The sequence below is a fragment of the Balaenoptera borealis genome (assembly GCF_965194805.1).
Source record: "Balaenoptera borealis genome assembly, chromosome: 5".
Lineage (NCBI taxonomy): Eukaryota > Metazoa > Chordata > Mammalia > Artiodactyla > Balaenopteridae > Balaenoptera > Balaenoptera borealis.
The window spans coordinates 123,207,841-124,289,486 of NC_138862.1; the positions used below are offsets into that span (position 1 = coordinate 123,207,841).

General features: G+C 38.8%; 10 protein-coding genes, 6 long non-coding RNA genes and 3 pseudogenes across 46 annotated transcripts; 10 read left to right on the forward strand and 9 right to left on the reverse strand.

Moving 5' to 3' along the window:
• The first annotated feature begins 3,175 nt into the window (after positions 1–3,175).
• On the forward strand, positions 3,176–77,267 carry PCOLCE2 (procollagen C-endopeptidase enhancer 2). Its single transcript, XM_082393784.1, has 9 exons — positions 3,176–3,560; positions 4,536–4,644; positions 49,223–49,478; positions 55,868–55,992; positions 58,776–58,912; positions 66,037–66,191; positions 71,897–71,980; positions 74,481–74,648; positions 76,675–77,267. Exons 1-9 carry the CDS (start codon positions 3,475–3,477, stop codon positions 76,803–76,805), a joined length of 1,251 nt encoding a protein of 416 aa, XP_082249910.1. The 5' UTR covers positions 3,176–3,474; the 3' UTR covers positions 76,806–77,267.
• Positions 77,268–88,159: 10,892 nt separating this feature from the next.
• On the reverse strand, positions 88,160–160,906 carry TRPC1 (transient receptor potential cation channel subfamily C member 1). 5 transcript variants are annotated; one of them, XM_082393767.1, is made up of 13 exons: positions 160,280–160,906; positions 149,771–149,925; positions 143,463–143,564; positions 139,251–139,453; positions 133,871–134,002; positions 131,408–131,603; positions 127,246–127,582; positions 120,596–120,735; positions 118,782–118,925; positions 102,406–102,581; positions 94,471–94,672; positions 93,985–94,179; positions 88,164–92,935 (listed from the first exon to the last, which is right to left on the reverse strand). In XM_082393767.1, the coding sequence occupies exons 1-13, from the start codon at positions 160,452–160,454 to the stop codon at positions 92,708–92,710; spliced, it is 2,385 nt and encodes a 794-aa protein (XP_082249893.1). In that variant the 5' UTR covers positions 160,455–160,906; the 3' UTR covers positions 88,164–92,707. The 5 variants fall into 5 exon arrangements, with proteins under 5 accessions (XP_082249896.1, XP_082249894.1, XP_082249895.1 ...); XM_082393768.1 differs by lacking the exon at positions 149,771–149,925 and having other exon boundaries at positions 88,163–92,935; positions 160,280–160,454; XM_082393766.1 differs by lacking the exon at positions 143,463–143,564 and having other exon boundaries at positions 160,280–160,582.
• Positions 160,907–160,928: 22 nt separating this feature from the next.
• Positions 160,929–163,596, forward strand: LOC309629610. Its single transcript, XR_014245141.1, has 2 exons — positions 160,929–161,111; positions 162,581–163,596. It is a non-coding gene; the product is annotated as an uncharacterized lncRNA (long non-coding RNA).
• A 157-nt stretch (positions 163,597–163,753) lies between these two features.
• PLS1 (plastin 1) lies at positions 163,754–272,922 on the reverse strand. 2 transcript variants are annotated; one of them, XM_082393771.1, is made up of 16 exons: positions 272,812–272,922; positions 212,890–212,995; positions 207,472–207,635; positions 205,513–205,642; positions 202,115–202,247; positions 200,272–200,353; positions 192,134–192,299; positions 191,910–192,052; positions 190,921–191,016; positions 188,047–188,242; positions 183,276–183,354; positions 180,054–180,168; positions 174,067–174,200; positions 173,501–173,624; positions 166,108–166,232; positions 163,754–165,871 (listed from the first exon to the last, which is right to left on the reverse strand). In XM_082393771.1, exons 2-16 carry the CDS (start codon positions 212,957–212,959, stop codon positions 165,736–165,738), a joined length of 1,893 nt encoding a protein of 630 aa, XP_082249897.1. In that variant the 5' UTR covers positions 212,960–212,995; positions 272,812–272,922; the 3' UTR covers positions 163,754–165,735. The 2 variants fall into 2 exon arrangements, with proteins under 2 accessions (XP_082249897.1, XP_082249898.1); XM_082393772.1 differs by lacking the exon at positions 272,812–272,922 and adding an exon at positions 268,314–268,337.
• LOC309629612 lies at positions 166,240–170,486 on the forward strand. Its single transcript, XR_014245143.1, has 2 exons — positions 166,240–167,188; positions 167,464–170,486. It is a non-coding gene; the product is annotated as an uncharacterized lncRNA (long non-coding RNA).
• On the forward strand, positions 180,176–191,881 carry LOC309629611. Its single transcript, XR_014245142.1, has 3 exons — positions 180,176–181,220; positions 190,392–190,471; positions 191,160–191,881. It is a non-coding gene; the product is annotated as an uncharacterized lncRNA (long non-coding RNA).
• Positions 272,923–286,679: 13,757 nt separating the features above from the next.
• Positions 286,680–390,479, forward strand: ATR (ATR checkpoint kinase). 4 transcript variants are annotated; one of them, XM_082393757.1, is made up of 47 exons: positions 286,684–286,887; positions 296,545–296,636; positions 297,752–297,901; positions 299,304–300,181; positions 301,014–301,192; positions 301,808–301,999; positions 303,055–303,248; positions 303,742–303,894; positions 304,622–304,814; positions 305,047–305,309; positions 306,618–306,808; positions 306,979–307,079; positions 307,274–307,445; positions 308,068–308,238; positions 309,835–310,029; positions 311,607–311,792; positions 316,151–316,243; positions 317,744–317,874; positions 319,285–319,428; positions 321,460–321,553; positions 322,543–322,668; positions 329,592–329,798; positions 330,891–331,004; positions 334,857–334,972; positions 338,418–338,538; positions 341,817–341,954; positions 342,789–342,999; positions 345,050–345,228; positions 347,076–347,240; positions 348,308–348,399; positions 350,823–350,914; positions 351,151–351,328; positions 352,511–352,690; positions 353,131–353,290; positions 355,241–355,420; positions 358,854–358,996; positions 370,017–370,114; positions 370,713–370,945; positions 371,897–372,031; positions 373,545–373,745; positions 375,142–375,285; positions 377,545–377,695; positions 380,371–380,527; positions 380,643–380,796; positions 382,013–382,164; positions 386,150–386,255; positions 387,491–390,479. In XM_082393757.1, exons 1-47 carry the CDS (start codon positions 286,829–286,831, stop codon positions 387,662–387,664), a joined length of 7,938 nt encoding a protein of 2,645 aa, XP_082249883.1. In that variant the 5' UTR covers positions 286,684–286,828; the 3' UTR covers positions 387,665–390,479. The 4 variants fall into 4 exon arrangements, 2 of the variants coding, with proteins under 2 accessions (XP_082249884.1, XP_082249883.1); XR_014245134.1 differs by lacking the exons at positions 377,545–377,695; positions 380,643–380,796; positions 382,013–382,164; positions 386,150–386,255; positions 387,491–390,479 and having other exon boundaries at positions 286,680–286,887; positions 375,146–375,285; positions 380,371–380,499; XR_014245135.1 differs by lacking the exons at positions 380,371–380,527; positions 380,643–380,796; positions 382,013–382,164; positions 386,150–386,255; positions 387,491–390,479 and having other exon boundaries at positions 286,680–286,887; positions 375,146–375,285; positions 377,545–377,681.
• On the forward strand, positions 389,054–488,550 carry XRN1 (5'-3' exoribonuclease 1). Of its 8 annotated transcripts, none has more exons than XR_014245136.1 (43): positions 389,054–389,194; positions 397,251–397,483; positions 400,990–401,087; positions 402,269–402,378; positions 402,469–402,579; positions 404,202–404,284; positions 406,534–406,621; positions 406,704–406,872; positions 407,800–407,867; positions 408,186–408,323; positions 410,367–410,433; positions 410,644–410,749; positions 414,046–414,135; positions 415,949–416,105; positions 417,897–418,016; positions 423,108–423,277; positions 424,268–424,388; positions 424,479–424,577; positions 428,582–428,685; positions 430,976–431,107; positions 433,007–433,169; positions 433,876–433,989; positions 436,092–436,190; positions 438,629–438,744; positions 439,258–439,404; positions 444,727–444,816; positions 445,206–445,341; positions 455,986–456,042; positions 456,182–456,314; positions 458,899–458,968; positions 461,335–461,542; positions 463,078–463,173; positions 470,038–470,140; positions 473,088–473,149; positions 474,828–474,950; positions 475,371–475,530; positions 478,145–478,326; positions 479,944–480,057; positions 480,153–480,255; positions 482,554–482,592; positions 482,954–483,114; positions 483,597–485,820; positions 487,426–488,550. XR_014245136.1 is itself a non-coding variant. In XM_082393760.1 (43 exons), the coding sequence occupies exons 1-42, from the start codon at positions 389,120–389,122 to the stop codon at positions 483,894–483,896; spliced, it is 5,115 nt and encodes a 1,704-aa protein (XP_082249886.1). In that variant the 5' UTR covers positions 389,054–389,119; the 3' UTR covers positions 483,897–483,901; positions 485,694–488,550. The 8 variants fall into 8 exon arrangements, 7 of the variants coding, with proteins under 7 accessions (XP_082249886.1, XP_082249890.1, XP_082249891.1 ...); XM_082393760.1 differs by having other exon boundaries at positions 483,597–483,901; positions 485,694–488,550; XM_082393764.1 differs by lacking the exon at positions 482,554–482,592 and adding an exon at positions 474,563–474,673 and having other exon boundaries at positions 483,597–488,550.
• Positions 488,551–511,679: 23,129 nt separating this feature from the next.
• GK5 (glycerol kinase 5) lies at positions 511,680–593,437 on the forward strand. Its single transcript, XM_082393773.1, has 16 exons — positions 511,680–511,948; positions 520,888–520,981; positions 522,711–522,786; positions 549,039–549,132; positions 553,642–553,773; positions 561,640–561,715; positions 562,285–562,346; positions 562,803–562,876; positions 563,080–563,140; positions 564,537–564,663; positions 565,964–566,068; positions 577,221–577,315; positions 582,817–582,920; positions 583,766–583,825; positions 584,193–584,326; positions 587,885–593,437. The coding sequence occupies exons 1-16, from the start codon at positions 511,787–511,789 to the stop codon at positions 588,031–588,033; spliced, it is 1,605 nt and encodes a 534-aa protein (XP_082249899.1). The 5' UTR covers positions 511,680–511,786; the 3' UTR covers positions 588,034–593,437.
• A 7,585-nt stretch (positions 593,438–601,022) lies between these two features.
• Positions 601,023–787,234, forward strand: TFDP2 (transcription factor Dp-2). Of its 10 annotated transcripts, none has more exons than XM_082393780.1 (14): positions 601,023–601,161; positions 648,505–648,623; positions 656,530–656,596; positions 723,432–723,535; positions 728,716–728,837; positions 730,393–730,440; positions 749,491–749,653; positions 755,530–755,676; positions 758,467–758,535; positions 762,621–762,772; positions 767,035–767,201; positions 771,191–771,296; positions 785,855–785,935; positions 786,761–787,234. In XM_082393780.1, exons 2-14 carry the CDS (start codon positions 648,609–648,611, stop codon positions 786,804–786,806), a joined length of 1,287 nt encoding a protein of 428 aa, XP_082249906.1. In that variant the 5' UTR covers positions 601,023–601,161; positions 648,505–648,608; the 3' UTR covers positions 786,807–787,234. The 10 variants fall into 10 exon arrangements, with proteins under 10 accessions (XP_082249906.1, XP_082249900.1, XP_082249904.1 ...); XM_082393776.1 differs by lacking the exons at positions 785,855–785,935; positions 786,761–787,234 and adding exons at positions 640,034–640,088; positions 771,509–771,714 and having other exon boundaries at positions 601,038–601,161; XM_082393777.1 differs by lacking the exons at positions 785,855–785,935; positions 786,761–787,234 and adding exons at positions 604,845–604,897; positions 771,509–771,714 and having other exon boundaries at positions 601,042–601,161.
• On the reverse strand, positions 780,076–784,636 carry LOC309629613. The gene is made up of 2 exons (XR_014245144.1): positions 781,089–784,636; positions 780,076–780,582 (listed from the first exon to the last, which is right to left on the reverse strand). It is a non-coding gene; the product is annotated as an uncharacterized lncRNA (long non-coding RNA).
• Positions 784,777–785,214, forward strand: LOC309629609 (large ribosomal subunit protein eL32 pseudogene; annotated as a pseudogene). The gene has a single exon. The product of its transcript is annotated as a large ribosomal subunit protein eL32 pseudogene (transcript).
• Positions 787,235–789,779: 2,545 nt separating the features above from the next.
• On the forward strand, positions 789,780–793,975 carry LOC309629614. The gene is made up of 2 exons (XR_014245145.1): positions 789,780–791,121; positions 791,246–793,975. It is a non-coding gene; the product is annotated as an uncharacterized lncRNA (long non-coding RNA).
• On the reverse strand, positions 793,519–835,344 carry ATP1B3 (ATPase Na+/K+ transporting subunit beta 3). 2 transcript variants are annotated; one of them, XM_082393785.1, is made up of 7 exons: positions 834,684–835,327; positions 815,583–815,711; positions 811,411–811,518; positions 805,379–805,563; positions 802,606–802,656; positions 796,466–796,552; positions 793,519–794,195 (listed from the first exon to the last, which is right to left on the reverse strand). In XM_082393785.1, exons 1-7 carry the CDS (start codon positions 834,790–834,792, stop codon positions 794,025–794,027), a joined length of 840 nt encoding a protein of 279 aa, XP_082249911.1. In that variant the 5' UTR covers positions 834,793–835,327; the 3' UTR covers positions 793,519–794,024. The 2 variants fall into 2 exon arrangements, with proteins under 2 accessions (XP_082249911.1, XP_082249912.1); XM_082393786.1 differs by lacking the exon at positions 811,411–811,518 and having other exon boundaries at positions 834,684–835,344.
• LOC309628994 (transmembrane protein 203 pseudogene) lies at positions 815,718–828,674 on the reverse strand (annotated as a pseudogene). Its single transcript has 2 exons — positions 828,670–828,674; positions 815,718–820,805 (listed from the first exon to the last, which is right to left on the reverse strand). The product of its transcript is annotated as a transmembrane protein 203 pseudogene (transcript).
• A 26,401-nt stretch (positions 835,345–861,745) lies between the features above and the next one.
• LOC309630214 lies at positions 861,746–872,454 on the reverse strand. 2 transcript variants are annotated; one of them, XR_014245535.1, is made up of 2 exons: positions 865,813–872,454; positions 861,746–862,285 (listed from the first exon to the last, which is right to left on the reverse strand). It is a non-coding gene; the product is annotated as an uncharacterized lncRNA (long non-coding RNA). The 2 variants fall into 2 exon arrangements; XR_014245536.1 differs by having other exon boundaries at positions 861,746–862,290.
• A 10,627-nt stretch (positions 872,455–883,081) lies between these two features.
• GRK7 (G protein-coupled receptor kinase 7) lies at positions 883,082–923,150 on the reverse strand. The gene is given in 5 exon segments (XM_082395141.1): positions 883,082–883,425; positions 891,725–891,999; positions 917,798–918,235; positions 919,600–920,069; positions 920,072–923,150. Coding segments are annotated over 5 exon segments (1,641 nt in total). The 5' UTR covers positions 920,193–923,150; the 3' UTR covers positions 883,082–883,088.
• A 21,330-nt stretch (positions 923,151–944,480) lies between these two features.
• On the reverse strand, positions 944,481–950,963 carry RNF7 (ring finger protein 7). Of its 2 annotated transcripts, none has more exons than XM_082395140.1 (3): positions 950,659–950,963; positions 947,047–947,094; positions 944,481–945,425 (listed from the first exon to the last, which is right to left on the reverse strand). In XM_082395140.1, exons 1-3 carry the CDS (start codon positions 950,824–950,826, stop codon positions 945,369–945,371), a joined length of 273 nt encoding a protein of 90 aa, XP_082251266.1. In that variant the 5' UTR covers positions 950,827–950,963; the 3' UTR covers positions 944,481–945,368. The 2 variants fall into 2 exon arrangements, with proteins under 2 accessions (XP_082251266.1, XP_082251265.1); XM_082395139.1 differs by having other exon boundaries at positions 950,652–950,953.
• A 422-nt stretch (positions 950,964–951,385) lies between these two features.
• Positions 951,386–999,873, reverse strand: LOC309629534 (annotated as a pseudogene). Its single transcript has 8 exons — positions 996,253–999,873; positions 993,950–994,102; positions 989,779–989,926; positions 987,368–987,508; positions 986,472–986,640; positions 970,858–971,051; positions 964,298–964,404; positions 951,386–956,681 (listed from the first exon to the last, which is right to left on the reverse strand). The product of its transcript is annotated as an uncharacterized misc_RNA (transcript).
• Between the last annotated feature and the right edge of the window lie 81,773 nt (positions 999,874–1,081,646).

The following is a 1,081,646-nucleotide window of genomic DNA, read 5'->3' on the forward strand; positions in this document are numbered from 1 at the left end:
GAGATTTTGAATGAATCCATACCTGAGATTTACTGTACTGGAAAAGACCACTTACTTAAAACAGGTTCCAAAGTTTCATAGCAGACATTGAAAAAGTGTTTAGGGTTTTACCTTCAAAAATGAAGCTGAAATTTTTAAAGTTAAATTTATTTTGTATTTAACAAAATTTTGTCTATATTTGCAGCTATGTGCCAATTCTCATAATAAACAAAGAATGAATCAAATCTGGATTTTTTAGCATAATTTTCCCTACAAAATTACAGTCGAGCAAAATATAAACATTCTTCCCTTCACTTTTGATTTTCACAACATCATAAAGTAGAATGTTACTTTTGAAAAAGTAGCATAGGGAATCAATTGTTTGCAAGGGCATCTCTTTAATATTTTTGGCATTAAAAATCATTCTTTTTTGGTCAACGACCTCTAGTTCTTTTCCTTCAGTTGTTCACTGGAGTGATTCATCAGGTGTTCATTTGTCAAAGAAGTCCATCATTCCTCCACTTCTTTCAATATCACTTGCATCCATCTTATGAGATTCTGGATCTTTTACAAGACCAGTACTGCACCATGGATTAAATGTGCATTGTATTTATGTTGCATTTTCAGATGTTTGCAAGGTTGATGAAATGACCAGTGACTAACCAACAAAGATGTTGACATACTGGGCCCAGCTAGGTGCTAATATTATGCAACAAAGTACTTTGAGCGGGGTCTAATTTTATAAGTGGTCAGTTCATTGGTGAATATTCTCATATTCCCATGATTGTGAGTCTCTGTGCAACTTGGTTAACTGCAGAGACTGGGTAATATATACTTTGGACAACAAGGATCACTTCACCTACCACTCTGCACCCACAAGGGTTTGGCTATCTCCACCTCTCTCCTTTCCTAGTGCCTGGAGTTTTGCGGCTTCCTACCATTACACCAGTGCTGCATCTCTGAAGTCCAGAAATTGGTCTCACAGAAATGGACCTTACACAAACCTTCAGAGTCCACTTGGGTGTGTCTCAATTTTGACACATTAAGCTTCTCAGGACATTTAAGCTTTATAATTTTGGTCAGAACTGTAGTTCCAAGTTAAATATGCGTTTCTAAGGGCAAATAATAATGTCTTAGTAAATTTTTAAAATCACATGGTAACATCAGTGTCTTTCTACATGTCTCAACAACAACAGAACTATCAGTGTTGGAACCCTAACTTTTTAGTGAGGATATAAACGCAGTCATCAGTCTGTAAATTAAGAAAAGAGTTGTCGCATATTTATGTTCAAATAGTTTTCTATCCATTTAGTCATATTTCACACTTTGTTTTTTAATTTTAAATTTTGAAAACTTAGCTTAGTTTTGAAGAATGAAGTATTTGCTGGCTATGATCACTTCAAATCATTACCAGAAAGTGAATTAAGCAATATTTTCACTTCGTAATTTAAAACTATGACTTTTTAATAAAATATCATCTAAAATATGTATGCTGTTGGACAGCATATTCTTGAAATGTGTGCAAAATAAACAATCATTAATTATCCTATTTGCTCTTTTAAAACAATTTTATTGCGTTGAGGGTGTAGGTTTCAGGAGGTAATGTAGTTTGCCAAATTCTGTAATCCTTTTTTTTTTTTTTTTTTTTTTTTAAGTCATACAGGGTGTGGTGCCTTCAGAAAACTTTTAACAAGTTGTAATTCTTGGTGTTTTTTTCCTTCGCATTTTCAAAAATAGCAAGAAAATCTAAACCCCACAGGGAAATTCTGGCTCCTACTATTGACTCCTGGATTCCCCTCCTCTAAAAAGTGAGATTATTCTCTGCCGCCAGTTGTTGCTTATTTCCTTGCCCGGAGTATTTATGTTCTTAACACTGTAGGCTCATTATTAGAAATGAAGTCTTAGGACTTCTCTGGTGGCACAGCGGTTAAGAATCTGCCTGCCAATGCAGGGGACACGGGTTCGACCCCTAGTCCAGGAAGATACCACATGCCGTGGAGCAACTAAGCCTGTGTGCCACAACTACTGAAGCCCACGTGCCTAGAGCCCGTGCTCCGCAACAAGAGAAGGCACAGCAATGAGAAGCCCGCGCACCCCAACGAAGAGCAGCCCCCTCTGGCCGCAACTAGAGAAAGTCCGCATGCGCCCAGCAATCAAGACCCAATGCAGCCAAAAATAAATGAATAAATTAATTAATTAAAACAAAGAAAGAAATGAAGTCTTGATAAGTATTATTTTAAGGCTTAATTTTTTTTCCTTAGAATGATGAAAATACTTTAGGAGGAACAACACAAATGAGGCATCTGAATTCAGCTATATCCCCTTGTGGTGACGTGGTCATTGAAAACCCCAATGACTCCATTCCATTCTTGTTTTTCTTTTATTAATCCCTAGTTATTGGGAAGCACGTAGCAAAATAAATATTTAAAATTATTTTTAATTAAAATTAATTAAAAGTCATAAAGGAAAGCCTTGATCCCATAAGACTGCAATTGTTCTTAGAAAAACAAATTCTCTAATCAATACTACAGAAAAAGGCATCGCTGGAAAAGATCTTTGAAGAACAGAGAGGCACCAGCAAAGATGCGCTATTCTCAGGACGTAACATGGGGTGGTGAGAGCTGACGACCCGGAGTTTGTCTCCGTTATTTGTCACGGTAATGACAAGTCACTCACTAATCACACGGCTGAAAACTCACTTCTAAACCGCCCCCCGCCTCCCGCTCAGAACCTATCTCCCTATTCTCATACACCAGTAAAAGCAAAAAGAATCTACTGAGATTGTGTGTGTGTAAAGTAAGAGAATTAGAGTAGGAGTTAAAATATAGTAGAATCTCTCTTCTACTTTCTCTTTTCTTTCTTTGAATCTAGATGTCGGAAGGAGGAACCCTCTTTTCCAGCAATCAGCAAGCACGAATACTTTTTATTTAGAAGCAACTAGAGAAAAACACTCCCCAAAGCAAAGCAAACCAAGGCTACCCCCCTCCAACCCTCCTCCCACCCCATCATCTGTGGATCAAGGTGCCAGGTCCCATTTGGGTACCACGCGGCAGGGGGTTCCCTTTCATCCTTCTCTCCACCACCCCTGCCCGAGGGATGTGAGCGGGGTGCGGGTCCCGGGGTGCCAGCGAGGAGCCGCCCGCCCCCCCGCCCGCCCCGAGAGAGGAGGCGGCTCCGGCCTGGGAGCCGCCCCCTCTCGCCGCCGGAGAACAAACGGGATATTCAGCAGTGGCCTGTGGCTGCCAGAGCAACTCCTCGGGGGAGATTAAGCGGCGAGGCAGACTGCACCGTAATCGCCTCTAGAAAAGCGCCCCGGCCCCGCCTGCCGCGCACGCCCGGCTACCTGGGCTGCCCCGCGGCGGCGCGTGCGAGAGAGCGGGAGAGGGCTCGCCGGGGTGCGGGGCGCGCCGGGGCGGGAGTCCGGGCCGGTGCGGAGCGCGCGGTGCTCCGGGGTGCGCGCCGGCGTGGGGCGAGCCCCGAGCGTCTCCACCGGCCATGAGGGGCGCGGGCGCCTGGGCCCCGCTCTGCCTGCTGCTGGCCGCCGCCGCCGCCCAGCCCTCGCGGCCGCAGCCCCCGGAGAGGTAACGCGACCCCCGCCCGCGCTCCCTCCCTTCCTCCCTCTCTTTCCCTCGCCCACGGCTTGGCTTTACCCACTCCGCTTCGGGGCGCCGGGGGACCCACGCGCCACCAGGACCCCGGGGTGACGCCCGTCCTCGGGGCTCCTTCCGGCGCCCCCCAGCTCCGCCCGCCCCACGGCCCCGCAGCTGGCCGGCCACCACCTCTCCTCTCCCCGAAGGTTCAGGCGGGCGCTGGGAAGCACTGGGACCCAAATGTGTGGACTTTGGTTTACTCCTGTTTTCTTCCCCGGAGAGGCTTTGCCCAGAGACAGAAGCCTAGGGAAAAACGCGAGTTGCCCGGCGCCCGGGGAGCGGCTTTTGGCAAGTTTAACTCTTCAGCCTCTGAGCTGCCAGATGGCTCCAGGACCTGGGCCGGGAGACCTGCCCTATGGCCAACTTTGCCATCTCCTTTTCCACCTCCATCACCATCAACCTCCCTTTTCAATGGGAGGCTCTGCCAATGGCCAACGATTTTCAAACAAAGAGAGAATTAGGCATCTCTCCAAATCCAGGAAATTAAAACTTTTTCATATTAACCAATTACTTGTCTAGCTTTAAAACCATTCACTTCACGGGGCCTAGCTCTCACCCTCTCTCTCTCTCTCTCTCTCTCACTCTCTCACTCCCCGCAGTTAAATTTTCCATTTACCATTTTCCTGTAAGATCTTACCACTTACGTGGAGGACTTGATTGCATATGGATGGATGGATGGATAGATTGATCTTGTTATCATGGTGGAGACAGATGGCAGCTGGACTGAATGTTTTATCAGGCTAGAATTTATTCTAAGAGCTAACAAGTATTTCAAATCCCGTATATGATGCAGGCAGTTAATTGTCAGTATTCACTTTATCCATATTAATAGACTGCATCTTACTGAAATTGACATTAAATTGTTAGACAGTGTTTCAAATTTCTTTTCCTCTTTTATTTTCCCAGACCTGTTTTCACATGTGGCGGCATTCTTACTGGAGAGTCTGGCTTTATTGGCAGCGAAGGTTTTCCTGGAGTGTACCCTCCAAATAGCAAATGTACCTGGAAAATCACAGTAAGCATTTTTTAAAAGGGTATTCTCCAAAAGTGAATATTGGAAACAGTGGAAGAGCTGCTGCTTTTTTCCTCTGCTGTCAGAATTTGGGTTGGGGACAAATGTCTGTAATAGTGAAATGTTGGATTTATCTCAACTATTTGGGAGATTTTTAATAGAACTAGTGGTGCCCTGCATTAACAGTTAGAAAGGGCTCGAGATAATGCTTGGAGGGATAAATTCTTAAAGCAGATGTGTGTCTGAAAACCCAGTCTAACTCAGCTGAGTTTCATGGATTCAAAATTAAGGCTATCTTCAGGCAAAGACCCATCATAAAGACTTCTAGAAGCTGTTTGTTGCCTGTGCCTTTCATAAATGTCTCCCAGTGGCGGATAGAAGATCAAAGGTAGTACTCACCTCTGACTACTTTATAACCATTAGGGGGGAAAAAAGGGGAAAGAAAAAGAAAAAAACAATCCCACTTAATGTCTCTGACTTAAAACCACCACTAAAGGCAATCTAAGAATAGAGAATAGCAATAACTTAGGGGAGAAAAAGCCTAAATATCAAACAAAAACTAACAAAATGCCCAGGGTGGTTAGTAATGGCATAGGTTATGCTGAGTCAAGATAAGAAATCAGATTTAGAGACAGCCAGCCTTAAAAAAATAAGTCCGGATTTAGTCAGCCAGAGTGAGTCATCTTTCCAAGTGAGCATAGTAGTGACCATTATCTTCTTCATTTTTTTCAATTTTGGGAAGTTGTTTGGTAATTGAACACATTAGTTCACTGAAAGCTTCATTCAGTCAGATTGTACCACCCAGGAATTAATGATTTTTAAAAGTAGGTACCTCTTATTGAGCACTTACTGGGTGCCAGGCACTGTGCCAAGTAGGTAACAAGCATAATCTCACTGAATCTTTGAAATCACTGTGAGGAAGTATTATTATCCCCATTTTACAGATGAGGAAGCTGAGGTCTAGAACAATGATATAAACTGACTTGATCAAGCACTGGGTAAGTCCAACTTTCTACAAAGTAAAGCCTATTTTGCAGTGAGGCCTTCCCACCAAGAAGGTCATTTGACAGGCAGATATGAGGGGGGTCTCCTTCCTTAAATAAAAGTCCTATATGCATTGATGCTCTCCTGTAAAATATCGGCTATCTAATGAATTGGTACAGATTTCATTACGTTATTGCAACACATGGGGCCAGGAGAGGATGGTCATGAAAAATAGCTCTGCAATATTGATATTAGCATAAATGTGAAATAAGGCTCCGAAACAAACATGTAACTTGGTTTTTATGTTATAGTTGTGTTTCAGTTATGATTAAATGGCTGTAAGTTTAAAATGACCCAAGGAAATTAGTGACTGAGAGGCACCATGTGCCTAGCAAGTAGACTCATGGTTAGCCCAGCGTTTTGGGCCTTCGGGGAATTGTTAGTGTTGGAGGTGGGGAAGGGTGTCCAGTGAAAGTTGTCCTTGGTAAAGGAGGGGTGTGCCCTCGCAAAGGCCTGACTACCTTATTTGTATGTGTGGGGAAGAGGACGTGTAATGGATGCTCGTTATGGATACAATGTAAAGGTGAGGCATGCTGGCTCTCATTCCGTCACTCATAAGCCGTGTGATGGATTTATCTTTAAACCTCAGGACTGTTGTGAAGATAACATGAGATGGTATGTATAAAGCTCTTTGGCTGAGTGTCTGCGATATAAGAAGTGCTCACTAAACGTTAGCTACCACCGTTACCACTGTTGCTGGTATTGACTCATCCTTTCTTCTGACTGGTAGGCAATATGTCAGATCACTGCCACCCCCTTAGTATATTGGCTAAGCTGGGCTTGGCATCAGCTTTAAAGCAGCTCAGACTTTGATGGAACAATAGATTTTGTTATGTGTATTTAGGAAGCACTTACTTCTGTGCTTGGGTTCTCCTGTAATCTTACTGGAGAGATTCCGTGTGCGTTAGGACTAGGTTGGCTCCTAGTAACAGAGATCCAAAGTAACAATCGCTCAACCAGAAGCTTGGTTCTCTCCTCTCCCGTGTAAAGGAATCTGGAGGTAGGCAATCCAAGATTGGTGTGGCAACCTCAAATCATTAGGCACTCAGTATCCACTTAGATGTGTGCTCAAGGTCCAGCCATCAGGTTCATGGTTTAGCCAACAAAAAGGAAGAGAGGAAGGGCACAGATCCTCCCTTTAAGGACATTGTGCAGAATTACCTGCACCTTGCTGTTTACATTGCACTGGCTAGTTATTAGTTACATGGCCACTTCTAGCTGCAGGGAAGCCCTGAAATGAAGTCTTCACGTCAGGAATCCATGTGCTCCGCTAAAATTCAAGAGTCTTCTTTTGAATAAAAGTCTTCTATCAACTGTGGAAAGAAGGGAAAACAAGCAAACAACAAGCAGTCTCTGTGACATATTTATTTGTGGTTTGCCCAGGCTGCCTGAACTAATGCTCAAAAGTTGAGTAGCAAATGCCAGCCTTTTTTGAAAAATATATATTTTTAGAAAGCATAGGTAATGCACAAGAAAGGACTGCACAATTTGCTTTTCTAGTGAAAAGCTTTATAGTTTTCACTCTTAGCCATTTGATTCTGTTTCAAGGGGCTGCCTCTTTTATGTTTGCATATGCGCAGCACCAAGAACTTCCAGAGGAGCCCAGCACATTCTCCTGGTTATAATTACAGCCTCAGCAGAATGTTCCCAAAGGCCTTGGATGCTCTCAAGATCTCAGTTTCAAAATATCTTCATTTCTTTGTATTTCGCAAGGAAAAGCACTGAATCGTTGGGGAAAATATTCCCAGTTCTTCTTCATGGTCCTCTGGTGTGTCAGAGTAGAAGAAGGGAACTCCCTAGCTTCTGTATATCCTTGGGTTGATAAAAGAAGGGGGACTGTGGTAGCACTAAAGCTTGTAGAAGCTGGTAGCCCTAAGGTCTGTCATTCATTCAGCAAATGTGTGTTGGGTCTTGGGTACTACTGGAGTTTTGGTGAACAAGGCAGCCAAGCTCCTTGCCCTCATGCAGCTATCATCCTAGTTTGGAGAGACAGGCAGTTAATGTTTAAACAAACAAGTAAACAAAATATTACATAGTGATAACTGAATTATAAAAATAAAATAGATACTACTTCATATCCATCAGGATGGCTATTATTAAAAAAACAGAAAATAATAAGTGTTGGCAAAGATGTGAAGACACTGGAACCCTTGTGCATTGCTGGTAGGAATGTAAAATGGTGCAGCTACTGCGGAAACAATAGGATACTTTCTCAAGGAGTTAAACTTAGAATTACCATATTACCCAGAAATTCCACTTCGGGGTATATACCCAAAAGAAGTTAAAGCTGGGATTTGAACAGATATTTATATACGTCCATATTCATGGCAGCGTTATTCACAATAGCCAAAAGTTGGAAGCAACCCAAGTATCTATCCATAGATGAATGGACAAACACAATATGGTATACAAAGGAACATTACTCAGCTTTAAAAAGTAAGGAAATTCTGACACATGCCACAACATGGGTGGACCTTGAAGACATTATGCTAAGTGAAATAAGCCAGTCACAAAAGAACAAATATTGTGTGATTCTGCTTACATGAGGCACCTACAGTAATCAAAATCATAGAGACAGGAAGTAGAATGGTAGTTTCCACAGGCTGGGGAGGTAGAGGAATGAGAGTTAGTATTTAATGGATACAGAGTTTCAGCTGGGAAAGATGAGAAAGTTCTGGAGATGGATGATGGTGATTGTTGCACAACTTAATGCCACTGACCCATACACTTCAAAATGGCGAAAATGGTACATTTTATGTTATGTTTTACCGCAATAAAGAATTTTTTTAAATAAAATAAAACAGAGCAGTGGAATAGTAGATAATAACCGTATAATTCCAAAAGGGCAAATCTGTAGAGACAGAGAGTAGATTAGTGGTTGCCTGGGGCAGGGGATAAGTATGGAGATTAACAGTTAATGGTCATGAGGGATCTCAGAGGTGGAAATGACCTATGGTGATGGTTGTACAACTTGGTATAGTTACTAAAAATTATTTAATTGTGCCGTTAAAATGGGTGAGTTTTATATAATATGTTAAATATACCTCAAGAAATATGTAGAAAAAACCCAACAAACATAACATAGTGATGGGATAGAAGTAGCTATGGATGAGGTGGTTGGGAATGGCCACTCTGAGGAGGTGACATTTGAGCTGAGGCCTGAGTGATAAGGATCCAGCCATGTGAAAGTCTGGGGAAGAGCATTTTAGGCAGAGGGACCGGCAGGTGCAAAGGCCCTGAGGTACAGACAAGCTTGATTTGTCTGAAGAACAGCCAGGAGGTCACTGTGGCTGGAACAGAATGAGTAAGGGGGACGATGGGAGAAGTAAAAAAGGTGAGCAGGGCCCTGTAGGCCATGGTGAAGAGTTTGAATTTTATTTTGAGTAGGATACCACTAGAAAATCTTAAGCAAAGGAGTGAGATGTTCTGATTTTAAAAGATCATTCTGGCTGCTGTGTGGAAGATGAATTGTAGGGCGTTAAGAGTGAAAAGAGGGAGACCAATTAGGAAGCTGTGTGGTCTCCAGGAGAGAGAAGATGGTAGAATGGGCAAGAGGGGTAACCAAGGAGATGAAGAAATGTGGACTCTTCTGCCTAAAGCAGTTGTCTTAACAGTTCTGAATGCAGCTAGGGTGGAGTGGCACCAGCCAAGAGGCCCAACGCGCCAGGCTCTGGACCCTTGCTTGACATCTGCTCCAGACAGGGCTGTGCTCTGGTGTGGCCTCATCCAAGGCGGTCCGTTAAAGGCTTTCTGGAAACCAGTGGATCCAGTCCATTTTCCAGCTCCTGCAGTCAGTAAACCAAGAATAGAATTCCCACTGGCTATTCAACATCATAGAGACCCTTCAAGACGGAAGAGCCTGAGAGTAGCCCCCAAACTCAAGTTCCCGTAGCTAGAAAGGTCCTGCTTCTCACCACTCATCTGCTTCGCAGTTCATTCTTCCAGACTGGAGAGCTGTGTCCCAGCAAGTTGGCTTTCACCACCAAATCCTCTTCATCAAACTCTATCTTATCAGTGGGGGTGTGGAGGTGGGAAAAGCCTAATGTTAAGGTCTGTATACTTTGAGAAAGGTGAAGGCTAGTGGTCACAAGCAAACTTTCTAGCCATTTGTATTGGACTTTCTGAGATGGAAGTACAACTTGCAGAATGGAAATTTAGATCTGCCCTTAAATGATAGGACTTTAACATTTTCCTTGCTATTTCTTGGACAGCTGCACTGTCTAAATACACTATCAACATTGACTATTTCAATTTAAACTAATTAAAATTAAGTTAAAAATTAAAAATCCAGTTCCTCAGTCACCCTGGCCATATTTCAGATGCTCAATGGTCACATGTAGATGGCAACCACCATATTGGACAGTATATAATACGAATATTTCCATCATCACAAAAAGTTCCTTTGGACAGTGCTGTTCTAGAAAAATTTCGAGCTTAATTTTACTCACGTGAAGAGATGTTGAGGACGCACGTGCTCCGTGCTGCTTACTTCTGCTTTGCAGACGAGGAAGCTGACACTTGTTCTGTGTAGTGCTGAAACTGTGCCTGGAACTCAAGCCTCTTGACTCAACTCTATCTTTCTGGCCACCAACTCTTGGTGACCTCAACTAGTCTTAGGCTTTACTAATTAATTTTGCTGAGTGTGTTCTAAAAAACGTATGGCTAGAGTTCAAATCAGAGAATTTGAGGGTTAAGAAATTGTTAAATATTTTGTTACTAATGATGGAGTTGAGGGTTTCTTAGTTTCTCATAAGAGCTGAGGTTCAAGACTGTAACCTAAGGGGCATCTGCATAAAATACCAAGTCTGCATACATGGGGGGTGGGTAGGACTTAAGTATGATTTGACAGCTAAGGGAAGTATAATTTTTGGAAAATGGTGGCTGGTCTTCTAAGCAGGCTTGGGAGGACAACGTGACTGGGTTGAGGCAAAAGTCACCCAAAGTGACTGAAGGATGAGAGCTAGTAACTGCGCCTGTACCAAGCCCGGCACCAAGAAATGAAACTCCAAGTATTGACATAGCACCACCTGGACCGCTCTATCACAGTGGTCCCCCTGCTGGGTACGTGTGCCCAAAGGGGCAAGACTGTGCAGGAGACAGTAAGAGACCTCTGAGATCCCTAAAACAAGTCAGGGAGAGTGGACCGGTGTCAAAAAGAGTGCAGCCGGTGGGCTGTGGCTCACTGCTACACTGGCAAGGTGCGTTTACCAAGAGCCCACCAAGCACGGCTGTAGGTGCTGGAGACACACAGATGAATACCTGGGAGACGTGAGCATGGGAGGCTGCCTGGGATGACGCACTCCCCAGGCTCTGGGTGGGAAGGGAAATAAAACCCAACAGGCACCTTGCCTTCTTGGCTCCACCGGTACAAAGATCGCCATTCTATTAACGGTTTCCTTATAAATTCATTGCAAACGTGGCAAGTCACCCAATCCTTCGGTTCCTTGATCTTTTCATCCATAACTTGTTCATTTTATAATCCCAGGAGAATTAGAGATTCATATTGATGATTTGACACAATTTTGAAAAAAAAAAAAAGAGAAGAGGCTTTAGTAGCAAAATAATACCTTGTGAAAGCAACGCTATTCAGAGTTTGACTTGGGCTGCATATGGTATGGCCAGCTAAGTGGAACCAGCTGAAACTTGGTTTATAGCAACTATGCAAATTAGAGGAAACTTGAAGCCTAGAACATTCTGGGAACTCTCCTCGAATAGGTATGTAGGAATTGTTATTTTAAATTGGTTCCCGAAGTTAAAACTAAATATTGCATCTGAACTCCTGTTGTTATCTAACAGAAACAGCAGTTGGTATGCAGATGTCAGTGAAAATGATTTTGTTCTTAGATTTAAAGGTGGGCATAATTTACAAAACAGTTTTTAAAAATGAGATTATTCATGTATGTGATCTTATTGTTATAAAACATTATCAAAATTACAAGGTATTTGTTTATGATTTACATCTCTTTTTTATTTCCAAAAAACGTTTGAAGGTACTGAAATTAGAGAGCAGATTATTGAAGGTTTCAGTTATTATTTTGAGCAGAAATCTGGCTTAGGAAAAAACCAGCAAACATTTGAGCAGTTTAAAATTTGGTGGCTCCTTTAACTCTGAAGTAAATAATGTGGGCCAATCAGAAAGTCACAGACTTATGCCAGAGATGGAAGGAGAATTATAGCAATGAATAGAGTCAGTCCTATTTAAGCCGAAAGTATGTGGCAAATTTTTCCTTATTTAGCTAATTCATGCAGAGGAAAAAGGCATAAATTGTCATATGTAGAAGGTCTTCAGATTCCCCAGGTAATACATGTACTGTCATTTTGATAACTACCTTTTTTTTTTCTATGCAACTGGAATTAAATATACTGGTTATTATATAGGTCGCAGATCTAAAATAATAACATGTGGTTACTTCATTTGCATCCAGTTCCGTGATGTCAGTGGATACATGTTAGTATGTCCATTTCACAAATGGCAAAAGTGAGGTCTAAAGAACTTGTATCTTGCCTAATATCCCTGCAAATGGTTTGAAAAGACTAGCGCATTTTCTGACTCGGTGACACAAATGCACTATTATGCACGTATTTAACAAATAAACATTCGCTCAATGCTTATTGAGAATCCACTATGTACTGAGCATTGGGCTGGGCCCCAGGGGTAAAAAGTCAAGGCATAGTTTCTATGCTTACGGAGTTTATAATCTGGTAGGGAGTAGCTAGATAAGAAAATCAGTAGCAATTATGTTGTGTAAATAATTATGCTACTCACTGTAGTAGATTGATAATGTGGAATAAGGCTTATTGACATTTTAAAAATTATTGAAGTTCTTAGATTATTTAAATGAAAACAATTATTACCTCATGCAAAGAGTAAAAGATGTTATGACCCATTTTACATCTGTGCTGCTCTAAGACTTGAGAAATTGTTATGTGCCCTTTGTTTGACAGCACAGGGCTGTTTTACAACACATGCCTTGATATTTCCAAATACACCTAATAAACAATTGTGTAAAGGCATTCCTTACCATGGGGTGATTTTGTTACTTATGTGTGTTAAAGTCATCATACTGAATTCATCCTCCAAAAGCCTGATTAAGTTTAAATGGCATTCACATTTACTTTAGAGAAATGATAGATTAAAAATGTGATTGGGATTTACATCTTCCCACTAACCTTCATATGGCTTCATGAAAAGCAAGTCAGCAGTGATGGGGCATGGAATTGCATGAAAATTGAAACATCAAGTGATGTTCTGTTTAGATTGGTGCTAGGTATATAATTTGAGAAAACAAATCGTGACTTTAGACAGGAACTCAACATTTAAGTCGCTTAATTATACCTAAGGGTATGGCAAGGGGTTCTAAAATTACTGTAACTGTTATTTGCCTGGCATAACCACAGCAGGACAGATAGCAGAATGGAATTTTGGCCTTAAACACATATTTCCTGGCTTTACAATACATGTAGGATTTAGAATTATATCGAGATTTAAATTCCAGTCAACTATGGGGTTTGTTTTAATGTACCTATACATTGTTGGACTAGGCTTCGTTACTTCAGCTGCCTGAAGAGCAATTTAACCCAATGCTTGACTTAATATTATTTATATCTAATTCCTTAGTAAAGATGAGTGCAGTTAACAGAGAATGTCTGCATACCCAAACTTGAGCACTATATGAATGGGAAAAGAGCACTATAGCTACATGTTGTCTGTTTTTTAATTAGGAGAGAATAATTCAGAAACTTTGTGATTCTTATGACACTTAAACTGTCCCAGTTAGGTTTCAATTGATAAAATACTGGAAGCATTAAAACATTTTCCATGCTGCCTTCAGTCCTTCTGAGAAGCAGGGGAAATATAAATCCTAAATAAATAAGCAAGTAGGTGACGTTTTCCCACTGGGGCCTCAGCCCAATTTTTCTAAATTTGTTTAGTTTCCTGCTTGCTTTTAAGGGCTTTTGTTGCTTGTTTTGTTTTGTTTTTCTTTGCTGTCTCACATGGAAATCAAATATGTTTTTATTGATTGAAAACATGATGTTTTATTAATGTGCTTATTTGTACCGCTTGTATTTTTAGAGCTGGTCGAAGGCAGATGCCTTAGAAAGGGCTTAATGAGTAGAGAAGAAAATGAGAGACCATGAAAATGAAGTCCTCTTTGGGTATTTCTTTTTTCTGAAAGAGATTCTCTTTAATAATATATTAATGACAAAAAGTCATTTTTCCTGAAACATCACTATAGTAATAGAGCGCAAAGATAACACATTTAAAACCCCTCTATTAAAGAGCTGTATAATGAGAAAGCATTTAACAGAAGTAAAACACCCAGAAATGGTTTTAAAGATTGTATTATTAAAAAGACTGATGGAATTAGTTTCACACTCCTATCCCAGAGTTCAATTTATGATATGAAATTATAGGCAAATTTGAATTGTTCCATAAATTTTCAGATTCCTTGCAATCTATCAGGTATTGACAGAAAAAAAAAAGAAAAAGAGAGTGGTTTCATTGGTTGGTTGCTGTATGCTGGAGACCAGAGAAGCATTTGCAGGGCTCCTAATTCTAAGGCTTTTTCTTTTTTTTTTTTTTCACATTGTCCTGCTTTTAGAGTTTGGAAAGTGTTCCCGTGGATAGCTGCTGCACAGTCAAGTTTTATCTGTGTGGATCATTGTTCCTTGATCCTATGAAAAACGTAATCACTAAAACGCCCCTGCACGTTATAATTTAGCAGCTTTATTGACAGTGGCAATGGCGCTTTGGGGGTACTCTTGAATTTCTTGCTCTAGGGACTTGGGAGAATAGAAGTGTTTTCTTCAGATATATTATTTGTTAGCTCGTAAGAGTCAAGGTGGCAAGTCTCTGTAAAACCAATATAAATATCTAAAAATAAATGGAACAACCACAGAGACGTGGGGAGTTGCAATTAAAGCTGCACAAGCCCTGCCACTAAATATCACCTCTCTTTCACCACCTCAGCCCCAAGACACTCCTGGACATGACATATAATAAAATAGTGTTTCCCAAAGTGCAGAGGGAGGGAGAGACCTTTTAGTCACAGATGGTCTGTTCTATGGACCAAGTTGATAAGAAGCACGGGGAAGCCAGTGGAGATTTGATTGCTGCTTACTTTCCTAGAAGTGAATTGATAGTGTTACGGACTAGGGTTCTTGACCTTCCTTAATCGATAGAAATTGATACGAGGCCAGACAAGAAATTCAGGCCGTGCTTTATTGGGGCCCCTGCTGCAGCGGGGGGTGGGGAGCGAAAACAAGTAACATGTTCCCTTGCTCATTTCTGGGGGAGGGCGGCGAGCTGGTTCCTCATATGGAGTGAGGATAAGGGTGTGTCCAGGGGTCGGGCTGGAGGTGTGGCTTAGGTGGCTTGCCCACCCTTTTGGTGGAGTTGAGTGCAGGTGATGTGCACATTACCCCTGTTTTTGCTCCTGGCTCTTCAGAAGTGGCAGTTGGGTTTTTGATCTCTTTGTATCTTGTTGTCCATAATTTGCCCCAACTGGGCATGCATGCAGTTATTTTTAGTCCCTTATAGTTTCTTTATATTTTGTTGCTTGAGGAGACATTTTTCCAGGTGCAAGCACTGCAGCAGGGGGTCCCCGGTCCCAGCCTGTCTCAGTAAGGGTCTGATAGAGGTCTGATATAGACTTTCTAAAAGCCCTGGGCTATGATTGACCTTCTGGGAAGAAATCATAATTCATTACAACTATTTTTAAAGTACCTTCCAGAGATCAGATGCTGGGTTGGGCAGAGAGACTGTAATATTTGGAAAACCATGTCCCAGAACAGGGCCTGGGGTGGCAAGGAGGCTTTCACTAGTCTGGGAAATGTCCCGGAAATGAATCACAGTAGCACAGGCTAACAAGGTTCACGGTGGAGGGTTGTAAGTATGGCATCACTCAGTGACTAGTAGAAAGGGCATTGTCAAGTCATACTGAAATATTTTTCAGCTATTTACTAGGAATGTGATGCAGTTCCCAGAACTTTCCAAAGTTGGTTATCATGGCCAGACCTGCATCGTAAAGGTAACGTGAGGATTGAAGGAGGTGGTAGATGAGAGGCCCTTGGCACGGCCCTTGATGCAAGAAAGTACTCAATAAATGTTTTTTTTTCAACCTCTCTTCCAGGACTGTAATAAGTCATAAAAGTGTGGTGTTTGTGTAGAACTTGTCTGCAAGCCAACGCATTTCAAGCTGGATGGTAATCCTTTTGGGGCATGGCTAGCTCCCATGGGTATTGGAAATACCCATTCCTACTCACTATGTCCTTTCTTCACTTAAAATATGGTCTTTCATAAGACTTTGTCCACAGAAGTGCTTCCAAACCTTCCCTGATTCTCTTCAAGCTAACCACCTCCCACCCAGCACCAACTGAGAATGCCCCTTAACTTTTAAAACTAGGGTGTTTAGAGGCAGAGAAAGGATTGTCAGTTAAGAATCGCAAATAATTTTCTGTCTTTAGAGATGGGGATTTTAATTCACTTTTGGAGGCTCAAATCATCAGAATAGTCTCCACTAGTTATACAAATTAAGTAATGAATTTATTCATTTATTCCTAATAGAGATACCCCATGATATATTATTGATAGTTAAGAGTGCAGTTTCTGGAGCCAGACTGCCTGGGTTCAAATACCAGCTCTCCTATTACGGTGGTGAATCTCCGAAGATGACCCCTAAATAACCTCACCTCCTGGTATTCACGCCTTTTTCTAGTACCCCCAAACATTGAATCTTGGCTGGCCCTATGAAAAAATAGAATGAGACAGAAGTGATACTACAAGACTTCTGGGGTTGGGGCATAAGAAATCTTAAAGCTTTTGCCTTAGTCTCTTAAAACATGAACTCTGGGGGAATCTAGCTGCCATAAAAGGACTGCCGTGCTATGAGGAAGCCCAAGCTAGCCTCGTAGTGAGAGAGAGAGAAAGATGCTCAGACAGCCCCCAGCTGTTCCAGTATTCCCAGCTGGGGTGCCAGACATATGAGTGAGAAAGTCATCTTGGAGAACCAGCCCCAGTTAAGCCTTCAGACAACTTAAGCCCTAGCTGAGAACTGATACTAATTGCATGAGATAATTCAAGCAAGAATCATCCAAATGAGACCAGTGAAGTCACAAAACCATAAGAAATAAGAGTGCATTGTTGTTTTAAGCCACCAAATTTTGGGGTTGTTTGTTATGCAGCAGTAGATTACCAAAACAGTTACTTACTAGCTGTATGACCTTGAGTTTGTTAGTTAACCTCTTCATGTCCCAGTTTCCTCATCTATAAAATATGGCTAATAATACTCTCTACCTCATAGGATCATTTTGGGCATTAAATTAGTTATTGCATGTACAGTATTAAAAACCGTGCTTAGCACATGGTAAGTACTTGAAAAAAAAGTATTATTCATCCATGAAATATTTATTGAATGCTTAATATGTGTCAGGCCTTGTTTTATATTCTGGAGACATAATAGTGAAGGTTCTTGTACCGATGGTGTTTACTCTCTAGGGGGGAAGAGAGACAATAAAATAGATCACAAATAGTAGGGTGGGAATAAGTACCATGAAGACAATAAAACAAGGTGATGTAATAGAGACTGAGGCTGACGATGTGACATTTGAACTGAAACCTGGGTGATGCAAAGCGTCTCCCCACTGATGGTTCCTGAAGAAATTGTGAGGTCATCACTGCTCTGAATGCAGATGAGTAGGTATGTGGCATTAAGCAACTTCTGACGTTTCTTGCCCATATGAGTACAAAATGTCTTCTGGATGATTACGCGTGGAAAGGCCTTGCTCATGAATTAAGATTAACTCCTGTGGAGAGGGTAGTGGATTTGGTTTGCTTCTTTGCTTCTTTCTATTTGGTTTGTTTGGCTTTTACTTTTGAAAGGTGCTTTGGGATGTGGACAGGGGAGGAGCTGAAGGGTCAGTTTTTGTGCGTAATGTTGTCTTGGGTCCCAGGTGACACGGAGTGCTGCAGAGTTGGGAGGAAGGTGTTGTCCTCATCCTGGCTCACAAGTCTCTGCAACTTGGGAGCGTGCAGAATCTTAGGCGCATCAGAAAATAACACCCTTGAAACAGATAGATGCTTCCTCTTCATCGGCCCGTTCAGGGGACTTGGTGGGCACATCCATCACCAGGAACATTCTACTTATCCATTCATCTGTGAATGGACACTTGGGTTATTTCCACATTTGGGCAATTTTGAATAACGCTGCTGTGAACACTGGTGTTCAAGTGTCTGTTTGAGTCCCTGCTTTCAATCCCTTTGGGCATACACCTAGGAGCGGAATTGCTGGATCATGTGCTAATTCTCTGCTTTATGAGGAGCCACCGAACTGCTTTCCAGCAGTAAGAGAGAAAGACATGTGAACGCTGTCATTAGGGAGCCAGACAGCTTTGTGGGCCTGTGTAGACATCCCTTGGAGATACTCCAAAACAACTGAGATTTTAGGGGGGATTCTGGCACAGTCATCAAGCTAATAGGAACTTGCGCCGTTGTTCTTTAGGGATTACAGCTAAGCATTTATTGTGTGGGGGATACATATATGTGGTAGAAAAAAATTTTTTTTTAGTGCAAGGCAATTATCAGGAGCCATGCAACTACCCTAGGAATTGCCCAATATACTTGTTTTAATTATTATATTATAATTGTGATTTATAATTTTAATGAACTTGCTTTATTATTCTCCATAAGTCTCATATATATTTATCCCTATAAATCTGAGCAATGCATATATTGTTTTATTACTCTCTATAAATCTTAGCTATTTATATATCTGAAAATAATGAAACTATATTTCTTAGTAGAGAAATAAATCATAGAATTATTAAGTCAGAAAGGAATTACCAGAAAGCATTCCTGACTGTCTACCCCCAGTGCAGACTGGAATCTACTTCCTCTGTGTTCCCATAGCATCCAGGGAGTATCTTTATTGCAACACTGATCACTGATCATCTGTTTACTAATCTGTCTCCTCTACTGAACTGAAAAGCTCTCGAGGACAAGACCCTTATTTTAGTTGTCTGTTCTCCTAGTAGCTAACATAGTGCTTGACACAGGCAATAGTTGCTGATGAAAGAATGAATGTATAAATGAATGAATGTTCGAATGAATGAGTGAATGAATGAATAGATCAATGACTACACCTCCTTTTAGGCAGAACAGCACAGAAGCTATAGATCTCTGCAGAAGAGTATCAACTTATTGCCAAAGATCTCTAGGGAAGGAGACTTATTCTGAAAATGTTTGTAATCTGCAGAATGCTACCGTTAAAAGAGATGCTCCCTTCCTGCATCCTCCTTGCTTCTAGTTGTGTGCCATATGTGTGCTGTTTGCACCTCCCCCTGCGTTTGTGCATTATCAGTCACCTTATGGTTGTACTGGGTGACCACCAGTCAGTCAGCATAACATAAGTGACATGGACAGAACAACACACCCTGTGGATTTAATGTCGATTTCTGAATATTTACTTTCCAACATGGGTGAGCATTCTTAGATGCATCATTGTGTGAACTTCTTCTTCGGTGCCTTCTGTTCCACTGCACAGTGTCACTATAAATGTGCATCACACTTCTCATATATGCAAAAGTACAGTGCTGCAATATTAATGTTGACTTTGTAAGCTGTTCATTTTATGTATAAAACCATTCGGGGTTGGAATTTGTAAATAGTTAAGTAGAGAAATAGATAAACAGTTAATATGAATTAAGAGTGCGTTCTTTTTTTTTAATTTTATTTTATTAAAAAAATGTTTTTTTATACAGCAGGTTCTTATTAGTTATCCATTTTATACATATTATTGTATATATGTCAATCCCAATCTCCCAATTCATCCCACCACCACCACCAAGAGTGTGTTCTGTTAGCTACTTCACTTTGGTAAAAACGTTATATTCTTTTAAAGGCAGCACATCCTTATAAAAATGTACGTGATAGAAGGCTGAATGAAAGAGATTAGATTATAGCATAATTCTCACATTTGTAGAATTGCTTGGTTGAATGAGCATTTATAACATTGAATAATATCACCTTAAGTATTATATTTAAGTTTAGGTATTTCATTCCATTTAGCCAATAAATCTTTTGAAGAAAAAAAAGTCATTTGGGGGGAATTCTTCACATCTTGTGAGGATGAATTAACAGTAAAATTGTCATCCTGTTGATGATGATACTTGCCTCTGGCTGAGTAGCGATTTTCACACTTCCCCAAGATATGTATTCAGTGATCCTGGGGGCTTTTATGAGGGAAACACACATGGTAGTTTCTGTTGCAAAGCCAGGCAACAAGAGGCAAGCTTTTTCTTCCCACTTAGTGTTACTTTGTGAGCTGTGACGAAGACACAAGATGGAGCACCTATGAGGGATGCAACAAGGAAGGATGCTGGTATGGGAATCAATGAAATTATTTTATTTGATTTAGGCAAAAAATATTTACTGAGCACCTACCATGTTCTAGGCAGTGTTTGGGCACCAGGGATATGTCAATGAACCGGCAGACAGAGATTCTTGCCCTCAAGGAGCTTTGCATGCCTGGCATGTGCTGGGAGCAGCAAAGAAGCCTGTGGAGTGAACAAAGGGGAAGGGAGCAGACGCTGAGGTCAGACAGGGAAGGGTGGGGTAGATCCTATAAGGCCTGGAGACCAGTGTGCGTGAGATAGAGAGCCTATCAGTCAGGGTCTCCATGGAAAACAGCATGCTTGAAATAGCATGTTGGGGATGGGGTGTTGTTTACAGAGAAGCTGTTTAAAAAGGGTAGGGAAGCCTAGAGGAGAGAGATATTACTAGAACATGCTTGAAATAGCATGTTGGGGATGGGGTGTTGTTTACAGAGAAGCTGTTTAAAAAGGGTAGGGAAGCCTAGAGGAGAGAGATATTACTAGAACCCAGGAGTCAACCCAAGGGGACCTCACAGAGAAGGAGCCAGGGAAGTTAATATCCTGACCTAATTCTCTTCCGTGTTTTCCGTTTCCTGTTGGGGCTTCCCATGGCCACAACACCCGAAGACAGTGGTTGATGCATTGATCTAGGTCAACCACCCAGTAAGGGGAGTAGGATGGAGATGGGAGGAGAATGGATCCAGAGGGACAAATGGAAGACATTGGGCACAGGAAGCCTGTATCAGCAGTCTCCAGAGAAACAGGACCAGTAGGACGTGGATATACATATACACACATGCATATATACATACAAACATATACACATGTGCATATAATGTACATATATGTATACATATAAACACACATACATGTATATATAAATATATACACACATATACATATACATACATACATACATACATATATAAAGAGATTTGTTTCAAGGAATTGGCTTATGCAATTATGGAGGCTGGCCAATCTGAAATTTGTAGGTCAGGTCAATTGGCTGGATTCTGTCAGTCGGGAGCTGAGATGCTGCAGTCGGGGCCGAATTCCTTCTTCCTCAGGGAAAGGTTTTGCTCTTAAGGCCATTCAGCTGATTTGATGAAGCCCACCCACATTTTCAAGACAGCCTTCTTTACTTAGTGAGTTGGTTGTAGATGTGAACACATCTATGAAATACCTTCATGGCAACACCTAGGTTAGTGGTCGATTGAATCATTAGGTGCTACAGCCCAGCCAAGTTGACACGTGAAACTAACCATCCAGAGCCACATCAGGGTTCTGGGCCAGGAGTGACATAATGTGACTTGTGCTTGTAAAGGATCACCTGGATGCTGTGTTGAGAATTGAGCATAGGATGCTGGGGTGGAGACTAGGTGGGAGGGTCCTTCTGTAATTTAGATGAGAGGAGATGATGGCTTGGACCAGCATGGGAGCCACGGAGGAGGTGAGGGATGGTCAGTGTCTGGATATACTTTAAAGTAGAGCCAATAAGAATTGTCGATGGACAAAATGTAGGGTGGAAGAGAAACAGAGGAGCCAAGGATGGCTTCAGAATTCTTAGCCCAAGCAAACCGGAAGGAGGAGATCAAGGTGGCACAGAAGGTGGGGTGGAGCGGATTTGCTGGGGTGAGCAGGGGTTCCGTTTTGACATGTTAAGCTGGGGTGTACATCAGACCCCACAGCAAAATGTCCTTCCAGATACTGCTTAACCAGCAGAGAGAACAGGGGGCAGGTAACAGATTGCTTCCTATTCTTGATTCAGTGCCTCAGAAAAAGTAACGAAAATATTACAAACTTGATCAAACGGCAGCAGTGAGCCCCATCTTTAAAGCGTGGGGTTCAAGGAACTGGCTGCGGTATAGGACTATGCTTAGGTGTGCTGGCAGCTGAAGATAAAGGTGCTCATGAAGCTTTTGAAATGAAGAAGGTATATAGTAAAAAAACAAAAAAATCACATCACTTCACTGTTAATGTCTATAAAGACATTTCTTCTGCTTCAAATGACCTGCTCTGGTGTATTATAGCAATAAATCCTATTTCTTGCCTACCCTAAACCTATTATTCAGAGCCATAACGTCACTATTTTACATTGAAAATTAGGAATTGGAATCTTTTGAGTTTGAACTGGGGTACAAAGTGTTTGGTTGTTGAGACTTTGGGATATTCCCAACACTGGATGTTTTTCTTCACTTTTCAGAGAAATAAATCAGTAACTTAACATTGGGCATATTTTCAAGCTACACCCAAATGCTGCAGCAGAAAGTGAAAAAATACTTTTTAGAGCTAAATATTATCAAGACAGAATCAGGAACCCATTCACTGCTCTTGCCCAAATTGAAACAGTCAGCTTTCTAGGCCTTGAGTGTGATAAATCCATCAGTCTAACATTTTACAGAATGCTGCCGTGTGTAACGAGAAATCACTCTGTTATTCCGGGTCCTAATTTGATTTGACTCTCCAGAACTTTCTGACAAAGCCAGCAAACACTTGCTGCCATTCTTGACATCCTATGATGCTTAAGATTTTCTAATTTTTGAGACAAGAATAAAAAATAAAACTGACTGCCTTTGGTACTATTACCAAATGTATTGGCACACTCTAGAATCATCCCTCTTGTTTATGTGAAAATTCTATTAATTGTAAGATAGTAAATGAATTTAATTTTAGACTTTTAAAAACAGGCCTAGAGTTGACAAACTGTGTACATTGCCTGTATCTGTTAAATGGTCCTTGGAGGCCAAAAGTTTGAGAAACACTATTCAAGACAGTGCTCTCCTTAAGAGCAGAAGCCACAGTTATGTTTGTCCTTTCCTTAGAGCCCAGCAGGTGACCTGACACATAGTAGGTCCTTGATAACTATTTGATTAATTTATTGAAAAAAATTGGATAGCCTTCCTAGAAGAAACAAAAGAATTATCATTGTTCCCTTGTGTTTTTTGTCCTGCCTGCAAGGAGCTTGCGTTCGTTTGGGAAGAGTTTACAGCCATCACATTCCTGTGTTTTACTGATGAGTTATTGTCAACACATTCTGCTGCACTTTCCTCACACGTTTCAGGTACTTTGCTGAGCAGAGACAAAGAACCATAAGTCACAACCCTCTGCAACAATTCAGCTTTAGCTCCATTGGGAAACTGTCAAATTAACCACTAATATTTTCTGCTTTTACTCATTTATGAAATGGCTGTTACTTCAGATTAAGAATACAGTTGATATTAATGCTACTGAACTGAACTTGAGTCTGCTTGCCTGCCCACTGTGCAGCAAAGCCAATCTGCTGACACTGGTTTGTGGTGAAGGAAAGTACAGTGTTTATTTGCAGGGCACCAAGCAAGGAGAATGGGCAGCTCATGTTCAAAAGACCCAAACTCCCTGATGGCTTTCAGGGAAGGGTTTTTAAAGGCAACATTTGGGATGAAGGTTGCAGATCATGGACTTTCTTCTGATTGGTTGGTGGCGTGGTAACAGGGTGATGTTTTTGGAATCTTAACCACCAACCTTCTGGTTCCAGCCAGTCTGGGGTCTACAAGCTTGTGATAAGCATGTAGTCACTATTCTCCACTTTAGTGTGGGTCTTAGTTTCTGCAGAACAACTGGAAGATATGCATCACATTGTTATGTTTATCCCTTGAGGAGGAACTAGGACTCTGTTTTATCACTGAACTATTGTTTAGGCTAACGCTACTTTTCTTGCTTAACTGCTTTTCCTTTGTTTCTGAATTCCACCACTTCTCTAATTAGTAACTGGTTGAGTCTTTGCTTTGGAACTAAAGGAAGGCCCAAGAGACTAAAGCCCTTCTCTGCACACAAGAAACAGGGGACACGGAGGGTGGTGGCTTTTGTACCTCTGTGGGCTCCACAGGGTCCTGCTCGGTTTCACTCCCCCCTTTTCTTTGATACTCTTCAATCCTGAGGGGAACAGGGGCGGGACAAGAACGGAAGTAAAGTTTTGGAGAGAGAGGTTAATCGTAAACTTGGCAAGGTAACTCAGTTTTAGGGAGACTGGGTTTCATCAACAGGACAGCATAAATTAGATATGGCTTGTAGTAAGTTGTGAGATTTTTATACTGGATCACACGGTGATGGACTATGACTAGACTTTATAGCAATTTCTTGTTCAGGTTCATATCAATTTCAAAATTCCTCAATAGCAGGTTTCAAGTTGGCACAGTGTTGTGGATGGCACTTAACTAGTGGCTGTGTTATGATACATAATACTTGTAATTTTAGCCAACATTTATTGAGCCTTAAGTAAGCAGCAAGCACTGTTCTAAACTCAGTAGATTGATAGATATATGTTCGTACCATCTGCATGACATTGTGTATTTCTGCTTATTTCAGTTTTGGAGGGTTTTTTTTAGGTATACTTTACATAGAGTGAAATGCACAAATTTAATATTTATAATTCAATGTATTTGACAAATGCATCCACCTGTGTAACTGACACCTCCTCCATTTCCAGTACCCAGAACCTTCGCTTTCACTCTTTCCCAGACAATTCAACATCCCTCCACAGTACAAGCACCATAGATTAGTTTTTCTTGTCCTAGAACTTAATAAAAATGGAATAATTTGGAAAGCACTCTTTTTTCTTCTTCAGAGTTTACTCGGCATAATGTTTTTAGATTTATCAATACTGTTGTGTCAGTAGCTTGTTTCTTTTATTGCTAAATATTATTCCATTGTATGAGTACACCACAGTTTGCTTATCCATTCTCCTGTTGATGGACATTTGGGCTATTATAGATAAAGCTGCTGTGAACTTTTTGTGTAGGGCTTTTTAATGCATATGTGTTTTCTTTTCTCTTGTGTAGCTACCTAGGAATAGAATTTATGAGTCATGGGATAGGTACACATTTAACTTCATAGGAAACTGCCAGATCAGTTTCCAAAGTGGTGACCCTCTTACACTCCCACCAGCAATGGCAGAAAGTTCTGTGTGCTCCACATTCTAGCATTTGATATCATCATCAATCTTTCTTTTTATTTATTTATTATTATTTTTTTAAACATCTTTACTGGAGTATAATTGCTTTAAAATGGTGTGTTAGTTTCTGCTGTATAACAAAGTGAATCAGCTATACATAAACATATATTCCCATATCTCCTCCCTCTTGCATCTCCCTCCCACCCTCCCTATCCCACCCCTCTAGGTGGTCACAAAGCACCGAGCTGATCTCCCTGTGCCATGCGGCTGCTTCCCACTAGCTATCTGTTTTACATTTGGTAGTGTATATATGTCCATGCCACTCTGTCACTTCGTCCCAGCTTATCCTTCCCCCTCCCTATGTCCTCAAGTCCATTCTCTACGTCTGCGTCTTTATTCCTGTCCTGCCCCTAGGTTCATCAGAACCATTTTTCTTCTTTAGATTCCATATATATGTGTTAGCATACGGTATTTGTTTTTCTCTTTCTGACTTACTTCACTCTGTATGACAGTCTCTAGGTCCATCCACCTCACTACAAATAACTCAATTTCATTTCTTTTTATGGCTGACTAATATTCCATCGTATATATGTGCCACAACTTCTTTATCCATTCATCTATTGAGGGACACTTAGGTTGCTTCCATGTCCTGGCTATTGTAAATAGAGCTGCAATGAACATTGTGAAACATGACTCTTTTTGACCTATGGTTTTCTCAGGGTATATGCCCAGTAGTGGGATTGCTGGATCGTATGGTAGTTCTATTTGTAGTTTTTTAAGGAACCTCCACACCATTCTCCATAGTGTCTGTATCAATTTACATTCCCACCAACAGTGCAAGAGGGTTCCGTTTTCTCCTCACCCTCTCCAGCATTTATTGTTTGTAGATTTTTTGATGATGGCCATTCTGACTGGTGTGAGGTGATACCTCATTGTAGTTTTGATTTGCATTTCTCTAATGATTAGTGATGCTGAGCATCCTTTCATGTGTTTGTTGGCAATCTGCATATCTTCTTTGGAGAAATGTCTATTTACATCTTCAGCCCATTTTTGGATTGGATTGTTTGTTTTTTTGATATTGAGCTGCATGAGCTGCCTGTATATGTTGGAGGTTAATCCTCTGTCAGTTGCTTCGTTTGCAAATATTTTCTCCCATTCTGAGGGTTGTCTTTTTGACTTGTTTATAGTTTCCTTTGCTGTGAAAAAGCTTTTCGGTTTCATTAGACCCCATTTGTTTATTTTTGTTTTTATTTCCATTTCTCTGGAAGTTGGGTCAAAAAGGATCTTGCTGTGATTTATGTCATAGAGTGTTCTGCCTGTGTTTTCCTCTAAGAGTTTTATAGTGTCTGGCCTTACATTTAGGTCTTTAATCCATTTTGAGTTTATTTTTGTGTATGGTGTTAAGGAGTGTTCTAATTTCATTCTTTTACATGTAGTTGTCCATTTTCCCCAGCACCACTTATTGAAGAGGCTGTCTTTTCTACGTTGTATATTCTTACCTCCTTTATCAAAAGTAAGGTGACCATATGTGCGTGGGTTTATCTCTGGGCTTTCTATCCTGTTCCATTGATCTATATTTCTGTTTTTGTGCCAGTATCATACTGTCTTGATTACTGTAGCTTTGTAGTATACTCTGAAGTCAGGGAGCCTGATTCTTCCAGCTCTGTTTTTCTTTCTCAAGATTGCTTTGGCTATTCGGGGTCTTATGATATCTTAGCTATCATTTCCTTCATTTCTTTTTCATTTATTTCTGATCTGATCTTTATGATTTCTTTCCTTCTCCTAACTTTGGGGTTTTTTTGTTCTTCTTTCTCTAATTGCTTTAGGTGTAAGGTTAGGTTGTTTATTTGAGATGTTTCTTGAGGTAGGATTGTATTGCTATAAACTTCCCTCTTAGAACTGCTTTTGCTGCATCCCATAGGTTTTGGGTCATCGTGTTTTCATTGTCATTTGTTTCTAGGTATTTTTTGATTTCCTCTTTGATTTCTTCGGTGATCCCTTGGTTATTTAGCAGGGTATTGTTTAGCCTCCATGTGTTTTTAATTTTTACAGATTTTCTCTTGTAATTGATATCTAGTCTCATAGCATTGTGGTCAGAAAAGATTGATACGATTTCAATTTTCTTAAATTTACCAAGGCTTGATTTGTGACCCAAGATATGATCTATCCTGGAGAATGTTCTGTGAGCACTTGAGAAGAATGTGTATTCTGATGCTTTTGGATGGAATGTCCTATAAATATCAATTAAGGCCATCTTGTTTAATGTGTGATTTAAAGTGTCTGTTTCCTTATTTATTTTCATTTTGGATGATCTGTCCATTGGTGAAAGTGAGGCATTAAAGTCCCCTACTATGATTTTGTTACTGTTGATTTCCCCTTTTATGGCTCTTAGCATTTGCCTTAAGTATTGAGGTGCTCCTATATTGAGTGCATAAATATTTACAATTGTTATATCTTCTTCTTGGATTGATCCTTTGATCATTATGCAATGTCCTTCTTTGTCTCTTGTAATAGTCTTTATTTTAAAGTCTACTTTGTCTGATATGAGAATTGCTACTTCAGCTTTCTTTTGATTTCCATTTGCATGGAATATCTTTTTCCATCCCCTCACTTTCAGTCTGTATGTGTCCCTAGGTCTGAAGTGGGTCTCTTGTAGACAGCATATATATGGGTCTTGTTTTTGTATCCATTCAGCCAGTCTGTGTCTTTTGGTAGGTGCATTTAATCCATTTACATTTAAGGTAGTTATCGATATGTGTGTTCCTGTTACCATTTTCTTAATTGTTTGGGGTTTGTTATTGTAGGTCTTTTCCTTCTCTTGTGTTTCCTGCCTAGAGAAGTTCCTTTAGCATTTGTTGTAGAGCTGGTTTGGTGGTGCTGAATTCTCTTAGCCTTTGCTTGTCTGTAAAGGTTTTAATTTCTCCATCAAATCTGAATGAGATCCTTGCTGGGTAGAGTAATCTTGGTTGTAGGTTTTTCTCTTTCATCACTTTAAATATGTCCTGCCACTCCCTTCTGGCTTGCAGAGTTTCTGCTGAAAGATCAGTTGTTAACCTTATGGGGATTCCCTTGTATGTTATTTGTTGCTTTTCCCTTGCTGCTTTTAATATTTTTTCTTTGTATTTAATTTTTGATAGTTTGATTAATATGTGTCTTGGCATGTTTCTCCTTGGATTTATACTGTATGGGACTCTCTGTGCTTCCTGGACTTGATTGACTATTTCCTTTCCCATATTAGGGAAGTTTTCAACTATAATCTCTTCAAATATTTTCTCAGTCCCTTTCTTTTTCTCCTCTTCTTCTGGGACACCTATAATTCGAATGTTGGTGCTTTTATTATTGTCACAGAGGTCTCCAAGACTGTCCTCAATTCTTTTCATTCTTTTTTCTTTATTCTGCTCTGCGGTAGTTGTTTCCTCTATTTTATCTTCCAGGTCACTTATGCTTTCTTCTTTCTCAGTTATTGTGCTATTGATTCCTTCTAGAGAATTTTTAATTTCGTTTATTGTGTTGTTCATCATTGTTTGTTTGCTCTTTAGTTCTTCTTCGTCCTTGTTAAACGTTTGTTGTATTTTCTCCATTCTATTTCCAAGATTTTGGATCATCTTCACTATCATTACTCTGAATTCTTTTTCAGGTAGACTGCCTATTTCCTCTTCATTTGTTTGGTCTGGTGGGTTTTTACCTTGCTCCTTCATCTGCTATGTATTTCTCTGTCTTCTCATTTTGCTTAACTTACTGTGTTTGGGGTCTCTTTTTCATAGGCTGCAGGTTCGTCGTTCCCGTTGTTTTTGGTGTCTGCCCCCAGTGGGTAAGGTTGGTTCAGTGGGTTGTGTAGGCTTCCTGGTGGAGGGAACTCGTGCCTGTGTTCTGATGGATGAGGCTGGATCTTGTCTTTCTGGTGGGCAGGACTGCATCTGGTGGTGTGTTTTGGGGTGTCTGTGAACTTATTATGATTTTAGGCAGCCTCTCTGCTAATGGGTGGGGTTGTGTTCCTGTCTTGCTTGTTGTTTGACATAGGGTGTCCAGAACTGTAGCTTGCTCATCATTGAGTGGAACTGGGTCTTAGCGTTGAGGTGGAGCTCTCTGAGAGGGCTTTCGCCGTTTGATATTACATGGGGCCAGGAGGTCTCTGGTGGGCCAATTTCCTGAACTCGGCTCTCCCACCTCAGAGGCTCAGGCCTGACACCCGGCTGGAGCACCAAGACTCTGTCAGCCACACGGCATTGGAACCCATATTGAATCTCTAGTCCAGGGTCTTTTGGAGTGAAAACGTGATGAGCTCTGGAGCAGCACCAATACACCACTGAGGTGCACACCATAGATAAACCTTAGATGATCATCAATCTTTCTAATTTTAGTTATTCTAGAGGATGTATAGTAATGTCTCATTGTGATTTTTGTTTGCATTTCCCTGATGACTAATGAGGTTGAAAGCTTTTCATGTGCATATTGGTCTTTCTTTATGAAATGCCTGTTCAAGTCTTGTGCCCATGTTTCTTATTGGATTATTTGTATTTTATCATTAAGTTATAGGAGTTCCCTGTTTATTCTGAATATAAGTTATTTGTTAGATATACGTATTGCTAATATTTTCTTACCATCTGTGGTTTATCTACTCATTTTATGAGTTTCTTTGGATGCCCAGAAATTTTAAAATTTTTGAAGTCCATTTATCTGTTTTTACTCTTGTAGTTAGTGCTTTCTTGCTACCCAGGGTTGTAAAGATACTCTTCTATGTTTTCTTCTAGAAGCTTGTAGGTTTAGCTTTTGCACTCGTGTCTATGATCCATCTCAAATTAATTTGTGTATGGTGTGAGGTGGGAGTCAAGCTTCATATTTTTCTGTGTGGATTTCCAGTTTTTCCAACATCTTTTGTAGAAATTGTTGCAGATTGAGAAATTAAAGTGAGAAACCAGTGTTCTTAACCAATGCATTCTTTGAAGGATACTGTTGTCAACTCACAGTTCTTTTGTGGAGAATAACTTCATCAAACAAACTTGTTAGGGGTGTCTTGCCCCTCCCTCTTGCCATGAAATCGATGTGCAAAGCCAGATTTTGCAGTGTGACTCAGATGCTCATCTTTATTACAAGTTAAGTTTTGATGCTTTTCTTTCTATTTGTAATTTGAAAGCGTTTTAGGGTTGACAATTTAAAAAAAAAAACAAACAATGGGCAAAAGATTTGAATGGACATTTCACCAAAGAAGATATATGAACAGCCAATAAGCACATGAAGAGATGTTCAGCATCATTAGTCATTAGGGAAATGCAGCCCCAAACCACAATGAGATACCACTTCACCCCCACTAGGATGACTATCATCAAAAAACAGAATAATAACAAGTGTTGAAGATGTGGAGAAATTGTAACTTTTGTACACTGATGGTAAGAATGTAAAATAGTGCAGCCACTTTAGAAAACAGATTCTTTTAAAGTTAGACATTTACTATATGATCCAGCAATTGCACTCTCAGGTGCAAGAAAAATGAGAACACACATCCACATAAAATTTTGCACAAATATGTTCATAAAAGCATTGTTAACAATAGCCAAAAATTAAATACATCTGAAATATCCATCAACCAATGATATGTGTTATGCCATACAGTGGAATATTACTTACCCATAAAAAGGAATGAAGTACTAATTCATGCTACAACATGGATGAACTTCAAACACGCTATGCTAAGTGAGAGAAGTCAGATGCAGAAGACCACATGTTATATAATTCCATTGATATGGAATATCTGGAAAAAGCAAATCTATAGAGATTAGTGGTTGTCTGAGGCTGGGCATGAGAATGAGGAATGACTGAATGGGCTTGAGGAGTGATGGAAATGTTCAAAAATTGGATTGTGAGGGAGTTTCCTGGTGGTCCAGTGGTTAGGATTTGGCGCTTTCACTGCCGTGGCCCGGGTTCAATCCCTGGTCTGGGAACTGAGATCCCGCAAGCCATGTGGCACGGCCAAAAAAACTTTTTAAATTAAAAATCAAATTAAATTAAAAAGTAAAAAAAGATTTATATATAAAAAAATTGGATTGTGATGATGGCTGCCCAACTGTAAAAATTTACTAAAAATCATTGAAATGTACACTTAAAATGAATGAGTTGTATGGTTTGTAAGTTTTACCTCAATGAAGTTTTGGGTTTTTTTTTTAAGTGTTTTATGATTGGGACATTTTGGCCTGAATGGGGTCTGAGATATCAAGGAAACACCAAGACCCTACCTGACACTTGTGGCCAAGTGGGGAATGATACAAGCAGAACTACTGTGTCTGGCATTATAGGACTTTGGCTTTAAGAATCACTTTCTTGGACTTCCCTTGCAGTCCAGTGGTTAGGACTCCACGCTTCCACTTCAGGGGGCGCGGGTTTGATCCCTGGTCAGGGAACTAAGATCCAGCATGCCGCACGGCCAAAAAAAAGAATCATTTTCTTGAATTGAAAACCCACAAGATAACACCTCCCCTCAACATCAGCCCACACTCTAGGGCAGCCAGGGGCTTTGAGGAAAGGGTGCTTGGTGAAACTTGGGTCTTCTCATTTTATGAATAAGCCCAAGGTTTGCAGTTGAAGAAACAAGAACAGACAGGGGACAGCATGGAGGTGGAGGAGAACACCATGCCAGGCCACGTTTGACCATAATGACCCCTGCCCTGCCGTGACTTTTCAAGCCATCTGTGCCAGTTACAAGCAGTCTGAACTAGTGAGTTTATTCTGAGCCTCTCTCCAATTTTGTTCTTCCCATCCACGAGTGTCTTCTTTTTATGATTTTTCCTAAATGTGTTGTCACAGAACATTTAATTTAAATGTCACACCATGTGAGCAGGAGGGTTCAGTGCCTTTTCTCCTGCTGACTAAACTCTCCTTTGGGAATCCTGAGGTTTTTCTTAAATAGCACGTTAGTTTATCCATTTTTCTTTTGTTTTTAATTTCATTTACGTTTTTTGAAAAGTCTCCTTGCGGGGTGGGGATCTGAGGGGAGGAGAATTTATAAGCAGAGTTAGCTAGGTTGTTGGTCTTGGGAAGACAGTTGTGGAAATAATGGAGGTGCCGCCTTTGTTTACGCTGCTCACCGCCATCCCCAGGATGTGCCCTTTGGGTTGTGGCTTCTGGCATCTCTGAGCCCCACACACACCCTCTTTCTCTCTTACCCTCTCCTTATGGCTCCGCATTTGGGAGACATCTGGCTACAGTAAGAGTCATCTCTGGCCTCAGATTGTGTTTTCTCTTGTAAAAGTTTTCCACATCCTCTTTCCTGACAGAACTACTCCTTTTTTTTTCCTTAAATTGGAGTATAGTTGCCTTACACTGCTATGTCAGTTTCTACTGTACAGCAAAGTGAATCAGCTGTACCTATACATATAACCCCTCTTTTTTGGATTTCCTTCCCATTTGGGTCACCACAGAGCACTGAGTAGAGATCCCTGTGCTATACAGTAGTTTCTCATTAGTTATCTATTTTATGCATAGTATCCATAGTGTGTATAGGTCAATCTCAATCTCCCAGTTCATCCCACCCCCTTTCCCCCCTGGTATCCATACATTTCTTCTCTATGTCTAGAACTACACCTTTTAAACTCGTTCCCCTCCCTCCAGCCATCGTTCCAGCTGCCTTTTGATACTGAAACATGTACCTCTAATATCTTTTTTTTATAAATTTATTTATTTATTTATTTATTTTTGGCTGTGTTGGGTCTTCATTTCTGTGCGAGGGCTTTCTCCAGTTGTGGCGAGCGGGGGCCACTCTTCATCGCGGTGCGCGGGCCTCTCACTATCGCGGCCTCTCTTGTTGCGGAGCACAGGCTCCAGACGCGCAGGCTCAGCAGTTGTGGCTCACAGGCCTAGCCGCTCCGTGGCATGTGGGATCCTCCCAGACCAGGGCCCGAACCCGTGTCCCCTGCATTGGCAGGCAGACTCCCAACCACTGCGCCACCAGGGAAGCCCTACCTCTAATATCTTAAACTTGCCAAAAGCAAACTTATTACACCCTCTGTCCCTCCACCCTGCTTTCCTCTAAAACAAAACAGCACAAAACCTTTCTCTCCTTCTCACTGTCCTTCTGATGTGGATGGTGCCTGCGGGGATTGAAGCCTCGAGGTCATCTTCAGTGAAGCTTCTCCTCCCTGCCATCCTCCCTCTCGTCCCCACCACCTCAAGTGAAGCCAGCGTTCCGCTGCAGATGCTCGCTGTGAAATTAAAACAACAACAAAATGTCATTTTTTTGCCTACCAGATTGACATGTCTTGACAGCATCTGTGTAGTTGAGGATGTGAAACATGGGACTGTGAATTAATTCAGCTTTTCCTGGGTCTATTCTGTAATCATCTAAAATGCCCATACTCCTTGACTTAGCAAATCCATTTCTAGGAATTCATCCTACAGAAATATTCCCTTAAACACAAGAAGCCCTACATTATTGTGATTATAATAGCATTATTTATAGTAATGAAAAATTAGAAACATACTTATTTTATTAGAAATTATTAGAAACATATAAAAGCAGAAGAATATGTGATTGTTTCTGTAAATTATGGTACAGGCATACATTAAAATAAAGCCATTAAAAATGGTAACGTAGCTGTCTTTTAGTTCTTTTGAGTCCTCCATAGCAGGGGTCCCCAACCCCTGGGCCACAGACAGGTACCGGTCCGCGGCCTGTTAGGAACTGGCCACACAGCAGGAGGTGAGCGGCGGGAAGGCGAGTGAAGCTACATCTGCCGCTCCCCATCGCTCGCATTACCACCTGAACCATCCCCCCGCACCCCGTCCGTGGAATAATTGTCTTCCACGAAACCAGTCCCTGGTGCCAAAAAGATTGGGGACCACTACTCCGTAGCATCTAGCATAATTCTTGGTATTTGATAAGTGCTTAATAGAATCTGGCTTTTCTTTTTTAAATGTACTCTTGTACATAATTTTATAATGTTATACCTAACATACTCTTACAAGTAACCTAAGACTGTAGTGTCATATCATTCTTATTACTTCTTAATAAAAATCACCTTAGTGACCTCTGGTTAAGCATGGTAGATTAAACACACGTGTTTATATCTGCCCCCTCTCAAGATCCCACCAAAATTACAGTAAGGAAATTTAAAAATTTAAACCCACAAAGACAAAGGGAACTGGAATGGTACTAACAGTACATGAGAGATACCAACAAAAGTTTGGAGGATAAGAAAGCAGATGGTCAATGGTAACTGAATTAGCAAAGGAGAGAGAATGAAATTGTGTCTTTCAGAGGGGAGGGGGCGCTGCCACCGAGGAGCAAGCTGACTTGTGCCACGGAATCCCTGCCACGGAATTGGAGGCACCAGGTTTCCTGGAAGGCAGCAGAGCAGGGGAGGTTATAAATTGGAGTTATGTTTTTTTTTAATTTTTATTTATTTATTTTTATTTTTGGCTGTGTTGGATCTTCGTTTCTGTGCGAGGGCTTCCTCTAGTTGTGGCAAGTGGGGGCCACTCTTCATCTCAGTGCGCGGGCCTCTCATTATCGCGGCCTCTTCTGTTGCGGAGCACAGGCTCCAGACGCGCAGGCTCAGTAGTTGTGGCTCATGGGCCCAGTTGCTCCGCGACATGTGGGGTCTTCCCAGACCAGGGCCCGAACCCGTGTCCCCTGCATTGGCAGGCAGACTCCCAACCACTGCGCCACCAGGGAAGCCCTGGAGTTATGTTTGAAGGCCTTTTAAGAGCAGTAAACCTCTCAGGTTCCCTCCCCCACTCCCAGCAGCAGGGGGGCTGCCTCCCTTCCCTGTCGCCCTCCGTCATGGCAAGGCTTCTTCTCTGGGAACCAGAGAGGTTCCGGACTTGGGAACTGCAGGTCCAGCAGAAGGGGCCAGGCTGTTGGGGAGGTCCTCCCAATCCCCTTTCCTTCTGCTTCTCCCATGAAAGCTGCAGCAAAGTCTTTACCCCTCGGACAAGACATTGAAGGATCTCAGCGAAAATGAACAGCCCCAAGGGAAGGACCTCCAGACACTGACTTTTGGGAGACCCCGGGAAAAAGCCAGTCTGTCCCCGGTCACGCTGTGGTGACTAGCCTTGCCACAGAGCTTCCCATCTGCCTCGCCTCAGTCGAGGATTCCTAGACATTTGAGGAAAGCCTCTTACCTGAAAGAGTGGAGCCCAAACAGACAGAAACCAAAAAACTCCAAGGAAACAGAGACAATGCAGAGGGCAGAAGAAAATTTCGAAATGAATATTGCTCTCCTCAGAGAGATCAAAAAGGATATTGTTCATGTGAAATAAAAGCAGGATGCTTAAAAAAAAAAAGAAAAAATAAGTTAAACACTCTTGGAAATTAATAATTTGGTAGAAATGAAAAATTAATTTCAATTAATTTTTAAATTGATAGAAGGGCTGGAAGATAAACTTGAAGAAGACACTCAGAAAGCAGAATATTAGAGAGAAAAGGTTAGAAAATTAGAGGATCCAGGAAGCCCCATCTGACTAGGGAGAGTTCTAGAAAAAAAGAACAGAGAATACGAAGGGGAGGGAATTATCAAAGAAATAATACTCAGCACAATGAATGAAAAAGATAAACACCAAGGCACATCTTTGTTAAACTTAGACGAGAAAATCCTGCAAGCTTCTGGAGGGGGCGGAAATCACGTAGAAAGGGAAAGGAAGTTTATTGGAAGCTAGAAGTCAGTGGAACAATGCCTTTAAAATTCTAATGAAAATTATTTTTAAGCTACAATTCTATACCCTGCCAAACTGTCAGACAAATGTGAGCACAGAATTAAGGCATTATTTTTTTTGTTTCTTTATTTGTTTGTTTTTGGGTTTGTTTTTTTTTTTTTTGGCCACACCATGCGGCTTGTGGAATTTTAGTTCCTTGACCAGGGATCGAACCCAGGCCCTCGGCAGTGAGAGCGCTGAACCCTAACCATTGGACCGCCAGGGAATACCCAAGGCATTTTTAGAAATGGAAGATCTGAAACTCTTTATCTCTGTATACCCTTTGTAAGAAAACTGCAAGAGGATGAGCTCCAGAAAAAATGAAGGAATAAAGCAAGCAAGAAAGAAGACATAGGAGCCCCACGGGGATTTCCTGAGTTAATGGCTAAGCAAAATCCCAGCCTAACAGCTGTGCAGCAGGACTTGAGAGTAACCAGACCAGACCAGAGAGATAGAGGGCAGGAGGGTGGAAGGCTCCAGAATCGATATTTCAAAGAGGAAAATGGAACTGATAAAACACCCGTGGCTGACCATTACTGAGAGGGGTTTTAGTGACAGGCACGTGGAAAACAAAGGAAGCTTAAAGAACAAGGCAATAAATTAGCCCTAAGAAAAACAAAAAATTGTGCAAGAAATGTAACAGCTTAGTTCAGCAGTGAATAATAATTATGTGGTCGTAGTACTGGAAATCCTAAATATTGATTTAACCAGAATTTTCATGGGGGAAGAGGGGAAATAGTAGTAGGTAAAGAGATAAAGATTTAAAAGGATAAATCAAGAAATAGAAGCACAGGGGCTTCCCTGGTGGCGCAGTGGTTGAGAGTCTGCCTGCCAATGCAGGGGACGCGGGTTCGAGCCCTGGTCTGGGAAGATCCCACATGCCGCGGAGCGACTAAGCCCGTGAGCCACAGTTGCTGAGCCTGTGCGTCTGGAGCCTGTGCTCCGCAACAAGAGGGGCCGCGATAGTGAGGGGCCTGTGCACCACGATGAAGAGTGGGCCCCGCTCACTGCAACTAGAGAAAGCCCTTGCACAGAAACGAAGACCCAACACAGCCATAGATAAATAAATTAAAAAAAAAAAGAAATAGAAGCACAAGCATTTTATTAAGAAGCAAGTAGGTAAATGCCAGATAAAACAGTCAAAAGAGTTAAATTGGTTATCCCTGAGGAATCAGGGATGGGAAGAGAGGCAGGGCTGTTATTTTCCATTAAAGCCTTGTAGTGCTATTTTAAGTTATAAACTATGGACATGATTTTTTTGGGTAAAAGAATTAGGTTTAAAAACAATTTGAGTTCTTTCTTATAACAACCTAATGTGGCCACATGAACGCTGTTTCTTACTCCTTCAAGAGAACATTAGATGCTCACATTTGCATCTGTTCTGCTTGAAATGTGTTTATTACCTTCCTGTGAATTCTCTTATCCCAGAAGGGAAAGGCTTTCTCTTTCATTCCTAGTAAAATATAGAATTTTGTGTTCCTGGGCCATTATAGATTTTTCAGATGATATCACAGATTACCAAAGGATTTTCTTGAAAATATCATTTCAAATTTTTTTCTTAGGTCATTGCATAGAAATCAGCGCTATCCTATAAAAGCTTTCAAAAAAATTACACCCACGTGTCATTAAGGAGAAAACACGGGTTCTGTATGACCCAAAGGCCCCTGGCTAGCAAAAAACAACCCTGGCTTTTATGTCTGTTACCCTTAAGCCTAGCTGTCAGACGACACAGACCAGTAGCTTAGGTTAGGGATGCTTTTTCTCCATGAATCTCCACCAGTCATGTTTATCCCATTCTGGATTAACTCATGCTGACAGCTTCTGGAGAATTGAAAATATATCCTAAAATGACTTAAGTGCTTTGTTCTATTTTTTGAAGGTGTGAAGAAATTGGCTAGATTTAATTCTATGACTTATCTGCAGTCTTTTTATCATGAAACACAGCTAAGAAAAAAGCAATGACTATCTTTTCTTTAAAAAAGTTATAATCCATCATATGCAGATTGAGAGATTAGAGCAAACCAGACTGCTTGGGATGGGTGTTGTTTTTACAGTCTTTCTCTCTCACATGTCCTAATGGAGCCCTAACCTGATCCAGGGAGGCACTGCCAGGTTCTGTGTCACAGGGACCCTCGGAGTTTATGTTTTCTCCACCTGGATATGTGTCGCTGTGCCGGCTGCTATTATTTAACGAATACTTGCTGATTTGCAGAACAAATAATCAAATGGCATAGAAAGTCGCCAAACTGTTTGCAGATCTGAGACTAAAATGAAGATAGAAAACTCTTCCCCATCTCCGTCCTCACCTTCCCTGCATTTTTTTTGATGCCTGGACTCCAGCTGCCTGTGGGTTCAGACTCAGATGAATCAGGATAGAGCAGTCCTGCCCCTGAAAGGTTCACAGTCTGCCTGGAGACAGAGCACACACCCCAGACCCTGTGGGCCCCTGTGGGCCCCGTAGATGCTGAGGGATCTACCAAAAGAGAGGCGAGAACAGTAGAACAGTGGGCTCTGGGAGTGGAAAGAGGGAAGATAACATCCCCCTGAGTGTGGACACTGGTCAAGCAGTGGGAGGCTGGTGGGTTCCTAGAGAAGGTGCATTTGGCCCAGACTTTGAAATCGGGGTGGCAGTCGATAGACTGAGATGGGGAGAGAAGATTCCAGGCAGGGGATACGCACGTGATCTCATAGAGATGGGAATGGAAAGGGGCTGGCTGTTTTTGGGGATGGGGAGATTCAAGCCCAAGATACAAAGGACTGGGTAAAGATGAGACCAGAATGTCAGAGGGGTGGGCCTCACACAGCATTAGTGTAAGGAGTTTGGACTTCATTCTGCAGGTAACAGGAAGCCATTCTCTCATCCTTTTATCCATTCAGCAGCTCTTCATTTAGTCAACCTATGGTTTTTACTGGGGCAGCTTCAAATTTTAGAGGAGGGACCCAGATGCCCTCAGGCCAGGATAGCCAGGCATCCTCATTTGTCCTGGACAGTTCCAATGTGTACCTGTCATTTAGGGCATCTCGTAATTTACCATTTGTCATGGATATTTTATTGTTTTAAAAGAAATATTACTCCTGAGAGTTGCTTTAAAATAATGCAAGCTGGGTTTGTAGAGCTTCCCTTTGTGCTTCCATCTTCTGCCGTGGTCTTGTCTAGAAGGGCATCGTACACTTATGCAGTAGGCAGAGTTCTCTCTTTAGCACATGGTTGAATGTGAAAGACAACCAGTGCAAACTTGTCTCTTTTTTCCCAACACAGCTAAGACCTTTCAAGGACAGCATTCAGGACACCCACTAATCACGTGAAACAGCTCGGGCTTTAGCCACTAGGTTCAGCCACTCCTTCCAGTCTTGGGTGGTAGAGGGATGAGTGTTTGATGCTTCTGGTCCCAGAAGCCAGGTGGCACCAGTACTGTGGCAGGTGCTGTGACCAGTGAGACACACAAAGCCACCAGGCTACCAGTTGGCTGGTTCAATGGACAACATGGGAAGCATAGGTTCATTGTACGTGAAATATATGCTGGGGAAAGGAGGCTGAGCTGTCCTGCTGTAAGACAGTCTGAGTGCTCTTGCTACAGTGGTTTTGTTATTTATGGCTTGGTATAAATCTACAGCTCTTTATTTTATAAATCAATATTTTATTGTATGGTAGTGCTTTTTTATTTTATTGTTGGGTAATGCTTTTTTATTTTGCAGTAAACCCTTTCAAGAACAAATAGCTAAAAAGACAGCTCACGTGTAGTGAAAAATTAAGTAGTGAATTTCCAGTTCTCAGGAAAAGTGATGACAAATGCATAACTTGCCCAGAAGATGTGTCACCACTTACATCCACGGTAGGGTCCTAGTGATACCACGAGCCACAGGAAAAGCAGAAGAGGCACATCTGTGAAAAGATGTGAGCAGTATGGAGGTTCCTTAAAAAAACTAAAAATAGAGCTACCATATGATCCTGCAATCCCACTCCTGGGCATATATCTGGAGAAAACCATAATTTGAAAAGATGCACGCACCCCAATGTTCATTGCAGCACTATTGACAATAGCCAAGCCATGGAAGCAACCTAAGTGTCCATCCACAGAGGAATGGATAAAGAAGATGTGGTACATATATACAATGGCATATTACTCAGCCATAAAAAAGGATGATATATAGCCATTTGCAGCAACATGGATGGACCTAGAGATTATCCTAAGTGAAGTAAGTCAGACAGAGAAAGGCAAATACCATATGATATCACTTATATGTGGAATCTTAAAAAAAAGATACAAATGAACTGATAAACAAAACAGAAATAGATCCACAGACACAGAAAACAAACTAATGGTTACCAAAGGGGAAGGGGGAGAGGGATAAATTAGGAGTTTGGGATAACATACACACACTACTATATATAAAATAGGTAAACAACAAGAACCTACTGTATAGCACAGGGAACTGTAGTCAATATTTTGTAATAACTTATAGTGGAAAAGAATCTGAAAAAGAATATATATATATATGTATAACAGAATCACTTTGCTGTACACCTGAAACTAACACAACATTGTAAATCAGTTATACTTCAATAAAAAAGTAAAAATAAATAAAATTACTTCATTCAGAGTTTTAAAAAAAAGGAATACTCTACATCTTTAAAAATTTCTATATATGTTATTTATATATATATATTTTAACATCTTTATTGGAGTATAATTGCTTTACAATGGTGTGTTAGTTTCTGCTTTGTAACAAAGTGAATCGGCTATACAGAATAGTCTACATTTAAACCTGACTTTTTCTCCTCCCCCAGGCAAAACCTAAATGAGTAGCTTTTTGCCCAATTGCCTGTCTCCCCATCCTGGCTGGACTCCCCTCAGAGTTCCTGTTGCCCTGGGTGCTGCTTTGTTGTGCCTTCACATTTTTCCCATCTGCATTTTCCCGTGGCAGACTTGAGTGGCCCTGCCGGAGCCACCTTGTCCACTCTGGTTTTTCCATCTTCACCCTCAGGCTTAGTATGCATGACCAGCTTCTTGTTCATTTCACAGCCAGGTCTTCCATCAGAAGACTCATTTCTTTTCCCATCTCGAGCAGTACCCATGGCTGCTGACTGTCTTCTCACCTTCGCTGCCCAGCCACAGATAAAGGCGTCAGGGGTCACGACGGTGGTGCCAGAGGAGCCAGTTAGACTTTGCAGGAGCCACTGAATTTACAGTACGTACCTCGGTGATGCCTCTGAATTCACTCTTTTCTGACTGCTTCAAATCGTCTGTCACCTCCCCTGCTATTCACACAGCCTGAGACCGTGTCCGCTTTTTGGTGGCCATATTACAATGTTGATTCATATGGAACTTACAGGCACCAAAAAACAACAAAGATATCTCCACAGTTGCCTGTCGCCGAGCTGCTGGGTCAGGACAACTGGCACGTGTCACTATCCATGTGTCAATCAGGATAATTAACCCAAAGAGTAAAGCTGTACCAAACAACCCCCCAAATCTCAATGGCCTGACACAACAAACGGTTATTTCTTTTATACATTTATTCATTTTATTTATTTATTTTTGGCTGCGTTGGGTCTTCGTTGCTGCACAAGGGCTTCCTCTAGTTGCGGTGAGCGGGGGCTACTCTTCGTTGCGGTGCGCAGGCTCTAGGTGCGTGGGCTTCGGTAGTTGTGACACGTGGGCTCAGTAGTTGTAGTTCTTGAGCTCTAGAGCCCAGGCTCAGTAGTTACGGCACACAGGCTTAGTTGCTCTGCGGCATGTGGGATCTTCCCGGACCAGGGCTCGAACCCGTGTCCCCTGCATTTGCTGGCGGATTCTTAACCACTGCACCACCAGGGAAGCCCCAAATGGTTATTTCTTTCTCTTTTTTTTTCTTTATTTTATTCAGGTATAGTTGATTTACAATGTTGTGTTAATTTCTGCTGTACAGCAAAGTGATGCCGTTATACATATATATACATTCTCTTTCATATTCTTTTCCATTATGGTTTATCACAGGCTATTGAATATAGTTCCCTGTGCTATACAGGAGAACCTTGTTGTTTATCCATCCTGTATATACTAGTTTGCGTCTGCTAACCCCAAACTCTCAATCCATCGTTCCCCCACCCCACCTCCCCCTTGGCAACCACAAGTCTGTTCTCTATGTTTGTGAGTCTGAACGAATGGTCATTTCTTGCTCATGCCACAGTCCAGTGCAGTTGGATGGCTGTCCCGGGCAGCTCTCCTTTGAGCATTAGCTCCTGTGTGGCTCTCCCATCTCCTAGAACCTTCCTGTTTCCTCCGTTGAGTCCCCTCCTTAGAGCAAAAAGAGAACTCCGAAAGGATTGTGCAGAGGACTTTTATGGCTCGGCCTGGACGTGGATACCTCACTTCACCTGCATCCCACTGACCAAGACCCAGGCACCTGGCCCCAACCTAACTGCAGTGCAGGCTGGAGCATGTCACCTTCCTGTGTGCCTGGGGAAAGGAACCGAGATCAGCGAGCATCTCCTCAGCTTCTGCCACGGTCAGGCCATGGGAAACACAGTCGGGTAGAAGTCAGGACACCTGGGCTCTGCCGCTGACTTGCTGGGTGGCTGTAAGTCATCATAACCACTCTGAGCTGTTTCTTCCTTTTCAGAAGGGTGCCACTACGGCTTGCCTCGTACCTGTTCATTAGTTTACATTGTTACATAAACTTATGTGCTAGTAATAGGAGTTGTGGTCTGCACTGCTTTTTTAAAATTAAGATTATAAGGATTCCAGTCATTTATTCAATAACTACTTTTTGAACTCCTGTAATAACTAAGTCTTGAAGTAGCTGTGGGCAACCTCTGATCTCTGGATGGTACATTCTGGTGAAGAGACAGATGGTAAATGATCTGTAAAGAAATAACATGGTTATATGGTCAACATGATCTAAAGCAACTGAAGGGCTCGGGAGAGACCCCTCTGGAAAGGTGACACTTGAGCTGAGAGTTAAATAATGAGGTAGGTAGAGGCAGACTTGGGACTATCAGGGAGGAGAGTGCACCGAGCAGAGGGGCCAGACTGTGCAAAGGCCCTGAGGTGGAGAACCAGCTTGGAGGGTTCCTTGAACAGCCAGATTGTTGCATGACAAGGAAAGATGAGGTCGGAGAGATAGTCAGGGGCCATATCATACAGGACCTTAAACCTCTCATTGCTTCAGTTTCCTTACCTGTAAATTGTAAAACTGGGCTAATATCAACTTCATAAGGTTGCTGTAATTAAGTGGAATAATATGTGTAAAGGGCTTAGAAAAATACCGGCACCTTTTATACACTACTTAAGTGTGTAATTATAGGTACAGTGAGGATTTTATTCCTGCCACGCTGGGAAAGCTTTGGACAGTTTTCAGCAGAGGAGTGTAACCTCATCTGCACTGGTTCTCGTGGGCTGGGCTTGAGGTAGTTGGGGGTTTCCACCCTCCTTCCAGACGTAAGGGTGTAAAGGGGTTTTTTTTGGTAAAAACCCTAACCAAAAAAAAAATTTTTTTTTTTCAAAACATCACATGTTATTTCCATGAATCAAAATGTATGTTTTATTTTCCAAATGTGTATAAGATTCCATCTTTAAAAAGAGGAGTATTTAAATAGACACAGACGGGGCTTCCCTGATGGTGCAGTGGTTGAGAATCTGCCTGCCAATGCAGGGGACATGGGTTCGAGTCCTGGTCTGGGAGGATCCCACATGCCGCGGAGCAGCTAAGCCCGTGAGCCACAATTACTGAGCTTGCGCTTCTGGAGCCTGTGCTCCGAAACAAGAGAGGTCGTGATAGTGAGAGGCCCGCGCACCGTGATAAAGAGTGGCCCCCGCTTGCCACAACTAGAGAAAACCCTCGCACAGAAACGAAGTCCCAACACGGCCATAAATAAATAAATAAATAAATTTAAATAGACACAGACGATGGGAATTCCCTGGTGGTCCAGTGGTTAGGATGCCTCACTTCCATTGCAGGGGCCACAGGTTCAATCCCTAGTCGGGGAACGAAGATCCAAGCAACATGACACTGCCAATAAATAAATAAATAAATAAATAGAAGAGACACATGAATAAGATCTTGAAGTTTCTGATTGATCCCCCTCTTGAAGCCTAGCCAAATATTTGTGCGTAATTTGTACATACATTTCTCTGGATTACATTTGGAGATGTAAGTGAGTTGACACAGAGCTGCCGTGCCTCTTGAACTTGCTGTAAATAAAAATGTGGCCTGCATTTTAGAACATGCTTTCCGAAAGGTCTGTTTGTGGAAGAAGAAAATCTAAGAAGATTAAAACGAGGGCTTTTTAAAAAAATCAGACAGGCTGCAGCAACAGATCTTTTTGCTCAAATTAGTAAATGATGCGTTGGGGGAAGAAAAGATACAGACACAAAGGAGCGTTCCCACTTCTACCGAAATCTATTCCTCCACACCAAAGAAGCTGGCTTCTATTTGCATTTGCTCATAGTATCCTGAAAATGCAAATGACCAGCTCAGAATGCAATTCCCCATTCATTCTCTGGCAGCAAGCCTGGCGTTGGCATCCAGCAACTTGGCGTACTTGCCTCTGACCATAAGGACACCCCAGGGGCCGTGGGGTGAGCTGAGGTCACTGCTGCAGTGCTGGGCTTTGGCCCACACAGGACTCGGCTACTGGTAGGGAAAATCACAAGCCCAGAATTATTTTTCTACAGGCAGATAATGAATCCCTTGGTCAATAGAATCTCAACAACTCGGTAGCCTTGTCTAATTTGCTACCCCAAAAAAGTATCTTACTTGAGTTTCTGCATTAAGTGTTAGCATTTACGGGAGATTTGAGATATAAAGTTTCCCCAAAGATATGTGTCTTCTTTTTTTGGTAAAGAAAGACGTAGAAAGGAGAGGGGCCTTCTGGAGTTTTGCTGCTTGGTGGGATATGAGATTAAAACCCAAGAGGCAGAGCCACCCAGAAGGTGCCTCGTCCAGGATTTGTGCAAAGAAGCCGGTGTCCATCTAGCTTTTAATGGATTCATTCATTTAATAAATCTTTATGGTGCACCTCTACTTGGGGCCACGTGCTATCCAGAAGATGGGGATGCAACAGTGAACAAGGCAGGGGGTATCCTTACCTTCTAGAGCTCCCTCTTTCAGGGAAAACGGACACAAAAACATAACTATGTATTTTGCATGGATACATATACATGTATATGAAAGTATTTTGCATGGCACAGAAGAAAACTCACTAAATTTGTGACAGTGGTTGCTTCTGAGAAAGGAGGGAGAATGAGGCTATGAATGAGGACAAAGGAAAACTCACTTTATCTGAAATTATGTATTTACGTTTTAAAGGAGACTTTAAAAAATGTGTTGACAGAATGTTAACAATAATCAATTCTGGCTGGTTGGTACCCAGGTGTGTGTTATATTACTCTCTGTTTCTTTCTATATTTTTTTATATCCCTAACAAAGAAAAATCAAGGGTACAGACCGTAGATTCTTCAAGTGGAAGGTCATCTTCAGAGAATATGCTTTCCAAAGTCCTTTAGAATGAGAATCCAGGAACTCTTAGCAAAGTTCACCTCACAGAGCATCAGACAATCTTGGTTCCTTATATAAATATGAAGAACAGCTGTTGTGTTACAGCAAAAGGGTTTGATGCAGTGTGCATCTCACTTGCAGTAGAATTTCTCTTTGGCCTTCAGTGTGAGATGGCATTCGTCTGTGGTTCCAATAGACCCACAATGGGTACAGATCTCCCCCTGAAACCTTCCTTCCAAAGAGTTTTTGTCAGGGTTGTTGGGTTTTGTGTTCAAAGTTATACGATGTAACCCATTTTCTGCTGCTGATATATTTGTGTCTCATTCTCAGAGAAATTTCCACTTTTCATTGCATCGAGACCAAATAAAGAATGTTGGAGAAGGAAAGATTTATCCCATTGGGAATGAGTATCCAAGGCTTGGATTCCATTTCAACAGCCTGACCACAGTCACCCAATTTTCTGTGTCAGAGAACTGAGAAATTACCAATGAAACAAGACTGTGATGCCCATGTCCCTCCTTGTTGCAGTCATCCAAAGACTCCAGGACAGTCTCCCTCCTTTCTTGTAAACTTTAGCCCCTGGCTCATGGTCACTGTCTTCAGCACCTTCCTTGTCATCATTCGCAGGAATTTCAGTATCTACGTGGATGATCCCTTTGGGTCTTTAGCCTCCTGTCCTCCATCGCTCCTCAGCCACCCACTTCCATTCTCGTTGTCCTTGCCTCTACCATGATCTAGGTTGTTACTGCCCTCACCCTACTGAGTCCTGATTTCTATGCTTATAACCCAACTTGGATTCCATGGTCCACCATTATGGTCATTCTCCTGCCTACGTCCTCTCCCCCACCATAGTCCTCACTTGGCAAACACCCCTCCACCTCCCAACCGCCCCACCCAGCACTGCTTAAATCCAGCTCCAGCCGCTCTGCACCTCCACGCAGGGAGCTGAACGTGGCTGGGGAGAAAAAGAACGCAACCATGAAGAGAGGACTCACTTTTTTTTCCTTTCTAATGAAGTATAGTTGATGTACAAGATTATATGTTACAGGAGTACAACATAGTGATTCACAATTTTTAAAGGTTACACTCCATTTATAGTTATTATAAATTATTAGCTATATTCCCTGTGTTGTACACTCTATCCTTGTGGCTTGTTTATTTTGCACATAATAGTTTGTACCTCTTACTCCCCTACCCCTATCTTGCCCTTCCTCCCTGCCCTCTCTCCACTGTGGTGTACTCTCTATATCTGTGAGCCTGTTTCATTTTATTCACTACTTTGTTGTATTTTTTAGATTCCGCATGTAAGTGATATCATACAGTATTTGTCTTTCTCTGTCTGACTTACTTCACTTTGCCTAATACCCTCCAAGTCCATCCGTGTTGTTGCAAATGGCAACATTTCATTCTTTTTCATGGCTGAGTAGTATTCCACTGTATTTATATATACCACATCTTCTTTATCCATTCATCTGTTGATGGACACTTAGGTTGCTTCCATATCTTGGCAATTGTAAATAATGCTGTTAAGAACATTGGGGTGCATGTATCTTTGAATTAGTGTTTAGTTTTTTCGGATATATACCCAGGAGTGGAATTGCTGGGTCATACAGTAGAAAGGCCTCACTTTTAATTCATTTGCTTCAAGTGGACCCTCAGCACTCACGGCAGCCCTACTACATTTCCCTCATCCATTTACACACCTACTCTTCTTTTCTCAAACTCCCAGTAGCTCCTCTCACATCCACTCTTGCTGCTGATGACCTTGTTTCCTATTTCACTGAGAAAAGCAAAGCAATCAGAAGAAAAGTTTCACATGCCATCACAACCTTGTGTACTAACCTACCTGCATCTGCCTTCCTTCCTCTCACTGGGCCGACCATCCGTGCTGCTATCTCAGGCTGCCCCCTCCATCGCTGTCTCAGATCAAATCTCCCCTGGCCTGCTCAACGACATTTCTCCAGCAATCCTCCCTCTCTTTTACTTCAGTTTTGCCCTCTCTACAGAATTATTCCCACTGGCCTGCAAACATGCCTTAATACAGCCCATTTAAGAATCCTGTCTGGTCCTCATATCCCCTTCCAGCTACAGATACCCTCCTATTACTCTGTTCATCTTTCCAGCTAAATTCCTTGAAAAGCTTGTCTACATTCATTATCACTAATTCCTCTCACTCCATTTTCTCTCGATCCTTCTCTTAGCAGGCTTTGTCCCTACTGCTGCACCAAAACAGCTGTGTCAGAGTCACCGGTGACCTCTGGTTGCTAACCCCAGTGGTCATTTCTCAGTCCTCATCTTCCTGACTAATCAGCATCACTTGACTCAGCCAGTCAGTATTTCCTCCTTGACCCACTCTCCTCACCAGGGTTCTGAGCACCACATCCTTCTGGTTGCCTCCTACTTAACTGACTCAGCATCTGTGGTGGTTTGACCTCATCTTGGAGACCCAGTGACATTGGAATGCTCCAGGGCTCCATCCTGAGACCTCTTCCCTTTTTCATCTACACTCACTCTGTGGGTGGATGAGTCTCATAGCTTTGAATTGCCCTCCATAGAGTTTATCGATACATTTATAAAAATAGTCATTATTCATACAAGGACAGTCCTAACTAATTCAGTTCAAAATGTTTCCTGGCTGGGAATGTTTCAGTGATTTCATAGAAAGCTTGCTTATACTCAGGGTTACAAACGTGGCATCACATTTTGATCATTTTCTGATCATGGGATAAATAGAGATTGTATGCAACAAAGCAGAACATAAAACCAAGGCATTCTACAACAGCTATCTCCGTGAGCATGCTTAAAAATTTAATTGCATTTTTTGCTATCAGCTTCTTAGACTGTGGCTTTAGAGCTTCTGATATTCACACTTAAGATAAGCTTCGAGCAATTAGAATGCAACCATGTCAAAGCCAAAATATCCCTCTTCTTGTGACTACTTTGTTACAGCTTCTACATTGGGTGTGTATGTGTTTGACAAAAAAGGCAAATAACACTGAAACACTTCTTATTATAGGAAAAAAAAAATTCATGGCATTTACCAGCATGGGGAAGCCATATTTATATGAAAGCATCTGTTGATCTTTGAGTCTGAGATAGTTAACTAAGATGAAGCAATCAGTGTTGCTTGTGTTTTTTTTTTTCTTTAATCACTGACCTTTGTCATCTGTATGCTTTTACAGAATGAAATTCTTATTCTATTGAGTATGAAACAAAGCTGATCAAGACTTTAAACAGCTTGGATGAAGAAATTAAAATAGTGTGAAGTGGGAAATAAATGGGGCTTTTGTAAGAATCCTGACAAATGCTTTTGTAGCCTATTTTCTGTACCTATTCAGGGAACAAGGAGGGAGGAGGAGATTATGGTGAAGAAAGTCTTATGAGAAAGTGAAAACACATCTTTTTCATCAGTGTATTGTGTTTCAAGGCTGCCTGTTATACAAAGTTTTCACCTGGAAAGCAAATAAAAACTCAGCGACTTTGAAAAGAGATGATTCAACAATTACTCAATTAATATAATCAGTGTAGATAGTTGATCGGGATTCTTTAGGACCCAAAGTGGATTATCTGTAAATTAACTGCACAATTGCCAAATCACCCCTTCAGTTTGAACTTCATAGAAACATTCTGTATATTGAGATCGTCCTATTGTATTATTTGTGAAAAATGGCATTTCAAATGTTGCTTTGCCAAACACTATCTCTGAGTGCCATGGTGCTTTAAAATATGCAAATGTGTGCTAAGGTCCAATCAGGACTGGTATTCTTTGTCAGCAATGACTTATCAATTAATAAGGCTGATCCAATACTTTGCAGCTTTGTTGAGACAAACTCCCTAGGAATAAGCTCCTGTACCCTAGAGAACTGTGGAATTTGTCAAAAGAGAACAAATGCTTATCTTTTACTAGGAATGCATTATGGTAGAAAATCTTTTCTGGCCTAGTTCAGAGTTGAGGGAAGAAAAAGCATCATTTTGGGTATTAAACTTTTATCTGCTCATTTTAGTAATTGGCTAGATGTGAAGATTTCAGATGTTTTCATGACACGGTTTTCCACTTGGCCCTTTTCTTGGCAGGTCCCCGAGGGAAAAGTAGTAGTTCTTAATTTCCGATTCATAGACCTGGAGAGTGACAACCTGTGTCGCTATGACTTTGTGGACGTGTACAACGGCCACTCCAATGGCCAGCGCATCGGGCGCTTCTGCGGCACGTTCCGGCCTGGAGCTCTTGTGTCCAGCGGCAACAAGATGATGGTGCAGATGATTTCCGATGCCAACACAGCTGGGAATGGCTTCATGGCCATGTTCTCTGCCGCTGAACCAAATGAAAGAGGTATCGTTTCCACATAACAGCAATAATAAGGGCTCATGGTTGCTGAATGCCTCCTGTGTGTCAGGCACTGTTCTAGGCACTTTATATGGATTTACTCATTTAATCTAAAGTTTAAGAGCAATTCTGCTCAGAGAGCTAGTAAATACCACCAAACCATCAAGAGACCGTTAAAAAATCAGTCTTGGGACTTCCTTGGTGGTCTAGTGGTTAAGACTTGGCCTTCCAATGCAGGCAGTGCAGGTTCGATCCCTGGTCGGGGAGCTAAGATCCCACATGCCTTGCGGCCAAAAAACCAAAACATAAAACAGATGCAGTGTTGTAACAAATTTAATAAAGACTTTAAAAATGGTCCACATCAAAAAAAAAATCTTAAAAAAAAAATCAGTCTTGCCAAGGGGGCGGGAGGGTGGGGGAGGGATGGAGTGGGAGTTTGGGATTAGCATATGCAAACTATTACGTATAGAATGGATAAACAACAAGGCCCTACTGTATAGCACAGGGAACTATATTCAATATTCTGAGATAAACCATAAAAAATATCAGTCTTTTTTAAAGCCCATATATATTCTTATAAAAATTCAAATGTAGAAATTCATGGAGTAAAAATGTGAAGCCTGCATACAGATATACACATGCAGCTATAGAAACATTTCACCCCATTGTAGTCCCCTCTTAGAAATAGCCGTGGCTGGTAGTTCCCATACCATCTATGTGCACTTACTTATATGTATGAACTGTTGCAATAGCTTTTAAAATATATAAGTGGTATCATACATTCATTTTGTTTCACAACTTTTTCTTTACACTTCATAGTATGAGTTGGGATCATTTCGTGTCAGTACATGTGCGCTCCCAAGGGTAGAAACCTCTACCCTTGGAAGACAACCACAGTGGTCAAGATCTGTTAAACTTACAGCCTTCCGCCTGCAGGCACTCCTAATCTTTTCTTGCCTTGGGCTATAGTGCAACATCGCTGGTTTGAGAGAGCAGCCAGACCCTCTGGGAGGAAATCCCAAAGAAGAATTGAGGCACAAAAAATTTAGGTATAATCCAGCTAAATCTTTGGCTAATGGCTAAACTCTGCATATGTGAGGGAGAACTCAGTTGGCCTGGCACAAAAGCATCATCTGGAGGATGAAAAAAACAGAGATTACAACTGCCGCCCACTGCCAGGGCAACAGACTTTGAGCTTGGGTCTAGCTAAGTTGAATGCCTGCTAGAACAAAAGTCACTTTTTATAGGAACACAACAGAATCCAGAGACTTTATAATGTATCATTCATAATGTCCAGTATCCAATCGTGTGATGAAACCAGAAAAGTGTGTCCATATTCAAGAAAAAAATCAGTCAATAAAAACTGATCCCAGAATAACCCAGAAGTTACAGTTAGCAGACAAGCACTTTAAAGTAGCTATTATAAATGTTTAAGGATTTAAAGGGAAATATATGTGTAAAAAATAAACAGATTGAGAATCTCAGAAAAGAAACTATATAAAAAAAGAAAATGGTAATACTAGAGCTGAAAGATACAGAATATGTAATTTTTTAATTTACCTGATGGGCTTACAAGCAGATTGGAGGTGGCAGAAGAAAAAGGCAGTGGATTTGAATAGAAATGATCCAAGCTGAAGAACCAGGAGGAAAAAGATGAAAGAAAGAGAGCCTCGGAGACCAGTGAGACAATGTCAAGTGGTCTAACACATGTGTAATTTGTGTCCCAAAAGAAAAAGAGAGTGATAATAATGCAGAAAAAGTATCTCAAGAAATGATGGCTCGAGGCCACCCAAATTTAGTGAAGAACATCAATTTATAGAGCCAAGAAGATCAACAAATCCAAATTAAGAGAAATAAAAATGAAGCCACACCTAGGCACATCATAATTAAATTACAGAAATCGAAAGATAAAGAGAAAATCTTAAAATCAATTAGATAAAACCCAAATTACATACAGAAGAACAATGGTATCAAGGATGGCTTTCTTTTCATCAGAAACAGTGGAGGCCAGAAGGCAGTGGAACGGCATTTTTAAAGTGCTGCAATAAAAGTATCAACCCAGAATTCTACAGCTAGTCTTCAAAAATGAAAGTAAGTCAGAAAGAGAAAAACAAATATTGTATGCTAACACATTTATGTGGAATCTAAAAAAAAAAAAAAAGTGGTCCTGAAGAACCTAGGGGCAGGTCAGGAATAAAGACGCAGACGTAGAGAATGGCCTTGAGGACACGGGGAGGGGGAAGGGTAAGCTGGGACGAAGTGAGAGAGTGGCATGGACATATATACACTACCAGATGTAAAATAGATAGCTAGTGGGAAGCAGCCGCATAGCACAGGGAGATCAGCTTGGTGCTTTGTGACCACCTAGAGGGGTGGGGTAGGGAGGGTGGGAGGGAGACGCAAGAGGGAGGAGATATGGGGATATATGTATATGTATAGCTGATTCACTTTGTTATAAAGCAGAAACTAACGCACCATTGTAAAGTAATTATACTCCAATAAAGATGTTTAAAAAAATGGAATAATAGTAACGGTAAAAAAAAAAATGGAAATGAAATAAAGACATTTTCAGATAAACACCTGCATCACAAGAAATATTTAAGGAAGTTTCTCAAGTTGAAGGGAAGTGGCCCCACAGGGTAACCCAAAGGTAATGGAAGGATTGAAGGCCACTGGAAATGGTAAATATAGAAGGCTATATTTTATTTTATTCTCTAATTTCTTTACATGTGTCGTTCAAAACAAAACAAACAAAAAACTTTACCACTCTATTGTGGCAAGTGTACTGTATGACATAATATATATGACAACAATAGAACAAAGGATGGAGGAGCAAATGGAAATATACAGTACCTGAAGAAATACACTGTTAACTCTAAATAAGCTGTCCTTGGAGAACCCATTAAAAACACACATATTTTAGCTAAAAGGCAAAAGATTAAAATAGAATACCAGAATTATTGAACAGCCCAAAGAAGGCAGGAAAGGAAGAACAGATGGAACAAGAGAAAGGTGTGACAAATAGAACAAAATAGTAATTGGCACACTCAATCCAAACATGTCAATAAATACATTAAAGGTAGAGGATTAAATACTCTAATTAGAAGACAGTAATTATTAGAATGGGTTAAAAAGCAGAGCCCAACCATAATTGTCTAAAAGAAAGCACTTGAAATACAAAGACAAAATAGGTTCAACATAAAAGGATGGAAAAATATGTACCATGCAAACTTCATTAAAATCAAAACTAATGCTTATAAAAGGCAATGTTACAAAGATGGATAGGCAACCTACAGAATAGGAGAAAATATTTGCAAAACGACCTCATAAAGGATTTTTATTCAAAATATATAAAGAACTCAACAGTACAAAGATAAAGATCCCCATAAATATAAAAATGGGCGAATACTTGAACAGATACTTTCCGGAAGAAGGTATATGAATGACTCATAAGTACATGAAAAACTGTTCAGTGTCCTTAGTTAACAGGGAAATGCAAATTAAAACCACAGTGAGATACCATTACATACCAACCGGGTTGGCTAAAAAAACTGACGGTACTAAATGCTGGCAAGGATGCGATACAACCAAAGTGCTCATCCCTTGAGAGGTAAAAAATGCTACAACCGCTTGGGGAAAAAATTTTGGTAGTTTCTTATGAAGTTAAACATCTACATCTACTCTTGGCCCAGCAATTGCATTCCTGGGTATTTATACAAGAGAAATGAAAATACATGTCCCTAAAGAGATTTATACAAAAATGTTCATAGCAGCGTTATTCACAGAAGCCCAGACTGGAAGCAAGCCAAATGAATATCAGCAGGAGAATAGGTGAACAAACTCTGGTTTCCACACCCCAGAATACTACTTAGCAATGTCAGGGAACAAACTACTAATACACACAGCAACATGAATGTATCTCAGAAATTGTACTAAGCAAGAGAAGTCAGACACAGAAGAGGACACACCGTATAATTCCATGTATATGAAGCTCTAGAATTAAACTAATCTAAGGTGAAAGTTTTTAGAAAAATGGTGTGAGGAGCCAGCAGATTGACTGACAAGGGATACAAGAATTTTGTGGGAAATGATTCTATTATCATCATAGGAGTGTGGCTCACACGGGCAGATCCATTTTTCAAATTTTTACAGCTAAGACTTGTGCATTTCAGAGTATTGAATTTACCTCTCCCAAACCTGTAAAATAATAGTAATAATAATAATAATGCAGGTGGTGAGCATTGGGTAGTGATATTGATAGAATAGTAAAATGATGATAATTGTTGAAATTGGATGATGAATACATAGAGATTCATTATATTGTTCTGTTTACTTTGTATATGCTTGAAATTTTCCATGAATTAAAAGTTACAGATGGACTTCCCTGGTGGCGCAGTGGTTAAGAATCCGCCTGCCAATGCAGGGAACACGGGTTCAAGCCCTGGTCCCGGAAGATCCCACCTGCCGCGGAGCAACTAAGCCTGTGCGCCACAACTACTGAGCCTGAGCTCTAAAGCCCGTGAGCCACAACTACTAAGCCCACGTGCCACAACTACTGAAGCCCTCATGCCTAGAGCCCGTGCTCCGCAACGAGAAGCCACCGCAATGAGAAGCCTGCGCACCGCAACGAAGAGTAGCCCCCGCTCACCGCAACTAGAGAAAGCCCACGCGCAGCAACGAAGACCCAACGCAGCCAAAAATAAATAAATACATATATATTTTTAAAAGTTACAGAAATTACTCCAGGCTCAATTTTTATAACATATTGTCTTAAATTTAGAGACTTCTTTTGAGAATGATTAGCTTCCGTGTCACAGAAATATTTTTATTAAAGTATATTAATTCCTTTCAGTGTTTCTATGTTAGTTAAGTCCAAGTAAAATTAAATGTAAAACTTGTATTAAAATGTCCTTCTAAAATTATTTCTGTGAACCTTTTTGTGTTGGGTTGACCAAAAAGTTCATTTGGGTTTTTCCGTAAGATGTTAACAGGAAAAACCCAAACGAACTTTTTGGCCAACCCAATACATACGCATAGAGATTGGTCTGAAACGATGTTTGTCATGTGTTCATTGTGGTTAGTGGGATTTGAGGTAATCTTACCCCGAATTTAATTTTAATTTTTTTTTCCCCCACCAATGAAGAAACAGCTTTACTAGGAGTCTAGGCGTATTTGGGAAACCTAGTTCAGTCCCAGAGAAGTGAGGCTAATATCGGCACAGGGCAGGAATCCAGCACTGCAGAATTTTCTCTTGAAGACCAAGTGTGAAACTAAACCTCCATCTTAATATCCTAACCATCAGAAATGCTGCTGAGTTTAGCTGTAGTGAAACTTCTAGAAGCTCCTAGTGAAATAATGAGACTTGTGCATAAAGGGAGAACCTCCAGCACTGCTGAGTCTGAGCTCTACCTGAGGTTATGGGTCTGGGGTGGGAGAGAGAGGAAAAGGTAGGGGGATGGTGTCATCCCCACACAAGGCCATCTCAGTGTGCAGGTGAGGGAGGAACACTGGCTGAAGAAGCACGGCCCCTGTCATAACGCACAGGGCCTGTGCTGTCTGGCTTGAGGGCACCTCTAGCAGGTCCCGGCAACACCCGGTGGCACCCCTTCCTGAGGCCCCTGGGAGAGAGCCTTCTTGGTTCTGTTCTGAGTTCATCAGAGCAGAACTGCCCATGCCTGGCGGCAAGTCCAGGGTCATGGTTAGCTGCGCAGGACGGAGCGGCCCCCCTGTGACACCTATACCTGTTAGTCCAGGAGACTTTTCTGGAGCAGTCACTTTCTCAGACCAAGAGGGAGCTTGCCCAACACAGGCCCAATCTAGAGATCACTCCCACCTTCTTTAATGCTTTTCTGTATTGCTGAAAATTTATAAACATGTATTGTTTTTACAAACAAAATTATTCTTAAAAATGGTGAAAGATGTATAGTATAAAAAGTTTTCTAGGAATGAGAGTTGTCTATAACAGCTAATTCAGATTTTGTCCGTGGACATGGACAAAAATATTATTAGTAAATAATACCCCTGCCTTGAGAGTTCTAATGAGCCTGCATGATTTCTGAATGAGTGCATGCCCAAATGTTTTGTCTCATCCAAAAAAAATGGGAAAAAGGAAGGAAGCTATGGCCCTGATTTCACTCCTTCTCTCTCTTATGCTAATATGATATGTCAGGTAACCTAGAGATCATTGTGTGTGTGTGTGTGTGTGTGTGTGTGTGTGTGTGTGTGTGTGTTAGGGAGCAGGGTGGGTTTAGAGGAGACTAACCATTTTTTTAAGAGAAAATTTAAAGCCATCTGCCATTGTCTTTATTATGCTATCAATATTCCAAATTCCTAATTTCCCCATGGTTGCATTGCCATAAACTTGGATTTTCTTTTTTCATTTCTAATAACTTCAGGGGATCAGTATTGTGGAGGACTCCTTGAAAGACCTTCCGGCTCTTTTAAAACCCCCAACTGGCCAGACCGTGATTACCCTGCAGGAGTCACTTGTGTGTGGCACATTGTAGCCCCAAAGAATCAGGTGAGATTCCCTGAAAACATGAAGAAAGTATGCATGTGTGAATTAGTGTGAACTGTTAAAGATACAGGGTGAGGAAGACCCCCTGGACACAGTATTTCTTCATGCAAAGGCCCAGGTTAAAATTGCCTTTGTGCCATTTGACTTGCAAAGTCATGGATTTAATTTCCTATTATAGAATTGTAATTTTCAAAGCAGGTTCTGAAATACAAATGGTCTGCAAATTCCACATGAGATTGTTTAACCCTGTGGAAGATGTTGTTAAGCATGGGTTTATAAGCATCAGTGACTAACCATGGGAGCATAACAAATCCCCAAGTACATGTACACTTCAGGTTACCATTTGCTCACAGAGCATTATGTCCTGATAATGGCCCTCTTAGTCACCAAATCAGAAACAGCCTGAATGCTTCACTTTAACAAAGCCAATGCAAGCATACCACATCATCATTTCTAAGAACAAGGTGTCTGATGAGAAAACTGGTGGTGTGTGGTTTTTTTTTTTTTGGTTGTTGTTTAAAATAAAATTTGTGTAGGTTCCCCACAAATAACTTTATTCATTGCTCTAAAACAATCAACAGAGAAGGTCTAGTTTTCCATTGTTTATTAGTATGTGGTTATATGAATTTTTACCCTTTTTGGGGACCACTTTCAGATATTAATTGCAGGGTAGAACTTAGCATGAGAATAGACCAAGCTTACTTTGTGGAATTCTGAAAATAACTTTTAAAAAATTGTTATTATTACAAACATTATAGACTTTAATCAAAACACTGTATGGTGAGCATTATAATACTGTTAAAAAAACTTTTCTAAATTGATCTTTTGTATTGCTTACACAAATATTATTTGACATATATTCCTTTCTTTAGTGGAAAATTATTCAGGTAAATATACCCTGCAAGTTAGTGACTTGAGTACACACACACACACACACACACACACACACACTTCACACACTTTGTTCATAATCCCAAAACTCAGTTTTATTTTTAAGATGAAAAATATGTTCATTTATTTGATAATGAAAGATTCTATAGATCTATTAAACATTTTATAGTTTAAAATAACATTTAAAAATTAAATTTCTCAAACATTTAAGCCATTATGTAATTCTTGAGATCGTATTGATCATTTTTCTCCCTGTGTCATTTGTAAATATGTTAGATTAAATAATTTGAATTTAATTATACTCACAGATTACAATTTAGCATCTTTTTTCCATTGTTTCTCTCTTGGATTATTTACATTTAAATTTGGGTTTTATCTTATTTATATGACTTTTGGCTTCAGCCAGCTGAGTTTTTAATCATGGTTGTAGTGTCTGAAATCACTGGAAACTGTCCAAATGAGAAAAATAATATGAGAAAGTTAAGTCCTAAGTAATTTCTATGTAAATCTATGGGCATTTTCTTCTATTAAAGACTTAATTTTTTAAAAATCATAGCTTTCCCCTTTACCCTCCTATTTATTTACTTATTTTTATTTTCTCTTCAAAAGTTCTGTGACTAATTTCTAAGTAGAAAAAGTTCAGCCAATTTTTTAATAACCTAGAACACATTTTATTACTAACCGGTAAGGAGTTACAGGGCCCAAAGAGGAAATATTTTAATATAACTTAAAGCAGTGTTAAGTATGAATAAGCAATTATTCACCCATCACTGGTACTGACTTTTTAAAAGTGGATAAATATGTAGATAAGTGGCAATGACGTTCAAAGCCACACTTTACCTTTGTGTCTCTCTGTGGTGCCATTGCTCTTATCACCTTCACCCACATTACTGTGTCTAAGTCTTTGCTAGCTAACAACTAGTAACAGTGTGCCTGTCCTAACAGGAGTTAATGCCTATTATATTCCATAAGCAGCAAGGAGGGTTGCCTGCCCACCTGCCATCCAGCAAGAGTGGGGACCAGCTCTCTGGGTGCCATGAGTATTTATGAACCCAGTGAGACTTCCTCTGATTCACACATTGGAGGGAGTCTTGAAAAATCTGCTTATGAGGGGAATGATTGCTCTTACATCAAAACTTCTTATTGATTCGAATAATTTAGGACACTATTACTGGTACCAGTGCAAAAAAAAATTAAGAAATAATTCAGAAATCTAACACTGACTTTGTGTATCCATGCTTCTATGCACCGTCTTCAAAAATCAACCAGATCACCAAGTAGACTGTGTTTGGCAGGCACAGTTTTCAAACATACTTCCAGAAGACATCATAGTCAGTTCCCTCTTCCCTGAACCTCTGGTCCTAAAGAATTTGACTTCTTTACATGTGGTGGGAATGTGAGTCTCCTTTTCTTGAAAGGGGAACTGTTGTGTCCACCCATCTCACGCACCCCAACACATGCTACTATAGGGGACATTGTAGATAATAATTTTATTTCTATTAGTTTTCCTCTAGAGAAGAATGAAGTTGGTGTATAGCCCTGCTTCCCACTCCAACACAAGCCCAATTTAAGTCTTAACATAGGTTTCTGGGGTTATATAGTGTTTTTATACTTTCTTAGCTGTAAGTGAACAGAGTTCCCACGTTTAAGATCCTAATTAGGATTGATTTGGGCTTGAGATGGTCTTTTGGAATGATTAAAAATGAAAACAAAGAATACCGCAATTTTGATAACTAATAAGTATGTAAACACTAAGAAAAAATTCAAACACGGTGAATACATTTTTTTAAGAAGGAAAATCGTGGTACCCTACACATCTGGGGAGAGGAAGAATTCTGTTTGAGGTTGTTCCGCACTGCTCCTCTGACACTTCTAATGTTGTGCTTTCACTAAAGCTTATAGAATTAAAGTTTGAGAAGTTTGATGTTGAGCGTGATAACTACTGCCGGTACGATTATGTGGCCGTGTTTAACGGTGGGGAGATCAACGACGCTGAAAGAATTGGGAAGTATTGTGGCGACAGCCCCCCTGCGTGAGTAGCACCTGTTTTATTTCATTAATATTTTAGGGGCTCTAAACTTGTTTCTTATTAAATTGCCCAATTATGTTGTATTTTCTGGAAGATTTTGTGGTGTTGTTTTGTTCTCAGATTCTTGGGTTCCATGGCAGTGGAGTCCCATACATCGTCAACACAAAGAGTAGCCAACCCAGAGAGCGAGGCAGCATTAGCAAGAGTGTAGAGAGGGCTCCGCAGCCAAACAGATAAACCGAAGTAGAGTTGGTGATGCCCCTGGGGCAGATGCTGAGCCAGAGACCTGACCTGGATACCTCACTGCCCTGCAAGGGGGAGCTGAAGCATCAGAGTGGAATGAGGAAAATTCTGAGCAAAAACTAGGGGGCTGATTATTGGGAATCCAGATGAGGAAACCTGGAAGCTTATGACAGATCCAGGTGATTTTACCTGCCCTGGACTTTGGGGGCTTTACGCCACCTCGCATTGTTGCTCAAATTCTTGCTGAGTGAGCCTGAAAGGTACTGTGTATTTATCAGCAAATATTTATGGAGCTAAGAGCTCTGCCACTTACTAGATGCATGACATTGGGCAAGTTGCTTAACTCCTCTGTGCTGTATTTTGGTGCAACACATGACTGTTTTGGTGCAAGATATTTCACACCGTCACATACAATACTAGGAAAAGTGGCAATGACATTACTACAGCTTGCCGGCAAAGTCACCACTGTGCCAATTTAAATAGCCTTTCTTATTCTGTTGCTTCAACATAATTAGAATATCTGCATCACTTGATCTTACATGCATTTCTATGATTTTCCATAGACACATTTGAGTTAAAGCAAGGTACTTTAAAGATGTTAAAAACATCCAGAAAGAAAAGATAGATTATCACAAAGGAAAGAGCCTAACAACTGACTTCTCAATAGCAACAGTGGAAGTTAGAACATCTTAGAATATCTTCAAAGTGTTGAGACAAAATTACTGTCAATCTTGAATTATTTACCCAGAAAAACCTCTCTTCTGTGAATGTGGGTGAAATAAAGACATTTTCAGTTAAATAAGAGCCGAGACAGTTTACTACCAACAAACCCTAACTAAAGAAACTTCATTATGACTTTACTTCAGGCAGAAAGATGATGATCACGGAATAAAGGACAGAGCTGCAGGAAGAAACACTGAGCAAAGATACTGGTTGTAGAGTTGAAGGATTTTCAGGTCCTTGTATTGTTTGAGAATAGGGTGGAGATATTGTGAAATTTTATAATATGCCAGAGTAAATATGGATGTTAAATTGAGGCAACCTCTAAAAAAAAGTAGAAATAGAGTCTTTAACTTCCAAAACAGTGGAGGGAAAACATGCAATGAGAAAAAGTTCAATCCAAAGAAAGCAACAAAAGAGAAAAAGAGAAACATTTTAAAAGACAGGACAAATAAAAAGCATGAAAGGAGGACTTCCCTGGTGGCGCAGTGGTTAAGAATCCGCCTGCCAATGCAGGGGACACGGGTTCGATCACTGGTTGGGGAAGGTCCCACAGGCCGCAAAGCAGCTAAGCCCGTGCGCCACAACTACTGAGCCTGAGCTCTAGAGCCCGCAAGCCACAGCTACTGAGCCTGCATGTCACAACTGTTGAGCCCACACACCACAACTACTGAAGCCTGTGCACTCTAGGGCCCACGTGCTGCAACTACTGAGGCTGCGTGCCACAACTACTGAAGCCCGCGTGCCTAGAGCCCATGCTCCACAACAAGAGAAGCCACTGCAATGAGAAGCCCGCACACTGCAACAAAGAGTAGCCCCTGCTCGCCACAACTAGAGAAAGCCTGCGAGCAGCAACAAAGACCCAACACGGCCAAAAATAAATAAATAAATAAATAAAGATTTTTTTTTTTTAAAAAGCACCAAAGGAGACCATGGAAATATATCTAGACGTACCTATAATCAATATAAATGCAAATGGATCAAATCATTGATGAAAAGACAAAGAGTGTCAGGCTGGATAACAAAGTAAAATCCAGTTATATGCTATTTATAAGACACGTCTCCAAAAAATAAGAACACAGAGTATTCGAGAATGAAAGGATAGAAAGATCTATTGTAAGCAAATGCTAACTGAAAGAAAACTGGCATAGCTTTATTGATAACAGGGAAAAGAATTTTAGGCAGAAAGCAGTTCTGAATAGTTCCTATGTAATGATAAAAGGTGCAGTTTATCAGGAAAGTATAATAATTATAAACTTGTATGCACATCAAAATATCTAATTCAGAAAAATAATAAAAATTAAAAGAAAAATCTACAAAGTCCACTGTTACAGTAGGAGATTTTTAACACATCTCTTTCAATATGGGAAATTAGGATGTAGACGATTTGAAGGCAACAGGCTTAGTCTAATGGATAGAGAACACTGCATTCAACCATTGGAGAGAATACTTTTCCTTTTTTTTTTTTTTTAAGCAAAATGGACGCAGGCAAAAGAAAAAGCCAGAATAATGATTAAAGAAATTTGATCTGTAGTTGAAAAGTCTTCCTATCAAGGGGGGAAAAAAACAGGCCCCGGTTGTTTTTCTCCATGAGTTCTAACCAACATTTGAGGAACAGATAATTCCAACACTGCACAGATTCTTCCAGAGAAAAATAGGGATTGTTCCACAACAAATTTTACAAGGCTAGTATAAAGTGACACCAAAACAAGATAAGGACAAAGAAAAGAATACTGAAGACCAACGTCACTTATGAATGTGATGAAAAATAAATCCTAAAAGAAAAAACATTAGCAAGCCAAATCTAACAATCAAAAAATACTTTATGACCAGGAGTTCAAGGTTGGTTTGAATTTAGAAAAATCTATTAATTTAATTTTATATATTACCAAATTAAAGTGTGACTTGCAAACTTATGTTTTTATTAGTTGAAAACGTTAACTTATATAAGACTATCTTAAATAGCTTGAATAAAAAAGTTTGTATTTTTAAAAAGGTATCTTAATAGCAATAACAAAAAAAAAACCCTCAAGAGTTAATCTAACAAATCATGTACAAGGCCTTAATAGAGAAAATTATAAAACATTACTAAAAGATATTTTAATAAGACCTAAATAAATGGAGCTATGTGCTATTCTCATGAATAGGAAAAATCAGTATTATTTAAAAATTTTAAAGATTGGCTTTCCATTAAACCTGACAGTCCAGCTGTAAAATGTACATGGCATTGCTAGGGGAGGGGACAAAACTAAGACAGTTTTGAAGGAGAAGAAACCAGCAGGAGGATTTGACCAATCATGGTGGAGCCAGGTCAGAAAGCTGTTGTAATTAAGACAGTGTGGTTTTAACAGAGAGACAGAAAAATTGACTAATGAAAACACCAAAGAGAGGCCAGAAACATCTCCATATGTCTCTGCAGATTAGACATATCCCAGAGACACACAGATCAGCAGGTAAAGGATGACCCTGTTGAGAATGAGGCAGGGACAACTTTTGCTTCTATGGGAAAAATGAATTGTATTCCTATCTAATATCACACAAACGTCAATTACAGATGGATTGGGAACTGAAATGAGAATTTCTGCTCATCAAAATACACCTTAAAGAGAGAGAAAAGAGAAGGCACAAAACGGAAACAGATATTTGTAAAATATTTGATATATTTGACAAACACCTAGGTCTAGGTTCCAAAACATATCAAGAAATCCTTAAAAATTATTAAGGAAAAGATAACAACTCAGAAAAAATGGGCAAAAGACATGGAAAGGCATTCCCCAAAGAAGAAAGCTGCACAGTGAATAAATCTTTGACAAGAATGTAAATTGGTACGATCACTTTGGAAATCAGTTTGGCAATATCTAATAAAATTGAAAATAAGGACTTCCCTAGTGGCGCAGTGGTTAAGAATCTGCCTGCCAATGCAGGGGACACGGGTTTGAGCCCTGGTCCGGGAAGATTCTACATGCCATGAGCAACTAAGCCCATGCGCCACAACTACTGAGCCCATGAGCCACAACTGCTGAAGCCCGCGCGCCTAGAGCCCATGCTCCGCAACAAGAGAAGCCACCGGAGTGAGAAACCCGCGCACCGCAACAAAGAGTAGCCCCCACTGGACACAACTAGAGAAAGCCCGCACGCAGCAACGAAGACCCAATGCAGCCAAAAATAAATAAATAATTTTTTTAAAAAATTTGAAAATGAGCTTGTATCCTCTGACCCGGTATAGAGCATATACCCTACTCTCCTCGTGGACAGTTGTGTCCCTGTGCATCACAAGACATATACAAGAATGTTCTCATTAATATTATTTGTACTGGGGGGAGAGTAAACAGCACAATGTTTATCAACAAAAGAATAGTTCGATTCTGTTATAGTTCACACTATACAGCCCCGAGCACAGTGGATGAATCTCACAGTTATAATGTTGAGGGTGAAAAAAATAACAGAAAAAGACACACTATACTCTTTCATTTATATCAAGTTTAAAAAAATGCAAACCTATAGAATATATGGTTTCATGATGCATATGTATGAGTAAATCTGTAGACAAAAGGAAAGGAGAAGCACAAAACTCAGGGTGGGTGGGGGCAATGGGGACATCACTTCAGCGTCCCTGTGCCTGGTTCAAATCAGTATCGATACCATTGGATTCAGTTCAGAAACATTTACTATATATACCCCAGCCGTGTGGTAGACACGATGTTAGGGACCTGGAACACAAAGATAAAATAAAAGATACAGAGGTAAGTAGTGGGAAGGACCAAAACAAGGCAGATAGGTAAATTGGCAACGGAATGTCCTGGTGGATTTCTGACAAGGAGTCCTTTGGTCCAGTCGGGACAAGTGGCGGGAGGTCAGGGGAGGTTTGGGAAAAGAGATTATGCCTCTTGAAGCTGAGTCTTGAAGCAAGACAGAGAGTTAGAGGCAGAACTTAGGACAGACTCATTCCAAGCAGAGGGGACTCCGTTATTGAAGATCCACAGGGGAGACATATGCTCTTCTGGAGCCTGAACCTTGCATGGGCGCACAGAGAGCGAAGAGGCGGAGAGTGGAGTTGGGTTCCACGTCCTGCAGACATGGGAGCTCTCGAAGTGCAGTTAGGGGAAGTGACAGGATCGGTGCTTCTAGAACGCCCGCCCTAGACAAGAGGAGCAGGGAGCTGGCAAGGAGGCTGTAGCAGTGATCCCGGTAAAGCTGAGGTGGTAGGGATGAAGAGGAGGTGGATCAAGGAATATTTAGGAGGCAAAATTGGCAGGACTTGGTGGCTGGTTGGCTGTAGTGATTGAAGAAGAGGAAGGCTGTGAATGGCAAAGCAGAGACTGCTCACATAGCCGGCTCTATAAGACACCGGTTGGCATCCTCAGTCCATTCCTGGGATTTGCCAGTGGGGAGTGGGTCCACGTGAGATGCCCCCTTGCCTTCCTAGCGATTTGTAACATTAATTTGCAGATGCAACACTCTGCCCTCAGTATATTCACGGCACTGTGACTCTGTCACACTCATACTAAAGCTCAGTAGCAGCATAACTAAAGATACCTTTGTTACTAAAATACTCTTCCTTGAGAAAATTCAGCTTCCAATATCGTGCTTCCAAGATGAGTTCATAGAAAAGGCAGTGAATGATCACTATGATTATAACATCATGCCTAGAAGGCTGACCTGGTTGGATCTTAAGGTTTTCTTTGCTGCTTATAAGAAGTGCTTTTTGTAATTTTATCATCTAAACAAGATTAACGTGTCTTATTCGTACTTGTAGTTGAAAACTGTGTTTCCTGCACACTGTATTTATTCAATGGAATGTGTTTTCAAAAGCAAGATAAAATATTTCTGTTCCAGGCTTGATTCTCAGAAGCATTATTTAAATGACCTTGGTCACTTCTGTGACTGGAACTCTAAATGTGGGTCACAGAGCTTGCTCTTAGGTTTGTCTCAGCCCTTGGCTAAGAAGGCAATAACCTTCAGGACAGAAAAGATCCTGCAGTTTTTCTAACTGGTTGGGTCAAGTCCAGATCTACCCTCCCCTCCACCCACTCCACTCAAAATAGCTGATAGGTTGCCTCATTACTTACTGTCCGTGAGGGCTAAGAAGTGATTCAGCTGAGAAGACGCCTCAAAAAAAGGAGTTTAGTCAAACCACCAATTAACTCAATTAAATAAATTTTCCACTTCTGAATTAAATAGTTTTAAAATAGAATTAGCCAAACAGCATTTTTAAACCATTGTTTAAATAACAATAGCAAGATTAAATGAAACTACCGTCTTGTATAATATAGTTATCCCCTAAGATTTAACAGAGCTTCTGAGCCTCAGTTATTATCGCCACTAAACCTTTAGTACCAGCACGCCCCTAAAATTGCTTTAAAATTAGAATTTTTAATGATGTCGTTCATGACTACCAAAACAAAGTAATCACTTTCTCTTTCTCCTTCACAGCATTTTGCTACCCAGATTATAAACAGAAAGGTTTCCATTTCAGGCACGCGTAAGAACTCTCATTAACAATGAAATGAAAGTCCCATTAAACCCTGCATGGCTTTCTTATCCCTAGGTGACCAGCCCACTGAGGTGATCCCTTTGGTGGTGTCTTCACAGGGTGTGGGAATTTGTTCACCGAAGTTCTCCATCTGATTCCCCAGGGCCAGCACCACTAGCTCCCCAGGCCAGCTGGAACCCAGAGTCTTAGTTCAAAGAAGCTGTGTGGTTGCCAAGTCAGGCCCAACCCTGCGGCGCTTGTGAGGAACCAGCTGCAGCTTCAGTGTTTACATTGGTCCCAATGTCTACCAGCGTCTCTAAACGCACCTGGTCCTTTCAAAGGCTGACTCTCCCACATACTAACCGAGGGCCTTGGGCAAATCACTTGAACTCTCCGATCTTCACTTGCCTATTCCATGAAAAGGGGATAATAACAGGTTGTTGTGAAGACAGAATTCAACAGTTTTCATAAAGCACGTGCCTAACTGCGCAAACGTTCAGTAGATGTTAGCTATTCGCATTAATACTGAGCAGATTAAGACCATCATCTTTTTAAGTATTTCAGCTTTTCAGTTTAAACAAAGAATAACCTATCATCAGAAATTGATGGAAAGTTAGAAAATTCTACATTTCAGAGAGGCGTCACCTAAATTTTTAAATATATATATAGTTACATTTTTTTTTTCTTTTAGGCCAATTGTATCTGAGAGAAATGAACTTCTCATTCAGTTTTTATCAGACTTAAGTTTAACTGCAGATGGATTTATCGGTCACTACAAATTCAGGCCAAAGAAATTGCCGGCAACTACAGCACCACCTGTTACCACCACCTTTCCTGTGACTACAGGTAAGTTTTTCTCCTTTGAAGTTTGTACACAAACTTGAGGAGTATAAGAAAATTTCTTCTGAAGTAGAAAAAAAAAATTAAATAAGAGGAAAATACTTGAGACTAAAATAAGTTAAATAAGATGAAAACTTATGGAAGAGAATAATATGATTCCATGAATTAAAGAAAAGCGTAAGGTGTAAGAATGCTTCTAAGCTAATAATTTTAAAATGTTATCTAAGAAAATTATGGTCACTTAAAAATGCTAGGAACCCTATTTTGGCACAGATCATTACAAGCCTACTTTTTCTTTCTTGGCACTTATAAAATTATTTTTCTTTTGATTACATAGAACTGTAGTGTTTTGTTGTTGTTGTTTTGGGGTTTTTTAAATTTATTTTATTTATTTATTTATTTATTTTTGGCTGTGTTGGGTCTTCGTTTTCTATGCAAGGGCTTCCTCTAGTTGCGGTGAGCGGGGGCCACTCTTCATCGCGGTGCACGGGCCTCTCACTGTCGCGGCCTCTCTTGTGGCGGAGCACAGGCTCCAGACATGCAGGCTCAGTAGCTGTGGCTCACGGGCCTAGTTGCTCCGCGGCATGTGGGATCTTCCCAGACCATGGCTGGAACCCGTGTCCCCTGCGTTGGCAGGCAGATTGTCAACCACTGCGCCACCAGGGAAGCCCAGAACTGTAGTGTTTTAGGTTAAAGTTTCAGGGCCCTGATACCTGCCTGTTTTCACATCTGCCAGTATTTGGACTTTTCTGGGAGGGGGTATGCTCCAAAATGTGTCATACAAAATGTATTATTTTTTCAAATTGGAGTAAATCAAACAAAAATATTTGAGGTATTATAGAAGCCAGTCGGGAAACTCTGGTATTCTCTAAGAAATGGAGGGGCAAGTGTGGGTCCCTGTATCTTGTCTCTACACCCTGTCAGCTCTACCCACCAGGATTTCAGGCCTGAAATTTCAAAATCTAAATCCAGGGAGGAGAAAAAAAGTGGGAAGGAAGGACCTAAGGTTAAGATGTGAAATAGGCTGAGATAAACCCAGCTTTACTGCCCACCATTTTCTGCAGGTACCCTGAGCAGGGCTCTCCTGAGTACAGGCACTTCTAGAAGGGCTGATTTTTCTGAGCACTCCACAGTGTGCCACCTTGTGGCCTGCAAGTGTACTGCCGCATGTTACAGCAATATTTCTCCAGCCCATCTCAGTGGACCCTGGTGTCCTTATTCTTTCCAGTGAATTATCTGTCTGCACTCATGTGGTTCCCCAGCTTTTATCCTGTGGTTCCCCAGCTTTTATCCTCTGGTTCCCCAGCTTTTATCTCCAGTCCTAAACTTTCTCTGAAATTGCAAACATGAATTTGTAATTTTCTCCTAGAGTTTTGCAACTGCTAGACATTTAAATTAAAACATATCAAAGGTAACTCATTTCTATCACATTATTTTCTGTCTCAGTTCTGCTTCTCCACCCGCTTTCCCAAGCATGGTCCACAGCAACTGTAGCCACACTCTTAGGGTCCCCTTCCTCTGTCTTAATTCCCCACTGAATGCCCCATACACACACACACACACACACACACACACACAGCAGACTGTGTCCTTCTCCCACTTAAATTCATTGTCTGCACCTGTGCCATGCAATACAGTGGCCACTGTTGAACACTTGAAATGTGACGAGTGCTACTAAAGATCTGAGTTTTTAATTTAATTAAAATTTAAAAGCCTCCGTGGCCAGTGGCTACCATATTGGACGGCACAGGGGCCAAACTCCTTCGCACTTTGTACCCTAGCCTCTCTTGCTGGCTTCATCTGTAGGCCCTACCACCTCACTCCTGATGCCCTAAGTAGTTGGGGTTTTATCCTAAGTGCGGGGGGAAGTTGGTGGCGGATTTAAGCAAAGTTCAGGATTAGATTCACACTTGGTGAAGATCACTCTGTGAGGCCCCAGTGAGGTGAATGGATTGTAGGGGTCAGGAGGGTCAGCGTGTTCTTGAGGTTGTCCAGGGGAACTGCACCGGACAGAAATACAGAGACGGTCAAGAGACGCTGACAGTTGTGCAGGCCAGAGACCTGGGGAGATATTGACAGGGCTCGGCGGTTAATTGGACTAGGGCGATCCAGAAGCATGCCTCCCAGGTCCCTGGCTTGCACAACTCAGAGGAACAAGGTTACCATTCATAGAAGTAGAGTCATAGGTTGAGGGGTAGATTCATAAGTTAAGCTGTGCTTATTATGAGATTTAAATGAAATAACACGTACAATATTCAGCTGACTCTTTGGCAAATAAATAGTAAATATCCAAGCATGTTAGCATAATATTATTAAAGTTATTTGAATATGTTATTATATGGCAAGAGCATTGACATAAGAATATATACAACATGTATAATAAACTTAAATTTGACTTTAATAAAAAATAAGTTAAGCTGTGCCCTTGTGGGGTTAGAGGTGTCTGTGAGACAAGCAAATGGAGCTGTTATGTAGGCAGTTAGATCTACGGGCCTCCAGGCCAGAAGAGAGATGTAAGCAAGAGATTTAAATCTGAGTCTTCAACGTATACGTGGTTGACACCATGGTGCAGGATGTGATTGCCTAGGGAGAGGTTACGGGGAAAGGAGAAGAAGGGCTGGAATTAAATCTCTAGAAACTCCAGGTCTTTAAAGAGGAGGATCTGCTGGCAGAGAAGAATGAAAAGAGCAGCTAAGGGGAGGCGGCGGACATGGGGGGAACCCAGGTGCCGGGGAAGAGAGTGTTTTGAGAAGGGGGTAGTCAGAAGAGCCAAGTGTTGATGAGACTTCAAACAAGGGCAGGACTAAAATGTTACCATCTCATTTCATGACGTGGAGGCTACTGGACACCCTGGCAAGGGTTATGAATGGAGCTGTGCAGGCAGAAGCCAGATGGGGGTGAGGGGCGTGTGGAGCAAGGCGAGGAAACTGACACTAAGTCCAGCAACTCAGTCCACAGGTTCGAGCCTAAGGGAGGGTGTGAACGTGGTAAAGCCAATGGGAAGTAGCCGGAACAGCAGGAGAACAGAAGGGCAGAGTGAAGGAATAAACTGAAGAGGAAATTTCCACATAGATGAGAGGGTCTGGCCTCCGGAGGACGCACGGAAGGACAGACCTCAGACCAGACGTGGGCAGCCTCCTCTCTCAGGGGAGGAAAGAAGTGAGGGGGGCAGATAAAGACAGCTCGGAGGTCTGGTGGGGCTTCGAGGACATTTTCTTCTGTGATCTCTGTTTTCCCCAGAAAATAGGCAAGGTCACCTGCTGAGAATGAGAAAGAAGGGAGGTGGGAGCCCCGGGGGGGTTGGGGGAATCCGAAAAACAGCTGTGGAAATTGGAGACAGCTTGTCACTTGGACGAGGGTCCATTTGCGTCCTCAGCTGTCTACGTGCAGACACAGAAAGAGAAGCAGAGGCTCCTTCAGGCTTCCTAAGGGTTGGAGGGCAGAGGGGAAAGGGAGTTTAACATATTGTCCAGAAAGTGAGATAACAGACCATGGAAACTAAGTGGAGTAGCTAAGGAAGTGAAGACGGGCCAGGTTGGTGGAGTGGGAAGAATGCAAGGGGTCAATGTGTTGAACCTCTACAGACAGAAAGCAAGTACTCATGAGAGTCTGAGAGTAAATAAATAAGCTTGAAGGAGAGGAGGCTACACTGGCTGACCGGGTGTCTACATTTGGGAGATTGGTGATGAGACTTCAACAGGAGGACATGTAAGCCTGGGACTGAGGGGCGGAGATGGAGCAGAGGGGACGTGTCTGGGAAGGATGGGGCCGTGGCGGCACCGAGAGGGATCGTCCCCGAGGAGGGAGGACCCACCGAGACGGGCGCAGGAGCACATGGAGAGGAGGGCTGAGACCCAGGTGCCATGCTGGGGGGTGCAGGGCAGCAGAGAGAGGACGGGAGGATGAGGAGGGCCAAGGTGGGACAGCTGATGGCTTAAAGGCAAGAGAGCAGGGATGTCCCCAAGGGAGAGAAGGGGCCGTGTGGGACACCCACCCAACCTCCAGACTAACATTCTGAGGCCGAGAAGGAGCTGGTTTCCAGTGGCCCACGTGAAAAGATGCTCTTTCATCAGACAGGGAGAACCACTAATGCCACTACCTTTTGACTCAGCGAATTAGGTAAATTCAGATCCCCAACTCCTGGAACAATAGTCCCTCTAAATGCTTTCTGAGCTCTTTCTCCATATATATGTGTATATATGCTATTGTGTGTATTTTAACATTAAATTGTGTGTATTTTAATACTATAATCCACTTTGGATCCTCTTTGGAGTTAAGTAGGGGTACAAATTAAGAGTAAATTCACAGAAAAGTTAGCAGAACATATTAGCAGGGCAATCTTACAGTTGTAAATTCTTACCCACCAAGTACTGTTCTGTGACTGCTTTGTTTAGTTCTTCCTAGCATGTTGCCACATATAAGTGAATCATTAGGAAATATTTTGGAAACATTTTTAATGATGATAATGAGGATTATTTTCATTTCATTTCATTTCATTTCATCATATTACAGTTTCTCAACCTTGGCACTATTTACATTTTTGGCCAGATAATTCTTTTTTTCTTTTTTTTTTTAAAGGGTGAGTACTGGAGTTACTTTTTTTTTTTTTTTTTTTTTTTTTTTTTGGCTGTGTTGGGTCTTCGTTTCTGTGCGAGGGCTTTATCTATTTGCGGCAAGCGGGGGCCACTCTTCATCGCGGTGCGCGGGCCTCTCACCATAGTGGCCTCTCTTGTTGCGGAGCACAGGCTCCAGACGCGCAGGCTCAGTAATTGTGGCTCACGGGCCTAATTGCTCCGCGGCATGTGAGATCTTCCCGGACCAGGGCTCGAACCCGTGTCCCCTGCATTAGCAGGCAGATTCTCAACCACTGCACACCAGGGAAGCGCCAGATAATTCTTCGCTGTTGGGGGCTGTGCTGTTCACTGTAGGATGTCTAGCAGCATCCCTGGTTATATACCCACTAGATGCCAGTGGCATCCCCTAGTTGTGATCACCAAAAATATTTCCAGGCATTACCAAATGTCACCTAGTGGGCAAAATCACCCCTGACTGAGAACCACTGTGGTTATCTATTTAGTTGTACTTTCAAATTTGTCTACTTCTCAGTTCTTAAGATCCTTCTAGGCAATGAATAATGCCTTACTAATAATCCTTCCAGGCTCAAAATAAATGTTTAGTGACTGGTTGCATCTGATTACAGCTATAGCACACTTTACCACATGAGCAGTGTTCCCAGAAACCTGTACTGCTCACATTTGGGCGACTGTGTATTTCAGATGCACCAAGAAAGCGCCCTCCACCCTCAGGGTGAGCCCCATAGGATTCCTTTTGGAAAATGAAGAGTTAACCTACATCTCCTGTGTTCATATTTGTTGTACTGGGTTTTTCTAAGCAGAGTACATGAGACTGTATCTATTTTTGGTACAGCATTAGTTATATATAAAGGAAGAAGAGAATAGGGCTAAATTTGGGTTATCTTTGATCTCAGGTTTAAAACTCAGCAGAGGGTATTGAGTTACCCTGAAGAAATTAGAGCAGGAGTTGGTAGCATGAAGAATTGCCTTTGCATGCTTTTTAATTATTTCATTGCAATGACAGATTGGTGGCCCAGGGAAATATATGGGAATTTTAAATTGGTAGATTCAGATCTAAACACCAATTATACTTGAATTCATTTTCCTGAATCTTATGTCTTTCTTCTTTGAATGAAGGTTTAAAACCCACCGTGGCCCTGTGTCAGCAGAAGTGCAGACGGTCAGGGACTCTGGAGAGCAATTATTGCTTGAGTAACTTTGGTAAGAAATAAAACCCAGCCTTTCCTCTTTAATCAGAAACCTGAAACCGCATGCTTAATCTCAAAGGAATTGCCGTGAATGTGATGGTAAAGGATCAGTTACACTCTTCATTTACCCAAGAAAATATTTTCTTACACACTAGGGTATGTTGACTCGTGCCTTTTGAAGTGTTAGATTTCACACCTGAGAAAAATTCATGTACAGAAAATATACATTTTCCACGTAAACTTAATAATTTGACTCCTGGTACGTGATGCTACCGCTCTGTGTATTCTGGCTGGCTCCGTATTCCTGAAAAAACCTGTATCCCTTTTTTCTCACATAGTTTTCATGTACTGAGTATTTTTTCACACATCTGTAATTCAACTGAAGTTAATTAGAAACATATCCAAGCTGGCCTCTCCCAGAAGAAATTCAAGTATTTCCTCTGTAGTGTCCTTCCAAAGTAGTAAATTAAAACTTGGAAATCTGAAATCCATTTGGAAACTCTGATAAACTGGAACCTGAGGAGATATTACCTAATGACTTAGAATTTCTAAGAGTTTTTTCCAATTAAAAAAAAATTGCACTTTCCGTGAAAACCACTTAAGAGCAAAAGATCCCAAGTTTAATTACGTTGGTTATGTTTAAAAGGAACATCGAAGAGAAGTCTTATCAGGAAAAGAAAGTTGGTACAGCCTTTAAATAGGTTACCGAGAACAAAGGCCTCCCAGATGAGGCTTTGCTTGCTTTTTCTTATGCCTTCAAGTGGTAGCTGCAGCCCAGACGGACTATGTTGTAGAGAAGGTATGAAGGCACTAAAGAATCTAGGGCCCTAAATCTAACTGGAGTTTGCATGCCGAAATTCAAATAATGGCATGAAAATGAAAACCAGTAGCACGAGGTGTCATTGCTCCCACACCAGTGTGGTCTTCTGTAGGAGGTGCTTAAGGAAATCTCCCTTCCTGTCCTTCAGAGCGACCTGATTTCACTCGGCTACTGACTGACGTTTTGCAGTAAACACTCATGACTGAGAGTCAAAGTAAGGCATGAGAAGAATTCTGATGTTATGAGCTTTGCGTTCCACATAAGCAGTGAGTTCTCACTTTATCCTGAAAGGGTCATATCAGCCAAGTCCAAAACTCGATCTATTCCACTGTGACTCATTTCCATGGCAAAATGACCCAATACTATCACCAGTGGCCCATTGGTTCCCAACCAGCATTGGTAACACTCCTTTAGGGGCAGGTTTTGATTGTCACAATAACTTCCAGGTGCTACTGGTTTTCTGGGTAGAGACAAGATTCATCAGAAAGTCATTCAATGCAAGTCCTGCCTCACATGCAATGTCCCATGCCCCCCCCCACCCCAGAATGCCAAAAGCACGCCTTTGAGAAACACAGCATCTTTCTTTCTGTGGGTCAGAAGTGAGACTCTTCTCTGAGTGTCACATAGTAAGAAGAGAGAGTGACATAATGAAAAGCAACTGAATTTTGCTAGAGATTTTTTTTTTTTTAAGCAAGAAAATGTCTTAAGTTATACCTCAGTTCTATACTTTGACTTGTTAAATGCGTTAAACAGGATGGATAAAAAAGAGAATATGAAAGACCCAGAAAAAGACAGACATTTACTGATCATTAGAGGGAGATGGGGATCTATGGATGAATCAAAGTTCAAGGAGAGAGCACCTGATATCCACTGAGAGAAGACAAATAAGGGATGAAGGGAGGGGGGGTTGGTCTAAGGAACAGAAATAATTCTGGTTTTTGCTGACCCTGATTACCTTCACTGCTTTTATGATACTCTTTCTTGAAAGGGGCTTTTATTTTCTGACCCCCATCTTCCCTCTTCCTTCCCCCCACCTCCATCCCAACCTGCTGCTTCCAATTCTCTTTAGTTTCCTCCAGCACCTGCAATTGGTCATTTGCTGTAGAAGCCTGGGAGAAGGTTTAAGGGAGTGGATATTTGTAAGACCGATTCTTCATTTAATAAATATGTGTTTTATAAAAAAAAGTTCAAGGAGAGAGGCCAGCTAAAGAGAGGAACCAGGGGGAGACACAGAAAGGTAGGCGCTCACCCACACAGACACAAGGACTCAGATCTTCATGGCTCAAACCCCCATCATGCAGCCTCTTAGTATGGTATTGCCTCTAAAGGTACAAGGTCCTGTTGAGTATTCACAGGTAGAGGCGCATGAGCCCATCCCTTATTTGGTAATTGATCCATACGTTGGATAAAACATTGGAACGAGTCCTCGTCTCAGCAACTGACTGCAATTCCGCAGATATTTTGGTTTTCCTACTCAGTATCAACGCCTAACAGCTGCAGCTTCACGACTCCTTTTTTTCAACCTGAATTTTGATGACAAATGTACAGAATCAAATTCAATGGCTCTATTAGGACCTTCTTTCTAACATTAAAATGTTTCCCATCTGAAACTTAGAGAAATGTACAATTACGTTCAGTTCTGCTTACATTTGCCTTCACTGTCCCATTATTTCAAAAACGTTTTCTTTTGCAGTCTTGGCCGGCACTGTTATCACCACCATCCCTCGAGGTGGGAGTTTGCACGCCACGGTCTCAATCATCAACATCTATAAAGAGGGAAATCTGGCAATTCAGCAGGCCGGCAAGAACATGAGTGCCAAGGTCGTCGTGGTCTGCAAGCAGTGCCCACTCCTCAGAAGAGGTGAGTCAGAGGAAAACTTCAGTCTTTCTTCCAGGGGAGCTCAGGGGCAGAGAAGGGGACGGGAGAGCCTCTCTGAGAAAATCATGGATCTTTCCATGCCATGGCTGGTCTACGGAAGTAAAGTCAGGGCTAATGTATTGCCCACTTGTGGTTTCGAAGGAGGGCGTTTGGAGTCAGCCAGAATTGGGCTCCAATCCAAGTTCTGGTAACTTGTGGAAGAAGACGAGGTAATGGAAATGATCAATGAGTCCAAGAAACGTTTGAAGTTGGATCCACAGGGAACAGACAGAGAAGGAGCACATCAGGAGAAAGTGATTTTGAATTATTGCACTTAAGGTGCCACTACTGTGTGTAGAGGAAGATATCCATCAAGGAACAGGAAATTCAGAGCTGGAGTTCAGAAGAGAGAGGTATCTATGGGCTAGAATGAAAGATTTGGGATTCATTTGTAGATATAGGATTATTAAATCCATAGATGGGGATGAGTTTATTAAGAAATTTTGGAAAAAGAAAAGCTACTCCAGAGCCAAAGGTACATGATTTTTTTTTTTAAAACAGTTTCTTTAACTTATAAAAGTAATGTATGCTCTATGGTTTTTAAAAAGTTTAAATAAGTAGAGAAGGATATAAAATAAAAAGTGAAGCCCTTTCCCTTTCCCCAGAGGCACAATGAACAGTTCCTTCCACAAAGTTCTATCCATATAAAGCCTGCACATACACACGTAGACAGAGGAATCATGCTACACATGTTCTACTGAAACTTTTCCCCCATGTGATGTATATGTGGACAGCTTTCCATCAACAGCACGTATAGATCTCTTTTTCAGCATGGTAATAATGCCTGGCATTCCACTGTGTGCTGTACCATGATTTCTCTATCCAATATCAGCTCATTCCTTTCCTCAGTCTTGTTACACACCTCTCCTACAAGCGAAACAAACCAAACCTCTGCCACACACACACACAGAAATATAGACTATCCACCTCAAGAAAGCTTTACTATGAATTCAGATTGTTGAGAAGAGTTGGGAGGCCAGCAGCCTCACACTGACTCTTTAGAGGGAATAGCAAAGACTCTGTAAAAGGTAACACTTCTTTCCAGAACTGTCCGGAACAGCAAATCACATCTAGACACGGTCAAATCTCATAATGATGGTAGCAGTGCAGCCTTTCGGTGGCATCTACCTGCTCAGCCTACCAAGCCTTCACAGGCTCAATGCCACTATGATGCCAGTGTTGGCCCACAGAGGAAGGCCTATGCAAGAGAAAAAGGAAACACACATTTCTCTTATGACACACCAGGGAGAGGGAGAATAAAGGGGGTGGTAAGACACACTTCCTTTATGACATTTTTCTGAAGCAGTATAAAACTTCAGAGTTGAACCCTACATAGCTCAGCTTGGGCCCCAGTCTAGGCCTACCTTAGCCAGACACACTGATATATAAAAAATAGTATAACAGAATAAAGTACTTTTTAGTACTTATCTTTTTGCAAGGGACTATAAGAATGGAAAGAAGTATATGATCCAACCATGCCCTCAAAAAACTTCCATAGTATAAATGTTGGAGATGTTAATAAAAAGTTCAAGACAACAACAACAGAAGACAATGGATCATTAGTTGCCAAATGCCTGGGGAGATCCAGAAGCCTTGTGACACCAGGAGAGGCCATCTGAAGATGGCGTGTCAGGGAGCCCTGGAGGCCCCTTGAGGAAGGAGAGCCTTTCACAGAAACAGTGTATTGTTCATAGCAGACACTCAGTAAATACATCAGACCTCTCGCAGAGCTGGATATGACTGGATCAAATCATTCCATCCACTTTCCTAGTGTTAGCAGAGCTGGAACATGCTATTCAGTTAAATTTAGATTTTTTTCCAATGAGAGTCTTAAACCAGATTTTATTCTAGATAGGATAAATGTCTAATTATACCATTTACAGACCATTTACCTAGAGGTGAGTTATAGTCGAAGTTGTTTCAAACCAACACACATAGAGAAAAAAATTAATCTTATATTCCCTTTTAGGTCTAAACTACATTATTATGGGCCAAGTGGGTGAAGATGGGCGAGGCAAAATCATGCCCAACAGCTTTATCATGATGTTCAAGACCAAGAATCAGAAGCTCCTGGACGCCTTGAAAAACAAGCAATGTTAACAGTGAACTGTGTCCATTTAAGCTGCGTTCTGTCACTGCCTTTAAAGGATCTATTTTTTTCTCAGTAGGAAAAGAAAATTTATAACCTGAAATATTGAGCATTCAGAGACATTTACTCTTCACATGATGTAGGTAGGAGAGCTCCGGTATCACTGATGGAAGTTCTGTTGCCTGCATGGAAGAGGAGCAGATAGTCGATTGGAAACCTGCAGACTTAGTGAGGTGATAAGAAACTAAACGTATCAAGCGTTGACAGTTTGGAAGCAGTTTATTTATACATCTCTGTAAAAGGATATTTTAGAAATGAGTTGTGTGAAGATGTAAAAAAGAGATTTTATACGTGCAATATTTATAGTGATATTTGTTTTACCTTCAAGCATTTGCTCTGAGTTGTTATATTCTTCTCTTGCATTTTTAAAATCAATGCTTAATAAAATATTTTTAAATGATTATATATAACAACCATTAGACTTGTTTTTATAGAAAGTGGGACACTGTAAAAAGAATATTCCCTGCTATTTACACATAAGGTTGTCCTTGTATCAGTTTATACTTTGCTAAAACAACATTCCAAGAACCGCAGGGATTAGATGGACTCAGGAATGTAAATAGACTATAATCCTTCTCTGCAGAACCAGAGAATGTTAGAGCTAGAATGGTGTCCCTCAGGAATCTGATTCAGGTCCTTCATTTTGTGATAGAAATGGAAGCTCAGGTGTATTTAGTGACTTGTGCAGAGCACACATCTCCCAAGAGACAGAACAGGCAATCTAGCTCAGAAGTCCTAATTCTAAACCCAGTGCCCTCACTGCCACTAGAAGAGGCCTTCTCTGCTCCAGAGGAAAACCCTCTTCTCTTGCAGAGTTCAGTCTTTGTTTTCCTAGCCTAAATCATAATTAGTTGTTTCATAGGACTTGAAATTAGAAGTGAGCCTGACATCCCTATCTTGTTAATCCCTAGTTAACTGGACGAGATTGTATCAGCTGGGATGCATTCTGCCATTGCCTTTGAAAGACCTCTTCTCACTCAGTAAGGGAAGCACTGTGAAAGGGTTCCCATCGTTTGCACAGAGCTGCTTAAAAGGCAGCAGTACCTGCAATGATTGTGGCAACCAGCCCTCAGGAGGTTGCGGGCCAGGAGCTGCAGAAGAGGGGACAACCATCCCTATCCAAGGAAGGTAGAAAGAATACTAGGGATAAACACAGGCTTGGGTCACAAGGTCTCTCATAGTTGAAGCAAAGTTTTAGAAATAAGGGAAGATATTCTTTGGGGTGAAAACAATAACTCCCAGCTCTAGAAGTGACCAGACACTCAAAGAGCAGAAAATAGAAGTTCAAAAGGTAGAATCCTGTTTGGGCAGCTGAGGGAGTGCAAGAAAACAATGAATGGGGGCTGGTTGGCAGGGTCAGGAATCATTCCTAAACTCTCCCACCAGGATGCCCATCAGTACCAGGGCACTCACCAGCCTGAGGAAGTGAATGAACTAGAGGAGCCGATGGGTGGCTTCCCTGGCCAGTGCCACCTTTTAGAAAAAAGCCCTCTCAACTGGCTGAGGGCACAGGGCAGCTGTACCCAGCCAGGATGTAACTGTGGAATCCTGATGGATTCCAAACTTCTCTCGAAAAATCAGTACCTTTCAAGAATGCATGTTGTGGGACTTTGGGGTGATTACTAAAGATTTTAGCATGTCTTCTCTTTTAGTAGAACCTTCTTATTGGTGCACTAGGGCAGCAGGCTTGCAGCCATCAGCCTCCTGCACAACCAGTGAAAAGACTTCCATGGGTTTCTGAGTGGGGGCTGGAGTCACAGTAAAGTAAAAAGTTATCCAAAGTATTCATACCATTGGCATCTCTGACACAAGACTTACAACTGTTGATGGGCTTTAGAGGTTAATAACAGATGGCAATGGTTTGGCTTTTAATTCAATTATTCAAAACAGACATAAACTAAATAGTGGCATGGCCCTTTCTGGTCCAACAACCATCCCTTAATTCCTTTTCTTGTTTATTATATCATTTATTTTAACTGAATTTCAGTTTCCTTAGTTATAAATTGAAGGAGTTAGACCAGATGACTTCTGGAGTCCCATATTATTTTCTCTTTTAGGAATCATTTCTTTTAAATTTTTTGTTTCTTTTTAAAGAACAGTTGATAAAGTTTTGGTTTTGTTCTTAGGTATTTGTACTTGGGAAATCAAATACATGTAACGAACAAATGGGTGACCATACTAAACCATCACAAAACAAATTTCAAAATGATAAACCAGACTCTCTGATGTGTTTCACAGGGTCCTGCTAGCTTAATTTTCATCCTTTGAATTCAATTCAATTCCTATAACAAAAACAAAAGAATCTTGCAAAGTGCCCAAATCTTAAATTCTGTCATATTACTTACTTGATTGAAGGTTAAACTTAGTTGGAAGAAAGTTACTTTCTTTTTTTCCTTTCCGTAGGAAAGTGCTGCCAGGCTCCCATTAGACCTTCTGGACTACTAAATGAAATAAACCAATGACAAAATCTTCTCTAAAGAAAAGCCCTATAATAAAACAGCTACTAATCAGGAAGCTGTAATATGAGCTGACAAATATTAACCAGAAAATTCTTTTGCTTAAATGCATGGACATATTTACATGCATGCAAACAAATTTGCAAAAATAGTAAGTTCATGTGGAAAACAAACATTAAAAAAAAAGACTTGACCTAAGTGTTCTAAGCCCTTTATATTGAAAAAGAGAAGGATAAAAATATTGATTAATTTGATAACTTAAGGATTTACATTAAAATATCTAGGGTAACCATAAAAGAATACTGAGTTTGAAAATTTATTTTAAAATAGCAGAGGAAAAAAAGGTAAGAAATTAAAGAAAGTGAAATAAGGGAAAATAGAATAACATATGCTGGTAGAAATGAAAATGTATCAATAATTCCAATTTATATAACTAGACTAAAAAATTAAAAGCCAAAGGTTATCAGACTGGATTAGAAAAACAAAATACAACAATATGCTATTTGAAAGAGACACCTAAAGCATAAGGACACAAAGAAGTTGAAAAGAAAAGGATAGAAAAACATAAATATACCAGGCAAATATTAACCAAAACAAGACTGAAGTGGCTTTATTCATATTAGGGAAAAAAATAGACTTTAAGATATTTCTCAAGATGAAGAGGGTTACAAGGAGATATAACAATTCTAAAATTTGCATGCAGCTAATAACATGCAGAGATATATAACTAAAATATATTTTTTTATCCTTCAATGTAATATAGGCGTCAAAATATATGTCTCGCATAGTATAAATGGAAATTGACAAGTTCACCATCATAGTGGGAGATTTTAACACACTTCTCACAGTAATTGGCAGATTTAAAAGAAACAAAAAAAAGATATAGATTTTTTTTAATAACATCTTTATTGGAGTATAATTGCTTTACAGTGGTGTGTTAGTTTCTGCTTTATAACAAAGTGAATCAGTTATACATATACATATATCCCCATATCTCTTCCCTCTTGCGTCTCTCTCCCTCCCACCCTCCCTAGCCCACCATTCTAGGTGGTCACAAAGCACCGAGCTGAAAAGATATAGATTTGAACCACACAGTTAACTAGATTTACCTGATGGACATAAAACAGAACCAAAAGCTCTTTTTTTTTTTTTTTTTTTTTGGCCTTGCTATGCGGCTTGTGGGATCTTAGTTCCCCGACCAGGGATCAAACCTGGGCCCTTGTCAATGAGAGCACGGAGTCCTAACCACTGGACCGCCAGGGAATTCCCCAAAAGCTCATTTTTAATCTCAGTATGGAACAACTTCAAAACTTGACCACTTACTGCACCATGAAACAAATCCCATTTAAAGAACTAGTGTCGCACAGATATCCTTCTCCAGCAACAATGAATAATTAGAAATTAATAACACAAAGTACACAATAGTTAAAAAAATAAGAAAAAAAACCCCGATGTTGGAAATTGAGAAATGTACTTTTAAGTAACTCGTGATCAAAAGGAAACTGTCATGGAAAATAGAAAATATTAAAAACTGAAAAATAATAGAAACAGTGAATTTTAAAATGTGTGGAATGCAATTTATAACCTTAAATGTTAATATTCTAAAAGAAAGACTGAAAAATATTTTGTGACTGATACAAATTATGAAGGTTAGTAAAAGAACAACAGAATACACTTCTAAAAATTGGAGGAAATAAGCATACAAGCAGAAATTGAGTAAAATAGAATCATAAATAGAGAAAATAAACAAAACTAAAAATTGGTTCTCTCAAATGACTCTTATAATTGACAAAACTGACAAGATAAAGCAAGGAAAAAAAGTAAAAAAGGACAAGAAAATGATTTAGGCATGAAAAGGGACCTTACAACAGATGTTACGCACTTTCAAAAAGCAGTTAAGAGGATATTATGAGCCATTTATGTCAGAAGATTTGGAAACTTAGACGAAGTGGACAAATTCATGGCCAGGGGGTGAGGACTTATCACTTGGACTCAAATAGAAATAGAATACCTAAATAGTCTTATAACCATTAAAGTAATTCAATCCTAATTTTAAAACTTTCTTCAGATAAAACCCCAGGTCCAGACAGTTTTACTTAGAATCTAACATATACTATTCCAGAGTATAAACAAAGAAGTAACACTCAGCAATTCTTTTTATGAGGTTAATATAATCTTAACATCACAACTTTAGCAGACAATAGGATCTAAAACCACTAGTCTGATTTTACTTTGAACATAGGTGCAAAAACCCTAAACAAAATATTATCCAAAAAAATCCAGCAAACCAACCAAATAGGTGACAATCAAGTTGGGTTTATCCCAGAAATACTTGATTAATTTAACATTAGAAAATCAATGATCATACTTCAGTGCATTGATAGAACTGCAATGCCAACTAGGGAGTCTTAGGGGCAGCTAAACATCCAGACTTAACAGTATCACAGGCCTCCCTTGGTACCAATATCCTCAGAAAGATACTGTATAGCAAAGGTACCAGGGCTTAATGGCACAATGTCACACTTTCTTCGCTGGGAGTCTTTGCAGCCATCTGGCAGCAGTTCATACCCGCCATCCATGAGCTGTTTTCTTTGCCTCCCTAGATAAAGTCTCAGATGCCAGGAGACAAGATTCATGCCAGATGGATGTAGACACCCCAGTTTAAAGGTCGCATCTCCACAGAAGCCAGTAACTCTTGTAACAACTCCATAAGCCCAGCTCCCAGACGCCTCATAGATGACACACCTGGTTATAAGAGTTAACACACTCAGGAATGCCCAGAGCTCTGGCTCCCCTATCGGGTATCTCTAGTTCGCTTATACTGGATTGAATTCCTCCCAATCCAAAGCAATTTACCAATCAGGGATCATTTTTACCAGAAACAAGTTTGCCTAGCAACATAGTTGACATACTGTATTATCAGATTACTAGGTAAACGAAGCTAGAGTTAAGCAAAGATCATCTTTTAATGGGGAAAGGTTCTGTTAAGCCCTATTCACAATAGATTAAAGAAGAAAAATAATTTGATCTTAGTAATGCAGAAGCACTTGATATAATTCCACATTTACTCATGACAAAAATAAACCCTGAGCAAACTATGAATAAAAGGGAACTTCCTTAAGTTGAGAAGAAAACTTGCAGCAAATCTTATATTTAATGGTAAAGTATTGAAAGCATTTCCTTTAAGATCAGTGATAAGACAGGAATGCTTGAAATCACATTTCTATTAAAAATTGTACTGGAGTGTAGTAAGTCAAGAAAAAGAAAAAATGATATTGGAAAGGAAGAAACAAGACTATTATGCAAAGATGATATGATTATCCAAATAGAAAACCTGAAGCAACCTGCAGGTGATTAGAATTAATAGTTTCACAAGTTTGTCTCTTAGCCCTAGCCCAAAACAAGATATAAATATTATTTTATCATTTATAATTAAGCATCTTGAATTAAGTACATGAGGGTCATTATTCACACGCTAACAGCCTCTTTTTAACATAGAAACTATGGGGGTGTACATGGATGTACAGAATTAGGGATTCAGATGGGGCAGCTCTGGGACATACATAGAAGTTTTTCTGAGGGATTTTAAAGTTATTATGTAAAATTCTGACTTTGTTTTTGTAATTTGCTTCTTCCCTGAGTCAATAATTAGGTTTAAAAACGCTAAAATTTAATTAGATATAAATTTGAAACAGTATCTTTCGCTTGAAGGCTGTCCCTGTGGCATTCTGATACCAACATTAAGTTAGATTTAAACAGTGAGGTTTTTTTTTTTTAACATCTGTATTGGAGTATAATTGCTTTACAATGGTGTGTTAGTTTCTGCTTTAAACAGTGAGTTTTTAAGTATAGAAATCTATAAAGAAAAATTACAAGCTTAACGTATGACTTTATAAAGCTGATTAATTTATCTCACGAACAAGAAATTTGTATTAATAGTAACATAATAAAATGAAGAGCCTCCTGGATGAGGAGAGACTTGGATTCTCCTTCACAGTGCAGCATTGGGGAACCTTAGTTTCCTTATCCATAAAATGATAAAGTTGAATTGGATTCTTTCTGAGATCCTGTATAGGTCTTCAACTGTTTCCAGATTCTTGAATAACCAAACTGATAAAGATATAAAGTAGCACAAAAATAAAATTAACCACTTTCTCCATTCTACACCCTTGGTCCCTCCATGGCCTGGCTTGTTTATTTTCTAAGACTGACTCTTGCCTTTTTATTTATGTTTACTACCCCACTGTGCATCCTCTCCCTCTGTCTCTTGCTCATCTCACTGGTCTCTGCTTCTGACCTTGGTCATAAACTTAAAGTCTTTAATAAACTAGTCATTTAGAAAATAGGGACTGGACATCTTAAGTTCTGTTCTCTGACCAAGATGAAACTACAGTGAGAAATTCATTCAAAAAACCAAAGTGTTTGGATCTATCTTTCCCAACACAAATAGTAAATTGAGCTCAAGATCTCAAGTCAGTCATTGTACAACCTGGACAAATTACTTAAAATGTCAGTTTTCTTTCCTATAAAATGAGAAGGTTGAAGTAGGTGATCTAAGTTTTCTTCCAAACCAGTTTGATGGAATAAGACTTAGAGATTGCAATTGTTAGAAGGATATCTGACTGGATATCATTTCCAGGATATTTACACAAATAGATAATGGCTAAATTTTCATTTAACAAATTTGTGTCATTTAATATCAACAACATACTTAAGCTGAGGATACAGAGAATAAAAGAACTGCCCCTTCCTATGCTTAGTTTAGATTTGTACCTTAAAAAAAAAAGAAAAGAAAAAACCCTCTGTGTTAAAACAAGCAATGTGCTTGCTATTTCTACTGAAATATAAAATGGGGGAAATGAGTTTTAAAATATGGAGTTGAATCATCTCCCAAATTAATTTAATTTCTGAATGAGTTAATGGGGTGGCTAGTACATTTTCTTCCTCAAAACCCTTTTCAAATGGCACCTGATAGTTTTACTATCTTAGAATAATTTTATCTAAAACTGAAAGGATTGATCAAATAGTCTTACTAATGGAGAGAGACAGAGAGAAACGTCTAGATTGCTGGTAGCAGGATGAAGAAACCTGTCATTATCTGGCTGAAACAGTTCCTTTTTGAAACATACATTTACCTCCTACCCAACCATGCTGTTTTGCCTCTTGTACTACTGTAAGTTAATTTACATCAGAAACCATGTCTCTTAAAGATGGTTATTTTAAACCATGTAACTAACACATAAAATTTTTCCTACTTTTGAGTTCCATATTTGAAGCACGTATTTCAAACTGGAGGCGGGGGAGTAGGAAAAGGAAAAAGTAGTGTGAAATGACCAAATGAAGACAAACACTGTCACTGGCAATTCTTCTAAATATCTCTTCAAGAAACACAACATATTTACCCACAGGGCAGTGATGCCAGAAAGCTAACAAATTTACTTACAAATGAGAAATCCACAGCAGCCATTGCCCCTGGTACTGTTAAAATTTTCTTAGTGTAATTTTGAATAATTAGACTCCCTACAGCCTATAACCTCGGCCTATTTGTTATTTTATAAATGTATTTTCTGAGGAAAAGAAAAATTTCAATATCAATGCAATTCCAATCAAAATCACCACAAGGTTTTTTTGGTAGAAATTGACAGGCAGATTCCAGAATTTATATGAAATAGCAAAGAATCTAGAATTGCTAACATAAATTTTGAAAAATACAAAATTCTTCACCCTGGCATTTTCTACCATACTTCACGTGACTGTGTTATGTTACTAATGGGCTACCAACTTGCATATTCAAGCACTGTTTTCTTCTAGAGTGGTAATAAATCATAAAATTCCACTGTTATTTTCTTAGTTTTCTTTCTTTCTTTTCATTGAGGTATTGTTGATTTACAATATTGTGTTAGCCTCAGGTGTACAACATAGTGATGCAGTATTTTTTTTATTATATTCCATTATAGATTATTACAAGATATTGAATATAATTCCCTGTGCTATACAGTAAATCCTTGTTGCTTGTTTTATGCATAGTAGTCTTTATCTGTTAATCCCATACTCCTAATTTGTCCCTCCCTCATCCATCTCCCCTTTGGTAACCATAAGTTTGTTTTCTATGTCTACAAATTTTGTATATAGATATGTTTTTTTTTCTAGATTCCACATATAAATGATATCATATAGTGTTTGTCTTTCTCTGACTTATTTCATTAAGAATAACATTCTCTAGGTCCATCCATGATGCTGCAAATGGCAGTATTTCATTATTTTTTATGGCTGAGTAATATTCCAATATATCTGTATATATGTGTATATATATATATATATATATATATATATATATATATATACACACACACACACACGTGGTATATATATACCACATCTTTATTTTTTAACATCTTTATTGGAGTATAATTGCTTTACATTGTTGTGTTACTTTCTACTGTATAACAAAGTGAATAAGCTATACGTATACATATATCCCCATATCGCCTCCCTCTTGTGTCTCCCTCCCACCCTCCCTATCCCACTCCTCTAGGTGGTCACAAAACACCGAGCTGATCTCCCCGGGTGATGCAGCTGCTTCTCAGTAGCTATCTATTTTACATTTGGTAGTGTATATATGTCAATGCTACTCTCTCACTTCTCCCAGCTTACCCTTCCCCCTCCCTGTGTCCTCAAGGCCATTCTCTATGTCTCCATCTTTATTCCTGTCCTGCCCCTAGGTTCATCAGAACCATTTTTTTTTTCTTTCAGTGCCATATATATTGGTTAGCATATGGTATTTGTTTTTCTCTTTCTGACTTACTTCACTCTGTATGACAGACTCTAGGTCCATCCACTACAAATAACTCATTTTTATTTCTTTTTATGGCTGAATAATATTCCATTGTATATATGTGCCACATCTTCTTTACCCATTCATCTGTCGATGGACACTTAGGTTGCTTCCATGTCCTGGCTATTGTAAATAGAGCTGCAATGAACATTGTGGGATTGCTGGGTCATATGGTAGTTCTATTTTTAGTTTTTTAAAGAAGCTCCATACTGTTCTCCATAGTGGCTGTATCAGTTTATATTCCCACCAACAATGCAAGAGGGTTCCCTTTTCTCCACACCCTCTCCAGCATTTACTGTTTGTAGGTTTTTTGATGATGGCCATACTGACTGGTGTGAGGTGATAGCTCATTGTAGTTTTGATTTGCATTTCTCTAATGATTAGTGATGTTGAGCATTCTTTCATGTGTTTGTTGGCAATCTGTATATCTACTTTGGAGAAATGTCTATTTAGGTCTTCTGCCCATTTTTGGATTGGGTTGTTTTTTTTGATATTGAGCTTCATGAGCTGCTTGTAAATTTTGGAGATTAATCCTTTGTCCGTTGATTCATTTGCAAATATTTTCTCCCATTCTGAGGGTTGTCTTTTCATCTTGTTTATGGTTTCCTTTGCTGTGCAAAAGCTTTGAAGTTTCATTAGGTCCCATTTGTTAATTTGTATTTTTAGTTCAAATACTCTAGGAGGTGGATCAAAACAGATCTTGCTGTGATTTATGTCAAAGACTGTTCTTCCTATTTTTTCCTCTAAGAGTTTTATAGTGTCTGGCCTTACATTTAGGTCTTTAATCCGTTTTGAGTTTATTTTTGTGTATGGTGTCAGGAAGTGTTCTAATTTCATTCTTTTACATGTAGCAGTCCAGTTTTCCCAGCACCACTTATTGAAGAGGCTGTCTTTTCTCCATTGTATATTCTTGTCTCCTTTATCAAAGATAAGGTGACCACATGTGTGTGGGTTTATCTCTGGGCTTTCTATCCTGTTCCATTGATCTATATTTCTGTTTTTGTGCCAGTACCATACTGTCCTGATTACTGTAGCTTTGTAGTATAGTCTGCAGTCACAGAGCCTGATTCCTCCAGCTCTGTTTTTCTTTCTCAACATTGCTTTGGCTATTGTGTCTTTTGTGTTTCCATACAAATTGTGAAATTTTTTGTTCTAGTTCTGTGAAAAATGCCATTGGTAGTTTGATAAGGATTGCATTGAATTTGTAGATTGCTTTGGCTGTGTCTTTTGTGTTTCTATACAAATTGTGAAATTTTTTGTTCTAGTTCTGTGAAAAATGCCATTGGTAGTTTGATAGGGATTGCATTGAATCTGTAGATTGCTTTGGGTAGTATGGTCATTTTCACAATGTTGATTCTTCCAATCCAAGAACATGGTATTATCTTCCCATCTGTTTGTATCATCATTAATTTCTTTCATCAGTGTCTTATAGTTTTCTGCATACAGGTCTTTTGTCTCCTTAGGTAGGTTTATTCCTAGATATTTTATTCTTTTTGTTGCAATGGTAAATGGGAGTGTTTTCTTAATTTCACTTTCAGATTTTTCATCATTAGTGTATAGGAATGCAAGAGATTTCTGTGCATTAATTTTGTATCCTACTACTTTACCTAATTCATTGATTAGCTCTAGTAGTTTTCTGGTAGCGTCTTTAGGAGTCTCTATGTATAGTATCATGTCATCTGCAAACAGTGACAGCTTTACTTCTTCTTCTCTGATTTGTATTCCTTTTATTTCTTTTTCTTCTCTGATTGCTGTGGCTAAAACTTCCAAAACTATGTTGAATAATAGTGGTGAGAGTGGGCAATCTTGTCTTATTCTTGATTTTAGAGGAAATGGTTTCAGTTTTTCACCATTCAGAATGACGTTGGCTGTGGGTTTGTCATCTATGGCCTTTATTATGTTGAGGTGAGTTCCCTCTATGCCTACTTTCTGCAGGACTTTTTATCATAAATGGCTGTTGAACTTTGTCAAAAGCTTTTTCTGCATCTACTGAGATTATTGGATGGTTTTTATCCTTCAGTTGGTTAATATGGTGTATCACATTGATTGATTTGTGTATATTGAAGAATCCTTGCATTCCTGGGATAAACGCCACTTGATCATGGTGTATGATCCTTTTAATGTGCTGTTGGATTCTGTTTGCTAGTATTCTGTTGAGGATTTTTGCATCTATGTTCATCAGTGATATTGGTCTGTAGTTTTCTTTTTTTGTGACATCTTTGTCTGGTTTTGGTATCAGGGTGACGGTGGCCTCGTAGAATGAGTTTGGGAGTGTTCCTCCCTCTGCTATATGTTGGAAGAGTTTGAGAAGGATAGGTGTTAGCTCTTCTCTAAATGTTGGATAGAATTCACCTGTGAAGCCATCTGGTCCTGGGCTTTTGTTTGTTGGAAGCTTTTTAATCACAGTTTCAATTTCAGTGCTTGTGATTGGTCTGTTCATATTTTCTATTTCTTCCTGGTTCAGTCTCGGAAAGTTGTGCTTTTCTGAGAATTTGTCCATTTCTTCCAGGTTCTCCATTTTATTGGCATAGAGTTGCTTGTAGTAATCTCTCATGATCCTTTGCATTTCTGCAGTGTCAGTTGTTACTTATTTTTCATTTCTAATTCTGTTGATTTGAGTCTTCTCCCTTCTTTTCTTGATGAGTCTGGCTAGTGGTTTATCAGTTTTGTTTATCTTCTCAATGAACTAGCTTTTAGTTTTATTGATCTTAGCTATCGTTTCCTTCAATTCTTTTTCATTTATTTCTGATCTGATCTTTATGATTTCTTTCCTTCTGCTAACTTTGGGGGTTTTTTGTTCTTCTTTCTCTAATTGTTTTAGGTGTAAGATTAGGTTGTTTATTTGAGATGTTTCTTGAGGTAGGATTGTATTGCTATAAACTTCCCCCTTAGAACTGCTTTTGCTGCATCCCATAGGTTTTGGGTCATTGTGTTTTCACTGTCATTTGTTTCTAGGTATTTTTTGATTTCCTCTTTGATTTCTTCAGTGATCTCTTGGTTATTTAGTAGCGTATTGTTTAGCCTCCATGTGTTTGTATTTTTTACAGTTTTTTTTTCCTGTAATAGATATCTAGTCTCATAGCATTGTGGTCAGAAAAGATACTTGATATGATTTCAATTTTCTTAAATTTACCAAGGCTTGATTTGTGACCCAAGATATGATCTATCCTGGAGAATGTTCTGTGAGCACTTGAGAAGAAAGTGTATTCTGTTGCTTTTGGATGGAATGTCCTATAAATATCAATTAAGTCCATCTTGTTTAATGTGTCATTTAAAGCTTGTGTTTCCTTATTTATTTTCATTTTGGATGATCTGTCCATTGGTGAAAGTCCCCTACTATGATTTCGTTATTGTCGATTTCCCCTTTTATGACTGTTAGCATTTGCCTTAAGTATTGAGGTGCTCCTATGTTGGGTGCATATTTACAATTGTTATATCTTCGTCTTGGATTGATCCCTTGATCATTATGAAGTGTCCTTCCTTGTCTCTTGTTATAGTCTTTAAAGTCTATTTTGTCTGATATGAGAATTGCTACTCCATCGTCTTTCTTAGTTCTTTATTTTAGTATGTTGTAGCATTATGTAGTTTTGTCAGGTTTACTGAAGCATAATTTCCATACATTAAAATTCACCCTATTAAATGTATAGTTTGATGAGTTGTGCAATCAATCTGCTCTTCCCACCAGATCCTGGTAACCAATGATCTGATTTTGGTTTCTATGGTTTTGTCTTTTCTAGGATGTCATATTAATGTAATCACACAGTGTGTGTAGCCTTTTGTGATGAGTGTCCTCACTTGGCATAGTACTTTTAAGATTCATCTGTGTTACTGCATATATTTCACTAGTTTGTTCCTGTGTCAACTTGGGTAGGCTGAATTATGTTTCCCAGAATTCTCTCCCGTGTATGCTTCTAGGTAGGGTGGGCACAAGACACATTTCAGTGTGAAATTTGGAGGGCAGAAATGGAGCAGCAGCCATTTGGGGTTTTTTTGCAGGCACTTGCATTGTTTACACACGTTGAAACTTATCTGCTGGCTCAACCTACTGGTGAAGGGCAGCGGCCAGGACTCTAATCATTCTACCTTTCCTTGGCTTGTCCTTCAGTTTCTCTAATTCTGAGCTAGGTGTGTTTAGCAATGTGGCAAAGGGTAACTTCTTCCACAGGATTCCCACATCATCAAGGTTGGAGACAGTGACAAGTGACAAGGGTCTCAGACCGTCCTCATGGGTTCCAGCTTATCCGCATTTCTTCCACCTATTTTCCTCTTCCAACAGCCAACCTGGTGAACTTCAAGCTCCAGTATTAGATGCAAAAACAACAGCCTCGGAGACTGCTTAACCAACTCCAGCAATTGTGTAATGTCAAATCCCTGTAAACAAATCACTGTACACACAAACATATGTGCCTGCCAATATCCTAGTAGTTCTGCTTCTCTGATTGAACTCTGACTGATACAATTCCTTTTTATCACTGAGTAGATTTCCATTGTATGGATGTACGATTTACTTACCCATTCACCAGTTCATGGGCATTTGGTTGTTTTCAATTTGGGATCGTGAATAAAGCTGCTATAAACACTTACATACAGGTCTTTGTATAGACATATTATTTCAAAATATGGTATTTACAAATATAAGAAGAAATAGCTAAGAGAGTCAAAATATCATTGCCACTAGAGGCAGAAAGAGGTACAAAGGGGTCTGATGTTGATGCTTTGCATTTTAGACCTTTGTTGCCATAATTTAAAAAAACAACAACAGTGAACTGTATACTTTAAAAGAGTGAATTTTATGATATGTGAATTATATCTCAATAAAAAGTATAAAAGTATACAATAATACAATGAACAAACTGTCAATTTATAATCTAATGTCAAGTTTTATTTACCTTTTTTCTTACAATATGCTGTCATTCAAAATATACCTCGTAACTCATGCATACAGTAGGCACTCTATAAATATTTTGATTTAATAATTAGATATTTTTTAGAATGACTAAAAACCCTGATGTAAAATCCCAATTGGGAAGTGCATAATCCCATCATAGACAAAATATATAACTTTACAATAAACATTTTTATAAGAATTTGCCCAAAAAAGGGGAACACTTACAATTTGGAAATTAAAAAATAAAAAGTAAAAAGCAAGATGAAACACAACACTAACATATTTCAACAATGATCCCTGGATCGGTGGTACTTATAGACCAAGGGCTACCTGCACCCTGTGGCCTTAAGACCATCTGACATTCAGTTAAGAAGATAATTATACACATAATAACCTCTTAACTAGAAATGCTGCAAGAATAAATAAGGAATAGCCTGTGAAAACCTGTTAACTATATCCCTTACATGAGCATAGGAAAAAAATTTAAATATATACTTTATTCTCCAATTTAAAAAGTCAATGCTTTTCACCCTAAGCATCAAGAATGAGCCACAAATAAGCATGAAGTCCCGTTTATAGAACTATGTTACATTCTGTGGAAAATACTTTCGGATATAAGGTCAAGAACCTTAGTCCAAAAATAAAACAAATCCTTGCATTAAAGGGTCTTCCAATGTTTACACAAACAAAACAGGCTGTGACCATACATGACAAAGAAATACCTTCTAAATCCTTATTTTGGGTTAGCTTTATAACTAGGAACATTCACTCCAACTTGAAAAAAAATTGTATCACTTTTATGATAATAAAAAATTAAAAGCCAATAAATACCTAATCTTAGAGAAGTAGCTGTGCAAACTTATAAACATAATCAAATACTCTATAGCTACAAAATGAAAAGTCTACTAACTATATTTTTCAAAAACTATATAATTCTATAAAAATTTAAATACGTGGACTCTATCAATACATGGAAATGTATCTATAAAATACTGTTAAGTGAAAAAAGCAAAATTAAAAATATAACGTGATTACAACCATGTAAAAGTAAATATGTTACAGTAACAAACATTGAGGTGAATTTAAATTTATAGACACAAATAGATTCAAACATTCATTAGGGCTTTATCTTTGTTGCTTAAGATTATAACAAAAGAAAAAAGAAAAAATAGACTACTGTTTTAGGTAAACCTATACTCCTAAACAATAAATACTGAACTATATATGTAAACTCCTAAAGCAAAGATTTTAAAAAACAAGACTTCTATATCTCAAATGTACCCTATGGAAGGAGATCAGTCCACATTTGCTGATCTTCATTTTTACAAAACCTTCTGGCAATAGTCACTACAATTCTAACGCTGCCCTTCTTAAGCAGAAAGAGAAAAAAAATTTAAGCACCGTTTAAATAAGAAAACTAAGCAGCATGCTAACAAAATCTATCTACTTAATCTGTTTTATTACTGCAAAAAGCCACGAACAGAGGGTTTTAAAAAAACTAATCATATATACATATTTTACATAACATATATTTATGCTATAAATATTTTAAAGAATGGCTTTTACATAATTCTTTATTTCAATATATATCTTACTAATTTAATTGCAAGTTATACAAATGCAGTCTTTCAGATTTATTATTGAAAATTATTCTCTACGTGATTTAGAAAATGGCTAATTTCTTGGATAAAACATAGCATATTTAGAAGTCCGAAAGCCAAGTAAATCCCTTATTTCATTTCGGAATTTTGACAGATCTTGGCGCAGTTCATTTAGATTTTCCACAGTTGCCTGATCTGTACTTTGCATCTTTTGTCTCATGGAAGTCAAGTAACGATGCACTAAACAGCACATCACTTTTTGGTAGTTTTCATCTCTCTTTTGCTTCAAATTTCTCCATTCCTTCAAAACAAAAAATATGATATTAACAATGTGCATAAAAATATTTAGATGAGGTGGATTTTTTTAAAAATTTACAGATACAAACACTATCTTGTAATGCTTTATTAGACTATATTTTTGCCACTACATGTTACAAAATAATATTCAACACATTTGAAACATGCCATGCATATTTGTTTTATTCATTTACCTGTACACTCACCTTGATTTAAGATCCTTAGTTTGTAGTAGGGATTAGCAAACTATGACCCATAGGCCAAATATGACCCACTTCCTGTTTCTGATGGCCTGTGAGCTAAGAATGGCTTTTACAGATGAACCTTTTGTAATCAATTTGATGATGGGGACTACTAACTTTGAACTCCAAATAAACAAAATGTTATTCCCTGCCAAAATGGAATTCCATTCATTAACAGAGCTGTATTATAAAAAAAAATATTACTCAATTATTCTCATATGTTTAATTTCATCAATAAAACTTTTGTGGAAATTTGTTTTCTCTCTTGTTATATTACTACCCACATAAAATCTACAATTTTTTCACAGCCCACAAAGTCTACAATATTTATTATCCAGTCATTTACAGAAAAAGTTTGCCAGTTCCTGGCTTATAGCAACATGTATTGAATTATTCATGTATTGAACAACTTTCAAGAAGAACCAGAAAAATATGCATTGACTCTAAGAGTCACTCTTATGCTGACAGCCTAGGTATTCTGAATATTTTCCTTGTTTTAAAACTGTGAGATGAGAATTCATGAAAAAAATCACAGCTCTCTCTCTCATTTTCAATAAGTATTTATTGAATCCTTACTTTATGTTAGATACTATGCTATGCATTAGGGATACAGGAGTGAAAAAAAAAACAAGTCTTAGCCCTTGTTTTTTTGTAAGCTGTTTCGCTAATTGCTTTATAACCACAACAATGCCCTGTACAAAACAACACAAGTCTTAGCCCTTAGGAACCTGCATATTTATGCTTTAGGAAACATCTGAGATTAGTAATTATTAAAATTATCATGTTGCAGTTCAACCATCTAACTTCTTACCTTTAAGCTGTTCTGCCGTTTAACCTTGCCTTTTGATGTATGAGAGCAAATCCATTTACTGAGGCTACTAATCATATAGCAGATAGTCTTTGGTGAAGGAATGATGTTGAAAGGTGGGGGTAATGTACATTTGTCATCAAAGTAGCTAAGCCACAACTTTGCTCGAGCAAACTTCCATTCTTTGTCTTCATGATTCTATAAGAGGCAAGTGAAAAAGGAAATGAATAGGCATGCACACGTGCACACACACACGGTAGGGCTGGTATGAAGAGATTGTTTAAGATTGTTCAAATGTTTCCACACCTTGTAGGTAAAAATTTGGTTCAAGACTTGCAGTTAATATACATTACTTACATTTTTTTAAAAAATCTATATTTAATTTTTAAATGACACATTCTTAATTCTTTTAAATCTTTGCCTTATCTACTACATACCTTTGGTATGGTCTGAAGAGAATATAAAATTTTTAAAAGAATGAACACTTACTGCTATCAACTGAAAACTTTTATGAAGCATTGCCACCAGCAGCTTGGTAAGCACAATCACAACCACAACATTGTATGTCCCAACAATAACAGCTCCGACGAAGGACTGTAATTCTTCTCCGTAGCTAAATCTTGTGACAAAGATTGCCACATGTGCTAAGGAGAAAATATACCAGAACAAAGCAAAGCAAGTGCCGATGAACCTGTAAAGACAATTACATTTCTGTTTAAAAGGAATTTTAATTAGTGAAAATAAAGAATTCATTTATATCAACATTACATAAAGAATACATAGATAGCCCAGGAGTAATATTTTATAAAGTAACTGAGGTTGGACCCAACATCACAGATATGCCTTACTTTAAACAAAGAAACAAACTCAAAAGGAAGATAAATTATTCCTGTTTAATCTCTTACTACTTCTCTGTCTTTTCTCAACACAGCAGCCTATGATCCTGTAATACTTAATTAGATTTTGCCACTTCTTCGCTCAAAAACTTCAAATGGCTCTCAAGCTCAACAGCCCGAAGTCCATACAAGGGCCAACAAGGTCCTACATGATCCCATTACCTGTCTTTCTTTTTTTCCCTCCCTTTATTTCTTTCTTTCAATTGAAGTATAGTTGATTTACAATATTATGTTAGTTTCAGGTGTACAACATAGTGATTCAGTATTTTTGCAGATTATACTCCATTATAAATTATTACAGGATAATGGCTATAATTCCCTGTGCTATACAATATATCCTTGTTGCTTATCTATTTTATACATAGTGGTTTGTATCTGTTAATCCCATACCCATAATTTGTCCATCCCTGCTTCCCTCTCTCCCCTTTAGTAACCACAAGTTTGTTTTCTATATCTGTGAGTCTGTTTCTGTTCTGCATATACATTCATGTGTATTATTTTTTAGATTCCACATAGAAGTAACATTATACAGTATTTGTCTTTCTCTGTCTGACTTATTTCACTAAGCATAATATTATCTAGGTCCATGCACATTGCTGCAAATGGCAGAATTTCATTCCTTTTTATGGTTGAATATTAAATTGTGTGTGTATTTATATGGATTAAGAAGATGGAATATATATATCCATCTTCTTAATTCATTCATCTGTCGACGGGCCCTTGGGTTGCTTCCATATCTTGGCTACTGTAAATAGTGCTGCTATGAACACTGGGGTGCACGTATCTTTTCAAATTAGTGCTTTCATTTTTTCCTGGATATATAACAAGGAGTGGAATTGCTGGATCATACAGTAGTTCTAGTTTTAGTTTTTTAAGGAACCTCCATACTATTTTCCACAGTGGCTGCACCAATTTACATTCCCACCAACAGTGTATGAGGTTTCTCTTTTCTCCACATCTTCTCCGACATTTGTAATTTGTAGACTTTTTGATGATGGCCATTCTGACTGGTGTGAGGCGATATCTCATTTTTGATTTGATTTGCATTTCTCTAATAATTAGTGATGTTAGGCACCTTTTCATGCGGCTGTTAGTCATCTGTATGTCTTCTTTGGAAATATGTCTATTCAGGTCTTCTGCTTATTTTCTGACTGTGTTGTTTGTTTTTCGATATTGAGTTGTATCAGCTGTTTACATATTTTGGATATTAACCCTCTGTCAGTCACACGACTTGTAAATATTTTCTCCCATTTTGCAGGTTGTCTTTTCGTTTTGTCAATGGTTTCCTTTGTTGTACAAAAGCTTTTAAGTTTAGTTAGGTCCATTGTTTATTTTTGCTTTTATTTCTTTTGCCTTAGGAGACTGATACAAAAAAATATTGCTATGATGTATGTCAAAGAGTGTTCTGCCTATGTTCTCTTCTAGGAGTTTTACTGTGTTGTGTCTTACATTTAGGTCTTTTAACCACTTTGAGTTTATTTGTGTATATGGTCTGAGGGAATATTCTAATCTCATTGTTTTACGTGTAGCTGTCCAGTGTTTCTAGCACCACTTGTTGAAGAGAGTGTCTTTTCTCCACTGTATATTCTTGCCTTGTTTGTCACAGATTAATTGACCTAAGGTGCATGGGTTTATTTCTGGGCTCTCTATTCTGTCCCACTTATCTGTTTTTGTGACAGTATCATGCTGCTTTGATTTCTGTAGCTTTGTAGTATAGTCTGAAGTCTGGGAGGCTTACACCTCCAGCTTTGTTCATTTTTCTCAAGATAGCTTTGGCAATTCAGGGTCTTTTCTGGTTCCATATGAATATTAGGATTATTTGTTCTAGTTCTGTGAAAAATGTTATGGGTATTTTGATAGGGACTACGTTAAATCTGTAGATTGCTTTGGGTAGTTTGGCCATTTTAACAATGTTAATTCTTCCAATCCAAGAACATGGGATAACTTTCCATTTCTTTGTATCATCTTCAATTTCCTACATCAATGTTTCATAATTTTCAGAGTACTGTCTTTCACCTCCTTGGTTAAGTTTATGGCTAGGCGTGATTTTAAATCGGATTGATTTTGGTTTTTTACTTTCTCTTTCTGGTATTTCATTATTAGTGTATAGAAACTAATTAACATACACAGATTTCTGTATGTTAACCTTGTATCCTTCAACCTTGTTGAATTCATTTATTAGTTCTAATAGTTCTTTGGGTGGAGACGTTAGGGTTTTCTATATAAAATATGTCATCTGCAAATAGTGAGTTTTACACCTTCCCTTCCAATTTGGATATGTTTTATTTCTTTTTCTTGTCTGATCACTGTGGCTAGGACTTCTAATACTTTGTTAAATAGAAGTGGTGAGAGTGGCCATCCTTGTCTTGTTCCTGAATTTAATGGGAAAGCTTTCAGCTTTTCATCATTGAGTGTGATGCTGGCCATGAGTTTGTCATAAATGGCCTTTATTACGTTGAGATATGTTCCCTCTATTCCCGCTTTGATGAGTTTTTATCATGAATGGATGTTGAATTTTGTCAAACACTTTTTCTGCAACTATTGAGATGACCATGTGATTTTTATCCTACCTTTTGTTAATGTTGTGTATCACATTGATTGATTTGCATATGTTGAACCATCCTTGTGACACTGGAGTAAATCCAATTTGATCATAGTGTATGATCCTTTTTACACATTTTTAGATTCAGTTTTCAAATATTTTATTGAGGATTTTTGCATCTATATTTACCAAAAATATTAGCCTGTAATTTGCTTTGTACTGTCTTTGTCTGGTTTTGGTATCAGGGTAATGGTGGCCTCATAGAATGAATTTGGGAGTGTTCCATCCTCTTCAATTCTTTGGAATACTTTGAGAAGGATAGGTATTAATTCTTTATATGTTTGGTAGAATTCCCCTGTGAAGCCATCCCATTCTGGACTTTTGTTTGCTGGGGTTTTTTTGTTTGTTTGTTTGTTTTACAAATCCAATTTCAATTCTAGTGATCAGTATGTTCAAATTGACTGTTTCTTCTTGATTCAGTCTTGGCAGGCTGTATGTTTCTAGAAATTTGTCCATTTCTTTTTGGTTGTCCAATTTGTTGGCATATAACTGTTCATAGTATTCTCTTATGATTTTTTTTGTATCTCTGTGGTATTGGTTGTTACTTCTCCACTTCCATTTCTTATTTTGTTTATTTGGGTAAAGGCTGGCTTTTTCTTCTTGGTAAGCCTGGCTAAAGATTTATCAATTTTGTTAATCTTTTCAAAAAAACAGTTCTTGGTTTCATTGATCTTTTCTGTTTTTTATCTCTATTTTATTTATTTCCACTCTGATCTTTATTATTTCCTTCCTTCCTTCCTTCTGCTGACTTGGGGCTTTGTTTGTTCTTTTTCTAATTCTTTTAGGTGGCAGATTAAGATATTTGTTTGAAATTTTTCTTATTTCTTCAGGAAGGCCTGTATTGCTATAAATTTCCCTCTTAGAACTGCTTTTGATGCATCCCTCAAATTTTGGAAAGGTGTGCTTCCATTTTCATTTGTCTCGAGCTATTTTCTGATTTCCTCTTTGATTTTATCACTGACCAATTGGTTTTTTAGTAGCATGTTATTTAGTCTCCACGTGTTTGTTCTTTTCCCATTTTCCTTTCTATAGTTGATTTCTACTTTCATACCATTGTGGTCAGAAAAAAATGCTTCATATAATTTCTATTCTCTTAAATCTATTAAGGCTTGTTTTGTGGCCTAGTATGTGATCCATCCTGGAGAACATTCCATATACATGTGAAAAGAATGTGTATTCTGCTGTTCTGGGATGGAATGTCCTGTAAATACCAATTAAGTTCAACTGGTCTATGGTGTCATTTAGGTACACTGTTTTCTTACTGATTTTCTGTTTGGATCATCTATCCATTGATGTCACTGAGAGGTTAAAGTCCCCTACTATTATTGTATTACTGTCAATTTCTCCCTTTATGTCTATTAGTATTTGCTTTATAAATTTAGGTGCTCCTGTATTGGGTGCATATATGTTAATGAGTGTAACATCCTCTTTTGTGTTGATCCCTTTATCATTATACAGTGCTCGTCTTTGTCTTTTGTTACAGACTTTGTTTTAAAGTCTATTTTGTCTGATATGAGTACTGCTATCCCTGCTTCTTTGTCGTTTTCATCTGCATGAAGTATCTTTTTCTATCCCTCACTTTTTCTGTGTTTCTTTAGCCCTGAAGTGAGTCTCTTGCAGGCAGCATATTGAAGGGTCTTGTGTTTTCATGCAATCAGCCACCCTATGTCTTTTGATTGGAGCATTTAGTCCATTGACATTTAAAGTAGTTACTGATAGGTATGCAGTTATTACCATTTTATTCCTTGTTTTCCAGTTGTTTTTGTAGTTCTGTTCATTTCTTCTTTTTGTTTCTCTTGTTGTGGTTTGATGATTTCCTTTAGTAGTATGCTTGAGTTCCTTTCTTTTTGGTTTTTGCATATCTATCATAGGTTTTTGATTTGTGTTTACCATAGGGCTCATATATGTTGTCCCATAATTATATCTACTTGTTTTAAACTGATAGTCATTTAAGTTCAAACACATTCTAAAAGATCTACATTTTTACCCCCCTCACCCACATTTTGTTTCCAATGTCATATTTTACATCTTCATGCTTATCTCTCAACTGTTTACTGCATTTATAGTTGCTTTTGTGTGTGTGTGTGTGTGTTTCTTTTCATCTATGTACTGGCTTTTTAAAGTGATCTTCAATCCTTACTATGTAACTGCCTTTCCTAGTGGGATTTTCCCTTTCCTATAGATTCTTACTTCTTTTCCATTTAGAGAAGACCCTTCAACATTTTTTAGGTTTACTATTGATGAATTCTTTCAGTTTTTGATTGTCTGGTAAGTTCTTTATTTCTCCTTCTATTCTAAATGATAATCTTACTGGGTAGAGTATCCTAGGTTGTAGGTTTTTTCCTCTCAGCACTTTGAATATATCAATTCTCTCCCTTCTGGCCCACAAAGTTTCTGCAGAGAAATCTAAGCTGATAGTCTTATGGGGATTCCCTTGTATATGACTGTTTTTCTCTTGATGCCTTTAGAATTCTCTCTTTACCTTTAACTTTTGCCATGTTGATTATGATATGTCTTGATGTGGGTCTGTTTGGTTTCATCTTGTTTTGGACCCTCTGTGCTTCCTGTACCTGGATATCTGTTTCCTTCTTCAGATTTGGGAAACTTTCAGCCATAATTTCTTCAAATACATTTTTGATCCCCTTCTTTCTCTCTCTTCTCCTTCTGGAACCCCTATTACGTGAATGTTGGTATGTTTAATGTTATCCTAGAGATCTAATGGACTGCTTTTGTTTTTTTGTTTATTTTCATTTGTCTTTCTTTCTGCTGTTCCGATTGGGTGATTTCCATTATTCTATCTTCCAGATCACTTATGTGCTCTTCTGTGTCACTTAGGCTGTTATTCAGAGTGTTTTTTATTTCAGATATTGAATTGCCTATTTTTGTTTGGGTCTTTTTTGTATTTTCTAGTTCCTTGTTAAAATGATCTTTGTTTAGATCAATTCTCTTGATCTGAGTGGATCAAGCAGCCCATGGTCGTGTCTTTTCCCTGGTATTGGCCACCCCAGATCTAGCGCTGCGCTATGGCGTGACGTGAGTAGGGCCAGAGCATCCACTCAGCCGGGGCTTTGGCACATAGCAAGGTGGTCACAGGAAACTCAGCAGCTGTGCTGCTGTCAAAACTCTGGGCTGCTTCTGGGGTGCTGCTGGAGTAAGCTCCAACAATGGCAGCTGCCGCACCACCTGGGCTACGCTCCAGGACTGGTTGCCTCTATGTCACAAGGACGAGTCTTTTGGCAGGTCCTGGATGCCGTAGATCCAGTGCCATGCTGTGATGTGGAATGAGCGGAGCTGGGGTATCCTCTCAGTTCGGGCTGGGGAGAGCAGCAAGGTGGTCACAGGAAACCTGACAGCACTAGGGCAGACCTCTATCTGCCCTAGCAGGGGGCAAGCCAGTACCTGCACCCCTCATGAGTGGCATCCAGGCTTCTCCAGCCTTTCTATCTCTCCCAGGGGTTCTCCAACCAGTTAAGGGGGCTTGTCTCCTATGTGTAGAAACCAGACTGGAACACCCAGTCTGTGGCTTGACCCACTAACTCCCCAGGGTGAGTATCCACCTGTGTAATCTCCCTTTTCCTTTGAATCCCTTCCCGGGGCACAGGTCCTGACCAATCACTTTCTTCTCATCCTACCCGATTACATGTATACCTTTCTTACAGCCTTGCTTGTACAGGAGTCCTTCTGCCTGTTTCCAGCTAGCTTTCAGTGAGAATTATTTGACACGTAGATGTATTTTTGATGTGTTTGTGGGGGGAGGTGAGCTCCAAGTCCTCTTACTCCACCATCTTGATCCGCTTTATTCCCCATTACCTTCCTGACCTAATCTACTACAACTCTTGCTCTGATTCACTACATACCATCCACGCTGACCTCCTGGCTTTTCCTTGAACATACCAACCACACTCCCATCTCAAGGCATTTGCATTTGCCATTCCCCTATCTGCCAACGCTCTTCCTCCAGATATCTTTTCATGGCTTGATCCTTCACCAGCTTTATATCTTTACTTGGATGTCATCTTTTGTGAGGCCTTCCTTAACCTCCTACCTAACTAAAGCTACACCCTCTCACACAAAAATCCTCCCTGGCCCAAGCTTTATTTGGGCTACAGGCAAGGGCCTGTGTAATACTGATATACACTATACCAATACTGTGTAATATACTATATATTTTATTGCTATTTTTATTCCCTGTATCACCTCACTAGAATAATAAACTCCATGAGGGTAGTTTTGTTCACTGATACTTCATTTATTTAGCACTTAGAACAGGATCTGGCATACTGAAGGTGTTAGATGAATATTTATTACTCATTTAATCTTATTCCTTAAACAAACTAAAGAATAGTTGGTACATAATAGGAATACAACAAACGTGTAATTCTACACCTCTTCTCCATTATTTTATCTAAGAATGTGGGGAGGTATTTTGTCTGCCTTACAACTGGTTGCTCAATTCCTTCCGATACAATAAATTAGAGGAAAAAAACGTTCTTGAAGCTTTAACAATCTCAACCCTAATGACCTCCTAAGAAGTGTTGAAATCTGAGAGTGCTTTGGTTGTAACAGTGACTGAGAATTGCCACTGACAATTAATACTTGAAGGGCAGAGGCATGGAACATCTCACAATACATATATAGGGCCCACAAAGAACTGTCCTGCCCAAAATGCTAAGAGTGCACAAAATGCAAGAGTTCCTCTGTTAAGATAGACTGTAGTCGAGGAGACAATGTAATAACTGAGGCCACTAATTATTTAAGATTCTATGTGTAAAGATGACTATCAAATGATTCATGAAAAATAAGTATTTCTTATTCAAAACGCATTTCTTAAAGAAAATTTGAAGTTCTAGTTCTGTAGGTATGAATTCATACATAACACAACAGAAAGACAGACATATATTTACTAAAAATTTAAAAGACACTCACGAATGGAAGGTGTCATTGCTTTGCTGTTCACAGAAGATGCCTACACAGTCCTTCTGTTCTTTTGGAGTATAGTCTTTATCATACAGTTGTGTCAGTCCAATTGTGAAAGAAAACAAAACAAGAAGAAACATTCCAAGAAATTTTCCAAAATCTTGTAACATCTGTCCCATTGAAATCTGTGGAATACATTACACAGGCATTCATTAAAATCATCAGGAAAACAAAATATGAAAAACTAAATGACCAGGCAAGAAAACATACGATCCACAAGGCTACTCCTTTTTTTCCACCTGTTTGAGATATTTCATCACTTTTAAAACATCAAAAATCCAGTTGCCAAACAAAAATGGTACATTCCTTGAATCTGGATCAAGTCTGCAGAGGATAATTTTGCTATGAAGGTAGAGGAAGAGACATAGAGATTTAAGAAAATGCCTAATTTGCAAGGGATGAAAGGAAAATACTTTGCTAAAACCTAAAGGGAAATAAATGCTTATATTTATAGTTTCTCAAAGTTTACAAATATAAAACCATTAGGACATAAAGTATTTCATTTGATTTTTGCAACCAATTCTAAACCACTTCCTGAAGAACAGCATTTCCCCCTCTAGGACTGCCCTAATCTCTTTTGCCAAGGTGATCAATTTTCTTTCATTTGGGGTCTATTATAAGAAAAAATTATACGTGTTAAGTCAAATGAGAGGGTCTAATACTTATGTGAGTATCTACCATAATTTAGACATGTGTAATGCATCTGGGAGCTTTATTCAAGCCTAATTTCATTCTCCTTTAATACTCTTTCAAATTCTGGGGAATAGGTACTTTTCATAAATTCTTGTTATTTAAATTGGCATACAAATTTGGAGAATAATTTAACATTACACTTTGATCCCGAAATTCTATCCCTAGGAATTTAGCCAACAGGAAGTACACAAAGATGCATTACATACAAGGATTTTCATTGTAGTGCTGTAGAATAAAAAATTAGAACATCCTAAATGTTGTTGTTAAAAAGAATGAAGTGCTGTGTGCTGGCACAGAAAGGTGCCTACAAAACGTTAAGTCAAAAAAGCAGGGTACACAACAGTATTAAACAGCTATTTTTTAAAGAATAGGTCAGATATACATTTTCATATAGATAAGGTTTGATATGCACAGGAAATTTCTGGAAGTTTACACAAGAAACCATTAACAGTGCTTATCTATGGGAGGTAGGACTAGGGGTGTGGTTTGAATCTTCTTTGCTATATGCATTCATTACTTTTAAGATATAAAAATTAGTGTTTAGAAATAATCCCTCCTCAAATGTAACCAGGCCAAATTTATATAATTAGTGAAATCCAACTTCAAATAAAATTCCGAACTCCCTCGAGCCTGCCAACATAACACATGCCAATCACCGACGATACAAAGTAGTAGCAGCAGGCAAGTGGCCAAGCCCCTCCAGCCCACTATAGTGAGCCAGCTAATTAAGTCGAAGAGGTGTGCTAAAATTTTTAGGCACAGCACAAGCTAGTACTCCCGGCGACTTGGAGTGGGGAGGTCCACTATGCCTGACTTTTATGCACTTGACTAGCATGTGGCTCTTTTCAAAATCTTATGCTTCCCTCACTTGGCCCCCTTGCAAAATTCTGATGGAAGAAACAGAAAACTTTTAGAATCAGAAAGCTCAAAATGTGTGAGAAAGAGAAGAAATACATTTCTCTCTTAATCAATGATAGCTTTATTAGGTCACTTTGGAAAGAAATCATTTATTCAGATTGTGAGTGCTTAGAATAAAGCCGTATCGTGTTAGTAGAGAACCTAATGATGTATGACAGTAAGAGTACAATAACTGCTTTAGGTAAGTACAGAAAAGATTGGATTTGAAGAAAATTTAGACACTGTGAGCTTAAAGGTAAATAAAGTTTTCCAAGAGTGACCATGTATGCTGTTATAATTTTAATTTCAAAAATTTAGTCCCAAAGTAAAAGCCTTAATTTAATATTACTGTTTTAAAGATAAGAGTAATTTAATTTCAGTATCAAGATGAGCAATATTTAATGAGAACACTACAAACTTCATGACTTGTTTTTTAAAAACATGATATTAGTTCTTGTATAACATGGAAGAACCAAAATTAGCTACAGTGGATATCGCTGAGGTGAACATTAGCTTGAAGAGCACACTAATGAAACATTCATGTGAAATGCAAACGTTAAAAGCAGTAAATTAATTTTAGTCTGAGAAAGATTATAAGGCTCATTTATTTGTAAAAATATCACGCTTTCTTACATGTTTACTTATTTAAAACTACTTAGTAGTTTTAATTGAGAAATATGAACAGTAAGTAATAAAAAAAAGATGGTAGTTTAAAAATTAATACTGAAATTTACACAGAAGTTAACACTAGTACACACAGAGAAAAATATTTTCCTAGTAATCAGAAGAATGGAAATTAAAGAAAACTACTAAGATAGTATAACAAAGAAAGATAGCACTAAAGCTATTAACGTGGTGAACTGTTTGTGTGCTTTTACACTGTTTGTGTGACTGAAAATTAACACATCCTTTTATAAAGAAATAGAAATACTGAGGCACTATAAGAATCCTATCTTTTGATATGTTAATACTACTGAAGATGTATCCTTAGGAAATAATTTAACAGAGGAAAAAGCCTCATACACAGAGCACTATGTAGAATAGCAAAAACATGCTAAATGCCTGATAGAGGAAAGAGGTGTTATCATTAGGGTGCATATTAAGTGTTCAATTATAAAAGTGGCTGACAAAAGGGAAGAAATAATAATAACTTCCAGTCATTCTTTTTCCAAATCTTTCTCCAGAAAAACCCATAATTATCTGTAGGAAAGATAATCCATCTATCTAATCAAGCCATTCATGCTCAAGACGCCCTTTATATGTGTCAAAAGAATCAAACTGCCCTTTATATGTGTCAAAAGAATCAAACTTCTCACACCATATACAAAAACCTGAAACCATAAAACTCCTAGAAGAAAATATAAGCCAGTATGCTCTTTGATATTGGTCTTAACAATACATTTTTTGATATGTCTCCTCAGGCAAGGGAAACAAAAGCAAAAATAAACAAATGGAACCTACTCAAACTTAAAAGCTCTTGCACAGCAAAGGAAACCATCAACAAATGAAAAGGCAGCCTACCGAATTGGAGAAGATATTTGTAAATGATGTGTCTGATAAGGGGTTAATACCCAAAATGTACAAAGAACTCAGACAACTCAAACTTCCTGACTCTCTCCAAGCACCCGCTCAGTCATGCTCCCAAGTCCTTTGTATGTAATCTCTAAAATAGTATTCTTCACTTTATACTTTATGTTTGTCTCTTCTAGCAGTCTTTAAGGGCAGGCACAATGTCGGTAAGCTCCAGAGCCTGGCATATTAATTAAAATACTGAATACATAACTACTTTTTATATGTCTTTTATCTAACTCTTTACCATTTTCCAAGAGGTATCACATATTTTTATTTATCCTGCAAGGTGGGGAAGGCTAGCATTATCTCCATTTCTCCAAGTGACAAACTGAAACTCAGAGAGATTTAGTGAATTGCTCAGGGTGAAAGAACTAATAGATGGCAAAGGTGGAATTGGATTCTTGCTTCTGACTCCTTGCAAGGGCTTTTCTAAAACATCACTTTGCGGTTTTTATCTTAGCTCTCCCATTAGAAATTTGGGGCTGGGTACAATTAAGAAATATTTAGTTCTCACGCATTTTGCCTACACAGCAGGGCTTGTTGAATTAATACACGAATAAATGTATTTTAAAAGATGTAATTGTTAATTAACATTTTGCACTGTCTTTTTTCTAACACTATATGAGCTGGGCCTTACTTTCCTGACCTATAAAAGAAATGGCCACATGCTGCATCAGACTTGCTCATCTACATGCTATTAAAATTTTGTCAGACTTCACCCCAAACTATTTAATCAGCATCTCTGAGGGCAGGACTGGAGAATGTAGATTAAATGTGCTCCCCACACCATCCTTGCAGCCTCTCCAGTTTTTGAACCCCTAGACTATACGACTTCTAAGTTTCCCTCTAGCTCTGACATTCCATACTCCCTTCAAGAAAAAATATCCATCCCCAGTATACCCTAAAATGCAAAACACCTGAAATCATTCTTTACTCACAAAGAACAATACTTTACAAACAACAATAATATGCCATTTATGTTATACAGGCCACTAAACTAAGTCTGATAATTATCCAATAAAAACAAACAATTCACTAGGAATAAAGGATGCACTCGTGTGTCACATACTACATTCACTTTCCAAGTTTTCTTGTATTATTTTTCAGGTCGGTCACAGTTACCTCCACTACTCTAAGGGAATGGAGGAATGGATCTAAACGTTTATGTAAAGCCCATGATGCGTCAGGTACTCTGCTGTGCATCTGATATACACTGACCCATTCAATCCTCACAACAGATACAGAAACTGAGACTCCAAGAGAAGAGGTAACAGTAAGTTATGGAGCAAGATTCTGAACCAGGCTGTGTGATCCTGTCTTTTCCTTCTTGTCTAATCACCCAACTACCAGTATTAAAGGCTGTGTAAGTCATTTGACACACATGGATAAATGAAGAAGAATTTTAAAAATCTATAAATTATGATAGCCTGCCAACAGAAGTATTGTACAGTAAAAGTTAATGAGGGACTTGTATTACTCAAGAAAACTCTGAGAAGCAATTCAGCACAGTGGTTAAGACCACTAGCTCTGGAGCCAAACTACCTGGGTTGGAATCCCAGTTCTACTACTCACCAGCCGTGTGACCTTGTACAAGTTACTTAATGTCTCTACACCTCAGTTGCTTCCTCTGTAAAATGTAAATAAAAGAGTCTGCCTCTTCGAATGGTTGTGAGGATTGAATGAGCTCATACATGTAAATAAAGATCTTAGAACAGTATCTGACACACAGTTAAGGACTCAAATGTTCACTGTTAATATTACTTTAACAAGATTATTTATAGATTGTGTCTTTTTTTTTTTTTTTTTTTTTGGTTGTTGAAGTATGTAACATTACTGATTTATGCCCAATCATGTCTCTTACATCTGCTGAGGCAGATTAGCTGGCATCCTGAATTCAAAAAAGCAGGAGAGCAAACTTCAAAGAGCAGGCTGGCCTCTGGAGTCAGACAGACGCAGGTTCAGCTCTTGACTCTGCCACTTAATAGTTCTGTGAACTGTTTCTCTTCCTAAGCCTTAAACCCTCCATTTGTAAAATGAAAATAAAAAATAACAAGGGTTGTGATGAGGGTTAAATAAATGGAAAACATACAACAGAGTGCCTGGCCCACATGAAATGTTCAATAAATGTTAGTTGCTGTTATTATTGGGAACAAGCAGGTACAGCAACAGCTAGGATGTAGCCCTATTTCTCCATCATATTTTTTTGTTTTCTCAGACCAATCAGTGCTTGTATTTACTCAACCCCATCTAACAAGTTTTTCAACTCAATTCAACAAACAGGCATTAAGTAACTACTATGGCAAGGCAATGCATAAGGTGCAGACCAGAAAGTGAAGATATATTCCCAATCCTCAAGGAGTTTTTAATTTAGTAGAAACAACATAACATAATTTAGGACAAGCTAAATTTAAATTGTCTTATGATTAAGACTTAGCTATAGGAAGTGCTCATTAGAGGTCCAAAGTACTAAGTCCATCATATGGAGAAATTCATTCTCATGGGAGTACGAGTGTAGGAATAGATTTTCTAGTGGTGGGGACACTAAAGCTGGTGCATGTTCTCTCTCCCTGGAATGCCTTACAGCCAACCTCCTTTCAACTCATCTTTTAAGGCTTAATTTCAGTGTCATCTCTTCTGGGAAGTCTCCTCTGATGCCTTAGACTGAAGTAAGTACCCTTCCTCTGAGCTCTCTATTACAGCATCTACCATTCCAAATGTTGTCATTGGCTTGTCATCCTCAGTGAACTATGAGTTCTTTAAAAGGAGACTGCAGCATACTCACTTTAGTATTCCCAGTGTCCAGTATCTATCAGGCACTCAATAAATGTTTATTGAATGAATAAGTAAAGTTTCAACAAGCAGAGGATAGTCTGGGACAGCAGTCCCCAACCTTTTTGGCACCAGGGCCTGTTTTCATGGAAGACAATTTTTCCACACATGGGGTGGGCGGTGGGGGGGATGGTTCAGGTGGTAATGCGAGCGATGCGGAGCGATGGGGAGCGGCAGATGAAGCTTCACTCGCTTGCCCGCCGCTCACCTCCTGCTGTGCAGTCTGGTTCGTAACAGGCCGTGGACCGATACCGGTCCATGGCCTGGGGGGTGGGGACCCCGGGTCTGGGACATTCTAAACAGGGTAATAACACAAAAAATGACAAGGAAGTGGGAAAGCACAGGACCTGCGTGAGATTAGTGACTGGTCTTGGCCCAGATGGAGAAGTATTTCATGAAGAGATAAGGAGATAAGGATAGTGAGCAATGGCTAGAAAGTAAGGCCCGATTGTAGAAGGCCATCTTCCAAAGTCTACCTACAACATGTCAGAAATTTAACAAATACAATCATACAAATTTCAAGTAATAGAATAAAGGATTCAATCACTGCTGAATCAGGATCATTTTATGTATTCCACTACAGGATAATTCCACGAGCTTGCTTTGCCTGGTACAGTCCCAGTTCACAGCTGTTGTCCCAACTTAGTAATGAATAATATCCTTTTCATTCTCCAAAGTGTCTCTACTTGGATGACAAATTACAGTCATTCTAACTAAGGGAGAGATCTGGACTCCTACTGCAGGTTATATAACCAGCTAAAATAAAAGTCTGTCAGCTTCTAAATCTACAAAGATCTGGAAGGAAAAAAATGTTAGTAAATGGAGATAAATTTAACAAACAACTGCAGTAATCACATAAAAACATTATCTGACATCGCATGTTATGTAAAGAAAAAAAGCTGCACTTTAGCTAAAGTGGTTAAGTTATTGCCAATTTTCCTTTTGCATTTCTTTTAGCTTTATATTCGTAACTGGATCACTCTTTTAATTGAGTTCCTTGCTTCTGATTAACAAAATGGAAGAAAATGTATTATAAATCTTCTGCACAAAATTATTCTAGAGTTCTTTGTCACCAATATGTTATACAAATCTGTCATGTCAATAAGATTACACTGGAAAACAAATACCTTTATTGGAGAAATTTTTTAAGTAAAAGCCTGAAGATAGGACTCTACAGATTCTTATTAAATATCTATTTTTCATCCTCTTTCTGACTAACCAGACCTTGGTTTCTTGGGGGGAAATATGCTCAATTTTTTTTTTTTAAAACATCTTTATTGAAGTATAATTGCCTTACAATGGTGTGTTAGCTTCTGCTTTATAACAAAGTGAATCAGTTATACACATACAATATATTCCCATATCTCTTCCCTCTTGCATCTCCCTCCCTCCCACCCTCCCCATCCCACCCCTCTAGGTGGTCACAAAGCACCGAGCTGATCTCCCTGTGCTATGTGGCTGCTTCCCACTAGCTATCTATTTTACATTTCGTAGTGTATATATGTCCATGACACTCTCTTACCCTGTCACATCTCACCCCACCCCCTCCCCATATCCTCAAGTCCATTCTCTAGTAGGTCTGTGTCTTTATTCCCGTCTTGCCACTAGGTTCTTCATGGCTTTTTTTTTTTTTTCCCTTAGATTCCGTATATATGTGTTAGCATACTGTATTTGTTTTTCTCTTTCTGACTTACTTCACTCTGTATGACAGACTCTAACTCCATCCACCTCATTACAAATACCTCCATTTCATTTCTTTTTATGGCTGAGTAATATTCCATTGTATATATGTGCCACATCTTCTTTATCCATTCATCTGTCGATGGACATTTAGGTTGCTTCCATGTCCTGGCTATTGTAAATAGAGCTGCAATGAACATTTTGGTACATGACTCGTTTTGAACTATGGTTTTCTCAGGGTATATGCCCAGTAGTGGGATTGCTGGGTCGTATGGTAGTTCTATTTGTAGTTTTTTAAGGAACCTCCATACTGTTCTCCATAGTGGCTGTATCAATTTACATTCCCACCAACAGTGCAAGAGTGTTCCCTTTCCTCCACACCCTCTCCAGCATTTATTGTTTCTAGATTTTTTGATGATGGCCATTCTGATCGGTGTGAGATGATATCTCATTGTAGTTTTGATTTGCATTTCTCTAATGATTAATGATGTTGAGCATTCTTTCATGTGTCTGTTGGCAATTTGTATATCTTCTTTGGAGAAATGTCTATTTAGGTCTTCTGCCCATTTTTGGATTGGGTTGTTCGTTTTTTTGTTATTGAGCTGCATGAGCTGCTTGTAAATCTTGGAGATTAATCCTTTGTCAGTTGCTTCATTTGCAAATATTTTCTCCCATTCTGAGGGTTGTCTTTTGGTCTTGTTTATGGTTTCCTTTGCTGTGCAAAAAGCTTTTAAGTTTCATTAGGTCCCATTTGTTTATTTGTGTTCTTATTTCCATTTCTCTGGGAGCTGGGTCAAAAAGAATCTTGCTGTGATGTATGTCATAGAGTGTTCTGCCTATGTTTTCCTCTAAGAGTTTGATAGTGTCTGCCCTTACACTTAGGTCTTTAATCCATTTTGAGTTTATTTTTGTGCATGGTGTCAGGGAGTGTTCTAATTTCATACTTTTACATGTATCTGTCCAATTTTCCCAGCACCACTTATTGAAGAGGCTGTCTTTTCTCCATTGTATATTCTTGCCTCCTTTATCAAAGATAAGGTGACCATATGTGTGTGGGTTTATCTCTGGGCTTTCTATCCTGTTCCATTGATCTATATTTCTGATTTTGTGCCAGTACCAAACTGTCTTGATTACTGTAGCTTTGTAATATAGTCTGAAGTCAGGGAGCCTGATTCCCCCAGCTCCATGTTTCGTTCTCAAGATTGCTTTGGCTATTCGGGGTCTTTTGTGTTTCCATACAAATTGTGAAATTTTTTGTTCTAGTTCTGTGAAAAATGCCAGTGGTAGTTTGATAGGGATTGCATTGAATCTGTAGAATGCTTTGGATAGTAGAGTCATTTTCACAATGTTGATTCTTCCAATCCAGGAACATGGTATATCTCTCCATCTATTTGTATCATCTTTAATTTCTTTCATCAGTGTCTTATAATTTTCTGCATACAGGTCTTTTGTCTCCTTAGGTAGGTTTATTCCTAGATATTTTTTTCTTTTTGTTGCAATGGTAAACGGGAGTGTTTTCTTAATTTCACTTTCAGATTTTTCATCATTAGTGTATAGAAATGCAAGAGATTTCTGTGCATTAATTTTGTATCCTGCTACTTTACCAAATTCATTGATTAGCTCTAGGAGTTTTCTGGTAGCCTCTTTAGGATTCTCTATGTATAGTATCATGTCATCTGCAAATAGTGACAGCTTTACTTCTTCTTTTCCAATTTGGATTCCTTTTATTTCTTTGTCTTCTCTGATTGCTGTGGCTAACACTTCCAAAACTATGTTGAATAATAGTGGTGAGAGTGGGCAACCTTGTCTTGTTCCTGATCTTAGTGGAAATGGTTTCAGTTTTTCACCATTGAGGACAATGTTGGCTGTGGGTTTGTCATATATGGCCTTTATTATGTTGAGGAAAGTTCCCTCTATGCCTACTTTCTGCAGGGCTTTTATCATAAATGGGTGTTGAATTTTGTCGAAAGCTTTCTCTGCATCTATTGAGATGATCATATGGTTTTTCTCCTTCAATTTGTTAATATGGTGTATCACATTGATTGATTTGCGTATATTGAAGAATCCTTGCATTCCTGGGATAAACCCCACTTGATCATGGTGTATGATCCTTTTAATGTGCTGTTGGATTCTGTTTGCTAGTATTCTGTTGAGGACTTTTGCATCTATGTTCATCAGTGATATTGGCCTGTAGTTTTCTTTCTTTGTGACATCTTTGTCTGGTTTTGGTATCAGGGTGATGGTGGCCTTGTAGAATGAGTTTGGGAGTGTTCCTCCCTCTGCAATATTTTGGAAGAGTTTGAGAAGGATAGGTGTTAGCTCTTCTCTAAATGTTTGATAGAATTCACCTGTGAAGCCATCTGGTCCTGGGCTTTTGTTTGTTGGAAGGTTTTTAATCACAGTTTCAATTTCAGTGCTTGTGATTGGTCTGTTCATATTTTCTATTTCTTCCTGGTTCAGTCTTGGCAGTTTGTGCATTTCTAAGAATCTGTCCATTTCTTCCAGGTTGTCCATTTTATTGGCATAGAGTTGCTTGTAGTAATCTCTCATGATCTTTTGTATTTCTGCAGTGTCAGTGGTTACTTCTCCTTTTTCATTTCTAATTCTATTGATTTGAGTCTTCTCCCTGTTTTTCTTGATGAGTCTGGCTAATGGTTTATCAATTTTGTTTATCTTCTCAAAGAGCCAGCTTTTAGTTTCATTGATTTTTGCTATTGTTTCCTTCATTTCTTTTTCATTTATTTCTGACATGATCTTTATAATTTCTTTCCTTCTGCTGGCTTTGGGGTTTTTTTGTTCTTCTTTCTCTAATTGCTTTAGGTGCAAGGTTAGGTTGTTTATTCGAGATGTTTCCTGTTTCTTGAGGTAGGCTTGTATTGCTATAAACTTCCCTCTTAGCACTGCTTTTGCTGCGTCCCATAGGTTTTGGGTCGTCGTATCTCCATTGTCATTTGTTTCTAGGTATTTTTTGATTTCCCCTTTGATTTCTTCAGTGATCACTTCGTTATTAAGTAATGTATTGTGTAGCCTCCATGTGTTTGTATTTTTTACAGATCTTTTCCTGTAATTGATATCTAGTCTCATAGCGTTGTGGTCGGAAAAGATACTTGATACGATTTCAATTTTCTTAAATTTACCAAGGCTTGATTTGTGACCCAAGATATGATCTATCCTGGAGAATGTTCCATGAGCACTTGAGAAAAATGTGTATTCTGTTGTTTTTGGGTGGAATGTCCTATAAATATCAATTAAGTCCATCTTGTTTAATGTATCATTTAAAGCTTGTGTTTCCTTATTTATTTTCATTTTGGATGATCTGTCCATTGGTGAAAGTGGGGTGTTAAAGTCCCCTACTATGATTGTGTTGCTGTCGATTTCCCCTTTTATGGCTGTTAGTATTTGCCTTATGTATTGAGGTGCTCCTATGTTGGGTGCATAAATATTTACAATTGTTATACCTTCCTCTTGGATCGATCCCTTGATCATTATATTGTGTCCTTCTTTGTCTCTTGTAATAGTCTTTATTTTAAAGTCTATTTTGTCTGATATGAGAATTGCTACTCCAGCTTTCTTTTGATTTCCATTTGCATGGAATATCTTTTTCCATCCCCTCACTTTCAGTCTGTATGTGTCTCTAGGTCTGAAGTGGGTCTCTTGTAGACAGCATATATATGGGTCTTGTTTTTGTATCCATTCAGCCAGCCTGTGTCTTTTGGTGGGAGCATTTAATCCATTTACATTCAAGGTAATTATCGATATGTATGTTCCTATCCCCATTTTCTTAAATGTTTTGGGTTTGTTATTGTAGGTGTTTTCCTTCTCTTGTGTTTCTTGCCTAGAGAAGTTCCTTTAGCATTTGTTGTAAAGCTGGTTTGGTGGTGCTGAACTCTCTCAGCTTTTGCTTGTCTGTAAAGGTTTTAATTTCTCCATCACATCTGAATGAGATCCTTGCTGGGTAGAGTAATCTTGGTTGTAGGTTTTTCTCCTTCATCACTTTAAGTATATCCTGCCACTCCCTTCTGGCTTGCAGAGTTTCTGCTGAAAGATCAGATGTTAACCTTATGGGGATTCCCTTGTGTGTTATTTGTTGTTTTTCCCTTGCTGCCTTTAATATGTTTTCCTTATATTTAATTTTTGACAGTTTGATTAATATGTGTCTTGGCGTGTTTCTCCTTGGGTTTATCCTGTATGGGACTCTCTGTGCTTCCAGGACTTGATTAACTATTTCCTTTCCCATACTGGGGAAGTTTTCAACTATAATCTCTTCAAATATTTTCTCAGTCCCTTTCTTTTTCTCTTCTTTTTCTGGGACCCCTATAATTCAAATGTTGGTGCGTTTAATGTTGTCCCAGAGGTCTCTGAGACTGTCCTCAGTTCTTTTCATTCTTTTTTCTTTATCCTGCTCTGCAGTAGTTATTTCCACCATTTTATCTTCCAGGTCACTTATCCTTTCTTCTGCCTCAGTTATTCTGCTATTGATCCCATCTAGAGTATTTTTAATTTCGTTTATTGTGTTTTTCATCGTTGCTTGGTTCCTCTTTAGTTCTTCTACGTCCTTGTTAAATGTTTCTTGCATTTTGTCTATTCTATTTCCAAGATTTTGGATCATCCTTACTATCATTATTCTGAATTCTTTTTCAGGTAGACTACCTATTTCCTCTTCATCTGTTAAGTCTGGTGTGTTTTGACCCTGCTCCTTCATCTGCTGTGTGTTTTTCTGTCGTCTCATTTTGCTTATCTTACTGTGTTTGGGGTCTCCTTTTCACAGGCTGCAGGTTCGTAGTTCCCGTTGTTTTTGGTATCTGTCCCCAGTGGCTAAGGTTGGTTCAGTGGGTTGTGTAGGCTTCCTGGTGGAGGGAACTAGTGCCTGAGTTCTGGTGGATGAGGCTGGATCTTGTCTTTCTGGTGGGCACGTCCACGTCTGGTGGTGTATTTTGGGGTGTCTGTGGCCTTATTATGATTTTAGGCAGCCTCTCTGCTAATGGATGGGTCTGTGTTCCTGTCTTGCTAGTTGTTTGGCATAGGGTGTCCAGCACTGTAGCTTGCTGGTCGTTGAGTGAAGCTGGGTCTTGATGTTGAGATGGAGATCTCTGAGAGATTTTCGCCGTTTGGTATTACGTGGAGCTGGGAGGTCTCTTGTGGACCAGTGTCCTGAAGTTGGCTCTCCCACCTCAGAGGCATGGCCCTGATGCCTGGCTGGAGCACCAAGAGCCTTTCGTCCACACGGCTCAGAGTAAAAGGGAGAAAAAATAGAAAGAAAGAAAGAAAGAGGCTATAACATAGTGAAGTAAAATAAAGCTATTATAAAGCAGAGCTATACAGACAAAATCTCACCCAGAAGCATATACATATACACTCACAAAAAAAAAAGGAAAAGGGGAAAAATTAATATATCCTGCTCCCAAAGTCCACCTCCTGAATTTGGGATGATTCGTTGTCTATTCAGGTATTCAACAGATGCAGGCACATCAAGTTGTTTGTGGAGTTTTAATCCGCTGCTTCTGAGGCTGCTGGGAGAGATTTCCCCTTCTCTTCTCTGTTCGCACAGCTCCTGGGGTTCAGCTTTGGATTTGGACCCGCCTCTGCATGTAGGTCGCCTGAGGGCGTCTATTCCCTGCCCAGACAGGACGGGGTTAAAGGAGCAGCTGCTTCGGGGGCTCTGGCTCACTCAGGCCGCAGGGGAGGGAGGGGTACAGAGGCGGGGCGAGCATGCGGCAGCAGAGGCTGGCTTGACGTTGCACCAGCCTGAGGCGCGCAGTGCGTTCTCCCGGGGAAGTTGTCCCCAGATCACGGGACCCTGGCAGTGGCGGGCTGCACAGGCTCCCGGGACGGGCGGTGTGGAGAGTGACCTGTGCTCACACACAGGCTTTTTGGAGGCGGCAGCAGCAGCCCCAGCGTCTCACGCCCGTCTCTGGGGTCCACGCTGATCGCCGCGGCTCGCGCCCGTCTCTGGAGTTCGTTTAGGCGGCGCTCTGAATCCCCTCTCCTTGCGCGCCGTGAAACAAAGAGGGAAGAAAAAGTCTCTTGCCTCTTCGGCAGCTGCAGACTTTTTCCCGGACTCCCTCCCGGCTAGCTGTGGTGCACTAACCCCTTCAGGCTGTGTTCACGCCGCCAACCCCAGTCCTCTCCCTGCGATCCGACCGAAGCCCGAGCCTCAGCTCCCAGCCCCGCCCGCCCCGGCGGCTGAGCAGACAAGCCTCTGGGGCTGGTGATTGCTGGTCGGCACCGCTCCTCCATGCGGGAACCTCTCCGCTTTGCCCTCCGCACCCCTGTGGCTGCGCTCTCCTCCGTGGCTCTGAAGCTTCCCCCCTCTGCCACCCTCAGTCTCTGCCCGCGAAAGGGCTTCCTAGTGCGTGGAAATCTTTCCTCCTTCACAGCTCCCTCCCACTGGTGCAGGTGCCGTCCCTATTCTTTTGTCTCTGTTATTTCTTTTTTCTTTTGCCCTACCCAAGTACGGGGGGAGTTTCTTGCCTGTTTGGAGGTTGGATGTTTTCTGCCAGCGTTCAGTGGGTGTTCTGTAGGAGCAGTTCCACGTGTAGATGTATTTCTACTGTATCTGTGGGAAGGAAGGTGATCTCCGCGTCTTAGTCTTCCGCCATCTTCTCTCCCCCCCCTGCTCAATTAAAAGTACTCATCTCCTCAGAGATACAAACAGCCATGTGACCCAATTCTGGCCAATGAGTTATAAGTGGAAGTATTTGGTAGGCCTCGAGGAAAAATAATTGTCCTCTTGTTAAAAAAAAGAAAGACAGTTGGCTCATGCTTTCTGCCTTTCCCCTTCTTCCTGCTGGATGCAGACTTTATATAATGACTTGGAGCAGGGAGCCTGCACCATGAGAACCAGTCACACTCGAAACAAGTTTATATATTTGCAAAACTGATCAAACTATACAGTTAAGATGGGTACATTTTACTGTATGGCAAATTATACCTTAAGATAATTTTTTAAAAAATCATTTGCTGGACTAGATCATAATATTTAAACATATATTATGATTAACCTGTAGACCTTTTAAAAAATAGGAGCACACTAAATATTTGTTAGCTTCACTTAAATTATTTGCTAGTTCTGTGGCTATTAGAACAATATAAAGTACCTTGCTGGAGGAGAAAAACACACACCACAGCTAAAAAGACAAACACCCACTTATGCAGTATTTGTATACATGTTTATAGTTCTTTTGGGAAAAGATTAAGTCAGGAAGACCTGACTCAACAGTTCTAAGAAAAAGAAACAAATAATTTGCTAAGAAATAATAATATACTTTTTCCTTTTTAACTCGTTTTAAAAATCTATAAAGAAATTTTCAGTATAGAAACTTAGTGATACCATCAGTTTTTAGCTAAAAAATAAAGAAAACAATGTGCATATAGAAATACTGTGGACTCTTGATTAAAACATTTATAGACGATATTAGTGATAAAATTAAATCAAAATAACAGACAGTCTAAACCAGTGTTTCACAAACCATGTTTTGGAGAAAAAAAGAGACCTGAGCATATTTCATGAAAAATGGATATGATGTTAACTGAATTTAGGTGATGACAGTTTGAACAAGATCAAACAAGTTTCTTTACTTCTTTCTCATAGGCTTTAATGTGATAATGTGCACTGTGAATTCCCAAAAGAGGTTATATGGAATGCAGTGTATCCCAAACTTATTTCAGTCAGAGCATCTCACAGGACTTGGCTAACAGAGAGTCACACTTCAGGAAACACTCTTGGAGGATGACAGCACAAGCCAAATCAAATGGGGTTTTTCCTACATATTTTGTTTTCATATCTCTGTTGGAGAAGGTAATTATGCATTTTATTTAAAATATCTCCTTTAAAAATACAAAAAAGAATCTAAATTGTTAGTAAATTTTGACTTAGCAAGGAAAAATGAATATTGCTCAGGTTTTCAGACTTATAAAATAACAAAGTATTATGTAGAGCTGGTCACCAAGCAGAACTGACTCCACCTTTCAAGAACAATCAACTACTAAAATCTGTGGGGTACATGCAACCAATTATGAGTCCTTTCTTTAGTGTAAAGAGGCTTAGAATTTAGTCCTGGACTCTCATGTATAATAATCATACTACTTTGAAAAAATAAAAGCTCAATTTCTTTAACTATAAAGTACTGTAAAGCATAAAGTTGGACTACATAAACTCTATGAAATTTTTTAGCTCTAAATACTCTATTTTCCAACTTATTACATTTGATATTTATTAAGCAAAGTAAAAGAGTATTTTGTTAAAATATAACTTACATATTTTCAAAATCATCATGAAGTATGAATTCTGTTTGTACAACATCTCCCTTATATTTATCACTTAAAACTTTAAATGTGAAATTCATTTTGGTAAAAAGCAAAATGTTATGTTCCTCTACTGTCTGAAATATAACTATATTTTAAATACATCTACGTCTATGAACTTGGGGGAGAGGGACAATGGACCACAGCTTAACAAAGTTTGGAATATCTAAAAGCAAAGGATTATCATTCAGGCAGAAGCAAAGCAGATGAACATGCTGTGACTTTTCAACTGTTAACTATTTTCAAAAGCAAAGTTTAGCTTTAAGATCATGAGAAAACAACATTCCAGTGGACAAGTAAAAGGTGTAGTAGTTTTAACAAATTTTCTTCAAGAAATTTTAATTACTTACCTGTAATGGACCCAAGATAGAGCTTGTTGTATACATAAAAAACAGACGAAGATAACTCAGAACATTGGCAAATGCAAAAAGCCCTTCTGCCACCAGTGTAGGATGGAATGCGTCCCAGTCCTTTCGATCAGCAAAATCATGAAACTAAGGTTAGGGGAAAAAAAGCCAAAGATAAAGTAGCTCTCTCAACTTAGGAAAATAAAAACAAATATTCTGACTGTTGAAAGAAAACTATTTTATGTCTCCTTGTGGGGGAACTCCATTTATGTTTTATAAGATTCTCTTCTTTTAATAGAAATAATATTGTTTTAAATAAATAAAAGATTTCTACATATGTGGGGCAATATCACTTGTGCTATATAAAGAGGTTTTCTCAGAAATTCTTATGTTTTAAAAAACTAAGTCATTAAATTTTTCATGAATGAAATGTTTGCTAGTTTTTCTTAAATTCCACAACACAAACTTTAAGAATGTGTGCTGTCAATTAATTAGCTATCACATTAAATTAACCTAGCCCTTTGACTCAGGATTCTACAATGGCCCATAGACACTTTCTCCCTTCTAAATAACAAGAAAAAAAAGAGTGTATTATTATACTTAGACATAGAATGACCACATGTTCCAATTGCCTGGGACAGTCCCAGATTACATATCAGTTTTCCTGGCATAATTATTAATTGTGCCCCCTTTCATTTGTAAAGTGTCTTGGTCTGAATAATAAACTCTATGGGCACCCTGCTTCTAGAACTAAAGAGATCAGTCTACAAAAACCAATGACCATCAACCTCTCTATCAAACCATCTATCTATATATGATCAACTTTTATTTTCTTAATAACTTCACAACTCTGGTCATTGAACATACCTAATAAACATGTTCGGTACTACTGATCAATTACAGGAATAGAGGTTTTTAATAAAGTGATATAAGATAACCAGTTTGCTTTCTCTATAGTCTATAAATTAGTCAAAACCCAAAAAATATTATATAAATAGTTCCTTGAATGTGACAGCTCAGAATTCTAAACTCAGGTATAAACAAAGATAGTTAACATAATCTCCATTACCTTTCCTAGGCTTTTAATAAATCTTTATAAAAGTAACATTATAAGATGTCTATAAGGTTAGATTTTTGTCAAATTTTAAATTTAAAAATATAGGAATCAGAAAATAACTGAATTTACATAACTTTTTAAGCTGTGGAAGATAATAGTCATGATTTGGAATGTGTAAAACACTATATAATGAGTTCCATTCAGATAAACTTTTTCCTGATAGATATAAAGATATCTAACACTAATCAATTTAAGTAACTTTGTGTTACTTAGGTTAATGAGGTAATATATAGGTTAATGAGGTAAGTGAACCTAGCTCAGATGTAAGGAATTGGCATTTGGTAGAAAGAAAATGCCTAGACAGACCTGGATTTAAATCCAGTCTTGGTTTCTTACTGTGTGGTCTTGGACAAGTTACTTATTATCTCTGAGCTTCCTTTTCCTTATTTGCAAAATGGGGATAAGGACATCTGTCTCATAGAATCCCTGTGAGAATAAAATGAGATAAAGTATAGCAAGTATCAACCATGGTGCCTGGCATAAAATAGGTAACCAACATTTAATGGTAATTAACACCCTTGAAGCTATTAGAAAGGAAGGAAACAATGTGTACTATTCCCTTGCACAAGGATAGGTTTAGAATGAAAACACATCAGACACAGATTTGGGCCAAAGTAACTCTGAAATACATAGCTAAATATCCTGGGTTTTTCCTAAATAAACTTCACTTGTGCCTCCAGTTGACATAGTTAATAGTCACCTTGTTGTGAGCAACCACTTTGAGGGCAAAGGTTGCCAAATAAAGTGAATTCATGACAAAACTGAGTTGATTACGTGATTCTTCTAAAAAGTCTTCCAACCCTTCATACCAGAGTCTTTTAATGTCTGACCAAATCATCCCTAAAAAAGGAAGAAAAAAAATCAGATAATGCTCTCTTAATTCAATAATAAACTAAAAAATACCTTAAGACTCAAAGTACTAAATAAATAACACATGTCGGTTGTAGCCTCATTCAGAAGAAAAAAATAACATTCAGTAAAATGTTCTTAAAATATGAAAGAAAATAACCTTAAGTTTCATATGATAATATCCTTCCCAGAGAGGGATTTTAATAAATGATGTGAAACAAGCATAAGAAAGCAAATTGATGTTAAATACATAACCCCCAAAAGGCTCAGTTCCTGATTCTTTTCTCTGTCTACACTCACTCCTATAGTGACCTCATTCAGTCTAGTCTAATGGCTTTAAATACCATCTATGTGGTAGACTTTCAAGTTTTTATCTCTGAACTCAACCTGTATTTACATAATAATATCTCTAAACTTCTTTCCTAAACTTAACTTGTATAGGTACTTGGCTACTCTACATCTCAAACTGGATGTCCTAACATGTCCAAACTGAACTCCTAATCTCTGCAGCCAAATTCACTGCTCTTGAAGACTTCCCCATCTCACTTGATGGCAACTCCATCCTAGCTGTTCACTCTAAATGTCCCTGAATCATCCTTGACTGATATTCTTTTAAATCACACATTCAATGCAGTAGTAAATCCTGCTGGCTTTACTTTCAAAATATAGTTAGGATCTAACCTTTCTCACCACTATTTCAACTTCAAGCCACTATTCTTCTCTGGCCTGAATTACTGAAATAGCCTAGTCTCCCTGCTTCTACCCTGTTCTCCCTAAAATCTATTCTCAACACGGCAATCAGAGTAATCCTTTTAAAATGCAAGTGTTACTTCTCTCCTCAAAACACTGCAGTAGGGCTTCCCTGGTGGCGCAGTGGTTGAGAGTCTGCCTGCTAATGCAGGGGACACGGGTTCGAGCCCTGGTCTGGGAGGATCCCACATGCCGCGGAGCAACTAGGCCCGTGAGCCACAATTACTGAGCTTGCGCGTCTGGAGCTTGTGCTCCGCAGCAAGAGAGGCCGTGATGGTGAGGGGCCCGCACACCGCGATGAAGAGTGGCCCCCGCTTGCCGCAGCTAGGGAAAGCCCTCACACAGAAACGAAGACCCAACACAACCAAAGGTGAATAAATAAATAAATAAATTTTTAAAAAACAAAAACAAAAAAAAAAATACTGCAGTAACTCCCAGAGGAGAAAGAATTAACTGCAGGACTGAACTCTTTTCCCATGGGAACAAAATCTCATGTTATCATCTATTTAAGTATTGCCTTGGAAACATACTACATTAAGAAAAATATGGAAGGTCAGCTGTGTTGAAGATTGTTAGAAAAACAACCACTGACCGGGAAACTGCATCTGGCCTGGGAGGGCTATGAGTGGACTCAGAGACCCTGAAAGTAGACCCAACCAGGACCATATGAAAACATGCTGAGAAACACAGGCCTCAGCCTCTCTGTGTGATGTCTCTCTTAACGTAAAGTGTGCATGTAGTGGGAGCTACATTCTGAGGCTTTCTAAGATATCCTGATGGATTTATAAGAAATCCTGGTAGATTTCAGGCTTCTTTGGCTGGGGTAGCCCACACCCATGAATATGGCCTCATTCCACGCAACTGAGTGTGCCCCTATGGGGCTGGGAAGCAGCCCGTCTTTTGTAAGAACTGCCAATAAAGATATATTTGAAGCTGTCATGCTGACGTGCTCTATTTTCTGTCTTACATCTTCCAAAGGTAAGTAAACCTGGTGCCAGGTTTCTGCCTATCGTGTCCAGCGAGTGTGAATGTTAATGAGAACCTAAGACCACCGCCGCTGACTGTGCAGAGTGGGTATTGCACCTTCCCTTACAGCTCATTTTATTCAGTCAAAACCAAATTCCCTACAATGGTCTACAAGGCCCTACATTACCTCTTCTCTCTGATCTCCTCTCCTATCAATCTTTCCCTCCACTACTGGCCTCCTTGCTTCCTTGCTGTTCTCTGAACACACAAGACTCCTGCCTTAGGGCCTTTACATGGGCTTTTCCCTCTGGCTGGAAGCTCCTCACCCAGACATCCATTTGGCTAACTCCCTCACTTTGCATCTTTGCTCACCACCTACTCTGATCCTCCTATTTAAAATTGCAAACCCTGTGCCCCTCACTCCCAATCCCCCAACTCTTCTTTCTTTTCCCTTAGTACTTATCACTTTTAAACAATGGATATAGTTTACTTATTATGTCTATTATTAACTGACTATCTTCCTCCCACTTCGGGTAAACTCTTCAAGGGTAAGAATCTTTGTTTTATCAACCAATGTCCTAAATGTCCTATATAGTGCCTGATACACAGTGGGTGCTCAAAAATTTGCTCAACGAATAAATATACATAAATAAAAACCAATCGAACCAAATAACTCCCTTCCCCTTCTCTGGCCAGAAGTTTCTCCATAGTTATATATTCCTGGGAGTAACAGAGAACAGTACTACAATCAACAATAGCTTTATGACACATTCCTCCACTAAGGTATTTTTAAGGAGAATGTGAAGTGACAAAAGAACAGAGTGCTACAACCTAAATATGGATGAAGATCAAGTTAAGCCAATCAGAATCATCCTCTGACTTACCAGTGAACAGAATAAGTCCCCTGGGAAACACATGAAGTATTCTCAAAAAACTCTGTTCATAACATCTTAATTATACAGTACCCATATTTTATGTAGAAAAACATTTAAAAATATTTGCAGGTCTGACAGGGAAAACACCTTTTAAAAATTCCACTTGGATGAGCTTCTATTTAAAATGAATAGATAAAAACTAACCAAAAATGTTAAACCAAATAGTTTACATTTTATTAACCCAAACACTGTAACAGTAGAACACTAAGCCAAGAAAGATGCTTACAGAAATAAGTGTTTTATTTCTGTAAAATGTAATATTATACCTAAAGGGAACGCTTGACAAAAATTACAACATGAATTGGAGAAGATTTTGATCAAAAAAGGCAGACATATGAAAGAATATTAAGTACCACTGACTGGTAGTTTCCCAGCTCCTGTGCAATATCCCACACCAAAGTGAAGCTAATACACTTGATGTATTTCACATTTCTGAGCTGGATTGGAAGAACACAATAATTTTAAACTATTACAAGCAATGCAATCACTACATAATCAATGGACTACATTTTGGGGTCCTTTTTTGTTGTTTTTTAGAATTAGTAAGATTAGCAAACCATAATCCCATCATTCTGGGAATTCCTTGAGGCTTGCTCCTAGGTCCTCTCTTCTTCTCATCTTATACTTTCTCAAGTGTCTCATGTGTGCCCACAGTTTCGTCTACAACATATATGCAGATTATTCACGTACTGCTAACTCAAGCTTAAACTTCTTCTTGAGCTCTAGACTATGATATCCAATTGTCTGACTGACATCTTTTGAATTTCTCAAAGGCTTTTCAACTTCAACATACCCAAAACCACACTCAGGATCTACTCTTTCACAAATCCCCAAACCTAGTACTCTTCTGGAATACTTAGGTTGCTTAATAATTTCTTCCTCCCTCACTTCATATATATATATATATATTTCCATGTCCTACTGGCTTTACTTTGTAAATATCTCTCGAATCTGTTTCCTTCTCTTTCTATGGCAACCGTCCTAAGTCCAAGGCACCATCAGCTTTCATCTAGAGTACTGCAACAGGCTCCTTATTGGTCTCCCTCTACCTACTCTTGCCACAGCCCTTCCTCCCAACCCAGCGTTCTCTACACTGTAGCCAGAACGATCTTTTCAACATGAAAATCTGATCATGTCACCCACCTACTTAAAAACGCCAGTGGTTTTCCACTGCTCTTAGTATAAAGTCAAAATTACTTAATATGGCCAACAAGGCTGTCCATGGTCTAGTATAACATCCACTTCTATAGTTTCATCTCAAATCCCACTTCCCTTGTCCTCCTTCCTCCAGCCTTTACGCAGTCCCTTCTTTGCACTATGCTCCCTCTTGCCACAGGGCATCTGAATGTAACTTTTACATAAGCCTAGAATATTTTTCTCTCCCAATTCTCCTATAATACTTTTCTTTCCCGATTCTCCAAGTAGACTCCTATTTATCCTTTAAATCTTAGCTTATCTATCACTTCTTCAAGATAGACTTTCCAACCCCCTGAGTAGGTAAAATGCCCTTAAAAAATGCTTGCTCTCCTAGCTCCATGACCTTTACTTAGTAGCACTTAACTCATGTGTAATTTTTTATTTTATCTGTGTGATTTTCAAGTTATTGGGTGTTTTTCTTTTAAACAATAATTAGACCATAAGCTCCATGAGTGTTGGGCCATATCTGTTTCTGCCTGTGCTTGGACAAAGTAGGTAGACAACATTTCAAAATATACATTTCTGTAAGGGCTGTTCTATTATATTCCAATGGTAAAAAATTAAGTAAATGGATACCATTAATATTCTGTGGATTCATCAACACATTGTTTTCTTTTTTTCTACCTTGCTTTTTATAATTTAACCCTACTTTCCTCCTGGAGGGCTAAAGAAAAGAATAGGAAACAAATGTACAGAAGCCAGGCATCATGAGTCAGAAGTCCCTGTGCTCATTGCATGAAAAAGTAAATTGAACCAAGGAGTGACTTTGAACAAGTAGGCAAATGATTCTTACATGTTTCCTTAGAGCAAGTTCAGATCTATATATTTAAGGAAGTCAGAGTGATCTAAAGACATAACAGGTTCAGAAAACATCCTTGGCAAGGTTTATTCATATCTAACTGTTTCAAAGCAGAAGCTGTGCTGAGAAAAGAAAAACATTTCCAGGAATTTTACTGGCATAATTCATACTGCACTCTTCTACTGAGACAGAATATGTTTAGAAAATTAATAATATTGTGTGTGTGTGTGTGTGTTCAGGGCCATTGTGATTAGAAAAGAGTAGCCACAGTTTTACCACTTGTTGTGAAATTCAGTGACAGCAGCAATATTTATGCTATCCAAGGAGTGGTATGACTCTCTGACTTCAATGAGTTTTTACTCACTGCTAAGAAATATAAACTTTACTTCTTATACAGACTTGGCTACAGACTTGTTTATTTTACAAAACAAAGAAAATATTTTTTCTCTCTCACTACTATTTAAACAATAGGTTATAGATAAATAATATAAATTTTCCCTTTTTTATGACTAAGGTATATATAACAATCTTTCAGAAGTAGTTTAAATAGAGGAAAAAAGTGCTTCTAAGAGATTCCTTTCAGCCTAACCTACCTAATTAAAAATATAAACAAATTTCACATTGAAAAGATCTACAACAATGTAATTTGGAGTCAAATATGATACAGTATAAATTATTTCCTAAATTAAAATATTAAATTTTAGATAAGGTAGTGGAAATATCAGAAACACGAAAATATTAACAAGAAATTATTTAATTCTCTTTAACCTAAAGTTCAAATGTGTATTATTTTTACTGTATCTACCTAATTTTAAACATTAATGCATAACTCTGATTTAAGATCAAGTTACTTGAAATGAACTAATTTCCAAATAAAAATAAAAAATCCCAAAATACACTTTTATATCTGAAGAACTAAAAGTGAGCACTGTACATTAACTCTTCTTAAATTATTTAATAACTGAAACAGTCAAGAACATATTAATCATTCAGTGCTTTATAACATAGAAAAGAATAAATTTCAATATTCCTTTTACTCTATAGCAAATAGTAAAAACAAAAAAAAAGGTGGGAAGTGCTGAGGTTAAAAACAAGGTTGAAGATCCAGAGGTAAATAATAAAGGGGATGTCATTAAAAGACCATAAATAGACAATGTAATTATACCTCAACTTCCCTCCTCCTCCCACCTCTCCCAAAAAGGGCAAGGGCAGTAAAAACTGCAGAAGATCATTAAAATATTTATTATACAGCATAATACTTATAAAAAAAACAATTTTCAGAAAATAAAATGTCTTTTCTTTTTTAAAAAACTGTCATTTCTAAAGAGATCTGGCTGTCATTACAAAGAACTGATTTATAGAGTGAGTCACCAGGGAATGTTTTATCTATACAAGGTAATATGTAACTATAAAAGTTCATAGGTTCTTAAAAGAAAAACGAATGATATAATAAAACAGAATAGTTCTCTTAAAATGCAACCAAGCATAAAATGTATTATTACATTTCAAAATACCTAAGAAAATGTTCATATTCTTATAACAAAAAAAATTCATCAGCAAAATTTGTTTTTCTGTTTTAACAAGCATGAACAATTTTAGCAACTGAGAATTTTTAACTTCCATGTAATTAAGTAATATTAAGTAAGAGATCTGCTTCCTTATCATCAAGTTCAAGAACATTTATCTTTTAAAAAAAAATGTTAGTTAAGTCTTCAATGATCATGGAAGCATTCAAATTCTTCCTGTATAAACAGTGTAAAATTACAAGTTGAAGGCAGCTTATAATGCCACCAAGCAAGGGAGAATTAATGGGCTAAATAAAGGCAGAACCTTTTAAACTAACTTGATACTTACCAATAATCCACAGTATAAGAAGATAGTCTATTCTTTCAAGGGCTGGCCCCATTGTGTTTTTCTTATCCTCATTGTAGACAAGAGAGTATAGGTTTAGTAATAGCAGGAATGTAAAATATGATGCTCCATGAATAATAAATTTCATAAAAGGTGTGTGAATAATTCTGCCAAACTGAGATTTGGGAGCTATCAAATAACAAAGTGACAAAACTGGCCAAAACATGCCAACTGTCAAAACAGTCATTATCTTCTTACAGGTAGGCTTACGTCGGTAACCTGACATCTGTCCAAACCAAACAGTGTTCAGGAACTGCTGACAGTTGGACTGGGAGACAAACTGAAAACGAAGCACACACATATAAAAAAAGTAAAATATAACTTGTAAATACGATCTGATGGTTCTATTATTTAATTGATATTCAAAGTTTTAATAATAGTTTGAAATCAATTCTATACAGTCCAGTTCTTTTGTTTTGTTTTGTTTTCTTACGTGTAATAAAAGAGTGTAGTGGTTAAGAGCATAGACTCTGGAGCCAGATTACCTAGATTCAAATCCAGGCTCTGCCACTTACTTACTAAATGACCTTGAGCAAGTTTTTAAACCTCTCTAAGCCTCAAATTCCCCATCTATAAAATGGGGATAATAATAGTATCTAGTCATACTCTTGTTATGAGGATTAAATGTAAAGCTCTTAGAATAGTGCCTGGTCATAGCATGCACTATATAAATATTAGTGATTATTACTAGCCTACTCAGCCATTTCAAAACATTTAACTTATAAAGACTCATAATAGTGTTTATGAAATTTCAAAATTAACAAGCACAATCCACAGAAAGAGACTTCAGCCTAGAAAAACTGATGATTTCAGTTACAAGAAACCAACATGTCAAGATAGCAAAGCAATTAAAGTCTAAACATCAGATATTTTTATGCTCCATGAAAACACTGAAAATTTCTTAAAATGTATTAAAGATACTCTTAAATCTTCTTAAAATGGAATTCTATGTGAGAAGAAAAGGAAAAATATTCCCAAATAAGAGGAAAATTCTAGTTCAAGTATAGAAATGAATTTACCAACGTTTACGAAGCTTTTTAGTTTACAAAATTCAGAAGCAATATTTTCCCAATATAATGCTCACGTTGTGAAGTGTAAGTTAAGGATTCTGATAACTCTGGACACAATAATGTAATCAGGTTTGAAATCACCAAAGTGAAGCACAAGTGATCATAATATCATTCAGATATTAAATAATATTTGGTCAATGTTCTGTTTTAAAATGATTTATCCCAAGATACAATATAATCTATAGAATGCAATCCTGTAGTTTAAAAAAGCAGACAGAGTTTTGTTGTTGTTTATTGTGCTTATCAAGAAATTTCCTAATATATCAATACTATACCTATTTTTGGCAGTTAAGTCTTCATTATTTATCCTTCTGCTTAGATTCCAGTGTTGTTAGGGAATCGTAATTTGTCCCTCAAGAGGCAATATCAGGGAGGAAAATAGCTTTTCTTCCCACCAACTACCCAGTTTAGTAGCATCCCAAACTTAGTGGTTTCATCCTTCCCCCAAGTATCAAAGCAATCTCAGGCGTGACTGCTGCCCTTGCCATTCCTCTCTATAATGATGATTTAATTAACAGTAATGTTAAATACGTAATTGGAAGAACAAATTTTCAGTTGGAGATGTTCTAAGTCTGTGGTGGTTTTAAAACATAGACACACATTCTTTGATACTCCTCTCATCAATAGGTGGGCTACCAATATTACCTATCCTTCAATTCAACAAGCTTATGACTGCTTTAACCAGTAGATTCTGGAAGAAGTGATGCTATGTGACTTCGGAAGGTAGGTCTTAAAAGGCCACTCAGCTTCCACCTTATTTGAGAAACACTTGCTCTTGGAGCCAAAAGCTGGCAGGTAAAAAGTCCTCCTACCCTGAAGCCACCGTGCTCTGAGGAAGACCCGGCTACATGCAGGCACTCCGGTCAGCCCTCAGAGGCCACTCAGACCACCCCCTGCAGCCAGCCCACCACGAGGGCCATGCCCCTCCAAGGTTCCAGTCCTGGGTTCGTAGGAGACCCAGGCTCTCTGGACCCACCCACCTGAGCACCCAGCCCACTCAGAGCTCCCGGTCTGAATCCTCAGCTGCTGCTCAGGCACCAGACATATGAGTGAAGAAGCCTCCCGAATGACTGTAGCCCCCCATCATCTGAGCTATCTCCAGCTGAGTCCTTGACATGCAGAAGCAGAGACAAATCAGCCTTGCTGTGCCCTTTCCTAATTCTCGACCTAAAGAACCCAAGAGCATAATAAAATGATCATGAAATTACTACAAAATGACTATGAAATATTGTTTTATGCTACTACGTATCACAGTAGTTTGTTATTCAGGACGTATGACCTGAACAAAGTCTACCAACTATTTGGAAAAATATTACCTTCCCCTTTGATTATATTTAGAAATCTAGCTTAAAAAACTAATTTACATTTTCATTAATTCTTAAAATTACAGAGTATCTTCCTTCCAACTAAAAATATTACCACTACTTCTTTTTCCTTTTCTCTACTCTTCTTTAGAATGGAACATTTGGTTATCCTCTGTGAGTTCTTCAGGGATATACATATATATATCATTAGGAAACTGCCTCTTAGTTTTTTCTTCCCTTACCAGGATAATCTTGGTTCTTTCCACCTTTCTTTGAGGTTCTTTTTCCAAGCACTTAAGTTGGTTTTGTTTCTTTGTTATATCTTTATTCTATCATTTTCTAGTATTTCGTGTCTATTTTAGGTTGTGCAACACATAAGTAAATAAATTAACATAAGATCTAGTCAAAATGTATGATTACATCAGGGTTCCTATTTTCTCTGTTTCTACATATACATATTAGCATTGTATTTCCTTTTAAAGCCACATAGGTTATGTTGTTGATTTATAATCTTACAGCTACACTGATCCAAATTCTTCTAATTAATTATTTTTTCCTATAAATGGCCTACCTTAAGCAAGAACGCCGGAGTACTAGAAAAATTATAGGATTTGAAGCCAGAGATCTAGATAAAAAATATAACATTTAGGTTATTTTATTTTATTTTATTACTTGTTAACATCTTTATTGGAGTATAATTGCTTTACAATGGTGTGTTAGCTTCTGCTTTATAATCTAGGTAATTTTAAAGTAAACATCTTAAAATTCCTTTATCAAACTCCCGAGTCACAAAGCTATTGGGAGGCTCAAACTGTCAACCAAGATAATCAAAAACTCTGTCCCTAGCACCAAAGGTCCTATATCTTGCCGTCTACCATAATCTATTTGGGGCCCCATTTTTATATTAAAATAAATTTGATAAGCAAGTTTTATTCCAATATCTATGTTGATAGTAAGAATAATGGGTCTTAGAAGAAATACCTTAAAAGTACCATTTACCAACACCCTCTACTGAACATCATTATCTACATATAAATATCCATGTCTAATAAATTATCTCAAAAAATGAAGTTAAAAATGCATACCTTCCTTCTTCAAGTTCCTGAATCATGTGCATGTGAGTGTATGGGGAGTAGAAATAGGTATTTCCCTTAATAGGAAGGGATGATGCCAGAAGAGCCAGATTCAACTTAGTTATCATAGCATACGTCTCTCCACCTTTGGGTTTCACAATGAATTAACAAATAAGAATAAGGAACATAATATCTGATATTTTATTTTTAAACAGAAAGGCCCTATTACTATAGAAAGGACTACTTATAAACAGGTCAATAATACAAACCCATGACAGACAAAACACAAGATGGAAACTTCATTAGGAAGGCATTTACTATACAGGATCTTACCTGCATAGCTACTATTTAGCAAAAACATTACATTAACATCCATATTTTTATTATTAATGTTAATTGTTAAAAATAATAGCAACTACCATTTATTGAGTACTTGCTTAATGCTAATACTCATTGTACTAAACTCTAAATATATATATATCTTTAATTAATTCTTAAAACTAAAGCTCAGACAGATTCAATAACTTTCCCAAGGACACAGTTTTTATGAAGCAGAACTAGGATCTCAACCTAGGATGTATTGCTCCAAAGCCTTTGTTCTGAGCCACCAGACTACTGTGGAGGAAATAATTTAAATATATCACAGAAAACCTCATACCTCCTTTTGGTTATATTTGATAGCAAGTTTTAGACGACTTAAATTCATTCTTTCTTCTAGTAGTCCCCGTTTGTCAAGAGGCTCATCACTAGATGTATGGTTTAGGATAACTTCTAATTCGCGAGAATTCCGGGCTTGTGCAAGTAAATCTTTAGCAAACATTTTACATTGCCGGGCTAGTTCCTCATAATCATTCCTGCAAAGTGCAACAGTCTATTATTAGAAACATCACTTCCATCTTCTAATTAAGCTGTTTTCACTAGAACATTTTTTACTCAGTAACATTTTAATTCTGATACTGCTACACAACATCTTTTGTGCTGACAGTCAAAAGAACCTACTGGTGCACAAATTCTCCTTTGGGGAAAATTGTAACACAATTATGTTCTCTGTGTTCACACTGCTAACCTTAGGTAAGCACAATGTTTTCTTACATATACTGATATTCCTAGAAGTTCTGATAATATTTGTCAACCAGCTCTTCACTTAAATCATTTGCCCTCATTCTATAATAGTTTTGTATAAAGCTTCCTTTTATATTATTTATCTAAACAATAGATAGTAACATCTTGATGCTATCCAATAAATATTATTATATAATTTTTAACTAGAAGTTTTTTCAAGGATAGTCTATAACATGTTTATGCTACTTCTGATATTAAAATAGTATTCTGTTTCACTTTTAAAGTGCTCATTTAAACAAAATTCAAGTTGGAAAGAAAACTACTGAAACACACCTAGTACAGAATTCTCTTTCAGAACCACTATTCCTTGAAAGTTAGGACTTACCTGCTTATTAAAGGCAAGCCTAAATCACTTCTGAGAAACTAAGAAGTTTTAGTAGATAATTCTTTTTAAAATATCAATTACATTAAGCTTATGGAACAGCTTAAGCTTACATTAAGCCTGAGTGGAACAACTTAAGAATAAAGTTAGAAATAAATAATTATGAATTAATTGGGGTTAGATTTCAGAAAATAATTTTTCATTCAGTTTTTTTAAAGGGAAAGGAAGGGAAAATAGGGAGATTTCCCATTGATTAATCTTTTTTTTTTCCAATGGGATTTTCCACGAACTGGCTGCATAAAATTATAGCTCAAGGAATTAAAAAGTTTTCCTCACCAGCTAACATTTTTTCATCCATTCTTTGCACTTACTATGTAACCAAAATTACCTAAGAATAAGTAGTTGAATTTCTTTTTTTAAAAAATAAATTTATTTATTTATTTATTTATCTTTGGCTGCGTTGCTGCATACAGGCTTTCTCTAGTTGTGGTGAGCGGGGGCTACTCTTCGTTGCATTGCGCGGCTTCTCACTGTGGTGGCTTCTCTTGTTGCGGAGCATGGGCTCTAGGCGCGCGGGCTTCAGTAGTTGTGGCTTGCAGGCTCTAGGCGCATGGGCTTCAGTAGTTGTGGTGCATGGGCTTAGCTGCTCTGCAGCATGTGGGATCTTCCCAGACCAGGGATCGAAACCGTGTCCCCTGCATTGGCAGGTGGATTCTTAACCACTGTGCCACCAGGGAAGCCCAGTAGTTGAATTTCTTTAACAAAGTATTACCTACTTCTTAGTCTAGGAATCTAATTGCAGTCTAATCAATTTTATGCCTACATGTTATGTTTCTCCTACTAGAAAATCTCACCAAACAGTGAAAAGGGACAAAGTCTGGGTGTGTGGAATGTACCTGACATACAAAAAGCATTCTATATGCTTCTGAAAGCTATGAAGGATCGGGCTCCAGGGATGATTACAGAATCTAGGAATGAGGGGAGTAGGACAGAGAGCAGTTATAAATAAGTTTGCTCTTGCTTAAGCCTACCATTCCCACTACTCTTCACACTGCCCTAGAATGCCTCCAGCAATGTTGAACAAAGTAGGGATTTAAGGGTGGTGGAAGAGTGGAAGAAGGAAGATGGGGAAGGAGTGACGTAAGTGGTACTGGGGTCTATTCCACTGAGGGAAAAGGAAAATCTCAAGTATGTGGCAGCAAGGTTTGGTCATTTGGGATCAAATGTAGATAAATAAATGTTAATTTGGCCTATGAAAAAACTCAGGCGGAAAATATTCTGGAAAACAAAGAGATAATTTACAATTTCCAGGGCTTCCCTGGTGGTGCAGTGCTTAAGAATCCGCCTGCTAATGCAGGGGACATGGGTTCGAACCCTGGTGCGGGAAGATCCCACATGCCGCAGAGCAACTAAACCCGTGTGCCACAACTACTGAGCCTGCACTCTAGAACCCGTGAGCCACAACTACCGAGCCCGCGTGCTGCAACTACTGAAGCTCACGCACCTACAGCCCATGCTCCGCAACAAGAGAAGCCACTGCATTGCAACGAAGAATAGCCTCCACTCGCCACAACTAGAGAAAGCCCGCGCACAGCAACGAAGACCCAACACAGCCAAAAATAAATAAATAAAATAAATAAATTTTTTTAAAAATTTACAATTTCCATTCATTCCCACCTGAATTCCACCTCCACAAGGCTTAGTTCTTTTAAATCAGCACTAAGTTCAAATGCTCGCAGAATTGGATCCTCCTCTGTTAACATTATTAAAGCTGGACTGGCCAAGCAGCGATATATATCAAGACGAAACCTGTGATAAAATTTGATTCCATAATGTAAAACAAATTTATTAGATAAATATGATCAGTATCTTTAGCCTATAATTTTCATAAATTTAAAATTAAAGTATTATAAAATTAAAAGAAAATAAAACAACTATAAAATACTTATTATAAGGTAACCTGCATAAAAAGAAAAAGACTTAAAAATAAATATTTTGAAATATAAATATTGCAATTTTTTATATCTACCGCTTATAAAGAAATTGTTTTAGTATTTGTTTTCATAGATTCAAAACTTTGTATCCTTCAATTCAATTTAATTAAAAAATTTCTATTCCTGAACCCAGTATTATTTTAAATGAAATATGTTAATAACTAATACATTTTGAATATATGGATGATCATTAAATTTTCCTTCCCCCGTGATGTTTACTTTAATATGCTACATATATATAACACATGACTCATTCAACCAGGTTATTTTTGAAAGTCCTTTCAAATCTTAAGAATGAAATCATTGATTTATGTCTAACCTCTAACTAATAGAAAAGTACTCCCTTTACCTTCCGTAAACTAATTAATGTTTATAATCAATATCTAAATAGGAACCAAATCAGAAAAATTTTGCTATAATTCTTTCATTTATAAATATATAATTCTTAATTTAAAATTTGGTAGATATTATATAAATATTTTTTCTTTTAAATACAAATTTAATATATGCTTGTTTAAAAAAAAAGCAAGCAGTTTAGAAACATAATGCTCCCCAATTCTCCTCCTTCCACCAACTCCACTCCTCAAAGAGAGTCACATTTCAGAGAATTATGAAAATCTTTCCTGATATTTTCTATTCACACACAAACATAATCAGGCGTACTGTGTACAGGGACAACTATTTCTTTTTTTTTCTTTTCTGAGTATGTTTATTGATTTTTATCAATTTTTGGTTATTCATAAGGAATCAGCTTTCATGCTACTTTTGTGACAAGCCTACAACCCTAAAATTCTTAGGTAAAATTTATTGCATCTGAATTTCCAAGACACTTTTTAAATTTTTTTTCTTTTTTTATTTCTTTTTTTTAATTAATTTTTATTGGAGTATGGTTGCTTTACAATGTTGTGTTAGTCTCCACTGCACAACAAAATGAATCCGCCATACATACAGATATTCTCTCCCTTTTGGACTTCCCTCCCATTTAGGTTACCACAGTGCATTAGGTAGAGTTCCCTGTGCTGTACAGTATGTTCCCATCAGTTGTCTATTTTATACATAGTATCAGTAATGGATATGTGTCAATCCCAGTCTCCCAATTCCTCCCACCCTACCCCTTTCCCCCTTGGTATCCATACATATGTTCTCTACGTCTGTGTCTCTATTTCTGCTTTGCAAATAAGATCATCTGTACCACTTTTCTAGATTCCACATATACGCGTTATTATACGATATTTGCTTTTCTCTTTCTGACTTACTTCACTCTGTGTAACATTCTCTAGAAGGGACAACTATTTCTATGTCACTACATATAGAGTCATCTCATTATTTCCTAAAACTGGATGGTTTTCCATTTGATGGCAGTCCATCCAATCTCCATTAATGGAACTTTAGGTTGCTTCTAATTTTTTACTTCCATAAATAATGTAAAAATGATTATTCTTTAGTTCATATACCCTTTGCACATTCAGAACTGCTGGATAAAACAGCATGTGCATTTTAAATTCTGGTAGATGTTTCCAAAGCACTAAAAATAAGGAGAGCTCATTTTCCCCTACATCTTCATTAGTACATTGCTACCCTAACAGATGAAAAATGGAATTTTATGAGTTGTATTACTCTGAATTTCTTTAGAAGCTTAAGCATCCTTTCATGTTTACTATTTGTTTATACTTCTTCTGTAAACTACCTGTTCATTTGCATTAGCCTATTTTTCTGGTGTGTTTTTTTTTTTTTACATCACCAATTTGTAAAACCTCTTTATATATAAAAGAAATTAGCCCTCTGTCTAGTCAAAAATGTTTTAAATACTTTTCTCTCGTTGGTTGTTTGTCTTTTTACTTTGTTTGCAATGGAATTTTTCTGTATGGAAATTTAAAACTTCTATGTAACAAACTTACTGAAATATTCCTTATTTACCAGATAGGTCTCATGTCTTACTTAGACACAAAAATAGACCCTATACAATGCATTTTTTTCTATATAATGCATTTCTAAGAAAACAATTTTTATGAAATCCAGCTCTGATCTAGATATTTAATTAACAAGTACAATTACCTGCATCTTAAGTAAGGATTTCTACTGAGGTATTTGCCTATACCAAAACTGTCCAAAAACTTGAGAAAAATATATATAATTGAGCAACTTATCTTTCTGTTTCCATCATTATGTCTATAGCAATTAATTTTTATGGTAATTAATTTTATCAGATTGTCTCTAAAAATGACTTTTGTATTAACCTACATAGTCATGTCTCAAAATATGGATTAGTGACAAAATGCACAGGAAGAGTGACTGCTAGTACTGGTGGCAACCAACTATGCTGGAGTAATAATGAAGAGCCATAGTATGGAAAGCAATTAGATATAATCTGAAAAATAATGAGGCTGCCTCGCTTTATTAAATCTGTCATTTTTGGTATTCAAAACACTATCAAAAGTAATGGTGGGATGTGAAGAGGTCAGTGATTTCACTACACAAAATATATGCATAAAAATGGACAAAATTTTTTTAAAAAAATTAACTATTTCAGGTCACTGGAAATTGTCTATTGAGAATCAATTATTGGAAAACTGCCAGAGCTTCAGGCAGGAATGGCTGGAATCTGCGACCTTCTCACCTGAGGCTACCTCTTCACCTCTGCCTCTAGTTCACTCAATGAGAACTGCAGTTTTCCAGCCTGAAGCTGGTAAATCTGTATCTTTGTGCTAAAGGGGTAAAAATCAATTCATTGGGAAGCAAAAACCTACAGCTCTGCTGGCTGAAAGGATTAGACTTAGTAGAGATGAACAAGGAAAACCTGCAGCTTTGCAAGACCAAGCTTGCAGTCTGATTTGAGACAAAGAGTGGACCAATCAGAAATTTAATAGGGAGATCTTGGAAACGAGAAAAGATATACAAGGATTCATATATAGTCTCCACACATCCCTGGCTGACTAAAAAATTAGGCATGTGTGCCAAGCATCAGAAAGTTTGATAAAAAGAAAAAGACAAGGAACTCTTGAGAAATGGCTGCAACTTTGAATGCCTTCTCCAACTAACCCACAGACTGTTCGTTTGTGTCTTATATTCCACAAACAAGTGAAATCATATGGTGTTTGTCTTTCTCCGTCTGACTTATTTCACTTAGCATAATGCCCTCAAGCTCCATCATGTTGTTGCAAATGGCAAGACTGCATCATCTCTGAAATTTAAAACCCAACATCTTAGAAATACAGATTGCCTCTCTTCCTTATTGCTACTATACTGACTCTTCAACATCACTGAAACCTTTACCCATCCCTTACTCATTTTGTTAGCTTCCTTTTCTCCTGCAGGTCTGCTTAGCAATTCCTGGAAATGACTTCAGTCAGATCCCTCTGACATCTGCTATAACTGTTTTCTCAAACATCAATAACAAACTCTCTCAACGTCTTCAACAAATATACCAGACCATCCCTAAATAAACCACATTCACATACTGTGTAAAATGCCTTTTACCTGTTAATTCTCATCTCTACTTAAACACTGAGCTCAAGCCACAGCTCCTCTAAAAACTTTCAAAACAAGCTTTTTCCACACCTCAAACCAAGACAGGTAAAGCGTTTTCTCCAGCTCCAACCCCCCACCTCCAACTGCTTAAACTACACACATATTTAATAAGCATACCTAATAATATTTAATAATATTTGAAAAATATTTATATTTAATATTAATAAAGGATTTTAATACTAGAAGAAGCCTTAAAGATTATTTCTGCTTGTCATTTTATAGACTATTTTATTTTATTTGCCAAGCTGCACGGCTTGCAGGATCTTAGCTCCCTAACCAGGGATTGAAACTGCCCTGTCAACTTCACTGACACTGCCCTCGGCAGTGAAAGCACAGAGTCCTAATCACTGGATTGCCAGGGAATTCCCCACAGACTAGTCATTTTAAAACTAAAACGTTAAATGAAATTGTCATAGCTATTAACCAGATCTTATCAAAGAGAAATACAGATCTCATTGTAAAATAGACTTCCCTGGTGGCGCAGTGGTTAAGAATCCGCCTGCCAACGCAGGGGACACGGGTTCCAGCCCTGGTCTGGGAAGATCCCACATGCCGTGGAGCAACTAAGCCCATGTACCACAACTACTGAGCCTGTGCTCTAGAGCCAACACAGCCAAAAGTAAATAAATTAATTAATAAAAAAAAAATAGAAAAAATTTCCAGCATAATCTCTGCAAGTAAACATTAAATTGATTCCCAGGAAACTTCTCCAATTTATGGATTTGTGACTATCTGTTTAAAGGTGAGGAAGGAGGGAGGGTGGATGGTTTGCAGCTTTAAAGCTAATTTCAAATATACTGTACAACAATCCTTAACTAGAAAACAATGTCAACGAATGACCTGGGACTTCCAAACCACATTTTCTGTAGTAAATGCTATACTTGATACTATTTCAACTATATTTGACTACTATATAGATAATGTATACATAAAGGCATATGCTGAAAATTAGATTCTCAAGTCTAGCCCAGAACCATACACCTTATACAACATGCACATGTGTGATCTTGCTCAACCCATCCAAGAAAGGGTACTTTCTTGTTCATTCACTCCTCAGTTGTTCTTAATATTTTTGACTGGGGAGAATGGGAAGAGAAAAAGACTCAAATACTGTGTGAGAGGGGAAAAAGAGGCATAACAGGTTGAGTATCTAGCTAGATAGATAATAGTTTTTATTTTCTTATAAATAAGACAGGAAGTGGTATCTCCACCCCTTCCAGTGCTTGGAAATTCTCTTAGATTAATAAACTCTGCTTTTAAAAAGCAAATAGTGACCCCATCCCTGACCAGCAGAAGTATGAGATAAACCTTATTCATAATTTGAAATTTTTTCCTAATTATTCATCATTTAGTAAATACTTCTTTAAAATGCAGAACTCATTGTATTAAGCAAAGGAGCTAGAAGTTTGGCTTTCATTCGTCATTGCAGTACCATATTTCTTAAAGTAGACATAGAAAGAACAACAACAACAAAAACTTCATTGACATATACCTTACTGCATCACACATCTTAATTTAAACCTTAATTTTCTGACCTGGAATGTCGGAGGCTGTCCTTTTTGTTTTTTGCAGAACACAATGTACATTCACAGCCAACCGCATGGGGCTTAGGTAGAGATACATCCTGTTTTAACAGCATTGTAAGAATTTCATAGTTGTTACGATGAGCAGCTAAAATGACAGGTGCAACATCCATAGTTGTCGAATACTCAGGATTCTGAATTCGCTCCATTAGTTTCTGAAAAATATTTATATAAACATCCAAAAGTTCTTATTTGTGACTTCAAAAAAACATTTATCTAAAAAATGTAATGAAAAAAATTGAAGGCACAAAGAATATAAAAATTATTTTGAGGAATATGATAAACATTTTCCTAGGATCAAATCTTTTTTGAAACCTCAAAACTTAACTTTAGTTAATAAATGCAATATAATCATGACAGACAAAATCTTCAATAGGAAATGTTCATACAGCCAGACTTCTGTTTTCCTAACAAAGAAGAAGTGTGGATATCTAGAGAAATACTTTAGGAGAAAGTGTTTCATTTTCACAGGATTATGGAAACATGCATGACAAGGATAAAGAACAAGAATTTTAGAAAAACAATATAATGGAAAAACAGAAATGTTAAAAGTAGGCAAAATATAAATGCGTGAGAAAAAAAATTTTAATTCCACCTCTATGGCAAAACCTTGCCAAATTGATAGCAATGAAGTTACTTGAAAGGGATAAGTAAATAGGAGGCACTCTTCATTTTGTGTAATTCTCTACATATTCTCAAACACCGCCTATACAAATGCACAAAAACACTAACAATCATAGCTCCTGGAACTATTAGGCAGTTTACATTTATCATCTCATTTAATCCCCACAAAAGCCTGCAAAATTGAACATTATAATCCCCATGAAGAAACTGAGGCTCAGAGAAGTTAATGTGCCCGAGCTACACAACAGAGTGGCAAAGTGCAGATAGACCCCAGTTGAGTGTTACTCTGGAGGCTGAGCTCCTTTCACTACATGGGCTCATGCCTGGTGACTGCATGACACGAGGAAAGAAACATTAGTAAGTAAAGAGCAGGATTAAATAAAGAAGGTTGACTATTTTATGACTATTACATATTCTTTCTAATACTTATCACTTTTTCACAGATGTTTTCCTGTGAGCTGTTCGATTCCATAGTATAAGCTTATCAAGTTCACCGTTAATTTTTATAATTTTTAACATTGTAAAAGTAGTGCACACATTATAAAATATCTGAAAAATATGCAAAAGCAGAAAGAATAAAAATGCCCATTTTCCTACTACCCAAAACATTTTACAGTATTTCCTTTTTTTTTTTTTTTTAATTTTGTTTTAGAAGACAGTATTTCCTTTTAGTCCTTTCTCCACCACACCCGCTCTTTAAGGGCAACTTTGGCATGAATGACTTGGCACCAACGATTAAAAACAATGGTCCTTAATATTTTGAAGATCAAGGACCCTTATAATGATCTCGTAAAGCTATAACCCAGAATCTTCTGGAAAAAGAATTCATGTACAGAATTTTGCATGCAATTTAAGGAAGTTCATAGACTCTATGTTCAAGATATTTTATTTTGCTAATATAAATAATACTACCACAGACAAATTTATGAATACAGCTTTTTCAAAATTCAGGATTATCTCATTAACATAGAACCCCTGAAGTGGAATTATAGGTCTGAAGGCCATGAACAATTTTGAAGCTTTTTATACATATTATCAAAGTCCTTTTAATAGTTTATGTTACCAATATAGGAATGTACCCACCCACTAAGGTTTACTCACCAGCACTGAGCATGATCACTCCCAATTTGAGTGAAAAAACTATCATGAAATATTAATTTACTTTTCTTTGATTACTGGTAAATTTTAGTATTTTCTGACATTCTTACCTTTTTTTTCCTCTTTTATGAATAGTTTGTTTATACACTTCCCATCTATTTATTGGGGACTTCAAATTAATGAATTTATTTTAAAATTACAGAAAAATCTAAAAATTTACTCCATTCCCCCAATTACAAAAAAAAGAGGTTATAAAGAGGAGGAAATCATATTTAATCCCCTAAGAAAAAAAAATGGTCCTTAGTTTTCCTAAGAAACATAATTAACTGTATGAAAAACACTATTAGATGATTAAAGTTCCTAATTTCAATGCTCATAATATAATCTACATACTATCAAAAAAAAACTGTATTTGAAAGTGAAAATTTATCAAAAGACAATTTTGATAAGCCAAGAATATACAATGAATTCACTGAGATGGTAAAAAAAAAAAAGTATATAAAAATATTTGATACTGCCTGTCCAGTTGTAATGAGGCCGTTAAAAAATGTGATCTTGTCACTGGAAGTATTCAGGCAAAGGCTGGATAACTTTCTTTGTTAGAGATAGTGTAAAAAGTGTTCTTTCATTGAGTAGGTGAGGACTGCCCAGCCTTACAACTCAGTATTCAATTGGCAGTGGCAATGGTGATGAAATGATATCAGTCAGTTGCTCCAATACCCTGGCACACTACACTCACCCTCCCCAAGAGTGTAAATGGATTAAAAGGCTAGAAGGTGGAACAGGTATACCAAAATATACTAGTAACTGCAGGATAGGTGTCAGAAAATTGAATAGGATTTCTGATCATTTCTGATCTTTTGGATAGGAGTTATATTATTGGCCCTTTTTTCTCTACTCTTGTTGGCTGCTCACCACCACTTAAACTAGTTGGAACTATCCTCTGGAGAAAGTCATGCTTACACAAACTTTGTAATAGTTTAAATGAGAGAAAAATATTTCAGTTAACATATGATAAAGTATGCAATTTAGGGGAGCTTCTCTTCGCTCTCAGAAAATGGCAGATAATTTGCAACCAATTTATAATTCTTTCTTAAAACAATATTTTTCTTCTGAGTATAGCCAGGTTACACTCCCGGAAATTATTTTTACTGATTGTTTTACTACATCTTCACCAATAATGAATGTTATAACTTTAAAATTTTGATACACAACAAACATCTCATTTTTACAGTAGAATATATTTAATTATTAGTGACTATATTCCTAGTTACAAAAGCAATAAAGAAAAATTTAAAAGTAAGGAAAAATATCCTTAATTTGGCAATGTGATGACTGCTGTTAGGTAACATTTTGCTACATTTCCACGCAGTTCCTTTTCTGTGCATATTTTTAATCTCAGATCATATTATATGTACAGTTTACTGTTCTCATTTTTTCCCTTCTGTATCATATTTTTTCATGTTCCTAATTATTCCTTTAAAAAATATCATGTTAATATATATGTAATTATTTATGTTTAGAATCTTCTATTTTGGGATGTTTAGATTGTGTCACATGGTTTTTTCATTGCTACAAATAAGATTATAAGTAACATTTCTGTCCACATTTCTGACCATTTCCTTGACAAATTCCTAGAGGAGGAAGTGCTAGGTTCAAGAATATGAACATCTTTCTTGTTTATGACATATCCTGCCAAACTGCTTTTCAAAATACCCTCTTCCAGTGGTGTATGAGACTGTACTATGCCTTTGCCATCAATGGTTATTAGTTTTCAAAAAAAACTGTGCTGTTTGATAAGCAAAAATTAGCACCTCGTGTTTGATTATTAGTAAGATTTAATATGTTGTACTTTCTTTTGAGATTTTTCCATGTCTTTTATTGATTTTGATGTTTTTCATCAATTCATCTAATATTAAGATTATGAATTTGAGATATATGCTGGACATATCTTTTGAAAGTTATCCATCTGCTTTCTAAATTTTGCCTGATGTCTTGATTCTAGAAGTTTCACTTCTATACAGCCAAAGGCTGTGCCACTGTGATTTTTCTCCAAAGTCCTTCCCTCCCAGTCAGTTAAATATTCACCTACATTTTCTTCCAGTTCTATGGTTTCACTGTTTATATTTAACTTTTAAACGCACCTGGAAACTAATCTGTATTTTCAACTTAACCTGCAGAATGTTCCAAACTAAAAATACTGGATCACACTGGTAAAATTATAGAAATATCATGAATTTTAAGAAGGTTTCCTGAGAGCAACATTAATTATTCTTGCAAATGTCTACTTTCTTTAAAGCAATATTTTACAGAGTAAAAAAAAAAAAAATCTATTTCTTTAAAACAAAGTAAATTGGAGGGGAGGGAGAAAAAAATGGCAGTGGGGCAGGAGATCTATTTTGGTTTAAAAATCCAAATTAATAAATATTTAAGAGTACTAACTACTATAGTTGGTCTTGATGATCGTTTTGGTCGATGATTAAGTAGTATATCAACAGCTCCCACTACTTCAGAGTCGATTGCCACCAAAAGTGCATCTGCGGACTTTAAACAAAAAAAAAAGGTTAAAAATGAAAATGGAGGATAAAAAGGTAAACTACTTATTTTTACTAATTCATAAAGAAAACTATTTTTTTAATTTAAACTGTATTATATACAGTAATACTGAATTTTTTAAAATTTAGACTGTCCAAATAGTACATTTGCTAGCCTTGGCAGTACTTCAGTGTACCACAACACACATATTTTTGTCCTGGTTTCACTGAATGAGCTGGTAAAATAATGAATGCTTGATAGTGGGGTTTATTAATGAAACAGTGCTGATCTATGCAGTATTTAAAGTTGATATGTTATTCTTTTCAAGATGTTTACTCTCGAACTTTGGACCAAAAGAATCTTCATCACTCCAAATCTATAAAAGAAATTGCCAAGAACAATTACTACAGGTAAAGGATTGTTTTCTGTCTGATAAAAATGATAATCAATGCAACCATGAGGCTAGGGGACAATGAAAAATATGTTAACAGAAGGCGGAGCCCCTCTGCTCTCATCTTTAAAGCACACATGGCTGACTGAAATGGTACAAATATGGCATTAATATTAGCAATCTTTTTCTTTTTTTTGGTGGTACCACACTGATTGCGGGATCTTAGTTCGCTGACCAGGGATCGAACCCAGGCCACAGCAGTGAAAGTGCCGAGTCCTAACCACTGGACCACCAGGAAATTCTCAACATTAGCAATCTTATCTAGTAAAAATCACAGAGAACTAGGATACCAATGTCCTTAGAGACAAGAGGGAGAAGTGACTTTATAGTTTTACTCCCAAACTACAGGTCATTTTGAAGCTCCAACTTTGACAGGAGGAAAAAGTAAATAAATAGAAGCTGAGGAAATGGAGATTTTTCAACTTTTCAATATAACAAACTCTTCAGTCCTATTGTGATACTTGGCAACTGAGACATCAGGTTTGGGGTTTCTTTTTGTTTTGCTTTGTTTTGTTTTTTAAGGAAAACCATAAAGGCAGAAGCAAAAAGTGGGGATAAGTAACGATTTAATCTAAGAAAATACCCTGATTATTTAAAAATGTACCCTGTACATTTTTAAACTATTATAGTGTTTAACAACTATTTAAATCAATATTCTCTCCCATGAAAATGAAATTATAACAGATCTTTAATATTCTTTGTAGCTGAAAAGAAAGCTTTCATCCACTTTCTCTAGACGTCAAAAACAGGACTAAAAATGGCAGACTTTATCTGGATGTCTAAAAATAGGACGAAGTACCCCAAATAATTGGGTTGGGGTCACATTCAACCATTAGGAACTGCCTATGTACTCCTATAGGAAAAACTCCCCACCCTCATGGGAAATTTAATTCATTATTTTATCCCTTAAACATTTTAGGGTTCACTGGGCTGTAGCCTATTCTTTAAAAGCTAGCGCTATTATTCTTCTGCTTTACAAACGTTTCTCTTCAGTTTTTACTGTACTTGGTCAGGTGAAGCAAACAAGCAAAAAGAACCATGTGTTCACTACTACTAAACAGTTCATTTATGGTTTTTAATTTTAACCTATAAAGCTAACTATAGTAATGCCACTGCTCTCAAAGTCAAAACACCAGGCAACTCCAATCATCTGAAACATAGCCATGGATCTAGCTGCAAATTTCTCCCCAAACCATACTGAGCTGTCACAAACTAACTTCATGGGCATTATTTCCTAGAAGCAACTGCCTCACCCACACCGACTTAAGAGTTGTCTATAAATGAGAGACACCTGGCTTTCCCAAGTACCCTTCAGGCTAGGTTAAAACCAACAAAGAAGGGAGGAAGGATGAAAAACCGCTAAAAGTTGATCATTGAGAAGATAAAATATCAGCATAGCAAAATCACTATCAATACAAAGCAGTCTGAGGCCACTTAATGTAAGGAAAAACATGTCAATAGTTTCAGACTAATGAAGCAAAGTAAAATGATTAAACTCTCAATGATTCCCACTTACGATGGTAAAGTTAAATTAAATTCAGATATACTATTTAGTAAAGAATAAAGAAAGATTAATGTTAAATCTTTCAATGCTTAAAAGGATAAGCTTCAGGTATAAAAAATTTATGTAAAAAAGTCATGTAAGGAGTTGCCCTGGACTTATTCTGCACAATGCTGTTACTTGATATATCAAACGCAGCTCTGAAGGGAAAAATGTTTTAAAATATTTTTTAAGTATCTCTAGGTATACGAATGTCCTCAATAGTTTTGCTTCCTAATTTTTCACAGATATTTGACCATTCTTTATTAAAAGCTATTCAGTACACACCTATTATGTATTAATGAGGTTACTATCTCCCTTCTCACCTCAGAATTTGTCTTTTCAACAATTCCCATACTCTCTCTTCTAAGCTCAGATACTCATCTACTTCCTTCCTTCCCAAAGCTAAATTTTCCACCTCGGTATTCTATTTAGCGCTCTGGTCTTCTACAGGACCTTGGTCCTTCCTTCGCAGAAACACCAGTCCCAGCCTCCACCTCCCCAAACCTCCCAAAACATGAAATACTTCCTTACTCTTTGCTAACTTGACATGATCCTCTTTCTCTCACCACTAGAGTTTTCTCTCTCTCTCAAACTCCTGTATGTCATTTTCTCTAATTCTACTGATGCCAGTTTCAAAATCCAATGGCCTTTCCTACCATTTTCCTTGATTTCTCAGCAACGTAATAAAACCGTTTCTTTGGTTTTCACAACGTTGCGTATCCTAACTCCTTTAATGAAACCCTTTCCTTCTAATGCCCTTTATTAATGTAGATGCTCCCTGAGAAAGAATCAGCACTAGTTGTTTGCTCTTCTCTATGATTTCATCCACTCTCATGATGTCGGGTCATCCCCATGGCCACGACTGCTGTATCTCTCCAGCCCAACCTCTCCCTAGAGATGTCAGCTTTCCACTGGAAACTGCCTGATAGCCCCAAAATAAACAAGGCTAAAACCAGAATTCACAGTTCTCTGCCCCAAGTTTGACTTCTCTTCTTAGCTTCCTGTTCTTCTTTCATCATTCTCCCAGTAAACCATGTTTAAGATTTTCAAATCATCTTGGACTCCTTCTCAATCCCCCCCTCCAAATTTAAATACTCACTAAGTTCTATCAATTCTTCCTTCATAACATCTCTCACATCTGCCATTTTCCCCCCTATTCTTATAGCCGCTATTCCAGTTCAGGCTTTAACCTCTTCACATCTGGATTATTATAAAAACTGCTCACCCAAGCTATTTATAGCCTTCCTCACTTCCCATTTTTTAATCTGTACTGAACACAGCCACTAGATTAGTTTTTCTAAAATACCATTGGACACATCACATCCTTCCTCAAAAATCATTTAATGATCTCACTATCATATAAAAGCCAAATTCCTTAGACTGGCATTCAAGCCCTTTTCATCAGTTTTGTCTTAGTTATTTTTCCAAATATTTTCCACTACTACCCAATCCAAATATTTTGTTCAAAAAGGTTAAGTCAGTTCACTGTCTCAAGAATATACATTTACATGCCTTTACGTCCTTCTCCACCTCCTGTTCCCACCTATCTACACATTGTTTTACAGTAGTTTTAGGTAGCAGGTAAAAGCATGGACTCTGGAGCCAGAACCTGGGTTCAGATTCCAGATCTGGCATTTATGAAGTAACTTTGGGCATGTTACTGAAACCTTCTGTACCACGGTTTCCTCCTCTATAAAATGGGAATAATAATAGCACCTATCTCATAGAACTGTTGTAAGGATTAAGGAAGTGAATATATTTAAGATTCCTGTCACACAGTAGAACTATATAAATATTAGCAATTATTAATATTTCAAGGCTGAGCTCAACTGCCATTCTTCCATGAAACCTTTCTTGCTAGCTCTAAACCACAGTGATCTTCTCTTTCCTGTGTCTCCAAAACATTTACTGTGAACCACAGAAGTTTAAGTATAAAACAGGGTTTCTCAATGGTGGCACTATGGACATTTGAGGCCAGATAATTCGTTATCATGGGGGGCTGTCCTGTGCACTGTAGGATGATTAGCAGCGCCCTTACCTTCTACCCGCCAGACGCCAGTACTAACCCACCCCCAAGCTGCAAAACCAAAAATGTTCCCAGACATTGCCAAATGTCCCCTAAGGGACAAAACTGCCGGTTGAGAGCCACTAGTATAACACAAGATAAAATACATGAAAGCACTTTGTAACCTCAAAACGATATACAAGGGTCAAGTACTATTAACACTCAGCATTTACGAAATACACTTTTGTATCATTTGATTGATTTAAAATTCATATGCACTTTCATTGTCCAATTAGTTTTAACATCCTTTAGTACAGAACTCATGTTTTACATATTCATTTCCACAATCACACCCAACCAAAGGCCTTGGACATCTGTTGATTGACAGATAAGACATAGGTAATTTAAGACGGAACACAGTGAACTGGAAAGAGCATGGGATTTGCAGTCAAAAGATTAGGTTCAAATCTTAGCTTTGCCCTTACTTATTTTAGAACTTTGGGCAATTCATTACAGTCTATGAGCCTCAGTTTTCTGATCTATAAAATATAACATCTAGACAGGCTGGCTATGATGTTCAAATGTGATCAGGTATGTGAAAGAACCATGTATATTGCAGAAATTTTATATACATAGAATCTTACATGTAAAAAGACAAAATGATTATTATATCAATACCCTAATACCTCTTTTACATAGAATCATCAGAGACTTTCTTTGCGACATTATTTTATAGGTAACTGAAGCTTATGCCTTTAAGTGTTTAACTCTGAAATTTAAACAAATTTGATGGAAGTTTTCTGCTTTCAGAAGTACTATATATATTCTTCTTTCTTCTAAAGTAATACGTACTGAATATAATTTACCTTTCTCTTACTGACTCTGGGCCATTGTTATAAACATCAATTACCACTCTAACATACAGTTCCCTTAGAGATTATCAGGTATCTAATGCTATTGACCTCTTTAAATAGAGTCAGAGGTACTGTGCCTAATTTTTTTCCACTGCAGCCTCATGCCCTTTCTGTTGCCCCTGTAATTCTCTATGGATTAGAAAACTAAGTAAGTTTGTTAAAGCGGAATCTAAAGTAAGAAAAAACAGATTTTGAAGGAGGACTCCAGAATTACCCCTATGATAAAGTTCATAAATGGGAAACTTCACCGCATCTACCCTGGCTGCTCAGAGGTATTTTTCACTTACTTCCTGGTTCTCGGGGGTGTTCTGGATAAATGAAATTTCTGGGAAAGCAATTTATTTCTACTCTAAATATGTATACATAGAGACAGTACCACATGTTTTAATATATATATATGTATTATTTATATATATAATAGAAACGTACATAGGACTAACCTACTTATTTTTTAAAAATCTTCTATGAGCGCTTCCTGATACCACTCCCAAAAAAGTCTCATTAGTTTAAAGCTACAAAAGAGCAAACAATCATACTGTTTGAAAGAAAAATAAGAGCCAGAATTCATATGCTAAGTCCCATCATAAGCAAACCAAAAAGGAAGGAAAATAATATTATTAAATTTCCTTCCAATCTCTTAACTGAATTCTTTCAAGACATACACATGCCTGCTTTTTTACACGAACTGATATGAAGACAAGCAGAAAGGTCAATGTTTTCCAGTTTAAAAAATCCATTCACCTTTAGCTATAAGCAAACACTAAATTTCAGACAAAAAGGACAATTTAATAAAACTTTGGAGAAAATCAAATTGAAAATTGCTTTGTAAGTGAGGAGTATTCTGTTTTTATGCTTGTAAATTATATGGGCCACAGAAATACCTGTTCCCCTGATACTTCCAGAACACCTGTACTATTTTTAGATATATAAGGTAAATAGTAACATAATAATGTAAGTAATAAAAACAAAGTCATCTTTAATAAGTCATGATAATTCACCTCTGTCGGATGGTTTAAAACATATAAGATAAGGGGCAGGAGTGAAAATTGGGAAGAAAAAGATAAATCAAGTCAAAATACTATACTTTTTTAAAAAGGGTTTTTTTGGTTTGTTTTTAAATTTTTAGTAGCTCAAAAGAAAATAAAAGGTGAAAGAAAGAGAGAAGAAAAATATAGAGAGAAAGGAAGGAAAGAAGGAAAAAAGGAAGGAAGGAAGGGAGGAAGGAAACTAGAAAGAAAGGAGAAAATATGGCATATCTAACAGTACTTAGAAGCTACTGGATAAAATTATCTAGCCTTGTACCTGACAACCGTAGTCCAAAAGAAGCTGCAGTATATCCAAGTTTTCGTTTTCAATAGTTATGGTAACAGCATTTCTCCCAAGCACATCTACGCAATTTATGTTCAAGTCACCTGAACTGTTTTCCTCCAAAATCTTTTTAACCATATAATAGTCACCTAAATAACAATATACAAACATAATTTAATATCCATGACATATTAAATAAGAATGACTGTAAAGAAAACTTAGCCTGTTGATTTAAAAGATTAAAAAACGTAAACTCATTTTTGTATATGGAAATGTGCAAAGAAAATGTGAGCATTTCCTTGCTGAAAACTTATACCCTGATACAAGAATATGTACATCAGTTGCAAACATAAAAAGTAGAAAAAATTTAAATGTACAGTTTAAAATAAAAGTTGTTTAAAATTCATAACTGATTATAAGGAGAAGAACTTTCAGAAGATATTTAAAGTAATAAAGAATGTCTAAAAACATAGACTGGGTGCTAGCAAAATAAGATATAAGCTTCAAGGATTTAAGTTTTATATCTCAAATACATACACACATTTAACTGTTAAACGGTTAAAAACGAGATCTAGTAATAAGTGGAGATGTTATAAAGAGGTTTTACAAGGGAAAATACTTTGGAAAAGCAGCGTGAACATGTATGTGCTTGCGGGTATGTATAGTAAAAGGGAAAGATGTCCAAAATTCCTAGTATCCTCCCCACTCTCCCAACACACACACACACACACACACACACACACACACACACACACAATCTCATTAATGAAGCTGTTTAGATTAAATAATGACAGAATATTCAGCTCACAAAACTCTAAAGCAAGACTATGACTAATGCTGGTAGAGGTCAATGTCAGAATATTTCAAAGCAAAATTTGACCTGTCAGGATTATGCAGATTAGCTTCTGCCTCACTCTACCCCACAACAAAACAGCTAACTCATAGGGGGAAATGAGAATAATTATGGAGGTAATCATTTTCACAGAGGGCCCACTATACTTGTCTGCTAACCAGCTGGTGTAGCAGGTAAAAGGGGAATAAGTCAAAAGAGAAATGCTAATTAAATGGAGAAAGAAAGCAAAGTGGGTTTTGTTTTATTTCATCTTACTTTTTAAACATACGATGAATAAATGATTTTAAGTGACTTGCAAATATAGCTGTTCCTTCGAAGTCTATGAATAAGAAACAGGAAAAGAACAATCAGAGTGGAAATCAGAAGGAAAAAAAATGATTTCATGATACAGAAAGAGAAAATTCTAAAACTGGACTAAATGAGTGAATAACAAAGAAAGGTAACAGATTTTTTTGGTTAAAATTTCAAATAAATTATGCTATTATTTTTAACCAGTGACTTTAAAGTCCCCACACATTTTGGAAGATGTTGAATGGTAGTTTTCTTGATGGTGTATCTCCTTAGTTCCCTCAAGAAGAAAACTAGTCACAAAAAGAAATTACTTCCTCATAGAACTACTAATTAATATTTAGACACTAACGCTCCATGGCAAAAAACTTACCAAACACTTCACAAAGTGAAGTCTTAGTCACAAGTTGAACCAATATGAACATGCAGATAGATCAGTGAAAACTTATCACTAATACCGGAAAATAACTTTAAAATCTTATTTCAGGTGAATTGATTTCAGTATCTTAGTTGTAGGAGAATGCTACCCATAAAAACCCTTGCTCTATTTTCTTTGGTTTCATGATGTGTCTGGGTGAGGATTAGATTTTATTTATCCTTCTTGAGACTCATTAGGCTTTCTGAAGCTAAGGACTCTGCCCTTCATTCATATGCAATATTTTCAGCCATTCTCTCTTCAAATATTGCTTCATCCCCTTATTATTTTTTCTCCTATTGGAACTTCTTTAGACATTATGTTAGATTGTCCCATTCTAACTTCTGTGTCTCTAAAGATTTATTTTTCTTCTTCTCTTTTTCCTGCATTCTGGATAACTTCTTCAGGTTTCTCTTCCACTTATTCCTCCTTCAACTATTTCTGTTGTTTATTCATTAATTTTATTTTTAATGACTACATTTTTTATTTCTCTAAGTTTTATTGGATTCCTTTCCACATCTTTGATTTACTTTATGTTTTAATTTCCTTATTTTAAGCTTTTTGTCATTTTAAACATACTTATTTTATGGTCTCTATATGATAATTATCTGGAGGTCTTAGGGATTTAACCCTATTCGTTGTGTCTATTGTGATAACAGGTGACTGTCTTCTGAATTTTTTAATTGGGTATTGCAAACTCAACTTCATGCAGGTTAACTGTGGGAAACTAGGCAGCCTAGTTTGGAAGCTTGTCCCACCAAGGATGTTTTGTGTTTGCTTCTTCCAGATAACTCAAGAGGTTTTGCTACCCTATGAATCCTTTTTATACTAATTTCTCAGTTTAGGTTTTCCCAGATCAAGTAGGTAATATTAATTTAAACCCCAAGCCAACAAGAGGCAGGAGCATAGTTAGAGTTCTTAGGGAAGTCTTATTTAAAAGGTTCTTTGTAGTCTCCCTGTGCTGATGGACCGGTTCTTTTCCTCATCTACCCCTTTGCTAAAAGTGTAGCCCTTTAAGGATCCTGGTTTCATGTTTGGATGTTGTTCCAATTCCCCCACTTTGTACAAACTCAAGGCTTTGTAACCTGTTTCCACAAGGGCATTAAAATTCAAATCCCAACAATGCCCAGACCAATAACTCTTGCTCCCATCCACGGAGCAGTCAAATGTCAGCTCACACACTCCTCTGTTTTTCAGTCTTTTCTTTATGTTTGAATCTGTTTTCCTTACTTTCCTGAAATCTCAGCTGTTCACTTAAATGTATGTTTATTATATTTTATCTAGCATTTCTAGGTGATTTAAAACAGAAGGGTTTTCAGATTATTTAGTCAGCCATATTGCTAGAGACAGAAAAGTATAGAGAGCTGTATAAATACAATTCTTATAAAATTTTATCAATTTCACATACAGCTAATGGTCAAAAACAACGGCTACACATTTTTAAAGTTTAGATTGCTGTTTAAAAAGTAATTGTATTGCAAATGTCAGATTCTACAGCTTTAAGGTTTCATACACTATTCCCATTACAGTTAGGGGGCTATACAAGGAAAAAAAACCTTAGAAATCAAAACCAAATAAGTAATTTTCATCCCTAAAAATAATAAAAATTTCCACCCTGTCATGGCTGACACACTCACGCAGATGAACAATTATAAACTATAGTCACAGAACCTATAGGAAACCTAGACTGGTTTCTAAGCATTCTACCAAAGTTTATATTTGCAAGCCATTTAAAACAATGTACTGTATTCAGAAAGCTCAGAACAGTCTTAATATTTAGGATGAGTGTATATGTAAGAAGAGGTGAGTACATTTAAAATATATAGCAAGAAGCTAGTTATACAGCAAGGATTACAAGTAAAAATGCCTTCTTGGGTCAGGCAAATTTAGAAATGCTTTTCATTTTACACTGAAGTTGCTTTTAATAGTTACATACATCTTTCATCTTTTAGAATATAACATATAGAAGGAAACACAACATGATCCATTTACTTTTTTGGCTAGATGGTTGTCTTTTTTTCAGTGAAGGAAAAAGAAACCTTTTCGATCAGTTCCACCAGTATCCAAATTCAACAGCAAAACTTCTCAGTCCCCTCTCCAGAGTATCTCCCATACTTATCCACTTGTACCCATGTACACTGTAACCCCCAGTTCAAGACACCATCATCTCTCTCCTGGACTCTGCATTAACGTCTTTACTGATACAGCTGCCTACACTCCAGTACAGGGGTCAACAAACTTTTTCTATAAAGGGCCATATAGTAAATATTTAGGTTTTTGGGGCCATATCATCCCAGTTGCAAACACTCAACTCTGCTCTTGCAGCACCAAAGTGGCCACAGACCAAATGTACACGATGAGCTCCAATGTGTTCCAATAAATATTTATGGACACTCAAGTTTCAATTTCATATAATTTTCACATGTTATGAAATATTATTCTTCTTTTGATTTATTCCCAACCATTTGAAATATGAAATATAAAAGTCATTCTTAGCTCACAGGCCTTCTAAAAACAGGTGGTGGGTGGATCTGGCCGGTGGGCTGTAGTTTGCCCACCTCTACTCTAGCACCACCTCTTTAGTCCACTCTCCACCCAGCATTCACAGTGATCATTTTAAAATTCAAATCATATCAGGTTTTCAATCCTCAAGATTTTTAATCACACTTTAAATGCCACAATCTTTTCGTGGCTTACTAAGCCTTATGGGACCTGGGCCGTGCTATCATTCTGCATTTACCTTGTTGCCACTCTCTCACTTACCCACTATGATTTTTCTACACCAATGTTTCCCAAACTGTAGGTTGAAACCCATTAGCAGTCATGAAATCAATGTAGTGAGTCCTAACCAACAATTTAAAAAAATGAAATAGTATAAAAAAATACTGTTGCAATCCCATGGATCCTTAGCAACAAATTCACCCTGGCCAACTGTGATATATTCACCCTGGCCAACTTGAGAAAGACAGTGGAGATATGTTATAGTATCAGTGAAGAACTGGTAATCATCTTTTCTTCATTGGCATCTCATTTTATTTTCTGACATATGATGGTAAATTTCAACATCACTGAAATGGGAGTATTAATGTTGGTCAGTTTAATTTTATAGTAACCAAATTTTCAGTTAGTTGTGAAGTATGGGAGAATTTATCTGTCAAAAAATCTGTAAAGTTTTTCAAACCAAGTTTTTCTAACAAACTTTTTGACTATGGCAACTGCAACATTCTTATTGAACTATTACTAAAGACACTTAAAACAGAAGATTTTATTATTAAGAGGAAAAAGAATGATGAAGTAAAAAAAATACAAAGCCATGATCAAATTCAATTGTTGGATCTGGAAATATAAATAGTGACAATACTGATTAAAATGTTAACTCTACAGCAAACTTCAAATTAGTTTGAACCAAATACTAAAAAGAAAAAAAAAAAAAACACACATGCAAGACTTTTAGAGTGAAGACAATTTAAAATGTAGTTTTACCAAATGTGCAAAACCCAATATTTATCATAGACCCCAACATGTTTGTAATCACATTGTTGTGGATGAAACCTTCAAAATTAGATACTCAGAAACATGGTATGCTGAACTGTCCGTAGTACTCTGAATATTTTTGGAAAAAGACAATTATTACTATAATTTCTTAGCCATTTATGTCTGTTACTTAAGACTATTAGTGATAATGAATATCACCTGGCAAAAGAGCAGATTGCTGCAGGAAAAAATTATACTTATAGAAGGTAATGCTGATTTTTTTAGAGTAAATTAGTTTATAAATTAAAAATTATTAACATATTCTTGAATCTATTAGAAGCAATGTTTACTTTGTAATTAGAGTCTGGTATATGACTTGAGATCTAATTCACAGTGATGTTACAAGTTGTATAAAACTTTAGTTAATATCAGGTATGCAGTAATACAGTTTCATAAAGGATTTATTGTGTTGCTTAAATTTAATCTCACATACACTTAAATTATACATATTTATAGAACTGAAAAAGTACACTATGGATCAATATAAATTAAGCTACAAAAAATATAAAAGGATTAGTGATGGAGCAACAAATATGACCAGAAAATAAACATAGGAGTTTTTTGGGTTTTTTTTTAATTAACAGAAGCTATTAATAACAGTGCTATCACCACTCTATAGGTCACAAAGTTTTGGCATCCAAAGAAATTCCACTGAATCTCATACTATACTGATATGGTATTGGAATTCTTTTAGTCCTGATAATTTGTTTAGGCTCTTAAAAGTCACTACTTACCTCTTAGTGATAGCTTTTGAACTCATTGCATATTAAACTACTAATCCTAGATCTTAAACTTCTTAGTATCATTAAACTTGGTGGCCAGTTATAAGGAAGATATTTCTAACACTGGAAGCATGGAAGAAGAGGAATTATTCTTAGGTTGCAACAATACCCATACAATAAAATTTAATCTTTTAACACCCTTCCCCAAAGTTTATAATATACTAGGTAAAGGGGTTTGGCTTGGGTTACATTTTTTTAACTGCCCAGATAAAAGACTGACTGTATACTAAGAATATCCCATCTTCCAAATCATAAATAGGCCATTTAAGTTAAATTGAGCATTTGTTTCTGCCCTTCAGACAGATCTATTAGGCACAAACACATTTTATTTCCCTTACTGCTCCTCACAAGAGCACAAGAGAGCATCTCCAGTACAGAAGAAGCTACTAAAGGACAGGGATGTAGTCAGTTATTTCTTGATAAAGCACCTTTCTCCAGTGTCCTAACAAAATTAACCTGATAAATAGTCAGATGATGAATTATAGAAAAGAACAGCAAGTTAAAAATGAAATAAAGAAGCACATTTCTGGAATCACTACAAAGAAATGCCAGTATTATACTACTATGAAGCAGCTAGCTGCTCAATGATTAGCCTCTTATAATAAAACTATCCACCAAGATTCTGGTGATTTGAGAGTCTTTTTTGTTAAAATAAAGATGAACCATACACTATGGCACCACTGGTGATTTGAAAAACTCTCCTGTACAAAATACTTAAATGCTTAAATACTAATGACAATTTGTGAAATGCCTGTAGAATTTTGTATATAGTACCCTCTTTACCTCTCCCTTCTGCAAAGTTTTCTTCCCTCACAGCACATACCTCTTAACATTAGGTGTCCCTTGTTGACACAAAACTTCTTGGCAGTACCCAGTACTCTGCACTTTTTCTTCCCACCACCATCCTCTCCAACCCCAAACACTTCAGAATCTCTTTTCAAATAGCTTTTTTAAAAAGTCCCATTAAATATATTAAGTGCTATTAAAACAACAGCTTAATATTACTTCTCCCAGAAATGTTACCCATTTCAAAAGCATGCTAAGCCAAAGGTATGCAAAGTCTAAGCAGAGTTCAGGCATCAAAGCACCCTCCATACAATGCAGCAAATCAATACCACAAAGGTGACACAAGATCTAGATTATTAGACTGAGCCCAAGAATAAAGGTGAAATTCAGCTCTCTCCATCCCTGACTCCATGCTGAAATTGCAAGAAGGGCCTCCTGACTTATTTATTGCAAATCGAATTTCCTGAAAATGCTCTTCATGAAAAGTTGGCAGGGACTGAATCCAGACTGAATCCTTTCATCATTTTCTTTTTCTACACAAGAACTGATTACTGATCATCAGCAAATTACAGGGTTTAATACTAAAGCTACCATCTACTCAACAGTTACTTTCAAAGAGGTGAATTTACAACTATATTTAGCTTGGGTGCTCCCTAAATAAAGGTATTAATTCTTTCTCCAGCCAGCAGGTCTGAAGTTAGACCCCTGTCTCCCACAAATATAAGTGGCTCATTACCATACTAATTCTCAGTGTGAAAGGAAAAAGACTTGGGTGGTAAGAATCACTGCTTAATATTCCATAAAACAACACTCTGGTTTCAATTAACCTTTACCTCTGAATTGCAGCATTCTACGTCTAAAAAGAATATGTGTACTTTCTGAGAATTTTATGTTGGGTGGGGGGCCAGACTTAGCTTTATATAACTAGCATAGGAGCCCTCAATTCACTTTTTCTTCTAAATTTTACGAAAAAGAACCGATGTTACCTTTGAGATGATTCTGACCCACTTTCAAGATCAACAATAGCCACTATTAAGTGGCCACTACCTGGATCTGCGCTTGCCTAGATCTATTGGACTAATAATTTACATAAAAGCTAGCTGTACACACTATAAAATCAAACTATAAAATCGTTTTCTTTCCTACCTTTTTTTCTTTACTCCTTAATCTGTACACACCTTTCAAAGCGTCACCCATCCACTAACAAACACAAAACCCCATCTCCACAATTTTTGCTTTAGGAATTCTCCTTAAGTGGAATACATTACGGACATTTTACACATGTAGTGTAAACTTGATAAATGAAAAAAGGATGAGAAACATAGATGTTCTAGAGTGGATCTGCTCTTGTGCTATTAAAGCTTTTTACTTTTATTGGATAAATATATAATCCATGGAAACCACAGTTAATAAAACATTCACAGAGAGCAAGTTTAACTTCCAATTAGTAAATCCAAATATGGATGTGTCTTTTCTAACACAAGTGATTTTCATTCATTCAACTACAACTAGATCAAAACTTAGTGGTTAAGAGCACAGGCTCAAAATAGATCCTAGTTCTACTACTAACTAATGTAACCTTGGGCAAAGTAATTCTAAAATTTTGCTAAGCCTCATTTTCCTCATTCATAAAATGGGGATAACAACATCTGGCTCATGGGGTTGTGAGGATTAAATGAAATCATCTATGAAAAGCATATGCACTCTACCCCAAAAGCTGTCTCAGTCAATGTCTGCCATTTGGCTTGATGAAAGCTCCAAAGTAATAGTGGAAACTATAGTTACTTCAGGAAACTTTTCACTTTTAGATCTGGTTTGGGTAACGCTAAAAAAAGTTTAACAATATTAGTGAATATAAACAAGTAAACAAAAAAAAACTGCTATAACTCAAATATATGTTTTCAGCATAAATGTATACCATAAGTACATGTAAGAAATAAGCCATTTTTCCAAATCTAACCTAAGAATTCATTTCAACATACCTGAAACAGAAAATACCTATTTAATCTCACTTGTTAAAAAAAGTTTTAATTTATATGGGGGAGAAAAAGCATGCATATTTACTTTCCACCCTACCCACAAAAGCCAAATCTCTCCAAGGATCTTAATAATATTATAAAAGGGAAACTGACGAAGAAAGAACATCAAGGCTATTTCAACTGGCACTACTGGACAGGCTACAGAACTGTCATACATTCAAACTCTTTTGAGATATGTCATGCAATAATCCTAAATATACACACCATACAAGTACTTATTCGAGCTATGTTCCATTATGACATTCCTCTGTCCTCAGTTTGACAGGAATATTAAATTGCCTTTCTTGACATAATTTCTGTTTGTTTTAAAATAACCATAGCTCAGTAAGCTGGGGTAGATGTAGCAGACACTTACTAATTCTAGTACAACACAACCTGTTCCCTTCCCCTCTCTAGAGAATTTTTGAAGGAAGAGAACTCAGACTATCCACTCCAGAAATACTAAATAATTTTACATAATCCACAGACTGATATTTATGAGGTTATAGACATATATTCTATGTTTCTTCACATTTCCAAGACTGTATGAACCTGTCCATGGTGGACTTTCACAAATGCTTTCATAATATAATTTAATACTATTACATAAGATCATAAAAAGACTCATGATGGACAGGGGTGGACTTTGTTTATACATCAATGTGTTTTCAAAAAGTTGTATAAATAAAATCCTATCTCAAAGCAGTAAAGGAGGTTAAGGAGGCTGTCATTTATTTTTTAAAAAAACACATACAGACAAACAAAAAAAATACTCTGTAGTTAATCTTTTCACAGTGTAAGTTGCCCTTTGGGTTTATGTTTTGGAAGTTTGCATGATCCTAAACATTTTTCCTAAGCAAGCATGGCCACTGGAAGGCAAGCTGAATAAATTTAGAAAGAGAAAATTTACAGCACTTTTTTACACGTAGGAAATAAAAGCAGTCTTAGGGCAATCAATTTCCCATTCTTTTTATTATATTCATCGATAGAAAGCATGCTTAAGTGAGGAGACTTTGTTATGGCCATAAAAGTGACGATTTCCAGATTTTTTTAAAAAACGAAAACGCATTAAATATATTCCACATTTTTGCCCTGTAATTATTTTGCACTACCTTTATTTCCCAAAGAAGGATGAGGAGCAATAAACCTTCCTCTCTAATAAAAAGCATGAACAAAGTTGTTCCATAAATTTGGAGAAACTCTGGAACTTAGGCAGAATTTCTCCATAAAGTGCTGTCTTTATGTCCACCTAGGATATTGACATACCTAATGCCATTCGACAGTCACTGAACACCAAGGCACCGGGTGGCTGGAGTTAAATAATACAAGTAAGGTTTTAAAGAAAAAAGAAAACAAAAAACCAGCTGAGAGCCCATAAGCAGGAGAAACCTTAAGCAAGGACATGGGATTTTTTCGGACTGAAAGGTCCAAAACTAGACAAAACCTCTGGGCTTCCAGAAAGAAAGAACTAAAGCCCCAAGCGGGAGACCAGGTCATGCAAGTGGTCAGTAGCGCAGGTGAGGCTGAAACCCTAGGGTCCCGGCCCCCACGACGCTCCCTGGACACCTGACCGCACGAAAGGAGACCACCGGGCTGGGCCGCCTCCCCAGGTGCGGCGCTCGGAGGGCGCCACCCGCGGCTGCTCCCGCCCGACAGCTCTGCACTCACAAGGCAGAGGCGGTGCCGGGCAGCCCGAGAGGTCCAGCGGGCGCGGCGCGAACAGACGCTCGGCGCACGAGGAAGAGGGAGTGCCCCGAGTTGAGGCTGGGTATGAGGGGTGTGAAGGACACGGGCATCCAGAAGCAGAGAAATGGGCCTAGCTCTCACCCTTGTCGCACGCCAGCAAGAAAAGCTTCTCATTCAGGGTGTTCTCCTCCTTCACCTCCCGCACATCCTTCAGCGCCATCACCTCGTTCGGCGACGAAGAGGAGGATGGGGAGGAAGGCAGGGAGGAGGAGGAGGCGCCCGAAAGGTCCGTGCTCGGGTACAGGGCCGCCATCATCGCGGCCCATGAAGGGGGCAGGCCAGGAGACGGGGGCGGGGCCCCCACCAGCCCCGACCCCGCCCCCAGCCCCGACCCCCGGCTGGAAAAGGGATGAGTCGTTCCCACGGCCGCCTCGGCGCGCGGCCCGTTGGCCCTGAAGGGCGTCGCCTCCCCACGGAGCCAGCACTCGCCCTCCACCGACAGCCCCAAATTGGTGGCGGCGCATGCGCGGCCCCGGGGCCAGCGCCCCCTCCCCAGCCGCCGGCGCCCAGGCCGAGCAGGTCCGCGCCCGTCCGGGGACGGCAGAGTGGCCCGCGCCAGGGCGGCAGCCGAGCGCGGGGCCGTGCCAGGAGCCGCAGGGGCCGCGCGGGGGGCGGCCCGGCCAGAGAGGAGGACGAAAATCGGTGGGACAGGAGCTCCAAGAGGCGATTCTGCACCAGCCGGGCTCCAGGGCTGTGAAACCGCCGACCGAGCTGCGCCCAGAGATGTTCGCAGCTCCCCTCACGTCATCTTCCGCTCGGTGAGAGCGACGACCACGGGGCGGGGTCGGTGGTGGGCGGGACCTGGGGCGGAGGCGGGGTCCGCGAGCGCACCGCCCCCTGGTCGGCTTCCAGCCTCGGAGGAAAAGGCGAATGGCCGGGTGTACTCTCTGCACAACCAGGTTGCAGGTTTGAGGTAATTTCCCCGCCGTCTCGGGCTGCGCACAAGTTAAACATGCAGCGGGGTGGTTCACTGAGCCTCTGATGACTTAACGTTTAGTCGAAACCCCCCCGTGGAATTGTTGAATTATTGCATATTCCTTTGTCCTCTGCCTAAAGCAGAAAGGACAGGGCCCTCGCCACGCCACCAGACTTGTGTTCGTCTGTGTGTAATTATGTTGGGCTAGCTACCCTTGTTTCTAAAACCGTATTAAAAAAAAACACAAAACTCCTTTGTGTTATAAAATTGACATAACATTTCTAGTATCATACATTTATTCGCATGTACCCATTGGATAAGCACATCTTTAGGATCTACTCTACGTCATAGTCCTTACCGTGGTTTCTTGTTCATCTTCACGTTTATAACTCAGATTTTAGAAGATGAGCGTTATTTAAGCAAAAGCTAACCGAAGTGCAGTAAGTGCTACTTCCTTGAATATTTTTTTTTTTAATTAAGCTTGTATTTAAAGCAGATTCTTGCACCTTTAAAAGCTGAGGGAGGGGGACTGGAAATTGTATCTCGAATAATTATTGCTTTCCACAGCCAACTGTGCAAAAATCTAAATTGCGCCCATAGTGCTTAGGTTTTTAAGGCAATACATAAATTTACTTGAGTACATGTATTTGAGAGAAATACTTCCTATTCTGTTCAGGTTGATTTGTTCCATCCCTGTCCCGGCCAACTCTAACTCCCAAATTTCCTAAATATATCTTTATCATCATTCACAGTGCTCTTTCGATCTTCTCTAAGAGGCCTTAGGTAGACAAGATTGCCCACCTTTCCAAACATTTTTATGTGTTTACTTCAAAACAGTTATCTATTAAATCATTTTAGCTTTTTCTTTATCTCTAGTAGATCATAAATCTGCCCCATTCTCTAATGTTTAATATAGTTCTAAGTTTGTGTATTTAGTGGAATGTCAAAATTGCTCGTTGTAAATCTGTGGCCAGTGAACGGAGTGGTACATATTTGGGTTTATCTGAGTGTGCTTACACACTCTTTGTAGTCCAGTAAAATTTTTTTCTCAGTAGCAGAACAACTCTAACCCGGACCCATCCAAAAGTTCCAGAGTGTTTAAGGGTAAAAATTCAGATGGCTCAGAACTATAGAAACCATTTTAATCTGAAGTTTTTTCAACCTTCTGTGTTTAGGTGATTCCTTTTCCATAAGGCTCCCACCGGGGCTGGACTGATTTCTTAGATTCAGGCGAATTCCAATTTACTTTAGGAGATAATCCTAGGAGGCATTCCAAAGTATTAGAGGGTTTTTCCTCCTTCAAAGTAAGCTAGTGTAGCAACTATATCTTCAGAAGTCTTTTTGAATCATCTCAGATGCAGAATATTCTCTGTTTCTCGGATCCTTTTTCATCCAGTGTAAGTTGGGGTATTTTAAGATCCTCTATATGATTTATTTTTCATCTGTGATATGGAAACCGATGATAGAGCTATGATGAACATGCAAGATTCAGAAGCATGCAAGATTCAGAAGCAGCACGTTACTTAAAGCAACTCACCGAACCTCATATACTGAAGAGCCATCACAACTCCAGTTGTGATGGAGAACAGAAAATCCAGATTCAGATCTAGACCTATAAGTAATAGACCCTGTCTTCATCTCCAAACTCTCTACCTCTCCCTCACTACTTTTAGGCCACATTTGCCTATTTCTTTTCTTAAAATGCCTGCAAGACTCTTCCTGCCTCACAGCCTTTGCACTTGTTCCTTCTACTGAAGTTTTCATCTGGCTTCTCCTCCTACCATGCATACCTCAGCCTATCACAACCTTAGAGAGACCTTCCCTGACCCACCCAAACTAAAAGCATCTTCACCCCAGTTCCTAAGTCTCTATCACATTTCCCTGTTTTATTTCTCTTAGTGCATTTATCACCATCTACAAATCCTATTTGTTTACTGTCTCTCTTTCTCCACTAGGAAATAAGATTCATGAGGCCAGAAAACTTTGTATTTTTCTCAGCTGAATCCCCAGTGTCTAGTATCATACCTGGATCATAATAGACAAATTTATGTTGATTAACTCAAATTATTTCATCACAAATTAAATTTGTAGTAATCATGTACTTGGTCTTTCCTAAAATTCTTCCTGTTAAAGAATCATAGGGCTTCCCTGGTGGTGCAGTGGTTGAGAGTCTGCCTGCCAATGCAGGGGACGCGGGTTCGAGCCCTGGTCTGGGAAGATCCCACATGCTGCGGAGCAGCTGGGCCCGTGAGCCACAATTACTGAGCCTGCGCATCTGGAGCCTGTGCTCCGCAACAAGAGAGGCCGCAATAGTGAGAGGCCTGTGCACCGCGATGAAGAGTGGCCCCCACTTGCCACAACTAGAGAAAGCCCTCACACAGAAACAAAGACCCAACACAGCCATAAATAAAAATAATTAAAAAAAAAAAAATCACAACCCTAAGAGGTACAGAAAATATTTAAAAAAAAAAAAAAAAAAGAATCATAGAACCATCTTCACTCCTCCCAAAACAATAAATTTTTTGTTGTTGCTTTACTCATTAGTGTAGGAATTGTTCTCTTTTCTTTTCTGGAAAATAAGTTTATGATATATTAATTTTCCAGGTTATATATTTTTCTTTAAATGAAATACTGACACATTTGTACATACACAGAATTTTTATTAAATATATTTTGTGAGAAAAAGAACACTCTAAAGTGCCAAAGTTCATGTAAATCAGATAACTTAGTGAATATAATGGTGAAAAAAATCAAGAGGAAACGATTTAAATAATCTCACAAAAGAGCAAGAACATATTTTAATCTTCATGTAAGAAAACAATCGTCAAATGATAAAGGAAATCTCTTTTGTAGAATATATTTCAAAGTTCCACCTGTTGATGATTTCATTTAAAAAATTCTATTCTAAACACATGAGTAGTTGTACTCTTACCATCACGTATGTTTTAATCCATGGTAGAAGGGGGGTTTAGACTACTCATTCCCGGTGAGATAAAGTGACAGCATTTTTTGTTGCACAGCAGTACTGGTCACTGGCACTAACAGTGGAAGATGAAGGAAGTAAACTTCTGAACTCAATTGTTAGCAGAAAAGGTCTACTGCTAAAAAATTCAGACAAAAATAGGTCTGAAGCATAGCTACTGCCAAGTAACGTAAGCATTAACCAAACATTGCCAATTTGAAGGAAACTGGGAAAAATGTGAAAATATGTTGAATATTAGCTTTGTGTTACTTTCTACTAAAGATATTCAGTGGGCATACTCTAAATTATTTAGGGCTAGAATATCAAAAATTAGCACGTGTAATATGAAGCTAATAATATGGTATCAACATGTTTTGAGAGCTGTAGCCAGTGTTTGAAGTCAGTTGAAAAGTAACTATATGCACATCCAAAATGAATATTTCTAAAAGAAATCTTCATGTACCAGATAGCTACAAACTGAAAAGTGTTACGCACCTAGTGGGAGCACAATAATTACTTAATGTTGGTTAACTGACCAATACAGTCATCCTTCAGTATCCAGAGGACTGGTTCCAGGACCCCCCCAAGGATACCAAAATCCGCAGATGCTCAAATCCTTTATATAAAACAGCTTAGTATTTGCATATAACCTACACACATCCTTGCGTGTACTTTAAATCATCTCTAGATAACTTATACCTAATATACTATGTAAATAGTTGTAAATACAATGTAAATGCTATGGAAATAGTTGCTGGCACTTGGCAAATTTAAGTTTTGCATTTTGGAACTTTCTGGAATTCTTTTTTTCAAATATCTTTGGTCGCCGGTTGGTTGAATCTGTGGATGTGGAACCATTGGATATGCATGCATCAGATATGGAGAGTTGACTGTATACATACCATTTAAGAAAACCTGGGTAATTCAGGTGCAAAATATGTATATGTACACACATATTTCTCTAATAACATCTTACCAACATATATATGCTGCATGTCATAGTTAAAGCTGTATTACCAAACCAGTACATGTAAAGTATCGATGCAGTTAAAATTAAGTTTTAAGTAAAAAGCTCCTGCTACTTATACAAGAGAATGTACTTTGAAGTTTATTCATGAGTTAGTCCTTATATATAAAAAAGTTTAATGTTAATGAACAATACTTGTCACTTAAAAATTTTAGACAGTATAGAAATTTACAGAAAAGTTAAAGTTTTGGACCACTTCACATAGTTGGAGGAAAAAAATAAAAGGATTAAACTGGATTATGACTTTGAATACATTTATGATCAAAATCAACACACACACAAAATCAAAACACATTTCACAGCAGGACCTGCAGAAAAAGTTTTGCATTGATCATTTTTGAACCATGAAAAAGAATGAATTAGTCTTGTTTTAATGAGACTTTCAGGAAACAATAATTTAATCATAAATATCATCTTGAAAATGAACACACTCTTATTAGTATCGACTGGTAAATTAATTGTCAACAAATCCTAGCTAGTATGAACAGGATATTAAATTCATTAATGATTCATACAACTGTGTTGAGCATACAAATAATCTCTGGTTTTAATACCCACTACATTTCAGAATTCTGTAAACTGTGAGGCATTCAATGTGTTTAATGTGGCAGAAAATCATAATAAATGTTTCATTATTTTATTTTGTTCAGTCCTTTTCCCATTAAGCATGCAAACACTGTCATAACCATCTTGGGTTTCACTTCCACGAGGTCATCAGGTAAGGCATATATCCGGGCACCGATCTTTCGAGCAACTGAAATGGCATATCTTGAAAAGACAAGAAAAATATCTTGCTATTTGTTTTCACTTAATATATGTTAACAAAAGAATGAAACATTTTGACAAGGTTAACTTTACAAGAAAGTTAAGTTTGTGAGTCTTTAAATCATATTCCTCACATAAATTGTACTTAAAACTGTGAATTTTAAGGACATAATAGCCTCACCTGCAAGGATTAAGAACAAAAGAGCCACTATGTTCTAATATAAACCATAAAGGCTTACTTAGCATTGTTCAGCTTGTCCTCATCAGAAAGGTCTTCTCTCTTGATCATTTCTTGACGAACTGCATTTGGTGCAATGGCATCTATTAAATCCAAGACAGGTAAACTAGTGCTAATAGATTTGTCCTAGAAAAGAAAGAATAGATGAACATTCATAAACATCTTTTGTAAATGTCAGACCAGAAGATCATAACCATATAACTAAAAGCAATTTATAAATTTTCATTATACTTAACATTCAGCTATTCTGCAAACAACACAAATCACAAACCATTTAAAATATGCTTTTCCTTTCATCCTTACAGAGCTTACAGTATAGAGAATTGTCATCATACCTGGAATAAGGTTTGTGGATGTGACAATTCCTAAAGTATGCTAACTACAGTATCCATTCTGTAAAAAATAAACAACTTTTGAAAGGGAATAGGAGATGAATTTTAAGTGAATAGTTTTGCAAATTCTAGTAACATTCTTCTTCTTACACCATGGACTCCTAAGCCTTCACTTAATATTTTTCAGAAAGAAAAATTAAAATAATAGTGGAAAGGAACTAATATTTAGAAAGGCATTATCCTTGTTGCTTTACATGTTCAGTTTGTTTAATCCTAACAGCCTAGTAATAAAGAAATTATAATCTCTCATTTTAAAATGAAGAACATGAAGGTCAGAAAGCTCAAAAGACCTGTTCACACAACCAGTACGTACAGAACCAGTATTTGAACCCACGACTGTCTGACTCTAACGCCCAAGATTCTCTCCACTTTTGAAGTTTCCTCCAAGGCAACTAAAAATGGACAACGAAATTCTAGTGGATAGAACACTGCTACTGAAGTCAGAAATCCTGGTCTGAATTGATTGTACAACTTACCAGCACTTGAACAAATTATTTGTTTTGTCTCTCAGCATGAATAGTAGCAACTGTCGCTTGCCTACCCAGAATCCACTCCTTACTACTTTCTCCATCCTACCAGAACCCACATGTTTGCTCTGTATCCATATATGGACGTGTGCTTCAAGGAAAATTAACCCCATCCACAGCTCCAAGAGCGACCCTGAATTAGTGTAGACCGTTTATTCTGCGGGTAAGGTGATAAACTTATTCTTTTTACGTATAGAGCAATACAGTGAATAACAGATATACTAATATCTATGGCATTAAAATTTCATGGGGGGAGGGGAATTTAGGAAGAAAATGTCTAAAAGACTCATTAGGCAAACAATAATGAAAAAAGGTTGGAAAAAATAGTCTAAAAAAGCCAAAGGGAGGAATCCCATCTGATTGCCACAGTGATTTGGCAATCACTAATTTAATTTAACTTAATTTAATTTAATTTAATGTGAGGCCCTTACTATCCAGGAAGAGCTATGGAAAGCTAGCAACACCCCCTCCTGAATGTGAATGAGAGGATGAAACCTCTGGCACAACCAGCAGCTATCCAATGAGCAAGAGGAAAACCAACTTTAGAGGAAACCACTTTAGACGGCAAAGCAGAGATGGACAAAAGCTGATTGACATTCCTCAATTACTGGCTCAACCAGTCCCAATGTCTACCCTGCCTCTGGATCTTTGCTATTGTTCTGTGCCTTTACTTTTGGTTTAAATCACTTTGAGTTTCTGTTACTTGAAGCCAAAGGCACCCATTCCTAATCACTACAATGGAACTGTCACAGGATTCTTGGGAATATTAAGATAAATGAAGACATCTAGTACAGTTCCTGGCCAAAAGTGGTTCTTTTTTTTTTTTTTTTTTAATTTATTTACTTATTTTTGGCTGCATTGGGTCTTCGCTGCGCGCGGGCTTTCTCTAGTTGTGGTGCGCTGGCTTCTCATTGTAGTGGCTTCTCTTGTTGCAGAGCACGGGCTCTAGGCGCATAGGCTTCAGTAGTTGTGGCTCACGGGCTCTAGAATGCAGGCTCAGTAGTTGTGGCGCACGGGCTTAGTTGCTCCGCGGCATGTGGGATCTTCCCGGACCGGGGCTCTAACCCGTGGCCCCTGCATTGGCAGGCAGATTCTTAACCACCGTGCCACCAGGGAAGCCCCCCAAATGCGGTTCTTAATAAATGTTTGATAAAACAATTTGAAGCCATGTGAAGAGTACAAAGTTCTTTTTGGGGCCATGATCTACTACATTTATTAATTTTAGAAAAATTTATATTCTTCATTTTCAGGAATGTTCATTTTATGAAACAGATTTTGGGGGGTGAAGTAGAAATAGAGGGATAAAAATAATAAGGGTCCTTAAGTCTATATGATGCTGGTAATCCAGATCTGGTTTTGGGGCATCTTTTCTATTTCTGAAAAACTCTCACACATACATTCTCAATGTGTAGCCTGCAGACCGCCTACATGAAAATCACCTGAGGTGCTTAGTAAAAGCACAAATTAATCCTTGCACTCAAAGTAATGTCAGATTATTTGTGGATGGGGCTAGGAATCTACATTTTTAATAAGCTTTCTAGAAGACTCTAATGTACACTGTTATACTCTCTAAAATTAAAGCTTAACATGCATGTCATTCTATAATAAATTAAAAATTTCTATATGCTTTTCATATAATATTTCTATGATGATTCACAATCAGACAAGTGGCTTAATTGTGCTATATTTTGATTACTTGTTTACATATTTATGAGGGTTTTTTTAAGTTTGGGGAAAATTGTTTTGTTTTTTATTCAGCTTTATTGAGTTAAAATTGACAAATAAAATTGTAAGATACTTAACGTGTACATCTTGATGATTTGATAAGATCCCTCCCATCTAATTAATTAATACATCCATCACCCTCACTTATGTATGTATTTTGTGTGGTGTGTGTGTGTGTGAAAACATTTAAGTTCTACTCTCTTAGCAAATCTCAGTTATACAAAAGAGTGTTAACTATAGCCACCATGTTATATATTAGATTCTCAGACCTTATTCATCTTATAGCTGAAAGTTTATACCCTTTTGTGGTATTTTAAATATTTCTTAACTTAGGTTTAGGAAACAAGGATTTTTCCACCTATTTCCTTATGATTCACCTTGAGAAAAACTTCTACTGAGTTGAATGAAAAGTTTAAGTTTCTAAAGATATTGGATTCCTTATCTTCCAATTTCCAAAAAAACAGGCCTATCTTCCAGCTCCCCTGATTTGCATATTATCAGTGAAAGACATTTTACTGCAAAAAGGGCAGGGGTTATTGTAAAACCCTTGGTTTAGTATATAAATACATTTTCATAATTTTTCTTTCACTTTCCTTAAGTTAATCATATAGAAATTACTTAAGCAAAAAGAATTTCTAGAATATTAAAGATAACTAGTCTAGAGTTTGGCTTGATTTTCTTTTTTTTTTTTAATGTATTTATTTATTTATTTTATTTATTTTTGGCTGCACTGCGTCTTCGTTGATGCACGTGGGCTTTTCTCTAGTTGCGGCGAGCAGGGGCTACTCTTCGTTGTGCGCAGGCTTATTGCTGTGGCTTCTCTTGTTGCGAAGCATGGGCTCTAGGCACACAGGTTTCAGTAGTTGTGGCACGCGGGCTCAGTAGTTGCGGCGCACGGGCTTAGTTGCTCCACTGCATGTGGGATCTTCCTGGGCCAGGGCTCGAACCTGTGTCTCCTGCATTGGCAGGCGGATTCTTAACCACCGAGCCCCCAGGGAAGCCCTTGATTTTCAAGTTAGTGAGTTGTACCATCTCTTCTCTTAATTTGATATACATAACTAGTAGGACATTCCATTCCATTGTTCCTCCTGTCACTTTTGAAAATAAAAGTGGAAAAACAGTGTTGTGGCCGCCAAAATTCCCTAAAAAAATCACAACAGGAACCTCTCCACGATGCCCTTTATATATTGGCAGTACCAGTAGTGTAGTGTAGTAAGCTCCATTTATTGAGCCCTTAATGTGTGCCAGGTATGACTGAGCTATTTACATGTGTTAACTTATTTAGCTTGACAACAGACCCAGAAGATAGATACTATTAATACCTCCATTTTAAATATGGGGTAACTCAGGTATAGAGAAATTAATAATTTGCCCAAGGTTACATAGATACTAAATGTGAGCCAGAGATAAAATCAGTTTTATTCATCAAGAGATGTAACCCAGGGCTTCCCTGGTGGCGCAGTGGTTGAGAGTCTGCCTGCCAGTGCAGGGGACACGGGTTCGAGCCCTGGTCTGGGAGGATCCCGCGTGCCGCGGAGCGACTGGGCCCGTGGGCCACAGCTGCTGGGCCTGCGCATCTGGAGCTTGTGCTCCGCAGCGGGAGGGGCCGCGGTGGTGGGGGGCCCGTGCACCGCGGTGAAGAGTGGCCCCCGTTCGCCGCAGCTGGAGAGAGCCCTCGCGCAGAGACGAGGACCCAACACAGCCAAAAATAAATAAATAAATAAATAAATTTATAAGAGATGTAACCCAGCTGTTAGTATAAACTGCTAAGATTTCTGGAAAACACATGCCCTCCTCACATGCTCCCTATTCTCCTTAGCTGACTTCTGTAGCACTGCTAACACCCCATACTGTGATTCCTGTTTTCTTATTTGCCTCCTTTCCTAAACAGTGAGCTCTTTGAGAGCATTTTGTACTCACAGCACCTAGCAAAGTACCTGACACGGAGTAAGCTTTGAATATTTATGGAATGAATGAGCAGTATGTCACATAGCTAAGAAGTGGCTAAGCCTGTGTCAAACCCGGGGCCATACAACTCCATAGCTTGGCTTTCAGCCTGCAGTTAGATCTGGATATGAAATCCAGCTTTCTGCTTAATAGTTGATGACAGTGGACAAGGTATTTAACTTTTCTAATGGCTCACCTTTTTGCTTATAGAGTTGAGAGAATTAAAAGAAACAACAATGTGTGAAATGCTTAGCATAATGACACATAGGACTCAATAAATGGTAATTATGATTATTGTCATTAGCTGATATACCACCTCCTCATCTTCTTGGTGAGGAAAAATTACTTTGCAACTAAAACGGGTAAATTTGTCTTTTCTAAAATTTCTGGGTACAGCACTGCCTTGATGATGATTAATAGGTTCTTACTAGTACCATTTATCATAGCTTTCAAATATAACACACTGAGTTGGAAAAAACCTCCCCAGCCCGACTATTTTTTAGCATGCACTGCTATATTTCTTATTTATATTCTGTTTAAAGGTTTTATTATCAAGTATATATAAATGCCAAGCACTTGTGCAATATGTTTCTACCACCTCAGTTCTAGTAAAACCATAGTCTCAAGTCTGCTTTTCTCTGTGAGCTCTCTCCCTTAAATGGGTTGTGTACTCCCATTTTTCAACGCTATCTTCTGTTCAACTGATCACCAAGCTTGTAATCCTAGTTTTAATATCTCTTTTCATCCAACTCTTCATTTCCTGAAAATTACCTCAAATTCAGTAAGCTTAAAACTGAATTCATTGCCTTTTTTAGAAAGCAGCTGCACCTCAGACATCCCCATTTTTGTTATCAGTTCTCCAGTTACCCAGGCCCCAAACATCCAGTTTTAACTCCTCTCTCTTTCCTGTGCTTCCCTAAGTCAAGAAGCCAAACCCTACCTGTTCTTTTGCAAATAACTATCCATTCTTAAAGTTCCCAGTGCCCATCTGCCACCCCTACCCAGGATCCTTATCACCTCACACCTTGAGTTCTGCCTCAGCACTTTCCTTGCACTTACACCACTCTTGCTCCAACCCATCCTGCTCCCTACCTTCAGAACAGTATTCCTAAAGTACTGTGCTTACGTTACTCCCCTTATCAGTGTCCTTTTTAAGGCCAGATTCCTCCACAGTCTTGGCCCAGCCTATACCTTGCACTATATCCCTTAGAAACAATCCTGTCTAGCCAGACTATTTCTCCTAACCTTCTCAGACTTGCCTTTATTCAAGGTGGACCCCCTTCTAGCTTATTATTACCCTCTTGTTCTCCACCAATTCAAATCCTGCCTCCATCTCTGATGCTCAAATAAAGTCCAACTGTCTCCACTAACCATTCAGTTGGAAATGATCAGTTAGATTTTTCCATAATATTAGTTGTATTATTTCTTTGGATTTTAACATTTACCCTGTAGGATTGTTACCTTCTCGGTTATACAAATTTTGTCTTTGAAGTAAATGGCAAACAGTGTGAGAGCCAAAATAATTTCTTACATCTTTTTCTTTACCAAAAATGTTACTTAATAGTTAGAGCTCAATAAATATTTATTAATGTGCTTCTAAATATTTTCTCATTGTATTTACTTTAATGATATACCTGCTTGTTATTTTTCACAAATTAATGTACAAATGTCTATAATTTCAGTATAACAATTTTAAAGAGTAACTGTCAATTAGAGAGTTTTATATGTCCCCTTTCCTGTTTTACATTTTAAGTTGTGTTTTATATCTAAAATATATAAAGACAAATCACGGACTAAAAATTCTTTTTTTTAAAAAAAGTAAGCAACAACAAAAACTCAATGTCATTAGTTCCTTCCAAGATGGAAAAGAAAGAAACAGTTGAACTAGGACTCAGGCAGCATCTCTGTCAACATCCAGCTGTCCGCTTTGGGGCTCAGTTTTTGGTAAAGAACAGAAGATTGAATTTATCTGACATTTCTTCTGCTCTACCATGTTGTCAAACATATATAGCAAAGGCAAAGAAGAAAATAAAGATGGTTAGATAACTCTTGGGAGAGCTTAGGGTTTCATCTATTTGCACTCTTATTTCACCAACAAAATACAAATTGATGGCTCATTTTTCACATATAATAAAATCACAAACACAAGGTTCACTGAACGAACGTGTACAAGCAGACTTGCTTATTTGTAGCTAATATCAGCTTGCATGCAAAAGCGAAACACAATGGAAATGCATGAGGATTAGCCGGTATGTATGTGCAGACTACATTTTGAGTGCTTTATGAATCATCCACAAATGCTCGGAAGTGAGTGTTAAGTGCCGTTATGAAGCCAGGTGACAAGATTTTGTTTTTCCTACCAGTTTTCTCAATTCCCGCTTGACTCGCTTTGGCTGGCTCTGTTATGCCTTGGAAATGATGTCAATACAATTCTGAGACTGCTGCTAGAGAGCACAAAACATTATAGGTCCTATATAAGCAATGTCTTTTTATCTTTCTTTTTCCATTTGACAATTGGATTTTTGGCTCAATTTCTTTTTTAAGATTAGATGACTGAAGTCCGATAACATTAACCTGCATTTATACTCAATAGGCTAACCAGTCAAAAAGATAAGAATTCAAACGGAATATTTCTGGTTTACACATGCCAAATAATCAGTATGCCTAAGCTCATCAATTGTGTGTTTCTGAGATACAACATTGATGTAATTCTAAACCTAAACCAATGTAATTCCCAATACAAATTCCTTCTTAAACTTAGTTTCTCCCCCCCCCCCCAAATTTTTAAATAGCTTTTGATTACCTTGAAGCTGGAAATAAAAGTATTTTTGTTTGCACTTTTAAGAGTCTGATTGACCCATTCAATGATAATTGCATCATTTACTTTTTCACCCTCTCCAAGATCCGATAACACATTCAACGTGTACCTGTAACAGAAGAGATACATATTTAAGACTGAAAGGGGTAAATTTGCTCTCACATCATTTATATCAATATTTAGATGAATATTTAAGAAATATTTCAGTTCTAATAAATATTTCTAATTTTAGTCTGGCAAGCTCTAGTACAGAGCTTAGTAATCAGAAACAAAAACTACTATATGGTATTTTAAAAAATTAAAACAACTCCTTACAAAGCAGTGTTTCAGAGGCATTAATAAAAGTAATTGTGTTTCTAGAGATTGACCCACTTTTAAAACAAAATATAATTATAAAAAATTTATTATCAACAACAAATCATTTAAAAATTAATATATTTCACATTGTATGTTTCTTCTGTGTTTGCTATTCTTCAAAAATAGCTAAAGTTTTAGTTCAGTGACTTGTTGAAGGAAACGGACAGTGATGTCACAAACAAATCAGCCTTTACCTTCTCATCAGCTGCCACACCAGTGCCAGAGTAAGTGTGGAATTCCCTTCATTTAAGTCCTGCCCAGCAATGCCAACCAAGGAGAATTTGGCCTTATTCTTCCCAAGTTCCACTGCATAGTTACAGTTTTCGATCTGTAAATAATAGTAAGTAAACGTTTTGGTATAATACAAATTTTTAAATATATTTCTTATGTATGCCAGCCTAGTTCAGTCATCTGAAAAATAATTATGATGACACTGAAAATTTATATGACAGAATTTCATTTCCTAATACCCAGTGAAATTAAGGAAATAACTATTCCCATTTTATAGTTGAACATATCAAAGCACTGAGGGGTTAACCTAGATAGAGAAACAACTGGCTGAAAAGTTTAAAGATCCTCTCTTACTCTAAAAGTCTTGACTGTCCAAGATTACACAGCTGATTAGTGACAAATCTGAGACTAAAAACCCAGTTTTCTGCATTTCATCAATAGAGGTAATCAATGTTGTTTTGTCTACATTTAAAATTAAGGAATAGAGAAATTGTTTCATTAAGAATCTAACTTCATCTCCAATATTCTATATCTAGATCTCACTCATCCTTTAAAATTAAGCTTTTAGCCAATTTTCTTCATCAAAGGATTAAGCTTAACCGTATCATCTGCATCCCTTGATGAACTGCCAATCATGGTTATTTTATAATGCTTATGCACCATCTTTTACTTATACTTAGCATTTTATGAACTTTCTTTTGCCAACCATACATAAGCTCCTTTTAAAGGGCAAAAACTATAAAGTGTACAAATCTGTATCATACTCTCCCCACCCCTAGCCCAGGACTCAGCACAGTGCCCTGTCTACAGTAAGAATCTGATGAATGAACACCAAGTAAATTATCTACCTAACTACTTCTTTCCAATGGTATAAGTACAATTAAAATTTTTTTGTCTATCCTGGGCTCTACAGAAATTTATTATCTCCAGTCATCTAGTACTATACTTCTTACCTCAGAACATATATATATAAATGTGTGTATGTACATATATATACACACATACATATATATATTTACCTTTCCCCCAGTGAAATTGTAAGATCTCATAATATCACCAGTAATAAAAGGTGATTAAATATTTTTTTAGAATAAAGTAAACATTTTGTTAAGAAAAACAGTATAACTGGTTTCTCCTGATTTTCTTTCCCAAGTTAGTTAAGGCCTCATTAAAAAACAAGTAAACCTGAGATACAAAGATACACTTTTTTCTAAGGAGAAGAAAATATTTCCAGGAAAGGTGAGAAAAGGACCCCACAATAACAGAATTTGTACAAATTAATGGGTACTGTACTTGCAAAAAGAGAATCCAAATTCCCAGAGGTCAGCCTGTTACAAATAAAAATGCAAGAAGATACTCTGAACCTGCTGTAATATTTGCCTGGTACCCTTAGTAAGTTAAATCAAATCTTTGATATGTATTCATTTTTTTACATGCATGGAGATAATAGTCCAAAATTCTCTTTCCTACTAGTCATTTAATATTATAGATTTGGTCTTCCAAATAGAAATATGCACATAATTTAAAAAAATGAATTCCTAATTTATGGAAAATAGCAGAGCCCTGATTATGTAATAGTGTGAACAGGAGAGATAAAAAACAGCATATTTTCCACTGCCACTCATTTTAACAGGACAATTTTCTAGCAAATTGTAATAACCACTCATGTAAAATGTGTTCCAATGAAGGGCCACCTGTTTTATGGTTAGTTTGACCAAAGTTCCTGAGGGGAATGACGGTGAGAAAGGAGCTCAGGGTTAATAGTCTAGAGGGCTAAGATGTTGATGTGACCAGCAGTGAAAGAGAAACTGGAAATGGATGCTAGCGTAAGGGAAAAGACTTTTCGGCAACATTTGATTTCAAGTTTGGCAAAATACTTCTAAGATCTGGAGAGGTACCAAACTAGAGAAAGAGTAAGAAATTAGGTTCCTAGAGGTAACCGTATTTATGGTAGTACTTAACACTCTAAAAAGGAATCTGCTCTCTGAGGATGTAAATACAGAAAGTTAAGAGCATTAGGCCAAGAACTGAGCCTTGGAAATTCCTAGAGTTGTCGGGCTAAAAGTTTAAGACCCTGTGAAAGGTAAGAATGAATACAAAGCACGAAAAAATTGCAGAATATAGTCTCATAGAATTAATGGAAGAAATGATTACCAAGCACTTCAAAAGTGAGGCTTAGATCATTTGGAAAATGAGAAAAATTACATAATGGGATACAGAGTTCCAAGAGAAAAGAAATACTGAAGAAATAATGAAGAAAGACTATTCAAGTGGTGCAGCTTTATGAACTTTACAAATGAAGCAAGTGACATCCGCTGATGAATGCCAAAGTCCATAAAATAATTCCCTGGATACCATTTCATGAAAGTACTGCTTCTTTAATTTTAAAACATCTTGAACTTATTTCAGGCCTTGTGTTTCATTCTATAAATAGCTAGTATTTGCTGAAAGGAAGCATTATACATATGATTGAGACATCTTATAATTAACAAAATATTCCAGATATAATGAGTGAGTGGTTCAGTTTTGTTTTCCTGTTACATGTAAATTGATACAGCCACTATGGAGAACAGTATGGAGGTTCCTTAAAAAACTAAAAATAGAACTACCATACGATCCAGCAATCCCACTACTGAACATATACCCTGAGAAAACCATAATTCAAAAAGAGTCATGCACAGGGAATCAGCTTGGTGCTTTGTGACCACCTAGAGGGGTGGGATAGGGAGGGAGATGCAAGAGGGAGGAGAAATGGGGATATATGTATATGTATAGCTGATTAACTTTGTTATAGAGCAGAAACTAACACACCATTGTAAAGCAATTATACTCCAATAAAGATGCTAAAAAAAAAAACAAACCTATGTGAAATTAGCTAATGAAATTTCCTGAATTCTACTCCCCTGAGAATAATAGGCGTATCAAATAAAATATAAAATGTAGACAGTCCAACCACTAGAAATACTGAAAAATATGAATATATATATAAATCTCTTGTAATTATACTACCCATTTAATTACTTTAATATTATGATGCCTTTCCTTTTCGTCATTCTTTCAAAAAAATAGGGCTTTTTAAAAAATCTCGAAGTCTATAAATACATACATATTCTAGGGATTTGGAGGACGAAGTCCTTTTTGAATGCGTGTGTGTGTGTGCACGTGTGTGTGTGCGTGCATGTGTGTGCGTGTGTGTTTTAAACAAATTAGATTCATATGTATATATACAATTTTGTATCCTCATTTCCATGTCATTATTACTAAAACACTAAAAACTCTATTTTTTAATAGTACATTTTACTTCATTTAGGGTGTATCCCAGTTTATTACCCCTTTGTTGAACAACTAAGTTTTTTTTTTTGTTCTATAAACATTGCTATGATGAGCATTTTGGCACACAACTTCTTGTCTGACTTTCTGATTATTTCATCAGGATAGATAATAAGTGGATAGGATAGGTTTCTAGGCTACTCTATTTCATTCCATTCTTATATACCTATTAAACTATTTCAATTACTTTAGCTTTATAAGTTTTTTATATTTTCTAACAGCTCCTCCCTCAATATTCTTGGAAAATGTTCTTGATGATTTAGGCCTACTTCTTCTTCCAATGGAACTTTAGAATCACTTTGTAAATTCCATCCCCCAACACACACACACACACACACACACACACACACACACACATGCCCACATATACATAAAAGGAGACTTCTTCTAATTCTAACTGGAATTATTTTCCATCTGTAAGTTAATTTGCAAGAATTTTATAATATTTAGTCTTTCTATCCAGGAATATGGTTATATTTCCATTTATTCCACTAGAGATAGTTATTAAGTCATACGACTGCTGGTTGATTTCATAGTAGCCATATTGATAAGTTATAACAATTTGAGTCCATTAATTTGTATTATATATTTAAATTATACACATCATTTATTTTATTTTATTATTATTATTTTTTTGGCTGTGCCACACGGCTTGCAGGATCTCAGTACCCCAACCAGGGATTGAATCCAGGCCATGGCAGTGAAAACCCAGAATCCTAACCACTGTGCCACCAGGGAACTCCCATATACTCATCATTTTAAATGAAAAGATAAAGTTAAATGAAAGATTCCATATATGTGCGTTAGCATACAGTATTTGTTTTTCTCCTTCTGACTAACTTCACTCTGTATGACAGACTCTAGGTCCATCCACCTCGTTACAAATAACTCAATTTTGTTCCTTTTTATGGCTGAGTAATATTCCATTGTATATATGTGTCACATCTGCCCCATCTTCTTTATCCATTCATCTGTCGATGGACATTTAGGTTGCTTCCATGTCCTGGCTATTGTAAATAGTGCTGCAATGAACACTGGGGTACATGTGTCTTTTTGAATTATGGTTTTCTCAGGGTATATGCCCAGTAGTGGGATTGCTGGGTCATATGGTAATTCTATTTTTAGTTTTTTACAGAACCTCCATATTGTTCTCCATAGTGGCTGTATCAATTTACATTCCCACCAACAGTGAAAGAGGGTTCCCTTTTCTCCATATCCTCTCCAGTCAGTACTGATGAACCTAGTGGCAGGGCAGGAAAAAGACGCAGACGTAGAAAAAGGACTTGAGGACACAGTGGGGGAAGGGGAAGCTGGGACGAAGTGAGTGAGTGGCATGGACATATATATACTACCAAATGTAAAATAGATAGCTAGAGGGAAGCAGCCACATAGCACAGGGAGATCAGCTCGGTGCTTTGTGATGACCTAGAGGGGTGGGATAGGGAGGGTGGGAGGGAGACGCAAGAGGGAGGGGATATGGGGATATATGTATACATATAGCTGATACACTTTGTTGTACAGCAGAAACTAACACAACATTGTACAGCAATTATACTCCAATAAAGATATTTAAAAATAAATAAATAAATCATCTACTTCTTAAAAAAAAAAGTTAAATGAATGTATAAAAATTTTAAAGTCCTACATACTTTTACTTTATAAAGCAAATGAACCTGATATAGAAGGTAGAAAGGAAAAGTTGAATATTAAACCAGCAATTCAACAGAACAAGCAGGTACACCAAGGACACCACAGATCCCCTATTTGAGGAAGGAGAATATTGGAGACAAGCACTTCCTTTACCACTCATTTGCCACCTATTCTCCCACCAACTGTAATCAAGTCACTGTCCTGCTCAAAAACGTTTAACGGCTTCCCAGCGCTTGCAGTTTAAAACCCAAACTCTTTAATCTGACATCCAAGGCTCTCAACATCTGGCTTCATTTCAAATTTTTGGCATTCACACTCACTTCTTACCTATCAGAAACCTCTGCTATAGCCAAACTATTCTTCCTAATCGTCAGCCCCCTCTCCAGTCTCCTTCTGCCAAAATTCTATCCATTTCTCAGAGTATAACTCAAGACTACCTCCTGCATGAAGCCTTTGATAAGTGCAGCCTGTGGCTTTTTCTTCCTTAAAACTGATAATATTCACTTTTGCATACACTGTACTGTATTGTAGTTATTTGCACACATATCTCATTTCTTTAGGGTTTCCTAAGGGCCAACTGCATGCCTTTTACTATTTTATATCCTGGCATTGCACTGTACAGGTCATAGTTAGTCAATAAATATTTGTTGAAAAATATTAACAAATAACCAGTGAAGATCTGCAAGTTCTGGTGATTATAAAATAGGAATTCATTTATGATACATCTCAAAGAACATTAAGTATCACAACTTGCTAAAGATAAAAACAGTTGCATACAGTATCTGACTCGGGGGGACTGCCTTCATTTTTCCAAACATTAAAGCTCACTTGTAAAAAGGCTATTAAGCTTAACACATTTTGGGTTGAATCTGTGGGGACAGACCACACTTTACTAAGCTTTATGAAACTCTAAATCCTCTGTTTTCTATCTGAACAATAATAAAATATCCATAGTCATTATTTCATTCACCTTCTTCATGTTCCCTCCAAGAGCAGGATACGGAGGTTTGTTGACATGGCTCCAATCAACTGGCACGCGGATCATTTCGTAGAGCTGAAAGATGACTAAAGCATCTGCAAGGTCACTAAGACAGGAGGAAAAGAAAATGAAGGAGAAGGAAATGTTGGTACTACCTGATTCTATTAAGCGCACTGGAGATGGGCTTATATCTATAAAAATACAACAGGGTCATTTAATGCTCAAAGAATGGCAGGCAGAACAGATCATTTGACCCAAAAATTCTAATCTAGGAATCTGTCCAAATTTTTTTTTCATAAATGTTTACAAAGATATATGTACAAGGATATTCACTCCCAGAGTATTTATTAATTTGCAAACAATCTAAAGGCCTGGCAGTAGGGGCTGTTGAATAAATTATCCATACCATGGATTCCTGGGCCACCGTAAGACACAATAAGGTAGATCTCTATGTACTAACATGAAAAGCTTTACACAACATATTACGTTTAAAAAAGCAAGAGGCAGAACACTGCATACAGTTTATTACCTATTAAAAATATTTTCAAAATTAGTAGTATTTAAATACCTCTGTGTGATATGGACTGTTAATAGCAATTACATCTGGTCAGGAAAAAAAGGAATATGGGAGGAGTAAAAAGGGATTATCATATTTTATTTTGTTCTACTTAACGTACATACTTCCTGAAGCTTGTGCAGTGAGAATGAGTTCATCTATTACTTATGTATTATGGTTTTTAAAACTTTTAAAAAATAATTATATAAAAATCACAATAGCTACTCAGTAGGAAGCTGTTCATGTTAAATAGCGAGCATTAAGAGGAAGGAATTTATGAGCAAGTAGGAGTTACTGAAGTAATAATACTACTACTTTGTATTCAGAAAAACACATTCTTCCGAGGTGCGCAGAGTATGTCTATTGAGTCTGTTTTCAATTCTGTATGCTAAGGACATAATGCAACAGTGATTGATTTTTTTAATTGCTAGCTCTGTGATGAATTACCTGACTTTTCTCCCTCGACAGCTTGTTCATTGAGTTATGTTTTGCTAAGGTTCATATTAAAGTTACTTTGCATCTCTGAGCACACACCATATGACCGTGAAGGGGGCTGGACCCTGTGCTGAGTGAAGGAGGGAGAAAGTCCTCCTTTGATGAAGGTAATTAAGAGCTAAGTTATCTATCAGCACATGGAGAACTTTGTATGAAAAATAAATCACTGAAGTAGTTGTATAGGTTCTGAAATCTCATCTATTTCATGAATTTTTTCTTTTTTACTCTGAAGGAATTCATTCTTATTTCTATGTGGTATGGTTTATTACTCATGTCTTACAAATAGGGAAACTGATGCCCAGAGAGTTAAAATGATTTCCAGAGAGTTTAAGATGTGCTCCAGAACCAACTTGTCATAGAAAAATTCTAGGACTAGTAGTTCTTAAAATATATTTAATAACCTGTTGAGAGGAGAGAATTTTCAGTTAAAATCAAGCTAAATTTTTATTTTGCTTTGGTCTGGGTTTGGTTTGGTATATGTAGGTGGGGAGCTAAAATCACTTAGAGGTGGGTTTAGAAATATGAGCCAGACACAAATTCATGGACACATAGTTCTGGTGCCAACTAGACCTCTGGTTATTGTTTTTCTATATCCCGATGGTTCTTTTTAAGGTTATGTTATTTTTGAGAATTTTCTGAATTCCCTTTCCCGCTCCAAAAGTTACACACACCCAGAAGCCCTGTGCTAGCAGTTCAGGATCTAAATAACTAAAAATAATCTTTAGCTAAAAAAATTTGGTCAGTTCTTCTCCACTGTCAACCACAGAGAACTCTAGTGTTCCTGACATTTATGAAGTTACCATGAAGTTTCAACAAAGCCTAATCCCCTAGTTTTAAATTTATTTCTTAATTTAAAAAGAAAATACATGCTCATTGTAAAAAAAACAAAACAAAAAAACCCCATATTTAAGTTACTAAGTTTGAAAATAAAAGTCTCCTCACTACCCTACCCTCTCTAGGTTACATACAGTTTGGTATTCATCCCTCCAGATTTTTCAAAAATTCATATACACACATGTATATACTCAATTTTAAAATAATAATGATATCACGGTAGCCCTATTATTAGTTTCTCTCAATTATATATCATAGACATTCTTTCAAATGAGTCCATAAAGATCTAACCCCTCTTTACCTTCAGCATTTGAGTCCTTTACTGCCCTGCTACTATTACAGAAGTTCCAGTCTAAATATGTATATCTCTTATCATCTAGCTAGGATTTACACACTCCTATTAAAGACTTTATTAAATTAAGTCTGTCACATCAACGCTAGTTACCAGAATCAGGCAATACCGGTTTTAAAGACTATTTTGAATATACACCAAAAAATAACTGCACCATAAATCTCAGCCAGTGAACGTGGTCTTTTGTGGAATTAATCTTCAGTTCATATTTTAAATAATAATGAGTTTCCTTGGTGTGTAAATTATTAATAGGTTTAGTTAATTAGACCTTTTTCCTAAAAAATATACAATTAGCTGAAGTTGAGTTCTTTTGCATTTTTAAGGCATGCTGGTAGATCTTATTATAAAGAGAGAAGGAAGGTTTCCTCTCATCTACACCTAGAAAGACACATTGTTAGCACTACCAGAGAGCACAGAAAATGATTCAATAAAATATTTTCTTAGTCCTACCAATGTTAATAACATGTCATCATTTTTAAACAAGAAAGAACAAAATAAACAAGTACTCAGGGAAACCAAGTTATTTCTACAAATTAGAAAAAATATGCTGAACAAATTACGGGACAGTTGAAGTTTTGGGCAAAAATAAATAGAAAGAATGTGAATTATAATGAAAAATACTGATAAAATGGTAAGAGCAATTTATAAAATATTACTGTTCTTCTAATCCGTTAAAGTTGAAATAATTTATTATTTTCCTGATTAGTAATTATAAAAAAGCAAGATGAACTGATTATCTTTACTAAATTGGTTATTTATGTCATCACAAATTATAACTATTATCATAATCTTCTCTTTTCAAATAATACTTTTCTTTTAAAATCTAGTGTATTGCCAATCCCCAGCATTCTGCTACTCTAAATGTTGGCTAAAATTCTTGAGATTTTTAGAAAATGTTCTCATGTAAACATACCTACAATTTGAAACTAGAAAAGTTGGACCCTGGCCATAAAGCTGAATCACCTAAAATATTTACCTGTACAAATGATTAATGTATGGGTTGACTCCCAAGGAATTCATCCAGTTCCGAAATGTCCTCTCTTCCTTGCTTTCTCCTAGAGTAGACACAAGTTCACACTGATGATTCAGGACAAAAGAAATCAAGAACTATATTTTAAACCATTGTGGCAGGTACAAACTGGCCATATATACTTTGCCATGGTTCCTACGATACTACAATCATTTTAGGGGGAAAAAATCTCCTACTGCCAAAGTCCTTGTTTTCCCTGTCTAGAAAGCCTCCATTTGCTTTCTAAATGTCTCCATCTAGAATCCCTTACTTGATGTCTGTGAATTACTGAGCCATGGGTTTCTCTGTTAAGAAAAGTAACAGATAAACTTATGTGGTCCTATCTGTAGTTAATGATTACATGCAAAAGGGATTGGCTAAAAATTAATAAAGCAGCCTTTTAAGGTAGCATTAGCACATTAAACAAAAATAGAAAAGCTATACCTTCCCCAATGCAGTATCTCTAAATTTGTACAGATTATGGTTTTACACAGGAAAAGTGTCTGAGCACACAAACCTGCATTTTAATCACACCAAACAGCAATGAAGGGGAGAGGTAATATAAAAACAAGCAACGAGGGGCTATAACTATTTTACAGGCTTCCGGAGTTATTTTAGATTGTCCCTACTGAAAATACATAAGGGACACAGTCCCTATTCAGAGTGCGAAGAGAAAGACACATTTCATCATAGTAAGTCACTAGACCTCAAAGATCACCTCAAGAAGAAACTCCTGCAGGCACTATTATTGAACCTGTGATTACCTACGCTCCCTGAGCAGTCCCTTCACAGCAGTGCTTACCCCATCCATAAGGGAAATGTGGGCTCTGGTGTGCCACAAAGTGGGCAGAGAGAGATGGGGGCTCTTTTTGCCACGTCTGCTTTCTGGTCATCCCCTGGATTGCAGACTGTCCTAAGTGACCATCTATAAATATTATTGTTTGTTTTTCAGCCAAGTTAGGAGACAATGGAATGGCCTTGCCTACACCTCATCACCAGACTCTTGAAAATTTGAAACATCTACACTTCTCACCACTTCTAAGCCACGGGCAAGTCCAGGTCACCATCTGGACTTTGGCTCATGTGGGATCCCCAGGGCAATTTGGCACATTTAACCACCTGAGCTCCAGGGGCCCAGTCCTATGCAGTTATCCCTGCAGTCACCTTCAGACTGAGTGCCACACATAGTGTACACCTGCACACCCAGAACAGAAATCCAAACCTTGTGAAATCTAAAAGATTCTGTTTTTTTGTGCCGACTGTTCAGGAAATAATCTGCCCCCTGTATTTTCATGTGGTTTTCAATACCATTACCTAAAGCCTTTCCCAGAATCTGCTTTAATTCTTGCTCTATTCAATTACATAGCCATATAATTTCTTGCTTAAATTTTGTTCCCTCTGGTCTGTAAAAGGTAACTGATCAGTCTGTTGTATCTGCCACTGCCATTTTATAATACATAACTGATATGAGAACCTTTTTAAAAAGAACCAAGTTAAACTAAATACTCCTAGAACCCACGCTTGCCTTGTTTTAGGAGTTATTAAATAGGTTCAAATTAACTATCTGAACTTTCCTGGAAGTGACATAAATATAACCATACTATGATCAACAGCTTGATGCATGTGACTTGGGTTCACCTTTTAGTTGTTTCTCTATTACATTCTATTATTTTGCTATGTATATACATTTTTTTCTAGTAATTAGAGAATTTTTACATTATTTCCAGCTGGGAAAATCCAAATTATGTTTTAAGATTACAAACATCGATAGTGTATAACAATAATTTAATTTTTACTTAAAGTAATATGCAATTTCTGCTGAACCTGATGATAAAAGACATTAACGTTGTATTTTGACTGAGTTCTGAAACTATTACAAACTTCAGTGTTTCCTATTTCTTCCTATTGTTCTAAACTAATTATATCATTATTTTAATTTTTGATACCTGGAAAGTAAAACAGATTTTATAAGTGAGCATTTATTTATCTAATACCATTTCAAATTGTCTCGGTAAATAAATGCTAAAAGCCAGAAGCACTATGCATTTGCGCAAGAGCCATGGTAAAGCATTACAAACACATATGTATTCCAGACTGCAAATGTTGTCTGGATTTCAGACAACTGAAGCCATCTTCGAGGTAAAATCTTAATTGCTGACATAAAAGAGAGAAAGAACTATAAAACATTCTTTTCACGTTCAGGGCCAAACTGACACTGCAACTGATAAAAGTTTCAGAGAAAATAACAAATATATTAAAAGTAGGCTACTAAGAGGAAAGAAAAGGAACATCTATTGAACACTCACTACATGTGCTAAGTGATGTATTAAGTGTTTTCCTCTTCCCGACCTGAACATTATTGAGCACATACTGTATGCTAAACTCATTCATTCATGAAAGGTCATTTTAACTTGCTCTGGAATTCTTCAAAATAAGTATTATTAGTCCTGTTTTATATATGAGAAAACCAAGGCTCACAAAGGTCACTCAGTTATTAAATGGTGGTGCCGTGATTTGGACAAAGTCTAATTCCATGGTCTCTGTATTTTCTATCACCACAAATGAATTCTGAGATTGCCTCTCTATATGTAGCCCACATATTTGGCTCAATTTAATACAAAGATTTAATATTTAACTGGGCTTTTAATTTTCTTTAATTCCATACAGATAAAATTCTTTGCCAATGAGGACATACTAATATATGAATATGGGATGTGATAAGGTCAAGCTTCAAATTTCATAAGGCTCTACAAAAACAAATGTACAGAGGAAAAAATTCCAATGACAGTCAAAGTCAAATTCATTTTTGGCAGATGTATCAGGACATACATATGTTCTAAATAAAGGTGACTGATAAATATTTCCCACAGTATCTTTTTACATAAATAAAGTAAATACTAATGGAAATATTTAGCAATCGTATTCACACTGAAAAATTCCAAAAGCATGCTGAACACTAGCAAAAGAATTCAAACGTGACAAATAGGAGAGCGAGCAAGTTGGAAAAGGTATCTAGCAAGAATTCAGTGACTATAAAAAGCAGATCATTTTTAATATGCCACTCTAAACAATGCCTTCTACTGTAAGACACAGAGGAATTTTGAAATTTCCCAGACCGATTAAAAACACAGCAGTCTCCCTTTAAATTTTTTAAAAGTTCTAATCCCTCACCCTAAATTTCTCTGCTGAAAAATCAACATTTTTTAACCTATCTTACCTCTCAGTTACATATCTATGTAGAGAACACAATCTTTATTTTACTGAACTTCTGAAAGAGTGAATTAATCATATTCCTCAAAGAACATATTTGTTAAATCTGAAACTTCTTTCATTAATCAAAAAGCTGTAATCATAAAGTGACCAGGACCTTGGAACTCTGGTTGTGGCAGTCAAAGAGAAAAAGACGATGAAGCTGATTTCTCACTCTGTCTTACTGGGGAAGAAGGGAAGAAGGTGGGTGATGTGAGAGAATGAACAACACTGTAGTATCAAGTTCTCCCCACCAGGAAGAATCCTCACCTGAGGACCAGCTTCTCCAAACCAGGGCAACCATGAAGACTATTTTAGGAGTGGCCCTAACCTCTGACAACTGCCACCACTGCTGCCACTGTTTTTACTCTTAGTGCTGGTACTAATGTGGGTTTTAGTATGCATGTGAGTGAGTGTGAGGATGGCAGAAGAAAAGGAGAGAGGCTGAAACAGATAAGGAGAAAGAACTAGACACTGAGAACGTTTTTGTCATTATGATGATTCATATATTGTAAGCGTCAATGACATTTAGTAAATGTAATGTAGCTAAGTAATACAAAATGATCTATGTTATAGAATCTAAACAGATCCTGCCAAAGATTACTTAAGATAAAAGATAAGTTTGTTTATTCACAGCAGAGGGATAAAGGCTTTACATCAAATCATGAAATCCAGTTGTCAAAATTGATTTCTAATGTGTTAACAATTATACTATCACATCATTATAGAAGGCAAATTATGTAGAGAGTTTACATAATCAAGTCTTGCTCTGCTATTCTAATTAGGTTTCATTTGTGTTTCTTGCTTGTCATCATTCATTCTTTAGGCATATTAAGACAGAAAAAAAAAAAACACAACATGAACAATGCAAAAAATAAATATCAACTCAGACAGAAAGAATAAATGGTACTAATAAAAAGAACATTCAGAATGAATATATTTATAGAGTATAGAAAAGTACTAAATACAGTACCTACATTAGGAGGGGTCAAATCTGCATTTCATGAAGCAAAACAGGAAAGTATTATAAATTATGAGACAGATAACAATAGCCCACACACAAGACAAGTAATGAATATTGTAAATTTTTTCATGTACACTAAACACATTAAAAAGAGAACAATACTGGAGTCAAACTGTAGCTTTCAAAGGAGAAAAAAGCTACAAATAATTATTTTTTCCAATAGCTATAATTCATTGTCCATATTGGTGGTGTAATTATGTTATGTGGTCATTTAAGAGAACGTTTTAAATGTATGATAGTTTTCACTAAACTCTTACGGAGAAGTGACAGACATGTAAAATCTACCTCAGCATTCTCTTTTAACCAAAATGAAAAACGACTTTAAGTTGAACTTTTTAATGGATGCACACGCCTACACACAGTGAACTTCATCTCCCACCACAATCCCCTACCTCTGATGTTGAAGTAGGACAATACCACAAAAAGATACATACAGTGAATCAATTAAAGACAGAAAGAGCATACCTTCCAATAAATTCATATCGATGTCATTATTATCAGGCTTGTGTAGGCTTGGGTATGTGTTAAACAGGTTAGCTACAAAAGCTAAATTAAGTTTAGGATTGCCTGAAACCACATCTGCAGGAGTAACAAACTGTCTGCAGCCCAGTTTATCTGCTTCCCGAAGCATGAATTCAGCACGCTTCAAGTCATTTTCCTCCTAAACAATGAAATAAAACAAAAATGTTCAAGATTAAACTTTTTACTGGCATAATTTTTAAGTCATATACATATTTATAAGCAACTACTTTTTTGGAAATATATCAAATAATGGCTCAAAATAGGGTCAGAATGTGCAGGAATTCCAAATTAACTTCCCCATTTCTTTTAAATCGGTAAGAACAAGTCTCTGAGTTTTCTTGCTGGGATCAGAGGAATATTTCACCCTTATTGCTGAAGTACTCAACAAAACTCTCAAACATTGTATCAGTAAGCTTCTACTGGCTGAATTATAGGTAACTTGCTCAAGGCCATATACTAGAATGCTTTCTGGCTAAGAGGCTTAGCTATCTCACCCTTTCTACTCTGGTATTTCCAGTAGACTCTTTTCTCAATGAAAAACAAGTTGGGATACATATAAAAAATATTAAAATCAGTAGGAACAGCACTTTTCACAATTGCAAAACCCTGGAAACAAACCAAATGCTTATCAACAGGAGAGCAGATGAAAACTGTGAAACTGTGTTATATTCACACAATGACATATAACAATATGAGTGACTCATTAATATAATATGTTCAAAATAAGTATAGACATTTAAGTACCTGATAACTTTATATGAAGTTAAAAAGTAGAATAAATTTTGTAGAAAACAAACTTATGGTTACCAGGGGATAAGTAGGGGAGGGATAAATGGGAGATTGGGATTGACATACACACACTACTGTATATAAAATAGATAAGTAATAAGGACCTACTGTGTAGCACAAGGAACTCTACTCAATACTCTCTAATGGCATATATGGGAAAAGAATCTAAAAAAAGAGTGGATATATGTATATGTATAACTGATTCACTTTGCGGTACACCTGAAACTAACACAACATTGTAAATCAACTATACCCCAATAAAAAAATTTTTTTAATTAAAATAAATTTAATTTTGTAAGAAATACATTTCGTTGAAAGAAAATGATAGCAAAAGAAAGGCAAAAAACGATGAACATAAGATTCAAGATGGTGATTATCACATTAAGGGGAGGCAGAGAGATGGCATAGGGAAGAACTACACAGCTAAATGTAAACTGATGTCAAAGTCTTAACTTTCTTGTTGGATTGAGTGTTTGTATGAGCTTGTTACAATTTCAATACAAACAAACAACTACCAAACAAAAATAAATAAAAAGAGGGACATGCCTGGACCTATGATGAGAGTATATCATGACCAAGGATTATGACTTATCTAATTCTGTGCACCAGAGTTGTAAATAAAATGTAACTGAAATCAGAGAAAGCAATAGGTTCAATGCTATTAAACAGCAATAAAAAGCTCCTCAGGTAGATGTGAACAAATCACAATATGTGGACCTTACTTAGATCTTAATTCAGATAAATTATAAAAAGAAAACCTGACATTTATGAGGCAACAGGAAATGTCAACACTGACTAGTTATTTTGATATTACAGATTATTATTAATTTTTTAGTTATGTAAGGTATTATGGTTATATTTTTAAATGGTCTTTATCTTTTAGAAGTACATATTGATGAAATGATATCATGTCTAGGATTTGCTTCAAAATAATATGGAAGAGGAAGCAAATAGGTAGGTGATAAATGAAGAAACAAGACTAACCATGAGTTGATAGTTGTTGAACTGGGGGGATGAACACATGGTAGTTCAGTATATTAAGTCCGTTCACTTTTGAATAGGTTTGAAACTTTCTGTAAGTTTTTTTAACTTCCTAATTTTTGTACTCAAGCTAATTTGTAAAGTTTGCAATACTGATTTTTTAGATTTTATAATAATGAAAAATATAATTAATTAGTGATGACTCAAGTTGCCTTTTAAAACTAAATATTCTGGATATTACACTTTAAGTACTTAATAGATTTTCATACAAACTATAATCTGACCAGATTTTAAGGTTTCGATAGAACCATCCCTGGTATTTACAACTTCTGCTAAAAGAATGGGCTTCCTATAAAATGTGTTAGATGGGTCAGGATTTGTATCACTTCTTCCTACACCATAAATACTAGGAATTGCCATTTTTTATTTTGTGTATTGTCAAATATAAGTTGGAAGAACTGATAATCAATTGCTTAGAAATCTGATAACAGCTTGTTGCTCCCTTTCCTTCTGCACAGCCGCAAAAGCACCCTGGTGAGTTCCAGTGACGTCGCACCAGGGAAATGTGGGTGTAGGGTTGATTCCACACATACTCAAGGTCAGAATTCTGCAATTCCCCTTCCTCATTCATGACAGCCAGATGGCTTAGCATGGAAATTTGGAGCCTAGGGCATGAAAAATAACTTCTGAAAAGCAAAGAGCCAAGGTTTAATGAAGGGCTGAGGACGCCACCAGGGAATGCTGCCTGAAGCGAACTGTACTCTAAATATGACTGTACTCGCTAGTCAAATTCGTAGAGATGCAAAGTAGCATAGTGGTTACCAGGAGCTTGGGAGAGAGGGGAATGGGGAGTTATTATTTAATGGATACAGACTTCACTATGTGATGAGGAAAAAATTTTAGAGAGGGATACTGGTGATGGTTGCACTTACTGCAAATGTAATTAACGCCACTGAGCTGTACACTTAAAATGGTTAAAATGGTAATTTTTATGCTATGCATATTTTATCAAAATTTTTTAAAATTTTAATTAAAAACTATACTCACATTAAATCCTGAAAAGTCGATGGCAATGGCAGGTCCATCATCCCGGTCACCTTTAGGTGCAATCTGATTAAGCAGATGAAAATAGGCTCTTGAATCCTTTAAGGAAAGAAACAAAACAGAATTTTTCAAATGAATAAAATCATCATTGGATTTAGGGGGAAAAGTATTCAAATTGAAGCAACTGTCCTCATCTCAAAGAATGGAATAATAACTTAGTAACCTTTACTTATTACTTACAGGATCCTGAATGCACTACGTTGTTTCACACTTGAGAGCTTCTAGCAACACTGTTTCCTAAACCTGGAATGCCCTTCCTCACCTCTTTCATTTGTTTACACTCCTAAGGATCAGCATCAGTTAAGATTAGGGTCAAGTTTCCTTGACAAGTCTCTTCCAGTGGGGAGGAAAGTGTTTCAAGCTGCTTCCGTTCAGAGACACACCTGAAGACCTCCTTTTGTCTACTGATTCCCTATGCCCTCTGATACTTTGGCTTCCTCTTAGCTGGTTGTTGAGAAAGTAGAAGTATTAAACTGGTCAAGCCCACAAGGGCCTCTAGTCTAGCAATCAGATGCAATTCTCAGTCGAAATTAACAGACATTCTCATTATAATCTAGTCTATCTGTGGCATACAAAAAGGGAAACGATGCTTTAATCTGCTAATGCTAGCATCTCTTTCCTCTCACAACCAGTTGTATTTCCTTTTAAAAGCCAATAAACCAGGTTTTTTTTTAGTAAAAGATTTTGTGATTATAAGTGGGGGATCCACCTCACACAGAGAAATGCAAACATTTTATTTTCTAAGCTGTGTGCTTGTGAATTAAACTTCAATTCAAATTTAAGTCTGTGATTGAAGTTCTTTTTTGTCTTTGTTTAAAAAATCACAGCCATAACACACACACACATACAAATTAAGTCTGAACTCCTTTTGTTTTTGACATGCATTCTACATCCTTTTTGTATGTCACAGATTTGAACATTAAAATATGAACCTTAATGTCCTGGCTGAAGTTGCTGATGGTACGCCATCCTGCATTGGTCAGATGGTAGTTCACCCAACGCAGCAGTAATTCCTCTGGAGAAAGCTTCATCAACTCTTCTAGATCTTCACCTTCGTTTAGCAATGCAATCAGGGCTGAGAGGAAAACAATGAAATATAAATTCTTCCCATAGTAAGTATATACCAAGGAAAAGTAAATATTTTTGATGACCTTACCTTCATTCCTGGAAATCTCAATATCAGCAAAAAGACCAACTTTGATGATCTGCCAGAGAAGTCCCAAGACCAAGTGAGGTTTTCCTTCTTTGAGATCCTGTGCGCCAATGTTGACCACTGTACAACCAATGGCTGAGGCAGAATTCAGGGCTAGGTTTAAATTTTCCTGAATCACCACAAAGAAAAATACACGTGAGAAAGTATTTTCTAAACTCTTATCAACAAGTTGTGAAGGTAAATAAGACACAATGGATGGTGAAACTTCCCATTTTTTAACATAAGTAGTACTTACATCACCTCTATATGCCAATGACTTTCAAAGCCGTATCTCCAGGCCACACTTCCTCCCAGCACTACACCTGTATACGTATTTGGTTATGTCTACCTGGATGTTTCACAAGTATCTCAAACTCAACATGTCCATAATTGAAGCAATTTTCTGGCCATGCTTCCCTAGTCCTCCTCTAATCCTCTGTCAAAACTGGCTTTTCCTTTATTTCCTGTCCTGGTTGATAGGACCAACCTTCATTCTTGCTTCTTTCTTCCTAAGTCAGAAACCTGAGCAGAATCCTTCTTCTTCTAACATCCTGTGACCAATTTCTGTCAATTCCACCTTCTAAATACCTCTGGAAACTGTCAGTGCCTTTCTTCAAGTTTCTTAATTCCTTCCTAACACCCATGCTCAGACTTACTCTCTAAAACCCACCTTCCATAGTACCCTGCTGTTGGTAACCTTATTAAAATATGGACCCGATGGCATTCCCTAGCTTTAAAACCCTACAAATGTTCCCCATCATTCCCACTATCTCCTCTCACTCACTCTGTTCCAGCTCTATAGGGCCTTTGAACTTGCTGTTCCCTCTGCCTGGAACACACTTTCCTCAAATATCCACAATTCCTTTATATTGCTCAAATGCACCTAATGGCTTTCTCCAATTGTCCTACACAAAATAGCAAGCATCACCACAGCCTTTGCTGGCACTCATTATTCTCTATTTCACTCTGTATCATTCTCCGACATGTTATATAGTTATATGTTTATTTTTATATCACCCCCAATTAGAGTATGAGCTCTAATTATGATGAGAGAAAGAACTCCTACAACTCAACAACAATAAAACAACCTGATTAAAATATGGGCAGACGACATGAACAGACATTTCTCGAAAGAAGATGTCAGATGGACAGTAAGCACGTGAAAAGAAGATCAACATGACTGATCATTAGGGAAACGTCAACCAGACCACAACGAGGTACCACTTCACACCCATCAGGATGTCTATTATTAATAAATAAATAAATAAATAAAATAACAAGTGTTGGAGAGGATGTAGATAAATTGGAACCCTGTGCATTGCTAGTGGGAATGTAAAATGGTGCAGTTTCTGTGGAAAACAGTATGGCTATTCTTCAAAAAATTAAACACAGAAGTACCATATAGTTTAGCAAATCCACTTCTGGATATTTACTCAAAAAAAAAAAAGCAAGCTAGGACTCAAACAGATATTTGTATACCCATGTGTGTAGCGGCATTATTCACAAAAGCCAAAAGGTGGAAACAACCCAAGTGTCCAGCCACAGATAAACAGATAAGTAAAATATGGTATAGGCATACAGTAGAATATTATTCAGCTTTAGAAAGGAAGGGAATCCTGCACAGGCTGCAACATGGATGAATCCTGAAGACATTATGCTAAGTGAAATAAGCTGGTCATAAAAAAGAACTATTGTATGATTATATGAGGTACCCAGAGTAGCCAAATTCATAGAGACAGAAAGTGGAATGGTGATAGCCAGGGGAGGGAGGAGTGGACAATGGGGAGCTTTTTTTTTTTAATTAATTAATTTATTTATTTATTTTTGGCTGCACTGGGTCTTCGTTACTGCACGTGGGCTTTCTTTAGTTGAGGCGAGCGGGGGCTACTCTTCTTTGCGGTGCATGGGTTTCTCATTGCGGTGGCCTCTCTTGTTGCGGAGCACGGACTCTAGGCGCACGGGCTTCAGTAGTTGTGGCACACGGGCTCAGTAGTTGTGGCTCATGGGCTTCAGTAGTTGTGGCATGTGGGCTCAGCAGTTGTGGCTCACAGGCTCCAGAGTGCAGGCTCAGTAGTTGTGGCTCATGGGCTTAGTTGCTCCGCGGCATGTGAGATCTTTCCAGACCAGGGCTTGAACCCATGTCCCCTGCATTGGCAGGCGGATTCTTAACCACTGTGCCTCTAGGGAAGCCCCAGGGAGCTATTATTTAATGGGTATAAAGTTTCAGTTTGGGAGGATGAGAAGAGTTTTGGAGAAGAATGGTATTGATGAATCCATGGCAATGTGAATGTATTTAATGCCACAGAACTGTACACTTAAAAATGGTTAAAATGGTCAATTTTATGTTATGTGTATTTTACAACAATGGAAAGAAAAGGAAAAATGGCCCAGAGTCATCTTGAAGGTGCTCTCTATGGCCAAATCTGGGACAAGTTAAGCACCAAAATAATCAAGCACAGTAATGAATTAAGCCACTGGAACAAGTAGGAATTCCTGAGTCCTATCAATGACACACAGAGAGAGAAGAGAGGTCTCTGGGTTACAGATGAATGCCAAATAATAAAAGACTGGTAAATGTGGAGGAAGTGCTGGAGTTGAGAAAAACCCATAATTTTGCAACCATCATGGTAAAGACCAAGTTAGGAAAGAATCATCAATCTAGGGAATCTAAAATCTAGGGGAAAATTCTGTTATGGAGCAGGATATCTGCATAGCCTTCAAGTGTTTCCTCATGGACTGCTTATTAGTTGCAAGGGAGAAAAAGAAAAGGAAACAGTAATTATACAGTGGAGAAACTGGGTAACATCTTAACCTGATGATAAAAACTAACATCAACTATAAGAGACATACAGATATCTTGTGCCTCTCAATATACAAATTTATAAACTTGATAACTATACTGTGGTAATGTAAGAGAAAATCCTTGTTCTGAGTAAATATATGCTAAGGAATTCACTGGTAAAGAGTGACGAGGTATGTAACTTATCCTCAAGTGGTCCAGGAAAAAATGTTGTGTACACACGCACACACGAGGGAGAGAGCACAAATATTAAAGTGGAATAAACCACTAACAATAGGTGAACCTAGGTAAAGGATGTATGAGTGTTTTTGTACGGTTTTTAGTTTTGCAACTTTTTCTAAGTTTGAAATTATTTTCAAATAAACCTAAAAAAAGGGTAACTCAAAGTTTTTTTAATCCAAACATGCCATTAATTTTAATCTAAAAGCTTACTTGAGGGCAATATTTATTTAATAATATTAATTAATTTTTGCTTTAGTTGTCATCTATCAATGCTATACCAGTGATCAGAAACACAAATGTACAGAAAAAGAACCACCAAACAACAAAAAAAAACAGTTTGGGACAACACAAGGCTGCAAATTGGAAAAGACACTGAATTAGAAAAATTTACAGTTACCTTGGCTTTTAACTTTTTTTTTTTTTTTATTCCCTCCTCAAATTTCTTCCCTAAATGACAAATGCATACTATGTACCGATGACATTTTTCCGATCACCTTTTCACCTTTTGGAAAGGCACGGTGGCCTGTTTGCTACTAGGCCTTATTTTTGGGGCCATTTAATGGTGATAAATAATCAATACAGTCAGACTTTTAAGTCACCAAAGATAAGAGGAGGTAACTTTAAGAGCTAGGGGATTTGTTGTTAATTGTGTTTGATTTGCTTTGGGGAAAAGGTAGAGATTGTATTTTCCTCTTTTATTTCTACAGTCCACGTTCGGGTGGGGCTCCTGCTCCCACAGTTTGTTTACATTTTTATGTTTACTATCCAGAAGTTACACAAAGGTTTACAAAGCAGAGTGATTATTTCAATGGCTTCCTCTTGCAGTATGCTGAAGCAATTTATCTTGCTGGGCTCCAAGTAAATGGCTGTATCTCTTGGGGTTTAGTCAAGGGTAATTGAAGTAAGCATTTGGAATTAAATTATTTTTGTAGTGGTATTAAGCAATATTCATTTAAATGCAGTTCTCCCAAAAGAAGGCAGAACCAGAGAATCCTTCAATATATTTACAACCTAAATAAACATGATAAATGTGAAAATATTTTCAGTAAATTTCAAGTATTTTCTAGATATTCAGAAGATTTTTCATACCTTCAGATATGTTTAATTACCTTAAATCAAATCAATATAACTTTCAAGAGACAGCCTCTGCCAATTTACGCTAGACAAGTAATATTTTTCTCTCTTCATTTCTTTTTTTTTTAATTAATTAATTTATTTATTTATTTATTTTTGGCTGTGTTGGGTCTTCGTTTCTGTGCGAGGGCTTTCTTTAGTTGCGGCAAGCGGGGGCCACTCTTCATCGCGGTGTGCGGGCCTCTCACCGTCGCGGCCTCTCTTGTTGCGGAGCACAGGCTCCAGACGCGCAGGCTCAGTAGCTGTGGCTCACGGGCCTAGTTGCTCTGAGGCATGTGGGATCTTCCCAGACCAGGGCTCGAACCCGTGTCCCCTGCATTGGCAGGCAGATTCTCAACCACTGCGCCACCAGGGAAGCCCTCTCTTCATTTCTAAGAGCATAAAGAATGTTTGCTCTGGTTGTGATTCCCCAGAATGCATTAGCTGGGGAAAGAACTGGACTGAAAATTATTCCAGTAATAGTGTTAATCTTGTAGTGACCCATTACCTTGACAGCATGGTACTGTGGCCAAAAGAGATATGTAATTTCACCAAATTGACCATAATAACCAGTGAGAACCAAAACCTTCCACTGCTTTTCTCAGCCTGGACAGTGACAAGGAAACCACACCTTAATGTGACTTTGCACTTATTCCTCTGTCTTCACTGGCATGGCTTTATTCTTCCAGGAGAAGAAGGCAAAATATTTGATTGCTCATTGCAGCCACTACTTGCAAGACCTATCAACTCCTCAGTGGAAAGCATCAATGGACAGTTAATCCTCTAAAAGATCCTTTGACACCCTCACCTTGAAATCCTCCCCTTGCAATTTCCACCAGTTCTGACTGTTGCATCAGTTGCATCATCATCCTTACCCAGTCATCCGTCTCCTCTCTTCCCCTCTCCCACAGTGAAAGACCCACCTTAAACCACAATTCCAAATCATCAATTCTAACCTCAGCTTGAAGACACTGCCATGGCTTTGCAGGTGGTGTTTTCTCTTACTGCTGTAAGCAGTAAAACTCAGCTTTGTCTTATCAGCAGGTTATGTTGGTGATATATGGAGAACCAGCTTTTGATGTTAATTTTATTCAAAAATGTTGGCTTTACAAGTATAGCAAATGATTTATGAGTAATTGGCTAAAAATGGATTGAAAATAAGGAGCTAAAATGTGCTTCCTCAAATAAATGGTAGTTTCTAATTGGTAAATACATTATTGCCCTACTGGAAATGAGGGAATGGGATGACCACTATTGTCTAGAGCCAATTCTAAAGAACAAGAAGTAACAGGAGAACCCCATACAGAGGTTGCTCTCCAAGTCCTAACATGGACAACTGCCCTAAGTGCTCAACCTTCCTTCCTGAAGACCTGTTTTGGTGGGGATAGGCGAGAACAATGGGGAACCTTCACCAACGGAGACATAAGAGAGGTGTTGTTCCTCCTTGTGTTTCAGTGTCCTAATCTGTAAAATAGGATATCTTACCTTACAGAGATATTAACAAAACAATCAAGCAAACATGGCAGTTTATCTTGGATAAGCCATCCATTCTCTCCCATCTATTTTGTGCATCAGTGAATTGTCTGTGTCTAAGATAGAGTCCACTTTACCAGGCAGAAAAATTTACACTGCTGTGTTAGATGGTTTCTCATGTCCCTTCTATTTTGATTAACTATCCAACTCTTTACTAACAGTCTCAAATAGGGATTGCAAGTTTTCTTTCTTTTAATTCATACCACTTTGCAAATCTTCATTTCCAATAAAGCTTCAATTCCAGATGAGTCCACTTTTGTTAATGATTTTTTTTAGAGGGCTGTGCTAAACACTTATCGGGTAAGGACAAAGGCATTCTTTGTTATTCAGATTTCATCCTTATTTTACATACCATCACTTTCATTGCATTTGTAACGTCCAAATGAGATTTATGTTTTCCCTACTTAAAGTGTAATTGAAGTTAAGGTTATACATGTGTGTGTACATTTGTAAACATATGTAAGTGTAAAGTATATACATACACACCTTGTATATATGTGAGTATATCAATTGCAATGGATTTTTTACATTTATAAGGAACAGATTCAATCTCCTATACCTACCCCCTTGTGTTAGTTTCCTGACTTTTAGGTCCCTAAATCATTGCCATCTGTTTGACTCTTACTCATATAATTATTTTTCTTTCAATAATGACAAACAATCAAAAGAATGCAGCTCAGTAACACACTGGGTAGAAAGAGAGATGACAAAGTATCCAAGATCATAAATGAGTCCTGCTCTTAGCTACTTGATCTCTTTCCCTTGCTTTCATAGTTATTGTATGTCATTTTCATCCTTTTATATTTCTCTTCTTTCATACATCATGATACTTTACCAGCCTATCATCATGAGGTGAAAAACTATATTATCACAATCCTTTACAAATGAATTAGGCTTCTTCGAGATAAAGTTTCATGGGAAACGGGTAGCTGTCTAGCAGATCTATTCCCAGAGCTCTAAAATTACTGAATAAACAAAACAGATTTAATAACTACAGTAACACTTTGCCCCTTCCCAGAGGGCTTTCTTTTCTCATTCTACATTAGTACACTTTTTCAAGCATCTTAGAGACCTCGACTATTATCCCTACTCATATTGGAAGAATGCTATCTCTAAAAATAGAAATATAAAAGACTTAGCCCCTCAGACCCATCCTATAGTATTGCAAAAATAGTTACAGAACATTTTTCTTCATTTTCTCCAATGCACTGCATATAAGTATTAAAAGTAAAACCGTACAATTAATTTATACAATAGTAAGAAATGTTGTATTTCAGATTCAGGGCCATAAAAAATTGTGTGACACATGTATTCTAAAAATAAGATGTATATTTTCAACAATGATAGATATTAGAGGAAACATCCTGACACAAGATATGAAGGAAAATAAACTTCTGGCAATTGCAGTCAGAAAGGGGCTTCTTCAAGAATGGTAGTTTCTGCTAGGAATATGTAACATTATTGGAAAATGGGGGTCAAGAAAGCCATGTTAGTCAACAGCCAATTCTGTACTAATCAAGGATAACAGGAAATGGGAGGACCCCTTGGATAGTCTGAGACTAACCATGTACCACTACTCCAAGGTCATAGCTTCCTTATAGAAGAGCCTTAACAACCTTAGCAAAATCAAGAATTATACCTGCCAATAGAAATAAAGGAAACAGCCTAGCAGTAGCTCACTTTTAATAGCTACAGCTGTGACTAGTACATTAACTTAGTTGCTTATTACTACCACCACGTGAGAGTGGCAGTATAGCTTGGTGATTAAAAGGATGGGCTCTGGAGCTAGACTACTGGGACCAGATCCTGGGTCGGCCACTGTGCAACCTCTCAGTGCCTCAGTTTCCTCATCTGTAAAATCATAGTATCCACCTTATTTTAAGGCTGCTGGGAGGAGTCAAAGGGATAATTCATGTGGTGTGTTTAGAACAGTGACTGGTACCTAGTATGTACTTAGTAGATACTGATATTCCCCTATTGATCTAGAGATTTTGAGGGAAAAAGTGTGGTGACTATAAATTCCTGGACTTTAACAAGATCTGAATGGAGAAGCTGACTACAGAACAACCTAGTACAGAAAGAATAGCGAAAATTTTGTGAAATGGTAAAACATGTGGTAAAAATATGGAGTATTCTTATCTCAATCAACCAACAAAAACACTGGCATCAAGCAAATATTCATTAATAAAAATAACTCAGTAACTACAATAGTTGAGTAACATAATCTGAATACTACTTTGTTTCATCCACCATACTTTGAATCTTAATTTCTTCATTAAAAAATGCAGCTGAATTTTTACTTAGTAAAAACCTAGTTTTTAATAGGAAACCAAAATTATGTTAAATCAAAGGATTTGCCTGGGCCTAAAATCCATTAATAAGGGATCCATGATCCTTACAGTAACATGATTACTAGCAAAGGACAAATACTTACAGAAATAGTGAAAGGGGTGAGCTTCTTCTTATTAATGGCTCTTTCATCAATTGTATCTGGTTCAGATAAGTTGATCATTTTACTAAAGAGAAAATGGGAATAATTTAGTTTAAGACTTCCAGAAATGTTTTCAGTTTATTTTTTCAAGTAGACAATAAAGTTAAATTTTGAAAAGTAACTATCCATTTCTTTGAAATATTATACTATAATTCATGTCAGGGACTTAATTTTAAAAATCTAAGAAATATTCCCTAACCTAAAACACATTCATCATTCACTGCAGTTGTAATCTTAGCATTTCCTTCTAACTGTTTTCAAACATTCTTGCATTTTCTTTATGTGAATCTTGCCTTTATTTCCTTTAATGATCCTCAACATTCAGCAGCCTGAAATGTTGAACAAAAAAATCCTCAAGAAGGCAAATTTCATAAAGTGGTATCAACAGCATTAAAATTACTGTTGTTGCAGAAAGATGACGAGCCAGAGACTTGGTCTGAAATTTCAGTAATTCAAACATTTTAAAAGAAACTAATATAAAATTTATCTCTGTATTTTAGAATACATTTTGTATTTTAAAATAAAGGTAAGAAAATACCCATTCAATTCATAATAGGAATCTCCTCTGAAGGTCAGAGGAAGAGATCAGACTTGTAGGTAGAATTCAAGGTATATTGTATATGTAATGTCCTAAAAACTAATACCCTGTACTCATGGATAGTTTTTTATTTTTAAGTAAAAAACACAGAAAAAAGACTGAGGAAATGTGCCAGAATATCAATAATAGCTATTTATGGGTGCTAAGAATATTTGTGGTGGTTATTTTCTTCTTTGAAAGTCTTCTGTTTTTTTAATAAACTTAAAAAATAAAAGACATCTGCTTTGTTCAAAGAAGTATGCTGGGACTTTAGTACACACAACAAGGACAAAGACATGCCCTTAGAGAGTTTACAATCTAGTGAGCAGAAATTGCAATGAGCCATGGATATGACAAGATTGAATTAAAATGTTAGTCTAATTTAAGCACAAATGAGATATATAGTTCTATTATATTTCCTCATGTTCCTGTCCCAGTCAACGATCAACAGTCCCACACTTAGAAGTGAGGAAAGAAACCATGGGGAATTCCCTGGAAGTCCAGTGGTTAGGACTCCATGCTTTCACTGCCAGCAGGACCAGGTTCAATCCCTGGTCGGGGAACTAAGATCCTGAAAGCTGTGTGGCACGGCCAAAAAAAAAAAAAAAAAGAAAGAAACCCTGTGAACATTATTAAATGCATCAGAGGAGTAACTCAAAAGTTTCCTGGGCTTCCCTGGTGGCGCAATGGTTGAGAATCTGCCTGCTAATGCAGGGGACACGGGTTCAAGCCCTGGTCTGGGAAGATCCCACATGCCGCGGAGCAACTAGGCCCGTGAGCCACAACTACTGAGCCTGCGCGTCTGGAGCCTGTGCTCCGCAATAAGAGAGGCCCGCGCACTGCGATGAAGAGTGGCCCCCGCTTGCCGCAACTAGAGAAAGCCCTCTCACAGAAACGAAGACCCAACACAGCCAAAAATAAAAATAAATAAATTAATTAATTAATTAAAAAAAAAAAAGGTTCCTGGCATCGTTAAGGAAGCAGATGAAAAAGATACCAAATAAGAGATTTCATTTGAAAGAAAATGTGGGAAAATATATAGTACTTGATTTTCTATATAATATATATAGAATATAAAAATTTCAAGACTAATGTAGCTACTTGTTAACTAATTTCAAAAGACAATGGATTCACTGAATTGTAGTTTTCACTGAATGCTCTTCAGTGGACAGTAAGAACATAGCTCCCTTAACGCAATGCTCAACTCACCAAAGAAGGATGCCATCGGCAAGTGATTTGAAAAGACTGCCGTCATTGGGATTCATAGGTATGAGATGCTTACAGTCAGCGTCATTCTCCAGGGCTTTGTTTACCCAGTTAACAAAAGCCACTTTTTCTTCCTCTGAAAACAGAAAATCTTAGTTGGCATACCTCATTTCACAAAATTAATTGCACTGCAAAAACATAATTTTAAATTTCCGTTCAAAAATAATAAATGCCAATTTAAAAAACCCTACTGAAACAATAAAGGGTTTAAGAGGGCGTAGGTTTAAAGAAAAAGGGGAATTCATTCCACTTTTTTCATCTGATATATCAGGGAAGAGTAAGTCATATAGCTTAAATGAGCACAATAAATATTCGGTTTGATTCTAAAATCTTTCCAAATACATATTGCTTCTGAGAGCTAGTAGATCAGGAACCAAACACCAGCGGTCAGATTACACACACACACACATACACATATATGCCAGGGGGGAAAATACAAGAAACAAATAACCACAGCAGTAAATTCCACCTGCCCCCTAAAAAACTTTTATAGAGTTGTGATTTGGAACTTACAACAGAAATACTAGTTTTAATCAAGAGTTGTTTGAATGAATAAAATAGCTCCGTTTCTGTAGAATGTCTATTATAAGAAAACTGACACATCTAGATACCAGTCCTACTCTCAGCCATCTTCATCCTCAACTTCTCAACCCATGGCTTCCAGCATAAAAACAGTGATCTTTAGGCAGAAAAAAATTGTTGGGCTATGCAGTGGGGAAAATAGGAAGGAACATAAAGGAAAAATGGTCTACTGCCTTATTATTATTCTGTAAATATAAAAATGATTTAACAATATAAAACTTAAAGGAAAATAATTCCAATTTCCATCACAGGGTAGCTGGCCTTTCTCTTTATTGCCCCAATTCCTAGAACTAGGTAATTTTCCTAAGGGCATATTTGGCAGATACCCCCAAATTCAATCCGACACACACACACAATCAATAAAGACACAAACATTTACTTCTGTACCTATCATTATCTGCCTTCTTATCTTCTTACCTCACTATGCATACCTGCTTAGGAACTTAGAATCTAGGGATTTAAAGATCACTAAGATACTGTACCTCCCATCAAGGAATTTTTAGGGTAGTGATAAGATAAAACAGATATACGAAGAAATGCAACTAAAGGGAAATGAACATACCACAAGAGTGATATAAGTAATGTTTCAGGGAATTTAAGGAAAGAATCATTTCTCATTAGGTTGATCAAGAAAAGGCTTTATGGAGAAGGTACTATTTGAAAGATAGATATTTAATAGGTGTAGATGGTCAGGGAAAGGAAATGTGTTCCAGGTATGAGATACCACTTCCCAACTACTGGATGGCTGTAATAAACAAAATAGACAATAACAAGTGTCAACGAGAATGTGGAGGAATTGGAACTTTCATACGTTGCTCGTGGGAATGTAAATGTGTGGCCCCTTTGGAAAACAGTTTGGCAGTTCTTTAAAATGTTAAACATAGAGTTACCAAAAGACCACTCCTAGGTATATACCTAAGAGAATTCAAAGCATATGTCCACACAAAAAATGTGTACACTAGTGTTCATAGAGAATTATTCATAATAGCCAAAAAGTGGAAACAATCCAAATATCTATCAGCTGATGAAAGGGTAAACAAAACGTGATATTAGCCATAGAACAGAAATTATTCAGCAATAAAAAAGAATGAAGTACGATACATGCCACAACATGAATGATCCTTGAAAATATCATGCCAGGGAAGAAGCCTGTCAAGTGAAAGGCCACTACTGTATAATTTCATTTACATGAAATTTCCAGAATAGGCAAATCTATACAAATAAAAAGTAGATTAATGGTTGCCAGAGCCTGGGGGGAGGGGGAAATGGGGAGTGGCTGCTAATGAGCATGGGGTTTCTCTATGGAGGAATGAAAGTGTTCTAAAATTACAAGGTGCTAATGACTGTACAACTCTGAATATATTAAAAACTACTGAACTATACTTTCAAAGGATGAATTTATGGTATCTCAATTATATCTCAATAAAGCTGTTCTTTTTTTAAAAGCCATTAAATATTCTGTATCTGGTTCTAGATAATGGTTACATGGGTGTATTCATAGGTTAAAAAAATCCTCCCATATACTTAAGAATAGGGCACTGTATGCACGTTACCCTGTGCATCTTACACCTCAATAAACAAGTTTAAAAAAAAAAATCTATGGTGATAGACATCAGAAAGTGGACAGTTACTGTTAGAGGCAAGAGGGAGACACCCAAGGTGATAGAAATGTTGTGTTTTGATCTGGTTGGCAGTTGCATGAATGCAGCTACATGATGCATACACACGTGAAAACTCATTGAGCTGTACATGTAAGATCACAGCACTTTGCTAAATGCATATCATACCTTACTAAAAAGTTTTTTTTTTTTTTTAATGGAGAAGCCAATTCATTAGAATGGACAGGCAGAAATAGAGTTAAGGAGTAAGTACCTTTCAAAAAATGGAGGTAGCAGTTATAGACCACTGCCTTCCCCACTACACTTCCCTGGTGGGAAAAAGTTAGGAAAATATATACAATGGGTAGGAGAAGTGTGAGTATATTGTTAGAGGAAAATCCATTTAGAAAGGAAGAGAATCAAGAGGATAATTAACAAATTCAGATCTCAAAGGAAGAAAGAGGGGGAAAAGTTAAAGTGAGTTTTTTATCAAAAATTTTAAAAGCATAGTTCTAATTATGTTAACATGAACAAAAGGAACTTGGCCAAAGGCTTTTAGGCATCTTGATCCTGAGAAGCAAGCTTAGCATGGGGCAAGCCATCTCCTGTTAGGAGTTAATGTGACTCTGGATTTCCCACTGGGCTACAATCCAGTGATCCTATCAGATCAAGCAAATCAGGTGCTGTGCTCTACAAGTCATTTGGTGGCTTGATAAAAGATGAATCAGGAATCTCAGTTCCCCAAAATGGAAAGTCCTTGCAATAAACCTCTCCACCATCCCTAAAATAGGTCTAAAGTAAACTCATCTCACCGGTCAGGATGAAAAATCCATTCCAAGGTCATGATTAAACACATTCAGTGCTGAAATATAACTTCTATTTTGCCATTTCTAATCTCTGTTATCCACTGTTCCTGACACATAGTAAAAACTCATTTATTATTACTTATCATGAATTCTAGGATTTTTCATTCTGACACCTCTGAAATTATGATACATTTCAAATCTGATGGCACTTTATAATTTAGTCTCATTTTCCCTCAAGAACACATAAAACAATGGTGTGAATTACAATAAATGTCATCTTAGATTTGATGAAATACAGGACTTGTTGAATGAACCAATGACTGAAAGATTAAATTTGGAGCAGGTGGTTGGTTACCTGAATAAGAATGCTGTGTGCCCTCACTGGAAATGGATGAAGTTCCTCCAATAGCAGTAATCCCTTCTCTCTTGTTAATTATTTTTCTGAATGTTTTGCTGATGTCTTTGCTTTTTAACTCTTGCATTAGCTGGAATGGGAGAGAAATAAAATTGACTCGATTAAATAACCATTAAAATCCGTGCAGCGTAAAGGATAGTTATTTATTCGGAATGACATCAAAATAAATACTAATCAGTTGTTCTTGCACTTATTGCTTGTGTAGACAGATAACTCTCATGTCATTTTATAACAACACGAAATGGACAAATGTTTGCACCCCAACCTATAATCAGACTCAAAGTGTACATACTGAAATTGTTTGCCTAGACTTGCCATGGTCTTTTGTACTAAAAACTAAAGAATAACTAGCTACATGATGAAGATTTTAAAATGCCTTAACAAAGATATTATCCCATCTGAACAGCTCAAACATATACATGTTAAAGTCAAGAAGTCAGCTTTTGTTGGGAATTACACAGGCGTAGAGAGAAACGCCCTCTGTCAGTCCCTCTGTCACTGGCTACCCTAGAGCCTGGATAAACTGAATTCAATCAGTTCTCCATGCAGCAGACAAAGTGAGTTTTAAAAAATGCAAATCTGATCATGTCAATTCATACTCTATTCCACTGGCTTCCTACTGCTCTTAGGATAAAAGCAAAAATCCTACAAGACCCTGATGACCTGACTCACTTCTCTAGCTGCATTCCTAACCCTCAGCATCTCAGCTCCAGCCACACTGATGTGTTTTTCAAGTGCTTGAGAGCATTCACCACCCCTAAAGGCACAGAGGCTCTACACATGCTGTTACCTCTGCCTGCCTTGCACAGTATTCATTTCCCCCACCCACCCCTTTTATCTGTTCCTTCAGCTGGCAACTCCGTCTTCACAGCTTCAAGGACAGTCTCCCATTTCCCTGAATCTCTGAGTTCCCTAACCTCCCCACCAAGTTCACTTCCTCCTACTACAAACTTTCAAGGGACCTGTCCTGCTCTGTCACAGCATTTATCACAGTTATCTTTTATCCATCTGTGTGATTCCGTCTTCCCCTCCACCTGTAAACTCCAGGAAAGCTAGAGCTACATCTCTTTTTGTTCAGCACATTAGTCACAGTGCCTGAGTTCCTGGCAAGAAAGGAGCTCAAATATTTGCCAGGTGAATAAAGAATGCAAAAGCAGACAATTTCTATTTCATAAATATTTATTCAATTATATTAGTGAATAAATTAGTTCATTAATTTTCATATGAAAGACACAGTCATGGTGGTGTTGATGGAAGGTAGTGACAGCTCTACCTCAACTGCCAGCTGGCAATGGCAACTCAGTCATCTCTCTCAGCCTGAGAGGTTTGAAATACCTGATATGCAATATTCACTTCTATTTTTCTTTTATTGGTGGAGTCATATATTATTTTGCATCTTCTTCAGTTCCCTGAGTGTCAAGGTAGTTTAATAATGAAACCATAGCTGGCATCAAAATTCACCTGGTGGCTTTACCGAAACTGAAGATATAACCAATCACAAGGAAACAACCGGTTTCTAGGAGGTATATCTTCCATACCTTAGCTATTTCAGTTACAAAATAATATTCCACTTCTCAAGACCAAGTACTAAGATACGAAAATATTCTGCATACAGAGATAGTCAATAAGCATTTAAATTCAACTGTAGTTTTAGTAGGGCATGAAAGATGATCATCTAAACCTGACTTCAATTCCAACCATTTGAGAATAATTTTTTCCTTTGTTTTATGAATTATCTGTGGAAATTATTGTTGTTATTGTTATCACCATCATCATCACTTTAAAGCAGTGCATTATCTGGTCTCTGAAGCCAGATTTAACCAAAGAGAGCAATGACATTACTGAAATTCTGCTTGAAGCAAAACAGTCAGTAGCCAGGAGAGGATTTAGATTACTTACTGACACAAACTCTTCGAAGCTGATTTTGCCATCTTTGTTGCTGTCAGCAACTGCTAGAATTTTCTCCACGATTTCGCGAACCTTGTAGCCAGGCAGAGGAAGGCTTGCTTCCTTAAACAGGTCCTGGAGTTCATAGTCACTGACATACCCACTGTTGTCAATATCTAAAAACATAAATTATGAGCTATCAGATATCACTTGTACCCTGTTGCAGATGTGCACTCCAGAAGGCTGTTTGGGGACTTCCCTGGTGGTCCAGTGGTTAAGAATCCGCCTTCCAGTGCAGGGGACGCGGGTTCGATCCCTGGTTGGGGATCTAAGATCCCACATGCCGCGGGACAACTAAATCCACGTGCTGCAACTACTGAGTCCACGCACTCTGGAGCCCACGCACCACAACTAGAGAGAAGCCCGCATGCCGCAATGAAGAGCCTGTGTGCTGCAACTAAGACCCAAGGTAGCCAAATAAATAAATAAATAAATATTAAAAGAAAAAAAAAAAAAAAGAAGGCTGTTTGGGAGATTCACAGGCAGGCAGAACCTTTCAGGTTTATTTCACAAGTGGCAGTAATCTTTTCTCCTACACCTGAATTGTACAAGGTATACTATATACTTTACCAAAAAAATTCATATTTAATGAACTTTACCCCCATAGATTTAGGGCTACCCTATGTATTTTACGTGTATAATAAGGACATCGTGCTGACAGATGAAAAACTCAGGTTTAGCACATGACTAAGTTTCAAAGAATTAAGCATGGGGAGGTCTCAGATATCTAGAAGAAATAGAGCAGCATCGGTCATAGGGGAACACCCACCCAGACTTTGACTTCTCTGTGTAATTTATGAAATGGAAATGCTGGTCCCACATTCCATATAAAATATGTGCATCATGTAAAATACACATGAGGCACTTCTGGTCTACATTTCACTTGGTGGCAGTTCTGTTTCACTTGTCAATAATTCATTGCTTCTTCATTAGGTATTTATGATACCATTATGTAGGCTGAATCATGTTCGATGTCATTTTGAGATTAAGTGTTCAAGAAATAATTTCACACCTACATTTGGACTTTTGGAAATAGGTTTCTAGATGTTTTCACATCATCACTGAGATACCCTTCCCTGGGTTTTCCCTAGAGACTGGATATCAATTCTTGACACAGAACAAAGGCAACACAAAACACTTCTGGCCAGAGTTGGCAACAGGGCTTTGGATTGTTTGGTTAGTTGCCTGGATCCACCTTGTATAGGCTCTCTTTACTCATCTGGTAGTAGTTGCTTTGTTTCCTATATTTCTTTTCCTCTCAGTATAAGAGCTATCAACACTAAAACTGAATGAATTACAAGACAGAAACTTTTCCTTTAAACTCTCATACACAAGTTTTAGAATTAATACTGTTCAGAATGATGAAAAATTTCTAAACGAGAATCTACCAAGAACCAAAATAGTGCTATAACCTCAAAAGGAAGCTAAATTGCTGGAAATTGCAATAATTGCTTTCTTTGAATTTAGAGTAAAATCACATTATTTAGTATATCACCAGTTCAGAATTGTTTCCTATAATTCTGAAATAGACAAATAGACTAGGCAGACTTACTGCCTAACAGCACTGTGGTGGGGAGTATTTAAAAATAAACAAGATCAAGAAAAAGTTACTTACATGCTAACCATCATGCTAAACTATCATTAAGAGTTAGGGCTCTGAAGATGGATAGATCTGTGTGCTTAAATCTCAGCTCCATCCCTACAACCTCTGTGGTTTGGGTGTGACATGACAAGAAATAATAGATACCACTTAATGAGCATATATTCTGTGCCAAGTGATTTGTTAAGAACTTGACTTATCTAATGAAATCCTTACAACAACTTTGAGGTAGTTAATAATATTATTCTAATTTTAAAGATGAGGAAATCAAGGCTTAGGATAAATAGCCATAAAATCACAGTTTAAAAAGAGACAAGACTTTCCTACAACTCAACAACAAAACAACAAACAACCTGATTTAAAAATGGGCAAGGGCTTCCCTGGTGGCGTAGTGGTTAAGAATCCGCCTGCCAATGCAAGGGACATGGGTTCGAGCCCTGGGCTGGGAAGATCCCACATGCCATGGAGCAACTAAGCCCGTGTGCCACAACCACTGAGCCTGAGCTCTAGAGCCCACAAGCCACAACTACTGAGCCCACGTGCCACAACTACTGAGGTCTGCGCACCTAGAGCCTGTGCTCCACAAGAGAAGCCACGACAATGAGAAGCCTGCTCACTGCAACGAAGAGTAGCCCCCACTCACCGCAACTAGAGAAAGCCCATGCACAGCAATGAAGACGCAACACAGCAAAAATAAATCCATAAATAAATTTATAAAAAAAAGAAAAAAAAAATGGGCAAAAGACTTGAATAGACATTTCTCCAAAGAAGACATACAAATAGCCAGTAAGCACATGAAAAGATATTCAACATCACTAATCATCAGGGAAACGCAAATCAAAACCACAATGAGATATTTTATACTCATGAGAATAGCTGTTGTAAAAACAAACAAACAAACAAAAACAGAAAATAATAATCATTGGCATGGATTTGAAGAAATTGGAACCCTTGAGCATTGCTGGTAGGAATTTAAATGGTGCAGCCACTGTTGGAAGCTGCTTGGTAGTTCCGCAAAAAAATTAAACAGAATTAAATTATCCAGCAATTTCACTTCTGAGTATATACCAAAAATAACTGAAGAGAGAGACTTGAACAGATATTTGTACACCCATGTTCATAGTAACATTACTCACAATAGCCAAAAGGGTAGAAACAACTCAGAAGCCCATCAACAGATGAATGGATAAACAAAATGTAGTAGAGACATACAATGGAATGTTATTCCGTCTTAAAAAGGAAATTCTGACACATGCTACAACACAGATGAACCCTGAAGACATTATGCTAAGTGAAATAAGCCAGTCACAGAAAAACAAATATTATATGATTCCACTTATATGAGCTACCTAGAGTAGCCAAATTCACAGAGAGTAAAGTAGAATGGTGGTAGCCCCAGGGGGCAGGAATGGGGGGGAGGTGAATTGTTGAGGAGTTACTCTTTAATAGTCTTTAATGAGTATAGTTTCAGTTTGGGAAGATGAAAAAGTTCTAGAAATAGATGGTGGTGAAAGTTGCATAACAATGTGAATCTACTTAATGCCAACAAACTGTATACTTGAAAATGGTTAAAATGGTAAATTTTATGTTATGTATATTTTACCACAATTGGAAGAAAAAAGACAAATATTTTAACTTCTCACTTCTCCCTAGAGACCCAAAAATATCCCATCTAGCAAGGTTGGATGGGCATGTCGTTCTCTCTCTGAGAAAAGCTGTTTGGTACAAATTAGCAGAGGATTACTGAGTTCATGAGTAAAAATTTATCTTGTACATAAAGTGAGGAAGTATAAATTCTGCTAGTGTTAGCACTTCCCTCACACAGAGCAAATTATCTTGCTGTCAGAACTGTTCCATCAATGAATTATTTATTCAAAATATCATTAAATAAATATTGCAAGATTATATGTCCATGAGTCATAAAGATTAAAGTTGGTGTGTGAAAGAAAATAGAACAAATTCATTCGTTTTACTAAGACCGAGGTAGCACTTTTATTCAAGCTGCCAAACTGTACCTATAAAATAACGAAAAATACCAAACTAGGAGATACATTTTTATTACTTCCTCTGTTTCAATGTTCGAAATGAGCAGAACATTCCAATAATTGCCCAATTTTTGTCTTAGAAAGACTCTGTGCACTGCATACAATACTCCATAAAATGTATTTTTAACAATAACTTTTTAGAAATCATGCAATGCTCTACTGCCTGCAAAATAACGAGCCTAAGGCGGCCACCATGTGGACTGTATTCTGAAGGTCTGAGTTACTCTGGAAACAGCTGTGCAGGGAGAAGTGGAAAGGCCCAGAGATTTGTAGAATTCACTTTATTTCAGAGCAATAGTTTGTAAGTCACGAGCTTCCTGAGAACTTTACTCATTTTTTTTTTTCAGAGAGAGCTTTATTTTTTAAAACTTAAATCTTTCTTTCTTTATCTTGATCTCTGAAACTTCTGCACTGCATTTCACCTACATTAACTTTAGTCATTATTCACTAGGTTTGTGAGAAATCTAGGCACAAGACCAACCGTGATCATTCCATCCTCCCTGGTCTACCCTCTGACTCTGCTTTCCAGAGTGCTCTAATGCACCAGCAAAGGAGCCCACTGAGGCAGGGGCAAGGTTGAGGGTGTTACCATCTCAATGTCTATTCACTGCACTCACCTTTCCCTAGGTTCACCTTTCACTTGCACGCATGTACAGACTAGAGCAAAAGATGGTATTCATACTCTCAAGGGTTTCCTAAGAGCAAAATGCAGAAGAATTGTGATCTGACAGAGGATGGGGGAATTTTCTGGAAGAAAAAGACAAAGCTGTCAAAATGATGTCGTAAAGGCAAAACACTGAATGGCTTTAAAAGTGAAAGAGGAAATATAAGAGGTGTGGCCTTTAAAAGCAACACTAAGATTTTTAAATTATGCATGAGGGAGAAGGAAAATAAGACATATGGCCTTTAAAAACTATATCAAGGGCTTCCCTGGTGGCGCAGTGGTTAAGAATCCGCCTGCCAATGCAGGGGACACAGGTTCTAGCCCTGGTCCAGGAAGATCCCACATGCGGCGGAGCAGCTAAGCCCGTGCACCACAACTACTGAGCCTGCGCTCTAGAGCCCGTGAGCCACAACTACTGAGCCCGCATGCTACAACTACTGAAACCCGCGTGCCTAGAGCCTGTGCTCTGCAACAAGAGAAGCCACTGCAATGAGAAGCCTGCGCACTGCAACGAAGAGTAGGCCCCGCTTGCCACAACTAGAGAAAGCCTGCACGTAGCAACAAAGACCCAATGCAGCCAAAAAGAAAAAAATTAAATAAATAAAAATTTTAAAAAGACTTTAAAAAAATAAAATAAAAAATAAAAACTGTATCAAGATTTTAAAATATTCTGCATGAAGGCAAAATGTGTTATTGTTCGTGACAAACACATGGAGGCCAGAGTTCAGTTTACAGACAAGGAAGTGTTTCTATATTTTCTCTGTAATGAGAAGATCGTGTTAAGCATATTCAGTTACACTGTCATTCATTAACCTGGCGTATTCTCTGCAAAGAAATGATCAAAGAATTCAAAGTCCAATTCTCCTAGAAATTCAAGCCAGTCTTAGTCTATCTTTCAGAAAGAAAGAAAGAATCCAGTGAAACCCAGATGGGAAAAAAAAAAAGGAATAAATCTGAGGGTTAAGGGGTGGTGGTGGAAGCAATAGAAGGTATTGTTCCATTCCTGGAAGGCTGGTATCAAGCAGAATAGTAACTGTGTATTTAGTTTTTCTCAAGCATACCTATTTTATTAAATGCTTCTTGTAGTTCTTCCAGCTCCTCCCGAGAAATGGTGGTGGTGCTGTTCTCCATCTCTGAGTAGGAAAGACTACCTTCAGGTCTTTATATCTAGAAAAAGCAATGTTAGAAAAAGAACGTTAGCCCTCTAGAAACATTTACCTAAGCAGTAACAGAGGACACAGGCAGTACAATATCTAGAAGAAATCACCTGAGAGGTCTGGCTGACAAGGAACAACTAGGAATAGATCCCCTGATAACACTCTTTCCCAGCATAGGTGAGCCAGACAATAACTGAGATTCAGTAAAGGGAAGAAACACCAGTTTTCCACACCCTGTGCTTATCCAGGGCATAGGCATTTCTCAATGGTTTGTATAATTTTCATTTACATTTGACCCACTGTTTCAGTAAAAGAAGCATTTCAAATTGAGGAAAGTATAGCATTTAAAAATATAAAGGGTGTGGTTGGAAAGTAAAGTTTTAGGACATGAATAATGTCCACAAAAAGAATAAAGTAAGTTAGAGCTGGATCATCTTGGATGGAACTTGTGGCTCGAATGTTTAACTTTACAGCATTCAACCATTGCCACCTCCTTTCCCTTTCCCTGTGCTAGGTCTTTCCCAGATCTGCTGGGCCCTTCTTACTCTGAGCAGGTGAGACAAACTAAAACAATCAAACAAACAAAAATGATGTAAAACTGGGTTGTAAGAAAAGCAAGCATGTGATATTCATTACAGAAAATAATTGGTAACAAAGGCACAAATCAGAAATTTAAATTATCCACAATCCTACTATCCAGAAATATCAACTAGTACGTTTTGTTATCTACATCTTTCTGGTTTGCTTTTCAAATGCACCTGTACCTTTACTGTGGGGTGAAAATCTGAGTATATTATAATTTTTTGTACTAATACATTGTATGTATCAACATAATATTTAATGGCCACATAGTACTATGTCAAAACTTATTTGGTAAATCCCTTGTTTCATGGTATTTGCATTGCTTCCAATTTTGCATTATAAACAAATGCTACAATGAACATCCTTACAGATAAAGCTCTGTACAGATCCATGTTTATTGCTGTAAATAAATATTTCAAGATGGAATTACTTACTGTTTTTTTTTTTCTTTTGGCTGTGCCGCACGGGTTGCGGGGATCTTAGTTCCCTGACCAGGGATTGAACTCGGGCCGAGACAGTGAAAGCGCCGAGTCCTAGCCACTGGACCACCAGGGAATTCCCAAGAATTACTTACATTTTTAACGCTTCTAATATATAGCAGGACAACTCATTTTTAAAATGACTTCATGGTTTGACTATTCAATGTAAAGTTACAGATGAATACAAATCATGTATTCCTCTTAAACACACCTAATTACATTAAAGTTATATGTATTTCAGAAAGTAAGTGAAAATGAGCGTTTTATAAGATAATAAGAACTGAAACTAAGTAGGAAATTCTCTTTTTTTACACACATATTTATATAAGAGGTTCAACATCATCCCTGAACATTCCTAATTTGGGGGGTAAGCACATAATTTTTTTTATTATTATTATTTTTTATTATTATTTCTGGGTGCATTGGGTCTTCATTGCTGCTCGAGGGCTTTCTCTAGTTGTGGCGAGCGGGGGCTACTCTTCGTTGTGGTGCACAGGCTTCTCATTGCGGTGGCTTCTCTTGTTGCAGAGCGTGGGCTCTAGGCACATGGGCGTCAGTAGTTGTGGCACGTGGGCTCAGTAGCTGTGGCCTGCGGGCTTAGTTGCTCTGCGGCATGTGGGATCTTCCCAGACCAGGAATTGAACCCGTGTCCCCTGCATTGGCAGGTGGATTCTTAACCACTGAGCCACCAGGGAAGTCCCAGCACATAATTTTTGAAATAATTTATTAAAATTTTCACTGATCACTTAAAAATTATATTAAATTATGTGAAGCCCTCTAAGAGTACAGTGCATTTGTCATTCATGATCTGTATACCAACTTGTTTAGGACTTTTGTTGTTCTTTCAAAATGACAGATTTTTTTATTGAAGTATACTTGTTGTACAATATTATATAAGTTACAGGTGTACAATATAGTGATTCACAATTTTTAGAGGTTATACTCCATTTATAGTTATTATAAAATATTGGCTATATTCCCTGTTTTGTACAATATATCCTTGTAGCTTATTTTATACCTAATAGTTTATACCTCTTAATCCCCTACCCCTATATTGCCCCTCCCCCTTCCCTCTCCCCACTGGTAACCACTAGCTTGTTCTCTGTATCTGGGAATCTGCTTCTTTTTTATTGTATTCACTAGTTTACTGTATTTTTTAGATTCAACATATATGTGATCTCATACAGCATTTATCTTTCTCTGTCTGACTTATTTTACTTAGCATAATGCCCTCCAAGTCCATTCATGTTGCTGCAAATAGCAAAATTCCATTCTTTTTTTATGACTGAGTAGTATTCCATTGTGTGTGTGTGTGTGTGTGTGTGTGTGTGTGTGTGTGTGTGTGTGTATGTGTGTATCTTCTTTATCCATTCATCTGTTGATGGACACTTAGGTTGCTTCCATATCTTGGCTACTGTAAATAATGCTGCTAGGAACAATGGGGTGCATGTATCTTTTCAAATTAGTGGGGCCTTTTTCAGTTATACACCCAGGAGTGGAATTTCTGGGTCCTATGGTAGTTCTATTTTTAGTTTTTTCAGAAACCTCCATATTGTTTTCCACAGTGGCGGCACTAATTTACATTTCCACCAACAGTGTATGAGGGTTCCCTTTTCTCTACATCCTCATCAACATTCGCTTATTTGTTGTCTTTTTGCTGATAGCCATTCTGACAGGTGTGAGGTGATATCTCATTGTGGTTTTGATTTGCCTTTCCCTGATGATTAGTGATGTTGAGCATCTTTTCATGTGCCTGTTGACCATCTGCAATTCCTTTTTGGAAAAATGTCTATTCAGTTCTTCTGATCATTTTTTAATTAGGTTGTTTTGTTGGTTCTTTTTTTTTTTGATGTTCAGTTGTATGAACTGTTTATATATGTTGGATATTAACCCCTTATCAGTCATATCATTTGCAAATATTTTCTCCCATTCAGTAAGTTGCAAAATGACAGATTTCTATCTCTTACAGTTGTTCTGGGGCCTGGTTCTAACTAAATCTGTAATTAAATCTTTTGGTTTTAAACACACACACACACACACACACACACCGCTGCCCATTATTTAATTCTACACTGTTTTTAAAAAACTGAAGAGCTCAAGTGAGTAGGAAAAAGGCGGTAAATGGAATTCTTACTTCCTGGATGCAATTTCTTACATGTCAGCATTAAATACATGTCCACATTTTTATTGAATTCTCACTGTTACAATGTTTTACTGTATTTAATACTATTTACAGGCATGCTTATTTTGTGTTGAAAGAGATGACACAATCCTTTTAGGATTTTTAAGGATAACCCTCAGTCTGCAAAATGCTAATTCTGTCGTGGCTGGCTTTGACTCTCTGTGGTTTTGGATATCCTGCATATCCTTTCCCATATTCAAAATGGTTTCTATCCCTTGCCTCAAGTTTTAAAAATAGTGGTCCAATTTTAGCATTCGCATTCCACAGAAAGGCTGCAAATTAACAGTCCTTGTGTTGACCTTGCATTTGAAATGATAAATATACCTGGAGTTCTATTCTTTGCTCAAGCCTATTCAAATGTATGTCACTTGTTAATTACATAAAATATCTTTATTCTCCCACAATCAGACAAAACCAGCACATAAACGTAGTGACAAAGCAATTTACCCAAATGATATTATTTCATAAGGATAAAGAAGTTTATAGCATTATACAAGTCCTTTAGTATTTAAATGAGAAAAATACAGAACAATCTTTAAGATATATTCTTAAATGAAGAAAGCAAGATGCAGAAGAATAAGCATGGTTGGGGGAAGGGGAGCTGTATCAGTCGTGTATTTATAAAAGCATTTCCAGAAGGATACAAAGAAAGGTAACAGTGATTGCCTCTCGAGGGAAAATGGGGGATTGGAGGCAGAATGATAAAGGGGCTTACTTTTCATTATGTATACTTTTAACTTATTTTTTTAGACTATAAGCCTACCAAAATCAAAAATAACTGAAAAACAATAGAAGTAATTGTGGTAAAACACTGGAAAAAAATAAAATAAATACTAGTGGTCTGAAAGTATACACTATTGAACACTGACAGATAATAAGATTAATATATACAGTACCTATATCTATATGTTACAATTTTAAGTAAGAGCACCTATATTTCCTTACAAAGCAAAATACTATGATTAAAATAGCAAAGTGATTTATAGCCTTCCACAAAGGCATGACGATTTAGCAGTAGAATGGTTAATGGAAAATATATTGCCTCTTTTATAAGTGTAGACTCATGCATAAACATCAATATTTTTCTAAGGTTTTGCAAAATTATGATAACATTAGGATTCTTCAGAAACTAAGTACAGTATATAGTGTGCCTTAACAAGCATGTTTTTTTTTGGCTGCTCCGCGCAGCATGCCGGATCTTAGTTCGCTCATCAGGGATTGAACCTGCACCCCCTGCATTGAGAGCATGGAATCCTAACCACTGGATCGCCAGGGAAGTCCCAACAAGCGTTTTTACATAGCACAATAAACTTATCGGGAGCAATATACACTGTTGGCTGAGAAAACATTTGATATGTAAAAGACTGTTACATGATCCCCAAATAAATTGCTTACTATGATATTTTTCCATGGAAAAATGTTCCTGCTACAATAAAAAGCACTGACGTTTAAAAACTTTATGGACGAGAATTAAATTTTCAAAGTAGTATGTTAAAATTTTAGAAGAAAAGCCCAATGACCCTATAACTAGTATCCCCATATTTATTTTTCTTACTACTCCCAGACTTAGGTGATTAATGCACTGTCCTAAGTGCTTTGTGTCCATTCTCACTTACTCCTCACCACTCCATGAGGTAGGTACGGTCCTCATTTTATCATTGAGAAAGGGATGCTTCATAGGATTGAGTAACTTTCTCAAGGTCCCAAAGTGAGTAACTCTCAGAGTCTCCTGAGTTATGGCAGAACCTGACTGTCTCATTCCTGCTTCTAGGCCAGTATGTTCTGCAGTCTCCCCCATATAATCTGACATCAAATCATAAAAACATGTCAATATGTGTTTGTACAATAATCACACAATAACTTACATAATATATGAAGCACATATTATATACCTGTGAAATAAGAATTTGCATTTTAAAAGAAATCAGCTTCTGTAAAATTCTTTGTAAAGTTTTGGGGAAAAAATTCTAGCTAGATCAACTCATTTTTATTTACCACATAACTTGACGGTCCTGAAACACTGTAGAATACACAGTTACTAGAATTCACTTTGTAGTTTTAGAAATGAAGAACACATCACTAACAGGTACCCAAACATGTAACACTGAAACACACATACCTGGATGCCTGATACAGCTCAGAGCATAGTTTTCCAAAGTCAGTCCTGAAAGATGCAGCCCAGAGGTGGCCAGGATCACTGACCAGAGACCCACCAACAGGGCAGGTTATGCCGAATTCTCTAGACAGGTACATCTTCCCATGGATTTTGACATGTGCCCTATACATCTTCAATAATTTCAACTCTGCTTTCCTCCTCTGCTTTTTTTTTAGCCCATATAATTTTAAGTAAAACCTTCTTTCACCAATTAAAGCCCCTTTTTTCCCCGTCTCCTAATCCTCAAGTGTACCTGACACAACCAAACATAAATTTGGAAAGTTAAGAAAGTATATTCTAAAAATGGACTTCTTAATTTAGATGAAATTGGATCTCATCTTTTCTCCTCCCTCAAATTTCTAACTTCCTTGAACCTTTAAAAGCTTTACCAAAATTAGTCTAAGTAGCCCTTTACGATTGGCAGGATCTAAAGCTCTTAGGACAGTTTCAAAGAAAAAGGCATTAGAAACAACCCTGAGACCAACAAGACTTTGATGCCTTTCTACCAATCCCAAAGGTCCCAACTTCGAGGGATCAAAGCTGTCTTTCCTGGTACCTTTTGGCTTCCCCGCTATTCTGCTTTCCCTCCTCCCACTGTGGTCCTAGACCGGGACACCTCAGATTCTGAGTTCTCCAGGGAACCACTGGCCCAGGGCAGGCAGCCTTCCCACAGCCCATTCTCCAAAATTCCCTTCTTCCCTTCTTCCCCCTTCTCTAGTCTTAAAAACAATAATTGCAAATATTTAGAAAGGACTTTCAATGAGGCTGGAACTATGCCACCTTCCTCACACAAATGAGCTCACCATTTATCTGTTCCTCTGATGGAACAAGCATCCTCCCTTCAAATGTAAATTAGAGGCCTACAAAGACTAGGTAACCTGCCCAAGGAAGGTAGACAAAATAAAAGATTCAAAATCAAATCTGTTGCGCTTTTCTGGTGGCGCAGAGGTTAAGAATCTGCCTGCCAATGCAGGGGACATGGGTTCGAGCCCTGGTCCGGGAAGATCCCACATGCCGCGGAGCAACTAAGCCCATGCACCACAACTACCGAGCCTGCACTCTAGAGCCTGTGAGCCACAGCTATTGAGCCCACGTGCCACAACTGCTGAAGCCCGCGCACCTAGAGCCCATGCTCCGCAACAAGAGAAGCCACCGCAATGAGAAGCCCGCGCACCGCAACGAAGAGTAGCCTCCGCTTGCCACAACTAGAGAAAGCCGCGTGCAGCAATGAAGACCCAACGCAGCCAATAAATATAAATTAATTAATTTTTAAAAAAAGAACATAAAGAAATGTGATATTTCTTTCCTACCTGATTTTTTATGGCAAAAGCCTTGATGGTGTCTCTCTAGAGAAGTGACCAGGATCAGAGGTTCCCGAGCATTTCAGTACCTCTGGTGAGTAGCAGTTCTACTGGTGTCCTGTCTCCTCCTTCCCTTCTCCACAAACTTAGCTCCCACCACAGCCCTCCTCTTTTCCTTTCACATCCTATATTCAGCTCTCCACTACAAGTTGAAAGATCACAGGTGAAAAATTTTAAGAAAAGAAAGAAAGGAAGGAAGGGAGGGAGAGAGAGAGGGAGAGAGGGAGGGAGGGAGGGAGGGAGGAAGGAAGGAAGGAAGGAAGGAAGGAAGGAAGGAAGGAAGATAGATCACAGGGTCACTGGAATAAATCACTATGTGAAAAAATAAACAGCTAAGAAATACAAATCAATTGAAGAGTTTTCTTTCTAATTTAAAGGAAACCTGGAAAATATTTTCATCTATCTATAATATTTCCATCAATCTCCTTTTTCAATTACATTTCACAATAGGGAGTTGCGTCATTCATTTTGCAAAAAGCCAACATCATATTCCATATCAACCCGTTAATTTCTTCAAGTCAGATTTTCTTTAGTTAACTGGAATGTCCACTGACTCTCTAATATAAGTATGAATTGGGATACCATTGACTTTGTTAAATATTAGTCTCCTATTCTATACCCCAGCCTGGAGTGCCCTTTGGACAAAGCAAGTTATTAATGGGTACAGTGTAATTCACATTTTCCCTGAGCATCTTTCTGCTCTGACAGAACTGAGCTCAGCTTTCTCATTCATTCTACAAGGGGCAGCCACGCTAGGTTTCCTAAAAAGTGATCAATTTGATCGCCAACAGCCAGGATTTTTCCAAACCCCAAACTATTTTTTAAAAGGTAATGTTAAAAAGAGTTCACGTTATTCTCAAATAAGCAAAATAATTTCCTAAGGGCCTGCACAATCCTAGAAACATAATTAGGCACCATTATGAAGAGTTAAGACAGGTTTGACACCTGGGATGAAGGGACAGTTGGCTCCGAATTGACTCATTTGTGACCTCTCAAAGGGAGGCCTGGTATCTCCTGCAAAAACAAACAAAACAAAAAGTAACAATATACTGTTATCTTAATGTTGGGGCTTTTTTCCGCTTCAGTTTTTCCAAGTCTTAACCATCTCATTACTCCCCACACTACCAAGTTAACATGCTCTCTGTCGCCTATGCTCAACCAACAACCCACTCACTAATGCCCACGTCTCCTTAACCTCTCTCACCTGCGTTAGACATGATCGCCTCTGTCTTTACCTTGGCTCTTACGTATTATTCACATACGCTAATGTGTTCTTGATTATGTGTTGTCTTGTAATCATCACATTTTGCTATTTTATTCTTATTCACCTTCCTGACTTCATTGCTTGCTCTTTGCAGGTAAAAGATACATATTTTCTTCTTTTTATGCTCCCCATGGCCTTACTGTATTATGTACGTGGGGAAAGTTTAGTTAAATTCGTTATCAGGGATATTTCCCTTCATAGAGCAGGGATAGTACTAGGTCAAAAAAGGGCCAAACAAAACAATGGTCGGTAGGAAATGCGCCACCAACAGATGAGTGAAAAGACTGAGAGAGGGCTTCCACACCTCGATAATCAGTCTTCTTCATTCACTTACCTCATTATTTATTCAGCAACAACTTATGAACACCTGTTCACTGTGCTGAGTATTAGGGGCACAAAGATGGCACTGCAGTTTTTGAATCCACATGGGTTGAAAATCTTTCAAAATAATCTTTCCCCTAAATCTTGCAAAATAATTTTTGTCAACTTTTTCCTAATCCTTTCACAAAGGAGTAAATAATATAGCCCCGATTCTTCCCTAGGGGAACCTTTTAAGTGTTACTCTTGCAAACATCAGATAGAGAAATAAAGAAATCTGCCGGCAAAGTGGAGAAGAACAGAGAGAACTCGCCTACATCTTGTCCCCACTGCCTCACTGCATGGGCCATCGCGATGGTCACCTCCATGATCAGTTGCAGTTAAATTCATCATAGTCCTGTGTATTTGTACACTTGGGCTCTGACTTGGGTTGGCTTCTGAGCATTGAGTGGCTGCTAGAGTTTCCACCAAGACCTTTCTACATCCATTTACTTCAAAGTCCCAATACGAAGCCCCTAGTAAGGGAGTTTAAATTGATTCATTCAAGTACTCAACAAAGAACGTACTATTTGACTGGACTAAGCGTGGAGATTTAAAGATGAATAAGAATTAGTTTCTTCTAAAACAACGTTCAATGTAATGCTGACCAGGTTCAACTATAAATGCCTGAGAAGTTTAACTAAAACTGATTATTTTTTTTTGTAAATGATATAAAGTAATCTTATGATGACTTCTCTTTGATAAACAAATTAGAATCATCCCCTAATTCATTTGCTGTTTTAATCTGGATTTAAAGGAACCTCTCTGTATACTATATATCACTTATTGTAGGGGTTATTCAGCGTATATCATATATAATCCTGGGTTGGAAGTTTCTAACTGTAGCCAAGGCAATTGTAGTATATGGAATGACAATATGAGAAGGCTAAAAGGGGTGTGTGTGTGTGGGTTTGTGTCTGTGTGCAGACGCACGTGTATCTACACACATTCACATGCAAACATATGCACTGAAGAGAAAATAAGAATGGGAGAGGGCTTCCCTGGTGGCGCAGTGGTTGGGGGTCTGCCTGCCAGTGCGGGGGACGCGGGTTCGAGCCCGGGTCTGGGAGGATCCCACATGCCGCGGAGCAACTGGGCCCGTGAGCCACAATTACTGAGCTTGCGCGACTGGAGCCTGTGCTCCACAACAACAGGCCGCGACAGTGAGAGGCCCGCGCACCGCGATGAAGAGTGGCCCCCACTTGCCACAACTAGAGAAAGCCCTCGCACAGAAATGAAGACCCAACACAGCCAAAAATAAATAAATAAATAAAAATTTTAAATAATACAGACATACACTTTATAAAAAAAAAAAAAAAAAAAGACTGGGAGAAAGAGACAGGGACCAAAGACTTTTGAAGAAAACAGAAACAGAAGTTTTTGGAAAAGCATTTAGCATGTGAAAAATTCATGTAACTCTCTTTCTTCATTAAAGCAAAGTGCAAGTCAGAGGCAGGCAAGACCCAAACCAGAATACCTATGTAAAAGCATGTGGTGAGTCAACAAATATCTGGAGCCCAAAAATGGACTCAGACAAAAAAAAAAAAAAAGTAGATTATACAGAAGGACTTGGAAAAAATAACTTTCCCAAGGACAGACACCGGAAGCTGCTGGCACCACAACTCTGACCTTCACTACTTTGTGTACGGGATTTGGTCACTCAAGCACAGAGGTTCAAATGTCATTTGACTTGTGCAGTTGAATGAATAGGTGTGAAGAGTTAGAGTTGCTCACTGAATGGTTAAATCAGCATGTAAAAAAAAAAATTGGTCTCTTCTCACAAGGCCCTTACTCCAGAGTTCTCCCCATTATCCCTGACTAACACCAAACAGGTGCCGACTCAGGTTTGACACCCAAATACTTAAAGTAGGTACAAGTGCAGAAGTGGTAAAGGGATGGCCTAGGCAGAGAGGGACAATGTGCAAAGCTCACCTCCCACCCTGTGCCCTTAGCTCCACCCGGACGGGTACACTAATGGATCCACCATGCCTCAATGGTGTAGACACAGGTCCTCCACTACAGCCTGTCCAAGGGGCAGGGAAACCTCTGCCCCCTTGTTAGCGAAGCCAAGGTTAATAATATTTTTTTAGTTGAGAAATAGGAAACTACATTAAATGTATACCTAAAAGATACAAAGTAGAGTTTATTGATCCAAGCTTAAGTCAAGAATATCCATAGGAGACCGTGATTGGAACCATTTGGAAGTGTGAAACGAAGGAGAGGCCTTAGTCCCCAGTACCCCCTTGAAGCCTCATGCTCTAATTCAACATTAAATGAATATAACTAACTTGTAAACTGAGGAAATTACAATCTATGAAGTGGGAATCAGTTCTTCTCAGGGCCTACTGACCCATGATACCCCATGGTCCCAAGCTCAGCAACACTTCTGCTCTGAAGGCCATGAAAATTCTTCCTGGTCCCTAAAGTCCTAGATGAGGGAGGAGGTCCCTATATCCGACTCCCTAGCCTTCACCCCTTTTCCTGATGTTTCCACGATGCCAATCAGGGCTCTACAAGAGGAAGCCATGGCTGAGCTCCAATGGACTGTTGCCGAGAGGAATCAGGCCAAAGTTGCCTGATCTTCTGATGTTTAAATGGAAGCAGAAATCCATATTTTTATGTGCAATCTGATTTTTAAAGCTGGCAAACAATTTGAATGATTATAAACACCAGCGGTGTCAAACTAGAACTCCAGTCTATTAATTTTGGTTCTGTACCTCCCTAATTTTGTTACTTCCCTTGGCCTCCCAAAGGGTCTTGGAGGAAATACTGTGTTTCTCTAGAAACACTTCAAGAAAACTAGTTCATTCTAAGGGCCAGAGGAAAATATTTAGTCCCTTAATGTGTCAAAACCCAACCTCGGTTATGTACCACTTACCATATGATCTCAATGAGGGACATTTCCAAGTATCAGCTCCTCTGAAAGAAGAGGGTCCAACAGGTCAAGAGCCCATCAATCAGATTCCTAGCTCAGGTAACTGGATCTGCCCACCATCCCAGGATCTTTTTCTTCTCATTTATTATTTACATCCCATCTACTCTCCCCCAACCCCACCCCGACTTTGGATTTCTCTGGCTAAGAAAATTCAACACACAAGTGTTACCCAAGTTCCTATCATATAATGTTACAATATCATCAACACTTCAAGTATAAGTTTCTCAACATATTTTGTTTTCTTCTCCAGCAACTATTTCTATACTTCTAGTAACAGCACCAATTTTAGTTTTGGGGTTCTACTCATTCCCTATAATCTATCCATGCCATTTGAGTGAAGCTCCAGGTCCAAGCCAATCAGCACATCACACTCTCTGGCCATAGTGATTTGGTTTAGGGATGGCCATTTCACCCAGTTGGAGCCAACAAAACAGAAGGCTTTTGTGGAGCTTTCTGTAATGAGAGTCCCACACACTCCCCCTGACCCATATTCATGAGGATGTAGAGGCCAGAGTAGCTGCAGCCATCTTGCCTCCACGGGGAAAGAACCCAGGGCTGAGAAAGAAGCCCAAACCAACACTCAGCAGAAAACAGTGACAATGAGTGAAGAGAAAACCCCACACCTGGCAGGGCTGAGTCTTGAATCCCACCGTGCTAACGCCTTTGTGCTTCTTTAGTTACTTGAAACAATATTTTTTAAAGCCAGGTAAACTGGGTTTCTATTACTTGCAACAATGAGTCCAAACCAATAACAAAGAGCAATAACAGACATAATTTACAAAAAGAAAATGGAAAAAGGGGGAGTTTCAATTCCACAAAGGATAGAGAGTATTTGGAGATCCCTAACTGGGAAAGAAAATTAACCATAATTATATTTTCTGAATAGATTTACATCTAGTAAGAAGTATTTTTTTTTCATAATTTGTTCTTTACCACCACCACACCTAATCTCAGAAATTCAGTGTATCAGTGAACTACCGAACAGTCAGTTTATGGTTGCTCCCATAGCAATCAGCAGTGTTACAGATTATATTCATAGCCTAAAGGCTTCCTAGCCTGTGGCTTCTTTGTACCTTTTTTTCCTTCCCTTCATCTACAAAGGTTCTCCCCACTTCTCTCTTAAGTCACCTCTAGCTAAAGATGACAAACTGAGTAGTAATATAGTATGAGAAATAACAGGTATTTCTGGTGTGAGGCAGGGCAGGGCAATCTAGCTGTAATAATGAACATTCAAAGTCAACAAATCATTAAAATCAGGACATTACTAATTCACTGCAGGTAGAGGAAAAAAACAAGTAATTTATCCAGTCCCTGAGAGTAAAAAAAAAAAAAAAGACAAGCAAGATGTTTGCAGGTTTATCCCATGGCCCACCCAAAACAGGTACCCCCAGGCATCAAGTCCCTGTAAGTTAGTTCAATTTCCAAAGGGATACTTAACCCAGACCTCAGCAGGACTCATAGTATAATTTGCTGTGTGGAACAGTAATGTGCTTCCAATGTACAAAGGGAACAAGAAAGATGCATGGCAGACAGGAATTCAGGAATGAATGAGGCTGAAAATTAAAACTCTCCATCTATTCTTATAATAGCATTTTTATACATTATCAGTAGTATGGCTTCACAAGGAAATTGGCCTGAAATAAACTTTGGGTAGGAACATTAGAAATGACACGTTTCTTTCTTTCTTTCTATCTTTTTTCTGTACACAGATAAGATTTAATCCTGCTGTTTAAATCTTCTAAATCCTGGATTTTTTGGTCTCCTTGTTCTATCAGTTACTGAGAATTTTCTCGTCGTTAAAAATCTCCCAATGTGATTGCAAATTTGTGTCTTTCTCCTTTTAGTTTGGTCATTTTTTTGCCCTCACTCTGTGTGTGTGTGTGTGTGTATGTGTTAGGTGCATATAAATGTGGAATTGTTATAACCTCTGGTAGACTGACCCTTTTTTATTATAAAATGTTTATCTTTAGGACTGCTTCTTGCCTTCAAACCTACTTGGACGTTAGTACAACTTTCTTTTGATTAGTGCTTTCTATTTTCAATTTTACTGAGTCCTTGCATATAAGGCGTATCTCTTATATAAGCAGTATATTGTCAATTTAATATCATCAAATATCCACTCAAACATTTTTTATCTCTAAATAGGAATATTTACTCAATGTAAACTTAATGTAATTACTGATGTGTTTGGGCATCAGGTTACCACCTTACAATTTGTTTTCTATTTTTCCCACCTGTTTTATCTTTCTTTTTCTGTCCTTTCTTGATTTCCTTTGAATTAATGGAGTATCTTCTATTATTCTAGTTGTTTTCTCCTCTATTAGCTTCTTTATCAAATCTATTTCCTGCTTTTATTGTTGTTTTGGACCTCCAGTTTACAATCATTTCCTGAGATGTCACTATATTGCTGTCTAAAATTACACAAGCTGCCTCTATTTTTAAATTCTAGAGGAAGAAAACATTCCAAAAACTGATGTCTCCCAGAACTGAATATTCTCTTGTCCTTTTTTGTTCTTTTAAACTATATTTCAAACAATTCCCTTCATCAGAGTACAGCCGCAATGATTTTGGCTAAACCTACGCCTCTAGACTCTACTCTTTCTCTGTGAACAATTCTTGTTTCCCACTCTACCCTGAGAAGGGCCTTCTCTTTCTGTAGAGGCCTCTTCCTGATGGTCCCATCACTTTCCTTCCTGCCACGTCCTGTTGCTAAGCTCAAACTCCACCATGACTTCCTTCATTGCCCTCATTCCATTTTAGCACAAGTTTATTGAGAAGATCTGAGGTACTAGGTATTGCACCAATACCTGGAGGCAATCAAATGGTGACTAACACCGGGACCTGGCTCTCAAAGAATTTACAACCTAGGAAGGGAGTCCGTAAACCACAGATGACAGCAATGGCAAACGCACGGGACTCCTTCACCCACTGCCGACGTCACTCCAATAGCAGTTCTAACCCACGGAGCCTGGAGTTGCCTCAGGATTCCCTTTTCAGCATGGCCCCCCACACAGCCCCTACCAGGGGGCCAGCCCTCAAAATGAACTGAATGTCACCTCCAGAACCACAGTACAAGCTGGAATGAAATAAGCAGGAAAAGAAGAATCTTCTGACTGGAAGATTCAAGGAAGACTTTACAGAAGAGGCACCCCTTGAGACCTTGAAAAATGAGCAAGCATAGAGAGAGAGATGCAAATCCCAGTTATGGGAGAAAAGTCTTAGAGGTCTCCCCACAGAGCACTGGGTCTGACAAAATGGAGTTCTTAACTAAGTATCTATGTTGTATTACAGCATCTTATCACCATGTAATTTTTAATTACAGAAGAAATGTAAGATACACCATTGCCCTCAAGAAACTTAAACATTTTCAGGGTGATAAAATGATGCAATACAATATAAATACTTATCTTAAAGATCCACTTTTAACTTCTTGGTGACAATGATGGTGAGTGATCCTATTCAAAAGGTGTCACTCCTTTGAAAGCCTTTAACTTTTCTGTTAGCTCTTTTGCCTATTGATAATTTCCATCTCTGACATATGAAAAATAACCCCTGCCATCTCCAAAGATGGCTGCATGCTACACCTTGTATTCGGAACAGACCAATGCTGGCCAGCCTGAAGACTTCCTCTTTCCATTCAAGTAGGCCAAAATTCATTTCTTTTGCACCTCAGAAAACAAATGACATTATCCACCAAGCCATACTTTCTAAAGAGGATGTTTCTATGACTTCTAGGACTCTTGGCCTCATCTGTGTCCCCTCACCTACTGACAACAGAAACATTTAATCTATCTACTTGGTATTTGTGCCAATTAAGGTATTTTGATACCTTTTTGTTAGCAATAAAACTGATTCTGGCAAAATTTGCCCAAAAAGGACCCGCACTGGAAGGGCACTGGGGGTTGGCTCAAAGAATCAAGAGAGGGCTAAACACAGGCTCTGGAAGGACAGGCACCAGGAAGCTCTAAGGAAACCCACAGTGGAAACTATAATGTTCCACTTTGGGCGCTAGTTCCAGTTGCTTCAACCACCACCATCTGTGGATGACAGTATCATTCCCAGGATGGGGAGTCTTATTGGCAGAGCTCAGGCCACATGCCCATCCCTGTGCTCAGAGGATACCAGGAAGACAAGGCCTACAGCTGTAGAGAATCTCATTTGCCTTCTGCACGCCTCTGTGTTTGCATGAAGCAAAGACAAAAGTTTAAATCTGACTCCAAAACAAATGCAAGCATTCCATCCTAATAGTCTTCTCCCGACCTGAACTCATCTCACCCAACCAAAAACACCTGAAGGTCATATAAACCTGACTCATAAAACCTCTCCCAAGTTCCCCACCCCAAAACCACAATACACAGTACTCATACACAATGGCAGTTTGAACAAGGCAAGGAAGACTTGGGCGCTCACTACCGGCCAAGCACTGTTCTGAGCAGTACACATATTGTCTCATGTAATCCTCATAGCAATACTATCAGGTTGGTAATAATACAATTCCCATTTTACAGTTAAAGCAATTGAGGCCAAAAGCTTCACAATAAGTGGCAGAGCTGGGATCCAAACTCAGGGAGTCTGCCAAGTCTAGGTCCTTAATTATACATTGCCTTCTCAGTGGTGGTGTCCATCCATCCCCTTTCATCCCTATATCTCAAGTTATACACCCTGTGGCCTTTTCCTGTTAGAAGCTGCCCTAGAACCCTTCATGTCAGTATAAACTGTTAGGATGTAGTGTGGACACAGTGTGATGTGTCTTATAGAAACTCAGGCAATGGACGGAAGAGTTTGAATGAGCTTTGGGAAAGTGATATGAATTATTTCACATCATATTTTTTTTATCTCTGGAAAAGTACTTTGCTCCTTTTTTCTATGTATTATTTGGTCACAGGAAAGTATACACCAGGGAGATAATTGCCTAGATTGTTACTGCCTATATTGCCAAATATCTCATTCAGAACGAATGCCTCAATACCAACACCAAAGTGCTGTCAGGGAACAGGAAGCCATGAGTCATTTCTAAGTGCTCCGGAATAAACCGGGCATTATCTCCTAGTTTATAACCCCCTTTCTCCCCGATTCTACCCAAGAATGTCTATGTAAATGATTCACAGTGACACAGAGATTCTGGTCCAACCTGTATCCAAGTGAGCAGTGGAGTTCTACCAGGATGTTTCCATGTCAGTGTTTGAACTTTAACCTCCAAAGCACACACTGTTTGTGCTTTGAACACACTTAAAGTCTTCATGTTTTATGCAGAAAAACTAAACCAGTATTTTCAGGAGTTGAATCTCTGAGGTACTTTATATTACAACCTGCAGAATCCAACTCTGACATTTCTGTATTAACAAAACAAGCAAAAGAAGGAATTATCATTATATGTGGGTGTTTTCAAGGATCCATAGAAATCTTTCCTAAAATCCTAAGTTTCTATAAATTATGGATAAAAATCATTAGTACTGAAAAATATTTTCAAACAATTGCAAAGGATGCCATATAACAAAGAACTAACAACTATCAAATTATTAACACAGTTTTCTTAAAAAGTACCACTAAATAACAAATCTACAGTTTTATCATTCTTTTAACAGCCTGCCTGCTACCAATGAAGGGTTCTACCAGCCAAACATAACAGGTTAGAGTTTTTTTCCTACTCCCAAGAGATGGACACCCTCATAGTACAACTAGATATTTGCCCAAGAACTATGAGGTACCTTTGCTATCAGAGAATGGAAGAAAGCAGTACCCACTACCAGCTCTGGAAGTTTTCTCTCACCAGAATCTTGGCATTACAAAAATTAATAGCAGCACTATATATTTGCCAAGCATTTTATACTTTCCAAAGCAGATCCACATTGATTACCTCATTCTTAGACATAGGTACCCCAATAAAGGAATCGAGTCACAATGAATTTTAATGATTTATAACATTTTTAAAATCCAGGTCACACTCCTCTCTCTAGAGACAAGAGAGCTGGCACCTAGACTGAGGGGTAAAATGACGTGCCCAGAATTCCAGAACAAGTCATCGACAATGCTGGATGAGAGGACTTACATCAAAAGAGAACTCAAAGGAAAAACCACTAAAGAAAAATACAGTCAAAATTAAGACACATAGGCATTAATGTTTATATGCCATGAGTTTTACAGCTTTAGAAATAAAGAAATTAACGAGAGCACTACTACTGTAGAAGATGTTAAGTACTGATAGTTTAATTAGTCAAGAGCAAATAAGGATATAAGAATTTGAATAAAATTAATAAGTTGTAATGGTATAATATTTTCTACAACCCTCAGATTATACTCCTTCTTTTCCTAAATTAAATCAACGTTAGCTCTAAGGCCTACCCAGTATCACTTGAGAAGACCAACACCAATTGTTATATAAATCCCTCTCCATTCTCTGAGTTATACCAGGACCTCAGAGAATATATGAGAATAAAACAATGAGAAGAACCCTTTTGTCATCAGTGAGCAAGAGAGATGCTTCCTCTTCCAGGTTTATATCATACATTCAAAAGCGCTGACCCAGTGACAAGCCAGAAACAGTGACCTTTCCTCCCAAGGTCAGTCCCAGTCACTTGGAACATCTCCTATATCTGCAGTCTCCCCAGCTGTAAGCCTAAAAGTCATCTTGACTCTATTACTCTCTCCCTTCCAAAACCCATAACTTACCACCAAATCCTACCACCAAATTCTGGAATATTCCCCTCCTCTCCGTCTTTACTTGTCACCGCCTTAGTCCAGCAATTTGGTGTCTTGTTAGGGCTACTTCAGGAGGTTCATTTCTGCTCTCCCTGACTCTCCCCATCCAGTCTTTGGCTCTTACCCTATGCCCATCAGCTTCAACATATTCCCCTCAAGTGAAGCCAATCTAACAATGCATTTAATAAGAAATATTGTACTTAAGACTTCATGGAGAGGTAGAGAAGAAAATTTACATTGCACACCATTGGGCAAAACTCTGCAAGTTTTCCTTTAAGTACCTCATCTTTCCCCAAAACTCCTCTCTGAGAGAGTCTCCTTTCTCTCCTTCTGGGATAGAGGGGACTCCTGAACTGTCCCCTCTCTGGGCTTCAGCCTCCTGTCCTCAACCATCCCAATCACTTTTCTTACACTGAGCAATTCAACTCTTTCCTCAGCGTCTACAATTTGCATCCTTTCACCCATCACCCAACACAACTTCCACCTAAGGATCCAACTTCCTTAGAAGACAGTAGGGGAATAGCAAGTAACAAAAGTGGACAAGTTAGTAGTCACATAAGCTCCATGTGACTGTTTAAGAAATTTTTTTTAACTGAAAAATCACTGACCTACTGAAAATATCTTTTTTAAATGGCCATTAAGCCAAATGAAAATTAAGCTGAAACAATGAAATTTCATTGTTTTGCCCAGAAAATTAGCAGCCATATTTTAAAAAGTATAAGAATCAGTTGGAGCAATGGTTCCAGGAAACATAAAGACCCACTGTATGGGGTGCAAACTGAGAGACTGCACTGGTGGGGTGCAAATTGAAACAAATTTTCTCTAGGACAACTTAACAACAACAGAATTAAAAGTCTCAAAAATGTTGATAAAAGAATTCCACTTTTAGGAATTGTTCTACAGAACAATCTGAAATGAGCAAAGAGGTACTGGTATAAATATGTTCACTTCATCATTATCACAATAATGGAAAAACTAAAACAACCTAAATTTCTAAAAATAGAGGATTTAATAAAATATGGTATACTCATAAAAAGGAATGTTAGGCAGTCATTAAAAATCATGTTCTCAATGAGTATGAGAAAAAATTAACAATATATCATCAGGTTTAAAAAAAGGAGAATATCAATATGTTTAATGCATTCCCAACTTTGTTTAAAGCATATATCTATGCAAAGAAAAAAGAGTGGATAGACCAGATGATATAGGCAATAAGGTAAGTTCCCCCGACCCTGCTTCAAATACATAGGATTGTTGGATAAAATACAAACCTTTAAATTTTAACAATAGGCATCTGAGCCTGAGCAAGCCAAAGAAATCTCCTGGTACCAGAAATGAAGTGGGAAATCAAGCAAGAGCAGGTCCACGTTCACATCTCAAGGGACAGGAGTTGAAACCTCAGGGCTTGAACACAGCAGAAAGCTGGAAGTGGAACCCAAAGCCAGAAACTAGGAAGGAGCAATCCTCTCTGTAAAACGGGATGCTCACCATGGACCATGAGTAGGAAAAAGGCACCCATGAGAAGTCAGAACCCCCAATCTGCCCTGGGAGTGAGTGTAGTGCTGAATTCACACCATCCCACTATAAGAACCCAAGAAACCAATGAAACCATATGGATCTGGCAGAGGCAGAAACAAAACTGTCCCATAGGAAGACCTCCACCCTCTAGAGTATACACTGAACTCCAACTGAAGAAAATGCTCTAAAGATGAGCTCACAGACAAAAATTACAAATCATATAAGAACCCATCACCACAGAAGTCAGTAAGAAATTTCCACACTGGGAATCATGAAAAAGACTTTAAAATAAATATGTCTGAAATGTTCAAAGATAAAAGAAGGAATTCATTCACAAGTAAAAAACAAGACAATCTTAAAAAAAGAGAGAAAGTATATTTTAAACAATGAATAGGAGATATTATATGTAAAAGTAGTAACAGGAACTATTTTGGGGGTGACGGTGGTGAGATTATGGATGATTTAATTTTTTCTATATAGTTGCATATTTTCCACACTGACCAAATATTACTATTATAACAGACAAGAAAGGAAGAAAAGGAAGAAAAAAAAAGCAAAGTTTCACATTTAACCATTCCTACATGACAATTTAAAAGAATTTTGAAAAATGGAGGGGATAAACCTTGATGTATTAATACTAGGAGAATGAATCCAAACTGGTATCTAATGGAATGCCCCCACAGCCAGCCAAACCCACATCATCAGATGCTACGCCTGCCCACACCACATGCCCCCAAACATACTGAGCACATCAGCAGATTGTGTACATGTTAGTTCTTCCTTAATACCAACCCTCTACACATGCCCTTTCCCTAGAATTCCCTTCATCCTTTCCTCAGCCTGCAAATTCCTAGTAACCATTCCCCTGCGGAGTCTTCCTCACTGAGCAGCTGTCACTCAGTAATGCCAAAGAAAGTCATCCAGCACTCTGGTTAATGCCATTTTGCACGCTGTATTTTCTGTCCATCCTACCTCCATCAAGGACTATGCATTTAGGAATGTAAGAAACAACTTTTCTCAGATCATCCCTGAATACTGATTGTCCAACACATCACTTACCCATAGTTGGTGCTCAATAAAAATTTGCTCTATGAATGTAAGTGCAGAAAATCATTAAAATCCTACCAAAATAGGACTTCCCTGGTGGCACAGTGGTTAAGAATCCACCTGCCAATGCAGGGGACACGGGTTCGAGCCCTGGTCTGGGAAGATCCCACATGCCGCGGAGCAACTGAGCCCGTGCGCCACAACTACTGAGCCTGCACTTTAGAGCCCACGAGCCACAGCTACTGAGCCTGCGTGCCACACCTACTGAAGCCTGTGCACCTAGAGCCCGTGCTCCGCACCAAGAGAAGGCACCGCAATGAGAAGCCCGTGCACCGCAACAAAGAGAAGCCCCCGCTCGCCGCAACTAGAGCAAGCCCGCTCGCTGCAACAAAGACCCAATGCAGCCAAAAAAAAAAAAAACTTCTCTCAATTAAAAAAAAAAAAATCCTACCAAAATAAACTCAGGGGAATCATCTGCTCAGTGTAGTTTTTCTCCTTTAGCCTCAGAGAAGTGAACTGGATTCATCTACCCACTGTCTGCTTACATCCTCTTGAATAATTGTCATCACAAATAGTATTGGCTGGGTCTTTTTCTGTCCTTGTTTTGTTTCCTATCTCTGAAATGAGATGTATGCAATCACACTCATTTTACCTTCCTTCCTTATTCTATAAAACTTTCCCAGCTGATTAAAATCAATACCTTAAATCAGAGGTCCCCAACCCCCAGGCCCGCGGACTGTTAGGAACCAGGCGCCACAGCTGAAGGTGAGCGGCGGGCAAGCGAGTGAAGCTTCATCTGCTGCTGCCATCGCTCGTGTTACCGCCTGAACCATCCCCACCACCACCCGGGGCCGTGGAAAAACTGTCTTCCACAAAACCGGTCCCTGGTGCCAAAAAGGTTGGGGACCGCTGCCTTAAATCATTTTCAATGAGCAGTCTGTAGCAGATATGGCTTTTCTAGGCTTCTCTGGGCACTGGAAATACAGGTAGAAAGAGTTAACATACAATGACTCTCAATTCAATTAAATTAAGTAAATCGTTTGGGATTGCTCAGTGTTCAACACTATGTTAAGCATCATAGGAGGTATAAAAGAAATATTAGATGAATTCTCTGTACTCAAAAAGTTTAAATTCATTCATTTATTCATTCAGCCAATATTTACTGAGGACCAGCTATGCACTCCACCCAAAGCTAAGCACTGGGAAGAGCATCAAGACTTTGAATCCCTGACCTGGGCATTCCAGGAGCTTACATGCTAGTTGAGAGGGATGTAAAAAACACAAATAGAAAGTTAAATAGCAATGTTAGTGCTCTGCCTGTAATCAATAACATTCAGCAGGAAAAAATGTTGAAAGATATAATGATGTTAAGATCACTTTTAAGATGTTACAAGAGATGTCATTGGGTAGATGGTGTGGTCTGAACACAAAGAATTAAGAGGGGGAGGCTTCTGTGTGCCCAAATGATCCAGAAAAGGGTTCTAGGTGGAAGTGGGAATTGGGGACAGACTACATGTTATCTCAAGTACAATAGGGTGAAATTGCTAAATAGTAACTTATTGTTTTACAACCCTCACTACCCCATACCCCCTGCCATTCCACTAGTACCAGGTGGGCTTGAAAGGCATTCAAGGTCTTAATGAAAGGACACCACATGGACCACAGACCAAGTGGGAATTCAGACACTTCAGCAGACATCAGCAGGGAGGGACAGCCACACCCAGGGACTAGGCAGGAACCAAAGTCTCAGCAGAAGCCAATGTCAGAGAAACAAAGCCCCGAAATAAACTCCTTACCCTTATACCCATGCCATGACAGGATGAAATTTCTGAAAACTAAATACCACTCAGGGAAGACAACTGAGTTCAGTTTTATTTACTTTTTCTTAATTAATTCATTTATTTTTTGGCTGCGTTGGGTCTTCTTTGATGCGCAGGGGCTTTCTCTAGTTGCGGCGAGCGGGGACTACTCTTTGTTGCAGTGCACAGGCTTCTCGTTGCAGTGGCTTCTCTTGTTGCAGAGCACGGGCTCTAGGCATGCGGACTTCATTAGTTGCGGCACACGGGCTCAGCAGTCGTGCCTTGCGGCCTCTAGAGTGCAGGCGCAGTAGTTGTGGCGCACGGGCTTAGTTTCTCCGTGGCATATGGGATCTTCCCAGACCAGGGCTAGAACCCGTGTCCCCTGCATTGGCAGGCGGATTCTTTTTTTTTTTTTTTTAATTTTATTTATTTATTTATTTATTATTTTTGGCCGTGTTGGGTCTTCGTTTCTGTGCAAGGGCTTTCTCTAGTTGCGGCGAGTGGGGACCACTCTTCATCGCGGTACGCGGGCCTCTCACTGTGGCGGCCTCTCGTTGCGGAGCACAGCCTCCAGACGCATACGCTCAGTACTTGTGGCTCACGTGTCCAGTTGCTCCGCGGCATGTGGGATTTTCCCAGACCAGGGCTCGAACCCGTGTCCCCTGCATTGGCAGGCAGATTCTCAACCACTGCGCCACCAGGGAAGCCCAAGGCAGGCAGATTCTTAACCACTGCGCTACCAGGGAAGTTCCTGAGTTCAGTTTTAAATGACTGAATTTTACCCTGTACAACTAGAAGAGTCTTCCACTATATGGGTACTGATGACAGAAACTATGTTGTAGAAAAAAAGATGTTTCTTACACACCTAAATTTTGAGGCCTGAGAATTTAAATCCTGATACAGAGGTTTTAAAAATCAAATATAATACAAGGTAGCATATCATTACATTCCAAAATGAGCCTCAAAGACACAGATGATATGGCTAGAGTGTAGCATGTATACTAAATGCCGCACCCAGGCAGTCTTTTTAAAACAGGTCTTATGTTTACCTATATAGTACCATTTCTGGTGCCCTTCAGTCCTTTGTATAGATCTGTATTTCCATATGGTATCATTTTCTTTCTGCCTGATGGATTTCCTGTAACATTTCTTGTAGTGTGGGTCTGCTGGTGATGAATGTTTTCACTTGTTACATGTTGGAAAAATCTAATTCATCTTTGTTTTTGAAATATATTTTTGTTAAGTATAGAATTCTAGGTTAGCAGTTTTTCTTTCAGTACTTTAATGACGGTCCTCCACTGTCTTGTGTACTTTGTTTTCAACAAGAAATTTACATCATCTTTATCTTTCTTCCTCTGTATCTAATATGTCTTTGTTCTTTGGCATCTTTTAAGATCATTATCACTGCTTTTGAACAATTTAATTATAATGTGCTTTGATGTAATTTTCCTTATGTATCTTTTGCTTGGGTTAATTGAGCTTCTTGGATCTGTAGGTTTATAATTTTCATCAAATCTGGAAATTTTTAACCATGATGTCTTCAAATATTTTTTTCTCTTCCCCCTCCTCTTTCAGGGACTCTAAACACATGGATATTAAGTGACTTGAACTTGTCCCACAGATCACTGATATTTTAAAGTTTTTTGTAATTCCTTTCCCTGTTTCATTCTGGATAGTTTCTAATGCTGTGGCTTCAAGGTCACTATTCTTTTCTTCTACAATGTCTAATCTGCCCTTAAACCAATCTACTGTATTGTTCATCTCAGAAGTTATAGTTTTTAATGTCTAGAAGTTCAATTTGGGTCTTTTAAAATATTTTCCATGTCTCCATATGGAACATAATAATCCTTTTAATGTCATTGTCTGTTAATTATAATATCTGTGTCAGCTTCTAGGTCATTTTTATTTGATAGATTTCCTCTCTTATTATAGGTCATATTTTCCTGCTTCTTTGCATGCCTGGTAAATTTTGATTGGATGAGACACTGTAAAGTTTCCTTTGCTGAGTAATTGATATTTTTGCATCCCTATAATTATTCTTTTTTTTTTTTTACTGTGGTAAAAAATTTTAACATTAAATTTACCATTTTAACCACTTTTAAGTTTACAGTTCAGTATGTTTAAGTATATTCACATTGTTGTATAACTGATCTCTAGAATTTTTCATCTTCAGAAACTGAAACTCTATATCCATGATACACTAGTGCTCCCCTCCCCCAAGCCCTTGGCAATTATCTTTCTACTTCCTGTTTCTATGGTTTTCATTAACTTAAATACTTCATCTGACTGGAATCATATAGTACTTGTCCTTTTGTGACTGGCTTATTTCACTTAGCATAAAGTCCCTGAAGTTCACCCATGTTGTAGCGTGTGACAGGATTTCCTTCTTTTTTAAGATGCATATTATTTCACTGTATCTATATACAACATAGCCTTTATCCCTTCATCTCTTGATGGACATTTGGGTTGCTTCCACCTTTTGGCTACTGTGAATAATGTTGCAATGAACATGGGTGTGCAAATATATCTCTTTGAGATATTGCTTTGAATTCTTTTCAACATACACCCGGAAGTGGGATTGCTGGATCATATGATAATTCTATTTTTTTTATTTTTTGAGGAACCATACTGCTTTCTGTAGCGGCTGCATCATTTTACATTCCCACCAGCAGTGCACAAGTGTTCCAATTTCACCACATCCATGCCAAAACTTATTTTCTGTTCCTTTGATATTGGCCATTCTAATGAGTGTGAGGTGATTTTGTGGGTTTGATTTGCATTTCTCTTATGATTAGTGATGTTGAGCATCTCTTCATGTGCTTATTAGCCATATGTATATATTCTTTGGAGAATTGTTGATGTAAGTCCTTTGCTCACTTTTAATAGGGTTATAGGCATACCTCATTTTATTGTGCTTCTCTTTATTGCACTTCACAGATATTGCATTTTTTAACACATTGATGGTTGTTTTGTGGCAACCCTGCATTGTCAGATGATGGTTAGCAATTTTTAGCAATAGAGTATTCTTTAATTAATTATGTCTTTGGGGGCATTATGCTATTGCACACTTAATAAACTATAGCATAATATAAACATAACTTTTACATGTACTGAGAAACCAAAAAATTCATATGACTTGCTTTATTGCAATATTTGCTTTCTTGTAGTGGTCTGGAACCAAACCTGCAGTACCTCCGAGGTATGCCTAAATTTGGTTTCTGTTGTTGAGTTGCAGAAGTTCCCTACATATTCTGAAAATTAACCTCTTATCAGCTATATTATTTGCAAATATTTTCTCCCATTTCATAGGTTGCCTTTTCTATTGATTGTTTCCTTTGATGCACAGAAGTTTTTAAGTTTGATGTAGTCCCACCTTCTACTTTTGCTCTTGTTGTCATATTCAAGAAATCATTGCCAAATGCAATGTCCTGAAGCTTTCCTCTATGCTTTTTTCTAGAAGTTCTACAGTTTTAGGTATTACTTTTAGGTCTTTGATCCACTTTAAGTTAATTTTTGTATATTGTGTAAGGAGAGTCCAACTTCATTCTTTTGCATGTAGATATCCAGTTTTCCTAACACCATTTATTAAAGAGACTGTCTTTTCCCCACTGTGTAGTGTTGGAACCCTTGTCAAAAATCACTTGGCCATATACACAAGGGTGAATTTCTGGGCTCTCTATTCTGTTCCATTGGTCTATACTCCAGTATAATACCATCTTGATTATTGTTGTTTTGTAGTAAGTCTGGAAATAGGGAAGTGTGAGGTTTCCAACATTGTCCTTCTTTTTCAAGATTGTTTTGGCTACTTAGTATCCATTGAGATCCCATTTGAATTTTTGATTTTTTTTTCTATTTCTGCAAAAAAATGCCTATAACTACTCTTGATCTTTGTTTTCAGATGCAGTAAAATTCCTTGGAAAGAGTTTGATCCTTTGGGGTCTTATATTTAAGTTCTGTTAGGCAGGACAGAGCAGAATTTAGTCTTGGGCTATGGTTCTCAGCAGGAGGTGATTATGCTCCTCAGAGGACATCTGGCAATGTCCAGAGACATTTCATGAGTGAAAAGGTGTTACGGGCATCTAGTGTATTGAGGCCTGAGAGGCTGCTAAATACCCTACAATGCACAGGAGATTCCCTTATAACAAAGAATTATTCAGTCCAAAATTTCTAGTGCTGAGGTGGAGAAACCATGCTCTAAGGGCTAATTATTCCCCACTATTGATATTGAGGTAAGATGCTTCTGAGTATTCTACCCAATACCCTGTAAATTACTACTTGTTTTTCAGTCTGGCTGATGGGAACAGGTACTATTCCTGGCTTGGTTTGAGTGCTTACCATTTTTCTTATTAATCCTTTCAGGTGGTTCTTTCCCAGGCTTCCGCATACTTTCCTCACACCACTCGTCAGAACCTGGTGACTACTTGAGGGGGACGCTCTGCAGATCTGTGGAGTCCTTTCTGCATAGTTCTCTTTTCTCCAGTAGTTTGTACTGTGAACTCCAGCTGCCTTTGCTCCCCACCTTCTCAGCTCTGAAGACCTTCAATACTTATCCCCTCCTTGACTTGCAGCCTGAAAACTCTCTCGAGACTGTAAATGTGGCAATTGTAGGGCTCATCCTCTTTATTTCCTATCTCTCCAAGATCACTGTCCTTTTCTGCCTGATTTCCAGTATTTAAAAAAATTTTTTTCATATATTTTGTCCATTTTGTCTTTTGATTTTTTCTTTTTTTTTTGGTTGTTTCAGTCAGGAGGGTAAATTCAGTCTCTGGTACTCCATCTTGGCCAGAAGCAAAAGTTTAAACTGTACATTTTATGTTTATAAATTAGAAAATATTTCATGTTCAGTAGAAAAATCTAAAGCAACTGCAGTACTTGGGAGGTATCTTTCTGGACTATTTTAATTTACAAGTATTCATTTATATATACATACCTAGATACATATATGATTTTTTAATAGAGTTACGCCATAGATCTTAAACATTATTCTAATAGCTACATAAAATGGGAAAGGCAAATGAAAACAATGACCTAACATCCTAAAAACATCCGGTTGCCAAAAATGACACTGATGGAAACACCACATGCTAGAGAGGATATAAGAGATCAGAAGCTATTGCTGCCACATTGTTCTCCAAAGTGGTATATCCGAAAGAGGTGAAGGTATGCATACTCTATGACCCAGAATTTCACTTCTAGTAATTCATCCCAGAGAAACTCTTGTACAAATAAACCAAAGTACAGGTAAAAGCACAGCACTGTTTATAGTATCAAAAATAATTGGAAACAATTATGGAGCATTCATTTAGTGAAATACTCCATAAGAGTTCAAATGAAGTAGATATCTGTATTAATATGAAAAGATCTTGGACCTATATGTTAAATGAGAAAGGTATATAGCAGATATTTGTAAAATTGTTTAAGTATTTAAAATAGTACTTTTAATGGAAAGTGTTAATGGAAAAATATAGTAAGATGGGTGTAAAGAATAATTAACACATGCCAATTTCAGGCGAGGAAAGGGATTAAAATGGGAGGGGGCCTTCAATCATATCATTAATGTTTTATTTCTTACAGAAAATAAAGAGCTGATGCATAAAATAAATGGCAAATTGCTGACATTTCTTAAATCAGGGCAGAGGAAATGAGTGTAATTATTCTCACTATTCTTCTGCATGTTTCATTATTTTATAATTAGAACTATGAAAGAAAATTTAAACAGAATATTAGGGAACATCCTACAATCATATGTATACAGTGGCCCTTCTTTCCATAGAGCATTTTACTTAAACATCCTCTTCATTTGGTCTTAAGAAAATATAGTGGAAAGCCTGTTTTTATAGCAGATTATGTAGCAACTCCCCTAAGTTAACATTTCAATTTGGGAATACAGAGGAAAAGCTTAAGAGTGGCAGGATTTGTTCTTAAGCTTAAATAAAGAGCATCTGGAATGAAAGGCTAAATGATGAATGGGGTTTATAACAACAGACCTGCCTGGACACAGGAATGCACAAACATGGAATAGGGCAATTTTTTTTCTTTTTTTACAGTTGATACTATGCACACATGAAGAGAATCTACTGCCAAGCACTTGATATAAATTATCTCTAATCCTTAAAACAACCCCCAAAAGTAATGGTTACATCTATATTTATTGATAAAGAAACTCAAGCTCTCTAAGGTTAAGTAACTTGCTCAATACCACTCAGCTGGTGAGCACTAGAGTCATAATTCAAACAGCGGTGTCAAGGTCCATGTTTCCACTACTCCATATAAGGCTGGGTCCAGGAAGGTACTCTGGACCTGCCCCAAGGGAATTTAATCCTTCTGCTTACAAAGTCAATCTGACCCTACCCAACTTCTGCAATCTTAGAAAATTTTAATTAAATTAATTTCAGTATCTTAATTTAATTGGCTGATCCCATGTTTTTTGTTTGTGTGTTTTAATGTGATGAGTTTTTCCTGTAAGTCTGTTTATTCAGTTAGTATAAGTGTCCCAGGCAAATTCCCTAGAGATTTTATTCTCAGCTAATAATAATGATCTAAACTTTGTGACAGAAAAAATAAGTACAAAACTGATTCTTCAGTGGCCTAAAACCAAAGACTAAGGAAGACCACCACGATATAAGGAACATGTGTCATATGCTAGAGCACTAAGTCTTACACCTAAGTGCTTTCTAACTTACAAAGCGCTTTCACATATATTATGATATTCGATTCTCACATCAATCCAGTGAGTTAAGCAGAACTGAAAATATTATGATGATTATATATACATACATACATACACACACACACATTATAATAGTATTATCTGTTTCCTCATATTATTTTATTCCCATTTTACATATAAGGAAACAGACTCAGAGAGGTGAACCTACATAGCCTAGGTCATCCGCTGGTAAGTGTCAAAGCTGGTACTATTTTTTTTTAATTAATTAATTTATTTATTTATTTTTGGCTGTGTTGGGTCTTTGTTTCTGTGTGAGGGCTTTCTCTAGTTGCGGCAAGTGGGGGCCACTCTTCATCCCCGTGTGCGGGCCTCTCACTATCGCGCCCTCTCTTGTTGCGGAGCACAGGCTCCAGATGCACAGGCTCAGTAGTTGTGGCTCACGGGCCTAGTTGCTCCGCGGCATGTGGGATCTTCCCAGACCAGGGCTCGAACTCGTGTCCCCTGCATTGGCAGGCAGATTCTCAACCACTGCCCCACCAGGGAAGCCCAAAGCTGGTACTATTTTCAGTGTGCCTGAGTCCCAGGCCCATGTTCCTTTCAATAAACCACACTGCCTCTTGTATCATGAGATATTAGTTAAGGGTATCATAAAATCCTTCTAATTAACAATACATTTTTTAAAAATCACCTTATTCTTTCAAATTTATTTTTATATAGGCTCTAGTGTATATAACATATACATTAAGTAGCACTTGAATAGAATAATAAATTAAAAATATATACCTTGAAAGGGTTGTTACACAAAACACACAAAGCTTTTTTACTGGTGGGAGTAGAACAATGAAAAAAGCCTATGTTCACCTGAGACTAACACAACATCGTTAATCAACTATAATCCAATATAAAATAAAAAGTTAAAGAAAAATGAAATAGAAAAAAGCCTAAAGGCCACTACTCCAAGGAGAAAGAGTTCAACTTCCCACCTCTGCTAGAGTAGGTAAAGGGATAATTTTCTACTACTCGTTAATGACAGTCTCTCTCCTATCCTGCAAGACTGAGAACTGGGTCGGAAACTTCTGGAACGAAAGAGAAAGAAGGCACCCTAAAAACCTCAACGCTAAAGAAGGATGTAGTCAGAAAAGGCCAGTAAACTTTTATAATTCTCAAAGCAATTCAGGCCCAGGCACACGGAACGTTAGAGATTAAAATCAGCACTTAGAAGAAAAAAACAGGCATCAGGTACTCAGTAGAACATATTCAGGAGTTCAAGATGTATGCGCCTGCGGTGCACACCTAACCCCAAGTGCTTCTCCCTCTCCACAGGCTCGTATTACCGGGGTCCTTAGCAATAGGGCCTTTTACAACACTGACCGTAAGTCAGCATGAACATGGACTTTTAAACGGCTAGATAAGGCCACGCCATTAGCAACATTTGTAGCTAAGCAAAGTAACATAATAAGGGTAATCAAATATCATGCTTTGGGTGGTAAGCTGATCTAAACTGGGGATCATAAAGGAATGTTATCCCCCTCCCCTGTAAGAACACAATTGAGCATTTGGCTGGTTCATTATGAAAGGACTGGCACAAGAGCACAGCCTTTGTTGGACTCCGGGCATAACACAGGAACGGGAATTCTGGCTCCTAAGAAAGCCATAAAGGGTTGGTGGGGTTTTTTGTTATTTTAAGAATTATGTGGAATTTGTCCATGGCACTCACTTTCCAGAGTTAATTGGTCATGATGTGTTTGTTTCTCTAAGAAGAGCCAAGGTAACTCTATTCTATTACGCCTAGGAATAAATTTAAATGGTTGACTGCTTCACAAAGCTGAGCAGATAAGTCTTAACTTTCTACTTAGGTTTGAGAGCTCAGGTCATTGCACAAAGGAAACATACTTAACTTTTTAAAAGCTGGCCTCTCTCAAGAAAACCCAAGAGTCTTACATTCTTTGGCAGTAAGACCTATGCAAATTGCCAGCGGTATCAGTATCCAGGTTTCCTCGACATGTATCATTCAAGAGCTTCTCAGCTTTACATGGGCTGGGAACTGTTCATTTTCTGCTTTACTGAGAAAAGAGCTAAAGTAAGGCAGCTACAGGTGCCAGGACTGTGTAGGGTGAAGATACGTGGTTCTTCAGCCAACTTCAGAAACCATTACAAAGGCTCACTGTGAAAGGCAACCTGCTTATTTGAACACAGTTTATAGGAAGCTTTTTCTGAAAGCCTTCAGCCTCTTCCCAAATTCAATGAAACAGTGAAAAAAGCTTTGAAGCAGGAGTGCTATCTCCAAGACTTAAAAATATAGACGAGCAAAACTAATGATAAACAATGTATTTCAATTAAGATGTTTTCTTCAGACTCCAGACGGTTGGATATAATCGTGCCATAGCCTTAGCAGCGACAATATCCTCTATTAACATTTGTTTTATGTATCTGTGGAATCTCTTTAGAAAAAAGAAGAGTTTTGCTTCTCCATGACTAAACTATGGACAGGAAGTGCTGTTTCATCAGATTGAAAGAATCTTCGAAACAATAATACATATATATTCTAGATGACACAAAAAGTATATTCAGTCACTTTAGCGTTTTCCTAAAATTGTATATATCTTTCTAAAGGGAAAATTAAGTCCAAAACAAAAATGATGAATTTAATTTTTTTATCCAACCCTGAATAAACCAAAACAGTTCTTTCTTACCTAACAAGTATTGCTTAAGAAATAAATAATTTTTAAGACAGAAAAATTAAAAGAATAAGAAATTATGTGACCCTCACACCATGGTCACTATTTGCATTGATTATGCAAAGCTACCTAGACCCCCAAAGCAAGAATGCACTAAAACAAACAAAAAAACCAAAAACATGAGGTGGTTTATCTCTATTTAACAATCATATAAAAAGGCAGCTCTAGAATCTGAGGCTGTATTATTGCTATTAACATAAGGGAAAATTCTGCATGCCTGTTTCTGTTGTTGTTATCACCTGAGATTTGGAGATCCAAGAGAACAATTCAGAAGATTCAAAATTCCGTTTTTTTAAACTGTGCCTATTTTCAAATAATCTTCTACCAAAGTCAGCATCTGACCAAAGAAAACAAGCAACTAACTCCACACTTAGCGTTCTGCCTACTACTACAGATTTTAATCTCAAAAGAACTTGGTCTCAAGTAGAAAGGCCAATCGGCAATGGGTGTGGTTTGGAACTACAAAAAAAAATAAATAACAACAATAGGCGGATGTCATCACCTTACCTGTTTGATTATGACTGTAGTGCTTAAAATACACCAGGATATTCACTGTATAAATATATATAAAACAGGATATTCACCCTTTAGTTCCACTCAAACAGGTCTTCTTCCTATGACATGGGACTGCCTGCCCTATGAGGTCTTATATGAATTTTATAAATATTCCTTTGCCACTTTAATTTTGAAATGGCAATTTCTTTTTCACCATGTGAAAAATCATTAAGCAATTACGTATACATTGAGATTCCTAAAATGATTAGGAAACTGTGTTAAACTTTAAAAAGCAACAACAAAAACCCTACACCCTACTGAGTTTTCAAAAAAATAGTCCCTGGACTAATTTCAATCAATGCACAAAATTAGCTTTGATTAGTAACTAGAAACATTACATAGAATTAAACAGTGTTAAAGCTGGAAAGTGCCCTCAAGGGTTCTAGTCCAATTCTACTTTTTAAGTGAGGGAAGTTTCACTTATTAACTCTATAATACATTTTCACTGAACGGTGAGTTCTCTGAAGAGGAAGTCTGAAACACCTTTCACGATGGCTTCATAAAAGTAAAGAATGGCTTTTACAAAAATGCTTCATAAAGTAAAAGAAAAAGTTAAGGGTTTGTTATGTTACAAGCCAGTTTTAAAAAGAAAGTACCTACTGCGTGGTTCCATTTATATGAAATTCTAGAAAATGCAAACTAATCAATGGTAACAGAAGGTAGATCAATGGTTGCCTGGAACAGGGGCAGAAGGAGGGACGCACTGCAAAGGAACACGAGGAAACTTTAAGGAGTGATGAAAATGCTCTGCATCTTGATTGTGGCGATGATTTTATGGGTGTATACTCTGTCAAAACACATCAATGTCCACTTTAAATGGGTACAGCCTATTATACCTAACTTACACCTCAATGATTGTTAAAAGTACACATACCTGTATTTAAATAGTTAAAAGGCACCTGTGTTGAAGAAGGCTTTCTCTTGCTCTATATGGCCACAGGATGGTAGAACTAGGTCCATTAAGCAGAAATACTCAGAGACAAATTCCACATCAACATAAGGAAAAATATTCTGTCCAAGAGGTCCACAGCCAACCTAGGCTACCTCTGGAACAGTGAAGAGGTTCTCTTCACTGGGCCTGCCAAATACAGGCTCAAAGTACATTTTGGGCAGATGATGTTGTTTTGGGGTTTCTTACATAGATAATTGGATGAAGTGAACATTAATGTTTCTTGCACTGAAAATTCCATTATTTCAAGGATGACCATTCATTGATGGATGTTTGTGACTGTGCTGCTGTGGTGTGGAGTTCTGCTAACCTCTTGACTAACCAATGTATCTGCCATTTCTGATTTCCCCCAAAGACTTCACTGCCCAGGAAAAGTCAATTATCTGCCCAATGCATCCTTTTTTAAAAAAAATGGATACTGTGTGGTTATTTTCTGATTTTTGAAAAGTTATTTATATATATATATATATAATGAAAATATATAAATATATAAAATGAAAATATAAATATTTGGAAAATAAAAAATCTAAGTTGCACTCAAGCACACTATTCAAAAACAACTAGGGCCAACAGGTTATGAATTTCTAGTCTTTCTTCTATGCACATGTGCATAAATACACTTTTTTTTTTTTTTTTACAAAGTTGGTAGTTTTCAATATATAGTTTTAGTTAACTCTGCTAAGAAATTTCTTATATCATTAAGCATTTTCTTTGGAAACATGCCTTTTGTTTTTCATAATGGTCCACATTATGACTATACCATGATTCATTTAAGCACCCATGTTGGTAGGTAAAGTGGTTTCCAGTGTTTTACATTTAGAAATTATGTTTCAACATCCTTGAACACAGAAAATGAATAGGGAATGAGGGAAAGACAGCCCTGAATCCAGCTTCTCTTAACATTTTATCCACTTTATTTTGCTACAAGCAATTTCTCTTCCACTCAGCTAGGAAGTGTCATGGTAGACAGTTAAAAATTTATGTGGTACGGTGGCTGCCACCTTTGCTGACAATAGTTTTCTTCTTGAGTACCTACTATGAACCTCAACCGAAATTCGAGAGAAAATATACTAATTTGTTCTCAGTAAAAACTATGTAGAAACTGGTGTGGTGTCACATCACTGCCAAGTGCCTGGTGCAGTTTTAACAACTTGTGAGTATTCGAGGCAAAAGGATTGTTTGAACCCTTACAAATACTCAATAAATATTGAGAAATAATCTGACTCCAAGTTGCTTTTGTAACTCAAACTATTTGATAAAGTAAGAATATTTAGAAAAGAATTTACTGTTCCGTGTTTAAATGCACCTTCAGGGCAGGAGAGATTTTTCAAATCTCTGTAAACCCACATACCCTTGTTTAGGAATTTGTTCACAACAAGTATTTTCACAATAATTATAAGAATTTTTTCTGTATCTTAAAAATAGTCCATTTCTCAAACTTCTAAAACATCAGGTTAGTGATTACCCTTGAGAGTAGTAATCACTGGAAGGAAGCAAGAAGGTTTCTGGGGTGCTGGTAATAATTCTGGTTTCCTGATAGAGATGCTGATTTCGTGGGAGTATCATTTTGTGAAATTCATCAAGCTATGTACTTACCATATGTATATATTTCTGCATGTATACTATACATCAATTGAATATTCAAAAACAGACCCCAAAAAAGTCCCCTTGCCCCCAATATACTGCTAGGTAATCTGACAGAATATGAATTAATATATTCAGTAAAAGAGAATTGGAAACTTCATCTCTAACAATACCAGTTTTCCTCACTTACACAGGACATTCCTAGCAATGTTCTTTTTCTTAACAATGTTGAAAGGAAACATTAAGTACACATATCTTGCAGAATTGGGGTGTATAGATGACATAATCATGATCATTTAAGTTTTGCACTTTGAATCAATTCAGTTAGTAGTTTTGAGTACCAACTACGTCCAAGATGTAACAGGGAATTTTTCAATGCTGTACAGACTTATGGGGGAAGACATCACAGAGAAGAACTCAAAAAGAGCCTCTGAAAGACTGGGAGATAACATGGATTCTTTTTATCATTTGAATTCAGCGACTGGGAAAAATGAGTAGATGCCATACTTTTTAGCACCTTGGAAAGTGTTTCCGAGAATGAATAGGTATCAAAATTTGTCATAAATATGTACTATTACAGATAAATGGGCAGAAGGCTAGAAGGGCAGACCAGGCAATTGGAAGGGTTTCAACAAACCTGTGGAAGCATGAGAGCATGTGGCATAATGACTAACTGAAAGCCAATATCCTGGCTGAATGACTGTGCCTATTTCACATCATTTTTTTCTGAATCTAAATCACCAGAGAAGCAGGCACTCTGTGCATTACCTCCTTTGTGACACACAGAAGTGATGCTGCAGCTCTGTTTGACTGGACTAAAGCCCTGAAACATCCTTTCCCAAACTACTTGTTTAGGCATCTGGCCTTGAGATGATTTCAATTGAGAAAACGATCCAGTTCAGTCACATTTTCTCATACACATCAGCATGAACTCCTGAAGCCCCACTGGCAGTGATAACCACTGCTGTCTTATTTGTCAACCAAGGCAGACAATGTGTCTGTGACAGGCAGGATAATTCCCCCTCCCCCAGAAGAGGCCCATGCCCTAATCCCCAGAACCTGTGAACTTGTTACCTTACATGGCAAAAGGGACTCGGCAGATGTGACTACGGGTATGAACGGGCCTTGGGAAAGGGCTGATTATCTTGGATTATCTAGATAGACCCAATCTAATCACCTGAGTCCTTAAGAGCAGAGAACATTCCCCTGCTGGGTAGGAGAGATGAAATAGAAAGAGGAGGAGAATGTGAGGGGCGGTTGCTGGTTTTGAAGATGGAGGAAAGAGATCACAGCCAAGGAATGCAAGTGGCTTCTAGAAGCTGGGAATGGCCTTCAGTTTACATTCAGTAGAAAATGGGGGCGCTTCCCTGGTGGCGCAGTGGTTAAGAATCCACCTGCCAATGCAGGGGACACGGGTTCGAGCCCTGGTCGGGGAAGATCCCACATGCCGTGGAGCTTCTGAGCCCGTGTGCCACAACTACTGAGCCTGCACTCTAGAGCCCGCCAGCCACAACTATTGAGCCTGCACTCTAGAGCCCGCCAGCCACAACTATTGAGCCCGCGTGCCATAACTACTGAAGCCCACGTGCCTAGAGCCCGTGCTCCGCAACAAGAGAAGCCACCGCAATGAGAAGCCAGTGCACCGCAACGAAGAGTAGCTCCCACTCGCCGCAACCAGAGAAAAGCCCACGCGCAGCAACAAAGACCCAACATAGCCAAAAACAAAATAAATAAAAAATTTAAAAAAAACGAAAAGTTTATTTAAAAAAAAAGAAAACGGGTCTCTCAGGCCCACCACCTCAAGAAACTGAATGAGCCATGAAAAGGATTTTCCCCTAGGGCCTCCAGAGAGGAACACAGCCCTGGTGACACTTTAATTTTAGCCCAATGAGACCCATATTGGACTCCTGATCTATAAGATAATAAATTTGTGTTGTTTAAGCTGCTGAATGTGTGGTATTCTGTTATGGGAGCAATAAAAAACTAATACAAGCTTAGACAGTTTGATTCCAAACAGGATGCTCTTATCACCTTGGCCTTGGATTGCCCACAAGAGAGAACGGTTATCATTTAGGAGAAGCAGAGAGAAAGGAAGAGTATATATGGGGGAAGAGGCCAATGTTGGCTTTACAATTCTCCTTAAATAAATTTTCCCTCCAACAGGATATACGTACACACATATTGGAAGTCAAATATTCAGTTTAGCAGCTTAAAGAGAAAAACATTACAAAAATTAAAATATTCAGTAATGGTGAGCAGAAGTGCCTTTGTCTGAACCCTACCTAATAGACTGGGGCCTAGAGATCCCTGCAGTAGACATTAAATGCTACCCAGAAGTTAGGTGCAGTGGTTCTCATCGGTAGTCACAAGAACAACCTGTGGAGCTTATATTAAATGCAGGTTCGTGGATCTCATCCCCAAAGATCCTCATTCTGAAGTTTGAGGGTAGGGCCCAGGAATCTGAATAGGCTCAAAATGAATAATTTCTGAATCCTGTCCTCTAACAAATGACTAATACTGCTGAAGCATTCTCCACTTTTCCCACCAACCACCAGAGATCTCTGCTATTCTGACCAAGGCCCAAAATACAATTCTTATCAGGAGTTAGCTCAGGAGGTAGCCCATCTAGTAGACCAGATGGTTCAGGGTATAGCTTTGATAGAAACAAACCTGGATTTGATTCTGCTTTTACCTCTTAGTGAGGGAGTGTTTGAGCATTCTGGGGCAAGTCACTTAAGTTCTCTGTACCTCAATTTCCTCATTTGTACAAAGGGAATGACCTACCTACCCACAGGGTTGTTGCGACAGATTGAACACAGTTCTTGGGATTAAGCAACTATTCAGTTACCGTGATTTTAACACCACCATAATTCCATCTCTGGATGAAGTCAAGCAAAATATTTATAAGCAGAGGTAGTTAAAATTCTTTAGCAATTTCTATTCCTGTAACAGTATCCGGAAAGATTAATATTTAATGGAAACCAGCTTCTCCTCTAGACTGCATGGAATTGGATGTGTTTATAAGTGGTTGTGTTGTGGGAAAAAAATAAAGGGAACCATATACCCATCTCTCTTTGAGGTTGTACAGAATTTCATACCAATGCTCTAGAAAGGCTGGCTAAGGCAAAAAGACATTTTTCCCAAGCACAGGCATTTAGGAAATGTATCTCTTTTTTCACTTTCAAATATGAAATGCCAACTATATGGATTGTTGAGATCACTCCTTGTCATCACTGAGTATTTTTGTGGCTGAGCGGGCCTCCATTCTGACTTGAAGACTGCTGAGAGTGAAACAATTTCCTGCTCAAGGTTACAAAGCAAGTTAAATAATCTCAACTGCCACAGTCTCAACTGACTATGAAGGACATTAAGAATCATGTCACTGAACGATACACATGATTCAATAACGTGAAAATGAATAGATACAAATAGGAACCAAACAGCACAGCACCGTCGAGTCCATGCCAACGACAGAGGATTCTACCACAGTCAAATGGCCTGTAGTTGAGGTCACAACTAGAAAAATAAATCAGAGACTAAAAACTAAAATAATAAAACACAAAATAAATGATGAATTAACTGTAAAGAATGATGTTGGAAGCAATATAATACCTATTTATTACTTTCCTTTTATATCTTTTAGTGTTTTTCCTCTCTCTGCTTGTATTTATTCCTTCATCACTCCTTTTTCTCTCTTTTATTCTTTATAGCAAAGGTAGGAAAGATTAACAGATAAGAAAGGGACATCTGAAGAAAATCTTCATGTTTGCATCTGCTGGTCCTTCTCAGACTATAGTCCTCTATAGAGGGCAGGATTATCTGTTGGGGAAACCCATTCATGGAATCTTTGTTTCCATAAGGGCCTATTATTAAAGCAGCACTTCTGGCCTCTTTCTCGGCACTCCTTTCTTACTCTCTTCCGAAGAAGGGGAATGATTTCTCTCACTAGTGAGAGGGTTAAGTGTCTTGGGTCCACTAAACCTCCTTCCTCCACGGCAATGATTCTCAAACTTTTAACTGCAACAGGATCACAAGGAGGGCTAGTTAAAACACAGACTCTTGGGTCCTACTCCCTGGAGTCTCTGATTCAGTTTGTCTAGGTTGGAGACCACAAATCTGCATTTCTAACAACTTTTAGGTAATGCTGATGCTGGGTACTGAGGACCACACTTTGAGAAACACTGCTATTGTGAATGGGACTAAAGTGTTCCACGTTACTGTCCTCATCTCGCTTGCCTCTTCCCTCATAGCAGTAGCTTGTCCTCAGGACACTAACTCTCCTCTGCTTCCACATGGTAAGGAACCCATGGTAAGGAAATGTCCAGGAGGTCTGCCTGCGATGGGGTGGGAAGAAGCTAGAATTCTGGGAGGAAAGGTATGAGGAAGACCATCTGGCCGCCAGCCCAGCCTGCAATCCTGACCAGCTCCACCAGGAATCAAGGTGATATTTTAAACTCTACGTAAGAAAGAGGCCTCTATCAATTTCTCAATCAGTTCAGAGAATAAAGAGAAGAGTCTGAACTATCAGCCTCCTCAACCCATGAGCATCCAGCATAACAACCATGGAAATGACGGGGGACATGACTAGAAATTCCAAAGGCTGTGGCCTCGATCTGGAAGCAGAGTGACCCTGTCTTGTCTAATCCATAATGCTGAAGCCATATCACATCAACTGTGCATATAATAAATAAAGGACTAATGTTCCTGCTCTTGAAGAACATGTAGTTATCACCAAAGTGGTGTAAATGGAGACCAGAAGATACAGGGCCTTCAGGAAATTCAGCCTAGATTACTTCTCTGGGTCAATCATCAACAACCGTCCAGACCCGGTTGGCTGGCTCAGCAACTCCTTCCTCACCCGCAGCCAAGTCAAGCCCTTGGGCTATTCTTTAGCACCCTGGGAACCTCACACCACCCTTTCAAGCCCCGCTTTCCATCCTTGGGCCTGGCAGCTCTACTTCTATGCCATGCTCTGCTCACCTCCCCAGATCCTGCAGAGATGCGTTTGAGTCTCAGTTCTCAGAGGGCGCCCGGGTTTCAAACCCTGCAGTGCAGCCAGTCTTGTCGCACCTCTGCTCAGCCCCACTCAGCTCCTGGAGCCCCCAGCTGCGTTCAACAACCCCAGGTCCTCCTCCTCCAGCAGGAAAATCTGGATAGCACAAGGTTTTCCTTAAGAAGAGCAGAAAATTTACAACGCAGCCTCATCAGCCAAACAAAAAAGAAAGAAGAGGGTGAAACCCAAGCCAGGTCTTGTGTTCTGTGGCCTCCGTACTCCGGGGCACCCATCTCAGTTTAGTGAAAAAGAAGTTACAAGAGCTTCCGGCTGCCAAAGGGACAAAGTGGTACCATGGGCCAAATCCTGCCTGGACATGTGTCCTCTGTGGCTCATTGAGTGTTCATTAACTTTTGGAGCAAATATCTAAAAATGAGGAGGTTAACATAAAATTCAGATTCCTATTTTCTCCTTTCAGATCAGAACGTCTGGCAACACTGAGCCCACATTTCCACATGGTAACACTGGGCTAGGCCAGTGACAGTCGTGCCCTTTAGATAAAGGGTAAACGTTCAAGTTCACCACAATCCTTACAATCCCCTGCCATCCCCATTCTCCCACAGCCTTTCTTCCACAGAACATACATGAACCAACAGTGGTTAAGCACAAGCTCTACTATCTGCCACTGTTGATTTCATCAGGTATCCTTAAATTCAAATTAAAGTACTGTGATCATGAGAAAAAGAAACATATGTATTTTTTTTCTCTTCAGCTGTTGGTTGCTTCCATTCTCAGTCATGAAGCCATAATTGTAGGCATCATGAACAAATGGGCACGTGCTTACCCCAAAGTGGCCCAGACTCGTAGAGGGTGAGGAGAAAGAGGGTAAAGGGACTCAAAATAAAAAGGCAATCCCTTTTCCAACATCTCGAGCTCCTTAAAAGATGCGGACTCACTGAAAGCAAAAGTAGCCATAACCTGTGTTGTTACAGGACAAAAATTCCATAATCCGAAGTCACCAGACGTAGAACTTTATGGCCCATTTAATTACAAATTATATATAAAGCAAATAAAAGTTTACTGCTTTCAGAAAGACGCTGTCACCTGATGTCCCTTTTTATTTAGCAATAAGCTAGACCACAGAAAAAGTTAGAGGAGAATTATTATCTAATTAGGATATGATCACTGTGCAATAAAAGAGTACAAAGATCTTTTCTTATCTCAAATCATCTGTTATTTGCACACACAATGAACCGGTTGAAAGTACTGCTGTGTCACCACCAAATGACTACAGTGTCACAGCCAGAGACTCGCCCCAGAGTGGCACAAGTTTGGGTACCTTTTGAATTCTTGGTCTTTGCGCATAAGATTAGATGAGTGGGGCTTCCCTGGTGGCGCAGTGGTTAAGAATCCGCCTGCCAATGCAGGGGACATGGGTTCGAGCCCTGGTCTGGGAAGATCCCACATGCCACAGAGCAACTAAACCTGTGCACCACAACTACTGAACCTGCTCTCTAGAGCCTGCGAGCCACAACTACTGAGCCCACGTGTCACAACTACTGAGCCTGCACTCTAGAGCCCATGCTCCGCAACAAGAGAAGCCAACACAATGAGAAGCCCGCGCACCGCAACGAAGACCCAATGCAACCAAAAATAAATTAATTAATTAAATAAATTTAAAAAAAAAAAGATTAGATGAGTGAGTCAGTGTCAAGGTAAATATTTGATTTTCAGAATTCTTCCTTCATCTTTCTCACTTCTCTCCCTCTACAGACATCTGAATAGGAAAATAAAATGTGTCAGGCCTTACTTCTCAGAAACTTCCCAGGACAAGAATGGATTTTGTAGTCCTTTTCCTCCTGGTTCAACATAAAACGGGTCCACAAGTAAATGAGGCAAATGTTAAATGGTCCACTAAGAATCTTTCACAGTTTATGTTCCCTTGAGATCTAACCTTTTCTACTGATCCAACTTAAGGAGCAATGAAAGTAGGGCTAAGGCTATATCTACAGTGGAATAGCCCACTGGAATGACTAACAATGATCCCTATGGAATACAATTTGCAGGTTACAAAGTGCTTCCACCTAGTGTGTCACAAGCAAGAGAGTATTTTATAAGTGCTATATACAAATACAAAGTATCTGTACTATGATTTTTGATCTAGACATGATGCACCATTCTACTGTAAATCCAGCCCTGCCCTGATAATTCAGTTCAGGAAAGAGGAAGTTCTCAGCACACTGCTTATCCGAAAGTTAGAGTCTTAAGTTGATTACCTTCACTCATGGACAGAAACAAGTTAAAATTAAATCAGTGAAAACTATTAGAACACTTGCTTCCTAAATGTTTCCTTTTGCAATTGCATTCTTGCTTCTTAGAAAAAATAATTTTTTAATCTTTATTCACCACTTCTACTTTCTTCTATTGTAATTTAAAAACACAGTTTACTTTCACGCATGTATTTCAGTACCAAGGAAGGCATAATTTATCATTAGAATCCCTGACTCTGGAGTCAGAATTCTTGAGAATGAATACAGGCTCTGCTTCCTATTAACTATATCACCTCGGGTGAGTCATTCTGAGTCTTGGTCTACACAGCCAAAAAATGAAGATGATGATGATGATAATTCCAACAGAGTTTTCATAGAGTTTTGGGAAGGATTAATTAAAATAAGCAGCAAAGGGCTTAGAAAAGGGTCTGACATATAGTAAGTGCCCAATAGATGTTAGCTATTATTTTAAATATTGGTGATTCATGATTTTCATAGCATTAGTGGTCCTCAAAAGTAATACAGTTGTGTACACACTTGTATATTATGTGTACACATACATATATGTGTACATGTATGTATACACATAATATATTTGGAGGAAAGAGAGGAAGGGATGTAAAAATCATCTCAGTCTGCAGAAACGACATTCCCCAATAACTGATGGGAGACTTGTTTATCAAATAAAGGTCTGGATGAAGTTAATTATCTTTAAACACTGAACTTGAATAATTTAAGTAATCATTAAGGCAGTTCACTATCTACTTGTGAGAAGAAAAACATACAGAGCTTTACAACTAAACTCAAACCACTTATATGGATTCTTTTTTAGAGATTCTGTTTTAAAAAAACAAAAACAAACAAACAAAAAAGAAAAAACAAAAAAACACCATACAGAGCTGATTCTACACCAGGGATGAGCAAACTCAGCCCTCAGGCTAAATCTGGCCCACTGCCTGCTTGCACACTACCTATGAACTAAGAATGGTTTTTACATTTTTAAACAGTTTTTTAAAAAACCAAAAGAATAATAGTTTGTGACATGTGACATTAAGGAATCAAAATGTTAGTGCCCACAAATAAAGTTCATTGGAATACAGCCAAGCTCATTCACTTACGTATTGTCTACAGCTGCTTTCGTGCTACAAGAACGGAGTTAGGTAGTCGAGACAGAGACCATATGACCCATAATGCCTAAAACGCTTATTATCTGGTCCTTTACAGACAAAGTTTGCCAACCTTTGGTCTAGACTGTTGCTTCTATGAGGGTGGAGACTGTAGGGCCTAGCTCAGTGCCTGGACCAAACTGTGTTCAGTAAATATTTGATGGATGAATATGGCATCAACATAAAGAGCCTTAGGTGGGGCTCCTTCTATGTGGTAAAGAGAGTTGTTCTCAAACAACAGAGAGCCTTTTTCAGACAGAGAACAAGAGAGGACTGCCCCGGTCTGTGTGGCCCAGCTACGGTCCTTGATATCTAGTAATTCTAATGGTAGAATTTTAGGCCACAGTGGAGAATGGGGAAAGGGTAGATCATAAGGACAAACTACAGAGGAGTTCTGCATTTACCGGCAGTATATTTTTAAGAAAAAAAAATGGCATCACAAAAACACAACCAAAGAGGATTACTTTGGAAGAAAAACATTTATATACCCAAAAAAAAAAAAATCCTATGGTCTTAAGCCTTAGTTCACCACAAGCCTTATTTCTAGATACAGCTGCTAAAGAGGTTTGCAAAGTCTTAAGTTGCATATATATAAGTATGAATCCAAATCACAGTAAACATTAGGTCTCACTGTAATCCACGTTAGTTAGACAACATCCAGAGTGCCACCTTCAACCTAAGAAGCAAAGGTAAGACAGTACAGTGACAATCTGGTTTCTAGAGGAGAACTACAAGCATGGTGATGGGTCTAATCTAGGCACCATTTCCAACAAGGCAAGTTGATAAAACTGGAGAGGATTTACCATGGAGATGAAATCACAGTCCTCAACCTGAATTAATTTAATTCATGTAAAACACTTAGGACACCTCACTAAATACAAGCTTTGATCACCAGCACCATCGCCTGAAGAATTATGATATGAAAGAAGTACACTTTGTTATCCCCTTGGAAGATGTAGCCTTGATATCCACAAATGGTATCAAGTCGCTGAATCAGCCATACCTAAATTATTACCAGGTAATTATCACTATCTTAGTAGACTTCTCTCTCTTTATTGGAGGTTTCTTCCCCACCCCCACCCCCAAACTAACCAGTTCTCTTACTCTAAAGTGGTGACGCAAAGACAGGTATTGTTCACTGAATAGCCATGTGCTGCCCCTCACTTCCAGCAGGTCATGTGGTTAGTTCCAGCCAATGGGCTGCGAGTAGACGTGACTTGTGTCCCTCTAGCCAAAGCATTTCAGAGCCACGTGATCCTCTAGCTCCCCTTTCTCTGCTGCGACAATCTGGAAGTCCCATGTTAAAACAGCAAAATCACAAAAATCACAGCAGCCTGACTCTGAGTCACTGCATGCAGAACAGCTACCCTGGAGTAGAGCCAATGCACACTGACATTTATGTGAATAAGAAATCAATGGAAATATCAGGGTTGATTTGTTACTGTAACATAGCCCACTATCTTGTCTCATACAGAAAGTCTGAGCAGAAAGAAGCCTTGTATCCTGTGATCAACCAATTTGAGACATTTACAAGGATGAATGAGGGAAATTTTCCAAACCTTCCTCAGACAGGTATCTGTGCAACTTTATTATTTCATTTCAAGTTCATTCATAGATTATTACCACACCTACTCCTATTCTAAGATAAGTATTTAAAGCCAAATCCTCTATGCCACTCACTTACCAATAAAACTTAAGATCTTACTGAGATATATACTGAGCTATGTACCTTGAGCGATGTTCACCGAACGATGTTACCACTGACAAAGCTTAGCTGAATCTGTTGTTCTCCCGCATGGCTCTTGTCTTGCCTTATGACTCTCAGACTTCATTTTCAGGAGACGCATTTGGCGGTGGGGTTACTGCTCTATGGACAAGATGGTGGAGGGCCCTGGGCAGAGCTGGCCCAGTTCTCTTTTGTTAGCAGGAACAAGTATGCTGTTCATTGGACAGACTCATTTCGGTGGGGCTCTGAACACAGAGAGATGCTATCTCCTCCAGCTGGCAATAAAAACATCCAGAAAGATAAGGACTGAATCCTATGTCCTTTGATACATTCCTGATTTAAAACCACTGGAAACTCTGGAGCCTGGCCTGGCAAACAGTAGGGTGTAAACTTCCACAGCCCTGGGTTCAAATCTCAGCTCAACAACTACAGCTGTGTGAGTCAGGCCAAAAGACAAAGACACAGCCTGTCAGAGCCTCAGTTCCCTGACCCCTCCACAAGGCATCTGGGAGGATTAATGGAACTGATGTAGATCGAAATACTCACTGTACGTTGGACCCTTGCTGCCTCCGAACCGTGGAATTCTTCTTAAAGTCAACTGGAATTTCTATTCACTTTATGTTTTACTACAAGCAAAACAACATTCTCAGGTACATTTAAAGCAGTGAAAAATATACCTTCAGCTTTATCCTTAAATTAGATGTTGTCTAATGACAGTCACAAAAATTAATTCTATTACTTAATCTGATCCTCTTCCAATGTGATCAAGCCCTTGCTAGGAAAATATATCTTGAGTTAAATTTCTGCTCATTTTCCAGAGGCAAATGAACCTTTTAAATTCCTAAGAATTTCCTATTTACCATATTTTCGCTGATTTCCAATTCTGATTATGTATTTTTATGCTCCAAGTAAATTGCTCTCATTTTTTTATGCTAAAAATCAATGTCTATGCAACCTAATCATAAAAAAGAATGAAAAATTAGACAAATTCCAACAGAGGGGCATCCAACAATGTACCTGACTACTCTTCCTCAAAACCCTCAAGGTCAACAAAAAACAAGGAAAGTCTGAGAAACTGTCACAGCCAAGAGGAGCCTGAGGAGCTAAATGTCAATTAAATACAATGTGGATCCATCAGGAATCCATCAGGATTCTTAGATGGGATCCTGGAACAGAAAAAGGACTTTAGGCAAAAACTAAGCACATATGAATAAACCATAGACTATAGTTAACAATAATGTAACAATATTAGTTCATTAATTATAACAAATGTACCATACTAGTGTAAAATGTTAATGATAGGGTAAACTGTGTATCCGTGTGGAGGCACATGGAAAATCTCTGTACTGTCTGCTTATTTTCTCCGTAAAGCTAGAATTGCTCTAACAAAAAATGAAGTTTACTAATTTTAAAAAAAAGTCAGCACAATGAGACACCACTTCACAGCAAGATGGTCATAGTCAAAAAGACAGATAATAACAAGTGCTGGTGGGGATGTGGAGAAACTGGAACTTTCATACATTGCTGGTAGGAAGGTAAAATGGTGCAGTCACTTTGGAAAACAGTCTGGCAGTTCCTCAAAGTGTTAAATGTTGAGTCACCATATGACCCACCCAGCAATTCCACTTCTAGGTATACACCCAAGAGAAATGAAAATATATGGCCCCCCAAAACTTGTTTACAAATGTTCATAGCAGAATTATTCATAGTAGCCAAAAAGTGGAAACAACTCAAATGTCCATCAACTGATGAATGAATAAATAAAATATGGTAGATCCACACAATGGAATATTATTCAGCCACAAAAAGTGAAGTATTGGTGCTACAACGTGGATGAGCCTTGAAAACATTATGCTAAGTGAAATAAGCCAGACACAAAAGGCCACACAGTGTATGATCCCATATATATGAAATGTCAAGAATATGCAAACCTATGGAGACAGAAAGTAGATTTGTCATTGCCTGGGGAGAGGTACAGGATGACTAACAGGATTTGAATTGCAGGAGCAAACATTTCCAAATAAAGTACTGTCCACCATATTTTTAGAAAAATGAGGAAATGAGGAGTGAATGCTAGTGGATATAGGGTGATGAAAATGCCCTAAAACTGACTTATACTTTAAATGAGTGGATTGTATGGTATGTGAATTATATCTTAATAAATAAAGCTGTTAGCTTAAAAAACATCATGTACACCAAGAACACTGATGGAACACATTCAATCCTATTCAAGGCAAATATTTTGACATTGTCTGGTTGACATGAAACCTTTAATTTCCCTGAGAAGTCTTCTGTTTGATTTTGTAATGCCCTTGGTGTAATGCCTAAGGGCGTAACATAATGAAAAGAACCTGTGCACACAGAAGGTTTGAATGAGGCTTTTCAGATTAAATGAGCAAACTATATAAATATAAGGCCTCCCTAAAGTGTGCCTGAGATGTGAAAGAGGATGCAAAAAATATTCCCACTGATATTTAACAATAAATTAACTTACAAAAAATGAGTATCACTGTGTACTCTTTTAGCATATTACCTCTGAATGCAATCATTTCCTCTGAATTACTAGAAAATTACAATGCTTTCAGTTCTCCCATTATTTGTTGTCCTGGTCCTATGAGAAATGCAATACTCATCTTGCAGAAATACGTCAATTAAACTTTAGTCTCCCACAGCACAATACATATCACATAGGTAGGATATAACTCAGTAAAAATTTAGAAAGTTTAATCTTTTTTATCCTACACATTCCAGATGTATATTAACAGGAAGTATAATTTTAAAAACCAAACTACCTTGTTCACAATGAAAGAGATGAACTTTTTTCCCATATTAATCAAGTCTAACTTCATTAATCTAGAACTGAATTACTGTTAACATTAGAGAAACTATAAAACCTAAGGTAGAATAAAGTTACTTTTAGTTCTTGTTTCATTTAACTGCAGGTAAAACAGGTATCCAAGCCTCTAGTAGATTAGTGTATTAATATACATTTCTTTGAGCATCTCTATAAACTACTGTCCTACTCACCTCTAATCTGATTTCTCTTAAAACAATAAGAAATACTTCAAGAGGAATATAACCTCAATTTACATATGTCAGTTTCTTTCAGAGGTGAATCTGTTTTATGTATAAGCATCATCTACATGTGAAACATTATTATTACATATTATTATTTAATTCATTTCTGGAATTAGTCTAGAATGCATGTGAATCTACAAAGATTCTTATACTTTGAATTCAAGCTATGCAGCTGTCTCCTGGGTAAAGCTGGAGTCTCTCTCAAGATTTACTGTCAATAAAACACAGGCTTGGAGTTAGCAGTCTGAAAATAAGGCACCATGGATAAGTCTCTACAGGCAAGTACAAACTAGAAAATATTGGCTATGTGGGTGGGGTGGGGGTGGGTATAGATTCATCCATTCATTCATTCCTTTTCATGTTCCATTCATTCAACAATTTATCAAGTGCCTCCTTGCAGAGCAGGCATTCAGGCAATGAGGATACAAACTGAAAGTGACACAATCCTGCCCTCAAGAAACTCACACTCTGCGTGGCCACAAATGTGGCCACAAGAACTTATAACAAAATAAATCTTAGTATTGGAAGATTTTGATCTAACATGCATATTGTATCATTCCTATTTTATCTTATTTAATCCACAACAAAAACCAAAATGCAAACAACAACAGCAACAAAAACCAAGGTTCAGACAGGCTGAATGACTTGGAGATTCTCCTACCCACTGAACCTCTCAGCTGTGGATGAGTCACTCAGCTCTGTCCCACTCACCCACCTCTTCTATCAATCAGCTAGCAAGTGACAACGCAGGGTAGCAGCTTCTACTTACGAATCCACCTTTTTTGCTTTTCCCACCACACTGTAGTTTTTTTTTTTTTTAATTTTATTTATTTATTTATTTTTGGCTGTGTTGGGTCTTCGTTTCTGTGCGAGGGCCTTCTCTAGTTGCGGCGAGTGGGGGCCACTCCTCATCTCGGTGCGCGGGCCTCTCACTATCGCGGCCTCTCTTGTTGCGGAGCACAAGCTACAGATGCGCAGGCTCAGTAGTTGTGGCTCACAGGCCCAGTTGCTCCGTGGCATGTGGGATCCTCCCAGACCAGGGCTCGAACCCGTGTCCCCTGCATTGGCAGGCAGACTCTCAACCACTGCGCCACCAGAGAAGCCCACCACACTGTAGTTTTAAACACAGGATTCTTTTTAGGAGACACACACAGAAGATTCTCAAAATCTCCACTGAGACACAAATGTCTTTACCATCTGTGGATGTCACCCCAAAAAGATGAACAGAAGGACTTAGTACCTTCTATTCTCCAGAGACAAGCTTTTCTAAACCAGTACTCAACCAGTAGAATCTCCCAATGTATAGCTAAAGCATCCCAAAGAGACACCTCGTCGCCTCTCACTTTTACCTCTGTAATCCTTCAGCACTTGAAGTCAGTTTGAAAGTATCTGTAGAACACCATGCTTACAGCCTTAGCCTTCACTTTTGAATTCGCTCCTCTTCCCAGAACAACCCTGAACAAGTACTATAATCTCTTGACTTGGTGATTTATTTATTTTTATCTCGTTTTTTATAATCTGTCTCTCAGAAACTGAAATTGGTTGTCCTTTTATATTTTACATATTTTTGAAAGACACAGAAGCCTTTAATATGATGGATTAATTTTGGCAAGTCTGTAAGATGACTGAAATACACTTATTAAAATCAGGGAGTTCCCTGGCGGTCCAGTGGTTAGGACTCTGCGCTTTCACTGCTGAGGGCGCGGGTTCAATCCCTGGCCAGGGAATTAAGATCCTGCAAGCCAAGCAGCACGGCAAAAAAAAAAAAGAATTAAAATCAGAACCAGGAAAAAAGCATTTTTAGGTGTTTTTCCAAAAGAATATGAACCACAGGTCAATACACGGCAAGGGTTCCTCCTCTTCCAACGTGTTGGGAGTCAGGAGTAAACCGGAAGTGAAAGTAAGCTAAGATAAACCTGTGACTCACACTGCCTACAGAATAAAGTCCAAATCCCGCAACCTCATACTCAAGAGGTTCCACCATCTTCCCAAAACGCTTTTCCAGTCTTATCTCCCTGTACTTTCCATAATGAACTGGAGAACTCAGCACCGGCTGAACCCGCGTTTCCCCGTTGCACCTCTGTTTGGAGGTTCAGTTGCTCCTTTGTCTGGAACACCTCTCCCCATAACTCCCCCAGCTGCGCACTCTACCTGGTGAGCACCTGCCCATCCTTCACTGCCTACTTCATATGCTTCCTCCTCCACTATTTTCTTTATGTAGACAAAAGGAAGCCCTCTTATCAGCTGGCTCACAAAGATGGGTAAAACATCCGAAGACAGCATAAATGATCACCCCATCAACTCTACCCTGACTGCCCTAATTGTTCCAATGGAAAGTGAAACTTCCTCCTTCTCAGACCTATCACAGGTCGGTTCCTATCTTTCTTATAGCACTTAGCACCAGCTGCCCTGTACTGGAGCCAGGAATTCATATATCTTAACTTTCCTACAAGACTGCACGTTTTCTGAGGGGCAAGGAAGGAACTTTCTGCAATTGTGTACATCCTACCTCTGATCTCAGATTTTGCAAGCTATTCCAAAAATACTTATAAAATGAAGTTTAATATTACATCCAGATTAACAAAATAAAATCCAAAAACATACTCCTTGAGTTTAGTAGTCATTCACGCTTGGTTTGGGTCAACTCCTAACATCTTCTAGCTGATGTCAGCTTTTCAGCTCTCCATAGGTGGAATGTCATACTGGCTGAACCGCAGTTATTTCAAAAATACGGAATACAAGAAAAGGGCTGGTTTCTTGGGAGAACTGGGGGGTTGGGGTCAGGGTGGAGTGGGTAAGGAACTTCCAGAGGGCAGCAAAGGGCACAAGGCAGCAACCACTTGGTAAATGAAACTAATGTAAAAAGAAAATAACAATTAAAAAACCCTGTAACAACAGTTTTATGAAGTTAGTACCGTTTCCAAAGAAAACCACTTGTTTCTAGTTCTCCTATCTAACCTACATTACTACACTCTCGTCCAGTGGCTCTCAAAGTGTGATTCCCAGATCATCAGCCTCAGCATCAGCTGGGAACTTGTTGAAATGAAATTCTCCAGCCCAGATGAACTTATTTGCAAAGCAGAAATAGAGACACAGACGTAGAGAACAAACGTATGAATACCAAGGGGGGGCCAGAGGTGGTGGTGGGATGAATTGGGAGACTGGGATCGACATATATACACCACTATGTATAAAATAGATAACTAATGAGAACTTACTGTATAGCACCGGGAACTCTACTCAGTGCTCTGTGGTGACCTAAATAAGAAGGAAATCTAAAAAAGAGGGAATATATGTATATGTATAACTGATTCACTTTGCTGTACAGCAGAAACTAACACAACACTGTAAAGCAACTACACTCCAATAAAAAATTTTAAAAAAAGAATACAGGAATAGCAGACATAGGAAGCAGCCTATATTACTATATTCTCTCTGCTACTTATTACCCAATCTCTTATTACTCCAGTCCCCATTATAGTTAATAATTCTTTATATTAAACTTTCCCTGCTCAAAAAACTAAAAATAAAATAAAATATAGACCTAACTCAAAAGAAAAAAAATTCTCCAGCCCCACCCCAGACCTAAAGAATGAGAAACTTGGAGTTGGGACCCACCAACCCGTTTGTTAACAAGCTCTCCAACTGATTCTTATGCCTGATCACCTGTTAGAGCACATTAAAGTACCTGCATTTTCCTGAACAGGTCAGCTCCATCCTGTCTCCGTGCTTTTGCTCATGCTGTCCCTTCCCCAAGGAATGCTTTTTCCTCTATCTATTCTCTGTAGATTGAACTTGTGCTTTTCTTTCAAGGCTCAGCTCAAAAGTCTTGACATCTTCCTCAACCCACTGAACAGAATGAACTGCTCTCCATTCGGGCTCCCCCAAAGCCTCATTCTGCCCTTCCTCCTGGTGCTCACCTGTGTCACAGGCTGTCTCTGTGTCTGCCTCCCCCAGCTGACTGAGAACCTGTGAGTACATGGGGCGTGCCTCACTTACAGTGCTGTCGCAGCCCAGCTCCCTTTCGGCAATCAAATCCCTTTGATTTTGCAGAGGAAGAGGGGAAAGTATTCTTCCGCAACAAGCCCCTGAGAAGGATGCTGAGAGGAATCCAACTCCTCTCTCCACAATGGAGATGAATAAATACCCTGTCAAGTGAGATCTGAAGTTTAGGGAGCAGTTGTTGAAGGCACCTTTGGGAACAGAGACATCACTTAAAGAGCTCCATAGTCGAGGCTTAGCCATAAACACATTTAAGATTTTATAAAAGCCAGATGTCAATTTCATAGAGAAATTATTCCCTCTGGTCAGTACAAGAAGGAAATATGGATTGACTGAAAGAGCACTGTATTTGGGGTGCAAGACGCTCCATGAGGACAGGGACCCTATATCTGTCTTGGCCATCACTATAGTCCCAATGCTGAGCCCTAACATTTTGTCAAATGTTGAAATGAAAAGACACAGATGTGAGTTCCATCTCTGCCATTTCCAAGCCAGGTAACCTCAAGCAGGCAAGTCATTCATTCTCAAAGTCTTGGCCACTTATCAATGAAAGGCAGCGAAGCTGGAAAATTATTATATCAATAAATACCTTACCTCCTCACCTTATAGGTTACTAATTGCTTTCACATTTACTATCTTGTTTAATCATCAAACCTGCAGCTGAAGAGAAGGCCTCTCTTCTCATGGGGTCAGAAACAGAATCACAGACTTTGACTTCTCATCCATGGACCTGATCATAGGCCAACTGATTTCAGATATCTAAACTTTAATTACCCTACGGGGCTCATTTTGATTGAGCAATACACATTCAGAGATTCTCAGATTACCTTTTTTCCACAGATGGTGATCTTGGGTTTAACTTGGGCTGTTCAAGGATAGGAAAAGGGATCAGGCCAATTGATGCTAGTGCTGTTTTTCCAAAATTAATTCACTTGGCACGACAACTTTTGCTGAAAAACATCATTCGGTTTTTGTGAGCTGTGTTTCATGGCTAGCACCTCATTGACCTAATAACACTTCAACTCTGAAATAACTGGGCCACTCTTGGCAATACCCCTTGGAACAAAAGAGTGTCCCAATGACCCTCTGAGGGGAGAGGAAGGAAAAGGGAGACTTGACTAGGATAAAATGCTGAGAGAGTTTTCAAGTGAAAGAATTACGGAGTCTTTGAGAACTTTTGATTTGTTCCCAATGGTTATAAATACTAACTTGCTACTGAGCTGAAGGTTCAATTATGTACTAATTTGATATTATCATTCCACCAAATTATTGATGAATAGCATTAAAACCCTAAGCAGAGACATTTATCAAACCTCAGAATTCTAGTTTGCATTGATTTTTACCTATAAACAGTACACAGTATACATCATCAAGGACAAAAAAAGAAAAAAAAACCCAATATAGCCATAAAAGGTGGCATTTAAGATGACAAAGTAAAATGAGACAAAAAGTCTACTTGTGCCTTTGATCATTCACTGTAAACGAGTCAGTTCTGAACCTGTTTTTCTTTCATTTTAACAATTCAATCTAGATTCTGAGCACCAGCTATGGGAACAAAGTGTGAATAGAGCCAGTACTTTCTGTCTAAGGCATTCAAATTTCCTTGATCAACATCAGTTTTAGGTCACAGACTGTCATGCATCACTTTGGGTTTTACAGTTGTGATGCATGGAGATAGGTTTACTCTTTTATTCATGGAATGCAGAGGCCCCATGTGGGAATTCATTGTAGGGGGCAATTAACATGAAATCCTTCTACATACATTTACCATTACCAATGTTTTAAACTCAAATTCAATCCAAATTCTATTTTGACAGTACTGCTAAAATCTCTTGTTTTTTGGTTCTCTAACAAATTGAAGGGGCTTTCATCATTTTTCTTTTAAATGTTATTTCCTGGGACTGGATCTTTAAACAATTTATTGAGTTTCTCAATAATGAAGTAATTCTGGTTTCCTCTAATACTGAATTTCTCCTGTCGACCATTCCCCAAAACCTTTTACTTTTTTGCTTCCACCTTACTAAGATATCCATCCACCTTACTATCAGAAAAAGACAGTTTCTTGTGTTTTCTTTGTGGTTGGCTTGGATTTTCTGAAGAAGGCATGTCTCTGTGCAGTGAGTCATAACCCAAATATTCTTGTAGTTTTATAGCTCTGAATTGCTCAAAAAGAAAGATCTAGTTTATCATAAAGGTTAAAGTCTCCTTCACAACTGGACTTTTAACAAATAACACATAACTCTCTTAGAAAAGAAAATACTTTCTGATGAAACAAGTGTTTTAAATAAGAGAAAAACTCTCCTTATCAGTCCTCTCTCGCCCTTTCTGTGCCCACAGTATTACTAAAGAGCAACTCGCTTTCACAGAAGCCACGTTACATGTTTCTCACCAGAAAAGGCAAGTAGGCACTTTCAGACACAGTAGTACTGAAAAGAAATAAGACGATCAAAGTTAACACAGCCTCACATCTCATGTGATTTTATATGTCAGCAACAGTTCCAGCAATCAAAACTGTATAACCATTTTATAAGCAATAAACCGGTAGGCATCACAAAGGCCTCTTTCTCCCTGATTTTCATCAAAAGTTTGATTTGGATTTTGGGATGTTGAAACACGTAATGGGTAAGGGCCTGAAGCAGGCGGCCTTTCCTTTCACGCCCAGAGAGACAGGCCCTGAGAATGCACAGAACCAGCACAGAGGCAGAAGCAGGAAACGGACAGAGGGGCTCGGGCAGCACCGGGAGGAGAGGAACATCCTCAGCTGGATTCTATTCTGAGCCTCCCATGAGAGAGTAATGTGGTACACCAAGCAGGAAGGTACGGGACATTTTCTCACAGCCAAGTCAGCTGGTCAAGGCTGAGGCCTGGCAACCCTGCCTCTAAATCACTTGTTTCTGACCCGGGGCCTTCCCTGAGGTATCGACACCCACCTCCAACTGCAACGTGTCCACACTGACGTCAGAACTCCCTGAACTGAAAGATCCCGGAAGAAGTGTCCAGGTTTGGATTCAGCCTGAGGGTTCTGACCACAGTTCAAAGATCTGAGATCAGGGTTAGGGTCAGGACCCACAGATCTTCCAGGAGCTCTCAACGGTGAGTCCTGCCACCCCAGGTGAAAAAATCCTTATGAACTGTTCACCCTAGAGTCCTTAGGCTTATACACAAGGTGAGTCTCACCCCCCAACTCCAGAGGCATCTCCTGGATCCCTACCAACTCACCTCCATCACCCCAAAAGAGCTTTATGGTGCACCCAGAGAAAGAGCTGCTGTCTCTGCCTCCAGGAAGTCTTCAAGGGTGAAAAGGAGATAAAGACTGAGTGGAATAATTTTAAAAACAAAACCCAGAAAGATTCATCACTGTTGTTTTGTTTCTCTTATGAAAGTCTGGCTCAAAGAATGTTGGGAGTGTCACCAGATAAAATCTGTAGCCATTCTAAGCATCTGTTAGGGTTACCACATTTATCCGTTTTGCATTTTGTTAAGCTATTTGATTAAGTTACTTTAGCTCTCAGTGCCTGAAGTCAGGTAGGCCTGGGATCCAAGCTCAGTTCAGCCACTTGTCCATGATGTGACCTCAGAAATGTGATTTTTACCTAAGTCTCAGTTTTCTCAGCTGTAAAATGGGAATAATATTTGCACCAACTTCATCAGATGGTCTGTAGAGATTCAACGACATATTGCTTGTAAAGTGTTTAGTACAGTGTCTGGTCCATGTAAAACATTTTAAAATACTAGCTACTAATATTAGTATTATTATTTGGAGAAAGTTACATAGTACAGTCATTTTACACAGAGTTATGATACATTACTCTGGAATTTAATACCTGGGCGTTAAGTGTATGAGACATTAACTTCAACATACTGCTTGATCTTGCATTTCACTGTCCAATCAATTTGGACTAACGTCAAGATTAAAAAGAAAAGTAATTCCTCTAAACTTAGCCAACCCTTCCCTGCCCCCCAGTAATCATATCTCAAACTCCGTATCTCCTCCCAAGTGCTCTCTCTTCTTGACTCATAAGAAGAGGAATCACTGCCAGTTGAAGATGGTGATCAACTACAGTGTGATTGTCAACAGAAAGGATGTGTGCCCTCCAACAGCTCCCTCAATGCTGTGTGCAGCTCAGTGAAAAGGCTGTGTTTTGATTTGCAAAACGGCTATTTGCAATATCTGTTCCAAGTAAACAAATATACCAAACTACTTCTTGATCCAGGATTTGGGGTTTGGAAGCCCTGCCTTCTGTCTTGTTTTTCCAGGTGGAGAGTCTGATCACAGTTCTCTCTCTCTCAAGCTTACCTCACATTCCTGGGTCATAAACACCACGGCCATCATTCACTACCTCCCGGTAGTGTAAAATATCTCTCCCCAATACACTCTCAATCCATGGACTTGGGCCCCACCCGTTTGTATCTTCTGCCACTGACAAGCTAAGCTACCATGTCCTTTCCAGACTCCTCCTTGACTCCAGATCCCCAGGTCTGCAGCCTTGCCCCTCATTCAACCTTGAACTGGCCAGTCATCCTTTGTGTGTCATCTCTTCCAATGACACAGACATCCTCCCATTGGTCACCAAGTTCCCCTCTTTAGGTTAGGTCTCTGAGGGCTTTTGATCCACAGAACATCTCCAACTCAAATTAATCTTGGGGTCATCAACCTTGAAAAGTTAGGGACTAGTAGCGATGAGACTAGGGCAGAGGCTCTGGCTAAACCACTAACTAGCTTAGCTAAGCACATCTCAGCTCCACCTCTACATCATGAGGGGATGGTCTGGATAAAGTGCTACCTTATAGCTCTAAGATCCTAAACTCCCACCCTCCCCAAGTCAAAATACACTTGTTTATTTATTAATGCAATAATTATTGAGTATCTAATACTGCAAAGCTACGTGCCTGGCACTGTGAGGGATTAAAGGTCATCTCCCAAAGAACTTATCATCTAGAATGGCAAATGAGACAATCACATCAACAACTGTAAGAAACAGAAAGAGATAATGTCACCGTTGGAGGTTATTTATAAAATAAAAAGAACATTACCAACACCCCAAACCTGAAGCTAAAGCAACTTTCAGAGCATCTTTTCTTCTCTGCATCTAGTTTCTGGCCACGCAGCACGGCATGCGGGATCTTAGTTCCTCGACCAGGGATCGAACCAGTGCCCCCTGCAGTGGAAGCTCAGAGTCTTAACCACCCGATTGCCAGGGAAGTCCCAGCATCTAGTCTCTTACAAATGCTTTCCCCTTTACAACACTTCTCACATCTGTGCTCTCCACTCAGCACTTAGAATCACATGCTTAAGTCCAGGCCTTAGGCAACTCTCCTCTGTTATGATTTGACTCCTGTCACCAGAACTGCCCTAAATGATCCATCATGACCTCTCATGAAGATATGAGAATCATCCCATCAGGCTGGTTTGACTTGGCCACTGTCTTGCTATAGCTCTAAGGTGGCCTCCCTCATTTCACAGGACATCCACATCAAATCCCTTTACCAAACCTCCCCTACTTCACTTCCTCCCTCCCACAAACAGTACCAAGAACATTACTAGTGCTTAGTTCTGGGTGGGAAGTCTAAGTCATAGGCTTGAAGCTCCAAGAGCTTACACACACTGGTCAGGAAGTTGGGTTATGTACTAAAATTCAACAATCCGGGATACTAAAGATGAGGGATACTAGCACAGCCAACAGTAATAAACGTTAGAGGGTTCAGAAGGAGGAGAGCTACTTTCTGGCTGCAGTAATCAAGGAAGGCTTCTAGGAAGAGGCACACCTGAGCTACACCTTGCAGCATACGCAGGACTTCAACATGGAGGGAGGCAAACAAGCATTCTGAGGCAAGGAAGGAGGGCGGTTTCAAGACCAGCCAATTGTTAGGTGGGGCTTGAATGAGAGGGTACTCTCTGAGAGGAGTTTACAAGGTACTAGCAAGCTTAGTAGCAGGAATAGCTAATCTTCTGCCTAAGCCAGATTACAAAGTATAAGGAGGTAGAAGAGAAGAAGAAAGTGTAATAATCTAACCAAACTCTGAGGAGAGTATCGGCAGGGGATGGTAAAAAGAGCCCTGCAAATCAGAAAACCTGGGGCCCGGGCCCAGCTTTGCCAAGGAGGGGCTCCAGCAGCCACAGCAAGTCATTTAACCTCCTTGGTTTCGGTTTTCTCATTTGTAAACTGAAGCAGCTGAACTGGCTGACCTCGAAGGTCTCCACAGGCCAAAACTAAACCAACTGTATATTATTTCTGCCATTAAAACATTCATCATGGGCGGGGGCGGGGGCAGGAGGGGGGTGAAGGAAAAGGCAGATATCTGTATTCCCTTACCATATAGGTTTCTCCTCCTGAACTAGAAATTTTTTTTCCCTAAACTTATTAATTCTATGTACACACCTCCCACATCATAAATTTGACACTTAAAGAGTGTTCAGTGTGTGGTCCCCAAATTTTGTTTATGGCTTACAGGTTATCCAAGAAATTTGTGCAGCATAACCTTAACCTCGTACACGCGTTTCCAATACCGCAGCCCCAGGGTAAAATATCTCTGTGTGAACTATTAAATGTGACAGGGTAAATAAAGGGGAGAAAAGTGAGAATTCTGTTACTCATCTAAAAGACTGCTTCCCGACATGGATGGATCTAGAGATTGTCATTTTGGGTGAAGTCAGACAGAGAAAGACAAATACCATATGATATCACTTAAATGTGGAATCTAAAAAAATTGGTACAAATGAACTTATTTACAAAACAGAAATAGAGTCACAGATGTAGAAAACAAACTTATGGTTACTAAGTGTTAAGGGGGGAGGGATAAATTGGGAGATTGGGACTGACATATATACACTACTATATATAAAATAGATAACTAATAAGAACCTACTGTATAGCACCGGGAACTCTACTCAGTACTCGTTAATGACCTATGTGGGAAAAGAATCTAAAAAAGAGTGGATATATGTACCTGTGGAGCTGATTCACTTTGCTGTACAGCAGAAACTAGCACAACATTGTAAATCAACTATACTCCAATAAAAATTAATTTTAAAAAACAAAATAAAAGACCGCTTCCTTTTAAAACCAAACGATGCCTGAAATAACAGTAATGTAGAAAAGTAAGGGGGGGAAATCTTCAACTTTACGAAGTCTCTACTTTAAAATACAGCTGAAATGCAGAAAGTTTTGGGCACTGAAATGCGCTGAAAGTTGGCTTTTTTTTTTTTTTTTTTAATGCCGCATCCAGGGGCCCCCTGCTCCAGGAAAGGCACCAAAACCAGAAACCACGGATGCTGATTTCACTCCAGTCCTACTGAGCCTATGCACCAAAAGACCAAAGGCAAATAAACCAGTCACAGAAGTCCAGCGAAACAGGCTGGATCAGAAAGCCTCACCAGCGGCCACTCAAAGTTTAAAAGAGAGGAAAATAGAAAAGTTAACGAAATGCCTAACTTCATGCAGAGAATCATAATGCAGTTCTCAGGCTTACTGTGTAAACAGCATAAATACACGATTTAACACCTGCCCGCACTACATGCTGCCCAGACTGAGCAGGAGCGCGCCCTGAGGTCGGCGGGCGCCGCACTGCACAGCGGGCGCCGGGAGCCACCTCTCCAGCGAGGGAAACCCGGAGAGACTCCCCTGGAGCCGCCGCCGAGCGCCTGCGAGGAAGTAAAGCTTTGTTTTCTGCCTGTCGGTTCAGGCTTCCTCTCGGACCCCACCGCCGCGCCGCGTACCTGCCCTCCAGCCCGCAGCTGCCGCTCCCGATCCAGGCACCCGCAGGTCGGTTCTGCGGCTACCTGGCCGCGCCCGCCTAGCTGCTGCGCTCGCGCCACTACGCATGCCCGGCCGGCACCCGGGTCAGCAAACTCGAAATCCACTTGCCGGGTTTTGGTTGCGGCTCCCAGGGGAAAGGACCCGAGGCCAAGAGCTGAAGTGGAGCTGCAGGTGCTGGGAGAGGAGAGGAGGGAGTGGTGGAGGGGCGCTGCGGCAACCTTATCCTTACTGCCCAAAGCTACCCAGGACGCACCTTCCTCCAAGCCTAAAGATGACCATCTACACAATTGGAATGATCTTAGCACAGTGCTTCTCAAACTTGAGTGTGGATCTGAGGCACGTGGAGGGCTTGTTGAAACACAGTTCCCACACTCAAGAGCTCAGATTCAAGGACATCTAGGATGAGGCCCGACCATTTGTATGCCTAACATTTTCACAGGGGAAACAGGTACTACTAATTCGGATACCACACGTTGCGAACCTCCGGTCAAAAGAAAAGATATACATATTTGGTATTAAAAGAGGAAAGTTTTCTCTCCCCTTCTCCCTCTTTTTGGGATTTCACACAACACTTCCTCTTCATTTAACAGCCACACCTGCTTAAAAAATAAGTAACTACAGCTCACACGCAAAGGTGGGATATTTCCTCTAGCATGTGAGTCAAGTAAGTGGAATGCAACAAGTCCTCAAGTATTTTGCCTGTAGCATAACCTATGGTTGTGGTCTCTCCAGCTGTGTCCAGGCAACAGGAGGGGGCCCTAATTTGTTGCCACTTTAACTCAAAGTCCTGTGTGACCCTTTAGTGCCTAGCACAGTACTGGGTACAAAATAGGTACCCAAGAAATCCTGAGATGATATTAGTATGGCTTGAGAGATGAAAAAGAAGGATGTTGGAATTATTTTAGGAACCCAAAGGAGTCGATAATCAATTAAATATGGAAGTATGTGGGCTAAGGCTGAGGAGAATAAGGATTTCTCCCTGCCTTACACCTAGAGAAATCAGTGGCTTAAGTATCCTTATCTGAGCCCAGATGTAAAGGAGTTGTGAGTTCTCACAATACATTTCTTAAAAGGTTAAACACACATCTGCCATATAACCCATCCATTCCATTCGTAGTTATTACCCAAGAGAAATTAAAACATATGTTCACACAAAGGTTTGAATATGAATGTCCACAGTGGCTTTTTTTCACAATAGCCCCAACCAGAAGGAACCCAAATGCCCACCAACAGGTGAATGGATAAACAAATTGTGCAATATCCATCTATGCAATGGAATACTACTCAGCAAAAAAAAAAAAAAGGAAAGAATTACTCATATAGGCTTCAACATGGATAAATCTCAAAATTATTATGCTGAGTGAAAGAGGCCAGAGACAAATATATGATTCCATCTATATAAAGTTCAAACTAACCTAAAGTGACAAAAAGCAAACCAGTAATTGCCTGGAGCCAGGGGTGAAGGGAGGAATGGGCTGTCAAGGGGCAGTAAAAATCTTTTGGGGATGACGGAAAAGAAATATTGTCTTGATTATAGTGGAGATTTCACAGGAGTCTACAACTGTCAAAACTAAATTGTACACTTTAAATTTATTAAATGTATTTTATATAAATTATTTCCCCATAAAGGTAAAGAAAAAAATGGTGGGTTTTTTTTGGCTGCGTTGGGTCTTCGCTGCTGCCTGTGGGCTTTCTCTAGTTGAGGCGAGCGGGGGCTGCTCTTCGTTGTGGTGCGCGGGCTTCTCACTGCGGTGGCTTCTCTTGTTGCGGAGCACGGGCTCTAGGCACGCGGGCTTCAGTTGTTGTGGCGCGTGGGCTTAGTTGCTCCACAGCATGTGGGATCTTCCTGGACCAGGGATCGAACCCATGTCCCCTACATTGGCAGGTGGATTCTTAACCACTGTGCCACCAGGGAAGTCCGCGAGATACTTGTTAAAAGAAAAAAATATCCTAGGAAAACAAGAAAAACTGCCATGAACAAACCAGAAATGTTGAGAAAAGACAAAATACAGAGAGGATCACATCTCAGAGAACGAAGATGGAAGGAACGTTCAGCTCAAATCATACAGAGGAAGAGGCTAAGGCAAAGGATGGAGCAGTTGGGGGAAGGGTGTGCAAACTCAGCTAACAGATCAAGAAATGGAAGGAGGGCACTGAGGCACTGCTCGGAGAGAGTAACTGGGGAAAGAGATTTAGAGCAGCTAGGCTAGTCAACACCTTTTTTCTCCCCAGCGGGGTCTAAACTGTGGTCCTGGTAGCTACAGACTTCCAGGAAGAACACGAGTCTCCCACACCTGGAGGGTGAGCTGCCAACACATCCTGGCCTCTCGAGTACTGTTCCTTACCCCAAATTGGCAAAGGATGGCTACAGTGAATAAAAAGGTAAAATGAATAGAGATTCTAAAATACAAAATTGTTAAATCAACACTACTTCAATAAAAATAAATAAATAAAATAAAATACAAAATTGAACAGATAACTAAACATTATATCACACATTTGAGGAAAAAATGACTATGAGAGAAGCACCATTGCTACAACTAACAGTAGAGAAAACAGAGCTAGACAACCATCAGAAGATGACATTTGGAAAGTATAATTAATACCTTCAAATAATCATGAGAAGATGTCGCAAGTACAGAAATTTTGACCAGATAGTTGGGAATTTAAAACTTTGATGACTGAGATAAAGAACTAAATGGATGATCCAGGTTTCAGAATAGATGCAGATGATGAGCAGGTAGGGACTGGAGATCAAGCTGAGGAGTTATTTCAGGATGAAGTCAGCCTAACAGGCATTGGGGGGGAAACAGCTTTAGGGCACAGAAGGATGATCTGGGGCAGTTTACTACATTCTCTCTCCTCCCTCCACACCCTGCCCATCCTTAGTTGAAAAAAATAAACTCATGTACAACATTAACTGAAACAGATGGGAAATAGGAAAACAGCTGTGGAGTGTGGCAAAGACTGATTGTCCCCCAATATTTTTTCATCTGTGATGTACTTATGAAAACGATGATACATCACAATAATGGGAAAGTGATGGACTAGTTGATAACACATTAACAGACACTGTGGATGGCCCTAACTCGCTTCTTGAATCCCTTCCTGGAAAGCCAAAAACTACATTTCCCAGAGTTACTTGTAGGTATGGTTCCAGATATGATTTAGGTTTCATCAGGTCATGTAAGACTTTGGTTGAAAATTGAATCGCATGAGGAGAGAGGGAAAGCATGATCCTCTTCTGGCAGCTTGCTGATCCTGTCAGAGTTAGCAACTGCCTTTATGGTAATTTGGGGAGTTCTTGGATTCTCATGATGAAGTCTGTTTCTCCCAATGATTCCATATATTATCTGCATCTCATAATAAACCTCTTTATTCTTAAACTAGCAAAAGGGACTTCGATACTGACAAATGCATGGTCCATCTGGGAAACACGTTGTCTTGTTTGAAAATGATCAGTAAATCAATGAGAAAATGAACACTAGGAAACTCAAATACAAAAATCTTAGTAAAAAGTACAAAAGAACACTTTTAACCTTGGGGTTAACCTTCCTAGGCAAGACTCAAAACCCAGAAGCCGTAAAGGAAGATATGGACAGATTTGATACAATAAAAATTAAAATTTCTGTATGACAAGAAGCAACTGACAAAGAGAAAATATTTTCAGAGTATCTATCAGAAAAGGGTTAATGTCCATAATATATTAAAATGCTCCTATAAATCAATAAAAAGATACAACCAAAATAAAACTCATAAAGTCCTGAGTAGGTAATTAACAGAAAACAAAATCCAAATGATTAATAGACATATGAGTAGATGCTTGAGCTTGTTGGTAAGTAGACAAATGCATATATATATATATACACCTTACTCCAAACCAATCAAATCAGAATCTCTGGGAATGCCCAGATACTTTTTATTTTTTATATTATTTTATAATTTTTTCTTCCAGTTTTATTGAGATATAGTTGACATACAGCACTGTATAGGTTTAGGGTGCACAGCATAATGATTTGACTAACATACAGTATGAAATGATTATTATAATAAGTTTAGTGAGCATCCATCATCTCATAGATACAAAATTAAAGGAATAAAAACAAAATTTGTTTTCTTGTGATGAGAACTCAGGATTTATTCTCGTAATAACTTTCATATATAACATATAGCAGTTAATTATATTTATCATGTTTTACATTACATCCCTAGTACTTACTTATAACTGGAGATCTGTAACTTTTGACCACCTTCATCCAATCCCTCCTCCCCCAACCCTTCTCCTCTGGTAACCACAAATCTGATCTCTTTTTCTATGTTTGTTTATTTTTGAAGTATAACTGACCTAAAACACTATATTAGTTCCTGTTACACAACATAGTGAGTTGGTATTTCTATATATTTCAAAATGATCACAATAAATCTAGTTATGATATGTCACCATACAAGGATGTTACATATAGACTATATATCCCACACTACACATAGCCATATATATGTGATTATTTTAAGTTGCTGATCCCTTAAGTTCAAAGGTATTTTAACAAGCCTGCATTTTTTCTCCCCACCCCGCACTTACTGTTTTTAACATCATATTTTACATTTTGTGTGTGTGTGTGTGTGTGTGTGTGTGTGTGTATCCCTTCACTACCTATCGTGGATATAGATGATTTTACTGCTTTTGTCTTTTGACCTTCCTGCTAGCTTTATACATGGTGGATTTACTACTTTTATTGTATATTTGCCTTTGAGCTTTTTCCTTTCATAATTTTCACGTTTCTAGTTGTGGTCTTTTCTTTTTTGCTCAGCAAAGTCCCTTTAACATTTTTGGTAAAGCTGGTTTGGTGGTTCTGAACTCTTTTAGCTTTGGCTTGTCTGTAAAACTTTTGATCTCTCCATCAAATCTGAATGAAAGCCTTACCAGCTTGAGTTTTATTTTTTTTAATAAATTTATTTATTTATTTTTGGCTGCATTGGGTCTTCATTGCTGTGCGTGGGCTTTCTCTATTTGCGGTGAGCGGGAGCTACTCTTCGTTGCAGTGCGCAGGCTTCTCATTGCGGTGGTTTCTCTTGCTGTGGACCACGGGCGCTAGGTGTGTGGGCTTCAGTAGTTGTGGCTCACCGGCTCTAGAGCACAGGCTCAGTAGTTGTGGTGCACGGGCTTAGCTGCTCCATGGCATGTGGGATCTTCCCAGACCAGGGCTTGAACCTGTGTCCCCTGCATTGGCAGGTGGATTCTTAACCACTGCGCCACCAGGGAAGTCCCGGCTTGAGTATTCTTGATTGTAGGTTTTTCCCTTTTATCCCTTTAAATATATCACGCTACTCCGTTCTGGCCTGCAGAGTTTCTGCTGAAAAGTCAGTTGATAGGCTGATGGGAGTTCCTTTGTACATAACTTGTGGCTTTTCCCTTGCTGCTTTTAATATTCTCTCTGTATCTTTAATTTTTGTCATTTTAATTACAATGTGTCTTGGTGTGGTCCCCTTTGGGTTGATCCTGTTTGGGTCTCTGTGCTTCTTGGACCTGGTTGTCTGTTTCCTAACTTGTTAGGGAAGTTTTCAGCTATTATGTCTTCAAGTATGTTTTCTGTCCCTTTCTCCTCCTTCTGGGTTCTCTGTAATGTGAATGTTAGTATGCTTGATGCTGTCTCAGAGGTCTCTTAAACTGTTCTCATTTCTTTTTTTTTTTCTTTTTTCTGTTCAGCTTCAGTGATTTCTACTACTCTGTCTTCCAGCTTGCTGATCTGTTCCTCTGTATTATCTAATCTACTGTTGCTTCCTTCTAGTATACTTTTCATTTCAGTTATTGTATTCATCTCTGTATGTTCTTTATATTTTCTAACTCTGTTAAAAACTTCTCATGTCTCACTCTGTTCATCCAATCTTCTCCCTAGTTTTTTTAACATCTTTATGATCATTACCTTGAACTGTCTATCAGGTAGATTGCCTATCTCCACTTAGTTCTTCTTCTGGGGTTTTATCTTCTTCCTTCATTTAGAACATATTCCTCTGTTTGCCAAATTGGCTGCTTTTATTTCTATGTATCTGGGAGGTTGGTTATGTTTCCTGACCTTGGAGAAGTGGCCTTTTGTACGAGATGTCCTATGTATCCCAACAACACACTGCCCTCTGGCCTCCAGACCTATATATTCTAGGGGTGCTCCCCATTTGGGCTGCATGGGCCCTTCTGTTGTGGTGGGCGGTCTGGTAGACATGGCTGGTCCCTGGTCTGGTTGGTTGCCAGGTCCTGCCTTGTGCAGAGGCTGCTGGCTCTGGGGCCCTGGTGGGTCTGGGGGCTAGTGCTGGCCCACTGGTGGGCAGGGTCAGGTTCTGAAGTACAAGATTACAGGGCTGCGGGTCCTGGACCTAGTATTGGCCTGCTGGTGGGTGAGGCCAGTTCCTGATATAGGGTGTCCCAAAGCTGGTGTTGGCCCACTGGTGAGTGTGGCTGGATCCCAGGGCAGCTGGCTGAGGGTGCCAATGTGCCTCAAAGCTGGCATTGGCTTGCTGGTGGGCAGGGTCAGTGTCCGGGTGGGGGGGGGGCATCCTAGGGCTGGTGTTAGTTTGCTGGTGGGCTGGACTGGGACCCAGAGGGTCCTGGGGCTGGTGCTGGCCTGCAGGATGGTGGGCTGGGTCCTGGTATGGCAGGGTGCAGGGCTGTGGTGGTCCTAGGACAGGTGTCCACCCACTGGTGAGTAAGGCTGGGTCCTAGGGCTAGTACCAGCCCACTGGTGGGCAGAGCTGCATCCTGGGGTCTCTGGTTGCAGGGCTTGGGGGTCCTGGAGCTGGTGTTTTGGCCCACAGTGGGTGGGGCTGGGGCCCAAGGGGTCATAGGGCTGGTGCCTACCCACTGGTGGGCTAGGCTGGTCCCTGGGCTAGTGCCAGCCCCTCGGTGGATGGAGTCAGATCCCAGGGTCTCTGGCTCTAGGGCTGTGGGGTCCCAGGGCTAGTGCTGGTGCACTCTCCTGGGCCCTCTGCTGTGTGGGGCTGGGTTAGGGTGGCTATGGGCTCAAGGGGTCTTAAGGCAGCAAGCCTGCTGGTAGTGAGGTTGTGTCTCCATCCAGTTAGTTACTCGGCCTGAGGTTTTCCAGTACTGGTGCCAAAAGGCTGGTGGGCAGGGCTGGGCGCTAGTGCTAATAAGCTAGAGTCAGGACTTCAAAATGGCATTCGCCAGCTCCAGTGTCCATGGGGTAGATGGTGCTCCCCAAAATGGCTACTACCAGTGCCTTTGTCCCCAGGATGAGCTCCAGATGCTCTTGCCTCTCTGAGAGGCTCTCTAAGATCAGCAGGTGGATCTGACCCAGGCTTGTTTCAAATTATAGCTTCTGCCCTGAGTCCTGGAGTGTGTGAGATTTTAGGTGTGCCCTTTAAGAGCATAGTCTCTATTTCCCCCAGCCCTCTAGCTCTCCCGCAGTTGCCTTCAAAGCCAAACTTTCCGAGGGCCCCTCTTCCCAGTGCAGGACCCCCAGGCTGGGGAGCCCAATGTGGGGCTCAAACCCCTTGCTCCTTGGGGAGAACCTCTGCAGTTGTGATTATCCTCCAGTTTGTGGGCCGCCCACTTGGGTCTTGACTATATGGTCTTTCTGCCCTTCTTACCCATCTCACGGTGGTTCCTTCTTTATATCTTTAGTTGTAGAAGATCTTTTCTGCTAGTCTGCCAGTCTTTCTCATCAATAGTTGCTCTGTAAATAATTATGATTTTGGGGGCTTCCCTGGTGGCACAGTGATTTAGAATCTGCCTGCCAGTGCAGGGGACACAGGTTCGAGCCCTGGTCCGGGAAGATCCCACATGCCGCAGAGCAACTAAGCCTGTGCGCCACAACTACTGAGCCTGTGCTCCAGAGCCCACGAACCACAACTACTGAGCCCGTGAGCCACAACTACTGAAGCCCGCGCGTCTAGAGCCCATGCTCCGCAACGAGAGGCCACCGCAATGAGAAGCCCATGCACCGCAACGAAGAGAAGCCCCTGCTTGCCACAACTAGAGAAAACCCGCGCACAGCAACGAAGACCCAACGCAGCCAAAGATAAATATAAAAAAAAAATTATAATTTTGATGTGCCTGTGAGAGGAGGTGAGCTCAAGGTCTTCCTACTTCGCCATCTTGGACCCTAATGGGGTTCCATCATCACCCAGATACTTTTAAAAAGCTTCCCAAGGGGATTCCCTGGTGGTGCAGTGGTTGAGAGTCTGCCTGCCGATGCAGGGGACACGGGTCCGAGCCCTGGTCTGGGAAGATCCCACATGCTGCGGAGCAACCGGGCCCGTGAGCCGCAACTACTGAGCCTGCATGTCTGGAGCCTGTGCTCTGCACGCAACAAGAGAGGCCACGATAGTGAGAGGCCCGCGCACCGCGATGAAGAGTGGCCCCCGCTTGCCGCAACTGGAGAAAGCCCTTGCACAGAAACGAAGACCCAACACAGCCAAAAATAAATAAATAAATAAAAATTAAAAAAGAAAATAAAAGCTTCCCACTCACATAATTTCAATCCGTAGTCAAGGTTAAGAAATGCTACTCTAGAACAGTGCTAACTCAGAGAGTGGTGCGTGTACAAGCAGCATCAGTACTACCTAAGAGCTTGTTACAAATCCAAGTTACTGCATCCTCTTTCAGACCCATTGAATCAGAATGGGCTGGGGCTCAGAAATCTGTTTCAGTAAGCCCTTCAGGTGATTCTGATGCTTACTCAAGTTCGAGAACTCAGAAACCTCTCCTCAAGCTTTATTTACATTACAGAGCTACTGGGAGGATAACAGCAGATGAAACAGATGAAAGGATTTTGAGAAAAGTAAAAATAATGGTTGCAAATGTAAATAATCATTACCATTTGAACACATTTGATATAATCTTAGGGTCATGCTTGAGACCTTAGCCACGTAAGTGCCAATAACTCATTACTGAGATAGAAATCTCCTGGACACATGCGAAGGTACTCCATGTCATTTCTGAATTGTATACAAATACAATGGAGTTCTCCTAAAATACAGCCTTAGCAGATGTGAAACTGCCACATGGATAGGAAGACAAATAGCTTTACATTTAAGTTTCTTCAATACTTTAAGTTCCTCTATGACAACTAGGTGTTTTTTGATAATGGGCTTTTTCAGTGTTTCTACTAAATGGGTTTAATAGAATTAAATTAATTCATTAATGCAGTTTGGCTGTACAGGATCATTTGTTCTGCTTTATTAAGTTTCAGAATGTTGACTTGTGGTTATGTTGATCTGTTATTTGAGGCTTTAGCCAATGAAAACCAATAGACATGTGCCCCTTTTTACCCACTAATCTGTCTGACAATATTCAATACAGTCAAGCTACTGAAGCAGGGGAATGGCATAATCATACTTGGTTTTGAAAAGGTGCTCTGTCTGCCATGTAGAACAATTCCAAACAACACTGGCATCATCTAGGAGCAAAGTTTTAAAAACTATTAAAAATGCAAATTATTAAATAATAAAAAATAAATAACTTTTAAAATTATTAAAAATGAGGGACTTCCCTGGTGGTCCAGTGATAAAGAATCCATCTTCCAATGCAGGGGATGCAGGTTCGATCCCTGGTCGGGGAACTAAGATCCCACATGCTGCAGGGCAACTAAGCCTGTGCACCACAACTACAGAGCTCGTGTGCCTCAGTGAGAAAGCCTGCGTGCAGCAAACTACAGGGCCCACGCTCCCACGGCCACAACTACAGAGAGAACCCGCATGCCGCAACTACAGAGAAGCCCGCACCACAACGAAAGATCCCACATGCCTCAACGAAGATCCCAGGTACTGCAACTAAGATTTGATGCAGCCAAATAAATAAATAAAAATTATTAAAAATTAAAGTTATTAAACATTATTTAAAATGAAAATTTGTGTGTGTGTGCATACCAAGGAGGTGTATATTGAAGTCCATTCAGTTGTAGAAAGGAACATGGAAAATTGTTTATATATATATTTGTTTTTTTAAATTTATTTATTTATTCATTTTATTTTTGGCTGTGTTGGGTCTTCGTTTCTGTGTGAGGGCTTTCTCTAGTTGCGGCAAGCGGGGGCCACTCTTCATCGTAGTGCGCGGGCCTCTCACTGTCGTGGCCTCTCGTTGCGGAGCACAGGCTCAGCAGTTGTGGCTCACGGGCCTAGTTGCTCCGCGGCATGTGGGATCTTCCCAGACCAGGGCTCAAACCCGTGTCCCCTGCATTGGCAGGCAGATTCTCAACCACTGCGCCACCAGGGAAGCCCCTGTTTATATTTTTAAATCTCATTTCTTTAAGATTTCTATTTTAGTGTACACAGTAAAATCCTGACAAAATGGAGTTTAAAAAAAAAAAAAATCATCCAGGGACTTCCCTGGTGGCGCAGTGGTTAAGAATCTGCCTGCCAATCCAGGGAACACGGGTTTGAGCCCTGGTCTGGGAAGATCCCACATGCCGCGGAGCAACTAAGCCCGTGCGCCACTACTGAAGCCCTTGCACCTAAAGCCTGTGCTCCGCAACAAGAGAAGCCACCGCAATGAGAAGCCCGCGCACCACAACGAAGAGTAGCCCCCGCTCGCCACAACTTGAGGAAGCCCCGCGCACAGCAACGAAGACCCAACACAGCCAAAAAAAAAAAAAAAAAATCCAATGCATTACAATGGAACTTTCAGAGCTAGGCAGCCAGGGGTTTGGGCATCTGACTGAGAACCAAGTCCCTCTTGGTCTCATTTGGGTTGTGGTGCCACCTGGTGGTCATCTCCCACTCTAGTTTAATCATCCTTGGGCACAATTCTATATACACAGGCCGGCTGAAACTTCCAGGACATTGGTTGGTGCCCTGTTGTCGACCTGATCTGAGATGCTGGGCTTAGGAAACCAAGGTCCCAAGGATATAGGAACACACCCACCTCAGCCTCTCAGCTTCCTGCTTCACTCTCCCCACACACTCCACTCCCCAAATGATAAAAGGGGGAGGGGGTGAGAGGAAGACAGGAAGCAATCAACAGCTGCATTATGTCCATGCATATTAGAATATATTACTAAATATATGTGGTTAGTAAATATGCACATATTAGGGTGCATATTTTAAAAATTTCAATAATACTGTTGAAGAGAAAAAAAAGTTGTAATACTTCAGTGTAGAGAATACATTGGAGGGGAAACAAGCCCAAAGGAAGAAAGGCAAGCTAGAATGTCATGTAAGTAATCTAGGCACAAGACAGTGATGGTCTGAAACTAGAATGGTGATAATGGGATTTGGAGAGAAGTGGATGGGCTTGATATTTAGTAGGTAGAATTTAGTCCTTATCTTTAAGAGATACAAAATAAAGTGTTTACAGATAAACTGATGAGTTGTCTGAGATTTTCCTTAAAATAATCCAGGGCTTCCCTGGTGGCGCAGTGGTTGAGAATCTGCCTGCCAACGCAGGGGACATGGGTTCAAGCCCTGGTCTGGGAAGGTCCCACATGCCGCGGAGCAACTGGGCCCGTGAGCCACGACTGCTGACCCTGCGCATCTGGAGCCTGTGCTCCGCAACAAGAGAGGCCGCGACAGTGAGAGGCCCGCGCACCGCGATGAAGAGTGGCCCCCGCTTGCCGCAACTAGAGAAAGCCCTCGCACAGAAACGAAGACCCAACACAGCCAAAAACAAATAATTAATTAATTTTTAAAAAAAGTTACAATCTGACTACCTTAAGATTCAGCAATTTAAAAAAAATAATAATAATCCAATTAGAGAGAGGGGAAATGGGAGGGGTAGTTATAGATGAAACAAAGACTGGTCATAGGCTGATAGTTGTTGAAGCTGGATGATGGGCATAAGGGTGGGGGGTCCTTATTCTACTCTCTCTACTTTTGTATATATTTGAAATTTTCCATAATAAAAATTTAAACAAAAATAAAATGCCTGGGGGGACTTCCCTGGCAGTCCAGTGGTTAAGACTCTGTGCTTCCAATGCAGGGGGCGCAAGTTTGATCCCTGATCGGGGAACTAAGACCCCACGTCCCACGTGGCAGAAAAATAAATAAAATAAAATAAAATAAAATAAAATACCTGGGAAAAATTCAAAGGAAAAAAATTCAGTAGAAAGGAAGACATAATGAAATATAAAGCTCAGAGAGAGATCTGAACAGAAGGAAGAATTTGGGAGAGATCAGCAGGTCACCCAAGTATAACAAATTGTAGATTTGTCATGGTTAATCCAATCCTATTAAAAGAAAGCCTTCACAGATATGTTGAAACCTCCTCATTTCATTCCCTTCTCTCCCTCTGCAGAGGTACAACTCTCCTGGAGTTGATGTATATCCTTCCCAACCATGTTTTTATACTTTTATCATATATGTATGTATACAAAATTCACTCACTAGAAGTCTTATTTTGTGGTTTTAAAATGGTATGTGATTTAATATTGTTATGTATCCCTTTGCCATTTGCTTTTTTTTTCACTCAACATCATTTTCAGAATTCATACTTCATTCATTTTAACTAAGAAATGGTATTCCACTGTAGGACACTACCACCTCTTATTTAATCTTTACTGTAATCTTACAAGATAGATATTACTAATCTCATTTTATAGATGAAAAACTGAAGTACAGAGAGGTTAAATAACTTTACTGAGTAACTGTAGTAACTATAGTTGCTAGCAGGTGAAATGAGAACTTGCACAGGGCTTCAACTTCTAATCCCATGTTCTTCCCACTATAGCATTGCACAATTTTACAAATATTTAGTACACACCAACTATGTACCAGGCACTGTTTTAGGTCCCAAGTATCTAAGCAGTGAATTAAACAGACAAAATCCTGCTCTCAAGGAGCTTATATTCTAATTGGAGGAGACAGTCAATAAAATAGTATATAATTTGGTTCTATGTGTTATGAAGAAAATAAAGCAGGATGGAGGGGAAAAGAGTGTGAGTGTAAGTGTGCTAGTCTATGTGCTCTCTGGTGACATTTCAGCAAACATCTGAAGAGGGGTGATGAAAGAGGGGTGTTTAAGGTCAAGGCAAAGGGCACAGCAAACGCAAAATCCCTGAGGCGGAAGCCTATTTGGCTGTCACTCCATCACTTTGATTTTTTTTAGTATACTGTGTAACGATTATTCTCATGTGTAAGGAACCAATGTAAGCACACTGCATGGCCTTGCCTGATTAAATACATAATTTTGACATGTTAACAGCTTCTTATGATGACCATTTTTCGTATAAACAAACTGGGTTGAGCTAGAAAATGTCTACAGCCGAAAGCCACTGATTTTACTTTAAAAATTAAATCATAGGTAATAGACGCCCGTTAACGGTGACATAAAAATACATAGTACTGCTGCTGACTAAATGAGACACAAATAAATATAATTCAACCCTCTTTTTAAATATTAAACGTTGGGAGAATCCTCAAGGAAACCTAAGGGAGACTTCAAGTTGGGAAAAACAAAGAAACAAAAAAAAACCCCTGCTGAAACAGAAAGGACGAGGAGGAGCCCATCTTTTGCCCCGTATCTCTCAGAAAGGATGTCAAGAGAGTGGTAGAAAATGAGGGACCTGGAGGTGTGACTCCGCGAGGAGACCTGAGGTGTAATCCTGGGCCTTTAGTTGCTGAATCGTCTCAGTCTTCACATTTGTGACGCGAGGCGTTCTGCGCTGGTGCCCACCATGCCCCTTTCCTCCCCAGATCCAGGGGTCTGGCTTATCTGAGCCTCTCAGGCTGGGAGTGAGTGACAGAGGAGGACCGCTAAAAACCAAAACTCTCGCGAATCTCGCCTGCCGAGCGTTCCCGGCTCAGAGCGCACCCAACGCTGCAAATTTGACCGGAGCGCACCCCGCCCCTTGCCCCGCCCCCTCGAGTCCTACGCGGAAAAGAACTCTGGCCTGGAGAGCGTATCGGCCGCGGCTTCCGGGAGGAGTTTTGGGCCCCGCGAGCCTCCGTCGGGCGCCGCGCTTTCTCACCAGAGACAGCTGTGGAGACGTCAGGAGCCCGCCTCGGCGTGGTTGAGGAGTGCCTCGCGTCCTCACCATGGGCGAGCACGGCCTGGAGCTGGCGTCTATGATCCCGGCCCTGCGGGAGCTGGGCAGGTAGGGCCGGGCCGGCGTCTCACGTGCTCTCCCTTCCTAGCCGCGCGCGTCCCGGCCCCGATCCCCTCAACCCCGGCCGCGGCCCTTGTGGAGATGCTCCGCCGCTGACTTGAGCGCTTCTCCCTCAGAGAGGCCGTTGGAAGGACGCGGGGCGTCGCCGCAGACCTGCGGGATGCGGATCCGAGGGGAGGGGTGGTCTGCTGGCCCCACTTTACCTCAGCGGCGCCGGGGAGCTCGTCCCTCTCCCCCCCACCCCCAAACCCCAGGGGCATTGCCTCTGCGGCGGGAGGGAAAGGCCCCTTCCGAACACTTTCTGGTCACTTTCCTACATTCATTTGCTTCTCGAAAGCCTCTTCCCTTAGATGGAGTGCTTGACCCGTGGACTTTCCCCAGTTTCTGTGCTTTATGATCGCTGGTGGAGTTGGTTTTTACCTTTACGTTTTGACCCAAAACTACCCTCGGAAGAAAAATCACTGGTTCTGATTTCTGGCAAGGAAAGCCACTTGCTAGGAAAAGTTCGTTTCTAAGTGAAACCATATGCCATTCTGGAGATGGGACCCCTTTCGTGTCGATCATCCAGTCCTCAATCCGTTATTTTAGTCAGAAATCCCAGGGATCGGCCACAACGTCCACAGAACATAAATGTGCACAGAGTATTGCCAACATTTGAAGATAATGTTCCATTTGCAAAAGCTCTTTTTTTTTTTTTTTTTTTTTTTCCTTTCTGTAAACCCAAGAGTAAAATCGTGTAAAGCAGTATTCTGCCCGAAGAGAGTAGGTGGATGTTGATGGCTGCTGCCCCCATTCAGGACACACACAGCCTTTCCTAAACCTGACCTATAGACGAGAAGGCAGGGTTTTTGTTTGTTTGCTTTTTTAAAAAAAATATTTGTAATCCACTGTGAACAGAAAATAAGTGAGCTTGTACCACTGCTGCAGTTGAACTATCAATTGGAATAGTTGCTTTCCAATTTCTTGAACTGGTTGGAAACTTAGCACGCAGCCACAACTGACGTTAAGCCCATGGGATATTTAATTCCCTTTCTTTTTGCAGTGCAGCTGTGTCCATCTCCACTTGTTGACCGTACAGAGACACTGACATTTAGTCTTCCCCATTTACATACATAAGAGGATATAAATGAAGGGACCATACTTGTCTTAACTGAATCATCATATTGTTGTGTGTATGATTTTTTTTTCCACTTTGTATGAATGTTGCAAGCATACTTGTGTTAACATTTTGTAGAGTAACATCTACCTTTCTAAAAGAAGATGAAGGCAGGTGTTTATATAGGAAGTTGATGCACAGATTTCATCTTTCAGGCTCGATGTGAAGCTCAGTGTACTTTTCCCACCTTGCTTTAATATAGAATTTGCTGATTAATACTTCTCTTCCCTTTTCTTTCTTCCTCTGTGATACTTGTTAGTAAAAATAATAGGATCTTGGATTTATTTTTAGTCTCTTTCATCAGCAGAGCTTATAGTTACCTTTCACTCATTTGTAGCCATTCTAAGAGATGGAATAGAAAAACTGACGGTAGTGAATTGTCTAATAATAGTTTTTAATTGTGATGACGTTTTCATTGCAACTGCTTCATTCAAGCTTATTCAGTCTCACAGTATCTCCATGATATAGAATGGAGCAAATATTATCACTGTTTATTAAGAATCAGAGTCACAGAAATTGAAGTACCAAAGTCAAAGAGATAGCAGTTAGTATTAGAGCTGGATTTCAGATTCAAGCCATCAAGACCTTTCCTCCTCAGTTTTTTTTTTTTTTTCTTCATTGACCATGGCAGTTAGATTTCTGAAAAAAGTAAGATGTTACTGTTTTAATGTGTGGGCTCTTCTTCCTCTGTCTCTCAGGGATAAATTTTGCTTCAGTGTTTTTTTCTGTTAGCACTCTTTTCTCTGCCTAGTCTCTCTGAGTGATCTTATCCACTCTTCCTGCCTTCAGCTACCACCTGCTATTTGATAACTCCAAATCCGTGTCTCCAAGCCATATTTCTTTCATATAGAACCATATATGCAACTGTATACTGGCAGACTATGTTAGTATAACCCATTTGTTCCCTGGGTGTCCTATATGCAGTTAAGACTCAATATATCCAATTTAAATTCTCTGCATATCCCAACCTTCCCAAGCAGTTTTTTTTTTTTTTTTTAATTCCTCTTATTCACTGAGGTACGGATATCTCAGTACATGATACCATGTTCACTTATTTTTCCAAACTGGAAATCTAGGAATCATTCTTGACTCCGTATGTGCTTTCGGGCTATGTCATTAGTCCTCTTTCAATCTTCACTCTCTTCCTCAGTAACTTTGTCTAGTCCCATAACTTTAAATACCATCTATATGCTGATAACTCCCAAATTTATCACTCTAGCCCAGAGATATATATTAGGTTGCTTAGTCAACATCTATACTCAGAAATGAAAATTAACATATCCAAAGCAGAACTGCTGATTTATTGTCCTTAAACCTGTTCCTTCCCCAGCTTATTGTAAATGTAGGAACCAAAAGCCTAAGAATTATCCTTGATTTTTTTCCCTTACCCCTTAATAATCCATCAGCAAGTCCTGTCAACTGTACCTTTAAAAAACACTTTTCACCATCTCCACTGCTATCACCAAAATTTCTTATCTGGACTATTACAGTAACCTCTCAGCTGATCTCTCCATTTCCACTTTTATCCACTTACAGTGGATTTCCCACTCAGCAACCAAAGTGATTTTTACAACTATAAATCATATTGTAGATTATATAACATTACTCCCCTGCTCAAAATCTTCCTTTGGTTTTCCAGCATACTTAGAATAAAATCCAAACTCCTTCCCAGGGCCTCTGAGGTCTGCCATAATCTGGCCTCTGCCTACCTCTGACCTCATGGCCTTGTATCCCTCCCTTGCTCACTCTACTCCAATGACATTCGCTTTATTTTTTTAATACACCAAGATCATTCCTGCCTTCATTCCTTTGCACTTGTTTCTTCTATCTGAACACTGGCTAGTTCCATTCAGATGTCATTTCCAAGAACCTTCTCTGACCTTCCTGTTTAAAATTACTTTGTAATCGCAAGATCTTTTCCAACAGTGATAGTTGCCATTAAAATGTTAAATGGGAAATGAGAGGGAGATGAGGCGCTGGGGAGCAGCATTAGCCCCTAGAGGAGGTTTGGATGGTGAGAAGAAGCCAGTCATGGGAAACTGGGAGGAGAAGTGTCTGAGATGGAATAGAAGATACAGAGATCTCTAGGTGGGAATGAGGCTACTTTTTAAAGAGGAGGAAGAAGGCTGGAACATAGGGAGCAAAGACAGGAGTAGCATTAATTAAGAATGGAAGAGTAGGCAGAGGCCAGATCCTTTAGCACTTTATAGGGCAGAATGAGGAGTTAGATTTTAAGTTCAGTGGGAAGCCATTGGGGTGTTTTAAACAGAGAAATAACATAATTGAATTCATGTTTTAAAAACATGTTTAACCTTCACTCACCTGCTTAGAACCCTTCAGTGTCCCATTGCCTTCAGTACAAAATTCAAACTCGTTAGTCCTTTGCGCTTAGACCTTATCTTCCCTCTTCAGCTTCATTTCCAGATACTACCTCCCTGTTCTTTGGCCATGTAGAACCTCTGACAGTTTCTAGAACGGCTTATGTTCTTGTTCCTGACCCTTTGCACATGTTTCCTCTGCTGGAATACTCGCCTTACTTCCCTTATTTTACCTGCCTAGCCCCCTAGGGACTCAGCTTTGTGTCACCTCCTCCAGGGAGCCTTGACTGATAGGTCCTGCTCAGGGCTGAGTGTCCCTCTTACGTTCTATCTTTGCTCTATTAACGCTTAACCATGCTGTGTTAAAATTGCCTGCTTACTTTTTTGTCCTTTAAACTACGAATTCTTTTAGGGCTGATACATGGTACCTTGGTTTTCCTGGCATTTGATACTTGCCCCAGGGGAGGTTTTCAAGTGTTTGTTAAATGTATCCGAACTTTATGTGATAAATTACCACCCAAATATTTCTGTATACTTTTGAAAAAGTATACCCTCTTAGCTCAGTTCCAAGGTAGAGGTTGCACAATAAGAAATCCTTACTCTCCTGTGAATTTCTTTATTCTGATAGTACATCTGATAAATGACAATCACTTCACCTTTATAAAAAAACTGATTTTTTAAAATTATGCAAATGACACATGAATGCATAATCTTTTTTACAGAGTTAAACTTTATAGGAAACTCTGACCACCAGCCACAATCCTGGTTCCTCTCCACCACAAACGTCCTCATTAACATTTTTAAATGACACTCGTCAAATTGCACTTGGTTTATGACAAAATCTCCTGACTTTGTCTAAAACAATTCATGTTATCTTGTAATTTCAGACTTAAAATTAAAAAAAATTTTTTTTGTTATATTTAAATCTGTGATGTCCTATAACCTACTGTGGACACCAGCCAAATGTTGCCACTGAGCGTTTCACATGTGGCTAATCTAAACTGAGATGTGCTCTAAATGTAAGATACTGGGTTTCAAAGACTTAATTACCACCCCCCTCCAAAAGGAATGTAAACAATCTCATTAATAATTTTTATATTGATTACATGTTCAGATAATATTTCGGATATATTATTGGGATTAAAATTGCCTGTTTCTTTTTACATTCTTAATGTGACTACCAGAAAATTTAAAGCTACAAATGTGGCTTGCATTGTATTTCTATTGGCCAGTGCTGGTTTAAATAAGATAAAAAACACAAAATTTTTTCTATTTCACGTATAAATACAACTACTTGTTCTTTGATTCTGTACACCTAGAGTTTATATTACTTGTAAATATTTATTAACTTCAGTAACTTAGTTGTTTTCTATCAAGCAAGACACAGTTCTAGGTGGGGTATAGGGGATGCAAAGGGAAGTGAAACACATTTTCTCTCCTGAAGGAGCTTATGGTCTAGTGGTGCTGCAGGAATTCATAGAGAAATAAAACATAGTCTCCACCTCTAGGAGGCTATGGTCTAGTGGCAGAGAACAGAGTAGATAGATATTCCACAGGTCCGAAAAAGTTTATACATTAAGGATGAAGGAGGCACAGGATGCAGAAAGATTCTTATGAACCATTCATTCATTCAGCAAAGTTTTTTGGAGTGTTTACCATGTACCAGGACCATTTCCATCATGGCAGTTATTAGCTGTAGATGCCTTGGATCCTGTACGTAATCAATTAGGATTGGACTTTGTGATTGAATAATCAAGAAAATAATTAACCTTCTCATTTTTTCTTTTAGCATTGTTTAAGTGGGAAAACATATGTACATTTATAGTACTCTATGGATGTTATAAGTTGTTATTTATATGAAATACATAATTTTATTTTTTGTAAATAACCAGCTTACCTACTATATCCTCAGCTGTTTTGTCAGTAGAAGTGATGGAGTGAGCTAATCATTTATACACAACTTTCCATGAATCCTCTATGCAGAGCTAGTTATTTCCTGCTTTGGGTGTATATGACACTTGATTAAAATTATTTGTGTGCTTTCTTACCCTCTCCCCAGTGACTTCCTTGAAGCAGGGCATCTGATTTTATTTGTGTTTTGAATTTATTGTATTATTAATGTCTGTACTCATCCTTTCCTCCTGTATTAATAAATATGTATGAATGATTATCATTAGGATTAATGATAATCATCCTGTCCAAGGATTATCTCTTTACTTATACATGGTCCCAGGAAGGAAAGCCAAATTTCAAGAATCAATTGTTCAAGTGTTTCCATCTTAAGGGAAACAAAACAAAACCCTCTTGACCTCATATATTCCTTGAGTTAACTCCCAGTTCTTCTCTTCATTTCATGGTCAAGCTTTAGAGAGAGCATGCTATTCTCAATGTTCACATTTCATTTGTTTTTCACCCTTTGCAATCTGACTTCTGCGTTTACCACTAAAACTTTAAAATCCAAAGGACATAAAAAAATTAACTCAAAATGAATCAAAGACCTAAATGTAAGACTAAAACTATAAGACTCTTAGAAGAGAACTCTTAGGCGAAAGCTTCCTGACATTGGATTTGGCAGTGATTTCTGGGATATGACACCAAAAGCATGACAGCATATGAAAAAATAGATCAAATTTAAAATTACAAATTATCAAAATTTAAAACTTTTGTGCAGCAAAGGACAGTATCAACAGAGTGAAAGGACAACCTATGGAATGAAAGAAAATGTTTGCAAGTCATATATCTGATAAGGAGTTAATATCCCCAAAATATTAAGAACTACAGCTCAGTATCAACAACAAAAAGCAACCTGATTTAAAAATGAGGAAAGGGTCAGTAGAGTATGAGACTCTCAAAAATGAGGAAAGGACTTAAATAGACTTCCTCCAAAGAAGAAAGACAAATGGGCAAAAAGCACATGAAAAAATGTTCAACATCCCTAATTATTAGGGGATTGTGAATCAAAAGTACAATGAGAGGGCTTCCCTGGTGGCGCAGTGGTTGAGAATCTGCCTGACAATGCACGGGACACAGGTTCGAGCCCTGGTCTGGGAAGATCCCACATGCCACGGAGCGACTGGGCCCGTGAGCCGCAATTACTGAGCCTGCGCGTCTGGAGCCTGTGCTCCGCAACAGGAGAGGCCGCGATGGTGAGAGGCCCGCGCACCGCGATGAAGAGTGGTCCCCGCTTGCCACAACTAGAGAAAGCCCTCGCACAAGAAACGAAGACTCAACACAGTCATAAATAAATAAAAAAAAGAACGTGAATTTCTTAAAAAAAAAAAAAAAAAGTACAATGAGATACCACTGCAGACCCATGAGGATGGCTGCTATTTTAAAACAACAACAATAACAAAAATGACAAGTGTTGGTGAGGATAAGGAAAAATGGGAACTTTGTAAGTTGTTGGTAGCGATATAAAATGGTGCAGCTATTGTGGAAGCAGTATGGCAGTTTCTCAAAAAATTAAACATGGAAGTACCATATGATCTTGCATTTCCACTTCTAGGTATATACCCAAAATAATTGAAAGGGACTGAAACAGATACTTGTACACCCATGTTCATAGAGGCATTAGTTACAGTAGCCAAAAGGTGGAAGCAATCCAAGTGTCTATGGAAACATGGATAGATAAATAAAATGTGGTATAAACACAGTAGAATATTATCTAGCCTTAAAGAGGAAGGAAATCCTGACACATTACAACATGGATGAACTGTGAAGATGTATGCTAAGTGAAATAAGTCAGTCACAAGAGGACAAATATAGGATTCAACGTGTAGCTGTAAGTAGTCAAATTCATAGAGACAGAATTGTCGGCGGCGGGAATGGGGAGATATTGTTTAGTGAGTACAGTTTCACTTTGGGAAGATGAAAAAGTTCTGGAGAGGGATGGTGGTGATGGTGTAGGATAATGTGAATGTACTTAATGCCACAGAACTGTACACTTAAAAATGGTTAAAATGGTAAATTTTATGTTGTGTATTTTACCATAATAAAAAAATATATCCAAAGGACATGTTAACAAACTAATTTTATTTGATTGTGTTGACAGCTCCCTCCTTAAAATTCTAACCTCCTTGGATTCTAGAACACATCTCTCATTGTTCTTCTTTCTGTTTCTCTGGCCCTTTCCTTTTCTCCTCGTGCCTCTACTAACCTTAACTTTGGGTTCTCTCTTTGGCTTTCTTATTACTTATTACATTTGCGTTCATATCCAAGGCTTCCACTACTACTAGCTCTAATAGAGTAGATTATATAATCTCTCTAAGCACCAGTCTCCACATATGCAAATTAGAGTCTAATATCCCTATCTTATTTCTTGTGAAATATGAAATAATACAGTGTGTTTAGCCTTGCTTGATATGTACTATTATATATCAATAAGTTAATCTATATCTCTAGGCTAGAACTTGAGGTCTAGAACTGTAATTCCAAAAATCTTTTGGACATTCCACTTAGTTGTTCCCTTGAGACCTTAAACTCAGTATTTCTAAAACTGAATTTTTTTTCTTCCCATACGTGTGCTTCCACCTGTGTTAACTGTTTGGGTGAATGGCTTCATAATCCAGCCTGGATAGAGGGCTAGATTGATTTATCAGTCTCCTCCATTAAACTGTCTGTCACCTTCCCAAGAGTAGCTTCTGATGTGTTGTATGGCGCATTATAGGTACTCAGTAAATGTTTGTTGATTACACGAATAACTGTATGATTCCTCATTATGTAGTGGAACACAGGCTTTCTATTATTATGTTCTATTCCTTGGTTATTTACACAAATCATGGAACTCAAGTTGAATTCATTCAGGATTCTAGGATACTCTTCCTCTGCTTAATTACTGTATCTCCTTTTAATATTATTTTTTCTTGATTGTTCTTAAGACTCAATATGTGTATTTTTCCCTAACATTTTATTGAATTTTTATTGTGGAAAGTTTCAAACTTACAATAGAAGAGAAAATGGTATAACTGATTTCCCATTTCACCTAATAATGATCAATTCGTGGCTCTCTTCCTCTCCTCAGAGTACTTTGCAGCAAATTCCAGGCATCATTTTACCAATAAATACCAGTATTTATCTCTAAAGGATAAAGACTTTTTTGACATACCACAATACCGTTATCACACCTAAAAATATAATTTCTTAATAGCATCAGATATCTAGTCTGTGTTCAAATATTCCCAATTGTCATATATAGTTTGCTATTTTTATTTTTGATTCAGAATCCAATGTAGGGTCATATATTATAATTGGTTGATATGGCCCTTAAGTTCATTATGGGTTTCTCCTCCTCTCTTTTTTCCCTTTGGAATTTCTGTGTTGAAGAAACTGTTTTCTCTTGATTTTCTAAAAGTCTAGATCTGTTCAATAGAAATATAAAGCAAGCCACGTATGTAATTGAAATTTTCTAGTGGCTACATTACAAAAAGGAAGTAAGTGAAATTAATTTTAACAATATATATTACTACCATATTATATCACTTATATGTGGAATCTAAAATATGACACAAATGAATTTATTTATGAAACAGAAACAGACTCAGACATAGAGAACAGACTTGTGGTTGCCAAAGGTGGGGGAGGGGAAGATTCGATTGGGAGTTTGAGAATAGCAGGTGCAAACTTTTATATATAGAATGGATAAACAACAAGGTCCTATTGTATAGCACAGGGAACTATATTCAATATCCTGTAATAAACCATAATGGAAAAGAATATGAATCACTTTGCTGTACATGAGAAACTAACACAACATTGTAGATCGACAATACTTCAGTAAAAAACAAGAAAAACTTTAAAACCTCACAAAAACCCCAATGTATATTATTTAACTCAGTATATCCAGATATTATCATTTCAACATGTAATTAATATAAAATTATTAATGCGGTATTACACATTTTTGGTAATGAATATTCAAAATCCAATGTGTATTTTATACTTGTAGCACATCCCAGTTTGGACTAACTACATATCAGGTTCGCACTAGCATGTGATAAGGGCTACCATATTGCGCAGGGCAGGTCTAGACTTTGCAGATTGGATACTTTGCAGAAGAATACTATCAGTGTCAACATTAAAACTAAGCACTTTGATAAGTTCAACTTTAGAGAATTTTTACAAATGACACTGTGAGTCCCTTTAAGGGTTAAAAACATTTTATTTGTATTTTAGTTCCAGTCCAGAGGAATATAATACCGTTGTACAGAAGCCAAGACAAATTCTTTGTCAGTTCATTGACCGAATACTTACAGATGTAAATGTTGGTAAGAAACAATTATTTCTGATATAAATTTTATAAATTAAATTGTGTTCTTTTCCATGTATACACATTATACTAGCATTTTTCTCCATATAATTTTAGGTATATAGTTAGTGTTTATGTTAGTTACTATTTTCAAGCAAGTTCTTTACAATATTACTTGTTACATAATGTGATTTAGGCTTAATGTGATTTAGGCTTTTAAAGTAATTCTGTTTTCCTCTTTGTTATCTAGATTTTCTGCTGCTTGCTATGAGTTCTTCTTTGATATATGATATTATTATAGATAAAAATATTTGGCCAGTTCTGTTTTAGCTAGGTCTTGTGTCACTGGTTGAGAAACAGCAAATGCCATTTAAAAAAAACTCTTTAAATAAGAGTTGGCACCTTTGTCTATGGGAGGTAATAAGATTCTGTGAGTTGTTGAATCAACTATTTCCTGTTTATGACAATCTAAAAGACAAATATTACCAACTTGGCAAGATGGTGTCATATGTGTCATGTCTGGTAAAATTACTTGGAAGGGATAATACAGAGTGGCATTTGGCTCATGGTTTATAAATTTAATTCCAAATTTGACACAGATTTCATGACTTAACAATAGTCATTTAGCCTTTCTTTTTCGATTAGTAAAATTATGAGTTCCTGAAAAATAACAAACGACTACTGAATACTTGCAGGATGTGTTTTCATATGGTACTCCATCTGTTTTGACCACTTGTCCTTACCCTGTCTGTATGACCAACTCATCATCTAGGAATCAACTCCTTCAAGCATCTTCCCAGACACTTGTTTCCTCTATTGTAGATTAGGGCAGTTAACATATAATTGCTAGTTTATTTGTCTGACTCCTTCACCTGATTGTGAGGGTTTTTTTAATCCTCAGATTTTCACACAGTGCCAGGCGTATTGTAGGCCTATAGCACATGTTTGGTGAATGGATATATAACAGATGAATACATATGATTATTAAACATTTAAAATTAGAAAGATAGGATTGTAATGTGTTTTTAGCCCCATCAGTTTATCATGAGCACTGTGTTGGACATAATTCTTGTCACCAAAGTCTAGTTTCTTAAAAGGACTGCCATTTAATTTGTCATGACTCTTTTGTTTTAGTTGCTCTGGAACTTGTAAAGAAGACTGACTCTCAGCCAACCTCTGTGATGTTGCTTGATTTCATCCAGCATATCATGAAGTCCTCCCCACTTATGTTTGTAAATGTGAATGGAAGCCATGGGCAAAATGAGGCCAAAGGCAGTTGTATTGGTAAGTCCTGCTGTTTGTGCATTCATTTTCAATTTCTTCTATGAATTCTACCCTCTTCTGCTCTTCTGAAATATAATGTACACATTGTTACACATATTTTGGTCAAATTTGGTATAAACTGAGGGAGCAAAATGGTAATGGTTAGTTTTATTTCATGCATCCTTATTGTGTTCTTATGAACTAGGTACCCAGAATGGAGCAGAAGTAATTGAATATGTTCATATGCCATTGAAAACTTTAGAAGTTTTCTTTTTTCTGTTTTTGGTAATCTCTTTCTTGTAGATCAGGCGTTAGCAAACCATGGCCCACAGGCTGGCCGCCTGTTTCTGTGAACAAAGTTTTATTGGAACACAGCCATGATCATTCATTTACTTATTGTCTGCACTACTTCAAAGGCAACACTGAGTAGTGGACATGGAGATCATATGGCCCTCAAGCCTAAAATACTACTTTTGTCTCTTTATTGGCTTCCTCATAAAGAGGTGTAAAGCACATAGCTTTTTTTTTTCTGTATAATGCATAGAGTATTTAGAAATTTTTTTGCTTGAATTTAAGATTCAACTTTGATAGTATGTCCTTTAAAAAGTCTTTTCTGACCATTACTGACTGCCTACTCTAGGACTGGCTTAGTTGCTCTTTCTTTATGCTGTTAGTACAGAGTGTTCTATATTTCTTCTATCATAGTAGTTTTTAAACTATATTATAAATACCTGTCTGTCTATATTCTTTGCTACACTGATTTTTAAAAAACAGGTTATAACCCATTTAGTGGGTATTGAAGATGAAATATAATTGACTAGAAAATATTATAGTACACTGCATGTAATAAGTACTGTTTCATGAAACTTGTTTCATATATTTAAATTTTAAAAATATGCATATGTATACTGGGTTGTGATATGAAATATATCTCTTAGTTGCAGTTAAGAAGTTCGAGAATCTATATTATAGGATTCAGGAGGACAGGACTATGACTGACTTGTTCTTATGCATCTGAGACAGAGTCACTACTCAATAATATTTGTTGAAGGAGTGATAATTACTATTTACTGAGCCTTTATTTAACTTGAGGCACTATGCTGAGAATTTCAAATATATTATCTTACTTGATCAGGGTAGCATATAAAGTAGGTGTCATTATTCCCCTTTCATAGATGAAGTTACAGAAGTTTAGAGAAATGAAAAGTTCACACGACTGATAAGTGGAGAGCTAGGAACTTGTCTGACGCCAAATTTGGTATTCTAAATCATTATAATATGTTTCCGTTGTGTAGGCGATGTTTTAGACTATTTTGTTAGTGAAGTTTACACTTTAAAAATAAATCATCAAGCATTTAGCAAATTGATTGGCACTCTGATGTATTTATTTATTTATTATCTTTTTTGTTTGTTTATTTCAAAGAATTCAGTAACTGGATCATAACAAGACTTCTGCGGATTGCAGCAACTCCATCCTGTCACATGTTACACAAAAAAATCTGTGAAGTCATCTGCTCATTATTATTTCTTTTTAAAAGCAAGAGTCCTGCCATTTTTGGAGTACTGACGAAGGAATTATTACATCTTTTTGAAGATTTGATTTACCTCCACGAAAGAGATGCAACGGGACGCTTTGTGGAATGGCCAGTGGTAGTTAGCCGATTTTTAAGTCAATTAGATGAACATGTAGGATATTTACAACCAGCTCCTTTGCAGTTCATGAACATGCAAAATTTAGAGTTTATCGAAGTCACTTTATTAACGGTTCTTATTCGTATTATTGCAATTGTGTTTTTTAGAAGGCAAGAACTCTTACTTTGGCGGATAGTTTGTGTTCTGCTAGAGTATGGTAGTCCAAAAGTTAAATCCTTAGCAATTAGCCTTTTAACTGAACTCTTTGAGCTTGGAGGACTACCAGCACAACCAGCCAGCACTTTTTTCAGCTCATTTTTGGAATTATTAAAACACCTTGTAGAAATGGATGCTGACCAATTGAAACTCTATGAAGAGCCATTATCAAAGCTGATAAAGACACTATTCCCCTTTGAAGCAGAAGCTTATAGAAATGTTGAGCCTGTCTATTTAAATATGCTGCTAGAAAAGCTCTGTGTCATGTTTGAAGATGGTGTGCTTTTGCAGCTTAAGTCTGATTTGCTAAAAGCAGCTTTGTGCCATTTACTGCAGTATTTCCTTAGATATGTGCCAGCTGGGTATGAATCTGCTTTACAAGTCAGGAAGGTTTATGTGAGAAATATTTGTAGAGCTCTTGTGGATGTGCTTGGAGTTCAGGTAGATACAGAGGTAAGTCATTTTTAAGGTTACTTGTTAAGCATGTAATTTGTTCTTAATTCAAGTGTATGCATATATGCAAGATTAATAATGAGAAAATAAAATATCTTTAATAATGTACATTCAGAATGGGATGATGTTTATAATCTACTTTGGCTTCCTATTATGGATTTTTAATTTGATTTTAGAAACATTTGTGCACTACATTGGTAATGAACTGCCAATGGAGTTTTAAAGTAGAGTTTGTGAAGTGTAAACATGTTTGTTGCATTATTAATTAAAAAGGGGCCAGTTATCACCTTCATTGCAAAAACTTTGAGCACTCACATAGATTTTTCTTTGACAGGTTATAATCAATCACTTCTAGAAAACCTATAGGTATATAGTACTAGTCATGCCAAATTGTGCCTTTTTTTTCTATTTGAACTGTGGGAGACAGTCAGTACAATAAAACAGATATACAATAAATTGATTAAATATTTTAGTTTATTTTATCTGTAAGTCTTGCTAGATTTGTAGTATGAAAGAAGTTAGTAATTCCCTTGTACAATTTTCTTTGTGGCATTTTGGTCTAGGGAAAACAGGTTATAGAGAGAAAGATTTGTCTTAGGCCTTCTAAGACTATAGACCATAGTTCTACATATAGAACTATACATATGTCGATGTATAGACTGTGAAATAATATATAGATTAACTTAGGTTTTTGTTTTGTGTTTGTTTTGTCTGATGAGACTCTGAAAATAATTTACCTTATTTGACATCTTAATACCTAATGTATTTTTGCTGTCTATGAATAATATAAACTTATTTTCTAAGAATTAGTTTTTTATTTTTACTTTCTCAGTATTTGTTGGGCCCACTTTATGCAGCCTTAAAAATGGAAAGTATGGAAATCATTGAGGAGGTTCAGTACCAAATTCAACAGGAAAACCTCAGCAGTAATAGCGATGGAGTATCACCCAAAAGGCGTCGACTCAGCTCCTCTCTTAACTCTTCCAAGAGAGCACCAAAACAGACAGAGGAGTATGACCCTCATTCAGTTTGTATTTAGCCACTTAATAAAACTTAGTCACTTAAAAATCATCTTTACGTAAGTGCTTTGACTTAAATACACAAGGAACATTTGTTCTTTCTGTAGGTAGTCAAAGGAATGCTTAAAATATCTTAATAGTGCTTGTAGTCTATTCTAGTATAAAAGATTTCATGGCTAAATATGGTTACTTAAAAGACTTTTTTAAGTCTTTACTTGGCTAATTTAACTTTTTAATACATGAAAAATCTCTGAGACTTTACATCTATCAGCAATTAAAAAATTGTTAACAAACTATCTTTTTGTAATGTAGCCAAAGAATTCCCATGCTTCAGCCAACTATAAAAGTTGTTTTAAATTTCAGTAGTTGTAGGGTCCCTGGCAGTCCAGTGGTTAGGACTCGGCGCTTTCACTGCCGTGGCCCAGGTTCAATCCCTGGTTGGGGAACTAAGATCCCAGAAGCCGCACAGCGTGGCCAAAAAAAAAAAAATTTCAGTAGTTGCCATTACATGCTGTCTTTTGTTTTAAATATTTTTCGTATGTGAGCAAAATTATATAAATTCATATGAATATGAATATCTTTATACTCCTGTTATAATTAATTACAGAATTAAACATGTGGATATGAACAAAAAGAGCATATTATGGAGTGCACTGATACAGAAGGCTGAGTCCCTTCAGGTTTTCCTTGAATTCAATAACCTGAAGAATCCTGTTATTGAGACTTTAGAAGGAATCGCTGTCATCCTACAACTGACTGCTCTGTGTACTGTTCATTGTTCTCATCAAAACATGGACTGGTAAAACAACTTGTATTTTCTGGGTGGGTTTTGTGTAATAAATTTGAATTTATTGTTTTGGAAGACTTCTTTATTCACTTGATTTTTGTGACCTTAGAACACAAACATTTCAGTGAAATAGAAATTTTTTTTTTGAGCACTTGCTAAATGCCAGGTACTGTGTTAGGTACTATACATACCTTATTTAATCTTTACAAGAGTTCTGTGAAGTAAATGCTATTATGTCCACTTTACACACTAGAAATTGAGACTCAGAGAAATTGAGGCTCGTTTTTGTCTGAAGCCTAAACTAACTTTCCTGGGCAGAAAAGTAGAACACATTTTTATACAACTCAGAAGCCAATGCTCTTCTAGCCAAACGTTTCGTCAAGAGAACTTTGCCCTTTGATCATAAAAGTAGGAATTTAAAACTCATTAGAGGTATATTTTCAGTTTAGTATTCTTAATATAGGCTAATTATCAGAAGAAACAAAGTGTGAACCCTCTCTGAAGATTTAGTCTTACTGCCACATTATAGACCAACACTCCTTGTTAATTTTTTACATAATCATTTATTCTGTATTTTCTGACTCTTAACTAGCTAATACAAAGTTATGAAGGAGATTTTAAAGAAACTATATTCATTCAGATTGCATTAAATTTGGAATTTGAGATAACTTGAAGTAATAGCTAATTAGGTTGAAGTCTGCCTTTCTCGTATAATTAAGAAACAGTTTACACAGGCATATCTTCTGTTATTTTAAAGCCTGGTGGTGTCACATTTAAGTATCATAGATTAGCTTTACCAAATCCTGAGTGATTTAGGCATAAAGGGATTAAACTTAAAATAATGGGCTCAGTAGTTGTGGTGCACAGGCTTAGTTGCTTTGCACCATGTGGGATCTTCCCAGACCAGGGCTCGAACCCGTGTCCCCTGCATTGGCAGGCAGATTCTTAATTGCTGCACCACCAGGGAAGTCCCATACTCAAAGTTTCTTTTGGCTTACTACGATACTAGTTTTGACTATAACAAAATTCATTTTAATTCTATGTCCTAAAAAATGTTTTAACTGCAGCTGCTGTGATTTCAAGGACTGTCAACAGAAATGTAAGAAGAAACCTTCAGTAGTGATAACTTGGATGTCTTTGGATTTTTACACAAAAGTGCTTAAGAGCTGCAGGACTTTGTTAGAATCTGTTCAGAAACCTGACCTGGAGACAATTATTGACAAAGTGGTAAAAATATATGATGCTTTGATGTATATTCAAGGTGAGTACAAAAAACCAATAGATCAAAATAACCTTAAAAGGTAATCAGTATAGAAATAGTTTTTCTCTTTTGCCTAAGGCTTAAATATGCAATTGTTGGGAATACCCAAAAGTTTTTTCTTGATTTCAGTTCTATTAAGCTTATCAGTAATTTGTAAGTTCTAAATTTATTTGTCTAACATTTTGATTTATTCTTTTTCAGTCAATAGAAACTATTTATAACTTTAAAAGTTTTGATTTGAGAATCTGAAGAATGCTATGATTCTTCTCCTAAAAAACATATAAATGCATATTTTTATAAAGTCACAGTTAATTCCTTTGGATTCACAGACCTCAGAACATCATCTCTGTGTTAAGAACCCCTGTTTATTGAATGTTTGCTGTAATTCCACTTGTAAAAGATGTTTAGAATGTCTTTTTTTTATTGAAAGAAGACACAGGTAAATATGATTAAAGAAAAGGTATAATTAATCACCTATTGTGTATTTCTGTAGTAAAAACTTCATTTGAAGATCATATCCTGGAAGACTTATGTGGAATGCTCTCGCTTCCATGGATTTGTTCCCATTCTGATGATGGCTCTTTAAAGTTGACCACATTTGCCACCAGTCTTCTAACAGTAAGCCAGAGGATTTCAGATAGCTACTGTAAGTGGTCACAAAATTCTATATGTGTGATTTGTTTTCTTTTCATTTATCTCTATTTTGGACTTCTAACACTTAATCATTTCTATTTTTTCAATAATTACAAGAGAAGGTACATTTTTTAATAACTTAAAAAGAAGGAGTTAGACATGTAGAAAGGAATAAATTGTAGGATTTGTACATCCTCAACTCTATTCTGCCAACATTGTTCTTCAAAGATGTCATTCCAGTTTATATTTCTGTTAGCAGAATATGTGAGTTCCTGTTGTTTCATATCCTCACCAGCACTTGGCATTGTCAAATTTTAAAATTTTTGTTATCTTAAAAAAAAAAAAAGAGGGAATTCCTTGGCAGTCCAGTGGTTAGGACTCCGTGCTCTCACTGCAGAAGGCCCAGGTTCGATCCCTGGTCTGGGAGCTAAAATCCCACAAGCCGCGCAGTGCGCCTAAAAAAAAAAAAACAGAAAGAATGTCAGAGACATAGCTACCTAAACAAACACATGTTTTTTGCTATCTGATGGGTGTTTCAATTTGGATTTCCCTGATTATCTAGTAAGATTGGGCATAGACCTTTTTTAGTGCACATGCTTTATTTTTGGAAAAGGAGCTTTTAATTAAATACTATATGTATTTTAAATGTTATTTGACTTTACAGCAAAGAATAAATATATATGTATATATATATAAAATTAACACTTAGAAATCTTGATTAATAGACTTAATTTTTTCAGCACCACAGGCACAGTCACGATGCGTATTTCTTCTAACTCTTTTTCCAAGAAGAATATACCTTGAGTGGAGAACAGCAGTTTACAGCTGGGCCCTGCAGAGCTCCCATGAAGTAATCCGGACAAGTTGTATTAATGGATTTTTTATCTTATTACAGCAGCAGAATTCTTGTAACAGAGTTCCCAAGATTCTTATGTATGTATTAATATTTTAATTTGAATATACAACTTGATTGGACAGATATCATACATGCAAATTTATGTTTATTGCTGGCTATATAGAGCTAACATTGCTTTTAGTTTTAGAATTAAAAATTTTTTCCTTCTACCCTTTGTTTTACCAGTACTTTTGCCTCAAATTAAACAAGACTATTTAGACCACAAAATTAAGCAAGAAGGTTTAGTACTTTTTGTTTTTTTCCCCATAGAGATAAAGTCAAAGATGATTCTGACATTGTCAAGAAAGAATTTGCATCTATACTTGGTCAGCTTGTCTGTACACTTCATGGCATGTTTTATTTGACAAGTTCTTTATCAGAACCTTTCTCTGAACATAGACGTATTGACCTTTTATGTAAGAGCCTAAAAGTCACTTCTCAACATGAATGTTCATCTTCTCGACTAAAAGCGTCTGTTTGCAAGCCATTCCTTTTCCTACTGAAAAAAAAATTACCTAGTCCTGTGAAACTTGGTGAGTGGTTTGTTATGATTTATTTAATATTTTAAAGCCTATTTAAGCTCTGTTTTTAAAATCAGTGGTGGAATTAGGCTAAAGCCTTGAAAGATTAGACTTGCTTGATAGAGTCAATGCTTATGTAATGATCATTCATAAAAGGGATGTCTGGTATTAGACTGTATCACAGAACTAACAATGGAAGTAATTTTTAGATTTTCTAAATGCTTTTGTGATTTGACAGTGTAATGGGGCGTACCTGATGTTTGGTTCAATATTGTGAGGTTCAGTACTCTGTATCCTCTTCAGTGATCCCAGGGACCTTCTTAATGTGTCCCTTGCCACTACTTTGGACCTTCAGAACTTCAAATAGTTAGATACTTTGCCCAGCTGAGGAGTATGGATTGTATCTTTGCCGCTTTCCAATGGTAATGGTGTATGAATTTGTTGGGAGCATGAGATTTATACACATACTTGGAAGATTGCTTTGTTTGGGTAATAAATTACAATTTGTCCTCAAGTTTTCAAAACAATGTATGATAGGTGATTTCTAGGACTCCCTAAATCTAGTAATGTAATGTAATGTAATATAAGATTAACAGGGACTGCCCTGGTGGTCCAGTGGTAAAAAACCTGCCTTACAGTGTAGGGCACGCAGGTTCGATCCCTGGTCAGGGAACTAAGATCCCACACCCGCGGGGCAACTAAACCCCTGCGCCACAGCTACTGAGCTCGCGAGCCCTGGAGCCTGCACACAACAACTAGAGAGAGAAAACCCGTACGCCACAACTAGAGAGAAGCCTGTGCACCACAGCGAAGAGCCCGAGCACTGCAATGAAAGATCCCGCGTGCCGCAACTAAGACCTGACGCAGCCAAAAAATAAATAAAATAAATAAATAATAAATAAATCTTTAAAAACAAAATAAGATTAACAGTAAGGCTAAGCTTGCCCTTAATTCAGTTCTTTAGATTAGTAAAATGTGCTTTTAAATCTCTCCCAGTAATATAATGATCTACAAAATCTAAGTGACTAGTCATTATAAAACTTTAAAAAATTCTAGAATTTATTTTAGATTTAAATTATGTATAACTTTTACTAAGTAAAAGTAAATTTAAATTTATAAGTATTCAGTTTTATAAGTACTCAGTATTTATTTGTTTTAATCCTCCACAATTCTGTGTGCTTTACAAATTTAAACACTAAATATTGACTTTATAAGACAACTTAGCATTCTTTGTAGTATATTATTTATTGACAGTATTTTTATAGTAAAACTTTTCTGTTTACTGTGTTAAATTAAGTATTATATGCTTTTGCCCTTTAGCTTTCATAGATAATCTGTATCATCTTTGTAAGCACCTTGATTTTAGAGAAGATGAAACAAATGTAAAAATGGTTCTTGGAACTTTATTAAATTTAATGGAAGATCCAGACAAGGATGTTAGAGTGGCTTTTAGTGGAAATATCAAGCATATATTGGAATCCTTGGATGCTGAAGATGGATTTATAAAAGAGGTTGATGATTTTTATTTTAAATTTAAATTTAATTTAATTTTACTTTATTTTTATTTGTATTTTATTTATTTTATTTTATTAAAATTTTATTTTATTTAAATTTTATTTTTCTGTGTTTTCATAAACCTGGCTTTAAAAATTTCTTTAACTAGTTAATTTTATTGGTCTAGCTTTTTGTCTTAAGAATGAAAGAAGCATATACACATGCTCAGATCTCAAGAAATAATGAGTTGAAGGATACCTTGATTCTTACAACAGGGGATATTGGAAGGTATGTTTGGCAGCTATTGTATACTTCCTTATTTATTTTGGCCATTTTCCTTTTTTGTTTGCCTGCTGTTAGAAATGGTGATATGAGAGATGTGATGTTATAGGAAGAAGTGTGATACCAGTATGCATTTATTTGTGGATTTCCATTTATTTTCAAAACATTGATGATAACTTTTTTTTTTTTAATAATTTTAGGGCAGCAAAAGGGGATTTGGTACCTTTTGCACTCTTGCACTTATTGCATTGTTTATTATCCAAGTCAGCATCTGTCTCTGGAGCAGCATACACAGAAATTAGAGCTCTGGTTGCAGCTAAAAGTGTTAAACTGCAAAACTTTTTCAGCCAGTATAAGAAACCCATCTGTCAGGTGAGAGTCAGCATTGACCTTGACTATAGGAAATAGCATTACTTTGCAAAAGTTAAAAAAAGAACACATATATGTTTTACTTTTCTTGCTTTAAAAAAGAGGTATTTTTAAAAATGGTTTATTTAAAAGAACCTAAATCTCATCATTTTTATATTTTCGTATCTTGGTCTGAAGATATTGTTTATAAATGGGAGAGGGGAAAAATCATCTTATAATAATTATTACGCTCTATTGTTAATCTGTTAAGAGAAGACTTTCTGTATTAGCCTTTCTTGTAGTGATAATAAACTTTTTTATGCCTTGATATTATGGATAAGGCACTTTGTTTTAAAAAAGGTTGATTCAAGGCTGAAAAGTAAGGATATGTTAAAATACAGGCTTTGCACTGTGTTAGTGGTGTAATCCTTAGCAAGATATTCAAGTTTCTTAACTAAGCCTGGTTATTTCATCTGTCAAAGGGAGTATGTGCATAATCTACCTCATTAAGGTTGTTACAAAAATTAAATGAACTAATTTAGGTAATATGTTTAGAACACTGTCTGTACTGTCCTTTATGTTAACTTAAAACATATTAGTTAAATGTTCTTCCTTGTGTGAAAACTAATAAATCATTTTGCTTTAGTTTTTGGTAGAATCCCTCCACTCCAGTCAGATGACAGTGCTTCCTAGTACTCCATGCCAGAATGCTGAGATGAGGAAACAAGATGTGGCTCACCAGAGAGAAATGGCTTTAAATACCTTGTCTGAAATTGCCAATGTTTTTGACTTTCCTGATCTTAATCGTTTCCTTACTGTAAGTTGCAAAGTATAGTTGACTTAATTGAGGTTTTCAATTTAATATTTTGTGTTTATTCCATTCTAGATTTTTTTAAAGAAAATCTGGCAAGTACAATGTAGACCATAGATTTTCAAATTTGCATGTTTTCCTTTTACTTTGATATGATAATATTACTTATGTTATAAAAGTGAAATACGTGTTGATTTGAGTCATTGCTCTATAAAGTTAGCTATCTTGAAAGGTTCATACTATTTAAATAATGCTAATTAATTCAGTTTACTGAGCCCTTATGTCTTTAGTGCTATGATTGGTTCCATTGATAATGGAAAGTCTAATATGATCTTACCTACCCCTAAGGAGTTGGAGTAATATAGTACAAACTAGTGCTATAGATGACCTGTGAATTCAGATGATAGAGTTTGTAGTATGGAGTAGTTTGGGAAGCCTTTGAAAAGTCATTAGTGGGACTGAGGTTTGAAAGATGGATGGTGTAGATTATCTTCTTATGTTTTCCCGAAGGCAAAGTTTATTATTCTTAGTTAATATTATAATAGTGATCCATGCAGAATTTTTCTCTACAGTATTATCATATTTTAACAAACTTAAATTGCATGTAAATTGGACAAATCCTAGAAGGAAATATGATACTATACACTGAGGACCACAAAGCTATTTTTACCTTTTCCCTCAGTAGTTCCATCTGGGAGCCCCAAAGCACAGATGTTTATTGCAACATTTTCCAAGTAGCAAATAGACAAAACCCGGAGAAGAAACTAAGTGTCTAATATTTAGGTCCTAGAATATTATGTACCTTAACATAATAATTATAAATACTTTAGAGAAACTACCTTATAATGTCATAACAGTCTTACAGAATTAATATTAAGTTGAAAGGCATAACACAAATAAGGTTTAAGTGTCTCTGAGGGCAGGGCCTGAGTGTTATTTGCTGTCACATCTTCAGTGCCTAGGATAGTGGCTGACATGTAGTAGTTGTTCATTAGATACATAATAAATGAAAGACCAACCATTTTATGTTTGGAATTTTGTGTATTATTTTATGAATGAGATCTTAAAGGAAACAGACCAAAATCAAAGTAGATTTGTTGCCATGTTGGAATGGTGGGTGTGTTAAAAAGGTTTTCTTTAATATTGCAGCATCAACTTTTTAATTTAAAAAATTAAAAATATTGTATTTATGGCTACTCTTGTTTATTGTCTAAATACTATAGTTAGGTCAAATAATAAATCAGGCTTGGAACCACTGCCTTAAGAGCATGAGTACATTTTAACACATATTCATGAGAAATTATTTTCTTTGCTACTTGTACATTAGCTTATTTATTGTCTGTCTCTCCCCCTCTGCAGTGTAAACTCTGTGCCATCAGGGACCTTGTCTATTTTTTCACTGCTGTATCTGAAGTGCCTGAATCATAGTAGATGCTCGTTAAATATGTGTTGAATGAATAAATGGTATATCTGAATTCAGATATGTTGTATGTGGACTCCAAATTTGTGTGGCATTTTTAATTATTTTTGAACATAGCTTATATGAATATTTTATCACCTGGACAAATGTACTTTTTAGTAATTGTAGTGTTTCTTTTTCAGAGAACATTACAAGTTCTGCTACCTGACCTTGCTGCCAAAGCAAGCCCTGCAGCTTCTGCTCTCATTCGAACTTTAGGAAAACAATTAAATGTCAATCGTAGAGAGATTTTAATAAATAATTTCAAGTATATTTTTTCCCATTTGGTCTGTTCCTGTTCCAAGGATGAATTAGAACGTGCCCTTCATTATCTAAAGGTAATTGAATATTTGTTTGTATTTTACTCTTTTGTTTAAATTAGCATTATAGGAAAGCTGCTGTGACATTCTTGTAGGAAATAGAGTGAGTAGTTTATAGTCTATCCGTAGTTTATAGTCTATCCTAGGGTAATATAAGTTCAAATGGTACGTAAATAAGCTTTGCCCTGGGCCAAAGGAGAGTATTAAATAGAATTATTCTTTTGTTATATTCTTTGATTGTTTTACCATAATGGTATATGATAGGTAGTCATCCATTCATGGATCAGATTCTCAGCTAATTTCATTTTATTTTTTTTAAGTTTTATTTATTTATTTATTTTGATTTTGGCTGTGCCGGGTCTTAGTTGGGGCATGCGGGATCTTCACTGTGGCATGCAGACTTCCTAGTTGCAGCGTGCAGACTTCTTAGTTGCGGCATGTGGGCTTCTTATTTACAGCACACGGACTCCTAGTTGTGGCATGCATGTGGGATCTAGTTCCCCGACCAGGGATCAAACCTGGGCCCCCTGCATTTGGGAGCACGGAGTCCTTCCCACTGGACCACCAGGGAAGTCCCAGCTAATTTCATTTTAGAATTTATTAATTGATTGGAGCTGTAAAATGACTAATGATATGCAAGTAATGACATCTATTGGAAGAGGCAGTATCCTTCAACTGTAGTACAATGTCAGCACTGAGTTTAGTTACTTAGTGCTCTGATTACAGTTTGGCCCAGTTTCTTGCTAGTTTTCAAATTTAAAATTATAGCTTGTGCTTCTTTTTTTGGTGTTATAGTAGCAACAATATCTGAGGAATAAGAGGCTACATGGGAACAATAGAACCTGTCAGATATGCATATGTAACTCTACTGTTTTTCTCTGATGTTAATTTATTTCACATATTTCATGATATGCCAGCTATGGATCTCTTTCCACATGAGACTTTTTCAATATTGAGTGTATTTATTCATTTTGAGAAAGAAAATCTTTATTGTAAAGGTGGAATGATGATAACATTTCAGTGCTTCTTACTACATGTCAGAAACTTTGCTAAACAATTTTTATGGATCATTTCAGTTGGATAACTCCTCACAGTTACCCAGTGAGATAAAAGTACTATTTTTCCATTTGATAGATGAGAAAACTAAGGCAGAGAAAGGTCAGATTAGGTTACTTATCTAAGTCACAGCACACTTAATAAATGATAAAGCTGGAATTTAAATATCAGCAGTCTGAGCAGAAAGACTGTGCTCTGAGCCACTGATTTTCCTGTCAGGGTTACATTTCCATGAATAATGAGTGGATGACATCTTGAACCGTTATAGAAAACTAGACTCCCTTTTTAAATTGTTATTTCAAAATAAAGTCTGATCACTTGTTTTCATTACCTGTAACCCATGGCAGACCTACCAGGAGAAATCAAGGTCAGAATCCTTTTCCAATGACTTTTTTATATCATTAGTAATTCTTGTCACCTGATCTAGAGCTCCTGATTAACTAATAGTGTATTAAAATCAGTATACTTATTTCCAAGGTATTAGTATGGAGAAAAAAAACCCTTTTTAAAAAAATTTTTGAAATATGTCTTTGGGTTAGAATGAAACAGAAATTGAACTCGGGAGCCTGTTGAGACAAGATTTCCAAGGACTGCATAATGAGTTATTGCTACGTATTGGAGAACACTATCAACAGGTTTTCAATGGTTTGTCAATACTTGCCTCATTTGCATCTAGTGATGATCCATATCAGGGCCCAAGAGATATCACGTCACCCGAACTAATGGTAAGGAATATGTTGTATGGGTTTTTTGCTTGGTTTTTCTCCTTTTTGTAGCTTAATTATGAAATTGGAGAAACAGGTGTTTTATATATTTTCCAAATGCTAGAGATTTATTTGAATTTTCAATTGGGATTTTTATTTTGAAAAGGGTGATGATTTAAATTGCATGGTCACAGCATACATATTAGCATTGAAAAATATGCATTTTCAAATGATCTTAGATTTTATTTTTTCATTGGGTAAAAATGTTCATTTTTCTTCACCGCTTTTTCACTGTAGATTGGAGTGCGTTTGTAGCTCCCCCCACTACCCCTTCCGTGGCATGACATGCTAACTTTATCACTTCTAACTATATTTAAATCCATTGTTGGATTTAAGATAAGTTAGAAAATATGTTATTCCTTTTTGTCTTTCCTTGTCTTAAATTTGTATCTGAAATCATCTTACTATTTTATTTCTTCACCTGAAAAAACATAAATCCTGAGGCTTACTATTTCTTCTTTTGATTGCTTTCATTCTTTCAAGAGACTCAAATTTTGCTGATATTTTGCTGATATTTTGACTATCAGCGAAATATCTTGAGAGATTTCTATCTCTGCTTTCTCATTTCCCATTCATTCTTTAGCTTATTCTAGCCTGACTCTGTTCTAAATATTCTACTGAAATTCTCATCTTGTCAAGGTCAAAAACAGTCTTCCTGCTATAAAATCTAATGGTCACTTCTCTTTTCCTATCTTATTCGGCTTCCAGTAGCATTCAGTACAACTGACCATCCTTTCTTATGTGGCATCTGTGACACTGCATTTTCTTGATTTTCTTTTTGCTTCACTGTCTACTCATTCTTTTTTTAAAAATTTATTTTATTGAAGTATAGTTGATTTACAATGTTGTGTTAATTTCTGCTGTATAGCAAAGTGATTCAGTTAACATATATATATTCTTTTTCATAGTCCTTTCCATTATGGTTTATTACAGGATACTGAATACAGTTCCCTGTGCTATACAGTAGGACCTTGTTGTTTATCCATTCTATATATAATAGTTTGCATCTGCTAATCCCAAACTCCCAAACTATCCCTCCCCCACCCCTCCCCCTTGGCAACCACAGGTCTGTTCTCTATGTCTGTGAGTCTGTTTCTGTTTGGTCGATAAAGTTCATTTGTGTCATATTTTAGATTCCACATATAAGTGATAGCATATGGTATTTGTCTTTCTCTTTCTGACTTATTTCACATAGTATTCACATAGTATGATAATCCCTTGGTTCATCCATGTTGCTGCAAATGGCATTATTTCATTCTTTTTTATGGCTGAGTAGGATTCCATTGTATATATGTACCACATCTTCTTTATCCATTCATCTGTTGATTGTCCACTCATTCTTTTCTTTTTCTTTTTTTTGTCCACTCATTCTTAATCTTTACTTTATCTACTTTATCCTCTAAATGTTAGATTGATTCAGTGCTGTGTAATTGGGTCTTTTTCTCTATAAATATTCTCTCTTTAAATGAGAGAGAATATGAATTCATCTGTTCCTGTAATATGATTTACGTTTTGTTGATTTCATAGTGGAACTTCTAGTCCAGACCTCTCTTGAGCTTTGGACTTTTGGGCTTATGCAAGTTAGGTCCTGGGAGGAAACAGATGGCGTACACAAAAATGTTTCACTGAAAAGAATTTAATGAAGGGACTATTTTCATTGATATGGGCAAGGTTAAGAGAACCAGCAGGGAATGTTAAGGAACCCAGGGACTAGAAACGGCAGAAAACATATGCTCCCCTTAGTCCTGGGCAGGAAGAAATGGCGTTACCAGAGCCTGGTTGAGAGCTAGAACCATGGTGCGGGGGAAGGGCTCTCATTGTATATAACCACTGCCAGAACCACCTCACAATGCAGAGAGAGCAGGAAGTATAAATACCACACTCTCTCCTCCTGCCCTTTGTTCCCTTGTTGGTGCCTCCTGTTGACTGAATTTAGTGGGAAGCCAGAGGGAAAGATATTGTGAGTGATGAAATCTGGTTAGCCTCCTAGGCACATAGCAAGGCAGAAAAGAGCAGAGAATGGATCTGAGGATGAGGGAAGATGGCAGATAGAGACTGTCCAGCTTCCTCTTTGTAATCTCTATTTGTCCGTCTTTTAAGCATCTCAAACAAGTCCAAACATTACATGTCCATTAAAAAATCTTTATTTTCCCTTTAACCTGTTTCTCTCACAGTCTTCCCTTCTCAGGAAATGGTACCAGTGTCTACCTAGAAGCTCAGTTGCTTCAAAACCTGGAAGGTATTCATGAGCCCTTCATTTCTTATATCCTTTAAAATTAAGTTTCAACAAGTCCTTTCAAGTCTAGCCCCAAAATATATCTTTCCATCTCTGCGGCCACCACCCTTATACAGGTGACCATCATCTTTCTCCAGGAATACTGTAAAAACATCCTAACAGTTCTCTCCTTTTGCTCTTCCTTTCCTGCATCTTTAATCAGTTATTTACACAGCATTTGAAGTACTCTTCTTACAACTTATACTCACATTATCCCCTGTCTAAATTCCTTCTATTGTTTTCATTGCTCTTATAAGGCTGTACGTGGTCTGTATATCTTTCCACCCTCATATTGTGCAACTTTTATCTTCCTTTCTCCCTGTATTTCAGCATTGTTTTGTTTGTGTTTCTTAAACATGTCAAGTTTTTTCCTGCTTCACAGCCTTTGCAGTACGTAGTTTCTTTACTTGGAATATTATCCTGGATCTTTTTCATTCTTTAGATCTCAGAGTTTCCTGATCACCCTATCTAAGTTCCTGATCACCTCATCCCAGTTCTCTCTCATGTGATCATGTTTATTTCTTTATAGCACTTGTCGCAACCTTATGTACATATTTACTTGTTTAATGTCTTCTTCTCATATCAGTGTCCCATGTAAGCTAGTAGGGAGAGCTTATCTCATACACCTGCACCTGGCACAGTATTCTAGGCATACATAATAAATATTTGGTGAGTGGCAGATGAACAAACTATTTGTCTAAATGTAAGAGCTTTAAAATTAGAATGTTGACACAGACTATGTGAGTATCATCTATATCTGCTTTTCATTTAAGAATGGGCTGAAACCATGCGATTAGTGAATTATGGCTTATTAAACCTAAGTTGAGTCTTAATCCAAATCAGAAGTTTGTAAATTAAATGTAATTTTAGGCTTTGGTAGAACAGGTGATTCTCTGTGCTTTGGAAGAGAAAAAAAGTTTATCCCAACATCTAACCTGGAGAACGTGTTGGACACCTAATTTCCTCTCTACTGTGAGGTAGTGCAATACCCTTCTTACTGCCCCCTGACCACAGCCTGGCAGTGTGTGTAACCTAGAGGTACTTAAATTAGGTGCCTCAATGCCAAACAATGCAACTTTCTCCTGGAGTTGGAAAATATTCTAATTGCTACTTCTCCCCAGCACCCCCCCCTTTTTTTTTGGTCCCTTTTCTTGCCTATACATAAAGATTTTTAAAGAGGGGAAGATTCTTCTTTGCAGAGTACTCACATTCCCAGTTTTTAATAATACTAACTTAAGTTTATTTAACACTTTACTATATTCTAAGTGCTTAACACGTGTTATTTTATTTAATCTCTACGACAACTCTATGCAGTTGGTGCTTTCATTGTCCCATCTTACAGACTCAGAGGAGCTAAGTAACTTATCCAGCGTCAAATACTAGGAAGTGTCAAAACTGGGATTCAAACCCAGGTTTGGCTGATTTAAAGCCCATACCCTCTCCTCTAGGACCCTTTTTCAAGAAAGAATTAACCCTGTCCACTTCAGGAGACCCAAAGTGCCATGGACAGTGATACCTAACCTGTAATTGTTGATACCCTAGGCTTGTACCCCTTTATTACTATTACATCAGGGGATATTGACCTCTATGTCAGACCTTCATTCTGGCAGGGTACCTGCTCCTTAATCAAGTACTTTTTTTTTTGTCCACCTTAGCTCTAAATGCTCTAGATAAGGACATTCACTTGTCTTTCTCTATTCTTCTCCTTAAGATAAATATCCTCTCCACTCTGGATGCTGACATGAGTCAGATCCTGAGAATCCCACCGTAGCTCAACTGTAATTCAAAAGCTTATGATTTTCTCACTGTACAGTACTATTTAATCATATTTTGATTGTAAATCAGTTTCACTAATTTTTAAAGTATTACATGTGAAAATATATGCTTTGGGAAAAATTTAATTCACCAACTGTTTATTTCCAATATTCTATGTAGTTAGATAAAATAGAAATAATCTAAATAAATTGTTGGTTTATGAAATTTGATCTGTATAAAACTTATGTAGTACCTTTTTTATGTGGGGTTTTTTTTTTTTTCCCCTTAGGCTGATTATTTGCAACCCAAGTTGTTGGGCATCTTGGCCTTTTTTAACATGCAGTTACTGAGCTCCAGTGTTGGCATTGAAGATAAGAAAATGGTAGGTGGTGATAGTTGAGTTGCAAAGTGCCAGAACAGAATTCATATAGAATATGCAGTAGACATGACTTCTCCTTCTAGCTGCAAACATTCAAAGATGAAAAATAATCAAACACATGATATTCTGTGTTCCTGAACAACTCACATAAGCTTTTGGGGAATCTAAAAAGAAAAATTATATCATTTACTGTTCTTTTATTTATAAGGGACAGAAAACTCACCCAAACTGGCTTAAAGGAATTTGTTGGCTCTGTAACTAAAAGTGTAAGGATAATATAGCTTCGGGCATAGCTTGATTTTGGACATGGTGTTATCAGAATTAACCACTTAGCTCAAATTCCTTTGGATTGGCTCTAACTTAAGTGCTAGGTGATGGCCCCAACAGCTTCAGGCTCACGTTGTCACAACATCTAGCTCAGTGGGAAGAAAAGAGACCAGCACTCCCTGATAGCTCAAACAGAAGTTGCATTATTGAATGCATTGGCCCAAATTGGTCTCATGTGAGTCATGGCCCATGGTGCTTTTGAATACCAAAAATGTTAAGTTACAGAAAGTAAAGTAACTTCAGTATTTGTCAGTGTATGTTTAAATGCATTTGGCACAGTGAAATTTCCTTATGATTGCTGTCACAATTGGTCACCCCTGGAAATTTTTGTCTGTAGATTGGGATAGAATTTTAGATACTGATTAAATTTCCCTTTTTATTGGTCTCCACTCTTCAGTCAGTAAAATTATAATAAAAGCCCATGAAGGGAAGCTTTTATTTCAGTCTGTACTCCCTTTCTCTTAATTAATTAACCTCTAAAAATTTCAGCAACCAATACTTGTCCTTTTGGTGTCAACTGGTAAATTTAATCCCCCAAATAACTTCTATCTATGTGAAATCTTTCTTACTGTTATCCCAAGTGAGAGAATAACCTCAAAACTAAGAAAACTAAAGTTTGTTTTAAACCATAAAGAGTTTGCGTATTTTGGCACATAGTTAAGGTTGACTGGAGAGTTTCTTTACCCCTCCGTTAGAATCTGGAGCTATTCATACAAGTCTGATTCTGTATTCCACACCAATAAAAATGTGTGTATTATTTTCTGAGTATGTCATTAGTTACCTATTTGTTTTATTACTAAATTAGAGCATGTTGAATTTAGTACCATTAGGACAAAAATGCATGTGCTGCATAGCAGTTTGGGATGGATATGAAGAAGATTAAACAATAGGTATTATGTTCTTAATAAATTTGAAAATTACTGCTTAAGAGGACCACCAGAACCAAAATAACAAATCACCTTCAAAGAGGGAAAAAAAAAGAACTCAACTTGTGTTTTTCAAATTTATAACTCTTACATAAGCACTTGGACAAAATAAACTGCCAATATTTATTAGACCTTGTGTTGCCAGAGAATAGGTACTCTGAGATTAGTGTGGGAAGCACTTGTCCTTAGGGCTCATCTGCTCCTGCCAGCTTCTTTATGGCTTTATTTTGAAGCCCTGCTTACTTTATAGGCCTTGAACAGTTTGATGTCTTTGATGAAATTAATGGGACCCAAACATGTCAGTTCTGTGAGGGTGAAGATGATGACCACACTGAGAACTGGCCTTCGTTTCAAGGATGATTTTCCTGAATTGTGTTGCAGGTAAATGACTGCCTGAGTTCATGAGATTTTTTGCATTTCCCAATAGCACTAACTTGATTTCTTATCTCTTTGAGGGAATTTGGGTTCAAACCAGAAATAAGAAATAGTTAAGATAGAAAGGCTATTTGTACTGAAAAGGGAGTGTGTTTCCTTCTTTAAAAACATTTTTCTGTGAAGTATTTTAATATACTAGGAAATAGAATAATATAATGAACCCCTATATACCCGTTTCCGAGCCTCAGTAGTTATCAATATTGTTAATCTTATTTAATCTTTCCACCTCTACCTTTTTTATTGTTACTTGGAATGTTTTAAAGAAAACCCAGTATCGTATCATTGGACTTCTAAATATACCGCAGATGTATCTAGAGGATAAGGATATTTTAAAAAATATATAACCATCATAAATTATTATACTTAGCAGAACTAATAGGAATTCCTTAATATCATCTAAAATTCAGCTTTCCCCAATTGTCTCAAAGATGTTTTTTCCCAAAGATGTTGGTTTGCTTGAATTAGAATCCACATAAGATACACATGTCACACATTTGGTTGTTTGACCCCCTAAGTAACTCTTACAAATAGATGCATCCCTTAAGTCTCCTCTCCACATTTCTTTTAGGCCACTGAGATTTGGGTGTGTAGGATTTAGCTGATTGCTAATTTAATTTAATTTCAGTAATACTGCTAACAATAAAACTACTGAATGCAGTTTAAGCTTCTGAAAGTTTCTTTTTGTTCTTGACTATATTTTATTGGAGATGTACAGTCAGAATAATATGTTTTACTATATTCAGAATCCTGTGATAAACCATAATGGAAAAGAATATTAGAAAGAATTTTAAAAAATAATATGTTTTAAAGTCATGTGAAATAATTCTTTCCTGTATAGCTGTGCCATCTACTTGGTATTATTAGGTTCAGTTTAAGTTTGCTTAAAATTTGTAGAGGTTGCTTTTTTCTTCTATTTTATATAATTTAAAAATCATATAAAACATTTACTTTGTCCCAAATTCAAATTTGTGTAACAAGTTACACTCAGAGAATCTAGCCTTCATTCCTGAATTGCTAAAAATAGATGTGTCTATTTTTATTAATTTTTGTATAATCCCCCCCTTTCTAAAAGTATAAGCAAATGCACACTTACTCACAGATACTTTTTTTTGTCATGTTAACCCTGCACCAAAAGGTAACATATTATAAGCATTGTTTTTCACCTTGCTTTTTTGACTTAGTGTATTATAGAGATCACTCTATTTGAGTGTACAGTACTCATCTTTATTCCATTTTACAGCTGCCTTGTAATCTTTTTGCTTATATGTATCATTGTTTGTTCATCTAATAATTAACTGGTGAAGCTTTGCAAATAATAAAAATGATGTGACTTTTAACTTTTGTTTTTTCATGTAGGGCTTGGGACTGCTTTGTTCGTTGCCTGGATCATGCTTATCTAGGCTCCCTTCTCAGTCATGTAATAGTAGCTTTGTTACCTCTCATACACATCCAGCCTAAAGAAACTGCAGCTATATTTCACTACCTCATAATTGAAAACAGGTATTGTAAATGAAATTAATAAAGATAACAGCTTTTTACTACTGCATTTTTATGTCTCAGGGTATTAGGGTTACTGTTGGTAGCGTGGAACTGTTCACATTCTTTTTAATTTAGAGTCCGTTAATAAACAGAAGTAATTGACATGCTTTAAGTCAATACATACCAAACTGATGCTCTTTCAGTTGTGACATGGCTTTTATTATTAATATATTTTAAGCTTAGTAGTTAGTAGGTCAATAACTCAAAATTATTTTTCATCAATTTTGAAAGGGGTGAGACTAATATTACCTTTCTTCTCACAGTTAAAAGGCAGACAGTTGAATGCATGAGAAAGATTAGGAGAGCTAATAACTTTTTTTCTACAGCTTACCTTAGTTGAAACCCTTATTACTTCATTGCATTAACCTTTTAACCAGCCTCCCTTCCTTTAAGCTTTTATTATGTTTCTTCATATTGTTCATATTTTAAAACATCTCTTTATCTGTATCATTTCAGCGTACAGAGGCATTCTGTTTTTCTCCATTTCCTAGCTGATAAATTCCAAATTGTTTATTTTGATATTCAAGGCTTTCTAAAATCTGGCCACATCTTATTTCTTAAAATCATTTCCCAAGATTTTTCAAAGCAGATATTAGGCTGTAGCCAATCCAGACTGCTAATGCAAGAATATACATTACTCCTTCCCATTTTTATTTTTCACTCAGGCTGCTTTTTAGCCTGGAATGTCTTTCTATACACTTAAATTTTTTTTGTCCATTTTTGCACATACTGTTGTATGTCATAGTTACTTCTGAAAAATTAGGATTTAAGTACTATTTATTTACTTACTTATCCTTATGCTATTGCAGTTCCATTAATCATTTTCAGTAACTGTTCAATCAGGGAGAAAATACAGAAGAAAAGGTTAATGGAGTTTTTTCCCAATTAAAATACTTTTCTTTTTGGTATTTTGTACATAATGGAACAATATAATCACTGATCTAGATCACTTTTCAAATACCTTTTGGATTATTATGCAAATAGTATATCTTTGCTGTTTATTTTAGAGGAATCATTTCTCTGCCTTTTCATATAATAAAAAAATTCTCTTTCACTCTGCCAGATAGAAGACCTTAAGCTCTCTGAGTGAAGGAGTTACTGCAGCTTTCTTTATTGTTACATCCCCAGTTTCTAGCAAATAGTAGCACATAGTAGTTACTTAATACCTGTTTGTTGCATGAGTTAATGAAGACTAGAATTTAGAAACACTTTTATTTGGACCCAGAAATATTAGGGCTTTACATTTGAAGCAAGTTAAAAATTGTAGCCTCAGTAAGAATTACTTACGTATTTTTCTCTAGTATATCTTTGTGAGAATTTGTGTTTTGGGGTTGGGTTTGTATTGCCGCATTATACACCACTCCAAAACCTAGTGTCTTAAAACAACAAGCATCTTTATTTACTCATGATTTTGCAGTCTGGGCTGGGTTCAGCTGGTCAGTTCCTTGGCTGTTCTTACCAATGGTCATTGCAGTCAGCCAGCAGGTAGACTTGGCTGGGCTTCTCCCTCTTTCATTTAGTCTCAGAGCTTCTCTCTCTCTCCATGTAACCTGTCTCTGATGGTAGCCAGACTTCTTACGTGGTGACTCAGGACTCTCATGAGGACAAAACCAGAAGCTTCCAGACCTTTTTAACACTTAGGCCACAAATAGGCCCAACATCTCTTCTGCCACATTCTGTTTTTTAAAGCAAGTCACACACCTAGCCCAAATTGAAGATGAAGTGACTATACATAGGAGTATATACCAAGACATAGAGATTATTCAGGGCCACCAATGTAGCAGACTGCCACAGGGTGATTTTGTTAGATTTGATTATTTGCCACTATTACCTGAGCATCCTTGACATGGTTAGGAAAAATACTTTGCATGTCAATAGTCAACTAGCACTTTCAAGTGTGAATTAAGTTGGCCTTAGTTTCAACCTCTGCTTTGTATTTTTTTTTTATTTCATATTCGGCAAATAATTCTTTTTCTTCCAACTAACTATTAGGGATGCTGTGCAAGATTTTCTTCATGAAATATATTTTTTACCTGATCATCCAGAATTAAAAAAGATAAAAGCAGTTCTACAGGAATACAGAAAGGTATTTAATTTTTTATGTATGGTTTAGGAGATCATTGATACAAAATTATTCCTAAGTTCCAGAACACTGAGTAGAGATTCTTTGGAATCATATCTAAGGATATTATAGTCATATTCTGATGGCTAATTTCTGATGACTAAATAATCCTATATTGAGTCCATGATTTTTAGAAGGAAGTTTTAGCATCTAGATCAAAGATTTAATAGGATTAGATAGAACAGAGAGCAAAGGATACAGTTCTTATGCCTTTACTACCCAGATCACTATGTTCTTACTTACAGTCCCTAAAAGAAGTGACTGTAGCTGCATACTCTGAGTAAAGAAAGAAAGCTGTGGGAGGATTCCAATTTTTTTGTGCTACAAACCATGTTATGGAAGTGTCAGATCTGATTCTGAGCTTTAGAAGGGGAATCATCTGTAGTTCCAACATCCTGAAGTTCAGTGAACTCTCTGAAATTATAAAAATATTAGTGGTGATTCCATAGAATTTTAGGGCAGGAAGTGGGATACCTGACCTTGGGTCAGAGTAGCAGATGTATTTACTACAGATCGCAAGATTGATTCTGAAGACTTTATATGCTTTTGTACTGGGTAAATCATCAGTCATAAGAAAGTAAGTAGTCAAAATAAGGGGTGAATTATCTGCTTAATCTGTAGACCTCGTTCAAGGCTATTGTGTAGCCCTTTGTAAATTAAGGGAAACTTGCCTTTCTTACCAAGAAGGATTTATTTTGGATAAGTAAATTCTTTAGTTGAAATAAAATTTTTCTCCAGATCTAAAGATTTTAGAATGAAATCCCTTTCCCTGAGAATTACTAGAAGTTCATATGCTATACAAAGGAAGAGATAGAAATTATTTTTTAAAACTGCTTTCAATTGGGGTACAGTTTAACTACTTTAATGGTAACTATGTAGGAAATACAGGCCTTCTGAAATGGTTCCTGAAGTGGTTAATTGATAAGGTGTATCTCTCTGTGCTCTTTATATAGGAGACCTCTGAGAGTACTGATCTTCAGACAACTCTTCAGCTATCCATGAAAGCAATTCAACATGAAAATGTAGATGTTCGTATTCATGCTCTTACAAGCTTGAAGGAAACCTTGTATAAAAATCAGGTATACTAAGATATAATTAAAGAGCTATAGAAAAGAAAGGTTGGAAGTTTAAAGAAAAGATGACCAATTGGTGTATTTGCTTGAGATTCAGTAGGTTCAATGAAAGAAGTGATTTTTCTTTTACCAAGATTATCAGATATGCCTTAGAATCAGTAATTCATGAGATACCCTTTGAGGCTGAAGAGGTTTGCATATTTTTTTGTTGTTTTTGAAGGGTCATGATTTGGCAGTTATATTTTAGGTTTACTGCATCTTCCTGAGGAAGGGTTGTATGTGTTTGTACAGCAGCAGTTTCTGTGAGTTTTCTCATATAATTTTCTGTAGCTATCTTCCATATACAATTTCAGTAATTATGCCATTTTACATTTTGATGGAATTAACTGTGTTTTAATGAAGCTAAATTTTTAAATTTCCTTTTTTATGGGACCAGTGAACTTTATTCTTTTCCTTGTCAGCATAATGTAGATTATCCCTAACCTTGGTAAGAGTGAGAATTGGTATTTAAAATACCAGATCACTATAAATCTATAAAGTGGAAAAATTTTAAATGAGGTATTCATTTTTGCATATCAAGAACCCATATGATGGGTGTTCCCTGGTGGGCCATTGGTTGAGACTTCACCTTCCAATGCAAGGGGTGCGGGTTCCATCCCTGGTTGGGGAGCTAAGATCCCACGTGCCTCGCGGCCAAAAAACCAAAACATAAAACAGAAGCAATATTGTAACAAATTCAATAAAGACTTTAAAAATGGTCTACATCAAAAGAATCTTAAAAAAAAAAAAACCCATATGATAAGATGTGAGAGACTAAGACCCTCGGGAGTTAGTGAATTGCAAAATTGTGTTGTATTTGTTTTCATGATAGAAGGAAGCATTTACTTAGGACAAAAGATATACATGATGGTAACAAGTACGTGCTTCAGAGTCAGTGCACTTGTGTAACCAGTGTGGGAAACAGCCAACATGGAGATGATCCTACCACATGTGAGGAGCCTTGAATCTCCTTCAGTGTAGGTTTCACGCCCTCCTAACTGTAGATCTAGATTATCAGTAGATAATACAGTCAGTATACTGGCCCAAAACACCTAGGAAAAAAGAGAGAAGGAAATGGTTTCTTTTCCAACTATGGCAAGAAGGTAACATCAAAGTTGAAAGCAGTTCAGTTAAGTTCTTGAATAGTGCTATCCAAAAGAATTTTCTGTGAGGATGGAAATGTTCTGCACCTACACTGTATAAGCATTGCAGCCACTAGCCACATGTGGCTCTCTGGAGGACTTGAAATGTATGATTGAAGAACTGAATTTTTTATTTAATTTTGCTTAATTTAAATTTAAACAGCTGCATGTGGATAGTGGCTATCTTATTGGACTATCTTAGTGCAGCTCTAGAAGAACCTACAGCAATAACCAGAGTATGAAACTGATGTAAGATAACAGGGTTAGAGATCAAGAGAGTCTTTGTAGCGATGCTGTGAGAGTCCATGAAAGAACAAATGCAAAAGATATTCTTTTAGAAGTTCAAATCTTAGCCACAGAGAGAGGAAAAGATACTTTAGGAGTGCATTGAAAGACAGTATTTATCTAAAAATAGATCTAAAGTTGTATAACTGTATAAACAAATAATTTGGTATAATGTAGTAATAAAGCACACTTAAAGATGGTGTGACAGTTAATAAGGTGATGGCTAAGGTAGCCTTGGATACGTAACTATTTTGATGGACTGACCTTGCAAAAGTGCTGTACTCTAGGGTAGTCACCAGAGGATCATTGACATTAAAGAAATGACAGCTTCTACTCCTTACTTTTAAGGAGGAATATACATATTTGAAGGAATATAGGACAGCTAAGCTCAGTGGATAGCAGAAAAATTTAACTTCTATGTCAAAAAAATCAGGCTATAGATCAAACTAAGCAACCATATAACCACTTTCTGAAAATTGATGCTGCTCAGGTTGAAGTGAATCCCTATGGTGAAATCCCAGAAGGACAAGTTGTTTGTGTTGAGACCAAAATAAACTTGGATGACAATGCAGAATAAATAATAAGAAGATATATTTACTAATAATTACAAATCTGAGAATGAGCCCATTGAAAATAAAGCTGCTAGGGACTTCCAAGTTATCCTAGGATAATGGTGGATGTCTGAATGTGAATCTCTGTATACCCTGCAAAACGCCATAAATAGCAAAAAGGAGAGCAAATAAAACCACACATAAGTCACACCTTCCACATAACTGTGAGACTGAGAATACTATGAACTTCAAATTACCTGTAATCAGCAGAGCTATCTCTGGAGCTCTTGCCACAAGCTTGTGTTGAGAACAGTTAGATTCTGAGGAGACCCTATGAAAAAAAAGTGGAGTGAAGGAACTATGGATGATGATAAAGCAAAGACAAAATCACCAGCTGAGACGATCCCACTCTAGGTGCAACGATACTGAAAGTTGGTCTAAGATGTGGTACATCAGAGAATTGGTTATAGGGAAGGTACTTGAAAGTGTGTAGATCCTAAGGTTGCAGTCTTTGGAAGTCATTATCTCTGGGGAGAAGTAAAAGAATAGGAAGGGGGAGGCACTTTTTGGAGAGAGTAGTAAACAGAAGGAAGAAAGTAAGAGAGAGAATTTTAAGGGTCCTGTAGAAATAAAAAGAAATCCACAAAATCAAAGATATACCTCCCCATACTACTCTCTGCCAATAAAAGCTACTTATGAAAAAAACTCCACTGAGCTATGCTGACAGAAAAGAGTACTTACGAAATCAGAATCTTGTAAGCTACTACAAAATCCTTACTGTTAACTGCATACAGCTATTATGAAGGGCCCACAATATAAATAGAAAAAAATATATGTTCTATACATATACAAGTTTACTATAAGACAAAAACAGAAAATGAAAATTAAATCTTTGGTTGATGACAATTTCTCCCCCAAAACCAATCATAAAGCATAAGTAAACTAGACTTAGCACTATAACCTGATTTAAATATTTCAAGCAAGCATTTGCAGATATAAAAAAAGAATTAAGGGAATCTCCTGGCAGTCCAGTGGTTAGGACTCCACACTTTCACTGCTGAGGGCCCAGGTTCAACCCCCGGTCTGGGAACTAAGATCCTGCAAGCTGTGTGGCGTAGCCAAAAAAAAAATTAAGTGAGAAATGGATAAAAAAACAAGATATGAAACAAGAGGTGACTGAACTGAAGAAGTTGAAGAAATGAAGGTTAAATTATAAGGACCGTGGGGGAAGAATATATATGACTAAAACTTTAGTAAGGAGTATTGACGAAAGGCAGAAGAATAATCAAGAGAACAAAAATGAGATTAGAGAAAGGAGTACAAAGGATCAAAGAAGTAGGTGAAATGGAAGCTTGGCAAAGATTTCACATACAAATAGAGTTTCTAAAAAAGAAAAATAAAACAATAGAACATAATTAATATTTAAAACTATAATCCAAGAACATTTTCTGGAAATAAAAGACCTAATAAGTCTGCATATTGAAAGGATCCATTGTGTACCTGCAAACATTGACCCCAGAATAGTCAACCCTGAGACATATCTTAGACTTTAATAATAAGAAATCTTCAGGACCTACAGGTAAAAAAATATTTTTAAAAAATCACTTAAAAGGGCAAGAAAAGTAAGTTAGTATCAGAATTCTCAACAGCAGTATACAGAGTGAGCCTAGAGGATAGCAGCATTTTCAAAAATGTAAGGGACACGAAGAATAAGCCAAGCTGTCCTTAGAATATCACAGATAAGAAACACAGTTTTAACGTACAAGAATTGAAGAAATATGAGTTTCACAAGCAAGCCCTTCCTAAGAGGTATGCTAGAGAATGGCTTCACTCCATCAAGAGATGACTGGGGAAACTTTGGCAAAAGAACTTACGGTTACTAGTTATATATTTAACTAAAACAACAGTGGGGACAAATTTGGGAGAATTCTATGTAAATGCTATATATTTTAATAAAATAGAAATTATGCAATTTTTTAAGTGGGAGAGGAAGAGACTAAGATATAAATAAAATGAGCTTAGTCACTATTGCATAGGCAACAACTAGGAATCAAAATATACTATTTAAAACTGTTAAACAGTTAAAGAAGGTTAAATAAAGAGACCAGAGACATTATAAAAGGTATTTGTGTAAAGGGTACCTCTAGAACAAAAGTATAAATTTTCTTCTATACCAAAAGAAATTAATTTTTAGGAACTAATTATAATTTTAAAAAACTGATAGAATTGAGGCCCGGCATATCAGTCATATTAATAAATGTGAAAGACCTTAAAAGAAAAAATATTACAAATTGACTTACAAAGCAGGAAACAACTCTGTGCTGTTTGTAATACACACGTATAAAATAAATTATTTAGAAAGGCTAAAAATAAAGGAGTGAGCAAATTTTTAAGTTGAAATAAGAAAGCAGGAATTCTGATTCTGCTCCTAGACAAAGTAGAATAGAAACCAAAAAGTATTAAATGTGACAAAAAAGGGTACTTTATAATACTAAAAGCCGTAATTCACAAAAATACAATAGAAGATATGGAACTTACAAAGACGATACATTATGAATATATATACTCCTGAGCGAGCAAACCCACAGAGACAGAAGATAGATTAGTGGTTGCCTGGGGTTGGGAGGTTGGGAGGAAATGGTGAGTGAACTAATAATAGAATTAATGAAAAAAATCATACTGTTATTTTCATAAATGCTGAAATGGCCTTTGACATACTGTACCATCCATTTCAGATAAAAACACTAAAGAAAATAGGAATCGATGGATAGTACTAATATATTATAAATGTATACATATGCTTATGTGTGTTTATGTATACTGCATACACATGTGCACACACATACACACGTGCACGCATGCACGCTTGATGGGGAAATAAGATGCATTCCCACTGAAAGCAAGCTTGCTCATTATCTCCACTACAATTTAACATTCAGTTGGAAATATTGGCCAATGAATTTAGATAAGAGAAAACTCAGAGGCATAAGATTTGGAAAAGACATGAAACTATCTCTATTTGCAGATGGCATGCTAATATACTTGGAAAACTCTAGAAAATATCAATAAACTAGCTCAGACAACAAATTCAGTAAGATAGGAGAATATAAAAATCATAATCTTCATATAGCAACAATAATCAGGTAGAAGACTTGTTGGAAAACCCTATTTACAGTAGTAACAGAAAAAGATAATATACTTAGGAGTAAGCATAACAAGAAATGTATAAACCAATAAGAGGAAAACTTTGAAACACTCCTGAAAGACACAAAAATGTAATTGATTTAAACAAACGGAAACACCCCTTATTTATTGGGTAGGTTGACTCAATATTACAAAGATTTTAATTCTCCCTAGGATAATTTATAAATTTAGTGCCATCCCAAAGAAATACCAAGTTGTTTGTTTTTTTAACTAGAGAAGTTCATACTAATGTTAAGATGGAAAAACAAACATGTAAAAAATAGCTAGGAAAAATCTGAAAAAAAAAGCAACTATGGGAGTTCAGTAGCCCTCCCAGACATTAATATACTCTACAGCCTCTATGATTATAACAGTGTGATACTGGTACATGAGTAGACAGACCACTGGGAAAAAAAATAGAAAGTCTAGAAATAGACCCAAGTGTATATGGACCTTTAGGACATGATAAAAACATGGATTTTTTTTTCTTTTCTTTCTTTCTTTCTTTATTGAACACCTACTCATTTTATAAATTCTTTTGGAATTGAATATTTTTTGCTGAAAAATGAAACCCAGTTTATCTAACCTAGAAGTGAAGTAAAAACATTTTTAAGCACTTAGGAGAGAAGTATATTTTAAAATTACCTTTCATTTAGTGTTCATGTATTTATTGTCTTGAGTATGAACTGCATTTATCTTTGCCAACTAAAATGTTCTTTTCCTTATTGTTTTCTAGTTTTAACAAGGTAATATATGTCTATAATTATATTAGTTTTGCTGTTTATTGGTTACTAGTTCATCTATTTTAAGTATTTATGCCTGAATTAACCTGTAATGTTATTTAAATGAGTTAATGTTGAAGTTTCTGGATGACATAAAATGTCTTTATTTTTCTTTTGAAATGTATTATTCTAATTTGAATCACAGTTTTAACATGGAATTTGAGATGCTCATATATGCTTTACTTTTGCTAGAAGGAAAATTATGTAAACAAAGTAGTTCTAAAGTGGTCACACAGGTACAATATCTAAATCTAACTGGCTTGAGAATAGTCATTTCTTACGCCTAACAGTTTTTCATTATAGCATCCTCGGTAGATAGATGAAAAAAGATTACTTGAACCAACATATTTTTTCATAAAGCCTACCTCTTTCTTCCTACGTCTTTTGTTTTAAATCATCCCCACAGGACTCTTTTCCCGTATCTTTTTCTCCTGTAATAGCTTTTTATACACTCTTCAGTTTTCTTATTTTAATTAATAGCTCTTCCTTATTGACTTATTTACTAAAATATCTATTATCCTTGAAAAGATACTCTGAGCTCTTTTTCATCTTCATTTCTTCTTTACTTTGTACACATATTTGTTATTGTACATATTGTATGATATTTTATCTGTTTGCATGTTTATTTTCCCTTTAGATTGTAAACTCATTGGGATAAGACTGTCTTATTTCTGTATACTGATGTAATAATACTCAGTAACTATTTATTTAATGGATTAGTGATGCAAACTTTTAAGCACACTTAATGATTCTAATCCCACAACATACTGTGGACTATATTATGTGAACTCAGCAAAAACTAGGTGAAAAGACTGAAGATATTTAATTTTTGAAGAATTTTATTCTGTCAATATTTGTCAGATATTCCTTAATTTTTTTAAGCTTTCTGGTTAGGACAATATACTAGTTTGTAGAAGTTATGTATAAACTTTCTACTTTTATTTTAGGAAAAACTGATCAGATATGCAACAGATAGTGAAACAGTGGAACCTGTTATTTCACAGTTGGTGACAGTGCTTTTGAAAGGTTGCCAAGATGCAAACTCTCAAGCTCGGTTGCTCTGTGGGGAGTGCTTAGGGGAATTGGGAGCAATAGATCCAGGTCGGCTAGATTTCTCAACCACTGAAACCCAAGGAAAAGATTTTACATTTGTGGTAAGTTTTGGTAATTTGGAATGACCAGAAGAGTTCTCTGTCCTAATGGGGTTTCTATATTCCATTTACAAGAAACTATTCAGGTTATCCTTAGTGGCAGCTTGATCTAAACTAGACAATTTAGGTAATTTCTGAGTTTATTCCTTGATACTATTGCAGAGACCTTTAGCCAAAAACTATAAAGTTGGAGTCCAGTCTAGTGTGCTATGTTCTTTTAAATAAGCTTTCTAGGGACTTCCCTGGTGGCACAGTGGTTAAGAATCTGCCTGCCAATGCAGGGGGCACAGGTTCGATCCCTGGTCCGGGAAGATACCACATGCTGTGGAGCAACTAAGCCCGTGCGCCACAACTACTGAGCCTGCGTGCCACAACTACTGAAGCCCATGCACCTAGAGCCCGTGATCCGCAACAAGAGAAGCCACCGCAATGAGAAGCCCACTCACCACAACGAAGACCCAACACAGCCAAAAATAAATAAAAAACAAAAACAAAAAAATAAATAAGCTTTCTAACCTAATCATGACAGATACTTAAAATCTAATTAATTATTTAAATTTTACTATTTAAACACAATTGCTAAGTGTCTCCATGGGAAACTGATTCCCAGGGTGTTTTAATAGTGTGTATATAAAAATGTTTCCATAGTCAAATGAGTGTGGGAAATCTTATAAAACAAAATTAAACAGAACTTTTAATATATTGGGGAACGTTATGAATCTCCTAGAGAAGAGTGTGTGAAAATTATTTTTTGGAGCTTCTCAGTTGACCAAGGTTCTACAGAATGCAAGTTAGGAAATTCTATATGTACAATTTTCTTTCTAAGAGTTAAAAAACAAAAAATGCAAATTGCTGGATTTATGTAAAAGTTGAATGAGTCTAACACTTTATAAATAGTCTGAAAAGCCTTAGATTTGGCTTCTTAGCTACAGGTTATATTTTAGTCGTGGTACCAAACTTTGTTTACACCTTACTGAGCTTTCCTTTTCGAAGTTAAATTCACTTAGGTGACTAAGTTAAATTCACCATGGAATGATGTACAGTTTAAGAAAATTTATACAAATTATTCTGTAATTTTTTCTTGTTCTTATTGAGACTGGAGTAGAAGATGCAAACTTTGCCTATGGATTATTGATGGAACTAACAAGAGCTTACCTCGCATATGCAGATAACAGCCGAGCTCAAGATTCAGCTGCTTATGCCATTCAGGTAAGAGTGTATATAGACATTACTGGCTTTATGTTATTAAATTCTAGTAAGAAAGTTGTAAATTCTGTGCTTTAGAAACTCTTATTTTTTTTTGACTGTCATTTTTATTATCAAAGTAATACACGTTCTTAACAAAAATTTCAAACAGTACAGAGATGTACCCTCCTAACAGATTATTATATGTACTTGGAAGTTTTTTCTATGTGTATACAAATATATATGTTTTCTCCACCAAACAAGCAGATCATAGTACTTGATTTTCTTCTGTGCTTAATAGTCTTATCTTGTGTAATTTTCCATGTCAGTACATATATCTCTAATTCATTCTTTTCAATGACTTAATATTCAATATGAACATGCCGTAATTTAAGAAATTTATTTAACACGTTTAGGTTGTGTTCAGTGTTTCGTTTTTACAAAAAAATGATTTTGAAAACATACATAATTTCTAAGTACTTGAGTGAATATATCAACAATAAATATCAAGAAATTAAAATGTCTCAGAGCAGATACAGAGTTTACATTTGATAGATTTTATCAAAAAAGTTTCACCAGATAATATTCCCTTGACAAACCTGCCCTTAATTAAAATTTTAAGTCTTTGCCGATGTGACAAATAAAAAATGATATTGTTTCATTTTAATTTGCATTTAATTATGAGAGAGGTGTAACAACTTGTATATATTTATTGCTTTTTTGTGAATTTTCTCTACATGATCTTTTCCCATTTTTCCCTTGGTATTGGTCTTTTTTTTAATTGATTTTTTAAAACCTATTTGGATGTAGTGGAAATTAACCCTGTGTCTACCATACGTGTAATAAATATTTTTCCAGTTTGACTTTTTTGGCCCCTTTTCATGATATTTTTTTTAATTAAAAGATTTTTTATTTTGTTAGATATTCAGGTCTGAAATTCATGGTTAGAGGTATGAGTTAAATGTATTTGGAAGTTTTCATAATTCATAGTAGAGATGGCATTTACAACTGTGATTCTGGATGAGACGATCAAGAGAGGGAGTATGTATAGATAAAAAGGTTCTAATAATTGAGACCTGGATAATGAGAGCTCAGTGAGAAGAGGGAAAAAGTAAGAAAACTGAGAAGGAGCTACCAATAAGGTAGGAGAATATGGTGTTCTGGAAGACAAGAAAGTGTTTCAGGAAGTATGGAGTGATCCAAATTCTGATCATAGGTTTAATAATTTCAGGGTTGAGAATTGACCATTAGCTGTATTAACATAAAGGTCATTGGTGACCTTGACAAAAGCAGTTTCAGTGTAGTTTAGAAAGCCTCATTACAGTATTTTTAAGAACATGTGGGAAGAGAGGAATTAGAGAAATTACAGAAACTCTTTTGAGGAATGTTCCTATCAAGGAGAGAGGAAGAATGAGATAGTAGCTGGGGAGTAAAAGGCGTAAAGATGGGAAAAAAAAACATGTTTATCCGTTGCTTGGGAACAGTTCAGCAGGAGGAGAATAGCGATGCTGTATAAGAGAATTGGTATAATACTATTTTAAATAGGTAAAGAGATGTGGAATATAGTGTACCAGTGGAAAGAGTAGCCTTAATTACAAACAAACACAATTTGGGACTTCCCTGGTGGTCCAGTGGTTAAGACTCCACACTCCCAGTGCAGGGTGCCTGGGTTTGATCCCTGGTCAGGGAACTAGAGCCTGCATGCCGCAACTAAGACCTGGCACAGCCAAATAAAAAAATAAATATTTAAAAAGAAAAAGAAACAAACAAGGGACTCCCCTCGTGGCACAGTGGTTAATAATCCGCCTGCCAGTGCAGGGGACACGGGTTTGAGCCCTGGTCCAGGAAGATCCCACATGCCGCAGAGCAACTAAGCCCGTGTGCCACAGCTACTGAGCCTGTGCTCTAGAGCCCACAAGCCACAACTACTGAGCCCGGGTGCCACAACTACTGAAGCCCACGTGCCTAGAGCCCGTGCTCCGCAACAAGAGAAGCCTCCGCAATGAGAAACCCGTGTACCTTTGGTAGTGTATATATGTCCATGCCACTCTCTCACTTCGTCCCAGCTTACCCTTCCCCCTCCAGCCGCATAGCACAGGGAGATCAGCTTGTTGCCTTGTGACCACCTAGAGGGGTGGGATAGGGAGGGTGGGAGGGAGGCACAAGAGAGAGGAGATATGGGGATATATGTATACGTATAGCTGATTCACTTTGTTATAAAGCAGAAACTAACACACCATTGTAAAGCAATTATACTCCAATAAAGATGTTAAAAAAAAAAAAAAAGAGGAAGAAGCTCGCGCACTGCCACGAAGAGTAGCCCCAGCTCGCCACAACTAGAGAAAGCCCGCGCACAGCAACGAAGACCCAATGCGGCCATAAATTAACTAGTTAATTAATTAATTTAAAAATAAAACATACAATTGTGACTCATTAAATTAGAGTAAATTAAAAAGAAAAAACCAATTCATCTGTAGTAACAAAAGAGAAAGCGCAGCGTATAAGCACTGATACTGATATTGCCAGGCTGGGGAGATATTAGCATGGAAGTTGTGGAGATCTCTTGTGATTACTTGTTTTCTCAGTGAAATATGAAGCAAGATCTACAACTGTAAGTATATTAGTGTGTTTTGTTTTTTCTTCCAATTTTATTGAGATATAATTGACATACAGCGCTGTATAAGTTTAAGATGTGTAGCATAATGATTTGACTTACATACATCGTGAAATGATTATCACAATAAGTTTAGTGAACATCCATTATCTCACATAGATACAAAATTAAATTTTAAAAAATATATTTTTCCTGGTGATTAGAACTCTTGGGATTTATTCTCTTAACAACTTTCATATATAACATATAGCAGTGTTAATTATATTTATCATGTTCTGCAATACATCCCTAGTATTTATTTATAAGTGGAAGTTTGTACCTTTTACTGCCTTTATCTAATTCCCCTCCCCTAACATTAAAAGTATAAATGGTCCCAAGACCAAAAAGTTAGAGGATTGCTGATTTACTAAGTCTGTTATTGGAGGTTGATTATGAGGACTTCTGTAGCCAGAGTGACTTTGCAAACATCAGAAAAAGCTGGCTTCAAACAAAATTTTAATAACATTTTAAAGTTAAGTGAAAATGTTTTGAATACTTCTGTATTTGAACTTTCATAAACTTCCTTACTTTTATTAAAAAATGCTAAGTATAAAGTACATATTCTATTAGACAGTATTTATACTTTACAATTATTAGGAATACATCTATTGCATGTGGTCCTTTTCAGTGAAATTAGAAAGAAAGAATAGTAGATGATGGAAGATATAATACCCTAACATATTTGTCTTGTTTTAAAGATTGATATTGGGAGACAAAGATTTTTTTTTTCTTTATAAAATCCCACTTGTTTTATTTTCAGGAAAGTAAAATATAACCATTTCATTGATGGACTTGAATTGGTCTTTAACATTTGCATCTTATTTTCAGAATTTTAAGATCAGTACTTTATATATAGAATTTGAGATATCTTGAATTTTCGAACTATTTTGGATTTGTAGTTACGTTCATTAAAATTCAGAAAAGGTCAAATTCTAAAAGTTCTGCAAATATAGAAAATTCCAATTTTTTTCCTCCAAATAGCTTAGTCATTTGTTTCAATACATGTTATGTACAGCACACAAATTGCATGTTCAAATATTACCACAGCTTTGTGACCTTGAGTAAGTCACCTAAATGGTTTTAAGCATTGAGACAACTCCAAAATTTTATCATTGTATGTATTTTTCTATGTATTTTTATGGCTGTAATGTGTAGAATGTTGATGGATGTAAAGGTTTATCTGTTTCATTGACGATTTACAACTGTAAAATATGTATTTGTAGGAGTTACTTTCTATTTATGACTGTAGAGAGATGCAGACTGATGGCCCAGGTCACCAATTGTGGAGGAGATTTCCCGAGCATGTTCGGGAAATACTGGAACCTCATCTAAATACTAGGTCTGTAGACTCATTAAAACTATTTTCATAAAATTGTTTTTAACTTTATAAACTAAATGTTATTTTTGATATAACTTTTTAGCATTAAAAGTATTTTTAGTATGTTCTAATATGTATTTTGCACTAAGATTTATGCTTATAATATTGTCAAAATGAGAAGTATAGTCTGCTCATTGTTTAAATTCTGTAACTTTAAGTATTGAGACAAATTCATTGAAGCTGAAAGGATTGATTTTTTTTTTTAATTCAACTGTCAGTAGTACTTTGAAAAATCTACTTTAAATTGAATATGAGTTGAAACTTTTGATAGGTCTAATTAACACAGAAATTTAAAAATTTAAAGTTAGTCCCAAAGCCTTTAGTAATCCCAATTAGAGATTAGAGACTTTTAGCCCTACCAATTTCTCCTCATGAAAATATTTTCTCCTTCTACTTTTAAAAAAAGTATTTTCTACCTTTTTGCCTCCCCATTTTAATAACTTTGTTAGGAGTGATTGAAGCCCATAAATAATTTTTAGTTAGAAACTTTAATTTTAGGTAGTCTAAGTCACAAGCTTATTGGGTATGTGACCTTGCATAAATTTAGTTTTTGAACCTTAGTAGACATGTAGTAAAATTCTTTATAAAAGCCCTTAAGTATGCATACTTATTTGCTAGATACCCTTTAATATTTAGAAACCTTTTAAACATCATTTTATTTCTTATGAAGAGCATTGTTTAAAGATATAAAATAAATGTTTGTTTTTTCTTTTTTGAGGACTCCATACTTCTCCATTTCTTTATCTATATTTTATAGCACATATAGATGCTTAAGAGTTTCTGTGATCTTGTGGAAAGTTTATGGCTTTTAGAGTCATGTAGACCCAAATTTGAATCTTGACTGCATTTGCTCACTCTAAAATCTTGGGCAATTTACTTAATATTTCCAAGTCTCAGTTTTTTTCATCTTGAAAATGTGGATAGCTTTACTTACGTTATATGATTGTTAGGAATAGAGAAGATAATGTTAAAAAGTACCTAGCAGAGTGCCTGACATTTGACTTAGACTCAATAATAAATGCTTATTCAATGTCAGCTTGTTGAATTTTGCTTTTTTTGGAAGGGGTAGTGAGGCTATTCCCTGCTTCATGTGAAGTAGAAGCCAGCATTTCTGCCCACTTGTTATTCAATGTAGTATTTCGTAAGAAGCGAACATTTTCTGCCAACTTCTTGTTCTTTCATAAGAAGAATATTTAAGTGGTCATTTATAAGAGTGATCTTAGCAAAGCAATGAGAATTCTTATGATCCTTCTACTTTTATATCTGGGAGTTTGAAGGAACCTCTCAGATGGTCCCTCAATGGTAGAAGTTAGATTTATCTAGCTGGAATCTGCTCATTGAAATCACCACCTCATAAATGTAAGAAGTCAATAGAGAGCAATATTAATGGAATTGACTCACTTTTGTATGAAACACCAAGATACCAGGTTAGCCAATAGGGCAGTTTTATAGCTTGGACTGCTTGATATTTTCTCCACAGGGCCTAGGAGAAATAAAAGACTTCCTACCATATCCTTGTTTTTGCTGCTTTAAAGTTATACTCCTATACTCTCCTTTAATTTTTTTTCTTTCACTTGGGCTGTTTATATGCAGTCACTAAACCTAGATCAAAGGGATGGCTATGTTTGGGAGATTTGATTTTTAGAACTAGTTAGATCAACTACAGTTCAAAATTGCCACAGAAATAATTTTAGGAGAAAATATCAGGATGTGTCTTGATAGAACCTGACTTGTACCCCAATATCAGTAGTTTTCTAACTAAGTTCACCATAAAACTTGGTAAAATCATCTAGAGAATTCATGAAGATTCAAAATAGTGATGGTTAACTGAGAGATTATTGGATTTTTCAGTTTTTAGCAATTTGTGATACAGTGAAATACATAATGTTTGCTGAGAACCTTGAGTATAGGGCATTAATTATATTTGTCATTTCCTAACCTTGCATTGGTGATGAAAAAGGAACCCACTCACCTCAAAATATTGCTGTACACATGTGTAAGATGAGACCTGTTTGAGCATGTTTAAGTGTTAACACTGAGGAGCAAATAGAAAGGATCATGTTGAAGTTATGGAAGAGAGAAGTGGTAATTGATATAATAAGGACCCCGAGGGGCATCCAAAATGGTAGCCATATATCTAATGGAAGATTAGATTAGAGGAAGTGAAATCTCTTTCTCTGTAATAGGGGAAGATAAAATAATGGATGGAACTTAGCAGATTTTACAGATTTAGTTGTGGGATTGTGTTAATGGTTTCTTCTTTTTTTTTTCCATGAAGTAAGAAGTATAGGAGATGAGATTATTGGCTGAAAGTGGCAATGGAGTTGTTATAGGTGATGTAAGGAGAGTGGTGATGATTTGAAATAACCACTGTGGAAAAGAGAAGAGAGAGCTGATAAGGAAAACTTAAAAGGATTTCTGGGCAGCGTAGAGGTCCATTGAGGTTGAAGACTAAGATATGTAGTAGTACTAATCTCATAAGCAATTTAGTGATTTTTCCTCTATCAATGCAGTGGCCTAGGTATTTCAGTGAAGGCAGGCATTTAGACTGATCCAAGGTTGGGAGCTTGGTGGATGGGTACTGCTGGTAAAGAAAATGTGGCAGTGGGGTGCGTACAGGATATTACCAAGAGAGTACTTGAAGTGAAGTACCATGGAGACCAAGCTGGCTAGGGAGAGAGGTAATGAAAGGAGGGTATTATAGATCAGGAGAGTTTAGCAGAGTCAAGGGACAGAAGATCTCAGTGAGAGAACAGATGTGTCAGAGTAACTGAGCAAAAGAACTGGAACTTTGGGAAACTGGCCATAAAGTGAGGTCTAAATAGTACATTTTGGAAGTGAAGAAGTTTCTCTGTATTGGCAAGGGAGTCCCGATAAAGAAATAGAGGGGAAAGTCATTGAGAAGTTTTCAGTTTGACTAGATGGTTCAGCCAGACATTGAAGTCACTCAGGATGATAAGACTTGGTGAAGAAAGAAAATGCAGAGCAATTTACTAAATTTATCAGTGAGTTTGGTAATCATTGGGTTTGGTAGATGCCCATAATGAGGAGTAGAGAATAGTATGTATACCTGGGTGGCTTGAACCTCAAAGGAACAGATCTTTCTTGTACAATGATGAGGTTGGAAGGATCTGAAAGGAGCATTGAGGAAGGGAGGAAGCAGACTTAAATCCTTTGAAGTACTTGTGGTGTGCATGAATGACCTACCGCCCTGCCATTAAGAAGGCTTTAGGGAAAGTAGTGTCTTTAGCCAGATTTCAGTAAAGGCAAGGCAGTAGTGGGGTAGTCAGTGAAAGAGTTGATGTAGTTTCTTATGCTTTCTTTACTAAAGTGCTAAACAGATGGATATATATATATATAAATATATATATATATATTTTTTAATAAACAATTTTTTAAATTACAGATATAAGAGTTCTCAGAAGTCAACAGATTGGTCTGGAGTAAAGAAACCAATTTACTTAAGTAAATTAGGTAATAACTTTGCAGAATGGTCAGCATCTTGGGCAGGTTATCTTATAACAAAGGTAAGAACTCTGTTCAGAATTTGACTGAACAGAAATTGTAAAGGAAATGAGAACATCTATCTGAATGCATAGTACACACAGTAGGAATTATAATATTTGTGCTGATATAGAAGTTTTTGTAGGAAATGTTTACTACTAGAGAGTAACAATTTCTCTGTTGTTACTAGTAACAGTTTCTGAGTAAGAAGGTAGTTGTTTTATCAAGCAAATTACTATGTTCTTCATGTGTTTGTAAAATGTCTATTATATTATGTCTGTTCATTTTAGCTTGTAAAATAATACTGTTTAAAAGGATATAAATGCTTTATCAGACTTTTTTACATAATAAAAAGATTTCTTAGGTAATAAAAAGATAATATTATCCCTTAGTGGCTACTTCTGAAAGAGGATACATTATCTGAACTTCCTCCAAAATAAAAGTAGAGGTTTTTTTGTTTTGTTTTTTTTTCACACACACACACACTGTATTTTATTTTTACAAGAGATAAATAGACTGACATCAAGCATTGTACATGGATGACCACAACAAAAGCAACAATGATTGCAATTACCAAACATGAAACACACTCATACTATGTCATAATATTGACATTCAGTCCAGTAATCCTCCACTGTAGCAGCTCCTTTACTTTGCAGTGAAAATTGATTTGTATATTCTTTGCCTCTGAGTCCTTGTGGGATTTTTTTTTTTTTAATTCAAACAGAAAGTCACAAAAATTATACTCATCCTCATCAGTTCACTCAGTCCCATGTAATTAATTTTTTTTTTTCATCTTGATCTTTTGTTAGCACTTTTATGAGTTCATCAGTTTTTCATTAGAGTTCTGAAAATGCTTATTCATTCAGTTCGACATTACAGTCAGTTACCAGAAACCTGTACTTGTCAGAGTCTTTGCCATGAATTTCTTGAAGATGAAACCCTTTTATAGGAACATATTTGCAAAAGCATCAGAGTACACCCAGAACTGTCTGTAAATGACAAAAGACTTAAAAATGACCACGGTTAAAGATATGATGAAAGTTCATAATAATGCAGTTGACAAGAAAATTAGTTATTTCTGAGATATACATTTTAAAGTAATAACTAGGATTATGACTTATAACATTATACCAGAACATATAAGATTTTTAGAAATTTCATGTAATGTCTGAAACATTTATATTAACATATTTCCATACAAATAACCCAATGAAAGTTTAGTATTAGTTGTTTTGTTTGTTTGTTTTTTTATACTGCAGGTTCTTATTAGTCATCAATTTTATACACATCAGTGTATACATGTCAATCCCAATCGCCCAATTCAGCACACCACCATCCCCACCCCACCGCAGTTTTCCCCCCTTGGTGTCCATATGTCTGTTCTCTACATCTGTGTCTCAACTTCTACCCTGCAAACCGGCTCATCTGTACCATTTTTCTAGGTTCCACATACATGCGTTACTATACGATATTTGTTTTTCTCTTTCTGACTTACTTCACTCTGTATGACAGTCTCTAGATCCATCCACGTCTCAACAAATGACTCACGTTCGTTCCTTTTTATGGCTGAGTAATATTCCATTGTATATATGTACCACATCTTCTTTATCCATTCGTCTGTTGATGGGCATTTAGGTTGCTTCCATGACCTGGCTATTGTAAATAGTGCTGCAATGAACATTTGGGTGCATGTGTCTTTTTGAATTACGGTTTTCTCTGGGTATATGCCCAGTAGTGGGATTGCTGGGTCATATGGTAATTCTATTTTTAGTTTTTTAAGGAACCTCCATATTGTTCTCCATAGTGGCTGTATCAATTTACATTCCCACCAACAGTGCAAGAGGGTTCCCTTTTCTCCACACCCTCTCCAGCATTTGTTGTTTGTAGATTTTCTGATGATGCCCATTCTAACTGGTGTGAGGTGATACCTCACTGTAGTTTTGATTTGCATTTCTCTAATAATTAGTGATGTTGAGCATCTTTTCATGTGCTTCATGGCCGTCTGTATGTCTTCTTTGGAGAAATGTCTGTTTAGGTCTTCTGCCCATTTTTGGATTGGGGTGTTTGTTTCTTTAATATTGAGCTGAATGAGCTGTTTATATATTTTGGAGATTAATCCTTTGTCCGTTGATTCATTTGCAAATATTTTCTCCCATTCTGAGGGTTGTCTTTTCGTCTTGTTTATGGTTTCCTTTGCTGTGCAAAAGCTTTGAAGTTTCATTAGGTCCCATTTGTTTATTTTTGTTTTTATTTCCATTACTCTAGGAGGTGGATCAAAAAAGATCTTGCTGTGATTTATGTCAAAGAGTGTTCTTCCTATGTTTTCCTCTAAGAGTTTTATAGTGTCTGGTATTACATTTAGTTCTCTAATCCATTTTGAGTTTATTTTTGTGTATGGTGTTAAGGAGTGTTCTAATTTCATTCTTTTACATGTAGCTGTCCAGTTTTCCCAGTACCACTTATTGAAGAGACTGTCTTTTCTCCATTGTATATCTTTGCCTCCTTTGTCATAGATTTGTTGACCATAGGTGCGTGGGTTTATCTCTGGGCTTTCTGTCTTGTTCCATTGATCTATGTTTCTGTTTTTGTGCCAGTACCATATTGTCTTGATTACTGTAGCTTTGTAGTATAGCCTGAAGTCAGGGAGTCTGATTCCTCCAGCTCCGTTTTTTTCCCTCAAGACTGCTTTGGCTATTCAGGGTCTTTTGTGTCTCCATACAAATTTTAAGATGATTTGTTCTAGCTCCGTAAAAAATGCCATTGGTAATTTGATAGGGATTGCATTGAATCTGTAGATTGCTTTGGGTAGTATAGTCATTTTCACAATGTTGATTCTTCCAATCCAAGAACATGGTATATCTCTCCATCTGTTTGTATCATCTTTATGATCTTGTACTTAATGTGCTGGCTCAGAGAATACCTTCTGGTTACTTTCCTCACCTATGTGCTCAAGGAATAAATATACTAAATTTAATGTTAGCTAAGTAAAATATACTATATTTAGGGAAGTTAATCTGTAACAAAACGTGATTCATTTTAAAATGAACTGTAAGGGGAAAAGACCATTTTTGCTGAGATAGTTGGCAGCCCAGGTAGCTACATTGCCTGTAGGGGTCTCAGCAGTTCAGGCACTTGACCAGAGGGATGGTGATCTGAAATCCTCCCCGCTTTGAGTGCCTTTCTCCATAGAATACCCACTCTGCAATGTTAAATTAGCTCACATGTTGTTTTTTGGCATTAATCAAAAGAATAAAATGAATAAAACTACTTACTCTCTCTAAACCATTGGAGTTTATAGGTGCGGCATGATCTTGCCAGTAAAATCTTCACCTGCTGTAGCATTATGATGAAGCATGATTTCAAGGTGACCATCTATCTTCTTCCACATATTCTAGTGTATGTTTTGTTGGGTTGTAATCAAGAAGATCAGCAGGAGGTAAGATATATCATTTTATTTGGTTTCTGTTTGTCCAAACATTTATGCAATGTAATTAGTATTAAAAAGGCTACATATTAGTAGGAAATGTAGATCAAGGTATGCTATAATATGTAAGTACATATGAAAACGCTTACAAAATCCTTTTTTTATACTTTTATTTATCAAAGAGTTGTATAATGCTTAGTTCATATCCTTTACCTATTTGTGGCTGTGTATGTGTGTGTCCTTTTTAAATAATTGGTGGGCGTTTGATATGTATTCTGGATACCAGTTTGTGCCAGTCATATCTCACAGAAAATTTTCCAGTTAGTGGTTTTATTTTTAAACTTCGTTTATATCTTTTGCCATGCAGAAATTTTAAATATAAATGCCAAATTTATAAATCTTTTATAACTTTTTAATTTAAACCTTTTATGTGATGCCTTCTCTTAGCCAATGTCATGAACATATTTTCCTACATTTTTTTGATCCTTTTGTTTCTACATGCCCTTCAATTACTCTGAAATTGATTTTTACAGATACTGTGAGGTATTGTTTAAAGTTTTATTTTCTACTAGTTAACAAGTAGTTTCGTGATCATTTATTGAATAATCTAGAAGAATTTTTTAATATTTTTATATTTGCTCTCGTGACTCTTTTACAGTATATTTTCTTTTCAGGGAAACATTTTATTGGCTTAATTATAGATGAGAAAAATGATTTATTTTTAATCTATGATGGATTTTTTTTCTTTTGAAAATTATTACCTTAAAATGGTTAGTCTTATATGTCAGGTAATAGTAAAATGATATTATGCAGACATATTATTCACCATAAAATGGTTCTTCTTAGGTTTATGCAGAAATTATGGCAGTTCTAAAGCATGACGATCAGCATACCATAAGTACCCAAGACAGTGCATCTGATCTGTGTCAGCTCAGTACACAGACTGTGTTCTCCATGCTTGACCATCTCACACAGTGGACAAGGCACAAATTTCAGGCACTGAAAGCTGAAAAATTTCCACAAGGCAAATCAAACAGAGATAAGGTGGACTCCATGAGTAAGTCATAAGTTCTGTATACTTCCTTCTCTTAATTATTAACCAGTTAGCTCCTTTCTGTATCAGTTCTGTAATTTAAGCATTAGCTTTTAAAAGACCTATGTTTTCTTGCATCCCTTTTTTTTCCCCCTTAAGATGGCCTTTTTACTGAGAAAGAGCAGTGAATTTATAGTTAGAAAACCTCTCTTTAAATTCTTACTGTCACTTCCTTAAGCAAAACACATACCTAATTTTTCTTTGCATAAAATAGGGTTGATTTTATCTCCCTTAGAAGATTGAGGATTAATTGGGATGGTGATGATATAAATCATTGTGTGTATATATATGAATAGTGAAGTGTTCTTTATACTTTTTCACTTATAAGATACTCTTTGCAGTCTTTTTCACACTTAAGTTTTAAATTTCCAAGAGTTTACTTTCATTCATTTCATGGACTATTTTTTTTTCTTTTTTTAATTCATCTTATTCTTCTTATTCTTCTTTTCCCTTTCTCTGGTAGTGTTTGGTATCCAGCAGGCTCTCCAAATATGCTTAATATATGTTACTATACTGTACCCTGCTACACCTACTATCGTGCTATTTTTTTCCCTGTGATATTACAACTCCCACAAAGGTGACTAAAAGAGGAATCTCATTAGAGTTTAAAATGACACTTGCCCCTATGATACAAGCACTTGGTGAGAAGAATTATATTCATCAGACATTAATAGATACTCTTAATGTCTTTGAACTTTTGTGGTTTTCATTCTTGCAGCAAGTGGGTAAAGTATATGATACTTCTGCTTCTTGTATACTTTAGCTGTTTTAGTGGGATCACATGATTTTCCCCCAAAGCTTCGAGGCTAATTGGAAAAACTGACTAAGACCCTTAAAGAGGCCTTCACTTACACCAAGTTCTCAGTTTGTGAGCATCTCCCTCTTGTTGTTCCTGTATCTGTGGAAGCACATACATTCCTGTTGTTAAGCACAACAGTTTGTTATTTTTCTAAGATTTTTTGAACTTGCCAATAATTATGTTTAGGGGAATGTTTTTCTCTGCAATAAGACTAATTATTGATATATTTTACATTATTTCAACAATTAAATGTCTCTGTTTCTGCATGTGAAAATGATAACCAAAAAACCAAACGCGGACTCCGTTATTACCATTTCTTACTAACATAGTAATGAAAATTCTAGCTTTTAAGAGTAACATTTGTAATGTTTCAAAAGTACAATACTTTAACATTTCTCATAATTTGAAATGATTTACAAATTTTGATGGAAGTAAAGAATTTATTTTAAATATAATTTCTTTTAAATTTACTATCTTGATTATGAAATTTATTTGTTTCCTGTTTTCTACATGCTGCTATGAGTCATTATTAAAATTTATAAGTTTTAAATAAGAATTCTTAAACTGGATAGTCCAGAAGTTTCTCAGTTAGGTCTTTTCTTAGACTCTTTAAAAAAATTACCATTTTAAAGTATTTGTGATTTTACTTGAAAGGTACTTTTACTTTTTATTTCCATTGTATTAGTTAATATTGTATATATAGCAACACAGGAAAAAAATAGATTGTTATCAAAGAATTCTAAACTTTAAAATTAAAAAGAAAGATATTTCTATAATTCTGCTTTTTCCCTACTAATAGCTATACTTTATCAGTGTTTTTATAGTTATTAATAATAAATAACTCATCTTTGTATCTTTTGTATCATCTTTATATCTCCTCAACATTTAATATAAATTTACATTTAATTGTCACAACAACATTGTAAGTAAGGCAAGACAGATAGTAATATTTCCCTTTTATAGATGAGGAAACAGAAGCTCAAATAAGTTAAATGACTGTTCAAGGCAAGATAAGTCATAATGGTGCTGTTGGAGCAGGAGTCTTCTGAGCAATCTTCTTGTTGGTAGTTACATTCTAAATAAGATACCCTAATACATTTAGATTAATTTATTTCATGAAATAAATTAAAAATAAATAAATTGAAATTTAAGTGGATACTTTTAAAATTTCATCTTCTCAGTCTTTAATTACTCAATTATCTTTTTATAATCTAGTACCTACTGTGGATTATGAAGACTATCAGAGTGTAACTCGTTTTCTAGACCTCATACCTCAGGATACTCTGGCAGTAGCGTCCTTTCGCTCCAAAGCATACACACGAGCTGTAATGCACTTTGAATCATTTATTACAGAAAAGAAGCAAAATATTCAAGAGCATCTTGGATTTTTACAGGTTTGATATTCATATAGTGAACTTAATAATGACATTTAATATTGCCAGTCTTTTATGTTTAGATTGTTCATTTTATTGGTTTAGATGATAATCCTATGACTGTGTAGGGAAGAAAAGAAAGTAAGGGCCAGTGGGCCTAATACGATGGATTAAATAAGGGGTCAAGATTGTTGGGCTTCTTTTCAGGTCAAAAAGCAGAGTGTGGTGAGAGAACTGGAAAATGAGTAGCTTGTAGTCTTTGGGTGATTAGCCCTCTCCTGTCTTTTTCTTCCTTGTCTAGCTCTGAGTCTCTTGTTCATTGTTAAAGTCATTCCTTTACAAGGATGTTCAGCTCTCTCATCTTTCTCCCTCTGTGTTGTATTCACTTTGTAAGACTCCAGTCCTGGATAAACTCACCCATCTGCTTTCCCAGTATCTGCATGTAAGCAGCTGAACATCACTGGAGAAAAATCACACAATGGATTTTTAACTGGTTTTCCTTTCAATTCATAATCTCAAACATCAGTGGGACTCTTTAACGCTGCCTTCAGTCATTCTGTTTCTCTAGTAAAGACTACTTTCTCACTCTTCAGGATGACTATTTCTTACCTTCTCTTCATTTCTCTGCTTCCACCTTACTTACTCTCAACGGATGATCTTGCTTCATTGTTCATTAGGAAAGTAGAAGCCAGATGTCTACCAAATCCGAAAATACATTGGCTTCTGTACCATATTCTCTTTCTTAGCTTCTCTTGTTCCTAAGGAAGGATCCCTTCCTGCCAAAATTCAGTTCTTCTGCTTTTGTTCTTGATTTCAATCCTTCAGATATTCCTGCTTTCTCCAATATCATTAATTTTTCTTTCTCAACCAGAGTACATAGAGCATATAGACATGCTCTGGTGTTGCCTATCTTAAGTTTTTATAATTCCCTTGATCTTACAGTATCTTCTTCAGATACTTCCCATCTTTCTGTTTCCTTTCACAGTCGGTTTTTAAAAGAATTGCCCATCTTCTCTGTATTCCTTCTTTACTTCCCATTTACTCTTTGCCCATTCCAACAAGAGTTCTTTCTCCATTACACTGACTCTACTCTTGCTAAGAAAATTGGTGGCCTCCATGTTACCAAATCCAATAAATGCTTCCCGGTCCTCATTTTCTTAACCTCATGGCATCATTTGACCACTTCTTTATTAAGGTATTTTCTTTTCTCTCACAACTTCTGGGATACCACATTCTCCAGGTTTCTTCAAACTACTCTGGTTTCTCCTCTCAGTTTCATTTGTTAGTTCTTCCTTGTCTATAAATATACAAGTACTCTGATGTCCTTCCCCAGTCCTCTTTTCTTCTCTCCCTCTATTCATTTCCTAAATCATTTCATCCTTTCCCCTGCCATCTTTGTGCTAATTGCTCCCAAATTTTTATCTTCAGCCTGAATATTTCCTTTGAACCCAGATTTAGTGTCTTGTGTTTCTTGAAAGCATCTCAATATGAATATATTAAAATGCTTGTTTAAAATGTTTTTAAGTTTTAAAATGCAATAAAATACTTATAAACTATACTCAACAGAATTTATTATATATTGGATTTTTAAAAGAGTTCAGGACTTTGAGGTTCTTTACAGCTCTCATTATCAATAACAGTTACTAGTATAAATTTGTATTTAAGTAGAATATGAGCATATTTAAGTGGAACAGAATGCCTGGAAATAAGTTTGCAGTTTCACTGTGACTCTATCTTGAAACTAATACATATTGTTGCTTTGAGAAAATAATTCTTATATTTTTTTTTACATAAACGGGTGGCTTTATAGTTTTATTTCCAGTTGTGTTTTTTTCCTCCCTTGATTGTTTTTTAATGATTGAACAAAGAAATTGTATGCTGCTATGCATGAACCAGATGGAGTGGCTGGAGTAAGCGCAATTCGAAAGGCAGAACCATCTCTAAAAGAACAGATCCTTGAACATGAAAGCATCGGCTTACTGAGGGATGCCACTGCTTGTTATGACAGGGCTATTCAGTTAGAACCAGACCAGGTAAGAGATAAATGAAAGGCAATGTAACAAAAAGAACTCTGAACTAGGAACTTTGGAAACCTTAATTTCAATACTATCTCTACCAGTGTCACAGTGTGTCTGGAAAATATTTAACCATCTCTGAACTTGAGTTTCCTGATTGATAAAATTAGAGACATGCTAGAGGATCTCAGAGATCCCTTCCAATACCAAATTTCTGTGACCTTACTAATCTCCCAAATAAATGAGATTTATTGTGAAGTATACTTACATTAAACTCTATGTTCCATTACTCTAAGATTGATATAATTTTAGTTTGCTATTAAAAGTATAAGACTTGCATCAATTTTTAATAATAATAGTGATTCTTTACAGCCTAAGAAACTTTTTCAGATTACACATGCCCCTATCACCATCTGGGAATCTCTGAAATGGTCCCATAGAATCACTGAGCTACAGTTGCTAACGGGGGGACGTTGCATATCTCATGTATGTTGGAACAGGAAAGGGGTTTAGAATCACTGATTTATAATCTTGGCTTAGATCCTCTCTAATCTCAGGGTATTCCTTTTTGTCAAAATTGACATGTTCATTTTCTCAGAAGTTCAGTGTATAGGGAGGGCCTTTATTTTTCACAGGCTTGTTTTCAATTTTAAAGAATATTTCACAATCCTATCTAACTTTTCAGTTACTAAAGCCCAAAATCGATATTAATAATATTGTGACATTTGAGTTTTAATTTTTACATGAGAAATTATATGACAAATAATCTTTAAACAAAGTATTAAGGAGTACTTGTTACTTTTATATTTGATCTGAACCAAAAATCAGACCATATCTGGAAAAGATAATAAATGCAATCTGAGATTTTCTGTAGGTTGTCTCCATTAAAAAAAAAAAAATTCAGATGTGTTTAGGACATCGGTAGAGGGCTCTGCTATATAGCCAAGCAAGTCAGTTGTTAAACTAAGAAAGGTAGGCTCAGTGAGGTAAATAGCATTTTTTAATGAATATCAGTTAAACACTTTTTAGTTCCTAAGATGTATTTGAAGTAACAGTTGCTATTTTAAATACTTTTAAATTTCCAGATCATTCACTATCATGGAGTAGTGAAGTCCATGTTAGGTCTTGGTCAGCTGTCTACTGTAATCACTCAGGTGAATGGAGTGCATGCTAACAGGTAATGTTTTTTAAAAGAATGATTTTCTTTTGTTGTTGGTTTGGAATGGGAAATTTTTAATTAATTGGGTTGAAGTAATGTTTACTAAAGTAATGAAATCTTTTTTGTTTTCATGGTGTTGGAGATAAACACCAAAAAATAATTTTTCCTACTGTCTCTTAAGTCAATCTAGCACTTAACAGCTTATCTTCTATGCAAAGAGTCATCCTTGAATTAAATTTGCTTTATGACAGGAACCTGCAAGACTTCACCTACTATTGGTGAAGCTCATATTAGTATTTCCAGAAGATATCTAAGCTCTGCCTACATTATCAGCACCAGTTATTTTCTGTGCTGGGGAGAGGGGAACTTTGTGACTGAACTAAGGAATACCACTCTAGAATGTGTGGGTTGATTTTCTCCTAAAAGACTAATAAAAATGAAAGCAGCCTTCCTTTCCTAAAGAAAATGGGTTTCTTGTAGCAAACCAAATGATACCCCCCAAAAAAGAACTTACATGTGGCAGAGATTAAGACATGCATGGTTCTTCTAGTTTAGAGAATTACTAGGGAGGTTGGTTGTGCCCTTGAAGCTGCCTTGCTCTGCAAGCTAAAAGCCTTACTCCTTAATGTATTTACCAGACCCCAACTGACTTTTCTGGACGGAGAGCTCTGGTCAAAAGGGATGGGATCTTAGTTTGCCAAAGAGCACAGGCCACTGTTTTTAGTTAGTTCGCGCTGGAAACAGCTCTTCTAAGTACAGTTTCTATAAATTCCAAACTGTGATTTTAAAGACCACTGTTCTACAGTGTCTGGGAGTAGAGAATGGTTAGTGGATTTACGAAACGATGAAAGAAGCTTTACAGAAGCAAGGAAAGATTCGTTATATGTTTTAGATATGTTTCTCCAGATTAATTGAGAGACCTTATGAATAAAGGGGTTGCAGAAATTTGGGAAAGTTTGTTTTGGCTCAAGCCGAGGTGTCATGTTTCCTTATGATGCACACTGCACAGTCTTCTCTTTGGATCTGGGATACATAGAGCCTCCTGATCGTTGGATTGTGAAAAGGCAAGTTTCAGTATTCAATCAAGGATACTGTATCATTGAAGCAAATGGTCATTGAGGGGACGAGTTTTCCTTGGGGAGAATATTTGCATTTAAACAAATATTTCTCCAAAATTATTGACTGTGCTTAACCTACACAATCATTTTTTTAATACATTTATGGAAGTAAGTTCTCACAGCCTGATCCTCATTGCCATTTGGTACTTCTTGGTGTGATATATCCCCTCTGGAGAGCAACTCCTGCTAATTCTACTCAGATTTGTATCCTAAAATTTTGATACTTTGGCATCGAGTGATAAGCTAGTGAAGTTATTCAGAGTTGGACTTTTGAAAATTATATTTCTATTGTATTTCTTTTAGCTTTGTTCTAAATTGTTCTTGGTGGTATTTAGACATTAGAGAATATTCGATATTTATGCTACTACTTTAGCTTTTTTTAATTGACTCATTTGTTATGTTTTATGTGTTTTTACTACAGAAAGAACAAGGAGGGCTTTTAAGGGCATTGATCCCAGCCTCCCTGAGTCTGTTACCTTATTTATAGTATGTGTACCTTTGGTATTATTAGGTAATTAAATAAAAAAATGTGCCTAGCTGAGGGTCTAGCATATAGCAGGTATTCAAATGATATGATTTAATAAAGAAGAAACATGGGGAAGTATAGCTTCTTCTATACAGTCATGATCTAAACATCACTAGCCATCTTAGTGTCACATAAGTAGGATACTTAGAAAAAATAATTACCTATATAATGCTGCTTTAAAAAAACCCCAATTTTAAAGTAACTGAAAATAATTTAAGAATAGTTATGTATTTTAGGTAGCTAATTTTGTATCATTTGTCATACTGTTGAAACATAATTTGTAACATTGTTATGCCTTTATTATTGAGTGTCCTATGTACCCCAGTGCTCAACCTACCCCACCAGCTTCTATGTTTTTTGTCTTAAATTTAATTCAAAATACCAAGTTATTAGAATTGCTTACCTCTGAACGCGTGTATGTTCAGTTGGCTCTTTTTTCTCCTTGCTCTTTGTTCAAGTTAAGCGTGCAGCTCATTTTACAACTGCTCTTTGTAATTATCCAGGCATTAATTCTGCTCTTATGTATGGCAAATTTGTCCAAAAAAACGGCATTTTTAAATGGCTGTATCAGAAGTAATTATTGAAAAAAATGTTTTGGGGGACTGGAAACATTAAAATTTGGGGGATTGTTTTGGATAGAGAGAATTCTTTTGTACCTACATACAAAATACAATACAATACAAATACAATGAATAGAGCAATAAATAACTACAATAAATAGAGTATCTAAACCAATGAAAATATCTCTAAATGCCACTTTAAATAAATGTTTAAGTGGTACGGGTTTCTTTTAACAGGTCTGAATGGACAGATGAATTAAACACATACAGAGTGGAAGCAGCTTGGAAATTGTCACAGTGGGATTTGGTAGAAAACTATTTGGCAGCAGGTAAAATTACTTCTTAAAATATAAGCAGTTTTAATACGCCATAAATATTTAGACTTAAGTAGCTAAGCAACATTGGTAATTATTCTCTCAGCTTGTTTTATGATTGCCTTGTTTAAGTTCAAAGTGGAATGAAACCATCTGTTCCAGATTTCTGTTGACCATTTTATCAAATGAAATAAAGCTTGTTCTGGGATCCAGCTATCATGGCATGCCTTGACTCTTCATTTGTTTTTCAGATGGGAAATCTACAACATGGAGTGTCAGACTGGGACAGTTATTATTATCAGCTAAAAAAAAAGATATCACAGCTTTTTATGACACATTGAAACTAGTGAGAGCAGAACAAATTGTACCTCTTTCAGCTGCAAGCTTTGAAAGAGGCTCTTACCAACGAGGATATGAATATATTGTGAGGTATTTTGAGGTTTCCATTTTTATATTCCTGGTCTGTTGGTGTCATATGACAGGCTTGGAATTTTGTGCTTGCTAAATAAGTGATAGTGTGTTTGGTGTTACGCAGAGCTCACAAAATGGCTCTTTTCATTTTTTTACCTCACAATCACCCTATCTATAGTTTTTAAAAAATGTTTTAACATACATCCTTTTAATTAGAAAGGCAATTATGAGACTTCTAAAAAATAGCAAAAATATCTTACATTTGTCTTATTGTAATGTCATAGTTTATTTTCTATATAACCTAAATAACTAGACGTCTACTCTGCCTGGCACATTGGTGCTCAGTACTTGTTGGTTCCCTTTGCTGTTTCTCTTTGAGAAATGCATTTGACATTTTCCACTCCCCCTCAAATGTAGGTATTACATTACTCACAAGTAATATTAATATTACAAGTAATATTAATTTTTAGAGAGAAGGAAGAAAATGATGGAAAACGTTTTAGGTCTGTTAATTTACCTGAAGAAAAGAATAAAATATATGTTGTAATTGAACAACAGTAAATTAAAAAGAAAAATATGCTATTTTTTAAATTATATTTTGTATCAGCCCCTTTGGTAACAGCTTAATGAAACCAGAGATTGGACCACTGGGATTAATTCAGTTCTGTAGCTACTCAACTGCATGCTTGAACACTGGGTTATAGACATGGGAAAAAGCTAATTTGAATGTATCACAAATGTTTCCATCAGCCTTAGGGAAAAAAAAAACAATTAAAATTGCATTCATTTCACAATTTTTTACTGGCATCTACTGTGCCAGGTCCTCTTACAATAGCACCAGCAATATATACAAATATTTACATTGATTTATATTTTCTTTCATCTTTATACAGGTGGTAAAGTCTGGCTTTCATACATTTGAATTTAGTTTTATATACCCTTGTCCAATTTAATTAGAGGGGTCTAGGGATCATAGCAAAGTGCTAACTATTCAAATCAACATAAATTAGTGTTTATACCCAATTTGAAAAGTTATAAATGTTACTGTTTATATACCAAGAATATATATTCGTTAAAGTTCTTCCAAAGAAAACTGCACATTTCATATTCTTCATGGTTAATTTAAAGTACATGCTTTATATATCAGATTAATATGGTTGAATATGATAACATATTAACATAGGCTCTATCTGTCTTCAGATTGCACATGTTGTGTGAGTTGGAGCATAGCGTCAAACCACTTTTTCACCAGTCTCCAGGTGAAAGTGCTCAAGAAGATTCACTAAATTGGGTAGCTCGACTGGAAATGACCCAGAATTCCTACAGAGCAAAGGAGCCCATACTGGCTTTCCGGAGAGCTTTATTAAGCCTCAACAAAAGGTTTTACACACTTTTTTTTGCATGTCAGTTATTGTGAATTTAGTATTATATTTGCATATTACTTGGGAATATTTATCTTTCCTAATTTTCTCTCTGAATCTGTATTTTTCTATTGTCAATTGTCAAGTCTACACTATATAGTTGAAATGAGCCTAGAACTTAAATATTACTTCTATGTGCAATATATCATTTTTTTAATGTTGAAAACGTATCTGGGGGAGGTACAGATATAAGTCAATTGTAAGGTCTTCATAGGCTTGTAATTGATAACAATGGAGAACTCTAAGAAAATTAAAATTAGTTTTTTAACAAATAAATATTCTTTGATTCCTTTGAAAAGATATATTGAGAAGGGTCCATGTTGGGAAGAGATATTTTAATTAAGCTGTTGAATATACTTAAAAATGCTCTTTCCCCACCATTTTGTCACATTCCTTTAGACCAGATTACAAGGAAATGGTTGGAGAATGCTGGCTACAGAGTGCCAGAGTAGCTCGAAAGGCTGGTCACCACCAGACAGCCTACAATGCTCTCCTTAATGCTGGAGAATCACGACTTGCTGAACTGTATGTGGAAAGGGCAAAGTGGCTGTGGTCCAAGGTAATGGCCAAGGGGACGTCATCGTATGTATTTCCATCATAGGTACTTCCTACAGAGGCATGACAGAGATTAGATCCCTAATCTAAATTCAGAACCTTCTTTTTCTGTCACCTTTCTGCATCATTTATCTACCATCATCTGGAAGAAACTTCCTTCTATCCTGAAGTCCCCAAATATTTTCCCGTTTCAAGACTGAAAGTGCAGTTCTTTCTGTTTTCATCTGTCTTCCATTTTTTTCTTGAGGGAAATGACCAATTTTTACTTTGTTTTTACCTTCTCTCTATATATATACATACATGAGTGCACTCAAGAAATGTTTAGGTGAACATAACACTGTCCTTATTACATTCTTGGCAGATAATTAGTTTTGTGTAGACTTGCCACTGTTGCCGTTAAGATCCACTTCTAATCTAGCCTGTCAGAAAGGGCTTAGCTTCAGAACAAACGTCCTCAGCAATCCTCAGATTAAAGCTACAGTTATAAGAAGGGGGCTTTTAAAATATACAAACTCCTTGAAAAACTCATGCCGCAGATTTAAAGGACTCTTACTTTCATATCTCCTCATGCTTGCCACCAGTCTAGAATTAGTAGTAGGCATAGCATGTTCTGAAATTGACAGTTAGCAACTAGAGTTGGTGCCATCTGTGATTAAACCAACTTTTATGGTGGCTAAGAAAAGACAGGGGAGGAGATGTTTCCTGGATGGGAGATGAAGGTAATAATTCAGCCTGCATTAGTCAGGTCATTTTCAGAGCTAGTGCTAGAACATGTATGTATTGTAATACCTTAAATTCAGTATGCTTAAAATGCAATTCATCAGTAAAATTCACTGTCTGTTTCTCCTCCCATATTCCTTATTTTTCTGAGTAGGACTCTATCACATCCTCTCATTTATGACAGTAATCTGGGCATCATCTTGAACTTCTTCCTCTCCCTCACTTTCCACATCAAGTTGGAGACTAAATTGACCGTAGAAATATCTTTTGAATCCTCTCCCTCTTATTTATCTTTGCTGCTTTCCTTCATGCCCTTAGCATTTACACCCTCTGGCAATATTAACAGTTTTTTTTGAGGTCTCACCATTTCTTGGTGTTCATTACTGCAGTCTGTCATCTTCCTAAAATGCACACTGAATCATGTCACTCCCCCAGTTAAAATCCTTCAAAGTATTCTTCATGGCTTTAGGATTAAGTCAGAGCTCTAGAAAGTACACAAGGCCCTTTCTCATCGAGTCTCAGCCTACCTCTTCAGGTTCAGTTGTCACAAACCCTTTAGTCTTCACAAATCCTTTAGTCTTCACAAACCCTTTATCTCACAAACCCTTTAATCTTCAGCTAAAACCAGACTACTTGCCTTTTTCTCAATTAAAGTTATTATTCCTTCTACCAAGAGTGTCCTTCACTGAATTCATTGCCAGGAAAATTTCTACTCATTTTTTAAGACCTAATTTAGATTTTCCTCATGTGATTACTTTGCCTGACCACTGGTCAACTCCATTTTCCTATATCTTCAGGTAGATTTAGCAGACTGTCTTCTGTTTCCTACATAATAGGCATGTATATTCTTCTGTTAATAACACTTAGCACATTGTGTTGTTGTTTTATAGTTTATTTCCTCACTTGACTGTGAACTTTCTTAAGCCAGAGATTTTGACATATTTATGTTTGTTTATCCCTAATCATCTACATATATCTTCAGTTCCCTGCACTTTGACTGACTGTAAAAAACAAGTGAATGAATGAATGTAGGAGTTCTATATGAAATGAAGCAATGATTCCTTTTTAGGATTTTACTTTCATAGGAGGAAAATGAGAGGTGAACATGAAATTACAAATAGATTTATACATAAAATATCTTATGAACTTTAAATTCTAACAATTTTATTTGCTTTTCAGAAAATGGAAATATGTTCTTAAATTAAAAGGCTTGTTGTTGCCTTTTTTCTTTCAGGGTGATGTTCACCAGGCACTAATTGTTCTTCAGAAGGGTGTTGAGTTATGTTTTCCTGAAAATAAAACCCCAACCGAAAGTAAGAACATGTTAATCCATGGTCGAGCTATGCTACTAGTGGGCCGTTTTATGGAAGAAACAGCTAACTTTGAAAGCAATGCAGTTATGAAAAAATATAAGGTAAGTGAATGTATAATGCAATTTCAGTTAGAAACTCACTTTTTTTGTTGTTTTTGAAAATAGATAAAATTATTTTAAAGTCCATATGGGAAGAGCACATGTATAAAAATAGCCAGGAAGCTTTTTTGACTTTTTAGTGAAAATATAACGTAAGTATATAGTTGGAGGAATTATCACAAAATAAATATAGTCATGAAACCACCACCCATGTCAAGAAGTAGAATGTTATTAATGCTCTAGAACTCACCCTTTCATCCTCCTTCCCAAAGTTAACCACAGCCTGGCCTGAAAATTTTTGAACAAACACAGTGTATACCTTCCTTACTAGGTATTAAGCCTTACACAGATGGTGTTAGAAAAGAGATACTTCTCAGTAACCCATGGGTCAAAGAAAAAATTGCAATGGAAATTAAAAAACTAAATGGAAGTTAAAAAACTTAATGGAAATTAAAATTACTTTGAACTGAATGATAATAAAAATATGACATAGCAAAACTTGGATTCAGCTAAAGCCATTCTTACAGGGAATTTGAAATATTATTTACATATGTTAGAAGAAAATAAAGGCTCAAAATTAATAAGCTAAGAATCCATCTCAAGGAGTTAGAAAAGGAACTGAAAAAAAATTTAAAACATAGAATATAGAAGATACAAAATAATAAAATAAGAATGGATGGCTGGGGACAGGTGGTTACTAGACTTATCATGGTGATCATTTTATAGTGTATGCAAATGTCAAATCATTATGTAGTACACCTGAAACTAACATGATATTGTACGTCAGCTTTTATTTTTTACTTAAAAAATAAAAAAATGTATTTTTTAATAAATATTTTTAAAAAGAATGTAAAGGTAAGCGATAGATTACAAGATATTTGCAATACATAATGATGAGGCTTATATCCAGAATATAATAAGAACTCTTAAAAGTCAATAAGAAAAATACAGACAACTCAATTTTAAAATTGAATAGAAGACTTAACAGAAGGATATATATAAATGACCCAAAAAAAGCAAAAAGAAAATATGTTCACTGTAGTAGACAGGAATAGATGCAAATTTAAAAAGTATTATGATGAAACTAATACAATATTATAAATCAACTGCCATTCAGTTTAAAGAAAAGTATTATGAGCTAACACTATATACCTACAAGAATGGTTAAAATTTAAAAGATTGATATTTTCAAGTGTTAGCAAGGCTATAGAGCATTTAGACGCTCATACAGTGCTGCTGGAAGTATAAGTTATTACAATCATTTTGGAAAACAGTTTGGTGTTTTCTCCTAAAGGTGATAATACTGTGACAGCCACTTTACCAATGCTCAACACGTCTCCATAGAACATATACAAAAATGTTTATACCAACGTTATTTGTAGATTTTAAACTGGAAGTAGAAATGTCAATCAATTATAGAATGGATAAACGAATTATAACATATCCCTATAATGGAATACTGTATGTATAGCAATGAAAACCAACAAACCAAAGTTACATCCAACAACTTGAATGGTTCTCCCAAACTTAATGTTGAATAAAAAAAGTCATATGAAAAAATCATACATGTAGTATGATTCCATTTATATAAAGTTCAGAAATGAGCAAAACAAAATTATTGTATCAGAAATGGAGATAGTGGTTGTTTTTAGTCCATTTGCACTGCTATAATAAACATACCATATACTGGGTAGCTTAAGCAACGTTTATTTCTCACAGTTCTGGAGGCTGGGAAGTCCAGAATTAAGGTGCTAGCAGATTCAGTCTGGTGAGGGCCTGCTTACATAGACAGCCATCTTCTCCTTATAATCTCACATGGCAGAAGAGGCAAGGGAGGTCCCTGGGGCCTCTTTTATAAGGGCACTAATCTTATTCATGAGGGTTCCACACTTGTGACCTAATCACCTCCCAAAGGCCCCACCTCCACATACCATCACATTGGGGATTAGGCTTCAACATATGAATTGGGCGAGGGGGGAGGGGGGACAACACACAAATATTTAATCTGTAGTAGTGGTTATTTGGGAGGAAAACGAAGGGAGTAGTGTTTTGGAGGGCAAAGTGGGAGGCTCGTGTTTCTGGAGTTCTTATGTAGGTGTGATCACTTTGTGATAATTGAGCAAGCTTTGTGTATAAGATTTATCTTTCTGTATGTAAATTTTATTTTCCAAAATAAAGTTTTAACTTAAACCAGGAAGGAAGGAGGGAGGGAGGGAGGGAGGAAGAAAGGAAAGGAAGGGAGATAGATGATGAAACCAGATTGAAAATATCTTTTTAGAGCAATCTTAATTAGTATTTTCCTTCATTCCCTTTGCTTCTCCTGTGACTAGATGGGAAAAGCACACTGGGAGCCTCGTCCCTGTGGCCGGTTTTAGGCACATGAATCTAGCATCTGTTCCATACATCTAATCATGTCATTCTGTCCTCTACCCACAAGCAGGTTTGTATCTGTAAGGTTTTAGGATTAGATATGGAGGAAACTTAAGATCTCATTTTAAGGTTCCTGGTCTAAACTGTGTTCTCAAATTTGCTTGAATTAAGAGTAGAGCTTTATTTAAAAAAATTTTTTTTACTCAGCTGTTCTATGTATTTTCCATCACATTTCAAATAATATAATTAAAAATTAATAAACCACACACAATATACAAATATAAGGGAAAGGGAAAGGAAATGACAAAGGCGACTGAGTAGGAGTGGCCAGAAAGGTAGGAGAAAACTTGGAAGATTGTGGCCTCACAGAAGCAAAGGGAAGAAAGTGATTCAAAGAAGAAATGGCACGGACAACAGAAACATGCTGAAGAGAGCTCACTCACGTGAGATCAGAATTGGAAAGTATGTCTGTTTAAGTTGCTACTTTAGTGGAGTGGTGTCTACTGAACCAAAAAGAAATAGTTTGAGGAATGACTATGAGTTGGAGAATTCTTTTCAGAAGCCTGATTATAAAGGAGTTGAGAGAGAGGGCAATATCTTATAGATCTTAGAGAAAAATAAGATATGTGATTTCTTTCTTAAACCATATTTGAATGCCTTTAAAGTCCTGTCCTCTTCAGAGATTTGATACTCTTCTTTCTCTGAGGTTTTTTTTTAAAACAATAAACATATACCTGCACACACATACATGAAATACCTTAATCCATCTGAAAATTATTTTGATGTATCATATAAAGTGGCAATGTAAGTGGAGTTTTTTTCCCTGTATAGCGAATTATCATGACATGTTGATCAGCGGGCAACCCACCAGAACCCACCAGCTATCCTGAGAAAACCTTTGTAAGAAAGTAGCTATTCCTTATTTACACCAGAGTCAGTCTGCCTTTGACTTTGCTCTGCCTAGATGTCGGTCTCATACTTTTGATCCCTAATTATCTATTCATACTTTACTTCCCAATATAGTGGGGGGTTTTATTAAGTGGGTATTCTCTGTTATCTTTTACAGGATGTGACCTTGTTCCTGCCAGAGTGGGAGGATGGGCATTTCTACCTTGCCAAGTACTATGACAAATTGATGCCCATGGTCACAGACAACAAAATGGAAAAGCAGGGTGATCTCATTCGGTATATAGTTCTTCACTTTGGAAGGTGAGAGTGAGAACTGCATGTTTGCTGATTAAATATATCAAGGTGACTCTGTTGATATTGAACTATTATCACAGATCTTAGCATATGTAGGATGTTTTCTGCTTTATGATTATCACCTTAGATGTGATATAAATTTTTTCTTTGTACAATTTTTTCCTTCCCTTTAAATAATAACTATTTTAATGGAATAAGTAATATATGCATGTTTTTTAAAATTCAGTAGTACCAGGAATATACAATGAAAATTAAGTGTCCTTCCCATTCTGGACCCTCATCCTCTGGGTCCCCTTCCCTAGAATTCCAGAAGACGCTAAATCTAGTACAGTTAATGGTTGTATTTAATTGCCTGTGGAATGTTTCCTTCCAGCCCACGGTTTTGACATTAGACTTGTAGAAAGAGCTTAGCACTTAAACTAGGTAACAGGTAAAATGTAACTTAATTTCATATATTAGTGTATTATAGTCAAATAGTATATTGTCTCATGCCTACTGTTTATATTATCACAAATTATTAATTCCTAAGAAGTAATAATAACGTTCCACTCGTTTTCTTGTCATACTCATGGACCATTGCTTTACACTGATGAATAACTTACTTCATAGTAATAAATTTATTTAAAGTTGCCTATTATCAGGTATTTTGACTTCTCAGTTCAATATTTTCAGGAATCAAAGCAATATATTTTTGTTCATCAGCAGTGTTAGGATTGCAAGATTTGGCCAAGACTTTCTTCCCAAAATGGAATTCAGTTTTTGTTTGCTTGCTTATTTGTTTGTTTGTTTTTTGGCCATGCCATGTGGCTTGTGGGATCTCCATTCCCCAACCAGGGATTGAACCTGGGCCATGGCAGTGAAAGCCCGGAATCTTAACCTGTAGGCCACCAGGGAACTCCCTGGAATTCAAGTTTTATAAAATCCAAACCTAATTTAATTTATTATTGATTATTAATGACTTGTTATTGAGGAAGAATTCCTGGCATATTGGCATTTTGAAATGGAAGCGTAAGCCGAGGAGAGTTATTAAATGCATTTTTCTTTTCTAAAATGAATAATACCTCTCATTTGCTCTTTAGTCTTGGCATATATCATATGCATTGGTATACAGAATTTATTTAATATATTTCTTCTAAAACGAGTTATTTGGAGTCCTTGATATGCATAAAACTATTAGGTATAGTATGAGATTTTTAGAAGTACAGTTTAAGAAAGTAAGACTATTTTAGAATATGTTTTATCCATAGTAGTTAAAATAAAACATATGGATGCTTAAAGGAGTAAATAAGCTCAGCTATCGATACTTTTCCCCTGAGTCATTGAATTACTGTGTTATTACTAATTAAGCATTAGTGTTTGCCCTCAAGGAGCTACAGTCCAATTGGATAGAGAAACCTTAGCACACAAGATATTTAAATAATGGTACATAGTAGAATGTGATCAAATATCAAAATAAGTGGTATAAATATTAGAAATATCTTTTTGATATTAGCAAGATACCAAAAATGAACCAAACAAGTCCAGGAGGAGTCATGGATTTGGGGCAAATCTGAAGTCAAAACTCAAACCACTGGCTTCATGATATCAAAAGTATCTCTTTGCACTGCATTGCTACAGAAGTTTGGTAGGCCTCGTGAAAAAGGTAGGATTTAAAAGGTAATTAAATTCAAGAAAGAAAGGACATTACAGGCATATCTCATTTTATTGAGCTTCACAGATACTGTGTGTTTGTTTTTTTTTAATTATTTATTTATTTATTTATTTATTTATGGCTGTGTTGGGTCTTCGTTTCTGTGCGAGGGCTTTCTCTAGTTGTGGCAAGCGGGGGCCACTCCTCATCACGGTGCACAGGCCTCCCACCATTGCGGCCTCTCTTGCTGCGGAGCACAGGCTCCAGACACGCAGGCTCAGTAATTGTGGCTCACGGGCCCAGCCGCTCCGCGGCACGCGGGATCCTCCCAGGCCAGGGCCCGAACCCATGTCCCCTGCATTGGCAGGCAGATTCTCAACCACTGCGCCACCAGGAAAGGCCCCAGATACTGTGTTTTTTACAAATTGAAGTTTTGTGGCAACCCTGTGTTGAGCAAGTCTGTCAGTTCCATTTTTCCAACAGCATTTATTCACTTCAGGTCTCTGTATACTCACATTTTGGTAATTCTTGCAATATTTCAAACTTTTTCATTATTATTGTGTTTGTTATGGTGATCTGTGGTCAGTGATCTTTGATGTTAACTATTGTAGTTGTTCTGGGGCACCGTGAACTGCACCCATACAAGACAGCGAACTTATTCCATAAATGCTGTGTGTGTTCTGACTGCTCCATCAACTGGCCATTCCACCATCTCTTTTCTTCTCCTTGGGCCTCCCTATTTCCTGAGACAACAATGTTGAAATTCGGCCAATCAATAACCCTACAATGGCCTCTAAGTGTTCAAGTGAAAGGAAGAGTCACATATCTCTCACTTTAAATCAGAAGCTAGAGATGATTAAGCTTAGTGAGGAAGCCATGTCAAAAGCTGAGACAGGCCAAAAGCTAGGCCTCTTGTGCCTGTGAATGCAAAGGAAAAGTTCTTGAAGGAAATTAAAAGTGCTACTCCAGTGAACACATGAATAATAAGAAGGTGAAACAGCTTTATTGCTGATATGGAGAAAATTTTAGTAGTTTACAGAGATCAAATTGGACACCATATTTCCAAAGCCTAATCCAGAGCAAGGCCCAAACTTGCCTCAATTCTAAGAAGGCTGAAAGAGGTGAGAAAGCTGCAGAAGAAAAGCCTGAAGCTAGCAGACATTGGTTCATGAGGTTTAGGGAAAGAAACCATCTCCATAACAGAAAAGTGCAAGGTGAAGCAACAAATGCTGATGTAGAAGCTGCAGCAAGTTATCCAGAAGATCTAGCTAAGATCATTAATGGTGGCTACACTAAACAACAGAATTTCGATGTAGACAAAACAGCCTTATATTGGAAGAAGATGCCATCTTTCATGGCTAGAGGAGAAGTCAATGCCTGGCTTCAAAGCTTCAAAGGACAGGCTGACTCTCTTACTAGGGGCTAATGCAGCTAGTGACTTTAAGTTGAAGCCAGTGCTCACTTACTACTCTGAAAATCCTAGAGCCCTAAGATTTATGCTAAGTCTATTTTGCCTATGCTCTGTAAATGGAACCACAAAGCCTGTATGACACCACATCTGTTTACAACATGTTTTACTACATATTTTAAGCGCACGGTTGAGACCTACTGCTCAGAAACAAAGATTCCTTTCAAAATGTCAGTGCTCATTGACAATGCACTTGGTCACCCAAGAACTCTGATAGAGATGTATAGTGAGATTAATGTTGTTTTCATGCCTGCTAACACAGCATCCGTTCTGCAGCCCATGAATCAAGGAGCAATTTCAACTTTCAAGTTTTATTGTTTAAGAAATACATTTTGTGATTGGAGTGACGTCAGCAATATGGCAGAGTGAAAAGCTACCTTTGTCTCACCCCATCAGTCTACAACCAGTAAAACATCCAAGTACAACAAAGGTACTTCCGCTCAACACACCAGCACACTGGAGAATCCACATATTGGTACATCTAAAGGTGGGTGGACTGAAACACATAGAGGAGGTGAAAGCAAGAGAACAGCAGAGGTGGTGCCTGCAAAACCCAGCCCTCCAGCCACAGCAACTGAGTCTGCAGCCCCAGAGAACCCGATAGTAGCAGAGGAGGGAGGTACACATGATTCCAGCCTCCTGGCCCCAGCAGCTCCTGTGGTCACGGGTAACTGGGAAACAGTGGCAGTGGGGCCTGAGACCCTGTCCCTCCAGCTGCTGAGGCGCCAACAACTCCAGGTCCATTGTGGCAGAGCCCCACGAACCTTACAATACCAGACACAGCAGAGGCACCCACGCAACCTCAGCTCCCCTCCCAACTCTCCTCATTCCCCTCCCCCCATGGCAGTGGAGCCTGCAATTCATGGGAGCCCAGATGAGATGGCAGAGCCTACCATCTAGATGCACCAAGCAGCAACACCAGTGACAGTGGGAGAAGGAAGGTACCAACGACTCCAGAGGCACAAGGTGCAATAATGAGGGCAGGGAGTCGCACCTCTAACAGATGAGGTGGAAGGTGGAAAGGGCAGACTCTCAAATAGAGCCAGAGGCGCCTCAGGTAAAAGAAACCAAAAACCTATGCTATAGTGCCACCTACTGGAAAACAAAAGAAAGGCCTCTAATCTCTAACCTGTCCCTACTTCAAATGTACCGACAGAGGAACAACTCATCTAGCACCATGAAGAACCACAGTGACAGTGTACCACAAAAAGCAAATGATGATTTTCCAGAAACCAAACTTAAAGATACAGAATATTGCGATTTGATAGAGAATTCAATATAGCTGTCATGAAGAAACCCAGTGAGCTGCAAGAAAACTTAGAAAGGCAGTTCAGTGAGCTCAGGAATAAAATTAATGAACAGAAGGAGTACTTAACTAAGAGAGTGAAACTCTAAAAAAGAACCAAACAGAAATTCTCGAGTTGAAGACCTCAATAAATGACATGAAGAGTGCATTTAAAAGCTTTGGAAATAGAGCAGACCATATGGAAGAGAGAATTAGCAAGCTTGAAATGGTACAAGTAGGACAGGAAAGAGAAGATATTTTAAAAATGAGGAAATTCTAGAGAGCTATCCAAGTCTTTTAGGAAGGGCAACGTTAGGGTAATGAGTATCCCAGAAGAGAAGAGAGGGAGAAGGGAGCAAAGCATTTATTTAAAGAAATAATAGCTGAGAACTTCCCAAACCTGGAGAAGAAACTGGGTATACAAGTTCATGAAGCCAAGAGAACACCTAATTACCTTCTCTAAGACAGATTGTATTAAAATTGTCAAAAGTCAATGACAAAGAAAGAATTTTAAAGGCAGCTAAGGAAAAAGGGATGATAACCCACAAAGCTACCTCATTGGGCCATCAGATTTCTCAGCAGAAACTACAGACCAGGAGGAAGTGGAGTGACATTCTCAAAATACTGAAAGGTAAAAGTCATCACTCAAGAATACTCTATCCAGCAAAGTTATCATTCAGATATGAAGGAGAAATAAAGACTTTCCCAGACAAACAAAAGCCAAGAGAGTTAATCAACATTAGACCTGCCTTACAAGAAATGTTGAAATGAGCTTTTCTACCAGAAACAAAATGGCAAAAAGTACACAAAACTTTGAGTAAGGTGATAAGTAGACAGAATCAAAAGTTGCAAGTCTTTATCACAATAGGTTTTTAAACACTTTGTTATAGCATAAAGGTTAAAGGGGGAAAGTGTTGAAAAAACAAATATAGCTGCTTCAATTCAGTAACAAACTCACAACATAAAAAGGGATAATTTGAGACAACAAAAATATAAAAGGGGAAGAGGAAAAGGATGGAACCTACATAGGTAAATGAAGATAAGATCCTATCAGCAGAAAAAGGACTATTTTATCTATGAGAGGTTTCATACAAACCCCATGGTAACCACAAAACATAAATCTAGAGTAGAGACATGAAACATAAAAAAAGAGGAAAGTATGAAAAACAGAAAACCTCCAAACCAAAATGGCAGACAGAAACACAAGGAAAAAAATAAAACAACAGTGGATATATAGAGCAACCAGAAAACAAAAGCTAAACTGGCAGTGCTAAGTCCTCATCTGTCACCTAAAATGTAAATGGATTGCATTCACCAACCAAAAGACACAAAGTGGTTGGATGGGTTAAAAAAACAAGACCCAACTATATGCTGCCTCCAGGGAGCTCAGCTCTAAAGACAAACATAGGCTCAAAGGGAAGGAATTTCCAAGAAAATGGAAATTGACAGCAACACAGTAATAGTAGGGGACTTTAACATCCCACTTGTGTCAGTGGATAGATCATCTGGAGAGAAATTCAAGGAAACAGCAGAACCAGATGGATTTCATAGACCTATACAGAACATTACATTCAAATGCAGTAGAATACATATTCTTCTCAAGTGCACATGGAACTTTCTAAAGGACAGACCATTAGCCACAGAACAAATCTCAATAAATTTAAAAAGATTGAAATCATATCAAGCATCTTTCCCAATCACAGTGGTATGAAACTAGAAGTCAACTACAAGAAGAAAGGTAGAAAAATGACAAGCATATGGAGACTGAACAGCATGCTACTGAAGAGCTATTGGGTCAACAAAGAAATCAAAGAAGAAATTAAAAGTTACCTGAAGACAAATGAAAATGAAAATATGACATACCAAAAAAATCTATGGGATGCAGCAAAAGCAGTACTAAGAGGGAACTTTATAGCAATACAGGCCTACCTCAAGAAACAGGAAAAATCTCAAATAAACAATCTAACCTTACACCTAAAGGAACTAGAAAAAGAAGAACAAATGATGCCCAAAGTCCATTGAAGGAAGGAAATAATAACAATCAGAGTGGAAATAAATGAAATAGAGACTAGAAAGACAGTAGACAAGATCAGTGAAAATAAGAGCTGGATCTCTAAAAAGATAAACAAAATTGACAAACCTTTATCTAGACTCACCAACAAAAAAGAGAGAAGGGTCTGATAAATAAAATCAGAAATAAAAGAGGAGAAATAACAACGGATACCACAGAAAAACAAAGGATTGTAAGAGAATATTATGAAGAATATTATGAACAAATTGGACAACCTAGAAGAAATGGACAAATTCTTAGAAGCATACACCCTTCCAAGACTGAATCATGAAGAAATAGAAGGACCAGACAGCTTCACAGTGCATTCTACCAAACATTCAAAGAAGATTTAAGGCTCAAAGTCTGCCAAAAAATTGAAGAGGAAGGAACGCTTCCTAACTCATTTTATGAGGCCAACATCACCCTGATACCAAAACCAGACAAAGACAACACACAAAAAAGAAAATTATAGGCCAATATCTCTGATGAACATAGACACCAAAATCTTCAATAAAATATTAGCAAACCAGCTGCTACAGTGCATTAAAAGGATCATACACCACGATCAGTGGGATTTATTCCAGGGATGTAGGGATGATTCAACATACACAAAGCAACCAACATGGTACACCACATTAACAAAATGAAGGATAAAAACCATATGATCATCTCAGTAGATGTAGAAAAAGCATTTGAGAAGATTCAATATCCATTTTTGATAAAAAGTATCAATAAAGTGGGTATAGTAGAAATATACCACAAATTAGTAAAGGCCATGTATGTCAAACCCACAGGTAACATCATAGTCAACCATGAAAAACTGAAAGCTATCCCTTTAAAATCAGGAACAAGACAAGGATGCCCCCTCTCACCACTCTTATTCAACATAGTATTGGAAGCCGTAGTCAGAGCAAATAGGCAAGAAAAAGAAATAAAAGGCATCTAAATTGTAAAGGAAGAAGTAAAATTGTCACTATTTGTGGATGACATGATTTTTTATATAGAAAAGCCTAAAGAATACCCTAAAAAACTATTAGAAATAATAAACAAATGCAGTAAAGTTGCAGGATACAAAATCAGTATACAAAAATCTGTTGCATTTCTATTATACATGCTAGCAGTGAGCTAGCAGAAACAGAAATTAATAAAACAATCCCATTTACAATTGCAATAATAAGAATAAAATACCTAGCAGTGAATTTAACCAAGGAGGTGAAAGACCTGTACACTGAAAACTATAAGAAATTGCTGAAAGAAATTGAAAAAGACACAAATAAATGGAAAGATATTCCATGCTCATGGACTGGAAGAATTAACATAGTTAAAATGCCCATACCTAAAGCAACCTACAGATTCAATGCAATTCCTATCAAAATCCCAAGGACATTTTTCACAGAAATACAACAAAAAATTCTTATATGGAACCACATAGGACCCCAAATAGGCAAAGCAAACCTAAGAAAAAAGAACAAAGGTGGAAGTATCACACACCCTGATTTCAAACTATATTACAAAGCTGTGGTAATCAAAATAGCATGGTACTGGCAGAAAATAGATACATAGATCAGTGGAACAGAATTGAGAGCCCAGCAAAACACCCAGGCTTCTATGGACAACTAATATTCAACAAAGCAGCAAAGAATATACAGTGGAGAAAGGATAGTCTCTTCAATAAATGATGTTAGGAAATTGGACATCCACATGCAAAAAAAAAAAGAAACTAGACCACTATCTCATACCATACACAAAAATCAACTCAAAATGGATTAAAGACTTGAATGTAAGACCTGAAACCACAAACCTCCTAGAAGAAAACCTAGGCAGTACAGTCTTTGACATCCACCTCAGTAATATCGCTCTAGATATGACTCCTTAGGCAAGGGAAACCAAAGCAAAAATAAACAAATGGGACTACATCAAACTAAAACATTTCTGCACAACAAAGGAAACCATCAACAAAATGAAAAGACAGCCTACCAAATGGGAGAAGATATTTGCAAACGGTATATCCAATAAGGGGTTAATGTCCAAAATAAATGAGAATTCACACAACAACAACAAAAACCAACCCAATTAAAAAGTGGGCAGAGGAGCTGAATAGACATTTTTCCAAAGAAGACATTCAGATGGCCAACAGACCCATGAAAAGATGTTCAACATCATTAATTATTAGGGAAATGTAAAACAAAACCACAATGAGATATCATCTCACTCCTGTTAGAATGACAATTATCAAAAAGGCAAGAGAAATAACAAGTGTTAGAGGATGTAAAGAAAAGGGAACCCTCCTACACTGTTGGTGGGAATGTAAATTGGTGCAGCCACTGTGGAAACAGTATGGAGATTCCTCAAAAATTTAAGAATAGAACTAGCATATGATCCAGCTATTCCACTTCTGGGTATTTATCCAAAGAATATGAAAACACTAATTTGAAAAGGTATGTGCACCCCTATGTCCATCGCAGCATTATTAAAATAGCCAGGATATGGAAACAACCAAAGTGCCCATCAACAGAAGAGTGGACAAAGAAGTTGTGGTGTATACATGTATACAGTAGAATACTACTCAGCCTTAAAAGAAGATGAAATCTTGCCATTGTGACAACATGGATGGACTTTGAGGGTATTATGCTAAGTGAGATAAGTCAAACAGAGAAGGACAAACACCGTATGATTTCACTCATGTGTGGAATATAAAAAAACAAAGACACACAAAAACAAAACAAATGAACAAAACAAACCAAATAAAAACAAACAGGTAGATACAGAGTAGTGGTTACAGAGGGGAAGGGGAGAGTGAAATGGGTAAAGGGGATCAACCGTATGGTGATGGATGGGAACTAAATTTTTGGTGGTGAGCATGCTATAAGGTATATAGAAGTAGAAATGTAATGTACACATGAAACTTTTATAACGTTATAAACCAATGTTAACCTAAATAACATAAATAAATAATGAAAGTAAATTTTTTAAAAAAGAAATACATTTCGTATTGTAATAACTGCCATAAATAGTGATTCCTCTGAAGGATCTGAGCAAAGTAAATTGAAAACCTTCTGGAAAGGGTTCACCATTCTAGATGCCATTAAGAATATTTGTGATTCATGGGAGGATGTGAAAATATCAACATTAACAGGAATTTGTGTGAAGTTGATTACAGTCCTCATGAATGACTTTGAGAGGTTCAAGACCACTGTGGAGGAAGGAACTGCAGATGTGGTGAAAGTAGCCAAGAGAACTAGAATTAGGAGTGGAATCTGAAGATGTGACTAAATTGCTGTAATCTCACGATAAAAACACAATAAAACGAATGAGGAGCTGCTTCTTATGGATGAGCAAAGAAAGTGATTTCTTGAGATGGAATCTACTCTTGGTGAAGATGCTATGAAGATTGTTGAAATGACAACGAAGGATTTAGAATCTTACCTAAACTTAGTTGATAAAGCAGTGGCAGGGTTTGAGAGGATTGACTGCAGTTTTGAAAGAAGTTTTCCTATGGGTACAATGCTATGAAACAGCATTGCACGCTACAGAGAAATCGTTCATGAAAGGAAGAGTCAGTCAGCGCAGCAAACTTCATTGTTGTCTTATTTTAAGAAATCGCCACAACCACCCAGCCTTCAGCAGCCCCAACCCTGATCAGTCAGCAGCCACCAATATCGAGGCAAGAGCCTCCGCCAGCAAACAGATTAGGACTCGCTGAAGGCTCAGATGATGATTAGCATTTTTTAGCAATGAAGTATTTTATAATTAAGGTATGTATATTCCTTTTTTTAGACATATGCTATTGCACACTTATTAGACTACAGTATAGTGTAAACATGACTTTATATGCATTGGGAAACCCCAAAATCCGTGTGACTCACTTTATTGTGATATTCGCTTTATCGCAGTGGTCCAGTACCAAACCTGCAGTATCTCCGAGGTATGCCTGTACTAACTTTTCACAGATTTGGCAGAGACATGGGGTTGAGTGGTTTGTTGAGAGGATGGTGAGGAAATTGGACTTGATGGAAGATGTATGCAGTGAATAGTGAGAGACTAAGATTGCAAAGTTATAAAGAAAAAGGGTTGTATATATTTGAATCCCGAGCAGAGTCATTCATATAGTCTTAATCTATAGGTAAGTGATTGCTGTTTTTCGAATGGGGGGGAGTATGGTGAAGCTAGAATTTCAGAAATGTTAGCCTGGAATTTATTGAAGGGAAGAAATGTGGAATTAGGGAGACCAAGTTACTGTAATTTCCCAGAAATCTAGTGATTGGGCCTGACCTAGGCTTATGATCATGGAATACAAATAAAGGCACAGGTCCTAAGGACAATTTAAAAGAAGTACTGACAGGAGTTTGACCAGGTCAAAACTTGAATTATTTTTGGTCAGTGTATTGATAATACAGAGGTTAGTGAGGAATGAAGAAAGGAAAAAGTGGGGAGAGAGGAGTCAAAGATAATGTGTACTAGGAAGAAATACTGATACTATAAAAATTTTTGTCAGAGGCCATATATTTCTCAAGTGGTAGTTTAAGTCTTTATATTTAATTCATATAATGTAAAAAAGAATACTATGTTAATATATTTTCTATGTAATTGCAGGTCTTTACAGTATGGAAATCAGTTCATTTATCAATCAATGCCACGAATGTTATCACTATGGCTTGATTTTGGTGCTAAGGCATATGAATGGGAAAAAGGTATAATTTTTTTGGTAAAATTTTTAAGGAACTGAGAAGAATTATAATTTACGTGAGAGCAAGAAACCAAATGTTAAAAAAGAGGAGAAAGACTAAGCATAGACTTTTTTAAGTAGTTGGAGTTGCAGGGCCTGCAAGTGTAAATCTGTTCGTTCCTTGGTAAACCTAACACATTTTGAAAAATATTAGTTTAAGCCAAATAATTTACCTTAAAAATTACAATGGACTGTGGCTTGTTCTGTTTGCTTCTAGTGAAAATATATGTATATGTATAGCTGATTCACTTTGTTATACAGCAGAAACTAACACGCTGTTGTAAAGCAATTATACTCCAATAAAGATGTTAAATAAATAAATAAATAAAGTCTGTTTAAAAAATTTAAAAAAGAAACGGGCCTTGAGTTTTTCAGTGGACTTAAATATTTTTTCCTACCTGGACAGAGAAAAGTATCTTTTCACAAATTGGCAAGTGATCTAGCTTTGGACATGGGAATAACATATATCTTAAAGCTGTTTTTAAGACAAAAATTTTTTGCTGTGAAATTGATATACTGTTTTATTTTTTACTGGTATTTTTAACTTTGATTTCTTTTTCCAGCTGGCCGCTCTGATCGTGTACAAATGAGAAATGATTTAGCTAAGATAAACAAAGTTATCACAGAGCACACAAATCACTTAGCTCCATATCAATTTTTGACTGCCTTTTCACAATTGATCTCCCGAATTTGTCATTCTCACGATGAAGTTTTTGTTGTCTTGATGGAAATTATAGCCAAAGTGTTTCTGGCCTATCCTCAACAAGCAATGTGGATGATGACAGCTGTGTCAAAGGTGATATATTAATCACAATAGTGTCTTTTTCCATTTTAATGCTAATATGTAGATACAAGTTCCAGGGTTTCTCTCTTATGTTAGATTTGTAACAAGAAAATAAATTTTAGGAATTTTTAAAAAGAAATTATAGCACTATGTCTCATTATAAAATTTAGAAATATTTACTATATCAAATGAAGTGACTAGTATGTTTAAGATTGAAGGATTTATCATGTGTTTTCTTTATGAAGTATAGTAAACTGTTAGTGCTTGGTATAAAACAGTAACCTATTTTTTTTCCAAGTTTTTTAATCCAAAGTATCAGAACTATTAATACTAGAAAATTTTTATTGCATTATTAATAGGAATGTACAAATTGGTAAATATATTGAATTAAAATATTTTAGAGAATTTAGAAAATAGAGAAATATAAAAAAGAAAATTAAAATTCACTGTTTATATCATTAATATTTTGATGTATTTTTGTATGCTTATTATCTATGCATATTTTAACACTAAATTTGGATTGCATAGATATGTAATTTCATATTTTTCACCTAAAATTGTTACCATAATCATGTTCCCATGTTATTAAATATTCTTTGAAGACCCAATTTTTTAAATTTTATAAAATTCTTTAATGGTTAGCCATCTATAATTTATTTAACTGTTGTTGATCATTAAGGTTGTTTACTTTATTTGCTGTTACAAAACATCTAGACACATCTATATTTATTCTCATTTCTGATTATTTCTTCAGGATAGATCCTAAGAAGGGAATTCATCAGGTCGCAGGATAGCAGCATTTTTATGGCTATTGATAGTATTGCCAAATTGATTTCCAGGAAATTTCTCTCACTGTAAACTCTCATCATGCATACAGTTTAAGTTGATTTTTGTCAATCAGAAGTTTTGTTATCTTTTAAAAATCTTTTAACAATTGCATTTAACTTTTTTTTTTTATGACAGTCTTCTTATCCCATGCGTGTAAACAGATGCAAGGAAATCCTAAATAAAGCTATTCATATGAAAAAATCCTTAGAAAAGTTTGTTGGAGACGCAACTCGCCTAACAGATAAGCTTCTAGAATTGTGCAATAAATCGGTACTATCATAAATCTTACTACTTATAGACCAAGTTAGATGAAACTTCTATATGATTTCAGCTGGTTTTATTTCATTTGATTAATTAAATTTAAATTCTCATATGTGTTGGTATACATATATATCAAAAGTTATCAAAGTGTATACTTTAAATACGTGCAGTTTACCTTAATAAAGCTGTTTTTTAAATTTCTAACATATGTCCCTCTCTCAAACGTCATCTAAATTTCTAAAAGTTCTTCTTAATGTAAATTCTTCTGAGAGTAAATTATCCATATTTATTAGAAGTTTTTTTAAATAGAGGATATGAAATATAAGTATATAAAATACTCAGTTAAAGTTCTCTCTGTTTTCTGTCATATCTTTGAACTTTCAAAACTCATATACATTAACCTACATACATGAGAGGAAAGAAGACTGGAGCTTTGGGTTTCATCCTTTCAGTAACATTTCATTGTCTACCAGGGAACAAGCACCGTGCCTAAGGGAAACAAAGATGAATAAGACATGTTCTCCTGCCTCGAAGTGCTCACAGTCTCATAGGAAGCCACTCAGATGGTTATCATATAGTTTATAGCTACTTTTTTCAGTAGGTTTATGACTAGAATATGGACATGCTTATAGGAATGAATTAGTATTCTACCCAAGGAGTTGGAGGGAAAAAAATCCTGAAGAATGTGTAGGAAAGGTAAAAGTGGGGGTAGGGGTAATTATAAGGAGGGACAGACTCTATAAGGTAAATAACTAGACTTCATTTTACAAATATTCACCCTATCATCTATTTACAGGTGAGAAAATGTAGACTACTCTATTTCTCACCTTCCCTTCCAATAAACATGTTGAAAGTATAATCTGTTGTTGTTATCTGCATTAATCCTGTTTGTCCTCTGACACCCTTGACATTATGAAAGATAGTGTTATGATAATGGCCAACATCTATTAAACACTGCCACTTTTCCAAGTGCTTTACTTGTACAAACTTTCAGTTCTCTATGTGAAACCTTTGTGGCCAACTACATTTAGAAATTCAGGATTTTTTAGATTTTTAAAGGTAATGCAGTACATATACTTTTTATTAAGTAGCATCGCTAGGGGTAATCTGGTAGAGTATCCTGTAATCAGATACATAACTATTTCTTCAGTGAAACATATTAATCTTTGTACTAAGTGAGAAGTTCAGATATCTTTTTGCTGCCAAATGAGATTTGGTACAAACAAAAAATTTTGATTTACAGAGCTCTTTGGAATTTGTAATGTGTGATAACAAATTGTAGGCCGCTATTACCTACCTTAGTCATTTAACATCCTATAATGTAGGTACTATTTATTGATGAGTAAAAGTACAGAGAGGTTTAAATGAGGTGATGTATTTTTAAAAATTAGAAAAGTACAGACTGCTGAGCCATTGTAATTAAGATATTATAGATGTGAAATTTTTGTTGTGAGTAAAAGTAAGCATTCTATAATTCAGGGTAAACAGAGAAATTAAAATGTACTACTTTTTTTCCCCCCAGGTGGATGGAAGTAGTTCCACGCTGAGCATGAGCACTCATTTTAAAATGCTTAAAAAGCTGGTAGAAGAAGCAACATTTAGTGAAATCCTTATTCCTTTACAATCAGTCATGATACCCACTCTTCCATCAGTTCCGGGTGCCCATGCTAACCATGAGCCATTTCCTGGGCATTGGGCCTATATTGCAGGCTTTGATGATACGGTAAACTGCAATTTTATATAACTGTAACTATGCTTTTAAAATTAAGTTGAAATTTCAAATTAAGTTTAAAAGTGTTTTTCTCAGAGACTAAGTGGATTTTATTTGCAAAGAAAAAATGATTGGAAATACAGAAAAGTAAAACTATATACTGATTAAGTGACAAAAATCTTACGTTCAACCTAGTATTTTGATTTTTTCAGATGTTCATATTGTTTTAGTAAGACTAAAATCTTTTTTTTTCCATAATTTGATATTTCTGTATTCATCTTTGTCCTAAAAATGGGAAACAGAAAGAGAACGAAATACAGTTTTTGTTTGTAATTTGTATTTTGGGAGGAAGTGAATTTCAGCTAGGAAGAGCTTGATTCTTTTTTGTTGTTGTTACTATCTTAAAGAAAAGCACTTCTGAGTAAATACTTTTGAAAACTCTGTATTTATTCCAGTACTTCTGTGGCTCAAAACATTTGTTTAACTGCTGCAGACCAGTTAATAAGCCACATAATGAAATCATTCTTGTTACTTATAGTCATGCTTTGTTTTTAACTTAATATTATTCAACTTATTTACTTACATCTTTAGTTGGACATGATATTGGAGGCGTTTCTTTTGTCAAAAATCAAATTACTTTCCATTGATAAACATTTCTTACCATTAAAGAAATTTAAAAACCATCTTAGGTTCTGCAGAAAAGTCCTAAGAAAATGTTTCAAAAATCTTTTAAACATTGTGGCTGCTTTAAGAGGCTGCCTAAATTTGAATGTGTATGTATTTACTCACACTGCTGACAGAGTAATCCTTTTTTTTAATATAAATTTATTTATTTGTTTGTTTTTATTTTTGGCTGTGTTGGGTCTTTGTTGCTGTGTGCGGGCATTCTCTAGTTGCGGCGAGCGGGGGCTACTCTTCGTTGTGGTGTACGGGCTTCTCATTGTCGTGGCTTCTCTTGTTGCAGAGCATGAGCTCTTGGCATGCGGGCTTCAGTAGTTGTGGCACATGGGCTCTAGAGCGCAGGCTCAGTAGTTGTGGCGCACAGGCTTAGTTGTTCCATGGCGTGTGGGTTGCTCCATGGCATGTGGGATCTTCCCAGGCCAGGGATCGAACCTGTGTCCCTTACATTGGCAGGCGGATTCTAAACCACTGCGCCACCAGGGAAGCCCCAGACAGAGTAATCCTTTTACTTCAATAGCCATTTCTAATGGGTGAAAATGTGTCTCTATTTATGTCCAACCATTCTTTTCATAGATCATAATTAAGATAAATTATTAAAATAATAAATTTGCTACATGTTATTATATTTTCCTTTTTATTGTGTTAGGTAACACAATATTTATAGTATACATAGAAGTTTAAACAAAGAATTTTGACCTTTATTTATATATAACTCATTATCTTTTAGGTAGAAATTCTTGCTTCTCTTCAGAAACCAAAGAAGATCTCTTTAAAAGGATCTGATGGAAAGTTCTACATTATGATGTGTAAGCCAAAAGATGACTTGAGAAAGGATTGTAGACTAATGGAATTCAATTCCTTGATTAATAAGGTTTGGATATAGTTTGCTTTTATTTTAGAATTGCCATAATTACTATCAATGAGATATGGGCAAATAGATCTCTTAAAAAGAGGAAATGAAGTACACTGCCTTTTTCATTTTCACTTAATTTGTTTTATTGGGATAAAATATATGTAACATAAAATTTACCATCTTAACCATTTTTAAGTGTTCAGTTCAATTCAGTGGCATTAAGTACATTCACATTGTTGTGCAACCATCCCTCTCCAGAGCTTTTTCATCTTCTCAAACTGAAACTGTGTATCTGTTAAACAGTAACTCCCTATTCCCCTTCCCCCCAGGCTCTGGTAACCACCATTCTACTTTCTGCCTCTATGAATTTGACTACTCTAGATACCTCGTATAAGTGAAGTCATATAGTATTTGTATTTTACTGGCTTTCTTCACTTAGCATTATGTCTTCAAGGTTCATCCATGTTATAGCACATCAGAATTTCTTTCCTTTATAAGGTTGGATAGTATACAATTGCATGTGTATACCAATTTTGTTTATCCATTCACCCATCAGTGGATACGTGGGTTGCTTCCACTTTTTGGCTATTGTGAATAATGCTGCTATGAAGATAAGTGTACAGATAACTGTTCAAGTCCCTGCTTTCAATCTTTTGGATATGTGTCCTGAAGTGGAATTGCTGGTTTCACTTAATTTTTTTAAAATAAGATACTTTTGTTATATTGAGAAAAATGTATAAGACATATTAACAAAGGAAAATATTTTCTATTTAATGTTTAAATTATCTATAATATACTTTTTCTATCAGATTTATGTTTTATGTTTTGATGCTAGAAAAAAAAATGTTAGGTTCTGTTTTTACCAACACACTTTTTAGAGGTGATCGTTAGTATTTTTTTCAGTTCTGTTGGTAAGTGCTTGATTTCTATCTCAGAGATGATATGAGAAATCTCACTAAAGGGTTATTATAAATGTATGGTCTTAGGGGTTTTGAACTATTCTCTAGCCAGGTATTTATAAGTGCATAGCATCTGTTTTTCCATTGGTAAAAAATTAAACCATACTGTGAAAACTTTATTGTTTTCCTATAAGCTCTTTGTTCTTCCTCTCTATCCCCTTCCTGCATTTTACTGGTACCTCTTTTATTAGCAGGAAAAAGTTATGGACCTTTAACATAGAAAAGAAATAGCAGCAGATGAGTTCATTTTTTAAAAAGGAGAATTATGGTTTGTGCTTAGTTTAACCAAACTAATTTAAAAATTAATACCACAATAAAAACCCATTTCATAGGTATTAAGGGAAAGAATATTTTTATTTAAAATGTTGTTTGGTAAATTGGTTACTTAATTCACTGATATTAAACCATCAGTATGTTTGTCCCAAAGCTCCCTGAGTGTGTTTCTAGTTGGGAGTATCAAGTGGCCTGGCTTTAATTTATAAATTTATCTTAATCAGCCTTGTTACCAATTAAGTTGTTTCATTACCTTTCCCCCACATTAACATGGTCAAATAAAATAGCCTGATTGTGAAAAACTCGTCTCATTACATTGGTCTAGGAGGCCATATACTGATCTTTACATGTGATTCTCATGCCATACTATTTGGCTGACATTTATGTAGCCTATCTATTCCTAAAGTTTAAAATGTATTTTTGGTCAGTGATTGTGCTTTAGAATTTGACAGGTTACAATTATAGATGTGTGCTTAGTTTATTTCATACAGTTCCAGAATTAAACAAAATACTGTTTACCTAGTATATTTCAGGATTAATCAGATGAGATGTGTAAAGCTTTCTTCTGCTAGGAGATAATTTTTCAAATGAAGCTATAATATTAAACTGTAAGAGTAAGATATATGTTTTGGGGATATCATAAAACTCATACTTTTCTGTTCATGCATTTTTTTAGATAAAATTAAACAGCATTCTCTGCGCCCAAGGACTTACCATTTCAGTAATATCTTAGAAGCAATTTTTAAAGAGTATTTTGTCATTGTTAAATATGTAACTATAACATTTTTGAACCCAGTATTGTTGTCACATTAATACTGAATAATTAAAAGAAGTACTTACCCAAGGCATTTTTAATGATTTGGAAATAAATTAAGGATATTGTCCCTGTAGTTTCCTGCTCTGCCTTTCTGAAGAATTATTCGTCTATACTACATAATAAGCTTTTATGGACATTATTTTGCTATGAAATGAACAATCTTTAGATAGGTTTGACATAACATTTAGAAATTTTTAACTTTTAAGTTTATGTGTTTTTTTTTAATAGTGCTTAAGAAAAGACGCCGAGTCTCGTAGAAGAGAACTTCATATTAGAACATATGCAGTTATTCCACTGAATGATGAATGTGGGATTATTGAATGGGTTAACAACACTGCTGGCTTGAGACCTATTCTGACCAAACTATATAAGGAAAAGGGTACTAAAATTAATTCTTACGATATAAGTATATAATATGGGTATAATAGCTGCTAACATATAATATAGGTATAATGGTTATTATCATTGTACATTTTTGGGTATAAGCCATAGTAAAATTTCTTGGTACTATTGATATTTACAGAAGTAGTTAAGTGATTTCTTCTTTCCTTCCTTGTGTTTTAATTCTTTCTCTATCTTTATCCCAAAAGGATTTGAGGTAGCTTACAAAAATGTATATGAAAATGTGTTTTTCTAGGAGTTATGTGTAAACTAGACTTCAGCAAATAAGTAAATACATTGTGGCTAATGAGAGCTAGTTTTTCATACTAGAGAAAGAAAAAGAAAGGGAAAGCTAGAATGAAACCGAAAGTGTTAGAGTCTCCCACTGGCCAAACCTGGGATAACTTGAGCACCAAAATAAATAATAATAGTATTAGATTATAACCCATGGAATAAAATAGACAGGAGTCCACACTTATGTAAACACATACTTTAATGAATAAATAAATAAATAGGAAGGTAGGAACAAGTTCTTCCTTAGAGTAGAATTACAATGAATAAATGTAGAAGAGATGATGAAAACAGAAAATTGCCAATTAGTAAATATCACAGTAATAATTGTTGCAGGCAGTGATTATCAATGACTGCTGAAATTCGTTGGCAAAAGTATGATGGAAATAGGTTATTTGCAGAGTCTCAAAGTATCTCTCCACCAGATACTTATTAATTACAAAGGGGAAAAAGTAGTAACTTTACAATGAAGAAACAAAAATATAACAGGTCAGAACTCCTTAAAAATTTCATGGTAATAAAAGACAAAAACAGAAGTTTCCCAGATTTGAGGACATTAAGGAGACATGACAACTGAATGCAGTAAGGGATCCTGAATTGGATCCTGACCCAGAAAAAGGATGATAGTGGGACAATTGGTAAAATTTGAATAAAGTCTGAAAGTTAGTTAATAATACTATGAAAAAATAATTTCTTGGTTTAGGTAATTGTATTCTGTTATGAAAGAGATGAACACTGACAAAATCTGGGTGATGAATATATGGGAACTCTGTATAATTTTTGCAATTTTTGTAAGACTAAAATTATTTCAAAATAAAAAGTTTTATAAATGTTTATGATGCAATACATTAAAAACAAATAGATCAAGTTACTAGAGTAAAGTAAAAAATAAGTATATTAGTTCCCTAGGACTGCCATAACACATTACCACAAACTGTTCACAAACAACAGAAATTTACTCTCTCACAGTTGTGGAGACAAGGAGTCTAAAATCACTGTGTCAGTAGGGCCACAGTAACTCTCAAGGCCCACAATATCTCTCAAGGCCCACAGTATCTCTCAAGGCCCACAGTATCTCTCAAGGCCCACAATATCTCTCAAGGCCCAAGGGGAGAATCCATTGCATGCCTTTCTGTAAGTTTCTGGTGTTGCCAGCTATCTTTGACATTCCTTGGCTGTAGATGCTTCACTCCATTCTCTGCCTCTGTCATCACACAGCATTCTCCTTAAGTCTGTATGTCCCTGTTTTCTCTTATAAAAATATCAGTCATACTGTATTAAGGGCTGACCGTAATGACCTCATCCTAACCTGAATACATGGGCAAAGACCTTATTTTCAAATAAGGTCACATTCACAGGTAGCAAGGGTTATTTTTTTTGATGGATACAATCAACCCACAGCATTAAGTAATATTGATAAATTACTATATTATGGGTATTATGCTAAGTATTTTGTGTGCATCAGTTTTTTTTTATTATTGTTAACAAGCCTAATTATCACTATTTTATGGACAGTGAAGTAACTTAATCCAAGTTACTAATGTGTTGTAGAGCTGAAGTTCAAACACACTTGAATCTGATTTCAAGGAACTTGCTATTGACTATTTTATTTAAAGATGAAATATTATATAAGTGTTAGTTATTGCTATTGGATTTTTAAAAATATATATATTTTTTCCATCCTATCATGAACATAGTTGAACTGTGCAACATTTGAGGCTAAAAATCTCTAATCTCAAACTTGTCTATGGAAATTTTAGCTGAACCTTGGGTCCAAAAAGCACCAAACCAAGGTGGGCCTAAAAGGCACTTTATAGACTGGAGTCATGTCAACCATATAATACAAACTCACAAATATATCAGAAGGAAATTTTCTTCTGCTTCCACATATGATTTGAATTGTACAAGATTAGTTTTAAAATCAGGTATGCTATGAATCTTATAGGCTAGCGTTCACACAGAGTAAATTATTTCAGAGCACCATTGTAGGTTTCTTAGTAATGATTCAGTGTGGACCCATACTGCCTGCTGATTAACAGAGAGATCACTGTAAATTTAGTGAGGGCTGTAGCATTTTTACATGCAGGGGCACTATTCACATTGGATTTATTCTGAGTGGTATCTTCTGGTACGTGTGGTCTTACTTGGCATTGATTATCATCAACAAGAGGGCTCACTCTAGATAAGTATTAAGTGAAGATAATGTGTTTATTATTTTCGTATAATATCAGAAGAAAGTTTACCTATGCATAATTGAAATGTTTCCATTTATTCTTGCTTTTGAATAAAAGTAGATATTTCCTGTCCTATTTTCACCAAAAAAAAAATTGCCCCTTTTCTCATTTGGCTTGTGTGATTAATGGAAATCACTCTACCTTGCAGGAGTTTATATGACAGGGAAGGAACTTCGCCAGTGTATGCTACCAAAATCGGCAGCTTTGTCTGAAAAACTCAAAGTATTCCGAGAATTTCTGCTGCCCAGGCATCCTCCTGTTTTTCATGAGTGGTTTCTGAGAACATTCCCTGATCCTACATCATGGTAAGTTACCAAAAATATAATACATTGTTATGGTTAGATTTTTTAAAAAAATATTTTAGATGTATGTTGCCCCATATGATACAAGGATACTTGATAGGCATTGTGTTTCCTTTAGGTACAGTAGCAGATCAGCATACTGCCGTTCCACCGCCGTTATGTCAATGGTTGGTTATATCCTGGGCCTTGGAGACCGTCATGGTGAGAACATTCTCTTTGATTCTTTGACTGGTGAATGTGTACATGTGGATTTCAACTGTCTCTTCAATAAGGTATGTGATATGACCTACTGTAGTTAATTGTGTTTTCTCCTAATTTCCTTTCCTCAACAACTGTTCTTCCTAGACATACCTGTTAGTAGCAGCTATAGTCACACTGAGAGTTTGTTGACTGGTTTTGATCAGTGGATCCCATAGCCCTCAGTAAAGCAACTTAGGTTGGAGAGAACTCAGAAGAGTGATATAGTAAAACTAGCACTGAACTTGAAGTCCAAAAGCATAGATCCAAGTTCTGACTTATTAGTTCTTGGTTATATGAACATGGGGTGTTCATATAATATATGAACAGTTCATTTTACTGAGACTCAGTTTTAGAGAGACAGAGTAGTTTAATGTGATTGTTTCCAAACCTGGCAGCAGCATCTAAGATTTTTTTTTTTTTTTTAATGCAGATACCTAGGAAACATCACAGGAAATTCAGATTGTGTAGGTCCAGCTGGGGTCTGGGAATAAATTGAGGTCATTCGACTCTCCTTAAGGCCCCCCTCCAATTTTCCAATGTTATGATCCTGAAAGGCAGACTAATTATTAAACCCACTTTTTCCTTCATCCTTATTCTCTATGGGTTGCCGTCTGCTATCACAGGAAACCAAGAAAGGTCACAGACCCAACTGAAAACAAATCAAAGATAAACCACTGGTATAGGGGATTCATACAAGAGAGGAATTTAGGGAAACTGATTGGAGGGATGAAAAAGCCCTAGGAAAGGCAGGTGTTACAGTATGGAAGAAAATAAATGAACTGGACTTCATTATATTACATGTTACACTTCCTGTCTCAGGGATTGTGAGCACCTAACATTTGGCTATTACTTTTCCCGTCCTGTTTTAAACTGAAAGTCTTAAAGAAAAGAAGAAAATTATGAGAGTATTTTGTTTGTACTTTATACTATTCAAGAAGGACATTAAGGGAGTTAATATAAGGCTAAATATTGAATGCCTAAATATTGCTCTATAATGCTATTCACTTTAGTAATTCAGTGAAAGATGAATCCACCCATCCTCTAGATCTTATCCAAGGAGTTGTTTCAGCTCCTCAAAAGCAAAGGTAGAGAGTCATATGGCTCCTTCATGATGTAGGCCTGTAACGTAAGTTGCAAATACAAATATTTTGAGGGTATGTTTGCTCTCTCCTAAAAGCTTTAAATTTTTTGCATAAAGATTTTTAAATTCCAGCATCTTTACTTTTTAATGAAATGCATTGTTTTAAGGGAGAAACCTTTGAGGTCCCAGAAATTGTTCCATTTCGCATGACTCATAATATGGTTAATGGAATGGGTCCTATGGGAACAGAAGGTCTTTTTCGAAGAGCTTGTGAAGTTACAATGAGGCTGATGCGAGATCAGAGAGAACCTTTAATGAGGTAATCATCTATATTTTGTAAACAATTTAATAGTAACTTTGAATGTGATTATTGGTTTCTAAGTTGTTTTCTTTATATAGAGCTACTTTGTACTGGTTGAAGTAGATTTTTTTTAATAATAGCTTTTATTAAGATATATTTTACATACCATAAAATTTAGTCTTTTTTTTTTTTCTTAATTTATTTTTGGCTGCATTGGGTTTTCGTTGCTGCTTTCTCTAGTTGCGGCAAGCAGGGGCTACTCTTCCTTGCAGTGCGTGGGCTTCTCGTTGTAGTGACTTCTCTTTGTTGCGGAGCACAGGCTCTAGGCACACGGGCTTCAGGAGTTGTGGCATGCAGTCTCAGTAGTTGTGGCTCACAGGCTCTAGAGCACAGGCTCAGTAGTTGTGGCGCACAGGCTTAGTTGCTCCACGGCATGTGGGATCTTCCCAGACCAGGGCTTGAACCCGTGTCCCCTGCATTGGCAGGTGGATTCTTAACTACTACGTTACCAGGGAAGTCCAAACTTCGGTCTTTTAATATATATACTACGGAGGTTTCAGTATATTCACAAGATTGTGCGACCATCACTGCTATCTAATTATGAAATATTTTCATCACCTCCAAAAGAAATTAGCAGTCACTCCCTAACTCTACTCCCCACCATCTCCTAGCAACCACGAATCTCTTTCTGTCTCTATAGATTTGCCTATTCTGGATATTTCATATATAAGTAGAATTATACAACATGTGGCCTTTAGTGTCTCTGTTCTTTCAGCAGCATGATGTTTTTAAGGTTTATCTATGCTCTAGCATGTATCAGTACTTCATTCTTTTTTATTGTCAAATAATATTCTATTATATGGATATACCACCTTTTGTTTATCCATTCATCAGTTAATGGACATTTGGGATTGTTTTGGCTATTGTGAATAGCGTGGCTGTGAACATCTGCATACAGGTTTTATGTGGATATATGTTTTCAGTTCTCTTGATTATACCTATGAGTAGGATTCTGGATATGTTAACTCTAAGCTTAACATTTTGAGGAACTTTCAAACTGTTTTCCAAAGCAGATGTAATATGTTATAGTCCCACTAGCAATGTCTTAAGTGTTCCAGTTTCTCCACATCCTTAACCAAAACTTGTTATTGTCTATCTATATTATTTTATCTGTCTTGCTGGGTATGAAATTGTATTTAATTGTTGTTTTAATTTGCATTTTCCTAATGACCAGTTATGTTGAACATCTTTTCATGTTTATTGGTCACTTGCATAACTTCTTTGGACGAATGTCTATTTAAATCCTTTGACTGTTTTTTTAATTGGATTATTTGTCTTTTTTTTTAAACATCTTTATTGGAGTATAATTGCTTTACGATGGTGTGTTAGTTCCTGCTGTATAACAAAGTGAATCAACTATACATATACCTTTATCCCCATTTCTCCTTCCTCTGGCGTCTCCCTCCGACCCTCCCTATCCCACCCCTCTAGGTGGACACAAAGCACTGAGATGATCTCCCTGTGCCATGCAGCTGCTTTCCACTAGTTATCTATTTTACATTTGGTAGTATATATACGTCCATGCCACTCTCTCACTTCATCCCAGCTTACCCTTCCCCCTCCCCATGTCATCAAGTCCATTCTCCACATCTGCATCTTTATTCCTGTCCTGCCCCTAGGTTCTTCAGAACATTTTTTTTTTTTTTAGATTCCATATATATGTGTTAGCATATGGTATTTGTTTTTCTCTTTCTGACTTACTTCACTCTGTATGACAGTCTCTAGGTCCATCCACCTCACTGCAAATAGCTCAATTTTGTTTCTTTTTATGCCTGAGTAATATTCCATTGTATATATGTGCCACATCTTCTCTATCCATTCATCTGTCGATGGACACTTAGGTTGCTTCCATGTCCTGGCTATTGTAAATACTGCTGCAATGAACATTATGGTACATGACTCTTTTTGAATTATGGTTTTCTCAGGGTATATGCCCAGTAGTGGGATTGCTGGGTCATATGGTAGTTCTATTTTTAGTTTTATAAGGAACCTCCATACTGTTCTCCATAGTGGCTGTATCAATTTACATTCCCACCAACAGTGCAAGAGGGTTCCCTTTTCTCCACACCCTCTCCAGCATTTATTGTTTGTAGATTTTTTGATGATGGCCATTCTGACTGGTGTGAGATGATATCTCATTGTAGTTTTGATTTGCATTTCTCTAATGATTAATGATGTTGAGCATTCTTTCACGTGTTTGTTGGCAATCTGTATATCTTTTTTGGAGAAATGTCTATTTAGGTCTTCTGCCCATTTTTGGATTGGGTTTTTGTTTTTTTTGATATTGAGCTGCATGAGCTGCTTGTAAGTTTTGGAGATTAATCCTTTGTCAGTTGCTTCTTTTGCAAATATTTTCTCCCATTCTGAGGGTTGTCTTTTCGTCTTGTTTATGGTTTCCTTTGTTGTGCAAAAGCTTTTAAGTTTCATTAGATCCCATTTGTTTATTTTTGTTTTTATTTCCATTTCTCTAGGAGGTGGGAAAAAAAGGATCTTGCTGTGATTTATGTCATAGAGTGTTCTGCCTATGTTTTCCTCTAAGAGTTTGATAGTGTCTGGCCTTACATTTAGGTCTTTAATCCATTTTGAGTTTATCTTTGTGTATGGTGTTAGGGAATGTTCTAATTTTGTTCTTTTACATGTAGCTGTCCAGTTTTCCCAGCACCACTTATTGAAGAGGCTGTCTTTTCTCCATTGTATATTCTTGCCTCCTTTATCAAAAATAAGGTGACCATATGTGCGTGGGTTTATCTCTGGGCTTTCTACCCTGTTCCATTGATCTGTATTTCTGTTTTTGCCAGCACCATTTTTGAAGAGATTATTTTTCTCTATTTAATTGTCTTGACATTTCTGTTGAAAATCAATTGACCATACATGTAAGGGTGTATTTCTAGATTCTCAGTTTTATTCCATTGATCTGTATGTCTAACCTTATGCCAATAGCACATTCTCCTGATTACTATAGCTTTGTAGTATGTTTTGAAGTCAGGAAGTGTGAATCCTCCGACTTTTTTTTTCTTTTTCAAGACTGTTTGACTGTTATGCGTCTCCTGCATTTCCATATGCATTTTAAGATCATCTTGCCAATTTCTGCAAAGGCCACCCTGGATTTTGATAGGAATGGCATTGAATCTGTAAATCAATTTAGGGAGTATTGCCATCTTAAGTCTTTTGATCCATGAACATAGGATATCTTTCCACTTATTTAAGCCTTCTTCAATTTCTGTCAACAACGTTTTGTAACTTTTAGTTTGCAAATCTTGTATTTAACTTTTTAAAAATGTGTTCCTAAGTATTTCTAAATGGAATTTTTTTCTTAATTTCATGTTTGGATTGTTCATTGCTAGTGTATAGAAATATAACTAAATTTGTATATTGATCTTGTATCCTGCAACCTTACTGAACTCATTTATTAGTTGTCATAGTTATTTTTGCAGATACCTTAAGATTTTCTGTCTACAACAAGAGGTCATCTGTAGATAGGGATAGTTTTATTTTTTCTAATCTAATCTCAGTACCTTTTCTATTCCTTGCCTAATTGCCCTAGCTAGATCCATGTTAAAGAGCCATGTTGAGATATCTACATCCTTGTCTTTTTCCTAATCTTAAGGGTGAAGAAGCCAGTCTTTTACCATTAAATATGTTAGCTGTGGGAAGCAGTTTTTCAAAAGGACATTTAAAGCTCATTTATTCACTTTTTTATTTAAAACCTGTCTACCAGGCATTATGGTAAAATACATTGGATAGTTTAGACGTAGGCAAAGGCAAATTCTCTGAAGGAGGAAGCACAGCCTTTTCTGAAATGGTAGTAATGTGTTTGGTAAGAGTATTACCATTAGCTTCTTATCCTTCAGTAGTTATCCTTCACCTAACTGTTGACATTAATGAGAGTTCTTTTTACAAAGATAACATTGTATTATTACCATAATATTTGTTTCCATTTTAGTGTCTTAAAGACTTTTCTACATGATCCTCTTGTGGAATGGAGTAAACCAGTGAAAGGGCATTCCAAAGCACCACTGAATGAAACAGGGGAAGTTCTCAACGAAAAGGTTAGTAGAAGGTGTAGCTTGATATGAACTGATATTGTATATCTCTACAAATGGGAACTGATTCTAAATACTGTCAGTGACTGACCATTGAATACTCTGAAATTTAGTTTTCTATCTAGTATGACAATGCCATAAGTTTTCTTTATTGTCATTACTAATGTTAACATTCTTATCATTTGTATAATAAAAACAGTTCAAAGCATGCTTATTTAACCATAAACAAATCACAATTATGATATAGAATGGGAAAAACTTGAACACAAATTGCCTGAATTTATAGAGCAGCAGGTCTCAGCTTCAATATGTAGAACTCTTTACTAACATAGTAGTCCCTTGTCCCTTGATTTCCATGGGGGATAGGTTCCAGGACCCCCCTGTGGATACCAAAATCCTGGAATGCTCAACTCCCGTATATAAGATGCTGTAGGATTTGTATATAACCTGTGTATATCATCCCATATACTTTAAGTCATCTCTAGATTACTTATAATACCTAGTACAATGTAAATACCATGTAAATAGTTGTAAATACAGTATAAATGCTATGTAAATAGTTGCTGGTGTATGGCAAATTGAAGTTTTCCTTTTTGGAACTTTATGGAATTTTTTTCCCCTGAATATTTTCAGTCCGTGGTTGGTTGAATCATTGGCTGCAGAGAGCTGACTATATTAGTTGAATCCTCAAATTTTCCAGATAGTTATTTTAAATAAGTTAGAATAGATTTGAGGGTTGTTTTTCTAATTACATCATTCTCACTTTTGCATTCTGATATGCTTTCTTGATTGAGAAAAATATGTAGAATTACAAGTAGCTCACTTAGAACTCCCATTTGCATATAACATAATCTAAATATTAGGCATTAGAGTATTGTTGCTGTTATTAGAATACTAATATTCAAATGTTTAAGTCCTAAACACTTTTCAGAGTAGATATTTTTATATTATTATTTTTCTAGACTTCTAACATGGAAGAGATTCCCTGGTATTTCACAGAGTCCTGAAAAATGTCCAAACAGTTGATGTTAGATCAAAATTGCAAGCCTCGAGATCAGTATCTCAAGTTATTGTATTTGTTTCATTTCTTCTCTCTTTTGTCTGCATTTGCTCTTACAAAAGGGGTAATAATCAGTAAAATGGCATTAATATGTTAGATAAAAGAAAGGCAGTAATTCCAAATTATAAACATCTACATGTCATTGGGTCCTTAGTCCTTATGATTTTCAATTTCTTTTTAGGCCAAAACCCATGTTCTTGACATCGAGCAGAGACTACAAGGTGTAATCAAGACCCGAAATAGAGTGACAGGACTGCCATTATCTATTGAAGGACATGTGCATTACCTTATACAAGAAGCAACTGATGAAAACTTGCTATGCCAGATGTACCTTGGTTGGACCCCATATATGTGAAATGGAGTTACTTCAAAGAATATGTTAATAATCTAAAATCAATGCACTTGGATCATTAATCTGTGTTTGTATCTATTCAATTCCAAATTACAACATATGTTTATGTTCTCACAGTAACTGGTATTTCTCCCTGATTGTTAATAATATTTAAAATAATATATGTTGTTAAGAAATAAACTGCTTTCTTAATATATACTGTGTATTATAACTGGAGAAATGGAATATCTTATGTTCTTATGCTCTTAAAAAGATGTATTTGCAAGAAACAAGCCAGCCTAATTTCATTTTACAACTTTCATTGATTTTAAGTACTAACATAAGGATTCATTTGAACAAAAAATCATATTGAATAAATACTGTAGACAAAGCACGGTTCCCCTTACCTCTGGGAACTGTCTAGTAAGAGAGATGTAAACATAAATAGCACATCATTAAGTTCACTTAGTAATACTCTCTTTTTTGGTATTTGTTGAAAATGTGATAGGGAAAAAAAAATTAGCCAATTAACATGAATATGAAAACTGTATAAACATTCTGTAATTTTAAAGATGCTGCCATACTAAAAGTGTACCAGAATGCAGAATCCAGTGGTTGGGGGAAACAGCATTACTTAAAATTTCATGAGGTTTTAAAATCTAAAAAATTTTAACGTTAAATTTGGGAGTACATTTTATTGCGGAAGATTTAAAATAATTCATAATAATTTCAAAGCAAAGAGGTTATTAAATACAAATAAACGAAAACATAATCTTTTTGTAACAGATAATTTCACTTAGGTTTACCTTACAAAATTCTGCCTTTTTGTACAGTTGAAGTGTGATGGGGGAAAATATAATAACCCAAGAGGTATAAATGTGAAAACTAAACGTATACTTTCCTATCGAAGGCCTAATGTTAAGAGTTAAGGAGGAAGCTGGGTGGAGGGGAGTTAGGAAATCATTTTACGCAAATAATTTGGAAAAGAACGTTTTTAAAAGAAACTTTTGTATCCTGAAAGAAAAAATTTCCGCTCACAAAACAAACTAAACCAAATAAATCATCAGACCTTTTCAAATCTGTGTTGAAAAACAGAGATTAGTAATCCCAGAAGACGGAAGCAGCCAGGACTCTTCCAGTCGTCTCGTGAGGTTTTCATCCCCTTCCAAATCCACTTACAGCGCTCAGGTCTGTCAACTGGCATTTTCAGAACTGGATTTCACACACGCATTCAGAAACGCCTGGGCACTCTTCAATGTAACCGGGCAACTCCGCGGCGGCGAGTTCGGGCCGGGGCTAGAGCCCCGCCCCGGAGATGCGGTCTCGAAGCCGGCCGCTCTAGGCCCGGCGTCCGCTCTCTATGGTTAGGTGGGCGGTGTGTTGTCATCTGCGGAGCGACGGCCGGAGGCGGCGGCGTAGGCCCCGGCGGGGCGTTTGGTTTCGGTTTTGCCCTGACTTGAGTTAGCACTGACGGTCGAAATGGGAGTCCCCAAGTTTTACCGATGGATCTCGGAGCGGTATCCCTGCCTCAGCGAAGTGGTGAAGGAGCATCAGGTGGGTGAGCAAGGGGGCAGAGGCCCAGAAGGCGGAGGACCCGGGGCTCGGCGGCCCTCTCTCCACCCTGGGACCGGGGCTCTCCGCCGCCTCCTTCTGCTCGTCGTCAGCTGGCTGAGTGGCGAAGGGAGGGGAGCAGAACGTTTGAGGACACCCTGGTGATCTGAGTGGGGGCGAAGACGCAAGTCGCTCTCCTGTGGGCAGAGCGGCGGGGATGCGGCGGTTCTGACAGCTCCTGCCCGGGCCGGGCCTGCCGCGACTCCGCAATCAAGTTCGGGGGAGGAGCGCTTTCGGGAGTGCTTCCCTCTCCTCCCCAGGGAGCTGCAGGTTTCGTTTTTCTGCTTGGAGGTGGGATGGTTGTCCTCCTAGGACCTAGCCCCAATCCCCACCCAGAGCAACAGGCCCACATACAAACAATAATACCGGCCTCCGCAGTTGAATCCCCTTGTTTACTTTACCTTATCTAGAGCTGCATCCCGCCCTACCCCCAACGCCTAGACTTTTTGACGTGGCTGATGGTTCATATTTATGATACAGTTCGTTACTCTTTTTCTATTACCCCAAGGACCGTACCAATCCCCCGTTCCAAAAGAATAAAAATACATTTGGACGGGGCCAGGGCAGTTATTTGGAAGCTTCATTGTGTGACTGTGTGTGTGTGTGTGTGTGTGTGTGTGTGTGTGTGTGTGTGTATGTGAAAGAGAGACGGGGGAGAGAGGGAGGAAGGAGATGAGGGAGGAAGGAGACGTGGGGTGAACGGAGAGAGAAACAGATTGTTAGAGCACTAATACTAGGGATAGTAATGTTCGGTATATAATGACCCCAGGGCAGCGTTTATGTGCAGACTTGAAAAATGTAGTTCAGGTATTGGAACTGCGGAAAAAAATAGTAAGCAGTCATCTATTAGGTAAACTAGATTTTGGGTCTAGTGTTTGTCACATTTAATGGTTTTGGTAGCTCTTTTGCCCATTTTATATTTTACAGAAAAAAGTCATTTTTGTCTCCGAATGGAGGCATGGGTACAAATCCCACTTCTGACACACACACACACACACACACACAAAGTCATTTTTGAAGTTTGTACAGCTAATTGAGTTAGTTGAGATGGATAGCATTGTATTAACATGGAGGGAAATAATACAGTGAACACCATCATGCTGTCTATTTTTATTTTTTGGCTTTTTTTTTTTTTTTTTTTTTTGGCTGTGTTGGGTCTTCGTTTCTGTGCGAGGGCTTTCTCCAGTTGTGGCAAGCGGGGGCCACTCTTCATCGCGGTGCGCGGGCCTCTCACTATCGTGGCCTCTCTTGTTGCGGAGCGCAGGCTCAGTAGCTGTGGCTCACGGGCCCAGTTGCTCCGCGGCATGTGGGATCCTCCCAGACCAGGGCTCGAACCCGTGTTCCCCGCATTGGCAGGCAGACTCTGAACCACTGTGCCACCAGGGAAGCCCCATGCTGTGTACTAAATTATGGTTTATTATTTTTAAAAAGTACTGTAAGCATGAAGATGGGGTTAAACTTCTGGAAAGGATTCTTTGTTGTTGGATTCCAGTCAGGTTTGGTATATGAGGAAAAGCTTACCAAAAATTCCAGAATGGTGGTTTGTCTTTAATATATTTGAAGCATGGGTTGAATTAGATTTAGGGAAACATTTCTTTCCAGAGAAGAGGATAAAAATGGTGACAACTAGCTTAGGCTTTTCCTGGATCCTTCACTCAAACATGTGAGTACCTGCCATGCATCAGGCACTTTATCTCTAAATTGAAAAATTCAGACTAACTTGACAATGCACAATCTGTTGAGTAATATGTTTACTCTGTACTCTTTGGCACAGAATTTGGTTTGGTGTAAGGATCTTGGATTTTCTCCATCTTGAGGAATTTTGTTACTGAACAAAAATAATGGCTTTAAGGCAGTTTTATGACATGAACACTAACAATAGGTTTAAAACTTGGTTCATCAAAGTGATGTCTTTCAAAAAGCAATCACCAGCTACTCTCTCAAGCAGTACTTAAAAGATGGTAGTGCCTAAGTCACAGCGGTTCAAAAGCTAGTCCTTGGGGGAAGGGACTGGATGGAGGGGTGGGTTCTGGGAAGATGGTGACAGTGGTGACATAGCATAGTTTTTGGTTTCTCTGAATCCTCATTTAAAAACAGAAAGAGAAACTAGATAGCTAAATTTAAAATCCATAGAACAGTTACAACAAAACCATGTGACATGGTATCCCCATGAACCCCAAGATACAATTTGGTGGGGACAGACTACCAATAGCCTCTAGACCCAGTTGGTATTGGCATGTCTGCAAGAGGAAGAAGGAGAAATGGGGCAACATCTGATGAACCTGAGAGCAGAACTCCAGAATATTCACTAAGCCTCTACAGGCCTATTAGATAGCAGTAGCTTCAACTGGGGGGTTTTAAAGGGCAGGAGTAGTCTAACTCCTGTGAACCCTCAAAACTGACTTGCCAAGGTACCATTCTAAGGCAGAGCCCACCCTAAGGAGAAACTGCTGGGAGTGAGATAAAATTTTATCAGGAAAGGGACAAGAGAGATAAGAGAAGAAGGTCAAGATAAAAGTGGGGGAGGGTTACAGAATCAAGAAATCTTAGAAAACAAAACAGGCAAACCATCATATTTTTTAACACTACCCCAAAGTAGCAGAAGAGGGAGCTTTGTAAAGTTAAAGCTTTCCTGAACTCCTCCTCATTCCAAAAGTTCAGGAGAATTAAATTTACATAAAAATGAACGATAGAAAAGTGTCAAGGTCAAATAGTATACAAAGTTATTATGGGGGAAAAGGGGAACAAAATAATATTCGTACAGACAATAAAAGCTTGCAGTAAAAGCATGCACACATAACAGACCAAAACTATGACCTACTATTTCAGAATGAGCTAAAAGGCACTAAGAAAATAAGACATGAAAGAAAAACATATATCAATTACAAAAACTCAGGAATAAGGTGACAGAACCTAAAGAAAATTAGACATAAATGGCAAAATCATGTCAGAAGTGAAGCCTAAAGTAGTAGCAAGGCAAAAGCAAATGATGCCATAAGAAAAAAATAGAAGGTGGAAATAAGAGAAAATTTTAAAAGATAAAAAGGTTCAAGAGAAAGTAATAAGATAGGCAAAGAAGACAAATAATAGGGATTCTTGAAAAAGGAAATCAAAGCAATATAACAGAACAAATACTAAAACTATAATTAAAGAAACCTTCCCTGAAATTTAAAAAAAAAACATTGAAGCCATGTTGAAAGAATACACCATGTACCCAAGAATATTGACTCAGATGACCAACATCAAGACATGTTCTAGTTAAATTCATGGACTTTAAAGAAAGAGAGAAAAAAGCTTTCATCACCTACAAAAAAGGAACATATGACTTATAAGGGAAAGAAAATCAGGTTCCCATCATAGTTTTTCACAGTAGTGCTTTATGCCAGAAGAAAATGGAGTAACATAAAGATACTCAACTGACTTTTAAGTATAAACGATAAGCTGGTGAAATGATCAGTGTAGGAGAAGTCAGGCAATATTGTTCCTTTGAGCACTTTCTTGAGGAATCTGCTAGAGAATGAGCTTCAGACAATCAAAAGGACTGGGGAAATATCTACATAAATACCAGTGGTGAACATTAAATATAATTTCCTGTAGAACAAAAACAAAATATGAGTGAAGAGGGAGAAAGTTTAGTATATGATGGCTATGTGTTCTGACAATGTTTAGATAGCACAACTATAAAATAAATGGGAGTAAGAGAGAATGGGGAAAAGTTATGCAAAAAAAATTATATTACTATTAATCATATTAGTGGTAATATTAATATTGTTTTTCTGAAACTTGTGTGTGTGATATGATAAATACCTAATTATAGAGTATTTTAATTCTGTCATCTCTTATAACCAAGATTCTTGATGTGTAAGAAAGCAGTTACCGATGTAATAGAGAAAGTGTTAAGTAAAAGCTCTATAGTCTAGAATTTGAATTGAAAGTATCAGTATAATCTTATGAAACACACACGCCCGTGCGCGCGCACACACACACACACACACACACACACACACACACACGTGTGTAAATTTCCTAGCTCTTTCTGATCACAGAAAAGGCCTAGAAACACTGACCAATCCAGTAGCAGTTGCATTCATAGTGCCTAAATTATGGTTTTGAAATACCATTATTCATCAAAACAAATCAGGATTTTATGGAGAAATGACTGATTCTAGGTCAGAGGAAGTATTCTAGATGAGCCTGAAAACTTTTGTCATATCATATAGCAGAACCGCTACTAAAGACTACTAGGAACATCTCAAAGGATTGAAGAGATAACTGGAAGAGGCTTGGAATCGCCCCAAATGGGACAATTTGATCTTCAGTAATGATAATAATGATAATCCAGTGGATTAAAACCCATCAAATATGCTTAAATCCTTGAGTTTACAATGGTACTTTAAAAAAAGGGTCCCCTTCCAAAGGTGATAGACACAGTTCCCAATTTTGAAAACCTTTGCTGTACCACTGGGTAACCAAGAGGCAGAATGATCCCCTTTATAAAAGTATTACAATTAATAAAAAAAGAAGTGATAGAATATCACCATTTTGCAACCTCAAATAAGTTAATAGAAATAGGCATTAAGCACTAATGGCTGGTAATATTAGAAAAAAGAAAGAAAGGTGACACAAACAAATAGTAGAGCTTAACTCTATTCCTATTTTAGAGAATTCTTGACATGGATAGTGTATACAAGACTTATATTGGTGTTTGAATGTGTACACACCTAGAACTATTTTTGATGCCTAGTTCAAGTGGTCCAGTAGTTTGGTAGAAGTATATTATGACTATAAAATTATAGTTATTTCATAAATCTGTATTGAATATAAAACTTATGTACCATAGGGTCGAAAAATACGGAGATATATAATATTTTGTGCAGTCTTATCTTACTGTTAGCATATTTCTTGTTCAGTGAAGGCTTGGGAGTGAGGAAGGAGTTAAGTAAATAAGTAAATAGGGAGAAAGAAAGGAAGGAAGGGAGAGGGAGGAGGGAAGAAACCAAGCAAAACATTATTTTTTAAAAAAACACTTTCCTTCAAGTTGAGGACAATAGACTAGACCAGAATGTGGAAATTACAGAAAGATTATAAAATACAAAACAAACAAACAAAAAACAAAGCCTAATACAGAAAATCCAAAGGGAAGTTGCACATCTACTGTATGCTTACGCAATGTCCTAGGTTACTGGAGGTAGATGGGGGAAAAGAATTAAACCCTCTGACCAATAACACTTACCATTCTAAGAAACCACAAATTGCCCATACACTACAGTCCTGTTTCTATGCAGATACACATGTAGATAAATATTTTCAATAAGTGGGATAATAATTTACCTGCTGTTTTATAAACTACTTTTGTCACTTGACCATATGTATTGTGTACATTATCCCATGCCAAATATGAATCTATATCATAATTTGTAATTGCTTTGTAGTATTCCCTTGTGTAGATGTACCATTATCAATTTTCTTTATTATTAGGCATTGTTTTCATTTTTTATCTTTTCTTTTTTTTTAACTTTTTATTTTATATTGGAGTATAGTTGATTAACAATGTTGTGTTAGTTTCAGATGTACAGCAAAGTGATTCAGTTACACATATATTGACATGTATCCTTTTTCAAATTCTTTCCCATTTAAGTTGTTACATAATATAATTTTTTATCTTTTCTGAACAATACTGCCATGAATAATCTTGTACTTATGTCTTTGTGCACATTTCTGATTATTTCTCAGGATAAATTTCCAATAGTAGAAGTCCTGGGTCAAAGATGTGCACATACACACACACACACACCCACACACACAAAAGATGTGCACACCTCAAATTTTGATATGTATTTTCATATTAGTTACACCAGTTTATATTCCCATCCCAGACTATTGGGTATATGTCTATGCCACCTCTCTCCTTTCTAGCCCTGTGATCTTCCTCTAATATAAAATGGGGAGTCTAAATATGTCTCTTTTAAGATTGTTACCATAATTAAGTGAGAGAATGAATGTGTTTAGCCCAATGTTTGGCACCTAATAAGTGCTTAATAAATGCCAGCTATTGCTTTTAATAACATGAAATATGCATTTCTCCAAATCCTTACCAATATTGGGTAACATCCATCTTTCTGATCTTTGCTAACATGATGGGGAAAATGATGTATCATTTTAATTAGAAATTTAGGAATGTTGAACCTTTTTTTCATATCATTTAGACTTTTGTGTTTCTTCTTTTTTGAATTGCCTTGCATTTTCCATACTTACTTTTAACATATGCTCTTTTTCTTACTTGATATTTGAGGGTTGTTTTGTATATTAGGAATGTTGACTTGGTCCTAATTTGCAAGTATTTTCCTGCATTTTGTCATTTTCAGTTGGGCTTGTTTATGGCACTTTTTTTTCCTTACAAGATTTTAAAAATACATTTTTAGGTAGCCCACTCCATCATTTGTTTGATTTATGATTTCTAACTTTCCCCACCTGAAAATTGCCAAAATATTTGTATATAATTTTTTTACTTAACATTTCTCACATTAAAATTTCTAATCCTTCTGGAATTTATTTTGTTATAAGGTGAAATACAGTTTTGTTTCCAAATAGTTACCTAGGTGCCCCATCCCTTTCTTTCACTGATTTGAAATGTCTCTTATATACTAAATTTCTGTGTACACTTGGACTACTTCTAAACTATTTGGTTCAATTAAACTGTCTATTGTATAATTTAAAATATCATATAGGGCAGGTTTTCCTTCATTACTCTCCCTTTAGTATGCTCTCTTACATGTTTATTCTCCTAAGGAAACTTTGTAATCATTTTGTAAATTACCCCAACCCCCTCAAAAAAAAATCACATTGAGATTTTGATTGAGGTTTTTAGATTTCTTGAAACAAACAGTAAATCTTGAATGTACATTTAAAACCTCATGATCACAGTTGTCATTTCATTCGAGTCTAATACTCACTAAGGGCATTTAAATTTTTTTTACTTAGTACAATCCTATGTAAATAGGTGTTTTATAAATATATTTTTATGGTGTTCATTGATTCAAAGACCAAAACTTTTCACTCCTAAAACTCAAAGGCATGTTATTTTCTCAATAACAGGAAAATGTATTGTTACCTATGCATATGGTAAAATTTGAATAATTGTTTCAGAGATAGTTTTCATTAAGTTTATACAAAAATGCCCATTATGTTCTTATGTTTGAAAATTCACAATACTTTTCTTCAATTAGTATGTAAGGCAGACTACTCTCAAATCCCTTAATTACACTAGATATTAAGTTGTGCCCATTTTAGTTCCTTGTTAGTTTATATTTGTTTCAGTAGTGTTCCCATTACTTGTTCACAGACATATAAATAGAAGAAACGTCAATCACAGTCAGAACAATGAAGGCCTTTCTATAAAAGTGGATGCCTGTTAGCCAAAGTTTAAAAATTATTTAATCCACCTATGAAAAACAAATCAGTTTTCAAAGTTTCCTAAATTTCTTGGCATAATCTAAGCTTTTTAAATTAATATAACCAAATTAATGATTCTGTTTCAGTAAAACCAGATATACAATAAGGCTTTAAATCACTTGTAAAACCTTTTAATGACCATGTACAAATAGCCTTTTGATATAAATGGGAATTATGTTACTCATTTATAGAGGAAATTGAGGCTTTGAGGAGTTAATGTCAAATTGTAGGAGGAAAGGAAACTAATATTTTGAGTACCAAATCAACCAAGAGCTTTATTTGGTGTTTTCTCAGGTTATCTTATTTTAAATAAGTAGATAATTTCCTGACAGTAAATGTGATCAAGCTTTTGGTGCATAATGTAACCACGTAATATGTCTCTGTCTTACTTATTCCTCCTGTTTGTTTACTTTCTTTATTCAACTGTGATTGTTTACTCAGTTTTTATATAATAAGAGTAAGCCCCTATATCCTGCTTTTGATCAGATGTCTAGGTATCTATGGTTGATTATAATAATGATCTTGATCATTTTTCTTTGTTTTTTAGATTCCTGAATTTGATAACTTATACCTGGATATGAATGGAATTATACATCATTGTTCCCATCCTAATGATGATGATGTTCACTTCAGAATTTCAGATGATAAAATCTTTACTGATATTTTTCACTACTTGGAGGTGTTGTTTCGCATTATTAAACCTAGGAAAGTGTTCTTCATGGCCGTTGATGGTGTGGCTCCTCGAGCAAAGATGAACCAGCAGCGTGGGAGGCGTTTTAGGTAAAACATTTATGGTTTATTTTAGATTACTATTTAGATTAATAAAATATATTACTTCAAAGGTAATTGACTTAACACAGTGCCATCTCCCATTCACGTTTCTTTTCTGCTTAAATTTCCCCCCAGAAGTGGAAGTATCTCAGACTTACAATGTCACATTTTGTCAATCAAGTAAACGAATTAGGAATTCAAATGAGGTGTCATTTCTCAAGGTATATGATGGGTGGTATAAAGTTATTCTGTTGTTCTCTGTCACAGATTTTTCAGACTTCCTAAAACTTGGTAATTTGGAAATGGTAGTAGTAGAGAAAGTTCCTAGAGTATTTCTTCCTGAGCTGTGGAACTGCAGAGTGAACTGAGAGATTGTTCTAATGAGAATATCACTGACATTTAATGTGACCCTGGGCTAGATGCTGACTCTGCTTGAACATGGGTCCCCACTGGGTAGAAAGGCAAATGAGATTAGAAGGGGATGGATAGAGCATGAGAAGAGAACTAAGTTAGGACACTCGAGATATTATCTGCCCAGTGTATGACTTGGGTAGTAGGAGAAGCAAAAGGTTGAAAAGGAGTTGTATACAGAGAGAGGATTTTAAAGTCAAAATCCTGGACCTGTGGAATATTTCTAAATAACACTGAAAACATGCAGTGTCCTTGTTATGAGTAACAGGAGTAAAGTTAAGAGGGCTGTTGGAACTGAAGGAAAGAAACCCTGAGTCTAGTGAGTTTGATAGGTCATTGGCATAATAGATCCTTTCCTTTCATCACAATGGCAGGTAAAGAAGTAGAAAGGGCACCTATGAATCAGATGTGGAAATCATCAAGGAAGGTGGGAGAGTACCTTGGAGAAGGCTAGCAGTGAGAATGGGAAGAGGATGGTAAACTCTACTAATTTAAATATCAAAAGAGAAAAGATACTGAAGATATTGGAACTGTGAAATCCTTGAAGACAAGGGCCATCTCTTACTAAAATTTAGATTCTCAAGTACCACCCAAGACTTACTTAATCTGAACCTCTTAAAACTAGGCCCTGGAAACTATGTTTACCAGATTCCCCTGGTATTTGTTAAACTAGTTTTGGGGCGCTGCTGGGCTAGATAATCTAGTGTTGAGAAAGGGTTATGTAAGCCCACTGTATCAGTCAGTTGCAGGTAATAGAAATTTAACTATTCTGAGCAGAAAGAAATAAAATACAGAGGATTGGGTGCCTATAAAAATCATTGTAAAAGCCAAAAGGTTGTGAATTTAGGTTCGCCTTTAAGAGTGACTTCCAGAACAACACCATAGAACTCACCCACTGATGGCATCACTACTGTAACATTCAGGAAGGTGAGGAGTTCAGAGGCCCTGACCAGAACAGGTAGTTCTAGGAATTTATTCCTTTCGCTCTGATCCAGAGATTAAGAAGCTAAGTCATATCCAGAAGCCTAGCTGCAGGGAAGCCTGAGAGTTTAATTTTTTTATAGCTTTCTTCCAACCTCTCTGGTATCAGAAGACAGACTAGGAGAGAGGAATGGGCGTCGAGGGCCAGTTGACGCTAACCACCTCAAGCGTTCACTCGGAACTGCGGCGGCATCGAGTGTGCCATGTTTCCCCCAAATCCCCCAGTCAGCTTTTCCTCATTCTCCACAGCGACTGTTTTCTTCACTCATAATCTTTAATCCTAATCTCTTCGCATCTCTGCCATCTTTTAAATCTGCTGCCATCTGTCTTTCATCCCCACCGTGCCACTGAAACTTCCTTACAAGATTATTAATAGACTCCTTAAACGGGCTAAATCTAGAGAATAATTCTGTCTTTATATTACTTCATTTATCTCTGGTATTAAGCAGGGTTGACCATTATTTCTTTCTTGAACTTCCTTCCCATGACCTTCAGGTAACTATACTCTATGACCGGGGATTGAACCCGGGCGCTGGCAGTGGAAGTGCCAAGTTCTAACCACTGTACACCAGGGAATTCCTTCTGACTGTACCTTCTTAATCTCCTTGTTATATTCTCTTCCTCTGCTTTGTCTTAAATATTGATGTTTCTTAAGGTTCTGTCCTGGGTCCTGAGATATCTTATCCAATGACTTTAAGTACTGAATCTGTACTGATGACTCCCAAATTTATCTTTCTGGTGGATATCTCTTTCCAGAGCTTGTATACATCCAAATGCCTGCTAAATGCCTCCTCTGGATACCATAGATACATTTCAGGCTTAACATATTCAGAACTGAACTCATCTTTGCCTCAAACCTGCCTTCCTTCTATGTTTCCTGTTTCCGTGAATGATAACATCATGTAAATAGCTGCTCAACTCCAAAGTCTGAGAGTAATTGGATTTCTCCCTCTTCCTTATTCCTCACATCTAAGTCATATCTACCTACTTCTTTTCATCTTTACTGCTACTGTCAGCCTAGGCCACCATAGTCTTCTACCTAGATTACTTTAATAGTTTTACCTTGCCCCTGTCCCAAACATTCTCCGTATTGCAGCTACATCAAACATTATGGCTGTTTAATTTCTATTTCCCCACTAGAGTGTAAACTCCGAGAAGAGGAATCATTTCTTTTTTGTTGTATCCCAAGAACTTGTCACATAGTAACATTGAATAATCATTTCTTCAGTCAAAGAAGGAAGGGGAGAAAAGAGGAAAGAATGGCTTCCATTGGAGAGATTACAAATGAGTTGATATCTTCAGAGTTTTTGTTATATTGAAGAGGTTGGTAAGAGAGAGGTTAAATACGAAGAAGAGTTTGTTTATCACAGAAATAGAATTCCACAGGGCACAGTAGATAGAGCTATAGTAACAAGGCTGTAGAAAATGTACATAAAGCAGGACTTCCTAACTTGTATGCCATGTGGCATATTTGTGTGCCACACATGGGTTACTGGAGAAGCCAGATTGGAATTGGGATGCCAGTATTCAAACCTGTGTCCATCGGACTCTAAAAATCATGTTCTTCTTAGTAAACCCTGTTGCCTCAAAAATGAGATCATTTTGGCTACTGATGTCATTAATGTTATTAGGCTTTCATTTTAGATGTTTTCATGAGGAAACCCAAAGATATACATTACAATTTTATAATTATTTTTATATAATATTCTTAGAGATCATTGTAATGATGTACTTCTTATTTGATATTATTAAATGTAGTGTGTATAATGAATGTTTATGCTATACTTTTGAAATTATTTCTAGAACTAATATGCTGTATATTTGTGATTAGAAAAGAATTACTTTATAATAAGTATTTGTAACATTCTTTTGTCAGTTTTATACTGTTATAATGTTCTACTTCTATAGTCCCTAGCTGAAAAACTCAATTCTTTAAATAAAAAGAAACAATTCTGAGGCTCATCTTTATTGATTATAGACATTTCAAAACTTATATGTTTTGAACCTAAAATTGATGAATTAGTATTTTAGTTACAAAAGCTTCTAAATAACCGTTTACTTTATGTAGAGATCTCTATTTTTTCCGGAAAGTTGAGCACTTCTTTTCCCCCTTAACATTTAAGGTCAGCAAAGGAGGCAGAAGACAAAATTAAAAAGGCAGTAGAAAAAGGAGAAACTCTTCCTACAGAGGCCAGATTTGACTCCAACTGCATTACACCAGGTAAATTCACTGAGAGAAAAATTCTGGCAGATTTAAAATATAAATGTAAATTTATTTCTCTTTTCTAACCTCTATTTATTTTGTCCTTAGGGTTCTATTTGCTGTATTTTCCCAGTTATGTCTCTTCATGAGATGGTTTGGTCACCTTGGTCATAAATGCCCCTATGGAGACCCACTGTAGGGTTTTACAGATGCTGATAAGGGCACCTATGGACAGGACTCTCCCAGATGCACAGAATTCCTGATCTAGCAGGAACTTACAAGATCAGTCCTACTTCTGCCGTTTATTTGTATGAAAGCTGACTCAATGAGGTTGTGGTTCACCCAAGTTCATAGAGCTAGCTTGTTGTATTCAGGAGAAGAAACCCATTTTCCTCATCTAGAGTGCTTACTGTTCTTCTCAGAGGCTGTTAAGATTTCTGTGACTTTAAGGATGAATTACTTTATCAGTATTACAAATTTAATCTTATATGCAACAGCACAGTCTGCCCTTCCTAGAGTTTTGTCTAACATCATTATAATCCTTTACATTGAAAAAAAATCTTATAATCGTACTTTCTGATTAATTCTTTACTATGGTAGTTTTCTCTTTCATTAAGTCTCCTAATGACACATTGCCCAATTTAAGAACCAGTTTTATCGTTATACAGTTTAAGACTGTATTGTCTTTGACTATTGACTATCTGGGCTTTTCCTGAAACATAATCATTGTAGACTCAGTTTCCAGATTAATAGTAATTTTTCAGGTTAAAAATAGTAATGATAATAGTTGTTGTTATTGGCAATCTTATTGAAGCTACATGCCTTAAAAAAAAACAAAAAACTTCAGAATCCAGCAGAGAAATAGAAGATTGAAGTTTGTTGGAGTGTTGAAACTCTGCCCTTCTGTGAAAATATTTGAAGCATAGTCCTGAGGCAGCAGTAACATTCTTTGAATTTCCCCATCTGACATTAACTTCATTTTGGGGTGCCTGGTAAAATTGGAAATAGTTGTGATATTTGCTTGGGAAAGATACAACATTACTCGCTTTTCAAGATAAGCGAGAGAGCTTTCGACCTCCTTGGGAGATCTTATACCTAGCTATTCCCTGGATACCCATATCCAATTTCATGCTGTCACTGGGAACTCACTGTTTTTATATCTCTCTCAGATTCAATTTTTAAAAACCTTTTATTTTTAGGGACTGAATTCATGGCCAGGTTACACGAACATCTGAAGTATTTTGTAAATATGAAAATTTCTACAGACAAGTCATGGCAAGGAGTTACCATCTATTTCTCAGGCCATGAGGTTATTATCTTATTTTATTTAAAGAGTTTTTTAAATTTAATCTTGAGAAACATAGCATATTACCGCATTTTTTTTAAACATTATATTTAGACTCCTGGAGAAGGAGAACATAAAATCATGGAATTTATCAGATCCGAGAAGGCAAAGCCAGATCATGATCCAAACACCAGACACTGTCTTTATGGCTTAGATGCTGATTTGGTAGGTATAATGTTTATTGTATTATAATCTTATGCCATTGTAGTTAAATATCTAAGAAACTTGGTCTTAATAAAAGAAGATTTCTGGCTGTGGGAACAAATATCGGAGACCTAATAATGATGGCTACTTCTGCTATTACCAAAGTTCTAAAACATTTGGAAAAGGAGTTCTTTTGCCATAGTTTATGATGAACAGGTCTCTATAGTTAGTGTTCACACCTGACTGACCCTAGTGCTATGAATACTCCGCTGAGGTCAGGGTAGAGGGCCCTTTTTACTCTCATGCTTAATACACGATTTTTAATACCACCTGATCTGATGACTCCATAACCCAAGTTTACTAGACTTTTTTTGTTTTAACTTTCTATTACAGAAATTTGCAAATATAAACAGATGTAAAGGAGAGAGCATAATGAACCTCCTTGTGTCCTTCATCTGTCTTCAATAACCTTCAGCTCCTTTCCCTAATCATCTGTCTCCTTCCTCCTCCTCCCCTGGATTCCTTTTTTTTTTTTTTAAGACTTTTTCTTTTTTTTAAATAAATTTATGTATTTATTTATTTTTGGCTGCATTGGGTCTTCGTTGCTGCGCGCGGGCTTTCTCTAGTTGCGGCGAGCGGGGGCTACTCTTCGTTGCGGTGCACGGGCTTCTCATTGCGGTGGCTTCTCTTGTTGTGGAGCACGGGCTCTAGGCACGTGGGCTTCAGTAGTTGTGGCACGTGGGCTCAGTAGTTGTGGCTCGGGGGCTCTAGAGCACAGGCTCAGTAGTTGTGGCGCACGGGCTTAGTTACTCCGCGGCATGTGGGATCTTCCCGGACCAGGGCTTGAACCCGTGTCCCCTGCATTGGCAGGCAGATTCTTAACCACTGCGCCACGAGGAAAGCCCATCCCCTGTATTCTTGAAGTATATGACATGTATTATTTAATCTATAAATATTTCATGATGGAGAATATTAAAAATAATGATAACCCCAATGACATCCCACATAAAATAAAAATTAACAAATCACTGTTTAATATATAAATAACCATTTAGTATTCTCATTTCCCTGATTGCTTCGTAAATGTTTTATTTTGTTTGAATCCGGATTAAAAGAAAATAAACAATATACATTGCAATCGGTTGATATGGCTCACTAGACTATTTGACTTACTTTGGGGATTAGAATACTATGTGAGAACATTAACTGAAAATATCCTTTTCCAGTTTTTTCTGAGTTTTCACATACTAAAGGTATCTTGGCCTCCAGAATAGTCCTGTATTCTTCTGTCATGGAAATGCTGTTGCCCTAATTCCTTACCCATTCCTCCGTGGCAAGTGGGAAGGTGTAAAAACCAAGAGAACATTTTTGGGATGTTTTTTACGGGGGTACAGTGAGTGGTTATAAAGGTTATGTGAGTCTAAAGTGAACATTTTTTTCTTAGAAAAGTACACACAATTTACCCAATTTATAGCCTATAGATGGATCATATTTTGATATTTATACATTTAATTTGCTAATGAATTGTTTATTTTCCTTAAATAAGCGTGTTCTCTACATAGAAACGTTTTTTGATTGCTTTTGTGAACCCAATGCTATAAAAAATGAGAGAATAGAAACATTTCTTCATCATTTTTCAACAGATTATGCTTGGATTAACAAGTCATGAGGCACATTTCTCTCTTTTAAGAGAAGAGGTTCGGTTTGGTGGCAAAAAGACACAAAGGTAAATCATACTGCCTATATATCAGAAGGTAGAAGAGAAATTAAATTAGGAATAGTAATCCCTTAACAGGTATATGACCTGTAAATATTTTCTCCCAGTCCATGGGTTGCCTTTTCACTCTGTTGGTAGCATCATTTGATGTACAAAATTTTTAATTTTGATGAATTCCAATCTATTTTTTTCTTTTGTTGCCTGTACTTTTTAGTGTAATATGCAAGAAATCATTGCTGAATCCAATGTCATAAAGCCTTTTCCCATTTTATTCTAAGGGTTTTATAAGTATTAACTCTTACATTTAGGTCTTTGATCTATGTCGAGTTAATTTTTGTATGTGGTATAAGGTAATGGTCTATCTTCATTCTTTTGCATGTGGATGTCCAGTTTTCTGAACAACATTTGTTGAAAAACTGTCTTTTCCCCATTGAATGATCTTGACTCCTTGGTCAAAAATCACGTGACCATATATGCAAGGGTTTGTTTCTGGGATCTGTATTCTATTCCATTGTTCTATATGCCTGTCTTTATGCCAGTACCACAAGTATTTCGATTACTGTACCTTTGTGGTAAGTTTTGAAATCAGGAAGGATGAGACCTCCAACTGTGTTCTTCTTTTTCAGGATTATTTTGGCTGTTTGGGGTCTCCTGAGATTAATAATTTTTAAGATAGATTTTCTGTTTTTTTTGTAAAAAAGTTGGGATTTTGATCGGGACAGCATTGAATCTAGAGATCCCTTTGGGTAGCATTCACATCTTGATATCAAGTCTTCCAGTCTATTAACATAAAATGTCATTCCATTCATTTATGTCTTCTTTAATTTCTTTCAGTTATGTAGTTTTAGTGTACAAGTCTTTTGCCTCCTTTCTTCTTTTTTTCTTTAATTGAAAATATGTTTTTAAATATAGTTACCTGCTGTGCATTACATCCCCAGAACTTATTTATCTTATAACTGGAAATTTATACCTTTTCACCACCTTCACCCATTTCACCCACCCCCATCCCCTACCTTTGTGAATCATCAATCTGTTCTCTGTATCTTTGAGTTCAGTTTTTTTGCCTCTGGCTTTTTCTTTTGCTTCCTTGGTCAAGTTTACTTCTGAGTGTTTTATTCTTTTGGATGGTATTGTAAGTGGAATTGTTTCTTAATTTCCTTTTTGGATTGTTTATTGCTGGTATGTAGAAACACAACTGATTTTTGTGTTGACCTTGTACCCTGCACCTATGCTGAATTCATTTTTTAGTGCTAGTATTTTTTTTTTTTGCAGGTTCTATGGGATTTCTACATATAGAATTATACCATCTGTAAATAGAGTTTTACTTCTTTGCAGTTTGGATACTTTTTATTTCTTTTCTTGCCTACTTGCCCTGGCTAGACTTCCAGCATAATGTTGAATAACTATAGTGAAAATGGGCATCCTTGTCTTGTTACTGATCTTAGGAACAAGAATTCCTTTCCTTGGGAGGAAAGCTTTCAGTCTTTCACCATTGATTATGACATTACCTGTGGATTTTTCATAAATTCCCTTAATCATATTAAGGAAATTCCCTTCTGTTCCTACTTTGCTGAATATTTTTATCATGAAAGGGTGTTGAATTTTGACATATGCTTTTTCTGTTAAATGATTATGTGGGGGTTTTTCTCCCTTTGTTTATTAATATGGTGTATTACATTGATTTATTTTCTTATGTTGGACCATCTTTGCATTCCTGCAGACAATCCCATTTGTTCATGGTGTATAAATGCTTTTAATATGCTATTAACAGCTTATATTCTTACTTGTAATTAATCCTGGAGTATAGGCCAACAGCCAGGAATATAGACCCCTATACCAAGCCCAGAAAAAGTAAGAGGAGGAAGTGATGGTGCCTCAACATTGAAGCCTTGGACTGTACTTCAGTAGATATAAAAGTATATGTACTCACTTACCTGTATGCTTTCTGCTGGTGGCCAGCCTTGAATGGGCCGGATCCCACTGGTTTATTACATCTATTATGTATTATTTAGACTTTCTCAATTCTGAGAGTCCTTCCACAGAAAGCATATTGTAAACCAATTATTTTGAACTTTATCTCTGTTGTAATTGTAGTTATATTTTTATCTTAACATTACCCTGCAGCTTGCCTATAAATTACATGCCTTACTGACAAGAATTAACGATCTTCTAATGATAAGTTTTATTTTAAGCTACGTTTTTAAACTTGAACCTTAAAAATATAATAAGCTCTGTGTTGATCATGTGACTAATTACAGGGTATGCGCACCAGAAGAAACCACATTTCACCTTCTACACTTGTCTTTAATGAGAGAGTATATTGACTATGAGTTTTCAGCATTAAAAGTAAGTATTAATATAACCATGGGCCAAAGATGAATATGCAGAAATTTCCATAGGATTTGACTCTTTTCTTCATATTGCATAGGACAAGATCACATTTAAATATGATATTGAAAGGATAATAGATGATTGGATTTTGATGGGATTTCTTGTTGGCAATGATTTTATCCCTCATCTACCTCATTTACATATTAATCATGATGCACTGCCTCTTCTTTATGGAACATATATTACCATCCTGCCAGAACTTGGGGGTAAGAAAAGTTTAATATTCATTTGAAGCTACTTTAATTTAGCACTCAACTAACCCTAAAAATGTCACTCAGTTTATTAGATTATGGCATGCACAACTGAAGTAGGAAAAGAATTTGGAGTTTCTTTTAGTCTAAGGTGCCAAACTCTCTAAAGTTGTAATTTTCAATGGTTCACAAGCACAGAAGATGATGCCAGTTAAGCAGTCTCATTTATTGATACCTAACTAATTTCCACCTTCAATGGCTTAAGAAAGCCAGCAGAGGTTGCTGGCTCTTAGCTCTTGCTAAGAGTGGTTGCACTTAGCTCTTTTCGTATTTAAGCATAGAAATTTAGTTTTCTGAATGGATAATCATCAGAGTATTTAATATGAGGGAGAGATTTTCAAGTTAAAATGGGAAACTGACAGATAGTGGTGATGCTGAATAAAACAGACGACGGGGAATTCCCTGGCCATCCAGTGGTTAGGATTCCGCATTTTTACTGCAGAAGGCGCGGGTTCAATCCCTGGTCAGGGAACTAAGATCCGGCAAGTCACGCTGCACAGCAAATCAATCAACTAATCAGTCAATCAACAGAGTAGCAGGACATTAGTCTTTTCCTTCTTAAGTTAACATATCAAATGAATGACCTAGATAGATTCTAGAACATGTTTAATTTAATTAACTGTCTCCCGTGTTGTTTGGAAATTTGGGAAGATTATTACTATGTAAACCTGGAATTTTTTATATTTTCCGTCAGTTATTACATACTGTGTATTATAGTAACATCAAGTTCATAGAAACTAGGGCCACTTACATAGTCCAACACTGAGTGTTTTTTCTTGATTAGCAGAATGTCAAAACTCAATGTTTTGTAAAAAGAATTGTGTAGAATTGTTTAGAAAAAATGTCAGCTTTTAGTACAAGTTTAGATTTTGTTCCTTTTAGGTTATATTAATGAAAGTGGGCATCTCAACTTACCTCGATTTGAGAAATACCTTGTGAAACTATCAGATGTAAGTAACTAGAAGTTTTTGTTTTCCTGTTCCAGGGTAGCTATAAATGGTCAGTAACCAATTACATAATACCAGAAGAAAAAGTTTTTGTGCTTCTACTCAAGTTGGTCATTCTGTATAAATAATTTCACCTAAGTTATTTTTATTTCTATTTGCTTTTTATTTTTAGTTTTCAGAGTAGTAGATGAAGTCCCCATGTAAAAAAGTAATATCCTCTGATTTCCTATGCCCTAGAAGCAGTCACTGTTAAAAGTTTGGTCTGTATTCTTCTAAACATACTTAAGTTATTTTAAAATAAATGTAAATATTTCTGTACAGTTTGATCGAGAGCACTTCAGTGAAGTTTTTGTGGACCTAAAGTGGTTTGAAAGCAAAGTTGGTAACAAGTACCTGAATGAAGCAGCAGGTGTCGCAGCAGAAGAAGCCAAGAACTACAAGGAAAAGAAAAAATCAAAGGTGTCCATTTTTTTAGGTGTCCTTTCATTTTTTTAAGCTGTAAAGGTAAAACTGATAGTCCTTGTTTCTCACTTTCTTTCTTATGATTTTGGGGTTGCCTAATTTTAGTTTCATTTCTTCTTTTCCTCTATGGACATTTTAAAAATTGTTTTGGTTTCTTTTTCTCTATTAGATTCTATCATTTAAATCTGATCTTTAAAAATCAGTTTATTTTTACCATCGAAGAACATTGTGTTTTTTTTGTTCTTCCACTCTATTAATAAGTGTATAAAACATTTCTAAATATAAGAGCCCAGAAAATTAGTTAAAGTGTGGATATTTATAGCATTTAATGTTATGAGACATTAACTAGATCAGTGATTTTTCTCTAGAAGTAATTTATATATAAAATCGTATGTAAGGGCTTCCCTGGTGGCGCAGTGGTTGAGAGTCTGCCTGCCAATGCAGGGGACACAGGTTCGAGCTCTGGTGTGGGAAGATCCCACATGCCGCGGAGCAACTGGGCCTGTGAGCCATAATAACTGAGCCTGTGCGTCTGGAGCCTGTGCTCCGCAACAAGAGAGGCCACGATAGTGAGAAGGCCCGCGCACCGCGATGAGGAGTGGCCCCCACTTGCCGCAACTGGAGAGAGCCCTCGCACAGAAACGAAGACCCAACACAACCATAAATAAATAAATTTAAAAAAAAAAATGCAAACCATTAAAAAAAAAATGCTGTTATTGGTTTAAAAAAAATCGTATGTAAAATACAGTGATAGGCTAGGCTAAGAGTAGTTAATAGCACAATATCTGGTAACTGTTAGGTCCTCAATAAGTGACTAGAGTCAGTTAGAATATGCTAGTACCCTGTAAAACACCTCTAAGAAGCCCTAAAGAACGTCTTATGTGTGTTAGCTTGGAAAATAAACCTCTTCTGAAATTTTCCTCAGCTAACCCATAGTTACTGGATTCTGGTGAAACTGATGAGTTTCCTGCACTCTCTTTGCTGTACTGGTTTTATTCAGGCTCAAGTCCAATATCTCTTGCTCCAGGAAGGGCAACTGTCCTGATTTCCTTTAGTGCAGTCTTTCTAATTGCTTAACTTTTCCTCAGTGGAACTTAGCAGTAGTCAGTCTGCATTCTACTCTGTTTCTTATCTTAATAAAACAGGCTCTGCAACTTTTGGGGGACCTGTACCCACAAACTTAAATATCAGTAATCCATGGCTCCGCCCACCTCAGCTCAGTCCGTAAGCTTCACCAGTCATCCAGGGGTGTGTAGTTAACATTAGAGACACTGGTAGAATGAAAGGAACTGGAGAAACAGCCCAGACACAGGAAATTGGCAGAGGCCCTAGCTTGGATGAAGAAAAGGAAATTGGGAATAAGGGAGTAGGAAGAACTAATGAGAGGCACTGGCAGTTGATAGGCAGTTAGAAGTAGAGGAGAGGAAGGATGAAATCACAAGGAGGAAGAATAGACGGGCAGGATATGAAGGATGTGATGAAATGGAAGAACTTTAGAAAAGCAGATGAGTTACATGGAAGAAAATTTAGAAGTGGCTGGTAGAGTCATAGGAATGATGGGATCCAGAGATACAGAAAAATAGGTAATATTTGTAGTTATTGGATTCAATCATAAACAAACAGATTGTGTTAACAATAGCCCAGAATTTGACATATAAAAATGTTAAAGTTGAAAGAATTTGATATTGATTGTGTACTTTTCTCTTAAGTAAATGAAATATTCTTGAAGTGTTTTTTTCTTGGAACACATATATAATTAAATTAATTTATCTTTTATATTGGTGAACATTACTTGTTATTTATCATTGAGGGGTCTGAATGTTAAGTTCTACATAATAAAGATTTATAGCTTCAGGAAACAAGTGATATAAAACCAAAAGCATTTACACAGCATTTGAAGAATATTTTTAAAACAAACTTTTGCAGTGTGTCACTTAAGGATCATTCAATTATCTTTAGTATTTTTAAAATATCCCTGTTAAATGTCTCACCTTGAAGTATATCCTGCCTTAATTTTATATTGACTTATAATTTGTGTAGGGCCAGGAAAACTCCGTATGTTGGGCTGCTTTAGACAAAAATGGAGAAGAAGTGGTAACTTCTAAGGGTGAGTACGAACTATGTATTTTAATATATGCTATTTTTTTTGACAGAATAGTTGTTATATCTTTCCTTTATTAGTACTAATTCAATAATATTGGATGAAATAGATGTCTGTGATAGTTTATAAGCATCTGCTTTGATATGTATTTATCAAAGCATTAGATGGAAAAACGGAGTATTCGTAATTGTCAGCCACTGTCTTTCTTTTTTCCAGACAATTTAGAAGATGAGACTGAAGATGATGACTTGTTTGAAACCGAGTTTAGACAATATAAAAGAACATATTACATGACAAAGATGGGAGTTGACGTAGTTTCTGAGTACGTTTTTGCCAGTGCTTTTACTTTAAAGTAGAAAAAAATTAGACTTTGCAGTTTCTTCAGAAAACAACATAATTTTGATAGTTATGGTAATGGGTGGAAAGGATTTTTTGTTTTCGTAAATTATTGTAGACCTTTCAACTAGTACCGTTTTGGACAAGGTAGCATTAATTGACGTGTATTATGCAGTTGACCTTTGAACAACATGGGTTTGAACTGCACAGGTCCACTTATATGTGGACTGTTTTTACTAAATACTTAATGCAGTACTATGTGATTCACAGTTGGTTGAATCCACAATTGGTTGAATCCACAGCTGCGGAATCGCAGATACAGAGAGCCAACTAGTTATAGGTGGATTTTCTACTACACAGAGAGTTGGCGCCCCTAACTCCAGCATCGTTCAAGGGTCCTTTGATAAAAATTGCCAAACAGATAAGGGTTAGTGCTTTGCTTCCCATCTTCTAAAGCTCACATGACACTTATCTCAAAGGGCACCTGGCTCAGCCCCAGGTTAATAACTAGTACAAAAGTTCCTTAACAGCTTGACCTCTAGAATGGTGGTCCACACTTCTAAACTACAGCCCACAGTGTGAATTACATATACTCGTATTTTATTTATTTTAATTAACAAATGCTTATAAAGTGCTTACCAAGTGCCAGGCACTATTCTAAACATTTGAAAAATATTAACTCATTTATATTTTAATAATATAAACATATAAATATATATATATATAAGATGAAAATGTTAACTTGTTGTAATTCTCACAATAATTCTTTAAGATAAGTAGAATTATTATCACTTTAAAATAGAGGAAATTAAGGAATGAGAGGTTTAAGTGATTTGCTCGAAGTGACATGCATAGGTAGTGAGTGGCAGAGCCAGGGTTTAAACACAAGCAGTCTGGCTCCAGAGCCCATGCTTAACCACCAGATGAGGCTGCTTTTCTGTAAGTGAAATGAGAGTTTCATGAAATGCTGTGTACCCTTATTACATTAGCAAGTAGGACTTTTGAGACTTGAGAAATAACATATTTAAAATAGTATGCTTTTAATCCTTCTTTCCTTTGTTCTTATATTTCCTTGATTACAGTTAGATAGAACTGTAGTACATGCAGTTGACATTAAATGCTTAATTTGATAGGAAACTAGTCTTATGTTTTATTTCTTTTTCCTTTTATATAGTAAAATATAGACTTATGAAAATGAGATACTATCTGTTTGCCTAGCAAATAAGCAAATCTTTTTAAGTTGTTACATTCAATGTTGGTCCAGGAGTGGCGGTAGATTTCTTCCCTTAATTACTGGTGGAAATATAAATTGGTAAAATTATTTTGGAAACTACATATCCAAAAGCCTTTAAAATAGTCATCCCTTTGACCCAATAATTCTAATTGTTAAAATATCTTAAAAATATAAAGTTAAACACAGAAGAACCTTATCCACAAGGAAGTTTATTACAAAGGTTTTTAAAAGTAAAAAATTAGAAACAATGTACATGTCCAGTAAGAATGTTCACCATAATTGTCTCCACCTCCTCCTCATTACAATCACTATCTCTGCCATTTCCAGTGTTTCCAGAATATGCAGAACTGTTAAACTGGTACTTATGGAAAGTTCATAACAATTCAGAAAGATACTTTCAGTATATCATTAAGTACAAATTTTAAAAGCAGGATACAAAAATCATAATGCACAGTATCGTCTCATTAATACCTAAAAAAAAAGAAAAAAAAAAAAAAACCTGGGCATAGAAAAGACATTGAAAAAAATACCAAAAGGTAATAGTGATTGCTATAAGGTGATAAAAATGCTTTTCGTCATTATCTGTATTCTCAGTAATGAGGAAATATTTCTTTTATAATAAAAAAGTAATGCATTTCATTTTAAAAAGCATAGCTCCCAGGACTTCCCTGGTGGCACAATGGTTAAGAATCCACCTGCCAATGCAGGAGACACGGGGTCAAGCCCTGGTCTGGGAAGATCCCACATGCCGTGGAGCAACTAAGCCCATGCGCCACAACTACTGAGCCTGCTCTCTAGAGCCCGTGAGCCACAGCTACTGAGCCCACGCACCACATCTACTGAAGCCTGCACGCCTAGAGCCCGTGCTCCGCAACAAGAGAAGCCACTGCAATGAGAAGCCCGTGCACCGCAATGAAGAGTAGCCCCCACTCGCCTCACTTACGTAAAACCTGCGAGCAGCAATGAAGACCCAGCGCAGCCAAAAATAAATTAATTTAAAAAACAAAAAAAGGGCTTCTCTGATGGCCCAGTGGTTGAGAATCTGCCTGCCAATGCAGGGGACACGGGTTCAATCCCTGGTCTGGGAAGATCCCACATGCCACGGAGCAACTAAGCCCATGCGCCACAACTACTGAGCCTGTGGTCTAGAGCCCGTGATCCACAACTACTGAGCCTGCGAGCCTAGAGCCCATGCTCCACAACGAGAGAAGCCACCGCCATGAGAAGTCTGCGCACCGCAAAGAAGAGTAGCCCCCACTCGCCGCGACTAGAGAAAGCCCACGCGCAGCAACAAAGACCCAACGCAGCCAAAAATCGATATATAAAATAAATAAATTTATTTAAAAAAAAACAGCGTAGCTCCCAGAAATAATGTAGATCTAGAATTTTAAGTGTATCTCTACCTGAATTTTGGTAACAGACACTAACAAGGTTTATAGCCACTTTGGGGTTTAACCTAGAGTGCTCTTTTTTGCTGTGTGTGTGTGTGTGTGTGTGTGTGTGTAATGTGTGTGTGATTATTTTACCTTAAATGATGGTTTTTGAGAAAAAGGGATTAGAGGGAATATTGTTCAGTGGATATAGCACTTTTCAAAGTGTTTTCTAGCTCTATAACCAGATTTTAAGATCTGATTTCCTCCTGTGATTCTCTCAGGCATCCTCCCAAGTAAAGAAGATTCCCATCCCTATCTCTCATCACACCCTGAATGTTTAAGGAATTGGTAGTGCCACATTATAGAAAGCTTCATTAACTAAATCCTCAAACTTTAAACCAAAGACACAGTACATTGACTGAAGAAATATGCACAGCATGTTTAAGTATTCTGATAGTTGATTTAGGAAAACTATAAGGCAAACCTTTAATCTGGCATGATGGAATTTTTTAAAAATAATATTTTGGAGTTTTTCTGATTGCAGTTTTTGGCTTATTCATTGATTAAATAAAACATGTGAGGCAGAATGTGATATCAGGAGATATCATGCTCTAAACACAGTGGCCTGTCTTCAAAAAATAATGTTATAATGAAAATATTCTTTTCTATTTTCAGTGACTTTCTGGCTGATCAAGCTGCATGTTACGTTCAGGCAATACAGTGGATTTTGCACTATTACTATCATGGAGTTCAGTCCTGGAGCTGGTGAGGGAATAAAAACAAAAAGTTTTGTCTTTATAATGGTTCGTTCTAGTGTAAACTCATTTGAGAATCTCTTTTGTTTTTATTTCTATTTATGATAGTATTTTTAAAAAGATACAGCCAAGTTTAAATGAAATACAAGTAATCTTTTTTTATATGAAAATACTTTAAAAAGACCCTTTTATAACAAAGATACTTCAAGCTATAGCAGATGGCCCATAATAAAAGCTCTATGTTAATCTAAGGATTTAAAATTTTCTGTCATAATGAAGTGTGACAAAGTCTTGATAATTATTGGGTCTCAGCAGTGGTTAAGTGGGATTGTTTATTATATTCTTCTCTACATTTTTATGTGTTTGAAAAAATTTTTCTATCAGGAGTAATTATTGAAGAATGGGTTATATGAATGTTAGACTGGGAAGGGTAAAGAAGAAAGGAGAAAGGAATTACTTGCTTTTCCTGGAAATAATAATAATTTCTCTCGTTTCCTATTCCAGCAAGTTCCATCTACATTTCCAAACCATCCACTGAAATAGAAAAAATAACAAGCCAAAATACGCGGCAGGGAAAAGCAGAGACTTTTAAGTGATGAGATAGCTTGTTTTGTTTTGTTTTGTTTTGTTTTCAGAACACCTGCTAGGCTCTGTTTTAAAGCACCAACAGCAAAACAGACCAGTGCAAAATAATGTGGCATTAATTTCACATGATTTCACTTACTAATAGCCTTTAAAAATCTTTGCAATAACTAACATGATTCTCAGGGCATCTCTGAAGAGTATTCTATGACAAAAATCCTTGATTTGCCATTTTTTAAGAGGGTGAGTATAAGTTATCCCTATTATATTACCAGGAGTTAAGGCCAGGCACTTGAAAAGCATGTTCTCATATAATCCTCACAACTATTTAAAGTAAGCATTGTTCTCTGCCTTTTACAGATGAGGATTAGAGAGGTTAAGTAATCTTTCCAAGATGACATATACCCGAGAATCAAGTCCAAGGCTATCTGATTCCCAAAGTCTATACGTTTTGCCTTGTTTCACATGCCATTCTGCCTCCTAAACTTCCCCACCCTTTTGAAGTATGACATAATTGTGGAATATAAAAATATTTCTTCATTGTTTTGTTGGTATCTTTAGTCAAACATTAAGAACATTGAAAGTTTTTTAAAAATTGTATGTTTCAAGTTTTGTAAAAATATTTTTTCTGTAGTTAAATGTGGGAAGGTATTAAAAACAAAAAAGTTAGTGTGTATGATTGATAAATGGTTTAATCCTTACCACAAACACAATATATATATACTAATGCAAAGATAAAAGTTCTTAGAACTGACTAGTAACAGCCTGTGAGCTCAGACTCACTGTTCCCTCTGTCCTTATGAGAGAAGCTCAGGCCCACATGAGCTAACTGAAAGCCTTCTGACTACCTCATTACTTCATTCTAAGAATCTATTGTTTGGAAGACTCACAGTCAACATTTTGGAAACTAAACAGCCATTATATTATTTACATATATAAATAATTAATAAATTATATATTATATATTTATATATTAAATATATATATCCTTGCATGCATCCAAATTTTGAGTGTGAAACTGCACTTTAAAAATTAAGGAAATAAAATATTTGTTGCCATCAAATGACCTAAATTTTGCAACATTGCTGATTTTTTATATTCAAGTAGCAGAATTATGAATGATTTTTTGTCTTTAGAATTATTGCCATGTGTTGTTAAAATAGAATATGGAAAAGTATATACTTACTATTGACCTCTTTCATAAAATTGCCAATTGTTTAAAACTCAGTTTTGTTTTATAGGTTTTATCCGTACCATTATGCACCTTTCCTATCTGATATCCGCAACATCAGTACACTCAAAATCCATTTTGAACTAGGAAAACCTTTTAAGCCATTTGAACAGCTTCTTGCTGTACTTCCAGCAGCTAGCAAAAATTTACTTCCTACATGCTACCAGGTGAGTTTTAGAATTAAATGTGTTTACAGTCTTTTTAATATTTAGGAGCTCCTCCTGCAAACTTAGAAACATCATACCCAAATTTCTTTAATAGTTAAATATATTTATTTTCAGTTTCAAATATGAGATTCCTTAAACAAGTCCCTTGAAAAGTAATTGCTTGATTTAAAGTTAGCTTTGTTTTATATTTTATTTTTATTTATTTATTTATTTATTTGGTTGTGCCGGGTCTTAGTTGCAGCCTGTGGGCTCCTTAGTTTCAGCAGGTGGGCTCCTTAGTTGTGGCTCACCGGCCCCTTAGTTGTGGCATGCAAACTCTTAGTTGCAGCATACATGTGGGATCTAGTTCCCTGACCAGGTATCAAACCCGGGCCCCCTGCATTGGGAGCGTGGAGTCTTAACCACTGCGCCACCAGGGAAGTCCCCAAGTTAGCCTTGTTTTAAAAATGCAAACGAATTTCATAAGCCATTCAGAGCATAGCTTCTTTATTTTCAGTATCTTTAAGCACATCTTCAATTTGTCTCTGCACTGATGAAAGTAAACTGAGATAGGCAAAATCCGAAGCCATCTACTTTGTCCAAACGTTTACAGATTTCATTTCAGTTCTCTTTTACCCTCTACCTATTAGAATACAGATGATTCTAATAAGTTATTTATATCAACAAAAGAATTACCTCAGTTTATATTTGGATTTTAAGCATTTCATTTACCAAATTGTGGAATAAAAGGCTTTTCTCTGGTTAACATATATCACATAACAGGAGAAAGATATTTCAGGGGTGATTGAGTCACCAAAATTACACTAAGCCTGCTAAGCTGATTCTGAGAGTAAACTTCATTTAGTTCTTCTAGAGCATCAATCTCTTCTTCTAATTCCATGGTCTGGTACCAGGAACTGGAGTAGACACATATAAACACAAACACACACACCTGCCTTCACTGCTTGAACAGTATCAGGCTTCCTTCTGTATCTTTCTGAAACTTAACCTGTCCTTCATCCTGGCCCCTGGCCTTCCTTTCTTAAGTTTCTTTGATGCTTTTTTCCTACCTTCACATACATTAAGGATTGATGCTCAACCACTCTGGACCAGTAACCATGTAGGGTTTTATAGCCACATCTGTTTTGATTGTTCTGTGCTCATGACTTGCTGATTATTAAATACTTTGAATATTACCTTGAGAAATATGCTGTTTCTTTAAATTTTTTATATCATAATCTTCCATATTCCTTTCCTAGAAGACATCTTTAACTTTCTTTATCTACTTCTGTTATAAAATCTCTAATAAAAACGTCATATTGAACTTCTTATCTTTGCTATTGGTAGTAAAGAGATTTTGGATTTCAGGATTTTTTTTCTTTTTAAATTATCTTAGTTCTTATATAACTGAATAAAATCAGTTGATTAGGCATGAAAATAAATTGCCTAAGGTTAAAAATGGAGTGTGTGAAATGAACTGAAGTCTGAATGGGAAAACAATTTAGATAGGCCTTGTAAAGTGAAAAGACAATAAAAGATAGAAATGATAAAATTCTGAGTAAAGATAGTTTTGCTACATAATTAGGTTAGTGGAACAGGAAAGTGGTGAACGGTGTTGAAATTAGAAGCCTCATACTTGAAAATCAAAATATTACAAGTATATTACAGCATATCTAAGATGTGAAAATTTACTTTTGCTTTGCTTAGAAATTTTAAACTGTAACAATTGAGGAAATATTATACATATATTAACAGAAAGCTACATTGATATTAGTTGTTATATTTCTATTACACTATTTTATATTTTCACAGCATTTGATGACCAATGAAGACTCGCCAATTATAGAATATTATCCACCTGATTTTAAAACTGACCTAAATGGGAAGCAACAGGAATGGGAAGCTGTGGTTCTAATACCTTTTATTGATGAGGTCAGTGCATGAAATAGTTATATGTACATGTATATTTTAATCAGATATTATTTCACATAAATTAATAAGCAGTGGATTTTAATTACCATTTGTGTTTTGTTAATGAGTTTTAACTACTCTCATCTTCATTATGTGCATCAAAACTTGTAGGTATGCTAATTATAAGAAAGCTGGCATTGCTTTACTAATAGTAGACAAAGTAGGCTTCAGAACAAGGAGCATTACCAGAAATCAAAGGCTTGAATAACACTGTAAACTTACTCAACCTCATTAATATATGTAGAACACTGTGCCCAACAACTAAAGAATGCACATTTTTAAGTGAAAGAACATTCACCAAGATTATTTGGTGAGACATAAAACATGTCTGAATAAATTTAAAAGGGTTGAAATTATAAAGAGAATGTTCTCTGACCACATGGAATTAAATTAAAAATCAGTAACAACTCTCTGGGAAGTTTACAGATATTTTGAAATTAAATAACACACTTCTAAATAATCCATAGATTAAATTAAAAGGGATATTTGAAAATACTTTATCTGAATGATAATGAGAACACATATCATAATCTATGATAAAGCTAAAGCAAGGCTTAAAGGGAGACTTAAGGTTCTAGATGCTTATGCTAACCAATAAGACATTTTAAAATAAATTAAGCTTCCTACCATAAGAAGCTAGAAAAACAAGAGCAATTTAAATCCAAACTAAGCAGAATGAAGGAAATAAAAAAGATAGCAGAAATCTATGGAAAATGAACAAACAATAGAGAAAAATCAATGAAACCAAAAGTTGGTCCTCTGAAAAGATTAATAAAATTGATAAATCCTAGCTAGACAGATCAAGAAAGGCTGAAAAAAGCCAGAGCACAAGGGGAGAACACATAAATTGCCAATATTTGGAATGAAAGAAGAGGTGTCCTATAAACTCTATAGCTATTAAAAGAATCAGTAAGGGATATTGTGAACAATTTTATGCCAACGAATTCAGCAACCTAAGTGAAATGAACACAGTTCTTTAAAGACACAATTTAGCAAAACTGACCCAAAAAAATGTAAAAATCTGAGTAGTCCTATACCTTTTAAAGACATTTAGTTTCATGATTTAAAATCTTCTCACAGAGAAAATTCTAGGTTCAGATGTCTTGACTTGTGAATTCTAGCAAGCATTCAAGGAAGAAATAATACCAATTTTACACAAACTTTGAGAACATAGAAGAGGAATAATCACTTCCCAATATATTTTATTAGACCAGCATAATGCAGATACCCATAGTAAATGATGTTACAAGAAAAGAAAATTACTTGCTAATATCCCTCCTAAAAGTAAATGCAAAAACGTTTAACAAAATAAAGCCAGATGGGATCCAATAATATGTTAGAAGGATAATACTCATAACCAAATGTCATTTGTTTTAGAAAGACAGTGTTGATTTGCGATGTGATTTACCACACTATCAGTATTCAACATCCAATTTTAATAGAAACGCTCAACATACAGTACTAGAAATAAGAGGACACTTCCTCAACCAGATAAAGTGCATCTTAAAAAAACTTACTGCTAACAATATACTTAATAGTAAAATTTTGAATGTTTTCTCTGTAAAATCAAGGGTAAGACAAGGATGTTTATTCTAACCAATTCTAATACTGTCCTGGAAGTCCAGTGTATTAAGTCAAGGAAAAGAAATAAAGGCATGCAGATTAGAAAGGAAGAAGAAAAATTGTTTTTATATGCACATAGCACTATTACATATATAAAAAATTCTAAGCAATCTTCAAAAAGATACTCTAACCAATAAGTAAATTTAGCAAGGTCACAGCATATAAAATCTATACAAAATTCAATTGTGTTTCTCTATACTAGTAGTAAACAATTGGAAAATATAAATTTTTTTAAATAAAAAGATTTTTATTCTGCTTTCAGTAGCATTAAGATATATAAAATACACAGTTACAAATTTAACAGCATGCACACTGAATACTACAACAGTGTTGAGATATAGAAACCTAAATAAATGGAGGGACATACCATGTTCAAGGAATAGAAGATTTAGTATTGTTAAGATGTACCCTCTTCCCAAATTGATCTTTGGACTCAACATAATCCCAATGAAAAGGCCAGCAGATTTTTGTGTAGAAATCAGAAATCCTATTCTAAAGTCTTTATGAAATTGCAGAGGATCTAGAGTAGCCAAAGCAATCTATAGGAAGAAAAACAATACTGGAAGACTTTCGTTCTCTGATTTCATGACTTACCATGAAGCTAAAGTAATCAAGGGAGTATGTTACTTACATGGCAATAGACAGATCAGTGGAACAGAATTGAGTCCAAACATAGATCTATACTTGTCCAGTTAATAAATTTTCAATTAAGACATCAAAGCTATTCAATGGGTAAAGAAAAAGCTTTTCAACAATTGGTGCTGAAACAGCTGACTATATATGTTGAAAAAACCTGTACACTAGTGTTCAGAGCAACTTATTTGTGATAACCCCAAACTGGAAAAAATTTGAATATCCTTCAATGAGTGAGTGAATAAAAAAACTGTAGTACATCCATATAAAGGCATACTACTCAGCAATAAAAAGAACTATTGATATATACAACGGATGGAAAAAAGTTCATTTGAGTGAAAAAGTCAATCTTGGAAGGTTTTAGATAGTTCCATTTATATAATATTTTTGAAATGACAAAATTATTGTAATATAAAACACATCAGTGGTTGTTAGGGGTTAGGGTTGGGGATAGGGTGTGACTATAAAGGGATAACATGAAGGGGTTTCTTTATGATGATGTGACAGTTCTGTATTCCAGTTTTAGTGGTGGTTACATGAATCTATACATATGGTAAAAATTCCATAGTACTGTATACACACACAAAATTTAGATATAAAAACTAGTGAAATCCGAATAAATCTGTAGTAGTGATGTACCAGTGTCAGTTTCCTGGTTTTGATGATGTACTGTGGCTGTGTGTAAGATGTTTTCATTGAAAGGTACATGGGAACACACCATACTAATTCTGCAAATTCTTATGAATCTTAATGTTTTTTGCCACTGTACACAATGCTATGAAAAAAGGACTTGTGTGTTTATGTATTCTTTTTGTTTGTTTGTTTGTGTGTTAATGCATTCTTATATATCAGAGATTTTATTTTTGTAAGGTAGAATCCCCAAAGCAGGAATGCTTGGTTAATAGGAATGTGTATTTTTTGTTTTTCAAAAGTGTTCTTTTTCAAGAAGACTGGTCTAATTCACACCAGCAATATTTAAGTGCCTACTTCTCTGCTTTTCTAGTCCTGAATATTATTGCTTTATTTAATTTTGATGATAAAGTCTACTGATGATAAAGAATGCCATTCATTCAAATTTATTTTTCCCTGATTCCTAATTTAAGTATATTTTTATGTATGTTTGTCTTTTGCATTTTCTCTTTTGTAAATTGTCCGTTTATATCCTTTTCCTCATTTTCTTTTTTTGATTTTGAACAACTCTTTTTATATTAGGAATATTTTTCCCCAGTGTGGCATTTGCCTGTTGATTTTTTTGTGACATCTTTTATCACATACATTTTCTTTTACTTGAAAAATGTCTTTTTCCTTAAAGCTGTTTGGCTTTTTCCTGCCTTACTTAAGAGTTTTTCACTCCAAATTATCAATAATCTCCTAGATTTTTTCCCATTATTTTTGTTGTCTCATTACTCTGATACTTGCTTTTGTATATGGTATGATATTGGAAAGTATATGTGCTTTCTCTCCCAGCTGGATAGCTAGTTATGACAAAAACATTATTTAAATATCTGAAATACTATGTTTGACATAGATTTGGATTTGTTTTTGAACTCTGTTTTGTTCTTCTGGTCTGTGGGTCTCTTGTGGTGTCAATACTTAAGTGTTTTGCTTACAGATAGTTTTATAAAAAGTGATAGGATCTGGTAAGACAAGTTCCTGGTAACTTTTTGCAGCTCACACATTCATCCTTCCAATATGAACACTAACGTCATTTTGTTCTTTAAAAAGAAATATTTTAAACCATTGTGATTTGATTGGAATTATGTTAAATACAAAAGATAACTGGGGGCTTCCCTGGTGGCGCAGTGGTTAAGAATCCGCCTGCCAATGCAGGGAACACGGGTTCGAGCCCTGGTCCCGGAAGATCCCACATGCCGCGGAGCAGCTGGACCCGTGAGCCACAATTACTGAGCCTGCGCGTCTGGAGCCTGTGCTCCGCAACAAGAGAGGCCGCGAGGGTGAGAGGCCCGCGCACTGCGATGAAGAGTGGCCCCCACTTGCCACAACTGGAGAAAGCCCTCGCACAGAAGCGAAGACCCAACGCAGCCAAAAATAAATAAATAAATAAAATTAAAAAAAAAAAAAAAGATAATTGGAAAGATGAACATACCTATACCATTGTACAATTTGTAAAGTAAGAGATTAATGAGCAGTGAATTAAGATAAATTATAGGGCTTCCCTGGTGGCGCAGTGGTTGAGAATCCGCCTGCCAATGCAGGGGACACGGGTTCGAGCCCTGGTCTGGGAAGATCCCACATGCCGCGGAGCAACTAAGCCCGTGAGCCACAACTACTGAGCCTGCGCGTCTGGAGCCTGTGCTCTGCAACAAGAGAGGCCGCGACAGTGAGAGGCCCGCGCACCGCGATGAAGAGTGGCCCCCGCTTGCCGCAACTAGAGAAAGCCCTCGCACAGAAACGAAGACCCAACACAGTCATAAATAAATAAATAAATAAACAAAACAAAAAAAAAACAAAAAAATAAAAGATAAATTATAATTACAATCAATTCATATTTAAATTTTGATTTTCTGCTGATTTTATCCACACGTTAGTGATTGCTGTTGGAGTAATAGTTTCAGAGGAATTTGTAGTGACAAGCAGTATTCTAGGGCCCTTTGAAACAAGAATAGCACATCAGTTTTTCATGTAATGAAATGGAAAAGAATTGTATTAGTTAAGATTTTTGTTTTTCAAGAACACAAATAGTAATTCTGTATTCCGAGGGAAAAGATTTATTCTGTATGTTGAGATTACAGAATTTTTGTATTTTTAACCCCTCTCTCCAATCTTTATATTCAGAAGCGATTGTTGGAAGCCATGGAGACATGCAGCCACTCCCTCAAAAAAGAAGAGAGGAAAAGAAACCAACATAGTGAGTGCCTAATGTGCTGGTATGATAGCGAGACAGAGTTCACATACCCCTCTCCGTGGCCAGAAAAGTTCCCTGCCATAGGACGATGCTGCGCAAGGTAATGTTGTTTGGTAATTTTTCAACAACAGAGAGCTCAAAAAAAAAAAAAAAAAAAGCAAGCTTTTGAATATCTACTTAGAGAATTAACAAATAATTTATGACAGTTGTAGTCAATTGATAATGAATTACATGCAACTTGCCAAGGATCATAGCATCTCTCTCTTTCTCTCTCTCTCTCGCAGTTGTTTCTGTAGTTCTCTGCTTTGGTCCAATTCTGCTTCTCTGTTTTCGTCTTCTGTTAAAGTTGTCCCCCCCCCCCCCCCAGTACATATCTGTTCTCTCCCTCAAGAGGATGTATGAATTTTTGTTTCCATTGCCAGTGTCTGCTCCCAGCATTATTTGACATGCTATGACTTTGCCTCTTTTACTCCCCAACCACCCAACTGGAAAGAAGGAAAACAAGAAATAAAAGAGCTCCTCTGTTTCTTGCCTCAAACCTATTTCCACTTTCTCTTCCTCATTAAGATGTCTTCCTTGTTTTTTCTCTTCTCTCATCTTCTCTGCAAATAATATCTAGATGGCAGTTGTGTTGCAGATAAAGTAAACATTTCTCAGTTATGATTTTTCCTTTTGTTAAAGCAAAGGGAAAGATGAAATAGACATTATAAAATGTTTATTTTCCATTCTGGGTTTTGGAACATGGAGGATATAGAGATTTGTAGTATGTTTTGTATGTTCCTTTAGTATAAAAATCATGTATATATACATATATAATTTATATATTTTATATATTTTTTTATATATTATATATATATTTTTTTAATTAATGGGAAGAACGTCCACTCAGTATCTTACAGGCATGGTTGTGTCTGGTTCAATACCAACGAAGAATCTGCTGCTCTATATTTTCTTTGTCTTAAAGGACGAATTGTTAATTCTCCTGTTAAAAGCAAGGAGGACTCTTGGAAAATACTGAAGGGAATGCTGAAAACCTGTGATTGCTTGTAATGTATGAATTTTAAATTAAGTGCCTCCATTTATTTTCTAGGTATAAAATAATATCATTAGATGCTTGGCGTGTAGACATAAGCAAAAACAAAATAACCAGGGTTGACCAGAAGGCATTATATTTCTGTGGATTTCCTACTTTGAAACACATCAAACACAAAGTCAGTGGTTATTTAGTTCAAAATTTTTTCACTTTATTGAATGTGAAGTGATTATGGAGAAAAAATTAAATTCTATGACTTCTTTTAAAGTTTTTTTTGAAGAAAAGTGGGGTTCAAGTATTCCAGCAAAGCAGTCGTGGAGAAAACATGATGTTGGAAATCTTAGTGAATGCAGAATCAGATGAACTTGTAAGTATTTTCTTCATTATATATTTCTTTGGTGCTTATTATGCGTAAAACTGTTTTAGCTGCAACATGTTTTCCAAAGTGGTATAACATGTAGTAACTCCAGAAGTTCACAGGAAATAAGGATAAAGTAAAGAAACATTTACACAAATTAAAGGACATGTGACATAATGTGTCACATAATTGTGACATAATGAGCAAAAAAAATGCTGTAGGAATTGAAGAGGAGATGAGCCGTGTGAGCTAAATATTAAGTACAGATCTGTAGGTGAGAATAGGCTTGAGCTGGGTGCTAAAAGAAAGATTATCACAAAGAGGAAAAAGCAGGGGAAAGGTATTCCAGTTGAAAAGAGTAACATGAGCTGGGAGTTATAGTAAAAAATCAATGTGATACATTATCTTATTTTTTTTAACCTTTTTGTTTGTCTGAAATTTTTCTTAATACTTTTTCTTTTTTTGGAGTAAATGTGATGTATTTGAGGAGAAGGAATAGATAAACCTGACTGAAGCAGAGGACTTGTGTTGGGGAATAGTGGAAGATAAGGTTGAAAAAAACAGATTGAGGCCAGATTATGGAGGACCTTGAATACCAGGCTAAGGAGTTTGGACTTATTTTTTCATGACTGTTATCTTAAAATTGGTATTTTCATAAAGATTAGTTTGGTGGCAATATAGTAGACTAAAGTGCATAAAAGAGAAATGGAAGAAAATGGAAAAGCCTGCAAGTTGAGGTTGTGGTTATAGAAGCCTTAGACAATAAGGACATAAACTGTGGAAGTGCTAATAGATCTAGATGAACAGGACTAAATAAAATTCACAAGTTTCATCATTTGTTCAAAAATAGGGGATGAAAAGAAAAAGAAAATATTAAATATGAATCACTCTTAGATATCAGACTAATTAACTGAAAAACAATTACTGTTTATTGGAATAAAGAAGTTAAAATGGGAGAGGCACTGGCTTGAGGGGATTAATGATCAGTAATAGAATTTTAAGTTGGTGCTAGGACATTTAACTGGAGCTGCCCTTTCAGCCTTTCTCAACAGGGTTCCACAAGAGGTTTAAGCCCTCTTGCCCTAAGTCATCCATTCGTTTATAATAGATTAATTTACCTTTTGTGCATTTAGAATGGTACTAGTTATGTACCATCCTTGGAAGAATTGGGGAAATACGTAGTCAAAATTGTTTTTTGTGTTCTGTGGTTCAGATGAAAAACTTCAGTCAAGAAAGGCAACTTATACAAAGTTGAATACCTGGAGCTAGAGCTTGTAAGGCAATAGGGATATGTAGGGCGTTAGCAAGGAAGTGATGGCTGGGGCCTCAGGGCTCATTTCCTTGAAGAAAGGGAATTCTCAGGGTTCAAGGCCCCAGCATGAGGAAGTACCCATGGGTGGAAAGGGTGGAAAAGGAACCAGTAAAAGTTACATAGTGTTCAGAGAAGAAAGAGAATAATTCCCATGTTTAGTAGTGTCACAGAAGCATGGAGTAGATGGTACATACAGTTCAAGAAGAGTGAAAACTAAAATAAGGTCTGTGAATTTGTCCTTTGGGCATCATTACTGGACTTTGAGAATTTCATTCCCGTAGGTTGTTGGAGGCAGAAGTCCAATTCCTAAGTACTAATCCGGGACTTGTTAGGTGGGAAGTCGAGGTAGCAGGTCTTAAGCCCTTGGTTAAGAAGTTTATCATTGAAAAGAGGGCTAGAAACATAACTGTAGGTAAAGAAGAGGCAGCTCATTTAGCAAATCCGTACAAAAGAAGAGAGGTAGAGCTAAAGAAAGGAGCTCTTAAAGGCACTGTAGAGGGAAAGGATGTGAAGTAATAATGGATTGCCTCTCGGGCTTACAGGAAAGGATTAATCTAGGAAAGAAGGACAACTTTTCCTTCAAATGAAGGGAAGTATGGGAGAATGAAATTAGAAACAGATGTATAGAAGGGAAAAGGATAATTAAGGGAGCCTAGTTCTAATGTTGAAACTTGTTTTATTTATCAGAGTAGTCATTCTTTTGTATGTTCACTGTAAGAGATGTCTAAATATAGTAAATAAAATAAAAAGTTACCCCCAAAAGTCTAAAAATAGTCATCTCTATTTGTTAAAGAAGTATTTGCTAATAATGATTAAGCATAATGAAAAGAAAAAGTGTGAATCAAAATTTATATTTCACCTTCACTTTCTACCACAAAGTTGTTGTCTAACCAACAGTAATAATAATAATAATAATGTTTCCTTTTAAGAATTTTTACTTAAGGTATTATTCCATACAGAATATTTTTACAGTTGTCCCTCAGTATCCATGGGGCATTGGTTCCAGGACTCCCCACTGATACCAAAATCTGTGGATGCTCAAGTCTCTTATATAAAATGGTATAATATTTGCATATGACCTACACACATCCTGCCTTATACTTTAAATCATCTCTATTACTTATAGTACTTAATACAATATAAATAATTGTAAATACAATGTAAATGCTATGTAAATAGTTGCCAGCATTTGTTGAAACTTTCTGGAGTTTTTTTCTTTTTTTTTTTAAATATTCTCCATCAGTAGTTGGTTGAATCTGCAGATGTGGAACCCATGGATACAGAGGGCCAACTGTGCAGCATTTTATAGTTTACAAAAGCTTTTCTGTATATTATTTTATCCTTAAGTAAATATTGTGAGGTAGATGTTATAACTTCTTCTCATAAAAGAAAACAGACTCAGTGGGATTAAAGGATTTGCCTAAGAGTCCATAGCTGAAGAGAGGCAGAACCCAATTTTGGACCTGTGGTTTCTAACTTGAAATAAGTCTAGTGTTCTTATTTAATTATACCAACCACAAACTGAAATGAATTACGTTTTTTAGATTCTGTTTTATGCTATCTGATTATTTGATATGAAATAATAATAGCCCTTTTCTAGACCTCTATGCTGTTCTTTTCACTTTTCTCAGTTTCCATGAGAAAAATAAGCTGATAATCATGAGAATAATAGAATCATAGAATTTTACAACTGGATGAAATTTTGTGAAGCAACTAATCCAGCTCATTAATTTTACAAATTAAAAAACTTAAATGGAGATTGGAAAAGGGACATTCACTCAGCTAGTTAGCAGCAGAACTAAGAACCTAGGTTTCTTGCTGAACATTATTTCTACTAATGTTGGCTATTATTGTGAACAGTAATACTCACATTATAGGTCAGTGTTCTTCTGTTTGATTTTACTGAAACCTGTTTTCTCGCCAAGTAATTTCATTTAGGATTAAAATCAGTGGGCCATCCTTCACTAATAACTGCCAGTGCTGTTGAAAAAAGGAGAAGGAGGCAAGCTTCCTAGGGTTGAGATGTTTATACTGCAGAAAATTACTTTTAAGGTGGTCATAGTTCCCTTCTAATAAGAAGAGATTGGCAGAGGGGAAGGTAAAGTTGGTAAACTTACACAGATTCCTAATAAATTAAAGAATAAAGGCAGATAAGTAAAAACAACTGAAAATTATTTTTTTTTTTTTAAGAAAGAGGACTTCCCTGGCGGTCCAGTGGTTAAGACTCCATGCTTCCATTGCAGGGGGCTAGGGTCCAATCCCTGGTGGGGGAACTAAGATCCTGCATGCCGCGTGGCGTGGCCAAAAAAAAATTTTAAATAAAAATAAAAATAAATAAATTAAAAGGAAAGGGAAAAAAACAAAAATCTAAAAGAACAGAAATCCTGGAAAATGTACTAGAAAGACAAAGAGTAGTTGGCAATAAAGGCACAACTTAGAGAAAAGAAATTTTAAAAACTGAATTCAAGTGGATGGAATAATTAAGTGGGAATAAAGCGGAGAAGAGCAGTTACTAATAGGGAATAATTGGCCTGAGCCATCAAATAATATTTTATATCTGTTTTAATTATTAAGGCATGGTTTTTATAGATTTTAAATACACTGTTATAAACACAAGCCAGTTTTAATTATTTAATTTTACCTCTGTAAAATTCTCTCTTGGACCTAAAACATGAATGAACTTTTCTGCTTTTACTTTAAGAGTGTAGAAAATATAGCTTCATCAGTGCTCGGGAAGTCTCTCTTTGTTAATTGGCCTCATCTTGAAGAAGCTAGAGTTGTTGGTGTATCAGATGGAGAAACTAAGTAAGATTTTATTTATAATTTTTAAAGTTTATATGTGCTTTGCTATTTGTTGGCTTTTATTCATACATTTTAACTAATATAATATTTGTAAAATATTTACACTCTATAGTGAAAATGAAAGTCCTCTAATCATACCACTCCAGGTTCAACCACTATTGACAGTTTATTGTACATACCTTGAGATGCATATTTTTTTATTAGTATTTTATTTTATTTTTTAAATTAATTTTTATTGGAGTATAGTTGCTTTACAATGTTGAGATGCATATAATTTAGATGCATATATTTTTATTAGTATTTTATTTTATTTTTTAAATAAATTTTTATTGGAGTATAGTTGCTTTACAATGTTGAGATGTATATATTTTAGATGCATATATTATTTTTTCCCTTTTACCTTCTTTTCCTTTCAGTAGCTTGGAAGTTCTGTATCCTAATTCTTTTCTACCGGTTATCATTATAAATTAGCAAATATATTTCTCTTTCTGACAAGAATAAATAGCATATGTAACCTTACCTTTTCCATGCCTTTCCCAGGTTTCATTTAAGTAATATATTAAAAAACACGTATCTTCTATTCTAAAAATAATTTCTTAACATTTTATTCAAGTTCAGAATCATTTTATCGGTGATTATTTAGACAAGCTATTCTTTGTCATCTTTTACTTGGTCTGATATCTTGTTCTTTTGTTATTTTTCATGTCTAGAACTTTCTAAAGTAATTTTTTTTTTCAGAGAAAATGTGAGGATGTTAATGTTTTCTGAGTTATTACATATCCAAAAGGGTTTTTTTGTTGTTTTTCTCATGCATAGGTTTAGAGTTAGAGGCCTAATCCTTTTTCCTTAGATCTCTGCAAACGCATCTCAATTGTGTTTTGTTGCGTAATTTGGTTGATGAGAAGTCAGTGCCAGTATGAATCTTGAACGTTCTTTTTTAATCATCAAAATTCAGTTCCCCTGCCTTTTTGATGAAGTCCAGTTTATCAGTTTTTAGTTTTATGGATCGTGCTTTTGGTCTAAGAACTCTTCACCTAGCCCTAGGTCCCAAAGAAGATTTTCTCCAAAAAGTTTTACAGTTTTACCTTCTCCTTTTACATTTAAATCCATGATCCATTTTGAATTAATTTTTATATAAGGTATGAGGTTTGGGTCAAGTTTCATATGTTTACCTATGACTATTGAATTACTCCAGTACTATTTGTTGAAAAAACTCTCCTTCCTCCATTAGTTTGCTTTTACACCTTTGTCAAAAATAAGTTGAGCATATTTGTATGGGTCTACTTGTGGGTTCTCCGTTTTGTTCCATTTGTCTCTATGTCTATTTTTTATGCCCACACCACATTGTCTTGTTACTGTAGCTATGTAGTAAGTCTTAACCTTAGGTAGAGCGATTCCTTCTTTTTTTTTTATTTTTCAAAATTGTTTTAACTATTTTTGGTCCTTTGCCTTTCTATATATAGTTTAGAATAAATTTTTTTATATTTATAAAAATCTTTGAGAAATTTTGATAGGAATTGTACTAAACTTATAATTTGTGGAGATTTGACATCTTTACTATGTTGAGTCTTCTGATCCAAATGGATAAATGAAGATCCATTTATCTCTCCATTTATTTTAATCTTTGATTTCTTTTATCACTATTTTGTTTCCTCAGCATACTGAACCTGTACATGTTTTGTTAGATTTATACCTACCTAAGTATTTAAAATTTTTTGGAGCAACTGTAGGTAGTATTATGTTTTCAATTTCAGTTTCCCCAGCTGGTATATAGAAATATAATTGATTTCTGTATGTTGAGTTTATATCCTAGGACCTGGCTAAACTTACTTCCCTGCCTTTTTTCTTAAAGTCCAAGCCAGTTATTTTGTAGAATTCTGAATTTACCTAGTTATTTCCTCTTAGTGTCATTTAAGTTGGTCCTCCATCCCACATGTTTCCTGTAAACTGGGAGTTAGGTATAGTGGCTTGATTAGAATCAAGTTAAACTTTTTTAGCAAAACTACTTTATTGAATTTGAGAGTATTAATTCTTTAAAAATTTATATTTTTATTATGTATTTAGTTTAATTTCTTATAGAGAAAGAATAGTAATCTGTTTTAAATTTTGATTAAAATTTTTTACAGGTGTTTGTTCTGAAATTCATATTACAGTTTTAAAAAAAGGAGGCTTTTTGTTTTTTGGTTTTTTGCTGTTGTACCATGTAGAAAAATCTTTTCACTTTGAAGACTCACACTACTAGAACTCTATATTAAACCACAAATTTGGGGGTAATATAATTTTAATTTTTAAGGTTTTACTTGGAAGAACCTGCAGGAACACAGAAGCTTTATTTGGGAAGAACTGCACCACCCTCTAAAGTGGTCCATCTTGGAGACAAAGAACAATCTAACTGGACAAAAGAAGTACAAGGAATTTCAGAATAGTGAGTGTCATAAATAGTATTTCATGTCATTGAACTAGAATGTGGTGGTCTCATGTACTTTTTTTTTTTTTTTTTTAAGAAATTCACGTTCTTTTATTTATTTATTTATGGCTGTGTTGAGTCTTCGTTTCTGTGCGAGGGCTTTCTCTAGTTGCGGCAAGTGGGGACCACTCTTCATCGCGGTGCGCGGGCCTCTCACCATCGCGGCCTCTCTTGTTGCGGAGCACAGGCTCCAGACGCGCAGGCTCAGTAATTGTGGCTCACGGGCCCAGTTGCTCCGTGGCATGTGGGATCTTCCCAGACCAGGGCTCGAACCCGTGTCCCCTGCATTGGCAGGCAGATTCTCAACCACTGCGCCACCAGGGAAGCCCCTCATGTACTTATTTTTTAACTTATTTTCCACTTAGTGTGATTACTCTGAATACTGACTGCATCTTCATTTTATGGTCTAAAAAAGAAATGAGTTCTTATTTAAAATAAAATCTGGTTAGCAGCAGTTAGAGCCTTGCCCAGTTTGTCACTAAAATACTTCATGATATACAAAAAAAAAAGAAAGAAAAGACATAATCACTTACACTAGGAATACACAGTTCATAAGTTGCCTGAATTTGAGAGTTAATTTCACTAACCATAAGGCCATTGAATTTCTTGGCCACTTGTAACTAATAAAAATAGGAGGGCATATTCTCCTTTGTTCTTCACCCTTCCCTCCTCCCTACTCCCCTACCCTCCCTACACCCAAGTCCTTTATGCTCTGAATTCAGAAATGCAAGGTCTATACCAACCAAGTAAGGAAGAAGCTAACCCTCCTTGGAATGCTGATTTGCAGGGTGCTTTGTGTCCCATGATCCCACCCTAACAGTACCTCTCCTTTTTCATCCGAACACTAGAATTCCCTAAACCAAAACAGAATAATAGAAACTGGCAGTGGCACATGAAATGGTGTTATAAATGTATATCCATCAGCCCTCCTGTTTAAACTGTAATAGCATCCATTGATAAATGGGAACTCAAGGAGATAACCTCTTCTACAATTATAGGGGCTAATACCAGGCCATAATATCCTTATTCAAAGATGATTAAACAGGAAATATGTAAAAAGACCATGAAAAGCTATCCAACATAAAAGGAGATGAACATAGCTGTCAGGGGGAGAAGTGGAGCATTTTTGGCCTCCCAGTAGTGTAAGTTAGATACCCCTGTCATAGCTCACATCATTCTGAATTTTCTTTTATAGCACATAAATAGAATCGTAATAATAAATTTATGAGTGTGGTTACTTTAATGACTCTTTTCATAGATATTAGGCTCCATAAGGGTAGGGAACATATCTGGTTTTTTCACCATAATTTTAATTTTGCTATATAAAATATATGTATATATAATAACATTATTTAACTATATACTATGTAACTATATATAGTATATATTATATAATACAGATATATTTGTATAAACACATATACAAAAATAAAATTATGATTTCTATAATGAGTAGATGTGGCACAGGACTAGTTGCTCTGCGGCATGTGGGATCTTCCCAGACCAGGGCTCGAACCCGTGTCCCCTGCATTGGCAGGCGGATTCTTAACCACTGCGCCACCAGGGAAGTCCCCCAGCACTTCTTGTTTTCAGTTTTTTGTTATAGCCAGCCTAGTGGATATGAAACACAGGAGTTTCTTACAACTCTATGAGTTCTTATTTAATCTTACAGACTTTGGGAAAGGTAGCCACAGGATAATGCAAAAAGTCTTAAGTTAGGTACTCAGAACTGCTAGCATATTTATTTAAAGTTTATTTAAGCATTTGATTATGAGTTGGTAGTTTGAATGTGATTATCATCTTAGAATATATGCACACTCATACACATCTATATTTCTTTTTTATTTTTTCTTTGAGCTACCTGAGAAGAAAAGGAATAATAATAAATGAAACATCTGCAGTTGTATACGGTCAGTTACTCACAGGTCATAAATATCAAATAAATCAAAATGGTGAAGTCCGTCTAGAGAAACAGTGGTCAAAACAAGTTCTTCCATTTGTTTATCAAACTATTGTCCAAGTAAGTCTCCATCAGGTCTCAATTCTATCTTAATGTACACTGTTGCACACTGTATAAAGAAAACACTATATCATATTAATATGCAGCAATATATAATAGATATTATCATTTAATGTAATTTGCAAAATACTGTAGTGTTTAAAAGGAGTATAACATGCTCAGACACTCATTCTGTGTATGGTTAGGAAGCTTTTCTTTTGTATTTATTTATTTTTATTCTCAAAAAAGGTTTGCTTTAAATAAATTAGTAAATACAAAAAGCATTTGCTTTTGTATTTGTGATCTTAGATGTTGTAAGGGGACAAAGTTTTTTAAATGCATGTAGTGATCATGTAATTTGGGGGAAACAGTATAGCATAGTGATTAAGAGTACTGACTGAGTTGACTTCTCAGCCATGTGACCTTGGGCAAGATCACCTTCTTTCTGTGCTTTAGTTTCCTCATCTATAAAGTGGGACTAGTAATGGTCTCTGCCACAGAGGGTTGTCTTCAGGATGAAATGAACTAATAAATGTGTAAAGTACCTAGAAAAGTGTCTGGCATATAAGGAGATAATAAATTTTAGATTCTGGTATTGTTATGTAGAAAATCTTTACATTTGACGTTTGTAGACAGCATAGTCATAATCCCATAGGAAAAAATCTTGATATGCAGTCTATAGAAATTTTGACTGTGATGATTCACTTTTATATTTCATTCTACATAGGACATCCGAGCTTTTGACTCCCGTTTCTCCAATATTAAAACATTGGATGACTTGTTTCCTCCGAGAAGTATGGTCTTTATGCTGGGAACACCCTATTATGGATGCACTGGAGAAGTTAGTACCTGTTATTATTACTAATTAAATTTCTTTATGGTTTCAAGTTAATACAGTTATTTAACTTCTCTTCATTTAGGCATAAAATAAAATGTAATACTGAAGGGGAAAAAAGAAAGAGTTCATCTAATTTATAAACACAATATTTGGCTACATATCTTTAGTGTTGAGCACACTGAGATCAGGAGGTGGTGGAAGAAGAATTCAGATTCTAATCTCTTTTTTCGTAGGTTTACTTATTGTGGTAGTATGGATGAAGCAATTCTGAAATTATTTTCAATGTATTATTGAGTTGATGAATTTATAAATGTGTTGATGTTTTGGGAAACTCCAGCTCTTACATGGGAAAAGGTACTTGTAAGTATAGAACAGGAGAATGCAAGAAAGAACCTGTGGGGACAGATTAGAATTGGAGGTATTAATGTGAACTCATGATTGCTAAAATACTTTATACGGGTGTATGTGTATGTATATAGGCACATGTATATGGGTATATTTATGTATGTTTGTAGATAAATGAATGCATATGTGCCTATACATACATATATTTTCTAGCCCTATTTGTTCATAAGGATTGGAAGCAAAGACACCCTGGTAGCATGTAACACTCCGATCTTGATCTCTATCACCATATCCCACTAAAAGGAACTGGCCTTCTCAGAGAAATGGCTGAGGCAGAATAAGTACAAGATGAGCCTAGAACCTCTAGTTATGTGGGAAAGCAAGGGGGTACTCACAAGAATGATGTGAGCATATCACAAACACAGGAACCAGGTTGAAGAGGCTCCTACCAGCCAAATCTGGGACTGTTTAAGTACCAAAATAATAGAGTACATATTGAATTATAAACCATCAGGGACGGGGAATAGGAATGCATGATTCCATAGTGATAATAAATAGGTAAATAAATGGAGAAAGGAAAGGGTTTTGCTTATATTATCATCTCAAGGATAATTGTGGAGGGGATGAGGGAGTTGGAAAACCATCATTTAGCAAGCATTATGATTCAGATTGAATCAGGCAACAATCATCATTGGAAGCTAAATCTAAGGGGAATTTTTGACCAGGAGCAAGATATTTTCATGGTCTTAGAAAGTGTCTCCCCACAGATTGTTTATTTAGTTGCAAGGAAAACAAAAAACTATAATTGTGCAGTAAAGAAATTAAGCAACATCTTGATTGTATGATCAAAATTAATATAACAGTGAGGAACAGATGAACACCATGTACCTCCAGATGGGATACCCTACAAAGGACACATCCTCTGTGCACTATTCTGGCTGAGAATATATAACATTAACCTAATCATGAGAAAGCACTAGACAAATCTCAAATGTAGAAATGTTTTTAAAAAGTCAGGGTAGAGAGGGAGGAATGAACTATATTCTTCAAAATGTCAGTGTGTAAAAGACAAAGGCTCTGGATATATTCTAGATTAAAAGAGGCTAAAGAGATATGACAAATAAATGCAATATCTGATCCTTGCCTGATCCTGTAGTAGAGGGAGTAAAGAGTTTTCTATAAATATAGGTCACTTTTAGGTCAACTGACAAAACTGGTATATGGACAGTGGGTTAGATAAAAGTATTGTGTCGTAAATTTATGTATTTAATAACTGTACTGTGGTAATATAATATCCTTCTTCTTAGGAAATTTGCACCAAAATATTTAGGGATAATGACATGATATATATAATATACCCTCAGAAAGTTTAAAAAAATAATTATGTGTATGTAAATACACACATAGAGCACAAATGTTAAATGGAGTTAAATGTCGATAATAGGTGAATCTGGGTAAATGTTCTTTGACTTGTTTTATTTTTGCAACTTGTTGGTAGTTTGAAATTATTTGCAAATTAAAGTTAATTTTTTTTAGAAAGGCTGGTTAACAACTGGTTAAAGCAAGGTACAATGACTCAAATTTATAATATAAGCACATCCACTTACAAATTCGAAGAAAATTTCCACTATCTACTTTTATTGTCTTACTGTATTTCAGAAATAATAAACACTATTCAAATAAGTAGAAAAACAAGTAAATAAAATGTAGTGAAAGAGACTAAAACATACTGGGATTTTTTTTTTTTTTTCCCCTCCAAGGTTCAGGATTCGAGGGATGTGATTACAGAAGGCAGGATTCGTGTGGTCTTCAGTATTCCATGTGAACCCAATCTTGATGCTTTAATACAAAACCAGCATGTGAGTACCATAGTCCGTATTATTTAATTTAGAATTGATTACCTTTAAAAATGTTAGAAGGATATTTTTGGTCCCTCCTTTGAATTATTGCAAATATTTTATTTAACACTGATTAAATTCTCTCACAGTTGCATCTAATATTAGTTAAAAATAAGTGGAATCTGTGCTCAAAACTTCATGCAAATCTTTGGGGGAAAAAACTGCTGAAATCCCACTATTAATCTATAATGGTTGTTGTTAATGGTTGGTAGTGTGGCTTGTGGGATCTTAGTTCCCTGACCGAGGATTGAACCCAGGCCCTCAGGAGTGAGAGCCCGGAGTCCTAACCACTGGACCGCCAGGGAATTCCCAGTGGCACATTGATTAGCATACCCTCTGGGAATAGACTTGGGTTTTTTTTTAAACCTTTCATAATTAATCAAGGTCTGCATTTTTAGTTACAAGTAACAAATGACCTTCTTGCAAAGGTTATATGTCTCTACTCAGCTAAAGATGAACAATCCCTAGAGAAAATTGGGAAACTGCACTTAAGTTCATGGCACCCTTTTATTTTTCTCTGTTAAAATAAGGGGATGATCCCGATATCTGTCATTTGTTTTTATTGATTGATTAGATAATTAACTTGACTGAAATTAATTCACATTCAGCCAACCGTTGCTACTTATATTTTATTTTTGCTAGTAGTAAAAATCTAAAACTTTATTTCCTGTGAAATGAATTTAAGGCATTAGGCATCAGCATACCCATGAGGAGCCTTTATGGAAAGCAGAGAAGTCCCTAAAGTCTTGCCATCAGGTCTCTTTTGGAGAAATAATTCAGAAGGCATAGTCAGGAAATCTGGAGAGTGGCCCTTTAGATGAAGAAGCTGGAACTCTTTTTGGGAGTCAGTGGAGGCAGAAGAACTTGTTGCTTCATCCCTGGCTTTTTTTAGATCTGACAGAGCCTCCCCAATTCTAAGGGTACAGTGTTGCTAGGCATACCTTCTCCAGTATACTTTCTTTCTCTTTACATATCTTCTTTATCTTTTACTCAAGCCTTCTTTCTCTACTTTTTATTTTATAATTTCTAGGATATTTGTGGTGATTTAATTAACTTTAACTATACCGTAATCCAGTATTTTTCAAAAGGAGTACTAATTGTATTTTGAGCAGGACTACTATGTATTAAATAGGACTGCCCTGTATATGGCAAGACAATTGGCATCTTGGTCCCTGGACACTAAGTGTTCTTAACCTGTGTCAATTATTGTAACTGAATGTGCCTCAACACATTTTCAGATGCTTATTAGAAAAGTGGTACTACCTGTGATAGAGAACTATTGCCTTAATTCTTCCTTTCTATTCTGAAATTATTTCTAAATCTGATAATATTTTTGATTGTGTTGCATTCTTTACTAGCATATTAATGTATTTTAATAGTGACTTTATGTTCCAGGCCACTAAAAAAATTTATCCATTTAGGGGTCATTGTAGACATGATCATTAAAAAAATAATGGTGGAAAATAATTCCTTACCAATCTCTGTAAATTTTGCTTTGCTGATGATAAAATATCCTTACATTCCCATGAAATAAGAATATAAAATATTTGTATAATTTATTAAATATAGTATATTTATAATATTTATATATTCATTTACATGAACATAGTATATGAAATCCGTATAAAATAAGTATGTATTATTATTATTACATACATAATGTTAAGAGTATATGGTAGCTTACCATAATTGGTACTGGATTTGTAAGTAATTTGCTTCCTGGTTAAAAATTGTATGATCTGATAATTTTTTTTTTAATTTGACTGTCTTCATAGTTTCTTCCCGTAAGTACACAAATAAAGGTTACATTTCATTGACTGAATTATATTAACAGTGTATTAATTATGAGCCTATTCATACTTATTTTCATATGATAATAAATGATTAGGGGAAACAAATATTACTTATATCTATATATGAAGGACACTCAGTTTTGCTCAGTAGCAACTATTTTGATGACATACTCATGTTTTAATTCAATGTAATAATTATCAAGACCTCAGTTTTTCCCAGGTATTTTACCAGTTCCTTCACCAGGTCCTTCTTAGAATATGAAAATTAATTTTTAAAAAATAGTTCTTGCCTACAGAGTTTGCCATTTAGTACTTACTGTAGAGTTTATTTCTTGAGGCAGTTTCACAAACTGTATGTTTCCTCCCCCTTTCATTCATCCTTGGGAATTCTGTTCTTTAAGGAGAGAGAGGAGCCAGAAATATTCTGCCTAGAAATCCTTTAAAAAAAAGCAGGGTGGGGGGTAATAGGTCACTTATTTTGAGAATCCTTACATTGCCACAATCCAAAATGTTAGTGATGTCTTGTCTCCAGATTTTAAAGGTAAAGAAATGCTGCTTTAATGCTTTGTGTTTCCATAATTGACCTTTTTGTTTTTATATTTAAAGAAATATTCTATAAAGTACAACCCAGGATATGTGTTGGCCAGTCGCCTTGGAGTGAGTGGATACCTTGTTTCAAGGTTTACAGGAAGTATTTTTATTGGAAGAGGATCTAGGAGAAAGTAAGTTTATGTTAGAGAAATTTACTTAAAGTGGCAGAAAAAAATTAAATAATAAAGATAAAATGGTTAATATTTCAGTATTTATTTTCTCTTATTAATTGCTCTGAATTTTCTTTAAAAATTATGCATAGATTCCTCTGATGGTGATCTTTTATCTAAATGGCACATGCTTTAGGTGGTTGGAAAGACAGTTCTTATTTTTAGCAGCTAACAAATTGAACCTTGAAAAAAGGTATCAGAAGGTGTGTGTGAATCTCAATTATATATTCCCCTGCATTTCCTTATTTCATTCTCCTCTCAATTACATAATCTATTTGTATGCTTTGTTAACTTGGGTTTTGAAGCCTTTCCTCTAGTTTTTCCACTACTGCTACTTTGGAAATAACCATGATAACTAAAACGTAGGAAACCAATCAAGACTAAACTTTTCTAAAAATTGAAAGCAAAGCTTTTTATTCTTTGAACAAAATTTTAAAACTTTTGTGTGTATGTGTGTGTGTGGTTTAAATTCAGCCCTCATGGAGACCATAAAGCAAATGTGGGTTTGAATCTCAAATTCAACAAAAAAAATGAGGAGGTACCTGGATATACTAAGAAAGTTGGAAGTGAATGGATGTATTCATCTGCAGCAGAACAACTTCTTGCAGAGTACTTGGAGAGGTAAGTGCCTAGCAGGATCCTACTGGGCATCCAGAAACGTAGGAATGTGGTAACTATTTTGCCTTGCTGATAAGAAAAATGTTTCCTTTTTTAGTAAAATGTGACATATGTTAATATAAACTTAATTTAGTGTCGTGAAGCATCATAGCCACTAGTTAAAATAGAGTAGAAAAATACTGTACTTATATTATTCAAAATTAGAAAGGATGATGAGAATTGGCCTCCTTTTAATTAAAAATTTCCTTAACTTACTATCATCAGTTATTCACTACTCTGCATGTCTGTGTCAGTAGTAAGAGGATTGATACGGATAAACAAAACAACTCTTGGCATAGTGAATTTTCTTAAAACTCCAGCTGGACAATAGATTACTATCCTAGAATTACTGAATTTTATTGCTGAAATAGTCTAAGAAATCAAGTCTCAGCTCCTCGTTATAAAAATGAGAAATCTGAGTACCAAGATTTACTGAGTTGGTGTCAACGATTCATAGGAAATGCTCTACTTCTGATTAACAATTGAATGTTCTGTCCATTGTTCCACTGGTTTCTAACCTTCTTATATTTGAGGATCCCTGTATTAGTTTCCTAAAGCTGCCTTAACAAAATACCACAAACTGGGTGGCTTAAAACGACAGAAATTTATTGTCTCACAGTTCTGAACACCAGAGTCCAAAATGAAGATGTTGATAGGGCCATGCCTCCCCTGAAGGTGCTAGGGAAGGACCTGTTCCATACCTGTCTCCTAACTTCCTGTAGCCTCGCGAGTTTTGTTCCTTAGCCTATGGATGCATCACCCCAGTCTTCAATCTTCACATGGTTTTCTCCTTATGTGTCTTCATATCATCTTTTTTTTAATTTTAATTTTATTGGAGTATAGTTGATTTACAATGTTGTGTTAGTTTCAGGTGTACAGCAAAGTTATTCAGTTATACATATATTCATTCTTTTTTAGATTATTTTCTCTTATAGGTTATCACAGAATATTGAATAGAGTTCCCTGTGCTATACAGTATGTCCTTGTTGGTTATCTATCTTCTATAAGTAGTGGGTGTATGTTCATCCCAAGCTCCTGATTTATCCCTCCCCGCCACGTTTCCCCTTTGGTAACCATAAGTTTGTTTTGGATACCTGTAAGTCTGTTTCTGTTTTGTAAATAAGTTCATTTGTATCATTTTTTTAAAAATTAGATTCCACATATGAGTGATATCATATATTTGTCTTTGTCTGACTTGCTTCACTTAGTATGATAATCGCTAGGTCCATCCATGTTGCTGCAAATGGCATTATTTCATTCTTTTTTATGGCTGAGTAATATTCCATTGTATATACGTACCACATCTTCTTTATCCATTTCTCTGTTGGTGGACATTTAGGTTGCTTCCATGTCTTGGCTATTGTAAATAATAGTACTGCAGTGAACATTGGGGTGTATGTGTCTTTTCGGATTATGGTTTTCTCCAGATATACGCGCAGGAGTGGGGTTGCTGGATCATATGGTAGTTCTATTTTTAGTTTTTTAAGGAACCTCTATACTCTTCTCCAGAGTTGTTTTTCCAACTTACATTCCCACCAACAGTGTAAGAGGCTTCCCTTTTCTCCACACCCTGTCCAGCATTTACTGTTTGTGGAATTTTTGTTGATGGCCATTCTGACCCGTGTGAGGTAATACCTCATTCTAGTTTTGATTTACATTTCTCTGATAATTAGCGATTTGAGCATCTTTTCATGTGCTTTTTGGCCATCTTTATGTCTTCTTTGGAAAAATGTCTATTTAGATCTGCCCATTTTTTGATTGGGTTGCTTATTTTTTTGACATAGAGCTGCATGAACTGTTTGTGTATTTTGGAGATTAATCCCTTGTCAGTCGCTTCATTTGCAAATATTTTCTCCCATTCTGAGGGGGTTGTCTTTTCGTTTTGTTTATGGTTTCCTTTGCTGCATATCATCTTTCCTTTGTTTCTGTCTCTGTGTCCAAATTTCCCCTTTTTATAAGGACACCAGTCATATTGGATTAGGGCCTATCCTAATGACATTTTAGTTTGATTACTTCTTTTAAAATCCTATTTCAAAATAAAGTCCGATTCTGAGGTACTAGGAGTTGGGACTTCAGTATGTCTTATGTTGGGGTGGGGGTGGGGGAGACACATTTCACCTGCATATTACCATCTAAAAATTTAGATAATTTCTTCTATTTACCCCCATGTTTCCTTAAAAATGTCATGTTTAGACTGCTTTTTCTTGATTTTTCAACTTGACATATGCATTGATTTCTTACCATGAATGATGAAGCTTTAGCTTTCTTTTACCAGCCCCACTCCCCATTCCCTTACCTCCCTACACACGTGAACACGTTTCCCCTCTCATTATAGTTTTATCACAATTTTTTAAATTAAATCTGTATTTAAGGTTTAGTTGATTAAGATAATGTAAATGGTCACCTCTGGATCTTGTAGAGTATTGCATTTCCTTTCTTGTACACATTTTTGTTTTGTCTGTGTTGTTTATTCATTTGTTTCTTATCTATGTTCACGTAACTAATGCGGCCCCAAACTCTGTGCCATAGCTGAAAACTTAATACAGTCAAACAAATCATGTGACCTCTCAGTTCCGTTTTCTTCTTGTATACTTCCTCTTAAAACTGTCTTTCTTCCTGCTTCAGTGTGAACTAATTGCTCTCCTGGGCTGTTGTACAGCTTTCATTCAAGTTTCTCTTTACTATCATCCTAGGAATTCCCTTCACCATTCTTCTGCATAAGATTCCTTTATTTCCTGGCTTTCATGCTTTATTCCTTCTGATTTATGTCTCCATTTTGATGGAGCACTTATGCCAGTAGCTTCCTGAGAAAGCTTACATGTCTGGAAATTTCTTGAAACCTCCCTGATACTTGGTTGATAGCTCGCCTGGGTCTAGAATCCTAGATTGGAGATTATTTTCCTTCAGAATTTGAAAAGCGCTGCTCCATTCTCGTGTTTCCCTTGCTGTCAGGAAGTCTTGTGTTATTCTGATTCTTAATCTTTGTGCATGATCTATTTTTCATTTTCAGAAATCTTTTTAGAATCTTCCCTTCACCAATACTATTTAATAATGTGAAGATGTGTGCCTTGGAATGGGTCTTTTTTCTTTTATTTTGCTGGTCAGCCCTTTCAGATTTGAAACTGATGCCCTTCCATTCTGAGAAACTTTCTTGTATTATTTCTTTGATAATTTCCTCCTCACCATTTTGTTGTTGTCATTCTCTCTTTCTGGGACTCCTTTTGATATATGTTAGACCTTTTGGATTAATTCTCCTAATTTTCTTATCCCTTTTCATCCGTTTTCTGTATTGTTATACTCCTGTTCTACTCTGTGGGAGATTTCTTCAGCTTTAACTTATTTTTTATTTAATCATTTTTAATTTCTAGAAGTGTGTCCTTATTCTCTGGCATTCCTTTTTTATAACATCTTGTTCTTATAATGAATGAAATGTCTTATTTCTCTGAAGATAGTAATCTAGATTTTCTTCTATTCTTAATATTTTCTGTTTACTACAAATTGCTTTTTTTTCCTTTTCTGTTTGATTTGATCTCTCCTTTCATGTTAAAGTTTTTTTTTTTTTTTTTTTTTGGTCTGGTGCTTCTTTAGTGTCTTACCACATTTACTATTCAGTGATTAAAAAGCTGACGGGAAATTTAATGTGCTTCAGTGAGGCTTCTCTGGTGGGGCTTGGCTGTTTCAGCAGAGCATCTCCGAATATCACTACCTATATGTATATCTTTTCTCTTGAGCTGGGTAGTTTTCCCAGAAAGGTATTCTACAGCCTTTTTCTTGGATGACAGATATGGAGAACAAAACTGACTTCCAGTGTTCTGGAAATTAACCAGAGAAAGGGGGTCTCATTACATAGTGGATACTGTGGTACACACCCAGATGTCTCTTCACGACTCAGGACCTATTCCCTGGGCAGCAGGAATGCTGCTGTCTCACAGCCCTCAGCAGTGAGCCTTTTCAGGAATTGCCCGACAGAAGAGAACTGCCTCACCTAAAGTTATGTCCCTTTGCCACAACAGCCACACATCCAATACCTCATCAACAAGAAGATGTAAAGGCTCAGCCAACCTGATTGCCCCAGTTCAGGATAAGTCTGAGGAGCCATCCTACTTTGAGATCTCTATGCTACTGGCCAAGGAGTTCATTAAGATTGAACCACAGCCCAACTTCTCCCTGTGCCCAATTCCACTTCCTTCCTTCCCTTCCACAGGTGTTGTTTCCACAGAACACACTAATAAACTTCTTCCATGTTTATCTCCATCTCAGAGTCTGCTTCTTAAAGACGTTATACTTCCTAGCCTGCTTCCTAGTGGCATGTTGTATAGTAGTTATATTTTCATTGATCCCCTGTTTTCAGTAGGGCACCTATCCTCTCTTCCTCATGCCCCACCCATCCAGTTTCCTGTGCCTGGAGTACCCAAGGCTCGAGCAGCCCCTATTTAGCCTCTCTGAAAGTAAACTACAGGATTTACGCTGAGGTGGAGGCGACTGCCTAACTGCTTATTATACAAAATTTTCAACTAAAAGCCTGTTAAACCCACCCCATACTGCAGCATCAAAATGTACGGAGCCCGTATCTCCTGAGCTTTTGCAGACTTCCACAGTTCATGTCAACTTGCTTCTTGTTGACTTCCCACTCTGGTGACTTAGGGTACAGCTTATTCCTATCTGTCAAGTCAGTTCATACTTATCTATTCAGTTTTCAGTTTCTAAAATTTTGTTAACTCAACCTGTACTATCAGATTCTCTGCTGCTCTCTTCATCTGTCTTTATAGGTCCATGCCCTTTTTCCTACTTTACTATTCTTTTAGCAGGCTAGGATGGGAGCAGAAGTAAGCACATGTGTTCAGTCTGCTACGTGTATTTGAAAGTACTACAGTACACTGTTAGAAAACAATGAAATTTTGAGGAATATCAGAAGAAACTTTTAATGGATTTTCATTTGCTCTTTTGTGGAGTGCTCTAGCTTTATTGTGAAAACTAGAAAATGAACCTGTATACATTATTTTTGTCCATTTATCACCTGTCATTATAGTCTAAGAGGGATAGAGTCAGTGATTGAAGTTTATAAGTAATCATAGTTTAATTATACTTAAGAATTGAATCATTTCTCCCTCATCTTTTTTTGAGGGCCTATGAATACTTTCAATCTTTTGGTCTCTATCCCTTATATGTGTACATAATTAGTCCTCAATATATTTAATATATCCCCTTAGGATCCAGAAATTTGATAGGAAGTTTATATGAAATTAGCCATATTTTTAAAAGCAGTATTTTTGTTTGTTTGGCTAGAGCTCCAGAACTATTTAGTTACATAGCCAAAAATAGCCAAGAGGATGTGTTCTACGAAGACGACATTTGGCCTGGAGAAAATGAGAATGGGTAAGCAAAATTTATGAGATTTATTGCTGCATAGTTCAACTTAGTGGTTCTACTGAAGGGTAGTAGTTAGTTTATCAAGAATTTATATTACTTTTGGGGGGAGGGTTTTGTATTGTTTTGTTCTTGCTTTAAGATCTTAATATAATTTTTTATTTCATTTATATCAGTAAAGTACTTTTAAACTTATTTTTGTGGTTTTTTTTAATTACTGAGAAATAACATGTCCATGTTTATATTGGATTTATAATTAGCCCCAATTAAGTGTTGTGATTAATTATATATTTGATATCTTTTATAATTCACAGCCCTCAGAAAGTTCATATCAGGCCTTTTATATAAACCCTCAGAAAGTTTCAATTAATGTGAAAAAATTATTGTTTTTAATATAGTGCTGAGAAAGTTCAAGAAATTATTACTTGGCTAAAGGGACATCCTGTCAGTACTTTGTCTCGTTCTTCTTGTGATTTACAAATTCTGGATGCAGCTATTGTTGAGAAAATTGAAGAAGAAGTTGAAAAGTGCAAGGTACTAATTTTCAATAACGAAGATTATTGACGAGATTTGAAGTTAAATGAACTGTATGTTATCCTACAAATAATTTATTTGTATTTCAATCAAATAAAACATATACTCAATGATTCTAAATTATGTCAAAATATTCTGTAATTTAAAAAAATATTCCAGCCTTTTCCAGTGTCCATTAAGTTTGTCTAAATAAATATAAATGCACATCTTTTTTCTTTTGGCCCCACCCTGTGGCATGTGGGATCTTAGTTCCCCGACCAGGGATCGAACCCATGCCCCTTGCATTGGGAGCATGGAGTCTTAACCACTGGAACACCAGGGGAGTCCCTAAAGCCATAGCATTTAAATTTTATGTCCTTGTAGTGTTTCTAATTTTAAGAATTAATATTTTTTGAGTCTAGTCAATAGAAAGTTTGTGATTGAGAAATAAGGTTAATTCCCTATTCTTTCCTGTTCTAAGTTCTTTAAAAGATACAGTTCATGTTTTTATAGAACATAAAAATTATATTTATTTCACTTTTGTTTCCCACTGATAAACTCATTCAGTTACTAAGTATTTTTGAAATCCCACTTAAACTATCCTTTTTTTATGTCTTGATTTTAAAAAGCAGTAACCTGTGTAGGCTTAACTGTTTTATCTGTTTTGATTCCCTATCTTGATGCAATAGAAAATGGGTTAATTTTATTCCTTTTTTTAACTTACAATTTTATTTTTCACACATTTGCCTTTTTATTATAATGATGTTGCTTTCCTAACACAGTGCTCTCTTGTTTGAACTAATAGCAGAGTAAGTTAAGAACTGGTCTTTCACGTCATTTTCCCCCATCCCTCTTTCAGTACTTAAAACCTTAGGCAAGATAGTTAACCTTTCCATGCCTCCATTTCCTGATTGGTAAAATAAGAATAAAATAGTCCTCATATAGCCCTCAAAAGAATTAACTGAGTTAATATAAACTCCTAATAATGCCTAGCTATTATTAATGCTTAATAATACTTAGCTGTTATTATTTGAATCCTCTTATCACATGCTCAAGAGCTGTGAATTCGGTCTGGAAAATCACCACTAGATGACTCTTTAAGAAAAAATGTAAGGCTCAGAGCCAAGAGTTTGATATTTTGAAAGGTTAATGATATTCAGCTGAGGATAGAAAGCCTGCATTTCTTTTTAATGTCTTTCATTGTAAAGTCTATTTGTCCAGTATGGTTTTTGAAATGAGTTTTCTACTTAACAAAAGTTTATAACTTTAAGCCCTCAAATTTTATTTGATCCCATTTGGATGCAGAGCTTTATAAAATGTTTTACACATTCTCCTCTTACTTTGCAAACTGAAGATACACATACAAAGTTGTAGTCTATTATTTTGATTACAACATTTTTTAAATGTATGTACATATAGATAAGACAGGACTTTTTTATTAAGCCTGTTAATGAGTCAAGGAGGACCAGTTATGAGTGACTCTTTCTTTTTCCCTTTTCAGTGTTATAATGTTAGGGTAATAAAGAAAAGAAGGAGAAAAAACTAAAAAATGAACATAACATTCTGAATATAATTTAAACTTTTCTTTTTAATGCAGGGTCATCATTAAAAGTATCCCTAGTTTTCTTATTGACAGTGGTTCCCAAACTCAGCTAATTATCAAAATTACTGGAGGAGCTTTTTAAAAAACACGCATTCTGGATTCCACCCTCAGAGCAGTACTTCTTGAACTTTGCAAATGAATCACTGGGGGATCTTGTTAAAATACAGATTCTGATTCAGTAGCTCTAGGATGAGCAGCTCTTGATATTCTGCATTTCTAACAAGCTCCCAGGTGATCACACTTTCAGTAGTCATTCCCCAGAACTTCTCATTTTAGTAGCTGTGGGTTGGGGCCTATAGTGAAAATGCCATAGTCTATTAATTTGCCTAATGACTCAGGTTTGAATGCCATATTTTCTAATTAATGCTGTAATTATAGTAATAACGCCTAGGGATGTGTTAGAACATATGGGTTGTTTTTTCATATGCAGTCCTCCAGGCACAGTTCTTGTGTCTGCTTTTTTAAATTACTTTAAATCTTTTCTCATATTCTTTTTTCTTGCTATTGTCAGTAGGCACCAGTTGTACTCTATCAGTACTTCTAGTCTGCTATGCCTTGGAAACATAGACACCTTGTCAGTAAGACCTTCACTTTTCACCCTATTTACAATTTCAGTCTCTCCCCACACTGCTGATCCCCCTTCTCTGCTTGATTTTCCTCTATGCTTTTTACCTTTAAACATGGCTATTTTTTTTCCCTTAGTTTGTTTCTTGTATGTCTCCCTCAACTAGAATAGAACAGTTCACTGTTCTATCTCCAGTACCTAAATCAATAAATGGCACATAAATAGAACTCAGTATTTATTGATAGATAGAAATGAAATATCTCTATAATAAAAGAAAATAGACTCTGTTTAAAGGCTGGAGCATTTTACAGTATATAAATACAAGAACTCTATAGTACATAGACTCTGTAGCTTAGGGCTGTTTTGTGCCCTTTTGTACTTATGTCCATAAGCTATGGTCTAAAAATAGGTGACTATCATTACAAGTAAACTGCTGCCATTTTTCCTATCAGGTAAGAATTCACTTTTTGAAAATATTTAATGTAAATCATAGTAATGGATTGCAATGGTTATAAAGTATTCTCACTTTTTTTTTTTTTACATAGTATATTTTTCCCTGTTAATTTTTTTTTAATAGATCTTTATTGGAGTATAATTGCTTCACAATACTGTTAGTTTCTGTTGTACACCAAAGTGAATCAGCCATATGCATACATATGTCCCCATATCCCCTCCCTCTTGAGCCTCCCTCCCACCCTCCCTATCCCACCCCTCCAGGTCATCACAAAGCACCGAGCTGATCTCCCTGTGCTATGCTGCTGCTTCCCACTATCTAACTATTTTACATTCGGTAGTGTATATATGTCCATGCCACTCTCACTTCACCCCAGCATCCCCCTCCCACCCTGTGTCCTCAAGTCCATTCTCTATGTCTACATCTTTATTCCTGCCCTACAACTAGGTTCATCCATACCATTTTTTTTTCCTAGATTCCATATTTATGCGTTAGCATACGGTATTTGTTTTTCTCTTTCTGACTTACTTCACTCTATTGACAGACTCTGGGTCCATCCACCTCACTACAAATAACTCAATTTCGTTCCTTTTTATGGCTGAGTAATATTCCATTGTATATATGTGTCACATCTTCTTTTCTTTTATGAAGTGAAAGGTGGGTTTTTTTAAATTTATTTATTTTATTTTTGGCTGCATTGGGTATCTTTTGGGACGTGGGCTTTTCTCTAGTTGCAGTGAGCGAGGGCTACTCTTCGTTGTGGTGCGCGTTGTGGTGTGGTGGCTTCTCTTGCTGCGGAGCACGGGCTCTAGGCACGTGGGCTCAGTAGTTGTTGTGGCTCGCGGGCTCTAGAGCCCAGGCTCAGTAGTTGTGGCGCACAGGCTTAGTTGCTCCGCGGCATGTGAGATCTTCCTGGACCAGAGCTCGAACCCGTGTCCCCTGCATTGGCAGGTGGATTCTTAACTGCTGTGCCACGAGTGAAGCCCGCCACATCTTCTTTATCCATTCATCTGTCAGTGGACATTTAGGTTGCTTCCATGTCCTGGCTATTGTAAATACAGCTGCAATGAACATTGTGGTACATGACTCTTTTTGAATTATGGTTTTCTCAGGGTATATGCCCAGTAGTGGGATTCCTGGGTCATGTGGTAGTTCTATTTTTAGTTTTTTAAGGAACATCCATATGGTTCTCCATAATGGTTGTATCAGTGTACATTCCCACCAACAGTGCAGGAGGGTTCCCTTTTCACCACACCCTTTCCAGCATTTATTGTTTCTAGATTTTTTTGATAACTGCCATTCTGACTGGTGTGAGGTGATACCTCGTTGTAGTTTTGATTTGCATCTCTCTAATAATTAGTGATGTTGAGCATCTTTTCATGTGCCTCTTGGCCATCTGTATGTCTTCCTTGGTGAAATGTCTGTTTAGGTCCTCTGCCCATTTTTTAATTGGATTGTTTGTTTTTTTGATATTGAGCTCCATGAGCTGTTTGTATATTTTGGACATTAATCCTTTGTCTGTTGTTTCATTTGCAAGTATTTTCTCCCATTCTGAGGGTTGTCTTTTTGTCTTGTTTATGGTTTCCTTTGCTGTGCAAAAGCTTTTAAGTTTAATTAAGTCCCATTTGTTTATTTTTGTTTTTATTTCTGTTATTCTAGGAGGTGGATCAAAAGAGATCTTGCTGTGGTTTGTATCAAAGAGTATTTTTCCTATGTTTTCCTCTAAGAGTTTTATAGTGTCTGGTCTTATATTTAGGTCTTTAATCCATCTGGAGTTTATTTTTGTGTATGGTGTTAGGGAGTGTTCTAGTTTCATTCTTTTACATGTAGCTGTGCAGTTTTCCCAGCACCACTTATTGAAGAGGCTGTCTTTTCTCCATTGACTGTTTTTGCCTCCTTTGTCATAAATTAGGTGACCATATGTGCATGGGTTTATCTCTGGGCTTTCTATCCTGTACCATTGCTCTATATTTCTGTTTTTGTACCAGTACCATATTGTCTTGATTACTGTACCTTTGTGGTATATAGTTTGAGGTCGGGGAGCCTGATTCCTCCAACTCTGTTTTTCTTTCTCAAGATTGCTTTGGCTATTCAGGGTCTTTTGTGCTTCCATACGAATTGTAAAATTCTCTGTTCTAATTCTGTGAAGAATGCCATTGGTAGTTTGATAGGGATTGCATTGAATCTGTAGATAGCTTTGGGTGGTATAGTCATTTTCACAATGTTGATTCTTCCAATCCAAGAACATGGTATATTTCTCCATCTGTTTATGTCATCTTTGATTTCTTTCATCAGTGTTTTATAGTTTTCTGAGTACAAGTCTTTCGCCTCCTTAGGCAGGTTTATTCCTAGGTATTTTATTCTTTTTGTTGTGATGGTAAATGATATTGTTTCCTTAATTTCTCTTTCTGATTTTTTACTGGTGGTGTATAGGAATGCCAGAGATTTCTGTGCATTAATTTTGTATCCTGCGACCTTACCAAATTCATTGATTAGTTCTAGTAGTTTTCTGGTGGCATCTTTAGGATTTTCTATGTATAGTATCATGTCATCTGCAAACAGTGACAGTTTGACTTCTTCTTTTCCAATTTGTATTCCTTATATTTCTTTTTCTTCTCTGATTGCCGTGGCTAGGATTTCCAAAACTGTGTTCAATAAGAGTGGCAAGAGTGGACATCCTTGTTTTGTCCCTGATCTTAGTGGAAATGCTTTCAGTTTTTCACCATTGAGTATGATGCTTGCTGTGGGTTTGTCATATATGGCCTTTATTATGTTGAGGTAGGTTCCCTCTGTGCCAATTTTCTGGAGAGTTTTTATCATAAATGGGTGTTGAATTTTGTCAAAAGCTTTTTCTGCATCTGTTGAGATGATCATATGGTTTTTATTCCTTAATTTGTTAATGTGGTGTACCACATTGACTGATTTGTGTGTATTGAAGAATCCTTGCATCCCTAGGATAAATCCCACTTGACCATGGTGTATGATCCTTTTAATGTGTTGTTGCATTCTGTTTGCTAGTATTTAGTTCAGGATTTTTGCATCTATGTTCATCAGTGTATTGGTCTATAATTTTCTTTTTTTGTGATATCTTTTTCTGGTACTGATATCAGGGTGATGGTGGCTTCGTAGAATGAATTTGGGAGTGTTTCTCCCTCTGCAATTTTTTGGAAGAGTTTGAGAAGGATCGGTGTTAGCTCTTTTCTAAATGTTTGATGGAATTTGCCTGTGAAGCCATCTGGTCCTGGACTTTCGTTTGTTGGAAGATTTTTAATTACGGTTTCAATTTCAGTGCTTGTGATTGGTCTGTTTATATTTTCTAATTCTTCCTGGTTTAGTCTTGGGAAATTGTACCTTTCTAAGAATTTGTCCATTTCTTCCAGGTTGTCCATTTTATTGGCATATAGTTGTTTGTAGTTGTCTCTTATAATCCTTTGTATTTCTGCGGTGTCAGTTTTGATTTCTCCTTTTTCATTTCTAATTTTACTGATCTGTATCCTCTCCCTTTTTTTCTTGATGAGTCTGGCTAAGGGTTTATCAATTTTGTTTATCTTCTCAGAGAACCAACTTTTAGTTTTATTGATCTTTGCTATTGTTTTCTTCATTTCTATTTCATTTATTTCTGCTCTGATTTTTATGATTTCTTTCCTTCTACTGACTTTGGGTTTTCTTTATTCTTCTTTCTGTAATTGTTTTCAGTGTAAGTTTAGATTGTTTATTTGAGATTTTTCTTGTTTCTTGAGGTGGGATTGAATTGTTATAAACTTCCCTCTTAGAACTGCTTTTGCTGCATCCCATAGGTTTTGGGTCGTCGTGTTTTCGTTGTCATTTGTTTCTATGTAGTTTTTTATTTCTACTTTGATTTCTTCAGTGATCTCTTGGTTATTTAGTAGCGCACTGTTTAGCCTCCATGTATTTGTGTTTTTTACAGTTTTTTTCCATAATTGATTTCCAGTCTCATAACATTGTGGTCAGAAAAGATGCTTGATACAATTTCAATTTTCTTAAATTTTCTGGGGCTTGATTTGTGACCCAAGATGTGATCTGTCCTGGAGAATGTTCCATGTGCACTTGAGAAGAAAGTGTATTCTGCCACTTTTGGGTGGAATGTTCTATAAATATGAAATCTGTCTGGTCTGTTGTGTTACTGAAAGCTTGTGTTTCCTTATTTATTTTCTGTTTGGATGATCTTTCCATTGGTGTAAGTGGGGTGTTAAAATCCCCTACTATCGTGTTACTGTCGACTTCTCCTTTTGTGGTTGTTAGCAGTTGCCTTATGTATTGAGGTGGTCCTATGTTGGGTGCATAAACATTTTTTTTTTACTTTATTTTATTTTATTTTTGGCTGCGTTGGGTCTTCGTTGCTGTTAGTGGGCTTACTCTAGTTGTGGCGAGCGAGTGCTACTCTTCGTTGTGGTGCATGGGCTTCTCATTACAGTGGCTTCTCTTGCTGTGGAGCATGGGCTCTAGGCTTGCGGGCTCAGTAGTTGTGGCACACGGGCTCAGTAGTTGTGGCTTGCGGGCTCTAGAGCGCAGGCTCAGTACTTGTGGCGCACGGGCTTAGTTGCTCCGTGGCATGTGGAATCTTCTCGGACCAGGGCTCGAACCCGTGTCCCCTGCATTGGCAGGCGGATTCTTAACCACTGTGCCACCAGGGAAGCCCTATAAACGTTTATAATTGTTATATCTTCTTGGATTGATCCTTTGATTATTATGTAGTGTCCCTCCTTATCTCTTGGAACAGTCTTTATTTTAAAGTCAATTTTATCAGATGCAAGTATTGCTACTCCAACTTTCTTTTGATTTCCATTTGCATGGAATATCTTTTTCCATCCCTTCACTTTCAGTCTGTATGTGTCCCTAGGTCTGAAGTGGGTCTCTTGTAGACAGCATACATACGGGTCTTGTTTTGTTATCTATTCAGCCAGTCTCTGTCTTTTGGTTTGGGCATTTAATCTATTTGCATTCAAGGTTACTAGCAATATGTATGTTCCTATTACCATTTTCTTAATTGTTTTGGGTTTGTTTTTGTGGGTCTTTTTCTTCTCCTGTTTTCAGCCTAGAGAAGTTTCTTTAGCATTTGTTGTAAAGCTGGTCTGGTGGTGCTGAATTCTCTTAGCTTTTGTTTGTCTGAAAAGCTTTTGATTTCTCCATCGAATCTGGATGAGATCCTTGCTGTGTAGAGTAATCTTGATTGTAGGTTTTTCTCTTTCATCACTTTAAGTATATCCTGCCACTCCCTTCTGGCCAGCAGAGTTTCTGCTGAAAAATCAGCTGATAACCTTATGTGGATTCCTTTTTATGTTATTTGTTGTTTTTCCCTTGCTGCTTTTAATATTTTTTCTTTGAATTTAATTTTTGTTAGTTTGATTAATGTGTGTCTTGGTGTGTTTTTCCTGGGGTTTATCTTGTATGGAACTCTCTGTGCTTCCTGGACTTGGGTGACTGTTTCCTTTCCCATGTTAGGGAAGTTTTTGACTATAATCTCTTCAAATATTTTCTCAGACCTTTTCTTTTTCTCTTCTTCTTCTGGGACCCCTATAATTCGATTGTTGGTGAATTTAGTGTTGTTCCAGAGGTTTCTGAGATTGTCTTCAATTCTTTTCATTCTTTTTTCTTTATTCTGCTCCTCGGCAGTTATTTCCACCATTTTGTCTTCCAGCTCACCTATTTGTTCTTCTGTCTCAGTTATTCTGTTACTGATTCCTTCTAGTGTATTATTCATTTCAGTTATTGTGTTGTTCATCTCTGCTTGTTTGTTCTTTAGTTCTTCTAGATCTTTGTTAAACATTTCTTGTATTTTTTCAATCCATGCCTCCATTCTGGTTCTGAGATTCTGGATCATCTTTACTATCATTACTCTGAATTCTTTTTCAGGTAGATTGCCTATTTCCTGTTCATTTATTTGGTCTTGTAGGTTCTTACCTTGCTCTTTCATCTGTGACATATGTTTTTGCTGTCTCTCTCTCTTTTTTTTTTTTTTTTTTTTTATAATGAGCGGGATTGTGTTCCTGTCTTACTGGTTGTTGGGCCTGAGGCTTCTAACACTGGAGTTTGTAGGCTGTTGGGTAGAGCTGGGTCTTGGTGCTGAGATGAGGAACTCCATGAGACCTCACTCCGATGAATATTCCCTGGGGTCTGAGGTTCTCTGTTAGTCCAGTGGTTCCGACACGGAAGTCCCACCACAGGAGCTTCAGCCCGACCCCCGGCTCGTGAACCAAGATCCTGCAAGCCAAATGGGGTGGCAAAAAAAAAAGAGCGAGAGAACAATAACAAAGTAAAAGATAAAATTAGACTAGGAAGCTAACAGATATGTTAGAAAGAATATAAAAATAAAAATATAGATGAATCAACAACTGGAAGGTACAACAGTACAATTGTAAAAAAGAGGCAGAGGGAAAAGAGGGGAAAAAAAAGGTGGGGTGGGGAGGCCTTGGCTGTGGAGGGCGGGGCCTAAGCAAGGGCAAGGTTTGGGCGGTGAGTGGGGCCTGTGCTTAGGACCCACAGGGCTGGAAAAGGCCCTCAGGGCTGTGTGGGGTGGGGGGTGGAGCTTAGGCTCAAAGGAACAGGAGGGGCCCAGGCGTGCCCCCCACCCCTGGTCTCAGAGGGCAGGGGCCTCACCTGGGAGCCCAGCAGGCTCCCTGGGCCTGAGTGGGAGGGGCAAACTCCCTCTACTCCCCTCCCACTCCTCCTGGAGGGTGCCTCCCACCTGCCTCTTCTGATCTCCCCGGCCTCCCTCCTGTGCCCCTAAGGACCCACACAGCCTGGAGGGGGCTTTGGAGGGCAGGGTCCAGCCTGGGAGCTCAGCAGGCTCTCTGTGCCTGTGTGGGCGGGGCAAACACCCTCTGCTCTTCTTCCACTCCTCCCAGAGGGCCCCTCCCGCCTGCCTATCCTGATCTCCCCGGCCTCCCTCCTATGCCTCTAGGACCCACGTGGCCTGAAGGAGGCATTGGAGGGGGTGGCTACCGGCCTGGGAGCTCAGCAGGCTCCCTGGGCCAGAGTGGGCCGGGTGATCACCCTCTGCTCCTTTCCCACTCCTCCTGGAGGGCCCCTCCTGCCTGCCTCTCCTCATCTCCCTGGCCTCAGGGGTGCTGATCCTGTCAGGCCTCCACTTCTCCTCCCCCCCTGACTTCTCCCATGTCCTACCGGTTCATTTGGGGGTTCCTCCCGTCTCCTTGGGCGTCAGGGTCCCCCACCAGCGGCCGACAGGCACCCTAGTTGTGGGGTGATGCTAACTTGGCATCTTCCCACACTGCCATCTTGACTCCTATTCTCACATTTTTATTAGGTAGAACAGGTACTATTTCCATCTTACAGATTGAAGGAAGCTGGTTCTTAAGTGTGAGGTCACAGAATTAACAAGTAGCAAATAGAGGAGAAAAGTCTTCTTCCAGCATTTTTAGATAGTCAAAAATTTAAACACCAAAGCCAGTTTCCAAAAGCAAAGACTTTGTATGAATGTTACCTTAATTTTTATAAGTAGCCACAAAACCCAAAGTATTGACATAGATCAATACTTTATACCTGTTTTTCCTTTACTATTAATCTTTATTGACCATTATATATAATTCTTCTTAGGATAAAAAAGCATTTGAATAGGATAGCATTTACATAAAGTTCAAAACTGACAAGTTTAATCTTTAGTGTTAGAAATAAGGTTACATTGGGGAGGGGTAGTAACTGGGAGACAATACAAGGGTTCCCTATTTTTAATTTCTTTTTTCAAGGTCTTTTATGTTGTGCTTAGTAGTGTTCTGTTTCTTGAACTGAGTGTGGAGATATATAGATATGCTCATACTATAAAAATTCATCAGATTTTATACTTATAAGTTTGCATTTTTCTATATGTCTTATATATCAACAAAAAATTTTACTTTAAAAAATGTAAAAATTTATTTATTCATCCTTGCTTGCATCTAAAGAAATTCAAAAATCTTAAAATTACTCATTTCTTTTGGCTTTTTAACGTTCAGTCATGTCCAAATACTGAATAATAATTTTAAATTTTAATATTTTAAAAATATTTTCAAATTCTTCTTTCCTCAGCAAAGAAAGAATAATAAGAAGGTTCGAGTGACAGTGAAGCCCCATTTGCTATACAGAGTAAGTTTCCTGTCAGAGAATTCAAAGTTGTTGTTTTTGCTTTGAAAGTATAGAAGGAACAAAATGTTTTCAATACATTAGTAGAAAAACTTCTTAAAATTAGAGTTAATAATAATAGTTAAATCTTTCTTCTCTTCAGCCTTTAGAACAGCAACATGGAGTCATTCCTGATCGGGATGCAGAATTTCGTCTCTTTGACCGAGTTGTAAATGTGAGAGAGAACTTTTCCGTTCCAGTTGGCCTTCGGGGCACCATCATAGGAATTAAAGGGGGTAATAACTCAATACTTGACGTGTCTCCAACTGCATTTATATTGTAGAGTGAAACACAAACTTGTGTGTCTTATATGTAAGCAGAAAGCAACTATAAATCAGAAAAAACACTAAATCCTTTTATGTTTTAGTTAAGTTTTTTCCAGCTTTAGGTTTCAAAGAAAATTCTTCTTCTCTATCTTGTGTAATCATCTGGGAAGTGATTAAAACGTGGGGAAGTTGAGGAACAGCTGCTTAAAATTTAGTAGCTTATGTATAGCACATTAAAATTATCTGAAACCTTGGTGAGAATACATACATGTGTTTTCATGAAACTAAGAGAAACATTTCATTGGGTTTCATCTAACCTTGTTCAGGGCTTTACCTTAATTGTCATTGTAATCTCTTGATATCTGTGGAGAAATAAACAAACATGATGCATCAGCTTATTTGTGGTTAAAAGATTTGCATATTTATTTGAATTTTATGAATACAACTAGATATTGTATGTAAAACAGACCTATCTGTTGTACAACAATGTGCATATAGTTAACACTACAATACTATACATTTAAAAATGGTTACAATGATAAATTTTATATTATGTGTTTTTTACAAAAAAAAAAAAGGAAAAATGAGAGTATGGAAAGAAAAGGGAAGAATTAACTAAGGATCTAGAAATGCCTCAAAGGGATGCCTGGAGTGAGTAGCTTTGCAACATAGATTCCAAAAAAAGTCAACCCAACATGAGGCAGCAAATCATGTACCTGGAGGTCAGCGCGCTGGCAGCACTGTCCCTCCGTATCCCAGGCACTCAGCCTTGGTCTCACTGCCAGAAAGAAGGAAGAGCAGACAGGCCATGAGCCTAAGAGAGCTGCTTGTTTATTGCCAACAGTGTGCCCAGCACTTTTACATTTTGCATTTAACCCTCCCAACCATCTGAGAGGGAGATATTACTTCCTCGCCGAAGAGTTTAAGTGACTTTCCTGAATTTACACAAATAAGTGGCAGAGCTGGGATTTGAACTCTTTGCCCTGATTCTTTTCTAACTTTGAGCAGTGGTTCTCCACATTTGCACATCTTCTTGGGGTCTGCCTCTAAAAGAGAATTTTCTTCCCTGATTTTTCTTTGAATTTTTTTGGATACATTTCTGGTGCTGAAAATGGAGGCGGGGAGGTTAAGTAGGTAGAGCCCAGGCTAAGTATGGTTAAGGGTCAGATGGGTGCAATGAAGCAACCCTCCTGCTGCTATCTGTTCAGGCTCAGGCATTGTCAGTTCAAATGTTGAGCTTACTGGATTGTACTCTAATTAGATTGTCCTGAAAAAGCCTTAGGGCTCTGATAACATAGAAGTTTCCTTTCTTCTGACAACCCCTATCAGTAGTAGTGACCACTTGGAATTTTGTCTTGACAGAAATTTTAAAGCTACACCTACTCTGAGTGGAAAAAGCTCTGTCATTGATTAACCATGTCTGCCATGGACATGGAATATAAAGGGAAATATTTGTCTTACTGCCTTCAGCTGATACCTCATCTCCGTAGTCATCTCCACTAAAGGGGGTGAACAATCCTCTTGTCAATAATCTTTTGAGTCAGTGGCTTCTCCCTCAGACGGGAAACAGGAACTTAGAAAGTGGACCTTAAGCCTTCAGAGGAGAAACTCCTGCCGCCCATTGAGCCCTACTTTCTTGGGTTTAGATTTTAGGTTTAAGTGTCAGGTGAAAGGTACAGCCAGATGGGGGAGAATGAATAAGCTCTGCAGGCCTGGTTTCATTTGGGCAATGAGGGACCAAGAATGAGGGAAACATCCCCCAACCCCTAACATAGTATCAGGTATGGTATTAGCATTCTCCCGAGAAACAGAACCAATAGCATGGAAAAGGGTGGGGATAGAGATGGGGAGAGAAAGAGAGAGAGAGTCAGTTCTGAAGTTATGTGATAGACTCTATTATTAATTTGGGCTTAGAATTCAAATATTATTATAGCTAATTATTTCACTTTACCTTGGCATTTTAGTAAACTTAAACTTTCCAGTTATATCCCATCATCCTGTCTGCCAAAATTTATCCTTCTCTGTTCCTCCTTAAGTTTATTGCACCACAGTCTTTCTCACGTGTCTCATGTCTCAGTCATGCCATCCATTGTCTACCAGGTCATCTCAGCCAGAACTTTGGAGTAATCTTTGACATCTCCATTCTTTTTGTCTACACAGGTCACAAACTCCTGCCAGTTCTATCTAGTAGTATATCTGTTCTCTCCATTCCGTTCTTTTCATTACTGCCATGTCTTCAAATCTTCATTTCCTTTGTCTGATTGTAAGACCTTCTAAACTGCAAATTCCAAAGTTATCTCTTTTATTAACTCTTTTTATGAATAATTTCCAACATACACCAAAACAAAGAGAAAAATATAATTAATTCTCACAGTACCTAATTTAAAATAGTATTATTTTACTTTACGTTAATACCAGTAAGGTAATCTGTGAGCTTATTTTCTTTTCATTCACTCTCTGTATTGATAGTTGTAATGCTTCTTATACCCCAAAAACTTACATGCTGATTTTTCTTTTATTGTATGATTTTTCAGTCTCTCTCTTTTTTAAACAGCTAATAGAGAAGCTGATGTACTATTTGAAGTATTATTTGATGAAGAATTTCCTGGAGGTTTAACAATAAGGTTTGTATTTCCAGATGATAATTACACTTTGTAAATATGCCCATGTGGCCAACAACTACATTACTTGTTTATTTGTCCACAATTTCAGTTCCTAGTATGTTCAAGACATCATACTTGCTACCAGGGATGTAACAGTGAATAAGACAGACATGGTTTCTACCCTCATAGAGCTTTCATTTTAGTAGGTGGGGGAATACCTTGGGTTGGCCAAAAAGTTCGTTCGGGTCTTTCGTAAGATGGTACCAAAAACCCGAACGAGCTTTTTGGCCAACCCAATAACTAACTACAATATTAATTTTTTAATTAAAATGTGACAAGTGCTGGGAAGAAGTATTTCAGGTGTCTATAAGAGTGTGATCTGTCCTGAGAGTTCTAGAAAGGCTTTCTTTAAGAAATGACGTTTAAAATGGGACATGAAGAATAGGTAGCTGGAGGAAGAGTGACAAGTAGTCAGGAAGAAAGAATAGCATATGCAACAGAGGACGTTTTCACTCATTTAAAAACTAAAAGAATGCAGGTGTGTCAACTTCAGCAATTGTGTAAGATTAGCGTAAGGGAGAAAAGCAAGGACCACACTGCAGGAACTGGTAAGCCACTTTCAGGACATGCTAAGGATCTTGGTATCTTGGTCTTTATCATTAAAGCAATGTGAAGCCATCAAAATCAGAGATGTGACATGATCAGATTTGCATTTTTTTTTATGGTTAAATAACTTGAGGAATAGAAACATTCTTTGAATTGAGTGACATTTTAAGTCTTTGTCATTTGTTTTAGTGGAGTTGTGGGTGCTCAAGCTAGATTGGGTTGGTTTGAGGAGTGAATGGCAGGTGTAACAAGGGAGGCAAGAAACTGAGCTGACCCTTGAGAAGTTTGACCATGAAGGGGAGAAAAGATAACTGGGGGTGAGGAGGTTTAAAGGAAGAGGATTGGATTGTTTGTTTTTAATTTAACATGGTGGAGACTTGTTCATATCTATTTTGGAGAGCATTAATAGAAAGAAAGTTTAAAGTTATAGGAAAAAGATCATGTTAGAATGAGAGGTGTCATGGAATATTAGAAAGTGTGGGCTCTTTCACTTAACCTTTGTGTTACCTTAGGTAGGTTAGTTAAAAGCATTCTGACCCTCAATTTCCTCATCTATAATGAAGATGTGCACTTCACTAGGTGATTGTGAGGGTTAAATGAAATCCTTTCCAGTTTTCCTTTCTCCCTTCTAAACACCAACTGGAAAACTGAACTGAAGTTAGCTTAGTTTCTTTTTCTCCTCTGTTTTGATTAGTGGTAATTAAAATAAAAAATTAATTACTCTTATTTAGCCTATTTGTATAAAATCACAGTCTTCAGTCCTTACAAGTAGTGATCACATTCAGAATGCTATTATTGTTTTGCAACTTGAATGTGCCTATTACCCAAAGACTTTACTGTCTGCACTCTTAAATGCAGCAGCAGGGTCTGGATCCCATGTCTGATTTTATTTTTCATGAAAATGTTTGATTACCAATAACTTTAGGCGAAATAACTTTGAAATATATTTTTAAGATGATTAACTTTTTTCTCAGGGTTTTTTTTTTCCTCTCCTAGGTAGAGACACTGGATTTCTTGACTGACTGAGAGCTGTGTAAAAGATTACATGCCTGCAATATATTCATTTCTGTAATGCAGAATCTTAAACTATAGTTCTCACGAAAATATTTTCTAGAAATCTTACAAAGATTTCTCATGAAAGAATTCTGCTTCCCCATGATCTCAGAATATAAGAAAATTACATTCTAAAGAGGTGATAGAGTTGAAAACTTTTGACCAGAGAAGGCTTATTTTAATATCTAAACACTTTTATCAAGGCCAGGAAGGAAGGAAATCACAATACTTGTCTCTTAGCCTTCCCAGTTCTGGAACATTAAGATGGGAAGATGAGGATAAAAAGAGCTGGACTCAACAATTGATCAGGAGACAAAAGTGATCAAAGCTAACATTTGCCCTGTTGCATAGGTAGAGCCACACAGCTCCACACTGGGTAGATTCATAACCTTTTAAAGAAGTTTGACATTTAATTCATGAATTTTTGGTTAACTCAGCTATTATGTTGCAAGCCTTCTGAGGACAAACTAACACACACACGCCCCTACACACACAACTATACCTCTAGAACATTTTTCCCCCCACTTAGTAGCACGGAATACTCTATTCAGAAACTTTTCAGAAATCTTATAAATTGAGATCTTTCTATGATTTCAAGTTCCTCTACTGAATTTAAAAGTAATATTTATTAATTCGGAGTATGGACTGTCCACCCCAAAATTATTTGATTCTTTTAGCTCCCTTTAGTATTAATTCCCTCTGACCCTGATAAAACTTTTTACTTTTAGGTGCTCACCTGGTAGAGGTTATCGACTGCCAACAAGTGCCTTGGTGAACCTTTCTCATGGGAGTCGCTCTGAAACAGGAAATCAGAAGTTGACAGCCATTGTGAAACCACAGCCAGCTGTGAATCACTATAGCTCAAATGCATCAATTTCATCTGGGCATTTGGGAGGTCTGAACCATTCCCCTCAATCACTTTTTGTTCCTACTCAAGTAAGACTTTTATTTAAATAATGAGCTTGAAAATATCTGTTTTCTCTTTATATATTTACTTGGTAGACTAACACTTATATTTTGTCTTATATCACCCAAATGTCCTATATTATCTCCTACAAAATGACATTAATTTGAAAGGTAAGGGAGAGGACTATATCATGTTTATCAAAAGCAATTTTCAGATTCCCACCATATAACTCATGGGTGATTTCCTTTATTTCATCTTCCTGAGGGCAAAACTTGAATTGTTTTGTGTGAGATACTTAACTTTATTTAATTCCATGGCCCCAAATTTTAACCAAACTTTTTGTTTTGTTTCTTTTGTTTTGTTTTTAAACATCTTTATTGGAGTATAATTGCTTTACATTGTTGTGTTAGTTGCTGCTGTATAACAAAGTGAATCAGCTATAGGTATACATATATCGCCATATCCCCTCCCTCTTGCGTCTCCCTCCCACCCTCCCTATCCCACCCCATCACAAAGCACCAAGCTGATCTCCCTGTGCTATGCGGCTGCTTCCCACTAGCTATCTATTTTACATTTAACCAAACTTTTTAATCCAAATAGCACATGTTTATTATAGACTAATTAGAAAACAGATAAATAGATGATAACAAAGGAAACAAGCAAAAATCCTCTCAAATCTCGTAGGTAACCACTGTCAAATTTTGGTGCATATTTTTCTAGATTTTTAATTTGCATGAAATCAGTTCTCCATAAGTAATAGCTGATTTTTTTAATCAGATTATTTTTGTGTAAGATAAAAATTTTTTTAATTTTTTTTAATTTAATTTTATTTATCTTTGGCTGCTTTGGGTCTTCGTTGCTGCACACGGGCTTTCTCTAGTTGCAGCGAGCGGGGGCTACTTTGTTGTGGTGCGCAGCCTTCTCATTGCAGTGGCTTTTCTTGTTGCGGAGCACGGGCTCTAGGTGCACGGGCTTCAGTAGTTACAGCACGCGGGCCCTAGAGCATATGGGCTTCAGTAGTTGCAGCACGTGGGCTCAATAGTTGCAGTGCATGGGCTCTAGAGCACAGGCTCAGTCGTTGTGGTACACGGGCTTAGTTGCTCCATGGCATGTGGGATCTTCCTGGACCAGGTATCGAACCTGTGTCCCCTGCATTGGAGGTGGATTCTTAACCACTGTGCCACCAGGGAAATCCCAAAAAATTTTTAAATAAATATTATTAAATGTTAGCTTGAATAAGATAATATGCCAGTATACTGGAAGACCAAAAAAAAAATCTTTTGGTGGGATATTGATTCAGTATAATCTTTTATAGCATTTGTAATGCTTTAAATATTTTTTAATAACCAATTACATCTGTAGAAGAACATTTTCACTCCAGCAGTATACTTTTATGATTACTATACTGAGCTCCAGAAAAAAAGAACTGAGATAACAGATAATGAAATTTAAATATCCTGTCTACTGCTAAATGGCTTTAATAAATAAATTATTTGATTTTTAATCTGAATCTTTATTTTTTCATGTTTCAGTTTTCCTTAAGAAGTTTTTTGTACTTTCCCAGGTACCTGCTAAAGATGATGATGAATTTTGCAACATTTGGCAATCCTTACAGGGATCTGGAAAGGTTCAACACTTTCAGCCACCTCTACAAGAGAAGGTTAGTATACCTTGCTTGATGGACATTTAATTTTTTTTAATTTATTTTATATTTCTCTTTTAGGTATGCAGTGATTAATTTTCCTCCTGAAATCTTATAAAATAGAAATAACACTTTGATCTTGAATTTTCTTAGTTCTCTTAGGCTACATGTGTTTTTGGACTAATGAGTAAGAATGTAGACAATTTTTCTATTTAATAAAGGCTTTAATGGCACTCATTAACTTACTCACTTCCACTTGAATGTATAGCTTTATGCTGGCAGTTGGTTGTCTTAAATGTGTATGAGCAAATTCACATTCCTTGATAGAATTTAAGAAGAGGAAAGAAATTCTGCTAAAAGAGTAGACTCAGGCACCAAAAAAAAAGGAAAAAGAAAAGGAATGAATTCCTACTACATTTTTTGCTAATTACTAACCTAACTTCTCAGCTTAGGTCAAAAAGGAATGTCCTCTCAGGTTTATAAACCAGTAGCCTGCACCATGAGGGCCTAATTTATTCTAATGTCCTCCCGTGATGGTGGCATCATCAGCACTAGGGAGGGGAAAATAGCAAAGGGAATGTTCGTAAAGTAAAAATAAAAAGTGAGAGTGACAACAACATTGTAAGTCAACTGTACTTCAGTTTTAAAATAAATAAATAATAAAGTGGGAAAAATAATCTAAACAAAGTTAAAAAAAAAAAGTGAGAGTTACAATGCACAGGTCACTTCTGCCAATATGCTATTTTAAGTTTTCCTTAGATCATTCATAAATCTTTCTACATAAATGTAATCCATACCAGATTTTTAAACCCTCTTTTCTTCTCTTATTTATTTAATATGGCTAACTCCTCAAGAGTGCTTTTTCATCATTCATTCATTCAACATGTATTTATTAAGTGCCTACCATGTGCCAGGCATGGTTCCATGCAGTGAGAACATAGCTGCAAACAAAACAAAAATCCTGGCTCTCATACAGTTAATACTGTAGGGAGGAAAGGACAATAAATAAGACCCCCCCAAAAAAATGGTATATTAGATGATAATATAAGTTTGAGAAAAATTGCAGGGAAGCAGGATAGGGAATTTTGGGGAGGGGGAAGGCAAGGTTTTGCAGGGTTTTTGTTTTTGTTTTTGTTTTTGTTTTTTTAAACACCATGTATTTATATTTTAATGATTTTCTTTTTTTTTTAATATTTTATTTATTTATTTTTGGCTGTGTTGGGTCTTCGTTTCTGTGTGAGGGCCTTCTCTAGTTGTGGCAAGCGGGGGCCACTCTTCATCGCGGTGCGTGGGCCTCTCTTATTGCGGAGCACAGGCTCCAGACGCGCAGGCTCAGTAGTTGTGGCTCACGGGCCCAGTTGCTCCGCGGCATGTGGGATCCTCCCAGACCAGGGCTCAAACCCGTGTCCCCTGCATTAGCAGGCAGACTCTCAACCACTGCGCCACCAGGGAAGCCCCTGTTTTTGTTTTTTTGTTGTTGGTTTTTTAGGGGTTTTTTTTGTTTTTTGTTTTTGTTTTTGTTTTTTTGCTTTGTTGATTTGTTTTGTTTGTTTTCTGGTTTCGGGGGTTTTTTTATTTTGGTTGTGCTGGGTCTTGGTTGCACCAGGTGGGCTCCTTAGTTGTGGCTCATCAGTTCCTTAGTTGCAGCACATGGGCTTCTTAGTTGCAGCAGGCGGGCTTCTTAGTTGCAGCTCATCAGCTCCTTAGTTGCGGCACGTGGGCTTCTGAGTTGCAGCAGGCAGGTTCCTTAGTTGCAGCTCACGGGCTCCTTAGTCGCGACTTACTGGCTTCTTAGTTGCAGCACACAGACTCCTTAGTTGTGGCATGCGAACTCTAAGTTGCAGCACGCATGTGGGATCTAGTTCCCTGACCAGGGATCGAACCCGGGCCCCCTGCGTTGGGAGTGTGGAGTCTTAACCACTGCGCCACCAGGGAAATCCCCTGCAGTTTTAAGTGGAATGTTCAGGTAACATTTGAGCAAAGATTTGAACGAAATGAAGAGTGGATATACAGATATCTGAGGGGAGAGTATTCAAGACAAAGTCAAAGGCCCTGTTGGGGGTGGTGATCCCTGGCATACACAAGGATGAGAAAGAAGACCATTTGGCTGAATCAATAGGGTGAGTTGTAGGAAATGTAATTAGAGAGGTAAGAGATTGATACTATGTAGGACCTCCTGGACCATTATAAGGACATTGGCTTTTACTCGGTGAGATAGGGAATCAGCAGAGGGTTTTGCACAGCAGAGTGACATGATTTGACTTATATTTTAATAGGATCACTCTGCCTGCTATCTTGAGAATAAAATGTAGAGGAACCAAGGTGGAAACAGAGACTAGTTCAGAGACTACTGAAATCATCAGGATAGAGTGGATATTGACTTGGACCAGGGTAGTAGGACCCTGTGAAAAGTGGTCAAATTCTAAACATATTTGGAAGGGATTTCCAGCTGATGATGAATTGGATATGCGGGTAAAAGAGAAAGAATGTATTAAAGGACGTGACTCTTAAGGTCTGAGTAACTAAAAGGATAGAGGGGCTATTAACTGAGATGGGAAAGACTGTAGATCTGGTAGGTTTGTGGGGGAAGATCAGGAGTTCAATTTTGGTAAGTTTGAGATATATACTAAACATTTAAGAAGAGTTATTGGAGTTAGATATTTGAGTGGAGATGTAGAGTTGGACATTGAGTCTGAAGGTCATCAATGTTATCCAGGCTGGAGAGAGAAATTTGGGAAGCATTATATACATATATATGTATATACACCCACACATATACATATACATATATGTGTGTATATGTGCATATGTGTGTGTGCATATATGTGTATATATCTATATTTATCTATATCCAAGAAAGTGGATAGATAGAAAAAAAGTTCAACAACTTAGCCTTAGAGCATTCCATCCTTCAAGAGTCAGCGAGACTAGGTGAAACTAACAAAGAAGACTGAGAAGGAATGGCTGGTGAGACGGGAAGAAAACCAGGGAAGGGTGGTTTCTAGATGCCACGTGAAGAACAGATGTCAGAGGGAACAGAGTAATCAACTGTGTCAAACGCTGCTGATGGATCAATTAAGATGAAAACTGAGAATTGACTATGCACAGAATTTAGCACATGAAGGCCATTGGGAACCTTGACAAGAACAGTTTCAGTTAAGTGATAGGAGCAAAATACTGATTAGAGTGGGTTTAAGAGAAAAGAGGAAGAGAGAAATTGGAGGCAGCAAATATGGGTAATTCTTTCAAGGAGTTTTGCTCTAAGAGAAAACATTACCCTGAGTCTCTCCTCTTTCCTTTCCCTATTTGTTCAGGTTCTTTGTTAACCTCTGTTCTTCCAGCCTTTCACGGGGGGCTGTTTCCCAAAACGCAACAGTCTTCTTTTCCTTTTTGCCTTATTCCTTGACTGGTGACTTTGGCTCTTACTTCTCTGCTAATTACCACTTAATCTATGTCTCTAATTCCAACCTCTCAATCAAGATCTAGCCCAATATCTCCAACTTTCTAGAAGACAGGTATAGATGGATGCTCCGCCATCACCTCAACTTCAAGATATCTCACAACTGACCTCATCTAAAGCCTCTTCTCTTATCCTTATTTTCTAACACAACCATTTACTCAGGCATATAATCTGAAAAGCATGAAGTCAAAAATTTTTGCTTCTTCTCTCTAATATTTTTTGCATTGAGTCCCCAAATCTTTTTACCCTTTCTCAGTTTTTACAACTGGACCTTAAATTGTCATCCCAGCCCTAGATTAATCTCCTATCTGTGCTTCCTGTTTCTTATGTCTTTCCTTTCTAGTCCTTCTTACATAGTACTTCCTACCTAATCTTTCCTAAAGGTCCTTTCACCAGTGTTGCTCAATCATGGCATAATTGAGCAACCTATCTAATTAATAAGGACTCCTGCTTTTGAACTCAGTTTATGCACTGTGGCAGTGTAGTGAAGATAAACCTGGTAGTAGACTCAGAATCAGGAAATCAGGTTTTGTGCCTCAAGTTGCACAAATCTGATTTCCCTGGGCTTCTGTGGCCTCGTGTATAAAATTAAGGCTTGGACTTAGATGAACTGTGAGGTTTTTTTCCAGCCCTCAACTAGTGTTGTTCAAATACTCTAGAATGTATAGGGCTCCCTGTTTAATACTAGTGGAATTCAACCTCAACCCAAACTAATATTTAGGCCTTGTATAATCCAACTCTGCATAGTTCTTATATAAAGTATGTCAACTATTTGGTAAAATGGTCTGTTCTAATCAGATTGGTCTCCTAACTTTCCCTTTCCCATAAACAGGTAATTTCCAGTTCAGATTATGTGTTTGCATTGTTCCTTCCACTTAGGATGCCCTTTCCTCTCTCACTGCCAAAAAGTCTACTAGCTATTACCACCAATTTCCTTGAGATGGAACGCCACACTTGATAATGTATTTCCTCAGAATCTTCTGTATGCATCTCTTATTATTAGGTGCTATTTCATTATTTATATCAGCTGAACACTCCCATGTTCTATCTCCTGTATATTCTAAGAATTATGAGCCACCACATATAACACTTATATCCATGAAGCCTTAATAAGCAGCCTGGAATTCATCTGATAAGCAAATTATAGAGAACGCAACATGATTTTTTTTTTTTAAAGGTATTCAAGCTTCTGGAAAAGGCAAAACTATAGAGTCAGTAAAAATATCAGTGGTTGCCAGGGATTATTGGGAATGGGAGAGGTGAATTGGTGGAGCACAGAAGATTTTTAGAGCATTGAATATGCTCTGTATGATACTATAGTGATGGATACATGTCGTTACACATTTGTCCAAACCCATAGAATATATAACACCAAGAGTGAACCCAGTGTAAAATAAGGACTTGGGGTAACAATTATGTGTCATTGTAGGTTCATCAGTTGTCACAAATGCACCACTCCAGTGGGAATGTTGATAATGGGGAAGGCTGTGCATGTGTGGGACGGGAGGTATAGGGGAAATCTCTGTACCTTCCTCTCAATATTGGTGTGAACCTAAAACTGCTCTTTCAGAAAGTCTTTAAGGGCTTCCCTGGTGGCACAGTGGTTAAGAATCCATCTGCCAATGCAGGGGACACGGGTTCGAGCCCTGGTCTGGGAAGATCCCACATGCCACAGAGCAACTAAGCCTATGCACCACAACTACTGAGCCTGCGCAACTAGAGAAAGCCCATGCCCAGCAACAAAGACCCAACACAACCAAAAATAAATAAATAAATTTATTTTTTTTTAAAAAGTCTTTAAAAAAAACATTCAAGTCTTTATTGGCAGAATATGACAATGTGACTGACACAAATAGCTTTATTTAGACATCAAACAGAATAACTCAAAAAACCATACTTAAAAGTAGGATATTTTCTTTCTAATTAAACTTAGGGCACTGTTTCTCTGAAATGGTACTGTGAACTTGGGTTTTAGAGTTAGAGCTCAGATATCAGCTCCTATTTAGTTCTGTAACCAATTACATTATCACTTTGAGCCTCAGTTTACTCCTCTATAACATGGAATCAAAATACACCATAGCATTTTTATGATTATAGCATTATTATAATGATGTTAAGATAATGGATGCAAAGTACATCTTAACCATGCCTGGCACATAATAGACACACAGTATTCGTTCACACCAATTTATTGATCCTGATGTTCTAATTCCCTTCTTTAGAGTCAGAATCCCCCACCAGCCATTGTGCTATGTGGATGGAAGTCTCTTGGCCCTTTTTTTTTTTAAGAGTAAAGAACCCTAGATGTTCTTGTGCATATGAGCTCATCAGACCTTCCTTCACACTTTGGTGCATATCACAACTATTTTAGAGCATGTCCACTGCCAACTAAGACACGATGTGCCTTCGTACCCAGTGTTCATTCGTCTGTGCTCAGAAAAAAATAAATAGGGCCCACCAAAAGCAAAATTGTGTAATCATTGTAAAGTGATTAATTTGTATTGAACATCTCTAGCCCCTACTTCTGCTTCCCCTTCCCACTTCAGCTGTGGCAAGTTATCTGTCTCTTTTTGCCTTCAGGCCTCTTCTCCCTATCAGAAAGCAAAAGGATCTGCTGTGATCTTTATATGAAACTTACTCATGTCATTTTGCTAATTTTGTCCATTCATGCACTGTCTCAATTACAGTAGCTTTATAGTCAGTCTTGCTATCTGGTAGTGGTAATAGTCTTCCAGCATTTGAAAACCTTGACATTATAAATATTAATTAATAAAAATCAGGTATTACGGGAAAGGATGTGAAAGGGCTAATAATATCCTCAACTTTTATAACATAGGGACAGGAATGATGAATTTTTTAAAACTCTAATGGAAATTTTTAAAATAACGAAGTCAAGAAAATAGTATAATAAATCTACATGTACCCATCCTTTACCTTGAACATGTCCAGTTCTGTTTCTTCCATGATACCTATTCATTTCCTATCCCCACATACCCCAGAGATAGGATTATTTTGAAGCAAATCTAGAGAGATCTTTAGAGGCTGATATTTCTGTTAGGAAGAAACATTCACCTAAAGTTTAATCTTTAGTTTCTGTATTAACTTCAAACAAAATTAGATTGAATTCTTTCTATTGAAAGCATTTTTGTAAAATGATTGTTTTCTGTGTACCTTACTATCTAACTAATGCATAGAGAAACGTCTGGAGTTGTGATCATAATGTTAATAATGGTTATTTGGGGGCGGTAGAATTTGAGTGGTTTTCTTAAATTCTCTGTACTTTTCTGCATTCCTTAAATCTTTTTCTAGTGAGCTCTATAACTTTTATAAAAATAATAAAGTATTTATTAAGCATTGAAGAAGAGAAGTAGTTTTAATATTAAGAGTTTGTTTAAATCATTTATAAGAATTTTAATTTTCAGGGTGCAGTTCTACCTCAAGAAATAAGTCAAGTAACTCAACATCACAAATCTGGCTTTAATGAGAACAGTGTTAAGCAAAGAAAACATGAGCCTCACAGAAAATGTAAGTTATGAATTAGAAAGTGTACTTGTGGTGCTAACTGCTTCCTTTTATTTGTATTAATTAACAGCTTTGTTGAGTTGTAATTCATACATGATAAAATTCATCCTTTTAAAGTATACAATCAGTGTTTTTTGGTGTTTTCACAAAGTTGTACAACCAATGCCACTGTCTAAATTTAGAACAATTTCATCTCCCCAAAAAGAAATACCATACTTATTAGTAGTGATTCCCCTAGTCCTGGCAACCACTAATTTACTTCTGCCTCTATGGATTGACCTATTCTGGATATTTCACGTAAACAGAATCATAAAATATGTGACCTTTGAGACTGGCTCCTTTAACTTGGCATAATCTTTTCAGGGTTCATCCATGTTGTAGCATGTATCAGTACTTCATTCCTTTTTACAGCTGAACAATATTCTATAGTATGAATACTATATTTTGTTTATCCATTCATCCATTGATGGACATTTGGATTGTTTCCACTTTTGGGCTGTAATAAATAATGCTGCTGTGGATGTTTATGTACAAGTTTTTGTGTGAACGTATGTTTGCAGTTCTCTTGGGTATATATGAATGAATGGAATAACTGAGTCATGTGTTAACTCTATGCTTAACTTTTTGTGGAACTGCCAAACTGTTTTCCAAAGTAGCTGTACCATTTTACATTCCCACCAGCAATACAGGAGGATCCAATTTCTTTACATCCTCCATAACACTTGTTATTATCCATCTTTTTTATTATAGCCATCCTAGTGAATGTAAAGTAGAGTCTCCTTGTGGTTTTCATTTGTAATTCATTAATGACTAATAGTGTTGAACATTTTTTCATGTGCTTATTGTCTGTTTGTATATCTTCTTTGGAGAAATATATATTCAAATCCTTTGCTCATTTTAAAATTGGGTTGTCTTTTTATTCTTGAGTTGTAAGACTTCTTTTTATGTTCTGTATCCTATATGCTGAGCAGATATTTGATTTGCAAATATGTGCTCTCATTCTCTGGGTTGTCTTTTAACTTTTTTTAGTGTCCTTGAAGCACAAAAGTTTTTAGTTTTCATCAAGTCCAATTTATCTATTTATTTCTACTGTTTCTTTGTTTGCTTATGCTTTAGGTATCATATAAGAAACCATTGCCTAATTCAAGGTCACACAAATTTACACCTATGTTTTCTTCTAAGAGTGTTATAGTTTTAGCTCTAACGTTTTGGTCTTTTTTTCATTTTTGAATAAGTATATACATGGTATGAGATAGGGGTCCATATTCACTCTTCTGCATGTAGATATCTAGTTGTCCCAGAACTACTTGCTAAAAGACAGTTCTTTCCCCATTGAATTCTCTTTGCACTCCATTGAATTGTCTTGGCACCCTTGTCAGAAATCAACTGACCATAGATGTATGGGTTTATTTCTAGTTTGTCAATTCCATTTCAACTATCTATATGCAATCTTTTTGTGAACAACACACCGTCTTCATTACCATAGCTTTGTTATCAGTTTTGAAATTGGGAAGTTTGAATCCTCCAACATTGTTTTTCTTTTTCAAGATTATTTTGTCTGTTCTGGTCTCTTGCATTTCCATATGAATTTTAGGATCAACTTGTCTATTTCTGCAAATATGGCAGCTGGAATTTTTATAGGGATCATACTGAATCTGTAGACCACTTTGGGTAGTACTGTCATTTAGCAATATAAAGCCTTTCTGTTTCTTTCAATGATGTCTTGTAGTTTTCAGTGTACAAGTCTTGAACTTTTTTTGTTAAATTTATTTCTAAGTATTTTATTCTACGTAATACTATTGTCAGTGGAACTGTGTTCTTAATTTGGTGGGGGGGAGATTGTTCATTACTATTTATAGAAATAAAACTGACTTTTGTATATTGATCTTGCATCCTCCCACCTTGTTGAACTTATTTATTTGCCCTAATTTTTTTGGCTTCTGCAAATAGAGATAGTTTTACTTCTTCCTATACAATCTGGATGCCTTTTATTTATTTTTCTTGCCTAATTGCTGTGGATAAAACCACCAGTACAATGTTGAATAGCAGTGGTGTCACTTTTAATTTTCCTCCTTTTTACAAGAATTCTTCCTTACCTTCCTCTCTTCCTTTCTTTTCCCCTCTCTGTTCCCTCTCTTCCCTTTCCTTCCCATCTTTGTCCCTTCCTTCCTCTCTCATTCCATCCCCTCCCTCCCCCTTCCATCCCTTCCCCTTACTTCTTTCCTCATCCTCTCTTTCCTCTTTTGTCTCTCCCTCTCTCCCTTCTTCCTTCCTTTCTTCTTTTTTCCCTTTCCTCCTTCCTCTTCTAATCCATCCTTTTCACTTTCTTTCTGTTCCCGTCATTTCCCCTTAACAGGAATACTAAAATAGCTTCCTAATTGGTCTCTTACTCCTTCTACCTAGCTAATAAGCCACTGCCATATTATAATTTTCTTAAGGCACAATTCTGATCAGGTTCCTACCAGCTCAAAACCTTTCTGTGATTGTGCCCATTGCCTACCAATATAATTCTATAGTCTTCAGTCCTTTGCAGATTGTGGCTGCAGCCTGCTTCTCTAGTTCAGTTAAGCTGCATTATACTCCTCAACCTCCAGCAGAACTGGTCTGTTTTTAGTTCCACAAATATTCCTTGCTTTCTGCTTCTACTATTATTTGTCTTTTCTCCTATTATTTTCTTTGCTGGAATACTTAGCCTCTTATTCTGCCCTTTGGAAACCTGGCGTCCTGCAAGGTTCAATTAGATGCCACTTTTCTTTTTCCCTTATTGTTGTCATCTGTGAGTTTATCTTCTCACCCTCATCTAAATAATAAGTTCCTCAAGATCAGGGCCTTTGTCTCCTTGGAATTCTGTGAATTTTTTACACAGTGCCTTGCTATGGTAAATACTTGGTAAATTTAATTGGTGTGCAGCAAATTTCATTTAACAAAATTTCTGGTTTTTTGTCTCTAGTTAAAGAAGAGTGTAAGAGTCCTAAAACTGAGAGTCGGTCACAAAAAATATCAAATAGGCAGGTAAGCTTCTTAAAATCACATTTCTAGTAGCCCACTTTTTTTTTTCTTTTTTTTTAAACATCTTTATTGGAGTATAATTGCTTTACAGTGGTGTGTTAGTTTCTGCTTTATAACAAAGTGAATCAGTTATACACATACATATGTCCCCATATCTCTTCCCTCTTGCATCTCACTCCCTCCCTCCCACCCTCCCTATCCCACCCCTCTAGGTGGTCACAAAGCACCGAGCTGATCTCCCTGCGCTATGCTAGTAAGCCCACTTTTTATTGTAGTTGGTGGCTCTGTAGCATCTGACTGAATTTTGCAGCCCTTTCAGCCAGATTCATAAAGTGCATGACAAGAGGGTTGCTGAGCCTGTCAGTCACTTGGATGGGAGGTTGCACAGCTAGAGTCCAGGATTTGGAACTAGAGATACCTGAAGTTCTGGTTCTGCCATTTAACAGCTAGGTGGCCTTGAGCAATTCACTACACTTCTCACAGCCTCAATTTCTTCACCTTTAAAATGGAGATAAAAATATATCACTTGTGTCTCTCATTATATATAGTCTATATATACATAAATACATACAAACATACCTACATATATGAATATATGTGGGTACATTATATGTATAAAATATGTAGAAATATGTATATTCAGTGAAAGTATATGTACCAACATGGCAAAGTTAACAGTTGATTCTGTGGAGTTAGGTTAATGGGGGAAACTGAGATCATTTATGTTTTATTTTATAGTTTGTTGTTTGATAAGGAGTATGTATGTATTTTATAATCAAAAAAACATTTTAAGTCTAAAAATATCTATGTACACTTATGTGCATTTTTATATGCATATTATATAACACAAAGTTTTTAAAAATTAGATCTCTTATAAGCTATAATATATTACATTTATAAAAGATACTTTAGCAGATATCTTGGCACATAACAGGTTCTCAGCCCATTAATTTTTAGGTACCAATAAAGGGTTGAATTGCATGACTTTCAGAGTCATCTCTTTCTGCAACTCTTATGCTATAGTTTCCTTTCTTCTAGAGAAGGGGTTCGTAAACTCTTTGTGCCATGGACCTCTTTGGTGAAGCCTATGGACTCTTTCTCAGAATAATAGTTTTAATGCTACAGTAAAATACATAAGATTTGAAAGAAAACCAGTAATATTGAAATACCATTAGAATCACCACCATTGTGTTTTATTGCCTGCATTCATAATTGAAGGGAATGCTAAGTCTCATTTAGAAATTAATGAAAGTAAAGGTGGAATTTTTTCCCTCATCAAGTTTATGGGCCCCCTTTTTTCTCATGGTATAAAAGAGAAAATAACACATTAAAAAGTTTGCAGCAATTTATTTAGAATACTATTAAGTCGGAATTATAATTTTATTTGCACAAAAACTCATTCTTCCTCTCTTACAGGCGTTTGAAGGGCCTGCCAAATGTAGTGTTAAGCTTTTGAAGAGAAATGAAAGAGCAGAAGTCTCAGAAAACCGAAAGGTTGAAACTAGTTATCCAAATGCCATTGATCAGCTAAAAGACTGTTTATTCAAGTTCTCTTCCCAAACTTTAACACCTGGGAAGACGATTGAGTGAAAATTAAATGATCATTTTTGTACATAAAACTCTCAACTATTTTCGTGTCCTTGTACTTTCATCTTCATGCACAAAATATTTATTCTTTTAGCCTAATCCTGGAATTGAGAACTTCTTAGCATCCTTGAATATCTCCAAAGAAAATGAAGTACAGTCATCTCATCATAAAGAGCCTCCAAGCGAAGAACATTTGTCACCACAGTCATTTGCTATGGTTCGTATTTTGTAAGAGCTTGTACACTATGGTAATTTCATTACTGTTAGCCATACATACCCTGTGCAACAGTTAAAACACTTTCTCTTATGTAGACTGGTGTGTGGCATTATTATTGTCATCCTGTGAGAAAGATCGGGCTGCCCTGGGCAGTTTAGCCACCATAGCTCCCTTGCTTTTCAAACATTACCACTAGACAGTTTGGTCAAAAGTTAAGCAGAATGATAAGTATTGTTTCTTTGCCAGGAAACGTGAAATTTTTTTTTCAACTCTATTTATTTTCCTTATTCTCTATCTGAATGTAGTTATCGTCTTAATTTTTAACAATGGAACTTATTAAAAGAAACATCAGTAAGGTCTGTAACTTTTAACTTTTCTCCCCTATCCCCACTATCTCCATACCAATCATTTTCAAAACAGAAGGGAACTCGGATGCTTAAAGAAATTCTAAAAATTGATGGCTCTGACACTGTGGACCGTAAGAATGAGATGAAACAATTTGGTAATGAAGTCACTGTTTCCTCTAATAGAAGAGATGAATATGGATCTTCCTCACAGCCTAAACAAAGTAAGAAATTAAGTAAGTAAGCTAAGTACTAATACTAATAACCAATCACTTCAAAAATTCAGTTCATTTATTTTTTAATCATGTGATTTTTAAAGATAATTAAGTATAATTAAGAGTAACAAATAAGAGTATAATTTTATACTTGTGTCATTTATATAACATAGTAACTATGTAACCAATAGATCTGTAGTCCCTAAATGTCTTCTTGTGACTATGTTTTTTTTAATATTTCTTTTTTTTTAATAAGTTTATTTTTTTAATTTAATTTTATTTATTTTATTTTATTATTTATTTTGGTTGCACCGGGTCTTAATTGCAGCAGGTGGGCTCCTTAGTTGCAGTTCGCCGGCTCCTTAGTTGTGGCACATGTGCTCCTTAGTTGCGACCAGCAGGCTCCATGCATGTGGGATCTAGTTCCCTGACCAGGGATTGAACCGGCATCCCCTGCACTGGAAGGCAGATTCTTAAGCACTGCACCACCAGGGAAGTCCCTCCTTGTGACTACTTAAATTATACTATTACAGATACTCATTCTGGAGATTCCAAACCTGGAAATGTTTTCACATTTTAGCTTTTTCTCAGTAATTTAAAAATGATTATGTAACTTAAATACATTATTTAACTTTTCTATAAATTCTTTTTTTTTTTTTTTAATTTTATTTATTTATTTATTTATTTATTTATGGCTGTGTTGGGTCTTCGTTTCTGTGCGAGGGCTTTCTCCAGTTGCGGCAAGCGGGGGCCACTCTTCATCGCGGTGCGCGGGCCTCTCACTATCGCGGCCTCTCTTGCTGCGGAGCACAGGCTCCAGACGCGCAGGCTCAGTAATTGTGGCTCACGGGCCCAGCTGCTCCGCGGCATGTGGGATCTTCCCAGACCAGGGCTCAAACCCGTGTCCCCTGCATTGGCAGGCAGATTCTCAACCACTGCGCCGCCAGGGAAGCCCTTCTATAGATTCTTTTTATCTATAAAATAACATTGCAAATGATGGTTGTGATAATTGTATGACATATATAAAGCAGTTAGCACTGTGTCTGATACATCATAGGTGCCAATAATTGATATTAGTATTATGTTAAAATAACTTGACCCACATAAAAATAGAAGAAGCTGTAAAATCAATTTAAAATAATTAATGGAGGCACACACTGGAAAGTGGGCACTTACCTTAAGTCTAAGAAACCTATAGCATAACATCTGGCACATAGCTGGATTTCAGTAGATGTCCATCATTACACCTACCTTTTACGTCCCCTGTAGTTTAATATTTTGACTGTCTAATTATCTGCAAAAGCCTACCAGGAAAAATGACTCATGCAAAAGTAGATTGGGGACAGAAATTTCTCAGAGAGGTAAAAAACATTTTGAAATAAGCTAATCTGAGTTTATTAAGTATCAAAATCAGAGCCTAACTTCATTTATGCTCCCCTGAGTATTGGGATAAATAATTTAAAATTCCAGTAACTATCAGGAAACAATATTTATCATAGGGACAGATATGCTCTTGAAATAGAGCAAAATAAAATTTTAAAACAATATTGGATAAATATGGTCCCACTGTCAAAAACAAGTAACTTTTACTATACTTCAGTATAGTGAAAAATATCATCTACCTTAGAGTCAAGAACTCAGTATCCAGCCCATGTAATAGAACTAATGTGTGACTTCAGGCAAGCCACTTAACTTTTTTTTAATCTATAACAGTAATAGGTTTAGATTCATTCTTCACTGGGGTGTGCTTTTTGTTCTGTTCGTGAGTTTGTTGATTATAAAGAATGTGAACTTTCAGAATTTTTAAATCATAATAAAGGCACTTAAAAGACTTAATTTCAGAAAAACTTTTAAGAAACATTATTTTAGAGCAAATAAAACATTCATCCATGTGTCTCAGAAAGTAGGATGGAATTTTGAGAAGACTGAAGCTAAAGCCTCAGGACTTAAGAATTAATTGTAAATCAGCTCAAGAAAGCCATTTGCGTGTTTAGATTTTGCCTGTAAATAACTATGTAGTCATTAACCTCTCACGATGCTAATTTTTGGCAGTCATCTACTTATCATATTTTTAAATCTTTGTCTTAATTATATATCAGTAATTAATTGTAATCATCTAAAATCTTCATTGAATTCTAGTCATTTTAGGCAAAACTAAATAGTTCTTATATTTGCTTCATGGGAGATTCCTCTTCTCACTTTTTTTTTTTTTTTTTTTTTTTAGAAATTCACGTTCTTTTATTTATTTATTTATTTATTTATGACTGTGTTGAGTCTTCGTTTCTGTGCGAGGGCTTTCTCTAGTTGCGGCAAGTGGGGACCACTCTTCATCGCGGTGCGCGGGCCTCTCACCATCGCGGCCTCTCTTGTTGCGGAGCACAGGCTCCAGACGCGCAGGCTCAGTAATTGTGGCTCACGGGCCCAGTTGCTCCGTGGCATGTGGGATCTTCCCAGACCAGGGCTCGAACCCGTGTCCCCTGCATCGGCAGGCAGATTCTCAACCACTGCGCCACCAGGGAAGCCCCTCTTCTCACTTTTTAACAATGTCCTCCTTGCTATTCTGTAAAGCCCTGCCGTAATTGCATAGTTTGAGATATCATTGAATGTGGATATGTCCTTTTCCCTTTTTTGGCAGCATCTTATATGAACAAGCCTCACAGTGCTAGTGAGTACCATAACGTTCAGTCTGTGGACAGTGTGTGCTGGCCTGCCGCCAGCCAGATTCCTCCTGTGTCCACGCCAGTAACTGAACTTTCTCGAATTTGTTCCCTTGTTGGAATGCCACAACCAGATTTCTCCTTTCTGAGAACACCACAGGTATTGTATATTACCGTTCTTCCATTTACATAAGTTATTGAACACTGAGCTTAAATAAATTGACTGAAAATCTTTAGCTAGAAATAATATAGTGGAGCTGATTTTTTTGACTTTATGAGCAGCATAGATTAATACCTCTCACTCTGGGTCTTCCATTTATGCCTAACCAGACCCCTCAGAGAAACTGATAGAGGAACCTGGGCAGCAGGTAGCCTCGCAAGATTCTTCAGACTGATAGAGCTAGGGATCTTGTTCTCCAGCAGCAGTTTTCAAACTTTTTGGTCTCAGAAACTCCCCATCTTTTTTTTGAGGACCCCAAAGAACTTTTGTTTACTTGTGTTATATCCATATTTACCAAATAAAAAATTAAAACTGAAAAAAACAATTTTAATGTTGTTAATTAAAAATGACTTCGAAAAAAATTTAATGAGAAGAGTCGCATTGCTCTACTTTTTTGCAAGTCTTATCCATCTTCTAGCTGAATAGAGAAGCTAGGTTCTCATATCTGCTTCTTACTATCAATCTCTTGTAATACGTGGTTTTGGTTGAAATATATGAAGAAAATCTGGCCTCACACAAATAGATAGTTGGAAAAAGGAAGAAAATTTTAATAGCCTTTTCATATAACTGTGGATATTCTTTGATACTACATTAAAACATGGTATTTTCTTAAAAGTTAGTGCAATGTAGAATCTGAAATTATATCAATGAACTTTTTGTTCTCTGTATACTTATGAGAAAATGAGAGTGAAAAGGGCAAATAGCATTTTCATATTATAATAAAAATAGTTTGAACCTCAAGGATCCCCAGAAAGGGGCTCAGGGACCTCCAGGATCCCCACACTGCACCTTGAGAACCACGGCAGGAAGGCTGTTTTCTCCTTTTTATATCCAGATTCTTGACACATTCTCACCTAAAGCAGAAAGCATGATTAAACTAATAATACTACATAAAAATGGCTACCTTTTGAAAAAGTAACATTTTTTAAAAATCTTTTTTATAAAAGAAAAGCACATACTGTAAAGAATTATCATTTAAATATAAAATCAGTCAGAACCCCTGAGTCTTTTAAATTTTAGCAGTTAATTCATATTAGCGAAATATGTGCTATTTAAAGGATGGTGGAAAGCAGAGGTCAGCAGATTTTTTCTATAAATGGCCAGATAGGAAATATTTTAGGCTTTGTGGGCCATATGGTCTCTGTCACAACTACTCACCTCTACAATTACAGTATGAAAACAGCCATAGGTGATACATAAGAGTGGGCTTGGCTGTGTTCCAATAAAATCTTACATACAAAACAAGTAGAAAACCTAGTTTCCTGATCTGAGATACAAAGAAAAAAGTTTTGCTGGCTTTCATTTACATTATGATGCTTGGTCCTTCAACTAGCTTAGAGATCATTTTAACTTTGTAAACATTGAAAGATAAAGCAACAATTGTAAAGTTTTTGCATCATAACCCAGAACTTAAGCTGATAGTCCTTTTTTGAATTCTTAAATTTTTTTTTACAAAATGTTAGATGAAATTATTCCATTTGTTTAAACTAAGCTTTGGAGGAGGAGGTCGACTTCCTGGACAGATAACTTCATAACCATTCCTGTTCTTTTTTTTAGACAATGACAGTTTGCCAGGTAAAATTATCTAACGGCTTACTGGTACATGGGCCACAGTGCCATTCTGAAAATGAAGCCAAGGAAAAAGCTGCACTTTTTGCTTTACAACAATTGGTGAGAACTGTCCATGAATTCTCTACTAAATCTTTAATTAATCCCTCTCGATGTTTTTTGTTGCATTGTTTTATAACTTTTAAATACTTCCATAGGGCTCCTTAGGAGTGAATTTCCCTTTGCCTCCACCAATATTTCCAAGTTATCCTCCTGCTGTACCACCTGGAACCATTCCTCCAGTTTTTCCCCAACCTACTGGTAAGGTATTTTGCTCTTCTAAGTATTTGTTATTGAATTATATTGTTTTTAGAAAGTTCTTTTAAGAAGCATCATTTTGAGGAAACCAAAAAAATTACCAGAATGTTTAGGTAATTTAAGGAGTTGTGAGAAGTAAGCCTGAAACCAGAGCCTGCAGGTTCATCTAAAAATACCATTTGCCCTCCTACAGTCTATAGTGTGGCTAGATAGAGTAGGAAGGACTGTTCTCTGTTTTGGGCAGCCCAGTAGCTGCCAATGCATGAATTTGGGTTTAAGGTAGACATCAAAAACACAGGGACGGGGGGCGGGGGGGCGGGGGGGTGGTTGTAGGGAGTTGGGGGAGGTGTGGGAAGAAAAAACAGAGATGAAGGGAATAAGAAGCTGTGGATTTGAAAGAAACTGCCCTTGGTGATGAGGGAAATGAAGAGCGGAGGGGATTTTGAACTTACTCTATGTGTGTTTCTTAATACTCTCTCACCTTAAGGATAGGTACATAGAAGACTAAAGAGCTTTTAAAAGATAATTACTCTTAAAAGAATTTTTTTTTTAAGTTTTACAAAAAAAAAACAAACCATAATCAGAGTACCCTACTTGGCTTTGCAGTAATAATATTTATACAGTCACATATCATAAACACTTTATAATTTTAAACAAACATTGTAATATACTTACATTGGGAGGACAGGGTAAGTAGTGAGGGGTGGTATAAAAGAACTGAATTTTGATCTAGCATAACAGGAAGTCTAAAAATGCCTAAAATTGAAAAATCAACTAGCAGTATAAGCAAATTATTGAACAGTTTGGAAATAAACAGCTAAAACAGTTAAACCTGGGATGGACCAGATGACTGCTATATTATGTTGAAAACCCTTTTTATTACGATATGTATGTGTATAATTCTCTTTACTTTGATTTGTTTAAAAATTCAATTTGTCTAAGGTCGTAAGTTACTAAGTAGCAGTAGTAGCATTCAAAAGCAAATATATCTAATTACAAAGCCCACAATTTTGTTACTGTACTACACTGGCATTCCTTTGCCTGTATAAACAATGTTTAGTCATAAAATTTTTATGGCACAGTGGATCTGAAGTTTTCATATAGCTCAAGGTAGTAAGTCCACTATAACCTGGAAAATCTAATTTAACTGCTTTTTCACTTTCAAAAATGAATCCAGCAACTATATATCAATTAATTTTAAGTAATTAGTTCATGCAGGTTACCTAAAGGTCTGCCCACAAGCTTCTCTCAAAAAGGATTTGTCTTATGAGAATATATTATCTAAAAGGAATGATTGTTTTCCCATTTATTGTCAATATTTTATAGCTTGATATTTTACCTTTTTAATGTTGATTATTATGTTTACGTTCATTATTATATCATGTTTATTAGTGTATTTTTACCTACCTAGAATTTTAAAGTTTAATTGGAGTTCTTTTGGTTTTGTGCTCTCCAGTGTTCCAATAATAATATATGATATAAAAGCCATGAGATTTGAATGTTAATCAGGAGAAAACAACTTATGCATCAGATTAAGATTTTAAAGTTATTTTATAGATTTCCACTTTATGGTATGAAAGGGTCCCAATGGAGAAAAATATAGTTTATATTTAGGACAGTGATTTTGGGAAATGGTTGAGTTGACCTATGCATAAGATTACTATAGCATCTTTTAAATAGATTTTCTTGGTCTTATAACTGCCACCAAAGTTGCACATAATTTTCTAAATCTTACTAGTGTGTTTCATATTAAAACTGTTCTTTATCCTGGAATTTTTACATCTGTAATTCATAACATTGAAATATATTATGATTCTTCTCTCCTGATCCAAACATTTTTTAAGTAGCTGAGTTTTAGTTAAGCTATACTGTCTTATAATTCTGGCTGCCTTTTTCTCTCTTTAAAAGGAAGGTTTGAGCACAGTACATACCTTCTTTGGTGGCAATGTGCTGGTGTCTCGATTGTCATTGTTTAATGCAGTAGTTCCCAAATGTTGCACTGATGCTGACTGCGGAAGAGTCACCTGTGGAGCTTATTAACAATACAGATTACTGGGCCCCTCAGAGTCTGATGTACTAGGTCTGGAGCCTTGCCCAGGAATCTGTATTTCATAAGCTCCCTATGTGATTCAGATACACAAATCAGTCTTGGGAACCACTGATTCAAGGCGCTTTTAATAAGAAAATGTAAATTTTTTTTAAAATTCTTGAATTACAAATATCAGAATAGGGAAAAAGATTCTACATGTTATATGAAAGTGATCAGGTTTCAAGACTTGAGCTTTTTTGGTTTTTTTGTAGGCTGGGATCACTATGGAAGCAACTTAGCATTGGGGGCAGGTGAGATTCTTAAGATTTCTCTCTTTGTGCCCTGGCTTTTCTCCCCCAAGGGACAGTTTCATGACCCTTTTATTATTTTTTAAAATATTATTACAAATATTCCTAAAGCTTATATCAGTATATGGTACTATTGGCCTTCGTAGGCCAGACAGCATAATGATAAGCTGACTTCTGTAGATGATTCACAGTCCTTAAGGGGCTCCTGAGGTTGAACATTGTAAGCAAGGGTAATCAGAAATTAAGTGTATATGCCCTTTGCCAAAGCGAAAAAAGCCAAAAAAGGGTAGCAGAAGGAGGTCTTAAATTTCAAGGCTTTTATGATACCATTTTACTAAAACAGCTTTTCCATGATTTTTAACAGCTAATATAATGCCCTCATCATCTCATCTCTTTGGCTCAATGCCATGGGGACCACCAGTGCCAGTTCCTGGGAAGCCCTTCCATCATACTTCATATGCTGGGACCATGCCCATGGCTGGAGGAATGCCAGCTGGTGTGCACAATCAGTTCATACCTCTACAGGTGAGACCTGAAAGAGAATTATTATATTTTTTTAAGAGAATCAGTTTCTCACTGCTCAAAGACCATTGATAAAATTTTGTATATTCAGTAATTATTCAGTGCCAACTAGAAGTCCATTCATTACTGGTCTGAGTACTGAGAATATATTTTGACCAGTGGTGACCAGTCTGACCTGTTCCCTGCTGTCTGAGTTTGTGTTCTAATAGATAATAATAATTGCAACAAGTAATAACATCCTTTTCTAGAACAAAGGGATTTAAAATCAGGAATATGAATTTTCTTTATATTTAAGTTATGGATAATTTTTAAATATTTTATTTGTAACCATATTCCTTGAATTTCTAAAGTCTGGTTTGGAGGTTGTAAGTGGAAGTCACAAGTCAGCAGTGATTGACAAGTATTAGCAGCATGGTTTATGGTATTTTCTGACACTAGCTTTTTTGGTCTACATTGTTAATTAATGATGCTTTTATTCCTCAAAGGTAACTAAAAAAAGGGTTGCAAGCAAAAAGAACTTTGAGAACAAGGATGCCCAGAGTTGTCAAGCCACCCTACTTCAGACTAGCCAGTCAGCGTCTTCTGATGTCACCAAAGTGATTCCACAGGAGAGTTTATCAGCTTCCTTAAAGTCCTCTCAGATTACTCAACTTGCGTCTCCTTTTCAAGTTGAAGCTGCCTCCCCAGGCCATAGTGTGTCTCACCATAAGTCAACACCAAGCTCCTCAAGAAGAAAATCAAGAAAACTGGCTGTCAATTTTGGAGTTTCTAAACCTTCTGAATAAATTTGGTACTTGGAATTAAATTAATTTCATTCCTTTCCTCCCACCTTTTTATAAATCCATATCTGTGTCTCATAAAAAATTACAGTGTACTATTTTAAAACAATATATTTCAATTAAAATTTTTAAAATGTTTAGTTGTCAGGCACTTTTCATGCTATTTAAAAGACTATACATCAAATTGTGCATCTTAAGTATGTGCAATTTGTTTTACATCAATTATACCTCAATAAAGCTGTAAAAAAAGACTACATTCAACCTTGTGTTAAAATGATATCAGTGGACTAAGCATTCAAATGTACCACTCTAACCATTGGCTTCATCATTAGACGCATCCTAAACTATGAATTAGACATCATATTGCAATAATTATAAACATTTTTTACACTATCATTGAGGGATAATTAAATGGAGCATGAAAATTGGGCCTCAAGTATAATTTACTGAATGTGGATTTTATTTCTCTTTTTAATGATGTAGCAGAAGTGTCAGGAGAATGGCTCTTATTTATAGGTATTTTAACTTATGTTTTATTATATCTGAGGGTCCTTTGGACCTGCTGTGAAGTGATCACACTTGTGGTGGTGCTGCCAGTTTTGCTTCATTCTCAATTTTGTACCAAAGCAACTTCAGAATACTGATCAGAATATTTCATTTAACTGCTTAGAATTATAAATAGCAATCTAGATTTGAGTAAATAATGACAATTTTTTAGATTATTCAAGAACCAGCATTAGTAATTTCTAATAAAATTAAGTTTCAAAATCTACAGGGTATAATGATTACAAATTAATCTTCTAATAGAATAAAGTACAAAATATTAATCATGTTGTTAATTAAAATAAATTGTGTTATCAATTTGTATAGCTTTTTGCCTGCTTACCTAAACATACATGAGAGCTCCATTGTTGGTCCATGTGTAGTGCTTCCTGGAACTGATGAAATTCTAAATTTTTAAAAAATTCCAAGGTGTGCACAGGCACCATCAGTGTATACTGTACATTATTTATATGACAAGTGCCCGTCTCATTCTCGTTCCATATTTTTAGCTTTATGCTGAACTGCCCAGGGACTCTGGCATTTTGTCTTTGCATGTCACGTGTGGGTGTGTATTGTTCAAGCTGTAGCTGTTGAAATTATTTTAGAGTTTATGAAAATGTCTCAGTGGTACCAGGGGCTGAGTTTTTATATGTATGTTTGTGCTTTCATTTTTGTGATATGCTTATATTTTTAAGGAAGTAAGTTATCATACTTTTTTAAAAGTAGGAACAACGATCTTTGTATGGAACTGCTTATTATTATATTTAGTTTCATTTGGCTCACTGAAAACTCTGCCATGAGTCTTCGTCTGTTTGTTTTTAAAAATGCTACTATTGGATTAAATGGATTTCTTTCTCTAACTGCTAAATGTTAGAGTTTCTCTAAATGTTAATAGGATATTTGTATATTAGTAGTGCCTTTAGTGTAAGAGATAAATGTTCATTATTTGTCATTTATCACAGTCATGTGAGTTTCTGTGATTTTATTTTCTGTTAATTTTCCTAGATTCAGATGTTCATTGGTTCCCAGAATTTCTTTTTTGGGGAATATTTGTTTCTCTGTAATGGGATCTTGAGTAATGAGGCTCAAGTAATTCTCAGTGTTTGTCCTTACTGCCTCACGAACTTTTTTTTTTTTTTTAAGGGAACATCTATTTGGGGCATACAATACAAAAAAGATTGTGATGATAAGATTATGTCAACCTCTTACTACTTTAAAGTGTATCATATTTTTCACCTTATGTAACTTTACAAACTCCAGCATTCAAGAATTGCCTCACTCATCATTGCTCTGTGACCACTCTATAAACAGTGTACAGCCCACATCTTTTTTAAAGCCCAGAAGAAGGAGCATGTGCCGTCTTCTGAAAACTCCAAGAGAAATTTTGGTAAGCACAGTGCCACTGAACCCATATAAGGATGTTTCCTCAGTATTCAAGTAAAGCAAGCTGACAGTTCTAGGCGGATAGGCAGTAAAAGTGTTTTCTTTTCATTCTTTCTTCTCTTTTTAAAAAATGTGTTATTCTAAAAGTCAAGACTAAAGAGAGATTAAAATGGAAGAGAGCTCCATAATGACTAGATAGTGTCAGGCATTCATCTATATTCTCTTCACCTTGTACACCTATTCTAAATGTGGGCCTGAGAGCAGTAGATGTGCCCTCTCTGGGGAGGATATAAGAGGCAGAGACTGTTTTTATCTCATGACAATCTTGAGGAGACTAGATCCACTAATAGACTGGGAAACTTAACAGTTTTTCCTTTTTTGGATGGTGCAGACTCAGAATACCCCAGAGTTTAGAAATATGCCCATTCAACTGTTGAATCTGTTGCGGCCTTTCTGTGGAAACCATGGGCTGTATAGGGCACAGAAGAGCAGGTTCCCCAAAATACTTCATGTTTCCACGTAATAAGAGCAGTTAAATGTATTTAAACCTTCCTCTCCTCGCTGAAACATTATTTCTAAATATCCTTGTTCAGTAAAGTTTTTTTTCCTTTTTTTTTTTTGAGCAAATTAAGTGAATTTTGAATATTGGTCCTTCAGTCTCATTGTTCCTTTTCACCGTTTCCTACGTTACCTGAGCTTTATAATTTTACAGATAGACTGTATTAACTGACTGAAACATCATGTAGACTCAAGTCTTAAACGTCTGAGACTCAGTTGCCTGAAAAATTAATTTCACCTCTGTGTGTGTCTTGGTTTCAGTTTAAGACTTTCCTTGCTGTTCAGAGGGATAAGTGGTTCTTTTAGAACTAAAAAGATAAGGAGATCTTTTTTTTCCTGTTGGTGGGAGAGATGAAAAACTCTTGATGCAGGTTTTTTGTTTTTTATTTCCTTTTCTGTAATCAGGTAATTGCTCTGGTTTTAGACTGATATTTTTCAAACTAATCTAGATTTTGGGGGGAGGGGTCAGAGAGGGAGGCAGTTGGAAGAAGGAAATAGTTAAATAAGACCTATCCAACACTGCATTTTTCGACTATATCTTTCTAGGTCAAGGAAATAGATAAGTTGCAGGGTCTTTTTTATTCACTCACTTTTAAATCATCTGTTTTATTTGTATTAATAAATCATACATTTTCATAGTGATTGTCTAATTTATACCTTTAAGATAGCTAGGAGTGTCCAGCTGTCCATTGAAGTTCATTGTAATATGCTTCATCTCATTGTCCAGAGGCCCTTTTTTAAAGCAACTGTGTACACTCTGCCAGCTTTTTGAGTTTGCTATATTTCTTAGTACCATCTTGCTTCCAAATTGTGTTTTTACTGTGGAGGAGAATTAATTTATTGGAGAGGAATGACCATGACAGGCATTCTCAACCTTTAAAAAGAAATGAATCACAGAAATTCCCTTATTTTTTTTAGAGACAGTGATAGAACTCAAACTGGCAGTGTTCTTATTCCAGAAGATTTGTCAGTGAAACAGTGTTTTTTTTTGCAGGAGCTTCCTTTCCTAGTTAGGATAATGCTTAAAATTCCAGAAATGAATATGTTTCAGACAGAGCTGGTTCAGATTCCCGTCAGACCACTCCGTCTCCTGCCAGGGAGCAGTGAGAGACAGCGTCGAGACAGACAGAACGGGGGCGGGCGGAAGTTTCACCAACTTAACTCCAACACCACTGATCCTTTGTTTAGAGGGAGAGAAAAAACAGGTATAAAATAGTTTTCGTAGTTAAGAATATCACCAATCCATAGCTGCTTTTTGTGTTTGTGTGTGTGTGTGTGTGTGTGTCAGTGAACCAGCAGTAATGCCTTGCTCAGTCGCATTCGGCCATCTCAAGTGCAATTCATGATGGACACTCTGGTTTCCAACAGATAAAGTTTTACGCAGTTAAACCTGTAAAAACTAATTTTTTTTTCAACAGTACACCTATTGCTATTATTTCAGCAATTGGTATACTATTAAATTGCCCAGGCCAAATAATTAAGTTTCTGTAGATGTTTTACTAATTTGAGCCAAATCCTCATACTGTTTTCTCATAAAGTAATAAGAATGAGAATTTGGTCCTCAGTTTGCTTTAAGTTCTCTTATTCCTTTCTTTCCCTTAGAGTTAAAGGACTTTTTTGTTTGTTTTGGAGCTTGGGGGCTTTTTTTTGCCTTAAGTGTCGTACATTTTCTTTTGCCTGCACCCAGTTGCTTCTTTGAGTGTTTTCATCTATTTTGATATATGAGTAATAGATAGTATACTATATCATCAAAGTGTTCCAACATTTTGTTCTTTTAAACAATGTAAGTAAGTATAATTCATACATATATATCTTAATTCCTTTCTTTCCTCACATAAGTATTTTATAAGTAACTGGAATTTTTCATTAGATCTTATACAGAGCAGTATTTTATTAAAAGTTCAAAAGGGAAGACTTTTATGTGCTCATTTTGTAGTTTTTGTTTTTTAAATATCTTTACATTGTCTGCAATTAAAGTGTTTTAAACTTGCATTGGAATGGACTCCGAATGTATTTTTGTGTTAAGCTGTACATTTGTACATTTCTAGCATGAAGGTAGCTTCAAAATGTTGTGCAAAAGGATTTTAAAATGTATGAATCACTGAAAGAGTTTAAACATCTATACATGTTAAATGCTATATGGATTTTAATTAAACCTTTGAGAATGATTTCATAAGCTGTTTGTTCTTGTATGTTTGCAGTGATATTAAAAGTAGAAACATTACAGTATTCACTTAAACCCCATATCCTTTTTTTTTAGCAAGTTTTTTTAAAATATTTATTTATTTACTTACTTATTTGGCTGTGTCGGGTCTTAGTTGCAGCACGTGGGATCTTCGTTGCAGCATGTGGGATCTTTTGTTGCAGTGCACGGGCTTCTCTAGTTGCAGCGTGCAGGCTTCTCTCTAGTTGTGGCACACAGGCTCCAGAGCATGCAGGCTCGGTAGTTGTGGCGCACGGGCTTAGTTGCACTGCAGCACGTGGGATCTCAGTTCCCCAACCGGGGATCAAACCTGCATCCCTTGCGTTGGAGGGCGGATTCTTACCCACTGGACCACCAGGGAAGTCCCAAACCCCATATCCTTTTATACTGGTATTTTGAAACTGTCAGTTAGCATAAACTAGACAGCACGATTGGTGGAGAAAGTCGGACTATAGATTCTGTTGCCCACTGTTCAGATCCTACCTCTACTTCTAATTGTAAATAAATCATTCTCATTTTAGGACTGGCAAGTTATGTAATACCTAAGCCTCAGTTTCTTCATCTCCTAAAGGAAGAAAACAACACCCCTTGTATGGTTAATATGTTTAAAGCACTGGGTACATAGCAGGTATATTACAGATGTTAGTAAATAAGGATTTGTCACATGTACCTAAACACACAGAGTCCTGTATGGTGCCAAATACCTCTATGCTTTTCCCACTGAGTCCCTCTCCAGTATTCAGTTCGTGCAGAGTCCCCACTCCTCACTTAGGCATCTGGGAGACTTTTCTCTTTCTGTTCTTCTTCCTTTTCCCTGCCATTGATCCCCTCTATCTTTTCTACCAAGGGGAAGGTTCTTACAGAGCCATGTTGGAAGAGGCTTTAATTCTTACTCGTAAGACTGGGGAATCTACAAGACTAACATCTTGCTAATTGGCCATGTCTCACAATATAACTCCAATGCATTATTATGCATATTACCAAAATCTCTCTATGGTAGGGGTGGGAAGGAGTTGGAAAGAAAGGGTTAAGGAGGGAAGAGAATCTCTACCTACTAAATCTGCTTCCACCTCTGCCCCTTCAACCTGAGTCTGTCTCTACTGTTGTACTTTTACTCAAGACCCCAAGGAGTGGTCACATTGTGATACGGTGTTTGGCCGCCTGCATGCAGCAGAAGGCACGAGGCCTGGGATCACCAGTGGAGACGTCGCCAGCTGCTCTTCCACTTCATCCCCCAGACCGCCAGCTCCCCACGGTAACCACCCCCGTCCGCCCCAACTCTGTAGCATCACTGGGCTCCCCCAACCTTGGTGTCAGTTTTTTTACTTGAGAATCAAAACTAAACAAACCAAAACCCACTCAAGCTAGCTTAAGAAAAGGAAACTTGCTGTAAGAATATGGGGCTATCTCAGAGAATACAAGCAGGCTTCTCAGGAGCTGAACCTTAGTTGAGGTGTTACCTTCCAATTCACTCTCTGTCTCCTCTCCACGGGGCCGTGGGCTCTATAGTGTCTGTGACTCTCTGTAGATCAGGTCTTTGCTCCAACATCTATATTTGGGGGTGGGGGACAGGTCACCTAGAGGGGCTACCCCTACTGGACTGTGGGTTGATGAGGAAATTTGGACCTGTCAAAGGCAGGCTCTTAAGAAACAACCACATTCTGGGCTGGCAGTCAGTCCTCATAGTTCATACATAAAAGAAGGCCTGCAGGGACTTCTCTCGTGGTCCAGGATGTGCAAAAACCACCTAGAATCCAAAGGCAGAAACACAGCTGAGCTTCAAAGGGGCCTGGACCAAGAGCAAGAAAGCTATCAGAAACATAGATACCTAACTTCTCCAGTCTCACCTCTGCCTTTCTGTTTAACACTCAAGGCTTCCGTATTCCCTTTGTACATTGCTTTAGTTCCAGCAACCAGCCTCGGACTAGCATCTCTCCATCTCAACTCCAAATGGGCTAAGTTTGTATCAGATGTCCACCTCCATGTAAGCAAGTAACATCAACTAACACAAACATGGCTGCCACGGCCCATTCATGTGGAGCAATGTTCTTCGGAGCAAGAAAGATCAGGATGTGAAGATACCCCTAAAAGCTGTTCTCATAGGAGCTATTACATGATTGTAAGTAGGGGTTATTTGCTTTCAAAATGAAAACTGGTGGCATTGCAGAGAATTGATTAGAGAGAGTGGAAATCGTAGACAAACAGAAAGCTGTTTCAGTCATCCAAGTAAGAATGGTGCAGCTGCACTAACTCTAAGAAGCTCCTATATTGTTCAGTATGTTGGGTATCAAAGAGAAACAAGACATGTGGAATCAGAGTTTCCAGCATCACCCTCTCAGGGTGACCCATATTAATATTTTACCAGAGATTCTCTCTGGCGTATTGCAATTCATGGCGTAGCTGGTCTGGAAACAACACAATAGATCCAAGCCTTCCTGAGGACAATTAACGTTCTCCCACATCCTCCCGTGTATGACCTGCTGACTTTCTTTATTATCTAAGAAATACGAGCTCTTTCCAAGAAGTCTTTCTCAGCCTGATGACACGTCCTAGAATGTCAAGCAAACATGACTTCTGCAACTATATTCGTGGATAGCAGGAGCAAAAACTATTTCTTTTTTTTTTTAATATTTATTTATTTATTTTGGCTGCACTGGGTCTTAGTTGTGGCAGGCGGGATCTTTTAGTTGCAGTGTGTGGACTTAGTTGCAGCATGCAGACTCTTGGTTGTGGCATGCATGTGGGATCTAATTCCCTGACCAGGGATCGAACCTGGGCCACTTGCATTGGGAGCGCAGAGTCTTACCCACTGGACCACCAGGGGAGTCCTACAAACTCCTATTTCTTACCAAGAATGTATCACATGGAGTCAGAGCTAGCCTCAATCACAAAATCCTGAATGACAGTAGGTACTCTTTGCTCATTATGTTAGAACATTATGTTCTACAAAAGACAGCTGGGCACAAACTGATGGAGATATCCCTTGCATGATGGCCAAGGCTGGGAATTTCTCCACTATGTCGGTTGCAGGGCAATATTTATTGTTCACAGGCACAAGTCACATCATTAATTATGTCTCTATGAATATAGCACTGAAGGTTTGTGCTCCAGGCTCAGTGATAATAGCAGTTACCACTTACGGGCTATCTGCTAGGTACCATTCACTTTATATAACACTTTCAATCTTCCAAACAATAGTAATATAAAAATAGTATAACTCATTTCACAAAAAAGGAAAGTAAGACACAAAAAAGGCTAACTTGCCCAAAGATACAATATGCAGCTGAGTTGGAATTCAGAAGAGATCTGTTGAATCCCCAAACCCATGTTCTAGTTTACTTCCTCTTTTGAAATTAATTTCTAATTGTTTAGGTAACATACGGCTGCATTTCCTACAAATTTTGGAAGTACTGCTCAGGTTGTCAAATGACCAATATGACACCTAACTGGATGAGTGGGGAGCAGTGGTCAAACTACCTGTGGAACCCAGTTTGCTAGATGTCAGCAGGGTTCTCTATCCTGGAAAGGATGTCTTTTATGGAAAAACTACCTATCCTGCAGGACATCCAAGACTATTTGACTGAAGGAATCACTCAAAATGGCCTAGAATTGTACTTAAGGTTGAAAAGACCGTAAGAGAATGGATTGCATATCAGCCTGCCAAAGCAAACTATCCTGGGTCCCTACTTTTCGGGAGGGCAGCACCAAGAGCTCCATCAAGAATCCAGACTGACTTCAAGGAAGCCATCATGGTCGATAGCTTCCCCAAATGGATCCAGGTCTTTCCCTATCCAACTCAAACCTCTGGAGCAACGGCCCTGAGAGAGACAGCTGTTTGCAGCACCAGAATGGCAGGAACGACCATTTATGACAATAAGTCTATCTTTATTTCATTTGACATGAGGAAATTTGTGGTCAAGATCCTTCGTGTGCAGTACAGTTGGACAGGTTGTAAAGACAGTACAGATCTCCAAGTACAAACTTGCCAGCTTTTGTGTCCCTCCATAGCAGATATTTTTTTAAGGAATGTGGCCAAGAGTGAATGAATGAATCAATGTTTTTTAAAACAGAGCATTATCTCAAAGCTGGCTTTGCCTACTTGCAGCAAAACTTAACGGGCATACAGCATTCTGGTTGCAGTTTTGTCTGAAGAGATTCTTGAGTTAGGTTTATTCCAGGAGTATATTCCCACCCCTGTGACTCGGGTTACTGGGCCTGTGACATGTACTAACAGGCCATTGTGGCATCCCCACACATAGCTGAGGCAGAAGTGTTCCTCAAGGAATGCAAGGGGTGATATGGCACCAGAAGAGGTGAGCTTTCTGGCAGAGGGCAAGAAATTAGTGGAGGGAGTGCCAGCAGGGACCAGGGATAGATTTAGTGGAGCTGGCAGTGCAGAAGGGAAAACGTCCTATACTGCTTGAAGGAGATGCTTCGATATTGTTCCACAAGTATTAGTTGAGGGCCTACTATGGGCTGGGCACTGTCAGGAAACCCAGGCTTCCAGGGAAGGACTCCAAAGGAAGGAGAAGAGAAGCCAGGACTCAGCCAGCATACAGACTTTATTCCCTTCACATAGAGGTGACTGCGTATTTATCACACAAGGCTGCTACCTCATTCAGGACCCTCAAGGTCAGTTTTCTTTTTCTCTTTTTAATCAGAACATTTAAAAGTAAGCTGACATGATTTCCAGCCAAAGAGGGACTTTTGACGGGGAATTTTGCTCTCTTCCTTTGCTGCAAAATAATGTATGTTTCTCTTCTGGGGAATGAGCACACAAGACGATTGCTTAAGCACAATAGATATTAGTCACAGCTCACTGATTTCATCTCTTTCTCCCCAGAAAGAAAAAAAAAAACATTACAGGGTGATAATCAGATGAGTCCCCATAAGGGGACTTGACTGAGAATACGATGCAAAGCTCAAATTAGCAGTATCAGACAAATGAGGGTGTCCATAGCAAGGAGTCTGGGAGCTAAAACCCCCGGGTCTGCACACATTGCAGAATAAGCTATGAGACAAATTATTTTTTTTAAAGTAGAGAACATTATTTATTTAGGCTGCGCCCGGTCTTAGTTGCGGCATGCATGCAGTATCTAGTTCCCCGACCAGGGATCGAACCCCGGCCCCCTGCATTGGGAGAACAGCGTCTTACCCACTGGACCACCAGGGAAGTCCCTATGAGACAAATTATTAATGCAGCTTTCGTGATCTTTGCTTTTCTTCTTTAAGCTGTCGTTCACCATTGCTAGATAAATGCTTCCGGAGTTCAACACACGCAAACAACTTTCCCCATCTCAATAGCTTAATCAAACACCAGTGGAGTCTTAACCCGTATCTCTGAGGTTGTCAGATGATAATTTCCCAATGACACTTCCTTAGCACCACTAAGTGAAGGAAGTCATCATTTTGGCCTGAAATGTCATCATGTGATATTTCTACATTTATTGCTAATAATAGAGGTCACAACCGCATGAGTCATCTTTGATTCCTCCTTTTCTTCACCCGCCACGCGCAGTTCGCAAGTCGTGGTGCAATGTCATCTCCTATATCTGCCCTCTTCTCTCCATCCTCATGGTTACCTTACCTTAATGCAGGTTCTCTTCTTCTCAAGCTTAGCCTATTGACATGGTCCTCTTTTTTTCCTGCTTCCAGACTCCAGTCCATAAAAACAACAATAGTAAATACTGTTTACAGACCAAGTGCTTTATAGCATTCTGCCATTTAACTCTCACCACAGTGTTGTGAGAAAGGCATTTTTAAAGTTTTTTCTTTTATTGTGGTAAGAACACAACATGAGATCTACCCTCTTTACAGGATTTTAAGTATAGAGCACAATACTGTTGACTGTAGATGCAATATTGTACAGCAAATCTCTAGAATTTATTCCTCTAAACTGAATTCATGTAGAACTTAACTAAAACTTTATGCTCGGGACTTCCCTGGTGGCGCTGTGGTTAAGAATCCGCCTGCCAATGCAGGGAACACAGGTTTGCTCCGGGAAGATCCCACATGCCGCGGAGCAGGTAAGCCCCTGTGCCACAACTACTGAGCCTGCGCTCCAGAGCCCACGTGCCACAACTACTGAAGCCCGCGTGTCTAGAGCCCCTGTTCCACAACAAGAGAAGCCACCACAATGAGAAGCCCACGCACCGCAACGAAGAGTAACCCCCGCTCACCACAACTAGAGAAAGCCCGTGTGCAGCAACGAAGACTCAGCGCAGCAAAAAAATAAATAAAATAAATAAATTTTTTTTAAAAAATTGAAAAAAAATCATAAAAAAAAAACCTTTATGCTCATTAGCTAGAAATTCTTCAATTTCTCCTCCTTTCAACCACTGGCAACCACCTCAGATTGAAATTTTCCTCAACTACCCAGCAATGAATGAACATATGCTAGGGTCCATCATCATGGCACTTTAAGATACTGAGGCAAAGAAGCTCTTGAAAGCTTTCAAGAAAAAAAAAAATCACATACAAAGGATTAGGAGTAATAATGATTTAAGACATCTCAAAGGTAGTGCCAGAAGCTAGAGAATAGTGGAGCAAAGTCTTCAAAATACTGAAAGGAAATAATTTCTAACATAGAATTCTATACTCAGCCGAAGTATTGATAAAATATTAGGATATAATAAAGACATTTTCTAATATAAAAGTCTCAAATAATGTAACTTTTTTTTTTTTTTTTTTTGGCCACACTGCGCAGCTTGTGGGATCTTAGTTCCCCAACCAAGGATTGAACCTGTACCCTCAGCAGTGAAAGCACGTAGTCCTAACCACTGAACCACCATGGAATTCCCTCAAATAATGTAACTTTTAAGTGTCCTTTCTCAAGAAACTACTAGAAGATATGCACTAACAACGTGAGAATGTGACCCAAGATTGAAGATTTAAACCAGATGGAAAGAGAAGTTCTAATCTAATTCACACAAGGTAATTTCTTCAGTGATAGCAAATGGAGATTTCAGTATGAAAGCTGTCCATCAGGTCTAGAGGTTGACTAGTACAAACTGGAAAAAGTTAGAAAGCCCCAGAAGAGATGGCTTTAAGAAAATGAAACTGAGAAAATTCCTGATGTTTCTGAACATCCTAAGGGGAGATTTATAAAATTATAAAAGGTACTTGGGTTGAATTAATAATAAATTTATAGAAAACCAGAAATATCAGATTAAATATTAACTCCAGAGAAAATAGAAAAGTCTTGCAGGAAAGGAAAATATTCATAATTTAGGTCTAGCAGAAAATAGATAGCATAATTCAGGAGACCTTAATAAAGACACTAAAAACTTGTAAGGGTGTAGGTAGACTTAGGAAAACTAAAAAGACTAATAACAAATAAGAATTGTTACCACTCCAGGACAAAAAAAGGCAAAAAGAACATGCCATTACTTGGCTCCAAAGAGACAGAGGGTGTTGCCTGACAAGAGCTGTGACCTTTTGTAGAACTAAGCAGCTAACCCATGGCCACCTAGTAGGGCAGGAGCTGGGGAACATATACTATGACCTCCTTGTTTCTCCCTCCAGTGTCCTGCTGGTGCTTTCTATTGGTCAAACCCAACTGAGTAACCATGGGGCAAGGGAAACCTTTGACGGAGTCCATGCAGATCAGCCTCCCAAGACACAGCAGAATGGAGACGGGTGAAGAGTGAATCTGGAAAGGCAAACAGAAGAGACACAGCATAGTACTGATACACTGGGTCAACTGTGGATTATGGTTATAATAACCATGTTAAAACATGTGATTATAATAATGGAAGCCAAATAGTCATCTAAACAAAAGCATGTTATAACTGTATTAGGAAGATGGAAAGGGTGCACATATGTGGTGGCGGATGGAAATGTGTGTGTACTCTTCCATGGTGAACGTCAGTAGATCATGCCCCAAACTGATAAAATATGTCACTAATGGAAACACGAAAAGAAAATTTAATGTAACTGCCTACAATAAAATGAAATAAAACAATAAAAGAATTAACCGAGAAGACCTCTCACATCTTTCTCAGCCCTAACACCATATTATTATTATTCTCATGGTCCATAGGTGGAAAATTCTACATTTGACTAGTGAAACCTCCACCTCAAGAATGATTAGAAATTTAAAAATCCTAAATTAGGGACTTCCCTAGCGGTCCAGTGGTTAAGACTCCACACTTCCAATGCAGGGGCCGCAGGTTCAATCCCTGGCTGGGGAACTAGGATCCCGCATGCCGTGAACAGAAAAAAAATAAAAATCCTAAATTAGGATTCTCACAAACTGGATTCTCACAGTCTCAAAAATATCACTCCATGGATTACTTATTAAGTACAGAAGGGGAGAAGGTACCTTCATAGTGTGGAGATTTGGCAGTCACTATTTTAAGCAAATAGTCAAGCTTGGCAACAGTTGCAAGAGTAGTAGGGAAGGACTGACATTCTATACTTCTTGATGTGATGCCAGTGGAGGACTCAACATCTCCAATGTGGTATTCTTGCCAAAAATGCTTGCCCTGACTCTAGTAGAGGGAAACATGTGGGATTTACAGCATAAATCCAGGCCAGATAACTGACCTGTTCTCTCCAAGGGAGGTTGGGGGCAGGGAGGGCTGGGAGAGATTCAAGAAAACTAATAGTCAGATACAATGTGTGAACCTTGATTGGATCTAGGTTAGGAAAAAATAACATTTATAAGGCACTTTATGGCTCAATGGGCTTCTTTGAATATGAGTGATGTTACTGAATTAAGGTCAGTTTTCTCAGGTACAGCAATGATGCCGCAGTTATGTAGGAGATGTTCATAATCTTGGAAGACACACACTGTTGTATTTAGGTGTGAAGTGTCATGTACCTGCCTCCCACTTTCAGATGGTCTGGCATAAAGGAAGCATAGAAAAAGATAGAGGGAATGTGGTCAGATGTCAACAATAGCCCTTTCGATGAGGACTATTCAGGTAAGAACACTGAAGACTATTCTTTCAACTCTTCTGCAGATTCAAAAGAAAAGATTTTAAATGCTTCTGAGGAGGGACAAATGTAGGGATTGGTGGGGTATTGTTTCATAATAAGCCTTGTTGAGCATGGGCTCTATCTACATCGTACATATTTAACCTTGATAAGGATAAAAACTAATAAAATAAAATCAGTCAAAGCCAACAGGAGGGACTTCCCTGGTGGTCCAGTGGCTAAGACTCTGCATTCCCAATGCAAGGGGCCCAGGTTCAATCCCTGGTCAGGGAACTAGATCCCACATGCCACAACTAAGAGCTCACATGCTGCAACTAAAGATCCCTCATGCTGCAAGTAAAAATCCCGCATGACACAACTAAGACCGGGCACAGCCGAATAAATAAATAAACATTAAAGAAAAAAAGCCAACAGGAGAAACATTACAATTTTGATAAATGTCATTTGGAAATTAGTACTTTTTACATTTAGCAGTTGAGTCTTAGGGCTGGAACTTGCCTGGAGAAACTCTCAGCCTGCCTCCTCTGTTGTAGAGATTAATAAAGTGAGGCTCAGCAGAGTTAAGTGACGTGCCCAAGGTCACACACCTATGTAGCAGCGGAGCCAGGTCTAGGGTTGCCGCACTTCTGCTCCAATAATCTTTCCTTTATGTACCGTGAATCATTCATCTTCTATTGAATACTATTACTGCATAGTGAGTACACCACTGTGCAGTGATCTGTGCTCTTTCTTAAGACCGATAACACCAACAGCGGTGAAAGGGGAGGAAGAGGGAAAACCAGGAGGCTACAAAGACCACGGTCCAATATTGGCTGGGAAGGGAAATTGACACTGACATTGCAGAGTGGTCCCTCTCAGGCAGTAAAGAATCCATTCTACCAAATTAGAGGGTTTCATCAGTTCACACTCTAATTGACCATTAAAGCTTAGTAACTGATACTAAGAGGCTTGTAAGCCTTTGGCTCCCAACGTTTGGCCCAGCTGTCAAAAGTCAGCGCAGTCAAGACAGACAATGAAGCTTTGTTGCTGCTTGTGGTCATCACTGAGATTTTTAGACAAAGAGAAACAGTTCTTAGAATTTGGGGCACTTGGCTAGTTTTAAAAAATATCTGTCCAATTTCCTTGCCACGTTTTAAGACTCCAAACAATAAGGGTGGGTTTGACGATGTATATTTTATTCTTTTCCCCTATATCTTATTATAAAAAGTTTCCAAACACACTAAAAAAAATTACTTCTGAACATCCATATACACTCCACCTAAATTCTACCATTACTATTCTACTATTCTTACGTTATTACGTAAGATCCATCGATCCATCTCTCTTATTACGTAAGAGCCATCGATCCATCTCTCTTTCTATTTACCAGTCCCTCTTGTTTTTGTATGCATTTCAAAGTAAGTTGCAGACATCAGTATACTTCCCCCAGATACTTCAGCATGCATATCACTAACTAGAATTCAATATTTTATGGTGCCTTTTTGTTTCTTTACAGGTAAAATTTATATAAAGTGAAATGCACAAATCTTAAGTGGGCCATGAGGTCTGGCAAATATACACACACGTGCAACCTAAATCATCACCAAGGCACAGAACAGGAACATTACACACACAAAATTCCCTCACACCCTCTCCCAATAGATCCTCAACTGCCCAGAGGCAACCATTGTTCTGAAATCTTTTCACCAAAAATTAATTTTGCCAGCTCTAGAACTTCATATCAATGGAAAAAAACAGTATGTACTCTTTTTTAAAAAAAATTGAAGTACAGTTGATTTACAGTATTATATTTGTTTCAGGTGTACAACATAGGGATTCAGTATAGAGTATATACTCTTCATGCTAGGTTTCTTTTACTCAATATAATGTTTTAGCATTCGTTCATGTTGTTGTGTGGATCAGTAGTTTGCCTCTCTTTATTTCTGAATAGTAGTCCATTGTGTGAAGAAGATAGCTTAAGATTTATTCTCCAACTGATGAACAGCTGAACTGTTTCCAGTTTGGGGTTCTTATGAATAAAGCTACTATGAATGTTCTTGCACATATCTTTTTGTAGACATTTGTTGGTTTTTTTAAAATACTTTTTTAATGTACTTTTTTAAAAAAATAAATTTATTTATTTACTTTTGGCTGCATTGGGTCTTCGTTGCGGTGCGCGGGCTTCTCATTGCAGTGGCTTCTCTTGTTGCGGAGCATGGGCTCTAGGTGCACGGGCTTCAGTAGTTGCAGCACCCAGGCTCAGTAGTGGGCTCTAGAGCACAGGTTCAGTAGTTGTGGAGCACGGGCTTAGTTGCTCCGCGGCATGTGGGATCTTCCCGGACCAGGGCTCGAACCTATGTTCCCTGCATTGGCAGGCGGATTCTTAGCCACTGCGCCACCAGGGAAGTCCTAGACATTTGTTTTCATTTATATTGGGTAAATACCTAGGAATGGAATTTGTGGGTCATAGGATATGCATATGTTTAGTTACATAAGAAACTGTCAGACTTTTTCAACGTGGTCATACCAACTCATACTTTCACCATCAATGGGTGAGAATTCAATTTATTCCACATGTCCACCAACCTTTGTCTTCTTCTTCTTTAATATGAGCCATTCTGTTGGTGTGTATTCTTTATTCTTTGATAAATGCATTAATACCATTAAAATCAGTCTGTTTTTAGAAAAAAAGTGTACCCTCACTTAGAGAAGTCAAGACTTTGCTTTCTTGCACTCACAGGAAATTGACATACTTTAAAACATATACATGCAGTCTCTCTTTTTTTTCTTAGACTCTGTCTTATTTTTTTGTCGTTGTTTTGTAGTTTTTTAAAAATGTGGCAAAACACACGTGATGAAATTTACCACTTTAACAATTTTAAAGTGTACAACACAGTGGTATTAAGTCCATGTCTGATGCTGTGCACACATCACTGCAGAACTTTCTCATCAGCCCAAATGGAAACTCCACTTTTCACTCACCCTTCTCCTTCCTCCCAGCCCCCAGCACCCACAAATCTGATTTTTGTCTCTATGGATTTTCCTATTCTGGATATTTCATATAAATTGGATACTACAAAATGTGGCTGTTCTATGATTATAAGATAGTAGGTATGACTATAGACTCTTTGGTTGCCAGGACACAACACAAAGGCACTCTGGGTAGACGAAAGGCAGACCATGTTGTTACTTACAGCTCCAAATGAGAGAAGGCTTCCTTGCAGGAACGCACTGGGTTGGCAGGGGACAGGGCAGCAAGAAGCCGGAGCCGAAGGAGGCAGCTCAGGTGTGGCAAGCAGGGTGGGATTGAGCTTTGTTTTATGGACTTCCTGGGAAGTGGGAATTTTGAAGAATTATGTAGGTCTAAGGAAGAAGAGGTCACCCCTGTTAGGTATCTGGGAGCCTCTGGCAGTTGGGAATGTTTGTACATAACCCAGGAGTGTGAGAGCCCTAGAGGGAAGTAGTTGGGGTGGATGTTTAGCCAACTGCCCACAAAGGGGAAATGAGAATTTTCACCATGACTTCAAATTGAGTCAAGAGAGCACTTGTGAAATATTATAGTACAGCAACCTTTTGTGTCAGGTTTCTTTCACTGACTACAGTGTTTTCAAGGCTCATCCATGTCGTAGCACGTGTCACTACTTCATTCTTTGCTATGGCTGAATACTATTCCATTGTCTGGATATACCACATTTTGTTTATTCTTTCATCCACGTAATGGACATTTGGATGGTTTCCACCTTTTGGCTATTAGGAATAGTGCTGCTATAAACATTCATGTACAAGTGTTTATTTGAACACCTATTTTCAATTCTTTAGAGTATATTCCCAGTATATTCTTTAGAGTGGAATTGCTGGGTGGTATGTAATGTACTGAGGAATCTCCAAACCATTCTCTGAGCGGCTGCATGATTTTACATTTCTGCCAGAAATGGACAAAGATTCCAACTTCCCTACATGCTCACCAGCACTTATTATTTTCCACCTTTTTATTATGACCATTCTAGTGGGTATGAAGTGGTATCTCACTGTGGTTTTGATTTGCATTTCCCTAATGACGGACGACAGTGAGCACCATTTTCTGTGCTTGCTGGCCATCTGTATATCTTCTTTTGAGAGACGTCTATTCAAGTCCTTTGCCCATTCCTAAATTGGGTTGTTTGTCTTTTTGCACGAAATCTATCTTAACTCCACAAAGCAACTTTCTTTTTTCTAAATAATTTCCTCTTATTTTCAATACAGGCATACCTCAGAGATATTGCGGGTTTGGACCCAAACCACCGCAATAAAGCAAATATCACAACAAAGTGTGTCACATAAATTTTATGGTTTTCCAGTGCATACACAAGTTATGTTTACACTATACCATAGTCTCTTAAGTATTGCATTATGTCTAAAAAAGCAATGTACATACCTTAATTTAAAAATAATGCTGTTGAGGTCTTCCCTGGTGGCGTAGTGGTTAAGAATCCACCTGCCAATGCAGGGGACATGGGTTTGATCCCTGGCCCAGGAAGATCCCACGTGCCGCGGAGCAACTAAGCCCGTGCACCACAACTACTGAGTCTGCTCTCTAGAGCCCACGAGCCACAACTACTGAGCCCGTGTGCCTCAACTGCTGAAGGCCGCGCGCCAAGAACCCGTGCTGCGCAACGAGAAGCCACCGCAATGAGAAGCCCGCGCACCGCAACGAAGAGTAGCCCCTGCTCGCCGCAACTAGAGGAAGCCCGCGCGCAGCAACGAAGACCCAACGCAGCCAAAAATAAAATGAAATAAATTTATTAAAAATAATAATAATAATAATGCTGTTGGAAAAACGGTGCTGATATGCGTGCTCAATATGGGGTTGCCACAAACCTTCAATCTGTAAAAAATGCAATATCTGCAAAGTGTAAACAATAAAAGGAGGTATGCCTGTGTTTGTAGTTTTAACTTAATAAAAGATAAAGGTTTGCTTATTCCAACATGCAATATTTTTAAAAACACGGTTAAACAAAATATGTGCACTGTTTACGGAAAAGGATCAACTTTTCAGATGACATTATTCTAGTTTTCAGAAAAGAACTGAATATCCTGATTAGAAGGCATTAAATTAAACTGAGATTCAAACCTTATTATCCTATTATCAGAACAGGTGGCAAAAACACTATTCTTTTTTTTAACGACTTTATTGGAGTATAATTGCTTTACAATGGTGTGTTAATTTCTGCTTTATAACAAAGTGAATCAGCTATACATCTACATATATCCCCATATCCCCTCCCTCTTGCGGCTCCCTCCCACCCTCCCTACCCCACCCCTCTAGGTGGTCACAGAGCACCGAGCTGATCTCCCTGTGCTATGTGGCTGCTTCCCACTAGCTATCTATTTTACGTTTGGTAGTGTATATATGTCCATGCCACTCTCTCACTTTGTCCCAGCTTACCCTTCCCCCTCCCCGTGTCCTCAAGTCCATTCTCTATATCTGCGTCTTTATTCCTGTCCTGCCCCTAGGTTCTTCAGAACCACTTTTTTTTTTTTTTTTTTTAGATTCTATATATATGTGTTAGCATATGGTATTTGTTTTTCTCTTTCTGACTTACTTCACTCTGTATGACAGACTCTAGGTCCATCCACACCACTACAAATAACTCAATTTTGTTTCTTTTTATGGCTGAGTAATATTCCGTTGTGTACATGTGCCACATCTTCTTTATCCATTCACCTGTCGATGGACACTTAGGTTGCTTCCATGTCCTGGCTATTGTAAATAGAGCTGCAATGAACATTGTGGTACATGACTCTTTTTGAATTATGGTTTTCTCAGGGTATATGCCCAGTAGTGGGATTGCTGGCTCGTATGGTAGTTCTATTTTTAGTTTTTTAAGGAACCCCCATATTGTTCTCCATAGTGGCTGTATCAAATTACATTCCCACCAATAGTGCAAGAGGGTTCCGTTTTCTCCACACCCTCTCCAGCATTTATTGTTTGTAGATTTTTTGAGGATGGCCATTCGGACTGGTGAAAAACACTATTCTTGAACGTAACTGGAGATGTTAAATACAATGGAGAAATGATGAGTCTCCTCAATTAAACCTAATTAATCCTCCAAAATAATATTTTATATGTGGGCAAAAGTTCATCACGCTATAGTAAGAAAGCTGAATTTTAATACTATTAAAATTAATCAAAAAACAGGCCTTGGCCACTATAATTCTAGGTAGTTTTTTTGCCTGCATCAGACAAACTGTGTCATAACCAGGAAAATCATACCCAACATGACCAACTGAGGGATTTAACTTTTCACATACATACCAAATTGCAAACACCGAGAGTCAGGGCACATATGAAAACTAACTCCTAGTAAATACTAATTGAATTCAATCCAGTTAGAGACCACAATTTCTCAAAGTAGAAAAACAGGCCAAAGCAGTCCAGTAGACTTCTTTCAAGTGCTGAATAAGTGGACAGAAAACATGTAAACAAGGATAAAATTCATTTAGTCTAGAAAAATGAGTGCAACTAAGCTTTATACCAAAATCTCTTTTAAGAAAATAAGAAGTTCCTTGGCCTAAAGGAAAATTTATCTGGAGAACTGCCTTAGAGATGAGAAACAGGGCAAGAAAAAATGGACTCCTCTTTTGATCTCAGGAATCAGGGTGCACACTTGTTTCATTTAACATACTGGTACTAAATCTGGGAGAGGAAGGTCATAGTGACATATTTAGGTTGTTTGATGAACCCAAATTGTTGTGTTATAAAAATGTCAATCAGTAAATCAATAAATGTAGAAAGAATGATGGAATGAAAAAAAATCACAACTTGGCAACCATCTTAATAACTGATTAAGGCAAGAATCATCAATAGATGCTAAAATTATTGGGTGAAATTTTGAAGAGTGATAGGATATTTGCATAGTCTCAAAGTATCTCCCTATAAGACATTTATTAATTACAAAATGAATTATAGTATCTGCACAATGAAGAAATCTGGCTGACACCACCTTAATCAAGTGACCAACAGACATCATACTGAACTAATAGATACCACATACCTCCTAAGATGATGTACTGAGAAGCAGGGCTGGTACTCGGTTGAGGCAAGCAAGGCATTTGTAGCTTACCCTGTACTGGCTGAGAATGAATATCTCCTTAAATTTTGTGCACTGGGTACATCCTTTGCCTTATCCAAGGCCCAGCCCTGCTAAGAAGAGCATGTTGCTTTGGGCTGTTCTGGCCCAAAGTGCATAACCACCTGAATCTAATCAAGAAGAAACACCAGTCAAACTTAAAATGAAAGACATTCTACAAAATGAGTAGCCTGTACTTTTCAAAAATGTCATTGTCACTAAAGACAAAGACTGAGCAATGGTGCCAAGTGAAAGGAGACTAAGAAACATGACACTGAATGCAACACACAATCTGGGATTTTCTTTTTCTGTAAGAGACACTGTTGTGACAATCAGTGAAATCTGAATAAGAACTCTAGATTAGCTAACAGGATTGTGTATGATGATTATACAAGAGAATATACTTGTTTTTAGGAAGTTCTGACTCAAGTATTTTGGAGAAAATGGGCATCATGCCAGCAACTTACTTTCAAATGGTTCAGAAAAACATACAGGTAAATAGATAAATAGAAAAAGATAAACTTAATGTGGTAAAGTGTTAGTGTTTGGGAAATCTGGGTAAAGGGTATATAGCAATTCTTTGTGCTATCTTGTAACTTTTCTGTTAAGTCTGAAACTGTGTCAAAATAATTTTTAAAATCAAATATCTAATAGGAGAAACTAGGGAGACTAGGAGGAGGCAACGTGTACAAAGCAGTACATTTTCCAGAACTGAAGGACCCAGGTCTTCAGTCTGAAGGATAAACTAAAAAGAAGACCACACCTGTGAAGACCAGAAGACTGAATCTGAATAGAAAATCTCAAAGGCACGTGAGAGAAAAGACAAGAGTACCCACAAAAGAATGAGAATTAGACTGGCAGCAGACTTCTCATTAGTAATTACAGCTAGAAGCCAATGGAACAATATTTTCAAAGTGCAAAAAGAAAAGCTGTAAACCAGTATTCTCTACCATGTCAAACTATCTTTTAAAAGTGAAGATATATGTGTAGATATTCAAAAACTGAGGAAGCTCACTCCCCAAGGATCCTCACTGAAAGAACTACTTACTTGTATCATCTGAGAGAAAGGAAACTGGCTCAGAAAGATGGAAATTGAATGAGATATGAAAGGCAATGCTGGGAAAATAAATTGATATACATGTTGCTAAGTCTAAATACGGAGACTTAGACAGAGAGAGAGATGTGCACATTCTCAGCTGAGCTCAAATAAGATGACATTCTGCCTTCTTCTTTCAGCCTTCATACTGTAAACAGATGTCCTTTCTACTGTCTATTTAGTGCCACATTTTTCACATGCTTGTGCTTTTTGTTGGTGATTTTGTGTTTAAAATGGCCCCGGCATAGTACCGAAATGCTCTGAAGTGTTTCTAAGCCCAGGAAGGCCACGATGTGCCCTGCAGGGAGAATACATGTGTTAGATAAGCTTCACTCAGGTATAAATTATAGCGCTGTCAGCTGTAAGTTCAATGTTGATGAATCAACAATATATATTAAGTAACATGTCTTTAAATAGAAACACATATTGAACAAGGTTATGTATTGATCAGTGGTTGGAAATGTGACCAGAGGCTGCAGGAGCCTAACCCTATATTTCCTCCAGCAGAAATGATTCGCTATTTGCCAATTGTGTTGGCCATAACTTTATAGAACAATAACTACTGCAAATAATGAGAGTCAACTGTAATTCTTTTTCAGTTAACTTAAAATCTACTGTTTTTTTATGGCTCTTTATTTCTAGTTTCTTTACTTTGTGGTCTGAATTAATTAGATTTTATTCTGAGTTTCATCTCCTTTATAGTTAAAGGATCTATCTTATTAACAAAGCATAATAGAGATTATTAAGGCACACTATCTAGAGCTACAATTTGTGAAATACAACCTGTAGTAACTGTATTTCAAAACAGGGCTTTTCCTTCCTTGACAGGATAAAATGTAAGCTTGCCAACTGAATGTTCTCATTGCTTAAAATCACTTCAAGTAGTGTGGATTTACTCAAAACATATAAAGGAACCAGGAATTGTCAAGCTATTACACTTAGCTTAATGTAAGCATGTCATTTGGTGAAAACCCCAGGTCCACAATCTGGCCCACATGTCACGAGGACCAAGCTCATTTACAGTCAGTCTGGAACTGGCAACTTCTTTTTGGGATGGGTTGCATCTAAAATGACTGAGATCAATCTGCTAAATTCAAGAGTTCTGAGTTACGTATGCAGATGACATCACCTTATGCTCATAGTAAAGGATTCAGAGTACTGTGTGCAAAAGGAACTTTTTAGAGTGATGGAGCTATTTTCTATATTAATGGTGGTGGTGATAGTTTCAGGGCTGCATATGTTTGTCAAAAGTCATAAAACTGTGCATCTCAATAAGTATGACTTCAAGAAAAGAATCCTGTGGGATCTGGGGAAAAAATAATGCCAACAGAGGCTAAGCAATATGTAGGGAGATGTTTCCTTCCTTATTCTGGCTTATTCTTAGCCAAAAGGCCAAGACAGAAATCTTTATTTTTGAAAACTTACCTCAAATCTAGTAACAGCTACTTTTCTACATTTTCTTCCACAGTACCATTCTTTATCTTGGATTTAAAATTGCCTTCTACAAAAATTCAAAATTTTTCCTCAAAAAACAAAGTTTTATTTGTATCCATGAATTCAAAAGTGTTTTCAGCCATTCTCTAATGTGGTTTAAATCTTAACTCACAGAACTCATTCATTTGAGACTTTATAATGTCCCTAGCTGAATAAAGGCTTCTGACCACAAGTGAAACAGGATGATTGGGATGAGGAGGGGAGGTAGAATGCTCCTTTTAAGCCATGGCCTCTCTTTAGAACTTTCCAGCCTCTGGGTGTTCACAAACATGAGAAACCTGGCCACGTAAGGCTTCTTCCCCTCCCACAATGTATACAGACAGGTGAGTGAAGGAAAAGATTTCCTGTCACTTAATCCACTTCAGGAGGGGAGAAGTTAAGACACGGAGCAACAAGCCAGCTCATGTTTCTGACACTGGATGCCTCAGAAGGGCATGGAGATGGGCAAATACCTGGGCAGGTGTGGCAGGTGTGGCTCTGGAAAGGACCTCAGCATAACAATGGTGAGAAATGGGCAGGGTCTGGATCTTAAGTTGGCCCGGATGGAGGAGGCCAGGGCTTCTAACCATGATTACTCAGAGCTGTGTAGGGAGGACAGACTTCATCAGCTGAGACAGTATTCAGGGGGTTCCGAATGGTGACCTGGGGACCATGTAACTCAGAGGCATGCCGACAGCATCCCAGACCACCACACTGGGATCCAGAAGAGGAAGTCTGGCTTTGAGGACTATACAAAGGTGGGGAGGACTATGGATTTGGGGTTTTTTTGAATTTTTATTGGAGTAGAGTCGATTTACAATGTTGTGCTAGTTTCAGGTGTACAGTAATGTGAATCATTCATGCATATACATATATCCACCCTTTTTTTTAGATTCTTTTCCCATATAGGTCATTATAGAGTACTGAGTAGAGTTCCCTGTGCTATACAGTAGGTCCTTATTGGTTATCTATTTTATATATATAGTAGTGTGTATATGTCAATCCCAATCTCCCAATTTATCCCTCCCCTGCCCGCTTTCCCTCCTGGTGGGAGGATTATGGTTCTGTGGGAATCGAAGCTTGTACAATTTGGAGGGCCCACTTTAGGAAAAATAATACAAAAAGAATCCACTTTTGCAAATGCCATAAAGCACAGGACGCTGAACAGTTTGCTAGGGCTCTGCTCAGGGCCTCGGTAGGGGCCCATGCAAAGTGGGGGACATGAAGACATACTACGGTAAGTCTACCCCTGTGTTGAGGCCAGGGCTGCAGACGCAGTCAGGAGTGGAGGTACAGAGCAGCAAGCCGAGGCGGGAGTCCAACCCAAGTTCGATGGAGCTCCTGAAATAAGGGTGAAGAGAAAGGATGTGGTTTGACGCTCACGTGGGGATCTGGGGCTCAGTCCTGGTGTTCCAGGCGCCAGGCTCAGGGCAGGCAGCCTGACCTCCCTTCCACATCAGAAGGGCTGCATCGGTGGTCAGATGACAAGAAGCCCAGATGAATGCAGACGTTAGGAAGGGTTCACTGCCCTCTGTGTCCTGTGGCCATGTCAGGCAGAGGGTAAGGTCTGATAAGGACTTGCAAACATTAACTTGTTTGTTCATTTAGTCATTCAGCAGGTACTTTGTGCCTCTTGGAGGAAAAAAGACTCAGGCCCTGTTTCTGTCCTCAGGGAGCTCACTGTCTAAAAGCAGTGGCTGACACCTAAACATGAAGTAGCCGGAATCCCAAAGGAAGTCACCTGTGGACCCCAAGAGTCTCTGAGTGGTGAGGAGGACCGTTCTGGTTTTAACATCGAAAGTCCTGTGTTTCAAGAAATTCCTCAGTCCCTGGCAAATAGGGACAGTTGGTCACCCTAGTAAGGAAGGACAGTGATTTGTTTCCTTGGAGGGAGGAGGGCATCGAGGGAGGTCCCTGGACTTAGCCTTGAAGCACCATCCATTTCCCTTCAGGGAGTCCCAGGGAATGCTGGCCTCACACGCTTTCTGATCCAGCCCTGAGTAACCGCATCCGCGTTTCTCAAGAGCCTGGGAGGCTGGTGCAAGTTGTAATTCTGGGCCTGCCGCCAGAGGAGAAAGTGTAAGGAGCGACAGTGGTGGGGAATGAGCCTGGGAGAAAGCCTCAGCGGCCACCTCTGGGCCAAGCCCAGAATCTGAGGGGAAGCAGCAGCCGAGCCAGAGGCAGACCAAGGCCATCAGGTGATGGAGCTCAGAGCAGCAGTGGACTCTGAATCAAGAACAATGAACCGACCCACTAGCAAAGGGACTTTCAGAGTTTCTGAGCTCTGTGCCCCGAAGCGACTTGCTCCTTTCCCTGAGGGCGGAGCAGGGTGAGAGGTGCTAGCAGAGAACAATGACGGAGGAGGAAACACAGTATCCCTTTGTTCCCCCAGGCCTCTCCTAGGCAACAGTCTGTCCAGGTTAGGGAATTCACTCTGGATTTTTAATCTGAGATCTTCATGTTTAGTTTATCCCACACCCACCTGAAACCTCATGCCAAGTATTGTGTATATTAAGCATGTTCTTGGGAAGATAGCATCATCAGGATCTCAGAGTTGTTCAAGATCAGAAACAGATTAAGAAACACTAGACTAAGTGGTTGCTAAGCTCCCTGTTTTCACAGTCTATGATTCTTTGATAATACTCAAGATCACTTGATACGGATGTATAAAAAGAATCACAAAAGAAGTTACTGTAGGTGTCCAAGAAACCCAAGAATTATCACTTTGAGAAATATGCTAAATGTTCATATCAGGAATACAAAACAGCTTTCTCTCTTGTGAAAGGGGACCTGTGATGGTTAATTTTATGTGTCAACTTGACTAAGCTAGTGGGCACACTGTGAAGGTGCCCAGTTGTTTGGGCAAGCACCAATCTAGATGCTGCTGTGAGATATCTTTTAGATGTGATTAACATTTAAATCAGTAGACCTTGAGTAAAGCAAATGACCCTTCACAATGTTGGTGGGCCGCATCCAATCAGTTGAAGGCCTTAAGAGCAAAGATCGAGGTTTCCCAAAGAAGAATTCTCCTTAAGATTGCAACATAGGAACCCTGCCTGCGTTTCCAGCCTACTGCCCAGCAGAATGTAGACTCAGACTGTAACATCAACTCTTATCTGAATTTCTAAACTTCCAGCCTGCCCTAGAGATTTCTGGGACTTGCCAGCCCTCACGAGCATGTGAGCCAATTCCTTAAAATAAATCTCAATCTCTATCCTATTGGTTCTCTTTCTCTGGAGAACTCTGGCCAGACTACGTGACCCATTAGTCATTTATTTCAAAATTACAATACTGGGGATTAACATAGTATATATGACTCACCAAAATGGTCACCACTGGTGAAGGCAGTCCTGGGGCCATTTGGAACAAATGAGTACTATTAGAGAGGAACAGGGTACGAAGACAAAGATTAAACACAAAAACAAAAACCATACTCTTCCAGGTGCTTGTTCCAAGTTTCAAGTAATATGGCCAAAGAACCATTGATCAAAGGCCATTGGTCAAATGGGCTGAAAGCCAGTGGGTTAACATGACAATTTGTTCAAAAGAACGATTTGGCTTAAAATGAATATCCCTTACTTTTTAATTGATATACCACTCTGCACTGTGAAACTTTTTCACAAAGAGCACATATCCATATTATTTTCATAATTTTACAGAAAGAAGACATTGAATGTTTTCAGACACTGGTTTTTTTTGGAGCGCTGGTGTGGTGATGGTGGAAAGGTGGCTGAAGCAGGCATTAACGCCTCCGCACTCCCCGCATATAAAGACCACCCCATGGGACTCCCCCTGGGCTCGAGGCTGGTGACCAGAGCTGCAGGAAACTCGAAATTTCCGCAGGCCTCCTTCCTGTCCCCTGCGTGGAAGAGCCCACGCTCTTTTGGCAGGAGTGAAAGGTAAAGGGCCCTAGAGGGACTTTCAGGTTCCTGAAAAGGCAGTCGTTGGGGTGGAGCTTGATGGTAAAAACAGCCACCCCTGGCTTTATCCCTTCTTCCCCACCAGAGGGCTGGGGAATGTCCAACTCATTTGAGTGTTTATTTCATTTGGCAAGTATTTTTTGATGTGTATTATATGTGCAAACCTGACCAGGTTTTCTGAGGAGAGAAGTCTTGGGGGGAAAACCCTCAGTTTATTAATGAATACCTTCGGCGGAAGTTTGAATTTCTTTTCAGGTCACTTTATTTTTCTTAATAGAGATTCATAATATGTAATTGGGTTGAAAGAAATGCAGGCACTGCCGCAGGGTGCGTGGAGTTAGGAGGGAAATCATGAAAATTACGGGCCAGGGCAACGCTGAGAGCTGCCGGTGTTTGGAGAACCGGGCGGTACGGGTGACCCGGGACTCCAGGGACCCGCCACCGCCCTGCTCGCCTCCACACGCCCCACGCGGCCGCCGAGACCGCCCCCACTCCTGCAAAGGGTTCCTGCGCAGCCGTGACGTCACGGCGTCGGGGCGGGGCCCGCGGCGGGGGCGGGGCCGCTCCCGGATCTCGCGGAGGGGGCGGGCCGGGGGCGGTGGCCCGGCGGGGAGCGCTCAGCCTCTGAGGTACGGGCGTTTAGAGCGCGCCCGCTCGGCTGGAGGCAGGTGCGGAGAGCCGTGGGGGTCGGGATGTCAGGGCCGCCCACAGTCCCGGAGCAGACGCGCCCCGAGCAGAGCGCGCCGGACCCGCGGCGCGCAGGCTTCGTGCTGGGGCTGGACGTGGGCAGCTCGGTGATTCGCTGCCACGTCTATGACCGCGCGGCGCGGATCCGCGGCTCCAGCGCTCAGAAGGTGACCGAGGAGCTGGCGTCGGGGCAGCGGGTCTGGGTCGCGCGGGGCACCCGGGATCGGGTCGCGGGGAGGCGAGAGGGCGGGACCTCCTCATCCGGCTTGGACGCAGCCACCTGCAGCACCGCGGGCCCTTCGACCTGAGCGGCGCGCCGGGACAGCCCAGGTCCCCGCATTCCCTCCCCGGGCAGGGCTGAAACTTGCGCGCCCTTTCTGTCCCGGCTGAAGACAGCAGGGGCTCGGTTTGTGACCTGGGACCGCTCACTCGCTTCCGCTCACCTGAGGATTCGCCTCTCTGGCCTCACCTGGGTGGGACTGCGGTGACTCCCGGGGCAGGGCAGGCTGCGCGTATCCAGTCAGAGGGTGCTTTGTGACTTGCTTGGTTTTTCCTGCACTTCCTTGATAGGTGTCCAACCCTGTCTTTATTTACATTTAGGATTTTCAAATCTTGATGGAATTTAAGTTTATGTTTGTAATTCAGTTATCATCATTAACTGCTTCTCAAAGTGCTGAGCAACTGATTTCCAGAGATATGAGAAGTATTGGGCAAGTTTTGAAGGCTGTGTTGTCATTACTTTTCTCATTTCCATCTTTGACAATTCATGAAAATATCTTTTTTCTGGTTTGAGAAACCTATCAAGTCATTAGTTGTTATTAGTAAAGCAACTAACAGATTGGTATTCTTCTGTCCTCGTTTTAATGAAGTGTTGATTTCTACACAGTTGACAGCATGCCAAAAATAATGTTGATTCCATGTGATGTTTTTTATTTACTCTTCTTTCCAATACAAACATCTTTTTATGTTAGCGGTGTTGGGGGAACAGGAGCTATTAGTTACCTAACCCATCCCCAGCAGCCCTGGACTCCCTCATTTGCTTGGTTCCCACCCTTTTCCCCATCCCCTTAGAAGTGTTTCTCAGCCGCAGGGGTTGCCCAGGAGCAGGTCCAGCCAAAAGACTGCTTTGAGCGTTTGTGTTCAGGACTTCCTCATTCTGGTTTCAGGACCAGGACAGGGAGCTGGGACTAGAGCAGCTCCCTGGTCCCTTCTCTGTTCACCTCTGCAGGAACACTGCCCACCTAGCCACACACCCCACCCCTAAACCCACCTGAAAGGACTGCTGAAAGGCGGATTCTGTCCTTCAGCGACTATGTCCTCCTTATCTTTTTATGAGTCTTTATCAGAACACGATGATACTTTACACACAGTCTCCCTTACAATTCTAGACACAAAGTACTTTTGTTTTAAGCAGTGATTTTTTTTTTCAAAGAAGTTGAAGTGTTTGAAACCGAAGGGATGCAGAAATTGTTAGAAGATCACGTTTCACAGTTGCTATATAATTTGGGGGGGAATCGTTATTTTTTTAGAAATGAGGTAAGAATCTCAAAGATGAATCAAGATTGCTGTGAGCAGCAGAATGGTTTGCTCAGACTCAAAACTGTGGCGAAGGTGTCTGGAAAGGGATGCGAGTAAATAAAAATACAAAAATTCCTTGCCCACAAAGGATGAAGCGCTATGTCTTAAATGAAGGAGTTGAAAGCAGTGCCTGTCAACCTGTGATGGGAGTTTACAGAAGTGCTTCTGAAAGTGTGGCTCCCAGCTGCTGGGGTTGAGAGGGAGAAACGAAGATTTAGAAACTTGTGTAGCAGCTTGGCAGAGTCATTTTGTGTCTGTTGACCTCAATAATAAAACATTTGGGATTTTACTTTGTATGTCCTTTTTTCCTAGAAAGTTGTTTTAATTGTGTCTTAAAAATTGTTGGTTCACAGTGAATTACAAATCAGAAAAAAAACCAAACAGCAACTGGTCCTTTACTTCAGATGGCTTGAGTTTTTTGGGAAAATCGGTCTTGTTGGTCTACATTGCTTCTTAGCACCAGGCTTATTACTTCATGAGTGCAGAATAAATAACTGAATTGCATTTAATCAAAGTATTAGGAAATCAGTTTGCTTCATGGGACTCTATGGATACAGAGAACTTGTGTTTATTTACTCAAGTGAAAATCACACCTCTGCTAAATTATGTTGGAAAGAATATATAATAGAAACCCAAACGTCTTAGTATAGGATTTGATTGATATTGCTAAATAAATAGCTTAAAAAGGAGAGAAAGAAAAACTGAACAGATCACCCTTTAGAGATAAGAACAGAATGGGCTTTGTTGGCCTTTTAATTAAAATTGAAATCCCAAACAGGAACCTTTACATTAGAAGGCTGGTACTAGGCCTCTCAGAAGACTTTAATTTTATCTCTTATGGCATTCATTTTTTAATAGCAGAGGCACATTTTTAGCCTTTTTCTATAAGTTATATTTTTAAAAAAATCTTTCTATGGACTCTTAAATATTGGCGTTATATACTAGAGTAGTATTCAGAGTTAGGAATCCCACATGTGAATATTTGATATTTTTAGTTTTTCAAAATGAAGAAAGATCATCATGGTCCCCATTGAAACATCATGCCATTGTGAGAAACCGTAAAAGATGATAACATCTTGGTTGGAAGAACAGGACAGAAAGGCCACTCCAAAGAAAACAGTGGACTCTCCAGTACCGTGTACCCTCTGGACATTCTTGAAAAACACTGGTTGTTGTCTTGTCTTTTGTTTTTAATCAACAAAACACGTTTTCTTCTTAGCTTTGATTATATTCTTGATCTAATTTTGGTTTGGTCTTCTAAACTTTTGTGACATGTTTAGGGATGGTGAGCTGTCCGGGTTGGTGGAGTGGGGTGGAAGGGACCCTGAAGTGACACGGACCCTGGTTTGTAGGCTTGACGCGATGATGGCCACGTTGAGTTTTTTGGCGTGAGGAAGGTGTTTATTGCAGTTGAGCCATTACAGTCTGTGGTCATGAAAGTATCGCATGGAAAGAACAGAAATGTTGTTTGATAGAAGGGGAATAGATTTTGTTAAATCTGTTTGTTTCTAATGAGTTCACTGGGGAATAATAGATTCTTTTTTCATATCATCCCCATGTCACCCTCATGCTCCCCACATTGTCACTGTTTTCTCACGGTTCCTTTTATTTCTCTTTATTTCGGCCTTTTCTTATGTGTTAGAGGTTTTCCTTAAATGGTGATCTTTGGTTGGTTATCTGTTCATATTTTCAGTACTATTTCTTACTTTTCTCAGCTATATCTGGTATTTGCAAGTAAAGAACTTCCCTGGTTCAGCCCCTCCAGAGAGTAAATCTCACACCTTCTGCCCGGTTAGGGAGGGGCAGTGGATCGGGCTGGACAAGGAGAATTGAGGATCCTTAGAAAGACTGAATCAATCCTCTGTTCAGCCCCATCTGGCCTCCCAGCCTTCTGAGGTACCTCTAATTTTCAGGGTTCTATCCTAGAATCTGCCAGAGGTTGAACAGAGGTTGTATAATCTGAGCAGCTAGTGAGGTATCCAGTTTTCTCTTCTGTGCTTAGCCCTGTATAGTAAGTCCCCTACATACGAACCTTCAAATTGCGAACTTTCAAGGATGTGAACACGCGTTCGCATGTTCAGTCACATAAGTTAGTCCACGTGTCTGGCGTACATTGTCACTTGTGTACATCCTCTACAAGTGGTTGTGCTTTTGTGTACTTTACAGTACTGTACAAGCCCAAGTAGTACAGTATCTTTATTTCTTGCTTCTTTATTTCGGAAGTAAGCGTAAAAGCAGAGGTTATGTAGCTGTTACTGCTGAAGAACTGAAGAGGTTCACAATGCAGGAAATGGCAAGGGGATTTTCTTTATTTGAGGAGGCACTGTTAGTTTTTGAGGCACAAGACCCGAACATAGAACGGTACGCAAAGGTTGCAGCTGTCGTTGAGAATGCAATCCAGTGCTACTGTGTCACCTATGATGAGAAAAAAAGAGCTACTACCCAGACATCACTGGATCGTTAATTCAAGAGGGTAGATAGAATTGAATCCAGCAAGGAACCAGAGCCTGTGCCATCAACGTCAGGCGTGAGTGAAATTGCAGCTTGCCCTCCGTCTCCTATTGCTGACGATCCTTCAGCTCTACCATCTCCCACCTCCTCTCCCTTCTCCAGTCAGTAACTCTTCTTGCCTGTTCACTCGATGCCAGCCCCTGTATGCCAGCTGTTGTACTGTACTACTGTACTTTTCAAGGTACTGTACTGTAAGATTAAAAATGTTTTCTTTATTTTTTGTATTTGTTTTTCATGTATTATTTTTGTGAAAAGTATTATAAACCTACTACAGTACAGTGCTATATAGCCGATTGTGTTAGTTGGATACCTAGGCTAACTTTGTTGGACTTTCAAACAAATTGGATTTACCAACGTGCTCTCGGAACGGAACTCGCTCATATGTAGGGGACTTACTGTACCCACTCACTGATCGTATTAAAAACATTCGTTAAAACCTGGTCTGAGCTTCCTTGCTCTCTTCTTGCATAAATCTTTTTCATGTTTTTATTTTAATGGAGTCTTGAGAGGAATTGGAGATAAAAAGCTATGTTCAAGCCATCATTTTAACTTGAAGCCATAGGTTCTTTTTATTGTATTTTTAAAATTAGCGTATGGTAAAGTTGACTTTTTTGGTGAATAAGTCCTGTGAGTTTTAGCACATATGTAGAAGTAACCCAGAAAACTCCCTTGTGCTAGCCCTTTGTAGTCAGACCCTCCTCCCACACCTAATCTCTGAAAACCACTGATCTGTTTCCCATGACTATAGTTTTTTGTCTTTCTGAGAATGTCATATAAGTGGAACAATACAGTAAGTAGCCTTTGGAGACAGGCTTTTTTCAGCATAATGCCTTTGAGATTCATCCATATTGTGTGTATCAATAGTTCATTCTTTATTATTTCTGAGTAGTAATCCACTATATGGATGTACCACGTTCATTCACCTGTTGAAGTACATTTGGGTTGTTTCCAGTTTCTGGTGATTTTGGATAGAGCTGCTATAAACATTTGTGTACAGATTTTAATGTGAATGTAAGTTTTCATTTCTCTGGGTTCAATACCTAGGGGTGGGATTGTTGGGTCACATGGTAAGTAAATATTTAACCTAACAAGAAATTGCCAAATTCCCGAGTGCCTCTACCATTTTGCATTCCCACCAGCAATGTATATGAGTTCTATTTGTTCTTTACTAACACTTGATATTGTTAGTAATTTTTATTTTAGGCATCCTAATAGATGTAGTGATATCTCATTGTGGTTTTGATTTGCATTTGCCTAATTGCTAATGATGCTGAATATTTCCATGTGCATATTTTCTGTCTGTGTATCTTCTTTGATAAAGTGCCTGTTCAGGTCTTTTGGCCATTTTTTAATTGAGTTGTTTTCTTACTGTTGAGTTTTGAGATTTTTAAAATATCTTCTAGATATAAATCCTGTGTTGAATATGCGATTTGCAGATATTTTCAACCGGTCTGTACTTGGTCTTTTCATCTTCTTAACAGTATCTTTTGCAGAGCAAACATTTTTAATTTTGATGAAGCTCATTTCTTGAATATTTTTGTTCATGAATTGTACTTTTGGTGTCATGTCTAAGAACTCTTCACCTAACCCCAAGTCACAAAGATTTCCTGCTGTGATTTCCTCTAAGCATTTTACAGTTTTACATTTTACATTTAGATCTATGATCCATTTTGAGTTAGTTTTTTGTGTAAGACGTGAGGTTTAGGTTGAGGTTAGTTTTTTTGCATGTGGATGTCTCTTTCAACTCTGTTGAAAAAGCTGTCTTTTCCCCATTGAATTGCCTTGTATATTTGTCCAAAATCAATTAGCCATACTTATGTGGGTCTATTTCTGGATTCTCTTCTGTTTCATTGATCTGTTTGCTATTTTTATGATTACACTATTTTGATTAATGATTACACTATTTTGATTACTATGGCTTTATAGTAAGTCTTGAAATTGCATAATGTGATTCTTCCAATCTTTTTCAACATTGTTTTGGCTATTTTAGTTCTTTTGCTTTTCCATATAAATTTTAGACTCATCATATCTATATCTATTAAAAATCCTAGGATTTTGATATAGAATTGTGGATGGAAATTCTTTTAGCACTCTAAAAATGTTGGGCCACTTCCTCCGGGCCTTCATGGTTCTGATGAGAAAGTCCACAGTCATTCGAATCATTATGCTGTGCGTGTAATCTGTCTGGTTGCTTTCAATTTTGTTTTGTTTTGTTTTCAGTTTTCAGCATTTGAATTATGCTGGATCTGGCTGTGTAGTGCTTTGGACTTATCCTGGTAGGAGTTTTCTAAGCTTCTTAAATATTTAGATTTTAAATCTTTCACTGAGCTTGGGAATTTTTTGCAGTATTACTTCCCTGAAGTAATTTTTTTCTGCACTGAACTCTTTCTTTTCTTCTTTGGGGCCTCTGGTGACATAAACATTGTCCCACAGATCCCTGAGACTTTATTCTTTTTTTCTTTCTGTTGTTCAGATTAGAGAATTTCTATTGACCTATCCTTAAGCTTACTGACTTTCTTCTCTCATCTCCATTCTACTATTGAGCGCATCCAGTATGTTTTTTATTTTAATTATTATATTTTTCTTTTTTTAATTGATTTTTTCCAGCTTTATTGAGGTATGATTGCCAAATAAAAGTTGTATATATTTAAGGTATGTAAATTGATGTTTTGGTATATGTATACATTGTTAATTAAATAACATAATTAATGTTAATTACTCATCATGAGTATACAGATGAGATACTCATCATCTCACATGGTTACCATTTGTGTGTTTGTGTATGTGGGTGTTGAGAACACTTGAGAACTACTCTCTTAGCAAATTTCAAGTGTATAGTACATTATTATTAACTCTAGTCACCATGGTGTACATTAGGTCTCTAGACCTTATTCATCTTATAACTGAAAGTTTGTATCCATTTCCCCCACTCCCCTAATAATTGTATTTTTTAATCCTGAAATTGTTAGAATTTCATTTTTCTTTTTTCTTTTGTTTTTTTTGGCCATGCTGCTCAGCTTGTGGGATCTTAGTTCCCCGACCAGAGATTGAACCTGGGCCTTGGCAGTGAAAGTGCCAAGTCCTAACCACTGGACTGTCAGGGAATTACCAAAATTTCGTTTTTCTTCATGTCTTTTATTTCTTTGCTGAGACTTTCTATCTTGTTTCAGAAGAATTCACCCTTACTTCTTGGAGCATTTTTGTAATAGCTGCTTTAAAGTCTTTATCAGATATCTGTGTTATGGTGGTATTGTTATCTATTATCTTTTCCCATGTGAGCTGAGATTTTTCTGATTCTTAATACACCTTGTAATTTTGGATTATATCCTGGGCATTTTGATTATCATGTTATAAGACTCTGGGTCTTGTGTAAAGTCTATGACAAATGTTGATATTTTTCTTTTAGTAGGCAGTTAATGCAGCTGCGTTCAGGCTACAAATGCTGACCAGCCTTCCTTGGACTTTGGTTTCAATGTTAATTCTGTTTTTAAGATCTTGGAGGTACTATTTGGATCTGCCCTGTGTAGTATGTGCCACCTAGAGGTCAGTCTGGGACCTGGGCAGTGGTCTATTTTTTCAGTTCTGCTTTTAACATCGTTGCTATGCTGTCTGGTATTATATTCATATACGTACAGCTTCCAGATGAGCCTAGGAATTCATCCACAACTTTCTGGAGTAGCTTTCCCAAGCTCTTCCCTCTCTGAGATCTTCCTGGGATTTTTGGTTCCCTGAGCCTCCCCCTTTTGGGTCCTCTTGCCAGAAGCTGGAGCTTTCGTTATCCCATTCTGCTGGACACTTCCTATGTCCACATCTGAGGCTAGGCATCAGGAGCACACAGAGAGAAAAAAGCCATCGGGGGTTCACCTTACCCTCTTGGGCCCCCAGCTCCTCTGATTAGAGAGGAAGTTTTACCTCCCTCAGTATTTTGGGTGCTTGTGGTTACTGCTGCAGCCACCACGATGGGATAGCCAGGATATAAAAGTATGGAGGTGGGGGGGATAAAAAACAAAAGTGAGGGATTTCTCACATTCCCTCTGAGTGTTAGCAAAAACTCTACAGGTGTTTTCACTGCACCCTGATACCCACTTCTGGTTTTCAACTGCCTTGAGTCCAGGCCAGGGGGTACCAGAAGAAAAGTGGGAAACTCACCACCAGTTCAGTGGTATTCTAATTCTTATCTTCTTCCCCAGTCTGCCTGCCACCGCATCCTTTTTGCAGTCCACAGATAGCTGCTCCGTGCATTCTGTCCAGGTTTTATATCTGTATTCAGTGGGAAAGAGTGGGGGGAGTGTGCTTACTCCATCATAGCTTGAGCCAGAACTCAGTACTTTATTTGCTAATTTAAGCTTTTTTTTTAAGTTTGACTTTTAATTACAAAAACAACACATCTTCATTGTAGAAAACCTGAAAAATAAAGGTAAACTTAGAAAATAAAATAAAGCTAAAATCTTTCTGTAAACTTATGAACTGAAGAAAACTGTTATTTTGGTGTATCCTTTTTTATTTCATATATGTATTTTTTAAAATTAGTTTATTTATTTTTGGCTGCATTGGGTCTTTGTTGCTGCGCACGGGCTTTCTCTAGTTGTGGCGAGCAGGGGCTACTCTTCGCTGCAGTGCGTGGGCTTCTCATTGTGGTGGCTTCTCTTGTTGCAGAGCATGGGCTCTAGGTGCGCAGGCTTCCATAGTGGTGGCACGCAGGCTCAGTAGTTGTGGCTCGCGGGTTCTAAAGCTCAGGCTCAGTAGTTGCGGCACAAGGGCTTAGTTGCTCTGCAGCATATGGGATCTTCCCGGGCCAGGGCTCGAACCCGTGTCCCCTGCATTGGCAGGCGGATTCTTAACCACTGAGTTACCAGGGAAGTCCCTATATATGTATTTTTTCCACGTTAACAATAAAAATGAATTAGGTAATAAATAAAATCATGTTTTAAATTATTTTAACCAGTAACCTTAAGACCCAGATGCTATTGACTTGATCTAATGTTGTTTATACTAAATCTTCTCTTTTCCTAAATAGGTAAAAAGTCTTTATCCTCAAGCTGGCTGGGTTGAAATTGATCCTGATATTCTCTGGCTTCAGTTTGTTGCTGTAATAAAAGAATCTGTCAAAGGTAATTGGATTTATAAAAGTAAAGATAGTCAGTAAAGTGTGTTTTGTGTGTAATAAAGAGTTTTCCTCAGGCGTCTGTAGAATTTTGTGGGTTTCCTGAGTTATACATACAGTATTTTATTGGGGTCACAGTTTCCCAGTAGTTTGGGGAGGGGAACATTTGTGGTTTACAGTGAACCACTTTGTCAAGGGAAGGTAATAGCAGCTCTGTCCTCTGCTTTAACTCTTTTTGAGCTGCAGTATTAAAGTCTCACCTTCCCTCTTGGTTCCCTGTTGTAGCTAGTGCCCATTTGATTTCCTGTTGTTTTAAAGTACCAGAGGGTTATAAACAAAGTTACAACACTCAGTTCCTGCTATCAGGAGTTTACAACTGAGTTACCTTTATTGTAAAATAAGTTTTTGTTTTGTTTTTTCCTGAGCAGCCTCTTAATGCAAAGTGCCCTCCTGGCCGCAGCCAGGGTCTGAAATCTTAGCTCGTTAAGAACATTTGCAGTGCAACCTTCTTTAAGAATATGGCGAAAGAGGACTTGTAAATTTGAAAAGGTCTTTTACTTCATTTTTCTGACTGAATTGCTTCTCCTTCTCACCTTTCTGGTTTGAGGTATTTCAAAACCTATAAAAAAGAGTTCAGAGAATACTACGTTGAACAGCTGTGTACCTTCTCCTAGATTCAAATGTGTTTTACAGTGTTTACATTACCGTCCTCTACAAACTTTTTTTCTTTTTGGCTGACCAATGTGAGAGTTGGTTGTGATGTAATAACCTGTCACCCCTAAATACTTCAGCATTACCTCCAAAGAAAAGGAGTATTCTCAAATGGAAACACAATGCAGTTATCACACAGGAAATTTAACATTAACCCAGTGATATTTTCTAATACTTGGTCCTCAATATTCCCCTCTTATCTCAGTCTTGAATAACTTTTTTTTCAATCCAAAATCCAACCAGAGATAAGGCATTGCCTTTAGCAGTCAGTCTGTTTAGTCTCCTTTAATCTAGACCGTGTTCTTCATGACACTGAGAGTTTTCAAAAGTACGGAACAGTTAAATAGACTGTCCTGCATTTGGAGGTTGTCAGATTATTTACTTATGATCAGGTTAGGTTAAATATTTTTGGAAGGAGTACTGAAAAGAGGGGGGATGTGTCTTCCTCATTGCTCAAACTGAAGGTGTCCCTAATTTGCTCAGTGGGATAAGTTGCTTTTTTAAAAGAATATCATGAAAACACTTGAGCTGCTATATTTTAAGAAATTTGGACCTTCCAGAAATCCAAGTTTTTATTTGCATTCTAGCATCTGTTTGTGTGGAAAATAAGATCTGTGCTTCAATATTTATACTACATTCCCTGAGGACTTTCTCTTGTTGCCATCAACCAGCTTCTATTATGGCTTATATCTTTGCTTAAATTAAGATCCAATTTTTTAGTATCAATATTATCAAGAAGAAAATACAATCTGACTTACTTTAAGTAGTGTTTGTTTTTTTCTAATCTTTAAAGCAAAAAGGCCGTTTTATTATTATTAATTATAAACTTTTTTCCCTTTAAGTAAAAAAATACTACAAAATCATCCTGGTAATGCTTTATTTATTAGCTCCAACTGTGTTATTAAAATGCTAAACCCAGTTGTTTTTCTTAAAGATTATATTAAATGATTTCTTTTCCATATGATAGTATTATAAAGAAAAACTTCCCGGGCTTTTAAATGTATCTTATCTATCTTTATTTTTAGCTGCAGGACTAGAGATGAATCAAATTGTCGGTCTTGGCATTTCAACACAGAGAGCAACTTTTATTACGTGGGACAAGTAAGTGCATTGTGCAATAAGAACTCTAATGCTGAGTTCATACCACGGTGAACACATTGCTGAGAAACCTGTTTGGGTAGTTTTAAATTTGTGAAGTAAGAACAGTTTTGCTTGGTTAAGAGGGATGAAAGTGGACCTACTTTCTGGCTTAATTAAATATGCTCGCTGACAACATCGTTCTCAACGGTGAAAAACTGAAACCGTTTCCACTAAGATCAGGAACAAGACAATGTTGCCCGCTCTCACCACTATTACTCAACATAGTTTTGGAAGTTTTAGCTACAGCAATCAGAGAAGAAAAAGAAATAAAAGGAATCCAAATTGGAAAAGAAGAAGTAAACCTGTCAGTGTTTGCAGATGACATGATACTTACTATACATAGAGAATCCCAAAGACGCTACCAGAAAACTACTAGAGCTAATCAATGAATTTGGTAAAGTTGCAGGATACAAAATTAATGCACAGAAATCTCTTGCATTCCTATACACTAATGATGAAAAACCTGAAAGAGAAATTAAGGAAACACTCACGTTTACAATTGCAACAAAAATAATAAAATACCTAGGAATAAACCTACCTAAGGAGAAAAAAGACCTGTATGCATAAAAATATAAGACACTGATGAAAGAAATGAAAGATGATACAAACAGATGGAGAGATATACCATGTTCTTGGATTGGAAGAATCAACATTGTGAAAATGACTCTACTACCCAAAGCAATCTACCGATTCAATGCAATCCCTATCAAACTACCACTGGCATTTTTCACAGAACTAGAGCAAAAAATTTCACAATTTGTATGGAAACACAAAAGACCCCAAATAGCCAAAGCAATCTTGAGAAAGAAAAACGGAGCTGGAGGAATAAGGCTCCCTGACTACAGACTATACCAGAAAGCTATAGTAATCAAGACAGTATGGTACTGGCACCAAGACAGAAATATAGATGAATGGAACAGGATAGAAAGCCCAGAGATAAACCCACGCACATATCGTCACCTTATTTTTGATAAAGGAGGCAAGAATATACAATGGAGAAAAGACAGCCTCTTCAATAAGTGGTGCTGGGAAAACTGGACAGCTACATGAAAAAGAATGAAATTAGAACACTCCCTAACACCATACACAAAAATGAACTCAAAATGGATTAAAGACCTAAATGTAAGGCCAGACACTATCAAACTCGTAGAGGAAAACATAGGCAAAACACTCTATGACATAAATCACAGCAAGATCCTTTTTGACCCACCTCCTAGAGAAATGGAAATAAAAGCAAAAATAAACAAATGGGATCTAATGAAACTTAAAAGCTTTTGCACAGCAAAGGAAACTATAAACAAGGCGAAAAGACCTTCAGAATGGGAGAAAATTAATCTCCAAAATTTACAAGCAGCTCATGCAGGTAAATATCAAAAAAAACAGACAACCCAATCCAAAAATGGGCAGAAGACCTAAATAGACATTTCTCCAAAGATGTACAGATTGCCAACAAACACATGAAAGGATGCTCAACATCACTAATCTTTACAGAAACGCAAATCAAAACTACAATGAGGTATCACCTCACACCAGTCAGAATGGCTATCATAAAAAACCTACAAACAGTAAATGCTGGAGAGGGTGTGGAGAAAAGGGAACCCTCTGGCACTATTGGTGGGAATGTAAATTGATACAGCCACTATGGAGAACACTATGGAGGTTCCTGAAAAAACTAAAAATAGAACTACCATATGACCCAGCAATCCCACTACTGGGCATATACCCTGAGAAAACCATAATACAAAAAGAGTCATGTACCACAATGTTCATTGCAGCTCTACTTACAATTGGCAGGACATGGAAGCCACCTAAGTGTCCATCGACAGATGAATGGATAAAGAAGATGTGGCACATATATACAATGGAATATTCTTTTCAGCCATGAAAAGAAATGAATTGAGTTATTTGTAGTGAGGTGGATGGATGTAGAGTCTGTCATACAGAGTGAAGTAAGTCAAAAAGGGAAAAACAAATACTGTATGCTACCACATATATATGGAATCAAAAAAAGAAAAGGTCTGAAGAACCTAGGGGCAGGACAGGAATAAAGACACAGACATGGAGAATGGACTTGAGGACATGGGGAGGGGGAAGGGTAAGCTGGGACCAAGTGGGAGAGTGGCATGGACTTATATATACTACCAAATGTAAAATAGATAACTAGTGGGAAGCAGCCGCATAGCACAGGGAGATCAGCTCAGTACTTTGTGACCACCCAGAAGGGTGGGATAGGGAGGATGGGAGGGAGATGCAAGAGGGAGGAGATATGGGTATATATGTATATGTATAGATGATTCACTTTGTTATAAAGCAGAAACTAACACACCATTGTAAAACAATTATACTCCAATGAAGATGTTAAAAAATAAAATGCTTGCTGCATGTCAGCTGGGCCTAACTTATATAAAGTAATAGTAATAAAAAGACTGTTGCTTTCATTAAAATTCAAATAAGCACGGATTGAAGATCTGAAAAATTAGTTTATACTTAAAAAGATTCAGGAGAACCTGACAAATTTCAGAAACACAAGACTATATAATGTGATTTATATTTTCAGTCTACTCCAAATTTAATACTGAAGTACCTACAGCATATGAGGTATGTGTGGATTAAACACAATAATAATACCATAATGGCTACCATATAGTGATTACCTGTGATACTTCCTTCAGGTTCCAGTATCCTTACAACAAACCTGTTATTTAGTTGTTAAGTGTATTTTTACAGAGAAAAACTGAGGCTCAGAGAAATAAATAAGTTATTCAAGGTCACTCAGTTAATAAATCAAGGCAAGATTCCAAATTATGTTTTTGATCCCAAAGAATATGCTCTTTCCACTACCCCCATATTGCCTTCAACAGGTGTTTCTTGTCTTAAAAACAATAACAACAGAAATGCTGTAAAATGTTCCTCTGTTACAAAGCCCTAGATTCCAAAGGGCACCTTGAGCTTGGGGCAGTGGGGAAGAAAAGTGGTGGATGTAGGGGATAAGGGTAAATCTAAGAAGTATAATCAGGGTGAATTCATGTGGACTTGGCCTTTAATTCAGTTTGAGGAAAGAGGAAGAAGTTTATATTTTCCAGTAGTTGACTGGGTGGGATCAAGATGGTGGAGTAGGTAGACCCTGAGCTCACCTCCCCCCACAAACACATCAAATAAAATTTGAGCTCACCTCCCCCCACAAACACATCAAAACTACAATGACATATAGAGCAGCTCTCTCTAAGAACAGCCTGAAGACTAGCAGAATGGCTCTTCTACAACCAAGGTAATTAAGGAAAGTGGAGTCTGGTAGGAAGGAAGGAGAAGTGATCTAATCGGGACCCACACCCCTAGTGGGTGGCCCAGAAGAGGAGGGGATATCACAGGCTTGGGCATCCTCCCTAAGGATCAAGGGGTTTGAGCCCCATATTGGGCGTCCTAGCCCTGAGGTCAAGCACAAGGAAGATAAGCCTGCTTGGTTTGAAAACCAGGGGGGCTTATCATAGAGCCATAGAAACTGAGACTGCAGTTTTGAAGAGCATACACAGACTCGCCTGCTCCCAGTCCCAGTGCAGAAGCAGCAGATTGAAAACACCTCATGCTCTGTGTGTCCTGCCAGGAGTGCCCCAGCACGCCTCCCAGCCCGAACTGGGCTCCTGCTCCAGCCCCACCTGCTCTAGTGCTGTGTCCAACCAAGGCAGTAACAACCATTGCACCAGGGAGAAGCTGAGCTAGCTCACATTTGCAGCTCCAGCCCCTCGGGCCCCAGCCCTGCCTCTGACCAAAGTGGAGACCGCCATCACACTGGGGAGAAGTGGCACTAGCTCAGATTTGCAACTCCAGCCCCTTTGGCTCTGGGCCTGCTCTAAGCCTGGGAGAAGCCCCAGCTCACACCTGGCTCCAGTTCTAACTCTTCCTACTCCAGCCCCATGCCCTGCTAAGGTGGCAGCTGCCAGTGCACCCCAGGTGAAGACATGGTTAGTGCTCACTTCAGGTCCAGCTCTCCCACCAAAACCACTGGGCACATGCAGACTGCATGGGGATGCTCCCACACAAGGACATGCCTTTAAGACTGGGATAGGTAACTGTTTCACCTAATTTCATAGAGACAAAAAGAGAAAGTCAAACAAAGTGAGAAGACAAATGACTATGTTCCAAACAAAAGAATAAGTAGAAACCCCAGAAAAAAAAAACCCTAAAGAAACAGAGATAAGTAATTTACTTGATAAAGAGCTTAAAGCAATAGTAATAACAATGCTCATCGAACTCGGGAAAAGAATAGAGGAACACAGTAAGAACTTTAACAAAGAACTAGAAAATATGAAGAAGAACCAATCAGAGCTGAAGAATACAATAATTGAAATGAAAAATTCACTAGAAGGAATTACCAGCAGATTAGGTAATACGGAGGAATGCATAAGTGACCTGGAAGACAAAATAGTGGAAATCACACAATCAGAACAGCAAAAAGAAAAAAAAATTTTTTTAAGTATAGTTTAAGGGATCTGTAGGATAACATCAAGCATACTAACATTCACATTATAGGGGTCCCAGAGGGAGACGAGAGAAAGGGGCAGAAAACATATTTGATGAGATTATGGCTGAACCCTAACCTGAAGAAGGAAACAGATACCCAGGTCCAGAAGCACAGAGAGTCCCAAACAAGATGAACCCAAACAGACCCACGTGAAGACATATCATAATTGAAATGACAAACGTTAAAGAGAGAATTCTAAAGGCAGTAAGAGAAAAACAAAGAGTCACATACAAAGGAACTCCCATAAGGCTACCAGCTGATTTTTCAGCAGAAACTTTGCAGGCCAAAAGGGAGTGGCACAATATACTTAAAGTGCTGAAAGGGAAAAACCTACAACCTAGGATACTCTACCCAACAAAGTCAAAGTGTTTCCCAGACAAGCAAAAACTAAGAGTTCATCACTACTAAACTGGCCTTACAAGAAATGTTAAAGGGTCTTCTTTAAGTGAAAAAGAAAGGCCTATAACAAGAAATAAGAAAATATTTGAAGGAAAAAATCTCACTGGTATATGTAAATGTATTGTAAAGGCAGTTGATCAACCACTTAAGTAAGGTACTATGAAGGTTAAAAGACAAAATTGTAAAATCAACCATTAATCAACTACAACTACAATAAACAGTTAAGGGATATTCATAAAAATGTAAACTATGATACCAAAACATAAAATGTTGGGGGGGGCTTAGTAAAAAAAAGTAGAGCTTTTAGAATGTGTTTGAACTTAAATGACTATCATTCTAAAACAAGTAGATATATTTATAGATATGAACCTCATGGTAACTGCAAATCAAAAACCTACAGTAGATACACAAAAAGCAAAGAGAAAGGAACCGAAACATAATATTTAAAAAGTTATCAAACCCAAAGAGAAGAGATTAAAAGAAGAAAAGAACAAAGAAATACAAAAACAACCAGAAAACAAGTAACAAAATGGCAATAGATACATACTTATTAATCATCACTTCTAATGTAAATAGACTAAATGCTCCAATCAAAAGACACAGGGTAGGTAGCTGATTAGATTAAAAAACCAAGATCCATGTATATGCTGCCTACAAGAGACTCACTTCAGAGCTAAAGACACACCCATTGATAGTGGAGGGATTAAAAAAGATATTTCAGGGCTTCCCTGGTGACGCAGTGGTTGAGAATCTGCCTGCCGATGCAGGGGACACGGGTTCGAGCCCTGGTCCAGGAAGATCCCACATGCCATGGAGCAACTGGCCCCATGAGCCACAACTACTGAGCCTGCGCGTCTGGAGCCTGTGCTCCACAACAAGAGAGGCCGCGATAGTGAGAGGCCCGTGCACCGCGATGAAGAGTGGCCCCCGCTTGCCGCAACTAGAGAAAGCCCTCACACAGAAACGAAGACCCAACACAGCCAAAAATAAAAAATAAATAAAGATATTTCATGCAAATGGAAATGAAAAGCTGGGGTAGCAGTACTCATATCAGACAAAATAGACTTTAAAACAAAATCTATAACAAAAGACAATTTAGGACATTAAATAATGATAAAGAGGTCAATCCAAGAAGAGGATATTAGACTTGTTAACATATATGCACCCAATACAGGAGCGCCTAAGTATATAAAGTAAATATTAACAGACATAAAGGAAGAAATTGACAGTAATACAATAATAATAGGGGATTTTAATACCCCAATCACATTAATGAATAGATCATCCAGACAGAAAATCAATAAGGACACATTGGCTTTAAATGACGTTTTAGACCAGATGGACTTAATTGATATCTGTAGACTATTACATTCTAAACCAGCAAAATACACATTCTTCTCAAGTGCACATGGAACATTCTCCAGGATAGATCACATGCTAGGCCACAAAAGAAGTCTCAGTAAATTTACGAAGATTGAAATTAAATCCAGCATCTTTTCTGACCACAGCAGTGTGAAACTAGAAATCAAAAGCAAGAAGAAAACTGGTAAAAACACAAACAAGTGGAGACTGAAAACATACTATAAAAAAGCCATTGGGTCAACAAAGAAATTAAAGAAGAAGTCAAAAAATACCTTGGGATGAATGAAAATAGAAACACAACGTCCAAAATCTATGGGACACAACAAAAACAATTCTAAGAGGGCAGTTTATAATAATAGAAGCCTACCTCAAGAAAAAAGAAAAATCTCAAATTAACAACCTAACTTTCCCTCTAAAGGAATTAGAAAAAGAAGAACAAGCAAAGTCCAAAGTCAGTAGAAGGAAAAAAATAATAAAGATCAGAGTGGAAATAAAATAGAGACCAAAAAACAATAGAAAAGATAAATGAAACTAAGAGCTGTTTTTTTGAAAAGATAAACAAAATTGATAAACTTTAGCCAGACTCATTAAGAAAAAGAGAGAGTGCTCAAATTTAAAACATAAGAAATGAAAGAGAAGTTACAACTGATAGAAGTTACAACTGATATCACAGAAATACAATCATAAGAGAATAATGCAAACAGTAATATGCTAACAAATTGGACAACTTAGAATAAGTGGATAAATTCCGAGAAACATACAGTTTTCCAAGACTGAATCAGGAAGAAACAGAAAATCTGAATAGATTGATTATTAGTATTGAAATGGAATCAGTAATCAAAAGACTCCCAACACACAAAAGTCTGGGACTAGATGACTTCACAGGGGAATTCTACCAAACATTTAAAGAAAAGTTAATATGTATGCTTCTCAAACTGTTTCAAAAAATTAAAGAGGTGGAATTCCCTGGTGGTGCAGTGGTTAAGAATCCGCCTGCCAATGCAGGGGACATGGTTTTAGCCCTGGTCCAGGAAGATCCCACATGCCACGGAGCAACTAAGCCTGTGCACCACAACTACTGAGCCTGCGTCTAGAGCCCGCGAGCCACAACTACTGAGCCTGTGTGCCACAACTACTGAAGCCCGCACACCTAGACCCTGTGCTCCACAACAAAAGAAGCCACCGCAATGAAAAGCCCGTGCACCGTAACAAAGTGTAGCCCCTGCTCGCTGCAACTAGAGAAAGCCTGCGTGCAGCGATGAAGACCCAATGCAGCCATAAATAAATGAATAAACAAGCAGACAAACAAATAAATAAATAAATAAAAGAGGAGAGAACTCTTCCCACCTCATTCTATGAGGCCAGCATTACCCTCATACCAAAATCAGATAAAGATACTACAAAAAAAATATACAGGCCCATATAGCTGATGAAATAGATGCAAGAATCCTCAACAAAATATTAGCAAACCAAATTCAATAATATGTAAAAAGGATCATACATCATGATCAAGGGGGATTTATTCCCGGGATGTGAGGATGGTTCAATATCTGCAAATCAATCAATTAACATGATACACCACATTAACATAACCAAGGATAAAAATCACATGATCATCTCAATAGATGCAGAAAAAGCATTTGGCAAAATTCAATATCCATTCGTGATAAAAACTGTCAACAAAGTTGGTACAGAAGGAACAAACCTCAACATAATAAAGGCCATCTGACAAACCCACAGCTGGCATCATACTCAGTGGTGAAAAGCTGGAAGTATTTCCTTTAAGATCAGGGACAAGATGAGGATGCCCACTCTTCCCACTTCTATTTAATATAGTATTGGAAGTCCTAGCCACGGCAATCAGACAAGAAAAAGAAATAAAAGACATTCAAATTGAAAGGGAAGAAGTAAAACTACCACTGTTTGCAGATGACATGATACTATATAAGGAAAACCTTTGACTCCACCAAAAAAACTGCTAGAATAAACGAATTCAGTAAAGTTGCAGGATACAAGATTAATATAAAGAAATTTGTTGCATTTCTGTACACTAATAACAAAAGAAATGACTCCCATTTATAAATCAAAAAGAATAAAATATCTAGGAATAAATTTAATGAAGGTGGTGAAAGACACATACTCTGAAACCTATAAGACATAGATGAAGGAAATTGAAGAGGATAGAAATAAATGGAAATATACCCCATGTTCATGGGTTAGGAGAATTAGCATTATTAAAATATCCATACTACCCAAAGCAATCTACAGATCTAATGCAATACCTATCAAAATATCCATGACATTTTTCACAGAACTAGAACAAATAATCCTAAAATTTGTATGGAACCACAAAAGACCCTGAACAGTAAAGCAGTCTTGAGAAAAAAGAACAAGGTTGGAGGTATCTCTGCTCTCTGACTTCAGACTATACTACAGAGCTAAGGTAATGAAAACAGTGTGGTATCAGCACAAAAACAGATACATAGATCAATAGAACACAATAGAGAGCCCAGAAATAAACCCATGCACACATGGTCAATTAATCTATGGCAAAGGAGGCAAGAATATATAATTTTTAAAAAAGACTCTTCAATAAGTGGTATTGGGAAAACTGGACCAGCTACACATAAAAGAATGAAATTAGAACATTTTCTCACACTATTTACAAAAATAAACTCAAGATGAATTAAAGACCTAAATGTAAGACCTTAAATCATAAAACTAGAAGAAAACATAGGTACTACACTTTTTGACATTGGTCATAGCTATATTTCTTTGGCTTTATCTCCTTAGGCAAGGGGAATAAAAGCAAAAATAAACAAATGGGACATAATCAAACTGAAAAACTCTTGTACAACAAAGGAAACCATCAACAAAACAAAAAGGGAACCTACCAAATGGAAGAAGATATTTGCAAATGATACATCTGGTAAGGGTTTACTATCCAAAATATATAAAGAACTCATACAACTCAATATGACCAAAAAAATAGCCAACCCAATTTTAAAAGGGCAGAGAATCTGAACAGACAGTTTTCCAAAGAAATACAGATGGCCAAAAGGCACATGAAAAGATGCTCAACATCACTTATCATCAGGGAAATACATTTCAGAACCACAATGAGATATCACCTCATACCTATCAGAATGGCTGTTATCAAAAAGAAAAAAATAAGAAATGTTGGCAAGGATGTGGAGAAAAGGGAACCCTTGTGCACTGTTGGTGGGAATGTAAATTGGTGCAGCCACTATGGAAATCAGTATGGAAGTTCCTCAAGAAATTAAAAATAGAACTACCATATGATTTAGCCATTCCACTCCTGGGTATTTATCTGATGAAAACACTAATTTGAAAAGATATGTTCACCTCAGTGTTTATAGCAGCATTATTTACAGTGGCCAAGACATGGAAGCAACCTAAGTGTCCATCGAAGGATGGACATCCATCCTTCTATGGACATCCATAGAAGGATAAAGAAGATGTGTTATATATATAGAAACATAGGACTATATATATGTGTGTGTATATATATATATTTATATATAGGACTATTACTCAGCCATAAAAAAGGATGAAATTTTGCCATTTGCAACAACATGGATGGACTTGGAGGGTATTATGCTTGGTGAAATAAGTCAGGCAGAGAAAGACAAATACTGCGTTTCACTTAATATGCAGAACAAATGAAACATATACAAACAAATGAACAAATATAACAAAACAGAAACAGGCTTACTGATACTGAGAACAAACTAGTGGTTACCAGAGGGGAGAGGTGTCAGGGTTGGGCCAAGATAGGTGAAGGAGATGAAGAGCTACAAAATACCAGGTGTAAAATAAATAGGTTTCAAGGATGTTATGTACAGCACAGGGGATATAGACAATATTTTATAATATCTTTCTATGGCGTATATTTTATAAAAATATTGAATTACTATGTTGTACACCTAAAGCTAATATAATATTGTAAGTCAACTATACTTCAGTTAAAAAAAAATTAGTTTAATTTAAAAAATAACTTACCACTATTTCTGGTCTTGATGTTTGGGAGGACGTGAAAGAAATTACAGAGAATATAAGAGGAGGAATGAGTTAGGTGATGATGAGGGTGGATAGAAGGAAACATGATGAAGTGTGTGGTTTGGGACATGTGAATGTGGAGATATCCCACAGGTTTAGACAGGCATGACTCGTTTCCTCCAGAGAGGTACTCTTCCTTTTTCTCGTTTTGTTTTGTTTTGTTGTGGTGGTTTTTTTTTTTGCTGCACCATGGGACATATGGGATCTTAGTTCCCCAACCAGGGATGGAACCCACGCCCCATGCATTGGAAGCACAGAGTCTTAACAACTGGACCACCAGGGAAGTCCCTAGGTACTCTTTTTTTTTTTTTCAGCTGCGTTGGGTCTTTGTTGCTGTGCACAGGCTTTCTCTAGTTGTGGCGAGGGGGGGCTGCTCTTTGTTGTGGTGCGCGGGCTTCTCATTGCAGTGGCTTTTCTTTTGTGGAGCTCAGGCTCTAGGCATGTGGGCTTCGGTAGTTGCAGCATGCAGGCTCAGTAGTTGCGGCACGTGGGCTCAGTAGTTGTGGTGTATGGGCTCAGTTGGTGTGGGATCTTCCCAGACCAGGGATCGAACCCGTGTCCCCTGCATAGGCAGGCGGATTCTTAACCACTGTCCCCACCAGGGAAGTCCTCGTGCTCATTGCTGAGAGAAAAAGAGAGACAGATTTGACCCTATGGAACAACCTATTGTTCATCCAGCCCCAGCCAGCGCCTCCTCTTCCCAGCTCATTGTTTTTTCCTCCAGTGTCCATGGTGCATTCTGTCATCATGGCCATAGAAACTTTGTTTTCCTTAGAATTGCTGTTAGGAAGTCTAAAACTTTGAACTTTCTTCTTATTTTTCTCCTCATTCCCCACCCCCACCCCTCAGATGCCAGGAAACTCTTTTTGTTTGTTTGTTTTTATTTCTGTTACTCTAGGAGGTGGGTCAAAAAGATCTTGCTGTGATTTATGTCAAAGAGTGTTCTTCCTATGTTTTCCTCTAAGAGTTTGATAGTGTCCAGTCTTACATTTATGTCTTTAATCCATTTTCAGTTTATTTTTGTGTATGGTGTTAGGGAGCGTTCTAATTTCATTCTTTTACATGTACCTGTCCAGTTTTCCCAGCACCACTTATTGAAGAAACCCTTTTCTCTATTGTATATCCTTGCCTCCTTTGTCGTAGATTAGTTGACCATAGATGCATGGGTTTATCTCTGGACTTTTTATCCTGTTCCTTTGATCTATATATGTGGTTTTGTGCCAGTACCGTATTGTCTTGATTACTGTAGCTTTGTAGTATGATCTGAAGTCAGCGAGTCTGACTCCTCCAAGTCCATTTTTTTCCCTCAAGATTGCTTTGGCTATTCAGGGTCTTTTGTGTCTTCATACAAATTTTAAGATTTTTTTGTTCTAGTTCTGTAAAAAATGCCATTGGTAATTTGATAGGGATTGCATTGATTCTGTAGATTGCTTTGGGTAATATAGTCATTTTCACAATACTGATTCTTCCAATCAAAGAACATGGTATATCTCTCCATCTGTTTGTGTCATCTTTGATTTCTTTCATCAGTGTCTTATAATTTTCTGAGTACAGATCTTTTACCTCCTTAGGTAGGTTTATTCCTAGGTATTTTATTCTTTTTGTTGCAGTGGTGAATGGGATTGTTTCCTTAATTTCTCTTTCTGATCTTTCATTGTTAGTGTATAGGAATGCAAGAGATTTGTGTGCATTAATTTTGTATCCTGCAACTTTACCAACTTCATTGATTAGCTCTAGTAGTTTTCTGGTGGCATCTTTAGGATTTTCTATGTATAGTATCATGTCATCCGCAAACAGTGACAGTTTTACCTCTTTTTCAATTTGTGTTCCTTTTATTTCTTTTTCTTCTCTGATTGCCATGGCTAGGACTTCCAAAACTATGTTGAATGATAGTGGCGAGAGTGGACATCCTTGTCTTGTTCCTGATCTTAGAGGAGATGCTTTCAGTTTTTCACCATTGAGAATGATGTTTGCTGTGGGTTTGTCGTATATGGCCATTTTTTGAGGTAGGTTCCCTCTATGCCCACTTTCTGGAGAGTTTTTATCATAAATGGGTGTTGAATTTTGTCAAAAGCTTTTCGGCATGTATTGAGATGATCATATGGTTTTTATTCTTCAGTTTGTTAATGTGGTGTATCACATTGATTGATTTGCGTATATTGAAGAATCCTTGCATCCCTGGGATAAATCCCAGTTGATCATGGTGTATGATACTTTTAATGTGTTGTTGGATTCTGTTTGCTAGTATTTTGTTGAGGATTTTTGCATCTATATTCATGAGTGGTATTGGTCTGTAATTTTCTTTTTTTGTAGTATCTTTGTCTGGTTTTGGTATCAGGGTGATGGTGACCTCATAGAATGAGTTTGGGAGTGTTCCTTCCTCTGCAATTTTTTGGAAGAGTTTGAGAAGGATAGGTGTTAGCTCTTTTCTAAATGTTTGATAGAATTCGCCTGTGAAGCCATCTGGTCCTGGACTTTTGTTTGTTGGAAGACTTTTAATCACAGTTTCAATTTCATTACTTGTGATTGGTCTGTTCATATTTTCTATTTCTTCCTGGTTCAGTCTTGGAAGGTTATACCTTTGTAAGAATTTGTCCATTTCTTCCAGGTTGTCCATTTTATTGGCATAGAGTTGCTTGTAGTAGTCTCTTAGGATGCTTTGTATTTCTGTGGTGTCTGTTGTTACTTCTTTTTCATTTCCAATTTTATTGATTTTAGTCCTCTCTCTCTTTTTCTTGATGAGTCTGGCTAAAGGTTTACCAATTTTGTTTGTCTTCTCAAAGAATCAGCTTTTAGTTTTATTGATCTTTGCTATTGTTTTCTTTGTTTCTATTTCATTTATTTCTGCTCTAATCTTGATGATTTCTTTCCCTCTACTAACTTTGGGTTTTGTTTGTTCTTCATTCTCTAGTTCCTTTAGGTGTAAGGTTAGATTCTTTATTTGAGATTTTTCTTGTTTCTTGAGGTAGGATTGTATTGCTATAAACTTCCCTCTTAAAACTGCTTTTGCTGCACCCCATAGGTTTTGGATCATTGTGTTTTTGTTGTCATTTGTCTCTAGGTATTTTTTGATTTCCCCTTTGATTTCTTCAGTGGTCTCTTGGTTCTTTAGTAATGTATTGTTTAGCCTCCATGTGTTTGTGTTTTTTACGTTTTTTCCCCCTGTAATTGATTTCCAATCTCATAGCGTTGTGGTCGGAAAAGATGCTTGATATGATTTCAGTTTTCTTAAATTTACCGAGGCTTGATTTGTGATCCAAGATGTGATCTTTGCTGGAGAATGTTCCGTGTGCACTTGAGAAGAAAATGTAATCTGCTGTTTTCGGATGGAATGTCCTAGAAATATCAATTAAATCTATCTGGTCTATTGTATCATTTAAAGCTTGTGTTTCCTTTTTAATTTTCTATCTGAATGATCTGTCGATTGGTGTAAGTGAGGTGTTAAAATCCCCCACTATTTTTGTGTTGCTGTCGATTTCCCTTTTATAGCTGTTAGCATTTGCCGTATGTATTGAGGTGCTCCTATGTTGGGTCCATATATATTTATAATTGTTATATCTTTTTCTTGGATTGATCCCTTGATCATTATGTAGTGGCCTTCCTTCTATCTCGTAATATTCTTTATTTTAAAGTCTATTTTATCTGATATGAGTATTGCTACTCCAGCTTTCTTTTGATTTCCATTTGCATGGAATATCTTTCTCCATCCCCTCACTTTCAGTCTGTATGTGTCCCTAGGTCTGAAGTGGGTGTCTTGTAGACAGCATATATATGGGTCTTGTTTTTGTATCCATTCAGCTAGCCTGTTTCTTTTGGTTGGAGCATTTAATCCATTCACGTTTAAGGTAATTATCGATATGTATGTTCCTATTACCATTTTCTTAATTTTGGGGGGTTTGTTTTTGTAGGTCCTTTTCTTCTCTTGTTTTCCCACTTAGAGAAGTTCCTTTAACATTTGTTGTAGAGCTGGTTTGGTGGTGCTGAATTCTCTTAGCTTTTGCTTGTCTGTAAAGCTTTTGATTTCTCCATCGAATCTGAATGGGATCCTTGGTGGGTAGAGTAATCTTGGTTGTAGGTTCTTCCCTTTCATCACTTTAAGTATATCATGCCACTCCCTTCTGGCTTGTAGAGTTTCTGCTGAGAAATCAGCTGTTAACTTATGGGAGTTCCCTTGTATGTTATTTTTCATTTTTCCCTTGCTGCTTTCAATAATTTTTCTTTGTCTGTAATTTTTACCAGTTTGATTACTATGTGTCTCGGCGTGTTTCTCCTTGGGTTTATCCTGTATGGGACTCGCTGCGCTTCCTGGACTTGGGTGGCTATTTCCTTTCTCATGTTAGGGAAGTTTTTGACTATAATCTCTTCAAATATTTTCTCTGGTCCTTTCTCTCTCTCTTCTCCTTCTGGAACCCCTATAATGCAAATGTTGTTGCGTTTAATGTTGACCCAGAGGTCTCTTAGGCTGTCTTCATTTCTTTTCATTCTTTTTTCTTTATTCTGTTTCGCAGCAGTGAATTCCACCATTCTGTCTTCCAGGTCACTTATCCGTTCTTCTACCTGAGTTATTCTGCTATTGATTCCTTCTAGTGTATTTTTCATTTCAGTTTTTGTATTGTTCATCTCTGTTTGTTTGTTCTTTAATTCTTCTAGGTGTTTGTTCTTTACTTCTTCTAGGTCTTTGTTAAACATTTTTTGCATCTTCTCGACCTTTACCTCCATTCTTTTTCCGAGGTCCTGGATCATCTTCACTATCATTATTCTGAATTCTTTTTCTGGAAGGTTGCCTATCTCCACTTCATTTAGTTGTTTTTCTGGGGTTTTATCTTGATCTGGTACATAGTCCTCTGCCTTTTCATTTTGTCTGTCTTTCTGTGAATGTTGTTTTTGTTCCACAGGCTGCAGGATTGTAGTCTGGTGGAAAAGGCTATCTAAGAGCCTTGTGCAAGCTTCCTGATGGGAGAGACTGGTGGTGGGTAGAGCTGGGTGTTGCTCTGGTGGGCAGAGCTCAGTAAAACTTTAATCTGCTGTCTGCTGATGGATGGGGCTGAGTTCCCTCCCTGTTGGTTGTTTGGCCTGAGGTGACCCAGCACTGGAGCCTACAGGCTCTTTGGAGGGGCTAATGGCGGACTCTGGGAGGGCTCATGCCAGGAAGTACTTCCCAGAACTTCTGCTGCCAGTGTCCTTGTCCCCACGGTGAGCCACAGCCACCCCCCACCTCTGCAGGAGACCCTCCACCACCAGCAGGTAGGTGTGGTTCAGTCTCCTATGGGGTCACTGCTCCTTCCCCTGGTCCCAGTGCTCTCACTACTTTGTGTGTGCCCTCCAAGAGTGGAGTCTCTGTTTTCCCCAGTCCTGTCAAAGTCCTGCAGTCAAATCCCACTAGCCTTCAAAGTCTGATTCTCTGGGAATTCCTTCTCCCATTGCTGGACCCCCAGGTTGGGAAGCCTGACGTGGGACTCAGAACCTTTACTCCAGTGGGTGAACTCCTGTGGTATAATTGTTCTCCAGTTTGTGAGTCACCCACCCAGTGGTTATGGGATTTGATATTATGGGGATTGCGCCCCTTATACCATTTCATTGTGGCTTCTCCTTTTTCTTTGGATGTGGGGTATCTTTTTTAGTGAGTTCCAGTGTCTTCCTGTCGATGATTGTTCAGCAGTTAGTTGTGATTCCGGTGCTCTCGCAAGAGGGAGTGAGCACATGTCCTTCTACTCTGCCATCTTCTGCCTATTCACCGAAACTCTTTTTTTTTTTTAATTAACTTTTTTCAGTCCTGAGTTTTCTTCAAATGCTTCAGGTTAAAATTTTTTTCAACATATTTGATCAGTGGTTGTGTTTAGCCTGTTTTCTAAAACAACTGTAAATGATAACTCCTCCATTTTCGTTGTTTCAAATTCACTTTGTTCTAAAAAAAAATCTTGAGTTGTTTTATTTCTTCTGTCACTGTGTCTCTCAGGGAGGCTTCTGCCAACTAACCTCAGATCAGGGTGTGTGCCAATTAGTAATATAAACCATGAGTCCCTGCACGGGGATACACTTGGTAACTGTTTGAGGGCTCATCGCGAGTAAGGCATTGTGCTAGTTGCTGAATTGAATATAAAGATGCATCAGAACAGCAGCCCTCCAGGAATTTACAGTCTCATAATGCAAGTATCTAAATTAGTCTGCATTCACTCAGCACCAAATATAACTTTTACTGTGGCACTTGCTACTTGTGTTAATGGTTCTTAGCAATTATTTATGGCACAAAATAGATTAAGAGCCACAGAATGGTACACTGTGTTAGAGAGGTTTAAGACAGTTCATTTACAATACTGCATTCTTGTTTTCCCTCTCTTTCTCCTTTTACTGTTATAGAGCTAAAACAAACGTAAGTCACTGCAAGTGAATGTTGAAACATGTGCCATTACTTGAGATCAGCATTATATATCGTCTTCTACCATGTTATGAGTTAATGATGCCACATTCACTTTGTGATCTTCTCCCCTCTTTGTTCTTCAGCTACACCAGCCTTTAACACATCATGCCCCATCCTGCCTTAGCACCTTTGGACATATAATACATTTTGTTGGGAATGTTCACCCTCCTTGTTTGTTCCTACTTATCCTTCGGAGCTCAGTTCTGTTGTCACTTTTCAAAGAAGGCTTTCCTGACCTCCCAGACTAGGCAGAGTCTCCCCATTAAGACACTCATGGTACCCTTTATTTCTCCTTCATAGGACTTATTCCTTTTGTAAGTAAGCAATTGAGTAATTGATTATTTGTTTGACTTCCCTGGTAGAAAATATATTCATAAGGGCAACGATGCCATGTCTCTGTTCACAGCTGTATCCCCAGCTTCTGGCAGAAATTGCTGTATAAATATTTGATGAACCAGTGAAAAAATCAGATTTAAGTGTGTAAGTAGATGCTGTTGTAGAATGGCTCCAAATAATCATATATCAATAGATTTCATTTCTGACAAACCCAATCTGATAGTTCTCATTAGCAGAGCAGCGTTTATTCATTTATCAAATACCTCTTTCATATCTGGGCTAGGTGGTGAGAATCTGAAAGTGAATTCACTGTTCCCTCAGGAGGCTCACAGTCTAGTGTTAGATCCAGACGTGTACATAGTGAGGGTGCAGCTGACAGATGTCTGCTCTGCAGGACTGCTTTATACCTTAATGAGGGGAGCCGTAGTGGGTGACTGAATAGCCTAGAAGTGGGAGTTAGGGAACGTTTCACAGAGCCAAGTCTCGAAGGATGAGTAGGAGTTCCCTTAGTGGGGAGAGCAAATCACTGGCAGAGGCGGGAGATGCAAGAACATGGTGCGTCTGAAGCATCTAAAGGACTCTGGAGGGAATTCCCTGGCAGCCCAGTGGTTAGGACTCCACACTTTCACTGCTGAGGGCGCGGTTCATCGGGAAACTAAGATCCTGCAAGCTGTGCAGTGCAGCCAAAAAAAAAATAAATAAACAAGATAAAGGGCTCTGGAATTCAAGCAGTGACATCGGGAAGGCACCACACCCAAGTGCTCTGACTCCTTCCTGACTCTAACCTCCCCTCTGACCAACCCTCCTCCTATTCTCTGTGCTGCATCCACCCCGCGGCCTGCTTCTTGAGCACTCCCCACCGATTCCTGCCTTCAAGCTTTGTGCCTGCTCTTCCCCCTGCCTGGAGCTCTGTTACCCGAGATCTTCCCTTTCTCATCATTTGGAACTCACCTCAAAGAGCACTTCTTCTAAGGGACCTTCCCTGACCATTTTATTTACCTGTAACATTACCATTTTATTTTCTTCATATCACTCATCACTAAAATTTTTCAAATCTAAAATCACTTCATGTCTAAAATTTTTATTTACTTATTTACACATTTTTAGAATTACATCTCTCCCATAGAAGTAAGAAGTTCCATGAGTGTTGGGACTTTCGTCTGCCCTGTCCTCATGGCGTCCTTCACACTGAGAACAGTACCTGGCACATAGTAGGCCCTCAAGGCTTTGATTGCGATGAACCTGGAGGGGAAGGCAGGGACCCAGACCAGAGAAGGCCATTGGTTGTGGTAAAGAGCTTACCCCTTATAAGCAGTGGGAAACTCAAAAGCTGTTAAGCAGGAGAGCAGTGTGACCAAATTTATATTTTAGAAAGAGTATTCTTAAAGCAGCATGGACAGTGGGTTTGAGGGAATGAGGCTGAAACTGGAAGTCTCTTTGAAAGCTATTGCTTATTCAGGTCTCTGATCTCATATCAAAAAGACACCTCAGGGACTTCCCTGGTGGTCCAGTGGTTAAGACTCCGCACTTCCAGTGCAGGGGGCGTGGGTTCAATCCCTGGTTGGGGAAACTAAGATCCTGCATGCCACGTGGCCAAAAAATAATAATAATAATAATAAAATAAAATACTTTAAAAAAATAAATGCTGTTAAAAAAAAAAACCAACTCACCCCCAGTTACTCTATTCCTTTACCATGCCAATGTTTTCATAGCATTGTCATTGTATGAAATAATATTTTTTATTAACTCATTTGTTTCTCACCCCCCATTAGAATGTAAGCTCCAGGGACTTTAAGGGCTCTCTCTGAGGACTTAAGATGAACCCCTCCCCGCTTCTCCCTCCTGCACCCCCTGCCAAGTTTTTGGCTGAAGCCCCTGAAGGATACCACTGGCCTCAGGTGTGACACACTGGAGGAAGAGGAGCAGCAAGTTTGGTTAGACATGTTGCATTTGAGATGGTGTGGGCAGTCTTGGGAGGTATGAGGCAGGCCGCTGTCTATGTGTGAGGGGATGGAACTTAAGTGAGAGGCTGGCCCCAGAGATGAGGATTGGGAGGGTCTATAAGTGTGGGTCAAATTGCTCTCAATAGAGAGCAGCTAGTTGAAAAGAGAAGGGGACCACGGATGCAGCCCCCAGCAAATACCAGCATGTACCTGGCAGTCAAAGGAAGAAAAATCCGCAGAGCAAACCAGGAAGGTGTGCTTAGAAAGGCAGGAAGAGAAACAGTACAGCGATACCATGGAAACTTAGGAAAGTGACAGTTCTAGGAAGGAGGAAGTGATTGTCTGGAGCCACTACTGCAGAAAGGTCAAGTCAGATGGAAAAGGATCCTGTAAATCTGGGAATTAGAAATACATTGGTGGGAATTCCTTGGAGATCCAGTGGACTTGGCGCTTTCACTGCTGAGGGCGAGGGTTCAATCCCTGGTCGGGGAACTAAGATCCCGCAAGCCACTCGGCCAAAAAAAAAAAAAGCAATACTAAATAAATAAATAACTCCATTGATGACCGTAGTGAATGTAATTTTCATGAATGATTGGGAATCTAAATTGCATTTGAATTGTATGTAGTTGAGATAGTAGGAAGTGATACGGAAACCCTGAGAGGGCTTAGTTGGGTGGGGAGGCATCGTGGGTCAAAGATGGGGAGATTTAAGCAAGTTTAGAGAAGACAGTTGCAGGAATGTTTGCGAAATGAAGTGATAGAAGAGACAGGAAGGCATGGATAAAGAGAGTACAGGTGGAGGTGCCAGCCTTAGACTTGGAGAGGGAAAGCTTCTCCTCTGACCCGAGAGAGATGCACCATCGCTGTAGGTGTAGCTGGAGGAGTAGGGAGTTGAGGAAAGTCATTCCCTGTGTCCTTACTTCCCTTGAGAAACAGGAGGCAAGTGGTGGCCTAGGGCTTGAGAAATCTAGTGAAAAGTTAGATGTGCCATTGGTGGGGAATGGAGAGGAAACTAATTAGGGACAAGAGAGAGACTCTCATCATTTTAAGTGACTTTGAAAGAGCAGACGAGCTTGTATCCCATAGGTATGGTACCAATTCACAAGGCTATGGGACATTCCTCCAACTCCTCTCAATGGTTCTGACATTGAAAATGAATCCAGAAGAAAGTTAGATTAATCCCAGATTAGGTATTGAAAAGGTACATAGTTAACTTGTAAGTCAAGGGGTAGAGAGTGACATCACCAAAATAGTGGAGTAGGAAGCTATAGGGGTTGGTCCCTCCACCAAAGCAACTGTTGATTTGGAGAGTTTGGAATAAGCTCTTTCAGAACTCTGGAATCTGATCCGACCTTATAACAGCTAGGGGACTGCTGGATAAAGGTAGAGGCTGCTATCCTTGGGTAAGAGAGGACATGTGCAAACCAGCCACCAGCCTCCATTCTTCAGCCCTACTGCACATGTGGGGAAAGCGGCCCTCATTCCAGGAATGAGGGCTGAGAACTTTGTCCTACCGAAATGTGTGCCTATGTACTTTGGTAGATTTTGCAATGCCCTGCAGAATTGGCACAGATGCTTACCTAGGTTCTGGCCGTCTCAGCTGCAGTTGCTTCCTTTGGCAGCGACTATTGGAAGATTTAAAGGGCCAGTATCTTTTGGGGGTTTGCGAGGCCACACGTTTTAGAAAATGTTTGTCAGATCACTAGCCGATCACAGAGAAAACATAACAGACGTTTCAGAAACTTCAGCGACCACACACCAACGAGGAATACATACTTTGCCCAAGTAGTTTGGAAAAGTCACAAACTGACAGCTCCAGCCCTCAGCCAGGAAGAACTGGCAATCCCTGAGGAGTGGGAAAACCAGATTTCTAGAGTTATTACACTTATTTTCACAGGAATAAAAGTTTTAAAAATCTCACTTACCTGAGTTAAGTAATTAGTCAACTTAAGGAATGTTTGAATTTATCTGTTAAAAACTGAAATTATACATTAAGGTATGATATTACACATTATAAAAACTGTATAAAACCATACAGTTCAGGATTCATGCCGTTCCTTAAAACCTTTTCATCTCCTTTAATTACTCTGTCTTTCCTGTAAACAGCACTTCCCAGTATTCAGCCTCACAAGTTATTAAAGCAAAGTGCATTTTTATGTCTTAATCTAACAAAAAGAAAAATCAGTGTGTGTGAGATTACGGCATATTTGTTTCACTCATGCATTACTCTCATATTCTATAATATATTCATGTTTGCTTTCATCTAAAATTAATGTCTCCAAATACTTATTAAGGAAAACTGTTGTTCCAAACACTGCCCATGCACCATCTGGAAGGGGCAGCCTAGCTGAGAAGGCATTTAACTGTGTGGTATTAAAAGTGTTAAAACAATCAGTATGCAATATTGATTATAAGAGCAAATATTGCAGGTTTCATCACACTTGAGGAGCTGGAAAATTATCTTACTCTTTGACTCAGTAATCTCACACTTAGGAGCGAAGGAGATTTGGGGGAAATAACTCAACAGCAATGCCTCAAAACGTAACCTTTGGAAATAGGGTCATTGCAGATGTATTATTTAAATTAGGATGAGATCATAATGCAGGATGAGGTAGACTCCTCATCAAATATGACTGGTTTCCTCATATGAAGACTGCCATGTGAAGACAGACATAGGGAGAACACCATGTGAAGAAGGAAAGATTGCTGCAAACTACCAGATCCTCCCAGGCAAGGGAGGATCCCCTTACAGGTTTCAGAGGGAGGACGGCCCTGCTAACACCATGATTTTGGACTTCTAGCCTCCAGAACTGTGAGACAATACATTGCTATTGTTTTAGTCGCCCAATTTGTGACCTTTGTTATGGCAATCCAAGGAAACTAATACGGTGGTCACTGGGTTTTAAACCAGGGAGCCATGACCAGACAATAGGGAAAGAACAATCTTTTCAACAAATGATGCTGAGAAAACTGGGCATCCACTTGCAAAGGGAAGAAGTTGGACTCTTACCATACACCACATACAAAAATTAACTAAAAAAAATGGATCAAACACTAACTTTAAAAGAGAAAACTATAAAACTCTTAGAAGAAAACAGGAAATCTCCATTACTGTCGATTTAGCAATGACTTTTTTTTTTTTTAATTTGTTAATTTACTTTATTTTTGGCTGCATCGGGTCTTCATTGCTGCCCTGTGGGCTTTCTCTAGTTGCAGCGAGCGGGGGCTACTCTTCGTTGCAGTGCATGGGCTTCTCATTGCCGTGGCTTCTCGTTGCAGAACACAGGCTCTAGGAGCACAGGCTTCAGTAGTTGTGGCTCGCGGGCTCAAAGAGTGCAGGCTCAGTAGTTGTGGCTTGCGGGCTCCAGAGCGCAGGCTGAGCAGTTGTGGCTCATGGGCCCAACTGCTCGGCGGCATGTGGCATCCTCCCAGACCAGGGCTCGAACCTGCGTCTCCCACATTGGCAGGCAGATTCCCAACCACTGCGCCACCAGGGAAGCCCCAGCAATGACTTCTTAAATGACATCAAAAGTACAGCTAACAGGGACTTCCCTGGCAGTCCAGTGGTTGGGATTTTGCGCTTCCAAAGAAGGGGGTGCAGGTTCGATCCCTGGCCAGGGAACTAAGATTCCGCATGCCGCACGGCCAAAATAAGATTTAAAAAAAAAAAAAGAAAAAGTGCAGCTAACAAATGAAAAAAATAGATAAGTTGAATTTTATCAAAATTAAAAACTTTTGTGCATCAAAGAATACTCTCAAGATATTTTCATCTATTTATGATGAGTAATTTTTCTTTAATTTTCTTAACTATTGGAACTGTCCAAAGTAGAAACTGAGAATAGCCCTAAATTTAATACAGAATAATAAGAAATAAAGTCGTGCTGAAATTATTTTGACATAACATATAATTTGCATTTTAAAAATGTCTGAAAAAATTTATAGCCATTGATATCTTAAATCTACAGTTAGATATCTGAAAACTGACTGAAGCATGTAATATGCAAGGTATGTGTCTTGGTATGTTTGGTTTGTAATTTAAGATGGAGGACTAAAACAATAGGAGAGGGACTTCCCTGGTGGCACAGTGGTTAAGAATCCACCTGCCAGTGCAGGGGACACAGGTTTGAGCCCCAGTTCGGGAAGATCCCACATGCTGCGGAGCAGCTAAGCTCGTGCTCCACAACTACTGAGCCTGCGCTCTGGAGCCCGCAAGCCACAGCTACTGAGCCCACGTGCCTAGAGCCTGTGCTCCACAACAAGAGAAGCCACCGCAGTGAGAAGCCTGTGCACCGCAACGAAGAGTAGACCCCTCTTGTTGCAACTAGAGAAAGCCTGTGCGCAGGAACGAAGACCCAACACAGCCAAAAATAATTAAATAAAAATAAATAAATAAAAAAATTTATTAAAAAATAACAATAGGAGAATCACTTCTCTGATTTGTAGTAATGATAATCGTGATCGTTTGGATCACTAAAGGAAAAAGAAGTACCATGTTCATGATATATGTGAATGTATGTGAATGCTGTGATCCCATTAATATGTGAATGCTGTGATCCCATTAATAAAGGTGAAAAACAGAAAGAAAAAAAAAAAGGACACTTTAAAGTAAGTGAAAGCTCATAAAATGGGAGAAAATATTTGCAAATCATATATTTGATAAAGAATTAATATCCAGAGAATATAAATAACTGACAGCTCAGCAACAACACCGAAGCCTAAACCTAATTCATAAATGGACAAAGGGTTTAAATAATATTCAAATGGTCAACTAGCACATGAAAAGATGCTCAATATCATTAGTCACTGGGGAAATGCAAATCAAAACCACAATGAGATACCACTTCACATCTCCCAGGATGGCTATAATTTTTAAAATGTAAACTAACAAGTGTTGGTGAGGATATGGAAAAATTGGAACTCTTACATACTGGTTGCTGGAATGTCAAATGGTGCAGCCGCTGTGGAAAACGGTTTGGCAGTTCCTCAGAAACTAAACATAGGGGACTTCCCTGGTGGCGCAGTGGTTGAGAGTCCGCCTGCCAATGCAGGGGACACGGGTTTGAGCCCTGGTCCGGGAATATCCTACATGCCGCGGAGCAGCTAAGCCCATGCACCACAACTGCTGAGCCCACGTGCTGCAACTACTGAAGCCCGTGAGCCTAGAGCCCGTGCTCCGTAACAAGAGAAGCCACCACAATGAGAAGCCCTCGCACCACAGCAAAGAGTAGTCCCCGCTCACCACAACTAGAGAAAGCCCCCGTGCAGCAATGAAGACCCAACACAGCCAAAAATAAATAAATTAATTAATTAAAAAGAAACTAAACACAGAATTATCATATGACCCAACAATTCTAGTCCTAGGTATATACCCAAAGAAATTGAAAACAGGGACTCAGATATTTGTACAGCCGTGTTTATAGCAGCATTATTTACAGTAGGAAGAAGCTGGAAACAGCCCAAGTGTTTGGAAATAGTGCTGATGGTTACACAACATTAATGCCACTGTACTGTGCACTTAAAAATGATTGAAATGGTAAATTTTATGTTATGTATATTTTACCACAATTTAAAAAAGAGAGTCAAAGGATAGAGAGTGTGTAAAGGCAAGTTATTAAAGTGATAGACCATGTAAGTAAGCCTAGTAGGAAAGTAAGCCTAGGAGGGGTTGGTAAGAAGGAAAGGGAATGTTTGAGGGATTAAAGGATGCAGTAAGTTTGAAGGGAAGGTATTTAGGGGGTAAGATTGAGAGAACTGAAATAATAGCAAGAAGTACTGACTGATATATTAGAATGTTAGGATTTCTTTTTCTTTTTCTTTTTTTTTTGGTTAATTTGCCTTATTTATTTATTTATTTTTTAGCAAATTGGGATTGCAATATATGTAAAGTTTTTATCCTGATTTTTTTCCCTTTAATATTATACTGTGGGCATTTCCCTGTCATTAACCTGTTTTTTTGTGTGTTTCAGGTGTATAGCAAAGTGATAGAATTTGGTGGTAGAATGTTTCCAGGTGATAGAGTTGAGGATGTAACCATGGGTGAGGACTGCTTAAAAAGAGTGGGAAATGACAGTCTTGGGAATTGAACGTGGTCACAGTCACACAGGAGGAGGCCTGGAGGGAGCACAGAAGGCCAGCCTGGGCTGGATGTTGAAGCTGAGTGGATGGCAGTGGTTGATTTGTAGGAGCCTCAAAGAATAAAGAGTTTATTTCTATTCTATTTCTTAGTGCTGTGCTTTTATTGTAGTATTGACCCAGAGTTTGTTGAATTTCTTTTTCTTGGACAAATTTTGGGAAGCCTGGGTAGGTTGCCAGTCAGGGGCTGAACCAGTCCTAAAGTTGAGAGGTATAAAACAGGCTCAGGGGTTTCCCTGGTGGTTCAGTGGTTAAAAATCAGCCTGCCAATGCAGGGGACACAGCTTTGAGCCCTGATCCGGGAAGATCCCACATGCCACGGAGCAACTAAGCCCGTGTGCCACAACTACTGAGCCTGCGCTCTAGACCCCGCGAGCCACAACTACTGAAGCCCGCATGCCACAACTACTGAAGCCTGCGTGCCTAGAGCCTGTGCTCTGCAAAAAGAGAAGCCATCACAATGAGAAGCCCGTGCACCGCAATGAAGAATAGCCCCCGCCCGCTTGCTGCAACTAGAGAAAGCCCACGTGCAGCAACAAAGACCCAACGCAGCCAAAAATAAATAAATAAATAAACTTACAAAGGAAAAAAAACAGGCTCAGGCTACATTTTAGCTCTTCTGTAGGTACAGAAGTTTTTATCTGATTGTGTATATTAAGATAAGTACAATGAAAAGAGAAAGTACTGGCTTCTTTTTCTTGCTTTTAAAATTGTATAAGCAAGTCTTTGAAGGCTTTTCATCAGTTTTGTTTTTGGAAGTGTACACATTGTAATGCTTCAAAAAGAATACTTTTTGGATAGAATCTGATCTAAAATTTTATACTGTACATCACATAATTGTTACAAAGTGTGTTCAATTTATCAAATCAAAGAGAAGAAGGCATTCAGAAAGCCCCAATTAATTAAATCATATGTTGAAATTACAGTTTGGCTTCTAATTTTGTTTTCTCTTGTGACAGATCTTTTATATAATATAGTCTCTGATTTATATTGAGTCTCAAAATACTGTTTCCATTTTTCTTAGGAAAACGGGAAAGCATTTCCACAACTTCATTAGTTGGCAAGACCTAAGAGCTATTGAACTTGTAAAATCTTGGAATAGTTCTCTTTTAATGAAGGTAATCTTTTTCTTATGTTCTGTGATTTGGATGTTACTGTTTTTCCTGTACATGTCCTTTAGCCGTAGGCAGAACTGTATCATCTACTGATGATGTCTTAGGACATTAAGAAGAGAATACACACATGCACACTCCCCACCCCAGTGAAATTTAATAGTAGTCACCCAAGGGCGTGGTGGTGGACTGAAGTCCTTAACAGCTGCACGTCAGGAACCGCTGAGGAGGTTTGGGGTGGACCAGAGGTTCACAAGTGAGTGAGAATTCATTCCTGTTCCTGGAGAAATCGAAAAAATACAGACTATGTCCAGAAAAGATACAGACTATGTCCAGATTTTATCATCTTTTGTTATAAAAATGGTTAATGGATATTGAGAGAGATAACTAGCTTACTGCCACAAGCTTTCACCATGATGCCTGGCAAATGATGACGCTGATGACGACAGTGACAGCAGTAGTGGCATCTCACTCCGAAGTGTGAGACTACCGAGTTAAAGAGCGAGACAATTTTCCAGCTGCTCACATATGGTGAAACCTGCAATATTTGGTCTTACAATCAGTATTGCATATGGATTGTTCTAATGCTTCTAATGCCGCACAGTTAAATGCCTTCTCAGTTAGGCTGCCTCTACCAGGTGGCGCATGGGGAGTATCCGGAGCATCAGTTTTCCTTGATAAGTGTTCGGAGACATTAATTTTATATGAAAACAAACTTGAATACATTATAGAATATGACAGCAATGCACGAGTGAAACAAATCTGCCGTAGGCTCACCCACAATGATTTTTTTTGTTAGTTTAATATATAAAAATGCACCTTGCTTTAATAACTTGTGAGGCTGAATACTGAGAGGTGCTGTTTATGGGAAAGATAAACGTAAGAGTAAGAGTAAGAGTTGAGAGTAAGAGAGTTGAAAGTGGTTATAAGGAAATATTGAGTAAGAGAGTTGAAAGTGGTTATAAGGAAATATTGTGAACTTTGATATAATTTAAAATTATACTATTTATAATGTGCAGTGTTATACTTTAATATATAATTTTAGTTTTTAATAGGTCAAGTCATTAGATGTTCCTTAAGTTAGTCAGTGAGGTGTTTGATAAAACTTTTATTCCTTTTAAAATAAATTGTGAAAACATTTATTTCTGTAGTATAAGCCCCAGATCTCAAATTGTGATGAAAAACTGACATCAAGCACAAAACTGAGCATTTAAAGCACTTGTCTACTTGATATTGAACAGGTATATGATATAAGTTTTGGCCTCTCTTAGCAGAGAAATGCACACAAACAGGCTCATGGAGTTTAGCGCACAAAATTGCAGAGCTGGTCCTGCCAGTGAAGGAACTCTACCCTATAATCATCCTTTTCCAGATGCTTATGGTCTGTTGACTCAGGTTCTTGGAAATGTTTAGGGAGGATGTGCCAGAGCTGGCACCAAGGTCGTGCGTTTAGCCAAGGCTGCCCGCAGGCAAAGTGGTGAAGTAATTGAGGCGTGGTGGCAATCTCCTGGCACCACAGTTTCCTCCAGTCACGCCAGGCACCCATGCTTCCTCTCACTGTTCCGATTCTTGCCTGTTGGTTGCTAAGGCTTCTCTTTGCTTTTAGCATAAAAGTCCCAACTCCTTACCAGAGTTTGACCCTGTCTCCAGCTCTGACCCCTTCCCAGACCCCTCTCTCCCTGAAGTTGCTAAGGATTAGGCTCCAGCCTTGCCAGCCCTCAAGCCCTTTCTTACCTGAAGGCCCTCGTGTCTGCAAGGGGCTCTCTCTGCCACCATGGCTGGGTGCTTCTCATCCTTCAGGGCCCAGCCTCACCACCACCTCCTCTGTGGGAGCCCTTCTCTGCCATCCTATTCATAGTAGCGCTCCTCACACCCCCAGTCCGATCTCTATTACTGTCCTTTATTTCTTTCACAGCACTCATCAAATTTCAGAGACTCTGAGATGTACATTTCTTAATTGAAGTTTTAATTGAGGTCATTGTAGACTCACATGCAGTTGTAAGAAATAATACAGAGATCCCTTACAGGCTTTGCAGTTTCTCCCAGTGGTAACATTTTACAAAACTATAGCATAATGTTACAACCAGGATATTGACATTAATATAATCCGTAGATCTTATTCAGATTTCCCCAGTTTTACTTGTACTCACTTCCGTTTGTAGGTATGTGTATGTGTTTTAGTTTCTATACAGTTTTTTCCATATGTTCACTTATCTATCACCGCAAGGATGATGAACAGACGGGGAACAGTTCCATCACTACAAGGATCCCTCCCTCATGTTGCTTTTCACAACCACATCCACTGCTCTCCTGTGTACCTCCCCACCCTCTCCCATCCCTAGCTCCTTGCAACCACTAATCTGTCCTCCATTACACATTTTTCTCAATTCAAAAATGTTATATATGTGGAATCATGCAGCATAAAATATTTTTTTGATTTGCTTTTTTCACTTAGTATGATTCTCTGGAGAATGCAGGTTGTTACATGTATCAATAGCTTGTTTCCTCTTTATTGCTGAGTTGTATTCAGTGGTAGATGTACCACCTGTTGAGGGACATCTCTGCTAATTCCAGTTTTGGGCTATGACAAATAAAGCTGTTATGAACATTTGTTTATGGAATTTTATGTGAACATAAGTTTTCATTTCTCTGAGATAAATACCTCAAGAGGATGATTGCTAGGTTATAGGGTAACTGCATGTTTTATTTTGTAAGAAACTGCCATACTTTTTCCCCAAGTGGTTGTACCATTTGCATTCCCACCAGCAATGTATGAGTTATAAGACATACATTTTTTTTCCAATTTTGAAAAGGATGATTTTTAACTAGGATACATTGTCTAATCATCAGGGGTTTTTCGGTCATTTTAACCATAAATTATATCTTACAATTATGTCATAATTTAACTAGCAGGATTTTTTTTCTTTTTTGCTAGTACATTAAATAGTGGTTCATCTTACAACCAGTGTCTTCTTAGATTATCTCATTTATTGATTTGATTAAGTATTTGTCTGTCTCTTCCCACTAGAATGTAAATTTCAAGAAGGCAGTGATTCTGCCTCTTGTTCACTCTGTTTTCTCAGGACCTAGCGCAGTTCTTGGTACATGGAAGGTACTCAATAAATATTTGTTAAATATATGAACAAAGGTGTTCCTCATTCATATGTTGACTAAAAGTGCAGGTATTAGAACTCTTCGTACTTTTTGTGTGCCCCCGCCAAAGTATCTGCATTTTAACAGAAGATCCCTGAAGGATCCTAAATCTAAGTTTTTATACAGAAAAGTATAGTTGCTTATGGAAGAAGAACTCACTTCAGTTTGAAATGTTTCTTAACATATAACACATCAGAAGAAGGATTCTGGGTGTTCACCTTAAATACTTTTAAAAAGTCTTATATTTAATAAGTAATGTAAAATATAAGGAAGTGCAGAAGGTTTGAGTACTGAACAGGGTGAAAAGGAGGGTACAGACTTTCAGTTATACGATGAATAAGGTCTGGGGATCTAATGCATAATATGGTGACTAGTTCATAATACTGTATCTTATAACTGAAATTTGCTAAGGGAGTAGAACGTAAGTGTTCTCACCAAAAAGAAAAAAAGGTGAAAATAATGAAAATGAGCCTCATTGTTCAAAAAAAAAAAAGGACAAAACTGAAATGTAGAGAGAACTGAGTCTACACATTTCTTGATTGATGCATTATGCTAAAAATGAAAGAAAAATAAATTTATTTCTATTTTAAATAAATAAACCAAAATCTTTCCATTTATTTTGGGGAGGGATGGGAATAATAGGAAAAAATGCAAAAAGTAGGTAAATTCTCTATAAATGAATGTTTTGTGAAACATCAGTTTCAGAAGTTGAATTGTCCATCTGCATCCTTCTAGTTAGGTAGCAGGATAAGGGTTTATTTTACTGTTGTTTTTTGGGTGTTTTTTAATATGTCTTACAAACCTTAAAGCTCAATGCTAGTTTTCTGTATAAGGCTTTTTTTTTTTCAGTTAAAGATTTTACATACGAAGAAGTAAGTTGAAAACTGTATGTTTCATCTTCAATCATTAGATAAATATAAATAGTATTAAATAAAATCTCTTATCCCAAATTTTAAGCACTTCATGTGTAGGGGAGCTTCCCTTCTGGGTTAATAGTAACTTGATTAAAAATATATTTCTAATAGAAAAATAGCCTTTTCCCTTGACTCTCTACCTTTACTTCCATAGTTAAAAATAGGTAAAGAGGTAGAAAACAGTTATTTTTAAAAGACTTTTATAAGTACTTGAGCCTCTAGTGTTTGCTAAAGAAGTTCATAGTAGATGTGTCACATTTCATATTTTAGAATGCAAATTGTCCTCTTAGGGTGCTTTGCTTGATCTCCTTAAGTGCTGAGAACACTTTATAAGTAGTTAAATAAATTGTTTGCTATTGGGTTGGTTTGCATGTATATGAAATTTAATATAGAAACATCAAACACCATTAAATGCATTTTCCTAAAATATCTTTTTTTAAAAAAATAGCTCATACACAGTTCCTGCCGAGTGCTGCACTTCGTCACTAGAAGTAAACGATTTTTAGCAGCCAGTTTGTTCACTTTCACAACCCAGCATGTTTCTTTGAGATTGGCCTGGATTTTGCAGAACCTGACTGAGGTAAGGAAAGAGTGTGCGTGTGTGTGTGTGTGTGTGTGTGTGTGTGTGTGTGTATGTGTGTGTGTCTAGATTATGGGGATAAAAAAATGCAAGGAATAAAGATAATAATTTGATTTTTTTGAGGGAAAATTAAGTGTCCACCACATTGGGATGGAAGACAAGGAATCCTTACTCAATTTGGTTTTTTTAAACCTTTTTATTGTGAGTCATGGCACATATAGAAAAGTGAACAAAACAAAAATGTATCACTCAGTGATATTTTGTGGAGCAAATATCTGTGTAACACTACTCAAATCAAGAACTAGAACACTGTGGAACTATGTATTACATTTTCTTTCTACTTTTACAATTTACATGTTTATTCCTCAACACTACACTTTAGCTTTCTTTGCCTGAATATTTTTGAATTTTGTAAATGGAATCATACAGTGCTTATTCTTTTGTGTCTGACTCCTTTTGCTTAACATTATATTTGTTAAATATGCCCAAATTGTATGTAAATTAATTTCCTTATATTTTCATTGCTATTTAGTGTTCAGAATATGATTTTACGTAGTTTATCCATTTATCCATTTTGTTCATGTACATTTGAGTTATTTCCAAATGTACATTTTGGGCCATTATGAATAATGCTATGTAAATGCGTTTCTGCTGTGTCTATACATGGGAATGGAATTTTTAGGGCATGAATGTGTATATATATTTTCACCTTTAGTGGATAATATCAAACATTTTCCCACAGTTTTTGACAATTTACACACCCCTCATCAGTGAAGGAGGGAATTTATAATTTCATTTACCATCATAATTGATATTATCAGTCTTTTTAATTTTAGCCATTTTGGTGGGTAGGTAGTGATATTTCATTGTGGTTTTAGACTGGATAAAAAAGCAAAATCAAACTATATGCTGTCTTACGGGAGACATACTTTAGATTCAAAACTACAAATCAGTTAAAAGTAAACGGATGGAATCTATGAAACAGAAACAGACTCACAGACATAGAGAAGACAGGCTTGTGGTTGCCAGCGGGGAGGGGGAGTGGGGAGGGAAAGATTGAGTGGTTGGGATTAGCACATGCAAACTAGTATATATAGGATGGATAAACAACAAGGTCCTACTGTATGGTGCAGGGAACTATATTCAATATCCTGTGATAAACCATAATGGAAAAGAATATGAAAGAGAATGTATATATGAATATGAAAGAGAATATATATATATGTATATAGAATCACTTGGCTGTACAGCAGAAATTAACACAACATTGTAAATCAACTATACTTCAATAAAATATTTTTTTAAAAAGCAAATGAATGGAAAAGATTTCCTTGCAAACAGCAACCACAAGCTAAGTGACTATGCTAATATCAGACGAAACAAACTTTAAAAACAAACAAAAAATGTTACTAGAGAAAAAGAAGGGCATTTTATAATAAGAAGAAGTCAATCCATCAGAAATATATAACAATTGGGACTTCCCTGGCATTACAGTGGTTAAGACTCCACACTTCCACTGCAGGGGGCACAGGTTCCATCCCTGGTCGGGGAAGATCCTGCAGGCTGAGCTGCGCAACCAAAAAATATATATATAACAATAATGCACCTAATAACAGTGCTCCAAAATACAGGAAGCAAAAACTGACAGAACTGAAGGTGTAAATAAACAATTCATCAGTGCTAGTTAGAACAACTAGAGAGAAGATCAACAGGGAAATAGAAAACTTGAACAACAGCATAAACCAACTAGACCTAATAGACATTTATGGAAAACTAATAACAGCAGAATATACATCCTTCTTAAGTGTACATGGAACCTGCGCCAGGATAGAACATATGCTACACCATAATACAAGTCTCAATAAATTTGAAAGGACTGAAATTATACAAAGTATTCCTATGACTACAAAGGAATGAAATTAGAAATAAGTAGCAAAAAGAAATTTGGGAAGTTCAAAAATATGTGGAAATTAAACAAAGCACTTTTAAATAATCAATGGGTAAAAGAAGAAGTATCAAGAGAAATTAGAAAATACTTTGAGATAAATGAAAATGAAAATGAAAACACAGTATACTAAGATATGATGTAGCAGGAGTAGTCTTTACAGGGAAATTTAGAACAAGACTGTATTACATAGAGAGACTACATGAAAACAAATCTAATATTCTCCCTTAAGACACTGGAAAAAGGTGAGCAAACTAAACCCAAAGCAGGCAGAAGGAAAGTAATATAAAGGCTAGAGTGAAAATTGATGAAATAGAGAATAGAAAAACAGTTGAAAAAATCAACAAAACCAAAAGTTGGTTTGAAAAGATTAGCTAGACTGACAACAAGAAAAAAAGAGAGAGAAAGATCCAAATAACTGAAATTATGAATGAAAGAGGGAACATTAATTCCAACTTCACAGAAGTACAAAACACTATTAAGCAATACTATGAACAAGTGTATGCCAAATTAGATAACTTAGAAAAAATGGAAAAATTCCTAGAAATGCACAGACTACCCAAACTGACTCAAGAAGACATATACAAGCGGAATAAATCTTTTGTCCTTTAAAAAAATTAGTACATGTTAATTTTAGAGGAGTTTTAGGTTTACAGAAACATTGAGCAGAAAGTACAGAGTTCCCATATTCCCCCCAACATGGTTTTCCTGTTATTAATATCTTGCATTAATATGCTACATTTGTTGCAATTGATGAATCAGCAGTGACACATTACTATAAAATATTATTAATGTAATGTATCTATGATTACAGTATCATACAAAATAGTTTCACTGCCTAAAAATACCCTGCACTTCATTTATTCATCCCTCTCCTCTTACCCCTGAACCCCTGGCAACCACCAATTTTCTTTTTTTAACTGTCTTTATATAGTTTTGCCTTTTCCAGAATGTTGTATAGTTGGAATCATACAGAATGTAGCCTTTTCAGACTGGCTTCTTTCACTTAACAATATGCATTAAAGGTTTCTCCATGTCTTTTTGTGGTTTGATAGCTCATTTCTTTTTACCACTAATTAGTATTTCATTGTGTAGATGTATCACAGTGTGTTTATCCAGTCAGCTATTGAAGGATATCTTGTTGCTTCCAGTTTTTGGCAATTATGAATAAAGCTGCTGTAACATTTGTGTGGAGGTTTTTGTATGAACATAAATTTTCACCTCGTTTGGGTAAATACCTAGGTATGCGATTGCTGGATCATATGGTAAGACTATGTTTAGCTTTGTAAGAAACTGCCAAATTGTCTTCCAAAGTGGTTGTACCATTTTGCATTTCTACCAGCAATGAATGGGAGTTGCTTCACATCCTTGCTAACATTTGATGTCAGTGTTTTGGATTTTAGCCATTCTGATAGGTGTGACGCAGTATCTCATTGGTTTAATTTGCAATTCCCTAATACAGGGGGTCCCTAACCACTGGTACTGCTCGGCGGCCTTTTAGGAACGGGGCTGCACAGCAGGAGGTGAGTGGTGGGCAAGCAAGCGAAGCTTCATCTGCCGCTCCCCATCGCTCCCCATCACTCGCATTACCGCCTGAACCATCCCCCACCCCCCGTCCGTGGAAAAACTGTCTTCCATGAAACTGGTCCCTGGTGCCAAAAAGGTTGGGGACCCGCTGCTCTAATAGCATATGATGTACAAATATGACTCTACTCTCATTTCTTTTCCTTTGCATTGACAAGGACCTCCAGGATATATTGACTAGAAGGGATGACTACAAACATCCTTTTCTCATTCCTGATCTTGGAACAAAAGCTTTCAACATTTCACATTTAGTATAAATTTCTTTAGCTATCCTTTATCAAATTAAGGAAATTCTCTACTTTTCCTAGTTTGCCAAGACATTTTGTCATGACTGGATGTTGACTTGATCAAACACATTTTCTGCGCTTATTATCTAGGTGTGACAACCTGCTTGGAGTTTGTAGGGTGTCTTAAATTCATTGTTAGATATCTGTTGTTGATTTGGAAAATTTCTCAGCCATTATCTTCACATATAAATTTCTGCTGCATTCTGCTTATCTTCTTTCCTTCTGAAAATCTGATTACATGTATGTTAGACCTTTTGACTAAATCCTTTTTGTCTCTCACTCTGTCTTACATATTTTCTATTCTTTGGTCTCTATGGACTTTATTCAGGATATTTTCTTCTAACCTGTCTTCCAAATCTCTTATCTCTTTGTTTCTAATGTTCTATTATGAAAACCCGTCCACTAAGTTCTTAATATTTTTAGTTCTAGAATTTCACTTTTCTTCCCCACATAATTAGCATGGTATTTTAAATTTATTTATTTATTTATTTTTGGCTGTGTTGGGCCTTCGTTTCTGTGTGAGGGCTTTCTCTAGTTGCGGCGAGCAGGGGCCACTCTTCATCGCGGTGCGCGGGCCTCTCACTATCGCGGCCTCTCTTGTTGCGGAGCACAGGCTCCAGACGCGCAGGCTCAGTAGTTGTGGCTCATGGGCCTAGTCGCTCCATGGCATGTGGGATCTTCCCAGACCAGGGCTCGAACCCGTGTCCCCTGCATTGGCAGGCAGATTCTCAACCACTGCGCCACCAGCGAAGCCCTAGCATGGTATTTTAAAAGTCCATGGCTATTAATTCCAATATCTGTAGCTCCTATGGACTGTCTCTTTTTCCTCCCCCCACCCCCCACAATGTTCTATTGTTTCCTTGTATGCCTGGTTACTTAACTGGTTTTTTAAAAAAATTTTAAGCCACTTTATTGAGGTATGATTATTGGCATACAAATAGCTATGCATATTTAATGCATACAACTTGATGAGTTTGGTGAACCTGGCTACTTGTTTGTATGTATGTGTGTGTATATATATACATATATATGTGTGTGTGTGTGTGTGTATGTGTGTGTATATATATATGAACTAGACATTATATTTGTGAGCTTGTGTGTAGAAATTATGAGAGCTTTAACATATCTTGCTCTGGATAGTATCTATGTATGCTTCTTCCATTCTTCTATGCACCAGCATTATCTCAACCCAATTTAATGATTGAGTTGGTTCAAAGCTGAGTTGGAGTTCCTATAAGAGCCCATCCTTCTAGTTTACCCTTTCTCCTAGGGTAGAGCCATTTGGAGTCTTAACCCAATGTGCGGAGGATTGCCCTTGGTCCTCCTACCTTAGGAAGCCCTGATACCTACTCTGTGTCCCTCTAGCCTCACAAGGGTCTACTACCTATCAATCAGAGGGCCTGGCTTTCAAATATTTTTTTAATAAATTTACTTATTTGATTTATTTATTTTTGGTTGCATTGGGTCTTTGTTGCTGTGCGCGGGCTTTCTCTGGTTGCAGCGAGCAGGGACTACTCTTCTTTGTGGTGCGTGGGCTTCTCATTTCGGTGGCTTCTCTAGAGCATGGGCTCTAGGCACACAGGCTTCAGTAGTTGTGGCACCCAGGCTCAGTAGTTGTGGCACACGGGCTTAGTTGCTCCGTGGCATGTGGGATCTTCCCGGACCAGGGCTTGAGCCTGTGTCCCCTGAATTGGCAGGCAGATTCTTAACCACTGCACCACCAGGGAAGCCCTCAAGTATTTTTTGAATGAGCAAATGAACTTACTACCTGGCACGCATTATTGCTACTTGCTGAAATTCAGATTAACCTTTGTCTAATCTGAAACAAATTTTAGAATCACAGTTTCTAAATTTAAGAATAGTTTGAAATCTAATAATATTACTTTAAGTACTCCATATTTAAGTGGTATAGTACTTGACTCTTCAAAATACTTGTTATAAGTAATCTACAGATGACTTATTTTTTTGGAACTCATGTCATCTGTCTTCATTTTATTGATCCTTTCTACTGTTAAAATATGATTCATTCTTAAATGTCTCCATTTGCTGTTTATTTAAATCTCATTTATTTAGCAAGCTTTATTTTTTTAACATCTTTATTGGAATATAATTGCTTTACAGTGTTGTGTTAGTTTCTGCTGTATAACAAAGTGAATCAACTATATGCATATGTATATCCCCATATCTCCTCCCTCTTGCCTCTCTCTCCCACTCTCCTTATCCCACCCCTCTAGGTGGTCGCAAAGCACTGAGCTGATCTCCCTGTGCCATGCAGCTGCTTCCCACTAGCTCTCTATTTTACATTTGGTAGTGTATATATGTCACAGCTACTCTTTTACTTCGTCCCAGCTTACCCTTCCCCCTCCCCGTGTCCTCAAGTCCATTCTCTGCATCTGTGTCTTTATTCCTGTCTTGCCCCTAGGTTCATCAGAACCGTTTTTTTTTTAGATTCCACATATATGTGTTAGCATACAGTATTTGTTTTTCTCTTTTTGACTTCACTCTGTATGACAGACTCTAGGTCCATCCAGCTCACTACAAATAACTCAATTTCGTTTCTTTTTATGGCTGAGTAATATTCCATTGTATATATGTGCACATCTTCTTTATCCATTCATCTGTTGATGGACACTTAGGTTGCTTCCATGTCCTGACTATTGTAAATAGAGCTACAGTGAACATTGTGGTACATGACTCTTTTTGAATTATGGTTTTCTCAGGGTATATGCCCAGTAGTGGGATTGCTGGGGCATATGGTAGTTCTATTTTTAGTTTTTTAAGGAACTTCCATACTGTTCTCCATAGTGGCTGTATCAATTTACGTTCCCACCAACAGGGCAAGAGGGTTCCCTTTTCACCACACCCTCTCCAGCATTTATTGCTTGTAGATTTTTTGATGATGACCATTCTGACAGGTGTGAGGTGATGCCTCATTGTAGTTTTGATTTGCATTTCTCTAATGATTAGTGATGTTGAGCATCTTTTCATGTGTTTGTTGGCAGTCTGTATATCTTCTTTGGAGAAATGTCTATTTAGGTCTTCTTCCCATTTTTGGATTGGGTTGTTTGTTTTTTTGATATTGAGCTGCTTGTATATTTTGGAAATTAATCCTTTGTTAGTTGCTTTGTTTGCAAATATTTTCTCCAATTTTTTTTTTTAACATGTGCTATATGAAAGGAACCCTCCTAGGTGCTGGGGTTATAAATGCAATCTAGTTCCTGCTCGTAAGGAGCTTAGGGAAGTAATGATGCTGTGAGATAATGGCTATATGGAAGATGTCCGCGTGGTAGTGGGTTAGGCACACCCAAGAAATGCTAGTCTTGAAGGACAAATAGGAGTTGAAGAGGTGATCAATTAGGATTTGCGGAATTGTTTTCCAGCAAGTTAATGATATCTTTACAAGCATGCCAATTTCTCTATTAGCTAGTTTAAAGAGGTTTTGATTCTTTTGTTTCCTTTGGCAGATTTTTTCTGTGACATTCCAGGTAAGTAATATTTTAGGCTTTAAAGGCCATGAGGATTCTGTCAAAAACAGTCTGCCATCGTAGCACGAAAGTAGCCATAAATAATACATAAATAAATGAACATGGCTGTGTTCCAGTAAAACTTTATTTAAGGACATGGAAATTTGAGTTTCATATACTTCTCATGTGTCACAAGGTATTCTTTCTGGTCTTTTAACCACTATAAAATTACAAAAACGTTCCTAACTTGAGATACAGACAACAGGTTGGATTTGACCTGTGAGCCATACTGTGCCATGCCATTTTAGACTTTCTATATTTAGACATATTTGTATATCTAAACTAAAAAAGAGGTATACTTTGTTTTTTTCATCACAAAAGTAAACATTCTTGGTGTAAAACTAAAGCCTTTCATACCCTATAGTAATTGCTTACAACCATTGGGGATAAATTCTAGAAATTATTTCTCTATGTATATATTAATTTTTATTAAAAATGGGATTATATTGTATTTAGTGGTTGGCACTTAGTCATGCACTTAATAATTTAGCCTTTTGAATTGATTTTGTGCTTCTGTGTTTTCAAGGTGCAAAAGGCAATTGAAGAAGAAAATTGCTGCTTTGGGACTATTGATACCTGGTTGTTACATAAGCTCACAAAAGGTAAAGATGATTTGATAGATCTGTATCTCAAGTAAGTGGCATTTGACTGACAGAAATAATTTATCTGAAAAAAGTGGAAGTTTGAAACTTTTTCCCCCATATCCCAGACATACTGTTTCTTTGGTACCGTAGTAACTTCATATTATACTAAAGCTAGATTAATTTCAGATTTGTTCTAAGAAGAGGGTGATTTTAAAATTGTGATGAAACCTCAAACATAAGACCGAGGAACAGTCGTAATTTTGAGAGTGGTAAGACTTGAGTTCAATTCCTGATCTGCCACTTTGCAACTATACCTGTAGTATAGCTATAGGTAATCACGTTGCTTCTCTGAGCCCCTTTCCACATCTTTAAATTGGGAATCATGATATGGAAACGTGCCTGAAAGTGCTTTGGTAAAGTATAAAATTTCAAAAAGGTTTAGTGGGAAATTGCTTTGGAGACTTTGCACTGGAAATACACATTTTGTAATGAATTTGAGGGCAGACAAAGGTCGAGACTATAAACTAGGGATAGGTGTTGATTTATACTACCTGATCATAAATAAATCATTTCCAATATAAATTTAGGTTCTGAATTTGCCACAGATTTTTCAAATGCCAGTACAACTGGACTTTTTGACCCATATGAGGTAAAGTTTTTTTCCCTTCTTCTTTTTTTTTTTTTGAATTTATTTATTTTATATATTTTACTTTTGGCTGCATTGGGTCTTCATTGCTGTGCGCGGGCTTTCTCTAGTTGTGTTGAGCGGGGGCTACTCTTCGTTGCTGTGCGCGGGCTTCTCATTGTGGTGGCTTCTCTTGTTGTGGAGCACGAGCTCTAGGCGTGCGGGCTTCAGGGGTTATGCACGTGGGCTCAGTAGTTGTGGCTTGCGGGCTCTAGAGCGCAGGCTCAGTAGTTGTGGTGCATGGGCTTAGATGCTCCTGGCATGTGGGGTCTTCCCGGACCAGGGCTCGAACCCGTGTCCCCCGTGTTGGCAGGTGGATTCTTAACCACTGAGCCACCAGGAAAGCCCCTTGCCTTCTTTCTGAATCACCAGTTTTTCTGTAATTTAGCTTGGATTCTGATGACATGTTTCTGTGCTCAGATGTGTTGGAGTAAGCTCATCACCTCCCTGCTTTCAATCCCGCTCTCTCTCCTGCCTCCCGTGAAGGATACGAGGTAATAATCAAATCAGACATAGAAACCAGCAAAATTGTCCCTGAATTCACCTGGCCTGTGTGGGGAAAAGCATCTTATTACACGTTTGAGGTGCTTGTATGTTCATTATGTAACTTTTTGGCCTATGCTAAAAACAATTTGCTGAATTTTAGAATTAATATTTCTAGAGCTATAACTTACTTTTTAACCAATTTTATTTGAAGCCACAATTTTGGATCAGTGGATGAAGAGATATTTGGCGTGCCTATACCAGTAGTGGCCTTGGTAAGTAGAAAACTTGAGGGCTTCTCCTTGTATAGTATAAACTAAATGAATCTATATGAATAGTTAGGATTAGATTTAAGAAACAAAAAAGGTCCTTGCAGAATAAAGTTAAAATATATTTTTTCTTTTTAACTTAAAGGACTCTCAATATAATCAGAAGTGTTCTCCACTTTCTGGAAAGGGGACCCATGGGCCAGTGTTCTATCATGGAAATACTTTATAACCTTTTCTGACTTCTCTATATATAGTTTTTCAGAAAACTGTGTTAAATTTTAAAAAAATGTTGTATTTTGAGTAATGTGTGGCTTATTTAATACTCTGAGACAAAAACCAGTGATGGGGCCAATGCTTAGTTTATATATGATATAGTATAATGATAAACCGTGATAGGGCAATTAAAGTGAAGAAGAAATATATTTACATTTTATAAAATCCTTCATCAGCATCTACTTAGCTGGTAAAGAATTTGTGGATGAGTGCAACATTAGCTGTTTCTGGTTTTTGAGGTTTCTTTTTGATTATAGAAACTCAGATCTTGCCTTTAATTTCCTGTAACAGCTTAAACAGGAGGTATAGAGCATCTGTCCCTAGATGGACAGCCACTGTGGTAGGTGGAGAAATCAAGTGAGGGGAGGGGAATTAAATTCTCAAGTTACGAATTCCTGGAGAGGATCAGTCTTGTTCAACTCCGGGTAGGCTCAGGTTTAGATTAAGGTATGGCTAGAAGACATAGATTAGTAAGAAAGCATTCTTCAGATGAGTTTTGGTCCTTAAAATATTGCTATATATATATCTACATGTAGTTACATTAACAAAATGTTATAGGGAAGTCCCTGGTGGTCTAGTGGTTAGGATTTGGCACTTTCACTGTCATGGCCTGGGTTCAATTCCTGGTTGGGGAGCTGAGATCCTGCAAGCCGTGAGATGTGGGGAAAAAAAAAAAGTTATAATTTTTTTTAACAAAAATGTATGTTTGGGAAATGTATAGTTTTAACCTACATCTACTTATACACCTATCACTCTTATTAAAAGAGAAATTTGTGTGGCCAGTTATTTTGACTAATGAATGAAAATGCTTGCAAGTTGCAAATGAACAATCTTAGTTATTTTTTTCTGGACAAATTTTATTCTGACTTTTATTTCTAAGATTATTCTTATGATACTTAAAAGTGATGGAGTAGGTTGACTGCTGAAAATTCCCGAGACACGTTAGTTATCCCCATAACGTTAGTCCTAGAGAGACTCCTATCATATAGTTGTTGCTCTCTGTTTCCTTTTTTTAAGGAAAAGGAAATAAAATGGTGAACCATGAGAATACAATAAGTAAGACAGTGGGATACAGTGAAATGGAACACTGCTAAGGGCCCAAGGTCTTATATTTGAATGTTTTTGGCAGGTTGCTGACCAGCAATCAGCCATGTTTGGAGAATGCTGCTTCCAGACAGGAGATGTGAAGTTAACCATGGGAACTGGGACATTTTTGGATATTAATACTGGAAATAACCCTCAACAAAGTGTTGGAGGTAGGTAGTTAGAATTTATCCTATTTATTAATAAAATATCTCTTCTTTTTACTTGTTTAACTTTTGTGACACTATTTTCTTATTTTATATTAAGGATATTGTCTAATATTTTTCATTATTCTTCTTAGAGACAGTTAATCCCCATTTCCCTTTTTTCGTAAATTAAAAGCACTAAAAAATGAGAAAGCTTTTATGGAAAAGTTCAGAAGGACTAGGGTATTTTGGTCAGCTTTCCAAATATTTACCTATAGTACATGTTATGTTTGTTGAAAACATCTTTCTAGGCCTCTAAAATTTCTTTTATGTGTTAGAATTTCTTCTTTTTGTTATACTTTTTGGGGGTGGTACTTCTCAACTAGTGATCCATGCATATTTAGGGTTTTAATGACAATTGCTAAGAATTTGCTCTCTCTAATGGAGGAAATCCTGGAATGCACAAACCAATAAATTTAGATTGTATAACTACACCCAGGAGGGCTTGGGGCTCTTAGTCTGAGCTCTGGTCTCCTAACATGGTTACTAAGAGGTGGATTTAAAAATGTTTTTCTTGCCTTTCATCCCCCCTAAAGTTCTTCCTTTTCCCCTAAATGGGAAAATGAAAGCTGGAAAAATGATCATTATAAAAATTAAATGAAAAAAACAAAAACAAAAACAGATGAATGATCATTGTTTCTATTTAGGAACCTTGTTTAGAAACTACAGATAGGGGACTTCCCTGGAGGTCCAGCGGTTAAGACTTCGCCTTCTAATGCAGGAGGTGCAGGTTCAATCCCTGGTCAGGGAGCTAAGATCCCACATGCCTTGGGACCACAAAACCAAAACATAAAACAGAAGCAGTATTGTAACAAATTCAATAAAGAGTTAAAAAAAAAATAAGAAACTACAGATAAATGCAATAGCATGGTTAGTTGTCTGACAAACCAATCTCATAATAACCTTTAATTTCTCAATTAAAATATTGTTTCTGTGTTTCTAGAGACATAGATATGCTTGTAGCTACTAAAAGCTAATATTTATTGTTTATTTTCTATGCCAGGCACTGCCCTAAGTCCTTTTTCAGTTTATTCTCATGGAAGCTCTCCGAGGTAGACCACTTTACAGTCGAGGAAACTGAGACTAGAAACTAGAAACTTGTAAGACCACAGCTAGAAAATGAGAGAGGGCTGGGATTTGAACTCAGGCGGTTTGACTCCACAGGCATACTGCTAGTTTTTGAGATAATCAAATTATTCCACTGTAGACATCTCTGTAATGAATTCACTGTTTATTGTGTGACTTATATTGTTTATTTGTTTTTAAGGCTTTTATCCATTAATTGGGTGGAAGATTGGGCAAGAAGTGGTGTGCTTAGCTGAAGGCAATGCAGGAGACACCGGTACTGCCATACAGTGGGCTCAACAGTTAGGTGAGTCGTCTGTTTCGACAGATTTCATAGGCCAGACCTAACTCAGGAAAGCCATAGGATCGCAGATCAGCACGAATGGATGATTCAAATGAAACGAAATAAAATGACATGCTAGAAGAAAATACAGGATGTTATTTTTATGACATTGGGATGGTAAAAGGCTAGGCATTAAAGCCAGATACCATAAAGAAAACGAATAATAGATGTAAGTATAGAAAACATTAGAACGTGTAGGGAGAGATACTGTAGCAAAGTTGAAAGACAAACTGGTAAGGACAATTTGTAGCATATGTTAGAAAAATTTAAAAAGATGACCAAAAAATTGGACAAAAGGCAGAGGAATAGGTATTTTATAAATCAAGTGACTATTAAAATATGCTGTTTAAATTCAATAATCAAAGAAATACACATTTAAAAATTGATGTCTCCTATGATTGTCAGATATTAATTAGTTCTACAATGCTCAGCATTGATGGAAACATAGAGAGAAAAGTATTCTTGTTTTCCATTGGGATGAATGTTAATTAGTATGGCCTTTCTGGAGGGCAATTAGGCAACATGTATCATTTTATAGAGTACAGACCCTTGGCCCTCAGGTCTATTCTTTGTTTCCTAAGAAAATAATCATACAGGTGTGCAGAGACATGTGTACATACATGGGTGTTTAACACGGCAATTGGAAATAAGTTCCTGTCTAATAATAAAGCATTAAGTAAGTAAATGTCAGTACATCCATATAGTGCAACATTGTACAAATAACACAAATACTGTAGTCACAAATAACCGTGTAGTTGCACATCTTACTGACATGCAACATTGTCTGTGATACATTAAGGAAGGGATGAAGCAGTCACAGAACAGCCTGTATGGATGTTTTTTGCTTTTTTTTAAAAACAACTTTTTGAGATATAATTCACATGCCGTATAATTCACTTACTTAAGGTGTACAATTCAGTATTTTTTAGTATTTTCACAGGGTTGTGTAGCCATCACCACAATCTAATTTTAGAACATTTTTGTTCTCCATAAAAGAAACCCCCTACCCATTGGTGGTGACTTCCTGTCTACCCCCCAGCCCTAAGCTACCATTAATCGACTTTCTGTCTCTATGGATTTGCCTATTCTGGACATTTCATATGGATGGAATCAAACAATATGTGGTCTTTTGTGACTGGCTCCTTTCACTCAGCATGTAATGTTTTCAAGGTTCACCCATGTTGTAGCATGTATCATTACTTCATTTCTTTTCATTGCTGAATAATTTTCCACCATATGGATGAACCAGCATTTATCCATTCAACAGTTGATGGCCATCTGGGTTGTTTCCACTTTTTGGCTGTTGTGAATAATGAAGAGCCTATATATTATATAACCATATTTAATGCATACAGTATGTAGTGTTATATACCAAAGTATTAACAATAGTTATCTCAGATGATTACATTATGAGGGGCTCTGGCTATCTACTTTGCTGATTTGAACTAAACTGACTTGTTTAAAGACAAAGATAATTCTGTTGGCAGAAAACATACACTTCAGGAGGAAAATGCCAATTCATTCCTTCCTTTCTTCCTTTCTCTCTCTTTCTCTATAAGCCTGCACCTGCATTATCAGTATAAGATTACTTATTAACAACAACAACAAATTGTTTATTTGGAAGCTTTTTATCACTTAAAAGTCTCTTCTTCCTTAAATGTACTTCTTTTAATTTTTTGGACATGTATCTTTAGTCAACTCAGAATTATCAGAAATAGAAAATATAGGTTACCTATTTCTTGTCTTTTAGTTATACCTTTTATTAATTTTACTCCTTCCCCCCCCCAAAAAAAATGCAGAGAAAAAGCAGAATAATTTCACATTCCTCATTAAAAAAAAAATCATTCCCAAGTTCCTTTGACATCATGTGCACATTATCAGGGGGAATCATTTCCACTGCTTTGCTGGGTTGGGGCTCATTCACTGTGATTCTCAAGTGATGAAAACTCTTTTCTGGGAGATGGAGCTAAATGGCCCTGACCTAGAAAAGTGGTGTGATTTCCAGTGGACGCATAAGCCCCTCCTGAAGACCAGTCCCATCTCTGGCAGGAAGCAGGACCATTTGTCTGACTGGAGAAAGAGAGAATTCAGAGTTGAATTATTTACTTAAAAATTTCAATCATTGGCAGAGCTAAACATTACTGGTGTACATCTGTCTGAAATGTAAAAAAAAGTTGACCTTTATTTGAATATATCTCTTTCTGTTCTGAGAATTCACTTTAATGAGTATATCGAGAAAATAACTGAATTATGTTCAGGAGAAACACGGTGCGTAACAGCCTGAGTAACCCTGTCATTTCCTTAAAGATGTGTATTCTGAGCGTTTATGTCTGTGTGACATGCTGGGTTTGTTCCACTCTGAATGGTGGCTTCCTCCTACCCCTTTACTGGGTTGAATGCCTCAGTCGAGCTCAGGCACAAAAGCTCTTTTAAGCCACTTTCATCTTGACTTTCAGATTTATTTTCTTAATCTTTTTCACACAGGCCAATTCTCTCACTTTTTTCCCCCTTGAGTCCCAATGGGATCATCTCTTTTTCCTTTTCATCCGGTCCATCTCACTCCCCTTCACTCTTTGTTCTCTATTTTGCTATCTCAATCTTAGAAATATTTTTATGTTTTCCAGCTTTTATTCAGTTAACAAGTAATTAAGTGCTAAGTATGAACCTGGACCTGTACATGCTAGGAGACACCAGTGGATAAGACAGTCACTCCCTGCCCTCACGGAGGTTATAGTCTAGCAGGAAAGATGTATATTAAATGAATAATTGAAAAAAAACAAAAGAAATTAGTGTTAAGTACCAGGAAAGAGAAGTAGAAGTAGAATCAGTGATCTCTTTCTAAAGGGAGGGCTTTGTTTGGTCTGGGGAATCAGAGGGCTTCTTTAAAGAAGTCATGTTTCAGGCTTCCCTGGTGGTGCAGTGGTTAAGAATCCACCTGCCAATGCAGGGGACATGGGTTCGAGCCCTGGCCCAGGAAGATCCCACATGCCGTGGAGCAACTCCACAACTCCACAACTACTGAGCCTGCGCTCTAGAGCTCATGTGCCACAACTACTGAGCCCGTTTGCCACAACTACTGAAGCCCTCATGCCTAGAGCCCATGCTCCGCAACAAGAGAAGCCCCTGCAATGAGAAGCCCGCGCATGGCAACGAAGAGTAGCCCCCGCTCGCTGCAACCAGAGAAAGCCCGTGCACAGCAACAAAGACCCAATGCAGCCAAAAACAATAAATAAATTAAATAAATAAATAATTTATTTTTAAAAAGTCATCTGCAACTAAAAAAAATTAAAAATAAAAAAAGAAGTCGTGTTTCACCTAGGACTGAAAGAAGAACAAGAGTGGTCGGACAGATGGAGGAAGCACTTGGTCAAGGAGCAGCCCAGGCAGAGAGGACCAGTGAAGAAGGCCCTGAGCAGGGAGAAGCATGGCCTATTTGAGGAACTGAAAGAATGCCCTATTTCTTTTTTTTTTTTTTTTTTTTTAATTTATTTTATTTATGGCTGTGTTGGGTCTTCGTTTCTGTGCGAGGGCTCTCTCCAGTTGTGGCAAGCGGGGGCCACTCTTCATCGCGGTGCGCGGGCCTCTCGCTATCGCGGCCTCTCTTGTTGCGGAGCACAGGCTCCAGACGCGCAGGCTCAGCAATTGTGGCTCACGGGCCCAGCCGCTCCGCGGCATGTGGGATCTTCCCAGACCAGGGCTCGAACCCGTGTCCCCTGCATTGGCAGGCAGATTCTCAACCACTGCGCCACCAGGGAAGCCCATGCCCTATTTCTTTTCTACAACTGAGACAGTTCCCATCTCTGTTGTCCTCCGGTAACGTGGGTCAGGGGACATCTTTTCCCAAGCAATTCCACTTTTAATTGCTACATGTCACATCTGCCTGCTCCAGGCAATCCCCATCAGACTCCCAGTATACATTTTAAATTACCCAGGACTCTTGTTTACTAGAAATAAAGGAAACTGATTTCTTCTCTCTGGGTCTCTTCCTAAGAGAGATAACAGCCTCTCTCATTAGAGGAGATGAGATAAACATTCTCTCATCTAGGAACTAATTAGGTGGTGGTGAATGGTTACATGTTATTGCTAGTGAGTAGAGTCTTTGTTCATGGTCTTGCATCCCTCTTGCTTCCTGCTGGGATGACACACAGTAAGATAAATATGGCTGCAGCTGGAGTGGAGCCCAGCCATGAATGAAGCCTTGAGTTGTCAAGGAGACTGTGCAGACCCAGGGTCTGTAGAGGGCACCAACTGAGTGTTATTGGTGAAACTACCAGAGGCTGGTGAGGACCCTGTAGAAGTTCTCTATGGATTGAGCCTGCTGAGCCAAGAGAAAATCCCCTCAGATGTGGAGAAGAAAAAGCTGGGCCTCCCCACTCCTGGGAGAACCTGATAACAGTGGACGTCAGTACTGATTGGTCTGAATTGCTCCTCTTCCAGGCTAAGTGGAGAGGCCTAATCTTTCTCATACTTTGAGAAACCCGAGAGCCAAGGGTATTCATTCCCTTACCTCTCACTGCTTGCCAACCCCATAAGCCTGACCTGAAGGAGAGCACAAAGCATTCAAGAACATACAGTACCTTGAAGGAGGGTGACCAAGTTCGATAAAGCACAACAGGTGGCTCCCACAGAGGCAGATGTCATGGAGGAAACAGAAGATTAAAATAACAACAACAGTGGGCTTCCCTGGTGGCGCAGTGGTTAAGAATCCACCTGCCAATGCAGGGGACACGGGTTCGATCCCTGGTCCAGGAAGATCCCACATGCCACAGAGTAGCTAAGCCCGTGCGCCACAACTACGGAGGCTGCACTCCACAACAAGAGAAGCCACTGCAATGAGAAGCCCACGCACCGCAATGAAGAGTAGCCCCTGCTCGCCGCAACTAGAGAAAGCCCGTGCGCAGCAACGAAGACCCAACGCAGCCAAAAATAAATAAATATATAAACTTATTAAAAAAAAAATAACAACAACAAAAATAAAACAGTAAATGGATAAAAGAAAATATTGCAAAGAAATGTTGGGAACACATAAAGAATTTCAAAGGACAAAAACCGTGATATATAATATGTAAAGAAATTAATAAAATGTAAAATGGACAGTGCTGAAAACCCAAGTAGGGATCAGGAAGAATTTAACAACAAAAAGGAAAAAAACAGAAAATAAAGCTGAAAGGTAAGAGATATAGAGGAAAGATCAGAGGAAAAAAATATGTGACTAATTGTCTCTTTTCTGGAATATGAAAATGGAATTATGAAATGTAAAAATTGAAGAGAGAATTGAAAATAAATGTCCCTGAGCTGAAGAAAGACCTAAGTTTTCAGAGTGAAATGGCTTTACCAAGTTTAAAAAAGTCGCACACTAAGACAGTCATATGTAGATGAATTGTCTGAATCCCAAGAATGAAGAAAAGAGTCGAGACAGGAAGAATAGTTGATTTATAAAGAGAAGAGAATCGGACCGGCCAGGAAGTTAGTTGTAAAATTTGGGAAGTGGAACAACATCTACCCATTACAGAGAAAAAAGAACAGGGAGCCAATATTCCAGGGTCCGGCTTAGACGTCATTCAGATTAAGTGCAAAAGGCACATTTTTTGGCCACGCAGTATATACTTTCTGAAGAAATTACCCAGAAGGAGCTAGAACAAAGATCTCAAAGTGGAGAAAGCAAAGGATACAAATAAAGTGTTTTCCAAATAAAAATATATATTTTTTCCTGGTAGTAGGCCAGACTTCTCTTTGTTCTATTTTATTTGAGCTGCTCTTATACCAAACTGATTTAAGTTTTCTTACTGTAATGTAAACACTTTATTTCCATACATTAAGAACATAGTTTTGGATATCCTTTTAAAAGATTGAAATGATCTTAACACTAAAAAGAGCCCCTGATTAAGCTGGGCTTAAAGATTTTATGTGTGTGCGTGCTTGCTCTACAAAAGAAAGTAATGTTCCTGTCCAATGTTTCAAAATGGTATTCTTTTTTTTTTCCTTCCCATAAATGCTTTTAATTCTGTGATGTGTAATTTATGGGGCAAATTGTTGGTCAAGAATAGACAACAGAGTGTACATCTTTTCTGCTCTTCATTCTTCTTCTGGTTCATTTATGTTTTTATTTCAATTCTGTGTAAATCCCTTTTCACACACACACACACACACACACACAACACACACACACACACACACACAACACACGCACGCACAGAACCAAATCCTTTTCTCAGTGCCATACTTAGACAGGCAAGAGTGGAACATCTCAGCGTGTTATGTAGTACAGTTAGAAATGAATAGTAAAAACAGTATTTAAGTGGTACGTAGCCACATGGAAATTTGAAATGTCTTTTCTTAAGTAGCATAGGGCCAAGGAAAACATTTGAAACACAATTTAATAGTGTCCAGAAAATAAAGAAAATGACTATAATTCTGTAAAAATCAGTAGTTATATGAAAATGATGAATGCTTATTAATATGCAAATAAGGAGAAGCATTTTAAATTTCCAGGCCAAAAATGATAAAGGTATGCAAATCATAAAAGGTAGATTGATAAACTAAATCTCTTTTAAACATATCTAAGTTACCCTATATATGTTTCAGTGAGTATATATACGTATATGTGGGGGGGTGGAGAAAGAGAGAAGAGAAAATGAGAACTGTTTTAACATTTTGTTTTGAAATAATTTCAAACTTGTAAAAATAGTACAAAAATTCTTGTATACCCTTTATCCCGGATTTGCCATGTTTCAATATTTTGCCATAATTGCTTTACCTATCTATCTATTATCCACCCATACATCTATCCATCCAATATGCTATAGGATAGATAAATATCTATATAATTTTGTGAGCTCTTTGATAATAGATTGCATGTATCTTACTTCTTTCCCTGTAGTATTTCACTATGTATTTCCTAAGAACAAGAATATTCTCTCACATAGCTAAAGTATGGTTATTAACTTAAGAAAATTTAACAGTGGGTACAGTACTTTCATCAAATTTATAATCTATATTCCAATTTTGTCAGATGTCTCAATCCTGTCCTTCATGGCAGTTTTTTTCTAATACAGGATCCAGTTCAGGATTGCTTATTGTATAATTTCCTTTAATCTAGAACAGTTTCATCAACTTTTCTGTTTCTCATACCATTGACATTTTTGAAGAATATAAGTCAGTTATTTTATAGAATGTCCCTCAATTTGGGTGTTTCATGTCTAGATCCAGGTTATATAGTTTGGACTGAAATTATACATAAGTGATAATGTGTCTTTCTCAGAATACATACCTGGAGATGCAAAGTGCCTCTTACTCCTGTTTTGGTTCTGTCAGTTTTGTTCAAGTGCATAAGATATTTTCTGATTTCTCCATTGTATAATTACCATTTTTTTGTAATAAATAATATGTGGTGAGATACTTTGAGATTAGCTAGATACCCCTTTTCTCACCAAACTTCCCCCATCCCCTAAATTTAGCTTTCATTGATGATTCCTACCTGGATCAGTCTTCACTCTGATGGTTGCAAAATGGTATTTTCTAACTCCATTTTTCCCTCTGTTTATTAGTTAGCATTCTGTTATATAAGAAAGAGCTTTCCCTTCTCCTCTGTTAATTTATTATTGGTATAAACTCATGGTTTCTTATTTTATTCAGCAGGTTATAATTTTTACAGTTCTTATTTGTTTATTTTTTTTCATGCTCAAATAGCCCCAGATTTGGCTTGTGAAAACCTCCTCAGACTGGCTTCTATGTCTTTGAAGTGTCTATCTGTATTATTTTTGAGCACTTTCTTAATTTCTGGCACAAGATGGTTTTAAGCTCATCTTGTGTTTTTTGTATCCCTGCCCTGGAATTAGCCACTTTTCCAATGAGCCCTGCCTCCTTTTAGTGGGAAATGGTATTTAAAAACAATGAGGCACTTCCCTAGTGTGCAGTGGTTGAGAATCTGCCTGCTGATGCAGGGGACACGGGTTTAAGCCCTGGTCCAGGAAGATCCCACATGCCGCGGAGAAACTAAGCCCATGCGCCGCAACTATTGAGCCTGCGCTCTAGAGCCCATAAGCCACAACTACTGAAGCCCGCGCGCCTAGAGCCCAAACTCTGCAACAAGAGAAGCCCCTGCAATGTGAAGCCCGCGCACCGCAATGAAGAGTAGCCCCCGCTCACTGCAGCTAGAGAAAGCCCACACTCAGCAACTAAGACCCAACAACGAAGACCCAATGCAGCCAAAAATAAATACATAAATAAATAAATTTATTAAAAAAATAAAAACAATGACGGGGAATTCCCTGGCGGTCCAATGGTTAGGACTCCGTACTTTTACTGCCGAGGGCTCGGGTTCAATCCCTGGCTGGGGAACTAAGATCCCACAAGCTATGTGGTGCAGCCAATAAATAAATGTACAATTTGATAAATTTTAAAAAATTAAAAATTAAAAAACGTATAAGAACAATGACTGCAGTGCCTTTGTAGCAGAGGTGGAAATGTGTGTGTGTGTGAGAAGGGTCCCTGTTCTATATTTTTGTCTCCCTTTTTTCCACGTCGAGAACCCTGGCTCCCAACAACATTAATATTATGTACTTATTTGCTCAATCTTAAAATATACACCAAAGAGTTTGAGTTACTAGACCCATACCACTCCAACAAACAATGTTCAAGGGTTTTTTTTTCTTTATATTAAGGGTATATGGTCCAAGCATGCTATTCAAATTACCTGGATTAATTCTTTTTCTTCTCCCTTCGGTGAGTTTATTAATTTGAAAAGAACTGGGTTCATTTGTTTCTGTTACCATTCATTTTTAGTTTTTTTCCCTCTGCATCCTTTTTAAAAACATCTTTTTAATGTGGAATTTTAACATGACTTCCAAGTCAAATTCATAAAAGAAGGAGCAGTTGACACCCTCTCCTCTCCCTTCACCCTGTCTTCCTACCTCTTGTAGATAATCACTACATTTGTTTTATCCTTCCTATTTGTTTTTGCAAAAACATGAAGATACAATGTTTTTTCTCTCTCATTCGGGTAGAATGAAAAAACATTCAAAAAACAAAAAAACAGAATCATTTCCCCACTCTCTGTCCTGTGGAGACCCCTGACTCCCACTCCTCAGACCAAAAAGAGGGGACTTCTTCAGAAGCTCTTCATGTTTGTACCTGGTGTACAGACCCAAGTTTCAGGTTTCAGGCTGTCCCTGATTCCAGGACAGGAGATATCAGAGAAAATAAAAAACAGGAAACTCACTGCTGGTTTGGTGGTACTCAGAGTTCCTTGGTTGGACCGCTAGCTTATTCTTTTGAGTCCTCAGATAGCTTTTTTGTGTATTCCATTCAGGATTCTTAGTTGCATTCACTGGGAGAGACAGAGTGAAGTCTGCCTACTCCACAGGACTTTCCATTAATCAGCTCATTTGTGAGCATTTTAGGTAGAAGATTATTTGGAGAAATTCTTCAAGCAAGGGCAGAACAACCAGTAAAGAATGTGGACAAACTAGATTTTTTTCCCCCTGTTTCTTTGTCTGTTACCAAAAACTTTCCTCAAACCAGCCATCTAGTATGTTTTCCACATCTTGGTTGAAAAATTTAGACATTTGGACATGACTTCTTCAAAGTATAGATTTTAAGAGCAGTGTTTTCTTCTTAACATATTAGTTTTTGAAGTGCTGTCTATTTTGATGTGTTATCGGACATTTTGAACAAATGAATGTAACTTATGAATCTGATAACTGTCATTTTGAGTAAAATTTGTAATAATTATTGAGCGATCCTCATTAACCATAGTTTTATCATAGGTGTTCCTTAAACATCTTGTCTTTAATCAATTCTTCATTATAAGAATAACAAAACATATAAGAAAATAAAACCAACTTCAGTATTACTGTATAGGGCCAGCAATATTTATTATGACCAATTCCTGATCTTTTGCATCTGATCTATGCTGTCAGTCTCACATGCTTATTCAGGAGTCACATTACAAACAAGGGTACCCAAATGGCCAATGAAAAGGATTTCAGCTTCATTAGTCAACAGAGAAATACAAAAGCAAGCTATTGTGCAATACCGCCAAACAGTGAAAATGAAAACCATAGACAGTGTCAATTGTTAACAAGAATATGGGATAACTGGAACTCTCATATGCCTGGCAAGAGCCTTAAATTGGTAAAACCACGCTGGAAAATGATTCAGCAATATCTGCTAAAGCTAGTCCTAAATGTGAAGATCCTAGGACCAGCAATTCCATCCCTTGGTATATAGCAAACAGAAATATATACATATATACATATGCTTACCAAAAAGAAGGTACATGAGTGTTCAAAGTGGCCTATTTATATTAGCCCAAAACTGGAAACTACCCATATGCATATCAGCTGTAGAATAGTTGAATGGATTGTGTATGGTGAGAATGGAATACTATACAGGCATGAGAATGAATGAAGTACAACTACTTATAACAAAAGGAATCTAACAAACATGATGTTGAACAAAAGAAGTTGGTATCTTGACCTAGGTGTTGGTTTCCTGGGTGTATTCACACTGTGAAAATTCATCCAGCTGTACACTTAGCATTTGTGCATATTCCTATATGTATACTTCAATAAAAAAGTATACTAAATAAATTAGATCTTGATTTTTTGTTTGTTTTATAAAGATTGACTTTTAGTGTATCTGTGTGTTACTGGCCCTTTACTGAACTCCTTAGATGGAATAGTTTTTCAGTTGACTCTCTTGGTTGTTATAGGTAGATGATCTTTTCATCAGAAAACTAGAATGGGTGTAATCTTTAGGAGAATAAAGTTTTTAATGCCAAAAAACACATAGAATTGATTCTTAAACAGCCCAATTATCTTTAAAGGAAAAAAGTAAGGCCTGCTACATCCAGAGCCCATCTAAGAGGGTCTTCTGTCTCCCTTGTCCTTTCCATGGGCCATAAACCTCTGCAGTGGGAGAACCCAGATAGCACTAGAGCAGATTGCCTTTGTGTTGACCCTTTTAAGTGAGCGACCTCTCACATTATATTCGTAATAAATGCTGATGCAGGTGAATACTAGTCATATAACATAATTCTGTTTGTCCCTCCCCAACCCCTTCGTTTTGTTTTAGAGTTTTGTTGTTGTTTGTTTGTTTGTTTTTGTTTTTGCAGATCTGTTCACAGATGCTGCTGAAACTGAAAAAATGGCCAAAAGTTTGGAAGATTCTGAAGGAGTTTATTTTGTTCCATCTTTTAGTGGATTGCAGGTATTTTTTTTTTTTAAGTTAATGGCAATTACAAACATTTCCCTCTTCATACTCACACCTAATATTATCTATCTGAAAATGTGGGCACTGAACAGAACTGAGGTGAAAGGTACTTTCTAGGGCTGAGAAGTTGTGTTTTGACCTAGCATGAATTCCACGAGAGGGCAGGGCAAATTCTGCTGGCTTCTGCTCAGAACTCCATCTCTGTGAAAACTAAAAGTTGGCAGGTTTATTATAGAACTTTTACATAAGACCCATGGTTACTTTATCATGACCAAAAATAGCCATTTCCCAGTGGGGGAAAATAGATCAGCATTCTTTAGTTAGAGGAGGTGTACCATTGAGAATTAGAAAAATAATGTTAAGGTATATATTATACCTTATTTTTTTCAGTTGTTTATAAGTTTCATTAATTTCTTTTTTTTTTTTTGGCTGCATTGGGTCTTTGTTGCTGCGTGCAGGCTTTCTCTAGTTGCGGCAAGTGGGGACTACGCTTTGTTGTGGTGCATGGGCTTCGCATTGCCGTGGCTTCTCTTGTTGCGGATCATGGGCTCTAGGCGCGCGGGCTTCAGTAGTTGCAGCACGCAGGCTCAGTGGTTGTGGCACGTGGGCTCAGTAGTTGTGGTGTGTGGGCTCTAGGGTGTGCGGGCTTCAGTAGCTGTGACGCACGGGCTCAGTAGTTGTGACTTGCGGGCTGTAGAGCGCAGGCTCAGTAGTTGTGACGCACGGGCTTAGTTGCTCTGCGGCATGTGGAATCTTCCCAGACCAGGGCTCGAACCCGTGTCCCCTGCATTGGCAGGTGGATTCTTAACCACTGTGCCATCAGACAAGTCCCTAACGTTTTAAAAAAAAATCAGAATTTCTTTTGGTTAACTGTTATGACGTGGGATGTTGGTTACCTTGCCTAACTAAAAAGTGAACTCAGTAAAATACTTGATTTTGTAATATTTAACTTCATATTTAATTGAAAGATCTGTTGATACTACCTTTAATTTTAGCATAGTGTTACAAAGACTTTTAAAAACTGTTTTCAAGTGTATTATTATAAACAAAATTCCTTTTTGGGGGGATAATTAGTCCTTTAATACTCCTCTAAATATTTTTTTCTTTCAAAAAATAAAAATTTCCCTTTCTTCTAGTCCATCCATACTCAAGCAATCAGTTACAAAAAATCCAAAATTTAAAAGTTTGGATAATATAATGTAGAACCTGGTGAAAGGGAGTTAGATCAGGGTGGTTTTAAATCCCTAAAAATACCATATTTTATAACTAGATTTTTAAATGAGCATTATTTTAATATCTGTGATAATTTCCTTCTATATACTTTATCATAAAGGGCTAAAAGTTTATAAACTGCATAAAGAGATTGCATTGCACCCTCTTCAGGGTGATGTGAGGCACGTAAATAGCATCCATGATAGGACAGGTAATGAAGAATATTTGTCTGTTTGAGGTTTAAGGAGGAAGGTTGGATGAATAGTTGTCATCAGCAAAGGGAGGGTTTAATTAGGTTACTGTGGATTCTTCCCTTTATAAAAAAATGTGTTGGGGGACCTAGTTGTGACTCTATCTTGGCAACTCTAACTTCTCCACCAGTTCGTATGCCTGTAAAAATAATGTAAACTATGTGATTAAAAAAACCAAAGTATTGCTAAAGGCCAAAAGATTAGACAACACTATCAGAGATGTGATTTTAATTTCATGTTGCTAACAAAATGTCCCTGTCCTGCCATGATTGCAACCTGGCAATATGTTGAAGTGGGTGGGGTGGGGTAGGACCGCAGGCTAGTTATTTCCTGATGTAAAATGAAACTCTTAATTGGAAACCAAAAGTTAATTCAAACAACAATAGTGTGTTGATTCTAAGCTGTTCAGAAAATAGTGGGGAGATCACCTGTAAGTTGCCAACGTCAACAACTAGAGAAAATGCGGGCTGGGAGAATGGAAGGAAGGAAGGGTCAAGTATCTGTGATACTGCCTTTAATTTTAGAATATTGTTACAGCTGCGGGTAATGGGGGGCAGGATATTGAAGGCTCCTAATAGCCTCAGGGTCATCAGCTGAGAAAGGGGCGTTGGAGGAACTTCGAGGACAGGGGAAACTTGTGGGGCAGCCACTTTAGGGAATGGGCTGGAGCATAGGGCTGTACACAGAGTGGCGTCAATTGGTGCGGCCACTGTGGCTTTGTCTAGGTTTGGGGAGGGGCATGCTAGAGCAGAGCATCCCTCACAGGTATCGGAGGCAAGAATCAGTGGTCATCTACCTGACGTTAAAGTTACTGTGATGTTGGCCATACATAGGAGGATGGGCAGGACCGTGAGCCAAGTGCCAGTCTTCAGTGGATGAGGAGTCACGCTCCAGTGAAGGTCCTTGGGTTTGCAAGGAACAGGCTTGCTTGAGCACCTCCCTCTCTTCGCCTGCCCGCCCAAGAGGAGCTGGCTGTCCACACACTCCTGAGCACCAGGATTGGGAAGGAGTTGGCAACTGACTTAGCAGTTCTCAGCGTTCTTCTCTGTGGTTTCTGCCTCTCTGTGGCTCTGCTTTCCCCTTCTCCTTACCAGCTTTGCTCTGTACCCTTTCTTCCTCATAGCTTCTGTTTACTTGTCATTCTTTTCCTTATACTTTCTGCCTTTTCACAATTTGGATATAAACACAACAACCTTTTGCCATCTTGCGCATCGTTTTCATGTCAGTTCCCTCTGAAGTGCTTCCTCGTTCAGATTCCAGGGGAGGGAATCTGATTGGGTCACCTTGTCTTTTCAAGCCTTGGGCAGAGCTGTGCTCACCCCCTGCAGTTGTGGTGGCAGCAGTAGGACTAGGGCATGCAACATGGCCGCTTTAGACAAGGATTCAAGCAGTTTGCTGAGAACCCCTCCCCCTGTAATTCCCCCTCTAGTTCTGTGAGTGACTGGGATATCTGAGCCATGGAAAGGTAAAGGGATATAGAGCACGACATTGATGCGGACCTAAGCAAACACGGGGGAGGCGACGTGTCTGCTGACAGCAGATGCATGGTGGCGGACGGTGGTCATGGGAGGCTAGAACAGTCCTTCTGGTCCTTGTGTATGGAAGCCTGTGGACCTGCCACCGCATAGCTGCAGCTGAAGCCATTTGCCCAGCACAGAGCCAGGCTCGTTATAGCAACCAACCACAAAATCAGTGGAAGGCACGTCTCAGAGTTGTTTAAGGGTTAGAGGAGTTTATTTACAACAGAAGGAAAAGTTGAAAAGGCATAGTAAAAGAGTTATGAAGAAAGTGAGTAATAGTGGGAAGGCTTTGAGTAAGAAATGACAATTAAAAATTACAGTGGCAGCTAACCTGTGAATACTCGCTATGTCTCAGGCACTGTCCTAAATTCATTACATGCGTCGTCTCATTTAATCCTCAGTCACTCAACAAGGTAGAAGATACTCTTATCATCCCATTCTGAAGCTGAGGAAGCTGAGGTTTGGAGCTGTTCTATCACTTGGGCAGTGTCACACAGCTAGTGAGTGACAGAGCTGGCTTTAGGACTCTGGAGTCCAGGTTCTTAACCGCTCTGCTGTTTCCTGGGAGAGCATAAAATATTCTGACAACAGGAATACATAACTGGAGCCAGAGGAACTTACTTTTAGGGTCTAGGTTGACAAGGACAAGAGGCATGGTGGCCTTAACCATTGTGCAAGTCCGCAGCAGATTAGGCTGAGGTTCCAGTGGGGACAAGGGCCTGCAGGTAGTCTGTACCCCGGGCAGGAGTCTGCTGGTTTTGCTTAGAGAGCCACACACAACTTTGCTGAGTCCTGCTGTTCTGGAAAGCTCACTTGATGGGCCTGGCGGTGATAGATTGGAGGTGTGGCTGGAGGCTGTCTGCCCTGGCAAGATGTGACCAGGCCCTTAAAAGTACCTTGCCAGTGTTTTTCCTACTTTATCATCCCAAAGGGAGACTCAGTTGGACTAACAAATGCAGGGACACTGTAACCTATTAAGAAATTTTTAGGTTTCTATGGAATTTATAACCCCTTAAGTTGGCCTATTACTAACGGTAAATTTTGTTCATACCTATTTGTACAAAAGTGATTTCAGGCCAATTATACCAGGATTTTATGTGATATATTGGAAGAAGTAACTTTTACGCAGAAAAAAACCATAGCAAGGGAATTCCCTGGCAGTCCAGTGGTTAGGACTCGGCTCTTTCACTGCCGGGGCCCAGGTTCCATCCTTGGTCGGGACCTGAGATCTTGCAAGGCACGCGGCACAGCCAAAAAAGACAAAAAAACCCATCACATACTACTAGGGACTAACTGAACTGGCTGAGTCTGGCCCATCTTTGTCATACAGTATTATATCACTTGGTATATAGACCAGCTTTACTATATAACTTAGCTTTTACTGAGTGAATCACCAAAAGATTTTTTAATAAATTTGAAAAATTATCAAGATAAGATCACAAGGAGGAAAATCATGGCTATGATAAAGCTAAGATGTAATGTGGAATTTCTTCATTTAAGGCATTAGGAAAAGTATTATTTGTTCATGGATTCAACAAATGCATATTGATCCCCTGTGTGGGGCTAGGTGCAGTGCTAGGCCCTGGATTCTTTACTGTTGTTGCCTAATATCATAAATGACCCAGCCTACGACTTCCCTGGTGGCGCAGTGGTTAAGAATCCGCCTGCCAATGCAGGGGACACAGGCTCGAGCCCTGGTCCGGGAAGATCCCACATGCCGCGGAGCAACTAAGCCCGAGCGCTACAACTACTGAGCCTGCGCTCTACAGCCCGCGAGCCACAACTACTGAAGCCCGCGTGCCACAACTACTGAAGCCCGCACACCTAGAGCCCGTGCTCTGCAACAAGAGAAGCCACTGCAATAAGCCCATGTACCATGAGGAAGAGTCTCCCCCGCTCGCCTCAACTAGAGAAAGCCCATGCGCAGCAAAGAAGACCCAATGCAGCCAAAAATAAATAAATTAAATATATAAATTAAAAGAAAAAACACTATTTAAGCTAAGAAATAGAGTTTACTTTGAAAGTCTGACAAAATATTGGGTGTAAGTTATGACACTGGAAAACACATTTTTTTGCGTTGTAGTTTTTTTATCTTAAGTCTAACTTAATATCCTCAAAAAACCACTCTACATAGTAAACCATTTCAGTGTAAACACTTTACAGTTGGAGAAAAGGGGAAATACTGGCATTGCTTTTCATTTTCCTCATATATATCAAGCTAAGCATTTCATAATCTGTTACTCTGGGCTTCAGTCCCTTTTCTTGGTACAGGTGCAAACAGAAGATCCAGCCCATAAGTCTAATGTCTGTGACTCGTCCTTGCTTAAATCCTATCAAAAGGTTATTTGAATAGTTAACATCATTTGGGGGCTATCATTTATGTTAAAACTATTTATCTCTAAATGAGCATTCTTGTTTTTCTAACATGGCTATGTTTTTACTGTATAATATACCTTCAAGTCTATAGATATAATTTTGAGCAGTAATAATATATTCTTACTGTCTTTTACTTCAGGCTCCATTAAATGACCCGTGTGCGTGTGCCTCTTTTATGGGTTTGAAGTCTTCCACCAATAAATACCACCTTGTACGAGCAATATTGGAGTCAATAGCTTTCAGGTACCAGAACCTGCCCGAAACTCCCCCCTCCCCATACAGTATTGCTATTTCCTTTTATTAATTTCTACTAAACTAAATTTTAAAATTTCTTAATTTTAACTGTTTATACCTTTAGTTTAATTCATACTGTATATGATATAATCTATTCTTATTACTAATTTTTTTGCATCTCTTTTTTTTCACATTTAATAGTACCAGTACCACTTAGATTTGATATCTGAAAATTGAACGATTTTTAAAATATCCAATTTATTAAGCATAAAAGATTCAAAATTTGGACTTTCAAAAGCTTTTATTTCCTTATTCATGAAGGAGAATTCTAACTAGTAATGCTGTTATACTCAAAGATTGACTCATTATGTATATTTCCTTTGGTCTTTTTGTTACGGGGCAGGTGTAGCTCATTAAAATTAAGAACGCAGCTGTCATGAATGGAACAAATGGAACAGTTGTAATGTTTAAAGTAACATTTTCTGATTACAAAATCATTATTTTTATATTTGATTTCTATTAGATGCTATTTATGGTGTGTCATCCATACCTATTAAATGGATGCTTGCTTTAAATTTTTATTTGCAGGAATGGTAATAGATTAAATTTAGTTCTGAAATAAAAATTACGTTCTTTTGCATCACAGTGCAAAACAGAAGGCCCTGAACCTCTTGTTTACTTGACCATCTGTTATTGACGTCCAGATAGCCTAATATATTTCTTTAATGTTTTCTTTTGCATATTTTATAAATATCATGTAAATAAAGCCACAGTTATTATTCTAGATTGGAAAAAACCAGAGAATTATTATGATATGAACTGCCTCTAAATAGTTTCCTTGTTTTTTTAACTAGAAACAAACAGTTATATGAGGTGATGCAGAAAGAGATCCACATTCCTGTAAGAAAAATCCGGTAGGTAAGCTTTGTTTCTAATAGATTTAATTAGAAATTAGAAGTTAAGTGGTAGCTGCTGTTGGCATTTTCATGATTATGATTATTCAGGATTTCAAAAAGAACTTATGCTTACCTTCTTTGCAACAAAATTCTTGGTCATAGGAATTTGGAGAGGAAGGAAAGCTAATTTTGGATTTAAGGAGAATATAACCCAATATGGAATCTGAGAGGATCTTAGCACCCTTATGTGTATTATAAGAATCTTTAAACTTTAAAAATAAAATCAAGGATCTAAAAAAAAAATGTGTGGCTTTTTAAAAAAGAATTAATAATGTATTTATGCTTTTGTTACAGTAATTTATCTCCAACGTCTTTCTCCCCACAGAGCAGATGGAGGAGTTTGTAAGAACAGTTTTGTCATGCAGATGACTTCAGACCTGATTAACGAGACGATAGACAGACCCGTCCACGTTGATATGTCCTGCGTAGGTGCAGCTTCTCTAGCTGGCCTTGCTGTTGGTATGTGTGGGTTTTATAAAAACGAGAGCTGTCTTACAAAACCATTTCTTACAGATAACATTTCTCCTCCCAAATCACAAAATTATAGATAGAGAGGGTCTGGAAAGCCTTGGTGTCCATTAGACTCCATACACGTATGCACATCACTCACAAAATACTCCCGTGATCTCTTCTGTGGGTGGGTCTGGTTGCACCTCTTCCATCCTTGGTGCTCTCCTTCAGTCAGAAGTATGAGGCCAGGAAAGCTAATTCTCAACTGCTCCGGTCTTTAGCAAGGGAATGTCTCTGGGTAAACTTTCTGATTAGATAAGCTTGTATTTGGCATTAGAAACCACTCCACTCTTTCATTTAGTGAACATTTGTTGAGCACCTGCTACATGACAGTCGCTGCTGGGAATAATAGAGTTTAAATGATATAGTCCCTGCTATGGGAGTCTCCAGTGGGAGCAGTCAAGCAAGTCAACCCATTATTATTCTTGTGTGATAAGCCCAGCGAACAGCCACAGTGTCAAGCAATTGGTGTAGGCTTTCCCAGAGGCGACAATGTATAGTTCAATTTTGAAGGGGTTAGCAGACAACCAGGTGAGGAGAGAATAGAGGTGAGTGGTCCAGTAGAGAGGGCAGCTCGTGCAAAGGTACTGGCCCATTATGGTGCTGATAGGATGAGAGCAAGAGGGGAGGCTGGAGAGGTACATAGAGGTCCAGTCATGGTGGCCTCTTCATAAAGAGGAGTTTGGACTTGATCTTGAATGCACTGGAGGGCCACTGAACAATTTTAAGCAGAAGGGCATGGTTAGATCTACATTTGAACAAATCACTTTGGCAATTAGTGTTTTCACTAATTAGTTGGGAGGAGTAAAGAACAGACATGGGGAGGCCAATTAGAGGGCTCTTTAGGAGCAGGATGATGCCTTGGGACACTGGGAGTGTTTTCCTGTGTTCCTATATGGAAGGGAGGAGTGTTTGTACGAAACAGGATATCTTGCACTTAAAAGTTTAGGCTATTATTTAGCAATTAAAGTTATGGACCCAAAAAGCATCAAATCTTGGTAAGTTCACCTTATACTTTATTCTACTAAAAATCTGTTAACTTTGAATAAAATGGGAACAATCACTTTCATTTGTTCATTGATTGGTGTTTGATTAATTCAAGTTGAAGAAAATAACCTCCCCTTAAATAGTCATTCCCGTTTACAAATTTAAGTTCCTTTGTATGTTTCAACTCTTAAGTATAATATAGCTGATGTTATTTTTAGTAATTTCACATGACTAATTGAGCAAACTTAGAACTATAACAAGGAAATTTCTCCAGTACTTAAACAACTCTTGAAAAATGAATAAATTAAGCTTATCATTACAGTAAGCCAAATGCTCATAAGCATTCCAATATTGTTTATAAAGTTAATCAAATTGATCTACACTTATCACCTTATAAAGCTAAATATGTCAAATTCTCTTGAACATTTAATACACTTCAAATAACAAACACATGCAAGTTATTCTTACACATAACATAGTGGCTTGAGTTGTATCTACTTCACTTTATCTGTATTTAATTTCAAAACTTTTCAATACAAAGATACTTCACTAACTACAGGGAGTAGTTTTACCTTCTCAGAAAATCTGAAATTTCTGGTTGGATTACTTCTCTCTCAGAAATATGAGACATGAAGGCTACGCAAATTCTCTGTATTTTCAAAATTCACCCAGAAACTGGGTCTGTTCAATACACGTTTAATAAAGTGACTTTTAAGAGTATGTATGCCGTTAAGTGTAAATAATAAATTCTGGAAGTAAGAATTTTAAGAACATAGTTATTTTCATGACTAGATTTATCTAATTGTAGTATACTAATAAAAATTATTCTTAGCCTTTTAATAACATCCATAAAATAATTAATATCTTTAAATATAGACAGTCTAAAACACTGACTTTGTAAATAGAATGTGACCTGATGGAAAATTTTAGAAGAAAGAATTTTATGTGTCAGCTTTATTGGTAAGAGAAAAATGTACTTCTTGAAGACTTGTCAACTGTGTTAATACTTCAGAGTAAAGTGAGATGTACCAAGTTTATTAACAAGAGATCGCTACCATTTCAGACTATGTATGATCGTAGTTATAATATGTTTTCTTACTGCTTTTTATTATAAATCACATGATCCTCTTTGTAAAGAACAATATATGCCAGAACTACAAGATTATCTTGATGGGGGCTTCCCTGGTGGCGCAGTGGTTGGGAATCCGCCTGCCAATGCAGGGGACACGGGTTCGTGCCCCGGTCTGGGAAGATCCCACATGCCGCGGAGCAACTGGGCCCGTGAGCCACAACTACTGAGCCTGCGCATCTGGAGCCTGTGCTCTGCAACGGGAGAGGCCACGACAGTGAGAGGCCCGCGCACCGCGATGAAGAGTGGCCCCCGCTTGCCGCAACTGGAGAAAGCCCTTGCACAGAAACGAAGACCCAACACAGCCAAAAATAAATAAATAAATTTATAAAAAAAAAAAAAAAGATTATGTTGAACTGGAATTTAAAAGCCTTGTATGAAATGCAATAGTTTGAAAAAGAACTATTTTTATAGTTCTTAAAGAACTATAAAATATAAGAACTATAGTTCTTAAAGAACTATTATATTTATTATATTAATCCCCAACTTTGAATTTTATGCATATCCTGAGGAGTTGCCTCTTACCTCAAGATATATGACAAAAAAATCTTAACTTGGGGAATTCCCTGGCGGTCCAGTGGTTAGGACTCTGTGCTTTCACTGCTGTGGGCCCGGGTTCGTTCCCTGGTCGGGGACCTAATATACTGCACAAGTTGCAGAGTGTCACCAAAAAAAAAGAAAAACCTTAATTTATCATTGTTTTGCTTTGTTTTTTTTTTAAATAAATTTATTTATTTATTTATTGTCTGCGTTGGGTCTTCGTTGCTGCACGTGGGCCTTCTCTAGTTGCGGTGAGCGGGGGTACACTTTGTTGTGGTGCGCAGGCTTCTCATTGCAGTGGCTTCTCTTGTTGTGGAGCGTGGGCTCTAGGCGCACGTGCTTCACTAGTTGTGGCACGTGGGCTCAGTAGTTGTGGCACACAGGCTTAGTTGCTCCACGACATGTGGGATCTTCCTGGACCAGAGCTTGAACCCGTGTCCCCTGCATTGGCAGGCGGACTCTTAACCACTGCGCCACCAGGGAATCCCTATCATTGTTTTTTAAATTGTATAAAAAGAAAGTATACTATTTCTTACTTGGGTTGTTTTTTTTTTTTTCTTAAAAGCTAGTCATGAAATTAAATGATGGCAGGATGTGGTTGCTCTAGAAATGATTTGGTGCTGTTCCACACAGAAATAAAGCTGCTAGTTAGAAACCAAAAGATTTTAAAATCCTGATGTATTTATTCCCAGGGATAGTCAATCTAACCAAGCTCAAAGCAACAAAATATTTTGAATTGTGTTTTAAAGTAATAACTGTTCACCTGTGCACCAGTTCACATAGGTTTGTGGATAAACTTTATGGACTCATTATTTGCCTTCAAACTTGAGAGTAAATTTTTTCATCTATAGGGTTTTGGACTGACAAGGAGGAACTAAAGAAACTGAGGCAAAGTGAAATAGTTTTCAAGCCACAGAAGAAATGGCAAGAATATGAAAAGAATATGGGAAACTGGGTCAAAGCAGTGAAACGCTCCATGAATTGGTATAACAAGACATAGCACTAACGGAATGACTGAAACCACGCGTGGCTGGTTGTGTGATGTGCAGATGAGACAAAGCTCAGGGACAACAATACGACCACGACTGAGAGGAGAAGACTGGAGCCGAGCTCTGCAACCCGAGAGAAAAAGCACTGCTTTTTTGAAAACAAAACAAAACCCCTCACTGAAAAAAATTCTAAACCTTGGTAAGATTGTAAGGCAACAATACCTCAGAACTTTTAAATCTTCTGTTTTGTAGCAAATTCCCAAGGACGTTAGCCATTTCCAACCATGTTTTGACAGTCACGGGTCCTCCTCCTGTTTGTACTGGGCCAATATGAACATAATTGTTTACTATCTGAGTAAATAGTTCCGGGTCAAGCACCGTTCGTGTTTTGTTCCAAAATGATGTGAAAAGTGTTCCCTTAATTCTTTAAAATGAAGTGGGCTATTTGAAGTCCATATAGCTAAAAAGAAAGAATAACCAAGAAAATGTGGAATTTTGAAACATTAATATTTTCTATTTAAAGCCATAATTGTTCAGTGTTGTATCCAAATATGAGCTCAATATGTCTCTCTTAGATAGGCTCATTTGGTAGTCAATTCTTTCCTTTACTGGGTTTAAAGACACTGCCTTAATTTTTCCTTGTTTAACCGAAATCTGAGCTTTCTTTATATATTGAAAAACACTGAAAAAAATCATTTTAGTCAATAAAACCAAAAAGGGTATTGATTCATAAAGAATAGGAGAATACTTTCCTTCTCAGATAGGATTTGTTTCAAAAATTTCTGGGTAAAGTATAAAATCTCATTTTTTACAAAATACAGGTAGTATATATAAATCTTGCCTTTCTTCTCCTCTTCTCTATCCTTCTTACTTGTTGAGATGCTGGTGTAAACGTCTTTTATTTTTATTAAGTGCCTAGATGACAGAGCTTAATTTGAAGAAAGCGCCCTAATTTATTGGTGACTTAAGAATTGCCTTCATTGGGGTATTTTGCTTGTCCAGGTACCTTCCTTATTTTTGTCCAGTCTACTCATCTCTCTGAGATTTGTGCAGTGAGGTAGCTGACAGAGGGGATGGGAGTGTGGTCATGCTAATGACTGCCCCTCAGCCACTGAGCCAGAGATCCACAGAGAGGAACAGCGAGAGCCCTACATTTTCAAACTCACTTGATAGAAACAAGGTAGAGTAAGGTAAGACGTAAGAGTTGCGAGTAGCTTCAGGCCGGATGTAAAATTGTCCTAAGGCAAGTTGACCACCTTCCAACATGTTCTCGTGTTATTTGCCCCTCCCTGTTTGTGGGCTAGGTTCCTTTTCGATTTGCAGCAATAATGTATTTATTTCCCTCTTGGTCAGGCTTTATCATATCACATAAAGTCCTACTGTTATAGAGCTCACTGTTAAATAATAATATAATTAAAGAAGTGACTGTTATAGGGAAGTTTGCTGTTACTATCATGTATGTCCATTTCAGAGACAGGTAATAGATATTAGACTTGGAAATATTTTTGTTAAGTCAAGATGTTTTGTTTACTGTAATAAGTCAGATCCCCTTATGTAGATAATATCTTACTCTTCTTTTCATTCTTTCTGTTATTCACATCCTTTTTTACAAAGCTTAGTGGCCAATTAAAAGCTTTCTTATCAAAGTCATATGAAAGCCACTCTGTTTTACTATTTCTTATAGAGTCTGCTTCTCAGTGGGTATGATGTCCATAGGAAGTAATTGTCTTTTTGTATTAGGATGTACTGAATTGTGATATTATTAATACCTAAACATTTGTTAGTTCATTCATATTCCACATTGTTCTTTCTCATCATGAAACCACAAAATAAAGGAGAAATATCTTTTAGATAATGTGGAATAATAACTGAATATCTTTTTACTGGAATTGAGCATCTCCTCAAAAATGAGTGGCTAATTTTTTCTTCCATTAGTTTAGAAGTTAATCTTCTATTTTTAATATGTCTGGCCTTTTTTTTAGTAACACAGTTTACTAAATCTTTTGTCAGATTTGACCTAAATCAGAAACATGACCACATTTGCTTTTGTGGTTGTAGAAAGTGTTGATTATCAGAATCAATTGAGCAAACAATTGTCCTCTCAAGTTTATTTTTCATATGTATGCTAATAATTGAAGTTAAAAAAAATTTCTATGCTAATATTTCTCAGCATGTTTTATTTCCTCACTATGGGTCTATCAGATAATTTTAGGAGATCTGTAGCTATCTTATCAAGGAGGAGAATCTTCCTGTACAATCCTTCCTAAAGTGGTACTAAATGCTTTTATACTATAGACTTAACTGATTTTTAAATTTTTTTATATCCAACCATGACATGGTTTCTCAACCTCAGCATCATTGACATTTGAAGGCAGATAATTCTTTGTTTTGGGGTGCTATGTATTATAGGATGTTTACCAGATCCCTGACCTTTACCCACTGGCATCCATCTACTTACTGATGGCAAAATGTCTCCAAACATTGCTAAATGTCCCCTGGGAGACAAAATCACCCCCCAGTTGAGAACGAGTGATGTAGACTGTTGGAAGAAAACTGAAGACTCAGTGAATGTAGAGTGTCTATCGTACTCCTTTTCTCTCTGCTTCATTTTTACCTTAAGGAATGGTTGTTAGCAAAAAGAAGTAGGAGTATCTTAAAATAAATAGCGTTTCTACTTTGCTGGTTAATGAGGTGGGGAAAAAATGTCATGTTGTAATTGTCTTCTGCTGTTTTTATCCACCTACCCTCACCCCCATGTCTGCATTCTCTGTGGTCTTAATGAGTGAGTTTATGACTTCAGTATGGGATTAATGTAGTCTCCAGATCATCTTTGATTTGATCTGCCTTTTTATTTCCTTTTCATCTCTGAACAAAGGAGATGATTGCTCTTTTATCTGCCTCTGCGCAAGCCTCCACCAAACTAGAAGTTCCCTGAAAGCAGAAAACATGTCTGCTTCCACAGAACTTAACTCTGTGCCTTCATATTTGTGGGATGAATTTTTACTTTGTGTTTGTAAGTGCAACTTCTTTTGCATATACATTTTGTCCGTGATGTTACGTATGTTTACTGACAGGGAGCAGCTTCTATTTGTTACAGTAAAGTATGTTTTGTTGGATTAAGAAGGACTACTTTGTTATGAGAACTAGAATCCTCATACTGTTTATTTTAAAATTCTTTGTATGTTTATATATTTGCATATCTATTTGTGTAGAGATACACATATTAACTTTCGAAGGTACAACTGAAGCCTTTCTATTCACAGGTTTTGTGTATTTGACTGCAGATGACTCACAGATTGAATCTTAGGAACGCCAAACACTCTCATGTTAGAGGGAAGAAACTTCAGAAATACCCCCTTTTGCAAGGCACTTATACTGAGGACCAGTCTTTAATTAAAAAAATAATCTAGCCCAGGAGTTTGGCAGTAATTTTAAAATTCTTTGAGGTGAGACATAGCTGGACCCTGGGGCTCCTCAACTTTAAGTGATTCTAATCATCCCAGAGATAGCCTAGAAGGCTTTAATCTATCCCAGAGGATTCTGAATCCCTTTGGGAAATTTATATCATGTTTCTCAATTAAAATTAAAAGCCCAAAACACACCCTGGATCTATCTGGTCCCAGAGTCCTCATCTTGCATACTCAAATCCAGGTCATCTGGTTCAAACCAGCCTAAAGGGGTAACTCCAAAGAAGTCAAATAGGCCATCAAGAATCACATTGTTTTTTAAATTTTGGATCCTCATAGCTGTAAATATTTTGGCACCAGCATCTATTGTGAGTCACTGGTTATTTTGTCACCATATTCCCATGGGACCTTTACCCCTAGAGGGATGCAGGAATGATCATGGGAATGGGAATGATAGAGGCAGGAACCTGCAGAATCAGATGTTTCTGAAATTCTCTGTTATTCTATTTCCATTGTCTTTCCCCCCACTTTACATTACATTTGGTTTATTAAAATAAAATGAATGTGTCTGTATAGATATCTATATTGTGTAGAAAATAAATGATAAGGTTTCCAATTTAAATGAGCCATATCTTTACAAGAAACTGCCAAACTGTTTTCCAGAATAGCTGTACCATTTTACATTCCCACCAGCAATGTATGAGTGATCCACTTTCTCTACGTTCTCACCAGCATTTGATGTTGTCACCATTTTTTACTTTAGTCCACTGTGATGAGTGTGTGGTTTTCTCATTGTGGATTGAATTTGCATTTCCCTAATTAATAATGATGTTGAACATCTTTTCATGTGCTCTTTTGCGATCTGTTTGTCCTCTAGTGAAATGTCTGTCCATATCTTTTGTCCATTTGCTAATTGGGTTGTTTGCTAAAGGAGCCATATCCTTAAAGGAATATCCTTTTTAAAAACTTAAAAAAAAAAAAAAATCAGTCCAGTGACTTAAGAAGTCATTAAGTAGCATTTTCAAATCCTTCTGGGCAAAATGTATATAGCATTTGAACATGACTTTGTAATGTACTGAGCAGAAAAGCTCTTGTATTTCTTGCATACTTATTATGTAGTGTGGTGTTAACACTGTATAATAGCAAAAAAGTTTCAAAGATACCTTTACTTAGAATGTTAAGTAAAGTGTACAAATACATGTTTTGTACATAGGTATCATAATCCTAAAAATATTTTTTATTTAAAATAAGCTGATTTGTGTAAGTATTTCAGAATGACTTTGTGGAAAATTAACTCAAAATTTTCCTATTTGTGCAAGACAGTTAATATAGATTCCACTTTGTATGCATCAGTAAATTTATAATTTTATTTCTCTGATGTTCTTTATGAATTTCATAGTTTTATTAAATGGTCATTGAGAACATCATAAATCATTGTTAAAATCTGTAGATAAAATCAAGGATGTAGAATAAAAGGAATCCTTTTTCATGTGTATGGGAATTTTCCTGTTACTTTTTTGTCTACTTTAACTTTTGGATTTATTTTTAAATTTTACCTGGAAATTCTTATTTAATACCATTTCCTGTTTCGGTTTCTGCACACTAAGAACGTCACAGAGAACTAAGCATATGTTAACTTCAGTTGTGACTCAAGATAAGTTTTGGCTTGTGTTTCCCTTTTAACTGGAAGAAGAAAAAAATGAGGCTTAATATGGTTAGAGAAGAAAGGTTTTCTGTAACCCTGCCTCTTTAGATCCTGTTTAGGCTTATTCTATATTCTGCATTCTTGCACAGAGGAAATTACTAGAGATGAGAGTTAATTCTTTGTAGTGGAAAAAAGATGATACAATCTATTGTGAAAATATACTGTATATATAAATGTTTAGAAAAATTTTAAATAACTGGAGGAAACATACTTTCAAACACTAATGTGATGGAATTAACCTAGCAGCTGTTAAAATCCATTCTGAAAATTATCATTAAAATTATTTGGGAAATTATAACGAAACAGTGAGTGATCTGTACATATTGTGTATTAAAGCCATTTTTTTTAGTGTTTCTCTGTTCGTTGCTTCACATCCGCACACATAAATAGCGACATCCCGATGATGGCAGAGGATTCAGTCAGACAATCTGGATTCCATTCCCTGACCGGAGGGGAGCCCATGGTTCATTCTGTAGTAGGAATTTTGAAGGATGATAAACATTCAATTATTTGAAGAAAGGAAGGGGTATGGTTTTGATTTTATTGTAGTTCAAAGTCATATTAGTCTAATGAGGAGGACAAGGAAGGGGCAGATATGTGGAGCTAACTTTTCTGAAATGTATGTGACTATAAATTGTATTAAATATTATAAAATTATTTTTAGGGAATTCGCTGGCGGGCCAGTGGTTAGGACTCCGTGCTTTCACTGCCAAAGGCCGAGGTTCGATCCCTGGTTGGGGAACTAAGATCCCACAAGCTATGCAGTGCGGCCAAAAATATACATATATATATCTGTGTGTATATATGTATATATACGTATATCTACATATATGTGTATATATATGTATATCTACATATATGTGTATATATATCTACATATATGTGTATATATATGTATATATACGTATATATGTGTATATATGTATATATATATATGTAAAGAATCTGGCTATGTAAAAGAAATTGTAGGAAAAAAATAAATGAGGGTGATAGGAACAAATAGTGGATTCTTTACTATTTAGAAACAACCCATTAGGATGTGGAGATTGTAAGGCAAATACCTTAGATTTGCTAAATTACCCCTCCCCCTTCCCCACCACTTGGGCAAGGTCATTAGCCACCAGATCCCAGGGAATTCTCATATTCTTTAACCCAGCCCACAGGGTTGTCCTGTCTCTCCCAGAAGGTCCTGTCTCTGTCAGCATCCCAGTTTCATCACCAAACTCTGTCAAGAACTGAGAAGAATTTGAAGTTTTTCTGTACTTGGAAGCTGATGAGTTAGCCTCCCACAGCTCCATGGATACTGGCAGCAGATATGAGACTCCTGGGTCAGAGACTAAAGACTTTATTACTCATGACATAGCAAACATCATAATCTTCATATTTGCATTGGTTTCCTTTGCCTCTTAACTCCTGTGTGGATTGTTCGGGTTGATGCTGTGCACACAGTGGGTTTGCAGTACAGCTGAGCAATCTCGAGCTTAGGAAACTTGAGTCGTTTGTAATGGGCTGCAAGTAAGTGTGCCCGATGCTTGCTCCAGAGGAAATAATTTTTATTATATTGGACACGAAACAAAACTGCCCTCTACTCTGGAGGGAGACACTATCTCTATTTTACAACAGAGGCCTCAGTACCTCTGCTTACCAGACAAGCAGAAACAAGAAAGCCGTGTAGAATTGCCTGCCAACAATAAATTCTTTATCTTGACTGTGGGAATAGTTTCATGGGTATATACATATGTCAAAACTCATCAAGTTACTCACTTTACGCATAGTTTATTGAGTGTCAGTTTCACCTTAATACAACAGGAGGGAACAAGTCTTGCTACTCAAATATGTTGTTGGGACCAGTAGCCTCCGTGTCACCAGAGTGCTTTTCAGAAGAGCAGAACTTTAGGCTTCATTCCAGATGTACTGAAACAGAATCTGTGTTTTAATAAGATCCACCAGTATTTAGTTTTTTTTTTAATTGAAATATAGTTGATTTCCAATATTTAGCTTTTTAGCTTTTTATTTTGAAATAATTTTAGACTTAAAGAGAAGTTGTAAAAGTAGTACACAGAGTTCTCCTTTCCCCCAGCTTCTCCTAATTAACATGTCACTTACATAACCATAATATAACTACTCAAAATGGGAAATTCACATTGATACAGTAGTATAAACTAATCCACAGGCCTTACTTGAATTTTGTCAGTTTTCCAACTATTGTCCTTTTTCTGGTCCAGAATTCAATCCAGGATCCCACGTTGCATTTAATTTTCATCTCTTCTTACTCTCCTCCAATCTGTGACAGTTCCCTAGTCTGTCTTTCTTTCATGACCTTCACATTTTTTAAGAAGACTGGCAGTTATTTTATAGAATGTCCCTCAATTTGGGTTGGCCTGATATTTTCTTGTGATTAGGTTAAACTTCTGAATTTTTGTTAGAATCCTGCAGAAGTGATGTCCGTGGCCTTACTGCATTCTATCAGGAAGACATCAATATGTCTTATTATTGTTGTTAACCTTGATCCTTTGATTAAGGGGGTGCCTGCCAGGTTTTTCCATCGTAAAAGTACTATTTTCCCCTTCGTAGTTAAGAATCTTGTGAGGAAATACTTTTTTCTTTTTTTAAAAAAATTTTTGTTGGAGTATAGCTGCTTTACAATGTTGTGTTAGTTTCTGCTGTACAGCAAAGTGAATCATTTATACATATAAATATATCCACTCTTTTTAGATTCTATTCCCATATAGTTCATTGCAGAGTACTGAATAGAGTTTCCTGTGCTATACAGTAGGCTCTCATTAGTTATCTATTTTATATATAGTAGTGTATATATACCAGTCGCAATCTTCCAATTCATCTCACCCAGGAGATACTTTTAGACCATGTAAATATCCTGTTTCCCATCACACTTTCACTCACTAGTTTTTAGCATCCCCTGATGCTTCCTGTCTGCAACAATCATTCCTGTAATATTTACCTAATAATGGTGATTTTCTATTTCCATTATGTCTTTACATTTATTCATGGAATTCTACTGTAAGGAAGAGTTGTTGCCTGTCCTCCATTTATTATCCAATTATTTATATCAGTATTGGTCATCTCTTGCCCCACTTCACATCCTCTTAGCCCACTTTTTGATTCCAGTTGTAGCAACCAGCTGCCCAGGTGTAACCTGACAGCATCTTACTTTACCATATTTCCAGTTTTATGAGCTGGGATTTCTCTGCCTCCCGGATTGGAATACTCATTTGAACTCATTCTGTCATTTTTCACCCATGGTCAAGCCTGGAATGCTAGAGAGTTGACACCATATGGGTAATGTTTAAACAATGGGGACAGGAGCCAGTGTGTAAATATCCTCCTCTGTATTAGTTAGCAGATGTAATAGTTTGCGTCTGCTAATCCCAACCTCCCGCTCCATCCCTCCCCCATCCCCCTCCCCCTTGGCAAATGCAAGTCTGTTCTCTATGTCTGTGAATCTGTTTCTGTTTCATAGATAAGTTCATTTGTGTCATATTTTAGATTCCACATGTAATTGATGTCATATGATATTTGTCTTTCTCTTTCTGACTTCCTTCACTTAGTACGATAATCTCTAGGTCCATCCATGTTGCTGCAAATGGCATTATTTCGTTCTTCCTCTGTCAATGGACATTTAGGTCGTTTCCATGTCTTGGCTATTGTACATAGTGCTGCTATGAACATAGGGGTGCATGTATCTTCCTGAATTATAGTTTTGTCTGGATATATGCCCAAGAGTGGGACTATTAGATCATATTATCATTATTTCTTATACCTCACATATAATTTATATTTTTAGGATAAATAAGATATTTATCTTAAAATAATTTTAGGTTTAATATTAAGAAAAGTTTACTTCTATTAATGGTGACTGTGAAATCTTTCCACTGCCTGAACCAAGTCATTCCAGAAATGAACTGAGGAGAAAGCTGTGTCCCTCACTGACGAAATTCCAAGGCTTTGATTCCACTCTGCAGTTTAATGTGACTAAACTGCACATAATAGGACTGTCTCTGGAAGACAAGGCCTTGCTGTAACAGTTTTCACTTAAGTGATATTTCTTTTGCCTGTCACTGGATGGATTAGGTGTGAAAACAGGATGCTTTTTAAAAAGTCATCTGCAGGATTTCCCTGGTGGTGCAGTGGTTAAGAATCCGCCTGCCAATGCAGGGGACACGGGTTCGAGCCCTGGTCCGGGGAGACCCCACATGCCGCGGAGCAGCTAAGCCCGTGCGCCACAACTACTGAGCCCGCGTGTCACAACTACTGAAGCCTGCACGGCTAAAGCCCGTGCTCCGCAACAAGAGAAGCCACCGCAATGAGAAGCCCACGCACCACAGCGAAGAGTAGCCCCTGCTCGCCGCAACTAGAGAAAGCCCGCGTGCAGCAACGAGGACCCAACGCAGCCAAAAATAAATAAATAAAATAAATAAATAAATAAATAATAAATGTATTTTTAAAAAAAGTCATCTGCAACTACAAAAGTCTAGACAACTACGGGTTTTGGGGAATGGTAAAAAGGTGTCACTAAGGTCCTTGTCACTCAAACTGTGGTGTTGGTGAAGCAGCACCAGCACCAGTTGGGAGTTTGTTGGAAATGTAGACTCTACCCCACTCTGAGGTGGGGTACCTCAGACCTGCTGATCTAGAGTCTGAATTTTAATAAGATCTCTAAGTGATTCCTGGGCACATTAAAGTTTGAGAGACACCGGTCCAGGAGCCCTATAGCTACGCCTCTAGAAAGCAGCATCCAGCCTCAGGAGAGGGGCAGCACAGGGAAATTCCTCAGGTTTAACTCTAGCAGATCTGTCTCTTTCATGGCCGTCTGTTTGTTGCCCCGCATATACAACTAGAGACTTTATTATGCTCGTCTCCTCTTTCCAACGTGCTAGGCTGTGGCACTCTCATCCATTCAATAAAAACTTACTGAGCTTCCCTCAAGCACCGAGGATAATGTAGTGAATAGAATGGCATAGATCCGAATCGCAGGGAGCTTACAGTCTAACAGGATACAGGTACTAAATGAGTAATCACAAGTTTGATGAACGTTAGAAAGACAAACAATTTTATGGGCAAAGAGCTGGAGATGGGGAGACAGAGGAAGCTTTTCTGGAGAGAGTGTTGTTTCAGCTTAGATGAGAAGGCATGTGTAGATGAGGTGTGGATGAACTGGGGGATTGTTCTAAGCACAAGGAACACCCGTGAACGAAGCTCTTTGGACATTTATGTATGTATTTCCAATGCCTTGCACTGTTGGTGGCATACAATAAGTGCTTAATAAGTGTTTGCCAAATCAGTAAGTGTTCTGTCGTGTTTCAAACATCTACTCTCTTGCTTTGGAGATAGTGGAAGCTTTATTTTCCTTTTCAAAGGAAATCAGATCTTTTAATGGGGAAATGAGAAGGAAGAGAGAAAGCTGACTGTTGTGCAAATTGCTAAATTCGAACTGTGAGTGGGAATGAAAAATTGATTTACATGAATTTTCCTCCCTGAAGCAACTTGACAATTTATTCTGTTCTGGGGAATTTTCAGTTTTTGGCTTGAAAACCAACCTGTTCCTTATTCTGAATTTCTTGGCCTGCTGTGAAACTAGCATTTCGTGTCTTTTACAGCATACCCTGATTAGGTCATGGAAATTCACAGCTAGATCAAACCAGTATATGGAAAATTTGAAATTTGCACTGCCCATTTTACTTCATGGTGTTGGAAGGTATTATGAAACATTGACTTTTAAATTTATTTATTTATTTATTTATTTTTGGCTGTGTTGGGTCTTCATTTCTGTGCGAGGGCTTTCTCTAGCTGCGGCAAGCGGGGGCCACTCTTCATCGCGGTGCGCGGGCCTCTCACTATCGCGGCCTCTCTTGTTGCGGAGCACGGGCTCCAGACGCGCAGGCTCAGCAGTTGTGGCTCACGGGCTTAGTTGCTCCGCGGCATGTGGGATCTTCCCAGACCAGGGTTCGAACCCGTGTCCCCTGCATTGGCAGGCAGATTCTCAACCACTGCGCCACCAGGGAAGCCCCGAAACATTGACTTTTAAATCATTCTTTTCAAAAGCACTATTATCAAATGATCATAATAATCGCCATCATTTACTGAACACTTACTATATGTATTACATAGCAAAATCCTCATGTTAACTCTACGAGTCATATGAAAATTGCCAAATATTAACAATTTCATGTGGTTTAACTTAATATTATCTTCCGACTCTCACCTTGAAAATTTACAAAGAGGTTAGAGAATCCCTGATTGCCATAGCCTTACTCCAAAATTTAGCACTGAGTTGTCTTCATAGATAAAGAGATTCCGAGGTACAGTTCCTTAATAACATCCACTGCTTCTCCCTCCCCCATTAGCCCAAGCACAGCTCTGCATCTACTTCTACTTGGACAGTTTACACTTTGACCTGAGGTGGTTAACAATCCATCTCTCCTGCTAGACTGAGCTCCTTGAGGATGGAGGTTTTGTCTGTTTTGCTCATTTTTGTATCTTTGTGCTTACGATGTTTGAAAAGTATTTAAGTTGAAACCTTCACAAAATTTCTGTGGAAACTAAATAAATCTTATTGATTTGTTATTGAAAAATGCAGGGTAATGACTCCATTCGGGTTTTTGCATTTTAGAATGAGTCCAAGGAGACTGCATTCGGCATTCTTGACCACCTAGGACTTTATCTACGTACAATTATGCAGAAATTATCTCTCCACTCCACCCCAGAGAAAGGTCCAAAGGTGCTTTCTCACCTCCCCCAGTTCCTTTAGGTATTTATTTAAATGGCGCCTTTCCTGCTGCCTTCACTGACACTCAGTATTTAAGACAAGCCATCCCTCAAACACCTTCTCTGCTACATATTTCCCCCAAAGCATGTCCCAGCATGTAACACAGCTTATATTTTGCTTATTTCTTTTGCATATTGTCCTTCCCACCCCACTAAAATGTAAGCTCACACATGGTTTTCAGATAGGCAGAAAAGTGTATTCATACTGAACTAAATGGACAGGTATTTGGGGGATGGGAGCCGCGATTTTCTCTTCAGCTTCCACGTGACATGGTGACCTGGCCTGGTTTGGATCTTACTTGCCTGTGTACCGAAGAAGCCACATGCCCAGCGGTCTCTAACCCCTGTCTGAATAATTTACCGCATACTCGTCCCCACACGTGGCCTCAATCCCTCGTCCCCATGCCCCTCCATGCTGCTGCCCCGGAGGTGACCCATCAAGTGACTGGGGACGGAGTTGTGATTGGGAACTAGGGATGACCTAGTTCCTCCTTTTCTAAGAGAGATGGGGGTTTTCCTGCTTGGGGCCGGGGGGGATGGGGGTGGATGGAAAAGTCAAGATTCCCACCCAAGCCGGGGGAAGGGGCGGGGAAGGGTGTGTCTATAAATTTTAGGCCTCAGGCCTGTAGCCTGTCCCGGAGGCGGCTGGGGAGCCGCGTTGGCGAGATCCCTGCGGGGGACCCACTGAGAACCTCCAGTGGACAACCCAGGGACCCGGCAGAGCGCCTGACTCCCCGCTCCTCTACCTCGCGGCCCCCTCCTCTCTTTGGGAAGCCTCGGGGCGGGGTTTGTTTACTCCTCGCACGCACCGCAGGCCTGGCCAATCCGTGGGGAGAGGCGCCTTACGTCATTCATCCCGAGGACCAATCGGCGCTCACCGTGCTGCTCCGCCGCCAAAGCTCGCGCGGGGGAAGCGGGGCAGTGGCTGGGCCGGGCGAGGGCGGACGGAGCCGCCAGCGGTCTCGGCTGCAGCCGCCGGCGCTGCTCGGTGCGCGGGCGCGCCCTGACCCTTCCTCTTTGGGCAGGCTCAGGGGCGCGCGCGCGGTCGGCGTCCCGGGGTCTCGAACTCCAGGGCCTCGACTGGGCAGGCCGCGGATCGCCCAGCCTGCCCCGCGTGTGAGTCGGCCGGGACCCGGCCGCCGCCAGCCGCGGGCACCACTGGAGCGGCGGTGCCCGAAGACGCGCCCCAGGCTCGAAGAACAGCCCTGCGCGGTCGCCTCGTTCTCTGCAGCCAAGCGGCGGTAAGGTTCAGGGTGCGGGCGCGGGCTCCGTGCCTAGGGCCTCCGGACCCGGCCCGGCGTGTTCCTGGGCAGGTTCCCCTCCCTGCGCCTCCGGGCCCCTTGTCACCCCGAGTCCCGTCTGTTTATTCCCACGCATTCTTCCAGGCCTGGCCGAGTAACCCTTGAGTGTCTGGGGAAGAGAGTCGGAAAGCGGAGACCGCCCCTCCCCCCCCGCCCCCCCACCGCCCCAGCCACACACAGACACACAGAGCAAATTGGGGGAGGCACCGTCCCTGAGTCATGCCTCGTGGAAGAGAGGAAGGGCTGCTTTCTACTTTCTCGGTATCTTCAGGGGAGAAGCATGGCTTCCAAGTCTGGTTTTCCATCTCTACCTGGTGTATTTCAGAGTTCCAAAGCCTCGTGCGCTTGGAAGAGCCTCGTAGCCTCTATAAGGGAACTTTTCTGTCAAGTAGAGGGTCACTTTTGGGGCCCAGACTCCTTTGAGAAATTCCGGAGAGCCAAGGTCTCTCTCCACAGAAGAGGGTAAAGATTTTTGTAGGCTCTTGTAGGGAGACAGTGCACCTAGGAGGATGAGTGCTCAGTCTCTGGTACCAGTCTCTGTGACCTGGCGTTGTGTGGTCTCAGTTTCTTCATCTGTAAAATAGTATCCACCTATTGAGGGTGTTGCCAGGAGGAAATGGACTAATCGGTGTAACCATTTGGAACAAAGCTCACCTCCTATTAATTGCCCTGCCCTGCATGAGTTAGGCATTTAATTGACTCCCGTGAATGATGGTTTAGAAAAGTTCCCCGTGTTGCTTCTCTTTTTACGTTGAAACAGTTACAGGGTCGTCCCTTTCCGTATTCACTGCTGAAGCTCCCTTGGAGCCTTTGAATACTTTTCCTCATTCTGCCTCTGAGGGCTCAGACTCCCTCTCCCACTTCTTTGCTCTCTTTTTAGTAAGTCACTAGCTCATTCCCTTCCTTCCCCTTTCTCCCCCAAATCTTAGTGTTGTGTTTCTTCATTTGACTTCTATAGCCTAATTTTTTTCTGGGCCACTTTTCTTTTCTCTTAATGGCTTGAAATTATCTTTACCTAATAGATATAGTTGAGGTTATTCATCTGTCCTGTCTACGGTGTAATCATAACCCTACCTCTGTACAAAATTATACAGAAAATAATTTAGTTGATCTGATATTGCATGTTGCTTTTCCATTTCATTAGTTGGCCTATAATTTAGCTAAAGCTTTATCACTATCCTGTTACTGTAATAAATCTTTAATGGCAGTGTCCATTCTCAAGTAGCACCCGGAGAAAAATCAAATGCCTAGACCTCGGATTCTGTCACACTTCTGTGCTGGCTCTTGATGCATTTGTTATTTATTAGAACATCTTGTGCCTGGAACTAGAGTCTAGTCTCATGGCAGACATGGTGTCTGTAGCCCTGTTCTGACAGTACAGTTGCAGTTTCAGCAATGTGGTGCTTATAATTAATAAAGGCCCAAGACTTATTAAACTCTTATTTTTGAGTTCTCTTTATGTCTAGTGGTTTAATTAAGAGGGAAAACAGAATTTTTCAAGTGTTTAATACTTCACGTTACCATTTTGTGATCATGTACCTTTCCCCCCAACTCTTGGAAATGTGTCGATCAACTGGCACCTTCAAGTTTTTCCCTTGCCGCCAGAATTCTTAACTGTGAACTATGTCCCCTCAATACAACTTGAAATTGGGTGCGCAGATATGTTCCTTAATATGGAAAGCATTTGTGGATGGAAATTATACATTAAAACACAACCTGAAGGATTCAAAGATTGCTTTTTGTAATTAGGAATTGAAATGTGAATATACATTTGCTTTTTTTTTTTTTTTTAGCATTATAGAAAGACTAGCTTTGTTTTCTTGCTGTTGATATTTTATGTTTTATGCATAATGCATGAGTCATATATTTACATTGCACTTCACCATTTTTAAAGCCTATTTAGGTATATGAAAGTTCTTAGAATGTGGTGAGGAAACAGACTAAGCCAAAATTAAATTCATGGCAAAGATAGTGAAGTAGAACCTAGTGTTCTGACTTCTAGCCCATTGTTTCTTAGTTTGTCAACCTTAACAATTAACCAGGACTAAAAGATGAGAAGGGAGAGTTTAACATGAAGTCTTAAAGGCAGAGGGGGAAACTTTCTAATTTGGGCATTAAATATTAGATATTGAGTAGTATGTTAGCACCTCATTTTTTAATCTTTAAACTTAGGTATGTTTCTTTTAAAGATGAAGTAGTAAGCCATTATTACTTACAGTCAGAACTTACTTATAGTCAGTTTCCATTGTTGCTTGGCAAACTTGATTTCACTTTTTTTTCTGAACTTGTCATCATATTTTAAACTCTTATTGTAACATGTATCTTAATGTGTCTTAGAGGAAATTAGAAAGCATGAAGTTCAGTGTTTTTTAGATCATAAAGTTTTAAGCTGTAATCAGTTTTAAAGATTATTAAATATATTTGCCTCTTCATACTTGAATCTTTTCCGTTTTAATCTGGGATAAATGATTCTAGGGATGGGGCATGAATACAATTAAGAGTAGATTTGTGAACCCTTGGAAATTTTATATGCATTTGTATATTTTTCTGGAGAGAAGATTCATAGTTTCTGAGGCAAAGATATTTGGACAACTCTAATTTTTATAAACTTATTTCTTTTACTGAACTAGAAGTTATATCTTCACTGGTTCTAGTTCTGTCCCCTCTGTAGTGGGTTTTCAAATATTTGAAGATACTTCCTATATTCTCCTGATTATTTTCTTTTCTAAACAGAATATTCTCAGTCTTTAACCTCCTCTAATGATTTTGTTGTTTCGATTTGCACCTCCTCAAAATACTTATGGCTCATCTGTGGGTTTGTGTCAGTTTATCCATATTCTTCTTAAAAGTGTAGTACCCATAATTAGATATTAACCAGTAGAGAAGACCGTAAATTACCGCTCTGATTTAAGATTAAGGGTAGACTTGCTTCTTTGGCAACCACGCGGCACTGTTAATTTACAATAATGTCCTGTCAAGAAGGCGAACTCTGGGGCTGGCCTGCCTGGGTTTAAATCCTGGTTCTACAGTTTATCAGCTGGGTGACCTTGAGTAAATTATGTAAACATTTTGGGGCCTCAGTTTTCTCATCTGTAAAATGGGGTTTATCATAGTACCTATCTGATAGGGTTCTTCTAAGGAATAAAAGAATGCATATATGTAAAGCACTTAGAATAGTCCCTGGCATTTAAGTGCTATGTGCATTAACCATTATTGATTTTGTAGTCACCTAACATTCTTGAGTTGTTTTGTCCATGCTCTCCCAGTTCTTTAATAGAATATTTTTTGGTAGGACTTCATATTTATCCCGATTAAATTTTATCTTGTCAGATTGGTTCCAGTATGTTGACTTTAAAAAAAAGAAAAAGTCTTGATTTGGTCATTCAATAAAAAAGCTTATTTGTTTATCCATAGATTTGATAAACTATAATTTTGATAATGCTGACATAGCCTTCATGCAAATATTATTAAAATGTTGACTAGATGGGCCTAGGAGCAGAGCTCTTACCCTGCTAGAGACCTCATAATGTTGATTTTTAAAAACCTGTTAATTCTTTGATTCAAGTTGTTCAGCTAATTAGAAATCCAGCTACTTTATCATTATCTACCTCAAATACTTCTAGGTTTTCACAAGGAAAATATAAGGAACTTTAACAATTGCCTTCCTAAAACCCAGGTAACTTTATATACTTCATTTTTTTTTTTTTTTATAAAGCTATTCTTTTCCTTTTTTTTTTTTCTTTTTTTTTTTAAATTAATTAATTAATTTATTTTTGGCAGTGTTGGGTCTTCGTTTGTGTGCCAGGGCTCCCCCTAGTTGCGGCGAGCGGGGGCCACTTTTCATCGCGGTGCGCAGACCTCTCACTGTCGCGGCCTCTCCTGTTGCAGAGCACAGGCTCCAAACGCGCAGGCTCAGTAGTTGTGGCTCACGGGCCCAGCTGCTCTGCGGCATGTGGGATCCTCCCAGACCAGGGCTCGAACCCGTGTCTCCTGCATTGGCAGGCAGATTCTCAACCACTGCGCCACCAGGGAAGCCCTATACTTCATTTTAAAAAATCCTATCTGTTTAATCTGTCAAAAAAAATAAAAGAGCATTAATCTGTCATTACTGGTCCTTAATGAAACTAAACTGATTTCCAGGAGCATAGGTTGGTTATTGCTTTTTCTGTGTTCATAGACTTCTCTCAGTAAAGACTCTAAAATCTTGTCTAGAGTTACATTTAACTTCAGTGATCAATAGTTGGCAGGATCCCCTTTCCCTAGCAGCTGCATGGACATTTCATCAGAAGTGATATACCTTGTTGAAGGTTTCCTTAGAGCAGTTAGGAACTCTCTTTAGAATCTTCTCATCCATATTGAGCTTTGGTTTCCATTAATTCATTGATTAAATTTATTAATTGCCCATTTTGTGCAAGATACCAATGCTCATTTAACCCTGATAGGGATACCTGAAGCAAAAAGGTAATCCATGTCCATTTCTCGCCATTCCTACTGTTGTTACCATAGTCTGGGCCTCCATTCCTTTTCTCTACAATAATAGCTTCCTTTTGACCTTCCTTCTTTGATCTCTTTCTGTCTCTAATCCTTAAGCACTGCAGCCAGAATCATCTTTTTTGTTTTGTTTTGTTTTTTGCTGGACCGCACAGCATGCAGGATGTTAGTTCCCAGACCTGTGCCCTCTGCAGTGGAAAAGTGGAGTCTTAACCAACTGGACCACTAGAGAAGTCCTTCATGTTTTTTCTTTAAATTAATTAATTAATTAATTAAGTTTTGGCTGCGTTGGGTCTTTGTTGCCGCGCGTGGGCTTTCTCTAGTTGTGGCGAGTGGGGGCCACTTTTCGTTGCAGTGCGCGGGCTTCTCATTGCAGTGGCTCCTCTTGTTGCGGAGCACGGGCTCTAGGTGCCGCGGGCTTCAGTTGTTGTGGCGCGTGGGCTCAGTAGTTGTGGCTCGCAGGCTCTAGAGCACAGGCTCAGTAGTTGTGGCGCTCGGGCTTAGTTGCTCTGCATGCGGGATGTTCCCAGACCAGGTCTCGAACCCGTGTCCCCTGCATTGGCAGGCGGATTCTTAGCCACTGCACCACCAGGGAAGTCCCTGTTTTTAAAATGCATGTATTTCTTTAAAGTCTTTTCTTCCCCACTGGAAAAATGTTTAATGATCTAATTAGATTTTAATTTTTGACTACTTTCCAACTCCCTTATTCTGTTTTCTGTTTACTAGCCTTTTAAATTCAAGCCTCCCCCACCCTCTTTATTTTTTACCTTACTTGTTCTTAGAGATGATATGAACCATCAGCCAGATAGTAGGCATGGAGCAATGGTGCTTCCTCACCAGCTGGTCAGTGTGTGAGTCACTCAGCTGACAGATATGGAGTGCTTACTATGTTACAGGTACTGTGTGAGCCACTGAGCTGACAGAGGAGCATGACATAGCCTCAGCCCTTGAAGAATTCTAAGTGCAGGAAAAGATAGAATAGGGGAAAGTATTTGGAGAAGAGAAATCTTTCTTTCTTTTTTTTTTTTTTAATACTCAAAAGCATAATAAGTTTATGTAACAGATTCCATTTTACTTTGAAAAGAGCCAAGTATGTTGTTATTAAAGAATGAGTTTGTGGGACCTCCCTGGCGATCCAGTGGTTAAGACTCCGTGCTGGGACTTCCCTGGTGGCACAGTGGTTAAGAGTCCGCCTGCCAATGCAGGGGACACGGGTTCGATCCCTGGGCCGGGAAGATCCCACATGCCACTGAGCAACTAAGCCCGTGCACCACAACTACTGAAGCCTGCTCTCCAGAGCCAACGAGCCACAACTCCTGAGCCCGTGTGCCACAACTACTGAAGCCCGCGCACCTAGAGCCCATGCTTCGCAACAAGAGAAGCCACCGCAGTGAGAAGCCCGCGCACCGCCATGAAGAGTAGCCCCCGCTCGCCACAACTAGAGAAAGCCCATGTGCAGCAACAAAGACCAACGCAACCAAAAATAAATAAATAAATAAATTTATTAAAAAAAAAAAAAGACTCCATGCTTCCACTGCAAGGGGTGCGGTTCGATCCCTGGGAACTAAGATCCCACATGCTGCATGGTGGGCCAAAAATAAAAACTGGGGGTGTAATGTACACCATGATAAATATTATGAACACTGCTCTATGTTATGAATGGAAGTTGTTAAGAGAGGAAATTCTAAGAGCTGTCATCACAGGAGAACAATATTTTTCTGGTTCTTTAGTTTTGTATCTGTATGAGATGTTGGATATTCACTAGGCTTATTGTGATAATCCCTTCATGATGTATGTAGATAAATTATCATGCCGTCCACCGAAACTTTTGCAGTGCTTTTGACAGCTGTATCTCAATAAAACTGGAAGAAAAGAAAGAACATATGCAACTAACGAATAGCAGTCAATAAAATGATTTCTAGGCTAAAGAAAGTTTGGAAAAACTGTTAGATAAATGATTCTGCACTAATTGATACATTTTAAGCTACAAAGTCTTTACAAGTAGGAACATTTTGTGAGCATAGTGATTATGTATTTTTTTTAAATTTATTTATTTTTGGCTGTGTTGGGTCTTCGTTGCTGTACGTGGGCTTTCTCTAGTTGTGGAGAGCAGGGGTTACTCTCCATTGCGGTGCATGGGCTTCTCATTGCGGTGGCTTCTCTAGTTGTGGAGCACAGGCTCTAGGCGCGAGGGCTTCAGTAGTTGTGGCGCATGGGCTCAATAGTTGTGGCGCATGGGCTCAATAGTTGTAGTGCATGGGCTTAGTTGGTCCTTGGCATGTGGGATCTTCCTGGGCTTGAACCCATGTCCCCTGCATTGGCAGGCAGATTCTTAACCACTGCGCCACCAGGGAAGCCCCGTGATTATGTATTTTTAAGTTGAACACATCAGTGTTCAAAGGTAGCAGAATATATTACCTGTGGAGACATTCTAAGAAACATACAGTGAAAATCTTTGTGAGAAACACTGTAACTTCTTCCACTGACCTTAAAATTTGAGCAAATACTTGCTAACTTAATTAGTAAACTAGTTAATTACAATGTAAAAGCAGCTAAATATTTCTTATAAATGAGCTCTTTCTGAAAGAACTTTAAGTATTCCCTCTTCCCAAGTCAAATTATTTTCTTTTACTGTTATTATATATCAAATCCAGCAGTATTCTTGGGATAATCTGGACTATTAGATACTACAACTCTAAGATCTGTTCCGAGTTATTAATTTCGTAGGCTAATTGAAGTTACACTCTGGGGGAAATGTTCAAGACAATTGAATTTCTTCTCTTGATATAAGTGACATAAAATAGGAATAAATTTCAAGAAACTGAAATACTAAGCAAAAGCATGTGAAACTAATGCTAAGGAAAAGACTTTTTAGAAAGGGGTCACTACCTACAAAACCCTTCTTCCCAATAACAAAGTAATTTCAAGTGAAATGAGAGAGATCATAGTAAGTAAAGAAAATAAGATTCTAATATAAGCAGCTCATTGAAAAAAAGTGAAATCCTGTTTACAAGGCTGTTCTTTCATAACCTACAAAATGTAAAAGACCACAACATATTTTCTAGGATTAAGTGAGAAAATTAAGATCCAAAATCTGAAAGCTTTGTATTCATTATGAATTTTAATGGCTTGCTTTGCAAACACTGACAATGTGATGAGGACCTCATGTAGTCCTGCCCAGCTGTGTGTGAGATAGGTTTAACTGTTTTTCATTTTATAGGTGAGGACATAAATTGCTTTACTGGGATTAGAAAGATAGTGACGGCAGAGCTGGGGCTCAAACATGAATCTGACTGTCGTGCTAGCCACTCCACTGTATTGCCTCACTGAAGTGTTTAGGCCTTTTCTTCCGTATTTGGCTGTACAGCAGATATTAGCACAATCTTGTAAATCAACTCTACTTCAATTTAAAAAAAAAAAGTCACTCTGATCACCCAGCTAAATAAATAAATAAATGCTCTGCAAAAATAATAATAATAATAATAAAATAAAATACCTAGGCCTTCAACATTAATGCAAGAACCCAGACATCTTTATAGGTTCTTCTTAGTTGAGTCTTGCCAGTATAGTTTCTGTTTTTCCTAGAGCATTGTGAATTGATCCAAATATAAGTAAGTGATTTGAAAATTAGCCACCGTTTTTGATTGATCGATCATCCTTTCTCTAGCGTCACTGTTTACTATAATTTAAAAATAGACCATTTCTGTATGATGTTGTGATATCTTCATTTCAGCTGTATTTTCAGTTAATTGGTTAAATCCTGATTATGAGCTGTGTGAATCTGTTACACTGACTGGTTTACTGTGAATAGAAACAAGTACATGCTTAGATAAGACGTTAACCTAACTCCTTTGTAACATAAATTTTTAATTTATTTTAATGCCTATGTTATATGCTACGTGTCCTTTTGACTTGTTTAAAAATTAAATATGTATGGGCTAAAAGAAAAAAAGTTGGGTATTATGAAATGATGTAAAATCTTGAAGTTGTGATGAAAGAAGAGAAAAAGGCTAAAAGTGTTCTGAAAAGTAAGAAGAATAAAAATATAATAGCAAATAATAGGGGCGGTGTTTATTGTTCGTCACAGAGCAGGAGCGCGTGTATTTCATAGTCAGAAAAAGTGGTGGGTAATGATGCTGTTATCACCAGGGGTGTGGATATGCCTGGTGAACTGAATATGCAACAAGGAATGTGTTTTGTTTTTTTTTAACATCTTTATTGGCATATAATTGCTTTACAATGGTGTGTTAGTTTCTGCTTTATAACAAAGTGAATCGGCTATACATATACATATGTCCCCATATCTCTTCCCTCTTTTGTCTCCCTCCCTCCCACCCTCCCTACCCCACCCCTCTAGGTGGTCACAAAGCACCGAGCTGATCTTGAAAATAAGAATGATAGTACATATCGTTTCATCAAAGTAGAAAATATTGTACAGAAGGATTTTTTTTTTTTTCTCTTCACGTTTAACTCTAGGTATATATTGAAGCATTCTGATCAACTGTAGCATAGAGCTCAGACTGGCTGTCTGTCTATCTATCTATCTAGTTAGGTATCTATCTTAGGGTCAAAAGCCTCTGACTTATTTAATACCTCTTCCTGTTTGTGTAAAATTCACTCCAGTACTCACCCTGGAAAGAAACACTTTGACTCAGATTGACCTTGAGTGGAAACAGGGAACTATGACATTCATTTGACTTAGTAATTTGTGTAAAACTTTTTCTGACTGTTTTTTATCATCCTAATTATCTCAAGGGTAGAGTAATTCTCAGCTCACCATCTAGTTATTTTTTAGGCTTTCTGTAACAATATGAAGCATTTTTTCACGTTGCGACTACTAGCAACTTTGATGAATTTTTCACATTGAATCTACATCTATCTTAAGTAACCAGTGTGTGTTTGGTAAAATTTTTATGTCCAATATCAGAAGCTCTCTCACAGTTTACATTATCTAGTGCTTACTGTGTGAATCTTGTTGTGTCTGATAGTTCCCTTGAAGATACTCCCTGTTATATCTACTCTTAGTCTTAGCTCTTGGTTATCTTGCACAAATCCCACTTTTTCTCAAGAGGAATATAGGAGATCAGTTGCTGAGGATGGCGAAATAAAGCAGACCAGTTGTGCTTTCTGGATTCGTCTGGCCTTAGGGTCTCATGCTTGCCTTTCTGACTTCTTGTATTAATATTTGGTAGTTACCAATTTAAAATATTCTGAAAGAAGAGTCTTCTTCATATTTTTCATCCCACTATCCAGAGGTAAAACTATGTTTTTAAAAAATGCTTTTTTAATGAAAGATGATAGGTATCTAAAATTGGACAAATTTTCACTAACTAAATAACACATCAGTGTAACTAGCACCCTAGATCCAGAAACAGACAATTAACAGCACCCTACTGTCCCTTTCCAGTCATGAACACCTCTTCCCCAAGGGGAACTATCTTGATTTCTAACAGCATGAATTAGTAAAACTACCTTTAACCATATCTGCTTTTAGTTATTTTGATGGTTATCACTCTTAGCGGTATAATTATTGCTGTATTTCTTTTTTTTAAACTTTTTTACTTAAACTAATTTTTGACTTGCAGGAAAGATACAACTTCCTAATGTTAACCTTTTCATAACCGTTCCATAATTATCAGGAGCAAGAAACTAACATCAGGACAATATTATTAACTAAACTACAGACCTTAATTTGAATTTCATCATTTTTTTCTGTAATGACATTTTTCTGTTCCAGGATCCTGTCTAGGCTCCCACATTGCATTTAGTTGTTTCTCCTTAATATTCTCTATTCTCTAACAGCCTTCAGTTTTTCTTTGTTATATGACCTTGACACTTTTGAAGAGTACCGATCTTATATTTTCCAGAATATCCTTTATTTGACTTTGTCCAATGTTGTCTCATGATTGGAGTATGGTTATGCCTTTTTAGTAAAAATACCACAAAAAATGATGTATCTTTCTTTCACAGAGCTCATCAAGGGGTTCGTCATGTCAATATGTTTTATCATTGGTGATATTTACCTTAGTTACCCTTGTTTACCTTGGTTAAGTTGATGGATGCCCACTTTCATTTTTTAAATCTTGATCTCTAATCCTTTTGGAGTTTATTTGTGTGTATGGTGTGAGATATGGATCTAATTTTATGTTTTTCAAAATGACTGCCCAGCACCATTTATTAAAAAGTTCATCTTTTCAGTTGATACCAAAAAGTATTTGATGAAATTCGACACCCTTTATGATAAAAACACTCAGCAAACTAGGAATAGAAGGAACTACCTCAACATGTACAAAGGCCCTATAGGAGAAGCCCACAGCTAACATCACACTGAGTTGTGAAAGACTGAAAGCTTTTCTTCAAGTTCAGGAACAAGACAAGGATGTCTGCAGTCACCACTTCTATTTAACATAGTACTGGAAGTCCTAACTGGAGCAATTAGTCAGGAAAAAGAAGTAAAAGACATCTGAATTGGAAAGGAAGAAGCAAAATTTTCTCCATTGGCAGACAATATGATCTTTATATGTAGAAAACCCTAAAGATTCTACATACCCAAACCTATTAGAATTAATGAACAAATTCAGCAAAGTTGCAGGATAAAAAAATCAACACAAAAGAATCGGTTGCATTTTTACACACTAACGTAGTGAACAATCCAAAGGGGAAATTAAGAAAACAATTCCATTCAGGATAGCATGAAAAAGAAAAAAGAATAAAATACTTTAGGAATAAACTTAATCAAGGAGGCAAAACACTGGTACATGGAATTACAAAACATTGCTGAAATTAAAGAAGACACAAATAAATAGACAACTTGTGTTCCTAGACTGGAAGACTTAATATTGCTAAAATGTCAGTACCACACAAAGTGATGTACCGATTCAGTGCAATCTTTATCAATATCCCAATTTCTTTTTTTTTAACAGAAACAGAAAAATCCATTCTAAAATTCATATAGAATTTCAAGGGACCTCACATAGCCAAAATAATCCTGAAAGGGAATAAAGCTGGAGGACTCAGACTTCCCAATTTCACTACTTATTACAAAGCTACAGTAATCAAGCAATGTGGTACTAGCATAAAGACAGACATATAAATCAGTGGAATATAACAGCCCAGAATAAACCCTTGGATATATGGGCAAGTTATTTTTGACAAGGGTGCCAAGACCATTCAATGGGGAAAGGGTGGTCTTTTCAACAAATGATGTTGGGGAAACTGGATATCCATGTGAAAAAAAAAATAAAATTGGGCCTTTATACCATATATAACAATTAACTCAAAATGAATCAAAGACCTAAACTTAAGAGCTAAAAGTATTAAATTCTTAGAAGAAAACATAGGTAAGAATCTTTATGATTTTGGATTTGGCAGTGATTTCTTGGACATGATACCAAAAGCACAGGTAACAAAAGTAAAAACAGGTAAATTGGACTACATCAGAATTAAAAATGTCTGTGCATCAAAAGACACCATTAAGAGTGAAAGGCAGCCTATGGTATGGGAGAAAATATTTGAAAATCATATGTCTCATAAGGGGTTAATATCTAGAATATATAAAGAACCTCTACAGAACCCAAACAGCCTGATTCAAAAATTGGCAAAAGGACTTCCCTGGTGGTGCAGTGCTTAAGAATCCGCCTGCCAGTGCAGGGGACATGGGTTCGATCCCTGGTCCGGGAAGATCCCACATGCCATGGAGCAACTAAGCGCAGGTGCCACAACTTCTGAGCCTGAGCTCTAGAGCCCGAGAGCCACAACCACTGAGCCTGTGCCACAACTACTGAAGCCCACGCACCCTAGGGCCCAAGTGCCACAACTACTGAAGTGCCACTCTAACGCGCCTAGAGCCCGTGCTCCGCAACAAGAGAAGTGACAGCAATGAGAAACCCAGGCACTGCAACGAGGAGTAGCCCCCGCTCGCCGCAACTAGAGGAAGCCCGCATGCGGCAACGAAGACCCAACGCAGCCAAAAAAAAAATTGGCAAAAGACTTGAATAGACATTTCTCCAAAGAAGATATACAAATGGCCAAAAAGCACCTGAAAAGATGTTTAACGTACACTAATCATTAGGGAAATGCAAGTCAAAACTGCAGTGAGATACCACCTCATACCTATTAGGATGACGCCTATAAAAAAAACAACAACCCAAAAAACAGAAAATAACAAGTGTTGGTGAGAATTGGAACCTTGGTTGGTGGAGAAATTGAAACCCTTACACTGTTGGTGGTAAAATTTATAAAATGGTACAGCCAGTGTTGAAAACAGTATAGAAGTTCCTCAAAAAATTCAAAGTAGAATTACCATGTGATCCAGCAATTCCACTTCTGGATATATACTCAAAAGAATCGAAAGCAGAGCCTCAAAGAGATATTTGTACACTCATGTTTACACCCATGTTTATAGAAGATAGAAGCAACAACCCACGTGTCCATCAATAGATGAATGGATTAGCAAAATGTAGTATATACATACAGTGGAATATTGTTTAACCTTAAAAAGGAAGAAAATTCTTACACATGCTATAACATGGATGAACCCTGGGAACTTGATGCTAAGTGAAATAAGCCAGTCACAAAAAGACAAATACTGTGTGATTCCATTTATATGAGGTACTTAGAGCAGTCAGACTCATAGAGACAAAGTAGAATGGTGGTTGTCAAGGGCTAGGGGGAGGGGTGAATATGGAGCTATTGTTTAATGATTATGTAGTTTCAGTCTTTCAAGATGAAAAGAGATCTGGAGGTTGGTTATACTTCAGTGTGAATGTACTTGATGCTGCTGAACTCTAAACCGAAAAATGGTTAAGATAGTAAATTTTATGTTATGTATATTTTACCACAATTTTTAAAAAATCTGAAAAGCGTCCATCTTTACCCAATGATTGGGGATGCCAACTTTGTCATGTACTAAATTTCCATATGTATTTAGGTCTAATTCTGTACTTTCTATTCTGTCCACTGGTCTACTGGCCTATTTGTGCATCTGTACCACAATGTTTTAATTATAGAGGCTGTATAGCATATTTTAATATCTGGTAAGGTTATTTTCCATTCATAGTTTTTCTTTCTTTTCCAGTACTCTCCTAGTTATTCTTGCATGTTTGTTTTCTATGTCAACTTTATTTTTTTTAATTTTTAAAAAATTATTTACTTATTTATTTATTTGGCTGCGTTGGGTCTTCGTTGCAGCGCGCGGGCTTTCTCTAGTCGTGGCTCACAGGGGCTACTCTTCGTTGCGGAGGCTTCTGTTGTTGTGGAGCACGGGTTCTAGGCACGCAGGCTTCAGTAGTTGTGGCACACAGGCTCAGTAGTTGTGGCTCATGGGCTTAGTTGCTCCGCGGCACGTGGGATCTTCCCGGACCAGGGCTCAAACCTGTGTCCCCTGCATTGGCAGGCGGATTCTTAACCACTGTGCCACCAGGAAAGTCCCTCTATGTCAACTTTAATGTCAACCTGTCTAACTCTATAAAATGGGTTGTTAGTATTTTTATTGGGATTACATTGAATTTATAAATTAACTTAGGGATAATTTATATCCTTATAATGTTCAATTGTCTTATCCAAGAACAGGGTATGTCTTTCCATTGTTCAAATCTTCTTTAGGAGTACTGAAAAATTTCCTCGTTTTTTTTTTTTTAAAAGCTTTATTGCATTATAATTATCATAAAATTCACCTTTTAAAGTATATGATTTGGTGGGTTTTGGTATATTCACAGATATATGCAGCCATCACCACCACCTAATTCCAGAACATTCCCAGTACCCTGAAGAGAAACCTGTGCCCATTAGCAGTCACTCCTCATTCCCTTCTCCCTCCAGCCCTGGGCAACTACTAATTTACTTTATGTTTCTTTGGATGTGCCTCCTCTGAATAGTTCATGTAAATGAACTATTCATGTGTAATATCTAAATCATCTTTAAATTAAATCATACAACGTGGCATTCTGTGGCTGCCTTCTTTCACTTAGTGTAATATTTTCTAGGTTTATGCATACTGTAACATGTAACAATACTTCATCTCCCTTTTTATTGCCAAATAATACGCATTCCGTCGTAGAGATATAGCCCTTTTTATTTATCCATTCATCAGTTGGTAGACATTGGGTTTGTTTACGCTTTTTGGCTATTATAATAATGTTGCTATGAACATTCGTGTGCAGGCTTTTGTGTAGACATATGTTTTCAGTTCCCTCATACAAGTTTTTATACATTTCTTGTAATTTATTATTAAGTATTTAGTCTTTCCTACTATTGGACTTTCTTTACCATTGTAATCCTCCTAGTGTTTATTGATTTTTGTGTTTTTCTGTATTGATTTTGTTGCTGTACGTAAGTTAAACTCGACTGTAGTTTAACATATTGTTCCTATTATCTGGCTTTGTTGTAAAGGTTATACTGACCTCATCAAATGAGGCATTGTTTTGAAGAGAATTCTTTGGAAAAAAATGTGTATTCTCCCATTTTGGGGGCAGGTTGGTACATATGTCTCTTAGACCACACTTACTAATTGTGTTGATGAAATTTTGTGTATACCCTTACTGACTTTCTTATTTTGTCTGTTCAACTCATCATTACTGAGAGGTGTATGTTAAAATCTCCTTTATAATTGTAGATTTCTCAGTTTCTCCTTGTAAATTTGTCTTTTTTTTTCTTTATACACTTGTGAACTGTTATAAAATACATTCAAATTTAGAATATTTGTGTCTTCTTGCTGAAAAGAACCTTTAATCGTTATATCCTCTTTATCCTCTATAATGCTCTTACTATAAAGACCATTTGTCTGTTTATAGAGTCACATTGTCTTTTTTTAATTCTATTACTTTCTGTGGAGGTATGTGTTAGATACTGCAAAGAGCAGTTGGATTTTGTTCTCCATTTTATTTATTTTAAACCCAATGTGACAATCTTTTATTTATTTATTTATTTATTTATTTATTTATTTATTTATGGCTGTGTTGGGTCTTCGTTTCTGTGTGAGGGCTTTCTCTAGTTGCGGCAAGCGGGGGCCACTCTTCATCGCGGTGCGCGGGCCTCTCACTATCGTGGCCTCTCTTGTTGCGGAGCACAGGCTCCAGACGCGCAGGCTCAGTAGTTGTGGCTCACGGGCCCAGTTGCTCCGCGACATGTGGGATCTTCCCAGACCAGGGCTTGAACCCGTGTCCCCTGCATTGGCAGGCAAATTCTGAACCACTGTGCCACCGGGGAAGCCCCCTGCTTGTTCTTAAGATCTCTTTATTTTTAGTGTTTTACTGTGTCTGGATGAATTTTTTTTTTTTTTAATTGGAGATCATTATGATATCTGAATCTGAGGATTTTTAGGAGACCTCTTTTTCCCCTAGTTTCCAGAGCTAGATAGAGACATTTTCTTGTCTTGTCTTTGCTGGTGGTTGATTTCCTTACCCTTCCCTAGTCCATCCTTTCACTGGGAATGTTTGAAACGGGATGGGAAAAAAAAAAAGAAAGGGAGTGGGGGCCTTAATTCCAACTCTTCACTTCATGTCATTCCCAAGGCCTCGTCTCTTGTCACTTTAAAGCCATTAAAAGTTAAAAATTTTGGTTATTTGTGTTGACAAATTCCTCCATGCAGCTGAAAACTTCCCTTTCTTGTGAGCTCAGCATTTGAGAGAATATGTATTTTAATTTATCCAGCATTTCTAGATATTTGTTAAGGTGAAGTTTACAGACCCTTTAGTTCACTATGTTACCAGAAACAAATATGTTCTTTTGGGGGTATAATTTCTCTCCTTCTTTTCTCTTTTCTTTTTCTGAAATTCCCTTTTAGTTGGACATTCTAGATTTGTGATTCTTATTTTTTTCTAATTTTAAAAAGCTTTTTGTTCTAGTTTGTAGATTTCCCACCCTTCCTTTGCTTTCTTTCTCTTTCTTCTCTTCCTTCTTTTCTTTCTTTCTTTCTTTCTTTCTTTCTTTCTTTCTTTCTTTCTTTCTTTCTTTCTCTCCTCTTCCTTCCTTTCTTTTCCTTCTTCTGTTTTGTTAATTCGGTCTCTTTATTTCATGTTAGAGACTTTCCTCATTTGTTCAGTAAACTTTGGCCATCTGTTTAGATTAAAGGGTGAGACAGTAAAAACTCTGTCCGTGGGGAGTTGTTAACTGCAAGTCTTAATACAGGGTGATTGAGTGATTGAGGGTCTTTTCTCTTGGGTCAGATTCCCTATGGAGGAATCTCCTAGTCTCCTGCTTGATTGGCTTGTGTTCTGGAAGCTGATTTGGGGAAGAGGGCTGGGATCCACTGTTCAGCATGTGAATCTTAATCTCTTTGTGGTATGCTGTGACACACAACCCCTGTGTGTACCTGGTTTCTACATCCTGTCTAGTTTAGTGTCTTAAGACAAATCACTTGTCTCTTGCTAGGGTGCAGGAGAAGCCGTTTCTTGGCTACATGATAAGTCTTCTGGGTGAAAACTGTTCCTTATACAGCCTTTCAACCAATATTCCTATTTTCAGCCCCGACACAGATGTCTCCATTCTTAAGCCTTTCTGTGGTGTTTGCAGCTTATCGGTTTCATACCCTCACCTGCCCTCACATGCATAGGGTTTGGCTTGTTCTGTTTTACCAAGCCAAGTTCAGCTACCCTCTATCTAGCTTCAATAAGCTGTATTTATGTCCCTGATGTCTCCTTTCATGCTACATATGTGTATGTTTTTTAAAAAATATTTATTTATTTATTTGGCTGTGCTGGGTCTTAGTTGCGGCATGTGGGCTCTTACTTGTGGCATGCGGGATCTAGTTCCCTGACCAGGGATGGAACCCGGACCCCTTACATTGGGAGTGTGGAGTCTGAACTGCTAGACCACCAGGGTAGTACCAATATGTATATTTTTTTGATGGTTTTATCCTTTTTTAGTCCTCTATCTTCATTTTAGTGTAGTTTCAAAAGAGAATGGATATAAACCTGTGTTTTCATATTTAACAAAAGAACCTTATGGAGAACTACATGTAAAAGAAAGATATTAGAACATTTTTTCACACCATATACAGAAATAAACTCAAAATGGATTAAAGAGCTAAACGTAAGCCTGGAAACCATAAAAATCCTAGAAAAAAACATAGGCAGAACATTCTTTGACATAAATTGTAGTAACATTTTTTTGGATCTGTCTCCTAAGGCAAAGGAAACAACAGTAAAAATAAACAAATGGACCTAATTAAACATAGAAGCTTTTGCACAGCAAACGAAACCAGCAACAAAACGAAAAGATAACCTACTGTATGGGAGAAAATATTTGCAAATGATATGACTGGTAAGGGATTAATACCCAAAATAATAAACAGCTCATACATGTCAATATTAAGAACAAACAACCCAATCAAAAAATAGGCAGAAGATCCAAACAGACATTTTTTCCAAAGAAGACATACAGATGGCCAACAGGCACATCAAAGGATGTTCAGCATTGCTAATCATCAGAGAAGTGCAAATCAAAACCACAGTGAGATATCACCTCATACCTGTCAGAAATGCTGTCATCAAAAAGACCACAAATAACAAATGTTGGCCAGGATGTGGAGAAAAGGGAACCCTTGTACACTGTTGGTGGGAGTGTAAATTGGTGAAGCCACTGTGGAAAGCAGTATGGAGGTTCCTCAAAAAAATAAAAACAGAACTACCATATGATCCAGCAATTCCACTCATGCGTATATATCTGAAGAAAATGGAAAACACTAATTCAAAAAGATGCATGAACCCCAGTGTTCATAGGAGTGTTATTTACAATAGCCAAGATATGAAAGCAGTCTAAGTGTCCATCAACAGATGAGTGGGTAAAGAAGATGTGGTACACACATTCAATGGAATACTACTCAGTCGTTAAAAAGAATGAAAACTTTCCATTTGCAACAACATGGATGGACTTGGAGGGTGTTATGCTTAGTGAAATAAGTCAGACAGAGAAAAACAAATACTGTATGACATTATTTATATGTGGAATCTAAAAAATGAACTAGTGAATATAACAAAAATGAACCAGACTCAGATATAGAGAACAAACTAGTGGTTACCAGTGGGGAGAGGAAAGGGAGAAGGGGCAAAATAGCGTTAGAGGATTAAGAGGTACAAACTACTGTGTATAAAAATAAATACGCTACAAGGATGTATTATACATCACAGGGAATATAGCCAATATTTTATAATAATTATAAATGGAGTATAATCTTTAAAAATTGTGAATCACTATATCGTATACCTAAACTTATATAAAATTGTAAATCAACTACGATTTTAAAGCAAAAGGAACCTTATAATATGTTTTAAATATGTTGTATTCACTTAAAATAATATTGTTATAAATTCAGGAATTTCTTCAATCTTCCTTTTCCACTAATGTTTATTTCAGTTTCATATCTTGGGTGAACAGTAGAAGGATAGGTAAATATAGGCACGAATGCAGAAGGGCAACAGGAGAGAGACATAGAGAAAAGGAAAAACAGGTCTCTTAATAAGACCTTGAGAGGCTTAGATGTAGGTACCAGTGAGACTTTAATAAAGTAATAGTGCCATCTTCTGGCTTTTTAAAACCTGTGTTCCTGTAATTTTATCTTGGAATCCCACATGTCGCTACATTGCACTGTGTGTCAGATTTGGTGAATTTGGTCTTGTTTAGTTCTCTACCTTTTTGTAGAAAAAGGCTTTTCTTTACATAGGATTTGATTAGAATACAATAATTCTGGTTTTTCAAGCTCCTTAACCAAGGATTCTATTTAAAATGTTACAAAAACCATACCCTGACTCTGTACTTCAGATATTATTTCTACTTATTTTTTGAAAGCAGTATCATTTCTCTCTCTTTTTTTTTTGGCTGCATTGGGTCTTCATTGCTGCGCGCGGGCTTTTCTCTAGTTGCGGTGAGCGGGGGCTACTGTTCGTTGCGGTGCATAGGCTTCTCATTGTGGTGGCTTCTCTTGTTGCAGAGCACAGGTTCTAGGCATGCGGGCTTCAGTAGTTGAGGCACGTGGGCTCAGTAGTTGCGGTGCGTGGGCTCTAGGGCGCGTGGGCTTTAGTAGTTGTGGTGCGCAGGCTCAGTGGTTGTGGCTTGCAGACTCTAGAGCGCAGGCTCAGTAGTTGTGGTGCACGGGCTTAGCTGCTCCGCGGCATGTGGGATCTTCCCGGACCAGGGATCGAACCTGTGTCCTTTGCATTGGCAGGTGGATTCTTAACCACTGCACCACCAGGGAAGTCCAGAAGTATTGTTTCTGTATGAAGGAAAATACAGAATTAAAAATTAATTTGGTGTGTTACATAGGTACTTTCTGTTTACGGGAAAAATGCAGAATGTATAAAGGATGTAAGTAACTCATCTTATTATTTCATTAAAATTGATCAAAGAAAAGAAAAATGTGTTCTTCCCACTCTTTGCCATATATCCAGCCGGTTCCTTGCCTAGGAGGTAGTCTTTTTATACAAATGCTAGTATGCTACACGTAGTTCTCTTTAACTTGCTTCCTTTCACTGAAAGGTTTATATTGGAGGTCATTCTTCATCAGTTCACAATGCGCTCCCTTATTTCTTGTTTTAGGCCATGATTTGTTTAACTAGTCTAATATTGGTAAACAGGGTTTGTCTTAACTTTTGCTATAAAAGTGACACCATAGTGAGTATCCTTTATATCTACGGTTTCACATGACTCTAGAAAAAAACCTCATGGGATATATGCATGTATAATTTTCATAGATATGGTGAAGTTACCCTGCATAAAGATTGTACCTATTTATTCTACCACCAGCAAGTATGATAAAGTCTGTTTTCCCTCTTTTTTCTCAGTACAGTACACCAGTGTCAATATTTTTGATCTTGTATATTACAGCTTTATTTTGTATTTCTCTTATGAGAGAGGTTGAATATTTTTTTTATGTTTAAAAGCCATTTGTGTTTTCTGTTATGTATCATTTGCCCATTTTTCTTTAGACTCTATTTATGTTCTGTTTATTTATAGGAGCTTTTATAGGTTAGAAATTAACTCTTTTTCTGGAATGTGAATTGCAAATACTTCTTTCCAGTTTATTTTTCTTATGACTTGCATTGTGGCGTTTTCTTTAAATGTAAAAAAATGTAGTCATATCAGTTTTCTTCCTTTGATGACTCCTGGGTTTGGGTTCATATTTTAGAAGAGGTTTCCACACAGATTAAAAAATCAAGCTCCCATGTTTTCTTCTAATACCTAAAAAATTGCATTGGATTTTTTTTTAAATTTTATTTATTTATTTATTTATTTATTTATTTTTGGCTGTGTTGGGTCTTCATTTCTGTGCGAGGGCTTTCTCTAGTTGCGGCAAGCGGGGGCCACTCTTCATCGCGGTGCACGGGCCTCTCACTATCGTGGCCTCTCTTGTTGCGGAGCACAGGCTCCAGACACGCAGGCTCAGTAGTTGTGGCTCACGGGCCCAGTTGCTCCGCGGCATGTGGGATCTTCCCAGACCAGGGCTCGAACCCGCGTCCCCTGTATTAGCAGGTGGATTCTCAACCACTGCGCCACCAGGGAAGCCCGCATTGGATTTTTTGATCCATCTGGAATTTGTTTCGAACGAGGTACAAATTATGGCTCCAATTAATTTTTTTTATATAAATTTATTTTATTTTATTTGTTTGTTTTTGGCTGCGTTGGGTTGCTGCGTGGGGGGCTTTCTCTAGTTGCGGCGAGCGGGGGCTGCTCTTCATTGCAGTGCGTGGGCTTCTCATTGCGGTGGCTTCTCTTGCTGTGGAGCCAGGGCTCTAGGCACATGGGCTTCAGTAGTTGCAGCATGTGGGCTCAGTAGTTGTGGCTCGCAGGCTCTAGAGCGCAGGGTCAATAGTTGTGGCGCACAGGCTTAGTTGCTCCACGGCATGTGCGATCTTCCCGGATCAGGGCTCAAACCCATGTCCTCTGCATTGGCAGGCGGATTCTTAACCACTGCGCCACCAGAGAAGCCCTCCAATTAATTTTTTTAAGATGATTACTCAACTGTCATGTATCCCATTGCTATTTATTGAGTAATCTACTTAAACCATTTATACCTAACTAATTTGAAGTGTCAACTTTGATATATACTAAATTTCTTTGTAGATTTAAATCTATTCTTGCACTTGTTTTTCGGGTCCATCCATCTATACGCTTTTTCATTTACAGTGTATAACATTTTAATTGTTGTAACTTTATAACTGGTTTTAATAATTAGATGGGGCTAATCCTTACTCTGTATTTTCCAGAATTTGTGTGGCTGTTTTGCTTATTTTTCCGTGTAAAGTTTTTTGTTTTTGTTTTTGCTCATCCCCTACTTTATTCTCTGTCCATTAAAGAATTTTTTTTTATTGTGGGTAAAATACACATAACATAAAATTTACCACTTTAACCCTTTTTTAGTATGTAGTTCATATTGTTGTGTAACCACCAGCACTCATATCCATAACTCTTCATCTTGTAAAACTGAAACTCTATACACATTAAACAGCAGTCCCCCGTTTCCATCCCCTGTCCCCCAGCCCCTGGCAACCACCATTCGGTATACTTTCTGACTCTCCGATTTTGCCTGCTCTGAGTACTTCATGAGAGTAGAATTACAGTATTTGTCTTTTTGTGACTGGCTTAATTTGCTTAGCAGAATGTCCTCACGGTTCATTCATGTTGTAGCGTGTGTCAGAATTCCCTTCCTTTTTAAGGCTGAATAATATCAGCCTGGGAGCAGATAAATTGAGAACCTGGACAAAATGGATGATTATCCAGGAAAATATAAACTACCAAAAACTACCTCCAGAAGAGGTAAAAAATCTAAGCTGTCAAGTTACCATAGAAAAAATAAAGTTGTCAAAGGGTTGCCCATCTAAAGAGCAACTGGGGCCGAACTCTTACAAATAAGTTCTATCAATAAGAAAACATTTTAAGTATTTATTAGTAATTATTATTAATTTTAACTATTAATGCCTTTTAAGCAAATGCTAAAATATGCTTTTAAAAGATTTGAAAAGGTTTAACATGCATTCATTATACAGTCTTGTTAAATTCTCATTATAAATATTTAATAAGAGAAAATGATTAAGATTTAGTAAGATTATATTTTATGAAGAATGCATATGGAATTTTATCAAATGCCCTTTCAGCACTTATGGATATATTTTTCATTAAGTATCATTAAAGGAATAGTCTGATTAAAGAATAATAAGAAAGAATGTCTATTATTATCACTCACCAATGTTATTTAACATTGTACTGCAGAAATCAGCCAATGCAATCAGAGAGAAGAATGATAGAAGTATATAAAGTGGCTGAAGAGGTAAAGTAATCATTACTTACAGATGATATGATTGTTTACAAAGAAGCCCCAAGAGAATCAACTGGAAAGCTCTTTCAGACAAGTGATATGGCAGATTACAAAATTCATACTCATCCTAACAGCTTTCTTATGCATAAAAAAAATGCCTTCTAATAACAACTAGTTAGAAGAAATAATTGTGAAAATTTCCCCATTTACAGTAGCAAGGACAAAACAAATCGGGGAAAAACTCAACAAGAAAAATATAGGGATTAAAAAAAAGAGGAAAAAATGCCAAGTTCTTGAATAACAAAATGCAAAATCATAACAAATAGACCTCTCCCAAAATGACCAACACATATAATGAATCACAATAAAATTAACAATATCTTACTTTTCTAATTAGATCAAATGACTTAAAAATTAATATGGAATGTAAGACCTAAAACTATAAAACTCTTAAAACATATGCAAAAGTTGCATAACATTGTATGTGGCAATGATTTCGTATATGACACCAAAGGTACAGACAACAAAAAACAAATGGGACATAATGAAAATTTAAAAATTTTGTGCATCAAATGACACTACCCACAGAATAAAGAGCAGCCCACAGAAGGGGGAAAAATTTGCAAACAAAAATCTGATCGGGATTAATATCTAAAATATATAGAGAACTAAAACTCAATGACAATAAAACAATCCAATTTGAGAATGAGCAAAGGACTTGAATGGACGTTACTCCAAAGAAGATATACAGATGGCCTATAAGCATATGAAAAGATGCTCAACATCAATAATCATTAGGGAACTACGAATCAAAACTACAATGAGATACCACCTCACACCCAACTGGCTACTATCAAAAAAAAATCAAACCAGACAACAGTCAGTGTTAGTGAGGATATGGAGAAAATGGAACCCTTGCACACTGTTGGTGGGAATGTAAAATAGTATAGCTGCTGTGGAAAATAGTACAGCAGTTTCTCAAAAAATTAAAAATTAAAAACAGAATTATTATACAACCCAGCAATTCCACTTCTGGGTACATACCCCAAATAATTGAAAGCAGGGTCTCAAAGAGATATTTGTACACCCATGTTCATAGCAGCATTATTCACAATAGCTAAAGCATGGAAGCAATCATGTCCATCAACAGATGAACGTATAAGCAAAATGTGGTACATATATACATACAATGGAATATTATTCAGCCTTAAAAAGGAAGGGAATTCTGACACGTGCTACAACATGAATGAACCGTGAGGACATTCTGCTAAGCAAATTAAGCCAGTCACAAAAAGACAAATACTGTAATTCTACTCTCATGAAGTACTCAGAGCAGGCAAAATCGGAGAGTCAGAAAGTATACCGAATGGTGGTTGCCAGGGGCTGGGGGACAGGGGATGGAAACGGGGGACTGCTGTTTAATGTGTATAGAGTTTCAGTTTCACAAGATGAAGAGTTATGGATATGAGTGCTGGTGGTTACACAACAATATGAACTACATACTAAAAAAGGGTTAAAGTGGTAAATTTTATGTTATGTGTATTTTACCCACAATAAAAAAAAAAAATCCTTAATGGACAGAGAATAAAGTAGGGGATGAGCAAAAACAAAAACAAAAAACTTGACACGGAAAAATAAGCAAAACAGCCACACAAATTCTGGAAAATACAGAGTAAGGATTAGCCCCATCTAATTATTAAAACCAGTTATAAAGTTACAATAATTAAAATGTTATGCACTGTAAATGAAAAAGCGTACAGATGGATGGACCCGAAAAACAAGTGCAAGCATAGATATAAATCTACAAAGAAATTTAGTATATATCAAAGTTGACACTTCAAATTAGTTAGGTATAAATGGTTTAAGTAGATTACTCAATAAATAGCAATGGGATACATGACAGTTGAGTAATCATGTTAAAAAAATTAATTGGAGCCATAATAAGTATGTGGAATAGTACAATGAACCACCGTCATAACCTATAACTCTGCTTATACAATCTAACATGTAGCTGAAACCTTTGTTCCTCAGCTTAAATGCTTTCCTTCTTTGACATGGGGAGGAGAAATTTGGTGTCTGTAATTCCTGTGTGCTTCTTAATTTTTACTCTCTAAGCATTATGCATTTTTTGTATGGCTTAACTTACGTAAATGTAATCATGTTGTATATATACCTTTTAACTTGTTATTACATTTGCAAGGCTCATCCTTGTTGTGGCATGTACTCAATGTGGCAATACTCAATGAATTAATTTTCATTGCTATATAATTGTAGTGGATATTCCGGTACTCTGCCTAGACCTTCTCTTCGTAACCGAGTTACCGCATTCTCCACCTACGCAGGCTACGCAGCTCCACCTATGCAGCTCATAGCTGCATCCCTTACTGGGAATTGCCCTTGGCCAAGGTTATGCTCTCTCCCAGAGGTGTCCTATGAGAACTAACTGGGTCTACAGGCATGTAAGATGCAACCAAACTTGCCTCTGTTAGGGACAACTCTAAAGGGCATCCCAGCTCTAGAGCTCTATTAGCATCAGCTGAAGCCCCAGCTGCTGCACCCTCCTTGGGCCAATTTCTCCCCATTCCCATTTCTGCGTCCTTCACTTACTTACAGGTGTGTCTCCTAAGTGCATTTCCCAGGAAACTTCCTGCATGCTAGTCATCGAGCATCCTGTCTCTTTTTCAAAGGAATGAGTGTAAGACAAGTTGCTTTTTTCTTTCAGATGGATAATGAATTGTGTAAGTAACCCTTTATTAAGTCATCTTTACGAGGCATACATACAGTATATTATATACCTTATAATGCTACATACTATTTGTCATTACTATGTGTATTATGTTATATTTACTGTCTTTATATGTTCTCTTTGCTTTTTTTAAGCATCTCTTTTGGTATTTAGGAACATTTGTATCTTTATTCTAATAGTATTATTATGTTAGTAATTTTTATAGTGCCCTTAATCTTTTTTCTTACTTAGCTTTTTACTATCAGTTTTAAATGGTATCATTTGACTCCCACCTATTAACTATATAACAGTCAGTGATCTCTCCTTTTCTCTCCTCTCTCTTCCCAGTTCTTTTTATTAATATTTTTTGGCCGCGCCACACGCCTTGGGGGATCTCAGTTCCCCGACCAGGGTTTGAACCTGGACCACAGAAGTGAAAGCCCGGAATCCTAACCACTAGGCCACCAGGGAACTCCCTCCTTCCAGTTTTTAGTTTCATTCTTTCTACTTTGTCAGAAAAAGAATGTTTACACATTGTCCTTCACTCCATGACCTCAAATCTTGTTTTAGTTTTACCTCTACAATGACTGTATAAAATGTTCACTGCCGGTCTTCTTGCAAAATTTACCCAGGCAGGGACTTCCCTGGTGGCGCAGTGGTTAAGAATCCGCCTGCCAGTGCAGGGGGCACGGGTTTGAGCCCTGGTCCGGGAAGATCCCACATGCGGAGCAACTAAGCCCATGCTCCACAACTACTGAGCCTATGCTCTAGAGCCCGTGAGCCACAACTACTGAGCCCATGTGCCTAGAGCCTGTGCTCCACAACAAGAGAAGCCACCGCAGTGAGAAGCCTGCGCACCACAACAAAGAGTAGCCCCTGCTTGCTGCAACTAGAGAAAGCCCGCGTGCAGCAACAAAGACCCAACGCAGCCAAAAAAAAAAAAAAAAAAATTACCCAGGCGTAAAATTTTGGTTGGATGAAGCTCATTCTCTAACAGATTCCTCAGAAGGGGCACACATCAATAGTATTCCCGTTCAAACTATTTTTTTCCAGTTTTATTGATGTAATCGACATATAAAGTTGTATGAGTGTAAGGTGCACAATATATTGATACAAGTTTATATTGCAGATGATGGCCACGATAAGTTTAGTTTATCAACTCACATAGTTAAAAAAATGTTTTTTCTTGCGATGAGGACTTTTAAGATGTACTGTCTTAGCAAGTTTCAGAAATGCAATAATAGTGTTGTTAACTGTAGTCACCATGCGGTACATTACATTCCCGGAACTTATTTGTCTTATAACTGGAAGTTTGTACCTTTTGACCACCTTCACCCAGCCTCCCCCTTCCCACCGCCCCCTAGCAACCACCAGTCTGTTCTCTGTTTCTGTGAGTTCATTTTTTTAAGATTCCACATGTAAGTGAGATCATACAGTATTTGTCTTTCTCTGTTTGATTTATTTTGCTTAGGGTAATACCCTCAAGGTGCATCCATGTTACTGCAAATGGCAGGCTTTCTTTCTTGTTTGTGGCCAAATAATATTCCATTGTATGTACACCACGTTTTATTTATCCATTCATCCATTAGTGGACCCATAGTTTGCTTCCATGTCTTGGTTATTGTAAATAATGCTGCAGTGACCATGGGGGTACAGATTTCTCTTTGAGATGGTGATTTTGTTTCCTTTGGACTTATGCCCAGAAGTGGAATCGCTGGATCATATGGTAGTTCTATTTTTAATTTTTTGAGGAACCTTCATGCTATTTTCCATAGGGTCTGCACCAGTTTACATTCCCATTGACGGTATATGAGGGCTCCCTTTTCCCCACACCCTTGCCAACACTGAGATAATAGCCATTCTAACAGGTGTGAGGTGATATCTCATTTTGGTTTTGATTTGCATTTCCCTGACATCTAGTGATGTTGAGCACTTTTTCATGTACCTGTTGATCGTTTGTTTGTCTTCTTTGGAAGAAATGTTTATTTAGATCTTCTGCCCATTTTTAAAATCTGATTATTTGGGGGTTTTTTGCTATTGAATTGTATGAGTTCTTTATATATTTTAGATGTTAACTCATCAGATATATGATTTGCAAATATTTTCCCCCATTCAGTAGGTTGCTTTTTAATTTTATTGATGGTTTCCTTTGCTGTGCAGAAACTTTTTAGTTTGATATAGTACCACTTGTTTATTTTTGCTTTTGTTGCCTTTGCTTTTGGTGTCAAATCCAAAAAATTATTGCCAAGACTGATGTCAAGGAGCTTACCCCCAAAGGTGTTTTTTTGACGTCCTTGAAACTTGGAGTACAGCTGGGCAGGAAATAATATCCTTGGTTTATATTTTCTTTCCTTAAGTTTCTTGAAAATGCTTTTTTCTTTCTACTGTTTTCTTGCTTTATATGTTATTTTTGAGTCATTTGATGCTGGTCTATTTACCTTGCCTTTATAAATTATTTTATCTTTTTGCCTGAATGCCTTGAAGTGTTTTGTTTTGTTTTTTCCCCTTTAAACCATATTATAAGGATATGTGTCACAGTTGATCATTCAAGGTCAGTTTTCCCAAGTATCTGTTAGGCCTTTTAAACATGTAGATTCAGGTCTTTTATTTCCGGAAAGTTTTCTTGTTTCATAGTTTTAAGTTTTAGTGCTGACCCATTGTTTTGATTTTCTTCATTAGGGACACCAGTAAGACTCTACTTCCTCTGCCTATCATCTATGTCAACCAGTTTCTCTCTGACCCTTTTGTTTCTTTTCTTTATTTCATTTTCATTCTCTTTATTGTTTTCCTGCTTCTCTCTAACACCCTTTGTTAAGTTTTCATTAAAATCTATTCTCCCTTGTGTGCCTTATAATTTAGTTTACATTTTTATATGATCTTATCTTCTTTTTCTTTCTGAATTTCAGTCAGCTGTATTTAATTTCTTTCTGTTTTTTTTTAAATAAATTTATTCATTTATTTATTTCTTTTTGGCTGTGTTGGGTCTTCATTGCTGTGCCAGGCTTTCTCTAGTTATAGCGAGCGGGGGCTATTCTTTGTTGCGGTGCATGGGCTTCTCATTGCAGTGGCTTCTCTTGTTGCGGAGTGTGGGCTCAGTTGTGGCTCACAGGCTCTAGAGTGCAGGCTCAGTAGTTGTGGCGCATGGGCGCAGTTGCTCTGCAGCATGTGGGATCTTCCCGGACCCGGGCTGGAACCCATGTCCCCTGCATTGGCAGGTGGATTCTTAACCACTGCGCCACCACGGAAGTCCCTTCTTTCTGTTTTTTTTCTTCCAGTTTTATTGAGATATAATTGACAGACAGCACTGTATAAGTTTAGGGTGTACAGCATAATGATCTGACTTACGTACATCACGAAATGACGACCACAGTAAGTTTAGTGAACATCCATCATCTCATATAGATATAACATTAACAAAGTAGAAAAATAATTTTTCCTTATGATGAGAATTCTTAGGACCCACTCTCTTGACAACTTTCATATATAATGTACAGCAGTGTTAATTATATTTATCGTGTTGTACATTACATCCCTGTCTTTCTGGTTTTGTCCATTTTAGTTCTTAGTTTTTTTATTTCTGACTCAAGGTTTTTTTTATATCTGTAAAATCTTTTTTGAGAATATTTAATTCAATATTAGGTGTGAGTTACAGTTTTTTCCAACTTAATAGTTGGTTTGTGGGGAGAAAACCATCAACACAAAATCTTTCATTTGTATTTTTCTGACTTTTTCCAGCACTTTTTGTTGTTGCTGTGTCTGTTCATTTTTTGGATGGAGTTCCTAGTTTGAGATTCTTCTTTTGTCACTCTTCCCTCTTCTCTTCAGTATCTTTTTTTTTTTTTTCCTTCAGTATCTTTTATGAATTTGTGGTGTTGATGGTGAGGAAGAGGGGTAGAGGAAGGCTTAGTATGTTTTGTTTCTATTTCCTTTCTGCAGGACCCTTAATTTTCCCCGTTACTGTCTTCTTTCCATTCATTGCCTTGTCTCCAAGAGGTACCCTCTCTTCTCTTCCATCTATATAACCTGATTTTCTTCCAAAAGCAGTTTCTCGGAGGCTGCCACTGCTGGTCTAGCAGTTTCTAGACCCTTTCACGTCACTAGGCTATGAACTATAAGTCCCGTACATACAAACGAGTTCAGTTCCGAGAGCTCGTTCTTAAGTCCAATTTGTTTGTAAGTCCAACAAAGTTAGCCTAGGTACCCAACTAACACAATCAGCTATATAGTACTGTACTGTAATAGGTTTGTAATACTTTTCACACAAATAATACATAAAAAACAAACCCCAAAAATAAACATTTTTAATCTTACAGTACAGTACCTTGAAAAGTACAGTAGTACAGTACAACAGCTGGCATACAGGGGCTGGCATCGAGTGAACAGGCAAGAAGAGTTCCTGACTGGAGGAGGGAGAGGAGGTGGGAGATGGTAGAGCTGAAGGGTCGTCAGCAATAGGAGACGGAGGGCAAGCTGCAATTTCACTCACGCCTGACGTTGATGGCACAGGTTCTGGTTCCTTGCTGGATTAACTTCTATCTACCCTCTTGAAAAAATGGTCCAGTGATGTCTGGGTAGTAGCTCTTTTTTTCTCGCCATAGATGACACGGTAGCACTGGATTGCATTCTGCATGGCTGCTGCAACCTTTGTATACCTTTCTACATTCGGATCCTGTGCCTCAAAAACTAACAGTGCCTCCTCAAATAAAGAAAATCCCCTGCCATTTTCTGTGTCGTGAATCTCTTTGGTTCTTCAGTTACTTCTTCCTCTTGTCTCTCTTCGTCCTTTCTCTGGGCCTCCAATTCCATCAGGTCTTCATTAGTAAGCTCCTTGTGTTGCAGAGCAAGGATTCAATGAAATCATCCTCTTACAGATCTAGCTCCAGCTTCTCACTGAGGGTCACTAAGTTGCTGAAGACCTCTTTGGACGCCTCATCCACCTTCTCAAATTCACGAAAATTGTGAACAAACTGTACAGTAAAGTACACAAAGGCACAACTGCTTGTAGAGGATGTACGCATGTGACAATGTACACCAGACACGTGAACTAACTTACATGACTGGACATGTGAATGCACGTTTGCATCTTTGAAAGTTTGCAACTTGAAGGTTTGTATGTAGGGGACTTACTGTATCAAGTTCTAATTTTTTTTTTTGGCTGCGCCTCGAGGCTTGCAGGATCTTAGTTCCCGGATCAGGGATTGAACACGGGCCCACGGCAGTGAAAGTGCCGAGTCCTGACCACTAGACTGCCAGGGAATTCCCTATCAAGTCCTAACTTGTGTTCACTATTTTTGCTTTTATTGTTTTACTCTTTCTGGGGGTGGTTTTGTCTGTGCTTCCTGTATGTCCCCTGGTCCCCTCGGCTCTTTTTTGTGGAGTCTTTTTAGCGTCCTCTCACTCACTGTCTGTATCTACAGGCTTGCAGAAGGTAGGCACTTGCATTTCTTACAGAATTTCTTTCTTTTTTCTCCCCCTGTACTTATAGGTAATTTGAAGTTTGCTATGATCTCTGTCTTCTGGTAACGATAATGTTGAAGGCATGGGTTCTGTGTGGTTTTACTTATTCTCCTTGTTTATTTTATATCTGTTTGGGGAAGTTGAAGGAGAGCTTTGTACTTTGAGGGAGAGATGGCTACCTCCATTGTTCTGCAAGGTTGAAAGGTTCAACAATCCCTATTTTCATATAGTTTTATACCTGAAAAACCCAAAAGAGTCAACTGAAAAACTATCTCAGACAGTAAGAATTGTTATGTAGTGCTGTATAAAATTAATCAATAGAAATCCATAACTTTTTTTTTTTTACAAATTAGATTTTTTTTTTTTGCTTGCTTATCTTTTTTTTAATTGAAGTATGACTGACATACAATGTTATATTAGTTTCAGGTGTACAACAGTCATTGGGCGTTTGTACACATTGTGAAAGGATCACCACAATAAGTCTAGTTATCGTCAGTCACCATATAGAGTTACAAATTTTCTTTCTTATGATAATAATTTTTAAGATTTACTTTCATTTTTAGAATACAGTATTATTGACTACAGTCACCATGCTGTCTGTACCTTACATCCCCATGACTTACTTATCTTATAATTGGAACTTTGTACCTTTTGATCCCCTTTACCCATTTTGCCCACCACCAATTCCCCTCCCCTCTGGCAACCACCAATCTGTTCTCTGTATCTACGAGCTTCGTTTTGTTTGTTCATTTGTTTTGTTTTTTAGATTCTACATATAAGTGAAATCATACAATATTTGTCTTTCTCTGACTTATTTCACTTAGCACAATACTCAAAGTCCATTCATATTGTCACAGATGACAAGATTTCATTCTTTTCTGTGGCTTAGTAATATTCTATTCCATTATATTATGTATAAATATATATATGTAACATCTTTATCCATTCATCCGTTGATGGACACTTAGGTTGTTTCTATATTTTGGCTATTGTAAATAGTGCTACATTGAACATAGGGGTGCATGTATCTTTTTATGTTTATTTTTTTTTTTCCTTTTTTTTTTTTTCACACACACACACACACACACACACACACACACACACACACACACTGTATTTTATTTTTACAAGAGATAAATAGACTGACGCCAAGCATTGTACATGGATGACCACGACAAAAGCAACAATGATTGCAATTACCAAACATGAAACACACTCATACTATGTCATAATATTGACATTCAGTCCAGTAATCCTCCGCTGTAACAGCTCCTTTACTTTGCAGTGAAAATTGATTTGTATATTCTTTGCCTCTGAGTCCTTGTGGGATTTTTTTTTTTTTTAATTCAAACAAAGTCACAAAAATTATACTCATCCTCATCAGTTCACTCAGTCCCATGTAATTAATTTTTTTTTTCATCTTGATCTTTTGTTAGCACTTTTATGAGTTCATCAGTTTTTCATTAGAGTTCTGAAAATGCTTATTCATTCAGTTCAGCGGTACAGTCAGTTACCAGAAACCTGTACTTGTCAGAGTCTTTTCCATGAATTCCTTGAAGATGAAACCCTTTTATAGGAACATATTTGCAAAAGCATCAGAGTACACCCAGAACTGTCTGTAAATGACAAAAGACTTTAAAATGACCACGGTTAAAGATTTGATGAAAGTTAATAATAATGCAGTTGACAAGAAAATTAGTTATTTCTGAGATATATTTTAAAGTAATAACTAGGATTATGACTTATAACATTATACCAGAACATATAAATTTTTTTGAAATTTCATGTAATGTCTGCAACATTTATATTAACATACTTCCATACAAATAACCCAATGAAAGTTTAGTATTAGTTGTTTTGTTTGTTTGTTTTTTTATACTGCAAGTTCTTATTAGTCATCAATTTTATACACATCAGTGTATACATGTCAATCCCAATCGCCCAATTCAGCACACCACCATCCCCACCCCACCGCAGTTTTCCCCCCCTTGGTGTCCATATGTCTGCTCTCTACATCTGTGTCTCAACTTCTGCCCTGCAAACTGGTTCATCTGTACCCTTTTTCTAGGTTCCACATACATGCGTTAATATACGATATTTGTTTTTCTCTTTCTGACTTACTTCACTCTGTATGACAGTCTCTAGATCCATCCACGTCTCAACAGTTGACTCAATTTCGCTCCTTTTTATGGCTGAGTAATATTCCATTGTATATATGTACCACAACTTCTTTATCCGTTCGTCTGTTGATGGGCATTTAGGTTGCTTCCATGACCTGGCTATTGTAAATAGTGCTGCAATGAACATTCGGGTGCATGTGTCTTTGAATTACGGTTTTCTCTGGGTATATGCCCAGTAGTGGGATTGCTGGGTCATATGGTAATTCTATTTTTAGTTTTTTAAGGAACCTCCATATTGTTCTCCATAGTGGCTGTATCAATTTACATTCCCACCAACAGTGCAAGAGGGTTCCCTTTTCTCCACACCCTCTCCTGCATTTGTTGTTTGTAGATTTTCTGATGATGCCCATTCTAACTGGTGTGAGGTGATACCTCATTGTAGTTTTGATTTGCATTTCTCTAATAGTTAGTGATGTTGAGCATCTTTTCATGTGCTTCGTGGCCGTCTCTATGTCTTCTTTGGAGAAATGTCTATTTAGGTCTTCTGCCCATTTTTGGATTGGGGTGTTTGTTTCTTTAATATTGAGCTGAATGAGCTGTTTATATATTTTGGAGATTAATCCTTTGTCTGTTGATACGTTTGCAAATATTTTAAAGATCAAATTTAAAGAGAGAATGTTTTGCTTATCTCTTTTAAATTTTATTTATTTATTTATTTATGGCTGTGTTCGGTCTTCGTTTCTGTGCGAGGGCTTTCTCCAGTTGTGTCAAGTGGGGGCCACTCTTCATCGCGGTGCGCGGGCCTCTCACTATCGCGGCCTCTCTTGTTGTGGAGCACAGGCTCCAGACGCGCAGGCTCAGTAATTGTGGCTCACGGGCCCAGCTGCTCCGCGGCATGTGGGATCTTCCGGGACCAGGGCTCGAACCCGTGTCCCCTGCATTGGCAGGCGGATTCTTAACCACTGCGCCACCAGGGAAGTCCCATAACTTTCTTATGTACAAAAAGCTTGGAAGATATGATGGAGAATTCCATGTCTAATAGGAATAACAACCAACTTAAAAAAAAACTCCCAAACCAAAAATAAAACACCTAGGAATAACTATAACAGGAAATGTGTAAAACCTACTGTATCAGTTTCCTAGGGCTGCCATAACAAAGTACCACACATTGGATGGCTTATAACAAAAGAAATTGATTCTCTCACTGTTCTGCACACTAGAAGTCTGAGATCAAGGTGTCAGGATCACTCTTCCTCTGAAGCCTTTAGGGAAGGGGCCTTCCTTGCCTTTTTCAGCTTCGGCATTTCTTGATTATGGCAGCCTAACTCCAGTCTTTGCATCTTTCTTCACCTGGCCAACTTCCCATTGTGTCTTTGTGTTTTTTTGGCTGCGCTGGGTCTTTGTTGTTGCGTGTGGGCTTTCTCTAGTTGCGGCGAGCGGGGGGCTACGCTTCGTTGCGGTGCGTGGGCGTCTCATTGTGGTGGCTTCTCTTGTTGCAGAGCATGGGCTCTAGGAGTGTGGGCTTCAGTAGTTGTGGCATGAGGGCTCAGTAGTTGTGGCACACGGGCTTAGTTGCCCCGTGGCATGTGGGATCTTCCTGGACCAGGGATCGAACCCTTGCCCCCTGCATTGGCAGGTGGATTGTTAACCACTGGACCACCTGGGAAGTCCCCGTTATGTCTTTGTATCACTTCCTTTCTAATCAGATCACGGGTCATATTGGGTTAGGGCTCACCCTAATGCCAGTATGACCTCATCTTAACTCGATTACATCTGCAAAGACGCCATTTCCAAATAAGGTCACATTCATAGGTACTAGGGGTTAGGACTTGAATACATCTTTTGGGGGGACACAGTTCAACTCATAACACCTGTATAAGGACAAAATTTAAATACCCTTGAGGGGCACAGAAATAAATTTGAATAGATGGAAATATATACTATGTTCTTAGATAAGAAGACTCAACATTTTTAAGATGTGAAACTTATAAATTAAATTAATTTAGGGAGGATTGACATCCAATAAAAACACTGACAAGCTGTTTTTTTTTTTTTCCCCCGTAACTGGACATGCATACTGCAAAGTTCAAATGGAAAAGTAGACAGGTAATGAGAGTCAAACCCTGTAAAAGAACAAAATAAAATTGCAAGCAAATGCCATTTTAAAAACCTATTGAGTAAACACACTAATACACACTCTGTACTGGGGAGGCTATGGAGAAATGAGTACTTCTATGTGCGACTGGTTGGAGTGCAAATTTGTACACTTATGGAGGACAATTTAGCAATATCTCTAAAAATGCATATATTATTAGATCAAAGAATTCCACACGCAAACTTACATAAAATTATTCACTGAACCATTGTTCATAATAGCAAAAGATTGGAAACCCAAATTCCAGCAAGAGTAACTGGTTAAATAATGTCATATAACAGCATATTAGGCAGTTGTAAAAGGGAATGAAGATATTCTCTTTGTACCGATTTGACAAGATCTCAGTGCTATATTAAGTGTAATAAAGCAAGATATACTACTAAATACTCAGCTTTTTTAAAAATGGGAAAACTAGAATGTTTCGTATTACTTGTATGTGCTTAAAAGAAATCTGGGGCAGATACAGTAGAAACAAAGTACTTTGGCTGTCCATGCAGGGGTATAAATGGGGCAGATGGGGCAACAACATCAGGAGAATAACATTTCGCTGTACACCTTTTTGTACTTTCTGGCTATCTTCTTTTAAAAAATTAATTAATTTTTAAACCAGTATTAAATTAAAAATATGTTATGTGATAGCTCTAAGTGGATAGAGGGCTCATATAAATAAGACAAGTGTTCTTTTTCTAAAAAAATTTATTTATTTATTTATTTATTTGACTGTGCTGGGTCTTAGTGGCGGCATGCGGGATCTTTGTTGTCGCATGCAGGCTCTTCAGTTGCGGCATGTAGGCTCTTAGTTGTGGCGTGCGAGATCTACTTCCCTGACCAGGGATTGAAGCTGGGCCCCCTGCATTGGGAGTGTGGAGTCTTAATCGCTGGACCTCCAGGGAAGTCCCAAGACAAATGTTCTTATACTCTGCCATTTTTCTAGAAGTCGCTTTTATTTAATTAATTAATTAATTAAATTTTTATTAATTCTTATTGGAGTAGAGTTGATTCACAATGTTGTGTTAGTTTTTTTAAATTAACTTTTATTGAAGTATACAGAAGTCGATTTTAGATCATTTAAAACTATATAATAGTTTATATTCTTCAACATTTATGTACAATACAAACTTTCTTAAATGTTTTTAAAATCTTAAATTACTTTAAAATGAAAACTGCTTGGAACTCATCTTTTTATGATATCATGGAACATGTATGTAGTAACTTAATTGCAAATTTTGGTTGTATATGACCTTGTGCAAGTTATTTAAGCTGACTAAGTTTTCCCTCCTGTAAAATGGAGGTACTGACTATTCTGTAGGTTAATTTGGGTAATTATATAGTAAGTAGCTCTTGTGATGATGCTGGATATAAAATTGTTTCATTTCCATTTGGATATAGATGAGGTATTTATATAAGAACAGTGCTGTTTTAAATGAGGATTAGAAACTGTGCTGTTTTCTTCACTGATTGCTTCCTTTTTTTTAGCTTTTTTAAAAATTAATTTTATTGGAGTATAGTTGCTTTACAATGTTGTGTTAGTTTTTACTGTACAGCAAAGTGAATCAGTTATACATATACGTATGTCCACTCTTTTAGATTTCCTTCCCATTTAGGTCACTACAGAGCATTGAGTAGAGTTCCCTGTGCTGTACAGTAGGTTCTCATTGGTTACCTATTTTATATAGTCAGTTGCTTCCTTTTGATTGCCTCCATTTTTCTTTTCTTCTTGGACCCTTAGGTGAATTGAACATTTTACACTTGCATAGTTACTTGTACAATACTTTGTCTGTAAATTATATTAATACCCAAATGATGTTTTAAAATCTCATCTAGTCTGTTGTGATGTATCAAGTAGGGATAAATCTTAACATTTGTATTACTTATCTTGAGCTACATTTATCTGGAAATAAGACTTTGCTAAAGAGCATATGGACAACAGGTGATCTAATCCATGCATTGTGCATAAATTGATTAATGGTTTAAAATTTGGCTTGTACCACTTGATAAAAGAACCTTTCTGTTAGGTTCTTGGCAGGATCTTGAAATGTGATTTTTTTCTAAATTTGGGTAATTTCTTCTGATGTTGCTTGTTTGGTCAGGGCAGAAATAAGTTTTCTCTCTTAGACTTTTGTTTTCTGTAATTAAGAACAAATAATAAATGTTATGATCTATGAAAATGTTTTAAACAATAGTATTCCTTAGGTTTTATTGTGAAAGCTTGTATAAGACCATGTCATTAATGCGGTTTTGCCAGGGAATGAGGGAGGAATTTTTTTTTTTTTTTTTGCGGTGCCACATGGTTTGCGGGATCTTAGTTCCCCAACCAGGGATTGAACCCGGGCCATGGCAGTGAAAGTGCAGAGTCTTAACCACTGGACCACCAGGGAACTCCCGAGGGAAATTCTGTTTCAGTGAATTTACTTGGTAAAATATAATAATATGTCTAGTTTTCCTTAGTATTAAGCTGCCAGTTGTCAATGACTTTGTCAATGTACTCATCTATAGCAGTGCCTAACCCATTTGCTCCCTAATATGCACATCCTTTCTACTGAGTATAATTGGCTTGAAGCCTGAAAATCAAGATAAGCAAATTTACTGAGAATTCTATTTTAAATAAAATCAATCAAGTGAAGAAAGGCCTATGTACTTGAGTTACTGACAAGTGCATAGGTTTTATGAAAGCTAATTTGAGAGCTGGGGACTTTTTTTTTTTTTTTGGCTTATTTCTGAGCTTTGAGTTTTGTTCTAATAGGGTAAGGTGTTTGTTAGATAAATGAATTGTAGATGATGAATATACACCTACCTGGTATAGTCAAGAAGTGAGTGAATATTTCAGTTACCAAAGAATTAAAGAATATTATAGGTGATATTACCAGTTTTTAAAGAATTAGAATGCACGTAATTTGTACTTAATCTTTGGTGAATGTAATTTAGTATCTCTGGTTCAGATGTTCGGCTCTTAAAATCTTTCCAAGGCTTCCCACTAATTTAATTAAAAAGAAAAGAAAAAAGTAATGTCCTGCATGATTGGGGCTCCAACCTTCTCTCTCAGTCTTTCCTCGTCTTGCCCTTTGTTTTCAGGTACATAGATCTTCCTTCAGCTACTGGAACTTGCCATATGTTTTTCTTCCTCTGAGCATTCCCCTGTGATGTTTGCACCCTCTGGCTGTGAGGTCCCCCTCTCTCTTTGCCAGTGGTTTACTCTGTTTGTCTGTTGAGCTCAGCTCAAACTTCACTTCCTCAGAGGAATCTTCTCTAAAACCACCAGAGTTCCAGACCCTTATTGTACGTGCTTTCTTTGCATCTTTTTTTTTTTGCCTCTGTAGTAGCACTTACAGTAATTGTAATTACATAGTTAATTGGGAAACATTGTTGAATGCCTACCTTCAGAGTTAAAATGTAGGCTCCATGAAAGTAGGGACCGTGTCATTGTTTCTCGAAGTATCTTTAATGCTCAGCCTACTGTTTGACAAGCAGCAGGCAGTCAATCAGTATTTACTGAATAAGTGAACCAATGAGTAGTGCTCAGACAACATTATTTGTAATTTCCCTGCACATATGTAGAAGACTGTTAAAAGTTGTTAACTGATTGCTTGTAGTATTAACCAGTTTTTATCATTTTGTAGCGTCCTGGGTGAAAGCTTATGTAAACCTGGACACATTTTTTTTCAATTAAAAAAGGTGAGCAATGAACATAAAAGCAATTATCTTTTTCTTTTGAAGTGTAAGATGTTGATGGTTTCTTAGAAGGGCAGCTTGTAAATTTTAACTCTTGGGACTTCCCTGGTGGTCCAGTGGGTAAGACTCTGCACTCCCAATGCAGGGGGCCCGGCTTCAATCCCTGGTCAGGGAATTAGATCCCGCATGCATGCCACAACAAGGAGTTCTCATGTTGCAACTAAGAAGTCCGCATGCCTCAACTAAGTGTGCGTGCCGCAACTAAGAAGTCCGCATGCCTCAACTAAGAGTGCGTGCCGCAACTAAGAAGTCTGCATGGCGCAACTAAGAAGTCCGCACGCTGCAATTAAAGACCCAGGTGCCACAACGAAGATCCTGTGTGCCGCAACTAAGACCCGGCGCAGCCAAAAAAAAAAAAGAAAAGTTAACTTTTGCCTACTGTTCTTTTCACCTTAAGCATGAGTGAAATTAAATATACTCTATTATAAAATTTTTCCCATAATAACATTTTTTGAAATTAATGAACACAGATATAATGCTGGCTCCAAAACACTTTTTGTTCATGACAGGAAAGTGACACAACATTCTGCTATGTAGCTTAGTGGCATTTCGGATGTGTGAATGTGTTCAGTGTTCATATGTTTTCTCATTTCCTGCTACCAAGTCATATTAAATGAGATTATCATATATTATTAAAGCATGAAAATAAATAAAATATTGAGTACATAATTAATTTAATGAATATTTCTTAAAAAGCAAACAAAAAACAAATATTTCTTGAGTTCCAACCATGTGCCAGACACTGGATATATAATAAGTGAACAAAATGGTTAGGGTTGGGAATTCCCTGGAGGTCCAGTGGTTAGGACTCTGTGCTCTCACTCCGAGGGCCTGGGTTCTATCCCAGGTCAGGGAGCTAAGATCCTGCAAGGCGTGTGATGCGGCCAAAAGACAAACAAACAAAATAGATAGGGTCCCTGCCCTCATAGGATTTGCTCCTTAGTTGTAGAGATGGGCCACAATCTGATAATCACACAAATAAATAGGTAATGACAACCAGATGTGTACTATGAAAGGAGAAGGTAGGAGAGCATTAACTGGAGACTCCTGACCTAGTCTGGGTAGTGGGAGAAGGACAGTTTTCCCTGAGAAAGTGACATTTGAGAAGAGATCTGAAGGACGGAGTGTTAACTGCTGGGGAAAGCTCCAGGCAGAGAGAACAGCATGTGCAGAGGCCCTGAGGCAGGAGCAGCCTGTCTTTGAAGAACGGACGGGAAGGCCAGTGGACCTAGGTGAGAGAAGGATATGGGAAAGTGGTTCAACACAGAGCTGGCACGGTGGTCAGAGAGCAGATCAGACATTGAGGATTGAGTCACTAAATTGTGATTACTGTCACCAGTGTAGAAATGTAGGAAATCTAAATGTCCATCAGTAGGGGACTAGTGACATAAGTTATGGTGTAACAATGTAAAGGAATACTATATAGCTGTAAAAAAAATGAGGAAGTTTACTACCTACCCAGAAAAATAAATGTAAATTTAATACTGAAATTTAAATAAAGAACCTTTAAAAAGGGGAAAAACCTGACCCAATGATATATGATTTGTACTATATGAAAATAATTCTTTTGGTATAATAAGTTATCCTTTTATATATGGATTTATTGTAATAGTAATTATGTATTTTGTTTTATTTATTTATTATTTATTTATTGTTTGAACTTATTTATTTTATGTATTTATTTTTTTGGCTGCACTGGGTCTTCATTGCTGTGCATGGGCTTTCTCCAGTTGAGGCTAGCGGGGGCCACTCTTGGTTGCGGTGTGCGGGCTTCTCATTGCGGTGGCCTCTGCCGCTGCAGAGCATGGGCTCTAGGCGTGTGGGCCTCAGTAGTTGCGGCTCACGGGCTCTACAATGCAGGCTCAGTAGTTGTGGCACATGGGCCCAGCCGCTCCACCGCATGTGGGATCCTCCCAGACCAGGGCTCGAACCCGTGTCCCCTGCATTGGCAGGCGGACTCCCAACCACTGCGCCACCAGGGAAGCCCTATTTTGTTCTATTTTGAGGATATATTTATTGTATCTCAAGGCAAATATATTTTACAAATTAGCATAGTAGTTAAGAACATGTCTGCTGGTCTAAGATCCTGGCTTCATATTCTAGCATTGCCATTTTACACAATTGATTAACTGGGCAAATTACTTCAACTCTCTAAAGCTCAGTTTTATCATTTGTAAGATGTGAACAGTAATAACATTTACCTGATAGAGTTGTGATATGAATTGAATGAGATTATATAGGTGAAGCACTTAGATACGCTCATCACCTAAGAAAAAGTTACATACTGTCACTTTTTATGAAAATATCTTCTAATTAATACCATTTATCAAAAGTTAGAGTGCAGAAAGAGAATACTGAAGAGAGTTATGTCAAAAACTTATGATAGTTGCCTTTCAGAGGTGGGATTATGGCTGCTATTTGTTATCTGTTTTATTGTTGTGTATATTTCCAAACTTCGAAACGTGAGCATGTATTTAAAATTACTATTGCCTTCCATTGAAATATGCTGGCTTTGCTGAAATTTAATTTTTAGTAACATCTTTTTCAGCAGTGTGAGAAAGTCTACAAACCCTGATTCAAGTGATGTTAGTTCTGTAAATGTATTCATAATTATTTTTGCTTTCTTCCTTATATTTTGATTAATGTTGTACCAATTTAGAAGGCTTTGTGCCCACAGCTGCTAAGTTGTGATTGGAAAGGAAAGGGGCTTGCATTTTGAGACCATCTGTGGGAGTTGAATTGTCTGAGTCTGACAAGAGATCATGGCAGATGGTGAGGTCACTAAGATTGACTTTTTGAGCTTGACATAATGTGTTCATGAAGCTGGAAGAAGAAATCTGACTTATTTTTTTAACCAACAGCAGAGCATGGTGACAGAAAGAACAGTACAATTGTTGAGTCGGGATGAAACATAAGGCATCAGTGCACATGACTGGTTTATCTTTGAGAATCACCAGTACTGCCAAAGATGGCAGTTTCTTGAAACATTCAGTGCTGCATTTATTTACTCTCTAGGCCCTTGATTTAAGTCATATACTGCAAATGATTTTAGATTGAAGACAATGTGAAAGAAAGATAAAAGCTTTAAAAATACTTAGAAATGTATATTTTTAATTAAAAGGTTATAGGCTATCACTCAAAGCCAGTACAGCATACTTCTTCATTTTTAATTGAAGATGTCTGTTGCAATCCCATTTCTTTTTATAATATTTATCTTAATGTAATTTTATATCATTTAAATTACACTTGAAGGTTTATGCTTCCTGTTTCTGTCATCTACTAGGAGATCTCCAGTACCTGGATTTGTGTTTTGCCCATAGTGGGTATTCAGTAAATGCTGGATAGATAGATAAATTAATGAATGAAGTTATTGCTGACTCTTGTTAATTTTAGATGAGTTTTTCTTAACCACGGTTAAACACTTGTTTTTTCTGCTTTAAACTTGGATTTAAATGTAATAGCATTTTACCACATTTAAATGTTTTAGTAACATTTTACCACATTTAAATGTTGTGGTATTTATCACTTCAACTATATGTGAATTAAGTATTTATTTTGGAGGAAGAAACCTTAATTTGTCATGAGTCAGTGAACCACTTTTTTCTTTTACATTGATTACCTTTTGCTAGGCAGTGTCCTAATTATTTTCCATGTCTTGACTCATTTAATTAAGTAGATGTACTAATACTATTTTGTAGATGAAGAGATTGAGGCACAGAGATATTAATGTAAATGTGCTCAAGATATTCATGTACTTTGGCTCTATTTCAGACTTTTATCATTTAGGTAACATTTAGAGGTTGCAGTTTATGCTTATCTTTGGTGAGAAGATGCAAAGGGAATACTAAACAAAATTATGTTTTGTCTTATTAAGCTCAATTAATATGGCTACGAAGTATTTTTATTGGTTGCCTCCTGTTACAGTATGTTCAAATAGTAACACCCTGTTAATTTCTTCTTGTTTGCATGAGTAACAGTGTCACTCAACAGCCTGGCCCTTAGGAAATATAATCCCGTACTGAACACTGAGTATAATAAGGGAGCAGATGCATGGAAACAAGGAGCACTAGCCATTAACAACCATACTCTGGAAATGAAGAAATGGGGAGGGGGGGAAACGGCATTTACTAGCTGAATCTAGTAGCCGAGCCCATTGATGGTCTGCTTATATTTCATTGGCTAGAATTATGTCATGGTCAACCCATCTGAGGGGGAGACACAATGTAGTAGTTTCAGTTGGGCATATTGCTACCTTCAACTTCTCCTAAGGAGGAAGAGGAAAATGATATTGGGTAGGCAACAGGATCTGCCTTAGGTAGATACAGCAGGTTTCTAAAATTTAGCAAGTACTTTGGGTAGAAAAGAGTTTATTTTGTTGTTGTTGTTATAACTATATTTCAATAGGTCATAAGACCATCTAAAAAATATTTAAAACTGATTTTTTTTGGCTGTTTGGAGTGTTCAGTGTTTATGTATTTATAAATTGGAGGACATTTGTTACACTGGCTTGGGTGATCTGTTGCCTTTCACTTTGACACAATGTATCTAACTTACTCCTAATGAAACAGCACAACTCAGATGGGACTCGAGTCCCAGATTGGGACTTGAACCCACAAATCGGGACTCAAACCCAGCCAAAATCCAGACTGGGACTCGAACTCATGGGCTGGGACTCAAACCCGGCCAAAACCTGTGTTGGGACTTGAACCCACGACTCGGGACTCAGACCCAGCCAAAACCCAGACTGGGACTTGAACCCATGAGTTGGGACTCAAAGCCGGCCAAAACCCAGACTGGGACTTAAACCCACTGTCTTTTAATTGAGATCACACATCTGGTCTCAGGATGTAATGAAGCTCATGTTCTTTATGTCTCGTCACAGAAAGAATTTAGTGAGAGGCAAAGTGATAGGTAAGAAGTGGATTTATTTAGAGAGATACACATTCTGTAAACAGAATGTGATCCATCTGAAAAGGTGAGAATGGCCCTGGGGGAAACACACTCCACGGACAGAGTGTGGACCATCTCAGAAGGCAAGAGGCCCCAAAATATGGAGTGGTTAGTTTTTATGGGCTGAGTAATTTCATAGGCTAACGAGTGGGAGGATTATTCCAACTCTCTTGGAGAAGGGACGGAGATTTCCAGGAATTAGGCCACCACTGTCCACTTTTTGGCCTTTTATGGTTGGCCTCAGAACTGTCATGGTGCCTGTGGTGTGTCACTTAGCACATGCTAATGTATTACAATGGGCATGTAATGAGGCTCAAGGTCTCCTGGAAGTCGAATCTTCTGCCCTCTTGGACCTAATTGGTTCTAACCTGTTTTATGTCGTAACCTCAAGGGCTATGTCATTCTTTCAAAGGTTGTGCCCTACCCCCTTCCCTCCTGTTTCACTAATATAACCCTGAAAAACTCTGTATACCTATTTTTCAAATGAGGACACTGACGCTCAAAGAGGTTAAGTCACCTGTTCAAGGTCACACAGCTAATAAGTGTCAGAGCTCAGACTGAGCCTAAGTTAAAAAAAAAAATCATGCTCTTTTCACTCTGCTACACTGCTGCTTATTAGATGTCTACTTCAAGCAGGACACTTAGAACCAGTTGTTATTTTGATTTTTTCTCCTATTTAATTAATTCCTTTTTTTAAAATTAATTTATTTATGGCTGCGTTGGGTCTTTGTTGCTGTGTGTGTGCTTTCTCTAGTTGCGGTGAGCGGGGGCTACTCTTCTTTGCGGTGCCTGGGCTTCTCATTGAGGTGGCTTCTCTTGTTGTGGAGCGCAGGCTTCAGTAGTTGTGGCACACGGGCTTAATTGTTCCTCGGCATGTGGGATCTTCCCGGACCAGGAATCGAACCCTTGTCCCCTGCACTGGCAGGCAGATTCTGAACCACTGCACCATCAGGGAAGCCCCCTATTTCATTAATTCTTACTCTTTTGTTTCTTTTCTTCTTTCTTTGAGTTCCCACTGATCTTTTTAAAAAGCTTTTAAGTTGATTAGTTAATGAATGAAGAGAAATGTAAATTTACTTCTAAGTACTATTTCAGCTGCACTTTACTGTTTTTTTATTATTGTTTTCATTGTCATTCAGTTCTAAACATTTTAAATTTCCTTCTCTAATTCATGGATTGTTTGAGCAATGCTATAGTTTTATTTTCTAAATATACAACTTTAGAAAAAAATGACTCCTAATTTAATTTCATTGTGGTCAGAGACCATAATCTGCATAATATTGTCTCTGAAGTTTGTTGCTACTCTGTTGGTGATTTTGTATGTGGACAAATTTTATAGGTCTGTGCTTAAAGAGATGTTTCATATCTGTTAGCTACAGAGTTTTATGTAGATCTATTAAATCAGACTTGCTTAAAATATTAATCTTCAAAATGCAATACTTACATTTTAGCCTTAAATTCCTTAGTTTGAATATGTCAGGTAGTTTGGTGAATGGGGTGTCAGGAACTTGTGCTTCATTATTTACATCATATTTGTAACACTGAAGAGGACATAAATAACTGATAAATGTGAAGCAGTTCCAGTGTAGGAACTTGATTTTCATATTAGGTCATGACAGACGTGAACAAATCTGCAGCTACAGTGGGAAAGCAGAAATCACAGGCGTAGTTCAGGTCTTGCTTGGGTTTTTAAATATATGTTTTCTTTATCATTGAAAAATTACATTACTTTACTGAAAAGTAAAAACATCTCCCCACCCCCCAACCCCCAACAGTTTGACTTGTAGATTCAAATTCTAGCATAGAAGGCGGACGTATGGAGCCTCCATTTCTTTAAGCCCCTATTATTTATGGTCTTTTTGAGGTGAAATTTTATTTTATCCTTCCCCTTGAATGTCTTATAAAAGTTTTAATTTAGAAATAATTTTAAAATAAAAGTTGCAGAAATAGGGCAGAGACCTCCTGAGTACCCTTCACCCAGATTCACCAATTGTCAACATTTTGCCACATATGCTTTATCACTCCCACTTTCTCCATATATAGAGATTATATATTTTTTTCATCATTTGAAAGTAAGTAGCTCCTATCATACCCTTTCACTACTAAATATTTTGGTATATTTTTTTCTAAGAATGAGGATATTTACTTAAAAAAAGAGCACAATCCTCTGATCAAAAGCAAGAAATGAAACAATACAGTTATCCAGCCTGTGGACCATGTTTTGATTTCTCCAATTGCCCCAGTAATGGTCTTCATAGCAATTATTTTTTGTGGTTCAGAATCCAGTCCGGGATCACGCATTAAATTTAATTTTCATATGACTTTAGTCTTTTAAAATCTGGACTGTTTCTTTAAGCCTCCTTTGTCTTTCATGATACTAATATTTTTTTAAGAGCTCAGGCCATTATTTCATAGAAGTCTCTCAATTTGAATTTCTCAGTTGCTGCCTCATGATGAGATTTAGATTATACATTTTGGGAAATACCTCAGAAGTGATACTGTATCCATTGCAGTGCACTTGAGGAGATGCGTGATGTTGGTTTGTCTCATTGTTGGTTGTCATTTGGTAGCTTTGATCAACTTGGGTGAAGTGGTATGTGCCAGGTTTCTGCACTGTAAAATTTGAATTAAGAGGTATTTTGTAGGGAAATATTTCAAGACTATGTAAATATCCTTTTGCTCACCAACTTTCATCTACTAGTTTTAGCATCTTTTGGTGATTCTTGCCTAATCCATTAATATCACAGTGTTTACAAATTGGTAGTTTTCTAACTGCTTCATTTCTGTATACATATTAGTTGGCATTGTATTGCAAAGAAGAGCTTTCCCTTCTTCGTCGTTATTTGTTTCTATCAGTATGGACTCCTGGATTATTATTTTATTTAATGGGTTTAGAATCTGTTATAGTCTGTTGCTGTCAGTATATACTTAGGTGCTTAATTTCCCCTTTAAGCTGGCTTAAGTTGTCCCTTTAAGTTGTAGACCCTTTAAGCTGGCTCCTGTATACTTTTGATACGTCTCCATCATTTTTCGAGCCCATACTTACTTGAGGTACAATACAGTGTTCTAGGTTTATCTTATACATTACCTGCCCAGTGCTGGAATTGGCTGTTTCTCCAAGAACCCTGGTGTTGCTTTCAGTGGATTATCTAAAACAGCATGGTATAATATTTCACAGCCCAGTCTTTGTCACTTCTTAGCTGAGTTGATTTGGTCAAATTATTTAACATCTCTAAATCTCAATTTTTATCTGGAAAATGACAATTAGAATGGTACATATCTCACAGTGTTGTTGTGAGGGTTAATTTAGATAATTTAAAGAACAATGCATGCCACATAGTAAATATGACATAAATGTTGCTTATTATTATTATTATTACATTATTATTCCCTTTTTTCCCTTTAACAGGATGTTCTTTTAAAGAATATTGAAGACGAAGTTTTTTGTTTTGTTTTGTTTTTTTGTTTGTTTTTTAATGGCTTTACAGAATTTTAAATTGAATACAATTTGACATGACGGCAAAAAATGTAAGTATTTGTAAATTTTTAAATGTAAGTATTTAAAAAATGAGTTGTACTTTTTCGTATGCATATTTTCTTTGCCATTCTGATTAATGAAATTCAGTTTACCGGCATTAGTTTATCACTGTTTTTGTTCCTGCAAAGAATGAGATAGTAAACTTTAACACTTTTGAATATTGTGCTCTCATGGCCGTTGCAAATCGCTGCCAGGTTGCTCCATCTCAACAGCTGCAAAATTGCCATCTCCAGAAAGTTTCCCACCGCCCCCCCAACTCCTCCTGTTTTGTGTGCTGTGATAAATTTGTTTTGGTGCTTGCTGGAGACTTACTTGGCATTATTGAGAAAAATCACTGTTTTCTTTGGCTCACATTTTTTCTTTTGGATATACTCTTGGAAATGTGTACAGTCAGATGTTGTTCGGAAGAAGCTTGCTGTCCTCCATGAGATGATTCCTGAGGGAACATTAGACTTAGTTTTTTTGGAGAAGTTATTTCTGTTTTTCTTTTGCTTAAGGCTCTCATTTCTGAATCTACTTCCTTTCAAGTTACATTCTTATTATCACCCTGTATCAATGGATTTATTTCCAGTCATGGTGAAGGATTATGCCAGAAAAGAAATACTACAACATATAGGGAAATAATTTATTATAATTACTGTTCCCAGATTATGTTGGAATATTTGATTACAGGTAACAGAAACCAGCTTGGGCTACCTTAAACAAAAAGGGAATTTATTATAAAGATACCGGATGTCTCAAGGAATTCAAGAGTAGGAATTTAGTGGGTCCTCAGAAAGATCTGGGTCCAGAAACTCGAAATCTACCAGGAATCGAAGCAGTATTTGGTTTCCATTTGTCATCTCTATTTGTTTCTGTGCATTGGCTTCATTACTCTGTCTCTCTGCAAATCATCTTCCTGAGTTCTCAGTCAGCATCTTGATCTACTTGTTACAGTACCAGCCTATTCAGAGAGAGAGAGAGAGAGAGAGGGGTGAAGGAAATGGGGGCAGGCAGCCTGACAAATCCTGTCTGCCTATGTCAGCTCTAATTTCAGACTCCTTGCGAAGGACCTCTGGCTCTACTGCAGCCTGATAGCTGCTAGTAGTCTGGCTAGTTGTGACCAGAGGCAAGTGTCATATTGTTTAAAAAGATCTTGTGAGCCAGACAGATAGTTCCAGATACTGCCCATTATACATTTAAAGAAGAGCATCAAAAACAAACAAACAAAAAACAGCCAAAAACCAGAAAAACACCCCGATTACTTATCTCTGTTTTCCCATTGTTGACCTTGCTTTTAACACACATGAGTAGCTATAAGCAGATATAGACTTTGGTTCATTATCATCTAATTAATTTTTTTAGCATAAATTATCAGGAGTAGTCTGCTTTTTAAAAATTTTTTTCATTGGGATACATTTGTTTTACAGTGTTGTGTTAGTTTCTGCTGTACAGCGAAGTGGTGTTGAGTTCCCTGTGCTATACAGCGGGTTCTCATTAGTTATCTGTTTTATACATATTAGTGTATATATGTCAATCCCATTCTCCCAGTTCCAGCTTTCCCCCCTTGGTGTCCATACGTTTGTTCTCTACATCTGTGTCTCTATTTCTGCCTTGCAAACCGGTCCATCTGTACCATTTTTCTAGATTCCACATATATGGGTTAATATGTGATATTTGTTTTTCGCTTTCTGACTTACTCTGTATGACAGTCTCTAGGTTCATCCACGTCTCTACAAATGACCCAATTTTGTTCTTTTTTATGGCTGAGTAGTATTCCATTGTATATATGTACCACATCTTCTTTATCCATTAAGAGTAGTCTGCTTTAATCTATGGCTCTTGTATATATTCGTTTAAGTGCTGTCTGGGGAAAAGAAGAAGCAAATTTTTAGTCTGTGTATTGGGAATTTTCTTCCAGGATATTTTCTTGATTTTTCTCTCCTCTAGAAAAAAGAGAATGTAAAAGTTATCCTGAGCAACAAGATGGTTAACATTCAACTAGCAAGTATATTTTGGCTTAAAAATGTACCTTAAATCTTCCTAGCCGTATGTACAGTTTGCTATATTAAAAGTTGTTTCCCTAAAGTAACAAAGCATTTGAACCAGTGGTAACTATTCTCCCATTATTTCGTTTGTATATTTGGAAGTAATCAAAGAGTATGCAAACAGTTTCTCTTTCTGCTACAGCAACCTAGGGGGAAAGGGCTACGTCATGAGCTGACCCTCTTCTGATTCCCTGGAGTTGGGGACATGGAGAGGTCGGCCTCAGACTGGGCTGAAGCATGTGGGAAAGAACTGAAGTAGGCTAAACATCTAATCAGGTTCACTAGCCATTCTGCAATAGATAAGAACATTTTTGTGACTTTTAATATGTTTTGTCGAGGTACTTACTGGAAGGCTCATACCAGTTTACAATGCCATGAGCGACTCATTCTCATCTCCTCCCTCCCCATCTCTCTCCAACTAATAGAAGTGTCTGACGCTGTTCCGGGCTCCTACCTTCTTGGGGTTCATAGTGTAGTGAGAGAAGATGGTAAATATATAATGTCAGGTAACGATAACTGTTACGAAGAAAAGTAAAACCGGGTAAGAGGAGAGAAAGTGACAGCGATGAGGGAGATCTCTTTCAGCGAGGTTGTTCAGAAGAGTCCTCTTTAGGGAAATGATGTTTAGGCAGAAGAATGCTCTTCAGTCTCAGTGCGAGAAGAAGGAGCCAGCCATGTGAATATCTGGGGAAAGAGCGTTCCAGGTAGAGGCAGGAGAAAGTGTGGTTGTTCAAAGAGCAGCAAAGGACCAGTTGATAAGACGGAGCGGAGCAATTAAGCCGGGGAGAGTGGGAGGAGCCAGATCATGGGGAGCCTCAAACACTGGGGTGAGCAGCGTGTGCTCTAAATGTCAGTGGGGAGCTTTGAAGGTTTTGAGGATGGTTTCATGTCCTGACTTAGCATTTTCAAAAGCTTGTTCTGGCTGCTGAGTGCACAGACTGAAGAGGGGCATAGTAGAAGTGGGGAACTCATTTGGTACTTGTCCCAGTAGTTCAGACATCAGAGTATGATGACTTGAGCTGGGGTAATGATATTAGAGATGGGGAAAAGTGGTTGAATCTAGGATGTATCTGAAGGGACAGCCACCAGGACTTATTGAGTAATTAGGATCTGGGGACAGGGAAGAAGTTAAAGATTGCTCAGCATTTGGCTTGTGTAACTGGGTAAGTGCCTTTGCGGTTTAATGAGAAGAGGAACCCTTGGGGAAGTACAGGATTTTGTGGCAAACTCAAAAATTGTTTTGAATATATTAAAGTTGAGGGACCTGAAAACATCCAGGTGGAGATATTGGCCAGGCAGTTAATATAATGATCAATAATGACTCTGGAGCTCAGGGGAAAGCTTGGGGCTGGATCTAAAAATTTTGGAGTCATTTCATATTAGATTGATTATTTTAAAGCAGTATGATTCCATGAGATTATATAGTTCATGCGTGGCTAGAGAATACATAAGGACCAAGGTCTGAACGCAGGGAATCTCCAACAACTGGGGAGGAGGAGAGGCAGCAAAGGACACTGAAGGAATGGACAGAAAGGAAGGAAAGAACGTTACCCTGATGATGTGGAAGCCAAGTGAAGACAGTGTTTCAAGAAGAGGGGAGTGATAATTGTGTCACATGCCGCTGAAAAGTGACTCTTAGATATAGAAGAGGTTGTCCAGGTTTTATGGAAGCATTATTAAACATACGTTCAAATATTTGCATCTTCAGTTTCTGTTTCTCATTTTGCATTTCTCTTATGAGAACAGTTTTTTGTGAAACGTTAGTTTTGCCTCAGCCAAGCCATCCTAGGTCCCTTATGGTTACAGGTGTTAGAAACCCTATTCAGAATCACTTCAGGCAAAAAGTGGAATGTGTTGATTGGCATAACTGAAAAGTCTGGAGTACTATGGCTTCAAATACAACCGGATTCAGGGAAATGATGGGCGTCAGGGCTCTGTCTCCCTTTTTCCATCTCTTGGCTCTATATGGTGGCATAATAGCCTACATTGGCCTCATAATGCTTATCTCAGAAGAAGAGAGGGAACTTTTCTTTTCTAGCATTTATATTTCAAATTCCATGGAGGAGCTTTGGTTGACTCTGCTTGGCCTACACGCTTAGACAAGTCATTGTAGAGAAGGAAGTAGGGTACCATAAATTGTTTGCTGCTTCACTGTGGGTCATGGGTCCACTCGTGTTGTCGTAGCACATTTGAGGCTCTAAGATGAACAGCCCTACCAGAACTGCATGGAGTGTGGGATGTTTCATTTTGCAAAAGGAAGTTCTGCAGAGCTGGCAATATATTCATTGTATCTGGGATAAAATTGTTATCAGGTACTATCTAGTATCCAGTGATACTCTTCTAGACCAAAAATGCAGATGTGTTCTCACTTAAGTTCACTTAGTATACAATAAAGGATTTGAAAGATAATTTGAGGTGTAATTTTTTGCCTTGTCAAAGAATCTTTTAACAATATGTAAACCATAATACTCATTACAGAAAAATTAGAAAGTACAGATAAAGAAAAGAAACTAGCCTAGAGATTATCAGCAAAATTCTGCCTAAGAACACATCTGGTATATACACAAATACATATATAAAAATATATATATAAAAAAAATATAATACACATAGATTTTGGTATATATATATATGTGTGTATGTGTATATGTATATATACACATACACACATATATATATATACCAAAATCTATGTGTATTATATTTTTTTTAATAAAAATGAGGCCAGACTGTTTTGTAACCTACTATTTAGCTTAGTCTCTATGATGAAAACCTTTTCTTGTCTTGATAACTCTGTAACATCATTTTAAATGGCTCTTTTATGTTATCTATGCTATGGACATTACACTAGTTTCCTAATACTGGCCATTATTTCCATTTTTTCTCTTTTTTTAACTTTTTGTTTATTTCTGTTTACTCATTGGATTATTTCCGTGAAACAAAAGTCTTATGAAATTACTGGCCCAAAGAGTATGTACTTTATGGACTTTTGATTCATATTGCTAAATTGCATTTCAGAAAGATTGCACCAATTTACAAACTCACCAGTGGTGTATGAGAGTGCCATTTCCCTTTATTTTCTTTCTAATCTTTGTCAATCTAATCAGCAAAAAAATGGTATGTAATTTACTACATTTCTCTAATTGCTAGTTAGGTCAAATTGGTATTCTCTATGTTTATTGGTCATTTGTGTCTCTCTTATGAATTGTCTAGGTCAGTGTTGAAGTAGTAAAGCCATTGCCCTTTGAATTAATGACCCAAACTTGAATATTGCTTTGCCATTAACAAACATGTTCACATAATTATTTAATTTGGTCTGAAGAGCTGTCTGAGTTTGTTGTACACATGTGTATCGTCATCCTCATTTTGCAGTGACTGTTCCAAGAACACCTTGCTTGTGAATGAATGGTAGAGCTGAACTTTGACCACAGACCATCTCGCTTTGAATCTTTCAGTTATGTCAATCTGAAATGTTAAAGATCAGTGAAATTATAATGCTGTTATTGGAGAATATCGTTTGACTCTTAACATTTGGGCTTTGGATATATTTTATTCAATAGACATTTAGTGACTGCTTACAGTATGCAGCACAGTGTTTGAATATCCTGATAGAAAACTTTTCTCAGGATCTTATTAGATGAAAAATTTTACGTAAAATTAGTTTACTTTTTTCTCTTGATCTGAGAAACATTATATAGAAAGATCCTTTTTAAATGGACAGAATAAAGAAAGAATAGCTAATATTTTTAAATGCCTTTCCTACCCAACTTTTTCTACTTGCAAATCTACTTTTTCTTTGAATCTTTATACAGTGTTTATGAAAGCAGAAATTAATACATATTTGAAGTTTTAATTAAATAAATTTAATAGTATTTATTTAAGCTCTGAATACAAACACCTCCCCTCCATCCATGAGACCAAAATTACACACACTATTGATTTACAATTGACTTTTATCTTTTTGGGGTATAACCTGTTGTTCACTAAGGTGCAGGTGTACAGCTGCTTAAAACGTTTCCAAATCCGTTTGCTACTTCACTTAGAAGTAGCAAAAGTTGAACAGTAAGAGCAGGTGTTTAAATGTAACAGTTCCAGTAACTGAACTCTCGACTGTGAATATGTGGTTTTGGTTGAGGTTTTTGCCGTTATCTTTGTATAATAACAAAAAGGTATAAACTGATACTTTTGAAGTTATTGTAATACATGTATTAAATAATCACATTGTATTAAGCATGGAATATATTAAAGGCTGTCTTTGCCTTCTTTGCTTTCTGTTTATAGTAGAGCACCAACAAAAATTTCGCCTTTCTCTTTTTTTTGTAGTAGAAGAGCTTAAAAAGGAGAGGCATGTTAGTGATGCCACAGTAAACTCTTGGCATTTACAAATTGAACGTTTAACGTTAGTATTTGTGAGCAACTCTGGAAATCCATGCAGTGGTATTTTTTTGGAAATTGTGTTGCAAAAGGTTTACTTTACTTCTAATAGAATACTTACGAGAAGCTAGACAGGATTAAGGATCTGCACCATTATCTACATAGAATTAGGCTATGTTTTAGATGCCTCTGTCTTCAGCCGCTTCCATAAAAATTTAATATTAGATGCCAGACATAGGTTTGCGTCAGAATTACTTTTCTATGGTGTGAACGATATGTAGAAATATTTCTGGTAGTATCTCTTGAAAAAAAGAAATAGCTATTAGTAGAACATCTGAATTCCCAAATAATGAAATAATTAGTTCTTATATTATGAAATTATAAAGTATCAAATGAGTGGTTTTGAAGAATATACAGTGTTAAAGCAGTGGATAGTTTAAAAACATAAAGCAAGTACAGAGATACAAACTTACAGAGCTTTGTGTGCCTTAAAATCCTTTCAGTGTGTTAGTACTTTGAGAGGATGTTTGGGGTACCAAATTAGCATGGATGTTTCAAGTTTACAAATCTACAAGGATTAAAACAATACAGTAGTAATAGTAGAACCATTTATTGGATACTTGCTTTGTGACAAGTTTTTAAAAATAGGGGTTTTTTTCTTGCTGGCTCTATCTATAATGAAATTTTAAAACTCCGCTTGATGATACTACCATATTCAGCTTATGATTCCAAGTAGTCCAGTAGACATCACATTAAAAGAAATAAATTGTCTAAAGGAGAATTTATAAACACACTTGCTTTAGGTAGTCCCTCAAGTATCTTACAAACAGTAATGAACATTAAAATGGATTGAGCACTTTGTGCCAAGCCCTGTGCTTTACATGAATTCTTTTTCTTAATCTAACAACCTGAATTGGTAAGCATCTTTAGCGGCCTCTAATTTATGGACGAGGAGACCGAGATATAGAGAGCTTGTGTGACTTGACCACAACCATACATATAGTGGGCTTGATGAACTGGAGAATGAACCCAAGGCCAGTGGACCTCACGTCTGCGTTGTGGTATTAATGGTCTTTATTTGGTCCATTACATGTCATAATGTTTAAAAGCATTATATGCAGTGATTGTGAACAGTAAAAATTAAGGGCAGCAATGAGGGTGGAATTTTGGTATATCTTTTGGCAACTTCACGGTTGCCAGATTACTTGCTTTCAAAAAAAACCATCAGTAAAATTTGTAGATCTCACATCTGCTCATAAGTAACATTATTTCATTAATTTTTATCTTGATCTGGACAGTGCATTATTTTTCCCATTTCAAGCAAAATGGCAGTGTTTTAATCCAGCTCCTATAGCTGATATCATTAACTCATCTTTATGTGACAATGTATAATATTTGATATGGACTTCTGGTGGAAGGTTATTAATAATAGCTTATTAAGTGATCACATATTATTTAAGATCCTGTGTATAATTTTTTAAACTATTTTATTCAGGTTGGTTTGACTTCTACAAATGCAGAATTAAGAGGATTTATAGATCAGAATCTCAGTCCAACAAAAGGTAAGGACAGTTGAATAAAAATTTTCTGCATTGAGCTAGTTTTATTGCATTTGTTTTATAAAATAAGCAGTTAAATGAAGAATTACTTTATGTATAATAATTATATAATATTACTGTGTTATCATATTCCAAAGAACTTTTATCATATAAAAAGTCAATTACCTCTGAGAGGTGGAGAGGTGGGGAGAGAGAGAGAGGGAGAGTGTGTGTGTGTGTGTGTGTGTGTGTGTGTTTTGAGAGACCCTATTTGCTGGTGGTTTAACTTGTAAGGAATACAGTAGAATGAATGAATATATATGTAATTCCTTTGTGTAATAGATGGTTTACTGGGGGAATGCTTATATCAGAAATCTGACCCATCCATACAAGAATTTGTGCAGGACACTTGTCAGTATCTTTCACTATGTATCATTCAACAGTATCTTTTAGTATGTAGAAATAACATCTGAAATCTTTATGGTTGAAATGATACGGTGTTTGGGATTGGCTTCAGAATAATCCAGTGAGGGAAGAAGAGTAAAGTGAGTGGAATTACAGATAAAACAGAATTGTCTGTGAGTTGGTTAATTGTTTAAGCTGGGTGATAGTTATATGGGGTTTCATTATTCTTTTCTCTCTTCCTTTGTATATGTTTAAATTTTTCCATTACACATATACAAAGGTAAAAACAAAAGTGTCTACTATTACAATACAGATAGCTGTGAGAGAGACATCAGCTTCCTCAAAGGCTTTATGTCTGAGGTGGGCTATGTATGTCTAAGGTGGAGAGAAGGCTAGAGAAATCTGTATTTCAGTATAGAAATTGCTAGCTTAAGAGTAGAAATGGTCTGTAGAAGTATTCTAAGAATTTAAATGTATTCTGAAGCAATGAAAGAGACACTTGAAGCCTTGATGCTTGTCATTTTTTCCCTAATTTTTTTTATTGTGGTAAAACACTTCAACCATTTTTAAGTGTACAGTTTGGTGGCATTTAAGTACATTTACATTGTGCAACCATCACCACCATTCATATCCGTAACTCTTCATCTTGCAAAACTAAAATTCTACACCTATTCAACAATTCCCTATTTTCTCCTCCTCCTTTAAACCCCTGGCAAGAACCATTCTACTTTCTGTATCTATGATTTTCCCTACTCTCTACGTACCTCATATAAGTAGAATTATACAGTATTTGTCTTTTTGTGACTGGCTTATTTTGCTCAGTGTCCTCAAGGTTCACCCATGTTGTAGCATATGGCCGAATTCCCTTCCTTTTTAAGGCTGAATACCATTCCATTTTAAGTATGTACCACATTTTGCTTATCCATTCATCCATCAGTGGACACGTGGGTTGCTTCCGTATTTTAGCTATTGTGAGTGACGCTGCTGTGAACTGGGAGTACAGAGATCTTTCTGAGACCCTGCTGTTAGTTCTTTCGGATATATTCCTAGAAGCGGAATTGCTGGGTCACATGTCATATGGGTCAAATAATAGAATTATCTTTAATTTTTTGAGGAATTGCCATTTCGATTTTTACAGCAGCTGTACCATTTTACATTCCCATCAGCAGTGCACAAGGGTTCCAGTTTCTTCACATTCTTGCCAACACTTAACTTATTTTTATTATAGCCATCGTTATAGGTGTGAAGTGATGTCTTATTGTGGTTTTGATTTGCATTTCCCTAATGACTAGTAATATTGAGCGTATTTTCTTGTGCTTATTTGCTATTCACATATCTTCTTTGAAGAAATGTCTGTTCAAGTCTTTTGCCCATTTTTGAATTGGATTATTTGTTTTTTGTTGTTGAGTTCTAGAAGTTTTTTATATGTTCTGGATATTAATTCCTTATGAGAGAAATGATTTGCAAAAATTTTCTCCCATTCATCAGGTTGTCTTTTTGCTTTCTTGATAGTATCCTTTGATGTGCAAAACTTCTTTGTTTTGATGAAGTCCAATTAATCTATTTTTTTCTGCTATTGCCTGTGCTTTTGGTGTCATTTCCATTCAATGGTTGCCAAATCCAGTGTCACAAAAATTTTCCCCAATGTTTTCTTCTGAGAATTTTAAAGTTTTAGCTCTTAGGTTTAGGTCTTTGATCCATTTTGAGTTTATTTTTGTATATGATACAAAGTCAGGGTCAAACTGACATAAGGATATCCAGTTTTCCCAGTACCATTTGTCGAAAAGACTGTCCTTTGACCATTGAATGGTCTTAGTACCCTTGTCAAAAATCATTTGGCCATATATGTGAGGATTTATTTCTGGACTTTTTATTCTATTCCATTGGTCTATATGTCTGTCCATATGTCAATACCATAATGTTTTAATTACTGTAGTTTTGTAGTATGTTTCAAAGTCAAAAAGTGTGAGTCCTCCTACTTTATTCTTCTTCGAGATTGTTTGGCTATTTAGGATCTCTTGCAATTCCGCATGAATTTGAAGATTACATTTTCCATTTCTGTGGAAAAGGCTGTTAGATTTTTGATAGAGATTGCATTGAATCTCTAAATCACTTTGGTTTTATTGACATCTTAACAATGCTATGTCTTCTTATTTGTGAACATATTCAACTTGTCTAAGCCTTCTTTAATTTTACCATTTTTTTTTGAAGTCATGAAAATGTTCTGGAAATAGTGGTTGTAGCTATACAACCTTGTGTATATACTGGAAATCAGTGAATTTTTGGGTATGTGAATTATACCTTGATTTAAACAAAAAACATTTTCTTCAACTTAATCTCTACTTCCAGCTCTCATTTGTTCTCCCCATCATTATCAGACTTCTTGGAAGAAGCTATACACTTAGAGTCCCATTCTCAGCTTTCATTCATTTCTCTGCCCAATGTAATCTGGCTTTTGACTCCATTAATCCATTGAAACTGCTCTTGATTTTGTCTTTTTTTGTTTTCGGTTTATCAGCTTTTGGCACAGTTAATGTGCCCCCCCCCCCAAAAAAAAAATAACCTTTTAATTTTAGAGCAGTTTTAAGTTTACAGAGAAATCACAGAAATAGTACAGAGAGGTCTCATAAACCCCTCACTCAGTTTCCCTACTGTTAACATCCTACATTATTCTAGTACAGATTTTATAATTAATGAGCCAATATTGATACATTATAATGAATAGAAGTTCGTACTTTATTCAGACTTCCTTAGTTTGTAGCTAATGTCCTTTTTCTGTTGCAGGAGAGCATTCGGGATACCACATTACATTTCATGATCATGCATCCTTCGCCTCTTTTGGCTGTGACAGTATCCTGAGATACTGGAAGTCTGACTTTCCATGTTTTTGATAACTTGACAGTTTTGAGGTGTACTGGTTAGGTATTTTGTAGAATGTCCCTGAATTGGGATTTTTCTAATTGTTTTTCTCATACTTAGATTGGGGTTATAGGTTTTTGAGAGAAAGACCGCAGAGATAAAGGGCCATTTTCATCACAACATACTAAGGGTATCAACATGACTTATCATTATTGGTGTGACACTTGGTCACTTGGCTGATGTAGTGTTTGTCATGTTTCTCTACTGTAAAGGTACTCTCTACCCCTTCCCCCTTTCCATACCATTGTCTTTGGAAGGAAGTCATTATGTGGAACCCACACTTGAGGAGTGGAGAGTTTGCTCCACTTCTTTGAGTTGTGAGTATCTACATGATTTGTTTGGAATTCTTCCACCCTAGATTTGTCTCTTCTCCTCCATTTATTTAGTTAGTTAGTTAGTTAATTCTTTCTTTATACCAGTATGGACTCATGGATATTTAGTGTATAGTCCGGGTCATAGTCCAATACTACTTCAGTTTTTTTGCTCAGATTGTTAGGACTATGGCCATTGGGAGCGTTCAGTTGCTTTTCTGTGTCCCTTTGACATATTTCCTGCCCATTCCTCAGATCAGCCATTTTCTGAAAGAGTCCTGATTCCTTTTTATAGAGAATGTTGTTAGAAATCAAGGTCTTGCTGCTAAGCGAGCTCGTCGTTACTGGGGTGGTGTCTTTCTTTTTGAATCACTGTTTTTCTTTGTGTCTGTGATACCACACTTTTTAAGTCTTATAGGAAGCAGTACAGTGTAGCGGTTAAGAACAAGGGCTCTGGAGGATGAGGGTGTAATCTTGGTTGCACTTCTTATACTCCACCAAATGTGTAAATCTGAGCAAGGTGATCTCTCTAAGCCAAAATGTCCACATCTGTAACGATGCAGATAATAATGGTAAATTGCTCATAGGGTATGTAAGGATTAAATGAGGTAGTGTGCGTATATCACTTAGTACAACACCTAGCACATAGTAAGCATTCATTAAGTGCTTACTCCTTTTCCTCTTGTTAATATTTTCATCTTCCTTTTTGGCCGTTCCCTTCAGTCTACTCTCCTAGCTCTTCTTTTGTTTGTCTTCTAAATGTTAGTGTTCCATGGGGTTTTTGTCTTAGTTTTTTTTCCCTCACCTTGTACATTTTCCCTAGGCAATTTCGTCTATTCTCACTGCTTTTACTTTGTATATGGTTGATTCTCAAATCTGTACCTCCAGCCCAAACCTTTGTCTTGAGTTTTTGTATATTTAACTGCTTATGGGACACCTTCATTTGAATAACTTATATGCATCTCAGACTCAATCTGTCCATAATTAAAGTGATTATTTCACCCTCTCAAAACCTACTTTTCCCTTTTCTTTATCTTACTGGATAGTACAGTAGTACCTTTCACCCTTTGCCCAAACCAGAAACTGAAGCATCATCTTTGACTCCTTTTGACCTCTCTGCTCCCAGTCAAATCACTTACAAGACTTGTTGATTCCAGCACTTACAAGACTTGTTGATTCCAGCTAAATACCTCAGTTCTCCCCACCCACTTTCTCTATTCCATTGCTATTATCTTAGTTCAGACTACTATAAACTATTTCCTGGATTACTGTAGCTATTTTTCTTGCTTTGAGATTTTATTTCTTTCTGTTTCATTCACTGTACTATAGCTACATACTTTTTCTCAAACACAAATCTGAACAAGTCTTCCCAAGTTAAAAAAACATTTTTTGTTCCTTATTGCCCTCAAGATAAAGTCCAAACTCCAGTTTAAAAGATCCTTCATGATATGGTTCTTGCTTTCATCTTTAGCCTTATCTCAGACATTTATGCTTCTGCCACACTGAACTACATTCTCTCTGTCTGTCTGTCCCTCTTCTCCCTCCCCTCCCCTCCCTTTTCTCTCTCTCTCTCTGTCTTTCTGTATTCTCTTCTCTGTACCTATAATGCCATACCTCTCTGACAGCATCCTCACTTCACTCCTGATAGAAATACATTTCACCTGGCTAATTTCTGTTCATTCCTAGCATCTAAGTTTAGGTCTTATACCCAATTGGCCCATAAGCCTCTAATAGTCTCTGATTATCCCAATTGCAGTATTTATCACACTGGACTTTAATTTACTGATTTACTTATTGATCCCCACCTGACTCCATGAAGTCAGAGACTTTTTATCTTATTCATCACTGTTTCTCTAGAATAGATATTTCAAAGTAACTATTCCATAGTAGCTGTCCCAAACTGGAACTTTGTTGAAAGAATGTGTGTCTTTCCTTCTACCTATAATTCCCTTGGCCACTGGGCAAATTCCTGTTTATGCTTTAAAATCTAGCTGAGCACGAATTCTTCTGTACCTCCTTGTTACTGAGCCTCCTTTGTGTTAACCTTTGGACCCTGTACATACTTTATTATTGTCCTTATCACATTATATTGTGTTTCTTTATAAGATTGGCCTTTCTTTTTTTACTAGACTGAGCTCTTTAAGGGCAGGGTCTTTTTATTATGTATATAAATTTATTTATGTTTTATTTATTTTATTTTTGGCTGTGTTGGGTCTTCGTTGCTGTGTGCGGGCTTTCTCTAGTTGTGGCGAGTGGGGGCTTCTCTTCGTTGTGGTGAGCACGGGCTCTTGTTGCTGAGCACGGGCTCTAGGTGCACATGCTTCAGTAGTTGCAGCACGTGGGCTCAGTAGTTGTGGCTCGCGGGCTTAGTTGCTCCGCGGCATGTGAGATCTTCTTGGACCAGGGTTCGACCCTGTGTCCCCTGCACTGGCAGACGAATTCTTAATCATTGCACCACCAGGGCAGCCCAGGGTCTTTTTTCATATTTTTGTCTTTAGAGTCTAGCTTGACATCTAGCGCAGTTATATGTACTCAGTAAATTTTTAAAAGTTTATTTTTTATTGAAATATAGTTAATTTACAACATTGTGTTAGCTTCTGGTGTACATTAAAGTGATTTAGTTATACATATAAATATATTCTTTTTCATATTATTTTCCATTATAGGTTATTACAAGGTATTGAATATAGTTCCCTGTGCTATACAGTAGGACCTTGTTGTTTATCTATTTTATATATAGTAGTTTGTATCTACTAATCCCGAACTCCTAATTTATCCCTCCCCTCCCTTCCCTTTTGCATACTAAGTAAACATTGAACTGCAACAGCTTGTTTTGCCATAGCATTTCCAGACTTTTAATGCAAATATTTATTTATCTAACCTTTGAGAAACGTATAAAGAAGGAACTTACTTTGAATGCTTTTTGAAACAAAGTGTTAAGGTATTCAGTGAGGAAGGTTTCTGAGCTTTTTGTCTTAGGGCATCTATCTAAGAGTTGGAGGTCTAAAAGTTACATAATTAATTAAAATAAGAACAAGCCTGAAGATGATTATATTCTGCCATAGCCAGGCGAGTTGCAGAGGATTCGAAAGTAGTTGAGTATTCATATATCCTTGTCATAAATCATGTAATTGTGTATTATTTTTTATTTTATTTTACTTTATTATAAATTTATTTATTTATTTATTTATGGCTGTGTTGGGTCTTCGTTGCTGTGCGCGGGCTTTCTCTAGTTGCGGCGAGCGGGGGCTACTCTTCATGGTGGTGTGTGGGCTTCTCATCGTGGTGGCTTCTCTTATTGCAGAGCATGGGCTCTAGGTGTGTGGGCTTCAGTAGTTGTGGCTCTTGGATTCAGTAGTTGTGGCTCTCGGGTTCAGTAGTTGTGGCTCGTGGGCTCAGTAGTTGTGGCTCACGGGCTCTAGAGCGCAGGCTCAGTAGTTGTGGCGCATGGGCTTATTTGCTCCGCGGCATGTGGGATCTTCCCGGACCAGGGATTGAACCCATGTCCCCTGCATTGGCAAACAGATTCTTAACCACTGCACCACCAGGGAAGCCCTGTATTATTTTTTAAAATGAAAGAAAAAGATACTGTAACTCAGGGCTTCATTATAGTGTTGAAAGCCCAGTGGAACCTTTGTTGAAGATCAGGGATTCCTTCATTATCTGAGAGGTACATGCTGTTTCTTGGGCTATATATCTTTGGGTGGTTCTGGCATGTGAAAGAGGCCATATTTGCCTGTAAGCTGTATGCGTTTCTCGGGCAGCTGCTGTGGGCTAAATTGCTTGTGTCCCTGCAGGTAGATGAGCCCTGCCGTGTATCCTCCTCTTGCTCCTTTATGTCCTCAGCAGAGCTAGCAGTGCCACCTTGCCAGCTCCTTCATTGCTTGCACATCAGATTGAAAATATGTGTATCTTTTACTCACTGCCAGTTCCGCACTGTCCAAGAGATTGCAGTAGCCTACAGCTGTGGAAATGACAACCTACTAAAAGGAATGCAGCAACTCAAAAGAGGGAATATCCCTGGATAATCAGATTCCTCCTATGGGGGCAGAACTAATGGAAAAGGTAAGAGAAAGCATGACAGGAAGAAAGAAGAATGGAAGCTCTCAAGAGGATACAGTTGGAACACCGAGAAAGTTGTTTTCGAACTAAAAATATATTCACAAGTCTTGAATCTAAGGAAGATTAAAAACAAAAAAATGGCCAAAGATGTACCATGAGCAAAACAATATTGATACTAAATAAATATACTAACAGCCTCAGTCTATTAAAGGGACAAAGAGAAATATTGTATTGTGATGAAAGGAACAATCTACCCAACAATCCAATTTTTAGGAAATGGGCAAAACTTATGAATAAACAGTTCACAGAAAAACATTAATGGTTCTTAACACAGATAAAAAGGCACTCTACCTCATTCACAAACCATACGTAATTTAAAATTACACTTGAGTACCATTTTTCACTTTATAAGGCTGGCGAGTATTAAGAAGTTTGATAAAACACTTGTCAAGGGTGTAGGATAATGTGCTCTCTTATACTGCTGGTGGGAGCATAACCTTTATGGGAAGCAATTTCACAGTATTTATTAATTTAACATTCACATTTCCTTTGACCAAGCAGTCCCAATTTTAGGAATGTATTCTACTGATATGTTTATAAATTTGGGAAATAACATTTAATCTTTGCGGTATTGTATGTAATAGCAAAATTATTGGCAACAGTGTAAATCCATCAGTAAGATCTGGCTAAATAAATGATGTTCAATACATATCATGGAGTACTATGCAGGTGTAAAATTGGGAGTGAGAAAGCTATGTACAAATATGGAATGATCTACAAAGACACATTATTAAGTTAACAAAAGAAAATTGCAGAACAATGTGCCGAATAACCATTTGTTTAAAAAGCAGTGACATACAAACACACGTATCATGTTTCTTGTAAGGATACACAAAGACTTGATGTTCCTTATCTGGTAGTTAGAGAAACAGTATCTTTCACAGAGAAGTTTTAATCTTAATGAAGTCCAACATTAAAGCCTCATTTTTTTTTTTTTTTTTTTCATGGATCACACTTTTTGGTGTTGTATCTATAAAGTCATTACCACACTGAAGGTCAGTTAGATTTTTCTCTTATTTTTCTTCTAGGAGTTTTACAGTTTACATTTAGGTCTGTGATCCATTTTGAGTTAATTTTGTGACAGGTGTAAAGTATGTGTCTAAATTCTTTTTTTTTTTCCTGCATGTGGATGTCTGGTTGTTCCATCCTCATTTGTTGAAAAGACTGTCCCTTCTCCATTGAATTGCCTTTGCTCCTTTGTCAAAGTCTAGTTGAAGGTATTTGTGTAGGTCTTTTTCTGGGCTCTCTATTTTATTCCACTGATCTATTTTCTTATTTTTTTGCTGATACCACACTGTCTTGATGACTGTGAGTCTTGAGGTTGGGTGGTATCAGTCCTCCAACTTTTCTTCTTCAATATTGTGTTGGCTGTTCTGGGTCTTTTGCCTCTCCGTATAAACTTTAGAATCAGTTTGTTGATATCCACAAAATAACTTGCTGGGATTTTGATTGAGATTGCATCGACTCTGTACATCAGTGGGAATAACTGACATCTTAACAATATTAATTCTTCTGTGCATAAACGTGGACTTCTCTCTCCATTAATTAGATCTCTGATTTCTTGCATCACAATTTGGTAGTTTTCCACATATAGATCTTATACATATTTATTGGATATATCCTTAAGTATTTCATTTTTTGGTGCTAATGTAAATGGACTTGTGTTCGTAGTTTCAAACTCCAGTTATTCATTGCTGGTATATAAGAAAGCAGTTGACTTTTATTTATTAACCTCGTATCCTGCAACCTTGCTATAATCATGTATTAGTTCCAGGATTTTTTTTTTTTGTAAATGATATTTTTGTTATTGGTGGTGTCTTTTTTTCTTCTTTTCTTTTTTTGGCCACGCTGCGTGGCATGTGGGATGTGGGGTCTTAGTTCCCTGACCAGGGAGCAGGCATGTGCCCCCTGCAGTGGAAGTGTGGAGTCTTAACCACTGGACTGCCAGGCAAGTCCCTGTAAATGGTATTTTTAATTTCAATATCCAGTTGTTCTTTGCTAGTATGTAGACACACAGCTGGTTTTTGTAGCCTGCTCCCTTGTGAAACTTATTTCTAGTAATTCTTTTGTAGATTTTTTTAGGATTTTCCTTATATACTCTCATGTCATCTGTAAATAAAAAGTTTAACTTTTCCTTTACAATTTGTATTTCCTTTTCTTTCCTAATGTCACTGATTAGGACTTCCAGTTCAAGGTTGAGTAGAAATGGAGAGAACAGAAATCCTTGCCTTGTTCCTGATCTTAGGAGGAAAGTATTAAGTCTTTTATTATTAGGTATGATATTAGCTGGTAGAGTTTTCATAGCGCCACCCTGCATCTGGTTGAGTAAGTTTCCCTTCTCTAAGTTTTCTGAGTGTTTTGATAATGAATGGTGGATTTTGGTAAATGTTCTTTTTCTGCACCTATTGCAGTGATTATATATGGTGGGAGTAATTATAGCCCATGAATATGGTGAACTACATTGATTGATTTTTACATGTCACAAAAACTTTGGATTCCTTGCATAAACAGCACTTAATTTTTTTAAAAATTAATTAATTAATTAATTTTTGGCTGCGTTGGGTCTTTGTTGCTGCACGTGGGCTTTATCTAGTTGCGGCGAGCGGGGGCTACTCTTCGTTGCGGTGCGCGGGCTTCTTATTGTGGTGGCTTCTCTTGTTGCAGAGCATGGGCTCTAGGCATGCAAGCTTCAGTAGTTGTGGCACGTGAGCTCAGTAGTTGTGGCGCGCAGGCTCAGTAGTTGTGGCACACGGGCTTAGTTGCTCTGTGGTATGTGGGATCCTCCCGGACCAGGGCTTGAACCTGTGTCACCTGCACTGGCAGGCGGATTCTTAACCACTGCGCCACCAGGGAAGCCTAACACCACTTAATTTTGAGAGGAGCTTATGAATTCTCCATTTGGAGAGCATTGTTGATCAGAGCCTGTTTTGTACTATTTTTAACCCCTTATAATCTAGAGATGATTCTGGAATCCCTGTGTAACAGCAGGGAACCAGTTGAGGTTAGACAGAGTACATAACGTTTATAGTGGAGCCAATTGCTCAGGTTTTGTAACATTTTTTGAAAAGATCTTCACAGCCTGGAAACAGGAATAAAAGAAAGCATTTTGTGGGTAAGGCAGTAGAAAGAGAAGGAATTCAGAGTTTTCCCAAAAGTGTTGCTGGAATGACTCCTTATAGGGACCATATGAATGCATGTTTGCTAAGAAGGGAATGTGAGAACTTACCTTTCTTGATGAGAAAAAGTTTAAAAGGAGCTGGAAAGGTGAAAGGGTAAGGAACTGGTGTTAGAGATTATTTCAGTACTCAAAATCTTAAAAATAGAGTAGCTTGTATATTTTGGAGTTATATATGTTTCATTAAAAAGGCTGCTAACGTTTGCCCCCCTTTTTTTTTTTTAAATTTTACTTCACAGATTTAAGTCCTCAAATATCTAGTAAGCTTTGTTTTATTTTATATTACTTTGAACAGTAGGTATAAGCAACATTTGGTTGCTATTTCTATGAAAATTCTTTGGCAGGCTTCTAAATCTGAGGTCATGTTAGGGTAAGTTTGGCCTCTCTTGCTGTGTGAGGCTTACTGAGAGATTGTATTTTAATAAACACAGTGAATGGTTCTGGCTTTGCCTTTTGAATCTGAATTTGGTTTCAGGATATTTAAAAATATCTTAATGATCTGATAATAGACTAACCCATTCTACAAGTAGTTTTATCAACCTGTTCAGTCCAGTAGCTTGCTTTTCCTGTAGGACCCGTGCCATCTGATCTTTTTCTCTCTTGTATTTTTCTGATCTTTTTTTCTCTTGTGTTTATCTACAAGATAAGTTTTATTTCAGTAATCATGTTTAGTTTACCATACTACATAATTAAATACTAAAATTAAATAAGAATTATCTTTTAGAAATAAAAGTTAAGTTCCTGATTTAAAACAAAAAATAAAGGAAAAATTAAAATGTTTTTAAATAGACTGTGCTTACTACATCTTTTATCTTCCTGTTAACTGCTTTTGCAATGTATATTGTGGTTAGGTAGAATTACATAACTTTGTTCTGTGTTTTGATTGCATGTTGTAGATTTATAAATAATTTTGATAACACAGTATGTTGTACCTGAGACCAAATAAAATGGCTTTTTTTCCCATTTTTTAATATAAATTTTTATTCTCTATTCTGATAGTTAATATAAATTGCTTTATTATAGAGCGTGACATGATGATACCTATTTTTAATATCTTGAAATAACTAGTCACTATTTCTTATGAAAGTATGATAAATGGATATTATTCTTTTTGGAGGAAAGGATATCTGCAGTCTTGCTTCTGTAGTATTTCAAAGTTCATTTTCAGTGAATCAGCTTGTAACTTAGTTGGCAGAGTAGAATACTGTTGATGTTAAAAGGTCCTTCTTTATGTGATTTCTTATTTGCTAGGTAGTTGGAAAATGGAGTTGATCTAATTGCCTGTTTTTATTTCCTATTCCTATATGGCTCACTGTCTTCTAGAAGAAAACTTTTCCACACCTTTAACTTAGCTAGCCATCTTGCTTACTATTGGTAACAACTATTGGTACTGGTTAATTTCAAACCCACAGCACTAAGGGAAGATGATAATTTTGATTGTCAATTGGAATTTAGTTCTAAAATCAACTTCTTAAATGTTTTCTTTTTTTGAATTTCCTCATTTAAATTTATCTTGTTTATGACCAACATAAAATTTGCATGAGTTGCCAAATCTAAAAGCAAAATATCAAAAGTCATGCCTTAAAGTTGTTTAACAGCTTTGTTGCCAACACAGTGTTTTGCAAATGTTATTTAGGAAAGACTAAATTGCCTCTTCTGCATTTAACCTGGTTTCTCCTCTTCTTTATAAATTACATAGTAAATAAAAATGGTAGCTAAAATATTCTTTTCTAAAGCTGTGTCTTTAAAAAATACTAAATAGGAAAACTAATAAAATTTGCTAAAATTTTACTAACTGTATTTCTTTAGGAGTTTTTAATTCATTCTAATGAAAACACATTGTATTTTGCTTCATGTTGTAAAGTAAGTTTGATATATTTGAAAAGGCTCAGGTTTTGGAATCATTGAAGCAGAGCTTCAAATTTCAGCTTTGCTATTTACTAAATCTACAATTGATAACATCGAAAATATACTAAATCTCTCTGTCTGATTTTCACATTTGTGCTTTGGTGATTGTAATACCTACCTTGGAGTGATTATATTTTCTCATTTAACTCTCATGTGTAAAGCTTTATGGATAATACTTAGCATGTAGTGGGTGCTCAATAAAATAGTAATTCTCTTCTCCTTTACTTCCTTCAGTGTTCCTTTGATATTTGAGCCTTTCCTTATCATTGTATCAATTATGTAGAAAATGTCTGCAAGTTGCTGGTTAAATTATTGAAAAAGACCAGCCTGAATACATTTAATTACAAGCTGTATTTTGAAGTAAAAGGAAATTGCTATCAGGATTTACTGGTAATACAAATTACTTCGTTCATTTTCTGCCTGTGAAACTAATTAAATCCAATTTTTGGCATATCTCAGAATAAGCCAGGAACTGTTTTGTCATCCTTTTCTTCAGTGACATCCTTTACATCCCCTTTAGTGAGTCCATTTGGGACCCATTAAAGTGTGACGAGTAGCATGACTGACACTGCAGACATGTAAATCACAAATCTAAAAGAAGTGGAACAGAAGATGAAAACACTTATCTATCACGAAGACCCTCAGTCTCTCAGATGAGCAAAGTGCAATTAGAGTAATAGTTTCTAAAAATTATTTATCTTTTTTCCATTCCCTGATTAATAAAGGTGATGTTTTCTTAGTATGCCTGGAGGTTTAGAGTTCTTTAGTCCAGTAGTTCTTAAATTTTAGCAAGCAACAGAATCACCTGGAGGGCATCTCATAAAGATTGACTCCAGAGTTTCTGATTCAGTAGGTCTGGGGTGGGGTCTGAGAATTCATATTTCTAACAAGTTCCTAGGTGAAGCTGATATTGCTAGCCCTGGACCACACTTGGAGAATTACTACTCTAAGGGTATGTAGAAGAAGTGGGGATTAAGCAAAAGGTAGAATCAGACTGACTTTTCTGCCTAAGATTTTTCACTCAATTCAGAAAAACTTTTTCCAGTACCTTCTATGTGTCTAGTACTGCAGTATCATCAAGCCTCACGTCTTAGACTTGCAAACCACAGATTTTTGCTTTACGAAAGGACTCTACTGCCTAAGGAGCACTTCTAAAAGAAAAGACGAGTGAAGAAAGGAGGATAGGCTATCCATTTTGTTGCTTTTTCAAACCTCTGTCCTCATGTTATAGCAATATTTTATCTTTTGCTAATTTTAATGCAAAAACATTGGCTCTTGTAATTCTATCTCTAGGTATCTCTTCTAAGGAAGTAAATTTTGACTTATAATTAATATAGACAGAGACAGAGATATTTATCATAGCATTGTTTGTAAATAGCAAAAAAGTAGCTCACACACAGAAGGATATTACTAGGTGATTTTAAAGTAAATTGTGTATGTATGTATATGATAGCTAAATTTGTAGTCATATTTTGCTTATGAAGAAAAACATTTTGAAAATAGAAAATGCTTAATATACATAATTATTTTATGTAGGTATGTTTTGATATAATTTAACCTCTCACATTTAAGTAAAATTGTATGTATTCTATGTTCTTAACTATGTGACATTTTTAGAAAAATGAGGAAATACATCAAATTACAGGTATCTTTTAGAACATGAGATTATGATTGATTGGTACTATATATTTTCTGCATTTTGTAATGTATCCAGAATGGGGTATTTTGTAATGAAAATATTCATGCCGTATATTTACACACACACATATATATATATAAAGTTTTAGTTGAAATATATAGAGAAAAGTACAAATACAGGTGTACAGTTCAGTGAAATTTCACAAACCAGCACTCGAAACTAGAAGCAAAATACCAGCACCCCAGAAGCATGCTTTGTGCTCCTCTTGAAGGCTAAGTGCTGTCTTGACCTCTAACAGGATAGACTATTTTTGTCTGTTTTGGTGCTTTACATATGGAATCATGCAACATTTATTCTTTGTGACTTGCTTTTCTTGCTCAACATGTTTGTGAGATTCATCCATATTGTATGTAGTTGTAGTTGATCTTTTCTCATTGTTATGTAATATTCCATTGTGTGATTAAACCATAATTTATTTATTCATTCTAACGCAATTGGGCATTTGGGTAGTTTTCAGTTTGGGGATATTACAATTAGTGATCTCACAATATAATTGTAAAATACCGAGTCTGTCAAGTGTATTTTTGTAATTGAATTTTATTTTCCTATTAACTTATATTATAATTGAAGTTATGTTCTCATATGAAAATTCTTCAGTAGGATGAGTTTAAATTTTTTTGGCAAAGACAGATAAGTTGATAGACTGTTGGCGATTGTAATCAGGAACATTACTACACTCAATACTTTTAAAGCACTACACAGATTTAAAAAAATTTTTTTTTAATTTAATTTAATTTTATTTTTTATACAGCAGGTTCTTATTAGTTATCCGTTTTATACATATTAGTATATAAATGTCAATCCCAATCTCCCAGTTCATCACCCCTCCCCCCACTGCTTTCCCCCCTTGGTGTCCATATGTTTGTTCTCTACATCTGTGTCTCAATTTCTGCCTGCAAACCAGTTCATCTGTACCATTTTTCTAGGTTCCACATATATGTGTTACTGTACGATATTTGTTTTTCTCTTTCTGACTTACTCTGTATGACAGTCTCTACAAATGACCCAATTTCGTTCCTTTTTATGGCTGAGTAATATTCCATTGTATATATATACCACATCTTCTTTATCCATTCGTCTGTTGATGGGCATTTATGTTGCTTCCATGACCCGGCTATTGTAAATAGTGCTGCAGTGAACGTTGGGGTGCATATGTCTTTCTGAATTATGGTTTTCTCTGGGTATATGCCCAGTAGTGGGATTGCTGGGTCATATGGTAATTCTATTTTTAGTTTTTTCAGGAACCTCCATAGTGTTCTCCATAGTGGCTGTATCAATTTACATTCCCACCAGCAGTGCAAGAGGGTTTCCTTTTCTCCACACACTCTCCGGCATTTGTTGTTTGTAGATTTTCTGATGATGCCCATTCTAACTGGTGTGAGGTGATACCTCATTGTAGTTTTGATTTGCATTTCTCTAATAGTTAGTGATGTTGAGCAGCTTTTCATGTGCTTCTTGGTCATCTGTATGTCTTCTTTGGAGAAATGTCTGTTTAGGTCTTCTGCCCATTTTTGGATTGGGTCGTATTTTTAATATTGAGCTGCATGAGCTGTTTATATATTTTGGAAATTAATCCTTTGTCCATTGATTCATTTGCAAATATTTTCTCCCATTCTGAGGGTTGTCTTTTTGTCTTGTTTGTAGTTTCCCTTGCTTTGCAAAAGCTTTTAAGTTTCATTAGGTCCCATTTGTTTGTTTTAACTTCCATTACTCTAGGAGGTGGATCAAAAAAGATCTTGCTGTGATTTATGTCAAAGAGTGTTCTTCCTATGTTTTCCTCTAAGAATTTTATAGTGTCCGGTCTTACATTTAGGTCTGTAATCCATTTTGAGTTTATTTTTGTGTATGGTGTTAGGGAGTGTTCTAATTTCATTCTTATACATGTAGCTGTCCAGTTTTCCCAGCACCACTTATTGAAGAGACTGTCTTTTCTCCATTGTATATCCTTGCCTCTTTGTCATAGATTAGTTGACCATAGGTGCGTGGGTTTATCTCTGGGCTTTCTGTCCTGTTCCATTGATCTGTATTTCTGTTTTTGTGCCAGTACCATATTGTCTTGATTACTGTAGCTTTGTAGTATAGCCTGAAGTCAGGGAGTCTGATTCCTCCAGCTCCGTTTTTTTCCGTCAAGACTGCTTTGGCTATTCAGGGTCTTTTGTGTCTCCATACAAACTTTAAGATTTTTTGTTCTAGTTCTGTAAAAAATGCCATTGGTAATTTGATAGGTATTGCATTGAATCCGTAGACTGCTTTGGGTAGTATAGTCATTTTCACAGTATTGATTCTTCCAATGCAAGAACATGGTATAGCTCTCCATCTATTTGTATCATCTTTAATTTCTTTCATCAGTGTCTTACAGTTTTCTGCATACAGGTCTTTTGTCTCCCTAGGTAGGTTTATTCCTAGGTATTTTATTCTTTTTGTTGCAGTGGTGAATGGGATTGTTTCCTTAATTTCTCTTTCAGATTTTTCATCATTAGTGTATAGGAATGCAAGAGATTTCTGTGCATTAATTTTGTATCCTGCAACTTTACCAAATTCATTGATTAGCTCTAGTAGTTTTCTGGTGGCATCTTTAGGATTCTCTATGTATAGTATCATGTCATCTGCAAACAGTGACAGTTTTACTTCTTCTTTTCCAATTTGTATTCCTTTTATTTCTTTTTCTTCTCTGATTGCCGTGGCTAGGACTTCCAAAACTATGTTGAATAATAGTGGTGAGAGTGGACATCCTTGTCTTGTTCCTGATCTTAGAGGAAATGCTTTCAGTTTTTCACCATTGAGAATGATGTTTGCTGTGGGTTTGTCATATATGGCCTTTATTATGTTGAGGTAGGTTCCCTCTATGCCCACTTCCTGGAGAGTTTTTATCATAAATGGGTGTTGAATTTTGTCAAAAGCTTTTTCTGCATCTATTGAGATGATCATATGGTTTTTATTCTTCAGTTTGTTAATATGGTGTATCACATTGATTGATTTGTGTATATTGAAGAATCCTTGCATCCCTGGGATAAATCCCAGTTGATCATGGTGTATGATCCTTTTAATGTGCTGTTGGATTCTGTTTGCTAGTATTTTGTTGAGGATTTTTGCACCTATATTCATGAGTGGTATTGGTCTGTAATTTTCTTTTTTTGTAGTATCTTTTTCTGGTTTTGCTATCAGGGTGATGGTGGCCTCATAGAATGAGTTTGGGAGTGTTCCTTCCTCTGCAATTTTTTGGAAGTGTTTGAGAAGGATGGGTGTTAGCTCTTTTCTAAATGTTTGATAGAATTCACCTGTGAAGCCATCTGGTCCTGGACTTTTGTTTGTTGGAAGACTTTTAATCACAGTTTCAATTTCATTACTTGTGATTCGTCTGTTCATATTTTCTGTTTCTTCCTGGTTCAGTCTTGGAAGGTTATACCTTTCTAAGAATTTGTCCTTTTCTTCCAGGTTGTCCAGTTTATTGGCATAGAGTTGCTTGTAGTAGTCTCTTAGGATGCTTTGTATTTCTGCAGACTACACAGATTTTTATATTACTTTCAGAGCTTTGATAACTTTGAAATGTTCTTATCATCTTGATTTTCTTTCTGTTTTATCCACTGATACCCTTATTCCTAACTCTAAAAGTATAGTTCTCAGAATTTATTCCCTTCTTCCTATTGGCTGAGTCTTTAGAACAAGGTGGAAAGCACAAAATAATTTAAATTCTCCAGTAAAAAAAAATCCAGGTTATATATATAATATGTAAATTATATATGTATAATCTTATTAGCCTCGTTGGTATTTTAAAATTATATTGTAGTGGCAGGCTTTTGAGACAAAGTAGGACCTGTACCTAGCACAGTGTTACGTAAGTGACTCACAGGGGCTTAACATCTATCTGTTGAGTGGATGAAACAAAGACAAAATTCCACTATCAAGTTTTTCTCTTCTCAGGTTTTGTTGGCGTTTCCACTTGTCCACTCCTCTCAAATTTTGGATCTTTAGTTTAAAAATGGGTATTTGAAATGAATAAGAGAAAATTGTTATTAGTGGAATTTTTTAAAATGGAACTTTTTCTCAAGATAACCCCATAGACAAGTCAGAGGAGAGAAAGGTAAAATCGTGAAATCACTGGAGATATTATACATTTTAGTGATTTTTTTTTTAATAGTTCTAATTTGGGAGAGTCTATTCAAATTCCCATTAAAATAAAAAACAAGGTTAGTGTTATCATAATATTAGTTAAGGTGTATCAGTGAAGTAAATTCTACAATATATATTGGATACTTACGAACAAAGAGAACTAGGGGAAAAAATGCTTTAAGAGGAGGAAAATAAAAGAAGTTCCAAATACGAGGAAAGAAAGCTAGAGGCAGAGAGATCAGGAACAGTGAAACTGTCTGACCAGCATCTGTTATCCTAGATGACATTAAAGAGCTTTGTGTTGAATGTTTTTTTCCTCAACTCTCTTCTACTTTGGATCACAAAATTTTATAGTGTATTGTTTAGTTAGAAAAGACAGCTAATCCTCTAGAAATTGTTATTTGCTGCCAGTTTTTTAAAGCTTTCCTTGGTTTTTGGTTCCAGATCTTTAAACCTCACTATGAACCAACCCAGTTGTTGAGAAACATTGGATACAGTCATTGGAAAATCTTAACCATATGTGTTAGAGTGGCTACAAAGAAAATGCACAGGGCTTAGACCTGAAACTTCAGTGCTTTGTTTAATGTGTGTTTCAATTTTATATAATTGATCAAAGCAAATATATAAAACTGCTACTTAATTTTGTATAAAAATATCTAAGTAACTGTTGCTTTATTCTGTAATATCAGATACTCAAATTCAAAGATAGTCTAGATTTTATTTGTTTAGTTCGCTGTGTTCTCTCTTGGATTAGTATCCCAAGGTGATTGTTAAATGAACTGGATATTTTAAAACTTGTCGGCTTATACCTGAAACTAATATAATATTGTAAATCAACTAACTTTAATAAAATAAATAAATAAAATTTAAAAGTTTACTTAAAAATATTAATTCACATCGAAATTTCTAGAAAACATAGGTTAGATCAGGCTTTATTTAAATCAGTGAATTGTACTATCCTGGGGAGGTAAGTTTTTTAAGGCAGTGTCCTTATCTCAGTTTCTGTAAAATTTGAATTGGGGATCTTGTTAAGATAATTGTGACTGTTTTGCAAACCATAAGGAGAAAAGTAACATCTGGTATATCTGGAACACAGACTTTAAAGGATTCCAGCATTAACTCATACTAAGCTCAGTTGGTGCTGAACTGGCCTGGGGAATAATGTGTCATAATAGCATATGACCTCTGAGATGGTTTGGATAGAAAACCTTATTATGTAAAGCCAAGGGGGCTGAGTCTGGGGCCTGTGGTCAAAGAAAGCTTCTAGCATCTCCCTGCAGCCACATTTAGTTCTACTGTTATTACCTACTCCCTTCCAACTCATCCTGTATTTTTGGAAAAGGAAGGAAATGTCTTTCTCTGAGATTTTTCTATTCGTATTAGATAATTAGAATGCAATCACTTAATCTTTTGGAATAAAATAATTTATGGAATTCGTAACACTCAAATTGTTTCAACAGATACTCTTAGGAATTCTGGATTAGTTGATTAACCACAGTTCACAGCTCTTCAGTTGCACGTTATCCTTAAGTTTCAGAAATTCCTTTCTGGATGGGAGAGTCAAAACAACCCACCCAGGAACAAACTATTTTCTTGGTTGGCAGAGCAGTTTCCATTCTTAACGTACATGAAATCAAGCTGAGAACCAAGATTTGGAGTTTTCCTAGCTCTGCTAATTTTTTCTCTTATTTTGCTTGTGTTTCTATTTTCACACAGTTCCCTTAAGTGATTAAGCTGATCTCAGAGAAATATTTTTTATTTTGTAATTTTAGAAAGATCTTTTAAAAGTATTTTGTTTCAGAAAGGATAGGCTGTCGTTAACAAACTTTGTTATCCCATGGAGGCTGTGGAAATACACCATTCAGATCTCCTGCTTGAAGGGAGGCGTTAACTGACTGACAGTGGCAGCTGTGGCCCCTCTGGATCCACTGCCTCATTCTTGTTGAGGCCACCCACACTGATGGGGGCTGCTCTCAGCCACGAATGAGCACAATGGAGTACTAGCATAGGCCCATTCTTACAGGATGCAGAACTCCTCTGATGGGCAGAGCATTTCTGTTGCCGCATAACAAATTACCCTGAAACCTCACAGCTCACAACAAACATTTATTATCCCACACAGTTTCTGAGGGCCAGGAGTGGCTTAGCTGGACGATTCTGCCTCAGGGTCTCTCGTGTATTGTAATCAAGCCCTCGGCCAGGGCTGTCGTCATCTGAGGGCTGGACTATGTCTGGAACATCTGCTTCTAAGATGGCTCACTTATGTGGCTTTTGGCATGGGCCCTCAGTTCTTCCCTGGCTGTTGTCAGGGGGTTTCAGATCCTCGCCGCATGGGGGTCCCCAAATTTGTTGGGGATAAGTAATACTGATAATTCATTTTCCATCTTAGGTATCATTTTCTCTAAGACACTTTTCTAAACATCATCCCCACATAGGGTTGCCGGATATAGCAAATAAAAATACAGGACAATATTAGGGGCATACTCTAGAAACGTATTCATTGTTTATTTGAAATTCAGATTTAACTGGATGTCTTGGAGCCCTACTTCTGGGCTCTCTGGGTTTAATTTGTCTCGTCTGTGCTCCTATGGCACCCTGTGCTGTCCTGTCTTTGCATCCACACTATATTTTAATTATCTATTTAGTTGTCGGTATCTTCCTACTAGGGTGAAACTTCCCTTGGGTAGGAACTACGTCTTGTTTGCTTATTCACCGATATATCCCCAGTGCCAAGCGCTGTGTTTGACCTTTATAGGTACTCAGTAAATATGCGTAGTCTATTCAAAGAAGGAAAATACTTGGCCTTATAATTCGGTGTACTTTTTCTCCTCCTCCATCTTTTTTTCCTCTTCACCATCATCATTATCATGACGAATGTCAAAGTAATACTAGTGTAGAGAAAAGGCAAGGAATTCCAGGATTCAAAAACTTGCTTTATCTCTTTATATATAAACTTTAGTTTCCCCTTCTGATAGCTGGAGGTAATACCTGTTTCCTGCCTATCTTAGATCATAGCTGCCTCCTGTCTCCCTTAGAAAAAACCCAAAAATTACTAAGCCTGCTATTTTCTAGGAAATGTGCTAGTTTCAGTAATTGGAAGCTGGGCTTTTATACAGTGGTACTAGGCTTTAAGTAGTGGTAAGGACATGGAATCAAAAGCTCTGAGTTTGAATCCTAGCCTTGCCACACTAATGTCACATACTAATGGGCAAATTACTAAATTGTGTTTCGGAATGTCAATCTTCTCATCTCTGAAACAGCTAGCTGATACCTGATAAGGGCAATTGTGAAGATGGTACACATGTGACCTTGCACATGTTTTTGGCACGTGGTAGGTACACAGCAAAACCCTAATGAAGCCTCTCAGCCTCGCCATATTGTAATTCTTTGAGTGACTTTGGCTTTTGATTTATAGACATTCATAATTCTACCAACTGTAAATTCTCAGCCAAACACATATACAAAATATTTGATCCTGTGATTTCTCTTATTGAGATGGATTACTATGGTAACAACATATCCGTAGAGTGAAACTAACTTGTTTTATATCAGTCTAAAATAGCTAATTTTCCCTATATGTAGTGCTTGTTGGATCCTGTTCCCAGTGATGGAAGGAAACTACATTGAAGGATCAAAAATGGATGTTTACTATGATTATTTTTCTGCCCTGTGGTGACTTTCGTGATATCTCCTGCTTAAAAGCCAAAATATAAGAAGGCTCATGAGATCCCATTTTCTCAGTCTGTGGTTCTTCTGAAAAATCAAGTTCAAGTGTAACTTTTGGCCCTTTGCTTCTCAAGAGGTTTCCGTCCTTACTGGCCTCACATATATTAGGATTGCTGGTTGTACCACCCCAAATCCCCAACGTTGTCTTTCCCCACTTTACCCCAGTGCTGTTCACTTTAATGAATAAGGAAACTTAGTTTCATATAGATTAAATGACTTACCACAGGTCACCCACGTAGTCAACTGGGATTTGAATCCAGGTATTCTGACTGCATTGTGGTATGCATAGTACATTCCACTTGTTTTATTAAATGAGAATTATGCAGCCTGTGGATTGATGGACAAATATGTGGTATTATTTTTAGTATTGTGAAGTGCTGTACAGAGATACGCAGCAACCCCTATGGCAGAAGGGTTTGTAGTTGATTTAAGGAGACATAAGTTAAATAACAGAAGATGGTAAGTGCCAATGATTCATGTAACCAAAAAAAAGGGCTACTGAAAATCAGAATTATTTTTAGCCATATAGAATATTTTTATATATTTTATTAATATCATTTCTGTCTAGACTCTTGTATCAATACTTAGGATAATGCTTTTGAGATTTATTTGTGTTGTGTGTCAGTTCTTTTTTGTTCCATTGTATGGATGTACCACAATTTGTTTATCCATCCATGAGTTGATGAACATTTGTGTTGTTTCCAGTTGTCGACTATTATGAATAAGGCTGCTATGATTAACATTCAAATACAAACTTCTGTGTTGACATAAGTTTTTGTTATGAGTGGAATTGCTGGGTCAATGGTATGTGTATATTTAACTTTATAAGAAATCACCAAAATGTTTCCCAGAGTGTCTGTACAAATCAGTCATCCCATCAGCAATGTATGAGAGTTCTATTTGCCTTGCACCCTTGTCAGCACTTGATATAGTCAGTCTTTTTTCATGTTAGCTCTTCTAGTGGGTTTATATGATATCTCAGTGTGGTTTTAATTTGTATTTTCCCAGTGAGTAATGATGTTGTGCATCTTTTCACATGCTTATTTGCCATCAGCATATCTTCTTTGAAATAACAGTTTAAATTTTTTTGCCCATGTTTAAATTGGTTTGTTTGTCTTATTCTGGATACAAGTCCTTTATCAGATATATATTTTGCAAGTATTTTCTCCCAACCTGTAGCTTGCCTTTTCATTTTCTTAACATTAAATTTTGAAGAGCAAATACCTTTTCTATTTTCTTTATTTTATTTAAAAAAAATTTTTTTTTTTTTTGGTTGCACCGTGCGGCTCTTAGGATCTTAGTTCCCCAACCAAGGATTGAACCGAGGCCCCCTGCAGTGACAGTACCGGTTCCTAACCACTGGACTGCCAGGGAATTCCCCATCTTTTCTATTTCCATATGCAGTTTGTCAATTTAAAAAATAGTTTGTTCTTCTTTATGTCCTATTTAAGAAATCTTCGTCTAACCCAAGATTACTAATGTTTTTGCTTATATTTTTTTCTTGGAGTTTTATAGATTTGGCTCTTAAATTTAAGCTTGGGGTAAGTTTTGAATTAAATTTTTACATATGGATTGAGGTGAGGGGTGAGGTATATCTTTCTTACGTATGAATAACCAATCATTACAGCATCATTTATTGAAAAGATTATCCTTCCCCATAGAATTGCTTTGTGCCTTTGTCAAATATCAACTGATACATAGTTGAGGGTCTATTTCTAGGTCCTATTTTGTTCCATTGATTTAAATATCTGTCTTTATGACAGTAACACACCATACTTATACAGCTTAGTGGTTCTCAATGAAGGGCAGTTTTGCCCTCTATGAGATATTTGGCAGTGTCTGGAGGCATTTTTAGTTGTCACAACTTGGGGTGTGGAGGATTTGCTCTGGTAGAGGCCAGGATGCTGCTAAAAATCCTACAGTACACAGGACGGTTCCCCATCACAAAGAATTAGCCAGTCCAAAATGTCACTGGTACCAAGGTTGAGAAACTCTGCTGTAGCTGTATATTAAGTCTTAAAATCAGGTAGTGTAAGTCCCCCAAGTTTGTTCTTTTTCAAAGGTGTTTTGGCTATATTAAGTCTGGCATTTTTATATAAATTTTAGAATCAGCTTGTAAATTTCTACTGAACTGCCTGTTGAGATTTTGATTGGGATTGCATTGAATCTATAGATGAATTTGGAAAGCTTTGACAACTTAATATTGAGTCTTCTAATTTATAAACATGGTTGATCTGCCCATTAATTTAAATCTTCTATAATTTGTCTCAGCAACATATTATAATTTTCATTGTACAGGCCTTGCACATATTTTGTTAAATTTATCCCTAAGTATTTCATGTTCATATCTGTTATTATTATGAATTATATCTTTTTATTTCAATCTCTGATTTTTTAATTGCTAGAATATAGAAAAAGAGTTGATTTTTTTTATATTGACCTTGTTGCCTGTGACCTTGCTAACAAACTCACTAGTTTACTAGTAAGTTTTTATAGATTCCATAGAATTTTCTGCATAGACCAACATTTTGTCTCTTTTACTTATTCCCTTATTTTTATACCTTTTTCCCCCTTTTCTTGACTTATTGTACTGGCTGAAACTCCTGTTCACTGTTTAAGTAGTGAAAGTGGACATCACTGTTCCTGATCTTAGGGGGAAAGCATTCATATTTTTACCGTTAAGTGTGAGTTTTAGCTAAACGTTTTTTGTTGTTGCCTTTTAGCACATTGAGGAGGTTCCCATCTGTTCCTTGTCTGCTGAAAGTTATTATCATGAATGGTTGTTGAATTTTGTCAAATACCTTATCTGTTGATAGTGTAGTTTTTCTTTTTCATTCTGTTGATACGTGGTGAATTACACTGATTGATTTTTTGATATTAAATCAACATTGCATTCCTGGGATAAACCCCACTTAGGCATGATATGTATTATCCTTTTTATATATTCTTGGACTAGTTTCCTAAAATTTTGTTTAGAATTTTTGAGGGATATTGGTCTGTAATTTACTTTTAATGTTTTTGTGTTTTGTTTTCTTTTTATCATGATTCTTTTTCTGAAGTACCATTTGATTTTAGTTGCCACCTTGTTTAATTTCAGCATTTTCAAGGGATTAACACTGAAAGAAGAGGTCAATTTACTTATTATAAAAAGTCTGTTGTGTTTTGAGTGCTGTTTGCCAGGAACTGTGCTAAGCTCTTTGTGTTCATTATTTCATGTAATCCTCACAATCTCCTTATAAGTACTATTATTGCACCCATTTTAGAGATGAGAAAACTGAGGCTTTGAGCAGTTAACTAACTTTCCCAAGTGATAGAGGCAATTCAAATCATGTCTTTGAGGTCAGAGGTCAATCTTCTAAACACATTGCTACACATTCATATCCTTCTCAGGAAATTTTTGATTAACATGGAACATTATTGACAAGACCAGAAGTAATTTAAAGAACTATACCACTAAGTAATCTCAATGCCACTTGTTATGCTAACTGGTTTTAGTATTATTTGTGTGCTAACTTATTTTTCAATTTATTTGGAGAGTGTCTCTGATAATTGGCCTATTATCTCACCAGTTTATAAGTTTTATCATGTACACTCTATTGTGGAGGAACTTGAGATTTTCTAGTTGGTTGCTACAATTGCTTAGGTTTTTGTTTTTTTTGTTTTTTAAAAAATTTATTTATTTTATTTTTGGCTGCACTGGGTCTTTGTTGCTGCACGCGGGCTTTTCTCTAGTTGAAGTGTGTGGGGGCTACTCTTCGTTGCACTGCGTCGGCTTCTCATTGCGATGGTTTCTCTTATTGCAAAGCATGGGCTATAGGCACATGGGCTTCAGTAGTTGTGGTGTGCGGGCTCAGTAGTTGTGGCTTGCAGACCCTAGAGCGCAGGCTCAGTAGTTGTGGCGCACGGGCTTAGTTGCTCCACAGCATGTGGGATCTTCCCGGACCAGGGCTCGAACCCGTGTCCCCTGCATTGGCAGGCGGATTCTTGACCACTGCGCCACCAGGGAAGCCCATACAACGCTTAGGTTTAAACCTTAGATCTATTGGCAGTTTCTTGACATCTTAATCTGGATTAGAGCTTCCTTGAGAGAAAAATAACACTTTCCTTTTTAATATGCTCTATTCTATATGCTCAGTAATATCCATGAACATTTCTGTTTATGTAAATTCATAGTGTGGTTGAAAGTTTAAGGGAGGCAAGAGTAGATAAGAAGCTATTTCTTCCACTTATCTGCTGTTCCCAGGCTGAACATGTGCCAGGTTATTGTAGGGCATTTTAGCCTCAAGATTTCAACTGTGAGAAGCCTGGGTTTAGCTGGCAGCCAGCTAGTGGGATCCGACTTAATTTCCTCTCTTCTCCCATGGTCAAATAGGTGAAGATACACAGAGAAGCAGGATTACAAATAGAATCAGAAACTAGAAATACAAATTAAAATATGCCAGGCATCAGGAGGTTTTTCTACCAGTAAAAGTAAAGACAGATCCCCAAGACAGAATAGCAGGGACAGGCAGGAAAAAGGTAATTTCCTACCCATCTCTACTGCATACCTACAGTTTAAGGAAGTAGGTTCTTTGCCAACGAGAGAATTGCCAAATACCTCCTGCGGTGTTGCAACTGCTATCTGCAGCCTCCAGGGCTCTTTTTCTCCCTCCCATCTTTCTTATCATTACCTCTCTACTTCCCTTGGTGACCACAGTTCTGTAAAGGCGGGGGCAGAGGTGGACTGGTTATGGTGTATTTTCAGATGTGAAGTAGGAACAGGCAGGGAGAGGAAAACCCATGGGGTGGTATGCATTTTTTTAGGCCCTATTCACAAATAAACTCAAAAATAAAGCTTTTTATTTTGAAATTTTCAAATATTTACAAAGAGAAGAACAGTTTGATGAATGCCCTTGCACCAGTCACCAGCTTAAACAACTCTTGGTTAAGCCCTACTTTGGACTAGGGAAGAACTGTATTCTGTTTCAAAGTAACCAGGATTAAATTACCAGTCACATGCATCACATACAAGACAACAGGATCAGGAGAGCCTTCGTTAGCTAATCAGAACCATAGTAAAGGAGGGGGTCCTTAGCCTAGAATCCACGAATTGACTTCAAGGCATGACAGACTGAATTGGTAATTAAAATTCCATGTTTTGGAGAGAGAGTATATAATTTTAATGGGATCCTCAAAGAGATCCTTAATCTCCAAAACATATGATAGCCATAATAATGATGTGACTGCCTAACACCGGAAATTTGGCTAAGAGTTGTGTGAATCAATCTTTTCTCCAACTTAAGAACTAAGAGTTAAAAGTCAAATAATGTCCAAGTGGACAGTAAAGGGGAGAAACTAACTAGAATTTGCCTAACTTTTTTCTTAGCAAACACCAAACCTAGATAGTTTTCTCAACTTTCAAATAATTGACAGCATTTTTAAAAAAGGCATCATGGGCTTATTAAAAATTCTGCAAAATAAAAGAAGGAAATTTTATATTTAAGACACAGGGGGAAATCATACTTGGAAAAAATTGATAAAGGAAACAAGAAAATATTAGATGGGATTTGCTTTCTTCTCAGAATTATCTAATGAATCTGAAATAGTATGTAAAAGACAACAGACTGACATAAAAGGGAACCAGCTGAGATATTAGTGAAGATTATAGTAATAATAGCTAAATATTTATTGAGTACCAGATACTGTATTAAAACCCTTCATGAATTAGCTAATTAAATAATTAAATGATTATTCCCAAGAAAATTGAAGTAAATAGGTTAAATTACTTCCCCTGAGATTTTACAACTTGTCAGAGGTAGGTTTCATATTTGAATCCAGATAGACTGACTGCGGGGCCCTGGAACTAGAGCAAATAAGGATGATTGCAAAGGATCTTGAATCATTTTGTACTTTTCTGCATTTTAAATTTTCCTCAAGACTACTCAAAACTCATAAAGATAGTGAAATTCAATGTACTATTAAAATCCACAATGAAGGAGTCAGAAGATGGTGAATGGTGAAAATCAAGTAAGTGATGTGGAAGAGAAGCTGGAGAAGGTCTTCCAAAATACAGCAATGGAAAAGGGTCAAAAATGAAAATGATAGGTACAGAGGATAAAGACTCAGTATGTAGATAAGTAGTATTCCTGAATAAAGGAGCATATAGATAGAAGAGAAGCAATAATCAAAGGTAAAATGGAAGACAACATCCTTGAGCTCAAGAAGGACCAAAGTTTACAGTTTAAAGGATTTCACTGATATAGGGAAAGTACTCAATATATCACTGCAGATTTTGAGGAAGATTAAAAGATGTACTGTAAACATCCAGGCAAGGGGTGAAAAGGATACTGCTACAAAAAGCAATCTGTTCACTACTAAATAGCAAAAGACAATGGAACAATATTTAAAGTGTTATTATGAAAAAGAAAATGTCTACAGTGTGATTAGACAAGGACAGAAAATACAGGGGATAATATTAAAAATCATCAAGAATAACAGTGACCAAAAAAAAAAAAAAAAAAAAGAATAACAGTGACAGAATATAAGACCACCTAATTGGTAATTAGAATAAAAGTGAATACATTAACATATAAATTTAAAGGACAGAGACTCAGGTTGGGTCAAAAAACAATATCCAAGACTTATACTACCTGATTTTGAGGCTTACTATAAAGCTACAGTGATCAAGACAGTATAGTATTAGGGAAAGAATAGAAACATAGATCAATGGAGCAGAATAGAGAGCCCAGAAACAGACCTATTTATATATACAAATACAGTCAACTGATCTTTGACAAAGGAGAAAAGGCAATTCAGTGGAGAAAGGAGAGTCTTGTCAACAAATGAGGCTGGAATAATTGAAGTCCATGTGCAAAAAAAACTAGATGCAGACCTCACACCTGTCACAAAAATTAACTCAAAATGGATCATAGTCCTAAATGTAAACATAAAAAGATAAAACTTCTAGGGACGTCCCTGGTGGCGCAGTGGTTAAGAATCCGCCTGCCAACTCAGGGGACATGGGTTTGGGCCCTGGTCTGGGAAGATCCCACATGCTGTGGAGCAACTAAGCCCACGAGCCACAATTACTGAGCCTGTGCTCTAGAGCCCGCGAGCCACAACTACTGAGCCAACGTGCCACAGTTACTGAAGCCCACATGCCTAGGGCCCGTGCTTCACAACAAGAGAAGCCACCACAATGAGAAGCCCATGCACCGCAACAAAGAGTAGCCTCCGCTCGCCGCAAGTAGAGAAAGCCCGCACGCAGCGCTGAAGACTGAACACAGCCAAAAATAAATAAATAAATAAATTTTTATTTAAAAAAAGGATAAAACTAGTAGAAGAAAAATAGAAGAAAATCTAGGTGACCTTGGGTGTGGCAATGATTTTTTAGATACAACAGCAAAACATATCTTACAAAGGACTTAGTGAAGTTAGCCAATTGCAAAGTTTGAGAATAGTGCACAAAAGGCTGCCCTTAACTTCTGACACCAGTTGCAAATTCACAGTTCTCCAAAGCCACCTTTTAGGTTTGCTAATACTCTGGAAAGACTCACAGAATTCACTGAAAGCTGTTATACTCACGGTTATGATTTATTACAGCTGAAGGATACAGATTAAAATCAATCAAGTAAAAAGGCACATAGAGCAGAGTCCAGAAAAGTTCCATATGTGGAGCTTCCAGGTTGTCCTCCCCATGGAGTCATGGACAGCATTACTTTCCTGGTATTCATGTTTGACAGCTCATGTGGAGGATTGCCAACCAGAGGAGCTCACATGAGCTTTATTGGGATTTGATCATCTAAACCTGCCCAGCTACTCATGTGGCAGATTTAAGTCTCCACTCCCTCAGGAGGTCAAACTGATACCACATGGCCCAAATGCCCCCAGCCTAAATCTCATTGTTGATGTGACTCAAAGCCTCCACCCTAAATTATATTGTTACTCTGTGGCTGGCCCAATGCCCCCAGTTAAGCAAAGGCACTTTTATCAGACAAGTCTTTCCAAGGGTTTAGAGATTACCTCCCAGGAGCTAAGGGCAAAAGGCAGACCTGTCTTTGGGTAAGATGAAATTCTTTACTACCTAGACTTGTATCCAAAATGTAAAAAGAACTTAACAACAAGAAAACAAACCACCCAGTTAAAAAGTGAGCAAAAGATCCAAACAGACACATCACCAAAGAATGTGTACAGACAGCATATAAGCCTATAAAACCACACTCAGTATCTTTTATAATTAAAGGATTGCAAATTAAAACAATAGTGGAACAGTGCTACATACCTTTTAGAATGAGCAAAATCCAAAGAGCTGATGATACCAAATTGTTGACAAGGACGCAGAGCACCAGGGGCTCTCATTCGTGGTTGGTGGGAACGCAAAATGGTGCAGGCACTTTGGAAGACAGTTTGGTAGTTCCTTACAAAGCTAAACACTCTTCTAGAAGTCGTTCTTCTGGATCCCATTATCCTCTACGTGTCTACTTATGTGCTTAATCTCCCATTTATAACTACTTTCTCATCTCTGCCACCCCACTAAGTGAACACCTTGCTCACGTTACTTCAGCTCTATCACTGGGTACCTTACAAAGAATACCCCTTCTCCTCAAGCGTTCATGGAACATTTATAGAAGGTAACCATGCTAAAAAACAGAAAAATCTCAGTATAGTATATAAAGCAGAAATGTGATAGACCATTGTATCTGGCCACAGTGCAATAAAATTTGGAATTAATGAAAGAAGTCCACTTGTCATTTCTTTTCCTAATTAGCTATTAGATCAAGGCAGAAACCTCAACTGCAATGACTATTAAAAATAACAAATTGTAATTTTATATAAATACACACATATACACATATTTATGGGATACAGCCAAAGTTGTATATCTGCATTTATGTTTTTTTAATTAAAAAATTTTTTATTCACTTATTTATTTATTTTTGGCTGCGCTGGGTCTTCATTGCTGCGCGCGGGCTTTCTAGTTGCGGTGAGCGGGGGCTACTCTTCATTGCGGTGCACGGGCTTCTCATTGTCATGGCTTCTCTTGTTGCGGAGCACGGGTTCTAGGGCACACGGGCTTCAGTAGTTGTGGCGCTAGGGCTCAGTAGTTGTGGCTCGCGGGCTCTAGAGCGTAGGCTCAGTAGTTGTGGCACACGGGCTTAGTTGCTCCACAGCATGTGGGACCAGGGCTTGAACCCGTGTCTCCTGCATTGGCAGGCAGATTCTTAACCACTGCGCCACTAGCGAAGCCCTGCATTTATTATTTTTAAATGAAAGAAAAAAATGTATTCACCTCCCAAATTTAGCCAAAGGTTAGCAACAGGAGGCATGTAATAAAAATAAAAACAAAATTGAGCAAAATCAGAAGATAGAAAAGTGTAGAATTGAAAGATCCAGGTAGATTCGCCATAATAAACTCTAGGAAGTCACTTAGCAAAATATTGGAATATTAGGAACATCAGAGAAATATTAGAAATATTAGAGGATTTTTTAAATTAACAGAGTCATATAATAATTATGTTGAAGAATTTGAAAATACTGATAAAAAATTATTTGTAGGAAAATATCAATTACCAAGATTGATTTTTTTTTAAAGTAGAAAACTTGAAAATTCTAATTATGTTGGTAGAAATAGCAAATGTTGTCCAAAAAACTTACTTTAAAAAAGACTCTATTCCTGACAGTTTTATGGGCAAGCTTTTCCCTGTTTCTAAGAACAGATAATCCAGCCAATAAAACATGCAAAGTATAAAACCAAAGACTTCCAGTACATGGAACAAAACTGATTTAACTCATAAATAAAACTTAACAGTACAGAAAGTTATAAACCAATTACACAACTATAGAAGCAAAAAACCTAAGTATTAGCAAATAAGATTAACACTATATTAGGAGAACTATATGCCATGAACCAGAATTTGCTTCAAGAAAGTAAGGATGGTTGGTTTAATATTAAGAAATTACCAATAATATGTTTCCATAGGTAGATTAAAGAGGAACCATACTTTTGTCTGTAATACTTTTCAGGCTACATTTTAAAAGATTTGGCCACTTTTTTAAAAAAATCCTTATGAACTAGGGATTAAAGATATTTAAAAATATATTTTTAAAATGTCTATCATTATTAGTCAATACTATATTTAATACATTTCCATTAGAAACATACTATATTTAATACATTTCCATTAGAAACAGACATTCTCATTTAAGATAGGAACAAGATAAGGAGATTCACTGGTACCACTATTATTTATTTGGTTTCCTGTTGTTTTGTTTTTTAAAGTCAGATTTATTGAGGTATGATCTGTGTGCAGTAAAGTTTACTATTTTTTGGTGTTTTTTGTATATTGTATACTTGGGGCCTGCTACCTTGTTATAAACTCATTAGTTTATTAAAATTTATTACTTTTGATAGCTTTTTTCTAGATTCTTTTGCATTATCTATGTCAACCAGCATTCTTTGGATAGATACCACTTGCTTGTAATGTATTAGCCTTTTTTATCTATTGCTGGATTAAGTTTGCTAACATTTTGTTAAGGATTTTTCTTGGGTACTTTTTAAAAATTATTTTTAAAAATTTTTTGGCCGTGCCACACGGCATGTGGGATCGTAGTTCCTTGACCAGGGATTGAACCCGTGCCCCCCTGCAGTGGAAGTGCAGAGTCTTAACCACTGGACTGCCAGGGAAGTTCCGTTAAGGATTTTTTATGGTGGTAAAATATACATAACATAACATTTACTTTTTTTTTTTTTTAATTTTATTTATTTATTTTTGGCTGTGTTGGGTCTTCGTTTCTGTGCGAGGGCTTTCTCTAGTTGTGGTGAGTGGGGGCCACTCTTCATTGCTGTGCACTGGCCTCTCACTGTCGCGGCCTCTCGCGTTGCGGAGCACAGGCTCAGTAGGTGTGGCTCACGGGCCTAGTTGCTCTGTGGCATGTGGAATCTTCCCGGTCCAGGGCTCGAACCCGTGTCCCCTGCATTGGCAGGCAGATTCTCAACCACTGCGCCACCAGGGAAGCCCAAAATTTACTGTTTTAACCAGTTTCAAGGTATAGTTTGGTGGCTTTAAGTACAGTCATAGTGTTGTGCAGCCATCACCACCATGATCTCTAGAACTTTTTCATCATCTCAGAATGAAACTCTACACATTAAATAATAATTCCCTATTCCCCTTCCTCTAGCCACTGGTAACCATTGTTCTAATTTCTGTCTCTGAATTTGATGATTCTAGGTACCTTATATAAGTGGAAACATACATTATTTGTCCTTTTGTATCTGGCTTATTGCACTTAGCATATTGTTTTCAACATTCATGAATGTTGTAGCATGTCTCAGAATTTCATTCCTTTCTAAGACTTGTTAAGGTTCTTGAAGGATATTGGCTTGGAATTTTCTTATTATTTCTTTGTTTAGTTTTGGTATCAGCGTTGTGCTGGCCTTATTAAATGAGTTGGGAAGTGTTTTCTACTGTTCTGTTTTCTGGAAGAGTTTGTACGTAGCCATGTAGGCCTGAAGTTTTCTTCGCGAAGAGATTTTAAACTGGAAGTTCAATTTCTGTAATAGGTATAGGGCTATTCAGGTTGTCTGTTTTTCCTCGAGGGAGCTCTGATAGTTTGTATCTGTCAATGGATTTGAAAATGTGTTGTTCAGTTTCTAAATGTTTGGAGATTTTTTCCCAGAGATCTTTTCTGTTACTGATTTCTAGTTCAATTCTGTTGCTGTCAGAGGACATCCTTTGGAGATTATTTGAATTGTTTTGCAGTTTTGAAGTTTGCTTCACAATCTCTTGCATGGTCTAGCTTAGTAAATGTTCCAAGTGCACTGAAAAGAATGTGGATTTTGCTGATGCTGAGTGGAGTGTTCTATAAATATCAATGATGTCAAGTTGATTGCTAAGTGTTGATCAGACTTTCTGTATCCTTTCTATCTGTCTGCTTATTCTGTTAATTACTAAGAGAGAAATGTTGGTCTCCAATCATGATGTTGATTTTTCTATTCTGTGAGTTCTGTCAGTTTTCCCTGCATATATTTTGAAACTCTGGTTTTGGGCACATGCACATTTAGGATTGTTATGTGTTATTCTGTTCATTTGTTTGTGCTGTTTTCTTTTATCATTAGGTAATACCTGTCTTTATCCCTGGTAACATTCTTTGTTCTGGGAATCTCTGGATTTAATTAGGGTCTCTAGATAATTTATATTTAATATAATAATTGATATGATTGAATTTAAATCTGCCATATTGCTAGTTTTTTTCTCTATATCCATCTGTTTCCTGTTCTGTTTCTTTCTTTTTCTTGATCTATTTTGGATAAATTGAATTTTTTTTTGTGATTCCATTTAATTTACATTCTATTTTTGCTTATTTGTTATACCTGTTTTTAAGTTTTTGTTTTATTCTGTTTTGTTATAATCATTTGTTTGTTTTATTTTTTAGATTACACATATAAGTGCATACAGTATTTGTCTTTGTCTGATTTATTTCACTGAGCATAATACCATCTAGGTCCATCCATGTTGTTGCAAATAGCAAAACTTTATTCTTTTTTATAGCTGAGTAGTATTTCATTGTGTGTGTGTGTGTGTGTGTGTGTGTGTGTGTGTGTGTGTGTCACATCTTCTTTATCCATTCATCTGTTGATGGATACTTAGATTGCTTGCATTATCTTGGCTATTGTAAGTAATGCTATTATGAACATTGGGGTGCATGTATCTTTTCAAATTGCGGTCTTCATTTTCTTTGGATATATACCCAGGAGTGGAATTGCTGGATCAAATGGTAGTTCTATTTTTAGTGTTTTGAGGAACCTTCATACTATTTTCCGTTGTGGCTGTATCAATTTACATTCCCACCAACAGTGCATGAGCGTTCCCTTTTCCCCACATCCTCATCAATATTTGTTATTTGTGGTCTTTTTGACAATAGCCATTCTGACAGGTGTGAGGCGATACCTCATTGTGATTTAGATTGCATTTCTCTGATGATTAGCATTGTTGAGCATCTTTTCATGTGCCTGTTGGCCATCTGTATGTCTTTGGGAAAATATCTATTCAGGTCGTCTGCCCATTTTTTGATTGGGTTTTTTGCTTTTTTGATATTGAGTTGTATGACCTGCTTATATATTTTAGATATTAACCCCTATTGGTTGTATCATTTGCAAATATTTTTTTCTATTCAGTAGATTGTCTTTTTGTTTTGTTGATGGTTTCCTTTGCTGTGCAAAAGCTTTTAAGTTTAATTAGGTCCCATTTGTTTATTTTTACTTTGTTTCATTTGCTTAGGAGACAGATCCAAAAAATATTACTACAATTTATGACAGAGAGTGTTCTGCCTATGTTTTCTTCTAGGAGTTTCATGGTTTCAGGTCTTATATTTGTATACAGTGTAAGAAAATGTTCTAATTTCATTCTTTTACATGTAGCTGTCCAGTTTTCCCAGCACCACTTGCTGAAGAGATTGTCTTTTTTTCCCCATTGTACATTCTTACCTCCTTTGTTATAGATTAATTGACCATAAGTATGTGAGTCTATTTCTGGGCTCTCTATTCTGTTCCATTGATCTATGAGTCTGTTTTTGTGTCAGTACCATACTGGTTTACTTACTGTAGCTTTGTAGTATAGTCTGAAGTCAAGGAGCATGATAACTTCAGCTCTGTTCTTTTTCAAAATTGCTTTGGTTATTTGGGGTCTTTTAGGAGTATTCTAGTTTGTGTAAAATGCCATGGGTATTTTAATAGGGATTGCATTGAATCTGTAGATTGCCTTGGGTAGTATGTTCATTTTGACAATATTAATTCTTCCAATCAGTGAACAAAGTGATCTCTCCATCTGTTTGTGTTGTCTTCAGTTTCTTTTATCAGTGTCTTGTAGTTTTCCGAGTACAGTTCTTTTACCTTCTTAGTTAAGTTTATTCCTAGGTATTTTATTCTCTTTGATGCAATGGTAAATGGGATTTTTTTCGCTTAATTTCTCCTCTTCTGATAGTTCATTGTTAGTGTGTATAAATGCAACAGATTTCTGTATATTAATTTTGTATCCCGCCACTTTACCAAATTCATTGAGGAGTTCAAAGTTGTTTAGTGGCAACTTTAGAGTTTTCTATGTATAGTGTCATGACATCTGCAAAATGACAGTTTTACTTCTTCCTTTCTAATTTAGCTTCCTTTTATTTATTTTATTTTTTCTTGTCTGATTGCTCTGACTAGGACTTCCAATACTTTGTTAAATAAAAGTGGTGAGAGTGGGCATCCTTGTCTTGTTCTTGATCTTAGAGGAAAGGCTTTCAGCTTTTCACCTTTGAGTATGATTTTAGCTGTGGGTTTGTCAGAAATGGTCTTTATTATGTTGAGATATGTTCCCTCCAGACCCACTTTGATGAGAGTTTTTATCATGAATGGATGTTGAGTTTTGTCAAAAGCTTTTTCTGCATCTATTGAGATGATCATATGATTTTTGTTCTTCAGTTTGTTAATGTGGTTTGCCCTAGGGTGTACATCTTTAAGTTATTACAGTCTGCTTTCAAAGAATTTATACCATACCTTGTATACTTCCATTTCCTCTCTCCTCTTTTGTGCTATTGTTAGCATACGTTTTATTTTTACGTAGTTATAAGCCCTGTAATACGTTATTAGTGTTCTGGTTTAGACTCTCAGTTATCTTTTCAAGTGATGACTAAAGATAGGAAAAAATTTTTCTTCCAGTCTAATAATGAGAAAGTTTAAATAGTTATTTTAAAGCCCCTGTCTGATATTTTCAACATCCAGGTCATATATGAGTCTGTTTCTATTGGCTGCTATAGTTCTTGCAGTGGGTTTTTTTTCCTTTTTGTGTGTGTTTTACAATTTTAATTTAATGCCAGATGCCTTGTACAGAAGCACAGTAGAGCTTGAAATAAGTAGTATTTATACATGGAAATGGGCACACTTCTACTTCTGTTAGGGCAATTGTCTGTGGGATTGAGTCAGTCAGTCAGGAGTTGAGCTGGATATGGGTTTTGATGTTGCCATGATTATGTTCATTGTATCTCAGAGGGAAAAAGAGGTTGAACCTTTAAGAAAAATCTTGGTCTTTGGAAAAGGGAAATGATTCTGAATATTGCATGGTGGTAATTACTAAGTTTTGTCTTATGGCCAGGCCTATTCAACTCATGTGTGAATCCTATGAGAATAGGGTGGGTATGGTTTTTATGAAGACAACGAAACAGTTATCTTTTAAAACATAATTGAACAAGAATCATCTTGTTAAGACACAAGCAGTGCTGCTTATGTGTATCTCTTATACGGTAGTCTAGTAAGGGAGCAAAATATTCTTCCTTATTTCAAAAAAGGCAAAACTTGAAGCTTAGGCATTTTACGGATGTCCAGTGTTTCTGCAGAGGAAGGGGGAGGTGATCTGTGCCTACTGCAGGCAGCATTGCTCAGCAATACTCACTGGTAATGAGCTTTCATTGAGGCCATGAAACAGACTAAGGTGGTGTTTCTCTAGCTAAGATGCACATTGTAATCACCAGAGACCTTTAGAACAGGTCTTCCTGTTCTACTTCCCACCCTCAGAGGTTCCAATGGAATTGGTTTGAGATGTGACTAGACATGAGATTTTTAAGTTTCCCAGGTGATTCTAATGTGCAGCCAAGGCTGAGGCTCGCTCCTCTGAAGGCTCACAGAAATCCCGTGGGCTGTTGGAGACTGTAAGGTCTGGAAGATTTGCATTAGCAGATGGAGGAAATACTAGTGGTATTTAAATTACTATCATTGCTGTGATGTACAGAAAAGCAATTGTTTTATTATGCTAAGAAACAACTTAGCACAAGGCAAGTCTTGTCTTTTAACAACTCAATAAATGAAAGTTATTCCATATTCCTAGCAGAGAAAAATAAGTATTTTAAAGTTGACAATTCCTTCCAAAGCAAATAACAGTTATATAATGCCATTTCAATCAAATATTTTTAGAGTTTTTAAAAGCCAGTGATGTCACTCACCGCCCAGATCTTGGTTTCTAATACCGTTCTCCAATAAAAGCATCCAGGACTCCTTGGAAAAATAGCTAGTCTATGTTTGCACAGGAAATATACAAAATGAACATGGTACCAGAAAGTAAGGAAATATTAAAAAAAAAAAGAAAGAAAAAAGTGGAACATGCCAAAACAACACAGGAGCCAACCTGAAAAAGATCCCAGTGGCCAAAACTGGAGCAGTTTGAGCAACAAAATAAATGATGTAATGTTGGATTTTAACCTAAAGTATAAAATAAAAATAAACAAGTACATAGTCATATGAATAAGTGACTGAATAATTAAGTGGGAGAGAAGAGACAAGTCTCCCGTACAGAATCCCAAAAAATTTATGTAGTTACTCCCCGCTCAAGGAGGTAGAGCTTTAACCCTCCAACCTGTCCTTGAGTGTGGGCTACATTTATTGCAGTGCTTCCAAAGAGTGACTTGTGTCTATATGGGGAGGAGGGGGGGAGTAACTTTACCGTGGTGAAGCCTAGAAACACCAGCTTGTCCAGGAGATCCTCAAAGTTAATGTTAGTAGTCATAAGTCATTCTGATAGCATGTGTCCTCCATGTGATGTGAAGAGATCTTCCTCCCAATAACCCATAACCCTAGCCTAACAATGAGGAAAAAAAAAAAATCCGAAAAACCCAGATTGAGTGGCTTTCTACAAAATGCCTGATCAGTACTCCTCAAAACTGTCAAGATCTTCAAAAACAAGATCTGAGAAACTGCCAGAGACCAAAGGAGGCTTAGTAAACACCATAGCTAAATGTCATACAAGTATATAAATTAAATATTGGCATTACAAGAAAAAACGGGGCAGCAGAGTGGGAAATTCACAGAAGAAATGCAAATGGATAATAAAAATATGAATATATATTCAATTAACCAGTAATCAAAATGCAGATTTAAATGACAAAGCCGATGTTTGCCAGTCATATTAGCAAAGTGAGTTTTTTGTTAATACTCACTTTGGGGAAGTAGAGGAAATTATGGGAACTCATAGAGTGATACAACCTCTTTGGAGGATAATTTGCTCAGTACCTATCAAAAATCTTAGAAATGTGCAACCTCTGACTCAACATTTTTTCTTTTGTGGATTTATCCTAATTAAAGAAAGATCTGTGGGAAGATTTTAACAAAGAATGTTTACCATGGCATTATCGATAAGAACGAAACATTGGAAGCAGTGTGATAAATGAGTATATTGTGACACTCTTGTATGGTGGTATTCTATAGATAGTATAAACTAAGCAGTTTATTAAGTTCAAAAAGTTAAACCAGCGTATACAGTATGATTCCCCCCTTCCTTTTTTAGAAAAAAAAATATGTAGCATAGAAAAGGACTTGATATATGTATATAAGACATTAATTATAACTGTTTCTGGGTGTTTGAATTATAGATGATTTTAAATTTCTCCTATGTGCTTTTATATATTTTGTAATTTTTCTGCATTGTACATGTGTAGTATTTTGGACATCATGTAAAAAGCTATTTAAAAACAAAATCTTAAGCCTCTATCAAATTAACAAAGACTTTCTTAAGATTATGACCTGTGTTGGCAAAGGTAAGAAAAGTTGATCATCTTCATTTCATATCCACTTCTTGTTATCCTATTTATTCTTTTCTTCTTATCTACTTCTATTAGGAGTATGAATCAGTACAAGCACTCTGCGAGAAAATTGGTAATACCTATCAACCCCCTTAAAGTAATTTATATTCTTTCACCTAGTGGAAACCATTCCGGGATTTTGTCATTAGAAAAGAAAAAGATTTGAGTGTAGAGGTGCTTATTACGTAATAGTTTATTATGGCAAAAATATGGAAACTATGGAAATATCCATTTATAAGGAAATAAAATATGATACATCCACACAGTGGAATATTATGCAGTCATGATTGTGTTTTAGAGAATACTGAGGTTTGATAATCCTCTTGTTCCTTTTTAGTCTTCTGGTCAGAATGGCATTCATGATCCTGATTTTTTTTTTACATCTATATTAGAGTAAAAAACATTTATTGATAGTTGTAATGTATCATTTTATCGATGAGGAAACGGGGGCTTGAAAATGTTAAATGAGGTGCCCAAGTCATGTGGCTAGTAAGTGGCTGAAGTAAGATTTTTATTTATTTATTTATTTATTTATTGGCTGCATTGGGTCTTCGTTGCTGAGCCCGGGCTTTCTCTAGTGGCGGCGAGCGAGGTCTACTCTTTGTTGCGGCGTGTGGACTTCTCATTGCAGTGGCTTCTCTTGTTACAGAGCACGGGCTCTAGGTGCATGGGCTTCAGTAGTTTTGGCACATGGGCTCAGTAGTTGTGGCTCATGGGCTCTAGAGCGCAGGCTCAGTAGTTGTGGCTCACGGGCCCAGTTGCTCTGCGGCATGTGGGATCTTCCCAGACCAGGGCTCGAACCCGTGTCCCCTGCATTGGCAGGTGGATTCTTAACCACTGCGCCACCAGGGAAGTTCTGTTGTGTACTTTTTAAATACACTGTGTATATATTTTTAGCAAAGTTTTCGGTTCACAGCAAAATTGAGCAAAAGATACAGCTGTTTCCCATATACCCTCTGTCCCCACTCCTACATGAGTTTTTTTTTTCTTTCAATTTTTAAAATTGCTGTAAAATACACGTAACAAAATTCACAGCCTTAGTCATTTTTAAGTATGCAGTTCAGGGGTACTGAATATATTCATAATGTTGTGCAGCCATCTTTAAGACAGTTGTTTTAAAGTCTTTGTCTGATATATCTGCCATCAGGACTTTTTCAGGGACAGTTTCTGCTGATTTCTTTTCTCCCCTTGAGTTGGCCATAATTTCCTGTTGTGATTTTTCGTTGTTGAAAACTGGGTGTTTAAATCTAATAACGTAGTAACTCTGGAAATCAGAATTTCCCTCGTCCCCAAGGTTTGCTGTTGTTTGTTAACTGGCTTTGTTCATTAAAAAAAAAAAAAATTGTTGTGGGCTGTCACTGTGCCAAGGATCAGCCTGAGGTGTAAACTTAAGGTCTGCTCAGGTCTTTTCTGAGCCTTTCCCTGGGCGTGTGTGGTCACTTTCTGATTTTCCCATGTATGCAATGTCCTAGTCTTTAATGTCTGGCTGTGGAAAGGGTAAAAAGAGAAGTATGAAGGAGGGAGGGGAGGCCAGGAGTCCTTTCAGTCCCCTGGAAGTCACTTCAGCTGGAGGGGGGCACTGGCGGGGGGTGGGTGGAACGATGTGAGGAGGTACAACAGCAGTGCTGCCTGCTTCTTTGTCTGCACCTCTGTGAGCGGGAGCCGTAGTCCCCAACCAGGACACACATGCCTGATACTTGGAGACCGGGCCCTTTTTGCCCACCCTGGCTCCCACATGCTGCGTGCAAACTGCTCCAGGAACAGTGTACAGCTGCCAGCCACATGGCTGGGGTTGGGGGAGGGGCAGCTACTACCGCACCTTCAGCTATAAATTGACCAAAATTAGCTGAAATTTACCATCCAAGCCTTCCTCTGGAAGTTGCAGGACTTCATTAGACTCCAGAGTTTCAAAAGAGTTGTATGAGACAGATTGTGCCAGCGCAATTGTTGCCCAGGTGAAGAGACGGATTCCTGATGCTTCCTATTCTGGCATCTTCTCAGAATCCTCTTTCCAACATGAGTTTTTAGGACAGAACTGCAGCGATATCTCTGGCATGTTTGGGAAACCATTACAGAAAATTGTGGATTACTAATGGAGAGGACAGCTAGTTGATGGTAATTAGTAATGGAAAGTTATTAGTTATAAAAATTCATCTGGGTCTAATCATTAAGAGCCTGGAAATCAGGCAAAAGCAGATAAAATTTCTTCTGCTGTCAGTGGAGTTCTTTTAACAGATGGGAAGCAACTGAAGGTATTTGATCCGTAAAGGACACTTATTCATTTATTTGTTTAATAGGTATTGTTTGAATATATACTGTGTACAAGATGGTTTTTTAGACAGGAAGGGTACGGGGATGGAATGGGAGGGCTGGAGAGCCAAAAACCTGTTGTGGAGGAATTCACAGACATGTAACTTACAAAGGAATATGATGTGGGAATAGGAATATGGGAACTTAAAATAAGACCAGGTCTGCTTTAGGGAATTGGGGAATATCTTAATTGAGGAGGAAACATTTTATGGTTTTGGAGGAATACTAGTTTACCAGGTGAAGAATATTGAGAGTGTAACAGTAAGGTCATGGGCTGCTCAGGGAATGGTAAGTAATTCATGCCTCTGGAGTTGTGGGAAATAGACCTTGAAAAGCAATTTGGGATCCGATCATTAAGGGTGTAGTGTGATTTATTTGATGAGGGAACCATCAGATTTTTAGGCAGGGGAACTGAAATGATTTTCTTTATCTTTTTCTCATCTGGAATAGTTTAATTGGCATTAATGAACTAATATTTGACACAAAGAACAATACTAGATTTTAGTAAGCCTTTTGATTACATCTACTCATTGAATTTATATCTCTAATTAATATCCGTAGACTTTAAATGTGTGGACTTTAAGAAATTAAGAACTGGATTAGAATCATAGTTCTACCATTCTGTAGCATTTATACAAGTTATTTGTTGTGGTAAACCTCCATTTTCTCATCTAAATAATTGGGCTTCTTAGTTTCTGGGTACTACTGACGGGGGGGGGGGAAGTAATGAGATTTCTGTTGAATGGGGAAGAAATCAAGTGAGACTCTCCACTGGATGTAATGTAGTCTGAGTGTACTCTGAGGACTGAGTGAAGGCCATAAAAAAGGTGTGCATTTAATCTGTAAGAGACAATTAGTTCTAAATAGGTTTTTGTCTGCTATGCTGAAGGATTTGGAGAAGGGAACCACTGAAGGTTTTTAAGCAGGAATACATATGGTCCAGTTTTTCCAAACTGCTTCAGTTGTGTCCCAGTATAATTATTAATAGTGTGCCCCCTTTAACTCTCAATGGTTAACCCAGTGTGGATAATAAATTTTGTGGCCAGTCACCTTCTAAAACAAAAATATAGGGGGTGGGATGGGGAGGGTGGGAGAGAGGGAGATGCGGGAGGGAGGAGATATGGGAACGTGTGTGTACGTGTAGCTGATTCACTTTGTTATAAAGCAGAAAACTAACACACCATTGTGAAGCAATTATACTTCAATAAAGATGTTTAAAAAAATAAATAAATAAAAATAAAACAAAAATATAGTAAGAACAGAGAGCCGTGGTTGAGCCATTTAGAATACAAGTAATGAGAAGAAAAGAAAAGGAACCAGCCTAGAAGGTTGGAGTGAAACAGAGAAGAAATGGTCTTTACAAAAATCTTTACAAAAGCCAAGAGAGGATAATTTGAATGGTATTAAGAACGTGAGATTTGTGAGGTCAGCAAGGTCCAATTCGCAAGGTTATGGAGCGTAAGTGTACATTGATTTACCAAGTAGAGCTCCTTGTCTGCTCTACACAGTACAGTTTCATTTGGGCACTTGCAGAGAAGCCAAATTGGGTTGTTTCTTTGAGGCTAAGGACTATATGCCCTTTATTTTTATATCCCTAGTGCCTAGCACAGTAGGTATCATGTAGGAGGCACTTGGTGCCTTTTTTAAGAATTGAAATATAATTAATAGTTTGTAAAAAGGTGAGAGAGCAGCTATGGATATCACACTTTAAAAAAATTCGGTCAGACGGCAAGGAGGATGTTTTCAGTTGGGCAGCAGTTAGAAAGGAACGATCTCTGCATCTTAAACGTTAAGATGAACTCAGTGAAGAGGGAAAAATTAAAGTTTCTGATAAGGGAAGGAAGTCTGAAAGCTAAAGCTCTTGCCGCTTAGGGAAGAGTCTGTTGCAAAGTGAACAGTGTGGCCTTAAAGAGGTAAGTGGATAACATACCCTCACCTACCCTCCAACCCCACCCTCCACCCTCACCCCCAACCCTTTGATGATTTAGGAATATTCTAATGAAAAGAGTACAGACATCAGAGTCAGAAAACCTAGAGCGAAATCTTCACTTTACCTTTTACTAGATTAGTGGCAAATCATTTACTCTCTTATATTTAAATGATTCAGCTAGAGATTTTAGTGGCATCTGTGAGATGCCTGGAAACCCCTCCGCAGATCTCTTCCTCATCTACCTAGCTACTCCATTTTCGTGATTATGTCCTTCTGGCCACAGCTGATTGTTCCCCAGCACATCATCACTTTGACAGCATTTCACTGGCCAGGACGAGCGCCTGACCCAAATTCAGCCAGTGAATGTCTTCCTGTTATGTTAAGGCCCAGGCTGAGAGAGGGTTAGTGGAATCTGTAAGATATAAAACTAGTGACACGTCAATGACCATGTTTCCCACCAGCTGAAGAATACTGATCTGTAGTGAAAGAGAATGATGCTGGCGTGAGAGAAAAATCAGACAGACCCAGTCCTAGCAGCCTGAGAGTTCCTGAGACCCTGCTGCCCCCTGACCCTCCTAGTTTGGTTCTCTAACCTTTTCTTGCATTCGGTGAGCTAGCCAGTTGAGCCGACTAATTTCTTTTCAAGTCAGACTAGTGTGAGTTGAGTTTCTTTACCTTATAACTCAACTAATACCTGAATTTGGGTGAAGTGTTGTGACTCCAATGCTCATGCTGTCTCGATTGTAACATATTCTTTCTCTAGGGCTGAAAATCTTAGGTCTAAAGTTCCGTCCCTTCATAACTTGTGAGGGCTCTAGTGAACTATGTCTGTCCTCTCTAGCGCCTTTGGTTTCTTCCCTTTCCACAGATCCTTCTCGGAGGTACTGGCAAATGCCTCCCTCATCCTGGAAAGCCTTCGCCTTGATTCATTCGGCTCCGCTAATTCAGCTGTGACTAAAGCACGCAAAGGGATTTTGGTAGAAGTTAAGTTTAGAAAGGGGCCAGATTGAGGAAAATTTAGACAGCAGTCTTAGGTCGTTTGCTATTATTGTCTAGACCAGAGATGTTTAATAGAACTTTCTGTGATGGTGGAAATGTTCTGGATCTGCAAGCTGTTAGCCAGATGTTGAGGACTTAACGTGTGTCTAGTGCAACTGGGAACTGAATTTTTAATTTTATTTAAATTTAATCCGTTTAAATTTAAATAGCCGTATGTGGCTAAGGCTACCACTGTTGATAGTGCAGCTCTAGCCATCAGGAGGTCATCAAAAGGTGTATTTCTTATTTCTTTTGTTTTGTTTTTTAAATCAGGGAAATGATGTGTGTTTTAGAAAAAAAAACAACAACAACTGGAAACAACGTGGTCATTTGGATGGTGAGGAAGAGGCAAGAATAGAAAATCACTTTCTTTTCAGGGTGGTGATGCCTGTAACAAGGATGGGGAATGTCGGAGGGTGAGCTGCTTTGGGACAGGAGACGCGGAGCTCAGTCCTGCAGAAGTTGCGTTGACGTCGTGGGACTTGCAGACAGAGATGTCCAATAGGCCATTGTAAATAAGAGTTTAGAGCAGAGAAGCCCAAGACTAGAAGTATACATTTTTGTAGTCGTCTACATAGAGGTGATAAAGCCATAGAAATGGGTAATGTCCTCCAAAGAGGAAATATAAATCTTGGAGAAAGGAGCATCAAGGGCAGAACCTTGAAAGATGTCTACATTTCAAAGGTAGAAAGAGGAAGAGGAGGTGCAAAGGTGAAGTTCACTACAGTCACTATGCTATACATTAGATTCCCAGAACTTATTCATCTTATAGCTGGAAGTTTAGATTTAGATTACTTCCATGTCTTAGCTATTGTGAATAATGCTGCAATAAACATGAGAGTGCATAAAAAAATACTATATGATATTTTTAAGAAACCGACACTTACCCGTGCGAGTGGTAGCAGGAACTCTTTGCTTTAGGCATAGCCCTCATCAGGGAGATTAGACATTTTACTTGAAAATGTGAATAAGTATGTCCCTCATGATATGGATCTGGTAGATAGTTATATTTAGCAGGCATGGGGCAAGTAAAAACTATTATTGTGCTATCATAGTGTAATTTCTGCCTATAGAATCACAAGTGTATCTGTAAAATATGGTTAATCTTTGGTCAGATGGCCAAAAGACATAGCAAACCCTAGTCCAAATAAGTTAACTTATAAACTTGGGGAAGAGAATGGCTTGTCCCCTTTGGTGTTTGCTAGATAATCAGTAGTTGTAAATAATATAATGCTTAAGTAGATTTTCTTTCTTTCTTTTTTTGGCAACTCTGTGCGGCTTGCAAGATCTTAGTTCCCTGACTGGGGATCGAACCCAGGCCCCCTGCAGTGGAAGTGCAGGATCTTAACCACCGGACTGCCAGGGAATTCCCTTAAGTAGATTTTCTATCTAAGATTAAGGAGAAATTGTTTGCGAGAACCTACACAAGATGCATTTTATTATGCCAGTGGGAAGACTCATGAACTTCCCAACAATGTGTCGTACACTCATGAAGGCATACAGAAGGTAGTAATCAAGCTGCCTGCTGAGAAAGGCTTGGGAGTAGATTGAAGAGCAGTGTGAATGAAGAATTTGGGAGTTGAAAGGGGGCACTGGCAAGGAAGGGAAACAGGGACAAGGAAATATGGTAGAGAAGGGCTTAAGGTCAGACCTCTGGAGCAGACAATAAGGAGCAGGTCAATTTGCTGCCTAGCTCAGTGCCTGATACATAATAGGTGCTCAGTAAGTATTTGTTGAAGGAAAGATGAATGATGGTTAAGGAGAAAAAACATTGCTCCTGCAGGACCAATGGAATCCTACTTTGGGCCCATGTTATTTTATTCATTACTTGACCTCAGTCATCACAATGTCTTCCTGACCTTGGCTTACTGTTAATTTATTGTTAGAATATATACTAACATTCCAGGTAGAATATTTGAACATGTAAATCACTGTCCAGCCCTGGGGGCGGGGAAGGGGATGCTCTGCCTACTTCCTACTACTAGAAGTAGTAGGATCAGTGTACCTGAGTATTAGAAAGTTTAATTTCCTTTTAAGACTGTAGCAGAGTAGGTATGACAATATCTAGCCCCTGAATATCCTGGCCTTGGGTGACATGGGCGATCACTTCTGGCTAACCTCACAGGTTAGAGGTATGTGCTTATTTACTCTGTGTGGTTTCTGGTAAGGCGATCAAGAATGGTGAGAAGCAGGATAGGGAGATTAAAATTATTTCCAAATGTGGGTATATAAACACATGTAACCATGTTAGATTTTAATACACAAAACTGATTGGATGCTGGGTAATTTTCAAGCTTCTTCTTTTTTTATTCAAAACTCCTCTGAAAACTGATAGTCCACAAAACCTTAGTGTATAGAATTTTAACTGTTTCCTTTACTCAAATATTATAGTGACCTCATATTTGATATTGAAAACAGATTTTAGAATCTGAAAAGATACAGAGCCATAGAGGTTGTATTTTCAATTTTAAGCTAATATGTACTTGCAGCTCAATTTAATTTATACCCTATGCTATATTATTTTTGACATATCTCTGTGTGTATATAAGTGTAATGTGTGGTACATAGTCTGTTTACAAAGAAAAACTTGACTAAGAAAAAGCTCTGTTTGATCTGTTTCATTCAGTATATGTTTATTGGGGTGTCTAACAGGCTCTGTTTTAGCCACTGGGGATATAGCACTAAACCAAGTGCAAGATCCTTGCCCTGCTGGAGCTGTTGTCAAGACATACTTTCAGAGAGGAATATTTCAGATTAGGTGGTACCTAATCAGAGGAGGAAAGGTACCTTATTCATCCAAGAGAGCTACACTTTCAGGGAACTGAGATATAAACCACTGAAGACAGGGATTTTCATTTGGCTTTTGTCTCTTGTGTTCACTGCTGTATCCACAGAGCCCAAAATAGTGCTTGGCTCATATGTCTGTTGATTGAAGCGTTTATTGTTTTGAATTTGTATAATCAGAGACATGTACTTTAATAAATGATCTTTACACCGAGCTGGTTGAAAATTTTATAGTCTCCTTTACCTTATTTTTATGTTTGTTACCTACTTTTTGTTTCTCTTGGTGCCCATTGTCAGGATGCAGGAACAGCTTATTAATATTAATAATTAGTCATATGGTAATCTGATATTGCAAAGGTTAGATTTGGAAAGGAATTTAAGAGGTCGTCTTTTGTTCAGCTTCCTGCCTAGGAAAAACCGAGTAAGATAATTAGGTATGTATTTTTAATTAATCATTTAAAAAACTAGGACAACATAATTGGGTTCTCTCGAGAAAATGGAGAAAGGTACTTAACCCTAGATACAAAGGTACTAACCTGAAAAAGTTAGAACTTCTGACTGTGTGGGAAAGTGAAAAAAATTCGAGCACCACTAAGCTGTTCTTTGTTGATATCAGAAATGGGCCTGTCATTCATTTTGGCATTGAAGCATAGCCTCCTATCTCAGGGGGCAGAACCAGGACTTTTTTTTTTCCTCCCAGAGGAGCTGGACAGTTATTACAGGTTGAAAAGCCTGACTAGTTTTTCAAGAGTTTCTCCTCCTTTTTTTTTTTCCCCCCCCCTGAAACTCATGGTGCTTTTGCTCTGCTTTCAAGATGCACTAAGGTCTCCTGCTTTGTGACTGCTTCGGAGCCCGCAAATACCCTGACATGTATAATTCGAAATATGCAGGTTTCATGAGTAAGTTCCATCTTGGTTTTTAGCCAGTTAAAATTCAAGTTATTTTTAGAAAAATGTTAGGGTGGAGTTAGGCATTGTATTGTTTCACCACTTCTATTTTAAGCCTATTTCTAAAACAGTAAGACCTGTACTTTGTTCGTTTTTAAGTGTCTTTGTTGCATTAGACAGTATTCATATGTCTTTTAAAAGCCAGTAACGAAACTATTTTCTTGAGCATCTTTTTAGTTTTACTGAGAAGTATTTTAAATTGAGTGTTTCTGAGCTCGATTGCTCATGTCTGACACAGTCTCAAGTTTCCACTGAATGGTAACAAAGACTGTAGAGTGTTGTTGGTACTGCAGTGAGAGGCATGCTTCTTTAGACCAGGTAAGAGAGATCATTTTGTTTCTTACTGCTGGGTGCGTTTTTACAGGGTTTATTTTATATTCTTTCAACAGCAGCAGTGTTAAATTGATAAATAGCCAGGAGCACGCTGAATTCAAGACGTCCTTGCTTGTTGCAGACAGGAAAACTACAGGGTATGGGGGTTGGGGTGGGGGGGGAGGGGTAGAGTAAGCTTAGTTTATCACTCAGTTACTTATATAAATCAATTGAAATATAAAGATAATTCTGGAGCTCCATTTTCTCCGTGCAAGAACTAAAGAAGCAGTTAAAGAAATGAATAATATTAAAGGTACTTCGTGGTTCTTACTTTTGAGTGCAATTCAGATGTGAGTTTTTACTTTCATTTCTTTCCAGTAGTTAATAAAATAAGCTTTGCCTCTAACTCTACATTTTTTTTCCCCATTTACTAAAACTTTGAAATTGTCAACAGCAAAATATGCTTCCTCAGGATCTTTGAAATAAACCTGACACTTACAAAAACGTTTCAGCTTTTATAGCTGTTTCATTCTCCTTTTCTCCTAGTACATTTTTCTTAAAAGTATTTGTGCTTTGAAAATGTCAGCTGTATTCTAATGAAGCTCAGGCATTGTTTGCTCATAAAGGGGCCGGTGCATTCCACTGCTTTATGGTTTATTATGAGGCACAGTGTGAGAGTTTGGGTGGCACCATTTGGTGTCTGCCTCTTGGGGTAGTGACTGCCATTATGTTCGCGTTGGATAGGCAAAGAAAATATAGCGTGCAAGATCCAATATGAATCTGGATCCTGTGAAGAAAATCTTTACCATAAACAATAACTGCGTGAGCCTGGAATGTGTGACAACTTGAGCTGATCACTTCAAGTATACTCTTGAAGCCTGCATTGTAGTTATAATTAATAGTCTCCCAGTCACATCTCTGGTTTTGTGATGTATGTAATATTTACTCATTATTTGAACTGTAGTAAAGTGAATATCTCTAGATAAACTATGACATTTTAAATGGACACGGTACAATTTTCAATCATACATTTACTTTTAAAAAAAGTTTGAAGGAACTTAGTGTCGGGGGGAGGGAGAGTGGGAGAGGAGGTCTGGCAGAGAGGTTTCCTTTCAGTTGGGAAAGCCCTGATGAAGAGAAAAAGCAACAGATGTTTCTTCTGTTACAATTGAGGTTGTTTCATTCAAAATTCACAGTAGCTGGAAACGGGAGGGGCGGCCATAAATCTGACTTAATCAGTGAATAAAGAAAACTTAGTCATTTCAAATTTATTCTTTTACATTCAGGATTTGAGAAACAGTATAGAGTAACATATTCTGAGTAACATACTTTTTGAAGAGGCTTTTCTTAATCTTAAAAATTTTATGTGTAATTAGTGGAAATGTGAGAAAGCTAATTTTAGTGCCTTTAAGTGATGGAGAAAATGATTATTAAGTCATAAAGAATATTAGGGAAAAAAACGAAGCCATTATAAAATATATAAGGAATACTTAGGTGGCAAAAGTTTGTAATTACACAATAGGTATTAAGGCTCAAAATCAAATTGCAGTATGAAACATCATTTGCATTTAGTGAGACTGTTTTATCTTCCAGTGTGAAGCCATGAGACAGACTTATTTCTAAAGATCTTTGAATAAGAAATGTGGGAGAAATATTTTGAGTTTAATTGAAATGATGTGTTGCAGTTGCCCTCTTTAAAAAAAAGATAGTGAGGTTAGAGTAAGCTAATGGAAAGAGGGAAATGTTTATCTGCTGAAAAGAATAAGAAGGAAGAGCTTGGACGCGATATGCATTTAATGAAAGCAGTCAAAAAATAGTTTTTTAATTCCTGGAGTTCATAATGAGTAAAGTAAAAATCTGTCCTTTTACAAGTAACACGTAGAGAAGTTCTATGCTCCCATATACTGTGTTTATATACATTACAACTTTATGTATTTCTTAAAGTTAGCTCTTAGAAAACCAGTGCTGAGCGCCAGATCTTTCACATATTAGGCACTTACTAAAATTTTGCCCTACCCTACACTGTAAAGTTAGTAATAACATATAATAGCCAAAAAATTCTTTGAACCGTAGTTCAAAATTTGCATATTGAGCAAATGTTAAACGATTTTCTAAATGTTTAGTTGGTCTAAGGAAAGGACTGGGAAAGATAGCAAGATTCAAGGAGGTTATTAAAAATGTCTCTTGCTCTGAGCTAGGACCTGTGGGCTTCCCTGAAGATTTTCTTTGCTTCAAATAATGACAATAGAATTTAGAGATTTCAAAACTTTTCAGATCATTGTTTGAATTAAGATTGAGTTTAAAATCGATCTATGTACATTTTGCTTTTTTAAGGAATAGCAATATGGAGCAGTTGAATTTTTTTCTAAGATAACCAACTTACATGGAGTTTAAAATGGATTTACCAAGTTATAGGTTTGATTAGAGTAAGAACTTTTATAATTTTGACCAAAGAATGTATAGTTTTGATGGAATAAACAGCCCTAAAAAAAAGTTGGTGACCTCACATGTGGTACATAACTTTGACAGCATCATAGATTGCAGTTATCAAAAATGTGTGTCAGCGGCTTCCCCGGTGGCACAGCGGTTAAGAATCTGCCTGCCAATGCAGGGGGACACGGGTTCGAGCCCTGGTCCGGGAGGATCCCACATGCCACGGAGCAACTAAGCCCGTGCGCCACAACTACTGAGCCTGCGCTCTAGAGCCCATGAGCCACAACTACTGAGCCCACGTGCCACAACTACTGAAGCCCACGCGCCTAGAGCCCATGCTCCACAACAAGAGAAGCCACCGCAGTGAGAAGCCCACGTACTGCAACAAAGACCCAACGCAGCCTAAAGTAAAAATAAATAAATAAATTTATATTAAAAAAAGTGTCACTTAATGATCATAAATGTAGGCATGACAGTACGTTACAGCATCAGCAACAACAGTGCAGAAGTAATTGAGGCTGTTAACCCTTCAGTTTAAGAACAATGTACTGGCTGAAAGAAGACTTCTAGAGTGAAGTGCCTGTGGTTCCTGCCTTATATGTGAACTCTTTAGCAAAAACTGATGTCTGAGGCAGTCTGAGCCTTCCCTATTAATCGTTCTCCAATTCAGAATACCCAGAGAGTGACTGATGTAGACATTCTCTCTGCCTTACATATTTTTATGCAATTAGAAACTATTGATGGTGACCTAGAAATCTCTCATTTCTGGTGTGGAAGTCAGAGGGAAGATTTGCTGGACACCTACATTTTTCTGAAAAGAAAACCTTTTACGCTGTTGTTTAGGAGCAGGTATGAGTGTTGTGCCTTAAAGTGTATTATGAGCTAACTCTGTTTTGCAAGTGGCTCCAGGAACCTATGGTGTAATAGCATTCTTCCTTTCTACCAAGTTTTAAGCAACCAGTTTTCAAGTGAACTTTTGGGTCTTGACTCTAAAGCTGGAGATCATCAGCAGGGGGCTTTGTTTTCAGCATTTGGCTCTCTCTTGCAAAGTTTGGCAGCTCTCTTGGCAATTTCTCTGACAGAAAGATGAAGAGACTTCTAACTGAGCACTTACTGTGTGCCAAGTAGACCCAGTAGAATTTATTTATAAAAGTTTGCAGAATCTTTTAATGGGCAAGATTTTAATACAAAAGAGTTTGTTGATACTGGTGTCGAAGATTTCCTACTCTTGACAGTATGGTTTAAATGTAGCTTCAGTAATAGCTCTCAGTGGAACATATTATTGAAATAAGAAGTTTGTAACAATGCAATTTTGAATGAGCTACTTAGCATGACATATAGAATATAATGATCCCTTTTCTTACTTGCTAAGGAAAAGAACTGCCTTTGAAATTCTGATTCACAGGTGGTCTTTGGTCTTTTTGAATTTGTGTCCTAAAGTTTTAAATTTATTTTAAGAACGCACCTTTTAAACTCTGGATCTGTCTGCAGTCATTGCCACCTTTTGTAAATATTAGAAAAATAGCTTCTCTTGACTGTAAACTTAAAATGATTTATTTGTTAACACTGTCTGGGGCAGGTTACCATCTCAGAGGGTTGTGGGCTTCTTCTTGAGAGTGATCTCCAATTCAGTGCCTTTGGGTGTTCTAATGCTCATCAGTTCTGACCCTTGTGGTTGCACCCAGCTGCGTTGATCTACTCTAGCCATTCAGTGGCTCTTGGTACCAGATAAAATGTGCTGCTTTCTGTTCACACTCTTTTCTAGGCATGCAGACAGCGTCTGTGTGCCATCTGGCAGGTGTGTTGGCTGTGGTGATGGTGCTAAAAGTAGTGGTTGAAAATAGGCTAAACATTGAAAAGATACAACATTTAAGAACAAGAGACAAATGATGATGATGATAATAATAATATAAGGGTCACTTGGCCCTTTCTCTTTTTAAAATGAAAATAGAGGTAAGTGTAGTAGAAAGAGTCTACTTAGACTCCATTACTTCCTTAATTTGAACAGAGAGGAAAGGGACACTTGCAGCAGTTTGTCCCAGTCTTGCTTGATCCTAATAATCACCTGAGGCACTTGTTTAAAATATGCATTCCCACCTGGTTTCTTTAGATGTTTAGTGGAGCCCAGAAATATGTATTTGGAATAAGAGGGACACTGCCCTCTCCCACTTTTGTTCACACCCTTTGTATCCTATGTCAAAACACATTTGGTAAGAATTACTGGGAAGGCTTGGAAGAACCAAGTTGTTTGAGGCCATATGGTAAACTAATTCAATTGTTAATCAGAAGATAGAGTGTCCAAAACTGGGAAATTCTAATTAAGGAGGTGGAAGAGAAATGAGAAAATTAAGAATTAAAAGACGTCCTTGTCTGAGCAGGGTAAATAGAAAAAGGACATGTTTTAAATAAAGATAAAGAAGCCAGTGAAGAAGCAGTAGGATCCAGCCTCTAGATGAGATGCATGTTTTTGGATGGACATCGACAAAGTATTGGAAGGGAAGGGTCCTACAAAAGAAACCCAGTGAGAATGGACTAAATGATTTCTAAGATCTTTTAGCTTTGAGGTTTGACGAACTAAATGAAAACAGTTATAATATTCCAGATACTAGAGCTTGAATTAAGGAGTTCATCTAAGAAATGAATAGGCCCTGTTTAAATCCTGACATGTAGGAAGATGGAAAAAGAAATGTTTTTCTCCTTTCAAGTTGAAGAATCTGGGGCATTTATGGTTCTGGATACCAGAGAAAGAGGGAGCTAGCTAATTGTTTTAAAAGGTGTCCTCCAAGTAAAACTGCTTATCAAAGCCAAGAGAAAAGACTTGATCCTCTAGGGAAAGTATGTAGGAAAGACTGACGTAAAAGATTTATTGACCCATTAGGAGTATACCCTGAGGGCTGTAGAGCTGTTTTTTGTTATGGTCATTTCAAGGGTCCTTTCTGTGGTTCTTTGGAAAGATTCTGGTGAGGTGGTCCACTGCGGGGAAATCGCAGAAGTCCTGTGCTCTGACAGCTGCAAAAACATCCCGGCTTTGGCTTCCATGCCTATGATATGTAGGAATGTGCATTGCAGATCTTCTGTCTTTATCTATGCATTAAGGATACTTGATTTCCATTTTGGAACCACATACAGAGAGGGAGGTTCTAGAGGTCACTTTAACCATTATACTTTGGAGATATTATGAACTTTTATCTTCTATTTCTCTCCCTTCCCATTTGCAGTGATATTATGGTCACCCACGTTAAAAAGTTTAGTAATGGATGGTGGCCTTTGGATTTAATCTTGGCAACTTTGGTGAACATGATTGAGTACAGATGCAACAAAATAGAACATAACAGTGTTATAGGGTGCATATAGGTAATGCACATTATAGTAGCTAACCTATAAATAGAATGAAAACTAAAAAAAAAAAAATCTGAGTATATTTAAACAAAAATGAATGAAGTCGGAGTGACTGCAAGGTTTATTTACCTTCAGTTCCCATTCCTGACATGCACCTTATACATGGATGTGCTGTATTTTACTATATTACAGATTTGCTGTTTCCAGTTGGATATGTTGTCTTTTCAAATTAATTACGAGCAATTAATATGCGTTTCATTTATGAAGATAATGCTGTTGATCTATTGGGCCTGAGTTATTTTTCAAATAAAGGTGGTAGATATCCCCAGAGCCATCATATTGTTCCCCCTACTTTACTCTCTCTTCAGTGACATATGTTGCTTTCTAGATGGCCGGCTGAAATTAGAAATAAGAGTCTGAAGGTTGTGGAATCTTTGCTGTTTGCAAAATGAATGGGCCTATTCCAGAATCGACCTGTGACTTGACCTCATTAGTACTGTATTTGAAACTGATCGATAGTCCTTTAAAACAGTTATTAACAAATAATTAAAAGGTAGTGTGGGAAGGAAAGAGATGCTTGACACTTTTCTTTTTCTGAGTCTCCTTATTCTCTGTTTGAAATGTTAATTGTGAATGAAGTGAAGCACATGATACTGTCACATAAGTAGGCAGATCAGTGGAGCAAATAGAAAGTCAATAAGGTAGACTTTCATGTTAGCATGGGGGAGGGGGAGTAGATTACTCATTAAAAGTAGCCATTTAGGAAAAATAAATTGGATCATTCGCTTCTCACATCAAATAAATTCCAGATGGTCAAGGATGTAAAATTTAAAATGAAGGCATCGAAGTATTATAAGAAAACATGGGGGATGTTTAATACAGTCTTTAGTATGTAATGAATGATAATTAAATTCAACGAACAGCATATCCAACTGGAAATGCCAAACCTGTAAGATGAGTAAAACATAGCACACCCACGTATAACATGCAGCTTCAGGGTGGGAAGCGAAGATAAATAAATAAACTTTGCAGTTACTCCGACCTCCTTTATTTTTATATTTAAACAGACTCACAGACCTTTTTAATGACACTAAAGTCATAAAAGGAAAGAACTATGAGATTGACAACATTCTTTTAAAATGTGGAAAGAAAATCATATATAAAAGCCAAAGACAAATGTCAAATTGGGAAAAATATTTTCAGCAGGCCTAACAAAGAATACTCTTATTCCTTCAATATTTAAAGAGGGTCAACCAATAAAAAAAAATCATCAACAGCCAATAGAAAGTTGGTTATAATTCTCAGGAAGGAAAATTTAGATGACTTTTAAACAAAACACGTCAGTCTTATTCATAATAATAAAACCAAAATAAAATCAATGTGAGATACTATTTTTAACCTAAAGATTGACAACAATAAAGTTTGATAACACACTGAGTTGGTAAGGATATGTGGAAATGAATACATTTCATACATTTCTGAACAGAGGGTGAATTGGTACAGCCAGTTGGTACAACCCATGTGTGTAAAGACATGTGTGTAGTCATTGCAGTATTATTTGTAGTAATAAAAGATTTTGCTGTTAATAATGTTTGTAACACTAAAAGCTTTCCATTATTAAGGGACTCAGATAAGCTGCTAGAGCCATAAAAAGAAGTATTGCATAGCTAACGAAGTAAATATTGAAGCAAAATTACATACGTATGTTCATAGGTATGGAAAAACATCTAAAATAGATATAGTATTGTTAAGTGGTAAAAAAGCAACATGCAAACTGATATGCAAACCATATGTGTAAGGAAAGAAGGATATGTATGCGTATATGTTTGTATATGCCTAGAGTATTTCTGAAAGGTTATATATGAACTGGCGCCAGTAGCTGTCACTAGGGAAGGGAATGGTTAGGTGGTGGTCGGGGATGAGAGGAGACTTAGTTTAACTGTATACTCCCGTCTCCCGAATTTGTGTCACATGCTTCCATGCAGACATTCGTGTATTTGTGCATTCATTTTTTCACTCACTCATCCCACAAATATTTGTTGAACTCTTGCTATGTCCCAGGCACTGTGCTAGGTGCTGGAGATACAGCAGTGAATGAGATAACGAATCCCCTGTTCTTATAGAACTTAACATTCTGAGAGTGGGTGCTTGTATGATGATAAGCAAGTAAATATAAATTTGCAGAACATCATATACAGATAAGTACTCTGGTGGAAAGTCGCAGTAAGTGAAGAAGTGCTGATGTAGGGTGATCAGGCATCTCTGATACACTGACAACTGAGCAGAGTCTTCAAGGAAGCTGCGGAATAAGGCATGTAGTTAATCTGGGGGAAGAAAGTTGCAGGCAGAGGAAACTTTTAAGGACAAAGGCCACGAGGTAGAAATTTGCTTGTCATGGTTTGAGGAACAGCAAAGAGGCCTGGGTGAATGTAGTGGACTGAAGGGAGAGAGTTGACAGCTGATGAGGTCAGAAAGGAGGGGTCAGGTGGCACAGGGCTCTGTAAACCATCACACAGACGGAGATGCAAAGCCCACTGGAGAGTTTCAAAGAGAATTACTCCCCAAAGCAGGATCACTCTGACTGCTGTGTGATGGTAGATAGAGCAGTGCTGTTCAGTAGGGTAATGTAAGTCACATAATTTAAAATTTTCTAGTAGCCACATTTAAAAAGGTAAAAAGAAACAGGTAAAATTAATTTGAATGATAGATTTTATTTAATCCAGTATCCGAAACATTATCATTGAACATGTAATCAATATAATCAAATTTTTAGAGAGTTAGGTTTTGATTACTTAGCCTTGAAAATCTGTATTTTACACTTAGAGCACATTTCTGTTTAGATGTTAAATTTTCAACAATTGAGGTGAAATGTAGTACTACCAAAACAATAATGCTGTTTTTAATGGGAAAATATTTTATACTGCTTCAGTTTTTAAATTTAAATTCGTTAAAATTAAATACGTTAAGAAGTTAGGTCCTCAGTTGTACTGACTACGAAAGTCGTGCTTTATAGCCTCTGATCTAGTGACTACTGTATTGGGAAGCTTGGGGGTAGTTCTGTGGGGTGAGGTGGGCCTAACGCAGGACGGGTGGGTGAATCAGGAAGATATTGCAATAATTGAGTCTAGAAACGGTGACTTGGATCATAGTGGTAGCAGTGGAGTGGATGAGGAGTGGTTGTATTCCAGATAACATTTTATTTTATTTTTTGTAAACATTAAATCATTTTTTTTTAAGATAGTAGTCATCTTTTCTGTTTTAAAAAAAATTTTATTTATTTATTTATTTATTTATTTTTGGCTGTGTTGGGTCTTCGTTTCTGTGCGAGGGCTTTCTCTAGTTGCGGCGAGCGGGGGCCACTCTTCATCGCGGTGCGCGCGCCTCTCACTGTCGCGGCCTCTCTTGTTGCGGAGCACAGGCTCCAGACGCGCAGGCTCAGTAGTTGTGGCTCACGGGCCCAGTTGCTCCGCGGCACGTGGGATCTTCCCAGACCAGGGCTCGAACCAGTGTCCCCTGCATTGGCAGGCGGATTCTCAACCACTGCACCACCAGGGAAGCCCAACATTAAATCATTTTTATTGTGGGTATGGATACAGACGTATAGCAAAGAACTAAGTAAAAATTTAAAAGAAGGACCACCATCATAAATGTAAACCAGCAGTGTTCTGACACAGCCATCTCTTGCTACATAGATTGTTTGGGGTTGTTTTTTTTTTTTTTTACATTGTCCATCTGCCTTTTTTTTAGTATATACAATTTTTAAAGGTTATTTTCCATGAACGGATACTACAAAACATTAGCTATGTTCCCTGTGTTGTACAGTACATCCTTGAGCCTATCTTACACCCAATAATTTGTGCCTCGCACTCCCCCACCCCTACATTGTCCCTCCCCTTCCTCCCCACTGGTAACCACTAGTTTGTTTTCTATTCAGGTTACACTTTTAAAGATAGGACCAATAGGGTTTATTAATGGATTGTATGTAGGCTATAAGAGAAGGTCAACAGTGATCTCTTTTGGTCTAAACAGTTGAAGAATGGAGTTGACATTTAATGAGATGAAGAGAGAGATGGGAGGAGGAGGTTTCTGGGTGGGATGGGGAGCAGTCAGGAATTATATTTTGAGCATGTTAAGTTTGAGATGCCTGTTAAACATCAAAATGGAGATATTTGAAATGACAGTTGGATACATGAATCTGAAGTTTGGGAGAGAGATTTAATCTGGAGAAATATACACGGGAGCTGTCAGACCACCTAGTGAGGAAGAGATGACAGAGAATAGTCGGAGGACCGATGTAAGGGGCTCCCGAATGTTTTTAGAGAGGAGGGTCCAGCCACCAAGACTGAGAAGGAGAAACCAGTGGGTTTGGAGGAGAACCAAGAGAGAACGGAGGTTTGGATGCCAAGTGGAGAGTGTTTGAAAAGAAGGTGTGTTTTTAAAAAGTATCAGATACGGCTGGTAGGTTAAGGTTAAGTTGAAAACTGAGAATTGACCATTGGATTTAGCAACGTGGAGGTGATCTTGGCAAGAGCTGTTTCAGTGAAGTTGAGGGGCGGGAATGGGAGTGGGTTAAAGAAAACAGAGTGGAGAAGTGGACACAGCAGATGTTGACAGATTTTGTGAGTTTTGCTGTAGAGGGCAACAGAAATGAGTTGGTAGCTGGAGAGCTGTGTATGGTTAATAAAAGTTGTTTTTGTGTTTTGTTTTTAAGATGAAAGAAAAAATACATGTTTATGTGCTGGTAAAAATGATCCAGCAGAAGGGGAAAGATTGTGATGATGCAGGAAGTTTTCAAAAGAGAAGGTAGCTGGAGGGATGTAATTTAGACAAATCCATGAACTACCTGTTTATAAAATAAATTTTAAAAGTAGATAGCAGAAGGTAACAGAAGAGGAAAGGCAAGAGGATTGTATAATCTGTAATTAGCTTCTTACTAATAGATAATGAAATTGCCTAGGTCACTTTTTCCCATTTTTTAAATTAAGGTATAATTTACATGTATATAGTAGAATTAACCCTTTTTAGCCTGGAGTTCTCCGAGTTTGACAAACACATACATACACTACCACAATCTAGGTCATTTTTTTAAAAAATAAATTTATTTTATTTATTTATTTTTGGCTGCGTTGGGTCTTCATTGCTGCACGCGGGCTTTCTCTAGTTGCGGTGAGCGGGGGCTACTCTTTGTTGTGGTGCGCAGGCTTCTCATTGCAGTGGCTTCTCCTGCTGCGTAGCACGGGCTCGAGGCACGTGGGCCTCAGTAGTTGCGGCACGCGGACTCAGTAGTTGTGGCTCGCGGGCTCTAGAGCGCAGGCTCAGTAGTTGTGGCGCACGGGCTTGCTGCTCCACGGCGTGTGGGATCTTCCCGGACCAGGGCTCGAACCCGTGTCCCCTGCATTGGCAGGCGGATTCCTAACCACTGCGCCACCAGGGAAGCCCAATGTAGGTCATTTTTAAACTTATATTTAGGGCTGTAAGTTTAGCTTGTCCTGTGAAGTTTGGACCCTGTATATATGGGGTATACACTACTTCTGATTTCAGGTATTTATAAACCCATAAAATAAGCATATTCTTTCCTATAATAAGTTACTAATTAGGTTCTTCTGGGAGAATGTGATATAGGCTTGGGTGAAGATTTTCCCCAAAGCTTATTCAGGCCAAAAATAATTTTTCCCCCAGAAGGTCAGTACTGTGAAAAATAATTTATATTGGCTTCATGTAGACAAGCCACAATTATTTGACTGAATTTTTCATTTTAATTGGACATATTGAAGGTGATTAACTATAACTGAAACCCCCCAAAGGATTATGAGTGAAAGAAATCTTTGGTGTCTGGAGAATTCTAATGGAAAACAGAAGGATTCCAGTTACTCAAGAAATCGAAATAAAATTTGAGCCGAAATTTTGTGCCTGTGCAGGGTTTGGCATAAGTGTTAGCTTTTCTTAGCCCCTTTCCTAGGTGATCGATCTCATTTTAGTTAATTCAGGGAACTGCCAGCACCAAAATCCAGGCAGGTCTTTAAAGTTTTGTTTTTAATAAATACATCAAGTGCCAGGCATTGGCTTTTGGACAGTGTCAGGACCCTGTTACCACGGAGCTATGAATTAAGGCCAGGTACTTAAGAAAAATTGTTTAGACTTGGTTTGGTTTACTCCTAATGTGGCTGAAATTTCAGGAGACTGGATGTTTATAACCTATTTAAATGTCCTTTTGAGTCCAAAAAATTATATTTCTGCTGCTGAACCTAGCTGATTTGATGAAAGCAAACTATGTCTAAATATGTGGCTATTATTTCTGGATATTACAATTACTGAAATCCCAGTAGAGCCCCTTTAACTGCTTCTAAAACAGATTTCATTTTTACTAATTCTAAAACACAGATACTTCATTTATAGATCTTCACCTTGTTTCAGCAGCTGTGGCTGATTCTCTGTCACTGTCTTTTTTTCCCTTCAGAATGGCAATAGCTTTTCACATTATAAGACAGGTGCATGCATGTTCATAAAACTTTATTAATAATAAAGTATAAAACAAAGTAAAACACTTCTCCATACTACACACCCAGAGCTAACCTCTATTATTGTTATCTTGCCAGACTCTTTATGCGTATGTACTTATGTGTATATGTAGTTTTTAAGGTAAATGCAATCATACCATTTAATCATCCTCTCTTACAATGGGAACATTCTTCCATGGCAATACATACTTGTAATTTTTTTAGGGACTTTATAATATCCCATCATATGCATGTACCAAAGACGTTTAAACATTTAAATTGTTTCCAGGGTTTTGCTTTTATCCACAGTGCTGCAATCATAGGACATGTGTAACTGTTCTTATCTGCTTAGATTATTAGGATACACATCCCGCAGAGGAATTGCTGGTCAGAGGGTATACCCATTATTAACTGAGACGTTGTTGCAGAGGCCAGGGATCACCTTGCCACTTAGGCAGCAGAGGGCAGTTGAAAGATTATTTGTTGAGGTAGAAAGAGCCTTTAAAATGTGTATAATTGTTTATAAAGCATTACTTAAAAATTTATACTCTAACACACAATCCTCAAACTCCTCTCTAATTACACTGTCGGACTGCCATCCAGAAAGGCTCTCCAATAGTGTTAGCCCCTTGACTGCAGTGGACAGTTCACTTGCCCTGAGTATCCGTAGCGCTTAGCATTAGTACTTGGCATACAGTAGGTGCCAAGTAAATATTTTTTATCTTTTATTTTTAAAATTTTTGGCTGCACTGCACGGCATGTGGGATCTTAGTTCCCCGACCAGGGATCGAACCTGTGCCCCACCCTGCAGTGGAAGCCGGGAGTCCTAACCACTGGACCGCCAGGGAATTCCCTAAATATATTTTAAATGCACCCATTTTGCCACATCTTTACTAACTCAGGACATTATCAGACTTCTTAATCTTTATCAATCTGGTACATTAAAAAGTTTCTTTTTGTGTGTGTGAATTTTTTATGTTTAAAATTAAGCATCTATTCCTGTGCAAATTTGTTTACCAAGTCTGAGATTTGTCTTAAGTGTATTGGGTCTTTTGCTATTTAGAAACTATTTATTTTTAGGTAGTCAAATCTGTCAGTCTGTTTTCACTTAAGATTTCTGAATTCTGTAACATGCTTGGAATGTTTAATTTTTATATTTAAACATTTGGTCTTTCTGGGATTTATTTTTGTGCGAGATGAGAAATCTAAGATTTCTTTTATCCAAATGGACAATTTCTTGTCTCAACAACATTTCTTAAGTAATCTACCCTTTCTCCATTCATTTGAAAAGCTATTTTACCATGTATAAAATTTTCATGTATAAATGAAGTAAATTTTGGACTTTAACTTCTGTTTTGTCAATTTCTTTGTCTGCATCTTAGCCAGTGTCGCATGATTTCAGTCCCTTTAGCTATGTAATAATTCTGAAGTCTGGGAGGCTACAGTTCCTCTCTTCCCCATTATTCCTGTTTTCAAAATTTTCTTGGCTGTTCTCTGTCTTTACTCTTCCAGAAACACTTTAGAATCAATTTGTTAGGTTTATTAAGTTCCATCTAAATTCTTTGATATTAACTGCCATGGCAGATCTGGCTTTAACGAGGTTGTTCTATTTTTTTTTTAAGATTTAAATTTCTTTATTTCTTTATTTTTGGCTGCGTTGGGTCTTCGTTGCTGCACGCAGGCTTTCTCTAGTTGTGGTGAGCGGGGGCTACTCTTCATTGCGGTGCGCAGGCTTCTCATTGTGGTGGCTTCTCTTGTTGCAGAGCACGGGAAGTACTCGGCCTCAGCAGTTGCAGCACGCAGGCTCTAGAGCACACAGGCTTCAGTAGTTGTGGCTCACGGGCTGAGTTGCTCCGTGGCATGTGGGATCTTCCTGGACCAGGGCTCGAACCCGTGTCCCCTGCATTGGCAGGCGGATTCTTAACCACTGCACCACCAGGGGAGCGCTTTCTTTTTTTAATTTTATTTTATTATTATTTTTTAATTTATTTATGGCTGTGTTGGGTCTTCGTTGCTGTGCGCGGGCTTTCTCTAGTTGTGGCGGGCGGGGGCTACTCTTCGTTGCGGTGCGTGGGCTTCTCATTGCGGTGGCTTCTCTTGTTGCGAAGCGTGGGCTTCAGTAGTTGTGGCACGTGGGCTCAGTAGTTGTGGCTCGCGGGCTTAGTTGCTCTGTGGCATTTGGGATCTCCCCAGACCAGGGCTCGAACCCGTGTCCCCTGCATTGGCAGGCAGATTCTTAACCCCTGTTCCAACCAGGGAAGTCCCCTTTCTTTTTGTTTTTGACCTAAGTTTTATATTCTTAATTTGTCTTTACTGTTAAGTTTCAATTTAGGGTCATTCCCTAACCTTAATTATCTTTTTTTTTTTTTTTTTTTTGTATGTTTCTTGCTTCACTGCTTTTTGTAAGTTTTTGGCTTTTGTTTCTAATATGGTGTATCACAGATGATCTCATCTTAAACATTCAGCAGCCTTAAGGTCATTTTAAAAAACCATCTGAGAGCCAGACTTTATCCTGGCTGGGTTCTTCCTCACATAGATCGGTGGTGTTTCTCCTCCTGTCTGGGACTGAGTTTATGGCACATGTCTATCAATTACAGACCTGTTCCTCCCTCTGTAATTATAAATTAGTATTCTCCAGTTAAGTGAATTCTTAAACAGGTGAATAAACGTATTTGGGTTATAATATCAAATATCAAACCGTATTTGATAACGTGTACGCGTGTTGTATAAAAGATCAGTTGCACAGTTACAGAGTAAGGAAACTATTTGCTAATACCAGTTGGTCAGTCATGTTTAAAAAAAATAAAGGACCTGGTGTTTAAATTTATTTCACCTGTTAAAAAGTAACAAAAGATACAATTTAGGCTACATTACAGGAAGTATGGCATCCAGATTAGGAAAGGTAATAGCTCCAATCTGTGCAAATCAAACAGTTTTTATTGTTTCCTGTACCTCTTTGGTGCCAGGGACTAAACCAGGTGCTAGGATACAAAGCTGACAACATAGCCTACTTATAGTAGAATTACAAGTAAATAATAATAGGTTTTATGAAAAGCCAGAAGAAGGGCATCCAAGACCTAGACCCTAGAGGCTGGAGACGCGTAATAAGGGGGAGGTGACACAGAGAGCAGTAGCTTTGGAGGTGGAGCTATGGCCCTTTACTGCCTGTGGGACCTTGTACCGACTGTTTAACCTCACTCTGTGTTAATTTCATGTGTAAAATGGAGTCGTCAATAATATATGTCTCACTGTTCTCCTAAGCATTAATGAGATGATGTATGTATGGGAAGCCTCTAGAGCAGACTCTGGCCCATGGTGATTTCTCAGAAAGTGTTAAGGAGTACCATTTTGAAGTGCTGGAAGGTAGGCCTTGTCCCAGTAGAGAGAGACTTCCCAGCAGAAGGAAGAGTGTGCATCAAAGCTGGAGTGGTTGATCTGGGGCCTTTCTGGAACTGCAAAGTATTTAATCTGATCGGAGCCTAGGGTACATGTGGACAGAGTAGCTGAAGATGAAACTGGGAAGGGAGGCGGGGTGAGATCTCCAAACGGGAGCTTCTGTGTCATGTGAGGAGTCTGAGAGGCATTTAGGAAGTGTCGTGGAATCTCTGAAGGCCTTAAAGAGGGGAGTGTCCATCCGTGGAAAGACTGGTTTGTCACAGATGTGGGGAGGGGTAGGAAAGCTGTTTGAGGTAGGATATCCAGTCGGGGAAGTGGGGCTCAGCTCTGGCTGCACCTTGGAACTATCTGGAGAACTTCAACAGTCTGATGCCCAGGTTGACTCCAGTTCAATTATATCAGAAGCTCTGGGGGTAAGACCCAGGCACTGGCATTTTTTATTGCTTCCTAGATAATTCCATTGCACAGCCAGGGTTGTGAACCTCTGGATTAGAGAGTAACTGTTTTCAAACCAGATTTGATAAAGTTCCAAATTAAACAAGCACCGGCAATATAAAGGAACCAGGGTAAGAAGGTAACAAGTAGGATGTGGTAGTCGGTTGAATAAGGAGGGGTTGATGGTTACTGGTTCGGGTCACTGGGTGCATGATGATCTGTACCAAGAAGGAGAAGCAGATTTGGGTACTGGGCCTTGCTGAGTGGGCATGAGAAAGATAAAGAATTTGATTTTGAAATGTAGAATTTGAGGGGAAATAGTACAAGGCAGATGGGCAGAGAGAGAAACTGAGGGAAGGAACCAGTGGTATAGTTGAAAACTCAGAAGACAGAGTAAATAATTGATGTGTGACTTCCCTGAGAAGACAGGAAGTGCAGAGCAGACATGAAAGAAGTAATTCATCTGAGAATCTTCCACTCAGAGAGAAATGAGTAGAAATTTGTGAGGGTGCCGGTAAGTTCCCAGGTTGAGGAAGAAGGGCCTGGTGGCCTGAGTTCCTTACTGCAGGAGACCTACTCAGAGTTAGGAGATAAGAGAAGGGCATTCAGGAGCTGTGCAAGCTTTGGAGGAGCTCAGGAAGCGCGACAGAGAGTGAGAAGGAGGTGCCTTTCTGGTCCTGCCCTTAAATGTTGTTTTTTCCCCAGAGTTTCAATATTGACCCTCTTTCACGCACTTCCTGTGTGATCTCCTTTCTTATATTGGATTACACTCTTATCTTCTAAGAGAAACATTGGTAAACTGAAGTTTGTCCAGAGAAGTTAAGTAGTTGACATGGTAGTTCAGAAAATTATTGGTTGGCTTTTCATTTGGGGGGAAGGCATTTTGCTACCTTAATTTGAAATTTAAATTGTTGAAATCACTTGAAAACACGATACAGATCTCATAGTTTCCACCATCAGTAACTAGGTGGCATCATTTATTTCTCCACTGTGATAAAGTCTCAAAACACTGCCAACTCAACATTTTGAAAACATGTTAACTTTTAGTATAAAATGTTATACTGTAAAGAAATTCTAATAGATATTTATTTTATTTCATGTTATACTTCATGCATTTATTTTTGTTCTATGATTTCTAATAAAGATCTTAACTGGAATTCTCAACTCTGATATAAACTATGATGTGCATTATGAACTCTCAAAATGTTTTTTCCTCTAAAAAACCAACTTAATGTCCAGTAGTTGTCAGATAGACTGAACTATTTATTTTACAGGTGTGCTGTTCAGCAGAACTAATTGTCCTCACTACAACAAAGCAATAATTGGTTGGCTTTTCAGTATGGCTTTTTGGTCTTAACTTCCTTATTAAGATAATTATAAATTACTTAAGCACAGCTGGTTAGGACCGTGGATGTATAGATAGGTAGAAGGTGGTCTTGATATTGCAGAACATTAACCTAGTGTTTTGATATAATTTCAGGTAACATTTCATTTGTTGCATTTCCAGTTTCCAGCACCAACTCACCAACAAAGATTTTACCAAAAACCTTAGGACCAATAAATGTGAATGTTGGACCCCAAATGGTAAGAAAAGCATCATATCTTAGGACTTGAAACTTTGCTTAGGCAAGACTTATTTAAAGGATAGTTGTACCAAAGATGCTTGGTCAGATATTCCAGTTAATTTCTTATCTCAGTCACTTATTTTTTAAAGTTTTGTTTTTACCTGAATGTAACTGATTAGTCTTAAGAAAAAGAAAGGCATTGTACTCTTCAATGTTTAATTTTCACGTACTTGAATCTGTGGATTCTGAATGTGTTAATATTAAGGTTTTTGCTCCCTATATGAGGCTTCTCTTGTTTTCAGTTGTTCGATTAAATTGATTTGAAATCTGTTACGTTTTATGTTCTTCTTTTTCTTGTAAAATAGCCTTTACTGCACTAAACCGTGTAATCTCATATAAATTGAATATCATATAAATTGAGTATGACCCAACAGTTAATCTATATTTGGAGCTACTAATTTGAAACTCTTTGATGAAAGGACATTTAGGAAGAAACAACTCACCAGTTCATTTTAATCTTTAGCAGTAGAAATAATGAATTAAAATGGAAAGTATTTAACTGTTTCTCTGAAGATATTCCATTAATTATGCTAGAGCTTAAAGTATATAGCACTTTTAAGAAAGCCTTATTTATAAACAGTTGCATGCAGCTAATCTAAAAACTATACCTAATTTAAATGGCCTCACCCACCATTAGCAAAAGTATGTAAACATTTGAACAATAACTCTTCATTGTCAGTGTTTGCATCTTCTTATCTATAAAACAATAAGTATAAATTTTGTTTGTAATGTACGGTACTGTGGACTATGTTGAATGCACAATTATTTAGACAAAAATCTCTTTTAACATACTGAATGGCTTCAGAAAGTCTTTGAGATCTTAAGCCATTCTAGACACAACATTTTTCTTGATCCCTTGAGGACTGTTAATCATCTGCAGAATCCAAGCTAAAGATGTTGCACAATACTGTAACTATGTGAAGAATGTAATCTAGCTCCAAGCCTCGTAGAAACTTAAGCTCAGGTGAATATCTGCATTTCAAGGTAGTTCAGGGTATATTTTCAAACGTTTGTTAAGCATTTGCCCCTCACCAGCCACTACAGTAGGTGCAAATGAGATTATACACCTGACTTGAACGTCGGTATTTTGAAATGTGATTATATAAACATCAACATTAAACAAACAGATGTGAACTTTCATGACTTTGGCTCTTACAGTACTCTATTTTGAAAGACTGTTTCCTCTTGGTATTTCAGTGATACTGCTATGGCTCAAATTTGAATTCCTCTTTTAGAAACATAATTTTTCTTCCCATTGTCAATTTAAACTAATGTACATGTAAGCCTTTACACACTTCAGTTCTAACAGTGATAAGTAGTCCTGTATATGACATACCCAATTACTGCAAAGCTCAGAATCAGCAAAGCAAAGGTCAGACAGAGAGGAGATTTGGGGCTCTCCTTTGAAACAGGCCAGCCCAAAACCTTCATTTGTCTCCCGAATTCTGAGGTGCTTTTTGTAGTTCTTAGTCCCTAGGCAGGAATCAGAGTTTTCTTTTTGATTTCCTAATATATCGTGGAACCCCAGTGAGAGCCGCTTCTCTCTCCTCTTGCTTGTCTCTTTTGAACGTTGTCCCCTCACATTCAGTCTCTCATCCATGATTTTAAAAAATTTTTTGTTAGAAAATTCTTAAAACCTCACCTGTTTCCTTCTTACAGTTGTCTTTCTCTACTTGCCCTTTAAATTTTACATGTCCCTTCGGAAGCCAAATCTTCATGGTAGATAGAAATTTCAAAAGGCCTCAAGAAAAAGTTGTTTTCTGTGTTTCTAGAAACTAGTTTAGCAGTAACTTTTACTTTGGGATACTTGCTCTTTTCTTAAAGTATCTGGTTTTATGGGAGGGGAGTTTGGGGGAGAATGGGTACATGTATATGCATGGCTGAGTCACTTTGCTGTGCACCTGAAACTATCACAGCATTGTTAATCGGCTATACTCCAATATAAAATGAAAAGTTTAAAAAGAAAAAAAAAAGGTATCTGATTTTTTATATAAGATAATCTCATGATTATTTTAACATGGTTAAAAATTGCTTGTTTCTTACAGTGAAAATGAAAATTTTGTCAAATAATGAAATCCTTTAATATAACACTTTATAGTTATATATAGATTCTTTCTTTTCAAAGTATAGATGCTCTCTTGGCTTTCCTTACTGTAGATGGCAGTAGTACATAAGGTATCTTGATTGAAGGTAGAAAAATCTTCAGAATGAGGTTCAGTTGCTATTTGATTTATGGCTAACTGTAATCTATTGTCAAAGAAACCACATGATTACATTTAAATTAAGGATGTCTGGGTTTTTTGTGGGGAGGTGGGGAAGACTTAATTTTAAAATAAATGTTCATTTTCCTTATCAGATCAACTGAATACTATTTTAATTTGGGATTTCAAAATTAAGGTTCAGTTTTATAAAAGCATATGTGACTTATCACCTATAAGAACTAATTTTCCTGTGTTCGTTGACTCCTTTGGTTTTGCTTCTTAAGGCTCAGTCACTGTCACTGTCCTGTTTAAGAACTCATCGCGTCTCATAGGGACTTCTGACTTGTGGTTCCAATTCAAGTCTAGCATCCCTCCAGTTCGTTCGTTCATAAAATGTTTGTTAAGGACTTCCTATGTACCAGGCCCTGTGCTAAGAGAAAGGAACAGAGAGTATTGCTAATCACTCTCGGATCAGGAAAGGATAGCAGCTGACAATCTGACATTAAGGAAGAAAAATAAAAGTAGAACATAACAATTTATTTCCAAAGTCATTCTCAATAAAGATAACCAGCTTTTCTCTATGTCCTATTTCCCTTCCTCCTTTCTTCGTCTTCTTTCTTTTTTTTTTTCTGCAAAGCCCTTTAAATCAGGTAAAACCAAGCCTGTAGGGTCCTAATAACAGATAAATAAAAAACTCCTTAGTAATAATGCTGCACAAGTAATGCAGTCTGTTTCACGGGTAAGTCAGAATGCTTAGAGTTGCTTTCTGGAGACTCCTGTTCTAGGAATAGAGTAGACCAGAGACTGATCAAACGCTCAAAATTTCCCTCTCAAGCTCTCACACTCAGGGTCAGCATGATAGAGAACATCTGAGTGTGTGGTGCAGTGATTGGTGAGAACTATGCCCTTTTCTTACAGGATTTTATATAATCCTTTCTAGCATATCAATGAACAAAGAAGCTACTATTTTCCATCATTTTAAAAGCTGGGTCTTCTGTCTCAGTTCAATAAATATTTATTGATTCTTTCCTATGAGAGTCCCCTAGCACTATGGTAGGCCCTGCAGACACTCTCTGCCTTTAAAGATCTTGCATTGAAATGGAAGTGAGGAGGTGGTGTGGAATATGTGCAGGGCTAGGAGGTACAAACACGTTGTCTAGTGTTCATATTTTCTCATGAGGCAGACTTCTGAATGCCCTCTTTAATAATCCTTGGCATATTATGAGAATCAGAATTCCCCAGACATCTATCAGTATTTGTTGTGTTTTGTTTTTTTTGAACTATAGAATTAACATATTAAAATCATTTCCTAAGCATTTGTATGTAGTAACATCTCCCTAGCCCCATTAATATCCCCATTCCCTGGAGCATGCCTTTATTCTATTCTATTCTATTTATTTATTTATTTATTTACTTACTTATGAAAATACTTAAAGATATTACTAGGGTGCCAAATTATTTTCACCAATAAAAACTGTAAGACCTGGAGAGCAATTTGGCAACACAGATCAAGAAATGCTTTGTACAAGTCCATATCCATGGACTTCCCTGGTGGTGCAGTGGTTAAGAATCCACCTGCCGATGCAGGGGACACAGGTTCGATCCCTGGTCCGGGATGATCCCACATGCCACGGAGCAGCTAAGCCCGTGCGCCACACCTACTGAGCCTGTGCTCTAGAGGCCGCACACCACAGCTACTGAAGCCCGTGCACCTAGAGCCCATGCTCCGCAACAAGAGAAGCCACCGCAATGAGAAGCCTGCGCACAGCAAGGAAGAGTAGCCCCCGCTCACCGCAACTAGAGAAAGCCCACGCGCAGCAACGAAGACCCAACGCAGCCAAAAATAAATTAATTAATTAGTTTTAAAGAAAAGAGCAAATTAAACCCAAAATAAACAAATAATAAAAAGTGAAAATCAATAAAATAGAAAACAAAAAATATATAAAAACAATAAAATAAACATTTATTTTTGGCTGTGTTGGGTCTTCATTGCTACGCACGGGCTTTCTCTAGTTGCGGCGAGCGGGGGCTACTCTTCGTTGCGGTGCGCGGGCTTCTCATTGCGGTGGCTTCTCTTGTTGCAGAGCATGGGCTCTAGAGCGCAGGCTCAGTAGCTGTGGCGCACGGGCTTAGTTGCTCCGTGGTATGTGGGATCTTCCTGGACTAGGGTTCAAACCCATGTCCCCTGCATTGGCAGGCAGATTCTTAACCACTGTGCCACCAGGGAAGTCCCCAAAATAAATAAATTAAAAAAAAAAAAAAAGTCCACATCCTTAGTTCCATTAATTCCCTTTCTGGAGTCTATCCGTAGGAAATAGAAATTAAAGCCAATATCATTTTACAAAAATGTTTATCACAGCATTATTTATAATGTTCAATATTTGAATATTCATAAAAATAATAATAGGGGATAATTAATCCACATGACAGGGTGTTTTATGGTCTTTAAAATGTCTTTGAAGAATATTTAATGACATGAGGAAATGCTCTTGAAAAAAACAGGTAAAATTGTATCTGTATAAGAATCCAAATTGTATAATGTCTTTGTATATGTTTTGGACTGTGAAGAATTAATTTGCTGTTACCCCAGTTCTAGTAAATAGAGTTCAACTGAAATTAGTTTCCATAATTTCAAAGAAAGCTTTTCATTCTTCTGATTTTTAAAATGTTGTCAGTTGCCAACTTAATCCCTCCCAATTGCTGTTCACTTGCTGAAATCTACATTGTGACTTCATATCAGTATTCAGGATACTTGTGCTGTAAGATCTTAGGATATAAGTGTATCAGAGGTATTGCTTATATTTAGATGATTGATATTAAGTACATTTTAGACAGTAAGGTTTACTCCTTGTGTGTAGGTTAGCATTCAGCATTATTTTCTGCCTGTAGGTTTTCCTTAATAACTAAGAATATTTTTTTCTTTGTACTGACTTTACAGATTATAAGCACACCACAGAGACTAACCAGTTCAGGAAGTGTTCTGATTGGGAGGCCATACACCCCTGCACCAGCAATGGTTACTCAGACACACATAGCAGAAGCTACTGGCTGGGTCCCTGGGTAAGTAGTGGTACTGCAAACTACCATTTTTAAAAACTTCTTTTTTTTTTAAGTTCTGATCTTTTTTTTCTCACTATCTTGTCTTCTGTTCGTGTTTCATGTTCTTAAAAACTAATATGTTTCCTTTAAAATCACCTATTTTATTTCACTTTATATCCTAGATATAAATGAGCTCTGGAGCAAGCATTTTTATTTTATTTTATTAATTAATTAATTTATTTATTTGGCTGCCCCACACAGCATGCAGGATCTTACTTCCCCAACCAGGGATTGAACCTGTGCCCCCTGCAGTGGAAGCGCGGAGACCTAACCACTGGACCACCAGGGAAATCCCTGGAGCAACCATTTTTAAACAGAAAAATAGAACAATAACTTGTACCTGAATCTTCTTTCTTCAACTCTGAAAGAAGACTGCTTTTTATGATTATGACATTCAGCCACTTTGGAGATGTAAAAAGTGCATTTTATATTGTTTTAACAAACATAAGAAAGGAGTTTTATATATACGTGTGTGTGTACTCTGAACTTCCCCTTAAAACCAGCATGTTTATTTCCTTTAAAACCAGAAAAGGAACTAGGAAAAAGAGCCCAAATATATTAAAACTTTCATTGAGTTTTATCTTCATTCCTTTAAACACTGGCCAATTAAATCAGTATCCCTTCTTTGTTACTCATTTGCCACTTTTAGTATCAAATCTCTACGTTTCTTTACCTGTAAAATACCTTTATTCAAACTTTCTCCACTCCTTATCATTTTAGCATCTCATCCTTCCATAAAAGAAAAGAAGTAGTAAAAGAAATGACTCAAAATTTTAGTTTGTCACTTTAGAAGTTATTTCCCAGGTGGCATGCCACACTGCTGGTTCTATCATTGACTTACAGTTGTGAGTTCTAGCAAACACAGTAAATCTTGGTTGAGTAAGAATCTCCTTGCTTCAAGGATATTAAAGAAATGAATGAAATAACAATCCTGGCAAAGTGCTTTAAGCCATACACACAGAGACAGAAGAGTTTCATGTGTATACATAATGTCTTTTCCATTATCAAATAAGATGAAGTGACAGAGTCACCTGTAATTCCTTTGCCTTTATTCAGTCGTTAACAACATTCTCATGTAGATCTAAGTTACCTTGGATTTTTTCATAGCCTTGAGAGATAATTTAATGAAAGCCAAGCCTGTGCCAGTAGTGTTGGCCTACTTTGGAGATGACCAGAGTTTGGCTATTTTCAACACCAGCTGTGCTTTATGCTGGGGGTAGTATGATTATCTAATGTTTTTATAGTCATTTCTCCCAGAGCAAATAAAACTTTTCTATGCCTTCTCCTCTATAAATCTGCAGTATTTTCCTCCCTAAAGATTCATTGAGTTCATTTCAAACTATGGCTATCATGTTGGTGATAAAATTTAAGTTTTTATTTCATGTACGTATCTTTTACATTTGTTACTTTTGTGTTTGGATATTTTCAATGTGGAATTAGACAAGTTACAATAAATTATTCATGAAATAAAGTTCTTTATGCATGTTCTTTTTATGGTATCTTTTTTTCTTTTCAGTGATAGAAAACGGGCTAGAGAATTTATAGACTCTGATTTTTCAGAAAGGTGAGTATAAGTTTAACTATTTTGTTTAGGAGATGCTACTGCATAGAGACGGGTTTGGTACCCAGATTCTAATGAGATGTTTTTCTTCATATAACTTTAACTTCGTTGAGTTTCTACCGTTATTTCATTCCACATTGAGTATTCTGCTTCACTCATCATTACATAAATTTATTGTATTTGTGTGGTTTCAAAAGATGCTATTCTGTGAGTAGACTGTCTGTTGGCAGTATGCCATTTAGCCCCCTCCCTCCTTTTGGGAGTTGAAGTGTTTTGCCAAAGTGAATACTCCCGATTACCCCGAAATACACAAACTTTTTAAAAACAAGTTTCATTGAACACATTTAAAGATCATAGTAAATTCTCACTTCTTTTTTTTCCTTCCAGTCTTATTGAGATATAATTGACACACAGCACTGTGTAAGTTTAAGGTGTACAGCATAATGACTTGATTTACATACATCATGAAGCGACTATCACAGTAAGTTTAGTGAACATCTACCATCTCATATAGGTATAAAATTAAAGAAATAAAAAATAAAAATTTTTTCCTGTGATGAGAACTCTTAGGATTTACTCTTAATAACTTTCATATATAACATACATCAGTGTTAATCTATCGTGTTGTACATTACATCTCCCTTTTTTCTTAAATAAGACATCCAGTGCAATATAACCTTTCCTTAGACTATTAGGACAGTGGTTCTCAGTTCTTGGTGTGCATCAGAATCACCTGTGGTCTGTTGAATAAACTGTAATTGCCTACTAAGTCAGAAACTCCAGGATTGAAAACTATCACTTTAGGGTCGTTATTTGAACTTAAGTTCAGTGTACCACACAAGCCACTCTACTGAATATCGTATTAATGTCACACTATGTTAAAACAAGACACGTAATCTCAGAGGCTGTTGAATTCTGTAAGATAGTTACTATTTTAGATAGAACCTTGTCATCAATGCTTTTTAAAATTTACTTTTGATTCTGAGATTTTGGAATTACTTTTTTCAATTGTGTTTTCATCTCTTCTGTTAGGTCGTCTGCTTTCAATACAATAGTTTTCTGTTTCTCCAATTTCTAGTTGCTTTCTCTGATTTGCTGTGCACTGAGAAACTACTTGGCCAGATGTGTTAGAATTCAGTCTAAAATAAAAGTGAATAGGTTCTGAGTGAGGACCTTGGGGCTGTATAAAAGAATGTGTGTTTTCTTGCATTGACACTAGCTCTGCTTTAGTTCCTTGGTGGCCTTTGTTACTTCTTACATCTTAACTGTTTTGAACAGATAAAATCATGTCTGAGGAACTGCTATATCATATAGACATATATGGCGAGATGGTCTTTTCTCTCTAATGGAAATTCATTTTTCCAGCTCATACTGGTTTTTCTTCATGTATATCCTTGGAAAGGACAGCAGCACAAGTTTTTTTAACCATATATTTAGCACTGTTTAAGGCCTTAAAATGGAACTATTCATTAGTTATGATTGGTGGCACCTATGTATTGCAAATAATATAAAAAACAAGGTTCTTTTTATTCTTTATAAGAGAGAAAACTCTAAAGAGCGCATGTAAAAGTACCAGATTAAATTCATTGGTATAGCCAGTGATTTGACTTTCCCTTTCTGCATTTGGTTCAGTGGCCTTTTTTCCTAGTGCTTTTTATTATTCTCTTTTTATTCTTTAATATAACTTTTCTATAATGAATCCCATTCCCTCTCCCTAATCAGGCCACAAAAATTACTACGTGTGGTTTTCTTTTGTTGTTGTTGACCTTACAAATGTTATTTTTCTCCAAATTTATGTGTTTTTCTGTAATGCCGTGAAAAGTCTTCAGTTCCCTTTTCCCAAGTGCTGAGCTTCAAAAAGCCAGCTCTCAACCCAAAGTAATCTTCTTCATCTCTTTAATGTCTTATATGTTGATTTAGTATCATACGTAAGTATTTGTATTACTGTTCCTCAGAGATATGGAGAGAGAGAGAGATAAAACACACACACATACTCCCACATAGATAAGTATCACCTTTTTATCCTCATCTTACCACTTGACAGTACAACCTTAAGTATGTTTTACACAGCTATTCCTCCGTCAGGTTCATTTGCAAGAGCAAGTCGGTTTCTGAAGAAATTTTTTGTTGGTTAGAGATCCATTGAAGTATTCTCATTAGTTTTTTCCCTGTGTTCTGATCCACTGGACTTCTTTGCAAAGAGTTTGTGGAAGGAGCTGCGAAAGCCCCCTTTCTGGTCTTGCCTGGGGTTTTGATCCTGAAAGATGTTTGTTCACTTTCTCTTTCTGCCTTTGGACAGAATCTGGTGTTGTCTTCTAAATGCATCTCTTCCAAATAGGGAAGGGACCTATTTGGGATCTCTTGGGGGAAAGAAGGTCCTGGATGTGTGATGGGCAATGGCAATAGCCTGCATATGTTTTACTTTATTCCTGTCTTAAATGACTAGGATTTAGCACAGTGGTGTTTCACTCTTCCTTTGTGCTCATGTAATCTTAAGACCTTTTTTAAAAAATTCTGTTGGAATACAGTTAAAACCCTTTTATTTAGAATAAACTAATAATTTATAATAACCTAATATAATTTAAACTATAGTAAGCTAATAAAAATCAGTATAATATCTGTACTGCTTCAGTGATGTTTATGAAGTTGTTTGTTCAACAATTGTTTTAAAATTACTTTATTTATTTATTTGTTTTTGGTTGTGTTGGGTCTTTCTTGCCACGTGTGGGCTTTCTCTAGTTGCGGCGAGCGGGGGCTACTCTTCGTTGCGGTGCACGGGCTTCTCATTGCAGTGGCTTCTCTTGTTGCAGAGCACGGGCTCTAGGCGTGCAGGCTTCAGTAGTTGTGGCACACGGGCTCAGTAGTTGTGGCTCGCGGGCTCTAGAGCACAGGCTGAGTAGTTGTGGCGCACGGGCTTAGTTGCTCCGCAGCATGTGGGATCTTCCCGGGCCGGGGCTCGAACCTGTGTCCCCGGCATTGGCAGGCAGATTCTTAACCACTGCGCCACCAGGGAAGCCCTCAACAAATATTTTGATGTGCTAAGTGTTGGTATGTTCTAGGCATTGGCAAGAATAATAAGATAGATAAGTCTCTGCCGTTAAAGAGCTTGTATTTGGGATGGGGGAGCAATAAACAAAATAAGCCAATTTTAGATTGTGATAGGTGGTATGTAGAAAACTAAGAAGGACGGTTTGTAGAGTATTGGAAGGATGGTGGCTACTTTAGAAAGGCCTTTCTAAGGGGGTGACATTTGAATGCAAGGAAGACAGGCATGTAAATACCCTCGGGGAGCCAGGGATTCTAGGCAGAGGGAATGGCAAATGCAGAGCTTCTAAGTGAGGAACCAGGTTGTTGTATTTGGGGAAGCACAGTGGCTTGGAGAGAGTGAGAAAGTCAAAGAGTGATGTGGGATGAGGATGGAGAGGTAGGCAGGGGTCAGAACATGAAAAGCCTTGTAGGTCATGGTAGAGAATCTGGTTTTTATTCTAAACAGGGTTTTAAGTAGGGAAGTGACATGATCTAATTTACACTGACTGCTGAGGGGAAAATGGACTCTGAGAAGACAAGAACAGAAGCAGGGAAATCAGTTAGAAGGCTGTTGCAGGGGGCACTGGCCTGGCAGTGGAGATGGAAAAAAAAAATGGATAAATTTTGGAAGTAGAATCAACAGGATTTATTGATAGATTGGATGAAGGGAAAAGAGAAATAAAAGATGGCTCCTGTTTTTTTGCAGTAAGAGCTGGGTGAATATTGATGCCATTTAGACTTACTGTAGTTAGGAGTAGGTTTGGGGAGGAATTGAGTTTTGTTTTGGACATACGAAGTTTGATAAGTTTATTAGTTATCTAAGTGATCATATCATTAGTGTATAAATAGTATCATCAGCTTGTAATTGGTTACAGGCCTGGATGACATAACCCAGGGAGGGGAGAGAGTGAAGATCTGTAAGTGATCAACATTTATTTCCCATTCAACAATCCCCCCCAACACACACACAATGAATACATATGTACAGGAAAGTGGGGTTTGGGGTTTTTTCCCTAAATTATTTTACTAAATTACTAAATTATTTTGCTGATTTAAACATTCTAGTGAACATATTCGAGTGGGAAATGAGGTTTTTATTGTATATTTTATATAATTTATTATGTAAGTGGAATACATTTATTATAACTTATACCTGGAGTATACTGTTATACTACAAATTTGAGTTTTATATTACTTTTGTAAATAAATATAAATTATTATGGGAAAATATAAAAAGACAGTGATTGTGGATTCTAGTTAAGTGCCTGGAAAAAGAAATACTTTTTATTCCTTGGGAGTAATTCTTTTAAATACTTCATATGAAATATGAATATGAAATTATGAATACTTCAAATGAAATAAAATACAACATGCTTTTCAAACTGTGCTGTAATAGTAGTTTTATTTTCTTAAATATTAAAAAAAATTTCAATTTGGTTTTATTTGGCAAGGAATGCTTCCTACTGGTTCTTTTTTTTTTTTTTGATTTAGGGACTAATAGAGATGATAGTGTTTACATCCTATGGCCAAATTTTGGTGTTATTTGGAAAGAGGGTCTTGGTGTTTCAAAGAGCTCAGGTTTTAAGAAAATGTGTAAACTCTACTTATTTAAGATTTAGATAGGGAGCTTCCAGTTTGAGATGATGGACTGAACACCTATTTTTAATCCCCAGCCCCTAAGATCGTAATGAAATTTTTTGTGTAAAAATATAATAAAAAATAAATCTCTTGAATTGCCATAAAACATGATAGAGATGTAGATTTTCCAAGGACTGGAAAGTGAAAGCTGGTGTGATTATAATGATGACAAGTGAAAGTAGAGAAATCCACATCCCAAAATATGCATGGGAGAAGTCAGATTTGGAAGCTGTTCTCGCCTTCACTGACATGGAGAGGCCCCAGGCTCAGAGTTGACAGGTATAAAAAGCAAGAAGGAATTGGCAGGGGAGGTGCTGAGGGCAATGAAATGAAAACTATCCAAGGAGTACCTGGGCCAGTGGAACCTTCTCAACCCTCCAGATCCACTGTCCCTACTATCCTGTCTCCACACACATAAAAATTACATGTTGTGGCATATATTAGTACTTCATTCCTTTTTATTGCCCAATAATATAACATTGTATGGATATACCACGTTTTGCCTATATTTGTTCATTAATGATGGACATTTGAGTTGGTTTTACTTTTTGCCTATTATAAATACTGCTATGAACATTTGTGAACAAGTTTTTACATGGATATAAATTCTCATTTCTCTTGGATTATATACTCAGGAGTGGAGGTGCTAACAGACAAATTTCTAGAGTGGCTGTACCATTTTACATTCCCGCCAGTAAAAGGTTCCAGTTTCTCCACATCCTTGCCAATACTTATTCTCCATCTTTTTTTATTATAGCCATACTCGTAGATGTGAAATGGTATATCATTTTGGTTTTGATTTGCATTTCCTTAATGGTTAATGATGTTGAGCATCTTTTCATATCTTGTTTTCTTTTTATTGAAGTATAGCTGATTCACAATGTTGCGCCAATCTCTGCTGTACAGGAGAGTGACTCAGTTATACACGTATAGACATTCTTCTTTTTACATTCTTTTCCATTATGGCTTATCACAGGATATTGAATATAGTTCCCCGTGCTATATAGTAGGACCTTGTTTATCCATCCTGTATATAATAGTTTACATCTGCTAATCCCAAACTCCAGTCCCTCCCTCTCCCACCCCCTCCCCCTTGGCAATCACAACTCTCTTCTCTATGTCTGTGAGTCTGTTTCTGTTTTGTACATAGATTCATTTGTGCCATATTTTAGATTCCACATACAAGTGATACCATGTGGTATCTGTCTTTCTCTTTCTGACTTGCTTCACTTAGTATGATAATCTCTGGTTACATCCATGTTGCTGTAAGTGGCATTATTTCATTCTTTCTTATGGCTGAGTAGTATTCCATTGTATATATGTACCACATCTTCTTTATCCATTCATCTGTTGATGGACATTTAGGTTGTTTCCATGTTTTGACTATTGTGAATAGTGCTGCTGTGAACATAGGGGTGCATGTATCTTTTTGAATTATAGTTTTGTCTGGGTATATGCCCAGGATTGCTGGATCATATGGTAGTTCTATTTTTAGTTTTCTGAGGAACCTCCATACTGTTCTCCATAGTGGCTGCACCAGCTTACATTCCCACCAACAGTGCGTGAGGGTTTTCTTTTCTCCACAACCTCTCTAGCATTTGCTATTTGTAGACTTTTTAATGATGGCCCTACTTTTTTAAAGATTTATTTATTTATTTATTATTTAATTTATTCATTTTTGGCTGTGTTGGGTCTTAGTTGTGGCACACGGGATCTTCATTGAGGCATGCGGGCTTCTCCCTAGTTGTGGTTTTCTCTTCTCTAGTTGTGGCATGCAGGCTCCAGGGTGCATGGGCTCTGTAGTTGTGGCACATGGGCTTAGTTGCCCCACAGCATGTGGGATCTTAGTTCCCTGACCAGGAATCGGACCTGCATGCCCTGCATTATAAGGCAGATTCTTTACTACTGGACCACCAGGGAAGTCCCAGTGATGGCCATTCTGACTGGTGTGAGGTGGGTACGTCATTGTTGTTTTGATTTGCATTTCTGTAATAATTAGTGATGTTGAGCATCTTTTCTTGTGGCTACTGGCCATCTGTATGTCTTCTTTGGAGAAATGTCTATTAAGATCTTATGCCCATTTTTTGATTGGGTTGTTTGTTTTTTTGTTGTTGAGTTGTATGAGCTGTTTGTATATTTTGGAAGTTAATCCCTTGTCTGTTGCATCATTTGCAAATATTTTCTCCCAGTCTGTAGGTTGTCTTTTTGGGTTTTTTTTTTGTGGTTTCCTTTGCTGTGCAAAAGCTTGTAAGTTTGATCAGATCCCATTTGTTTATTTTTGTTTTTATTTCTATTGCCTTGGGAGACTGACCTAAGGAAACATTGGTATGATTTATGTCAGAGTATGATTTATGTCAGAGCATGTTTTGCCTATGCTCTCTTCTAGGACTTTTATAGTGTCATGTCTTATGTTTAAGCCTTTAAGCCATTTTGAGTTTCTTTTGTGCATGATGTGAAGGTGTGTTCTAACTTTATTGATTTACATGCAGCTGTCCGAGTCTTTTTTTTTTATTTTACTAGTATAAATATTTTATAAATAATTTCTGGCAGTTTCTAACCGATGGAATATATTGCACAATAAACCACCTCACATCTTCCAGGAAGAAAAAAACACTAAATTTGAATAGTAATGACATCACCCACTGAATTAGGACACAATTGAAATTTGCTTTAAATATTTCTTTGGGGGAGGGGATACCACACTTCTCAATTAAGAGAAACGTTTTTACAGTTCGGAGGTCTTTTGTGTGTGTGTGTTTTTTTTTTTTTTATCATGTCATGAATGCATAGGCACTGGGTGCTGGCAGCTCAGACTCCTTTCCGTTGGTTCTCACAAAGTGTGCATCTCTAGGTGGAGCAGGTTGGTGCTTCAGTTGAACCCAAGTACCTTTCTCTTTGGCTTTTTTCTTTTTCTGATCATTTTCCTTCACACGTTTCAGGAAGCCATCTTAGCTCTTAGAGTGCTTAATTTGCTTCATAATCTCTTTGCAGGACTCTTGTGCTTAACTCGTTTGTTTACAAGAGTGCCAACAGCAGCTGGGTGACATTGTAGACACTTCCGGTGTTGCCATGGCAGCATTTGTGGGGTGTTCCTTTTGGAACAGTGCCCATTCCCTTGATGTCTACAATATCACCTTTCTTGTAGATTCACATATTTGTAGCCAAAGGAACAACTCCATGTTTTCTAAAAGGCCTAGAGAACATATAGCGGATACTCCTCCATCCCTTTGTGTTGATCATTTTGGTGAATTACTAGAAGATGGCATTCTTGCTGAAAGGAAGTCTAAATATCTTCCTTGAAAAACTATTCCGATTTTTTGGGTCGTTGTTGTTGTTTTTTCTGTTGAGTTGTAAGAATTCTTTATGGATTATAGATACAAGACCCTTATCTGATACATGATTTGCAAGAAAATTCTCCTATTCTATGGATTGTTTTTTCACCTACTTGAAGCACAGAAGTTTTAAATTTTGATTATGTTTATCTATTGGTTTTTTTTTTTCTTCTTGTGTTACTTATGCTTTTGGTGTCATATCTTATTTTTTTTTAAAAAAAAAAAACATTGTCAAATCCAAGATCACAAAGACTTACGCCTATATTTTCTTCTAAGAGTTTTATGGCTTTGCTCCTATACTTAGATCTTTGATCCATCTCGAGTTAATTTTTGTCGCATGTGACATAAGGTTAATTTGTCTAATGTAACCCAAAAGCATATAGAAGATATGTGAAAATCTAGACATTTATTTTTATAACATTTTTCAACCATTTAAATTTTTAAAATAAGCCTGGTTTTAAGTTTATCATTTTAAATTATTAGCTAAATTAGAAAAGTTTAACTTTAAGTTTTTTTAAGTTTAACAAAGCTAAATTAACTTTGGGTTTTTTTGGCCACACTGCGCGGCATGTGGAGCTTCCCCCACCAGGGATTGAACCTGCGCCCCCTGCAGTGGAAGTGCGGAATCTTAACCACTAGACCAATAGGGAAGTCCTGAGTTCTTTTGTTTTTAACCCTCATTTTGTGGTGGGGAAACAAGCATTCCTGAACTACTTTTGTCAAGAAAAGGCACATCTTTTCTGAATGTGGTGACTGTAGTAGTAAGCCAAATGTGACAATGGAAATAGTTTAGAGAATGAAGAACAATAAAGTTTGTATTTGTTTTGCTCAGAAGCATGATCCCTTGTATACTGAGTTTGGCTTTTTTAGAAATAATTAATGATGAAATGCTAAAACCACAACATCTTATTTTATAGATATTCAGGCTCATGAAGCCATCAACACTTAAGCACAAAAGACAACAAAACATAAATAAGTTCAAAACCAAAAAAACCACTGAGAAAATAAATAAATTATTGTGCATCTGTCGCCACTCTCCATCTGCAGAACTTTTTCACCATCACATACTGCCACTCCATACTGATTAAGCAATAACTCCCCACTTTCTCCTCTTCCAGTCTCCGGTAACCATAGTTTTACTTTCTGTCTCTATAAATTTGACTATTCTAGGTACCTCATATAAGAGGAATCATAACAATATTTACCCTTTTGTGTCTGGCTTATTTCACTTATCATGTCTTCAAGGTTCATTCATGTTGTATCAGAATTTCATTTTTTTAACAGCTCAGTAATCTGTTATGTGCATATACCACATTCTGTTTATTCATCTATTGATGGATATTTGGGTTGTTTTCACCTTTTGGCTGTTATGAATATTGCTGGTATGAATGTGGGTACACAAACATCTGTTTGAGACCGTACTTTAAATTTCTTTGGGTATATACCCTAAAGTGGAATTGCTGGATCATATGGTAATTATATGCTCCGTTTTTTGTGGAACTACCATAGTATTTTCTACAATGGCTGCACCATTTTACATTCCCACCAGCAGTGCATGAAGGCTCCAGTTTTTCCACATCCTCCCAACACTTACTGTTTTTTTTGGTTTTTTTTGTTTTGTTTTTTAATAATAGCCATCCTAATGTGTGTGAGTGGTATCTCATTGTGGTTTTGATTTGCATTTCCCTAATGATTAGCGATGTTGATCATCTTTTTATGAACTTACTGGCCGTTTGTATATCTTCTTGGAAGAAACGTCTTTTCAAGTCCTTTGTCCATTTTTGAGTTGAGTTGTTTTTGTTGTTGTTGAGTTCTTTATCTAGCCTTTTACCTTTTAATGTTCTTTTACTAGAGGTGTTGTTCACTTAAATTTTAAAGAAGTGGTTTATAGAATTGGTTACAGGACCAAATCTCCTATCTGTGTACTGCAGGTATTAGCTATTCTAAATTCTGTTGAATTTTAATGTAGACATTGATTGGGTTTTGGCATGTTGCTCCACCAGCCTTCCAAAGATCAGGCTTAATTTCTTTCTTTAAAAAAGTTAATTAACTAATTAATTAATTTATTTTTGGCTGCGTTGGGTCTTCGTTGCTGCGTGTGGGCTTTCTCTGGTTGCAGCGAGCGGGAGCCACTCTTCGTTGCGGTGCGCAGGCTTCTCATGGCAGTGACTTCTCTTGTTGCAGAGCACGGGCTCTAGGCACGTGGGCTCAGTAGTTGTGGCGCACAGGCTTAGTTGCTCCACGGCATGTGGGATCTTCCTGGACCAGTTTTATATGTGGTGTATGATTTAATCCTCACAGTGAGATGGGTATTTGTGTCTCTATTTTTCAGATCAAGGAAAACTGGGGGATCAGAGTTAAATGAAGTAAACTGCTGAAAATATATAGCTAATGAATAGTTTACCAGTGTTGATACTTAGCCACAACTTTCTTCAAGTCTATCAATTCATACACTGAACTAACCGTATAAAACTCATACTGTAGTCTTGTATCTGTGTTTCGAGAATATGTTCATAAGCATTTAATAGTTGTTAAAAATCTAGTTATTCCTATTTAGTTTCTTCCTTTAAATATTATCCAGGTATGATTGTAGAGGGCAAGTTAGTCAAGTGATCCCCCCAAAACTACTGTATGATTGTCTTATTACTCCCTTTTTAAAAAAGACCTAGAATTATATGAAAAACAATGCTTCATCCTTGGCTTTTAAAAAGTATGTAAACACTGAGTTAAGGATTTTATTTACTTTAAGCCATTGTCCAATTCTTAACATAAATGTAAAATCCCACACACAACATATTTCTTTCAAAATAACTCCTGTGCTCCTGTCTCTAGCAATTCTTACTTATTTTGTTACCTAACTTGCACTAATTATGTAAATTTAAGTGTGACTAGCCATTTATGTCTAAATACACTAAACTTTAAGGGCAAATCAGCATAGAGTGGGCTTTGTGGGGAAATGTATGTAGCAGACAGGAATTGATGGATTCTTTTGAGAAATGAAATGACTTAGTCCAATGACTGGTACACACCATTCAGGGAGTGTATGCTCTTTACCACCATTAGCACCAGGTTATCAGGGTTATGTAGAAAGGTCACCAGGATGGCCATGTGGAGGAGGGATTGAAAGGCCTTGCCTCTACGCAGCACGAAGGAAAACAGTTATATGGCTCTAGTTATATTCTTTTTTTTTCCTTTTTAAAAAAAAAAAACTGTTATTGAAATACAGTTGATTTACAGTATTGTATTAGTTTCAGGTGTACAGCAGAGTGATTCAATTATATATTGTGTGTATCTGTATATATATATACATATATTTTTTTTTCAGATTCTTTTCCCTTATAGGTTATTATAAGATATTGAGTATAGTTCCCTGTGCTTGTTGGTTATCTATTTTATATATAGTAGTGTGTATATTTTAACCCCAAACTCCTAGTTTATCCTTCCCTCACCCTTTCCCCTTCAGGAACCATAAGTTTGTTTTCTATGTCTGTGAGTATATTTCTGTTTTGTAAAACTAAGTTCATTTGTATCGTTTTTTAAAAATGTTCCGCATATAAGCAATGTCATATGATATTTGTCTTTCTCTTTCTGACTTCACTTAGTATGATAATCTCTTGGTCCATCCATGTTGCTGTAAATAGCATTATTTCATTCTTTTTTATGTCTAGTTATATTCTGAGAGAGATTATGAGGGCCTGAACTAGGGCAGTGGGAACAGAGAGAAGAGGTTGAATTTAAGAGCTCTTTAGGACAAGACATAGATTAGATTTGATAGAATTAGATTGATTAGATAGAAAGGGAGGTTAGGATGAATCTGTTGTTTCTGGCTCGGGTGGTTGGGTGGATGGTGCCATCACTCATCTAGATGAGAACTGGAGTAGGATCAGGAGTTATGGGTTGGACATGTTGAGTTCTCCTTTGTATTAATTAATATGGTATTGTGATGTATAAGGACCCCTTCCTGAGAAGGCTCGGCTGAGTGGAGGAAACTGAGCCTAAGGACTAAATCTATGTAAATAACCGAGGATATGCTAGAACCATTATTTTTCTCTTCTTTTTTAAAAAACTCTTTATTTTGGAGAATTTTAAATATAGAAGTAGATGATTCATATTATGAGCCTCCTATGTACCCATCTCTGAACTTAAGCAATAATGGTGTATCTTGTTTTGTATATACCCCTTCTATATTATTTTATTTATTTTTTATTTTTGGCTGTGTCAGGTCTTAGTTGCGGCACACAGGAACTTTTGTTGCCGTGTGCGGGCTCTTCATAGCGGTGCGTGGGTTTCTCTTTAGTTGTGGCGCACGGGCTCCAGAGCACGCGGGCTCAGTAGTTGCGGTGCACAGCTCTCTAGTTGTGGTATGCAGGCTCCAGAGCGCATGGGCTCTGTAGTTGTGGCACGCAGGCTCTCTAGTTGTGGTGCACGGGCTTAGTTGCCCCACAGCATGTGGGATCTTAGTTCCCTGACCAGGGATCGAACCCGTGTCACCTGCATTGGAAGATGGATTCTTAACCACTGGACCACCAGGGAAGTCCCTACCCCTTCTATATTATTTTAAAGCAAATCCAGGACGTCCTATCATCTTCATCATATCTCAGTATTTATTTTCTAAAAAGACTCATTTTTAAACATATCATTATTATACCTAAGAAAATTAGCAGTAATTCCTTAATATCAAATATCTAGTAAGCATTCAAATTTCGAGTTGTTTCAAATGTCATGTTTTGTTTGTTTGATTTTTTTTTTTAATTTTGTAAAATAAAATACAGATACAGAAAATCACCAAAAAGCAAATGTATAACTAATGAGTTACTTTAAGGCAAACACTCTTGTAACCATCACCAGATGAGGAAGTAGAACCCCAGAAGCCCCTCCATATGCCCCCATCCCCTCTCTCCCCTATAAATAACCATTATCCTGATTTTTATAGTTATCACTTCCTTGCATGTTTGATTAGTTTTATCACCTAAATGTGCATCCTTTGGAACATTTTAGTCTTGCTCATTAAAAACAAAAGTTGATTGTCTTTTATATATAGAATTTTCCTCTGTCCCATTGTTTTCCTATACTTTAGTTGTGGAAGGAGCTAGGCCATTTGACCTATCAAATTTCCCACAGCCTAGATTTCGCTGGTTGCATACTCACGTGCATCTCAGTATATTTCTCTGTTCCCTGTATTTCTGTAGTTTGGCAGTAAGATTCAGAGGCTTTATTAGACTGACGTTTGATCCTTTGGCTAGAATATAGATAGTAGTGTGTTCTTCCGTTAAAAGGCACATAACATTTGATTATCTCTCTTTTTATGATGTGAACACCACTGATGCTTAATGCTTGTATCTATTAATTCATTGTGTGTGGCTATTAGTGTTATTCTGTCACTTCTACTTCATTTACTACTGGCACTACTTTTATATAAAGACTCTTTCCCTCTTCTACTATTTGTTTACCTGAAGGGACAGTTTATATAGGAAAGCAGAATAAAGCTTGATCCCTTCCCTTTACTGACCAGTTTTCAAGATGATGAGTTTGTTTCTGTCTTCCTCCAAAGGTGAACAAGTCTTCCCTTTAAAAAATATCATTATAGGGACTTCTCTGGTGGTCCAGTGGTTAAGACTCTGTGCTCCCAATGCAGGGGGCACAGGTTCGATCCCTAATCGGGGAACTAAGATCCCGCCTGCCACACAATGTGGCCAAAAAATAAAAAATAAAAATAAAAATATCATTATAAACTCATGAATGTAAACGTATTTGATGGGTTTCATACAATGCAATTATTATCACTATTGAAACTTAAATTGTCCCATCTTAGGTCTGTGGGAGCCTCTTCTATAATACTTGACTCATAAGTCCTTTTGATATGACCCTAGATGTCTTTGATAGCTTGTTTGTTATCTGGTGTGACAAGATGTTCCAAGTTCATCTTGTCCATTTCCTGCCCTGTACATGGAATCAGCCATTTCTCTAAGAAGCTCTGGTTTCCTTTAGGGTGAATTATATGTCAGGCTCCAGTTAGGGGCTAAGGATGCTCTCTGCTACTAGGTTGGTCATATTTTCTAGTCCTTTTAAATGGAGAGAGGTAAGATACACACCCACAAAGATACAGTACATCATGAGTTCATATTGATATTTCCAATCCAAATCTTATTAAACCTCTTCTCCATTACATCCCAATCCTCTTTTTCCATTCCAAGAATCTTGATCTTTAAGGACGTTGGGGATGAGATGTTAGAATTAATGTATATGGTAATTACTCATTGACTTTATCCCATATTACGTGCTCAATAGTCCCAAATAATAATACTAATATAACCATTAACGTGATTATTCAAAACATTAAAAAGTTTTTTTACATATGCTCTCTCCATTCTCTCCCCATTTTTATAATAGTCATACATAATAGTCCCACAGTATTTGAGCATTTGCCTATTTAAATACTATACTGTTTGCCTCTTAGCCCTCATTTTGTCTCACGTCTACAGGTAACTATACATAAATACTCACAAGGCCTTAATGTCAATGTTTCTTTAGTCATTTTGATTGTCTAAGTCAGTTATGCTGGATACAAAAATCCTTGGCTCATACTTTCTTTCAAATTCTTAAATATATTAATTTTCTTCTAATGTAACAATTTGCTGTTGAAAAATAGGATACTCTCTTTTTCTAGGTACCTAAAAAGTTCTTTTTCTTTGAAATACAGCAGTTTTCCTAGAATGTTTTGGTATTTGTCATTCTAGGTTGATAGTCTCTTTTTTCTTTTATTTCATGAACATTTTCTTGACTTACTTAGCATTTAGTATTCTGTTCCCTTGCCTTGATGTTCTTCTTCAGATACTCTTATTGTCTATATATTCTTTGCCTACCTCCAATATTTCTAATTTTCTCTTGAATATCACTTGTGGGAGTCATACGGGCTAGATTGTTGCAACCTCTTCAGTCTTTGTTGCAGCCTCTTGCACTCAGCTGGTACTGAGAGGTCAAAACTCCTTCTCATTTCAACTGCTGCTCCCAAATTGGCCTGTTGTGCTTTCCAGCAAATTCTTGTTGCCTATTTTGGGCTTATCCTGTTCTGAGTTCCATTAAATGCAGACTCATTGAATGTTTCTTTTTCTGCCCACACAGACACTACTGTGTAGGCCTTTTGGCTATTGGTAGTTTGTATTCTGGCATTTGTTGAAGGTACTTTGTCATCTAGTTTTGTTGTAAATGTTGTCAAGGGGTTCAGGTTTTGCTGCCTAGTTGTTCCATCTGTTTTTATGTGGGGATTTGGAGAGTTTGAGAACTATGCTGCTATTGCTGTCTTCCCAGACTCCCCCATAACTGGGGTGTGTGTGTGTGTGTGTGTGTGTGTGTGTGTGTGTGTGTGTGTGTGTGTGTGTGTTTACAGTCTGTATGAATCAGAATTTAAATAAATTGATGTCTTTTATAATCTGTAGATTCCCCCTCTGTATGTCGCTCACTCTTTCGCTCCTCTTTTCCCTTACAAATTATTAGTTGAAGAAACCACATTATATGTCCTGAAGAGAAATCCTAAAGATTTTGCTTATCGCATCTCTCTTGTATAGTTTAACGTGTTCTTCTGTCCTCGGTATTTCCTTCAAACTGGTAGGGGGAGCTGGAGTCTTGAACAGATTCAGCTTCCATGATAGGTTGTACATTCAAAAAACAAACAAAAAACTGGATGGGCCAGCTCAAGGAAAGCAAACAATACAGAAACAGAAGCACTCCATTTGCAAAGTTGACATTGAAGAATAGGCAAATCTATAGAACTAGAAAATAGAATAGTGGTTGCCAGGTACTGGGGGCAGGGAGGTTGAGGAATGACTGCTCATGGGTACAGAGTTTCTTTTTAGGATGAAGAAATTAGGTTGTGGTGATGGTTGCATAACTTTTGAAAACCACTGAATTGTATACTTTAAAAAGATGAAGTTCATGGTATGTGAATTGTATTTCAATAAAGCTGTTATCTTGTAAAAGGAAGTTAGATTTGAAAAAGAAGAGGGTTACCTAATTGTCTGAGACTGGTAGGAAGGAGAGTTGGCTTGGGTACACGTGCTGATAAGTTTGTAAGTGACCTCTCCCACTAGCTGTAGACTAATATATTCAACTATCTATTGAATATACCCATTTGGATGTTCTATAGGCATGTCAAACTCAACATCATTGCTGCCCGATAGAATGTAATACAAGCCACATGTAAGTTTTAATTTTCCAGCAGCCAATTTAAAAAGTAGATGGAAATATGTGAAATTGATTTTATATCTTTTATTTAATCTAGTATATCTAAAATAATATATTTCAGCATGTAGTTAATATAAAAATTATACATGAACTCTTTTACCTTCATTTCTCATGAAGGTCTTTGAAATGTAGTGTGTATTTCACACTGACAGCATACCCAATTCAGACTTGGCACATTCCAGGTGTTCAATAGCCACATGTGGGTTACACCTAGAGTACTGGACAGTGCAAATGAGAAGGTTCATAATGGAATTCATGAATTCATTCCTGTCTCCTTGATCTCAGTAAATGACCCCTCCTTTTAAGGATCATTGTCCTATTTCTTCTTCCTTACAATCCACATCAATCAATCGTTTAGTTCCACTGATTTTTTTTTTTTTGGCTGCGTTGGGTCTTTGTTGCTGTGCGTGAGCTTTCTCTAGTTGTGGCAAGCGGTGACTACTCTTTGTTGTGGTGCATGGGCTTCTCATTGTGGTGGCTTCTCTTGTTGTGGAGCACGGGCTCTAGGCACGTGGGCTTTAGTAGTTGTGCCTCCCGGGCTCAGTAGTTGCACAGTGCGGGCTCTAGAGCGTGCGGGCTTCAGTAGTTGTGGCGCACAGGCTTAGTTGCTCCGCAGCATGTGGGATCTTCCCAGACCAGGGCTCGAACCCATGTCCCCTGCATTGGCAGGCGGATTCTTAACCACTGCGCCACCAGGGAAGTCCTCCACTGATTTTTATCTTTAACATTTTTGCAAATCCATCTCTTCTTATCCAGTCCTACCAGTTTCCTGAATTCCAGAACTCAGCATTGCTTGCCTGGGCTATTACAGTAGCCTCTCAACAGGTCTTCCTGTTTCTGCTTCTGCCCTTCGTGAGTTACTCTGCTGCCAGAATCTCTGCCTCACTGAAAATTTCACCAGGCCACTCCCCTACTCAATACCATTTAGTGGCATCACAGTATTTCAGTAGTAGTCTGTGACCACAATGAGTACTACACAGATGATTGGGAATGTGGGAAAAAGAAAGTAGACATCTGTCCTTATTCTTCTGAAAAGTACATTTAGCATCTATTTCTTAATGGACATAGCACAGTAGAACATGTAAATTACTTATAAATGAATATAATTATACTGATGGAATATGATAAAGTCTAGGTTCCTTTGCATAGCAAACTCCCCATTTCCCCTTTCCCTCCAGCCTCTGGCAGGCACCATTCTACTCTCCGCTTCTGTGAGTTTGACTATTTCAGATAACTCATGTAAGTGGAATCATGCAATGTTTGTCCTTCTGTGACTGGCTTATTTCACTTAGCATGATGTCCTCCAGGTTCATCCATGTTGTCACATATGGCAGGATTTTATTCTTTTTTAAGACTGAATAATATTCCTGTGTGTGTGTGTGTGTGTGTGTGTGTGTGTGTGTATACACACACACACACACACACACACACCCCACATTTTCTTTATCCATTCATCCATCTATGAGTTTTCCATATCTTGACTATTGTGAATAAAGCTGCAATGAACATGACCGATACATCTCTTTGAGATCCTGATTTCAATTCTTTTGGGTATATACCCAGAAATGGGATTGCTGGATTATATGGTAGTTGCATTTTTAATTTTTTGAGGAACCTCCATATTTTTTTTCCATAGCAGCTGTACCATTTTTACATTCCCACCAACAATGTGCAAGGGTTCTATTGTAATTTCTCTACACTCTCACCACTTGTTATCTTTTTTTTTTTAATAATAGTCATCCTGACAGGCGTGAGATCATATGTCATTGTGGTTTTGATTTGTGTTTCTCTTACGATTAGTGATGTTGAACACCTTTTCATATACCTGTTGGCCATTTGTATATTTTCTTTGGAGAAATGTCTATTCATGTCCTTTGCCTATTTTTTAATTGTGTTATTTGTTTTGCTATTGAGTTGTAGGTGTTTCTTAGATATTTTAGATATTAACCACTTACCACATAAAGGGTTTGCAAATATTTTCTCCCATTCCATGGATTTCCTTTTCACTTTGTTGATTGTTTTCACTGATTCTTACTCAGGAAGACTTCTTCCAGTTAGACTAGATATCCCTGTTCCCAATTCCCATAGAACATTGTGAATAACTCTGACTTGGCACTTATGTTATTATATTAGAATTATCTGTCATTATATGTCTGTTTTGTCTCTCTTCCAGCCTCAAGACTCATTGAGGGAAAGGATTTTGCCTCAGTTATCATTTTTGTACTTCTGGTCCCTAATACAGTTCCTATGATATAATTGGTACTCAGATATTAGTAGAACTAAACTGCGCCCCTGAAATTTTAATGATTAAGTTATCAAAGGTTAGACCTAGGCATTAACCTAACTTAAGATAACCAAAGATGTAGATTCGTTATTAATACCAATTACCTCTGATTGAAAATTGAGTAGATAACTGAACCTGAGAATAGTGGTACTTTTAATTTTAGGTGGAAAAAAAAAAAAGCTGTAGCATACATAGAATACAAAATGATAAGTATTGAGAATATAAACTCTGCAAGTGCAGAGTTTTTGTCTGTTGTTTTCACGGATCTTCTCCCAATGTGTAAAACAGTACCTGGCACATAATAGTAAGTAACTGGTCAGTAAATATTTATTGAATAAATGAGTGGGCATAGAAAAGCACTCTAGCTTTACACTTTATTAGGCTTTTAAGGCAAAAATTAAGTTTAAAACATTTCCTTATCTCTAATTCAATGTGAAATTTATCAAATTCCTGTCTTCTCACATTATTTTATGTTTTGTAAAGGAAATCTCTAATAAGTATAATGGAGTATAATTTTTTTTTCTCTTTTAGCAAACGAAGCAAAAAAGGAGATAAAAATGGAAAGGGCTTGAGACATTTTTCAATGAAAGTGTGTGAGAAAGTTCAGCGGAAAGGTACAACATCATATAATGAAGTAGCTGATGAGCTGGTGTCCGAGTTCACCAATTCAAATAACCATTTGGCAGCTGATTCGGTAGGTAGATCATGCACTTGACATTGACTGTGATGAGTGATGCAGCAGTGTACCTCTCTGGGTTGTCTGTGTCAATTCGGGGATTCAGACAAGCTAGGGAATCCCCAACTCCTCCTTTACTTGAGGGTTTCATATTGTCTGTTGGGGAATTTTGTTGTTTTGATTTTTTGTTGTTTTGTCTTAGAAAGAATTCTTTTACTAATTTATTTAAACATAAAGATGGACAAGTATTTTTAAAATGTCTTTGGGGGTTATTGAAGAAACATACTTTTTAGAAATATGCTTTTTATATTTGAATGACTTCAGATACATTTCTGAACCTTTTAGTGTTTCTTCTATGTCTAAGTCAATAAGAAAATTCTATCTCGTTTTTAATTGAAAAAATACTACATGAACATGTTTATAAAAATCCACTTGTACCGAAGAGTATGTAATAAAAAATATCTCTCTTCTACCACAGACCCTAATCTGCCTCCCCAAAGGCACTATTCACTATTACCAGATTCCTGAGTATCAGTCCAGACATTCTTTATGCATATATATAATAAAATTTATTTCTTTTATTATTGTAAACACAAATGTGATTATGCTTTTGTATGCTTCATTTTATTTTATTCATTTATTTTTTAAATTTATTTATTTTATTTATTTTTGGCTGCATTGGGTCTTCATTGCTGCGTGCAGGCTTTCTCTAGTTGTGAGCAGGAGCTACTCTTTGTTGCGGTGCGCGGGCTTCTCATTGCGGTGGCTTCTCTTGTTGTGGAGCATGGGCTCTAGGCGCGTGGGCTTCAGTAGTTGTGGCACACGGGCTCAGTAGTTGTGGCGCACGGGCTTAGTTGCTCCATGGCACGTGGGATCTTCCCAGACCAGGGCTCGAACCTGTGTCCCCTGCATTGGCAGGCGGATTCTTAACCACTGCGCCACCAGGAAAGCCCACATGCTTCATTTTAAATTTTATTTTCTTAACAATATTTATCTTAGAGCCTCTTTTTTAGCACGTATAAATCATTCTCACTTTTTAAAAATGGAGATAAAATTACATGCAGGGAGGGAAATACACATGTCTTAAGTGTACCATTAAATTATTTTTTCCTTATCTATTGTGGAATAATTTACATACAATAAGATGTATTCATTTCAAGTGTAAAATTCAGTGAGTTTTGACAGTTGTATGCACCTGTGTCATCACCACCATAATCAAGACACAAAACATTTACATCACTCCCAAAGGGTTCTTCCTGCCTTTGTCATCCATCCCTCCCTCGCCCTCTATTCCCAGGCAACTGCTGATATGCTTTTTATCATTATAAATCAGTTTGCATTTTATTTAAATGTAGTCATACTATATGTATTCCACAACAATATTAAGTAATAGTAGTAACTGTAGTCATATTGAGTCTTTAATTCTTGACGTTAGTGGAAATATTTGTAGTTTTGCAACCTTAATTATGATAAAGGTTTTATTTTGAGATGATAGTAACCATAACTTAATTTTTTAATGAATGTTGATTTCCTTTTTCGTAATTAAAACAATTAGGAGTGGATGCTGAATTTAATTAAGTTCTGGATAGTTTCCTGAAATTTTAGGATTTTTACACTGGTATTAATGAATGAGATTGGTGAGGGTTTTTTTTACTTTTGTTTTTACCGTCTTTGCTGTTTTTTTAATAACTTTTTTCCCTTTATTCTGCAGTTCACATATGAGTCCTAGACGGGTTTCTCTTCTGCCTTAGTTATTCTTTCAGTGTCTTTGTCAACACAGACATTTCTCCCAGTAGCATATGCAGTTTGATCCTTATCCAGTGAGTACACATAGGCCTTCAAAGTTCCTGGTTCTCCAGCATCAGAACCTGGGTCCTCCTTTTTGACTGCACCCATGTCTGTCTGTGCTGGGACTCTGCCGCCTTGGTCCCATTACCCTTGAGGTGTCCTTAGGCCAGGAATGCCAAGCACATTAACGTGCCAAGTCTGAATAAATACGGGAACTACTTCGATCTTAGTGTTGAGAGTAGGGAAGCAGACCATGTCTGAGTTCTGTTACAAAGAATGCTGTGCTCGATTAGCAGCGTCTGCCTTGGCAACACTCACTAGACATGTCGGGAATGGGGTATTGGGAGAAGAGGCTACGAGCTGGCCCAGATTCAGAAAGGGACAAGGGGTATATTCCATCCTCGCCTTAGGTGGTGGTTCTGCTGCCCAGGCTGCGTTGTCTCACTGGCCAGGTGGCTGGGAGGCCGACTGAAGGCCACGAAGCTTCAAACGGCTTCCCCAGGCTCTTGGTGGAGGAGCAGAAGCCCCAGGCTAGAGGGAGCTTGGCAAGGCAGCCCAGGCAGGGCCCTACAGGGGTGTACATGCTGCAGGCTACCCTGGCATTAGCTCCTTGTCCTCCGGAGTCAGCCTCATGCAGGCAAAGGCAGCTGGATGGCTGTCAGAGAGGTAGATGCAGCTCAGGGGTGAAAACACTTTTCCATGGCACTTACCCAGAAATAACCTTAATCTCTGGATAAACTTTCAAAAATTCCCAGTCCAAACTAAAATGGTTTACCTCCTATGTGCTACCAAGAAATCAAAATAGAATAAAAGGACAGTCTTACTTTAATCAAGTGCAGAATGAGGGCACACTGCTTTGAAAAGCACTGTCTCAGCAGAAGACACAAGGGTGTGTGTAAAAGAATGTTTCTGGAAAATACCAAAGGCACCAAACATAACCCCAACTTTGCCTTCTGCGTCCCTTCCATGCCACTCCATACCCTGGGGCAGGGAAGCCACTTTGCCCAGCTGACTCTGGGCATGTCGTAGTGCTCCATGAGCGTGTCCAGGTCTCTGTTGAGTCCTCTGCTCTCGGTTTGTGGGTTTTGGATGCTTTCTTCAGGATCCTCTCCATTTGCTGCATCTCCTCCAAGGCCACCTGGGCCGAGGTCCACTTTTCCAGGCCACACCTCTTCTCCTTGTCCTTTGTGCTCATTCCCGTCGCTTCCAGGTGTTTGGCCTTGTCTTTGCTCGGTCATGCTGAGCTCTGCGACGCCTTTCAGCTTCAAGGGCCCCTTTTGGACCTGCTCGCAGGCCTCCGTGGCGCCCGTCTGCAGCTCAGTACCGTCTTCGCAATTTTGATTAGTAGTGTTATGCTGGCTTTATAAAGTGAATTTAGAGGTTTTCTCTTTCTCTTTACTCCATCACAGATTTAATGGCACTGGATGTCTAGTTCTGTTCCCTGAAATTTTATAGAAATAGGCCTGGTGATGTGGTGGGGGGTAGAGTTTAGATAGCTTTTTCCGTTTCTTTTTTGGTAATTAGTCTGTTTACAATTGCTTTCTCCATTAAGAGTCGGTTTGGTATTTTATGTTTTCTTAGAATGTCCTCCATTTCATCCATGCTCTCAAAATTATTTGCAATTATATTTCCAAAATAAAAAAAAAAAACATCTCTTAGATTTGTTTGTATCGACCTCCTGTTTTGCAGTTGATTTCTGTTCTTATCTGTATTTAATAGTCTGTTCTCTTTCCTGAAGTTACTTTTATTTCTCTACCCTGCAGACTATGATGTATACTTTATTTACTTTTATTATCTTTGTTTAGTAATGGAAGTCTTTATGGCTGTGACTTTTCCTTTATTTATGTATATATGTATGTATGTGGCTGCATTGGGTCTTAGTTGTGGCACGTGGGATCTTCATCGTGGCATGCGGGGTCTTTCATTGTGGTGCATGGGCTCTTCATTGTGGCATGCTGGCTTCTCTTTAGTTGTGGCACGCAGGCTCCAGAGTGCATGGGCTCAGTAGTTGCGGTGTACGGGCTTAGTTGCCCCGTGGCATGTGGGATCTTCGTTCCCTGACCAGGGATCGAACCCTGCATCCTCTGCATTGGAAGGCCGATTCTCAACCACTGGACCACCAGGGAAGTCCCACCTTTTCCTCTTGTGCATGGCTTTAGCCATATCCCATTGATTCCGATATGTTATTCTTTAGGTATTCTGTAACTTTGATTTTAATTTCCTCTTTGACCCAAGAATTGCATTAGAAAAGTTTCTTATAGTTCCAGGTGGTAGGAATTTTTGTTCATTGTCATGAATTTTTACCTTTATTACCTATGATCAGAAATTGTGAGTTGAACTTTTTCCTTTTTGGGGGGATTGCTTTGAGATTTTTCTTGTGAGCCATTATGCGGTGATTTCTTTTTCTTTTAATTTCCCTGGGCACTTGAAAAAAAAAGTATATGACATTCTGATTTTCAGTGAGCTTCAGAGTTCTCTAAACGATCTCCCAGCCCCCGTGCGACCTGGCCCAGCATTACCTCTCATCTCCTACTATCCACTCCCTCAGTTCCTACACTCCAGCCACAGATTTCGTGGATATGCTCCTAATCAAGCCATTGCACTTGCTGTTTCCTTTGCCTGGAATTCTCTTTTCTGGGGATCCATATGGTTTCTCTCTCCTCTCCACCGAATCTTCACTCAGCTGTCACTACAATGAGGCATTTCTTCCTAGCACTTCTCAACATGTAACATACACACATTTTTACTAAATACCCACCCCACTCCCAAATATAAGCAAGGGTTGGGTTTTTTTTCTGTTTATTCACTGCTTTGTTGTTTTTTTCTGATAATTTGGAAGGTTTGTAGTCTGTAGTTCTTTGTTTGTTTTTGTTGTTTTTTTTACAACTTTAAGTAACTTCAGTATTTTATTTCTTATCACCTGTAGACCAGTATCTGTTGATTATGGAGGGAAAAATAAATCAATATGCCTATTATTTATTCCCATCTCCCAGTTTTCCCCTCTACCACAGGATTCAGATTGAATATATTAGTGGCAGTTGTTAAAAGAATATTATTATTATTGTTGTTTTTATGACTTTAAATGAATATATTGTGCCAAAATTGGTACTTAGTTCATCTGCTTTGAATTCATGCCCCTTCCAATATCAAAGAGGAGGAAACCAGCAGACTTCCTTTGCTGCCTCCTTCTGATATTTGTTGTTGTATTATCATTATTTCTACAGTGTCAGGATTTCTAATATTTACATTCAGTCCTATAACTTAAATCTCCCATTTATTTAAGTTTAGTTCTATACTTAAATTGATTCAGTGCTCCACCATCCTTTATTTTCATAGATTGATTGGCTTTGGTTCTTATGACCCACCTGGGCACAGTGAGATAAGGGGCTTTTCCACAATGTAAGTTAACACAGTTTCCTTCATTAAGAAAGTCTTGCTAACCTCCCCCCCCCCCCCGAAAAAAAAAGTCAGCTGAACTAAACAGTGTATGTAGTGATCTGTGTGATTATATTTTGGTGCAAGTTCACTATTTTCATTGTATATTAGTAATAGTTCGCAGGTCAGCACTAGTGCATGGACCACGTTTTGAGAAGCGCTGTTTACTAGAGCTTAAAACATGGGTCCTGGACTTTTCAAAGTCTGATATCCTCCTAGGCACTGCACGGCCTTAGCCACTTTAACTTCATTACGCCTTTCTCATATATGTACTATTATTGTCATGTATATTAGTTCTATATATATTCTAGACTCTACAAGATATTGTTTTATACAGCGAGTATTGAGATTTACCTTTTGAGTTGGTCTTCATTCCATCCTATATCTCCAAGCTCCCATCTTAGATTATCTTTCTTTTACCTAAAGAAGGCCCTTTAGTATTGTTTAATTTAGATCTGTTGGTAACATAATCTTTATTTTTAAGATTGTTTTATGTTTTAGATTGCTTGAAAGTATCTAGTTCATCTTTACTTTTGAAGGATACTTTCACTGTGTGTACAGTTCTTTCAGGACTTTGAAGATATTATATAATAATATTAATTAACTATTCTAATATCCTGTGACTGTATCTTAACCTTTAAAATTTATGACTCAATAAAAATATTTTTTAGCAGGCTTATGACCAGAAGAACATTAGGCGAAGAGTTTATGATGCTTTAAATGTGTTAATGGCAATGAACATAATTTCAAAGGAAAAAAAAGAAATCAAGTGGATTGGCTTGCCTACCAATTCTGCTCAGGAATGTCAAAACCTGGAGGTAAGTGAGGAAAGTCTGTTTCCAGATAGTAGTTTGCTTTCTTTTACATCAGAGACATTTTAATTTAGAAATATAATCACATAGTATTAAAATATTCCTAATTGTTTGTTCATGTATAGTATGCCTTTTTTTTAGCAGATTCTTCTATGTAGAATTTTAGAACTGGAAGGAGATTTAGAGAAGTCTAGTCTGACTCATGTCCTGATGAAACCGAGGGACAGAGAAATTAAATGACTTGATTTTTACTGTTTTTTTGGAGATCTTTATTTTATTCTAATTTCATTCTGAGCACTCTACTAATAAATGTTTGGTGACTCGTGTGATAGAAATGCTCTCTTATTTGATGAAATGTTTGCTGTATCCATCCAAAAAAATGGATCAAGTTGGCTGTTTATTTCTTGTATTTAACCTTTGACTCTAGAATCAGTGGCAACAGAATGGTATGGTATTTCATTTGAATCCTTATTGGAATGTTCAGCTTACACGAATTTGTGGATGATATATGCCAAAACATTGTTTATTCTGTTGAGCTTAATCATTAGACAAAATCTTTGCTAAGTGAGCATGTGTCCTGACATACTATTTCTAAATTGATTTGACATAATTTTACTGTCATGGCCATTGAAGGTAATAGACCAAGGCTGACTATAGCTTTAGAGGTGAATATGGTTGATTTCGTGTTTTTTTTAGTCCCTTTTTCCCTCCAGCAAATCAAAAAATTTTGGTATTATTACACTTGTGGATGGAGGGAGAAACCAGGCAGTCATCAGAAGTTCTAGAATAATGTTCTTCATGTGCTGCAGTGGATATGTCCTTTTCTCCTCCTGATAGAGTGAAATTTGAGGGTTATATTCATTACCAGTAATATTAAGCCGATAACAAAGACTCAGGAAGCAGTAATCTATTAGCATCTACCATGTGCTTAAACAAAGATTATACGAGACAAAATCTCTGACCCCAAGGAGCTTTCATACTAATTGAGGAGAACAGAAAGGTAAAAGGAGTTAACCAGAAACGTGATGACTCCTGCGAAAGGAGTATGTACAGATTCTCTGGAAAGGGAGGTAAGGGAGGGCTTTACCAAGAAAAAGACATCCCTGTGCTCAGTCCTCAGGGAGGAGTAGGAGTTTGCCAAGTGGTTTAGGGCAGGGAGGGCTCTCCAGGCAGAGGCACTGCCCGGGCTGAGGCAGGCTGAAGAGGGCATGCCCGCAGCGGGTGTGGCCAGGGTACAGGCGAGGAGAGGGGGCATAGGTTTCTGCGTGCTAAAGCAGTAGGGACCTGATCCCATAAACAACCGAAGCTGCTGGAGAATGATAAGGAAGAGGGCTGAGGGCGTGTGTTCGAAAGGGTCACTCTACTAGTGGGTTGGAAGTCGAACTGACAGGAAGATGAGGAGGGAAAAGTGAGGGCGGGTGGGTTGGAGCGGGGCTGAGCTCTGGCTGTGGCAGTGAGGCTGGAGAAGTGTTTTAGAGGCAGCATCAGTACAGCTTGGCCGGGCTGGGTGCAGAGCATGAGGGGCAGATGGGGGCTGCCCTGTCACAGCTTCAGACACAGGGGGAGCCCCCTGCAGCATCTTTTCAAACGGGGGAGAGCACAGATTTTACAGTGGGTCTTCAGTGTTTTAGGATTCAAGTGTGGTAGTGGTTAGAAGGCACCATGAGAGAAACTCTCGGTGCGGACTAGATGGGGAGCAAACAAGAAAGACGCTGCTTAGTTCCCTGGCGGTCCAGTGGTCAGGACTCGGCGCTCTCACTGCTGTGGTCCCGGCTTCCATCCCTGGTTGGGGAACTAAGATCCTGCAAGCCACGCGGTGCAGCCAAAACAGACAAACAAACAAAACATATTTATGGGACTTCCCTGGTGGTCCAGTGGTTAAGACTCCGCGCTTCTGGTTGGGGAACTAAGATCCTGCATGCCGCAAGGCGCGGCCCTCCCCCAAAAAAGAAAAAGAAATACGCTGCTGGAGTAGATAAGAAAAATGTCTTATTAGATGTCGTTGGCTTTTGCCCAAAGACACAGTGAGGAATTCATCTACGGGAAATTCAGACCCCAATATATGTTTTCTAGGTAGCTGTGAGAGTGAGGAAAATAATAGTTATTTGAAGCTGGGAGATTTGTCCCATAAGCATGTTTCTTACAACAACTAGGGATTTCGTATTGAATATGTAGCCTCTCTGTATTAGCAGCTGTGCCCGTTTAAAAGGCAGTTAAACGGAGATCTTAAATGAGATCTTACCTCATTCTTGGGGGTTCATAGAGCAAAGGAATTAATAATAGGGTCTCTGAAACCAGGTGGCTTTGGTTCAAATCCTGGCTCTTGCCACTCACCAGCTGTGTGACCCTGGGCAGTTACTTAACCCTCTCTGTGCCTCCATTTCCTTACTGCAGAAGGGGTAACAGCAGTACTTACCTCTAGGGTTTTGTGAAGACAAATTAAGAGAACATGTGTCCAGGGCTCAGCGGAGTGCTGGCAAGTAGAGTAGGTATTCACCGCGTGTTAGCTGTTACTCTGATTAGCACTTCTGTAATGAATAGCAACAGGTACTGCAGAGCAAGTGTTCACTAAGGGGATGGTTGTCGTTATGATGGCAGTTGCCACAGTTCTGCTGTCTTGCCTGCTTGCTTACCCAACCCCAGAAGGTGTGATTTGCCTTTATTGATGTTCGTAGTTAAAACGGCTTGAGTGTCTCTAAGGAAAATTCTCGATATCTCAGAACTGGGACCTGAAAAGCGAGCAGTACTTTCTACTCTGCATATGTTCATTGCTATTTTGTAACCTGTGTTTTAAAGATAGAGAAGCAGAGGCGGATAGAACGGATAAAGCAGAAGCGGGCCCAGCTTCAGGAACTTCTCCTGCAGGTAAAGAAGCGGGGATGTGTTTCATTACCTTCTCTACCTGTATTCTGCCTCTCCCCTTACTTGCTTTGAGTCGGCGTTTTCTGCTTTGGGTGCCTTTGAGTATCTGGTGGGGCTGTGCTAGGGCAGCCTCCGCCACGCCCGAGCTCATCACCGTGCTCGAGACCTGCCTGCCCCATCTCTCGCCGACATCAGGGGGCCTCACAGCAGCTCTAACGTGGAACATATTATGCAACGGTTTACTTTTGACTCTTATCCTTACTCTGAACAGAAATTATTTTAGCCCTTATTTGGAACATCAAGGAGTAAGGCTAGTTAAATTTTAGGCGCTTTGAGTAAAATAATCTAATCCACCTGTAATACTTATTATCTGTAAGTGACATTATAACATAATAGGCTTTGTCAAAATACCAAAACTTAAAATGCATTTCTGTTTAGGAAAATTAAATTTTATAGTGTAAATAAGGATCCCTGTATTTATGCTTTTTTTTTGATAACTGTCTAGAATCTGGGTAATTTAAAAAAAATATCGTAGAGGCCTTGTATAAAATCATGTGAGGTAAAATCACAGGGTAGATGGACCTTTTTTTTCCTATTTTTGGTAATTGCAGTTGGTGTAAAAATTCACTTTGAGCAGTACAGAGAGTCATTTTCAGTCCAATCAGAAAGACTTTGTGAAATGAGCCAGCGAGTCTTTATACTTTTGTTTTTAATCAGCAAATTATCCTTATATGAAAAGCTTTCAACCAATCATGAAATCCATGTGGATTTGAACAACCATAGGTCCTGTTTCATTTTGGGTGTAATCTACTTTTCAGAAACAAAGGAAGCAATAAATTACCAAATAATTGCAACATTTTTTTTTTCCCCCTAAAATACTCACTTTGTCTCATGGACAGAATGGGTTAAGTATTCCTACACGTTCCAGATTTTTGTTTTTCACTTTCTAGACGTGTATTTCTTTTTCTTTGTTCGTTTGTTTTTCACATTTACGTGCACATCAGAGAGGAAGGAGAAGACCTCCGAGCCCTTCCACAGCTGCGTGTGGTCTGGGGAGGAAGGAGGGGAGGAAGCGGGGCAGGGGAGCAGCAGCAGACGGAACAGAGGCTCCCCCAGCACAGGCAGCCCCGCCGTGATGTTCCCTCCTCACTAGGCACCGCCTTCTGGCTGCTCTGCGTCTGCATCTCACGCTGGCCCCTGTGGGAACTACCTCTGGAGCAGGCGTCTTCTGTACTTTTCATACTGGATTTCCAAAGTAGGCTTTGTTGGAAGAGAGCATTCTGCAGCTTAAAAGAAAAACAAAACTTGAAAGCTGACAGTTTCTTCCTGTGCTGCCCCCCGTACAGCTCTGCCTGCTGAGAGACCTGGCCTGCCTCGCCGTCACCTTCCCCGGCTGCCCCTCTGTCGTCCCTGTCCCCGCAGTGTCTGCAGTATTTCCCTCCCAACTCACAGGCCCTAAAACCCTGTGCTAGGCCTTCCTCACATTTCCTCAAAACCCTCATGGAACATTTTGGAGCTTGATTTTTGGCATATGTTATTCTAAAAACCTGTTTACCAGTATGCCTGTAATTACCTGTTTATCAGAAAGACTTGCGCTGGGCAAAATCGCCCTCGTGTATGTGGGGCTTTCCCATCCCTAGATGGCCAGCACAGAGGATGGACTGGAATATTTTTTCCCCTGTTTATCTTTATACAATGAACATTGCTTTTTTTTAATTTTTAAAGTCCTAAGTTTCTTTTTTCTCTACTGTCTCTCAAAGTAAATGTTTATGGAAGATTTCAACCCAGGCATAACCTAGCTGTCAACATTTATAAAAGCAAGTCTCTCAACATTAAAATGAAACCCCAAGAATAACTTCTAATCTTCTGGTAGACATATAGCTTATTTCTTCCTCGTAAAATTAAGCAAGTTGTCCCTAAACAAGAAAAATTTGCCTCGCTGTGGCTAAGCTAGCTTAATTTTTTTAACAAGTTAAGGTCACAGCTACTGACATCAACATGACCCAGGTCACTTTTACTTACATGGCACCACTTCTGTTTCATCCTTGGTGATGTGGGAGAGGAATGGTGTGAGTAGATTCTGCCTACAGATAATCTAGATGCCCTACTTCTGTCTGTATCATTGTCCCTTCCAGCCAGTAAATCTTTTCCAGAGCTACTAATGCAGGGCAAAATGAATGTCTGAATACACCTGAAGCTGCTTAGCCTCTGAAATAGATGTTAATGAGCCTGGAAAAGAACAAAAGGCTGAAGGAAATCAATCAAAGGGCAACAAATAAGGAAATCAGTTTAAAACAAATGGGAAATGATTTTTCTTTTTACTATCCAAATAACATTATATATGTATTCACAGTGCTTTGCACAAGAAAAATCTTTGATGCTATTAAATGTACACAGTATTTAACAATGAATCATACATACATAAGAACTTTTACTTACCGCTGTTTATATTCCCCCCTCTACCGAGGCCCTCCCATGGCACTAGGACCACAAAGCTAGGAAGAGTATGGGAGTGTCTCCGAGATGCTTTTTCTAGAAGAGTAAGGAAGCCAGGCAGAAGTATTCAAACATATAATTCTTTTTCCCAATGTTAGAGTTTCAGCATATTTTTCCTCTATTAAGTGAACTAAGCATTGAATATAAAATAGCCTTAGTTTGTTAGCAGCAGAAAAGAACAAATTAATAAGTATGACTTAAGTAATGTTTGGTAATGAATGGTGTTGACAGTGGTGGTTCTGGACACACTGTCAGGGCTAGAATAAATTGGTTTCCCTTCTGTTTTGTGCATTTTAAAAGAGTAAAATGTTTACTTTCTAGGGAGATAGCACCCAGCCATTTTAAGATGACAGTAATTTTAATCAAGCTTCAGTTAAGGCCCAGGACCTAAAATAAACACTCGTAGGGTAAGGTTGCTAAAACATAGAAAATAATTTAAATGCATCACTACTGGGTGAGAAGAGGGAACACGCGGATGGAAGGGTTGAAAGGCTGTGACTTCAGGAGCTTTTTAAACCAGTATCTGTTCCACAAGCAGATGAAAGACTTCGGCTGCGTAAGGTCTTTCTAGCTGTGGAATTCTGAGATACATTTGCCTTATTTAAAGGGGGGTGGGGGGGCTTCCCTGGTGGTGCAGTGGTTGAGAATCCGCCTGCCAGTGCAAGGGACACGGGTCCGATCCCTGGTCCGGGAAGATCCCACATGCCGCGGAGCAACTAAGCCCGTGCGCCACAACTACTGAGCCCGCGCGCAGCAACGAAGACCCAACACAGCCAAAAATAAATAAAATAAAATTTTTTAATAAATAAAATAAAAGGGGGTGGCAGGGTCTCTTTCTTTGACTTTTGATTAATGGTTATAACTAAAAGTAGCAGCAAGATTCATTGTAAAGATTCAGGCCTTATATACCTTATAATCAATGCTAAGCCTCAGTTCCCTCATCTGGAAGATACCAGGTGGGGAGGGGCTTGGACCAGATTCCAAACTGTGCCCTAAAGATGCTTAGAAGTTCTGGGAAGGAACCTAAGCGGTGAATGAGGGCAGAGCTGGCCAGGCTCAGGACTCAGCCCCAGTGCAGCCAACCAAAGCGAGGATGCTTTCATCTGTTTTATAAACAGTGGGTGTCCCAGAAGATTTCATTTGAAGAAACCGTTCTGTGGCTTTATAAAGTTTGCGTATTTCTGGGCTAGACAATCTGAGGGGCGTATTTAACCCTAAACTCTCAGGAGTCTGTGTTAGATAAACAGAAAACAAGTCCTTTCGCTGTATCACTCTTAAGAAGAGTTGCAGGTGCCACTGGCTCTCCCAGATTTGTAAGATCCTGTTTCTATGTTTGATGGAAACCATGGGCCCCGTTTTTTGTATTAGGATATGTTAGACACCATTTAAATGTATACTTTTTTCCCTCGAAATACATTTATTGAGTTGGATCATTCTAATCTTTTTTCTTAAAGGTTTAATTAACTCGTAGGTGAAGGGCCTCTTTAAATGCTCTAATTTTAAACTATATTTTAAATGTATTTAATTCATTTAGTTCCAACTCACTTATCCATGTTAAATAACTATATGTGTAATTTTGTTGATCATTACAGCAAATCGCTTTCAAAAACCTGGTACAGAGAAATCGGCAAAATGAACAGCAGAACCAGGGCCCTCCAGCTCTGAATTCCACCATTCAGCTGCCATTTATAATCATCAATACAAGCAGAAAAACAGTCATAGACTGCAGCATCTCCAGTGACAAGTAAGTGGAGAACCAGCGGCAGAGGGCAGGGCTGACCTTCTGTTAACCTGATTCCTATCATTTGCAAAATAAAGAAGGTTGTACCCATTATCTGAGCCCACCAAGGCTAACTTCCTTGGGGCTCATGCAACAGCTTTTCAGACGTGGAGTGCTGTCATCTAGTAGCGCTTGCTTCCTCATTCACCCTCCGCAGCCCCCTCTCTTGAGCCTGGCACTGTGCTGCCGGTGCTACAGGCATACTGGTGCCCAAGCCAGGATGTGCATGTATGTACACGCATGTGGTGTAAGTCTGGGCTAGTCACTGCAGTAAAGTAGAGCATCACTAGGGTCTGGGACAAGGTAGGTTCACTGGTGATTACTGTCATCATTTATGGTGGAAATAGTTGAGATCAACCTGTGGCACTAAAGCCGTTGTTTCTTTTGCTATATCATATTTGAGTGTGCTTCTGTTCATAATGCATGAATAGACATGAAAGTGCTAGATACATTCTCTGCTTGCTTGCTTTCCTATTATCTTATAACTTGAAGTTTGTACTTTTTATGACCTTCATTCATTTTACAAACCCCCAACCTCTGGCAACCACCAGTCTGTTCTCTGCATCTATAAGTTCGGTTTTTAAGATACACATATAAGGTCTATCATCCATGTTATTGCAAATGGCAGAATTTCCTTCTTTTTTTATGGCTGAATATTCCATTTTCTAAGTACACCACATTTTCTTTATCCACCCATCTGATGAAGTTGTTTCCATGCCTCGGCTATTATAAATCATGCTGCAATCCATGAACATGGGAGTACAGATATCTTTTCAGGATAGTTACTTCATTTCCTTTAGATGTATACCCAGAAGTGGGATTGCTGGATCATATGATAGTTCTATTTTTAATTTTTTGAGAAACCTCCATACTGTTTTCCAGTGGCTGCACCGGTTTACATTCCCACCAGCATGTTTTTCATTTTAACTAAGATTGATGGCAATATTTATCATAGTAAGTGAGAAATAGCAGTTTTCAAAATACAGAATTTATTTGTAACTTATTTTACCCTTCATGGAAACAGTAGTGGTCTTCAGGCTGTGACCAGTATCGAGGTCGTTAAGGGCATAGTGTACAGAGTGAGGCAGACACAAGTGTGGGTTGTGGCTCCCCCATTTAACTGCTTCAAAGCTCTGTGTCCAAAGAACAAATGGGGATGATACCAGGGCCTCTGTCACTTCCTTAGCCTTGTTGTGAGGATGAAATAATATTATGCTTCTAAGAGGTCTGACTCATGGAAAGTGCTTTGTAAATATTAGCTACTTTTCCAAGGAGTCAGCATATAACTTATCATCCAAATTGGGACACGTTTGAGAGCAAAAGAGGGCTCAGTAACCACATCGGTGCCAGAGGCATAGCCTAGGACTGTCCTGGGGACTGGAACTTCTAGTCTCTTAGAGCTACTGCATCACCGTGGGGCTTTACCGTTCCTGGTTTTTCCCACTCTTTTCTCTGGCAGTGTTGCTTCCCTGTCTTGATTGCATACAGAGATTATGGGTCACTTAAATAAGAAGGAACCAAAAAAAAGAAGAAAAAGAAGAGTAAGAGAAACAACAGGGATTTCTAGAGTATTTGGTAATTAAGGCTGTAGACACAAGTAGAAATAGTAGGGACCGTGCGGGCTGTGACGTCAGAAGATGCATTTTGCAATCTTTCCTCTAGTTGTATAGTTTCTTAACTTCCCTGAGATCTCATTTCTTCCTCTGTAAAAACAAGAATTATAGTATTTAACTTGCTGGTTTACAGACGTTAAATTCATAAAGGACCAGCCCAAATGGTAGATGTATTATTATTCACACACTTAAAATTCTTTACAGAAACATGTGTCTGCAAGGACTTGTCACATATTCTCATAAATCTGAGAATTATAGAGAATGGTTAACATATTTTTGGGAAAAACAGACTGTTAGAATTCTAGTTATTCTCTCTAGTTAGTCTCTTGTTTAGTGGGAAATCATTAAAATTCTCTTCTTTGGTTAATCTTTGAGGTCTAAAAGAGTAGCAGGAAAGCGTGGGGACCAGAGACCTAAGGGAATTACGGATTCTTGTCCTTCTTGGGTGATTACTGGCTCGTGCCCTTTCCTCGCCCTCCCCTGAGTGGAGGGAAGGAGGCTCTGAGCTGCTTGTAGGAGCTTGTTATTCAAGGCCGGGTGCAAAAGCCTGGTCTTTCAGTTACTTTGGTGATGCAATCCTTTCCCCTTAGCCAGGAGGCTTTCCCACAATGACGATTACATTTAGGAAACCTTCAGCTTTTAACGCATGCCTGAAGTCACCCCTGGGGCAGGCATCCACTCCAGATTTTGTGTGGTTTCTTTATTTTCTGAATTTCTGTTAATGTACTTATTTAAATTCATACACTTCAAATTACTTAAATGTGGCATTGTGCTTTAAGTTTTAAATTTTGCCCTTAAGATCTAGCATAAAAAGTTTTACCCTTACGTGACTTTAATAGAATTTCATGACAACGTAAGCCCACCCTTGTCCCAGAACTTTGCCTGCACTCTGTCCCTGAGGGGCTGAGGCTCTGGGTGATGGTGCCGCAGGGCATAGCCTGGGAGTCAGATGGACTGTTTCTTCTTACAGTCACCTCTTTATTGAAAGCCTGTGCCAGGCAGCTGGGCATCCTGATTTGGTACTTTACAGAAACGTTCGGAAACGTGCTATGTGTTATATATGACACTTTTTTCTTGTGGCGTTTTTACTCCTTAGGCCCTCAAGACAGGATTTGGGGGTTGGTTAGTTTGTGAAAAGTCTTCCATTTTCTGCTCATCTAAGGTATGGTGTAGCTAACACTTGACTCATGAAAATGAAGTAAGCATCCAACATGCTTTTTCCTCGACCCTAGTTAGGCCAACTCATAGTAGGAAAGTTAGATATTAAATTGGAAAGGCTTTCTTTGTGTTTTTTTTTTTAATGACTGCTTTGCTTGCTTTATTTGTTTTTATTGAAGTATAGTTGACATACAATATTATGTTAGTTTCAGGTGTACAACATAGGGATTTGACATTTGCATGCATTACAAAATGATCACCGTAATAAGTCTAGTAACCATCTTTCCCTGTATAAACTTATTACAATATTATTGACCATATTCCTTATGCTATATATTATATCCCCATGGCTTACTTTATAATTGGAGGTTTGTACCTTTTAATCCCCTTCACTTATTTCACCCACCACCTTCAGCCCCTCCCGTCCGGCAACAGACCACCCATTTGTTCTCTATGAATCTATTTTTATTTGTTTCATTTTTTTAGATTCCACATATAAGTGAGATCATATGATATTTGTCTTTCTCTGCCTGGCTTATTTCATTTAGCATAATACCCTCTAGATCTATCCATGTTGTCGCAAACAGCAAGTTTTTTGTTTTGTTTTTTTTATGGATGACTAGTAATATTCCTCTGTGTTTTTGTATGTGTGTGTACATACCACATCTTTATTCGTTCATCTATTGATGGACACTTCAGTTGCTTCCATATCATGGCTATTGTAAATAATGCTTCAGTGAACATTGGGTGTGCACTTTATCTTTTTGAATTAGTGTTTTTGTTTTCTTCAGGTAAATACCTAGAAGTGGAATTGCTGGATTGTACGGTAGTCTATTTTTAATTTTTTGAGGAAACCTCCATACTATTTTCCATAGTGGCTGCACCAATTTACACTCCCAGCAACAGTGCACAAGGGCTCCCTTTTCTCCACACCCTCTCCAGCATTTGTTATTTGTTGTCTTTTTGATGATAACCATTCTGACAGGTGTGAGGTGATACCTTATTGTGGTTTTGATTTGCATTTTCCTGATGATTAGCGATGTTGAGCATCTTTTCGTGTGTCTTTTGTTCACCTGTATATCTACTTTGGAAAAATGCCTACATGGAAAGGCTTCCTTAATATTTTATCTTTTGTGACAAAGTTATAGACAGCTTTGAAAAGTATTAGATTTAGACCAAAATTTCTGTCTCCAGTCTGCCACAGCTTAATGAGGGCTGAAATTTATGGACTCCTGTTGTCTGTCACAGGAAAGGTGTTTTAATTGGCAAGTGGTTTATGTGAGATGTCATTCTTCTGAACCCAGCAGAATGACTCATTGCCCTAAACGGCAACAATTTCTAGTACTGTAGCTGAGCTTAGGTCCTCATTCTTTTATTGAATATGCAGAGTACAGAACTATTCAGACCTCCCCAATACCGCAGAAAACCCAACACTAACTTTGTTTCCTGATGCAGGTTTGAATACCTTTTTAATTTTGACAACACCTTTGAGATTCATGATGACATAGAAGTGCTGAAGCGGATGGGAATGTCCTTTGGCCTGGAGTCAGGCAAATGCTCCTTGGAGGATCTGAAACTTGCTAAATCACTGGTGCCAAAGGCTTTAGAAGGTTATATCACAGGTATGTTAACTCATGCTTTTTCAGTGTTGTCCTTGATAAAATGTCTGACCCTAACTTGCTAAAACCTTTCTCATAGAAAATTAAAGCCCACTGTATGCCCATCCTCAATTCTGTGCCCTTCCCTACCCCAAAATGTAACCTCTCTCTTGAATTTCTTGTTTATCACTACTTGCTTTTCTTTAGAGACACAAACACAAACAAATATAGTAAGCTAGAAACAATTTATTAGTTTTGCCGAATTCTCACCTTTACATAAAATAGAATCATAGTGATATATTCTTTTGTGATTTGACTTTTTTCACTCAACATCATGTGCTTTAGATTTGTCCACATGATTTCATATAGCTGTAATTGATGCACTTTTACATAGAATTCTAGTATGCATAGAATTCTAATATGTGGGTAAAGCACAATTTATTTGTTCATTTTACTGATCATAAACCTTTAGTTTTGTTTCCAGTCTCTTGATATTTAAAGTGCTGCTTCGAACATTTCCGTAACTATATCCTGGTGACCGTGTGCAAGTGTGTATAGAGTGAGATTGCTGGGTCAGAGTCGGGTGCATCTTCATCGTTACTAGATGATGCCACAGCTTTCCAATTTGATTTTGCCAAGTTACACTCTCACCTGCAGAGTGAAAGAGTTTTATCTTCCCAAGCAGGTGGATGTGAAATGGTATTGTAATTTTTAAAAATTGAGATTTAATTCACGTACCATAAAATACACCATTTTTTTAAAAAATGTATTTATTTTTGGCTGCATTGGGTCTTTGGTGCTGCGCGCGGGCTTTCTCTAGTTGCGGCAAGCAGGGCTACTCTTCGTTGCGGTGTGTGGACTTCTCATTGCGGCGGCTTCTCTTGTTGCGGAGCACGAGCTCCAGGCACGTGGGCTCAGTAGTCGTGGCTCACAGGCTCAATAGTTGTGGTGTGCAGGCTTAGTTGCTCCGCGGCATGCGGGATCTTCCCAGACCAGGGCTTGAACCCGTGTCCCCTTCATTGGCAGGCAGATTCTTAACCACTGCGCCACCAGGGAAGCCCAAAATACACCATTTTAAAGTGTACAATTCAGTGGTTTTAAGTATATTCACAGGGTTATGCAGTCATCACCAACCATTATCTCATTCTAAAACGTCTTATCACCCCAAAAAGAAACCCCACATACACTAGCAGTCACCCTTTAGTCCTCCTTTCCTCCCGGCTCCTGGCAACCACTAATCTATTTCCTGTCACTGTGGATTTGTCCATTCGGGACCTTTCATATAAATGGAATCATATAATATGTAGCCTTGGTGACTGACTTCTTTTATTAGTGTAATGTTTTCAAGATTCATCCATCCTGCTTCATCCCTTTTTATTGCCATTTTGTGGATATACCACATTTTTTAAATCCATTTGTTAATTGGAGGACATTGGGATTGTTTTCAGTTTTTAGCTATTATGAATGATGTTGCTATAAACATTCTTGTACTTTTTTAATGAACATAAGCTTTTGGTTCTGTTGGGTGTATACCAAGCAGTGGAATTGCTGGGTCATATGATAACTGTATTTAACATTCTGAGGAACTGCCAAACTATTTTCCAAAGCAGTTGTACTGTTTTACAATCCTACCAGCAATGTACCAGGGTTCTGATTTCTCCATATCCTTCTCAACGCTTGTTCATCTTTTTTATTGCAACCATCCTGGTGGATGTGAAGTGGTGTTTCACTGTGGTTTCAATTTGCATTTCCCTAATGACTGATGATGGTGAGCATCTTTTCATGTGTTTACTGGCGATTTGTGTATCTTCCTTGTAGAAATGTCTATTCAGATCCTTTGCCCATTTTTAAATTGGGGTGTTTTATTTTAAGAGTATAGTGAGTATACTTGAAAATGGAAACACTATGTTTTGCATGTTCTAAAATTCAGATTTTCACTAATTCAGAAATCTTGTTTATGATTGTCTTAGTTCCTAAGACTGTGGTATATTCTGCACATATAATTTGGATGTTTGGACAAAAGCATTCTTTTGCCTTTGCTTTTGCCAGTTTCCTTCATTTATAAGCATCACTACCTAGAACTAATATTAAAATGCCTTTAAAACATGATGAGAAATTCTAAAGTATATTAAGTCAAATATAAGCAAAGAGGTAGTTTTTATTTTGTTTTATGGTTTTGGCCCTTTAGTCACAACACAAGAGTCTGTTGATTGAGATTTGGTTTCTGTTGAATTTAGTTCTTAAATTCACACCACCCGCCTCCTGCAAATGTGACCCCCTCTTCTTGCCCCTCAGCGACCCAGCCCGCCATCCTCACCCCGACCCGCTCTGTTCTCCCCTCGCTGCCCCCAGAGAAGGACCTCCTGTTTTATTAGCAGCTCAGGCATCCTAGCTGTCCAGCAGGGTCTGCATACAGCTCTTACTCCATAAATCACCAGGACTTTATTTTAGCTCATTCTCAGTGAAAAGACTCAGGGCGCTTAGGCGGGCTCTGTGGCTTTGATCTCTTCGTGACCTTGTTTGCAGACTGGGATACAGACTTTCTGGTTAGTTCAGAAGCAGAAGCGTGTGCCTTCAGTATGTGGAGGGACAGGGTAGCTCTTGAGGAGGGTTGTGAGAACCGTTGTGTGGGTGCTAGGAAGGAAAGGAAAGAAACGTTGGCTTTTCAGAGCCATTGTGAAAAGAAAATGTGTTCTGGCAGAAGGTTTCCATACATACTAATTAGTAACACTTAGCACAGGATTCTGGCTTTAATTTCATTATGTACGGACTTGTTCTTATTGTATGCGTTTAAAGTCTACTCTTCTTCTTAGAATTGAAGGGTTTTTGTTGGTTTTTTTTTTTTCCCCCCACAGCTGCCTTAGTTCGCCTGTGAAGAAAAGATCCACGAGGCCATTTTAAGATGAATGTAGTCATTTAGTTTACTTTTTTCCTACGTGGGAAGCCTCTCACTTGGTCAGGTAGCGCCAGGATAGTGGAGTTTCCAATCCCAGTACACAGTTTCTTTTCCTTTTTGCACAGTGATTATAAAACTATTTTGATTATAATAAAAGCTCATTTGGCAAATTACACTTTCTCAGCATACACTTGGTCTTATCTCACAACATAAGTCAAATAAGATTCTTTTTTAGGAATGCATTTCTGCTGTACCTACCACCTGTGTTGTAAACTCACTGTTGAAAGAGATGATACTCCTTCATGCAGTGACACTTAGATCTTAGATGTTCCAGTAACTGCCTTCTCTGAGCTAACATTCTAGATAAGGAGACAAGGGTTAAACAAGTCGAAGTACAATTAGAATTGGTCAAGGTTGTGATAGGAGAACTATGGTAAATGCATAGAAAATGAGATTGCAAGGACGTAGCCAAAATATTTCATACAGACTAAAACAGCAACGCCTGTCTCGCCCTCATGAAAAACGCGACTGTGCATGGCCTTTTAAAATAAGGTCTAGTTCAAGTTATAAAGCAGAGGGTACCAGGAAGAAGACTAGACCTCTGGTGCCTAATAGCACTGAGTTCACCAGTGGGCACGAAAAGACGGCGTGCTGGGGCGCTTTGGCAAAAATGTGTCTGTGCTTCTAGCCCAAGATACTCTGACTTGACTTTGTCTCCACCCACTCGTGCTCGGCTCGTTAACACCCCGGCCAGAGGCTTTTGTGCTAAGTCCGGCGGGTGTCCAGGAGTCGTACAGCTCTCTGTACTGCGTGAGCTGCCCTCTCGAGGGCTTCTGTAAGAAAAAAGAACGAAGAGAGTCTGTGATTGGTTTAATTTGAATTCTTTCCTGGTGTAGTCTGCCTTCCTGTATTTTTCTCCCCGCCTCCCCCGCGCTTATGTTCTAGAAATTTCTTTTTTCCAAGCTGAAGAAACCGGGGTTCTTCCCAGGGCAGGAGACTCGTCTGGCTGTAATTTAGAACAGGCCGATGGCCTTACTTGTCTGTGTTTTCTTCATGCCATAACAAAAGCAGCCACGGAACTTACAGAGCTGCCATCTGTTTTTGTTTTTCCCTGTAGATATCTCCACAGGACCGTCATGGTTAAATCAGGGACTGCTTTTGAACTCTACCCAGTCAGTTTCAAACTTAGACCTGACCACTGGTGCCACCTTGTCCCAATCAAGGTACGTATTTTTTCAGGGTTAGAAGGGCGAGCCGCGAAGCCCTGACCCTCCCTGGAGGGGAGAGCCAGCGCGCTGCGCCAGCCGGGTCCCAAGCGGCTCCGGCAGAGCTCGCCCGCGGCTCCCTGCTTCCCCGGGTTCTTTTCCCTGTGTTTTCCAAAAACTTAAAACATCTACCACGTTAATGAGCCTGTGTGTTTTCAATTGTTTGCTAGTGTAAACCAAGGGTTGTGCTTGGATGCTGAAGTGGCCTTAGCAACGGGGCGGTTCCTTGCCCCAGACAGTCACCAGTCCGGCAGTGCGGCCTCTCACTGCTCTGAGTCCCGAGGCGAGACCCCCTGTTCCTTCAACGACGAAGACGAGGAAGAGGACGAGGAGGATTCCTCCTCCCCAGAATAAAGACAGGCGCAAACCCACGTTCTACTTTTTGATGCTCATGTGTGTTTTTAGTGTGAGCTCTTGTGTTTGAAACGATTGCTTCGGTCTTTGCCTTTGTTTGCACTGTGTGTTCAGTGAAAACTAGGGAAACACAATAAGCAAATTACCTGAAGGCTGAGAGGATTGAGATGAAAGTTAACGTAGTGTGAATGAAAACTCTGAACGACAGAGCAGTAGATCACATGGCAAACAAAGCATGTACTCGGAGGTGGCGGAGGGGATAGTCCCTGAATTGACAGCACGAACGCAGCGCATTTATCTTCCGTGAGGCGGGGCGCCGCGGCCCCCAAACCCATGCAGCCCTCCCTGTTGCCGAGGTGGCTCCATGAACAGTCCCCGACGGCCGTGTGCCCCACGCCCCGCTCCCTGCTCTGGGCTGCCTTTCACGAGGCGGAGCTGAACACGAGAGGTTCCCGGTGGGAGGAGCTGTACAGCGAGGGATGGAGACCCTCGTGGCCCGAGGAGCGCAGATTGAACCGCTGAACTAGGTGCAAGTCTAGTCGAGGTGCTTTACGCATCAGCTGCCTTAGACGGCTTCTAGAAAGGAGCGAACGCTAATTCTTGAGTACTTAAGTGACATTTAGAATAATTTATAGTCAAACTGAAATGATCACTATTAGCCAATGCATTGGTGCATAGAATTTTCTAGGGCTACTTCTGGAAGCCAAAATAGAATAGCATTTCCACGTGCATTAAATACTTTGCCAGCACTGCCTTTCGCCAGCAACCTAAATCTGGAGTTTTACAAGAGAAGGAAATTGTCTCTATCGTTTTAATCAGAGCTATGCATTTCATACAGCTTTTTCACCTACAACAAAACAAAGGAACAAGTCCCCGTGACTGAGTTGCTTGCTTATAGTTCCCTGCCGTAATTGTATGATTTCACCCAGTGTGCAATTTGTGAAAATGAACTGTCATTACTTTTGTCTGAAAAGTATTTCCAGAATATGAACAGCAATGTTTTCCTGTACATGTCACCTTTGGTACATTCTCATTCATCAAAATGACCATATTGGGTTGATTCCTGGGTCAAACGCATTTCAAAGTCACCCGATATTCAGTGTTTCACAGAAACACCAAAAAAGGTTGAGCACTCCAGGTGACTGGGTGTGCAGTAGATCAGGACATAGACTGTCAGGTCAGAGCCAAAGATGCCGCTGGGAACCGCTCACTGCTGGGTTCGCTTCCCGCCCCTCTGAATACGAGTGTGGAGACACTGCCACCACGGCCAGACCCCGACTTACTTACTTAAGCGCACATTAGTTAAGGCCTTGGAAAGGAGCAAACGATAGTGGAAGATTAATTCTAAATCTCTGACTTGAATCATTTGGATTTGCCCTGAGATTATGCATCCAGCGTCTATGGGCTCGGCGCTGAGCTCAGCCCAAACCTGTTCTTTCCTAAGCCCCGCGGGGGAGCCGGCGGGGAGGGGCCTGGCTGACCCAACCAGTACACAAGGATGTACAGCGCTAAGTTCCTTTGAGACAAACGCACGCATTCTGTCAGGAATAAGCCATAGCGCAGACTCAGAGTGCCAAGGGGCCGGAGAGGCGGAGGCAGGTGCCGGAGGGCCCCCCTGAGGCCGGGGTGGGCGGGTGGGAGGGAGGGCCCGAGGGCCTCCAGGGCACGTTCTGCCTGGAAGGTGTCAGCTGCACCATCAGGGAAAGCCGGGTCTCCTTCAGGCTGCCTTCCCTCTCCCAAGCCAAGCCCAGCTTTTCTTGCCCCTGTACTTGAAAGGGGCCCGGCGGGGACCTGGAGAGGCCCAGGGCCACGGCAGGCTTTTCAGACTTCAGACTACCATGCCGCAGGTCCCAGGGCCGCACACCAGCGTTCATGACAGGCACACCAATCGTGAGCACTCCTTTACGAGGTAGCAGGAGCCTTGCCAGAGTTCGTGGGGCACTGATCCCTTTCTCTGTTCTCTCTCTGCTGCTGCTGATAAAATATGGGTTTAAAAGAAAAAGCAACCAAAGACTTACCATTCATTACTGGTGCCCCATCGGCCACCGCAGCCAGTGGTGTGTGGTGTTTGGCAGGAAGTGGCCCTCCGTTCCTCAGTGACACACTTGGGTTACTGCTGAGGACACCCAACAGAGTCACACTGTGGTCACAGGACATGTCACTGGTGTAAGGCTTTACCTGAGCAGAAAGCTAGACTCAGATGTTTAGAAGGAGAAATTCTGTCATTCTTCTGCTTCTCCCCTAAACAGATTTATGTGGTTCTAAAGTTCATTACTCAGTCACAATTTCATATAGAAATCAAACAAAAAAAAAAAAGGAAATTGTGGTTACGACATCCAGGCTTCTCTATAGGAGTAGCACTTGGGGTTATTTGCGCACGCACGTGTACACACCCGCGGACACCCCTCCCAGAGGGTGCTGGTTACACGCTGCTTGGGGGAAGTTCAAGAGTCCCCTTTTCCCTCAAGCGCCAGTGTATCCGGTAACCTTTCCGGTGCACAGCGTCCCCCAGTCCGTGAAGTCGTGATCCGTTTAGCACCCACGCAGGTGGCGCCAAGCCTGCCGTCTTTGGCCCTGATGTGGGAGGGTCCAGAAAGTGCCCACGGCGCCCAGGCACCCGCCCACACTTCCTGCCCTTCCCTGCTGTGCGTCTGTCTCACCCGCTTCATTTTCTCTTGTGATGACAAGGTGGTGGGAGCAGCTTCAGTAAGTGTTGACATAATCTGTGCCTTAAGATCATGGAGGACCTCGGGGAGGGGCCAGGAAAGGAGGTGCTAAGACGGTGATTCCTCACCTCTCAGCGCTGCCCGCCCCCCTGCAAAACTTTACAAATGACCCCTGTCTTCTAGAAATGTTGGGGAGAAAACTGTCTGCAGTTGGCTGCCATTTTACCAGGATAAAGAGGGTAACTCTCTTCATTAGCAGAACTTACAGTTGTCACCATACTCTGCCCTACTTGAGAAATGATGCCAGGGTCAGCCCCCAGATACACACGAGCCCCTGCAGGTCATTCAAGCGGAGATACTCCACAAAGGAGTGGCTCACTTTAGCCATGCAGACATCAGAAACTCGGCTGTTTGCTAAAACACAGCCCTTTCTGGGCCGCTCAGGTTGTAGAGGCAGCAAAGTTTGGGTGTAACCTGGGCCCTGGGACGGTCAGAGCATAGCGGGCATGGGTGGGGCGGGGTTAGCAAAGGAAGGGGACTGCCTCAGCTCTTCCTACCAGAACCACACACGGGGAGAAGCCTGGGTGAGTCACTTCAAGTGGCCTTTGACACCTCGCCAGCCCCCTCGGGCACATCTGTGAGGTGGCCTTTAAGGCTGCACTGCCACAGTGGTCCCGGCAGGGTAGGGGCTGGCCAGTGAATGGAAGATTTAATCCTTCAGTAAGTGTTTGAGTGAATACAGAACAGAAGACGTTAAGGTTGATTCGTGCTATGGAAAAAATGACAGGGTCATGGGGCAGTGGCGGAAAGGCTACTTTGGCTGGCGGTGTCCAGGGAAGGCCCCCTGAGAAAGTGACTTTTGTTCTGAATCAGACAATTGAAAGGTCTCCCTACCAGGCCACTCTCCCCCATAACGTGCACTTGGAAATCTCTGCTAAATTCCAAAGGCCCCACTCTTCCAGCTTCCAGTGTACATTTTGGAGTCTGTCAGGGAATTTCTAAGATTTATTAATAAAAGAAAACCAAACTTAGCTACCAGCAGTAGCCATAAACTAAGAGAACATTCTAACCCATGGAGGTCGCCTTGTTGGCTCTGTTACCTTCCAATTGAACCTACACAATAGGAAAGTGAGTAGAAATGGAGAACTTTTCTAGGTGTTTTCTTCTAGTTTTACAAGTTGTTAAATACATAAAGATCTACTTTTTATATTAGATGTATAAAAGAGAATCTGTTATCCTGCATATAGACTAGTTTTAGCAGAGCTGAAGACTACCTGAGGATCATTCCCCCCACTAGGTTCCCCATTTTCAGGCACCCGAAGCAGTGGTCCCCCAGCACTGACGATCACTCACACATATTTATCCAGACCCACGGTGTGTGCCAGGGCCCCGCATGACGCCTCTTGAGCGGCCCTCAGAAACGTGCCTCCCTGCCCTCTGATTCACAGTCATACAACGTTCAGTTCATTTGCTTAACTTCCATTCAAGCCGAACACTATTACCCAAAAGGAAAAAGTGTCTGACGTTGACTTTACCGTTTTCTAAAAAATTCAAGCTAATGCCCACGTAAATTACATTTCTCAGGAATTAGCCAAGATCTCTCTGGACAGCTGTGCGTAGATAACCTTCGGGATCCCGTTTTCCCACCTACTTCTACACTCACACTGTGCTAAGGAAGAAAAGGTGAGGGCATAAACTCTGCCCCTCCGGTTCTGACCTGGGAGTCCCTGACAAGTACAGACGTTTCAGTGGCCGCAGGTGTTCACTGACCGCGCTCTTGTGACAGAAGAAAGTATATTCGCTTACTTCTGTGCAGCTGTACTTTCAGATACAATCCTGTATTGTTCTTACAGGGCCTTCGCTTTACACGAAGGCCTGTGAATTCCATGCTGTCGTGACCCCTTGCTACCCCAGCAGATCGGACTTTGGTCCTCTGCTTGTAGCTGCCTTAGAAGCCAGTGTAGCGGACACATGGGGGCAGGACTCGCCCCTTCTCCACCAAGGGCCTCAGAATAGGGGCGAACCCTCCCCACTCACTCAGGCGTGTGAAACCAGCCGGGGGCCTGACCTGCCCGACGCCCCTCAGCCTGTCTGGCAGAGCCTGCCCTGCGTCCCGAATCTCCCTCCTCCCGGGGCCCCGCTGCCGCCTACAAACCCAGCCCTCAGCCCGGTCCTCCCAGAGGCCTTCTGGATTAGCATCAGCCCTCTGTCACCCCAAGTGCTAAACAGCTGAGGGGCAGGAGTGGGACACTGCTCGTGAGTCCCGGCGTGAGGCTGTGGTGTCAGCTTCGGGCCTCTCCCGGCTCGGAAGACCCAGGCTTAGAAGAAACCCATTCCTCCCTGGGCAGAGACCTTCATGCACATTGGAGGTCAACTGGCCCTTCTGTAGCAATGTTAGCTCTTTTCTGTCCGTGTCCATCTCAACAAGGAGACGTCCCCAGATCATGTTTGGGTTTTAAAACCCATCGCTTTGTCGCTTCAAACTCACCGTGTTGTCACTTCCCATGCGCTGTCTTCAACATGCCGGGCACTAATAACAAATGGCCTGATGGTTCTGCGTGTTCACGACTGGGGTCAAAGATTTTTCTCAAACCCAAAGTCTCTGGGGACCCAGATTCTCTTCTGCTGAGAGACTTCTCTGAGCGTGTTGCAGTTCTGTTTTTCCCAGTAGAACCGTGGCGGCTTCAACCGCTCGGTGTCCCGAAAGGCGGACCCACCGGCCGCGCCGGAGCTCGGAGGCCCGCCGTTCAGCACTGTGAGGTCGCCAGGCGGCTGCTTGCCATCACCACCCTGCCTGCAGACAAAAGAGAAAGGCCATGAGCCCACATCCCCAGCTAGTTCACCTTGTCATTTGGAGATGTCGTACTCTGATCATGTGCTGTTAGGTTTTATTTCCAGAAAATATAGTTCTGCTTTTTTCTGCATGAAGGAAACATCATGGTGCCACATGCTTTAAGCAGTTTAAACAAGAGAAATAAGGGGAAAATGCAAACACCACATCTGACCTGCCTAATGTAGACTTTATTAGATTGAAGTATCTAACCTAATATGATTATTATTTTGTAGCATTCTCAAACTTTGTAAATAAATACCATTATTTTTATATGGAAATTTTATAGAAGAGCTATTTCTGTATACTTAATTATTCCTGGGTTTTCTGAAATTGCTTCCAATAGGTAATGGACAAGTCCTAATCTGTGTTCCTGTAAGGATGGTTCAAGGACCACCCACAGCAGAATTGATGGGGGGAGTTTTAAAATTTTGCCTCCCTAGGACCCACCCCAGAGGCTCACTCAAAAGCTCTGGTTGGGGGGGGGTGGAGCCTGGGAAGCTGTATTTTTAATAAACTCTGAGTGGGTTTTTTTGTCCATTAAAGTGTGAGTGTCTTTGTCCATCCTGAAAGATTAATAGATGGAAAGAAAGAATAAGCATTTGAAATGAGTTTAAGTTGTGCTTGAGGAAAAAAATGTATCAGACTGTTCCATGATTTGAATGAGATGTACTATAGAAAAAATAAATAATTTAAAATAATGGTGGTCTCATTATTAGCAGGCTGATGGCGGTGGTGGTTAGTGAATACTATGCAGTGCCCAGACCCCGGCCCCATCTGAGTCCCTCTCCCCAGGAATTGCCCTTAAAAGGGAGCTGCCTCACCCAAGGTTATATACCACACGCAGCCAGTGAGGGGTACAAGAGGCCCAGCCGCCTTGCCCCAGTTGGGGTATCTGAAGGGCCATCTCCGCGTCAGAGTGCCTCGGGGAATTGGCTGGTGCCTCCGGCGGCTGTGTCAGGCTCAGCTACCCTCCACCCCACCCTGCCCCCCTCACTACTTACAGGTCACGTCCCCAGAGCACTTCAGTGCACATCCACCCCGTCCCACCTAGGATGGAAATGGCAGACATTGAAAAGGTTCTCTGCGTTGGAGACCTATGATTTTACATCTTTATGAGATCACTTTAGAAGATAATCGCCTAAAGAATAATGCCTTTACAGTCTCAGAAATGACCGACTGGAATACAGTGTTTTAGGGAGAATGCTCATCTTCCCTTTAACCAAAGCGGCATCAGAGAGAAGAGCTACAGTGATGAGTGCAGGCCACCGTGGCCCCCAGTACCTCCTGCTCAAGCAGTCTCCGCCTGCCTTGGGAGAGGTGGGAGCCCTTGATAACGCCGTCTTATATGCAGTCTGAGCTGGGTGCGTGGTGGGCACGTGGACGGTCGGAAGGAAGGGTTTGGAGCAATTTGGGGGTCGCAGGATGGGGCCACGTCTTAAAGAGACACTAGGAAATGGTTAAGGAAGCACTCACTTGAATGTTAATGTCCAGTGGGACTTCCCTGGGGGTCCAGTGGTTAGGACTCCACGCTTCCACTGCAGGGGGCACAGGTTCGATCCCTGGTCGGGGAACTGAAATCCTGCAAGCCATGCTGTATGGCGAAAAAAAAAAAGAATGTTAATGTCCAGGAAGAAAGGCATCCTCCCTTAAAGACTCTCACTTGAGTTGAGCAGACAAGTCAGTGATGGTGGTGGGGACTGTCCAGTGTTGAAGTGGGGAGCCAGTGCCCGCCCCTTTTCCCAGGGACTTCCTGGAGTGGTGAGCCCAAGCTGGTAGCAGGTCCTCTCTGCTGTGTAGCATGACCAGCTACTTCCTAGGGCCATTTGGCGAACGTGTCCAGGGACCCACGCGAGTAACGCTGAATCACTTATTTGGCTATGAGGACGTGCTTTGCTTTTGTGGCCACATGGGGGATGTCGTGAGAGACTGCTGGGAGTGTCGTTGGTAGCTGTCAACACAGCCAGTGGCCACGGGGTTGACCGGGGAGATGCCCACAGAGCCCCAGCAGTTGTTTACTTCAATACCCAGCTCCTTGAGCTGGGCTCTGCTGAGGCGACAAGGCATCAGGGAGAAGACAGCCTCAGGCAAGGGTCTTCCCCAGAAGCCAGAACTCATCTGACAATTGACTGTTGCCTTTTTCGGTTCCTACTCCCAGAAGCTAGTTTTTCCCCATTCCATCTGACAGACGAACTGCTCCTGTAGTTCCATCCTTCTTCCATCTCTGTGTCTTATTTATTTGAACGCTGGCACCTCTTACTGCTGCTTCCGCCTGAAGACACCTCGAAACTTCCCCAGTTTCTTGCCTGGGAAGAGGGCTCCGTGTGTTCATATTGTGAACAACTGCCAAATGCCCGGGAGCTCCCTGCTCACTGCCAGCTCAGCCTTCTTCCTGAGAGGACTTTCCAGCTTCTTGCTGAAACTTGCTTTCAGGAAATCTAAGCGTATAAAATGCTCTGTGGTAAAGGAAGGCCTGTATCAGGGTGGGTGAAACCAATCCCACTGAATGCAAAGTACAATTTGTCATGATCCCTCTTTCACTTTCATGCAAATCACTGGGACATTTTTGCCGCTGGGGCGCAGCTCCCATCACCAGCCACTTCCTTCTCGCTTGCTTGTCTCCTGCCTTGCTCAAGGGCCTCAAGTACTGGATGCCTGTTGTAACTGAGGTCAGGAGATTTGCTTTCATGCCCTAGCACTTGGCCATGGCCCCCAAAAGCCAGAATTTAATTAGAAATCCCCCAAAGAGTGTGCACTAAAGCCCCAAAATAATGGTCCTTAAAAAGGTACCATCTCCACAGGAATTATTTTCCAACTCTGCTAATAAATAAATAGATTTGTTTTTGAACCTCCAGTGAACAAAGGCTTGTATTGCATCTTTTTAAAAAAAAATTTATTTATTTTATTTTTGGCTGCATCGGGTCTTAGTTGCGACACACGGGATCTCCGTTGAGGCACGTGGGCTTCTCTCTAGTTGTGGCGTGCGGGCTCAGTAGTTGCAGTGCATAGGCTCTCTAGTCGTGGCGCATGGGCTCCGGAGCGCGTGGGCTCTGTAGTTGCGGCATGCAGGCTCTCTAATTGTGTCTTGCATGCTCAGTAGTTGCAGTGCATGGGCTTAGTTGCCCCACAGCATGTGGAATCTTAGTTCCCTGACCAGGGATCGAACCCACGTCCCCTGCATTGGAAGTGTGTATTCTTAACCACTGGACTACCAAGGAAGTCCCTTGTATTGCATCTTTAATCTGAATACAAGAAGAACTGCTTTCACAGAAGGTGTCTGTAGAACATCTAAGTGCGGCCTGCTTCGTGCGACGGGTCCTTGGAGCAGAGACCAAGGCCTTTTTGCCATTGGAGCAGTGCTGGGCTCTTCCGCTCCTGCCCATCCTGCGATCATCTAAAAGATGAACAGTTTCCTCAAGGTTTATCAAAATTCAGTTTATAAATCACTACTAACAGTTACAAGAATGATAGATTTTTCACTTTAAAAATACTTGTGGAAATTATTTTTTAAGAACAAAAACCAGGGATTTCCCTGGCAGTCCAGTGGTTAAGACTCCGCGCTTCCACTGCAGGGGGCACGGCTTCGATACCTGGCTGGGGAACTAAGATCCCATATGCCGTGCAGCACGGCAAAAAAAAAAAAAAAGACACAAACCAAAACGTGAGCCCAGTGGACACTCGTGAAAGTCAGACTAAAGGCATGTATGTAAGGAGACGGAGACCATCAAACTGCAGTTCCTCCTGGGGGCGGTTGGTGTCCCCCCGCCTCGTCAGCCAGGCAGGCGGGCCGGGGGGAGGCCGTGGGCTGCCTGCTTCTCCCACCTAGGTGTTGGCTCCGACCCTGGAGGCACCGCGGAGAAGACAGGCAGCTTCAAAAGCCCCAGGTTCTGGCTTCCTCACCTGCACTCCTGGATGCAGACCTTTGGAGGAGGCTTCGGTCTTCAAAGACAGTGTTTGTTAACGGGCAACACCTTCTCCAGGGCTTCCAGAGACAAGTTTCTCAAAAGGCATTTCTAAAACCTCTGGCTTGAGGGTCGGTATCAGGGCAGCTGTTGCCTCCCTGTTGGGCCTCTGTGCCAGGAACCTGGCCTGTACGTAGACTGGGCAGGTTAAGGACAGGCCTGGCCAAAGAAATCCGCTTGCCGAGGGGAGAGAGTTTCCCCCGTGGCTTCCCCACCCTGAATCCCTTTTGAAAGTCTTCTCAGAGCCTGGAGGGCAAAAGCACGAGCAAGTTGCAGGGCTGGCTGGCGTTAGGCTGGGGAGGTAGGCGCTTGCTGGGGCAGGCTGGGACCACTCCCAGTCGTCATGATAAAGGACAGACACGGAGCAGATGGAGAAAAAAGTCCGGGGAGAAACACCACGGGCAGAACAAGCACAGAAATGAAAACTTGCGACACCCACGTAGCATGAGCCATGTGGGCCGTGGAGGCAGGCGCTGGAGGGCCTGGCCCGTCAGCCAGTAGCGGCTGGAAAGCAGCAGTATCTCCTGTGCGGTGGCCGTGTGCTTTGCTTAGGTTTTTGCTTGTAAGACTCAACAAATACCAGCTGCTGCACTGGGAGTCCCTGATGGAGTTAAGTCCTGCTGGGTGTACGGTAATGGACTGACCAGACAAGCCAGTAACACAGTCTACTCACTGGATGAGCCTGGATGAGCTTGGATGAGCTGGCATTCGAGAAATTTTAGTTGACGTTTTTTTACATTTGCGTGCGTGTACACAAATTCCGTAATTCCTAGGCATCGTCCGATAACAAAATTCTAATTTTTCTGTAGGATTTTGTCATGTTCAATAAGCAGTATTAGAACACACTCTGCAGTTGACAGTCTGTTGACTTTCTTGGCAGATTTTTAAGTGAAGAGAGACACAGGCAGGCAAGTAGGGAGTGTAGTTTGCACACCTTGACCTGTCTTCCTCCCGCTGACGAGAGCATGTGCGCACGTGGGGGTGGGCTGGCTGGGGCCGTCTGAGGGACCTCCGTGCAAGGGGAGACAGGGAAGTCCTTGCAGCTCACAGGCTCCAGCATCACAAACCGGCACCCACCCCACTCGGGAATTCTCAAGCTCCACTGTCAGTGGGAGGGAACCCAGGGAAAATCTTTGTCTCTCAGAAATTAGAAGTTCTCTGAAAATAACCGACAATCAGGAACTTTTCTTTTTTTTTTTCCTTTTTATTTATTTATTTTATTTTTGGCTGTGTTGGGTCTTTGTTTCTGTGCGAGGGCTTTCTCTAGTTGCGGCAAGCGGGGGCCACTCTTCATCGCAGTGCGCGGGCCTCTCACTGTCGCGGCCTCTCTTGTTGCGGAGCACAGGCTCCAGACGCGCAGGCTCAGCAGTTGTGGCTCACGGGCCTAGTTGCTCCGCGGCATGTGGGATCTTCCCAGACCAGGGCTCGAACCCGTGTCCCCTGCATTGGCAGGCGGATTCTCAACCACTGCGCCACCAGGGAAGCCCAGGAACTTGTTTCTTATACATGGACTTTCTTTCATCTTTGTAAATTCAGGGCCTGGCACAGTAGCTGGTATGTAATGAGAGGTTCTTAGTCTTTATTGAACGTGTGAACGAATGAACGAACAGGTGAACTACACACTCTTTATGTTGACCCTTTGTTTAGCCCGAATAACCAAACAGCACTCTCACCTACCACATGAATGATCTGGCCAAAGCCTGGCTAACCCGGAAAGACTGGCCTCTTAACCATCCTATGTTCTGCTGGATTGAGTCAGGAGAGGACAAGATGGTGAAAAGAGTGAGACATTTGCCTGGCTTTGGAAGTAACTGGGTGATAGGAGCAAATAAGCTGACCCAAGGAGAAAAACTCTGCCTCTTGGGGAGAAGGTCGGGGGTAGCAGGCCTCACTGTCACCCGCCTCTGGGTCCTACCTGACAAATCCTTTCTAGCAACTCGCCCACAGGCCCGACTGTGGCAACCAGCCCAGGCCCCTGCGTACTATACACTTCTCTCCCCACCAGGACGTTAGTAGTTTATTTTCTATGAGCCAGTAAGAGACCATGGAAAGATGAGGGCTCCACTCTCTGATAAGTGTCAAGCCAATATGGTTTGTGTTTCCAATACAGAAACAGCTGCTTCATGCCCCACCCCACCCCAGTCCAGTACCAGCTAGTTCCGTCTTTCCACTGCTGCCATTAACACACTTGTTCTAACCAGCAGCCACTGGATTTTTCCATACTTGAGAGTGGGCAGCTGTTAACAAGAGAACACTTGCCCAGAGAAGCCAGCAAGCATGGGAAGGAGTGAGCTTGTTACACAGTCAAAAACAGATGACTAGGAACTACATGGAGAAGTCCGTCGCACTCCCAGCTGCTTTCCACGAGAATTTATCACTAACAACTCCACAGGAGAAGCTTGAGTGGGAGAGAAGGTGAGGGACTATCCTAAGGTCATGAAGAGACCAAATCACTTGCAAAGAGAGAGTTCCAGCCAGAGAGCTTACCTCACCCAATCTTTGTATCCAGGGAGGGAAAAGCCAAAACGAGGCTCCCCTCAAGCCCTCTCAAGTTCAGAGTCACGTTTGAGATGCCTGGTTTAAAAGGTGAACCCATCCCAGGGACATTCACTCAGAAGCCCGTTTAAAAAGGCCTCCTGGGGGCTTCCCTGGTGGCGCAGTGGTTGAGACTCTGCCTGCCAATGCAGGGGACACAGGTTCGAGCCCTGGTCTGGGAAGATCCCACATGCCGCGGAGCAACTAGGCCCGTGAGCCACAACTACTGAGCCTGCGTGTCTGGAGCCTGTGCTCCGCAGCAAGAGAGGCCGCGATAGTGACAGGCCCGTGCACCGCGATGAAGAGTGGCCCCCGCTCGCCGCAACTAGAGAAAGCCCTCGCACAGAAACGAAAACCCAACACGGCCAAAAATAAATAAATAAATTTATAAAATTAAAAAAAAAAAAAGGCCTCCTGGGGGCTTCCCTGGTGGTGCAGTGGTTAGGAATCTGCCTTCCAATGCAGGGGACAAGGGTTTGAGCCCTGGACCGGGAAGATCCCACATGCCATGGAGCGACTAAGCCTGTGCGCCACAACTACTGAGCCCGCGTGCCACAACTACTGAAGCCCGTGCGCCTAGAGCCCGCGCCCTGCAGCAGGAGAAGCCACCGCAATGAGTAGCCCCCGCTCGCTGCAACTAGGGAAAGCCCATGCGCAGCAACGAAGACCCAACGCAGCCAAAAATAAAATAAATTTATAAAAAATAAATTAATTAAAAAAAATAAAAGGCTTCCTGGGCCAGGCACAGAGCTGTTTTCCTAGTCTCTGCACCCATAGGTGTATTCACAGGCCAGGGATGCACCTCTCTTGGGGCAAAACTCTTTTAGTCATTTGTAGATTGAATTAGCGACTAGTCTTTGATGGGGCAAGATACTTTTCTACTACCCCAGGGAACTGCCACCAACCCCGAGCAAGTCTCCCAAACTGAACAGCGGGCACTGGCTCCAGATGCCCACGGTGGTCAGAGTGCAGGGATGCGCCTGGACCAGGGAGACTCTGAGGGAAGACAGAAATCCTTTGTTCCTAAATAACGGATCTTCTTTAACAGTAATAGCTCTCTTCTTCGGCGCTGCCTACAGAGGTGGCAGCAACTCCTACCTGGGATCATGGCTACCCTCAGACCACTCGTGAAGCCCAAGATGGTCAAAACCTGATGAACCAAGAAGTTCATCAGGCACCAGTCAGACCGATATGTCAGACTGAAGCGGAACTGGTGGAAACCCAGAGGCATTGACAACAGGGTGCGCAGGAGATTCAAGGGCCAAATGTTGATGCCCAACATCGGTTATGGAAGCAACAAGGAAACAAAGCACATGCTGCCAGTGGCTTCCGGAAGTTCCTGGTCCACAGCGTCAAGGAGCTTGAAGTGCTGCTGATGTGCAACAAATCTTTCTGTGCTGAGACTGCTCACAACCTCTCCTCCAAGAACTGCAAAGCCATTTTGGAGAGAGCAGCCCAGCTGGCCGCCGGTCACCAATCCCAACGCCAGGCTGCACAGTGAAGAAAATGGATAGACAGCTCGTGTGCACATTGTGTTTGTGTTAATAAAACCATGAAACGTGGCCAAAAAAAAAAAAAAAGACACACCAGTAATAATAAGTAGCTAAGGCATCTAGCGCTAATTGGCAGGCACTCTTCTAAGCACTCACCCTACTTTACAAACAAAACTAAGAAAACAGAGAGATTATTGTCCAAGGTCACACAGCTCGAGCAGGGGGCAGAGCAAGGACTGAAAGCGAGCAGCCTAGCTCCAGACTGTGCTCTTAAGGATAAATTAGAGCTGCCCCTAGTCCCTCCAAGGCAGTCTTTTCAATTCTGCTAAGTGTTAAGTCTTAAGTTTTATACAAAGAAATCCAGGTCAAACAGGCTGTCACTTGGCCCAGAGTGAGCTGGGGGCGGGGTGAGGGTGGTCAGTTCTCTGGGTTTTGAGGGGAACGAGAGCCTGGTGTTGAGATGTGTGCAGTTAGCTGGGACAGTGGCCCAGGAAAGAATGACTAAGGTCGAGAACAAAGCCCCTCTCTCTCCTGCGCCAGCCTCTCCCAGGGAGGGAAGTGTCTTTTGGAAGTGGGGTCCCCAGCAGGCGGTGTCCGAAGGTGGCATGGCTGTGCCCACAAGTCTCCTGTGTTTGCCTCCCTGCCCACCTCTTGACCCTGTGAGTTTCTTTCTCAGGCAAGCTCTCCCCAGATGGTGGCCAGATGGTCCCCAGCAGCCGCTGGATTCCTCCCTGCCCTCCAGCCCTCCGGCCCAGAGGTGAGCGCTTCTCTTGACCAGTGTCTTGGGGTTTACTCTTCTTGGACCAGCCTGGGCCACATGCCACCCCGACACCAACCGGTGTGGCCGCAAAGAGCGTGCGGATGAGCTCGGCCCGGGCAACCCCTCGCCCTTGGAAAGAGGCCGGTGTGGCAGCCCTGCCTGGACCGCGTGGCCTGAGGTGGGGGACATCAAGGCGCTGTGATGGGCCTGGCAGAGACGGGTCAGGGCAGGAAGAGACATGGACACCCGCACTTACCCAGAGCAGCCTTGCTGGAGGAGACCCTCTTAAAAGCGAAAGCATTTGCATTCTACAGCAGCACTGTTTTATGTGCTGCTGTGAAGTTAAACCCAGTGGTGGTGGTCCGGGCGCTTATAAAAATTGCCATGCTTTTCAATAGTGCGTTGAAACGCTGGAATTCATGGGATGGCAGGTCTGGTGCAAAGACCTGGATTTCCAGTGCGGCTCCACTAAAAGTAAGTCCCTGGGCTGGACTTGTTTCCATCCTTACAGAATGGGGGAGCCTCACCTCCACCCTCCATGCCTCACAGGCATTTCAGGGGAAGTAGGAATGTGAAAGTGCTTAGCCCTGTTGCAGGAATGTTCAATTCTGAGCAAAATCCTTCAGGAACTGGGGCAAAGTGAGTATGGCCAGAAGTCAGTACTACAGACGACAAGTGCAGGGGCCTCCGGGGCCTTGGAGGATGGGATGTCACAGGCAGCGCCGGGTGGGAGGGGAGGAGACCAGAGGGCCACAGAGGGCAGGCTCCTGGGCTCGCGGGACTGACAATCACAGCTGAGAAAACTAACACATAACTTCACAGACTTGATACTTCTGCATCAGGAAATGGCACAAACGATCAGGTCTAAATAGAACAGAGAAGCACTGACCAGCAAACAGCCAGCACCTGGATAGGCCTGAGAACACAGCGGGCGGGCGTGGAGCCGCACATCCCCGGGGCAGGACAGCTGTGGACAGAGGCATATTCCTGGCAGGCAGGGGACGGTCGGGCCGGCAAGAGACCGAGTGCTACCTCAGAGGACCACCCGTTTCAGAGGCCCTGTAATTAGGAGACACACAAAAGATGGCGACATAGTACATGGAGAGAGCTGAAAAGGGTGAAAAGACCCGACTGCTACCGTGTATAAAATAGATAACCAACAAGGACCTACTGTATAGCACAGGGAACTATACTCAATATTTTGTAATAATCTATACAGGAAAAGAATCTGAAAAAGGATACATATATATATCTCTCTCCTGTGCTGTATACCTGAAACTTACACGATATTGTAAATCAACTATATTTCAATAAAAACAAAAGACTTTGAAAGAAAATAAAAATAAATAAAACACCCAACTGGGCGTGTCTGCACTCGGTCTCTGCAACAGTTCAGAGAACAGGCTGTGCTTACCTGCCCAGGCCAACCCTAATCGGAAGGCTCTTCATGGAAAAGACATCCAAGAAACCCATTCAGAGTGTAAGGAGAAAATGCACCAGTGGCTGCTGTTCGCATCTGCAGTTTCAACACGGAAGGTAACCACTAGTTGGGGTTCCTCTAGTAAAGCTGCCACAGAGGTCTGGGGCTCCCCGAATCTGGCCGATGCTTGGGGTCTGCTAGGGAACGACCTTACTTAGGATGCCTCGTTAACAAACTTCCTTGGATGGATTTTGGGACAGTCCCTCTTTAAAACAGCTGCTTCTGAGGGATCCAGATGATAGTCAAATGACCACAGATGAGATTTCCAAGGAGCCTTTGTGCTACTTTTAAACCCTAATATGTGTTTCTTGTATTTACTTGCTACGCACTTATAAACATCACACTATTCTCTTCCAACTAATACGGATTTTAAATTCTGCTCGCTACACCAGATAAACTTCTTGTCCATTGGAGTTATTTAAGGATCTGATAGAATCTTCTATAATCCTTTCTCTCAGAGCATTTATAAAACGCAAATATCAAATTAAAAAAAAAGGGGGGGGGGAATCCCCTGGCGGTCTAGGGGTTAGGACTCCACATTTTCACTGCTGAGGGCGCGGGTTCGATCCCTGGTTGGGGAACTAAGATCTCGCAAGACGTGTGGCTCAGCCAAAAAAATAAAAAATAAATAAAAGTCAAGTATCCTGAAGACTGTGTCTGCAGGTGGGATTATTGCCATCCTTCTGGGTGGCTCCAGACTTAAAGCCATTTAAAGTCAGTTCCAACAGGTCTCCTCAGAAAGAGGCTCCCCAGACCTGCTGAGTGCTGGCTGAGGGCTGTGGACTGAAGGTGAGAGCAACGTGTGGACCAGCCTACTCTGGCCAGAGGCCATCACCTCCTGCAAGGGCAGCAAAGACAGCCACCACACACAGAGCCTACCAGAAGCAGTTTCAGCCTTGCTGTAGTTGCTGGGCTGTTAAGTTCCACGAGGGCAGGGATCTTGTTTTGATCGCCAGTGTATCCCAAGCTCCTAGTACATTGCCTGGCACACACTGGGGTGCTCGATAAAAAAAAAAAATTTTTTTTAAATGAATGAGTCCATTCCTTCTCACTTAGCGATAGCAACTTTGCAGAGTTTTCTTTGTTGATGAGGTGGGTTCCCGTCATCTCCAAGCTGGTGGCCTCCAGAAGCTGACCTTCTATTCAGCTGCGAGAAAGGGTATGCTGGCGAGGACGCTGTTAAAGGTCAGGCTGGCAACATGCTGTCCTCAGGAAGCTGGAACCATGGCTGCAGGCTCCTGTCCTCCCCCAGGGCCTCAGAAAATAAGCAAAGGACATGGAAATGCCCCATCTGTAGCCAGGTCCTGCCTGCCGTGCAGGCCACGGATCACAGACGTGAGGCTCAAGATCCGAAAGCCAGGGGCTCACAACACAGGGCACCCCTCCACCTCAACCTCTGTGAATATTAGTTCACAGCGGAACAATACGTATCCTAGGCCTTTCTTCTCTCAGTTCTCCTTTCCTCCCTCCTCTGCCCTGGCTCTGAATTCCAGGTGCTGCACTGACCAGGATGGTGCACAAGAGCCTTGTGGGCAAAGGTGATCCTCAGAGTAGCGGCACACAGGAGCTCGTCAGGAATGCAGACCCTCAGGCCCCACCCTAGACGTGGCTGCATCAGAATATGCATTTTAAACAGGATTCCTTGAATGAATCACATGCACCCGAGACTTGAGAAGTACTGGGTTGGAGCATACAATCTTCATTGAGAAAATGACCATCTTAGCTTTCTATCTGCTGCTGAAACAAATGACCCCAAATTTAGTGGCTTCAGATAATACTCATTTATCCTCTCCATGGCTGTGGTCCGCAGTCTTGGTGGGCTGGGCTGGGCTCTCCTCTGGAGGCTCGGGGAAGACTGGGCTTCCAGAATTCGGTTCCTTCTCCGGTTTCCACATGGCCCCCTTCATTACCAGAAGAGCAACAGTGTCTTCTCACACTTCAGACCTGACTTCTGCTTCAGGCTCCCATGATTACACTGAGCCCTCTGGATGATCCAGGATAATCTCCCCATTTTAAGGTCAACTGATTAGTAACCTTAATTTCATCTGCAAAGTCCCTATTGCCACGTGATGCAACATAAGCACAGGTGTGACACCGGAAGGCAGAGGTCATGGGGGCCCAAATTCTGCTTACCACAGTTGATTTCATCAGCAGTAGGTCCAAACCCGGATGGTCTCAGAAGGGCACCCCCAAGTGCTCTGAATGTTCGGTCATCTCTGTTAGCGTCTCTCCCTGCCACACCTCATTTGGTTCTTCCTGCCTGACCCTTAGTTTCACTCCAGTTACCACTGCCCCCCCCACCCTGCCATACAGTCTCAACACATCTCAACTCCCTCCCACCCAAGAGAGCTCTTACCTGAGGGTGCACATAATTCTGCAGGAAGTCCATCCTTTCCACACCATCTCAGCTCTACTCAGCCACCCAGAGGGAAGATCACAAGGAACAAGGCTCATGCCAAAAAAAAGATGGCACCCACGCCTGCCACTTCATGTCACCCCTCACTCTCCCTCAGCTCTGGCATTAGAGACCTGGGGCTCTGACCTGCAGAACAGAAGGGGCACTGGACGCGTGAGTGTCAGCAGAAGGTCTCTGGGAGCTCAGCACCACCCCAAGATCACCTGAGCCAGCAGCCCTGCATACTCTCCAATTCCAGACAGACTCATATTTGAGTGGATAGACTGGTCCTGTCTTCAAGCAAATCCAGAACTAATGCTAGCCTGTCACTAGCTGGTTGGTCACCAGTCAAATCCAGTTTGTTCTTATGAAGGCCCTTCTGAGTTATCCCAAGGCCACACAAATAATCTGGAAAGAGAGGGTTAGGAGACATTCTCCGCTTTGGTTTTCATACTTAAATATCAGCCCTTACCAGTCTTGACTCCCTAGTGAATTCTGACTGTTTCTAAAAAGCAAGCCCGTCCTCAATGGACAAATCCTGCCATCCGTGACAAGGGTTAAAGGCTGTTCCACGCTCCTGAAAGCAAATCCAAAAATCATTCCCGAAAAGTTCTGAAGGGACTTATTTGAAGGACAAGTCACTGGAATGTGAGGAAATTGGCTTGTCCAAAAAGCAGACACACTGATCTCTCTGTGTGACCTCCAGTATGAAGGAAGCCCTCCTGGGAACAGATTCTCCCTCCCTGGAGTACCGGTCACCCGCAGGCCGGTCTCAGGGAGGCGCACGCAGAGACCCACTGCTCAAAACACAGCTCCTCCTGTGCGGGGAACCAATGGAGCTAAAAAATTCTGAAACCAACATAGCAAATTCTTTTGAGTCTTCTTTAAACTCCAACTTGACAAATTTATTAAAGCAAGAAAAGCCAAGGGAAATTAACAATTCCACGTAGACAACAGTTTCAAATTCACCCATTTGTGACCGCCGCCCTCATACAAACCTGCTGCACAAGGCCAAAGGCAGCCAGGAAAGACTTTCAACTCCTTCTTTACCACACCCCTCCCGGTGATAAACAACGCGCCAATGCAGCAGCCACACTGTACTTACACACCCTGTTTCCAGTTACCAGGAAGGAAACACTCCCGAAAAACCTGAAACCTCGAAAGGAGGGGGAGCCTTTGGAAACTAACATTTATAAACATCTACTACATGGTGGCGTGGCGTATATATTTTCTCATTTAATCCTCACAGCCCTGAAGGGTGGCCACACCCTCACTGTACAGTTAAAATGAGAACCGAAGCTCTGAAGGGTAAGTACCCTGCCTAAGATTTCCAAACAATCAAATGCAAATCAAGATTTAATGCCAATTTTCCCTCCCTCTCCTTCCACAATGAATGATCGAGGATTTCCCATGAATTTCTCTCTTCCAACAGACTCTCCACGGAATCTGGGAAGTCCTCCTCACAGACTGTACCTTCAGTGATAGGCAGTCCTATTGGATTTCGTGAAGAGGACAGACCAGCCTTTCTTATCTCACTGCTGCACATGGCAGGGAAGCTACCAGTAAGAAAGGACAACGGGGCTTAAGTTATAGGACGAACTACACACGTTCGAGGTAGGGAGAGTATCTTGTACAGAAAACCCTACTAAGAGACACTATGATACAGTCTAAGGCTGAGTCTGTATGTCCAAATTGGGATTGAACTATACTGTAATTTGTTCCCTCCCACCCATGGAAGTGATCAAAGTGACATAGAGTTCATTTGTAGAAAAAAATTCCAAGTATAAAACAGCTTGGAGATCTAAGGAAACTAACCCATAATTTTCTTTGAGCTAGACATATAACATACCTGTTGAATTTTAAGTATCAGCTAAAGTCAACTGACAGTAGAATCTTCTCCATCCAGTAATCAAACTAGTGCCAGACTCAACCGCTTGAGGATGCAAAGCTGATTGTCTTTAGTCCTTTGTCCCCTTGCTATTCAAACTGTGGTCTGTGAATAGCAGGCTAGGCATCACTTAGGAGGTTGCTGAGTGTACAGAATCTCTCCTATGGAATCAGAATCTGCCTGTTAACAAGATGCCCAGTGAAGCTCTGAGGAAAACCTGAAATGCAGCAGAAATGCAGACTCAAAGCACGTCCAGGGCCCCCTTCATTCCTAGTCACCCTTCGCATTGGTCCCATACAGACCCAGCCCCTTCCCATACTGACTGTCTCGGGGGACCTTTGGAATAACCCAGGCCCCCCCCCCCCACCTCCCTCACACGTACCTGCCATCATCTCAGAGCCTGTTCCCTCCTAGTTTAAGATCTTCAAGAGACCACGTCTCTTCATCTCTTTATCCTCATTATCCTCAGAGTCTGGCAACTCATTACTTGGCCCACAGCAGGCTTGTGATAAAGTTGCTAAACTCCCCTAATTTCAACACAAAAGAGAGCCAGGAAGAGTTGGGTAGGTCAACTAAGGTCACAGGCAGTCAGGGGCCAAGCCACGGCCAACCTTCTGAACCAAGGAGGCACAAATGGGACTCATGTCTATGTCCCTTTTTTCTTTCTTTCCAAAACCCACTCACCCATTTTGGATAGCTCAATTCTTGTCACATGTTCTGAGAACTACTTTGCTTCTGCCTAAGCTCATTAAAACAAAAATTCCACCCACACTATACTTCAAAAGATACAAATTTAATTGAAAATTTAATGATATGGATTTCACACGAGCCAAAGTTGACAGCTGCTGAGGACCTGTTCACACCTGGCCAACTAAAATGATGCCCTGGTTGCAGCCCCTGACACTGCTCTGCCATCACAGCACCTTTTCTCCTTGTTTTATACTCTTAAGAGATAGGGTAGGTTTGCTTTATTAACAACTCCAAGAATCGTTTTCTTCAGTTGCAAAGGAGGCTTCTAAAATGAAAATCTGTTATCACTAAGATCTTAGTGACAGAGCAAACCTCCCAGTGGGGCTGAGTGACAACTAGCGAAGCGTTCAGGCTGCTCCTGGACCACCAAGGCCCATCTGGCTAGTTAAGGCCACCCAGAGCACTCCTGTTTTCTCCAGACAGCCATTCCTGAGCCAGCTGGGTTGGGTCCCACTCGTCCTGGCTTGCACCAACACAAAGAAAACCTCAAGAATATTAGCCCTGCCTTTTTTTAAGGAGAAAAGTAACAATTTCAAAAAATGGGCTTAAAAAAAAACACAGATCATGTGGGAAGCACACCTTTCTCAATAGAGGAGAAAGTAGCTCACATTATGACAAAGAATCATACCAAACACCTCAGACCGAAGGAGGAAATATTTCATGACACTCATCAGACAATGCTGAAATAAAACTGTTTGGTTTGAAGCTTTGAATAAGTTCCAAGTTTTTATATTTCACAATTTGTAGAGTCCACAGTCTGCTAAATAAAAGCAGTAGTAAGATTTCACAAACTATTATACAATTTAAATCTTATGAATTTAATTTCATAAATATTTAGGTGCACATATTCATACCGGCTAACCTAAAAATGCAGTTTTTATCTATGGTCTAAAATACTTTAACCTTAATACTTTAAAAGATTTAGTTCCAGCACTGAAAATAATCCCATCACTTTTTTTGTGTGTTTGTTTTTACATGTTTTACAACAAAAAGGTTGTGCTCCTAGTCAAAAAGATCCACAGACTAATTCAGCATGTAAAAAATAATTTTTACAAAACATCCAAGACAACCTTTCAAATCCACTTTTATTTTCCTTTTTCCTCCTCACATACAGAGCTTCTCCATACACTGCATTTCTTGCAGCTATAAAGTCATTTGACGTTGGTCAGGTACCATTTTATCCCCTAAAACTTTGCTGGCATCAAAATATGACAGTTAACCAGTGTTAAATCTATAAAATATTTACATAGCACAGCACATTAAGCTTTAGACACTTGGCAATTAAACCACATAAAAATTGGACAAGACCCCCATCCTACATGTTCAGAATCAGGTGTTCACAGTCCCTATCTGGTGACTGTACATCGTTCAAAACGCAGCAGAGGCAACAGGCAGTTACTTTGAAGGAAACTGAACACTACGATCTGGAAGCACATTATGATGCTACCCCAGTGTCATGTACCACTCCACCTTTCTCCAAGGCGGTCTCATAATTCTGGAATGGCAGGTCCAGCTGATACAAAATGAAGACAGACAACACAACGTTTACTCTGTGGAGATATCTTAACTCCTACTATGGACGCATGGTGATTTTGAATACAACTCGTCCTAAAAATTTGTCACGATCATCCTGGTTTTTTAGGTTGGGTGATCCATCAATCTTGCACTCAACTGTGACTTCGTTTACGTCATTTCTATTACCAAAGATGAGCTGGACGGCAACTAATGGCTGTAGATAGCTCCCCTGGCAAATAAAGGAAAATACATTAATTCAAATTCTGCAATAACTTTACACTTTATCAGGAGTTTGTTTATTCTGTAAAATTAAAAAAACAAAATTTTAATTTAATAATTGGATCTATTATTTTTTTAATCCTCTACCTTTTTTTCCCCCCTTAGCTGGATATTCATTTATCTTCACTTTTTTATTGGTAAAAGTGTTTATGACTATGAATTTTCCTCTAAGCACTGCTTTAAATGTATTCCATAGGTTGTGATTATGTTGTGCTTCATTATTTTTTAGATATTCTATAATCTTGGTTTGAGTTTCCCCCTTTCCCCAAGAGTTGATTAGAGAGTTCCCACCTCCTCCCTCTTTTGGAAGGGCCCTTTTATTTCAGTAATTTCTAGTTTTCCGGCATTGTGATCAGAAAGTATTGTTGTAATATATTTCTATTTTATGAAACTTGAGCATGCATTTTTTATGATAAAGTTTTGTGACTGTTCTGGGTGTTTGAGAAAGATATGTATTGTATCTATCTATATATTAGTATGTTTGATAAACATGCAGAAGATCTACCTCACTGATTATGTTACTTAGGTTTCTAACATCCTTACTTATGGTTGCTGTGGGACTTTGTACAAATATACTCATAATTGTTTTGCCATCACTGTGGTTTCTAAATACAATTCTTCACTAAAAGGAACTAGGGGCTGATTCCAGGGCGGAGGCAGGGAAAGTATAAGAACCTGGAACATCTTGTGGTGCCAGAAAGTAAGGAAGTGCTATAGGAATCAAGGGAACATGTCTATAAAGGACACAGGAGCCAGAGCCAGCCTGAAGGTCTCCCACCAGCCAAATCTGGGACAACATTAGCACCAATATAAATGATTATAACATATAACCCCTGAATCAAATAAGAATCCATGAGAATATACTGATATAAATAATAAACAGTGGAAAAGGAAAAGCTCTTCCTTAGAGTGGAATGCCAACTAGTAAATGGAAAAAGAAAAGATGAAATTAGAAAAAACATTTCAGAACAATTCTATTAGTAACTGACTGTGGAAAGAATTTACAAATGCTAAAGTTATAGGAGAAATAATTTTATAAACTCTCCAAGTATTCGCCCCACATGATACTTATTGATTACAAAGAAAAAAAAAAGTATAACTTTACATTAGGGAAATCTGGCTGACACCACCTTAACAAGGTTAACATCACCATTAATGGGACTCAACACCACGTCCCTCCTGATATGCTATTCTGAAAAGGACATAACATTTCTTCTGAGGCATTCCTGCCGAAGATGTACAACCTACATTTAATCATGAAAAACATCAGATAAACTCAAACTGAGGAACATAAACCAACAAAGTAAGCCAAAAAAGGCCTGTACTCATTTTTGAAGAGCTCAAGGGCATGAAACAGACAGATGGAGGAACTGTTCCAGATTATAGGTGACTAACAGTGTAACATCCTAGACCAGGAAAAAACTTTTTTTTTTTTTTTGCAATAAAGGACATTATTGGAACAACTGGTGACATTTCAACAAGATCTGTAGATTAGATAATAGTACAATATCAATGCTAATGGTTATATATGATAATGTCCTTATTTTTAGGAAATTTAACGTAAAGAGCATTTAGTGTAAAGAGGCACCATGTTTATCACTGAGTGCCAATGATGGTTCAGGGGGAAAAATTATATATATATATTTTATATACATATATATACCTATACATATATATATACATATATACATATATATATATATACATACATACATATATATATATATATATATATGGAGACTGATAAGACAAATGGGAAATCTGTGTAAAGGGTCTTTAGGAACCCTTTGTACTATTCTAGCCACTTTATGTTTAAAATCATTTCAAAATAAAAAGTTTACTAGTATACATACAAAATGCTATTTATATACATATACTTAAAAGAAAAACTATGGAAGAAATTACACTACAATAATAGTTATCTCTGGGTAGTGACTTCTTTACTACTTCTCTATATTCTTTAAATAAGCACACCCTAAGAAATGAAAGAGAAAACTGTATTTTGAAAATAATCATCCTTTAACTTAGCTGCTTCAGTTTTGTGCTTGTAGTTAAGATCTGGAGTCTCCATTTGCCATCACCATTTGTATTTAAAAACCAGAATAGATGATGCACACGTTACACAGGGCATACGTCTACCTAATCCAGACAACTGGCATTTTAATACAGACTACCAGTTTTCCAAGAGTCACTACCACTTAAGAACTTCTAAATACTTACATGCAGTTTTTTCCCATAATATGGAAAATATTTTAAATCTATCGTTCCATTGGAAGGATAAGTTGATAGCACTGCTGTGTTTTCACCCTAAAGTTGAAAACAAAACAAACCGTTTTTAGGTCACAAAAAATAGTTTTAAAAAATGTATTTTTATTAAAGCAGTATCAGTTATGGACACTATGAGGAAACTACAATGCTGCTCCAACTGCATCCACTACAAGTGTGTTTTTGAAAAGAGACTTACTCATGTTGATTTAAACCCTTTGACACAAACTATCCTGATTTCCTGATGTATCTTATATACTTTTCCATGACAGTCCCTTTAACTTACAGCCAGATCTACTCATGCAATGTCTGTAAAATCTTATCTGCTTTCCAACTACCAAATGCCAGTTCTCCAGCCACTGACAGCAGGAATGCACAAGTAGGTCTGGGACCAATGAACGCTAAGATGAATAAAATATTGTGCTTCCAGACTGGAAAGCAATAGCTGCCACACCTAGAAGGTACCACTCAGGCCTGGGAGGCAGCAGGTCCAAAAGTTTCACATGATTAACAACCATGATAACTGTAACCAGAGGTGGAAACTATGATGCAGCTGACAAACTGTTAGGGAAAATTTAAAGTACTCCAAGGAATACCCTTCTTAACCAATTTAAATACCACATTTCCCTTGAATAATTTTTATGAGCACATGTAAATCAGTTAGAAGTATTATATGTCTACTGCAGTTATATTCCATGTATTAAAAAAACTGATACAGGGACTTCCCTGGCGGTCCAGTGGTTAAGACTCTGCACTTCCACTGCGGGGGGCACGGGTTCCATCCCTGGTCAGGGAACTAAGATCCGGGATGCCGCTAGGCACAGCCAAAAAATAAATTTAAACAAGCAAACAAAAAACTGATACAACAAAAAAGAAACAGACTCTCAGATATAGAAAACAAATTAGTAGTTACCTTTGGGGAGAGGGAAGGGGAGAGGGGCAATATAGGGGTAGGGGATTAAGAGGTACAAACTACCATGTATAAAATAAATAAGCTGGGCTTCCCTGGTGGCGCAGTGGTTGGGAATCTGCCTGCCAATGCAGGGGACACGGGTTCGAGCCCTGGTCCAGGAAGATCCCACATGCCGTGGAGCAACTAAGTCCGTGCGCCACAACTACTGAGCCTGTGCTCTAGAGCCCACGAGCCACAACTACTGAGCCCGCATGCCACAACTACTGAAGCCCACGCGCCTACAGCCTGTGCTCTGCAACAAGAGAAACTACCGCAATGAGAAACCCACTCAGCGCAACAAAGAGTAGCCCCTGCTCACCGCAACAAGAGAAAGCCCGCATGCAGCAACGAAGACCCAACGCAGCCAAAAACAATAAATAAAATAAAATAAATTTATAAAAAAAATAAAAATAAAAAATAAATAAGCTACAAGGATAAATTGTACAGCACAGGGAATATAGCCAATATTTTATAATAACTATACATGGAGTATATAATATTTAACAATTGTGAATCACTGTGTTGCACACCTGAAACTGAGGTAATATTATAAATCAATCATACCTCAAAAAAAACTGATATACATGATAATGATATAAATCTAGTATTCTTCTTGAAAAATAAGCAATTTATGAAAATTCTCATGTAACACATTCTGAATAGGCCCAATATTAATGACTGTAACCTTTACACATACTGAGTAGATGACAGACAACAATGATTAAAATCAGTGGCAACTTCACAAGGCACTAATTAAAATAAAACATTACTAAATGTTTGCATTCTAGATTTGAATAAATGAATTTCTACTTTTGAAAGCATACATGAAACACTATAGCAAAACTAAGAATCTCCTCTAAGGGAAGCCGTACTCTCTGCTTACTTCACTTAACGACCACGAAGTAGCAGATGTGCACGGGGTGAGAGAAACACATGGACGAGCGACACAGGCAAGACAGCAAAGCATAAAGCGATGACCACCCACAAAAAGGGCAAGTTCTAACGATCCAGATGAACAATATTTAAAAAGAAGAGGAGAGGGGCTTCCATGGTGGCACAGTGGTTAAGAATCCGCCTGCCAACGCAGGGGACATGGGTTCGAGCCCTGGTCAGGGAAGACCCCACGTCGTGGAGCAACTAAGCCCACGTGCCACAAGCACGGCGCGCCTAGAGCCCGTGCTCCCCAACAAGCGAAGCTGCTGCAATGAGAAGCCCGTGCACTGCAAGGAAGAGTAGCGCCAGCTCGAACGAAGACCCAATGCAGCCAAAAATAAATAAATAAATAAATTTATTAAAAAAAAAATAATAAAGAACAGGAGATAACAAGGCTAAGGGAAACTGTAGAAGCCATTTTTCAATCACTATTCAAACACCATCCTACGTCTGTACGCCTTAATTTAAAAAAAGTTAAGTCTAAAAAGAATCTAAAAAGGAGTGGATATAAGTGTATGTATAACTGATTCACTTTGCTGTACACCTGAAACTAACACAACATTGTAAATCAACTATACTCCAATAAAAATGAAAAACAAATAAATAAAAACAGAATACATGCTAAAAAAAGGTCTAAAATAACATTTTATATAGGAGAAAAAAATAGTCACTTTGATATAAGTACTTTCGTACATTAATTACTTTTAACCTATTTTTCCTTAATAATTCATACAAACACAGAGATGTTCCCCAAAATGTAAATTAAAGGTTTTCTTTAATTAATTAATTAATTAATTAATTTAGTTTTGGCTGTGTTGTGTCTTCGTTGCTGCGCACAGGCTTTCTCTAGTTGTGGCGAGCAGGGGCTACTCTTCATTGCGGTGCGTGGGCTTCTCATTGCGGTGACTTCTCTTGTTGCAGAGCATGGGCAGCACTCAGGCTCAGTAGTTGCAGCACGTACGCGCGGGCTTCAGTAGCTGTGGTGCACGGGCTTACCTGCTCCGCGGCATGTGGGATCTTCCCGGACCAGGGATTGAACCCATGTCCCCGGCGCTGGCAGGTGGATTCTTAACTACTGTGCCACCAGGGAAGTCCTGGGTTACAGTTTATTGAGCACTTCAGTGTACATTTTCAGCCAGATACCACACTCAGTTTATATTTACCTCATTTAGGCCTAAAACCCTTAAGTGTGTAGGATCAGTTATAGAGAGGGAAACTGAGGCTCAGAGTTATGGTCACATGCTCAATTAATTGTTCTACGGGTGTGTGCCTAAGCCATCACGTTGGCAGACTTTTACTTAAAATTAACATTTAGAAATTGTGAAATAATAAAATGCATATCTGAACAATGATGAGATAACTTTTACAGTGAAGCTACATATCATGGTTTTCTAAGTATACGAATGGTATCATATTGGAAACCATGAGCAACTAGGTCCAAGAGTCTATTAGCAGTCACTAAGTTCCACTGAAAACAAAATAAAGGTTTAAAACTAATGTATTTTGGTTCTTCTGTATAGTCATCACCTGTAAATAACTTGAAGAACACATACCAAATGTTCTAAGCAGTGATTAACTCTGGGTAGCATTTACCAAATGTTTTCCTTCTGCATTTTTCTAAATTTTCTTAAATGAACATGATTCATTTTTGTAAGAAAATTAAAAAAAACACTAATGACATAAATATGAGTATTACATCTTTTGCAGGAACCATCCTTTAAAATTAAAGGCCACCTCTAAAAGCATGTTCTGTCATCAGTGTTTTAGTGTTTCTAGGACTCTTAACTTGTATGAAAGCAATTAAGGGACTGCCCCAGTGGCACAGTGGATACGACTCCGTGCTCCCGATGCAGGGCGCCAGGGTTTGATTCCTGGTCAGGGAACTAGATCCCACATGCGTGCCTCAACTAAGAGTTCGCATGCCACAACTAAGGAGCCCACGTGCTGCAACTAAGGGGCTGGCGAGCTGCAACTAAGAAGCCCACCTGCCGCAAGTAAGACCAGGCCCAACCAAATAAATAAATAAAAAAACAAGACCAAAAAAATCCTTAAAAATAAATAAATAAGTAAAAGCAGATCCAAGTTAAGAATACAAGACAAAATAAAAGACAAACGTATTATATAAAAGGTAAGTCAACTAAAGAATTTACACTAAGAACACTTGATTATAGACGAATCTACTGGAAAACAGCAATAGGGTGATAAGCAGTAAATGTTGCCATCTGTTCAGAGCCACACCTCGAAGACTTATGGATTCCACCTGATTACTCCTTTGTGACTAGCCTACGAGTAAAATGCAGTTTTACAAAGATTTCCGCCAATTTTGTGTGTTGTTTCTAAAAACAAAAATATTCCACAACTAAATAAACAAAACAAAAACCCCATCTATTATTTGGATTATTTTATGTACTTTCCACACAACTTTTCAAAGCAAAAGGGACAGCAAATTGAAATCTGAGTCATTAGACCAGATGTTCCCCCAACTATTCTAGAATAGTTCCCCCAACTATTCTAGAAGCAAAAGATACGTAACAGATAACAAGGAGAAAAATCCATTTATAATCCTAAGTGAAGAGTTAACATGGAGTAGTTTATACTGGCCAAAGGCTTACAGAAGTGAAACCTTAGGAAACCAGTGGAAGGCTTTTGCCCTTGTGGGTGGGGGGATGGGCGTGGGGGTGGGGTGTGTGTGTGTGTGTGTGTGTGTGTGTGTGTGTGTGTGTGTGTGTGTGTGTGTGTGTTTTCTCTTCTTGATGGTGCTGGCTCCACAGACCCACCGTTCCAAGTTCATCTACACTGTCTGCTCACACGCAGAGGCAAAAGTTCCTGCACACAGGACACTGTCATAAAATCAGCACTTCCACCTGGCTGAAGGCTCACACCCAGCCTCGGGAACCTTCTACTGGAAAGAATTGCAAGCAAGGGGGATCACAGAGTTACACAATACATTTCTTAAATCTGTCTTGTAGGTGTAATGTTTTCTCCTGTTTTGAGATGACAGTAGAAGCTCACTAGATTTTTAGAAGGATTTGTATACCAAGAAAAACTCAGCTTAGATGCAGCATCTGGTTTTAAGTGAGATTCTGATTTTTTATCCAAGTTTCCTGCTGAGCTGACTATGGCATAAGGAGATAAACTGAGTTGCCTATGGTCACACATGCATACTTCAACCCGGATGAGAAAACCACAAACTTCCCAGCTTTTCATTCTATTCTAAATCGTGAATAAATACTCAAAATAAATCAATAGGATATTCTAGAGCAGGAGTTCTCAGAGTGTGGGTCCCAGACCAGCAGCATCACCATCACCTGGACACTTTAGTTAAAAACGCAAATTTTGCAGCCTCACCCCAGACCTACTGAGTCAGAAACTGCAGAACTGGGACCTAAGAAACCCTCCAAGTGATTCTGATGCATGATCAGATTTGAGAACCACCCAGCAAGAAGTTTCTGCCCAAATAAGAAATCCATTCATCGTTAAAAGGGATTACAGTTTTCTTTGGCAAACAACTTTAGAAGTGATTTCAATGTAACATTTCAAGTAAGACACTTCTGACATATTAACTGGAGCTGGAATGCTAATATTTTACACAATGATAAAATTAAATTTAGAACTTAACAGTTTCTCCTGAGAACTCTTACCCATCATTTACATATTTGTCTTAGTTGAACTTTGCAGCATGGAGAGAAAACAAAAGAAATTATGAAAGGAAAACAGCACAGCGCTCTGGAAAAAATAAAGTAGGGATGAGAGAGCAAAATAATGCCTCTACCTTAAGGAAAATGTACCATGTTGCATTAAATCTCAGATGCCACTGATGTACACCAATTTATGTACTATTAAGAAAGAAAAAATCTTATACACTATTAAGACACTATCTGTTATAAGGCCAACCCCAATTTTGGTGTCATCAAGCTAGAAAAAAGAAAATGAATCTTAAAATCAGTGAAATACGGTATATGTAAATATAAAGGCAAAGTATGTGAAATCAAATGCACATGGAAAATAAGTCTTTTTGAATTATCATTAGCAAACAGAGAAGGGCTACCCCCAAAGGTTGGTGGAGTTTTATTCTTCTAAGAATGGCACTACAATGGACTTTAAAAATGTGACAGGGAAGAAAAAAATGACTAAATTCATTAGATTTTTAAAGTATTTTTAAGATACACTAAAGCTTTAACAGAAATTGGGTTATTTTCTGAATACTAACCTTCAAAATACATTCTATCCTTGGTTCTCCTTGAGGCTTTAATCCAATTATCTAAGGTAAAGAAACGTTGATTAATTGAAACATCACAACTGTATACAACAGAACCTCTTCCTTCGTTGCTGGGGACACAGGGGCGGGAGGGTTGAGATGGACACTAACGCTGCATTAAAACCCTGTTACCTCTGCCTTTTACTTTAATTTTATTTTAGAGGATTAGAACAGACTTTTCAATATAATAATCTTACCAATTATCTATCTTATTATAGCACTGGGGCAATTTAGAAAATAAATCAGTTATCAAAGAATTGACAAAAACACAGCATTGCACTTTGCTACCCTAAAACAAGAAATAAATAGAAACCTTTACATTTCATTATTTATATGAACACATCATTAATGCAAATAAGAATGGCAAAGGCAAAATATAATAACTGTTCTTCATGGAAATATATTAGGTCACAACCCTACCATGTTTCTGTAAGGCTTCCACAGAGCCCTGCTGTATTTCACATCTATCTGTTCTACAAAACACATACACTTAATGAATCCCATTTTGAGGACTCTCACAGCACCATTCAGTTCTATGTAATGAGGCTTTCATTTATGTGGTTGATATAACTAACTCTGTATGAATGATAACATATTTATACATATATTTTGTGAGAGGATTTTTTTGCCTTTTGAATTATATGCGTTTTAATTTATATTTTATAATTTTATAATTTATATACATTTTAATGTGAATGCCTGTAAAATGTAAGTACTCCTCCTGAAAAATAAGTATTGTTGCAACCGAAATAATAATTTCGAGAGCAATAACTATCGGTGCCCTCGCAATGATTTTGGAACAAACTACACTGGGATTAAGTGCCCTGCTACACCCTTATGCAACATCTCACTGCCGATCCCCGTGCGCCTGATGATGCCTTCCTATCATGCCTGCAAAGCTCTGCTCTATCAGCAAGTATAATCTCACATCCTCATCATTCAGAGGACATACTGACAAAGAAAATAAACTCAGAAGGTTGGTCCTGTGGGAGAAGGAACTGGAATTTCTTCTCTTGGCTTTATACTGGGAACAGATTTTCCATCAACCTAGGTGTTGTGAAGATACTCCTAGGAGGCAGGGATTGCAAAAGGCATCCCTGTTGGAGAGAATGGATTTAATTCATCTTACAAGCCAGATCACCTGGTTTCACATTACAGTTGGCCCTCCCTATCCAGGGGGGGTTCCACATCTGCGGATTCAACCAATCGCAGATCAAAAACATTTGGGGGAAAAAACTCCAGAAACTTCCAAAAAGCAAAATTCGAATTTGCTGTGTGCTGACAACTTTTTACACAGCACTTACACTGAATTAGGTATAAGTACTCTAGAGATGCTTCTGCGTACACAGGAGGATGTGCGCAGGTTATATGCAAATACTACGCCATTTTATATACGGGACTTGAGCACCCCCAGATTTTGGTGTCCTCAGGGGTCCTAGAATCAATTCCCCACAGATACCGAGGGATAAACTATCTGGATTTCTTGTGTGGATTGTGAAAACTCATTTCTACTTTATTTAACAGTATGTGGTATGTATGAGCTCCCTAGCATTTCTGAGGAAAGTAGGGGTCCCCTTGAAATAGTTGTTCAGATTGCTCCCACTTCCTGGCCTACCCATTTTGCCTTCAGTTTCACCTCCACTTTGTTAACCTTAGTGCTTAAGTGTTGCTAAAACATCCCATTAAATGTTTATTGAGCGCCTACTATGTGCCAGGCAATGTTTCAGAATGATTTCCAGAGTGCTATGGGATAATCAGAAACTGTCGCTGACCATGGGGACAGGGGAAGGAGAGGCTGGAGGAAAGCCAGTCTGGGCGCTTAAGGGTCTAGCTGGCTCTCCCTACAGGGAAACTCCTTATTTAGCAGTACCAACTTCAGAAGACTCAAGTTTTACTTTTATTAGGGATGGTAACTTTTGTGACATGTAAACTCAAGACCTTGAGAGGCCTGCAGCTGTTTAGGAGATTGCCTTTTCTCTGCGTAAATGACCAGGAATGACCTTGTTCTTCAAGGGAGACCATACAGGCCTCAACAGGTTAACTGTATCAGAACACAACTCTGCAGTACCATTTATAGAGCAGCAAGGCACAGGGTTTGGAGATCACTTCATTATGCAAGGAAAGCATCTTCCTTTTGCACAATGACTCCACAACACTGTTACTTAGATGTAGAGAACATTAGCTTCTTGGTTTGCTAATGGCTATACAATTCAGGCACCTTCTCTGGACAACATGGCAAAATGCTGCTGGGTTCATTTTAATGCAAATTTATCTCTATTTCTACTATTTAATTACATAGACATATACTATAAAGCTATGCTTTGCTACTAAATATTCAGAAAAAGTTAAATAAGCCAAAACTTTTTAAGTTTGCCGTGGGATTTTAAATTACATTGCCACACAGGACGCAAAGGTGAGCACAGCACATTAACACAACCATGCTGTGGGCACGATCCCCAGAATACCTGATCCCTGAAGCTCTGATCTACGCTTAAGTGCATGTAGCTCGTTCCAAAGGAGAAAAACTGAAGTTGTGTTACTCCCTAATTTACAACTAATTTATGAACCAACTGTTTTTTTCTGTATTAATTTTCCAAAGGTCAGTATCACTGTTAGCTTTTTACACAAGCTACCACCAAGTGAGAGAGCACTGAATAAATAGTTGTCAGCTTCTTAATAGAAGAGATTTGGAAAAAGCAGCAGCAGCAATAAATTATGTACATACTCTGTTCATTTTCACAAGAATACAAGGGCTTCCTGTGGAGTAGCCAAACTCGGGATCATTCACACCACTGCATGCTTCAAGTAAGACAAGAGGAAACTGACATGAAGTATATTCTGGACCCTTCTGCTCACGAAACACTCCACTGGGACAATTTGTGAGATTCTTCTGTTCTTCTAAGCCATATGCTAAAAAGGAAACAGCCAAAAAGGACCTTAAACACAACCAGAAATGTATCATCCTTTGGACAACATTCTTCAAAGACAAAAACAGCAATGCCATTTACTGGAAAATTTTAGGGAAAGAATGTTAAGTCTGTTCCTTTAAAGTCTAACTGCTATCTAGCGCTTTGCAGTTTATTTCATTCCAATACAAACTGGGTGACAGACGGATCTCTTTTGTCACCATTAGGTGGCACCAGCCATGGCTACAGCATTATCTGAATGCCTTCGATGCTCTTGGCCCAAAAGATACAATGGAGAGGACATAAAAACGCATTACCTCTGCCCTTATGGAGGTAATTTACAGTGTAGTGGGTAAGACAGGTGTTGAGGATAAAATCATAAATGAAGGGCCTAAAGAAAGGGGTACATGTGAGTTAATGTTAGCTTACAAAAGGGTGTTTTCAGCAGAGATGGAGGTAACGAGACAGATCCAAAGGGGATGAAGGAGTAAAATGGTTACCACTTGGAGACAGGGAAGGAAGGACAGGGGGACAATTCAACGATGTTTCGAATGTTTGCTGTGCACTTGGCACAGTGTTAGACAAAAGGGGCATAACGGGGAGCCAGTGGGCTGTGGGCCCGGCCCTCAGTGAGCGCAGGCTACTGCAGGCACTCGCTGATAAACACGGTGCCACAATGCCTCAGTGAGAACTGTTGGTGTGTGGGTATAACTGGTACCAAAAAAAGGCCAACCTAAAATGAATTCAACCAAAAACGGAACCAAAATTTCAAAGTACTCACATTTACTTATTTAACTTTATTTATTCATTTAAATTTATTTAAATTTGTTCGTTTGCATGCTTGCCATGCCGAGAGGCTTGTGGGATCTTAGTTTCCGGGCCAGGGATTGAACCCAGGCCCTGGCAGGGAAAGTGCTAAACCACTGGACCACCAGGGAAGTCCCAAAGTAAACACATTTAAAAGGAAGTATGGATCTTTCCCTTTAAAAAAAAAAAAAAGTCAAAAATTTTGGTTTCAACTTTTATTTATCAAAAATTAGGATATCATGGGAACTATGTACCCATTAAATAGCCAAGAATGACTCAGGTATTGGGGAGGGGGGATAGGAGTAAACTTTTACAACAAAAACAGTACCATTGACATCCGTCACTCCTTTTTGACTTTTGTGGCACAATCATGAATGTCATTCGGCAGAAAATATTCAAGGCCTACATCAGTTTCCTCCAAGGGCTTCTCCTGCATATACTCTGTTGGTACAGTTCATCAGGGACCATTTTTGTATGATGCCAACTTCCACTTCTACACAAAACCGCTCTAAGTCAAGGAGTTGGATGATAAATGGTCAGAATATGAAGACCCCTGCCTAGCGCATGATGGGAACAGAGAAAGGTCACCATTCCCAGAGAGAGCACAGAACCCCACATTCCTGAGGAAAGCCTAAAGTAAGATAGAAAAAGGTGTAGGTAAACAGGGGGGGAAAGACCTGAAAGAGATAACTTGAACAATATAAGATTTTAAATTCTAATTAGTATTCAAGGGGGAAAAAAAAAATAAAACAACCCAGAGCAGATAATGTATCTTTTAACAAGAGACTGTATCTTTTAAACACCAGAAAGGCATTCCTAAGAGCAACAATGACAATTCAAAGTTTAAAAAAAGGGAGGGGGGAGGGCATGCTGAACTTTAAAGATCTAAAAGTAAATCCCCAGTATAATAAAGCAAAAGTAGAAAATGAGAGAAAAACAAGAGATCCAAAACCCAACAACTAACAGAATAGCTCTAGAAAGAGAACCAGAAAACTGAGGTGAGGAAATTTTCAATAATAGTTTCCTCCACTGGAGAATCTAACTCTTCATCCTGAAAGACCCCATCAAGTTTCCAGCAAAGTGATATTTTAGAGACTGACACCAACACTTGGAAATTTTAGAACCCTAAGGAAGTACATTTAAAAACAAAAACAAAAAACCAACACTGTTGAGCAGAAAAAGGCAAATACAAAGGAACTAAAACTCTATACACAGCTAAACTACGAACAATAAAAGCAGAATTATGTCATTTTCAGAAATGAAAGGACTAAAAACCTACATTCCATGTATCTTAAAAATTTTTTTTTAATTTAAATACAAATTGAGATATAATTCACATATAACATTAGTTTCAGGTGTACAACACAATGAATGCTTGAATATTTGTACACAGTGTGAAATGATCACCACGGCAAGTCTAGTTAACATCTTGTCCCTATGTATAGTTACAAATCTTTTTCTTGTGATGAGGACTTTTAAGATCTACTCTCTTAGGAATGTCCCAATACGCAATACAGTAGTGTTAACTATCATCACCATGCAGTACATTACATCCCCAGGGCTTATTTATTTCTAACTGGAAGTGTGTACCTTTTGACCTTCCTTCACCACTTCAGCCCTGCCCCCTGCTGCCTCTGGCAACAACCAATCTATCTGTCCTCTGCATCTATGAGCTTGGTTTTCTTATTTGTTTTGTTTCTTAGATTCCACATATAAGTGAGATCATTTGGTATTTGTCTTTGTTTATTTCACTTAGCATCATGCCCTTAAGGTCCATCCATGTTGCTGCAAATAGGAAGATTTCATTCTTTTTTATGGCTAAGTAGTATAGTGGTATACATACAATGGAAGAGTATTCATGTATCTTTCCTTACAAAGTTATTTGAGAATATACTCCATCAAAACTAGGGAATAGGGGCTTCCCTGGTGGCGTAGTGGTTGAGAATCTGCCAGCCAATGCAGGGGACACGGGTTCGAGCCCTGGTCTGGGAAGATCCCACATGACGCAGAGCAACTAAGCCCGTGAGCCACAACTACTGAGCCTGCGCGTCTGGAGCCTGTGCTCCGCAACAAGAGAGGCCGCGACAGTGAGAGGCCCGCGCACCGCGATGAAGAGTGGCCCCCGCTCGCCGCAACTAGAGAAAGCCCTCGCACAGAAATGAAGACCCAACACAGCCATAAATAAATAAATAAATAAATTTATAAAAAAACAAAAACAAAAACTAGGGAATAAATAAAGAAAAAGAAGGCAGGAGCCAAGAAACAGTGAATCCAATCCGAAAGGGATCAAACGAACTCCCCAAATGACAGCTGGGTAGTAGAAGCCCTAAACAGAAACCAGTACAGACTGCAGCAGAGGGGAAGGACTCTAGGGAGGAGTTCTCCAGAAAAAAAGGGATGTAAGAGAACATCTCAAACGACAGTATACAAATAAGGGAGTTAGACGAGAGTCTCTACAGATGGTAGAATATGACGTAAAGACAAGTATAAGAAGGCAACCAATAATGAAAATAAAATAGTAATTCAATTACTTTTGAATTGAGATTAGGGGAAGGTCTGAGGCATGTGAGCTAAATCCTCATCTAACATGGCAGGAAGTAAAGACAATGTATAAAAGTGATAAATCAAGAGCCAACAGATTGTATTTAAAGATACAGAAGAAAAATCCCGTAAGAAAAAGTTCAAAAGCATGAAGTTATTTCCTGTTGGAAATGTATCCAGAATCAGACGATTTCTCACAGCCTCACTGCTCCCGACCTTGCCAAGCCACTATCTCCACTCATCTAGGTGACTGCAATGGCCTCCGAACCAGCTTCCCTGATTCCCCTCTACAGTCTAGTCTCAAAAAACAGCCTGAGTGATCCTTTAAAAATCTGAGTGAGATGATGTTAATTCTCTGCTTAAGAACCTCCATCTTGGTCACTGTGAAAGTCAAAGAACTGAACAACAGCCTCTAAGGCCTACACAATCTGGTCCTCCTTTAACTCCCTGACCTCAATCTCCTACTACTCTCTCCCCACTTACTCCATCCAGCCCCTCTGACTTCCTTGATGAACCCTGAACACACTGGACATTGTGAGCCTCAGGGCCTTTGCACCTACTGCTGGGTAGTTCCATGGCTACTTCCCTCATCCTTAGATCTTTCCTCAAACATTCCCTTTCAATGAGGTCTTCCCAGACCACTCTGCTTAAAATTGCAGCCCTCTCAACTCTCCCTATTTCCCTTCTCTGCTTATTTTCCTCCACAGCAGTTACCGTCTAACACACCACTAGATTATAAAAACTCCACAAACACAGAAATTTTCTGTTTGTTCACTGATGGAAATTAGAAGAGTGCTTGACACAAAAAAGACCCTCAAAAAGAAGTATTTGTTGAATAAAGGAACAGGACTGCAGCTAGAACAGAGTATGGCAGGGAACTACTGTTCTACTTATAAGCCTTTCTTTACTATTTGGTTTTGAAACCATGGATTATACTCTCACAAAAACATCTCTATTTAAATAATAAATATATATTCAACTTTCAAGGGAAAGAGATTTAGGAAGGTAGGTAGTAGAAGACGCAGGATCGAAAGGTTTTTGATTTAAGATAGGAGGGAGTTGAGGATTTCTACATGTTGACAGAAAGGATCCAACAGAGAGGCTAAACATATATGAGAAGGATTAGTAATTAGCATAATGCTTGAGGCAGTGAGAGGGGATGAGATGCAAAACGTGACCGGGACAGGTGGACTTAGATAAGAGGAAGGGCAGCCCCCCTTGTCAGAGCAGGAGGAAAATCACAGACAAAAAGGCTGCAACTGAAGGCTGGTTTTACTGGTAACGAGGAAACTGGGGGAGTTTCCACCTGAGTACTTCTAGTTTCTCTTGAAGTAGGAAACCAGGTTATATGAAGAAAGTGAGTTATAGGGGAAAAGGTAAGGAGCTAGAGTTTTGAGGAGAGGCTGGAAATAATCCCTTCAGAGAATTACCCAGGGAAATTCAGCAGGATTGCCAGGCAGTAGATGGGATCCTTTTGAGGGAGGTGATCAAGTATTCACAGTGCTAATTAGTCTACAGAGGGCAGGCTCAAAGGAAGAGCTCCATCCGGGAATTACAGGGCTTCATCTAGGGGCATTACACGGCTTCATCTACTTGCAAGTTTTATGACAAACAGACTAAGAGGCGAGGGATTTTAGAGTACTGGCTTGAGTGAAAATGAAATGAAAGACTATGGAATTGACAAGCTTGACCAGAAGGGAAGCTGAGCGGGGAGAGGCTGGGATAAAATAAAAGGGTCAGTGAACTGGAAGTCCCAGTGAGGGAGACAAAGAGCGAGGGCAAGTTAAGCAAACGAGAAGGTTGTGTAGGAGCCCCATCAGCGACCTTGGCAATGGAGTCCTGCACATGCTAAGAAGCAACTGCAGGAGAGCGTGGCTGAGGAAGAGCTGCGGCAACCGCGAACCCAGAGGCCATGGCGCTTGATGGCTATTCGTGTGACTGTTAATAACACGGAGTCAGGGCAGACAAAACGGAAGAGAAAACTGGGCCAGGACGGCTATTAGAAAGCACTGCAAACCAGTAGCTCTGAAAAACTCACAACCGATACACAAACTTTTTTTTCTTTTAATGACGAACACCATTCCTCGTCCCCACGCCGCAAGCACTACACTGGATCCAAAGATCCAGATCCTTACGGGCATCATTTTATAATACAGTTTTGCTCCATTAGTCACATGCTATTTGTTTTGTGCAGATATAAATGTTATGCTTCAATGAACTTACTCATGTACTTATTAAAGGGTAGATAAAAAAAATCAAATCAACTGCCCATTAGGGTTAGGCCCCTATGCTTTCCGTAAGTCAGAATACGGACTAATCATAAATTCATCATGAATAATCGTAAATTCTACTTGCTAAGTACTCTCAATTGACTGTGTTTCACAGAAAGAAAGAAAAAGGCAAGACAAACTCTAATAATAATGTTTCTAAAAGTCATCATAATTTGGTCCTAGTTTCTGCAATAACTAAAATCTTTAACTTACTCTAAAAAAAACATACTTACACTTTAGAAATTTCTTAAGGTCATTAATGTACCCTCTATAGGACTCTGGATTAGACACGCTGAATGAAAAATCCAATGCCGTCACCGGTTTTGGAAAAACCATAAGCCCTATAGAGATAAAAGAAAAGGGGGGAAATTAATTACAGCAAATTCCCTTCTCTCCTTCCTTCTCCTTCCTCTTATCTCTAAAAAGGAAGATCTCAGTAAACTATGTGGAAATTGTGTTCACGGGTAGGTTGAAATTATCAAGAACCTCCCACTTCTATCTGACTATGAAGAGACATCTAAAATGAAAAAGTTCCACGTCTTCAAAATCACGTCGGACATTACCAATTAGAAACCTCCTCTAAATCTTAGTTAGAATTGCTCTGTTCCTTAATTTAAAAGATGCAAGTTTTACTTTGTACTTTCTACATTCATTTTCTATTAAATATTTTTAGGTTTTGCCAATTTGCCATTAATATACGGAGAAAATTTTAGCAAATCAAAGTCTAAGCACTTTTGTCATTCAAATTACAACTGTATGAAAACATTCGTAAAGAAAGCTTACCTTATCAATGAAAGAGGCCTATACAATTTTAACTCTACAGTTAAATATTCTTCCTTCAATAATGAACACTGCTCGATAACTAAAATGTGGTTTTCTCATACTGAATTGACATATAACCACCAACAATTTCATATTAGCAATCAACACCCATGTATATAGAATATGTTTACATGAGTTTATTAACAGAAAATGTAAGCCTATGTATCTGTAACAATCAGGCGTCCAACTTTAAGCTTTCCTTGATTTAAAAGCATTAGATCAAAAGTGTGTGTGTACGTGTATAAATGAGTCACTGTGCTGTACAGCAGAGGTTAGCACAGCACTGTAAATCAACTCTACTTCATAAAAAAATTTTGTTTAATTTAAAAGCATTAGATCTACATTCAGCCTTGCACAAAGACTTAAACAAAAAAATCCTAAAATTCTCACTAGTTTCTAAACATTCCCCATATATCAAAGTTATTATAGATAAGCCTTGCATTGAATCTGAAAATAAATAATAAGGTTGTTTTAGTTTTCATTAAAATTGCTTTTGCTGCTCTCCATGTACTGCAACTGCTGAAGCCCACGTGCTGCAACTACTGAGCCCGCGCACCTAGAGCCCGTGCTCCACAACGAGAAGCCAACATAATGAGAAGCCCGCGCACCACAATGAAGAGCAGCCCCTGCTCACTGCAACTAGAGAAAGCCCGTGCGCAGCAATGAAGACCCAATGCAGCAAACAAACAAAAAAAAAATTGCTGCTCATAAACATCTAATTCGTTTTAGATCAAACCCAGTTTCTTTCAAATCCTAAATACTTGCCTTTGTTGATCTGCATGGTTCTTGAGTTAAACTACAATAGATCCGATGCTACTCAACTATGATGAAACACTCAATGTTCCCAAATGGCAGAGCAAATCTCATTCCATATACAGCACAAAAGAGCCCCAATTAGATTCCCCATTCACCTACTACCTCAACATACCAGATCACTTGGATTTGGATGATCTCATATGCCTATTTTTCCTTACCCCTCCACCAACTACAAAATCAATAGTAACCTTCTGATTTTTTAATAAAAATGTTCAATGTAGAAATAAAGCCTGACCATCCAGTATATGAAATGACCATCTGTGTATGTCTGAAATTGTATGTTTTCATTTTTAAGGTTTTACAGGAGGAACAAGACATAATATACTGTAAGTGAAAAAGTAACAGAATCAAGGCAGCTTATACATAACTGTATAAAAACACCCAACTTTAAGAAAAACCCAACTTTTAATAAAACATCCAGTTTGAAAGAAATTTTAAAGAAAAATATGAAAATGTCTATGCTTTATAAAAAAAAAAGATTACATTCCTTTAACATGACTTATTTCTATGGGAAGTTTTAAATGACTCAATTTACAAAAACTCTGCAGACCAGAATGTCTAAAACTGAATTTCTGATACAAGTTACTTCTTAGATCTTGCTGAGCAATGCTCCTGGAGCCTTAGTTCATTTAACAGCCTGTTTGAAACTCTTAAGTAAAAAAAAACACAGCAGGAGTGTGCCGTACGGCTGCATTTTTGACGCAGTACACCTACGTCCTCCAAATAAAGTCTTAGCTTACCCCAAACCATGAACATCAATAGAATGTGAAAACTACAGTAACTCTTACATCTTTACAATTTAAACCATCGGAGCATGAATATGTGTGTATGCATGTGTGTGCATCTATAGGGGTGTGCATGGATGGTACGTGTTTATGTTATATGCATGTATATGTTAATACACATACCAATTTCAAACTAGCATTTATTTTACCAGGTGCAAATACATTATTGAAATGATGCCATTTAAAAATAAACTTAATAAGGTCATTGTTAAAAAAAAAAAAACAAAAAAAACCTTAGAAAATACAAGTAGAAATAAAATTTAATTACCCATAATTCCTTTATGAAGAGAAAATCATATTTAACAAACTAATATACATTCATCTAATATTATATTGATATATAATATGAATAAGTGTGCATATATATTTGTTTATTTGAACTAATATTTAGTTTTTAAGTACTATAATACACTTGGTGAATGATTTTAAGGAACTCAGTTTAAAACTATATACTTAAAAAAGTATATTGAACACATTTTACTGCTTATATTATTCATGCAATTATAAACGGTTTAATATTTCTGAAATAGATCAGCTTATGTTCAATAGTAACAGTCACATAACTTAAGGCAGCAAGAGAAATAATTATCTTAGAATTCATCTAGGTAGAAAGAAAACAGGGCTACGATGAGAGATGAGGAAAAAATTAGCATGGCGCTGGTCTCAGATACATGGTCAAACAGACCAAAAGAGTTATTCATGATATTTAGATAAATATTAGCTGCAAACAAAGGAAAAGCCATTAGAACAAATTTTCTAAGAAAACTGGTTGGGGAAACTGGTTCAATCTCGCTGCTGATATAGCTGAGAAGTCCATGCAGTGGGCAAGGATCTAGGCTAGGGTTCCTCAGCCGTGGCCCTAACGACATTCTGGACTGGATGAGTCTTTGTTGTGGGAGGTTGTCCCATGCACCGTAGAGATGTTTAGCAGCACCCCTGTCCTCTACTCACAGCAGCACGTCTGCAGTTGTGACAACCAAAAATGTCTCCAGACACTGCTGAATGGCCTTGGGGGGCAAATCACGGCTGGAAGAGAACCACTGCTGCAGACAGAAACCTCCTGCTGCAGACTCCCACCTTCCCTGGCCTGCGTGCCCACTCTGCCTGCTGCCCAAATCACGCTCCTCCATGGAGAGCCGTCCCTTTGCTACCATCTCTGGAAGTTGTTCATATTTCTGGGAATTAGATACACTGGAGTTCTGCACATTATTGTTATTTACTTCTATAAAAATTGCCAGCACCTTGAGGACAAGGGCCGTGTGCACCAACGAAAGCGGAGCTAGCATTCAAAGACCAACTGTTTGAAAAGAATAAAATCAGGAGGGAGAAAATGTGACTTAAACAAGTGCTCCAGTTAAGATTTTCTTCCGTACGAAAGTACATTCTCCAGTATCCTAGAGGAAATTTTTTTCCCTAAGACAATCAATAGAGAATAATTCAACATATTAAGAGTATACCCATTTTATTCTCTATTGACTTCTTACCATTTCCATACTAAGCAATTAAAAACATGAAGCATATATTTTATAAGACCAATGCTCTAACCCACACCAGAGCTGAAACATATACTTTATAAGTAAATTACTCAGAGCAAAGTGAAACTACTACACAATATTCATAAACACCATTCATAACTATAACTATATTCATCAATCTGGCTTCACTTTAACTCTCAATATTCACTTCCGCTTACTCTTGGCAAAAGACTCAAGATTTATCAGCCAGGTTTTTGTATCACTGTGTAAATATTAAAGGTTTTTATATCAGTATGTAAATATTAAAGGTCTTTATATCACTATGTAAATATTAAAGGTCTTTATATCACTATGTAAATATTAAACAACAAACAAAATCAAAACTTTCACATTATCTAACCCTGAAGTTTAACATCTTCTACCGGCTATATAATACAGACTTACGGAGAAGATAAAGTATAACCCAATTTTGTTAGAAGCCATGCTAATCACAACATAATTAATTACCTGGACTAGGAATCTGGTCACGATATTTTGGAACCTCATCGTTCAGAGTCTGAAGCATAGCCCACATCGTGAATGAAAAGAGTGCTGCCAGGAACCCATAAAAGACTAGGTAGAAGAGCAAGATCAAACCTGCAAAAGAAAATAAAACTCATAAAGTTGAAGATATACACATTGTGTGTGTGTGTGTGTGTGTGTGTGTGTGTGTGTGTGTGTCTGTGTGTGATGTGGCCAGGGTAAAAAAACAGACCCATCATTGCAAGGCTACAACTCCAAGCTCTGCCATGCACACAGCCAAGTATCTTCATATTCAGAACGATATGAATTCGCCCAAGCAAGGGGTATTTCAGCAGGCAGCACCCACCCACATCCTGTGACCCGCTCCTCTCCTCTGATACTTCCAAGTACAAGTAGCTTCCACAGATCATACTGATTCAAGATCAGAGCTTTAAAATTCCAGCACATAAGGGAGTATTTCCCCAAATGGATTTAATGCTCTCTAGAAAGAAAAAAGATGATTTTAGGTTGGACAAAACCCCCAGTATGTATATGTGACAAACAAAAAAATGAACACATAGGACTTCCCCAGTGGTCCAGTGGTTAAGACTCTGTGCTTCCACTACAGGAGCCATGGGTTCAATCCTAGGGGAAGTTCTGCATGCCGCACAGGCGGCCAAAAAAAAAAAAAAAAAAGAATTAGCACATCAACCCTGTATTTCACAGTAATTATTAGCATAAATTTGGGCTTTAAAAAGTGAGTTGATTTAGAGAATAGCCAGGAAACATGCAGAGAAGGTAAATCATGAAGGTGGTATCAATGAATAAAGTTTAGGAAAAACTGGTTGAGTGGAAGCGCCATGCAAAAGTGAAGAGAGGAGCATCCCAACCAGTGGGACTTGACGACTCCACTGCTAAGCACGCAGCAAGAGCTGGCAGACGCAAGTTTCAACACCAAGGGCTTAACCTTTTTTTCTTCACAATCTGGAAACACTAAGATCTATCCTAAGCCAGTGATTTATTTTGTGAACATCTAGAATTATTTTTCTCAAATGTCTATATTCAAAGATCTAACATCATAAGTGGTCACCATCAAGATTATATACTAGAATATATTGTTAACGTCACACATTTATATTTGAACATTTAAAAAGTGATCAAAGGGGACTTCCCTGGCAGTCCAGTGGTTAAGACTCCGCGCTTCCAATGCAGAGGGCACGGGTTGGATCCCTGGTCGGGGAACTAAGATCCCACAGGCCGCGCAGCACAGCCAAAAAAAAAAAACCTGATCAAAGAATATTCAATAAATCCCCAGTTACAGCAATAGTAAAGAACACTTAATTCCCCAAAGTTGAATTAACATCAGCTTTATTTTCCAGTCTTAACACAAAACCTGCTTATTAATATTTGTCCTAGCAGAAGGGCTAGAGCAGGGGTTCCTAACCTGGACTCTATGGACCCTTCACCCTCACTCATCCCCAGAAGGATTAACTTCAGAGCTTCTATGACTTCTGGAATAATACATTTCTGAACATACCCATTTTTCTTCTGCGGAGTGGCTCTACAACGTTCTTGTGATGCTCAAAAGACCCTGTGACCCCGAAACAGATTGTGGCAAAAGCTAGATAACTTTCATTTGCTACCTGCGGGCCAGGAAACTGCCTCCCCTTTTTTTAAGCAAAGGGGAAACAGTTAAAGCAATTTCATTTTAATTTAGACCAGCATTCCCCGTCCTCCCCCTGCCCCAATTACCAGGAGGCCAAAATAGGGAGCGAAAGGACAGAAGGAAGAAAGGAGCACAGGATGTCACCTCCAGACAGCGTCACTTCCCTATCACACAGAGCGATCCTGTTGCAGAAATACAAAGGAAGACCAATCTCAAAGAAGTGATCAGTTTACTACAGAGGTAGATGAAATACGTGCAAAGCCCAAAGGATGGTTTAACGAGATACAGGAGAAAAACCATTCTTTCAGATCTGGGTATTTGTAGGAACTAATGGATAAAATCCTCCACGCAGCAGACCAGCGTACAAATATATAAATGTGATAATGAGTTGGGGATGTGTTCCACCCAATAAAGCCTCACTTACAGAGCAGGCAGATGGAGGCCACAGTAGTTTGTCAACTGACGCAGTAGATATTAAACTGGAGAAGTTTAAAACAGAAATGCCAAGAGTTTAATTATTTAGCGGTGTTTCAAAGTCATCTGAAAATATGCTTACCATTTTCAAATTTGATTTTAAATTTTCAGGAAAAATAATATAAAGCGGATTTATCAAAACGGTTACAAAGCAAATGAACATATAGCAAACACGAACAAAAGTGTAAAAACTTCCTATAAAGAGTTGGATTGGGACTTCCCTGGCAGTCCAGCGGTTAAGACTCCACCTTCCAATGCAGGGGATGCGGGTTCCATCCCTGGTCAGGGAGCTAAGATCCCACATGTCTCGGGGCCAAAAAAAAAACAAAAACAAAAACCACAACATAAAACAGAAGCAATATTGCAGCAAATTCAACAAAGGCTTTAAAAATGGTCCACATCAAAAAAATCTCAAAAAAAAAAAGTTAGGTTCATAAAATAGATGCACAGATTAACAGCCATGTCCCAAACCTGATGCCATGTACTAGTGTCCATTAAGTCAATTTTGAATGTAGGTAGTGTACCGATAAGTGATTTTCAGCACTGAAGCCAATTTCCCCTGCTTGATAAGATCCTCTCGCCAAGAACAAACTTAACATTTAAAAACTAAAATTAATCTCACTTATAAAAACCACATATGAAAGACCACTCACAAGGATGGCAGTACTTTATTAACTTAACCGCCTTTCTCCTACACTAAGAAAAAAAATACCTGAAAATAAAAACAGAAGTTGTAAATTGCTGTTCTTATATATCGGTATCTTGCAGTTATTTACTCAGATGCATTCCTGACAATGACAGGGATGAAACGAATTGAGCTACCCTAGCTGAGTAATAGGTAGTGCAGATGGGACCTGTTCAGTGTGCCATGTCTGCCACAGCGCTAGTTAATGTAAGCAGGGAACAGGTAAGTCATTAGGCTTCATCAAGGCCTGGACATCCACACCTGTTCAACACACTTCTGCAAACTTCCTAGTTACCTGAGGGTACCTAGACAATAGAAAGACTATGCCTTATCCTCAGAGAATTCTGATGAGAAACAACTTCCCCTTGGTAAATAAATTAACAACCTGTTTATAGTTTTAAAAAACTTAAAGCAGAGGCAGGTATAATTTTAAAAAAATCAATTATATGGACAAGTACAAATTTAAAGTCCTTTGTATATTCAAATTTTTATAAGGAGTTATTTATTGAGGTATAATTCACATTTCATTCACCTATGAGTGGAACTGCTTGGTCATGTGGTAACTCTGTTTAGTATTTTGAGTTAAGTACCAAACTGTTTTCCAAAGCATCTATAACATTCTACATTCCCACCAGCAGGATTCCAATTTCTCCACATTCTCATTAATACTTCCTAGTGGGTTTAATTTGCATTTCCCTAATGACTAATGATGTTGAGCATTTTTTCATGAGCTTATTGGTCATTTGTATCTTCTTTAGAGAACTGTCTATTCAGATCCTTGGCCCATTTTTATATTGGGTTGTCTTTTTATTGAGTTCTAAGAGTTCTTTATATATTATAGACACGAGCCTCTCGTCAGATACATGATGTACAATTATTTTCTCCCATTCTGTGGGTTGTCTTTTCACTTTCATGACAGTGTCCTTTATTATTATTTTTTCAGTAAAACATTCCTATTTTAATCTCAGCAAATGTTCTCATTTGGCACCCGACTGGCATCAAACCAAAGCCCTTAGGCCGACAGGCATGGGCTGAGACCATCTGCAAACTTCCCATGTGTAGGTCTCAATGGCTATGTGCATCAGAGCACCTGTTCCTCTCCCTAGTCCCTTAGAGTGGCCTAAGGTCTCAGGTGCGCTAACAGTGCTGGGCATGAGGTGGTGGAAAAGTCGTGACACTGCAGTCTGCTGGGATAGGAAACCAAGCAGTGCCTTGAAAGCAAGTTCTTTTCTCAGGCGACAGATACCCAGATAGGGTCCTAATCATGCTTATTCAACATACTCCTGGTCTGCCTGGGCTGGAATGAAGAAAGAGCCATCCTCCCCAGTGCCACTGGGGAGGAGACACAATCTGGTTCACACTTTTTAGAGCTCAAGCATCTAAGGAAGTCTTGTCTGGGGGGATGGGGCAGCAAGCTCTCAGGTCAGCACTGCTGGCCAGGGGAAATCCCGAGTCCAGCTTTGCAGCCTTTGCACAGTGGGTACTTTCCCAGGATCCATGAAAATACTCAGAGCCCATCAGGACATTTTACTTATGTGCAGTTTCCAACTGTCAGAGGAGTTCAGGACTGTCTGGCCTTCTCAGGACCTCAATTCAAGATTAGCTATTCAAAGCATAAGAGGGAATACGTTTTAAGAATCAAGGCTGCTCTTTTCAGCCCTGCTGAGGGAACAATTTCAAACATGACTGATAGAGAGAAAGCTGGGCACTCAGCAGGGCACAAGGTGGCTTTCAGCCCAAGACTTCTCTGGTGCAGCGGAAGTGGGACCTCAGCGTGGGGTCCCGCCTTCTAGCTTATCTCCTGCGAGGCTAGTTGACCCGGCAGGCAGGGATCATGCGCAGCTGCAGGAGAATGAAGACTGGAGACGTGATCAGGCCGAACCGGAGCTCCGAGTCTGCTCCACCAGCTTCTGGCACAACATCTCCAAGACGAACTTCAGGCGAAGAACCGTGAGGACCCAGAAAAGGCGGAGCACGGCCAGCCGCTTCTCTCCGTCCTGGGAAGAGGCGCACGGAGACGACAGTGGTGAAGCAGGTGCTGAGCCGGTCAGCGGCGAAGAAGGGCACGAACACGTTCCACCAGGAGAGGCCGGGAGCCAGGCCGTCCACACGCAGGGCCAGCAGCACGGAGAACACCGACAGGGCCAACAGGTGCACGAAGACCTCGAAGGGAGCGAAGCCCAGCCACTGCACCAGCTCCCCAAGCGCGGGCCAGGGCCTGGGCGACGGTCCCACCTGCCCGGCTGCGCCGCCACTCCCCACAGGCCTCGCCGGCGCGGCCAGCGAGAGGCAGAAAGCGGCCCCGTCTGCCCCGGCTCTCGGCCCCAGCCCGGGACCCAGCACTGGCCACCAGCCGACGCCCGCCTTGCTCGGACGCCATGCCCCGCCGGGCGCCGACAGTGTCCTTTAAAGCAGAAAAGTTCTTAATCTCAAGGAAGTCCAATTTACCTATTGTTCTCCTTGGTTGCTTGACTTTTGGTATCATATCTAAAACACCATTACCTAATCCAAAGTCATGAAGACTTGCAATTATATTTTCTTCTAAGAATTTTTAGTTTTAGCTCTTTAAGTCTCGGTCTTTGATCCACTGTGTGTTAATTTTTGTACATGCTATGAAGAAGGGAACACTGGGGCTTGGGATAAAAACTGGGCAAGGTCTTGGATGGGTTGGTAAAAATCTAAAGGAGTGGAGAGAATCTCCATACCTGACCAGCTCTTGGATACCTACGCCTCGTCCCTGAATGCTATGACAGGGAAGTCTAAATACAAAGAGGAGGTGCAGAGAACCAATAATTACAAAATATTGAGAAGAAAAACTAATCCAATAAAGTATCAAACGCAACAAAGAAAGTAATGCCTGAAAAAACTGGGTTATAACAGGGTACAGAACAAGGGGGGGAAGCATGAGTATAATTAAAATACAGAGTATAAGGTAAGAGAATAATTTTTCAAAATGTGATTTCATATTCTGATTGTTAAAATTTTAAAACTTAGTAGATAAGCTGAACTGGAGAAGAGTCAAATAATAATAATAAAAAAAATGCAGACACCTAACAAAAAAGCAAACCAAAGACTGGGAAAAATATTTTGCATAATATGAAACCAATAAAGTACTTATTTGCATCTAGAATATATAAAGAACTCTTACAACGAAACAAATTTCTAAAACATGGACAAAAGTTTTGAACAGAAACTTCATCAAAGATGTAATGAGAATTGCAAAACAATACAGCTCATGAAAACATATTCAACATCACTAGTTATCCAGGACGGGCAAATCAAAACCACTACATGCTCACCAGAATGCTAGAAATTCTAAAGACTGACCCTACCAAGTGATGAGCTAGAAGCGGAGCAACTGACACTCTAATACACTGCTGGTGGGAATGTGCCAAAACAAAAACCGATTTTGGAAAACAATTTTTTGAAAAGTTAGTAGCATATACCTATGATAGGATCCAGCCAATCCATTCCTAGATATTTAACCAAGAAAAACGAAAGCACACGTTCGCAGAAGAAAAAGTATATGAATATTCGTAAATGCTTTATTTGTAATCATTAAAAACTCCAAACAACCCAAAAGCACATCTACAGATGAATTAATAAATAAATTCTGGCATATAATACAATGGTATACTATTCATGAACTACTTCTCAAAATAACTGTGCTGAATGAAAGAACTCAGCACTCCTGACCCCAAAGAGAACACGCTACATGATTCCATGCATTTAAAGTTTCAGAAAATACAAACTAATCTAAACTGTCAAAAAGCAGATCTATTTTTGCCTGGATACTGGGGAGGTAGGGAAAGAAAAGAATTACAAATGAGAAAGAGGAGATCTGGGGAGTGATGAATATTTTCATTATCTTGATTAGAGTGATAGTTCCATGGGTACAATATGTGTATATGCATATAGGTGAATATACACCAAAACTCAAGTTATACATTTTAATTTTAAATACGTGCAGTTTACCATATGTCACAATTATACCTCAATAAAGCTATTTAAAAAACAAAAATTTGGAAGAAGGCCTAACCTAGAGAACTAGCCAAGCCAAAGAAAAATTCAGTGAGCTAAAAGATCAAACCAAGGTGTTTTACAATACTGGGCAAAAAGAGAGAGAGAGTATGGAGATTGTTGAGACACGGGAGACAGAACCAGAATATCAACAAATCTAACAAGAATTCCACCAGAAAAGGGGATGGGGAGGAATGCCCAAAGAAATAACACATTTTGTGTCTAGATTGGAAAAAATTGAAAAATACTAGAAAACACCCTATACCTAGACAGAAATAGGTAAAATTTCAGAATACTAAAAATAAAGTGAAAATTTCTTAAAGCTTCTAAAAAGATAAAACGGGTTTTACCTAGAGCAGAGAAATATGACTGACAGATATCTCATCAGCCAAAAATAAAACAGTATATTCCAAACTGAGGAGGCTTTAAGTTTTAGCTACACTGTTTTCATTTCCTTCTTTTTGGAAGAAAAACTTATATATTATCTAACCTGAAAAAAAAGGACAAAGTTCACAGACTAAATTCTAGAAAAAGCTAATATAATTGTACATTTTTCATTTTTTAAAGTTTTCTTTAAAAATTTAAGACAAAGAAGAAAAATATATAAAGCAACGGTGAGCAAAGAAACCAGTAAGACTTGCTGGTAACATCTAAGTAAGTGTTGGTTTTAATTTCTTTTCCTTATCAGGTCTGAGGAATAACTTACACACAATAATTTTCATTGATTCCAAGTGCACAATCCCAATGAGTAGACAGCTGCATGTATTGTGAAACCACCACTACACTAATGATACAGAACACTTCTATCACCTCTGAAAGGTTCCTTGTGCCCGTTTGCAATCCGTATATCCTTCAGCCAGCCAATGATCTACTTTTGCCACTACATTAGTCTGTATTTTACATAGTTAAAATTTGATTTTAATTTAATAACAAGTTAAAATCCCAAAAATATTAAGGTAGGAATAATTTAATAGTAGTCTAATAAAAGACATTCTCAAAGTGGGTTAAAGAAAACCTTATAGCACTATAAATAAATGCTATTTATAGACAAAAACCTAAAATTATAACACATACTGGTTGAAAATAAAGTAGACCTTGGCTCACAAAAAGAAATGTAGATGTGGCATTATTACTGTAAGCAAACTATTTAGAATTCAAGTCAAAAGGCATTAACAAAGCAAAGATAATCTCTATTAATAAAAAGTAAACAAAACACATCAAGAAGATACAGCATAAAAGCCATGAACATTTGTGATGCTAAGTGGCTTAAGATATGTAAAGCAAAATTTATCACAATCATCTGTAGAGATTTTAACGTACCTCTTCCAGAATTCCACAGATCAGGTAAACAATAACAAAAAGGATAATATTTTAAAAACACAACTAATAGTTATTTAATATATGTAAAACTTTGTAGTCACCAGAAAATATACTCTTTATAAACCTGGAACATTGCCTCGAAACTGACCATGACTTAAATTTCAAAAAAACCAAACCAAAACAAAATAAAAAAAATCAAGGCCACATTTTTCACAATCAAAGTATGTTAGAGAAGTATAACAAAAATTTAGAAAATGGACTGCTAAATAACCTTTGGATTAAAAAGACAACAAAACCCAAAATATTCAAAATTCAAAACAATCACATAGCAGAACACAAAGGAAAATCCATAGCCTTATATGCATTTACTAAAAAACAAGACAAACCAAAAAAGCCAGGTTTTAAATTCAAGACTAAAATAAATTCAAGGAAAGTAGGAGATTTAAGATACAAGCACAAGTTAATGGAAACAAATGCAAAAATAAGTCATTAATTTTATCAATAAAACCACTTTCCAACTAGTAAGCTCGAAAATAGATGAAATATATGATTTTTAAAGAAAATAAACACATTCAAATCAGAAGTTCTTACAAGAAATACACAGAGCTCTATCCCTAAAAGAGACACTATGTCCAAATGGCTTTAGTTAGTTCTCCCAATTTTCAATAAGTAGATCTTTCTCTACACACAAGCTATCCTTTTTGTATGCTCCGTAAGTTACCTAAATCTTTATAAGGCTAGCACTCTCCAGATACCAAAACTAAACAGACAGTACTCGCACAAATTTCACAAATTTATTTTATTTTAAATGCTTACTATATAGCTTACATGCTATAGAGTGATAATGACACAGGAACAGAGATACAGATTAATAACAAAACACAACAATAATCAAGAAAGGATCCATATAATATCCATGTAACAAAGCTGGCATTTCAAATCAGTGAGAAAATGATGAATTATTCAATATATTTTGGGATAAGTGATCAGGAACAGCCTATAAAAGACTGTTAAATTTGTGATAATATTTATTTAAACAAGTACAATTTTTAAAATAAAATAATTAAGAGACAAAAGACAGCAAAAAGATGAGCAGGTCACTGTAAAGAAATGAAAACTGAGCAAACATAAGTTGCAGTTATCAGAGATACTGCGAATTAAACCAACCAAGACACCAGCGTCCCATCAAACTGGCAAAAATTTTTAAAGAGTGATAATAACCAATGCTCAGAAAGTTGAAGGGAAACAGGTAATTTGATCCCTGCTGGTGGGAGTATACATTGGTACAGCTTTACTGGAGGACAATAAATTAATATAAAAATAAACATATACTATAAACCAGTGATTCCATTTCTCAGTGTCTACCCTGGATAAATAGTTGCACACATGCACTGCACAATGTGCAAGAGAAAAATTGGAAACAATCTAAATATTCATCAGAAAGAAATATATATATATATATCTTGGATATATATCCCTACACTATGGAATATTATGCAATGACTCAAAGGAATGAGATAAATAAATAGGGGTGGGGGAGAGAGGGATAGAGACATGGAAACAGTCAAGACATATTAAGTGAAAAAAAGGAAGTTCTAGAACATACATTCTTCCTATTACTCATGTAAAAGTAGAAAATTAATTATTCCTACATAGTCCATATATACTCATATACATACACACACACACACATATATATACATATACACATATATAAGTGTGTTGAAAAAGGACTGGTAGGAAAACTGATAAGCAATCATTATCTGTGCGAAAGACTGCGATTGGTAGAAGGCACTAAAGAGAAACATGAATATATTCATGTATTCTTTTTTCTCCAACATCCAATTAGGAATATTTACAAATACACAGAAAAGTTAAAAGAAATGTGAGTGAACACGCATAAACCCCACCTAGATTCTACCTAGTAAAGTCTACTATATTTATCTCATCTATTCACCACCTATTTTTTTTTAAGAATTTCAAGTTGCAATGTCAGTACACTTAACCCCTAAACACTTCAACATGCATATTAACTAAAATTGAGGGAAAATTACATTCAGTGAAATATACAAATCTCCAAGGTACCATGACATGGTTGTTGAGAAATCCATTCACCTCTATGATTCAAACAGCTATCAAGATACAGAACGCTGCCATCACCCTATAAAGTTCTCATGCCCCTTCCCAGTCAATCCCCATGACCACCATCCTAGAGGCAAACACCATCGTGGGCTTTTCCCCAGCATAGTTAAGTATTGCTTGATTTAGAATTTCAAAGAAATGAAATTATACAGTAGTATATTCTCTTTGGTAAAGCTTCTTTTCTGCTCAGCCTAATTGTGGGATTCACCCATGTTTTGTGTTATCTGTAGTTTGCTCCTTTTTACTGCTGAGTAGTATTCCACTGTGTGGACATTGGTTTGTTTATCCATTCTACTGCCGGACACCTGGGCTCTTTCCAGTTTGGAGCTACTATGAATATTTTGTGTATTTTTGTGGACATATGTTTTCATTTCTCTTGGGTAAACACCACCTGCTGGGGATCATGGGGAAGTGTATATTTACTTTTACAGGAAATTGTTAGACCTTTATCCAAAGTGGATATACCACATATGTTTTAAAAAGTATGATAGGTAACAGTGGTTACCCAGGGAAGAAGCTGAGGATGACAGTGGACTTACTATTCACATCTGTACTATAAAAACTCAAATAATGAAGTTACTTTTGTTATATGAAAAGAACAAAGCCAAGAGTCCACATTCCATTATAAGACACGTTCAGGTTTCTTGGATTAGCCTACACTGACCACTAACTAACTTCTAAAGCATAGGTCAGCAAATCATGGCTGCTGCCTGTTTTTGTAAATAAAATACTGAAACACAGCTAGGCCACTAGTTTACATATTGCTTATGGCCGCTTTCAAGCTACTAACAGCAGAGCTGAGTAGTTGCAACACATACTGTATTCCCGGCAAAGCCTAAAATATTATCTGGTCCTTTAAAGAAAAAGTTTGCAGCCTCCTGTTCAAAAGCATTTATATAGGCCTTGTTTTTCATTCCAATGCAACATCTGAAACTATCTCGTGCAACTATTCCCTCACAGAGGGAACTAAGACCAAGAGATTTTTAATGACTTACCTAAGCTTAGATGGAGATGTGGAATTCTAATTCAGGTCTATATTCTGAGTCCTAGTCTGATCATCTTCTCAGTATACTGGTAAACTTCTAAGACTTATCAAGCAAAAATACATAGGCCCACAGGCTCACTTTGACTACGATGCCCTATCTGGAAACTTAAATGAATTAGAAATTTAGTGGAACAGAATCATGGTGAGCTGAGGGGAATGATGAACAAGTTTCTCCACAAACAAGACTTTCATGGTGTGGAGCTATACCAATTAACCAAAATACTCTCAACTTTAGCCCAACGACCAGGTGAATCACAAGTGGAAACTGACTAAATGACAATTTATTCATCAAAAAAATAGTAAGTGCTTACTATGTGCTAGATGTTGTAGGGACATAAAATGCACCTGCGATTCCTGCTCTGTGAGAACATCCAGCTAGTAGGAGCAATGTATATAAACAACTCTAATCCAGGATACAAAATTTTTAGGTGTTATAGACGATAAATGTATTATTTTCACCTGGGCAAGTCTGAGAAGGCTTATGGCAGAGAGGGCACTAGATCTATGAAGCAGGGGAGAATTTATGATGCAGAGAATGAAGGGCATGGGAAAGGGAATGAGTAGGGCATTCTAGACCAAGGGGCCTTAGACATACCCATTTGGCTATGACATGTGGTATACGGGGAGCAGGGTGTAAAATGACAGATTATATAAGGTTGGAAATGTAGTTCTAAGCCAATATGTAATATATCCGGAATACCAGGCTGTCTGGAACTGATTTAAACCTTCTGAAAGCAGTGGGGATCCCAACAGCTTTGGGGTACAGGGAGTAGCTTGACCAAAGCTGCAGCCTTAGAAATACTCTGACAGCAGTGAAGTTATACTGGTTTAGGTCACAATGATTCCAACTGATTACCTGGATCTTCCTGGGGCTGCACCAGAAGAGCCCAACTTCCCCAGTCAACAACACTACACTTTTTATAAGCAGCAGATAAAAGTTGGAAAGCCAGTGGTCTCTTTAAACTCAGACCAATTTTGAAAGAAATTTACAAAAGATCTTCATCTGGTGCTTTAAGTTTTTTAATCAGAGAATTTACAAGAAAAGGCACTACCAGATCCTGAAGAAGTAGGGCAGGGTTGGTGGGAATGTTGAGGGCTCTGCAATGTGCAACAGGTGGTCAGCATTATGAAGCTAGGAAAAACAAGCACCCTGGGCTCCCTCTGAATGCCTGCTTTCACAAGATACTGGAGGGTGGGGTGAGGTGGAGGAGTGGTGAGTAGGTCAGAGAAAATTAATTCCTGAATTAACTGTAGCAGTGGTAATGAGGGTGTGGGTCACCAAGAGATTCAAGAGATGTTATGGAAGCACAACTGGCATGGTTTGGCCAGGTTCAGAGCCCAGATGACAGAAATGGTAGTGACAGTCTTCAAAAACTGCAAATACAGAAGCCACTCACAACTTCAGTGGAGGAAGGGGAAAGACCTCTGTTTATCGGCTGATAAACAAGGTACTGGAGTTGTCTAAGCCTCACTCTCAGGTTTATGGGCTATGCAAGAAGCAACTGGAATCTCAGAGAGATGTTAACCAAGAAGTAAAATCTGTCAGTAATCTTTGCAATTGTTTTATGAGATGAAGAAGATGAAGAGAAAACAAGGCCAAAGACAGCACCTGGGAAATCTACATTTAGGAAACAAGAGAACCAGGAAAGGAATGGCTAGAGAAGTATGGAGTAGGGGGTAAGGGCCACTTTTTATGGACCAGATACTGCCAACCGGCCAGAAACCATCAAAAGAAAAGTACCTCATGCTGTGGACAAGGGTCAATTCCTTACCATGGCATCAGCAAAATACCAGGAGGAAGTCATAAGTAAGAGCCAGCTCCACCAATGACTCAGTAACAAAGTTTAAACAGATATGGGGAGGTTGTTAAGTTAGGGAATTCTTTCTAAAAATATTTTTAGTTAAATAGCACCCTGTAGGGAGAGGATGACACTATTAAATAAACCCCCATTAAATCTGAGAGCAGGTAAGTTTAAAAAGAAAAAAAAAAATCTTTATGAAGTTCTCGTAAGAGCCATATAAGAAGCGGAATAGAGCAATAAAGCAGGACACAGGAGGCCTGGATAATTACCCTGGTTCTGTTATCCTAATCAGATGCACGACCCAGGCATGTCAAACTCAGCTGAGTCTCCCCTGAGAAAGTTAAGTGGAAGCTTTTTCTCAACACTGAACTATGAAAACCATCAGTGCTGTAGCAAAAAGGAAAAAAAAAAAAAAAGGAAAATGCCCAAACACTTGGTGAACCATTATGCTATGATACACCAAAACCATCAAAGACATTAAAAACAATGTTGCAGAAGACTAATTACATTTAACTAGACTGGGAACATCTCATAATACTGTTCATTCGTTCAACCAATTTTTATTACATTCCCACTACGTGCCGGGCAACAGGCTAGGTGTTAGGGAATTCAAGACAGGTAAGATGTGAATAAGAAGCTTATGTCTAATAAGCGGGCAACAACAATACTGTTGAAGTCATAAATACTATACTAGAAAAAGGTGTCACAGAATACACTGGAGCACTTGACCCAGTATCAAGGCAAAGAATGGTTCGAAAATGTTTACCAGAGATCAGGCCATCACAGCTGACATCTGAGTAGCCAGGCCAAGCTGAAGGAAGGAGAGGCTCAGAAGCTAGGAAACAGGCCCAAAAGCGGTGGGAGAGAACTATGTGGAAGAGCAGAGATGACAGGAGAGAAGTGTGCCAACCAGACTGCAAAGAGTCTGCACGTCATGCTAAGGAGCCCCGAGGGCAACAGAGTTACACGAAGAGGTGCCCATGAAACATCCAACTGAAGATTTCTGACAGGCATTTGGTAATAAGAATGCAAAAAAGCCTTAGGGACTAGAAATGCAGATTTGGGAGTCTCAAATGGAGATAATAACTAAAGCCACCAGAACATGTAAGTTCTAGCAGGAAGTGTGGACAGTCCCCACAGAGGTGATGGAGAGGGCCAGGGATACCTCCACAGAAAGTGGCAGAGGAATAAAAAACATTCCCCTTAAACGTTAAGTGATAAAACTAGGTATCTAACTGTGTATTTTCAAATTTTATTTATACATTTGAAAAAACTTTATACATAGGAAAATGTTAACAGTGGTTACTCTATATGATTAAAGATGACAGGTTTTACTTCAAAATCAATGTAATCAATGCATAATTAGAATATAATAAATTTATCTTCCAAAGTTAATTTTTTTTTTCTCCTATTACACAATTCCTTTTTTTAAAATGCTAGGTTAGTAGAGGCTTAACCATAATGGAAATGCTGGAAGTCGAAAGAGGGAGGGGAAGGGGAACTGATATCTCCTAAGACTAACCTTCACTTTTTAAAATTATTGTACATGTGATTTTTTTTTCCTGCTCATACACGTGTGCTGCCCATGTACTCTTGGCATATTTCAATAAAAGTGTTTGGAACATAAAAGCGTTAAACGGTCCTTAAGCAAATGCGATGATAAATCACAGTAAAGTTGTTACTAAGGACAGGAGGGTTTTTTAACTTCTTTTAGTACAACTAAATTAATTCTAAACATATAAATTCAAAAGTCAATTTCAAAGAAGTGGAATTACTCCGGGGGTGAGGGGAGGCTGCTCTTTAACACAGTAAAGCACATACTACAGTAATCACAAAGGGATCTGGAACATCACACACACACTTGCCCCCTCCCTCCCTTCCACTAGCGGTCCAGAAGTGCTGCCTCCTGCCGGGGGAAAGCTCGATTAGCCTCAGCTGCTGCCGCTGCCACACCCACCACTGCCCTTCATTTACAGCCTGCACACAGGGTAAGGCAAGTCCTGTTACTTTCCCAACAGTGCAAAGTTTTGTAAAGTTTCTTTAATATGTCACTCCACAGGACAAAGAATACCTTACAAAACTGGGAAAATAAACACACTTGCCTTCTCCCCTACAGTCAGACACCCAAGATGGGATGGAGCCTGATCTCCAAAGCAGAGCATTTACTGAGGCATGACCCAGAATGGGAGCAGGTGACTGAAAAAATAGCACTTCATGGACCTATAATAAAAGAGAAGCACATGAACAAAATGTAGATATTAGTAGTTTTGGTCCAGAATCCTGACCCTGCTTGGAATCAGTAACTTGAGTTTTAGGTCAATGTTAAAATAAAGCATGTATTGACAGATAATCTTAAGATAATGAACTCCAAAGAAGCCCACAAGCAGATGTCATTAAATGACATCACATCATGTTTAAAAAAAAAAAAAAAGCTCTGCCCTTGGACAGTCTGAGGCCAAGGATTCTATCACTAGCTGAGTAAGTGAATTCTGACAGATCAGATCTGTGGGTTCAATTTTCTCACGTATGAAAATGAGGGCACAGGGCTAGATTAGTGGCTTTCAAGCTTTTCTTGATTGTGAGCCACAGTAAGAAATACATTTTACATCAGGGTATCTGAATGTCCAAAATACAAAAAGTTTCACAGAATGACATTTTCCCTTAGAATAAACTTATCAGGCAGAATAAACTTTGATAATTTTTCTATTCTATTTCATTATTTTTAAAAATGTTAACTGCAACACATGGTCCACTGTTTACAATTAAATAACACTAGATGATCTTTGAGCTGCCTTTTACTCTAATTGTACGTAATGCATTTAGGTTTAATATATGCAACACAGCCACAAGGTGCTAAATTTTCTTTGTCCCGTGTTTTCATAAAAGGCAACTACTCATTCCTGATGCATCCTTACTGTCCAGCTTGAGAAAACAGCTCTTAGGAACACTTTGATCACCTACATGGTGTGCATTAGAAAGTTGTGAAAATGGAATGAGGTAAGTACACGTATATAAGCATTTTGAAACTGCCGTAACCAAGTGTAACGTATTAGCCAAATATACAAGAAGCTAATCAAATTCTTCACATAGCTGTTTTAAATAAGGTAATGAGATGAAACATGTATTTTCACTTTAACCCCAAGGTAAACTGCAAAATTGCTTTTTAAACATGTGTTTTTAATATATGTAACGCACTTGGAGAGGAACCTCAGATTACATGAGACAAATATACTAAAGACTTGAATGTAAAAAATAAAATCAGGAAACATCTTAAATGAATGTCTTTATAGAATCCCTGAGGTAGAGAAAGGTTTTCTCTATATGCCAGCAGCCCAGCAAATTTACCTAGGTCAAAAAAAAATGTAATAATTCCCCCCCCCCCGCCATTAATTTCAAAAGCGACTAAAAGAAAAAATTTGCACAAATGAGGTTTAAAAAAAAAGCCTATAACATGCTTTCAGAATATAAAAGGTACATATATTATCCACAACCCAGAAATTCCACCAGTAGAAACATATCTCAAGGAGATAAATTTGCAAAAATGTACAAGGATGAAGGGAATGGGAGGAGGAGGGACCAATACATACAATAATGCACTGGTTAAAAAAAAAAATCAGGAGTTACTCCTATTACCCTGGGTATCTCCCATGTATACATATGGTACACATTAGTAAACTTAAAAAAACAAAAAAATCCCAGTACGTCTAACTATACAATGGAACACTAGCCAGCTATTAAAAGTGGTGATATAGGTCTTTATTTATTATCATGGGAAGATGCCCACAATATACTCAAAAGATTATAAAGCAACACTTACGGTATGATCTCTTTTTGTTAAAATAAATTAATAACAACATTATACACATTTTTTAAGTCTGCCCAGACATATACCGAAATATGAATGGTGGAAATCTCTGGGGTGATGAGATCAGGCAGCTCGCTCATACACTGCCTTTCTGAGAACTACAAGAAGATATGCTTTCTCCAGGCAGACCCCATGCTCTGGGCTACACAGCCCAGTGAGCTGAGTATGGATTTCAGCCTCCAGGCACCACTCCTCCACATTTCCTTGGAGTGAGTGCCCTTATATTGGGATAGGATTATGGATAGTTTTCACCTATTTATGCCATTCTCCGCTGGCTTACTATTGTTACAATAAACCCAGAAATTTACTATTTGTTGATATTTTCGATTTTGAAAAAAAGGTCTTGCCTTAATCCTTCCAAAACTAATCCCAACTTTACCTCTACTACTCCCACTGCCCTTACGTGATGCCGCATACTCTGATAATTTGTGCGTGTCATCTATTTAAATGCACGTACCAAATAAAATCTCTACACCAAAAGCATATAATTTTAGAGCACAACGTGCACTAAGAAATGTCATTCTAACACAAAGTGCAGATACTTATTACTGGAAATGAGAAGGCACTGAGAAAGGTAGTCTACACAAATTAACCCCTCTCCACCACTCAAAAATTCCTTCAGCAGAAAGTTAGTACACTCTAGAAACAATAATAACTGTTTACAGTTTTTTCCCCCATTTAATTCCAGATGCAAGATCTATTTCCTCATCACATTAGTGGGCTCCCCACAGACAGCCATTCGAATAAAAATCGTGAGTGATTACCATGCAGTTAGGCAAGGCATCTGTAAAATAATACCACCGCTGGACTAGGATTAAAGGACAACTGGTTCTTTTCTTGGCTCTTTGGAATATGTAATTTTACACAAAGCAAAATCGCAGCCTCTCTGGGGCTCATTTTGCTCGTCTCTAAAGCAGGGTTTGGGCTAAAAAACCTCCAAGGTCCCTTTCCGCTTGTGATAGGACTTTAAGCCGCCTTTCCACTCTGGAGGAGCCGATTTCAAGCAGCAGCCAGTCTATTTTCTAAGTCAGAGCAAATTTACTCTCTTCGTGCTTCTCTTGACAATGTCGTGCCCAAATAGTTCTCAACTCTAGAAATATTCTCACTCAGAAAAAAAGGTCTGTCATGACCAACTAACAAAATATCTTTCAAAAGGAAAGAAAAAGTAGTTTACTTAAGTGTAAAGGGGGGAGGAGGAAGAGCACTAGTCCTTATTCAGACAGTAACATAATTTTTCCAAAAAAAAAAGTCACTCTAAAGCAGCACCACACTGGCGGATGGTTTAAATATTTCTTTTAAAACAAAGAACCCATGCAGAGGAAAACTGCTAGCAAATTCAATCATCACACGTTTTGAAGGCACAGGAAAAAAACTGCCATTCAGACCGGATTTACTTTCCCCCAATGAAGCATGTTGGTAAGAAAACCTGTGTCATTAAAAAGGAATTAGGGAGAAAGCAACCTTTTAAAGGGTCTTTTCACTGTCCAAACTCAAGCGCACTTTCGTGTACCGCGTACTTGTGTGCTTAAAACATGCGTGCAGACCACACACTTAACACTCACACCCTTCCGACCCGCTGGGGTGGCAGCGTGGACGAGTCACAAGATAGCGGCGGGAGTGGAAATTTCCTCTCCCCGGGCGTGGGGCAAGGTCGGGCTTCCCCAAACAGCTCGGCGCCGCTGGCCGCCTCCGCCAGGGCCTCCCCGGGCCGGCGCGCTCCGTACAAAGGAGGCCGGGCGCTCGGCCCCCACGCGCTCGGGGTTTGGGACAGGGGTTACCGGCTTCCGGCGCCGCAGGCCCGGGCAGCACGTGCGCCCCGCTCCCGGCAGGGAGGAAGGAACCGGCGCGGCCCGGCGGCTGCTGCCAGCGGGCCCCGCAGCCTCGCTCACCCGCCCGCCGACTCCGCGAGAAATGAATGGGGCCGCGTTCGAGTCTGGCGGCCGCGGCGAAAACCGCTGCGGGCGGAGGCAGCGGCGGCTCCCGGGGCCCCCGCGCGGGGAGCCGCCTCCCGCCTTCCCTTCCCACCCGACCCCGCCCGGCGCCCCCCGGACTGCGGCCGGCTCCGGCGCCCAACCGCCGCCCGCTCACCCCAGCTCTTGGCGGTGCGCCCCAGGAACTCTCCGGTGGTCGGGTTGTAGATGAAGAGCTTCCACTCGGCCAGGCTCTGGTTGAAGGACTTCTTCTCTTTCTTCGTCATGGTGTGTGTGCGGACGTCGAGGGGGAGCGGCGGCCGCGGGGGTGGAAGCGGCGAGGAGCGCAGAGGCGCGTCCGGGCTCGAGCGGCGCAGCCCGGCGACGGCGGCAGAAGGCGGGACGGCCTAGGAAACCTCCTCTCTGTGGTGAGCGCTCGACCCGACTGCGCTGCGCCGCGCCGAGCCGGGCCGCCGCTCCGGCCGCGGGAGCCTGACGTCTCCGCCCTCCGCAGCCAATCCCCGCGCCGTTCAGGCCCCGCCGCCGCCGCTACCGCCTCCCGCCGGCGGCGGGGCGCAGCCGGACGCTGTGAAGACGCCCCGCCCACGGCCACGGCCCCGCTCCGTGGTACCCGGCTTGGCTCCGGGACACTCGGGGCTCCCTCTGCCCGGCCAGAAGAAGCAAAAACTACGCATAGCAACTTAAAAAATCATGAGGGCTTAATAAGAAGCAGATCTATAATGACAAGCAAAAGATGAGCATCCCTAACCCGCTGGTTTTTCAGGAGAACTCTGGGGAGATGCTGCGGGCAACCGGGATCCGGAGTCCCCTCGCTTCCTAGCCTGCGGCGGCGCGAGACTAGCAGAGAGCGGAAACGACTCCAGTCCACGGAGGAGGGGACTTCACCACCCTCTCCCCAAACCGTTTCCAGGCGTTCTCCTCTGTGCTCTATGACGTGACTAAAAGATAATCTGCTGTAGTATCTCGTGAGGGTGCACGGTGTATTACATACTTCTGCTCAGAGAATGCCCTGACTTCGCTCTTTTGAAGGAGTCAACTGAGAATCTCGGGTCAATGAGAATTTCATCCTAAACATGCCAGTATTAAGTAAATGCAGTATAGTTTTCCCCAGATTTAATTGAATTTATCAATGAAATCAATACACATGCTTTCCTGAGTTTCCTGTCAACCGCAAGACCTGCTTTTTCTCAAACACTCAGACTCTTTACAGGAAATCAATTCTTCGTTTAGTGTTGATGCCTAAATACTGTTCGCGGCTTTTCATCTTTTCCACTGTATTGGTTGCTCCCCTTGGTCAGAGCTGAGGGTGCAGTCGATGTTTTCCTACACGAGATGGAGCTGAAGAGTACAGTGCTTTGAGACTGTTGGGACAGCATGAAATGAGGAGTTTGGGCAGGAGGTGCTTTCTTTTCTTTTTTCTTTTTTTGGAAAAAAGAAATGGAGCACTGCCTATGTTTTATTAGCAAATAAAAAATTATGAATGAAGAAATGTAGCACACATCTTACCGTTTGGAATGATGCGTTGTGATCCATCCGACAGTTTAAACAGCCTGCAAATGCTTTAAAGCAGTAAATGGATAACGAAATTCTGGCGTTGCTTTTGTTTCCTCACTTTGTTTATCAAAGCAAGGAATTATGAATTATGTCTTTCACAAATGGAAAAGGAATAGAATATATTATTATAAAATGATTTTTCCCCCTGCGCTTACGAAAGCTAAATTTAAAATTATGACCTTGGGAATGATAACCAAATCCAGTTACTTTGTTGAGCCAATGACAGCAAAAGATTTGTAGAAGCATTTTGTAAAATTTGGCATGAAAATAGTATTACAAATAGCAAAACATCGTGCAAGCAGACTAGAATGCATTTCTTTAGTTCATAAATAAGGTCGAAAGGGAACTGAGGAATGGAAGTAGTTAACTATTTTTGTCTCATTAAAAATCTAACCACAATTAGAGGACAGCTTTTAGCTGTTCAATATTTTACCAATTTTTAGCAATTTTTTATATTGGTAGAGCTGATAACAGGCTTTCTAGTTTGGGTAAGAGGGAAGATACAGAGTCTGTTTGGAATAAAATATAAAACTGCTTGGACTTCCCTGGTGGTGCAGTGGTTAAGAATCTGCCTGCCAATGCAGGGAACACGGGTTCGAGCCCTGGTCCGGGAAGATCCCACATGCTGCGGAGCAACTGGGCCCGTGTGCCACAACTACTGAGGCTGCGCGCTGGAGCCCACGTGCCACAACTACTGAGCCCACGCACCGCAACAAGGGAAGCCACCTCAATGAGAAGCCCATGCACCGCAACGAGGAGTAGCCCCCGCTCGCCGCAACTAGAGCAGCAACGGAGACCCAACGCAGCAAAAAAAAACACAAAAAACCCTCTGCTTTATTTATTTTGTGTGTGAGTTAATAACACACAATAACACAATAAGCACACTTCAAGAAATAATTACCTGGCACATACAACGAAAACATGGTAAACAAGAACATTATGAAATAGTGTTTCAAAGATACTGAATGCTGTCAGACGTTTGTGGTCATTAATATGCTTTTCATATGTAGTGCTTTGTGGTTTTCCAATTAAGTATTTAAATACAAATATAATTCAGTAAGTATTTTCAAAACTCATGCTTAGTTTAGTATAATACCTGATCCAACAGATTTCAGTTTGGGGAAAAGTTTACATCCTAATCCAAAATACAGGAACTATTTGTTTCTGTGATACATGATACTTGAGCATTACTTGCAAGAGAAGATACTAAGTGTTTTGGGGGATATTGACCTACCAAGTATGAACAGATGAAATATCAAATTTAATCAGCACTTTATTCCCTGTAGATTTACTTTACCATACCCAAGTCTCCCTTTTAATTTTATTTTTTAATTTTTGAATTTTATTTAATTTATTTTTTTATACAGCAGGTCCTTATTAGTCATCAATTTTATACACATGAGTGTATACATGTCAATCCCAATTGCCCAATTCATCACACCACCACCTCCACCCCCCCGCCGCTTTCCCCCACTGGTGTCCATACATTTGTTCTCTACATCTGTGTCTCAATTTCTGCCCTGCAAAGAGGTTCATCTGTACCATTTTTCTAGGTTCCACATATATGTGTTAATATACGATATTTGTTTTTCTCTTTCTGACTTACTTCACTCTGTATGACAGTCTCTAGATCCATCCACATCTCTACAAATGACCCAATTTCGTTCCTTTCTATGGCTGAGTAATATTCCATTGTATGTATGGACCACATCTTCTTTATCCATTTATCTGTCAGTGGGCATTTAGGTTGCTTCCATGACCTGGCTATTGTAAATAGTGCTGCAATGAATATTGGGATGCATGTGTCTTTTTGAATTATGGTTTTCTCTGGGTATATGCCCAGTAGTGGGATTGCTGGGTCATGTGGTAGTTCTATTTTTAGTTTTTTAAGGAACCTCCGTACTGTTCTCCATAGTGGCTGTATCAATTTACATTCCCACCAACAGTGCAAGAGGGTTCCCTTTTCTCCACACCCTCTCCAGCATTTGTTGTTTGTAGATTATCTGATGATGCCCTTTCTAACTGGTGTGAGGTGATACCTCATTGTAGGTTTGATTTGCATTTCTATAATAATTAGTGATGTTGAGCAGCTTTTCATGTGCTTCTTGGCCATCTGTATGTCTTCTTTGGAGAAATGTCTATTTAGGTCTTCTGCCCATTTTTGGACTGGGTTGGTTTTTTTTTAATATTGAACTGTATGAGCTGTTTATATATTTTGGAGATTAATCCTTTGTCCGTTGATTCATTTGCAAATATTTTCTCCCATTCTGAGGGTTGTCTTTTCGTCTTGTTTATGGTTTCCTTTGCTGTGCAAAAGCTTTTAAGTTTCATTAGGTCCCATTTGTTTATTTTTGTTTTTATTTCCATTACTCTAAGAGGTGGATCACAAAAGATCTTACTGTGATTTATGTCAAAGAGTGTTCTTCCTATGTTTTCCTCTAAGAGTTTTATAGTGTCTGGTATTACATTTAGGCCTCTAATCCATTTTGAGTTTATTTTTGTGCATGGTGTTAGGGAGTGCTCTGATTTCATTCTTTTACATGTAGCTGTCCAGTTTTCCCAGCACCACTTATTGAAGAGACTGTCTTTTCTCCATTGTAAACCCTTGCCTCCTTTGTCATAGATTAGTTGACCATAGGTGCGTGGGTTTATCTCTGGGCTTTCTATCTTGTTCCATTGATCTATGTTTCTGCTTTTGTGCCAGTACCATATTGTCTTGATTACTGTAGCTTTGTAGTGTAGCCTGAAGTCAGGGAGTCTGATTCCTAATCCAAAATACAGGAACTATTTGTTTCTCTGATACATGATACTTGAGTATTACTTGCAAGAGAAAATACTAAGTGTTTTGGGGGATATTGGCCTACCAAGTATGAGCAGATGAAATATCAAATTTAATCACAGCTTTATTCCCTGTAGATTTACTTTACCATACCCAAGTCTCCCTTTTAAAAGAGAAGTTATTTTGCCAGATAAAATACAGGATGCCCACTTAAATTTGAATTTCAGATAGGTGATATGTATAAGTATATTCCATGTAATATTTGAGACATACTTACATTAAAAAAAATGATTCTTGTCTATCTGAAAATCAAATTTAACCGGATGCCTTGTTTTCTGATTTGCTAAATCTGGCTTCCCTACTGTAGAGGATACCTATGAATCCCACAGCAATAATAACAATGATCATTTATACATACCAAGTCCTAGGCCCTGGACCACTTGCTTAGTGTGATTTATTTCTTAATCTTCACAAATACCCTAAGAAGAAGGTATTAGTTCCCTAATTTTGTAAATGAGGAAACTGAGGTTTAGAGAAATTAAGTGACTTACCCATCATCGAAAAGGTATCAAACAGCAGCACAGTGTTTCAGTGCCCATCTCTCCTCCACCACCCAATACTGCTTCCACAGTGAATGACGGCACAGTTCTGGGAAAACTTCACAAAGCTGAATGAGGCAGAATGAGAGAGAAATGGTTGTAGGCCACTGGCTGAGTATGCTCTCCAATCAGCAGAATCCATTTTCTACTTTCTGTGGGCATAAACAAGGTATTTTGGCTCTTAATTTTCTAAAACTCTTTGTTTATTCCCAAATTTTATTTTTTAATGTTATTTATTTATTTATTTTATTATTTATTTAGGCTGCGCCGGGTCTTCATTGCAGCATGTGGGATCTTTGTTGTGGCATGTGGGATCTTTAGTTGCAGCATGCATGCGGGATCTAGTTCCCTGACCAGAGATCGAACCTGGACCCCCTGCATTGGGAGCACGGAGTCTTACCCACTGGACCACTAGGGAAGTTCCTATTCCTGAATTTTAGAATCGTGTATACAGAAAAAAGTATTTTAGTTCTTAAAACAGTATCTTATTTATAACTTGGTGTTATAACTAGGACTGTGATACTAAATCACTGAAAGACCATTGTCCCTCAGAGAACAGATATTAAGATTTCCTTAGAAATAGTCCCTTCTTCCCCACAAGCAACAGCTATAATTGTGTTGGCATTTTATTGTATCTGAGAAACACAGTCATGAATATATATTCTCTTCACAGAAAATGTCCTTTTCCACACATTGATTTTAATATTGAATACTTTTACTAATCCTTTAACAAACAGCATCTCTACATACTTTGCAGGTTAAAGGGCAGACACTTGCATTGTTGATTATCTTGAATAAAATGAACCCGTGCTTTCATAAAGCATGAGCACAGTGTCTGGCACAGAAAGCGCTCTATAAATGGTAGGGGTTTTTTGGGTGTGATTTCTAATACTGTCATAATAAATACTGTGTTAGGTGTTTTATGAAAAAGTGTATGATATGATCTAACAGGATTTTTTACTAAATGAAAAATAAATTCAAAAGACCAAATCAATATGAAAGAGTATTTAATTAATAATTTGGTTATAAAACTTTACAGGAGTAGGTGAAGTTGTAAGTGAAACAAGAATGGCAGAATATTGATGTTTATTGAAGCTGGGTGATGGGTGGATGAAGTTCATTATACTTTGTTTACTTTGTATATCCTTGAAATTTTCCAGAATAGAATGTTTTTTTAAACTGGGGGCAAAGGATAGGAAATTTTCTTGATGCACAAGAAAAGTTCACTTAGTTGAAAAATAACCGGAAGAAGGTATAGATATAATGTTTTCAAAAGAACGATTTAAAAAAAAAAATAGCTGAACTAATGGGAAACAGATAATTCTGGGAACATAAGATAATTTTTTTGTATTCTAATTAGTAACCAGAGGTAAATTTGAGAAGCTATTGTATCCATAAGACAAAGACAAGTATATGTATATAAATATATATGTATGCATGTATATATATGAGACAAAAAATTATTGGAAATTTAAAATATAATTAATTCCTATAATTTAAAAAATCAACATAAGGGCTGAAAGAAAAGGTCAATGGAATCTCCCAGAGTGTAAAGCAAAGAGACAAAAGGAAAGAAATACTGTATTTTTAAAAGTCCAAAAACTATCTAGGTTCAATCCAGGAGGGACAATAGTGAACTAATAGTTCCAGAAGGAGATAAGAAAATGTGGGGGAGAAAATAGTGAGAGAAATACAGAAAAAAAATGTCCTAGAGTTGAGAAAAGATAGGAGTCTTCAAACTGAAAGAGCTTACTGAGTGCCAAGCAAAATAAATAAAAATAGACCCATACTTAACCCTAACCTTGTGATTTTATAGTACATTAAATACTAAGAGAAGTTCTTAAAAGCTTCCAGAGAACAAACAACAGGTCAACCACAACAGCACAACAGAACAAAAACCGGATTGGCACCAGTCTTCTCATCAACAACAGTGCTAGAGACAGTGGTGGACTGCCTGCAGAGTTCTGAGCATCAGAATTCCATACCCAGCTAAGCTATCACTCAGCTCTAAGGGTAAAGTGAAAACACGTTCAGACATGTAAGAACTCAGAAAGTCTACCTCTCAAAAACCCTTTCTGAAAACATCAGTTAAAGATGGACCAGTAAAAAGGAAAAGGAATCCAAGAAAGAGAGAAACCTGGGGTGCAAGAAACACTGGTCCTAACCCAGGAGTGCTATGAAGGGAAGGTCTAAAATAACAACTGTACAGCAGGCTAAGAGAACAACTGATTTTAAAGGGAGAAGAATATCTTCAAGCAGAAAGTAGATTCCATGGCCATGGAGACTGGAATTAAGATCCTGAACAAATTTAGTCATATGATGAAGGCATGTGCTTCTTTTGTTAAAAGGAAGGCAATTAAAACCAGCAGAAAACTGTGTTCCAAATATAAAGCAAACTAAAATGTGGCAACTCATGGAGCATTTGAAAATGTAATTATATAATCTCAATGTTTGGAGCATCCTTTATTTTTTATAAATTAATTAATTATTTTTAATTTTTGGCTGTGTTGTGTCTTCGTTGCTGCACGCGGGCTTTCTCTAGTTGCAGCGAGAGGGGACTACTCTTCATTGCAGTGCGCGGGCTTCTCACTGCGATGGCTTCTCTGGTTGCGGAGCACAGGCTCTAAGCGCGCGGACTTCAGTAGTTGTGGCACACGGGCTCAGTAGTTGTGGCTCGCAGGCTCCAGAGCGCAGGCTCAGTAGCTGTGGCCCTCAGACCGAGTTGCTCCGTGGCATATGGGATCTTCCCAGACCAGGGCTCCAACCCATATCCCCTGCACTGGCAGGCAGATTCTTAACCACTGCACCACCAGGGAAGCCCTGGAGCATCCCTTCTATTGGCACAGGGCTAGTGATATGGATTTACTTTTTCATTTTTTTTAATTTAATTTTTATTTTATATTGGGGTATAGTTGATTTACAATGTTGTGTTAGTTTCAGGTGTACAGCAAAGTGGTTCAGTTCTACATATACATATATTCATTCTTCTTCAGATTCTTTTCCCATATAGGTTATTACAGAATATTGAGTAGAATTCCCTGTGCTATACAGTAGGTCCTTGTTGATTATCTATTTTATGTATAGATTTACTTTTTCTAACAGATGCATTTTGTTCTACAGTGAATACTATTTTCATAATCAAAATAGTAAAATTGCAGCTTATTGACTTTCCATACTTCAGAGTCAACTTAATGATCATTCACAGAGCAAAATGTAAATGTTGTAAATTATGACAATATAAAAGTAATGGTGGGGTTGACAGAAGTCAAGGGCTTTATGGAGGAGAGAGTTGAAGGAAAAAAGTTGAAAGGAAGTGTAGAAGTGTTTTTTTTTTATATAATAAATAAGGAGGTAAGAAATGTTAAGAGTTAAAGAGTTTAAAGATGGTGGAACTGGAATGGAGGTTTAAGTATGTTCTTTAAAGTTGTAACTATAACCAATGGAAAAATAAAGTAAATACTAAATAATAGGACTTCCCTGGTGGTGCAGTGGTTAACAATATGCCTGCCAATGCAGGGGACAAGGGTTTGAGCCCTGGTAGGGAAAGATCCCACATGCTGTGGAGCAACAAAGCCCATGCACTGCAACTGCTGAGCCTGCGCTCTAGAGCCCACGAGCCACAACTACTGAGCCCGCGTGCCACAACTACTGAAGCCTGCGTGCCTAGAGCCTGTGCTCCACAACAAGAGAAGCCACTGCAATGAGAAGTCCATGTACCACAACAAAGAGTAGTCCCCACTCACCACAACTAGAGAAAGCCTGTGCGCAGCAACAAAAATCCAACGAAGCCAAAACACAAACAAAAACTGGATAATACTACATATTATTAATAATAAAATAATACTATGGCTAAAAAAACATGAAATGGAGGATAAAGTGGGATATAGTACATAAATAGCTCATTTATCATCTTCCTTGGCAGAGAGTTAATAGTGTTAAAATTTGACAAATAAAAAGATAGGTATATCAGGAATTCCCTGGTGGTCCAGTGGTTAGGATTCCCTGCTTTCAGTGCCAAGGCCATCGGTTCAGTCCCAGGTTGGGGAGGGAACTAAGATCCTGTAAGCCATGCAAAGTGGCCAAAAAAAAAAAAAATGTATATAAGCATATTATTTGGAGCTAAGGAGAGAGTGACTGACTTCCTTAATCCATTCAGGCTGCTATAACAAAATACCATAGACCAGGTGGCTTATAAACAACAGAAATTTATTTCTCACAGTTCTGAAGGCTGGAAGTCCAAGATCAGTGTGCTGACATGGTGATGTGAGAGCCCTCTTCCAGGTTGCAGACTTCTAACTGTACCCTCACATGGCCGAGAGGGGAGGGATCTCTCTGTAGCCTCTTTTGGAAGGGCACTACTCCCATTTATGAGGGTTTCACCCTCGCGACCTAATCACCTCCCAAGGGCCCCATCCCCTAATACAATCATCTTAGGGGTTAAGATTTCAATTTATGGACTTGGGGGGGCACAAACATTCAGACCATAGCAGTGACCAAATGAAATAAAGCTGGAAAGGATTTAAAGTGATTACCTCTAGGGAGTTCAGTGAAAATCATGTATGTTTTTCCAGTGGGATAGGAGAGAGGATACGTGTACTTTTCATTTGTAGTTCATTTCATCTTGTAGTTTGATTTTTTTTTAAACCATGTACATGTTGTTCTACTTTGATAGTTTAAGTGGTTGGGAAAAAAGCACTTTAGTGTAACTGGCTCCTCCCATTACAAACCCTGAGACCCACAATTCCTAACTGCAAACCTTTTTTTTTTCCTCCTTAAAGGAAGATTTAAGTTCTTCAGTAACAGGCTGAGAACTAACACCTTAATAAATGAGTTACAAGGTATTATGTGAAAACAAATGAAATTTTGACCTATGAAGATAGCAATTTCATATCATTCAAATTAATATATGCTTTTTTCACTAAAAAAGTGCAAGTGAAGCCAGAACTGTAATTATAGCCTGTTAGGCACCATACATTTAGTCTTTTATATTGATTTTTCTACTTAATTTAATTAAAAAAAAATTAAACCCCACAGAGCTCTGTCAAAAACACAAAACTATTTTCAATTATAGAAAGGGCTAAGCCATCAGTCTCCAGAGAATTTTGGTTTACTTTTTTTTAAATTAATTTTTATTGGAGTATGGTTGCTTGGTTTTCTTTTGTTTGGTATGTCTCTTACAAAGCAACCTGCTAATTTAACTCAAATTTGAAACTAAAAAGATGTCACATGAAGCCATCTATTTAATATTCAGGCCCCTTGTACATGTAATATACTGAAGTAATATACCCTGCAATTTTTCTATTTATTTCTTTCATGACAAACTCTAACCAAAGGGGGGCCAGGAAGAATTTCCTTATACAAGGGCAAGGTAGACTTAAGAACAATGTCTTATACTTAATCACTGTTTTTCAGCAAAGCTTGAAAGTACCTGAATCTCAAAAGTTAGCCCTAGGCTTTTTTTTTTTTTTTTTTTTTTTTTTAATAAAACTCAATGCTCCTCCCAAATTTGAGGTATTTGATTCCCTAACTGAGAATCCTTCTCGAATATTTTCATCCTATACCAGACAATTTATTCCTGATTGTTATGAAGGACTAAAAGCTGTAGAGGATGTGTAGTTTCAAATTATAGTTCTTGATATTATAGTAGGATAAGCATGTTGCTCATAGACTCCTCGATCTCTAGAGAAGGGACCCTCAAGTTCAGCTGATCTGTTCACAAACGAGGAAACTGAGGCCTAAAGAGACTGAGAAATTTAGTCTACACAGAAAGTTAATGAGATACATAAAGTGACCAGAGAGTGTTCAGCTCCCGGTGAGACCTTTTTTCTGTTATACTGTGCTGTTTCCTTAACTCAGAAATTCACCATCAAAAATATCCAGGGTTGGGCTTCCCTGGTGGCGCAGTGGTTGAGAATCTGCCTGCCAATGCAGGGCACACGGGTTCGAGCCCTGGTCTGGGAAGATCCCACATGCCGCGGAGCAACTGGGCCCGTTAGCCACAACTACTGAGCCTGCGCGTCTGGAGCCTGTGCTCCGCAACAAGAGAGGCCGCGATAGTGAGAGGCCTGCGCACCGCGATGAAGAGTGGCCCCCGCTTGCCGCAGCTAGAGAAAGCCCTCGCACAGAAGCGAAGACCCAACACAGCCATACATACATACATACATAAATTTTTAAAAAAAGAATGTAAGTAGACAAGAATCTCATTAAAATATTTAAAAAAAACAAAAAACCCCCTAAGAACACAATGAGTTCTCAATGACTACTAGCCATTTCATTATAAAAAAAAAAAAAAAAAAAAAATCCAGTTTTTTTTTTTTTATTTTAAAAAAACTAGTCAAAAATGGACTTTTGTAAACCCAGAAAATCATGATTCTCCAGAAATTCTATAAATAAAAAAAATGTTGCCCCTCAGAGGTCAGGAATAATGGTGGTAAACAAAATACTTTCCATATCTTGAAGTCTGGGGCATCCTTCAGTGAAAAAGGAAATGTGGGCTAAAAGAATAGTAGACCCTATCTTTCCATATTTCATCTTTATTTGAACAAAGGTGTCTCACAAATAGTGATCAGGACTCATTTCCCTCTATTCAAATAAGCTGTAGGCTTCTGGTATGTTTGCCAGACAACTTCTAGGGCAAAATTGGAGCAATTCAAAACTTGAATCCAATTTTTTAGTTGCCAGGATTGCATTACCTGATAGCATTAATAAATAACTGACTTATTATTTAAACAATCTCTTTTCCTTTCAGTTTGATATTTTGTTTTCAGTGGAAAATAATTGTGTCAGAGAAGTGACTATTTTCTTTTAAGCAGGAACTATCTGTCACAGTCTGACTAAGAGGAACATGAAGGAAGGTTTAAATGTCACTTTAGGTAGTATTGCAACAGTATTTACTAAGAGACTTGATAATATCTCCAGGGCCATGGGAATTCAAGTTCCTTGACTCTAATTATTGTGTTGCAACCGACTCCTGACATGACCACAGCTACCATAGCTTAATTAGTTTTACACAAATTCATTAACTCTCATGCATTGTGTACAAGTATATAACTGCCTTACTGGATATATTATGAAGAGAATGGTCTTTTGGTTAAATGACGGTTTGGGAGTTAGGAAATCCCCATAAATGAATATTGTGTTTCAACTTCCTGCAAATCACGTAAGCTTATATCAGCTAATGATCTTTCCATAGCAAGAAACAGAAAGCAAACTCCTAGTGACTTAAACAATAAGGAAAATGTACAGGTGAACATAGTGTAAAGTCCAGCTTTGAGAAAGGTTTAACCCAGGGCCCAAATGAAGTCTATAAATCCTGGATTCTTGCTTTCCATTTATTAGTTTTTAGGATTAGTTTCCAGAAGCTTCTGGGCCTACTTATTTCCATGTTCAAATCCAGAAGAAAAGAGAGACTCAGCATCCTCAATAGCTTAAATAAAACTCCCAAATGTAGCCTCATTGACACACCCACTGCCCTGACTTGGGTACTGTGTTTGTCCTAAACCAACTGTGAAGACCAGAGAGGGAGATGGGATATACTGATTAGATCAAGCCCAGGAGGGTCCACTCTTGACCTGGGGTTGGGGTCAGTCTCTCTCAATTGCATGGTTCAAAAATTTGGAATAGTGTTAGGAAGAGGGAAGGGGAGATAAATCCTACAGACTTCTATTTAAATAACTGCCTTCAAAAACTAAAATTTCAGGGACTTCCCTGATGGTCCAGTGGTTAGGACTCTGCACTTCCACTGCAGGGGGCCCGGGTTTGACCCCTGGTCAGGGAACTAAGATCCCACAAGGCGCACAGCCTGGCCAAAAAACAAACAAACAAAACCCCACGAAACCAACCCCCCCCAAAACAATAACTAACATTTCAACCTAGAGTCATTCTTGCCTTCATTGATTCATTCAACTAACATTTCTTCAGGGCTCTCCATATGTGAGGTCTTTTTTTTTTTTTTTTTAACATTTATTTATTTAGGCTGTGCCGGGTCTTAGTTGTGGCACGCGGGATCTTTAGTTGTGGCATGCACACTAGTTCCCAGACCAGGGATCAAACCTGGGCCCCCTCCATTGGGAGCGCAGAGTCTTAACCACTGGACCACGAAGGAAGTCCCTAAAATGAATGTGTTTTGATTTTTGAAGTTAACTTGGGGGTTGGAAGAGGGTTTTCATACATTGAACACAAGACATTGTCTTCATAATTTTTTCCAGAGTCAGCTCCTTTTAGATCTAGGAGATAAATAAGTCTTCTTGTAGCAGTAATTTATCAGTCAGCAGTTGAGGTTCTGAGGAAGCAGTTCATTTGTCTAGTGTAGTGAACTTGTCTTAGAGCTCTTCCTTGGCTCCTGACCACTCCCACCTCCCACCTCCAGGCTCAGTCTCCCTCCCACTCTAGGCAGGATGCTTATGGGCAGGAGACGCCAAAGCCCTTGTTGGAAATTCATCAGCTCGGGATAGAGTTGGTCTTGCTCTTTCCTGCGACTGCCTTGACCTTGGTTTCTGGATTTCTAGTAACCAAGAACTTTTCCGGTAACCAAGATAGGTTGGTTATCTATCTTCTTGTTCTTGGCTGACCCTTGCTCTGTTCCTGAGTCTCTGGTAATTGCATTTCCCTCCCAGTTTCACAGGGAGGTTATTGCCCTCTGTTCTCTCCAGTGACTACATTTGTCTGACCTTGACTCCTAAACTCCTACACCTGAGTTATCTGCATACATTTCTCCTCTCCTTGGCATGGAATCATTCACCTAACACAGGTGTAAGAGTGTTCGTGTTTTTATTGGGGCATGTATTCTACTTAGCTTTTTTTTAATCTTAGCTCCCCAACCAAGGATCGAACCTGCGCCCCCTGCAGTAGAAGTGCAGAGTCTTAACCACTGGACCACCAGGGAAGTCCCAGAGCTAGTACATTTCTTGCATGCCCTGAATCTCACTGAAAACAACTCATTAACTTTCTAGCATTGAATTATATCATCTGACAGGAACAAAAACAAGGTGGGCTAAAAAAAAAACTGGATGATCACTTAACACCTCATAACATAAGCGGTGTGATATGGACAAAAAGAAGTGCAAACACTTCAATAAAATCTGAACTAGTTATAACAGCCATCTGGTCAAGAATCCTATTTTAGTTTTTACAAGAGATCAAAAGCTTAAGAATTAAGAATCATAGACATAACAATTTCCATAATCATCTCACTGCTTAAAACAGGAAGAAAAAAACATTGGTATACTCTGTTTTTTCTCTGAGTTACCTTGGCAGAAAAAAAAAGAAATGTGATACAGTTTTGCAGATAAGAATTTTTTTGGAGCATCTTTCTTAAAGACAGGGGTTTCTGCAGACTCACAGATATAGAGAACAGACTTGTGGTTGCCAAGGGGGAGGGGGAATAGGGGAGGGAGGGATTGGGAATTTGGGGTTAGCAGATGCAAACTAGTATATGTAGAATGGATAAACAACAAGGTCCTACTATATAGCACAGGGAACTATACTCAATATCTTGTGATAAACCATAATAGAAAAAATATTAAAAAAGAATATATATATATCTATATGTAGCTAAATCACTTTGCTGTATCACAGAAATTAACACAACATTATAAATCAACTATACCTCAACAACAACAACAACAAAAAAAGACAGGGGTTTCTGTCTCTATTTCATCATTGAAATAGTTCAATAGACCAATTGCAGTATAGGATTTAAAAGACAAAATTCCCTTTAGAAATGGTATATGAAAGTATCTAGTTGTACTAACAGAATTATGCAAGACCAGCACAGGCAAAATTAGCTGCAAAGCTCTTGAACTTTTTTGGGTTCTGAAACCATTGATATTACCTGGGGTATTTATGCTGTAAAAGTTTGATAGACCTCACATATTTTACTTAGGGCATTCTCAGCTGCCATTCACCAAAAAATCAAAGAAAAGTGGTTTATATGACAAGAATATATTTTTCTCATGGAGGAGGGCCCAGAGTTGGCTCAGCGCTCAGCAGTGTCACAGAGAATCCAAGTTCTTCCTATCTCATTCTCAATGGCTCAGCCGAGTGTTCCCTCAGGGTCACATGATGGCAGCAACAGGTCCACAGGGACATGGCCCCAAGCAGGGAGGAGGGAGCAGGGTCTCCTCACACATCCCGCTCATTTTATTGGAGAAGAAAACCTTTCCCCAAAGCATGTAACTCTCTTTCCCCTTCTTTCATTGACCAGAACTTGATCCTACAGCATTGTTCACTGAAAAGTGATAGTCTGCTATTGGCAAGCTTTCCACATTTTACTAACCCATGGAACATTTCATATTACATGAGGTTCATCTCCTCCTTGAAGTCTTGATAGTACTCAACCTTACGGGCCACGTGGACTTTCTTTTGTAAAGGTAGACCTTTGACTACCTATTCCTTATGTTATTATTGGTGATTTCAGGCTTTCTATTTATTTAGTCAAGTTTGGTAATTTGTATTTTTCTGGAAAGTCATTCCCCATGGTCTAGATTTTTCAAGTCACTGGAATGAAGCTGTACGTAACATTAAAAAAAAAATTTTTTTTTAATATCTGCATCCTGTTTTCATTTCTAATGAATGTTATTGTGTCTTTTTGCTTCTTTCTTTTCTGGAACAGACTTGCCAAAGGCTTTCTATGTTTTGATCTTGTCAGAACATAGAAGTTAAAGCTATTGTTTTTTGGCGTTCTATTTCATACTATCTATTATATCTTTATTAATTCCTTCCTTCTACCTTCTTTGGTTTATTTTTTTATTTCTTCTCTGGTTTCTGGAGTTGAATGCTAAGTTCATTTATTTTCAACCTTTCTTGCTTTCTAACATCTGGATTTAACATTATAATCTGCTCCCTGAGAAAATATTTTGTTATGACTCAGAGCTGAGATGCTTTGTTCCCATTGTCACTGATTTCTAAATAATTCTACTGCCCCACCCTGTGGGAGAATTATACTTCCTTATCCCATTGATGCTAGACTTGGCCATGCAACTTATACTTTAGTCAATAAAATACGAGTAGAGACGAAGCCTACATTTTATGAGTCATAGTGTGGTTCCATCATCTTTCTTTTCCTTTGGCAAAAAGACAAGCAAAGTCCTAGATAGGGCTGCTTCTTTGGTCTGCATACCAGACTGAAGGTGACAAGAGAGTGGCCGCTGACCTGGGATAGTGATGTAGTGTGAATGAGAAATAAATGATTGTTGTTCTAAACTCCTGAAACAGACTTAAATGCTTCAGCACGCATTTCTGAAGGATAAGAACTTCTTCCTATGTAGCCCAAAATGACATTTCACATCTAAAAAAAATTAATGATGATTTCTTAATATTATCCAATACTTAACACATATTTGAATTTCTTCATTTGGCCCAAAATGTCCTTCATAGCTGGTTTGTACAAACCAGGAACCAATCCAGAGCCACATATTCCATTTAAGTTTTTAAACTGTCTTTTAACCTAGAAGAGTCCCTTTTCTTATTACACTAATTTGTTGAAGAGCCTGGGCCAGCTGTCCTAAAGAATGTGCCATCTTTTAGATTTGTTTGTTTCCCCATATTTTTGTTTAGCTTGTCCCTGTATCCCCCCTATTTCAGTAAATAAGTTAGATCTAAACATTTGGTTAGGTTCAAGTTAAACATTTTTGGCTAGAATACAGTATATGTTATATTGTGTGCTTTGTATTGTATCACATCAGAAGACACATACAGTTGGTTATCTCACCATTAGCCATGCTAATGGGATAGAGGACCACTAGGTTAAAGTGGGAGCAGCCTGATGCCTCCATTATATCGTTATGTTTTTTATCTCTTGCGACCAGAAAGTAACCCAAACGTTATCACTTTAATAGGCTATGAATAATCAAGTATCCTTCCATAGAGGTTTTAACAACAGTTGATGATCCTTGCCTGAATCAATAATTTCATTAGGTACTATAAAATGACTCTTCTGTACAGTAGAGCTTCTCCTTCTAAATGGAGACATTTGGTTTCTGCAATAAAGTTGCTACTAGAAAGGCAGGATAATGTTCCAATATGTGTTCCAATATTCACTGCAGCACTGTTTACAATAGCCAAGACACGGAAACAACCTAAGCATCCACTGACAGATGAATGGATCAAGAAGATTGGTATATATACACAATGGAATATTACTCAGCCATAAAAATGAATAAAATAATGTCATTTGCAGCAACATGGATGGACCTAGAGATTATCATATTAAGTGAAGTAAGCCAGACAAAGACAAATATCATATGATACCACTTATATGTGGAATCTAAAAAAATGATACAAATGAACTTATTTACAAAACAGAAATAATCAAGACTCACAGACATAGAAAACAAATTTACGGTTACCAAAGGGGAAAGGAGGGTAGGAGGGATAAATTAGGAGTTTGGGATTCACAGATATACTCTACTATATATATATAAAATAGATAAACAACAAGGACCTACTGTATAGCACAAGGAACTGTATTCAATATCTTATAATAACCTATAATGGAAGAGAATCTCGAAAAGAAAAGATATGTATATATGTATAACTTAATCACTTTGCTGTACACCTGAAACTAACACATTATAAATCAACTGTACTTCAATTGAAAAAAAAGAGATTTCAGACACTGAGAATATCTTGGAGTACGCAGGAGCCACTGCTGGCTGTGGCTACTACCTAGTTGAGAAAGTGGGTAACATGTACTCTGAATCACTGGTCACAGTGATTCTGTGATAAAATTAGCTACATGAGGAAGCAGTACTTAATTTCATTTTGGTTTAGTTTAGTTTTTAATCACAAGCGAGGGTGGGCATTGTGCAAGAGCACAAGAGGGCCGCTTTGACCCAGCCTCTGCTCCCCTCTTATCACCACGTGACCTTAGGAAAGACACAACCTCTCCAAGATTCAAGTCCCTCATCTGTAAAGTAAGGACACGAACACCTTCCTTACGGGGCTTTGGTGAGGATTTACAGGAAAGTGCTGTGAAGCCCCATGTAAATGAAACCTGTGAAAAATTAATAAGTTAAAAATGTTTCGGGTTCTGGAGATGCATGGATTCAGTTCTAATTTTTAAAATCAGGACTTGTCTGTGACTTCCTGGTACAGAGGGTGGATGGGTAGGTCTGACAGCCCCACCCACTGCTCGGAGCAGCGCCTTGGCATGCCAGACTTGGAGGATGGAAACTCACAAAACCATCACAAAGGGTCAGAATCCCCCTCTCCTAGAACAAGTAACTTATAAGAGATTTTTTTTAAAAAATTATGCACAGGTTGGAGCTTTCTAATTGATAGGCTGGGTTTTGCTATTCTCATCTAGCTACCGGGAGCGAAGAATCACTTACCTCTTTTCCTAACCTGAGCTTGGACCAGCAGCTGTTCCCTGGCACGATCACATTCTAGAGGACTGTCTAAAGAACTCCTTAGTTTCTGGTTGGAGATCTGAAGAGTGATTTGTGGAATGTCCCCTCTGGAAAGCAAACAGTACTACAGAGCACGAATTTAATTCTTATGCGCAGAAAGTTCAGCTTCGATATTTTATTATAGACAACATTAACGGAAGCCACTGATTTCTCTGGGGACTGCTTTGGAAATGGTGTGGAAAAAATGGAACATCGGAAGGACTGCCCAACATCTCTCCTCATTTTGCCATTTATATACAAGTCCTTATTAGGCAACAGGGAAAAAGTCGCTGCAATTTCCTCAACTGTGATCTGGAAAGTAGCCACACCCTCTTCTCAGAAGTTCCCTCTTCCCCCACAAAGCTTTTTCCTTTTGAAAATGAGATTTTTATTCTATTTATAAAAGAAACATGTGCTCCTTTCTCCAATTACAGTCTACAATTAAATCAATTTCACATCAGGTGAAAGCCAATCCTTTCTTCGGAATGGCAACATAAATGTTCATGGAACTGGTGCTTTTTGCTAGTGAATCATGTCCTACAACAATCATGTCCTAGAACAGAATTAACAGATTGCTTTCATTTATCTGAGGGCAAGGCCAGACGAAGGCACACACCAATGAAAGTAAATACACAAAAAAGAAGATATAAACAAAGGAGAAACCAATGTGCTTTTAGTACTACATTAGGAAATTGTTTTATATTGTCATTTCTACATGCTAAATACTTTACAGGTATTTTAGCATTTAATGCAACATAAGATAAGTAGTATTATTATTATCCCTATTTTAAGATAAGGAAACCTCAAACAGAATGGTTAAATAACTTGCTTATGGTAACACACTGAACCCTATTTGCTAAATATTTACTAAACTCTACTTGCTAAATATTCCTCTTTGTTGCATCAGCTGTAGACCCTGGGGGTCTTAAAGATTTTTGTTCTCTGTCACATTTTCCAAATTCATGGTAATTTCAAAACTCATATGCACAACCTTTCCAATCCCTGTCTGCCAGCACCTCAGGCTCCTCTTTTCAGTGATCTCGTTCTTTCCCCTTACCTGTGCCAGAGGCCAGCTGTGACTCCCCAAATCTGTTTCCTCTCCTTCCTGGGCAGATGACATTTCCCCTACTCATTTGTAGTTAGATGTGGCATCGTGACTGAGTTCTGCACAAAGGAATATGGAAACTGCCCTCTGTTTGCTCTGTTATCTGCAGCCAGGTGGAGAGCGTCCAATGGAGGGTTCTGAAGCCCTAGAACAGCACTGTCCAACAGAAATGTCACGTGATTTTATTTAATTTATTTTTTAAAAATTTATTTATTTATTTATTTATTTATGGCTGCATTGGGTCTTTGTTGCTGCGCACGGGCTTTCTCTAGCTGTGGCTAGTCCGGGCTACTCTTTGTTGCAGTGTGCGGTGTGTGGGCTTCTCACTGCAGTGGCCTCTCTTGTTTCAGAGCACTGGCTCTAGGTGTGCAGGCTTCAGTAGTTGTGGCACGTGGACTCAGTAGTTGTGGCACGTGGGCTCAGTAGTTGTGGCTCGCGGGCTCTAGAGCGCAGGCTAAGTAGTTGTGGCGCATGGGCTTAGTTGCTCCGCAGCATGTGAGATCTTCCCGGACCAGGGCTCGAACCCATGTCCCCTGCATTGGCAGGCGGGTTCTTAACTACTGCACCAACAGGGAAGCCCTCACAAGTGATTTTAAATTTTCTAGTAGTTGCTTTAAAAGAAAACACAAAAAGAAACTTGGGAAATTGATTTTAATAATATATTTTATTTAACCCAATATACCAAAAACATTATGATTTCAACCTGTGATCAATATAAAAATTATTAAAGAGGTATTTTGTATTCTTTTTTCATATTAAGTCTTTGGAATCTGGTAATTTGCACTTTTAGCACAAATCAATTCAGATGCTAAGTTCCCATAAAAAACACTTGATCTGTATATAATTTCATAAAGTAGATGCACACACTAAAATCATTCCAAACATTCTTTCTTGGGGGGAGGGGACTTGGACTTCCATAGCATCTTATATACTTAATTGAAGTATAATGGATTTATAATATCATGTTAGTTTCAGGTATACAGCACAGTGATTCAGATATATATATATATATATATATATATATATATATATATATATATTCTTTTCATATATAAATGTATCTTTGTCAGATTCTTTTCCCTTATAGGTTATTACAAAATACTGAGTGTAGTTCCTTGTGCTATACAGTAGGTCCTTGTTGGTTATCTATTTTACATAATTATATATTTATATTTTATATATAGTGTATATGTTAATCCCAACCTCCCAATTTATCTCTCCCCCCTCAAATATTCTTTCAAATTTTTAAATGAATTAAGTATAAATAAAATTTTAAATTCAGTTTCTTAGTTGCACAAGTCACGTTTCGGGTGCTCAGTGTTGAAGAGTGTGGGCCTAGAATCTGAGCTGCCGTGGAAAGAGCCTAGGACTGGAAATGACTTTAGGGAACTGACTTTTGCCCCCACCCCATCCATAAGCATGGGACTATGGCATGAGCGAGAAGCAAACTCCGTGTTTGTTACGCAGCTCGTCTGCCCAATATACAGCCTTAGCCACACCCGCATTTACACGTTGTTACCAATAGCTCTGCCTCCCCCCTAACCTCCATTTCAATCTTCCTCTTTTTCTCACTTGCTATATTTTCAGCTCCTTTCTTCTAATATCAAAACTCTAATAATTTGCCATCCCCACTTTCTTCCTCACCCATGGACCCTCATTCTCTGGCTCTTGCTGCCTTGTGTACACCCTCAGCTCACTGGTCCTCGCCTACTTCCACTGTGCTTTCCTAGCAAACCCCCACTGGGGTGGAGTCCACCTCCCTGCCTGCAGTCAGTGAATGTGGACACCCAGAACCGTGCTGATTTGCCTCACTTTAAATGAATGACCAAATACTTTACTAGGGCATTTAGTACTGCCAGGAAATCCTCCATTCCACACTGCTCTTGCCAATTTTTCTTCTTTTCAACTCTCCACTTCTTTCCCTCTCCTCTGTATCAGCTTCTGACGGGCTACCTGTTTCCAATGAGAAAATAGCAACCATCCAAAGAGCAACTCCATGCACTTCTACTGTCACACCAGCCAAACTATGCATTCACATCCACTCTTACCTCTTACACAACCTTCCAACAACTGTCGCCTCTTTCCTGCATCATTTTTGTTTTCTTTTAGATTTTTTAAAATGTGTGTATACTTTTAAATAGAGCAAAACACACCAATCTTAAGTGTAAGGTTTGATGAATTTTTGCATATGTATATACCTCTGTTATTACCATTCAAGACAAAGAACACTTCCAGCACTCCTGAAGGCTCCCTCATGCTTCATCCAAGTCAGTACCCCCTCAAGGGTATCTACTATTCTGACCTCTATCACCCTAGATTGATTATGCAAATAAAACTTCATATAAATGGAATATGACAGAATGTACTTCTTTTGTGCCTGACATTTCATTTAACTTTATGCCTGTGAGGTTCACTCACCACAAGTAGCAGTAATTCATTTTTTTTATTGCTGTACAGTATTCCATTGTATGAGTGCACAACAATTTGTTTACCTATTTTATTGATTGTGGCAGATTTAAGATGGCTGTAAATTCTTTGACACTCCTCCCATTGACAGTGGAGTCCCTGTCTCCTTGAATTGGGCTGGCCTGTGACTGCTTTGGCCAATAGAGTATGGTGGAGGTGAGCCTAAGCTGGTTGCAAACCTAGCTTTTAAGAGGTTGGGCAGTTTCTGCTTCTTTCCTCTTGGAGCCCGGAACCGCTATATAAGAAGACTGACAACTCTGAAGGCGCCATGTTGCACAGAAGCCCGAGCTAGCCATGTGAAGAGGCTGAGGGTAGACAAAGAGAGCTTCCTTGCCAATCCCCACACCTTCAAGTCATCCCACTGAGGCCCCAGAGATCACAGAGCAAAGATGTGTGCCCTGTCTGATTTCCTGACCCACAGAACCATAAGATATAATAATACTGATATACTGTTGTGTTAAGCCTCTAAATTTGGGAATTGTTTGTTACACAACAATTAATAACCAGAAAACTACTGTTAAATATTTCGGTTGTTTCCAATTTCTGGCTATTAGGAATAAAGTGGCTACGAACATTCTTGTACGTGTCTTTTGGTAAATGTAAGCCCTGTTACTCTTGCATATTGCACCATCACCAGTTTTTCCCTCTTGCCTGGATCATTCCCATCAATATGCAAGCATGCTGCAATTTCTCCCATCTTAAAAAAAAAAAATGTTCTGGACCCCAGCTACTGCCCCGTTTCTTTGCTCCCTTCATAGCAACGCTCCTTGAGTTATCTACCCTTCCTGTCTTCACTGCTCCTCCTCCCTTGCATCTACTCCAGCACCGCTTTTATCTCCTCTACTCCATAGAAATAGCTCTTGTTGATGTCCCAAGGGCCTTTATACTCCCAAGTCCACTGGGTATTTCTTGGTCCTTATTCTTACTAGACTTTTTCAACAGCACTGGACACACAAGATCCCTCTCTCCTCATTGCAGCACCTTCTTCGTTTGACATCTAGACTCCACTCTTGGTTGTCCTTTCACTTTTCTAGTCATTCCTCTTTAGCCTTGTCTCATCATGCCAAATCTCTAAAGGTTGACATCTCCCAGAGCAGTGGCCATACTCAATAGATGTTCACACCCAATCTCAAGGCTTTAAATACCATCTATTTGTTGCTGACCTTCAAATATATACCTCCAGCCTGGACCTCTCCCCTGACCCGTAATCAATTGCCCAATCGGATGACTTCATCTCTTACCTCTCTTCCCCTCACCTTACCATGCTCTAGCTTCACTGGTCTCTTGCTTTCTCAGGAAGTCCCAAGCTCAATTGCACTTAGAGCCTTTGGTTTTGCTGTTTCTGCTGCATGGAATGCTCTTTCCTAGATGTGTGCATGGCTGGCTCGTTATCTTTCAGAACTGAATGAGTGAACAAATGAATGAGTGAATTATTTGAAAGATATGTTTTATAACTTTAATAGTATTGTTACTAGCATCTTTTATCATTAGCCTATATCTTGAATATAAAGATGAAAAGACTGGCTTCAATCAAGTAACAATTCAGGGGGTTTTTGTCTTCAAGACACCAAAGAGCTAGGTGATGGACATTTTCCTCTGCAGGGTGTTTTGGATCAGAAATAAAAAGACTGGAAAATTTAAATTAGACAACATTAGACCTCACACTCTCTGCCTTCTCATTTATAAAAGGAATGTAACCTGGAATTTTCTACCAGTCTTGCCAAATCATCAACCTAAGACATTGGATCTCATTTGGATACTGCCTATTTGGCAGATATATATATATGTGTGTGCGTGTGTGTGTGTGTGTGTGTGTGTGTAGGTGAAAAGACCACTTGGGGTTCAGCATCAAGTATTTCACTCTATGGTTTGGCATCATCAACTAACCTCCTTATAGTTCCACTAATTCAGGAGGAAGCCCAAGGAAAGAATAAGACCTAAGGGTCAACCAGCTTTTTCATTAAAAAGTCTGCTTTCCTTAGAGGTGAAGACGATTCAGCCTTTAGAGTGTATTCCTCTGTAGCCCCAAAGAAGATGGAAATTTACCAGGTTGCCACTTAGCTAACATGGTAGATTGTGGGTGAGTGGAAGAAACTGACTAGTTTACATGGCTAATTAAAACCAAATTAACAGGGCTTCCCTGGTGGTGCAGTGGTTAAGAACCCACCTGCTCACGCAGGGGACATGGGTTCGAGCCCTGGGCCGGGAAGATCCCACATGCCGCAGAGCAACTAAGCCCGCGAGCCACAACTACTGAGCCTGTGTGCCACAACTACTGAAGCCCACATGTCTAGAGCCCGTGCTCTGCAACAAGAGAAGGCACCGCAATGAGAAGCCCGCACACCTCAATGAAGAGTAGCCCCCGCTTGCCGCAACTAGAGAAAGCCAGCGCACAGCAACAAAGACCCAATGCAACCAAAAATAAATAATAAATAAATTAATTAATTTTAAAAAATCATAAAACAAAACAAAACAAATTAACAAGGACAAGATTCAATGCACCATATATCCAGAAACAGTAACTGGATGGGAAAGGACATTGAGATCCTTGCAGGGGTGTTTAGAAGAGAAGATTAAGGTGAGTCATGATGCGGGGAGGGGTGCAGTGCAAATATGTGGAGTGCTCTTATGTGGGAGAACGAGTGAATTTCTGCATCATTCCAGAGTGTCTAGCCCGACTCTCTGCAGGGCTAGATGTTGGATGCAGTCCAACACCAGCATGCTTGCTCTAATGCACAGACAACTTATGAACTTTTTTTTTTTTTTTTTTTAAATTCCTTCAGGCCCCAGTTCATTTGACTCATTTGCTATTTGAGGCCTGGAAGCTGGCTCTCAGATCCAACCCTTGGTCCAACCTTTGGCCTAGCAACTTCTTCCTTCATCCTGACTGCATTTTCCCCCTAGAAGGCTGCCTCTAGCTGCCTCTGGGTAAATACCTCGCTGGGTTTGCCAGGACTCACCAGTAGGACTTGGACTCAGAAGAGAAACTGAGACCAAGGAATTCAAATTGCACGGGGTAGGTTTCAGCTCCAGGAAGTGAAGGAGGCTGTCCTTCACCCTGTCACTGGGCATATGCTAGAAGTGACTGGAGGGTCACCTCTCCGAATGGAGCAAAGGGAACTCCTGCACTGTGATGGGGTTGAAGGCCAGCACCTCTTCCAAATCTCACCTCCCAAGGGCCCAAGAACTGACAATACAAAGTGGTTTAGGACTAGCCAAGGATATGACTCTTCATGTTCACGCCCATTTTGTATTCCAGAAGATGGTGAAGGTGTTCCAGATTTAACCATTTTGAGTCTGTTTCTTTAGCTCTAAAAATCGGGAAAATAAAAATACTATACCACAGGGGTTATTGTGAGAACTAGGGATGTTTGTTTTGTAAAACACTTGAAAATATAAATAGGTCTGGAAGGGAATAGACCAAACTGTTGACAGTGGTTACTCCCAAGGAGTGGCCTTGAATAAAAACTTTGAATTCTTTTCAATGAGCATGTATTAACTTTGCAATAAAAAGAGTAAAGATTTTAAAACATTACACATAGTATACACTGATTCTGTAATTACACATGAACCCATAAGCGTGTTTCTATGAAGACGGATATCCTTTCAGTCTTTTTCCCCCTTTGGGATGATACTGCTGACCATCATGTTATAATATGAGTTAACACCACTCCGTGCTATTACACATTCTTTGATAACATTCCTATAACGATGTCCAGAGATTTACTTAACTGGTTCCTTATTGTGTCTGTCTGGGTTGGCTCCAGTTTTTCCATATTATAAACAATACTGTGATGAATATTCTTGTGTCTATTTCTGATTATTCCCTTAGGATGGCTTCCTAGAAGTAGAATTGCTGGGTCAAAGGGAAAGCTTGTTTTCCAGGCTTCTGATTCTTGTTACCAAAAAGCCCTCCAGAAAAATGGTACCAATTATGTTTCTGCCAGCGGTGTATTGTCGAAAAAAATTGAAGTCCAACGTACTGAAACCATGAAAATGCAAAATAAATGACAGCAGCTGGATGGTTTCTCTGCCAGATGACCCAGGAAACTTGGAGTTGAGGAGGGAGATTCGTGGGCTGGTTCAGGCCCTGAAGGGAAGTCTTACTTTACTAGAACCTTGTCATTTGTAAACTGCTGTAAGCTTCTGTGTTTCATTTCCCCAGTAAGAAGCCCACTGGGTCAGATACACCCCCCTCCACTGCGGTATCTCTTGGCGTGAGCAGGGTGGGAGACACTCCCGCTAGCTCAGCCAGGCCCACCTTCTAGGAGCCAAGCTGATAGCGTGAACTGGTAACCCAGCCAGCCTGGCCAGCTTCCTGCATGACCTGCAGCTAGAATGAGCCTCTTTGCTGCCGGCCTCGCTGTCCTTCGCCCCCAGATTATCTGAAAACTGGCTGTGGATCAGGTCCTGCAAAGGAGCAGAAGCCCAGCCCTTTCCCCTCCCCTTATGCAGAAGCGGATCCACCCCCCCTCCCCCAACCCCCAACCCTGCTTGAGGTTTTTAATGAACCTGGGCCCGGCCTCACCAGCAGTACTGACGAGGTCAGCACTTTCTCTCCTATTCCCCACCACCACCCCAAGACCTAGAGGAAATGAATAACAATTCTTTTCATGCTTTCAAGTATTTGTTGTTGTTGTTGCTATGGTTATCAGGAGTCAAATCTGAAGCAGAAAGGAAGGGAGGCCTCTGGAAAGTCTTTGACCTCTTATTTCTTCAATAGCTTTTGGTTCCCAGCTTGTACTGTAATGTTTTGCCATTTCCAGGCTAAACAGCAGATGATGTGGTAGGGGGTGGCGTGGTGTGTGTTGGGGAGAAAGCATCATTTCTGGACAGTAGAGACATAGAAAACACCCGTGGATTAGTGAAAAAGACCACTGGACTCAATATCCTAGGCGTCTTCACACTGTTCTTCATTATAGCCCCAAAGTGGAAGAATCAATCCCCATGTCTATCCATAGCAGGTAAGTAAATTGTGGTATAGTCATGCAACAGAATACTATACAGCCATGAAAAAGAACAAATTCCATTTACACAGAACATGGGTGGCTCTCACAAACATGATGTTGGGTAAAAGAAACCTGACCCAGCCTGACTCTGGGTATCATATGACCCCATTTATACAAAGTTCAATAAGAGGCAAGATGTAAGTACAGTAAGTCCCCTATATACAAATGAGTTCCGTTCTGAGTACGCATTCATAAGTCCAGTTTGTTCGTAAGTCCAACAAAGTTAGCCGAGGTACCCAACTAACACAATCAGCTGTGTACATTAATAGGTTTATAATACTTTTCATGCAAATAATACATAAAAAACAAACACAAAAAATAAAGAAAACATTTTTATTCTTACAGTACAGTACTGTGAAAAGTTCAGTAGTACAGTACAACAGCTGGCATACAGGGGCTAGCATCGAGTGAACAGGCAAGAAGAGTTACTGACTGGAGAAGGGAGGTGGTAGAGCTGAAGGAAGGTCAGCGATTGGAGACAGAGGGCAAGCTGCAATTTCGCTCACACCTGACTTTGATGGCACAGATTCTGGTTCCTTGCTGGCTTCAATTCTATCTACCCTCTTGAAAAAACAATCCAGTGATGTCTGGCTAGTAGCTCTTTTTTTTTCGTCATAGATGACATAGTAGCACTGGATTGCATTCTGAACAGCTGCTGCAACCTTTGTGTACAGTTCTACATTCGGGTCCTGTGCCTCAAAAACTAACAATGTTTCCTCAAATAAAGGAAATCCCCTTGCCGTTTCCTGCTTTGTGAATCTCTTCAGTTCTTCAGTTACTGCTTCCTCTTGTCTCTCTTGGCGCTTCTTAGCAGTACCAGCTTACATCACCACTGCTTTTACGCTTGCTTCTGGACATCCTGAGCTTGAAATAAAGATATTGTACTACTATACTCTATACAGTACTATACAGTAAAGTACACAAAAGCACAACCACTTGTAGAGGATGCATGCATGTGACAATGTTCTCCAGACAGGTGAACTAACTTATGTGATTGGACATGGGAACGCACGTTTGCATCTTTGAAAGATCGCAACTTGAAGGTTCGTGTGAAGAGGACTTACTGTATAGTGTTTAGGAATGCCTATTGGGTAATACACTATTAAGAAAAGCAAACAGGGCTTCCCTGGTGGTGCAATGGTTGAGAATCTGCCTGCCAATGCAGGGGACACGGGTTCGAGCCCTGGTCTGGGAAGATCCCACATGCCGCGGAGCAACTAGGCCCGTGAGCCACAATTACTGAGCCTGCGTGTCTGGAGCCTGTGCTCCACAACAAGAGAGGCCGCGATAGTGAGAGGCCCGCGCACCGCGATGAAGAGTGGCCCCCACTCGCCGCAACTAGAGAAAGCCCTCGCACAGAAACGAAGACCCAAGACAGCTATAAATAAATAAATAAATAAATAAATAAATAATTTTTTAAAAAAAAGAAAGAAAAAGTCAAAAAAATGATGCCAGATCATTTGTCTTATTAAAAAAAAAAAAAGAAAAGGAAACAAGAGATTTCCATAAAAGTCAAGGTAGTACTTACCTCTGGTAGAAGAGATGGTGATTGGGGGGGGCATGATGGGGCTTCAGGTTGCTGGTGATGAGCTATTTCTTTTTTTTTTAATTGAGGTGTAGTTGATGTACAATATTATATAAGTTTCAGGTGTACAACATAGTGATTCACAATTTTTTAAAAAAATATTTATTTATTTGGCTGTGCCAGGTCTTAGTTGCAGTACGCGGGATCTTGGTTGTGGCCTGCAGGATCTTTAGTTGTGGCATGCAAACTCTTAGTTGTGGCATGTGGGATCTAGTTACCTGACCAGGGATCAAACCCGGGCCCCCTGCATTGGGAACGTGGAGTCTTAGCCACTGGACCACCAGGGAAGTCCCGTGATTCACAATTTTTAAAGGTTATATTCCATTTATAGTTATTATAAAATATTGTCTATATTCTCCATGTTGCACAATATATCCTTATAGCTTATTTATGGTGATGAGCTATTTCTTGACCTGGGAGATAGTTGTATGGATTTTTACTTTATCATAATTCTTCAAGCTTGCATTCTATGTTTTGTCCATTTTTAGGCATGTCTGTTGTTTTTCACAACTTGAAAAATGTGTCTGTGTGTTTTTGTGTCTGTGTATGTCTAGAAAGATTAAGAGTCACTATTTTCCAGAGTCAGTCACTAGCTGATGCAAACGTTCTATGTCTGTGATGTATTTCGAGGACCACTCTGAGGCCACACATGTTAGACCACCCTGGTGAAGGACAATTAGGACTGTGTGACAGGGCAGAAAAAGAAGGAGAGCAACCCAACCACTGAGTCACAAAGCTGTTGACATACTTACCTATTTTACCTTCTCAAAGACTAGAGCAGTGGGAATCACAAAAGAATCATTCCTGTTTAAAACATGGAGCATAATCTACTAGAAAGAAATGGAGTCAAATAGCCCGGAGTCAAAACTTGTCCAAGCCTGAGAGCTCTGTAAGACAGAGCAGAATAATCCCTTCTTCTAGGGCTTTGGAGAGGAATAAGCGAGCTAATCGGTAAAGCGCCTGAAACATGTAGATAATAAATGGTAGATATAGTATCCTCATTTTACTCAAGAAGACACAGAGCCCGGGTCTGGCTGGGACTTGCCCAAGGTCACCCAGCTAGCAAGGGGAGGACTAGAGAGTCAAGCCTGGGCATTTCCCTTTTGGAGCTCAGGGCGCCACCTCCCCACAAGCTGTGTTGTAATAGAAGTTTCCTCTGGGAGCTCAGGGGAGGCAGCGGGTACACGGCTGGGTGGGAAGGCTTGTCACAGAGGATGTGACTTTTGAGATAATCCTTGAAGAAAATGAGGGATATGTTAGGCAGAAGAGAGAGCACAGACCAGCCTAGGAGGTGTGAAAATTTGCAGAATCACAGGGGAATAGTTGGTGAACGATTAAGTCACTGAACTATACTAAGCATCAAGTTCCACACGCATGGGGCTGAAAGTAAGAAAAGCTGCCTTGCTTTTTTCAAAGTGTTATTCCAAGGATGGAAGGAAGGTGTATTTGAAAGTTCTTTATAAATTGTTCAGCATTACACACATGTAAGACCGTGTGTGTGTGTGTGTGTGTGTGTGTGTGTGCGTGCACATGTATCCCAGGGAAAATTTAATACTTGGCTCCTGTCTGTGGGTAAAAGAAGGAATCATGACCTTTCCTTTTGTCCTATGAGACCACTCCCAAGCCTGGGGCACAGAGGACTAAAGGAAAATTCCTGGAAGTTACTTAGAACAACCATTAAGCCTAGAGTATATGTATATACTGTTAGGCCAAACGTTGGTTTATTGTTAATAAGAGTTTATTGTTAATAAGCATGGAATTGTTAACACAAACTCTAGGATGACTAGTATCTGCTGGTAGCAAATTTCAGGGGGCAAGGATGAGCCCATCTTCTGGGAAAACTCTATGAACAAAGGACTGGCTTCATTAACAAAATCATTCACATTCTCCTGGCATCTTGTGCTCCTCTGAAAGTGTTAATAGCTAACACTTCTTCTGTGCTTACCATGTGTCAGACACTTTTATAAGTACTTTATATGATTTCTTACTATTAAATTAATAATTATAAAAATATTGTTAATCATCACAACAATCCTGTGAGATATGCTACTTTGCTCACCTCCATTTTACAGATGCAGAGACCTTAGGTAACCTGACCAAGGTCACATAGCTAGTACAAGGTGGAATTTGAACCCAGGCAGGTCTGATCCTAGAGTTCACATGCTTATCCATTTCTCTCTACTATCTTTCAGTCTGGTTAATTTTATCAATGACAGTGACCGTTTACAAGAAGAGACTGATTATTTACTTTATCTTTTTCAAATTCAGCCTAGAATCTCTACACTTCTTAAAGCCAAACTTTCGTCACCAATTTTGAATTCAATGGCACATGTAGAATACAGGTGAGGGTCACCTGTATCTCTGAGAGGTGTTTCTGAATGTTTATTTACTTGTTCATAGCTTTGAGAGTTTCAAAAAACATAAAAATGGCTGACCCACGTTCAAGAACTTTGAGAAATCCTAACGAAACCACCGATGATAAAGGCAACAGGTAGGACTGAATGAAGGTCTGTGATGATGGTGAAGCGGAGAAAAGAGTGAAGACAGAGGAGAGCCTGGGAAAGATGCAGAGCCTGAGAACCATGGGGCTCATCCGAGCTGTAATCAACAGGCACCATTCCCAGTAACGTGCAATGTTGGAGACAGCATGGTGCACTTTGACGGAAATAATGATGTTTAATTAATATCCATTAAGATATGTCAGCACAGCCCACCAAAACACACGGATAGGGAAAGACAGTTTAGTTTGTTTGACCCGGTTACTCTCTATCCTGCTTTCTTAACATCCTTTTTAAAATTACCTTCTGAGCTTCAGCCGGAAGTGGGTGACTTGGCAAGTGGGCTGTATGGCTGACTTTGTGCTGATGCCCTGGAGAAAGGGAAGGGTGTCCAGGCTCTCTGTTCCCCAGCTCCAAGTCCCAGACATCACAGAACCTGTCAACCACGGCTCCTTTCTGCTACAGATGATTAAGATGCACCCTACCTGAGCTGTGCTGCAGGCAGGCTTTGGCACCAGAGACAGAGGATTAACTCAAAGTGAGGTTTTTCCTCCAGCAGAAAAAAAAATTGGCAATTGACAGAACTAAGGAAACGAGCTGAGAAAAGGCCAGACAAAGAATAGTGGTTGGATGATTCATAAGGTGGGGTGCTCCTTTCCGGCAAAAGTATTATTATTATAAGATTGTAATCTTCTGGTGGCTGTCTTGTTCTTTAATGACTAAGTTCTCCTTCAGAATTTGAAGTGTAAGTTAGGTCTGGAAGGGGGAAAAAAGTTGAAGGGAAGGACTTTTGTTATAAGTGGGTCCTTCACCTGTGCCTTCCCTTTCTGTGAGCGCTGTGGCCATGACCTTGTTGCCAGCCTTGCAACCCTGCCCAGGTGATGTAATTCATTAGGTTTTTCCACCTTGGAAGACGCAAGGAGGAAAGAGCTTTTAAAATTCTGCCTTGGTTTGCTCCAAAGAGACCTGGGGATTATTTGTTGGTTACTTGCTTTCCTGGTCCAGTAACATTTTCCCCTGCTATTGTGAGGGCTTTCATTGTTTTAAGCAAATAATAGTCCAGGAGTAGCCAGGACTTTTTCTTTTTGACAGGAAGACCCCAGGAAGAGCTGTCAATTAGTAACCATTCACAACATACAATTGGTGCGCGTCTATCATCGTTTCCAGTGCTGCGGAAGAGCTAAATTTTGGACATCCAGCTCTAACTGGATTAACGAGGGGGAAATCACAAACATTGTCCCCTCGGGTTCTACCCGGAGAGGGTTTGCTTTGAGAATAGTAGTTTCTGGGACTTCTCTGGCGGTCCAGTGGTTAGGACTTCGCCTTCCAATGCAGGGGGCGGGTTCGATCCCTGGTCGCAGAGCTAAGATCCCACATGCCTCACGGCCAAAAAACCAAAACATAAAACAGAAGCAATATTGTAACAAATTCAATAAAGACTTTAAAAGTGGTCCACATCAAAAAACCCTTAAAAAAAAGAAGGAATAGTAGTTTCTATTATCGATCAGAAAAGAAGTTTAAGAAACGTGAAGTTCCATAAAAATCCTTCCATTAGGAGGAAGTGAGCAGTGACAGGCGTGAGGGGAGGTGGAGGTATAGAAGAGCAGCGACAAGATTCCGGTCACACGTGTGCTCCTGGAAAACGGGGTGGGGCCCAGCCTGGCCTGAAAGGAATTTTATTTATTTATTTATTTATTTATTTATTTATTTATTGGCTGCGTTGGGTCTTCGCTGCTGCGCGCGGGCTTTCTCTAGTTGCGGCGAGCGGGGGCTACTCTTCGTTGAGGTGCGCGGGCTTCTCATTGTGGTGGCTTCTCTTGTGGCGAAGCACAGGCTCTAGGCGCACGGTCTTCAGTAGTTGCAGCACGTGGGCTCAGTAGTTGTGGCTCGCGGGCTCTACAGCCCAGGCTCCGTAGTTGTGGCACACGGGCTTAATTGCTCCATGGCATGTGGGATCTTCCTGGACCAGTGATCGAACCCGTGTCCCCTGAATTGGCAGGTGGATTCTTAACCAATGAGCCACAAGGGAAGTCCCTGAAAGGAATTATTGATTCAGTTTCCCTTCCAGGATTAAAAATAAGGGATGTGCTGATGGTTAAATTGGGGTTTTGGACGTTATTTGCCTGGATTTGAATCCGGGATCTTCAAAGTATTTGCTGTGTGTCCTTTGTCTAGTTACTTCACCTCTTAGTGCCTTCTTTTTTTTTTTTCTTCTCTGTCGCTTTAGCTTTTATTTTTAGTGAAGTGGTAAACATCCATAATTTTAAAAAGTCAAATGGTTCTACAAGGTCAATTGTGAAAAACACAGCTCTCTGGTTCCCTTCTCCCTCTATTCCTATTTCCCAAAGATAACCCATTTCATCTATTTTAGCTGCTTCTTTGAGTGTATCCAAATTGCTAAATAATTTATTTTTAATAAATCATTTTTTTTTCTGATTGAATACCCTGTGTGAACGATGAAGATTTCGTCCTCTTACTTGCTACTTTAAACCACATGAATACATCCCTCCCCCATCCTCCTGTATATAATTTTTAGTTCGATCTATATTCAGTTTTTAGATGATTGTGACTGACAAGTGACTTCTCAAATGTAAAATGGGGAGGGACCAAATAATGAATCATGAAAAACATGGAGTAAGTGCTCAACAGATGTTAGCTATTATTATTAGGCTACATCATTGTAATACGTCTTCTGTAGCACAGAAATTCCAGAAAGTTTTCGATTAAATGTAGGACCTTGGGGCTGAATTTTCTCATCTGTAATATTCAGAAGCTGGATCAGATAAGGTCTGAACTGACCTTAAAGGTCTCAAATTACATTCTTTGCATTCTCCTAATGGAAATACTGAATCATACATCCTAGTAGTACCTGTTCCTGATACATGGCAACCTAGCAACAAGCAGGCTGAGGAGGTAGCTGGCCACCAAGCCTTTGATTCTAATAGTTTTCTATTATCTTATCAGAAGATCACAGCCCATGGTTCATGAGAGTGCAACCTGGTATAACATTTCTGGAGGTCAATCTGGCAATATTTATCCAAAGCCTTAAAATTATGTATACCCCAAATTCCATTTCTAGGAGTTTATCCTAGGACAAAGATAAATAATAATTAAAGATGTTGCAAGATAGCTACAAGGATGTTCACTACAGGATTATTTATAATAAGAAAAAACTGAAAAAATAGTGATAATCAAAACAGAGGATTGGTTAAATTATGGTGCATCTATGGAATGAAATGCAGTTGTAAAAATGATTAACAAAGAATTTTTTGACACGGGAAGATGCTTATAATGCATTGTTAAATGGAAAACACATTCTCAAACAATATATATACTGTGACCCCAGAGTGGTTAAAAACCAATATGTATCTCTCCACCACAGTTCACCAAATCCACCAAATATATAACCAGTCCATTAAATGTATCCATCAAAATCTACCAAAATATAAATGGTTTGCTTAAGACAGCGTTTCTTTTTTGTATTTGGTTTTTTACTAATTTTATCCAATGAATATTTTTTTTCTGAACTTTTAGTTTTTGAAAAATTAAAACATAAACAAAAAATAGAAAAAATTGTGATAGCCCCCCTCTTCACTATCTACCCATCACTGAATTTCAGTAATTTTTAACCCATGATCAATCTTGCTTCATCTTGTATTACTTTCTAATAGGAAAAAAAAATGCTACTTAAAATTTTTTTTCAAGACTCTCACCTTATAAGAGGAATTACTGTTCATTTCACCCCAACTACAGGACAAATAATAAAGAAATTAGCTCAAGATTCATAGTGGTCCAGTGGCATTTTTAATCATATCAGGAGCAAGTAAGAGCAATTCTGCACAGACCTAGGCCGGGTCTTGACCAGGCAACCATACCAGTCAAGAGTAGCTTCTGGTACAAGTACAGAAACCCACGGCTACCAAGTAAAGGTGGGAAGCAACTGGCTCTTGTGATCCCATGGGAGTGGGAGTGGGGGGCAGACAGAGGTAAAGTGTCCCTGGGGATTCAGGGAATTCCCTGGCGGCCCATTGGTTAGTGTCCCAGGACCCTAATGCTCCTCTCATGCCTCTGACCTAAGTCACAGGAGCAGCAGCTCACAGGCTCTCAGCAAATGATAAGGGGAGTCCCACTGCTGTCAGTCACACAACCTCGAGTGGCCTCTGTCTGGTAGGCCTTGGGTCAAGTGACTTCCCTATGACCAGAGGGCAGAGAGCCAGGGCCACACTGAGGTCGTTAGAGGTTCTCACTATAATGTTAACAGCAACAGCTTCTCAACATAAAGCACCTGCTCTGTGCCAGGCACTGTCTAAACACCATGTATACATACACTCATTTAAGCCTCACAACAACCCTAAGATGTAGGTGCTAGTATTAGCATCATTACCCTATTTTAGAGATGGGAAAACGAAGGCAAAAAGAAAAAAAAGAAAAAATCAAGCAACTCGTCCAAGGTTGTAGAACTAGTAAGTGACAGAACAGGATTCAAACCCAAGCAGCCTAGCCCTAGGTGCAGTGAACCCCTCTGTGATTCCATTGCTTGAGATTCTGAGCACCAAAAGTATTGTGCCTCTGGCCATTTATAATCCAAATCCAAATCACACTAAGTTCTGAAGGAGGGTAAGAAATTTAAAAAATTTTAAAAATGTTTCCTATGATGACTATGATTTTTGCTATTGCATGCTTTTCTCATGCTTCTGGTGCTGGTGCCCTAAGTAAATAACGCTTTGTCTGTCACTTGGATAACCGGCCCCAGGGTTTGGAAAGGGATTTCAGGTGGGCAAAGAGTGCACAGATGTAGTTCTACCAGCCAAAGGTGTGTTGGGTGTCCCCTGTCCCCCACAGGGCGCCCTCCAGTCAACTTTGGGGGCTCACTTTGAAAGCTTTGGCAGCAACTGTAGGCCTGACAGTCCACTTTTTTTTTAAAGGGTGATTCAGGGAACTCCCTGGCAGTCCATTGGTTAGGACTCAGTGCTCTCACTGCTGTGGCCCAGGTTCAATCCCTGGTTGGGGAACTAAGATTCCACAAGCTGTGTGGCGTGGCAAAACAAAAAAAGGGTGATTCAAATGTTCAATGTCTTTATTGGGGTGGTGGTTACACAGTTATATACCTAATACAAAATTCATCAAATTGAATACTTAATGGTGAAGTTTCAACAATTTTAGATTTATTTTTTACTGAGGTGACATTGGTTTATAACACTATACAAGTTTCACGTGTACAACATTATATTTCTACTTCTGGATACCCTGCAGTGTACTCACCACCAAGAATTTAGTTTCCATCTGTCATCACACGGTTGATCCCCTTTACCCGTCTCACCCTCCTCTCCACCTCCCGCCCCTTCCCCTCTGGTAACCGCTCCTCTGTTCTCTGCTTCTATGCGTTTGTTTTCTGACAGCCCACTTCTGTAAAAGCATGATGTGCATTCCTCTGGATTTCCATCTTCCTTCTTCTCTCTTTTATTCTTTAAGTGTGTTTGGCAGCAAGTAACCATAATCTTGACGATCAGTGCAAATCTAAGCCTTAAGAGGCCTATTATGTTCTTCAGAAGTCTGAGGGTGGTAGGTTTGACAGCTCAATAGTATCATCAAGAACCCAGGCCCTGAGAATTCCCTGGTGGTCCAGTGGTTAGGACTCTGTGCTCTCAAGGTCAAAGGTCTGGGGCGAGGCTGAAAAAAAAAAAAAAAAAGAACCCAGGCCCTTTCCATCTTGCCACTCTGCCTCATGTGTTAACTGTTATCTTCAAGCTCATACCCTATGGTCTCAAGATGGCCACCTCAGGGCAAGGCATCATTGTCCTCTTCTAACTTAAACATTAAAAAAGAAGTGGGCAAAAGGACTTCTTTTTCATGTGGTTCTTTTTATTTAGAACAATGACCAAAAAATCCATCCAAAAAGCATCTCAACAGGCATCTGTTTACTTCTCATTGGCCAGGAAGAGGTCACATGACCATGCCTAGACCAATTATTGGCAAAAGGGATGCTGGGCTTAGACCAATCAAGATTCATTCCCTAGGCAAGGGCATGCAGCTTCCCTGAGCAATATTTAGCGTCCGTGTGCAATGAAGAAGAAGAGGTGGCTGTTGGGTAGGCTGTCATGTAACCTCTTTCTCCTTCTTCTCATGTCCTTCCTCCCAAAAGGCCTAAAAAAAAACCTGCCCTCCCCTGGGGCAGGGTCAAGGTCAGGATTGGAGAATAGGGGGCATCGTTTGCTAATTAACACAATTTATAGTTATTCCTTTGCAGAATAATTGACCTCTGTATTTTCCTAATTCTCCTAAAGCCTCCAGAAGTTCTTTAATTCCAAGGCCAGAAAATATATTGTACCTTGTATTAGTTTCCTATGTCTGCTGTAACAAATTACCACAAAGTTGATGACTTAACACAAATTTATTCACTTATAGCTCTGGATTCCAGAAATCCAAAATCTGTTTCACTGGGCTAAAAGTCAAGTTGTTGGCCGGACTGGTTGCTTCTTGAGAATCCAGGGAGAATCCATTTCCTTGCTTTATTCAGTTTCTGGTAGCTTAGTGCCCCTTCCCCCATCTTCAATGTGGGTAATTCCACCAATGGCATCTGCTTCCCTATATCCCACAGCCTTCTCTGACAGACTCTTGCATCCCTCTCAGAAGGAAGGTTGTGATTATTAATGCAGGATAATCTCCGTATCTCAAGATCCTTTTTTTTTTTTTTTTTCACTTTGTCTCCAAGACCTAAAACTGAAAGCCACCAATCAGTCAGTCACATGGTGCTGGAACTCCTGTAGCACTGGAATGGAACTGACAGCCACAGGCAGACTTGAGATTCTTAAGTTAATCACACCTGCAAAGTCCCTTTTGCCATATAAGGTTAACACTGACCAGGAATTAGGACATTAATATCTCTGGGGGCTATTAATCAGCCTACCACCCACCCTAATACCTGATCCTCCAATCTCAAAAGTTCCTGAAAAGTTCTAATGTCTTCTGAGTGATGTTCAGCAGCCCAGCAGCTCATAAGTGTGGTCTTGGGGTCTATGGCTTAGGTTTGTGGCAGATGCTTGGGGTGATGTTTGTGCCTGAAGGACAGAACTCCTAGCAGAAGGAAGTCTTTCTTGGGAACCTGTGTGGGGGACATTTTTAACTCTGTGTGTTTTGTATTTTTGCAGAGGAATGAATCACATTTGCTTTAAGTCAGTGCACATGGAAGAGGTGGCAGATCCCATTAACGTGAAGTAACTTCCATCAAATCACATGCCCACGTTAGCTTTGTCACATTTTTAATGAATCCTTATTGTGGAGTGATGATTCCACAGGACATCTTAGGACGTTAAGTAAAGTTTTGTAGTGAACTTACAGACCACTTGGACCGTTTTCCTCCCCCTGCCTTTCTTTCCTTTTGTTCTGGTTTTGGTGGTTGCCCCTCTTTCACGTTCTCTTACGGTCATCTTTCAGATATTGGTAGCCTCGCATCCAGCTTTCCCTGGCATTTCTCAGCTTCTCTGGCTGGTGAGTATCTCCCATGGGCAGTGGCTTGTGACTCTTTAGCTGGTTTCTCTCCTGCAGCCTTGCCCACCCCCTGCAAACAGAAGCAAGTCTTGGGGCAGAACTTGTGGGGTCCCGGGCAGAGTCATAACTTAACCAGACACAGTATGTTCCAGGGACAAGTCAGTGAAAAGCTGGTAATGCTTAACAACCTTCTCTCTAGAAAAAAACAAACCTGATTTGTAGGATTTGCCAATTTTCGTGATGCAGATACACCCACTGCTGTCCAATCCAAGCTACTGAGGTCACCTAGACTGTGGAGTTGGGGAGAGATGCACACACCGCGGGGCCAGTGCAGACACGTCCTCATGACACAATATTTCAATAGTCCGCCTCTTCCGAAACAGGGAAGAACTAGTCAAACACATTCTCTCTGGAATTTTTTCTAAAGGAAAGCTTCCACGCTCTCACATTCTCCCCGAGTTAGTCTTTGGTGCAAGGGTATGATTAGAAGTAAGCTTTGATGTGGAATTGCACTTTGCTTTTAGTCTTTCCCACTGCCCCTCCTTCTTCCTTGTGTCAAGGGATGCTGGCTTACAGTCACTTTTACTGGCAAGATGGTCACCATGCCAGGGAGGAAAAGAGCTAAATATAGGCGATCCAGCTCCTGTGTGTCTCATGTGTTACACACAAGAAAATTCCAACTTAGTGTAGCCTCTGAGGTGAATTAGCTGAGTTATCTTTTCATAAAAGAAAGGGGGGTGGGTGGGAGATGTGAGCAGACAGAGTACGTCATTTAAGTGCTAAGAATCCGGAATCCAGTTAATGGTTTTGGCCCTCTTCTTAAATTCCTGTTCCAAAATGGAACGAATTTATTTCTCTTCCTTTCTGCAGCCCTGCACACAATGGGGTAGGGCACAGTGAGTGACAAAGTGACCCAAAATGCACTGTAGGAGGGAGAGGCAAGGTGGCCAGAGAGTCTACAAACTGCATGTGAGTCTTAAGTGACTTAGAATTGATCAAGCACTCAACTGTGACAGGAAATGCCGACATTGTCATAAAGTAATCATAATCATGAAAACTCCACATGTCTGGGCCAAGCTCTGCCCTGTGGTATGTGCTGTGCTATTTTACGGGCCTAGCCCAGAATACAACGAGGTAGAGGTGAGGGCCGGAGGGCACCCCACTCCCTGGGAAGCGAGGCGCAGACGAGGGCATCCGAATGTTTGTTTGGTTGAGCTGCTGTTTCACCATTGTTTGCCTCGTTACCAGTTATGACACGTGCCAGGGCAGGCTTTGCCCCCTTCATTCCACTGGCATTTGTTAAAACAACATTCACCAAGATCTGATCTGGATGTGTCTTTTGGCCTGCCTGTAACTTTCCACTTTCAGGGAGATGTAACGCGGAGTTTACAAGTCTTGATTTCACAGCTTTTTAAGGACAAGGATTTTAAAGCATAAACCTGGGAGAAATTTTATTATTTATTTATTTTTTGGCCACGCCGCGCAGCATGTGGGATCTTAGTTCCCCGACCACGGATTGAACCCGTGCCCCCTGCAGTGGAAGCTCGGAGTCCTAACCACTGGACCACCAGAGAAGTCCCTGGGAGAAATTTTTTAAAGAGGAAAGGAAGAAGGGAAACTGAATTTCAGTTCTTAACTACCTACCCCCTGGGCATTGTGCTTCCGAGTCCTTGGCATCAACTAAAGGATGATAAGAGAAGGAGGAAAAATGACTGATCGTGGGACTTTCCTGATGGCACAGTGGTTAAGAATCCACCTGCCAATGCAAGAGACGCAGGTTCCATCCCTTGTCCGGGAAGATCCCATATGCCGCGGAGCAACTAAGCCCATGCGCCACAACTACTGAGCCCACGCACCACGACTACTGAAGCCTGCACGCCTAGAGCCCGTGCTCTGCAAGAGAAGCTACCACAATGAGAAGCCTGAGCACTGCAACGAAGACCCAATGCAGCCAAAAATAAATAAAATTTAAAAAATATATTGATCGATATTGCCTAACAGAGATCCAGCCAAAAGGGGACACGTTCTGGACGTGCGTGGTCTGTCTTGGGTGGTATTCCCGTCTCCTACAGCAAGGCCTAGCATATGGTAAGGCCTCAATTAGAATTTGTTGTATGAATGAATGTAGATGATTGTGAAGATGCAGAGAAATAAAGAAATGTAGCTTCGAAAGGATTTTGCTAAGTATCTACACCTGAGCTGTCTAGGCCACAGGTCCAGAGTTAGGGTGAGTGGAATGAAAGGTCTAAGGTACAGAACTGAAGGAGGCACTCACTTCCAGTTTTATGCAAGTTCCAAGGCTGCACTTACTGGCATGATCCTGAGAGTGAGTGCCATCTTACATGTCCTAAATATTGTGCCCTGCTGCCTCACTCACCTCACTCCTACCCCCGCCCTGATAGTCCATTTAGAACCGACAAAGTATATTTTAAAAAATTGTTTCCCCTTTGGGCTTGGTCCACTAACTCTGCTCTGAAACACAGGAGATGTTTTAGGGAATAGGAACAGAGGCTGTTCTTACCTAGGAAACCAGTGACCACACAGCCAAGAGCTGTCAGGTAGACCTGGGTTTACTCAGCACTTACTGTGTACTTGGATAAGTCCGTTAACCTCTGGAGCTTTCCTTCTTCGTCCATAGTCCATAAAATGCAGATAAGAATACCCACTTCACAGGACGATTGTGAGCATTGGGAGTAATATACAAAAAGTGCCAAGTGCAGCACCCGGCACATAGTAAGTGCTCAATAAACGGGAGTCTTTACTGTGTTACTATTAGTGGTGATGCTGGCGATGCCACTTAGCCAACTCTTTAGGTGAAATAGAGCACACATACGCACTTGTCGAAAAAAATTCACAGCAGCTGTGTAGGAGGACAGAGCCGACATGTTTAGGCAAGCCAAGCAGAGCTCTGACTGTGTGCCAGGTGCTGTGCTGGGAGTTTTCCTGCATTTTCTTTAATCCCAGCCACTGATTATTCTTAGTTGATTATGTAAACATACTCGTGGACAAGAGATATGTTTTTAGTATAAGCATATCCCATGCAACATTTGGGACATACTTATATCAGAAAAAAAATTAATTAGTTGTTTTCTGCAATTCAAATTTAACAGGACATCATACATTTGAACTGGCAAACCTCGGAGCGGAGTCATTAGTCCAGGGACTCTGAAATGTTGCCTGCTGCTGGGTGTGACTCTGGAATGCACGTTTGCACTGATGGCCTCAGGCTCAGCACCCTGCCCTAATAGCAGGTGGACTTCTGAAGCTGTCTTCGGTTCTTGTGGCTCCTGGCTCTCTCCTCCCTGCCTCTTCTTCCCTGATAGCTTCCCCTGCTGTATGCAGGAACTGTGGGCACGGCAGGAATGTGTGTGACAGCTGGCCATGCAGACAGGAGAGGCAGGGTGAGGAGAATAGGTTTAAAAATATAGACTAGTCAGCTGGCCCCATGCACCTCAACCAAACTCCCTGGGAAATGCTAGCGGCTTTCTGGGCTCACCACCGCTCCCACCAGCCCTCTGTTTAGGGGCTCTGCTCTCTGCTGTGTGTTTCATAAGAGAACAAAAAGAGAGAGGGCTCTTGCTGAGAACTTTTGCTTATGGAAGCAGAATTGTAAAAATGTGCCCCAGGTTCCATGATGGCATTGTGACATTCTGCCTTGTGCTAATGGATAATTCTCCAAAAAAAAAAAAAAAGGGTAAAATCATGACTGTCATACAGAAATAAAAATGAAAACATGTTAAAGATTTTATTTAACTCTTTAAGGAGGAAACTGGCGTTTCAACCAGTTCAGAGAAGCAATAAGACCCACAGATTTATATGGGGTAAAGGAATGTTGTAACGAAAGAGCAAATGGACATAAAATTGGCTTAAGGGGTGTTATAGGCTGAATTGTGTCTCCCCAAATTTATGTGTTAAAGTCCTAACCCTCAGGTACCTCAGACTGTGACTGTGTTTGCAGATAAGGTCTTTAAAGAGGTAATCAAGTTAAAATGAGGTCATTAGGGTGGGCCTTAATCCAGTATGACTGTTGTCCTTATAAGGAGAAGAAATTAGGACACAGACCCACACAGAAGGAGAACCATGAGACAGAAGGTGGCCATCTAGAAGTGAAGCAAGACAGAGACCTCATAAGAAACCAATTCCCATGACACCTTGATCTCAGACTTCTAGCCTCCAGAACTGAGACAAATTTCGGTTGTATAAACCACCCAGCACTTTGTTATCATAGCCCTAACAAACTAATTCAGTGGGGAAGGGTTATTTGAACATCTATAGACAAGAATTAATTTACGTCCCAATTAGTTATCTAAAATTTATAGAGTTGTAAAATAGCTCTGTTAGAATCAGATAACCCAGCCAGTTTAATAATGAGACTTATTTACAACTACAATCAGTAAACTACAGCTTGTGGGTCAAATCCAGCTCCACCACCTGTTTTTGTAAATAAAGCTTTATTGGCACACAGACAGAGTCGGTCCTTTCCCTTGTCTGTGGCTGCTTTCCCACTACAAAGGCAGAGTTAAGTAGTTGTCATCTGCAAAGTCTAAAATATTTACTATCTGGTCTTTTACAGGAAAAGTTTGTAGATCTTCCTCTAGAAAATGCATCATTTCCCACTGAAGCACGGTTTCCCTACAGTTGGAATGCCCTTCAAGGTCGTCCAGTCCAGTGGGTTCCAGATTTTGAAATCTCATGCATCAGTAAAATTTCAAAAAAATACATGAGGGATAGTCACTGGTCTTCAATTTTTACTTCTGTCAAATATCAACTACTTCATAAAAGAAGACATTTCAGCTACGTCATAAAATAAGAGCATAGCGCCTGATTCACTGCATTGTCCTTTCTTTTTTTTCTTTGAGGTTTGGTAAAAACTTTGCCACCAACTAGCCACAGTTCATGGTCTGGATTGTGGGACCACTAATCTGGCTCAACCTTAGGCACCAACTGCTGGCTTTGTCCAGGGAGACTCTGTTGGCTCAGGGAGTCCTGGACTTACTCCTGGTACCCAGGCTAGTTCATGTCTTTTGGCCAGGAAGGACGTCCTCAGGGTCTGGTTATTGCCAGAGCCAGCCTGGGCACACACCCAGCTCCAATTATGACAGGGCCTGCCTTGCTTTAAAAAATATACCTTTTCTTGATTTTTAAAAGAAAGATATGTTCAGTGCAGAAAACTTAGGAAAAAATGGAAAGAACAAAACTCATCTCTACCCAGAGAGATATAAAGGTTTAATGATACACAGGGTGAACAAAAGTGCTTTCCAATCTAAAAAGTTTAAAGGGGCAAAACCCAGCATATCTCCCCAAACTAAAATGAGGTCTGGCACATGGCAGGCACCAGTATTTATTGAAAGAATAATTAAACCTAAACGACTGCAATTATTTTTCCCAGATGATCCAAAAAAATTCAGTCTTTTTACTTTTTTGATGATCAAAATGGCTAATATGGTAAATCTTCCAGGCTGGCCTCCCCACCACCAAAAAAATCTTGTATCTATTTTTTTTCTTCTTAAGGCTTATAACTGCCAAGAACAATCATTTAAGAAGCGAGTATTATATATTTTCACTATTTTCATCATGTTTTACTGTCCAAAAATTAACATCAGTTAAATTGCCATAATGATAAACACAATATAATAATAATAATGATCTTTAAAAATCGATGTAGTGTTCTCTTTGATTTCTTTTTCTTTCTCTCTCTCTTTTTTTTTGGCTGCACTGCGCAGCTTGTGGGATCACATTTCCTCGACCAGGGATTGAACCCAGGCCACTGCAGTGCCCAGTGAAAGTGCACTGGGTGAAAGTAAAGTGAAAGTGCACAGAGGCTAGAGTCCTAACTGCTGGACTTCCAGGGAATTCCCTCAGTGATTTCAAATGAGCAATTCCTAAGAAGCAAAGTTTAAATTATTCAATTATTTCACATTCACGCCTGGTCACCTAAATGAGAAACATCTTGAATTTGCTATTCAAAGTAAACAATTGAGAATACTTTTTAACTCTTTGTGGCTTACAATCCTAAAACCAGGGACTTCCCTGGCGGTCCAGTGGTCAGGACTCTGTGCTTCCACTGCAGGGGGCGTGGGTTCAATCCCTGGTGGGGGAATTAAGATTTAGCATGCCTCGCGGTGTGGCCGAAAAAAGAAAAGAAGAAAAATTACACCTAAAATCAATCATTCATCACTGTTTCCTGTGAAAACATCATCCATACCTCCTGCTTTGCAAGGCACTTCTAAGCCCCTTCAAGCGGTTTATTAATTCCATCTCCCCCTTTAAGAAACAAACATTTCAAACAATCCCTGGCAAACTAGAAGAATGAAAATGACTTCTCCTTGGTTCTTCTTTGTCTGAATAGTTCACTCATATATGTCTGTGTTTCCCCTGATGTTTCACTTTGTTTATATATAAAATTTTTCTCTAAAAACATAAGCTCTTTTTTTTTTTTTTTTTTAAATTAACTTATTTATTTATTTTTGGCTGTGTTGGGTCTTCGTTTCTGTGCGAGGGCTTTCTCTAGTTGTGGCAAGCAGGGGCCACTCTTCATGGCGGTGCGCGAGCCTCTCACTATCGCGGGCTGTTTTGTTGCGGAGCACAGGCTCCAGACGCGCAGGCTCAGTAGTTGTGGCTCGAACCCGTGTCCCCTGCATTGGCAGGCAGACTCTCAACCACTGCGCCACCAGGGCTTCCCTGCCAATGCAGGGGACACGGGTTCGAGCCCTGGTCTGGGAGGATCCCACATGCCGCGGAGCGACTGGGCCCGTGAGCCACAACTACTGAGCCTGCGCGTCTGGAGCCTGTGCTCCGCAACAAGAGAGGCCGCGATAGTGAGAGGCCCGCGCACCGCGATGAAGAGTGGCCCCCGCTTGCCGCAACTAGAGAAAGCCCTCGCACAGAAACGAAGACCCAACACAGCCAAAAATAAATAAATAAGTTAATTTAAAAAAAAAAAAGATGGTGCTTTAAAAAAAAAAAAAAAAAGCAAGTATCATCCCTTTTCAAAAATCACTTCTTTTCTTTGATAAAACTTCTGGTTGCATCTTATTTCAGTCTTGAATCCCACCCACAATCTGAGCCAATCCCTTTGCATTGGCTTATTTCTCTCCATCTGTAACATTTAATCTCCATGCTGAGGTCTGTCCCTTACCTGCCCTGCCCTTGTGAGCCTCCTGTACTCTGACTTGGCCCAGGTGGATTCCCACCTGGCATATGACGGGCAGGAGACCTGGGATGGGCCCCCATGTCTCCACTTATTCCAATTAGATTTTTCTTTCATTGTGTGTAAAAAATTTCCTTCTCAATCACTCCCCAGGAACCAGCTTTCTTGCTTCTCTCACCTCCTCTGGAACTTTTAATGAAGGTTCAGGTCTTAATAGTTTGTCCTTGGACCAGGAATCATTCGATCTGCTGCTACTTACTGACCGTGGTCTTCAATTTAGTATGCCCTTACTATATGCAAGTCAAGCACTATGTGCTTCCTATACATATTTCTAGTCTTCACAAAAACCCTGTAGAGCTGTGTGACCTTGGACAAGCTACAAAACATCTATGGGCATCAGTTTCCTCTTTTAAAATGCGAATAATAACACCCACAGGAGTCTGCATGCTACACTACACCACAGGGCCTTTCTTAGATGGTTGTCTTATTTCTCTACTGTGTCCCCAACATCACCCAGGGCAGGGCTCAATGTATAACTAGAGCTCAACACGTACTTACTTGGTGATTGTTTGAATATAGTTATCTTATTCAATTATTTTCCTGAGTTACTTCTAAAACATGAAACAGATTTGCATTTAAAGTTTATCAAAAGCAGTAGGCATTCACATGAAAGAGCCAATGCAAGTAGAAGTCACTTTTTAAAATGTCTGATGTTTATAAAGCTAAATCCTGAGATCTCTACTCTTGGAATGCTCTAGTTAATTGAATTTCTGTTAACTGTTGATTAGTTTTTGTTAAACAGACTTAGAAATTTTATCAAATTTTAATCTACTTTCTTGCCTTAGGAAGAAGAATCTGCGGGACACACCTGTATTCTGCTTTGGTGACTCAGGACTCCACAGTGTCTCTAGGGTAGGGTTTGGAGCTTCAAGGGGCTCACTGAGGATGGAGGATGAACAGGTGAGTGGCAGGTATTCTAACCCAGGACTCACCTCCATGGGCGTTTCTTCCTCCTTGTTCCAGATATGGTTGATGTTGTCTGGTAGTTGAGGATTACTGTTAGCTGGATTCCAGTTAATCAAAAAATTTTTGGCCAGTGTTTTTGTAATTCTTGGTACCTTTACTCAAGGGACAAAACTTTTAAAATAACTTCAGCCAGGTTTCTCACCTTTGGGACAAGAGAGATTTCCTTAGGCACACATACATCTTTAAAAAAAAAAAAAAAATATATATATATATATATATATACATACACACACACACACATATATATATATGGTCAACCCAGATGTATATTTGTGTCATATACATATATATATATATATATATATATATATATATATATATATATAGGCCTTAAAATTCTCACTTTGGCTGTGCTTTTGAGAAGTGCTAATTCTCCTATAAAGTGCTGGCTGGGCAGCCACCTGAAATGAGGGCCACTGTTTGTTCAAATCAGTTTCTAAACCCATATGTCTCCTTCAGGTCTTGAAATAGTCAAGAGATCTACTTCCCAAGATATGTGTGAAGAACTAAAGTGTGCAAGGGCAAGGAAACCTACAAGATGAATACAGATTATCTTCAGTTTCATTTAACTGCAATTGCCAAAGTTATGCATTTTTTTGGGTATTTGAAAAGTTGTTGTCAAAATGTAAGACTGAGGTTTTGAGCAACCAAAACAAGGACCCATATGTAATAACATTTAAATCTGCATGACTGTGGTTCCCAAACTTTGCTGCACACTGGAATCACCCGGGGAGCTTTTGAAAATCTAGATGCCCAGGTTGTACTCCAGACCAATTAAAATGTGGGAGTGGGAGTCACATGTTAGTATTTTAAAAGATTTCTGGGTGATTCCAAAGTTCAGCAAAGTTTGGGAACCGATGGCATATGGAATTATACAGGTAAGCAATTTTTTTTTTTTTTTTTTTTTTATAAATTTATTTATTTATTTATTTATTTTTTTGGCTTTCTCTAGTTGCGGCGAGTGGGGGCCACTCTTCATTGCGGTGCGCGGGCCTCTCACTGTCGTGGCCTCTCTTGTTGCGGAGCACGGGCTCCAGACGCGCAGGCTCAGCAGTTGTGGCTCACGGGCCCAGTTGCTCCGCGGCATGTGGGATCTTCCCAGGCCAGGGCTCGAACCTGTGTACCCTGCATTGGCAGGCAGATTCCCAACCACTGCGCCACCAGGGAAGCCCCAGGTAAGCAATTTGTAGAATACTACTTAAAGAACTCAACTTACAGAATACTTTAATCCCCAGACCTCATGTGTATTTACATTTAACCTGCTTCAACATTATAATGGTAGAATATTTCAGAAATATGAAAAAGAGACTCTATAAATTAAAAATTATTCTGTAATCTGAAATATTTCCAAAATAGTACAATCCACTCCTTTTTTGCAGGGAGGGGGAAAATCAGAAATATTTATTTCCAGGTTCAAAATCCCTTTTATAAGTACAGAAGCAGGAGAAATACTGAAAGATGAAAGGAAGAAAAGATATAAACAAAGAAAAGCTAAAATGATTATTTACTAAGAATTGCAAATGCTTGTTTTCTGAGCACACCACAAAGTTCCATTCTCTGTTCCTAGGACTTTGTGTAATTATCAGGGACATGATGGCAAAGGCTCATGCTTTTAGTTTAGCAAAATAAACCTGAGTGTTCCTTTTCCCAGGTCTCAGTGAAAACTGAGACTGTACTCTTCTTTATGAAGGAAGAAAGAAAGAATAAAGAAAGGAAGTAAGTTAGGGAGGAAGGGAGGAAGGAAGGAAAGAGAAAATATGTCTTAGTGGTGAGCTCACCTATCCTTTGAACTGCTTTGTGGTTGAAATGCCCTTCCTGACTGATCAGTGCTCATTCAACAGATTCTCACGTATTAGGAACATTCGAGGATTATGTCAGCTGAGACTCCTGCTGCCCATGTGGTAGAGAGAACAACTTATAATAGCAAACATATACCAGACTTAGACGAATTACCCTCCCTGCAACCTGCGGGCCTGTTGGGGTCATTCAATTTGGCAAACAGTCCCGTTTCTATAATCTCTTCCTGCCAAGCTACAGGGACAGCACCTGTTGCAAATCTTTGGAAGAACTGCGTATCTTTATCATCAAATTCGACTCCTCGAACCTCAGAGAAATCTTCAATTTCATCGATATCTTTGGCATAAACCACTGATGGGTCTAGCACAAAGGGAGGCTCAACTAGGCCAGCTTCCAGGCGAGGAAAGTTGATGGTTTTGAAGAAATGGTGTTTCCTGGGATCATCAGACTTTTCTCTGTGAAGAAAGGAGATGGCCAGTCTGAGACACAGTAACAAACCCAAACAGGAACTGTTCTAGCAATTCAAAATATGTGGTCTTCTTTTCCTAGAATACATTTCATTTTAATTGCAGAGACAATATAACATAAAGAACAATTTAGAAAAATTACAACTTTCAAAACCACCCACAGGGAATTCCCTGGCAGTCCAGTGGTTAGGACTCCACGCTTTCGCTGCCGAGGGCCTGGATTCGATCCCTAGTTGGGGAACTAAGGTCCCATGAGCCACACATGGCCAAAAAAAAAAAAAGAAAAAAAAAATTACCCCACACTTCAACTATATGCAGATAGTAGCATTTTCACTGTTTGTAGATCACCTTCACATTTAGATGTAATTTTTAAACAGCCAAGTACTTGACATGTCTTTTGTTCTTGGTGTTTCATGGGAACACCAGCAAAATTCAGTGGGGTCAGAACCTCCTTGCCTGCAGCTTCCAAGTCACTCACTGCCTCTTGCTCTGTCCTTCAGGGTTACATAGAACAAGTGAAGCATGTCTCTTCTTACCTGACCACCACTTACATTTTAAAAGACAGCAGTCATATCCCCTCACTCTTCATATGACATGATTTCTAGGAGCCCCACCTACCTCCCTCAACTGCCACAGTAATCTTTAAAGACTTTTAAATAATCCATTAGCAATTTTTAGCAGCATAACTGAGCATACATTTGGTGCTCAAGACTACAGTTGTTTGTTATCAAAGCCTCCTTCCCCATGCTAGAAATTATTCTAGTATTTGCCTTAGAATAAGGGGGAAAAACGTGTGTTTCCAGTTAGTTGTGTAACCTTTTATATTAGTTACCTATTGCTGTGTAACAGATTGCCCCAACATTTAGTGGCTTGAAACAACAAACATTTGGGACTTTCCTGGCAGTCCAGCGGTTAAGATTCTGTGCTCCCAGTGCAGGGGGCCCAGGTTCTATCCCTGGTCAGGGAACTAGATCCCACATGCTACAATTAAGAAAGAGTCCACATGCTGCAAATAAGAGTCCGCATGCCGCAACTAAAAATCCTGCATGCAGCAATGAAAATCCTGTGTGCTGCAACTAAGACCCAGAGCAGCCAAATAAATGAATAAATAAATTTTTTTTTTAAAAACAGGCTTTATTTAAAAAAACAAAAACAAAAACATTTATTATTATCTCACAGTTTCTGTGGGGCAAGAATCTAGACTTGGCTTAACCGGGTGCCTCTGACTCAGGGTCTCTAGAGACATCACAGTAAACCTGTTGGTCAAGGCTGTGGTCTCATCTGAAGGTTCGACTGGGGTGGGGGGTCAGGGTTGGGGTAATCTGCTTCCAGGCTCACTCATATGGTTATTGGAAAGCCTCCATCCCTCACCATGTGAGCCTCTTCACAGGGCTGCCTGATACCATTGTAACTGTCTTTCCTCAGGACAAATGGTCATAGCAAGAGAGAGACAGAGAGAGAGCTCAAGATATAAGACACAGTATTTTTATTACCTAATCTTGGAAATGACATCTCATTACTTCTGCCATATTCTACTTGTTAGAAGCAAGTCAGTACGTACAAGTAAGTCCCGCCCATCCTTAAGGGAAGGGGTTACTCAAGGGTGTGGATGGCAGGAGGTAGGGATCTTTGGGGACCATATTAGGGGTGGTCTACCATACACTTCTCTTGGTTCTTCTTGAGTCCAAGTTTTAAAGAAATAAAAAGAGGGCTGTTTTGTGGCATCAGGTTCAAACGATTTTTTTCTCTTTTTCATTTTTTTAAAAAGATTTATTATTTATCATTTATTTATTTATTTTATTTATTTTTGGCTGCATCGGGTCTTAGTTGCGGCATGCAGGATCTTCGTTGAGGCATACGGGATCTTTCATTATGGCGCACAGGCTTCTCTCTAGTTGTGGTGTGCAGGTTTTCTCTTCTCTAGTTGTGGTGTGCAGGCTCCAAGGCGCGTGGGCTCTCTAGTTGAGGTGCGCAAGCTCAGTAGTTGTGGCATGTGGGCTTAGTTGCCCCACAGCATGTAGGATCTTAGTTCCCTGACCTGGGATCGAACCCATGACCCCTGCATTGTAAGGCAGATTCTTTACCACTGGACCACCAGGGAAGTCCCCTCTTTTTCTTTTATATGAGTAGGTACGCTGGTCTGACTAAGAGATGTCTTCCTTTTGGAAGAAGTCAATTTCTGTCATAAATCAACCTTAATAAAGCTAATTACATTCATGGTCTTCCCTTTTTCATTTTTGTTCTAGTAATCAGAAAGCTTTTAGGAAAGGGATTGAGGGATTCCCACATACATCCCCTTCAGAGACTCCCTACCGTGTTTGAGGATTACTACAGCAGACTCTGTCCAGTAAGATGACTAGAGTCTAAACTCAATAATGACATTACTAATAACAAGTGGAAATAACCAACATTTATTCAGAGCTACTCTTGGCCAACACGTTATGCTCTTCACTTACTTTGTCACATTTAACCATCACAACAACCCTATCTGTCTTTTAGCTGTATTTTAAACCTCTTTTAACCTCTTTATACTTGCTTTTGCATTTATAAATAGCTGCGTATCTGAGAAAGCCAGCAAATACAGGTGAATTTTTCAAAGGAAAAATTGTAGTCAAATATTATCATGGAAAAGAGAAACTCAGTCGAAGGCTTCTGATGTCCAGCAATTCCCCAGTTCTTGTTTTGTGATTCAAGCCTAGCCCCATCCAGAAAGGCCCATCCAGGACTCCTTGGACTTTTCCCATTATGACCCCACTGAAAAGAGAGGTATGGAAAACTGTATCATAAGATACTATAAGGTAATTCTGTTCTCCCCAAAGCCACTGAGTCTCCATGAATTGAAAGAAAGGGAAATGCAGGCTTGCCATCTATTAGAACCTACTGACCAGACTTCCCTGGTGGCACAGTGGTTAAGAATCGGCCTGTCAAAGCAGGGGACACGGGTTCGATCCTTGGTCCAGGAAGATCCCACATGCCACGGAGCAACAAATCCCGTGGCCACAACTACTGAGCCCGCATGCTGCAGCTACTGAAGCCCGTGCGCCTAGAGCCCATGCTCCCCAACAAAAGAGCCCACCGCAATGAGAAGCCCACGCACTGCAATGAAGAGTAGCGCCTGCTTGCTGCAACTAGAGAAAGCCCACGCACAGCAACGAAGACCCAATGCAGCCAAAAAAAAAAAAAAAAAGAACCTACTGACCAACATCTGTGTGGTTTACATCCTGTAGAGTAAGAGCCTTGAGGGAGGGTTAGTAAGATGAATTGAAACTTCAAGGATGGATTTTTTTTTAAAAGTCAGATCTATTAGGTATAATTTACACAGCAACATTTTAAAGTATCAGAAAGATTTGAGGAATGGGGGTTGGTACCAGATTTTAAATGTGTCAGAACAAGGATAGAGGTAAAATTCCACCCAAGTAGATCAGGAATGAACCTCAGGCCTGTGTGTCTCAGAACAGAGGAGTTAGAATGGGACCAGGTGCCATGAGGAAGGAGCTTGTACCATCTTGATGGCCGCTGGCAGGTACGAACACACTGTACCAGAGGTCAAGAGGGCACCTTTAAAGTCACTCTGAGCAGATTTAACTTGGATAAAGGAGAGTGCCCATGGGCTCGGTGACCGTGGGGAACTTGCCATACCAGTCCTCACGTCAAGATGCACAGTTCTCTTATCTAGGAAATAGACTCACAGATGTAGAGAACAGACTTGCAGTTGCCAAGGGGCAGGGGTGGACTTGGAGTTTGGGATTAGCAGATGCAAACTATTATATATAGAATGGATAAACAACAAGGTCCTGCTGTATAGCACAGGGAACTATATTCAGTATCCTGTAATAAACTATAATGGAAAAGAATATGAAAAAAAGAGTATATATATGTATAACTGAATCACTTTGCTGTACAGCAGAAATTAACACAACGTTGTAAATCAACCCTACTTCAATAGAATAAACTTTTTAAAAAATGCACAGTTCTTAATTAGCATCTCAACCAGGCCCGGGTGGCCTTGGCTTGTCCATTAGGGATGGCCAACTGCAGCCTTTTTGCAACTAGTCACAGAAGACAGGGGAAAAACAGGCCACATTGAGGTTTTCTTTATGTTCTTCCACATCCCCAGCTAGATGCCCCTGGAGGGCAGGGTCCATGCCTTATGCCCCTTTCCAATAAATATCTGTGGGTGCTGATGCTAACAGCAGAAGACTAGGTTCTCCAACTTCTGCTCCTTTCCCTCTGTGTCCAGGTACTGGAAAGCTGATCACTTGGCTCTTTTGCACTAGCCATGCTTACCTCAGTTGTGTAATTAGAGTGAAGGTTATTTGACTCTTGAACCTTTCCCTGGCAGATTTGTTCAGGGCTCTTTTGGCCCATCATCATGCAGTGCCCTTGGGCAAATAGGGGAGACTATTGAGCGTGGCAGCACCATTTGTAAGGGCCAAATCAGCAGCTGCAGGGAGACTTCTCCTGCTTATTGAATATATTTCAGAGCATTGACAGGGGCTATTGTGTTACCAAACCCCACACAGAGATTACAATGGATTTTCTAATAACAGTCAATGAAGGAAAGATACCAGCTGCCCATACACGAGGACCACACTGTGGGGTTTGGTCTGCCAAGAACAGTGGCTATTGGCCTGAGAAGCACTTAAGTCAGAGACTTGCATGGTTATTTGCCCTTATTTGGCTGCACTGTCTGATCAGAATAAATCCTGCAAAATACTTAAGTCTTCACCTTTTATTTTATTGGAAAACACCATAGTTGACCCTATCTGGAGTCCCTGTGAGATGATCAGAAAAGCTTTTGGCTTCTCTGCAAAATTAATTCACAGACCCATAAAGGCAAAAGAGGAGATTCCCTTCAGTGATGTCTAAGGAAGGAGAAGGTTTTTTTTTTATTTCTTTCAAATGCTCGTGAATGCAACAAGGAGGGGGCACTTGACCTCTCCGCTGTGTAACACATTGTCTAGGTATTTGCTCGGCTTTGGAGGATGCCCACGAAAGTAATCAAACATTATCTCATTTAAATGAATGTTTAAAAAATACAAAGAGTTGAAATGAAAACGTTGGAAGGTTTTCTCTTTCACTGAACAGCTGGTTTTTATATGCTTTCTCTCTAATGTTGTAAACAGTTTTTATACAAAACAGTCACAACAACAAATGCTTTTTAAGAAGGTTTTGCTTGACAGAGCAGCTTCAGGCCATGATCCACTGCTTTAAGGTGGCGTTTTCCTGAAGAAGTTAGTCAATGTTTCATTTTACAGATTCAAAGTGTGCTTATAAAGCACTGAGATAGATTTTTATTCAAGGACACCAAGTGGGTTGTGTTCCCTTCAGGGAAGTCATCTAAAGAGACCGTTCGCTTCTTTCACTGCCTTGGCCACTGTTGGGACATCCTCTGATTCCCCCCGCATGGGCTTCAGAGCCAAGATGGTAGAGATGGTCTGTGTTCACCACATCCAGCTCTCCTCTCCTTCCTGGACAGACAGAAAGCGGCACTAGCCAGCTCCCTTGCCCTTAGGCAGGGCCCGAGGACTCACTCCGTCCAACAGAAGTGTATCTGAAATGACCTGTGAAGTGGGTCTGAGGCAGGACAAAGCTCCCCAGGTTCTCTGCATGCTCTCTTGTTGCCACAGCAACCGAAACCACCAGTTCCAGGGGGGCTGAAAGATGGAAGCAGCCTGAAGCTCTGAGTCACCATTCAGAAGGGAGATACCTGGAGAACCCCTGGACCCATAAGGAACTTCATGTGAATGAGAAATAATCCTTTAGTTTTAAGCCGCTGAGACTTTGGGATTTGCTTGTTATCACAACATGGTCCATTTTGACCACACTAATACAACAATGTTGGAATCTACACAGGAAAATCACTTCCACATTTTACTTTCACATCAGTGAAGAGTTCCATCTCATTTCAAAATACTCATTTGTTACTTTGGTTATCTTTGAGATGCTTTGAAAGTCATTACAAATGAATTTTGTTTCGCTATTTAAAAAAATCAGATCAAAAATAAAAAGCTTGCCTCCATATGTAAACATTGTGAGCTAAGGCAGCCCTGTTCTAGAGCCTCCACTGACAACTACTCAGAAGATTTAGAGTAATTTGGCTCTCTAAGTTTTGGTGTAATATTACAAATCAGTCATATTACTTTATGGTTGTAACTTTCTTTTTGTATGTATTTTTAGATTTTGAAAATTCAGTCCAAGTCATTTAAGACACACGAGCTCGTAGTTTAGTCAAAATATTATCTGATATCACCCTTAGAACTAATTAATAATAATTGCTATCACACTGAATGATTCCTAACCTATGTTATATCTAATTTTGTAAGCATTATATCTAAACCTCAAAATATCCCACTGAATTAGTTAGGGTTCTTTAGAGAAACAGAACCAAAAGGGTGCGGAAGAGGTCCAGAATGCACAACAGTGACATAAAAATTATTTTGAGCTGAAGTTATTTGAGAGTCAACAGATGCAGGTTTTGAACTCCTCTTGTCTGCCTTTAAGATAAGCAGAGCCTTGGAAACAAACTCAACTTATAAATCTTCTCCCCGGGAATTTCAGGAGTTTTGGAACCAGGAAAGATTGACTCTTATCACCAGTGACAGAACTCAGCACCACACCTAAATAGACATTGCCATAAAGCTATTATATCTCCCATCTATTCTCCTAAGGGCCATTTATCTTTCCTAAAAGTCAACTGTTCTCCCATAAGTGCCCTTACCCCACTATTTCAAAGAAGTCATTTGTTTTCCTGTAAGTGACCTTCTCCCCATCCCCTTTCCCTATTAAATGGAATATAAGCCCTCAATTCTAACTGCCACATAGTCACACTTTTTTGTGAACTCTTGTGTACATACATAAATAAAACTCTGTCTTTTCTCTTGCTAATCATCTTTTGGCAGTTTAATTTTCAGACTTCCATTCCTAAACCTAAGAGGGTAGAAGGAAATTTCTTTCCTCTCCCCCCAGTACGTGTGTATGTATGAGAGAGAGAGAGAGAGAGAGAGAGTTTATTTTAAGGAACTGGCTCAGGCAATTGTGGAGGTTTGGCAAGTTCAAATTCTGCAAGGTAGGCTGTGTGGCTGGAGACTCAGGCAAGAGTCACAGTTCAAGTTCAAAGGTGGTTTGCTGGCAGAATTCCTTCTTCTCCCAGGGAGGTCAGTCCTTTTCTATTAAGGCCTTCAACAAATCGCATGAGGCTCATCCACATAATGAAGAATAACCTGCTTTACTCAAAACCTAGTCATTTATATGTTAATCTTACCTAAAAAATACCTGCACCGAAACATCTAGAATAGTGTTTGATCAAATATCTGAGTACTGTGGCCTAGTCAAGTTAAGACATAAGATTAACGCGCACACCCACAAAAAACCCCATTTTATATATGAGGATATTGAGACTCCAAGAAAGTAATTCAGTTGCTTGGGGTAAGATGATCAGTATGTAGCCAAGCTGGGATGTGAGTCTACTTCTGTGATTTGAAAACCCTTGGTTTTCTCCTTACATAACACAGTTACTCACTGCCAAGGGTCTTTTCATAGGTTAGGTTTTTTTTATTTTTTTCTTCTAAAATATCTTGATCTTATTATTCCTTTGTACGCAATAAAACTTGACTTTCCTCAAAACTAATTTCAACTGCACTTAACATAGCTGGCAACATCATATGTACTTAATAAATATCTGTTGACTGATTAATGATATTTTACAGAGATGTTTAAAAGGGGCAGAATCTTTCACTTTAAAATACATCTTGGAGGACTTCCCTGGTAGCACAGTGGTTAAGAATCCACCTGCCAATGCAGGCGACACAGGTTCAAGCCCTGGTCTGGGAAGATCCCACATGCTGCAGAGCAGCTAAGCCCATGTGCCACAACTACTGAAGCCCGCGTGCCTAGAGCCCATGCTCGGCAACAGGAGAAGCCACCGCGATGCGAAGCCAGCGCACGGCAACGAAGAGTAGCCCCCACTCGTTGCAACTAGAGAAAACCTGCGTGCAGCAACGAAGACCCAACACAGCCAAAAATAAATAAATAAATAAATAAATAAATTAAGTAAAATTTAAAAACTGCAGTATTTATTTTAAAAAAAATACATCTTGGAGATTGTTCCATATAAAGTGTTCATAGTGTTTGAAAGTGTTGAAAATACTTAGCCACATAATATACAATTAATAACAGGAAAATACTACTACTACTTAATCCCAAGCCTTTGTCATTAATCCAAAGTATTCTCCAAATCCCTGTGGAAATGCTGACATCACTAATCATGTCTTTATATGATAGTTACCTGCTTCCTAAGCGTTGCTCTGGTGTCTTAGCCAAGAAGAGTCTGCAAATGTCTTTTGCTTCCTCTGTGAAGTTATCATGTTGGAATCTGACTTCCTCTTTCAGTGTTCTTTGCTTTAAATCCTCTTTACTGACTTTTTCCTTGTAATCTTTGAATGGTGTTCGTCCAGCAACCATTTCATAAATGCTGCATCCCATTGCAAACCAGTCCACAGGATAGGAATAACTCGCTTTTTCCATTAGGATTTCAGGAGCCATATAACCATTGGTTCCAGCCTGTAATGCCCCAAACAAAAACAAAACAAAACAAAAACACTAATGTGAGTGTAACAGACACTGCTGATAGCCTACACAATACCCATTCTCCTTTTCTTTATTTTTTTATTATTTTAATTATTTTTTGGCCATACAGTGTGGCTTGTGGGATCTTAGTTCCCCTGACCAGGGATTGAACCTACGCCCCCTGCAGTGGAAGTACGGAGTCTTAACCACTGGATCGCCAGGGAAGTCCCTGATTTTAGGATTGTAAGTCATATAATCATTGGTTCTAGCCTGTAATGCCCCAAACAAAAACAAAACAAAACAAAAACACTAATGTGAGTTGAACAGACACTGCTGACAGCCTACTCAATACCCTTTCTCCTTTTCTTTCCTTGTTGAGGGAACCCTAATTTACTTGGCGTGGCCATGTGTCTAACCTATTCTATTCCCTGCTTTCCCAGCAGCCTCTGGTGCAGTCAGGACAGGCCATGCAATCCATTCTGGCCAAGGAGACATAAAGAGGATTTGGCTGGAGTGCATTATAAAAGAGACAGATACGGCTGATCTTGAAGTGGGAAAATCACCTAGACTCTCTTAGTCCCCTCACCTCATCTTTAAGGTAAAAAGTTCACACGGCTGTCTCTAAGATTCCCTAAGTCCTGCTTCTGCTTTTTATTCACAGATAATAGAAAATTAGATGCATGATTTTTTTTTAAGTGGAGTTCTTTATTGCTAATATTGGATGTTCACATAATACTATCTAGTCTGTGATTTTTTTACTCTATTTGCTATGTAATGATACTAATATATCGGCCATCTTTGCCTGTTTGTCTCTGCACTGAAAATTTAATACAGAAATTTTAATCCATAAAATTCCACACATGAAACTTCATTTAACATGCAAGACTATATATTGTAGGCACACTTCTACCGACAATATGTACCAAATGACCATTAGGTTAATGTGTGTATATATATATATATATTTAAATACACATAGCATACAATTTACCATCTTACCATTTTAAGTGTTTAGTTCAAGAGTATTAAGTACATTTATGTTGTGCAATGAATCTCCAGAACTCTTCAGCTTTAAAAGCTGAAACTCTATACCCATTAAACAATTCCCCATTGGGCTTCCCTGGTGGTGCAGTGGTTAAGAATCAGCCTGCCAATGTAGGGGACATGGGTTCGAGCCCTGGTCTGGGAAGATCCCACATGCTGTGGAGCAACTAAGCCCGTATGCCACAACTACTGAGCCCAAGTGCTGCAACAACTGAAGCCCATGCACCTAGAGCCTGTGCTCTGCAACAAGAGAAGCCACCGTAATGAGAAGCCTGCGCACCGCAACGAAGAGTAGCCCCCGCTCGCCACAACTAGAGAAAGCCCGCGTGAAGCAACGAAGACCCAACGCAGCCAAACAAAACAAAGCAAAACAAAAAAACCAAAAAACCCTCCAAAAAACAATTCCCCATTACCCCAACTCCCCAGGCCCTGGTAACCGCCATTCTACTTTCTGTCTCTATGAATCTGACTATTCTAGGTACCTCATATAAGTGGAATCATGCAGCATCTGTCTCTTTGTAACTGAGTATAATTTCAATACATTCATTCATTCAACAAATACATACCTTGTAATTATAAAGTATATACTTACATTATAATATGTTTTCATAAAAACTAAGCTGCTTTTGATTAAAGTATAATCTATAACCTTTACAGCACTTAAAAATGCAAAGAACACCCTAAAATGACAGTAAGCTTCTATTAATATTTACATAAAAATGAGAACATAAATTATTGGCAGAGTTGTGAGAAACAGATGTGCTCTGTAATTTGACTCAGATTTTTAGGAGAGCAGTAAGACACAGAGCATAGAAAATGAGATGTATCAACTGTTCCTGTTCTTCAACCAGGTCACTTGACTTTGGAGCAAGTAGCTCAAAGAATTGACTCAGAAGAAAGGGTAAGGAATCTACATCGCGATGTTCATAGCGTCATTATTCATAATGGTTGCAAGCTGGAAACACCCAATGCCTTTCAATAAAGACAATAGACCAGGAGACGTCCCTGGCAGTCCAGTGGTTAAGACTCTGTACTCCCACTGCAGGGGGCACGCCCACGTGCCCTCCATGCGACCAAAAAAAGAAAAAAGAAAAATAGACTAGAGTCTAGTGTTAATACCAAGAAGTGCATATATGTAATGGGTTTCGCATACTGATTATAAATGTGAATTAAGTACATCAAAAAAGTTTGGAAAGTGTTTTTAGTTGTTTACTGGGTGATTTTTTTTCTGTCTAGTTGCTTAAATATATGTTTTTAATGTATACAATATATGTAATACCTTAGGAATATTAAATTTCATGGATGATTTTTACATGGATAACAACAATGAAAAACATAAATGACCTAAGCACTAATGAGGAGTAATTGGCTTGAGCAAGAAAATTGTGGAAGTGACCTGGGTCTGACAGGCTGGGCATGAGTCAGCATGGCACTGCTGTTTTCGTAGAAGTGGATATGTAATTTGGGTGACCATATGTTCCTGTTGGCCTGGGGCAGTTCCAGTTTACATCTGTTGTCCTGGCATCTTGTCCAGTGTTACATCTGCCCAAACAAAAGGGCGCTGTAGGCTCCTCTGAGGCCCAGGATACAGTCTTACTCATCTTTGTATCAAACTGGGTATTTACCCCCGAGCCTCCCTTGCTGCATGCCCAACAAAATGTTTCTTACGTAAACAATAGTGGAGATGGTAACTAGATGTTTTCCATTCACTATCCAACAAATATTTGTTAAGCCACACCCTGCGGTGATTTCTAGGGATACCAAGACATACTAGGCTTGGCCCCTGACCTTGAGGATTTATAGGCTGGTGGAGACAGGTCAAAAGGTTAATTCAGTAAAGGAGGGTAAATGCCTTAATGGGAGTGGAAAACAAACATAGGGAGGCCAGAGTGTGTGTGTGTGTGTGTGTGTGTGTGTGTGTGTGTGTGTGTGTGTCTATGTGTGTGTTGGGGATACTTCACTGAAAAGTGACAGCCGAGCTGAATTATGAGGGAAGGATCTATCACAAAGAGAAGGCTGTCCAGGTAATGGACATGTGCAAGAGATGGAGTCCGGAAAAATGTGGGGTGCTCGGGGAACTTTAAGTAATTTGGCATTTCTGGAGTATAAGCTCTGTGGGATGCAATGGTGGGAGGGGAGACTAGAGGGGGAGATGTAGATGAAACTGAGAAACACTGTCTGCCGAGGTAGCGAAAGTCCATTCCCAGGCTCCCTTTTCCCTTTGTCCCTTTACTATAGAGCCAGAAGGCTAAGCACTCCATCTCCCAGCCTCACATGTTGCACCGAGGGTGGCCATGGGATAATGTGATATGAGCTTTACTTGAGAGGTGTGCAAGGTGAAGGCACTGACGGTTGGGAAAAAGCTTAAAAAAATGGGGGAAATATCCAGTGAGAACACGAGTAAAACTTAAAGTAAGTCCTTCATAATGTTTAGTTTTCATGTAAGAAATACACACTCATTTTTTAAATATCTCATTTTTAAAAGCTCATTCTCTAATTTTAAGTACTTTGAAAAGGAAAAAAGTAATATTTATCAGAGGAAAAAGAAAGTTAACTAGGCCAGAAAATAAGATATATATTTATAAATTTCTTATGTCAGAGAGCATGGTATTAAAAATGTGAAGGTCAAAGCACATGTTTAACAAAAAACACTGCAAATTTTTCATCACTGCTCTTATTATCTTATGTAACCTCACCCTGAATGACTCAGAATAAACCATTTTGTGTGCTCAACAACAACAACAAAAAAAAAAATGGGGGAAATACATGAAAGATATAAGATGGATTAATGGATCAACAGAGGGATGGATAGATGGATGGACATGTGATAAAGCAAGTCTAATAAAATGTTAATAATGCACAATGGAATATTGTTCAGCTATAAAAAAAGAATGAAGTACTGACACATGTTATGACATGGATGAACCCTGAAAACATTATGCTAGGTGAAAGAAGCCAGTCACCAAAGACCACTTACTGTAGGATTCCACTGAAATGCAATATCTAAAATTGCATGCAACCAATTTTAGTGGTTGTTTAGGGTTGGGAGAAGGGGAATGGGAGTGATTGCTAATGGGTAGGGGGTTTCTTTTGGGGGTGCAGAAAATATTCTAAAATTGTGATAATGTTTGCATATCTCTGTGAATATACTAGAAACCACTGAACTGTACACTTTAAATGGGTCAATTTTATGGTATTTAAATTATATCTCAATAAAGCTGTTTAAAATGTCAAAGGTAAACTCTACGTCGTGGGTGTACAGGTGCTCGCTGTGAATTCCTTCAACTTCCCTGTATGTCTGAAAGTTTTCATAATAGAATGCACAGGGAAAAAAGGAGTAAGGGGTGGGGGGATGTGATGCCAGACATTACCACACTGGCTGCTGGTTCATCAGGCACATGAAACTCTTCTGCAAGAGTCACAAGGAGGAACCACAGGGGAGAGCAGAGGAGGGACATCTATCTGCCCAGCTCCCTCCCATCTCCTACTTCCATTAGTCAATAGTTAACCCCATATGATATCACTTGTATGTGGAATCTAAAAAATACAACAAACTAGTGAATATAACAAAAAAGAAGCAGACTCACAGATACAGAGAACAAAGTAGTGGTTACCAGTGGGGCAAGGAAAGGGGGGAGGGGCAATACAGGGGTAGGGCTTTAAGAGGTACAAACTAATATGTATAAACTAAGCTACAAGGATATATTGTACAACACAGGGAACATAGCCAATATTTTATAATAACTATAAATGGAGTATAACCTTTAAAAATTGTGAATCACTGTACTGTACGCCTATAACATATAATATTGTGCATCAACTATATTTCAATTAAAAAAAAGAAATGTCACTTTGAATTCTCTGACATGTAAATGTTTAATCATATATTGAGATTATATATCACTAAAAATAATAAAAAACAGAATTGTTAAAGCATGAAATAAAAAGAATTACCCCAAAGCTAGCTTGTCTCTATTTCCAGATATGTCATCCAGACCCTTAGCAGTTGCCTGGAAAACCAGGTCCCACATCATACTGCAGTATAATATTTCACCCAGCTCTAAAAGTGGAGGAGCAACTTGGCCTACAAGTGGTGCCAACAGGGTGTTGCCCAAGAGAGAGAGAAAAGGAGGCCGTAGAGAGAATGTAAGAGGGTGTGTGAGGTTTGTGGCCCAGTATACCAACTTCATGAAATTTCTCAGTGATAGGCTTTGCTGTGGGGTTTTTTTCATCCCTGGTGCTGGCTACTGGCTGGCCTATCAATCCAGAAACTAATGGCTGTCAGTATTGGGAAATTTTCTCAAATTACTTCTTTGATCATTTTCTCCCTTTCATTTTCTTTCTTCTCTCTCCTCTCCCCCTTTTTTTAAAATCCTGAACTTATCCTTTGTGTTTCTTATTTTTGCTCCTATTTTCTAGCTCTTTGTCTTTTTTTTTTCTGGGAGACTTCCTCAATTTTTCTTCTAACTCTTCTATTTTTTTAAAGTACTTTATTAATGGGAAATTTCACACATACAGAAAAGAAAAGACACTAGAATAATAAACCCAGTGTACTCTATACCCAGCTTCAACAATTATCGACACATGACCAATCTTGTTTTCTGTGTCCCTACTCACTCCCAATGCCCCTCACCCCTGCCACTAACTTAGATATCATTTGTAAGTATTTCACTATGAATCTCTAAAAGGTAAGGTCACTTAAAAAAACAAGCAAATAGACACAAAGCACTACAAACACCATTATCTCACTTTAAACATAACAATAATTCTTGAATATTATCAAATATCTGTACATGTTTACACTTTCCCACTTGTCCTATACACTTGCCCTCTAAATAGTTTGTTTAAATTTAGGTCCAAATAAAGTTTACACAGTGTGATTGATTGATATGTCTCTTAAATCTTTGTGACTATATAAGTTTTTCCTCTCTCTCTCCTCACCCCCTGCAAGATTTTGTTGGAAAAAAAAAACTGGTTAAACTGCAGAGTTTCCCATAGTCAGATTTTGCTGACTGCATTCCTGTGGTGTTATTTAACATGTTACTCTATTCTTTGTATTTCCTGTAAGTTGATAGCTAAATCAACTTACAGGAAATAGCTAGATCTAGAAACTTCTACTGAACTTTTCATTTCTGCAAATATGTTTTTATTAACATATAATTAACACAGAATAATGTGCTTATACTTTTGGTTCAGTAAATTTTGATAATTGACTACACCCATGTAAATACAACCCAAACAAGATAAAGAACATTTCCATTCATTTCCTTTGTGTCCCTTCTGGTTCATTCTCCTCCCCTCTTCCCAGGCAACGACTTTCTGATTTCTGTCACCATATATTAGTTTTGTTTGCTCTTGGATTTCACGTAGATGGAACTGTATGGTAGATACTCTTTTGTGTCTGACTTCTTTTTTTCAACATAATGTTTTTGAGATTTATCCACGTTGTTCTGAAAACATATTTATATATTTTTAATTTCCAAATGTCCTTGTTCTTCTCTGAATGTTCTTTGTTTTACAGCATCTGTTCTTGTTTCATGGATGCAGTATCTTCCCTTAAATCTCAAAAGATACTAATTGTAGGTTTTTAAAAAATTGTTCTTTTCTGCTCCCTGCATTGTTCCTGTTTCCTACAATTTCTTTCTTCTGTTTGCTTTGGCATTGTCTTTCATTTTGGAGGGTTTTTTCAAATGACAAGTGATCTTTTTTTTAAATTTTATTTATTTATTTATTTATTTATTTATTTTTGGCTATGTTGGGTCTTCGTTTCTGTGCGAGGGCTTTCTCTAGCTGTGGCAAGCGGGGGCCATTCTTCATCGCGGTGCGCGGGCCTCTCACTATCGCGGCCTCTCTTGTTGCGGAGCACAGGCTCCAGACGCGCAGGCTCAGTAATTGTGGCTCACGGGCCTAGTTGCTCCGCGGCATGTGGGATTTTCCCAGACCAGGGCTTGAACCCGTGTCCCCTGCATTAGCAGGCAGATTCTCAACCACTGCGCCACCGGGGAAGCCTGACAAGTGATCTTTGACTCTTTGTTTGTATTTAAGAGTGCAACACCAAAAAGCTGACAAGAAGCTTGTCAACTGATGGCCTTCACCGTAGGGTGATTATGCCAGGCCATGTCACTGGGGACCCTACCTGTATCTGTAGACCTTCTGGGTTAGGCTGCTCAGTTTCCCCAAAGGGAGATCCTCCAATATCCCACCTGAGAGGTGTCAGCCTGCTTGCCCTCATTGTGGGAGCTGAGATGGGAAAGGGGCTGAGGGTCTCCCTGTATGTAGTATTTCATTCTCTATAACTCTGAGTTGGGCTATATGTTCCTGGGTCAGGCTTCTCACTGGCTCAGTCTCTTGAGCTGGGGTGGGAGAGGCATGAAGAAAGACTGTAAACAACATCCAACTGCATTGCAGACGGTGGTGATTGGTAAGTTCTACTCAGCCACGTTTATTGTGAGCTTGCTCCATGTGTGGCAAGCTTCCAGTGAGCAGATTTCAGAGGCGAGTGACTCTGAGGATTAAAATCGCTAATCAGGACACTGGATAAACATCAGTCGCTCAGTAGAAGGTGTAGGGTAAAAGTGGAGTGCATATGCCAGTCCTGAACAAAGGATTGTGAGACACACACCGGGAGAAAAATTGGAAATAATAATGGGCAATACTTATTGAGTGTTTATTACACGCTAAATATTTTGTCAAGTGCTTAACGTGAACTTCGTGTTTAATCTTCATGATAAACCTATGAGATAGAGACTATTTTATCCTCCATTTTGCAGATTAGAAAACTAAACCACAGAGAGGTTAAATCTTGCCTAAGGTCACCCACCCAAGATTCACGCATAGGCTTGCACTGTGAACCACTACATTACACTGCCTCTGTGGAAATAGGCGAGGTAGCTTTTTCTTATCCTTCCAAGTTCCCTTCAGGATTTCTTTTCTCCCTCTAGAGTATCCCCCTTCCCTCTCCCCGTCTGCCAGGTACTAAGTCCTCATCTTGGTCCGTTCTTGCTTAAGCTGCTTCTCTTCTTTTCCCAACAAATTCTCTGTTCTTTGCCTGCATCACTGCTCAGTCAAGCTGGCTGGGCTACTCCACACCACAGAGGTTGCTGGTTGGTGGGGACCAGACCCTGAGCCATGCTGGGACCAACTTGCTCCCTCCCCCAGGAAACAAGTGAAGAATCGCCGGCCATCTTTACAGCACTATAGCCACTTGGAATCATGGAAAGAGCGCTAATAGCATGCAGGGTAACCTCAGATTCATTCCAAATAATTATCAGGACTCTACCTCTTGGCCCTAAAGACAGAAAATGTCAGTGATGGAATTCTGAAGGGCACCACCTCCTTGAAGAGTGGAGGTATTTCACAGAGGAGAAGAATGGAATTAGCAGCATACGCCAGAGTCTAAGCACCCAAATTCCATCTCAGCCTCCAGCTGAAAAAATTAATTGCCTGCCCTTTATGCCATTTGTCTTCTGCATGTGAACTGCCTCCTCAGAGTGGGGTGGGAGGAGAGAACGGGCCAAGCAGCATGGGGCAGGGTCTAACCACGCTGACCTCTCGTGGCTCAGTTTAACTCCTGCAGTTACACAGGGCCCCCGCACATCAGCCTCTGTGGCATCAGAACAATCTCTTTCAGTCCGTGAGACCAAGAACTGCCATCGCCAGGGCTGTAGGGATCACCCAAGTGTCAGCAGCAACAGGACTCAGTGTTTTCGTGTATAGTTTAACTTTTTTTTTTTTTTTTTTTTTTTTTTGCTTCATTTTGTTTTGCTTTGGTTCTATAGTGCCCTTTGGTGAGTCTCCTCCGTCAACACCTGGTCAGGCAAAACAAAGTATGCCCAGCATTCAGGGCATGAAGCATCAGGAAGCCAGATGGGGTCCAGACCCCTCGCCCCGGTGGGCAGCAAGAAGTCCATCTACCACTGTCATCACGTGTGGGTTGCTTAGTCCCATCAGGGCCACCTGTCACCTACAGGTGTCCAGATTTTGAGGAAGGTGGACACCCCAGGCTGGGATCGGGATCAGAGCCAGCTTGTGGGGACCTGTGCGGGCACCCCCTGCCTTGCTCTTGCTGTCGGATGCTGGCTTCCGCTGACCCTGCAGTTGTTGTCACTCTCACCCCTGGGCCCACGGGAGCTAAGTGGCAGGGCCAGGCTGGGCGGGGTCTGCCCTGTGAGTAGCCCAGTGTGGCTCCGGGCAGGAGCGAACTGTGACCTCATCCGCAGTGATGAGAACAGGGAGTGGCCTTTCAGTGGGGAACTGAGAGGGCACAGTTCTCATCTGACTAGGTTAACACGTCCATTAAGAAGTGTGCGTGTCCCCGCGCATGCTTGCGTGTGTATGTGCAGGTCCTTCAAGGTCAAGGTCACTTCCAGGTCCCAGTGAACCTGAAAAGTTGGCAACCTTAAATTCCATCATTAAAAGAAATGCCTGTATCCTGGTGCCCTTGGTGTGGCCAGGCCAGGCTGGATCTACTGAGCCGCGCGGGGAGAAAGACGCGGTCAAGGAAGCTGTTTCTGCGTTTCCCGATGGCCCAGCAAACTGGCCGGCGGAGCAAGAAACCGCCCGCGGATGCCTCTTCCCCCCAGTTCATCACAAACCAGATCCACTCGACAGCACAATCCAAACAGAAGAGGGAATCAGAATGTACATCTTTTGTTTGCCGTGGCAGGAGAACTGTTGAGCAGAGGAAAAAAACAAGCTGAGCTTAGCGCTATCGGCTGTTTCCTGGGGCTCGCTCCTTCCTTCCTCCGAGGGGGGCCCGGCCGCTTTGTTCTCGTTCCCAGCTGCTCCTCTGCGCCTTTAAGCGGTGGCCTTTGCAGACCTCAGAGGAATGCGGCCCGGGACCCCAGGGGACTTTGCTCCGAGGCTCCGCCCTGTGTGCTCAGCCCCGGGCTGCAGCCTCCAGAGCGCGGACCTAACTTTTGCTCCTTGCCCTCCCGCCCCCGTCGCTTTCTGCCAGCCACTTCCTGGGCAGGAGGGGGAGCCTCAGCTTTCCTGCTCTCCCTGACACCCCTGGGAAGAGGGGATCCAAAAGAGGGATCCCTGCAAGAACTAATTCTGCAGCTATACAGTCTGGCATCAGTCTGCTCTGGTGCAGATCTCAGCCCTACCAATTACTAGAGCTGGTCACCCCCAGGCCAGTTACTCAACCTCTCTGAGCTTCACAGCTCTTACCTCATAGGACTGTGATGAAGATTAAAGCCATAAGACACACTGCGTGCCTTTCCAAAGCCTGGCACATAGCAGGCCCTCAATAGGTGTTAGCCACGATGGTCACCAAGCCAGGTTCTGGTTGTCTCAGGCAGGGCAGCTACACAAAAAGAAAAACCCAGAAGCCTCTAAGACTCCATCAGATTGAAAGACAGGCCTGGTACCTCATCAGAGATCAATAGCTGTGATTCTTCCACTGGAGTGTGTTCTTTTGGTGGTTTCATATTCTGCGAATCTGGCCAGCAGCAGGCTGACGCCTATTTTCCATGGTGCCTCTAAGACACTCAGAATAAAATCACAAACGAAGCTCCACGTGGCTGTGAGGAAGTGAGCTTCCAGGCGAGCTGCACCTTCATACACTGCCCACCGGGCTGCAGCCTTGGGGTCCTGCTGGCTCCTAGTGTCCTTCAGAGAACAAAGCACAGCAGCAAAGGTCCTCTGAGCAGCTACAGTGCCTTTCAGGTGAGGCAGAAACAACGCAACAGTGGGGATCGTGGCAGAGGGTCTAGCGCTGGGCTTCTTGTAAAATAATCATAGCAATCATTTTGTGAGTGCCTACCAAGTGGCTGACCTCTGCTAGGCGTTCATCTACTTTAATCTTCTCATCAAGCCTAAGAGGGCAGCAGTATTAATCAGGCTCAGAGAAGAGGCATGACTTGTCTGGGGTCACATGCAGGGCTATGGCAAGCCTAAGTGGCACGTCTGGGCCAGTTAGAAGAAGGTTCTCTGTCTGGGTTTGTGGTCAGCCTGTGCATCTGTACACAGCAGCCACAGTAAGTGGCAGAACCAGATTGGCAGACTCACTCTCCTTCCATCTTTTTGATCCTGTGGACCGTATTTCATCAGCTGCACTTGATCTGAAAGGATGCTCTGAGCTTCCAACGGGTCTACCTCAAATTAGGTGACGCGGCAACGGTTTGTTCCCTGGATCGCATCATCCTGCATGACAGCCCTCTCCTGCCGGACCCTGCAAGCCTCACGACTCTCTTTTTCTCCTCACTGCCACAGCCCAACAGACAATGTGCCAGCCTGGCCACTTCCCAGGGAAGACGGAGGGCCAACCCATGCTCCACGCACCAAGCCATGCAGAGTGCCAGATTCTCTTCCCTCTCCCCTTTGTTTCCTACATCTGTGAGTCTGTTTCTGTTTTGCATATACATTCACTTGTACTATCTTTTACATTCTCCATGTAAGTGGTATTATACAGTATTTGTCTCTGACTTATTTCACTAAGCATGATATTCTCTAGGCTCATCCATGTTGCTGCATATGGCAGGATTTCATTCTTTTTTATGGAGGAGTAATATTCCATTGTACATATATATTATACCCCATCTTCTTAAGCCAACTGTCTGTTGATGGGTGTTTCCACGTCTTGGCTCTTGTAAATAGTGCTGCTGTGAACATCTCACTCCCCTCCTCTTTACCCTCATCCCAACTCCCTCTTCCTGTTGGCCCTTACAAGGCTGATTTTGTCACTTTCCTGCCTGGAAACCTTCAATGGCTCCCCAGCACCCTTGGCATTGGGTTCGAACGCCCTTGTCTGGCTCCTCCAGCCCCCTAGGGCCTGACACAGGCTCCGCTCTCGGTGGCACCTGTTGTCTCCCTCTCAGCCCGTGACTCCGCGCTCCAGGCAGCTTCAGAGTCACACTGCCCTTGACTGAGCCCCAGGCCTCTGGCCAGGGTTTTTCACTGCAGCACTATGGACATGGTGGATCATTATTTGCGGGGAGGGGCCGTGGTGTGCGTTGTAAGATGTTTGCAGCATCCCTGGCCTTTACCCACAAGATGCCGGTAGCAACTCCCCAGTCATGACAACCAAAAAGGGCTCCAGACATTGTCAAAATGCTCTAGGGGCCAAAATCGCCCTCAGTTGAGGACCACCACCCTATGCCGATCCCTGTGCCAAGCCCACTCTCCTTTCTCTTCACCTGCCTCACTTCTTTTGTTTTAACATCTTTATTGGAGTATAACTGCTTTACAGTGTTGTGTTAGTTTCTGCTGTATAACAAAGTGGATCAGCTATATGTATACATATATCCCCATATCCCCTCCCTCTTGACTCTCCCTCCCACCCTCCCTATCCCACCCCTCCAGGTGGTCACAAAGCACCGAGCTGATCTCCCTGGGCTATGCAGCTGCTTCCCACTAGCTATCTAGTTTACATTTGGTAGTGTATATATGTCCATGCCACTCTCTCACTTTGTCCCAGCTTACCCTTCCCCCTCCCCATGTCCTCAAGTCCATTCTCTACGTCTACGTCTTTATTCCTGTCCTGCCCCTAGGTTCTTCAGACCTTTTTTTTTTTTTTAGATTCCATATATTTGTGTTAGCATATGGTATTTGTTTTTCTCTTTCTGACTTGCTTCACTCTGTATGACAGACTCTAGGTCCATCTACCTCACTACAAATAACTCAATTTTGTTTCTTTTTATGGCTGAGTAATATTCCACTGTATATATGTGCCACATCTTCTTTATCCGTTCATCTATCGATGGACACTTAGGTTGTTTCCATGTCCTGGCTATTGTAAATAGAGCTGCAATGAACATTGTGGTACATGGGTCTTTTTGAATTATGGTTTTTCTCAGGGTATATGCCCAGTAGTTGATTGCTGGGTCGTATGGTAGTTCTATTTTTAGTTTTTTAAGGAACTTCCATACTGTTCTCCATAGTGGCTGTATCAATTTACATTCCCATCAACAGTGCAAGAGGGTTCCCTTTTCTCCACACCCTCTCCAGCATTTATTGTTTGTAGATTTTTTGATGATGACCTGCCTCACTTCTGTTTGCCTTGTGAGTCTTGACTCAGCTGTCATTTCCTCCTGGAAGCCCTTCCTGACCCCATGACCCAATGTTGGGCTGGTGCCCTCCCTATGCACTCAACTTGGACAGTCTGACTGCTGTATTGTCAGTGTCCTTTGACTTATCAGTCTCTTCCCTGTCCTGGGCTTCATGAAGGCAGGCATTTGTTTGCCTGGTATCCTGTGGTACTCAGGGCCAAGTCTGTACCTGTGACACAACTTCACCTAGTAAATCACCCTTGACACCCCCCTCTCCCTTAGCCCATGTCCAAACTATCACTGAGGGCCAGTCATTCTGGAATCTCCTCCCAGTTCAAACACTGGGCTCTGGCTCCACCACCCCTGCTGTTGGCTGAGCTGCCATCATCTCTCACCTGGATTACAAATGACCGCAATCCACCCGAATCCCCTCTGATCTGCTCTCACTTCAGATGGAGTGATTCTTTTCCAAAACAGAATTCTAAGCTTCTTGCCCCCTTCGGTTAAAGGCTTTCAAAGGCTTTCCAGTGTTCTTAGGCAAAAAACCAAAGTCCTTAACATGGCCTGTCAGGCCAGGTTTGGTCTGGCCCCCGCCACCACTCCAGCTTCCTGTGGATCATGCCTCCTCTTGCTTCGTGCATTTAGTTTCCTGGCTTCCTTTCCCAAGCCGCGTACACTTTGCACTGGCTGTTGCCAGTGCCTGGCATGTTCTGCCCCATCTGGAGTGGATACTGAGGTCTTCTGCCCGGTTCCTTCTTCAGGATCTCGGCCTCTGCTCCCCAGCTGCTGGGCCCAGGGCTGGCCTCCAGTGCAGCCCAACAGGGCCCTGTGCTCAGAAGCAGCCCCGTGCTGGGGTCTCACGCTGTGTGGAGGCTGTCTTGACAAATTTTTGAATGTGTATCTTGTAAGTTAAGTCCAGTGAGACAGTGGAGCATGAATTTGGGTCTTGGAGTCTCAGCTCACACACAGTGCCATCTCTTGACACTTTCTTGCCTGCCAGTGATGGGTTCAGGGCTGTCTCCCTGCCCCCCACCCTGACTCTGCTCAGCAACTGTTGGCTACTCTTTGCCACCGGTGGGAGCCTGCATTTGGTGCAGGGAGGGCTGGGGTCAGGCATGTGCTTCCTTGGGTCCAGTTGTAGAGTGAGGCCCTGAGTGTCTGTGAGGGTCTCCACTGAATCCTGGTGGATCGCAGAGCCTGAGGGAGTGCAACATGAAATAGCAAATAACAGGGAGTTCCCTGGCGGCCTAGTGGTTACGATTCGGCACTTTCAGTGCGGCGGCCCGCGTTCCATCGCTGGTTGGAAAACCATCCTGCATGCCACGCAGTGTGGCTAAAATACAAAAATAAGTACAAAAATAAATAAATAAATAAATAAATAAATAAATAAAATGTTTTAAATGTTTGGGGGGGGAAAAAAAGAAAGAAATAGCAAATAACAAAAACACCACGATCTGTTGAAAGATTGAGCATGGAAGAAAGGAGAAAGCTTTTGCCTGATATTTGGATAAGGGGCCCCTCATTTTCATTTTGCTATGAGCCCTGAACCTCAAGTAGCCAGCCCTGGCTGCGACCATTGACTGCCGATGGCTCAGATCTGCCCCCTGCCCCCTCCACCTACCACCCCCCTACCCACCCCCCCTCACCCAGAACTGCCCTCTGCAGCAGGGAACTGCTTCACTCCAGCTTCTTCCTTCTTCTGGCAGCTGCCCAAGCTCACCGACTGACCTTGGAGAGATACTAAAGCCTGGACCCTACCTCAGTTTGGGACAACTTGGAAGGGCCATCCCAACTCCAGAGCTCGCTGAAGGAGTAACCTCACTGAGGGTCAGCTTCTCCCTCTGCCCAATTCTGCCTTCCTCATGCACGTATCTTATGAGAGTGGAAATCTGTCTCAAAGTAGTTTCCAGGGAACCCAACCAAGACACCACCCCAACTGCTTTGCTGAGTGAATTCCTGTCTGTCCTCCCGATATCAGTAAGTTGTATTGCCCCTGGGGTTAATGCTCGGAGCCTCACATGTTAAGAAAAATCCTCCTTGGAGAGCCCCATGTACCACATCTTCCCAGCGGTTGTCATCATTGAAATGTTACATTCATTTGGGTGATTATGAAGTTCTGTCTCCCCCACTAGACTGTAAGATCCATAGGGCAGGAAAGCATGTCTGTTTTTGCTCATTGTTCTATGCCCCATGTATTTTTTTCTTTTTTTGTTGTTTGTTTGTTTATTTGTTTGAAATTTTTATTTCATATTGGAGTATAGTTGTTATACAGAGTATTGAGTAGGGTTCCCTGTGCTATACAGTAGGTCCTTGTTGGTTATCTATTTTATATATAGTAGTGTGTATATGTTAACCCCAAACTCCTAATTTATCCCTCCCCTCTCCAGTTTTTTTTTAAATAGAATAAATATGCATACTTTATTACTGCATCTTGAAATATACTGTAGCTTAAATATTTTACCAATTCAGTAAATCTAAACTTTATTTTTAACAATTTTTGAGACCAAAGTCAGGCTATAAATTGCTATATTCACATATTTTAAAATAGAATTGACAGGGTTGGTTAGGCATTGTGTTCAGCCAGGATTTGTGGGTAATGTCTGGATACTCTTATGATAAAAAACTTCTCATCTGACCAATAGGCTAAGACATCGGACATGGGCTGAATAAGTAAGACATAGATAGATAATAAGCAGGTTTCTGGCTTTGTTTTGACACAATTCTTCCTGTGCCTTATGTTTAGCACTGTCCTGGCATGTGGGAAATGCTCAATTAATATAGGTTGAATGAGTGAATGCATGAATGAGTTAATGAATGCCTTTTGAATGAAGAAATGTTAAAAAAATAATTCCAAGACTGTAATGAATATTTCTGAATGCCCTTAAGAGTGGTAAATGCTTTGAGAATGGATGTGAAATTTTTGGAGTGGTCAAAAGTTACTAAGAACTAAATTTAGTTAATAATGGTGGTTAGGATTTTGGTAGAGACCAATATGTGACCATGAAGTAACCAGAATGCCTGTCCTGTCTGATTCTCAGAAGTAAATTCTCAAAGAGAAAAATTTTTGGAGCAGGGTCATAATGGTTGTGATGTATGTAGGTATTAACGTCTGATGAAACACACTCAGAGATCTTTTTAAAATCACTTATTCAGGGCTTCCCTGGTGGCACAGTGGTTAAGAATCCACCTGCCAATGCAGGGGACACGGGTTTGAGCCCTGGTCCAGGAAGATTCCACATGCCGCGGAGCAACTAAGCCCGTGCGTCACAACTACTGAGCCTGTGCTCTAGAGCCCGCAAGCCACAACTACTGAGGCCAGCGCACCCTAGAGCCCGTGCTCTGCAACAAGAGAAGCCACCGCAGTGAGAAGCCCGCGCACCGCAACAAAGTGTATCCCCCGCTCGCTGCAACTAGAGAAAGCCCACACGCAGCAACGAAGACCCAATGCAGCCAAAAATAAATGAAAATAAAATAAATAAATTTAAAAAATAAATAGACAAAATCACTTATTCAGTGTGTCACTAGCATTGTAGTCGACACGCCAGAAGCTTCAAAATAAATATTATGCCCAAACTCTATTACATTATCCCTATGAATGTGAGGAGTTGGTTAGAGGCAGGACATGGTAACCAAACATGTCACAAGCTTTTGGGTCACTGCACTAACTTCATTCCAATTCCTGACAATATAGCAAGTTTTAAGGATTGACTCATGTTCCACAATATCTGAAGGTCACTGTTCTCCACATAGATGGTTGAATTTGAAAAGTCCCAGCACGAGTCCCATTGCCCAATTTTCCTATTATATTTACCTGGCAGCTCTAAAAATGCTAAGAGTTAGTTTTATTGTGTGCACGTGGATGTCAGCTGAGAACAGGCAGGAGTGCTTATCACATTTATTAAAGGTTAATATCGACAATGGCTGGGACCATGTTTAATGATATTGTGCCTGGGTGTGGGAAGGCTGACTGAGATATTAGTCACATCGTTCCCTGTAAAGGTTGGGCCAATCCTTTTCCAAAGTCTTAACTCCATTAGAGGTTCAACTAGGCTTGAGGTTGGGATCCATATCAGACCAGACTGAGGAAGATATGCTATGTCATCACATGCACTCATTCTGAGTTTTACTCAGTGGAGGGCCTTTTATAGCATTACAAACCAGAGACCACATTCTGCTCTATGTGTGAACTTGACAAGGCAGAGTCAAAACCGTAAGTGCTCTTGAATCTGGCATACCTGGGTTCATCTCACATATGAGACACGTGACTTTGGGTGGGTAACTTAACCTCTCTGAGTCTCAGTTTCTCCATCTCCGTAATACTCCCTATCTTGTAAGTCTTTCTATAAAGGCTCTAGATCCCATCATCCCTTGATTAAGAGGTCAGAACTCTTCCAAACTTTTCAAACCATTGAGATAACAGCAGTTATTAGGGGTACCCACTGTTTTTGCTTATCTGAATTCCATTTCACCATTCTCTTCCACTCCTATTTTCTTTCTTTTTCTTTTGGCTGCACCACACGGCACGTGGGATCTTAGTTCCCCCACCAGGGATCGAACCCTCGCCCCCTGCATTGGAAGCGGGGAGCCTTAACCACTGGACCACCAGGGAAGTCCCTCCATCCCTACTTTCCATTGGAGAACACTTTCCTCTGCCCTCAGTTCCTGATATATATATAGGACAGAACTTCTCCCTGGCTCCTGAGCACAGCAGAGATCTAGCCTGGCTAATGGACTTGGTTATGGTTGGGCATGTGACTTGAGCTGTCCATTGAGAGTCTTCCCTGGGAATTTGAAGGAACTGTTCGTAAAGAACTGTTCTCTTTCCACGGGATTGCTCGGTTGGTAGGATATGCGTGGAGCTGTCGGTGGCCTCCACTCAGGAGCCCCTGAGAGTGAGAGTGAGGCCAACACCGAGGAGAGCAGAGCTGGGGCACAGAGGGAGAGTTTCCCGGTGATAATGCTCAGACCCTGGATCACTCTGGCCTTCTTAGTTATGTAAACCATTAATTTCATTTTCTTAAGTAACTTCACTTTGTCCGGTAAGAACCCTTACTGATATCCCAGTAAACCATAGTGAAACGTATGCCATGTGTTCACCTTTGGCGTTTGCGAGTCTTTTCCTACAAATAAGTCAAAGCCTGTCTCATAGACTCATGAAATCTTAGAGATTAAGGATGTTCTGGGGCCTGCCTGAGATGCCAGGCACAGTGAGTCAGTGATAAGTCTCGACAGGAAGCCAGGGTTTCTGCCTCCCAGGCCAGTGCTCTTAAGCCTCCCTGCCTCTTGTCGTGTGTCTGCCTCAGTCTTTCTCAGACTCGGGCAGAACTACCCTCGCCTTTCCTTCCTGAGTCACCGCCCGATTACCAGCAGCCGGGGGCCCCATGGGGCAAAAGGCACCACCTTCTAGAAGTGGCTCCATTCTCTCCACAACCCCGCCCCCTCCACTGGGGACAGCCGTGATTTAAGAGAAGTGAGTACAGACGTGGGTCTTGATGGAGCCTAGGTGAAGCCAGCCAGCTAAGCTCTGGATGTAAGACTGTTCAGAGCCTTGGGCCCTACTTCAACCCTCATTACCTCATGTGGGAATTATTACAGTAGCTCTTTACCGGTCCCCTTTTCTCCTGAACCCCAGGCTCCCTCTACTTGAATTCATCATAGTGTCAGTCATCTCCTTAAAAAATCATTCTGGGGCTTCCCTGGTGGCGCAGTGGTTGAGAATCTGCCTGCCAATGCAGGGGACACGGGTTCGGGCCCTGGTCTGGGAGGATCCCACATGCCGCGGAGCGGCTGGGCCCGTGAGCCACAATTGCTGAGCCTGCACGTCTGGAGCCTGTGCTCCGCAACAAGAGAGGCTGCAATGGTGAGAGGCCCGTGCACCGTGATGAGGAGCGTCCCCCGCTTGCCGCAGCTGGGGAAGGCCCTCGCACAGAAACGAAGACCCAACACAGCCATAAATAAATAAATTAAACCTTAAAAAAAAAAAAAATCATTCTGTATACCCAGACAAAACTACAATTCAAAAAGATACATGCACCCCTATGTTCATTGCAGCACTATTCACAATAGCCAAGACATGGAAACAACTTAAATGTCCATCGACAGATGAATGGATAAAGAAGATGTGGCAAATATATACAATGGAGGGGCTTCCATGGTGGCGCAGTGGTTGAGAATCTGCCTGCTAATGCAGGGGACACGGGTTTGAGCCCTGGTCTGGGAAGATCCCACATGCCACAGAGCAGCTGGGCCCGTGGGCCACGGCTACTGAGCCTGCGTGTCTGGAGCCTGTGCTCCGCAACGGGAGAGGCCACGATAGTGAAAGGCCCGCGCACTGCGATGAAGAGTGGCCCCCGCTTGCTGCAACTAGAGAAGGCCCTCGTATAGAAACGAAGACCCAACACAGCCAAAAAAATAAAATAAATAAATAAATAAGTCAGGAGCTCTTAAAAAAAAAAAAATATATATATATATATATATATATATATATACACACAATGGAATATTACTCAGCCATAAAAAAGAATGAAATAATGCCATTTGCAGTAACATGGATGGACTTAGAGATTATCATATTAAGTGAAGTCAGAAAGGTAAAGACAAATACCATATAATATCACTTATATGTGGAATCTAAAATATGACACAAATGAACTTATCTACGAAACAGAAACAGACTCACAGACATAGAGAACAGACTTGTGGTTGCCAAGGGGAAAGGGGGTAGAAGGATTGGGAGTTTGGAATTACCAGATGCAAACTATTGTATATAGGATAGATAAACACAAGGTCCTACTGTATAGCACAGGGACCTATACTCAGTATCCTGTGACAAACCATAATGGAAAAGAATATGAAAAAGAATATATATATAAAACTGAGTCACTTTGCTGTATAGCAGAAATTAACACAACATTGTAAATCAAATATACTTCAATAAAATTAAAAAAAAAGAATCACTCTGGTCATGCCATTTCCTGTTGATAAACCTTCAATGGCTCCCTGCTGCCTATAAAGCAATGTCCAAAGTATTTCACCTGGTGTCCTGAAATAACCTGACAGGGCCTGTGTCCCTCCAGGGAGGCTCAGCTCATACCTAGGGAAGGGTTACCCACTGGGAAGAATCACTTCCAGAGTTTCAAATTCAATTAAGAGTTTCAAGTTCTATTATACAGACATATCTCATTTTATTGTGCTTTGCTTTACTGCACTTCGCAGATATTGGATTTTTTACAAATTGAAGGTTTATGGCAACCCTGCAAGTCTGTTGTGCCATTTTGCCAATAACATTATTTTAAAATTAAGGTATGTATATAGTTTTTTAGACATAATTCTATTGTATACTTTGTAGACATAACTTTTATATACACTGGGAAACCAAAAAAATGTCTGGAATCAAACCCACAATATCTTTGTGGTGTGTCTGTAGTAGATGGTAGGTGTACTGATCCCTGCTGGAAAGGAAAACATTGTCCCTCTAACAGTGTCCAGTACCTTGCTATCGTCACCATTAATGTTGATGCTATTTTTCATCTTTCCATTGGCTATCTTCCTTTATTAATGACTTGTATGAGTTTTCTATTGCTGTGTAACAAATTACCACAAACTTAGTAGCTTAAAACAACACCCATTTATTACCTCACAGTTCTGTAGGTTTGAGCACAGCATTGGAGGGGTTCTTTGGTCAGGATTTCACAAAGCCAAAGTCAAGATTTTGCTGGGCTGCACTCTCATCTGGAGCTCAGGATCCTCTTCCAAGTTCATGTGGTTATGGCCGAGTTCAGTTCACGGTGGTTGTAAGACTGAGGTCCCTGCTATGTTTCTGGCTGTCATTCAGAGGCAGCTCTCAGCTCTGGAGACCACCTACATTCCTTGCCATGTGGTTCACTCCATCTTCAAAGCCAGCAATGGTGTGTTGAAGCCCTCTCATGCTTTCAGTTTCTGAGTTCTGCTGTCTCTGACCTCTATACCCATATTTAAAGGACTCATGTGATTAGGTCAGCCCCACTTGGTTAATTTCTCTTTTGAGTAACTCAAAATCAACTGATTAGTAACCATAAATGCATCTTCAAAATCCATTTTGCCTTATAATGTAATACAATCACGGGAGTGATATCTCACTCACCATATTCACAGGTCTTGCCCACAAGTCAATGGGAAAAAATTATACAAGGGCAAGGGTCATTGGAGGTCATCTTAGAATTCTACCTACCACACCATTGTAACAATTATTTGCTAATTTTAATGCCTGTGTGAGTTAAAAACTGAACCAGATTTCCTCATCTTTATCAATATTTTTTTCCTGGGGGCTGGTGACAGATGCTGTCAGCTCATCCAACACTTAATCTCACTCCCCATCTCCCTTATCATCCCCTGCAATAGAGGCTGGACAATGGAAAACTATTTTTCAGGCTCCCTTACAGCTAAAGGTGAACATGTGGCACGGTCCTGGCCAATGGGGTGTAAGCAGAGTCTGTTAACATTCTCCTTTCTCCTCCTTTCTTCCATCCTGGAATGTGGACTTGATGTTTGGAGTTGCAAAAGCCATCTTGTGACAGGAGGAAAAGGCCAGGAGATTTTCACAGAGACCTTGGCACTGAAATTGTTGAGAATCCGGCATTCTTTCATATGTAGCAGAAAGCAATGCTAGCTTACAAAAGACTGAATGAGTAGCTGAATGAGAAGCAGCTAGCCATGTCTCCAAAGCCACGATGCCTTAACTTTTCTGGAAGGATTGCACAGAGTTCAGGCAGGTATCAACCTTCATAATCAGGGTGATTTTTCCTTCACACCTTCTTCATAATGTTCACAGTAATTCTTCTTTTTAATAAAATTTTATTTATTTATTTATTTATTTATTTATTTATTTTTTGGCTGTGTTGGGTCTTCGTTTCTGTGCGAGGGCTTTCTCCAGTTGCGGCAAGCGGGGGCCACTCTTCATCGAGGTGCGCGGACCTCTCACTATCGCGGCCTCTCTTGTTTCGGAGCACAGGCTCCAGACGCGCAGGCTCAGTAGTTGTGGCTCGCGGGCCCAGTTGCTCCGCGGCACGTGGGATCTTCCCAGACCAGGGCTCGAGCCCGTGTCCCCTGCATTGGCAGGCCGATTCTCAACCACTGCGCCACCAGGGAAGCCCTCACAGTAATTCTTTATACAGTATCTTGACATCACAACAATGTTAGCGGTTACAGAAGCCCTGTAAATATGTTCCTTTTCATTTCTTCTGTGAAATGTTGTGAGTATAATGACCTTAAAATCCACTTGGGGGCCCAGTTACATGTGTGGGAGCTACAGTAAATAGGAAACCGAGTGGCTCTACTTAGCTATGTGGAGGGGTAAACAGTGAAAGAGGGATGCTTTCCTTTTCTCTGTCTTTCTTTTTATGGCTTCTATACTTTCTCTCTGACTCTTCCCCTCCCCACCCTGCACCCTTCCTGAAGGTCCCCTGGGCTTTGGAGGCAGGTCTGAGGACTGGGGCAAGTGATCTGAACCCAGAAATTTGGTCTCATGGGACAAAGAGGGACTCAGGAAAGGCAAAAGGGCGAGAGGTCTCTAGTGAGTAAACTTCTCCACCAACTGCATTCATTATAGAGGACAATACTGAGGAGGCACGGAAAGCTTCCTCCAGTTTCCAGAAGAGTCAGACAGCTGGACACAGGAGCCACTGAAGGAACTGTCCTTAAATATTCTCTTGGCCCATGAATAGAGCTGGAGGAAGACTGAGAAAGGATTTACAAGAGACAGAGCTATGTGTCTCCTCGACCTTCAGCAAGGTGGAGATGTACCACCAATTAGCATGATACATGCCTATGAGACACTCAGAAGGAACACTTCTCCTCTGCATAAGTGACAATGTGAATTCAAAATCCTGAAGAAATACACTTTGGTTTTTTCATGCATAGACAGACATGGATTCACGACGTTTCCGTTTTTTGTTTTTTTTTTTTTAATTTTATTTTTATTTATTTATTTTTGGTTGCGTTGGGTCTTCGTTGCTGCGCATGGCTTTCTCTAGTTGCAGCGAGCGGGGGATACTCTTTGTTGCGGTGCGCAGGCTTCTCATTGAGGTGGCTTCTCTTGTTGCGGAGTACAGGCTCTAGGCGCGTGGGCTTCAGTAGTTGTGGCTCGCGGGCTCAGTAGTAGTGGCTCGTGGGTTCTAGAGCTCAGGCTCAGTAGTTGTGGCACGCGGGCTTAGTTGCTCCGCGGCATGTGGGATCTTCCCGGATCACGGCTCGAACCCGTGTACCCTGCACTGGCAGGCGGATTCTTAACCACTGCGCCACCAGGGAAGTCCCACGACGTTTCTGTTTTCATAGCAAAGTCCCACAGAGGCAAACACTCTGCTTCCCCGCCATCTTCCCGCTTCTTCCACCCCAACTTAGGAGACAGTGAAATGGAAGTCCTCCATCCCATCCCCACCTCTTCCTCGGTTTCTCCACCCTCATTCAGCCTCTCCTTCCTACAGAACCAGCACTTTCTCTCCTGATTCTTGTCTCAGCATCCCTCACCCTCCTTAAAACTCCATCCTCCTCCCTGTGTCCCCCTGTAGTGACCAGCCTCCCTCCTTCCTTTGTCTCACTCTCTACTCCCAGGTCAATCCAACCTCCACAGTCTGAGTTCTGACCTTGAGCATCACTCTTACTGAGGACACTGTGGTTTCCTGACTGTCAAATCCCACAGCCTGCCTGACCTCTTGGCAGCACTCGACAGTGCTGACCACTCTCCTCCCTTAAATCCTCTTCTCCTTTGGCTCCTGTGGAGGAGGCTGCCAGTTACCTGCTCCATATCCTGCGTTTCTCCTTCCGAAAAAAAAAAAAAGTCATTTATCAGCTTCCCCTACAGGCGGGGTGGCCAGATAATAGTTCTAGCCAATGAGATTTAAATGGAAGCTGTCAGATGGGCCTTCCAAGGAAGTTCATATTCGGAGACATATTTGGTTGCTGTGTGCATGCCTATTTACTCCTGACCTTTCCTCCTTTCTCCTGCCTGGAACATGGACCTGATGGCTGGGGCTAGGGCAGCCATCTTGCACATGTCGAAAAGGCCAAAATGACAGAGATGTCGATTCCATTATCCTGGAGCTGCAGAACTAATACCAACCACGCTTATCTCCACACTACTTGTTACATAAGAAAAATAACCCCCTCGCTTGTTTAATCCACTATTATTTGGGTTTTCTATGATATGCTGCTGAAATCAACCCTTAACTGATACAGCTCCCATGACTCTGTCACTCTCGTCCTACTTCTTTAACCTCTTCAAGGCCCCTTTTCTTCAACACCCCCTACATGTTGATGTTCCTTAGCTACCATCCCTGGTCCTCTTCCTCCACTGTTTCCCAAATGACCCAGTGGTGTCTGCTGCTTCCCAAGTCATGATGACTCCAAATCCCAATGTCTAGCTCTGACCTTTCAGCAGAGCACCAGATCTTTATCTAAATGTCTACCTGCCTGTCACATAGGAGCCTCATATACACCACACTGACAATTAAACTTACCAGCTTTCCCATAATTCTGCTCCTCTTCCTAGTCACTGGAGCTAGAGACCTTCCGCATCACTTACCCTCATACCCAGCTGGTCCTGAAGTCCCAACAGGTCTCTTTCCAACAGCTCCGCTTTATTCCCACTTCTTCAATCCTACTGTCTTATACAGGCCTCATCATCTCTTCCTGAGCCACTGCATCCGCCTCCTAACTAGCTCCTCTACCTCTCATCTACAATCCAAATTGGTGTTTAAAACATGCAAGTCTAATCACACCATTCCCTTTCTTAAAACCCTTCAATGGCTTCTTGTCCCTCACAAGAAAGAATTCCAATGCCTTTGCATGATCTGAGCTCTAGACATCTTGTCAACATTCCTTACATTATTATAGCCACATAAATTCACCTGCGGTTTCCCAAACTTGCCATGATTTTTCTCACTTCCTTGCCTGATTGTCATCTCTGAGTTGTAAGCTGGAAACTGTGCAAAAACCAAGTTTTAGGTGGATATTTAGGAATCTGACTTGGGCCCTTATCTTCCTGGGAATCCTCCCACCTTTGTGCACAGAAACTCAGTGGTAAAGAATTGTCAGAATTCGAGAGACTTTTGTATTGTTCGCTTAACATAATTGCTTAATTATAATTCCCTTTTTAATCAAAGAATTCTCTGCCATCACCTTGAACCAAATTGATCAAAATAAACATCAATTGCCTTTGTTGTCTTGTATATATATATTTTCATTTAAAATTTCACCTTTGTTCAATGTAAAACATTCCCCCAGTGCACATTCAACAGAAAAGGAGATATTTACTTTAATGTGCTAAGTGCTGGGGTTTCTTCTATTTCTTATCTTATTAAATTTTACCTCGTAGAATCCTGAAATTTTAAGGTCCAGCCCCTAAAATTTTCCGGAAAAGGAAACCAAGGCTCTATTGACTCAAGAACATGGCACCAGGGAGGTGGTTATTGGTGGGACATACCTAGATCCTGGCTACGGCTTCAGCTCTTACCATCTCACGGTGAAGGCACAGATCATCTCCAACTCACAAAGAAGGCTCCCCTCTGCTTCCAGTGAGAGGAAAGCAAAGTAGCCCCCAAATAGCCAGTTAAGCTAATCCTCTTATACCACTCCACTTAAGGCAAGATGACAACATAAGGGCTTTAAGAACAAGGAAATAGAAGCATTAAGTCCAAGGTTCTGCTTGCCCTGGGAATAGAACGGCCCTCTCCCCTCCTCTCCGACTCTGTGCCCCACCTTTGGGCCCTTGGAGAGCCACTCACCCTCTGGATGATGGGCTTGCCATCCTGGATCTCCACAGCCAGTCCCAGGTCGGACAGTCTGCAGTTGCCAAGGTCATCCAGAAGCACATTCTCGGGCTTCAGGTCCCGGTAGACGATGCTGAGGGAGTGGAGGTGCAACACGTCGCAGGTCATCTGGGCCGAGTAGAAGACCATCCTGCTCATGTCCGGGCCCCGCTCACCCACGCTGTAAATGTGGAACTTGAGGTCTCCCCCATTCATCAGGCTCATAACCAGGCAGAGATGGCACCTGCTCTCAAAGGCATAGGCCAGAGAGACAATGAAAGGGCTGCTGACCCTCTCCAAGATTTCCTTTTCCAAGAGAGCCATTTTCTCACCATTTTTCTTCTTCAGCCGCTTCTTGCCCAGTTTCTTACAGGCATACATCTTGCCGGTGTTTTTCACCTGGACAGCACATACCTTAAGGAGAGAAGGAAAGGGAGAGGAAGAAGTAGACAGCACTGGAGACAGCAAGGGGAGGGGGGATACAGGGGGTGGAGGAGCAGAAAACCACCAAGGTGGAAAGACGGCAGGCTTCTGAGAAAAGAGAAGCTGTGAGTGAGAAGGATTCTTTGAGATAGAGCTGGGACCACAGTGAGGTATCACTTCACCTCCACTATGTGAGCCATAATTAAAAAAAAAAAAAAAAGGAAAAATAACAAGTCCTGGCAAGGATGTGGAGAAATTGAAACGCTCACGTGTTGCTGGTGGGAACTTAAAACTTGGAAGAGTTTGGTGATTTCTCAAAACGTTAAACACAGAATTGCCCTAAGACTTAGCAATTCCACTCCTAGACATATACGAAAGAGAAATGAAAGCAGGTATTCAGACAAATTCTTGTACATAAATGTTCACAGCAGCACTATTCACGCTAGCCAAAAGGTGGAAACAACCCAACTGTCCACCAATAGATGAATGGATACATGAATTGAATGTAGTATTCCCATACAATGGAATGTTATTCAGTCCTAAAAAGGAATGAAGTACTGATACATGCTACAAGGTGAATGAACCTCCGAACCTTACGCGCAGTGAAAGAAGCCAGCCACAAAAGCTCAAATACTGTATGACTCCATTGATATGACACACCAGAATTGGCAAATCCATAGAGACAGAAAGCAGCCCAGTGGTTGCCAGGGGCTGGGTGGGTCGGGGGAGTGGGGGAAATGGGTAGTAATTGTTAATGGGCACAGGGGTGATGAAAGTATCTTGGAACTAGATAGAGATGATAGTTACACAACATTGCAATGTACCAAATGCTATTAAATTGTACACTCTAAAATGGTTAATGGGTAATGTGACTTTTACCTTAAATAATTCTTTTCAACTTAAAAAAAAGAAAGCTGAGCACAGCATTGGTGCAAAATGGATTCCAGGCTTTAATTCAAGATGAGTGTTTTCTTAGCTCTCTGAAGTTTTTCTCAAATTACCTCCATGACCACAATTAAGGGGAAAGGGGGATCTCCCATTGTTTGTTGCTATCATTCACCAAAAGGGCATTTCAGTGTGTGCCTGCCTGTTGTAGACCCCACGATAAAGATTCTTGGCCCGTTCCACATTTTGTTAGTTTTTCCTATGCCATTCTCATTTTATTTCACGCGGTGACCGGAAAGAAGACGTGAGAGCAAGCTAGGAATTCTTTCTCCACATGTGGCACTGAGATTAGTTCTAAGTTCCCTTGAGATAAAAAAGAAAAAAAACAAAAAAACAAAAAAACGAGGCAAAATAAAACTCTATTATGCTGTCTATTTCGTCTTCCAGCCTGGCTATTCTGAAACACTTACCTCCCCAAAACCACCTTTCCGCAGCACCCGGAACTCTTCGAAGTACTTGTCTGACACCGGTTGCATCTCAAAGACTTTCCACTGCAGAAACTTGTCATAGAAGGGGCTGGCCAGGAACTCTAGGAAGGGCTGGTCCTGCAAGAAGGCCATGGCCCCAGCCTTGGCCAGCTCCACCAGGGACGCTCGCTCTTCCTCCGTGGTGGCTGCTTGGCACTTGGTGACCAGAGCTGGGCTGAGGAAGGGGTGTGGGCGCCCCGGGGAGGCCGCACAAGTGGCCATCAGCCCCTGCAGCGTGCTGCCCTTGGCGGGACCCTCTTCGGCCAGCTCCCAGCTCTGCACCTCCTCCAGGAAGCCCACGGCCTCCTGGTACGCGGGCACCGTAGCTAGGAAGCCCCGGAAGAGGCGGCGGCCGATGGGCTGCTGCTCGCACAGGCTGTGGAAGTCGTTGGGCGGGGCCTGGCGGAGCGCGGCCCGGGCAGCATCAGGGTCCGGCGTCGGCGCTGCAGCTCCTTGCTGTCGGCATCCAAGGACTTCCGCGCCTGCAGGTAGGCCGTGTTGGCGATCAGGTTGGCCAGGCCCCCCATGTCGACCATGGCCGAGCACCGATCCTGCTCCCTCGGCACAGAAAAGGAAGGATGGAGGGCTGCGGCGGGGACGCCGTCAGGCGCGGGCCAGCTGGCTGCTCTCCGGTCCAAGGTGCAGTGACTTCTGCGGGATTTACAGGGAAGCTTCGGGTCTGCAGGTGGGACTGATGGAGGGTGAGGAAAGAGGTTTCTCTTGTAAGAAGTTTTGCTGGCTATGCATAGCCGGCCAGGGAAGGGCGCCTCACAGGTCACCCCCCCCCCCCGAGGGGAAAGCAGTCTGTGACACCTGCAGGGTCTACCTGTTCATCATGGGGCCTTTCTCATCCACACCTGCTCCCTGAATCCCCAGCTACCAATTTCCAAAGGAAAGGAGTCATCGTTAAGGTGGTGTGTTATTTGTTGCTGACAGCAGTGTTTTCAACTGTGTCTGATTTTACGTGTTTCCCAGCAGGTGCAAGCTAAGTAAACTCCTAGGAATGACAGTTCAGGAAGAGGAGCTTTGAGAAGCTGCAGAGGTTTTCCTCCTCGTGTCTGGCAGCCTGATGCAGAGCAGGTTACAGAAGGGGCTGCTCTGAGCTGCGAGTCACGAGACATGTTCCCAGAGGCCCTTGGGAACCCAGGTCGTGGCCTTCAGAGTGGGCTGTGGCTCTCCCATAGCCGGCGACACCCTCTACAGCCTACAGAGATCCTCCAGCCATGGCTTTCTTGGTTCTGAGTAGTCTGTGGCCTACAGTACCCAGTTAAAAAGCACAAGGTCACCTTGACCCAAAACATCCCGGGAAATGACATCAGCAGGAAAATCACACCACTTCACATCATGTGGTCCAGACTATTCCAAGGGGACAAGCCTAACAAGGGGAATCTGAAGGCGAAGGAGCTGTGTGTGGAGACCCCGAGCCGTGACGTTCCAGGCGTGGCCCTTCGACACCTCGGCCCAGGCTCCCTCATGAAGCCAGGAAGCTTCCCTCCACAGAGATCACTCAGAGCCGCCCCAGACCATGACCTCACAAAGAACAGAAATTGGTTTAGACAAAGATCAGGCTAAGAATCTCTGCTCCAAAAATAACACTTGTGTTCTACAGGGAAAGAACACTCAGGCTTTTTCTTCACAAAGCAAGGCTAAGGCAGCTTAAAAACAAAGTCATTCAGTATTATGCCAGAGTGTTTAAAAGGGGGAAAAAAATAAAAGAGCGAGAGAGAGAGGAAGGAGAAAGGGGAGGAAAAATACCTGGTGAGTCTTTTTCCAAACAAACAACCTGTAGCACACACTCTGTCAAAATATCATCATGACGGCCGTGGTCTGCCTGACAGAGTCTGCCGACCATCCCCCAGAGCAGATACACACTTGGCCTCATGCTACCGAGAATTATGTAATGAACTCGTGGGTGCCCTTTGGCTTTGCACTGCTGCGCTGTAAACCCTCAGCCCAATGGCAGAGGTGGGGGATCTGCACGAGGGACCACCGCTCGGGACCATGCCATCTGCTTTGCAACCCACGCTAGAAATGTTGGGACTTCTTGATATGTCATTCCAGGCCCACATTTCTGAGTAGTGAAAAATCGTCTGAGACTCTCTCCTAAGGAGGAAATGCCTTTTCCTGGGGTTCTTATGAATACAGTGGCAACAGGGCAGAACTTTGAGAAAATGGTAGAATTGTCATCACATGACTACTTCACCTTATCGCTGAAAAAAGAACGTTTTTCACTGATGACCGTATCTGCTATGAGCTGCTTGATCCCACTCGCACTGGTACTTTCTTTTATCCCCGAGTAATCACTTAACCCAGCACTGTCCAATAGATAAATGCAAAACCACATACGGAATTTCAGATTTTCTAGCAACCACACTAAAAAAAGTAAAAAGAAGCATATGAAATTAGCTTTAAAATATATTTTACTTGGCCCAGTATATGCAAAGTATTATCATTTCAATATATAATTGATATACAAATTGCTAATGGAATATTTTACATGTTTTTTGTGTCCTGAGTTTTCAGAATATGCTTTGTATTTTACACTTACCAGTTCAAGCCACACACATTTCAAATGCTCAGTAGCCACATGTGGCCAGTGTCTAGCTTTTTGGATGGCACAGACAAACCTTTTGCATGTAGCTTTGTCATTCATAAATAAGAGAAAGTTTTTCTTATGGTTTTTTTTTTTTTCTAATCAGAATACCATAGACCATCTGGGTTAAAAAAAAAAACTCTCTTAGTAATTGAAAATGATCTGACTGATGAGAACAGAATTTAAATAATATCTGACACAAAGTTTAGAAGTTATAAAATGATTACACATTGACCACTGGCCATTTTAAACAGAGTACCATTATTTTCAAAGTTTTACCCACCTGAAAAAAAAAAAAGTCTATTTAAAATGGAACGCTCTATGTGATTACTAACAGTTAGGGTCCAGGGCTTTTCCCAGCTTGATGAAACAGTAATTTTAGGTCCAATTAAAGAACAGCACTGAATCCTTAGCTTGGAAGCACAGCCGAGTGCTGGGCACATTCAGGATACCCTGCGCCAAAGGGGAAAAATATCAGAAATCTTGGATTGGAAATGTGGCCCTATGGTTACAAGCACTAACTCCAGCACTGCTTGGGAGAGCTGAGTCCTGGCTCTAGCAAGTCCTAGCTGTGTGACCTTCTGCAAGTTACTTAACTTCTCTGAGTCTCAGTCTCATTATGTGAAAACAGAGCTAATGTTGATTTCTTCTTTTTTTTTTTTAAATTATGGTTTGTGTACAATATTACACATTACTGGTGTATAATATAGTGATTCACAATTTTTAAAAGTTATACTCCATTTATATCAGTGTTGATTTTTGAGTAAGTTCTTGAGAGAATTAAATGCCAAATAGTGCCTGGCACAAAGAAGTGATCAAAAAATATTTGATAAAATACTTTTTATCGAAGTACAAAAGTATCACTTTTATTTTATTTATTTATTTTAAAATAAATTTATTTATTTATTTTAAAATAAATAAATTTATTTACTTATTTATTTATTTTTGGCTGCATTAGGTCTTCGTTGCTGCACGCGGGCTTTCTCTAGTTGCAACGAGCGGGGGCTACTCTTTGTTGTGGTGCAAGGGCTTCTCATTGCAGTGGCTTCTCTTGTTGTGGAGCACAGGCTCTAGGCGCGCGGGCTTCAGTAGTTGTGGCTCGTGGGCTCTAGAGTGTAGGCTCAGTAGTTGTGGCGCATGGGCTTAGTTGCTCCGCGGCATGTGGGATCTTTCCTGACCAGGGGTCGAACCTGTGTCCCCTGAATTGGCAGGTGGATTCTTAACCATTTTGCCACCAGGGAAGTCCCTAACTTTTAAATAATGACTATCAATCATCAAAACCTGATCCAGAATTATGCTTTTCTGATATGCAGATCGGAGACAGGAGATACCTAAGCAATGTGGAAGAAGATGGGTTCCATGCTCATCTAGCATAGAGCTGCCAACTCAGGGTCTCACATGACCTTGGAAACCTGTGGGGACCCGTGGAGCAGGAAGAGAGGGAGATCGGATTCATTAAGTGACATGCAAGACTTAGAACAACAAACTATTGCAACTAAGCGATTTACTATATTCTGCCATAAAAAGGAAGACTAAACTCTGTCATGTGAAAAGAGGAGATATTTCAGTTTGAAAGAAAAAACACTTTGATGCTAGGAAGAAAAACAATGAATATACTTTAGTACCTTTTATGTCTAATTTTGTAACCTAAAGAAAAGGAAAAAATGCTCTTTACCCAGGTCTTCCATTACATTTTGTATCATGTGGTTTAAAGCATTATTTATGACATGTATGTTCTTAAATTTTAAAATGCTCTGATGTCATACAACATCTGAAACACAAAGAACATTTTTTAAAAAGTGTAGGTTAATGGTTAGTAATAGGGTATGCTTGGTTTGCTTCTCTTTCTGAGGATTTTTAATTCTGAAAATACACCCTAGGATGAGGAAAATGTAAAGCTAGGTTTCTAGGAAGAACATGACCATCCTTTACAATGCACAATTCTCTGCATGGTCCAATAGCTCATATTTGAGGTTCAAGAATTATGAAATAATAGAGCTTGGTATTATGTGGTCTCAGAACAGAAGGTATTTTGAGCAGTGTAAGTTCTGAAGCAGATGAATATGTTAGCATTAGGACACCCAAAGAACCCAGATTGTTCTTCAACTTCTGATTTAAATCCTTCCATAGTAAAGATTTTTGCTTTTTTCGTTCAGTAGCAGCCCTCTACTGGAAGAAAAAGCAAAAGGGTCTTATCCTTCCAACCACAGCTGACCACACTTCACATTTTAATAATTTGAAGAAATCAAGGATATCCCTTGATTGTTAAAATTCACTGATACTAAACAGAGAAGAGGTGGAGCTAGATAAACTTTATTGTTTCAATGTAGTCACAGAATTTTCACACAGAAATTTAGTTTTCAAGCACCTTGTCTTTTCGATTGAAATATTGAATAGTAAGACCAGTGGTAGGCCTGCTGAATTGTCTTCAACAGACAATTGAGGTTTTCTTAGTGAAGTAAGAAAGGAGTGATACACAAGGTATTTTCACAGAACTAAGTATAAAAATTCTATAAGGGATAAATCACCATTTTACCACACCATTTTTAGAGATCTTTTTGTTTTGGAAAATCTCAAATGTGCATAAAAGTAGTGAGAATAGTAAAATAAACTCCCATACGCTCATCATTCAACTTTGTCGTCAGTATTATTAGCATTTTCCCAATATTCTTTCACTTTCATCTAACACCCCCTTGTTTTGTTTTAAATACTTAAATTTTTTAGAGCAGTTTTAGATTCATAGCAAAATTGAGAAGAAGGTACAGAGAGTTCCCACATGTCCCCACACATGCATAGCCTCCCCCCATTATCAACATCCCCCGCCAGAGTGGTACTTTTCTTACGATTCATGAACCTACATTGACACATCATAATTCTCCAAAGTCCACAGCTTACATTAGGATTCTCCCCAGCCCTTTTTTTTGCTGGAGTATTTTAAAGAAAATCCCATGTCACTGTATCTGTAAATACTTTGGTATATATAATATACATATATATGTACATATGCATACATATATATTATGTATTTTGTATAATATAAACAAACAAGGTTTGGTGAAGCAGCTCAGAGATTAGCTCTAACAGAAAGCTGCTCCCACCCCTAGGGCTGGAGGAGGTGTGTTCTCAGAGCCTAGGGCCACAAACACCCAATGGGCCATGGAACCATGAGGGGGCTATAGTGGATTGAACCCAATACTTGTGAATGTGACCTTATTAGGCGATAGGGAGCTTGCAAATGCAATCAAGTCAAGATGAGGTCATACTAGATTAGGGTGGGCCCTAAATCTGATGACTGGTATCTTTATTTAAAAAAAAAAAGGGAGAGAGAAAGAGATTTGGATGCAGAGACACAGAGGAGACACATAGAGAAGAGGCCATGTGAAGACAGAGGCAGAGGTTGGAGTAACGCATCTACAAGCCAAGGAACATTGCTGACAACCACCAGAAGTTAGGAGAGAAGCACAGAACAGAGGCTTCAGAAAGAACCAACTCTGCTGACACCTTGATTTTGGACTTCTGGTCTCCTGAACGGTGAGAGAATAAATTTCAGCTGTTTAAGCCACTCATTCTGTGGTATTTTGTTAGCAGCCCTAGCAGGTTGATACAACAAGGGAGGCTGGGAGGTGAGCGCCCTGAGATGCAGATCAGAGAAGGGCAAAGTCAGAGGACATATCTGAGAACGAACATGTCGATGTTCAGCATAACTATTATGCCATTATCCCCCCAACACAGTTACCAATAGTTCCTTGATACAATCTCATGTCGAGAAATAAACTTTTATGTGTTAAGTGTTGAGATTTGGGGGTTTCTTTATTACCCAGGCCAATTTAGCTTATCCTAAAATTGTTTATCAGCTTGTATGTATTACTACTTGCTCCTAGTCAAGTGCTATTCTAAAACATTTGTGCCTGCATTCATTTGTTCAGAACATTGAATAAGCACCTACTGTGTGTCAGAAATCACAGCCAGGTTGTAGGGGTACAATGACGAATAAGGTCCCTGCCACCTGCCTTCTTCCTCCCTCCAGCATGTCTTTATTGGGGTCTCCCATGTGCCTGGCATTGTGCTGGGGCGGTGGCCACAGTGGGGAGCCAAGGCAGATGTGGTCCCTGCCCCCATGGAACTTATCGTCTAGTGAGGAAGGCAAAGTTTACCACGTGATTTTTCATTTGTGTGAAGTGATCCAGTGGGATCCAGTGATCTTCTGGACTGGAAGAAACTAGGATTTTATACAGAAATGATTCTTGTGCTTTGTTTCCTGCCAAAATGGCAGCTTTTCTAGTTCTCAGGCTTACATGGTGTCATGGTATAACACCAAGCATTTAGTTCAGCTCTACTGCAATTGATACTGAAACAATCACTGTGCATCTGAAGGAAAAAATCCTTTCATCAACAGGAATCCTGATCTTCTTTAAAAGCCATACCAAGAAATCTTGCTTTTGAGGCTACTTAGGATAAAAGAAGTTGCAAAGGCCCAAAGAATCTGTAGACCTTGTTTAAGGTCTCTTGTTTTTTTTTTTTTTTTTTTAAGATTTATTTATTGATTGATTGCTATGTTGGGTCTTTGTTTCTGTGCTAGGGCTTTCTCTAGTTGCGGCAAGCAGGGGCCACTCTTCATCGCAGTGCGCGGGCCTCTCACTATCGTGGCCTCTCTTGTTGCGGAGCACAGGCTCCGGAGGCGCAGGCTCAGTAGTTGTGGCTCACGGGCCCAGTTGCTCCGCGGCATGTGGGATCTTCCCAGACCAGGGTTCGAACCCGTGTCCCCTGCATTGGCAGGCGGACTCTCAACCACTGCGCCACCAGGGAAGCCCAGGTCTCTTGTTTTTATCATAAATTAAGTTCATAAATATTGAACCTTAGGATCCATAATCTGGTATAACATAAATACCGTCCTCTCAAAACAAGAATCTAATTGTTCTAATAATGACTACACACCCATAACAGAGGATATTATTCTTAAACAAAGAGCCATAATAGCTGAGAGAGAAAATTAAGTAATTGGTATATTTGAAGGAAACAGAAAATACTTCCCGATAGAGGTTCAATTTGGAAATGGATCATGGCAGATGTACAAAAGAAAATGAACTGTATGTGTTCACACAATGAGATTTTAAACATCTATAAACAACTCTCCAGAGAGTAAGAGATTTTATTAAAGAAGACTAAGAGATTATTAGAGAAGACCAAACAATATAATGTTAACAAAGAGAAAGCAAAATAAAGTCCACTAAATATATATTTGGTAAGTGGGGGAAATGTGGGAAACAGCAAGGAAAAGTTCTTATGGTTATAAAGAGTGAAACAAGGGAGTAAAAGTCAAAGTTATTTTTAGTAGAACATAAAAGACTATTGTGGAAGTGCAAACTATCAGGTATAAAATTAGCTTAAAGGATATATTGTACAACACGGGAAATATAGCCAAGATTTTATAATGACTATAAATGGAATGTAACCTTTAAAAATTGTGAATCGTTCTATTGTACACCTGTAACTTATATAATATTGTATAATACATCAACTATATATCTGTGTATTCATTCATCCCACAGGTAGAGAGAGAGAGAGAGAGAGAGGGAGAGAGAGAGAGGGAGAGGATAGGTAAATAGATAGATAGGTAGGACATATTATGTCAAGTATTGTTCTAGGCACTGGCTATGCAGCAGTAAACAAAGTAGACAGAACTCCCTGTCTTTATGGACATTACATTTTAGTGGATGAGAATGTCAAAAAACAAAATAAGTAAAATATATAATATATTAAATGGTGGTGTGACAAACTACCCCAAAACTTCATAGCCTAAAATAATGACATAACTTCTCAGGATTCTGTGCTTTGACTGGCAGCTCTTTGCTGGTCTCACTCAGTGTCTGCATTCAGCTGGCGGGTTGGCAGACGGCCGAGCTCAGCTGGGAGATCTGGAAGCCACTGGAAGTTTTCAGCAGAGGAATGCTATGGTGGATGGACGTTTTAACAGGACCATAGGCTGAAGTGGGCAAGGGTAAAAACAAAATCAATTTGGAGTCTATGGCAGTAGCTCTGATGAGAGGTCAGTTGAGGTGGTAAGAGGGTTTGTTCCTGAGTTGAATGTGGGGTGTGGCAGAAAGACAGAGGACAGGGTGAACTCCGGGGTTTTGGGCCTGAGTAATTGGAAGGATGAATTTCCCCTAAACTCAGCTGAAAATTCTCTGGAGGGGCAGGTGTCAGGGAAGATGGGGAACTCAGTCTTGTACCTGTTCAATCTGAACTGCGTATGGGGCATCCGAATGGAGATCTTAATCTGCTGGATCTATGGGTCTGGAGCACAGGGGAGATACCTGGGCTGCAGATATTCATTGTCACCCTGCATATAAATGGCATGTAAAGCCGTGGGACTGGATGCAACACCCTGGGGTGATAGCAGAGAGGAAGGCTAAAGACTGAGCCCTAGAGGTCGGGGGGAGGGGGAGAGGGCAGTGGGGAAGAAGGAAAGCCGGCACAGGACACTAACCTAGGAACCACGTGCAGAAAGGGTGTCCCGGAAGAGCATGATCAGCTGTGACAAATGCTGCTGGTAGACCAAGCAAGATAAGGATTGAAGAACTGACTGTCGTTGACAGTTTTATTTACTGGTTTCTTTGTGAAGCTGAAAAGGAATATTAAACGGGATGAAAGATACTGATTTTACTTATAAAAGTGGGGACTTAAAAATGAGAAGTTATGGGCTTCCCTGGTGGCACAGCGGTTGAGAATCTGCCTGCCAATGCAGGGGACACGGGTTCGGGCCCTGGTCTGGGAAGATCCCACATGCCGCGGAGCAACTAGGCCCGTGAGCCACAACTACTGAGCCTGCACGTCTGGAGCCTGTGCTCCGCAACAAGAGAGGCCGCGATAGTGAGAGGCCCGCACACCACGATGAAGAGTGGCCCCCACTTGCCGCAACTAGAGAAAGCCCTCGCACAGAAACGAAGACCCAACACAGCCATAAATAAATAGATAAATAAATAAATAAAATTAAAAAAAATGAGAAGTTATGCTATGTATAAAGGAAAACCAACCAACCAACCGACCAACTAACCTAGTAGTATTGTCAGGTGGGTGGCACACCAGCATTGATTCTTTGGGCAGATAAATGAATTCTGTTCAAGAGCTTTAATTCAGAGTTTTTCCAAGGTCTAGTTTTTACTAGCAAATTTGACTTTGAAATATTTCTGTTAGTTATCATGATCAAGGATATTTGAAATCACTACTGTGCTGTGCTACATCTTCTGGAGGGGGCCGGGGGTGGTGGCGAGGGAGACAAAGTTAATATAGTTCTGATTAATAGCAATTAAATATGCTATTTTAATAAAATACTGAAACAAAAAATGTTGCCATTTAAAGGTCACTAGGGAGCTTGGCAAGAGCAGTTTCAATGGAGTGATGTGATGAAACCCTTATTAGTCAGTTCAATAGGGAATGGAAGGAGATAAATTGGAAGCAGGCAGCGTAAGCTTCTCTTTTGAGGAGTTTTGCTCTGGCGTGACCACTGGAGTGAGCAGCCAAGGTAGGGGTGGAGAGCACACGATCACTGGAGGAGAGGAGGTCAGGGGATTGAGAAACCAGGGTATTAGAAGCATCATTCATGTGAATGATGAGATCACCAAGAATTGTCCAAACAGCCGTGATGGAGAGACTGACAGAGAGCCAGGAGCTAGCATCTTCATCCAACAAAGGGGAGTGACGTGGGAGGCCATTAGTGAGCAGTGGCGTCTAATGACATGAGAGTCCAAGCTGGGTGGTTTTAGGGAGGGAAGCAGCAACAGAGAGAAATGAGGACATCTCACGCATTGCCAGGTCCAGCGGCAGGAGGGAGCAGGAGGGTTGCAGAAGGAGCGGTGTTCTCGGGGGAGAAGCAGGTTTAAACGAGAATAAGAAAGTGAAAGCAACTTTTGGAGAAGGATGAGGTTGGAGGATGTTTGTTGGTGTGAATATCAGAGGGCACAGAAGAAGAGTTTCAGAAGTTGGGGAGGAGTGGGAGACGAAGAATAAAAGGGAATTGAAAGAACTACTTCGGATTAGATTTCAGAGAATGCGAGGTGACTGGGAAAGCCTGGGTTTCTTGCGCTGTCTAGGGATGAAGAGCAGGGTGAGATTGACCGTCTCAAAGCAGATGATGGTGGTCAGACTCTCAGTTTTCCAGGCAAGGAGGGGTGCATGCAGGGTGCTAAAGCTGGAGCTCCCACTGGACCACTGTGGCCAGAGTTGAGAGAGGTCTCATGTGGAGAACTTGGGCCCCTCCCACCTGGCCCGTGGAGGAGGAGCTGGCAGAGGGTTGGTCTGGCCTGAACTGGGAGGACCTGGAGTATTCACGTGGTTAGACGATGGGTTTGAGGGCTGCGTGTGGAGACCTCATAAGCACTTTAAGAGTAAACTCCTTTGACTTTGCATCTGCCTAAAGGACCTAACAGCAGGGCTGTGGAGGAGTTGGGGGGACTTCAGCATTCCTAAGCTTTATTAGGTTTCTGTATGCACTCATAAAACCTCAATTCTGGGCCATCTGTCCAACAGAAACCCAACACTACAGCTTCAGGGCTGTCAAGGGCTATTTTAACCAGAAGGTCTGGGAAAGACGCACATCCATATCTTTATCCCTAAGAAGATGTAAGCCTGTTAGAAAAGTTCAGAGTTAGTGTTGTTCAGTTTAGAGTGCAGTGAAGAATTTCAGGCTACCCTCAAATTTCCATCTTATAATAGGGGGCAGCTCTAAGATTTTGTACATTTAAAACCCTGAGAAACATTCTAGAAGAGAGTTGGAAAGAATAAAACGTTTGCTCTTTTAAAAAATCACTTCTTGCTTTACTTATTTCTTCTGCATTTTGCTAAACTTCTTGAAAATGTAGCCCTTCTAATGAACTCCAAGGAGCTTTCTCAGATTACCTCCACAGGGGACCAGAACAAGATGAGAAACACAATTATTTTGATTTGAGTGCTTTCTTGAAGAGTTGCACAATAAGACAAATGGAACAACCATTAATGCATTTTCTTGTATTTTCCACTTAGTAGCAAGTGTAAAAGGGTGTTGGCTGTGATCTTAAACAATAATATCTCTTTCTGTTTTCTAAATTTATTTATTTATTTATTTATTGGCTGTGTTTTGGTCTTCGTTGCTGCGCGCAGGCTTTCTCTAGTTGTGGCGAGCAGGGACTACTCTTCGTTGCGGTGCTCAGGCTTCTCATTGTGGTGGCTTCTCTTTTTGCAGAGCATGGGCTCTAGGTGCACAAGCTTCAGTAGTTGCGGCACGTGGGCTCAGTAGTTGTGGCTCGCGGGCTCTAGAGCGCAGGCTCAGTAGTTGTGGTGCACAGGCTTAGTTGCTCCATGGCATGTGGGATCTTCCTGGACCAGGGCTGGAACCCGTGTCCCCTGTATTGGCAGGTGGATTCCTAACCACCGTGCCACCAGGGAAGTCCCCATTTCTCTTTTTACATGTGGGTTTATTTTACATAGAGCAAAATGTATAGATCTTAAGTGTACAGTTTGAAGAGTTTTGACAAATGTATAAACTCATGTAACCATCACCCAAGTCAACTTATAGAACATTTCTATCACCACTGAAAATTTTCGTATGCCTTTTCCAGTCAATAGCCCTGCTGAGAAGCTACCATTCTTCTGATTTCTATCACTGCAGCTTAGTTTTGCCTCTTCTTGAACTTCGTAGAAACAGAATCATGTAGTTAAGTACCCTTTTATGACTGGATTCTTTTGCTCAACACAATGTTTTGCGATTCATACATATTGTAGCATGTATCAGTTTTTCCTTTTTTTTTTTCTTCTGCTATTCAATTCATTCCATTCTATGAATAGAACATTATTCTTCTGTAGATGGACATTTGGGTTGTTTCCAGTTTGGGGCTAGTATAAGTATGAAAAAAGCTCCTTTAATTCATCTATGTCTTTTTGTGGACAAATTGTTTTCATTTTTCTTGGGCAAATACCTAGGAATAGAATTGCTGAGTCATAGGGTAGATGCATACTTAACTTCTTATGATACTGCTTTCTGTTTTCCAAAATGGCTGTTCCAGTTTTCATTCCCACCAGCAACGTAGGAGAATTTCAGAGCCTTCACATCTTCACCAAGACGTGGTGTTATCAGTCTTTTAAACTTGAGCTGTCCTACAGGGTGCGTAGAGGTATTTCATGGCAATTTTAACTTGCATTTCTGATGAGGAATGCTAGGCGTATTTTCATGTGCTGACTGCCTATTTGTATATCTTCTTTTTCGAAGTATCTTTTCAATTATTTTGCCCAATATCCAGCTCCTTAATTAAGCTTTTGTTGATAATATGGCCTTATCAGGCAGTATTCTGTTGACTGATCATGTTCTCTAGTAGAGAAGCTGAATGTTTTGCAGGAAGGCAGTGAAGGCAGAAATAAGATAGCTAGGTAAGAGCATTAGATTTATATCTTTCCAAACACTTTAAATTTCTCAGGACGACTGTAGAAGTAACCATTTTTATTTGTAAAAGATTCCATGTGCTATTTCAGTTCGAAGTTTCAAAATACAAAGACCAATTACTCTATAATCTTTGCATACAATTAGAGTTAGGGAAAATATATAAAAGTGGTGTTACAGCCTGTATAACATGATTTTTTTATAGAGTTATATTTTTGAGACATACAATTTTATTCAAGGACTATTCAAATTTGTGTCATAATGGATATGTACTAAAGTCTCATTAAATTCTTTTGCTTTACAAGTCAGCATATTAAAAAACATAAACACACAGGCTTCCCTGGTGGCGCAGTGGTTAAGAATCCACCTGCCAATTCAGGGGACACGGGTTCGAGCCCTGGTCCAGGAAGATCCCACATGCTGCAGAGCAATTAAGCCCGTGCACCACAACTACTGAGCCTGCACTCTAGAGCCCGCGAGCCACAACCACTGAGCCCGCAAACCACAACTACTGAAGCCTGCGTGCCTAGAGCCCGTGCTCCGCCACAAGAGAAGCCACCGCAATGAGAAGCCCGTGCACCGCAATGAAGAGCAGGCCCCGCTCGCCACAACTAGAGAAAAGCCTGTGCGCAGCAACGAAGACCCAACACAGCCAAAAATAAATAAATTTATAAACGAGACAACAACAGCAACAAAAAATAAACACAAAGATGTCATTTCGAGAGAAAATGATCTCTAAGATCCTTTCCAGTTCTAAGAGTCTATGAGAACAAGTCTCAGATCTGCCTCCCTGAAGGCGAGGGACTTGAGATATTTATGGGATAAATGAGCAGAGTGGTCTTAGGCATGGAGAAAGGTGACTGGAGGTAGAGAAACAGTGAGGTAATCAGTGTTCTGTGCAGGTGTATCTGGGTTACATGCTTCTTCGTGGGATGCATGATCAAAAATGGAGGTGCTTAGCATGGTCTGAGGGTGGAGTTTTTGGCCCTCTAACATCAAAAGGTCATTCATGGGACACCTGTGCAGGCCCAGTTTTGAGACTGGTGATCCCAACCAGTCTTATCTGGCTCAAACTGGACAAGACCTGACTCCAATTTCCTAAAAAACAACTTAAGCCCCCGTTACTAGCAACCCATAGGTCAGAGGCGTTATCTATAGGGGTGGTTAATGAGTCTTGTGATAGATTACCTAGGCTGTGTGAAGCTTGGAGGGTAGGCAATTAAGGAAAAAAAAAACTAAAGAGAGCTTAACCAGTAAAGGCAGGTTACAAGCAGAGGGGTTTTTAACAAGCTGTTCCCTTATTTGCTGTTCTGTAAGACAAGCTCAAGAATTTCTGGTAGTCACCAGCTTCCGTGAACCCTATGGGGCATGGTTTCACGTGTAGCAGCAACTCCCCATCTATAAACAATTGTTAAGTTATTTGTTAACATGAATCGTGGCAGATAATATAGGTTGATTCATTCAACACCTATTCCCAATTACTTTTCCTCTTTTATTCCTCTACTGTAACAGCTGGAAAGCCAAACTTCATCTCTCTTTCCCTTTGCATCTAGAAGGGGCTGTGTGACATAATTCTGGCCAATGAGTAATAGACTAAAGACATTGGGAAGGACAGCCCTTCTCGAATAGAAGTCAAAGTCTTGCTAAACAAAAAACATCCTGGGCTTCCCTGGTGGCGCAGCGGTTGAGAATCTGCCTGCCAATGCAGGGGACACGGGTTCGAGCCCTGGTCTGGGAAGATCCCACATGCTGCGGAGTAACTAGGCCCGTGAGCCACAACTACTGAGCTTGCGCATCTGGAGCCTGTGCTCCGCAACAAGAGAGGCCGTGATAATGAGAGGCCCGCGCACCGCGATGAAGAGTGGCCCCCGCATGCCGCAACTAGAGAAAGCCCTCGCACAGAAACGAAGACCCAACACAGCCAAAAATAAATAAATAAATAAATAAAAAATAAAAATAAAGGAATTCCTTTAAAAAAAAAAAAAGTAAAATAAATATCCTCTAAAAAAAGAAAAAAGAATAAAAAAATCCTTTTCCCCCTCACATTTCTCCAAAAATGTGAATACGAGGCATGCAAAACAGCAGCCATCCTGGGACTGTGAGGGAGAGGGCATGGGAATGAGATTTTAAGATGAAGATGTCAAGAGCAGAAAGGAGAGAGTCTGGTTCCTGATGGCACTGCGACCATTGTACTAGCCCTGGACTTCCTACCCTAGGCTTCTTATTGTGTGAGACAATTGTCCTCTATCTTTTTAAGCCGGTGTGGTCAGTTTTTCTGTTATTTGCTGCCAAAAGTATTGCCAGCTGATTCACTAGTGTTTAAAAGAAGATACCAGACCAAACGTGAAATTAACTCTTTATATTTTGCACCATTATCTGTTTATCAAACCTGGCTTTATTAAGGACATACATTTTTCAAGGAACTCCAAGTATTGAGACATAATTATACTTCTACATGAACAGAAGGGCTTAACATTTTTCACCATGTTATTTACTATGGGAACCAAATTTTAAAACATTGATAAATCTAGTAATAACCTGCTTCAGTATTGTTTGAGCATTCATGAAAAATGTACCAAACACTTTAATACATTACTTGTTTTTAACCAATGATCTTGTCACATGTGCCTACTCTTTTATTTATTTATTTATTTATTTATTCATTTATTTATTTTTGGCTGCATTGGGTCTTTGTTGCTGTGCGCGGGCTTTCTCTAGTTGCGGCACACGAGCTTCTCATTGCGGTGGCTTCTCTTGTCGAGGAGCATGGGCTCTAGGAGCGTGGGCTTCAGTAGTTGTGGCACATGGGCTCAGTAGTTGTTGCTCATAAGCTCTAGTGCGCAGGCTCAGTAGTTGTGGCACACGGGCTTAGTTGCTCCACGGCATGTGGGATCTTCCCAGACCAGGGCTCGAACCCGTGTCCCCTTCATTGGCAGGCGGATTCTTAACCACTGCACCACGAGGGAAGTCCGTGATTCACAATTTTTAAAGGTTATACTCCAATTATAGTTATTATAAAATATTAGCTATATTCCCTGTGTTGTACAATATATCTTTGCAGCTTATTTTATACATAATAGTTTGTACCTCTTTTGAATGTTTGAATTTAGATCAGATATTACAGAAGTATACTAGAGCACAGTAAAATGGTATAGAACATGATGAAATGGTACAGAACACAATGAAATGGCTTGGCCAGTAGTTGAAAACACAGAATATACAGCTCTAAACTACAGCTATGAATAAAGACATATGCGTGTGTCTTCACAGAACTGAAAACGGAAATATGTGAACAAAATTTAGAAAAGCAATTTTGGAGAAAAATATATTTAAATAAAGTATTCTTTTGAGACAATATAAGCTAGTGGTGAAACACAGATTCTAGAACTAGTCTGCCTGGATTCACATCCTGCTTTTCATTTACTAGTGTTGTAAAGTTAGGCAGGTGTTTTAGCTTGAGCTGCCTTAACCAAATACCATAGATTGGGTGGCTTAAACAACAGAAATTTATTTTCTCACAGTTCTGGAGGCTGGAAAGTCTAAGATCAAGGTGACATCAGGGTCAGTGTCTGGTGAGGGCTCTCGCTTGTTCACAGATGGCTACATTGCTGTGTGTGCACGTGGTCTTTTCTCTGTGTATATGGGGTGCCAGGGTGGAAGGAGACACAGAGAGAGAGAGAGAGAAAGAGAGATCTCTTTCTTTTCTTATAAGACCGTCAATCCCATATGACTAGGACATAAAAATTAATTTTGGGGGGGGACACCATTTAGTCCATAGCAGCAGGTTACTTAGCCTCTTGTGTTTATGTTCCCTTAGCTGTAAAAAGAGTTAATGATAGGGCTTCCCTGGTGGTACAGTGGTTAAGAATCCGCCTGCCAATGCAGGGGACACGGGTTCAAGCCCTGGTCCGGGAAGATCCCACATGCTGCGGAGCAACTAAGCCTGTGCGCCGTAACTACTGAGCCTGCGCTCTGGAGCCCTCGATCCACAACTACTGAAGTCCACGTGCCACAACTACTGAAGCCTCTAGAGCCCGTGCTCCACAACAAAGAGAAGCCACTGCAATGAGAAACCCACGCACTGCAATGAAGAGTAGCCCCCGCTCGCCGCAACTAGAGAAAGCTCGCGCACAGCAATGAAGACCCAATGCAGCCAAAAATAAATTAAAAAAAAAGAAAAAAGGAGTTAATGATAATGGAAAAGGGTTTTTGTGAGGATTAAATGAGTTAATACATGTAAAGCTCTTAGAAGAGAATTTGGTGCATAGTGTTATGCAAGTTTTATCATTGTTATTGACCATATTTCAGCAAGTTTCTAATAGGGAATTCCAACTTCTCAAAAATATTATAAAAATGTATATAAATTAGCATTAACCAGGATTTCTCAACTTCAGTGCTATTGACATTTGGGGCCCCATAATCCTTTGCTGTGGGAGACTGTCCTGTGCACCGTAGGATGTTCAGCACCATCCCTGGCTTCCACCCACTAGATTCCAGTAGCACCCCTGTCTCTAGTTGTGACAACCACAAATGTCTCCAGACATTGCCAAATGTCCCTTACAGTGCAAAATCACCCCTGGTTGAGAAGCACTGCTATAAATCTATCAAGGACACAAAAGCAGCTACATGAATTTATAGTTTAAAATATTGTAATTTTGAAAGTATAAGAAATTCTTACAAAACTTAAAGAACAGGAAACTATGTCAACAATCTTTTTTATACTTAATACCGGGGTGTTTCAAATAATTTTGAATTTCTGTATTTGGGTTTTTCCCCGCCTAGGTACAATAAATTGACCAGCTAAAGGTTTAAAAATGTTTAATTCTTGGCCATCATCAAAAAAGTCTACAAAAAACAAATGCTGGAGAGGGTGTGGAGAAAAGGGAACCCTCCTGCACTGTTGGTGGGAATGTAAGTTGGCGCAGCCACTATGAAGAACAGTATGGAGGTTCCTCAAAAAAACTAAAAATAGAGTTGCCATATGATCCCGCAATCTCACTCCTGGGCATATATCTGGGGAAATCTATAATTTGAAAAGATACATGCACCCCAGTGTTCACTGCAGCACTATTCACAATAGTCAACACATGGAAACAACCTAAATGTCCATCAACAGATGAATGGTTAGGGGCTTCCCTGGTGGTGCAGTGGTTAAGAATCTGCCTGCCAATGCAGGGGACACGGGTTCGAGCCCTGGTTCAGGAAGATACCACATACCGTGGAGCAGCTAAGCCCATGTGCCACAACTACTGAAGCCCATGCACCTAGAGCCCGTGCTCTGCAACAAGAGAAGCCACTGCAATGAGAAGCCCGTGCACTGCAACGAAGAGTAGCTCCCACTCACCGCAACTAGAGAAAGCCCATGCGCAGCAACGAAGACCCAACACAGCCAAAAATAAAATAAATAAATTTATTAAAAAAAACAAAAAAACCCAGATGAATGGTTAAAGAAGATGTGGTACATATATACAATGGAATACTACTCAGCCACAAAAAATAATGAAATAATGCCATTTACAGCAACATGGGTGGACCTAGATATTATCATATAAGTGAACCAAGTCAGAAAGAGAAAGAAAATACCATATGATATCACTTATGTGTGGAATCTAAAATATGACACAAATGAACTTTTCTATGAAACAGAAACAGACTCACAGACATAGAGAACAGTCTTGTGGTTGCCAAGGGGTAGGTAGGATGGGTGAGGGATGGAGTGGGAGTTTGGGGTTAGCAGATGCAAGTTATTATATACAGAATGGATAAACAACAAGGTCCTACTGTATAGCACAGGGAACGATACTGAATATCCTGTGATAAACTATAATGGAAAAGAATATGAAAAAGAATGTGTATATATATAAATATTTCATATTTTCTATATATATGACTGAATCACTTTGCTGTACAGTAGAAATTAACATAACACAGTAAATCAACTATACTTCAATAAAATAAATTAAAAACAATGTTTAATTCTTTCTTTGTCAAGGATAAGATTTAATTAGTAAAATAAGGCTCATGTTCAGCATTCTAGCTTCCAGAGATAATCTTTTAAAGGGAAGGTGGAAGGTCACTTAAAACAGAGTTTGATATGCCTGAGGCTCCCATTATTCCTTAATTCTGATAGAAATACCTTACAAATGGATGATCTACACCTGCACTGTCCAACAGAACTTTCTTCCATGAGGGAAATGTTCTGTGTGTGATATCCAATATGGAAGCCACCATCCACATGTGACTCCTGGGCACTTGAAATGTGGCTAGTATAACTAAAGGACTGAATTTTACATTTTATTTTAATTAATTTAAATTTATTGGCTAGTGGCTACACTCTTCAATAACACAGATCTATACCCTTCAAGAAAGAAATGATTTTACATGTTATTTTCTTCCTTAAGGGAGACTTTTTGTCAATGGGCAGGCCCCTTTCTCCCATTGCCCTACATAGAAGGGTACCACCAGGCAAACATGAGGGTGTGTGGGGTGTTGATAGAACTGACGGCAAGGTTGGTAGGCAATACGAGCAACTACCTTAAGGGGCCGCCTGTTCTCACCCCAGAAATGCTAGGGAGCTCATACATATCACATACTGTTAAATAAAAGAGAAATGGGTTTTCATGATCCACACAAGAAATGAACCTCATAGTCATACACAGTCATCCCTCAGTATCTGTTGGGGATTGGTTCCAGGACCCTCGCCTGATACCAAAATCTGAGGATGCTGGTGTGGTATTTGCATAGAATCTACACACATTCTCCTCATACTTAAAATCAACTCTAGATTACTTATGCTACCTAACACAATGTGAATGCTTTGTAAATAATTGCCAGTGCATGACAAATTTGTTTTGCTTTTTTGGAACTTTCTGTAACCTTTTTTTTTTTGAGAATACTTTTGACCTGGATGGTTGAATCCTCGACGTAGAAGCCACAGATACAGAGGGCTGACTGTACTGTATATGTTGCAAGAGAATGTGTTTTGTCCCTTCTACTTCCCAGAGCACTGCATGTCTCTTCGAAGGCTCACTACATTCCACTCCACAATTCCATTGTAAATTGAACATGCCCTAACAGGCCCTGTCTATCTGAAGATAGCAAACTTCTTTGTATTTAAATTCCTTCTATTGTTATGGCAAGCAATAAATAATCACATTTTATTATCAATATGTAATCTCATACATATATAATGTTTATAAAAGTAGAAGAAGCAGAGCAGGGGTTAGCACTGCAGGGGTTAATTTACAAGGAGGGTCTAAGAATCGCTACAATTCTTAGATGATTGTATACCAACCATGCAAAGCTTGTTCTGCGCTATGTAGTATTTGGATTTATAAAGTCACAGCCCTGGTGGTCTGGCAAGAATTCTGATTATTCTATTACACTAAAATTTTGGTAGAGAGAATTTAGTTACATATTCTATATAAGTTCCAATAAATTTAGATAGTTAGTAGGCTTCTCCTTAGAGGCTAGGATAAAATGCAACTGGCATAGAACATTTTGTTTGTGCTAAAATAGTTCCACATTTTTTACCTGAGATTTTCATCTGGGCGGTTGTTTCTAACTCTCCTCCCTGCCCGTTTGCTACACACACACTTTTTTGGGAATCTTTGTGGGAGAGCCCATTGTTACCGATGGAAATGTGCTTTTCGGATGTGTTGAGGTGGATTAAAAAAAAAAAAAAAAGAAAGGTTGAAAACCATTCTCCTAAAAACCCATCTTGACAGTTCTTTACAGGTTGTAGGTGCACACAAACATCAGGATTCTTACAAGAAGCATCATTGCAAGCAATATACCTTTCCGAAAGGCCATTCTCTAATTAAGCCAGAGATTGGCAGTGGCAGTAGTGATCTATAATGATGGCTACCATTTACTGAGTGCCTAACTCTGTTTCAGGCATTGTTCTAGGCAGTTAACATGCACGAATTCATTTAATCTTCATGGCAGCTCTATAAGGTAGATAATATTATTATTCCATTTTAGTTGAGGAAATAGGCACAGAGAAGTTAAGGACTTTGTGCAATATCACACAGATGGAGCTGAGATTCCAAGCCAGGCTGAGTGGCTCCAGAATTGCCATCTCACTACTACGCTATATGGCAGCTATAGTCACTCAGAGGAAAGCTTGCTTGCAGCCAACCTAGGAAAAGCAGGTTGAGTTCTAACCACTGGCTCAGGTTTATCAAGTGCACGGACAAGAGAAAGCAGATCGATTGTAAAGCTTATTCCTGCTTTGAAAGTCTTTCAAGATAGAAACCGAGGGCTGTCAAAAAGACTGATTTTCTAAACATGTGGATATCTCCAAAATCAAGTGGTCAAGAAATGTACTGCTTGATATAAAGAACAGACTTGTGGTTGCCAAGGGGGAGGCGGGTGGGGGAGGGATGAACTGGGAGTTTGGGATTAGCAGACGCAAACTATAATATATAGAATGGATAAACAACAAGGCCCTACTGTATAGCACAGGGAACTTTATACATATATATATATATATATATATAAAACTGAATCACTTTGCTGTACAGCAGAAATTAACACATTGTAAATCAACTATTCTTCAATAAAATTTTTAAAAAGGTACTGCTATATTCATAACTGCAAGGTCTGATGAAATATTTCTACTAAGATGGGAAACCTAAAATTAAAAATAGAGCTCAACATTTACAGAACCTTTTCTTAATATAAAATCTGGAAATCATGTTGATTGAATGATTAGAAATAAATGTTAACAGGCAAGTCATGAAGGCCTCATTACCATCCTCCACAAAAGCTCATAGAGCTACAAGTAATCTAACATGTTTACGACAATTAACTTTTTCTTACAAAACTTTTGTTGAGAACAGTTAGGAGTGCTTTACCCCATAACTAAAAACACGTTATTTTTAAAGTGCCACTTCTATTAAAGGAGCTTCCAAAAATGACTAAAATGAAGTAACATCAGTAGCACTTACTATGTGCCAGAAACTGTTGTCAGTTTTACATGTGTATTAATCCATTTCGTCTTCAATCCTCAGAATGATCTACTGAGGTAGGTATTATTATTATTATCTACATTGTACATGAGGAAACTTAGGTAAAGAGAGGTCAAGTAACTTGCTCAAAGTCACACAAATAAATGGTGGCACTGGGATGCAAATCCAGGTATCCTGCCACTAGAGTTTCAGCTCTCAGCCTTTAAACTGAGCAGCAAAATGCAGAGAAAATACTTTTCCTGTAAGACATATTTTGTTGAACAAAATCTAACCGTGGTAGAAATGGAATGACATAAAGATGGCAAAAGAGGGATGGTTCAGCGGTTAAGACTCTGCACTTCTATTGCAGGGGGCACAGTTTCCATCCCTGGTCGGGGAACGAAGATCTCACATGCCGCGTGGCATGGCCAAAAAAAAAAAGATGGCAAAAGAGGAACGATCATGTAAACATTTCTCATGTATTTTGTTACATCATGCGGACATCCAATATAAAATAGCTTAAATTTTATTTGTACTCTAATTCCAATTTTCCTTACATCCAAATTAGTAATGTTTTAAGTATTTTTTAAAACAACGGCTTACTAAAGTAAACGTGTAAATTTTCTCATTTTCTTTTCAGAGCATTAGCCAAAGTTAGCCCTTGGCAATGTTCTAAAAAAGCAACAAAGCATTGTTTTAACAGTTACCTTTCTTATCAGATGTCTACCAAACTTCTAAAGGAACAATTAAAAAAATGTTTTTTCTGATCGTAAAGCCTCCTACACTAGCTTCAGTTCTATAAAACAATTTTAGGCTTCTTCTTTAAGCCTAAAGTGAGTGTTCACCATCATATGTGTGTCCTAGGTATTAAACACTAATTTAATAGCTGTTCACACCTCTAGAGAAGAGGGCACAGGTCTCTAAGATTTGGCTCTATGAACTCTTCTTTTTAGGATAGCAGTTATTCAAAATTCTGAACCCTTTATACTTAAAAAAATTATTGTGTGTGTCATATTAGGATTAGGACAGTGGCAGCAAAGTATGTAATTGCCTGTACAAGCACTTAAACCGCTGCTCCCCAGACAGCCAATGCTACCTCTAAAGGGGATGTTTCGGAAATGTTCTCTTTGGATGGCACAAAGACTGATGGCACCACTGGTGTTTGGTGGGTGGAGGCCAGGGAATTCTGGTGTCTTGTAATGTGTGAGACAGTCTCACATGAAGAAACATGGTTCAGCACCCTGAGTGACTTTTGAAGGTTTTCATGTAGTAGAAAGTCTGTTTATTATTATCTGAGCCTAGAACCTAACTTCTTTTTCCATACAAACACAAAGTACATTTTCGCATCGCTTTAAAATCCATTGAGGTTTCCAAATATGCAACTAAATTGCAAATCAAGATTGTAAATTTGTGTTGTTCAGAACTTTACTAGCACAGTTCACCATTTTGAGGGAAAAAAGTCTTATCAATGGAAATGTTCCTCATGTTTCTGAGTCATAATAGTCTACACTGTTGCTGTCTTCGTGTAGTGATTACACACACACACGCACACACACACATGCACGCACTCATCAGCCTACTTCATTATGTCTTCTGGTGTAACTGCGCTCAAGCATTTACATACTGAAAAAGAAATGAATTATAAATTACTTTCCTTTTATTTCTACTTTATATTACAATTATTATTGTATACATTTTAATTATGTGTGGAGATATATTTATGAATTTCACTTCAGGATAGTAAAGGGGACTTTTTTTTTATAAAAAGGAAGTAATGGGTTTGGTAGGGTGAGATTTACTTAGATGTCAGCTGTTAATACAAGAATGCAACTTGCATAGATGGAAAGTTATATAGCCAAAGATGACAAATGTGTTTCCAATACACTAGTGAAGTAAAATTCAACATTGTTTAATCAAATGGAAAGAAAAACCTATTCAATGCTTAACCTTTGCATCGGAATTCATAAATGTCACAGCGTGTTCTTTCTGATGAAACGTGTACTGAACTTTCAGATGGCTATGCAAATGAGCTGACATCATCCCAGGTTGGGTAGGATCAGTGCTGCTTTGTCCCAGTCCCTCCTCCTCTTCTACCCTCAGATGCTGATGTGTAATAGAAACAGAGCTTTGTTAGGCGGTGGGCCTGCAGTTTTGCCGTGTGGAGAATCAACTTATTACCACCATCCTTTACATTTCATTTACATACTGTCATAGTGACAGAAATAACTCAACATTCTATTCCTCTTCATTGCAAAGCCAAATATTTAGTTCACATTTTATAGCACAACCTTTTAGAAAGAATAAAGAGCTGCTAAAACAGCTTACTGCACAAGAAACACATTCAAATGGTCCAAACATATTTGTATGCTGTGATTAATTCTTTCAGTAGATAATTGTGAAAAAAAGATAATAAAGCAAAATCTACAAGAAATCTGATTAAGAAATAGGCAAGGTGAAGGCATTCAGAATTCTAATTTTTATTTTAATTATTATATTTTTAATATTCTTTTATGTATCCACATTCCTTAGATTCAAAGAGATTCAGGTTGGCAAACTCTGAAACTGCAGAAGTGAATGGTTAAGATTTTGGTTTTTTAAATGCATAGCAGTAGCCTCTATTATGGAAAAATTCATGGGTTCATAAATTGTGGTTCATAAATTGTTCCAAGATAACTTCCATTGAATGTGAGTTGGTTTGATAAAATTTAAGTATTTTCTTACACTTATGTTTCTAGGAAATAAAGTTAAAATTTTATTATTACCAATGAAAGAGCAAATGAATATTTTTTCAAATTAAACAAAAGCATTCAGTCGACAAATTAGCTTATTAAGTTGAAGGTTGTGCATAAAATTGCAATAATGACAATTCAAATGAGGTAAACAGAATAAACCGTTTATTAAAACATCGTGTGATAAAATAAACTTTTTGATCCAATGCTACAATGGTAAACATTTTCCCCTCATTAACGTTCCACCTAAAACACAGTTAAATTACAACCCAATATGACCAGAACTTGAAAATACTTCTGTCCTTTACCACTCAGTAATTGAACAGTGAGGTGAGTGCAGATCTAGGTTTTCTTGATGAGTCAGAGATAGAGGATGATAACGTAGAAGACAACTGAAATCTCATACAACCAAAGGTTAAATTTTATTTACCCTGTTCACTGGTCTAAACTTAAAATTCTCATTATATCAAATAAAGATTTCATGAATCATCCCCCTCCCTGCCAAAAATAAATATTAGGAACAGATTAAGGATAAGAGTTGGGTTTTCAACTGCACTTTATTTGTTACTATAACATTGGTTTTTTTTTTAACTGATCAACCATAAGCATGCAAAAAGTTCTCTTCTGAACGGAACTGCTTCCGTAGCTCCTTGGCTATCAGTAGGTAAATTATAAACGTCGTTCAATTTATAGTTCTCTCCTTTATAGCACTTATAAGCAGTGTGTGAGACACATACCACAGAGGTAGGAAAGACCATCTTGAATAAATTATCTTCTTAACTGTAGAGAATTTCTGAAAATAAAACTGAAAAAGGCTAACCCGTGCCTGATGAGTCCCAAAAGACCACAGATCCACCGCCTCTGATTCAAAGAATTAGTCCCCTGGAGGGTTCTAGCCTTTGTAGGGCACCTGATAACAAGATCCACCAGGGCTCCAAACAACTGCACAAAGGACACCTTCCACTGCTCTCATTTGCCGATTCTTTGGACCACCCAGTCCTGCTGGCAGAGAGGGCAGCGATTGTTCTGTTTCACCCACAGGGACATGCAGCAGTTATGGAAGGAATGATTACATTCTCCCCAGACGACTGAAAGAGAAAAAAGAATATCTGACGTTACATATTTCAATTTAAACTACCGAGCTCAAAATTCTAGCTTATTTTAGATTATATAATAATTAGGGTTCATAATCTTGAATAAAGATGGTTATTAACTGGTCAAAATAATTTTTTCTAGCTATAAGAAATGGAACCTTACATATGTAAATTACACTTACGAACGAAATGAGATAAACCACTGTGCTTGGGAACTTTCCATCACTGTTTAGAATCTGTGGGTGCTGTGGTGGCCTCCAGTTCCTACATAGCTCCACATGGTGTCTTTCTCAAGTTAGGAGATTAAAAGACTTGAGTCTTCCTTAGATTCCAGACTACCTCAGTCAGGCCCTGACCCTGGAGCCCTCTGGGGCTTTATTTTACTGAAAAATGTCCTCCTGATTTTTATTTAGCAAGATATAATGAATTTTAAATGTTTTTAGCTCATAGCAGGCTATTATAAACAGGTGACATGCTTCTAAACATTATTAGTTGTACCTCTAATGAGTTGTTTTCTGGAAGTGGTGAGGATCTGTGTTAAGTCATCCACAGGCAGTGCAATTCCTCACGTGACAAACAGAATGGAATGTTCAAAGTGGCTGGCTTTGAAAGAGAGGTCTCTTTCAAGAAAAGGGTCTCTCTGTGATCAACGAAAGCTGGCCTACACCTCACAATTCCCAAATGAATATTTTTAAAACAAACAGAATCGAAGAAAAAATTTTAACCAAGGGAAATCACCCATAATCTGGGATACAATCTCAAACATGGGCTTCATTTATCCCTTGCTTGACCAACTGAGCTATAACAGAACAATAAAAGAAATAGGAAAAAAAAAACAGGAGACAAACCTTTTTGTGAAAATTGGTTGTAGGAGTAGGAAGCTAGGGGACTCAATCTAAGTCTTTTGGGAGGAAGAAACAGGATTTGATCAAAACTACATAAATCATTAAGAAGCTGTATGTAAACCACACAAACACAAAGGTAACCTTTCATTTCAGGAAAATCTTTAAACACTTTTATATAGCAATGTAGAAGTGATGACCTCAAGAACTGGGACATAAAAACCTTTGAGTTGCTTAAATATTTGGCCTAAGACAACTTCTGTAGTCCGAGATGTAAGTAAAATTTAACAAACTTCTATCTATAAACTACATCCAAAAAAATCTTGAGATTTAGAATTGTTTTTACCTTGGTAGAAAAGTTAAATACCGGATCATAAAAGAATATTGAATAGTGAAATGCTTTGTTAAAATAAAACCCTGACTGACCAAAACTAACCTGTAACATACTCAAAACTTGAAGGATGTTTTGGCAAATTCCTTATTTTATACTTTTCTTAATAGAAAAGAATTATTTCTTTTTTGATTATCAAAATGTTTACCATGTCCATGTCTAGAATATATAACCAATTCTCCTCAATTAAAGCAATTGAAGGACTTACAGATTAATTCTATTAAGACCATTTGAGAACCAACACATTTTATATTAACAATGGATCACTGCTTTACAGTTTATTTTTGTGTATTGATAAAGTCAATCTTAATTGCAAATTCAAACATCCCCACTGAGAGAAAACCTTCAGTTGAAAAAGCAAGAGAACAAAATTACAACATACCAACACAATCCTCTTGTTTGTTTTCAGCTTGACATCTAAGACAGGCATCTAAAAGTAAACAAATAGCAATTCTCATTCTGATGCTCAGAATGCAATTTTTAAAACCCATACACTTCAAAGTCAAATAAAGGCCCAAAGGGTTAGAGATGCAGATTAAAAGACTCATACTTTTAATTCCTCATCTGAACATAAGTGCTTAAAGATGAATAAAGTACAAGGCACTCTACTAATTTACTTATGACCACGAGCAATTTCACAAGGGTTACTGACCCTCTATTTTTACAAGCTCTGATGAAAAGAACTTGGATGTAACCACCAGAGAAAAATATGCTATACTCCACTATATTAGGAGTTATAAGCTCACTGGGCATGTTCACACAGATCAACCTTATGAGTAGTTTATTTTCAAGACATCCTTTTAAATAAGCCATGCATATATATTGGTATTTGCTTACACATAGATAGAAACTCTAGAAGGATATCCAAGAAACTAATAATAAAGTTTACCTGGGAGGGGATGCAATGGGAAGGAGTTTTCACCGTGTACTTTCTCAAGTTTTTAAGTTATGTGACTGTATAATCTCTATAAAAATTAAATGTAAAAAACTCCTAAATACTAGGTTCTCTTTTTTTCTTTTTAAGGAAATGCTCCCTTTATAAATAAGTCTGAGCCCAAAGCATTTACCCAACAACAGTAAAATATTTTAATAAATTACTTGGGAGAAAACATGAGGAATGGGAACCAAAAGGGGATACTAGAAGTCTTCAAAATTGAATCTGTACTACTATTTGTTTGATGAAGGAGGTAATATAGAATATTTTAGGAACCAATGAAATGGACTCATTCACTAGCTGAAAGGAGTCAAAGTTGGGTAAAAGGAAGTTCAAACCAACAGAAAAAAATAGTTTTTAACATAAATTGGAGGAAAATAATTCTGTAAAAATAGAAGCACGGTGGAGCTGAAGCCTGCTTCTCTTCTTACACTGCATCATGCTCAGGCATTTGTTTGCTCCTCTCTGCACGCTCTCACCCTTAAGAAAACACACCACCCTGGCCTCTTCAGCGTGGATTAAAAACAACCCTCGCCTCCTGAGGCCTTCTTCAATTCCACAGTTACTGAGTATCTACTCTGTGCAAAGAGTAATGCACTGCGGACACCAAAATGACCAAGTCTGGGTCCCTGGTCTCACCAGTAAACGGCGAGGTAGATAGGCAAACAACTAAATATCATAAGGATCACGATATAAGGCTGAAGACATGGCTCTGGTTCTGTGTAATCACAGAATTAGAGCTCACGATCCCAACTGTCTCTTTTACAAATTAGGAAAACAAGGCTCCAAAAAGTTATCTCAAACGTCCACGTTAACATACAGCTGTGGAAGGCTACTCTGGCTCTTAGTAACTTGACAGCACTAGTAAACCTGGTTGCCTCTTCCTCACCAGTGCTTGCTCGCTGTGCCATCGGCTGCTTTCAGAATGAAGCGGGGGAGAGTGGAAACCCAGGGAGAGAGTGTCAACTACATCAGAATGGGCTGACAGGCAAATCTTAGATCCAGAAGTCATAACCAATCATTTAGGCGTATGAGATGAATTCCAAATATAAAGGACATGGGATTAAGTGGGCTCTTTGTATAATCTAGAAGTCTCTGAATTATGCTTATAGCTTTGATTTAGATTCATTATCAAAAATGACCTAAATGGATAAAAATGACTAAAGTTGCAGATAAAGGAAAACATTTTCTTTTGCTGATGTTCCTAATATCTAAAACAGCACATTTCTAAAGAGTATAGTAACACCTTTCAGAATGATGCTAAAAAACAAACTTCCTTCTGCTGTCACCTAACCACTAAGTGGATTTTAACACCTCATAAACAAAATACAGAGGTCTAGGCCAGAACACTTTCCTGAACCCAAAGCACAGCTGTTGTAAATCTGCAACATTAATCCACAGTAGCAGAATACTTGCTATAATTAGAAAGTTAATGTGAACCATGAGTCATTTACAGCCCATACTTGGACTTACTTTAAATATCCCAGGAAAGTTTATTTCTTGCAAAATTGCAACCATTATTTTAAATTTTGCATTTCTGTTTACTATTTTAAAATTTTTCTTTGGGGAGAAAAATAAAATCCTCTTTTAGGAAATTCTTTTTTTTAAACTGAAGGAAATTTAGGGGATAAAATTTTTAACAGTTTGCCTTACAAAAGAACAAAAATCGCCTGGATAAGTTAAAAATGTCACTCAAACTGGAAATTATGATTCTAGTTTTTAAGAAAGGGGAAGGACAAGGGAGCTGTATTGCAGGCCAATGAACTAGGTGCTTTTAAAACTTGATACGCAATATAAGCAGATCACATCTGAAATCAAGTTCTTTTAAAAGTAAAAAATAAAAATTGTTTGAATCCCATGGTTGTAAATTCTCTTTAAAACAAATCCTTATGAATAAAAAACATAAGAGCATACTGCAGAGACAGTAAATTGAGAAATCGCTTGATGCTGGTAGGTTTGAATTTTCATTCCTCAAGCAGGGAGAGCAATTTTTAAGTTATTTTCTCCAATTCTCTCATTTTTCAGTGCAAAACACAGTTTACAAACTACTGAAACAGTGTTCTCCAACTACCTTCAAGAAATAACATTTAAGATGCTCTTAAATTTAGGAGTTTTAAATGCCCTATTTAAAAACAACGTGCATTTCAAGAGCACCTCTTTTTCAAGGTGGTCGGAGATCTTAAAACAGAAACCATATAAAACATAACGAGATGAAGCTGTGTTCTGAAAGGTTTCACTTGGTCCAATATTTTTATTAAAAACATCGTAGAAAGAAGTAACAGTTATTTGTAAAAGAGGGTTTTCCATAAAGGTCTGACTTCAGGGCACTGTCTTCTCCAAGAAATGGCATCCTATGATAGGAACGGACCAGGAAGGAGATGAAGTTTTATGTTTCGGAATAAAGGGCTTACATTCTTCCCGTTCAAGCCAAGCGAGTGCTATCTGACCAGTCTCGAATCATCCAGCTTTAAAAGCCAGCAGAACAGTAGCCCATCCAGAAAGGCAACGGCTAGGAACATTTTTCTTCCCTGCGCCTCTCCAGAGCACGACTAGGGGTCGTTTTTGTGGAAGATGACTCCAGAGCATCGCTTTGTTGTGTGTGACCAGAACCACTTTAGTGACCCGCTGACTCAGGGCCTTGACCCTGACCTCTCTGCGATCTGCTTTTTGAAAAGGGTGCCGTAGCTGGCCACACAAACCGAAGTGGTTCCTCCCAGCTCCCATCAAATCGCCTACTTTTATTGTCGTGATCACACCCATCACTACCTGAAATTACCTTGTTTGACTGCACTGCTTACCACCCGTTTCTCTCCCCAGAATACCAGTCCCCGGCGCTGGGCGCCTGCTGAACGACCCCACGGCCCCTGGCGGCGGCCGCAGCCCTCTGCCCGGCGGCAGCTCGGGCGTGGCCCGCGGTCCCTGGGCACCGGGGCAGGGCGACCCCGCCCCCACTCCTCCCGGAACAGTCTCTCCGAGGCTCGGTCTGTCCCCCCCGCCCGGAGCCGGGCCCGCGGAGGCCGCAGCGCGGCCCGGGCCTCGCGTGCAGCGCTTACCCATCACCTGGACCCTACAGATGGCGCACGTATCGCACTCCACGTCCCAGCTCCACATGGCCACCGCGTTCCACTTCTTGAGAGAGAACATTTTGTCGCCTCCCGACTTGGATCCTGCACTCCCGGAGTGAGAGGACAGGGCGCAGGGTTCCTCGCCGTCTTCCACGTCGGCCATGGCGGCGGCGCGAGGCCGGCGGCGCAGACGTTGGGTCGCGGGAGGCGGGAGGCTATGGCGGCTCCGTGGGGCCGCCCAACGGGCCACAGCGCCGCCCGCAGGCCGCGGGCCACCACCGGGCCCAGGACTGGGGCCGCCCGCGATTGGCTGGCGCGGCCGAGTGACGTCACCGTACGTCAGCGGTCGCCGCTTCCCGGTGCCCGGGTGTCTCGGTGTCCCCGGGACCCCGCGCCTGGCCAGCTCAGGGGCCTGAGGGGCCCGGGGCCGACTCCGCACAATGGCGGGTTCCACTGCGCAGGAAACACGTGTCCTGCTTTATGCCTTCATGACACTTAACCGCTCTCAGAAGTTGTCTTGTTGATATATTCGTTTGCCTCGTCCCTCCCAAATGTAAACGGCATCGGAGCGGGGACCATGTCTTGACCACCACCTTCTCCTCGGTATGTAAAAAATGCAGCCTCAGGAGGGGCAGTTATTTGTTGAGTGAATGAATGACGATCTAGGAATCTGGTTCAACGGTTCTCAGACTTTTTGGTCTCGCGACCCCTTTACACTTAAAAATTATTAGGACATTAAAGAACTTTTGTTTTTGTAGGATGGATATATACGTATACACACTCATACGTATATATTTCCTTTTTAAGAAAACAGGAAAAAATTTAAATGTATTAATTCATTTAAAAATAACAGTAAGAAACCCGTTACAAGTTATCCTTAGAACAAGAATATCGTACACTCACAAGAGAGAGTGAAGAGAAATAGCTGTGAATATTGTTATCCAAATAGTTTTGACCTTGTTGGTCCCCTGAAAGGATCCCAGGAACCCTGGGGACTAAACTCTGAGAACCTCTGATCTAGTTTAACCTCCTTTTATACGTAGGAATAATGAGGTCCAGAAAAGTGAGTAACTTAAACAGCACACTGCTCTTCCGTGAAGGTGACAGTTTGGAAACGAGGGTTCTTCTGTTGCTAGCCCAGGGTCATATCATTATGTTTTCCCAAGCAAAGCAGATAACATCTCTATTTAAAAGATAAGAGATAAGAAAGCTGGGGCACAGAGAGCGGAAGAAGATGCTTGATTACCACTACCACCTAGTGGTGGACACCTGCTGTGTCAGGTTTGGGACTCAGCCTCCCACCTCTTCTTACTGGGCCTAATCATCCCTTCATCTCCAGATGTCAGGCCTTGTGCCTGGGCCAGGGCTACCCAAACTCCAGAAATCTGGCAGAGGAACAGGGATGCTTATGCATTTACATATTTATATATGTAAAAATATAAATGTGGACACATGGTCACATTTGGCTAGATGCTAATGTGTGCTGTTCGTTGAGTGGTGCAGTTAGGTGCTGTGAGGGACAGAAACATTCCTCAGGATGGATGTAGTGAGGGAAAGCCTCATGGAAGAGGTGAAGTTTGAACTGGGCGGAGATGGGAGGCCTTGGAGGCCAGGAAGTGAATGGAGAAAGCAGACTTCTGCGAGGCTGTTAGCTTGAACAGAGCAGTAATAGTGGTGGCAGGTGTAAATCTGACCACAGTAACTTTATGAGCCAGACAAAAATGCCTGTAAACAAACCCAGATGAACCATCCAAAACACATTTCATTCACATTAAGCTACCACACGTCTGACTAGAGATGGCTATAGATGCTAGATAGTTAAAAAAAAGAAGGCTGGAACCAGATGAGGCTAAAATGCCCCCCGTTGGTGAGAACTGGGCAGTCTGAAAGAGAAAAGGAGGGACCTCAGATGAAAGGCCAGAGGATGATTAAGAAGGAGAAATGGCACATGCCCATGCTGAATCCGAACCTCACCACCCTGCCCCTGGATTACTGTGGCCTGACTTCCTTCCTGTTTCTCCTCCCCACTCTAGCATTCAATCCAAAGTGCCTGTTTAATTTTCCTCTGTCCACTTTTCCGCCTGGCACTCTCCTGCTCAAAATGTTCCGTGGCCCTGCATTATCACTAGAACAAAATCTAAATGTGCCAGTTGGTCCCTTAAATCCTGCCGCCATATAGCCCCAGTCTACTTTTCTAGTAGTCATCCCTAAGCACTCCTCACTCAGACTGTCATCAGATTAGTCGGCTCAGTCGTCCAAACACACCCTGGACTGTCTGTTTTTTTGCCCCTCGCATTGTAACATCTCTGAAATTGGTCAGAACTTCTCCCTTCCTGCTCCGGCTACATTGCTTCTGAAATGAGGAAAAACTCACTTATCTTTGTGTCCGTACTGACCACTCTTTGCCACTATTTATTCATTCCCCCCAGAAAAACCATAGCACTTAATTCACTCTTTTGGCATCAGGTCGCATAACAACCCAAAAGCGCTGTTACTGATGTTCATCAAACAATTTTAAGGGTTTTAAATTGACAGCTCATAAATGATAAAAACCTTAAAATAACAAAATGAGTATCCAATGGAAAAAAAAGCAAGTGCTGTTAATGGACTCTCCAGAAATTGCTACGTCTGTACTGCAGACACATAACACATCAACTCATTTAAAAACTTTTTAACTGTGGTAAAATACACATAACAAAGTTTACCATCATAACCATTTTTAAGTGTACAGTTCAGTAGTATTAAGTACATTCACATTGTTATCAACCAATGTCCAGAACTTTTTCATCTTCCAAAACTGAAACTCTATACCCATTAAACAACTCACCATTTCCCCCTCCTCCCTCTGGCAGCCACCATTCTCCTTTCTGTTTCTAAGTTTGAGTAATCTAGGTACCTCATATAATTGGAATTATACAGTATTTGTCTTTCTGTAACTGGTTTACTTAGCATAATGTCCTCCAGGTTCATACATGTTGTAGCATGTGTCAAAATTTCCTTCCTTTTTAAGACTGAATAATATTCCATTGTATGTATTTACCACATTTTGCTTATCTATTCATCCATCAATGGACACATGGGTTGCTTCCATCGTTTGATTATTGTGAATAATGCTTTTATGAACATAGGTGTACAATTATCTCTTCCTGATCCTGCTTTCAGTTCTTTTGGATATAAACCTGAGACAGGAAGGGGGTAGGGCACAACCTTTAAAAGAATGACATAGCTCAAGGGCACGACATAAACTGATTAGAACCAACTAGGTCCAAGATGGCTGAGTCGAGTTCTGCTTGACCTTGAGCGTCAGTATATGCTCATTGTAGCACATCAGCACACTAAATGACACACCCCAGTTTCCATGGCAGTTCCAAGGACGACCACAAAAGGTCAAAAAGTGAGCAGTGGCCCAGTTACTGGAAATCCTCACCCCTTCCCCAAAATGGCTAATCTCCCACTCATTAGCCTATGAAATTACCCACCCCTATAAAAACTGACAGCCCCATACCCTCTTGCCCCTCTTGCCTTCCGAGATGCCACACTCTGTCTGTGGAGTGTGTATCTCCCTGAATAAACCTTCTTTCACTTTACTATGGCTCACTCTTGAATTCTTTCCTGTGTGAAGCCAAGAACCCACACTTGGCGGCCGTCCCAGGGACTCACCTGAGACCTGGGATGGGACCCTCCTCTCGCGCCCTACTCTCTTTTCTGCAACAAACCCAGAAGTGAAGTTGCTGACTCATATTAATTCATTTGTAATACGTAATTTTCACATTTTATTCTCCAGGCTGCTCTTTTTGTTCAGTAGTATGACTAGGGCATGTCTGCATATAAGCACTTTCATATCCACATTATTCTTCCTGATGGCTGCATAGAATTCCACTGTATACATTTCCTGTGATTTATTTCTCTGAGAACCAGTTGAGAGACATTTAGTTGTTTCCAGTGTATAATTAACAGTGCTGCAGTGAACATCTTTATACATATTTCCTTGCACATGTGTGAGAATATATAATATATATATATATATATATATATATACAGTACATTTCTAGAAGTAGTATGCCTGAGTTAAGGCTATGTATTTTTCATTTTGATAGACATTGCCAAAAGACCCCTAAATAAGCACAGATTTTACACTCCCAACCACTGGATGTCGGTGGCAAATCTTTAAAAAGTTAATATTATTTTTTTGAGCCGAAACAATTTCTCAGGAAGCCTCATACATTGGATATATAAGTTCTAGAGATTTGTTAAATTGATGTCACTACCCTATAGGCTTCCTTACCCTGACTAATGATTTATACTATTTCAACTCATGCTCTAATGTTTACTTTTAATGTATGAGGATCTTGTCTTCCTTGCTAGATGCTAAGATCCTCAAGAGTGGACATAATTTACTGTACTCATCCTCACCTCTACAATTAGTTTGGTGCCTGGAACTTGCCAGCAATTGTTACATTGTACATAGAATGAATGACAGTTTTTGTTTTTGTTTTTAACTTCAAAATGAAGAGATCTTAAGTGTTTTTTTTTCCTTTCTATTTTTCTTGTATAGCTATTCTAAGTGAAATAACTGGAATCACTCAATTCTAACAATAATACCAGCCATTAATATTTATTTTTGAAAACATACTATGAAACAGGTATTTTTCTAAAATACTTGAGATGTGTTACCTCATTCAATGCTCACCCAATGAAATAGGTGCTATTCTTATCTGTATCTTACATAAGGAGAAACTGAGGCACAGTGAGGTTAACTGACCTGCCCAAAGTCACCTGTAAAGCAACAGGTTTCCACAGAGAATTCTGGTTCATCTAGTTGCCCACTCTATGCTTTTTATCGCTGCATCGTGTACAATTTAACAAATACAATTTATCATCCATACATTGATCAATGACACCTCTTGCATTTCCCATGGAGCTGTCTGAAATCTTAATGAGGGTAGGGGGTAGAGTGAGCAGAAGTTTCCTCATTTGGGAGAAGATCCCCATTTTTAGGGATGTTGTCTTTTAGAAAATCGTTATTATTTCCCCAAGTTCCTATTGTTCCCAACCATAGATATATTTATGAAAGAAGAGTCTTTCTTTCTTAAAGATCATGACTTCCTTCAAATTATAAATTTCACATGCACAAGAGAAGAATCCCACTTATTTTTACTAAGGCATACTTGTGAAACCCACATTTTAGAAAATGACAAGCGTGACAGAACTAACACTACTTTAAACTTTCATAAAAGAGTCTTATCAAATTTTAGAACTTGAAAGGGGTTTGGGTACAGTGAAAAATATTATAGAACAAGCAATATGTTTCCAGGCATGTCTAGTTGGCCACGGAAATAGAATCCATATGGTTATATGGTGTCCATATTCAGTTTTTAGCCTGTGAAAAAATGAACAGGAAATCATAAATAGAAAAAAAGAAAAAAGGAAGTTCAACTTTATATAGTAGAGAGTAAGCATATGTAAACCATTACCCCCCCTAAGAGGTAGCACAGCTTCATAAAGAGTTTAGGTAACTTCACCATTTCAGATCCACAATAGGCTAACGGGAACCAGGATGTGTGTGCGCACGTGTGTGTGTGTGTGTGTGTGTGTGTGTGTGTGTGGTGCATGTGTGTGGTGTGTGTGTTGGGGTTGGTGGAGGAGGTTTGAAGAGAGGGGGAGGACTTTGCACTAATCTTTGAGAGAACTGTGTTGTTCTTGTCCTGCTTGTCCCTTGGTACAATCATCGTCCATCAGAATGGAGCAATGCTTTAGGGGAGTGTTACCTCGAACCGAAATGCTCATGATCTCATCAAGCCCACAATGTGCTGCTCATGGCACCATCTATCCCAGCAAAGTGCCCAGGCTCCAAACAGTGCCCCTTGGTGGCTGCTACTCACAGGCATAGATATCAAGAGCATGGCTTTTTCTTCTTTGTACGGGTAATACTAGATTTCTTGCTGTTTTTCCAAATAGATCTGAAGGTGTCTGAAGAGATCTGGGGAGTGACTGTAATTTTTAAGACTGGCAGTGTACCTGAGAGGAGGAAGAACATAATAGTATCTGGGTAGGCTATCTCACAATTCCATTTGATGGACTGGGTCTTAGGCTTCTGAGAGGGGCATTCTCCCACATTCTTATTAACTGGGCAACTTTCCTTTCACCTAATACCCTTTCCTTATATCTTCTTGATGTGAGTGATCATAATAATTAATTTATTTCTGTAATAACTTCTTAGACTAGTCCTTTCTTTTTCCATTCCCACTATCATATCTTGGATGATTCCAGTAGCCTTCTAACTGGTCTTCCTAACCTCAGACTTCCACAATCCCAAATCTATCCTGGACCCTGCTTCCAGATTAATCATCTAAAAGCAAAATTCTGATCTTGTCCTTCATCAATCTGATAACATTATTGGCTTTCCATCTTTAGCAGACATCTTTTGTTTGTGCTTGCCCAGCTTCCACTGTAGCTTCTTGCTGGAACAGAGCCCTGAGTTTCCTTTGGGGTTCCACCCCCCTGCCCTCCAGAGGTGGACACATAACTCAGACCTGGCCACTTCATGCATTTCTTCTCCCTGGCACAGTGACTGGTCCATAGGAGTGCATGTGACTCATGATGGTCCCATGAAAGTAAAGAGAAAGGCTCTTTCTTGAGATTAAACAGGCAAATGGTAAACTTCTGGCTAGTGCTGTCCTACTTGCCACTGTGTGGGAAGAACCTGCCTGTGAATAAAGTCAACACAGAAGCAGAGCTTTCAGGAGGTGGGGTTAGGTGGCATTATTTGAATCCCTGACTCTAGGGGAACCTGTAGCTGGAACTACCCCTGGACTTTCCATTATTTGAGTCAATAAATTCTTTTTGGTATTGAAATCAGTTTTAGTTGGTTTTGTATAACTTGAAACCAAGATGTCTCGCTGATTTTCCCATATGGACCTGTGATATTTTGATTTATAAGAAATGTGTATTTGGTCATTTGGATGACCAAATATCTATGAGGAATATGCATTTCTGGTGGTATTTGTCCATGGTTCCTGGCTCACGGCTCCCAAAACCCTTGACATTTCCTGGGAGATAAGAGCAATGGCAGCATCTGTGTGTCCTCAATTCCTGAAAATGCTTTAGAGCCATCAAGGCGAAATGCGTGCCTTCTTATTCATCACAGCCCCTTTCTACCACTGGTTGGGTTTATGTTAATAAGGTGACTTTCAGAAATTCCCTAAAGAGTGGGGCTGGTTGCCCAGGGAACCAACCAGGAATGGAGGGTTGGCACTTTCAGTCCCATGCCCTGATTTCCAGGGAGGGGAGAGGAGAGGGGCTGGAGGTTAAACCAATCACCAGTGGCCAGCGATTTAATCAGCCATGCCCATATAATGAAGCCCCTGTAAAAATCAAAAGGATGAGGTTCAGAGAACTTGCAGCCTGGGGAAACAGAGCAATTCTACCTGTCACTGTGCCAGGTCCCAGACGCCACAAGGACAGAAGCTCCTTTGTTTGGGACCTCGCCCCGCGTATCTCTTCATCTGGCTATTGATTCATATACCTTAATAATATTTGTAATAAACCGACAATCTAGTTAGTAAACTGGTTTCCTAGCAAATTAATCAAACCAAGGAGGGGGTCATGAGTGACTGATTTACAGCCAGTTGCTCAGAAGTACAAGTAACAATCTGGATTTGAATTGAGGTTGAAACATGAAAATGGTTGTAAGGGTGTGGGATCAGGCTGGGCACAGTGAGGGGTGGTGGAGGGTCAGGGACTTGGAGGTATAAAACAGTATGGTTTGTAATTTCAGGATTTGGAAAGTGCCAGAATCCGGGTCACGGAGGGTCTGGGTGGTACAACTGTGCCTGGAAGAGATGCAAAGTCAGTATCCTAGTTGGGTGTTTTCCTCTGGTGAGCAGTGCTTATTGGTACTTGGTGTGCTAGGGGGTCCTTCCATCCCATGGCTCATCATGGAAAATCAGGGTGTGTGTTAATGGGGTGAGGGTTTGCTCTGATACTCCACAGTGGGGTTGGTCCAGAGTAAAATCTAAGGTAGTCACCTTCCAGGGGCGTGCCTACATCGGGAGGTCGTGCAGTAGCCCTTCGTGTTTCCTGGGTCTACTTTTGGCCCAGGTGTGTGTCTTCCATGTTCCCTCGTAGAGCAGCAGGTTTTGCAGATGCAGGTCTGCTAGCTGACTCAGGGGCTATGCCGAATGTCTAATAAAGACCCCGGTGTCTCACTTGGGCCACTCTGGAGGGGTCACTGGCTTCAAGGGCCTTTAACAAAGTCTACAGTACAAAGGAGTGGCCGACTCATCTAAAAGAGTTTGAGGCAAAGACAGCCAGTTCCCTGCCTGATATCTTTTCCTTCTCTTCTTCTTTGCTAAAAGAACTCATTTTTTTTTTTTTTTTTTTAGGGCAACAATGTGCCCAGATAAAAACAAAATCTATTTTGTCCAGTCTTCCTTGGCATTAGGGGTGGGCATGTGACACAATTCTGGCCAACTAGACATAAGCAGAACTATGCTGGGGATTTCTGAGATTTTCTCATACAGGTACAAGCACCTTCTCCTTGTCCCTTCCTTCTCCTTCTTCTGGTGTGAGTTGGAAATGGGAGGCTACAGGCAAAACAGCCACTTTGCAACCATGAGGATAAAAGCCACTTGCTAAGTTTGATGGTGGGGAAAGAGAGGGGAAACCTGCGACACAGACGACATGGTGGAGGGTCTGTTACCTGCCTAATGTTCCTCTACTTGATTTAACCACTGTAGCTAGTTCTGTTACATGTAGCCAAGCATCATCTCTACCTGATGCAGAATTTAATGGCAAATAGTATAAATCATAGTCAAGGAGAGAATGAAAGCTCAGAGTTTAAAAAAAAAGGATGGGTCCAAAGCAGAGGAGGACGAGGTCTTCAATAGGAAAACAAGGTCCAAAGTCTTGACTGCTGAGGAGGGGTCAGGAGGGAGTGTGGGACTTGTGGCTCGGGCTGTGACAAGTGTCAGGGGCTGGAGGCCACTTGAAATGAGGCCTCAGAGGATTCGTGTGGCACCCAAACCCACAGAAGACTGTCACGTTCCCTGAACACCACACTTCCGGTCATCCTTTTCACTTCTTCTCCTTATAGAGTTCTACTCATTCTTCAGTGCTCCAGTTCCTTAGCAGAAGCTGAGATGACTTAAGATAGTAATTAGATACTGAGATGGAGTTACAGAACAGTGAATGGCATGGTGAGAAAGCTATGCACGTTTCGATTCTCTAAAAATATTTCGATCAAAACAATGCATACAGATAGCTAAACAATTAAATAGGGATTAAAAAGTTTATAATGAAAATCAGCAGACCCTCCCCCCTCCCACCTCAGCATCCACAGCACTCTTCTCTAGAGACAACCACTTTCAACTCATTCAGCTGTTTTTCATGTTTACTGCCTTACTTCAAAGTACTTCTATATTATTTCTCAATATTTCCATTTAAATTTTTACATATTTACTCTTGTCACTTTCTCTCAGCAAACCTTTCAATAGAGATACATCACAATTTTTAGTTAAATCAACACGTTAGATTCATTGGTATGATCATACATATTTTGTTCACAGTGTTTCTTTTTTTACATAACTTTCTTTTGCCTGATTTAATAGTTGCCCTTTTTTTTCATTTGCATAGTTTTTTATGTACCTATTAGAAATATTTCCCCCAATTTCTTTTATTTCTCACATACCTATCATCATTTCTTTCAAAATACTTAAGCATTTCCAATGCTTTATTAATTCCGTTTTTAATGCAATATTCCCCATTTCCAAAGTCCTCCATCTTTCTGACCCGTCTGGACTAGGTCTGACCCTCAACCATCTTTTGGGACTCCCTTTTCTACTTTTCTGTATCGAGTCTCCTGATTTCTGGATTCTGCATTCTTTGTCTTTGTGATTTATTCCCTCATTTTGCTCAAGCATCTTCTCTGGAAGCTTCCTGAGAATGGATATAGAGGAGGTACGAAGTTTGAGTCCTTGTGAGCTGAAAACATCTTTAGTTTATGCTCACACTTGGTGAGGAGTTGGGAATGTGTAGAGTTCTCACAGAGCTGCCATGGCCGCGCTCCTTGCCTCTAGCTTTCAGTTAGGAAGTCTGATGTCCTTCTGACTCCCAGTCCTTTGTGTGCAATCTTCTTTCTTTTCATATGTTGTTAGGATCTCCCCTTTATTCCTAGCATTCTGAAATGCCATGATTATCATGCACTGTGCTGAAGACTCAGGGGGCTCTTTCAGTATGCAGATTTATGTCCCTTGGTTCTGGGAAAGTTCTCCATTTATTCCTTTGATAATTCCCTTTTGTCACTTTTCTCTGTTCTCTCTTTCTGAAACTATGAGTTAGATACTGGTGCTCTTAGACTGATCCTGTTGCTTATATTTTCTCACCAGTTTTTCATCTCCCTATCTTTTGTTCTACTTTCTGAAGACTTTCTTGACTTCATTTTTCAACATTTGTTTTGAAGTTTTTATTTTGGCTATCATTTTCACTTTCTAAGAACTTAAAAATTTTTTTCTAATCTTTTTTCAAAGCAGCCTGTTCTTATTTTATAGATGCATTATCTTCTGTTTTATGGAGGGTGTTATAACTAATTTCTTTTTAAAATTTTCTGCATTGTCTCTATATCGTCAGGGTTCTTTTGTACTCTTTGTTTCAGGTATGGTTTCCTGTGTTGGAGAATTGTGTCTGGAGAGTCTCAGATTTCTGTTCACAGTGAACCATGAGGATTCCAAAGGCTGACAGGAAGCTCCTGTGTATGTGCAGGGCTTGCTTACCTGCTAGGCTTCTTTGAATGGTGAGGGAGTGGCCAGCTGTCAGCATCTGGAATTCCTTTCTCTGGGGCTATTCAGTTCTCAAAGAATACCCCAGTCTTCTACATGGCTATCAGCCTTCTGGAAGCAAGGCAGACAAAGAAGGCTTGGGTGAAGGGAAAGGCTGAATCCCAAATGTGTAGAATTTTCCTTACTCCTCCTCTCTCCAGCTTCTCACCTCACCCTCATTGCTGGGCGTCCTGGGTCTGCTGAAAGGCTGTTTAATCTTTCCAGAGAGAAGTCCCTAATTGGTCTCCCTGCTTCTGCCCTTGCCTCCCCTCCAGTCTGTTTTCAACTTAGAGCTGGAATGATCCTGTTAAAATGTGGGTCAGATCAGGTCACTCCTCTGCTTAAAATTCTCAGATGCTTTTCCATCTCAATAGAGTTAAAAACTAAAGGCCCCCTGCCCTCCATGCTTACTTCTTGTCTTATTACTTTCCCGTTTTCTCTCACCCCATTCCAGCCATGCTGGCCGCCTTACAGTCACTAGAACACACCAGGTAGGCTCCTGCCTTACGGCCTCTGCACTTGCTGTTCCATTTACATGGAATGTGCATTCACAGATATTTACATGGCTTGCTCCCTCGCTCCTTTGGGTCTTCACTTAAATGTCCCTTCTTAGTACAGCTTTCCCTGGCAGCCCTAACTAAAATTGCAGTCCCCAGCCCCCGACATACACACACTATCTCCTTATTTCGCTTTATTTTTCCCTTAAGTATAATCCCCATCTGATACACAATAGTATATGTTTTCCTTCTTTTTGAAGTTGTTGGTTTACCGTCTGTCTGTTGTTGGTTTGCTGTTACTGTCTGTCTGTCTTCCACTAGGAAGTAACCCCCACGAAGGCAGGAATTCATTGCTCAATTCACCAACATCTAGAACAGGGCCTGGCACACAAGAGGCATTTAATAAATGTATGTGAAAGAAATAAATAAGAATAAATAAATGAAGTGATCCTGAAGTATTGTTTTGTTTTCTTTAAAAATATTAGTTGAAAAACAACCCTGTAAGATGTGGATACCAGTTTGTCTTTTTATTAACTTTTTTTTAAAACACGTGAGGTTCCTGATGTTTCTGAGGAAGGTTTCATTGTGTGTGTTCCATCGTTAAAAGTAGGTCATTAAGAACTCCTTAGCAGGCTAATATAATTACCTTTAGAATTAGAAATTAGCTTGATAACTTGCTAATGATAAGAACACAGAAGCAATCAGAAGAACATTAGTTCTATAATCAGTGATATTACTAATTGCTTTTAATGTTTAAAATGATGTCATTAGGGCTAAATGGCAAGATATTTTCCCTATAAAATCCAACCAGGTAACCCTATTTGAAGAGTCTTTCTTGGTGTTCAAACCAACAATCTGATTGAACTGCTCCATCAGAAATATCTCAATTATTTTGGTTCAAAATATGGATGCATTAAAACTACTGATATATACTACCACATTTGGGAAAAAACTGATTTCTTGAACTAGAAATTACATTTTAATGTTTTTTAGATGAGTATTTTCAGGTGGGTATTTCATGATCATCTTCCTATATATGCAAATTGAACCATTTACTAAGCAAGCACAATGTTTTGCAGCTCCAAATACATACTCAGTGATAATAATTTTCCACCAAACCATCTGAGACCACCCATCATTAGCACCCACTACAGAGATGGTCAGTAGACTGCCTGCAGCTTTATAATGTCTTCTAGTGCAGTGTGTAATGAAAAAGTTGCTGCAGTGCCAAGAAAAACCAAAAGAAATCATTAACCTGCCATCAGTTTATTGAGCCTAAATTAAACTTAAATTTGAATTCATTTTAACAGAATAATTCTGTTGAGTTTGAATTCAACTCAAATGGACTACAAGTAGATGTTCTGTTTCTCTAAAAATAGAGGGATAATCTTAAAATCTTGGAATCATTTGACTGGCTGTTAAGAAATGGCAATATAGTAGTTTTAGTTTAAAAGTGGCAATGAAGTAGACAGTAATATAATTCTCTCTAAAACTGCCAGTGTTAAAAAACTGCAATCTAGAATTATGTCATGTCTCTAAAACTGTTTTATTATAGAAATGATAAAAGACTGGATGCTCGTATCACTTAATTCTCTCCACATAACCTACCAGATGGTGCACCAGGATTTCTCCCTGCTTTTGTTAACGTGGAATTTGGATTTTCAACTGTGTTTATGATGTCTTTCATGAGGCTTGATTTAAAATGACGTTTCCTCATCTCTCTGTCAGCAGTGAGATTGGCTATTGTTAATTCTGGTCATGCGTATTGTGAAGGAGAGGACAGGTGTGGCCAACGCTAAACAGCTTGTTCCATATGCAATTCTCTCATTTTCAAAGGATTACATGACCATAAAACACCGTTAATGCTGTCTCTGTGCCAATCACACTTTAACCATTCTTCGATGATCCAGGAAGCACATCAGAATCTTACGAGGGCTGGTAATTGAGTTTTCCAGTTGATACCTGGAGAAATCTTTGCAGGTCAGGTTGGGGGGAAGAATAGAGAATGGGAGAGAATTCCTCAGAGAATAGGTGAGGATGAGAGAAGAGGGAGAAAAGAAAGAGCAACAGAGAAATTTTCACTTCAACGATATTCATTACCTAGATCAAAGACTACATATGACATCCTAAGAGTTCGTGAACTTTGTGCAAATCACAGGGCACATCGACACAATGGTGGCCAGCCTGTGACAGTGATCCTGGTCATCGCTTAGCTCAAGCCACTTATTTAATGGAAAAAGTGGAGCAAGTTGTAAGTAGCGCTGCATTTGGGAAGGAGTAGACATGGACAGGTGGAGGGGAACACAAACTGAAAATGCCCTACCTGTCTTTCTGGCTCACAGTGCTTCAAGTATGTCAGCAGCAGCCATTTCTCCCAGGACATTGTTTCCAAGGTCAGTCTCCCTTAAGTGGGCAGAGTATTTGATCAGGCTAACCAGAGAAAATGACAAGACTAAATAGTGTTGTGTCAAGTGCGGTAACTCAAAGAAACACAGTCCAGTTGTTTCGGAGTATGCTCTTTTCTTTAGGTCCTCTCCACCCTCCCCCACCTCCCTCCCAAAGATGCGGCACTGACCCAATTTGGAGACATCCGGAATCCAGTTTTTTCCCAATTTAATCTCTCTAGTCTGGATGCCTCTCCTAAGTATGTTGGTAGGATAAGGATTTTTAGTTGCCTTAAATCTACCACTCATTTATTTATTCAAAGGATATGGTGTGTTATTGTGCAGAGCTTCTCAGTCTTTTAGATTTTACCTACCAGTAAAATGTCAAATAAGTTGTGGGAACAGGCAAAGGTCAGTTTGGCACCTTTTAGTATGTCTAATAACTCTCACCTGGCAACACTATAAAAGAACAAATATTTTTATATAAAATTAGGAAAGGCACAGTCTCAAAATAAAGGATAGCTTTTTAAATCAAGATTAGCTTTACGAAAAGGAACGCTCTACCTGTCTTTATTTTTCTGTTCTCTTTGAGGTTTGTTCAAAATTCTTCCATGTCTTGGTCTTGGCCTGCCAAGTGGACTTTGGGAATCTCTGGCATTGTGAGTGAGCATGGAATCTGGGTGAAGCCCTGGGTTGCTGGTCAGCTTTTACCTCTTGTCAACCCTGTGATCATGGGCAGGCCATGTGCCTGCCCTCTTGGGTCTTATCTTCCTCATCTGTAAATTTGGCCTCAAAAGGGTGGTTCTACCTATTTCATAAGGTTGTGGAAAAACAGAATGAAGCAGTTTCTATGAAAGCATCTTGCAAAACGCAATATCAGTGATGCTATTAATTCTGAGTTCATACTTACTAAATGCATATTAAGGGCCTAACATTGCAGGGATTAAATGGAATTTAACACATGGCCTCTGCACTGAAAGAAATTATCCTATGACCATCAATAAAACAATTTTGAGCCCTTACCGTGTGCTGGGGATATGAAATTTCAGTTAGGGTCAGTAGTGAATACAAGGCCATTCTCTTGCTTCCCATACACATTTTCTATTGATTGAGCAGCCAGAATTCAAGGCCGGGGCTGAATGGTCCTGCCAGACTCTGCCTCTCGAAGGTCTTGCTCCCAAGGAAACAGTGTATCTAATCAGCACTGGACAGGCTTTGGCTTCCTGAGCTGCCTGACTATGTCCAATTCCTTCAGACAAGATGAGGGAGAGCAGGGGTGCTTCAAGGAGGAAATGGAGAAAGGGGAAGCACAGAAGGAGAGAGGAGAGTGTTGAAGACAAACTTTACAACTCAACAATTCTATATCTAGTCTGAGTCCAGAGGCCATGGATTTTTTTTCCCTTTTCTGTCCATGACCCCAAAGAGGTCATGGATTTAACCACTGCGCTACACAGGCCTCACAAGAGCTATGGTTTTATGGAGCATTCACTATGCATCAGATGTGATCATGGCCACCCACATGCTTAAGCACTTGTGCTTGGCACAAAGGGGCCTTCCAAGGGTGTGAGTGGGGCTGGAAGCCAGCCAAGCTCTGTTTGCCAAGTCCTGGGCATGAAGCATAGACCTGGAAGGGGTAACTTCCTCTGACTCATTGGTGAGAGGTAGTGCCTTTTAATTCATCTGCCCAGAGGGGCTCTTTTTCTAATTCGTATAAAGGTGCTAGCTGGAGCCTTAGGCACTATATTTAACACTTTACATATATGATCTCATTTACCCTGTAACAGTTTCTTGATTTAGACACTATTATTATCCCATTTTTACAAATGAGGGACTGAAATACAGAGAAGTTATTTAGCTTGCCTGAGATTAAATCATGGAGCAGGGATGTGAAGTCAGGCAGTCTGTTTGAAAATAACCATGAAGCATGATTCAAATAAACCAAGAAAATGTTTTAATTTTCAGTAGTTCTCAATATTTAAACTTTAAAAAAGAGAACAAAAAGATTTAAGTATTTAGTGTCAGAACTAAAAAAAAAAAACCACGGGAAAGGAATTGCTGGCACTGGTGCACCTTGTTAGTGGTATTTACACCCCTGTCACACACAGCCAGCGTTGCACAGGGCCCCAATCTCAGAAGGGCTCCTCACTTGGTTTAGTGCTCTATCATCATCATCTTGAAATTCTTAATAATATTTGAACAAGGGCCCATGAGTTTCCATTTGCACTGGGTCCCAACAAATTCTGTAGCCAGTTCCTGCTATCATGTTTAGTGTGGTCAGAGCAGAAAGCAAAATCTAACAAATGGTCAGCTTTAATTAATTGTCAGCCCTATAGACCACTGTTCGGTGAATCCTGGTCAGAGGGAGGCCTCGTTCATGAGGGGAGAACCAGCAGGGTTCTGCACCCAAACCAGCATTTGGTTTCTGCCTTAAAATCAAAGAAGCCATGGATACTGCCTTTAGGGATAGACTTAAGCAGCAGAGCTAGGTAAAGCCTCATCACAAACAAAAGGCATGATATCCTTGACCCTGGACCAGCTAATCTGAAGGTGATGCTAGACCCATGTGGTACCAAGGGTGAACAGTGCCGGTAGGCAGGCGGGTGGTTAGTGCCCCATAATCTCCATCACCAAATCTTACCCCAACATAAATGCATATGCATAAGCCACCCCAAGTAAATATTCAATTAAGCAGACCCCTGGAGCTGACTTTGCTAGCGGGCCCCCTGACAAGTCCCTTGCCTCCCCATTCATTCACTGAGCTCCTCCTTTGTAGATATTCAGGACCCTCAATGATAAAAGGTGAGGAACCATAAATCTGTTCCTCAAAGTGCTCCTGGAGCCTTTTCAATCATCCTCCAACGTGCTCTACAGCTGGCCCAGAACTGGACTTGCTAGGGTAGGGGTGGAGGGTTGTGACGATGGTGCTTCTACTTCCAGGGCACCAGCCTATCAGCACTGCAGAGAGGTGCAGAAGGAAACTGTGTGTTAGATCTGCAAAAGTGGAAATGGGGAGGGGAGCTGTCCTTGAGGTGAGCATGTAGCTCACTTCAGAAGTCACATCAGAAGATCACCCACTGCCTATGAGATAGAGTGAGGTTGAAAAGGTCTAGAATAGATGAATGATACAAAGACCGTGGATGTTAAATTTGGACTAAGCTGTCTTTATGAGTTTACGTTGTAGGTCACTAGAGTAATAAAGAGAAAGTCTTAAAAGCAGCTAGAGAAAAAAGAAATTATGTTCAAAAGAACAAAGATAAAAGTGACAGTGGACTTCTTTTCAGAAACAATGCAAGCATAAGACAGTGGAGCAACATCTTGAAAGTATTAAATGTCAACCAAGAATTCTATATTCAGAAAAAAAATGTTTTTAAATGAAGGCAAAAGAAACTTTCTAAACATACTAAAACTCAGAGAATTCATCACCAGCAGGTCAGGACTATAAGAAATGTATAAAGAAAGTCCTTCAGATAAAAGGAAAATGATACTAGTGCTGTCTTCAGCAGCACATATACTAAAATTGGAACAATACAGAGAAGATTAGCATGGCCCCTGCACAAGAATGAGACACAAATTTGTGAAGTGTTAAAAAAAAAAAGGAAAATGATACTAGATAGAAATTTGGATACATCCAAAGGAATGAAGAACACTAGAAACGGTAAATATGTGAATAAGTATGAAAAACTTTCCCTCTTATTTAAAAAAAATTAAGTGATTAAAACAAACATAATAATGTATTCTGGGATTTATAACATTTGTAATAGTAAAATATATGGCAACAATAAAACAAGGAATGGGAGGGAATGGAAACGTACTATTGTAAGATTCTTAAACTATAAGTGAAGTAGTATATTATTTGAAGGTAAATTGTGATAAACTAAAATGAATAGTGTAAACACTAGAGCAACCACTAAAAAAAAGACTAGTATAGCTAATGAAACAATAAAAGAGATAAAAGTGGAGTTATAAATATTAGTCAATCCAAAAACAGGCAGAAAAATAGTTAAAATTGAACAAAGAACAAATGAGACAAGACAAATGGCATGATGGTAGATTAAAAATCCAACTATATTGATAATCATATTAAATATAATGGTCTAAACAACAATTAAAAGACAGATTGTCCAAGTGGATTTTTTTAAAAAGGTCTCAACTATATGCTGTCTACAAAAAACCCAATTTGGATATAATAATATAGATAGGTTAAAAGTAAAAGGATAGAGACAGATATATCACGCTAATATTAATCAAAAGAAGATTGGAGTGGCTATATTAATATTAGTCAAAGTAGATTTCAGAGAAGGGAATAATACCAGAGATAAGAGAGAAATATTACTAAGGATTTCATAATGATAATGAGGGTCAATTCTTCAAGAGACTTAACAATCCTAAATGTTTATGCACCTCATAACAGAGCTTCAAAATACATCCAGCAAAACTGATTGAACTGCAAGGAGATATAAACAAAGTCACAATTATCTCTCTCTCTCAATAATTGATAGAGCAAGTTAACAGAAAATTTGTAAAGATACAGCAGACTTGAACAACACTTCTGATCAACTTGACCTAACTTATATTTATGGAACAGTTCCTCCAATAACAGCAGAATACACATTCTTTTCAAGTGCACATGGAAGATTTACTAAGATTGATCATAGTCTGGGCCATAAAACAAGTGTGTTCTCCAACCACAGCCGAATTTACGTAGAAATCAATGAAAGAAAAATATGTAAAAATTTAACAAATATGTGGAAACTAAACAGCACTCTTCTAAATAACCCATAGGTCAAAGAAGAAATCAAAAGGGAAATTAGAAAATAGCTTGAGTTGAATGACAATAAAGATACAACATTTCAAAATTTGTAAGATGCAATGAAAGAGTGCTTAGTGTTAATATAAACATTTATATTTGAAATAAAAAGGTTTAAAATCAATAACTTAAGCTTCGCTTTTACCTTAATAAACTAGAAAGAGAAGAGCATATTATACCCAAGGTAAGCAGAATAAAAGAAATAATAAAAAGAACAAATCAATGAAATTGAAAAAAGAAAAACATTAGAGAAAACCAAAAGCTGGTTCTTTGAGAAGATCAATAAAATTGATAAATTTCCAATCAGATTAATTGGAAAAGAGAAAACAAATTATCAGTTTCAAACTTGGAAGAGGAGACATCGCTATAGATCCTACATGAAAAAGATTAGAAGGGAATATATGAATAACTTTATGCCAATAAATTTGAAAACTTACATGACGTGAACAAATTTCTTAAAAAGATACAAACTAACAAAGCTTTACCCAAGAAACAAATAACCAGAATAGCCCTCTATCTATTAAAAAATTGAATTTGTAGTTTTAAAATTTTCCCGTAAAGAAAACTCCAGGTCCAGATGTCTTTGAAGACTAGTGAATTCTATCAAATATTTAGAGTTGAAATAATGACAATTCTACACAAATTATTTCATAAAATACAAGAGGAGGGAACACTTCCTAACTCATTCTGTGAGGCCAGAATTACCCTGATCCCCAATACCATCTGAAGACATTACAAGAAACGTATGGACTAATATCTTTCATGAACATAGATGCAAAAATTCTTAACAAAATGTTAGCAATATACTAAAAGGACAGTACATCAGCAATATATTAAATCTAGTGCTATATTAAAAGTTTAATAAAATGAAGTTTATTAATACATTTATTATAAAAATCACAGCAAAGCTATCCAAATTGTAAATCTTCCCAACCTTCCTGAATAAGGAAGTATATTAGAGAAGGAATCTTTTTCTTCTAAAATAATAAATAGCCATCAATCAAGCCCTCAATCCTCAAATCTTGGCTATGTTCTGTTGCCCTTGATTGCCCCAAGGTGCTATAAGTACTGATGTCCTAAGATGGTGTAGCCTAGAGACAATCCAGAAAGCTTTCTTACAGTGCTGCAGATGCTCACTTGTGGCTTGGCCCACTGGGTATGTGGATTCAGAAAAGTGGAGACATTCAAGGTTGTGAAGATAAACATGGCAAGGAAATATTCTGTTTTCCAGAAGCTTTTGAGAATAGCTCTTTCTCCCTAAGGAGGTTGGGATAACTTTGTAATCATACACAAAGGAGTGTTCCCTCTTGAGTAGGCTGCCTTTCTTCCTCAGGTCACATTGCTTACATTTTACATTGTAAAATTTACATATCTTGACCTTAGGGAAGAAAAATCTGCAAGTCATACCTCTTGCCCTTCCTTAGTTGCCAACTTCTTAAAATGGGGCTTCTAGTGAGGTCTTTGAGACCCCTTTGTGGGCTTACATACAACTGTCTGCCATGCCATTTTTATGATTTCAGGCCTTCCCATAAGATCACATACGAAGACCAAAATGGGTAACTGCTTCCCTCTCAGCTGAGAAATCTCAGTTGGCACTGTTAACAAGATGCAATTAAATCATTGTCCCCATGATTAACCCAAGCACCACGTTTTGGAAGGTGAACAAATAAAGCCTCTTAATTTTCTCCTCACCTTGTTACAATTTGAGTGAATTCCAGCAAATCATTTTCTCCTTCTTTTCCTTTTCCATCTCTGCCATTATCTGCCAAATACAACTTCACTAACCAAGGACCATCTTCAGTCAAATCTTTAATTTTTTTCTTGATTCCTATAAAAAGATAAGAGTATTTGATTATTTTTAGACAATAGTTCCCCCATTCGACCAGCTAAGTTGATTTTATTTTTTAAGATTATACTGATTTTACTTGTGTGAGTGGATGCATTTGGCAATATAGTCAAGGAAATACATATAATTTAAGAAGTCCTTTTTAAAAATACCCAGTACATCTTTTATTCTTTACAACAGCAAGCCCAGAATTGCTCTGTATGAAAGAAAATCTCATTTAAGATTTAAATTGTTGCCTTTACTTTGGCTAAAGAGAAAATCGATGTCTCTAGAAGTTCTCGGTAGAAGCTGAATGCATTGTCTGCTGATCCCGGGGAAATGATAGCCCTTTTTCAGGGATTCACCCCTGTAAAAGAGCCTGCAAAGTTGTCATATTTTTTGAGCTCTAGAAGGACAAATGTGGAGGAAGAACTGTCCTGCCTTCGTAGACTTCATGACTGAGTTCAGTGGTCCTGGAGTCTGGTTCATCCGTGTTCTATCCAGCTTTCACAAAGTTCAGGGTCAGTGCTGTAGGGTGGCATCATGTTCACACTTGATTTACAAGTTTAGGAGTTTGGCAAAGAAAAAAACAGGAAGGGGATGGAGAAAAGAGCCGTGGACATAACGCTGGCTTATCCACTTATAAGTGTGAGATGGGAGAGCTGAACCTCCAGTCAGTCTCAAAGCCTATCACTTCCCGGGGGCCTCCAAGTGTTTGAGGGTAGACGCTTTGTATGCAACATGACCCTCGGAACCCCAGCCAACTACTGCATGCGGGGGCTCGACTGAAAACCAGTGATCTGTTCCAAAGTCGGGGAAGAAAATGCACGGAACTTAGAGATAATATATCTATATGTTGTCTTGTGCAGGCAGTTTAAGGGATTTTAAAGGCTCATGTAGAGAACAAATATATGGATGCCAAGCGGGGGGCGGGGGTGGTGGTGGTGGGATGAATTGGGAGATTGGGATTGACATGTATACACTGATGTGTATAAAATAGATGACTAATAAGAGCCTGCTATATTAAAAAAAAAAAGGCTCATTTAGGGAAATCCCTGGTGGTCCAGTTGTTAGGACTCGGCACTTTCACTGCCGTGGCGTGGGTTCAATCCCTGGTCAGGGCACTAAGATCCCGCGAGCCGTGTGGCCAAAAAAAAAAAAAAAAAGGCTCCTTTAGTTACACAATAATTTTGCCTGACATGCTGACTTGAGAACCTAACCCCAGGGCTAAATGGGACTCTTCTGTACTTGAATTCTTTCAGCATTCAACAAGTATTTTTGAGCTCCTATTATGTGCCAGGCACAGTTCTAGCTGTTGGGAATCCAACAGGGAACAAAAGAGACAAAACTTCCTGCCTTCATAAAGCTGAGAGTGAATGTTAACTAGTGTGTGGGCAGAGCAAGGAAGGGAGGCGAGTGGATGACAACTCGGGATGTTTTCAAGTCACGAAAGAGAACTGACTTTTTAGGGTGATAAATTTGACGTTGGGTCATACTACTCTGCCAGTTAAAAAAAAAAAGCATGCTTTAAAAAAAGATTCAGTTGGTTTATTTGGATATGAATCTAATCTGCTGAGTTATTGAAGGAAATAGGCAGGATTGATTTTCCTTCGAAACATAGTTGGAGGGCTGAAAACGAGCCCATCTTTTAGTTTTACTGGGGATAAGCCTAACTTGTCCAAATCCAATTTGCCCTTACATTCAGGGTATGGGAATGATAGCAAATGACAGCCATTATGAATAATATAACAGTGCTAGTATACTAGCACAGGATCTGGCACACCGTAGGTAACTGTTGAATAAATGGGTGAATTAATGAATAACAGAGTGTAATCATATTGTGGAAAATTTTATCTCACCATTCATTGTTTTTCCAAGCATAGCGTGGTTAATAATGCCCTGAGACAACTCATGAACACGAATAAAATATGATTTTGCTATTTTTGAAATCTCTTCACAAATATGAACACCTGTGAAGAGTTGACTGCCCAGAATGATTAACGACGTGGATCCTAATTGCATGTGGCCCTCATTTCTCTTTGCCCCCTTCTGGCATGCCAGAAAGCAGCAGTCATGAAGCATGAGGCCAAGGGGGCCAAGGCCAAAGGCCAGAGGCCAAATTCCTTTGCAGCCACTCAGCTTTGCAGGGAAAGAAACAAAATGGTCTCAGCCAGTCTACACCCCGACCCGAGCCAGCGTGGCCTAAATGTGTGCCATTGGCGAGGAAGGGAGCTTCCAGGCTTGTGATTGGCCTGGTCCAGCTTGCATCCCTATGGGAAAAAACAATCCAAATCTCCCTCCAGTTGGTGGTAAGAGAGGTAACAATGTCATCTGGGCCCATGAAAAATAAGCAATTTGGAAAATGCTAGTCCAAGGCATGCTCCAGAATTTAGACCTCTAGTGAGTCCCAGTGCCCTGTTAGCGGGTAGGAAGGCTGATGCTGCTTTAGCACAGGGATTTCCTGCTGCAGGCCTCTAACTAAAGTTCAAGCAGAACCAAATTCTTTTCTCCGGATGGGAAACAAATTCCTTGGAGTAAGGGTAAGTACACGCTGAGCCCCTGGTAATACTTGATCCACCCCAGCTGTATTCACTCCAACCAATTTTTACCTAATCTTACACTTCCTTTACTTTAAAACAAAAACAAGCTCACCAACAATGACCACTTTAATTTACGCTCCTCTGTCTCAGAGAACTTAGCAATGGTATAGCGATGCCAGTTGTGCCCGAGACAGGGTGGTGTACTGAAATGAGCAGAATCTCCAGGTTTAAAACCTCTCTGAAAAATGCTGTGTGACTCCCCAGAAAGTCACTTAACTTCTCTGAACCTAAATATCCTCATTGCTGGCATATAGATCATAATACTTACCTCCTAGAGGTATTGTTAAGATTGACTGGGAAACATGGTGAAACAATGGTTGTAGAGGCATGTAGTACACAGCAAATATTACTGCTTAGCTTTCCAGCTGCATTTCTGGACTTCATGTCATTGAAACCCTGGAATGGGTGCAACCTGATGGAGAACCTCCGTGTGTAAGATGTCCCCCTTCTGCCACTGCCTGAGGATCAGATACATATTTACAACTGCATACCTCCCTTAGGAGCCACACCACAGATCCAGTGTGGACTTGCCCTACCTTGAGCTTTCTCCCATTTTCTCTTTGGTTAATTGCCAGGATTCCCCAATTGTCCCTGATTTCAGAATCTTTCTTACCACCCTCATTGCACTGGCTACTAGGTCCTGTCAATTCTCCTTCCTAAATATTTCTAGACTCTACCTTTCCATCACTGCAGGCTCAGTTCTGCACTTTATCTTCTACTGTAAGAACCTCCAAACTCATCTTCCGTCATCCAGATGTCCCTATCTCTAAAACAAGTTCTGTAAGGCTGCTGGAGGTTCTTTGTAAAAATCCAGTTCTTATTATGTCACTGTCTTGCTGTAAAAGCATCATGGCTCCCCCTTTGCTCACAGGAGAAAGTCCTATTCCTTAACAGCATTCATGGCTTTTGGCCATGTGGGCTCCACTGGCCTTTCCAGCTACATCTCCAGCCCTCTACCAATGACCTGACCACTCTGTGGTGAATGTCACACTTCCCATATGCTGAACGCTCCAGGCACTTTCACCCCTGAGCCTCTTCTCACGTGGTTCCCTTTGCCTAGAATGCCCTCTCTTTCTCAGTTGATGAACCTCTTCTCATTCCTTCCAGAGAGAGCTCTGTTTCCCATATGGGCCAACTCCCAAAGGTCAAGTGTAAATTTTCATGGAACCAGAAGTTCCCCAGAGGGGGTCCTCATCTAGCCGTTTCTGAGACCAACAGGTGGGCATCACACATTCCTATGGGCGTCGGACTGTGAGCCACTACTCAAATGTTCATCTGTGGATGCCAGGTCCCGGTAGGACCTTCTTCTTGACGTTGATTTTTTTTTTTTAACTTATTAAAACAGCTTCTTTCCATCAACAAGGAGCATACGTGATTTTCTGTGTAATTAGCCAGAGGTTTATCAGCCAGAATATAAATTCTATTGATTGCAGCACTTAAGGAGGCAAAGTGTAATTAGGGTTGGATGATTCACACCTTGGACTTTGGAACCTGTCCACAACGGTTTCCATTGTTTAGCTATCACTCACGATAAAATCCTGAGTAAAATAATTTCTGGATTATAACCAGTAACTTCCTGACTTGGAACTAATAAAGCTGTTTTGAAGATTTCATCTGGACTTTTGAACTTGACCTTGCACTCCTTAATGCCACTAAGCATCCCTATGGTCTGTGCCGATGATATAAGCAATAATGCTTTATTTTGGGAAGTGAATTTGCCACCTGGGTGGCATTAGTACTGTAGTTAGGGTCTGATCAATCCCAAGCTTGGGGACTGAACGGGGCACAGGGAAGCTGCCTTATCTGCAGATGACTCTTCCTGATGACCTTTCGGTGACTTTCAGTCTTCCGCCATCTTCTGGCTCTTTATGGACCTGACGAGACTGTGACTACGATAAGTCAAGCCAGACATCACCCAAGTGAGTGCTATCACCCTCCAGGCCCAGGGTCGACAGCTCTTGTAAACCCTTGGTACAGAGCCATGGGGCTCAGAGGTGGCCAGACTGGGTCTAGAAGAGACAAAGAAGCCGGAACAGAAGCAGGTCTGGGCCCTGTTTGTTCTGTGCTTTCCATGGCAAAGAAGAGGCATCTAGGAGCCTCGCTCTGCTTTCTGATTTTCTTTACTCAGCAAAATAAATCAAGAGTAGGCAATCTGATTTTCTTCAAGTCTAAAACAGTGGTTCTCGAAATGTGGGCCCTGGACTAACAGCATCTGCGTCACCTGAGAACTTAATAGAAACGCAAATTCTCAGCTTTATCTCAGACCTACTGATTCAGATCCTTGGGGGGGCAGGATCCAGCAATCTGTGTTTTAACAAGGCCTCCAAGGTGCCTCTAATGCTGCTCAAGTTTGAGAAACACTGATCTAATAATTTTTCATATTCAGTGATGCTTTGAGGCAAGACGGGCTTGGACAAACAGACATCTACCTTCTGCGAGCATAGAAATGGAATACTCTATCCATTGCCTCTTCTATCAACTTGTAGATGGCTGCTCCATGTAAAGTTGTCACGTTCTTGTAATCATGCATTTGGAAGGAAAATAAAGGGTGTCAGGCTTCTGAATGGGGGTTTTGACTCATACAATATTGTGAGTTCAACTTTCCAAGCAGCAGGCCAAAAGCCTCTTGTCCACAAAGGGGCGAGCATAAAAATAGTTTGGCTGTTTCCAATTGGAACCAAATGGAAACCATCTGGACTCCTCACCCAGGAGGTTGATGTAAATCAGCTCAATCTGACCCTTTATTTTGAAACAAGTAAAACTCTTCTACCAAAGACCAAACTCATCCCCAGATAAATAAACACCTTATGACTATGAAAGTAATTATCCAATATGGGAAGCTGTTTTTTAATTTGTTTTGTGAATTCTGGATAGCATGAAAATGCTCTACTTTGACAGGAAGCTATAAAGTAAATATATCTTAGATACAAAGTTGTTTCTATTGATTTGAGGCACAGGATTCCTTGGGAGACAAAAGACTTTAATGGCTCCCATTGTCCATTGGATTAAGTCCAAACTCGTGGCCTGACATGCAAAGTCCTCCTTAATGTGACCCACACCGTCTTGCCAGGTCCATCCTCCCGCATCCTCTTGTTCCAGCTAAACTTGTAGGCTTGTGGCTTGCATTGTTTTTTAGTTAAAATTTTTTTTTTAAATTTTTTATTGCGATAACATTGGTTTATAACATTATATGTTTCATGTGGACAACATTATATTTCTACTTCTGTATACACTACAGTGTGCTCACCACCAAAACTTTAGTTTCCATCCATCACCATACAATTCATCCCTTTTACCCATTTCACCCTCCACCCCAATGCCCTTCCCTTCTGGTCACCACTACTCTGTTCTCTGTGTCTATGTGTTTGTTTTTGTTTTGATTCAGTTCGTTCATTTATTTTGGTTTTTGTTTGTTCATATTCCACATTAGTGGAATCATACGGTATTTGTCTTTCTGTCTGATTTATTTAACTTAGTATAATAACCTCAAGATCCATCCATGTTGTTGCAAATGGCAAGATTTCTTTCTTTTTTTTAAATGGTTGTGTAATATTCCATTGTATATACACCACAACTTCTTTATCCATTCATCCATTGATGGGCACTTAGGTTGTTTCTATATCTTGGCTATTGTAAATAATGTTGCAATGAACATAGAGGTGCATATATCTTTTTGAATTAGTGTTTTTGCATTCTTCTGGATAAATACCCAGAAGTGGGATAACTGGATCATATGGTAGTTTTATTTTTAATTTTTGAGGAATCTCCGCTGCACCAATTTACATTCCCACTGACAGTGTTTGAGGCTTCCCTTTTCTCCACATCCTCACCAACGCTTGTTTTTCTTGCCTTTTTGATAATAGCCATTCTAACTGGTGTGAGGTGATATCTCATTGTGGTTTTGATGTGCATTTCTCTAATAATTAGTGATGTTGAGCATCTTTTCATGTGCCTGTTGGCCATCTGTATGTCTTCTTTGGAAAAATGTCTATTCAGCTCCTCTGTGGCTTGCATTCAGGCCTTTCTTCCTCACTTAAGTCTTTCTCCATATAAGTCCTTTCTTTCCACATCAGGTTAGCTCATAGCTCATTCACAAAGCCTTCTCTCCAATTCCATCTCTGGGAAGAATGCCCTCTGAACCCAGTGTCCATATTTGGCCCTTGGCAGATGCTGCCTTGTGTGGTTTTCCTTTTCCTAGGTGTATATCCTGTCTCAAAACTACATTCTGAGTTCTTTCGTTATGAATTGAATTGTGTCTCTTCCCAAAATTCATATGCTGAAGTCCTAACCCCCAGTTCCTCAGAAAGTGATCTTATTTGGAAATAGGGTTATGGCAGATATAATTAGTTGAGATGAGGTCACACTAGAGTACAGTGGGCCCCTAATCCAATATGACTGATGTCCTTATAAAAAGGAGAAATTTGGACACAGACACACACAGGAAGAATGCCAGGGGAATGTGAGGCAAAGACTGGGGTGATGCATCTACAAGCCAAGGAACACCAAAGATGGCCATTAATCCAGCAGAAGCCATGAGAGAGGCATGGAACAGGTTCTCCCTCAAAGCCTCCAGAAGGAACCAACTCTGCCAACATCTTGATCTTGATTTTCAGGCTCCAGAACTGTGAGATAATACATTGCTGTTGTTTTAGCCACCCAGTCTGTGGTACTTTGCTATGGCAGCCCTGGGAAACTAATACACTCCTAAAGGGCAAGAGCACACCTTGTGCCCCACACAGAACTGGCACCTGATAACCATCTTCTGTTGAGGCAGCTGCAGTGACCGGAAGATAGTTCCCTGGGGCAGAGACCGGGGATCTCTCTTGCTACATCCCTCACACACCAGCCAAAAATGGCCCTGAGGACATTTAATTCCATTAGTGTTGACTGAAAGAATGACATAGAGCCTGGAAAACTGTAAGATACTGGACTCCCCAGGGGACCTGTCAGGAGACTGTATACAGCTAGTTCATGAAGGTCAAAAGAAGCAAGTTTGGTACTTTCGGGTCAGGTTTTAGTAACTGAAAGGTTGCTATTGTGACCTGGGCCTTAACATAGCTATTATTTAAAAGCTAAAGGATAACTAATAGTATTGCTTTTTAAAAAAAACTTTTTCCTCAAACTATTCACCTTCTGTAAGGGTTTAACATCTCAGGGCCTACTTAAGGGTGGCGGTCTGGGGGGCTCGAGTGAGGGCTGGTGCACAGGAGGCATCATATTCATGAAGGACTCACATTCAGACCCTGGTGTCATCGCCTAATGAGGTCAGGCAGGTATTCTCTGTGTTTTTAATGTGTGTTAGAAGAGTTTGCTTGTGAAACATAAAGACTTCAAATATTATGCATTTTTAAACCTTTGCTATCAATTAACTGAAAAAGAAATTTTAGCTCAAGTAGCTCAACAAATAGAAGTGGTCAGAGACGCTCTCCAACCTTGGGAAGCCTTGAAGTTCCCAGATAGATTTTGTCCTTTTGGTCTTTCTGCAGTGCCAACGTGACGGCACAGCGTGATGCACATGCCTCGTCTTTGTCCCTAAAGTCTAGATGCAGAGTGAGAATGAGGGGCCCAGCAGTCCTCGCCCCTCAGATGTCATCTGGCCCAGTGTGAGGACTGTCCTCTCCATGGCTACCTGTCTTGGAGACACTCATCCTCCTCGTCCCCAGAGGAACCCCAACCAACTCCTCTGAAAGCATCCTTGGTTGAAAATAGTCCCGGATGGTAACTGTCTGAAACAAATGATAACCTACATGGTGCTCCTCTTCCTCCCCGCCACCCCCTTCTCCTCTTCCTCCTTCTCCCCTTTAGTAGATTTTCCAAAATCTACTAGCGCTATCCAGAGGAAAGACTATATTTACATCAGACAACAGAGCCAGGGTCTGATAAATGTTCTCACTTTACCTTTTCATCTGACTTTTTAGATCATAAAGTTGTATTTTTTGAATTCAGTGAGATTTCACAGAAAAGATACAAGGATAATTCAAGGACAGGAAAAAGACCACACAAGAACAGATTAAAATTGAGGAAGAGAAAGCCAAAGGGTGAAGAGCTTCATTATAAGGGCCTGTTGCCTTCCACAAACTATTAAAAACAAAACAAAAGAAACAAACAAGAAAACCAGAACAAAACAAACACACAAACAAAAAAACCGAAGTGGACTAAAACAGATTAACAGAAATTTAGGTTAGCTGCCACAAGGAGTTTCCCAAAGGCTGCTCTGCTGACACACTCAGTGACTGATCGTCTTGTGCTGTCTCTTCATAACTTCAGAATGTTCAAGCTGGAGTGGAATTTAGGAAGCTGTGAGCACAAGTGCTCGACTTGCAGAGCAGGATGCTGAGACCTAGGCATCAGGGCAAGTGCTGGGAACAGAATCCTGGTTCCCTACAAACCTTTAACACTTGGATAGCTTCTCACTTAGTTTAATCCTGCTCAGAGGTTATGGAGCTGGTGACTTCTTAAAGTTCCCTCTGAATGACTCCATTTCTGCTTCTAAGGAAGAAGCATAGGAGAAAAGTTTCCAAGCTGAATTTATCAGGTCCTGCTGGCTGTTTATTGCAGAGATATTCCCATAATTGTTTTCTGGCCCTGTTGAATGTGCTAAAGACGTATTCCTCTGGTGGATATGGCTAAGCTGTTCTATATTTGGTTTATATGAAGCCATCAGATGAGTCTTATTTTCTCCACTTGAGTTTTTCTCTCTGTTTGGGGTAATTACCTTAGTAAGGGGAACACACAGCCTATGAAAGGAGGAAGTGATTTACAAGATGAAGGAAGTGGGAGGAATAGTTGAAACAACCACAAAAATACCTTTTTTTCTCTTCTTTTTCCCTGAAGTAGTTTTCACTGTTACAGCTCCAGATGACTTTGTAATCTGGTTCAAAATTGTACTTCCTCTCTGTCTGGCTGTATGGAAAAATAAAAAAAGATTTAAAAAAGCTAATTCAAAGTTGCATGAATGGATTTTTCTCTGTTTTCAGCCGCACTGTGCAGCATGCGATCTTAGTTCCCCAACCAGGGATCGAACCCGTGCTCCCTGTAGTGGAAGTGCGTAGTCTTAACCACTGGACTGCCAGGGAAGTCCGCATGAATGGATTTTTGACACACTTTAATATTCGTTATTGCCTTCATTTTATGTACACTTTGGACAGAGGTATTTCTCATAAAAGAGAATTATCTGACCCACTGACTTCACTTCAGTCCTGTCTTTTTCATGTTTCTCCCCTCAAAGGCTTGAGGAGACTATGCAACTAAGCAGGGCTCCAAGAATCATCCTGCAGGGCCTTGTGTAAATTCTTCTTTCTGCTCCACAGCTGCGCTCTATAAAAGTGGCTCCAATCTCGGGAATTGGTAAGAACGTAGCAGAGAGGAACCCATTTTTGGCATATTTAAAAATACATATTGGTGTGTTATCACACTGGAGTCGTTCTGGACCCTTCTTTTCCTTTCTCTTGCACCCCACATCCCATCCATCAGGAAACAGTGTAGATGTAGGACCTCCTCTGCTGCTGCCCTAGTCTCACCCGGGTGGAAGCCTCTCATCTCTCACCACCACCTCTCATCTGGATGACAACGGCCTCCCGAAAGATCTCTGTGCCCTCCACCCACACCCAATCCGTTTGCTACCCAGATTGAGGGTCCTTCTCAAACCTAAGTCCCAACTAAGTCCTGATTCCTCTGCGCCTTCCTAGCTAACAAGGCCCGTGACCCCCTGGCCCCTGTTATTGGCCAGGCACCTGCCGCTCCTTGTGCACAGGCCCTGGGGCATTCCTGGAATGCTCCCCATTTATCCGCAGGCTCACTCCCTCACCTTCTGTGTCTGTTCACAAATGCCACCTCTTCAAGGAGGCCTACACTCAACCATCTATTTAAAGTCATTCTAAATTTACATGCCTTTTGGCCCTATAATTCCACTTCTAAGAATTTTCAGTATTGGTTACATTTGCACATGAGAGTGTGTGTGTGTGTGTGTGTGTGTGTTAATAAGAAAGTTAGCAAACAAGAAAGCTATTTGGATTTGGGGGAAAAATAAAATAAGTTCACACCACAACCATCTTTTCCTACACCAGATTCCCAAACGTGCTTATCTTGCTTGATTTTTTTCATTTTTCCATAGCAGTTATCATCTCCTAATAAACTATAACAGCTCTATATTTCTTATGCCTTTAAAAAATTGTCTGATTCCCGCACCCTTCACACACACCTAGGCACACACATACACGGCATTCCCAGCCCCTCTTCAGGGGCAGGGATCTTAGTTTTATGCTCTAATGTGTGTAAGGAAAGACACAGGTGCACACACACACACGTATGAAGGAAGGAAGGAAAGAGCATTGTTACCGATTGCATTTTACACATTATAACAAGCGATTAAGGAAACAAACTTGTCGTTGGCATTCGTGCCTCTTTGGCTGTGGGCAACAGAAGGCTTCTGTGCCCACCTCTGGCAAGGAGAAGTTACTAGGAGGCCTGGGGCAGCTCACAGAGCAGAGAGGAAACCAAACATCTGGGCCTTACGGAGCATTGGCCTCAAAACGTTTTTGCCCTCATAACATCCTAGAGGAATATGGAAAAGCTATATACAGTCTCGTACATTTTTAGTCTGGTATCTAAACTTGTTCATTGTAAGTTTTAAAATTTCAAACGATGAAATTTCTAGCATGTAGGAAATGTTGACATTTAAAAGTAAAATCTGGGAAGGAGGGAGGAGTTTGGGATTAACATATACACACTACTATATATAAATAGATAACCAACAAGGACCTACTGTATAGCACAGGGAGCTCTACTCAGTACTTTGTAATAACTTATAAGGGAAAAGAATCTGAAAAAAATAGATATATATGTACATATAACTGAATCACTTTGTTGTACACCTGAAACTAATACAACATTGTAAATCAACTATACTTCAATAAAATAAAATAAATAAATTTAAAACAATAAAAATGAAGTCTGTTATACCATTCTTTTAAGTATATCAGATGGAATCTAAATTCCAAGCACTTTGATACCCATCATCATGCATTAAAAAATACCAAACAGCTCGAAACATGAGCAATTCTTTTTGAGTGATTGAAAGTTTTACATGATTCCCTTTTTTCCCTGTTATTTCCATTTTACTAACTCTGCAGAATTTTATATTTGAAAGTCATTTATAGGCCATCCTGTAATACTTCTCTGTAATAAAAATGCTTCATTTACAAATATTTAAATTTTAAAAATTTCTTGGGCTCGTAAACCTCTAAAGTATTAAAAATTCTTCTGAAGTTATTACTCAATCTTTAGAAGTATGCAATTGATTAATACAACATATGTATTTTATATATTTTGATAAATCCTAAATAAATACAAAACTAAAATTTTATTGACTGCCTTGCCCAAAGAGATGGATGGTGCTGTTTTATTTATTTGTTTTTATAATTAATTCATGTATTCATTAAAGAATATTACTGCTAAAATGAGGCAGGCTTCAGCATCAATGTTTTTTCTATTTTTCATTGTTATAGTTGGAACTTCTGAGAAATCTTGTTCAGGTGGATGGCAATGGAATAATGCCAGACCTAATCTCCTTTGTCCCCCAAATACAGGACACCCAGTTCAATTTAATGTCAGATAAACAAGAATAATTATTTTAAGTGTATCCTAAACATTGCATGGAACATACTTATAATACATTATTTGTTTCTCATCTAAAATTCAAATAAATCCTAGAAGGAGTTTTATCACAGCAGTATTATTCAATTCTTTGAACTCCTGAGTTACAGGCTAAAAATTAATATAGTGGTTGATCAAAAAAATCTTTTTTAATGATCTGTCCATTGATAACTTAAGTCCTCCTTCAGTTTTGTTAAAAGCAAAAATTGGAAGCCACACGATGTGTAAAAATTGATTTGTCACTGAGTTATTAGAGCCATTCATTTTCTTAACGCTTATATTCATATTTCGAATTGTCTCTTTGTTTTTGCTCCCTAGAGGAGATATTCTGATCAGATACTGGATGGGAGACAAGCGTACCTTTGTTTGCAAAGTAGAATGATGATTGTGACCAACGATATTAACCACAGGTACTGGGTCATTATGGAAGGTGAGAATCTGGACATTTTAAAAAACCATCCACACCCCCTCAAACATAGCCACTGGGAAGTTTATGTGTACTCTTTTTCTTAGTGTGTTTGGGCTGCTATAACAAGACACAATAGACTGGGTGGCTTATAAACAACAAACATTTATTCCTCACAGTTCTGGAGGCTGGGAAGTCCAAAATCCAGGTACCAGCAGATTCAGTGTCTGGTGAGAGCCTGCTTCCTGGTTCATAGATTGCCATCTTCTTGCTATAACCCCACATGGTGGAAGGGGCAAGGGAACTCTCCGGGGTCTCTTTTATAAGGGCACTAATCCCATTCATGAGGGCTCCACCTTCATGATCTAATCACCTTCCAAAGGCCTCCACCTCCTAATATCATCACTTTGGGGGTGAAGACTTCAACCTATGAATTTGGCAGGGGGGGTGGGGATGACACAAACGTTCAGTCCATAATGGTAACGTACACACCAGCACAGAGTAAAAGTGCCTTCTATTTCAGAACTGGATCGATAGACCTCTGCTCAGGCAAATTAGTTTTCCCATCTTGATTTCACTTCTTTGTCAGCAGGATTAGCCATAAATGAAAAGAAGAGGCATATGAGGCAATAAAAATGATTACGGTATCTTGCCAGCCCTCACCTGGCCCCAGGGGGTGTGGGACCAAAGCCCCGCCAGCTGGACTTTGCCACCCTCAAATGTGCTTCTTGAGCCAAGAAATCCAGCACCGACCCCCAGCAACCCATGCTGTAGCACATCCTGCCAGACCCCTGGAGCTCCCTGGTCCCTGACCTTTACAACTCTGCCTTAAAACAAACTGGGTTGAACCCCCCGTATGGCTGTATTTGGAGATGGGGCCTCTACGGAGGTACTTAAGATTAAATGAGATCATAAGGGTGGGGCCCTGATCAGCTAGGATAGTGCTCTTATTAGACACCAGAGAGCTCACTCTCTCTTCCGGGTGCACACACCTAGGAAAGGCCATGTGAGGACACAGCAAAAGGGTCAGAGAATAATTGTATTTCAATAGTTTTCACTGAGATCTAATTGACATATAGCATTTGTTTCAGGTGTACAACGTAATGATTCAATATTTGTATCTATTGTGAAACGATCACTACAATAAGTCTAGTTAACATCCATCACCATACATAGTCACAAATATTTTTTTCCCCCGTGATGAGAACTTTTAAGGTCTACTCTCTTAACAACTTTCAAATATGCAATAGAGCATTGTTAACTATAGTCACCATGCTGTACGCTAGACTTCAGCTGTTTATCTCCACTTTTTTCCAGCAAGTAGAGTGGTCGTGTTCACCAATATGCTTCAAGCTAGGAAAGGGTTGTTTTTGCTGTAATGATAACGATGATAGTGATGATGATAATTAACATCCCTCAAGGACTTATTGTGTGTAAGGCATGTGCTAACTGCTTTACATTATATCATTTAATCTGCACTAAACACCAGGGGGGTAGTTATCATTATGTTTATTTTGTAGCTGAAGAAACTGAAGTTAGATCAATTTGACGATTCGCCCAGAGTCACGCACAACTGGAGTAGGATTTGAACCCAGGTCTGACTCTAAGTCTATGCTACTAACTTGCTACAATTTACTGTTACCAATGATTAAAAGTAGTCAGCTTTAAAATGTGTCATGAATATGTGTACTTGGGATCTATTAAAACAAACGATAACCCTTTTATGGGGAAGTAAGCAGCTGTTGTTCTCATCTGTCCTGCATCTGTCCGCCTCATCTGTCTACTTCTTTGAGGGGGACTGCCACTTCCCTGCTGGAAATCCTGTGATTCTGGTAGCGCTGCCCGTCACAGTGTTTCACCCCACCCCCATGGGGTGTGTGATCAGTCCTGGCCAATCATGGTTTACCATGACCTGGACTGTAGGGATTGGTCCAAGAGGTAGATATGTGACCCAAGGAGAGCCAATTAGAGCCTTCCAATGGGATTTGACCCGCAGTCACCGGAAGAAAGAGGTTCACACTTTCTGGGTGATTACAAGTAATGATGATACAGCCCTGGGACTGCTGGCGGACATGTCAACTGCTGTTCCTGCTTGGAGGAAGCCTGTCTGCCCTGGGAGAGAAGGCCAACCCTGGCAAGGGAAGTAGAGTCACGAGCAGCAAACTCGGGGTTTCCTGATGACATGGTTTGAGCTCCTGAATTCAGCCGTCTCTGAGGCAGCTCCACCTGTGGACGCCTCAGTTATGTGAGCCAATAAATCCCTATTTATCTTTAGTTCTGTTTGAGTTGCTTTCACTTTGAACTGAAAGAGTGCTGATTAACATGCTGTACTAGTTTCCTATTGCTGTAGTAACAAATGACCACAAACTTAGCGGCTTAAAACAATACAAGTGTATTGCCTTACAGTTCTGGGGGTCAGAGTCTGAAATGGGTCTTATAGCCAAAAGTGAAGGCATCAGTGCACCTGCATTCGTTTTGGAGGCTCTGGGGAAGAATTCGTTTCCTTGACCTTTCCAGCTCCTAGAGGCTGCCTACATTCCTTGGCTCATGGCCCCTTCCCCACTTCACTCCAACGTCTCCTTCCACTGTCCCATCTCCTTCTCTCTGACTCTGACCCTCCTGCCTCCCTCTTATAACAATCCTTTTGCCATGTGAGGTAACATAGTCACAGGTTCTGAAGATTAGGACAAAGACATCTTTGGGGGTCTTTTATTCTGCTCCCACACATTCTCAGGAAGAGGAATCTCCACTGATCACTGGGGAGGTCACTTTTAATCGCAAAGCAAATGTTCCTTCTTTCAGATGGCCCCAACAGAGTTTAGCACCAACTTCCCCACTGCTTACCTTGGAGCACCTGAGGGGGATTCCTGGGGTCTGGTGAGGAAGTGGCTGGCTGGTCTTTCCCCTGCATCTCTGCATACTCTGCTAGGGGTCGGAGGAGACCCAGAGCTCCAGAACACTGCAAGTGATTGCCATCAAGGTGCAGCTCACTGGGGAAGGGGCGAAATACACTGTTCATTTGCTGTTCTTTCCACTTTCTCAAACTTGGATTTGGGTCTTCACCTCATAAAATAATAGACCTAGTTACAAACTAATAAATAATCTTAATAAATAATAATAGACCACGTCATAAAAAATAGACCTAGTAGCCACATCAACTGGCCAAAATATGCATTTAGCATGACATCCTTGATTCTCAAATGTAACTAAAGGATCTTTCTATTATAATTAAGAAAGGGAAAACAAAATAACTAGAGGGGAAGAAGATGATTAAAAACATCATAACAGGGCTTCCCTGGTGGCGCAGTGGTTGAGAATCTGCCTGCCAATGCAGGGGACACGGGTTCGAGCCCTGGTCTGGGAGGATCCCACATGCCGCAGAGCAGCTAGGCCCGTGAGCCACAACTGCTGAGCCTGCGCATCTGGAGCCTGTGCTCCGCAACAAGAGAGGCCGCGATAGTGAGAGGCCCGTGCACCACGATGAAGAGTGGCCCCCGCTTGCCGCAGCTGGAGAGAGCCCTCGCACAGAAACGAAGACCCAACACAGCCAAAAAATGAATAAATAAATAATAATTAAAGGTGCTAATAATTTAAAAAAAAATCATAACAAAAAAATCAAAGGAACTCATGGGCTAGTAGGCTCTGTAAGTAACTGGTTATATAAGTCAAGACAGAACAGTGCCAAGTTGTAGGAGGGGGAGCAGGGGACCTTCTCACCAAACGGCACTCTGGCGTATGACGGAGCCCAGCCTCGGCCCGCTCCTTGGCCCTAGACCACAGTAGCGCAGACTAAGGCCTTGAAGCCTTTGGTTGTTCTCCAGGCCTGAGAAAATACTGTCAATTTCTTCATTTCCAAATCTTAAAAAAAAAAAAAAAATGATAGGAGCAAATAAGTAACTTTTAAAACTATGTCACCATTAGATTATTAATTTTAAGGCACTCCCCAGGGCAGTTAGAGGAACTTTTGCTGGTCCTCAGTTTGGGATTCCAGGGCTGGGGGGGGTGGGCTGGGATGATTGTGGGGGGCAGCCTGTGTGTGGAGGAGGGGGAACCAGAGTCTGCCTCCTGGGCAAAGCTAGCGGAGGACTGTTTGCAGTACCCATTCAGGGAGCAGACAGAGAGCAAGCTGTGAATCCTGAAGACAGGAGAAGTGGCCCAGCTGGCAGGGACCAAGGAGTCGGGGAAGACCCAGTGGTACTAGGGTTCAGTGGTACTAGGGCTCTGTAAGGAGAAGTCTTTTAAGCCATGTCCAGGGCAGGTTCAAGAAAGTTCAGCCTCTTGGCTCTCCTTGGCCCTGAGGTGCTCCTTGCCTTGTATTGCACAGTCACTAGAGTTTGCAAAGTGAACACCCATCAACTCATTCATGCCGGCAACAGCCTCTAGGGGTAGGTAGGTATTAGGTCAATAAATTGAGGACCAATGAGGTAACGGGACATCTTCAGGGAATTTGGAATGTCAAGGCTTGAACTTTAAAATGAAGTGAGTAGTATTAACAGAAATAACTTTGAAAATTTATTAATTCATTCAATGAGTAAATATTGAGGGCCAGCTACCATGGCGGCTGTGGGGATGCAGCTGTGTATAAGAAGGAGGGGTACCCTGCCTGCTGGACTTCACAGCCTATCAGGGAAGACAGTGAGGAAGGAGCTCCAATCCCCAGAGGCTGGTAACCTGCAAGCTGACCAGTGTTGAGGTCTTGGTGCTGACCCCAGCTCCTCAACCCTGACAAATCTAGGCGTCTTAGCAGCAGCAGGATTTCCACTGACGATTAAAGTAAGCTGTTTCCTGAAGATGGAAATCCCTTCTTTCTTCCCCCCAGTGCAGATCTTTGGGTCCAGCACAGGAACTGGAGTCTAGAGGGGTCTCTTAGCAGTGGGGCTGGGTCTGCCTGGCCCAGTTGGGGAGCTGGGAAGACCCCGTGGCCAATCCTGCATCACTGCATGGTATCCCAAGGACCCTGACCTTCTGCTGCCCTGTGTTAGGAGACCCTGACTACGGCTCCTCCCAGCAATTCAGAAAGCTGGAGAACCTCCACAGAATACTGGCTCTCCCCAGCTCTTGCTGATGGACTTGTCCACTGTCACCACCAGGGCCCTAATAAGGTCCTAGTCCTTTAATGGGGGCTTTGTGTCATTGTGATACCACTTCTCAGGCATGACTCATCTCTTTCACTTCACAGCCCACTGGCCTTTTGAGTACAAGGCATCACCTGATTCCATGGGAAGAATCACGGAATCATAGACTTGGGAAGTGGAAGAGATCATCTCACTATAGATCAGAGAAGTCACGTGACCTACCCCAGATCACACTAGCAGTTTGAAATTATTTATGGATGGTAAATTATAGACCCCAGCAATCTAGTAGCATGGATCAGAGGTGGGCTCTGATTCAGACACCTGAATTCACATCTAGGCTCCATCCCTAAGAGCTGAATGGCCTTGAACAAACCAATTAATCCCCCTGAGTCTTTCCTCACCTATACTCAAGGGTTAGAAATGGTATATATCTATCATTATGTATCATACATCTCTATGTAATGGTCAACATCTATTTATTGTTGGGAGAAAAAATGAGAAAATCCATGCACTGTGCTTGGCACACAGTAAGCACTCGATAACCATTAGCTGTTATTGTTATTATTGTTATTATCACTACCCTTCCTCCCACCTCCTCTCCTGGCGAATACTGACCCATCACCTAGGGGATCGTGGTTTCCCTTATCCAAACTACCACTAAAATGTGTATGGACATATTTTGTGATATTCAGACTTTCTTCCTTGCATTATACATAGTCAAGAGCACATCTCCTCCCTCTACTATACCGAGGACTCCCTTGGACAGTGGCATTGCCTTAAATATATTTACATGTTCCTTAGCAACAAGCGCCATGCCTTGTACAAACTGGCCTTCAACAAATATTTGTTGAAGGAATAAATGAATGACTAGAGACTCTTTTTGAGAACGCTAACATTTACTCAGGGACATGAACTCTAAGGAGGCTTCACAGTGTCCCCTTTCAGCGATGACTTGATGAAGCACAAGGAACCCGGACATTTCCCTCCCCTGCCTTTGCCTCCCCACCGCTGACAGCAGGAAGGGCCTTGAAGGAACTCCGCATTCCACCTTACTTGCAGTAATCAAGGACAAGAAAATGCAACTGCTGAACTGCAGAGCCCTCCCAAGTCTCCCCAAAGACCACGGATCCATCTTGCAATCAATGAGTTTGAGGGTGGTAAACGGGCAGGGGTTGCGCCCCTTCGATTCCAGAAGCAAAGCCTGAGAACGCAAGGTGAAAAGTGCTGACACGATGAAGATAAATATGCTCTGTGTTTTTATAAGTTACTTCAAAGTCACTCATGTTAATTACCTCAACATTTTGGCTTCTAAGATAGCTTTCTTTTTTTTTTTTTTTTTTAAATTTTTATTTATTTATTTATGGCTGTGTTGGGTCTTCGTTTCTGTGCGAGGGCCTTCTCCAGTTGCGGCAAGCGGGGGCCACTCTTCATCGCGGTGCGCGGGCCTCTCACTATCGCGGCCCCTCCTGCTGCGGAGCACAGGCTCCAGACGCGCAGGCTCAGTAGTTGTGGCTCACGGGCCCAGTCGCTCCGCAGCATGTGGGATCTTCCCAGACCAGGGCTCGAACCCGTGTCCCCTGCACTAGCAGGCAGACTCTCAACCACTGCGCCACCAGGGAAGCCCTAAGATAGCTTTCTAATTACCCAAGGAGAAAGTGGCATGAACACAAAATAATTTCCCTTTCAAATGAAGACGCACTGAAGAATTGTATGGGAAACATCAAGCTTTATGATGAGAGAAGATATATTGTAGCACAGTATAAGCACAAGCCTAAGGCAAGGTCATTTCTTGCAATAACAAAGGATTCCAATGACAGTTAAATCCCTACTTAACTGATAGGAGAGAGTATCAAATCACCAAGGCCACCTTTTAGCAATTAGAATCACCACAACCTGAGGATTCCCTCAGTTCAGAATTTAAGCCTGAAAGTGACTTTGGTGGGGTTTGGAGGTTTTAGGGTTTTGTGAGGTAATGACATGTTGGTCAGAGATAGGATTCCAAATTATACCTCGGTTGAGAATAAACAAGCCCTTGCAACTTTAACTACGGGAGCTGGTGCCTGAGGCCTCTTTAATGAGAGAGAGAGTCTAGTCTGAGTGCCGGATCGGATTTCTGAAGCTGTGTTTCTGACAGAGGAGGCCATGTGACACATCACTGCTGATGCTAACATTGGTCTGTGCAAAACAAACTCTGGACCAAGTCCTGAAGATCTCAACCAGTGGTTTGCAGTGTCCCCCCACTGGGGCACCAGCACTGCTCCCTGGGGCACCCACACTGCTGTGGGCAAGACCACGGCCATCTCGGGTAGAATTCCTCAGCAGCCTCCAGATTACCGAGAAGGCTACATTTTAAGGAACCGCTAAGGATCACTGTGAACATGCAAGGACAGCTTTCTGCTTCCAGCTTGAATGGACTGGGTACCCTGACTAACCATCTGAATAAAAACAACCAAAAATTCTGGTTATATATTTAAAATATCTTTTAAAAATTTTATTTTTAAGTTGTGGTAAAATACATATAAAATTTACCATCTTAATCATTTCTAAGGGTAAAGTTCAGTGGCATTAAGTATATTCACACTATTGTGCAAGCTTCACCACCATCCACCTCCGGAACTTTTTTCATCTTGCAAGACTGAAACTCTGTACCCATTAAACAAAAGCTCCCATTCTCCCCTCCCTGCAGCCCCTGGTAACCGCCATTCTACTTCCTGTCTCTATGAATTTGGCTACTCTAGGTACCTCGTATAAGTGAAATGATACAATACCCTTTTGTTTCTGACTTATTTCACTTAGCATGAGTTCTTCAAGGTTCATCCACGTTGTAGCATGTGTCAGAATTTCCTTTCTGTTTAAGGCTGAATAATATTCTAGTATATACCATACTTTGTTTACCCATTGGTCTGTCAATAGATATTTGGGTTGCTTCCATCTTTGGCTTTTGTGCATAATGCTGCTATGAACATGAATGTACAAATATCTCTTTGAGACCCTTCCTTGAATTCTTTTGGGTATGTACCCAGATGGTACATAGTGATGATACAGTAGTTCTCTTTTTAATTTTCTGAGGAACCGCCATACTATTTTCCATAGTGGCTGCACCATTTTACATTTCCACCAATAGTGCACAAGGGTTCCAATTCCTCTAAAAGTCTTTATCAACACATTATTTTCTGCTTTTTTTGATAGTAACCATCCTAGTTGACATGAGATGGTATCTCATTGTGGTTTTGATTTGCATTTCTCTAATGATTAATGATGTTGAACATCTTTTCATGTGCTTACTGGTCATTTGTATATCTTCTTTGGAGAATGTCTATTCAAGTCCTTTGACCATTTTAAATCAGGTTGCTTATTTTTTTTGTTGTTGAGTTATATGAGTTAAAGAACTCATATATTCTGGATATTAGCCCTTATCAGATATATGATTTGCAATTATTTTCTCCCTTTTCACTCGGTTGATTGTGTCTTTTGAAGCAGAGAAGTTTTTCATTTTGATGTAGTCCAGTGCATCTAGTTTTTCTTTTGTTGCCTCTGCTTTTAGTGTCATATCCAAGAAATCATTGCCAAATCCAATATCATGAAGCTTTTCCACATGCGTTCTTCTAAGAGTTTTAAAAATATCTTTTTAAAGTGTGTTGATTGACTGGCAGGTTACTGAGGAATACACAAAGGTCAATGAATGAGAGAAAGTAGGACCCTAGAGGGCACTGAGGCCAGGCTTCCTTTTGAGAGCATCATTAAAGCAGCAGATTTGAGCTTGGATTTTAATGGATCATACAGTCCAGGGGATAGGAGATTAGGCCCAAGGTGAGGAGTCCAACAGGAAATCCTACATAGATGTGTGGCCCAAAACATAAAGTGGATTATAGTGCTATGTCCTTAGAGTAAGGATGAACTAGAAATAAACCCAACTCTCCCTTCCCCAAAGGATCCCAGGGAAAATGGCCCATCTCAAACTGATACTGAGTACATGGAAAAAAACACACCCCCTGAGAACTCACAAAGTAGCCTTAGCACAGGCTTGCACCCTGAATTAACATCACTTGGATGGCTCAAAGAAACCTCAGATCAAGAATTTAATTTCATGTAGCTCTGAGTTTGTGGCAGAAACAACTACAAATCCTCTCTGGAGAAAGCTATCTGTAAATCAGAGCTCAAGGAATTGCTACAACTATTTTTTTTTTCCACAAAATATGAATTTACAGTCAAAAAGAAATGACAAAAACATACAAAGAAATGTCACCATAAGTAAGAGCCAGAAGAAGCAAGAGTCAGCAATATCAGACTCTAAAATAATTCAGATTATTGAAACTATTAGACAGATTATAAAAGTTGAACACATTCAGAGAAATAAGGGATTTTCAAAAAGGCAAGAGACTAGAAAAATTAGTGCTTTTTGTGTCCTGTTTGAGAAGTTTTTCTCAACCCCAGAGTCATGATGGTATTGTCCTATATTACCTTCTAGAAATTTTATTGTTTTGCCTTAAATTTATAATCCATCTGGAATTGATTCTGGGGTATGATGTGAAGTAGGAATCAAGCTGCTTTATATCCCATATTGTGTATTTTAGCTTCTTGTTGCCCTCAGCAAAAGGATTGATCTGAATTATCTGATTTGCTCTTTCCAGAAGTAAAGTCCTATACATGACTTCTCAGTCACAATAATGGAAGTTCAATTTAATAAATAATAGAATTTAATCTATAAGTGTATATCCAGCAAAACTGTCATTCAGGAATGAAGATTATGTGTGATATGATAGCAGTCAAAGGTAATGAGCATGGAGAAATCTTGACAACATAATATAAGTAAAAGAGTAAGCCACAAAATCATACACAAAGTACAATTCCATGTATGTAAGTAAAAACATACATGCATATGTCAAAAAAGTATAAAAACATGCACGGGGTTGACACACATCAACTCTAGGCTAGTGGTACCTCTGGGAAGTAGATGGGGGAAAGGAAGTAAGATGACACTTTAGCTATTGTATTTGTAAATATCTGCAATTTTCATTCCCTAAAAAGTATATTACATGACAGTGAGTACATAGATGTCAGTTCTATTATTTTTTGCACTTTTATATGTTTGAAATATTTCATTAAAAATACTTGTTTTTTTCCCAAAACAACCAAATAAACTATAGCTGGAACACATGATGTAATATGCTTATATTCAATTTTAAGGTTAACTGAAGAGCTATTTTCAAAACGCATGACTCACGAGTCTGGCGATCTCTGGGTTGCTCAACTGAAAGCCCCAGATGCAGATCTCTCTCCCCAGCATGTAACACTCATCCTGAACTGTCATGAGCAAAGGTTCCAAGGAAATTGGTAGGATGCTTGGCGGGGAGTCATCAGGTCTTACAAGTATAAACTGGAATGTAAGAAAAAAACTACAGGTGGGCACCATAAAGAGATGTCATAAAATACGTGGAGAAAGAATATTATCATTAGACAACATCATAAGAACATTTAAAATAGTTATTAACTGTGGATCAAGTGTGCATTGGGGTGATAATTCAACACAAACTTAGGGTGTTCCTGCCATATGCAAAGCTCCATGAAAAGTCCCACAGGACAGAGATTTTTCCAGCATGTTACTGTCCCTCTTTGGGTTGGGAAATCAATTTAGTGGGTTGTAACCACCTTTTTTTTTTTTTTCTTTCTTTAATGAAATAGAAAAGAAGGGAGATGATCTGAGTGTATACTATGCTGTAAAGAATAATTGTCTCATGAGACCTTTATTTTAGTGATATACAAAATCAAAATGGAGACCCAACCAAAGCAACCCACCCAACATAAAGAGCTCTTATGGTCATACTGATTGACTCCAGTACTTATATACTGGGTCATGATGTTAATTATATTTCTGATGGTGATTGTAATTAAAAATGTTTGGAAAACATTGCTGACGAGGTTATAAATTTGAACGAGATTTATGACGAACCCTTATGATTAAGTAGTGCAGCCTAATTATAAAAACTACATAGAAAAAAAATGAATTAGTAATTATTTTACCACAAAAAGGATGACTCTGGGAAGCTCCTCCATTGGGATGAGCTGGGAGATGTGTGTGTGCAGGGGGAGCCCAGAGAAGCAACTGCAAAAGAAGGAATTAGAAAGACCTAGGAGGGCAGGTGGGGGACAGGAGAGTAGAAGAGGTGGAGAGGGAGAGACCGAAGGGACCAGAGGAGAGAGGGAGGGGGGCAGCTGCCCTAGGAAGTGGGAGTTCAGGCGAAAGAGAGAGATGGTAGAGAGGGACTCCAGGAGGGTCTCTTTGTGTGGGGTGCAATGTAATCACCCTTCCACCCCCAAACACATTCAGGAAAAATATGGGTGTAATGGATTTGTGTCAAAGTCACCTTAAAGCAATGATTTATTTTATTTTATTTATTTATTTTTGGCTGCGTTGGGTCTTCGTTGCTGAGGGCGGGCTTTCTCTAGTTGCGGCGAGCGGGGGCTACTCTTCATCGTGGTGCATGGGCTTCTCATTGCGGTGGCTTCTCTTGTTGCGGAGCACGGGCTCTAGGCGGGCGGGCTTCAGTAGCTGTGGCACGTGGGCTCAGTAGTTGTGGCTCACGGGCTCTAGAGCGCAGGCTCAGTAGCTGTGGCACACAGGCTTAGTTGCTCCGCGGCATGTGGGATCTTCCCGGACCAGGGCTCGAACCCGTGTCCCCTGCATTGGCAGGCAGATTCTTAACCACTGTGCCACCAGGGTAAGTCCAAAGCAATGATTTTTAAAAGCACCTGTCTCTATCTAATTATTTTGTTTAATTTGTTGTCTTGTTTAACACAGCATTTTAGGAAATCAGTAGGTATGTGATTATTAAAACACAGACTGTCTTTCTGGGCTGGTGATAGAAAAGTTGTAAAGCTGGACAGTCTGTCTTTGGGTGCCAGTCTCCCCCTTCTGGTCTGTCAAGTGCTCCGTCCGAAGAGTTGACCATTTAGCTTCACTGCTGGCCTCTCTTCTTTTCCCCTCACACTCAATCCCTAGATTTAATCTCAGCAAAGATAAGACATCAGATTTTTTTCTGAAATCCAAATGATGTGTTTGCTGATCTCACTCCAAGTGAGAATGGAGGCGTGAGTGTGTGCAAGTCTGGCCTGATGGCATGGACACGCCAGCTGTCAAGGCAAGGAGACATTCTTTTGGAGGGGTCAGGAGTGCTGGGGAAGGAGGTCCTGCAATGATGACAGAAGTGGTGTTTTTGAGCTGGGTTCTCCAGATGTAGAATGGGAGGAGGGGTGGGTTGTCTGTTCCAGAGGTGAAATGGTGTGAGAAAAGGCAGACCTGCTGGAAGGACGGGGATGGGCAGATTGGGAGAGAGGAGGGGGATGGTAGGAGAAGTGCTGAGCAGATCTTGGTGCCAGAGTCAGGCTTTGGACAGCACGCAGCAGGAACGCAGAGGGGGTGACACCACCAGTTCTGGGCTTGAGGGGATTAAGGACCCATGTTCCTTGGGAGGGAACCCTCGTCAATTCATTTCAGGGAAGAATAAGGAAAGGAGAGGACACACTCACCTTCCTGAGAATCCGTTCATGGTTGATACTGGTTTTCAAGTCCCTTTTGATGGCTGGACACACGGATGTCTTGAGTCTGTGCACAATGCTTCTCGTATGTTTTCAGGAACTTTTGAAGCGTTGGAACAATGGGTAGGGGCGCTCCTTTAGTTTTTTGTTTTTCTTCCTTTTCTCTTGGCATTGTTTCATAGTGTTAGATTCCACTTGGATTCTGAAAACAGTAACTTGCCCTGAAACCCAACACACAGATGTCTTTTTAAGGAGCAGATCACACTTTCCCCACTAAAAATTAGCAAATGTTGCTGCATACCCTTCTCTGAAAGTCATAAAGTGCTTCACTAATCTTTTTTTCTTTTTTAAAGAGTTTTTTGAGGGCAGATTTTTTTTTTTTGCAGATATACATGTGTACATTAGAAAGTTTCCTACTTTTATTTATTTATTTATTTGGTTGTGTTGGGTCTTAGTTGCAGGAGGTGGGCTCCTTAGTTGCGGCTCACCAGCTCCTTAGTTGCGGTGCTTGGGCTCCTTAGTTGTGGCATGCGAACTCTTAGTTGCGGCATGCACGTGGGATCTAGTTCCCTGACTAGGGATCGAACCCGGGCCCCCTGCACTGGGAGCACAGAGTCTTAACCACTGCGCCACCAGGGAAGTCCCAGTGCTTCTCTAATCTTAAAATGGGAGTGGGGAATCAAAAGAGAGCAGAAAATGTCAATTTGCAAGGTCTATACTCATGGGACCAGGTTCTTTCTTCTAGATTGTTTAAAATGTGGGCAGTACTCATGGAACTCAATTATTACAGAACACAATTAGCATTAATAGTGGATACTAAATATTTCCAAGGACACATTGATTTAGAAGTGTCATAATCCTCTTCGTAGACATAATTCTTGCCAGGCAGTAATTACAGTGGTTAAGAATGTGGGCTTTGGAGGGGAGCAGACCTGGATTTTAGTTTTGTCTCCACCACTTGATTCACTGGGAGGCCTCAGATAAGCTATAAACACTCTTCTTCAAGACTCCATTTCCCCATCTGTAAAATGGATTATGGTTGTCATAAGGGTTAAATGAGATAAGTTTATAAAGCACTGCACAATGCCTGGCACATAGTGGAAGCACTTTTTTATTATTATTGATGTTATTATTATTCTGCTGGCCGCAAGAATCAGTACTGATTTTGTCAGTGGGATTGCTGGATCATATGGTAACCCTATTTTTAGTTTTTTAAGGAACCTCCATACTGTTCTCCATAGTGGCTGCACCAATTTATATTCCCACCAACAGTGTAGGAGGGTTCCCTTTTCTCCACACCCTCTCCAGCATTTATTATTTGTAGCATAAATTTTTTTCTTGTATATTTTGAAGCTATGTTACTAGGTACCTACAAATTTAGAACTGATAAATTTTCCTAGGGGATATACCCTTTTGACATTATTTAATATTCCTCTTTGTCTCTAGAAATGCTTCATGTCTCAGAGTCACAGATCCCAAACTGTGTACTGAGGAGCACGGAGGCACCGCAAACTTACAGGGCACTTTGGGATATTTTAAATTTCCAAGAGAGAGCTAGCAACATCTGTTAGATGCCATGTGAGCTACTGGGGGTAGTTCACATTTTCAAATTAGGTCACACTTGCATTACTATCCTATTGCTGCATAACAAATTAGCCCATCACGAGTGAAAAACATTCTGGAAAGGGAGAGTGAACCCAGCAGAATGTAGAGACACAGGTACTGGGGTAAGGGAAAATTACATTATTAATAGCTCTGGTTGGGAGTTTATAGGTTGTCTAACCCATCTAAGCCATCACTAGGATGACCAACTGTCCCAGGACTTTGAGTGCTAAAACCAGGAAAATGCTGGGCAAACCAAGATGGTTATTCACCCTACCAGTCCCCTGACCCATGGCTACCACCCAGCTGTAGCCCCAGAATTCTGCTCACAGCTATGCTCCAGCAGCTGCTGCAGAACCACCAGACTTGGCAGTTACCCAAACCTATCTGCCATCTTGGGCCTGGTCTAACTTCTTGTTTTACATGGAACAAAATTGAGACCTGGAAAGGGAAAGAAAGGGTTTGCTCTGGCTGGAAACAGAACTGAGCCTACTGACTCCCAAGACCATTTCTGGAAAGCATCTTGGGTTATGCTTATCATCAGGCAATTGGCAAACACTGCATGGCATCATGGGAGACTGTGTGGGTGAGAAGTGGGTGGCCCAGGCTTTGGGTCAAGCAGAACTGGTTTGAATCCTGTGTCTGTCAGTTATTAGTGGGGTGATTGTGGGTAATCAACTTCACTTCCCCAAACCTCATTTTCTTCATCTGTAAAAATGGTGGGAATATTACCTCTCTGACATTTGTGAGGATTAAATGAGATAACAAATGTAAAGTTCTTTTCATCAGTAACATGGAAATGATGGTGACAGAGAATTGTTATGAGGAATAATAAGTTAGTACATGACAAATGCTAAGAACAGATCCTGGCACATAGTAAATGCTCAGGAGGGAACCTGAGGCATAGTGAGGTTAAGTGATTTGTCTAAGGGAAGACACTGGTAAGTGCTGGGGTTGGGATTCAAATTCAGACAGTCTGGCTTCACAGCCCAAATCAGTAACCACTCTAAAGTACCACCTATTAGATACCTTTATGGATTGAATATTTGCGCCCCCCAAAATTCATTATGTTGAAGCCCTAATCTCCAGTGTGACGGTATGGGGCCCTTGGGAGGTAATTAGGGTTAAATGAGGTCATGAGGATGAGGCCCTAATGATAGGATTAGTGCCCTTAAACAAAGAGATACCAGAGGGATTACCCCACCCCCCATCCCCTACCCCTAAGCTGTTGAATTGGCCATCACCTAGAAACCAAGAGAAAAGGCTTCAAAATAAAACCTACGTTACTGGTATCTTGACCTTGGATTTCCCAGCCTCCAGAACTGTGAAAAACAGATTTCTGTCGTCTTTGGTATTTTATTATGACAGCCCAAGCTGACTAAGACAGGTGCTATACAATATTACTGTTCACAATATCAAGTATTTCTCATCAGCCTTTTCTGGGTATTTACAGAAGCACAAAGTATACACACATACATTCTATTAAGACGCTCTTAAAGCTTGAGTTTTTCACTTAATATTTTATCATGAGCATTTCTTTCTGTCATTTCCATAAATGTGTAAATGTGTGGCCCAGGTTAGCAGCTATCTAGGTACTCAAGGCCAGCACTGATTGGCTGATAAGTTAATGAATATTTATTGGGGGCCTAAGGAGTAGATATCCCACCCTATGATAGGTTTTCTCATCTTGTCTGGCTGTGACGCTCCTGGAAGTGGGACGGTGGGGACGGGGGCTGAGGGGGTGAGAGTTCGGGCCGAGGGCACTGCCCCCTGTCCCGAGGAAGAGGGGGAGAAAGATCCCCGTTCTGAGTCCCCTGCCAGCCCAGCTCCAACAGCGGCTGGCTCTCAGGGGACAAGGAGAGGGAGGGCAAGGAGGGGCTGCTTTCCGGTGCCTTCTTCAAGACCCCAGATGCACGCAACAATTTCAACAGATTCCGGAAAGAATCCTCACTACCCACCGAGGCCGGAAATTCCTACCCTGGGGATGTCCGGGTGGGGAGGGCCGGTGTCGCTGGGCGGGAGAGGCGCCCCAACCTCCACAACTTCCACGGAGCCCAGGTCCCAGCCGGTCTGGAGCATCTAACCAGGGGTCTCCCAGTTCGGGGTGCCGGAGCAACCTCGCGCTCATCCTGCACGCTCCCGGCCACTGGCCTGCGGCCCGCACTCACTCGGGCGCCTGTGTCCCTTGTCGGGTGGCTTTCCGCATGCGGTGTGCGCCATGGAGACTGCTGCCAGGGGCGGTCGCAGCGAGGGGCGGAGGCGGGAGGGCGTCCGAGACCCGCGAGGGGCCGGAGCTGGAGGGAGAAGAGTCGGAGGCAGGAGGAGGAGGGCGTGGAAGCAGGAAATGTCGTTCCAGGGTTCGTCCGGGCTCGGCCCCGGACCTGGAGAACTCCAGGTGCCCTTGCTGCAGGTCAAGGTCGTCGCAGCCAATGGCGCTGCGAGGGACGGGATCTAGGAGGGGAAAGAAGCTGGGGACCCGTGTGTCCCTGGACATCAGTGGGGCACTGGGGACGAGGAGCAGAGGTCTCCAAGAGATAGACGCCTCCGCCTGTTACCCGCCCGCGTGATGTCAGCTGTGGACCTCACCGGAGCCCCTAACATGGTTTCCCAAAGAAACCGAGTTATAAGTGGTGGTTACAGCCCACAGCAACAAGCAAAAACCAGTGTGAGAAGACTCTCGTGCCCACTAGAGAGGTTTCCTTTTGTGACTTTTTGTCTCCCCAATCCCAGGACGGAGGGGGTGCCAGGATAAAGGAAGCAGCTCAGGGGCTGGGCCTGGGGGATTTTCTGGGGAATACGGAGGAGAGAGGTGCAAAACCAGTTGGAGATTTGGGAAGAAGTGGATGGCAGAGGAAAAGGGATTTTAAGAAAATTTGCTCTGGGCAGTGGCTTTGGGGCTTGTAGATTTAAGGATTTGGGGGCCCCCAAACATACCTTTGCCCCAATCCTGGGAACCTGTGAATATGTAACCTTATATGGCAAAAAGAACTTTGCAGATGTGGTTAAAGTTACAGACCTTGAGATGGGGCTGTTATTCTTGATTACCTGGGGGGGGGCAATCTACGCCTGAGTCTGAGAACAGGAAGCTGGGAAACTGTCCCTGCTGTGCTCAGAGAGAGATGAGTGATGAAAAGAAAGGTCAGAGAGATGCAATGAGAAGAACTCAACTGGCTGTTGCTGGCTTCAAAGACGGCAGAAAGGGACAGGAGCCAAGGAATGTGGGCAGCCTCTAGGGGCTGGCGAAAGTGTGGAAATGGATTCTCTCAAAGGAACCCAGCCCTGCTGACACCTTGATTTTAGTCCAGTGACACCCATGTGGGACTTCTGACCTCCAGATCTGTCAGATAATAAATTATCTATATCTATCTAACTCTCTGTCTCTCTCAGGGTATAGAATAGGCTCTTAGTGAATGTTTAATGAAAGAATGAATAATGAAAGAAATTGGACTAAATTAATTCACAGTAAACTGTTAACGGAAAATAGTCCCATAACTCCTCCACACTGGCTGTAGTTTTTTAAGTTATATTTTAAACCCAAATGGCTCTAATTTGGCACAAAGTGAATTGAAGCTGTGGGGAAGGTCAGGGAGGGCAAGGAAAGATCCTCCGTTTGGACAGACATGACTTTCCAGTGAGCGTGCCCCCATGAATCGGCACCCCTGGGTTATTTCTGCTTTGTGCAGCCACTTTCCTTCCTCTGTGGGGCCCTAGTCCAGTCTTCCTAAGATGTAACCAGAAGGGCAGTGAGGAAGGAGAAGTCTGGAGTGGGGTGAGAGAGTACACTTACAGGTCACAGACTAGGTCTCGAAGCAGATTCTTAGGGAACAGAGAATGATCAGGAAGACCAGCCCCCAAGAGGACAGGGACAGAGCAAGGGTCAGAAACTAGACAGGCCATCAGAGAGGAGAGGAGGAGTCCCTATGCACAGTGGGCAGGTTCATAAAAGAAATGTAACACTAGGATTAGGGTCAGCTGAGAGTGTCAGAAACCCATTAACACTGGTTAGAAAAATATAGAAGTTCATTTCCCTTTCATGTTAATGAAATTCAGGGGTAAACGGTCCAGAGCTGCTACAGAAGGCCCAAGATCATGAAGAATGCAGGCTCCTTCTACTTTTTTTTAAAATTAATTAATTTATTTATTTTTGGCTGCGTTGGGTCTTCGTTGCTGCGTGCAGGCTTTTCTCTAGTTGCGGTGAGCAGGGGCTACTCTTCGTTGCGGTGCACGGGCTTCTCATTGCGGTGGCTTCTCTTGTTGCGGAGCATGGGCTCTAGAGCGCAAGCTCAGTAGTTGTGGCCCTCGGGCTTAGTTGCTCCGAGGCATGTGGGATCTTCCCAGACCAGGGATAGAACCCGTGTCCCCTGCATTGGCAGGTGGATTCTTAACCACTGCGCCACCAGGGAAGTCCCTCCTTTTACTTTATTACTCTGCCATCCTCAGTGTGTGACTTTCACCTCACGGCCCAAAATGGGTGCTGAGCTCCAGCCATTTTGTTCCCATTTCAGATAGAAGGACGGAGAACTGGACAAAGAAGGGCATGTTCTCTCCCTTTAAGGACATTTCCCAGAAATCACATATAGCACTTTTGCTTACATTCCATTAGCCAGACCTACGGACATGATCATACCTAGTGGCAAAGGAGGCTGGGAAAGATGGTCTTTATTCCAGACAGACATGAGCCCAGTGAAAAATGGGAACTTCTGTTATTTACAGAAGAAGGGAAAGACGGATATCGGGAGATAACTCGCAACCTGGGCTGCAGCAGCTACTAGCTGCCCGGACCCCAGGGATGGCCGGTGCAGTGGGTGGGATGGGCACCAGTTTGAAAGTACTATAGAGATTCCTCATACATTCCTCAAGCGTTTGTGAGTCAGAGCAGCCTGGAGCTCATTTCACAGTTGTTATCATTTTAAGTGTGACTCATCCACCAGGGCTGAATTACTGGCGAGGCTAAGCAGGTATTTTGAGCTCCTGCAAAGCTGGGAGACAAAACAACAATGACAAATGCAGGGGAAGAATCTGATATTTCATATTTCAAGAAAAACCCTAGCAAAATAGTTTTGAGAAAAGTCAGAAGTTTTGTTGAACTTCATTACCTGTCTTTTGCAGCATAGTGTTGTTTTGTTTTTTGATTTATGCATAGGAGGAGGGTGGAGGTTCCATGATATTTTTGGTCCTCAGAACCCTGATCAGACCCTCAGAATCAACACTGGTATCAGCCCACCCCATCCTCGTGCCTTGCTCCTTGCTGACTTTCAGCCACCAGAATCTTAAAAGGGCTTTGAGGTCAGTTTGGCTTTTGGGGGAGGGAGGCTGTTCTGCTACCGGATCATATGCCAGAGGGAAGGAAACCCAGGAGAACTCATGACAGAGAAGAAGAAGGAAGAGGGAAAAGAAAGAGGGAGAGTGAGCCAAGGAGGGAAGAGATATAAAGGAGGGCGTGAGGTCAGAGGGGTCAGAAGAGCTCAGGGGCAGTCCACCCAGGAGGAAGTGGTTTTTAAATGTCTTCACAAATACATGCATTCCTCCCTCCAAAAAGCAGACATTAATCGCTCTTTCCCTGAGTGTGGGTTGGACTTAGTGACTCACTTCTAATGAATAAAATATGATGGAAGAGATGGTGTGTGACCAGGTCATAAAAGGCATCATGACATCCTCCTTGTCTCCTTCTTGGATCACTGGCTCTGGGAGAAGCCAGCCACCGCTTGGTGAGGACACCCAAGCAGCCCTGGGAAAGGCCCAGGGCGTGAGGAACTGAGACCTCCAGCCAAGGGCAATGTGAGTGAGACATCCTGGAAGTGGGTCCTTTAAGCCCATTTAAGCCTTCAAATCCTGCAGCCTCATGAGAAACCCTGAGCCAGGACCACCCGGCTAAGCCGCTCCCAGAATCCCGAGTCTCAGAAGTTGTGTACGATCATAAGCGCTTGCTGTATTTAGCCGTTAAGTTTTGGAGTAATTTGTTCCACCTCCAATATATAACTAACACACCTAGGAAACTTCTTTCTCAGTAAAGGAAGATTTGCAGGGACCTAAGGGGTGCATGACTCAGACGTTGGCGGCCCTCCCGATATCCATTCTCCACTTCTACCTCCCTGAGGGAACTCAATTTTGGCACATGGTTCTGTAAGCCAGGCTAGGAAAACATCCCCCGGTGTTCCTTGCGTTGGGATAACCACGTGACATCGCGCAGGCAGATGAGACAGAAGCTGAAGTTGATAGATGGAGGCTTCCCAGAAAGCTCTTTAAAGAGGCAGAGCCAGGTAGCATGAGTTTTTGTCTTCTGTTCTTACATTTCTTCTCTCTCAGAATGCAGTCATCGTGCTAAAGGTGAAGCTGCCATCCTGTACGTCATCCCCAGACATCAACCACGACCCGGATGGCTGAGAGGATGGATGCAAAGATTCGGGTCTCTGAGAGCATAATGGAACTGCTGAACTCATCCGGGCTGCCCTCCTCTGGGTTCTCATTACATAAGGAAAGGAACACCCCGGTTTATTTAGGGCAAAGCTGTTCAGATTTCTGTTACCCACAGCAGAATGGGCATTTCTGGAAACAGGAACTCCTTGATGGATGCATCTTCAGATAATGTGCAGACATTCAATTACACAGTGAAAAAAGGATGCGGTGAGCAGGTTTCACAGTTTTGACTGGGACAATTTTATTTAGAATGTTTATTGTTGACCCATCTCTGAAAGCACGTAGTCACTGTTGTGAAGAGAACAGGGACTGCTGAGGCAAGAAATGATGACACAATCTCTTTGGGTTCTCAAGAAGAACACGGGGTTTTGAACCAAAAATGTGAAAGCCGGCCCTGCTGGCAGCCAGGCCGTTGGTTTCCCAATCTGCACGGAAGCGATGTTCAGGCAAGCCCCTCACCCTCAGAAACGTTTGGAAGGAGAGACAGAACAAGGCCAAACACACAGGTGACTAACTGACTCCCTCTTCTGATGAATCTGAGTGACTGCTCTCCCTTCACCAGTTAACAAGCAACTCTAGTGCCCCTGTTTTCTAGATAACGTTAGATTCCAATTACCAAAATACTCTGTTCTTCACAGCATCTAGTCTAGGGTTGCCCCCCACCTTCCCAATCCCTCCTGAGAATCACCCAGCACTGGGCAGGTCCTGTGAGAAGCCCCTGCCAGCTCCCTCTCCTGAGCCTCTGGGGCCATCCTCTCCTGCTGCAGCAAGCTCAGTAAACCTAACATCTTTTTTTCTTAGACTGCAGGTGAGTGTCTGGTAATCTTTGGTCAGCGGGCTTTAACAGAACATCCCAAAGCCAGAGTTTTAAGCCCCTCCCACCTCTAGTGGTCCAAATAGAGGTTCAGGAACGGGTGCCAGGAGCTCCTGGCAGACCGCAGCATCCTGGGGACTGGAACTGTTGCTAATTCACTCATCCTTGCCCTCAAATAACTTGTTCTCCACACCTGTCTGTCTGTCCTTCCAGCAATGACTGGAGGGGTAAGGAAAAGGACAGTGGACCCTGAGACAGCTGTCGCTACCATGCCCACATCCCCTACCAGAGTTCTTGGGAAGCTCCCCTCTCCTGTTTGCTCTCTGTGTAGTCATCATTCAGTCCTGACTGGGTCCATGTGGAAAAAAGAGGTAAAATCTACAGGGAGGAAACAGTGCGACCCTTGCATCAGGCAGGGAAGGAGGGAGTTTCTTCTAGGGTGTGCTTAGAGGAAAGAGGAGATTTTCCCAGGGTTGGGCTGGCCTGAAATTCATCGGCACTAGATGTAGGGGGTTCACTGAGCACTGGCCCTGCCATCATTTGCAGGTGTTTTGGAAACATGTTCTGATCAGAAAAGACATCCCAAATGAAGATTATAACTGAAAGGGTCAAGGGATGTTTTCCAATGAGAGACTCTATGGAGTAGGACGTCTGAAAACAAGCTTCAAATAGCTTTTGAAGGTGAACAGGACGATGATAAAAAACTGAGTCTTCAATGTGGGCTGTATCAGTGCTTCTCAACCCGACTACATATTAGAATCAGCTGGGAGAGTTAAAAGACTGCCCTGTGCCTGAGACCCTACTCCAGTCCAATCATATTAGAATTTTTCAACCAAGGAGATAATAAAAAGCCTCAGGAAGCTCCTTTTATGCCACTTTCCTTGTATTTACCGACTCTTTTGCCCATCAGCTCTAAGGATCTTCACTCTCAGGCAGTCTGAACATGGGGGTAACAAATCTCTTCTCAAAGCCTGAGACCAACCATGCCCCCCACTTCCTGGGCCGGATGCCACCAGGCTCTCTTAGGCCAAGTCTGGTCACGTCTCACTTCACCAAATGGAGATGAACAAACACCGATTTTGAGATCATAAGTTTTGCCTACTAAGTTAGCAGTGATTTTTAAAGAAAGCTATTACTCAGTGACTCAGTATTGAGAAGGTTGTGGTGAGAATGTGTCTCACATATGCTGATGGGAGTGTAAATTGGAACTCTTCTGGAGCGAGATTTGTCTGTATATATCAATAATCTAAAGCTGGAAATTCCACACCTGGGATCCTGTTCTAGGAAATCATTTAGATTTATATGTAGGAGTTAGAATGCTTTCAGCTGCCAGCGGCAGAAAACTCAATGCTGCTGTAACAGCAGTAATCAGATATTCATCGCTCGTGTAACAAGAAGTCTGGTGGTAAGACATCCTGGAATGGGTTTGGTGTATCCATGATGTAATGAAGGACCTCAGACCTTTCTTTTCCCATTCTGCCATCCACAGTTTGTGGTCTCCCCTGGTGGTGGTGGTGGTGCTATCAGCCATTGCAACTCAAAAGTGTCCAGTCCTTATGTGACAGTGGCCAACCAGAAAAGAAGAGAGAAGGGGCAAAACAGACCTTCTTCAAGAAATGCTTTCCCAGAAGCCTCCGCAGCACTTCCCTTCTCATTTCATTGTTCAGAACGGGACCACATGCACGCCCCCTAAGGGACAGTGGTGGCCACAATGGACGCGGCTGCCTGCACAGCACCAGGGTACTGCTGGGAGGGAAGAAGGGTGAATGACTTTTGGGGAAGCAGCCAACAGTGTCTGCCCCAGGGAACCAAAATTTTCATACAGAGATGTTTGATGTAGTGTTATTCATAAATATAAAGAAATGGAAACTATGGGGTTATGAAATTACAGTACATTTATTTGGATAAAGGAACTACTAAAACTAATAAGGCAAGAAAGCTGGCTTCTAACCAGGTCGGTCTGACTCCAAACCCACTTTGTCAGTTGCTGCTTCCTCCTTGGGTTTAACAAAAGCATTCACAACAGTAGAAGCAAAAGCAATAGAAAAATCTTCCCAAACTTAGGTTACTTAATAAAAAACAGTCAATGCAATGCAATACCCCCATTCTTCAAGGACTAGGGTTAGTCAGGATAAGGAGTTCCTGACATCCTTATCTCAGCCGTCACTTCTGAGAGATTAGTAGACTCTTCTGAGATTCTTCGCCTGATTCCTGCTGAGAGACCAAAAACAGCTAAAAGTTAAAACAATGTCAGTTTGTTTCCATGGTTTCTGCCTGCTTCACTGGGTCACTCGTAATGTAATTCAAACATCAAACACCAAACCCCTTCAACCAAACCCAGGGTATATGAAAAAGACTGATAGAAGAAAAGCAATTACCGATCAAAGAAAAGCAATTTGGATGATGGTAACATGATTTTCTAGCAATAATGGAAGATAATTGTCAAAAATAAGGGATTCTCGTGGGTCTTTGGCCCCTCCCCCCTGATGGGCCTGCCAGCTCTCTTCTGTATGGACCGGTTTGTTGTGAAGGCAGCAAACCCTACTGGCCTGCTACTTTTCTCAGGCTACTTGCCTTCTAGAACTGTACTGTCCCCCTTCCCCCTTCTAGTTTTTCTATCAGAGAACAGAAGGCGGTGTCGAGGGAAAGCTGGACGCCAGTGTAGTCATTTTGTTAATTAGTAGGTTTGGCTACAGGTTTGATGGGAAAGAAAAATTGCTACCTTCCTTTGGCACTGTGATGTGGTCAGACACGAAGTATCTAAAATCTAGACAGATCTCAAAATTCACAACGTATTTTCCTCTCAAAGCCATGCTTATGTTTACTCAGAATAACCACAACATTTTTCTTGGGCTTTGCAAACGCCGTCACAAGCTCCCTCTGTTTGCTTTGGAATAAGGGTGCACAGTGAGACCTGCAGTCTGACAGGCTGGGGGGATCTCACCACCTTGAGGATGGATGGACCCACACTGGTCATGGTTGCTTGACCATTTCACGCTCCTACCACAATCTCATTTATTTCAGAGATTCGGTTTTCCATTTAGAGGTGCTGGGCTGGTGGGGCGGCTTGAAAAACAACGACCAGGACAACAGCAGCAATCACTTTGCCTCCAGCCTGACAGCAGAAATGGGCGCGTGGCGTGGACACTCCCGTGAGAGCAGAGTCAGCGCTCTGGCGCTCTTCCTCTCCTCGGGCTCTCGTGCCACGGCTCTCCGCCTCCCCCGACACCCCCGCCCCACTTTGGAAATCTAGTCTCGCTGATCTGGATGCTTATCTGTCTCTGGAAAACTCCCACTCATTCTCCAAGGCTCCACTCAAAGTTTCCATCCTTCCATAGGGCCTCCCCAGGTCTCCCAGGCAGAACTGATGTCTCTCTCCTCTTGGTTCTCATGGTGCATGAATACCCACACAACTTGTATGGGGATGGTTTGGTTTTCTGTTTTCTTTACTATATGTCATGTCTTGCAGAGTCAAGATAGTGTCTTTATTTCGTTTTCGTAGCCTGATTTTAAAATTATGGAATATTTCCTATATATAATAGAACATGTATATATGTGTATACAATAGAATATATATGTAAAACACATATAAGGTCATAATAATAATTATAATAAAAACATTTGTGTATGTAGCCAACCTTTGTTTAAGTACAGAGAATGGGACGCCCTCCCGTGTGTCCCCTCCCTTCATCCCACCTTTCTGAGGTAACCCCTATCCTCAGGTATGTATTATTCCCTTGTTTTTCTTTATCGACTTACAACATATGTATACATCTTGTAAAAGAATGCCTGTTGTCCCCAATTGTTGGATTGGGGATTTAAAATTTTGCCAATCTAGTGAGTGGAAAGCCATATTTCACTGTAATTTTAATTTGCATTTCCACAATTATTAATGAATTAATAATTATTAATGAGTTGAGGCATGGTTAAATGTGTTTATTGGTCATTTGGGTCTCCTTTTTTAGTGAAAATCTTTTCTTGTCTTTCTTCTATTTTGCTACAGGGTTGTTTTCTTTTTCTTATTGATTTGTGGGGATTCTTTTTATATTTAGATACTAATCCCTTGTCAGTTATTTGTATTGAGAACATATTTTCCTAGCCTATCGTTTGCCTTTTCAGTTTCTTTATGGCTTTTTCAGATGAACTCAACTTCCTGATTTTAGTGTGATTTAATTTGTCAATTATTTCCTTTTTTGTATGATATTTTTGTGTCATGTTTAAAAATCCTTTCCCCCATAGTCTTAAAGATATTCTGTATTTTCTTTTAAAACCATTAAAGTGTGACCTTTTACATTTAACTGTTTGTCAAGAAAAGCAATAAAACAATAAAAACAATAATGTGGACAAAAGACCCCTAACTGATCCCAGCCCTATTCACTGGAAAGTCAGTCCTTTCCTTGCAGACCTGTGGTTCCCCTATCATGTGTCACTCACAGGTATGGGGCTCTGCTTATGGGATTTTTTTTCCTTTTTAATATGTTTATTCCTTTTTTTAAAATTAATTTTTATTGGAGTATAGTTGCTTTAAAATGTTGTGTTAGTTTCTGCTGTACAGTAAAGTGAATCAGTTATACGTATACATATATCCACCACTTATGGGCTTTTGTTTCTGGTCCTTTGGTGTATTTTTCTGTCCTTGGACCAGCACCATACCATTTAAATGACTAGAGCTTTATATCAATAGTAAGTTATATTTCTTGACAGGGCAGTCCTCCCCCGCCGCCTCCCGCCCCCATTCAGGAAAATTTTGGCTATTTTTGGCCATTTCCTCTTTCAAATACATTTTAAAATCAGCTGTTCAAGTTCCATGAAATGCTCCATTAGAATTTTGGCTGACATTGAATTGAATCTAAAAGTCAACTTGGGGATAATTAATGCTTTTGTGATATTGAGTCTTCTTATCAATAAACATTTATTTTGGTCTTGTCTCATGTCTATGGCTGAGAACTGCCTGGTGATTCACGGAGCCCAATTCCCTTTTCTTTAGCTCACAGCAGGACTACATTTCCCAGCTTCCCTGGAAGTGTGGTGTGGCCCCGGGTGGATGGGTTCTGAACAGTGGAAGGAGAGCAGACATTTCCTCGGTGGCACACTCCCAGACCTGGCCCTCCTCTGGGACCCTGTTCTCTCTGACTATTCCCCTTACTGTAGACGGATGCAGGGGATCATGAAGAGGATTCTGAGACCCCAAGAAATGATGAGGCCACAGATTAGAAGAATCTGGCCCCCCACTCCCTGTGTGAAGTCTTTCCACTGAATACCCACATTGAACTGTTGGGAGAGAAAGGGAAAAAACCTTCTGTTGTGTTCTACCACTGAGAATTTGGAGTTTGTTAGAATTGTTAGTTTATACTAATGAACCTCTCAATTACATTTCACAGTTTGTTTCCATAAATCTGTCTTTTGTTAGATTTCCTCTTAGGTATATTATCTGTTTTATTGTAGTTATATATGGTATTTTGTAAAAAAAAAAAAAAAAATTTTTTTTTCACTGTTACTGGTATGTAGAAACACAATTAGTGTTTGTACATGACCTATGTCCAACAATCTTGATCTTATTAATTCTATTAATTTGGCTGTAGAGTCTTGTGGTTTTCTATAAAGACTATTACATGATTTAATGTCAGTTTGTTTTTTTCCTTTCCAGCCATTCCATCTTTTATTTCTTATTCTTTTATTATTTTTACAAGTGAGGACCTATCAAACAATGATCAGTTATGAGAACAAGCGTTTTCATGTTGTTCCATTTTTTAAGCTTTCAGTGTTTCATCATTGAGAATGGTATCTGCCATAGTGTTTTAGGGATAGCCTTCATCTGGTTCCTAGTTTTTTACAGTTTTGTTTAATCATTATTCAATGCTTTTTCTGTCTCTATTGAGATGATCATATTACCTTTCTTCTTTACTGTTCACGTGGTCAATTGCATTAATAGATTTTCTAATGTTAAAAACAAGACACCAGGCCCCAAATGCAGTTGGTCACGCTAAGCCCTATGTCACCAAACTGAGACTTAATTACAGTTTCTGGCTTTCCCAGAAATGGAATCTTAAACCAGTCAGTCAGGGATCGCCTGATCAGCACTGGTTAGGTCATCGGCCTGACAGACCCCTGCCATCCCCTAAAGAAAAGGGACCTTGCAATAACCAACTTGCTTTTTGACTAGTATGATTACCTTGTTCCTGCTCCCTTCTGCCTACAAAAGTCTTTCATTTTGTACAGCTCCTTGGTGCTCCTTTCCATCTGCTAATGGGATGCTGCCTGATTCATGAATTGTTGAATAGAGCCAATAAAATATCTTCAAAATTTACTCAGTTGAATTTTGTTTTTGGACACTAATATTAAACCAGACTGATCTGAGATAAACCCAACTTAGTCATGTTGTATTATATTTGCTGATCAATACCTGGTTTGCTGCTACTCTGTTTAGGATTTTGCATGTATGTTCATGAGCAAGATGTTCTCTGAGTTCTTTTCTTGCTTTTTTTCTGGTTATCAAAGTGATGTTAACTTTATACAATGAGTTGGAAAGTTAAGGCTTCCAGGGCATATTTCTGGCCCTTCTCCTCAGAGTCAAGGCTGCTTCGGCAAGTTTTCTTGCTGCCTCCCTTTGTGGAATAGATGTTTCCCTGAGTTACTGCTTCGTTAAGGGTCTTTTTAAAGGCCCCATCTTTACTTGAGACGATGAGTGCTGACTCCCTCCTTCCCGGACCTCAGGCAGTATTTCTGTCCTTCTCCCTGAGACTTGAACACCAAGTTCTTCTCTCCAGGGATTTACAGATGCCTTAGTGCAATCATGCTTTAGCGTTCGTTGGCTCTCCTAGTTTTGTGCTCTCTCTTTAATTCTGACTTCTGAGGATTTCTCTTAATTTCATGTCAGCTTAGCCATGAATTTTAAAATATTTTTAAAAAAAATGTTCCCAGGGTTTTAGGTGTCTTATAGTGGGACAGTTTGGGGATATCTAGTCTACCATATTACTGTATGTGGGAGGTTTATATTTTTTTCATTAATTTTTTAAAACAATTTTTTGAAGACTAGGTAATACAATCACATATTTAAAAATTCAAAGATACAAAAAGGTGTACAGTGAAAAATAAAACTCACCTGTCAGCCCCCAATTTCCTCCAACCAATGTTAAATTTTTCCTGCATAGTCTTCCAAAGAAATTCTATGCATAAAGAATACAAATATGTTTACACAAATGATAGCACACAACCCGCTGTTCTATATGTTGATTTTCTTTTTTTACCTAATATTACATATCAGTTAGTTTCATATTACTACATAAAAGTCTTTCTCATTTTTTAAAAAAATTCTTATATAGATGTAACAACATTTCTTTGACCAGACCTATTGGATATTTAGGATGTTTACAGTCTTTTGCCATTTCACACAGGGCTGCAGAGAATAACCTTGTACATAGGATTTTTTTGCACATGTCTATCTGTACATTCATAGGACAAATGTCTGAGTGGAACTGCTTGGTCAGTGGAGATGTACATTTATAATTTGGTTGATATTGCTAAATTGCCCTCTCTAGGCAAATAATTCTTATAGCAATTTCTAAAAGTAACTATTTCTCCACATTCTAGTGAATATGGTATAAGATTTTTAAAATTTTTTCCAAACTGGTAAGTGAAAAATTGTACCTTGTAACTTGTCGACGAAAAATCAAATAATGATCAAGCTATGCAGAATGAAAAGAGAATTTTATTCAAGCCAAACTGAAGATTAAAACCTGGGAAACAGATTCTCAGAATCTCTGAGAACTGCTCCATTGATAAGGAGTTAGAGATGCAGTTTTATATATTTTTGAGACAAAGAAATTTTGTATCATATTGACAGGTTAGCATTGTGTACTCAGTTCATCAAAGTTTTTTTTATTTTGTCAAATATGCATGTATAGAAATGCAACCCCTTGTATGAGATGAAAAAGAAATATATTAATCATAGAATTATAATGCTGTCATCTGAAGAAAGGGGCCCACTTTTTCTCAAAGGTTGATTTCATCCTCCTGCTTTGAGGAGGACTGGTTACTGTATAATGTAGATGCACATTGCACACGGGGAAAGGCCTAACACAAAGGGGGCATGTCATTTGTTTTTGTTTTTTTTGTTTTTTTTCCCTTTCTGTCTTAGTTTGATTATCCTGCCATAGACAATTTATGATTTTCTTCATCAAGTTTTTTTTTTTTAATTTATTTATTTTGACTGCGTTGGGTCTTCATTGCTGTGCACGGGCTTTCTCTAGTTGCGGCGAGCAGGGGCTACTCTTCATTGCTGTGTGTGGGCTTCTCATCGCGGTGGCTTCTCTTGTTGCGGAGCATGGGCTCTAGGTGCACAGGCTTCAGTAGTTGTGGCACGTGGGCTCAGTAGTTGTGGCTCATGGGCTCTAGAGCACAGGCTCAGTAGTTGTGGTGCACAGGCTTAGTTGCTCCGCCACATGTGGGACCTTCCCAGACCAGGGATAGAACCCTTGTCTGCTGCATTAGCAGGCGGATTCTTAACCACTGCGCCACCAGGGAAGTCCTCAAGTTTTAATTTGTATTTTTATTACATGTGAGATTAAGCATTTCCTCATATGTAAAAAAGCCATATTTCCCTTTCTGTGAACCTACTGTACATATCTTTTGCTTATATATTTTTTTAACTTTTTTCTTATTTTGGTGTTTATATTGATTTCTAGAAGCTCATTACATATCAGGGGAGACAGGATATTTTTATTCTGAGTAATTAGTAAATGCACTGGCAGATACCATCTACTGCCCAAAAAGCTCCTAATTTTTCAAAGTAATTACTCTTGTACTGATTGTGGTCAAATATAACGTGTCATTCTTTTTTTTTCCTCTGCAAAGTGAATGATATGGTGCGTTTTAGGAAAATCTAAAACATACCAACAAACAAATCCACCATTCCTGAGTATTTCATAAAATACATGTTTCATAGGCATAGAGGCATGCCTTTGAGGCTGTATAATAGTAAAAGTGTGTGAATCATTGGGGAAATTACTACATCAAACAAAGGACTTCTACGGGTGTCATAGTCGGGCTTTCCTATTGTAGAAGGCAAACCCAGGGCAGCAAGCGTGAGGGAAAAGGCCTACAGGGATAAAGAGCGAATGCAAAATGGTGCCATCCTGAGTGGCTGCAGTCATGCAGATGTTGATGGCCAAGCACCGAACCTCAGAACAGTCAGAGAGGAGCCAGGATCATTCATTTGTCAGCTCCCTCCTGTCTCTCATGGATCAATTTTCAGTCCCCTGCGCTTCCAGGTTGTGGCTCTCAGGGCAGCCACTGGGGAAGCAGATCCCAGGCTCTGAAGCAAGTACGTCCTCTGAGCCTAGAGGGGCTGGAGCAAGTACCTCACCTGGCATCGTGGGCTGAACAAGGCCAAGCTGGAGCACAGCCTGCCTGAGGGGAGGTAGAGATGAGGTGACACCAGCGTGGGTGGGGTCTTTATTGAGAAAGCAACTGAGGGCCTAGGAGGTGGGTGGGAGGCATGGATTTCATAGATACATGGCCACTGGTGTGTTAGTGGGTGACTTTGGCGCTTCAGTCCAAGTTGACCCACCATCATCCCTGGGGAAAGCTCCTACAGCAGGAGTTGGCAAACTTTTTCTGTAAAAAGTCAGACAGTAAATATTTTAGGATTACAGGCCATACAGTCTCTGTTGAAACTACTCAGTTCTGCCATTAGAGTGTGAAAGCAGCAGCCATAGATAATATGTAAATGAACAAACGTGGATGTGTTCCAAGAAAACTCTATTCATGGACACTGAAATTCAATTGTTAGGTCGTGAAATATTATTTTTCTTTTGATTTTTTTTCAACCATTTAAAAATGTGTAGGAAAGCTACTATCAACAAAAACAGAAAATATGTGCTGGCAAAGATATGGAAAAATTTAAAACTTTGTGTGCTGCTGGTGAGAATGTAAATTGGTGCAGCCACTGTGGAAAACAGCATGGAGCTTCCTCAAAAAATTAAAAATAGAGCTATCATATAATCCAGTAATCGACTTCTGGGTTTTATCTAAAAAAATGAAAACACTAACTCAAAAAGATATATACACCCGCATGTTCATTGAAGCATTATTTACAATAGCCAAGACATGGAAATAATCTAAGTGTCCATTGATGGATGAATGGATGAAGAAAATGTGGTATATATACATACAATAGAATAATACTCAGCTATAAAAAAGAATGAAATCTTGCTATTTGCGACAACATGAATGAAACTTGAGGGCATTATGCTAAATGAAACAAGTCAAACAGAGAAAGACAAGTATTGATCTCACTTACATGGGGAGTCTAAAACATAAAAGAACAAATCCAAGTTCATAGAGAACAAATTGGTGGTTACCAGAGGCAGGAGGTGAGAGGTGGGAGAAATGGGAAGAGGGGGTCAAAATGTACACACTTCCGGTTATGAAATAAAGAAGCCCTGGGGATGTCATATACAGCATGGTGACTACAGTAGATAATACTGTACTGCATATTTGACAGTTGCTAATAGAATAGATCTGAAGTTTCTCATCATAAGAAAAAAATTTTTACCTATGTATGGTGATAGATGTTAGCTAGATTTATTGTGATGATCATTTTGCAGTGTATACAAGTAACAAATCACTATGGTATACACCTGAAACTAATATAATGTTATATGTCAGTTATATTGCAATAAAAATAAATAAATAAAATGGTGAGCCACTGTGGAAAACAATATGGTGGTTCCTCAAAAAATTAAAAATAGGATTGCCATATGATCCAGCAATTCCACTCTTATCCAGAAGAATTGAAAACAGGAACTTGAAGAAATTATTTATACACCTGTGTTCATAGCAGCATAATTCACAATAGCCAAAAGGTGGAAACAACTGAGGTATCCACCAACAGATGAATGGATAGACAAAATGTGGTATATACACACAATGGAATTTTATTCAGCCTTAAAAAGGAAGGAAACTCTCACACATGCTACAACATGGATGAACCTTGAGGATATTATGCTAAGTGAAACATGCCAGTCACAAAAAGATGAACACTGAATGATTCCACTCATATTAAGTAGTCAAATTCATAGAGACAGAAAGTAGAACGGTGGTTGCCAAGGGCTGGAGAGAGGGGGGAATGGGGAGTTGTTATTTAATGGATATTGAGTTCCAGTATTGCAAGATGAAAAGAGTTCTGGAGATGGAGTTCTGGATGGTGGTGATGGTTGAACAACAATATATTTAATGTCACTGAACGGTACACTCAAAAAGTGTTTAAGATAGTAAATGATGTTATGTGTATTTTATCACAATCTAAAAAAAATGTAAAACCCATTCTTAGCTCATGGACTGTGCAAAAACAGGTGATGGGTCACATGTGCCCTGTGGCCATAGTTCCCGACCCCTGTCCTATAGGATTGTCTCAGCATCCAATCCTCCCTAATTCAGACCAAAACTTCCATGTGGCAGGTAATGAAAAATGTTGTCTGTAATGAAGAGGGTAGATGAATAACCTTTGTTTCATAGTCAGTGAAAGAAAAATGTGCTATTTTATTGAAAAGCAGAAATAAACTTTGACACGTGCTCCACAAGCATCACCATGGAGAAATCCTTCTGAACTTTTCCCTAAACCCAGTGGCCTTCCTTCTTAAGGACGAAAGAGTTAATGTTGCTGAGCCTTTCCCTGTCCTGATTTGAGGTGTGGATAACCTGCCTCTTATCATCAGAGCATTTTTCCCCTTCTGGTTCTCTCTCTGTTATTTTTGGAGGCCAGTATAAGTTACCAGGTGTCTTTCTGGCTCCTTGATAGATAACATTGTTTTCCGTAAAAAGCTCATTGCCGACCGATTGTAAAGGCATGGCTGAGCAAGTGACTATAATACATAAACTGCGTGAAATATTGCATGTCTCTTTAAAGAATGAATGAGAAATCTATGTACTAGTGTGGAAAATATTGCTCCACTGGCCTGAAGAGGAGAAAATAGAACCGTGACAGATGGACACGGTGACTTCAGCTATGTTAAATCTGTGCACACACTGCCTGGACTGAAGGGGACTCCAGGAGTTAAAATGGCCTTTCAAGCATTTGGCAGATGTGGTGAGATTTGGGGCTACGAATATGAAAAGGACAAGCGTTCCAGACCCAGAGTGTTCTGAGTTCACATCCTGGCTTTCCCACTCCTTAGCTTTGTCATTTGGGGCACATAGCTCATCTACTATGAGCCTCAACCTCCCATTCTTAATTTGTAGATTGAAAGGAACGGTTAAGTATGTGATACCTAATAGGCTCAATATGCAGTAGGAATCATCTTTACAGGAGAAGAAATTTTCAAGTGCTGTTACAAAGTGATTATAATAATTTTAAAAACTGAAAGATATTTCTGGTTAATAGTAGTACATGTTCATTGTAGAAAGTTTGAAAAGTACATAAAAATAAATAAATACCTGTTTCAAATCCTGGATCTGCCTGCCACTCCTTAGGAAGTTAGGTATCTCCCTTAGACTTAGTTTCCTCTTCTGTAAAATGGGTCCAGTAACATCTACTCTCAGGGTTGTGTGAGCATTAAATAAGATAATATTTATACAACGCTCAGCCTGGCAGACAACAAATGCTCAGATTGTTGATTATTAATGTCACAGTTTCTATGAAAGAGATATATTTCTTCAGCCCCTGCCCTGCACACTCACAAATGCACACTTCATTTGCCCCGGAATACCCACTATCTCTCTGCTGGTGTCAACAGAGCACCACAGAAATCTGTCTGTTTCTGACTCAGCCAGAAAGAGGAGGGACTCTAGCACAAATGTGACCAGTTTCTCCAAGAAACAGTCAGAATTGCCAACCTGTATTTTTTTTAAACTTCTCTGATGTATAATTGGCATACAATATATTGTACATCTTCGAGCATATAATTTGATAAATTTTGACACATGTAATCACTCATGACACCAATACTCCCAGTCAAAAGAGTGACGGGATCCAGCCCTTGCCAACATCTCCCTGTGCCCTCGTAACCCTGTCCCACTCCCCACCCCTCCATAACCATTGGTCTGCTTTCTGTCACCGTAGATTGCCCTTTCTAGAATTTTATACAAATAAATCACATAGCATGTACCCTTTTATGCCTGGCTTCATTCGATCAAAATGGCAACTTTGAGATTCACCCCCTGTTGGCTGTGTTGGTAGTTCATCTCTTCATTTTGCTGAGCAGTGACCGCGCCATTGTTGGGACGGACATATCACGGTTTGGTTATCCATTCACCTGTTAATGGACATTTGGGTTGTCTCCATTTTTTGGCTATTACAAATAAAGTTGCTCTAAACCTTCCCTACACGTCTCTGTGTGGACATATGTTTTTGTTTCTCTCAATCCATTCTTAATCATTATTCTCTCCAAATTCCACTCACATCCAGCCTTTTTCTCAAGGATGTAGAGTCGGGGGAGGCACATTGCCTTTGGGTCAGACTTTCATTGCTCATGTGTGTAACAGGCCTCCATCATCACACGACACAGGTGGGTGCCCCTTTTTCTCTTACATTTAGTGTGTGAGCCTCGTAGGTCAGCAGGAGTTTTAGGCAGGAGGTTTACGGCGGCCATTGTAGGGATCCACACTCAAGGATTCCTCCGGAGGGCCTGGTTCCAGAGAAGTCAGAGGTCTGAGTTTACAGTGCATCTGGCTTCTCAGCTCCACCATGAGGCCAAGAAACAAGGGGAAACTGAGGCACAGAAAAGGCAGTGTGATTTGAGATTGTTGGGCCAGGCAACCTCTGCCGGGACTGCCTGCCTTCCCCCACTGGCCTGATCTTGCCTTTTATTGAGAAGCAAGATGCCTGGAGTGACATCACTTAGAAACAAGTGGGACACGTGGGGCTCTTCTTAACTAGAAGGGATTGTCTACATTATTGACCAGTTAACTTCTGGCTCCTCCTCACGGGCAGTGCTTTAGCCCCAGCGTTCTATAATCATGTACGAAATATTTCCACTATCATGACGCTCATCCAAAAATAAATAAATATCAGCATCCCCACAGATGTTTCCTTATTTGTTGAAGGAAAAAGAAGACAAACACAGTTATTGTGACTCACAATATTTGTGTAAAAGACACCACACTAGAGTCTTCCCAAGTACTCCCAACAATAATATTTTGGAAACTTTAATTTTTTATCTCTGATGGCTCCATGCCAATTTGATTCAGCTTTGGGCTTTTCCCCCCAATGTTAACACCTACAGTAAATCAGAGAGCACTGGGCGACGACCTGGTGCTTCTAGGAATATCTTCTGCCCCCAGATGTGGAGGCTGGTTTCCCCTCTTTTGCAGTGTCGGGGAGAACACCCCTGAAGTCGACAGCACCTGGACATTAGCAGACCAGATCACGACAGCTAAAGCAGGGGCTCTCCCACTTGAGTAACTGCCAGAATCCCCCCTGAAGGCAGGTTGACCAGATGGCTGGGCCCCACCCCCAGAGCTCTGACTCAGCAGGTCTGGGCTGTGGGGCCTAAGCATTTGCACTTCTATCAAGTTTCCAGGTGATGCTGACTGCTGCTGGTCCTGGGACCTCACTTTGAAAACCACTGGTCTAATGTTTCTCCTTCTTTCCAAAGCTCCCCAAAATGTTAACTCACGGCAGGGGGACTGACTCGCAGAGGCCTGAGAAGAGGCTCTCCTCCCTCCCCCTAGGGATTTGTGCTTAAATGAGGGGTTTAAGTAGGGAGGGGAATAAAAGCCACTTTGTTTGTTCCCAGGCCTGGATATATGGGGCTTGTCTCAAGGGGGTCAAGAGCCTGACTGGTACCTGACAACTTTCTGGAAGGTACCTAGAAAAGGTCAGTCCCTGGGGCCGACTCTGCTGGGAGAGGTTTATCCGGCTCTCTGTGGCCATCTGAAGTGCAGGGTGTCTGAGCCCCGTCCTTCGGACTGAGCCAGAGAGAGGAGGGAGCCTAAGGCCTGAGCCTTGGGCCCTCGTCTGTCTGTCTGCCTGAGAGAGTGTCCATAGACTGGGCAGAAAGCTCCATCAGTGAACCAGGCAGTGGGAACAAGTGTCATGTTGGGGAGTCCAGCCCCTCTGAGACCTGGGCTCGTGTAGGGGTAAGCGGGCTTGCCAGGTGGACACACTGAGGAGCCGGCGGGCAGATATGGGGAAAGAGAAGTGGACATGGCTTCCAAGCTTGAGGGCAGGGGTGACTCAGGCCCCATCCCAGCTCAGAGCCCTGTGTCTGGGTCCCCCAGATGAGGTGCTGTGTAGCCCTCAGGGCACTGGCAGGGTTGACCTAAGTGCTCCGGGCCCTGGAGCTGCCATCTTGGTCCACCTGTCTCCCTGGGTTCTGGCCCAGGCCCCTGGCCGCAGATTCTGAGAGCACCTCCTTATCCCGGCTGCCATCCACACTCCTCTGGGCCCATGCAGACCTCAGATGGACACACTCCTGGTTTGTCTGGAGTCAGACACCTGAGAGGTCTGCCCTTGCCACTTCCTGTTTCCTCATCCAGCTTCTAGATTCCTGGTCCCTGATGACCCCTCTGGGTCCCTCCTATTCGGAGGCTGGTCAGCGGGCCTGACCACATCCTGTGACTCTGCCTCTTGCCTCTCAGTGGGAGTGGGACTCAATGGCACTGAGGCTCTCACCGGCCTGCTTTCAAGTTCTGAAGCCTTGAGCTCCAGCTCCACCCACTGGCCTGACAAGCAGGACAGTTCTGGGGCCACACCCTCCTCCTTGGGAAGGTCCCTGAGCCTCTCAGGGTGCAGATTCTCCCTTGGTGTCAGGACTGTTGTGAGGATTCCATAGGAGACTGTTCATGAAATGCATATTAGTGCCTTCCCAGCCTCTGCCCCCACTTCTAACACTGCGGTCCTGACCCCGGTGTCTGACACCAGAACCTTCTCCTCCAGGTGGCAATCGGGAGCTTGGGCCGGATGCTGGGGAGACGTGTGCATTGAGACAGAACCTGGTGAGGCTAGAAGGGTGGTAGGGGCTCTCTCCCCCCAGGTCTTGAAAGTTCAGATAACACGGGAATCTGAAAAACAGTGGAAAATGCTCAGAAAATACGATTCCTGACATGTGAAAAGACTCAACAGTGAGGGTCCTTGGACTGGAAAGAATCAAAGGGGCCATTCTCCTACTCTGAGGTGGCACTAGTTCTGGTGACCCCCCCCCAGGCAGATAATCTTTTCTCTTAGAAGAATTTAAAGGGGTCCTGGAGCCTCTCCCTCAGCTAATCTGGAACCTCACGCTGTGCTGATTCTTTCCTATGTTTCAAATGGGAAAGAGCAGAGTACGTGGGTGGCCCCTTGCATGGACTTGGACTTAGGGACCCAGAGGACAGTAGGGACACCTGACACAGGCGTCGCCCTTTACCACTGACCACACACTTTTGGCCCTACACCACCCCCGGAGGGAAGCAGCAGACTTGGTCCCCAGTTTCTGGAGGAAGTGACGGAGACTGGTGCCCACTGGGGACCTCCCTTAGGGGCACAGGATGGCGAAGAACAGAGCCAGGGTCTGGGACGCGTTCACACCAGCCTGGGTTCCTGTGCTCCTGCATCTCAGGAAGAAGACTGGATTCCATCCGTGGAGCAAGGGCTGGGTGAGCCGGTCTCCTCAGCGAGAGCTCTCCGCGCCAAGTCCATACTGAAGCTGGGCCAGGAGGAAGGGAGCTGGGGGGAGGGGGAAGCCTCGGGAAGGGAGGCCGGGCCCACCCTGGGTCCCCTTGGCATCCTGTACCATCCCCAACTAAGGGCCTCCCATAGACTTGAGAATAGTCTCTTCCAAAGGGAACTGTGAAGGTCCCGCTGGTTATTGCTCATAGGACCACCCCCGGCAGGCAGCATCTTGCATCTCCTGTGCTTCAGAGCCCTCCGCCCCAGGTGCTGGCTGAGGGAAGGGCGCTTCTTCCTGTGGGACTGCCCTCTGCACGCGGAGGAGCAGGGCCGCCAGATAAAATATGGAAATACTGCATGGAACATACTTATACTAAAATTTAGTTGTAGCTTCTCTGAAATCCAAACCTGGATTGCCTATATTTTCTCTCCTTTCTTCCTCCCTTCCTTCTTCACTCCCTCCTTCTCTCTCTCTCTCTCTTTCTTTCATGAACATCCTTTTGTTGGAACATTCTGGTAGGTGTTGGGGCTCCTGGGTCTGCAGCTACGCGTGCCGCAAGGCTCTGGCCCCCGAGCCCGTGGCAGTGGCGCGGAGGCAGAAGCCCAGGCTCCGGGTGGACATCAACACCGCCGTGAACTGAGTCCCTGTCGTCAGCACCAGTGATCTGGGGAGGCTTCCTCCGGGCCCCCTGGGGACAGAAGCCTGACTCAACTCAAAGGACCAGGGAACCTTCTCTGTCACTTGGTCAGAAGGGTCCTCAGTGGCCTACCTGGAGGCCGCCAGGGCTCTTCTGAGGGGTAATTGTCGGGGGAGCAGGTAAAGCCACAGCAGTCACACAAACTGCTCAGGGAGGTACCGTCCAGGAGTTCCCACCTGCTGTGTCCCCCCCTGCTACCAAGGGGCCTTTGTGGTAGCATCAGTTGGGACCTTTGGGTCCCAGACGCAGCTGGCCGTGACAGAAACATCATCGGGAGTATCAGTGAAGCTAAACTCTGGAAGGAGAGCTCCAGGCGCTTGGTTGGAGCAGTAGGGGTGGGGCTCAGGTAGCGGGATCCTGATGCCCTGATCCATTAAGATGAGTCTTTATAGTTCAGGCAGAGCAAGGTGGTGTCCCCTTCAGAGAGAACCTGAGGGGTTGGGGGAAGTGCTACCAGCGTTTTGGGCTCCTCCCATGAGACTGGGGCTTGCTCTCAGGCTTCGCAGTCTTAACGATGATATTTAGTTAGAACATATCGTGTGCAGGATTCAGCAGAGGGCACGATGGCACAGACCCCATGAGCCTACCTGTGTGGCATATTAAAATTTTTAAGAATTTCTTTGAGCAAAAACCAACTCGAATGGGGCATCGCCAAACCAGAAGTGGTTAGGACAGCTCTGTCGACAGGAGCTGGGGAAAGACTTTTATAGAAAGTGCAGAAGCAAGGAAAGGAAACTGACTGGCTATCACTAAAAGCCTGGTTGGCTGTTTATGATTGGTTGTTCTCAGCATTTGGATGACCCTGAGGCATTTACAAGCTTAGATTTTGGTTTGCTTATGTGGGTGTCATGGCATTAGAGCCACCTAAGTATAAGAGCTCCCTTGTTTAATTAACAACAACTTGATGGGCTTTTCCTACACCAGACTGCTTCATTTGTAAGTCAGCTGTTTCAATAACGACCAGGACTCTATTAATTCACCTAAGTATAACAGCTTCCTTGCTTAATTAACAACAACTTGGTGGGCTTTTCCTACACCAGACTGCTTCATTTGTAAGTAACGACCAGGACTCTATTAATTCCTTAAAGGATGATAATACAATCTATGGGGTCCAACCAGGTCTGTGCTGCTGGCTTGGTCCATAGTCATGGAGAGAGCTGGGAACATTCTGCCAGGAAAGGTCCACTGAAGGCACTGAATTACCTACACAATTAAATGGGGTAAGGGGTGAGTAGGGGGGGGACCCTAGTGGCTGCCTGGATATTGAACTTGTAGAAGAACCTCAGGTCAGTCTGCTCCAGTCTCTAGCTTGACCATGAGCAACTGGAGGGCAGTATCTTAGGGGCTCCTGGATTTAGCAGAGTGCATAGTGCGTAGCAAGGGCCCAATACCTTGTTCCTGAAGATAGAGACTTTTACATTTTACATGTGTAGAGAAAGCAAAACCCAAAGGGGTTATCTGACCAAGATCATGAAGGCAGTTTCTAGCTGAGTCATTGAGTTTCAGCCATGGCCCTTGCTGCTCCACTATCAGCCATAGTATGTCATTCATTCACAGGTATGTAGTCCGTCTTCTTCATCCAAGGCCAAGGGGTTGTGAGGTACAATAAAGTCCCTCCCTACCCTTGAAATCATTTACAATCTAATGAGGAAGATACGATAAATGTATAAAACTAGATAAACTATGTGCTGTACTTACTAAGTGATTTAAATAGCCTGGTTTCCAGGAATCACTAATATGGACACAGCTGAGGCTCTGAGAAGCCAAGTAACCCAGCCGGAAGCACGGACGTGGGCCACAGTCTGGGGTCTGCACCCACCGCCCACCCAGGGGGACTGCCTGCTCCTGGCAGTTTCATCATCCCCGTTCCGAGGGACCCAGGTCCCTCCCTCCCATGTCCCCTGCAGGGTCACCAGGAGCTCGCATCAGCCTGGGGCAGGCTGTCCGCTCTGTCCTGGGGGGCCTTTGTGGTGTCAAGTGGAAGAAACAGGAGGTACCCATGGGGCCTCCCTCATGCATCCCGGCAGCCAGAACCCACCTACTGACTTTGCTGCTCTAATGATGGGCCCAGGTGGGGTTCAGGGACCTGCAGGATCTCCTGCTTCTCATCTCATCCCAGCACTGCCCCCGGGTGAGTCGATATGCTACTCTGTGCTGGCTGCAAAGAGAGGATGCTCGTTCACACGCCCCTCCCAGCACAGAGGGCTCTCTCGGGCAGGCCCTTCCCAGGATATGGAGCTCACCTGGGCAGGCACCCAGCAGCCCATGGGGCTCACGTGGGCAGCCCCCCGCCCCCCAGGGCATGGGGCCCTCCTATGCAGGCACCCCGGCAAGAGACAGCACCAAGGAACCGCGCACGCAGCCCTTCGCAGAGCGCCCCGCAGCCCCTGAGCACCTCAGAGCAGGACGTGAGTTAAGAAACAGCAGCTCCTGGTCAGGTCTGTGCCCCTGGGCTTCACTCTGTGCGGCCTCCCTGGGGCACCAGGCCTCTGTCTCCACCCACCCCTCCTCTCCGTGACTCCTGGAATTCCCTCATGAGGAGAGGGTTCTCTTGAAGTTGCCTCCCACTCATGGGCCAGTTAAGATGATTAGAAAACAAGCCAGAGCTGCAGCCATGTGTCCATCCTGACCCAGAGCCCCACACCTGTTCCTTGGACCGGGCCAGCACAGCAAAACCCATTTTCTGCAACCGTGAGCCCCAGATGGGGGACAACTGGCCGATCTGGGCAGCCTGACTTGGCAGACCAGCCCTTCCCAGGTGTGCCGGGATGGAGGTCTGTAAACACCCCCTCCAGGAAGCAACAGCACCTACAGGAGCACCTCAGGTCATACTTCCTGCCTCATCAGTGGCGGCAGGGCTGGGCTGGCAGCTGGGAGTGAGGAGATGCCCCGTGTGTGGCCTGGTCTGAGTGGGCCTCCAATGGACCTTTCGCAGGAGTTATGGCTGCCGCCTGCCAAGGAAGATGATGTGTCATCTGCACCTGTTGTTGGAAGTTCTCCACAGACAAAAGTGAGTAAGCAAGAAAAAAAGCCATGCGGGACAAGAGAGGAGGGGTAGCTCAGGCAGGTGAATGGAAAGTTTCCAGAAGAACGTGCAAGCCAGGACCATCCCGTGTGGCCTGCAACTCAGCATGAGTGCTGTCGCTGGTGTGGCTCCAAGCCCTTTCCTCCGGCCTTTAGGGTCCTTGCACATATTCAGGTGTTTCACATGCAAACGGTGGATAAACTTCAGGAGCAGCTAACCTGGGGGTCAGCTAATGTTTACTCAGAGACGCCCCCACACGGTCCACCAGCTTTCCAATGAGGACACTCCCTGTGGGGGGCTGCTGCCCGAATGGGAGAAAGTCCCCTGACTCTGACCACCTTCAGAATTCTGCTCATCAGCGTAACAAGTGTCCCCACAGGGTTTTCACCTGTGTAACTGCCGGGTTCTTAATTAGCGATCTGAATGGTGACATTGAAGGTCCTCAGCCAGGAGCTTGAAATGCTTCAAACCACCCTCCCCTTCACGTACAGGTGTAAAAACCTGGAGAGGCCATGTGTAGCCGGCACCTTTACGGATGGGCTCCAGACTTGTCCCCTCAGCATTCTGGGGTCCAGCCGCTGCTTTAGGACTTCTGGTGGCCCATTGCAGACTCTAAGCGTTCCATAACCCAGCCCTTATCTGCCTTTAATGAGACCCACACTCCCAGGAGTCTATAGGGTGGGGTCTGTGTGGCTGTCCTGTGGCTTTTGTGACAAATGACAACAAGCTGGGGGGTTTAAAACAACACAAATTCATCCTCCCCCAGTCCTGGAGACCAGACATCTGAATCAAGGTGTGGGCAGGGCCATGCTTCCTCTGGAGGCTCCAGGGAATGGTCCTTCTCGCCTCTACCCAATTCTGGGGGCTCTGGGCATCCCTGGGCTTGTGGCCGCATCCGTCCCATCTCCGTCTCCCTCTTCCTGTGGCTTCTCTCTGTGTCTGTGTCTCTCCTCTTCTGTCTCATATGAGGACACTGTCATTGGATTTGGGGTCACCCTGATCCAGGATGACCTCATCTCAGATTCTTCACTAATTCTGCAAAAACTCTTTCTTCAGATAATGTCCCTTCATACATTCTGGGGGACACATCTTTTGGGGCCACCATTCAACCCACTATCTTTGTATAAAATAACCCTCTCATGTTAGGAGACGTCTGAGGTCCCATATAACGGGCACGGCACCAGACATGCAGGTGGGGTTGTAGGGAGAATGAGCCCTGGAGACATGATGGGGTGGGTCAAGGCCATGTGGGGTGAGTGGCCAGGCTACTTCCCAACTTACCTTTTGTTTTTGCACTTTGATTATGGGACAGCGTTGGCCTGGCCACTGGGTTTTGTTTTTAAGCAGTCAGATTATCAGTCTTTCTGTGTGGTTTCTGGACTTTTGACATATTTGAAAAAGCCTTCCCTATTCTGATAATATAAAAATTGCTATCCCTCGAGTTCTTCTACAACTGTTACGTTTTGGTTTTTGGTTTCACATCTTTGGTCCAACTGGAGTGCGTGTGTGTGTGTGTGTGTGTATGCGCGTGTGTATCAGGTGTGAGATAGGAGGCTTTTTTCCTAGATGATTATCTAATTTTCTCAATACCAGTCAATGAAAGATCCCTTTTTCCCAACTATCTGCAATATTATTCTTCTACTAAAATCACGTATGTTTTGGGGTCTATGTCTGGCATTTTTATTGTTTTGTTCATCTGTCTGAGAATCCATGCATCAATGCCATTCCAAGGCAGATGTCTTTTCACACTTGTGAGATCTTTGAATCAGGACACATTTAACAAGTCACAGGCTTTTTGGCAGTGTTTTTCTTCATGGCACTCGAACCAATGATGCACCTTATAATACAAAATGTCCTAAATTCAACAAAATGGTAATAATTGTGGCTTTAAAATACGGTTTACATCCTGGTAGGCCTTATCACACCTCATTGCTCGGCCCCGCTTTTTTTTCCCTCAGGCGTTTCCTAGGTATTCTTGATCATTTTTCTGTATGAAATTTAGAATAAGATTATTCTAAAAATAACTCTGAATGGGCTTTTTTTTTTTAAAGCTGTACATATTTATTTTATTTTATTTTATTTTATTTTATTTTATTTTATTTTATTTTATTTTATTTTATTTTTGGGGCACACCATGTGGCTTGCAGGGATCTTAGTTACCCCACCAGGGATCAAACCCGTGCTCCCTTGCAGTGGGAGCACAGAGTCTGAACCACTGGACCGCCAGGGAAGTCCCTTGAATGGGGTTTTAATTAGCATTGCATTAGACTAAAGAGAAGTGACATTTATACGACAGTCATACCATTAAGAACATTGTGTGTCTTCACAATGATCCAAGTATTTGTATGTGTGTATATCCCTCCAGAGGGTGTCAAAGTTTCCTTTAGGTTCATTCTGTAAATAGTGGGTGTCTACATTGGAGATGCAGCATAAACATAGCAGACAAAAATTCCTGCCCTCAGATTTTTGCCTACCCTGAGATCATGAAGACATTCTCCTATGTCATCTTCCAGTTTGTCTTACCTTTCCCATTTAGAGCCACAATTCACCTGTAATTGATTTGGTTGGATTTTATTCCATCTAGATCGTCAGTTGATTAAGCACCATTTCCTGAAAAACGACTTCATTGCTCACAAGTATTAATATCGTAATAAAGCAAGTGCTCATCTATGGGTAGGTCTAGATATATTTCAAAGATAGAATCAGCTTTATTTTTCTTCACTTCAGATCTGGAGTTTGTGGAAGAGGAAGGAGCCAGGAATGATGCCAGTGTTTGGGCCTGAGAAACAAGAAGAGAGGTCAAGTATGGGGAAGGCATCTGGAGGAAGAGAGTTGAGGCAGAAAGTCATGGCTCTGGATGTGGCTGAGGTTGAGACGCCACTTAGACATCTAAGTGAAGATGTAGGGTAGGCAGGTGGAGATAGAAGTATCAAATTATGTCTCTGAGAACCATTCCCTTTGCAAACTTAAAATCTTTTTTGTTCAGGGACCAAGGCTAGACTGTGAATTCTTTGTTTCTGGTTTGTGATGAGATAAATATAGAAATTGAGGGTGAGATTTTAGAAATTCTTATAACAGCTATATGACACTGCTGTGACTTACCAGTAAGTGACCAGGGTCTTGCCTTACCTTACTGTATTTACAAGATGCCGACTTAGGATGCTGTTGGATTCACAGAGACAAGTTGCTGGTGGTACAAAGCACATGCCAGTAGTAGAACCATGTATCAGTCCTCAGTTGATTAGAGGTAAAAGAGTCTAGGTTTTCCCCATAGATAGTTTGATAGGCACTGCTCTAATTTACTCCACTTGTGCCAAATTTTGACACACCATTCTCCTTCTTTCAGGCTTAGCCCTACTCCTAAGCACAAAGGGAATGTGTGTTTTTATTTTTTTTTGGCTCCTTTCTTCTTTCATCTGACAAACATTCACTGAGCAATTTCTCTGTGCCAGGTCCTGTGTTGGGTGCTGGGATACAGATTGGATATAACCAGGTCCTGCCTGTATAGTTGACTTTTGGAGTTTACACATTACTTGGTATATCCAAAACGAAAATCTTAATGCTTTTTTGCTTTCAATTATTTTGCTGAAATTAAAAACTGCCATTACTGTTTCTTTTTCTTTCTTTGATAATTGGCAATTTGACCATTTTAAGTGTACAATTCAGTGGCATTTATTACATTCACGATGCTCTGCAACCATCACCACTATTTCCAAAATTTTTTCATCACCTCAAACAAAACATGGAACCCATTAAGCAATCAGTTCAATTCTTTCCTCCACCTAGATCCTTGCAACCACTAATCTTTCTGTCTCTAAGAATTAGCCTTTTCTAGATATTTGTCCTTTTGTATCCAACTTCTTTCACGGAGCACAATGTTTTTAAGGCTTATGCATATTGTAGCACATATCGTAACTTCATTAGTTTCTATGGCTGAATGATATTCCATTGTATGTACAGTTGACCTTTGCACAATACGGGGGTTAGAAGCACTGACCCTCCATGCAGTCAAAAAATCTGTGTACACTTTACAGTCAACCCTCTGTATCCTCTGTTTCACATCCACGTATTCAACTACCACAGATCGTGTCATAGTATGTATTTATTGAAAAAAAATCGAGTATTAAGTGGATCCGTGCAGTTCAAACCCGTGTTTTTCAAAGGTGAACTGTGTATAACACATTTTTTTTATCCATTCATCTACAGATGAACACTTGGGTTGTTTCTACTTTTTGGCTATTGTGAATAATGCTGCTATGAACTTTCATGTACAAGTATCTGAGTCCCTGTTTGCAGTTCTTTTGGGTATAGACCTAGGAGTAGAATTACCAGGTCATATGGTAATTTTAACCTTTTGAGGAACCACCAAACTGTTTTCCACAGTGGCCACATCATTTTACATTCTTACCAGCAAGGTACAGGGTTTCAATATCTCCATGTTCTCCCCAACACTTGTTAATCCTCTCCAATCTTCTTGTTTTCTGTTGTGGCTGCTTTTTAAATTGCAGCTATCTTAGATGTAAGGTGGTTGGTTTCTCATTGTGGTTTGGATTTGCATTTCTCTAATGACAAATGAGGTTAAGTATCCTTTCATGAGCTTAGTACATGCAGTAAAACTTAATTTAAGGGTACAGTTTTATGACTTATGACAAACATATACACCCATGTTAACAACCACCACAATCAAGATACAGAATACTTCCATCACCCCAAAATATTCCCTTGTCCCCTTCCCAACCATTTCCATCAGCACCAGGCAACCAATGATCTGCTTGTCTCCAAAGATTAGATCCACTTTTCCAGAATTTCACACAAGTCGAATCATGTATATTCCTTTGTGTCCAGCTATTTTGGTTTGGCATAATGTTATTGATATTCATGAATATTGTGTCTATCAGCAGTTTATTCCTTTATAAAGCTAATATTACATTGTATAGATGTAAGTTGTTCAGCTATTGAATTTTTGGGTTCTTTCCAAGGTTGGGTTATTTTGAGTAAAACTGTTGTAAACATTCATGTGCAAGTCTTTGTCCACATATTTTTCATTTCCTTTGACCAAAAAAAAAAAAAAAAATTCTAGAAGTAGAATTGCTAGGTCATATTGTGTGAACTCTTTTAAGAAACTGCTCGCCTGGTTTCCAAAGTGTTGGTACCATTCCCACCAGCAGTGGATGAGAGGCCCCGTGGTGGGGACTTCCTTGGTGGTGCAGTGGTTAAGACTCTGCGCTCCCAATGCAGGGGGCCCAGGTTCCATCCCTGGTCAGGGAACTAGATCCCACATGCTGCAGCAACTAAGAGTTCTTATGCTACAACTAAGGAGCCTGCCTGCCACAACTAAGATTCGGTGCAACCAAATAAATAAATAAAATTTTTTAAAAAATTTATTTATTTATTTATTTATTTATGGCTGTGTTGGGTCTTCGTTTCTGTGCAAGGGCCTTCTCCAGTCGCGGCAAGCGGGGGCCACTCTTCGTCGCGGTGCGCGGGCCCCTCACTATCGTGGCCTCTCTTGCTGCGGAGCACAGGCTCCAGACGCGCAGGCTCAGTAGCTGTGGCTCACGGGCCCAGTTGCTCCGTGGCATGTGAGATCTTCCCAGACCAGGGCTCGAACCCGTGTCCCCTGCATTAGCAGGCAGACTCTCAACCACTGCGCCACCAGGGAAGCCCTAAATAAATATTTTTTAAAAAAGGAGTCCCAGTGGCTCCAAAGCCTCACCAACACTTGCTACATCCATCTTTTAAATTTTATTCATTCATGTGGGTGTTCAGTGGTATCTCATGCTGACGTTCATTTGAAGTTCCCTGATGACTAATAATGTTGAGCACTTTTCATGTGCTCATTGGTCAACTGTATATCTTTTGTGAAATGTCTTCAAGTTTTTTGCTCATGTTGGGGGCTTATTTGTCTTATTATGATCCCAGTTTTGGATATAAGAGCTCTTATATTCTGGGTATAAGTCCTTTGTCATATATATGTCTCCCCTCACACACACACACACACACACACTGGGCATATTTTCTCTTGTCTTCTTCTATGTATTCAGTTGTTTTTGCATCTATAAATTTGATTGTGACCTACTTCAAATTTATTTAGTGGATAATTAGAAGTAAGGATCAATATTCTTTTTTCCTCATATGTATGTCCACTTGTTCCAGCACATCTCTGTTGAACAGACCATGATTTCCCACATTGAATTTCCTTGGCAACTTTGTCAAAACTAAATTGATCCTATGGGTCTGTGTCAACTTCAGATTCACTGTCCTATTCACTGGATCTGCATAGGAGAATGGCTTTACCATGGCACTCTGCTGACCTTGTGCCATCTCCACATGGTCCACGCTCCGCTGCAGTCTGACACATGTCTCAGCAGAGTGCCTTGCAGTCCGCATATGAATGGAAACCCTCCTACCTGATATAGATGGTCTAGTGAGGGGCCGTCGCAGTGTTACCCATCTCCCTCTATCTTGCAGTAGGCTCTGTATCTTGAGGGACGCTGCCAGCTTCAGCTTCTCATCCATCTCCCTAGTTCTGGGGACCCCCCCCCCGGTAGGGGACTGTGCCTTGGCCCTCCCTGAGGGCCCCAAACCTGCACAGCCATAGCCTAGAGTTGTATCTCCAGCAGTAGGGCACCCTACCCCTTTGCTTTGGTGTCACCTGTGGTGAGAGACAGGCTTGAAATGAGCTGTTCAAGTGGTGTCTTAGTTGTTGCTAAAAGTCCATTTTTCTGAGGTTGAGCAGAAAGACACTTAAAACCAAACGTGAGTGTAAAACAGCACTTAGTGGTGTGGGTTCTCCCTCTGCATAATAGGGAAGAAGGCTCTGTAGTCTATTACAAGTTAATCACTAAAGGGATGTTGCCTGTGAGCTGAAACTATATACACAATGGCCCATCTCTGGGAACCCTGCCTCCCAGGTAATGAGCATTAAGCTAAAATATTTTTGTTTAGCTCACAGGAAACATCCTGCCCAGGCCCACCTGTGAATGACTTGCAGGGAGGAAGAAATTAACACATCGCCTCCAGAGGCTGACGGGAACCAGGAAGTGTTTGACTCTACTCCCTCCCCTTTTAGTATAAAAGCCTGAGTTCTAACTCAGGCAGGATGGTTCTTTGAGGGGGCGCATCTACCATCTTCTCGGTCTGCTGGCTTTCTGAATAAAGTCGCTCTTCCTTGCCCCAGCAACTCACCTCTCAATTTACTGGCCTGTCGTGTGGTGAGCAGTACAAGCTTGGACTCGGTAATAAATTTTGACAAACCAGCCGGGAACCTTGTTGCTCGTGGCCAGCTGGCCCCAGTTGGGGAGTTTGGGGGTAAGGCCCTAGCAGCTGTCGGGACCACTTGTCCTGAGGATCTTCCCTTCAAAATTACCCGCGGTGGCACTGACTGCCCCAGCGCTTGGCAGTTAGGGCAAGGAATTGGCGTTTGGGAGCTGACTGACTCCATACAGTAGGGTAAGTTGCACCAGTGTTTACAGCCAGAGACTTCATTTCCTCTCCGTTTGGGGCTTTTTCTCCGGAATAAGCCAATTTGTTTTGTATTTGAGTGGGATACCCTGGTGGAGAGAGAAGAGAGTTTTTGGACTTTTACCCGATTTGTGAACCAGTTTGTTTCTTTGGATGCTAGCATTTGTGTGTGCCGTTTGTGTTTTGTTTGTCTTGAAAAATGGGGAATGTTTCAACTATCCCTAAAGCAAGTCCTATGAGGAGCATTTTGGATAAGGGATCTGATTACAGCTATGAACCCATGGGTGAGAGGAAGATGATATATTTTTTTTTTAGATAGTTCATCTTTACCTTAGTATTTTTTTTTTTAATTTTTATTTATTTATTTTTAATTTATGGCTATGTTGGGTCTTCGTTTCTGTGCGAGGGCTTTCACTAGTTGTGGCAAGTGGGGGCCACTCTTCATCGCTGTGCGCGGGCCTCTCACTATCCCGGCCTCTCTTGTTGCGGAGCACAGGCTCCAGACGCGCAGGCTCAGTAATTGTGGCTCACGGGCCCAGCCGCTCCGCGGCATGTGGGATCCTCCCAGACCAGGGCTCGAACCCGTGTTCCCTGCATTAGCAGGCAGATTCTCAACCACTGCGCCACCAGGGAAGCCCAAGATGATATTTTTTATTGTAACAGTGGGTGGTCACAGTACCTGTTACGATCCACACGGGAGTTTAAGTAGGGTTATCTTGGGACCCTGTGCACCAGGTACTATTACCCTTGCTATGTTAATTACGTTGTTTACAAACAAATGTATGGACACCAAGGGGGGAAAACCGCGGTGGGGTGGGGATGGTCGTGTGCTGAATTGGGCGATTGGGATTGACATGTATACACTGATGTGTATAAAATTGATGACTGATTAAAAAAAAAATTGTAAAAAAAAAAATTATGTTGTTTATGGTCTCCTGTGTCATTGGTATATGTAAAACCCCAAGCCCAAACTTGAGGGTTTATTTAGGATTTCCTCTTTGTTCTTTGGGTTTTTTGTTTCATTTTGTTTGGTACTCTTTCTTCATTTACAGCCAAATCAGTGTTGTGATACCCAAAACTTTTACTGATGTCAAATGGAGGCAAGAAACAGGAGAAAAACCTGTCTGTTCTTGTCCAAAAGAGGGACATTCTGAGGAAGAAAAGTTCTACTTGGTTCCTAAAATCACCAAAAGCTACAAATAGAAATAGAAGTGTCTTTTTCATAAATATCAGTCAAAAGAGTTTAGCCATCCAGACAGGTGACCTTGATTTGTCCTATCTGCTAGAAACCCAATCTGAATCCAGCCTCTTTTGTAACTGATGGGTTTTACATTGTTGTACCTGATTCATGGCTGAAATCTTGGAATGGGAACTGTGAGGTCCCTGTGTTTGTTTGTGTGTTTGTACATGTGTTATAGAGGAGTGGCCAAAATTAATTAATTGCCAAAATTAATTTGTAAAAGAGCTCTATTTAATTAGCTTAAAGGAAATTAAGTGCTTACACAAATACTCAAATATAAAACAAACTGGCCAGAATGAGTTTCAGGTTCACATGATCTAGGAAATATTCAGTATTGAATTAATATCTGGTGTTAAAGTTAGCTTAAGCTTGTTGGTTTGATACAGATATGTCTTTAGAGTCATCAACTTTAAGTATAATACTTTTATTGTACCCACATTTACTAGAAATCAAATAAGACCTTATTATTCCTGTTACAAAGTTTGTCAGCAAGAAAAATAACTGTGACAAAGAGTTTTGGGTAAACTCTATGGGAATAAAACTTGGGGAATGTCTAGTCTTTCCAGATTTTTGTAATTTGAAACTAAGTTCTAAGATAAGACTGAACTTAATTTAAAAAATCTTAAAGATAAAGTGGTACAAAACCTGAATTTGGTTCTCTAAGAGGACAAAGTTTTCTTAAAATATTGAACTGCTTTTGGTAATAGATTGTGAGTTTCTTTATCTGATCTGTATTTGCCATTGAGATCTTTTATTATCACTGGTTAAAACTTTCTGATATTTTTGACAAAATTCCCAAAGATCAAGTTGACCTCTGGCTAACTTTGGTTTTTTCCAGAGGGTCTCTGAATCACCTCAAATTATTTTCTCTCCATCTCAGAGAGAGGAACATTAAACTAATTGCGCTTATTTGGTGTGTTGAATTGCATGGGAGGTATTGTCAAGTGAGTGGTGATAAAACTTTTTAGATTGTATCATTTAGGTAAGTGTTATTAATATACATGTTCTAGAAATTATATGGAACTCCTAAAATTCTGGTGTATACCGGTAAATGATATCAGTCATAATTTTAGTAATTATCTTAAATCGTTTGTTACAGCAGTAATCAAGTTTCTGTTCCGTTGCATTGTAATCCCAGTTGGTTGGTGCCAAAGCAAAAAGCCATCATTTTAATGGTTAGATGATCAATTGCTACCTATGGTTTTACAGTGGCTTTGGAATGACTCTATTTTGTGAAGAAGCGGGAAAAATGATGAAATCCTTTATATGCAAGCATTTGTACTGCTAGCAGGGAAAATAAGAAAAGGAAGAGAATGAGAGTGAGTACATGTTGCTGCAAACCTTACCTCCTCTGGCTGAGTTCGCTGTCCCAGCCACTCTGGCCATTATGCCAATATATCCACCCCTTCCACCTCCTCCTGTTCCTACCCAGCCCCAGTTCCTGATTCTGGGGCTCAGGGCTTCCCCTCCTTATAGGTATCAATTAGAAAATCCTGTGTTAGTTTCTGGGGCACAGGGACTTGGTCTGGTATCACCATCTAAGACCCAAGAGGGCACCCAATTTGGGCCAGGAGCCACTTCTGGAATAGGGCAATTTCCCTTATGCCATTATCTCATAGGGGGCCTAAATTCAAATGGCCAGCCAGCTGGGTTTCTCAGACTTGTTTAACTGGAAAGATTGCAGCCCTCCTTATAGGGAGGATCCTTTACACCTGAAGCCCACTTGGCAGCACCCACAGCTGAACCAAATTGGAACTACAGTGAGGGAAGAAAGCCCTTATTAGAGCACTATTTATTAGCGCTCTTGTGCATCTGGGCAGGACTTTGAAAAAGGAAACCAAAGCAAAAGGGTTTAAACAAAACTCAAGAAATTCAGCAAAACAAATGGAGACGTCTCTGAATTTTTGGAAAGGATTTATCAGAACTACAAACATCATACTAATGCAGATCCTGAGGCCCCTGAAAATATTAGAATGGTAAATTTGACCTTTTTGGGCAAAGTGCCTCAGATATCAGAAGAGAGTTGCAAAAATTAGATGGTACATTTGGAATGTACCATCTTCTCAACTGGTAGATGTTGCTTTGAAAGTATTCAACAGGAAACAACAACAGAAGAAAGAAGATGCGATATGAAACGTCACTTTTCTGGCAGTGGCATTGGATTCCCGGAAGGCGAGTAAGTTGAAGAGAGGTAAGCCACTATTGGGGAAAGAACAATGTGCTTACTGTAAGGAGGAAAAACATTGGAAAACAGATTGCCCTAGGCTAAAGCAGAAGAACAATAGAAGACAAGAGCCTCTCATATGGTAGAAAGAGAGGAACACTCTGAATGAAGAGGCCCAGGGACTCCCTTGGACTTGAGGTACCTAATTCCCCACAGGAGAAAATTGACAGTGGGGAATGAACTGATTCACTCTACAGAGCTCTTTCCCCCAAAGTCTTAAAAATAACCCAGGGTCTTCCCTGGTGGTGCACTGGTTAAGAATCCGCCTGCCATTGCAGGGAACACGGGTTCGATCCCTGGTCCAGGAAGATCCCACATGCCGCGGAGCAACTAAGCCCATGCACCACAACTACTGAGCCTGCATGACACAACTACTGAAGCCCACGTGCCTAGAGCCCTTGCTCTGCAACAAGAGAAGCCACGACAATGAGAAGCCCACGCACTGCATGAAGAGTAGCTCCTGCTAGCCGCAACTAGAGAAAGCCCGCGCACAGCAATGAAGACCCAACACAGCCAAAAAAAAATAAACCAAAAAACCCAAAGACTGCTCTCAGACCACCCCAGATGGGGCTCAACAAAGAGGAACCTGGCCCACCAAGGACTGAAAAACAGACTTTACTCAAATGCCTCAAACTGCAAGAAATTTCAGATAACCTGCTAGTGTTCGTGTGGACACTTTTTCAGGATGGGTGGAAGCATATCCCACCTGGACAGAAAATCTCAGAAGTGGTTAAAGCCCTCCTTAGGGAAATTATCCCCTGATTTAGATTAAGGTATTAAAACTGCATTCATCCTGGAGACCACAATCAACAGGAAAAACCAAGAAAATGAATCATACCTTAAAAAGGAATGTTGCTAAGATATGTCAAGAGGCTAATTTGACTTGGGATAAGGCCTTGCCAGTTGCCCTGCTACGGATCAGTGGCTCCCAGAAGCAAGCTTAACTTGCTTAACCTAAAAATATTGCATGGCAGGCCACTCCAGGTTTCTGCCCAGGCAAGAGAATCTATAAATGCTAAAAGACCTAGAAGTTGCCAATTACATTAGAACTTTGGGAGCTATGCTAACCTCTGTTCATGAGTTTGCCTCCAACAGGTCTGCCTATCCAACTGAAATAGATAGTAATTCCATTGTAGCTGGAGAAGGGTCAACCAATTTGTTTAACTTCGTCCAAATAAATAGCCCAGGAATTTAGTATATGTATTGGGAACTGGAGCTGTCTTCAGCTTAAATTGTCCTTATTTATACCAGCCATAGGATTCTGCCTGGCTCTGCATACCTCCAAATTTGTTCTTTTTCAAGATTCATTGATGTATTCTGAGCCCCTTGCGTTTTCCACATGAACTGTAGATTGATTGTCAGTTTCTGCAAAACACCATCTGGGATTTTGGCAGGGCTTCTTTGAATCTTTACATCTCTTCATCGAGTTTTGCCGTCTTAATAGAATTAAGCCTTCTGATCCATGACTATGGATTATGTTCCATGAATGTAGGTCTTTTTTCATTGATCTCAACCAGCCATTGCAGTTTTCAGTGTAGAAGTCGTGGACTTCTTCCTTACCTCTATTGGATGATGATCCAGAACACACACAACCTCCTGGAGAAACTGGCCCCAACCCTGCCATGTCCTGCCACCTAGCTGGCCTGTGACTGAGTCACCAAAAGGTTTTGTTCTTTCTTCGATGTTTTAAATTTTAATTTTTATTTTATATTAGAGTATAGTTGATTTACAATGTTGTGTTAGTTTCAGATGTACAGCAAAGTGATTCAGTTATACCTATACATATATCCATTCTTTTTCAGACTCTCTTCCATATAAGCTATTACAGAATATTGAGTAGAGCTCCCTGTGCTATACAGTAGGTCCTTGTTGATTATTTATTTTATATATAGTGGTGGGTATAGGTTAAACCCAAACTCCCAATTTATCTCTCTCCCCATCTTTCCCCTTTGGTAACCACAAGTTTATTTTCAAAGTCTGTAAGTCTGTTTCTGTCTTGTAAATAAGTCATTTGTATCATTTTTTTAGATTCCACATATAAATGATATCATATGATATTCATCTTTCTCTGTCTGACTTACTTCACTTAGTATGATAATTGCTAGGTCCATCCATGTTGCTGCAAATGGCATTATTTCATTCTTTTCTATGGTTGAGTAATATTCTATTATATATATGTACCACTTCTTCTTTATCCATTCCTCTGTTAATGGACATTTAGGCTGTCTTGGCTATTGTAAATAGCGATGTAATGAATATTGGGGTCATATCTTTTCTTTTTTTTAAAAAAATAAATAAATAAATTTATTTATTAAAAAAAAATTAGTCTTAGATAAGACTGGTTATAATTATTGTAGCACTTTGATGCTATTGAAGTATACTCCTGGATAGAAAGTCAGTGGATTTAATTGTTATAGTTTCTTTTGGAATCTACAAAGCTTTTCATGAAGAGTTCACATTTTTAAATTATGTATAGTCGAAAATAAGCTAATACTCTTGAGAATTTTCATGTAGTTTAAACTCTCCCTAATATGTTATGATTACTAGAGGAATTTCTAGGGTACCGGTTCTCCAGAGTGGTTCTGCTTTTTTTCTGTTATTTGTTGGGATTCCATCTAAGATTTCATTTGAATAAAGGTTCTTTGAAAAGTTTGAAAATCAGTAGGCTCAGAGAGTGTATACGTGACTTAGGCAAAGGAAACTAGACATTACTCTTTTACGAGAAAGGACACTCGATAAGAACAGTGTTTGAGCTGTGAACAATATTTACAGGCTTTGATTTGGTGACCTACCCAAGTGTTGTTATTCAACTATATTTATAAAGGTGGGGAAGGGAGTGTTGGGTTGGAGCAAGAGTCAACTACACAGCCACAGACCACATTTGGTTAGCTTTGATTTTTCAGGGAGTGTCATGGGGGAGGAAAGGGTGCTATTCCCAACGTCAGATTTGAATTTATCTGCTCACATTATACCTCTACATTCCCCTCTTCCATAAAACAAGCTAATGTTTCAAAAAATAAATAAATAAACTGGTGTAGTATTCCTTTGTGTGACCGTACCACAATGTATTTATCCATTCCCGCATTGAGAGAGATTTAGATTATTTGCAACTTTTTAATATTTAAAAAACAAATGCAGTGGGCATCCTGGCATATGTCCCTTGAGCACGTGTACTAGTGTTTCTCTAGTATTTGCCTAGAAATCAAATTCCTGGGATATAGAGTATGCATATCTTCAAGTTAATATTGCAAATGCATTATACTAAAGGTGTACTAACATACTTTCACTAGAAATGTATGAAAATTCCTGTTCCTCTGTCCCTCCCTATCCTCAGTAACACTCAGCAAATATTGTCAGGCTTTAAATTTGCCAGTCAGTTGAATGTGAAATAATATCTAATTTGCATTTACAATTACATGTGAGGCAGACATCTTTTCCTGTATGTGTTGGCCATCTGAGTTTCCTCTTTGAATTGAATGCACATGGCTTTTACCCATTTTTCTTTGGGGTTGTTTTTTTCTCATTTATTTGTAGTTTTTTTTATGTAGCGAGGATAATAGTCCTTTGTTATATGTTTTGCAAAACCCAGTCTTTATTCTTTTACTTTGTGTATGGAGTTTTTTGTTATTTACCCATCTTTTTCTTTATGGTGTGTGTTATTGTCTTTTTTTTTTTTCACACACACACACTGTATTTTATTTTTACAAGAGATAAATAAACTGACACCAAGCATTGTAAATGGATGACCACAACAAAAGCAACAATGACTGCAATTACCAAACATGAAACACACTCATACTATGTCATAATATTGACATTCAGTCCAGTAATCCTCCACAGTAACAGCTCCTTTACTTTGCAGTGAAAATTAATTTGTATATTTTTTGCCTCTGAGTCCTTGTTGGATTTTTTGTTTTTATTCAAACAGAAAGTCACAAAAATTATAATCATCTTCATCAGTTCACTCAGTCCCATGTAATTAATTTTTTTTTCATCTTGATCTTTTGTTAGCACTTTTATGAATTCATCAGTTTTCTATTAGAGTTCTGAAAATGCTTATTCATTCAGTTCAGCAGTATGGTCAGTTACCAGAAACCTGTACTTGTCAGTCTTTTCCATGAATTCCTTGAAGATGAAACCCTTTTATAGGAACATTTTTGCAAAAGCATCAGAGTACACCCAGAACTGTCTGTAAATGACAAAAGACTTAAAAATGACCACGGTTAAAGATTTGATGAAAGTTCATAATAATGCAATTGACAAGGAAATTTAGTTATTTCTCAGATATACATTTTAAAGTAATAACTAGAATTATGACTTATAATATTATACCAGAACATATAAGATTTTTAGAAATTTCATGTAATGTCTGAAACATTTATATTAACATATTTCCATACAAATAACCCAAAGAAAGTTTAGTAATAGTGGTTTTAGTTTGTTTGTTTTGTTTTTTTATACTGCAGGTTCTTATTAGTCATCAGTTTTATACACATCAGTGTATACATGTCAATCCCAATCGCCCAATTCAGCACACCACCATCCCCACTCCACCGCGGTTTTCCCCCCTTGGTGTCCATACGTTTGTTCTCTACATCTGTGTCTCAACTTCTGTCCTGCAAACTGGTTCATTTTTCTAGGTTCCACATACAGGCGTTAATATACGATATTTGTTTTTCTCTTTCTGACTTACTTCACTCTGTATGACAGTCTCTAGATCCATCCACGTCTCAACAAATGACTCAATTTCGTTCCTTTTTATGGCTGAGTAATATTCCATTGTATATATGTACCACATCTTCTTTATCCATTCATCTGTCGATGGGCATTTAGGTTGCTTCCATGACCTGGCTATTGTAAATAGTGCTGCAATGAACATTGGGGTGCATGTGTCTTTTTGAATTATGGTTTTCTCTGGGTATACGCCCAGTAGTGGGATTGCTGGATCATATGGTAATTCAATTTTTAGTTTTTTAAGGAACCTCCACACTGTTCTCCATAGTGGCTGTATCAATTTACATTCCCACCAACAGTGCAAGAGGGTTCCCTTTTCTCCACACCCTCTCCAGCATTTGTTGTTTGTAGATTTTCTGATGATGCCCATTCTAACTGGTGTGAGGTGATACCTCACTGTAGTTTTGATTTGCATTTCTCTAATAATTAGTGATGTTGAACAGCTTTCATGTGCTTCTTGGCCATCTGTATGTCTTCTTTGGAGAAATGTCTATTTAGGTCTTCTGCCCATTTTTGGATTGGGTTGCTTGTTTCTTTAATATTGAGCTGTATGAGCTGTTTATATATTTTGGAGATTAATCCTTTGTCCACTGATTCGTTTGCAAATATTTTCTCCCATTCTGAGGGTTGTCTTTTTGTCTTGTTTATGGTTTCCTTTGTTGTGCAAAAGCTTTGAAGTTCCATTAGGTCCCATTTGATTATTTTTGTTTTTATTTCCATTACTCTAGGAGGTGGATCAAAAAAGATCTTGCTGGGATTTATGTCAAAGAGTGTTCTTCCTATGTTTTCCTCTAAGAGTTTGATAGTGTCTGGTCATAAATTTATGTCTCGAATCCATTTTGAGTTTATTTTTGTGTATGGTGTTAGGGAATGTTCTAATTTCATTCTTTTACATGTAACTGTCCAGTTTTCCCAGCACCACTTATTGAAGAGACTGTCTTTTCTCCATTGTAAATCCTTGCCTCCTTTGTCATAGATTAGTTGACCATAGGTGTGTGGGTTTATCTCTGGGCTTTCTATCTTGTTCCATTGATCCATGTTTCTGTTTTTGTGCCAGTACCATATTGTCTTGATTATTGTAGCTTTGTAGTATAGTCTGAAGTCAGGGAGTCTGATTCCTCCAGCTCCGTTTTTTTCCTTCAAGACTGCTTTGGCTATTCGGGGTCTTTTGTGTCTCCATACAAATGTTAAGATGATTTGTTCTAGTTCCGTAAAAAATGTCACTGGTAATTTGATAGGGATTGCATTGAATCTGTAGATTGCTTTGGGTAGCATAGTCATTTTCACAGTATTGATTCTTCCAATCCAAGAACATGGTATATCTCTCCATCTGTTGGTATCATCTTTAATTTCTTTCATCAGTGTCTTATAGTTTTCTGCATACAGGTCTCTTGTCTCCCTAGGTAGGTTTATTCCTAGGTATTTTATTCTTTTTGTTGCAATGGTATCTGGAAGTGTTTCCTTAATTTCTCTTTCAGATTTTTCATCATTAGTGTATAGGGATGCAAAAGATTTCCGTGCATTAATTTTGTATCCTGCAACTTTACCTAATTCATTGATTAGCTCTAGTAGTTTTCTGGTGGCATTTTTAGGATTCTCTATGTATAGTATCATGTCATCTGCAAACAGTGACAGTTTTACTTCTTCTTTTCCAATTTGTATTCCTTTTATTTCCTTTTCTTCTCTGATTGCTGTGGCTAGGACTTCCAAAACTATGTTGAATAATAGTGGTGAGAGTGGACATCCTTGTCTTGTTCCTGATCTTAGAGGAAGTGCTTTCCGTTTTTCACCATTGAGAATGATGTTTGCTGTGGGTTTGTTGTATATGGCCTTTATTATGTTGAGGTAGGTTCCCTCTATGCCCCCTTTCTGGAGAGTTTTTATCATAAATGGGTGTTGAATTTTGTCAAAAGCTTTTTCTGCATCTATTGAGATGATCATATGGTTTTTCTCCTTCAATTTGTTAATATGGTGTATCACATTGATTGATTTGCATATATTGAAGAATCCTTGCATCCCTGGGATAAATCCCACTTGATCATGGTGTATGATCCTTTTAATGTGTTGTTGGATTTTGTTTGCTAGTATTTTGTTGAGGATTTTTGCATCTATATTCATGAGTGATATTGGTCTGTAATTTTCTTTTTTTGTAGTATCTTTGTCTGGTTTTGGTATCAGGGTGATGGTGGCCTCATAGAATGAGCTTGGGAGTGCTCCTTCCTCTGCAATTTTTTGGGAGAGTTTGAAAAGGATGGGTGTTAGTTCTTCTCTAAATGTTTGACAATTCACCTGTGAAGCCACCTGGTCCTGGACTTTTGTTTGTTGGAAGATTTTTAATCACAATTTCAATTTCATTACTTGTGGTTGGTCTGTTCATATTTTCTATTTCTTCCTGGTTCCGTCTTGGAAGGTTATACCTTTCTAAGAATTTGTCCATTTCTTCCAGGTTGTCCATTTTATTGGCATAGAGTTGCTTGTAGTAGTCTCTTAGGATGCTTTGTATTTCTGCAGTGTCTGTTGTAACTTCTCCTCTTTCATTTCTAATTTTATTGATTTGAGTCCTCTCCCTCTTTTTCTGGATGAGTCTGGCTAATGGTTTATCAATTTTGTTAATCTTCTTGAAGAACCAGCTTTTAGTTTTATTTATCTTTGCTATTGTTTTCTGTGTTTCTATTCCATTTATTTCTGCTCTGATCTTTATGATTTCTTTCCTTCTGCTAACTTTGGGTTTTGTTTGTTCTTCTTTCTCTAGTTCCTTTAGGTGTAACTTTAGATTGTTTGAGATTTTTCTTGTTTCTTGAGGTAGGCTTGTATTGCTATAAATTTCCCTCTTAGAACTGCTTTTGCCGCATCCCATAGGTTTTGGATCGTCGTGTTTTCATTGTCATTTGTCTCTAGGTATTTTTTGATTTCCTCTTTGATTTCTTCAGTGATCTCTTGGTTATTTAGTAACCTATTGTTTAGCCTCCATGTATTTGTGTTTTTTACGTTTTTTTTTCCCTGTAATTGATTTCTAATCTCATAGCGTTGTGGTCAGAAAAGATGCTTGATATGATTTCAATTTTCTTAAATTTACTGAGGCTTGATTTGTGACCCAAGATGTGATCTATCCTGGAAAATGTTCCGTGCACACTTGAGAAGAATGTGTAATCTGCTGTTTTCGGATGGATGGCCTATAAATATCAATTAAATCTGTCTGGTCTATTGTGTCATTTAAAGCCTGTGTTTCTTTATTAATTTTCATTTTGGATGATTTGTTCATTGGTGTCAGTGAGGTGTTAAAGTCCCCCACTATTATTGTGTTACTGTCGATTTCCACTTTTAGAGCTGTTAGCAGTTGCCTTATGTATTGAGGTGCTCCTATGTTGGGTGCATATATATTTATGATTGTTATATCTTCTTCTTGGATTGATCTCTTGATCATTACGTAGTGTCCTTCCTTGTCTCTTGTAACATTCTTTATTTTAAAGTCTATTTTATCTGATATGAGTATAGCTACTCCAGCTTTCTTTTGATTTCTATTTGCATGGAATATGTTTTTCCATCCCTTCACTTTCAGTCTGTATGTGTCCCTAGGTCTGAAGTGGGTCTCTTGTAGACAGCATATATATGGGTCTTGTTTTTGTATCCATTCAGCAAGCCTGTGTCTTTTGATTGGAGCATTTAATCCATTCACATTTAAGGTAATTATAGATATGTGTGTTCCTATTACCATTTTCTTAATTTTGGGGGGTTTGTTTTTGTAGGTCCTTTTCTTCTCTTGTGTTTCCCACTTAGAGAAGTTCCTTTAGCATTTGTTGTAGAGCTGGTTTGGTGGTGCTGAATTCTGTTAGCTTTTGCTTGTCTGTAAAGCTTTTGATTTCTCCATTGAATCTGAATGAGATCCTTGCTGGGTAGAGTAATCTTGGTTGTATGTTCTTCCCTTTCATCACTTTTTTTTTTTTTTTCAAATTCCCTTTCATCACTTTAAGTATATCATGCCACTCCCTTCTGGCTTGTAGAGTTTCTCCTGAGAAATCAGCTGTTAACCTTATGGGAGTTCCCTTGTGTGTTATTTGTCATTTTTCCCTTGCTGCTTTCAATAATTGTTCTTTGTCTTTAATTTTTGCCAATTTGATTACTGTGTGTCTCGGCATGTTTCTCCTTGGATTTATTCTGTATGGGACTCTCTGCGCTTCCTGGACTTGGGTGACTATTTCCTTTCCCATGTTAGAGAAGTTTTCGACTATAATCTCTTCAAATATTTTCTCGGGTCCTTTCTCTTTCTCTTCTCCTTTTGGGACCCCTATAATGCAAATATTGTTGCATTTAATGTTGCCCCAGAGGTCTCTTAGGCTGTCTTGATTTCTTTTCATTCTTTTTTCTTTATTCTGTTCCGCAGCAGTGAATTCCACTATTCTGTCTTCCGGGTCACTTATCCGTTCTTCTGCCTCAGTTATTCTGCTATTGATTCCTTCTAGTGTAGTTTTCATTTCAGTTATTATACTGTTCATCTCTGTTTGTTTTTTCTTTAATTCTTCTAGGTCTTTGTTAAACATTTCTTGCATCTTCTCGATCTTTGCCTCCATTCTTTTTCTGAGGTCCTGGATCATCTTCACTATCATTATTCTGAATTCTTTTTCTGGAAGGTTGCCTATCTCCACTTCATTTAGTTGTTTTTCTGGGGTTTTATCTTGTTGCTTCATCTGGTACATAGCCCTCTGCCTTTTCATCTTGTCTATCTTTCTGTAAATGTGGTTTTTGTTCCACAGGCTGCAGGATTGTAGTTCTTCTTGCTTCTGCTCTCTGCCCTCTGGTGGATGAGGCTATCTAAGAGGCTTGTGGAAGTTTCCTGATAGGAGGGACTGGTGGTGGGTAGAGCTGACTGTTGCTCTGGTGGGCAGAGCTCAGTAAAACTTTAATCTGCTTGTCTGCTGATGGGTGCAGCTGTGTTCCCTCCCTGTTGGTTGTTTGGCCTGAGGCGACCCAACACTGGAGCCTACCTGGGCTCTTTGGTGGGTCTAATGGTGGACTCTGGGAGGGCTCACACCAAGGAGTACTTCCCAGAACTTCTGCCAGTGTCCTTGTCCCTTGGTGAGCCACAGCTGCCCCCGCCTCTGCAGAAGACCCTCCAACACTAGCAGGGAGGTCTGGTTCAGTCTCCTATGGGGTCACTGCTCCTTCCCCTGGTTCCCAGTGCGCACTCTACTTTGTGTGTGCCCTACAAGAGTGGAGTCTCTGTTTCCCCCAGTCCTGCCAAAGTCCTGCAATCAAATCCCACTAGCCTTCAAAGTCTGATTCTCCAGGAATTCCTCCTCCTGTTGCCAGGCCCCCAGGTTGGGAAGCCTGACGTGTGACTCAGAACCTTCACTCCAGTGGGTGGACTTCTGTGGTATAAATGTTCTCCAGTTTGTGAGTCACCCACCCAGCAGTTATGGGATTTGATTTTATTGTGATTGTGCCCTTCCTACTGTCTCATTGCAGCTTCTCCTTTGTCTTTGCATGTGGGGTATCTTTTTTGGTGAGTTCCAGTGTCTTCCTGTCGATGATTGTTCAACAGTTAGCTGTGATTCCAGTGTTCTTGAAAGAGGGATTGAGAGCATGTCCTTCTACTCTGCCATCTTGAACCAATCCATTAGCTTCAAAAATATCCAGGTGCTAGGCATCTAGTGTTACAAGACAGCTTCTGTAAATACCTAGCCCATACTGTCTTGATGATTCTATGTTTCTAGTATAGTTTGTAATAGGGTAGAGTCATACGTGCAGGTTTGTGTTTCTTTCTTAAGATTGTATTGACTTTTCAGGTTCTTTCATGCTTCCATACACGTATTGGAATTCTTTGTTCTAATTCTCTAAATAAAACCATTGGTGTTTTGATAGGAATGGAATCAAATCTCTAGATTGCCCTGGGGTGTGGAAGCATTTGAACAATACAAATTCTTCCAATCCATGAACATGACATATCTTTCCATTTGGTTGTGTACTCTTCGATTTCTTTTATCAATGTCTTCCAGTTTTCCGAGTACAGGTCTTTTACCTTCTGGGTTAGATGTATCCCTAGATACTTTATTTTTGTTGATGTCATTGTCATTGAGGTTGTTTTCTTAATTTCTCTTTCTGATAGTTTGTTGTGAGTGTATAGAAATGCAACCGATTTCTGTAGATTAATTTTCTATTCTGCAACTTAAGTGAACTTTTTGATGAGTTTTATATGTTTTTGGGTGTCATCTTCAGGATTTTCTCTATAATGTATCATGTCATCTACAAACAGTGAGAGTTTTCATTTTTCCTCTGCCATCAGATTCCTCTTAGTTCTTGTTTTTTTTCATCTAATTACTATGGCTGGGTCTTCCTAGACCATGTTGAATGAAAATGGTGAGAGTCGTCAAGGTTAGAGTTAGGTTTAAGAATAACTGGCCCTCTTCCCCTTCCTGCCTCTCCATCTCTCTGAGGCCTCCAGGAAGGACAGAACTAGTCCACATGATTCAGGGAGTTGACCTGGACAACTCTTTCTGCCACCCAGTCCTGGGCATAGTTTTTTATACTATCGGTGTACTTTCTTTGACCAGGTGTCCATTCCAATCTTTCCCAAGTTTTAATGGGAAGAGTTCTATGTATATTTTGAGACAAATCCTTTATTAGATATGTATTTGCAACTATTTTTCTCCCAGCATGTGAATTGTCTTTTGATTTTCTGAATAAGATCTTTCACAGATTAAAATCTTTAATTTTATTAAGTCCCCAGTGTTCCTTGTTTTTCTTTCTGGATTGCCTTTTTGTATTGTGTGTTAAAACTCAAAGTTCATGATCTACATGACCAAACCTAAGTTCATGTCTATTTTCTTCTCTAATTTTGAATAGTTTTGCGTTTAACATTGGTCTATAAATAATTGTGAGTGAATTTGGTATAAGTTGTAAAGTTTACATCTTGGTTTATTTCATGCCTAATAGTTTTCTATTAATTTTTCCTTATCTATTTTTGGAAAAGTTACGGGATATAGACTCCATTTCAGTGTGAATGTCCAAAAATTAGTGATTCAGCAGTTCTGTCAGCAAAGAGTACTGACTTCAGGAAACTGGGATATAGGCACTCTTGCACTTCCCTCACTGCCCACAGGGTGGTTGAGCTCACCTTTCTGACATACAGGGCATGCGCTTTCTACCCTTGGACTTGGTTCCACAGGTAGAAAATTGGAATTGGAACATCCCACTATTTCTGTCACATCCAGGGCATCTGCAACACAGAAGACATAGTGGCCCCTAATATAACCTTCACACAGTTCCTGTCAACTCCATGTGGACTCCTAGGAGGGCGATCACGTTTATGACTGTGTGAACTGGATCTGGGTAAGGCTTGGCGTCTGTAAGAAAGCGTGATGCTTCTCACTTTCTCACTTGCTACTAGCAAGCGATTTATAAAATAGTGATGTTGGCACCCTAGATGGGCTATAGCCAAAACATCTACTTCAGCTCTACCTAGTAAACATAAGTAGAGCACATGGAGAGCGTCATTAAATTGAAACGTAAATGTTTAATTAGTTCATTGCCTGCACTTCTTGAGTAGAAGAAAAAGGAAACAGTTTCAATTTTGAGGTGGCTCAGGAGAGGCTCTCTTTAGGTTTTTTAAGTTTTGGGGTTTTTTTTTTAATGGTTTTTTACTTTTGAATTTAGGGGTCTTTTTGTGTGTGTGTGTGTGTTTTTTTAATTTTTTTAAAATTGTTTTTAATTAATTTATTTATTTTTGGCTGTGTTGGGTCTTCGTTTCTGTGCGAGGGCTTTCTTTAGTTGTGGCAAGCGGGGGCCACTCTTCATCGCGGCGCGCGGGCCTCTCACTATCGCGGCCTCTCTTGTTGCGGAGCACAAGCTCCAGACGCGCAGGCTCAGTTGTTGTGGCTCACGGGCCTAGTCGCTCCGCGGCATGTGGGATCTTCCCAGACCAGGGCTCGAACCCGTGTCCCCTGCATTAGCAGGCAGATTCTCAACCACTGCGCCACCAGGGAAGCCCCTGTGTGTGTGTTTTTAAGAGAATAGTGTTCACAAAATTTGAGCTGCTCTTAGGCTTTTGCTGTAAGGGAAACAGAGTGATTGGCTGATCTAAATAAATGTTTCCTTCCTCTCCACCATCTCAAAAAAAAAAAGTGTGACAATGTGGTTTGGAAAGTTATTGACTTTCCAGTGATTTCAAACCTACAGAAAACTTGCAACAGCAGAACAAACTACTGTTTATCTGCACGCTCGGATCCCAGAGCCTTCCTTTCTTTACTGCACTTGCCACTTCACACAAAATACTCCAGTGTGTTTTACCCAGAAGAGGGACACTCTTCCAGGGAAACCAGCACATAACCTCCAAATGGGGAAATTATTATGATTTTCATGAGCACAGGATATCATTCCATTTACTTGCATCTTCAATTACTTCATCGATGTCTTTACATTTTCCGTGTGCAGTTCTTTCATGTCTTGGGTTAAATTTATTCTTAAGTATTTTATTCTTTGGATGTTATTGTAAATATGTTTTCATCATTTCTCTCTCTGATGATTCATTATTAGTGTATAGGAGCACAACACAATTCACTATTAGTGTATAGGACTTCTGTGTATTGATTTTGAATCCTGCACTTCATTGAATTCATTTACTAGTTATAAGAGTGTTTTGGAGGTTTGAGATGTAAAACTGGAATTAGAAATCCCACTGTTTCCACCACATCCAGGTCATCCGCAACACCCAAGACATAGTGGCTACTCATATAATCTTAACACAGTGCCCCTTAAAAATATGTGAAACCCTCCAAAGGCAAACTGCATCATCACTCTGGGTGAGCAGGATCTGGGTAGGGCTTGGCTTCTTTGCAAAGATTGATGTTTTCTCTTCTTTTCTGTCCCTTTTTAAAATTTAATCTTTATTTAAAATTTTTATTTATTTATTTATTTATTTATTTATTTATTTATTTATTTATATTAAGTAAGAAGTAGATTTATTTAGAGAGAAACACACTCCACAGAGTGTGGGCCATCTCAGAAGGCGAGAGGCCTCGGAACATGGGGGTGGTTAGTTTTTATGGTTTGTACAAATGTCCTCACCATCCACATTCAGAACTTTTCCATTTTCACTGATGAAACTCTTTAGCCATTTGACATTAATTTCCCACAGCCCCGGCAAACGCATTCTGTATTCTGCCTTTGAATTTGACTTCGCTGGATACCTCATATATCATTTTTTGTCCTTTTGTGACAGGGCTACTTCACTTTTCCTAATGGCTTCAAGGTTCATATATGTTGTAGCACGTGACAGAATGTTCTTAGTTCTTAAGGCTGAGTTTACAATCTTTTGTGTGTATACCACATTCAGTTTATCCATTCATCCACCAATGGACACTTGGACTGCTTCCACCTTTTGCTACTCTGGTTAATGCTGCTATGAAGATGGGTGTACCCATATCTGTTCCAGTCTTTGCTTTCAATCTTTTGGGTATATACCCTGATGTGGAATTGATGGATCATATGTTAATTCTCTGAAGTTTTTGAAGAACTGCCATACTGTTTTCCACAGAAACCCCACCATTTCTCTTGATTCCTTTTTATGGCAGAAAAATATGGCAGTTTATGGATCAAGCGCCATATTATTTATCCATTTAACCATTGGTGGACATTTGCATTAGTTCTTCCTTTCAGCTATTGTGAACAATGTTGCTATCAATAAATGTGTACACCTGTGTTCAATTCTTTGCGTAATCTATCTAGGAGTGGAGTTGTTGAACCTTATGGTAATTGTATATTCGTATCAGAAAATAGGTTACACCCTTTTCAATTTCCACAAGTAATGATTAAAGTTTCCGATGTCTCTGTATTGTTGCAAACATTTGTTATTTTTAAATTTCTTGATTATAACCATTTTAGAGTGTGTGACGGAGTTATTGCATTGTGGTTTTAACTTGCATTTCCATCCTATCTTTTCATCTGCTTACTGTCCATTTGCATGTCTTATGTGGAGAAGTGTCTATTTAAATGCTTTGTCCATATTTAAACTTGGGTTGTTATTCTTTGTTGATGAGTTGTAAGAATTCATGATACACACTGGATAAAGACTCATCAGATATAAAATGTGGAATTATTTTCTTCCATTCTGTGGGTTGTCTTTTCACTTTCTAGATTGCTTCTTTCGATGCACAGTTTTTTAATTTTGAGGAAATCCAATCTTTTTCCTTTGGTTGCTTGTGCATCTCTGTCAGATCTAAGAAACCATGGCTAAACCCAAAGTTGTGAAGGTTTATCCTCATGTTTTCTTGGAGATTTTATACAGTTTTCCTTCTTTATCTGTGGGAGATTGTTTCCAGGTCACCGAGAGCTTACCAAAATCCGCAGATGTTCAAGTCTTTTATATAAAATTGTATAGTATTTGCAAATAACATAGACACATTTTCCTTTATATTTTAAATCATATCTAGATTACTTATAAGAACTAATATAATATAAATGCTATATAAATGTTGTAAATTTAATGTAAATTCTATGTAAATAGTTGTTGGCATGTGGAAAATTCAAGTTTTTCCTTTTGAAAATTTTTGGAATTTTTCCCCTAATAGTTCTGATCTGGAGTTTGTTGAATCCATGGATGTGTAGCCAGTAGATACAAGGGGCTGAGTAAAATTTCACTTTTTACATTGAAGCCTTTTATGTATTTTGAGATACTTTTTTTTGTGTGAGATGAGGTAAGGGTCCAATTTCATTTCCCTGCCTATGGATAGCCAATTGCCTAGCACCATTTGTTGAAAACATCATTTCCCCCCAGTTTCATGCTGTTTACTCTTGTCTAAAATCAGTTCATCCTATACAGGTGGCTTTATTTCTGGGATCTCCATTCAATTCCATTCATCTCTATGTATAGCTTATGCCAGTATCACAGTGTTTTATTTCCTGTTGCTGTGTACTAACATTTGAAATTGGGAAGTGTGAGCCTCCAACTTTGATTTTCTTTGTCAAAATTGTTTTAGCTGTTTGGGGTCTATTGAAATTCCATAGTTTGGAGTGTCCGATTCTCCCCTTCACATGTATGTACCCCAATTTCCTTATGCATTCATCTTCTGAAGAAACCCTGATTCCTGGAAGGTTTAGACATTATGAGTAGAGCTTCTGTGCATAATATTGTTCTTTTTTCATTTGGATATAGTTTTTGAAAGCAGTTCTGTGAATACTGGAGGCATAAAAATGGATCTCAAGGGGTGAGACTTGTTTGGCTTCGGAAAATACTGTCAAACTGTATCTCAAGTGGCCATATTTGTGTGCCATCAACAATGAAGGAGAGTTGCTGTTTTGCCCATCTTCCAGTAATTGGTGTTGTCCTTTTGGGAGGAGGTTAGCAGTTCTAATATGTGTGTAGTGCTGTCTTATTGTTTTCGTGTGTAATTCCCTAATGGTATACGATGTGGATCATATTTTTGTACACTTATTTATTATCTGTATATCTTCTTTGGCCAGGTGTTTGTTCAGATCTTTACCCATTTTTAGTACAGCTGTTTGTTTTATCGATTTTTGTATAATGTGAGTACAAATTCTTTATCAGATATGTGTTTAGCAAATACTTTTCTCCCAGTTTGATGCTTATCCTTTGGTTTTTGAATTTGGTATCATCGAGTAACAATTTTTAATTTTAGAAAGTACATGTTATTAATTTTTTCCACTTTTGTGTGTGGGCTTTACATGTTGTGTGATAAAAATTCAAAGCTCATGATCTACGTGATGAAACCCATGGCGATGTAGATTATCTTCTATGTTTTCTTCTATAATGTTTAAAGTTTTATATTGTAAATGTGTCTGTGGACTATTTTGAGTGACTTTGGGTGTAAGTTGTAAAGTTTGTGTCTACATTCATTTCATTGCGTATGGTTTCTAATTGTTCTACAACTCTTTTTGAGAAGTCATGGGATATTGGCCTCCATTCATCTGTATTTCCAAACTTCAGTGGATTCTGTAGGATGCTGAGCAGGGTACTGGGTTTCCACTGAACTGAGTGGGTGCGGCCTGCATTTCGCAATTTTCCCAGCAGAGGGCGACAAGCCCACCTGGCTTACCAGTGCAGGGACTGCCTGTTCTGCCCACAGACCTGGCTCTGTGCACAGCTGACAGGAGCTGGGTCTCCTCAGGACCCGTCAGGTACTTGGCTTCAAGACAGCACTGGGCCGCACCCACACTGAGAGGAGCTCATTTTCTTCAGGACCTGCTGGGAGATTCCACTGTGTGGGGAAATTTTGAGTAAAAAGTAGGGAGAAGCCTCCTGTGTGTTGCTGACTGCTGGTGCTGCTGACTGCTGGGTGTCCGTCTTCAGAGGACCCAGTAAAGGAAGGTTTTGATGTGGAAAATTGTAGGTTTTCGTTAGTTTTGTGTGTGGTGCAGGTGGTATTCAGTGTCCTTCTTTGGCTTGTGATATTCCGTTTTCCAGGCAGTTTATTGAGGGGACTATCCTTTCCCTGGTGTATGTCCTTGGCAACTCTGTCATAAATTCACTGATCACACCTATTTGTGGGTTTATTCCTGGACTGTCTATTCTATTCCTCTTGCCCTTGAGTCTCCTTTTGTGCCATCTCTACACTGTTTAGTTACTGTAGACTTGCAATAGGGTTTGAAGTCAGGAAGTGAGTTTCCTCCAGCTGCTGCTCTCCCATCTCAGGATCCCCTTGGCTGTTCAGAGTCCTTTGTGTTTCCGTAAAAATGTCAAGATTGTTTGTTCAGTTTTTGTGAAATATGCCATTGGAATTTTGAAAAACATCGAAGCTAAAAAAAAAAAAGGAAGAAAACATATGAGCTTCATTTGTGTTCAGGAATTAACGCTTTACGGCATTCACTTTATTCCCTGTGGGTGTGCTCTGCACGTGCATGTGCCTGTGTGCATACATGTGCTATGCATGTGCATTGGTGTGCATTTGCACACGCACATGTTAGTGGGTGCATGTGCATATGTGTGCTTGCATGTGTGTGCATTTATGTTCATATGCTAGTTTGTGCATATATTTGTGCTGTGCAGTGCATATATAGTTTGTGTCCCTGTGCATCTGTGTGTGTACACCTGTGTGTGTTTCCTGGAGCCACTTGCAAGTTGGTTGCAGACTGAGTTGAGCCCTAGATATGGCAGCACGCACCTGCTCAAACAATTCTGTGTGTCCATGTAAAGTTCTCGGATCTTGGGTATTTAAATGAATGGAGCAGAATGTCCTACACAGAGTCTGTCTTCCAATCACTGTAGCTGTCTCAGTAATGTCCTCACACCATCTTTAGCCCCATTCAGGGTCCAGCTTTGGCCCCCGTGAGAGTCAGTCATCTGCCCTGGTCCCCTTTAAGCTTCAGTGTTGCTGTTAGAGAGCTGGATGAGGGCAGGGCGGCGCCTGTCCTATTGGTCTGGCCTCCAGGTTTGACTTGACTTCTATGTTCCTATCCCTCAGCACAGCCCCAGCTGGATGGGGCCGGCGCCTCTTTCCTCAGAGGGTCCCAATGACAAGTCAGTGGGGTTCCTCCTCCCCAGACTCAGCATCAGGATTGGGGGATTAGCAACCCCCTGGGTCTCCTTTGTGTGAGACCCTGTGCTTCTGAAAGAACAGACATCATGCACATGGGGGCACTGGGGGGGGGGCGTTCCTATCAAACATACTTTGTACACGTGCTTTAATTATTAAAGAAAAGGGCACATAGACCAGAAGTAAAGAATGTCTGTGTTAAAAACAAAGATTAAATTTCTCCCTTCTTGGGATGCCAGGACTTGTACTCCTGCAGTGCTGACTCTTTCCCAGGTGCCAAGGCCATACTGACTTGCTGTGCACATGTGTACTTTTCGTTTCTTTCTTTTTTTTGAAACCTTGAAGGAATGTATATCTGACTTGTTTAATGCTCTTTGTTTTGACAAGATATAAAACTGTACTGAAAACCATGCTTCTCTGGAACAGTTCCTCAGAGTTATCTAAGAGGTTGTCTTCTGGGCTATAGTCCTCAGTTTGGCTCAGATAAAACTCTTCTCTATTCCTGTTATAGATTGTTTATTGATTATTTTCACCAACACCATTAGTTGGTGTAGTTGGCAGGATATCAGAAAAACTCACCTGGAATTTATTTTGGACTTTTGCTTGAGACCAAGCATGGGCCATTTGAGCCCCTCTGGCTTCAAAGCACCCCTGGGTGCTTCGGCAAGTTCTTCCTCTTATCTGGATCTCCTTGTATTAAGTGAGAGTCCATAACTTTTATTTGAGCTGTTACCTTGAGACTTGGAGTCTTGAAGGGGTATGGTACATTTCCTAGGTGAAGAGGCTCTGGGGGGATTCCTAGGCAGAGGAATAGGGGGTATTTCTAGATGAGGGACCTAGGGGGAATGTCTAAGCAGAAAGACATGGAAGAAATTTTGGAGTGAACTGGGAAATTGTGCTTCTAAAGCCTACCAGCTCCTGGACAGGCAACCACCAACTGGAACTGCGCCTGGCTTCTACAATTGGTATGGAGCTAATACTTGCAAGTACTTATTGAACCCCCAAAATGACCAGGATGGAACTCTTTTGACATTCCAAAACTGATATTTGCATGCACAATTAAAGAAAGCTGGCTTGATAAAACATCTTATCAATATTCTGACCCTGTGAGAATAGGAGTAGTCCTAGGGGAAAACTTGACCTTATAACTCTTATCATGTCCTTGCAATGCAAAGACAGCCCACATTGCCTGAGACTACAGCCTTGGCTCAATTAGTAGAATGTACAACTGAAGGGAATAAAAAGACCTTTTAAAGCTCAAGCAGGAAAACTATGAGATTTCTGTGTCTATCTGGATGTGTGTATGTCTGTCTGTATGTCATAAGTATTCGTTTCTACATCCAGATGATATCACCAAAAGGAATTTGTAAAAGAGCTCTATCTAACTGACTTAAAAACAAGCACTTACAAATCAAATATTTCTAAATGTAATAAAAAGCTGACCCAAAGTTTTAGAGGAGCATGCGATCTAGGACTAGTCTTCAGCAAATGAAACAAGTTTAAGTTGTTGGTTTGATTAATATGAACATGTCTTTAGAGTCAAGTCTAATACTTTTATTTGGTGCCTAGGTTTATTAAAAGTTCATGTGATCTCTGTTACAAAATTCGTCAAAAAGAAAATTAACTTAGTATGATGATATTTTCATAAGTAATGAAACTGAGATAAATGGGATGAAAGCTTTTAGGTGAACTCTTTAAAAATGACTATGTTTTATGGTATATATACTTAAAAAGAGTTTCACCAGATTTTGGGTCACTTGAAACTTTTTAGCTAAATCAAATTAAGTGATGGGAATTCACAGACTATTCAGATCATTTCCAATTAAGATAAAAATACTGAAACATTCATTGCTAAGCATATCTAAATTGACCTACTTTGACTTCTTATTAGAGAAAAACTAAAGATGTTTGGGTTTATTGGACACACGTCTTGTACCACATTGAGAAAAGAAATCATGCTATGAGAAAATGTATGTTTCTAAATGTTGTGGAATATGTTCAGAAGCTTGCCAATCAGGAAATGCTGGTATGACAAACATTTCACAGTGGATTGTTTCTTGGTTTTTGTTAGGGGTTAAAGTTTTTAAGGGTTAAAAATTATACATGTACTTAACGTCAGTAGAAATAGGGACTTCCCTGGTGGTGCAGTGGTTAAGAATCTGCCTGCCAATGCAGGGGGCACAGGTTTGATCCTTGGTCCAGGAAGATCCCACATGCCACAGAGCAACTAAGCCCATGGGCCACAACTACTGAGCCTGTGCTCTAGAGCCCGCAAGCCACAACTACTGAGCCCGCATGCCACAACTACTGAAGCCTGTGCGCCCTAGAGCCCGCGCTCTGCAGCAAGAGAAGCCACTGCAATGAGAAGTCTGTGCACTGCAACGAAGAGTAGACCCTGCTCACCGCAACTAGAGAAAGCCCTCGCGTGGCAACGAAGACCCAAAGCAGCCAAAAATAAATTTAAAAATAAATAAATAAAATAAAGTTAGTAGAAATAATAAGGTAGACATTTAAGTATTCAAGGGGGAAAAAGATGTGTGTTTTCAGTAAAAGGAGGACTGAAAAAAGAAAATCAGTTTAGTTAAGAGAAAAGAAACTGGTATTGTCCTGAAGTGTCTCCAAGAGAGATATTAAACTAATTATGCTTATTTGGTCTATTATATTACATGGGAAATATTGTCAAGTAAAAGGTAACATTAAGCCTTCTCTTTTTCTTTTTGCAAATTTAAATTTTTTTTGTTTTTATTTTTTATTGAAGTATAGTTGATTTACAATGTTGTATTAGTTTCAAGAGTACAGCAAAGTGATTCAATTATATGTAAGTGTGTGTGTGTGTGTGTGTGTGTGTGTGTGTGTGTGTATTGTTTTACATATTCTTTTCCCTTAGTGGTTATTACAAAATATTGAGTATAGTTCCCTGTGCTATACAGTAGGTCCTTGTTTATCTACTTTATATATAGTAGTATGTATATGCTAATCCAAACTCCTAATTTATCCCTCCTCACCTTTCGCCTTTGGCAACCATAATTTTGTTTTCTATGTTTGTGGGTCTATTTCTGTTTTGTATACAATTTCATTTGTATCTTTTTTTAGATTCCACATATAAGTGATATCATATGATATTTGTTTTTCTCTGTCTGGCTTACTTCACTTAGTATGAGAATCTCTAGGTCCGTTCAAGTTGCTGCAAATGGCATTATTTTATTCTTTTTTTATGGCTGAGGAATATACCATATCTTCTTTCTTCTTTATCCATTCATCTGTTGATGGACATTTAGGTTGTTTCCATATCTTGGCTATTGTAAATAGTGCCGCAGTAAACATTGGGGTGCATGTATCTTTTTTTTTAAAAAACATCTTTATTGGAGTATAATTGCTTTACAATGGTGTGTTAGTTTCTGCTGTATAACAAAGTGAATCAGCTATACATATACATACATCCCCATATCTCCTCCCTCTTGCATCTCCCTCCCACCTTCTCTATCCCACTCCTCTAGGTGGACACAAAGCACCGAGCTGATCTCCCTGTGCTATGTGACTGCTTCCCACAAGCTATCTATTTTACATTTGGTAGTGTATATATGTCCATGCCACTCTCTCACTTCGTCCCAGCTTACCCTTCCCCCTCCCCATGTCCTCAACTCCATTCTCTATGTCTGCATCTTTATTAGTGTCCTGCCCCTAGGTTCTTCAGACCTTTTTTTTTTTTTTTAGATTCCATATATTTGTGTTAGCATATGGTATTTGTTTTTCTCTTTCTGACTTACTTCACTCTGTATGACAGTCTCTAGGTCCATCCACCTCACTACAAATAAATCAATTTCGTTTCTTTTTATGGCTGAGTAATATTCCATTGTATATATGTGTCACATCTTCTTTATCCATTCATCTGTTGATGGGCACTTAGGTTGCTTCCATGTCCTGGTTATTGTAAATAGAGCTGCAGTGAACATTGTGGTACATGACTCTTTTTGAATTATGGTTTTCTCAGGGTATATGCCCAGTAGTCAATTGCTGGGTCATATGGTAGTTCTATTTTTAGTTTTTTAAGGAACTTCCATACTGTTCTCCATAGTGGTTGTATCAACTTACATTCCCATCAACAGTGCAAGAGGGTTCCCTTTTCTCCATACCCTCTCCAGCATTTATTGTTTGTAGATTTTTTGATGATGGCCATTCTGACCAGTGTGAGGTGATACCTCATTGTAGTTTAGATTTGCATTTCTCTAATGATTAGTGATGTTGAGCATCCTTTCATGTGTTTGTTGGCAATCTGTATACCTTCTTTGGAGAAATGTCTATTCGGATCTTCTGCCCATTTTTGGATTGGGTTGTTTGTTTTTTTGATATTGAGCTGTATGAGCTGCCTGTATATTTTGGAGATTAATCCTTTGTCAGTTGCTTTGTTTGCAAATATTTTCTCCCATTCTAAGGGTTGTCTTTTCGTCCTGCTTATGGTTTCCTTTGCTGTGCAAAAGCTTTTAAGTTTCATTAGGTCCCATTTGTTTATTTTTTTTTTTATTTCTGTTTCTCTAGGAGGTAGGTCAAAAAGGATCTTGCTGTGATGTATGTCATAGAATGTTCTGCCTATGTTTTCCACTAAGAGTTTTATAGTGTCTGGCCTTACATTTAGGGCTTTAATCCATTTTGAGTTTATTTTTGTGTACGGTGTTAGGAAGTGTTCTAATTTCATTCTTTTACGTGTAGCTTCCAGTTTTCCCAGCACCACTTATTGAAGAGGCTGTCTTTTCTCCACTGTATATTCTTGCCTCCTTTATCAAAGATAAGGTGACCATATGTGCGTGGGTTTATCTCTGGGCTTTCTATCCTGTTCCACTGATATGTATTTCCGTTTTTGTGCCAGTACCATACTGTCTTGATTACTGTAGCTTTGTAGTATAGTCCGAAGTCAGGGAGCCTGATTCCTCCAGCTCCGTTTTTCTTTCTCTTCAGGGTCTTTGTGTTTCCATATTAATTGTGAAATTTTTTGTTCTAGTTCTATGAAAAATGGCAGTGGTAGTTTGATAGGGATTGCATTGAATCTGTAGATTGCTTTGGGTAGTAGAGTCATTTTCACAATGTTGATTCTTCCAATCCAAGAACATGGTATATCTCTCCATCTATTTGTATCATCTTTAATTTCTTTCATCAGTGTCTTATAATTTTCTGCATACAGCTCTTTTGTCTCCTTAGGTAGGTTTATTCCTAGATATTTTATTCTTTTTGTTGCAATGGTATATGGGAGTGTTTTCTTAATTTCACTTTCAGATTTTTCATCATTAGTGTATAGGAATGCAAGAGATTTCTGTGCATTAATTTTGTATCCTGCTTCTTTACCAAATTCATTGATTAGCTCTAGTAGTTTTCTGGTAGCATCTTTAGGATTCTCTATGTATAGTATCGTGTCATCTGCAAACAGTGACACCTTTACTTCTTCTTTTCCAATTTGGATTCCTTTTATTTCTTTTTCTTCTCTGATTGCTCTGGCTAAAACTTCCAAAACTATGTTGAATAATAGTGGTGAGAGTGGGCAACCTCGTCTTGTTCCTGATCTTAGTGGAAATGGTTTCAATTTTTCACCATTGAGGGCAATGTTGGCTGTGGGTTTGTCATATATGGCCTTTAGTATGTTGCAGAAAGTTCCCTCTATGCCTACTTTTTGGAGAGTTTTTATCATAAATGGGTATTGAATTTTGTTGAAAGCTTTCTCTGCATCTATTGAGATGATCATATGGTTTTTCTCCTTCAGTTTGTTAATATGGTGTATCAAGTTGATTGATTTGTGTATATTGAAGAATCCTTGCATTCCTGGGATAAACCCCACTTGATCATAGTGTATAATCCTTTTAATGTGCTGTTGGATTCTGTTTGCTAGTATTTTGTTGAGGACTTTTGCATCTATGTTCATCAGTGATATTGGCCTGTAGTTTTCTTTCTTTGTGACATCTTTGTCTGGTTTTGGTATCAGGGTGATAGTGGCCTCATAGAATGAGTTTGGGAGTGTTCCTCCCTCTGCTATATTTTGGAAGAGTTTGAGAAGGATAGGTGTTAGCTCTTCTCTAAATGTTTGATAGAATTCACCTGTGCAGCCATCTGGTCCTGGGCTTTTGTTTGTTGGAAGATTTTTAATCACATTTTCAATTTCAGTGCTTGTGATTGGTCTGTTCATATTTTCTATTTCTACCTGATTCAGTCTTGGAAGGTTGTGCATTTCTAAGAATTTGTCCATTTCTTCCAGGTTGTCCATTTTATTGGCATATAGTAGCTTGTATTAACCTCTCATGATCCTTTGTATTTCTGCAGTGTCAGTTGTTACTTCTCCTTTTTCATTTCTAATTCTATTGATTTGAGTCTTCTCCCTTTTTTTCTTGATGAGTCTGGCTAATGGTTTATCAATTTTATCTTCTCAGAGAACCAGCTTTTAGTTTTATTGATCTTTGCTATTGTTTCCTTCATTTCTTTTTCATTTATTTCTGATATGATCTTTATGATTTCTTTCCTTCTGCTAACTTTGGGTTTTTTTGTTCCTCTTTCTCCAATTGCTTTAGCTTTAAGGTTAGATTGTTTTTTTGAGATGTGTCTTGTTTCTTAAGGTAGGATTGTATTGCTATAAACTTCCCTCTTAGAACTGCTTTTGCTGTATCCCATAGGTTTTGGGTCATTGTGTTTTCATTGTCATTTGTTTCTAGGTATTTTTTGATTTCCTCTTTGATTTCTTCAGTGATCTCTTGGTTATTAAGTAGTGTGTTGTTTAGCCTCCATGTGTTTGTATTTTTTACAGATTTTTTCCTGTGATTGATATCTAGTCTCATAGCGTTGTGGTCATAAAAGATACTTGATACGATTTCAATTTTCTTAAATTTACCAAGGCTTGATTTGTGACCCAAGATATGATCTATCCTGGAGAATGTTCCATGAGCACTTGAGAAGAATGTGTATTCTGTTGTTTTTGGATGGAATGTCTTATAAATATCAATTAAGTCCACCTTGTTTAATGTATTATTTAAAGCTTGTGTTTCCTTATTTATTTTCATTTTGGATGATCTGTCCATTGGTGAAAATGGGGTGTTAAAATCCCCTACTATGATTGTGTTACTGTCGATTTCCCCTTTTATGGCTGTTAGTATTTGCCTTATGTATTGAGGTGCTCCTATGTTGGGTGCATAAATATTTACAATTGTTATATCTTCTTTCTGGATTGATCCCTTGATCATTATGTAGTGTCCTTCTTTGTCTCTTGTAATAGTCTTTATTTTAAAGTCTATTTTGTGTGATATGAGAATTGTTGTTCCAGCTTTCTTTTGATTTCCATTTGCATGGAATATCTTTTTCCATCCCCTCACTTTCAGTCTGTATGTGTCCCAAGGTCTGAAGTGGGTCTCTTGTAGACAGCATATATACGGGTCTTGTTTTTGTATCCATTCAGCCAGTCTGTGTCTTTTGGTTGGAGCATTTAATCCATTTACATTTAAGGTAATTATTGATATGTATGTTCCTATTACCATTTTCTTAATTGTTTTGGGTTTTTTATTGTAGGTCTTTTCCTTCTCTTGTGTTTCATGCCTAGAGAAGTTCCTTTAGCATTTGTTGTAAAGCTGGATTGGTGGTGCTGAATTCTCTTAACTTTTGCTTGTTTGTAAAGCTTTTAATTTCTCCATCAAATCTGAATGAGATCCTTGCTGGGTAGAGTAATCTTGGTTGTAGGTTTTTCTCCTTCATCACTTTAAATATGTCCTGCCACTCCCTTCTGGCTTGCAGAGTTTCTCCTGAAAGATCAGCTGTTAACCTTATGGTGATTCCCTTATGTGTTATTTGTTGTTTTTCCCTTGCTGCTTTTAATATTTGTTCTTTGTATTTAATTTTTGATAGTTTGATTAATATGTGTCTTGGCATGTTTCTCCTTGGATTTATCCTGTATGGGACTCTCTGTGCTTCCTGGACTTGAATAACTATTTCCTTTCCCGTATTAGGGAAGTTTTCATCTATTATCTCTTCAAATATTTTCTCAGTCCCTTTCTTTTTCTCTTCTTCTTCTGGGACCCCTATAAATCGAATGTTGGTGTGTTTAATGTTGTCCCAGAGGTGTCTGAGACTGTCCTCAATTCTTTTCATTCTTTTTTCTTTAGTATGCTCTGCAGTAGTTATTTCCACTATTTTATCTTCAAGGCCGCTTATGCGTTCTTCTGCCTCAGTTACTGTGCTATTGATTCCTTCTAGAGAATTTTAAATTTCATTTATTGTGTTGTTCATCATTGTTTGTTTGCTCTTTAGATCTTCTAGGTCCTTGTTAAATGTTTCTTGTATTTTCTCTATTCTATTTCCAAGATTTTGGATCATGTTTACTATCATTACTCTGAATTCTTTTTTTTTTTTTTTTTGATAACTCATTTTTTATTTATTTATTTATTTATTTATTTTTGGCTGTGTTGGGTCTTCATTTCTGTGCGAGGGCTTTCTCTAGTTGCGGCAAGCGGGGGCCACTCTTCATCGCGGTGCATGGGCCTCTCACTATTGCGGTCTCTCTTGTTGCAGAGCACAGGCTCCAGACGCGCAGGTTCAGTAGTTGTGGCTCATGGGCCTAGTTGCTCCGTGGCATGTGGGATCTTCCCAGACCAGGGCTCGAACCCGTGTCCCCTGCATTGGCAGGCAGATTCTCAACCACTGCACCACTGGGGAAGCCCTACTCTGAATTCTTTTTCAGGTGGACTGCCTATTTCCTCTTCATTTGTTTGATCTGATGGGTTTTTACCTTGCTCCTTCAACAGCTGTGTTTCTCTGTCTTCTCATTTTGCTTAACTTACTGTGTTTGGGGTCTCCTTTTTGCAGGGTGCAGGTTCGTAGTTCTCCCTGTTTTTGGTGTCTGTCCCCAGTGGGTAAGGTTGGTTCAGTGGGTTGTATAGGCTTCCTGGCAGAGGGGACTGGTGCCTGTGTTCTGCTGGATGAGGCTGGATCTTGTCTTTCTGGTGGGCAGGTCCAAGTCCAATGGTGTGTTTTGGGGTGTCTCTGACCTTATTATGATTTTAGGCGGCCTCTCTGCCAATGGATGGTGTTGTGCTCCTGTCTTGCTAGTTGTTTGGCATACGGTGTGCAGCACTGTAGCTTGCTGGTCGTTGAGTGGAGCTGGGTCTTAGCATTGAGATTGAGATCTCTGGGAGAGCTTTCGCTGTTTGATATCACGTGGGCCCGGGAGGTCTCTGGTGGACCAGTGTCCTGAACTCGACTCTCCCACCTCAGAGGCTCAGGCCTGACACCCAGCCGGAGCACCAAGACTCTGTCAGCCACACGGCTGGTCTTCCTAAAGCCGGGCCTCCTGCAGCAGCCTGACCAATGGAATATTCAAATTGGAAATGTTGCCTTAGCACTGGGTGCTAGAAGAGATCTCCATCACTCCATACCAGAAATAAAAAAGGATGGACAACTCCCTTATATGTTCTAAAGACTTCTGACAATGGCAAAAAATCAATTCAATGGAGGGAAGGAAAGTCTTTTCAACAAATACAGGAGAAATAATTGGCTATGCATATGGAGAATCTTGATCTTTACTTCTTATCCATGATGCAAAGTTAAATTCTGTTCCTCCAGGGAAAATTTCAGGGCACTGCCCCTGCCACCACCAGTAATAGAGATGGCTTGGGAAGCATTAGAACCACCTCTAAGCTGGGGTTTTTATGAATCTGAAGTGGCTCCTCCACTGTCTCTTTCCCTTTCTGCCAACTGAAGCAGAAGACTCTGAGCCTTTAGAACAGGGCAGTACTCCTCAACATTGTCGAGGTCATCAAAAATGAGGAAAGTATGAGAAATTGTCACAGCCAAGAGGAGCCTTGGCTTCCCGTGGCCGCCCGGGCCCGCGTCCCCGGCAAGAATTGGCTCCTGGGCCTGACGTTTCCAGGTACCCAGAAGGGGGAGCGCATGTATGTTTTTGAATTATGGTTTTCTCTGGATATATGCCCAGGAGTGGGATTGCAGGATCATACGGTAGCTCTATTTTTTGTTTTTTAAGGTGCCTCCATACTGTTTTCCACAGTGGCTGCACCAATTACATTCCCAGCAAGAATGTAGGAGGGTTCCTTTTTCCACACACCCATTTGCAAATGGTGTGACTGGCAAGGGGTTAATCTCCAAAATATACAAATAGCTTATGCAGCTCAATATCAAAAAAACAAACAACCCAATCAAAAAATGGGCAGAAGATTTCAATAGCCATTTCTCCAAAGAAGATACAGAGTTGCCAAAAGGCACATGAAAAGATACTTAACATCGCTAATTATTAGAGAAATGCAAATTAAAACTACAGTGATGTATCACCTCACACCAGTCAGAATGGCCATCATAAAAAGGTCTACAAAAAAGCTTTCTTTATATTATGTCTAAAGTATGTATTATCAGTGTTCCAGAAGTTATATGAAATTCCTGGAAATTTTATACATCCTGACATAGAATGTTCTCTGTCATCAAAATTGAGGCTCATGCTAAAGGGACTGAACCCGAGTATTAGGGAAATGCCCTTTCATGCAAAGGCAACAACAGAATGTCAAGATTATAGCTCCTGTAGGTAAAGTCCATTCTGTGTCTACAAAAAAATTAACCCTCATTGCCAGACTTTTGCCATCCTGATGCCCTTGTAACATGGCAACAGTCTGCTCCTAAATCAGAAATTAAGATGGGTAAGCAATGCTGTTAATTAAACAGTCAGGGCTGTGGGAAACGCACAACAGCCTCTTGGCTCTTCCTGGCTCCCTGGAAGGAAAACCCCGTTATATTTGATGTGTTAAAGCCTTCCCTGGCTACAAGGCTGATGCACTCATAATGATAAAGAAAGTGTTAGAAAATGTGTTTTCCACTTGGTATACTTTCCACAATCTCCAGCGAACGAGGCAGCACCCACTTCATTGGACGAATCATACAAGCCTTAACAAAACCTCATCGACTTCTTAACTTTATCCTTAGTCATCAGGCAAGGTCAACAAAACTAATCGAAAAACTGGACTCAAGCAGAACAAAAGTTAATTACATGGGGCTGAATGAACTGATAAATATGATTATAATTTATATGACTTTTTTTTTTAAATTTATTTATGGCTGTGTTGGGTCTTCGTTTCTGTGCGAGGGCTTTCTCTAGTTGCCGCGAGCGGGGGCCACTCTTCATCGCGGTGCGCGGGCCTCTCACTGTCGCGGCCTCTCTTGTTGCGGAGCACAGGCTCCAGACGCGCAGGCTCAGTAGTTGTGGCTCACGGGCCCAGTTGCTCCGCGGCATGTGGGATCTTCCCAGACCAGGGCTCGAACCCGTGTCCCCTGCATTGGCAGGTAGATTCTCAACCACTGCGCCACCAGGGAAGCCCTATATGACTTTTTGTCGGAACTATTACTGGCTTTTAACCTCTGTTTTCCAGATAGAAGAAAACCTTTCCCTTTAAGCTAATTATGACTTATAGCAGTTTGGTAAAACATACGTTTGTAACCAGAATGGAAGCATTTATCTTTTCTCTCTACCTGATTCCTCTTGAATTTAGAATCTCTTCAGTTCCTAGTAGGCTTTCCAAGTGAAAAAGGAAGGCCACTTCCTGGCAGAAATAAGAACCTCAAGATATTTTGGAACTTGAGAAGGGAGGAATGCACCCAAATCCGTAGGTATTGCAGGTAGAATCTAATGGTATGGCTTTCCTGGCCTTGAGAGGCCTTTTAAAACTTCAATTTGAGATCCCTTATGAAAAGTTCCAATAAAGGCAAATTTAACAGAGCCTATATGATCAGTTACACTTATGTAAATAATCAGGCCAAGTGTATAGAAACCAGACTTATTTTGCAAAAAAAAAAAATCTTAATTGACTATGGTCAAAATGAAGATAATTTAGAGAGAAAAATTGTTTCAGTAATACATCTTTGTTGATATTGAGGTTTTATATATACTGAGGCGTTGTATTTACATCCAAGAAGCCACTTTGTTGTTATGTCACATTATTGTAAAGCTTAATTGAATTATTAAAAGGATATTCGAAGCTCATTTCTGAATCTGATCACAATGATCTATCTTTGGATGAAGGTCAGGTGCTCCATGACCTGCACCTAGGAGATCGTGCATGCTGGAAAAGATATCATTTAAAGGACTATCTCCAACCTAAAGGGAAGGATTCTTATCAGGTACTCTTAACTAGATCATACACAGTGAAACTGAAGGGAATGAACTCTTGAATTCATATTTCCCACATAAAAGGGGCCTCTGCATCGGACTGGTTTATAGAGGGGACTGCTAACCTCAAACTCACCTTAAAACAACCCTCGGGCCAGGACGAGAAGCTGACGACAACAGTAGTCGACAGCTGACCCAAGAATCCAGGCCAGGCCTGTGAGACCCATCCTACTGGTTCAATTGAAGTTATTCAAATGTTTGTCTCCCTATCAAATTGAAAGTTACTCTTTTACTTCTAGCTATACTTTTGCCCCAGTATTCAGGATGGGAAGAAAATTTTTTAGTAAAGCTGTCACAAAGCGTATCTACTGGGATAGGCCCTTCATAATACAATACCTATCCCTGACTTTTCAGATGTTCCTCATGTTACCACTCACCCAGACCAACTTCCCTCTGACCTAATCTTTCAAGTTTAAATTCTTCAACATATTAATATGTCCATTCCTTATCCGATACTATCTTCAGTTCTTAGAGACTGAGCGCAACTTACCCCGAACCCCCACCCTTTCTCCCTTACTTCATTGAAAAATGTTTTAATAGCTGACAAATAGAAGGTTTATGTTTATTAGAACATTATGCTATCCTGTTGTCTATACATCAGGAAAGAGATGAACCTCCTTTCTTTCTTCTTTACAGAGTCAAGCAATCTATGTTAGCAAGATAGCAAGACACCGGTGGCAAAATCTTTGTGGCATCTTGGTTCCTAATGCAGGAGTGTATGTACACAAAGAGATGATCAGAAATTTATCAGCCACCATTGGTCAAATAGCTGAAAAGATTGCACTGCAGCACAACAGACATCCCTAAATTCCTTAGCCCAATTAGAATTAGATAATTGGGTTGCCTTAGATTTTCTAGTCCTCACACTTACGGGTTAAATTTTTTTTTTTATTAGAATGGGGATAATAGTAACCTGTGCGACCTTGTTATTACAATGATAATTCCTGAGATAATGGTCAGTAGAATGATAGTAAAAACAATAGGGTTTCTTAGTACTGAAAGGATACAAACCAACATTCTTGAGGTATGGGCCCAATAGCTTAGTTAGCTGACTTTACTATAGAATGTAGTACAAACTGGTAGCATGAAGAATTTAAAATTAAGGGTAGGTTCAATTTCTATGATTCTAGAAATAAGAAGGTTTAAACCTCTATTATTTACTCTGTCAAAGTAACTCTTTCTTCACACATAATATGTTTGTGGTAGAATGCCTGATGTGATGACAGGTAGTGAAACTTCTCATATACACAGGGCTAACGTTAGTGGTAAAATTTTTTCATAAGAGATATATATGCTGATCATATATACGTGCGGCTGATTCACTTTGCTGTACAGCAGAAACTAACACAACATTGTAAAGCAACTATAATCCAATAAAATTGTGGGTAGGATGCTTGAATTCATAGAAAGGAGACTGTTAGGAGTGTTTTAAGGATGACATTGACTGTATAGAATTCTGGCATATGGGGGTTGTTAAATGCTCCTAAAAGTAGAGTTGTTGTGAAAATATTTATTATAATGATATTGACATATTCTGCTAGGAAGAACAGGGTGAATGCGCCTGCTACGTTTTCTACATTGAAGCTAAAGACAGGTTTTGATTCTACTTCTGCTCAATCAAATGCAGCTCTGTTGGTTTCTGCTACAGTAGAGATAAACATTCTGGCTAGTGGTCAAGATGGGAAGTTTAGTCAAAGGCATTCTTGTGTAATAATTACTGTTGAAAGTGTAAATGATCCATTTATCAGTAGGACTGATAAGAGAATAATTGCTACTGTTACTTCTATGAGATTGTCTGTGCTACTGCCTGTAGACCTCCGATGACTGTGTATTTTGAATCCGAAGCTCATGCAGATCAGAGGATAGTAGAAATGGCTAGGCTTGATATAGCTACTATAAATAGCACACCTAGGTTTATGTTAACTAGCAGATAGGGCATGGGGAGAGGAATTCATATCGTGAGAGCCAGGGTTTAGAGCCATTATTGAGGATGTAATAATAAATACATAAACTGATGAGATCGATGGTCATAGTTGTTCTTTAATAAATAATATGACTGCGTCAGCAATGGGTTGTAATAATCCATAAGGGCTGATAATGTGTGGTCCCTTCTGGCTTTGTATATAGCCTAGGACTTTCTGTTCAATTAATATGACGAATGCTACAGTGAGTAAAAGTGGAATAATGAGTGAAAGAATGCTGATTATATATATTTTCTTAGGAAAAAGACTTAAACCTCTGCGGAAAAATGTTTTAGTTTTATGCAATTTACTGGACTCTGCCACCCCAACAAACCCTGCTCTATAGTGGGGTATGTATCAATTAATTGAATTGAAATTATATCATCAATTAATTCAAAGACGTTTTATAAAGAAGGCCTTATTTCTCTTGTTCTTTCATGCTGGGAGAAATCTAGAAGAGAAACTGACCGGGATGACTCCAGTCTGAACTCAGATCACATAGGACTTTAATCGTTGAACAAATAGATCACTAGCAGCAGTTATACCATTCGAATGTACTGATCCAGCATCAAGGTCATACACCCCATTGTCAATATGAACTCTAGAATAGGATTGTACTGTTATGCCTAGGGTAACTTATTCCACTTATCAATATTTTGGATTAATAATGATAAAGCATTTTGACTAGTTGGTCTAAATTTGAATCACTCAGAGGTTGTCTTATTCTCCAAGGTCACCCCAACCAAAATCGTTAATCCGTTAAAAACTATGTTATCCTTTAAAGTTCAGTTATTGTTTATTTTTTTGGATTAAGTAATCAATTAAAGCTCCATAGGGTCTTCTCATCATATATTATTCCCACTTCTTCATGGGAAGGTCAATTTCACTGATTAAAAGAGACAGTAAAACCCTCGTGTGACCAATTATACAAGGCCTCATTTAGAGAAAAAAATGACTATGCTACCTTTTCCACACATAGGGTACTGTGACCATTAAACAAGTGTCACTGGGCAGGCAGTGCCTCTGATACTAGAAGTGCTGGAGTTAATGTTTTTCATAAACAGGCAGGGTTTGTGATTGCCGAGTTCCTTTTGCTTTTTAAAAATCTTTCCTTAAATGCATGCCTGTGTTGGGTTAATAATGGTTTTAATAAATAATTAGGTAATGGTTTAGGTTTATTTTACTGCTAACTATCAGTGGGCTATTCATTCTGATATAAGCTTATGCCAGAAGTATTTCTTGTTACTCATATAGACAGTATTGCTTCTATTAATTAATAGATTAGTCCCTTATTAACTTAGGGGTTGGTTTGTATACTATTGGTATTACGATGAATATGTGGTTGACCTTGAATGCTTTCTTAATTAGTGGCTGGTTTTAAGCCAGATATGGTATTGTTTATGCTTACTCTCTAGGGAACTTTGTAACTAAAAGCTGTACCTTTTTAGAATAACATTTAAAATTATGTTAAAAGTGATGTTTTTAAAGTAATACTTAAAGTTGAAATTTTCTGGGCAACCAGCAGCCTTCTTAGGCTTCTCACCTTTACTCCTAATTCTTCTATTTTGCCACAGACGTGAGTTTGTTCTTGTAAACTGTTCATAACGAGCTCTTCTGATTTCAGGTGATTTACCTTCTCTATGTTAGTTTTCTAGTTAAATCATTATGCAAAAGGTAAAATAGGTAAGCCTTGCTTTTTGGTATTTTAATGCTTCTATCCTCATTCCCTTATGGTATTTTATTAGAGCACCAAATTTAAATTTCTATCTCCTATACTTTAGATGTTGAGTGAATGTTTAATTTACTTATGATAGTTGAATCTGCTGGGAAGTTACGGCTAGTTTTAGTACAAAGTGTCCATGCAGAATGAAATCTCCTGGGGGTAAACTAGGTACACCCGCATGCATCCAAGCACACTTTCCAGTCTGCTCACCTCGTTACAACTTACCTCCTCTTATATGTTTGGAACTTATTACTGGGATATGAAGTCATCGATATTGGAGAGGATGTGACGGTCAGTGTGTGTGTGCTTCCTGGCCTGAGTCAATTAAGCACTCTACTCACAATTCACTACTAAATCCTCCTTTGGTTTTTTATTTCACACAAACTTTCGTAGAAATTATCTTCTGTTCCTAAGGTACAAAATGTAGCCCATTTCTTCCCCTCCCATAGGTTACAACTTGACCTAACGTTTTTATGTCTGATAATTATGCTTATTACGGTATTGTTCTTTACCAGGGTATCCTGAGGTTGGTGATATTTAGGGCTGGTGAGGTTCATCAGAGTTTATCAGTTATAGAATAGGCTCCTCTAGCGGAGTACGAGTCACTGCCAAGTCCTTTGAATTTTAAGCTGATGTTAGTAGTACTCTGATGCTAAGAATAGTGGCATAACTAATCCCAGTCTAGATCTCAGCTGCCCTGTAATCAGAAATGTTAAAGTCACTTTCATAGCTTATTTTTATTTTAGCTATGGCTTTTTGCAGCTTAGCGAGGACATCATTTAATTTTGGGGGTAATCTTTTTTTTTAATTTATTTTATTCATGGCTGTGTTGGGTCTTCGTTTCTGTGCGAGGGCTTTCTCCAGTTGTGGCAAGCGGGGGCCACTCTTCATCGCGGTGCGCGGGCCTCTCGCTATCGCGGCCTCTCTTGTTGCGGAGCACAGGCTCCAGACGCGCAGGCTCGGCAATTGTGGCTCACGGGCCCAGCCGCTCCGCGGCATGTGGGATCTTCCCAGACCAGGGCTCGAACCCGTGTCCCCTGCATTGGCAGGCGGATTCTCAACCACTGCGCCACCAGGGAAGCCCTTGGGGGTAATCTTTAACATGCTTTACACTGGATTTCTACTAGCTTGGGTTAATCTTATGACCGAGGTGGCTGACATGAAATTTACCAACCCTAATTAGTTCATATAACTTACCCAGACTTTCGTTTTGGGCTTAATTTTTATCAATGTCGATTCCCATGGGGGCGTAGTTTAGCAAGTTGTTTTGAACTGCATTTTAGTGTGCTTGATGCCTACTCCTTTTAATCTTTTTTGATTTAGAGGGCATTCTCACTGGGATGCAGATACTTGCATGTGTAATTTCATGTGAAATTAATGTAAAGGCTAGGACCAAAGCTATGTGTTTATGGAGTTAGTAAACTCACCCAGGCATTTACAGTGCCTTGCTCTAATTATTAAACTCCATCAACAGTTGAGTAGGATTTGTACGTATCACATTTATGTATTTAATTGATGCATGGATATTCAATGTACTAGTTTGGGTTGTGTTAAAATTAGTATTGAAATATTTATTTTTTTCTTGTGGAGATTATTAAAATGTAATTTTTATTTTAAATTTTATTCAAAGTAAATGGCAGGTTGAGGGGGATGTCTGTCTATATAAGCCTTATATATCTAAGTAATTCAATGGAATTACTAGATTCTAGAATCTAGTAATTCTAAAATGGAATTACTAGAGTTAGGAGGCTAGTTTGTAGTTATACTAACTTTGGGTTGGTGAAGTGAAGGCAGTAGGTTTATTAAATGAGTTAGTTGAATCTTATATAGTTCTATGCTTTGACTTGTTTTGGGGGTTTGGCAGGGTGATAATTGTATATACATTATGAGAATTAGCAGGGATACGGGTTTGATTAAGCAAGCTATTTACCTGATATGAGTGTGCATGTGTACAGAAGTGTGTAATTGCTCAATATCCTGTGACCACTGACTCAATAACATATGATGTTAAGAGTCTCATGCTCTACCGACTGAGCTAGCCGGGCACGTAGTGGGAAGCAGCCGCATAGCACAGGGAGATCAGCTCGGTGCTTTGTGTCCACCTAGAGGGGTGGGATAGTGAGGGTGGGAGGGAGGGAGACGCAAGAGGGAGGAGGTATGGTGATATATGTATGCGTATAGCTGATTCACTTTGTTGTAAAGCAGAAACTAACACACCATTGTAAAGCAATTATACTCCAATAAAGAAGTAAAAACAAAAAACAATATATGATGGTAGATGATGTTGGAAAATAATATTCAGTTTCAGCTCAGCTACAAATTTCTAGACGGTGTGAAGGTCGCTATGGCCATAGCATGTCACAGCACCTCCCCCCCCACACCAGTTCCAAATACCAAAAGCATGAAACCAGTTATGTGTGAGCCTGGGCTGATTAGTCATTAGTCCATCGAGGTATATTAATGAAGGCGAAAGAGTGGGTGATTTTAGGTGAGATGGTCCTGAAATAAGAACCAGATGCCAGATACAGTTCGTTTATAGGAATCCCCATGGTTCATGAGCCTAGAATGGGGAGAGAGGCATATTTGTGGGTGGGTTGATGGTTTTTCGTGGCTAGATGATTAAGCTCTGGTTACAGGTTATGATAAACATGCTGAGTGGAAATGATTTGATTTTATGTGTTATGTATGATAAACATAGGTCCTATATAATATCAGTCACTTCAATTACCCCTGTGAATATTTGTGGGGACTGGAATCTAATGTGAATTGAAATGTTTAATGCGTTATGTAGTATCAGTAAGCTGATGTACATGCTTATACACATGCAGTAGATAATTCATGATTATACATATGTATTACGTATGAGAAAGCATATGTACTTACTTATATATGTGGAAGGGCACATAATGCACAAAGTACATAGGAATGTTAGTGTAATGTTAATGTCCCAGAAGCAAGTTGTTCAGGGAATCGTTTAAGTAGAATTTCAGTTTTGGGTGCTGATGGTGGAGCTGGAGCTTCTTGCTTGAGTCTTAGGGAGTTATGTTGCTCTCCTTTCCTGGTTTAGAAGAACAAAATAATAAATATACTACAAAAACTCTTCATTTTAGGAGGTTATTTTCAATAATGCTTATTAATGGCATGAGGACTATAATCCTAAGAAAGTATAGCATAGATCCCCTTTGTCTGATGATAACAAAAGGGTGATCAATGGTTTGTCTTCCAATCCATGTTAATGTTCATAGGTGCCCTACAAGTACTCAGAATAAACATTGGCTAAGAGGTCATAATGTTATCCTTTGTTGCTTTGTTGTATGAAGTTTTGGGAAGATTGATAAAATGAGGAATGAGATGACTAATGCTAGTACATCTCCTACTTGTTGTGAATGGATCAAGAATTGCATAGGAAAATAAGAAGTATCATTCTCGTTTGATGTGAGGGGGAGTGTTGAGGATGTTAGTTGGAATATCATTGTCTGGGTCCCCTAGAAGGTCATGTGAGACTAGTAGTAGTATTAATAAGCTTTTAATTGGAACAAGGTAACCAAGATATCTTTAATTGTCTAGTATGGATGAAGTGGGATTTTGTCCATATAGGATGAGATCCCTCTTGGACTGTTAGAGCCTCTTTCATGAAGGAATAATAGGTGAAGAACTGTTAAAGCTGCAATAATGAATGGAAGGATAAAGTGGAAGGTGATGAATAGGGTAAGGGTGGCTTTATCAACTGAGAATCCTCCTAAGATTCAATTGACTAGGTTAATGCCAATGTAAGGAATTGTTGAAAGGAGATTTGTAATGACCATGGCTCCTCAAAAGGATATTTAGCCTCATGGTAAGACATAACCTATAAATGCTGTGGCTATTAACTTAAATAGTAGGATAATTCTGATGTCTCATATTTCTAGGAAGGTGTAAGATCCATAATACAGGCCCCTCCTTACATGGGTAAATAAGCAAACAAAGAATAGGAAATGTCGGTTTGCATATAAATATCAGATGATTCATCCATAGTTTACGTTTTGGTAGATATGCTTAACTGAAGAGAAGGCAGTTATTGTATCTGATGTATAATGTATTGCTAGGAATAACCGTGTTAAGATTTGTAAAATTAAATAAATATCAAGCAGGGAAGGAAAATTTCATCATGATGAGATTTGATGGGGCTGGTAGATCAGTAAATGCATTGTTAACAATTTTGATTAATGGGTGGGATTTTTAAATGTTGGGCATTAGTGTTCCTATAGTTGAAATATAATGATGATTTTTCAAGTCATTGGCCATGGTTACATTCCATGTAAGAATAATGATGACAGGGACTTCCCTGGTGGTGCAGTGGTTAGGAATCCGCCTGCCAATGCAGGGGACACGGGTCCGAGCCCTGGTCTGGGAAGATCCCACATGTCACAGAGCAACTAAGCCCGTGCGTCACAACTACTCAGCCTGCACTCTACAGCCCGCAAGCCACAACTACTGAAGCCTGTGTGCCACAACTACTGAAGCCCATGTGCCTAGAGCCCATGCTCTGCAACAAGAGAAGCCACCGCAATGAGAAGCCCATGCACCGCAACAAAGAGTAGCCCCCGCCCGCAGCAACTAGAGAAAGCCCGCGCGCAGCAACGAAGACCCAACACAGCCAAAAATAAATTAATTAAAAAAAAAAAAAGAAGAATGATGATATAGATTGTATTTATTTTAAGCACTATTTTGGTAGTTAGTTTTGTAGGTTTTTCTTCAAAACCTTCACAGATTTATGGTGGGCTTGGGTTAATTGTGAGTGGTGTGGTATTGTAATGAATTGTGGTGGATCGTTTTTGTGCTTAATGGTTTTTAAATTTTACTTAAGGGGAATGTTAATAGTTTTTGGTTATGCAACAGCTATGTCTACTGAGCAGGATCCTGAGGTTTGAGATTCTAATAAAACCCTCTTAGGTATATTTCTTTCATGTCATGATGGAAATGCAAATTAAACTCACAATGTGACATCCATTCACATACAATAAATGGTCATAATCAAGAACAAACAAATTAAAACGCTGGCAACAATGTAGAGAAATTGGAGCCCTGACACATTGCTTATGGAAATGTAAAATGGTGCAGACAATATGTACAGTAGTTTGGCACTTCCTCAAAAAGATAAAAGTACAATTAGAGTTGGGTTCAAGAACTCTACTCCTACAAATATGCCACAAAGAATAGAAAGCAGGTGTACAAACAAAAACTTGTACACGAATATTCATAGCAGCCTTGTTGACATTGGCCCAATGGTAGAAACAATTCGAATATCCATCAGTGGATGAATGGATAAGCAAAACAGGGTAGATCTATAAACTCCCATATTATTCTGCCATATACAGAAATAGAGTAAGATGGTGCAGTGGATGTGGAAAACAGTATGGTATTCTGTCAGACACTTAAATTAACGTATGGTCACATCAAAATCCAACCCACAGGCTCAGGTCGGCTCTCACCAGCTGTTTCAAACCTAGGGAAACGTCTTTTTGCATTATGATCCTGTTTTCTTCTTTTGGAACCATGACTGATACATCTCATCAACTTCACAACCTTGATGGATTGAAAGTGCACAGGATATGATCTGGTTTGCCTTTTCTGTATGGTAACAAGTATCAGGACTTCATTTTTTTTCCTGTGATTAATTGTACATACCAATTACCATTTAAAACATTTTAAGTGCAAAATTCTATGGCATTAACCACATTCACATTGTTGTACAAATAACCTCAGCATCCACGTTCAGAACTTCTCCATTTTCACGGTGAATCTCTGTAGCCATTTGACACTAGTTCCCTTTAGCCCCTGGCAACTGCATTTTAAATATTTCCTTTGAATTTGACTTCTCTGGATACCTCCTATAAGTGGAATCATATCGTTTTTGTCCTTTTGTGACAGGGCTATTTGACTTCTCCTAATGGCTTCAAGGTTCATATATATTGCAGCACATGTCAGAATTTTCTGAATTTTTAAGGCTGAATGACATTCCTTTGTGTGTACACCACGTTCACTTTATCCATTGATCTATCAATGGATGGACACTTGGTTCACTTCCACCTTTTGCTACTCTGGTTAATGCTGCTAGGAAGATGGTTGTACCCATATCTGTTCCAGTCTTTGCTTTCAATATCTTGGGTATATACCCTGATGTGGAATTAATGGATCGTACGTTAATTCTCTAATGAAGTTTTTGAGGAACTGCCATACTAGTTTCTACTGCACCATTTCTCTTGATCCCTTTTATGGCAGAATAATACGGCGATTTATGGACCAAGTGCATTTTGTTTATCCATCTACCCATTGGTGGACATTTGCATTGTTTCTTCCTTTTGAATATTGTGAACAGCGCTGTTATCAATAGATGTGTACATCTGTGTTTAATACTTTCTGTTATTTATTCTAGGAGTGGAGTTGTTGTTCCATATGGTAATTGTATATTCATATTGAAAACATAGGTTGCGCTCTTTTCCATGTCCACAATAATGATTAATGGTTCCAATGTCTCCGCATTTTTGCCAATATTAGTTATTTTTAATTTTCTTGATTATAACTATTTTAGTGTATGTGAAGTAGTTATTGCATTGTGGATTTGATTTGCATTTCCATCCTATCTTTTCATCTGCTTGTTGACCATTTGCATGTCTTGTATAGAGACGGGTCTGCTTAAGTCTTTTTTTCATATTTAAAACAGCTTGTTTGTTCATGAATTGTACAATAAAAGCTCTTGATATATACTGGATAAAGACCCATCAGATATATAATGTGGAATTATTTTCTTCCATTCTGTGGGCTGTCTTTTCACTTTCTGGATTGGATCTTTTGATGCACAAAAGTTTGATGTACAAAGTTTTCCATTTTGAGGAAATCCAATCTGTTTCTTTGTTGTTGTTGCTTGTGCTTTGCTGTCAGATCTAAGAAACCATTGCTAAGTCCAAGTATATGAAGGTTTATTCTCATGTTTTCTTGGAGATTTTACAGTCTTCCCTGGTATTTGTGGGGGATTGGTTCCAGGACTCCCAGCGGTTACCAAAATTCATGGATGTACATGTTGTTTTTATAAAATGGTATAGTATTTGCAAATAACCTAGGCACATCTTCCTGTATACTTTAAATCATCCCTAGATTATTTATAAGAACTAATACAATAGAAATGCTATATAAATATTCAAAATACAATGTAAATTCTATGTAAATAGTTGTGGGCATTTGGAAATTCAAGTATTTCGTTTTGAAAGTTTTTGGAATTTTTTTCCCTAATATTTCTGATCTGGAGTTGGTTGAAAACATGGATGTAGAACACATGAATACATGGGGCTGAGTGAAATTTTATTTTTTACATTGAAGCCTTTTATGTATTTTGAGATACTTTTCATATGTGGTATAAATGGTCCAATTTCCTTCCTCTGCCTATGGATAGCCAATTGCCTAGCACCATTTGTTGAAAACATCATTTCCCCCCAATTTCATGCTGTTTACTCTTGTCTAAAATCAGTTCATCCTATACAGATGGCTTTATTTCTGGGATCTCAATTCCATTCATCTCTATGTATAGCTCATGCCAGTATCACAGTGTTTTATTTCCTGTTGCTGTGTACTAACATTTGAAATTGGGAAGTGTCAGCCTCCAACTTTGATTTTCTTTGTCAAAATTGTTTTAGCTGTTTGGGGTCTATTGAAATTCCATAGTTTGGGGTGTCCGAGTCTCCCCTTCACATGTATGTACCCCAATTTCCTTATGCATTCATCTTCTGAAGAAACCCTGATTCCTGGAAGGTTTAGACGTTATGAGTAGAGCTTCTGTGCATAATATTGTTCTTTTTTCATTTGGATATAGTTTTTCAAAGCAGTTCTGTGAATACTGGAGGCATAAAGATGGATCTCAAGGGGTGAGACTTGTTTGGCTTTGGAAAATACTGCCAAACTGTATCTCAAGCGGCCATATTTGTGTGCCATCAGCAATGAAGGAGAGTTGCTGTTTTGACCCATCCTCCAGTAATTGGTGTTGTCCTTTTGGGAGGAGGTTAGCAGTTCTAATATGTGTGTAGTGCTGTCTTATTGTTTTCATGTGTAACTCCCTAGTGGTATACGACGTGGATCATATTTTTGTACACTTATTTATTATCTGTATATCTTCTTTGGCCAGGTGTTTGTTCAGATCTTTACCCATTTTTAATGCAGCTGTTTGTTTTATCGATTTTTGTATAATGTGGGTACAAATTCTTTATCAGATATGTATTTTGCAAATATTTTTCTCCCAGTTTGTTGCTTGTCTTTTGGCTTTCTGAATAAGGCATTTTGCTGAGTAGAAATTTTTTATTTTATAGAACACATATTATGAATATTCTTACCCTTTTGGGTGTGGGCTTTACGTGTTGTCATGAAATTCGAAGCTCATGATCTACGTGACCAAATCCATGGCCATGTCAATTTTCTTATATGTTTTCGTCTATAATTTTTATAGTTTTATTTCTAAATGTGTCTGTGGACAATTTTGAGTGACTTTGGGTGTAAGTTGTAAAGTTTGTATCTATATTCATTTCATTGCATATGGTTTCTAACTGTTCTATAACTCTTTTTGAGAATTCGTGGGACATTGCCTCCATCTATCTTTATTCCCAAACATTAGTGGATTCGGCAGGACCGCCAGCAGCGAACTCAGCCTCCACTAAACTGAGTGGGTGCGGCCTGCAATTCCCAGTTTGCCAGCAGAGGGCGACAAGCCCGCCTCTCTTACCAGTGCAGGGCCTGCCTGATCTGCCCACAGACCTGGCTCTGTGCACAGCTGACAGGAGCTAGGTCTCCTTAGGACGTACCAGGGACTTGGTTTCAGGACAATGCAGGTCTGCATCCACGTTGAGTGGATCTCGGTTTCTTTAGGACCTGCTGCAAGGTGCTGCCATGGGAGGAAAAGTGATGAAAAATTGAGGAGAATCTTTTGTGCATGGCTGACTGCTGGAGGTCCGTCATCAGAGGACCCAGCAAAGGAAGGGCTTGATGTGAATATCTCAGTTAGCTTTGTGGGCGAAGCAGACGATGTCCAGTGTCCTTCTGCTTGTGATGTTCCAGTTTCCAAGCAGTTTATTGGGGAACATGTCCTTTGGCGACTGCATGTCCTTTGTATGGCAGCTTTGTCATAAATCAACGGACCACGTATTTGTGGGTTTATTCCTGGGCTCTCTATTCTAGTCCTCTGGCCCGTGTGCCTCTTTTGTTTACTCCAGCTGCTGGTCTCCTTTGTCAGGATTCCCTTGGCTGTTCGGGGTCCTCTGTGGTTCCATACGAATCTCACACGAATAGGACGCTAGTCTACCCAATCTCCTGCTGCCTCCTACGCCTGCGAGACTTTTCTCAACACAGCAGCCAGAGCAATCCAAAACAGCCAAGTTCATCATGTTACGCCACTGCTCAAAATGGTCTCTCACCCCGGGCTCTTACCAGTCCCTCTCACTCATTTCGCTCTGGCCACACTGATCATCTCCTTGCTGTTTTGAGCACACCACACATTTTCTTTCTTCTGCCTGGAAGGATCTTTCCCCTCATATCCTTAAGACTCCCTTTCCTCACCTTCTTCAGATCTTTGTTCAAATGTCACCTACCTTGTAAGGGCTTGCCTGACCACCTAATTTTATAATTGTATCCCAGCCCTCCCGGTCCCACATGCAGCACTCCGTCTCCCTTCCCCGCTTGACTACTTTGCTCCATAATACTTACCACCATCTGACATATTTTACCTGTTTAATCTTCCGTCTCGCCCCAGAATGCAAACTCCAAGGAGGCGGTGATTTTGGTTGTAGTTTTACTCCTGACAACTACTTCTGATGTAGAGTTTAAGAGACTTGGGATCAGGATTTGGAATTTAGCCCATATTCCAGTGTTTCCCAAACTTTAAAAACAAATGCTCCGCATTAACACAAATATCTCAGCCTCCATATTGCAAAGGGCCTTCAGGTAATTACCAGGATCATGGTCTCACCTATGCTATTTGTACCAGTCAATATTTTGTTGATTTTTCTGTTCTATGGATTACAAAAGTAGGTGTTTTTTGCATTTTCAAGTATAAAAATTATATTGACTCATGCCTTTTCAAACTACACCTGAGCCCTCTATCTCCTCAGGGAGATTCTGATAGGCCTCTCGAGGGGTCACTTACCCCACACCGCACTGAGTCTGACTAAAAATGATGGGTGCTTCTGTTAACAGTGCAGTGTGGCCTTCTCAGTTCTGGGTGGAGTTGAGAAATATGTTAAATTTGGAAAACAATATTGTTCACTCCAGACAGAATTTTCCTTCATGAGCAAAAACTTCATGTATCTAAGACCATGTCAAAAAGTAGATAAATGCAAAGAAAGCAAAGGCTTTGATAGTATGAAATAAAAAGGATTTAACATACAAGGCAGAAAACTGAATGAATCTTAATAGGACTTTAAACAGGTTACCTTCTCTGCTGTTAATATAAAATCTAGGTATAAGCTTAAAATATGATGGCAAATGGTTCACCAAACTGAGAAGTCAAATGGCAAAATGACAAGCCAATGAATGAGACTTTCGGCCACAAAAGACTAAACCTCAGGTGAGGATACATAATGAGGAATGATGACCCAAGGTCTCTGGACATGTATCAGTTTATTTTTGAAGTACGTCATTCTATCCAAGGCAGGTATTCTCTGAAGGGCCACAATGGTCATTGAGACTTGGGGCAGTAGAGAAACTTACACCAGCGAATGGAACATAAAGGGACTCTGCTTGGCCTTAGGTGTCGCTTGTTTTGGAGTCATGGAACTTAAAGAGAAACCCAACAGAAGTATTGCCCCCTCTCTCTTCAAAGAACTAGTTTGTTATGTCATAGAATAGAACCCACACAGAACCCTTTGATGTTTCTATTCTAAGGTCTATTCTTTTTTTTTTTTTTTATTTTGAAGGAACTAGTCTATAGATGTGCATTATATCCAGTTGACTGATGTTGTTGAGTTCAACTATGTCCTTACTGATTTTTCTAAGGTCTATTCTAATACATGGGCTAGTATGAGCGGGATTCTGGTATTTCAATAAAAACAAGATGTTTAGAGATTCAGAACCCTATTCCTTCCTCTTTGTTAACCTTCAGTTCCTCTGGAGTTGCAGGGACTAGGTTTTATGGAGGTTTATTTGAGGATACTAAGAGGCTGCTGAGGCAGTAATGGGGAAGATTCTGGCTTCTCTCGTTGGGGGTGCAAGT

Excerpts from the sequence above, each read along its gene's own strand:
- PCOLCE2 (XM_082393784.1), top strand. The coding sequence starts at position 3,475 with ATGAGGGGCGCGGGCGCCTGGGCCCCGCTCTGCCTGCTGCTGGCCGCC. Across the intron at positions 55,993-58,775 it reads TTGTAGCCCCAAAGAATCAG|CTTATAGAATTAAAGTTTGA; the intron begins GTGAGATTCCCT and ends CTTTCACTAAAG. Across the intron at positions 71,981-74,480 it reads TTATTGCTTGAGTAACTTTG|TCTTGGCCGGCACTGTTATC; the intron begins GTAAGAAATAAA and ends TTTCTTTTGCAG.
- TRPC1 (XM_082393767.1), bottom strand. The coding sequence starts at position 160,454 with ATGATGGCGGCCCTGTACCCGAGCACGGACCTTTCGGGCGCCTCCTCC. Across the intron at positions 127,583-131,407 it reads TCAAATATAACCAAAAGGAG|TTTGTCTCCCAGTCCAACTG; the intron begins GTATGAGGTTTT and ends CTTCGTTTTCAG. Across the intron at positions 118,926-120,595 it reads AAGTGGTTGCTCACAACAAG|TTTCATGATTTTGCTGATCG; the intron begins GTGACTATTAAC and ends CCCTAACCTTAG.
- PLS1 (XM_082393771.1), bottom strand. The coding sequence starts at position 212,959 with ATGGAGAACAGCACCACCACCATTTCTCGGGAGGAGCTGGAAGAACTA. Across the intron at positions 205,643-207,471 it reads GCTTCGAAGAGTTTGTGTCA|CTAATGCAAGAGTTAAAAAG; the intron begins GTAAGTAATCTA and ends CTCCCATTCCAG. Across the intron at positions 200,354-202,114 it reads GCCGATGGCATCCTTCTTTG|TAAAATGATCAACTTATCTG; the intron begins GTGAGTTGAGCA and ends TTTTCTCTTTAG.
- ATR (XM_082393757.1), top strand. The coding sequence starts at position 286,829 with ATGGGCGAGCACGGCCTGGAGCTGGCGTCTATGATCCCGGCCCTGCGG. Across the intron at positions 345,229-347,075 it reads AGCATCTTGGATTTTTACAG|AAATTGTATGCTGCTATGCA; the intron begins GTTTGATATTCA and ends GATTGAACAAAG. Across the intron at positions 358,997-370,016 it reads ATAGTTCTTCACTTTGGAAG|GTCTTTACAGTATGGAAATC; the intron begins GTGAGAGTGAGA and ends ATGTAATTGCAG.
- XRN1 (XM_082393764.1), top strand. The coding sequence starts at position 389,120 with ATGGGAGTCCCCAAGTTTTACCGATGGATCTCGGAGCGGTATCCCTGC. Across the intron at positions 418,017-423,107 it reads TAATACCTTTTATTGATGAG|AAGCGATTGTTGGAAGCCAT; the intron begins GTCAGTGCATGA and ends CTTTATATTCAG. Across the intron at positions 444,817-445,205 it reads CCTGGAGAAAATGAGAATGG|TGCTGAGAAAGTTCAAGAAA; the intron begins GTAAGCAAAATT and ends TTTTTAATATAG.
- GK5 (XM_082393773.1), top strand. The coding sequence starts at position 511,787 with ATGTCAGGGCCGCCCACAGTCCCGGAGCAGACGCGCCCCGAGCAGAGC. Across the intron at positions 511,949-520,887 it reads GCGGCTCCAGCGCTCAGAAG|GTAAAAAGTCTTTATCCTCA; the intron begins GTGACCGAGGAG and ends TTTCCTAAATAG. Across the intron at positions 577,316-582,816 it reads CATCTTTTAGTGGATTGCAG|GCTCCATTAAATGACCCGTG; the intron begins GTATTTTTTTTT and ends CTTTTACTTCAG.
- TFDP2 (XM_082393774.1), top strand. Across the intron at positions 723,536-728,715 it reads TGAATGTTGGACCCCAAATG|ATTATAAGCACACCACAGAG; the intron begins GTAAGAAAAGCA and ends CTGACTTTACAG. Across the intron at positions 762,773-767,034 it reads TGCAGCATCTCCAGTGACAA|GTTTGAATACCTTTTTAATT; the intron begins GTAAGTGGAGAA and ends TTCCTGATGCAG.
- ATP1B3 (XM_082393785.1), bottom strand. The coding sequence starts at position 834,792 with ATGACGAAGAAAGAGAAGAAGTCCTTCAACCAGAGCCTGGCCGAGTGG. Across the intron at positions 802,657-805,378 it reads TTCTTGTGAAAATGAACAGA|ATAATTGGATTAAAGCCTCA; the intron begins GTATGTACATAA and ends TCTTTACCTTAG. Across the intron at positions 794,196-796,465 it reads ATTATGGGAAAAAACTGCAT|GGGAGCTATCTACAGCCATT; the intron begins GTAAGTATTTAG and ends TTTATTTGCCAG.
- RNF7 (XM_082395139.1), bottom strand. The coding sequence starts at position 950,826 with ATGGCCGACGTGGAAGACGGCGAGGAACCCTGCGCCCTGTCCTCTCAC. Across the intron at positions 947,095-950,651 it reads CTGTAGGGTCCAGGTGATGG|ATGCCTGTCTTAGATGTCAA; the intron begins GTAAGCGCTGCA and ends GTTTACTTTTAG. Across the intron at positions 945,426-947,046 it reads CAAACAAGAGGATTGTGTTG|TCGTCTGGGGAGAATGTAAT; the intron begins GTATGTTGTAAT and ends TTTCTCTTTCAG.